We start from the raw sequence: 1,153,433 nt of genomic DNA, 5'->3' as shown, positions 1-1,153,433 counted from the left end.
CTGTGACCAAGATGTCGTCCTGGAAGAATACGGTGTGCGGGACCTTCAGTAAACTTTCCATGTTTCTCTGGAATATCACCACCGCTGATCGGATTCCAAACGGGCATCTGTTACATACAAAAAGACCTTTGTGTGTGTTGATGCAGGTGAGGGCTTTCGATGATTCCTCCAGTTCCTGCATCATGTAGGCTGAAGTCAGATCCAGCTTCGTGAACGTCTTTCCTCCCGCCAGCGTTGCAAACAGGTCATCGGTTTTTGGTAGTGTGTATTGGTCTTGCAGGGAGAAACGATTGATAGTTACTTTGTAATCGCCACAGATTCTGACTGTGCCATCTCCCTTGAGGACTGGGATGATAAGACTGGCCCACTCATTGAACTCGATCGGTGAAATGATGACCTCTCTTTGCAGCCAGTCTAGCTCGATCTCTACCCTTTCTCTCATCAAGTACGGTACTGCTCTCGCCTTGTGATGGATGGGTCAAGCCCCCGGAATTAGGTGAATGAGCACTTTTGCTCCTTGGAATTTTCCGATGCCTGGTTCAAAAAACGAAGGGAATTTATTTAAGACCTGGGCACACAAAGTGTCATCAGCGGGCGATAGCGCTTGGACGTCGTCCCAGTTCCAGAGTATCTTTCCCAGCCAGCTCCTGCCGAGCAACGTGGGACCATCGCTCGCTACCACCCAGAGTGGTAGCTTGTGCACTGCTCCATCATAGGAGACCTTTACGGTAGCCCTGCCGATTACAGGAATCAGTTCTTTTGTGTAAGTTCTTAGTTTCGTGTGAAATGGAGTTAAGACTGGCCTTGAGGCCTTGTTGAACCACAACCTTTCGAAAGTTTTTTTGCCAATGATGGACTGGCTCACGCCTGCGTCCAGCTCCATTGACACCGGGAGTCCATTTAGTTCAACATTCAGCATTATCGGGGGACAGTTCGTGGTGAATGTGTGCACCACATGTGCCACTGCCTCCTCGATCTGAGGCTCTGGTTCGTCATGATCCTCCATGGATCTATACTCCTCTGCAACGTGGAGGTTTGCAGGTTTAACAGGCTTTGCAGCTTGCCTGCACACTCATTGGAGGTGTCCCATTGTTCCACAGCCCTTGCAAACATACTCTTTGAATTGGCATGAATGGAAACGATGATCACTCCCACAGCGCCAACAAGATGTTAATGGCCTTGCATTCATCATCCTTGATGGTAGACTCTGAGACATCTGGGGACGTGCAGCTGCAGGTATGTATGACCTGCCCTGTACATTACGATTCGAAAACAACATCACTTTGTTCACAGTACTTGTAGCAGCACTTGTGTGCTGAGAGATTTGCTTCGTATTGTCACTGGTGGCAATGAACGCCTGGGCTATCGCTATAGCCTTACTCAAGGTTGAAATCTCTACAGTCAAAGATTTGTGAAATATGGTTCGTGGCCAATGCCAAGTACGAAAAAGTCTCTGAGCATGTGCTCCAAATGTCCTTCAAATTTGCAATGTTCTGCAAGGCGTTTTAGCTCGGCGACATAACTTGCCACTTCCTGGCCTTCAGACCTTTTGTAGCTGTAGAACCTGTACCTCGCCATCAGAACGCTTTTCTTCAGGTTCAAATGCTCTTGGAACAGTGTGCACAAATCATCGGACAATTTCTCTGTGGGTTTCGCTGGGGTGAGCAGATTCTTCATGAGGCCATACGTTTGGGCCCCACAGACGATGAGGAGGATCACCCTTCATTTGGCAGTGCTCTCTTCCCCATCTAGCTCGATGGACACGAAGTATTGGTCGAGTTGCTCCACAAAAGTTTCCCAATCATCTCCCTACGAGAATTTCTCCAGGATGCCCACTGTATCTTTGGGTTCGCTATCTGTATCTCGTCACCAGTTGTTGTGTATGGAGAAAGAATCAGACTGAACACTGTGAGCTCAAAGTAAAGTGTGACCTTAGTCTTTTATTGCAGATCTCCAGACTGCCTCTCCAATCTGTGAAGCCCCCTTAAATACCTGTGCTCCCAAGGGATTATGGGATCCCTGGGGATGAACCCTCTGGTGGCCGTACAGAGTAAATACAGGTTTACATATATAACACTGACAGTGCAGCACTCAAGTGTTAGCTTAGATTTTGTGCTAAAGACCCTGGAGTGGGATTTGAACCCACAACCTTCTGACTTAGAGGCAAGAGTGCTACCCACTGAGCCACAGCTGACACAGGTTAAAACATATTTTATTGTAATACTCAAAGAAGCCAGGACGTTGAAATTAAATCTGGATTAAAACAATAACATTTCAGGCACACACCACACATTTGTACATTAATATCCCAATAGAACATAAGAACATAAGAAATAGAAGCAGGAGTAGGCCATTTGGCCTCTCGAGCCTGCTCCGCCATTCAATAAAATCATGACTGATCTGATCCTGGCCTCAACTCCACTTCCCCACCTAACCCCCATAAATAATTTCCAAGCCCAGGTTTCTAAATGATTTTCACAAGTAGGACTAAGGTGACATCACTATAAAATGCTGACAGAAATAGTAAAGGAGACTTGATGTTTAGGAGAGTGTCTGTAAATCTGTGGCACAAAGATAATGTAAATATAATCCTTGTGACACAGGCCGCTTGCCAAATTATGAGCTGAACTCCCTATCTGGATCCAAAGCTGCCCATGTCGATAAAAACCTGGGGTGAAGGAGGAGGGGAGCAGGTAACAGTTCAGTAGTAGCTGTTTGTCCAGGTTATGATAAATTAACTGCTGCAGGCCATTTAAACTACAACAATGTGCAATTATAAAGCAGATCTGGAAATCCAGCCCTCACCTCTCTGCCTCTCCACCTCTCTTTCCTCCTTAAAACCTACCTCTTTGACCAAGCTTTTGGTCACCTGTCCTAATATCTCCTTTTGTGGCTCGGTGTCAAATTTTGTTTAGTAATCACTCCCATGAAGTGCCCTAGGGCATTTTATTGTGTTAAAGGTGCTATATAAATTCAATATTGAGATGGGCGACTGGGTGACCTCATCAAAACCCTGGTCGCCATTTTGGAGCATGGGCAGAAATCTCGGCACGGCCCAGGTACAGAGAAGTGACAAGATCGGGGCGGATGAGCGGCGAGTGTTTGTGGCGAGATGCGGTGAATGTTTATGGCGGAGGAGCGGCGCGAGATCGTGGCGGAGGTGCGATAGATGAGGGTATGGGGCCCAAAAGAGCCGAGGGCCCGGGGCAGCACGGGCCAGCCCACACTGTTAATGTGTGCGCACTAGGTCCATGCAGCAGTGCAGGTCTCCAGTCGTCTTGGTTAATCCTTGCCACTGGACCACGACCTAGCTCTGTTAAGCCCGTGTGGTGGCTGGTGTGCAACGGTCACCGCACGTTAAAAAAATTCACGCACAGGCATCTTCCACCCCCTCAATTGGAGTTCAGGACTGGAACATCGGGAACTTCCTCGAAACATCTGTGAACTCATGAAAGCAAGTCATCTTCATTCGAGGGACCGCCTATGAATGAATGAATAATAAATTCAAGGTGTTGTTGTTGTCACTTAGGCCAAAGAGCCGTGGAAATTACTTGCGGCCTCTAAATTTTAGATAGGCGGCAAGACCCTAGAAAAACGGTATACATGAAGTTAGCTGAGTGCAAAAACAAAGCAGAGTTCGTCATAATGAGACAACGAGAGCTGGTGATGGACGACACTGAAATAGGGTAGGAACCAGGAGGTTTGCGAGGAATACAGAAAGAGATATTCGACACACTTCAAATTAGGTGGGGGAGGAAAGGAATGGTGGGGTCAGGGCCACAAAGAAGATCAGACAGGATAATGGAAGTGATCAGGGCTGGGCCAAAAATACAGCACCACAAGGAGTATCATGTTACCTAGACATCAAGACTAGGCAATTAAATAGGAAGGTTAAGGGGACAAAGACTAAAATTAGATGTGTATATGTATGACTGTCAGAAGCATTCGAAATAAAGTGGTTGAACTTGAGGCATGGGTTGCAACTGGTAATTAAAATGTCGTAGGAATCACAGAGACAGGGCTAACCCAGGGTGATGAAAATGAATGTAACTTACAAAGATAAAGGGAGTCAGGAAGGATGGGAGGGGACAGGATATGTAGAGAGTTTTCTTTATTGTAAGGAACACTGGGAGGTTAAGAGCCAGCATCGCAGGGAAAGTGTCTGAACCCTTTGGCTAGATATGCGTAATAAGGAAAAGGACAGAATAACACTTGAAGGTAATTTTCCAACAGTGGGAAGCCTCATCCACTGATAATGCAGATCGACAATCCAGGCATGCTCTCTGCATGATTTTGTGGCCATTAATTTAAATAGAAAGTCGAGCACAACACAGTCTCAAATTTCAGTGGGCGCTACTGATGGGTGGAACTCCCTGGTAGAAGCACAACGTTGGCAAGTTACTATTTTGAGATTTGAAATAGACCATCAGGGCAAAATAAGGGGAATGAGCCCTCACATTATGATGAGATGAGAAGGGTAAGGAAGAAAAGCAAGGTCGAATTTCAAGAAAAGGGATTTCAATTCGACCATCATAAACTGGGCACTCCCAAGTTGGAAGGAATCTGGCTGAGTTAGTTAATGTATTCTGAAATAGTGAGGGAGAAATTCAACTTCCGCTCAAAAGCAGCGCAAAGTCAAAGGTGCGACCATTCCACTCGTCCATTCAGGTTTGGGCCTCAGTACCATGCCACCAGCAAGCTGTGGGCACCAAACGGGTGTCCAGTTGCAGCTCGCTGGCTCCAGGAAGCATAATGGTGGCCCGGAGGCCGAACCAGCAGCAGGGAGGTAGGTAGATGTGAGCGAGGGGACTGATTGAGGAGGAGGAAGCGTCCAGGATGGCAACTAGCCATATTATTCTTGTGGAGTCTCCATACCTTGTGAGTAACCGAGAGTAACCGGTTGACTTATGAAGATAGGTTGAATAGGTTGGGCCTATACACATTGGAGTTGTGAAGAATGAGCGATGATCTTATTGAAATATATAAGATAATGATGGGGCTCGACAAGCTGGATGCAGAGAGGATATTTCCACTGATAGGAGAAATAAAACTAGGAGTCATAGTCTCAGAATAAGGGACCGCCCATTTAAAACTGAGATGAGGAGGAATTTCTTCTCTCAGAGGGTTGTAAATCTGTGGAATTCTCTACCTCAGAGACCTATAGAGGCTGGGTCATTGAATATATTTAAGGCGGAGATAGACAGATTTTTGAGCGATAAGGGAGTAAACGGTTATAGGGAGCAGGCAGGGAAGTGGAGCTGAGTGCATGATCAGATCAACCATGATCTTATTAAATGGCGGAGCAGGCTCGAGGGGCTAAATGGCCTACTCCTGCTCCTATTGCTTATGTTCCTGTGTTCTTATATATACTGTGAAGGAATAGAAATTGACACCACTAGATGATGGCTGTTATGTCAGAATAACATTCCAATCGGTCTGATAACAGCTGGATGCTTTAGTTTCCAGAACCTACAGAACATTTCATCAAGGAATAACAAAGCAAAACATGAGAAGACCTTAGCATGCAGTTGCTACCATGTGCTTACTCCTATCAGGGGTCCATCTGGTATTTAGTTAGGCTGAAGCAGAAGGAGCGGCGTGGAGGCCTGGCCCAGCAGGTTGAGCGGCCCCCGGCCTGTGAGCACCATTGGAGCAGGCCGGGGAGCAGAAGGTGGCATACACTCCAGGGAGTAGCACGTGCGGGAGCAGGAGAGCAACGGCAGTGAAAAGGGACGTCATCAAGGTCCAGGTTGGTGATTGGAGCGCGGGCAGATACAGCAGGAGTGGCGCAGTCGGGGCGAAGGAGCAGCGAGAGGTTGTAGAGGGATGTAATCGGGGCCCAGGAAAGGCGAGGGCCCAGGGGCAGCACGGGCCAACCCACACTGCGATATGTGTGCGCACTAAGTCCATGCAGCAGAGCTAGTCTCCACTCATCTTGGTTAATTCTTGCTACTGGACCAAGACTTAGCTCTGTCAAGCCTGTGTGGTGGCTGGTGCACAATGGTCACCACACGTTAAAAAAAATCCATGCACAGGCATCTTCCACCCTTCAAGATTTAGTTCGGGACCTGGAATTTTAGGTCCTTCATTGAAACACCTGTGAACTTCTTAATGTGAAAGCAAATCATCCTCGATTCGAGGGACTTCCTATGATGATGACGAGTTAACAATAGTTGCTGGGAGGCCAGGTTTCCCGCAGGCCCTGCCGACTTTAAGAGCCATGTGAGGCCTCGGTTTCACGTCTGAAGCCAACCAGATGGAGAGGCTGCACAGAGGAGAGAGGGAGGGATTGGGTGAGGGTTGATATGCCGGGCCTTCGGAGGATGGTGGATGGGGAGGGAAGGGGGAGGGGTCGATGGAAGATTGCCGACGTCGTGGGACCGGGCTGGGGGGGGGCGGGGCAGGGGTGGGGGGGAGAAGATTGGGGACAACGAGGGACAGTGGGCAGGGAAAAGTCACATAGGGGCTGGCGACCAGAGATCGTGGCTGGCCTGAAGATCATCGGTGAAGTGGGGAGAAGGGATACAGGAGGGATTCTTGGCCAGAGTTAGACCAGATAGATTCTACCGGAGGACTTGGAACCAGGCCCTGTTCATGCTGAAGTTTAGCACAACAAATGTGTCTGTTATTTTATTTAATCTTCTAAGCAGAGATAGTTAAGCTTGTAACTGCTGTGAATTTATCGTGGGCCATTGCTACAGTTCACTTATCCAGATAGTGTTTAATAAATCTATTCGGCAGTTAGTAGCTTAAGCCTTGGTCGAGTGAAACACTGACTTTACCATCTTCCAAAGTCAGGAAAGCTTATGACAGGGCACTTGATAGAACCAGTCACTGAAATGATAAGGGTTTTCTATTTAATGCCTGTGCTTGCTACAAATTACCTGGCTATTCATTGCAGTGCAGTGATGAGGAAATGCTGCACTGTCGGAGGTGCCGTCTTTTGGATGAGACGTTGAACCGAGGTCCCGTCTGTCCTCTCAGGCGCAAGTAAAAGATCCCATGCAACTATTGCGAAAAAGAGCAGGGGCGCTCTCCCTGGTGCCCTGGCCAATATTTATCCCTCAACCAATATGACTAAATCTGGTCACTATCTCACGTGCAATTTGTGGGAGCTTGCTGTTGCTCAATTTGGCTGCCATGTTTCCTACACTTCAAAAGTACTTAATTGGCTGTAAAGTGCTTTGGGATGTTCTGAGGTTGTGAAAGGCTGGAAAATAAATGCAAGTCTTTCTCTTTATTATCGGGCAGGCACAGTCACGACGGGCCGAATGGCTTCCTTCTGTGCCGTACATTTTTATGATTCTATGATTGCATGAAAGGAACACCCAGGTCACAGACTCACCTACAGGAGTGGTCTGAGACACAGACATGAAGTTAAAAAAAAATCTAGAGTAAAACTCCCAAAAACATAACTATAACCTTTCCAAGGAAGTATTGGGGCAGGGTAGGCATGCAGATTCAGAGCAGGAACAAAACTTCTGAGATCTCAGAGCAGGGCCGTGCTAAAATTCAGAAACTGCAATCCAGATGCTGGACTATGAGCGAGCAATCCCATCGGAGATCAGCTAGGACAGAATATAAAGGAGAAGAAAAATTTAAAATTTGCACTCGTGGCTCAAGCTGTCTGCTGCCATCTTTGATGTTCGTCAACGAGATATTTTTTCTTCGAGGTAACATCATCACAGAGTGCCATTTTGCTAATACAGTTTTTGGCTTGCGTGCTAGAATTTCTGGACTGTACGGCATCCTTAGTATAAAAAAGAGACTCAGAAAATCACTTGTCAGTTCAAATAGATCACTTCAAAGTCCTCCTCCCCTTAAAGGGGCAAGTCACATCAGCTTGAATTCCTCTTCCTTAAAAATGACAATGTGTCACTTTAATCTCTCTGGATTTATCTGAGTTCAGCCTCTTGAAGTCACTCCAAAGATCTGAAAACAAACATCACACAGTTCATCCAAGTAATGGAGGATCATTTCCAGAGATTATTATTTTCTAATTGGTTACCTTTTCAGATTGAAGCCATCATGAAGTACAGTTTTGTTTAGTAGGTCACATTGTACAGCTTGAGAATTTCTTTATCAGCTGGCGAAGCAACATGGGTTGGAGCCTTATTCCTTCTATAGGGACAGATGGAATGGAAATCTATTCTTCTTCCGGCTCCTAATGAAAGTGTTTGGGCCAGCAGCATCTATTGGACTTGAATCCAGAGACAAAACTGTCCACACATAACTTGTGCTAATTTAATTATCTCACTACAGAGCAGCCAAAAGAACAGAACAGCATGGCATTGTGGTGGAAATGGCACAGTGTGTAGGTCTAGCAACACAGGAATGGCAGGAAAACGCTTCTGCATCCATGAGTTCTTATTCTCACTCAGACTATCTGAGCAGGTGCCAAGCAGACGACAAGTATTTATTCACAGGAAGGCAGGGAAAACGCCAATGCTCCTGCACCCTTCTCTGTTCCGGAGCACCCCAGGCTAGAGTGGGCTACAGGGTACAGAGAGAATTACTTTGAATGTTCTAAGTTGGGTCATGTGAAATGCTGAGCTGCACGACAAACTGTTGCTGAGCTTCTTGTCCCTGAAGTAAACCAATAAGGCGATTCTCTCTTGTATATCACCATGGTCTAGATTTTACACTTTTGTGCAGATCGCGCAAAAATGGGTGTTATTTCTGGCGTGTGCGGTAAAAATGGGTTTTCAGATCGCCGACTTCTCGCCCCTTCTCAAAATACCCAGGCTCCATTTTTGAAATTAGATGTTACCGCGAGCAATATGAAATGGGCGGTAGCATTAAATCTCTCTGACCTTCTACCGTAAAGTGTCACCGTCCTTAGCAACGGCATGGCAACGCTCGATTCCTGCGATTCAGGAGATCAAGGGTCATTATTACATGTGCAGAAGAGGAATCAGTGAGAGAGGGAGCTGAGAGGGAATGAAAGCATGTGTGGCTGTGGTGTGTGCTTGTTTGGTTGTTGTGGGAGGCATGAAGGAGATTCACCAGCAGCAAAAAGCCGACTAAGCACCAAGAATATAGTTGGCAACGAGTTTTTGTCCAACAAATAAGATATAACATGGAAGGGATGGAGGAGGCCCTGGAGCTGGTAGCCAGGAACACTGGTGGCAGAGGGCTCCCAGTGGTCCCGGAGCACGGCACTGCACCCCAAGGTGCCGCACCTCCATTGCCAATGACACATCAGAGCCAGGAGCAACATCTTGCTTCTGGCTTGGAGCACGTTCCTCGGGACCGTCCTCTCCCGTATCCGTTCAAGCAGCGGTTCGGCCATCATCACCGCCCCCCCCCCCAATGAAACATCGCCTGAGAAGCTCCTTGACCAGGCGGCTTGGAGTCAGGAGGGGAAGGGGAAGGGGTAGAGGTGGGGAGAAAAGCGGGGGGTGGGGGGAGGGTGGGCGACGATTGTTTTTTACAGAAATACTTATCATTTCATACAAAAGTTCGGTTTAAATGTTTTTTATTTAACAAAACCTTGTTGTGCATTGGCTCAGATAGCTGCACTGTTACACGCTGGTGATTCCTTAACATCAAAGGGTATAATTACACTTAACTTCAATCAAAGAGCAAGTTATTATTTAAATGGTGAAAGATTGCAAAGTGCAGCAGTACAGCAGGTCCTGGGGGAACTTGTGCATGAATCACAAAAGGATAGTATGCAGGTACAGCAAGTGATCAGGAAGGCCAATGGAGTCTTGGCCTTTATTGCAAAGGGGATGGAGTATAAAAGCAGGGAAGTCTTGCTACAGATATATAAGGTATTGGTGAGGCCACACTTGGAATACTGCGTGCAGTTTTTGTCATGTATGTAACCACAATGTAACACCACTGTATTATGTATACTCTCAACCTAGATGCACACCTTGACCACAAGGGGTGAACTTGTGGGAGACACTCCTTACCTGATCACACAGGTATAAAAAGGGAGGTCCCACGCAGGGTCATCGTCTTTGGAGTCCTGTGAATAAAGAGTTAAGGTCACAGAGTGACCTTGTCCCCAGAATGTGCCTCGTGTGGTTTCATGCTGTAGACTAAGGACTTTACATTGGCGACGAGAAACGGGAATTCACAGCCCATGAGAATGGCCACCGGTAGCACAGAGAAACAGTACTGTGTTGGGGAAGACTGGGAAGCCTTGTTACAAAAGAATGGCTGGGGGATGCAGTGGCCGACAAGCAAAGGGCTCATATTTTGACCAGCTGCAGGCCAAAGACTTATGCGCTCATGAAGGACTTACTAGCACCCGAAAAGCCGGTGGACAAAACCTTTGAAAAACTTAGCTCCTCAAACCGGCGAGTAGCATGCATATGGCCTGACACAGATTCTACACCTACCAACGTCGTGAAGGACAGAGCGGACCTCCGGCGTTTGGCCAGCCTCTGTAAGGTCACAGACGCCTGCAGGGGGGAGCTGCTAAGGGAATTCTTTCTCGAGGGCATCGGTCATGCGGGAATTTTCCGCAAATTAATTGAGACCAAGGATTTGACCTTGGAAGCGGCAGCGTTGATGGCTCAAACTTTCATGGCGGGGGAGGAAGAGACGAAAATAATATACGCGCGCAATTCTGCCTCTAACGCGGCGATGGATCAGGGAGTCAACATCATCAATGTGACTCAGAGCCCCGCAGGTGGGCAGGGGCAGTCCGACATTCCCCAAGCAGCAATAGACCCCAGAGTAGGACTTCAACAGAGGCAATGGCAGTGCTGAATGGACATTCACATCATCACAGTGGACAATGCGGCCTGGCATGGGGCCATTGACACCCACTAATAGGGTACTTAAGAGCAGTCAAAGGGACAGTAAGCACGGAATGCCTGGCCATAGTCCCTTTGTTCCCAACAATGGAATCTTTAACTCATGCTGGAGGTGTGGGGGAAAACACTCAGTTAGATCTTGCAGATTTTCAACAGTTTGTCTGCAGGAACTGCAATCGCAGTGGCCACTTAGCTCGAATGTGCAGGAAGTCTGCTACCAGACTAATAAATGAGATGGATGGACCAGAAGAGGGTTCTTTAAGGCAGGATGACTTTTGGGGCAAATCGATGGACGCCGAAGTTCAGCGGGCCCATGTGGTGAATATTCACAGTTCATACACCAGAACGCCACCAATGATGATGAGGGTTTTATTAAACGGTATCCCAGTACGCATGGAGCTGGACAGTGGGGCCAGCCAGTCACTCATGGGTGTTCAGCAATTTGAGAAGCTATGGCCACTTAAAGCCAGTAGACCCAAATTAGCACGTATTGAGACACAATTACGGACTTACACGAAAGAAATCATTCCGGTGCTAGGCAGTGCAATGTTGGCTGCCACACACAATGGGTTAGTGAATCGGCTGCCGCTCTGGACTGTCCCGGGCAATGGTCCCGCACTGTTGGGGAGGAGCTGGTTAGCCGAGATGAACTGGAAATGGGGGGATGTTCACGCAATGTCATCTGTGGAGCGAAGTTCGTGCTCACAAGTCCCACAACAATTCAGTTCACTATTCCAACCTGGCGTCGGGACTTTCAAAGGCACTAAAGTAGTGATACACATCACCCCGGACGCCAGGCCAAAGCCAGAGCGGTGCCGTATGTGATTCGGGAAAAGATCGAGAGCAAATTGGACCGGCTGTTGAGAGAGAGTATCAGCTCGCCTGGGCGAGACCCATCGTTCCCGACCTAAAAGCGGATGGCTCTGTCAGGAAGGATCTGTGGTGATTACAAGGCCACCGTCAATCGGGTGTCCCTACAAGATCAATACCCGCTCCTGAGAGCAGAGGACCTCTTCGTCACGCTGACAGGCAGCAAGCTGTTCACCAAGTTGGACCTCACTTCAGCCTATATGACCCAGGAACTGGCCGACGAATCTAAACTACTGATCATCATCACCACGCACAAGGGACTGTTCGTTTATAACAGGTGCCCGTTTGGCATTCGATCAGCGGCCGCGATTTTTCAACGAAACATGGAAAACCTGCTTAAATCTATTCCTGGAATGATCGTATTCCAGGACGACATCCTCATCACAGGTCGAGACACCGAGGAACACCTCCACAACCTGGAGGAGGTGCTACACTGACTGGACCGGGTAGGCCTGCGACTCAAGAAGTCTAAATGTGTGTTCTTAGCTCCTGAAGTTGAGTTCCTGGGCAGGAGGGTTGCTGCAGATGGGATTCGGCCCACCGAATCCAAAACAGAGGTGATTCGATGAGCACCCAGGCCCTGCAACACATCAGAGTTGCGTTCATTCCTGGGACTGTTGAACTATTTTGCAAACTTTCTGCCGAACTTGAGCACGTTGTTGGAGCCGCTACACGTGCTCCTGCGTAAGGGTTGCGATTGGTTTTGGGGGGACTGTCAGGAACGGGCTTTTGATCAGGCGCGAAACCTACTTTGTTCAAACAAATTGTTGACCCTGTATGACCCCTGTAAAAAAAAATTGGTTCAGACATGTGATGCATCGTCCTATGGGGTTGGGTGCGTGTTGCAGCAGGGCAATGCTGAGGGTCAACTCCAACCTGTGGCTATGCCTCCAGGTCGCGCTCTCAAGCAGAACGGGGATATGGGATGGTCGAGAAGGAAGCGCTTGCATGTGTCCATTGGTGTAAAAAAAATGCATCAGTACCTCTTTGGTAGGAAGTTTGAATTAGAGATGGACCACAAGCCATTAACATCCCTGTTGTCAGACAGTAAGGCTATCATTGCCAACGCATCAGCTCGCATACAGCGATGGGCTCTCACGCTGGCTGCTTATGACTACTCCATCCGCCACCAGCCTGGCACTGAAAATTGCACTGATGTGCTCAGCAGGCTTCCACTGGCCACCACTGAGGGGGCAGCGGAGCAAAGCGCCGAGATGGTCATGGCTGTCGATGCCTTTGAGAGCACAGGCTCCCCCATCACAACCCACCAGATCAAAATCTGGACAAACAGAGATCCCCTCCTATCCCTGATTAAAAAATGTGTCCTGACTGGGGATTGGGCGCCCACACACGGAGCATGCCCTGAGAAAGTTAGACCATTCCACAGACGGATGGATGAGCTCTCCATCCAAGGCGACTGCCGACAATGGGGCAGCCGGGTAGTTATGCCCCAGAAGGGCAGGGAGGCATTCATCAGGGAACTCCACAGCGCGCACCCAGGCATTGTGCTGATGAAGGCCATTGCCCGGTCACACGTTTGGTGGCCTGGAATTCATTCAGACCTGGAACACTGTGTTCACAGGTGCACGACGTGTGCCCAGCTGGGTAATGCCCCCAGGGAGGCCCCGCTCAGCCCATGGCCCTGGCCCACCAGGCCATGGTCACGTATTCATGTTGACTATGCGGGCCCGTTCATGGGTAAGATGTTCCTTATTTTGGTAGATGTGTACTCGAAATGGATCGAGTGCATCATTCTGAATTCATGCACGTCATCCACCACCGTGGAAAGCCTACGTGCAATCTTTGCAACCCATGGCTTGCCGGACATCCTAGTTAGTGATAATGGCCCATGTTTCACAAGCTACGAATTCCGAGAGTTTATGTCAGGCAATGGCATCAACCACGTCAGGACTGCACCGTTTAAGCCGGCCTCCAATGGCCAGGCAGAACCTGCAGTCCAAATCATTAAGCAAGGTATGCTCAGATTCAAGGAGCCTCCCTACAATGCCGCCTATTGCGTCTCCTGCTGGCCTATAGATCCCGACCGCACTCGCTCATGGGGATCCCGCCCGCAGAGCTACTAATGAAATGGACATTCAAAACTCGGTTGTCCCTCATCCACCCAGTCCTGATCGACATAGTTAAGGGCAAGCGCAAGTCACAAAACGAGTACCATGACCGTAATTCGAGGGGGAGATGTATAGAAATAAATGATCCTGTATTCGTCCTCAATCACGCCATGGGGCTCAAATGGCTTGAGGGCACTGTAATTGACAAAGAGGAGAATAGGGTCATTGTGGTAAAACTCAACAATGGTCAGATATGCCATAAGCATCTGGACCAAATAAAAAAAAGGTTCAGCATGGACACGGAGGAACCTGAAGATGACCATGAGATGGAGCTCACACCACCGCCAGTGAACGAGCAACAAGAGCAATCAGAAGAATGCACAGTCCCTGCGGTCAGCCCGGACAGGCCAGAATCACCACAGGTGACAGACACTCACGTCAGTGTCCAACAACCAAAGCCCCAACTGCGGCGCTCCACGAGGGAGTGTAGACCACCTGAAAGACTCAACCTATGATCCCAATAAGACTTTGGAGGCGGGGGGGCGGGGGGGGAGGTGACGTCATGTATGTAACCACAATGTAACACCACTGTATTACTGTATACTCTCAATCTAGATGTAAACCTTGACCACAAGGGCTGAACTTGTGGGAAACACTCCTTACCTGATCACACAGGTATAAAAAGGGAGGTCCCACGCAGGGTCATCGTCTTTGGAGTCCTGTGAATAAAGAGTTAAGGTCACAGAGTGACCTTGTCCCCAGAATGTGCCTGGTGTTGTTTCATGCTGTAGAGTAAGGACTTTACAGTTTTGATTTCCATATTTACGAAAGGATATATTTGCTTTGGAGGCAGTTCAGAGAAGGTTCACAAAGTTGATTCTAAGAGGGATGCTTGAACAGAGACAAATCGTTGAAGGTAGCAGGGCAGGTTGAGAAAGCAGTTAAAAAAGCACATGAATAGAGGCACAGAGTTCAAAAGCAAGGAATTTCTGATGAACCCGGTTCAGCCTCAACTGAAGTAATGTGTCCAACTCTGTGTACCATACTTTAGGAAGGATGTGAAGGCCTTCGAGAGGGTGCAAAAATGATTTACGAGAATGATTCCAGGGATGAGGGACTTCAGTTACATGGATAGACTGGAGAAGCTGGGGTTGTTCTCCTTAGAGCAGAGAAGGTTGAGAGGAGATTTGATAGAGGTGCTCAAATCCATGAGGGGTCTAGACAGAATAGATAGAGAACCAGAGGACACAGATTTAAGGTGATTGAACCAAAAGCGATATGAGAGAAAACTTTTTTACACAGCGAGTGGTTAGGATCTGGAATGCACTTCCTGAACGGATGGTGGAGGCAGACTCAATCATGGCTTTCAAAAGGGAATTGGATAAGTACCTGAAGGAAAATAAATTGCAGGGCTACGGGGAAAGAGCAGCGGAGTGGGACTGACTGAATTTCTCTTGTAGCGAGTCGGCACGGCCTTCTTCTGTGCTGTAACCACTCTATGATTCTATGATATTAACCTGCTCAGCTGAACAGACGACAAAGACATCCGCCCAAAGCCAAAAGGGCTAATGTTTTACATATGCTTGTCGGTTTTTAATCATTGGGACTTGACTGCCATTTTAACATGGCGCAGTGTGCTTCCCACCATATGAAGACAGCGGGGAAGAGATTTGGGGCCAGAAGTGACCCAAAATGGCCATTTTGCTTTTACTTTCCTTTGGTGTCAGGAAGGGCAATCGTGCTTCTCTGGTCCCCTGCCAGGCTTCCCCTGCCAAACAATAGTGCCCATTCCCATTTGAAAGATTCCTGCAGGACATCCCTGGTAGCCGATCCCACCGGCTATCCTGTCTTATTGGGCAGCCTCCAGACTGCATGATTTTACACTGCTCCTTCCTGTCTTCCTGGTGGGATTTAAATGAGGCCTAGGAGGAGCAGCGAGTGGGATTCTAACTCTCACCACGATTCGCCTGCCAAAAACTGGCCCGGAGTTAAAATCGGGTCTTAGTGTTAGAAACTCTAGGTTGGATTTTTGTGCTGTAAAACGCAAGCAGGTTATTTTCATGGCAAAATAGTATCAGTAATGTTATTTTAGCTTTGAAATAAGGTTATCAAAACTCACTTCGTCTGTCTGCGTCTGTTTCTAGATCGCCAAAGGAACATTGAGGGCTTAATTTCATCTGATAGCTCACTTGCCAATGTATTCACATAAAATTCCATCCTGCCATATTTTAGGGCTGGTTGCTAACCCTCTTGGATTAACTATTGCGTCTGAATAGAGCAGTAAAGAGCTTTACGCAAAGGCATAAATCAGTGCTATACCAAAGAAAATGAAACATCTAAAGAAAATTAGAGCTAGTACATATCACTATTTCTATTCTTCAGAGATGAGTGCACATAGTGGTGCGAATGGTGGGATTTACTAAATCTATCCCACACAACTTGGGCTTTGACATTTGTGGAATCAATATACATTACTCAGTGGGAGACAGACATGTGGAACTTAACACATGAACCTGCGACCCTCGTGAAGGAAATCAAACAAGAAATTAACTGGGAAATGTACCAGTATAGACAACCACATTCAAAAGCAGGTTTGATATGAATAGGTGTTCTTTAGCTGCAAGATTATTCCATGTACATAAAAAGGAAAAGAGTGGCTAAAGTAAATGTTGGTCCCTTAGAGGACGAGATCGGGGAATTAGTAATGGGGAACATGGAAATGGCAGAAACTCTGAACAAATATTTTGTATCTGTCTTTACGATAGAGGGCACTAACAATATCCCAACAGTGGATAGTCAAGGGGCTATGGGGGGGGGGGGGAGGAACTTATCACAATCACTAAGCAGGTGGTACTCAGTAAGATAATGGAACTAAAGGCAGATAAATCCCCTGCACCTGATGGCTTACATCCTAGGGTCTTAAGAGAAATAGCGGCAGGAATTGTGGATGCATTGGTTGTAATTTACCAAAATTCCCTGGATTCTGGGGTGGTGCTAACAGATTGGAAAACTGCAAATGTAATGCCCCTATTTAAAAAAGGAGGCAGACAAAAAGCAGGAAACTATAGACCAGTTAGCCTAACATTTGTGGTTGGGAAAATGTTGGAGTCCCTTATTAAAGAAGCAGTAGCAGGACATTTGGAAAAGCAAAATTCGGTCAGGCAGAGTCAGCATGAATTTATGAAGGGGAAGTCATGTTTGACAAATTTGCTGGAATTCTTTGAGGATGTAATGAACAGGGTAGATAAAGGGAAACCAGTTGATGTGGTGTATTTGGACTTCTAGAAGGCATTTGAAAAGGTGCCACATAAAAGGTTACTGCACAAGATAAAAATTCATAGGGTTGGGGGTAATATACTAGCATGGATAGAGGATTGACTAATTAACAGAAAACAGAGAGTCGGGATAAATGGTTCATTCTCTGGTTGGCAACCAGTAACTAGTGGGGTGCCGCAAGGATCAGTATTGAGACCCCAACTTTTTACAATTTATATTAATGACTTGGAAGAAGGGACCGAGTGTAATGTAGCCAAGTTTGCTGTCGATACAAAGATGGGAGGAAAAGGAATGTGTGAGGAGGGCACAAAAAATCTGCAAAAGGACATAGACAGATTAAGTGAGTGGCAAAAATTTGGCAGATGAAGTATAATGTTGGAAAGTGTGAGGTCATGCACTTTGGCAGAAAAAAAATCAATGAGCAAGTTATTATTTAAATGGAGAAAGATTGCAAAGTGCTGCAGTAAAGTGGAACCTGGGGATATTTGTGCATGAAACATAAAAGGATAGTATGCAGGTACAGCAAGTGATCAGGAAGGCCAATGGAATCTTGGCCTTTATTGCAAAGGGGATGGAGTATAAAAGCAGAGAAGTCTTGCGACAGCTATACGGGTATTAGTGAGGCCACACCTGGATTACTGCGTGCAGTTTTGGTTTCCATATTTACGAAAGGATATACTTGCTTTGGAGGCAATTCAGAGAAGGTTCACGAGGTTGATGCCGGAGATGAGGGGGTTGACTTATGAGGAAAGGTTGAGTAGGTTGGGCCTCTACTCATTGGAATTCTGAAGATTGAGAGGTGATCTTATCAAAACGTATAAGATTATGAGGGGGCTTGACAAGGTGGATGCAGAGAGGATGTTTCCATTGATGGAGGAGACTAGAACTAGAGGGCATGATCTTAGAATGAGGGTCGATCATTTAAAACTGAGATGAGGAGAAATTTCTTCTCTCAGCGGATTGTAAATCTGTGGAATTCATTTCCTCAGAGAACTGTGGAAGCTGGGACATTGAATAAATTTAAGACAGAAATGGACAGTTTCTTAAACGATAAGGGAATAAGGGGTTATGGGAAGTGGAGCTGAGTCCATGATCCGATCAGCCCTGATCTTACTGAATGGCGGAGCAGGCTCGAGGGGCCATATGGCCTACTCCTGTTCCTATTTCTTATGTTCTTATGTTCTTATGTACACATCCTTGCAATTCACACCAAAGCACTTCAATTCTTGAGAAGAAGCCATCCCTCTCAGAAGTGAGGATTTTTTTATTTTTAAAAGAGGAATGCTAGATCTGCAGTCAGCATCTGATAGGGAAAGATAGGTTAGTATTTCAGATGGAAGGCTTCATGATAGATGGCATGGTCAGGCAGGAGAAGTCCCTTTATAGGATAGACCAAAACTGTTATATATGCAGACTATAGATATACTCTCTGTGTAGTCACTGTATAGTTGCATAAGATGGAGACTTGTTTACCTGATGTACTATCAATAAGGTTTACACTGTGTATATATTATGCTGGCACCACTAGAGGATGCAACTAGTGGAGACCGGGGTTTCCTGCCCTGGTGGCAGAGGCTGCATAAAAGGGTAGCCACCATGCGGCTGCCTCACTCTGGAGTTACGAAGAAAGGACCAAGGTCACTACAGTTTAAGTACAGCACATTGCCTCATGGAGTCATTCATAGGTACATTACAGACATAACGAAAACAACCGAGGAAAGGGAGACCAGGTAGACATCAAGATTTACATAGAGACGATTAGCTTGTAAATGAATATTACATTTTTATCTCTTTACAAAAAAAATTATTTTGTCCTACTTTACAGATTGCGATGGCAGGAGAGGTCAGGCTTATTTGATTGACACGTCTAACCACAAAGTATCGCATGCATTTTACTGACAACTTTTTGAAAGTTCCTTCAATGTGTTTTGTAGGTGTAGGATCCGTTCCTCCAACCCAACGGTAAAAATTGGACTATTAAATATAAAAACTCAGAACTGCATCACAGCTTGCAAAAAGAGTTGGGCAGGAAGGGGTTAATTCTTACATTGCAGCCAAACCATCAACATCATGAGAGACAACAATACAGAATATCTGCCATCGACCTAAATTAGTGGACAATGGCAGCAGGAGAGAGACATTCACACCTTCAATGTTTTCCTGCCTGAAAAGATACAAGAGCATTCATATGTTCATTTACCTTAAGGGTTAATTCTTACATTGCAGCCAAACCATCAGGCATCATGATGGACAACGTACCCTGGACTGTGGCTCCAGAAAGGCTGGTATCAGGATAGGCCTAGACAATGGACTGGACCCTGAACCATTTGGCTATGAATGCTACTAGAAACCAACAATTAAGTCACCTTGGGAAGGTTACTTTATAAAGGACCTCATCCTACAGACAGGCGGTGGCCAAAGTAATCATGGATAATGACTCTAAATGAGGGACAATTAGCCATCAAGAATTCACATTTATGCGACCATCATGTTAAATCTGTTCCAAGATTGCAAATTGTTTTTTGGTATAAAGAAGACCCATTTACGAGGGGAAAACAGCAGTACAGAAGCAGTACAGGAACAGCAACAGAAGCCAGCCAGTCTTCGGGACACAAGCTGCAACCATGGAAAGGGCCTACAGTCAACCTCAGAGGCCAGCCGAGGAATTGATGATTGTATGTTTTGTTCCAGCCAAATCGTAGAAGGATTGGGTCTGGGTAACTTTATGTGTAACAGTCAAATCGCGGACGGGTTTAACTGTGTCAAGTTGTGCCGATGCAAATGACCTTTTCGAAGGGATTTGTTTGTCCCACATAGATCGTAGTGCTTTATACTGGGGAGGTAGTTGTGTGTATGTTCAATAAAACAAACAAATCTTGGTTGAGCCAAAAATCCTGTGCTGTGTGTAATTTTGTTCTTACAAATTCTGATGTCAAAGAACCGTGTAACGGGAGACTAGGCATTTAGAAACCCTTACATAGGCTTCTATTCAGAAAATAAGAAACAGTTTTATCCTTTTGTATCAGCTCTGCACTCAATTAGTGGAAAGAGAATGCTGAATAGGAACAATTTTGGATATAAGTAAGATTTCTTTTGGCAAAATTATACTATTCTTAGAAGGTGGCGTTGCCTTGGTGAAGCATCTTTACAATATTTACACTTAGAAGAGCAGGTAGTTTTGCAGCAGGGGTCCTAATGACTTTTGTGCCTCACAAATCACTTTGAGCATGACAAATTTATTAGAGTTCTCCTAGTCTTAATCAAAACTAAATATTTAAAAAATAATGAAATCTGTATAGAAAAGTGCACACTGCATCCTAAAATAAATTCCGCCGCAGTATAATTTTGACACTTAACCTTGCCAATGGAGTTTTAAAAATAGGTTGTTTCAGGAATTAGGCCTATTACCCCCCCCCACCATCACCTAAACCAAAAATTCAGTAAAAAAAAACATACATGGTGACACCAACTCTTCAGTAACAATTCACTGTATTTGAGACAAGCAGATAAAACAGATTCACACAATGAAAAGGATAGTGTTGGACAGTAACGATAAGGACCAATATATTCTACAGCCCGAGCACTTTCTGTAATTACTTACTGAAGAATCATCCTCGTTCAAAAACAATAGGGCACCCCAATAATTCAGACACAACATCTCTTCAAGCATAAAAGCGTGTCCAGTGTGGCACTTCTGAAGGCAGAGGGAAAGTGCTGTCTCCAAACCACTGGATGATTTTCTAAGTCCCAAGCCTGATAGTGTCAAGCCAAAAAAATTGCTAAAGTTTGAATATAAATAACAGCTCTGACAAAATTATTTTGGCAGAAAATCTTGGTTGAATTAATTAAAATGTACTTCTGCCCCCAGCTGGCAAATTAACAAGTATGACAGAATGTGACTTTCTGTAGTAAGTAGGCATAATTAGACTTATTTTTTTAGTAGCTTTTTAAAACACAAAGGGATTTTTTTGTTTGTTCTTTGTTTCTCCAGGCACTTTGCTGAAGTGCAGGTAATAAACTCCTGGCAAGCAAACAACATTTTGTAGCAATTGTAGTAACTAGCGTTACTGTTAAATGTTGGGTGGGAGGGGAGGGGACATAATATATTAATATCAATTGTGTACATTGGCATTGGAGCATGTTTACAAAGAATGAAAATAAGACTTGCATTTTTTTGTGCCTTCCACAACCTCAGGATGTTCCAAACCTGTTTTACAGCCAAGGAAGTACTTCCGGTGTTGTAATGTAAGAAACTTGGCAGCCAACTTGCGCACAGCAAGATCCCACAGACAGCAATGTGATAGTAACCAGATAAGGGGGCGGATTTTCGGGTCATCTGCATCCGTTTTTCGCCCTGGAGTGTCGGCAATGGTGGCAGTGAGGTCTTCTGGACAGGCGGTTAGCCTCCAGTGCCCCGCAGGGATCCTCAGGTCCGGTTTTACTGCGATGGTGTGCAACGCCCCGGTTGCGATACCAGCGCGAGTATTGACTTTAGCCCGACCCATACGTCCCGCAGCGCGCCCCGCAGCGCGCCCCGCAGTGAACACCTGGGAAATCAGGCGGTCCAACGATACCGACTGCAGAGAGGTAAGTAATGGACTCCTAAAGTAAGTGTGATTGTTTTTTCTTTTAATTTATTTTGCAATTTATGTTGTGGTGGGGTGGACAATGTTTTGGGAATGTTTTTGTGGGGGGTTTTAGGGTTTTTTTTCTCCCCAGGCATCTCTCGAAGTGCTCCCAGCCCAGCTCTTTAGCTCGGGATTTTCCCACGCTGGTGTCCAGGAGAGGTGTACAACGCCTCCCTTAGTACTGCACCCCCTGACTCAGGGCCCAGCTGCCCAATTTTACTTACTGAGGCGCAAGCTGTTCCCGGGCGCAAACTTTACTATCCCGTCGCCATTTCCGGCCCAAAATCGTGAAAGCTGAAAATCCAAGGTGTTTTAATGATGTTGGTTGAGGGATAAATATTGGCCAGGACACTTGGAAGAACGCTCCTGCTCTTCTTCAAATAGTGCGGTGGGAACTTTTACATCCACCTGAGAGGGGAAGTGGGATCACTGACGTCTCATCCAAAAGGTGGCACCTCTGACAGTGCAGCACTGCACCGAAGCGTCAGCCTAGATTATGAGCTCAAGTCTATGGAGTGCGGATTGACCTCATAACCTTTAGATTCAGAGGCAAGACTGCTGCCACTAAGCCACGGTTAATAACTATATATAGATGGGTGCAAGAATAAACCCTAGAAATCAAAATCAGACGCAATAGGTCCAAATGTCCTATACAAATGTGGGGGATGGGCATTGAAAGTCCTATTAGACAGGCATATGTAGCAAATGTGCCCGGTTATAACACTGAGAATTTACTGAAAATGTCTTTAATTCCTTTTCCTCTCCTCTCCCTGAGATTTTATTAAAAAATGAGTTAGCACACACCGGATAAGTCCCATCACTGACTTTCCCAGTAGACGATTAGTACACAGCTGTAATAATTGAAGTCAAAAAGGTCAACCAGATTGTACAACTGGCTTGGGATCGAGGGATGTTCACCATTAAGGCCGTCAACCTCCAGATCGGAGAAGACACCCGAGGATATTGCATAATTAAGGTGTCTGTTTTTCTAAAGTCAGGCACATGTGTTTGTATTGGAATGAAGGCTGAAGCAAATTCCGAAATCAAAGAGCTCTAAATCTCGGACTAATTTAAGCTAATTCACTAACTGCTTGAATGTGAACTGCTTCATGTTCAGTTCTTTCCTTTTTTAAAGTATGTCCATGCACAGCAGCAGAGAGAAAAGATGTCCTTCTACACTTCTCCCATACATAAATGGCAAAAAAAAGTTGAATCCTCAGTGAGGATGTAACCTCGTTATGCAGAAAATTATGCAGATGTGGAATAATCTGCTCAGTGCTAGATATTTGACAAATCTTGGAACGGTATGAGTGATAAAGTGCGATAGCATGCCCGTGAATTGGGAGACTGTTATTAGGGACGGAACGAGGAACAATTTTGGATATTAACATCTGCCTCAAGAGAGCCTGAAAGACGTCTGACCCGATATTGGGTCGGGCCATTTTTCTGCTGTTCCTGGCGACCGCTTAAAACAAACGTTAGTGTAATGTATTCAACTATCATTGTAACCCATGCATAAGCTGACCGAGGTTGTACATGAGAACATTGACCACAAGGGGTGAACTTGTGGGAGACACTCCTAACCTGGTCTTTCAGGTATAAAAGGGGAAGCTCCACCCACCTTCATCACTTGAGGTCTTGGGAATAAAGGTAACTGGTCAGAGTGACCTTCTCTCAAGTATGGGCCTCATGTGCATTTATACTGTATAGTAAGGACATATCATAGGCGACAAGAAACTGGAATTTAAACCACGCGAGCATGGCCACTAGCAGCACAGAAGAGAGGAACTGTGTTGCGTGATGATTGGGATGACTTTATTGAGAGACTACAGCAAATTTTTGTCACTAAGGAATGGTTGGGACAGGATTCGGCCGACAAATGCAGGGCTCATCTCCTGACGGTTTGTGGATCCAGAACGTACTCCCTGATGAAGGACCTTCCAGCACCAGAGAGGCTGGCGGACAAGACGTTTGAAGAGCTCAGTAAGTTGATCGGGGAACACCTTAAACCGGCGAGCAGCATGCACATGGCGAGCCACCGGTTTTACATGCACAGGTGGCGAGAAGGGCAAAGCGTTCCAGACTTCGTGGCAGATTTCCGGCGACTGGTGAGCCTATGTAAGTTCCCAAATGCATGCAGAGCGGAGATGCTGCGAGACTTTTTTATTGAGGACATCGAGCACGCTGGGGTTTTCAGGAAACTGATTGAGACCAAAGACTTGATCTTGGAAGCAGTGGCTCTGATAGCCCAGACATTTATCTCAGGGGAGGAAGAGACCAGAATGATGTATGACAAAAATCTTGGTTTAAATGCAGCAAACAGACAGGGAGTCAACATTGTTAACGCGGCACACAGTTCTCTAGGCAGACAAGGGCAATTGGACATGCCCCAGCATGTAGTCGAACCCAAAGGGAGAATTCAACAGAGACAATGGCTAGCTGAACGATGATTCATGCCATCGCAATGGAAAATGCGGCCAGTAATGGGGCCATCAACTCCTGTTAATGGTGCACCTAAGGACAGTCACAGAGACAGTCAGAAACGATTGACTGGTAATGGACCTTTTGTTTCCAACAATGGGGCCTCCAGCTCATGCTGGAGGTGTGGAGGCAAACACCCAGCCAGAGCTTGCAGGTATCAGCAATATACCTGCAGAAACTGCAACGTCAGCGGTCACTTGGTGCGTATGTGCAAGAAACCTGTAGCCAGGTTGATGTACGAGGAGGACGGGCCTGATGTAAGCCCTACGAGGCCAAATGAATACTGGGGGAAATCGCTGGAAGCTGAAGTTCAGCGAGTTCACGTGGAGCACATATACAGTTCATATACCAGGACGCCACTGATAATGATGAAAGTGCTCCTCAATGGCATCCCAGTATTAATGGAGCCAGACACGGGGGCCAGCCAGTCCCTGATGAGTATCAAACAGTTCGAAAGGTTGTGGGTGTCCAAGGCCAGCAGGCCAAAATTATTGCCGATTGACGCACAGCTACGGACATATACAAAGGAGATCATTCCGGTGCTAGGCAGCACCACGGTAGTCGTGACCCACAAAGATTCGGAGAACAGGTTGCCACTCTGAGTTGTCCCGGGGGACGGTCCTGCACTACTGGGGAGGAGTTGGCTTGCTGTCATGAACTGGAAATGGGGCGATGTCAATGTAAATTCTTCTATGGAGCGAGTATCATGCTCACAGGTCCTGGTCAAATTGGACTCATTATTTCAACCCGGCATTGGAACTTTCATGGGGGCCAAGGTAGTGATCCACATAAACCCGGACGCCAGGCCAGTACACCACAAGGCCAGAGTGGTGCCGTACGTGATGCGGGAAAAGATAGAATGCGAATTGGACCACCTGCTGAGGGAAGGCATCATCTCACCAGTCGAATTCAGTGACTGGGCGAGCCCGATCTTGCCGGTGCTCAAGGCAGATGGTTCAGTCAGGATATGTGGCGATTACAAGGCCACCATCAATCGGGTGTCACTCCAAGACCAGTACCCGATACCGAGAGCGGAGGACCTCTTTGCGACACTGTCTGGTGGCAAACTTTTTTCAAAATTTCAAGCAGGAGCTGGCGAGTGAGTCGAAGAAGCTGACCACCATCACGACACACATGGGGGTGTTTGAGTATAACAGATGTCCGTTCGGGATTTGTTCAGCCGCCGTGATCTTACAGAGAAATATGGAAAGCCTCCTCAAGTCGATTCCAGGGATGGTGGTTTTTCAAGACGACATCCTCATCACGGGTCGCGATACTGAAGAACACCTCCACAACCTGGAGGAGGTGCTACGCAGACTGGATCGAGTAGGGCTGCGACTGAAAAAGGCGAAGTGCGTCTTCTTAGCTCCAGAGGTAGAATTCCTGGGGAGGAGGGTAGCAGCAGACGGCATCAGACCTACTGCTTCCAAAACGGAAGCGATCTAGAGAGCACCCAGACCCCGCAACACGATGGAGCTGCGTTCGTTCCTGGGGCTCCTGAACTATTTTGGTAACTTTCTTCCCAAATTGAGCACGCTGTTAGAGTTACTGCACGTGCTCCTACACAAAGGTCACGATTGGGTCTGGGGGGACAGCCAGGAAAGGGCTTTTGATAGAGCACGCAATTTGTTATGCTCCAACAAACTTTTAACGTTATATGACCCGTGTAAGAAACTTGTGTTAATGTGCAATGCGTCGTCCTATGGGGTCGGGTGTGTGTTGCAGCATGTGACTGCCAATGGTCAGTTACAGCCGGTAGCTTATGCCCAGAAGTCTGTCCCAGGCAGAAAGGGGCTACGGGATGGTAGAAAAGGAAGCACTAGAATGTGTATATGCAGTAAAAAAAAAGCACCAGTACCTGCTGGCAGGAAATTTGAGCTGGAGACAGATCACAAACCTCTAAACAAGGCCATAAATGCGAATGCACGGCCCACAGACAGAGGTGGGCACTTACATTAGCCGCCTATGACTATACAATTCGGCACAGACTGGGCACTGAAAGCTGCGCTGATGCAGTCAGCAGGCTCCCACTAGCCACCACTGAGGGGTCAACGAGCATGCTGCTGAGATGGTCATGGCTGTTGTAGCTTTCGATAGCGAAGGCTCGCCTGTGACAGCCCATCAGATTAAAGTCTGGACAAATAAAGACCCGCTACTGTCTTTAGTTAAGAAATGTATCCTGAATGGGGACTGGGCAGCCACGTACGGGGCATGCCCTGAGGAATTTAAACCGTTTCATAGGCCCAAGGATGAACTCTCGATTCAGGCCGATTGCCTATTGTGGGGAAGCTGAGTAGTCATGCCCCAGAAGGGGAGAGAGATGTTTATCAGAGAACTTCACAATGAACACCCGGGCATTGTCATGATGGTGGCAATTGCCAGATCACACGTTTGGTGGTCAGGGATAGATGCAGACCTGGAACTTTGTGTTCACAGGTGCAACACGGGTGCTCAGCTGGGCAATGCACTGAGGGAAGCCCTCCTTAGCCCCTGGTCCTGGCCCGCCAAGCCATGGTCACGCATCCATGTGGACTACGCAGGTCCTTTCATGGGAAAAATGTTTTTGGTTGCAGTAGACGCCTACTCCAAATGGATTGAGTGTGCCATTTTAAATTCAAGCACATCCTCTGCCACGGTAGAAAGTCTACGGGCAATGTTCGCCGTCCATGGTCTACCGGATGTCTTGGTCAGCGACAATGGCCCGAGCTTGACAAGCACTGAATTCCAGGATCTCATGGCAGGCAATGGAATCAACCATGTCAAAACGGCACTGTTCAAGCCAACCTCAAACGGCCAGGCAGAATGATAATCAAACAGGGGATGCTCAGAATCCAAGAGGGTTCCCTACAAAGCCGCTTATCACGCCTCCTGTTGGCCAATAGATCCCGACCACACTCGCTCACAGGGGTTCCACCCGCAGAGCTGCTAATGAAAAGGACGCTCAAAACCAGGTTATCCCTTATACACCCTACTATGAAAGAAATTGTTGAGATCAGGCGTCAGTCACAATGTGACTACCATGACAGGAATGCAAGGGCGTGATGTATTGATGTCAATTACCCTGTTTTTGTCCTTAATTACGCTGCAGGGCCCAAATGGCTTGCAGGTACTGTGATTGCCAAAGAGGGGAATAGGGTTTTGGTAGTTAAACTTACCAATGGACAAATCTGCCGCAAACACGTGGATCAAACTAAAAGGAGGTTCAGCAACCCCATAGAAGAAGCAGAGGAAGAACACGACGTAGAGTTTACTCCACCACAGGTAACCGAACACCGGAACCAAGTGGAGGAGAGCGCAGTCTCTGTGGGCAGTCCGGACAGGCCTGAGGCACCGCAAACAGCAGACACTCAGGCCAGCGCCCAACAACCGGAGCCCCAACTCAGGCGCTCTACAAGGGAGTGTAAACCACCAGAGAGACTTAACCTGTGATCCCAATAAGACTTTGGGGCGGGGGGAGGTGATGTCATGTATTCAACTATCATTGTAACCCATGTATAAGCTGACCTAAGTTGTACACCTTGAGAACATTGACCACAAGGGGTGAACTTGTGGGAGACACTCCTTACCTGATCTTTCAGGTATAAAAGGGGAAGCTCCTCCCACCTTCATCACTTGAGGTCTTGGGAATAAAGGTAACTGGTCACAGAGTGACCTTCTCTCAAGTATGGGCATTTATACTGTGTAGTAAGGACATATCAGTTAGGCCCCTCCCAAAATATATTTCCTCACATTTTGCCACAACAAATAGCATCTCTCACCTCTCTCTCCTTTCCTCTAAATTAAGTCCTGCTGAAGTCCTCATTGCTGTTTTCCAAGCCCCATACTTTTGTGTCGTCACCAAATTTTGTCATCGTGCTTCCTATGCACAGCACAAAATGGTTATATATATATGTATCAAGAACAAAAGTGGGCTTAGTAATGAATTCTGGTGTCCACCATTTTTCACCCTTTCCCAATTCAAGTTGTCCCCATTCAACTTAACCCTTTCTTTTCTGTCCGTCTACCAACTCTCTATCCATGCTGCTGCATTTCAATTTTGTAACAACCCTTTTGTGAGACAGCATATGGAGTGCTTAGAAAGTTGTGAACACATCCTTTATTTTAGCTATACAGTTAGGTTGGAGAAGCTGGGGTTGTTCTCCTTGGAGTAAAGGAGGCTGAGGGGAGATTTGATGGAGATGTACAAGATTATGATGGGTTTCAGTAAAGTAGACAGAGAAAAGCTGTTTCTATTAACTGATGGTGCAAGGACCAGGAGACACAGATTTAGAGCTCAATTTTCCCCAATGCCGTTTTTTGGCATATTTCCAGCATTACGCCTTTTTTTTTGACCCCGACTACTCCAAAAATATAAGTAGCAAGTTTTCCCGTTCTAATTTTTGAAATTGTCGCCCGCGGCCTGTCCTTTAGCTTCGGGGGATGGAGCCTAACGTCTGCGCCAAAAAAACGGTGCCCCTCCCCTCCTTCTGCGCATGTGCAAAAAAAACGGAAGTTTTTGACGTGACTGCTGTGGGCGCGCATGCCCAGTACAGCTCCTGGTCTGCATTCGGCCATTTTTAAAGAGCCAGTTGTGAGTGAGAACTTTAAATCTCATTGGAAAAATCGGAGCTGCAATACAAGATGCAACGTGGCTCAAGGCCCAAGAATTTCTTACAGGATGAAGTGGAGGCACTGGTTACTGTAATTCAGGCCAGATGACATGAGCTGGACACCAGCAGAGGTCACATAAAAGTTTCACCAAAATAAATGAAGAAATGCTGGAACCAAATTGCCGAAGATTACTGTGCAATGGTGACCACCCTGAGGTGTGGAGGCCAGTGCCAAAAGAAATGGCAGGACCTTGGTCAAATAGTTAATGTAAGTAATATTTTCATTTATTCACTGGAATTTCAATTGTAAACATGACCAGCTGTATATGTCCCACCCAGCAGTAAGACACCCTCTCTAAAGAGTTATATTTTCATCTTTGCAATGGAAGGTGGCACACAACAAAAGGGAAAGAACTTGAACAGGAGGAGGCCCGGCAAAGCTGCACCCACTGACACCCTTGGAAGACAGGGTCGCTGCTTTGATGGGTCCTGCCTGGAGAAAAGCAACCACCATTGCACAAGCTGGGCCCACACTCGAGGGAGAGGGTAAGTCCTGCAAATTCCACAGTCTGGTTTTCCTAAATGTTAAGTACTGCACAGGTTAGCCATGCTTCGGTTCATGGGGATGTCTCCGTCAGCTACGCCTCGGTTGATGCAATGTGCTATCATTCATCGTGGTCCTTCAAATCAGCCTGCTGCCTGCGCTGTGTGAGCCTACTCATGCCACCACCCTGCTGCCTCCTCTGCTGATAACCATTTGCAGAATTTGAGGCCAACCCTGAGGAGGCTCAAGACGATGCAAAAGAAGATTCAGACGCGGACGAGCCTGAAGAGGAGAACATTTTCCAATCCCACCTTGCAGACCAAGAGCATGGGGGTGAGGGGGAGGGGGAGGTGGAGGTGGTAGATGAAGCCCCCACTGTTATACTCACTTTGGAGGAGGTGCAGGTGCCGCCCATTGAGGTGCCAGCCCATTTCCTGAGTGGTATGAGTGTTGCTGGGACATTCCATGGTTTCCCACAGTCTGAGGCTGGAGATTCCAGTGGGGTGCAGCAAGGCACACCCAGGGCCCCACCGTCCGAGGCTGCAGGTCCCAGTGGGATGCAGTGAGCCACACCCAGGGTGAGGAGGGGAAGGAGAGCTCGACAGCACTCTCCTGAGGTGCAGGATCTAACTGATGTGGTTCAGATGATGGCAATGAGTGCGGAGAACATTGACATTACGCGATCACTCCTGGACACCATCAGTGGGGTGGGTGATGAGGTATCGGGATTGTTGAGAGAAGTAACAACACTCTCATGAGAAATGGGAAAACTGCCGGGAAGATGAGGGAGGGAATATCTCAGGCAGTGGATACAATGTCGGTGCACATGAGGGAGGGAATGTCAGAGTTAGCTGCTGCAATAAGGGAACACCCCAGACCCCGCGCCCATTGACAGAATCAACTGCCACTCCCACTCCAATCCCCAGACCAGCCTCTGAAGAGGCCCAAGCCGGGTCTTCCACAAGAGGCTCGTCAGTCCAGGGAGCAGCATCGTCGAGTCGTGCGGCGGAGCGGGAGATCGCTGAGAACTACAAGAGACCCGTCAGTCTGGGGAGCAGCAGCGTCGAGTCGGGAGGCGGAGTGGGAGATCGGAGAGGCCAGCTGGTGTAGCTGCAGCAGTGAGAGAAGGCAAAAAAGAAGTAGAAAGAAATCGAAAGGTGGCGTCACAGCCAAGGGGGTAAGTGACTTGAGGAGTGGTGCAGAAGGGAGAGATTCAAATTCCTGGGTCATTGGAACTGGTTCTGAGGGAGGTGGGACCAGTACAAATTGGACCTGTTTGCACCTGGGCAGGACTGGAACCAATGTCCTACAGGAAGTGTTTGCTAGTGCTGATGGGGAGGGGTTAAACTAATATGGGAGGGGATGGGAACCTATGCAGGGAGACAGAGGAACGTAGAATGAGGGCAGAAGCAAAAGATAGAAAGAGGAAAAGTAAAAGTGGAGGGCAGAGAAACCCAAGGCAAAAAGCAAAAAGGGCCACATTACAGCAAAATTCTAAAGGGGCAAAGGGTGTTAAAAAGACAAGCCTGAGGCCCTGTGCATCAATGCGAGGAGTATTCGCAATAAGGTGGACGAATTAACTGCGCAGATACCAGTTAACAGATATGATGTAATTGGCATCACGGAGACATGGCTCTAGGGTGACCAAGGCTGGGAACTCAACATCCAGGGGAAGGACATTAGTAAGGAAGGACATTAGCTTGGATGATGTGGAATCGGTATGGGTGGAGCTACGGAATACCAAAAAGCAGAAAACGCTAGTGGGAGTTGTGTACAGACCACTAAACAGTAGCAGTGAGGTTGGGGACAGCATCAAACAAGAAATTAGAGATGTGTGTAATAAAGGTACAGCAGTTATCATGGGCGACTTGAATCTACACAAATCATTGGGCTAACCAAACAGTTAGCAATGTGGTGGAGTAGGATTTCCTGGAGTGTATTAGGGATGGTTTTCGAGACCAATATGCCGAGGAGCCAACTAGAGGGCTGGCCATCCTAGACTAGGTGATGTGTAATAAGAAAGGACTAATTAGCAATCTTGTTGTGCGATGCCCCTTGGGGAAGAGTGACCATAATATAGTAGAATTCTTTATTAAGATGGAGAGTGACACAGTTAATTCAGAGACTAGGGTCCTGAACTTAAGGAAAGGTAACTTTGATGATATGAGACGTGAATTGGCTAGACTAGACTGACGAGTGATACTTAAAGGGTTGACAGTGGATAGGCAATGACAAACATTTAAAGATCACATGGATGAACTTCAACAATTGTACATCCCTGTCTAGAGTAAAAATAAAATGGGGAAAGTGGCTCAACCGTGGCTAACAAGGGAAATTAAGGATAGTGTTAACATAGAAACATAGAAAATAGATGCAGGAGTAGGCCATTCGGCCCTTCGAGCCTGCACCATCATTCAATAAGATCATGACTGATCATTTCCTCAGTACCCCTTTCCTGCTTTCTCTCAATCAATTATTAAGAATGAAATAGCAGTGCATTTGGAAAGCAGTGACAGGATCGGTCCAAGTCAGCATGGATTTATGAAAGGGAAATCATGCTTGACAAATCTTCCAGAATTTTTTGAGCATGTAACTAGTAGAGTGGACAAGGGAGAACCGGTGGATGTGGTGTATTTGGACTTTTAATAGGCTTTTGACAAGGTCCCACACAAGAGATTGGTGTGCAAAATTAAAGCACATGGTATTGGGAGTAATGTACTGACATGGATAGAGAACTGGTTGGCAGACAGGAAGCAGAGAGTTGGAATAAACGGGTCCTTTTAAGAATGGCAGGCAGTGACTAGTGGGGTGCCACAGGGCTCAGTACTGGGACCCCAGCTATTCACAATATATATTAATGATTTGGATGAGGGAATTGAGTGCAATATCTCCAAGTTTGCAGATGACACTAAACTGGGTGGTGGCGTGAGCTGTGAGGAGGATGCTAAAAGGCTGCAGGGTGACTTGGACAGGTGAGGTGAGTGGGCAAATGCATGGCAGATGCAGTATAATGTGGATAAATGTGAGGTTATCCACTTTGGGGGCAAAAACACAAAGGCAGAATATTATCTGAATAGCGGCAGATTAGGAAAAGGGGAGGTGCAACGAGACCTGGGTGTCATGGTACATCAGCCATTGAAATTGGCATGCAGGTACATCAAGCGGTGAAGAAGGCAAATGGTATGTTGGCCTTCATAGCTACGGGATTTGAGTATAGGAGCAGGGAGGTCTTACTGCAGTTGTACACGGCCTTGGTGAGGCCTCACCTGGAATATTGTGTTCAGTTTTGGTCTCCTAATCTGAGGAAGGACATTCTTGCTATTGAGGGAGTGCAGCGAAGGTTCACCAGACTGATTCCCAGGATGGCAGGACTGACATATGAGGAGAGACTGGATCGACTGGGCTGTATTCACTGGAGTTTAGAAGAATGAGAGGGGATCTCATAGAAACATATAAAATTCTGACGGGACTGGACAGGTTACATGCCGGAAGAATGTTCCCGATGTTGGGGAAGTCCAGAACCAGGGGACATAGTCTAAGGAAAAGGGGTAAGCCATTTAGGACTGAGATGAGGAGGAACTTCTTCACTCAGAGAGTTGTTAACCTGTGGAATTCCCTACCGCAGAGAGTTGTTGATGCCAGTTCATTGGCTATATTCAAGAGGGAGTTAGATATGGCCCTTACGGCTAAAGGGATCAAGGGTTATGGAGAGAAAGCAGGAAAAGGGTACTGAGGTGAATGATCAGCCATGATCTTATTGAATGGTGGTGCAGGCTCGAAGGGCCGAATGGCCTATTTCTGCACCTATTTTCTATGTTTCTATGTTACTGCATGCATCCCCCCACACCCCCCTCCCTGCCATCAAGAAGTGCGTATCACCCGAGATGTTTGAAAGAATAAACTTCATACCAACCCAAGAAAAGCTGCACCACGGCCTGCGGGCAGGGGAGGAGTCAACAAGACCAAGCATAGCAGCAGTCTTCGAATAAGGAGGCGGAGAGATGGGTAGAGCCTTTCTTTGCTGCTGTTATTGTTGTTATTATTATTGTTGTTACTCTTGTAATTGTTCTCAATTTAAAAGTATTTTGCAAGTTATATAAATTTACAAGTTTAAAAGTTTGTAAGTGATCTTAAAATTTTTAAGTGATCTTAGAGTTTGTAAGTGATCTTAAAGATTGTAAGTCATCTTAACTGAAAACTTTCACGTTTGATACAAGAACATTTTTTATTAAAGTTAAGTTATGTACAACAAGTGTTTGTTAAACTTTTGAATAAAATATATTTTAAATTATAACTGAATCATTTCCATTATTTGTTCCATTAACACAACACAACATTACGGAACAGGTCCAAACAGTAAACATGGTCCATTTGGAATAGTTGCCATTGAGACTTCAGGCAGCAAAGCATTCACGGATGAGCTGCTGGCGCAAGGCTCGAACAATCGTTCAAGGGGCATGACGGCCCTCCCTCCTCCGCTGTCATGCTCCGCTAGTTACATGGTTTCCTCATCCTCGTCCTCGTCCTCCTCCTCTTCCTCCTCCTCCCCTTTATCTGCATCTTCCTCCTCATCATCAGCCACTCTCACCTCAGTAAGGTCTTCTACTACCAGCTTCTGCTGCCTCTTGATGGCTAAGTTATACAGCATGCAGCACACAACAGTAAACTGACCAACAGTCTCAGCAGAGTAGCCTCTGGAATAGTCCATGCATCGGAAACATTGTTTCAAGATGCCAATGCTCCTTTCTATTATGCTGCGTGTTGCAATGTGCGACATGTTGTATTCCCGGTCAGCTTCCATCCGGGTTACGCGTAGGGGCGTCATGAGCCAGGTGCCGAGGCTGTACCCTTTGGCTCCCTTTGCCCTTCTGGCTGCTGCTGAAACATGGCAGATATAGCGCTCACGCATAGGATGAATGCATCATGGGTGTATCTTGCATCAACTGACATGATGCGATGCACATCAACGGAGTGGAAGCCTTTTCTGTTCCTCTACATCTCAAAATCCTCCAAATGTGCTCGCAAGGCGATGTGGATACAATCAATGCAGCCCTGTCCCTTTGGGAAGCCAGCAATCCTGGAGAAGCCCACAGCACTGTCACACATTGCCTGGGTAGTTATGGGGAACTTTATGTGGTCATTCCTCTGGGCATATAGTGCAGCAGTCACCTGCCGAATGCAGATATGTGTTGTATGTTGAGAAATGGTGCACACAGCCAAAGTTCTGGCCTGGAACGATCCAGATGCAAAGAATGAAAGTGCAGCTGTAACCTTCACTTCAACTGACAAAGCAGTCCTCCTGATGCTTCTAGGTTGCAGGTCTGCATTTACTAACTCACAGATCCTGGTTACACCTTCTTTGTGGAAACTCAGCTTTCTTGCACAGTCTGCATCACTCAGGTGCAGGTACGAAAGCCTGTCTCGATATTCCCGATGCCCATCATCCAACGTGCTCTGAGATTCCTCATGCAATGATGTCGAATCACTTGTCTCCTCCGCAGCACCATCATGCAGAAGGCTTGCACGAGGTGTGGCATTGTCAATATTGCCCCCATGATTAAAATGTAACTTTGCAAGAAGCTCAAAACAGCAGGCAGGACAAGCTTCTTTGTTGTCTCTCTCCCCAAGGTCGACGCCTTAGTATGGACCACACCCAGGTCTGAGCATGCACAATAGGCTTGCTTAGATCGGAAAATACCGCCACCCCGCTTCCCCCCCCCTGCCCTCCCCGCCCCCCACCCCCGGGCTTCATTTGATGCCGCTTGCTGCATAGTGTAAGGCTTCTCATGCCTTCAGTTCGCCTTCCACACCCTCCCGCCCACCCTTTCCCCCGGGTTTCTTTTGAAGCCGAGACCCGAGCCGCTGTGTTCGGGCGAGGGACCGATTCTGCTGGCCAACGCTCCGACCCTCGAGCCCGGTTTTGAGACGTTTGGTGGTGGCGTGGCTCTTTTTTAAGAATCCAAAATTAAAGAATTGCATGAAACTTACATTTTCTGCATTTCCAGTTGGAGAAAGTTAAGCTTCATGATGCATATTTAAGTGTTCTTGCCTTCCTCCAAAACTTCGACTAAAAACAATGGCATCTCTCTAGACCTATTTTTTAATGTGCGCTGGTTTTTCTTAAATGCCCAGAAGTTTTTTGAGAGTGGTCACATATGCCATCCGAGGAGAAATGTGACTGGCCAAACCTGCATAAATGTGAAAAACTGGCGCAGACATCAGGTTACGCCCCCATGACACTAAAAAAAGTAACTAAAAAAATCGTAACGAACAGAGTTACGCTGGCGCACAATCTTTGGGGAAGCTTAGATTTTTAAATTTAGGCCAAAAAAAGCGGCGCGCGCCAAAAAAATGACGCAAATCACAAGGGAAAATTGAGGCCTGAAGATTTTGGGCAAGAGATACAGGGGGATGTGAGAAGGAACATTTTTACACAGCGAGTGGTAATGACCTGGATCTCGCTGCCAATGAGGGTGGTGGAAGCGGAGATGATCTCTGATTTCAAAAGGAAATTAGATAGGTACTTGAGGGAAATAAACTTGTAGGGATACGGGGATAGAGCAGGGGAATGGGACTGACAGGATTTCTCTACAGAGAGCCAGCATGGAATCGATGGGCCGAATGGCCTCCTTCTGTGCCGTTATGATTCTATGGGCTCGAAATTCAGTACTGCTGGAAAGCTGGTGCTCCCTCTTTTTGTGGTCATTAGCGCCAAAATGTTTTCATGGCTGGGCCACCCCATATTCAGCTCCAAAAGTGAACAAATGGATTCCAGTGCTAATGAACCCTTCCAAAGTGGATTTTTCAGCGGTGTGGCTCTCTTAATTTGACTGTTATCACCACTGAGAAATTTAGCATGCAGGTAAGGGCTTCTAATGAGCCAGCTGCCCCCTAGCCTTCTTAAAGGCCAGGGTTTGCAGGAAGGCCCTGAGGGGGAGAAGGAGTTTTGAAGGATGGCTGGTGTTAAAAAGATAAGCCTGAAGGCTCTGTGCCTCAATGCGAGGAGTATTCGCAATAAGGTGGACGAATTAACTGCGCAGATAGCTATTAACGTAATATGATGTAATTGGCATCATGGCTCCAGGGTGACCAAGGCTGGGAACTCTACATCCAGCGGTATTCAACATTTAGGAAGGATAGACAGAAAGGAAAAGGAAGTCGGGTGGTGTTGCTGGTTAAAGAGGAAATTAATGCAATAGTAAGGAAGGACATTAGCTTGGATGATGTGGAATCGGTATGGGTGGAGCTACAAAATACCAAAGGGCAGAAAACGCGAGTGGGAGTTGTGTACAGACCACAAAACAGTAGTAATGAGGATGGGGACAGCATCAAACAAGAAATTAGGGATGTATGCAATAAAGGTACAGCAGTTATCATGGGCGACTTTAATCTACATATTGACTGGGCTAACCAACCTGGTAGCAATGCAGTGGAGAAGGATTTCCTGGAGACTATTAGGGATAGTTTTCTAGACCAATATGTCGAGGAACCAACTAGAGGGCTGGCCACCCTAGACTGGGTGATGTGTAATGAGAAAGGACTAATTAGCAATCTTGTTGTGCAAGGCCCCTTGGGGAAGAGTGACCATAATATGGTAGAATTCTTTATAAGATGGAGAGTGACACAGTTAATTCAGAGACGAGGGTCCTGAATTTGGAGAAAGGTAACTTTGATGGTATGAGACATGAATTGGCTAGAATAGACTGGCGAGTGATACTTAAAGGGTTGATGATGGATAGGCAATGGCAAACATTTAAAGATCACATGGATAAACTTCAACAATTATACATCCCTGTCTGGAGTAAAAATAAAACGGGGAAGGTGGCTCAACCATGGCTAACAAGGGAAATTAAGGATAGTGTTAAATCCAAGGAAGAGGCATATAAATTGGCCAGAAAAAGCAGCAAACCTGAGGACTGGGAAAATTTTGTCACACAGCAGAGGAGGATAAAGGGTTTAATTAGGAGGGGGAAAGTAGAGTATGAGAAGAAGCTTGCTGGGAACATAAAAACTGACTGCAAAAGCTTGTATAGATATGTGAAGAGAAAATGATTAGTGAATTTATAATGGGGAACAAAGAAATGGCGGACTGGTTAAACAAATACTTTGGTTCTGTTTTCACGAAGGAAGACACAAATAACCTTCCGGAAATACTAGGGGACCGAGGATCTAGTGAGAAGGAGGAACTGAAGGATATCCTTATAAAGCAGGAAATTGTGTTAGGGAAATTGATGGGATTGAAGGCTGATAAATCCCCGGGGCCTGATAGTCTGCATCCCAGAGTAATTAAGGAAGTGGCCATAGAAATAGTGGATGCATTGGTGATCATTTTCCAACAGTCTGTCGAGTGTGGATCAGTTCATACGGACTGGAAGGTAGCTAATGTAACACCACTGTTTAAAAAAGAAGGGAGAGAGAAAACGGGTAATTATAGACCGGTTAGCCTGACATCAGTAGTGGGGAAAATGTTGGAATCAATTATTAGAGATGAAATAGCAGCGCATTTGGAAAGCAGTGACAGTATCGGTCCATGGATTTATGAAAGGGAAATAATGCTTGACAAATCTTCCAGAATTTTTTGAGGATGTAACTAGTAAAGTGGACAAGGGAGAACCAGTGGATGTGGTGTATTTGGACTTTCAAAAGGCTTTTGACAAGGTCCCACACAAGAGATTGGTGTGCAAAATCAAAGCCCATGGTATTGGGGGTAATGTACTGACATGGATAGAGAACTGGTTGGCAAACAGGAAGCAGAGAGTCTGGATAAACGGGTCCTTTTCAGAATGGCAGGCAGTGACTAGTGGAGAGCTGCAGGGCTCAGTGCTGGAAACCCAGCTCTTTACAATATATATTAATGATTTAGATGAAGGAATTGAGTGTAATATCTCCAAGTTTGCATTCGACACTAAGCTGGGTGGTGGTGTGAGCTGTGAGGAGGATGCTAAGAGGCTTCAGGGTGACTGGGACAGGTTAAGTGAGTGGGCAAATGCATGGCAGATGCAGTATAATGTAGATAAATGTGAGGTTATCCACTTTGAGGGCAAAAACACGAAGGCAGAATATTATCTGAATGGCGGCAGATTAGTTAAGGGGGAGGTGCAATGAGACCTGGGTGTCATGGTTCATCGGTCATTGAAAGTTGGCATGCAGGCACAGCAGCGGTGAAGAAGGCAAATGGTATGTTGGCCTTCATAGCTAGGGGATTTGAGTATAGGTGCAGGGAGGTCTTACTGCAGTTGTACAGGGCCTTGGTGAGGCCTCACTTGGAATATTGTGTTCAGTTTTGGTCTCCTAATCTGAGGAAGGACGTTCTTGCTATTGAGGGAGTGCAGCGAAGGTTCACCAGACTGATTCCCGGGATGGCAGGACTGACATGTGAGGAGAGACTGGATTGACTGGGCCTGTGTTCACTGGAATTTAGCAGGATGAGAGGGGATCTCATAGAAACTTACAAGATTCTGATGGGACTGGACAGGTTAGATGCGGGAAGAATGTTCCCGATGTTGGGGAAGTCCAGAACCAGGGGACATAGTCTTAGGATAAGGGGTAGGCCATTTAGGACTGAGATGAGGAGAAACTTCTTCACTCAGAGAGTTGTTAACCTATGGAATTCTCTACCACAGAGAGTTGTTGATGCCAGTTCATTGGATACATTCAAGAGGGAGTTAGATATGGCCCTTGTGGCTAAAGGGGTCAAGGGTTCGGGAGAGAAAGCAGGAAAGGGATACTGAGGGAATGATCAGTCATGATCTTATTGATTGGTGGTGCAGGCTCGAAGGGCCGAATGGCCTACTTCTGCACCTATTTTCTATGTTTCGATGTAAGAGGCGCAAGCAGAGCCAACAGTTTCATTGATATGGAGCTGGAGACACTGATGGATGGTGTGGAGGACAGAAGAAGAATACTGTTTCCTGACGTGGGTGACCTGGCACACCGCCAGTACATAATGTATGGAGGGAGATTGCAGGGGAGATCACAGGCACCAACATATGTGTGAGGACTCACCCTCCCAGGAGGGTGCTGGCCAGTCTGCACCCGGCCCTTCCAGGGTGGCGATGGGTCGACGTCTCCTCGGTCTGGGGCGATGGGGATCCTCCTCCTCCTGCGCCTCCTCGTCAGGTGGTACTGCTGGCTCGACCTCCAGCGGTTGTCCTCTCGTGATGGCCAGGTTGTGCAGCATGCAGCAGACCATGATGAATATGGAGACTCATTGAGGAGAGTACTGCAGTGTGCTACCAGAGTGGTCCAGGCACCGGAATCTCGGTTGAAGGATGCCTATGCACTGCTCAGTAATGCACCTGGTGGCACAATGAGCGGCATTATAAGCGTGCTCTGGCGCTGTCCTGGGGTTCCGCAGAAGAGTGAGCAGCCAAGTGGTCAGGGCATGCCCGTTGTCCCCAAGCAGCCAACTGCAATCCTGATTCGGGCCGACAGCGGGCACACTGGTCTGCTGCCTCCTTTGCCCGCTGCCTGTCTGCACGGTGCTGACTGCGACGCCTTCTCCTGCGTGCCGCTCTGCTTCTGAGCAGGTCTCGCCCTCCCAACACTCCTCCCATCCTCAGGGTGAACCCTGCCAAGCATGTGCAAACTTCTGAGCAGCACTCAGCGGGTTGAATGGAACCAAAACAATTAATAAAACTATATGAAAAGATAAATATAGTGGATGCTGTAATCTTCAATAAAAACATTAATACTCAACAAAACAATGAAAATATAAAGACAGTGGATGCTATAATCTTAAATAAAAACACTAATAATTAATAAAACTATGAAAAGGTAAATACAGTGGATGCTGGAATCTGAAATAAAAACACTAACATTAAAAAACTATTTTCCTACCAAAGGGCCCCGATTGCGGCAACACTCCAGTGGTGTCCCATTTGAGCACCGCATTGAATACCTCACGGGGCACTGCTGGAAAAGTCTTACCTTTTTGCAGCTGAAAATCCCTGTCCTTGCCGCTTTTCAGCGGCCCGCATGCTGCAGAGCTCACTGCTAGAAAGTCACCTTTACAGCAGCTTCACCCCGCCGTTTTCAGCGGAATTGAGCATCGCTCAAATCCCCCCCCACCCCCCGAGCTGAATATGGCTCAGGGAGGGAAAAGTACCCGACCGCGGTGGCCAATTGATTTTTTTCTATCGACCGCCCAAACTCCACAGTAGCCGTCCCTTCAGGGACAGTTAATTTCGGCCCCTCTGACGTCATGAAAAATTTTTCAATGCTGTTTTCTTTCATTGTCAGTGATGCCGTATATAATTATATATATTTTAAACTAGTGGATCTCCTGTAACTTTGTCCTTGAATAAAGCAAAGTTCCCTCATGGTGCATTAGTGATGCTGTAGGAATAGGTTTGGGGATCTGCAGCTTCTGGAGCTATGAAGCTCCATCCAGGAATAGAAGTGTACAGCTGCAGGTGTGACCTTGTGTCACAGAATGTTAATGCCCAAATAAGGGGTGTGCGGCATGCATAGCAAATTTAATATATTCCAGATAAATACCGTTTGTTAGGTTTGTGGCTTTATTCAAACACCTTTTTCACATAAGAAACTATAGCATTCTAATAATATGCATATAATGTCAAATATTTTCTTGCTCATAGTGTTAGCTCAATTTACTGTTGCCCTACAATCTGTAGTAGCATATTGATAAAGGTCATTGCATAGTGACCTCTGACACTCGGGAGTAACCATGCTTCCACAAAAGACTGAAAAAAAACTTGGAGAATATTAGGGTCGAAGGAAATTTCCTCCTGCTACACATTATTAAATTTCAACGGTGATAACAAAGCAGACAAGAATCATTTCCATTTATCTGAATCCTTTTAATCTATTCAACGAGACAATGGGTCAGATAGTCAACTTCAGTAAATTACTATTTGTAACAGCATTAATGGTGACAGAGTGCTGCCCTGTGGATGCTCCCATTGCTTGCCATTAATTTGAAAATTATTATTATACCTAGTAATGGCTACATTATAATGCTGTCTAATTCCTGATAGCATTCATTGTACAATTCTGTTGGTATGTGTTGTACTGCAGTGAGCATTGTGTATCCCTCTCCATTTCTCTCGCATAAATATCCTAGGGATAAATTCCACACAAGCTCACTTCAGGCTGAGCTATTTGAATGATTCAGAGGCTAGGAGTACATACCAGATGTTGTCTGTGCACTTTTACAACATTTTTGCAAGCATAATTCCCACTGAATGCAATAATGCTTTAAACTAGGAGGGAGAAACTAAACTTTTTAATTATCTGGTATGGCACAATTCACCGACCGAAGGTACTCATTGGCGACACGGAAATTCTTGGTGAGTTATAGGGAGAACAGCCATTGTTCTTGAAGTTACACAGCATTGAATGAGTAAGCAGAGAGGGACACAGGAGGGAAGTCCCAAAAGCTATATTAAGGCCAGCATTAGCAGAGGCTAGTATGTAAGATCTTTGTCGTTGAGAAATCTCGCTGAATTGCTGACGCCCATATGACTGGACATCAGCACGATTAAAAAAAAACATGCCAGCAAATGAAGTAAATCAAGAAAGAAGAAATGCAAGAAAGAACTTGCATTTATCCAGCGCCTTTCACAACCTCAGGATGTCCCAGCTTCACAGCCAACAAAGTATTTTTGAAGTGCAGTCACTGTTGCAATGTAAGGAAGGAGTCCTGATGAGCTGAGACCAAGCTGGTGTTTCGTAACACTTACAGACTGTAAGAGAAAGGAAAGAGTGAGGGAGGTGAGGATTCCACTTTGGAGGTGCAGGAAAGAGTGAGAGTAAAGAGATAATTCTTCATTCCACCACAGTGAGGATGCAAAAGAACGACATGTAGGGTGATGTATTTGAAGCTTGGGAGGAGAAAGAGAATGGAGTTCACTGAATAAAGTGACCATTGTCAGTATCGATAAAATAGAGAGAGACATGAAAAATTGCAGCAGAGAGGGAAGTTGGAAGTTAATAGTTTGTGTAAAACCAATGAATGAGACATGTGTGCTATAATAATCATAGAAAGTTCATGAAATAAACTTAATTACAGATATTCTATTGAAAAGGTAAAGATGTCATTTTACACTAAAATGCACAGGAGAATAGTAAATAATGCAGAGCACTTACGGGTAAATAAATGTTGTTAGTGGAATAATTCAGTTAGTTTTACCACAGCAGTATGGATCAAGGAAACTTTTATAGCACTGGAGAGGGAGGATCTAGCTGAGGGGTCATATTTGGTTAAAATTAAGGAACAATCAAGGAGCTATTACACTTCTGGGTGTGTACTCTTAGATCAGCAAATAGTAGAAAGATGCAAGAACTAGACTAGTGATGATATCATAAATTCAATTATCATAATACAGATTGGGATAGTAATAGTGTAATGGGCAAAGAAGGGGAGGAATTTCTGAAATGTATATAAGAGAACTTTCTTGATTAATGTGTTTCGAGCCCAACGGGGAATGAAGTGGAGCAAGCGAACCATGTTTCAGTGGGGGTGTATTTGGGCACCAATAACCAAAATTAGGTTTTATCACATGGAAAAGGATAAGAAACAATCAAGTATAAAAATACATAATTGAGGAGGACTAACTTCAGTGAGTTGAAAAGTGATCTGGCCCAGGTGGATTGGAATCAAAAATTGGTAGGCAAACCAGTAATTCAACAATGGGAGGTTTTCAAAGAGGAGATGGTTTGGATACAGAGTAGACACATTCCCATGAGGGGATAAGGAAGGGCATGCAAAGCTAGAGCTTTCTGGATGACTCAAGATATAGAAATTAAAATGAGACAGAAAAAGGAGGCTTATGACAAATGTGAGGTTCATGGGGCTAGAACTTTCACTTTTTTTGCATGCTTAACACCCACTTAACGCCCATTTTACCTCTGAAATGATGTATAACGCCCATATATCTCCCATTTTGGCACAAAATGGAGACAGATGGGCTTTTTTAGGAGACTTATGGCCGAGCGTTACTTTCCCCGTGTGCTTAACGGCACGAAAAAATATTACCGCCTGCCCACTTTTTTTGGGTGGAATCAGCAGAATGGGCAAAATCAACGGCCATAATATCGCCCAGCATTACTTTCCACACGAAATTAACGCTGAGATTCAATATGAACGCCCGCCCACTGTTTTTTGTCGTAAAGAGCATATTTACCCAAACTAGCGGCCATGGAGATCGTCCATCGTCAATTTCACCACCTTGCACACATATCGCCACAATATCACTCGCTCAAAAAACTGCCCACAGAAAGTGGAACTTACCGGAACGAACACCAGCAGTGTGGCTGGCATTTGTTAAATCCCACTCTTACGTGAGGAGCTGATATCTGAAAGATTTGCCTGAAAGAGCGCTGATGTGAGTGACAGCGCTGACACACTGCTGTGTGTGTGCAGCTCAGACATCAATGGTGCCCATCATCTTGGTGCCAGTTAAAGTTTACGTTGATTAATGTTAAGTTGTATTTAACCCTTTCATGGTAAGGAATCACCAGTGGGTAACGGTCCAGCTATCTGAGACAATGCGCAACAAGGTTATGTTCAATAACAATAGTTTAATATCAACATTGGTCTGAAATCATAAGTATCACAGTCAATAACACCCAACCCCCGCCCACACCCCACTTTTTCCACCATTGACATAAATCACATGTCCAACATGTCCAGCAACACAGAATACAAAGGCAAAGCAGGAGCGTGGTCCTCAGCCCCCATACATTGCAACAAATTGCATACACCCAGATGGAGATATAACACAGCCATCACCTGCACACAAATGAGGTTATTAGAGGAGAAGGGGGTGCTTGGGTGACAAGGTGAGTCCAGCGCTCACACAGCATATGCACAACAAAAGCACCAACGCTGTCAAAATCATCACAGATATCACATTTCATGACCATCAACACATTGTGCATTGCAATGATTTTCATTAGGCCAGCATTATTTCTATGACACTTTTAGAAATCATCTATCATATATGATTGTTCGGATATGAGTGGGTGTGGCATCTATAGACTTTATATGATGCAATGCTGCAAGTTTTACTCATGTGGCATCACTTCAGGGTCTGCAGATGCATCCGTGGCTGTCCAGGGGTGCTTCCCCACGAGTGCGAGCACTTGCTCCTCCATCTCTGTGATGTTGCTGGGGACTGGTGGCCTCCCACCCATTCGCCTCTGCATGGATCTCATCGTCAATAGCTTCTTCTGTAAAAGGTGACAGGACGACATGGTATTTGATTATTATCATTCTTTACCTAAAGATGTACATCATGACCGCAGGCTTTGAGTAAAACATTCCAGGTAAAAGTGCAAGACCTCACATCTGATGATAGTCACTCATGACTGTTACAAATCAAATTATATAAATACACAAGTACATGTAAATCAATGTAATATTTACTCTTGCGGATCCCACAAGGTCGTTCCATCGTTTACGGCATTGGTTGCCCTCACGCACCTCGTTGGTCGCCGACGAGACCACCTCTGCTATCTCGGTCCATGTTCTCTGGTAGGCCTTTGGGGTGGGCTTCCCACACCCTCCCTGTGTCAAATCACCCCAGCGTAAATTGACCTCCTGCAGGAGGGAGGCATTTGCCTCGTCCGAGAACCTCCTGGCTCTTTTGCGGCCTCCAATGTACTCCTCTCCCACCTCACTGCTCTCTCATGCATCAGTCTCCACAGCATGCTGTGATGCCTCCTCCTCTCTCTCCATTATAGGCCAAATTCGGTCAAATATCTGGCTGGTAACAGCTAATTTTTGTTTGCCTACTTGCTGTGAAGCTCTAAAGTCTCCCTCCTTCCTCCCAAAGTAGCCACACCACACCCAACCATGCCTTCAGTACCTCTGAGCTCCCTCTCTCTCTGTCTCCTCTTCTGTGCATGTCATGGTGACCCTTGACCTCCAGAATGGTGGGAATCAAGCGTTGCCATGCCGTTGCTAAGGACGGCCATACTTTACGACAGAAGGTCGAAAAAATTTAACGCTGCCGCCCATTTGATATCGCTCGCGGTAACGCCCATTTTCAAAAATGTAAACTAGGTGTTTTGAGAATGGGCGAGAAGCCGGCGATCTGAAAACCCTTTTTTACCGCCCAAGCCGGAAATAACACACTTTTTCGGGTGTTAAGCACAAAAGTGGAGGTTCTAGCCCATAATACTTTACATTAGAGAACCAACCTAAATACAGAAAGTATGAGATCTAAAAAAAGAAATAAGAGGGGCAAAGACATTAGATTAGTGGTAACATAAAAGTGAATTCAAAAGTCTTTTTATAAACATATAAATAATAGAAGTAGTCAAAGGAAGGGTGGGGCTGATTACAGAGGTACTAAATGACTACTTTCATCTGTGTTCACTAGAAAAGAGAATGCTGCCAATGTAACAGTAAAAGAGGAAGTAGAAGTGACATTGGATAGGATAAAAATAGATAAAGAGGAACTACTTAAAAGGTTAGCAGTCCTCAAAGTAGAAAAATTATGTGGTCCAGATGGGATGCATTTTAGATTACTGAGAGAAGTAAGGGTAGAAATTGCAGATGTTTTGGCCCCAATTTTACAATCCTCAACAGAGGAATGGTGGATTGAAAATGATATACCTTTGTTTAAAAAAGGGGCGAGGGATAAACTTGGCAACTACAGGTCAAAGTTTTAGAGACAAAAATCCAGGACAAAAATGGTATTTGGAAAAGTATAGGCTAATAAATTAAAGTCAGCATGGATTAGTTAAAGGCAAACCATGTTTGACTAACCTGATTGAATTATTTGATGAAGTAATGGAGAGGGTGAATGAGGGTAGTGCACTTGATGTTATGTATGTGGACTTTCAAAAAGCATTTGACAAAGTACCACGCAATCGACTTGCTAGCAAAATTAAAGCCCTGGCAGCAGTGATACAACATTGGCTAAGGGACAGAAAGCAGAGAGCAGTGGTGAACGGTTGTTTTTCAGACTGGAGGGAAATATGCAGTGGTGTTCCCCAGGGATCGGTATCACTGCTCTTTTTAATATATATTAATGACCTGCACTTGGGTATACAGGGTGTAATTTCAAAGTTTGCAGATGACACAAAACCCAGAAATGTAATAAACTATGAGGAGAATAGTAACAGAATTCAGGAGGACATGGACAGATTGGTGAAATGGCAGATGAAATTTAACACAGAGCAGAAATGATACATTTTGGCAGGAATGAGGCAAGGCAATATAAATTAAATAGTATAATTTTAAAGGGAGTGCTGGAACAGAGAGACCCAGGAGTGTATGTACACAAATCTTTGAAGGTGAGAGGACAAGTTGAGAAGGCTTTAAAATGCATATGGGATCCTTGGCTTTACTAATAGAGGCATAGAGTACAAAAGCAAGGAAGTTATGCTGAACTTTTATCAAATACTGGTTAGACCCCAGCCGCAGTATTGTGGCCAATTCTGGGCACCATACTTTAGGAAGGATGTCAATGCCTTAGAGAGGTTGCAGAAGAGATTTATTAGAAAGGTGCTTATGTTCTTAAGAGAGACTGGAGAAGATGGGGCTGTTCTACTTAGCGCAAAGCAGATTAAGATGAGATTTGATAGAGGTGTTCAAGAGTATGAACAGTGTTGATAAAATAAAGTGGCAGAAGAGTCAATAACCAGAGCACACAGATTTAAGGTGATTGGTAATAGAACCAGAGGCGACTTGAGGGAACATTTTTTTACACAGCCAGTTGCTGTGGATCAGGAATGCCCTGCCTGAAAGTGTGGTGGAAACAGATTCAATTGTAACTTTCAAAAGGGAATTGGATAAATACTTGAAGGGAAAAAAATACAAGGCTATGGGGAAAGACCAGGGGAGTGGGACTAATTGGATAACTCTTCCAAAAAGCTGGCACAGGAACAATGGGCCGAATAGCCTCCTAATGTGCTGTATCATTCTGTGATTCTATGAGCAGGAGATCCTTGGCATGATCAAAATCAATAGTTTGATTGTATGCTTATTTTTTTTTTGTGGTACAGCTATTCAAGAGAATGTAAAATTATTTTGAAGTCTACTATTTAAGTCATTTTGAAAGACTAACATGGGACTACTTTTTAAATTTAAGTTTTCAAACTTTTATATAATCCACAAATAATATTGATCTATCGTCATGGACGATAAACTCTATACGGGAGATATTAGAAATTCTCGCTTCAGCTGAGGAGCTTTGCCCTCCAGAAATACATATTATTGGTTTAACTATGAAGGTCAGCAAGCTCCACGTGAATGAAACATTCCGTAGGGCCTGCTAACTTCTGTGCCCTATGTGCCCCTGGAGAACAAAGTTCTGAGACAGGTGTAAAGGTTCATAAAATCTACCTTTATATCGAAAAATATTTCCTTCAAATGTTGAACCTGTAGTCCACACCTTCTTCAACGTTTGACTTGGCTAATGCCATCCTAGCTGGCCTTCCCACCTCAACACCCTCCACAAGCTTTAACATATCTAAAACATTGCAGCATGTAACTTCATCTGCACAAAGTCCCAGGCTTCTATTGCCTTGTCCTCTCTAGCCACCACAGGTGTGTGATTCCTCAGTTTGAAGCTTCTTCACAGCCACACTCTACTGTCATGATCTCCTCCTGCCTTACATCCCCACATGCCCATTCTAACACTGGACTCTTTCTCATGCCTCACTCCCTTTACACACCATTGGAGGGTGCTCACTCAGCTATTATGCTCTTACCCTCTTGACACTCTCTACCCAATTCTCCTTGTACCTTCTCTTCCAGCTTTCAAAACCCTTTATTTCATCCTAGTCTCTCCTTTCTTACCCTTTTTCTAAGCTCGATACCCTCTATATATTTTTTTCTGTGTAACGCTCTGACAGATCTTCCTGCATATGAGTAGTGCAATATAAATACAAGTTATAGGAGCATCATTATGTTGCATATTCCAATTACACTGGAGTCTTGGGTAAATTAGAGTAATGGGAGGTTTAACATTGATCAGGATTCTATCATCTCACTTTTTGTGATTAATACCATGAGTCGGTAAATGTGACCGAATTTTAGGGTCTCACCAAAGGGTGGTTTCTTTATCAGTGTGTTCCTCCCTTTATGTGCAAATTTTCAAATTGTTAAAGTGTGAAAAAAAAAAGAAAGACTTGCACTTATATAGTGCCTTTCATGACCACCGGACGTCTCAAAGCACTTTACAGCCAATGAAGTACTTTTGGAGTGTAGTCACTGTTGTAATGTGGGAAACGTGGCAGCCAATTTGTACACAGCAAGCTCCCATAAACAGCAATGTGATAATGACCAGATAATCTGTTTTTATTATGTTGATTGAGATAAATATTGGCCAGGATAACGGGGATAACTCCCCTGCTCTTCTTCGAAATAGTGCCATGGGATCTTTTACGTTCACTCGGTATAGCTTCTCAGCCAAAAGATGCCACCTCCGACAGTGCAGCACTCCCTCAGTACTACGCTGGACTGTCAGCCTAGATTTATATGCTCAAGTCCCTGGAGTGGGACTTCAACCCATAACCATCTGACTCAAAAGTCTGTTTTGGATGTGTAACCTCTGGCTAAAACTTGTCGGCTGGCTATGTTGTTGGTATTTTCTATGTCTATTAAAGTTGAACAGTGCCATGAGGGAATTATAGTCAACCTCACCAGTGCTAATAGCAACCACAGAACACAACCCGCCATTCAATATTCTGTTCATTCATGTCTTTCTTGCTGTTTTTCCTCCCCTTCCTCTCCTGAAGGCCGAACTCAAGCTGGTGTACAGTTTCCTTGGTATTGCCCTTCACCTACCTGGCAAAATGATGCATCTTCATAATAAGAACATAAGATATAGGAACAGGAGTAGGCCATATGGCCCCTCAAGCCTGCTCCACCATTCAATAAGATCATGGCTGATCTAATCATGGAATCAGCTCCACTTCCCTGCCCACTCCCCATAACCCCTGATCCCCTTATCGCTGAAGAAACTGTCTATTTTGGTCTTAAATTTATTCAATGGCCCAGCTTCCACAGCTCTCTGAGGCAGCGAATTCCACGGATTTACAATCCTCTGAGAGAAAAAATTTCTCCTCATTTCTGTTTTAAATGGGCGGCCCATTATTCTCAGATCGTGGCCTCTAGTTCTAGTCTCCCCCATCAGTGGAAACAGCCTCTCTGCATCCACCATTTCAAGCCCCCTCATAATCTTACACGTTTCGATAAGATCATCTCTCATTCTTCTGAATTTCAATGAATAGAGGTACAACCTACTCAACTTGTCCTCATAAGTCAACACACTGAAGGGTGCAAAATTCACGGAGAACCCCCCCCCAGTGCTTGAGCTCATTCGAAAGGAAATTTAATTTGGGACTATCTACCGGAAAGTTTGGAATCCTAAAGTGCTTATGGAAGAAACCACGAACTTTAATCAAATTTTGGACTTTCAAAAGACAAATTCAAGTCGGTGGGCGGGCCTAAAGAACCAAAGAAGCCCACTTGATTATTGAAACTCTCTGGGTGTTGAGACTAAGTTAACTTGTCTGGAGGAATGGACATTCGAGAACCCTTCTCCACAAGAGACATTTACATTACAACAATAACTCAGAGATGGCCAACCATCAAACCAAACTGAGAAAAGCCATCTTCAACATGAATAAGAACAAAGGGCCCACTACAGCCAGTATGCGAAAAACCAAGCACAAAAGAACATTGCGATTAGCAAGCTAATATTTCCATCAGGAAATAGATTTAGAAATGCAACCTACCCAAGACAGATTAACTTTTAACGAGCCCGCCAAAATATTACAAAGAAAAGTCAAGCCCGCCAAATTTAAACAAAGAATTCTGAACTGATTTGGCGCGAAGATTAGAACAGCTCAAACCATATAACTGGCCCCTGTCTTTAACAGAGGTTAGGTTGATAGGTAGCTACAAGGTTGCTACTACCTCAGGTGACACACTTTGCCATACAACCGAGACCACGCTGATGTCATCAAGACAGGGAGAGAAACCAACGCGACAGTTGAAAACTAACTTCTCCAGCCTCGAAGTCCTGAAGTCCTGAAGGAAGGAAGAACATCACCATCACGGCAGCAACCGACCACAGCCAATGTGGTCCCAACGAAAAACCACCGCGATCGATCAAACTCGAAACAAAACTCCAACAGGAAGAAACCGAAGAATCGAAAAGTTTCCACTCTACAATCTAAGGCCTGACTACCAACAGGTGAAAACATTACCTAAAGAGACTTTGAAACTATTTCTAATGAAGAAAACTGGGTACTTACCCCTTAGATCCAAAACGCGCCTTACCGCATCAGCGGACTCAACCCAACTGAAGATTGCGCACCAAGAAGTCTTCTCTGATGTTCGGGATACGGCAAGCAGAACCTACAGAATTCAACGAACCCCGAAATCACGAACTACTGCTAACTGACCAGAAAAGACTGGTAAGCATAGTACCTGCCTGCCCTGGAGTCTAACCTAGCTAGAATTAGGTATTGGGAGGTGTGAGGTGTAATTTTTACTGTAACCCCCTTTAACTGTGTAATGTATTCTTTATTAGAGTGATTATAAGTTTGACATTGTATTTTCTGGTTTGTAATAAAATCAAAGTTCTTTTGCATCAAACCAGTTGTCCTTTGCACTTTATCACATCCCCCAAATAAATCCAGAGTTTAGAACCCAAGGGAGTGGGAGCGATTCGAACCGCTCAAGTAGGTCAGAGATGAACCTGACCCCCGGGACCACCCACTTACAACCCTCATCCCTGAAATCAACCTAGTGAACCTTCTCTGAACTGCCTCCAAAGCAAGTATATCCTTTCGTAAATATGGAAACCAAAACTGCATGCAGTATTCCAGGTGTGGCCTCACCAATACCTTATATAGCTGCAGTAAGACTTCTCTGCTTTTATACTCCATCCCCTTTGCAATAAAGGCCAAGATACTATTGGCCTTCCTGATCACTTGCTATACCTGCAAACTATCCTTTTGTGTTTCATGCACAAGTATCCCCAGGTCCTGCTGCACTGTGGCACTTTGCAATCTTTATCCATTTAAATAATAACTTGCTCTTTGATTTTTTCTGCCAAAGTGCATGACCTCACACTTTCCAACATTATACTCCATCTGCCAACTTTTTGCCCACTCACTGAGCCTGTCTATGTCCTTTTGCAGATTTTTTGTGTCCTCACACGTTGCTTTTCCTCCCATCTTTGTATCGTCAGCAAACTTGGCTACGTTACACTTAGTCCTTTCTTCCAAGTTGTTAATAGTTGGGGTCCCAGCACTGATCCCTGCGGCACCCCACTAGTTACTGGTTGCCAACCAGAGAATGAACCATTTATCCCGACTCTCTCTTCTCTGTTAGTTAGCCAATCCTCTATCCGTGCTAATACATTACCCTGTACAGTGCTAGCAGACTCTTTTAGTTTGTGAGGCATCGTTGTGGAGCCTATCTTCACTGGATGTCCACACATATGCACTTTCTAGCAACAGTCAGTAGATAGCTGTCCGGAGTAGGAACACTGGCTGATTTATTTTTTTCCCCTCACACTACTCCAGGGATTTCAGATGAGCAGTTGGTTATGATTTTCTCATACAATATTTTAATAAAAGGCTAGAGCTATTTTGGAAATGAGGTGACATAACTTTCAATAAGAAGTCAGTGTTGGGTCCATCTCAAATGTTCTCTCAGCTACATGGTTGGTTCAATAGAGTTGATACTAGATTGGAAGTCCTGCTGGTGTCTTCATAGAAGTAGGAGGCTATAAAATATTTTCTCCTGTTAAGCACGCTGGCTAACACTTCCCACTATACACTTACAGTTTAACTAATGAAGTGGATGTCACAGAGGAGTGTGCTTTGTTCAGGAACTATGAGTCCCTAATTACATAATTTACCCATTATTAGCAGGACAATTATGTCACGACAGCCCAGGTGGCCTCAGTAAGTGAGCAGAGAATATTTAGTGCAGAGGAATGAGAAGCAACTGAGAACCATTCAAAGTAATAAAATGTAAAAATACAGTGCATAAAACACAGAAAGGAATTATTTTACCACCAAAGTTTAATGATAGTCACGGTAATATCTCTAAAATATCTGTCTATTGGCCAGCTATAGATTTAGTTTGTTTCATTCTGCAGCTCTGTTGTCATTATAGATTAATATAACTCAAAATTACACTGAGCTAATTGAGCCCTCTATAGAGCGGACTCGCTGACTGGGTGATCCTGGTGAGGAGCAATGCTCATAGGGAGCCCTGGTCAGGAAATCACAGGTACACAATCCCCGATTTTTTGCCTATTAATTTAAATGGATTTTGTGGCCAGTGCTGCGAGATAGAAATGACTTTCTTGTTTCTCAATGCAAAGTTGAATATGTTTCAATGCAAACAGTGCAAATTGATCCAGATATTAATTCAGATCTCAATTTCCTTAAAAGTAATTTCAAAACGGATATCATATTGCAGAACAAAACCATGTTCTAATGAAGTATATTTAGAAATGGAGATGAGTCAAACAACGTTACTCTTTTTTAAAATTGTGGAATATTTGTGATATGTATTCAGTGCTGATGATAGTTTATATTTTAGATTGCTTTATGAACTAAATATCCTTGTTTACTTGCTTGTAATGTGGACTTTAGACAATATGCCACTAGCAATGCAGAGTGCTATTCTGCTCATAATTAATAACTTAATAAAATATTTATGAGGGAACTTAAACCTTTATACAATTGCTTTCCTCTTTATTTACATTTATCACAGGTTTCTGTGTCTCCTATAATTCCCAGTTTAACCAGGACAGTGTCTTGACCTTGGCCATTAATTTTTCCACAGTTGCTGTTGATGGGCCAACACTAAGTGGGACTAAATGCTGCCAGTTTCTCCTTCTTAGATGGAGTAGTTCAATACTGTGCGGTTATGAGCCTCATGAATAGGGTGGTGGAGGCAGATTCAATCGTGGCTTTCAAAAGGGAATTGGATAAGTACCTGAAGGCAAAGAAATTGCAGGGCTACGGGGAAAGGGCGGAGTAGTGGGACTAGTTGAAGTGCTCTCGCAGAGAGCCGGCACAGGCTCGACGGTCCAAATGGCCTCCTTCTGTGCTGTAACCATTCTATCGTGCTATCATTCTATGAAATTCTCCAAAGGAGATATTGGGGGTGGTGGTAACTGTGGCGGGCAGAAGAGTCCTAATATCAGTCAAAGCTAGAATACAAGCTTATGGTCCTTGCATTGAGCGTAGAATGAGCATTCAGATAGACTCAGGCTTTACAAAGGATTACATAGGATATACAACACAGAAACAGGCCATTCACCCCAACCAGTCATTGCTGCGTTTCTGATCCACTTGAGCCTCCTCCAGTCTTTCCTCATCTAAATCTATCCGCATAACCCTCTAATCCCTGCTCCCTCATATGCTTGTTTAGCTTCCCCTTAAATGCATCTATACTATTCACTTCAACCACTCCCTGTGGCAGCGAGTTCTGCATTCTCACCACTTTCTGGATAAAGAAGTTTCTTCTGAATTTACTGTTGGATTTCTTGGTAACTATCTTATATTGATGGCCTCAAGTTTTGCTCTTCCCCACAAGTGGAAATATTCTCTGTTATGTATTTAACCCCTTGTAACCTGCATGATACCTGACCACCAGAGGGCCCACCTGTTGGAGTCCCAAGGGATTCCAGCATCCCTTGGGAGCACAGTATATAAGCAGGCCACTCACGAGGTACTTGCACTCTGGAGTCATTAAAGGAGCTAAGGTCACACTTGCTCATTGTACACAGTACTCAGTTTCATCCTGTATTGTGAGTGTATCAATTGGTGATGACGTAACGAACAACCGAGCGAAAATGCAAAGAACAGTCGGCATCCTGGAGAAGTTCTCAGAAGGGAACGATTGGGAGACCTTCATGGAGAGACTCGACTAATACTTCGTGGCCAACGAGCTGGAAATGGACGAGAACGCTACCAAACGAAGGGCGATCCTCCTAACTGTCTGTGGGGCAACAACCTATGGCCTCATGAAGAATCTCCTAGCCCCGGAAAAACCAACAGAGAAATGCTACAAAGAATTGTGTATGCTGGTCCGGGAGCACCTAAATCCTAAGGAAAGCGTTATGATTGCGAGATATCGGTTCTACACGTGTCAACGATCGGAGGGCCAGGAAATGGCGAGCTATGTTGCCGAACTAAGGCGCCTCACAGGACATTGTGAGTTTGAGGGATTCCGAGAACAAATGCTCAGAGACTTTTTTATACTGGGTATTGGACATGAGACAATCCTTCGCAAACTGTTGACTGTAGAAACTCCGAATCTAAGCAAAGCCATAATGATAGCCCAGGCATTTATGTCCACGAGCGACAACACCAAGCAGATTTCACAAAATAAAGAAGATTCGGCTAGTACCATGCATAAAGTAACGACGATTTCGAGCAGAAATGTACATGGCAGAACATACACGCTGGCAGCTGCGGCCCAACCTCAGTTGACCCAGAGTCCGCCATCAATTGTTAACGCGAGGCAGTTAACACCTTGTTGGCACTGTGGAGGTGATCATCGGTCCCATCAATGCTACTTCAAGCACTATGTGTGCAACGGCTGCAGAACAATGGGACACCTCCAGCGAATGTGCAGGCGAGCTGCAAACCCTGCAAACCACCACGTTGCAGAGGAAGATCGATCCACTGTGGATTAGGCTGAATTGGAGACTCGTACCGAGGACGCAGAAGTGCACGGGGTACATACATTCACTACGAAATGTCCACCAATAATGTTGAAAGTTGAACTGAATGGTATTCCAGTATCTATGGATCGGGACTCAGGGGCAAGTCAATCCATAATGAGTAAAAAGGCCTTTGACAGGCTGTGGGGGAAAAAGTCACACAGGCCCAAGCTCAGCCCCATTCACACCAAACTAAGGACTTACACCAAGGAACTTATCCTTGTAACTGGCAGTGCAGAAGTCAAAGTGTCCAAGACAGAGCAGGACACGAACTCCCGCTGTGGATTGTGCCGGGGATGGCCCCACGTTGTTTGTCAGAAGCTGGCTGGGAAAAATCTGCTGGAACTGGGATGACATCCGAGCGCTTTCGTCCGTCGACAACACGTCATGTACCCAGGTTCTGAGCAAGTTCCCGTCGTTGTTCGAGCCAGGCATTGGAAGCTTCTCGAGGGCGAAAGTGCAGATCCATTTGGTTCCCGGTACGCGGTCCATCCACCACAAGGCACGGGCGGTACCGTACATGACGCGTGAAAAAGTGGAGATCGAGCTGGACACGCTGCAATGAGAAGGCATCATCACGCCAGTGAAATTCAATGACTGAGCTAGTCTGATTGTCCCGATACTTAAGGAGGATGGCACAGTTAGAATTTGTGGGGACTATAAAGTAACAATTAACCGTTTCTCGCTGCAGGACCAGTACCCGTTACCCAAGGCAGACGACCTGTTTGCGACCCTGACTGGAGGGAAGACGTTCACCAAGCTAGACCTGACCTCGGCCTACATGATGCAGGAGCTGGAGGAGTCTTCTAAATGCCTCACTTGCATCAACACACACAAAGGTCTGTTCATCTACAACCAGTGCCCATTCGGGATTCAGTCGGCCGCGGCTATCTTCCAGCGGAACATGGAGAGCCTGCTAAAGTCGGTTCCTTGCACCGTGGTTTTCCAGGATGACATATTGGTTACAGGTCGGGACACCATTGAACACTTGAAGAATCTGGAAGAGGTTCTTAGTCGGTTGGATCGCATGGGGCTCAGGTTGAAATGCTTGAAGCGTGTTTTCCTGGCACAGGACATCGAGTTCTTGGGACGAAGATTCACAGCAGATGACATCAGACCCACCGACCCCAAGACGGAGGCCATCAAGAATGCGCCGCAACCACAGAACGTGGTGGAGCTGCGGTCGTTCCTGGGACTCATGAACTATTTCGGTAATTTCCTACCTGGGTTAAGCACCCTGTTAGAAACCCTACATGCGCTACTGCACAAGGGAGATGACTGGGTCTGGGGGAATTCACAAGAAGCTGCCTTTAAGAAAGCCAGAAATCTGTTGTGTACAAACAAACTGCTTGTCCTGTATAATCCTTGTAAGCGATTAGTGCTAGCTTGCAATGCGTCGTCATACGGGGTCGGGTGTGTGTTACAACAGGCCAATGAATCGGGGATTCTGCAACCGGTCACTTATGCATCCATGAGTTTGTCCAAGGCTGAAAGGGTCTACAGCATGATTGAAAAACAGGCTCTGGCGTGCGTCTACGGGGTGAAAAAAATGCACCAGTGCTTATTTGGCCTCAAGTTCGAGCTTGAAACTGACCACAAACCGCTCATATCGCTGTTCTCTGAGAGCAATGGGATTAATACCAATGCCTCTGCTGCATCCAAAGATGGGCGCTCATGCTGTTGGCATACAACTATGTAATCCGCCACAGACTGGGCACAGAGAACTGCACAGATGCTCTCAGTTGGCTGCAATTGCCCACCACCGGGGTGGAAATGGCACAGCCAGCGGACTTGGTCATGGTCATGGAGGCATTCGAGAACGAGAAGGCCCCCATTACGGTCCGCCAAATCAGGACCTGGACCAGCCAGGATCCTTTACTGTCCTTGGTAAAAAACTGTGTCCTCCATGGGAGCTGGTCCTGTGTCCCAGCGGAGATGCAGGAGGCGATTAATCCATTCCACAGATACAAAGACGAGTTGTCCCTGCAAGCGGACTGTCTATTGTGGGGCAATCGTGTGGTTTTTCCCAAGAAAGGCAGAGATACATTCATATGTGAACTGCACAGCACCCACTTAGGCATTGTAATGATGAAAGCCATAGCCAAATCCCATGTGTGGTGGCCCGGCATTTAGAGTCATGCGTGCACCAGTGCAACACTTGCTCTCAGTTGAGCAATGTACCCAGAGAGGCACCGCTAAGTTTGTGGTCGTGGCCCTCCAAACCGTGGTTGAAGATCTACGTAGACTATGCGGGCCCATTTCTAGGCAAAATGTTTTTGGTAGTTGTAGATGCTTATTCAAAATGGATTTAATGTGCAATAATGTCTGTAAGCATGTCCACGGCCACTATTGAAAGCCTACGAGCCATGTTTGCCACGCACGACTTGCCTGATGTCCTAGTCAGCAAGAGCTGCAAAACAACATTACAGACGGCTCAAGGCGCAGGTCCAACAAAAAACTTGGGACCTATAGAACAGGTGGTGGATGGAGAAAGCACAAGAGATAAAACAACTGGCCAACAGCCACGATATGCGACGATTCTTCACTGCACCTACAGTCCAAACTCCCAAGGCCCCACCCCACTCCTGGCTAAGAATGGGGAAACACTCATCAAGGACACCGAGGCTGTCAGGGCCCGATGGAAGGAGCACTTTGAAGATCTCCTCAATCAAGACTCTGCCTTTGACTCGAGTGTTCTCGATTCTATCCCGCAGCATGCCACCTGCCACCAACTCAGTGAAACTCCAACATTGCATGAGTATGGCAAAGCCATAAAACAGCTTAAGAATAACAAGGCTACGGGTGCGGATGGAATCCCTGCTGAGGCGCTAAAATATAGGGGAGAGGCGCTGTTGGCACGGATACATGACCTCATCTCTCTCATCTGGAGGGAGGAGAGCATGCCGGGAAATCTCAGAGATGCAGTGATTGTGACCATTTTTAAAAAGGGGGACAAGTCCGACTGCGGCAACTACAGGGGAATCTCCCTGCTTTTGCCACTGGGAAAGTTGTCGCTTGAGTTCTCCTCAATCGTCTTCTCCCTGTGGCCGGGGAGCTTCTCCCGGAATCATAATGCGGATTTCGTCCCCTACGGGGCACAACAGACATGATCTTTGCAGCACGCCAGGCCTTTTGTAAGGCCTTTTTCGATCTTACAAAGGCCTTTGACACTGTCAACCGTGAGGGTCTATGGAGCGTCTTCCTCTGTTTCGGATGCCCCCAAAAGTTCGTCAACATCCTTCGGCTGCTTCACAATGACATGCAGGCCGTGATCCTTACCAACGGATCTATTACAGACCCAATCCACGTCTGCACCGGGGTCAAACAGGGCTGCGTTATCGCTCCAACCCTCTTCTCAACCTTCCTGGCCGCCATGCTCCACCTCGCAGTCAACAAGCTCCCCGCTGGAGAGGAATTAAACTACAGAACCAGTGGGAAGCTGTTTAACCTACGTCGCCTCCAGGTCAGGTCCAAGATCACCCCAACCTCTGTCATTGAGCTGCAGTATGCGGACGATGCCTGCGTCTGCGCACATTCAGAGGCTGAACTCCAGGATATAGTCAATGTATTCACTGAGACATATGAAAGCATTGGCCTCACGCTTAACATCCGTAAGACAAAGGTCCTTCACCAGCCTGTCATCGCCGCACAGCACTGCCCTCCAATTATCAAGATCCACGGCGCGGCCTGGTCAACGTGGACCATTTCCCATATTTCGGGAGCCTCTTATCAACAAAGGTAGATATTGATGCAGCGATTCAGCATCGCCTCCAGTGCGCCAGTGCAGTCTTCGGCCACCTGCGGAAAAGAATGTTTGAAGACCAGTGCCTCAAATCTATCACTAAACTCATGGTCTACAGGGCTGTAGTAATACCCGCCCTCCTGTATGGATCAGAGGCATGGACGATGTATAGAAGTCACCTCAAGTCGCTGGAGATATATCACCAACGATGTCTCCGCAAGATCCTGTAAATCCCCTGGGAGGACAGGTGCACCAACATCAGTGTCTTCGACCAGGCCAACATCCCCAGTATTGAAGCACTGACCACACTCGATCAGCTTCACTGGGCAGGCCACATAGTACGCATGCCAGATACGAGACTCCCTAAGCAAATGCTTTATGCGGAGCTCCTTCATGGTAAACGAGCCAAAGGAGGACAGCAGAAACATTATAAGGACACCCTCAAAGCCTCCCTGGTAAAATGCAACATCACCACTGACACCTGGGAGACCCTGGCCGCAGACCGTCCGAGGTGGAGAAAGTCCATCCGGGAGGGCGTTGAGCTCTTTGAGTCTCGACGCAAGGAGCATGAAGAGGCCAGGTGCAGGCAGCGGAAGGAGCGCACGGCAAACCAGCTCTACCGACCTCTTCCCCCGACGAATGTCTGTCCCACCTGTAACAGGGTCTGTGGCTCTTGTATCGGACTGTTCAGCCATCAAAGAACTCACTTTGGGAGTGGAAGCAAGTCCTCCTCGATTCCGAGGGACAGCCTATGACTATGACAGTCAACGACAATGGACCGTGCTTCACCAGTACTGAATTCAGGGAATTTATGACCCGCAACGGGATCAAACACGTCACTCCTGCCCCTTTCAAGCCCGCATCCAATGGCCAGGCAGAACGGGCAGTTCAGACCATCAAGCAAAGCTTGAAACGTATGTCGGAAGGCTCCCTGCAGACTCGGTTGTCCCGAGTGCTGCTCAGCTACCGCACCAGACCCCACTCACTCACCGGGATTTCCCCAGCTGAACTGCTCATGAAAAGGGCGCTCAAAACAAGGCTCTCCCTTGTCCACCCCATTCTCCATGATCACATGGAGGGCAAGCGGCATCAACAAAGTGTGTACCATGACCGCGCAAATTTGTCACGCGGTATTGAGATCAATGATCCCGTGTTTGTGCTCAGTTATGGACATGATCCCAAATGGCTCGCTGGCACAGTCACAGGCAAAGAGGGGAGTAGGGTGTTTCAGGTCAAATTGGCCAATGGACAGAAAACAGAAAACATTTGGACCAAATCAAATTGCAGTTCACTAACAGCTACGAAGAACCCGAAGAAGACACCACCAACTTTGACCCTCCAACACACACACACAAGTTGCAACTGACATCTTGGTTGACCATGAAGCCGAACTCACTATCCCCAGCAGCTCAGCAAGGCCGGCTGCCCAACAGCCCAGTGAAGAACTGACCAACCCAACCATACCCGCATTTGGACCGAGACGATCGACAAGGGAGCGTAAAGCCCCAGATCGTCTCAACTTGTAAATAAGTGTATCATTGACTTCATGGGGGAGTGATGTTATAGAAACATAGAAATATAGAAACATCGAAATTAAGTGCAGGAGCAGGCCATTCGGCCCCTCGAGCCTGCGCCGCCATTCAATAAGATCATGGCTGATCATTCAACCTCAGTACCCCTTTCCTGCTTTCTCTCCATACCCCTTGATCCCTTTGGACGTAAGGGCCATATCTAACTCCTTTTTGAATATATCTAACGAACTGGCCGCAACAACTTTCTGCGGTAGAGAATTCCACAGGTTAACCACTCTCTGAAGTTTCTCCTCATCTCGGTCCTAAATGGCTTACCCCTTATTCTTAGACTGTGACCTCTAGTTCTGGAACTACCCAGCAATGGGAACATTCTTCCTGTCTCTAACCTGTCCAATCCCATCAGAATTTTATGTATTTAACCCCTTGTAACCTGCATGATACCTGACCACATGAGGGCCCACCTGTTGGAGTCCCAAGGGATCCCAGCATCCCTTGGGTGCACAGTATATAAGCAGGCCACCCACAGGGTACTTTCACTCCGGAGTCATTAAAGGAGCTAAGGTCACACTTGCTCATTGTACACAGTACTCAGTTTCGTCCTTTATTGTGAGTGTATCACTCTCTGTATCCACTTTATCAAAACCTTTCATAATTTTAAAGGCCTCTATTAGGTCATCCTTCAGCCTTCTTTCTTCAAGAGAAAAGAGACCCAGCTTGTTCATCCTTTCCTGATATCTACGCCCTCGCATTTCTGATATCATCCTTGTTAATCTTCTCTACACCCTCTCCAGTGCCTCCATATCCTTTTTATAATATGGCGACCAGAACTGTACGCAGTACTCTAAGTGTGGTCTAACCAAGGTTCGATACAGGTTTAGCATAACTTTCCTACTTTTCAATTCTATACCTCTAGAAATAAACCCTAGTGCGTGGTTTGCTTTTTTATGGCCTTGCTAATCTGTGTCACAACTTTTAGCGATTTGTGTATTTGTACTCCGAGATTCCTTTGTTCTTCTACCCCACCTAGACTCACGCCCTCCAAGTAGTAAGTGACTTTTCTCTTCCTCCTACCAAAATGTAATACCTCACATTTATCTGTGTTGAACTTCATTTGCCAATAATATGCCCATTCTGCAAGTTTATAAATGTCCTCCTCAGTATTGACTATCGCCCCTTGTAAGTGGTTTTGCCCTTGGTGGTTTCGAATCACCCCCCTTACAACAGTTCTAGACACCGGAATTATACACAGTTATAGCCAGATCTTTTGGTCTCAACCATCATAATGCTTTTATTGAAGTAAAAGCACACCTGCACCCAATAAAACACACCCTGATAGTGTAGAACAAACAAACACAGTACAACACACAACCCTGGCCCATCTGAACAAGCCCCTAACGCAAAGTACCCATGACTAAAACACCCCTGTTCAGATTCAAAAGTGCACCATCGAATCTGTCCAACAGAATTGTGCGTACGCTTACAATCCGTCCAAAAAACCTCCCCACTAAACCCCTAAGGCTTGGTTGGGACACATGACACCCCTTCACACTATGCGGTGGTCTTAAAGATGTGTGGGCTGGGATAAATGCTCACCAATTACCCCTGTGGCCTACTCGCTGTTTCTCCCGATGAGGCGCATCTTCTGGGTCTGTACCAATCTGTGGTATTCAAGTCCAGTCTCAAGGTCAGCTTCCCAGTCGAAGTAGCAAGGCACTCTTTGCTCATAGATGGTGTTTATTCTCTTCGTCCCAGATGGAATGCTCAGTCCGTGTGCGGTGAACGAAGCGAGTAAGCCTAGAAGAGGAGAGCGAGAGAGAGAGATGGCAACCAAAACTCCCGCTCTTATATCTGCAAAAATGCTTCTTCTCGTGCCAAAAGTTCAATTGCCCTTCGCCTGAGGCAGTACAACTAAAACAGCAAAATCATGTCTTCGGCTTGTTCCTTTGTTACTGGGCTGTTTCCTCAATAAGGCTCCAACAAGTCTGGGTAGTCGAACAGCTTCCTTTGTGTCTTGAGCACCGACCAATCTTCTTGATCTCTCACTGATTACAAGACAAAGGGCTGCCCCCATCAAACATCTTCCTGCCATTTCAGCCATTGATTCCTGCCCACCTGATGTGTATTCCTGTGGGACATGTTTGGACGTGTCCCACATCGAGCTGTCTGCCCTTGTGCAGTAACAGCCAAATTAAAGCTATGTCCAAAACTTTAAGTCCAAAAGTTTATGCTTTTGCTGTCGATGTTTTTGTGGAATTCTTACACCCCCAATTTGGTGTCATTCACAAATTTAGAAATTGTGTTTTTGATTCCAAAGTCTAAATCATTAATATAAATTGTGAACAACAGTGGTCCCAGCACTGATCCTTGTGGAACACCACTACCCACCTTCTGCCACTATGAATAGCTTCCTTTGACCCCTATTCTCTGCTTTCTGTCTTGAAGCCAGCAGCTATCCATTCTGTTACTTGTCTCCTGACTCCACATTCTCTGACCTTGTTCATCAGTCTATTATGGGATATCTTATCGAAGGCCTTTTGAAAATCTAGATAAATTATATCTACTGCATTACCATTGTCTACTCTCTCTGTTACCTCTTCAAAAACTTCAATGTGGTTGGTCAAGCAAGACGTTCCCTTTCGAAATCCATGCTGACTATTCATTATTATATTTTTGATTTCTATTATATTTTTGAGTTCTTCTATTTTCTCCTTTTGTAGGAATTCCATTATTTTTCCTACCACTGATGTTAAGCTGACTGGCCTTTAATTCCCTGAACATGTTCTATCTCCTTTTTAAATATAGGTATTATGTTAGTTATCCACCAGTCCTCTGGCACTACACCTTTTTCTAACAAATTATTAAATATGTGTAGTAAGACCTCTGCTATCTCTTTCCTAGATTCTTTTAAAATGCTTGGATGCAATCCGTCTGGACCGGGGGTTTTATCCTCTTGGAGTTTGATTAGTTTATTTAATATATCCCCTCTTTTTATTTTAAATGTACTTATCGCATTAGTAATCTCATCATCCAATGTCATGTCCACCTGTTCTATCTCCCTGGTAAAAACTGAAGCAAAATAATTATTTAATACATTTCTGCCAACTCTCTATCGCTACCTGTCGTATTATCCTGTCTATCCCTTAATGGCCCTATTCTCATCCCAACCCTCCTTTTTTTATTGATATGCCTGTAAAATATTTTACTATTTTGTTTTACGTTCCTTGATAATTTAATTTCATAGTTCCTCTTTGCCTTCCTAATTGTTTTTTTGACTTCTCTCCTAATCTTTTTGTATTCTCCCTTATCGTGCACTAAGGGATTAAGGAAGTTCAAAATTCCAATCCTCTCTATCTAAATTTGAATTTCAATTTTTACAATATCAGTTACAAAGTAGAGAAGAGTCTGATTGTCAGCAGCTTCGACATACATCATCACCAGACCTCCAGAAACTGAGGTACACATTACCACTGTGCCACAAATACAGGGACATACATTGCTGCTAGATTGGCAGAGACGCTGACATGCATCGCCATTACACTGCCAGAAACTCTTGGGATTTGGCTGAATATCACCATTATATGGGTAAGGACTTGGATGCATATCACTGCTACACTGCCAGGGACATATATTCCCAGAGTAGAACCCAGCAAGCTAAAGTAAAAGTGTGATTAGAATGTCAGAAATCAGATTCCTTTTCCCCTCTCCACACACAATACCTAGGTAGATTACCGAGTAAACTGATATCCTTTTTCTACCTTGAATAAAGAAGTGCTTGGACACTTATCTTTAGATGGGCAGAGAAAGAGATTGAAACTGGAAAACCACCAATAAAATGTTTTTAAACTGCAGTCATTCCCATTCACCAATGCCCCTTTTGAAACTCTTTAACACTTCAGAAAACATGACTTTTTTTTTAATGATCCGTGTTTGTTGGAGAGTGCGTCTGTACACTGCAAAAAAAAAATTGCCTTCTGGAATTGAGAGGGTTAAGATCTGATCTGTGTGCAGATTTTTTTCCTCCATCTATTCTTATGACATTAAGAGCAGGCTTATTCATTTCATTATTTTTGCAGCTCCAGTGACCCCAGTGATCTAACCTTTCATCCTGTAGTCTGTCCCATTATAAAATGAGAACAAGCGGATGTGGCTGTTTACTTCACTAAGGAGCAATTCACACCAATCCACCAGCTTTAAACCAATTATTAACAGTGGGAAGATGAATTCGTAATAAGACCAATCTCAGTTAACAAGAAGATTATGCTTTTATTTATTTTTGCAAAAAGTTCGCAGAATTTATTTATCATCTACAGAAATATATTCACACCAGAGCTTTAATTTCAGGAGTTCGTATCGAGACCTAAAGAACCTTCAAGGAAAATACAAACTTAATTATCAATCAAAACATTTGAGCATTTATTTCACACTGCAGCAGTCACAGGTTCGAGCCCCATCTGTGGCTGACACTCCAATCTGCCAGCCACACGTGTCAGGAGTTTCAGCAGTTCTCAGCTGCTAACTGGGGCGCCTCACAGAAGTGGAGGAAGTGAAGTATCACACGTCAGGGCAGAGCGCAGTGCATTTCAGCCCAATTACACTGCTGCTAGGGATACACAGTTTGGTTCACTTTGAACTGGCACTAGCCCGCTGAATTTGAATCTTGATACGATCAACTGGTATTGCCATTAATATCAATAGTACAGATAGGCAATCTGGCTCATCTCCCAAGATTTTCACTTTTTTTAGTGCTCAGCTTGAATCCAAACCCTGTCCGATCAATACACCCATTTTTGGCTGCGCCATATTTTTTCAACACAGTGAGTACCCCACCCCATTCAGTCCAACCAATTACATGAAGAGATTCAAGTCCAGCCTCACTCTCCGCGATGATTACCCACAGTCCTCAAAACTTTGCAATTGAGCTCAGTGCAGAGGCGTCATTTTATCACACTGCTTCAGGGCTTAAAGGACAGATTGCATGAACTTGGTTTGTATTCCCTTGAGTTTAGAAGATTGAAGGGTGATCTAATTTAATAAGAACCTAGATCAGCACATGAGGGGGAAAGGAATAGAACAATATGCTGAAAGGGATAGATGAAGAAGGGTGGGTGGAGGCTTGTGTGGAGCATAAATGTCGGCATACACCAGTTGGGCCTGTTTCTGTGCTGTATAATTATTCTATGTAATCAAGTTCTTTAAAATGAAAAGGAGGTTCGATAGGACAGGTCAACCCTGTTGAATTCCTTTATCATGTTAAAATCTGGAACCCATTCCCCCAAAAGGCCGTGGATTCTGGGCCAATTGAAAGTTTCATGAGTGAGAGCAATAGATTTTTGTTAGGTAACAGTATCAAGGGATGTGGAGTAAATGTGGGTAAATGGAGTTGAGAAACAGGTCAGCCATGATCTAATTGAATGGCGGTACAGACTTGTGGGCATAAGTGGTCTACTCAAGCTCCTGTGTTCCTCTGTTCTTCCATTTTCTCGAAAGTCAAGAAGCATGTAACAATAGCCGGATTCCAGTATGATTCCAGATCTGTGTCTGTATTTCATTGACACATGGATGAGGGACAAGGATCAAGTTACATTTTGAATTACAATCTGAAATTAAGCCCTGTTAATATATATATTTTGATATATTGTGCCAGCCTTAGGGTTGTAGTAGGGATGCAGGAAAATATTCTTCTTTTGACCAGCAGAGACTCAGACACACTCTCCGTGAAGCTCTAAATATTGATAGGCCGAACCTTTGCTATGGATGAAAGACTATTTTCATGATTGGTGGAGACCAATGGCTGTAATGTCATATTGGAAACTTCAAAATATTTTGGATAATTTACCATTACTTGATGTATTTATTAAGTGAGAAAGGATTGAATGATATGCTGAGAAGGCAAGCAAACAGGATGAGATCAGCAAAAGGCCTTTTGATAAAAGAAGCCAATCCTTTTCAGATTGACCTCATCAGACCTGATTGAAACATAGAAACATAGAAAATAGGTGCAGGAGTAGGCCATTCGGCCCTTCGAGCCTGCACCATCAATCAATAAAATCATGATTGATCATTCACCTCAGTACCCCTTTCCCGCTTTCTCTCCATACCCCATGATCTCTTTAGTCATAAGGGCCATATCTAACTCCCTCTTGAATATATCCAATGAACTGGCATCAAGAACTTTCTGCGGTAGAGAATTCCACAGGTTAACAACACTCTGAGTGAAGAGGTTTCTCCTCATCTCAGTCCTAAATGGCTTATCCCTTATCCTTAGACTGTGTCCCCTGGTTCTCGACTTCCCCAACATCGGGAACATTCTTCCTGCATCGAACCTGTCCAGGACCATCAGAATTTGATATGTTTCTATGGGATCCCCTCTCATCCTTCTAAACTCCAGTGAATACAGGCCCAGTCGATCCAGTCTCTCCTCATATGTCAGTCCTACCATCCTGGGAATCAGTCTGGTGAACCTTCGCTGCACTCCCTCAATAGCAAGAACGTCCTTCCTCAGATTAGGAGACCAAAACTGAACACAATATTTCAGGTGAGGCTTCACCAAGGCCTTGTACAACTGCAGTAAGACCTCCCTGTTCCGATACTCAAATCCCCTAGCTATAAAGGCCAACATACCATTTGCCTTCTTCACCGCCTGCTGTACCTGCATGCCAAATTTCAATGACTGATGTACCATGACACCCAGATCTCGTTGCAACTCCCCTTTTCCTAATCTGCCACCATTCAGATAATATTCTGCCTTCATGTCTTTGCCACCAAAGTGGATAACCTCACATTTATCCACATTATACAGCATCTGCCATGCATTTGTCCACTCACCTAACCTGTCCAAGTCACCCTGCAGCCTCTGAGTATCCTCCTCACAGCTCACACCGCCACCCAGTTTAATGTCATCTGCAAACTTGGAGATATTACATTCAATTCCTTCATCTAAATCATTAATGTATATTGTAAATAGCTGGTGTCTCAGCACTGAGCCCTGCGGCACCCCACTAGTCACTGCCTGTCATTTTGAAAAGGATCCCAACTCTTTGCTTCCTGTCTGCCAACCAGCTCTCTATCCACATCAGTATATTACCCCCAATACCATGTGCTTTAATTTTGCACACCAATCTCTTATGTGGGACCTTGTCAAAAGCCTTTTGAAAATCCAAATACACCACATGCACTGGTTCTCCTTTGTCCACTCTACTAGATACATTCTCAAAAAATTCCAGAAGATTTGTCAAGCATGATTTCCCTTTCATAAATCCATACTGACTTGGACCGATCCTGTCACTGCTTTCCAAATGCACTGCTATTTCATTTTTAATAATTGATTCCAACATTTTCCCCACTGCTGATGTCAGGCTAACCGATCTATAATTACCTGTTTTCTCTCTCCCTCTTTTTTTAAAAAGTGGTGTTACATTAGCAACCCTCCAGTCCATAGGAACCGATCCAGAGTCAATAGACTGTTGGAAAATGATCACCAATGCATCCACTATTTCTATGGCCACTTCCTTAAGTACTCTGGGATGCAGACTATATGGCCCTGGGGATTTATTGGCCTTCAATCCCATCAATTTCCCTAACACAATTTCCCGCCTAATAAGGATTTCTTTCAGTTCCTCCTTCTCACTAGACCCTCGGTCCCCTAGTATTTCCGGAAGGTTATTTGTGTCTTGCTTCGAGAAGACAGAACAAAAGTATTTGTTCAACTGGTCTGCCATTTCTTTGTTCCCCATTAGAAATTCACCTGAGTCTGACTGCAAGGGACCTATGTTTGTCTTCACTAATCTTTTTCTCTTCACATATCTATAGAAGCTTTTGCAGTCAGTTTTTATGTTCCCAGAAAGCTTCCTCTCATACTCTATCGTCCCCCTCCTAATTAAACCCTTCGTCCTCCTCTGCTGAATTCTAAATTTCTCTCAGTCCTCAGGTTTGCTGCTTTTTTTGGCCAACTTATATGCCTCTTCCTTGGATTTAACACTATCCTTAATTTCCCTTGTTAGCCACGGTTGAGGCCAACTTCCCTGTTTTATTTTTACTCCATAGAGGGATGTACAATTGTTGAAGTTCATCCATGTGATCTTTCAATGTTTGCCATTGCCTATCCACCGTCAACCCTTTAAGTATCATTCGCCAGTCTATTCTAGCCAATTCACGTCTCATACCATCGAAGTTACCTTTCCTTAAGTTCAGGACCCTAGTCTCTGAATTAACTGTGCCACTCTCCATCTTAATAAAGAATTCTACCATATTATGGTCACTCTTCCCCAAGGGACCTCGCACAACAAGATTGCTAATTAGTCATTTCTCATTACACAGCACCCAGTCTAGGATGGCCAGCCCTCTAGTTGGTTCCTTGACATATTGATCTCGAAAACCATCCCGAATACACTCCAGGAAATCCTCCTTCACCGTATTGCTACCAGTTTGGTTAGCCCAATTTATTTGTAGATTAAAGTCGCCCATGATAACTGCTGTACTTTTATTGCACGCATCCCTAATTTCTTGCTTGATGCTGTCCCCAACCTCACTACTACTGTTTGGTGACCTGTACACAACTCCTACTAACGTTTTCTGCCCTTTGTTATTCCGCAGCTCTACCCATACAGATTCCACATCATCCAAGCTAATGTCCTTTTCATTGCATCCCTCCATCCTTTCTCTCTCTCTCTCGAAACACATCTAATTGTCTTAATTTATACCATCCACTTCAAGGGCCTTCCCCGACTTAAAGTAAATGAGACACAACAACAACTTACATTTATATAGCAATTTTAATGTAGAAAAGTATCCCAAGAGCGTTAATAGACAAAAACACTAAAGAAGGAAATATTAGGAGGGTGACTAAAAGCTTGGTTAAAGAGATATTTTTAAGGAGGGTCTTAAAGGTGCCAAAGGAGGTGGGGAAGCAGAGAGGTGTAGGGAGGGATGTCCAGAAATTAGTGCCTAGACAATGAAGCCACGGGCGCCAATGGTGGGACAAAGGGACCTTGGGATGCACAAGTGTCCAAATTTGGAGGATCGGAGAGTTCTTGGCGAATATTACAGAGAAATGGATGAGCAAGGTTATGGAGGCATTTGACCACAAGGATAAGAATTTTAAATTGGAGGCATTAAAGGAGCGGGAGTCAGTGTGGATCAGCAGGGACAGATGTGATGGGTCAATGAATTTGGTGCAGGATAAGACACATGCAGAATGAGCTAAAGCTGACGCAAGGTGAAAGATGGAAGACTGGCTAGAAGGCTATTGGAATAGTCGTTTGGAAGTAACAAAGGCATGGAAGAGGATTTCAGCAGCAGATCAGCTGAAGCAGGGGCAGAGATGGGTAATATCATGGAAGTGGCAGAAGATGCTATTTGTAATGGAGAGGATATGTGGTTGGAAACTCAGCTCAGGGTCAAATGGGGTTCTGAGGTTGCAAATGGTGCGATTCAACAACAACAACCTGGACTTATGTAGCGCCTTTAACATAGTAAAGCATCTCAAGACGCTTAAAAGAAGAGTCATTAAACCAAATTTGACAGCGAGCCACATAAGGAGAAATTAGGGCAGATGACCAAAAGCTTGGTCAAAGAGGTAGGTTTTAAGGAGAGTCTTAAAGGAGGGAAGAGGTAGGGAGGTTTGGGGAGGGAATTCCAGAGCTCAGGACCCAGGCAGCTGAATGGCTGTCAATGGTTGAGTGATTAAAATCAGGGATGCTCAAGGGGCCAGAATTTGAGGAGCGCAGATATCTTGGGGGGCTGGAGGAGATTACAGAGATAGGGAGGGGCAAGGTCATGGGGGGACTTGAAAACAAGTATGAGCATTTTAAAATCAAGGCGTTGCTTAACCAGTTCAACCTGAAAGAAGTGGTCAGGGATGGGGATGGAATCAATGGCGTGGGGACGGACTTTGTGGCAAGAGGCCTATAACAATGGCGTTGGTCTTCCCAATGTTTAACTGGAAGAAATTGTGATTCATCCAGGACTGGATGTGGGACCAGAAACATCTGAGTCTAACAAAGTAGAGGCAGTAGAGAGGTCAAGAGAGTTGGTGGAGAAGTAGAGCTGGGTGTCATCAATGTACATGTGGTATCTGACCCCATAGACAAAGAAGAGGAGAGGGTCAAGAATAGATCCATAAGACATGTGTTGTTACATTAGTATTTTACCACACATGTAATCTGGGAACTGTAAAAATAGCTTTATAGCTAAGCTTGCTGTATGGAATATCATATGAAGACTGACTGCTTTCATACCAAATTCCTTTACCTGCTATTTTAATAGAGCTATTTTAAAAAGGAGATGCCTCAGTTATCGGTATATATCGGGAATGGTAGCATAGCAGTTATGTTACTGGACTAGTAATCCAAAGGCCTGGAGTACTGATCCAGAGACATGAGTTCAAATCTTCACCATGGCAGCTGGGGAATTTAAATTCAGTTAGTTAAATAAATCTGGAATAAAAGGGAGAGAAATTCGGCTGCTTAGTGTTGCCTGTTAGCACCTGGAGGGGGCACTAACAGGTTACTAAGGGGTTGGCGACCTGGGCGCGGTGAATCCAGCGACACCCGTGAACTTCAGTGCTACTTTAAAGCCGGCACTAACACTTACTGCCTGGACCTCTAGTGCCTCGCAGATCGTGACATCATAAAGTGCGCAGTGCCCCGTTATCGCCCCTGATGTGAAATTGCCTTCCGTCCCCTGCTGTATTGTTAAGCCTCAACAACGGCAGGAAGAAGAGGTGTTGTCAACTCAGCTGGCTGCTTGGGGAGCGCTAAATTAAAGGGAATGGTTTCCAGGTAGGTCAACCTTCATTATTTGCACCAGTCTGGTGCCTGCTCAAAGTTTTTGCTGTTTCATGGCTGCAAGATGTCCAAGCCCTTCACTTTCTGAGAGTGTTTGGGGCTGTAATGGCAGTTGCGCAGGTCGCCTTGCAGAACTGCCGAGAAGTAGGTTGTGCACCATCATTGGCCCTTCCCTTTAAGCGAGGGAAGCAGCCTCTGATGATGTTAGCAATTGTAAGGGGTATAGGGCTAGAACCTCCACTTTATTTGCATGCTTAACGCCCACCTAACGCCCATTTTACCGCTGAAATGACATATAGCGCCCATATAGCGCCCATTTTGGCACAAAATGGAAACTGGCGGGCATTTTTCGGAAAATTATCACCAAGCATTACTTTTCCCATGTGCTTAATGCGAAGAAAAAAATATTACTGCCCACCTACTTTTTGGGGGCGGAATCAGCAGAATGGGTGATTTCAACGCCCATTATATTGCCCAGCATTATTTTCCGCACGGATTTAACACCGAGATTCAATAATACCGCCCGTCCACGTTTTTTTTGTTGTAAAAAGCATATTTACCAAAACTAGCGGCCATGAGATCGGCCAGCGCCAATTTGACCACCTCACACACATATCGCCCACAATATCGTTCGCCCAAAAAATCGTCCAGAAAAAGTGGAACTAACCGAAACGAATCACAGTGATATGGACGCCATATTCAAATCACATGTTGCGTCTTTTAAAAGGCCGCTGTGCTTCAACCTCGGCAGAGTTCGTATGTACTCTGCAGATCGTTGGAGTTGATGTGAACTTCTGTACAAACATCTTGACCATACTGTGACCGATTGGAATTGAAGAGGTGTCTTCATCGGGACATTCCTTGTTTGTGACCAATCGGTGGAAAACAGAGAGCTACTGCAATGGGGTCTGTCATTTCTCACCCTCTCTTGGTGACTAAATACATGCAGCAGACTCAACATCGCTGAAGGAATGCTCCACTGCATTATGCGCACAATGAACGAAGTGACAGACAGATGAAGAGGACCAGACGTTACACCCCCCGCAAGTACAAGGAGAAGCATTCTTACCTCGACTTGCCCGGCACCACTTGTCTTCAGAGACTGCGCTTCCACAAAGAGGTTATCACTGAGGTATGCCAGCTGATAAGGGCAAATCTGCAGCCTGCCAGCACCATCAGTACTGCACTGTCTGTCGAGGTCAAAGGTACCACGGCACTGTTGTTCTACGCCTCGGGTTCTTTTCAGGCCACAGCTGGAGACGTTTGCAGATTTTCTCAGCATGCCACACATCGCTGCATTGGACAGGTCACTGAAGCCCTGTACACACGTAGGAGGGACTTGATCAGCTTCCCTATGACCAGTGAGGCACAGAGTGGCAGGGCTCTAGGATTCTCCAGAATTGCAAACTTCCCCGAGATGCAGGGAGCAATAGACTGTACGCACATCGCGACGCGGGCAACTTTTCAGGTTGTCGACCACCAGCAAATTATACTGGCAGTGAATACTCAATTTATAGACAGCATCCATGATGCTCACATCCTGTGTGACAGCACTATATATGACTTGTTTAACAATGAGCCACAAGGTCAATGCTGGATGCTTGGGGACAAAGGATATGGCCTCGCCACCTGGCTGATGACCCCCCTGCGTAACACCCACACCGAGGCCGAGAGGCGATACAACGAGAGCCACAGAACAACTCGCAATATCGTGGAGAAAATCATTGGAGTGTTGAAGCAACGCTTTAGATGCCTGGACCACTCAGGAGGCGAGCTCCAATACCACCCTGAGCAGGTAGTTCAATTTGTGGTGGTATGCTCCATGCTGCACAACCTGGCTATCAGGAGGGGACAAGAATTGCCTGATGAGTCTGACAGTCCACCTCACCGGAGAGAGGAACAGGAGCACGAGGAGGCGGATGCTGACATCGACCCAGACAATCAGGCTGATGCTGAAGCCATGCCCCTGCCCCCCCCCCTATAGATCGCACGAAAGAGCCCATGGTGGCATGATAGCTGCAAGAGCCTTACATCAGGAGCTCATCAATGAGCACTTTGCCTGAAAGAATGTTGGTGTTATTTACAAGGCTGACACACTGCTGGGTGTGCAGGTCATACATCAATGGTAGGCATCACCTTGGTGACTGTTAAAGTTTAAGTTGATTGAAGTCAAGTGTGATTATACCCTTTGATGTAAAGGAATCACCAGTGTGAATGGTGCAGTTATCTGAGCCAATACGCAACAAGGTTTTGTTAAATAAAAAACATTTAAACTGAACATTAGTCTGAAATCATCTGTATTTCTGTACAAACCAATCCTTCCGCCCATACCCCCCCCCCCCCCACCCCCACCTCGCTTCTCCTCCCCACCTCTACCCTTCCCCTTCCCCTCCTGACTCCAAGCCGCCTGGCCGAGGAGGTCCTCAGAGGATGCTTTATTGGGCGGGGGGCGGGGGGTGCGGTGGGGGCAGGGTTGATGGCTGAAGCGCTGCTTGGACAGATATGGGAGAGGATGGTCCCGAGGTGGGAACGTGCTCCGAGCCAGTAGCCAGATGTTGCTCCTGGCTCTCATGTGTGGTTGGCAATGGGGGTGCGGCATCTTGGGGTGCAGTGCCGTGCTCTGGGACTACTGGGAGCCCTCTGCCACCGGTGTTCCTGTCTACCAGCTCCAGGGCTTCCTCCATCCCTTCCATGTTATATATTATTTGTTGGACAAAAATTCGGTGCCAACTATATTCTTGGTGTTTAGTGGGCTTTTTGCTACTGGTGAATCTCCGTTGTGTCTCCCACAACAGCCAGACAAGCACACACCACAGCCACACACACTTTCAGTGCCTCTGAGCTCACTCTCTCTCTGTCTCCTCTTCTGCGCATGTTACGATGACCCTTGACCTCCTGAATTGCGGGAATCGAGTGTTGCCATGCCGTTGCTGAGGACGGCCACACTTTACGGCAGAAGGTCAAAAAAAATTTATGTTACCGTCCATTTGATATCACTCGCAGTAACGCCCATTTTCAAAAATGTAAACTAGGTGTTTTGAGAATGGGCGAGAAGCCCGCGATCTGAAAATTCTTTAACGTCCACGCCGGCAATATTGCGCCAAAAGTGGAGGTTCTAGCCCATAGAGTTGTAGCAGGCAAAGAGCAGACAGATTAAGAGGGCTTATCAGTATTAGGAGGGTCTGAGGAATCGGTGAAGTTCCTCTACCTTACAGTATGGATTATTGTCTATGTAGGTAAAGCACATTTATGACGAATTAAGCCTGATCCTTAACCTTAGTATCACATAACAAGGCAGTAGAGGTCAGCAGTTACAATACATAACATTTTGGCTCGAAGTCTCTGGGGAAGAGATAAGAAAGCTAATATTTTGGGAACAGAGCTATTAAGAGACTAAGGCAAAGATCACATTGCGTCAACATGATAGACATTGCATGTACCACTCAGAGCCAGTCTGATAAGAGACGACAAATCAATGTAACTTCACTGATAGCAATAGACCTATCGATGATTTTGTAGGAGGGTAGCCCCCCCTCCAAAAACTGTTAAATTATACTTGAAACCTCTTGTACTTTGAAGGTTCCACGATTGAACTTTCCCTTGCATTTGCTCAAAATAAAGCCGGTTGAACCGAAGGTTTTCATTTGTTTGATTCCGTGGTCGTTATACGGAGGGCGAGGGCGAGTTGTTGATGACCTATATTAGGTAGTCTGCCTCGAGGGAGAGAAGTCTTCCTTTTACCCCAACAGCAATGCACTCCACATTGTTCAGCATTTTGCCGCAACGGCCCTGCTCTCAGACTTTAGCGGCCTAAGAGAAGCGGTTAACGCTTGATTTAGCCCTCCATTTCCCTCTTGGAGGGCTAAAGCTGAATTTCCCGGCAAGAGAGGATCATTAGCTCCTGCCGCTACTTTTTCCACTTTTCAAAAGCAAACGCCCCAATTGGGGCGCTACAGAATTTCCAGCCCGGAGTATCAGCAATGTCATAAAAACCCATCTGGTTCACTAATGTGCTTTAGGGAAGGAAATCTGCCATCCTTACCTGGCTTGGTTTATATGTGACTCCAGACCAACAGCAATATGGTTGACTCTTAACTGCCCTCTGAAATGGCCTAGCAAGCCACTCAGTTGTACCAAACCACTACAAAAAGAACAGCAGTTCTTCTCAAGGGCAATGAGGGATGGGCAATAAATGCTGGCCTTGCCCGTGATGCCCACATCCTATGAACGAATAAATAAAAAAGACATTGGCTGTAAGTTTCCACTTTGGGTGCAATCAGAAAATTGGAAGTAAATTGTGCCTGAAATTGTGCTGGTTAGGTTCAAGTCTCTGCTAAATTTCATTTGCATAATCACAAGCATAAAATCTGCCATGAGCCAATGCAATTGGTCAGTGTAATATAATATAATAATTCTTTTCTTTTCTTTTGCATTAAAAAATATTCACTGATGAATTTAAGAGTGGTAACCTAGTGACGTTTTATTAATATAGCTGAAGCTTGGTTTATCACAAAAAAATAAGCATTTTTAATAAGAGTGTCTCATTCTGTACTGGTGAGAAACCTGATTTTAAGTTATTAACAAGACTTAAAAAAAAACATATTGACTAGTGGTCATTGAGCTGAAACGTTAACTCTGTTTCTCGCTCTACAGATGCTGCTTGATCCGTGAGTATTTCCAGCATTTTCTGTTTTTATTTCAGATTGACAACATGTGCAGTATTTTGCTTTTATAACACTGAACCATTTACTCATTTCATTGGTATACACCAGTCAGTTTCTTAGAAGATCAATATTTTAAATTGTTCCTACTAGTCCCTGTGTGTCTAGGAAAACAAGTACAATTTGAAGAGCCTCCTCAAACGGGCACAATCTGCACAAACTCACCACGCTCATTATTTCCATTTCCGGGTGTGGCCAGTTCTGTGAGCCGAAATGATTTTTAAATCAACGCTAAAGATTGCAGAAACTTGATTTATGCTCACCGTAATTTACATTTAAATTTCCCTGATCTTTTGCACAGGCTTGGGCGATTTCACCCGGATTGCGCTGATAAAACGAGCACAGACTAACAGAAACTCTACCTCTTAAACTGAACAGTTTATGGTCTTAAAAAAATATGCTTTACATACACTTTACTAGAAACTGTCACGTCCAACCTCACTCAGGACAATAATTGAAAAACTGACTGCTGGCCATTGCCATGATAGGTCCACTTCCAAATACTTCACAATTTCCCTTTGCATATTGTCTATATTGTAGTCTTGTGATGCCATGCTGGATTCAACTATGGACATGGAGGAAGGGAAGCTGTTTAAACATCATGGTTATACTCTTATATTCAGCGAAGACTTTAATTAAAAAATAAGTTGAATACCTGGAACAGAAACACGAACATTTTTGAAGTGTGATTGAATTGTAATGGAAGCATGTGTGCTATGTCTTGTTGAATTAACCTCAGTCATTCAGGCTATCCTCAGTTTGGCAGCACAGTACATACATGTCTATCACTGCTTAATTAAAAACATACACATACATTTAGTAGACTAGCTTCCCATACACAATTAAATGTGTGTTTTTCCACCTACAAACCGTCAAAGATATTTTATATTTTTCTTTTCATTTTTCAAGCTTCATTCCCATAAAGGATTCCCTGGCTGGGAGGAGAGGCAGGAAGCAGGTGTCCAGGTCAGTGCCAATGTAAGCTTGCAACCAGCCAATGCGAGCTGTGCAATCCTGGCCTGCGTCAAATCACTATATCCCCCTGACAGCCCGGCTGAGATTAGGAACTCGTTATTTTGGAAATTGTTGGCATTTGCTGCATTCCACTGCTCTATTTCATACTGAATTGGCACACCTTGGCACACCGTGGCATGTCCCACTGCAATCCCCAAAGCCTGTGGCACAGCACATGGGTACTTGAGAGTTCAAAAGTAGAACAATACACCCAAGTGGACCAGGTTATAATTTGACAATCCCATCACCATACACAGACATAGACCGAGGAGCTTCCCTTTTCTACTATAGTCACGTTAATTTAATCAGGACAACCGAAAAAGAAAGATTATTTTTCTTTCCTCACTGTCATGCTATCCCCTACGAGTACACAAAGAAGAAAGGATCTTCAGAATGCATTTTTATGAAATAAGACTGAAAGCAGACAGAGCTGCTTACAGTGACAATCCAATTACAATGCCTATCAAACTTAACTTTACAGCTTATAGCCTCTAATTGCCTGACAAAAATTGACAGTTCAGTTGCAACAGTGTAATATAATTGGAGGTCAAATTAAATTTGATCAGTGCAAGGGAGATGCTATCATTTACCAGTTCCAGCACTGTAGTACGACTCACCTGCCACCCTATCACAGATCTGTAAATGAGAATTAATCATTAATCTAGTTGATTCCCTCATAATAGAAACGACACATTTAGATATCTTTTAATAAACAGTAATAATGAAATAGGTGATGTGTTTAACACGATATACAGACTATCTCGCATATATTAAAAAAGGCAATATATGGTTGATCTGATTTCTTTCTCGCTCTCTCGCTCTCTCTTTGCGTACGTATCAAAGTAAGGGAAGTCAGTCTTGGACAAACGAAACAATTTCCCTGTGTTTGTGCATCTAGCAACAACACGAAGCACACTGCCGGGTCAGGATGTCTCAGGCCATTCGCATGTCTTGATAATGCATTCCAGTCTTCACCCACAGGAGTGGTGCCACACCAATCAATTACTCAAAAACCTGAATCATTAATTGATCATTTTTTCATTGAGGAAGTAGGTGTGGCTGACCCAATATTGCCTTGGTAAAAAATGTTTTCGTTTCTGTATCGCATCATTGAAACACAAATAAACATTGCGATTTAAATCTGGTTTTCAGTTTATTAAATGGACGCTTAACATATTTAATTGGGATGAACTGGGGCTTTGTCAGTGCATTGCCAGCGTACATCCACGCACGATATTGAATGCGCAAAGCATTACTGCTTTATGTAGTCTTCACTTTATCCCGCACTTTCTTCACTGTACAGCTCCGCGGGGCACCCATCTCTAAATAAGAATGCGGGTCGATCACTATGGGCATCTTCACAGTTTCTGCCAGTGCCACCGAGTAGCCAGAGTGCAACACCAGTTGGAGCCCCCTGGTCATTTTCTCTTCCTTCCATTGCCCAGTCCTCATTTCTGCTCAGTGCTTTATCTAATGAGTTGTTAGAGATCAATGGTTCACTGCCTGTGTGAAGCCCAAAAATGAATGTCAGCTGAGGCTGGAATTCTACCTCAGGCACAGCACACTAATGTATTTGGACAATGGCAGCCCAACAAGCATCATTTGTAGGAACAATTAATGTACAGTGGGTTCTCTAATGGCGCAGATTATGAGAGGGTTTCTTTGCTTGTACAGGTATAGTGGAATTGCGACTGGAACTCACAGCTCAATGGTCTGCGTGTTTGCAATGATTGGGGACACAGACAAGGGTCAACTTGGCCTGAGGATAATCCAGGACTCCAAAGTTGGATGGTAGTGGGATTTGGGTGTGATTGACTGTTTGATGAAGAGGCCAATCTTTCAAAGGGCGTATGCACTAAACCCATCAGATGTGCCCAGTGAGGGAGTATTTTGCACCGTATGAGAAGATTTACAGCTTAAACTATGGGGGCGGTAGCATAGTGGATATGTTACTGGACTAGTAATCCAGAGGTCTGGACTAATGATTGAGAGACGTGAGTTCAAATCCCACCACTGCAGCTGGGGAATTAAATTCAGCTAATTAAATAAAATCTGGATTAAAAAGCTAGTAGCAGTAATGGTGACCATGAAACTACCAGATTGTCGTTAAAAACCCATCTGCTTCACTAATGTCCTTTAGGGAATGAAATCTGCCACCCTTACCTGGTCTGGCCTATACATGACTCCAGACCCCATAGAATTGTGGTTGACTCTTAATGGCTTAGCAAGCCCTCAGTTGTAACAAACTGCTACAAAAAACATTAATAAGAATAAAACCGGATGGACCACCCGTCATTAACCTCAGTACCAGCTTCGGACACGACAACAGCACACCCAACCAGCCCAGTCGATCCTGCAAAGTCCTCCTCGCTAACATCTGAGGACTTGAGCCAAAATTGGGAAAGCTGTCCCACAGACTAGTCAAGCAACAACCTGACATAATCATACCTTTCAGCCAACGTCTGAGACTCCTCCATCACCATCTCTGGGTATGTCCTGTCCCACCCGCAGGACAGACCCACCCGTGGTGGCGACACAGTGGTATACAGTCAGGAGGGAGTGGCCCTGGGAGTTCTCAACATTGACTCCGGACCCCACGAAGTCTCATGACTTCAGGACAAGCATGGGCAAGGAAACCTCCTGCTGATTATCAGCTACCACCCTCCCTCAGCTGATGAATCATTACTCCTCTGTGTTGAACACAATTTGGAAGAAGAACTGGGAGTAGCAAAGGCAGAGATGTACTCTGGGTGGGGCACTTCAATATCCATCATCAAAAATGACTCGGTAGCACCACTACTGATCAAGCCTGAAGGACATAGCTGCCAGACGGGTCCTATAACAGGTGGTGAAAATGTATTTGACCTCGTCCTCACAAATCAACCTGTCACAGATGCATCTGTCGATAACAGTGGTGACCACTGCACGTGACAAAGTCCTGTCTTCACACTGAGGACACCTTCCATTGTACTGTGTGGCACTACCACCGTGCTAAATGGGATAGATTCAGAAAAAAATCTAGCAGTTCAAAACTAGGCATCCGTGAGATGCTGTGGGCCATCAGCAGCAGCAGAATTGTATTCCACCACAATCTGTAATCTCATGGCCCAGCATATCCCTCACTCTACCATTACCATCAAGCCAGGGGATGAACCCTTGTTCAACTAAGAGTCTAGAAGAGCATGCCAGGACCACCACCAGATGTACCTAAAAATGAGGTGCCAACCTGGGGATGCTGCAGAAAAGGATGACATGCATGCTAAACAGCGGGAGCAGCATGCTATAGAAAGAGATAAGTGATTCCACAACCAACGGATCAGATCAAAGCTCTGCAGTCCTGCCACATTCAGTCATGAATGGCGGTGGACAATTAAATAACTAACGGGAGGAGGAGGATCCAGGAATATCCCCATCCTCAATGATGGAGGAGCGCAGCTCGTGAGTGCTTAAAAAAAGGCTGAAGAGTTTGCAACCATCTTCAGCCAGAAGTGCCAAGTTTATGTTCCACCTTGGCCTCCTCCTGAGGTCCTCACCATCACAGAAGCCATTCTTCAGCCAATTCGATTCACTCCACATGATATCAAGAAACACCCCGGCTATCGAGCTGATGACTTGTGCTCCAGAACTAGCCGCACCTCTAGCCAAGCTGTTCCAGTACAGCTACAACACTGGCATCTGACCAACAATGCGGAAACTGCCCAGGTATGTCCTGTCCACAAAAAGTAGGACAAATACAATACGGGGGTTACCATAAACCAACTACATAAATACTTTGGCTACAAGAGCAGGTCAGAGGCTGGGTATTCTGCGACGGGTGTCTCACCTCCTGCCTCTCCAAAGCTTTTCCACCATCTACAAGTCAGGAGTGTGATGGAATACTCTTCACTTGCCTGGATGAGTGCAGCTCTAACAACACTCAAGAATCTCAACACCATCCAGGACAAAGCAGCCCGCTTGATTGGCAGTCCATTCACCACCGGCACATCATGGCTGCAGTGTGTACCATCTACAAGATGCACTGCAGAAACTCACCAAGGCTTCTTCAACAGCACCTCCAAAACCCGCGACCACTACCACCTAGAAGGACAAGGACAGCAGGCACATGGGAATACCATCACCTCCAAGTTCCCTTCCAAGTTACACACCATCCTTACTTGGAAATATATCACCATTCCTTCATAGTTAGTGGGTCAAATCCTGGAACTCCCTCCCTATCATCACTATCGTCATCATAGGCAATCCCTCAGAATCGAGGAAGACTTGCATCCACTCCTGAAGTGAGTTTTTGGTGGCTGAACAGTCCAATACGAAAGCCACAAACCATGTCACAGGTGGGACAGATATTGTTGAGGGGAAGGGGTGGGTGGGACTGGTTTACCACATGCTCTTTCCGCTACCTGCGCTTGATTTCTGCATGCTCTCGGCGTTGAGACTCGAAGTGCTCAGCACCCTCCCAGATGCATTTTCTATACTTAGGGCGATCTTTCGCCAGGGACTCGCAGGTGTCAGTCGGGATGTCGCACTCGATCAGGGAGGTTTTGAGGGTGCCCTTGTAACGTTTCCGCTACACACCTTTGGCTCGTTTGCCGTGAAGGAGCTCCGAGTAGAGCACTTGCTTTGGGAGTCTCGTGTCTGGCATACGAACTATGTGACCTGCCCAGCGGAGCTAATCAAGTGTGGTCAGTGCTTCAATGCTGGGGATGTTAGCCTGGATGGGGACGCTGATGTTGGTGCGTCTGTCCTCCCAGGGGATTTGTAAGACATCGTTGGTGATATATCTCCAGCGACTTGAGGTGTCTATTGTACATGGTCCATGCCTCTGAGCAATAGAGGAGGGCGGGTATTACTACAGCCCTGTAGACCATGAGTTTGGTGATAGATTTGAGGGCCTGGTCTTCGAACACTCTTTTCCTCAGGTGACCAAAGGCTGCACTGGTGCACTGGAGGCGGTGTTGAATCTCCTCATCAATGTCTGCTTTTGTTGATAAGAGGCTCCCGAGGTATGGGAAGTGATGCACGTTGTCAAGGGCCGCGCGTGGATCTTGATGACTGGGGGGCAGTGCTGTGCGGCGAGGACAGGCTGGTGGAGGACATTTGTCTTAGGGATGTTAAGCGTAAGGCCCATGCTTTTATATGCCTCAGTAAATAAGTCGACTATATCCTGGAGTTCAGCCACCTTCACCACGTGGACTGAAGCGGTTCAAGAAGACGGCTCACCACCATCTTCTCAAGTGCAATTAGGGATGGGCAATAAATGCTGGCCTTGCCAGTGATGCCCCCATCCTGGAACAAATAAAAAAACATTTTTATCAGTTATTAAAGAGCTTTGTAAGCAGTTCTTCTACTGTATTGCTATGCTCTCACTCTCCGATCTGTTCATAATTGTGCTGTGCCCAACTCTCCATTATGAACATCAAATCAAATCAATTCATTCCATCGCATTTTGCACCTATGAATTCAATAATTAGATGGCATTCCATTCTATGGCCATTATATCTGTAATGCCCACATTAGTTTTAAGGTTTAAATTAAAGGCAATGCTAAGATTAGCCTTTACCTCGTCTTAAGTCGGTGCCTGCAGCATGGTATGTTTAGGAGGAAGTGAAACCCATTGACATTAGGAAAACTGTTTCTTCAAAACATTAGGAGAAACTTTAGAGAAAGGAATTTTATTTGTTGCAGGTTGAATTATCTGTTTTAGTTTTCTTGGCATTTCAAATCAATAGATAATGGAGGTTAGGTAAGTCTGCAATTGCTGACATTTTCCAGAACCTGAACGAGAGATTAGGGAGTATTTCTGATTAGCAGAGCCTTGTAAACAGTAAAGATTATAGCACCAGATTTTCGAGAAGTTTGCGACTGGGTTTTCGGTGGGATTTGACCCTCCGCAGCGAAAACCCGGTTGCTAAGCCCGGCCGGGATCCTCGGGTACCTGTTTGCGGCGACGCTTTCAAGTACCGCCAGGGAGAGGTGTGCCGATGTGCAACGACGCGGATCGCGTTTGCATCGGAATTTCGTCTCTCTCCCGACCCGTACGCTGCGCTCAGACTAGCGACAGTTCAAACCTGTCGGTGCATCTCTGCCAGCAGCGGTAAGTACGAAAACCTGCAAAAAAGGTAAGTTAAAGTTTTTATTTTTTACTTTTTTTCAACGATTCGATAGTTAAGGGTCTTGTGAATATTTTCTGAATGTTTTTTTGCAATTTTATTTATTTATTCCGCCCACCTCCACCCAAGGCCTCTTCGCAGTGCTCCCTGGCCCCAGACTAAATTTGGCGAAACTCGCGTTTTTGCGCCGCGAATCCTCGTGCAAAGCCCCCCTTACCAGTCATAAAGGCCGAAAGTTCGGCCTAAAAATGGTAGCGCAACGTAAACATTAATTTTCACACATGGCGACCGTTTTTGCCGAAAAACCCCAAAAGCTGAAAATCCGGCCCTTTGTTTCTCTTGCATGCTGCCATCTCGTTGCTCACTTTTGAAGGTAACAGTTATCCTGCCATGCATAGCTTTATTAACTAGATTACGGCTGGACTGGCCAAGACAGTAGATTATTATATCTGTTTGCCTTGGACAAGAATAGATACAATGAAGAGAGGCTTCCTCTGCTCACTGTTTGTAGATAAATCCTAATGCGGCTCCCAAGAATTTTTCCATAATTTTGCTACGATGTGAGTTTGTGACAGTTCAGAATCCCCAAGCATCCTGGCTGTTGCTCACCATGACATGGATGTGAATCTTTCAGGTTGTATCAAGAAACATTCGGTTTCAATTTCTGTCTTTACGGAAGATCGAAGAATGACAAATCTCTTGGAAAGTATTTTCATTCTGAGCGTCTAAAAAAACTATAGAACCCATCAAACATTTCTGTCATTTTCGGTTTTTATTCCAAGCAACAGTGATTAGTTGCAGTCCGAAACTCTAGCTGATGCTAAACCCGAGTACTCCTGGTAACAAACAATAACATTGCATGCACTAATCCACTTAGTTTGTGATTGAGCAGACCTTTCACATGCCAAATAAGTATGTCAAGAGCCTAGACTGGTTATTCACCTACATATAACAACACTTCTGCACTTTCAGATGTTTCTTAGAAACATGATAAGGTGCTACATAATAACGAAATATCAGAATATTGTGGTATGATATATGTTTCAACACATTTGCCACTCACTATGGAATGTTCGTACATTAAATATAGACAGGCAGCTGTAATAGGTTTCACAAGATTATAAGATAATTATGGATGTAAGATATAGCCTAGAACGCCTATACATTCTTCAGGACAATAGCGCAGCTGAGCGACAAATCCAACAAGTCGGAAAACACTCATGGTGGGGGACAACGTGTAATGCAGGCCAGCATCCGTGGTGCGGCTTGTTATCTGAATCTTTAATTGCTGCTCAGATTGTGGTACTGGGGAGCTTGCTCGTTTTAGACTGTTGGCTTAGAGGTTTTATAAAACACTTAAATAAGAAAGTAGATAGACATGAAATAATGATAATAGTTGTAATAATGATGTATCAGAAGAAGTTCTTCTCTCTCAAACAAAAGCAAAATACTGTGGATGCTGGAAATCTGAAATAAAAACAAAGTGCTGGAAATACTCAGCAGGTCAGGCAGCATCTGAAGAGAGAGAGAGAGAGATAATGAGACGAATATTCCGGCCTCACCGGGTGCGTACGAAGTGCACACAGACCTGGCGAGGCCTCGCAAAAACCGGTTCTCGGGACGTGATGCGCATGCACCAACAACTGGCTTTTCCGATCTGTCAAGATTTCTTCTGACAGAATCTACGCATCCCCGCAGGAAGGATATCCACATGACAGAGATTGAAAGGGATTTACGAAAAGAGTTTGTTATGTATTTAACCCCTTGTAACCTGCATCACACCTGAACACCAGAGGGCATACCTGTTGGAGTTCCAAGGGATCCCAGCATCCCTTGGGAGCACAGTATTTAATCAGGCCACCCACAAGGTACCTGCACTCTGGAACCATAATAAAGGAGCTAAGGTCACACTTGCTCATTACACACAGTACTCAGTCTGACCATTTATTATAAGTGTAACAATTGGCGATGAGGTAGCGAACAACCGCGCGAAAATTGCCAAGAACTGTCGACATCCTGGAGAAGTTCTCAGAGGGAGACGATTGGGAGGCCTTTGTGAAGAGACGCAACCAATACTTCATGGCTAACGAGCTGGAAGGGGACGAGAACGTGACCAAACAAAGGGCCTAACTGTCTGTGGGCAACAACCCATAGAGAATCATGAAGAACACATGAAGAATCTCCTGGCCCTGGCAAAACCCAAGAAGAACTGTGTACGCTGGCCCAGGAGCACCCAAATCCTAAGGGAAGCATTTTGATTGCGAGATATCGGTTCTACACGTGTCAACAATTGGATGGCCAGGAAGTGGCGAGCTACGTCGCCAAACTAAGGCGCCTCGCAGGACATTGTGAGTTTGAGGGATTCCTAGAACAAATGCTCAGAGACTTTTTTGTACTGGGCATCGGACATGAGACAATCCTTCGCAAACTGTTGACTGTAGAAACTCCAAATCTGAGTAAAGCCATAATGATAGCCCAGGCATTTATGTCCACCAGTGACAACACCAAGCAGATTTTGCAGAACAAAGAAGTTTCGGCCAGTACTGTGCATAAAGTAACGTCGGTTTTGAGCAGAAAGGTACAGGGCAGAACGTACACGCCACTGCTGTGGCCCGACCTGAATTGACCCAGAGACCGCCATCATCTGGTAACGCGAGGCAGTTAACACCCTGTTGGCACTGTGGAGGTGATCATCAGCCCCATAAATGCCGCTTTAAGCACTATGCGTGCAATGCCTGCAGAACAATGGGACACCTCCAATGAATGTGCAGGCGAGCTACAAACCCTGCAAACCCTGCAAACCACCACATTTCAGAGGAAGATCGATCCACAGTGGATCAGACGGAATTGGAAATGCGTACGAAGGAGGCAGAGGTGTATGAGGTACACACGTTCACAACGAAATGCCCACCAATAATGTTGAAAGTTGAACTAAACGGTATTCCAGTATCTATGGAGCTGAACACAGGGGAAAGTCAGTCCAAAATAAGTAAAAAGGCCTTCGACAGGCTGTGGGGAAAGAAGGCACATAGGCCCAAGCTCAGCCTCATTCACACCAAACTAAGGACTTACACAAAGGAACTAATCCCTGTAATTGGCAGTGCTGAATCAAAGTCTCCTATGGTGGAGCAGTACATGAACTCCCACTGTGGATTGTGCCTGGGGAAGTCCCCACGTTGTTTGGCAGAAGCTGATTGGGGAAAATCCTCTGAACTGGGAAGACATCCAAGCGCTTTTGTCCATCGATGACAGCGCAAGTACCCAGGTTCTGAGCTTGTTCCCATCGTTATTCGACCCAGGCATTGGAAGCTTCTCGAGGGCGAAAGTGTAGATCCATTTGGTTCTCGGTACGCGACACATCCACCACAAGGCTCGGGCGGTACCGTGCATGATACGTGAAAAAGTGGAAATCAAGCTGGACAGGCTGCAACGTGAAGGCATCATCGCGTCGGTGGAATTCAACGACTGGGCCAGTCCGATTGTTCCGGTACTCAAGGAGGAGGGTACGGTTAGAATTTGTGGGGACTATAAAGTAACGATTAACCGTTTTTCGCTGCAGGACCAGTACCCGCTACCCAAGGCAGACGACCTATTTGCAACCCTGGCTGGAGGGAAAATGTTCACCAAGCTGGACCTGACCTCGGCCTTCATGACACAGGAGCTGGCGGAGTCTTCGAAAGGCCTCACCTGCATCAACACGCACAAAGGTCTGTTTATCTACAACTGGTGCCCGTTCGGGATTCGGTCCGCCGCAGCGACCTTCCAACAGAACATGGAGAGCCTGCTAAAGTCGGTTCCTTGCACAGTGGTGTTCCAGGACGACATATTGGTTCTAGGTCGGGACACCATGGAGCACTTGAAGAATCTGGAGGAGGTTCTTAGTCGATTGGATCGCGTGGGGCTCAGGTTGAAACGCTCAAAGTGTGTTTTCCTGGCACAGGACGTCGAATTCTTAGGAAGGAGAATCACAGCAGACGGCATCAGACCCACCGACGCCAAGACTGAGACCATCAAGAACACGCCGCGACCACAGAATGTGACGGAGCTGCGGTCGTTCCTGGGACTCCTTAACTACTTCGGTAATTTTCTACCTGGGTTAAGCACCCTGCTAGAACCCCTACATGCGCTACTGCGCAAGGGATACAACTGGGTCTGGGGGAATTCACAAGAGGCTGCCTTTAAGAAAGCCAGAAACTTATTGTGTTCCAACAAACTGCTTGTCCTGTATAACCCAGGGTAAACGATTGGTGTTAGCTTGCGATGCGTCGTCATACGGGGTCGGGTCTGTGCTACAACAGGCTAATGAATCGGGAATTTTGCAACCAGCTGCGTATGCATCCAGGAGTTTGTCCAAGGCCAAAAGGGCCTACAGCATGGTTAAAAAAGAGGCTCTGGCGTGCGTTTATGGGGTAAAAAAAGTGCACCAGTACATATTTGGCCTCAAGTTCGAGCTTGAAACTGACCACAAGCCGCTCATATCGCTATTCTGAAAAGAGGAAAGGGATTAATACCAATGCCTCTGCCCGCATCCAAAGATGGGCGCTCACGCTGTCAGCATACAACTATGTAATCCGCCACAGACCGGGCACAGAGAACTGTGCTGATGCTCTCAGTTGGCTACCATAGCTCACCACCGGGGTGGAAATGGCACAGTCTGCGGACTTGCTCCTGGTAATGGATGCATTCGAAAATGAGAAATCCCCCGTTACGGCCCGCCAGATCAGGATCTGGACTAGCCAGGATCCTTTACTGTCTCTGGTAAAAAACTGTGTCCTCCATGGGAGCTGGTCCAGTGTCCCAGTGGAGATGCAGGAAGTGATTAAGCCGTTCCACAGACGCAAAAATGAGCTGTCCCTGCAGGCGGACTGACTTTTGTGAGGCAATAACGTAGTCTTGCCCAAGAAATGCAGAGACACCTACATTTGTGAACTGCACAACACCCACCCAGGCATCGTAATGATGAAAGCCATAGCCAGATCCCACATATGGTGGCCTGGCATTGACTCAGATTTAGAGTCATGTGTGCGCCAGTGCAACACTTGCTCTCAGTTGAGCAATGCACCCAGAGAGGCACCGCTAAGTTTGTGGTCCTGGCCATCCAAACTGTGGTCGAGAATCCATGTAGACTATGCGGGCCAATTCCTAGGCAAAATGTTTTTGGTTGTCGTGGACACTTACTCAAAGTGGATTGAATGTGCTGAGCTGCTCATGAAAAGGGCGCGTAAAACAAGGCTCTCTCTCGTCCACCCCGATCTACATGACCACATGGAGAACAAGCGGCATCAACAAAGTGTGTACCATGACCGCGCAAATTTGTCACGCGATATTGAGATCAATGATCCAGTGTTTGTGCTCAATTATGGACATGATCCCAAATGGCTGGCTGGCACGGTCACAGCCAAAGAGGGGAGTAGGGTATTTCAGGTCAAACTGACCAATGGACAAATGCACAGGAAACATTTGGACCAAATCAAATTGTGGTTCACCAACAGCTACGAACAACCTGAAGAAGACACCACCAAATTTGACCTTCCAACACACACACAAGTGGCAACTGACATCACGGTTGACCTCGAAACTGAACTCATCATCCCCAGCAGCCCGACAAGGCCGGCTGCGCAACAGCCCAGTGAAGAACTGACCAACCCACCCACACCAGCATTTGTACCGAGACGATCAACAAGGGAGCACAAAGCCCCAGATCATCTCACCCTGTAAATAAGTGTACTGTTGACTTCACGGGGGAGTGATGTTATGTATTTAACCCCTTGTAACCTGTATCACACCTGACCACCAGAGGACCTACCTGTTAGAGTCCCAAGGGATCCCAACATCCCTTGGGAGCCACCCACTAGGTACCTGCACTCTGGAACCTTAATAAAGGAGCTAAGGTCACACTTGCTCATTACACACAGTACTCAGTCCGACCATTTATTATGAGTGTAACAGGGTTTTATGAAAGGGAAATCATGTTTGACAAATTTGCTGGAGTTCTTTGAGGATGTAACGAGCAGGGTGGATAAGGGGGAAACCACTAGATGTGGTGTATTTGGATTTCCAGAAGGCATTCGATAAGATGCCACATAAGTGGTCAACTGCGAGGGTCTATGGAGCGTCCTCCTCCGTTTCGGATGCCCCCAAAAGTTCATCACCATCCTCCACCTGCTCCACGACGACATGCAGGCCGTGATCCTTACCAACGGATCATCACAGGCCCAATCCACGTCTGGACCGAGGTCAAGCAGGGCTGCGTCATCGCCCCAACACTCTTCTCAATCTTCCTCGCTGCAATGCTTCACCTCACAGTCGACAAGCTCCCTGCTGGAGTGGAACTAAACTACAGAATCAGTGTGGACCTGTTCAACCTTCACCGTCTCCAGGCCAGGTCCAAGACCACCCCAACCTCTGTCGTCGAGCTACAGTACGCGAATGACGCCTGCGTCTGCGCAGATACAGAGGCTAAACTCCAGGACAAATTTGATGGATTTACTGAGGCATATGAAAGCATGGGCCTTACGCTAAAGACAAAGGTCCTCCACCAGCCTGTCCTCGCCACACAGCACTGTCCCCCAGTCATTAACTGGGACAACGTAGACCACCTCCCTTATCTCGAGAGCCTCCGATCAACAAGAGCAGGCATTGACGATGAGATCTAACACCACCTCCAGTACACCAGTGTAGCCTTCGACCGCCTGAGGAAAAGAGTGTTTGATGACTAGGCCCTTAAAACTGTCACCAAGCTCATGGTCTACAGGGCTGTAGTAATACCCGCCCTCCTATATGGCTCAGAGACATGGACCATGTACAGTAGACACCTCAAGTCGCTGGAGAAATACCACCAATGATGTCTCCGCAAGATCCTACAAATCCCCTGGGAGGGCAGGAGCATCAACATTAGCGTCCTCGACCAAGCCAACATACCCAGCACTGACTACACTTGATCAGCTCCGCTGGGCAGGCCACATAGTTCGCATAGCAGACACGAGACTCCCAAATCAAGCGCTCTACTCGGAACTTCTTCATGGCAAATGAACCAAAGGTGGGCAGCAGAAACATTACAAGAACTCCCTCAAAACCTTCCTAATCCCCACTGACACTTGGGAGTCCCTGGCCAAAGACCGGCCTAAGTGGAGGAAGCGCAAGGGAGGGCGCTGAGCACCTCGAGTCTCATCGCCGTGAGCATTCAGAAATCAAGTGCAGGCAGTGGAAAGAGTTTGCGGCAAACCAGTACCACCCACACCTTCCCTCAATGACTAACTGTCCAACCTGTGACAGAGATTGTGGTTCTCGTATTGGATTGTCATCTTAGGCGGTCCCTCGAACGAGGATGACTTGCTTCCACAAGAGTTCAGAGATGTTTCAATGAAGGACCCGATGTTCAGTCCTGAACTCCAATTGAGGGGGTGGAAGATGCCTGTGCATAGATTTTTTTAATGTGTGGTGACCGTTGCACATCAGCCACCACACGGGCTCAACAGAGCTAGGTCTTTATCCAGTGGTTCAACCAGGACAACTGGAGACCTGCTCTGCTGCACGGAGCTAGTGCACACACATATTTAAAAAAGGAGGCAGACAAAAAGCAGTAAACTATAGACCAGTTAGCCTAACATCTGTGGTTCGAAAGATGTTGGAGTCCATTATTAAAGAAGCAGTAGCAGGACATTTGGAAAAGCAAAATTTGGTCAGGCAGAGTCAGCACAGATTTATGAAGTGGAAGTTATGTTTGACAAATTTACCTGAATTTTTTGAGGATGTAATGAACAGGGTGGATAAAGTGGATGTGGTGTATTTGGACTTCCAGAAGGCATTTGACAAGTTGCCACATAAAAGGTTACTGCACAGGTTAAAAGTGCACAGGTTAAAAGTTCACAGGGTTGGGGATAATATATTAGCATGGATAAAGGATTGGCTTACTAACAGAAACCAAAGAGTAGGGATAAATGGTTCATTCTCGGGTTGGCAATCAGTAACCAGTGGGGTGCTGCAGGGATCAGTGCTGGGACCCCAACTATTTACAATCTATATTAACGATTTGGAGGAAGGGACTGAGTGTAATATTGCTAAGTTTGTCGACGATACAAAGATGGAAGGAAAAACAATGTGTGAGGGGGACACAAAATATCTGCAAAACAACGTAGACAAGCTAAGTGCGTGGGCAAAAATTTGGCAGATGGAGTATAATGTTGGCAAGTGTGAGGTCATGCACTTTGGCAGGAAAAATCAAAGAGCAAGTTATTATTTCAATGGAGAAAGATTGCAAAGTGTTTCAGTACAGCGGGACCTAGGGGTACTTGTGCATGAAACACAAAAGGTTAGTATGCAGGTACAGCAAGTGATCAGGAAGGCCAATGGAATATTGGCCTTTATTGCAAAGGGGACGGAGTATAAAAGCAGGGAAGTCTTGCTACAGTGTACTTGGTATTGGTGAGGCCACACCTGGAATACTGCGTGCAGTTTTGGTTTCCATATTTACGAAAGGATATACTTGCTTTGGAGGCAGTTCAGAGAAGGTTCACAAGGTTGATTCCAGAGATGAGGGGGTTGACTTATGAGGAAAGGTTGAGTAGGTTGGGCCTCTACTCATTGGAGTTTGGAGTTCAGAAGAATGAGAGGTGATCTTGTCGAAACGTATAAGATTATGAGGGGGCTTGACAAGGTGGATGCAGAGAGGATATTTCCACTCATAGCAAAACTAAAACTAGGGGACATAACATTAGAATAAGGAGTCGCTCATTTAAAACTGAGATGAGGAGAAATTTCTTCTCTCAGAAGGTTGTAAATCTATGGAATTCTCTGGCCCAGAGAGCTGTGGGGGCTGGGTCATTGAATATATTTAAGGCGAAGATAGACAGAGTTTTGAGTGATAAGGGAGTAAAGAGTTCTGTGGAACGGGCAGGGAAGTGGAGCTGAATCCATGATCAGATCAGCCATGATTTATTGAATGGCGAAGCAGGCTTGAGGGGCCAAATGGCCTACTCCTGCTCCTATTTCTTATGTTCTCATGTTCTTATTGGGCTATTTTACCAACTCATGCCCAGCAAGTGTCCTTCAAACTTTTACGCCTGGTAAAAGCAGGCACATAGTCTACTTTTACCAGCGTAACACTTTTAAAACACAGAAAAATTAAATTCAATCATTCATTTTTATATTAAAAACACTGTCCATTAAGGTAAGTTTATTTTAACACTATTAAAACACGTAACATTTTTTTCCAAAAAATATATATTTTCCTAAAACATTTAATTACGTTTAATTTCAATTGATTTTAAAGATGTGAGGAGTTTTTTTTATTTATTATGCTATATTTCTTGTTTTAGGAGAGTTTTCCCATTGATAGTAATGGGAACTCATAAAAACGGAGTTCCCATTTTTATCAATGAGAATGCTGCAGAGTGATTGGTTGTCAAGGCCCACGTGACTCCAGCATTTCCGTACGTTCAGGAAGTCATCTCGCCATAAGCTGCACAGTGAATGGAGGCCACCGACTGGAATCCTACATTTCTCCGGGACCACAAGGTATTTTCATATAATTCTTTTGGGTCGGAGGTGTGCGTCCGAAGGAAGCCTACAATCACAATTTTCTCCCCAACGTTTCAGGTCATCAACATTAACTCTGTTTCTCTCTCCATGGATGCTGCCTGACCTGCTGAGTATTCCCAACGTTTTTCTGATTTTGTTTCTCCTCCCTCAAGTTGGGAACGGTTGAAATATAATGAAGTGACCATTTTTATACAATTGAAATATAATGAATTAACTTTTAAATTACTGTTAGATGGCCTTAAGTGGCTGTAACCTTGTTAACTCTTAGATGGCCTTAGATGAACCTAACCATGCTAACTGTTAACCATTTATATAATTGCGTGCTTTGCCAGTTGATTAGAGTGAGGTCAACAAGCTCCTCGCTGGAGTGGAACTAAACTACAGAACCAGTGGGAACCTGTTCAACCTTCGCCGTCTCCAGGCTAGGTCCACGACCACCCCAACCTCTGTCGTTGAGCTACAGTACGCGGACGACGCCTACGTCTGTGCACACACAGAGGCTGAACTCCAGGACATAGTCGACGCAAGGATTGTGGATGCATTGGTTGTAATTTACCAAAACTCCCTGGATTCTGGGGAGGTCCCAGCAGATTGGAAAACTGCAAATGTAATGCCCCTATTTTAAAATGGAGGCAGAGAAAAAGCCGGAAACTATAGATCAGTTAGCCTAACATCTGTGATTGGGAAGATGTTGGAGTCCATTATTAAAGAAGCAGTAACAGGACATTTGCAAAAGCAAAATTCGGTCAGACAGAGTCAGCATGGATTTATGAAGGGGAAGTCATGTTTGACAAATTTGCTAGAATTCTTTGAGGATATAACGAACAGGGTGGATAAAGGGGAACCAATGGGTGTGGTGTATTTGGACTTCCAGAAGGCATTTGACAAGGTGCCATATAAAAGGTTACTGCACAAGATAAAAGTTCACGGAGTTGGGGGTAATATATTAGGATGGATAGAGGATTGGCTAACGAACAGAAAACAGAGAGTAGGGGAAAATGGTTAATTCTCAGGTTGGCAATCAGTGGGGTGCTGCAGGGATCAGTGCTGGGACCCCAACTATTTACAATCTATGTTACCGACTTGCAGAAAGGGACCGAGTGTAACGTAGCCAAGTTTGCTGACGATACAAAGATGGGAGGAAAAGCAATGTGTGAGAACACAAAAAATCTGCAAAAGGACATAGACAAGCTAATTGAGTGGGCAAAAATTTGGCAGATGTAATATAATGTTGGAAAGCGTGAGGTCATGCACTTTGGCAGAAAAAAATCAAAGAGCAAGTTATTATTTAAATGGAGAAAGATTGCAAAGTGCTGCAGTACAGCGGGACCTGGGGATACTTGTGCATGAAACGTAAAAGTTTAGTATGCAGGTACAGCAAGTGATCAGGAAGGCCAATGGAATATTGGCCTTTATTGTAAATGGGATGGAGTATAAAAGCAGGGAAATCTTGCTACAGTTGTACAGGGTATTGGGTGAGGCCACACCTGGAATACTGCGTGCAGTTTTGGTTTCCATATTTACGAAAGGATATACTTGCTTTGGAGGCAGATCAAAGAAAGTTCAAAAGGTTGATTCCAGAGATGAGGGGGTTGATTTATGAGGAAAAGTTGAGTAGGCCTCTACTCATTGGAATTCAGAAGAATGAGAGGTAATCTTATCGAAACGTATAAGATTATGAGGAAGCTTGACAAGGTGAATGCAGAGAGGATGTTTCCACTGATAGGGGAGACTAGAACTAGAGGGCATAATCTTAGAATAAGGGGCCACCCATTTAAACCTGAGATGAGGAGAAATTTCTTCTCTCAGAGGGTTGTGGATCTTTGGAGTTCGCTGCCTCAGAGAGTTGTGGAAGCTGGAACATTGAATAAATTTAAGACAGAAATAAACAGTTTCTTAAACGATAAGGGAATAAGGGGTTATGGGGAGCGGGCAGGGAAGTGGACCTGAGTCCATGATCGGATCAGCATGTTCGTATTCAATGGAGGAGCAGGCTCGAGGGGCTGTATGGTCTACTCCTGCTCCTATTTCTTATGTTCTTTTGTTATTTACTGAGGCGTACGAAAGCATGGGTCTTACGCTAAACATCAGTAAGACAAAGGTCTTCCACCAACCTGTCCCCGTTGCACAGCACTGCCCCCCAGTCATCAAGATCCACGGCGCGGCCTTGGACAACATGGACCACTTCCCTTATCTCAGGAGCCTCCTATCAACAAGAGCAGGTATTGACTCCGCCTCCAGTTCTCCAGTGCAGCCTTCGGTCATCTGAGGAAAAGAGTGTTTGAAGACCAGGCCCTCAAAACTGTCACCAAGCTCATAGTCTACAGGGCTGTAGTAATATCCGCCCTCCAGTATGGCTCAGAAACGTGGATCATGAACAGTAGACGCCTCAAGTCACTGGAGAAATACCACCAATGATGTCTCTGCAAGATCTTACCAATCCCCTGGGAGGACAGACGCACCAATGTTAGTGCTCTCGTCCAGGCCAATATCCCCAGCAGTGAAGCACTGACCACACAGTTCGCATGCCAGGTACGAGACTCCCAAAGCAAGCGCTCTACTCGGAACTCGTCCACGGCAAAGGAGCCAAAGGTGGGCAGCGGAAACATTACAAGGACACCCTCAAAGCCTCCCTGATAAAGTGCGACATCCCCACTGACACCTGGGAGTCCCTGACCAAAGACCGCCCTAAGTGGAGGAAATGCATCCGGGAGGGTGCTGAGCTCCTCGAGTCTCGTCGCCGAAAGCATGCAGAAATCAAGGAACATGCGGCAAACCAGACTCCCTGCCCACACTTTCCTTCAACCATTCTCTGTCCCACCTGTGACAGAGACTGTGGTTCTCGTGTTGGACTGTTCAGCCACCTAAGAACTCATGCTAAGAGTGGAAGCAAGTCTTCCTAGATTCCGAGGGACTGCTTATGATATAGAAACATAGAAAATAGGTGCAGGAGCAGGCCATTCAGCCCTTCTAGCCTGCACCGCCATTCAATGAGTTCATGGCTGAACATGAAACTTCAGTACCCCCTTCCTGCTTTCTCGCCATAACCCCTTGATCCCCTGAGGGCAACGGAGGCCATATAATTGCATGCTTTGCCAGTTGATTAGAGGGAGGTCACACCTAATTCTAGGCAAACAAGGGCATAGTAGTCTGTGTAAGATAATGCTGAAGCTAGGCAGATTGATGTCAATCAGGCTGTGTGTGATGAGTTTCGGCTAATGCAAGAGTAAGCATGCACAACAGAGCCACTAGGAAAAGGAGTGTACAGAACGAAGCATAGCAGATTTGAACAAGACCTAGTACGCTGCACTGGTGTCCAGAGAATCAGACGGGATAATACCGATCTTGATTCTGTTCATTGTTGCCTGAATATTTTGTGTATGACGTATTCTATGTTGCAATAAAGCCATGTTATCCCTAATCTGGATTGCCACGCCAAATCACTGACAGGGTAACTTAAGGCCAAGCACCGCTGACACACGTACCCTGTAACAAGGATGGGGAAGGGCATTTGGCCTACCTTGATTCATTTGTCCAGAATCAACCTAGAGCCCCCCCAGACTTCAACATCCAATTTTTTCTAAAACTATTCTACGAGTTAGAAGATCTGAAAATCCTTTCCATTTGTTGATCACTCTTTGTATGGAGACGAACTTCCTGATACCAATCTTACATTTTGTGATCAGTTCATTTGAGAGAAGGTTTTTTTTAACCAAGCAGAGTTTCTCGCAAAATCTATGAATTAGTAAAAATGAAACATAATTGCTGCAAAATACAATCGAGTTTAATGTATATTTGATTGGAAATATATTTATTTGGCACTTTCCTTTGTCTTGTGTGCCATTAAAGTCAATCTTAGTTTGACATCTCAGCTTCAGATGCTACTTCCTAAAATCATAGAATAGTACATCATAGAAGGAGGCCATTCAGCCCATCGAGTCTGCGCCGGTCTCTCTGCACCGGAGCTATTGGTTACATATATATGAGATTTTGCATTTTCTTTGCCTTAATCGGCTCCCTTAGCATGGACAGGGGTTCAGAGGAGGCAGACGCAGAAACTGCTCCTCCCAGATATATCTGTCATCAGCGCATTTGCTGTTCTACAGATTTCCCCCACTCTCCGCTGTGGATGAAAGAAAACAAGCAACAACAAAAAAAGAGATACTGATATCAATTGATTGGAAAATGTGCCTACTTGGTAAATGTGCCTGCAACTAATTCATTGAGAAGGAATATCAAAATTAATCATATAGCAGCCATGTTTCCTCAGCATCCTATTCTGTAGTACTTGCGTCTATGGGGTGAAACTCAGAATTTGTTCTGGCAACAGAACGAGGCCCTGAAACTCTCCGATGAATGGGTTACCATCTTCATCCATTGGATATGAAGGTTAAAAGTTTCCAATGCACGTTTCCAATATTGGAAACTATAAAAGATAGCAACTAAGCTCATTAAGTGGGGGCTGTAATGCAGTTTCTGCATGCTTGGGCGGTCCTGCATACCCATTGTTTTGAAGCCCCAGCTCAGAGTTGGCACTATAGATACAACATCTCTGTTATACCCGGCAGCAGCACTGCATCATCGACGTTTGCTCTCGGATGACTGCCATCATCCTTTTAATTGAGGAGCTGGATGAATGGAAGGCTTGGGAAAATCTACTTGCCACACATTACTGTTGAAGCAATCTCACATGCCAAAGCAAATCAAGTTACATACTGATCTGGCTCGTACTGGATAACTCACCCATGAAAACAATTTAACATTGTATGTGAAGTGCTTTGGGCATTTCTGAAAGATATCATAAGGCACTATATAAATGCAAGTCTTTCAAGTTTTCCTTTCTAGTACACATCAGAAATATTGCATGTATATCAGTACATTACAATTACAGGACGCAACAAATCATCATTAAGTGTTTTCCCTTTATGTAACACCGGGAACGCTTCCCATCCTATAAAATTATGGTTATCGTATACCTAATCAGAAATAAATATAAAATAGAGGGAACACAAATAATAGTGATTAGAAATAAATGGATTATGTTCTCTGCATGTGTAAAATATGCGCATATAAACACACAAAGCAACATAGCAATTGTTTAGACATGAGAAGACCATCTACCCTATCCTTTAAGCCATTCATCAGTTTACTCACTATGATTATGGAGCAAATAGACTTGTATCCTATTTCCTAATAGAAATTTATCCAGCTCCTTTTTGAAATCTGCCCTGGCTTTGTGTTATGAGAAGAGGTTACACAAACTAGAGTTGTATTCCCTGGAATTTAGAAGGTGAAGGATTGGTTTGATCGAAGTTTTCAAGATATTAAGGATAACAGATAGGGTAAATAGAGAGAAACGATTTCCACTGGTTGGGATTCGAGGACGAGGGGAGATAGCCTAAATATTAAAGCCAGGCCTTTCAAGTGTGGTTAGGAAACACTTCTACTGCAAAGTTTGGTATAAATTTGGAACACTCTTCCACAAGCGGCAATTCCATTGATAATTTTAAATCTGATAGGTTTTTTTTAATGGAAAAGGGAAAAGGTGCGTATGTGGAGTTAGGTCACAGATAAGTCATGATCTTATTGAATGGCAGAACAGGCATGAGGGGCTAATTGGCCTATTCATGTTCCTATGCTCCATCACCCTTGCTGGCAATCTGTTCCACAGTAAAAGAAAAATGTTGCCTAAGTTTCCCTTTTTCTTTTGACATGTTAAACTGGAAACTGTCCCTGATTCCTTGAATCCTGTGCCTGATGGAAGAGATTTGCTGCATTTTATTTAACCATGCTGCTGAAAGTTTTATCAAGTCCCCCTTGATCCTCAGTATATTTCAGTTGAAATCTGCTGTTTATTTATTTTGTAAAGTCTCAGCTGTGGATTAGTGGGTAGCACTCTTGCCTCGGAGTCAGAAGGTTGTAGGTTCAAGTCCCACTCCAGGGACCTGAGCATAAAAAAAAATCTAGCACTGATGGAGCACTGCGCTGTTGGAGGTGCTGTCTTTTGGATGAGACATTAAACCGAGGCCCCGTCTGTTCTCTCAAGTGGATGCAAAAGATCCCATGGCATTATTTTGAAGAAGAGCAGGGGAGCTATCCCCGGTGTCCTGGCCAATATTTATCCTTCAATCAACATAACAAAAAAAGAGATTATCTGGTCATTAACACATTGCTGTTTGTGGGAGCTTGCTTGTGTGAAAATTGGCTGCCGCGTTTCCCACATGACAACAGTGACTACACTCCAAAAGTACTTCATTGGCTATAAAGCACTTTGAGACGTCCGGTGGTCGTGAAAGGCGCTATATAAATCCAAGTCTTTCTTTTTTTCTTTCATGTAGTAGGTAGACACCCTCCAATAATTCCATACAATTGTTTGTTTAGTTGCAACATCAAATTTATCAATTAGTCCTCACACGAACAAATCATTCCCATACATATATTAAAGAGTCATAGATATGTGTCATTGGCTATCTTGGATTGGAAAATAGATAACAAGAAATATATTTCACATTCTTTACATTCTTTTTAATTAGGTTTAGGCATCTCATTTCCTTCTAGGATTTGACCCTCAGCAGGCTTTGGTAAATTGAGAATTCTCTTTCTGAGAGCTTCCACAATAGGTCCAGGAATTTCCTGTAGTCGCACAAAAACAAGTGTTATCGCACTGGCCACCAGCAGTAGGCCCTGCCCGATATTGAACTGCATTCATGTCAATTGAACTGAATATCAGGTGGGACGTGTAATGGGCGGCCAATGTGATACTGCCCATCTTGCACAACTGCCCATGAGATATTTCTGCCATTTTCCTAGACAGGACAAGGATGCCTGTCACATTTTGTTTGTGCACTACACACCACTACCATTTTATTTGTACTCACGTATTGGATTCATCTCAGGGTCACCCATATGGAGTGAAAAATAACCTCTATGCATTATTATACAATACAAAATGGGTGAAATTGTGCTCAACATTGTTCTTGAAAATGCATCAGCAACAGCAATCATAAATAATTAAGCTCAGCCAATTAAGAGCAAATTTATTTAAAAGCCATTTTAATCCCTGCACAAATGTTTGACTGTTTATTTGTATAGTGCTAAATTTAATTAAATGTGTGTTTCAGAACTAGACAGAACTGGAGCTCCATGCACCAAAGTTCATGCCCTATTAATTATAGATAAAAATAATATTCCAAATTTAATTTACAATTTAAGATATGTCCTATAATGTGATTTTACGCTTGTGTTTCTGATCCCAATGGGAGGTAGCAATGTTTCAATATTTTTGCCTCATCCTTTGATCTTTCCATGGAGAGCATGTGAGATGACAATATTGAAAACTAATTCCCTTGACCCCTTTTAAGAAATTTTGAACTTTGCGCTCATAAGCATGAAGCTCAAGAATTCTGGAAATTCTTTACATCCAGCGGCAGCTATAACATGGGCCAGTAGCCCAAGGTACTCCATTAAAGCTTTGAAAGGCTAATTTGTGACTCAGAAACAATTGTGAATTTGGGTTATATTTTTTTTGTATTCCAACTGATTGAGAAGTGAGAGAAAAACAAGTGAATCAAAATGCAAGATGAAACTCCATTAAAGAAAAAAGGAAAAGATTTGCATTAATACTGCGCTTTTCATGACTTCAGGACGTCCCAAAATATTTTACAGACAATGAACTACTTTTGAATTGTAGTCACTGTTGTAATGCAGGAAATGCGGCAGCCAATTTGGGCACAGCAAGGTCACACAAACAGTATGTGATAAATGACCGGATATTTTGTTTTTGAGCGATGTTGATTGAGGGATAATTATTGGACAGGCCACCAGAGAAAACTCCCCTGCTGTTCTTCAAATTGTGCCATGGGATCTTTTATGTCCACCTGAGAGAGCAGGATTAATGACTCATCCGAAAGATGGCACCTCCAACAGTGCAGCACTCCCTCAGTAGTGCCCTTGAGTGTCAGCCTAGATTTATGTGCTCAAGTCTCTGGAGTGGGACTTGAACTCACAAACTGCTGACTCAGAAGCAAAAATGCCACCATGGAGCCAAGGCTAACCTCAAAATGATTTGGTCCATAATTTGCGGCCCCTATGGGCGTGTAGGTGTTGTGTACCAATGCAGGGGGATGGGAACCAATGCAGGGAGACAGAGGGAAACAAAATGGAGACAGAAGCGAAAGACTGAAAGGAGATGAGTAAAAGTGAAAGGCAGAGAAACCCAAGGCAAAAAACAAAAAGGGCCACTTTGCAGCAAAATTCTAAAGGGTCAAAGTGTGTTAAAAAGGCAAGCCTGAAGGCTCCGTGCCTCAATGCGAGGAATATTCGGAATAAGGTGGATGAATTAACTGTGCAGACAGCAGTTAACGGATACGATGTGGTTGGCATCACGGAGACATGGCTCCAGGGTGACCAAGGCTGGGAACTCAACATCCAAGGGTATTCAACATTTAGGAAGGATAGACAGAAAGGAAAAGGAGGCGGGGTGGCGTTGCTGGTTAAAGAGGAAATTAATGCAATTGTAAGGAAAGACATTAGCTTGGATGATGTGGAATCGGTATGGCTGGAGCTACGGAATACCAAAGGGCAGAAAACGTGAGTGGGAGTTGTGTACAGACCTCCAAACAGTAGTAGTGATGTTGGGGAGGGCATCAAACAGGTAATTAGGGGTGCAACAATTAAGGTGCAGCAGTTATCATGGGTGACTTTAATATGCATATAGATTGGGCTAATCAAACTGGAAACAATACGGTGGAGGAGGATTTCGTGGAGTGCATAAGGGATGGTTTTCTAGACCAATATGTCGAGGAACCAACTAGGGGGGAGGCCATCTTAGGCTGGGTGTTGTATAATGAGAGAGGATTAATTAGCAATCTCGTTGTGCGAGGCCCCTTGGGGAAGAGTGACCATAATCTGGTGGAATTCTACATTAGGATGGAGAATGAAACAGTTAATTCAGAGACCATGGTCCAGAACTTTAAGAAGGGTGACTTTGAAGTTATGAGGCGTCAATTGGCTAGGATAGATTGGCGAATGATACTAAAGGGGTTGACAGTGGATGGGCAATGGCAGAAATTTAGAGACCGCATGGATGAACTACAACAATTGTACATCCCTGTCTGGCGTAAAAATAAAAAAGGGAAGGTGGCTCAACCGTGGCTATCAAGGGAAATCAGGGATAGTATTAAAGCCAAGGAAGTGGCATACAAATTGGCCAGAAGTAGCAGCGAACCTGGGGACTGGGAGAAATTTAGAACTCAGCAGAGGAGGACAAAGGGTTTGATTAGGGCAGGGAAAATAGAGTACGAGAGGAAGCTTGCAGGGAACATTAAGACGGAGTGCAAAAGTTTCTATCGATATGTAAAGAGAAAAAGGTTAGTAAAGACAAACATAGGTCCCCTGCAGTCAGAATCAGGGGAAGTCATAACGGGGAATAAAGAAATGGCAGACCAATTGAACAAGTACTTTGGTTCGTTATTCACTAAGGAGGACACAAACAACCTTCCGGATATAAAAGGGGTCAGAGGGTCAAGTAAGAAGGAGGAACTAAGGGAAATCCTTATTAGTCGGGAAATTGTGTTGGGGAAATTGATGGGATTGAAGGCCGATAAATCCCCAGGGCCTGATGGACTGCATCCCAGAGTACTTAAGGAGGTGGCCTTGGAAATAGTGGATGCATTGACAGTCATTTTCCAACATTCCATAGACTCTGGATCAGTTCCTATAGAGTGGAGGGTAGCCAATGTAACCCCACTTTTTAAAAAAGGAGGGAGAGAGAAAACAGGGAATTATAGACCGGTCAGCCTGACATCGGTAGTGGGCAAAATGATGGAATCAATTATTAAGGATGTCATAGCAGCGCATTAGGAAAGAGGTGACATGATAGGTCCAAGTCAGCATGGATTTGTGAAAGGGAAATCATGCTTGACAAATCTTCTGGAATTTTTTGAGGATGTATCCAGTAGAGTGGACAAGGGAGAACCAGTTGATGTGGTATATTTGGACTTTCAGAAGGCTTTCGACAAGGTCCCACACAAGAGATTAATGTGCAAAGTTAAAGCACATGGGATTGGGGGTAGTGTGCTGACGTGGATTGAGAACTGGTTGGCAGACAGGAAGCAAAGAGTAGGAGTAAATGGGTACTTTTCAGAATGGCAGGCAGTGACTAGTGGGGTACCGCAAGGTTCTGTGCTGGGGCCCCAGCTGTTTACATTGTACATTAATGATTTAGACGAGGGGATTAAATATAGTATCTCCAAATTTGCAGATGACACTAAGTTGGGTGGCAGTGTGAGCTGCGAGGAGGATGCTATGAGGCTGCAGAGTGACTTGGATAGGTAAAGTGAGTGGGCAAATGCATGGCAGATGAAGTATAATGTGGATAAATGTGAGGTTATCCACTTTGGTGGTAAAAACAGAGAGACAGACTATTATCTGAATGGTGACAGATTAGGAAAAGGGGAGGTGCAACGAGACCTGGGTGTCATGGTACATCAGTCATTGAAGGTTGGCATGCAGGTACAGCAGGCGGTTAAGAAAGCAAATGGCATGTTGGCCTTCATAGCGAGGGGATTTGAGTACAGGGGCAGGGAGGTGTTACTACAGTTGTACAGGGCCTTGGTGAGGCCACACCTGGAGTATTCTGTACAGTTTTGGTCTCCTAACTTGAGGAAGGACATTCTTGTTATTGAGGGAGTGCAGCGAAGGTTCACCAGACCGATTCCCGGGATGGCGGAACTGACATATCAAGAAAGACTGGATCAACTGGGCTTGTATTCACTAGAGTTCAGAAGAATGAGAGGGGATCTCATAGAAACGTTTAAAATTCTGACGGGTTTAGACAGGTTAGATGCAGGAAGAATCTTCCCAATGTTGGGGAAGTCCAGAACCAGAGGTCACAGTGTAAGGATAAGGGGTAAGACATTTAGGACTGAGATGAGGAAAAACTTCTTCACCCAGAGAGTGGTGAACCTGTGGAATTCTCTACCACAGAAAGTTGTTGTGGTCAATTCACTAAATATATTCAAAAAGGAGTTAGATGTAGTCCTTACTACTAGGGGGATCAAGGGGTATGGTGAGAAAGCAGGAATGGGGTACTGAAGTTGCATGTTCAGCCATGAACTCATTGAATGGCGGTGCAGGCTCGAATGGCCGAATGGCCTACTCCTGCACCTATTTTCTATGTTTCTATGTTTTTATTGTTATAATAGGCAAGGACACACATAAGACAGTCACTAAGGGCATGAATTAGGGTGATTAGCTGATTTCTTGATGTCTTATTGGATGGATAGATGTATAAAGTTGGATTGAAAAATTTGCTTTGTGGCTTTTGTTTCAGCATTATAGCCAAGAGGACGCTCTGATGATCAGTAACATAGAGAAGGTGAGGTGTGGGACAAAAGTTGAAAGGGGAATTGAGGTTGTGGTCACTGGTATAGCAGGACGATGATTCCATTCCAGATATCCCAGCCTGAAAGGGGTTGTATGGGTTACATCCTTTCTTCTGTTTCACCCGCTTCTGCGTTTTCCTCTTCCTTCTTCAAGTGAATGCTAAAAAGCTGAAATAAAAGCAGAAAATACTGGAAATATTCAGCAGGTCAGGTAGCTTCTCGACCTGAGACGTGAACTCTGTTTCCCTCTCCACGGTTGCTGCCTGACCTGCTGAGTATTCCCAGCATTTTTGGTCTTCTCAGAGGCCTTCCTTTACCATCCGAAGACTTGCAAGCATCCAGCAGCACTCCAACATTCCCTGCACACTTTAAAACTTTTAACATCTATAGTACCAAGCCACTACTCCAATAATATACAAAAAAAAGGTCCAAAAGGCTACATCCAAACTCACCTGACAGATTAGTGTGTACCTTTAAGAAGCTCTGCAGGGCTGCTGCACACACACTTTTCTGAGCGTGCTTTGAACCTGGCGGTAAACTCAGCGAAAAGGTCGAAGTTTGCAGGCATGACCTCAAGTTGCCGTGCAGACGTCACACTCTGTTGATCTATATTTTTACGGCCAACGCTGCCAGCAGCTATGGTCCTGACCAAAATGGCGGCCACCGAGTCCTAGGCCGGAAGCAGGCGGAAGTGAGGGGAAAAAAATCACTCACTAACTGAAAATACTGTGGACTGAAATAGTATGAAATTGACACAAAGTTGCATTCAATTGTATTAAGACTACGAGATTGAAAAGGCTCTTCTGCAAGGTTAACAACACCTCAGTGTTTGTGAATGACATTTCCTTATAATGGTGCAAATTATTTTTCAATGTACCTGATCTATGTTTGTTGTTCGTCTAGAATGTGCATGAAGGACCTTCGGCCCGGGATTGCAGCGGGCCAGCGCTGATTTCCTTAACTTAAGGTAGGCTTTTTTACCACGGTGTCTAAGGTCTCTCTGTGCCATTCTTTTTAAAATCGTTGCTGGGGAAATGGCATAAATGGCCAGAAATGGCGCGGAATCCCTTTTCAATGCAGGCCAGCGCCAAAATATCTGCCGCCAAAAAATCTACCGCTGACAGTCGGCGCCACGCCAAAACTTTGGGGAAAATTTCAAATGACCGATTACGGCAAAAAATCAATGGGTGCCAAAAAAACAACACCCAATGATGGCGAAAATTGCCCCCATAGTTCCTGAGACTTGTTATCTCTCCCTTTTTATATAAAGAAATCACAATAGCTGTCTGCTGGTCCTTTGGCAATATTTTCTTTTCCAATGATTTTTTATATATATGTATTCTGCTATCTCTTCCCAACTTATTTTAATATGCGTGGCTGCAATCTATCCGGACCATGGACATTGTTTTAGTGTTGAATTCTCTGGTTTAAACTATGTACAATCAAAATTCAATTAGTAATCTGGCTGACTAATTCCAGACTTCTTTTATCCCAGGACTCCTTTCACAACAACAACAATGATCTGCCAATCTGTAAAAAGTATCAGATGCACATCTAGCAGGAGATAAGGAGCAATAAGTGGGGTGGTGGGGTGAAGAAAGGCCAAAGTCACCATCAAAACAAAACATCTTTTGGAAACTACTGAAGGCAATAGGGAGGTGGTAAGACAAAGTGGTTTTGGGAGATGAATCTAAATGTGGGAGGTAGTGACTGAAAGGCTGGGATTTGATGGTGGAGCAGGGGGAACCAGCAACAATCTGGGTCAGAGGAGAGGAGTGTACACGTAGGGACTGAGGGTGGGAGAATCAGAGAATGTGTTCCATTTCCAAAAGACATGATTGCGCTGTAATCTCGAATTTCCTCGAGACTGTCCCAACAGCAATGTACCTTGATCCTGAAATCAGAGAATTCAACACTGAACCAATGTAGGATTAAATATCCAATTCAAATCATCTTTCTGGTTTATCTTTCAATGCCAAACTGTATTGAGCTTGGAGAGGGTTTGAACTGTGATCCTATGTCTGAACTTAGGAATCAAATGAATTTGGGGCATTTGGAGAGACATCTCCAGAAAGAGAACATCATCCCATCCTTTTTATCGGTAACTTCTGGTTTACAGAATTGAAGCAATGGTCTAATTTACTTTGCCAGCCAATCGCTTCACTTTCCAGGATATTTCTTTTAACTTTGCGTTTTAAAATATATATTTCTGTTCCCATTGTGCCAAGCAGTAATAAAGGGAGATTCATGTGTTCATGACTTGTTACACAAGAGGATTGTGGAGTCTATTATAGATAGAAAGTGGACACTAAAATTGGTAACCTATCACTGAAGACTTCCTTTTGCTGATTGAGAAAAGTGACTTCAATTATTTCAACTTTGCCCTTGCTTCGACCCCCATTTCAACATTCTCCATATCACTTGCTGATTCTGCAAGCTTTTAAATGGAATTCTATCTTCCCTGGTGTCAAACTGACCACCCTGGACTACTGTAGCCTGCAAGAGATCACAGGAAGCAAGTGTAGCTGCAGTATCCATTTCATTCAAGTTCAATAACAGTCACAAAGCATCTCTATAACCTGTCCTAAAGCACCAAGTTTTAAAAATTCATCCTTTCAGTCACTAATTAAACCTTAATCTTTCCTCCTGTCAATACGTCTAACCAAAATCAATAGAAAGACAGATTATTACTGACACTTAGAGCTGTTCTCAAGGCTGTCAGGAAATATATTCAAGGCACCGGGTCAGCTCGGATGAAGGCGAGTGGACTTTGTGTTTGCTGAATGGTACCGTCTGCAGAATTTGAGCATCCCTGTGATGATTCTGGTTCGTAATTGGCCAAGAAAAAGCACTCTGAATCTCAGAGAATAGTACAAACGTTATACATCCTGAACCGTCATCAATACTGGGTCAAACAGACACTACCATCACAATTCCTATCTTGGCCTTAGCACTTTATAAGGACTACATTATTGTTTCTGCACAAGAAGCAAAACACAAATATATTTATATATTTAAAGTTATTCAGGAAATATATTTTAGAGGCAGTGAGCTCAATATTCAGCAACAGTTGGCAATTAGTGAGACGCCAGCAACTTGACCAGCTGATCAGTAGATAGTAATTCCTGCTGGAGTTCCTCATTTTGAGAGAGAGAGATTTTAACAGTATCAGCCAGAGTGTTCTGGACCATGTCCAAAATTCAAAACAGCACCACATGTTTTCCAATGTAACTGCAATAGAACTTGTCTATTATGGTCACCAATGAGACTGCCCAAACCGGCTATAATTCAAAGGTACCTGTCCTATTCAGAGTGTCAGTCAGCAGCAGAGAACATGCAGCAGCAAGTCCATAAATGTTATGAGTTTGGATAGTCATCAGCAAAATATTTTCATCTTATTTATTCTTACTGAGCTTTTTAGAAAAACGTCTGTCTGATTTGATTTATGCTTTGATGTGATTCTCTAAAATCGTTCAGTTTCAGTACTATAACTGTACTTGTGCAGATCGACGGGAATAGAGCTGGGGAGCGGGACAAATCGGGGAGAGCTCTTTCAAAGAGCCAGCACAGGCACTATGGGCCAAATGGCCTCCTTCAATGCTGTATGATTCTATGATTAGAACACTATATAAAACATTGTTATTGCCACAGCCTCATGAACATCCTAAACAGTATTCCGTACTAGTCAATAAAAATGAAAATGATCTCCTCGGATCGCCTGGCTCAGCACACTGAACTCAGCTGCTATTAACCCCCAACCCATACAACAACCTCAAACTCCAAATGCATTCCAATCCAGAACCTCTAACTTTGACTACCATTCAACTCAGCAGTCTTCAACGCTAACTTTTACCCAACTCAATAGCTTCTGACTCCCACCCTGATCGTAATTCCCAACTGTTCTGGACAGGTGCAATTCAGTGGATGTAACACAGAATGCCTGGATTCAATGGTCTCAATATGGAGTGCGCAGGTGACCTTTATTGTGGTTCTTCAAACGCCTCCACCAAAAAGGGAGTAACTGGTCATTTATCTCATCGGTACTTGTGCAATATTACTGTGCGCAAATGGCTGCCATGTTTGTCGGCTTAAAAATTCGTGGCTCCACCTGAAAGTAATTGGTTGTTCGTGAGCTTCATTGAAATGTTTCTGAATGAGTTGATAAGGTGCCATATTGATGCAATTAAACCTTGCTCTTGACTATATCTGTATCCCTTCCAGTCATTTGTGGAGGGGAACAAACAAAAACACGTAAAATAGAGAAAACTGTGAAAAAGACATTCAGTAGTGAGAGGCCTAGAAATTCAGGTGCATCCCAGTTGGGGGCAGTAACACTCGCGAGGTGCCAGACTTTGCGGCAGGCGCAGAAGTCTCGCCTCTCGCGAGAAATTGGCATTACCGCCCCCCGAAAGGAAGAGGAGCGCTAAATCAAGAGCTCCACTTCCTTTCTGGGGCAGTAGGGGTGCGGAAGCCTCGGGAGTGGGGCGCAGGGCTCAGCAGGGCTACGCACTGGGCTGCGTAGTGATGCCGCATGGGAGGGGCTTTTCTCTGAATTAAAGGGAAGGGCCCAAGTTGCACATTCTGCATTATAAAAAGGGGCCTAGCTGGACCACTGGGGAACAGGGGTGCCGCACGATCAGTCCGGCACCCAAGCAGAGCGCTGGGCTGAGCGATCGCGGCATGGACCCCGCGTCCAAATCGGCCGTGGAGAGTGAAACAAAACCGGAGACTTTTCTGATGAGCAGCCGGCCACCTCCCCTTTAACATTTGCCCCTCGAGCGGCTGGCCGCCCCCGACGCATTCCCTGAAGCTATCGCTGTCATTGCCCGGCGCAGGTTCGGGGGCGACACCCAATTCAGGGTCCGGGGCGCTAACAGGGCACTGCGCAGGACGCAGGTGATTGGGGCATAACGCCATAGCGCCGCCGCTAAACTCCCGCCGAATTTAGCGAGAGTCGTTAGCGGCGCCGCTCCCAGTCACAAAGTCGTTTGCGCCTCATTAGCGATCCCGCTAACGGGAGGCGCAAATGACCCGAATTTCTCCCCAAAGAGTTTATAACTATTTTAAAAGCTGATCACTATATTTTACTGTTTTGTGTCTGACATTACCTTTTTATTCTCTTAGCATTTTGTCAAGTGATTGCTCCCCAAGTGAAAGTAAAACATGAAAAGAAATTGGAAAAAGATTTACCTTAGTTCTCCTATTTGGTATAATTATATAGTTTAGATTTGAATAAAGGATCGCTAATGATATTCGTCCGCTAACCATCTGACCACCTGAATTTATTTAGTATATAACAATGTCTATGTAATCACACACAACTGATTAAATTAGGTTGTTTCACAAGCTTCCTCCATTTATGAACAAGTAGGTTGATTTCCAAAACACTCGTGATACTACAAGGACATTTATAACTTGCAAATGTTTTGCAAATCAACCTTCTTTTTTCCCAATGCAGGCATTATTTTAAAAGGATTTAACACAGTAGTGAGACATTTTGGGATCAGGCTAAAGGTAAGTAAAGTTTCCTCATTACAAACACCTCCTGTGACCTTACAGGTATGTATTTAACCCTTGGCAACCTGTATCACACAACCACCAGAGGGCCTACCTGTTAGAGTCCCAAGGGATCCCAGCATCTCTTGGGAACATGGTATATAAACAGGCCACCCACGTGGTATCTGCACTCTGGAGTCTTATTAAAGGAGCTATGGTCACACTTACTCATTGTTCACAGTACTCAGTTATATCCTTTATTATGAGCTTACCACTTACTGTGGCCAAATCTGACACCAATCCCTCATGGTAGCTTCACCGTGTCGCTACATCGGAGGATTACACGTGGAAATGGATGGTGTTTGTAATTTTTGTCCAGCTAAGCCACCAGAAGAGTTACCCAGAAGGTCTATGGGTATGGTCCAGTAGATGGGAGTACAGAAGGCAATTTTATAAAAAAGTATATTTTTTACAAACAATTTACAACAATTTGCTGATATGGTCTCAGTTCCCTTGTATCTTTTGTTGATAATATGGGTCCAGGGGCTAGATTTTAGAATTTTGTGCAGATCGCCCAAAAATGGGCGGTATTTCCAGCGTGGGCAGTAAAACTGGGTTTACAGATCGCTGGCTTGTCGCCCATTCTCAAAGCACCTCATCTCCATTTTTGAAATTGGGCGTTAGCGTTAAATTTCTCTGACCTTCTGCCGTAAAGTGTCGCCGTCTTTAGCAACCGCATGGCAACGCTCGATTCCCACGATTCAGTAGGTCAAGGGTCATCAAGACATGCGCAGAAGAGGAGACAGAGAGAGAGGGAGCTGAGAGGGACTGAAAGCGTGTGTGGCTGTGGTGTGTGCTTGATTGGCTGTTGTGGGAGGCACGAGGGAGATTCACCAGCAGCAAAAAGCACACTAAGCAGCAAGAACATAGTTGGCACTGAGTTTTTTTCCAACAAATAAGATATAACATGGAAGGGATGGAGGAGGCCCTGGAGCTGGTAGCCAGGAACACTGGTGGCAGAGGGCTCCCAGTGGTCCCGGAGCACGGCACTGCACCCCAAGGTGCCGCACCCCCATTGCCAACGACACATGAGGGCCAGGAGCAACATCTTGCTTCTGGCTCGGAGCACATTCCCACTTGGACCTTAATTTCCCGTATCCGTCCAAACAGCGGTTCGGCCATTATCCCCCACCCCCAGTGCGGCATCGCCTGAGGAGCTCCTCGGCTTGGAGTCAGGAGGCGAAGAGGTAGAGGTGGGGAGGAGAAGCGGGATAAGGGGGGGTGGTGGGATGGGTTGGTTTTTACAGAAATACTGATGATTTCAGACAAATGTTCAGCTTAAATGTTTTTTTTTAACAAAACCTTGTTGCGCATTGGCTCAGATAGCTGCACCGTTACACGCTGGTGATTCCTTAACATCAAAGGGTATAATCACACTTAACTTCAATCAATTTAAACTTTAACTATCACCAAAGTGATGCCCACCATTGATGTATGACCTGCACACCCAGCAGTGTGTCAAACTTGTAAATACCACCAATGTTCTTTCAGGCAAAGCGATCATTGATGAGCTCGTGATGTAAGAGTCTTGCAGCTATCATGCCACCACAGGCCCTTTCGTGTGGTCTACAGGGGGGCGGGGGCATGGATTCAGCTTCAGCCTGATTGGCTGGGCCGATGTCAGCGTGCACCTCCTCACCCTCCTCTTCCTCTCTCTGCTGAGGTGGACTGTCAGACTCTTCTGGCAATTCTTGTCCCCTCCTGATAGCCAAGTTGTGCAGCATGGAGCACACCACCACGAATTGAGCTACCTGCTCAGGGTGGTATTGGAGGTCGCCTCCTGAGTGATCCAGGCATCTAAAGCGCTGCTTAAGCACTCCAATGGTTTTCTTCATGATATTGTGAGTGGCTCTGTGTCGCTCATTGTATCGCTTCTCAGCTTCGGTGTGGGTGTCACACAGGGGGGTCATCAGCCAGGTGACGAGGCCATATCCTTTGTTACCAAGCATCCAGCATCGACCTTGTTGCGGATTGTTAAACAAGTCAGCTACAGTGCTCTCACGAAGGATGTGATCATCATGGATGCTGCCCGGAAATTTAGCATTCACTGCCATAATAATTGCTGGTGGTTGACAATGAGTTGCACATTCAGGGAGTGGAATCCCTTGCAATTCCTGAAAACCTCTGTATCCTGAAAAGGTGCTCACATCACAATGTGCGTACAGTCTATTGCTCCCTGCACCTTGGGGAAGTTAGCAATTCGATAGAATCCTAAAGCCCTCTCAATCTGAGCCTCCCTGGTCATAGGGAAGCTGATAAAGTCCATCTTGCGTGCGTACTGGCCTTCAGTGACCTGTCTATGAAGCAATGTGTGACGCGCTGATACAGACCGCAAATATCGCCAGCTGAGGCCTGAAAAGAACCTGAGGTGTAGAACAACAATGCCACGGTGACTTTGACCTTGACGGACAGTGCAGTACTGATGGTGCTGGCAGGCTGCAGATCTCCTCTTATAAGCTGGCATACCTCAGTGATAACCTCTTTGTGGAAGCGCAGTCTCCGAAGGCAGGTAGTGTCAGGCAAGTCGAGGTAAGATTGCTTCTCCCTGTACTTGTGGGGGGGTGTAACGTCTGGTCCTCCTCATCAGTCTGGCACGTCTTACATTGGGCACATAATGTTGTGGAGCGTATCTTCCGCCATCTCAAGTCTGCAGCATGTAATTGGTCATCAAGAGAGGGTGAGAAAGGACAGGCCCCTTTCCAATAGCTCTCTGATTTCCACCGATTGGTCACAAAGAATGGATGTCCCGATGAAGACACCTGTTAAATTCCAATCATTCACAGTATGATAAAGATATTTGTTCAGGTGTTCACATCATCTCCAAAGACCTCCAGAGTACATCCGAACTCCCCCGAGGTTGAAGCAGAGCAGCCTTTTAAATGATGTGACATGTGATTTAGAACATGGCATCCATAAAGCTGTGAGTAGTTCTGGTTAGTTTCACTTTTCCCCGGCGTTTTTTTGGGCGAGCGATATTGTGCCCGAGATGTGTGCGTGGTGGTGAAAGTGATGCTGGGCAATCTCCTGGGCGTTAGTTTCGGCAAATGTGATCTTTACAACAAAATAAAGTGGGCGGTCGGTATTATTGAATCTCGGCATTAATTACATGTGGAAAGTAACTCTGGGCGATATTATGGGCGTGGGTTTCACCCATTCTGATGATTCCACCCAAAAAAAGTGGGCGTGCGGTATTATTTTTTCCCGTAGTTAAACACATGGGGAAAGTAATGCTCAGCGATAAGTGTGCGATAAATGGGCATCATTTCCATTTTGTGGCTAAATGGGCGATATCTGGGCGTTATACATCATTTCAGCATTAAAATGGACGTTAAGTGGGCATTATGCATGTAAAAAAAGTGGAAAATCTAGCCCCAGGTCATTAACAGTGAAAATATGTAATTGTGAATAACAGAGCTACATTTGCTGCAATATAGTCACAAGTCCAGTGAAAATCGTAAAATTGTAAAAAAAAATCGTCATGGGAAAAATAAATATCGATTCCATGAGAAATTATGAACCAACTTTTGAAAAATCAAATCTAAGCTGGATCAAAATACAGGAATTCCTTGCCTTAGACCATTGTAGGAGCATCATTACCACAAATATAACACCCACCATCACCGTCTCAGGGCAAGTGTGGATAAGCAATAATGCAGCCTTGCCAGGGTCATCATATCCTGAGAACAAATGATGAAGAAAAAGAAAAAAATTATCTTAGGTTAAGTGATAAAATAGATATAGTGAAAATGCGAAACTCTCACAATAGCAATTTCTCTTTAAGAGTAGTTTTGTTGTTAGAAAAACCCAACGAGATAGATCTTGACTTTGTGTGATAATGTAAAACAGGTCGGCGATCCGCTTTGCAACTCTCCCCATTTTTAAATATGCTGAAGTCAATCAGAGAGATGTAAAACTATTGCTCCCACTTCTTGTGTTCTAAAACTGGCTACCAACTCACTATCATCCATTTTGCACTGTCACACAAAGTTAAGATCCACCCAAATTAGAGACAACTGCTAGGCCTCATGGATTCCCAAATATAATTGTTGGCTCCAGCCATTCAAGCCAGGCTTGCCTCAGTGCTGAGATTAGCTAATGTAATGTCTGTAAGCTTGTAATGTTTGTAGCTCCACACTGTGGATGTGGACGTATTGTGTACTGCAATTGCACAGGCAGATTTCTGGAGGCTTCCGAGAGAGCTGCCTGCCATGTTAGGAGCTGTGTGTGCTGTGCTCTGTGAATATATCACATTTGGCGATTGAGATGGGATTTTTTCGGATGATTTAAAGCTTAAATTTTGTTGGTGAAAGATTCAGCCAGCAAACAGAGAGACTTTGGAAGTCTCTGTCTTTGGAAAAAAGCTACAAAATCCGAGGTAAAATACAGCACACAGTGTGAACAGCTAGAGATTGAAATGGCAGGTGAAATCGGACATTTGGGGGAATATAGACATGACCGGGAACATTTTAAAGTGTATGTGGATCGGCTAGAAATGTATTTCACTACAAATAACATAATCGAAGTTCCAGACAATGCAGTCCAGAACCGGGCTGTGTTGGAACGTAAGAGAGCGATCTTCTTATCGGAGGCAGGTCCGGCATTGTACGAAACCCTTGTAAATCTGCTAGTGCCTGACGAGCCAAAGAACACAATGCTTAAAGAGATTTTAATGAAGCTGGAACAGCACTATAACCCAAAACTGTTAGAAATTCTGAAAGCTATCGTTTCAGGATTCGGAATCAAAGAGCTGATGAAAGTATCAGTGATTACATCATAACATTAAAAAAGCTATCGATGCACTGTAATTTTAGAAACTTTCAAAACCAAGCATTACAGTATCGTTTTGTTTGTGGGGTGAAAAATGATGCGATCAGAAGGAAGTTATTGATGACGGATGACTTGACTTTTGTGATTGCTTATCAGACAGCGAGGTCGATGGGCATGGCCGAACAATATTCCCGAGAATTAAATAATAATTACGGTCGTCAGTCAACCGAGGTAAATCACCTGCAGGTTCAAGGTTGTAGGAGGAAAATTTGGCATTAGGGGTACCAGTGGGACAAGGGTTAAAGTGCTGGTTACTGCACCGACCCATAAGGAGGTAAAAGGCCTCTCTTTGGCCTTGTACCAAGGCTCCAGAAGTTAGCAATTCAATAATATTCAAACAGGATACGATGTGAGAACCTAAACAGACATTGATAAGACCTTGCGAAGAGACCCGAGATAGACTTCATGGCACCAAAGGAAATGTATAACAAATTCCAACCTAGAGATACCATTCTGGGAACGGTCTAAGATGGTCACGAGATCATGGCCTGTCAGTCAGAGTTCATGACCTGTCAATCCGGAGTAGTACTGATAAGGTCGTCCAATTAGAGAAGTAGCACTGATAAGGTAGTCCAATTAGAAATCTAGGGAGGTCTTGTCCGGGAACAGAGGGGTTTGTGAAATGTACAAAAATTGTATGATTGTGCTGTTCGGGGAGCATCTCCACTCGTAGGCGGCTGTGATGAGGGCTGTTCCCGGACGTTCGTAATAAAGATCGTTATACTTTGCCGTCCGTCTCTGTCTGCTAACTTCGAGAATTGCTACGTGGGCTGGGGCGAGTATCGACCCTCTATACCAGTGGGCCCACTCGTGGGAAAAGAAGCCTTCCCTCTCTCCCCCAACATTTGGCGCTGCGAGCAGGGTACGGACTTCCCGAACGGAACAATGACCCAGCGGTTGGGGTGAGTATGTTTTAATTTACCACCTTCAAGTTAGAGCTGTGGCATTGTAAACCGCAAGGGAAGGACATCCGTACAAAAGTACCATCTGTAGTGAATCCCGGAGGGACAGAGATGGAGGACAAGGACGATTTAGGGGTAAAAGGGGATCAAAAGGTGCATCCTAAAACGCGTGCGTGGAGGTAGCACGGCAGTGCGAGGGTATGACGCAAGGGAAGATATAGAGGGAGAGGGAAGTCTATTGACCTGAAGCGGTACGAGCGCACGGTGCTGGGACAAGAGCACGGCAGTGCGATCAGGGTACGACGCAAGGGAAGATATAGAGGGAGAGAGAGGTCTATTGACCTGAAGCAGTACGAGCGCACGGTACAGGGATGAGAGAGTGAGGACATAGAGACAACGTCCCGGCAGTGACGGGATATATTGACCCAAAGCGTGGCAGTACGGCACCAAGGGAAGACATATAGATAGCGTCCTGCATACCTAACACGAATTTAAGGGAGTACCCAAGACCCTCATAACCCCGAAGAAGATGGGTAACACGGCTATTAAAAAGGCGCATAAAACCAATCATTAATTGTAACTTGCGTAACTACGTAATGCCATGAAAAAGCTGGTGGTGAACTATCTGTGAAGGTGTAAAAGGGACTTTTGAAAAATGTTAAAACAGCAAGCTTTAGCAGTTTAGAAAAAAACATTGTAACGGCCTTGAAACTGGAACCTTTTGAGATAACAAAAAGCAGCCCTCAAAGCCTCCGTGCTAGACTCCGTTCTAGTTATGGAGAAAAGAAAAGGATAAAGACGCCACTTTGAAAGTAAACAAAAAAACATTTTACAGAGCCATGAGCCCTCCGCGTAAAATACAAAACCTAATTTGAAGAAAGGTGATCTGAAAAAAAGACATAACGCACTAATTAGGTGCTGGGAAAAAAAGGGGGTGTTTGCGATGGAAAAAGACATAACTTACTAAATACTAGTTGATATCGGCTGTGAAAAAGATATTGGTTTAATTGGAAAAAAAAAGAATTTGAAGAGGTAAAAGACACTCTCCATTGATAATGATTTTAAATTACGAGAAAGTTTCACTGCAATTTGAAAGATTTCCAAAATGGACGTTGTTTATCAAGAAAAGTCCCGAACAGTCTAAACAAGCAGGAGGGTTTTGAAAATAATGAGGAGAAAAGATCTAAGCTATGCGAACTCAGCACAGAAAGAAAAACCTGGAAATTAGAGAATCTTACTGAATTTTTAAATTCTTATAGAAAATGGAACTGGCACGGATGTTTAGATTTTGTGGTGAGAGAGAGAATAATAAAACACAAGATTTGCCCAGTGAACGGGACTGTAAAATAAAACGAAATGTTGGAATGTATACAGTGTGTGTGAAAATTGGATTTCAGTAAACAAAATAGCTATTAAAAATGTGTGGTCTCGTTTTAAATCAATTAAAAAAAAAAATCTTTAGCAAGTACTTGAATTAGAAGTTAAGAAAAAAATTGGAGTTTAATCTAAAATGTCGTCTTTCCTGATGAGAAAACTTTTATTATGATGGCTTTACTAATGATTTCTGCTGTTTTAACGGATTCCTAATTTCTAAGCAAGTTTTGAAGCCACAAAGACTTAAAAAAGAATTTTTCGGATGATTACGCGAAGTCACGTAATGACATCAGGCTTTCTCACAAACCTGTAAAAGAGTTAACCCTTTCCATTGACAGCTGTTTTATACTGAACATTATTAATTTGGATTTCTTAATAGAATAAAAAAGACTCACCTGACATATAAAGGAAATGGTGGGATAGTCAGAATAAAAATAAAACAGAACTAGCCTATGTAATAATACTCGCTTGATACAAATAAAAGAAAGATACTCAAACAAAACAAATTCAAGAGTTAAAAGCTAAGATAAATAAGCTGGAAGAGATTTTTTTTAAAACGGGACCAGGCGGATAGTGCAGTGCGCAGCCATAGCACCATCACCTACGGTAATAGAGCCAATGTACCCCACAGTGGGTAAGTGTAGTCTACAAACCCAACCTTTACCTCCGATTTCACAGAGTGACCTCGACATGCATGGATAAAAGATGAGTAGACCAGAACCTAACACCTGGTGATTACCAGGCTATCTGTTTAAAATTTGCAGATAAAACACTCACCGAGATGGGACCGCAGCGGCTACTTCGACCCTGGAGACTCAGGATACTGGGAATCTTAAGGCCCACGCAAGCACTGGATAATACAGATGGACTACGAGAGATATAGCACACGCAGGAAAGACACAACTACATGAACTAGCTTTGTTTAATTTAACTGCCGAAATATGCATCCCAGCCGCCAAGGACTGGAGCAAGGACAGAACTTATTTTAATGCATGGCTATGTATAGTGTATTAAGTAAGGTTGTAATGCAGCAGGCTGCCGATGCCATGGGTGCAAGTAGATTCCGAGGACAGGAGCTAGTTCATAGGACCAAAAGGGGAAGGGCGCAGAAATCCACCTGGATGGAATTTCAGTTCTAGAAGCTCATGCCTGGGCGGATGAAGCTGCAAAACAAGCAGCCAAATCCACCCGCAAGAGAAACAGAAGGGTGGGATCCCAGGATGTTTAGGAAAACTGGCCAATGGAATAAAATGAAGACCAAGGGAGGTCTATGGAATATAAGGTGTATGTCCTGAAGCGTGACACGGTTATAACATGGAGAAGCCGGTATTGATCATGCGCAGCGCAAACAAGAAGGAATACAACCTAAAAAGGGGGGCGGATGGAGTGTGGAGGAAAGATGACAATAAAGGTCCAGCTGGGACACCAAACATGCCCAAAGGGACCCTGGGAAGCCCTATCACTGCCCCAACAACCACCCTGGGGACAACAACTCTTCCCAGTACAACCACGCAAGTCCCCCCTAAGCCCGTCCATAAAGACTGGAGCCAAAGGGGGGCTAGTAATAGAAGAATCTAAAGAACGGATATAATTGGGGTGCATCAGCGACTACTTAACCTAAATCTAATGGATATCATTCTTCCTAGCTTCTGTGGGAATGAAACTATAAGTCTATACCAGAACCTGGCACAACGGATCCTTGAAGGCCCGGAACCCACTACCCTGAGATTTAATGTCAGAAAGGAAACAGGACAAGGTCGAACAAAAAGGGGAATAATAGAAACACTATTATTTCTAATAATAGAAACACGGGTTATGTGGCAGGGGTTACGACGATGAATTCCATAGGCCTATATGCACTATATGACCGGGTTAACAACTTAATGGCGTAGTCTTGAGTGGTTTAGTGGGGAAGGACTTGGATAACCAAGCCCTACAAGTGCGGTTGGGAGATGGCGCGGAAGGGGAACTGTTACAAGTGGCCCATACATTGCAGAAATATGCCAAGACAATAAGTTTGATCCACGCAATGGGGAACGACATAAGTAAACGATTACAAGCTGAGATAATTTGCTCCGGGTATGGGGCCTGGATATTAAGTGAGGTACAACATAATTTGGAGCAACTCCAAAATGGAGACATACCAGATTGGATTCCGAACAGCATACTTAACAATTGGACTCTAGATAAAAAAAATGAATAACACATGCGAGGTACGAAGGAATAGTCACGCATGGGTGCCAAAATTCAGATGTATTACTGGGCAGGTGAATATGATCAGATTTATGTTGTCCATACCACAGTATGATGTAACAAAGGGAGACCCCTTATACCAGATTGATAATATTGGTGAAGTGAGAAACCAGACTCGGTTACGTTACCATCAGCCTGCCAGATGGACGATTAAAGTTAACAATAGTACTAGAGGCATTGCCATAACCGACTGCTATAAAAATAACCAAGTGGTTTTGTGTCGAGGTACGCCACGAATGACGAATGATGATTGTGGATTCCACCAGATAAAAGGATGTATGCTGAGTATTACTCCTCTTGAACATGATCTTGAGACCATCGCTGCCTCGCAAGGGAACGGAGAGTGGTGCGTGAGCACGGGGGCAGCCAACTTAACCATTAAGACCAGAGGGGGAGTCACCCCCTGTGTCCTCATTATTCCTAACTTCTGCTTCAGACCCAAGGGAGAAATAGACATAGACGGATATCACATACATCCCGAGACAACGAAAATCATCCATGGAACGGTTTCGGATACCCTCCGAGAGGGGTACAAGGAGGCAGTATGGGAACCGCAAGGCACCGGAATTAAATGAGGAACAATTACGTTTGATGCAAGGAATCCAGAATCAAAGACGACAGTATATCCAGCTGATGGAAGAAGTAGACAACCTACAGAGAGACACTAACGCGATGCTGGCTGATCAGCTCTGGTACTCAAAGCTGTGGAACATTAGACTTAATATTCAGATCCACACATGGATAAGAATTATATCACATGTACTTGTAGTAATACAAGACCTGGTTCTGATGGTCATGATGGGATTAACATGTGCACGAATTAAACAGGTCAAATGATTAAGGCCAAAAGGGATGAAAATTTCAGCAGATCTACAGGAAGGACTTACCTTATATAACTCTGTGGGAAGGTTTCAGGAGGTCCCGAAGCTTGGGAGATGGCCACCCAGGTGAACGAACCTATCTGGAACTTGCCTACAGGGAGATAGTTATCGGGAAATATGGCCAGCTTGGCGAAGAGCCAAGGGCCAAAAGGGGGGATATATAAGAGGAAAATTTGGCATTAGGGGTACCAGCAGGACAAGGGTTAAAGTGCTGGTTACTGCACCGACCCATAAGGAGGTAAAAGGCCTCTCTTCGGCCTTGTACCAAGGCTCCAGAAGTTAGCAATTCAATAATATTCCGACAGGATACGATGTGAGAACCTAAACAGACATTGATAAGACCTTGCGAAGAGACCCGAGATAGACTTCATGGCACCAAAGGAAATGTATAAAAAATTCCAACCTAGAGATACCATTCTGGGAACGGTCTAAGATGGTCACGAGATCATGGCCTGTCAGTCAGAGCTCATGACCTGTCAATCCGGAGTAGTACTGATAAGGTAGTCCAATTAGAGAAGTAGCACTGATAAGGTAGTCCAATTAGAAATCTAGGGAGGTCTTGTCCGGGAACAGAGGGGTTTTGAAATGTATAAAAATTGTATGATTGTGCTGTTCGGGGAGCATCTCCACTCACAGGCGGCTGTGATGAGGGATGTTCCCGGACGTTCGTAATAAAGATCGTTATACTTTGCCATCCGTCTCTGTCTGCTAACCTCGAGAATTGCTATGTGGGCTGGGGCGAGCGTCGACCCTCTATATCAGTGGGCCCACTCGTGGGAAAAGAAGCCTTCCCTCTCCCCCATCAACAAAGGTAAAAGATGGTGGGGGCCCAAAGTCTCAGAAACTGGAAATTCTAACAGAGCGTCAAAGTCGTGCTATAGGTGCCTGGGACAACACATTGCTCAAAGTTGTCCATACGTGAAGGCAGAGTGTTTCTTCTGCAGACAGACTGGGCATCTTGTGAAGGCATGCCGAATGAAGGGTAAACCAGCGTTCAAAGCTATGAGTAGAAATCCCAAGAGCCTACATAGCATGGAAGAACAACAACAGAATGAGGAGATGTTAGAGTTACATGTGATCAGGAGCACGAGGTTAACGGACAGCGATTCGGAAAGCATCAAAATCCACATAGATGTTGCGGGATTCAAGATACCAATGGGAATTGACACGGGTGTATCCGTGAGTGTAGTACCGGAGTCACTATACCACGACAAATTGCGTGATTTTCAACTGGAGAAATCCAAGATAGAGCTACGAGGCTACTCGGGAGAGAAAATTCCTGTGGTAGATCGGATCACCGTACCGGTGAAATATAAAGATCAATTTCAGAACTTGCCTCTAATAGTTGTGAAAGGAGACAAGTCTGCCTTATTTTAGGAAGAAATTGGTTGAGCTCACTGAAACTGGATTGGAGTAAGATTTTCTGTGTGGAAGCGAGATTTTCATCAACGGATGAGGTTATCAAGAAGTATCCGAAGATGTTCTGCGAAATGGGCAGTCCGATCCAAGGCTTCAAGGCGAGTGTCAGGGTACAGAAGGACGCTAGATCGGTTTACTACAAGCCACGTTCCGTACCATATGCACTCAAGGAGAAAGTTGAGCAAGAACTCAAAAGACTAGAGACTGAGAACATTATTTGTAAGATAGATTGATGTAATTGGGCTACACCCATTGATGTTGTACCTAAGTCCGATGGTAAGGTAAGATTGTGTGGTGATTATAAAGTAACCATAAACCAGGTTCTAGAGGGCAATGTCCCCAATACATTGCCGAATATAGAAGATTTGCTCACAATACTGACAGGTGGTCAGATCTTCTCAAAACTGGATCTTACGAATGCCTACTTACAGCTTGAACTAGATGAGGAGTCCAAGTCATGTGTGACTATAAATATTCATCTAGGCCTATATCAATTTAATAGGCTACTGTTTGAAGTGTCTTCCGCCCCAGCCATATTCCAAGGGGTGATGAACCAGATTTTGCAAGGTATTGAACGGGTAGTATATTATTTGGATGACATACTAATTTCAGCACCAAATAGGCAAATTCATAACATATTGAATGAAGTCCTCAAACGGCTAGAGAAGCACAGAGTACAAGTGTCTGCTCGTAAGTGTTAGTTATTTAAAAACTCAGTGGAGTACTTAGGGTACAGAGTAGACAAAGATGGTTTACATCCAACCAAGGAAAAACTGGATGCAATTAGAAACACACCCACTCCCAGAAATGTCACTGAACTTCGTTCATTCTTGGGTCTTTTGAACTATTATGGGAAGTTCCTACCAAATTTGGCTACAGTATTACATCCACTGAATGAACTTTTGAAAAAACAGGTCCATTGGAAGTGGTCAAAAGAATGCGATACAGCATTCAAGGAGTGTAAAAGCAAATTGGTAGAGAGCACCATGTTGGTTCACTATGACATATCTAAGAAGATTAAGCTAGCATGTGATGCCTCTCCGTATGGAGTTGGGGCAGTGATCTCTCATGTATCACGTAGTGGGGAGGAGAGACCAATTGCTTTTGCTTCACGCACTCTCAGTGCCAGTGAGAGTAATTATGCGCAAATTGAAAGGGAAGCTTTGGCATTAATTTTTGTGGTCAAAAAGTTTCACAAATACTTGTATGGTCATATGTTTACCATCGTTACGGACCATAAGCCCCTAACAGCAATCCACCAACAAAAGTCCCCAGTTCCAACATTAGCTGCAGCCCAAATGCAGAGATGGACTTTGATTTTGTCAGCATATACATATGATATTGAATACAGACGATCAGCTGATTACAGTAATGCTGATGCAATGTTTAGATTGCCTTCGCCATCACAAGTTACACCCGATAGGGAAGAAGTGTTTTATTTTTCATACATTGATGAACTGCCAGTCACAGCTGAAGAGATTGGTAGAGCAACCAATTGTGACTCAGTGATGTCAAACGTGTATGAATATATTGCAAATGGATGGCCAAACCAGGTAACAGACAAAGATACACATCTATTCTTCATTCATAGGAATGAATTATCAGTAGATAAAGATTGTATCATGTGGGGTGCAAGAGTGGTTATACCAAATAAATTCAGGTCCAAATTATTCGGAGACCTCCATGACCAGCACCTGGGAATGTGCTTGACCAAGAGTTTTGCACGCAGTTATTTATGGTGGCCAGGTCTTGATAAAGATATAGAGTACATCGTGAGTCAGTGTAGGACATGTCAATCGGTAAGCAAGCAACCATCACCAGTACCATTACAGCCATGGAAATGGCCTCCCAGGGTGTGGAAAAAGCTACATATTGATTTTGCTGAGTTAGAAGGACAACAATTGTTAATTTGATTGATAGCCATTCGAAGTGGGTTGAGGTGTTTCCAATGTGGAAAATAACAACAAGTAAAACATTGGACATTTTGCGAAAATTATTTTGTTCATTTGGCCTCCCTGAAGAAATTGTTTCAGAAAATGGACCACAATTTTGTTCAGAAGAATTTGCACAATTCACGAGCAAAAATGGTGTGAAACATACCAAGGTTCCACCATACCATCCTGCTTCGAATGGTGCAGCAGAGCGCACTGTACAAATTGTAAAACGTGCCCTCATAAAATAAATGTTAGATCCAAATCCAAGGAAACGACAGTTGTCATTGGATCACAAATTGGCTAATTTTTTGATTACATATCAAAATACTCCTCATACAACTACTGGTAGAACACCAGCAGAGTTGTTTCTCAAATGACAACCATGAACCAGATTCTCATTGTTAAAGCCAAATTTGGCATAGTCCGTAGAAGAGACACAATTAAGACAGAAAAAGAATCATGATAAAGTAGAGTAAAAGAGTGAAGTGTGAAATTAAACCAGAAGGTGAGAGTGAAGAACCATCACCATAAATGGGTAAAGTGGTTACCAGGAAGAGTGGTGAAGATATGTGGTCCTCTCACATATTTGGTAAAGATGTTTGATAATGGACAGGTTAGGTTTGTTCATATTGATCATATTTTACCTACAGACATGGAAGGAGTTGAAGGTGGGAATGATTCAATTATTTCTGACTCATCAGATAGTTTTGATATACAGCAGCAAATCCTAAATCTATGTACTGGAAACAAATCCAGGAGAGAATCAGAATGATCTGAGTCAGGAAAACAAAGAGCCTGAAGTTAGAGTGAGTTCAAATGAAAATCAAGGAAATTCCGTGGAGGAAAACGTTCCTCAGGATGAGCCTCGAATGAGTGTGAAATCGACACCATGTTTGGAAGGTTCTGTTTGAGAGCAAAGGTATCCTCTTCGAAACAGAAAACAAGTGGCAAAGTTAAATTTGTAAATATGGAAAAAAATAAGTTTATATCCTGTGTTATGTATAAACATGAAAATTATGTATGATATTTGTTATAATAACTTCTTCATTAAGGAGGGAGAAGTGTAATGTCTGTAAGCTTGTAATGTTTGTCGCTCCACACTGTGGATGTAGACGTATTGTGTATTGCAATTGCACAGTTAATAATAAACAGAACCAGGCAGGTTTCCGGAGGTTTCTGAGAGAGCTGCCTGCCATGTTAGGAGCTGTGTGTGCTGTGCTCTGTGAATATATCACAGCTAACTCTTGGCTCAACTATTCAGCAGAGAACTCAGGCACAACAAAAGTAAACTTCTTGTTGACAAATTAACAAAATGCTGTTTGTTTCTGTTTATTCGTTCTACTCTGCTTTTTAAAGTCCTTAGTTGCCACACACCATACTCTCTCCTTCAGATAGGAAAGGGAGATGATGTCCACATGAATTAATTTCAGAGATGCTGCTAATGTATTGCATGGAGCTATTTAAATTAGCCTAGTTCCAGCTTAAGGATGAAGGGGCAAGTTTTCAAGCTGTTTGAAATCTTGAAGGTAATTTTCTAATTTGCAAATCTGGTTGAAATTACATCTGTGAACAAGGTTACATCGGATTACAAAAGATATGCAGAAACAGGCTATCCAGCCCAGATAGTCCATGCCGGTGTTTATGTTCCACTCGAATCCCATCTTTCCTCATCTAAATCTATCAGTATAAGCCTCTATTCCTTTCTCCCTCATACACTTGCCCAGCCTCCCCTTAAATGCATCTGTACTATTCACTTCAACCACTTCCTGTTGCCTGTGGTTACAAAGACAATGCAGGATAGATTGCATTAATTCATTCGAATGTGCAAATTAAGGATGAAGAAAAACCTTGCGGGGACCTTTGACCTCTGCATCCGAATTCCCAATGTACACACCCTGTACCTGAAGCCCGATCCAGAAGGATGAATTCATAAGACCTACATCCGTGTATTCAGTCCACTCAGATTGGCCATCTTTGCTATCAAGGGAAAGATCCATTGCTCAGATTATCTTCGACACACATCCCACGAAGGAAGCACTGTGGGTGGCAGCAACATGATTTTGATTTAATCTGATAAAGTTCCCAAGTTAATTTGGAGTTATGGGTTCTAGTGCCCTTTAAAAAAGAGGGTACTTGATTTAAACATTCAACTCAAAATAGTTGTGGGTATTTAATGGTATTTAAAATAGGAGAGAGAATAGTTAAGCTAAAACTTAGAGGCTCATAAGGGAAACTTGCGAGAGGAGCTGACTGCAGTGAAAGACAGAGGTGAGACTGGACTTTGCTGCGGAATTATTCATCAAAATGAACAAATCTGAACGTTGCTGCAATCACACAGGACTAGAACCAACTCCGAGCTTTCAAAATAAGTTCTGAGCCTTCTTAAGAGTAAAAGCACTTTCACTGGTAAGCTCTCCCCCTACATATGGAAAAATAAAAATTATCAACACAAGACAGGGTATAATTGTGCAATACCATTGTGCTCCAAGTCTGGAAGCATTTACTGGGGAGGTCTGTTGAGAGATATCATTCATTAGAACTTGGAGAACTGATCCCAGGTCCATGGATTAAGTAAGCAACGTACAATCTAAAGTATGAACACTGGATGGTAAGCATTTGTGTCTGGGGCTATATAGATAAGCTTTGATTTCTCAAGTATAGTTGTGGTTGAGGTTAGGAGCACAGTGAGAACACGGCCCTTTGTCTGATTGGTGCTTGAATCCAGCCAGGTAAAATGGCCGATAATCTCTTTTACTGAATGGCAGCTAAAGGGGCCAAAGTGAATAAAGTTGGAACTTTCACAGTCCAAATCCTGATGGCCAAAAGTCAACACGCACAAAAATGTCTTCAATTCAAAATGTTTCTGTTACCTCATTCTGAAAGGACATAAAGACCACAAAATATGTAGAAGTGTGCTTTTCTGAGTGAAAGGTTTAGAAATGGATGAAGTAAAGAAAAATTATCTCTGTGCTCTTCCAATTCTGGCATCCCCAATTTAATCGATTCACCATTGTCGGCCATACTTTCAGTTGCCTTGGTCCCAAGCTCTGGAATTCCCTCTCCGCTTTTGGTCAATTGTACTCCTATCTCCTTCTGTGGCTCGGTGTCAAAAATGTTTTTATTGATATCGCCTAGGGCCATTTTACTATGTTAAAGACGCTATGTAAATGTAAGTTGTTGTAAAGGAAGCTGTGCCTTGCACTTGGCTTATACAACACCTGCTTTGTTGGGGATTATTCGGGACAAAATAAGAATTACTTTATTCCTCTGCACATACAGCATACACAGAAGAAAATTCATTAAAAATAGAAGCGGGTACATCACCATATGTAAGAGAGTTCAATTCAGACTGAACTAAACCATCAGTCCTCTTATTTTCATGTCCAAACAAAACTCAGGTTTATTACTCCTGCAGATTCCTTGTTGATCAGCAGCTAAGCGTGTAAAAGTGAAATAATTTTTAAAAGATATTATTTGCAAAATGAAGGGCTGTAAAACAGCAAGAATAAAAGTCCCTCAGAGAAGTGAATGTTTGCATGAATTTATTGTTAAATTCAGCTATAACATTTGCATTCACAAATTCCCATCGAATGTAATGCAGCTTCCTCTGCTCCACTCTGCCTTCTGCTGACCTTACAAGTGAACTACAGAAACAGATTTGTTAATTTACTCAGCTGAACAGACAGACAGACTCCTGTTCAAAAGTCTTTTTACACTGTAAATTATTTTTGGTCTGCAAACATCGTAGTCATTTTTTTTTACATTTCCCTCTTCTGCGATAATCTCAATCAATTTATTTGAAGAAATTATAGACTCGTAGCAAATGTTAAAGAAAATTGCTGAACACAAATTAGCGTTCTTTGCTTACTACTCAGAAAGTGGAAGATTCCCCGAAATATACTAACAGATAGAGATTTTTTCATCAAGCTGCAATGTTGTCATCTTATGGCAACACCTCCCGAACCCGTGACCTCCACCACCTAGAAGGTCAAGGGCAGAAATAAATGAGAAAAGCATCACTTTCAAGTTCCCTTTCAAGTCACCAACCATCCTAATTTGGACATACATCCACCGTTCCTTCATTGTTGCTGAGTCAAAATCCTGGATCTCCCTCCCTAACAGTATTGTGGGCACATCGTCACCACACGGACTGCAGCAGTTCAAGAAGAAAGCCCACCACCACCTTCTCAGGCAACGAGGGATGGGCAATAAATGCCGGCTTTGCCAGCGATGCTAACATCCAGAACATGAAAACAATTAACTCTTCCTTGCGATGCACCCCTTCTCTGCTGTGAGTTCTCATTCCTCACCAAAGCATGCATGGGCCTTCACCTCACTCTAATGAACATTTATGCGAACTTCCTTACACATTTGTATACTGTGTTGTATAAAATGCCAGCCACGAGACTCCCAAAGCAAGCGCTCTACTCGGAACTCCTACACGGCAAATGAGCCAAAGGTGGGCAGAGGAAATGCTACAGGGACACCCTCAAAGCCGGCCTGAAAAAGTGCAACATCCCCACTGACATCTGGGAATCCCTGGCGAAAGACCACCCTAAGCGGAGGAAGTGTATCCGGGAGAGCGCTGAGCACCTCGAGTCTCATCGCCAAGAGCATGCAGAAAACAAACGCAGGCCACGGAAAGAGCGTGCGGCAAACCTGTCCCACCCACCCTTTCCCTCAACGACTATCTGTCCCACCTGTCACAGGGTCTATGGCTCTCGTATTGGACTGTTCAGCCCCCTAAGGACTCATTTTAAGAGTGGAAACAAGTCTTCCTCGATTCCAAGGGACTGCCTATGATGATGATGATGTATAAAATAGTATTGTGAAAGTCTGACCAGTCAGTTACCTGCCACAGTTGGGGTTCTAATACTTCAGAAGCATCTTTCGTCCATTTACCGACAACTCCCGATGGCAATGTTTCCATAATTGCCTCCATGCTTCACTTGTTACTTCACTTGCAGGTAGGCCTTTAACAGATTGAGCTGGTGGTGAGCAATTTCAGAGATTTGATGGCAGGAGATCAAGAAGGTGACTAATTCAAAAATATTTGTGGTGAACAGTAGCAAGTGCAATACAAACTCAAAATGCTTGAAATCTCGGCAGGTCAGGCAGTATCTGTGGAGAGAAAGCAGAGTTAATGTTTCGGGTCAGTTTTATTCCAGATTCCAGCATCTGCAGTATTTTGCTTTTGGAGTAGTAAGTGCAAATTACATTTATATGCAGCAGTAATGTTAAGTATCTAAGTGAAGTATCCAAAATGTTTTGGGTTATTAAATAATGATGTCAACTGGCTCTTTTCCTGTAATTTTCTCCCTCTCTCTTATTGAAAGTTTGGGGTTATTTAAAAAAAAAAATGTTCACAAGCTATGGCGTCACTGGCAAGGCTGGCATTTATTGCCTATCTCAGGCTGCCCTAAGGAGGGTGGTGGTGGGTCTTCTTCTTGAACCGCTGGTAGCGGTTTGGTACAACTGAGAGGCTCGCTAAGCCACTACAGAAGACAGTTAAGAGTCAACTACATATAGACCAGCCCGGGGGACATTAGTGAACCAGTTAGGGTTTTTTATTATGACAATCAAACAACTTCAGGGTCATTTTTACTGGTACCAGCTTTTTATTCCCAGATTTTTAAAACTGAATTCAAATTCTCAAACTGCTGTGGTGGGAATTGAACTCAGCTTCTCTCCATTATTAGTCCACTGCGCTACTGTGCCCACACTTCTTGTAGGCATTATTGTAGCCAAATCGGCATAAAATCCATATGTTGAGACAGATCAGCCATGACCTTGTTGAATGGCGGAGCAGGCTCGAGGGGCTAGATGGCCTACTCCTGTTCCTAATTCTTATGTTCACAAGGCTGCCAAAATCCTGATGGTATATCTATGTATTGGAGCTCTGTTACCCAAAACTTGCCTCTGTTCACACTTCATTTTCAGTGCAGTTTATTTCGAGCACAAGAAGGCAAGTGATTTACTTGGTTTTATAGCACCAACCACATACTGTGCTGCCAATGATTCACAGATACTTCTTCATACACATAGCCTTAACTTTACACTTCCTAGGCTCCAAAAAAGCTCATAACTGTAACATCTTATTCATATCCATTGCTAATAGGTGCATATGGTTCAACCTAATATTTTTACCTGACCTAAACTTGTCTTCAAAGTGAGTGGGGAGGACTACAGTTCTTCATTATGTGGTGTATTGCAAGCAGCATGGCTGGCCGAATAATATATAAAACACATAGCTTGAACATGCATTGTATATAATTTGCACATAAGGGACGGTTCCACATTCCCAGCAAGGAGTGGCACTTGTGGGGAAGGTATGGCAGCAAAGCGCAGGCCCAAAGCCTCTCAGAAAGTTGCAAGCTTCATGCCCATAATTTGCTGCCTCACTCACCATTGGGAACACGGAAGTTCTAGTGTTGCAATATTGTGAGACCCAAACCATTGGATTCATCTTAGAGTAATCTGATGAGTTTTATCTTTCTTCGACAGGACCTCCCAAACACATAACCTCTCCCACCTAGAAGGACAAGGGCAGTAGATGCGTAGAAACACTATCACCTCCAAGTTCCCCTTCAAGTCACACACCATCATGACTTGGAAATGCATCGCCGTTCTTTCATCGTTGCTGGGCAAAAATCCTGGCACTCCCTCTCTAACAGCACTGGGAGTACATTCACCACAGGGACTGCAGCGGTTCAAGGAGGTGGCTCACTACCACCTTCTCAAGGGCAATTAGGGATTGTCAATAGATGCTAGCCTTGCCAGTAGCACCCACATCTCATGAACAAATAATAAAGAAATCTTGCTAGTAATTTAGGAGACCATTTCAAGAAAAGAATGACAACTGACTTCCAAGAGTTTTGGGGCAGCATCTCTCAGGGTCTGCAGGATCTAATAGATACAGTTAGCATCAGGTCTGCCCTCAATGAAGTCTAGTGGTACAAGGTATGGCTCACTGGACTTCATTCTTCATTTTTTGTGTTTGAGAGATGTTTAGAGGTAGCACAAACTAGTCAAGCTACAGCCTGACATAGTCATGCTCATAGATTCATAATTATCTGCCAATGTCCCAGATTCCTCCTTCACCATCCCCAGGTATGCCCTGTGCCACCGACAGGATAGACCTACCGAAGTGGCAGGGCACAGTGATGTACATTTGAGTGGGAGCAGCCCTTGGAGTCATAATAACATAAGAAATAGGAGCAGGAGTAGGCCACTCTGCCCTTTGAACCTGCTCTGCTATTCAGTAAGATCATGGCTGATCTTCTACCTTAACTCCACTTTCCCGCCCTATCCCCATATCCCTTAATTCCCTTATTATCCAATGATTTCTTCAGTATTCAAGAGTACTCAACATTGACTCCGGACCCCATGAAGCCTCATAGTTTCAGGTCAACACGAGCAAAGAAACTTCCTGCTGACTACCACCTATTGCCTTCCCTCAGTTGCCGAATCAGTGCTCCTCCTTGCTGAACGCCACCTGGAGGAAGCACTAAGGGTAGCAAGGGCACAGAATATACTCTGGATGGTGGACTTCAATGTCCATCATCAAGAGTAGCTTGGAAGTACCACCACTGACTGAGCTAGCCTAGTTCTGAAGGATATAGCTGCCAGACTGGATTTGCAGCAGGTGGAGAGCAAACCCAACATGAGGGAATAACCTACTTAGCCTCATCCTCACCGATCTACCTGTCGTGTTTCTCCATGACAGCATTGGTAAGAGTGACCTTATGGAGACGATGTCCTGTCTTCACACTGAGGATACCTTCCATTGTGTTGTGTGACACTACCACTGTGTAAATTGGGATAGATTAAGAACAGATCTAACAGCTCACAATTGGGCATCCATGAGATGCCGTGGACCATCAGCAGCAGCAGAATTCCAATCACACAGAGACAGAATAGAGCCAAACGTACCATAGCCAAGCCCCTCTGACTTAGTCTGAGCAATGCCACAGGAAATCCTCTTGTGTCTGTACACACGGACAAAGTTACAGCAGTCTTGTCCTAGAGGGGTTTATATGAAAATGGAGGCATCACCCCTCTGTGTAATTTGACAACCAAAAATGCCATAGAGAGAATGCATTTTCAAATGTTCCATCCCTACAGTTATTTCTGGGAGCAGTTAAATAAATTGGCCTGATATGTTAGAGCCTACTGACTTACCTCATTAACCACTGGCAGCTGGGAAGATTTTGCCCTTGAGATAACAAGGGGAAGCTAGTTTATTACCACCTGTAGTGGCTCCTATTGTTTCACAATGGTGCACCTCCTTACTCAGTCTCTGAGATGTCTTGACCCATAAATTTAACCCTTAGTCTGCTGGCAATCTGAAAAATCCAGCTCAATGCACCATAAGGACACACAAATAGCAGGATAACACAAATGTAAATGTTGTTTTAAAACAAATTAGATAAAACCATAAAAAAACATTGTTATAAACTATTAGCTGCTGGAGGTGGATGGAAACTTACATTTTCACACTTCCATAATTTCAATCATTAGGATACCTTTTATTGGTGCCACCTGTTCCCCAGGACCATTCATAAGTTAGCTCTTGAAGGGGCACTGGAAAAAGAAACTTATTTTGGAGTGTGACCCCCCTTGCAGGGGGCATTTGTTTAAAGTGCACAAAATAAAAAGTTAGCTCATTGAGCGGCCTAATGGCTGGTCTTGTGCTCAAAGTGACCCGAAAAAAATAAGCTAGGTGGCCATCTCTATTTCTCTAGTCCTCAGAAATTACCGTTGTAGCTGGCATTCAACCAATTACAAGGCAGCTCAGAAAAATAGTTAAATATTTCTACTTTTACATTAAAAAAAAGTTATGGAAAGTTAAAATACTTAGAAACAAATGGAAATTGTAAGTAACAGAGCAAAGTGAGAATGGAGACAAGAAATGGAAGCCAGGGCAAGCAGAAGCAATATATATATATTTTTAATAGTTTTAAGTATTTATTTTAGTAATTTGCTTTGAATATTACAGTAATAAAGCTATTTCAGAGACCACAGCCCCAATTTTAACCCAGCGTATTTGGTGAAAATGGGGTGTGTTCAGGTCGGATGTCCGATTTACAGCTCATCCGATTTTACGCTATTGACTTCAATGGAGCCAAAGATCGAGCGAGGTGTAAATCAGTCACTCGCCCATACGCATCCCATTCTCACCGGGCGGGTTAGGTTAAAATCGGGGCTTTTATTACGGTAATATTAGGGTTTGTTTCAGTGCCATGGTGCTTGACCTCTATTCATTACAAAATGGTCAACCTTGCAGTCCAGCCCTACTGGCAATCTAGTGGTTAAAACATTGGGATGCACAGTGTGTTGTTCAGGGAGGGAGCCTCGCCATTAAGGTTAATTTGATTAAAAATAAAGAAAAGAAACTAACAGATGAAATTAATCCAGTTGATAATGTTAGTGAAAAATGTCAGAGGAAATAGGAATCCATTTTATACTTGGCAGCTTTTGTGCCAAAATTATCTACAGGAGGATTTGACTCCACTAATAATTGCAAAGGATTATGATTATTATTAGCATCATTTTGTTTTAATCTGTCAGTTTTCCTATTTTTTTTTTGTTTGGCTTAAATGAATTACAGAGTCTGCCTGCGAGGGAGTTGGATTGTTATCAGTAAAGATACAATCATAAAACTGGGAACGATTCAGCAGCAACTGTGCGTTAATTCAACTCCCTCGCATTAGTAATCCTTTTCAAACCACTATCCTCCCAAAGATGCCATCATGCTGCACCATAAAAAGTTTTTTTTAAAAGACAGAAAATGACAGCAAAAAACAGAAAGAATCTAATATTGATTGTAATTCTTTGTCATTTGAATTTTAAAAGGGCCCTTCATACAGAGATTGTAATTAGTTAATCTGTTAATTCACTTTTCTCAGATACATCTGATAACATCAAGAAAAGCTTATGAAAAGTTTTGCTTGTGTAATAATCTTGTCGTGTCTAGCTTTCTTGCAGATTGGTCCATATTAACCATGTGGTATTGCCAATCATGTGATCACCAGTGACCAATCAGATTGGAAAACCAACAAACTGACGGCAGCTATGATGATACCCAGACAATTTTGCTGGTGTCCTTCTGGGCTCAGTGGTAGCACTCTCGCCTCTGAATCAGGAATCAAAGCCGGGCGTGTTCTATAACTGGCAGGCATTCCGCTTTACTGGTTTAGCGATGACAGTGAAAATCACCCCCATTATCTGGTCATTTATCTCATTGCTGTCTGAGGGACCTTGCTCTGTGCAAATTGGCTACCGCATTTCCCAACATTACAACAGTGACTACACTTTAAAGGCACTTGATGTGGCTGTAAAGCACTCCGTGACATTGCGAAAGCTGCTTTATGAATGCAAGTTCTTTCTTTAGGCTCTTCAGCCTTTGAGTTTCCTTTAACTTTACAGAGAAGCAAATGCTGATACAGTGTGAACACACCTTATATACGTAAGGCAGACTGTGTAAAAACATCATCGAGCACTGCCCTCAGAGGAAATTCGTAGGCAGCCTACAAGATATCTGCGCTGTTGCACCGGAAGCTTTGGCCTGAATATCCAACTTAGATATTGACATTTGATTTGCTTTGCTAGTAACATACGAAAGAAGAAGACTGTGTAAAAGTCTTCGCAGAGCAAAAGGGGCACATTCTTGATGATTATTTTTTTTATATAGTTTGGAGAATGGCGATTCAATGCATGGAAAGTAGACCGAACGCTCTGAAAGAACTGTAACCTCATATTTTAAAATTGGAGAAACCTGCGTTGTTTTTCCATCATTATATATGTTGAGTGCTTTGTTGCTGCATCTTGTACCACATCTTCCGACCTCCTTTGTTTTACTTTCAGCTGAAGCCTTTATTGAAGAGTAAAAGATTAATCTTGCAAGGGCTTTGTGTAACAGCAACACCACCTTTAGGCCAAAGACTGGCTCAACTTCGCATTCCAGAAAAGGGAATTAATTTCATATTTGAAGGTGACAACATAAGCCTTTGCTAATACCCACTCGACCCACAACAGAAACTCACTAGTATTCATAGCTCCTAATTTAAAAACCATTAGACTGTTCTGCTTGGTGAACCGGATCTAAATATTCTTTAAGGGGTGTTTTAATTTAATCAGAGCCTTAACAAGCCCCCTTTTAAAATGATGATCCGCAGAATTCAGGGGATTTGTTTTTTTTGGAATCTGATCCAATAACAGGCTTTGCACCAAGACACCACGGTCGCATCTGATTTAGCATCGAACGGGCGATAATCAGGAAAATTGCTTTGCATATTTAATCACTGTGAAAACACAAGCAAAACCACTTTCTAGAGATTACTTTTTAATGTGCTATGCCGCTGGCATGCCAATGACCCTGACTTCAGCTGAAACACTGGGCAGGGAGCAGAGCTCCGAAGGGGCTCAGTCAATGTTATTCCGGCCGCCTCAGTCTCCAGTAGCCTGCTGTATCTCTATTCAGTAGTAACGGAAGATTAAAATTGTTCCCTTTTCCCAAAGCTAGGCTGCTAAAAGTCATTTTTAAATAAAAAAGCCAGCAAAATAAATTCTTTCCCGTCAACACTTTCTACTCCAAGATTCTGCAGGAGTCGATTTTCAACTTCCCAACCAGACATGGAACTAACGGGAATCAGCGGAAGTGACGGGCAGTCGATCCACAATGCCAGTTTTACATCCACGGGGCAAGTTGAAAATCTACACATGAAATTCTAAGTAACACTTTGCATTTTATTGTCAAACTTACATTACATCAAGCCATCCTACTCTTAGTATTTGACAGTACCCAGCGAAGTAAGTAACTGGATGTGAAGAATGTGACTCATAATTTTGGCAGTAACATTCGGAAGATCTACATGATTGGGGCCCAGAAGCGGCGAGGGCCCAGGGGCAGCACGGGCCAGCCCACACTGCAATATGTGTGCGCACTAGGTCCGTGCAGCAGAGCTGGTCTCCAGTCATCTTGGTTAATCCTTGCCACTGGACCAAGACCTAGCTCCGTCAAGCCTGTGTGGTGACTGGTCTGAAACGGCCACCACAAGTTAAAAAAACCACGCACAGGCATCTTTCACTCTTCAACATGTAGTTCAGGACCTGGAATATTAGGTCCTTCATTGGCGTGGAAGCAAGTCATCTTCGATACGAGGGACCGCATATGATGATGATGAGTAACATTAGATGTATACATTCAGGAGTATGAACATTTTGAACATTGAGTACAATGAACAGACTCGTTAGTTGTCAGAATTTCAAAAAAAAATTCTTCTACTCAATTCAGAGTTCACTCTAAAATAGCTCAGCTCCGACAAAACCACAATTCATCTCCCACATGCTATCCTGATGGGCTTGTGAAATAAGATGTGCCAATTGGTGCTAGAACATTAGAATTTATCTTACGCTGGAGCCATAGCCACTGAGAACAAAATTGTGCCATCTCCAACTCATTTTGCTTCGGACACTGAGACCATCATGCAAGGGAAGGAAGAAATATTTCATTCCCTCTGTCCAGACTGTAATTGAACCCAGATCGCCATTCTGTAAGAATAGAGTACGAATTCACTGTAGTTCACAGCTATTGTGACTAGAGCAACTAAAACAGGGATAAGAGTATAAATTTAAATTTAACAAGCCTTTTGTAAGAGGTAGAATATGATGGCTGGTTGCTATCTTTATGTGGATGCTATTACTTGCTAGTTTGCCTGGACTAAATAGTCTAATAGATGGCCTGTTTCTGTATATGTGTTAGGAAAGCATGGAACAATGTACTGTGGAGAGATTGCCAGTTTAATATCACCATGTGGTACAAGAAGTCACAGAAAGCTACAGTGTTTTCCTAGTTCACCTGCACCCCTCACATCACCATCAGGTTTAGAGGAGATTTGAGAGGAAATCCCAGATGGTGGTGGTGGTCTGGAACTCACTGCCTGAAAGGGTGGTAGAGTGAGAAACCCTCACCACATTTAAAAAGTACTTGGATGTGCATTTGAAGTGTCGTAACCTATAAGGCTATGGACCAAGAGCTGTAAAGTCATCATCATCATAGGTCGTCCCTCGAAATCGAGGAAGACTTGCTTCCATTCCAAAAGTGAGTTCTCAGGTGACTGAACAGTCCAATTCGGGAATTACAGTCTCTGTCGCAGGTGGGACAGACAGCCGTTAAAGGAAAGGGTAGGTAGGGAGTCTGTTTTGTCGCACGCTCCTTCCGCTGCGTGTGCTTGTTTTCTGTATGCTCTCAGCGACGAGACTCGAGGTGCTCGCCGCCCTCCCAGATGCTCTTCTTTCACTTTGGGCGGTCTTTGGTCAGCGACTCCCAGGTGTCGGTGGGGATGTTGCACTTTATCAAGGAGGCTTTGAGAGTGTCCTTGAAACGTTTCCTCTGCCCACCTGGGGCTCACTTGCAGTGTAGGAGTTCCGAGTAGAGTGGTTGCTTTGGGAATCTCGTGTCGGGCATGCGAACAATGTGGCCAGCCCAACGGAGCTGGTCGAGTATGATCAGTGCTTCGATGCTTGGGATGTTGGCCTGATCGAGAACACTGATATTGGTGCATCTGTCCTCCCACGGGATTTGCAGGATTTTGCAGAGGCATTGCTGGTGGTAGTTCTCCAGCGATTTGAGGTGTCTACTGTATATGGTCCACGTCTCTGAGTCACACAGGAGGGTGTGTATCACTACAGCCCTGTAGACCATAAACTTGATGCCAGATTTGAGGGCCTGATCTTCGAACACTCTCTTCCTCAGGTGACCGAAGGTTGCGCTGGCGCACTGGAGGTGGTGTTAAACCTCGTCATCAATGTCTGCCCTTGCTGATAATAGGCTCCTATGATCTCCTTAATCGAGACTCTGCCTTTGACACGAGTGTCCTCGACTCCATTCTGCAGCATGCTACCCACCAGCATCTCAGCAAAACCCCAGCCCGGCATGAGGTAGAAAAGGCTGGAAAGTGGAATTAAGCAGGATAGCTCTTTGTCGGCCGACGCAGGCACGATAGACCGAAATGGCCTCCTTCCGTGCTGTAAATTTCTATGATTTTCTATGATTCACACCATTTCATATTAAAGGAGCCATGTGGTAACAACAGGGGATGGGTCTGCTATGTGGCAGCTCTATGCACAGACACAACATTCTGATGTAGACAGAGTTTCTGTTGATAGGGAGTCAAAGCATCAGCGAGCGATGGTAAGAGCCACTTTTGTACTGGTGAAAAGAGGAATGCACAGATTTGGAGTTGGCAGGGGTCAGATTAATTGACTGCACTGTCTTTGTCTTCATCGGCCCTATTGTTTATGCTGAGTGAAGATGAAGTATAAAATGTGGTCCCTTTAAGGACCCATCAAAAGTGTGAATTTCATTCAAGTTGGATTTTTGATTTGTGATGCTTATAATGGCAAATGCAAGTTGAATCAACCATTCATTACACTCCCATTTGGTGCTATAAATGGGGTATTAGATTAGCCCGAGGTGCTAACATAGCAACTGCTACCATAGCGACTGTATCTCAGTACAATCAGTGAAGGAGCTGAAAATACAAGACTGCTGAAAATTTTATAACAAAGATATTTCTGGAGAGTTTTGAAAAAGTGTGTTTTTCATATAAAAGCTCAAGGAAAGATCAGCAACAAGAACTTCTTACTTGTGAGCCATATATTCCTGACCCTGTGCAGTCCATATGTCCTTTGTGTGAAGAAACAAAATATTGTACTGAAGCCTTCAACATGGACCTTTTTTTTGCAAAAACAATTATCGCAAGTCATCAATTCCAGCTAAATGCTCAGTTGATATCCTGGAGTTTTTTTATTCAGCTACCTCAAGGGCTTGGAGATTTCCTGCAAGGTTTACTTGTAGTTGATTGAAGGACATTAATTAAGTTATGGAGGGTCCATGAGAATAGAAATTATACACATTCAGTTGGAAAGAGTGAGTTTGAGGATCTCAGTGGGCTTTTTCTCATTTTTCATTTAGTTTTTGTATAAATTCATAACTCTGAAACTATGAATTCCAGACTATGTCCCATAGACACTCCCATTGTATTGAATTATCGATGCTAATGTTGTATGTCTTCCAATTATCTGGGTTTTTTTTGACATCCAACACGTTAAATATAATTGATACACTACCAGGTCTCACATGGAGGCCAGTATTGTGTTGGATACATTGTTAAATGTCGTTCTGATTTTATTATGATTGAATCAGTTATTTAATTATTAAGTGAACCATGTGTTTGAGTCCCACATTGTGGTCTGAAATGTAAGTGAAGTATAGATTCAATCCCAACAGTAGGGTTCAACACTTTCTCTAAACAGACACTCCAGTGCAGTCCTGTGGCGGGTGCTCCTTTGCTCGAGGTCCGAACCTTCAGCTGAGACATTGAGCTGAGGTCCTATCTGCCTGTCCCAATGATTGAGGTGGGTGACAAAGATACCCTGCTGAAATTCAGAGATCAGGTAGTCGTCCCAGTGTCCTTGATGTTTCTTCTTAACCAAAACCACCAAAAGCAGATCAAAGGGTCATTCATCTCATTGCTATCTGTGGGACATTGTTGGCACAGAATAGCTGTCATTGCAATTCAAAGTGTGCAAATTCATTGTGTGCAAAGTGCTTTGAGACATTTCAAACTCATAAGGCGCTATACGAATGCAAGTGTCATTTATTTATTATACACATTGACTGAGGTATATTCCTAAACCAGTTCTAACATTTTTTGATAAAATAGTTATTCATTTATCAGGATTCAACCTTGTATCCCAGAAGTACCACTAAAAGAGCCCCCTATCTAATCCAAACTTTCATACTGATCCCCACAAATAAATGTAATTGGTGCAAGCAAATATGAAAGAAAAAGCAGACACTAAAAGACAAGAAGAATCAAATAAAGATAAATAGGGAGTTCATGCTGCCGAGCAATTCAGACATCATGAATTACAAGTTAACTGCACTTAACTCTTAACGCTGTACACGTATGTTTCACAGTACAATATGTACAATCGTATTTAACTCTTCCCCAGATCCTTCTACTGTGAAAACAGGTGATGGAACTGAAGGATGTAAGTTTTGCAATATAAGCAAGTGCAATTCCATCCATTACGAGTTCTAGGATATCAACAAGGTTCATTTTTGCAATGCGATACTGTCTTATTCATTACTCTATGTACACAGTGCTATAGCAATAGTATAGTCCCCTTCGGAACAAATCAAAGCAAGCAGATTGCATTTAACAAATCCACATTAGGCAAATCGCCTCTTTCATGTGATCTGAGATCATTTAAAGCATTTTTTTCTCCTTTGGTTTTGTGTTTTAATCATCTCAAGGAACACAACTGCAGGATGACCTACGAACTCGGAGAAATGGAATTTGAAAGGAGAAAGCGCCCACCTCTTCGAACAAGCACACTAGTTATTAACTAAAGAGCACTCGGGCTAACACACAAATTGTAGGTTCCTTTCTAAGGGCTGCATGCATAATTTATCTGGATAGAGATCTTAACAACTCCGAAAGAAGTCTCTTAGGCATTCCAGTACTTAACCAGAAAAGGCTGTGTTTTTTTTTTAAATGCTGATATTCTTTTTTCAACGAACAGATTATGCAATGACTGAGGGCTATTTCATATCAAACGTTTCTTGCAGAGGAGTGGATTGCTTGCAGATTTCCATGCTTGTTTAAGTCAGTGGCCAACACCGATGTTAATTGTGAACCTTATTTCAGATATAAACCTACAAGCGTGCCTATGTAAACAAAATGCCAACCGTGTAGCCAAGTCATAGCTTGCATTTATTTTATGAGCAAATGCTCCATTTTACTTAACTCGGCTCCTTTATTTTAAACACCAGTCGTAAATTGCAATTAAAGGACTTAAAAGGCAAGCAGCCTTGTAGTTGCATTCCACAGTAGAAAACAACAATTGTGAAACAGGAAGCAGAACAGCAACGCACAGAAGCAAAACAGAAATGCAAACAGACGTTGAAATTCGCACATTATTGTCGGGATGTTCATAAAGGTGTTAACGTGACTTTAAATGAGGATAAAAATTTAAAAGAAAGTTAAACCTAGGTTTTGTGCTCACGGTTTCTAAATTGGGAGCAATTTGGGAAAAATGTAGTTTTATGCCCAGTACCGGACTGGCTTCTATTTAGATATGCACTGTTATTTCCAATTAGCCAAAGAGATCCTGCAGGATAAATATGACAGAGCACAAAGCATGAGGGAAATTACTAAAAGGTATATGGTGTAAACCAAGTACGAAGGGAAAGGGATGACAAAATGGATGAATTATTGACAAAGAACGAGACTCTTTACCTGACATGACCAGATACTGATGCATTTGAAAGTGAGATATTGTACTTTCTCCAACCATTACATAAATATACAGCACAGAAACAGGCCATTCGGCTCAACCAGTCCATGCCAGTGTGTATGCTCCACTCAAGCCTCCACCCGTCTTTCCTCATCTAACTCTTCAGTATAACCCTCTATTCCCTTCTCCCTCATGTGTTTATCCAGCTTCCCCTTAAATGCATCTATAGTATTCGCTTCAACCACTCCCTGTGGTAACGAGTTCCACATTGTCATCTTGGGAAGAAGTTTCTTCTGAATTCCCTATTTGATTTGTTGATGACTAGCTTATATTGAATGTACTTAAATACTTTCACATATGTTGACATATTCCAATAAGACCTTGACAGACACTCTGATACAATGCAAGTCGGCTGTTTCCCTTACTGTATTCTAAAGAATCCTAAAAGGGCTGCTATTTTAGATTACGCAATGCCAGCAGTTTTCCCGTGCTGCGAGACGCCCCCTATAGTGTAACAATGCCGCCACCATGAGAGTGCCCACTCTTGCAGAGAAAAATGTTGATGACCGTTGTATGTTGCAACACAAATTTTAATGGTTAGACCACATTTGGTGTAATGTGTGCAATTCTGGTCGCCATATTATAAAAAGGATATAGAGGCACTGGAGACGGTGCAAAAAAGACTTACAAGTATGATACCAGAAATGTGAGGTTAGACCTATCGGGAAATTATGAATAGGCTGGGTCTCTTTTCTTTCGAAAAAAGAAGGCTGAGGGGTGACCTAATTGAATTCTTTAAAATTATGAAAGGTTATACTAGAATAAGCACAGAAAGAGTATTTCCACTTGTGGGGAAGAGCAAAACTGGACGCCGAATTGGCCTGGAAATCCCGGCCCCCCTGGGTCCATACTGAGTGGGTACGGACCAGGGAAGGCATCGCAAAAGCCAATTTTCAGTGCACAATGCGCATGCGCTGAAAACCAGCTTTTCCGATCTGTCAAGCTCCAGTTTGACAGATCCTCCATATCTTGGATGCGAGGACATTTGCATGGGCAAGATTGCGGTATTTACCTGTATCTTGTCCAGCAAATGGCCTGAAAACTCTTGCGCCTGATAAAAGCAGGCACATAGCCTACTTTTACAGGTGTAAGAGTTTTAAAACATGCAAAAGCATAATAAAATTAAATTTTAAAAAACACATTTTATTGTTAAAAACCCTGCCCACTATGATAAGTTTATTTTTAACCATAATTAAAAAAAACTTTTTTAAAAATCGACATTATTTTTCCTAAGACCTTTATTAATTTTAATTTCAATTAATTTTAATTATGTCAGGGGTGTTTTTTTAATTATTTATTATGGTGTTTAGTGTGTTTGTTTGTTTTTTCTCATTAATAGCAATGAGAACTCGTAGATACGGAGTTTTCATTGCTATTTATGAAAATGCTGTGGAATACTGTACCTGATTGGCTGAGCAGTCACACATGACTGCACCTTCTGCGTCGGCACCTCGAGGACGGGAGCGCACTTCGCAGCGCGGGAAGAGAAGGCCTCCTCACTGCAATCACAGGCACCTCCGGGACCACCAGGTAAATTCATAAAAATTCTCCGGTCGGAGGCGTTCCTCCGAAAGAAGCCTCCGACCAGAATTTCAGGGTCATTCTTTCTCCCCTGCCTCAGGATTTCATAGCGCCAATGTTTATTCAACAGATTGAGCTAATACTTTGTTAGAGAATACATCAATGCATAATGATAATGAGGTTGTGTAAATAGCTTGAAAGAGGAGAGCTGGTGGAGCAAAGCTTAATGCTCCAATACAGTCACAAGTGGCAGCCTGTAACATAAAAGTTGGCCCTTCAACTGATGTGATGATGTTGATGATTGCGATTCTCTGTTGTTAATGTGCTGTCACTAAAAGTTCACAGTTGTGCTGTATTCAGTGAATGAAAGACGTACAGATCAGATACTGCTCAATAACAGCTTCAGAAGAATGGTTTGAAATATCAAGTCCAATGGTTAAAAAAAAAGCTTATTCCAAACATTAATTTACAAGAACTTGGAACCGTAATACTGCAACAAAACATAATTAGATGCTACAGCTATTGAGTACCAAATGTTCTTTGAAGCTTTTAAAAAAATTATTAGACTTTTTAAAATTCATTTTTGGGATGTGGGCGTCACTGACAAGGCCAGCATTTATTGCCCATCCCTAATTGCCCTTGAGAAAATGGTGGCGAGCCGCCTACTTGAACCAGTCCATATGGTGAAGGTACTTCAACAGTGCTGTTCAGGAGGGAGGGAGGAATAAAAAGGACTTTTTCGGGTTGGCATGCTGTAACTAGCGGGGTATCGCAAGGATCAGTGCTTGGACATCAGCTTTAATGACTTAGATGAAGGGACTGAGTGTAACGTATCCAAGTTTGCTGATGATACAAATTTAGGTGGGGAAGTAAGCTGTGAGGAGGATGCAAAGAGGCTGCAGAGAGATATAAAGATAGGTTGACTGAGTGGGCAAAAACATGGCAAATGGAATACAATGTGGGGAAGTGTGAAGTTATCCACTTTGGTAGGAAAAGCAAAAAAGCTGAATATTGTTTGAATGGCAAGAGACTGGGAAATGTTTGCATTCAGAGGGACCTGGGTGTTCTTGTACATGAATCACAAAGTTAACATTCAGGTACAGCAAGCAATTAGAAAAGCAAATGGCATGTTAACTTTTGTTACAAAGGGAATAGAGTATAAGAATAAAGAAGTCTTACTACAATTATACAGGGCATTGGTGAGGCCACACCTGGAGTATTGTGTACAGTTCTAGTCTCCTTACCTAAGGAAAGACATTCTTGCCAATGAAGGTTCACTAGACTGGTTCCTGGGATGAGGAGATTGCCCTATGAGGAGAGATTGAGTAGGCTAGTCCTATATTCCGTAGAGTTTGGAAGAATGAGAGGTGATCTAATTGAAACATATAAAATTCTTAAAGGCCTTGACAGGGTTAAAGCTGAGAAGATGTTTCCTCTGGATGGGGAATCTAGAATGTGGGGTCACAATCACAGTCTCAAAATAAAGGGTCGGCCAATTAGGACTGAGAGAAGGAGAAATTTCTTCACTCAAACGGTTGTGAATCTTTGGAATTCTCTACACCAGAGAGCCGGGGAAGCTCAGTTTTTCAGTATATTTAAGACAAAGGTTGATCATTTTTTGGGAACAATTTGGGGATAGTGCAGGAAGGTGGAGTTGAAGTAGAACATCAGCCATGATCTTATTGCATGGCGGAGCAGGCTCTAAGGGCCAAATGGCTTATCCCAGCTCTTATTTCTTATGTTCATATGTTCGTATGTTTCAGGATATTGACAGAGCGACAATGAAGGAACGACGATATATTTCCAAGTCAGGATGGTGTGTAACTTGGAAAGGAAGTTGCAGGTGGAGGCGCTCCCCTGCACCTGCTTCCTTTGGGCTAGAATCTCCATTTTTTTTGCATGCTTAACGTCCACTTAACACCCATTTTACTGCTGAAATGATATATAATGCCAAGATAGCGCCCATTTAGCCACAAAATGGAAACTGACGGGCATTTTCAGAAACTTATCGGCGAGCATTACTTTCCCCATGTACTTAAAGCTGGGAAAAAATATTATCGCTCGCCCACTTTTTTCAGGCGGAATCATCAGAATGGGCGAAGTCAACGGCCATAATAAGTTCCACACGGATTTAACACCGAGATTCAATAATACCGCCTGCCCACTTTTTTTTTGTTGTAAAGAGCATATTTACCAAAACTAGCGGCCATGAGATTGCCCAGCGTCAATTTCACCACCTCGCACACATATCGTCCACAATATCGCTCGCCCAAAAAACCACGAGAAAAAGTGGAACTAACCGGAACTAATCACAGCGTTATGGACGTCGTGTTCTACATCACATGTCGCATCCTTTAAAAGGCTGCTGTGCTTCAACCTCGGGGTAGTTCGGATGTATTCTGGAGGTCGTTGGAGTTGATGTGAACATCTCTACAAACATCTTGACCATACTGTGACCGATTGAAATTTAATAGGTGTCTTCATCGGGACATTCAATGTTTGTGACCAATCGGAGGAAAACAGAGAGCTACTGCAATGGGGCCTGTCCTTTCTCACCCTCTTTTGGTGATCAATTACATGCAGCAGACTCGAGATCGCTGAGGGTACGCTCCACTACATTATGTGCCCAATGTAAGATGTGCAAGACTGATGAGGAGGACCAGACGTTACACATCCCACAAGTACAGGGAGAAGCAGTCTTACCTCAACTTGTCCAACACCACCTGCCTTCGGAGACTGCGCTTCCACAAAGAGGTTATCACTGAAGTATGCCAGCTGACAAGGGGAGATCTGCAGCCTGCTAGCACCATCAGTACTGCACTGTCTGTCGGGGTCAAAGTCACCGCGGCACTGTCGTTCTATGCCTCGGGTTCTTTTCAAGCCACAGCTGGCGACATTTGCGGACTTTCTCAGCATGCCACACATTGCTGCATTAGACAGGTCACTGAAGCCCTGTACGCACGCAGGAGGGACTTGATCAGCTTCCCTATGACCAGGGAGGCACAGAGTGACAGTGCTCTTGGATTCTCCAGAATTGCAAACATCCCCAAAGTGCTGGGACCAATAGATGGTACGCACATCGCGATGCGGGCACTTTTTCAAGATGCTGAGGTTTTCAGGAACCACAAAGGATTCCACTCCCTGAATGTCCAACTGGTTGTCGACCACCAGCAAATTATACTGGCACTGAATGCTCAATTTCCAGGCGGTATCCATGATGCTCACATCCTGCGTGAGAGCACTGTATCTGACTTGTTTAACATTCAGCCACAAGGTCAATGCTGGATGCCTGGTGTCAAAGGATGTGGCCTCGCCACCTGGCTGATGACCCCCCTGCATGACACCCACACTGAAGCCGAGAGGCGAAACAACGAGAGCCACAGAGCAACTCGCAATATCATGAAGAAAACTATTGGAGTGCTGAAGCAGCGCTTACGATGCCTAGACCACTCAGGAGGTAAGCTCCAATACCACCCTGAGCAGGTAGCTCAATTTGTGGTGGTATGCTCCATGCTGCATAACTTGGCTATCAGGAGGGGACAAGAATTGCCTGATGAGTCTGACAGTCCACCTCACCAGAGAGAGGAAGAGGAGCACAAGGAGGCGGACGCTGATATCGGCCCAGACAATCAGGCTGATGCTGAAGCCATGCCCCTGCCCCCCCTATAGACCGCATGAAAGGGCCCATAGTAGCATGATAGCTGCAAGAGCCTTTCGTCAGGAGCTCATCAATGAGCGCTTTGCCTGAAAGAATGTTGGTGTTATTTACAAGGCTGACGCACTGCTGGGTGTGCAGGTGATACATCAATGGTGGGCATCACCTTGGTGACATTTAAAGTTTAAGTTAATTGAAGTTAAGTGTCATTATACCCTTTGATGTTAAGGAATCACCAGCGTGTAACGGTGCAGCTATCTGAGCCAATGCGCAACAAGGTTTTGTTAAATAAAAACATTTAAAACGAACATTAGTCTGAAATCATCAGTATTTCTGTAAAATACAACCCTTTCCCCTCCTCCCTCCCACCCCCCCCTGCTTCTCCTTGCCACCTCTACCCCTTCCCCTCCTGACTCCAAGCCACCTAGCCGAGGAGCTCCTCAGGCGATGCTTCATTGGGGGGGTCGGGGGATGAAGACCGAACCGCTGCTGGGACGGATACGGGAGAGAACGGTCCCGAGGTGGGAACGTGCTCCGAGCCAGAAGCAAGATGTTTCTCCAGGCTCTCATGTGTTGTTGTCAATGGGGTTGCGGCACGTTGGGCTGCAGTGCCTCGCTCTGGGACCACTGGGAGCCCTCTGCCACCAGTGTTCCTGGCTACCAGCTCCAGGGCCTCCACCATCCCTTCCATGTTATATCTTATTTGTTGGACAAAAACTCGGTACCAACTATGTTCTTGGTGCTTAATAGGCTTTTTGCTGCTGGTGAATCTCCCTCGTGCCTCCCACAACAGCCAAACAAGCACACACCACAGCCACACACACCTTCACTCGCTCGCTCTCTGTCTCCTCTTCTGCGCATGTCATGATGACCCTTGACCTTCTGAATCATGGGAATCAAGCGTCGCCATGCCGTTGCTAAGGACAGCGACACTTTACGGCAGAAGGTCAAAAAAATGTAACGCAACCACCCATTTCATATCACTCACGGTAACACCCATTTTAAAAAATGGAGACTAGGTGCTTTCAAAATGGACGAGAAGCCGGTGATCTGAAAACCCTTTTTCACCACTCACACCGGAAATAACGCCCATTTTTGGGTGATAAGTACAAAAGTGGAAAACTAGCCCCTTGTCCTTCCAGGTGGTAGATGTCATGGATTTTGGAGGAACTATCATCGAATCCTTGGCGAATTGCTGCAGTGCATCTTGTAGACGGTGATACGTCCTTACTATACGTCCTTACTATACATGGGGCCCATGCTTGAGAGAAGGTCAGTCTGTGACCTGTCCTTTATTCCTTAGCACTCAAGTGATGAAGGTGGTTGGAGCTTCCCCTTTTATACCTGAAGGTCCAGGTTAGGAGTGTCTCCCACCTAGTGGTCATTGTTCTCACAGTGTACAACTTAGGTCAGATTATACATGGGTTACAATGCTGGTTGAATACATGACATCACCTCCCCCCCAAAGTCTTATTGGGATCACAGGTTGAGTCTCTCTGGTGGTTTACGCTCTCTTGTAGAGCGCCTGAGTTGGGCGCTGGCCTGAGTGTTTGCTCTTTGCCGTGCCTCAGGCCTATCCAGACTGCCCACAGTGATTGGGCTCTCCTCCCTTTGGTTCCGATGTTCGGTCACCTGTGGTGAAGTGAACTCTACATCGTGTTCTTCCTCTGCTTCTTCTATGGGGTTGCTGAACCTCCTTTTTGTTTGATCCACATGTTTGCAGCAGATTTGTCCATTGGTAAGTTTAACTACCAGAATCCTATTTCCCTCTTTGGCAATCACAGTGCCCGCGAGCCATTTGGGCCCTGCAACGTAGTTGAGGACAAAAACAGGATCATTTACATCAATACATCGCGCCCTCACATTCCTGTCATGGTAGTCATATTGTGGCTGGCACCTGCTCTTGACAATTTCTTTCATGGTGGGGTGTAGAAGGGATAGCCGGGTTTGGAGCATCCTTTTCATTAGCAGCTCTGCGGGTGGAACCCCTGTGAGCGAGTGTGGTCGGGATCTGTAGGCCAACAGGAGGCATGATAAGTGGGTTTGTAGGGAACCTCCTTGGATTCTGAGCATCCTCTGTTTGATTATTTGCACTGCTCGTTCTGCCTGGCCGTTTGAGGCCGGCTTGAACGTGCCGTTCTGACATGGTTAATTCCATTGCCTGCCATGAAGTCCTGGAATTCAGTGCTTGTGAAGCACGGGCCATTGTCGCTGACCAAGATGTCCGGTAGACCGTGGGCGGCGAACATTGCCCATAGACTTTCTACTGTGGCAGAGGCTGCGCTTGAATTTTAAATGACACACTCGATCCATTTGGAGTAGGCGTCTACTACAACCAAAAACATTTTTCCCATGAAAGGACCTGCGTAGTCCAAATGGATGCGTGATCAAGGCTTGGCGGGCCATGGCCAGGGGCTAAGGGGGGCTTCCCTGGGCGCATGGCCCAGCTGGGCACACGTGTTGCACCTGCGAACACAAAGTTCCAGATCTGCGTCTATCCCTGGCCCCCAAACGTGTGACCTGGCAATTGCCTTCATCATGACAATGCCCGGGTGCTCATTGTGGAGTTCTCTGATGAACACCTCTCTACCCATCTGGGGCATGACTATGCGGTTTCCCAACAGTAGGCAATCGGCCTGAATCGAGAGTTCATCCCTGCACCTGTGAAATGGTTTAAATTCCTCAGGGCATGCCCTGTACGTGACTGCCCAGTCCCCATTCAGGACACATTTCTTGACTAGAGACAATAGCGGGTCTCTATTTGTCAAGACTTTAATCTGACGGGCTGTCACGGGTGAGCCTTCGCTTCCCGAAAGCTTCAACAGCCATGACCATCTCAGCACCATGCTCGGTAGCCCCCTCAGTGGTGGCTAGTGGGAGCCTGCTGAGTGCATCGGCGCAGTTTTCGGTGCCCGGTCTGTGCCGAATTGTGTAGTCATAGGCGGCTAACATGAGTGCCCACCTCTGTATGCGGGTCTTTGCATTTATGGCCTTGTTGTCGGCCAAAAGGGAAGTTAGGGGTTTGTGATCTGTCTCCAGCTCAAATTTCCTGCCAAACAGGTACTGGTTCATTTTTTTTACAGCATATGCGAGCTCCTCCTTTTCTACCATCCCGTAGCCCCTTTCTGCCTGGGACAGACTCCTGGAGGCATAAGCTACCGGCTGTAACTGACCCTTGACATTGACATGCTGTAACATACACCCGACACCATAGGACGACGCATCGCACGTTAACACAAGTTTCTTACATGGGTCGTATAGTGTTAACAGAGTGTTGGAACATAACAAATTGCGTGCTCTATTAAAAGCCCTTTCCTGGCTGTCCCCCCAGACCCATTCATGACCTTTGCGTAGGAGCACGTGTAGCGGCTCTAGCAGCGTGCTCAATTTGAGAAGAAAGTTACCAAAATAGTTCAGGAGCCCCACGAACGAACACAGCTCTGTCGTGTTACGGGGTCTGGGTGCTCTCTGGATCGCTTCTTGGACTCAGTAGGGCTAATCCCGTCTGCTGCTACCCTCATCCCCAGGAATTCTACCTCTGGAGCTAGGAAGACGCACTTCGCCTTTTTCAGTCGCAGCCCTACCCGGTCCAGTCTGCGTAGCACCTCCTCCAGGTTAGGAGTGTCTCCCACCTAGTAGTCATTGTTCTCACAGTGTACAACTTAGGTCAGATTATACATGGGTTACAATGCTGGTTGAATACATGACAGACGGTACACACTGCAGTCACGGTACGCCGGTGGTGTGGGGACTGCAGTGTTGTTGGAGTTGATTTATCCAGGCAATTGGAGAGTACTCCATCACCCTCCTGACTTGTGCCTTGTAGATGGTAGAACGGCTTTGGGAAGTCAAGAGGTGAGTCACTCACCACAGAATACCCAGCCTCTGACCTGCTCTTGTAGCCACAGTATTTATGTGGCTAGTCCAGTTATGCTTCTGCTCAGTGGTGACCCCCCAGGATGTTGATGGTGGGGGGTTTGGTGATGGCAATGCAACTCATTTTCCACCACCATTCACGACTGGGTGTGGTGGGACTGCAGAGCTTTGATCTGAACCATTGATTGTGGGATCGCTCTGCCTATAGCATGCTGTTTCCACTGATTAGCATGCATGTAGTCCTTTGTTTTAGCTTCACCAGGTTGGCACCTCATTTTTAGGTACGCCAGGTGCTGCTCCTGGTGTGCTCTTCTCCATTCCTCATTGAACCAGGGTTGGTCCCCTGGCTTGATGGTAATGGTTGAGTGAGGGATATACCGGGCTATGAGGTTACAGATTGTGATGGAATACAATTCTGCTGCTGCTGATGGCCCACAGCCCTCATGGATGCCCAGTTTTGAGCTGCTAGATCTGTTCTGAATGTATCCCATTTAGCACAATGGTAATGCCATACAACACGATAAAGGGTGTCCTTAGTGTGAAGACAGTACTTTGTCTCCACAAGGCTGGTGCGGTGGTCACTCCTACAAATACTGTCATGGACAGATGTATCTGCAACAGACAGAGGACGATGTCAAATAGATATCATGCACATTTTTTATTAAATAAAATTTTACAAAACTGAGTTTCAGGATCTTTTGATCTTGAACGTAATCCACATGTGGTAACATTAAGGTTATTAAATTTTTAAATGAAGGCAAAGTTACATTTATTTGAAATTTGACGATACTTTAACAAGATTATTTAAAATGCAATTACTAAAAGGAACATGTTCAGTAATAAATTGAGGCTGTGACCAGCTGCCTTTGCAAAAGCAAAATACCGCGGAAGCTGGAATCCGGAATAAAAACAGAAGGGTCATCGACCCGAAACGTTAACTCTGTTTCCTCTCCACAGATGCTGCCTGACCTGCTGAGATTACCAGCTATCCTTGTGTTGTTTCTGTAGCATGATACTATTAAATAAATGAATGTTATATATAAAAATATGTAATTATTCATTAACAAAATTAGTTAGATCAAATTACTAAAAATATACTCTTCAATTTTCTTTCAGTTTGTTTCTTCCTTATATAGCAACTATATATTTTAGGTAAAGCTGCTAGAAAACCTAAGAGCTTCTATTTATCATATTGCATATTTAGATTCTGATTTGAGAACACCCTCTGCAAAATGCTGTGGTAATGATGAACAGATTTTAACATGATCAGGATGAGAAGATAAACAGCGTACCATTGCCAGCCATCTTGGGTTTCTCCTGATCATGTCCAGTTAATAGAAATATAGCTTTGCTTACATACAGTAAGGGCTTGCACGTATAAAGCACGGGTTTGGTAGAATGAAGCCACTGGCAGAATCAGTACTCAGTTTTAAGCAGAACAAGCATTAATAGATCGATAGATTTTTTGGCACCAAGGCAATCAAGGGATATGGGGCTAGGGCGGGAAAGTGGAGTTGAGGTAGAAGTTCGGCCATGATATTATTGAATGGCGGAGGAGGCTCGATGGGCCATATCACCTACACCTGCTCCTATTACGTTCTTAACTTGTATGAACTCACATAAATAGGGAATTTTTAAATCATCACCTTTAAGATTCACAAGAAAGGTTTGAATGAAGAAGGCTGGGCTCATATGTTAATCACCTTCTGTGTAAAACACAAATACTTCCTGATGTCTACCTCTAACTTGTCTCTCACAACCCTGAACCTAGGCCCACTTGTCCCGCTCCCTTGGCCTATCAGAAATATTGTTTCAGGATCACTCTCTCCTATCCTGGGTACTAAATAGTAGGTAGGCCTTTATTGCAAGGGGGATGGAGTATAAAAGCAGGGAAGTCCTGCTACAACTGTACAGGGTATTTATGAGGCCACACCGAGAGTACTGCATACAATTTTGGTCCTTATTTAAGAAAGGATATACTTGCATTGGAGGCAGTTCAGAGAAGGTTCACTCGGTTGATTCCTGAGAAGAAGGGGTTGACTTATGAAGAAAGATTGAGCTGGTTGGGCCAATAATCATTGGAGTTTAGAAGAATGAAAGGTGATCTTATTGAAACATATAAGATATTGAGGGGGCTCGACAAGGTAGATGCAGAGAAGATGTTTCCCCTCATGGGGTAATCTAAAACTAGAGGGCACAATTGCAGAATAAGGGGCCGCCCATTTAGAACTGAGATGAGGAGGAATTTTTTCTCTCAGAGGGTCGTAAATCTGTGGAATTCTCTGCTCCAGAGAGCTGTGGAGGCTGGGTCCTTGAATATATTTAAGGTGGCAATAGACAGATTTTTGAGCGATAACGGAGTGAAGGGTTATGGGGAGCGGGCAGGGAAGTGGAACTGAGCCAAAGATCAGATCAGCCATGATCTTATTAAATGGCGGAGCAGGCTCGAAGTGCCAAATGGCCTACTCCTGCTCCTATTTCTTATGTTCTTACATAGTTTTAAAAGGTCCCCTCCGAGATATCTCTTTTCAAAGCTGAAGAGCACTAGCGTATCAAATCATTCCTCATAGCTCATCCCTATAATCTAATTTCTCTCCTCAGTATCAGCTTTAGGGTCTGGCTAGTCTCCTTGTATCTCAACGACCAGAACTGCCTAAGTATGGCCTGATCAAATCAATATACAAGTTTGGTATGATTTCTGAGGATTCGAATTCAACTGATTTGCCAGTATCCTGATTATTTTGTTTGCTGTCTCCTCACATTATTTAGACCTGGCGAGTGATGAGTAGACTAACACCATTGGTCTCTATTAACTGTTACCATGGCAAGTTCCACCCCACCCCTGGATTATTGGTACATTCAATTTTTACCTCCAAATTATAGTACAGATACCACATTTATCCATATTGATCATCTCAGGGGATATATCCCTAAGGAGTTGAGAGGCTTTTGTTCTGAGGTGAGATTAGAGAAACTGAAGTTTTTTTCATTAGAAAATGTGAAGTAGGAAGAGATCTGATAGTGGTAAACAAAATTATGAGGGGAAAAATGATTTCCACTAGTCAGATTTGTTAACTAGAGAGCATAAATTTAAGATCACCAAAAGGACAAAGAGGTTAGGAGGAGCTTTTCATACAAAAGGACATGGAATGCTCTACCAGAAGCAGTGGTGGCAGCAGAATCCATAAGAGCTTTTAGGAGGGAAGTAAATAAATAGTTAAAAAAAATAAATGTTTAAAAGAGAATGGGGAAAGAGACTCAGGCTAGAAATTCATTAGTATTGTGTCCATTTACCACCCATTTTACCACCCATTTAACGCTGAGAAGCACTTTACCACCCAAATGAGTGTAAAAATGGAAATTACCGCCCAATTTACCACTCATATACTGCCGGCACTAAATTAGGCAGTCAATAACTGCCGGTGGTAAGTGAAACCACCCACGCATTTTTTTTCTTAAAATATTATGTCATTTCTCGTGCATTGCCCAAAATAATGCTAAAAGTGGTAATTACCGCCCAAATTACTGTCCGATGCTAAATTCGGCAATTCGCCCAAATACCGTCAAATTACTACCGGCCTAAAAAAACGCACAGAAAAAGCTGACCTTAACGTAGCAGAATGGGCGCCATGTTTTAAATCAGATGAACTTAAAGAAAAGGCTGCTTCAAGTTGCTGGGAGTAATAAAGTAATTTGTGAGTGGATTTTAAGGGTGTTTGAAAATCTTACACATTATCTGAGCACATTGTGGTCAATTTAGAATATATTTGTGGTTGTTTAAGGACAATTGAAGAATTTTGAAGTCAGTTTAGGACATTTAAAGGAATGGGGTCTGTAATTTCTCAGCCAATATTGCTGACTATTCACATGCTGCAGAATAGAGATGGAAGAAGGTTCATTGAAGAACATTATGCGCCCAATTAAAGAGGTGGCAGACTGCTGAGGAGGAGGAGGATGCCTTACCCCCAACGCATTTACAGGGAGCAGCAATCATACCTGCACCTGTCCGATACAACGTGCGTCAAAGGGCTTCCGAAAAGAGGTCATCAGTGAGATATACCAGCTGCTTAAGAGAGACGTGCAGCCTACCAGCACCATCAGGACTGCACTGCCCGTTGAGATTAAGGTGACTGCGGCACTTTCCTTCTATGCATTGGGCTCCTTTCAGGCATCAGCTGGCGACATTTGCTACATCTCTCAGCACGCCATACATTGCTGCATTTGGCAGGTGACAGAAGTGCTTTGTGCATGAAGGTTTGACTTTATAAACTTCCCAATGACCAGGGAGGCACAGAGTGAGAGAGTTTTGGGTTTTTTGAGAATAGCAAACTTCCCCAAGGTCCAAGGCGTAATAGACTGTATCCACATCGCAATGCGAGCACCTTTAGAGGAGGCAGAGGTATACCAGAACTGAAAGAGATTCCACTCGTTGAACGTGCAGCTCATTGTTGACCAAATAATCATGGCAATAAATGCCAATTTTCCAGGGAGCATTCATGATGCACACATCTTGGATGAGAGCACTGTCTCCGACCTCTTTAAGAGTCAGCCACAAGTTCAATGCTGGACGCTGGGTGACAAAGGATAAGACCTCGCCATCTGGCTCTTGACTCCCCTCCGTAAGCCCCAGACAGATGCTGAGCATCACTACAATCAAAGCCATATAGCCACACGCAATATAGTCGGAACGACAATGGGAGTGCTGAAGCAGCGCTTTAGATGTCTGCACCACTCTGGAGGCAGCTTTAAATACCACCCTGAGCAGGTCAGAGTTCATTGTGGTGTGCTGCATGTTGCACAACTTAACTATCAAGAGGGGACAGGAATTGCCAGATGGGACTACTGGTCCACCTCAGGAGAGAGAGGAGGCAGAAGAGGAACGGAGGAGGAGGAAGAGGAGGATGAGGGCCGCGGGGAGGATAAGCAGCCTGGCAATGAAACCATGCCACCTCCACACACCACAGGAGCAGCCCCAGGGGGTAGTTATGCAACTGTAAAACTGGAGTATTGTGTACAGTTTTGGTCTCCTAACCTGAGGAAGGACATTCTTGCTATTGAGGGAGTGCAGCGAAGGTTCACCAGACTGATTCCCGGGATGGCGGGACTGACCTATCAAGAAAGACTGGATCAACTGGGCTTGTATTCACTGGAGTTCAGAAGAATGAGAGGGGACCTCATAGAAACATATAAAATTCTGACGGGGTTAGACAGGTTAGATGCAGGAAGAATGTTCCCAATGTTGGGGAAGTCCAGAACCAGGGGTCACAGTCTAAGGATAAGGGGTAAGCCATTTAGGACCGAGATGCGGAGGAACTTCTTCACCCAGAGAGTGGTGAACCTGTGGAATTCTCTACCACAGAAAGTTGTTGAGGCCAATTCACTAAATATATTCAAAAAGGAGTTAGATGAGGTCCTTACTGCTAGGGGGATCAAGGGGTATGGCGAGAAAGCAGGAATGGGGTACTGAAGTTGAATGTTCAGCCATGAACTCATTGAATGGCGGTGCAGGCTAGAAGGGCCGAATGGCCTACTCCTGCACCTATTTTCTATGTTTCTATGTTTCTATGTTACATCAGCAGCTCATAAATGAACGCTTTGCTTGATTGGTGTTAGTTACGTTTCATCCTTGCCTGGCCATTGTTTGCAACTATTGTATGGATTGTTAGCCTTCAGTTTGTAAAAGTGAGTGAGACAACGCACAAGAATTGTCAAGTGTAATAACATTCTTTATAATTTAAGAAAATTACAAAACCTTATTTTGAAATAAATAATTAAATAATTCTTGTTAAAGGAAAAATGTAACATAATTTTTTAAAAAAACAACCAATTAGCAGCAACAAACATTGAAAACATTAAACATTAAAAACTAGAAACACCCCCAACCCCCCCCCCCACCTCCCCCCCAACAGTCAACAATTTTAGAATAACAATCCAAATAACAATAACACCCACAACCCCACCCGGCAAAAATTCTACCTGCGGCCACCGTACGCTCTGCCTTTACCCCCCTGACCTTTACACATCCTTTCCCACTCCCACTATCCCTGGCCCTATCCGTGTTGACACCAAGACATCGTGCAGCAAGGCACCTCAAGCGCTGCTGCTGTGGCGGGCGGGGTGACAGTGGCAGCATCATTTGTGGAGATTCTGGACAAGAATCGGTTTCCGAAGACCCGTCTTCAGAGTCAGAAGCAATTATTTCCTCCTGACTCTCAGGTGCTGCCGGCATAGGTGGCATGGCACCTTGGGGTGCAGTGCCATATACCGATTCCATCGTTCACCGCATGGCATCGACGGAATCGGCGCTACGCCGCATCACCGCAATCAGCTGCGCCATGTCCTCCGAATTACATGCTGATAGCGTGGCGATGTTACCGGTTAACCCACCAATAGCCTGGAGGAGCTGTCGCCCAACGTCGATGCTCGCCCTAGACAGTCCCACCATGTCCAGGTCGACATCTGCCTGTCATCGAGCATGCCGGCCCCGCTGAATCAACCTCCGCGGATTCGGTGTAGGTGCTGGAACACTCGGTGTGCCCTGCTGCACGCTGCTTGGTCCCGCTACTTCCTCGGAACCGAATCCAGGAAAGTTGGATTCGGCTGAGGAAGAGGTGGCCGCAGGTAGAATGGACCCTTGAGGCTCCGACTCCCCCTCTTCCACATGTTGTGCGCTTGAACTGGCTTGAGGGTCGTCAACACGATCCTCCTCCTCCGTGGTCTCCCCTCCAGTGATGAGTTCCACTTGCAGCAGCAAGGGTGAAGCTCCAGGAAGCTCATCAGGTCTCCGATGCGCCTGGGTAACTAGAAACATAATATGAGAGGTTAGTAGAAAGGAAGGAGAGGATCAAGGTGACATGAGAATGCTTACGTTGCACAGGCATATGTAAAGGAGCAACATTACCGCATTAGACATCACCGAGAGACGTTACATTTAATGAACATGAACAGAATGTATAGAAACTGCATGGCATTATAGTAAGATTTCATAATCCCAGCATTACATTGCATTACATTTCATCATTCATACATTATACTCACATAATATTAAATTGCACAACCGCTGCACGGCCCGGGGATTATACATGACTTACCTGCCACTACAACTGGATCTGCACCACCACGGGTGGCCAAGCGATTATGTGCCCCTACGAGGGCTGCAGTTCACTCCTCAAGGTCCATCAGTTCTGCCAACTCTGTGGGCCCTCCTCCCGTGCGCCGACGCCCGTCGCAATTGGAAGATATCTTCTTCTGCAAAGATGCCAAGAGCATGGTACAAGCTAATTGCCCAGGTACTAGTATGGAACACACAGATAGACGTCCACAATTAGTCATCCCCACTGCTTTTCATCAATGTCCCATTAATGTTACATGTTATATGTTATATGTTAATACCGTTCGGATGCAATTGATGCATGATGAACACATCTAAGTACAGAAAAGCAATGGATAGGAAAGAATGTGTGACACCAAGTTTACCCAGCTTACCAAGCTTATTACAATGTGGCAGATTTACATTTTAAATAATGAGTCAGTGCATGATTAAAGTTATTAAAGTTATTACTTACCCTCGCATATGCAACGAGGTTGTTCCAGCATTTGCGGCACTGGCTTGGCTCCCAAAAGTCATGGACGGCTGACAACACCACCTCCGCAATCACTGTCCATAGACGTTGCGAGACTCTGGGGGGCGGTTTCCCACACCCACCCCGGGTCAATTGGGTCCAACGCATCTCCACCTCATAGACCAAGGCAGTTTGCACCTCGTCTGAAAAGCATTTGGCCCTCTTCCTCCCTCCTACCTCACCTACCTCAGCTACCTCAGCCATGTCCTGCATTTCCTCAACTTCAATATCCATTGAGACTATAATTCAAATTCGAAATACACTTGCAAACATCAAAAATCCTACTCAGGCTAGCTCCTCTTGCTCTCTCTGTCTCTCTCTCTCCCTCCCTTCCTCTTCTGCGCATGCGCAGGTGGCCCCTGACCCCTGAATCACGGGAAAAAGTTAAGTAAAGAAAAAAGAAAATCGCGCATGCGCAGAACAGCCATTGTTATGGACGCCAGCCTTACACGAGGAAAAAGACCGCTACCGCCCACTCGCTAACACTACCGCCACTGCGCCCAAAAAAGGCTGAAACTAGCGGTTTTGTATATGGGCAGTATTCCGGCGGTTCTTAAAAGTTGAACATTGACTACCGACAGAAATACCGCCCAGATATGGGCGGTCGGGATAAAAGTGGAACTTCTAACCATGTTCAGCCATTAACTCATTGAATGGCGGTGCAGGCTCGAAGGGCCGAATGGCCTACTCCTGCACCTATTTTCTATTTTTCTATGTTTCTAACCCTGTGAACATCTCTTCCGGAGAGCCAGCACAGGTACAATGGGTCGAATGGCCTCCTTCTGTGCTGTAAAATCTGATGATTCTAGCTGTGTATTATATCAAGCTCTCTTTGACAAATCTTGGTGCCTCCCCAGAGTTAACAATCCCGCCACCCCCCCCCAACCACCGCCCCTACTTTGGCGCTATCTATGAATTGATATACAGAAGCAGCATCCAAAATCCAGAGTTCTGGAATCCGGAATGTTTGAGAACCCGGGACAATTCGTGGCAGGGTCGTCCGGAATCCGTAAAATGTTCCGGAATCCGGACCGGGCGACCCTGCCCGACCTCGGGGCCTCGCCGTCACTTGCCTCGCGCCCTTACCTCGGGGCCTCCTTGCCGGCCTGCACGAACACCTCCTCGGCGGGGCCGGCCCGCGCAAACTCCTCCTCGACGGTGCCCCGCCCAACGATGACATCCTTGGCGGGGCCCGCTGGCCCGACAACCTCCTTGGCAAGGCCCCGCCCAAACACCACCTCTGCGGGGCCCAGACCGCCCAACAGCCTCCTCGGGCCCAGCCCGACAGCCTCCTCAGCGGGGCCCCGCCCGACAGCCTCCTCAGTGGGATCCCACCTGACGCAAACACCTCCTCGACGGGCCCCGGACAGCCCGGACGGCCCAAACATCAGAAAGATGTTCCAAAATCCGGAATAACACGAAAACCGGATCGGCCTTCGTACTGAGGTTGCCGGATTCAGGACACTCAACCTGTACTGCATTGAGATTCAGGTCATTATGTACATCAGCCTCTGCGGCATCCCATTTGAGTCAACTTTCCCTTATAGCTACCTTCTGCTTTCTTTCCTTGAGCTATGTCCATGTTTTATTTTAGGATGCACTGAATTTTCAAGGAATTGTGACTATAAGATCATCAGAGCACTGTCTCATTATCAAAAAAAGTAAGTATAATGGTAGAAAATCAGATACAAAATTTGTCACCAAATGACTGTGGTTTAAATTTATGATGATGGGAAGACAATTAAAGTGTCCTGGTTGCCATTTTATCAGGTTACAGCCAGTTCTGAAAAGAAGCAAGATTTTCTGGTCGGAAATCGTTATGACGATTTGGTTGCTCAATAACTGTCGACCACTGCAATGGAAGTAAATTACTTAAATAGACAATTTTCTGATATTGAGCTAAAAATATGATGATCTCTTTATATTTTCAGGTCTTACTCATATTGTTTCTTGACTGACTGTACAGAAGTGAACAGATAGATGTGAAAGCATGAACACTGCAAACAAATCTTTCCATTCAGTTTCTTTTTATTACAAAGATATGTAAAACCAGTCATCAGTGATACCAGGACGTCTATGAAAATGACTGGTCAAGGTGTCAGGAGAATTTCCACCAAGATTTTCAGTAGAAGTGTTTTTTAGTTGATTTCTAAACAGTTCAAATTATCCAACCTATTCCACACAGTATCAAAAATCTGTAGCTCCGTCAATTATTAGCACCACGGATTTGATCAGCTTTTGAGTTACCACAATTCTCTGTCATGCTTTTAACCTTCTTCCAAAGCACAGTTTAAGCATCTTGGAATTGTCTACCCCAGATGGCTGTGGATGCTCAGTCGTTGAGTATATTCAAGACTGAGATCGATAGATATTTGGATACTAAGGGAATCAAGGGATATGGGGATAGTGTGGGAAGGTGGAGTTATATTCAAAGATCAGCCATGATATTGAATGGTGGAGCAGGCTCAACGAGACAATTACCTACTCCTGCTGCTAGTTCTTATGTTCTGATGTGCTGAAAATCTCAGGGGGGCTGCATCCCAGCATAAGTGCTGATGTGCCTGTTTGTGTCCTCTGGTGCTGACTCCACCAATGCTAGCCAGGTCAGGAGCGGGTCCTTTATTTACACAACTCCTGGCAGGTGGCCATTTCACTAAGAGTGACAAATCCTGTACCTGCCTGCCCCAGCAGCCCAGGAATCCTGGCCGATGTCTGACTGCATCAGTGGGCAGTGCCAGGCTCTACCTCACCCCCTCAGCAAAGAGAGAATTCTAATTGCCCATAAATCCCCTCTGGAAGGTACAGCAGTACTGCAGCAGAAGGGCTGTAGATGTTTGGGCCCACTTAGACAAGGTTTAAAAATGCCATATTTTGACGCCAATTAGGGACGAAACTCCTTAAGCGAGGGAGGAAAGTTTGGTCTCTTTATGATCAGGTTGACTCCAAGATGATAGAAGATTGGAACCAAGTCAACCTTCTGTGGCAGACTCGATGATCCAATATCAAGATAGGTCTGCTGTTCGCCAGAGCACTGTTGTTGATTGACCAGCTAGCTCATTAATGGGACTATCACTGGAGGGTGCAGTCCTTTCCATTGGGTCCAGATAACCCTGCAAGTCAGTGCTCTAACGAATAAGGTGGTCTTAGCTGAACAAGCAATGGGAAGCTCATTGGTGCTGCATGCTGGTAAGTTGCATTGCTTTAGGTAGGGAGACAGCATTACCCCAGAACACATTTGGCATCTCTGTACTTCACCTTCCTCCAAACTGTGCACATATCCCTATGGGGAGAGAGTGTGCACTCCAGATCAAACAAGCAGAACCTCTACCTGTGCAGATTTCATAACATCTTAATTTGGAGACTCTTCAGTATGGTGATGGACTATATCATGTGCCAGACACCTAGATAACCCAACAAATGAAATGTGAACAAAAACTTGTCTTATCCAAGAAAAGCAGGCATAATACACAGAAGTGATCAATACAACCTTTCTATTCCAAATGTAGAGAAGTGTGATAAGTAAAGCAATATCTGAAATGAAAACTGAATTAGTATTAAATTATGTTGCATTCATTATAATTTTTAACTGTAAAAAATTAATATCTGGAATCTAATTTTGCACAACAGTTGCTAAAGTGCTAAGGTACTAAAATATAAATCATTGAAATGTTATGTTCGAAATTGTCACCAACATATGTAACTGTAAAGTATTCATTTTAATGATGATATTAAAGTCAGATTTTAGTAGAACAAATTATACTGTGTTCACTTGCAGACTTTGGACATCAATATCTGAGGAACTTCAAAAATACATCCTTAATGGCGACCCTTAAGATGGAATCACACATCAGCTACAAGATTAGCAGACAATGCCATGCATTCAGGGAAGCCTCAAGGTGACTCTATTGAGGGTTGAATGGTTATAGGAGGGAGAAAGACTTTTCGAATCTCATGCTACCACGCTCTTTATTTTGATTACATTGCTTGCTGAGTTATTTCCCTTTCAGTACTTTTTTCTAATATCTGTTTAAACTTTATTTTTTAGTTATTTAAATTGACCTGATCCTTCCAGTCTGATGTATTTTGAAATGATATTCTGAACAGGCATTATCCTATTCTTTCTCTTTTCGAAGCTTTTCGAGCGACTGTACTTTGCCAGCAATTTCTGCTTTATTTTCAGGCTTGATCTTCAGACTCTCTCCTTTTCTTGAATTATCCCTGAGACTCTCACTTTTGTTTCTTTTATATCTTTAATTTCTTTGCTGCTTCTTTCTACTACCTGGCTAGGATAAACTTTTACATCTAACAATTATTTCAGCAATTCTACTTCTCTGTCTGTCTGTTTTGTTCTCCCCTTCCCTTTTTCTATGCTTGTTCATCTGTTATTTTTTAGTTCGGAAGAAGGGACCTGCCTGAAATGTCAACTTATCTGTTCTCGCCACAGAAGCTGACTGACCTGTTGCGTATTTCCAGCTTTTTCTGTTTTTATTTCTGAATTTATCTTATATATACCATTTAATATTTTATATACCTCGATGAAATCCCCTCTTAATCTCCTTTCAGAACAGTACAGCATGACCCTCTTTAATGACCGAGCTGGCCGAGTCCTGAAGGATATAGCTGCCAGGCTGGGCCTGCAGCAGGTGGTGAGAGAACCAACACGAGGGAAAAACCTACTTGACCTCGTCCTCACCAATCTACCTGTCACAGATGCATTTGTCCATGACCACATTGGTTGCAGAGATCACTGCACAGTCTTGTAGACGAAGTCTCGTATTCACACTGACGATACCTTCCATCATGTTGGGTGGCACTACCAACATGCTAAATGGGATAGATTCAAAACAGATCTAGCAGCTTAAAAATTGGCATCCATAAGGCACTGTGGGCCACCAGCAGCAACAGAATTGTATTCCACCACAATCTGTAACTTCATGGCCCGGCATATCCCTCACTCTACCATTGCCATCAAGCCAGGGAACCAACCTTGGTTCAATGAGGAGTGCAGAAGAGCATGTTAGGAGCAGCGCCAGGTGTACCTAAAAATGAGGTACCAACCTGGGGAAGCTGCAACATGCTAAACAGTGGAAGCAGCATGCTATCAACAGAGCAGTGTGATCCCACAATCAACGGATCAGATCTAAGCTCTGCAACCTGCCACACCCAGTCGTGAATGGTGGTGGACAATTCTACAACTAATGGCAGGAGGAGGCTCCATGTATAGCCACATCCTCAATAATGGCGGAGTCCAGCACCAAAGTGCAAAAGACAAGGCTGAAGCATTTGTAACCATCTTCAGCCAGAAGTGTCGAGTGGATGGTCCGTATGGGCCTTCTCCTGAGATCCCCACCATCACAGAAGCCAGTCTTCAGCCAATTCAATTCATTCGACGTGATATCAAGAAATGGCTGAGCGCACTGGATACAGTAAAGTATATGGGCCCTGACAACATCCCGGCTGTCGTGCTGAAGATTTGTGCTCCAGAACTAGCTGCGCCTCTAGCCAAGCTGTTGCAGTACAGCGACAATACTGGCATCTACCCGATAATGTGGAAAACTGCCCAGGTATGTCCTGTCCACAAAAATCAGGACAAATCCAATCCGACCAATTACCGCCCCCATCAGTCTACTCTCAATCATCAGCAAAGTGATGGAAGATGTCGTCGACAATGTTATCAAGCAGTATTTACTCACCACTTACCTGCTCACCGATGTTCAGATTGGGTTCAGCCAGGATCACTTGGCTCCAGGCCTCAGTTCAGCCTTGGTCCAAACATGGACAAAAGAACTGAATTCCAGAGGTGAGGTGAGAGTGACTGCTCATGATATCACGGCAGCATTTGATCAAGTGTGGCATCAAGGAGCGCTAGTAAAACTGAAGTCAATGGGAATCAGGGAGAAAATGCTCCACTGGCTGGAGTCATACCAAGCACAAAGGAAGATGCTTGTGGGTGTTGGAGGTCACTCATCCCAGCCCCAGGACATTGCTGCAGGAGTTTCTCAGAGCAGTGTCCAACTCCCAACTATCTTCAGCTGCTTCATCAATGACCTTCCCTCCATCATAAGGTCACAAGTGGGGATGTTCGTTGATGACTGTACAGTGTTCAGTTCCATTCGCAACTCCTCAGATAATGAAGCAGTCCATGCCTGCATGCAGCATGACCCGGACAACATTTAGGCTTGGGCTGATAAGTGGCAAGTAACATTCGCACCACACAAGTGCTAGGTAATGACTATCTCCAACAAGCTAGAGTCTAATCACCTCTCCTTGATATTCAACAGCATTACCATCACCAAATACCCCACCATTAACATCTTGGGAGTCACCATTGACCAGAAGCTTAACTGGACCAGCCACGTAATTACTGTGGCAACAAGAGCAGGTCAGAGGCTGGGTATTCTGCAGCGAGTGTCTCACCTCCTGACTCCCCAAAGCCTTTCCACCATCTACAATGTACAAGTCAAGAATGTGATGGAATATTCTCAATTACCTGGATGATGTAGCTCCAACAACACTCAAGAAGCTCGACACCATCCAGGACAAAGCAGCCTACTTGATTGGCACCCCATCCATCACCTTCAACAATCACGCCCTCCATCACCGGCGTACCGTGGCTGCAGTGTGTGCCATCTATAAGATGCACTGCAGCAACTCGCCACGACTTCTTCGGTAGACCTCCCAAACCCGCAACCTCAACCTCTACCACTAGAAGGACACGGGCAGCAGATGCATGGGAGCACCATCACCTGCAGATTCCCCTCCAAGTTACACACCATCCTGACTTGGAAATATATCGCTGTTCTTTCATCATTGCTGGATTAAAGTACTGGAACTCCCTCCCTAACAGCACTGTGGGAGTACCTTCACCACAGGGACTGCAGCAGTTCAAGATGGCGGCTTACCACCATTTTCTCAAGGGCAGTTAGGGAGGGGCAATAAATGCTGGCCTTCCCAGTGACGCCCATATCCCGGAATGAATTTTAAAAAAAATTTGTAGCTCATTATTATATTATTATGAGACAAACTTGTTGCTCTTCTCTATACCCTCCCAATATATAATATAATTTCTGTAGCATGGTTACCAAACGTAAACGCAAATATAAACATCACATTGACTGCTGAGATGGAGGAAACAATTGGTCTCCATATTATTGAAGACACTTTGCAATCCCTATCCATTTCGTTGAACCAATATTGAAGCATGTCTATATGTGGATCCAACCTCTGATATATGAAACTAAGCTTTTTCTCTTGCACACTTTGGGAATGAGCTCGGGAAGTGGAGAGACATCTGCTATGAACGTCACTTGATACGTTCCTCTTATCGGTCATGGTCCTGCCCGGCAATCTTCCATTGAGATTACCTTCCACTTCCCAATCACATTTATTAGAGACTATAGAGGGTAATTTTAACTTATTGTCAATAGTGTAAATGGAAATCAGGAGAAGTGCATAATTGGCAGCCGATCTGATAAGGACCTGTTTACACTATAGACAAAAGTTAAAATGACTCATATCTCTCTACATGAACTTTGTTACACATTTTTAGTTTACTTGCCTTTATAAACAACACCAGGGAACCGAAATTCCCCAGTACCCCGAAATTGCGGTTAACGCCCCTCACACGAAGTGTAACGCAAAGACGCGTGCTCCACTTCCTCTTGCGACGGGTTCGGGGAAGCAACTCGGGCACATTCGCCAGCGCTACATGGCTTTACTACGTAGCGCTGACGCATTTCAATGCTCCTCCCCTTCTATTAAAGGGGAGGGCCGTTGCGCTCTCTGCATGGCCTCTGATGGCCTTCACTGGGCCACCAGGGCGGCATGGTACCGAGACCACAGCCCGGCACACAAACAAATCACGATGGCAGCTCGGACCACGCAACGGAGGAGCAATACAAGTCGACCAGTGAGTCGGCTCCCCATCTGCCCTTTAACATCCGCCCCGTGAGCAGATGTCGGCCCGGTTCGTGACCTGCGAGGCTAGTGCTGACACGGCTCATGGCAGCTTCCCGGGGCGTTGGCCAATTTCCGCCGCAGGGTGGCGAGGGGTCACCGCGCGGTGCCAAGGGGTCGCAACATAGGGCGATAGTGTCATTGCCGGTTGCACGGTGGTCCAGGGCACTACTAATGGGGCGTGGAGCTACCGTATCAGCTAGTAGGAACCAGTAGTGCCCCCACCCCACCCCCACCCAACAGGACAAAAACAGTTTTGTGCCCCATTAACACCCACCGGAGGCGCTAACAGGAGTCGCAAAACAGGGCAATTTCAGCCCCCAATGTTTTCATGCTGGGTGGAGAGCTCCCAATAAGAAACCACAGTGGATTGCTGTAAATGTGAAAGAATTAGCTGAGAAGATAAGAAGAAGGGATTTGCTTGATTGTTACTGGACTATCAGCTCCGCTGGGCAGGCCACATTGTCCACATGCCAGACACGAGACTCCCAAAGCAAGCGTTCTACTCGGAACTCCTTTATGGCAAAGAGCCAAAGGTGGGCAGAGGAACCGTTGCAAGGACTTGCCCTCAAAGCCTCCCTGATAAAGTGCAGCATCCCCACTGCCACCTGGGAGTCCCTGGCCAAAGACCGCCCTAAGTGGAGGAAGTGCATCCGGGAGGGCACTGAACACCTCGAGTCTCATCGCTGAGAGCATGCAGAAATCAAGAGCAGGCACCCTCCCTTTCCCTCAACGAATGTCTGTCCTACCTGTGACAGGGACTGTGATTCTTGTATTGGACTGTTCAGCCACCTAAGGACTCATTTTAAGAGTGGAAGCAAGTCTTCCTCGATTCCGAGGGGCTGCCTATGATGATGATGATGATGACTTGTAAACTGAAGGAATGCAGCACAAAACTCTGTATGAGTTTTCAACCCGAAAATAATGACTGCAATAAATGTATGCAAAAGCAAGTGATTCAGCATATATACTTTGAAGTACCTGCATAAATATTATTACAACACATATCATTTAGCCTGAAATGAGAATAGGTGAGAGACTGTGATATAGAATTATTGGAATATCGGCTTCATAACATAATGGCTCTGAAATTCCGGCCTTGCTGGGTCTGGACAGAATACGTACGGATCCAGCGAGGCCTCGCAAAAGCCAGTTTTTGACGCGCAATGCGCATGCACTGAAACCCGGCTTTTCCAGTCTGTCTTGCTAGATCTTCCGCATCCCTGGGAGAAGGACACCCGTGCAGGCGCGATTGCGCTATTTGTCCAACTTATGCCCAGCGAATGTCCTTCAAACTCTTACACCTGGTGAAAGCAGGCGCATAGCTTACTTTCACTAGCATAAGAGTTTTAAAACATATAAAAATAAAATTTTAATACACATTTTTATAGTAAAAACTCTGTCCACTAAGGTAAGTTTATTTTAAACCCTATTAAAACACATTTAAAAAAAATCCCACAAATGTTTTTTTCTAAAAAATGTAATTAACTTTAATTTCAATTAATTTTAAATATGTGTGGTGTTTTTTTATTTATTATGTTGTGTTTGAATGTTTTAGGGGGATATTCTCATTGATAGTAATGGGAACTAAATCGGAGTTCCCATTACTATCAATGAGAATACTGCACAGTGATTGGTGGTTCAGGCCCACGTGACTCCAGCTTCGCTGTCCGTATCTGGAAGACATGGACTCGCTGCGAATGTGGAAAGAAGGCCCCCGACCGGAATCCAAAACGCCTCCGGGACCACCGGGTACATTCGTAGAGAAATTTCTGTTCGGAAGTGTTTGTCCGAAGGAAGCCTTCGACCGGAATTTTAGGGCCAACGCAACAGTCACCAGAACAAATATATTGGGTGATGTTAGCCCTAGGATCTACAAGTTGGAATATTGTGGCCAACCTTTGTTCTGCTCACATGAAGTTGTTTTCCTTCTGTCCATCAGTAGGTTGCACAGGGAACAAACCTCAATGATGACTTTTAATCACAACCTTTTGGATCTTTCCACATAAGAGCACATTTTGTAATTTTGTAAATCATTTTATGAACATCATTAAAAATTATGTTGAGAATTAGGTTTCAACAATAGGGTGGATTTTTGTGCTCGCTGCCTGGGCATTAATTTGGTGGAGTGGATCACCCTCCTTTTGTAGAACCCACCCGCTTTTAATTCCATTGATTTCAACTGGTTAAAGAATACTCTTCAAGCTCCAGTCTGCCTGCAACCTAGAAGATGCCCTGTTCCTTCGTGTCTACTTTCCCAGTGAGATTCAAGATGTGATGTATGTAATATTGTTCCCCCTAGTGGACTACTGCTGCACCTAGTGGACTGCTGATGTACTGCAACTACTAATGTAAATACAATAAAAGGGTCATGTGGCAAAGTCACATGATGACAGTTTTCTGTTAAGAGCCATCTTGCGAGTGCGTTTGTTAGTGATGTCATAAGAATGTATGACAGTGTAAAGTGTCTATAATGATATCACAACACACTGTGCGTGCACCTTTAGCACAACGGACATTCCACGTTTGCTGCCTAGAACTACCTATCTGAGGAAGCCCAGAAAACCTGTACCTGGTATTCATGCCCTTTTCCTCTTTGTACACAAGAACACACAAGAATACAAGAAATAGGAGCAGGAGGAGGCCATTTGACCCCACTAGCCTGCTCTGCCATTTAATAAGGTCATGGCTGATCTGATCATGGACACAGTTCCACTTCCCTGCTCGCTCCCCATAACCCTCTATTCCCTTATCGCTCAAAAATCTGTCTATCTCCACCTTAAATATATTCAATGACCCAGCCTCCACAGCTCTCTGGGGCAGAGAATTCCATAGATTTACAACTCTCTGAGAGAAGAAATTCCTCCTCATCTCAGTTTTAAATGGGCAGTCCCTTATTCTGAGACCATGCCCCCTAGTTTTTGCTTCCCCTATGAGTGGAAATATACTCTCTGCAGCCAGCTCTCTCATTATCTTAAATGTTTTGATAAGATCACCTCTCATTCTTCTGAACTCCAATGAATATAGACCCAACCTACTTAAACTATCTTCATAGGTCAACCCCCTCATCTCCGGAATCAACCTAGTGAATCTTCTCTGAACAGCCTCCAATGCAAGTATATCCTTCCTTAAATACGGAGACCAAAACTGCATGCAGTATTCTAGGTGTGGCCGCACCAATACCCTGTACAGTTGTAGCAGGACTTCTCTGCTTTTATACTCTATATCCCGCTTGCAGTAAAGGCTAACATTCCATTTGCCTTCCTGATCACTTGCTGTACCTGCATACTAACCTTTTGTGTTTCATGCACAAGGACACCCAGGTCCCTCTGTACTGAAGCACTTTGCAATTTTTCTCCATTTAAATTATAATTTGCTTTTCTATTTTTTCTGTCAAAGTGGATAACCTCACATTTTTCTACATTATACTCCATCTGCCAATTTTTTGCCCACTCACTTAGCCTTTCTATATCCCTTTGCAGATTTTTTGTGTCCTCCTCACAATTTGCTTTCCCACCCATCTTTGTATCATCAGCAAACTTGGCTACATTACACTCAGTCCCTTCATCCAAGTCATTAATATAGATTGTGAATAGTTGAGGACCCAGCACTGATCCCTGCGGTACCCCACTAGTTATTGTTTGCCAACCGGAAAATGGCCCATTTATCCCGACTCTCTGTTTTTTGTTCGTTAGCCAATCCTCTATCCATGCTAATATATTACCCCGAACCACATGAACTTTTATCTTGTGCAGTAACCTTTTATGTGACACCTTATCGAATGCCTTCTGGAAATCCAAATGCACCACATCCACTGGTTCCCCCTTATCCACCCTGCTCGTTCCATCCTCAAAGAACTCCAGCAAATTTGTCAAACATGATTTCCCTTTCATAAAACCATGCAGACTCTGCTTGATTGAATTATGCTTCCTTAATAATGGACTCCAGCATTTTCGCAATGACAGTGCCTGAAAAATAAGTGTCAGGGAGAACAATATTAAGGCAACAAGTTTAAAGTGCAGTCATTTTTCATGCTTGCAAGGGCATTGTACAACACCAAGTCAGCTTTTATCCTATCCTGATAGGTTGGGTTCAGCTGTCCTCCAAACCTAATCATCAGTATCCAGTTATAGCTATGTAATCGTTTTTTGGGATAGTTCAGAAAAAAATATTGTAAAAAAAAATAACTGCAGTTTAATAAGGCAGCATTCAGAAATTCTTGTAAAGATTTCAATGTCCGCAATGATCCCACCAACAAATGTACGTTGGGTCAATCATTGTTGCGAGGCATTCCAAGCTCAACAAAAGAAAACACACATGCATGTTCATGCTATTTGGAAGCACACAGCCGTGGGAAATCAATGAGTGCATATGGTGATTTACCTGGTGCTTTAAGCTGGTTGCAAACAGCATTGATATCATTGATTTTTTTTTCAGGGTCCTTGCTTTGTTTTGTCAAAAACACACAATGATAGGCTTAACCCTTTGAATTCCTGTCCATTGTAGGCAGTTCCAACAGTGTGGCTATCACATAATATCACACCAGAAACTCTGTTTATTCTTATTTAATTCTACTTGGCTGAATTTGGTGATATCCTACCTCGTCAACCTCTTCTCTGGTTCTTATCCTTTGTCTTGCTTCTTAAGCATCTTTTTCTTTTACTTTTCCTGCAACTTCCCAAACCTCATTCTCTATCTCGTCAGCCACTTCCCTGATTAGCTGAACCCTTCCTAGCTTTTTCAAGCTTCCGCTCTCCCCTACCTCTGCCAACCCCAACCCCCATTTTGACATTTGCAATATCTACCATCATCATCATAGGCAGTCCCTCGAAATCGAGGAAGACTTGCTTCCACTCTAAAAGTGAGTTCTTAGGTGACTGTACAGTCCAATGTGGGAATTACAGTCTCTGTCACAGGTGGGACAGACAGTCGTTGAAGGAAAGGGTGGGTGGGGAGTCTGGTTTGCCACACGCTCCTTCCGCTGTCTGCGCTTAGTTTCTGCATGCTCTCGGCAACGAGACTCGAGGTGCTCAGCGCCCTCCCGGATGCTCTTCCTCCACTTTGGGCAGTCTTGGGCCAGGGACTTCCAGATGCCGGTGGGGATGTTACACTTTATCCATCAACTGCTCAGTTTAGGACGATATGATCCCGTGTCAATTAAAAACCGTGCCTGTTTGAAATTTAAAATGTTTTTACTTCCCACGTGACCCAACCTCCACCTGTTTTGGGGGGTTAAAATCACCTTCTGTGATTCTATATGACCAACAAAATGGCAGTCTGGCCATCTGAGAACTATTGAGAAATAGCAACATCAGATCGTGTCAGTCAATAATGGGCCAGCACACATGAATCACGACTGTGAGCTGCAGAGTGTCCAGAATCAATAGGCTGCTAAAATGGAACATTTTGCATATTCACTCACCTGAAGCTGTGGAAAAAAAATCTATTTGCCAATTACTTTGGTTGAATATGAGTTCAGTACATATTCAACTGTATGCGACCATCTAGAAAATTGAGTTGTTAGATCATTTTCATGCCAATTTTGTTCCCCCTTAAACTCAACTTTTCCCAAGTGTGGCGCCCATGGTTCTGCAAAGGACAAAAAGGCAAATGATCAGCAATGCTAAGTAGCCATTTCACATTAAAAAAATAGTTTTTGTTCCATTTTTATCATCTCCATCTTAGCCTTAGACATCATTATTAATATTTGCACCATACATGCATCAGTAAACATTTTTTAACTGCTTGATTATTTAATTTCTGGGCACAGCACCTGCATGGAAATTTTCTAATACCTTTTAACAATTGTCTTTGGATAATCTGTTACAAGTTCTGGTCTCAAAGTAGGCTTTTTATTTAAGAGAGTAAATTTTTAGTCCTTTAGAATTGTTGTAATTGTGTGTATGATTGATCGGATGGGCAGAGATACAGTGATGGAAAGTTACAATCATACAAAATGGCTGGAATTTTGACATTTAGACCCACCTGGGGCAGAGGGGGGGGCGTGAGCCTGGAAGTTTGGGTTTCCCCGTACCGCCACAGTGTGCAATGTCACAGACAGGTTCCCCGCCCAGAAGTCAGCTTGATAGGCTGGCTTCCAGTCAGGTGGGGAGTGCTGGCAAAGAGGCTGCAGCCCCAGGTAGGTACGAGCCCAGACCCCCGAGGGTCCGATCCAGAGATCCTCCGATCCCTGACCCCAGCAGATGTTCAATCCCCAACCCCGAGGGGGGTCCGATCTCTGACTCTGGAGACCGGTCCATCCCTGACCCGGAGGGGGGGAGGTGTCCGATCCCCGACCAGGGAAGAGGGGATTTGTTTGGGGGGTGCTGATAGTGGGGGGAGCTTGGGGGGCCAAGAGAAAGCTCTCCTGCTCCACCTGGCCAACAAGGATTGCTCCCCAAGGTTATCTATTGTGTATGTATAATATAAGTATACTCCCTGTACACTTAATGTACAGTTACATAAGATTACTGAATGTACCTTCACATTGTATATACTATGCTTGTACCACCAGAGGGTGCAACTGGTGGAGACCTAGGGGCCACTTGTACACGACAGGTAACTAGGGATAAAAGTGAGCTCACCATACTGTACCCTCACTCAGTAGCTGTAATAAATGGACTGAGGTCACCACAGTTCAAGTACAATACCTTACCTCGTGGAATCACTACTAGATTGCTTACAGACACAACAACTGGCGACGAGGTTATGAATTTCCATGTGAAAAATGGCTAACCTTGGCATGTTTCAACAATTCGCTGATAGGGAAGATTGGGAGGCCTTTGTGGAAAGGCTCGAACACTTTTTCATTGCAAGTAACCTGGCGGGAGACACACCGGCCTCACTGGCTGATAAGCGCAGAGCTATCTTGCTCAGCAGTTGTGGGTCCATCGTCTATGGCCTCGTCAGGGACTTGCTAGCCCCAGAGAAGGCAGCAACGAAAACATATGCGGAGCTTGTAACGATGATACAGGAACAGCTCAAACCTAAAGAGAGCATCCTCACAGCCAGACACCGGTTCTACGCCCACCGGCAGCCTGAAGGCCAAGAAATCGCAAAATATGCTGCAGACCTCACACGATTGGCTACCATGTGATTTTGGCGACCACCTCACCGAAGCGCTGCGGGATATTTCCGTTATTGGAATCGGCCACGAGTGCCTTCTCTACAGGCTGCTCTCTGCGGACACCATGGTCACGCTGCAGAACGCAATTAATGTGAGCCAGGCATTCATGGTCTCGGCCTGCGATTCCAAGCGGATGACTCACCCTCAGGACTCTAACCCGGCAAGTTACATTAACCGACTTGCGCCTTTCAGAGGCAAGGCTCTGCTAGCAGTCTCTCTCAGGGTAGAGAGAACAGAACCCCGAGACCCGCATCCCTGAGTCCGCCAATGGGGCCAACTGGACAACCCCATGCTGGCGCTGTGGAGGAAATCACAGGGCCCACCAGTGCCGCTACAAAGACTATACTTGCAAAGGCTGTAACACGAAGGGCCACCTCCAGCGAATGTGCAAGTTGTACTCATCGAGTTGATGAAGAGTTGGCCAATCATCTGGACTCCAGCGACGATGAAGAGAGAGTCCATGAGGCAGCTCAGCCCCACGATGAGGTGTACAGAGTGTTTACCTGCTCCACCGAGAGCTCTCCGCTGAAAATGGAAGTCAAAATCAACGATGTTCCAGTCACGATGGAGATGGACACAAGGGCGAGCCAATCACCGATGAATCAGGTGGCCTTTGAGAAACTCTGGGACAATCCAATCGAGCAACCTAAAATGATCCCGATCCAAGTGAAGCTGCTCACCTACACAAACAACACCATCCCAGTCGTTGGCAGCGTGGATGTCCAGGTATCCCATGATGCCATGTGGATCATTGCTGGTGATGGTCCAACGCTGCGAGGAAGAAGATGGATGAAACAAATCCGTTGGAGCTGGGAGAACCTCCAGCCTCCAGCAATCGACGTCCTACGCGGCCCCAAATTTGGATCCAGCACAGCACCTGAGAAACCAACCGCTCAACTCGACTGCATGGAGACGACACAGACCGCTCAACCCAACGGCGAGATGATCCTGCCGAAATGACCAGAACTCACCTCCCAGGCTCCAGTGGCAAGACTCCAGAGGAAGAGAATCAGCGCAAAAGGCAACTTCCCTGCTTCCGTGGCAGAATCTGGGGAAAAAAGGATCACTGCAGCCTACCTCGTGGAGAGAAAGAAGATGGCGCCCGCACCACGACGTGAAGCGCTTGAAGTAAAGATGGCAGTGGCCAGACCACGAGGGGCAGCGTTGAGGGAGCAACACGTGATGCCGAGCAGTGAACCAGATTGGGGTAAAGATTGCAAGGCCCTCTTAAAGGAGACCGGCAACCCATCACAATTAAAGGGACAGTTCCACTCTTTATACAGCGATGCCGTTGATACACATGTAACTGATGTAATTGACAAATGCAAGTATGTAAATGTAACTAACCATGTTAAGTCGGGCGATTGCGGTCGGAACCAATATAATATGACTGTAAATTAAGTAATGATGTGCGATGCCGGGTTCTACATGTACGCCAACAAAAACAAGGGCAACCTCCTGTCGGAAGCACCCAGGCCCAGCGGGCTACCCGATCATGTAGCCTGCGCCTCCGGGACCAATGTGATGCCCCAGGGAGCATGGCCACACACAGAGGGAGCATACCAGCTGCAGGGCCAGCAATCAGCGGACGGCAAAGGCACCACTATTGATACCCTGCCCCCGATCGGCCCTACCTCTCTGGACACCAGGGCCAGTACTGGGAGCAAGAGGCGAGCACTTTCCAGCTTTCCCAATGGGACCTGGGATGACCATCACTGAAGGGCAGCAGGGGGGCACCACAGCCCTCAAAGGAGGACAGGGAGGCCACAAATTCCTGTGGATCTGCCCACCACTAGGCAACGGCAAAGGCCTTGAGACTCAGCCAAGTGAGCAATCCGAGCCCGCCCAGGTTCTCCCAGCTCCAACGGATTTGTTTCATCCATCTTCTTCCTCGCAGCGTTGGACCATCACCAGCAATGATCCACGCGGTGTCATGGGATACCTGGACATCCACGCAGCGCCACCATCAGACAACCTGGACACTGTCCTGGCACTCTGGAACTAGCGTCCTCACCCACCTGCACCTACACAACCCAGGGGCAAGACTCTGATGTCACATATGTACCTTACCTGTAAAATGTACTTGTTCCACGACTGCAGAACCCAAACAGTGATGTAATTAATCCTATGGGTTTTTTTCTGTTCTTTCCTTCTGTACATGTATGCACATGCAGGTGTTGAGCCACACACATGGTCTATGAATGGGGTGGGGGTGGGGAGAAATGGACGTATGTAGCCATGGACACACATGGATCACACCCAGAACCCACTCAACCCCCACTGCAGCCTCTAACCGTCCACTGCTGACCATTTCCCAATGTTGTGGCAATAAGGACTTGGGGGTCAACAGGGAGAGAGCCAAGCCAAAGCATAGACAAGGTGCAAGGGCTTTGGGCACTCAAGTCTAGGGCCAGAGCACACAATGCAAAGGCCAGTGGCACAAGACTTAGGGGAGAGTGATGTTGTATATGTATAATATAAATATACTCCCTGTACACTCAATGAACGTTACATAAGACTACTGAATGTACCTTCACACTTTATACACTACGCTTGTACCAACTGGTGGGACCTAGGGGTCACCTGTACACTACAGGTAACTAGGTATAAAAGGGAGATCACCGTGCTGTACCCTCATTCAGGAGCTGCAATAAATGGACTAAGGTCACCACAGTTCAAGTACAATACCTTACATTGTGGAGTCATTGCTAGAGTGCTTAAAGACACAACACTATCCTTGCCTTGCTGTAACTGCCGGGAGTCTCGAGGCCTGAGAACACGGTTAAAGCTGCATAGCAGGTTAAATCCGTGGCTTCCAGCCTCACTATAGACTCATTATGGCACAGGAGGAGGCCATTCAGCCCATTGATTCCATGCCAGCTCTGTGTAGAGCAATCCAGTCAGTCCCATTCCCCCGCTCTATCCCCGTTGCCCTGCAAGTTTATTTCCCTCAAGTGCCTATCCAATTTCCTTTTGAAATCAGTGATCATCTCTGCTTCCACCCCCTCATTGGCAGCGAGTTCCAGGTCATTACCATTCGCTGTGTAAAAAAGTTCTTCCTCACAATCCCCCCTGTATTTTTTGCCCAATACCTTAAATCTGTGCCCTCTAGTTCTTGTACCATCAGCTAGTGAGAAAAGCCTTTCTATATTTACCTCATCCAAAGCCGTCATAATCTTGTATACCTCAATCAAATCTTCCTTCAACGTCCTTTATTCCAAGGAGAACAACCCCAGCTTCTCCAACCTAACCATGTCGCTAGAATACTTCAACCCTTGAACCATTCTGGAAATTCTCCTCTGCACCCTCTCAAGAATCTTCATATCCTCCTAAAGTATGGTGACCAATACTCTAGTTGTGGCCTAACCAGAGCTTTATAACGGTTCAGCATAACTTCCCTGCTTTTGTATTCAATACCTCTGCTTATCAAACCCAGGATCCCATATGCTTTGCTAACTACTCTCTCAATATGTCCTGACACCTTCAATGATCTATGCACATGAACACCTAGGCCCCCCTTTCCCTGCACACTCTTCAGAACTATGCCATAAGTCTATATTGCCTCTCCCTATCCTTTCTGCCAAAATGCATCACCTCACACTTCTCGGTATTAAATTCCATCTGCCACTTGTCTGCCCCATTCTGCCAGCCTATCTAGGTCCTGTTGCAGTTAATTGGCATCATCTTCACTGTTTGCCACACCTCCAAGTTTGGTATCATCGGTAAATTTTGAAATCTTGCTCTGTATTCCAATATAAGAACATAAGAAATAGGAGCAGGAGTAGGCCACCTGGCCCCTTGAGCCTGCTCCGCCATTTAATATGGTCATGGCTGATCTGATGATGGACTCAGCTCCAGTTCCTTGCCCGCTCCCCATAACCCTTTATTCCCTTATCGCTCAAAAATCTGTCTCTCTCTGCCTTTAATGTATTCAATGACCCAGCCTTCACAGCTCTCTGGGGCAGAGAATTCCATAGATTTACAGCCCTTTGAAAGAAGAAATTCCTCCTCATCTCAGTTTTAAATGGGCGTACCTTTATTCTGAGACTATGTCCCCTAGTTTTAGTTTCCCCTATGAGTGGCAATATCCTCTCTGCATCCAACTTGTCGAGCCCCCTCATTATCTTATAAGTTTCAATAAGGTCAGCTCTCATTCTTCTCCAATGAGTATAGGCCCAACCTACTCAACCTATCTTCATAAGTCAATCCCCTCATCTCCAGAATCAACCTAGTGAATCTTCTCTGAACAGCCTCCAATGCAAGTATACTCAACAACCTCCAATGCAAGTATACTCTTCCTTAAATACGGAGACCAAAACTGTAAGCAGTATTCTAGGGCCCCAAGTTTCCACACGCGGCAAAACAGGCGCCCCTCCGAGCTGGGCGCCCCTCCGAGCTGAAAACGGCGCCTGAAAAAAAACGCGGTATTCTCGAGCGCCTTGCAGCTCGATGTCTGCTTGGCGCGGCGCACAGGGGGCGGAGCCTACCACTCGCGCCGATTTTGTAAGTAGGAGGGGGCGGGTACAATTTAAATGAGTTTTTTTGGTGCCGGCAACCCTGCGTGTGTGCGTTGGAGCGTTCGCGCACGCGCAGTCTGAAGTAAACATTGGCACTCGGCCATTTTAAAAAGTGCTGCAGAAAAAGTGAAAATTTGTTTATTGAACCCTTGCAAAGGCTTGTATTTTAATTTTCTTGATATTTCTGTGTGTGAGGGAGTGCATTCTGTAATTAAAGATAGACTGTGATAAACGGGACACATGCACTTGTTTGAGACTATTCAAATTCTTTGTAGCTGTTCAATTTTTAACATTTTTTAATAAAACCACATTGCCCTTCCATGATCAGCACTGAGGCTTCTTGCAGCTTTCTCCCCCTGCCGTCGGTCGGGCCCGACAGCAAACCGCTGCCTGAAAGGCCTGCCTGAAGCACTTTCACACAGGTAGGAACATGGTTTATTTAATCTTTTCTTTGCTTATAAATTTTTATTCAGGTTGGATTTATTTGTATAATATTTGTATAAGTATAACTAAGGATTTATTGTAGAATTTAATGTCTTCCCTTCTGCCCCCCCTCCCCCCCCCCACCTCGTTCCGGACGCCTAATTTGTAACCTGCGCCTGATTTTTTAATGTGTAGACAAGGTTTTTTCAAGCGTACAAAAATCTTCACTTGCTCCATTCTAAGTTAGTTTGGAGTACGTTTTCACTGTGGAAACTTTCAAATCAGGCGTCAGTGGCCGGACACGCCCCCTTTTGAAAAAAAAATTCTGTTCAAAAGTGAAACTGTTCTACCTGACTAGAACTGCAGAAAACTTAAATGTGGAGAATTCCGATTTCTAAGATACTCCGTTCTCTACCAGTTGCTCCTAAAAATCAGGAGCAAATCATGTGAAAACTTGGGGCCTAGGTGTGGCCTCACCAATACCCTGTACAGTTGTAGCAGGACTTCTCTGCTTTTATATTCTATCCCTCTTGCAATACAGGCCAACATTCGATTTGCCTTCCTAATTAATTGCTGTACCTGCATCCTAACTTTTTGTGTTTCATGCACAAGAGCCCCCAGATCCCTCTGTACAGCAGCAATTTGCAATTTTTCTCCATTTAAATTATAATCTAGCTTTTCTATTTTTTCCTGCCAAAGAGGATAACCTCACATTTTGCCACATTATACTCCATCTGCCAAATTTTTGCCCACTCACTTAGCCTGTCTATATCCCTTTGCAGATTTTTGGTATCCTCACAATTTGCTTTCCCACCCATCTTTGTATCATCAGCAAACTTGGCTACATTACACTCGGTCCCTTCATCCAAATCATTAATATAGATTGTAAATAGTTGAGGACCCACCACCGATCCCTGCGACACCCCACTAGTCACTGTTTACCAACCGGAAAATGACCCATTTATCCCGACTCTTTGTTTTCTGTTAGTTAGCCAATCCTCTATCCATGCTAATATATTATCCCGAACCCCATGAACATTTATCTTATGCAGTAACCTTTTATGTGGCACCTTATCACATGTCTTCTGCAAATCCAAGTACACCACATCCACTGGTTCCCCATTATCCACCCTGCTCGTTACATCCTCAAAGAACTCCAGCAAATTTGTCAAACATGATTTCCCTTTCATAAAACCATGCTGACTCTGCTTGATTGAATTATGCTTTTCCAAATGCTCCGCTATTGCTTCCTTAATAATGGACTCCAGCATTTTCCCAATGACAGATGTTAGGCTCACTGATCTATAGTTTCCTGCTTTTTGTCTGCCTCCTTTTTTAAATAGTGGTGTTACATTTGCGATTTTCCAATCCGCTGGGGCTGCCCCAGATCCCAGGGAATTCTGATAAATTACAACCAATGCATCCACTATCTCCGCAGCCACCTCTCAAAAGACCCTAGTAGGTAAGCCATCAGGTCCAAGGGACTTGTCTGCCTTTAATCCCATTATTTTACTGAGTACTACTTCATTAGTGATATTGATTGTATTAAGTTCCTCCCTCCCTATAGCCCCTTGATTATCCACTATTGGGATGTTTTTAATGTCTTCTACCGTGAAGACCGATACAAAATATTTGTTCAAAGTCTCTGCCATTTCCCTGTTCTCCATTATTAATTCCCCAGTCTCATCCTCTAGGGGGCCAACATTTACTTTAGACACTCTTTTCCTTTTTATGTACCTGTAGAAACTCTTACTATCTGTTTTTATATTTCGTGCTAGTTTACTTTCATAATCTATCTTCCCTCTCTATCATTTTTTTAATCATTCTTTGCTGGCTTTTAAAAGTTTCCCAATCCTCTGGCCTCCCACTGGTCTTGGCCACATTGTATGCCCTTGTTTCCAATTTGATACCATCCCTTATTTGCTTAGTTTGCCACGAATAGTTATCCCTTCTCTTGCAGTCTTTCCTTCTCATTGGGATATATTTTTGTTGTGAGTTATGAAATATCCCCTTAAATGTCTGCCACTGCTCATCAACCGTCCCATACTTTAATCTATTTTCCCAGTCCACTTTAGCCAACTCTGCCCTCATACCTTTGCAATCTCCTTTATTTAGCTTGAGAATCAAACATTGGTTTGAGAATCAACTTTCTCACCCTCCAACTGAATTTGAAATTCAACCATGTTATGGTCACTCATTCCTAGAGGATCCTTTACTAGGAGATCATTTATTAGTCCTGTCTCATTACATAATACCAGATCTAAGATAGCCTGCTCCCTGGTTGGGTCCACAATGTACTGTTCAAGGAAACTATCCCGGATACACTCAATGATTTCTTCTTCAAAGTTACCCTGGCCAATTTGCTTTGTCCAATGAATATGAAGGTTAAAATCGCCCATGATTATTGCCATTCGTTTATTACAAGCCTCCATTATTTCTTGATTTATATTCAATCCAACAGTGTAGCTACTGTTAGGGGATCTATAGAATATGCTCACCAGCAACTTTTTCCCCTTATTATTCCTTATTTCCACCCAAACTGTGTCAATATTTTGATCTTCTGAGCCAATATCATTTCTTACTAATGCACTGATCTCATCCTTCATTAACAGTGCTCGCCCACCTCCTTTTCCTTTCTGTCTGTCCTTCCGAATTGTTCCTGAATATTTAGTTCCCAGTCCTGGTCACCTTGCAACCACGTCTCTGGAATAGCTATCAGATCATACCCATTTGTATCTATTTGTGCCGTCAACTGTTACATGCATTCAGATAAAGAGCTTTTAAATGTGCTTTTTTACCATTTTGTCCTGCTTTGACCCCACTTTCTGATTCACCTTTACGTTTATACATTCTGTCCCTTCCTGGCACGCTCTGGTTTTCATTTACCCAAGTGCTACCCTGATCGATTGCCTTCTCCTTATTCCAAGTCATTTACATATAGATTAAACAAACAGTGGTCCTAGCACTGACCCTTGGGGAACACCACTGACTCCCATCCTCTAGTCTGAAAAACAACCATTTTTTACCACAACTCACTGTTTTCTATCCTTACGCCTATTTCTTATCCTAGCTAACACTGGCCCTCCTATTCCATGAGCCACAATTTTGTTAACCAGCCTTTTATGTGATACTTTGTAAATATTTTCTTAAAATCAATATAGGCACCATCCACTGCATTCCCTTCATTAACCTTCTCTGTTACTTCATCAAAGAATTCAATTAGATTAGTCAAACACGATCTGCCTTTTACAAATCCGTGCTGCCTCTCCTTAATTAACTTAAACCTCTCCAAGGACCTGTTAATTTTTTCCCCTGATTAATGTTTCTAAAACCTTACCCACCACTGATGTTACACTGTTTCTAGGATTATCCTTATACCCATTCTTGAACAAGGGTGCCACATTTGCCACTTTCCATTCCTCTGGCATCTTGCCCGCATCTAGGGAAGATTGGAAGATTATGGCAAGCCCTTCCGCTATCTCCACCCCCACTTCACTTAGCAACCTGGGATGCAAGCTATCTGGACCAGGTGACTTATCTACTCGAAGCATATCCGACCTTTCCAGTACATCCGGCCTATCAATTGTCACCCCATCCATTACCTCTACCATTTCCGCTTCTACCGATATTTTGTCATCATCCTTTTATTTAGTAAACACCGATATAAAGTACTCATTAAGTATTCTAGCCTTGCCCTGCGCCTCTAAGCATATATCACCTTCTTTGTCCCTAATAGACCCCATCCCGCCTCTTAATACTCTCTTACTATTTATAATATCATATTTAAATTGCTAACCCGCCTCCTGGGAGCAAGTTGGTTGCCCGCCCACCCCTGTCCCACCTCCGTTAAAACCGGAAGTGAACAGGGTGGAAGCGGTGTTGGGGTCGGGATTCAGATTTTTAAAACTTTAATCTCCCACCCAACTCCAACCAACCCATTCTTTGGGGTTAAGATTCCCGTCAATGTCTTGTACACAAACTCATTCATGTTTAAGTAAGTATAGCTACTTTATTTAATCTTTCCAGTGAAATAATTTTGTGTTACATTACTGGAATACTAGATACGCGACCGATTCATCGCATAATGTAATCCTTTTTGTCATTGTATAATTCATAAGAACAGAACAACCCACACAGAAATGCTATATCTTTCCACCAAAATAAGATTATTTCATAACTCTCGATGATATCAGGATTGTCCAGCTCCTTATCGTGGGGGAGAAAATTCAACATAGTTGCATTCATTTTATAGGCATAACAATGAAAAATTAGCATTGGAACGGCCACTGAAAGGAGGGTTGGTAACCAGCAGACACAGATTTAAAGTAATTGGCAAAAAAGCGAGGGGGCAGATACGGAGAACTTACCACGTGTGTTCAGGCCACTGCTAAATCAGTCGGGCCCATTTTTCAGGCGCCTCTGGTAGCTGCCTAACACAGGTGTTAGGCCCCTTACATATGTAAGTGAGGGGTCTATCACCTGTTTTCGGTCCCCTTGCTGAAATTTGGTTGGCGATGAACGATGCAGGAGCGGGGCCTGTTCCACTTGGGATTCTTCAGTGGCGAAAGGTAAGACTATTTTCTTTAAAATAATTCAGAAATCGATGCTGTAGAGTCAGGAGGAGCAGAAGTGTTCCCCTGACTCCAGAGTACTCCTAACCATCAGCTCCCCCCCAATTCCACTCCACCTCCCCCCTCCCCCAGGACACCTTTGGGCCGCTGCCAGCAAGGCAAGCAGCCCACTTCTGTCTCTAACTCTGTTGGTCACTCATCCTCAACTACCTGTCCAACTCACTTTTAAATGTATTGATGGAACCAGCTTCTATCACCTTTTTAGGCAGAACGTTCCAGATCCCAATAACTCCCTGACTGATTTTTTTTCTCCCTCCTCTCCCTTCTCGATCTTTTTCCAATGATTGTGAAACCATAACCTCTGGATATTGAACCACTCACCAGACGGAATATTTTTTCTCTATTTACTCTATCAAAACCTCTCATCATCTTGAAAGCCTCTATTAGGTCACTCTTAACCTTCTCTATTCCCAGGGGAACAGTCCTAACTTTTCCAACCTCTCCTCCTAACTGAACTCCCTCAGCTCTGCTAACATCCTGCTAAACATCCTCTGCGCCCTTTCTCAATGCCTTTACGTCTTTCCTGAAGTGTGGTGTCAATTTTTGTAATGTCGTAATACTCCTGTGAAGCGTCTGGATATGGTTCACTACGTTAAAGGCGCGATATAAATGCAAGTTTTTGTTGTTGTTTAGAAAAGTGGTGATCTGCCTGTGGAGGCAGCTGGCCCAAATTATGACAATGAAGCCTGAGGTCCAATTTTGGGCCGGCTCCCAGTTAGGGCCCTCGTGTTGACGGGCTGCTGGTTAGGGAAAGGAGCCTTGACCAATTTTTAGCCCTTTATGTCTAGGTATGAGGAACTATCTCTCAACCAGGAGAATTACTAGATGTGTGCTGAAACCTGGTAGCTCCAAGTTTGACATCCTGGGGTAGAATTACCACAGGTGTTTCCCCATCTCTTGCTGTAACTTTAGTAGAGGAGCAGCAGAAACCCTGGAGAAATGGCACAAATGGCTTCAAAGAAAATGAAACAAGCACACAGTATTTTAAATGCCTCTATTATTTAACTCTTGGGCTGCACGCATTTGATCTTTAATCTCTGGAAGGGGGAGGGGGGGAGAAGGGGGGAAGGGGGGGAGAAGGGGGAGAAAGGAGATGGGGGAAAGGAGATGGGGGAAAGGAGATGGGGGAAAGGAGATGGGGGAAGGAGATGGGGGAAAGGAGATGGGGGGGCGGAAGGAGATGGGGGGGGGGAAGGAGATGGGGGGGAAGGAGATGGGGGGGAGAAGGAGATGGGGGGGAGAAGGAGATGGGGGGGAAGGAGATGGGGGGGAAGGAGATGGGGGGAAGGAGATGGGGGGAAGGAGATTGGGGGGGGGGGAAGGAGAAGGGGAAGGGAGGCTGAATGGGCCGGGCCAGAGACTTCGGGCAGGGCCCGTCCCCAGCACCAGATTTACAGGTAGGTGCCGTTGGGTCGGGTCGGGGGGGTGGTGGGAGGGAGGGAGGTCGGTTCGGTTCGGGTCGGGGGGAGGGAGGGAGGGAGAGGGAGGCCAGGTCGGGGAGAGGGAGGTCAGGTCGGATCCAGTCTGGGGGCGGGGGCGGGGGGGAGCGGGAGCGGGAGTCGGGTCGGGTCCAGTCGGGGGGGGGGGGTGGGGTGGAGCAGGAGCGGGAGTCGGGTCGGGTCGGGTCCGGTCGGAGGCGGGAAGCGGGAGTCGAGTCGGGTCGGGAGGAAGAAGGAGCTGGCCGTGGGAGGAGCCTTATTCACGCAGCCCCAGTGAGGCCATTCGGCTAGGGCTAGGGGCTGCGTGCTTCAGCCCCTCCCACACAGTTTCGGGTGCCTGGAGCGACTGCACTTGCGCGCCCACTGTAGTGCGCATGTGCAGAGGTCTCAGCACTGTTTTCAGCACAGGGACCTGGCTCCGCCCCCTACAGCTCCTGCTGCGCTGCGCCGAGGGCCAGAGGACCTGCAGGGAGGTGGAGAATATGGAGGTTTTTTTTAGGCGCACTTTGTGGCGCGAAAAACGGGCGTCCAGGTCGGGACTGCGCCGTTCTAGGCGTGGCTCGAAATTTGGGCCCTATATGTGTGAGTTTTTTCCCTTGGTGCTACCCCTTAGGGTTGGGGTATTGTGAATGCCGGTTAACCTCTAACAAATGTCTTCTATGTACTTTTCCTGTGGAAGGTGGCTGCAGGGATTCAGTAACAATAGGTAGTGCCAGGTACCTTCCTGGAACAGTTCAGGAGATGGCCATGCAGATGATTCAGCCAAGCCCACTGCAATTTTGCTATTGTACAATTTACCCCAACAGCACCCATCATTGTACTGAACTTGGGCAAGCCTTCTGTTTCACCATCCCCAATCCCTTGATACTTTCGCACTCAATGATGTCCAGGGTGAACTCCTCAAATGGAAATTTCCTGGAGTCACCAGACAATCAAGGTTAATGGGACATATCATGAAATCACACACACACAATCAGTGACTTTCTATCCATAATGGATGGAAAATTAAAAGGTGCATTTGCGCAGTTTCCCAATACTCCCTTCCAAAAGGACAAGCTTCTGCTTTAAAGTTTTCCTGTATTATTTTAACAACTCTGTAGGACTCATTAGTATGTTATCTTCTCAAGTCGCTGGAGAACTACCACCAACGATGTCTCCGCAAGATCGTAAAATCCCCTGGGAGGATAGATGCACCAACGTTAGCGTCCTCGACCAGGCCAACATCCCCAGCATTGAAGCACTGATGAAGCATGGATCAGCTCCGCTGGGCAGGCCACATTGTTCGCATGCCAGACACGAGACTCCCAAAGCAAGGGCTCCACTCGGAACTGCTTCCTGGCAAACAAGCCGAAGGTGGGCAGCGGAAACGTTACAAGGACACCCTCAAAGCCTCCCTGATAAAGTGCAACATCCCCACTGACACCTGGGAGTCCCTGGCCAAAGACCGCCCTAAGTGGAGGAAGTGCATCCGGGAGGACGCTGAGCACCTTGAGTCTCGTCGCCGAGAGCATGCAGAAAACAAGCGCAGGCAGCGGAAAGAGCATGCAGCAATCCAGTTCCACCCCCCCCCCCCCCGCCCCCCCCTTCCCTCAACGACTATCTGTCCCACCTGGGGCAGGGACTGTGGTTCTCATATTGGACTGTACAGCCACTTAAGAACTTATGTTAAGATGGAAGCAAGTCTTCCTCGATTCCGAGGGACTGCCTATGATGATGATCTTCTGATATTTGAATGCGTGGATAAGATGCCTACATGAATGGATGCGTATCATGATGGATTAAAGACATAGCCCCCAACAGAAATAAAGGACATGGTGGGGCTGAAATTCAGGCCCGCCAGAAACCTGCCACATTTACCGGTTTTTAAGTGTTTTCACCGCTGGGTAGGATGAGGTCGACTTTTGATCGATATTCAGCTCTTCGTCTTTTTTTTTAAGCTCCAGGAAGTCGGTCATAATGGGGGCGGAAGTGCAGCGGTAAGTGCTGGTGAGGTGCGGAAGTGGAGGCGGGACGGGTTCTCCACCGCTTTCACTCAGCGGCAGAGCGGGTGGTGACGTATCTCCCCTTCTTTAAAGGAGAGAGAATCGGCCATGAGTCGCGATCGGACACTGGACCACCAGGGAGGGTTTCGGCCGGGCCAGCTGCTTGGCACCCGACGGAACAATAGACCGGTTGACATGGATGTCGGCCGACAAAAAGAAAAAAAAAACTGCCGGCTGTGGCAGTGGACCATGGCCTTTAATGGCCGCCACACCGCCAGGGCTCACAGACAGAATACAAGGTGCACCGACAGAGAAAGCTGTCAGGGGCACCGCTTGGCGGGCATTAGATTTTTCGGCCTGAAGTCCGATGGGGGTGGGTGGTCCCGGCGGTGTGCGCACTGATGACGCACTTATGGCCGCTTGGGGCAGAAGTGTGGACCACCAGAAAAAAACCCCTGCTGAATTTGGCTGGCGACGGTCATTCAACCAGAAATCGGCGGCCTTTCGATTCCATCATCTGGCTGCTGCATTCTGTCAGTAACGGGCCTTATCGGGACCCTGAATTTTGATCCGTTGTGTCTTATCAATAAAAATGAAACAGCAAGCTTGAATATTAAATACATTTAATGACCTCAAATGTTTTCGCAGATTTTCAAAGTTAAAGATGAAGAAACAATTACATTTACATTACCCTCTGTGCCACGAGTCTGCATTGTCAGTTTAGTAACATGCAACGGCTTATTATCTCAGGGGTTTATCTATCATAATACACTCAGATTAGCTTGTTTCGACATCTACAAACAAAGGACTCTATAGCTGTTGTTTGCAATCCTTAATATATACATCTTTGCAATAAAATTGCAAACGACAAGAAAAGAAAACTCCTGAGTTAATTCCCTCCCACTTTTATTTCATCTAAGAGTCCAAAACAAAGATCATTATGAAAAATGTCAATAAAGAAAGAAAGAATTTGTATTTATATAGCTCCTTGGGATGTCCCAAAGCACTTCACATCCAACCAATTGCTTGTTTTGAGATGTAGTCACCGTTGTTTTGTAGGGAAACCCAGATGCCAATTTGCACACAGCAAGGTCCTATGAACAGCAATGAGATAAATGCATAATTGGTATAGTTCTTGTTTACATTATCCAGAATTAGAGCATTTCTGATAATTTTAATATCAGGCTATAATTTTTAACCAAAACCAAACTACTAAAACACTGAAGTTATGTCAACTGCTGCAACCACACTTAAACCTCGTACCAGGGCATCGGTAGCACTGCCTGTGGCTGTCATGGTCACCAGGGCCCTTAACTGTTATGCAACAGGCTCCTTCCAGGCCGCAGCAGGTGACATCAGTGACATTTTGCAGTTTATAGTTTCCCGCTGTATTAGGGAGATCACCAAGGCTCTCTACGCCAGGAGGAATAGTTACATCTCTTCCCCACGGACAGCGTGAAACAGGACGAGAGAGTGCCAAGCTTCGCCTACATTGCAGGCTTCCCCCCGGGTGCAAGGTGCCATAGACTGCACCTACATTGCCTCGCGTGCTCCCCAACGCCATCCTGGCATCTTTCTGAAAAGCAGGGATTTCCTCCCACAACGTTCAGCTTCTTTGCGACCACAGGCAATGCATCATGCGGGTCTGTGACCGGTGTCCTGACAGCAGTCATGATGCATTCATCCTGCGCCAGTCCTCTGTCCCAGCTTTATTCCAACCAGGCTGTTAGGTTACAGGTTGGCTACTGAGGGACAAGGGCTATTCTCTCTAAATTTGGCTCATGATTCCTGTTAGGAACTTGGGCACAGCTGCAAAGGTGGCCTATAAGTAGAGCCATGCTTCCAACCATAAACATCATCATGCAGACAGTCGGCATGTTCAAGCAACACTTCCGCTCTGGACCATTCTGAAGGAGCTTTGCAGGATGCCCCTCAGTGGGAATCCCGATCTGTGGTCACCTGCTGCATGCTCCATAACTTTGCCATCATGAGGGTGCAGGCTACCACCTGGGCAACAAGATGTGCAACAGATGGAGGAGCAGGAGCATAATGAGGTACAGGAGGAAGAGGAGCATGACGAGGATGAAGACGTTGACCACCACTGCCCCTAGCTGCCTGAGAGTGGCTCAGCTAGGAACACTTAATATGAACCATCCTTCCCATTCCTAATGCACCAATAGTCACGCAATCTTTATCACTACCATCCTTTCTATGATCGCCTGCCTTCAGTCCAGTGTTAAGGGTCTCACCCTCACTTCACTACAAATATAAACACCAACATCAAATCCACAACTGCAAACAAATTTATCCAAACACTTAATTCCATCTGTACCCGGAAAGTTAACATACCTGTTTTCTTCGCAGATGTTGCCTGACCTGTTGAGTGTTTCTCACATTTTCTACTTTTGTGTTACATTTCTAGTATTTGTCGTCTTTGGGGGTGGGCGGTGGGCTGGGGCAGGGTGGGGGGATGGTGTAAAGTCCTGACCCTGCAGTACAGACTCACACGAAGCATATGCTGAAGTCAAGGTCACTCCGGACCTGCACCTTTATCACACAGCTCTCGAATGCCACACTTGCCTGAGACCTGTCTTTATATACCTGTGTAGAACAGGTATCCAGTGTCTCCTGCAAGTGCACCCCTGGCGGTAAGGTAAGCTTGTGGTTACAGGTCATATCCAGTTACAGTCATGTATAGCATGGTAAGATACAGTTATGTACAGTAGTGTGAGATACATGACAGAGGGGGGGGGGGGGGGGAAGGTGCTATCAGAATCTTTCTGAGATGTTCTAAGAAAGACTGAAGGTGTGTTGGTGCAGTTAATGATATTTGGGTTTCTATAACGGCAAAGGTAGATTCATCACTTGACTGAGGAGTAATTTATGTGAGGACGTGCAGCATGGACAGTGAGGGCATTGGACAGTGGGAGCCCCATTGATGGGTTTTAAAGATGGTTGACTTCTCCAGTGAGAACAATTGTATTTGTTTGCATACATTAGGCACTGACATTTGTCGTGATAACAGTGGCTGATTGCCACAGTCAGCCTAGTCTGTTCTTTCAGAAATATCATCTTCTGCATAACCAGTGCCTTCTGAGCTCATCTTCCTCCTCTAATATTACCACAGGACGATACGTAACATGATGAAAAATACAATAAGCTATAATTTTGCTGGCTTGAGGCAGAGAATATATGAATGATAAGAGCACCTGAAACAAGATTTTATCGTTCCAGTTTTCCATTCAATGATGACTGGTTTGCCGACTGATGCTGGCATGAGTTACATTCTAGTGTCACTCAGCACTTGAATACTGGGAAATGAATAAAGAAAACTATACTTTAAGCTACAGCGCTGGTCACCTAAACTTAAAAATTACCATTGGCGATGTCAGTGGATGAATGTTGAATGTGTTCGTATGACATTCCCATGTCCGTTATCTTAACAGAGGCCTCAATCCACTTGTTTTAAATGGGCTATCATCCCCGGTAAAATAGCAGACAGAGGAATAACATGCTGGCGTGTTAAGTGTTCATCCTCTGATGTCACAAACAGTAATCCACCAGTAATTACTTTATATTCACATCAAATGGACTCATCAGCGGGGAGCTTGAGAAAATGAGCTGTTGGGAGAAGACAATGTGATAGCAGTACAATTAACTCCCACAATGTCCCATCCCTGTGTCTGACTTATAATTCTGGTGCTCTGTCACTGGACAATGAGTACTTTGTTCATGAAATTGCACAAAAAAAAGGAATATTATTTATGATATGAAAAAATAAACCCATGATGTTGTTTCATTGTATCCTGGAAGCATTTTGTTTATGGAATCAAACATGATTCCATGTTTATGGATTATGGCAATGTTTCTGCTCATCCTGTCAAGATGGCATTTAACCCAGAACAGACAACCTTCACCATCACCAACACCCGCTAAATCAAACAGCTTAACACATCCCACTCCACCACCTGTAATCAATTTTAACCCGACATATCTGTAATTGTTAGAACACTCACATGAAGAGCCGAATGCGATCAGTGCTTTTCAGATGTAAATCCAGCACATGCAAAACAGATCAAAATAGTGGATTACTTTTTGCACTGGTCTGTGGTGAGGAAATTCTTGCGGTCAGACCTCAATGCGATGAAAGCCAACAAGCAGAACTCATTTTACCAGGCGTTACAGTGTGAAATTGCAACCTTAAACTGCCAAGAACGTGTTGGTGCTGTTATTCATTGAAAAGTCAATTTGGCAATTCAAATTATTGCACAAGACAGGACAATGTACTAATGAGTGGGTAGCATGCTCCATCAGATTTCCACTGGCCCGGTGGATTATCGCTTCATTTTGGGCCAAAGGAAAGAAACAATATTGTCTTCTCATCCTGCTATAAGCATTCTTGCTATGTATTAACTGTGGCTCGGTGGGTAGCACTCTTATCTCTGGGTCAGAAGGTTGTGGGTTCAGAGTCCCACTCCAGGGATTTGAGCACAAAATCAGTACAGTACTGAAGGAGTGCTGCACTTTCGGAGATATTGTCTTTCAGATGAGACATTAAACCAGGGTACCATCAGCCCTCTCAGTGGACGGAGAAGATTCCATTGTATTACTTTGATGTCCTGGCCAATATTTATCCTTCAACCAATTATACTAAAAACTGATTATCTGGTCATTATCGCATTGCTGTTTGTGGAACCTTGCTGTCTCAAATTGGCGAGATCTAATTTCTCACATTACAACAGTGACGACACTTCTAAAGTACTTCATTGACTGTAAAGCCCTTTGAGACGTCCTTAAGGTCATGAAAGGCGCTTCATACATGTAAGTCTTTTTTTTAGTGATATAGGCCAGCTAAACAGCAGCGTTGACTTTAGTCACGGAGGTGTCCATGACCCAGACCATCTTGCCTCCTGGCTAAAGGGAACTGCATGGTGACAGAACCTCCTTTACATCAACAAAAGCAAAAATAAAATCAAACATAAAAACAATACAAAAAAAGTTTCGATCAGCTACTGTCAGTGCATGCTAGATTTCCTTTTTACCCAACACTGCTTTTCGAGAGAGTTTTAATAGCTAATAGTTGAGCAACATGAAAGCAATAATCCAATTGTTGTCAAGAGGGGTTCCAGTGTAACTATGAGTTGTCACACTGTAATCGTGCTGCGTATAAGAAGCGGCAATGAGATGGCAGCAAGGATTTATAAAGTCCAGATCTAATTCTGATACAGAGAAATAGAATTTCAAATCCAGATGGCTTATCATTGGCCTGTCCCTTCACAGAACTGATTTCCCCAGCAAGAAGCTGTCACCACAATCGCATTGTACAAGGAAGCTATTTACTCCTATAGCTAAGCAGGGTCACCGGTGCTGTTGTTCCTGTAATGTTGCGTGTTATCAGGGAGAAAAATAGCATTGCAACTGTCAGAGCAAGAGAGAAATTTAATTGAAAAGTATCAATCAAAAATATAGAACTGCGTTAGTGGGAACGCTGGACTGATCTTTTTTTTCTTGTTCGGGTGAAAACTAGGGGCAAACCAACAACCAACACTAGTGGCTGCTCCCTTTTCCACTCTACCATGCTGTGGAGAATTCATGAAAATATAAATTAGAGACAGACAGGGTCAAGATGGAAATCTTCACGGCAAACTAATCCAGAGGGTTAATGCAAACATTTCGTCAAATAAATATTTGAACCATTTTCGGTGAAGTGCAGAAGGCCAACTGGAGTTGGGTTACAGTTCTGTCTGAGCATCTGCACTTTTCCAACTGAGATTGATAGCAGGTAGAATATTTCATCTCCATGGGCAAAGTCTTGCAAAGTGTCAAAACTTTTGCTGCGGCTTGGGAATCAGAGGTTGCTGGGAGAAAGCTGTAAGAAATATTCTTTGGGTTGTTTCATTTGAATATATTACCTATTGCAAGGCAGGTTGTCTCTGCAGCATCCAGGCTTGATGGACGGCCAATGTGCTTGGTGCCTTGGAGTTTGAAGTGAGGGTCACATGATCAGCATTCCTTTTTAAATCAAGCACATTGATTCACGACAAAAACAAACTGATTAGCTCTGACAGCCTTCTTGTTTCTGTTCACTTTTATGGATAATTCTGTGTAACCATGTGTGTTGGTGACTACAGCAGGGGACCATCCGTGAAGGAATTACTGTGTCAGAAAATATGATGGAACAAAATTAACCTAGGGCACTTTAGTGAACTGCGCCCTTCATCTAGGCATAAGAACATAAGAACATAAGAAATAGGAGCAGGAGTAGGCCATTTGGTCCCTCGAGCCTGCACCACCATTCAATAAGATCATGGCTGATCTGATCTTGGCCTCAGCTCCCTTATCGTTCAAAAATCTGTCTATCTCCACTTTAAATATATTCAATGACCCAGCCTCCACAGCTCTCTGGGGCAGAGAATTCCAAAGATTCACGACCCGCTGAAAGAAGAAATTCTTAATTTCCGTTTTAAATGGGCGACCCCTTATTCTGAATCCTAGTTCTAGATACCCCCACGAGGAGAAACATCCTCTCTGCATCTACCCTGTCAAGACCCCTCAGAATCTTATACTTTTCAATAAGATCACCTCTCATTCTTCTAAACTCCAATGAGTGTAGGTCCAACCTGCTCAACCTTTCTTCAAAAGACAACCCCTTCATCTTAAGAATCAACCTAGTGAACCTTCTCTGAACTGCCTCCAATGCAAGTTCATATATTGGACACACCAAGATACTATGGGACTCCATAATCCATTATAGGCAGTTCATGCAAATGAGGTCTGCTGTTTAAACTAATAATATATAATCAACAGAAAGATGCAGGAGGAAGTGCATCTTAAAGTTAATCATCTATACAATATTGCTTTGTATGTAGCACACTCCTTATTTGGGCATCATCGTTCTGTGACACACAATCACGGCAACAGCTGCACAATGTAAAAAAATTCATTCCGGGGATATAGGTATGCCTCACAATGCCGACATTTATTGCCCATCCCTAATTGCTCATGAGAAGGTGGTGGTGAGCAGCCTTCTTCACCGGAGCAGCACATGTGGTGAAAGTACTCCCACAGTGCTCGTAGGCAGGGTTTCCAGAATTTTGACCCAGCGACGATGATGCAACGGCGATATATGTCCAAGTCAGGATGGTGTGTGACTTGGAGGTGGTTGTGTTCCCACGCACCTGCTGCCCTTTTAGGTGGTGGAGGCTGTGGGTTTAGGGAGGTGCCATCGAAGAAGCCTTGGCGAGTTGCTGCGGTGCTTCCTGTAGACAGTACACACTGCAGCCATGGTGCGCGGGTGGAGGAGGGAGTGAATGGTTAAGGTGGTGGATGGGTTGCCGATCAAGCGGACTGCTCTGTCTTGGATAGCGTTGAGCATCTTGAGTGTTGTTGGAGCTGCACCCATCCAGACAAGCAGAAAGCATTCCATCACACTCCTGACGTGCCTTCTGCCAGTAGATAGAGCTTCAGAAACTCCAGAAATTGCAGATCCCCGAATCTATAACTACAGCATCACTAATGCACCGAGAGAAATTCTCTTCATCTTAACTATCTGTGGACAGATCTGCTGATATCGTGTTATAACATGCGTACATGGTAAAAGCAAATCTATGATCCCACATTCTCAGCTGGAAGCCACGTGCGTGCACACACCATGATTCCACTCCCGCACCCCCATTAAAATGAATGGTGGAAAATCATGGGCTGCATTCTTGCAACTTCCAGTATCTCAAACTCAAACTCCCCCCCCCCACCCCGCACCCCGGCCCCCTCTGTGGGGGAATGATAGAATTAGCCCTGTTGAGACACTGTCTAAGAGAAAATTCTAATAATTTTATCCCAATATTTTATTTGACTGATTGTCACTCATTAAACAATGTCACATCTCTTATTACATTTGTCCTTAAATGAAAGACAAGCCACAGGAAAAACTACTGAGATGAGGAAAGGAAGCATGTTTGTTGTTTGTTTCTTTATTTCCTGACACACTCTGATGATGTGACTGAGTTGATTTCCTATTCTGAATATGTTAGTAGTGAACAGTAAGAGGGAACAAAGTAATGGCTTTGTATGTGGTCAGGGCTAAAAATGGCGACAGGCTGAATTCTTGTTTGATCCGGCTCTATGATCTCAATGTAATCGGTAAAAATGCTTCACTTCCGTCTGTAATGTATTGCATTAATTGACTTCTCTCTGTCTTTACACATAACAAGGTAAAAAAAAACAGGTTCACTCACAGAAATGGCCCAGCTTGTTTGATACACAGTGGCCCCAGAATATAGATTGACGTCTGCGCCAGGACATGACGGAGAGGCTAAGCCATTCAAGTCAAATGCTAGCATCTCATGTAAAAATAGAAAATGCTGGAACTACAGTGCATTATCAGTCAGCCTCTGTAAAGAGAAATGACAGGTTGCGGCATTTCAGTGTGTGTAACCCTTCATCAGAAGGCAGGGCTTCAGTTCTGATGAAGGGTTACACACCTGAAATGTTATAACCATACCGTTCTCTTTACAGATATTGACTGACCTGCTGTGTACTTCCAGCCTTACTGTTGATATTTCAGATGATCTAAATTTGTAATTTTAAAAAAAACAATTGTGTTTAGTTTGAATGTAATGTTTGATTAGCTGCTCTTTTTGAGTTTAAGAGCTACATATTTAAATTCCCTTTGTCCCAATCAATTTTGAATTGTACGTCTCAGCTTTTCTTGGTCCAATTTAGCAGTCAGTCTGAAGCCGTCGGAGACTTCCGGTGGGCCAGCGATGATCAGCAGTGAACCTCCACATAAGGATAATAGTGGGGTGAATCTTCTCGGGTGTTTTCTGCTCATCGGCCATGACTTCAATGGAGGAGCCACAAAATCCATGGGGAAATTGCATTAACAGCATCTACATTGCTTCTCTGGGGTGTTATTCCAGATGGTGAGATAAACCCCACAGAAATCCACCTCCACTAAGTTGAGAACACAAGAAAATAAGAACATGGGAAATAGAAGCAGGAGTAGGCCATTTGGCCCATTCAATAAGTTAAGGCTACCTTAACTCCACTTTCCTTCCCTATCCCCATATCACTTGATTTCCTTAGTATCCAAAAATCTATCAATCTTTGTCTTGAATATACTCAGTAACTGAGCACCCACAGCCCTCTGAGGTAGAGAATTCCAAAGTTGAGTGAAGAAATTTCTCCTCATCTCAGTACTAAATGGCTGAACCCAGGAGACTGTGAGCCCGAGTTCTAGACTCTCCAGCCAGGGGAAACATCCTCCCACCTTCCACCCTGTTGCACCAGTTGAATGGGATAGTATAGTACAAACACCTGTTTATTATGGGAATTTAGAATTGCCTTCAGCTGCCTAGGCCCTAAGCTCTAGAATTCCTTCCCTAAACCTCTCTGTCTTTTTCCTCCTTTAAGATGCTCTTTAAAACCTACCTATTTGACCAAACATTTGGCCACGTGTCCTAATATCTCCTTATGTGGCTCGGTGTCAAATTCTGTTTGATAATGCTCCTGTGAAGCGCATTGGGACGCTAAAGGTACCATATAAATGCATATTTGTGTTGTTGTTTTGGAACATCCGAAACAATTCCCATTCTCTAGTTGCTGCAAGCAAAACAATAGCTGGTTTAAAACTGTTGAAAGAAACAGAATTGAAATGAAAATCTTAAAATGCAAAAGAAAAATCAGGTTCAAACAACAACAAAAATTAATTCACCAATAAAAATAAAGCAATATCATAAAGCAGATAGGTAGAACTATTATTGTCAGTTGGGAATTTAGAATTATTTTTCCTTATATTGCTTTATCCGTTTTATTGATATATTGATTGTTGTTGCTGTCTATGCACATAGCTACTTACAACAAGGCATGAAATACAACACAAATTGTAGAATTAAAGACATTTACAGCACAAAAGGAGGCCATTTCGGCCCATCGTGTCCATGCTGGCCGACAAAGAGCTATCCAGCCTAATCCCACTTTCCAGCTCTTGGTCCATAGCCCTGTAGGTTACGGCACTTCAAGTGCACATCCAAGTATTTTTTAAATGCTATGAGGGTTTCTGCCTCTACCACCCTTTCAGGCAGTGAGTTCCAGACCCCTACCACCCTCTGAGTGAAAAGATTTCCGCTCAAGTCCCCTCCAAACCTCCTACCAATTACTTTAAATCTATGCCCCTGGTTGTTGACCCCTCTGCTAAGGGAAATAGGTTCTTCCTATCCTGTGTTGGTTAAAGGTAAATGAGAGGGAGAAAGATTTGGGAGAGACCATTGATTTCTCGCTCAAGGTTCAACCTCAGTGCCAGGCAACTGCAGCCAAAGCAAACAGTCCTCAGCTGCATTGCCAGAACTATACATTGCAAAATTAGGACGACAAGCCTTTGCTACGTCCTCATTTGGAGTACAGTGGCCAGTTTTGGCTCCCCCACCACAGGAAGGATATTTCAACCCTGGAGAACGTGCGAAAAGAACAACATGGAGGATCTCAGGTCTCAGATCATTGCGTTATAACAACAGACTTTGATGCCTTGGGTTTGTACTTTCTGCAGAGAATGAGACTTAAGTTGGATGTCTGGAAATTTTACTTTGCACAGAGAGTGATCAACTCCCTGTGGAACAGGATTACAGTGGAAGTGAGGGAGACCGATTCCTTACATCCCTTTGAGGGCACCTTCATAAAGGTTGATTTCTGGAAAACATGCTGATCATTCCATGTGGAAGATAAGAGTAAATTATTCTGTAAAGTAATGCATGGATCTGGGACCTTCTTACAATTGCCTAACTATCCATGTGGGGTTGGAGAAAACTTTTAACGGAGGACTCCTGAACTGCGTACAGATGTCTGGGTTTTTGCCTCTTGCACGGGGTCTGGAGGAAGAGATGGCTTGTGCAAGGTCATGAAGTCAGGTGATAGACAGGGGTGAGCCATTAGTCTGATGGCCTTTCTCATTCTGGATACAAAAAACATAAACTATTTGGACAGCTTCTCCTTGACAACATTGCAAAACCATTGTGTCACACTAGAGTTCACTATCATCAGTTACTAACATGAGGATAGTAACTGATCAAAGGAATTCTCTATGCCTTTACAACTTCTCCAGTATGACTATATAAACAGAACGAACAAGATAGATTATCCATGGAGGTCTATTAGGAGATGGCTACTTGGTGCACTACTGATTCTCATTCTCATTCTTAAAGCCAAGAGATATTGTCACGTCTGAAAGGCTGAGTGAATCCTGCCAGGTTTCAAAGCTAAGATTGTAAAAGTCTGGCACTCAAATGATTGAGCTACCACAACTCAGTACATATATTTATTTAAACTTATAGGAGAAATTTGCTCTGATGAAGAACACTCATGTGCTCATCCCATGCGTATTGCAATCTTCATAACTCTTTCTCACATCACGCAGAAATGTCATATTTACTAAGTCTCACAGACCATTTGTGTTGGTAACTTGATGATGCAGCTGGTATTAAAGCTCCCATTGGAGAACACAATTAGCATTTAGGACCAAGAAAGACACTGATTACTTAAGCTGAGTCCACGGCCAGATCAGCCATGATCTTGTTGAATGGCGGAGCAGGCTCGAGGGGCTAGATGGCCTACTCCTGTTCCTAATTCTAATGTTCTTATGTTATATTCTTATGTAATATGATGACAGCTGGTTGTTGTTGGACCATCAATATGGAGGCGATCAAAAGAAAAATATTGGAAATCAGAAATAAAACAGAAGATGCTGGAAATACATAGCAGGTCCATCAAAAAAAGGGTTAACATTTTGACTTGATGCTGATCATCACAATTGGATCCTTCATTAGAATATCCATTAATAGGGAGCATACTCAACCTGCTTGTCCATTGCCAGCTTGAGCTTGACAACCTTAAAAGATATTGCCACTGCAGCCAAAAAATCTCCTCCCAATCTTCCACTGCACCACTGTAACTTCGGTGGGAGACTGGCAGAAATTCCAGAGAAATAGCTGAAAACAGCTGTCTGCACCATTTATCTTGGGGTTCTGCTGATTTCGCAACAAACTTACAGCAAAAGATCACAATTAAACCCCGCCGAATTTGAAGACCACTGTATAAGTTGTTGTTATCGCCAACAAGTTGTTGTGAGTTGGTAAATGTAGAATTTCTCCTGGGGGGAGAAATTGGGTGCCTCCCATGGGCACGAGTGCCTTTGCGAGCGGGCACGCCGCTGATATCGACTCCTGCCATAATGGACGGAGAGTTAGCGGCTGGTGATCATGACGTGAGTTCGCCATGCGCATCGTCCCTTAGCTCCCTGGCTCCAAAATTAACTTTCGCCCCCTGCAGCAGCACAGGGTGAAAAAAATGGCAGCTGCAGGAGGCGTGGCTCGGGTGGCCAGCCGTTGCCGGGGCGATGATTAAAGGTGAGGTGGCCGAGGTAAGTTAAAAAAAAGCATACTTTTGTTGTTTCCGATTTTTTCGCGGGTTCGTGCCCGCGATCATTCAACCCGGCACTCTGCTTGAGTGCCAAACTGATCGCATGGGATCACAGTGGCCTTGGTAGTCCAGGTAGGTGACTTTTAAATTGCAGAGCCTTCAGCGATGGCCCTTCCCTTTAAGGGAGGGAAGGGCCCTTTGTGCCCGGCAGCGCTGCACGGCCCATTGTGCAGCATTGCTGAGGTCTTCATCCCGCTTGCATCATTAACGCTCCAAGAAGGAAGTGGAGCGCTTGCTTTAGTGTCCCACTTCCTTCCTGGAGTGCTAAAGCCAACTTTTTGAAAGATGGGAAGCAGTAGTGCCCAGTGCTAAGTTTCCCAGCTTTCAAAAGTTACCACTCCCAAACGGGCCGATAATGAATTTCACACCATTTATGTTTTTAGTTATCAGAGAAAGTACTTTCGATTGGAGGCATTTCTTGTCCAAACAACTATAAGTATATTTATGTGCATTTGATGGGGTATTTACAAAGCTTTAGCTTGATGGATTCCAGTGGACTGTGGCAGCAGGGTGAAGTAGTCAGCTGCTGCCTGATTTAACCATTCAATAGCATTTCTTGTTGCCTGACTGACTGAGTGTTGTCAGCATTTTTTGTCTGTAATTCAATAATGTTTATTGTTTCTTTAATTTGTGTAGTCCTGAAAGTCTGTTTGATAAAAAAATACATGTGGAATTCAGTCTCAATAGAAAATTGCAGCCACTTTCAAACAAATCATACAAAATGTTTGCCTTTCCTTTGCCGAATTTCCCGACTTTCACTGTAATGATTGAAGCTAAGAGTTGGATCAATGTCTCATGTGATTGGCCATTCGCACTATCAATCACCCTGCACCCAACTTTTCCCTCCTTTCACTTGGACATGGCTGTTTGCATTTGGTGCCTGTCCTTCAGCTGAAAAAGCAAAGACGCACACACCTCAAAATCATCAGCCTCTGACCCTCTGGTGGAGCAGAAGATTGGGAAGAGGCCAAAAGACTTTAAACATCCTCTTGTTATTTTATATTTTAAGGTGAAAGTCATAGGGAGGATTAGCGTTATTTTTACAAATGGAGGTTTAAGGCTTGCCATGTTTGGGAGTTGGAGGACATGTAAACTTCTGTGATAAGAGAATATCAGCTTTAGGTGAATGAATATATATTAGTTGCACATGTACAGCGCAGTACATTGAAAATTAATATCCATAAAACACTTCATAGCTACAATGAGAATTATAGGTTTCTGTTAGCAATGTAGGCAACACAATGCAGCCGAAATGATACAATATAAAAAACTATATTTCAAATTGCGTTATATATAAAGCAGTGTAAATTCTCTATACTGTATTTTTAATTAGGTTTTTAAAAAATCCATTGATAGTGAAAAGTCATTGAAGAGCCAAATCACACTCGAAGCAGAAGGATAAATCTTGGGAAGTGAAATGGGAATAAGGAGACAAAGATCAGGGTGACAAAGTTAGCAAAAAAAAATGTGAAATAGGTTATTTAATATAAGCTGCAATGTAAAACAATCATCAGTGCACATGACAGAACAATAGATATCCTTCACTGCCGGAGAACATTCTAAAATATGGTCTATAGATTGCAGGGGATTTGCTGGCTGTGTAATTGAACCTCTCCAGGCCAGTCATTGTATTTTTTATTCCAATTTCAATCCTGTGCTCTGCTCTGTGTGCTCATCAAGCACCAGAGTCAGTATTCGACCCTGGGGACCAGACTGTGCTTCTATATGCAAATGTAGCTGCACCTGGGCAGCAAAGCAAGCCTGCACATAGTTTAGCTATGCTAATCTGATTGATCGAAAGCATATTGCAGAACACACGCAGGCCAGAGATAAGAAGAGCCATTTTTCAAAAAACGGGAGCTGGCTGAAAGGGAAACCATTGCAGGGAAAAAGGAACTGTAGCCTTTGGATTTCATGGGGGAAAGATTCTTTATTGCAAGGATTATACTGATTGTAAATCCTCATAATTAAATTATTGCTATAATCTAATAAGAATGAGTTGGCAGAGAACATATATTGTGAAAAAAGATAAATGCAATTTAATATAGGTTATTGTTTAAAAGTATTTAATGGAAAATAATTCAAAAAATAAAGAAAGAAAAATCTAGAGATATGCATAATTTTAAAACTAGGATGTAAGATAGAACCTCCTATTTTATTTAGTTTTGGGCTTATGCCATATGTCACAAACTGAATTTGCACTGGTTCCATAGAATTTAGATATTTGTTTTTATATTTTAATGTCATCCTTGATTCCTTTACTAATTTTTTTTTTACTTTTTAGGCTCCTTTCCCTCCTTGCCTTCGTGCACAGGCAGCCTTCTCAAAGCACTCCGCTAATGTTAGAAGCTAAGAACACAAGAATATAGGAAATAGGAGCAGGAGTAGGCCGTTTGGCCCCTCAAGCCTGCTCCGCCATTCAATAAGATCTGATCCTGAACTCAGCTCCACTTCCCTGCCTGCTCCCCATAATCCTGTATTCCCTTATCATTCAAAAATCTGTCTATCTCTGCCTTAAATATATTCAATGACCCAGCCTCCACAGCTCTCTAGGGCAGAGAATTCCACAGATTTACAACCCTCTGAGGGAAGAAATTCCTCCTCATCTCAGTTTTAAATGGGCGGCCCCTTATTCTGAAACTCTGCCCCCTAGTTCTAGATTCCCCTATGAGTGGAAACATCTTCTCTGCATCTGCCTTGTCGAGTCCCCTCATTATCTTATATGTTTCAATAAGATCACCTCTCATTCTTCTAAACTCCAATGAGAATAGGCCCAACATACTCAACCTTTCTTCATAAGTCAACCCCTTCATCTCAGGAATCAATGAATGCAAGTATATTCCACCTTAAATAAGGAGGCCAAAACTGTACGCAGTACTCTAGAGATGGCTTCACCAATACCTGGTACAGTTGTAGCAAGACTTCTCTGCTTTTATACTCCATCCCCCTTGCAATAAAGGCCAACATTCCATTTGCCTTACTGATCACTTCCTGTACCTGCATACTAACTTTTTGTGTTTCATGCACAAGGACCACCTAATGTTACTCTCAAATCATCTGGAAGGTGATGCGTGAGACACTCACCTTCCCGTTGTCCCTTCTATTGCATAATCTCAGGATTGCTACCAGTGCCACGTGCTAGTCAGAGTAGAAATAGCAGGATAGTTAAGATGAATACGTGGCTTGAGGAGTGGTGCAGAAGAGAGGGATTCAAATTCTTGAGACATTGGAACCGGTTCTGGGGGAGGCGGGACCAGTACAAACCGGACGGTCTGCACCTGGGCAGGACCAGAACCAATGTCCTAGGGGGAGTATTTGCAAGTGCAGTTGGGGAGGGTTTAAACTAACATGGCAGGGGGATGGGAATCTATGCAGGGAGACAGAGGGAAGTAAAATGGGGGCAGAAGCAAAAGGTAGAAAGGAGATAAGTAAAAGTGGAGGGCAGAGAAATCAAAGGCAAAAATCAAAAAGGCCACATTACAACATAATTCTAAAAGGACAAAGAGTGTTAAAAAAAAACAAGCCTGAAGGCTCTGTGTCTCAATGTGAGGAGCATTCGTAATAAGGGGGAATGAATTAACTGCTCAGACAGCTGTTAATGGATATGATGCAATTGGGATTACGGAGACATGGCTCCAGGGTGACCAAGGCTGGGAACTTGATATCCAGAGGTATTCAATATTCAGGAAGGATAGACAGAAAGGAAAAGGAGGTTGTTGTATATCTGTAAAGCATGCACTCCCATGTTCCGCCACCAGGGAGCGCATCCCCTGAAGTCCCAAGGGATCCCAGCATTCCTTGGGAGCACTGTATATAAGCCTATTCCTATAAGGCCTCTTCCTCACTCTGGAGTGCCTTAATAAAGACTGAGGTCACTGTTACTTTAACATCCCTGTGTGCAGTCTCACCTGTGTTAGGAACACAATAGAGATGGGGTAGCATTGTTGGTTAAAGAGGAGAGTAACGCAATAGTAAGGAAGGACATTAGCTTGGATGATGTGGAATCTGTATGGGTAGAGCTGCAGAACACCAAAGGGCAGACAACGCTGGGAGTTGTGTACAGACACCAAACAATAGTAGTGAGGTTGGAGATGGCATCAAACAGGAAATTGGGATGCGTGCAATAAAGATACAGCAGTTATCATGGGCAACTTTAATCTGCATATAGATTGGGCTAACCAAACTAATAGCAATATGGTGGAGGAGGATTTTCTGGAGCGTATATGGGATGGTTTTCTAGACCAATATGTCGAGGGACCAACTAGAGAGCTGGCCAACTGGTTGTTGTGTAATGAGAGAAGATTAATTAGCAATCTTGTTGTGTGAGGTCCTTTGGGGAAGAGTGACCTTAATATGGTAGAATTCTTCATTAAGATGGAGAGTGGCACAGTTAATTCAGGGACTAGGGTCCTGAACTTAAAGAAAGGTAACTTTGATGGTATGAGACGTGAATTGGCTACGTGAATGATACTTAAAAGGTTGATGGTGTTAGGCAAAGGCAGATATTTAAAGATCACATGGATGAACTTCAACAATTGTACATCCCCATCTGGTGTAAAAATAAAACGGAGAAGGTGGCTCAACTGTGGCTAACAAGGAAAATTAGGGATAGTGTTAAATCCAAGGAAGAGGCATATAAATTGGCCAGAAAAAGCAGCAAACCTGAGGACTGGGAGAAATTTAGAATTCAGCAGAGGAGGACAAAGGGTTTAATTAGGAGGGGGAAAATAGAGTATGAGAGTAAACTTACAGGGAACATAAAAACTGACTGCAAAAGCTTCTATAGATATATGAAGAGAAAAAGATTAGTGAAGACAAATGTAGGTCCCTTGCAGTCAGATTCAGGTGAATTTATAATGGGGAACAAAGAAATGGCGGAGCAATTGAACAAATACTTTGGTTCTGTCTTCACTAAGGAAGACACAAATAACCTTCCAGAAATACTAGGGGACTGAGGGTCTAACGAGAAGGGGGAACTGAAGGAAATACTTATTAGTCAGGAAATTGTGTTAGGGAAATTGATGGGATTGAAGGCCGATAAATCCCCAGGACCCGATAGTCTGCATCCCAGAGTACTTAAGGAAGTGGCCCTAGAAATAGTGGATGCATTGGTGATCATTTTCCAACAGTCTATTGACTCTGGATCAGTTCCTGTGGATTGGAGGGTAGCTAATGTAACCCCATTTTTTAAAAAAGGAGGAAGAGAGAAAACAGGGAATTATAGACCGGTTAGCCTGACATCAGTAGTGGAGAAAATGTTGGAATCAATTATTAAAGATATAATAGCTGTGCAATTGGAAAGCCGTGACAGGATCAGTCCAATTCAGCATGGATTTATGAAAGAGAAATTATGCTTGACAAATCTTCCAGAATTTTTTGAGGATGTAACTAGTAGAGTGAACAAGGGAGAACTAGCAGATGTGGTGTATTTGGACTTTCAAAAGGCTTTTGACAGGTCCCACACAAGAGATTAGTGTGAAAAATTAAAGCACGTGGTATTGGGGGTAATGTATTGACGTGGATAGAGAACTGGTTGGCAGACAGGAAGCAAAGATTAGGAATAAACGGGTCCTTTTCAGAATGGCAGGCAGTGACTACTGGTGTACCGCAAGGTTCAGTGCTGGGACCCCAGCTATTTACAATATCCATTAATGATTTAGACAAAGGAATTGAATGTAATATCTCCAAGGGTTATGGCGAGAAAGCAGGAAGGGGGTACTGAAGTTTCATGTTCAGCCATGAACTCATTGAATGGCGGTGCAGGCTAGAAGGGCTGAATGGCCTGCTCCTGCACCTATTTTCTATGTTTCTATGTTTCTAAGTTTGCAGATAACACTAAGCTGGGTGGCAGTGTGAGCTGTGAGGAGGATGCTAAGAGGCTGCAGGGTGACTTGGACAGGTTAGGTGAGTGGGCTAATGCTTGACAGATACAATATAATTTAGATAAATCTGAGGTTATCCACTTTGGTGGCAAAAACAGAAAGGCAGAATATTATCTGAATGGTGACAGATTAGGAAAAGGGGAGGTGCAATGAGACCTGAGTGTTATGGTAAATCAGTCATTGAAAGTTGGAGCCAGGTACAGTAGGCGGTGAAGAAGGCAAATGGCATGTTGGCCTTCATAGCGAGAGGAATTGTGTATAGGAGCTGGGAGATCTTACTGCAGTTGTACAGGGCCTTGGTGAGGCCACATCTTGAATATTGTGTACAATTTTGGTCTCCTAATCTGAGGAAGAACATTCTTGCTATTGAGGGAGTGCAGCGAAGGTTCACCAGACTGATCCCTGGGACGGCAGGACTGACATATGAAGAAAGACTGGATAGACTAGGCTTATATTCACTGGAATTTAGAAGAATGAGAGGGGATCTCATAGAAACATATAACATTCTGACGGGATTGGACAGGTTAGATGCAGGAAGGATGTTTCCGATGTTAGGGAAGTCCAGAACCAGGGGACACAGTCTAAGGATAAGGGGTAAGCCATTCGGGACCGAGATGAGGAGAAACTTCTTCACTCAGAGAATTGTGAACCTGTGAAATTCTCTATTACAGAAAGTTACTGAGGCCAGTTCATTAAATATATTCAAAAGGGAGTTAGATGTGGCCCTTACGGCTAAGGGGATCAAGGGATATGGAGAGAAAGCAAGAATGGGATACTGAAGTTGCATGATCAGCCATGATCATATTGAATGGTGGTGCAGGCTCGAAGGGCCGAATGGCCTATTTTCTCTGTTGCTCTGTTTCTATATTTCTATACAGAGAAATCTAACCTCCATTTGGTTCCTCTCCCTGATGACGCAGGCCAAGATTGGGAGCACGCCGTGCGGAGAATCATAGACACAAGCCCTCATTGTGCCAATCTGCGCAGTGGCACGTTAATTCCTCTCACTCTGCAGTATAGCAAGTTACTGCATTAATGCATGGTGTCACTGAAATTAGATTGTACAGGAGTGAGCAGGAGAGTGGGATTAAATTCGATGACTCGTAGGGCAAACTACTGGCACAGACTCGATGGGCTGTGTGGCCAGTTCCGATGCTGTAACATGCTCTGATTCTGTGAAATACAGACTCATCGTAGCATCTTCCACTTCCAATCAATCTTTCCCCGGACAACAAATCTGTTGATGTCTTTACTTCCTTTGATCTCCCCGCCCACCTACAACCTTTTAAAACCGAGGCGTGGTATCACTTAATTTTTCCTATTTGATTTATCTCTTCTTTTCTCCCATTTTTGTCAATGCTGGCAGTTACCTGCACTGTGGGCCTGGCCTTGGCCTTCGCTTCGATTCTCAATTAAAAGATCACAGCATCGCACTTTCATGCTCAAGGTGCCAAAAAAAACAATATTCCAATCAGGACTCAGGGAATTGCAATAATCTATTGCCAGAAAACCTATTCTAGAAAGTTTCTAAACATCTGTAGAGGAAAATAACTCCAGGAAAAAAAAAAATATTCCAACACTTTCTTTAGTCAATGCAGACATCGCTTCCTGATGCAGGTAATGACATGGCAGCTTCAGGCACATATAGCAAGAGCCACGTTATCATATTATTTGAATGCAGTTTGCTGTCCATAATACCTAAGAACGGCACTGCAATAAATACCACTTCCTTGAGCACAGGCACAGTCGTCATGGAGATTGTGTTTGCATCACACATGATATGGAATCAGACCCTTTCATGGTTGATGCAGATTTAAGGTGCTTGTCAGAAGTGCACTTGTACTGCTGGGCTGGTAGTAGCTCTTACTGTAATTAAGCAGTATTCTATTCCAATAGAGATCTAAATTTTGTGATTTGATTCCTATATCAGCACTCTTCTTAAACAAAAATATTGAAAGAAAATAAATTTCAAACTGGGTTCTTTTAAGTTGGTAGATAGATATGGACACATAAAGAAGGAAAAAGATGCATTTATATAGCATCTAAGGACATCACAAAGCACTTCGCGGCCAATGAATTGTTTTTTGAATTGCAGTCACTGTTACATAGGTAAGCATAAGAACATAAGAACATAGAAAATAGGAGCAGGAGTAGCGCATTTGACCACTCGAGCCTGCTCCGCTATTTAATAAGACCATGGCTGATCTGATCATGGACTCAGCTCCACTTCCCTGCCGGCTCCTCATAACTTTATCACTCAAAAATCAATCTGTCTCCACCTTAAATATATTCAATGACCCAGCCTTCACAGCTCTCTGGGGCAGAGAATTCGATAGATTTACAACCCTCTGAGAGAAGAATTTTCTTCTCATTTCAGTTTTAAATGGGCGGCCCCTTATTCTGAGATTATGTCTCCTAGTTTTAGTTTCCCCTATGAGTGGAAATATCCTCTCTGCATCCACCTTGTCGAGCCCTCTCATTATATTATATGTTTCGATGAGATCACCTCTCATTCTTCTGAACTCCAATATGTATAGGCCTAACCTACTCAACCTATCTTCATAAGTCAACACCCTCCTCTCCGGAATGAACCTAGTGAACCTTCTCTGAACAGCCTCCAATGCAAGTATATCCTTCCTTATATACGGAGACCAAAACTGTACACAGTACTCTAAATGTGGCCTAACCAATACCCTGTACAGTTGTGGCAGGACTTCTCTGCTTTTATGCTCCAACCCCCTTGCAATGAAGACCAACATTCCATTTGCTGTCCTGATTACTTGCTGTACCTGCATACTAACTCTTTGTGTTTCATGCACAAAAACATCCAGGTCCCACTGTACTACAGCACTTTGCAATTTTTCTCCATTTAAATTATAATTTGCTTTTCTATTTTTTTCTGCCAAAGAGGATAACCTCACATTTTCCCACATTATACTCCATCTGTCAAATTTTTGCCCACTCACTTAGCCTGTCTATACCTCTTTGCAGATTTGTTGTGACCTCCTCATAATTTGCTTTCCCACCCATCTTTGTATCATCAGCAAACTTGGCTACATTAAACTCGGTCCCTTCATCCAAGTCATTAATATAGATTGTAAATAGTTGAGGCCCCAGCATCGATCCCTGCGGCACCCCACTAGTCATTGTTTGCTAACCGGAAAATGACCCATTTATCCCAACTCTGTTTTCTGCTGGTTAGTTAGTTAAACATTACAACAAATTCCCCAAAACAACAAATGAGAAGAATCTGTTTTTTGTTTTGATTCTGATGTTGGTTGACGAAGGAATGTTGGCCCAAACATTGGGAGAACTGCTTGTATCGTGAATAGTTCCATCAGATCGTTTAAAGCCACCTGAACAGGCAGATGGGGTCTCAGGTTTAATATGTCCTCTGACAATGCAGCACTTCCTCAATACTTCACTGAAACATCAGCTTAGATTATGTGCTCCAGAAACTCACTCCTCTAACACAGAGGTAACTTATTATGTGGGCATGAAGGGTTTCCTGATCTCCCATGTTTTTACACAATAATCAGTGATGTGTTCTTAACAGGGATCCATATAAAGTAATCTGTAATAATGATGAAAAATAATTTAAAATATTTACAATAACATGGTCCTTTGAACAGTATAAAATAACAGTATGATTTTTGCAGCACCTAACCCCCAGTATTAGGTTGACAAACAGTTAGAAAAATTTGCAGTGGTGTGAATGGTTTATAGGCTACAGTGTTACTTCACAAAGGAAAATTACCCTTATTATCGAGCAAAATAATTGTTTATAAACGCAAACTGGGGCAATTGGAGGATTTTGAAGAACTGTCGCTTAGTGTCGATACGTCAAAGTTAAGATGGCCAATTGTAGGCCTTTAAAGGTCTGCCACTTAGCGTTGGTGTACCAAAGCACCGAACACTGTTTTGATTTGATACAGCGGTGCAGGCTTTTTTCAAGATGTACCGCCATTCACACCAGCCTCAGCGTCATGTGGATCTCAGTTTGGCTCACTTACAAGGAACAATTTAATCTATTTGTCAGAAAATCAGATGGAGCTACTGGTTCTGAGATATGCCAGGAAGAAATTGGTACCTCAGCTAGTTTGCAAAATTTGAATATGAATGGGTTAAAATAGCATTAAAGCAAAAAATCTCATTATTGCTAACTCAGGGTGACCGACAAAGTAACATTTCTTATCTGGAGTTCATCTTGTGAGCCTGGAACTGACTATTTGTGATATTAGACAATGAACAGTAAATGCATTCGTATGACAGATCTCTGTGCGCTATCTTAATACAAGTATTGGTCTATTTATTTTAAATGGGTTAACACCACCTCTAAGATAGCAGGCAGAGGGATGTCAAAAGCCATTTCTAAACTATAGAGATCTGAATCACCTTCTGACTATAATGGAGCTTCCATCAAAACCAAAAGTAAGGCTTGTAATAATATATTGTTGTACTATCCTCCTTTTGTGATTTAGCAAATAGATGTGAGTGTAAAAGAGGGCTCCCTGTTTTATACTTGCCTGTACATTTTCCACTAAAATCTGCGATTTGGAGGTGGAATTGAACTTATGCCCATTCCAAACAAGGCCATTGGTGTAAAAGAGACTAGGGGCAGGGACGGGGGTGGAGGCTGTGACTCGTAGCCTGGGAGTTGCTGCACCCTCAGTATGAGAAATACCAGAGAAGGAATTGATAGCTGGCATACCCATAAGTACAAAGCATACCATCGTCACCAATGGTGATCGTGGGATCAACCTTAGGGATCCATTCCGGAGATGTGGCAAGGATCTCTGAAGATTCAGATAAAATCCTATAAAGGGGACAAGTGGAGCCACTATTACGATGTTGCTAAGGGGGTCTCGCCACATCCCCACCCCCAGAGATGCACTCCCGAGTAGCATAGGTACCTACCATTGGAATTTAAATATAGTGATCTCCCCTAACCCTCATATGCTTATGGGGTGTGCAGTCGAGGTCCTAAGCAGTTGCATCTTAGCATTTATGACCGTAGGTTTTTAAGACCCTTTCCAGGAAATGGCCAATCAATTTACCCATATCCTTGATAAGACAGCTAATCTCCCAGGTACTTTACAAACACCAAATCCTAACTTTTAAAATGTATTAAAAGGCCATAGACAAGATAAACATCAATGGGTTTAACGCACTCACAGATTCTACAATGGGAGAGCATGGTCTCAAACTTAGAAGAGGGAAGCTAAAAAGACAGTTCAGTTTTAACTACTTTACACAGCCAGTGGTGAATGTCTGAACTGAACATTCGACAGAGTCAGTAGGGGCTGATTGTACCAGAAAATTTAAGAGAATTTGATAGAGGGTTATCGTGGGACCTGACATTTCTAGATACTGGGATCAGATCGATAGATTGCAATGGCCTTTTCTGCTCCTGTACATTTCTATGTGCCTGAACTTGGTCAGAGTTCCACCCACAGCCGCCGAGGTTCCGCCCGGATTTTTTTTTTTTTTAAGAGATTCTTCAGGTACCGCCCATCTGCCACCCAAGTCCCGCCCAACAGGAGATTCCTCGGTGAAGTACCGCCGGCACAACTTCCTGCCGCCCGCCCATGCCAGAGGCTCAAAAACAGGGATTTTCCTCGTGCACGATCCTCTAAGATTGTGCTCCTTCCCACCCGCCAGAAGGACCGTTGGGAAAAAAGGTGGTCTGAGCTGGCTGGGACAGCAGGGCGACGGCTGAAGAGGGCGATTGGATTGGATGTCACCAGAAGCTAGGTTGGTGATTGGAGCATGGGCAGGTACAGCAGGAGCGGCGAGGTCGGGCGAAGGAGCGGCGAGTGATCTTGGAGCGACGTGATCGGGGCCCAGGAGAGGCGTGAGTTCAGGGCCGAGAAGAGGCGAGGGCCCTGGGGCAGCATGGGCCACCCACACTGCAATATATGTAAATTGGCCTGGGTTTTTAATCTGTTTTTTGTCTCTCCCACGAGATCATATGGCTCTGGTTGGGGTGGAGTGTAGATTGTTTCAGTATAAGGGGTGTCGCAGTTGTTGCGGACTGGTTGGGCTGGGTGCCCTTTGCCTTTCCATCATTGTTCATAGGTTTATATGTGACCTATAGGGTTGCTGACCAAGGACCGTGCGGCTCTTTGTCGTCCGGTGCGGACACGATAGGCCGAAATGTCCTTCTCCTGCGCTGTAAATTTCTATGTTTCTATGTGTGTGCACTAGATTCATGCAGCAGATCTGGTCTCCAGTCATCTTGGTTAATCCTTGCCACTGGACCAAGACCTAGCTCTGTCAAGCCCGTGTGGTGGCTGGTGTGCAACAGCCACCACACGTTAAACAAATCCATGCACAGGCATCTTCCACCCTTCAACGTGTAGTTCGGGACCTGGAATATTGGGTCTTTTATTGAAACATCTGTGAACTCATCCCTTTTTGATGTGGAAGGAAGTCATCCTCGATACGAGGGACTGCCTATGATGATGATAATGAATCGGGCGGTCAGGAGATTCGCTCAGAGTGCTGCAGCGCTGTACATCCCAGGTAGCGCCCATATGCTGCACCATTATCAGAGGCTCAGAATTAGTGATCTGATCGACCTTAACCTGCACAGAATGAGTTCAGACACGTCAATGAGACGTACTCTGTTGAAGGGAAGATGTGGTGGAAGAAGCGACAATGAGTTCCGTGAAATGGTAAAGGCTCAATGGAGATGCCCTACGAGAGTTTGTAGACCATTGCAGGCAGAACAGAATTATTGACAGAGTGTGAGTGCACAGATGAAATGAGCTTCTGTCAGAGTAAATAGGCGAAAATGAGAACATGTGATGCTCTGGCAGGTTGCAGCATCTGATAATGAAAACACCATCACCTCAAGCATAGAAGACGGAAAAAGATATATAATGGACTGTAAAGTCACTGAGGAACATGTGATATCCGCGGTGGGTCTCCGCGATGGTGGACCTAAGAAAAAATGGACTGAAGTGCAAGCCTTAATGTGTGCCCTGCAAGTAGTGCAACTGTCCCTCATTGAATGGCAGCCTTCCTGCATTGATGACCCTTACTTGTCATATCGCAATCGCCTGATGACAGGACCCATTAAACAGTCGCATCATATGTGGAGGGCAAGAGAGTCCTCATATAGCAGTACACCTGAAGGGGATTTGTAATTTTCTAAGAACGCACCACAGATAATGTAAAAATGAGACACTGACCAAGAGTGGGTGAATAATTTGACTGTATTGAATAGTGCAGATGCCAAAGTGACAGAACGTGCAAAGAATTGAACCCAACATCTGTACAGTTGTTCCGAGACCAGTCAAGTCACATTGACAACGACCCATATGAAACAACAGCCACAATTTAATAAGGAGTAAAGAACATATCCACCACCAACATCCAACCCTCGACCCACTACCACCATCTCTCTTCTACCCCCACCCCCCCTTCGATGTGAGGCCCATCGTCCGCTTCATGGGTCTGCCTTCACCACGGCGAGCTGGTCCTGCCCATCACCGCCTCTGCTCCTTATGTTGTGCAGGAGGGCAGCCGGAGCGCTGCTGATGTGTTCGTCTTGGAGAGGAGGTAGGGGGCATGATTGAAGGTGCCGGCATCTCCGGCTCCTCGGGATCGGGTGTGGGCTCAGGGGGTTGCATGACATGGCCAGAAGCCATCGCTTGCCTCTTCACCTCAACAGAGTCGGTGTTGCGCTCCACCGCACTAATGAGCTGCTCCACACTGGCAGTATGCTGCTGAGCAAAGGTGGCGATGCTGGCAGCTATCCCAGCCATGGTCTGCAGCACATCTCGACCTAGTTCCACACTTGTCCTCGACAGCTGGACCATTTCTTGAATTACTGCGAGCTGCCCTCCATCCTCATCGGATTGTTGCATCATCCTGGGAGCTTGCGGCTTGGTGGATTTTCCGGCACGGCCTCTGCGCCTCCCAGCACTTGTTCCTGCCTCGTCCGACTCGAATCCTAAGAGGTCGGACCCCGACACCGATGTTGGCCGGAGAGGTGGCACACATGTCAGGAGGCTGGAGTCCTCCTCTTCCACCTCCTCGACCTCTAGTGGTTCGAGACTGGCACTTCTCCCTCCTCTCCCTCCTGGTCTTCGTGACTCTGGGTGGCAGAGGTGGGTGTGGTGGATATGGGTGATCTGGGAGGGGGATGGAGGAAGGAGTTGGTGTGTTGGGCTGGTGACAACGTTGGGGTGGGAGTCTTTGGTGTCACACTCGGCCTTTGTGTGCCAGAGGTGGGTGGTGTGCATTGCTCGGTGCTGTCCGAATCAACATCTGCAAGTAGAGGACAACATTTCAGTGTATAGCTGGGGGGTGCGGATAGTCAATGTCAAGTCCTCACACAATACCACAAATCCACACGAGGCACATTCTATGGACAAGGTCACTCCATGACCTGAACCTTTATTCACAGGACCAAGAAGTGGGACCTCCCTTTATATACCTGGGTGACCAGGTGAGGAGTGTCTCCCACAAGTTCACCCCCTGTGGTCAAGGTGTGCATTTCTTACGTATATACAGTATTGCAGTGTTGTTACGTAAAGGTTACTTACATGACATCACCTCCCCCTCAACATCTTATTGGGATCGTAGGTTAAGTCTCTCGGATGGTCTGCGCTCTCTCGTGGAGCGCCACAGTTGGGGCTCTGGTTGTTGAGCCTTGGTATGCATGTCTGTCACCTGTGGTGATTCCGGCCTGTCCGGGCTGACCGCAGGGACTGTGCATGCTGCTGAATGTTCTTGTTGCTCGTTCACTGGCGGTGGTGTGAATACCATCTCATGATCTTCCTCAGGTTCCTCAGTGTCCAAGCTGAACTTTTTTTTTTACTTGGTCCAGATGCTTGCAGCATATCTGCCAACTGTTAAGTTTAACCACTAAGACCCTATTCCCCTTTTTGTCTATTACAATACCCCTCAAGCCAGTTGGGCCCCAAAGCGTGATTAAGAACAAATACAGGGTCATCAATTTCTATACATCTCCCCCTTGAATTTCGGTACTCGTTTTGGGACTGGTGCTTGCCCGCAACAATGTCGGACAGGACTGGATGAATGAGGGACAGCCGAGTTTTGAGTGTTCGTTTCATGAGTAGCTCCACGGGCGGGACCCCCGTGAGCAAGTGCGGTCGGGACCTATAAGCCAGCAGGAGATGCGATAGGCGGCATTGAAGGGAGGGTCCTTGAATCCAGAGCATGCCTTGTTTTATGATTTGGACAGCACGTTCCGCCTGGCCAATGGAGGCCGGCTTGAAAGGTGCTGTCCTGAAATAGTTAATGCCATTACCCAACATGAACTCCCGGAATTGGTAGCTTGTGAAACATGGGCCATTATCGCCAACAAAGATGTCCGGCAAGCCTTGGGTCGCAAAGACCGCGCGCAGACTCTCCACGATGGTGGATGTCGTGCACGAATTCAAAATGATGCACTCGATCCATTTCGAGTACGCATCAACCACAATGAGAAACATTTTTCCCATGAACGCGCCCGCGTAGTTTACATGAATACATGACCATGGCCTGGTGGGCCAGGGCCACGGGCTGAGTGGGGCCTTCCTGGGGGCATTACCTAGCTGGGCACACGTTGTGCACCTGCGAACACAGTGTTCCAGGTCTAATTCAATTCCCGGCCACCACATATGTGACCAGGCAATGGCCTTCATCAGCACGATGCCTGGGTGCTCGCTGTGGAGTTCCCTGATGAATGCTTCCCTGCCCCTCTGGGGCTTGACTATCCGGCTGCCCCATAGTAGGCAGTCGGCTTGGATGGAGAGCTCATCCATCGGTCTGTGAAACGGTCTGACCTCCTCAGGGCATGCTCCGTGTGCGGGCGCCCAGTCCCCAGTCAGGACACATTTCTTAATCAAGGATAGGAGGGGATCTCTGTTGGTCCAGATTTTGATCTGGCGGGCTATGATGGGGGAGCCTGTGCTGTCAAAGGCATCGACAGCCATGACCATCTCAGTGCTTTGCTCTGCTGCCCCCTCAGTGATGGCCAGTGGAAGCCTGCTGAGCGCGTCAGCACAGTTTTCAGTGGTGGGCCGGTGCCGTATGGTGTAGTCATGCGCGGTGAGCGTGAAAGCCCATCGCTGTATGCAAGCTGATGCATTGGCATTGACAGCCTTGCTGTCTGACAGCAGGGAGGTTAACGGCTTGTGGTCCGTTTCTAATTCGAACCTTTTGCCAAAAAGGTACTGATGCATCTTTTTCACCCCATAGACACATGCGAGTGCTTCCTTCTCAACCATCCCATATCCCCATTCAGCTTGAGTGCGACCTGGAGGCATAAGCCACAGGTTGTAGTTGGCCCTCAGCATTACCCTGCTGCAACACGCACCCAACCCCATAGGACGATGCATCACATGTCAGAACCAATTTCTTATGGGGGTCGCACAGGATCAACAACTTATTTGAACACAGTAGGTTCCGCACCCGATTGAAAGCCCGTTCCTGACAGTCCCCCCAAAACCAATCGCAACCCTTACACAGGAGCACGTGTAGCGGCTCCAACAATGTGCTTAACTTTGGCAGAAAGTTCCCAAAATAGTTCAAGAGTCCCAGAAATGAACGCAACTCTGATGTGTTGCAGGGCCTGGGCGCTCGTCGAATCGCCTGTGTTTTGGATTCGGTAGGTCGAATCCCATCTGCAGCAACCTTTCTGCCCAGAAACTCGACCTCGGGAGCCAAAAACACACACTTAGACTTCTTGAGTCGCAGGTCTACCCGGTCCAGTCGGCGTAGCACCGCTTCCAGGTTGTGGAGGTGTTCCTCTGTGTCACGACTGGTGATGAGGATGTCGTCCTGAAATACGATTGTTCCGGGAATGGATTTAAGCAGGCTTTCCATGTTTCTTTGAAAAATCGCTGCCGCTGACTGAATGCCAAATGGACACCAGTTGTAAACAAACAGTCCCTTGTGCGTGGTGATGGTGGTCAGTAGTTTGGATTCGTCGGCCAGTTCTTGGGTCATGTAGGCTGAAGTGAGGTCCAACTTGGTGAACAGCTTGCCGCCTGCCAGCGTGGCAAAAAGGTCCTCCGCTCTCGGGAGCGGGTATTGATCTTGTAGGGGCACCCGGTTGATAGTGGCCTTGTAGTCGCCACAGATCCTGACCGAGCCATCCACTTTTAGGACAGGAATGATTGGGCTCGCCCAGTCGCTAAATTCAACGGGCGAGATGATGCCCTCTCTCAACAACCTGTTCAACTCGCTCTCAATTTTCTCCCGCATCACATACGGCACAGCTCTGGCTTTGTGGTGCACTGGTCTGTCGTCCGGGGTGATGCGTATCACTACTTTGGTATCTTTGAACGTCCCGACACCAGGTTGAAATAGTGACTCAAATTGCTGTAGGACCTGTGAGCATGAACTTCGCTCCACAGATGACATGGCATGCACATCCCCCCATTTCCAGTTCATCTCAGCTAACCAGCTCCTCCCCAACAGTGCGGGACCATTGCCCGGGACAATCCAGAGCGGCAGCCGGTTCACCGATCCATTGTGTGTGACTGCCAACATTGCACTGCCTAGCACTGGAATGATTTCTTTGGTGTATGTCCGTAATTGCGTCTCAATGCGTTCTAGTTTGGGTCTGCTGGCTTTGAGTGGCCACAGCTTTTCGAAATGTTGAACACTCATGAGTGACTGGCTGGCCCCCGTGTCCAGCTCCATGCATACAGGGATGCCATTTAATAGGACTTTCATCATCATGGGTGGCGTTTTGGTATATGAGCTGTGAATGTTTGCCACATGAACCCGCTGAACTTCAGCGTCCATTGATTTGCCCAAGCGTCATCCTGCCTCGCAGACCCCTCATCTGGTTCATCCTCCTCGTATATTAGCCTAGTTACTGGCTTTATGAACATTCTGGCTAAATGGCCACTGAGGTAACAATTTCTGCAGACGAACTGTTGAAACCTGCAAGTCCTGGCAGCATGTCTGCCCCCACACCTCCAGCATGAACTGAGATTCACATTGTTGTGAACAAAAGAGCTGTTACAAGGCATTCCTCGCTGATTGTCCCTTTCACTGCTCTTGAGCACCCTGTTAGTGCATGTCAATGGCCCCATCCCAGGGCGTAAATGTCCGTTCAGCCTGCAATTGTCTCTGTTGGAGACTTACTCTTGGGTCTATTGCTGCCTGCAGTGTGTCGAACTTCCCTTGCCTGCCTGCGGGGCTCTGTGTCACGTTTATGATATTGACTCTCTGATCCTGATTCTGGAGGCAGAATTGCGCACGTATATTATATTGGTTTCCTCCTCACCCGCTTTAAAAGTCTGGGCCATCAACGCCGCCGCTTCCAAGGTCAAGTCCTTGGTCTCAATTAGCTTTCTGAAAATCCCAGCATGACCAATGCCCTCAGTAAAGAAATCCCTTAGCATCACCCCCCTGCAGGCGTCTGTGAACTTACAGAGGCTGGCCAAGCGCCGGAGGTCCGCAACGAAAATCCGGTATGCTCTGTTTTTCCCGACGTCAGTGGGTATAGAATCTGTGTCGGGCCATGTGTACACTGCTCGCCGTTTGAGGTGCTCACCGATTAGTTTGCTAAGCCCTTCAAAGGTTTTGTCCGTCGGCTTCTCGGGTGCTAGCAGGTCTTTCATGAGCACGTAAGTCTTTGGTCCATAGCTGGTCAGCAGATGAGCCCTTCGCTTGTCGGCCGCTGCATCTCCCAGCCAGTCCTTCGTGACAAAACTCTGCTGGAGCCTCTCAATGAAATCGTCCCAGTCTTCACCAACATAGTACCATTCATCTATGCTGCCGGTGGCCATTCTCGTGGGTCGTTGATTCCCGTTTCTCGTCGCCAATGTAAAGTCCTTACACAATACCACAAATCCACATGACGCACATTGTATGGACAAGGTCACTCCATGACCTGAACCTTTATTCACCAAGAAGTGATGACCCTGCGTGGGACCTCCCTTTATGTACCTGGATGACCAGGTAAGGAATGTCTCCCACAAGTTCAGCCCCTGTGGTCAAGGTGTGCATTTCTTACGTATATACAGTATTGCAGTGTTGTTAAAGGTTACATACATGACAGTCAAGCTGACATATGAGCCATTTAACTTGACATTCTTACTTCAAGAAGTTCCATTGCTACATGAGCACACCATTAATGGATGACACACTGTGCATTAAAAGGCATTTCACTTAACATTGCATGACCTTTCATGACATGAGCGTGACGCAGACCGGAGTTTAATATAAGCTTACCATGCTTTAGCACGGGATCTGCATCCGTCTTTGTGGTCACCCACCAATGCAAATGCATGCCCCTCTCGGCTGCTCAACCGAATGACATCTGCTGAGCCCCCTCCTGTGGCACTCAGGCTTGATACCTTGGATGTTCTTTTCTTCTGCAGAAAGAAATGTTGCAGCCTTTGCCTCTTTTGCTCATGCAGCACACACTCACGCACACACACTCACGCACACACACACACACACATGCACACACACACCCACTCACACACACTCTTAGACACACACACACTCACACACACACACACACTCACACACATACACACACACTCACACACACACACTCACGCACACACACACTCACACATGCACACACACACCCACTCACACACACTCTTAGACACACACACACTCACACACACACACACTCACACACATACACACACACTCACACACACACACTCACATCACACACACACTCACACACATACACACACACACTCACATCACACACTCACATGCAGACACACACGCGCAGACTCAAACACACACACTCACACACACACACTCACACACACACACTCACACGCACTCACACTCACACACACAGACTCACACAAACACACTCACATCACACACACAGACACACTCACACTCACATCACACACTCACACACACAGACACAGACACACACACACTCACATACATACACACTCACACACACAGACTCACACAAACACACTCACATCACACACACAGACACACTCACACTCACATCACACACTCACACACACAGACACAGACACACACACACTCACACACATACACACACACACACACACATTCACAGACACACACTCACACACACAGACAGACACAACTGACACACACAGACACAATTGGTACAGAACATAAGAACATAAGAAATAGGAGCAGGAGTAGGCCATACGGCCTCTCGAGCCTACTCCGCCATTCAATAAGATCATGGCTGATCTGATCATGGACTCAGCTCCACTTCCCCGCCCGCTCCCCATAACCCCTTAGCCCCTTATCATTTAAGAAACTGTCTATTTCTGTCTATTCAATGTCCCAGCTTCCACAGCTCTCTGAGGCAGTGAATTCCACAGATTTACAACCCTCAGAGAAGAAATTTCTCCTCATCTCAGTTTTAAATGGGCAGCCCCTTATTCTAAGATTATGCCCTCTAGTTCTAGTCTCCCCCATCAGTGGAAACATCCTCTCTGCATCCACCTTGTCAAACCCCTCATAATCTTATACATTTCGATAAGATCACCTCTCATTCTTCTGAATTCCAATGAGTAGAGGCCCAACCTACTCAACCCTTCCTCATAAGTCAACCCCCTCATCCCTGGAATCAATCTAATGAACCTTCTCTGAACTGCCTCCAAAGCAAGTATATCCTTTCGTAAATATGGAAGCCAAAACTGCACGCAGTATTCCAGGTGTGGCCTTACCAATACCTTGTATAGCTGTAGCAAGACTTTCCTGCTTTTATACTCCATCCCCTTTGCAATAAAGGCCAAGATACCATTGGCCTTTCTGATCACTTGCTGTACCTGCATACTATCCGTTTGTGGTTCATGCACAAGTACCCCAGGTCCCGCTGTACTGCGGCACTTTGCAATCTTTCTCCATTTAAACAATAACTTGCTCTTTGATTTTTTTCTGCCAAATTGCATGACCTCACACTTTCCAACATTGTACTCCATCTGCCAAATTTTTGCCCACTCACTTAGCCTGTCTACGTCCTTTTGCAGATTGTTTGTGTCCTCCTCACACAGTGCTTTTCCTCCCATCTTTGTATCATCAGCAAACTTGGCTACGTTACACTCAGTCCCTTCTTGCTAGTGCTGTTGGGGAGGAGTTAAACTAATATGGCAGGGGGATGGGAACCAATGCAGGGAGACAGAGGGAAACAAAAAGGAGACAAAAGCAAAAGACAGAAAGGAGATGAGGAAAAGTGAAGGGCAGAGAAACCCAAGGCAAAGAACAAAAGGGGCCACTGTACAGCAAAATTCTAAAAGGACAAAGGGTGTTAAAAAAACAAGCCTGAAGGCTTTGTGTCTTAATGCAAGGAGTATCCGTAATAAAGTGGATGAATTAACTGTGCAAATAGATGTTAACAAATATGATGAGATTGGGATTACGGAGATGTGGCTCCAGGATGATCATGGCTGGGAACTCACCATCCAGGGGTATTCAACATTCAGGAAGGATAGAATAAAAGGAAAAGGAGGTGGGGTAGCATTGCTGGTTAAAGAGGAGATTAATGCAATAGTTAGGAAGGACATTAGCTTGCATGATGTGGAATCTATATGGGTAGAGCTGCAGAATACCAAAGGGCAAAAAAAGTTAGTGGGAGTTGTGCACAGACCTCCAAACAGTAGTAGTGATGTTGGGGAGGGCATCAAACAGGAACTTAGGGGTGCATGCAATAAGGGTGCAGCAGTTATAATGGGTGACTTTAATATGCACATAGATTGGGCTAACCAAACTGGAAGCAATACGATGGAGGAGGATTTCCTGGAGTGCATAAGGGATGGTTTTCTAGACCAATATGTCGAGGAACCAACTAGGGGGGGAGGCCATCTTAGACTGGGTGTTGTGTAATGAGAGAGGATTAATTAGCAATCTCGTTGTGCGAGGCCCCTTGGGGAAGAGTGACCATAATATGGTGGAATTCTGCATTAGGATGGAGAATGAAACAGTTAATTCAGAGACCATGGTCCAGAACTTGAAGAAGGCTAACTTTGAAGGTATGAGGCGTGAATTGGCTAGGATAGATTGGCGAATGATACTTAAGGGGTTGACTGTGGATGGGCAATGGCAGACATTTAGAGACCGCATGGATGAACTACAACAATTGTACATTCCTGTCTGGCGTAAAAATAAAATAGGGAAGGTGGCTCAACCGTGGCTATCAAGGGAAATCAGGGATAGTATTAAAGCCAAGGAAGTGGCATACAAATTGGCCAGAAATAGCAGCGAACCCGGAGACTGGGAAAAATTTAGAACTCAGCAGAGGAGGACAAAGGGTTTGATTAGGGCAGGGAAAATGGAGTACGAGAAGAAGCTTGCAGGGAACATTAAGACAGATTGCAAAAGTTTCTATAGATATGTAAAGAGAAAAAGGTTAGTAAAGACAAACGTAGGTCCCCTGCAGTCAGAATCAGGGGAAGTCATAACGGGGAACAAAGAAATGGCGGACCAATTGAACAAGTACTTTGGTTCGGTATTCACTAAGGAGGACACTAACAACCTTCCGGATATAAAAGGAGTCAGAGGGTCTAGTAAGGGGGAGGAACTGAGGGAAATCCTTATTAGTCGGGAAATTGTGTTGGGGAAATTGATGGGATTGAAGGCCGATAAATCCCCAGGGCCTGATGGACTGCATCCCAGAGTACTTAAGGAGGTGGCCTTGGAAATAGCGGATGCATTGACAATCATTTTCCAACATTCCATTGACTCTGAATCAGTTGCTATCGAGTGGAGGATAGCCAATGTAACCCCACTTTTTAAAAAAGGATGGAGAGAGAAAACAGGGAATTATAGACCGGTCAGCCTGACATCGATAGTGGGTAAAATGATGGAATCAATTATTAAGGATGTCATAGCAGCGCATTTGGAAAGAGGTGACATGATAGGTCCAATTCAGCATGGATTTGTGAAAGGGAAATCATGCTTGAATAATCTTCTGGAATTTTTTGAGGATGTTTCCAGTAGAGTGGACAAGGGAGAACCAGTTGATGTGGTATATTTGGACTTTCAGAAGGCTTTCGACAAGGTCCCACACAAGAGATTAATGTGCAAAGTTAAAGCACACAGGATTGGGAGTAGTGTGCTGACATGGATTGAGAACTGGTTGTCAGCCAGGAAGCAAAGAGTAGGAGTAAATAGGTACTTTTCAGAATGGCAGGCAGTGACTAGTGGGGTACCGCAAGGTTCTGTGCTGGGGCCCCAACTGTTTACATTGTACATTAATGATTTGGACGAGGGGATTAAATGTAGTATCTCCAAATTTGCGGATGGCAATAAGTTGGGTGGCAGTGTGAGCTGTGAGGAGGATGCTATGAGGCTGCAGAGTGATTGGATAGGTTAGGTGAGTGGGCAAATGCATGGCAGATGAAGTATAATGTGGATAAATGTGAGTTTATTCACTTTTGTGGTAAAAACAGAGAGACAGACTATTATCTGAATGGTGACAGATTAGGAAAAGGGGAGGTGCAATGAGACCCTGCTGTCATGGTACATCAGTCATTGAAGGTTGGCATGCAGGTACAGCAGGCGGTTAAGAAAGCAAATGGCATGTTGGCCTTTATAGCGAGGGGATTTGAGTACAGGGGCAGGGAGGTGTTGCTACAGTTGTACAGGGCCTTGGTGAGGCCACACCTGGAGTATTGTGTACAGTTTTGGTCTCCTAACCTGAGGAAGGACATTCTCGCTATTAAGGGAGTGCAGCGAAGGTTCACCAGACTGATTCCCGGGATGGCGGGACTGACCAATCAAGAAAGACTGGATCAACTGGGCTTGTATTCACTGGAGTTCAGAAGAATGAGAGGGGACCTCATAGAAACGTTTAAAATTCTGATGGGTTTAGACAGGTTAGATGCAGGAAGAATGTTCCCAATGTTGGGGAAGTTCAGAACCAGGGGTCACGGTCTAAGGATAAGGGGTAAGCCATTTAGGACCGAGATGAGGAGAAACTTCTTCACCCAGAGAGTGGTGAACCTGTGGAATTCTCTCCCACAGAAAGTTGTTGAGGCCAATTCACTAAATATATTCAAAAAGGAGTTAGATGTAGTCCTTACTACTAGGGGGATCAAGGGGTATGGCGAGAAAGCAGGAATGGGGTACTGAAGTTACATGTTCAGCCATGAACTCATTGAATGGCGGTGCAGACTCGAAGGGCCGAATGGCCTACTCCTGCATCTATTTTCTATGTTTCTATGTTTCTTCCAAGTATTTAATAGTTGGGGTCCCAGCACTGATCCCTGTGGCACCCCACTATAAACATAGAAACATAGAAAATAGGTGCAGGAGTAGGCCATTCGGCCCTTCGAGCCTGCACCGCCATTCAATAAGATCAATAAGATCATGGCTGATTATTCACCTCGCTAGTTACTGGTTGCCAACCAGATAATGAACCATTTATCCCGACTCTCTGTTCTCTGTTGGTTAGCCAATCCTCTATCCATGCTAATATATTACCCCTAACCCCGTGAACTTTTATCTTGTGCAGTAACCTTTTGGAGTGGCACAGGAGTGGTCCAATAAATGTTTACTCACTCTTGCTGACGCCGCCACATTGTTCCATCATTTCCGAAACCATCCCGCACAATGTTTCCCACTGAGGACACGGCCTCACCAATCTCCCTCCAAATGCGTCTATATTGGGGCGGTGGAGGCTTGCCATGACCATCCCGGGTGAGGTGTTTATACCAGCGCTCCACCTCACATACAAGCTCCTCCAGCTCCTCATCATTAAACCAGGGAGCTCTGGGCTTGGCTTATTTTGCACTCATTATTGCTTTCCTGGACGGATGGCTGACGATCAATTTGTATCTCTCTCTCCAAAACGGACCCCTCTCCAACTGTCAGGTGCAAGTGAGTGCTCAGCTTTTATGAGCATGCGCGGGCAGCAGCAGCAGTGGGTGTTAGGTGCAGGCCTCCGATCTTTGCCGAGTCGAGAGGCCTGCACCTAATGCCCACTGCTGCCGCTGCCCGCTCATGCCCACTCCCACCCGCTCCTGCTCACCAACTTCCGCTGCCTGCAGTTACCACTGCGTCGACACAACCGCGGCGAAAGTCGCTCCTGACTGGCCCTAGCTTGCAGCGGGCGGCAGCAAGGTACGTTCCACCCGGGGACCGCCGAGAAATGGTTCACCAAGTTCGGGCCCTATATTCCTACTTTCTGTGCTGTTTCCTTACTGCTGTGCTCTGCTGACCATAGTTTCATATCTACCTGTTGAGAATACCCTGCAACAAATCAGATTGTATGAAACAGCCCTGTCCTATTTGGCACTCGTAGCTACATTTTACTCCCAGTGTAGAACCTCATTCCGGCGGAGTGTGGATTGAAAAATGAGGCATGGATGTTCCACTGGTAATCTTGTTCCAAAGTGTCCAGATTTCTGGAACTCTGCTTGTGAATACTTTGATGATTCATTCATTAGTGCCTTGGACATTCCAAAACTTTTGCCATTCTAAGTTATAAACACATCTAAACAAGTGATCATCATATGATTTTATCATGATCTCCCATCACAGTTCAGATAACTATGGCTGCATTGCCCCACTGGAGAATCAGGGATGGAATAGAGACAGGAATAGCGCGTGGGGAGCACCTAATAATAACAATCGGAAGGATAGACATCAGTGTCCTCCTCATGATGTTCGTAACCCTTATCGTGATCTCCTTGATTGAGTTGTCAACCCGTTCCGATCTATATTTATGGTTAACTCTTTCCCTCATAAATCCCTCTATCTGTGCTATGGTTCATCATTTTCTGCTAACTCAATGAATTTCTGCTGGTCTGGTCACTCTCCCACTCAGTTCCTTCTTCATATCAGTTCTCATAGCCTCCAGTCCACTTGCAGTCCAAATGGCTGACTCACTATGTCATGATCTCCTCCATGCCCTTTAATGTAACAATGAAAATCTTATCCCTGAAATTCCTGGCAGACCACTCTATTGCCAAAATATCAGTAGGGCAGGACTTCCACCTGCCAGTCAGTTGAACTAGCCGTTGTCCTAGGCCCACATCCCAAGGAAAGGGTCATCTGCACAAAGTGGACAAGTGGTTGCACCATTCATGGCACTTTTTTAGCATTTGGCCCATGGATAGGCCAGGAATTTTGGAGCTGTACCTTGCTGCTCCATCAGGGCGGGGGGAAGGGGGCGTTGTGGCTGACAATAGAGGAAATACTTTTGAACATCTATGTCATCAATAATCCTATGTTGCCCCTTTCCTAACGCCAATCTGTTGCTTTGAGGTCAATTGCAGTTTGGAAATGATTTTGTGGGTTCCAGTTATGTTTCTGCGCTTTAGGTTGATCTCCAGACAGATGAAACTGAAAGGATTTCACGTCAGTGATGTCATTGCTTCAGACCCGTCTCTTTCAATTATGTTACAATGGAAGGGGAGATGGGCACATAAACGCCCATTTCCACCCCTACCCCCACCCCCTACCCCTCCATGAAGTTTCAGATTGCAGGCAGAAAGGGTTGGCGATCTGACCTTATTCTGCCCCATAGTCCCGCAATGCCTACAACTCAAATTGTGAGATTTTTACACTCAAAATAATGGGGCTTTTGTCACTTCAATCTTTTATGTCTCATAAGCATAACCAACAGCTGCCACCTCTTATGAATCTACACTTAGCTCTACATCTATCAATATTTTTGGCCTTACAATCTCCTCTAAAATCAGGGGACACTTCTATTACTAAAGCTGCTTCCAGGAAGCTCTGTTTCATTTTTTGTGCCAAACATTTCATAGAAACATAGAAAATAGGTGCAGGAGTAGGCCATTCAGCCCTTCAAGCCTGCACCACCATTCAATATGATCATGGCTGATCATGCAACTTCAGTACCCCATTCCTGCTTTCTCTCCATACCCCTTGATCCCTTTAGCCATAAGGGCCATGTCTAACTCCCTCTTGAATTTATTTAACGAACTGGCCTCAACAACTTTCTGTGGTAGAGAATTCCACCGGTTCACAATTCTCTGAGTGAAGAAGTTTCTCCTCATCTCAGTACTAAATGGTTTACCCGTTATCCTTAGACTCTGACTCCTGGTTCTGGAATTCCCCAACATTGGGAACATTCTTCCTGCATCTAAGCTGTCCAATCCCGTCAGAATTTTATATGTTTCTATGAGATCCCCTCTCATTCTTCTAAATTCCAGTGAATATAAGCCTAGTCTATCCAGTCTTTCTTCATATGTCAGTCCTGTCATCCTGGGAATCAGTCTGGTGAACCTTCGCTGCACTCCCTCAATAGCAAAAATGTCCTTCCTCAGATTAGGAGACCAAAACTGTACACAATACTCCAGGTGTGGCCTCACCAAGGCCCTGTACAACTGCAGTAAGACCTCCCTGCTCCTACACTCAAATCCTCTCGCTATGAAGGCCAATATACCATTTGCCTCCTTCACCGTCTAATGTATCTGCATGCCAACTTTCAATGATTGATGTACCATGACATCTAGGTCTGATTGCACCTCCCCTTTTCCTAATCTGTCACCATTCAGATAATATTCTGCCTTCCTGTTTTTGCCACCAAAGTGGATAACCTCACATTTATATTATACTGCATCTGCCTTGCATTTACCCACTCACCTAACCTGTCCAAGTCACCCTGCAGCCTCTTAGCATCCTCCTCACAGCTCACACTGCCACCCAGCTTAGTGTCATCTGCAAACTTGGAGATATTACACTCAGTTCCTTTGCCTAAATCATTAATGTATATTGTAAATAGCTGAGGTCCCAGCACTGAACCTTGCGGTACCCCAGTAATCACTGCCTGCCATTCTGAAAAGGATCCGTTTACTCCAACTCTTTGCTTCCTGTCTGCCAACCAGTTCTCTATCCACATCAATACATTACCCCCAATACCATGTGCTTTAATTTTGCACACTAATCTCTTGTGTGGGACCTTGTCAAAAGCCTTTTGAAAGTCCAAATATACCACAACCACTGGTTCTCCCTTGTCCACTCTACTAGTTACATCCTCAAAAAATTCTAGAAGTTTTGTCAAGCAGGATTTCCCTTTCATAAATCCATGCTGACTTGGACCGATCCTGTCACAGCTTTCCAAATGCGCTGCTATTACACCTTTAATAATTGATTCCAACATTTTCCCCACTACCGAAGTCAGGCTAATTGGTCTATAATTCCTGTTTTCTCTCTCCCTCCTTTTTTAAAAAGTGGCATTACATTAGCTACCCTCCAATCCATAGGAACTGATCCAGCTCTATAGAATGTTGGAAAATGACCACCAATGCATCCAGTATTTCTAGGGCCACTTCCTTAAGTACTCTGGGATGCAGACTATCAGGCCCTGGGGATTTATGGGCCTTCAAGCTCATCAATTTCCCTAACACAATTTCCTGACTAATAAGGATTTCCTTCAGTTCCTCCTGCTTGCTAGACCCTCGGTCCCCTAATATTTCCAGAAGATTATTTGGGTCTTCCTTAGTGAAGACAGAACCAAACTATTTGTTCAATTGGTCTGCCATTTCTTTATTCCCCATTATAAATTCACCTGATTCTGACTGCAAGGGAGCTCCATTTGTCTTCACTAATCTTTTTCTCTTCACATTGCTATAGAAGCTTTTGCAGTCAGTTTTTATGTTCCCTACAAGCTTACTCTCATACTCTATTTTCTCCCTCCTAATTAAACCCTTTGTCCTCCTCTGCTGAATTCTAAATTTCTCTCAGTCCTCAGGTTTGCTGCTTTTTCTGACCAATTTATATGCCTCTTCCTTGGATTTAACACTATCCCTAATTTCCCTTGTTAGCCACGGTTGAGCCACCTTCCCCGTTTTAATTTTATGCCAGACAGGGATGTACAATTGTTAAAATTCATCCATGTAATCTTTAAATGTCTGCCATTGCCTATCCACCATCAACCCTTTAAGTATCATTTGCCAGTCTATCCTAGCCAATTCACATCTCATACCATCGAAGTTACCTTTCTTTAAGTTCAGGACCCTAGTCTCTGAATTAACTGTGTCACTCTCCATCTTAATGAAGAATTCCATCATATTATGGTCACTCTTCCCCAAGGGGCCTCGCACAACAAGATTGCTAATTAATCCTAATCCTCTCTCATTACACAACACCCAGTCTAGGATGGCCAGCTCTCTAGTTGGTTCCTCGACATATTGGTCTCGAAATCCATCCCTTATACACTCCAGGAAATCCTCCTCCACCGTATTGCTCCCAGTTTGGTTAGCCCAATCTATATGTAGATTGAAGTCACCCATGATAACTGCTGTACCTTTATTGCACACATCACTAATTTCCTGTTCCATCAACTCTTAGGTCATTATAAAGCCAAAAACCATCCATGACTAAATATTGCTCCCATACTGGGGGCGGACCATTTTTTTTTAGCACTGTGGATAGTGTATAAAATGTGATCTGATGGGCAATTCTTCTCTTACGACTAGTCACTGGCTGTCTTCTCACTGTCACAACCTTTCATTTTGTTCTCTCTTATAGTCACTATTCCTCTCTTGTTCCTTCCAAGCTGCAGAGATCTCATCGAGACAGTAGGGACCACCTCTGAGCCCACAGCTATAGAGAACCCAAACACAGATGCAGGTCCATCAGGGATGGTCACGATTAAAGGTAGCGGATTTTCTGTATCCCTGCTCTAATGAATGGAGGAAAAGATACCCATATGACTGCTGGCAAACCAGCAATTGCTTATGCTTATGGCTCATAAAGTCACCTTCCAAACATGAATGGCATTCAGGCCAACCTACAGCCTCCCCTGGCATTTCAATATCAGCCGTCTGTGAACCATTCTTAATGGACCAGATTGTAAATGCCATCGTGTCATTTTCTGGCTTTTATATGTTTTAGTCATGGTATAGATGCTTACAGAGGTTCCTTATATTTTAAGTATGAACTTGGAAACTCTTGCAGGCAAAATTTGAAATCAACATCCTTCAGACATAAACATCTCATGAGGAGAGGGTCCCTTGGCTACATTTATTTAATGCAGCATCTGCTGCTGATTTCATTTTTGCCTATCTGTTGAATACCATCAACAAAATTGGACCGACTACTCATAGATGCACCATTCTTTTGATCCGTCATTTTAATTGCCAACATGGGGATTGGCTAGAAAGCAAAATTTAAACCACCAAGCCATGCTGCATTCTCTTTCACAGTTGCTAATGGTCTCTCCCAGCTGGCTCACTCTCCAACGAGAGGTAATGGCTACTTAGATCGAACATTCACTGACTTCCCTGATCACTCAGAAGCGCTTAACAACCCCCCTGTTGGCCTATCTGACGACCACTTGGTCTGCATTCAATTAGCCATTATTATATTGAAAGCAATATCAAGCACAGGATTTGGCTGCATAATTGCGCCAATTGGAAAGATCTCAAGCAGGAAATTGTTACTCAGACTGGCATCCTATCTACCAGACAAAAGATCCGGACTTTGGGGCTCAGACCAAGCAGAGCACAATTTGGGCTGCACAGTCACATATCCCATCCAAGCAGCTAAATATTGTCATCAGCTCTCAACCGTGGTGTCATGAAAGATGTGCTGCGGTATGAGCCAAAAGCAGAAATGCTTCACTGCAGGAAACAATGAAAGCATCCAAAAGGACATAGAATCCTACAGCAATGAGAAGGTCATTTGTCCTATCATACCTACTTGCACATCGTGGGAGTACATTCAGCACTCCAGCCGGCCCGGCCCAACGTCGCAATCCAGGTCCCTTCGGCCAGCCGGCCTGGCCCAATGACACACTCCGGGTCCCTTCGGCCAGCCGGTCAGGCCCAACGACACACTCCGGGTCCCTTCGGCCAGCCGGCCTGGCCCAATGACACACTCCGGGTCCCTTCGGCCAGCCGGTCAGGCCCAACGACACACTCCGGGTCCCTTCGGCCAGCCGGTCAGGCCCAACGACGCGCTCTGGGTCCCTTCAGCCAACCGGCCTGACCCAGCCTTGCACTCCAGGTCCCTTCGGCCAGAGGGTCCGGCCCAACCTCGCACTCTGGGTCACCTCAACCAGTCGGCTTGGCCTAAAACGGGCTGTACCTGCCCTAGGTTGCTAGTGGTGAACACTAACTTTTAAACAATTTGATTTACATTTTAGACTTCTTTTTAATCAACTTTTAACCAACTCTTAATCTATTTATTAAACCTCCAACCTGTGTAACTTTTAAAAAAATAATTTGGAAATACTTTTAAACTCTTAAACTTTTAAAACAACTTGGGAAAACTTTGGGAACATATTTTACCTTGGTGGAAACTTTCCAAAGCATCCCTCGGGACCCCAGCGGACAGCTGACCTTCCTAATGCCTGCCCCCCAACCAAGCCTCGGGCCACCTACCATCAATGGTGCTACTCAGTGCCGAGCTTGCGGTCAACACCTCGCCGCAGGCAATTAGGCTTATACAGCAGTGCCTGGTCTCCAGTCGTCTTGGACCCCCTTGCCACTGGACCAAGATCCTGCTCAGCTAAGCCCATGTGGTTGCCGGTGTGCAGCGGCCACTCCACGTTAAAAGAACTCACGCACAGGCATCTTCCACTTCGCTAATATGAAGTTCGGGACCTGGAGCATCACGACCTTCATGGACAATTCCAACAGCAACAGGCCGGAATGCTGCAATGCCATAGTTGCCCAGGAACTTAGACTCTTTGACATTGACATCGCCTCTCGAAGCGAGACCCGGCGGGCAGGGGAAGGCCAGCTCAAGGAACATGGTGGAGGTTAAACCTTTTTCTGGAAAGAAAAACCAGAGGAAGAACGGCGTCTTCATGGAGTCGGCTTCGCCGTCAAAAATGAGCTGGTCGACCACCTCAAAGATGGTCGACCACCTGCAGGATTAACGAACGCCTCATGACTCTTCGCCTTACCCTATCCCGGAACCAACGCGCCACAGTCATCAGTGCGTCCCCCCTACACTCGATGCAACGGATGAGGCTAAAGAGGGATTTTATTCCAACCTCGAGACATCCCTGTCTTGCGTCCCCATGGGCGACAAATTGATCCTCCTAGGTGACTTCAACGCCAGGGTCAGCAAAGACACACCCCTCTGGGGAGGCGTGATTGGCAGAGAGGGGGCAGGGAAAGCCAACTTCAATGGTACCCTATTCCTGACAAAATGCCGAGAACACGACCTCCTCATCACCAATACCCTGTTCCACCAGAGGGACAAATACAAGGCATCATGGCAACACCCTCGCTCCAAACACTGGCACCTGTTCGACTATGTCATCGTCCGAGCTAGGGATTGCAAGGATGTGCGCAACACCCGCGCCATGACAGGAGCTGACGACTGCTGGACGGACCATCGCCTAATCTGATCCATCATCAATATAAACATAGCCCCAAAGCACAGGGGACAGCAGAAGCAGTGCTGCAAAATAGTTAATGTCGGGGCACTTAAAGACCCAGCTAAGAGAGCCCGATACAGCCAGTGCCTCACAGCTAATCTGGCGTGCCTTGAGATGCTGAATGCCCACAGCGCTTGGTCTGCCCTCTACGTCTCTATAACCAGTGCCTGTGAAGAGACACTTGCTTACTCAACCAGAAGATACCAGGACTGGTTTGATGAAAATGATCAGGAAATCTAAGAACTAATAGATTGTAAGCGCAGAACATTTCTAAGCGTCAAGCAACAATCCAACTCGGGAGCTGCAAAGCAGCGTTACACACGGCTCAAGGCTAAGGTCCAACAAAAAACCCGGGACCTAAAGAACAAGTGGTGGATGGAGAAAGCACAGGAGATACAACAACTGGCTGACAGCAATGATATGTGAGGATTCTTCGTTGCACTCAAGGCCACCTGTGGTCCAAACTCATCAAGGACACAGAGGCTGTCAGGGCCCGCTGGAAGGAGCACTTCGGAGATCTCCTCAATTGAGACTCTGCTTTTGACTCGAGTGTTCTCAACTCCATCCCGCAGCATGTGACCCGCCACCACCTCGGTGAAACCCCAATGTTGCACGAGGTAGGCAAAGCCATAAAACAGCTCAAGAATAACAAGGCTACGGGTGCGGATGGAATTCCTGCTGAGGTGCTAAAGTATGGTGGAGAGGTGCTGTTGGCGCGGATATATGACCTCATCTCGCTCACTTGGAGGGAGGAGAGCATGACGGGAGATCTCAGAGAGGCAGTGATCGTGACCATCTTTAAAAAGGGGGACAAGTCCGACTGCGGCAACTACAGAGGAATCTCCCTGTTATCAGCCACTGGGAATGTTGTCGCTAGAATTCTCCTGAGCCGCCTTCTCCCTGTGGCCGAGGAGTTCCTCCTGGAATCACAGTGCGGATTTCGTCCCCTAAGGGGCACAACGGACATGATCTTTGCAGCGCGACAGCTGCAGGAAAAATGCAGGGAGCAGCACCAGCCCTTAGATATGGCCTTCTTCGATCTTACAAAGGCCTTTGACACTGTCAACCGTGAGGGCTTATGGAGCGCCCTCTCTCGTATTGGATGCCCTCAAAAGTTTGTCAACATCCTTCGCCTGCTCCACAACGACATGCAGGCCGTGATCCTTACCAGTGGTTCCATTACAGACCCAATCCGCTTCTGGACCGGGGTCAAACAGGGCTGCGTCATCGTTCCAACCCTCTTCTCAATCTTCCTGGCCGCCATCTTCCACCTCACAGTCAACAAGCTCCCTGCTAGAGTGGAACTAAATTACAGAATGAGTGGGAAGCTGTTTAACCTACGTCGCCTCCAGGCCAGGTCTAAGATTACCCCAACCTCTGTCGTTGAGCTGCAGTATGCGGACGTCACCTGCGTCTGTGCACATTCTGAGGCGGAACTCCAGGATGTAGTCAATCTATTCACCGAGGCATATGAAAGCATAGGCCTTATGCTAAACATCCATAAGATAAAGATCCTCCACCAGCCTGTCCTCGCCGCACAGCACTGCCCCCCAGTCATCAAGATTCACGGCACGACCCTCGACAGCCTTTTATCAACAAAGGCAGACATTGATGCGGAGATACAACATCGCCTCGAGTGCACCAGTGCAGCCTTTGGCCGCCTGAGGGAAAGAGTGTTTGAAGACCAGGCCCTCAAATCTACCACCAAGCTCATGGTCTACAGGGCTGTAGTAATATCCACCCTCCTGTATGGCTCAGAGGCATGGACGATGTACAGAAGACACCTCAAGTCGCTGGAGATATATCACCAACGGTGTCTCTGCAAGATCCTGCAAATCCCCTGGGAGGACAGGCGCACCATCATCAGTGTCCTCGCCCAGGCTCACATCCCCAGCATTGAAGCACTGACCACACTCGATCAGCTTCGCTGGGCAGGCCACATAGTTCACATGCCAGACACGAGGCTCCCTAAGCAATTGCTCTATGCGGAACTCCTTCATGGCAAATGAGCCAAAGGTGGGCAGCGAAAACTTTACAATGACACCATCAAAGCCTCCCTGGTAAAGTGCGACATTACCACTGACACCTGGGAGTCCCTGGCCGAAGACTGCCCTAGGTGGAGAAAGTACATCCAGGAAGGCATTGAGCTCTTCGAATCTCACCGCCACAAGTGTGAAGAGGTCAGGCGCAGGCAGCGGAAGGAGCGTGCGGCAAATCAGTCTCACCCCGCCCCTTCCCCCGACGAATGTCTGTCCCACCTATGACAGGGTCTGTGGCTCTCGTATTGGACTGTTCAGCTACCAAAGGACTCACTTTAGGAGTGGAAGCAAGTCTTCCTCGATTCCGAGGGACTGCCTAAGATGATGATGATGATAATGCATATGTTGACTCTATGAAGGAGCTATCCAATCCTACTCTCCTACTCTTTCCCTATAGCCCTGCAAATGTTTCCTTTTCAAGTATCCCACCGATGCCCAATTTGGGTACCACCATGACCATTTAACTCCAGACCTCATGCGAGCCTTGGTGCAAATATGAACAAAAGAGTTAAATTCCAGAGGTGAGGTGAGAGTGACTGCCCTTGACATCAAGGAAGCATTTGACTGAGTGTGACATCAAGGAGCCCTAGTAAAAGTCAATGAGAATCAGGGGGAAAACTCTCCATTGGCTGGAGTCGTACCTAACACAAAGGAAGATGGTTGTAGTTGTCGGAGGCCACTCATCTCAGCCCCAGGACATCGCTGCAGGAGGTCCTCAGGGCAGTGTCCTAGGCCCAACCATCTTCAGCTGTTTCATCAATGACGTTCCCTCCATCATAGGGTCAGAAGTGATGACTGCACAGTGTTCCGTGCCATTCGCAATTCCTCAGATAATGGAGCAGTTCATGCTCGCATGCAGCAAGACCTGGATGACATTCAGGCTTGGGCTGATAAGTGGCAAGTAACATTCACGGCACACAAGTGCCAGGCAATGACTATCTCCAACAAGCAAGAGTCTAACCACCGCCCCTTGACATTCAATTGCATTACCATCGCCGACTCCCCCACCATCAATAACCTGGGGGTCACCATTGACCAGAAACTTAACTGGACCAGCCACATAAAGTCTGTGGCAACAAGAGCAGGTCAGCGGCGTGTGTCTCACTTCCTGATACCCCAAAGCCTTTCCACCATCTACAAAGCACAAGTCAAGAGTGTGATTGAATACTCTCCACTTACCTGGATGAGTGCAGCTCCAACAAAAGAAGAAACTCAAAACCATTCAGGACAAAGCAGCCTGCTTGACTGGTACCCTATCCACCACATTAAACATTCATTCCCTCAATTACCGACATACCGTGACTGCAGTGTGTACCATCTACAAGTTGCATTGTAGCAACTCGTCAAGGCTTCTTCAGCAGAACCTACCAAACCCAGGACCTCTACCACCTAAAAGGACAAGAGCAGCAGGCGCATGGGAACACCACCACCACCGTGTTCTCCTGCAAGTCACACATCATTCTGATTTGGAAGTATATCGCCGTTCCTTCATCATCGCTGGGTCAAAATCCTGGAACTCCCTCCCTAACAGCACTGTGGCAGTACCTTCACCACAAGGACTGCAGCAGTTCAAGAAGGCGGCTCACCACCACCTTCTCAAGGGCAATTAGGGATGGACAATAAATGCTGGCCTTGCCAGCGATGCCCACATCGCATGAACGAATAAAAAAAAATCTATCCAATCCAATCTATCCAGTTACTATTAAATCTTATTCCATCACCCTTTCTGCCAGTGCATTCCAGATCACAGCAATTTGCTGCATAATAAATTTAACCTCATCTCCTCTCTTTCTTTTTGCCAATTACCTTAAATCTGTGTCCTCTGGCTACCGACCCCCCCTTTCAGTTGAAACAATTCCTCCTTATTTACTCTACCTGTTGTGTATCTGTAAAGCATGCACTCCCATGTTCCGCCACCAGGGAGCGCATCCCCTGAAGTCCCAAAGGATCCCAGCATCCCTTGGGAGCACTGTATATAAGCCAGCCCCTAAGGCATGTTCCTCACTCTGGAATGTTTTAATAAAGACTGAGGTCACTGTTACTTTAACCTCCCTGTGTGGCAGTCTCATCTGCGTTAGGAACACAATAACTGGCGACGAGAATACGAATCCAACACAAACATGCAGCAAACTGTGGGCATCCTGGAGAAGTTCTCTGAAGGTGAAGACTGGGAAGTCTATATCAAACGGCTAGACCAGTACTTTGTAGCCAATGAGCTGGACGGAGAAGGAAGCGCTGCAAAAAGGAGACTGGTCCTCCTCGCGGTCTGCGGGGCACCGACCTACAGCCTCATGAAGAATCTTTTGGCTCTGGTGAAACCCACAGATAAGTTGTATGAGGAGCTGTGTACACTGGTTCGGGAGCATCTTAACCCGAGGGAAAGCGTGCTGATGGTGAGGTATCGGTTCTACACGTGCCAGCGATCTGAAGGTCAGGAAGTGGCGAGCTTAGTCGCCGAGCTAAGGCGACTTGCAGGACAATGTGAGTTTGATGGCTACCTGGAGCAGCTGCTCAGAGACTTTTTTGTACTGGGCATTGGCCACGAGACCATCCTACAAAAACTTTTGACTGTAGAGACACCGACCCTCAGTAAGGCCATTGCGATAGCACAGGCGTTTATGCCCACCAGTGATCACACCAGACAAATCTCTCAGCACACAAGTGCTAGCAATGTTCATAAATTAACTGGAACTGTGTTTGCGAACAGAAATGTACAGGGCAGAAACCACGAGTCTGCAACTGCCAGCAGGCCTCAGGTAACCCAGATGACTCAGAGTCCGCAACAAAGGATGAATGCAAGGCAATTCACACCTTGTTGGCGTTGTGGAGTCTTCCATTCAGCCTATTCATGCCGCTTCAAAGGGCATGTTTGCAACAGCTGTGGAACAATGGGGCGCCTCCAACGAACTTGCAGACGAGCTGCAAGCTCTGCAAAACCTGTTAACCACCACGTGGCAGAGGAAGATCGGTCCATGGTGGATCAAAGCAATTTCGAGCCTCAGCGAGAGGAGGCAGATGCTAAAGTACACGGGGTGCACACATTTTCGACGAAATGGCCACCCAAAATGCTGAATATAAAATTGAATGGCTTACCCATAGCCATGAAACTAGCTAGCTAATCAACCATGAGTAAAAAGATGTTTGAGAGACTGTGGTGCAAAAAGGCACTCAGACCAGCCCTGAGCCCCATCCACAGGAAACTGAGAACGTACACCAAAGAGCTCATCACTGTCCTGGACAGCGCCATGGTCAAGGTCACCTACGAGGGCACGGTGCACGAACTGCCACACTGGAGTGTCCCGAGCGATGGCCCCACACTGCTTGGAAGGTGCTGGCTGGGCAAAATCCATTGAAACTGGGATGACATCCGAGCGCTATCACATATTGATGAGGCCACATGTACCCAGGTTCTTAACAAATTTCTTTCCCTTTTTGAGCCAGGCATTGGAAACTTTTCCGGGGCGAAGGTGCAGATCCACTTGGTCCCAGAGGCACGACCCATTCGCCAGAAGGCGTGAGCGGTACCTCACATGATGAGGGAGAGAGTGAAAATTGAGCTGGACAGGCTGCAACGTGAGGGTATTATCTCCCCAGTGAAATTCAGCGAGTGGGCTAGCCCGATTGTTTCAGTACTCGAAAGTGATGGCACGGTCAGGATTTGCGGTGATTATAAAGTAACTATTAATCGTTTCTCGCTACAGGACCAATACCCGCTACCTAAGGCAGACAACCTATTTGAGACACTGGCAGGAGGCAAGACGTTCACCAAGCTCGACCTGACTTCGGCCTACATGACGCAGGAGCTGGAGGAGTCTTCAAAGGACCCCACCAGTATCAACACGCACAAGGGACTGTTCATCGACAACAGATGCCCGTTTGGAATTCGGTCGGCTACAGCGATCTTCCAGAGAAACATGGAGAGCCTACTCAAGTCGGTATCACGCACGGTGGTTTTTCAGGACGACATATTGGTCACGGGTCGGAACACCGTCGAGCACCTACAAAACCTGGAAGAGTTCCTCCAGCGACTGGATCGCGTAGGGCTGCAGCTGAAGAGGTCGAAATGCATCTTCATGGCAACAGAAGTGGAGTTTTTGGGGAGAAAGACTGCGGTGGACGGCATTCGGCCCACAGACGCCAAGACAGAGGCTATCAGGAACGCGCCCAGGCCACAGAACGTCACGGAGCTGCGGTCATTCCTGGGACTCCTCAACTATTTTGGTAACTTCCTACCGTGGTTAAGTACCCTCTTAGGGCCCTACATGTGTTATTGCATAAAGGTGAGAACTGGGTATGGGGAAAAAAACAAGTAATTGCTTTTGAGAAAGCCAGAAACAGTTTATGCTCCAACAAGCTGCTTGTATTGTATGACCCGTGTAAAAGACTTGTGCTAGCATGTGATGCGTCGTCGTACGGGGTCAGGTGTGTATTACAACAAGCTAATGTTGTGGGGAAGTTGCAACCTGTCGCCTATGCTTCCAGGAGCTTGTCGAAGGCCGAGAGGATCTACAGCATGATTGAGAAAGAGGTATTAGCGTGAGTGTTCGGGTTAAAGAAAATGCATCAGTACCTGTTTGGCCTCAAATTTGAGCTGGAAACCAATCACAAGCCCCTCATATCCTTATTCACTGAAAACAAGGAGATGAATACTAAGGTGGACACTCACGCTAACAGCTTATAACTATACCATCCGCCACAGGCCAGGCACCGAGAACTGTGCGGATGCTCTCAGTCGGCTACCACGGGGGTGGAAATGGCGCAGCCTGCAAATTTGTTGATGGTGGCGCAGCCCGCAGACTTGTTGATGGTCATGGAAGCGTTTGAAAATGATAAATCACCTGTCACGGCCCGCCAGACTAGGACTTGAACCAGCCAAGATCCTCTGCTGTCCCTAGTAAAAAACTGTGTACTGCATGGGAGCTGAGCCAGCATCCCCATTGAAATGCAAGAGCTAATCAAGCCGTTCCAGCGGCGTAATGACGAGCTGTCCATTCAGGCAGACTGCCTGTTCTGGTGTAACCGCGTAGTGCTACCCAAAAAGGGCAGGGAGACGTTCATCTCGGATCTCCACAGCACACACTCGGGTATAGCAATGATGAAAGTGATAGCCAGATCCCACGTGTGGTGGCCCTGTATCGACTCTGACTTAGAGTCCTGTGTACAGCAATGCAACGTATGTGCTCAGTTGAGCAACGCGCCCAGAAAGGCAGCACTACGTTTGTGGTCCTTGCCCTCTAGACCATGGTCGAGGATCCATGTCGACTATGCGGGCCCGTTTCTCGGTAAAATGTTCCTGGTGGTGGTGGATGCTTTTTCAAAATGGATTGAATATGAAATAATGTCAGGAAGCACCGCCACCGTCACCATTGAAAGCCTGAGGGACATGTTTGCCACCCACGGCCTGCCTGACATACTGGTCAGTGACAACAGGCCATATTTCACCAGTGCCAAATTTAAAGAATTTATGACCCACAATGGGATCAAACATGTCACCTCGGCCCCGTTTAAACCAGCCTCCAATGGGCAAGCAGAGCGAGCAATACAAACAATCAAACAGAGCCTGAAACAAGTCACAGAAAGCTCACTCCAAACCCGCCTGTCCCGAGTACTGCTCAGCTACCGCACGAGATCCTACTCACTCACAGGAGTGCCCCCGGCTGAGCTACTCATGAAAAGGACACATGAAAAGTAACAGTGACCTCAGTCTTTATTAAGACACTCCAGAGAGAGGAACAGGCCTTCGGGGCCGGTTTATATACAGTGCTCCCAAGGGATGTTGGGATCCCTTGGGACTTCAGGGGATGCGCTCCCTGGTGGCGGAACATGGGAGTTCATGCTTTACAGATACACAACATCACTCCCCACCAAAGTCAAAGTGAAAACTATTTACAAGATGAGGTGGTCGGGAGCCTTTCTTTCCCTGGTGGACCACCTCGGTACAAATGTCTGTTCTGGTGTGTTAGCTGTGCCCTCGCTGGGCTGGCGTGTTGTTGGCCCTGCAAGGCTGCTGGGTGGGCCTGGTCTTGCTGGGCTGTTGGGCGTGATGGGTTAAATTTCCTGGTCCGGGGTGGTGTCGTTGATTCTTTGGGTGTGTGTTGTGGGCTCGAAAAAGATGGTGTCTGCTGTGAGTTGTTCAGGGCAGTCTGTGAACTGCAGCCTCGTTTGGTCCAAGTGCTTTCTGAAAATTTGTCCATTGTCTAGTTTGACTATAAACACCCTACTCCCTTCTTTAGCTATCACCGTGCCTGCGATCCACCAGGGAAAGAAAGGCTCCCGACCGCCTCATCGTGTAAATAGTTTTCACTTTGACTTTGGCGGGGAGTGATGTTGTGCATCTGTAAAGCATGCACTTCCATGTTCCGTCACCAGGGAGCGGATCCCCTGAAGTCCCACGGAATCCCAGCCTCCCTTGGGAGCACTGTATATAAGCCGGCCTCTAAGGCCTGTTCCTCACGCTGGAGTGTCTTAATAAAGACTGAGGTCACTGTTACTATAACCTCCATGTGTGCAGCCTCATCGGTGTTAGGAACACAATACTACCAAAATCCTTCATCTTTTTGAGCATCTCTATTAACCTTCTCTGCTCTAAGAACAACAATCCCAGCTTCTCTTGTTTCTCCACAAAACTAAAGTTCGTCATTACTAATATCATTCTAGTGTATCCCCTCTGCACGCTCTCCAAGGCATTGACATCCTTTCTAGAATTGGACATAATGCTTCAGCTGAGGCCGAACCAGTGATTTATAAAGATTTAACATAACTTTTGTAATCTGTGCCTCTCTTTATAAAGTCCAGGGCCCATATGCTTTTTTTTAACAGCTTTATGTACTTGTTCTGCCACCTTCAAAGACATGGGTGACTGTTTCATACAAAAGAACTCATATGAAGAAACCCTGCTTTCAGCTTGTCTGAAGCACAATTCTAAGATGAGATCTGTGGTGTATGTAGCACACAAATCACTGGCTCCACACAGTATGGTGTTGATATAACTGCTGTGACCTTAGTCCTTTATTCTGTAACTCCAGAGTGCCTCTCAGGTGTGGTGGGCAGCCCTTTATACTCTGTCTTGCAGGTACTTTCAGGTCTCCCACCACAGCGCCCTCTGTGGCGCACCATTGTACTTATACATTTAATAACCTGGACAATACGTAACATCTCACTCCCCCCCCCTCTCAGTTCCAAAAGCCATCGCCGGTGACTTCGGCCTTGTTCGCCCTGGTTGATTTGTGAGTGTGAGTCCATGACCATCCACTTCCTTCTTCTCCCCCATGTGGAGAAGCATGTGATATTTGCAGTCCTTACATGGGTGATAAGGTACACGAGCATAACCTCCAACAGAAAGCAGGTATACAGAGACGGTACATTTGTATGGTACATATAATATGTGGTACAGATGTTATGTCAAAAGGTTGCAGGTCCACTAAACAGTTATTTAATCCCAGCTCCTCTGGGTGAGGTACGATGGCAGTACACAGCCCCTTTTTGCCCGAGGTTATGGACTGCGCTGAGACAGGGTATCGCAACTGTTCTCATGAAGTAGTCGCCTTAGCAGCTGCTAAACCATTGCATGAATCCCCTAAATCGAAAATCGCATTAGCCCGTTGGTAATGTTAGACACGGATCCATATCCCTTTTACTAGAACCTCATGGTATTAATTCTTATCGTAATTTGTAATTCATATCCATTATTTTAAACACAGTAACCATTCAGTATTAAAATATTAATTCTTATCATAAATCCATCATCCTACATTCACATAGCTCATTTAGACTCACTCTTGCCTTACAAAAATCTTTATGTGGGGACCACCAACGGTGTAAGACCCTTTTAAGACTCCCGGGTGCATTTCCCTTTTAAGACACCATCTTGTGGCTCCCATGAGGCTTCCCTTGGGCGCCGCAATCTTAGGCGTTCTGCTGGCCTTTGTCTGCAGAGCTCCCACGAGGCTCACCACCATCTTGAGCTCGCTGGCGAAGAAAGAACAGAAGGGACAAGGAAGAAAGGAAGAGAAAAAAAACGACCCAGAGCAGCCCATCTTTGCAGACGTGGCTCCCTGGAATCGATCAGTCACAGTCCCTGTGAGTCCCTCCGTACTTGCTGCCGCATCCACCGCTCTAGCTCGCGTTCTCCCGAGTCACGCCAGCCGCCGCCGCAGCCTCCGCTCCCACCGTTGTCTCCGCAATTGCCGCCCCTCCTGCGGCCGCTGTAGCTGCCCTTCCTGCGGCTGCCGTGGCCGCCACCATCGCAGCCGCTACCGCCACTCGGCTTTTCCTCTGCGTGGGCCCCCCGGATCCGCCAGCCCTCGATGGGCCTCCCGCTCATCGCCCGCAGCGCCCCGCCGACCCGCACCCCAGCCATCAGCCCCCACCTGCAAACTTGTTCTTCCAGGGTCTGCTCGTCTGTGGAGGCTGAGGCTGCAGAATTGCTTGAGGTCAGGAGTTCTGGGCTGTTGTCGCCTGTGTGTGGATTTAGGCTGCAGCTCCAGCTCGGTCGGCGCTGCTCTTTGGGAACCCGCGGAGCAGCAGTCTGTGGAGGAATGAAGTCTTCCCAGCTCCCATGGACCTTTCCCATCCATCTTCTGCCGAGGAGCGTTGGCCCATCGCCTGCAATGACCCACAAAGGTAAACCGTGCGTCTCGCTGCCGTGAGATACCTGCACATCCGCTCTGCCGAGAACAGGTATCAGTTCCTTGGTGTAGGTACGCAGCTTTGCCGTGACCGGGACCAGCTTGGGTCGTGCAGCCGGGTTACCCCACAGTTTCTCAAAAGTTCTCTGACTCATCAACGACGGACCCGATCCCGTATCCACTGCCATACTCACTGGGACTCCATTAATTTTTACTTCCATTATCACTGGGGGCGAATGGTCGGTACACGTACACAGTCCCAACACCTCATTTTCTTCTGCCTGCTCCTCGCTGAACAGTGGATCATCCACCATCTCCTCAGCCACATGGTGAGTCTGATTTCTTTTACACATATGCTGAAGGTGGCCTTTCAGGTGGCAGGTATTACACGTGTACTCCACAAACCTGCACCAGTGAGCCTCATGGCTTCCTCCGCAGTGCCAGCATGGTGCTGCTTGATTGGCCCCCCTCAGCGGACTCTGAGTTCTAGGACCCCGAGGTCCGTGCTCTCTGCCCCGGGCAGAGCCACATATTGCAGTTTTGTACGTGGTGGGCGCTATCCTGTGGACAGTGCCTGTCGAGTTCGAGACTGTGTGGATCATTTGTTTGGTGCTGCAAGTCGAGGTCATATATGCCCGGCTGATGGTGATGGCTTTTGTCAGGGTGACTGTGGGTTCCGTGGCTAGCAGCTTGTGAAGGAAGCCCTCATGGCCAATCCCCATAACAAAAACGTCCCGCAACGCCTCGTCAAGGTGTTCGCCAAAATCACACGGCGCCGCGAATCTCCTGAGGTCCGCAGCATATTTGGTGACATCCTGGCCCTCAGGTCTGCAGTGATGGTAGAATTTGTATCTGGCTATGAGGATGCTCTCCTTTGGTTCAACTGGTCATGAATGAGTGCGACCAGCTCCTCACATGACTTATCCCTGGCGCTCGCGGGTGCCAGCGAGACAGTAAACCTCATCGCCACAACTGGAAAGCAATATCGCCTTACGCTTCTCTCTCAGTGCGTCCGTGTGCCCAGTCAGGTCGTTTGCTGTGAAGTAGTACTCGAGCCTTTCCATAAAGGCCTCCCAATCATTGCCCATGGTAAAATCCTTTAGCGAGCCCAGAGTAGCCATGCTTGCGTGGAGTTCTTCCACTTCCTCATTGCCAATATGGTGTATGTAGCACACAAATCACTGACTCCACACGGTCTGGTGTTGATATAACTACTGTGACCTTAGTCCTTTATTCTGTAACTCCAGAGTGCCTCTCAGGTGTGATGGGCAGCCTTTTATACTCTGTCTTGCAGGTACTTTCAGGTCTCCCACCACAGCACCCTCTGTGGCGCACCATTGTACTTATACATTTAATGTACCTGGACAATACATAACAATATCCAAACCTCACAATTCTCAGATACCTTCCAAGGACTGGTAAAAAGTAGGTAGATCTGTCACCAATAGCAGATTCAACCCCGCATCCCACTTTTTGTAAAATATAGAGTGATGTGCCACACTTTTTGAAGAAGGCAAAGTTGTTTGATTGAATATCAGAGGGGAAGAATTGCTCTGGTCACTGTACTTAGCAACAGGGTCAATTCAAAAGGACAGAATTCATTCTTTCCCTCCCCAGCCCACACTTACTGAAAGGCCATCTAAAATTGAAGTTCAACTATAAAATGGCCTTTTTGAGCATAGCACTGCACTCCGGCAAATCAAAGACCAGAACAAGATGCTGCAAAAGCTACTGTCCCCTACTGTGCAGAGAGCACAAGAATACAGCAGCTTTCCTACTTCAGGACATCAAAAGTGTGGTTATTCTGTTAACTGACGAGTGGCATTACCAATTTATGAATAGTATTGCAGCCACCAAAGGAGCCTTTCACCCTGTCAGCATAGCCTTGGATTTGAACCTTGCTCACATTATGGAAAACAGTGCATTAGCCCACATTGCCTCTACCCAGCATATAAAATTTAAACACAATATTAACCATCACTTTCTACGCTCTGGTCGCAAGACCATACATAAGACTGCAGGAAATTTGTGGCATTCCTGTTGATCCCCTGGATAATTGATCTAAATCCTCTTGTGCTGTTCGCAACCACCAAGGTCAATTTCATGAGAATTCCTTTTGCAATTTACTCCATTTCTATGCTATCTAAATATACTAACTGAAAAGTAAAAATGAGTGAAACATTCTTTTATTTTTCATTGAACGCAGGTGTCATACTGGAAAGGTGATGCTTGATGAGGTAAGTGAATCGAAGGAAATTGATTTTTGTTGCTGATCTTAAGAGTGGCAGCATAAAGGACTTAGTGGGACAGGACACACACAAGTCCATGATGAACTGGTGATCTGTTCTTTTCACATCATGATATCATAAACCATAGTTGTGTAGTAGGAAATGTGATAGAAAAATTGTACGAAGGCCTGGACATATATACTAACCTTGAACAAACAAAAGCATCATTTCCCATTCTTCACAGTCTGAGAGTTGCCTGGAAGTACACTGCCTGTTTCACTGCAGCTTTCCAATGCAGGTCATCAACATTTTAAACACTGCAGCACAGAATTGAAAATCTTCTCAAGTACATTATTTACCACTAGAACGACCAGATTATTCTAATACTCCGGGACAACTTTCATTCCATTTGTTTTATGCTGCTCACTCATTTTCAATATTAAAAACCTTGTTGCAGGTTCTTCATCATTATATGTGTTCATCTTTCTCAAATTCATATTACCAATGATGAATAATAAAATGATCATAATGTTATAAAAGATAGAGGAAGATACTTGCCTCCATATTAAGAGTGCACTTCTCTTGATTCCTCCTCCTGCAAAGTAGAATTGCTCACTTATGCATTGAGATGGTGGCATTAATATAGGGGAAAATACCTCTAACTACAATTATAGGTTCGAAGTTAGAATGTTTTTAGAAGGTCATAGGATTCAAGGGATTCAACAGTATATGGATTGTTGATCTTTTAGTGAGTAGCATGCTGGTAAACACAATTTTGCACCTATCCCTTAATTCATTTATGCATATATAAACACTAAGGGGGTGAAATTGCGCTGCGTCCCGATTGGGGGCAGTAACCTGCTCGGGGCAGTACTTCCTGTGCCCAGTGCGGAAATCCCACCTCGGCTGCTGAATTGGACTTACCGCCCCACAAAGAAAGTAGAGCGCAATCTCGCACGCTCCACTTCCTGTAGGGGCGTGACCAGCAGCACTAACGGGGCTTATTCGGGAGCGCTACATGGATGCGCCACATAGCACTGATTCGCTTCAACATCCCTCCCCTTCGCTTAAAGGGGAGGGCCGCTGCGCACTCTGCAAGGCCTCTGATGGCCTCCACTGGACAACCAGGGCAGCATAGGACTGGGCCCGCAGCCCTGCGTCCAAAACAGAGTGTCGTGCTGCACGATGGTGGCCTGGCCCACGCTAGGGGGGGAGCCAATAGAACCGACCCGAGAGTCAGCAAAACGAGCAATATGGTGGCATGGGGGCATGGGCGACCTCTCCTTTAACTTTTTCCCCGCAAGCGGATGTCAACCAGCTTCGCAACCAACGAAGCTGACGCTGACAGCTGCTCACGCTAGCCTTGCAGGAATGCTGCGACAGAGGCTCCGCAAACACCCGGGAAAATTCCCAGGAGCTGGTAGCACCCCCTCTCTCTGCCCCCACCCACACCCCCCCCCCCCTCCAAAAGGCCAGGCAAACAGTGTTTTGCACTGTTAGCGCCTCCCGGAGGTGCAAAGGGTGTCGCGAAAAGGGCAATTTCACCCCAGAGGTTCAGTAACAGGCCTTGGCGAAACCTCTATTGTTCTTTCTTGGTCTTTCCTGCGAGTTGCCTCATGCCAAGGGACAAACATGTTGTTATTACAAGGCAATTATACCAGAACAAAATAACTAAATATTTTATAATTGCCTGTAAATGTGCAGACAGTAGCCAAACATAGTTAATGTTTGCTTCAAACAGAATGGTTTGTTCACCCAAATTGTCTGAGATCTCCCCAGTTTAAAAGTTCTCCCAATTTAAGAGAACAGCTATTAACAATGGCCAAACATATTTCACTTTTCAGTAACTATACATATCTTCCCTGCAAACTGTCAAAATGTTTGCTTCCTTCCCATATATTCGGTTGGATTTTGATGAAACGAGTCATCACGCAACATATGCCATTAGTTAGACGGTTTCCTGCACCCTTCAACTAAAATATTTTTGCACCGTAACTTGCTGGAAGTGCAAGCTGATAATGGCCTGGCAAGGGAAACAGGGCATCTAGGACCTCAGCAATGGCAGGACCAACAGTGTATCTCCCAAAACAATGAGATTTAAGGATTGAGAAATAAACAGAGGAAGGACCAAGAAGGAGCATGAATTAGAGTCAAATCAGGTATAGAGAGGGAAAAAAAGATTGAATTGAGAGAGAGAGAGAGAGAGAGAAAGAGACAGAAAGGAAAAGTAAATAAAATAAAAATATTTAAATTCTTAATTTAAAAAATCTCTAACAACAATTTACCACCTGAAGGAATGAGACGCCACAGTTTAAATTGTTCTGTTTCTGAGCCAGAGAGGGTAATTGGCACTGCAGTAACAATTATCATGTTATTAAAAGGTACTTACGCTGTTAATTACTAGACTTAACGTGGTGAGTTTAGTGGCCAATAAATGTGCAAGTTCAGCAAGTTCTTAAAAATAACAGGGAGGCTAAGAACGAGATGCTGTATGTGCGAAGCAAACAGCAGAGTGGCAGAAATCGACGAGCGAGTTCTGGAGATTCACAACTTATGGTGTATCTCTTAATTCCCCAAACTTGCTGGCTGATTTGCACATTACTAATGCCACGCACATTCACAGCCGTTATTTTTACAGCAAGATCCGGCCCAATATTAGCAATGATGGTTTCCTATACATCTTTAAATGTAACATTTTAAACTAAAATGAGGAAAAATTAGCAAATCACACAATAGTCCAGTTATATTTACCTCAGGCTTCACTCATATCTCCAGCCCTCTGAGCAACTCCATGCTAAAAGTATTTAACAGTCACATAAACTTCAAACTTCTATGGCTAGAAATTCGCTATCGCCCGCTTTGAGGCGGTGACGCTGGTGCGCTACCTTTAGCACCGGGCGAAGTCTACCGCCTCAAAGTGGCATATTTAATTGTATCGCCCCAAGAGGGGAGTGGAGCACTAAGGGAAGCTTTGCGCAATCCTCTTGGGGTGCTAAAGGCCCATCGCGGAGCGGTAACGCGGGAGCGCTGCTCACACTTGAGGCACGAGGATACCGGCAACCTGGCGCCTAAATAGGTGGTGAGGTCGACCATCTGAAGCCTGAAAAAAATGGAACGGAGGCTACCAACAGCCTTCCACAGGTAAGAGAGGTAAATTATTGTTAAAAATTTGACTTTCACCACTTACCTCTTCATTCCCTGTGATATGGCCCCAGGATCCTCTGTGCACCGTCTGCTGCCCCATCGGGAGTAGAGCTAGGTGCTACGGCAGCCGAAAGCAATCAATTTCAGAAACGAGTCGCAAAGGGGGCGTTGCACACTCTTGACTTCAGAGTTAGAGCGCGCAGCGCTAAATGATAGCGCCGCCGCTAAACCTCCAGTGAGGTTCGCAGCAGGCCGTCATAGTGCGGCGCTCGGGCAGGAGGTGTTTAGCGGCCCCTTAGCGCCCCTCTCTGGCACTAATGGTGGCGCTAAACAAGCGAATTTCTCCCCCTAGAACTTATGAATTTCTTTGTTTTCAGAATGTAAGAAATCCTTTTTACTGCCTTTATCCCCTCTGTATCATCATCTTCACCTATCCCCCACTTGCCCTGCTCCTATCCTTCCTTCCAACTCAGCCCCCTGTCCTCTCTGCAGCATCAACCCATCTTTTCCCTCAAATTTGATCAAACTCCACTTCTCCATAAAACTACCACCTGCTCCCTTAAGTCCCATGTAACCCAACTGCTCCCGACTCAGTTGTTCCCTTCCCACAGTGGTGTCAACCTGCCGTTTCCTTCCACCAGAATCCTAGACCACTGGACCTTCCTGCTTTAACTATTCACACATTCTCTGTGTCTCGTAAACATTTTTTTATTTAAATAATTTTTCTTATTAGTCCCCTTTTGTCTTATTTTATCACTTCCGCCATTTCACCATCTCCTGTTCTCCACCTAATCATTTTACAGACCATTCTTTATCTTTTCTTGTGTATGTGACCGTCCCCCACCCCTCCACCTCACCCCCCACCCGACCCCTCCACATCACCGCCCTCCCCCCCCAGCCCTCGCCACACCACACCTTCCCTTGCTCTGATCCTTCTAATAATACCTTCCAGTTCTGAACAGTTATATACCTGAAACATTAACTGTTTTCCTTTTTCCACGGATGCTGACTGACCTGCTAAGTGTTTCAAGCATTTATCTGTTTTTGTTTCAGATTTCCAGCATCGGGAGTATTTTGTTTTTTTTGTTCCCTTCATCATCATAGGCAGTCCCTTGGAATTGAGGAAGACTTGCTTCCACTCTTAGCATGAGTTCTTAGGTGGCTCTACAGTCCAATACGAGAGTCACAGTCCCTGTCATAGGTGGGACAGATAGTCGTTGAGGGAAAGGGTGGGCAGGGAGCCTGGTTTGCCGCACGCTCTTTCCGCTGCCTGCGCTTGGTTTCTGCATGCTCTCGGCGATGATACTCGAGGAGCTCAGCGCCCTCCCAATGCACTTTCTCCACTTAGGGCGGTCTTTGGCCAGGGACTTCCAGGTGCCAGTGGGGATGTTGCACTTTATCAGGGAGGCTTTGAGGGTGTCCTTGTAATGTTGCCTCTGCCCCACCTTTGGCTCATTTGCCGTGGACGAGTTCCGAGTAGAGCGCTTGCTTTGGGAGTCTCGTGTCTGGCATGCGAACTGTGTGGCCTGCCCAGCGGAGCTGATCAAGTGTGATCAGTGCTTCAATGCTGGGGATGTTGGCCTGGTCATCTGTTGCTGCATCTGTCCTCCCAGGGGATTTGTCGGATCTTGCGGAGACATCGCTGGTGGTATTTCTCCAGCGACTTGAGGTGCCTACTCTATATGGTCCACGTCTCTGAGCTATACAGGAGGGCAGGTATTACTACGGCCCTGTAGACCATGAGCTTGGTGACAGTTTTGAAGGCCTGGTCTTCAAACACTCTTTTCCTCAGGCGGCCAAAGGCTGTACTGGCGCACTGGAAATGGTGTTGGATCTGGTCATCAATGCCTGCTCTTGTTGATAGGAGGCTCCCGAGATAAGGGAAGTGGTCCACGGTGTCCAGGGTTGCGCCGTGGATCTTGATGTCTGCGGGGCAGTGCTGTGCGGCGAGGATAGACTGGTGGAGGACCTTTGTCTTACTGATGTTTAGTGTAAAGCCCATGCTTTCATATACTTTGGTAAATATATCTACTATGTCCTGGAGTTCAGCCTCTGTGTGTGCACAGACGCAGGCATCGTCTGCGTACTGTAGCTTGACGACAGAGGTTGGAGTGGTCTTGGACCTGGCCTGGAGATGGCGAAGGTTGAATAGCTTCCCACTGGTTCTGTAATTTAGTTCCACTCCAGCGGTGAGCTTGTCGACTGTGAGGTGGACCATGGCAGCGAGGAAGATTGAGAAGAGGGTTGGGGCGATGACGCAGCCCTGCTTGACCCTGGTCCGAACGTGAATTGTGTCTGTGATGGATTCGTTGGTAAGGTCACGGCCTGCATGTCATCGTGGAGCAGGCGAAGGATTACCAAGCTTGCCAATGCCATGAATTGTTCACTTTTCACTGGCATTGTCCTCCATCCCCCATTATAAAACCATCATCATCAGCACTTTACGTTCTTTTTAACAAAGTTCATTCTTGATATCTCTATTTTTTTCAAACTAGCACCTCATACATAACTTGTTCTTTGACTTCAAGGCCTTTGCCATGCCATATACGTGCATTCTTCGCTCTCCATTGCCTGCCCAAGTTTCTCCAATCTGATTGCCTGACCCACATACAACACCAAGACCATGCTGGCCAATGTTACCTATGACACATTGTGAATGTGTCCCTGGCTCGATATTGATAATCTTCCTTCTTGAGCCTTGTCTATCTTTAGCTCGGTTTATCATTCCATTCCGCTTAACCACCTCTCTTCCATAGTCTATCTCTGCAGCCTTATGTCTCAAAGTTTCACTCCTATTACTCCCAATACTGTAATTGCATCTTTTCAATCAGATTTCCCCCAATCCCATACTGTCATCTTCAACCTTGGTGCCCTTCTGTCCATCACTTAGAATGCTAACTCTCCATCACATCCTTCAAAAGTAAGAGGTCAGCTGCCACAGGTATCCCAACAACACCCAACTCCATTTATTCTATACCACCATTGACTCTAAAGCTGTTCCTAATACTATCCAACTGCTTGACTAACATCATAAGAATAAGGGTGGTAGAGGCATAAACCCTTAACACATTAAAAAAGTGCTTGGATGTGCACTTGAAGTGCGGTAACCTACAGGGCTACAGACCAATAGCTGGAAAGTGGAATTAGGCTAGATAGCTCTTTGTCAGCTGGCACGTACACGATGGGCTGAAATGGTCTCCTTCTGTGCTGTAAATTTCTGTGAGTCTATGATTCTATAAGAACATAAGAAATAGGAGCAGGAGTAGACCATCGAGCTTGCTCTGCCATTCAATAAATCATGGCTGATCTTCTACCTCAACTCCACTTTACCACTTAATCCCCGTATCCCTTGATTCCCATAGTGTTCAAAATCTAAGGATTTCAGTCTTGAATATACTCAACGACTGTGCATCCACAATACTCTGGGATAGAGAATTTCAAAGCTTCACAACCCTCTGAGTGAAAAAATTTCTCCTCATCTCAGAACTAAATGGTGGTCCCCTTTTCCTGAGATTATGAACCCAAGTTCTAGACTCTCCAACCAGAGGAAACTTGATAATTTAATTGCCTCCTGTTCCCCAACTAATCATTTACAGGCCATTATTTTTATTTTCTTGTGCATGTGATCTTCACCATCCCCTTCGCTTGCTCTGTGAGCAAACATATAAGGAATGAAACACAAAGGTTGATGCTAGGTATGAGCTTTGAGAAATCATCTGACCTCATCCTCCCTCACTTCTTTTATTGCCTGCACACTCAAGAGCATTCTCTTTGGAAGAAGTCAGCAATTGAAGAGTAGAGGACTCCTCTTCGATCTGCATATACCAGCACGAGTTATGTGTGGCTTTATATTACAAACAGATAGAAAAGAAGCATATGTTTGAATAAGGAAAATGAAAGGAGTGTATCACCCAAGTGTCCAGACCAACAGCCAGCTTATGTGAGTGTGCGAACATGCTACATGCAAGTACTTGTGCAGCAGTGTGGCAGAGTGCTTAGTGTTTGTTGCTCGTCACATGTAACAATGTCAGGGGGAATATACTGTCATGGTAGAAAAGCAGAGTAGCCTGGTATATCATCGGCATGCCTATGTATTTGGAAAATACAAGCACGGCTATGTTAGCAAGAGCATTACCACTGAGCCAACCTGATACTTGCTTCGGTGATAACAATCTACTCCAAGACTTAAGACAATATTCTACACTGACACTTTAATGCAGGAAGGAGTGTTGTATTGTCTGAAGTGCTGCCTTTCGGCTAAACCATTAGACAAGGCCCTGACTGCCTGTTCAAGTGAACGCATTGTTGCCTTGTTCCAAGTATTTTACCCTCTTTTCTGTAGCAGGACAATTTTAAGGACAAGCAGCAGCCCTTTAAGAGCTTCTGCTCTCAATATCCTGTGCTCTGATGCTGCTGCACTCTGTGCTCATCGTGCATAATATATTGAAAGCACTGTGATATTAAGCACAAGCTAAATTTTCAGAAAAAATACATTTGGAGTTCACAAAACAAAAAAGAGTCACATGAATGACTAAAGGACTAAAAATAACTGGAAAATAATTGGAAACAGGCAATAGTTTAATTAAATAATTGGATGAAATGAGAGGGAAAAAATGGGCAGCAAAGTCCAGCTAAGCAATTAATGGTCAGGGAAGCATTAAAACTCAAGACACAGGCATCTGACACAAGGATGGATGTTTAGAAGAAAATATAATTGCAGGGATTAACAATACAGTACTATGAAGACAACATATTGGATAGCTTTTAGTGTGAAACTATTTCAGCTTTTATATGTTTCTTACATCATAAACTAACATTTTTAGTTGTCTGAAATATACTTGCTGAAAGAATTTAGTAAAATTATTTGAGCAATTTGCTTTTGGTTTTGTGGTATTTACTGGTTGATGAATGGTAGCTTTGACAAAATACTGAAGGATTTATTTGTTACGTTTTCTGCTGGATACTCACTCCTCATTGTTTCTTTTTGCTAACTTTGATTCATTAACATGCAGTAACAGGATATTTGATTGGTTGCCTGGGCCCTAAGCTCTGGAATTTCTTCCCTAAATTCTCTGCCCCTCTCTCCTCCTTTGAGACGCTCCTTAAAACCTACCTTACCTGTCCTACTATCTCCTTATGTGGCTCGGTGTCACATTTTGTTCGATAACGCTTGTTTGAAGCACCGTGGACGTTTTACTATCTTAAAAGTGCTATATAAATGCAAATTTTTGTTGTTGTAGGTTATTTAACAGGTAAGTGGTGATTTGAGCCAATCATGATTTATTTTTTGTCCTGCAGATCTCTGACTTGTGAGACATTACACTCTGAGATATGACACCACCAAGCTTACTCTTCTAAATGGTATAATCTACTGATGTGTGCTGTAGCTTCATAATATTCTTTATTAAACTGTTTCTACTTACATTTTGTTATTGCCCCTTTTTAAAATGTATTTTCATTTTTTACCTTCTTTCATCCTCCCAATACCGCTCACCATTTCTGGCAAGCTCAGGTTTAGTACCAGCTACTCAAAGCCACTCTGCATTGATCTGTCCAGTGAATTTCCCTTCCATTGAAGCATTCTCTGTTTCCTGCTTGTGGTACTATTGCTAGAGACTGCTGATTTGTGGGATTGGGCTTTGCAGAACATCTATAAGCACTCACTGGCAGAAAAAACACATCTGTTCAAACTGGAATTCCAAAATCAATATCAAATCATTGAAACAATCGCCAAATGTGAAGGATGGCCCTGGGAGACAACTTCTGCAGCCCTGGGAAATTACACTCTTGTGGGAAACACAGTCATAAACTGCACATAGATTCTACTGATGCCCATGCATCTACCAGAGTCATCACAGGGAGACTAGCGGCATCTTGAAACAGCACTTTAGATACCTGGACAGATCAGGGAGGCCTTGTAGTGCAACTCTGTCAGGATTTTCAAGAATTATGTCTTCCAAAGAAGCTTCCTTATGAAGAAGGATGAAGAGGAGGCCTATCTATAGCCTGCACCAGCTTACAGCACTGACAATAACCTTGAGGATATCGCTGCTGAAACAGCTTTACGTGAACACTAAACATCCGTAAGACAAACGTCCTCCACCAGCCTGACCCCGCCACACAGCACTGCCCCCCAGTCATCAAGATCCGCAGCACAGCCCTGGACAACGTGGACCACTTTCCATACCTCGGGAGCCTATTATCAACAAGGGCAGACATAGACGACGAGATTCAACACCACCTCCAGTGCGCCAGCACAGCCTTCGGCCGCCTGAGGAAAAGAGTGTTTGAAGATCAGGCCCTCAAATCTGCCACCAAGTTCATGGTCTACAGGGCCGTAGTGATACCTGCCCTTCTGTATGGCTCAGAGACGTGGACCATATATAGTTGACACCTCAAATTGCTGGAGAAATACCACCAACGATGTCTTCGCAAGATCCTGCAAATCCCCTTGGAGGACAGACGCATCAACGTTAGCGTCCTCGACCAGGCCAACATCCCCAGCATCGAAGCACTGACCACACTCGACCAGTTCTGCTGGGCGGGCCACATTGTTCGCATGCCTGACACAAGATTCCCAAAGCAAGCGCTCTATTCGAAACTCCTTCACAGCAAGCGAGCCCAAGGTGGGCAGAGGAAACGGTTCAAGGACACCCTCAAAGCCTCCTTGATAAAATGCAACATCCCCACCAACATCTGGGAGTCCCTGGCCAAAGACCGCCCTAAGTGGAGGAAGTGCATCCGGGAGGGCACTGAGCACCTCGAGTCTCGTAGCCGAGAGCATGCAGAAACCAAGCACAGGCAGCGGAAAGAGCATGTGGCAAACCTGTCCCACCCACCCCTTCCTTCAACAACTGTCTGTCTCACCTGTGACAGAGACTGTAATTCCTGTATTGGACTGTTTAGTCACTTTTAGCGTAGAAGCAAGTCTTCCTCGATTCCAAGGGATTGCCTATGATGATGACGCGGAATATGCCAGGAGATATTTACCTGACTGCCTAATTCACCGACAGACCTGCCCACCTGTGCCTTATTTTGATTGAGCAGAAACAAACTGTGTGGCCAAGATAGAAATAAAGTTGCTTTTCTTCAAAATGATTGGTAGCGATGTGTTCAGTTTTCCTTGCTCTGGTGCTGCCCCTTCGATGATACTGTATTGTGTAAGTCTGCTAGAACCCCTTCTCGGTGTTCCCCTAGAGGGATCAGTATGTTTGGTGGCTGAGCATTGAGGAGGAACATGTGGAGGTGGCAGTGGAAGACCAGGAACCTGCTGTCTGGAGCTTCTTATGATTGAGGTGGCCCTTTAACTCCTTGTGCTAGGCAATGAAATGGCTCTGGTACAGGTTCTGTCACATCCATTGCTCTGGGGGCTGCTTGACCCTGCTCATTTTCTGGCAGATCTATTGTCATTAGAAATGGATGGCCTAGATAGTCCTGAGAGATAGCAACCTGATCCATGCCTACTCCATTCATGCTCCAGCTGCTGAGCACCCCCACAGCCTGTCCCGTGATCTGGATGGAAGCAGGCCTCTAGGCAGCAATGAGGGCAGTGAAACCCTGTATCTTCAAGTTGACTTTCTTATTTCTAATTCTTCAGCACTGTCAAATTGGACAGGACAGCCTTTTGTAAGTTGGATCCCAAAGCCTAGATCTAAGCAACAGTCTGAACATTCATGGGAAATTAAAGGTGATGGTGTTTCCACAACATTACTGCTCTTGTTCTTCTTGGTGGTAGAGTTTGTAGAGTAGGTAGGTGCTGTCTAATTAGCTTTGGTGAGTTGCTGCAGTGCATCCTGTAGATTGTACATACTGCAGCAATAGTGCACCAGTGGTGAAGGGTGTGGATACTGAGTCCAATGGCAGAGGCACCAATCAAGCAAATTGTTTTGCCTTGAATGGTGTTGAGCTTACTGAGTGTTGTTGTACCCATCCAAGCAAGTGGTGTGCATTCCTTCACACTCCTGACATGAGCTTTGTAAATGATGGTGAGGCTTCAAGAGGTCAGAGGGCACGCGTCACAGAGTGCCCAACCTCTTAGAAAATAATAATAGGATTGGGCAGAGTCAACATGGATTTCTGAAAGAGAAATCATGTTTGACAAATCTGTTAGCATTTCTTGAGGTTTTAACTAGCAGAATAAATAAGGGGGAACCAGTGGATGTGGTGTATTTGGATTTTCAGAAGGCATTCAATAAGGTGCCACCTAAGAGGTTATTGAACAAAATTAGGGCTCATGGGATTGGGGGTAATATACTAGCATGGATTGAGGATTGATTACCGGATGGAAAACAGAGAGTAGGAATAAACGGGTCATTTTCTGGTTGGCAGGCTGTAACTAGTGGGGTACCGCAAGGATTGGTCTTGGGCCTCAGCTATTCACAATCTATATCAATGATTTGGATGAGGGGACCAAATGTCATATATCCAAGTTTGCTGCTGATACAAAACTAAGTGGGAATGTATGTTGTGAGGAGGATGCAAAGAGACTTCAAGGGGACTTCAGGCTAAATAAGTGACCAAGAACATGGCAAATGGAATATATATGTGGAGAAATGTGAAGTTATCCACTTTGGTAGGAACAATAGAAAAACAGATTATTTTTTAAATGGTGAGCGATTGGGAAATGTTGGTGTTCAGACGGACCTGGGTGTCCTTGTACACAAATCACTGAAAGTTAACATGCAGGTACAGCAAGCAATTAAGAAAGCAAATATTATGTTGGCCTTTATTACAAGAGGATTTGAGTATAAGAGTAAATATGTCTTTCTGCAATTATATAGGGCCCTGGTGAGACCGCACCTGGCGTATTGTGTACAGTTTTGGTCTCCTTACCTAAGGAAGGATATACTTGCCGTAGAGGGAGTGCAATAAAGGTTCACCAGACTGATTGCTGGAGTGGGAGGATTGTCCTTTGAGGAGAGATTGAGTAGACTAGATCTATATTCGCTAGCGTTTAGAAGAATGAGATCTCATTGAAACATACAATATTCTTACCGGGCTTGACAAGATAGATGCAGGGAGGATGTTCCCACATTGCATTGTTGCCTTATTAAAGTTGTCTCAAATACAACTGAGGCATTTGCAAATTGCACCTCCTTCAGTGAAAAACAGGCAGCATTACACCATGAATAGGTTAATATTAGACTTAGCTCATTCTGATTGGATTTAACTGTGTTCTTGAATGGATGCAATGGCTCAAACCATTAAAGTAATCATTTACTGTGTCACTTTCTTTTCACTGTAATCATTTTAATTTTGCAGTGATAAATAGTCTTTTTTTTCAATTTCTCTGCAGTTAATAATTTTGTTTTTACTGCAGCGATTAAAGTGTTAGTTTCACTAATGTAAGTACTTTCACTGCAGTGAATATCATTTACATTTCACGACAGTAATTATTTTTACTTTGCCTATAGTGAACTCTCATTATAATTCATCGCAGTGATCATCATTTTAATTTCACTGCACTGAATTAGAACGTTGCTTGGCAGTGAGATTACCATTCACTCCTGAAGATTAACATGAGTGCGTGAACAATAAACTGTTGGATTGCTTTTAACTTCCCCTCAAAAATATTTACTTAACAGGTATTGGTGCAATGGGAATTGAATGACGGGCATTTGATTTTTAGTCAAAAAGTCTTTGAGATGAATTATGATTAATGATAATCTGATCCAAAGTTCAATGAGTTTTTCTTTTGATTGGGAAAAGGATGCTTGAAAACTCAATGGAAAAAGTCTGTGTACACAGTCTGGTTGGGACTTGAAGATTAAACCCCAACTGTGAGACATAATGCAGCTGCTACTTTTTTGGGGGGTCTTCAGCTTGACTGCACCGTTGTCCCACTCTCATCACTGCCAAAAAATGGCCATCTGACAGGCAGCGGCAGACCCTGGGTCAGGGAACAGGTGCTGAGAAAGGTCACATTTTAATCGCTAGCCACGATACCTCACTCCGTCATTCCAAACAGCTGACAAACAAAAGGGCCGGTAATAGTGACTGACAGGATTCTTAATTGTATGCAGTCAGTCATGACAATTTGATTAAAATATTACGAAAAAGTCTCGCCCCCTGTTTGTTTCGATCCTCGAAATCTAATTTTAAATTTTCAAAAGGAGATTAACTTCACAAGCATGACTTGGATGCCATTAACTTCTACTTAATCTTTATTACTGATGAGAATTTAACATATGTATGGGTTTGTCTCGGTGCTCCTGGCTCTCTGAAGTAATGTCTAGAAAATACAAATGGTGGACCCTAATTTGCAATTAAAGAGATAGTATCCTTTTTTATAGCTGGACTAAACTGTGTGCATTTATAAATGATTTAAAATAGAAAATGAAATCAAACCTTTGATAAGCAAAACAGAAACCTTTGTTATTTACCAGTGATCAATCAGTACATTTTTTTCTGAAATTCGCTCTTACTGGAATAGTGGCCCTATGCGTACAGTCTCTGTATGTAACAGGCGTAGGGCCTGAAATTGGTTGGCATACCGCTCCCTACCGCCCCCGTACCGCCCGCGTACCGCCCAAAAATGCGGTTTTGGACAATACCAGCGACATACCGCTCGGGGGAATATTCATCATTGACATACCACCGAACGGTATGCACACCGTCCGCCATGCAGGACCACCGTATACCGCCCAAAAAATCAAATTTTCATCGCAGACCATCGACATACCACCAGAACTGCACACGGTCCTGAAAAAGGTGGTTTTACGCAATGTTGAGTGGGCGGAGAGCACGGAGCCGCCATTTTGTAAATCGGGAACTGTCAGCTAAAGCAGCACCTCTGTATTTCTGAGGTGAGCAGTGATATTACAGTGCGAGTTAGAGTGGAAAAGGTATTTTTATTGTTACTGAGTAACTTATTAAGATAGAAGGCATTTTAGTTATATGTTTTTCATTGAAAAATATTGTGGATATTTAAAAAGAATGGGGCCTGTACTATCTCAGCCTGTATTGCTGACAATCTGTCTAATGGAGGAACCAAATGTGAGAAGGTTTATTGAGCAGTTATAAGGGTAATGGAGGAGGTCACAGACTGATGAGGAAGAGGATGCCTTACCCTGATGACTGTTACCCCAAAAGTTTGACACTGTACAAGAGTGCTTAAATTAAATTCAAATGTTTATGTAAAAATCTCAAAAATATACAATTTTTAAACTTTGTAAAACTTATAACTATAAAACAACTCTAACAACTTTAACAACTTTAGTAACAACTTTAACAAAACTTTTACAACTTTAATAACAACTTTACCAAAACTTTTACAACTTTAATAAACTTTTACAACAAAAAGACCCTTTATTGGCCTCGGCCACGACCTCACCCCGTTCCTTGATTGTGTGCTACACCACCCTTGGGATATTCCCCCCCTTTCTTACTCCCAACCTTCCCATTCCTAGTGCCGCTGAGCCTGGAACTCCCCATGCTGGTACCAAACCAGCGTGCAGCACTGCACCCCGAGTTGGGGGTCAGACATTGCAGGCGCAATAAATGGGGCCTCAGGAGAAACTCACGATGTGGAAGGCGCGGCTTCAGGGCTGGAAGATGATGTCAGCTCCCCAACCTCAGGTGCTGTCGACCTGACTACGATGGCACCGGGGGTTCCGTGCCATGTCCCGATCCCGTCGATTGCCACATGGCTTCGACGGCGTCGGTGGTCCGCTCCATCTCGGTGATCAGACACGACACATCCTCCGACTGCCACTCTGATAGAGCCGCAATGTTTGCGGCTATCGTCGTCATGGCCTTGAGCAGCTCTCGATCTATGTCGACGCTGGCCTGTGACAGACGCACATGCTTACAGCAATTGAACTTTGCTGCAATAACCTCCGTCGCTTCGGCAAAGGCGCTGCAACACTGGGGGTGCCTTGCTGCTCATAGCTTGGTCCCGCAGAATCAGAGGAGCCACGGGGGAATTCCTTGAATACAGACTCCGTGATGGAGGATGTTCCATCTGTCCCACGTGGAGCTGGTGTATCTTCCTCTATCTCCACCTCCACTGGCTGTAGGATCTGCGGCTCTTCTTCTTCCTCTTCATTTTCGTCTTCCTCATCTCTGCAAGTAGTGAAGTCGGGAGAGGGTTGGGTGATGCCAGAGGTGGAGGCAGTGGATCTTATCGTCTGTGTCAGTGTGGTCTGAATTGTCCGAGTCTGGAATTACAAAGCAACATTTAAAAATGTTTGGCACCAGGGGAGGGGTCAGGGTTACATGAGTACTTAGTACAGTGACTTATTGCAGTCTTAGATAAATGTCCACCACTGCTGCAGTACCGCATTACATATCGCAGACTGACAGACAATACACACATGCATTGCATTACATGCCCCCAACATTGCAGTACATTACATGAGCCCAACATTACAGTGCAATAAACTTACATTACATTACATCAGGCCAACATTATAGTACAATAAACTTACATTACATTACATCAGGCCAACATTACAGTTACAGTTACATTATATGACATGAGAGGACCGCAACATAGACTGCATTGTATTCAACTTACCATCCTGTGTGAGTGGGTCAGCTCCAATGCCGGTGGTGGCACGGTTGCTATCCCCAACCAAGAACAGGGCACGGATCTCAATGTCAGTCAGGAGCTCCTGGGTTGTGGGTCCTCCCCCTGTATGCCGCTGATTGGCTGCTAGTGCAGATGTCTTCTTCTGCAGAAAGTAAAAGAAATCAAAACAAAAATCTTCAATCCATTGCAGATATATAGGGTCACACACACACACACAGACACACACACACACACACACATACACAGATAAAAAAATACTGCGTAGATCCTCTTGTCATTGCCAGAAAACACGAATACATCGCCGTAACGTTAAGATAAACAACATCATCCATGTGACACTGAACCTATATTTACATGGTACATGGCACATGGGGGGTGCATAAATAAAATCATTACTTACTCTTGCTACCCTCAACAGGTCGTTCCACCTCTTACAGCACCTTTCCCCGGTGCGTACCATGGTACTTTTGGAGGACACAGCCTCCCCGACCTCGTCCCGTATCCTGTTGTATTCCTTTGGGGGCGGCGTTCCACGACCACCCTTCGTTAGCTTGGAGTACCTCTCTGTTATATGCTCGAGAAGGGCAGGTAACTCCGTCTGGTCAAAGGGGGGCATCCTCAACCTCCCGTCCTTTTCAATGTTCCTGCGCTTTGATTTTTTTTTTAACATTTCCATAATATGTCTGTTGTTATGATTTTTGCTTTGTAAAATATATCTTCTTATTCTTCAAACTATAGAATTATTAGTGGTTAGGAATATTTTTTAACTCTGCAATGTGTTTTTAAAGTAACTGCCCATCGACTAGCCTGCTGCTCCTTCTCACTCTCTCTTCATCCTCTTCAAGTCACTGCACATGCGCGGGTGACCCCTGACCCCCAAAATCGTGGGTGAAACGCTTCTGTAAAACAAATGGGGAAAAAAAAAAATGCGCATCCACAGTTCAGTGCCACACCGTGCATCGAAGAGAAAGTCGATCTGGATCGACTACAAGGTTACATACCGCTCACTGCAGACCGCTGGCATACCGCTGACGTAACGGCGAAAACATTTTGACCAATTTTGTTCTCTTCAATCTTGCCGGTATGCCAGCGGTTTGAAACGATGCACTGCCTGCGTACCAACGAGAAATCGGCGGACCATATGCATCGACCAATTTCGGGCCCTTACAATTACCATGCTAAGACAAATTCACAAACTTCAAACATCAGACAATTGCATTTACATAATGTCTTATTACAGAAACATGTCCAACTGCTTTGTGTAATTGCTAACTTTTGAAGCACAGCAACTGTGGTTGTGTCAGCAAACACGGTAGCCATTCTGCATCGGCAACATCCTGTTAACAAAAACGAGGCGAACGGTCAGTTAATCTGTTTGATTGGGGGTCCTGGTTAAGGGAGGAATGTTGGGCAAAGCAACAGGATAACGCCCTGAACTAGCTCAGTGGGATTCTTAACATCCACAGGAACATGAGGAACATCTCATCCATTTTTAAAAATCAAACCATTAAATTCCTTTGTGCTCTGTCTATTTATCACAGGTGTCATAGTTATATCAGTTTCAAAGAGCGAGGGTCTTTATAACATTGATTATCCAAATAATAGGAAACAGACTTTGTGCGAAAGCGTAAAACAGGTGATAGCGAATCAGTAGCCTCTCCTGATGAGCATCTCTCCTGATGAATGGAAGAGAAGGGAAGCCATTTATGGACATGCTCTGCCTAAGGATGGAGAGGTAAGTGTGGATCAAATGAGGACAGTCCCACTGAGTTGGATAATGGAGGAGAGGCATTAGAGGAAGATGATCTGGTCAATCATGTCAAAGACTGTAGAGAGGTTGAGGAGGATGAGGAGGGAAAATGAACCACAGACACACTCTTAGAGAATTTTATTTGGGACTTTGATTGGGGCCACTTCAGTGCTGTGGCAGGTGCAGAAATCAGATTAGAGAGATTCGAACTTAGATTTGCGGAAAAGATGCGCACAGATTTGGGAGGCAACAACACATTCATGGACTTTGATGAGGAAAGGGAATTTGGAGATGGAGTGGTAGTTTGTAAGAACAGAGCAGTCGAGGATAAGTTTTTTGAGAAGGGATGATCACGTCAGTACCTGAGAAGAGGGAACCATTTATAATGTCAGCTAGTATTGGGGCCAGAAGGGAAGTTTGGAGGTCAGTGGTTTAGTGGGAGTAGAGTCATGAAGCAGAAGGTGGGTCTCATGTACAAGATGACAAATAAGATGGGGCATGGGGGGAGATAGGACAGGAACTGGAGAAAGACAATGGTTCAGGGCTTGACGGAGGCAACCCTGCGGATAGGTTTAGCAAGGGAGGGAAGCAGCACAGGCAGCTGAACAGCAGGTCTCAATTTGGTGACACGGAAGTATGTGAACTCCTCACATTTGTGTAACGTAGCCAAGTTTGCTGATGATACAAAGATGGGAGGAAAAGCAATGTGTGAGGAGGACACAAAAAATCTGCAAAAGGACATAGACAGGCTAAGTGAGTGGGCAAAAATTTGGCAGATGAAGTATAATGTTGGAAAGTGTGAGGTCATGCACTTTGGCAGAAAAAATTCAAAGAGCAAGTTATTATTTAAATGAAGAAAGATTGCAAAGTGCTGCAGCACAGTGGGACCTGGCGGTCTTGGTGCATGAAACACAAAAGGATAGTATGCAGGTACAGAAAGTGATCAGGAAGGCCAATGGAATCTTGGCCTTAATTGCAAAGGGGATGGAGTATAAAAGCAGGGAAGTCTTGCTACAGCTATATAAGTTATTGGTGAGGCCACACCTGGAATACTGTGTGCAGTTTTGGTTTCCATATTTACGAAAGGATATACTTGCTTTGGAGGCAGTTCAGAGAAGGTTCACTAGGTTGATTCAGGGGATGAGGGGGTTGATTTATGAGGAAAGGTTGAGTATGTTGGGCCTTTAATCATTGGAATTCAGAAGAATGAGAGGTGAACTTATCGAAACGTATAAGATTATGAAAGGGCTTGACAAGGTGGATGCAAGGAGGATATTTCCACTGATGGGGGAGACTAGAACTAGAGGGCATGATCTTAAATGCCCATTTAAAACTGAGATGAGGAGACAATTTTTCTCTCAGAGGGTTGTAAATCTGTGGAATTCGCTGCCTCAGAGACTTATAGATGCTGGGACATTGAATAAATTTAAGACAGAAATAGACAGTTTCTTAAACGATACGGGGATAAGGGGTTATGGGGAGCGGGCAGGGAAGTGGAGCTGAGTCCATGATCAGATCAGCCATGATCTTATTGAATGGCGGAGCAGGCTCGAGGGGCTGTATGGCATACTCCTGTTCCTATTTCTTATGTTCTTATGTTCACATTTGTCATTGAAGATGTGGGTGGGGGGGCAGGACAAAGGGGTTTAAGGAAATGGTTGTCAGTGGAGAAAGAAGCCCACCAGGATGTTCTCCAGGATGTCCCTGGGGTAGTGGGTGATTTTGGCAGAGGAGAGTGAGGACTGATAGAAAATATAGAAAACATAGAAAATAGGTGCAGGAGTAGGCCATTCGGCCCTTCGAGCCTGCACCACCATTCAATAAGATTATGGCTGATCATTCCCTCAGTACCCCTTTCCTGCTTTCTCTCCATACCCCTTGATCCCTTTAGCTGTAAGGGCCATATCTAACTCCCTCTTGAATATATCCAATGAACTGGCATCAACAACTCTCTGCGGCAGGGAATTCCACAGGTTAACAACTCTCTGAGTGGAGCAGTTTCTCCTCATCTCAGTCCTAAATGGCCTACCCCTTATCCTAAGACTGTGTCCCCTGGTTCTGGACTTCCCCAACATCGGGAACAATCTACCCGCATCTAATCTGTCCCATCCCGTCAGAATCTTGTATGTTTCTATGAGATCCCCTCTCATCCTTCTAAACTCCAATGTATAAAGGCCCAGTTGATCCAGTCTCTCCTCATATGTCAGTCTGGCCATCCCGGGAATCAGTCTGGTGAACCTTCGCTGCACTCCCTCAATAGCAAAAACGTCCTTCCTCAGATTAGGAGACTAAAACTGAACACAATATTCCAGGTGAGGCCTCACCAAGGCCCTGTACAACTGCAGTAAGACCTCCCTGCTCCTAGTGCTTGATGATGTCCTGTCAGATCTGGGGATAGATCGTTCAGCCATTTTTGCACCAGATATGCTTACGTTTGCACCTCTTGGGCTTAAGGCATGAAGATGGGGGCCATACAGGACGGATGACCAGGAAGGGAGAGATTAAGGATTTTATTGATGTCCCTATTTACTGACTCAGTAGAAAGAACCTGAGGCAAAGAATTCAAGGTGGTATCACCTTCACCTCTAATGTCATTGCCATGCCCAATGTGGAGATGGGCTAGAAGTCCACTTGCAGCATGTTGCACAGCTCTGGCTCTGCCTCTGGTGAATTAAAGGCTCCTATGCCATTGCTGCTCTTTGAAGTCCAGAATTATTTGTGTGTCCAATATATTTGGTTGGCAGTGTAACAGTGGGAAAGGGCACCTACTACTGCAATGGTGACACACATCGCTGGCATCCAAAAATTTCTAACCAGCTCTCCTTTTCATCCAAGTAGCACACGAGGAGCAGTATTCTCAATGGTACATCATTATGCTAAGGGGGTGGTGGGAGCCAAAAACTATGTGTAACTCCCCTGTTCTTAAATCTGCCTGGACACTGTTTAGCCCCATTACACTGATAAAAGTTTACATTTTGGTCTCCGAACCACCAAAATAGTCAATTGACCAGGCACAGTCGAGGTTGGTGCACGTGTCTTTAGGTGTCTGTAGATTTTAGATACTGCCCAGCAGCTGAGAATGTCCAGTTTACATGGATGCTATCAACATGTGAGCTCTCTCCAGGGGAGAAATAGATGCAAGATCAGAACGGCATAATTTCCAGCTTCCTTAAATTTAATTTGCATCACCGCACTTGTTTCATGATCCGTGACTGGAAATGCACAACAAGCTCAAGTGGGTTGGAGACCAAGCAGGAGGGGGTTTACCAGCTATGTAATGCCCCAGCGATAGGGGCAAACTGGGTGCTAAACGGAAGAAAATCAGCCCAATATCTTCAAAGCTGCACCAAATTTATTTCAATTTTATTTTCAGGACAGATTTTGTCTTAATGGCTATGAAAGAGAAAAAAAGATCGAAATGGCATGCCCTGCAGCTTTAAGTGTCTTCCTACTGTTCTCTACTAAAAGTTTATTCATAGATAATGGACACAGAACAGTACAATCAGTCACATACTGTGTAATGTGTATCATGCCAAGTTGTAGATGACCATTACTCTGCACACTTAACTAAAATGAGCCTTTCTTTGCTGTGCATTTACATAGCATTGTTAAAGCCTGCAAAGGATTGGATTTGAAAAATCTTCCACTTCTTTCTCACTATTAGGGAGTTTGGAGTCTTGGCTTGACCACTGAGGTATGGCACTGAAGGTGAGATTCTTACCTTTGGGAGGAGAGCATACTGGAAAATAAATCAGCACATACTCTTATAAACCACCTCCTATTGTGCAGAGGTCTTTGGGAAGGAGCGAAAACTCAACTCAGCACATTGCCCGGGAGAGGCTCAAAAGGGGAGAAAATAAATCTTTAAAAAGTTGATACTGTATTTTTTAACAAAAAAGAGTGCAGTTATGTCCCAGGTGATTCTGCAGTTTAACTAGTTTGTGCGCTGGAGTGTTATAGTACAGATGGTGTTGCGTTAAATGCGCGTGGAGTCAAATAAAATTGAAGAGATACTATTCTTTTTAGAAGATTACTGCCTCTGTGTTTTTATTCCTTCACCGGCACATGTTCTATTAGTTTATCCTCTCTATCTCAGTCAGGAGTTTCCCAAATAAATAACAACATAACTTGCAGGACAAGGATAATATAGGCTTGGAATTTCCTCAGAGCTTGGCCCACTCCATTGTCACCATGAAAACAGGGTTTCTACCAGACTTCCAGCAAAGAAAGGCGGAGTGGCAACTGCTCCAAGGAATTTCCCACCTATAGTGTTTAACGCTGCAGAGTGGGAGAATTCAGGCTATTTCTTGCGGTGAATCTGTTGGGAATAACTCTGTGCTCTCACTGAAAATTAATTTGACTACAATTTCAATCATTTGTTTTAAATGAAGCATTTGATCAGTAATGGCAATCTTCTGTTTCATCCTATACCACATCCCAGGACCGAATAAAAAAAAATTCCTTTACCACCATAACAATGAGTGAAAAAAGGTTGTGTCGCGGGTATTTTGGTTTCTTTAGAAGATTCCAGGTTCCCGAACAGTCGCAGTTTTATTAGCAACTTATTGATTTTGCTCAATTTTTTTTTTAAACAGACACAATTTGCAGAAGTGAGGGAGAGGAAATGATCGTAATTCTTTCCTTGCGAATTACGCGATCAAACAGTAATGCAAAATCAGTGTCAACAAAATCACAAGCATTGGCAATCCTGTCGGCATTATTTTTCACCCATAAGTCGTCAAAGTAATGTCGAATGACCCTATGTCACTTAAAGTAATAAGTATCATGACAGTCACAATTACAAAAATAGCACAATAACATAACAAAGGTACAGATGATGGAACCTATGGGGAAAAATAAGGTAGAAAAAACGCTTAAACTGAGTGGCAAGAATTCAGAACGAACTTGAAACGTGACAGGAAAGGGTCCTGATGAAGAGGTAGCTGTAATGGAACAAGCAAAAAGACAAGAAGAAACTCTATATTTGTAAAGGGTCAAGGGAGAAAGATCACTTGATTAGAACCAGTGAAGCAGAAGGACAGTAAAAAAGGAGATCTGGAGGAAGACATTTTGCATGCCTGGAAGAGGTGATTTGAGAAACCCTTGAACAGGGTTGATTACTTTGACTCATGTCAGGGCATGAAGTGTAGTAGACAGCTGGACAAATTCTAGAAACACGACTTTAGAAACACATCTCTTCAGAACGTAGAGATGGAGGTCTAATGATTTCTATCCCTGATATGATTTGCTCGAACAAGTACCTCAGATCACATGTTGGTGCAAGTGGCTCCCTAAAACCTGCCTCTGGATTTCATAGACATGTCAATAAAGGATGCTTGCCAATTAAGGGGTAATTAGAATAGACTGCCACTTGGTGTAGTAAATATGGATAATCAATAAAAGACCAGAAATCATTTTGATTTAATAAGGAATAGAGAGATATGGGGCTAGAACCTCCACTTTTTTGCATGCTTAACGCTAACTTAACGCCCATTTTACCGCTGAAATGACGTATAAAGCCCAGACATCGCCCACTTAGCCACAAAATGGAAACTGATGCCCATTTTTTGGAAACTTATTGCCGAGCGTTACTTTCCCCATGTGCTTAATGCCAGGAAAAAATAATACCGCCCGCCCACTTTTTTTGGGCGGAATCATCAGAATGGGAAAAATCAACACCCATAATATCGCCCAGCGTTAATTTCCTCACTGATTTAACGCCGAGATTCAATAATACCACCCGTCCACTTTTTTTTGTCGTAAAGAGCATAATTACCAAAACTAGCGGCCATAAGATCGCCCAGCGTCAATTTCACCATCTCGCACACATATCGCCCACAATATCGCTCGCCCAAAAAACCACCCAGACAAAACTAATCACAGCGTTATGGACGCCATATTCTACATCACATGTCGCATCCTTTAAAAGGCTGCTGTGCTTCAACCTCGGGGTAGTTCTGATGTACTCTGGAGGTCGTTGGAGTTGATGTGAACATCTCTACAAACATCTTGACCATACAGCGACCGATTGGAATTTAATAGGTGTCCTCGTCAGGACATTTTATGGTTTTTGACCAAACAGTGCAAAACAGAGAGCTATTGCAATGGGGCCTGTCCTTTCTCACCCTCTCTTGATGAACAATTACATGCAGCAGACTCGAGATCGCCGAAGGTATGCTCCACAGCATTATGTGCCCAATGTAAGACGTGCCAGACTGCTGAGGAGGACCAGACATTACACCCCCTGCAAGTAAGAACATAAGAACATAAGAAATATGAACAGGAGTAGGCCATATGGCCCTCAAGCCTGCTCCGCCATTCAATAAGATCATACCTGATCTGATCGTGGACTCAGCTCCACTTCCCTGCCCGCTCCCCATAACCCCTTATCCCCTTATCGATTAAGAAACTGTATATTTCTGTCTTAAATTTGTTCAATGTCCCAGCTTCCACAGCTCTCTGAGGCAGCGAAATCACAACCCTCTGAGAGAAGAGATTTCTCCTCATCTCAGTTTTAAATGGGTGGCCCCTTATTCTAAGATCGTGCCCTCTAGTTCAAGTCTCCCCCATCAGTGGAAACATTCTCTCTGCATCCAACCTGTCAAGCCCCCTCATAATCTTATACGTCTCGATAAGTTCACCTCTCATTCTTCTGAATTCCAATGAGTAGAGGCCCAATCTACTCATCCTTTCCTCATAAGTCAACCCCCACATCCCCGGAATCAACCGAGTGAACCTTCTTTGAACTGCCTTCAAAGCAAGTATATCCTTTCTTAAATATGGAAACCAAAACTACACGCAGTATTCCAGGTGTGGCCTCACCAATACCCTGTATAGCTGTAGTAAAACTTCCCTGCTTTTATACTCCATCCCCTTTGCAATAAAGGCCAAGATTCCATTAGCCTTCCTGATCACTTGCATACTATCCTTTTGTGTTTCATGCACAAGTACCCCCAGATCCCACTGTACTGCCTCACTTTGCAATCTTTCTCCATTTAAGTAATAACTTGCTCTTTGATTTTTTTCTGCCAAAGTGCATGACCTCACACTTTCCAACATTATACTCCATCTGCCAAATTTTTGCCCACTCACTTAGCCTGTCTATGTCCTTTTGCAGATTTTTTGTGTCCTTCTCACTCATTGCTTTTCCTCCCATCTTTGTATCGTCAGCAAACTTGGCTATGTTACACTCAGTCCCCTCTTCCAAGTCATTAATATAGATTGTAAATAGTTGCTGTCCCAGCACTGATCCCTGTGGTACGTGGAGAACCAGTCTTACCTTGACTTTCCCAACACCACCTGCATTCGGAGACTGCGATTCCACAAAAAGGTTATCAGTGAGGTATGCCAGCTGATAAGGGGTGATCTGCAGCCTGCGAGCACCCTCAGTGCTGCACTGTCTGTCGAGGTCAAAGTCACAGCGGCACTGTCGTTCTATGCCTCTGGTTCTTTTCAGGCCACAGATGGTGATATTTGCAGACTTTCTCAGCATGCCACACATTGCTGCATTAGACAGGTCACTGAAGCCCTGTACGCACGCAAGAGGGACTTAATCAGCTTCCCGATGACCAGGGAGGCACAGAATGAGAGGGCTCTAGGCTTCTCCAGAATAGCAAACTTCCCCAAGGTTGCAGGGAGCAATAGACTGTACGCACATCGTGATGCGGGCACCTTTTCAGGATGCAGAGGTTTTCAGGAACTGCAAGGGATTCCACTCCCTGAATGTTCAACTGGTTGTCGACCATCAGCAAATTATACTGTCAGTGAATGCTCAATTTTCGGGCAGCATCCATGATGCTCACATCCTGCGTGAGAGCACTGTATCTGACTTGTTTAACAATCAGCCACAAGGTCAATGCTGGATGCTTGGTGACAAAGGATATGGTCTCGCCATCTGGCTGATGTCCCCCCTGCGTGATACCCACACCGAAGCCAAGAGGCGATACAATGAGAGCCACAGAGCCACTTGCAATATCATGGAGAAAACCATCGGAGTGCTGAAGCTGCGCTTAGATGCCTGGACCACTCAGGAGGCGACCTCCAATACCACCCTGAGCAGGTAGCTCAATTAATGGTGGTGTGCTCCATGCTGCACAACTTGGCTATCAGGAGGGGACGAGAATTGCCTGATGAGTCTGACAGTCCACCTATCAGAGAGAGGAAGAGGAGGATGAGGAGGTGGACGCTGACACCGGCCCAGACAATCAGGCTGACGCTGAAGCCAGGCCCCTGCCCCCCTATAGACCGCATGAAAGAGCCCGTGGTGGCATGATAACTGCAAGAACCTTATGTCAGGAGCTCATCACTGTTCGCTTTGCCTGAAAGAACGTTGGTGTTATTTACAATGCTGACACACTGCTGGGTGTGCAGTTGATACATCAATGGTGGGCATCACCTTGGTGACATTTAAAGTTTAAGTTGATTGAAGTTTAGTGTCATTATACCCTTTGATGTTAAGGAATCACCAATGTGTAATGGTGCAGCTATCTGAGCTAATGCGCAACAAGGTTTTGTTAAATAAAAAACATTTAAACCGAACATTTGTCTGAAATCATCAGTATATCTGTAAAAACCAACCCTTCCCCACCCCTTCCCCCTCTTCTCCTCCCCACCTCTACCCGTTCCCCTTCCCCTCCTGACTCAAAGCCGCCTGGCCGAGGAGCTCCTCAGGTAATGTTTCATTGGGTAGGGCGGGGAGGGGATGACGGCTGGAATGCTGCTTGGATGGATACAGGCAAGGACAGTCCCAAGATGTTGCTGCTGGCCCTCATGTGTGGTTGGCAATGTGGGTGCGGCACCTTGGGGTGCAGTGCCGTGCTCCAGGACCACTGGGAGCCCTCTGCCACCAGTGTTCCTGGCTAACAGCTCCAGGGCCTCCACCATCCCTTCCATGTTCTATCTTATTTGTTGGACATCTGAGTTGGTGTCTGTGGGTGAGTAAGCATGTGCCACAGGGGGCTGAGAAACATAGGATAGGATTATGCTCCAGGGATTGCTCTGCTGGCCTGGTCATCATCATCCTCTTCTTCACCATTATCATCATTATTATAGTCTATGAGGAAGAAATGTCTTCCCTGCTGCTTCTCCTTCTCATCATTATCATCTCCTGCACTGTCTCTCATTGCTGTGGTGGATCTCAAACACCCCTGAAATCTTTCCTTCTTCCCATTCCATGTTTCCAAAATTATCTGCCCTGTCTGGCCTCTCCATGAGGTCAAGTTTCGGGCTGCGCCTAGAACGGCGCAACCCCGCGAGCCACGCCTGATTTCTACGCTCAAAAGCGCGTCAAAAACTTACGGAGCAATTCTCCGGTTCCCTGCTGCTCCTGTCCAGCTCTGTGCAGCGTGGCGCGATCTGCAAGGGGCGGGGCCAAAGCGGGGCACCAATTCTGAGACTGCAGGGGGCGGGGCTACACCCGAGAAGACGACGTCGTGCCGGCATCCCTGTGCGCGCGCGCTGGAGCGTGCCCGCGTGCACAGTGAGACACAAACATTGGCATTCGGCCATTTTTAAAGATAAATGAGGAAAAGTGCTGATTTGTTTTGTGGAGCTGTGGAAACGCTTGGGATTGAATCTTGGTGATTTTATGTGCCCGAAGGAGTGCTTTTAGCAGCACTGTTGAAGAAATCACCTGCCGAAATCAGTGAGTGCTGCTTTTTGCTGCTAAACTTCCAGAACAAGTGCTGCATCGGGCTGCAAATCTGCTCTCAGCATATCACAGATCTCAACGACAACTTCTCTGCGGAAACACAGCCTTTTGACACAATCAGCCTCGTTCATGTCCAGGTACGAGCGCCTAGCGTGGGTAAGGTCTCCTGCCCATCAGCCTACGGGCTATGACGTTCCTGGTGCGGTGAGCTCCAATCAATTTTCTCCAATGCAGTGAATTGATGGCGAACCATTGCATCATCCGTGGTGTTGATAATACAGCACCCATACTTGAATTACAAATTTAACTTTTAAACTTGCTGGCTGGCTGGCTGGCTGGCTCTCCCTCCTTTATATGCCTCCCCTGTCTCCTGGCCGAATTGCCTTATGCTCCGAAGTTCGAAGGCTGATGTTGCTGCTGATTCACACAGGTAGGAAAATTAATGTATTTTTTATTTGCTTTATTTATAGTTTTTTATTCAGGATGGCTCTTTATTTGTATAAGTGAGACTGTTGAATGCTTGTAAAATGAAATTACGTCGCTTCCCCCCACCCCGCCCATCTCTCGTTCCGTATGCCTGATTTGTAACCTACGCCTGATTTGTAAGTGCAGGCAAGATTTTTCTGAGCGTTCAAAAATCTACACTGACTCCATTCTAAGTTAGTTTGGAGTAAGTTTTCACTGCCTAAACTTGCAAAACAGGCATAAGTGGCCAGACACGCCCCTTTTGGAAAAAAAAATCTGTTCTAAAATGAAACTGTTCTAACTCACCAGAACTGGAGCAAACTAAATGCCGAGAATTGCAATTTATAAGCTAGTTGCTCCAAAAAAATAGGAGCAACTCAGGCCGAAACTTAAACCCCATGTCTCCAGATTCCACTGCCATCTCCTTTTTTCCCGGAACCCTTTCCATTTGATGCCTGCTAATTACCCCTTCCCCTCATAGCTCTACCTCAGAATCTCATATTCCCACCTGTCCAATGCCAGATTTGACTCACTACCTTTCCTGTTCCCTAATCACTTCAAATACCCTTCTCACCTATTTTATTGATATCCCTGTCTTTCAGCATGCTCTCATCCTCTCTCTAGCAGTGATATAGGGAGTGCTGTGCTGGAAGGACTATCTTGGTTTTCTTATTGGATGTGGAATCAGTCTATTCCCTTCCCTGTAGCTTAGGATGTCAAGAAAGCCATATTTTTTTTTATTCATTGCTGGGATGCGGGCATCACTGGCAAGGCCACCATTTATTTCCCATCCCTAATTTCCCTTGGGAAGGTGGTGGTGAGCTGCCTTCTTGAACCGCTGCAGTCCATGTGGTGAAGGTACTCCCACAGTGCTGTTCGGGAGGGAGTTCCAGAATTTTGTCCCAGCGACGATAAAGGAACGGCGATATATTTCCAAGATACTCATATATATTCTATATATTCCCAGAGGATCCCTATTAGATCAAAGCTGAAGGGAAGCAGCATAAAAGTGACCATGGAGAGAAAAATAAAAACAACATACACCAAGGCAGTCGGTTATTTAAGGCTGATTGAGAGAGTAACCAAAAAGGGGAGAGACTTTAAATACGCATCGGACAGAAGGGAGAGGGAGTTGGAAAGCATTAGATCTCAGAGAAGAAATAGGCAGGTGTAGCGGAGTTGGACATTGACCCATTCAATGATAAAATGTCAACATTTGTGATCTACAAGGTAGTACAGTGAATTAGCAAACAGGGACCTGAGGGTACTGATGAGATTCAAATCCCTTCCGTTTGTTGTCTGTCAGATCTCTATATAATATCAATTCGGTTCCTTAGAAAAAGATTAGCATTTTTATAGTGCCTTTCACGACCACCGGACGTCCCAATGCACTTTACAGCTAAATTTGAAGTGTAGTCACTGTTGTACGGTAGGAAACGCAGCAGCGAATTTGCGCATCGCAAGATCCCACAAGCAGCAATGTGATAATGAACAGATTGTTTATTTTTTAGCGTTGTCGATTGAGGAATAAATATTTGATAGGACACCAGGGATACTTCGAAATAGTGCCATGGGATCTTTTGCATCCACCTGAGAGAGCAGGCAGGGTCTCGGTTTAACATCTCATCTGAAAGACGGCACTTCCGGCAGTGCAGTGCTCCCTCAGCACTACAATGGAGTCTCGGCCTAGATTTATGTGCTCAAGTCTCTGGAGTGGGACTTGAAGCCATGACCTTCTGATTCAGAGGTGAGGGTGCTACCCACTGAGCCACGGTTGACAAGAGAGACAGCTGAGAGAAGACACCCACGGAATCTAACTGCTGATAATTTGATAGTAAATCAGCAGTCTCACTCAGAGAGCTTCAATTCCCTCTGTCACTATTTTTAGAAAGAGAACTTAGTAGCTGGTCAATCATATCCAGATAGGGAATACTCGAAGCTGACACTTGGGTACCTAAAGTGGAAATGTCTTCCTTTGCCCCAGCTCTCAAATTCCTCACTGAAAAAAATTAGCCCCTCACTCCAAAAAAAAACCTGCTGATATTTGGCACTTTATTCCAATATACTGTCCAAAATATTATGTTAAAGAGGGCAATGGACTGTGACAGAGATTACTTAATATCAGTAATTGCATTTCAGACATTTCCACTCCCTCCCATCTGCAGTCTAATCTTCCTATGCATGCACAAGTGTCAGAAGGTAGTAATTGCAGTGTAGCTATACCACAGCCATAGAACCTAATAGTGCAGTGCCATAGTACTTAACTCCATGATTAGTGGTTCTCTATGGTTACACAGGAACCGACCCCTCCTTTACTGTACTGTCCAATATAGTGGTAATATTGCTCTAATAATGATCTGGGATCAGTATACATTGTTATAACAGTAGTCTACATGCTTTTCTTTAATATGTACATCATAGGCAGTCCCTCAAAATGAGGAAGACTTGCTTCCACGCCAAAAAGGGATGAGTTCACAGGTGTTTCAATAAAGGACTTAATATTCCAGGTCCCGAACTACATCTTGAAGGGTGGAAGATGCCTGTGTAGGATTTTTTTAACGTGTGGTGACCGTTGCACACCAGCCATCACACGGGCTTGACAACCTGGCCCCGAACTCACGCCTCTCCCAGGTTCCGATCACATCCCTCGACATTCTCTCGCCAGCTCATGATGTACCTGCCCACGCTCCAATCACCGACCTGGACCTTGATGACATCCCTCTTCACAGCCGTCGCCCTCCTGCACCAGCTCGCGCTGTACCTAGCAGTGGTACGCCACCACGCTGCCCATAGCCACCGCTCGCCACTCCTTTTATGGTCTTAACCTGCCGCTGATGGTCTCTCGCAGGCCACGTTATCCAGGGGCCGCCACTCGCTGCGGATCCAACCAATAGCTGAAATATGAGCATCGGAAAAAGAGAGAGCAAACAAAAATCCAAGCTCTATAACTTACAGGCTGTGTGTAGTTTCTTTATTAATACATTTCTGTAAAATACACACATGCACAGCCATTACACATCGCCGTAATGACATTACACATCTCCAATTTGGGGAAGATGTGAATTATGACTCCTCCTCCAAGCATTAAAAAAGACCATGCAATAATGTCTAAAGTGTTTACAGTTGAACAAAATATACTCAAAGCATAAGCATCCATTTTAAGAGGTGTGGAATAGTAATATCAATGGAATTCACCAAACTGTCCAGAACAAGAGAGCATAACCTTAAACTTAGAGATGGGCCATCCAGGTGTGAAGTCAGAAAGCACTTCTTTACACAAAGGGTAGTGGAAATCTGAAACACTCTACCCCAAAAAGTGGCTCAGAATAGGTCAATTGAAAAATTTTAAACTGAGATTGGTAGAATTTTGTTCGGCAAGGGAATTAAGGATTACGGACCCAAATCAGGTCGATGGAGTTAAGATACAGATCAGCTATGATCTCATTGAATGGCGGAACAGGCTCGAGGGACTAAATGGCCTACTCCCGCTCCTATGCATGCATGGACACACAATTCTGTTTCCCCTTTTAATATACCTGCACTACGAAATCATAACCTCTTTTCAGTGTCAGCTGTGGCTCAGTGGGTAGCACACTCGCCTCTGAGTCAGAAGGTGTGGACTTGAGCACATAAATCTAAGTTAGCACTCCCAGTGCAACGCTGAGGGAGTGCTGCACTGTCGGAGGTGTCGTCTTTCGGATGAGACGTTAAACCGAGGCCCCGTCTGCTCTCTCAAGTGGATGTAAAAGCTCCCATGGCACTATTTCAAAGAAGAGCACGGGAGCTATCCCCAGTGTCCTGGCCAACATTTATCATGCAATCAACATAATAAAAAAACATATGTTCTAGTCATTATCACATTGGTGTTTGTGGGAGCTTGCTTGTGTACAAATTGGCTGCTGCGTTTCCTACATTCCAACAGTGACTACACTCCAAAAAGTGCTTCATTGGCTGTAAAGCATTTTGAGACGTCCGGTGGTCGTGAAAGGCGCGATATAAATCCAAGTCTTTCTTTCCTTGGTACCTGTTAGGTACATTGTTAGAGCAGGACATTGTGCACTCTGTTCTACCATGCTAGCTGAAGTGAAATGTTCCAGGCTTCATTTCATTTCAGGACTCCAAAAATCTGAGAGATTGAGATTGTCATCCCATCTATTGGACCTGAATGCCAGTGGGAGAATTATGGTATTCTAATACATTCTGTCACCTCTTATTTCTCAGTATTCAGTATTTTTGTTTCTGCAGAATATGGTACTGTATTTTAACAGCAAAACTAAAATAACATGCATTCTTCAGTAGCTGCAATAGCACAACTATAATTACACCACCAACACTTCAATGCTTGAAATGTGCAACATAGCATTCATTTATTTGGACACCAAGGCACATTAAATTTGATTAAAATATTTGTCCATTGAAATACCACAGGCCTTTTTATGCGAACGTTGCGGCCCTAAGCACCTACTGCTGCCATATATAGCAGGATCAGCTTATTTAAATGGCCATTGGCTGTTCAGTAGCGAAGCTCCCATGTAACATGGGAGTAGTGTATTCGTAGGTCCTGAAATTCAGGATTGTGGCCTTTAAATTGCAGTAGCAGTCTGGGAGAGCAGCAGGGGAGTGTTTGGCTCAGCGAGCTGATTGGTGGGTACCTGTAACAGATGACTCATGTATGTCTTTGGGTGATTGTTAAAGCACATTGTCAAGTGGCGAATCTGTTAGAAGCACCCAAAGAAGACAGCAGAGCCATTGCAAGAGGGCGAAATAGAAGGGCACACAATTTGAACGAGACCAACTGTCAGTCGCTCCTGGATAAGATGCAGCAAAGGATAGAAAGGCTACTGGGTGCCCATGTCAAGGAAAATTGTGATGGCAGTGGCATTGAGTGCCACCTCCCTCACACCCAAAACTGAAAACCAGTGCTGGAAAAAGTTCAATGACCTGGCGATAGCCAAGATAAGGAGACGAGAAGAGACTGGATCGACTGGGCCTGTATTCGATGGAGTTTAGAAGAATGAGAGGAGATCTCATAGAAACATATAAAATTCTGACGGGATTGGACAGGTCAGAGGCAGGAAGAATGTTCCTGATACTGGGGAAGTCCAGAACCAGGGGTCACAGTCTAAGGATAAGGGGTAAGCCATTTAGGTCCGGGATGAGGAGAAACTTCTTCACTCAGAGAGTTGTTAACCTGTGGAATTCTCTACAACAGAGAGTTGTTGAGGCCAGTTCATTAGATATAATCAAGAGGGAGTTAGATATGGCCCTTATGGCTAAAGGGATCAAGGGGAATGGATAAAAAGCAGGAAAGGGGTACTGAGGTGAATGATCAGCCATGATCTTATTGAATGGTGGTGCAGACTCGAAGGGTCGAATGGCCTACTCCTGCACCGGTGTTCTCTGTTTCTATATTTCTATGTTGTTCCTTGGCTACAGTGACTCTTCACAGTGATCTGCAGTTAAGGAGGTCACTAATTCAGGATCTTCCAGTATGTGTGGAATCTATATGGGTAGAGCTGCAGAACACCAAAGGGCAAAAAACGTTAGTGGGATTTGTGTACAAACCTCCAACCAGTAGTAGTGATGTTGGGGAGGGCATCAAACAGGAAATTAGGGGTGCATGCAATAAAGATGCAGCAGTTATCATGGGTGACTTTAATATGCATATAGATTGGGCTAACCAAACTGGAAGCAATACAGTGGAGGAGTATTTCCTGGAGTGCATAAGGGATGGTTTTCTAGACCAATATGTCGAGGAACCAACTAGGGAGGAGGCCATCTTAGACTGGGTGTTGTGTAATGAGAGAGGATTAATTAACAATCTCATTGTGCGAGGCCCCTTGGGGAAGAGTGACCATAATATGGTGGAATTCTACATTAGAATGGAGAATGAAACAGTTAATTCAGAGACCATGGTCCAGAACTTAAAGAAGGGTATCTTTGAAGGTATGAGGCATGAATTGGCTAGGATAGATTGGCGAATGATACTTAAGGGGTTGACAGTGGATGGGCAATGGCAGACATTTAGAGACCGCATAGATGATCTACAACAATTGTACATTCCTGTCTGGCATAAAAATAAAAAAGGGAAGGTGGCTCAACCGTGGCTATCAAGGGAAATCAGGGATAGTATTAAAGTCAAGGAAGTGGCATACAAATTGGCCAGAAATAGCAACGAACCCGGGGACTGGGCGAAATTTAGAACTCAGCAGAGGAGGACAAAGGGTTTGATTAGGGCAGGGAAAATAGAGTACGAGAGGAAGCTTGCAGGGAACATTAAAATGGACTGCAAAAGCTTCTATAGATATGTAAAGAGAAAAAGGTTAGTAAAGACAAACGTACGTCCCCTGCAGTCAGAATCAGGGGGAGTCATAACGGGGAACAAAGAAATGGCAGACCAATTGAACAAGTACTTTGGTGCGGTATTCACTAAGGAGGACACAAACAACCTTCCAGATATAAAAGGGGTCAGAGGGTCTAGAAAGAAGGAGGAACTGAGGGAAATCCTTATTAGTCGGGAAATTGTGTTGGGGAAATTGATGGGATTGAAGGCCGATAAATCCCAGAGTACTTAAGGAGGTGGCCTTGGAAATAGCGGATGCATTGACAATCATTTTCCAACATTCCATAGACTCTGGATCAGTTCCTGTGGAGTGGAGGGTAGCCAATGTAACCCCATCTTTTAAAAAAGGAGGGAGAGAGAAAACAGGGAATTATAGACGAGTCAGCCTGACATCGGTAGTGGGTAAAATGATGGAATCAATTTTTAAGGATGTCATAGCAACGCATTTGGAAAGAGGTGACATGATAGGTCCAAGTCAGCATGGATTTGTGAAAGGGAAATCATGCTTAACAAATCTTCTGGAATTTTTGAGGATGTTTCTGGTAGAGTGGACAAGGGAGACCAGTTGATGTGGTGTATTTGGACTTTCAGAAGGTTTTCGACAAGGTCCCACACAAGAGATTAATGTGCAAAGTTAAAGCACACGGGATTGGGGGTAGTGTGCTGACGTGGATTGAGAACTGGTTGGCAGACAGGAAGCAAACAGTAGGAGTAAATGGGTACTTTTCAGAATGGCAGGCAGTGACTAGTGGGGTACAGCAAGGTTCTGTGCTGGGGCCCCAGCTGTTTACATTGTACATTAATGATTTAGACAAGGGGATTAAATGTAGTATCTCCAAATTTGCGGATGACACTAAGTTGGGTGGCAGTGCGAGCTGCGAGGAGGATGCTATGAGGCTGGAGAGTGACTTGTATAGGTTAGGTGAGTGGGCAAATGCATGGCAGATGAAGTATAATGTGGATAAATGTGAGGTTATCCACTTTGGTGATAAAAACAGAGACACAGACTATTATCTGAATGGTGACAGATTAGGAAAAGGGGAGGTGCAACGAGACCTGGGTGTCATGGTACATCAGTCATTGAAGGTTGGCATGCAGGTACAGCAGACGGTTAAGAAAGAAAATGGCATGTTGGCCTTCATAGCGAAGGGATTTGAGTACAGGGGCAGGGAGGTGTTACTACAGTTGTACAAGGCCTTGGTGAGGCCACACCTGGAGTATTGTGTTCAGTTTTGGTCTCCTAACTTGAGGAAGGGCATTCTTGCTATTGAGGGAGTGCAGCAAAGATTCACCAGACTGATTCCCGGGATGGCGCGACTGACATATCAAGAAAGACTGGATCAACTGGGCTTTTATTCACTGGAGTTCAGAAGAATGAGAGGGGATCTCATGGAATTGTTTAAAATTCAGACGGGTTTAGACAGGTTAGATGCAGGAAGAATGTTCCCAATGTTGGGGAAATCCAGAACCAGGGGTCACAGTCTAAGGATAAGGGGTAAGCCATTTAGGACCGAGATGAGGAGAAACTTCTTCACCCAGAGAGTGGTGAACCTGTGGAATTCTCTACCACAGAAAGTTGTTGAGGCCAATTCACTAAAAATATTCAAAAAGGAGTTAGATGTAGTCCTTACTACTAGGGGGATGAAGGGGTATGGCGAGAAAGCAGGAATGGGATATTGAAGTTGCATGTTCAGCCATGAACTCATTGAATGACGGTGCAGGCTTGAAGGGACGAATGGCCTACTCCTACACCTATTTTCTATGTTTCTATGTTTCTATGTCACCATCTCCCCCTAACAGCAATTACTTGAATGCAGAACTTTACACCCCTATCCTATACTTTAAATGGGTGATACCAGCAGGTGTATTCAACCAAATGTCCGATGCTACCTGGGAAAAATCCCTCAAATGCTAGCCCTCACCTATTTCCATCAATCTTGTTGTAGAACAACAATTGAGCTCAATGGCTGTGAAGGACAAGAACTGGAGAGTGCATTGCAGACAAGAGAGCATCATTCCCTCTGAACAGCAAATCAGGTGGGGCAGGTTTTAATGGAACAGCTGATCTTTTCCTGGCTGTCATTTTCATATGGAGCTTCTATAGAGGCATTCTGCTGAAGCCATGGAAGATTGGTGGGACGGTGCAGGCAGCCGGTTAGTAGTTGTACACCTATACAATTGTTTCCTTCTGAAGCAGCATACAGCGAGACTTTCCACAAAATGTCTCTATCGTCTTAACCCAAGGGGGTTATGCTAAGCCATTTCGAGTTTGTACAATCCTCCACTAAACAACAGCTTCATCTTCCTCTGCAGCATTGGGGCACATGGAGTACAAGCGGTCCATTACATCATGTAATATCTAAGCAGTGAGACTACGCCTGGAGTGGGTCATCTCAATGAAGAAAATACTGCAGGTCACCTTACTGCACATTGATGGAGTGCTTCTAGGCACCCAGTTGTGCAAAGCATTCTCTGGTCATGCTGCTCTGGCCCTAATGAGTGTTGGGCAGGCTTGATGGACAAGCTGGTCTTTCCCTGAAGGTCATTTTCATATGTTTGTATTGAGAGAGCGGGTTTAAGGAAGATTAAGAGAGTTATTGGTGGGTTAAAATTTCCCACATTCCAGAGAGTCACCTCATCAATCACTGCAGCAGTCCAAAGTACAGGAAAGAAAGAAAGACTTGCATTTTTTAGCAGCCTCAGGACATCCCAAAGCACTTTACAGCCAATGAATTGTAGTCACTGTCTTAATTAGGAAACAGGAAAGCCAATTAGCGTACAGCAAGCTCCCACAAACTGCAATGTAATATTGACCAGGTAATCTGCTTTTGTTATGTTGATTGAGGGATAAATATTGAGGGAGAAATTTGAATGTTTGCGCCTCCCGCTCGGGGCGATAATGGGGCAGAAATGATTTTTTGCCCAGGCGCGGCACCACTAACAACTCCCACAAAAATCCGCAGCAGTTTAGAGGCAGCGATAACCCGTAGCACCCCGCTCCGCTGTGCCAACGATGACAATGTCATCACCGTGCGCAGCGACCCGTTTTTGCCCTGGAGCAAAAATTCAGTCGCGCCCCCGAGGCTGCGTCGGGCGATGCCAGCGATAACTTCAGGGGTGCGCACCGGGCTGTAGGCCACTCGCGGGGTGAAATTTAAAGGGGAGGTGGCGCTTTGAAAAAATTTAAATGGCCAACTTACCTGTCACGGCCTGTTGAATGTTGGATCACAGGGTCCGTGCTACGCTCTAACATCCAGCAGGCCACTTCCTGGTGATCCAGGTAAGGACTCACTCTTCCATCACAGGGTTGGCAGCTTGGCCCTCCCCCTTAATGAAGGCGCGGGCCCTGTCTACACAGCACACTATGAGTCCCACTGCACTGCATTGGTTGAGGGATAAATGCTGACCAGGACACTGGGGATAACTCCCTGCTCTTCTTCAAAGTACTGCCATCTTTTACATCGCCCTGAGAGAACAGGTGGGGCCTCGGTATAACGTCTCATCTGAAAGACGGCATCTGTGACAATGCGGCACTCCCTTTTGTACTGCATTTCAGTGTCAGCCTAGATTTTGTCCTCAAGTCTCTAGAGTGGGACTCAGAACCTTCTGACTCGGAGGCAAGTTGCTACCAACTAAGCCATAGCTGCATCAATCAAAAGCCAGAATTTCCAGGAGAGGGGCAGAGATCTTGGTCAACGTAGCATTCTTGTGCAATCACTAAGTCAATTGAAGTACAGTTGAAGGTCTGGGTTACAGTTGGTTGCCTGACCTATCAGTTACAGTTCCTGTGTGGTTCTTGAGGCTGCAAAGGGGGAGGGGAAGAAAAAAAAATCTTCAAAATTTCAGCTGTACTTAATCTCACCAATAAAATAAACAAGAAATAAACTGGGGTGGAATAGATTGTGATATTACCTGTTCTGCATTCTGCTATATTATGTAATTCTAATATTACTGCAGGCAATGCAAAAACTGTATTATTCAAAAAGGCATTGCTTACTGGTACAGTCTAAAAGAAGACAGCAATAGCAGGGTATTTCCTGAGTAGCACTATAAGGAGCATTTAGATCATCTAAAAACAAAAGCACTTTATATACCATTTCAGAATTTGTTCTGCAAGTGTGTAAAAAATCCCAAATAATGAAACTGTCGTGTGATTTTTCTTTTTGTTGTTTCCAGTTGATTTCTAGATTTTGACTGCCTTATGTAGCACGCCGGGTATCATTGCAATCCTTCTGGTGTATCAATTCTGAGCTGAAAAAGCTTATTCAGCTGAGGCCGGCAGATTTAGGTGAAATTCAGCTGTGAAAATCAAACCTATATCTTTCCGGCTGGAGGCAAACACGCTGTACCAACAGATCGCCTTACATGAAAACAACCTACAATAATATGTGAGTGGGAATGAGTTACAAGTACCACTGGAAGAATTCCATGATGTTATAAGTCAGAGGGCAAAGTTCAGGCATGTTATAAATGCTATCCAAACTATGAAAGTGTCCAAGTGCATTGCAGCTAGAATTCTATCTAAACATCGAGGGCAGGTACCTCTCTCGCTGGCAGTTCAGTGGCAGAGCTGGACTTCTGCCCACCCTATGTGATAGCGCTGAGAACCCACAGCGATTTCCTGGAGTGGGGGCTTCATTTCATTCGCCAAGTGGGTTTACAGCGGTATTGATGTAATTGGCATCACGGAGACATGGCTCCAGGGTGACCAAGGCTCAGAACTCAACATCCAGGGTATTCAACATTCAGGAAGGATAGACAGAAAGGAAAAGGAGGTGGGGTGGCGTTGCTGGTTAAAGAGGAAATTAACGCAACAGTAAGGAAGGACATTAGCTTGGATGATGTGGAATCGGTATGGGTGGAGCTACGGAATACCAAAGGGCAGAAAAAGCTAGTGGGAGTTGTGTACAGACCACCAAACAGTAGTAGTGAGGTTGATGACAGCATCAAACAAGAAATTAGGGATGCGTGCAATAAAGGTACAGCAGTTATCATGGGCGACTTTAATCTACATATTGACTGGGCTAACCAAACTGATAGCAAAGCAGTAGAGAAGGATTTCCTGGAGTGTATTAGGGATGGTTTTCTAGACCAATATGCCGAGGAACCAACCAGGGAGCTGGCCATCCTAGTCTGAGTGATGTGTAATGAGAAACGACTAATTAGCAATCTTGTTGTGTGAGGCCCTTTGGGAAAGAGTGACCATAACATGGTAGAATTCTTTATTAAGATGGAGAGTGACACAGTTAATTCAGAGACTAGCGTCCTGAAATTAAGGAAAGGTAACTTCAATGGTATGAGGTGTGAATTGGCTAGAATAGACTGGCGAATGATACTGAAAGGGTTGATGATGGATAGGCAATGGCAAACATTTAAAGATCACATGGATAAACTTCAACAATTGTACATCCCTGTCTGGAGTAAAAATAAAACTGGGAAGGTGGCTCAACTGTGGCTAACAAGGGAAATTAAGGATAGTGTTAAATCCAAGGAAGAGGCATATAAATTGGCCAGAAAAAGCAGCAAACCTGAGGACTGGGAGAATTTTAATAATTCAGCAGAGGAGGACAAAGGGTTTAATTAGGAGGGGGAAAATAGAGTATGAGAGGAAGCTTGCTGGAAACATAAAAACTGACTGCAAAAGCTTCTATAGATATGTGAAGAGAAAAAGATTAGTGAAGACAAGCGTAGGTCCCTTGCAGTCAGATTCAGGTGAAATTATAATTGGAAACAAAGAAATAGTGGACCAGTTGAACAAATACTTTGGTTCTGTCTTCACGAAGGAAGACTCAAATAACGTTCCAGAAATACTAGGGGACCGAGGGTCTAGTGAGAAGGAGGAACTGAAGGAAATCCTTATTAGGTGGGAAATTGTGTTAGGGAAATTGATGGGATTGAAGGCCGATAAATCCCCAGGGCCTGATAGGCTGCATCCCAGAGTACTTAAGGAAGTGGCCCTAGAAATAGTGGATGCATTGGTGATCATTTTCAAACAATCTATCGACTCTGGATCAGTTCCTATGGACTGGATGAAAGCTAATGTAACACCACTTTTTAAGAAAGGAGGGAGAGAGAAAATTGGTAATTATAGACGGGTTAGCCTGACATCAGTAGTGGGGAAAATGTTGGAATCAATTATTAAAGATGAAATAGCAGCGCATTTGGAAAGCAGTGACAGGATCAGTCCAAGTCAGCATGGATTTATGAAAGGGAAATCATGCTTGACAAATCTTCTAGAATTTTTTGAGGATGGAACTGGTAGAGTGGACAAGTGAGAACCAGTGGAAGTGTTGTATTTGGACTTTCAAAAGGCTTTTGACAAGTTCCCACATGAGAAATTGGTGTGCAAAATTAAAGCACATGGTATTGGGGTAATGTACTGACGTGGATAGAGAACTGGTTGGCAGACAGGAAGCAGAGAGTCGGGATAAACGGGTCCTTTTCAGAATGGCAGGCAATGACTAGTGGGGTGCCGAGGGACTCAGTGCTGGGACCCCAGCTATTTACAATATACATTAATGATTTAGATGAAGGAATTGAGTGTAATATCTCCAAGTTTGCAGATGACACTAAACTGGGTGGCAGTGTGAGCTGTGAGGAGTATGCTAAGAGGCTGCAGGGTGACTTGGACAGGTAAGTTGAGTGGGCAAATGCATGGCAGAGCAGTATAATGTAGATAAATGTGAGGTTATCCACTTTGGTGGCAAAAACAGGAAGGCAGAATATTATCTGATTATTTCCTAATCTGGCAGATTAGGAAAAGGGGAGGTGCAACAAGACCTGGGTGTCATAGTACATCAGTCATTGAAAGCTGGCATGCAGGTACAGCAGGCGTTGAAGAAGGCAAATAATATGTTGGCCTTCATAGCTAGGGGATTAGAGTATAGGAGCAGGGAGATCGTATTGCAGTTGTACAGGGCCTTAGTGAGGCCTCACCTGGAATATTATGTTCAGTTTTGGTCTCCTAATCTGAGGAAGGGTATTTTTGCTATTGAGGGAGTGCAGCGAAGGTTCATCAGACTGATTTCCGGGATGGCAGGACTGACATATGAGGAGAGACTGGATCGACTGTGTTTGTATTCACTGGAGTTTAGAAGGATGAGATGGGATCTCATAGAAACATATAAAATTCTGACGGGACTGGACAGGTTAGATGCAGGAAGAATGTTCCCGATGTTGGGAAAGTCCAGAACCAGGGGACATAGTCTAAGGATAAGGAGTAAGCCATTTAGGATTGAGAGGAGGAGAAACTTCTTCACTCAGAGAGTTGTTATCCTGTGGAATTCCCTACCGCAGAGAGTTATTGATGCCAGTTCGTTGGATACATTCAAGAGGGAGTTGGATATGGCCCTTATGGCTAAAGGGATCAAGGGGTATGGAGAGAAAGCAGGAAAGGGGTACTGAGGTGAATGATCAGCCATGATCTTATTGAATGATGGTGCAAGCTCGAAGGGCCGAATGGCATACTCCTGCACCTATTTTCTATGTTTCAATGTTTCTGTTCTCGCTCCTTTCTGCTTTGCCACTGCGGGGAGGGAGGGAAATGAGATTTAGTCTTAACTAACTAAAGGACGCAAAATACTGGAATTGTTGGAAGAGAGAGAAAGAGTGTAATGGTTGGGTAGCATTCATGGCACCAGCAGTGGAAAGAACCTCCAGGTTTTCACACAAATCTGTGAAGGTGTAATTGGTAGAGATAATTGGCTCTTTGAGACCCGTGTAGGAAATAGAGAGGGAAGAGTCAGTGCCACCTCAACAATCCAACCAGCATCATGGTGCCGCCAACCATTTAAAGACATCCCAAGGTTGGCCGAGGTATATCCTGAGAAATTGCTAGAAGCACCCAACACCTACGCACTCATCATACCCTCACTATGTAACTTAATAAATAGATGAGTAACCACAATGGATCCCACATATCAAACAGGCATGTGCGCACACACACTCACACGCAGGAGATTTATAGTAGGGCCCAACAACCCTTACAAATACAACAGTGGTACAGCCGGAAGCTGATCCTTCAAGGACAGCAACTTCATTAAGAAGACTGTCAGTCTTTAAAGCCTCAAATGGAAAAGTTCCAACTATGATCTTTCTGTCACTGGGCGGGTACTACATAGAAATAAAAGTTTCGGAGCACATTTTAATAAGAAAGTGGACACCAAGGGCTAGAACCCCCACTTTGTTTGCATGCTTAACACCACTTAACGCCCATTTTACCGCTGAAATGACATATAACGCCAATATAGCGCCCATTTTGGCACAAAATGGAAACTAACGGATTTTTTTCGGAGATTTATCGCCGAGTGTTCTTTTCCCAATGGGTTTAATGCTGAGAAAAAATATTACCACCAGCCCACTTTTTTGGGGTGGAATCAGCAGAATGGGCGATTTCAACGCCCATATTATTGCCCAGCGTTACTTTCCTCATGGAATTCATTTCGAGATTCAATAATAACGCACGGCGACTGTTTTTTTCGTAAAGAACATATTTACCCAAACAAGCAGCCATGGAGATCGCCCACCGTCAATTTCACCACCTTTCACACATATCGCCCAGAATATCGCCCGCTCAAAGAACCACCCACAAAAAGTGGAACTAACCAGGATGGACGCCAGCGGTGTGGCTGGCATTTTTAAAATCCCACGTTTACGTGAGGAGCTGATATTGGAAAGATTTGCTTGAAAGAACGCTGATGAGAGTGACAACGCTGACACACTGCTGTGTATGTGCAGCTCAGACATTAATGGTGCCCATCACCTTGGTGCCAGTTAAAGTTTACATTGATTGATGTTAAGTTGTACTCAATCCTTCCACGGTAAGGAATCACCAGTGTGTAGCGGTCCAGCTATCTGAGACAATGCGCAACAAGATTATGTTCAATAACAAAAGTTTAATAGCATCATTGGTCCGAAATCATAAGTATCACAGCCAATAACACCCAACCCCCGCCCACACCCAACTTTTCCCACCATTGACATAAATCACCTGTTCAACATGTCCACCAACACAGAATACAAAGGCAAAGCAGGAACGTGGTCCCCAGCCCCCATACATCGCAACAAATTGCATACACCCAGATGGAGATATAACACAGCAATCACCTGCACACAAGGACTTCACTTTCATTCCACCCTCTCCTTCTTCTCCCCACCTCTATCCCTTCCCCTCCTCGCTCCACGGCGCCTGGCCGAGGAGCTCCTCAGGTGCTGCCTCATTGGGGGTGCCGAGGGGGCAACATTCTCTGATGCAGAAGCAGGATCGTGGTCCTTGCTGTCACCTGTCGTTCGCAGTGGTGGGTTGGAACCTAGAGGTGGAGTGCTGTGCTCAGGGATCACTGGGAGCCTGTGGCAGCAGTGTTCCTAGCTATCACATCCAGGGACTCCGCCATGCACGGAAAGTACTCGGTCATGATGGCCACGTGTCGGGATATGCCCCTCCAATGCCTCGATGAACTGGTCACCAATGTCTACAGTCCCCCTGAACAACTGTACCATCTCTCCGCTGTCATGTCGCGCTCGTGGAACAGACCTGCCGCGTCCACGAGGCCTCCATGGGGTCGGTGCCATCCTGGGGACAAATGGGGTGCCCTGTGGAGAGGTGCTTGGGGCCATCACCTCCAAAGTGGAAGCAGGCATGACCAGAGGACCACTAGATGGCCTTGGGGTGGAATGGCTTCTGGAGAGTGGTGATGCAGGATCTTTGAAGTCCGCGCTTTCATCCGTCGAGAACAGTCCCAGCGGATTGATGAGCAACAATCGGAGCTCCTTAGCACCAGATGTAGTAGGATCATCCGCCGACTCCTGCCCTACGCCCCCACCTTCTAGCCTCGCCTTGGGCCGTGCTGCTGGCTGAGCTGCAAAACACAAATGAGGTTATTAGAGGAGAAACGGGTGCTAGGGTGACAAGGCGAGTCCAGCGCTACACACAGCATATGCACGACAAAAGCACCACCGCTCTCAAAGTTATCGCAGACATCACATTTCATGACCATCAACACATTGTGCATTGCAATGATTTTCACGAGGCAAGCATTATTTATATGACACTTTTAGAAATCATCTATCATATATGTTTTGGCATCTATTGACTTTACATCATGCAATGGTGTAAGTTTTACTCACGTGGTATTACTTCAGGGTACTTCCCCATGAGTGCGAGCACTTGTTCCTTCATCTCTGTGATGTCGCTGGGGACTGGTGGCCCACCACCCATTCACCTCTGCATGGATCTCATCGCCGATAGCTTCTTCTGTAAAAGGTACCAGGACAACATGGCATGAGATCATTGCATGATATCATCACTAGTTACTGTCACAGACACTGATATAACACATAACCGACAGATGTAATCATGATTATTATGATTATTATCATTCTTTACCTAAAGATGTACACCGTGAACGCAGGCTTTGAGTAAAACATTCCCGCTAAAAGTGCAAGACCTTACATCTGCTCATAGTCACTCATGACTGTTACAAATCAAATTATATAAATACATAAGTACATGTAAATCAATGTAATACTTACTCTTGAGGATCCCACAAGGTCATTCCATCGTTTGCGGCATCGGTTTCCCTCACGCATCTCGTTGGTCGCCGACGAGACCATGTCTGCTATCTCGGTCCATATCTTCTGGTAGGCCTTTGGGATGGGCTTCCCACGCCCTCCCTGTCTCAAATCACCCCAGCGTGACTCCACCTCCTGCAGGAGGGAAGCATTGACTCGTCCGAGAAACACCTGGCTCTTTTGCGGCCTCCAATGTGCTCCTTTCCCACCTCACTGTTCTCTCCAGCGTCAGTCTCCACAGCGTGCTGTGATGCCTCCTCCTCTCTCTCCATTATAGAGCAAATTCGGTCAAATATGTGGCTGGTAACAGCTAATTTTTGTTTGCCTACTGGCTGTGAAGCTCTAAAGTCTCCCTCCTTCCTCCCACAGCAGCCATACCACACCCAGACATGCCTTCAGTCCCTCTGAGCTCCCTCTTTCTCTGTCTCCTCTTCTGTGCATGTCATGGTGACCCTTGACCTCCAGAATCGTGGGAATCGAGCGTTGCCATGCCGTTGCTACTTTACGGCAGAAGGTCAAAAAAATTTAACGGTACCGCCCATTTGACATCGCTCGCGGTAACGCCCATTTTCAAAAATGTAAACTTGATGTTTTGAGAATGGGCAAGAAGCCGGTGATCGAAAAACCCTTTCTTTTGGCCCACCACGCAAATAACGTTCGAGCCCCAAGGCCCTGAAATTGAGCGGTAACAGCCGCAAGGCGGGAGCTCCTGTGCCAGGCGCAGAAGTCCCACCCATGACCTATATTCAGGTTACCGCCCGCAGTGGGGCGGGAGCAGGGTGGAAAGATTCCGCAAAGGTTGTAGCGCTCGCATTTAGATGCATAGCACTGCTGTGTAGCCAGGGTCCCCGCCCCCTTCATTAAAAGGGAGCGTGGAGGCCTACAAAAGGCCGCGAGACAAGGAGTTGGGCAGCGTGGGCGAGAGGCGACAGTCCGGGGTGTGTGGAGGCCTACAAAAGGTCGCGAGACAAGGAGTCGGACAGCGTCGGCGAGAGGCGACAGTCCGGGGTGTGTGGAGGCCTACAAAAGGTCGCGAGACAAGGAGTCGGGCAGCGTCGGCGAGAGGCGACAGTCCGGGGTGTGTGGAGGCCTACAAAAGGTCGTGAGACAAGGAGTCGGGCAGCGTCGGCGAGAGGCGGGGCTTGTGCAGCTACAGGAGGAAGGCAAAAAAGAAGTAGAAAGAAATAGAAAGGTGACGTCACAGCCAAGGGGGTAAGTGATTGGCTGGTGACTGGTAAGTAGTTTTTCTTTTTTCTCTTCGAGACCAGTCAGTAACTTTTAGCATTGTTGTTGCCAATTTAAGTTAATCTAAGGGTTAAGTCATGGCAGGAGAGCTCGGACACGTGATATGCTCCTCCTGTACCATGTGGGAACTCAGGGACACTTCCGGTGTCCCTGACGACTACGTATGCGGGAAGTGTTTCCGCCTCCAGCTCCTGACGGACCGCGTTGCAGAATTGGAGCTGAAGGTGGATTCACGCTGGAGCATCCACGATGCTCAGAATGATGTGAATAGCACATTTAGTGAATTGGTCTTACTGCAGGTAAAGGGTCCACAGCCAGATAGGGAATGGAAGACCAGCAGGAAGAGCAGTGCAAGGAAGATAGTGCAGGGATCCCCTGCAGTCATCCCCTTGCAAAACAGATGCACCGCTTTGAGTATTGTTGAGGGGGATGACTCATCAGGGGGAAGCAGCAGCAGCCAAGTTCATGGCACCGTGGCTGGCTCTGCTGTACAGGAGGGCAGGAAAAAGATTGGGAGAGCAATAGTAATAGGGGATTCAATTGTAAGGGGAATAGAAAGGCGTTTCTGCAGCCGCAACCGAGACTCCAGGATGGTATGTTGCCTCCCTGGTGCAAGAGTCAAGGATGTCTCGGAGCGGATGCAGGGCATTCTGAAAAGGGAGGGCGAACAACCAGTTGTCATGGTGCACATTGGTACTAACGTTATAGGTAAAAAATGGGATGAGGTCCTACGAGACGAATTTAAGAGCTAGGAGTGAAATTAAAAAGTAGGACCTCAAAAGTAGTAAACTCAGGATTGCTACCAGTGCCGCGTGCTAGTCAGAGTAGGAATCGCAGGATAGATCAGATGAATACGTGGCTTGAGCAGTGGTGCCTCAGCAGGGAGGGATTCAAATTCCTGGGACATTGGAACCGGTTCTGGGGGAGGTGGGACCAGTACAAACCGAACGGTCTGCACCTCGGCAGGACTGAAACCAATGTCCTCGTGGGAGTGTTTGCTAGTGCTGTTGGGGAGGAGTTAAACTAATATGGCAGGGGGATGGGAACGAATGCAGGGAGACAGAGGGAAACAAAATGGAGACAGAAGCAAAAGACAGAAAGGAGATGAGTAAAAGTGGAGGGCAGAGAAACCAAAGGCAAAAAACAAAAAGGGCAACTTTGCAGCAAGATTCTAAAGGGTCTAAGTGGGTTAAAAAGGCAAGCCTGAAGGCTCTGTGCCTTAATGCGAGGAGTATTCGGAATAAGGTGGACGAATTAACTGTGCAGATAGCAGTAAACGGATACGATGTGGTTGGCATCACGGAGACATGGCTCCAGGGTGACCAAGGCTGGGAACTCAACATCCAAGGGTAGTAAACATTTAGGAAGGATAGACAGAAAGGAAAAGGAGGCGGGGTGGCGTTGCTGGTTAAAGAGGAAATTAATGCAATTGTAAGGAAAGACATTAGCTTGGATGGTGTGGAATCGGTATGGCTGGAGCTACAGAATACCAAGGGGCAGAAAACGCTAGTCAGAGTTTTGTACAGACCTCCAAACAGTAGTAGTGATGTTGGGAGGGCATCAAACAGGAAATTAGGGGTGCATGCAATAAAGGTGCAGCAGTTATCATGGGTGACTTTAATGTGCATATATATTGGGCTAACCAAACTGGAAACAATACAGTGGAGGAGGATTTCCTGGAGTGCATAAGGGATGGTTTTCTAGACCAATATATCAAGGAACCAACTAGGGGGGAGGCCATCTTAGACTGGGTGATGTGTAATGAGAGAGGATTAATTAGCAATCTCGTTGTGCGAGGCCCCTTGGGGAAGAGTGACCATAATCTGGTGGAATTCTACATTAGGATGGAGAATGAAACAGTTAATTCAGAGACCATGGTCCAGAACTTAAAGAAGGGTAACTTTGAAGGTATGAGCCATGAATTGACTAGGATAGATTGGCGAATGATAATTAAGGGGTTGACAGTGAATGGGCAATGGCAGACATTTAGAGACCGCATGGATGAACTACAACAATTGTACATCCCTGTCTGGCGTAAAAATAAAAAAGGGAAGGTGGCTCAACCGTGGCTATCAAGGGAAATCAGGGATAGTATTAAAGCCAAGGAAGTGGCATACAAATTGGCCAGAAATAGCAGTGAACCCGGGGACTGGGAGAAATTTAGAACTCAGCAGAGGAGGACAAAGGGTTTGATTAGGGCAGGGAAAATAGAGTACGAGAGGAAGCTTGCAGGGAACATTAAAACGGACTGCAAAAGCTTCTATAGATATGTAAAGAGAAAAAGGTTAGTAAAGACAAACGTAGGTCCCCTGCAGTCAGAATCAGGGGAAGTCATAACTGGGAACAAAGAAATGGCAGACCAATTGAACAAGTACTTTGGTTCGATATTCACTAAGGAGGACACAAACAACCTTCCGGATATAAAAGGGGTCAGAGGGTCCACTAAGAAGGAGGAACTGAGGGAAATCCTTAATAGTCAGGAAATTGTGTTGGGGAAACTGATGGGATTGAAGGCCGATAAATCCCCAGGGCCTGATGGTCTGCATCCCAGAGTACTTAAGGAGGTGGCCTTGGAAATAGTGGATGCATTGACAGTCATTTTCCAACATTCTACAGATTCTGGATCAGTTCCTATGGAGTGGAGGGTAGCCAATGTAACCCCACTTTTTAAAAAAGGAGGGAGAGAGAAAACAGGGAATTATTGACCGGTCAGCCTGACATCAGTCGTGGGGAAATTGATGGAATCAATTATTAAGGATGTCATAGCAGTGCATTTGGAAAGAGGTGACATGATAGGTCCAAGTCAGCATGGATTTGTGAAAGGGAAATCATGCTTGACAAATCTTCTGGAATTTTTTGAGGATGTTTCCAGTAGAGTGGACAAGGGAGAACCAGTTGATGTGGTGTACTTGGACTTTCAGAAGGCTTTCGACAAAGTCCCACACAAGAGATTAGTGTGCAAAGTTAAAGCACATGGGATTGGGGGTAGTGTGCTGACATGGATTGAAAACTGGTTGGCAGACAGGAAGCAAAGAGTAGGAGTAAATGGGTACTTTTCAGAATGGCAGGCAGTGACTAGTGGGGTACCGCAAGGTTCTGTGCTGGGGCCCCAGCTGTTTACATTGTATATTAATGATTTAGATGAGGGGATTAAATGTAGTTTCTCCAAATTTGCGGATGACACTAAGTTGGGTGGCAGTGTGAGCTGCGAGGAGGATGCTATGAGGCTGCAGAGTGACTTGGATAGGTAAGGTGAGTGGGCAAATGCATGGCAGATGAAGTATAATGTGGATAAATGTGAGGTTATCCACTTTGGTGGTAAAAACAGAGAGACAGACTATTATCTGAATGGTGACAGATTAGGAAAAGGGGAGGTGCAACAAGACCTGGGTGTCATGGTACATCAGTCATTGAAGGTTGGCATGCAGGTACAGCAGGCGGTTAAGAAAGCAAATGGCATGTTGGCCTTCATAGCGAAGGGATTTGAGTATAGGGGCAGAGAGGTGTTACTACAGTTGTACAGGGCCTTGGTGAGGCCACACCTGGAGTATTGTGTACAGTTTTGGTCTCCTAACTTGAGGAAGTACGTTCTTGCTATTGAGGGAGTGCAGCGAAGGTTCACCAGACTGATTCCCGGGATGGCGCGACTGACATAGCAAGAAAGATTGGATCAACTGGGCTTGTATTCACTGGAGTTCAGAAGAATGAGAGGGGATCTCATAGAAACGTTTAAAATTCTGACGGGTTTAGACAGGTTAGATGCAGGAAGAATGTTCCCAATGTTGGGGAAGTTCAGAACCAGGGTTCACAGTCTAAGGATAAGGGGTAAGCCATTTAGGACCGAGTTGAGGAGAAACTTCTTCACCCAGAGAGTGGTGAACCTGTGGAATTCTCTACCACAGGAAGTTGTTGAGGCCAATTCACTAAATATATTCAAAAAGGAGTTAGACGTAGTCCTTACTACTAGGGGGATCAAGGGGTATGGCGAGAAAGCAGGAATGAGGTACTAAAGTTGCATGTTCAGCCATGAACTCATTGAATGGCGGTGCAGGCTCGAAGGGCCGAATGGCCTACTCCTGCACCTATTTTCTATGTTTCTATGTTTCTATGGAGGGCTGTAATGACTGTAAGCTTGTAATGTTTGTAGCTCCACACTGTGGATGTGGACGTATTGTGTACTGCAATTGCACAGTTAATGATTCAACAGAACCAGGCAGATTCCGGAGACTTCCGAGAGAGCAGCCTGCCATGTTAGGAAGCTGTGTGTGTTGGGCTCTGTGACTATATCACAAGGGCCAAGCTGCTGACTCTGCATGAGGGAAATGGGGCCAACCCTGGACCACCAGGGAGCGGGGTACCGTGACAGCAGCCTGGCACACAAGCAGAGTGCCGGGCTGCAAGATCGCAGCATGGACCCCACAATCGAGGAGCAAGATGGCCATTTTTTTTTTACATTCCCCACCTACCCTTTAATTATTGCCCCATGATCGGCCTGCCACCCTACAAAGCTACTGCGGGCATCAGTAGTGGCGCCACGCCCGGGCAAAAATTCATTTGCGCCCTGTTAGGGTCCCTGGGGGCTCTAACCGCAGCCGCAAACACCCCGAATTTCTTCCCCCAGGTGTAGGCAACATCCCATAGTAAGTGACTCCTTGTTCTTTATGTGATATAACAAGCGAGTGACACATTCCTGAAAGATTTCTTGCATTGGACAATAGTGATTATCGTCGCGTGGCTACTGGGGGCTTCCTCAATGGTTCATGGTGAAGTATGAAAGCTATGATGAATCTTTACTGGCCAACCTCCGCATGATCAGCCATCTCTTCATTCTCCTCACCATCACCTGACAGGACTAACCCTTTCTGAGTTGAATAGCTTGTGCAAAGGCAGCAGGCATTGGGAATTCTTGAAATCTGCTGGGATCTTCCTGACCTAGCAAGGCATCTGAATTGGGACTTCAATTGCTTACTTAATAATAATAATTCAGATGGAGCTTAACACCTCAATATACCTATTCTCTGCTGCAGAGCCTGGATGCTGGAGAGATACCATCATCCGCAGGTGGTATCCTCAGCGTCCAATCAAAGGTGATTCTGTCTCTTCAACACTGATATAGTTGATTGTTAAAGTGCCAAATATTGCTGGGTAACAAGCATCCAAGTTCAAGGTCATATTATTGGCATCATACACTAGCTGCACATTGGTAGAATGATGCCCCTTTCTGTTGAGAACATTTAAAGGGTTCTCATATGGGGCTTTCAATACAACACAAGTTCCATTGATTTCACTCTGGGGTAATCCTGCTATTCAATGAATGACCATTTTCATTGTTTGACCACAGAGCAAGTTATAAATTGAGACTTGTCTTAAAAGAGCATCCATCGCCTTCTTGATACTATTGTGTATGCAGGCACCTTTGGTAATGACTCCACGAGGCAGGGTATGGTACTTAAACTGTGTAGACTGTAGTCCTTTATTTGCAACTCCTCGAGTCAGGACACCAAGCTGTGAGGTCCCTTTTATACTGGGTTACCTGCAGTTGCTGGTAACCCTTAGGTCTCCAGCAGCAGCACCCTCTGGTGTACAGGTAAGGTGTGTACAATGTAAGATACATTCAGTGTTACAGACATCATATAACAATACAAGAATGCATACATAACAGATACAATGGTGCACTGCAGATTGGCTTATGTGACCGAGGTCACCTGTGGCTGCCTGGCATAAACATTCATGGCTGTGGTTACTTTAAGAGCTACTGACAAGGCTGTGTTCCATGATGAGGTGGGCCACAATTCTTCAGCCAGCAGATGACACCATTCTCCAATAGCCTCCAGGAGGAAGCACAGCTTTCTACCACATTGCCTCAAGGCAAGACCTCTGCGGCCAATAAACCCTCTGGAGTGGGTATTGGCATGTTGGAAACAAGCAACTTCTTTGATGCCTCACTCTACATTCATCCAAACACGCCTCTTTCATATCTTCATCCTCCTCTTTGTGAAACAGAGGGGTTCTCATGGGCAAAAGCCACCTCTCTACTGTTAAATTTTAACTTCACCCACTATACACTGTAAAAAGCTGAAGACATCTTAGTGAGGCTCCTGAACAACCAAAAATCACTGTGGAGATACATCTCCAGAAACATCCAATAAAGTTTTTCCACAATGGCCTCCTCAAAGCAGTATCTGCCTCACGGGTACCAGAGTGTTGCTCCTATTGCTACATTTATAGTGTTGTTGTTTCCTGGCGTCAGGTTAGGGGCACTAACTGTGGGGACAGCTTGGACGTGCACACCCATTTGCGTGCTCAAGATGGATGGTAAGTTTTAAGTGAACGGCAGTTTTCTGAGAGAAAACGTCTGATGACCATTTGCTGGGGTGGGATTCCGGCAGTAAGACAGCCCGCTCTTTTTAACACTGCAAAATTACCCCAAAATGGATAGTTTGGGCAAGGAAAATCCAGACTCTCGTAGTTTGTTTTTATTATTAATTCCCTCCTCTTTATTTGCTCCAATTCAAAAAATACTATTCCCATCCAGTTAATATGCTGCCCATCCTCTGTCAAGTAGCTCTCCTCCATTCAGTGCCTCTCCATGATGTGCCTACTACATGGGGGCAAGTGTGGATATAAGCCTGTGGCCTACTACTTTTTATGCCAAACTGTTCTAACTCTTACAGTGCACTTCATACAGTATTCAACCATAACTATGTGACACTTAAACAACCATATACCCATTGACTTACTGCAGTGGATTGATCTCTCAATGGCAAAAATATCGAAGGAAAGGATTTATTTTGCTACATCAGTGATTGCAAGCTGCACACAATCATAGATCATTGAATTATTGAAGTTTAAGGCACAGAAGGAGGCCATTCGGCCCATCGTGTCTGTGCCGCCTGACAAAGAGCTATCCAGCCTAATCCCACTTTCCAGCTTTTGGTCCTTATCCCTGTAGGTTACGACACTTCAAGTGCACATCCAAGTATTTTTTAAATGTGATGAGAGTTTCTGTCTCTACCACCCTTTCAGGCAGTGACATATTCCTGAGGGCAAGAGTATTGATCAGATGACTGGAAGAAGCAGTGTTGCAAGGCTATTTTAAAACAAGTAGATTATAGATTATTCTGAGTGCATAATATAAATGAACATTCCAGATACTGGGTAGAAATTGGTATGCGTTGAGCCGGTTTTTCATGTGTAAAACGGGCACAAAGTGTACTAATTTAGCAGTGGGGTGGCTTGAGATCAATCTGCTGCTAATTATGTTCGGCCCTTTTTTAATGTTCCCGGCAGACACCTAAAACAGTCGTCAGGTCCCTTTAATATGTAAATTAGAGGCCTTTCGCCCGTGGAAGGCCTCCATTAAGAAATTTGTTGCCGATGAACGGGGCAGGCTTCGGGCCTACTCCGTCCAGGGTACTTCAGCGGCACCCTACAGCCGTTAACTCCAGGTAAGTGATTAAAATTTGTTTCTGTTTAATTTTAAAAAAAACATTCTGTGGAGGAGCCAGGAGCACAGTCCTCCCAATCCCAGGCCGCTGTGCCTTGCGAGAAAGCAATAACTCAGCATCGAAACAGTTAATTTTCTTTTTTTTTGTTGAATTTCTTTATCTATGACTATGTGTACTGCAAAATGTTCACGAAAGGCAATATCTACAGTCCAAATGGTTTAACACAAATAACAACTACAGGCTTCTGTTCGCCGGCATGAGATACAAGAAAAATCAATCAAACCTCTGGAAGGGGGATTTGGAAAAAACATGTACTGTGCACCTGATTTGAATTGCGCCTCCCTGTGAACCTCAGCCAAATAATTTTGTACATTAAAAATTGGTCAGGGATGATGAGATTCCATTTCCATGGTTGACAATGCAGAACCACTGAAAGAATACAATTACCAGTGCCAGCGTAAACCCTCGGAATGTCAAGTTGATGTAAATGATCAACTACTGACAAAAAGAACCACACAGAAAAATCTTCAACTTTTTTTTTTCCTCCTCCTCTTGGCTTTCTTTAACCCTTTCAGCGGTCTGAATCGAAAAACTCAAGATCTCTGCATGTCAGATTTCCCAGCTGAGGGCATTGCTGTTAATTGGAGGTTAACCAGGCAGAAGGGTAAGAGCCTCCTATTTAATGATCTCCATTTATGCATCATTGTTCTTATTTGTGTTTTTTGTACCACATATTGTGGACCGAGCGGGAGTGAGTCATTTTATGTAAAGAAAATAGCTTCCCATATGTGTGATGTAGCTCAGGAAATAAAAAAAAGATTCAGGCATTTGTTCAAATGGTGGCGTTGAAATTGTGCAAACGTGTTAAAGGGTATGTATGAATTCCCTCCCTGCATTACTTTAAGAAAGGCCATTTAAAAAAAAGCATAGATACATTCAAGGGGAAGCTGGATAAGTATATGAGGGAAAAAGGCACAGGGAGATATGCAGCTAAGGTTAGACGCAATAGGGTGGGAGGAGGCTCGTGTGGAGCATAAATTCTGGCTCCAGTTGGGACGAATGGACTGTTTCTGTGCTGTAAATTCTATGAAATTCTATGTAAGCTGGTTAAAATCTTTGTTAAAAGCAGAAATGGGAATTTCACACAGTTTGTGACTAACATCACGCAGTGCAATTTCAAACCATCATCACCTTCATCGGCAGTCCCTCGGAATCGAGGAAGACTTGCTTCTACTCCTGAAGTGAGTTCTTTGGTGGCTGAACAGTCCAATACTATCATGTATGTACATTTTGTTTGTAGCCATCAGATGGCGTCATTGTTGGAGGCCACTGAGCAGCACGCACATGGTGCTGCTCAGGTATAAAAGGCCAGCCATTTTGAGAGTCAGGCACTTTGGGCCTAAATAAAGCAGAGTCAAGGTTGTACCTTGCTAAGTTAAACAGTACTCAGTTTGAACCTTTATTGCATACATAACATTTGGCAACAAGAATACAAGAACATTTGTTTGCAAAATGAGCACAATTGGATTTGCAGACTTTGTGCCAAGAAGATTGGGCAGACTTTGTGAGCCATTTGAACCAGTACTTCGTGGCAAATGAAATGAAGGGGGTCGACGATGCAGATCGGCGCTGGGCCGTGTTCCTCACTCTATGCATTTCAAAGATCTACAGTATGGTAAAGAATCTACTTATGCCTAGTGATCCAACAGAGAAAACATACAAAGAGTTGTGTACATTGGTACGGGAGCACCTCAAGCCAGACGACGGCATCATCATCTCGAGATACAGGTTGTATACACACTTTCGATCAGAGGGCCAGAGCACAGCGAAATTCGTTGCCAACCTGAGACGTCTAGCGGGACCGTGCAAGTTTGGGACAGTGTTGGCAGACATGCTGCGGGACCACGAGGTGATCCTGCGCAAACTCCTGGCGGTGGAGGAGTTGGATTTAAAAAGGGCCATCCAGATCGCTCAATCATGTATGACATTGGACAGGAGTCTAAAGCAAATAGCGGTGAAGAACCGAACCTTGGCAAGTACTGTAAATGCTATTGATTCGGCGTTCGGCAGAATGGCACAAGGCAGGGCCTATCCGGCTGTATTCGCGAAACCTGTGGCTGCCCAAAGTCCACCAGCAGGAATGTATCCGACTTCTTCGTGTTGGCGTTGTGGGGGAAATCATTGGCACCAGCAGTATAGCAATATAGTTGCAAAGGCTGTCTGAGAGTGGGGCATCTCCAGCGCAAGTGTCCGCAGATGAGCAAGCGTGCTGCGACACACCACGTGGAGGATGAGAATCAGACTAGCGCGGATCTGTATACGCAATCTGAGATGCCAGAGGAGGAAGTGTATGGACTGTACTCCTTCATAACCAAGAGTAAACAAATTTTGACTCATGTGAAGATTAACGGGATACCGGTATCGATGGAACTGGACACGGAGGCGTCAATCGATAATGAACGAGAGGACATTTAATAAGCTGTGGGATACTAAGACTGTGAAGCCCAGGCTGAGTCCTGTTAATGCCAAGCTATGCACGTACACCAAAGAACTGATAAAGGTAATTGGCAGTGCACAAATTAATGTGTCATATCAAGGTGTGGTTCCAGGCAATGGCCCAACGCTGCTCGGCAGGAGCTGATTGGAGAAAATCAGATGCAACAGGAACGACATAAAGTCATTGTCATTGGAGGAAGATACATGTGCCCAAGTATTGAGCAAGTTCCCCTTGCTGTTTGAACTGGGTATTGGCAACTTCACGGGAGCCAAGGTGCAGATCCACGTGGACTCAGATGCAAGACCCATCCATCATAAAGCTCGGGCAGTGTCGTATATGATGAGGGAGAAGGTAGAAATCGAACTGGACAGACTCCAGCGTGAAGGGATCATATCACCGGTCGAATTTAATGAATGGGCCAGCCCCATTGTTCCTGTGCTGAAAAGTGATGGCACAGTCAGAATCTGTGGAGACCACAAGGCTACGATCAACAGGGTTTCGAAACAAGATCAGTACTTGTTACCGAAGACTGATGACTTGATTGCGATGCTAGCCGGAGGGAAGTCATTCACAAAACTGGATTTGACGTCGGCCTATATGACACAGGAGTTGGTCGAGACGTCGAAGAGACTTAGGTGCATTAACACGCACAAAGGACTGTTCATTTACCACAGGTGCCCTTTTGGAATTCACTCGGCTGCAGCAATATTACAGAGATATATGGAAAGTCTATTGAAGTCTGTTCCCAGAACCGTCATGTTCCAAAATGACATCCTGATCACTGGTCGTGACTCCAAGGAACATCTGAACAACCTGGAAGAGGTTCTACTGCGTTTGGATTGAGTGGGACTCAGACTGAAACGCTCGAAGTGCGTCTTCATGGCACCGGAGGTCGAATTCCTCGGGAGGAAAATCGCCGCTGATGGCATCAGACCTACTCACGTGAAAACCAAAGCCATCAAGAATGCACCCAAGCCGCAGAATGTGACAGAGCTGTGTTCGTTCCTGGGTCTACTCAACTACTTTGGTAACTTCCTACCTAACTTGAGCACCTTACTAGAACCACTGCACATGCTATTGAGAAAAGGCGACAACTGGGTGTGGGGCGCATCACAAGACAGAGCTTTCGAGAAAGCCACCAATCTGCTTTGCTCGAACAAGCTGCTGGTACATTATGACCCATGTAAACGTTTAGTTTTGGCCTGTGACGCATCGTCATATGGAATTGGTTGCGTCCTCCAACAAGCCAATGAGTCGGGGAAACTTCAGCCTATCGCTTATGCATCCAAAAGCGAAAAGAGCCTACAGCATAGTAGGAAAAGAAGCTTTGGCATATCTGTACGGTGTTAAAAAGATGCATCAATACCTGTTCGGTCTGAGGTTCGAATTAGAGACCGATCACAAGCCGCTCATTTAATTGTTTTCCAAGAGCAAAGGTATCAATTCCAATGCTTCATCCCGCATCCAAAGCTAGGTGCTGACATTATCTGCCTATGATTATGTCATTCGCCACAGACCTGGCACAGAGAATTGTGCCAATGCTTTGAGCCAGTTCCTGTTGCCCACACCAGAGGTGGAAACGCCACAACCAGCGGATCTAATGTTAATCATGGATGCTTTTGAGAGTGAAGGAACCTCTGTCACGACTCAACAAGTTAAGACCTGGACCAGCCAGGACCCGATTTTATCGGTGGTAAAGGGTTGCATCCTCAAAGGGGATTGGTCTGCCTTACTTAAGCAAATGTGCGAGGAGGCCAAACTGTACATTTGTCGCAAGGACGAACTGTCTATTCAAGCAGATTGCATATTGTGGGGCAATCGCATTGTAATGCTCACGAAAGGGAGAGAGAAGTTCGTGCATGAGTTACACAGCACACATCCTGGTATAGTGATGATGAAGGCCATCGCCAGGTCCCATGTATGGTGGCCAGGAATTGATTCTGAGCTGGAAGCATACATGCATCAGTGCAACATTTGCATGCAGCTCAGCAAAGCACCAGCGGAATCGCCGCTGAGTCTTTGGTCGTGGCCATCCAAACCTTGGTCCAGGATCCATGTAGATTTTGCAGGTCCCTTCCTGGGCAAGATGTTTTTAGTGGTGGTGGATGCTTCTTCGAAGTGGATCGATCATGTCATCCAGCACATCCAAGGCAATCATAGAGAATCTCAATGTCATGCCTGACACAGTGGTGAGTGACAATGGGTCTTGCTTCACCAGTCAGGAGTTTCAGGAGTTCGTGAAACTTAATGGCATAAAACATGTAAGGTCACCACTGTTCAAGCCTGCGTCCAATGGGCAAGCTGAATGTGCAGTACAAATTATCAAGCAAAGCACGAGGAGAGTAACCTAAGGGTCACTGCAGACCCGCTTGTCCTGCATACTGCTGAGTTGCAGGACAAGCCCCCACATAGTTACAGGGGTCTCGCCTGCTGAACTCATGATGAAAGGAGGTTTTAAGACCAAGCTATCTCTGGTACAGCCGAATTTAAATAATCATGTTGAATACAGAAGACAAAGTCAACAAGGGTACCACGATCGCGCAACTTTGTCAGGCGAGATTTCTGTTAATGATCCTGTATATGTGTTGAACTATGGTCAGGCTCCCAAATAGATCGCTGGTACGGTCATGGCCAAGGAGGACAACAGAGTATTTGTTATTAAGCTCAAGAATGGGCAAACTTGCAGGAATCACATGGATCAGACAAAGCTGAGGCACACAGATGAGCCAGAACTGTATGATGAAGAAACCATTGATGACCAACCAACCTACCAGCAGTCTTCAGAGGGCTCAAGGGTCATCAGTGAACCCGGAATTTCCATCACAGACCTGTTCAATAAAAATGGACTTGCAATTCCTGACATGGCCACTGCCACCCCCAACAAGTCAGTCATCCAGCCACCAGCCACAATAGACACCGCACACTCACCCAAGGCTGGAATCGAACTGAGACGGTCAACCCAAGAGCGCAAAACACCGGACCGTCTAAACCTGTGATAAGATCTCAGAGGGGGGTATTGTCATGCGTGTACATTCTATTTGTAGCAACCAGATGGCATCATTGTTGGAGGCCATTGAGCAGCACGCACATGGTGCTGCTCAGGTATAAAAGGCCAGCCATTTTGAGAGTCAGGCACTTTGGGCCTAAATAAAGCAAAGCCAAGGTTGTACCTTGCTTAGTTAAACAGTACTCAGTTTGGACCTTTATTGCATACATAACAAATACGAGAGCCACAGACTCTGTCACAGGTGGGACAGATAGTCGTTGAGGGAAGGGGTGGGTGGGACTGGGTTTCCGCAAGCTCTTTCCGATGCCTGTGCTTGATTTCTGCACGCTCTCGGCGTTGAGACTTGAGGAGCGCAGTGGCCTCCCGGATGCACTTCCTCCACTTAGGTCTTTGGCCAGAGACTCTCAGGGTCAGTGGGGATGTCGCACTCTATCACGGAGGCTTAAAGGGTGTCCTTGTAACGTTTCCACTGCCCACCTTTGGCTCGTTTGCCAAATGGATGCTGAAAGTGCAAGTTTTAGTTTTGTTACACATGCCTGACAGTGCTCACCTTGATGAGCACAGCAACTTGTGAAAATGTCAAAAAGAAAGACAGCTGATGTCTTGAGATTGCCCTTACGCTTCTTAAATGAGTCCCGTTGCAAAAGTGCCCCATTTTTGTTAATTTAACCCCTTGTACTTTATGTCAGAGGTCTCCAATGTGCAGGCCTAGCTTTAAATGCGGCTCGCAATCATTGGCAGTCTGACCCTCAAAGCCCAGGCTAGTCAGTCCTATTTGTTCTTGTATTTCTCATTTCGCGGTTTATTGTTGGAACTTTGTGGGTCTATAAAGGACTGTTCTTAGTGGCCTGGGGGTTTCCGCTCGATTCTTTCGGTGCAATTCACCCGATAACACCGCACAAAAAATCGCAGAATTAAACGCAAATTGCATTCAGCGCTAGTTTTAAAAACATTGAGCTCAAAGCAGGTCCATCCCCCCACCCTTTCCCCAGCCTCAACAAAGCTGGCCAGAATAGAGCGAATTAATCGCCATTGGGAGTTTCCGCTAATTGCGCTCGTTTGCAGACCTTCGAGGAGAAACCAAAAACATAACTGGAACCTTTGGGTGGAAGGACACTAATAGGTATATTGTGAAAGGCTTTGAATGATTTTTAAAAGATATTTACAAAGGAACTCACAACTGCCAATCTAACTCAAAAATAGTTTTGTATACTTTTTAAAAATCATTTCAGTAATTTAAAATTGGGATACTGACAGATTGTGGATAGACACTGTGATTTAAAATGCATATTTTTTGTGATATACCCATTTTCAACTGTATTAATCAAACTTTACCATTTACCACTCTTCAAATGTAACGCCCCAATTTTAAAAAGGAGGCAGACAAAAAGCAGGAAACTATGGACCAGTTAGCCCAACATCTGTGGTGGAGTCCATTATTAAAGAAACAATAGCAGGACATTTGGCAAAGCAAAATTCGTTCAGGCAGAGTCAGCATGGATTTATGAAGGGGAAGTCATGTTTGACAAATTTGCTGGAGTAGTTTGAAGATGTAACGGACAGGGTGGAAAAAGGGGAACCAGTGGATGTGGTGTATTTGGATTTCCAGAAGGCTTTTGACAAGGTGCCATATAAAAGGTTACTGCACAAGATAAAAGTTCATAGAGCTGGGGGTAATATATTAGCATGAATAGAGGATTGGTTAAGTAACAGAGAACAGAGAGTCAGGATAAATGGTTCATTCTCTGGTTGACAACCAGTAACTAGTGGGGTGCCGCAAGGATCTTCAAATCAATATCTCGGAAATTGAGTCCTCCCTGATTTTGCTGTCCAATGATAGTATTATAAGTAACCAAGGCTGGTTTCCCTTCCCATAAAAACTTTACACAAGCCTCTCGGATAGACTTTTCCGCCCACTCAGGAATATCCTCTACCATCAATAAGTACCATAGTTTAGATAGCAGGAGAGCTGACAACACTGTCGCTCTTCCTTGCACTTTCAACCACCTTCTTTCCCATCTTCCCAAAATCTTTTTAATGTTCATAACCTTCGATTCCCAATTTAGTTGATCCACTTCATCCCTATCCTTTTTGCACCCCATATGCCCCCACCCCCCCAGTACTTCTAAAACCTCCACCACCTTAAAAGGGCTTTCCTCCAACCATTCCCCCAACTCCTTCCCACAACCAGGCATTGGGACTTGCTATAATTTACTCTGGCTCCTGAAGCTCTACAATACTCCTCCACTACTCCCATAGCTTTCCTCACTGACTTCCCATCTCCCAACGTTAAGGTCGTGTCATCTGCATATTGGTGTATCACCGACACCTGCCCGGAACTAAACCTTGTTCCTTTCACATTATGTAACCTAATGGTTCTGCTACCAATGTGTACAACAATGGGGACTGGAGACAACCCTGTCTCACTGATCTCTGTATTGGAAAATACTTGGATAAAAAAACCATTACATTTAACACAGCTAAATGTGTTTGAATAAAAAATTCTTATCCACTCAATGACATTTTTCCCAAAACCAAATGCTTCCAAAACCATCAATAAAAACTCATGAGAGACTCTATCAAAAGCTTTCTCTTGATCCATCTTTAGCACATAGGCTTTCCTCCCACTCTCTTCCATGAGTTCTATCGCACCTCGGATTGAGACTACAGAGTCAGTGATGTTCCGGCCTATGACTCCATACGACTGAGAGGACAAAACTATCTGTGGCATCACCTCGTTCTACGATTTGCTATAACCCTCTCCAAGATCTTATAATCCACATTTAATAATGTGATGGGCCTCCAATTCTTCTAATCCCTTCTATCCCCTTTATTTTTATAAGCTAAGCTTATGATACCTCTCCTCATAGATAGGGCCAGGCTTCCCTCAGTTTTAATCTCCTTAAAAACCTCTAAGACCAATGGACTTAAAATCTCTAAAAATTCTTCATAAAATTCTGCACTTAGTCCATTGGACCCTGGGTTTTTCCCCCCTTCATTCCACATATTGCTACTTTTATTTCCGCTAATCCTACTTCTTTGTCACATATGCTTTTCTCACCCTCCTTTAAACCCTCTTCAATATAAGCACTAACCTTCTCCATCGCCAATTTTGAAATGTCTTCTTTTGTATATAACTCTTGATAAAAGCTACTAGCCGCCTCCATAATCTCCCCACTTTCATTATAATGATCTTTTCCCCAATCTTCAACTCTCCAATTAATGAAAACCTTTATTGCAACTTCTCTTGCTGTAGAAAATATCTAGTGCATCTTTCTCCCTCCAATACATCTTTAGCCTTTGCAGAGAGAATGGCCCCCTTGTATTTTTCAGCTTGCAATAATTCCCACTCTTCCTTTAAAACCTTCCACTTAGTCTCTGCTCCCTTATCCCCTCCGTCAACTGCTTTACAGATATCTGTAAACCTTCTGTTTATATTCTCTTCTTGACGCCTGTTAGCTGTTGCTTTTTCTTTCCCATAACCTACTGAAAAAACTTTAAACTCATATTTGAAATTGTCCCTCCAAACTCTTTTTTTCTTTCAAGAATAAAGGTTCCTTCCGAGCATTCTTTATTATATTTAAAATCACTTCTTTAAAAACAATTTCTTTCAGGTACTGATTGTTTAAAATTCATACCCCTGGACCAATTTTAACTCTGCTGTTCTTAATTTTAAGAAACAAAGCCGAGTGGTCACTAAAAAGTACTTTTTTATAATAAATCTCCATCACCTCAGACCTTAACCCTTCCCATATTAACACAAAATCTATTTGGCTCTGTTTTAAAACATCACTCACACAACCTCTTTCTGGAGAACTCCCTTTTTAAGGGGTTCCGATCCCTCCATAAGTCTCTCAAATTTAAATTTGTCATCATTTTTACAATCATCTCTCTGGAGTTATTATCCTTAAAGGTCATCTGGGCTGAAATGTCCATTCGAGATAAAAATACATTAAAATCCCCCACTATACAAGGGTTTTCCGCCTCTGCCACTTCTGTGAATAACCACCTCATGATGCTTGCAATGGTCATTCGGCGCATAGATGTTAAAGAGATCACAATTCAATTCATCCTTTTGTACCTTTAGCTGTAAAAATCTCCCCTCAGTGTCCTTGTCCACCAATGCAACGTTCTCTTTTATGGATGAACTCACTAAAACAGCCACCCCTCTACAGTTATTATTTGCGCAACTTGCAAACACTTCTCCCTTCCAAACCTTCTGAACTCTTTCTAGGATATCCTCATCCCAAAAGGTTTCTTGCAGACAAAACAGGTCAGTGCCTTTAAAACACTGCAACAACTGCTGCAATTTCTTCTGCCCCCTCAATCTGTTCACATTAATTGAGACGAATGAAATCATTACTCCTAATAAAAAAAGTGTGTCTGATAATCCCCCCCATCATCCTTTAATCTCTGGCCCTTCACTCCTCTCATGCTCCTTCCTAACCTTTTGGGCAGCTGTTGCTTTCTCCTGCAGTCTCCGGCTCTTTGTCACCTCCTGTTTGAACTCTTCCTGTAGTTTCAGCCTCTTCCTTACATTAAATTTAGACCACGGAACTGCCCCTTCTCCCTCCTTCTGCCCCTCACTAACCTTTCCCTTTCCACATGATGCCCCCCCACCCCCAACTCCATGTCTCCATCCCCCTCTGACTCCTCACTCTCGAGCTCTTCTGTCCCTTTTCCCCATCAGATAGAGAATCTCCCTTAGAGAGTCTTCCTGCTAACATGGTTTCTCCTTCGGCCTCACCTCCACCGCTGACCCTTGCTCCCCGTTTCTTCTCTCTCTGGGACAATGGCACGTCTCCACCTATCTTGCTCGCTTTTGGCATCTTTGTCTCCCTGCTCCAGTCCTGCTGCCCCTTTAAGGCTCCTCTTGCACCCTCTCCTGCTCCTGCCCCTCATGCTCCCCAAGATATACAACTCCCCGACTCTCTTTGAAGTACTTACACATAATCTCCACCCCATATTATGGCTCGACTCTGTCCCTGACCAGTGATATCCTATGCTGACTCTGTCCTTTTCCACCATACTTGGTGTGTTTTCCACCATTCCCATTCTGTTTTCTGCTCCGCAATTTTCAGCCTCTTCTTGCGCTCTTTCCTCATTCCGTTCGTTGGCTGTGTCCTCGGCCTGCTCCGTTCTTCTGGCCACTCCACTCACACCTCCTGCTCCTTCTCTCATCTCCTCATCGCTCAAGGAGCTTCCTTCTGCCTCACACTCACAGCGGGAAGGCCTTTGCGAAAAAGCCCACAGCTCTCTGCCTTGCAGTTCTGAGCGATGAGTCCAGACTTGCCACAGTTATAACAGTACAGGTCTGGACAGCTTCTTATTAAATGGTCGTGTCCAAGACAGTAATAGCAAACCTTCACCTGGTTAGCATGCAGAACCTATTGTCTCGAATTTCATGCTGTAGGGTAATGACTTCACGCCCTCTGGGAATTGCACTTTTACATAACGGGTTCCATTGGCTACCCGCGTACCAGGATAGTATCTCCTCTGTATTATTGAGCAAAGTTTAATGTCCCACAACTCCAACTTTTTTATCAGCACATCGTCCTCAACATAGCAGGTTTAAGAATGAAACTGCCACCTCTTCGGAATACAAGTACTTCTCACCAACCTTCAGGCTCAGTAAAAGTCTTTCCAACTCCTCTCGACCACTGACCGCCACTTTGTATCCAACATTCGGCTTTGGTCGGCAAGCAAAGAAACTTCTCTCACCGCAGTCCTCATGTACTGCCTGGATGATGTCCCAAGCTCACATCTCCTTATCCAGACAGTGAACCACCACCGTGTTTTCTTTTACAAACCTCCTGGAGTCCCGGCCCAAATCTTTGAGCCTTTTATTCTCCCTTCTCAAGACATTCTCTCACCTGATTAAATTCATACTGGGAGCATTGTCTTCTGAGTGGCCCAGCACTCCAGGCCCCTAAGCAGCCATCTGGCTGATGTTTATAGGTCAAAAAAGGCCCGAAAATGTGAAGAAATAAAATCTCACCACCAACCTTTTACAAACTCACTCCAACTCCAGCAGTAATCAGCAGCACCTGCTCACTCCTAGCCCTCCCAGTAGAGAATGCTACCCACAAAGCCACAGATGACACTGTATGTGACATACATTCATGTGACATACAAAGAAAAAAAATTGGTTTGCATCATACTATTCAAAAATTGGTTGGATGAAATTCCTCTTTTAATAGAACAAACTTTTCTTCATAATTAAAAACAGCTTTGAAATGTGTAATGTCTTAGGACACGATTGTATTAACAAGACAGTAATTAAGAAGAAAAACACTCAATATGCTGTTTAACGTTAAATAAAGAATCTCACCGAATATTTGAAAGATGTTAAAGGCAGACTTCACAGAATCATAGAAGTTTACAGCACAAAAGGAGTCCATTTCGGCCCTTCATGCCCGTGCCAACCAACAAGAGGCTATCCAGCCTAATCCCACTTTCCAGCTCTAGGTTTGTAACCCTGCAGGTTACACCACTACGGCCCCAAGTTTCGCCATGATTTGCTCCTGATTTTTAGGAGCAACTGGTGTAGAACGGAGTATCTTAGAAATCGGAATTCTCGCCATTTAGTTTGCTCCAGTTCTAGTCAGTTAGAACAGTTTCACTTTGGAACAGAATTTTTTTTTCAAAAGGGGGCGTGTCCGGCCACTTACGCCTGTTTTCAAAGTTTCATCAGTGAAAACTTACTCCAAACTAACTTAGAATGGAGTAAGTGAAGATTTTTGTACGCTCGAAAAAACCTTGTCTACACTTTAGAAAATCAGGCGTAGGTTACAAATCAGGCATAGGGAATGGGGGTGGGGGTGTTTAAAGGGAAGTTTACAAACATTAAACACTTCAGTTTTACAAATAAAGAGCCATCATCAATAATAAATGATAAAAACATCAATAAATCAACCAATAAATCAATCAAAATAAATTAATAAGAAATAATTTTTTTTTTTTAAATCAATAATAAAACATTTTCTACTTACCGACTGCAGCACCGGGAGCCCTCCAACAGCGTGCTGGGATGCCCCCCTCCCCCCCCAGTGTGTCTCTGTCAGTGTCTCTATCTCTCTGTCTGGCTGTCTGTGTGTGTCTCTCATTCTCTGTCTGTCAGTGTCTGTGTTTCTGACAGCGAGGGGAGGGGGAGGAGGGGGGTAGAGGGAGAGAGGGGGGGAGCAGAGGGAGGGAATGGGGAGGGATGGGGGAGAAGGGGGAGAAGGGGGAGGGGGGGAGAAGGGGGAGGGGGGAGGAGGAGAAGGGGGAAGGAGGAGGAAAAAGGGGGGGAAAGGAGATGGGGAGGGAAGGAGATGGGGGGGGAAAGGAGATGGGGGGGAGAAAGGAGATGGGGGGGAAAGGAGATGGGGGGGGAAAGGAGAAGGGGGAGGGAGGCTGAACGGGCCGGCCCGGCTGGGCCCGAGACTTCGGGCAGGGCCCAAGACTTTGGGCAGGGCCCGTCCCCAGCACCAGATTTACAGGTAGGTGGCGTTGGGTCGGGTCGGGATCATGGGTCGGGGTCGGGGGGGTGGTGGGAGGGAGGTCGGTTCGGTTCGGGTCGGGGGGAGGAAGGGAGAGGGAGGTCAGGTCGGGTCAGTGTCGGTGTCGGGTCCGGTCCGGAGGCGGGGGGGGGGCTGGGGGGGAAGCGGGAGTCGGGTCGGTGTCGGGGTCGGGTCCGGTCCAGGGGCGGGGGGCGGAAGCGGGAGTCGGGTTGTTGTCGGGTCCGGTCTGGAGGCGGGGGGCGGGAAGCGGGAGTCGAGTCGGGTCGGGAGGAAGCAGGAGCTGGCCGTGGGAGGAGCCTTATTCACGCAGCCCCAGTGAGGCCATTCGGCCAGGGCTAGGGGCTGCATGCTTCGGCCTCTCCCACACAGTTTTGGGCGCCTGGAGCTACTGCACATGCGCACCCACTGTAGCGCACATGTGCAGAGGTCCCGGCACTGTTTTCAGCGCAGGAACCTGGCTCCGCCCCCTACAGCTCGTGCTGCGCTGCGCCGAGCAGCAAATGACCTGCAGGGAGCTGGAGAATCTGGAGGTTTTTTTTAGGCGCACTTTGTGGCGCGGAAAACGGGCGTACAGGTCGGGACTGAGCCGTTCTAGGCGCGGCTCGAAACTTGGGCCCTACAAGTGCACATCCAAGTACCTTTTAAATGTGGTGAAGGTTTCTGCCTTGATTAACCTTTCAGGCAGTGAGTTCCAGACCCCCACAACCGTCTGAGGGGAAGAAATTTCCCCTCAAATCCCCCCTAAACCGTCTACCAATTACTTTAAATTTATGCCCCCTGGTTGTTGACCCCTCTGCAAAGGGAAATAGGCCCTTGTTATCCACTATATCTAGGCCCTTCATAATTTTATACACCTCAATGAGATCTCCCCTCCGCCTCCTCTGTGCCAAGGAAAACAAACCCAGCCTATCCAATTTGTCCTCATTACTAAGATTCTCCACTCCCAGCAACATCCTCGTAAATCTCCTCTGTACCATCTTCATTGCAATCACATCCTTCCTGTAATGCGGTGACCAGAACTGCACACAGTATTCCAGCTGTGGCCTAACCAGAGTTTTATACAGTTCAAGTATAATCTCCCTACTCTTGTCTTTTATGCATCGGCTAATAAAGGCAAGCATTCCGTATGTCTTTTTAACCAACTGATCTACATGGCCAGCTACCTTCCACACAAGAGATTGGTGTGCAAAATTAAAGTACATGGTATTGGGGTAATGTACTGACGTGGAGAGAGAACTGGTTGGCAGACAGGAAGCAGAGAGTCGGGAAAAATGGGTCCTTTTCAGAATGGCAGGCAGTGACTAGTGGGGTGCCGCAGGGCTCAGTGCTGGGACCCCAGCTATTTACAATATACATCAATGATTTAGATGAAGGAATTGAGTGTAATATCTCCAAGTTTGCAGATGCCACTAAGCTGGGTGGCGGTGTGAGCTGTGAGGAAGATGCTAAGATGCTGCAGGGTGACGTGGACAGGCTAGGTGAGTGGGCAAATCATGGCAGATGCAGTATAGTGTGGATAAATGTGAGGTTATCCACTTTGGTGGCAAAAACACGAAGGCAGAATATTATCTGAATGGCGGCAGATTAGGAAAAGGGGAGGTGCAACGAGACCTGGGTGTCATGGTACATCAGTCATTGAAAGTTGGCATGCAGGTACAGCAGGCGGTGAAGAAGGCAAATGGTATGTTGGCATTCATAACTAGGGGATTTGAGTAAATGAGCAGAGAGGTCTTACTGTAGTTGTACAGGGCCTTGGTGAGGCCTCACCTGGAATATTGTGTTCAGTTTTGGTCTCCTAATCTGAGGAAGGACGTTCTTGCTATTGAGGGAGTGCAGCTCACCAGACTGATTCCCGGGATGGCAGGACTGACATATGAGGAGAGACTGGATTGACTGGGCCTGTATTCACTGGAGTTTAGAAGGATGAGAGGGAATCTCATAGAAACATATAAAATTCTGACTGGACTGGACAGGTTAGGTGCAAGAAGAATGTTCCCGATGTTGGGGAAGTCCAGAACCAGGGGACACAGTCTAAGGATAAGGGGTAACTCATTTAGGGCTGAGATGAGGAGAAACTTCTTCACTCAGAGAGTTATTAACCTGTGGAATTCTCTACCGCAGAGAGTTGTTGATGCCAGTTCGTTGGATATATTCAAGAGGGAGTTAGATATGCCCCTTAGAGCTAAAGGGATCAAGGGGTATGGAGAGAAAGCAGGAATGGGGTACTGAGGGAATGATCAGCCATGATCTTATTGAATGATGGTGCAGGCTCGAAGGGCCGAATGGCCTACTCCTGCTCCTATTCTCCATGTTTCTATGTTTCAGGGATCTGTGGACATGCACTCCAAGGTCCCTTTGTTCCTCTACACTTCTCAGTGTCCTACCGTTTAATGTGTAGTCCCTTTCCTTGTTAGCCCTCCCCAAATGCATTAACTCACACTTCTCCAGATTAAATTCCATTTACCACTATTCTGTCTACCTGACCAGTCCATTGATATCTTCCTGCAGTCCGCAGCTTTCTTCTTCATTATCAACCACACAGCCGATTTTAGTATCATCAGCAAACTTTTTAATCATACCCCCTATATTCAAGTCTAGATCATTGACATATCCCATAAAAAGCAAGGGACCTAGTACTGAGCCCTGCAGAACCCCACTGGAAACATCCTTCCAGTCACAAAAACACCCATCAACCATTACCTTTTGCTCCCTGCCTCTGAGCCAATTTTGGATCCAACTTGCCACTTTGCGCTGGATCCCATGGGCTTTTACTTTCGTGACCAGTCTGCCATGTGGGACCTTATCAATAGCTTTGCTAAAATCCATATACACTACATCGTATGCACTACCCTCATCCACCCTCCTTGTTACCTCCTCAGAAAATTCAATCAAGTTGGGATTAAACTGGATGACCTTTTGTTGACCGGTGCAAATATAATGGTAAGTACTGCAAGGAATCAAATACGGCCAGGGTGATCTCCTGGACTAGTTTCGATCGCCTGGATGGGTCGGAGAGGAATTTTCCCAGACTTTTTCTCCCTAAATTGGCCTGGGTTTTTATCTGGTTTTTGCCTCTCCCAGGAGATCACATGGCTCCAGTTGGGGTGGAGTGTAGAATGTTTCAGTATAAGGGATGTCACAGTTGTGTGAGGCGGACTGGTTGGGCTGGGTGCTCTTTGCCTTTCCGTCATTGTTCATAGGTTTATGTGTAACCTTCAGGGCTGCTGACCAAGGGCCGTGCGGCTCTTTGTTGAACGGCGTGAACACGATGGGCCAGAATGGCCTCCTTCTGCACTGTAAATTTCATGTTTCTATGCTCTATGTTTCTAAGTTAGTCAGACACGACCTTCCTTTAACAATCCATGCTGACTGTCCTTGATTAATGCGTGTCTTTCTAAATGAAGGTTTATCCTGTCCTGCAGAATTTTTTCCAATAATTCTCCCACCACTGAGGTTAGGCTGTCTGGCCTGTAATTACTCGGTCTGTCCCTTTCTCCCTTCTTAAACAAAGATAACACATTAGCAGTCCTCCAGTCCTCTGGCACCATAACTGAAGCCAGAGAGCACTGGAAAATGGTGGTCAAAGCCTCTGCTATTTCCTCTTTTGCTTCTCTTAACAGCCTGGGATATATTTCATCTGGGCTGGGGACTTATCCACTTTCAAAGCTGCTAAACCCCTTAATACCTCCTCTCTCACTATGTTTATTTCATCTAATATTTCACACTCCTCCTCCCTCATTGCAAAGTCTGCATCGCCCCTCTCTTTTGTGAAAACGGATGCAAAGTGTTCATAAAGAATCCTACCCACATCTTACGCCTCTATTCACAGATTTCCTTTATTTTCTCTAATAGGCCACACTTTTCCTCTAGTTATCCTCTTGCTCTTCATGTATTTATAAAACATCTTTGTGCTTTCTCTGATTTTACTTGCCATCATTCTTTCATGCTCTCTCTTTTTTAATTGCATCCCTGCACTTCTTATACTCCTTTAGACTTTCTGCAGTGTTGAGTTCCCGGTATCTGTCATAAGCGACCCTTTTTTCTGTATCTTACCCTGTATGTCCCTTGACATCCAGGGGGCTCTAGATTTGTTAGCTCCACCTTTTTTTAAGGCAACATACTTGCTCTGTACCTTCAGGATCTCCTCCTTGAATGCCTTCCACTGCTCTGACACTGATTTACCATCAAGTAGCTGTTTCCAGTCCACTTTGGCCAAATCCCATCTCAGCTCAGCAAAATTGGCTTGAGAACTTTTATTCCTTGTCCCCCTTTGTCCTTTTCCATAACTGTCCTAAATCTTACTGAATTATGATCACTAGCATCAAAATGCCCTCCCGCTTCCACCCCTTCCACCTGCCCCTCTTCATTCCCCAAAACTAAGTCCAGAACCGCCCCCTCATGTGATGTACAAAGACAAGAACCTGGTTTGCATCATACTATTCAAAGATTGATTGGGGGTGAAATTCCTCTTTTAATAGAAAAAAACTTTGCTTCATAATTAAAAATCCACAAACAGCTTTGAAATGTGTTCTGTCTTAGGATGCAATTGTATTAAAGAGACAGTAATTAGAGAAGAAAAACACTCAATATGCTGTTTATCATTAAATGAAGAATCTCATCTGATATTTGAAGGATGTTAAAAGCAGACTTGAAATTATAAGGCACCTTAATAACAACTCACAGGAACTTTGCAGAGTGTTTCACATGAGTTACTTTGAAGTGCAGTGACTATTGTTTTATAGGCAAACATAGCAGTCATTTAGCACACAGCGAGACCTTACAAATAGCAATGAACTGAATAGCTGGTTAATTAGTTTGTTTTGAATGGTGGTGGTTGAGAGAAGATGGCCAGAACATCTCCCTGCTCTTTTTTGCAATAATATGAGAGGACCTTTAATGCTCACCTGACTAGGTAGACATCTCACCTGATGGATGACGATGCCACACTCCCAGGACTGCACTGAAGTATCAGCATAGATTATGCGTTAAAGTTATGGAGGGGGTTTGAAGCCACAACTTTCTAATGCTAAGGTCACAGTGCTACAAAATACGTTAAGCTGATTCTTTGAGAAAATAAGTGATGTGAGCACTACTTAGAAAATACATTTGTAACAATGCTTACTGACATTGCTCACTCTGGTGCTACATCTGTGAAGAATTCAGTATGCTTCACATCCCCCAAATATCATATTTTAAACTTTTATTCAAAGTGATTCCAGTGGAACAGCAGTTTAACTTGCTAGCGTTGAGCCATGGAGTATAACAGCATTGATTCTCCTTGCAGTTCCTCACACAGTGGATTCCTGCTTTTAGTCTGGACTTTTGCTGATTGTTGGTAAAGCCCTTCCGGAAAAACAATGGTGGAAAAAAAAAACCCCGAGGGTTGGCCACTAATACACATCATTCAGCAGAGGATTGCCAACTCTGGCTGGATGCATTCTTGAAGGTTTCATCGCAAGACTTCCTCCCTCCAACTCCCCATCTCCCACACTCCCAACATTGATCGTGCAACATGTCCATTCTCACAGCGCCCCACCTTCCCACGCTAATTGGAAAACAAACGGACTCTTTGTTAGTATAGTGGGCAGTATCCTCGCCTGTTCAATTCCCCAACAAGGAGGAAATATTTTACGTTGTCAGCTGTGGCTCAGTGGGTAGCACACTTGCCCTGACATCAGAAAAGTGGGTTCAAGTCCCACTCCAGGGACTTAACCACATAAATCTAAGATGTCACTGCAGTGCTGAGGGAGTATTGTACTGTTGGAGGATGCCGTTTTTTGGATGAGACATTAAACCAAGGCCCCGTCCACTCTCTCAGGTGGATGTAAAAGATCCTGTGGCACTATTTCAAAGGAGAGCAGGGGAGTTATCCCCAGTGTCAGGGCTAACATTTATCCCTCAATCAACATAACAAAAACAGATTATCTGGTCATTATCATATTGCTGTTTGTGGGAGCTCGCCTTTGGGCAAATTGGCTGCTGCGTTTCCTACATTACAACAGTGACTACACTCCAAAAGTACTTCATTGGCTGTAAAGCGCTTTGAGACTTCCGATGGCTGTGAAAGACGCTATATAAATCCAAGCATTTGTTTTTGTTACTCGATTGGATGATTATTCACTGTCAGTCAAACAGCCTTTTCTTTCGCAGCTCCCACATTATTATAACTAATAAACAAAAGTATTGAAATAATTTTTTTTTTAACGCCAGTGATTTTTCACTTGGTTTGTCCTCGAGATTAATCTTCAATTCCTGGAGACTCCAGGACGATCCTGGCGGGTTGGCAACACTAATTCAGCAGCAAGTTGAAAAAATCACACTGGAGACACACCAGAATCCTGTTGGTTTGGGAATGGGACATGGCAAGAGCGTATCCAAACAACTTGGAGAAAATCTAAATCATAAAATATTGGAGCCAAAAGGTACTGCTTTGTCCAAGGTACTCACTAGGCTTTGACATAAATCCACATCTGATCTAAATACTAGTTTTTACAATTATACCGGAGCATTTCCCATTCACTTCCAGGCTAAAAATTCCACACCTAAGGAAAAGCTGTTTCCACTTCTCCATTTCTAATGCTCACCACATTTAATTAATACAGTCAATCCACTGCCAAGTTCTACCCGGAGACAGCAGCATATGCTGGAAGTCTAATCACTTCTGTGTAAAATCCAGGGTTTTGTTAGGTGTTTTTTTTTAATGTTTTTGTGGTGAGATTGAATTGCTGAGTAAATGATTAAATGGGCTATGCTGCAAAGGTTTACAAATTAGTTATCGTTAATCACTGTTTATAGGAATCCTAATCTAAGCTGATCCAAATGACTTATGTGTTTACCAAGATTTTGACCTACAGTAATCTGAATAGACTAATTTTAAATTTGTCATTGCTTATGAAGCATTTCCACTTTGTACTGACACTAAAACTGTAGTGTAAAGGAAACAATATGCTTTATATAGTGTCCTTCATGACCTCAGGACGTCCCAATGTGCTATACAGCCAATTAAGTACTTTTAAAGTGTAGTCATTGCTGTCTATTTTTTATATTCTTCCTCGGACGTGGGCATCACTGGCAAGGCCAGCAATTTTTGCCCATCCCTAATTTCCCTTGAGAAGGTGGTGGTGAGCTGCCTTCTTGAACCACTGCAGTCCTTGAGGTGAAGGTACTCCCACAGTGCTGTTAGGGTAGAAGTTCCAGGATTTTGACCCAGCGATGGTGAAGGAATAGCAATAAATTTCCAAGTCAGGATGATGTGTAACTTGGAGTGAACTTGCAGGTGTTGATGCTCCCATGTGCCTGCTGCCCTTGTCCTACCAACGATGTCTCTGCAAGATCCTGCAAATCCCCTGGGAGGACAGATGCACCAACGTTAGCGTCCTCGATCAGGCCAACATCCCCAGCAGCGAAACACTGACCACTCTCCATGAGCTCTGTTGGGTGGGCCACATTGTTCGTATGCCTGACACAAGAATCCCAAAGCAAGCGCTCTACTCGGAACTCCTACACAGCACGCAAGCCCAAGGTGGGCAGAGGAAACGTTTCAAGGACACCCTCAAAGCCTCCTTGATAAAATGCAACATCCCCACTGACACCTGGGAATCCCTGGCCAAAGACGGCCCGAAGTGGAGGAAGTGCATCCGAGAGGGCGCTGAGCACCTCGAGTCTCATCACCGAGAGCCTGCAGAAAATAAGCGCAAGCAGCGGAAGGAGCGTGCAGCAAACCAGTCCCACCCACCCTTTCCTTCAGCGATTGTCTGTCCCACCTGTGACAGAGACTGTAATTCCTGTAATGGACTGTTCAGCCACCTAAGAACTCACTTTTAGAGTGGAAACAAGTTTTCCTCGATTTCGAGGGACTGCCTATGATGATGATCTAGGTGGCAGAGGTTGCAGGTTTGGGAGGTCCTGCTGAAGAAGACTTGGTGAGTTGATGCAGTGCATCTTGTAGATGGTACACACTGCAGCCACGATGCGTCAGTGATGGAGGAGTGAATGTTTAAGGTCATGGATGGAGTGCCAATCAAGTGGGCTGCTTTGTTCTGGATGGTGTCAAGTTTCTTGAGTGTTTAGAGCCGCACTCATCCAGGCAAGTGGAGAGTATTCCATCACACACCTGACTTGTGCCTTATAGATGGTGGAAAGGCTTTGGGAGTCAGGAGGTGAGATACTTGCCACAGAATACCCAGCCTCTGATCTGCTCTTGTACTTATGTGGCTAGTCCAGTTAAGTTTCTGGTCAATGGTGACCCCCTAGGATGTTGATGGTTGGGGATTCGGTGATGGTAATGTCATTGAATGTTAAGGAGCAGTAGTTAGACTCTCGTTTGTTGGAGATAGTCATTGCCTGGCACTTGTGTGGCGCGAATGTTACTTGCCACTTATCAGCCCAAGCCTGAATGTCGTCCAGGTCTTGCTGCATGAGGGCATGACTGCTTTGTTATCTGAGGAGTTACAAATGGGACTGAACACGGCAATCAACAGTGACCATCCCCACTTCTGACCTTATGATGGAGGGAAGGTCATTGAAGAAGCAGCTGATAATGGTTAGACCGAAAACACTGCCTGCAGTGATGTCCTGGAACTGAGATGATTGGAAGAACCACAACCATCTTCCTTTGTGCTAGGTATGACTCCAGCCAGTGGGGTGGTTCCCCTCTGATTCCCATTGACTTCAATTTTACACGGGCTCTTTGATTCCACACTCGGTCAAATTCTGCCTCGATGTCAAGGACAGTTACTCTCACCTCACCTCTGGAATTCAGCTCTTTTGTTCATTTTTGGACCAAGGCTGTAATGAGGCCTGGAGCTGTGTGGTCCTAGCGAAACCCAAACTGGACAGCAGTGAGGAGGTTATTGGTGAGCAAGTGCCGCTTGATAACACTGTTGACGATACCTTTCATCACTTTGCTGATGATTGACAGTAGACTAATGGGGCGGTAATTGGCCGGATTGGATTTGTCCTGCTATTTGTTGACAGGACATACCTGGGCAGTTTTCCACATTGTCGGGTAGATGCCAGTGCTGTAGCTGTAGTGGAACAGCTTGGCTAGAGATGTGGCTAGTTCTGGAGCACAAGTCTTCAGCACGACAGACGGGATGTTGTCAGGCCCATAGCCTTTGTTGTATGTAGTGCGCTCTGCCGTTTCTTGATATCACGTGGAGTGAATCGAATTGGCTGAAGACTGCTTCTGTGATGTTGGGGACCTCAGGAGGAGGCCAAGATGGCACTTCTGGCTGAAGATGGTCGCTTCAACCTTGCCTTTTGTATTTGCGTGCTGGGCTCCACCATCATTGAGGATGAGAATATTTATGGAGTCTCCTCCTCCCGTTAAATGTTTAATGGTCCACTACCATTAACGACTGATGTGGCAGGACTGCAGAGCTTTAATCTGATCCGTTGATTGTGGGATCGCTTAGCCCTGTCTATAACATGCTGCTTCCTCTGTTTAGTATGCATGTAGTCCTGTGTCGTAGCTTCCCCAGGTTGAAAGCCCAGTTTCAGGTATGCCTGCTGTTGCTCCTGGCATGATATTCAGCACTTCTCAATGAACCAGGGTTGGTCCCCTGACTTGATGGTAATGGTAGAGTGAGGGATATGCCGGGCCATGGGGTTACAGAATGTGGTGCAATATAATTCTGTTGCTGCTGATGGCCCACAGCATCTCATGGATGCCCAGTTTTGAGCTGCTAGATCTGTTCTGAATAACATGATGGAGGATGCCCTCAGTGTGAAGACGGGACTTCGTCTCCACAAGGCTGTGAAGATGGAACATCGTCTCCACAAGGACTGTATGGTGGTCACTGCTACCCTCATGGACAAATGCATCTGTGACATGTTGATTTGTGAGGACGAGGTCAAGTAGGTTTTTCCCTCATGTTGGTTCTTTCAACACCTGCAACCCGGCCAGTCTGACAGCCATGTCCTTCAGGACTTGGCCAGCTCAGTCAGTAGTGGTCTTACCCAGAGTATGTTCAGTGCCCTTGCTACTTTTAGTTCTTTGTTGGATGGGCACTTAAAGTGCCGTAACCTGCAGGGTTACAGACCTAGAGCTGGTAATTGGGATTAGACTGGATGATCTTTTGTTGGTCGGCGCAGATATAATGGTAAGTACTGCAGGGAATAGAACACGGCCAGGGTGATCTCCTGAACTAGTTTCGATTGCCTAGATGGGTCGGAGAGGAATTTTCCCAGATTTTTTTCTCCCTAAATTGTCCTGGGTTTTTATTTGTTTTTTGCCTCTCCCAGGAGATCACATGGCTCCAGTTGGGGTGGAGTGTAGATGTTTTAATATCAGGGATGTTGCAGTGGTGTGGGGCGGACTGGTTGGTGCTCTTTGACTTTCTGTTATTGTTAATAGGTTTATATGTAACCTTTAGGGCTGCTGACAAAGGGCCATGCAGCTCTTTGTCGGCCGGCGCAGACACGATGGGCTGAAATGGCCTCCTTCTGCGCTGTAAATTTCTCTGTTTCTATGTTTCTTCCAAGTGGTGTCCAACATGGCGGAGTACTGATTCATCAACTGATGGAGGACAGTATGTGATAATCAGCAGGAGGTTTCCTTGGCCATGCTTGACCTGAAGCCATGAGACTTTGTGCGATCCAGAGTCAATGTTGAGGTCTGCCAGGGCCACTCTTGCCCGGTTGTATACCACTGTGCCACCACCCCTGGTGGGTCCGTCATGCCAGTGGGACAGGACATACCCAGGGATGGTAATGGAGGAGTCGGGGAAATTGGCTGAAAAGTATGATCCTGTCAGTATGACTGTGTCAGGCTGTTGCTTGTGGGACAGCGCTCCCAATATGGGCACAAGTCGCCAGACGTTAACGAGGAGGACTTTGCAGGGTTGGCTGAGCTGGGTGTGCCGTTGTTGTGTCCGAAGCCGATGCCTAGATCGATGCCAGCTGGTTCTTCCAGTTTTATTCTTACCTTTGTTTTTCATAGCACTTTGCTACAACTGAGTTGGCTGTTGATGGACTTCGGAGGGCAGTTCAGAGTCAAGAACATTGCTGTGGGTCTGGGGTCACATATAGGCAAGACCAAATAAGGGTGGCAGTATTCCTTCCCTAAAGGACATTAGCGAATCAGATGGGTTTTTACAACAATTCAATAGTTTCATGGTCACCATTACTGTTACTAGCTTTTTTATTCCAAATGTATTTAATTAACTGAATTTCAATTCTCTTGCTGCTGTGGTGGGTTTGAATGCAGGTCTCCGGATCATTATTCCAGGCCTCTGGAATACTAGCCTAGGAATATAATCACTATGCTACCGTCCCCATAATTGGGAAACGTGGCAGTCAATTTGCACGCAGCAAGGACCCACAAACAGCAATGTGATAATGACCAGATAATCTCTTATAGTGATGTTGATTGAGGGATATGTATTCACCAGGAGAGTAGGGACAAATCCATTGCTCTTCTTTGAAATAGTGAGTTTTTACGTCCATTTGAGAGGGCAGACAGGACCTCGGTTTAACATCTCATTCAAAAGACAGCACCTCCGACAGTGTATGACTCTCTCAGTGCTGTACTGGAGTGTAGCCTAGATTATGTGCTCGAGTCTCTGGAGTGGGACTTGAATCCACAACCTTATGACCAACTGAGTCACAGCTGACACTTGGATTTAGGGCCTAACCTGAATCCATAGAGATGCCAGGTGAGATTCCCTGGAGGAGGTGTCCTACACCACTTAGATTTGACACCGCAAAGAGTGTAACACCAATGTGATGTCAAACCAGGTTTAATGAGGTCCCTTGCGGGATCCCATGACCTTCCAGAATTTTCTTAAGCCAAGCTCGAATAACTAAATGTTTAGGAGTTGAAATTACTCCCATCGCATTCTCATGTTCTTGTCAAATGTAACTGTTGGGCGATTGGCTCTGCACATGCGTATGACCAAGTGTGCATGGATCACTCACTTGGCCAGCAGAGTTGGAGTTACAGGGTTGGATTTTCGGTTCTGGTTATTTCAGGGCGGTAATGGCGGCGGGACGGTATCGTTTTCGCCCGGGAACAGTTTGCACCTCAGTTAGCAAAATTTATCAGCTGGGCCCCGAGTGTGGGGTGGAACGCTAAGGGAGGCGTTGCACACTTCTTTTTAGGCGCAATGCCGGCTGAGCAGCTGAAAATCCGTTGCTAAAGGGCCTCGGAGTGCCCTAAGAGAAGCATCTGTGGGGGAAAATCGCACATAAAAACACAACAAACATTCCCAATACCTTAAGCACCCCACAATAAGCTACTTCGCAAAAATACAACAAAACAAAACAATCAAACTTACCTCATTCATCAATTCCATCACTCACAGCTGCCGGGACAGCTCTGACCGCCTGGTTTTCCAGGGAGTCCCACCACAGTGCACTACGGGGCACTATAGGGTGAGTGTATAACAAATTTCATTGCTCAGTCGAAACCGGCGTTGTTGCAGGCCGGCTCGATGCTCCCGGGCAGTGCTGTTCAGCGCCCTCGCAAAACCGGCAACTAATTCCCCGGTGGGGCTCAGGGAGCTGGCCGCTCGCCCGGAAACCATCCCCGCCGCCATTACCGCTCCTCCGGGACATGAATAGAGGCAGCAACATAGGGAAAATCCAATCCCCCAGTATAAATGCAGAAATAGTGAAAACCAGCTGTTACAGATGGTTAGTGATGTTCCCTAGCGATCTGTACTGGGGCTTCAGCTTTTCACCATATTTATCAATGACTTGGATGAAGGAATAGAGAGTTGTATTACCATGTTTGCATATGACACTAAGTTGAAAGGTGCAGAAAACAATGCAGATGCGAGCAGGAAATTATAACCATTTATGGACATAGACAGGTTAAGTGAGTGGGCAAAACTGTGGAGTTTGAGGTGGGGAAGTGTGTGGTCATCCACTGCTGATCATAGAAAGACAAATCAGAGTATGTCCTAAATAGTGAGAAACTAGGAACTGCAGAGGAGCAAAGAGATTTGCATGCTCATGTACACAAATCACTAAAGGCCAGTGGGCAGTAACAAAATGCAATAAAAAAGGCTAATGGAACATTGGCCTTTATCGCAAGAAGCCTTGAATACAAAGGGGAAGATGTTATGTTTCAGTTGTACAGAGCCTTGCTCAGATTCCATCTGCAGGACTGCATTTAGTTTAGCCCATCAAACCTCAGAACATATATAATTGACCTTGGAGGGGTGCTGTGCAGATTCATGAGAACTATACTGGGTTCGAGGGTTAAATTATGAGGACAGTACTTAAACTCAGCTTTTATTTTCTTGAGTTTAGAAGACTGAGCTGTAGTCTAATTGAGCTGTTTTGAATAATGAAAGGATTTGAGAAGAGAATCTATTACCTCTGGTGGGGGAATCTGGAACAAAATTGGGTACAATCTTAAAATCAGAGTCAGCCCCTCAGGAGTGCAATCACACACAAAAAGGTGGGGGAAATCTGGAACTCTCTCCCCCAAAAGACTGTGGATACTAGGTCAATTGAAACGTTCTTTTGTTAGGTAAGGGTATCAAGTGATATGAATCAAAGGCAGGCAAATGGGGATGAGATACAGATCAGCCAGGATCCAATTGAATGGTGGAACAGGTTCGAGGGGCCGAATGGCCTACTGTTGCTTTCTTCCTATTAATGACAGGCAATTCCCTTTTACATGTAGGAAATAGTTTGTAAACAATCTACTGCAATATAATTATCAATGATCGGCCTCAATTAAATCATGTAAGATTCCTTCTCAATCTCTTAATGACATGAGTAGGGTTGACAGTCAAAGTCACCCTGGCTTAACCAATATGTAATCATTACCTATACTCACCAAGGTCTACCAGCTCCCTCCCTGTACCCCAGAAAATTCATTTTAAGATTGTATACAAATCCCTCTATCAACTTATTCCATCCTCTCTGGCACTTATTTCTCCAACCCTGTGTCCCAACCCACACACACTGTTTCTCTAACTCTGGATTAATGTTTATTCCCTGCTCCCCTGTCAAAAGTTAGTCTTTCAGCTGCTATAACACTAACCTCTGGAAGTCACATCCGAACTGCTTCACCTCATTTCCGCGCTCCCTTTTCAACCGTTTATTCAGTTTCCCATAAGTTCTTTCAATTGTCTCTTAACACCCACTGTTCCCCCCGCCCTTCCCCACCACCACCCATCGTAAAACACTCTGAGACTACCTTTACGTAATGGGCAATGTATATATGAAACCTGTTTGAGAAGCTTCTGGTGTCATCTGCAACTCAATACAGACTTCAAATGCTGAATCAATTTTCTTTTCCTGTTTGACATTTATTTGCAAGCTTGGGATTAGTGGAATTCCATGGGAGTAAAGAAAACAATAATTTGCAAAGAGATCCAAAGGAAACCACGCCTTCATTTTACCATCGACCCAATCCACCAAATCTGTTCCGTATCGAATAACTCCACGGGGCTAAGTATGGTGAGTTAGTTCAGGCATGACCTTACTCCAGTTTATTTATTCTCAAAGTGAGGAGTCAACATGGCTGCCAACATTATATACACACCTTGCACGTGTCTGCCAGTGACTAGTAGGACTCCGACAGTCGCGCCCTCCGATGGCAGGTACATTACATCATTCCTCCCAAAGTCCTTGGTACAGGTTGTATTTACAAGTTGAGACGGTCTGGGGTTTTCCGCTCCCTGGTTGATTTTCTCAGTTTGAACCCAAGCTTGGGTGAGTTAGTAGGACCATTGCTGCATTGCAGAGCAGTCGGTCTGACAGGACTGTCGGGGATGGTAGGTTCGTCTTCGTGAATGACACAAGGGTCAACTGATGGTTGGATGTGTGTTGGTTGGTCGATGATGATGTCATCTTCAATTTGTTCTGGGTTGTCTGTGAATCGCAGTTTGGTTTGGTCGATGTGCCTCTTGCTCGTTTGGCCATTTAACAGTTTGACTACAAACACCCTGTTCCCCTCCTTGGCCAAAACCGTGCCAGCAACCCACTTTGGACCATGACCATAATTCAGGACAAACACAGGGTCATGAACAGCAATGTCACGCGATACGGCCGCGTGATCATGGGACCATTGCTGCCGTTGCCTTCTGGTTTCGACGTGATCACTGAGATCCGGGTGTACAAGAAAGAACTGGTTTTGAGGCCTCTCTTCAGCTCGGCAGGAGGAATCCCGGTGAGCGAGTGGGGTCTCGTCCGGTAACTCAGCAGAATGCGGGACAAGCGGGTCTGTAGGGAGCCGTGAGTCATGCATTTTAGGTTTGGACAGCCAGCTCCGCTTGACCATTAGACACGGGTTTGAAAGGGGCAGACCTGACATGCTTGATGCCATTACAGGTCATAAACTCGTGGAACTCTGAACTGGTGAAACGGTCCGTTGTCGCTGACAAGGATGTCGGGCAGGCCATGGGTGGCGAACATGGCCCGGAGGCTTTCAATAGCGGCTGTGAACGTTCTGGATGACATGATTACGCATTCAATCCATTTGGAATAGGCACCCACTACCACTAAAAACATTTTGCCGAGAAAGGGGCTGGCAAAATCTATGTGGATCCTTGACCGCGGTTTGGATGGCCATGACCACAGACTCAGCGGAGCCTCCACAGGTGCGTTACTCAGTTGCATGCAAGTGTTGCACTGATGCACGCATGACTCCAAGTCCGAGTCAATGACGGGCCACCAAACGTGAGACCTGGCAATGGCCTTCATCATGACAATGCCTGGGTGGGTACTGTGTAAATCTCACACAAAAGTTTCCCTGCCTTTTTTTGGCATAACAACACAATTACCCCATAACAGACAATCGGACTGAATAGACAATTCATCTTTGCAGAGGCTATAAGGTTTAATTTCATCCCGTATTTCCCTGGGAATGGCAGACCAATTTCCATTTAGGACACACCTTTACGCTTGACAGTACAGAACCCTGGCTGGTCCGGGTCCTAATTTGGCGAGTCATGACGGGTGACCCCTCGCTATCGAAGGCATCCATGACCAGCAGCAAGTCTGCGGGCTGCAGCATTTCCACCCCGGTTGTGGGCAATGGTAGCCGGCTAAGCGCATCAGCACAGTTTTCAGTGACTGGTCTGTGACGGGTGACATAATCATAAGCGAATAATGTCACTGACCATCTTTGGATGCGGGATGAGGCATTGTTGTTTATACCCTTTGCTCTCAGAAAACAATGAAATGAGCGGCTTGTGGTCTTTTTCAAGCTCAAACTGAAGCCCAAACAAGTATTGGTGCATTTTCCTAACCCCATATACGCATGCTAAAGCCTTTTTCTCGACCATACTATTGGCTCTTTCAGCCTTAGACAGACTCCTGGATGAGTATACAACTAGTTGGAGTTTGCCTCATACATTGGCTTGCTTGAGCACACAATCAACCCCATATGATGAAGAGTCATAGGCCAGCACTAACCGCTTACATGGGTCATAGTGTACCAGTAATTTATTGAAACATAGCAGGTTCCTGGCCTTCTCAAAGGCTCTGTCTTGAGATTTGCCCCAAACCCAGTCGTTATCCTTTCTCAGCAACATGTGCAAGGCCTCTAGTTCGGTAGAAAGTTATCGAAACAGTTGAGAAGACCCAGGAACGAACGCAGCTCCGTCACACTCTGGGGTCTTGTTGCATTCTTGACAGCCTCTGTCTTCGAGTCTGTAGGCCTGATGCCATCTGCTGCAATCTTTCTCCCAAGGAATTCGACTTCTGGTGCCATGAAAACGCTCTTGGATCGTTTTAACCTGAGTCCCACTCTGTCCAGACGACGCAAAACCTCTTCCAGTTTGTATAGGTGTTCGGTGAAGTCACGACCGGTGATCAGGATATCATCTTGGAACATGACGGTTCTTGGGACGGACTTCAGCAAACTCTCCATGTTTCTGTGAAATATGGCTGCCACCGAGCGAATTCCGAAAGGGCATCTGTGGTATATAAACGGTCCTTTGTGCGTGTTGATGCAGGTCAGTTTGTTCGAAGAATCGACCAGCTCCTGTGTTATGTAAGCGGAGGTCAGGTCCAATTTGGTGAACGAGTTGCCCCCCCCCCCAGTGTTGCAAACAGGTCGTCAACTTTGGGTAAAGGGTACTGATCCTGGTCGAGACTCGGTTGATCGTTACCTTGCCATCACTTTTCAACACCGGGACAATTGGACTGGCCCATTCGCTGAACTCGACTGGTGATATGATTCCTTCCCATTGAAGTCTCTCCAGTTCGATCTCAACCTTCTCCCTCATCATGTACGGAACCGCCCGAGCCTTGTGATGGATGGGTCTTGCATCCGGACCTAGGTGGATCTGCACCTTGGCTCCCGTGAAGTTGCCGATGCCTGGTTTGATCAATGAGGGAAACTTGCTAAGCACTTGAGCACATGAAGCGTCATCCACTGATGATAAGGCTTTAATATCGTTCCAGTTCCATTTAAAATTTTCTCAAGCCAACTCCTGTCGAATAGCGTTGAGCCACAACGATAAATCATGCACAGCTCCATCGTACGATACCTTTACTGCTGCACTGCCAATGACTGGTATAAGCTCTTTGGTGTAGGTACGAGCTTCGCATTGATTGGGCTCAGTTTAGGTCTTTTTGCCTTAGTGTCCCACAGCTTTTCGGAAGCCCTCTGGCTCATTATTGACTGACTCACACCCGTGTCCAATTCCATGGATACTGGAACCCCATTTAATTTAACTTCCAGCATTATCGGAGGATTTTTGGTAAAAGAATGTACCTCATACACTTCTTCAGCCTGTAGCTCCGGTTGAGTTGCCTGTGCCGCTTGATCCACGCTGGATCGATCATCCTCAGTCACGTGGAGTCTCGCAGCTTGCTCAGTTGCGGACACATTCGCTGAAGCCCCATTGTTGCACAGCCTTTGCACACGTATTGCTTGAATCAGCATTGATGGGCCCAATGATTGCCCCCATAATGCCAACAAGGCGAGATTAGATTCACCCCCGATGGCGGACTTTGAGCAGTTACAGGTCGTACGAAGACGGGAGTAGGCCCTGCCATGTGCAGCTCTGCCTGCCGACGATATTATTTTATGCACAGTATTGCTGGTGAGTTTCGATGCTGGGAAGATATCTGTTTCGAGTTTTCGTCCGTGGACATGCATGCCTAGGCGATCGTAATGGCCCTGCTGAGGCCTAGAAACATAGAAACATAGAAAATAGGTGCAGAAGTAGCCCATTTGGCCCTTCGAGCCTGCATCACCATTCAATAAGACCATGGCTGATCTTTCCCTCAGTACCCCTTTCCTGTTTCTCGCCATACCCCATGAGTCCTTTAGCCGTAAGGGTCATATCTAATTCCCTTTTGAATATATCCAATGAACTGGCATCAACAACTCTCTGCGGCAGGGAATTCCACAGGTTAACAACTCTCTAAGTGAAGAAGTTTCTCCTCATCTCGGTCCTAAATGGCCGACCCCTTATCGTAAGACTGTGTCCCCTGGTTCTGGACTTACCCAACATCGGGAACATTCTTCCCGCATCTAACCTGTCCAGTCCCGTCAGAATCTTATACGTTTCTATGAGATCCCCTCTCATCCTTTTAAACTCCAGCGTATAAAGGCCCATTGATCCAGTCTCTCCTCATATGTCAGTCCAGCCATCTCTGGAATCAGTCTGATGAACCTTCGTTGTACTCCCTCAATAGCAAGTACGTCCTTCCTCAGATTAGGAGACCAAAACTCAACACAATATTCCAGGTGAAGTCTCATCAAGGCCCTGTACAACTGCAGTAAGACCTCCCTGCTCCTATACTCAAATCCCCTAGCTATGAAGGCCAACATACCATTTGCCTTCTTCACCACCTGCTGTACCTGCATGCCAACTTTCAGTGACTGATGAACCATGACACCCAGGTCTCGTTGCACCTCCCCTTTTCCTAATCTGCCGCCATTCAGATAATATTCTGTCTTCGTGTTTTTGCCCCCACAGTGGATAACCTCACATTTATCCACATTATACTGCATCTGCCATGCATTTACCCACTCACCTAACCTGCCCAAGTCACCCTGCAGTCTCTTAGCATCCTCCTCACAGCTCACACCGCCACCCAACTTAGTGTCATCTGCAAACTTGGAGATATTAGACTCAATTCCTTCATCTAAATCATTAATGTATATTGTAAAGAGTTTGACTCCCAGCACTGAGCCCTGCTGCACCCCACTAGTCACTGCCTGCCATTCTGAAAAGATTCTGTAACGATTCAGCAACCAGTAGCTTTCGAAGGATGACCTCGTGGCCAATGCCAAGCACCAAAAAGTCCCGCAGCATTTCCTCCAACGCAGCTCCGAAGTTGCACGGCCCAGCGAGACGTCTCAGGTCACAACAAATTCTGCCACGTCCTGGCCCTCGAAGCGATTGTGCATATAGAAACGACACCTCGCCATGATGATGCTTTCCTTCGGTTTAAAGTTGTTCCAAACTAGCGTACACAATTCATTGTAAGTCTTATCCATTGGTCGAGTCGGTGAGAATAGTTTCTTGATAAGGCCATAAATTTTTGACCCACAAACGGTGAGGAGAACTGCCCTGCGCTTAATTGTGTTATCGGTTCCTTCCAATCCGTTGGCTATGAAGTACTGGTCGAGGCTGTTGTGTATGCATGCCTGTTTACTGTGTGATGTCTGTAACACTGTTATGCCACACTGAATGTACCCTTATACTGTACACAACTTACATGTACACCAGAGGGTGCTGCTGCTGGAGACCTAAGGCTTACCTGCCCAGTATAAAAAGGAACTCACAGCTTGTTGTCCTTACTCAGGAGCTGCAAATAAAGGACTACAGGTCTACACAGTTTAAGTATCATACCCTGCCTCATGGAGTCATTACTAAAGGTGCCTACATACACTACAACTGGCGACGGGAATACAAGGTTACGAACCACACACTCAGCATGTCGAATCTCAGCACCTTTCAGCAATTTACCGATGGGGAAGATTGGGATGCTTTTGTAGAAAGATTGGAACACTTGACTTTGGCGACCACCTAAATGAAGCACTAAGGGACTCTAAACTGATGAGAGCAGTGCACCGCATTGATACTTCTAAGGGCAGAAACGCTCCACCGAGTCCCGCAACCCGGAGTCCGCCACATGGGACAAACCTGCTAGCCCTGTGCTGGCGCTGTGGAGGAAACCACAGGGCCCACCAGTGCCGCTACAAAGACTATGCATGCAAAGAGAAAAGGCACTGTCATGTATTCAACCAGCATTGTAACCCATGTATAAACTGACCTAAGTTGTACACCGTGAGAACACTGACCACTAGGTAGGAGACACTCCTAACCTGGACCTTCAGGTATAAAAGGGGAAGCTCCACCCACCTTCATCACTTGAGTGCTAAGGAATAAAGGACAGGTCACAGACTGACCTTCTCTCAAGCATGGGCCTCGTGTGCATTTATACTGTGTAGTAAGGACATATCAATGGCGACAAGAAACTGGGATTTAAACCACGAGAGCATGGCCACTAGCAGAACAGACGAGAGGTATTGTGTTTAGGAATGGTTGGGACAGAGATTCAACATTGTTAAAGCAGCACACAGTTCTCCAGGCAGACAAGGGCAGTCAGGCATGCCCCAACATGTAGTCGAACCCAGAGGGGGAGTTCGACAGAGACAATGGCAAGCTGAACAGCAATTCACACCATTGCAAGGGACAATGCGGCCAGTAATGGGGCCATCAACACCTGTTAATGATGCACTCAAGGACAATAACAGGGGCAGTCAGGGACGATCGACTGGCAAGGGACCTTTTGTTTCAAACCGCAACTCATGCTGGAGGCTTGGAGGCATACATTCAGCCGAAGTTTGCAGAGATGAGCAAAATACCTGCAGAAATTGCAGAAATGGACACTGGGGAAAATCGCTGGAAGCTGAAGTTCAGCGAGTTCATGTGGAGCACGTATACAGTTCATACACCAGGACGCCACCGATAATGATGAAAGTGCTCCTCAATGGCATCCCAGTAGCAATGGAGTTAGACACGGGTGCCAGCCAGTCCCTGATGGGTATCAAACAGTTCGAAAAGTTGTGGGCATCCAAGGCCAGGAGGCCAAAATTATCGCCGATTGACGCACAGCTACGGACTTACACAAAGCAGATCATTCCGGTGCTAGGCAGCGCCATGGTAGTCGTGACCCACAAAGATTTGGAGAACAGGTTGCCACTCTGGATTGTCCCAGGGGACGGTCCCGCACTACTGGGGAGGAGTTGGCTTGCTGTCATGAACTGGAAATGGGGCGATGTCAATACAATTTCCTCTGTGGAGCGAGTATCATGCTCACAGGTCCTGGACAAATTTGACTCATTATTTCAACCCGGCAGTGGCACTTTCATGGGGGCCAAGGTAGTGATTCGCATAAACCCAGACGCTAGACCAGTACACCACAAGGCCAGAGCGGTGCCGTACGTGATGCGGGAAAAGATAGAAGGCGAATTGGACCGCCTATTGAGGGAAGGCATCATCTCGCCAGTCGAATTAAGTGACTGGGCGAGCCCGATTGTGCCAGTGCTCAAGGCGGATGGGTCGGTCAGGATTTGTGGCGATTACAAGGCCACCATCAATCGGGTGTCACTCCAAGACCAGTACCCGCTACCGAGAGCGGAGGACCTCTTTGCTACGCTATCCGGTGGCAAACTTTTTTCAAAATTGGACCTGACCTCAGCTTACATGACCCAGGAGCTGGCGAGTGAGTCGCAAAAGCTGACCACCATCACGACACACAAGGGGTTGTTTGAGTACAACAGATGTCCGTTCGGGATTCGCTCGACCGCCGCTATCTTCCAACGAAATATGGAAAGCCTCCTCAAGTCGATTCCAGGGACGGTGGTTTTTCAGGACGACATCCTCATTACGGGTTACGATACTGAAGAACACTTCCACAACCTGGAGGAGGTGCTACGCAGACTGGACCGGGTAGGTCTGCGACTGAAAAAGGCGAAGTGCGTCTTCCTAGCTCCAGAGGTAGAATTCCTGGGGATGAGGGTAGCAGCAGACGGGATCAGCCCTACTGCATCCAAGATGGAAGCGATCCAGAGAACACCCAGACCCTGTAACACGACGGAACTGCATTCGTTCCTGGGGCTCCTGAACTATTTTGGTGACTTTCTTCCCAAATTGAGCACGCTGCTAGAGCCGCTACACATGCTCCTACGCAAAGGTCGCGAATGGGTCTGGGGGGACAGCCAGGAAAGGGCTTTTAATAGAGCACGCAATTTGTTATGTTCCAACAATCTGTTAATGCTATATGACCCATGTAAGAAACTTGTGTTAACGTGCGATGCGTCGTCCTATGGTGTCGGGTGTGTGTTGCAGCATGTCAATGCCAAGGGTCAGTTACAGCCGGTAGCTTATGCCTCCAGGAGTCTGTCCCAGGCAGAAAGGGGCTACGGGATGATAGAAAAGGAGGCGCTCGCATATGTATATGCGGTAAAGAAAATGCACCAGTACCTGTTTGGCAGGAAATTTGAGCTGGAGACAGATCACAAACCCCTAACGTCCCTTTTGGCCGACAACAAGGCCATAAATGCAAACGCATCGGCCCGCATACAGAGGTGGGCACTCACGTTAGCTGCCTATGACTACACAATTTGGCACAGACCGGGCACTGAAAACTGCGCCGATGCACTCAGCAGGCTCCCACTAGCCACCACTGAGGGGGCTACCGAGCATGGTGCTGAGATGGTCATGGCTGTTGAAGCTTTCGGAAGCGAAGGCTCACCCGTGACAGCCCGTCAGATTAAAGTCTGGACAAATAGAGACCCGCTATTGTCTCTAGTCAAGAAATATGTCCTGAATGGGGACTGGGCAGCCACGTACAGGGCATGCCCTGAGAAATTTAAACCATTTCACAGGCGCAAGGATGAACTCTCGATTCAGGCCGATTGCCTACTGTGGGGAAACCGCGTAGTCATGCCCCAAATGGGCAGAGTGGTGTTCATCAGAGAACTCCACAATGGGCACCTGGGCTTTGTCACGATGAAGGCAATTGCCAGGTCACTCGTTTGGTGGCCAGGGATAGACGCAGATCTGGAACTTTGTGTTCGCAGGTGCAACACGTGTGCCCAGCTGGACCATGCGCCCAGGGAAGCCCCCCTTAGCCCCTGGCCATGGCCCGCCAAGCCTTGGTCACGCATCCATGTGGACTACGCAGGTCCTTTCATGGGGAAAATGTTTTTGGTTGTAGTAGACGCCTACTCCAAATGGATCGAGTGTGACATTTTAAATTCAAGCACATCCTCTGCCACGGTAGAAAGTCTACGGGCAATGTTCGCCGCCCACGGTCCACCGGACATCTTGGTCAGTGACAATGGCCCGTGCTTCACAAGCACTGAATTCCAGGACTTCATGGCAGGCAATGGAATTAACCATGTTAGAACGGCACCGTTCAAGCCGGCATCAAACGGCCAGGCAGAACGAGCAGTGCAGATAATCAAACAGGGGATGCTCAGATTCCAAGGGGGTTCCCTACAAACCCGCTTATCACGCCTCCTGTTGGCCTATAGATCCCGACCACACTCGCTCACAGGGGTTCCACCCGCAGAGCTACTAATGAAAAGGACGCTCAAAACCCGATTTTCCCTTATACACCCCACCATGAAAGAAATTGTCGAGAGCAGGCGCCAGTCACAATATGACTACCATGACAGGAATGCGAGGGCGCGATGTATTGATGTAAATGATCCTGTTTTTGTCCTCAACTACGCTGCAGGGTCCAAATGGCTCGCAGGCACTGTGGTTGCCAAAGAGGGAAATAGGATTCTGGTAGTTAAACTTACCAATGGACAAATCTGCCGCAAACATGTGGATCAAACAAAAAGGAGGTTCAGCAACCCCATAGAAGAAGCAGAGGAAGAACACAATATAGAGTTCACTCCACCACAGGTGACCGAACACCGGAACCAAAGGGAGGAGAGCCCAGTCACTGGGCAGTCCGGACAGGCCTGAGGCACCGCAAACAGCAGACACTCAGGCCAGTGCCCAACAACCGGAGCCCCAACTCAGGCGCTCTACAAGGGAGCATAAACCACCAGAGAGACTCAACCTGTGATCCCAATAAGACTTTGGGGGGGGGAGGTGATGTCATGTATTCAACCAGCATTGTAACCCATGTATAAACTGACCTAAGTTGTACACCGTGAGAACACTGACCACTAGGTGGGAGACACTGCTAACCTGGACCTTCAGGTATAAAAGGGGAAGCTCCACCCACCTTCATCACTTGAGTGCTAAGGAATAAAGGACAGGTCACAGACTGACCTTCTCTCAAGCATGGGCCTCGTGTGCATTTATACTGTGTAATAAGGACATATCAGGCACCTTCAAATGATGTGCAGAAAAAACTTTACTCACGCATCTCTGATGAGTTGGCTGATCACCGGGGCTCCGACACAGAGGAAAGTGAAGTTGCTCAACCTCTGGAAGAAGAGTATGGAACTCATACCTGCTCCACCGAAAGTTCTCCGTGGGCGATGAAAGTAGACGTCGACGGTGTCCCAGTTTCTATGGAGAGTGACACAGGGGCGAGCCATCTGTGATGAGTCAAGCGACCTTTGAAGAACTTTGGATGAATCCCGCCAATTGACCACAACAGCAGCATGACCAAGCGAAGCTGCTCCCAGGCCTCTGGGCTCCGGCAATCGACCTCGAACATGGATCCATTACAGCATCCAGAGGTTCCACTGTCCAGCTCAACTGCCCACAGCATCCCGGCCAAATCTCCAAGACCGAGGATCCAAACTCCACTTTCCAGGCCGAGGCAGCACTCCAAGAGGTGAACATCGATGAAAGAAATGGATTCCCGACGTCCAGGGTCGAACCTGTGGAAGGAAAGAGCAACACAGCCGACCTGCAGCAAGACCAGAAAATGGCTGCAGCACCACAAGCAGCAGAACCTGTAATCAAAATGGCCTCCGCCATGCCACGAGTGAGGATGGAGGAGCATCACGTGACACCGAGCGGCTAATCGGATTTGAAGGCTCTCTTAAAGGAGACCAGTAACCAAATAAATTTAAAGGGGAAGTTTCAACTATTTGAGTACACGGACTTTAAAGCTAAAGATGCGATTAAAGGGTGCAAGTATGAAAATGTATGCAATGCAACAATGAATTGTGATGCTGGTTTAACTAATGTGACTAATGAGATGAATGCAGGTGTCAGTAAGGTTAAGAACAAGTTTGTTACACTTAACAAATGTGAAATGCTTAATGTAACCATGTCTGTTGAAACCAGGACACCCAAAAGTGATGCAAATGCTAGAATGTATAATGCAGGCTCGACTATGTGTGATCAGAGCCAAGGTGTCATGTATACCGGTAGGACACTGCCAAAAGACATTGGGTCCTACAGGGACCATGCTGATGCCAATGGAATCCCCCTGTGGGAGACCCCAGGTCCAGCAGGCTACCTGACCATGTTGCCTGGACCTTTAGAACGAATGTGATGCCCCTTACAGGACACACACAGCCAGTGTGAGCAGACCCACTACAGGGACAGTGGTCAATGGGCAGCCGAGCCACCACCAATGGCAACCTGCACCAGATCAGCTCTACAACCCCTCGCCAACAGGACCAACACCAGGAGCATGAGGCCAATACCCTCCAACTTCCCTGGCAAACCATGGGATGACCTGACCCTCATCCCATTGATGGACAAGGAGCCCACCCAGTCTTGTGGCCCTGCCCACCACCCCACAACTACCCACATCACAGTGTATACACACCACGCACTGCTGCCGTGGCTACCCCCCTGGAGGATCTCAGAACAGTAACACCCACATGGTCTGTGTGTGAGGGAGGGGAAACGTACGAGGCCAGCCTCAAGCACAGGGGTCACACCTGGCAACCACACAACCCTCACCACAACCTCCCATAGCCCACCACTGATCACCTCCCCTGGTCATGACAATAAGGATATGAAAAATGCTCAGGGGGGAGTATTGTTGTGCATGCATGCCTGTTTACTGAGTGATGTCTGTCATACTGTTATGCCACACTGAATGTACCCTTATACTGTACACACCTTACATGTACACGAGAGGGTGCTGCTGCACGCAGCAGGTAACCCAGTATAAAAAGGAACTCACAGCTTGTTGTCCTTACTGAGGAGCTGCAAATAAAGGACTACAGGTCTACACAGTTTATGTATCATACCCAGCCTCATGGAGTCATTACTAAAGGTGCCTACATACGCTACAGAAGCGATCAGTGAAATCATCCCAGTCTTCCCCTTCCACGAACCTCTCCAAAATTCCAACAGACATGGTTGCATGAAAGTTCGTATTTTTAACTCATTGCCAATTGTTAAGTATCGAATACCTCCACGAGGCTAAGTATGGTGAGCTAGTTCAGACATGACCGTACTCCAGTTTATTTATTCTCAAAGTGATAATTCAACGTGGCTGCCAACATTATATACACGGCTTGCACGTGTCTGCCAGTGACCATTAGAACTCCGACAGTCGCGCCCTCTGGTGGCAGGTAAAACCCAGTTAACATACATAACAAAATCGATAAGTTGTATAAGCAACAGATGATTCACAGTGAGCTCGGAGACATTTGCACACTTTTACAGTTCAGATTTGCCAGATGGAATACAATGTCGGAAAGTGTGAGGTCATCCACCTTGGAAAAAAAAACAGTAAAAGGGAATATTATTTGAATGGGGAGAAATTACAACATGCGGAGGTGCAGAGGGACCTGGGGGTCCTTGTGCATGAATCCCAAAAAGTTAGTTTGCAGGTGCAGCAGGTAATCAGGAAGGCGAATGGATTGTTGGCCTTCATTGCGAGAGGGATGGAGTACAAAAGCAGGGAGGTCCTGCTGTAACTGTACAGGGTATTGGTGAGGCTGCACCTGGAGTACTGCGTGCAGTTTTGGTCACCTTACTTCAGGAAGGATATACTAGCTTTGGAGGGGGTACAGAGATGATTCACTAGGCTGATTCCGGAAATGAGGGGGTTACCTTATGATGATCGATTGAGTAGACTGGGTCTTTACTCGTTGGAGTTCAGAAGGATGAGGGAGATCTTATCGAAACATTTAAAATAATGAAAGGGATAGACAAGATAGAGGCAGAGAGGTTGTTTCCACTGGTCGGGGAGACTAGAACTAGGGGGCACAGCCTCAAAATACGGGGGAGCCAATTTAAAACCGAGTTGAGAAGGAATCTCTTCTCCCAGAGGGTTGTGAATCTGTGGAATTCTCTGCCCAGGGAAGCAGTTGAGGCTAGCTCATTGAATGTATTCAAATTACAGATAGATAGATTTTTAACCAATAAGGGAATTAAGGGTTATGGGAGCGGGCGGGTAAGTGGAGCTGAGTCCATGGCCAGATCAGCCATGATCTTGTTGAGTGGTGGAGCAGGCTCGAGGGGCTAGATAGCTTACTCCTGTTCCTAATTCTTATGTTCTTATCATTTATAATCCATTGGAATTGCTTCACGATGTAATCGCCTCTGACTTAATCCTGCCCCTGACTTGTTCCATATGCAGCATATACATTCAGAGGTTTGGAATCAACTTTTCCAGCAATAAAATAGACTTGTTTGTCTCTTATTAGAATAACTGATTTGTCAGTTATTAAATAGGATGGGAAAGTAACTGAAAGAGAGTATAAACTGGAGTATATTCATAATAAGAAGGAGATTAAGAAAGTAAAATATAGAGCTATCCATTGGTACAATATGAGGAGGTATAGTGTAGTTCACGCCCATGATTCCTCCCACATTGTGTCACTGAGTCTGTCTAGAGGAAGCACTGGTTTAGGTCATTGAATAACAGAAGGTGCCCCTGTTATTTTCACACATTTTCCAACAGTGGTTCAAGAGCAATTTGAGTCAGTAACAGTTAGGACTGACTTTAGAAGAGCGAAATGATCAACATAGTTTAATACATCTAAAAATGTAAGGGAAAAATCCTTGTGTCAGCACACACTATATCTAAAAATTGTGAAGCCCCCCAGCCCATGATATTCCATCCATTAATTTTAATAGATGGAATATCACTGGCTGGGGGTGCATAGTTTCCTGATATACAATCTCCATGTGCATTAGGAGCACTGATTGGAAAACCTTCCCTATAATTACTGAAAGTTGGCAAGTCACCCATCCAGATGTAATTGCTGGTAGAAATAGCAAATGCATTGGTCACAATCTTTCAATCCTCATTAGCTAATGTTATACCATTATTCAAGAAAGAGGAGATGGATAAACCATGAAACTGCAGGCCAGTCAGCCCAACATCAGTGGTGGGGAAATTATTGGAAACTATCAAGGACAAAATAAACTTTCATTTGGAAAGGCATGAGTAATCAAAGAGAGCCAGCATGGATTTGTTGAAGGCAAGATGTGTCTGACTAATTTGATTGAATTCTTTGTTGAGGTAACTGAAAAGGTTGACCAAGGTAGTGCATTAGATGTTTTATATATGGACTTTAGGAAGGCATCCAGCAAAGTACCACACAGATAGCTTATAAAGAAGATGAAAGCCTCTGGAATAAAGGGGAAAGTATGGATACGAAATTGGCTCAGTGGCAGGCAGCAGAGGAAGGTGGTGGATGGATATTTTTCTGCCTGGGTGGTGATTTGCAGTGCTGTTCCCCAAGCAACAGTTTTGTGTCAATTACATTTTTCAATTTTTATAAACAACCTCGCCTCGGGTGTAAGGAGCAGCATTATAAAGTTTGCAGGTGAAATTAAACTTGGTAAAATAGTAGATAGTGATGAGGATACTTATAAGCTTCAGGATGACATAGACTGGATGGTGAAATGGACCGAAGCATGGCAGATATTCACTATGGAGAAGTGTGAAGTGATGCACTTTGGGAGGACTAATATTGAAAGACAGAAATCTATAAATGGCATGATTTTGAAAAGTGTAGATGAGCAGAGGGACTTTGGTGTCCATATACACAAATCCTTAAAGGCAAGTTGTTAAGGTGGTTACGAAAGCATATGGGTTACTCGGGTTTATAAATAGAGGAATAGATTATAAAAGCCAAGAGATCGTGTTAGAAATTTATAAACCACTGGTTAGGCCTCAGCTGGAGTATTATGGACAAATCTGCTCACCACACTTCAGGAAAGATGTAAAGGCAGGAATCTAGAACCAGGCGTCACCGTCTCAGAATAAGAGGTCGGCCATTTAGGACTGAGTTGAGAGGAAATTTCTTCACTCAGAGGGTGGTGAATCTTTGGAATTCTCTACCTCAGAGGGCTGTGGAGGCTCAGTCATTTGATAGAGTTTGATAGATTTTTGGCTATTAAGGGAATCAAGAGATTTGGGGAAGTGCAGGAAAGTGAAGGTAGGAGATCAGCCATGATCTCGTTGAATAGCGGAGCAAGCTCGAGAGGCCTACTCCTGCTCCTATTTGTTATGTTCTTATGTTCTTAAAAGGCACAGATGTTACCAAGGATGAGGAACTTCAGTTATGAGGAGAGGTTGGAAAAGATAAGACTGTTCTCCTTTGAGCAGAGAAGGCTAAGAAGTGACCTTATTAAGGTTAACAAAATGATGAGAGACTTTGATAGATAGAGAAAAACTATTCCCTTTGGCGAGTGGGTCAATGACCAGAAGTCACGGATTTAAAATCATTGGCAAAAGATCCAGAGGGGAGATGAGAAAAAATGTTTTCACTCAGAGAGTTTTCTGGATCTGGAACGCTCGACCTGAAAAGGTGGTGGAAGCCTACTTTATAAATAATTTTAAAAGTGAGTTGGACAGGTCCTTGAGGATAAGGAACTTACAGGGTTACGGACAAAAATCAGGGTGGGGGGAACTAAGCACAACTGCTTTTTCAAAGGGCCTAATGGCCTCTTTCTGTGCTGTAATTTTCAATGAATTTTTGATTCTATAAATTCCCTTTGGCCACAATTTTTGCTGCATGGTTAACATGTTTGCATTAACTTCCTGGCTGCGCTGTTATAAAGCCTTCACTGACTCATTTATTTTAAATGGACTAAGGACTGTGTTAAAATAGCTCAGACAGGAAGTAAAAGATAGCTCACAGGAGGAATTATATCCTCGAATATCTTTGGCCTAGAAATGTGTTGATGCTGTACCCGTTTTAAAGGCATAAAATGGCTGCCTAAGCGTCCAATACGCCAGGCGCGTGCGAGTGCACATTCCACCCCGGAAGTACAGTGCCCGCCATATTGATGAAGTATAAGTATCCAGGGCCAGCGCACTAAACAGGCCTTCAAAACCCTTTCCCAAAATTGGGCTGCCCTGAACACAGCAGCACCAATTAACTAAGTTTACATGCAGCATAACCAATGGTCCTTAAAGAGAATGCTGGAGACTGCCACCAACAATATCATCTGAATGGTGACAGATTAGGAAAAGGGGAGGTGCAACGAGACCTGGGTGTCATGGTACATCAGTCATTGAAATTTAGCATGCAGGTACAGCAGGCAAGAAGAAGTCAAATGAGATGTTGGCCTTCATAGCAAGAGGATTTGAATATAGGAGCAAGGAGGTCTTACCGCAATTGTACAGGGCCTTGGTGAGGCCACACCTTGAATATTGTGTACAGTTTAATCTGAGGAAGCACATTCTTGCTATTGAGGGAGTGCAGCGACGGTTCACCAGACTGATTCCCGGGTTAGCAGGACTGACATATGAAGAAAGACTGGATCGACAAGGCTTATATTCACTGGAATTTGGAAGAATGAGAGAGGTTCTGATAGAAACATATAAAATTCTGATGGGATTGGACAGGTTAGATGCAGGAAGAATGTTTCCGATGTTGGGGAAGTCCAGAACCAGGGGTCACAGTTTAAGAATAAGGGGTAAGCCATTTAGGACCGAGATGAGGAGAAACTTCTTCACTCAGAGAATTGTGAACCTGTGGAATTCTCTACCACAGAAAGTTGTTGAGGCCAGTTCGTTAGATATATTCAAAAGGAAGTTAGATGTGATCCTTATGGCTAAAGAGATCAAGGGGTATGGAAAGAAAGCAGGAATGGGGTACTGAAGTTGCATGATCAGCCATGATCATATTGAATGGTGGGCAGGCTCGAATGACCTACTCCTGCACCTATTTTCTATGTTTCTATGATTCTATCCCCAACATTGAAGCACTGATCAGCTCTGCTGGGCAAGCCATGTCGCTCGCATGCCAGACACGAGTTTCCAAAGCAACGCTCTACTCGGAACTCCTTCACGGTAAACGAACCAAAGGTGGGCAGCGGAAACATTACAAGGACACCCTCAAAGCCTCCCTGATGAAGTGCGACATCCCCATTGATACCTGGGGGTCCCAGTCAAAGACCGCCCTAAGTGGAGGAAGTACATCTGGGAGGGCACTGAGCTCCTCGAGTCTCGTCGCCAAGAGCATGCAGAAATCAAGCGCAGGCAATGGAAAGAGCGTGCGGCAAACCAGTCCCACCCACCCCTTTCCTCAACGACTATTTGTCCCACCTGTGACAGAGACTGTGGTTCTCATATTGGACTGTTCAGTCACCTAAGGACTCATGGGAGCCACGTGGACTCGGATGCATGACCCGTCCATCACAAGGCTCGGGCAGTTCCGTATATGATGAGGGAGAAGGTCGAAATCGAACTGGACAGACTCCAGCATGACGGGATCATATCACTGGTTGAATTTAATGAATGGGCCAGCCCCATTGTTCCTGTGCTGAAAAGTGATGGCACAGTCAGAATCTGTGGAGACTACAAGGCTACGATCAAAAGGGTTTCGAAACAGGATCAGTACCCATTACCGAAGGCTGATGACTTGTTTGCAATGCTAGCCGGAGGAAGTCGTTCACAAAACTGGACTTGACATCGACCTATATGACACAGGAGCTGGTCGACACGTCGAAGAGACTTACGTGCATTAACACGCATAAAGAACTGTTTATTTATCAGAGGTGCCCTTTTGGAATTCACTCGGCTGCAGCAATATATCAGAGGAACATGGAGAGTCTACTGAAGTCCGTTCCCAGAACCATCGTGTTCCAAGATTACATCCTGATCACAGGTCGTGACTCCGAGGAACATCTGAACAACCTGGAAGAGGCTCTACATCGTCGGGACAAAGTGGGACTCAGACTGAAACGCTCGAAGTACGTCTTCATAGCACCAGAGGTCGAATTCCAGGGAAGGAAAATTGCTGCTGACGGCAGCAGGCCCACGGACGCGAAAACCAAGGCCGTCAAGAATGCACCCAAGTAGCAGAATGAGATGGAGCTGCATTCATTCCTGGGTCTACTCAACTACTTCGGTCACTTCCTACCTAAATTGAGCACCTTATTAGAACCACTGCACATGCTGCTAAGAAAAGGCGACAACTGGGTGTGGGGTGTGTCTCAAGACAGAGCTTTTGTGAAAGCCACTAATCTGCTTTGCTCTAACAAGCTGCTGGTACATTATGACCCATGTAAACGTTTAGTATTGGCCTGTGATGCTTCATCATATGGAATTGGTTGCGTACTCCAACAAGCTAATGAGCTTGTAAACTTCAACCAGTCACGTATGCTTCAAAAAGTTTATCTAAAGCGGAAAGAGCCTACAGCATGTTAGTGAAAGAAGCACTCGCCCATGTGTATGGGGTTAAAAAGATGCATCAGTACCTATTTGGTCTTCGGTTTGAACTGGAGACAGATCACAAGCCGCTCATTTCACTGTTCTCTGAAAACAAAGGTATCAATACTAATGCTTCATCTTGCATCCAGAGGTGAGTACTGACATTATCCGCTTATGATTATGTCATTCGCCATAGACCTGGCACCGAAAATTGTGCCGATGCTTTGATCCATCTGCCGTTGCCCACACCGGAGGTGGAAACGCCACAACAGGCGGACCAATTGTTAGTTATGGATGCTTTTGAGAGTGAAGGAACCCCTGTCACGGCTCAAGAAGTTAAGACCTGTACCAGCCAGGACCCGATTTTATTGGTGGTGAAGAGTTGCATCCTCAAAAGTGATTGGTCGGCCATACCCAAGCAAATGTGCGAGGAGACCAAACTTTACATTCGTCGCAAGGACGAACTGTCTATTCAGTCAGATTGTATACTGTGGGGCAATCGGGTTGTTATGCCCAAGAAAGGGAGAGAGAAATTTGTACGTGAGCTATGTAGCACACATCCCGGCATTGTAATGATGAAAGCCATCACCAGGTCTCATGTATGGTGTCCGGGAATTGACTCTGAGCTTGAATTATGTGTGCATCAGTGCAACACTTGCATGCAGCTCAGCAAAGCACCAGCCGAATCACCACTGAGTCTGTGGCCAAGGCCGTCCAAACCATGGTCCAGGATCCACATAGACTTTACAGGTCCCTTCCTGGGGAAGATGTTTTTAGTTGTGGTGGATGCATATTCAAAGTGGATAGAGTGTATGATCATGTCATCCAGCACATCCACAGCTACCATTGAGAATCTCAGTGTCATGTTCGCGACACATGGTCTGCCTGACATCGTTGTTAGCGACAACAGATCGTTCTTCACCAGTCAGGAGTTTCAAGAGTTCATGAAACTCAATGGTATCAAACATGTCAGGTCAGCACCGTTCAAACCTGCATCCAATGGCCAACAGAACGTGCTGTCCAAATCATAAAGCAGAGTTGAAACGAGTAACCCAAGCGTCATAGCAGACCCGCCTGTCATGCATATTGCTTAGTTACAGGACAAGACCACACATGCTTACCGGGGTCTCGCCTGCTGAACTAATGATGAAAAGAGGTCTTAAGACCAAGCTATCTCTTGTATACTCTGACTTGAATAATCATGTTGAATATAGAAGACAAAGTCAGCAAAGGTATCATGATAGCGCAGCTGTGTCACGCGATATTTCTGCAAATGATCCTGTATATGTTCTGGATTATGGTCAGGGTCCCAAATGGATCGCAGCTACTGTCATGGCCAAGGAGGGCAACAGAGTATTTATTGTCAAGCTCAAAAATGGGCAAACATGCAGGAAACATATGGATCAGACAAAGCTGCGGCACACAGACGAACCGGAACAGTTGGAGGAAGAGACAATCGACGACCAACCAACCTACCCCCAGTCATCAGAGGACTCAGTGGCCATCAGTTAATCAGGACTTTCAATCACTGACATATTCAATGAAAATGGACTTTCAATCCCTGACATGGCCTTTGCTACTCCCACCAGGTCAGCCACCCAGCCACCAGTCACAACAGACTCTGAACACTCACCCAAGGCTGGAGTTGAACTGAGACAGTCAACACGGGAGCGTAAAACACCGGACCATCTCAATTTGTAAAAGACTGTGTTAATATCTCAGAGCCGGGTATTGTCATGTATGTACTTTTGGGATCACTAGCCACGAGATGGCGTCATTGTTGGAGGCCATAGGGCTGCAGGAACGTGTGCGCAGCCCAAGTATAAAAGGCCAGCCATTTTGTATATTAGTCACTTTGGGGCTTAATAAAGCAAGCCAAGGTCATACCTCTTGGAGTTAAATATTGCATACACAACACTTTGGAAAAATCACATCCCAGCTTAGTAAAATTGGCTTTTTCCCCAATTGAGAACTTTTATTCCTGATCTATCTTTGTCCGAGAAACATAGAAACATAGAAACATAGAAAATAGGTGCAGGAATAAGCCATTCGGCCCTTCAAGCCTGCACCACCATTCAATAAAATCATGGCTGATCATTCACCTCAGTACCCCTTTCCTGCTTTCTCTCCACACCCCTTCATCCCTATATCTAACTCCCTCTTGAATATATCTGACGAACTGGCATCAACAACTCTCTGGGGTAGAGAATTCCAAAGGTTCACAAATCTCTGAGTGAAGAAGTTTCTCCTCATCTCGGTCCAAAATGGCTTACCCCTTATCCTTAGACTGTGACCCCTGGTTCTGGACTTCCCCAATATCGAGAACATTCTTCCTGCATCTAATCTGTCCCGTCCCGTCAGAATTTTATATGTTTCTATGAGATCCCCTCTCATTCCTCTAAACAACAGTGAATACAGGGCCAGTCGATCCAGTCTCTGCTCATATGTCAGTCCTACAATCCCGGGAATCAGTCTGGTGAACCTTCGCTGCACTCACTCAATAGGAGACCAAAACTGAACATAATATTCCAGGTGAGGTCTCACCAAGTCCCTGTACAACTGCAGTAAGATCTCCCTGCTCCGATACTCAAATCCTCTAGCTATAAAGGCCAACATGCCATTTGCCTTCTTTACCGCCTGCTGTACCTGCATGCCAACTTTCAATGAGTGATGTACCATGACACCCAGGTCTCGTTGCACCTCCCCTTTTCCTAATCTGCCGCCATTCAGATAATATTCTGCCTTCACGTTTTTGCCACCAAAGTGGATAATTTCACATTTATCCACATTATACTGCATCTACCATGCATTTGCCCAACTCACCTAACCTGTCCAAGTCTCTTTGCGTCCTCCTCACAGCTCACACCGCCACCCAACTTATTGTCATCTGCAAACTTGGAGATATTGCACTCAATTCCCTCATCCAAATTATTAATGTATATTGTAAATAGCTGGGGTCCCAACACTGAGCCCTGCGGAACCCCACTAGTCACTGCCTGCCAGTCTGAAAAGGACCCGTTTATCCCGACTCTCTGCTTCCTGTCTGCCAACCAGTTCTCTACCAACATCAGTACATTACCCCCAATACCACGTGCTTTGATTTTGCACACCAATCTCTTGTGTGGGACCTTGTCAAAAGCCATTTGAAAGTCCAAATATACCACATCCACTGGTTCTCCCTTGTCCACTCTACTAGTTACATCCTCAAAAAATTCCAGAAAATTTGTCAAGCATGATTTCCCTTTCATAAAACCATGCTGACTTGGACCGATCCTGTCACTGCTTTCCAAATGCGCTGTGATTTCATCTTTAATAATTAATTCCAACATTTTCCCCACTACTGATGTCAGGCTAACTGGTCTATAATTACCCATTTTCTCTCTCACTCCTTTTTTAAAAAGTGCTGGTATATTAGCTACCCTCCAGTCCATAGGAACTGATCCCGAGTCGATAGACTGTTGGAAAATGATCACCAATGCATCCACTATTTCTAGGGGCACTTTTTTAAGTACTCTGGGATGCAGTCTATCAGGCCCTGGGGATTTATCGGCCTTCAGTAAAATTAAAACAGGGAAGGTGGCTCAACCGTGGCTAACAAGGAAAATTAAGGATAGTGTTAAATCCAAGGAAGAGGCATATAAAGTGACCAGAAAAAGTAACAAACCTGAGGACTGGGAGAAATTTAGAATTCAGCAGAGGAGGACAAAGGGTTTAATTAGGAGGGGGAAAATAGATTATGAGAGGAAGCTTGCCGGGAACATAAAAACTGACTGCAAAAGTTTCTATCGATATGTGAAGAGAAAAAGATTAGTGAAGACAAATATAGGGCCCTTGAAGTCAGATTCAGGTGAATTTATAATGGGGAACAAAGAAATGGCAGACCAGTTGAACAAATAATTTGGTTCTGTCTTCACAAAGGAAAAAACAAATAACCTTCTGGAAGTACTAGGAGACCGAGGGTCTAGTGAGAAGGAGGAACTGAAGGGCACCCTTATTATGCAGGAAATTGTGTTAGGGAAATTGATGGGATTGAAGACCGATAAATCCCTGGGGCCTGATAGTCTGCATCTCAGAGTACTTAAGGAAGTGGCCATAGAAATAGTGGATGCATTGGTGATCATTTTCCAACAGTCTATCGACTCGGGATCAGTTCCTATGGACTGGAGGGTAGCTAATATACCAGCACTTTTTAAAAAAGGAGTGAGGGAGAAAACGGGTAATTATAGACCAGTTAGCCTGACATCAGTAGTGGGGGAAATGTTGGAATTAATTATTAAAGATGAAATCGCAGCGCATTTGGAAAGCAGTGACAGGATCGGTCCAAGTCAGCATGGTTTTATGAAAGGGAAATCATGCTTGAAAAATCTTCTGGAATTTTTTGAGGATGTAACTAGTAGAGTGGACAAGGGAGAACCAGTGGATGTGGTGTATTTTGACTTTCAAAAGGCTTTTGACAAGGTCCCACACAAGAGATTGGTGTGCAAAATCAAAGCACATGGTATTGAGGGTAATCTACTGATGTGGATAGAGAACTGGTTGGCAGACAGGAAGCAGAGAGTCAGGATAAACGGGTCCTTTTCAGACTGGCAGGCAGTGACTAGTGGAGTCCCGCAGGGCTCAGTGTTGGGACCCCAGCTATTTACAATATACATTAATGATTGAGATGGAGGAATTGAGTGCAATATCTCCAAGTTTGCAGATGACAATAAGCTGGGTGGCGGTTTGAGCTGTGACGAGGACGCTAAGAGGCTGCAGGGTGACTTGGACAGGTTAGGTGAGTGGGCAAATGCATGGCAGATGAAGTATAATGTGGATAAATGTGAGATTATCCACTTTGGTGGCAAAAACGTGAAGGCAGAATATTATCTGAATGGCGGCAGATTAGGAAACGGGGAGGTGCAACGAGACCTGGGTGTCATGGTACATCACTCATTGAAAGTTGGCATGCAGGTACAGCAGGCGGTGAAAAAGGCAATTTGGCACGTTGGCCTTTATAGCTAGAGGATTTGAGTATAGGAGCAGGGAGGTCTTAATGCAGTTGTACAGGGCCTTGGTGAGACCTCACCTGGAATATTGTGTTCCGTTTTGGTCTCCTAATCTGAGGAAGGATGTTCTTGCTATTGAGGGAGTGCAGTGAGGGTTCACCAGACTGATTGCCGGGATGGCTGGGCTGATATATGAGGAGTGACTGGATCAACTGAGTCTTTATACAATGGATCAACTGGGCCTTTATACACTGGGCCTTTATACAGAAGGATGAGAGGGGATCTCATAGAAACATAAATGATTCTGACAGGACTGGACAGGTTAGTTGCGGGAAGAATGTTCCCGATGTTGTCCAGAACCAGGGGACACAGTCTTCGGATAAGGGGTAGGCCATTTAGGACTGAGATGAGGAGGAACTTCTTCACTCAGAGAGTTGTTAACCTGTGGAATTCCCTACCGCAGAGAGTTGTTGATGTCAGTTCATTGGATATATTCAAGAGGGGGGTTAGATATATCCCTTACGGCTAAAGAGATCAAGGGGTATGGAGGGAAAGCAGGAAAGGGGTACTGAGGGATTGATCAGCCATGATCTTATTGAATGGTGGTGCAGGCTGCAAGGGTCGAATGGCCTACTCCTGCATCTATTTTCTATGTTTCTATGTTTCTATGTTTCAATCCCATCAATTTCCCTAACACAATTTCCTGACTAGAAGGATTTCCTTCAGTTCCTCCTTCTCGCTAGATCCTTTGTCCCCTCGTATTTCCGGAAGGTTATTCGTGTCTTCCTTCGTGAAGACAGAACCAAAGTATTTGTTCAATTGGTCTGCCATTTCTTTGTTCCCCATTATAAATTCACCTGATTCTGACTGCAAGGGACCTACGTTTGTCTTCACTAATCTTTTTCTCTTCACATATCTATAGAAGCTTTTGCAGTCAGTTTTTATGTTCCCAGCAAGCTTCCTCTCATACTCTATTTTCCCCCTCCTAATTAAACACTTTGTCCTCCTCTGCTGGATTCTAAATTTCTCCCAGTCCTCAGGTTTGCTGCTTTTTCTTGCCAATTTAAATGCCTCGTCCTTGGATTTAACACTATCCCTATTTTCCCTTGTTAGCCACAGTTGAGCCACCTTCCCTGTTTTATTTTTACTCCAGACAGGGATGTACAATTGTCGAAGTTCATCCATGAGATATTTAAATGCCTGCCATTGCCTCTCCACCGTCAATCCTTTAACTATCATTTAACTAGCCATAACTTTAACTAGCCATAACTACCCTAAATTTAACTGAATTATGATCACTAGCACCAAAATGCTCTCCCACTGATATATCTTCCACCTGCCCCTCTTCATTCCCCAAAACCAAGCCCAGAACACCCCGCTCCCTTGTTGTGCATGTTACATACTGGCTAAAAAAGTTCTTCTGAATGCATTTTAAGAATTCTTCTTCGTCAGTACTCTTCACATTAAATCTATCCCAGTTAATTTTAGGGTAGGTGAAATCCCCTACTATCACTGCCCTATTGTTTTTACATTTCTCAGAAATGTGCCTCAATATTTGCTCTTCTATCTCCCTCTGACTGTTTGGGGGTCTATAGTACACCCCCAGCAGTGTGATTGTCCCTTTTTTGTTCTTCAGTTCAACCCATATGGCCTCATTTGATGATCCTTCTAACATATCATCCCTCTTCACAGCTGTAATTATTTCTTTAATCAATAATACAAACCCCCTCCTTTTTTATCCTCCTCTTGATCCCGTCTGAAAACCCTGTGGCACAAGAAGTAATTTGGAGATTATTACCTTTGAGGTCCTGCTTTTTATTCTCTTTCCTTGTTCCCTAAAATCTGCCTTCAGGAATTCATCCCTCTTTCTATCTATATCGTTGGTACTGATATGGACCACAATCTCTGGCAGTTCACCCGCCTCCATCAGAATGTACTGCAGCCGTTCAATGACATCCTTGACCCTGGCACCAGGGAGGCATCATACCATCCTGGAGTCATGTCTGCGGCCGCAGAAACATCTGTCTGTTCTCCTAACTATCGAATCCCCGACCACTATTGCTCTTCCATTCTTCTTCCACCCCTTCTATGCAACTAAGCCACCCATGGGGTCGTGGACTTGACTCAGGCTGCAAACCCAGAGAGACCATCTCCCTCACCAGTATCCAGAACTGAAAAATGGTTACTGAGTGAGATGCACTCTGGGGACTCCTGCCCTACCTGCGTGGTCCTCCTTGTCTGTTCGGCGGTCACCATTACCTCTCTGCCGACACACTGTTAAGCTGAATAATATGTCCTTACTATACAGTATAAATGCACACGAGGCCCATATTTGAGAGAAGGTCAGTCTGTGACGAGTAACTTTTATTAGCCAGCACTGAAGTGATGAAGGTGGATGGAGCGTCCTCTTTTATACCTGAAAGTCCAGGTTAGGAGTGTCTCCCACAAGTTCACCACCTAGTGGTTGATGTTCTCACAGTGTACCACTTAGGTCAGTTTATACATGGATTACAATGACAGTTGAATACATGACATCACCTCTCCCCCAAAGTCTTATTGGGATCACAGGTTAAGTCTCTCTGGTGGTTTACGCTCCCTTGTAGAGCGTCTGAGTTGGGGCTGCGGTTGTTGGGCGCTGGCTTGAGTGTCTGCTGTTTGTGGTGCCTCAGGCCTGTCCGGACTGCCCACAGTGACTGGGCTCTCCTCCACTTGGTTCTGGTGTTCGGTCACCTGTGGTGGAGTGAACTCTACATCGTGTTCTTCCTCTGCTTCTTCTATGGGCTTGCTGAACCTCCTTTTTGTTTGATCCACGTGTTTGCGGCAAATTTGCCCATTGGTAAGTTTAACTACCAGAATCCTATTCCCCTCTTTGGAAATCACAGTGCCTGCGAGCCATTTGGGCGCTGCAGCGTAGTTGAGGACAAAGACAGGGTCATTGATCATCAATACATCACGCCCTCGTATTCCTGTCATGGTAGGCACATTGTGACTGGCGCCTGCTTTCAACAATTTCTTTCATGGTGGGGTGTATAAGGGATAACCTGGTTTTGAGTGTCCTTTTCATTAGCAGCTCTGCGGGTGGAACCCCTGTGAGCGAGTGTGGTCGGGATCTATTGGCCAACAGGAGGCGTGATAAGTGGTTTTGTAGGGAACCCCCTTGGATTCTGAGCATCCCCTGTTTGATTATTTGCACTGCTCGTTCCGCCTGGCCGTTTGAGGCCGGCTTGAACGGTGCCGTTCTGACATGGTTGATACCATTTCCTGCCATGAAGTCCTGGAATTCAATGCTTGTAAAGCACGGGCCATTGTCGCTGACCAAGACATCCGGTAGACCATGGGCGGCGAACATTGCCCGTAGACTTTCTACTGTGGCAGAGGATGTGCTTGAATTGAGAATGTCACACTCGATCCATTTGGAGTAGGCATCTACTACAACCAAAAACATTTTCCCCATGAAAGGACTTGCGTAGTCCACATGGATGCGTGACCATGGCTTGGCGGGCCAGGACCAGGGGCTAAGGGGGCTTCCCTGGGCACATTGCCCAGCTGGGCACATGTGTTGCACCTGCGAACACAAAGTTCCAGGTCTGCATCTATCCCTGGCCACCAAACGTGTAACCTGGCAATTGCCTTCATCATGACAATGCCCGGGTGCTCATTGTGGAGTTCTCTGATGAACACCTCTCTGTCCATCTGGGGCATGACTACTCGGTTTCCCCATAGTAGGCAATCGGCCTGAATCGAGAGTTCATCCTTGCGCCTGTGAAATGGTTTAAATTCCTCAGGGCATGCCCCATACGTGGCTGCCCAGTCCCCATTCAGGACACATTTCTTGACTAAAGACAGTAGCGGGTCTCTATTAGTCCAGACTTTGATCTGATGGGCTGTCACGGGTGAGCCTTCGCTTCCGAAAGCTTCAACAGCCATGACCATCTCAGCAGCATGCTCGGCTGCCCCCTCGGTGGTGGCTAGTGGGAGCCTGCTGAGTGCATCGGCGCAGTTTTCAGTGCCCGGTCTGTGCCGAATAGTATAGTCATAGGCGGCTAACGTGAGTGCCCACCTCTGTATGCGGGCCGATGTATTTGCATTTATGGCCTTGTTGTCGGCCAAAAGGAACGTTAGAGGTTTGTGATCTGTCTCCAGCTCAAATTTCCTGCCAAACAGGTACTGGTGCATTTTTTTTACAGCATATACACATGCAAGCGCTTCCTTTTCTATCATGCCGTAGCCCCTTTCTGCCTGGGACAGACTTCTGGAGGCATAAGCTACCAGCTGTAACTGACTCTTGGCATTAACATGCTGCAACACACACCCAACACCACAGGACGACGCATCGCACGTTAAAACAAGTTTCTTACATGGGTCCTATAGCGTCAACAGATTGTTGGAACATAACAAATTGCGTGCTCTATCAAAAGCTCTTTCCTGGCTGTCCCCCCAGACCCAATTGCGACCTTTGCGTAGGAGCACGTGTAGCGGCTCTAACAGCATGCTCAATTTGGGAAGAAAGTTACCAAAATTGTTCAGGAGCCCCAGGAACGAACACAGATCTGCTATGTTACGGGGTCTGGGTGCTCTCTGGATCGCTTCCGTTTTGGACGCAGTAGGTCTGATCCAGTCTGCTGCTACCCTCAGCCCAGGAATTCTACCTCTGGAGCTCGGAAGACGCACTTCGCCTTTTTCAGTCGCAGCCCTACCCAGTCCAGTCTGCGTAGCACCTCCTCTAGGTTGTGGAGGTGTTCTTCAGTATCACAACCCATGATGAGGATGTCGTCTTGAAAAACACCGTCCTTGGAATCGACTTGCGGAGGCTTTCCATATTTCGTTGGAAGATCGTGGCGACCGAGCGAATCCCGAACGGACATCTGTTGTACTCAAACAATCCCTTGTGTGTCGTGATGGTGGTCAGCTTCTTCGACTCACTCGCCAGCTCCTGGGTCATGTAAGCTGAGGTCAGGTCCAATTTTGAAAAAAGTTTGCCACCGGATAGCGTCGCAAAGAGGTCCTCCACTCTCGGTAGCGGGTACTGGTCTTGGAATGACACACAATTGATGGTGGCCTTGTAATCACCACATATCCTGACCGACCCATCCGCCTTGAGCACCGGCACAACCGGGCTCGCCCAGTCACTGAATTCGACTGGCGAGGTGATGCCTTCCCTCAGCAGGCGATCCAATTCGCCTTCTATCTTTTCCCGCATCACGTACGGCACCGTTCTGGCCTTGTGGTGTACTGGTCTGGCGTCCGAGTTTATGTGAATCATTACCTTGGTCCCCATGAAAGTGCCAATGCCAGGTTCAAATAATGAGTCAAACTTGTCCAGGACCTGTGCTCATGATACTCGCACCACAGTAGAAATTGCATTGTCATCGACCCATTTCCACTTCAAGACAGCAAGCCAACTCCTCCCCACTAGTGCGGGACCGTCCCCCGGGACAATCCAGAGTGGCAATCTGTTCTCCGAATCTTTGTGGGTCACGGCTACCGTGGCGCTGCCTAGCACCGGAATGATCTCCTTTGTATATGTCCGTAGCTGTGCGTCAATCGGCAATAATTTTGGCCTCCTGGCCTTGGATGCCCACAACCTGTTGAACTGTTTGATACTCATCAGAGACTGGCTGGCCCCCGTGTCTAGCTCCATTGATACTGGGATACCATTGAGGAGCACTTTCATCATTATCGGTGGCATCCTGGTGTATGAACTATATATGTGCTCCACATGAACTCGCTGAACTTCAGTTTCCAGCGATTTCCCCCAGTGTTCGTTTGGCCTCGTAGGGCTTACATCGGGCCCATCCTCCTTGTACATCAACCTGGCTGCAGGCTTCCTGCACATACGTGCCAAGTGACTGCTGACATTGTAGAACACTTCCAACATGAGCCGTTGTTGGAAACAAACGGTCCATTACCAGTCGATCGTCTCTGACTGTCTCTGTAATTGTCCTTAAGCACACCATTAACAGGTGTTGATAACCCCATTACTGGCCACATTGTCCCCTGCGATGGCATGAATCGCCGTTCAGCTAGCCATTGTCTTTGTTGGATTCCCCCTTTGAGTTCGACTACATGATCGGGCATGTCCGATTGCCCCTGCCTGCCTGGAGAACTGTGTCCCATGTTAACAATGTTGACTCCCTGTCCATTTGCTGCATTTAAGCCAAGACTTTTGTCAAACATCATTCTGGTCTCTTCCTCCCCTGAGATAAATGTCTCGGCCTTCAAAGCTGCCATTTCCAGGGTCAAGTCTTTGGTCTCAATCAGTTTCTTGAAAACCCCAGTGTGTCCGATGCCCTCAATAAAAAAGTCTCGCAGCATCTCCGCTCTGCATGCATCTGGGAACTTACATAGGCTCACCAGTCGCCGGAGGTCTGCCACGAAGTCTGGAACGCTTTGCCCTTCTCGCCGCCGGTGCGTGTAAAACCAGTGTCTCGCCATGTGCATGCTGCTCGCCGGTTTAAAGTGTTCCCCGATCAACTTACTGAGCTCATAAAAAATCTTGTCCGCCGGCTTCTCTGGCACTAGAAGGTCCTTCATCAGGGAGTACGTCCTGGATCGACAAACAGTCAGGAGATGAGCCCTGCGTCTGTCGACCGAATCCTGTCCCAACCATCCCTTGGTGACGAAACTTTGCTGTAGTCTCTCAATAAAATCATCCCAATCATCATCAACGCAGTACCTCCTGTCTGTGCTGCTAGTGGCCATGCTCGCGTGGTTTAAATCCGAGTTTCTTGTCGCCAATAATATGCCCTTACTATACAGTATAAATGCACACGAGGCCCATATTTGAGAGAAGGTCACTCTGTGACCAGTAATCTTTATTGGCCAGCACTGAAGTGATGAAGGTGGGTGGAGCTTCCCCTTTTATACCTGATAGTCCAGGTTAGGAGTGTCTCCCACAAGTTCACCACCTAGTGGTCAATGTTCTCACAGTGTACAACTTAGATCAGTTTATACATGGGTTACAGTGACAGTAGAATACATGACACCGACCACCCCGTGAAACGTGCTATCCACGAAGTCCTCCACCTCGTGGATGCACTGCAATGACCCCAGTCGCCACTCAAGCTCCAGAACCTAGAGCTTGAGCTGCTCTAGCTGGCAACACTTACTGCACACGTGGTCGTCCAGGCCATGAAAAGCATCCAGGACATCCCACATGGCACAGGATGTGCATTCCATGGGACTGAGCTGCCCTGCGATGCCTCTATTGATTAGATTATTAACTAAGGTAGGTTTTAGTATACCTCTCTGCCTAACTTAGAGAAAAGAAAATACAGCAGTGATACTCACCAACCAATCACCTACCTGCTGTCCTGAGATGTCACTTCTTGTTTTTTGTTGTTTTTGTATCCACTCTCCTGACGTGCTCTGCTGCAAAGCCACTGCTGTCGGATTCCCGCTGAGCTTAAATGCTCTGCTCTCCAGATGTGCTCTGCTGTCCTGCCTCAACTAATCAGTAACCAGATATCCTGAATTTTGTTTTGGTCTCGGGTTCCTGTCATTATTCCAGCTCCGCTCTCACTGTGCTCTACTATTACTCCTCAGTCCCTCAACGCTCTTCACACCAAAAAAAGATGGGCTCACAGGTGTTACAAAGAGTTACATCTTAAAGGGTGGAAGATGCCTGTGTGTGGATTTTTTTTAATGTGTGGTGATCGTTGCACATCAGCCACCACACAGGCTTGACAGAGCTAGGTCTTGGTCCAGTGGCAAGGATTAACCAAGACGACCAAGCTCTGTTGCGCCTCCCCTGAGCCCTGACCTCACTGCTGTTAAATGCAGCACCGCTCCTGGGCTGTTCAATGCTGCACCGCTCCTAGGCCACGGTCCCTCCGTTGTTAAATGCTGCACCGCTCCTAGGCCACGGTCCCTCCGTTGTTAAATGCTGCACCGCTCCTAGGCCACGGTCCCTCCGTTGTTCAATGCTGCACTGCTCCTGAGCCACAACCTCTCTGTTGTTAAATGCTGCCCCACTCCTGAGCCACAACCTCTCTGTTGTTAAATGCTGCCCCACTCCTGAGCCACAACCTCTCTGTTGTTAAATGCCGTGCTGCTCCCGGGCCACAACCTCTCTGTTGTTAAATGCTGCCCCACTCCTTGCTGGGCTCGACTTCCGCCCCCTGCTGGGTTCGAACGCCGCCCCTAGCTGTGCTCACACTCAGGTTCGCTCCTTTGGTTGGTTTACATGTTTTTATTCACTTATATTAATAACCACATGACAGACCTAAAGCAGGTTATTCAAGATCAGATGACACAAAATAGTAAAACACTCTTGTCGCTGAGAACTGAAGTTTTAATTTAGCTTGCACAACTGAGAACTAATATTAGGAAGATGATTTCCCACACTTTCTCTCTCTCACACTCACACACACAGCCTCTGTATTGGTCCTATTGGACATCACTTTGCAATATGAAAACTGCCCTCAGAGTTCAGGCACTGTAGGGAATCTTTAAATCTCAAAAGTAGGGAAATGTAAGAAAACTTTAAACGCAAAGGAAACTCTGCAGTTGAGAACTGGCTGGAGGAATTCCAGCCACATCAGTTAAGCACAGAGGCCTCAGGTCATCACAAGGACAAGCCTCCCGGCAGACATACCTAAACTGATAAGAGAGACAACACGGAGCCAGTATGATAAACAAAGTGTTCTTAGAAAAACTTAAACTGATAAAGGAAGACAGCACAGAGTCGTTAAGATAAGCAAAGTGCCCTTAGAAATGTAACAAGACCTCTTAGCACAGAGATAAGAAAGCAACTGACCTCAGCAAGATGGGAGGGAACTGTCAGTGGTACCCTCTCCCTTGTAATTGGACCATGGGATGGGTAAAAATGATTGACAACAGGTATCCACCAGCCCATCGAAATAAGGTATAAGAACGGTTAGGGGTGAAGGCTTCCCTGAGGTGCACACATGCTGGCTAATAGCCTAACACCTTGGTCAAGTTTAAGCCTCGTAGCTGAATCGATGCTGGCCAACGACCTAACACTCCCAACAGCTCGAGGGACGACCGAACAGAAGTGCCGCCTGCCGCAGGCTGCAGGGATCCACCAATCCGAGACCACCGTTCTGCCTCACCGTCCATCCATCTGGTCATTGCGATCTGTTCTGGGGCCGTAGATCTCTCTCATCTGTCCTGGGTTGTATGTCTACTATATTTATCTCAATCGCATGTAGTATCTGATTGTGCTTAAAACTGCAGTTCTTTAATAAAATGCCCTACAACTCCTAAGACCCTTTGGGTAATCTGTGTGTGACCTGTGATCAAAATCTTACAGGGCGTTCATGGTTTTTTAAATGGTCTTCTGAAGCATGGGCTTTGGAACATGGTTAGGGTCATGAAAAAGACTTCTGTCCAATTTCTGCGTTCTACTTTAATACTGTTACTCAGTATGAAAAGGATTGTATTCCATTTCTCCACAGCTGTAACTCACTATTGCGCTAGATTTTCGGTCTTCTGCCATCCCTCTTAGCGTTCCGGTGGGGCGGCATTTGGCAGTGGAAAGCACTTGCGCCTGGGCGAGCAGCTTCCAGCACCCCGCCGGGACATTTGGTGCCAGTATCAATGGGGGGGGGGGGGTGGAGCAGTATCGCCCGGGAGGGGCGAACCGGTGTGCAACGCCCTTCGTTGTGACACCGGCTCGATTTTTAATTGCTGCCCGCCATGTTGGGACCGCCTGTGAAAGCTGGCATTCCAAACTGTAGTGGCCACAGTGAGGTAAATAATATCGACCTCAGGTAAGCCTGATTGTTTTTTTTAATTTTCTTTTGCGATTTATGTGGTGGTGATGTGAGTAATGGATTGGGAATATTTTTGGTGGGAATTATTCAGATTTTTTTTCCTCCCCAAGCCTCTGTTATGGCGCTCTGAGGCCGGCTGTTGAGCTCGGGATTTTCCCTTGCTCGGCCAGCCTAACGCCCTAAAAGAGGTGTGCAATGCCTCCCTTAGCGCCCTGCTCCAAACTCTGGGCCCAGCTGAGGAATTTTGCAGTGGCAGACGTAAACCATTTTCCGCCGCAAAATTTACTGCTCCGCCCAGGTCACCGCCCCAACTGAGACACGACCGAATTTCTCCCCCAATACCTTTACTTCAGCAACAATAACAACAATGTCCAATTATATAGCGCCTTTAACGTAATAAAATGTCCCAAGGTGCTTCACAGAGGCGTTATCAAACAAAATTGGAAACCGAGACAAATAATGAGGTATTAGGACAGGCTTGGTCAAAGAGGTAGATTTTAAGGAGCATCTTAAAGGAAGAAAGAGAGGTAGAGAGGCGGAGAGGTTTAGGGAGGGAATTCCAGAGCTTCGGGCCTAGGAAAACTTCAAAGAGATTTAAGTAATTTTGTGCTCAATAAAGGAGATAAAGCCTGTGCTGAGGAATGGACCTATGCTCTTTGCACTTACCCTGACCTGCAGTTTAAAGCTTCTTAGCACTACTTCAAAAATGTTTTCTTAACCTCAAACTCGGCAGAATACATCCCTATCTGGCTTCATAGAGTCATTTTATTTACTAAACCAGCTATTTTTATGGAGTGAGTGAGTGAACGAGGGTGTGATTGGCCAATCAATGTCGAGTTTGGTATTTTACATCAATAAGCACAACAACAATCTGCAATCTAATCCTTGAATTAAGGAAAAAAAATTGTAAAAGCTATCAGGTGACAAAGCTGGTGAAATTAAACCCGATATCCATGCACTGCCATGGATCTATATTTGGGTCTGTGCTAAATACCTTGCTCAAGCTGCATAGTTATCCATGTAACTCCACTTGAGAGCAAGTTTTAAGAGCAATTTAGAATAAAGGCTATAGCAATAACGTGAATGTAAAGAGTAAAGTTATTTGGAGGGTGGTGGTACAGAGGACCTCTGCTGATTCCTAAGAGGAACTGACTGTATTTTCTGTATTTTTATTGTATTTCTGTCTACTCGGTTAAATCAGATCAATTAAATACTTCATCTTGTTGCTCTACTCGCACAATATCTAAAGGAGTTTTATACACAGACACACACACATATGTGCATAAATAATGCTGTGTCTAACTTAAGAGAATTTTTTAGCATTATAATAATCCATCATGAAGGGTTATATATGATGGTAATACATTAACAATGAAGGCATGAAAGGTTCTAAAATTGTATTATACTAGTACATCGCTCATAGTTATTGTTTCTAAGCCAAGTATGAGGAGAAGCAAATCTCCGTGTGTTTACACAGATGCAGAGGCCAGAGTGGAAAACGAGCAGCAGGCATGGATCGAGTCAGAGAGTCGGAGGCCCAAGGAGAGAATGGCAGGCAAGGCTGAAGCTTGTAGTGGGAGCAGGGGGCAAGTGATAGGCAAGATAAGGGCCAGTTGGAGACTGGGAGGCCACAGAGGGGACGTGGAGTTTGAAGAAAGGCCCAGGAATGAGAGGGAGTCACAGGAGTGAGGAGGAGGCGTATGGCACAGCGGCTGGAACCCAGAATGGGAAAACTCTCAAGTTAGCTGATAAAGAGCTGAAAATGCCTTTCTTAGTATTTGTTGATTGTTTTTATGAAATATAATTGGAACAAGTCAGAAAGAAAGCATTGCTTTGTATCAATAAGAAACAACTGATACCAATCAGAAATACTAGAATTGACACAACAAACACTAATCTGATCCATGAGAAAGCTGGTTTTAATAAGTTAAACCGAAGCAAAAATAAAGTTCAAACATGGTCGCAACAAGACCACATCAGTACCGTAATACAATGCAAGAGATTTTACATGAATACAATGGTGCAGTATGGGAGATCAAACGCATGCACAGGCATTGGCGAACCTTTTGCTGAATACAGTGCTTCTAACTTATATAATGAAACAATGCCACTTTAAATGTAAAAGTTATCATTTTGAAATGTTTGTAATTGGGCCAGGAACTGAGCCCAAACCATTTATTCATCTAAACACTGGTAAGTACCGAACGCAACTTAGCCGAGGCGATGATTAGCTTCAGCCAAACTTTTTGAAGACATCATGGCAATATGAGCATGATGTCACAATGGGTTCCTCCCCAGGTAGAATAGAGAGGTCGAGGGAGGCGATAGTGCACAGCACACTATTTGTTTCTTTACAAAATTGGCAGCTCTCATTCATATAAATTCCTGAGGTGGAATATATGAAACAGTCAGAATCCTTATGGGAGAGAAAGGAGCAATATTTTGTCTCCACAATGTCTCCCTGAAGAAGCAGGCACATAGCAAAAAAAAAAGGGCAGAGATCAGTACCTCTGGATCCCCGCCCATTTTGCATCTGACACGTTTCCAACAGCAATTTAGATTGCCCAGAAGCAGGCTGGGGCTTCATTGTAATATGTAAAAGGGTCATTTCGATGTTCGCATGCTTTTTCACCATTTACAATAGTTCCAAATGGGTTAATAATAATACCCATGTATGACTGGTGTCCGACAGGATTGCAAAAAGCAGATTTGGAAGTAATTACTTTTGCATAGTTTCATGTGTTCCTTTTGTTGCAGGTAGGGGGCTTTGTGCCATGGATTCTGCCACTGCCATATTTTGTCTCAGTTCTGGAAATTCTGGAAACGGATTTCTCGAGAGGAATCCCATCATTTTGATGTTTTCATGAGGAAGAAGAGGAGCAACTGATGCAAGCCAGATAACTGATGTTTTGGCGCATGAGGCCGGTGGACTGCCATTTCCTACCGACCACCCACTAACCCACTGGGAGAAGACCATTCATCCAAACTTGTCTGATGAGTTCTGCCTGGATGGGCTTCAATTCACCTGCAAGGCAGTGGCACAGTGGTGCCATCTACTGCAATCTATATCCAAATGGCACTAAAGACATGGCACTTTAAGTAGATCTGAAGGTCACCTCAATCTTTCCTTTTTATGCCGCAGTGAGGGCAAACATTCTTGTGCCCACCTTAAGCAGCATAGTGTTCATGTCATGCTGGGTTTCTCTGATGCTTGCCCACTGGCTACACATGGTGCCTCCACATTGGGTTCCTCTTTGGCCCGTTATACTATTAGTGCACTGCACCTCTGGATAGTTTTGCGCCAGTTCTCAACCATCGCCAAGATATCAATAGCAATATAGATTTGTGAAGAAAAAAAGGTTAGTGAAGAACAACGTAGGTCCTTTGCAGACAGAATCAGGTGAATTTATAATGGGGAACAAAGAAATGGCAGACCAACATAGAAACATAGAAAATAGGTGCAGGAGTAGGCCATGCGGCCCTTCGAGCCTGCACCACCATTCAATAAGATCATGGCTGATCATTCACCTCAGTACCCCTTTCCTGCTTTCTCTCCATACCCCTTGATCCCCTTAGCCATAAGGGCCATATCTAACTCCCTCTTGAATGTATCCAATGAAGTGGCATCAACAACTCTGCGGTAGGGAATTCCACAGGTTAACAAATCTCTGAGTGAAGAAGTTTCTCCTCATCTCAGTCCTAAATGGTTTACCACTTATCCTTAGATCATGTGCCCTGGTCCTGGACTTCCCCAACATCGGGAACATTCTTCCCGCATCTAACCTGTCCAGTCCCATCAGAATTTTATATGTTTCTATGAGATCCCCTCTCATCCTTCGAAACTCCAGTGAATACAGGCACCGTCGATCCAGTCTCTACTCATATGTCAGTCCTGCCATCCCGGGAATCAGTCTGGTGAACCTTCGCTGCACTCCCTCAATAGCAAGAACATCTTTCCTCAGATTAGGAGAACAAAACTAACACAATATCCCAGGTGAGGCTTCACTAAGGTCTTGTACAACTGCAGTAAGACCTCCCTGCTCCCATACTCAAATCCCCTAACTATGAAGGCCAACATACATTTGCCTTCTTCATCGCCTGCTGTACCTGCATGCCAACTTTCAATGACTGATGCACCATGACACCCAGGTCTCGTTGCACCTCCCCTTTTCCTAATCTGCTGCCATTCAGATAATATTCGGCCTTCATGTTTTTGCCACCAAAGTGTATAACCTCACATTTATCCACATTATACTGCATCTGCTATGCGTTGTCCCACTCACCTAACCTGTCTAAGTCAATCTGCAGCCTTTTAGCGTCCTCATCACAGCTCACACCGCCACCCAACTTATTGTCATCTGCAAACTTGGAGATATTACACTCAATTCCCTCATCCAAATTATTAATGTATAGTGTAAATAGCTGGGGTCCCAGCACTGAGCCCTACGGCAGCCCACTGGTCACTGCCTGCCATTCTGAAAAGGACCTGTTTATCCCGACTCTCTGCTTCCTGTCTGCCAACGAGTTCTCTATCCACGCCAGTACATTACCCTCAGTACCATGTGTTTTAATTTTGCACAGCAATCCCTTGTGTGGGACCTTGTCAAAAGCCTTTTGAAAGTCCAAATACACCACATCCACTGGTTCTCCCTTGTCCACTCTATGAGTTAGATCCTCAAAAAATTCTAGAAGATTTGTCAAGCATGATTTCCCTTTCATAACTTCATGCTGACTTGGACCGATCCCATCACTGCTTTCCAAATGTGCTGCTATTTCATCTTTAATAATTGATTCCAATATTTTTCCCACCACTGATGTCAGGCTAACCGGTCTATAAGAACATAAGAATTAGGAACAGGCGTAGGCCATCCAGCCCCTCGAGCCTGCTCCGCCACTCAACAAGATCATGGCTGATCTGGCCGTGGACTCAGCTCCACTTACCCGCCCGCTCCCCATAACCCTTAATTTCCTTATTGGTTAAAAATCTATCTATCTGTGATTTGAATACATTCAATGAGCTAGCATCAACTGCTTCCCTGGGCAGAGAATTTCACAGATTCACAACCCTCTGGGAGAAGAAATTCCTTCTCAACTCGGTTTTAAATTAGATCCCCCGTATTTTGAGGCTGTGCCCCCTAGTTCTAGTCTCCCCGACCAGTGGAAAGAACCTCTCTGCCTCTATCTTGTCTATCCCTTTCATTATTTTAAATGTTTCTATAAGATCTCCCCTCATCCTTCTAATTCCAACGAGTAAAGACCCAGTCTACTCAATCGATCATCATAAGGTAATCCTTTCATCTCCGGAATCAGCCTAGTGAACCGTCTCGGTACCCCCTCCAAAGCTAGTATATCCTTCCTTTAGTAAGGTGACCAAAACTGCACGCAGTACTCCAGGTGCAGCCTCACCAATACCCTGTACAGTTGCAGCAGGACCTCCCTGTTTTTGTACTCCATCCCTCTCGCAATGAAGGCCAACATTCCATTCGCCTTCCTGATTACCTGCTGCACCTGCAAACTAACTTTTTGGGATTCATGCACAAGGACCCCCAGGTCCCTCTGCACCGCAGCATGTTGTAATTTCTCCCCATTCAAATAATATTCCCTTTTACTGTTTTTTTTCCCAAGGTGGATGACCTCACATTTTCCGACATTGTATTCCATCTGCCAAACCTTAGCCCATTCGCTTAACCTATCTAAATCTCTTTGCAGTCTCTCTGTGTCCTCTACACAACCCGCTTTCCCACTAATCTTTGTGCCATCTGCAAATTTTGTCACACTACACTCTGTCCCCTCTTCCAGGTCATCTATGTATATTGTAAACAGTTGTGGTCCCAGCACCGATCCCTGTGGCACACCACTAACCACCGATTTCCAACCCAAAAAGGACCCGTTTATCCCGACTCTCTGCTTTCTGTTAGCCAGCCAATTCTCGATCCATGCTAATACATTTCCTCTGACTCCGCGTACCTTTATCTTCTGCAGTATCCTTTTGTGTGGCACCTTATCGAATGCCTTTTGGAAATCTAAATACACCACATCCATCGGTACACATCTATCCACCATGCTCGTTATATCCTCAAAGAATTCCAGTAAATTAGTTAAACATGATTTCCCCTTCATGAATCCATGTTGCGTTTGCTTGATTGCACTATTCCTATCTAGATGTCCCGCTATTTCTTCCTTAATGATAGCTTCAAGCATTTTCTCCACTACAGATGTTAAACTAAACGGCCTATAGTTACCTGCCTTTTGACTGCCCCCTTTTTCAAACAGAAGCGTTACATTAGCTGCTTTCCAATCCGATGATACCTCCCCAGAGTCCAGAGAATTTTGATAGATTATAACGAATGCATCTGCTATAACTTCTGCCATCTCTTTTAATACCCTGGGATGCATTTCATCAGGACCCATTTTCTCTCTCCATCCTTTCTTAAAAAGTGGTGTTACATTCGCTACCCTCCAGTCCATAGGAACCGATCCGGAGTCGATAGACTGTTGGAAAATGATCACCAATGCATCCACTATTTCTAGGGCCACTTCCTTAAGTACTCTGGGATGCAGACTATCAGGCCCCGGGGATTTATCAGCCTTCAATTCCATTAATTTCCCTAACACAATTTCCCGCCTAATAAGGATTTCCTTCAGGTCCTCTTTCCCACTAGACCCTCGGTCCCCTAGTAGTTCCGGAAGGTTAGTCGTGTCTTCCTTCGTGAAGACAGAACCAAAGTATTTGTTTAACTGGTCCACTATTTCTGTTCCCCATTATAAATTCACCTGAATCTGACTGCAATGGACCTATGTTTGTTTTCACTAATCTTTTTCTCTTCACATATCTATAGAAGATTTTGTTGTCAGTTTTTATGCTGCCAGCAAGCTTCCTCTCATACTCTATTTTCCCCCTCCTAATTAAACCCTTTGTCCTCCTCTGCTGCATTACAAAATTCTCCCAGTCCTCAGGTTTGCTGCTTTTTCTGGCCAATTTATATGCCTCTTCCTTGGCTTTAACACTATTCTTAATTTCCCTTGTTAGCCACGGTTGAGCCACCTTCCCCATTTTATTTTTACTCCAGACAGGGATGTACAATTGTTGAATTTCATCCATGTAATCTTTAAATGTTTGCCATTGTCCATCCACCATCAAGCCTTTAAGTATCACTCGCCAGTCTATTCTAGCCAATTCACATCTCATACCATCAAAGTTACCTTTCCTTAAGTTCAAGATCCTAGTCTCTGAATTAACTGTGTCACTCTCCATCTTAAGAAAGAATTCTACCATATTATGGTCACTCTTCCCCAAGGGGCCTCGCACAACAAGATTGCTAGTTAGTCCTTCCTTATTGCACATCACCCAGTTTAGGATGGCCAGCCCTCCAGTTGGTTCCTCGACATATTGGTCTAGGAAACCATCCCTAATACACTCCAGGAAATCCTCCTCCACCGCATTGCTACCAGTTTGGTTAGCCCAATCAATATTTAGATTAAAGTCGCCCATGATAACTGCTGAACCTTTATTGCACCCATTCCTAATTTCTTGTTTGATGCTGTCCCCAACCTCACTACTAATGTTTGGTGGTCTGTACACAACTCCCACTAGCGTTTTTTGCCCTTTGGTATTCCGTAGCTCCACCCATACCGATTCCACATCATCCAAGCTAATGTCCTTCCTTCTTATTACGTTAATTTCCTCTTTAACCAGCAACAACACCCCACCTCCTTTTCCTTTCGGTCTGTCCTTCCTAAATGTTGAATACCACTGTATGTTGAGTTCCCAGCCTTGGTCACCCTGGAGTCATGTCTCCGTGATGCTAATTACATCATACCCGTTAATTGCGATCTGTGCAGTTAATTCGTCCACCTTATTCCGAATACTCCTCGCATTGAGGCACAGAGCCTTCAGGCTTGTCTTATTAACACCCTTTGCCCCCTTAGAATTTTGCTGTAATGTGACCCTTTTTGCTTTTTGACTTGGGTTTCTCTGCCCTCCACTTTTTCTTCTTTCTATCTTTTGTTTCTGCCCCCATTCTACTTCCCTCTGTCTCCCTGCATATGTTCCTATTCCCCTGCTATATTAATTCAACCACTCCCCAACAGCATTAGCAAACATTCCCCCTGGGACATTGGTTCCGGAACTGCCCAGGTGCAGACCGTCCGGTTTGTACTGGTCCCACCTCCCCCAGAACCGGTTCCAATGTCCCAGGAATTTGAATCCTTCCCTTCTGCACCACTCCTCAAGCCACATATTCATCTGAGCTATCCTGCGATTCCTGCTCTGACTAGCACATGGCACCGGTACCAATCCTGAGATTACTACTTTTGAGGTCCTACCTTTTAATTTAGCTCCTAGCTCCCTAAATTCGTCTTGTAGGACCTCATTCCATTTTTTACCTATATCGTCGGTACCCCTATGCACCACGACAACTGGCTGTTCACCCTCCCTCTTCAAAATGTCCTGCACCCGCTCCGAGACATTCTTGACCCTTGCACCAGGGAGGCAACATACCATCCTGGAGTCTCGGTTGCGAACATCTATCTATTCCTCTTACAATAGAATCCTCTATCACTATAGCCTTCCACTCATTTTCCTGCCCTCCTGTGCAGCAGAGCCACCCATGGTGCCATAAACTTGGCTGCTGCTGCTCTCCTCTGATGAGTCATCCCCCTCAACAGTACCCAAAGCGGTGTATCTGTTTTGCAGGGGGATGACCGCACGGGACCCCTGCACTACCTTCCTTCCACTGCTCTTCCTGTTGGTCACGCATAACCTATCTGGCTGTGTACCCTTTACCTGCGGTGTGGCCAACTCACTAAACATGCTATTCACGTCATTCTCGGCATTGTGGATGCTCCAGAGTAAATCCACCCGTAGCTCCAGTGCCGCAACGCAGTCTGTCATGCACTTCCCGCACATGTAATCGTCAGGGACACTGGAAGCATCCCTGACTACCAACATATTACAGGAGTAGTTTAACACGTATCCGAGATCTCCTGCCATGACTTAACCCTTAGATTAACTTAATTTGGCAACAACAATGCTAAAAGGTTACTTACTGATTAAGAAAAGAAAAAGAAAAACTACTCACCAATCACCAGCCAATCACTTATCCCTTTGGCTGTGACGTCACCTTTCGATTTCTTTCTACTTTTTTGCCTTCTCACCCTGCTGCAGCTGCACCAGCTGACCTCTTTGACACTGCTCAAACTCCCCGCTGGCCTCAGGAACGATGCTGGGCTTTTTATAGGACTCCCCACGCTGCCTCTTCGACGCTGCTTGAACTCCCCGCTGGCCTGAGGAACGACGCTGGGCCTTTTATAGGCCTCCCCACCAATTGAACAAATACTTTGGCTCTGTCTTCACTAAGGAAGACACAAATAACCTTCCAGAAATACTAGGGGTTTGAGGGTCTAGCGAAAAGAAGAAACTGAAGGAAATCCTTATTCATCAGGAAATTGTGTTAGGGAAATTGATGGGATTGAAGGCCAATAAATCCCCAGGGCCTGATAGGCTGCATCCCAGAGTACTTAATGAAGTGTCCCTAGAAATAGTGAATGCATTGGTGATCATTTTCCAACAGTCTATTGACTCTGGATCAGTTCCTATGGACTGGAGGGTAACTAATGTAACACCACTTTTTAAAAAAGGAGGGAAAGAGAAAATGGGTAATTATAGACCGGTTGGACTGATATCAGTGGTGTGGAAAATATTGGAATCAATTATGAAAGATGAAATAGCAGCGCATTTGGAAAGCGGTGACAGAATCGGTCCAAGTTAGCATGGATTTATGAAAGGGAAATCCTGCTAGACAAATCATCTAGAATTTTTTGAGGATGTAACTAGTAGAGTGGATAAGGGAGAACCCGTGGATGTGGTGTATTTGGACTTTCAAAAGGCTTTTGACAAGGTCCCACACAAGAGATTAGTGTGCAAAATTAAAGCACATGGTATTGGGGGTAATGTATTGACGTGGATAGAGAACTGGTTGGCAGACAGGAAGCAGAGAGTCGGAATAAACGGGTCCTTTTCAGAATGGCAGGCAGTAAACAGTGGGGTGTCGCAGGGTTCATTGCTGGGACCCCAGCTGTTTACAATATGCGTCAATGATTTAGATGAAGGAATTGAGTGTAATATCTCCAAGTTTGCAGATGACACTAAGCTGGGTGGCAGTGTGAGCTGCAAGGAGGATGCTAAGAGACTGCAGGTTGACTTGGATAGGTTAGGTGAGTGGGCAAATGCATGGCAGATGCAGTATAATGTGGAAAAATGTGAGGGTATCCACTTTAGTGGCAAAAACAGGAAGACAGAATATTATCTGAATTGTGACAGATTCGGAAAAGGGGAGGTGCACCGAGACCTGGGTGTCATGGTCCATCAATCATTGAAGTTTGGCATGCAGGTACAGCAGGTGGTGAAGAAGGCAAATGGCATGTTGGCCTTCATAGCCAGAAGATTTGAGTATAGGAGCAGGGAGGTCTTACTGCAGTTGTACAGAGCCTTGGTGAGGCCACACCTAGCATATTGTGTTCAGTTTTGCTCCCCTAATCTGAGGAAGGACGTTCTTGCTATTGAGGGAGTACAGCCAAGGGTCACCAGATTGATTCCTGGGAAGGCAGGACTGACATATGAGGAGAGACTGGATCAACTGGGCTTGTATCCACTGGAGTTTAGAAGAATGAGAGAGGATCTCATAGAAACATATAAAATTCTGATTGGACAGGTTAGATGCAGGAAGAATGTTCCCGTTGCTGGGGAGTTCCAGAACCAGGGGTCACAGTCTAAGAATAAGGGGTAAGCCATTTAGGACCGAGATGAGGAGAAACCTCTTCACTCAGAGAGTGGTTAACCTGTGGAATTCTCTACCGCAGAAAGTTGTTGAGGCCAGTTCGTTAGATATATTCAAGAGGGAGTTAGATATGGCCCTTACGGCCAAAGGGATCAAGGGGTATGGAGAGAAAGCAGGAAAGGGATACTGAGGTTGAATGATCAGCCATGATCTTATTGAATGGCGGTGCAGGCTCGAAGGGCCGAATGGCCTACTCCTGCACCTAATTTCAATGTTTCTATGTTTCTATCAACCCTAGCATGCTAGAACTGAGAGACTTGTCATCATCATCATAGGCAGTTCCTCGGAATCGAGGAAGACTTCCTTCCACTCTTAACATAAGTTCTTAGGTGGCTGATGTTATGTGTGCAACACCTTATAATCAGCATTCTACCACCAGGAGCATTCTATCGCCATCCCTTGGGAGCACTGCATATAAGCAGGCCTCCCATGCTGTGCCAGCACTCTGGAGTCAGAATAAAGAGACTAATGTCACACTTACTCAAGTCCACAGTACTCAGTCACATTGCTTTATTTGAGACATAACAACTGGCGACGAATAATAGATAACGAACTATCACGCGAAAATGCAGAGATCTGTTGGTATCCTGGAGAAATTCACAGAAGGTGATGATTGGGAAGCCTTCATGGAGCGACTCGACCAATACTTCGTGGCCAATGAGCTGGAAGGGAATGAGAACGCTGCCAAATGAAGGGCGATCCTCCTCACCATCTGCGGGGCAACAACCTATGGCCTCAGTAAGAATCTTCTTGCTCCGGTGAAACCAACAACCGAATCGTATGAAGAACTGTGTACACTGGTCCGGGAGCACCTAAATCTGAAGGAGAGCATTCTGATGGCAAGGTATCAATTTTATATGTGTCAGTGGTCTGAAGGCCAGCAAGTGCCGAGCTACGTTGCCGAACTAAAACGCCTTGCAGGACATTGCAAATTCGATTGATTCCTGGAACAAATACTAAGAGAATTTTTTGTGCTTGGCATTGGCCATGAGGTAATCCTTTGCAAACTATTGACTGTTGAAACACCGAACCTGAGCAAAGCCATAACGATAGCCCAGGCATTTATGTCCACCAGCGATAACACCAAACAAATTTCGCAGCATAAAGATGCATCAGGACACAAAGTTACTGTACACAAAGTAACGTCGTTTTCAGGCAAGAATGCATATGGTAGAACGTACACGCCTGCAGCTGCACGACCTCAGATGACTCAGATTCCGCCATCAAGTGTGAATGCGAGGTAATTAACACCTTGTTGGCGCTGCGGAGGTGATCATCGAGCCCATCAATGCCGCTTCAAACACTATGTGTGAAAAGGATGTGGAACAATGGGACACCTCCAGCGAATGTACAGACGAGCTGCAAACCCTGAAAACCACCACCACCACGTTGCAGAGGAAAACCAATCCATGGCGGATCAAACTGAACTAGAGACTCGAACCGAGGAAGCAGAAGTATATGGGGTACACACCTTCACCACGAAATGTCCACTGATCATGTTAAAAGTTCAACTGAACGAAATTCCAGTATCCATGGAATTGGACACGGGTGCGAGTCAGTCTATCATGAGCAAAAAGGCCTTCGAGAGGCAGTGGTGCAACAAGGCACAAAGGCCCAAGCTGAGCCATATTCATACCAAGCTGAGAACTTACACTAAAGAGCTGATCCCTGTAATTGGCAGTGCAGCAGTAAAAATCTCCTATGATGGAGCGGTGTACAAACTACCACGATTGATTGTACCAGGATATGGCCCGACACTGTTTGGCAGAAGCTGGCTGGGAAAAATCCGCTGGAACTGGGACGACATCCGAGCGCTTTCGTCCTTCAACGACATCTCATGTGCCCAGGTTTTGAGCAAGTTCCTGTCGTTGTTTGAGCCAGGCATCGGAAATTTCTCTGGGGCGAAGGTGCAGATCCACTTGGCTCCCGGTACACGACCCATCCACCACAAAGCACATGCGGTGCCATACATGATGCGAGAGAAAATGGAGATCAAGCTGGAAAGGCTGCAACGAGAGGGCATCATCGTGCCGGTTGAGTTCAATGAGTGGGCCAGTCCGATTATTTCGGTTCTCAAGGGCGATGGCACGGTCAGAATTTGTGGGGACTATAAAGTAACGATTCACCGTTTTTCATTGCAGGACCAGTACCCGCTACCCAAGGCAGACGACCTATTTGCGACGCTGGCAGGAGGAAAAACGTTCACCAAGTTGGACCTGACCTCGGCATACCTGATGCAGGAGCTGGTGGAATCTTCAAAAGGCCTCACCTGCATCAACACGCACAAAGGTCTGTTCATCTACAATAGATGCCCGTTTGTGATTCGATCGGCCGAGGCTATTTTTCAAAGGAACATGGAGAGTCTGCTAAAGCCAGTTCCACGCATCATGGTTTTCCAGGATGACATATTGATCACAGGTCGAGACACCGCCGAACACTTGCAGAACCTGGAAGAGGGCCTAATTCAGCTAGATCATGTGGGACTCAGGTGGAAACGCTCGAAGTGTGTTTTCCTGGCGCCAGAGATCTAGTTCTTAGGGAGAAGAATTGCGGCAGACGGCATCAGACCCACCGACGTCAAGACGGAGGCCATCAAGAACGCACCGAGACCACAGAACGAGACGGAGCTGTGGTCGTTCCTCGGACTCCTCAATTATTTTGGTAATTTCCTACCTGGGTTAAGCACCTTGCTAGAACCCCTACACGTGTTGCTACACAAGGGAGATAACTGGGTATGGGGGAAATCACAAGAGACTGCTTTTGAGAAAGCCAGAAATCTGTTATGTTCTAACAAACTGCTAGCTTGCGATGCGTCTTCGTACAGGGTCGGGTGTGTGTTACAACAAGCCAACGAATCGGGAACATTGCAAACGGTTGCTTATGCGTCCAGGAGTTTGTCCAAGGCCGATAGGGCCTACAACATAATTGAAAAAGAAGCTCTGGCATGCATTTACGGGGTGAAAAAAATGCACCAGTATCTGTTTGGGCTAAAGTTCAAGTTAGAAACTGACCATAAGCTGCTCATATCGCTATTCTCTGAGAGCAAAGGTATTAATACCAATGCCTCTGTTCACATCCAAAGATGGGCGCTCACGCTGTCTGCATATAACTATGTCATTTGTCACAGGCCAGCACAGAGAACTGCGCTGATGCTCTCAGTCGACTACCATTGTCCACCACCGGGGTGGAAATGGCACAGCCTGCAGACTTGCTCTTCATGATGGATGCAGTTGAAAATGAAAAGTCACCCGTTATGACCCGCCCGATCAGGACCTGGACCAGCCAGGATCCTTTACTGTCCCTTGTAAAAAATTGTGTCCTCCATGGGAACTGGTCCAGTGTCCCAGTGGAGATGCATGAAGAGATTAAGCCGTTCCAGCAGCGCAAAGATGAAAGGTCCATACAGGCGGACTGTCCTTTATGGGGTAATTGCATGGTTTTGCCTAAGAAAGGCAGGGAAACGTTCATAGGCGTCCTACATAGTACCCACCCAGGCATAGTAAGGATGAAAGCTACAGCCAGATACCATGTGTGGTGGCCCGGCATCAACACAGATTTGGAGTCTTGCGTGCGCCAATGTAACACTTACTCTCAACTGAGCATTGTACCCAGGGAGGCACCGCTAAGTTTGTGGTCATGGACCTCCAAACCGTGGTCTCGGATCCACATTGACTTCGCTGGCCTGTTTCTAGCAAAATGACTTTGGTTGTTGTGGATGCTTATTTAAAATGGATTGAATGTGTAATAATGTCTGAAAGCACATCCACTGCCACCAACAAAAGCCTACGAGGCATGTTTGCCATGCACGACCTGCCTGATGTCCTTGTCAGCGACAATGGGCTGTGCTTCACCAGCGCGAATTCAAAGAATTCATGACCCGCAATGGGATCAAGCAAGTCAAAAACGGGATGAGGTTCTACGAATTGAGGGAGCTAGGAGCTAAATTAAAAAGTAGGACCTCAAAAGTAGTAATCTCAGGATTGCGACCAGAGCCAAGTGCTCATCAGAGTAGGAATTGCAGGATAGCTAAGGTGAATAAGGTGAGGAGTGGTGCAGAAGGGAGGGATTCAAATTTCTGGGACATTGGAACCGATTCTGGGGGAGGTGGGATCAGTACAAAGCGGACGGTCTGCACCTGGGCAGGACCAGAACCAATGTCTGTGAGGAGGGGTTAAGCTAATATGGCAGGGGGATGGGAACCTATGCAGGGAGACAGAGGGAAGTACAATGGAGGCAGAAGCAAAATATAGAAAGAAGAAAAGTAAAAGTGGAAGGCCGAGATACTCAAAGCAAAAAGCAAAAAGGGCCAAATTACAGCAAAATCCTAAAGATGCAAAGGGTGTTAAAAAGACAACCATGAAGGCTCTGTGCCTCAATGCGAGGAGTATTCGGAATAAGGTGGACGAATTAACTGCGCAGATAGCTATTAACAGATATGATGTAATTGGCATCATGACGACATGGCTCCAGGGTGACCAAGGCTGGGAACTCGACATCCAGCGGTATTCAACATTTAGGAAGGATAGACAGAAAGGAAAAGGAGGTCGGGTGGTGTTGCTGGCTAAAGAGGAAGTTAATGCAATAGTAAGGAAGGACATTAGCTTGGATGATGTGGAATCGGTATGGGTGGAGCTACAGAATACCAAAGGGCAGAAAACACTAGTGGGAGTTGTGTACAGACCACCAAACAGTAGTAATGAGGATGGGGACAGCATCAAACAAGAAATTAGGGATATATGCAATAAAGGTACAGCAGTTATCATGGGCGACTTTAATCTACATATTGACTGGGCTAACCAAACTGGTAGCAATGCGGTGGAGAAGGATTTCCTGGAGTCTATTAGGGATAGTTTTCCAGAAATATGTCGAGGAACCAACTAGAGGGCTGGCCACCCTAGACTGGGTGATGTGTAATGAGAAAGGACTAATTAGCAATCTTCTCTCAGAGAGTTGTGAATCTGTGGAATTTTCTGCCCAAGGAAGCAGTTGAGGCTAGCTCATTGAATGTATTCAAGTCACAGATAGATAGATTTTTAACCAATAAGGGAATTAAGGGTTACGGGGAGAGGGCGGGTAAGTGGAGCTGAGTCCACGGCCAGATCAGCCATGATCTTATTGAATGGCGGAGCAGGCTCGAGGGGCTAGGTGGCCTACTCCTGTTCCTAATTCTTATGTTCTTATTATGTTCTTATGTTGTGCAAGGCCCCTTGGGGAAGAGTGACCATAATATGGTAGAATTCTTTACAAGATGGAGAGTGACACAGTTAATTAAGAGACGAGGGTCCTGAACTTGGGGAAAGGTAACTTCAATGGTATGAGACATGAATTGGTTAGAATAGACTGGTGAGTGATACTTAAAGGGTTGATGGTGGATAGGCAATGGCAAACATTTAAAGATCACATGGATGAACTTGAACAATTGTACATCCTTGTCTGGAGTAAAAATAAAATGGGGAAGGTGGCTCAACCGTGGCTAACAAGGGAAATTAAGGATAATGTTAAATTCAAGGAAGAGGCATATAAATTGGCCATAAAAGCAGCAAACCTGAGGACTAAGAGAATTTTGTAATACAGCAGAGGAGAACAAAGGGTTTAATTAGCAGGGGGAAAATAGAGTATGAGAGGAAGCTGGCTGGGAACATAAAAACTGACTGCAAAAGCTTCTATAGATATGTGAAGAGAAAAAGATGAGTGAAAACAAACGTAGGTCCCTTGCAGTCGGATTCAGGTGAATTTATAATGGGGAACAAAGAAATGGTGGACCAGTTAAACAAATACTTTGGTTCCGTTTTCATGAAGGAAGACACAAGTAACCTTCCGAAAATACTAGAGAGAAGGAGGAACTGAAGGATATCCTTATAAAGCGGGAAATTGTGTTTGGAAAATTGATGGGATTGAAGGCCGATAAATCCCCGGGCCTGATAGTCTGCATTTCAGAGTACTTAAGGAAGTGGCTATAGAAATAGTGGATGCATTGGTGATCATTTTCCAACAGTCTATTGACTCTAGATCAGTTCCTATGGACTGGATGGTAGCTAATGTAACACCATTGTTTAAAAAAGGAGGGAGAGAGAAAACAGGTAATTATTGATCGGTTAGCCTGACATCAGTAGTGGGGAAAATGTTGGAATCAATTATTAAAGATGAACTAGCAGCGCATTTGGAAAGCAGTGACAGGATCGCTCCAAGTCAGCATGGATTTATGAAAGGGAAATCATGCTTGACAAATCTTCTGGAATTTTTTAAGGATGTAACTAGTAGAGTGGGCAGGGGAGAACCAGTGGGTGTGGTGTATTTGGACTTTCAAAAAGTTTTTAACAAGGTCCCACACAAGAGATTGGTGTGCAAAATCAATGCACATGGTATTGGGGGTAATGTATTGATGTGGATAGAGAACTGGTTGGCAGACAGGAAGCAGAGAGTCGGGATAAACGGATCCTTTTCAGAATGGCAGGCAGTGACTCTGGATTGCCGCAGGGCTCAGTGCTGGGACCCCAGTTCTTTACAATATACATTAATGATTTAGATGAAGGAATTGAGTGTAATATCTCCAACTTTGCAGATGACACTAAGCTGGGTGGTGGTGTGAGCTGTGAGGAGGATGCTAAAAGGCTGCAGGGTGACTTGGACAGGTTAGGTGAGTGGGCAAATGCATGGCAGATGCAGTATAATGTGGATAAATGTGAGGTTATCCACTTTGGGGGCAAAAACACGAAGGCAGAATATTATCTGAATGGCGGCAGATTAGGAAAAGGGGGAGGTGCAACGAGACCTGGGTGTCATGGTTGATCAGTCATTGAAAGTTGGCATGCAGGTACAGCAGGCAGTGACAAAGGCAAATGGTATGCTGGCCTTCATAGCTTGGGGCTTTGAGTACAGGAGCAGGGAAGTCTTACTGCAGTTGTACAGGGCCTTGGTGAGGAATATTGTGTTAGTTTTGTTCTCCTAATCTGAGGAAGGACGTTCTTGCTATTGAGGGAGTGCAGCGAAGGTTCACCAGACTGATTCACGGGATGACGGGACTGGCATATGAGGAGAGACTGGATCAACTGGGCCTTTATTCACTGGAGTTTAGAAGGATGAGAGGGGATCTCATAGAAACTTACAAGATTCTGACGGGACTGGATAGGTTAGATGCGGGAAGAATGTTCCCGATGATGGGGAAGTCCAGAACCAGGGGACACAGTCTTAGGATAAGGGGTAGGCCATTTAGGACTGAGATGAGGAGAAACTTCTTCATTAACCTGTGGAATTCCCTATCGCAGAGAGTTGTTGATGCTAGTTCATTGGATATATTCAAGAGGGATTTAGATATGGCCCTTACGACTAAAGGGATCAAGGGCTATAGAGAAAAAGCAGGAAAGGGGTACTGAGGGAAGGATCAGCCATGATCTTATTGAATGGTGGTGCAGGCTCGAAGGGCCGAATGGCTTACACCTATTTTCTATGTTTCTATGTTTCTACATCTGCCCCGTGCAAGCCCGCTTCTAACAACCAGGCAGAATGGCTAGTCCAAACCATCAAGCAAAGATTGAAACACGTGTCGGAAGGCTCCCTGCAGATCCGCCTGTCCCAAGTCCTGCTCAGCTACCGCACAAGACTCCACTCGCTCACCAGGGTTCCCACTGCCGAACCGCTCATGAAAAGGGCACTCAAAACAAGACTCTCTTTAGTCCACCCTGATCTCCATGATCATGTCACGGGCAGGCTGCCTCAACAAAGCATGTATCATGGTCGTGCAAATTTGTCATGCGATATTGAAGTCAATGACCCTGTATTTGGACTTAACTACGGATCTTGTCCCGAAAGGCTTGCTGGCACTGTCGTAGCCAAAGAAGAGAGTATGGTGTTTGAGGTCAAGCTTGCAAATGGACTAACTTACAGAAAGCATTTGGACCAAACCAAACTGCGATTCACAGACAGCCACGAGCAACCTGAAGAAGACACCACCAACTTTGACCCTCCGATACACACACTAGTGGCAACCGACATCACGGTTGACCACGAAGCTGAACCCATCATCCCCAGCAGCCCAGCAAGGCCAGCTGCGCAGCAGCCCAACGAAGGCCCAACCAACTCACCTGCACCTGTGTTTGTACTGAGACTAGGGGGCGGAAAGCCCCAGATCGTCTCACCCTGTAAATAAATGTACTATTGACTTTGCGGGGAGTGATGTTATATATGCAACACCTTGTAACCAGCATTCTACCGCCACCAGAGGGTGCACCTGTTGGAGTCCCAAGGGAACTCAGCATTCCTTGGGAGCACTGTATATAAGCAGGCCTCCTATGCTGTGTGAGCACTCTGGAGTCAGAATAAAGAGACGAAGTTCACACTTACTCAAGTCCACAGTACTCAATCACATTGCTTTATTTGAGACATAAAAACTGTACAGTCAATACAAGAACCAGAGTCTCTGTCACAGGCAGATAGTCATTGAGGGAAGGGGTGGCTGGGACTGGTTTGCTGATTTCTGCATGCTCTCTGTGACGCGACTCGAAGTGCTCAGCACCCTCCCGGATGCACTTCCTCCACTTAGAGCGGTCTTTTGCCAGGATCTCCCAGGTGTCAGTGGGGATGTTGCACCTTATCAGGGAGGCTTTCAGGGTGTCCTTGTAATGTTTCCACTGCCCACCTTTGGCTCGCTTGCCGTGAAGGAGTTAGAAACATAGAAATATAGAAAATAGTTGCAGGAGTAGGCCATTCGGCCCTTCGAGCCTGCACCACCATTCAATAAGATCATGGCTGATCATTCCCTCAGTACCCCTTTCCTGCATTCTCTCCATACCCCTTGATCCCCCAATCCATAAGGGCCATATCTAACTCACTCTTGTTCCGAGTAGAGCGCTTGCTTAGGGAGTCTTGTGTCTGGCATGTGAACTATGTGGCCTGCCCAGTGGAGTCTTGTAATGAGCGTGGAGAATGGGCACAGATGTATAAAGAGTAAGGCACAGGCAGAAAGAAGAGACAGAATATTATATGCTTCAAAATGCTATTTTCATTTTTGTTTCAACTTCAGAATTGATTTTTTTTCTCAAATCAAATGAAGGAAATGAGCACTTAAGAATGTTGCAGGCATTTATAGTTGCAATGATTATGTCTTTTTAACACGATGTTTGCTTAATGAACTAATCCTACTCAATGTGGGTGAATACCTGAATATACACAAAGTCAGTGAATAAGGCATTGCAAAAAATCTATAATGAGTGTCAAATGACACAGTATCAAGTTCTTTGGTGGTAGCACGGCATCATGTTGTTTGATCACACCATGCCTACAGTTGACAGACAATCCCTGCTCAGTCCTTTCTATTAATACTACCACTAAGAACAATTTAATTGCTGTGAACCACACCCCCCCCTCACCCCGCACTCCCAAAAGAATGATTTAGTATGTAAAATAGACCATATGAATCCCTCATTGCAGCCTCATAATGTGCATTCTTTATGGCCCCTTGATTAATAGAGGAACCCATAAAAAGCAACCTTTTTATAAAATGTTCTTTGTATGGCTCCTAAGGAAGTCATCATTATAAGGGGTTTGCAATATTTTAGAAAGTACTGAAATAGAAGACTGAAAGGGAGTTAAAGACTGCAACACAATCTCTAGGTTCAGATGATGTTAAAGCACTTGAGTTTTGTTCTTGCGTCGGGATGATATGCCTGAACCTTTTGATTGTGCAGTGGCCACTGAACTGCTGCTGTGTTATCTACTATTGCGTCTATACTGGTGAATAGCCGTGCATTGTAATTCTTTTTTTTTATAATGTAAAACAAAAAAGTGCTCCCATGCCATCTTCCCAATTAGGGACAGAAGGAGTTAAATGATTATGCAGCAAATTAGAAAATTCATAATTTATCATTACACCCAGTCAAAATGCCACCCAGCTGAGTCGCACTCCTGCAAAAACGAGGAGGAAAAAAAAGCACAGAGAAGCTGTCAAAAAACTGCCACAGCCGACGGACAAAATTAATATGCAAATGTATGCAAGAAATTAAAAAGCAGCATTACACAGGCAAATGAGGTAGCTACACTTGAATTGTTAGGATTATGAATAATTACTGCGAATTTTCTGCTCCTAATATAACTTGTTTTTTGATAAACAAAGACTTAATTATCAAGATGCGCCGGAGAATTTCCATGGCGCTCATTAATCTTGCAAAAAACAAGTCCCTGGTGTCTCTCGGTAATGAAGCACGCGTGCCCGGAATTCTCAGAAAGATCAGAGGCACCAGGGTGCCAGGGTAAAAAAATTGACAGTGCCACTGCCTCCCCTCACCCCCCCCCTCCCCCCCTTTCCATGCCCCCTGGAGTACCATCATTTCTCCCCATAACTATCAGACGGACCTATTTCTGTCAGGCATTGAGCTACAAGTCTAATTTACGATGCTGTCCACAGTTGAGTAACAATCTGATGATCTGCTGTGAGATGGCATCTTCTAGTGGCTGCACTCAGCCCTGTTTTGGTATCAGTAATTACGAGCCGCATCGTGCTCCCAGAGCTCGGAGTTTGTGGAAATGCTGTGTGGCCTGATGGACTGCACTACAAGAAAGATCCTGGGCTGCTTTCTCAGCGGTCCTCCGCTAAACAGTTTGCTGTGGTGCCCATTGAAGGAATGAAGGCACAAATTGTAAACTTGATGTCTATGCCCGACATCGTGAACGAGCCTGTATCTGTGAACTATGAGGACTTAGTCTGTTGGCTTGCAATTTATTAATCCAAATTAAATCAAAATGTAAATCTTGACATAGAATGATGTGAAATTTACAGCACAGAACCGGGTCATTCGGCCCAACAGCCCCAGATGTTTATGCTCCACCTTACTTTATCTCACCCTATCACCATATCCTTCTATTCCTTTCTCCCTCATGTATTTATCCAGCTTCCCCTGAAATGCATCTATGCTGTTCACCTCAACCATTCCATGTGGTAGCGAGTTCCACATTCTTACCACTCTCTACGAAATTTCTCCTGACTTCCTTATTGGATTTATATCGTGTTACTTAAGGAATTTAAAACTGTATATATTATTTTTTGACAAAACTTAAGCACCATCCAATAATGTATTGTGTGCACATTATAATCATGAAAGATGGAGGTACTGTCTTTTGGATGAGACGTTAAATCGAGGCCCCATCTGCCTTCTCAGGTGGATGTAAGAGATCCCATGGTACTATTTTGAAGAAGAGCAGGAGAGTTCTCCCCGGTGTCCTGAGCAATATTTGTCCCTCAACCAACATCACTAAAAGAGATGATTTAGTCATTATCTCATTCCTATTTGTGGGAGCTTGCTGTGTGCAAATTGGCTGCCGCGTTTCCTGCATCACAACAGTGACTACCCTTCAAATGTATTTCATTGGCTGTAAAGTGCTTTGGGATGTCCTGAGGTGATGACAGGCACTATATAAATGCAAGTTCTTTTTGTTAACTTCAGTTCAATGTAATGCTCTAGTCACACCACAGCAAGTGGTGTAATATTGGAAGCCCCTTCTGAGAGCAGCAACAGCAGGCAACCATAATCCAATTGCATGGCTTACAAGTTGGCTAAACAGAGACTGCTATGTATTTCTCCTCGTGGTCAGAGATCTGCTCATCAGCCTGCACTTGGTGGTGACATTTCTAATACAGTAGCAAATGAGCTGACAGGATACTCAGCTCTTTGCTTTCATTGGAAATGTAATGGTTGTAATCTTATGTTCTTTTCAAACTTTGTGGAGAAATTCAAATCATGGCTGTCAGGCAACCTGGTGGGGAAAGTCGGTGGGGCAGTGGAGCAGGGCAGTGAGAGGGGCACTTCTGCCAACCCATTGACGCCCAAGGTCTACCTGGTGCCATTTACAGATGATCCTGTAACCAGGCGAGCACCCTGCCCACATGAAACAGCTTCTTTATTATGTAAGTCAAGTTGTAGGATCCCAGTGAAAAATTCAGGTACAAATGGATATGGGCCAAAGGCAGGTATATGGAGTTAGGTCACAGATCAGCCATGATCTCATTGAATGGTGGAACAGGCCCGAGGGGTTGAAGGACCTACTCCTGTTCCTATTATCCTAAATGGGTGGAGCTTGCACCGTGCAGGCTCCGCCTAGTTTTACCAGGCCTTGAGTGGCCTAACCAACAGTTAGCCACCAGCCAAGTTAGATTAAAATTGTTCCCATACTACTAATTACGTGTGAAAGCAGGCCCAAAGTGACCTATACAAGTGGCTGAAATGTCAAAGAACTCTTTTTATTCTTAACTTGCCTCGTGTGATAGTGCTAACTATTTCTCAACTAAGCCCTGGATAGCAGCCTGGTGTTTCGTATCTCAGACAGTGAAGAAAACTGACATCCCCTCTTCAATCAATGGGAATTGGTTGTGGAATGGGCTGGGCACTGGTCTGTCACCTGCAGAACTTGGGTCCAGTTCCAGCCCAGATTGATGGAATAAAAGTCTCCTTTATCTGCTGTATGTGTTGTATTTGAAATTGATCGGAATCCAGTTCATCGTGGACATGGGTCCCAAACACCAGCAGTCTCACTCAGATAAACTACAGGATGGTTGTTGTGGGAAATGGACAAATGCTGTATTAGGGATGCTTTTCTGAGGTTGAAACAGGCACACTGGGGAGAGAGTTTTACTCTGCGTTTAAACATGCCGTAACTACTATGATTGGAGCATGGGCAGGTGGCAGATACAGCAGGAGCAGCAAGTATGGGGCGCAGGAGTGGCGAGTGATTGTGGAGCGACGCGATCGGGGCCCAGGAGTGGCGTGAGTTCGGTGTCCAGAAGAGGCGAGGGCCCAGGGGCAGCATGAGCCAGCCCACACTGCAATATATGTGCGCACTAGGTCCATACAGCAGAGCTGGTCTCCAGTCGTCTTGGTTAATCCTTGCCACTGGACCAAGACCTAGCTCTGTCAAGCCCGTGTGGTGGCTGGGGTGCAACGGCCATCCCACGTTAAAAAAATCCACGCACAGGCATCTTCCATCCTTCAACATGCAGTTCAGGATCTGGAATATTAGGTCCTTCATTGAAACAACTGTGAACTCATCCCTTTTTGGCGTGGAAGCAAGTTATCCTCAATATGAGGGACCACCTATGATGATGAACTACTGTAAAATTGCTCAATGCCGACTCTGCGTTAACATCCCTAGCTTCAAGAGCACAAAATCCACACTCTTGCAGAGCAGAAAATTCATAGTAAATATAATCACAACCCTCGCTGGCCAGTCATGCCGTGGCTGCCATATAGACTCAAGCGTCATCCAGTTTTGAGGTCAAAAAATATCTAAAACAACTGTGGCCAGGACGAGAGCCGTACCTCTGAATTAGCATCTACTGGCACACTGAATCCTGCCTCTACACTCCACACCTTGCGCTGAGATCAAAGGATTATAGAATCATACAGCACAGAAGGATGCCATTTGGCCCATTGAATATGTGCTGGCTCTTTGAAAGAGCTTTCCAATTAGTCCCACTCCCCTGTTCATTCCCCGTAGCCCTGCAATTTTCTCTCACTATTCCTAAAGGTCAGGTTGAACATATGAGCCCTTCTTACCTGTGTAACATTGATTGTCTGTTGCGAACAATTTTTCATATCTCGACACCCGACAGCTCGCATTTTTTTTGTATTCTTGCCAAACCTTTTGATACTGAAAATCTGTGCTGGAAAATTCTCTTTCCTTTCCTGCATATTTCCTCACTTGCACGTGCGCCAGATGGCGTCACGCTTTGTGTCGAAAGATTTAACAAGAGCGGCTTTAGTGAAGGCCTGGTATCCGAACTATTAGAGAACTCAAGTGAGTAGAACTGCAATCTGACATCAGTGAAAGGCTATTATAATGCCTCATGACATAAGTGAATGGAGGATTGCACCATCATATGCTGCCAGAAGGTCATTATTACAAGTTTTGTTTTTCAAAGAACAGGAGTTAACAAGTAATAATGCACATTCTGAAATGAGCATATGGATTTATGCAGCGTTTGCCTTTGGCAGGCCCAAATTGTAGGTCTATGTAAAACCCACATCAAGGCTGCACTGCTTGCTAGGCCCCTGGGGATGAGACACACACTTCCAGCTTTATATCACAAAGTTCTGAAAAGCCTTATTTTATTCCGCTCCACCCTGGTGCAATTGGGAGGATAAGACCGATAAGATCACATATTGACTTAGATCATAATTCCATCCTGTTACAAGAAGGTGTTAATGTGAGAAAGCGCAGGCTTCTAACATGCTGCACTAAGGGTGAAATTAGGCAATGTGCTAATGATATTCAGTGTGCTCAGCATTGAAAATATGAATAATTGAGGAAAATTGTATGTTTGAATCAGGATTATATATTCAAGTGTTGTGCCTGGATCAGAAGCTCTATGCAATGGCAGTGAATAGGAAATGATTTGGTATATTAAAAATCTGCACTTGGACCAGGTTAAGTGTTTCTGGAGCCAGCTGCACTACTTGCTTCCCACTGTTCACAAGTTTCTTAGTAGAACTGGGCCTGCATTGCTGGGTACTTAATTAAAAAATGGACTCCACAACAATCCAAGACAGCTATTTTTATACTGGTGTTCTGCCAGCATCCCCCCTCCCCTCCCCTTCTCTTCTTCCCTTCATGCTTCAATTTATTGTGTCAGCTGTGGCTCAGTGGCCTCTGGGTCAGAAAGCTATGGGTCAATTCCCATGCCAGAGAATTGAGTACAAAATCTAGGTTGATACTCCTGTGTGGTGTTGAGGGAGTGCTGCACTGTCGGAGGTGCGGACATTTGGATGATACATCAGTCCTCTCAGCTGGATATAAATGGGGCTATTTTTCCGAAGAAGAGCAGGGGAGTTCTCGCCAGTGTCCTGGTCAATATTTATCCCTCAACCAACATCACAAAAACAGATGATCTGCTCATTGCTGCTTGTCGAACCTAGCTATGCACAAATTGGCTGCTTCAAACGTAGTAATCTCAGGATTGCTACCAGTGCCACGTGCTAGTCAGAGGAGAAATAGCAGAATAGTTAAGATGAATACGTGGCTTGAGGAATGGTGGAAGAGGGAAGGATTCAAATTCCTGGGACATTGGAACCGGTTCTCGGGGAGGTGGGGACCAGTACAAACCGGACGGTCTGCACCTGGCAGGACTGGAACCAATGACCGAGGGGAAGTGTTTTCTAGTGCTGTTGGGGAGGGTTTAAACTAATATGGCAGGGGGATGGGAATCTATGCAGGGAGACAGAGGGAAGTAAAATGGGGGCAGAAGCAAAAGGCAGAAAGCAGATAAGGAAAAGTGGAGGGCAGAGAAATCAAAGGCAAAAATCAAAAAGGGCCTCATTACAACATAATTCTAAAAGGACAAAGAGTGTAAAAACAACAAGCCTGAAGGCTCTGTGTCTCAATGCGAGGAGAATTCATAATAAGGTAGATGAATTAACTGCGCAGATAGCTGTTAACGGATATGATGTAATTGGGATTACGGAGATATAGCTCCAGGGTAACCAAGGCTGGGAACTCAACATAGAAACATAGAAAATAGGTGCAGGAGTAGGCCATTCGGCCCTTAGAGCCTGCACCACCATTCAATAAGATCATGACTGATCATTCACCTCAGTACCCCTTTCCTGCTTTCTCGCCATACCCCTTGATCCCTTTAGCCGTAAGGGCCATACCTAACTCCCTCTTGAACATATCCAATGAACTGGCATCAACAACTCTCTGTGGTAGAGAATTCCACAGGTTAAGAATTCTCTGGCAAAAGAGTACAAGGAGTATTCGGAACCCAGGAGATGGCTCTGAGCTAGTTAGAGTGGGTGAGAGCGCAGATGAACAGGACCCCAAGAAAGAATGCAGTAGGCAGGAGGCAACAGAGCAGAGTAACACTGGGGTAAGTGTAAACCACAAGGTGATAGAAAGGGACAATATGTATGAATATAAAGGGGCTGCAGGAGGGGTCAAAACTAAAAATCATGGTTTAAAAACTATTTTAAAACACTCTACCTAAACGCACGCAGCATTCGAAATAACGTAAATGAGTTGACGGCACAAATCATTACAAATGGGTATGATTTGGTGGCCATTACAGAAACGTGGTTGCAGGGGGGGCCAAGACTGGGAATTAAACATACAGTGGTATCTGACAATTCGGAAAGATAGACAAGAAGGGAAAGGAGGTGGGGTAGCTCTGTTAATAAAGGATGATATCAGGGCAGTTGTGAGAGACGATATTGAACAAAATGTTGAATCATTGTGGGTGGAGATTAGAGATAGAAACATAGAAACATAGAAAATAGGTGCAAGAGCAGGCCATTCAGCCCTTCTAGCCTGCACCGCCATTCAATGAGTTCATGGCTGAACATGAAACTTCAGTACCCGCTTCCTGCTTTCTCGCCATACCCCTTGATCCCCCGAGTAGTAAGGACTTCATCTAACTCCCTTTTGAATATATTTAGTGAATTGGCCTCAACTACTTTCTGTGGTCGAGAATTCCACAGGTTCACCACTCTCTGGGTGAAGAAGTTTCTCCTCATCTCGGTCCTAAATGGCTTACCCCTTATCCTCAGACTGTGACCCCTGGTTCTGGACTTCCCCAACATTGGGAACATTCTTTCTGCATCTAACCTGTCTAAACCCGTCAGAATTTTAAACATTTCTATGAGGTCCCCTCTCATTCTTCTGAACTCCAGTGAATACAAGCCCAGTTGATCCAGTCTTTCTTGATAGGTCAGTCCCACCATCCCGGGAATCAGTCTGGTGAATCTTCGCTGCACGCCCTCAATAGCAAGAATGTCCTTCCTCAAGTTAGGAGACCAAAACTGTACACAATACTCCAGGTGTGGCCTCACCAAGGCCCTGTACAACTGTAGCAACACCTCCCTGCCCCTGTACTCAAATCCCCTCGCTATGAAGGCCAACATGCCATTTGCTTTCTTAACCGCCTGCTGTACCTGCATGCCAACCTTCAATGACTGATGTACCATGACACCCAGGTCTCGTTGCACCTTCCCTTTTCCTAATCTGTCACCATTCAGATAATACTCTGTCTCTCTGTTTTTACCACCAAAGCGGATAACCTCACATTTATCCACATTATACTTCATCTGCCATGCATTTGCCCACTCACCTAACCTATCCAAGTCACTCTGCAGCCTCATAGCATCCTCCTCGCAGCTCACACTGCCACGCAACTTAGTGTCATCTGCAAATTTGGAGATACTACATTTAATCCCCTCATCTAAATCATTAATGTACAATGTAAACAGTTGGGGCCCCAGCACAGAACCTGCGGTACCCCACTAGTCACTGCCTGCCATTCTGAAAAGTACCCATTTACTCCTACTCTTTGCTTCCTGTCTGACAACCAGTTCTCAATCCACATCAGCACACTACCCCCAATCCCATGTGCTTTAACTTTGCACATTAATCTCTTGTGTGGGACCTTGTCGAAAGCCTTCTGAAAGTCCAAATATACAACATCAACTGGTTCTCCTTTGTCTACTTTACTGGAAACATCCTCAAAAACTTCCAGAAGATTTGTCAAGCATGATTTCCCTTTCACAAATCCATGCTGACTTGGACCTATCATGTCACCATTTTCCAAATGCGCTGCTATGACATCCTCAATAATCGATTCCATCATTTTACCCACTACTGAGGTCAGGCTGACCGGTCTATAATTCCCTGTTTTCTCTCTCCCTCCTTTTTTAAAAAGTGGGGTTACATTGGCTACCCTCCACTCGATAGGAACTGATCCAGAGTCAATGGAATGTTGGAAAATGACTGTCAATGCATCCGCTATTTCCAAGGCCACCTCCTTAAGTACTCTGGGATGCAGTCCATCAGGCCCTGGGGATTTATCGGCCTTCAATCCCATCAATTTCCCCAACACAATTTCCCGACTAATAAAGATTTCCCTCAGTTCCCCCTCCTTACTAGACCCTCTGACCCCTTTTATATCCGGAAGGTTGTTTGTATCCTCCTTAGTGAATACCGAACCAAAGTACTTGTTCAATTGGTCTGCCATTTCTTTGTTCCCCGTTATGACTTCCCCTGATTCTGACTGCAGGGGACCAACGTTTGTCTTTACTAACCTTTTTCTCTTTACATACCTATAGAAACTTTTGCAATCCGCCTTAATGTTCCCTGCAAGCTTCTTCTCGTACTCCATTTTCCCTGCCGGAATCAAACCCTTTGTCCTCCTCTGCTGAGTTCTAAATTTCTCCCAGTCCCCGGGTTCGCTGCTATTTCTGGCCAATTTGTATGCCACTTTCTTGGCTTTAATACTATCCCTGATTTCCCTTGATAGCCACGGTTGAGCCACCTTCCCTTTTTTATTTTTACGCCAGACAGGAATGTACAATTGTTGTAGTTCATCCATGTGGTCTCTAAATGTCTGCCATTGCCCATCCACAGTCAACCCCTTCAGTATCATTCGCCAATCTATCCTAGCCAATTCACGCCTCATACCTTCAAAGTTACCCTTCTTTAAGTTCTGGACCATGGTCTCTGAATTAACTGTTTCATTCTCCATCCTAATGCAGAATTCCACCATATTATGGTCACTCTTCCCCAAGGGGCCTCGCACAACGAGATTGCTAATTAATCCTCTCTCATTACACAACACCCAGTCTAAGATGGCCTCCCCCCTAGTTGGTTCCTTGACATATTGGTCTAAAAAACCATCCCTTATGCACTCCAGGAAATCCTCCTCCACCGTATTGCTTCCAGTTTGGTTAACCCAATCTATGTGCATATTAAAGTCACCCATTATAACTGCTGCACCTTTATTGCATGCACCCCTAATTTCATGTTTGATGCCCTCCCCAACATCACTACTACTGTTTGGAGGTCTGTACACAACTCCCACTAACGTTTTTTGCCCTTTGGTATTCTGCAGCTCTAGCCATATAGATTCCACATCATCCAAGCTAATGTCCTTCCGAACTATTGCCTTAATTTGCTCCTTAACCAGCAATGCTACCCCACCTACTTTTCCTTTTATTCTATCTTTCCTGAATGTTGAATACCCCTGGATGTTGAGTTCCCAGCCCTGATCATCCTGGAGCCACGTCTCCGTAATCCCAATCACATCATATTTGTTAACATCTATTTGCACAGTTAATTCATCCACCTTATTGCAGATACTCCTTGCATTAAGACACAAAGCCTTCAGGCTTGTTTTTTAACACCCTTTGTCCTTTTAGAATTTTGCTGTACAGTGGCCCACTTTGTGCTTTGCCTTGGGTTTCTCTGCCCTCCACTTTTCCTCATCTCCTTTCTGTCTTTTGCTTTTGCCTCCTTTTTGTTTCCCTCTGTCTCCTTGCATTGGTTCCCATCCCCCTGCCATATTAGTTTAAATCCTCCCCAACAGCACTAGCAAACACTCCCCCTAAGACATTGGTTCCAGTCCTTCCCAGGTGCAGACCGTCCGGTTTGTACTGGTTCCACCTCCCCCAGAACCGGTTCCAATGGAGTGGAGGGTAGCCAATGTAACCCCACTTTTTAAAAAAGGAGGGAGAGAGAAAACAGGGAATTATAGACCGGTCAGCCTGACATCGGTAGTGGGTAAAATGATGGAATCAATTATTAAGGATGTCATAGCAGTGCATTTGGAAAGAGGTGATATGATAGGTCCAAGTCAGCATGGATTTGTGAAAGGGAAATCATGTTTGACAAATCTTCTGGAATTTTTTGAGGATGTTTCCAGTAGAGTGGACAAGGGAGAACCAGTTGATGTGGTATATTTGGACTTTCCGAAGGCTTTCGACAAGGTCCCACACAAGAGATTAATGTGCAAAGTTAAAGCACATGTGATTGGGGGTAGTGTGCTGACAGGGATTGAGAACTGGTTGTCAGACAGGAAGCAAAGAGTAGGAGTAAATGGGGACTTTTCAGAATGGCAGGCAGTGACTAGTGGGGTACCGCAAGGTTCTGTGCTGGGGCCCCAGCTGTTTACACTGTACATTAATGATTTAGACGAGGGGATTAAATGTAGTATCTCCAAATTTGCGGATGACACTAAGTTGGGTGGCAGTGTGAGCTGCGAGGAGGATGCTATGAGGCTGCAGAGTGACTTGGATAGGTTAGGTGAGTGGGCAAATGCATGGCAGATGAAGTATAATGTGGATAAATGTGAGGTTATCCACTTTGGTGCAAAGAGACCTGGGTGTCATGGTACATCAGTCATTGAAGGTTAGCATGCAGGTACAGCAGGCGGTTAAGAAAGCAAATGGCATGTTGGCCTTCATAGCGAGGGGATTTGAGTACAAGGGCAGGGAGGTGTTGCTACAGTTGTACAGGGCCTTGGTGAGGCCACACCTGGAGTACTGTGTACAGTTTTGGTCTCCTAACCTGAGGAAGGACATTCTTGCTATTGAGGGCGTGCAGCGAAGGTTCACCAGACTGATTCCCGGGATGGCGGGACTGACCTATCAAGAAAGACTGGATCAACTTGGCTTGTATTCACTGGAGTTCAGAAGAATGGGAGGGGACCTCATAGAAACGTTTAAAATTCTGATGGGGTTAGACAGGTTAGATGCAGGAAGAATGTTCCCAATGTTGGGGAAGTCCAGAACCAGGGGACACAGTCTAAGGATAAGGGGGAAGCCATTTAGGGCCGAGATGAGGAGGAATTTCTTCACCCAGAGAGTGGTGAACCTGTGGAATTCTCTACCACAGAAAGTTGTTGAGGCCAATTCACTAAATATATTCAAAAAGGAGTTAGATGAAGTCCTTACTACTAGGGGAATCAAGGGGTATGGTGAGAAAGCAGGAATGGGGTACTGAAGTTGCATGTTCAGCCATGAACTCATTGAATGGCGGTGCAGGCTAGAAGGACCGAATGGCCTACTCCTGCACCTATTTTCTATGTTTCAATGTTTCTAAAAGATCCTCTCGGAATGAGTGATCTCAGTATGGTTGAATTTGTAATACAGATTGAGGGTGAGGAAGTAGTGTCTCAAACGAGCGTACTATGCTTAAACAAAGGGGACTACAGCGGGCTGAGGGCAGAGTTGGCTAAAGTAGACTGGAAACACAGACTAAACGGTGGCACAATTGAGGAACAGTGGAGGACTTTTAAGGAGCTCTTTCATAGTGCTCAACAAAAATATATTCCAGTGAAAAAGAAGGGCGGTAAAAGAAGGGATAACCAGCCGTGGATAACCAAGGAAATAAAGGAGAGTATCAAATTAAAAACCAATGTGGTGGCCAAGGTTAGTGGGAAACTAGAATATTGGGAAAATTTTAAACGACAGCAAAGAATGACTAAGAAAGCAATAAAGAAAGGAAAGATAGATTACGAAAGTAAACTTGTGCAAAACATAAAAACAGATTGTAAAAGCTTTTACCGATATATAAAATGGAAAAGAGTGACTAAAGTAAATGTTGGTCCCTTAGAAGATGAGAAGGGGGATTTAATAATGGGAAATGTGAAAACGGCTGAGACCTTAAACAATTATTTTGCTTCGGTCTTCACAATGGAAGACACAAAAACCATGCCAAAAATTGCTGGTCACGGGAATGTGGGAAGGGAGGACCTTGAGATAATCACTAACACTAGGGGGGGTAGTGCTGGACAGGCTAATGGGACTCAAGTTAGACAAGTCCCCTGGTCCTGATGAAATGCATCTCAGGGTATTAAAAGAGATGGCGGAAGTTATAGCAGATGCATTTGTTATAATCTACCAAAATTCTCTGGATTCTGGGGAGGTACCAGCGGATTGGAAAGCAGCTAATGTAACGCCTCTGTTTAAAAAAGGGGGCAGACAAAAGGTAGGTAACTATAGGCCGGTTAGTTTAACATCTGTAGTGGGGAAAATGCTTGAAGCTATCATTAAGGAAGAAATAGCAGGACATCTAGATAGGAATAGTGCAATCAAACAGACGCAACATGGATTCATGAAGGGGAAATCATGTTTAACTAATTTACTGGAATTCTTTGAGGATATCACGAGCATGGTGGATAGAGGTGTACCGATGGATGTGGTGTATTTAGATTTCCAAAAGGCATTCGATAAGGTGCCGCACAAAAGGTTACTGCAGAAGATAAAGGTATGCGGAGTCAGAGGAAATGTATTAGCATGGATCGAGAATTGGCTGGCTAACAGAAAGCAGAGAGTCGGGATAAATGGGTCCTTTTTGGGTTGGAAATCGGTGGTTAGTGGTGTGCCACAGGGATCGGTGCTGAGACCACAACTGTTTACAATATGCACAGATGACCTGGAAGAGGGGACAGAGTGTAGTGTGACAAAATTTGCAGATGACACAAAGATTAGTGGGAAAGCGGGCTGTGTAGAGGACACAGAGAGGTTGCAAAGCGATTTAGATAGATTAAGCGAATGGGCTAAGGTTTGGCAGATGGTATACAATGTAGGAAAATGTGAGGTCATCCACCTTGGAAAAAAAACAGTGAAAGGGAATATTATTTGAATGGGGAGAAATTACAACATGCTGCGGTGCAGAGGGACCTGGGGGTCCTTGTGCATGAATCCCAAAAAGTTAGTTTGCAGGTGCAGCAGGTAATCAGGAAGGCGAATGGAATGTTGGCCTTCATTGCGAGAGGGATGGAGTACAAAAGCATGGAGGTCCTGCTGCAACTGTACAGGGTATTGGTGAGGCCACACCTGGAGTACTGCGTGCAGTTTTGGTCACCTTACTTAAGGAAGGACGTACTAGCTTTGGAGAGGATACAGAGATGATTCACTAAGCTAATTCCGGAGATGAGGGGGTTTCCTTATGATGATAGATTGAGTAGACTGGGTCTTTACTCGTTGAAGTTCAGAAGGATGAGGGGTGATCTTATAGAAACATTTAAAATAATGAAAGGGATAGACAAGATCGAGGCAGAGAGGTTGTTTCCACTGGTCGGGGAGACTAGAACTAGGGGGCACAGCCTCAAAATACGGGGGAGCCAATTTAAAACCGAGTTGAGAAGGAATTTCTTCTCCCAGATGGTTGTGAATCTGTGGAATTCTCTGCCCAAGGAAGCAGTTGAGGCTAGTTCATTGAATGTATTCAAATCACAGATAGATAGATTTTAAACCAATAAGGGAATTGAGGGTCACGGGGAGCGGGCGGGTAAGTGGAGCTGAGTCCACGGCCAGATCAGCCATGATTTTGTAGAATGGCGGAGCAGGCTCGAGGGGCTAGATGGCCTACTCCAGTTCCTAATTATTATATTCTTATGTTCTTATGTTCTGAGTGAAGAAGTTTCTCCTCATCTCAGTCCTAAATGGCATATCCCTTATCCTTAGTCTGTGTCTCCTGGTTCTGGACTTCCCCAACATCGGGAACGTTCTTCCTGCATCTAACCTGTCCCATCCCGTCAGAATTTTATATGTTTCTGTGAGATCCTCTCTCATCCTTCTAAACTCCAGTGAATACAGGCCCAGTCGATCCAGTTTCTCCTCATATATCAGTCAGTCCTGCCATCCCGGGAATCAGTCTGGTGAACCTTCGCTGCACTCCCTCAATAGCAAGAACGTCCTTCCTTAGATTGGAGACCAAAACTGAACACAATATTCCAGGTGAGACCTCACCAAGTCCCTGTACAACTGTAGTAAGACTCCCTGCTTCTACACTCAAATCGCATAGTTATGAAGGCCAACATACCACTTGCCTTCTTCACCGCCTGCTGTACCTGCATGTCAACTTTCAATGACTGATGTCCCATGACACCGAGGTCTCGTAGCACCCCGCCATTTCCTAATCTGCCTAATTAGTGTGCAAAATTAAAGCTCATGGTATTGGGGGTAATGACGTGGATAGAGAACTGGTTGGCAGACAGGAAGCAAAGAGTGGGAATAAGGGGTACTGAGGGAATGATCAGCCATGATCTTATTGAATGGTGGTGCAGGCTCAAAGGGCCGAATGGCCTACTCCTGCACCTATTTTCTATGTTTCTATGTTTCTATGTAATAAATGGGTCCTTTTCAGAATGGCAGGCAGTAACTAGTGGGGTACCGCAAGGTTCAGTGCTGGGACCCCAGCTATTTACAATATACATTAATGATTTAGAATAAAGAATTGAATGTAATATCTCCACGTTTGCAGATGACACGAAGCTGGGTGGCAGTGTGAGCTGTGAGGAGGATGCTAAGAGGCTGCAGAGTGACTTGGACAGGTTCGGTGAGGAGCAAATGCATGGCGGATGCAGTATAATGTAGATAAATGTGACGTTATCCACTTTGGTGGCAAAAACAGGAAGGCAGAATATTATCTGAATGGTGACAGATTAGGAACAATGAGACCTGGGTGTCATGGTACATCAGTCATTGAAAGTTGGCATGCAGGTACAGCAGGCGGTGAAGAAGGCAAATGGCATGTTGGCTTTCCTAGCGAGAGGATTTGCGTATAGGAGCAGGGATGTCTTACTGCATGTGAACAGGGCCTTGGTGAGGCCACACCTGGAATATTGTGTAAAGTTTTGGTCTCCTAATCTGAGGAAGGACATTCTTGATATTGAGGAAGTTTAGTGAAGGTTCACCAGACTGATTCCCAGTCTGGCAGAACTGACATATGAAGAAAGACTGGATCGACTAAGCTTATATTCACTGGAATTTAGAAGAATGAGAGGGGATCTCATAGAAACACATACAATTTTGACAGGATTGGACAGGTTAGATGCAGGAAGAATGTTCCCGATGTTGGGGAAGTCCAGAACCAGGGGTCACAGTCTAAGGGTAAGGGGTAAGCCATTTAGGACCAAGATGAGGAGAAACTTCTTCACTCAGAGAATTGTGAACCTGTGGAATTCTCTACCACAGAAAGTTGTTGAGGCCAGTTCATTAGATATACTTAAAAGGGAGTTAGATGTAGCCCTTACGGCTAAAGGGATCAAGGGGTATGGAGAGAAAATGATCAGCCATGATCATATTGAATGGTGGTGCAGGCTCGAGGGGTCAAATGGCCTATTTTCTGCTTCTCTTTTTCGTTTCCTACATTACAGTAATGACTACACTTCAAAATTACTTCATTGCTGTAAACTGCATTAGGATGTCTTGAAGTCATGAAACATGCTGTGTAAATGCTAGTTCTTCCTTTTCCTTGATCTTTTATCTTTCTTTATATTTTTCAGCCTTCACTTCACATACCATTCCACCTTCAGTGGGTATGGAGAGAGAAATAAGGTGAGAAACTTGTGCCCAGTCCTCGGCCCATGTCTCTGCTTCAGCAGCTAAGGCTTGCGATGAACAATCCTGAGTGACTCACCCGCCTATTTTCCCAAGCTTTGGCTGGGAGAGAATGTTACCCACACATTGTGCCACTGCCGAACGGCACGATAAGATCAAAAATCACCATGCCGTGGAACCGTGAGCAACAAACCGGCAACTTACATGTGTGTTGCAGAGTGCATTGGCATGCCAGTGTACTGAACCATCTAAACCATACAGGTTTTTCATATTGGCAAGTCAGTATCATGGTTTGCTAATAGAAAGGGTTATCTGAGAAGCCGCTGCTTAATCTAGGGTTATCGACCTGAACCATTGGCCCCGATATCCCGGCCTCCCCGGGTCCCTACGGAATGTGAACAGACCCGGGAAGGCATTGCAAAAGCCGGTTTTCGGCTCTGAATGCGCATACGCTGAAAACCAGCTTTTCCGATCTGTCAAGTTTCTGGCTTGCCAGATCACACGCTTCTCGGGGAGAAGGACATACCCACGGCGGAGATCGGGCTATTTGACCGTCTCTTGCCCCGCGAATATCCTTAAAACTCTTGCGACTGGTAAAAGCAGGTGCATAGCCTACTTTTACCAGCATAAGAGTTTTAAAACACCAAAAACATATCAAAATAAAATGTAAAAATACATATTTATGTTAAAAACCCTAATCAAAAAATACACCTCACATAAATACATTATAGGAATTAAAGTTGATAGAAACATTTTTGAAAAAAAAATTTGCCGATTTCTAAAAAAAAATGTAATTGTGGTTTAAAGTAACATTACCTGAGTGGGCAGGGTTTTTAACATAAATATGTAATTTTACATTTTATTTTCTCATTCATAGCAATAGGAGTTTAGAACTTATGGACGTCCCAATGTGAACACAGTCCGGGATCTCTGGTTCGACTATTTTTAACGAACTTAGCAAGAATTTAGAAAGTGAATCTGTAAGACAGAGGAAACAAGGGTTAGTAAGTAGTAATCAAGGAGGTCTTCCTGTGCTAAATGGTATATTCTTTAATGCAAGGAGTATAGCGAATAACATAGAAACATCGAAAATAGGAATAGTAGTCGGCCATTCAGCCCTTTTAGCCTGCACCGCCATTCAATATGATCATGGCTGATCCTCTATCTCAACACCATATTTCCGCTTTCTCCCCATACCCCTTGATGCCTTTTGTGTCTAGAAATCTATCTCCTTCTTAAGTATATTCAGTGACTTGGTCTCCACAGCCTTCTGTGGTAGAGAATTCCACAGGTTCACCACCCTCTGAGTGAAGAAATTTCTCCTCATCTCATTCCTAAATCTCCTACCCCGTATCCTGAGACTGTGACCTCTTGTTCTAGAATACGGTGGATGAGCTAAGAGCACAGGTAGACACTTGGGAGTATGACATTATAGCCATTACAGAGACATGGCTGAAAGAGGGGCACGTTTGACAGCTCAATATGCCTAGTTACAGGATTTTTAGATAAGACAGAGAGGTGGGGTAAAAAAGAGGGGTTGTCGCGGTATTGATTAAAGAAACTATTACAGCGGTGAGGAAGGATGATATGTTAAAGGGATCATCAAAAGAGGCCATATGGGTCGAATTGAAAAATAAAAAGGGGCAATCACACTGCTGGGCATGTATTATAGACCTCCAAATAGTGGGAGGGAGATAGAGGAGCAAATATGTAGGCAAATTGCTGTGAAGTCCAAAAACCATAGGGTAGTAATAGGGGATTTTAACTATCCGAATATTGATTGGGACAAATATAGTGTGAAGGGTATAAAGGGTGCGGAATTCTTAAAATGCATTCAAGAGAACTTTTTTAGTCAGTATGTAACCAGTCCAACATGAAAGGGGGTGGTTTTGGATTTAATTTTGGGGAATGAAGCTGGGCAGTGTAAGCTTTTAAACATTTCACGGTTGAGGCACAGCAAGAGGCCATGGATTAAAAAGGTTTAAAAGAAAACCTTTGGGACTGTTGGGCGGGAGAAAAGAGTACCAGCCTGGGGCAGGTGATGTCTCATAACTGATTAATGCATTTTCTGTGCTCAGGAGCGAGACCCGATTAAACATCGAGACAAAGGGTTTTGATACAATCAAGCAGAAGAGTCCCTGGATTAATTGGCCGCAGGGAAAAACCAGTTCCCTATGGAGACTACAAGTCTGCAAAAACCGAGGTCAACGAAGGATCCCACAAGGCGTACATTTTTGGATAACGGGGCACAAAAGATAAGGAGTTATATTTTATCCTGTCAATTCCGTGTGCAAATTGTGGCCCTCCAAACAGATCTAGACCCATCATCACAGCCATCAAGACTCATGCAGATGCATTAACTGAAAAGCAGCCCAGCAGGAGATGTGTGTAATCAAACGGTTATATATATGTAAGAGCTGAGAACAACAGTTCAGAACGAGAAGGGAGACATCAGAGAGGAACAACAGGTTGAAGAAACACCGCAGTAGAGTAGGTCAAAGGAACAACGACCATGAAGCAGGCAGCTGGGACCCAACATCTTCACCAGCTCCACAAGCCTACAATCAACAACAGCAGCAATTGGCTGGATGGGTGATTGTATGTCTCTAAGAGATTTTGTTCTGTAATTTTTAGTTGTTTTTTGTGTAATAAACTAACAGTTGGGTTTAAGCTTAAATTTTGCGTTATGTGGAGTTCTTCCTGTAATTTCCGAGGTCCATGAATTAAAGTAGAGTGGAAAACGAACACCTTACAGCAGGTGGAAGGGGTATTGGTGGGAGAGCACTTGGGTGCCAGTGACCCTAATTCAGTCAGATTCAAGTTAGTTATGGATAAGGACAAGGATAGACCAGGAATAAAAGTCCCAAATTGGGGAAAAGCTAACTTTGCTAAGTTGAGGGGGATTTGGCCACAGTGGACTGGAAACAGTTACTTGTAGGTTAATCAGTGTCGGAACAGTTCGAAGTATTCAAGGAGGAAATCCGGAAGACTCAGGCCAAACATGTGCCCTTAAAGAAAAAGGGTAGGAAAACAATTCTAGAGCCCCTGGATGCCTAGGGACTTACAGGGGAGTATAAAGAAAAAAAGGGAAGCTTATGTCATATACCGACGGCTAAATGCTGTAGAATCTTTGGAGGAATATAGCAAGTTAAGAGGTAAAATTAAAAAGGATATTAGGAATGCTAAGATGGAGTATGAAAAATTCTTGGCTAGTAAAATTAAGAAAACCCAAATATAAATATATTAAGAGCAAGAGGATAACTAAGGAAAGTGTAGGGCTTATTAGAGACCATGAGAGTAATATTTTTGTGGAGGGAGAAGATGTTGGTATGGTTCTTAAGGAATAATTTGCATCTGTTTTCACAAAGGAAAGGGGCAATGCTGATACTGCTATCGAGGAGGAGTGTGAAATTCTGGATAAAATAAACATAGTGAGAGAGGAGATAGTAAGAGGTTTAGCAACTTTGAAAGTAGATAAGTCCCCAGGCCCAGATGAAATGCATCCCAGGCTGTTGAGCGAAGTAAAAGAGGAAATAGCAGAGGCCTTGACCATCATTTTCCAGTCCTCTTTCGATTTGGGCATGGTGCCGGAGAACTGGAGGACTACTAATGTGGTACCCTTGTTTAAGAAGGGAGAAAGGGATAAGCCGAGTAATTACAGGCCTGTCAGCCTAACCTCAGTGGTGGGAAAATTATTGGAAAAAATCCTGAAAGACAGGACGAATCTACATTTAGAAAGGCAAGGATTAATTAGGGGCAGTCTGTACGGCTTTATTAAGGGAAGATCGTGTTTGACTAATCTGATTGAATTTTTTGAGGAGGTAACCAGGAGGGTCGATGAGGGTAGTGCTTACGATGTAGTGAATATGGAGTTTAGCAAAACTTTTGATAAGGTCACACATGGTAGACTGGTCATAAAGGTTAAAGCCCATGGGATCCAGGGCAAAGTGGCAAATTGGATCCAAAATTGGCTTAGAGGTAGGAAGCAAAGGGTAATGATTGATGGATGTTTTTGTGACTGGAAGGATGTTTCCAGTGGGGTTCTGCAGGGCTCAGTACTGGGACCCTTGCTTTTTATAGTATACATCAATGATCTAGATTTGAATACAGGGAATATGATTAAGAAATTTGCCGATCACACTAAAATTGGCTGTGTGGTTGATAATGAAGAGGAAAGTCATGGACTGCAGGAGGATATCAATCTACTGGCCAAGTAGGCAGAGCAGTGGCAAATGGAATTTAATTTGGATAAGTGTGAGGTAATGCACTTTTGGAGGGCTAATAAGGAAAGGATATACACATTAAGCGGTAGGCCACTTAAAAGTGTGGATGAATAAAGGGACCTTGGAGTGCTTGTCCACAGATCCCTGAAAGTAGCAGGCCAGGTGGATAAGGTGGTTAAAAAGGCATACGGAATGCTTGCCTTTGGTGGCCGAGGTATAGAATACAAGAGCAGGGAGGTTATGCTTAAATTGTATAATACTCTGGTTAGGCCACAGCTGGAGTACTGCGTGCAGTTCTGGTCGCCGTATTATAGGAAGGATGTGATTGCACTAGAGAGGGTGCAGAGGAGATTTACTAGGATGCTGCCTGGATTGGAGAGCCTTAGCTATGAGGACAGATTGGATAGGCTGGATCTGTTCTCATTGGAACAGAGGAGGTTGAGAGGAGACCTCATTGAGATGTACAAAATTTTATGGGGCCTGGATATATTGGATAGCAGGGGCCAACTTCCCTTGGTGGAGGAGTCAATTATGAGGGGGCATAGTTTTAAGGCGGTTGGTGGAAGGTTCAGAGGGGATTTGAGGGGATGCTTCTTCATGCGGCGGGTTGTCGGGGTCTGGAACTCACTGTCTGGAAGGGTGGATACAGAAACCCTCACCACATTTAAAAGGTGCTTGGATAGGCACTTAAAGTGCCGAAACCTGCAGGGTTACGAACCTAGAGCTGGTAAGTAGGATTAGACTGGATAACTTCTTGTTGGCTGGCGCAGACACGATGGGCTGAAAAGGCCTCCTTCTGCGCTGTAGATTTCTATGTTTCTATGTTATACAAAGAGTAGATTGAAGAACGGGAGAGGGGTTGCCTTTTGAAGGAAATACTTTCAAGATTTTACAGTCAGAAAAGGGGAGTGTAGTGTATGGAGAAAGAGTCAGACTGAACACTGTGAGCACAATGTGAAGTGTGACCGTAGTCTTTTATTGCAGGTCTCCAGAGTGCCTCTCCAACCTGTGAAGCCTCCTTAAATACCTGTGCTCCCAAGGGATTATAGGATCCCTTGGGACTCCAGGGGATGAGCCCTCTGGTGGCTGTACAGAGTAAAGTGTAAATATATAACAACACTCCCCCTGCCCCCAACCAAAGTCAATAGTGTAACTATTTACAATGTGAGTCGATCTGGGGCCCTTCTTGCCCTGGTTGATCATCTTGGTGTGAAAGCTGGTGTTGTTGAATCATTTGTTGGGCCCTCGCTGGGCTGCTGTGCAGCTGGCCTTGCTAAGCTGCCTGGTGTGCTGGGCCCTGCTGGCCTGCTGTGGATGATGGGTTCTGCTTCGTGGTCAACCGTGGTGCCAGTTGCCACTGATGTGTATGTTGGGGGATCAAAAAAAGTAGGGTCCAAGGTGGGTTGCTCAGGATAGACCATGAATCTGAGTTTGATTTGATCCAAGTGTTTCCGGTGAATTAATCCATTTGAAAGTTTGACCCGAAACACCCTGCTCCCCTCTATGGCCACGACAGTGCCGGGAAGCCACTTGGGACCTTGTCCATAATTTAATACAAATACAGGGTCATTGATTTCAATCTCGCGTGACACATTTGCGCTATCATGGGATGCACTTTGTTGTAGATCAGGGTGAACTAACGAGAGCCTTGTCTTAAGTGCTCTTTTCATGAGCAATTCAGCAGGTGGGATCCCAATGAGCGAGTGGGGTCTTGTGCGGTAGCTAAGCAGGACTCGGGATAGGCGAGTCTGCAGTTAGCCTTCAGTTAACCTCTTCAAGCTTTGCTTGATGGTTTGCACTGCTCTCTCTGCCTACCATTGGACGCTGGTTTAAACAGGGCAGATGTGACATATTTGATCACGTTACGGGTCATGAATTCTTTGAACTGAGCACTGGTAAAACATGGCCCGTTGTCGCTCACCAGGACATCGGGTAGGCCGTGTGTGGCAAACATGGCCCGCAGGCTTTCAGTGGTGGCAACGGACGTGCTAGCCGACATTATCTCACATTCAATCTACTTGGAGTACGCATCTACAACCACAAGGAACATTTTACCCAAGAACGAACCTGCATAGTCGACGTGTACCCTAGACTACGGTTTGAAGGGCCAAGACCATAAACTTAGCGGCGCCTCCCTGGGTGCATTGCTTAACTGCGAGCATGTATTACATCTGTGAGCGGAGGACTCTAATCCACATCGATACCGGGCCACCACAGGTGGGATCTGGCTATCGCTTTCATCATTACGATGCCTGAGTGGGTACTGTGGAGATCACTGATGAAAGTGTCTCTGCCCTTCTTGGGGAGCACTACTCGATTACCCCACAGAAGGCAGTCTGCCTGTACAGACATTTCATCTTTGCATCGCTAGAACGGCTTTATCTCTTTCTGCATTTCTACAAGGACACTGGACCCGCTCCCATGAAGCACACAGCTTTTGACTAGAGATAATAAGGGGTCCTGGCTTGTCCAGGTTTTGATCTGCCGGGCAGTGAAGGGTGATTGCTCACTCTCAAATGGTTCTATAACCATGGCTAGATCTGTGGGCTGCGCCATTTCCACCCCTGTGGTGGGCAACGGCAGCCTACTGAGAGCATCGGCGCAGTTTTCTATGCCTGGCCTGTGGCGGATAGCGTAGCTGTATGCGGACGACGTGAGCGCCCATCTCTGGATGTGAGCCGATGCATTGGTATTTATCCCTTTACTCTCGGAGAAGAAGGATATAAGTGGCTTCTGGTCAGTTTCCAATTCGAATTTTAGCCCAAACAGGTATTGATGCATTTTCTTTACCCCATAGACATACGCTAACGCTTCTTTCTCAATCATGCTGTAGGCTCTCTCAGCCTTAGACAGACTCTTGGATGCATAAGCAACCGTTTGCAGTTTCCCAAAATCATTAGCTTATTGCAATACACACCCCAGGCCATATTACGACGCATCACATGCTAGTACCAAATGCTTACATGGATCATACAATACAAGCAATTTGTTTGAGCAGAACCATTTTCTCACTTTTACAAAGGCATTTTCTTGGCTTTTGCTCCAACCCCATTCGTCTCCTTTTCGTAGTAAGGTGTGAAGTGGTTCTAACAGTGTGCTGAGATCGGTAAGAAGTTACCAAAGTAGTTCAGGAGTCCCAGAAACGACCGCAGCTCCATCACATTCTGTGGCGTCAGTGCGTTCTAAATTGCCTCTGTCTTCGCGTTGGTGGGCCTGATACCGTCCACCGCAATCCTCTTTCCCAGGAACTCCACTTCAGACACCAGAAAAACACACTTCGAGTGATTTAACCTGAGCCCCACGCGGTTGAGTCAACAATAACCTCCTCCAGATTCTACAGTTGCTCAACTATGTTCCGACCTATGACCAAGATGTCATCCTGGAAGACCACGGTGTGCAGGACCGACTTCAGTAAGCTTTTCATGTTTCTCTGGAATATCGCTGCCGCCAATTGGATTCCAAACGGGCATCCGTTATAAACAAAAAGACCTTTGTGCATGTTGATGCAGGTGAGGAACTTCGATGATTCCTCCAGTTCCTGCGTCATGTAGGCTGAAGTCAGATCCAGTTTTGCGAACGTCTTTCCTCCCGCCAGCGTTGCAAAGAGGTCGTCGGCCTTTGATAGTGGGTATTGGTCCTGCATGGAGAAACGATTGATAGTTACTTTGTAATCGCCACAGATTCTGACGGTGCCATCTCCCTTGAGGACTGGAATGATAGGACTGGCCCACTCGTTGAACTCGATCAGGGAAATGATGCCCTCTCTTTGCAGCCAGTCTACCTCGATCTCTACCCTTTCTCTCATCATGTACGGTACTGCTCTCGCCTTGTGATGGATGGGTCGCTCCCCTGGAATTACGTGGGTCTGCACTTTTGCTCCTTGTAATTTCCCGATGCCTGGTTTGAACAGCGAAGGACATTTGTTTAAGACCTGGGCACACCAAGTGTCGTCAGCGGGCGATAGCGCTCGGACGTCATCCCAGTTCCAGCGTATCTTTCCCAGCTATCTCCTGCCGAGCAGTGTAGGACCATCGCCCGGTACCACCCAGAGTAGTACTCCACCGTAGGAGACCTTTATGGTAGCACTGCCGATTACAGGAATCAGTTCTTTTGTGTCAGTTCTTAGTTTCGTGCGAACTGGAGTTAAGACTGGCCTTGCGGCCTTGCTGCACCACAATTTTTTGAAAGTCCTTTTGCCCATGATGAACTGGCTCGTGCCCATGTCCAGCTCCACTGACACCGGCAGTCCATTTAGCTCAACATTCAGCATTAGCGGGGGACAATTAATGGTGAATGTGTGCACCCCATGTACCTCTGCCTCCTCAATCTGAGGCTCTGGTTCATCGTGATCCTCTGTGGATCTGTCCTTCTCTGCAACATGGTGGTTTGCAGGTTTAACAGGCTTTGCAGCTCGCCTGCAAACTCGTTGGAGGTGTCCCACTGTTCCATAGCTCTTGTAAACGTACTCTTTGAATCGGCATGAATGGAAACGATGATCACCCCAGCAGCTTCAATAAGGTGTTAATGGCCTTGCACTCATCACCTTTGACGGTGGACTCTGAGACATCTGTGGACGTGTAACTGCAGGTAAGTGTGACCTGCCCTGTACGTTACGATTCGAAAACAGCATCACTTTGTTCACAGTACTTGTAGCAGCACTTGTGTGCTGAGAGATTTGCTTCGTATTGTCACTGGTGGCAATGAACGCCTGGGCTATCGCTGCGGCCTTACTCAAGGCTGGGGTCTCTACAGTCAAAAGTTTGCGAAGTATGGTTTCGTGGCCAATGCCAAGTACGAAAAAGTCTCTGAGCATGTGCTCCATATGTCCTTCAAATTCACAATGTCCTGCAAGGCATCTTAGCTCGGCGACATAACTCGCCACTTCCTGGCCTTCAGACCTTTTGTAGGTGTAGAACCGGTACCTCGCCATCAGAACGCTTTCCTACGGGTTCAAATGCTCTCGGACCAGTGTGCACAAATCGTCGTATGATTTCTCGGTGGGTTTCGCTGGAGTGAGCAGATTCTTCATGAGGCCATACGTTGGTGCTCCACAGACGGTGAGGAGGATCGCCCTTCGTTTGGCAGCGCTCTCTTCCCCATCTAGCTCGTTTGCCACGAAGTATTGGTCGAGTCGCTCCACAAAAATTTCCCAATCATCTCCCTCCAAGAATTTCCCCCAGATGCCCACTGTGCTCTGCATATTTGGGTTCGCTATATGTACCTCGTCACCAGTTGTAGTGTATAGACAAAGATTCAGACTGAACATTGTGAGCTCAAAGTAAAGTGTGACCGTAGACTTTTATTACAGGTTTCGAGAGTGCCTCTCCAACCTGTGAAGCCTCCTTAAATACCTGTGCCCCCAAGGTATTATGGGATCCCTTGGGACTCTCGGGGATGAGCCCTCTGGTGGCTGTACAGAGTAAATGCAAGTTTACATATATAATAGGGAGCCTGAACAATGTTTGTTATAGCGGCAAACCAGACTCCCCACCTACCCTTTCCTTCAACGACTGCCTGTCCCACCTGTGACAGAGGCTGTAATTCCCATATTGGACAGTACAGTCACCTGAGAACTCACTTTTAGAGTGGAAACAAGTCTTCCTCGATTTGGAGGGGCTGCCTATGATGATGATGATGATGTTATAGCAGAGATTGCGGATTATCAGAAAGCATTATAAAAGGAATCCATGGTCAAGGAACATAAATATGGTCAGAAAAATAAAAGTCCTTGGGATTGGTCAGAAAAGTAAAAGCCCATGGATTCAAGGGAAAGTGGCAAGTTGTATCCAAAATTGGCCCAGTGGCAGGAAGCAAAGGTTAATGGTTGCCGGGTGTTTTTGTGACTGGAAGGCATGTTTCCAGGAGAGTTCCGCATGGCTCAGTATTAGGTCCCTTGCTTTTTATGGTATACATCAATGATTTAGACTTCAATGTAGGTGGGCATGATTAAGAAGTTTCCAGATGACATTAATTGGCCATGCGGTTGATAGTGAGGAAGAAAGCTGTAGACTGCAGGAAGATATTAATGGACTGGTTAGGTGGGCAGAACAGTGGCAAATGGAATTCAATCTGGAAAAGTGTGAGCTAATGTATTTAGAGATGGCTATCAAGGCAAGAGAATACACAATAAATGGTAGGGCACTGAGAAGTATCGAGGAACAAAGGGACCTGGGAGTGCATGTCCACAGATCCCTGAAAGTAGCAGGCTAGATAGATAAGGTGGTTAAGAAATCATACGGAATACTTGCCTTTATGAGCCGAGGCATAGAACACAAGAGCAGGGAGGTTATGCTTGAACTGTGTAAACCACTAGTTAGGCCACAGCTGGAGTATTGCATGCAGTTCTGGTCACCACATTACAGGAAAGATGTGGGCCCAGAAATTGCGGTCGGAGGCTTCCCTCGGACAAATGCCTCCAACCACAAAAATTTCTATGAAAGTACCTGGTGGTCCCAGAGGTTCGTAGACTTTTGGTCCTGGCCCACTACGCCAAGGCCTTCGTAGATGCACACATATCCCAGGGGCATAAGGATTTCCTACGCAACAATGGGATCACATGGGCCAGCCCAACCTATCAGAGTTGGGGATCCCCATTCATACTTATGGCAATTCCGTATGTACGGAACCACTATAAGTATGAATGGGAATACCCCCAAAAACATAGGGTCCAAGTTTCGGCATCTGGTGAAAACGGCGCACCTCCGAGACTTACGTGACCAGCCTGGGCTCGAAGGTGCGTGGAATATTCTGCAGCAATTCTCCGGTCCTCCTGGACCATGGCGTGGAGTGGTGTGGCGCAGCATAGTCTCCCTGGGGAGGAGCCTGCCTGCAGGGGGCAGGGCTAGGGATCATGCCTTCTTCTCAGAGCCGGCAGCGTTGCGCAGGCGCGCTGGAGCATGCGCGCATGCGCAATGGCTCGGGAGAGCGTGGATACCGGGAGAGGGGGCGTGGATACCGGGAGGGGGGGGGTGGTGTGGATACCGAGATGGGGAGGGGGGAGCGTGGCAACAGGGATGGAGGCGGGAGCGTGGCAAGGGATGGAGGAGCATGGGTTGGGGGGCACTCAATGATCGAAGGGACGGAGGAGAGAGCAGGTGTGCCTCCTTCCAGCCTCTCCCCCCCCCACACCCCCCACACACACCCCCACATGCCCCCCCCACACACACACACTCCCCCCACCCCCCCACCCCCACACACCCCCCCACCCCCACACACCCGCCCACACACACACACACACACACACCCCTTCCCACTCCCCCCACACACACACACACCCACACACAAACACCCTCCCACACCCCCCCCACACACACACACCCCCCTCTCACCCCCCCAACACACACATATCCCCTCCCATCCACCCCCACACACACCCACACACACACACACCCCCTCCCACCACCCCCCCCCCCACACACACACACACCCCTCCCACCCCCCCCACACACACATAACCCCTCCCACCCTCCCCACACACACACACACCCTCCCAACCCCCCCCCCACACACACACACACCCCACCCCTCCCACATCCCCCCCCCACTCCCACACATACACACACATAGACACACACCACACACACACCGCACCCGCCACCCCCCCCCCACCCCTCACTGTCAGATACAGAGAGAGAGAGAGACACTACAGAGAGAGACACTGACCGAGACACCTTATCTTCACATAAAGGTAGGACTTCTATTTTTTATTGATTGATTACTTATTACTTTGATCTTGGTGCTTTAGGTGCAGGGTTCCTTCTATTTTTTATTAATTAATTGCTTATTACTTTTTGTGCTTCGTTTAGTGCTTGGTGCTTTAAATGTATTGCTTTGTTTAGTACCCAGTGCTTTAAATGTATTTTGCTTCTTTAATGTTGTTGTGAAGGTGTTTATGGAAAATCCTCTAACTTCCCTTTCCCCCGCTGTTGTGATATTGATGTGTCCTTTGTGTTTAATGCTTCCCACCTGCCGTCTCTGGCTGTGCCTGCACTAAACTTAACTCTAGGTAAAGTTTTTCAGAACTTACAAAAGTGGACACTTACTCCATCCTAAGTTAGTTTGTAGTAAGTTTTCACTGCCGAAACTTGCAAAACAAGCCTGAGTGGCTGGACACACCCCCTTTTGAAAAAAAAGTACCTTACCTAAAGCAAACCTAAACTAACTCACTAGAACTGGAGCTAACTAATATCCGAGAATTGCAATTTCTAACATACTCCAAACTAAACTAGTTGCTCCAAAAAACTAGGAGCAACTCCACCCGAAACTTGGGCCCATAGAAACACTGAAAATAACTTTTGAAAAACAGCACATATTTCAAGTTAATAAAAATGGAATTTAATTAATTATTTAGAATAAAAATGTAATTTTTTGAAAAATAAATTCACATATTTTAAAGGGTCTAAAAATAAACTTATCTTATTTAACAGGATTTTAAATGTTTAAATTATATTTTTAAATGTATTTTACTGCACTTTAAAAGTCTTACGCTGTTAAAGACTTGATTGAGATGCATAAAATTATGAGGGTCGAGATAGATTGAATAGGAAGGACCTATTTCCCCAAGCAGAGGGGTCAATAACCAGGGAGCAACAACAGCAACTACTTGTATTTATATAGCACCTTTAACATCGTAAAACATCCCAAGATGCTTTACAGGAGTATTATGACAACAAACTTGACACTGAGCCGCATCAGGAGAAATTAGGGCAGGTGACCAAAAGCTTGGTCAAAGAGATAGGTTTTAAGGCGCGTCTTCAAAGAGGAAAGAGAGATAGAGAGGCGGAGAGATTTAGGGAGGGAGTTCCAGAGCTTAGGACCTAGGCAACAGAAGGAACGGCTACCAATGGTTGAGCGATTGTAATCAGGGATGCTCAAGAGGGCAGAATTCGAGGATCGCAGTAATCTCAGGGCATTGCGGGGCTGGAGGAGATTATAGAGATAGGGAGGGGTGAGGCCATGGAGGGATTTGAAAACAAGGATGAGATTTTTGAAATTGAGGCGTTGTTTAACCGGGTGCCTGTTATGTATGTAAACCTGTAAATACCATGTCCAACCACCAGAGGGCTCGCCCCCTGGAGTCCCAAGGGATCTCACAATCCCTTGGAAGCACCTGTATATAAGGAGGCTTCACAGGCTGGAGAGGCACTCTGAGATCTGTAATAAGGGAGTACGGTCACACCTTACTTTGAGCTTGCAGGATCTAGTCTGACTCTTTATTCAAGACATAACAGAGCCAATGCAGGTCAGCAACCACCAAGAGCTGGAAAGTGGGATTGGGCTGGATAACTATTTTTCGACCAGCACAGATGTGCTGGGTCAAATGGCTTCCTTCTGTGCTGTAAATTTCTATGATTCTATGGCTCTATGTGGAAATATATATGGGGTGCAGCAAGTAAGTCAGTCTATGTAACTCATGGCACAGATAGAGAGAGTTATGAAATCTGACTCAATAATGTATTTTGTGGGTAATGCAGTCTACACAAATCCTCAATCTGTTTGATAACAGTATACATAGTAAAAAAACATGAAAAGTTTGCTGGTATTGATCTTTAACTGGGACTTACTGTGATAGGGGGATGAATCATTGGCAGAGCAGGAGGTTAGAACATTCTGTAACACGGTGATCTATTGATTGAGCATGGAAGTTTATCAGCTCAGTGCTGGGGTATAAGGGAAGCGACATAACAGAAGCTGTGTGTGTACAATGTAAACTTCTCGTCACTTGGTGGCCAGGTATCGTATGTGCAGGATGTAGGAAGTTTCATCTGATCAGTTTGGGGCCCATGCAGTCCTACAATCATTCTTTGTTTGCTATTGCTTTTAAATGAATGTGAATCCCGTGAAGCCACCTTTAGTCAAGTCCGAGAGTAGGACTGGGTTGGGGCACAGACTGGGATCATGACTCGAACACTGATGACGAAAATTAATTGAAATCTTTTAACAGCCTCAATCGGTTCTTAAAAAATCTCACGACTGCCCACACAAAAACTCAGACAGAGGAAAGCTCTATTGTAATGATATATTAAAGTTGCGTCGCGTGTGCTAATGATCAGGGATGTGATTGATATCTGCGCTCACAGAAAGAGGCAGACATTTTGGGTAAAGCCTGAGACATGCTGTAGACAGTCTCCTGAGAGTAGTTGTTCAATTAGGTGACAGGCCTATGCACCTATGTGAAATATACAGGACTCCAATTAGATGGCGAGCTTGCCAGACATCGGAATATAGTTGCAATCGTGAAATTTCCTTCCATAATAAGCCATACCTTATATGCCCTTACCTATAAATGTGAACCGCTTTTTATTCATTCTGTAGGAATGAGCAATGTTTTCACTGCCCAGTGGAGTCATAAGTTGGAAATAAGAAAAATGAAAATAATATACATGCATATTATTCTCACTTGTCAGCTGGCTGCCACGTGCAGCAATGCTGTGTTAATTTATAGGTATGCTGGGATTCTTAACCATCCATAAAATAAGGGCCCAAAGCTTGCGGTCCTGATGACGACAAACTGGCAGCGTTCACCGTCATTTCACCTTTGAAACTGACCGCAACTTCAGGATTTAGCGCATGCGCAGGCTAATGCTGAAATCGTGAAGTCTGTCATTCACTGCTCCGACACAGGTTGTGCTGTGGACACCCACTCCTTTCACACACGCAGCCTTTCAGCACCTTGCTCAAGTGTCTATTCTTCATGTCTAAGTTTAGACTATTGAGTGTTTTTAGGCGGTTTTCCCATGGAGGTCACCCCAGTTGAGCTCAATCGTGTCCACGCCTGCTGTCCACTCACACAATTTCCAGCGGGAATTCAGGACAGGAGTCAGGAGTGGGAACCGTGGTCGACTTTTCCCCTTCCTTGCCCAAAGGGTGCTGAGGACAACTGTCATGGTTGAGATCAGCTGAATCTGCACAGAGAAGGAATTGAACCTGGATCTCCCTGGTTTATATGGCTTGACACTGCACCAGGCCTCAGGCCATCAACATCTGGGGAGAAGGTGGGAGGTTCAGGTGGGGTCAGTGTTTTGCACATAGGAGGATAAAACAGTAATTCCCAAATCCTGAATCACAGAAATCTATTGATGCCAGTGAATCACTGGAATTTAATGCCTTTGTTACCTTAATGTTTACCTCCAATGTTCTCCTCACCATGTGGATCAATTACAAATCATACAAATTGCCAAGGCTCATGTCCTCAAACACACCAAAGCTTGTACACTCCCCAGCCTTCTCCTCACCAAGCTCCGCTGGCTCCCCAGAGAATTGGTTTTAGGATCCTTGTCCTCCCCCTCAAATACTCCCACGGCCTCACCTCGCCCTACCTCAGCGATCTCCTGCAGGTATATGTTACTGCATGAACCCTCAGCTTCTCTGACGTCTCCTCGTTCTCGCCTCCCCTCAGCTGCACCATCAGCGGCTGCTCCTTCCATAACCCTTTGGAAGTTTCTCCTTCAACACCTCTGGCCTCACCTTCTTCCTTTGCCTTTAGACTTAAGGACCATTTTTCCACTTTCCCCACACCCACGCCCTCACCCCACAAATCCTACTTCTCCCCCCCTCCCCTCCCTCTTGTTTGGTATTTAATCTTTGTCCACTGCCTTGTACAGTGCTCTGAGACTTCTCTCTGCTCATGAGAACCACGATAGACTCGTAACTTTCCGTCGTATTATGGGGGAGAAAATCAGCTCACGACCGCCTGTTTTATGCCTGAAAAATGGGCGGCCATGAATTGAAAATCGGTTGCGGGGGGCAGGAGAAGCAGATATCTTGACTGCCCCACTGAAGCCCAAGCTCCGACCTGGTGCCATATTCAGAAAGACTTGTAAATGAGCGACCAGCTGGCTTACTAAGCAAAGCGAGATCCTGCGCCTTGGTGTAAAGTTCAAATACAAATGGGCAAAGCCTAGTTGTATCTGGTCTTCAGCCTAACTAGTGACCCTTAGCTATCAGTGGCTGCCGTGGCTCAGTGGGTAGCACTCTTACCTCTGAATCAGAAGGTTGTGGATTCAAATTCCACTCTAAAGACTTGAGTGTAAAAAAACTAGGCTGACATGCCAATGGAATACTGAGGGAATGCTGCACTGTCAGAGGTGCTGTCTTTCAGATGAAACATTAAACCAAGCCCATGTCTGCTCTCTCAGGTGGATGTAAAAGATCCCATGGCACTATTTTGAAGAATAGCAGGGGATTATCCCCAGTGTCTTGGCCAATATTTATCCCTCAATCAACAAAGCAAAAACAAATTATCTGGTCATCATCACTTTGCTGTGTGGGAGCTTGCTGTGCACAAATTGGCTGCCGTAATTCCTGTATTACAAGAGTAACTGTACTTCATTGCTGTAAAGTGCTTTCAGACCTCCTGAGGTTGTGAAATAAAGGTAAGTATTTATTTTCATTTTTAAAGAGTCCGTTGGAGGCTGCTCAATAAAAAGCTACGACACTTTTTCAAAGTGATATTCTTTTGTGGAGCCAGAATGAGTGAGAGTGTTCCTCCTGGCTCCGCAAAAATATTGCGGAGCGCTGCGGGTCCAGGCTTGCCCCCGTCAGATTCACCTCCGCCTCCACTCCAGGCTCTACCTGCAGGCAAGCTCAGCTTCGGAGTTGACCAAAACCTGTCAAGCCCCGACAGCTGTATTGCGATGCCTGTTTAGTTCCTGCAGCTCGTCACTTCCATTCGGCCTAATGCCAAATTTGCCTCAGGTCTCAGGTGCCCCAAATCATTGCTCCACGAATTTGCCACCTATTTTGGGGGCAAGTAGAATTGCTCCCCCCATCACCACAGCCCCCCCTTTTTTTTTATTGATAGTACTGGAACTGTATTAAAAATCTACTGATGGATTAAATGCAGCACTCCATGTGGAACTGAGCCATACAGGACAAGAGAATCCCAGGCTCAGTCCCCCGCTTATACAGAGTGAGCTAATCTGAGCCAGAGCGGCAGTGTGGACTGCAAAATCATCACATTACTCTGGGAAAAGGAGAGGGGAAATAAGCACTCCTTTCCAGTGACCCCTGGCGGAAACTGCACATCATAAACATAACAACATACGAAATAGGAGCAGGAGTAGGCCATACGGCCCCTCGAGCCTGCTCCGCCATTTAATACGATCATGGCTGATCCAATCATGGACTCAGGTCCATTTCCCTGCCCGCTCCCCATAACCCCTTATTCCCTTATCGGTTAAGAAACTGTCTAGCTCTGTCTTAAATTTATTCAATGACCCAACTTCCACAGCTCTCTGAGGCAGCAAATTCCACAGATCCACAACCCTCTGAGAGAAGAAATACCTCATCTCTATTTTAAATTGGCGGCCCTTTATTCTAAGATTATGCCTTCGAGCTCTAGTCTCCCCCATCAGTGGAAACATCCTCTCTGCATCCACCTTGTCGAGCCCTCTCATAATCTTCTATGTTTCGATAAGATCATCTCTTATTCTTTTGAATTCCATTGACTAGAGGCCCAACATACTCAATCTTTCCTCATAAGTCAACCCTCATCCCCGGAATCAAGCTAGTGAACCTTCTCTGAACTGCCTCGAAAGGAAGTATATCCTTTCTTAAATATGGAAACCAAAACTGTACGCAGTACTCTAGGTGTGGTTTCACCAATACCCTGTGCAGTTGCAGTGGGACTTCTCTGCTTTTATACTCTACCCCCCTTGCAATAAAGGCCAACATTCTATTTGCCTTCCTGATTACTTGCTGTACCTGCAGACTAACTTTTTGTGTTTCATGCACCAGGACGCTCAGGTCCCGTTGTACTGCAGCACTATGCAATTTTTCTCCATTTAAATCATAACTCGCTCTTCGATTTTTTTCTGCTAAAATGCATAACCTCAAACTTTCCAACATTATACTCATCTGCCAAATTTTTGCACACTCACTTAGCCTGTCTATGTCCTTTTGCAGGTTTTGTATTGTCAGCAAACTTGGTTATGTTACACTTGGTCCCTTCATCCAAGTCGTTAATATAGATAGTAAATAGTTGGGGTCCCAGCATTGATCCCCACTAGTTAGTTAGCCAATCCTCTATCCATGCTAATATATTATCCCCAACCCCGTGAACTTTTATCTTCTGCAGTAACCTTTTATGTGGCACCTTGTCAAATGCCTTCTGGAAGTCCAAGTACACCACATCCACCGATTCCCCTTTATCCACCCTGTTCATTACATCCTCAAAGAATTCCAGCAAACTTGTCAAACATGACTTCCCCTTCATAAATCCATGCTGACTCTGCCTGACTAAATTATGCTTTTCCAAATGTCCTGCTACTGCTTCTTTAATAATGGACTCCAACATTTTCCCAACCACAGATGTTGGGCTAACTGCTCTATAGTTTCCTGCTTTTTGTCTGCATCCTTTTTTTCAATAGCCATGTTACATTTGCAGTTTTCCAATCTGCTGGGACCTCCCCAGAATCCAGGGAATGTTGGTAAATTGCAACCAATGCACCCACTATCCCTGCCGCTATTTCTCTGAAGACCCTTGTGTTTTACATGGTTACTGCTTGTACTATTACAAGGTGTGCCACCAGAGGACACTGCAGTGGGAGACTTTTGATTACCTGCACCGGTGTGCCAGGCCGAGTATAAAAGGCAGGCCACCATGTGTGATCCTCACTCTGGAGTTACATTAAATGGACTAAAGTCACTGCAGTTCAAGTACAACACATTGTCTCGTGGAGTCATTATCAGAGCATCTGAAGACATAACAATTGGCGACGAGATTACGGACCTTCATGCGAAAATGGCTAACTTTGGTTAGTTGCAGCAGTTCGCCGATGGTGATGATTGGGACGCCTTTGTGGAGAGACTCGACCGTTTCTTCACAGCAAATGACCTGGCAGGCGACAATCCGGCCACACTGGCTGATAAGCGCAGAGCCATCCTGCTAACCAGTTGTGGGCCCACTGTCAATGACCTCGTCAGGGACTTGTTGGCAGCAGCGAAGACAATCACCAAGATATACGAGGAGCTTGTAGCGCTGATCCAAGAACAACTCAATCCCAAAGAGAGCATCCTCACAGACAGACACTGGTTTTATACTCAATGACGGCCTGAATGCCAGGAAATCGCGAAATATGCTGCAGACCTCAGGAGGCTGGCGGCACCGTGTGATTTCGACGACCACCTCACTGAAGCGCTGCGGGATATCTTTGTCATTGGAATCGGCCATGAGGGCCTTCTTCATAAGCTACTATCTGCAGATACGATAGTCACACTGCAGTAGGCCAAATCCGTGAGCCAAGCATTCATGACCTCAACCTGCAGCTCTAGGCGGATGACTCATCCTCAGGACTCAAACCCGGCAAGTACTGTGCACAGAATGGTGCCTTTTAGAGGCTGCACTGTAGAACGCGAACCCTCTCAGGGGAGAGAGAACAGGCCCCCGACTCCCTTAACTCAGAGTCCACCGAGGGGGGCTAAGTGAGTAGCACCATGCTGGTCTTGCGGAGAGAATCACAGGGCTCACCAGTGCCATTTTAAAGACAGTGTGTAAAGGTTGCAGCACAAAAGGCCACCTCCAGCAAATGTGTAAAAGAAATATGACTCACTGTGTTGATGAAGAGTCTGCAGATGGCCATGAATCCAGCGCGGATTATGAAGCAATAGTCAGAGAGGCAGCTCAACCCCACGATGAGGTATGTTTACCGACACCACTGAATGTTCTCCGTTGAGGATGGAAGTCAAGATAAATGGCGTTCTAGTCTTCATGGAAGTGGACATGGGGGCGAGCCAGTCAGTAATGAATCAAAAAGCTTTGAGAGGCTATGGGACAATCAGGCTGAACGACCCAAGTTGGTCCCGGTTCAGGCAAAGCTGCGCACCTACACCAATTAACTTATCCCAGTCGTTGGTAGTGCGGATGTAAAGGTACTCCATGACGGCGCAGTGCACAAGTCACCTCTGTGGATTGTTGCAGGTGATACTCGGAAGAAGGTGGATGGAGAAGATCCATTGGAGCTCGGAAGATTTCACCTCTCCAGCAATCGATGTCCCCTGCACCCGGAGGCAAAGCAAGCCCCCATCTGAGGGTGAACCCGGCACCAGAGAGAAAACCAGCACAGCACCCAAGGCACAGACCGCCCAGCACGACTGCGTGGAGATGATCCAGCTGAGATGACCCGAATGCACCTTCCGAGCTCCAGTGGCAGGACTCCAGAGGAAGAAACTCGGATCCAGAGGCGACTTCCCAGCCTCGGTGGCAGAACCCGGGGAGAAGAGGATCACAGCAGTTGACATCGTGGATGGAATAAAGATGGCGCCCAAATCACGAGGTGAGGCGCTGAAGAAAACGATGGTGGCGACCAGACCACGAGGTGCAGCGCTGATGGAGCAACACGTGGCACTAAGCGAAGAAGAGGATTGGGGTAAAGAGAGCAAGGCTCTCTTAAATGAGGCCTGCAAATCACCACACTTAAAGGGACAGTTCCACACTCTCAATCAATTTAATAGCAACTGTGAGTTAGATGTAAAATATGTAATTGATGATCAGAGTTGTGTACATGCAATAAGCAAAGAAAAGTCACGCGATTGCGATCAGAGCTACAGATTATTTACAATAAGTAATGAAACGTTGTGCGATGTAGGATTTCAACTGCATACAGTCAATGCAGCGGACAAACACCCATCAGGAGCACACAGGTCCAGTGAGCTACCCAACGCTGCAGCCTGCATCCCTGGGACCAGAGTGATGCACCACGGAGTGTGACCACAAGCAGCTAAAATATACAAGCTGCAGAGCAAGCGATCTCAGGAGGGCAACGGCACCGGTATCAATACCCTGTCCCCGATTGGCTCCACCTCCCAGGCACCCGATGGCACCAACTGCCACGAGTCTGAAAGAGCAAACCACGCTAAGGCGCAGCCCCCAGACCCTATCGCCACCAAAGCCATATCCGGGAACGAAGGGTCATCCGCAACGGTTCCCCCAAATGGGACCAGCCAGGATCCCAAACCAAATAACGACCAGGCAAGCGAGTCAGCAGTTTCCTACGCACTGCTAGACGATTGCTCCTCAGGGAGTAGCAGCGACCCGGGGTGCAAGGAGAAGACAGGGAGGTCACAGGCATCTGTGAACCTGCCCAAAGCTAGGAGCAACGGCAAAAGCCCCAAGAGCAGGCAACTTGAGCCAACCGGGTTCCCACTGTCAGCACTGGGCACCGCTCCACCACCAGACTACCTGGACACCATCCAGCAGTTCTGGCACTAGTTTGTCCTCACGCACCGGGGCTGACCTCAGCACTGACTCCAAGTATATTCCAAGTATGTACATCACCATTCAAATGTACTTGGCTCTCTACAGTACCACGAATGTAATACTGTAAATGCAAATCATTTTTTTTGAATGTATATGAATGTAATGAGCCAACTGCACAATCTGTACGTGGGGTGGGGGGGGGGAGGGGGGGGGAAGAGAATGGAGTGGTCATGAATGCACAAACAGAAACCACCAGCACCTCTACTGCCAATGAAACACCACCTACTCATCCAAGATGGAAACGACCCTCCAAGGGTCAACGAGATAGAGCTAAGCCCAGAGCACAGTCAATGCAGAGGTGATTTGCACTAAGGACTTGGGGGAGAGTGATGTCATGTATTCTACATTGTTACTGCTTGTACTATTACAAGGTGTGCCACCAGAGGGCACTGCAGTGGGAGACATGTACAGGTGTGCCAGGCTGGATATAAAAAGCAGGCCACCATGTGTGATCCTCACTCTGGAGTTGCATTAAATGGATTATGGTCACTACAGTTCAAGTACAACACATTGTCTTGTGGAGTCATTATCAGAGCATCTGAAGACATAACACCTAGGATGCAAGCCATCAGGTCCAAGGGATTTATCCACCTTTAGTCCCATTATCTTACTGAGTACCACCTCCTTAGTGATTGTGATTGTGTTGAGTTCCTCCCCCGCTATAGCCCCTTGACTATCCACTGTTGGGATATTTTTGGTGTCCTCTACTGTAAAGACTGATGCAAAATATTTGTTCAGAGTTTCTGCTATCTCCATGTTCCCCATCACTAATTCCCCAGTCTCGTCCTCTAAGGAACCAACATTTACTTTAGCACTTTTTTCCTTTTTATATACCTGCAAAAACTCTTGCTATCTGTTTTTATATTTTGTGCTAGTTTACTTTCATACTCTATCTTCCCTTTCTTAATCATTTTTTCAGTCATTCTTTGCTGGCTTTTAAAAACTTCCCAACCTTCTGTCCCCCCACTAGTTTTGGCCACTTTGTATGCCCTTGTTTTTCATTGGATACCATCCTTTATTTCTTTAGTTAGCCATGGATGGCTAACTTTTCTTTTATACCTTTTCGTCCTCACTGGAATATATTTTTCTTGACAATTATGAAATATCTCCTTAAATGTACGCCACTATTCATCAACTGTCCTACACTTTAATCTATTTTCCTAGTCAACTTTAGCCAACTCTGCCCTCATAGCTTTGTAGTCTCCTTTATTTAAGCTTAGAACGCTGGTTTGAGATCCAACTTTCTCGCCCTCCATCTGAATTTGAAATTCAACCATGCTATGGTCACTCATTCCAAGGGGATCCTTTACTAGGAGATTGTTTATTAATACTGTCTCATTACACAGGATCAGATCTAAGATAGCCTACCCCCTGGTTGGTTCCGTTAGAGTGGATAAGGGAGAACCAGTTGATGTGGTGTATTTGGACTTTCAGAAGGCTTTCGACAAGGTCTCACACAAGAGACTAATGTGCAAAGTTAAAGCACATGGGATTGGGGGTAGTGTGCTGACGTGGATTGAGAACTGGTTGTCAGACAGGAAGCAAAGAGTAGGAGTAAATGGGTACTTTTCAGAATGGCAGGCAGTGACTAGTGGGGTACCGCAAGGTTCTATGCTGGGACCCCAGCTGTTTACATTGTACATTAATGATTTAGACGAGGGGATTAAATGTAGTATCTCCAAATTTGCGGATGACACTAAGTTGGGTGGCAGTGTGAGCTGCGAGGAGGATGCTATGATGCTGCAGAGTGACTTGGATAGGTTAGGTGAGTGGGCAAATGCATGGCAGATGAAGTATAATGTGAATAAATGTGAGGGTAACCACTTTGGTGGTAAAAACAGAGAGACAGACTATTATCTGAATGGTGACAGATTAGGACAAGGGGAGGTGCAACGAGACCTGGGTGTCATGGTACATCAGTCATTGAAGGTTGGCATACAGGTACAGCAGGCGGTTAAGAAAGCAAATGGCATGTTGGCCTTCATAGCGAGGGGATTTGAGTACAGGGGCAGGGAGGTGTTGCTACAGTTATACAGGGCTTTGGTGAGGCCACACCTGGAGTATTGTGTACAGTTTTGGTCTCCTAACTTGAGGAAGGACATTCTTGCTATTGAGGGAGTGCAGCGAAGGTTCACTAGACTGATTCCCGGGATATCAGGACTGACATATCAAGAAAGACTGGATCAACTGGGCTTGTATACACTGGTGTTCAGAAGAATGAGAGGGGATCTCATAGAAACGTTTAAAATTCTGATGGGTTTAGACAGGTTAGATGCAGGAAGAATGTTCCCAATGTTGGAGAAGTCCAGAACCAGGGGTCACAGTCTAAGGATAAGGGGTAAGCCATTTAGGACCGAGATGAGGAGAAACTTCTTCACCCAGAGAGTGGTGAACCTGTGGAATTCTCTACCACAGAAAGTTGTTGAGGCCAATTCACTAAATATATTCAAAAAATAGTTAGATGTAGTCCTTACTACTAGGGGGATCAAGGGGTATGGCGAGAAAGCAGGAATGGGGTACTGAAGTTCAGCCATGAACTCATTGAATGGCGGTGCAGGCTCGAAGGGCCGAATGGCCTACTCCTGCACCTATTTTCTATGTTTCTATGTTTCTATGTTATATGCTGCTCAAGGAACCCGTCCCTTATGCACTCTATGAACTCTTCCTCAAGGCTACCATGACCAATTGGATTTCTCCAATCAATATGGAAGTTAAAATCACCCATGATTATTGCTATTTTTTACATGCCCCCACTATTTCTTGGCTTATACTCCGACCAACAGGATTGCTACTGTTAAGGAGCCTATAGACTATGCCCACCAGTGACTTTTTCGCCTTATTATTCCTTATCTCCACCCAAACTGTTTCAACATCCTGATCATTTGAGCCAATATCCGTTCTCACTATTGCAGTGATTCCATCCTTTATCAACAGAGCTACCTCACCTCCTTTTCCTTTCTGTCTTTCCTGCCAAATTGTCAAGTGCCCCTGAATGTTTAGTTCCCAGTCTTGGTCAACTTGCAACCATGTCTCTGTTATGGCTACCAGATCATACCCATTTGTAACTATTTGTGCCGACAGCTCATCTAATTTGTTACGAATGCTGCGGCATTCAGATAAAGAACTTTTAAATATGTTTTCTTACCATTTTCTCCTGCTATGGCCCCAGTTTCTGATATACTCTTTATGTTTATAGATTCTGTCCCTTCCTGGCGCTCTGGTTTTCGTTTCCCCAAATGCTACTCTGCTCTATTGCCTTCACCTTGTTCTTTGAGCTTTTAGGTTTCTGCTCATCTGAATACTCCCCCGTCCTCCTCCCCCCCACCCCACTAATTAGTTTAAAACTCTCTCTGCAGCCCTAGTTATTTGGTTCACCAGGACCCAAGTCCCAGCCCGTTGCAAGTGGAGTCCGTCCCGACAGAACAGCTCCCTCTTAGCCCAGTACTGGTGCCAGTGCCCCAGGAACCACAACCCATTTCTTGCACACCAGTCTTTGAGCCATGAGTTTAGCTCTCTGTTCTTATTTAACCTATGTAAATTTGCTCGTGGCTCGAGTAGTAATCCAGAGATTATTACCTTTGTGGTTCTGCTTTTTAGTTTGGCCTCCAGCTGCTCATAATCCCTTAGCAGAACCTTCTTGTCTGTCCTATCTATGTCGTTGCTACCCATGTAGACCATGATGTCTACCTGGGTAGCAACGTCTACCTGGGCCTACTCCCTCCCACTATACATTCCTCTCTAGCCCTGAGGAGATGTCCTTAACCCTGGCACCGGGCAGGCAACACAGTTTTCGGGACTCACGCTCACGGCTGCAGAGAACTATATCTATCCCCCTAATGATACTGTCCCCATCTACTACAATGTTTCTTTTTACTCCCCCCGCTTGAATGACTCCCTCTACCACGGTGCTGTGGTCAGTTTGCTCATCCTCCCTGCAGTCCCGCTCTCTTCCACACAGGGAACAAGAGCCTTGAATGTGTTGGACAAGAGCAAAGGCGGAGGCTCCTCCATTACTACCTCCTGAATCCCCATACCTTCCTCACTCGTAGTCATACCCTCCTGTCCTTGACCACTAGCCAAATCTGAGTTAGTTAACCTAAGGGGTGTGACTACCCCCTGGAACACAGTGTTCAGGTAACTCTCCCCCTCCCTGATGTTCGCAGTGTCTGCAGCTTGGACTCCAGCTCATCAATAAAAGGACATGATTGAGTTCAGTTGCGATGCGCTTCATGCTGGAATAGTCTGCTGATGCTCCCCGTCTAAGTTCACTTATGAAAAATGGTTACTCGGGCAAGGTTCCTGAAGGCTGTCCGTGCCTCTAGAATCCAAGGCCATTCAGGAACCAATTCCCTCAAAGGAAGAAAGGAGAAACATGAAAGAGTTTTCAAAAAATTCTTGTATAAATAAAGGCAGAATTTGATCTCTAGAATCGGTTGATAAGTAGAAATCATTTTTCAGAATGTTTGTTCCATGATCATCTTACAACACCTCTCTTAACAATATATGTGTCTCCATATACTTTCCGTATGTACCTATTTGAGAATGCATACGTGGCTTGAAATGAAGGGTTTCAGATGAATCGGCAATGAGGCTATGGCCTTTTACTGATTTAAGATTTCACCAAGGAACTGACTGTGAAAGACACTTGCAGATGCGACTTACTGATTCGTCAACCAAACAAGATGGCAAGTCAACATCTAATGGTAAACCTCAAATATATTAACCATTGCAGGATTTTATAGATAAGCATGGCCTATAAGAACGAGGTCAGTGGTAGCTGTTGGTGGATTTTCCTCGTTGATTTTTCATGGATACGTACACTTGTGTGGATGTTGAGGCCAATACATAAGAAAAACCCGGATGCACCCCTAATGAAGCAGTTACAACACTGTGTAAACGGTACACTGCCAGACAGCAAAGGCAGCCAGTCAGCATGTACCTGACTACTACAGTGTAGCAATTCCTTTTTCTGTATCAATTTTATTAACAGTTCCCAACAAAATGGAATGTTCTACTGAAGCTAAGATCAAATAGCTTTCTTCAACAGCTATAATATTATGATTGAGGAATGATAATAACCAGCTTGTTTTTAATCAGCATCAGGAGCATTCCATCCTCTGTGGAGCAAGGCTTTGCCAAGTAATACAATCGATCTTGCGCTCTTCATATGACTTAACAAGTTGGACCAGCGCCAGTTGTGGTGGAGCTTCTCTCCAACATACTCAGTTTTCGCGGAATTCAAATCAATTTTAGGTCGCACATTTCTTTATTTCCTTATCTCTCCTTCCTTCAGTGGAGTGAAGGAGATGGGAGGTAAGCAGGATCTCGTTAGGGTTGAATTGACTTTAAAGATGACATGCTTGGTGATAAGAGACTGGAGGCTTTGTGGCAGCCTTGGTTATCTGATAGCTGAGTTAAGCACATCAACAACAATAACAACTTGTGCTATTTATATAGCACCTTTAACATCGTGAAACGTCCCGAGATGCTTCACAGGAGTATTATGAGATTAAAAATTAGACACCGAGCTGCATAAGGAGAAATTAGGGCAGGTGACCAAAATTGGTCAAGGAGGTAAGTTTTAAGGAGCGTCTTCAAGGAGGAAAGAGAGGCGGAAAGGTTTAGGCAGGGAATTCCAGAGCTTAGGGCCGAGGCAACAGACAGCACGGCCACCAATGGTTGAGTGATTATAATCAGGGATGTTCAAGAGGGCAGAATTAGATGAGCACAGACATCTCAGGGGTTGTGGGACTGGAGGAGATTACAGTGATAGGGAGGGGCAAGGCCATTTAGGGATTTGAAAACAAGGATGAGAATTTTGTTGTATTGTATTCCGTATTGCTCTTAATAATTGATCAGGCAGATTGGCTCATTGATGGTACCTGGAGTAGACCTATTGCTGGAGCTGGGTTTCTTTCCACTCAGTTCCAGATAACCCTGCGATCCAATACTCTGGCAGGTAAGGTGGCCCTAGCTCAACAAGCAACGGAAAGCTGCACACGCAGTGGAAAGCTTACGAGTAGTGTGTACTGGTTACGTTCAAGTGTTAAGTATGCAATAAAGGTTCAAACTGAGTACTGTTTAACGAAACAATGTACAACCTTGCTTCTGCTTTATTTAGGCCCAAAATGCCTGACTCACAAAATGGCTGGCCTTTTATACCTGAGCAGCACCATGTGCGTGCTGCTCAGTGGCCTCCAACAATGACACCATCTGGTGGCTACAAACAGCATGTACATACATGACAACACCCTCCTCTGAGATCTTATCACAGTCTTTCACAGGTTGAGACGGTCCGGTGCTTTATGCTCCCGGGTTGACCGTCTCAGTTCGATTCCGGCCTTGGGTGAATGTGCAGAGACTGTTGTGGCTGGTGGTTGGATGGCTGACTTGTTGGGGGTGGCAGTGGCCATGTCAGGAATTGCAAGTCCATTTTTATTGAACAAATCCGTGATGGAAATTCCGGGTTCACTGATGACCCTTGAGTCCACTTAAGGCTGCTGGTAGGTTGGCTGGTCGTCGACGGTTTCTTTGTCCGACTGCTCTGGCTCGTCTGTGTGCCTCAGCTTTGTTTGATCCATGTGTTTCCTGCAAGTTTGCCCATTCTTGAGCTTAATAACAAATACTCTATTTCCTTCCTTGGCCATGCCCATACCAGCGATTCATTTGGGACCCTGACCATAATTCAACACACAAACAGGATAATTAACAGAAATCTCGCGCGACACAGTTGCGCGATCATGGTACCCTTGTTGACCCTGTCTTCTGTATTCAACATGATTACATAAATCTGGGTGTACAAGAGATAACTTGGCCTTAAGACCTCCTTTCACCATGAGTTCAGCAGGCGAGACCCCTGTGAGTGTGTGGGGTCTTGTCCTGTAACTCAGCAAGAGTTACAGGACAAGACAAGCGGGTCTGCAGTGACCCTTGGGTTACTCTCCTCATGCTTTGCTTGATAATTTGTACTGCACATTCTGCTTGCCCGTTGGACGCAGGCTCGAACGGGGCTGACCTTACATGTTTTATGCCGTTAAGTTTTACAAACTCCTGAAACTCCTGACTGGTGAAGCATGACCCATTGTCGCTCACCACTATATCAGGCAGACCATGTGTCACGAACATGACATTGAGATTCTCTATGGTTGCCGTGGACGTACTGGATGACATGATAATGCATTCTATCCACTTCGAATAAGCATCCCACAACTAAAAACATCTTGCCCAGGAAGGGACCTGCAAAATCTACATGAACCCTGGACCAAGGTTTGGATGGCCATGACCACAGATTCAGCGGCGATTCCGCTGGTGCTTTGCTGAGCTGCATGCAGGTGTTGCACTGATGCACGCATGCTTCCAGCTCAGAATCAATTCCTGGCCACCAAACGTGGGACATGGCGATGGCATTCATCATCACTATACCAGGATGTGTGCTGTGTAACTCACGCACAAACTTCTCTTTCACTTTCTTAGGCATTACAACTCAATTGCCCCACAATATGCAATTTGCTTGAATAGACAGTTTGTCCTTGCGACAAATGTATGGTTTGGCCTCCTCATACATTTGCTTAGGTATGGCAGACCAATCCCCTTAGAGGATGCAACCCTTTACCATCGATAATATTCGTCCTGGCTGATCCAGGTCTTAACTTGTTGAGCTGTAACAGGGGTACTTTCACTCTCAAAAGCATCCATGATTAACATTAAATCTGCTGGTTGTGGCGTTTCCACCTCCGATGTGGGCAATGGCAACCAGCTCAAAGAATCGGTACAATTCTTTGTGCCAGGTCTCATAGGCAGATAGTGTCAATGCCCACCTTTGGGTGCGGGATGAAGCATTGGTATTGATACCTTTGCTCTCAGAAAACAATGAAATGAGCGGCTTGTGATCAGTCTCTAATTCAAACCTCAGACCGAACAGGTATTGATGCATCTTTTTAACACCGTACACACACACTAATGCTTCTTTTTCTGCCATACTGTAGGCTCTTTCTGCTTTAGACAAACGTTTGGATGCATACGCTGTCATGTATTCAACCAGCATTGTAACCCATGTATAAACTGACCTAAGTTGTACACCGTGAGAACACTGACCACTAGGTGGGAGACACTCCTAACCTGGACCTTCAGGTATAAAAGGGGAAGCTCCACCCACCTTCATCACTTGAGTGCTAAGGAATAAAGGACAGGTCACAGACTGACCTTCTCTCAAGCATGGGCCTCGTGTGCATTTATACTGTGTAGTAAGGACGTATCAATGGCGACAAGAAACTGGGATTTAAACCACGCGAGCATGGCCACTAGCAGAACGGACGAGAGGTACTGTGTTAAGGAATGGTTGAGACAGAGATTCAACATTGCTAAAGCAGCACACAGTTCTTCAGGCAGACAAGGGCAGTCAGGCATGCCCCAACATGTAGTCGAACCCAGAGGGGGAGTTCGACAGAGACAATGGCAAGCTGAACAGCGATTCACGCCATTGCAAGGGACAATGCGGCCAGTAATGGGGCCATCAACACCTGTTAATGGTGCACTCAAGGACAATACCAGGGGCAGTCAGGGACAAACGACTGACAAGGGACCTTTTGTTTCAAATCGCAACTCATGCTGGCGGCGTGGAGGCATACATTCAGCCGGAGTTTGCAGAGATGAGCAAAATACCTGCAGAAATTGCAGAAATGGACACTGGGGGAAATCGCTGGAAGTTCATGTGGAGCATGTATACAGTTCATACAACCCGGACGCCAGACCAGTACACCACAAGGCCAGAGCGGTGCCGTATGTGATGCGGGAAAAGATAGAAGGCGAATTGGATCGCCTGCTGAGGGAAGGCATCATCTCGCCAGTCGAATTCAGTGACTGGGCGAGCCCGGTTGTGCCGGTGCTCAAGGCGGATGGGTCGGTCAGGATATGTGGCGATTACAAGGCCACCATCAATCGGGTGTCACTCCAAGACCAGTACCCGCCACCGAGAGCAGAGGACCACTTTGCGACGCTATCCGGTGGCAAACTTTTTTCAAAATTGGACCTAACCTCAGCTTACATGACCCAGGAGCGAGCGAGTGAGTTGAAGAAGCTGGCCACCATGACGACACACAAGGGGTTGTTTGAGTACAACAGATGTCCATTCGGGATTCGCTCGGCCGCCGCGATCTTCCAACGATATATGGAAAGCCTCCTCAAGTCGTTTCCAGGGACGGTGGTTTTTCAGGATGACATCCATATTACGGGTTACGATACTGAAGAACACCTCCACAACCTGGAGGAGGTGCTACGCAGACTGGACCAGGTAGGTCTGCGACTGAAAAAGGCGAAGTGCGTCTTCCTAGCTCCAGGGGTAGAATTCCTGGGGATGAGGGTAGCAGCAGACGGGATCAGCCCTACTGCATCCAAGACGGAAGCGATCCAGAGAGCACCCAGACCCCGTAACACGACGGAGCTGCGTTCGTTCCTGGGGCTCCTGAACTATTTTGGTAACTTTCTTCCCAAATTGAGCACACTGCTAGAGCCGCTACACGTGCTCCTACGCAAAGGTCGCGAATGGGTCTGGGGGGACAGCCAGGAAAGGGCTTTTAATAGAGCACGCAATTTGTTATGTTCCAACAATCTGTTAACGCTATATGACCCATGTAAGAAAGTTGTGTTAACGTGCGATGCGTCGTCCTATGGTGTCGGGTGTGTGTTGCAGCATGTCAATGCCAAGGGTCAGTTACAGCCGGTAGCTTATGCCTCCAGGAGTCTGTCCCAGGCAGAAAGGGGCTACGGGATGGTAGAAAAGGAGGAGCTCGCATATGTATATGCGGTAAAGAAAATGCACCAGTACCTGTTTGGCAGGAAATTTGAGCTGGAGACAGATCACAAACCCCTAACGTCCCTTTTGGCCGACAACAAGGCCATAAATGCAAACGCATCAGCCCACATACAGAGGTGGGCACTCACGTTAGCTGCCTATGACTACACAATTCGGCACAGACCGGGCACCGAAAACTGCGCCGATGCACTCAACAGGCTCCCACTCGCCACCACTGAGGGGGCTTCCGAGCATGGTGCTGAGATGGTCATGGCTGTTGAAGCTTTCGAAAGCGAAGGCTCACCCGTGACAGCCCGTCAGATTAAAGTCTGGACAAATAGAGACCCGCTATTGTCTCTAGTCAAGAAATGTGTCCTGAATGGGGACTGGGCAGCCACGTACAGGGCATGCCCTGAGAAATTTAAACCATTTCACAGACGCAAGGATGAACTCTCGATTCAGGCCGATTGCCTACTGTGGGGAAACCATGTAGTCATGCCCCAGATGGGCAGAGAGGTGTTCATCAGAGAACTCCACAATGGGCACCCGGGCATTGTCACGATGAAGGCAATTGCCAGGTCATACGTTTGGTGGCCAGGGATAGACGCAGATCTGGAACTTTGTGTTCGCAGGTGCAACACATGTGCCCAGCTGGGCCATGCGCCCAGGGAAGCCCCCCTTAGCCCCTGGCCATGGCCCGCCAAGCCTTGGTCACGCATCCATGTGGACTACGCAAGTCCTTTCATGGGGAAAATGTTTTTGGTTGTAGTAGACGCCTACTCCAAATGAATCGAGTGTGACATTTTAAATTCAAGCACATCCTCTCCCACGGTAGAAAGTCTACGGGCAATGTTCGCCGCCCACGGTCTACCGGACATCTTGGTCAGCGACAATGGCCCGTGCTTCACAAGCACTGAATTCCAGGACTTCATGGCAGGCAATGGAATTAACCATGTTAGAACAGCACCGTTCAAGCCGGCCTCAAACAGCCAGGCAGAACGAGCAGTGCAGATAATCAAACAGGGGATGCTCAGAATCCAAGGGGGTTCCCTACAAACCCGCTTATCACGCCTCCTGTTGGCCTATAGATCCCGACCACACTCGCCCACAGGGGTTCCACCCGCAGAGTTACTAATGAAAAGGATGCTCAAAACCCGATTATCCCTTATACACCCAACCATGAAAGAAATTGTCGAGACGCCAGTCACAATATCACTACCATGACAGGAATGCGAGGGCGCGATGTATTGATGTAAATGATCCTGTTTTTGTCCTCAACTACGCTGCAGGGCCCAAATAGCTCGCAGGCACTGTGGTTGCCAAAGAGGGAAATAGGATTCTGGTAGTTAAACTTACCAATGGACAAATCTGCCGCAAACATGTGGATCAAACAAAAAAGAGGTTCAGCAACCCCATAGAAGAAGCAGAGGAAGAACACGATATAGAGTTCACTCCACCACAGGTGACCGAACACCGGGACCAAAGGGAGGAGAGCCCAGTCACTGTGGGCAGTCCGGACAGGCCTGAGGCACTGCAAACAGCAGACACTCAGGCCAGCGCCCAACAACCGGAGCCCCAACTCAGGCGCTCTACAAGGGAGCGTAAACCACCAGAGAGACTCAACCTGTGATCCCAATAAGACTTTGGGGGGGGAGGTGATGTCATGTATTCAACCAGCATTGTAACCCATGTATAAACTGACCTAAGTTGTACACCGTGAGAACACTGACCACTAGGTGGGAGACACTCCTAACCTGGACCTTCAGGTATAAAAGGGGAAGCTCCACCCACCTTCATCACTTGAGTGCTAAGGAATAAAGCACAGGTCACAGACTGATCTTCTCTCAAGCATGGGCCTCGTATGCATTTATACTGTGTAGTAAGGACGTATCATACGCGACAGATTGAAGTTTCTCCGACTCATTGGCTTGTTGTAACACGCAACCAATTCCATATGACGATGCATCACAGGCCAAAACTAAACGTTTACATGGGTCATAATGTACCAGCAGTTTGTTCGAGCAAAGCAGATTGGTGGCTTTCTCGAAAACTCTGTCTTGCGATGCGTCCCACACCCAGTTGCTGCTTTTCTCAATAGCATGTGAAGTGGTTCAAGTACTCAATTTAGGTAGGAAGTTACCAAAGTAGTTGAGTAGACCCAGGAACGAGCGCAGCTCCATCACGTTCTGTGGCTGGGTGCATTCTTGATGGCTTTGGTTTTCACGTGAGTAGGTCTGATGCCATCAGTGGCGATTTTCCTCCCGAGGAATTCGACCTCCGATGCCATGAAGATGCGCTTCGAGTGTTTAAGTCTGAGTCCCACTTTGTCCAAATGCAGTAGAACCTCTTCCAGGTTGTTCAGATATTCCTTGGAGTCACGACCGGTGATCAGAATGGCATCTTGGATCACTACGGTTCTGGGAATGGGCTTCAGTAGACTTTCCATATTCCTCTGGAATATTGCTGCAGCCGAGCGAATTCCAAACGGACACCTGTGGTAAATAAACAGTCCTTTGTGCATTTTAATGCACGTAGGTCTCTTCGACGTCTCGATCAACTCCTGCATCATTTCGGCCGACGTCAAATCCAGTTTGGTGAACGACTTCCCTCCGGCTAGCGTCGCAAACAAGTCATCAGCCTTCGGTAACGAGTACTGATCTTGTTTCGAAATCCTGTTGATCGTAGCCTTGTAGTCTCCACAGATTCTGACTGTGCCATCACTTTTCAGCACAGGAACAATGGGGCTGGCCCATTCATTAAATTTGATCGGTGATATGATCCCTTCACGCTGGAGTCTGTCCAGTTCAATTTCGACCTTCTCCCTCATCATATACGGCATTGACCAAGCTTTATGATGGACGGGTCTTGCATCTGAGTCCACGTGGATCTGCACCTTGGCTCCCGTGAAGTTGCTGATACCCGGTTCGAACAGCGAGAGGAACTTGCTCAATACTTGGCACATATATCGTCCTCCGACGATAATGCCTTCATGTCGTTCCAGTCGCATCTGATTTTCTCCAACCAGCTCCTGCCGAGTAGCATTGGGCCATTGCCTGGAACAATCCACAGCGGTAACTCGTGAACCGCACCGTTATACGACACATTAATTTGTGCTCTGCCATTCACCTTTATCAGTTACATAGACATAGAAACATAGAAAATAGGTGCAGGAGTAGGCCATTCGGCCCCTCTAGCCTGCACCGCCATTCAATGAGTTCATGGCTGAACATGTAACTTCAGTACCCCATTCCTGCTTTCTCGCCATACCCCTTGATCCCCCTAGTAGTAAGGACTTCATCTAACTCCTTTTTGAATATATTTAGTGAATTGGCCTCAACAACTTTCTGTGGTAGAGAATTCTACAGGTTCACCACTCTCTGGGTGAAGAAATTCCTCCTCATCTCGGTCCTAAATGGCTTACCCCTTATCCTTAGACTGTGACCCCTGGTTCTGGACTTCCCCAACATTGGGAACATTCTTCCCGCATCTAACCTGTCTGAACCCATCATAATTTTAAACGTTTCTATGAGGTACCCTCTCATTCTTCTGAACTCCAGTGAATATAAGCCCAGTTGATCCAATCTTTCTTGATATGTCAGTCCTGCCATCCCGGGAATCAGTCTGGTGAACCTTCGCTGCACTCCCTCAATAGCAAGAACGTCCTTCCTCAAGTTAGGAGACCAAAACTGTACACAATACTCCAGGTGTGGCCTCACCAAGGCCCTGTACAACTGTAGCAACATCTCCCTACCCCTGTACTCAAATCCCCTCGCTATGAACTCAAATTCCCTCGCTATGAAACTCAAATCCCCTCGCTTTGGGATACATGCACAGCTTGACGTTAACAGGGCTCAGCCTGGGCCTCACAGTCTTAGTTTCCCACAGCTTATTAAATGCCCTTTCGTTCATGATCGATTGACTCGCCCCTGTGTCCAGTTCCATCGATACCGGTATCCCGTTAAACCTCACATTAATCAAAATTGGTTTACTCTTGGTTATGAAAGAGTACAGTCCATACACTTCCTCCTCTGGCATCTCAGATTGCGTATCCGGATCCGCGCTCATCTGACTCTCATCCTGGTGTGTCGCAGCTCACTTGCTCATCTGCGGATACTTGCACTGGAGTTGCCCCACTCTCGGACAGCCTTTGCAACTATATTGCTTAAATCGGCACTGCTGGTGCTGCTGATATCCCCCACAACGCCAACACGGAGAAGTCGGATACATTCCTACTGGCAGACTTTGGGCGGCCACAGGTTTCGCGAACGCAGCCGGATAGGCCCTGCCATGAGCCGCTCTGCCAAACGGCGAATCATTCGCGAACGCAGACAGATAGGCCCTGCCGTCTGCCGTTCTGCCGAACGCCGAATTAATCGCATTTACAGTATTTGCCGAGGTTCGGTTCTTCACCGCTATTTGCTTTAGACTCCTGTCCGTCGTCATACATGATTGAGTGATCTGGATGGCCCTTTTTAAATCCAACTCCTCCACCGCCAGAAGTTTGCGCAGGATCACCTCGTGGTTGATACCGATAACAAAGAAGTCCCGCAGCATGTCTGCCATCACCGTCCCGAACATGCACGGTCCCGCTAGACGTCTCAGGTCGGCAACGAATTCCTCCGCACTCTGGCCCTCTGATCGAACGTGTGTATAAAATCTGTATCTCAAGATGATGATGCCTTCGCCTGGCTTGAGGTGCTCCCGTACCAATGTACACAACTCCTCGTATATTTTCTCTGTTGGATCACTAGGCATGAGTAGATTCTTTATCAGACCTTGGATCTTTGAACCGCACACAGTGAGGAACACGGCCCGGCACCGATCTGCATCGTCGACCCCTTTCATTTTGTTGGCCACGAAGTACTGGTTCAAACGGCTCATAAAGTCTGCCCAATCTTCTCGCTCTAAAAATCCAATCTTGCTCATTTTGCAAACAAAGGTTCTTGTAATCTTGTCGCCAAATGTTAAGTATGCAACTGAGTACTGTTTAACTAAGCAAGGAACAACTTTACTTCTGCTTTATTTAGGCCCAAAGTGCCTGACTCACAAAATGGCTGGCCTTTTATACCAGAGCAGCACCATGTGCATGCTGCTCAGTGGCCTCCAACAATGACACCATCTGGTGGCTACAAGCAGCATATACATACATGACAGTTTTAGCTTGTTAAACTCAACAATGCCTCTGAGCACACTTGGGAGTTTCTAAGCCAGTGCTTTGGACAATATGAGCTTGGACTTAGCTAAATGGGCTATGTTTCTATGCACAAGATGTATACGTTCCTTACCGAGTAAACAAAACCTCTGGCTGTGCATCTTGCTCAGTAGCTTGGTTTGGAAAGTATACAACATGGTTTTGGGTTTCGGTAGGGAGTTTAATTTGATTCATCCTCATCGCCAAATTATGTTGTGTACGTAAATAAATAGACTAACTGAAACAGGAGTAGTGTAACTAACTGTGTCCTTTAGAGTAACTCTCAAAATGATGTCCAAAACCATCATGTTTACAGCAGGCGTGAATAGCCGCCGCAGGGTTCTAATGCCTGTCTAGTGAGAGTTCATGTAACCAAGAAATAGAGTATGAACACAACAGGAGTCAGCCACCCAACTGATCAATAGAATGCTTTCATTTCCTGCATATTTACTAGCTTATCTGACTCCCATCCTCTTTATTTACCTATGTCTTTTTATCTTTATTTTCTTCCATCTGTATCTTTATCTTTCTTGAGTTTTTTGTCTGCTTTAATGGCTTGGATTTTGCGGTGGGTAATAACGGTGAACTGTCAGCGATTACTCCTCTGAAACTGACCGCAACTTCAGGATTTAGCTCATGCACAGCTCAGCGCGGAAGTCCTGAAGTTGCAGTCAGTCGTTCCCTGGTCCGACGTTGGCTGCACTGTGGACAGCCCCCACCCCGCAATAGCTGGCAATCAGTGAAATCAGTGAAACTGATGAAAATGTGGACTTTTCTGTGGTAATATCACTGTTAAATACCCCATTAAATGTTAAGCGTGTTTGAAAACTGGGGTGTTAACCACATTCTGAGCCTGAATAACTAATTTTTATATTTGTGGAGTGTGAAATTTCTTCGTTATGATAAAAAAAAATTACATTTAAACTTAAAGAAATTATTTTTCAAGTCCATGAAATTTCAATTTCTACCTTAAACCCATGTGAAAATCCAAGAGGGGTAGGGGGGAATTGCCCTGCGCCCCGATTGAGGGCGGTAACTTTCCGGGTCCGGAACTTTGAGCACCCAGCGCGGAAGTCCCGTCCCTGAAGCGGAATTGCCCATACCGCCCTTGAAAAGAAGTAGAGTGCAATCTCCCGCGCTCCACTTCCTTTGGGGGCGGTAACCGGGGTGCGACTGGAGCGAAATGTTCAGGGCTATACAGATGCTCCACGTAACGCTGACGTGCTTCAACACCCTCCCCTTTGATTAAAGGGGAGTGCCTCTGCGCATTCTCCACCAATGGGCCACCAGGGCAGCGTGCGACCAGGCCTGCCAGCCTGGCACACAAGACAGAGTGCTGGGCTGCACGATGGCGGCCCAGACCACGCTCGGGCCACCATCGTCGAGCCGACCCAAGAGCCGGCCGACAAAACAAAGACGGCGGCCTGGCACACTGGCGCCCTCCCCTTTAATCACCGCCCCGAGAGCGGACGTCCGCAAGCTTCGCGACTCGCGAAGGTGGTGTTGACATCCACCCATGCCAGCAGGGCAATTTCCCCCAAAGGGCAGTAAGGGGTTGGTGTGGGGCGGTGAGAGGTCGCCGCGCATGCTGATGACATCATCGCGTTTTGCGCGGCAGCCTAGGATACTAACCACGGTCTGTCTCTGGGTCAGCAAGAAACATTTATTCATGCTGCTGTGGCAAAATAATATTTTAGATTACTCTTTAACCATGAAAGCACTGACTGAGAACCATGGGGATCGATGCCAATGTTGTATTTTAAATGATCCAGCACTAAGGTGTTGCGATTTTGAGGCCATTCTTCCTTGAAACACAGATTTAATGCAATCAATACCAACATGGACAGGCAGAGCAGCTTAGCAATGAGTGCTCCCTATCTCTGTAATCTCCATCAGCCTCAGAAGCCCCCGAGATGTCTGCGCTCCTCAAATTCTGGCCTCTTGAGCATCCCTGATTATAACAGCTCAACCATTGATGGCCGTGCCTTCAGCTGCCTGGGCCCTAAGCTCTGGAACTCCCTCCCTAAACCTCTCCATCTCTCTACCTCTCTTTCCTTCTTTAAGATGCTCTTTAAACCAACCTCTTTGATCAAGCTTTTGTTCATTTGCCGTAATTGCGTCTTATGTGGCTCGGTGTTAAATTTATTTGTTTTGTCTTAAAGCACTCCCATGAAGTGCCTTTGGAAGTTTTACTATGTTAAAGGCACTATATAAATACAAGGCCTTGATTAAAAAAAAACCTTGAAGAATGAAACCTCACTTATGGGATGCAAGAGCACCTTACTAAGAATGATGCCTACGTTGTTTACTCATGAAAAGTAGAGGAACACATCAATCAAGAGAATTCACACCACACCACACCACACCACACCACACCACACCACACCACACCACACCACACCACACCACACCACACCACACCACACCACACCACACCACACCACACCACACCACACCACACCACACCACACCATCTCTACTCCAAACACAGATGGAGCACCTCAGAAAACTAAAAATTTGTTTGATGCTGTTCAGTCTGACATTACACCTTTAGGTCGCACTATGCAAGTTGGTTGGGAAGAATTAGCTGAGCAGGTTACATAAGAATATAAGTATTAGGAGCAGAAGTAAACCTCGAATCAGATCCGCTATTCAATGAGATCATGGCTGATCTTCTATCTCAACTCCACTTTCCCACCCGATCCCCATATCCCTTGATTCCCATAATATGCAAAAATTATCTCCCTTCTTAATCCATTTACTATACCCGTCAACAGATTTTGATAGCCTGTTGCCAAAAGTACTTAGGCAGCTTTTAGTAAAAGATAGCCATGTAGGTTTCTGAAGATAAAGAGGCATCTCTTCCAAAAGCTTGACCAATGTGATGGATCACGACAGCAAGGGAAAACCCGCCCATATTAAATCCATCCCCTCTTTCCCTGCTCCTACACTTGCTTAATAATCTGTTACATCTCTAACTTTGTTCAGTTCTGACGAAGGGTCATCGACCTAAAACATTAACTCTGTTTCTCTCTCCACAGATGTTGCCTGACCTGCTGAGTATTTCCAGCAATTTCTGTTTTTATTCCAGATTTCCAGCATCCGCAGTATTTTGCTTTTGTATTGGTTTAATTCATCGATGCCTTGCTAACAATCCTTTTGTTTGTAAATACCACTCTGTTATGTTCCTTTGCAATGTTTAAGCATGTCACTAGTTAGGCCTCTGTGAAAGAAAAAAAAAGAACTTATGCGTGTGCATATATAATATATATATATATAGTATTTTTCTTGACCTCAGGATGTCCCAAAGCACTTTACAACCAATGAAGTACTTTTGAAGTATAGTCACTGTTGTAAAGTAGGGAAACACGGCACTCAAACTTTTGTCGTATCTCGAAAGGTCCTGCGACCAGCTATGAGATAATCTGTGTTTTTAATGATGTAGGTTGAGGGATGAATATTGGCCAGGACACTGCGAGAACTCCCCTACTCTTCTTTAATTAGTACCATGGGATATTTTACATCTACCCGAGAGGGCACAAAAAACCTTGGTTTAAAGTCTCATATGAAAGACAGCACCTCCGACATTGCAACACTCCCTCAGCGCTGCACTGAAGTGTCAACCTTAATTATGTGCTCAAGTCTCTGGAGTGGGACTTTAACCCCAATTTTTTTTTACGCAAGTACCTGGTGGTCCTGGAGGAACGAACACTTCGGGTCCAAGGCCTAGATGTGCAGATCAGCACAGAGGCCCACGCATCCCAGGAACATGGGCATAACTTGAGATCACGTGGGCCTGGACCACCAATCACAATGTAATATTCTCTTTGATAATAATGGTGAGTTCCGTTTGTATGAGTTCCCATTAATATCAATGAGAATACCCCAAAAACACAGAAACACAACACAATAAATAAAAAAATACATCACAAATTTAAAATGAATTAAAATTGAATGTTTTTGGAAAAAATGTATTTTTTTGAAAATGTTTTCAAAATGTTTATAAATAAACTTACCTTAATGGACAGGATTTTTAATATAAAAGTTAGTGTTAACATTTAATTTTCTATCTTTTAACTCTTACGCTGGTAAAAGCAGGCCTTACGCTGCTTTTACCAGGCATAAGAGTTTTAAGGACATTCGATGGGCAAGAGTTGGGGAAATAGTCCAAATCTCTGCCCGTGAAGACCCTTTTCCCGTGGAGACGCACGATCTGTCAAAAGAAATTTTGGCAGTTCGCATTGTGTCGGATTTCGGTGCATACGCTTTGTGCGCCTAAACCCGAAATCTGTGGGGCCTCTTCGGGTGCGTGTGCGCATCGTACACACCCAGAGAGGCCGCAATTTCTGGGCCCATACTTTTGTTTGAAAACTGTAGAACGACTTGACTTCCAATTATCGGCTTAATTGTTGATTTTCTACCGAGGCAGTAACAGGATGGTCACTGGATTCACTGAGATCAGGGCACAGGAATCATTTAAGAAGCAGCAAGTTGCTGAAGCAGGAAGCTTGGTGAGGTTTAGCATTCTGGAAGGTCGAGACCAAATTGGCCAAAAGGGCCTTTTTCGTAGGAACTGATCCTATGATTTACCAGCTGCAATTATCTTATCACGTGTGAAGGAACCCATGGGTAATAGTGGCTGTCGTCAAGTGGCATCACTTCATCCAAAAGCTGATAAATTTATAAGTTGCTCCCTTATTGATAAAAGATGCAAAAATCAACGTGAATTTGCTACATGAGCATCAGATTTTTTTTTAATACTGTATAGAATTTTTTCTTTAGATTTTGCACTTGCGTCTGCTCATTTTGCCTGTTCTTTCACTGATAGTGAGACAAATCTTCATAGGTTGAGATCCATAAGTTGTTTTATGTTTTGAAGCTGTTATTCTGCCACCCAGAGACAAACTAAAATTGACGGAATTGTTTGGGGTTTTTATGTGGCGGCAGATTGGAATGAGAACAAAGCATCTCTCAGAACTCCACCAGGGGTCTATGGCATGTCACTCAATGCTTTCTGCTCCTGTCTTCAAAGCATTCTCATCCCAACTGATCAACATTCAGTGTTGTTTAAAACCAGTTGTTTCTTTACATATATTTAGCATCCAAGTCGGGTACATATTTTTCATGGTGTTCAGTTCTTTCACAATTGGCTTTGCGCAGGGACACCAACAGTCAGTGTGCCTCCCACATCCCTTTCATCCACTGGTTGGAGCGCGCCTGGTCATCTGAAGTTCAACGGAGATACCAGGCAAAACCCGTTGTCAACCAATGCTTTGGCAAGGTAAATGCAATGTTATTGGAGATACTGTAACAGATCTATACCAGCATTAGAGATTCTCGTACCAGATCTGAAGTGGCCTAGACAACCATGTGTGCAGGAGGTGGCTCTAGCTTCAACTACTCGAGCTCCGCGTTTCAGAGGTGGAGCAGCGGCTGGAATCAATACGGTGCATCCGCGAGGCTGAGAGCTACCTGGATAGCACGTTTCAGGGGGTGGTCACCCCGCAGCTTAAAGGCGTACACGCAGAGGGGAAGTGGGTGACCACGAGACGAAGTAAGAATGCTAGGCAGGTAATGCAGGAGTTCCCCGGTGAGTTCATCTCGCTCTCCAACCGATATTCTCTTTTGAGTATCGGTGAAGTTGATGGTGCCTCTGGGGAGTGCAGCCAGAGCCAATTCCTAGGTGCAACGAGTGACTCAGTTGCACAGGACGGAGGGACGAAGAATAAAAGAGGTCTAGTGATAGGGGATTCTATAGTTAGGGGAACAGACAGGCGTTTCTGCGGCCGTTGACGTGACTCCCGAATGGTTTGGTGCCTCCCTGGTGCCAGGGTCAAGGATGTCACAGAGCGGATGCAGGGCATTCTGGGGGGGAGAGTAAACTACTAGAGGTCCTGGTCCATATCGGGACCAATGACATACATAAAAAGAGGGATGAGGTCCTACAGGCAGAATTCAGGGAGCTCAGAAGAAAATTAAAGGGTAAGACCTCAAGGTAGTAATCTCCAGGTTACTACCGGTGCCACGTGCTAATGAGTAAAAGAATGGAAGGATAGAGGGGATGAATACGTGACTGGAAAGTTGGTGTAGGAGGGAGGGCTTTAAATTCTTGAGATATTGGGACTGCTTCTGGGGGAGATGGGACCTGTACAAACTGAACAGGTTGCACCTCAACAGCGCCGGGACCAATATCCTCGCGGGGAGTTTTGCTCGTGCTGTTGGGGAGAGTTTAAACTAGCTTGGATGGGAACCTGAGAACAAGTTCAATAGGGAAGGAAGTAAAGCAGAAATTGGATAGTAAGAATCTAGAAAGTGAATCTGTAAGACAGAGGAAACAAGGCTTAGTAAGTAGTAAGCAAGGAGGTCTTCCTGTGCTAAATGGGATATACTTTAATGCGAATTTAGCGAATAAGGCGGATGAGCTAAGAGCACAGGTAGATACTTGCGAGTATGACAATATTGCCATTACAGAAACATGGCTGAAAGAGGGGCAGGTTTGGCAGATCAATATTCCTGGTTATAAGATTTTTAGATAAGATAGAGAGGGGAGTAAAAAGGTGGGGTGTGGCTGTTGCGGTACTGATTAAAGAAACTATTACAGCAGTGAGGAGGGGTGATATGTTAAAGGGATCATCAAATGAGGCCATATGGGTTGAATTGAAAAATAAAAAGGGGCGATCACACTGCTGGGCATATGTTATTGACCTCCAAACATTGGGAGGGAGATCGAGGAACAAATATGTGGGCAAATTGCTGTGAAGTCCAAATACAATTGGGTAGTAATTGTAGGGGATTTTAGCTATCCAAATATTGATTGGGACAAATTTAGTGTGAAGGGTATAGAGGGTGCAGAATTCTTGAAATGCATTCAAGAGAACTTTTTTAGTCAGTATGTAGCAAGCCCAACACGAGAGGGGGCGGTCTTGGATTTGGTTTTGGGGAATGAAGCTGGGCAGGTTGAAGGGGTATTAGTGGGAGAGCACTTGGGTGCCAGTGACCATAATTCAGTCAGATTCAAGTTGGTTATGGATAAGGACAAGGCTAGGCCTGGAATAAAAGTTCCGAATTGGGGAAAAGCTAATTTTGCTAAGTTAAGGAGTGATTTGGCCATGGTGGACTGGAAACACCTACTTGTGGGTAAATCAGTGTTGGAATAGTGGGAGGCATTCAAGGAGGAGATCCGGAATGCTCAGACCAAACATGCGCCCTTAAAGAAAAATATTGGGAATAATAATTCGAGAGCCCCCTGAACATCTAGGGACTTACAGGGGAGAATAAAGAAAAAAGGGACGCTTATGTCATATGCCACCGGCTAAATAGTATAGAATCTTTTGAAGAATATAGAAAGTTAAGAGGCAAAATTAAAAAGGATATTAGGAATGCTAAGAGAGAGCATGAGAAATTCTTGGTCAGTAAAATTAAGGAAAACCCTAAGATGTTTTATAAATATATTAAGAGTAAGAGGGAAACTAAAGAAAGAGTAGGGCCTATTAGAGACCATGAGGGTAATCTTTGTGAGGAGGCAGAAGATGTTGGTAAGGTTCTTAACGAATACTTTGCATCTGTTTTCACAAAGGAAAGGGGCAATGCAGATACTGATATCGAGGAGGAGGGTGATAGTTTGGATGAAATAAATATAGTGAGAGAGGAAGTATTAAGCGGTTTAGCAGCTTTGAAAGTAGATAAGTCTCCAGGCCCGGATGAAATGTATCCCAGGCTGTTGAGCGAAGTAAAAGAGGAAATAGCAGAGGCCTTGACCATTATTTTCCAGTCCTCTTTGGATTTGGGCTTGGTGCCGGAGGATTGGAAAACTACTAATGTAGTACCCATGTTTAAGAAGGGAGAACGGGATAGGCCGAGTAATTCTCATTGGAACAGAGGAGGTTGAGAGGAGACCTCATTGAGATGTACAAAATATTGAGGGGCCTGGGCATAGTGGATAGTAAGGGCCTATTTCCATTGGTGGAGGGGTCTATTACGAAGGGACCTTGTTTTAAGGTGGTTGGTGGAAGGTTTAGAGGAGATTTGAGAAGGGGCTTCTTTACGTAGAGGGTTATGGGGATCTGGAACTCGCTGCCTGGAAGAGTGATGGATGCAGAAACGCTCACCACTTTTAAGAGATGGTTGGATGGGCACTTAAAGTGCCATAACCTGCATAGTTACGGATCTAGAGCTGGTAATTGTGGTTAGACTGGATGATCTTCTGTTGGCCGGCGCAGATATAATGGTAAGTACTGCAGGGACTCGAATATGGCCAGGGTGATCTTCTGGACTAGTTTCGATCGCCTGGATGGGTCGGAGAGGAACTTTCCCAGATTTTTTTCTCCCTAAATTGGCCTGGGTTTTTATCTGGTTTTCTGCCTCTCCCAGGAGATCACATGGCTCCAGTTGGGGTGGAGTGTAGAATGATTCAGTATAAGGGGTGTCGCAGTTGTGTGAGGCGGACTGGTTGGGCTGGGTACTCTTTTCCTTTCTGTCATTGTTCATAGGTTTATGTGTAACCTTCAGGGCTGCTGACCAAGGGCCGTGTGGCTCTTTGTCGGCCGGCGTGGACATGTGGGCTGAAATGGCCTTCTTCTGCGCTGTAAATTTCTATGTTTCTTTGTTTCTAATAATAGTACTGGAGATAATTTTACCAGATGTATGCTAGTACTAGATCTGTATGCTTACCAAGCATCAGAAATACTCTTACTTGATCTGTACCTACACTAGCTTTGAGAATACTCTTACCAGATCTGTATTGGTATTTGACATTTTAATCAGATCTGCAATGATGTAAGTGATACTTTTACCAAGTCTGTACTGCTATTGGAAATGTTGCCCAGATTTGTACTATGTACACTGATATTGGAGGTACTCTTCTGATATCTATAGTAGTATTACAGGTACTCTTACTGGATCTGTACTGGTTTTCAAGATTTTAACCAGATCAAAACTGGGATAGGATACTCTTATCAGGTGTGTGCCAGTACTGTTGCTTACTGCATCAACACATTTAGGCAACCCCAAGTTAGGATTCTTAATGCTCTTAATAAGAGACACCTTTATACTTTCTCTTTAGGCTAAGCCTACATCTTAGAGGTAAAAGGACAATTTGAACACAGCACACTATCATGTTCTGCATCAGGAAAAAAACTTCCTTCCTTTATCTAGGCTGGATCTGTAGTCAGTTTCTAAAAGTGAAAGGAAAGGGTAGTTTGCTCACACATCACCCCAACACCCAGTCACCTCCTTGCTGCATTCTGTAAATAAATAAAATAAAAACTCATTTAAAGGTAGCCCAATGGGAAACTTATGATTAATTGAGCGGGTCCACCATAAATTTTGCTCATCTTTAGAGTTTTCATTTGCTCTGTGACATAGCTCTCTGGTCAAAAGCTCGGGCATTATGAAATAGCAGCAGTTTTGAACAAAGGCATGTTGAATGTTAAAGGCTGTGCCATGCTGATTTGAGTTGCATTTCCTTTGCTTCCTGTACTGTGTTTACTAGGCTGCCCCTAGGCAGGAATCCATTGCAAAAAAAAAGGATTTCAAGCTTAAATAGGATATAACGTATAAATGTTTGTAATAAATAAATACACCTGTCATTGTTTAGTCAGCCCCGTCAGTTCTCAGTACGCCCACTGGATGGAGCACCTCACAGTAACAGACGACTCCATTGTTGGTTGGGGGAAGGGAGGGTAATGTTGATGGAAAAGCTAATCAGATTGACTCATGCGCTTTAAAGGTACACTGTGATCAGGAATCTCTGTGGGAAGGAACACAAATTCATGCCCAAATAAGTCAATTTGGAGCTAACTAAAATGATGGAAGCAACAGAGCCCCTCATCACTTACACCATTGCAGTGTTTCAAACTGTTCCATAGGTAACAAACAGTGTCGAGACAATCTATAGCTTGTTGCTATGAAAATTCTGACAAGACTCTGTTTCCGCCTATATTTTGAATTCCTCTAAAATTGGCCTTGTGTCATTTCTTCTCGGATGTGTAATTGCTGCTATCCTGACAATCAGAGGCAACAAAAATCATATTTTAATAAAGTGCAAATATCTAACAGTAAAGAACTCAGAAAGTAGGGAGTTTATCTATGTAAAACCTGCTAGAATTTATCACACGATGAATCTCATTTTCTTGTGCTAAATTCCAGATAAGTACACACCTTATAATTATCTAATTATTGACTTTAGAAATTAAAGAACGAAGAGTACAATTTGTTAAGAAGCATTTTCACATTTTTTTTACTTCATTGTTAATATACAAAAAACAACAAATTATCTAACACCAATTCAATATAAATACCAACCAAACAAATTTAATAGATAGTCTATTAATACTTTGTTTTAATATATCATTCATGATATCGATGATTGTAGAGTTTTGTCCTTTCCAGTTTTATAAGCCAGATTTTAATGGATGGTTCAATCTCTCATTTTGGAACTAAGCTGAGTGATTTAGAATTGTAGTACAAGGTACACCATTTCTTTTCAAATAATCGCATGAAATAATACATTTTTAAAATTAGATTAATTGATAATCTAAGTTCAAGAACAAAAAAGCATAAATGGGGAAAAGAGACAATCCTGGTCTTTCATTCAATTCTCATTACTCAGCCGCCCCGCTTCTGAATGTCAAACTCTTGTCATGAAGGCGGAACATTCCACAGCAGTAGAACACGTCGAGAGTGACAGTGACAAATAGTCACCAAATTACAATGACTTCTGGCAAAAATTAAGTTCAAAAAGGACACAAGCAATGATCAGTGAAGGAAAAAAAAGCTGCTGTTAATTTTCTCTCCTGGTGAAATAACGTTTTCACAGGTGAATGAACCCAGTGCAGGAGCACTTGACAGAATGTCATCAGTACTGAGAGGGAGCTGACACACTGAAGGTGCGGATGGACACAGAAACAAATGAGACAGCAAGAGAGCCTTGGGTTGCTGATGTCTGCCAGGAGGCTGCAATACTACTTCTCTCCAACAGAAGATGCTATTGCCTCTCTTTATTTACTACATTGATTGTAGATGCTGTCGCTTGCACACTTGATTCCTAATGTAGACTGCACCATACATGGTGATATACTTTGATCATGATTATAGCAGACAGTATTTAAAACCAGCTGACTTGGTCAACTTAAGTTTAATTGCATGCAACCTAAAGCAGACGTATTCAAAACCTTTATTAGGATGTTGACTCCCTTTACTCCTTCATAGTCACAGGCTATATTTTTGCACATTTACCCCCAAAACCTGTTTCTTTTTAAAACTTAATGATTACAAATTTGATCCCTCAATTTCATGTTGGGATAGCTATTGCCATCTGCGATCTCACCAGTGCAAATAGACAAGTGCTCTTTACATCCAAACTCCACTCCAGACTCTGCCGAGGACTGTGGTACACCGCTGGCATGTAGCTTATTTGTTTTAAATCTTTCATACTTTTTCTCTGGTTTCCCAGTGGTAAGTCTCCAGCCACACATCATCCCTGCTCTAAATGGCAAGCAACCTTTCGTAGGTGTCTGACAATGACAATCTATAGTTGAACTGCTGGAAGATGCATAAAAGTGGGCTGAATTTCCTCTCCCTCTAACACTTTCTTTCCTTCTGCCACTAGGAGGCAGCACCTAGCTGTCTACTCTTCACGGGGATGAAGTTTCTCTTTGGCGGTCACACAAAATGAGCAACAGAGCACCAGTAGCCCAGGTTACGCTCCGCCTGATTTCCTAACATGGAAAAGAAAACGTGACGGACTGTAGAACAGATTGCCAATGTGCTAGCGCCTATTTTGCGCTATCCCCGCCACCCAAGACTAACGGAACAGCTGATGTCACAAGTTCATTGCATTCTAGTTCAGTTGAAAGATGCTTAATAATAATCATGATGGAATTACTGCTAGTTTGTGAAGTATGAATTTGTAGTTGGTTATTGGGATATACGAAGTGCCGTTTGTAAAAACGTGCATTTATATCGCGCCTTATCACATCTCAGAAACGTCCCAAAGTATTTCACATACAATGCATTATTTTGAAGTACAGTCCACAGTTATTTTAGGCAAATGCAGAAGTGATTTTGCACATAGCAAAATCCCACAAGCAGCAATCAGATGAATCATTTATTTGGTAGTTAGTTTGGTCCTTTATGGAAGGAATATTGACCAAGACACTATAAGATCTCCATCCCGAGAATCATTAAATAGAATCATAGAATGGTTACAGCACAGAAGGAGGCCATTCGGCCCATTGAGCCCATGCTGGCTCTCTACCAGAGCACTTCAGGTTGTCCCATTTCCCACCCTTTCCCTGTAGACCTGCAAAAGTTTTTCCTTCAGGTACTTATCCAATTCCTTTTTGAAAACTACAATTGAATGTGCCTCCACCACCCTTTCAGGCAGTGCATTCCAGATCCTACTCACTCGCTGCATAAAAATGTTTTTCCTCGTGTCACCTTTGGTTCTTCTGCCAATCATCTTAAATCTGCGTCATCTGGTTCTCGACCCTTCTACCAATGGGAACATTTTTTCTTATCTACTCTGACTAGACCTCTCATGATTTTGAACACCTCTATCAAATCTCCTCTCAACCTTCTCTGCTGTAAGGAGAACAACCCCAGCTTCTCCAGTCTATCCACGTAACTGAAGTCCCTCATCCATGGAACCATTCTTGTAAATCTTTTCTGCACCCTCTCTAAGGCCTTCACGTCCTTCCTAAAGTGCGGTGCCCAGAATTGGACACAATACTCCAGTTGAAGCCGAACCAGGTTCATCGTAACTTCCTTGCTTTTGTACTTCATGCCTCTATTTATGAAGCTTTTTTAACCGCTTTCTCAACCTGCCCCGCCACCTTCAACGATTTGTGCACATATACCCCCAGGTCTCTCTGTTCCTGCACCCCCTTTAGAATTGTACCCTTTAGTTTATATTGCCTCTCCTCATTCTTCCTATCAAAATGTATTACTTTGCACTTTTCCGCATTAAATTTCATGGGCCACATGTCCGCCCATTCCACCAGCTTGTCTATGCCCTCTTGAAGTCTATCACTATCCTCCTCACTGTTCACTATACTTCCAAGTTTTGTGTCATCAGCAAATTTTGAAATTGAGCCCTGTACACCCAAGGCTAAGTCATAATATATATCAAGAAAAGCAGTGGTCCTAGTACCGACCTCTGGGGAACACCACTGTATACCGTTCTTCAGTCCGAAAAGCAACCGTTCCTACTACTGTCTGTCATTGAGTCAATTTTGTATCCATGCTGCCACTGTCCCTTTTATTCCATGGGCTTCAACTTTGCTGGCAAGTCTGTTGTGGCACTTTATCAAACGCCTTTTGGAAATCCAAGTACATCACATCAACCACATTGCCCTCATCAACCCTCTCTGTTTTTTTTAAATCGTAGCCAATCTTTCCAATTCTTTGTCAGATCACAAACGCCAGAGGTCACCTTGCACACATCAAGGATCACCCTGCGCTAATCAACCCTCTCTGTTACCTCATCAAAAAACTCAATCAAGTTAGTTAAACATGATTTGCCTTTAACAAATCTGTGCTGGATTTCCTTAATTAATCCACACTTGTCTGTCAAGTGACTGTTAATTTTGTTCCGGATTATCGTTTCTAAAAGAGGGTATCACATAGAAACGTTTAAAATTCTGACGGGATTGGACAGGTTAGATGCAGGAAGAATGTTCCCGATGTTGGGGAAGTCCAGAACCAGGGTTCACAGTCTAAGGATAAGGGGTAAGCCATTTAGGACCGAGATGAGGAGAAACTTCTTCACCCAGAGAGTGGTGAACCTGTGGAATTCTCTACCACAGAAAGTTGTTGAGGCCAATTCACTAAATATATTCAAAAAGGAGTTAGATGTAGTCCTTACTACTAGGGGAATCAAGGGGTATGGCGAGAAAGCAGGAAAGGGGTACTGAAGTTGCATGTTCAGCCATGAACTCATTGAATGGCAGTGTAAGCTCGAAGGGCCGAATGGCCTACTCCTGCACCTATTTTCTATGTTTCTATGTTTCTATAACATTTGCTTTAATATAGAAAACCTTCATTCTCCTTTTGCAACTTTCCTAACAGCATTCCATTGGTCTGCGACCAATTGCTGCTGGGTACAGCATTGTGGGCTGTACTTCTGCCTTTATACAGTCAGTACACCTACATCATGCAAGGGACATTTAGGATGGCTGCAAGTGAGGTGGCTGCAAGTGATTAACCTTTTTACTTGTACCTCCATTAACCCTTTTACTTGTACCTCATGGTATTAACTCTTTTCGGAAATCACCCATTTTAAACACAGTAATCATTTCAGCATCAAAATATTAACTCCTGTCTTAAATCACATCATCACACAAATCACATTACTCATTTAGACTCACTCTTACCTTACAAAAGTCTCTTTGTGGGGACCGCCAACGGTGTAAGGCCCTTTTAAGACTCCCGAGTACATTTCCCTTTTAAGACGCCATCTTGTTGTTCCAATGAGGCTTCCACTGGGCGCTGCCATTTTAGTTGCTCTGCTTGCCTTTCTCTGCGGACTTCTGCTGCCACGAGGCTCGCCACCATCTTGAGCTCGCTGTGCCCCTTTACCTAGAAACAACTCTGCCAACAGTTGCAGCCGATTACAGAAAAGGAGGTTCCAAGCCAAAAGAGACGTAGAGGAGGAGGAGCTTCCTGCAATTACTGAACCAATTGAGGATGTGAGTGGCTTGACTGCACTGCTGAGCGAGTTTGAGAAGAAAAATGTGAATCCCGTTTCTGCTCTACATCTGTTTTGCAAGCGCTGAGGATGCCGTCTGCACTTCCAAGAGATGGAGAATTCAGAGGCTTCTGGCAATGACATGTTACTCTCTTCGTGCAGTTGTGGATGGGGTTGAGTTTAAAGAAGGATTAGGTGTCAGCAAAAAAAAACGGCCATGAACATTTGTGCTGAAGCTGAAACCGCGGGACGCTTGGGTGTCCGTGATCACTCGCACCTTGGAGATCTGCCCGTACCTGGAGAGCACTTCTTCCAGGGCCTGCTCGTCTGTCTCGAGATTTAGACTGCTGATGAACAGCTTTCCTTCTCCGGACCCTTTTGTGAGGTTGGTTTCCCTGCTGAACTCTAGCCTGCTGCTGCCTACCAGTTCGCTCTCGACTCTCTCTCGGGACCCACCACACTTCAACCGCACCCGGGAGCCACAACGCACCAGTCCCCACACTGCCGCATCCTTCGGAGCCGGCCTCTGCCTGCGGGCCGACGGTGCCTGCTAGAGCAGCCCGTCGAAGCCCTTCTTTCTCCTCCAGCTCGGTCGGCGCCGCTCTTTGGGAACCCGAGGGCAGCAGTCTTTGGAGGAATGAAGTCTTCCCAGCTCCCATGGACCTTCCCCATCCACCTCCTGCTGAGTAATGTCGGCCCATCGCCTGCAATGATCCACAAAGGTAAACCGTGTGTCTCGCCCCCGTGAGATACCTGCACATCCACTCTGCCAAGAACAGGTATCAGTTCCTTGGTGTAGGTGCACAGCTTCGCTGTGACCAGGACCAGCTTGGGTTGTGCAGCAGGGTTGATCCACAGTTTATCAAAAGTTTCCTGACTCATCAGCGACTGACCCGATCCAGTGTCCACTTCCATACTCACTGGGACTCCGTTAATCTTGACTTCCAAAACCACTGGGGCCGAATCGTCGGTACAAGTATACAGTCCAAACGCCTCATCTTCTTCTGCCTGCTCCTCGCTGGATGGTGGACCCTCTACCATCTCCTCAGCTACACAGTGAGTCAGGTTTCTTTTGCACATACGCTGAAGGTGTCCTTTCGTGTGGCAGGTATTGCACGTATACTCCGCAAACCTGCACCGGTGAGCCCCATGGCTTCCTCCGCAGCGCCAGCATGGTGCCACTCGATTAGCCTTCCTCGGCGGACTCTGAGTTCTAGGACCCCGAGGTCCGTGCACTCTGCCCCGGGCAGAGCCACGTTCTACAGTTTTGTCCGTGATGGGCGCTATCCTGTGGACAGTGCCTGCCGGGTTCGAGACTGTGTGGGGGATCATCTGCTTGGTGCTGCAAGTCGAGGTCATAAATGCCCTGCTGATGGTGATGGCTTGCTTCAGGGTGACTGTAGGTTCAGTGGATAGTGGCTTGTGAAGGAGACCCTCATGGCCAATTCCCATAACAAAAACGTCTCGCAACGCCTCGTCAAGGTGTGCGCCAAAATCACACGGCGCCGCGAGTCTCCTGATGTCCGCAGCATATTTGGTGACATCCTGGCCCTCAGGTCTGCAGTGGTGGTAGAATTTGTGCCTGGCCGTGAGGATGCTCTCCTTCGGTTTCAGTTGGTCACGAATGAGTTCAATCAGCTCCTCATATGACTTGTCTTTGGCGCTCGCGGGTGCCAGCAAATCCCTGACGAGACAGTAAGCCTCATCGCCACAACTGGACAGCAATATCGCCTTACGCTTCTCTCTCTGTGCGTTCGTGTCCTCCTTCAGCTATAAAGTAGTACTCGAGCCTTTCCGTAAAGGCCTCCCAATCATTACCCACTGTAAAATCCTTTAGCGAGCCCAGAGTAGCCATGGTTGCTTGAAGCTCGTCCGTGTCCTCGTCGCCAATGTGATGTATGTAGCACTCAAATCACTGACTCCACACGGTCTGGTGTTGTAGTAACTGCTGTGACCTTAGTCTTTATTGTGTAACTCCAGAGTGCCTCTCAGGTGTGGTGGGCAGCTTTTTATACTCTGTCTTGCAGGTACTTCCAGACCTCCCACCACAGCGCCCGCCCTCTGTGGCGCACCATTATACTTATACATTTAATGTACCTGGACAATACATAACACTCTTGATAACAACAGTCACTTACGCTAAGTACAGGAGAAGAAAGTGTCTCTGAAATTCCACAATGGTTGCACTGGTATCGCACTGTAACTCCAGCCATTTTCAGTTGCTCACATAATTTCCTTGGGGATACCATTGGTCTCCCACTTGAGTTATGCCAGAAAACAGGTGGAACCTCTCCCCCCCCCTCCCCACTACCCAACCGCCTTCCTGGAATTTCTTCCCTATCCACTTCTAGAAATGGGAATATGGGGCCCAAATTTCCCCATGAGTTGCACTGTTTTTTTTGGTGTAACTTGATTTTTCTGGTGTATCTTTTTAGTAGCAAATATGACCATTTAATTTGCGCCAGTATAAGTGAGTTAGTTAGGTTTTTTGTTAGGTCAGTTTTTTTTTCAAAAGGGGGCATTCCCAGACAATTTATGCCAATTTGGCCAGAAAAAAGTTGTACTAAACTAACTTCTGGCCACTTTTGTCCACACAGAAAGACCTTACTTACAGTTAAGGAATCGGCTTAAGTACCACCAAGCACCAAACAAAGCACAAGCAGTAATAACAATTCGATAAAAAATAAAGAAGTAAATAATTAAAGTAACAAATAAAAGTACTGCATCAAATCCGATCTTAAACTGAAGGCTGGCCGTGCTGGAGTCCGTTCGGCCAGGGCAAGGTGCAGGACACTGGCAAGCCCTTCGGCCAGGGCAAGAATCGGGAGAACGCTGCAGGCTGTGGGGGGGGCGGGGGGTTGGTGGGGAGAGAAACGGAGAAAGAACTCTGCAGGCTGTGGGGGGGGAGGGAGAAGGCTGAACTGGGAGGCTGCTGATGAGGAAGGATAGAGAAGTCACATGACTGAAGGGGGGAGGGGGAGAGAACAAAAGACCTTTGGGTTTCTTACCTTGTTTGGGAGTGAGAAGTGCTGGGCTGTGTGTTGTGTTAATGAAACATGATTCAGTTTCAGTAAAAAATATTTTATTGAAAATTTTAGAATGTACTTCACTTTAGTGTAATAAAATACATTTTTTATCAAACTGTACTTTAATATGACTCTTTAGGATCACTTAAAAACTTTAATATCACTTATAAACTTGTAAAGTTACAAAAGTTACAAAACAATTTCAATGTGAAAAATCTTACACTCTAAAATCACTTAAACTTCAAGATCACTTTTTAGGTGTGAAATTAAATAACTTACAAAATGTGAGAACATTTACACTCTACGATCACTTAAAAACCCTAAGATCACTTATAAGTTGTAAAGTTACAAAACTTACAAAACAATTTCCATTAGAAAAACACTTACACTCTAAGATCACTTAAAAACTTTAAGGTCACTTATCGTCTTGTAAAGTTACATCACTTACAAAATAATTTACATTTGAAAACAGTTACAAGAGTAAAATCAACAACAACAAAAACAACATAGCAAAGAAAGGCTGCACCCATCTCAGATCCACATCTCGGTGAATGTGCACTGCTTCATGGTGGGGTGGTGGTAGAGCCAGGGGTTACGGCTTGGGTCTCTACAGAGACTAGTGTGGAGATTGCCATGGGAGTGGCAGTGGATTGGCCTGGCTGTGTTCCCTTATTGCAGCAGCTACCTCCCTGATGGCCTATGCCGTCGTTTCGGTTGCCTGTGACATTCCCTCCCTGATTGCCTGTGCCATAGTTTCCGCTGCCTCTGAAATTTCCTCCCTGGTAGCCTGTGCCGTCCTTCCCGCTGCCTTTGAAATGTCCTCCCTCATGTCCCGTGACAGCATTGCTATTTCTGCCGTCAGTGTCGTTACTTCATCACCCACCCCACTGGCTGTGTTCACGAGTGATTGGGTAAGCTCATTGGTCTTCATACGCAATGCCATCACCTGAACCACATCTGTTGCACCCTCCAGCTCAGGACAGCGTGGTACATTTCTCCTTGGCCTCACCCTGAGTCTGTCGAGCAGAATCCCTCCAGTGTGAGGCGCAGGCTGGGAAGGTGTGGCCATGGGTGTTACGGGCTGCATTCCACCAGCACTGGGAGTCACAGGCTGGGATGGTGGAGCCCTGGTTGTTCCATGCTGCATTCCATGCAGCACTGGGACCCAGAACCTCGGACAATGGGCCCCTGGGTGTTCCATACTGCATTCCAGCAGCACTGGGAGGCGCAGGCTGGGATAATGGAGCACTGAATGATCCATACTGCATTCCAGCAGCACTGAGACTCGGAACCTCGGATGGTGGGGCAATGATTGTTCCATACTGCATTCCAGCAACACTGGGGTGCACAGGCTGGGATAATGGGGCACTGAATGATCCATACTGCATTCCAGCAGCACTGAACCCCGCAACCTCTGGACTTTCGAAAGCATCCAATGTCGGACCAAACCTTAAACCACTATGCAGGGACTGGGATGAGCTGAAACCACAGAATGTTGAACCGGACTCTCAACCACTATGCAGGGACTGGGATGAGCTGAAACCACAGAATGTCGAACCGGACTCTCAACCACTATACAGTGACTGGAACGAGCTGAAACCATGGAATGTCGAACCGGACCCTAAACCACTATGCAGGGACTGGGCCACGCTCAAACCAGGAAATGACGAATCAGAAATCATGGAAGTGCTTGGCAACGCAAGTTCAAGATTCACCCCTTCATACCTCTCCATGGCCACCCCCTCCCCCCTACAAAGTTGGTCTGGCTCGCCCGCGCCTGAATCTTCTTCTGTATCTTCAGGATTGACATCAGGTTCTGCAAATTATAACAGAACAGTCAAATGGTTAGCAAGATGGGTGACATGAGTAAGCTCACACATAGCAGGCCAGGCAGCAGGTTGATTTGAAGGGCCGCGAGTAATTTTCAGTACTTACCCTCTCCCTTGCGTGTGGGCCCAGCTTGTGCAGTACTGATTGCTTTTTTCCAGGCAGGACCTATCAAAGCAGCGACCCTCTGTTCCAAGGGTGGCAGTGGGTGCAGATTTGGCGGGCCTCCTCCTGTTCGAGTTCTTTCCCTTTTGTTGTGGACCAATTTCTTCTGCATAGATGAAAACATAACTTGTTAGAGAGGGTGTCTTTCTGCTGGGTGGGACATATACAGATGGTCACATTTACAGATGCAATTCCATTGACAAATGAAAATAGTACTTACACTAACTGCTTGACCAAGGCCCTGTCATTTCTCGTGGTATTCACCACTGTGCAGAAATCTTCTGCAAGTTTGTTCCAGTGTTTATTAATTTCTTTGGGTGGCACTTTTGCGCGACCTCTGTTGCTTGTATCCAGTTCCTACCATCTTTCCTCGATTACATTCACTAGTACCTCCACTTCTTGATGCATGAAATTCTTCGTTCTTGGAGCACAGTGTTGCATTGCTCTATTGAATTCACACTCAGTGATTTTTAAAAACACAAAGTCCTTGTTTTGCTTGCAGCAATGAATGATTCTAACCTATGCAGCACTCCTTGTGGAGTTTTAGCAGCTGATTTCTTGCAGAGTACTCCAAACAGCACTCCTATAGCTTTCAAAACATCAAGCAGGTATCCAAAACTCAATGAGAGGTTCTCCCTTTAAAAATGGCCAATTGCCAATGTTAATGCCCCACAGAGCATGCTCAAACGTTGCAACACGCATACGTGTGCTGTCGGCACTCACACAGTTACTCAGATCAGGCCCCGCCCCCCCTGCCGGCTCTGCGCGACCAGCACGGACCTAGCTCCGCCCCCCTCTCTTTATTGTACGCCATGCCAGCTCCACAGATGGCCTGAGAATCAGCCATGATCGCACGGATTTTTTTCGGCGCTGCTTCTGAGGTAAAATGTCGGCGGGGGCCTCGGAGGTGCGCGGAAAAAACCAGAGGGCCAAATTTGGCCCCATGGTGTCTTGCACATCAGGAATACCTTGCTAAACAGGCCATTCTTAACGTATGAGCGTAAACAGTAAATGTTGGGTTTCATCAGGCAATGTGACCATGGGAGAAGTGAGGCGGGCGGTGGGGGGAGCGGAGTGGAGATCACAGCTGAACCTAGGTTTATAGGTAGTCGAACTTCATACCTTTTCCAGTGGGAGTCACTACTATCAGGAATTGCTATCAGGAATTACTTTCCTAGCTCATTTCCCCCACCACACTCCAGGGATGCTAAGCCCAATTGCAGTGTCATCGCCAACTCCCCATCTAAAGTCAGAATAGACCAGGGATCAAACCTACCTATGTGGCTCAATATTATACTATGTGGTGCATTAACCTACCTAGCCACAGCAGCTGTCCTGTACATGTTATATCCTTAATAAAATATTTTCTTTCCCCTCAAAAATCACAATTATACGTGTGGATATCTGTACAATTCATGGAGCTGAGATTTGGGGACGTTGAGAACTTGAATTTGTATCGCATTGTGCAGGGATCAACTTGTGTGTGGAACTGAGATTGTACTTTTTTTTTTAAAAGGCCAAGCCTAAACTAAGAGGCCAAGCTTGTTTCAATTATACTGGGGAAATGTATTTCAGGAGTCGCCAGTTCAGTCAAAGGGACAACATCTTCATGAAAAAGTGTTTACAAAACCATTTATTGTTTGTGGAGGGAGAAAAGCTATATATCATATCACATGCTGGTCACACAACAATGCATATCTGATTTATAACTTTGCATTATGTGTTTGCAAACAAACCAGCAAAAGATTTGCCAAATGATTTTGTTTTCATGAAGACTTACTCCATTAAAAGGGTTGCATGGACTTGAAAATTGTTTTGCAAGGGAAAAAAATTCACAGGGAGGAATTTTAACCACAAAGTTCGACTGCTAGGTTCGGCTGTGATCTCCACTCCGCTCCCCCTCGCCCGCCCCACTTCTCCCATGGTCACATTGCCTGATGAAACCTAACAATTATCGTTTAGGCTCATAAATTAAGAATGGCCAGTTTAACAAGGTATTCCTGATGTGTAATAGACCATATTCCCATCTTTCGGAGTGGATAGGGATGAAATTCCAGAGTTAAAAAAACTGAATCCTGACCCCAAACCCGTCCACTTCCATTTTTAACGGAGGTGGGATGGGGGGCAGCCAGCCAACCTGCTGCCAGGAGGCACGGCGCCAATTTTAAAATATTATATTGAGATTGGTGTGCCTCATGGTGATCCATCATTACAAACTTAACTGTGGATAGTCGGGTTTCCCAGGCCCAGGGAAACGTGGCAGCTAAAGGGAGGGCAGGACTGCTGGATTCAGGAGGTAAGTGGCTTTACACTTACCTACTGGATCCAACATCTCTACCTCAACCCCTCCCCCCCCCCCACCCCCCAACTGCCCCCGAGGCCTCCGATAGCCTGCTCCAGCACTGACCTCCCCACTCCGGCCCCCAATTGCCTTCCTGGCCTCTTCCCTCTGGCCCCGATGCACCTCCGGCCCCAATTCAACCCCCCCCCCCCGCAACCCGATCATCCTCTGGCCCTGATCCCCCCACTCCCCCCCCTCCCTTTGCCTTCCTCCCTCCTCTGTGCAGCCTAGTGCCACAGGCCCACCTGCCTGCAGCCAGCCAGCCTCTCCATCTGGCTGACTGCGGGTGGGAAACAGAGCTTCGAAAGGTTAATCAGGCCCTGTTCTCTGGGGTTTCCTGACAGCTTTCTAGCAACCCCGCTCATTACCCATCTCCTGATTAAAATTACGGTCACAGAGTCAGAATAGGGATGACAGGTGATATCGTGGTACTGGTGATGAGTTTGCTCCACACACTACCTGCCTGTCACATTTCCTGTGTCACGCATTGGGTGGCATACTTTTTCATTGGTTGAAATGTTATATTCAAAAACAAATAAAGTAGCAGGTTTGAACCAAGTACATAGGAAATGCATGAATCAAAGTTGGGCAAACTCCAGCTAGAAATCTACCAATATGGAGGCACGAAGCACGAAGGGTCAGGAATCTCTGTGGTTTCAGAGCACAAAGACCCTAAGGGGAGATTTTCCTGGATTGGCTGTGTGCAGCAAATATCAGAAAATTGGACGGTTCAGAGCACACGCCTCAATCCACCCGGTGTTCCTTCCCTTCAGTTAAATAGAACAAAATCGGGAGATTTCCTGGACAGGTGTACAGACCCATCCAATTTTCTGCTGTTTGCTGTGCTCTGGCGATACAGACCCAGGTCAATAAGGACTTCAAGACATTTTATTGTCCTGTCACATATTTAAGTGAGAAACTCTGATCTGTTTTTACATTTGTTTCTGCGAATTTCTTAATAAGCTGGATTCATAGCCTGTGATATACAACACGCCAAAGTGTTACTTGTTCATCAGTCAGAAAGGTTCAGAGTTCGTGGGAGGGGTGGGCGGGGGGATTTTTGACGTAAAACTGGCTCAGCGATTGGTCGCCTGTTATAGTTACCACTGCATTTACATGAACATCATTGGAAATGAATATCGGGGTTGTTTCTATAATAAGCATCCAACCCACAACACTAATTTTACACCCAGGCGACAAGTTGAAATGTGTCCTTGTGTTTGCAATGTAGACTATTGATTGCAAGCAGGGTTTTTGTTCACCTCCCACTCTATCTATCAGATTCATTTGCACATAAGGTGATTTTTCAATTTACAGGAAGCATGGGCTTGCATGAAGTTGCTTGTAGAAATGGTCCCTTACACTGAGCGCAAGAAGAAATACCTGAAGAGCGGCTGAACCATTGTACTGAACACGCATGAAAACAAAAATTCTCTTATATGCAGTCAGCAAAATGAACCGGTAAGAGAAAGAAAAAGGGGATCTAATCAAATTACTGATAAGATTCTGAACATTCTTTGGATTTTTCAATATCTGGTATTGAAAATTAGGTTTTTAACCTAATAAAGACATAAAAAAAAAACATATTACACAATATCATGATTAAATTTAAAATTGTCCACTCATTTGAGTTCCCCCATCAACATTCGTATTCAGAGCCTCTCTGTAAAGTGTTGATATTCTTCCCATAATTATCACGTTGTCAGTTGAAAAGACTTCAGGACTACAATTTCTGACATGTCACAGTCTGAGCTTGTGAAGCATTATCCCAGCATGCATCTGCATTATTTTATCAAGCCAGTGTGCACAACAACTCCAAGAGAGTCTTCCCTCAGGCTAGAGCAGTAAATATGAATTTGCTTTTCCAAACAACTTCCCAACAAGCTAGACACTGAACATTAGAACATTTTTGTGTTAATTTTTGACAGAAAAACAATAGTCAAGAGCTTATTTTTAGATGAGAGAGAAAGACTGAGAGCGAGAGAGAGAGAGAGAGAGAGAGAGAGAGAGAGAAGGAGACAGGGGAGGGCTGGCAAAAAGATGGTGGCTGAGGGGAGAAGAAAGTCCAGGTGGGAGAAGGGGAGAGACCAGCTGAGAGACGCTGGCTAAGACAGGCTGAGAGAAAGAGGGTGAGAGGGACAGACATACACAAGGAGAGAGACATCAAACAGTATGAGAGTGAAACAAAGAGAAACCCACACACAGACAGAAAAAGAAACAGAAGGAAAGGGAGAATGAGATAAATGAAGAGGAATTGAGATAGGGAGGAAAAGGGACAGACAGGGAGCAGAGGAGAGAGGGAGTAGAATCTCCAGTCATCGTCATAGGCAGTCCCTCGAAACGAGGATGACTTGCTTCCACACCAAAAAAAAGGATGAGTTCACAGATGTTTCGAAAGAAGAACCCAAACTACATCCTCAAGGGTGGAAGATGCCTGTGCGTGGATTTTTTTTAATGGCCTTTGCACACCAGTCACCAAATAGGCTTGACAGAGCTAGGTCTTGGTCCAGCGGCAAGGATTACTCAAGACAACTGGAGACCAGCTCTGCTGCACAGATCCAGTGTGCACACATATCACAGTGTGGGCTGGCCCTTGCTGCCCCTGGGCCCCTGGCCCCGAACTCACACCTCCCCTGGGCCCCAATCATATCCCTCCACAGTCGCTCACAGCTCCTTCGCCCCGATCTCGTCGTTCCTGCTGCACGTGTGGTGTGGGGCAGGCTTGATGGACCAGCTGATCTTTTCCTGACTGTTATTTTCAGATGGCCATATATTAATAACGCCAGGGCTGCAGATTTAGCCAGGGTCATGGAGGAGCATTTTCGTGGTGGTTCCTGCACTTCTGGAGATGCATCCCAACAAGAAAATCTGAGGTTTCCCACGACATCCCCAGGTCAATTGCGCCCATCGACTCTCCACCTCGGAGACCAGGGCAGCATTGGCATCCTCATGCACCCATCTCCTCTCATACCTCACCCACTTTGGCCACATCCTCCTCTTCACATATTAACATCTTCAACTAATTGAATATTCCCCATTTTCTTCAAATCAACTAATAATAACAATAATACACCAACCACATACACAAGCTTCCTCAATCACCTCCTCTCTCTCTCTCTCTCGCTCCTTTCTCACTCTCATCTGCGCATGTGCAGATGACCACTGACCTCCCGAAATGCGGGAAAAGACCATTGCTATGGAAGCCAGCCTTGCACGATGGAATAAATCGCTAACGCCTATTATATATGTAAACTTGTATTAACTCTGCACAGCCACCAGGCGGCTCATCTGCTGAAGTCTCAAGGGATCCCATAATCCCTTGGGAGCACAGGTATTTAAGGAGGCTTCACAGGTTGGAGAGGCACTCTGGAGACCTGCAATAAAATACTACGGTCATACTTTACTTTGAGTTCACAGTGTTCAGTCTGATTCTTTCTCCATACACAACAACGCCCATTTCACATCACTACGGCTAACGCCCAAATTAAAAAGTGGAAACTAGCGGGTTTTAAAATGGCGATATTCCGGCAATCACGAAAAAATATATAATCGCTAACGGCGGAAATAGCCCCCATTTCTGGGTAATCTGGACACCAATGCAAAGTCTATCCCATGTTATTTTATAAGTAAGTCGACTGTTATGGCATTGATTTAGAAACATAGAAAACATAGAAACATGGAAAATAGGTGCAGGAGTAGGCCATTCAGCCCTTCTAGCCTGCACCGCCATTCAATGAGTTCATGGCTGAACATGCAACTTTAGTACCCCATTCCTGCTTTCCCCCTTGATCCCCCTAGTAGTAAGGACTTCATCTAACTCCTTTTTGAATATATTTAGTGAGTTGGCCTCAACTACTTTCTGTGGCAGAGAATTCCACAGGTTCACCACTCTCTGGGTGAAGAAGTTTCTCCTCATCTCGGTCCTAAATGGCTTACCCCTTATCCTTAGATTGTGACCTCTGGTTCTGGACTTCCCCAACATTGGGAACATTCTTCCTGCATCTAGCCTGTCTGAACCCATCATAATTTTAAACGTTTCTATGAGGTCCCCTCTCATTCTTCTGAACTCCAGTGAATACAAGCCCAGTTGCTCCTGTCTTTCTTGATAGGTCAGTCCTGCCATCCCGGGAATCAGTCTGGTGAATCTTCGCTGCACTCCCTCAATAGCAAGAATGTCCTTCCTCACATTAGGAGACCAAAACTGTACACAATACTCCAGGTGTGGCCTCACCAAGGCCCTGTACAACTGTCGCAACACCTCCCTGCCCCTGTACTCAAATCCCCTCGCTATGAAGGTCAACATGCCATTTGCTTTCTTAACCGCCTGCTGTACCTACATGCCAATATTCAATGACTGATGTACCATGACACCCAGGTCTCGTTGCACCTCCCCTTTTCCTAATCTGTCACCATTCAGATAATAGTCTGTCTCTCTGTTTTTACCACCAAAGTGGATAACCTCACATTTATCCACATTATACTTCATCTGCCATGCATTTGCCCACTCACCTAACCTATCCAAGTCGCTCTGCAGCCTCATAGCATCCTCCTCGCAGCTCACACTGCCACCCAACTTAGTGTCATCCGCAAATTTGGAGATACTACATTTAATCCCCTCGTCTAAATCATTAATGTACAGTGTAAACAGCTGGGGCCCCAGCACAGAACCTTGTGGTACCCCACTAGTCACTGCCTGCCATTCTGAAAAGTATCCATTTACTCCTACTCTTTGTTTCCTGTCTGACAACCAGGATAGGGTAGGTGAGACAATATTGTTCGACCTGGATATTTGGTTCCTGAGGATATAAGAGGAATTTCAGTAGGATTAGGTGGGTGTGTCGATGGGGCCGTGAACATTGGTTAGAAAAGTGTTGAGGATTTTTTTAGGGGTTTGAATTGGAACTGGGGTTATAGTAGTAAAAGAGGTTGATGAAGTGAGTAGTGCAGGGGTGGAGAAGGTAATGGGGTAGTGAATATTATGAGGTACTTTTGTCGTGCGTGGTTGGGATGTACAGAGTGGAAAACGTAGGGGCCGAAATTGCCCTTTTCTTTAAGCCCTCTGGCCGCCTGAAAGCGACCATCACAGGTCGGTGCAGAAGGGCCGTCAAGCCTCCACAGAGTGATTTTGAAAATTGCCCTTCCTCAGGTTTTGAGCGGTGTCCGGGACTGCTCCGCCTATTTTCCCGCCGTGGAGTGCATGCACCAACCCCTTACCGACCGGCAGAGACGTCTTCCCAAAATTTCTCCCCGGGAAATTGCCATGTTTCTCGCAATTGCCCTGCGGGAGCGACCCCCCGCCGATCGGTGTCCCCGACAACTTTTGCTGTCGGTATACTCTCTGTGGCATGGCGGTGTGGCTGCCCTTAAAGGGGAGGTGTCGCTGCTGGCAATGCCATCTTTTTTTTTTGTCAGCCGACTGCCAGATTGGGCCGATAATTATGGCCACGGGTTTGGTCGGATTGCCAACAAGCAGCCTGGCACCCCCTCTTGGGTACCGGGCCACTGGCCTGGCCGAAACCCTCCCTGGTGGCCCAGTGTTTGCCACTAAAGTGGCTGCAGAGTTCGCAGCGGCCTTCCCCTTTAACTGAAGGGGAGAGATGCTGTGACGCGCCAGCGCGATGACGTCATCAGCAGGGTGCTGACGACTGACAGCCTCGTGTACTCCGCCCTGCCCCCATTTCCGCCCCCATGATGAGGCCACTTTCGCCCCACTCTAAAAAAAATCCCCGAAGTGCTGAATTTCGACGGTTAGGCCGTCACAAGCAACCACAGACAAGCACACGCATTGTGGCGGTCAGAACACATCGAGAAAGGTGGGTGCGCTTTGTTTCCGGCGGTGGGCAATTTCTGCCCTGTAAACTTTGGTTTGGGGGGTGGAGATAATAAACAGTAGTGGTGTTGAATAAAGACAGACAGTGGGGAATGAAACCCCCAAAAAAGACCAAGGGCTGGATTTTCGGCTGATTTGTGCCCCATTTAGCGTCTCGATGGGGAACAAAAATGATTTTTTTTGGGCCGTGAAATGAGGCGCACAAGATTTTGCGCCCGGGCGGAACTTTCGGCAATGGGTTTGCGGCGGCACTAAAACTTACCGCCCCACCACTGTTTTGACCGGTTGGATGAAGTAAATCATCATGCATAGTGTCCTGGGCGGAACTTTAGAGCATTTCGGCCAATTTAGCGTCCACCCGGGAACCCACCCAGAAAAAACAGACAGACCCAGGGCGCACCAGGTGCTAACGGCGCCATGTTGAAATCAGAGGAGAAAGTCACAGCTATGAGTGATTAAAAGCATTAGGAGACGAACGTTGCATTACTGCATATTTTTGATTGTGAAGTTTATGTGGAGTTTCTTGTTTGTTTTATAAAGGACATTTAAGGACATTTTAAAAGATGGAGGCCATGTTATTCGGGGGCCAATAATCCTGGCTGCTATATTCATACTGCTTCAAGGTGGAAGAAGGCTTATTGTTGATCATTTGCAATTTAATCGAAGAAGTCGCAGACGTATGGGGAAGAGGCCTTACATCGTTCATACCTCCAGCTCTCTGAGGGACAGTGTGTTAGAAGGCTGTGCTTCCGAAAAGAGATGGTCACAGAGATATGACAGCTCACAGAAGCAGACCCACAGCCTATCAGCAGCAACAGGACTGCACTGTCCGTTGAGGTGAAGGTGGCTATGGCACCTGCCTTTTATGTCTCCGGCTCCTTTCAGGCATCAATGGGGGACATATGCTCCATCTCGCAGCACACTACACATTGCCGCATTCGCCAGGTGACTACTGCACTGTACGCATGCAGGATGGACTTCATAAACTTCCCAAAGACCAAGGAGACCAAAAGTGAGAGGGCCGTAGATTTTGGACGATTTTTTGGCTTCCCCAAGGTTCAGGGTGTCCTTGACTGTACACACATTGCCCTGCGAGCACCTTTACAGAATGCAGAGGTTTTCTGAAACCAAAAGTGATTCCACGCCATGAATGTACAGATCGTCTGCGACCATACTCAGCGCACCATGGCAGTTAATGCCAATATCCAGGGAGCATCCATGATGCTTTCATCTTGTGTGAGAGCAGTGTCTCACACATGTTCCAGTGTCAACCACAAGGCCAGAGCTGGATGCTCGGAGACAAAGGTTACGGCCTTGCCACCTGGCTCATGGCCCCCCTCCGGAACGCTCAGGCAGAAGTCGAGCATCGCTATAATGAGAGCCATGCAACATCGTCGAACAGACAATTGGAGTGCTCAAGCAGCACTTCCGATGCCTGGACACTCTGCTGCAATATTCCTCTCAGCAGGTCTCTGAGTTCATTGTGGTGTGCTGCATGTTACACAACTTAGCCATCATGAGGGGACAGGAATTGCCAATGGAGACTGCAGAACCACCTCAGGAGAAAGTGGGGGAAGAGGAGGAGGGGGAAGATGAGGAAGCGGAGCCTGGCGAGGAACACATGCCACCACCACTACAACAACCACAGGGGAGGCATCTTGGGGATTTTGCCACAGCAAAAGCCTTATATCGGCAGTTCATAATTGAATGCTTTGCTTGAAGAGTGAAGAGTGAAGTTTGACCGTTGCCTGCCCACTCTATCCCACCATGTTGACTATTATTCCTCTTATTCTGCAAATGAGACACTACACAGGAATGATTAAGATGAACAAAAAATGTTATTAAATATTGTAACATTCTACACTTTGTAACCTTTATTGTGAGACTTAAATACAATAAAATAAAATTAGTGGCATCCAGCAGTGTGATTATTCAACAACATTATCAACAAAACATAATCCAGTGTAATATAATACTGTAACATAAAACATACGATGCATCCAGCATCAACAACATCAAATCCTGCCCCACTATTTTTTCCCACTGTCTTTTGCCCCCGTTCCCAGAATCACCCTCCCTTGCCTGCTGCTCCTACCCAAAGTGTCACCAAGATGGCGTGCAGCAAGGCTGCCAGAGGGCTGCTGTGTTGGGGGGAGAGACAATGCAGACGCTATCTAGGGGCACACTGGAACAGCTCGTGGCATGGAAGTCCCAGCTTCTGACTGGCTAGCCTCTTCATCAGCGTCACCAGTCGCAGGTGGTTTGGGTGTGGAACGCAGAGAGTATGGCGGCAGGCATGGACTGCATCACCGGCCCAAGCTGAAGCAGAGCTTGTGGCTGTGATGCGCCATATTCCACAAGGGTTCGCGCTACACTCTCTGGGACTCCGGTGTCACTGCTGGAGGCCACCAGCCTCATGTGGGCAAGTATGACCTCACTGGTATCACAGCTCGCACTGACAATCTGTGACCCTACTGTCAATGCTAGCCGGCATCCTACCCAAGACATCAAGGAGCTGATGGCTGACCTGGATGCTCTCCCTGGACATTCCCACCATGTTCAGTTCCATGTCTGCCTGTTTGTCAGCAGACCAAATTTGCCGACTCGCCCTCCGGAGAGATGGCCTGCAGGATTCAACCTCAGCACTGCATTGCCGCATGCCACTGGTCCGAGGAACCCCAGATTCGTCGAAACCCAAGAATGGCACCGTCCCCAGAGGACTGAATGCCCAGGTGGTACAGGGGTGGATTGATGCTGCTGCACCAGAGTCGGCTCATCTGTATCCTCCTCTTCCTCCTCCTCCAGACAATGGCCTGACGTGGAGTGGTCCCTTGAGGATTGCTGCGCCTGTGGCTGGTCATCTGGAAGTAGAAAGCAGCAGACGAGTGGTTAGCAGCAGGGGAGGTAGCAGGGTGACACGAGGAGAGTCGTATAGCACAGACTCATTTCAAGGACTGCCGCTACTCCATTATATCCAGTCCAGAGGCATGCTGGACATTGTCCTAACCCTAGTCCAGAAGCACTGAAGGATATTGCCCCAACCCTAGTCCACAGACACTGCAGGACATTGCCCCAACCTATCCCAGGGAGTGTGCAGGACTTACCTTCAGTATCCTAATGGGGTCAGCACCCCCAGTGGCAGCTACCTGACCTGTGACGTCGATGCTGCCTGTCACTCTGTCCTCAATGTCAGTGAGTGGCAGGGTCTAAGTTGGACCGCCACCTGTCCGCACCTGCTCAAGCCAATTATGTGACTTCTTTGCCTGCAAAGATGAAAGTGGGAATGGTTACAAGAGAGTCCATCTGCTCTTGTGTCACAGATAGCCACCAAAGCACTTATACCATACTGTCTGAATGTAATACAGTCCTCTGTTTAATGGCCTTGGAAGTTGCACGTGGTTCATCATGAGGACATCAAAGTGTGGAGACATCTTATGAGACCTCAGAAAGCAATCTTAATAATGTGTAAAGATCATTCATGGCAAATAGGGTGCCACACTATGACTACCTATGTGTCATGCATCTTAGGAGGCAACTCGCAGAGTGCTGAGAGGCACCAACAACATGAGAACAAATAGTGTACCAGATTTATATAATTGAAGTAATGAAGGTGTGCATGAATTAAAATTGTACTCACTCTGACAACCCTTATCAGATCATTAAACTTCTTTCGGCACTGTGTGCCAGTCCTGACCACAGTGTCTGAGACAGAGACCTCCTCAGCGATTTCCCTCCAAATCCTTTGAAATATAGATGGCAGTGATCTAGATCTACCCCTAAGATGCAACTCCTGCCATTTTCTTTCCACAGCCCCCATTAGAGCTTCGTTAGCTTCGTGGCTGAATCGCTTGGCACGCTGTCTGGAAACGTCGTCCTCCATCATCAAAATCCAAATGTAAAATGGCTGATTCAGCCCTGGTTGTAATGAGCATGCATGCTGCATTAACGTTTGCGACAGGAGACCAGACCAGAACCGCGGGAAGAATAAAAAAAAATTGCGCATGCGCAGAACGGCCGTTTTTTTTTAGTGCCAGATTTTTCGGCTCTGGTACACAAAGTGTCTGGTGCAATGCTGGAGCTAACGCTAATGCTCCTCATGAACTTTTATTTGATGAAAGTTGCTCACTCTGGCGCTAACGTTAACCCGGCACTAAATTTTTGGCTCTGCCACGAATTGCACCTGGAAATGGGCGAAATCACGAAATGCCGAAAATCCTGCCCCAAACCTTTCACAAAAGCAGAGAAAGAAAAAAACAAAACATTTGTTTGAAATAATAGGGGCAACAAATAAGACCGTGTAACAGATCTTTTAAAAACACAAATTTAAAAAAGGCAATAAAAGGGAACAGTTAAAGCAACAGAATGAGGACTCTTTAAAAAGGGAGAACAATCGAAGGGTGTGCTGATCGGATCAGATAAAGCAGGGGTGGGGGGGGTGGGGAGCACATGTGGAGCATAAACGCCAGCATAGACCAGTTGGGCCGAATGGCCTGCTTCTGTGCTGTAGACTTCATGTCACTCGATGTAATCAGGTAAATGAAAAAAAAGGCAGCACAACCAGAAGTTTTGGAGTGAGGAGTGAGCAGTAGGAAGAAGAGTGTGCTGGCTCAGATCCAAAGCTGGTGGCAGAAGTACAAAGGCACCAGAGCTTGGAAGTGTAAGGCTGGAGAGAGTTTCATGGTGGTGAGTAGGGGAGAGGTAGGTGCTGAGCGACTGGTAAAATGAGAGTTGGGTTTTGAGTGACAGGTTGAAAATAAAGGAATAGGATAATTAGGGTTTCAGAGATTTTGGTAGCAATGAGTGCAAAGCAGACTTGTGATGAGGCACGAACAAGAAGGAAAATGTTAGTGCAGTTATTAAGAGAGAATAGTGAGGGGAAAGGAATGGAATAATTTTTGGAACTATCGGTATAACATATGGGAATGGGAAAGAGAGCATCGGAATTTGGGATTATCGTGGGGTCCTGTGTCTGTCAGAATTTGCAAGGGAGAGATGGGGAAGGTGTTTCTGGGTGGAAGATTGGGTTATATGTGTGGGTATCCCGGGTCTGGGAATGGTGTATGGGATGTGGTAAAGGTGGGTGAAGGGTTACAGGGTCTGGCAGAGGTGCTGGGATGTAGGTGTAAGGGTCAGAGATTTAAATATAGAGAAGGGACATAGATTTGAAGTAATTGGTAGAAGGATTAGAGGGGAGTTGAGGAGAATTTTTTCACCTGGAGGGTGGTCTGGAACTCTGCCTGAAAGGGTGGGAGAGGCAGAAACCCTCACCACATTTAACAAGTACTTGGATGTGCACTTTGAAGTGCCGTAACCTACAAGGCTACAGACCAAGAACTGGAAAGTGGGATTGGGCTGGATAGCTCTTTCTCGATCAGCACAGACACGATGGACTGAATAGCCTTCTGTGCTGTAAATTTCTATGATTCTATAAGGTGGCTTCAGGAGTGGAAATACTGGGAATGGGGCTGCGAGATGTGGGAATACTGGGGGAGTTTAGAATATGATTATGCTAAAGTACGTTCTTTTTATAAATTGCAAAGCCTGGATAAAGAGCTGTGAGTAGTGCAGGACATGACCATGGTTGAAAAGAGTAAGCGCAATAAAGTGGAATGAAAGTTATTCCTGACAAGTTAGAGTGGAACTTTTTTAACCATTCATCAGAGTATCATTATTAAGGTATCCTCAATCAAACTCAGCTGTCTTCAATCAAAAATTGAGGACATCTTGCAGTCAATTATCTCTTAGCTGTTCGTTCAGGTAATTGAAGTTACACTTATGAATTGGACCTGATAGTGAACAAAGGATGGTTGGAAAAGGAATTATTTTCTTGAGGCTTCATCTAATCAGAAAAGTAGATAAGCATAATTATTTTCCAAATTGAATTAAATATAGATAGTATTTCTTATTTATGAAGAAAATACAATTTTCGTAGTCATATTTAGGAAAGATGGAAGTGTACATTTTTAGACTTAGGCAAGATCTAAACTATTAACAATTTCATACATTTTGCATAACTTAACTAGACCCATAAACGACTGGTCTAATTTTTAGATTTTAAAGAGGTTTATGCCGTCTAATAGCGCAGACCACAGGGTACATGTGACATTTGCTCCGGTGATATTTGATCTGGTGACGCTTGCCCGCAGTTTGAAGATATTATTGTGGGGTTTTGTTTTTAAGGTTGGGACCCCTGTAGTTGAGTATCTGTGCTAGCGGTTTCACACCAGTAGGCGTTGTGCAAGTTGTTCCAATAACTAGGAGGCCACCCGTGAGCAGGTGTAAACTGTGGTGTAAAGTGTGAGTTCTACTTTTCTCCTGGATTGCCAGCAGCAGTATCCAGGTGATTAACCTTCCATTCCTTGAGAGTCCCAGACAACACAGGAGAGTTAGCAATGTGATCTTAACCCTAATCCCTACCTACCCATCTTTTATCCATTCTTAATTAGTTATTGGCATAATCATGAGTACTGCTATTATTGTTTTTCTTTTATTATTTTCAAGTTTGTTTCTACTCAGTTAATTTGTTAATTCCAATTTATTGCATGAAACAGGATTCATAGGATTACATAGGATTACATAGGAGAAACGGCACAGAAACAGGCCATTCGGCCCAGCCAGTCCATGTCGGCGTATATGCTCCACTCGAGCCTTCTCCCGTCTTTCCTCATCTAATTCTATCAGTATAACCCTCTATTCCCTTCTCCCTCATATGCTTGTCTAGCCTCCCCTTAAATGCATCTATACTATTCGCTTCAACCACTGTGCGGTAGCGAGTTCCACATTCTCACCACTCTCTGGGTAAAGAAGTTTCTTCTGAATTCCCTACTTGATTTCTTGTTGAGTATCTTATATTGATGGCTTCTAGTTATGCTCTTCCCCACAAGTGGAAACGCTCTCCCTGTATCTACTCTATCAAAACCTTTCATAATTTTAAAGACCTCTATTAGTTCACCCCTCAGCCTTCGTTTTTCAAGCAAAAAGACCAGCCTGATCACCCTTTCCTGATAGGTATAGCTCGCATTTCTGGTATCATCCTTGGTAAATCTTCTCTGCCTCGACATCCTTTTTATAATATGACAACCAGAACAGTATGCAGTACCTCAAGTGTGGTCTAACCAAGGTTCGATACAACTTCACTACTTTTCAACTCTATCCCTCGAGAAATAAACCCTAGCACCTGATTTGCTTTTTTATGGCCTTGTTAATCTGTGTCGCTACATTTAATGATTTGTGTACTTGTAGTCCGCGATCCCTTTGCCCCACTCCAACTAATAAGTGAACTCCTTATTCTTTCTACCAAAATGTAATATTTCACATTTATCTGTGTTGAATTGCATTTGCCAATTATATGCCCATTCTCCAAATTTATTAATATCTTCCTTTAATTTGTTGCAGCCCTCCTCAGTTAGAAACATCCCCACCAATTTGCTGTCACTGCAAATTTAGAAATTGTGTTATTGATTCCAAGTCTAAATTGTTAATATAAATTATGAACAACAGTGGTCCCAGCACTGATCCTTGTGGAACATCACTACCCACCTTCTGCCACTGTGAATAGGCAGCTAACCAACCATTCTGCTACTTGTCCCCTGACTCTGCATTCTCTGACCTTATTCGTTAGTCTATTATGTAGTACCTTATTGAAAGCCTTTTGAAAATCTAGATAAATTACATCTACTACATTACCCTGGTCTATTCTCTCTGTTACCTCTTCAAAAAATTCTATGAGGTTGGTCAAGGAAGACTTTCCCTTTTGAAATCCATGCTGACTATTCATTATTATATTTTTGGTTTCTACATGTTCTTTTATTTTCTCCTTTAGTAGGGATTCCATTATTTTTCCTACCACCGATGTAAAGCTGACTGGTCTATAGTTCCCCGGACATGTTCTATCTCCCTTCTTAAATATTGGTATTATGTTAGCTATCTGCCAGTCCTCTGGCACTACAACTTTTTCTAATGAATTATTAAATATGTGTAGTAATGTCTCTGCTATCTCATCCCTTTTAAAAAGCGCTGTATTTAGTTCAATTTGTGAATCATAGAAAATTACGACACAGAAGGAGGCCATTTGGCCCATCGTGTCCGTGCCGAACTAAATAATAAAAATCTGCCAAGGAATCTCTTATACAGTATTTGTTGGCAAGGAGTGTTTTAGACTCCTCCTGATTTAACTCATACTAATCGTCATACTCCAGCATGTGAGAGAATTACTCCACTAACCAATGTAGGGAATTGAGAGCACTTCTCAGATTACCTACAAAGTGCAACATTGACATGAAAACATCATTATCGAATGTTGAGTATAATCAATTTAGATTGCACTTAACAAATGGATCCAATACCAAAACACGTAAAACCAGAGATAATAGACACCTTTATCTCATTTCTCTCTCAATGTCAAAGAGAACTGAGAAAGCAATTCATCAGTGCTGCAGGATTAGACTTATTAGCGAGTCTTAAAATCAGGTACTAAAATTTGGGCCAAGTCCATATCTTCTTCAACTAAAATTCAAAAAGCTGCCATTTAACTTACCGTCTAATCACTATGATCTACAATGGCTCCCAGTCCACCAATACCTCAATTTAAAAATTCTCATCCTTGTGTTCAAATCCTTCCATGGCCTTTCCCCTCCCTACCTCTGTAACTTCCTCCAGCCCTACAACTCTCCATGAACTCTGCTTTCCTCCAACTCTCGACTGGTGCATCCCCCGTTCCCTACGCCCCACAATAGCTGGCCATGACTTCAGCCATCAGGCCTTAAGCTCTGGAATTCCCTCCCTAAACTTTTCATTCTCTCCACCTCTCCTCCTTTAAGATCCTCCTTAAAACTTACCTCATTGACCAAGCTTTTAGTCATTTGTCCTAATATCTCCTTATTTGGTCGTCTGAAGTGGCTTGAGACGTTTTCCTACATTAATGCAACTTATTGTTGTTGATAAGAACAACTGGTTCAGAGTTCACTGACTGGACATTACTTAGCATGTCAGAAAACGCTTTGCTTGTTATCCAAAGAATGCCTTACTTTGATGAATCCCATCAGTGCTGCATTAATTAAGAAGGTCAAGATTTTCGAATCTACTGGATACAACTTGAGGCAATATATTATGAATCTGCCTTAAACAGAGTGTTGCTTTCATACTTTCTTACTTTTCCTTTGGAGAATAAAGTGATGTAGTTTACAGGCTTTACAGGCTGATTAACAGTCTGACAGGCCATGACCTGAAAGCTCCTTCCAGGGCTATACATATCTTTATATCAGCTGATAGGGTGGTTATTCCTCTTTAGCAGGAGGGTTTTCTCGGCTCTCACAACCCATATGATGAAGGGGGGGGTGGGGTCCACCCATTTGTACCGGACACAGATAGCCCGCTGGATGTCAATCCAGAATTCAAAGCCAGAGTTCCGGTCTCCAATTGTCTTGATTGTCTGGTGTGGGGTTTAAACCCTTCTCTTTCCACCTCTGAGGTAGGAATGTCAGCACAAAGTGAAAGGCTCGGTCCCATTAAGTCAAATAACCTGATATAGATTAAAGGTAGTAGCTATGAAATTGGGAGATTTAGCACCAGCCTTGCAGAAAAAATGGTGGCTGTCTCGCTTGCGCCCGCCTCCAGCATGGAAGGTGGTGGCTGATCATTTGGGCAGGTCTGTAGCGCTGCGGTAAGCTGCGCTCACTACCCACAATTAGATGTTACAGATTGTGATGTCAGTCAGTGTGCAACGCCTGAATTGACACACGATCTGTGACTTTTGACGACACACTCTTGATACCGCGCTCTCCAAACCAAGCACAGAAGAACGTGCATACAGCGCTTCTTAAAGGGACATACCCAACTTTCTGGTAAGTTTAGATTTTTGCATTTGGACTGGTTTCTTTACATTTTATTGGAGTAGTAGCTTGGTGCAAAACATTTTTAAAAGTTGTTAAAGTATGCAGGGAGTGTAGGGAGTACTGCTGGACATTTGCAAAGCTTTGGCTGTTAAAGGAAGGCCTCTGAGAACACCACTTGCTCACAGTCCTGGAGGCTCTAGTAGCAGTCTCCCTTGGGCTGCACATCACATGGAGATGGAACAGAAGCAGCAAATGGGACAAGCTGCTCGCAGAGGGAGGAGGAAGCAGAAGGAAGGAGGCAACCCAGACAGCCTCTTTCTGGCCAGGATATCCGGGATCGAATCATCTTCCTGTGGTACCAATGAACAGAACCCCAATTCCCCCTTCAACATTTGTCCCACACCTTACCTTCCCTGTTACCTTCTGTTACTGACCATCATAACATCCTCTTGGCCACAATGCTAAAATAAAAGCACCACAAAGCAAACTCTCTAATCCAACTTTATACATATATGCATCAAATATTACATTAATAAAATCAACTAATCACCCTTCTGCATTCCCTTCGCGAGTGTCTTGTGTGTGCCTTTGCCTATCCTACTGATGTCATGCAGTGCTACCCCAGTAGCTGCAGCATGATTACTGGAAGGCTGCTGACTTTCAGGGGAACAGTGCAGATGGCCTTGAAGGACGACCTCGAGGAGCTGGTGGCTGCGAGTTTGAAATCGAGTGATGGTTCTCCTCCTCCTCCTTCTGCTCCTCGTCCTCCTCCCCTCCCCACCCACTGGCTGGGCAGGCTGGATTTCTTGGGTGCATGAAATGAGGAAGGTATAAGGGTAGAGTTGTGGTGAGGGGAGGGGGGGTAAAGCAAAAGGTGCATGCTTATACCATATGCAGTTTGTACATCAGAAGAGATTTTGGGATGAGGTCAAGTAGGATGTGAGAAGGAGGATAACGTATGAGGATACCGGCATCTTGTATTCTTTCAGCCCTGATGCTGGCCAAGGGCTCAGCCATGCCCCTGACAAGAATGGCCAGCACCATCTCCTTCAAGGGGGTTAGGTTAAGCTCGGAATGGGAGGTGTGCCTCATATTTGGTACAGATTGTTGGTAAGAGAGTGATTGGGGAGGTATGGGTCACGCATTGAGCAGTGTCTTTGGTTAGTGTTACAGTGGCTTTTGAAGATACATTCAGTGTCTCAGGTCATGAAACTTCTTAGGACACTCGAGCCAGGTCCTGTGGGGTGACGCTGATGACAGTGACCATCTTAGCAATCTGGTCCCACATCCTTCTTTCTGGAGGGCCTCCTGGCCCGCTGTGGGTAGAGGACCTGTCTTCCAATGTTGACCCTCTGCATAAAGCTAGACTGCTGTGTCCGAGGCCCTAGGTACCCTTTCCTTGGCCTGTTGAGCCATTTGTGTTAGCGCTGAAGCACTTTTATCATTTTTATGTGCAGCAGGAAGTTCAGCTTTAAGAGCTTTAGACTGGCTAGTTGTGAAAGATTTTTTAATGTTTTTTTTGCAGAAAGCAGCTCAGCTTTCAGAACTGCAGACTGTCTCGTGTTAAAGGAATTGTTTTGCAGAGGGAAGTTCAGCTTTAAGAGCTAGAGAATGCCTTGAAAAGGAGCAGGCTAGCTTTAAGTAAAGAATATACAGAAATTAATTCTTAATTTTGGTATATATTAAAAATGCTCTGCTAAGCAAAAGGTTTTTTGAAATAAATAAAGGCTAGCAGGCATTTGTTGGAACAGGTGTGTAAACTTGTAAACAAAGTTGTTGGAAGCTTGTAAACTGCTTTGTAAGTTCAAAGGCTGTGTTCCAATTGGCCGAGACGGAACAATAGTCGTAACTGCAGGGGGTGGTCAAGATAACGAGAGATAAACAAAACCTCTTTTATTTCAAGAAAATCTCTAGATGTCTGGGGGCCAAAATTCAGGGTCTCAGAAAGATCCGTGACTGTCCGTTAGCGGCAGCATGCGTCGGAATCCTGTGGCCGCCGCTTTGCGGTCAACTGGCTGAACTGACCGACCCAAATTCAGTTAGGGGATTTTTCGGGCTGGACCCGATACCGCCCGAGTCTGATGACCACCACGAGTGCGTCATCAGAATGCACACCGCCGCTTTCCTTACCTTAAAAATGCACCGACCGAAATTCCGGTCAAAAAATCGATCCCCCGCCGTGCGGTGCCCCCGACAGCTTTTTGTGTCAGTGCACCATATCCCCAGTGAGTACGGCCCCCTTCAAGGGGAGGGCCCACTGCCGCGGCCGCCTTGTATTACTTTTTGCAGGCCGACTTCTCGATCAGCCGGCAAAATAGTGCTCCTGGGTTCGACCGGGCCGCCAATGGGCAGCCTGGCACCCCCTCTTTGGTGCATTTCTGGTCCGGCCGAAGCCCTCCCTGGTGGCCCAGTGGCCGAAGATCTAAATTGACAGATTCTCTCCCCTTTAATGGAGGGGAGAGAGCGTGGTGGCGCACACACGCTATGATGTCACCACGACTCCACCACTGAGTGACAGGGGCGGAGTTCCGGTCTGACCCATATTCAGCCCCTCAGCCTGCCTTCCAGTCTATGTCCCATCCCCCACTATGACAGATTTACTGTGGGACTTTGAAAACATTTCAAAGTCCTGAAAATCCCTCTTCCAACCACATCATGGATCGGTGCGGTAAGTACAGAGAAGGTTAAGGGAGATTTACAGGCATTCGAAATCATGAAAGGTTTTGATACCGCAAATAAGGAGAAACCATTTCCACTGGTAGAAAAATCAGTAAACAGAGGACACCGATTTAAGATAATTGGCAAAAAAGCCAAAGATGAGATGAAAACTTTTTTTTTTTTTTTTTTTTTTAACACAGAGTTGTTGTGATCTGGAATACCCCACCTGAAAGGTTGGTGAAAGCAGATTCAATAATAACTTTGAAAAGGGGATTGGATATTTACTTGAAAAGGAAAAATTTGCAGGGCTATGGAGAAAGAGCCAACACAGGCATGATGGGACAAATGGCCTCCTTTGATGCTGTTCTTCACACAGTAAATGGTCAACACTTGTAATGGCCTTCTAGACAAATGGGTGGAAGTGAAAGCCTGTAACCAATTAGATTTAGCATTTGGGGAGGAGTGGGGGGGGAGAGGGAAAGAGAGTATTTGGTTACTCTGGATGTATGAATCTAGAAGAGGCGAGGGCCCAGGGGCAGCACGGGCCAGCCCACACTGAGATATGTGTGCGCACTAGGTCCGTGCATCAGAGCAGGTCTCCAGTCGTCTTGGTTAATCCTTGGTACTGGACCAAGACCTAGCTCTGTCAAGCCCGTGTGGTGACTGGTGTGCAACAGTCACCACACGTTAAAAAAATCCAAGCACAGGCATCTTCCACCCTTCAAAATTTAGTTCGGACCTGGAATTTTAGGTCCATCATTGAAACACCTGTGAACTTTCGTGGAAGCAAGTCATCCTCGGTTCGAGGGACTGCCTATGATGATGACAGAAAAAAATCATCGGTGCGCCAGCTTTCTTGCGCTACTGAATTTCGGCCCCCGTTTCTACAATGAAGAGGCCAAGGGTGTAAAAACACAACGCTTGTGTTTACAGGGAAGAAGTCAATCCTGAGAAATTCTGAAGAACAGGACTCAAGGTAACATGTGAAGTTTGGCCAGATGGATTATTGCCCATTTCTGCAAACTTTTTATGAGTGATTGGACAACACGAGCTTTGATAAAGGCAACAAACGCAGGGTGTGTTGTGTGAGAAAATTTCACAACTCACACAATTCGAATCTGACATTAAAAGAAAGCTTTCCATGATCCTGGATTATTGCTTTACTAAGAAAGGCAAGGAAACCTGTATAAAAGAAGCTGGTCAAAATATATTATTGCTGCAGCTGGAGGGTGTGATCTGAGAATTATCATCTCACCTATTAAGAACTGCTGCAGTTGGAATGAGGTATTTGGCCTGTCATCTCAACTTTGAGAGGACCTGCTGCAGTCAGGGAAGGAGGTGACCTGGCCAGTCATTTCGGGAAGGAAGATCTACAATTAATGCCGGACTGATCATCTGCGGGTGGTTGTATGTATGATTTCTGGTAACATTTGTAAGGGTTTCTAAATGCCTAGTCCCTCATTACACAGTTCTTTGACTTCAGGATTTATAAGTACAAAATTACACACGGCACAGGCTTTTGGCTCAAACAAGGTTTGTTTGTTTTATTGAACATATACACAGCTACCTCCCCAATATAAATCACTACGATCTATGTGGGACTAACAAACCCAGAATACAAACCCCTACAAAAAGGACATTTGCATTGGCACAACTTGACACAGTTAAATCCGTCCACGATTTGACTGTTACACATAAAGTTACCCACGCCCACACACAAAATCCTTCTATGATTTGGCTGGAACAAAACATAAAATCACCAATTCCTCGCCTGTCTTCTGAGATTGACTGTAGGCCCTTTTCTTGGTTGCAGCTTGTGTCCCGAAGACTGGCTGGCTTCTGTTGCTGTTTCAATTCTGTTCTTGTGCTGCTCTTTGCCTTCGAAAAATGGGTCTTCTTTATACCAAAACCCAACCTGCAATCTTGAAACAGATTTAACACGATGGCAACATCAAATGTGAACTCTTGATGGCTAATTGTCTCTCATTTAGGGTCATTGTCCATGATTACTTTGGCCACTGTCTGTCTGTAGGGTGAGGTCCTTTACAAAGTAACCTTCCCAAGGTGACTTAATTGTTGGTTTCTAGTAAATGGCTCAGGGTCCCGTCCATTGTCTAGGCCTACCCTGATATCAGCCTTTCTGGAGCCACGGTCCATGGTACACTTTTTTTTTAGCAATGTAACCCCTTAAGGTAAATTAATATGTGAATGTTCCTGTATCTTTTCAGACAGGAAACCTTGAAAGTGTGAACATCTCTCTTCTGGTGCTGATGATGAATGCCTCTCTTCTGCTGCCATTGTCTGGTGATTTAGATCGATGGCAGATATCCTGTATCATTGTCTCTCATGCTATCTGATGGTTGGGCTGCAATGTATGAATTAACCCTTTCCTGCCCAGCTCTTTTTGCGGGCTGTAATGCAGTTCTGTTTTTTTTTAAATTGTCCAATTTTTACCGTTGAGGGGGAGGAACCATACCTACACATTATTGGTGTACTGCTCGAATAGTGGTTAGGGGTTTTGAATCTGTCTTCATGAATAAAAGGTTAAAGGCTGATCTCATGTGAATTGTGTAATTTCTTATAAGTCTCAAGTCTGAACTTTATAACCTGTTGGATGAAGCGCGGGGTAATTTCCGCATGTCATACAGTAAATCTGTGCAGAGAACGCGAGCATCACCAACGTAATACCCATTTTCAAAAAGGGAGACTAAGCTAACCCAGGTAATTGCAAGCGAGTTAGTTTAACATCTGTGGTAGGGAAAATGTTAGCGCCTTTAATTAAGAGTGAAATTACAAAATATATAGATGAGCGAAAATAATTAGAAGAAGAAAACATGGGTTTCAGAAAGAAAGATTATGCTAGAGTTCTTTGAGAAGATGTCAAATATGTTGTAGGGGGGAAAGGCAGTGGATGTAGTGTACATGGACTTTCAGAAATGTTTTGACAAGGTGCGACACAGGAGACTATTGAAGAAGATTGAAGGGCATGGAATTAGGAAAGGAGTAGCAAACTGGTTTAAAGACTGTCTAGAAGAAAGAAAAAGTTAAGGGCAGTTTCTCAGACTGATTGGAAGTGGGTAGTGGTGTCCCACAAGGTTCCTTTCTGGGACTGCTGCTGTTCATTGTGGACAACAATGCTTTGGAAATAATGTTAGAGAGAGTGGTGTCCAAATTTGCAGATGATACTAAAATAGGAAGCATAGTAAATAATTCTGAGGACCTAAGGAAGCTGCAAGGGGATATTGATAAGACAGTGGAATGTGCAACAATGTGGCAGATGGAACTCAATGTCAGTAAATATGAGGGGGAAAAAAGTTATAATTCTACTTTGACTGGGGGAGCGTTGGGTGATGTGGAAGAGCAGAGGGATTTAGGGCTTCAGATTTACAAAATATTAAAGGCAGCATCCCCAGAGGTTAAGGCTATGTAAACATTAATGAAATATGGTATTTTATGGCACGAATATAAAAGGGGAGATGGTGAATGTATATAAAGCATAACTAAGACCACAGTTGGGGTATTATGTGCAGCTTTGGGCTCCACACTATGGCCTGGATTTTGCGTGATCGGAGGCAGGACCACTGTCAAATCACTGTCAGATGGCCCTCCTCCTCCCTCTGGTCACATAGAAACATAGAAATTTGCAGTATAGAAGGAAGCCATTTCGGCCCATCGCGTCTGCACCGGCAGACAAAGAGCCGCATGGCCCTTCATCAGCAGCCCTAAAGGTTACATACAAACCCATGAACAATGAGGGGAAGGCAAAGAGCATCCAGCCCAACCAGTCTGCCCTACATAACTGCAACACTCCTTATACTAAAAACATCTACATTCCACCCCAAAAGGAGCCATGTGATCTCCTGGGAGAGGCAAAAACCAGACAAAAACCCAGGCCAATTTAGGGAAAAAAATCTGGTAAAACTCCTCTCTGACCCATCCAGGCGATTGAAACTAGTCCAGCCTCACCTGGAATATTGCGTTCAGTTTTGGTCTCCTAATCTGAGGAAGGGCATTCTTGCTATTGAGGGAGTGCAGCGAAGGTTCACCAGACTGATTCCCGGGATGGCAGGACTGACATATGAGTAGAGACTGGATCGACTGGGCCTTTATTCACTGGAGTTTAGAAGGATGAGAGGGAATCTCATAGAAACATATAAAATTCAGACAGGACTGGACAGGTTAGATGCAGGAAGAATATTCCCAATGTTGGGGGAAGTCCAGAACCAGGGGACACAATCTAAGGATAAGGGGTAAGCCATTTAGACTGAGATGAGGAGAAACTTCTTCACTCAGAGAGTTGTTAACCTGTGGAATTCCCTACTGCAGAGAGTTGTTGATGCCGGTTCATTGGATATATTCAAGAGGGAGTTAAATATGGCCCTTACAGCTAAAGGGATCAAGGGGTATGGAGAAAAAGCAGGAAAGGGGTACTGAGGTGAATGATCAGCCATGATCTTATTGAATGGTGGTGCAGGCTTGAAGGGTTGAATGGCCTACTCCTGCACCTATTTTCTATGTTTCTATGTTTCTAGGAGATCACCCTGGCCATATTCTATTCCTTGCAGTACTTACCATTATATCTGCGCCGACCAACAAAAGGTCATCTAGTCTAATTCCAATTACCAGCTCTAGGTCCGTAACCCTGCAGGTTATGGCACTTTAAGTGCCCATCCAACCATCTCTTAAAAAAGTGGTGAGGGTTTCTGCATTCACCACTCTTTCAGGCAGCGAGTTCCAGATCCCCACAACCCTCTGCTTAAAGAAGCCCCCTTCCTACCCCCAAATCTCCTCTAAACCTTCCACCAACCACCTTAAAACTACGGCCCCTTGTAATAGACCCCTCCACCAATGGAAATAGATCCTTACTATCCACTATGTCCAGGCCCCTCAATATTTTGTACACCTCGATGAGGTCTCCTCTCAACCTCCTCTATTCCAATGAGAACAAACTCAGCTTATTCAATCTATCCTCATAACTAAGATTCCAGGCAGCATCCTAGTAAATCTCCTCTGCACCCTCTCTGGTGCAATTATGTCCTTCCTATAATATGGCGACCAGAACTGCACGCAGTACTCCAGCTGTGGCCTAACCAAAGTATTATACAATTTAAGCATAACCTCCCTGCTCTTATAATCTATGCCTTGGCCAATAAAGGCAAACATTCCATATGCCTTTTTAACCACCTTATCCACCTGGCCTGCTACTTTCAGTCTTTCTCGTTGCCTCTGCTCCCTCCACCATAGATCCTGAATGGGCGAGGTCGACTGCCAGTACAGCCCCCAGTAATGTAACGAAGTGTAGCAGTTTGATTTTTTTAAAGTATAAATGTACCTACTTTTTGGTGGCCACAGCACTCCTCATTCTAAATAACCTTGAAATCATGGAAGGAGAGTGTTGCACTATGTGAAACTGACAAGAAAGCACTGAAACTCCACTAACCTACAGCCGCGACTCATCACCGATGATCCCTTTAACTAACGTCGCTGGAGCTGGCTTCCTGATCCTTCACGCCAGTTCCCCGTCGCTGCTTCTTCCAGGCAGGTGGTGGCAATCAATTTTGCAGATCTGGATGTCACGATCCGCCTGGTGTTGAGGCTTCCGGTGATAACTGTTAGCGGCGACACTGCGGGTGTGGGTGGGTGGGAGCAAGATTTGGCACTCACCTCGCCCCGTGATAATGCTCCAGCACCTCATTAGCACCATCCCCTGATGAGTTTTTCAAAAATATTTATCTCTACTATTTTAAAGTTGTGATTTGCTTAGACTTCATATTTGCTTCCAATACTGGGAGATATATTGAGAAGCACAGTCAATAAAGGCTCCAGATATTCAATTTTGTTCCTGGAGGCTTTGTCTTTTCAAACCCTGTCTCTGGCTTGCTTGATTTCATGGGTTTTCAAATATTGATTTAGCTTATCCTGTATTTTTATATTTGTTCCCTTCTATGAATTTCAAAAATTTACATTATTTTGAATTGGAAATGTCCAATTTTCTGACAGAAATACATATTCAGCATTACAGCTGTTACATGGTATAGCAGAACCTAGTTGAACCATTCATTTAGCTTCATTAATTTCCAATTTTTTTTTTGATGTGTGAAACTCCTACAAAATTTGTGTGATCAGTTCTTGACCTCCTCACTTTCTTCACCCCAGATCTACACAAGCATAAAGTTTAGACCATTTTCTTTTCCTGTTTTCTCGACTCCTCTAAATGAAGGTGTTGACTGCTTCACTGGAGTGTAGTTCTATAGGAGGTTGCTTTTGCTATCTTCCCAGTGTTCATGTGTGACCCTTGACAGTGAATACTGGGAAGATTTTGTCACAGTTGCATTTTGTCCTGACCTCACCCAGCATCCACACAAAAGCAGTTCCAGAAGTGATTTGTTACCTAGAACTTAGGAACAGGAACCAGGCACGGTTTCCCTTCTCGTAACCAAAAGGCCTCTCCAATACCTTGGCTTTGATCAGCAAACTCAGCACAGATTAGTGCTCAAACTTGGGACCTTTCTGATTTATATGCTGATTAATCTTTCATGTTGGCACAAGGATGATGATTGAGAGTCACATCAATTGAGTATGCAACAATCAAAGTAGGTGATTATCAAATGTAAAACACCTTTTGATGTCTGTGTCATTATTATTTGTAAAATATTATAATGCACGTAGGGGTGAAATAGGACTGAAAATGCGTGGGGCTTCTGATGTAGTCTTGTCATAACTCTGACGGGAGTGCACCAGGAGTACCTGTGGGAGAGAGGGATGTGTAGAAGTTACACCATATTGGAACAGGAGAAGCTTGATGGAGCAGTTAGTCTTTTTCCTGTGCATTTCCATATGTTTTTCATCTACTGGACAATAGAATCAAAGTTGAAGTTACCAGTGAAAGAAAGAAAGACTTGCATTTATATAGTGCCTTTCACGACCACCGGACATCTCAAAGTGCTGTACAACCAATGCAGTACCTTTGGAGTGTAGTCACTATTGTAATGTGTGGCAGCCAATTTGCACAGAGCAAGCTCCCACAAACACCAACATGATAATGACCAGATAATCTGTTTTGTTATGCTAATTGAGGGATAAATATTGGCCAGGACACCGGGGATTACTCGCCTGCACTTCTTTGAAATAGTGCCATGGGATCTTTTATGTCCACCTGCGAGAGCTGACGGGGCCTCGGTCTAATGTATCATCCGAAAGACGGCACCTCCGACAATGCAGCACTCCCACAGCACTACACTAGAGTGTCAGCCTAGATTTATGTGCTCAAATCCCTGGAGCGGGGCTTGAACCACCAACCTTCTGATTCAGGCGAATGTGTTACCCACTGAGCCACAGCTGATGCTGAAGGCTATTGCAGCAAACAGCAGAGGCAGGATGCAATTAATTATGTTCTCGGGGAGAGAAGGGATTGACATGGTGAGAAAGTTGTGGAAATAGGGTTGATCCCTGAAAGGGCATGAACCTCTTTGGCTGAATGCATTTTCCTGTTCCTACAAAGTTCACTGCAGGTGATGGAAAGGTTAAAGTTTCATTACCTCACCATGCAGCATTTGGAAACCAGTGGCTCATCAGAATTCTAAAAAAAAAAGTATATTTTTTAAATAATTTTTCTTTCCTGTTTTGCTTTCTCCATGACTTTAGTTTGAAATGGTTGCTATAGATTGCTAGGCTTAAGCTCCCTGTGGTGCAATATTAAGAATGCCATTCTTCGCTTGCACCCCTGACTTTCAGATGGTTTCACTTAGTAAGCTTGATTATTATTGGTAAAAGAAAATCGTAGGTAGTACCAGCAGACTTGGCTCATCCGTTGAGTTGGTTCAAGCCTGTGACCATCATCATCATCATCATCATAGGCAGTCCCTCAGAGTCGAGGAAGATTTGCTTCCAATCTTAACGAGTTCTTAGGTTGTACAGTCCAATATGCGAAACACAGTCTCTGTCACAGGTGGGACAGATAGTCGTTGAGGGAAGGGGTGGGTGGGACTGGTTTGCCGCACGCTCCTTCGCTGCCTGCGCTTGATTTCTGCATGCTCTCGACAACGAGAGTCGAGGTGCTCAGCACCCTCCCGGATGCACTTCCTCCACTTAGGGCAGTCTTGGGCCAGGGACTCCCAGGTGTCAGTGGGGATGTTGCACTTTATCAGGGAGGTTTTGAGGGTGTCCTTGTAACGTTTCCGCTGCCCACCTTTGGCTTGTTTGACGTGAAGGAGTTCCGAGTAGTGCGCTTGCTTTGGGGGTCACGTGTCTGGCATGTGAACTATGTGGGCTGCCCAGCGGAGCTGATCAAGTGTGGTCAGTGCTTCAATGCTGGGGATGTTGGCCTGGATGAGGACGCTAACGTTGGTGCATCTGTCCTCCCAGGGGATTTGTCGGATCTTGCACAGACATCGTTGGTGGTATTTCTCCAGCGATTTGAGGTGTTTACTGTACATGGTCCATGTTTCTGAGCCATACAGGAGGGTGGGTATTACTACAGCCTTGTAGACCATGAGCTTGGTGGCAGTTTTGAGGGCCGGGTCTTCTTTTCCTCAGGCAGCCCAAGGCTGCAGTGGCGCATTGGAGGCGATGTTGGATCTCGTTGTCAATGCCTGCTCTTGTTGATAGGAAGCTCCCGAGACAAGGGAAGTGGTACACATTATCCAGGGCCGCGCCATGGGTCCTGATGACTGGGGGGCAGTGCTGTGCGGTGAGGACAGGCTGGTGGAGGCCCTTTGTCTGACTGATGTTTAGCGTAAGGCCTATGCTTTCGTACGCTTCAGTAAATACGTCAACTATGTCCTGGAGTTCAGCCTCTGAATGTGCGCAGACGCAGGCATAGTCCGTGTACTGTGGCTCTACGACAGAGGTTGGGGTGGTGTTGGACCTGGCTTGGAGACGGCGAAGGTTGAACAAGTTCCCACTGGTTCTGTAGTTTAGTTCCACTCCAGCGGGGAGCTTGTTGACTGTGAAGTGGAACATGGCAGCGAGGAAGATTGAGAAGAGGGTTGGGACAATGACACAGCCCTGTTTGACCCCGGTCTGGACATGGATTGGGTCTGTGATGGATCCCTTAGTAAGGATCATGGCCTGCATGTCGTCATGGAGCCTGTGACCACAACGTTGTTAAATAAGAACCTTATTCACATATTACAAGAACATTTTATTGTTAAATTATTAGATGAAATATTTTCATTTTTGTCATAGATTAGTGTCAATCATTTTGCAGAATCAAATTGGTGGGCATAGTCTATAGGCCCCCTAACAGTAGCAACTCTGTTGGTCGGAGCATAAACCAGGAAATAGTGGGGGCTTGTAAAAAGGGAACAGCAATAATCATGGGTGATTTTAACCTCCATACTGATTGGACAAATCAAATTGGTCAGGGTAGCCTTGAGGAGGAGTTCATAGAGCATGTAAGGGACGGGTTCCTTGAACAGTATGTAACAGAACCAACCAGGGGGCAGGCTATCTTAGATCTGGTCATGTGTAATGAGACAGGATTAATAAACAATCTCCTAGTAAAGGATCCCCTCTGAATGAGTGATCATAGCCTGATTGAATTTCAAATTCAGATGGAGGGTGAGAAAGTTAGATCTCTAACCAGCGTACTAAGCTTAAATAAAGGAGTCTATGAAGGTATGAGGGCAGAGTTGGGTAAAGTGGACTGGGAAAATAGATTAAAGTGTAGGACGGTTGATGAACACTTGTGTACATTTAAGGAGATATTTCCTAACTCTCAAGAAAAATAAATTCCAGTGACGAGGAAAAGGTGCAAGAGAAAATATAGCCATCCGTGGCTAACTAAAGAAATAAAGGACGGTATCCAATTAAAAACAAGGGCATACAAAGTGGCCAAAGCTACTGGGAGGACAGAAGACTGGGAAGCTTTTAAAAGCCAGCAAAGAACGACTAAAAAAATGATTAAGAAAGGGAAGATAGACTATGAAAGTAAACTAGCGCAAAATATAAAAACAGATAGCAAGAGTTTCTATAGGTATATAAAAAGGAAAAGGGTGGCTAAAGTAAATGTTGGTCTCTTAGAGGATGAGACCGGGGAATTAGTAATGGGGAACATGGATGTTGTGTATGGCGAAAGAGTCAGACTGAACACTGTGAGCTCAAAGTAAAGTGTGACCGTAGTCTTTTTTTTGCAGGTCTCCAGAGTGCCTCACCAACTTGTGAAGCTTCCATAAATACATATGCTCCCACGGGATTATGGGATTCCTTGGGACTCCAGTGGATGAGCTCTCTGGTGGCTGTACAGAGTAAATACGTCCACATATATAACAATGGAGGTGGCAGAAACTCTGAACAAATATTTTGTATCAGTCTTTACGGTAGAGGACACTAACAATATTCGATAGTGGATAGTCTAGGGGCTATGGGGGGGTAGGAACTTAACACAATCACATTCACTAAGGAGGTGGTACTCAGTAAGATAATGGGATCAAAGGCAGATAAATCCCCTGGACCTGATGGCTTGCATCCTAGGGTTTTAAGAGAAGTAGCACAGGGATTGTGGATGCATTGATTTAATTTACCAAAATTCCCTGGATTCTGGGGAGGTCCCAGCAGATTGGAAAACTGCAAATGTAATGTCCCTATTTAAAAAAGGAGGCAGGCAAAAAGCAGGAAACTACGTTAGCCTAACATCTGTGTTTGGGAAGATGTTGGAGTCCATTATTAAAGAAGCAGTAGCAGGACATTTGAAAAAGCAAAATTCGGTCAGACAGAGCCAGCATGGATTTATGAAGGGGAAGTCATGTTTGACAAATTTGCTGGAGTTCTTTGAGGATGTAACAAACAGGTTGGATAAAGGGGCACCAGCGGATGTGGTGTATTTGGACTTCCAGAAGGCATTTGATAAGGTGCCACATAAAAGTTTACTGCACAAGATAAAAGTTCACAGGGTTGGGGGTAATATATTAGCATGGATAGAGGATTGGCTAACTAGCAGAGAACAGATAGTCGGGATAAATGGTTCATTCTCTGGTTGGCAACCAGTAACTAGTGGGGTGCCGCAGGGATCAGTGCTGGGACCCCAACTATTTATAATTTATATAAACGACTTGGAAGAAGGGACTGAGTGTAACGTAGCCAAGTTTGCTGACAATACAAAGATGGGAGGAAAAGCAATGTGTGAGGAGGACACAAAAAATCTGCAAGCGGACATAGACAGGCTAAGTGAGTGAGCAAGAATTTGGCAGATGGAGTATAATGTTGGAAAGTGTGAGGTCATGCACTTTGGCAGAAAAAAATCAAAGAGCAAGTTATTATTTAAATGGAGAAAGATTGCAAAGTGCCACAGTACAGCAGGATCTTGGGATATTTGTGCATGAAACACAAAAGGATAGTATGCAGGTACAGCAAGTGATCAGGAAGGCCAATGGTATTTTGGCCTTTATTGCAAAGGGGATGAAGTATAAAAGCAGGGAAGTCTTGCTACAGTTATACAGAGTATTGGTGAGGCCACACCTGGAATACTGTGTGCAGTTTTGGTTTCCATATTTATGAAAGTATATACTTACTTTGGAGGCAGATCAGAGGTTCACTACATTGATTCTGGGTATGAGGGGGTTGACTTATGAAGAAAGGTTGAGTAAGTTGGGCCTCTACTCATTAGAATTTAGAAGAATGAGAGGTGATCTTATCAAAACGTATAAGATTATGACGGGCCTTGACAAGGTGGATGCAGAGAGGATGTTTCCACTGATGGGGGAGACTAGAACTAGAGGGCATGATCTTAGAATAAGGGGCCGCCCAATTAAAACAGAGATGAGGAGAAATTTCTTCTCTGAGGGTTGTAAATCTATGGAATTTCTCGGAGAGCTGTGGAAGCTGGGACATTGAATAAATTTAAAACAGAAATAGAGTGTTTCTTAAACGATAAGGGAATAAGGGGTTATGGGGAGCAGGCAGGGAAGTGGAGCTGAGTCCATGATCAGATCGGCCATGATTTTATTGAATGGCAGAGCAGGCTCAAGGGGCCGTATGACCTATTCCTGTTCCTATTTCTTATGTTCTTATGTTCTTATATTGTAAGTGGAATTCACTATCAAAAACTGCATCAGTTTAGATGATTTTTTAAAATTTTGCCTATTTCTTGCTGATCAAGTGAGGAATGCAAAATGTTAACACATTCTACATGTTAATGCATGTGGAAACTGTTTCTTACTGGGATAAGTGTCATTACAAGCACTGGGGGGTGAAAAGAATGGTGAGACACCAGCCGACCACAGCATTAAGCCCGACGCAATGCAGATCTCCTCCATTATCCTGACTAATGTGTCTACACCAGCATATCAGAACAATGCCAACTACTGAACAACTTTTTAAAATTTACCTTGTTCCCTTTTTACATTTTGCCTGGGACCGCAAAGTTTAAGGATGTATTATTTGCCTAGTAGCTGTGGACGCTGAGTTGAATTTAAGTTTTTATATATATTTATTCCCGGGCTACGGGCAATGGTGCCAAGGCAGCATTTATTGCCCATTCCTGGTTATGCCGAGAAGATGTTGTGGGCCTGGTCTTTGAACCGCTGCAGTCCTTGTGGTGAGGGTGTTCCCACAATGGTGTTCAATAGAGAATTCCAGGATGCTGACAATGAAGGAACAGGATACATGTCACAATGTTGTGTGACTTGGAGGAGAACTTGGAAGTGATGGTGTTCCCACAACATTAGTGATTTTGTTCTGCCTGGTAGTAGAGGTTGTCAGGATGGCGGGGCAGTCAAATTAATGTTGATAAGTTGCTGCAGTGCATCCTGCAGATCATGCATGATGGAACCGCAGCACACCGGGTGTCTTTGTTTCATTTAATTCCATGGGGAGAAGACTGCTCCATTTTAAAAATTTGTTCTGAAGATATGGGCAAGTTTGCATTTATTGCCCACCCCTACCCTGAACATGGCAGTGGATCTTCTCTCATTGCAATTGTTTTACAACTGGACGGTTTACTGGGTCACTTTAAAGGGCAGTAAAGGGCTAGAAATTCCTAATAGCCAAGAAATGGGCAGTGTTTAGATTAAAAATGGTTAAGTAGCGCCAGTTGAAAAATCGTCTAGTCTGCACGCAAAATTCATCCTCACTCCTCATTAAAATGATTGCAGTCATGATTCTTGCCTAAAAACACAAGCTCATTGGCATTAAACAGACAATATGGAGCAATATCGGGGACAGTCTAAATGCAAATAGTGATTGCCAAAGGCTTTTTTTCACTGTTTAAGGGGAAGGTTCATTGATGCTGCAGCACTGTTGGGTGTGCAGCTGCCTCAACAAGCATAAGAAGGACAAGGAGAAGGAGCACTTATTTACAAATCCTGATGGCAGATCGCCATCCCAGGGAGAGAGCTCGGAGGTTTTCTGATGAAGTTTTGGAGGCAATGGTTTTAGCGGTGGGGAGAAGGTTGGGGCAGTCTTGTACCCACCAACTGGCAGGAGGTCTTTGCCACAAGTCTGCCGGACTATGTGGAGGGAGGTGGCACACCACATCACCAGCAGCACTGTGATCCCCAGGTCCCACACCCAGTGCAGGAAGAAGTTTAACGAGCTCACACGAGTGGTCAGGGTGAGTGAAGGTTTCAACAAATGCTACATACCACCATCTATACCACAAGCTTCACACACTGCTGAATGCAACACACCCCCAGCACTCACCTACCAACAATCTCTGCCTACAAACACTCACATCTCACACTTTGCATACAGTGATAGTTATTCAACTATGGCAGGCACAACAGTCATTAGTTATTAGAATTCATGTGATGCGTGTGATATGTTTGTAGATAAAATTATTAATTGGGTTAGGAATATTTTGTTGTCTCTCATATTTCACCTTTATGCCCAGGAGGATATGGTATGAGACAGAGATTGTATGACGGGGATCTGGGGTTTCATTCATGCGAATCAGAATCTGATAAGCCAATCACTGACAGCCCATCTGAGAGGCCAATTGTTTGGCTGCCTCCGCTTCCTCTGCTGTAAATCTTGGAGGGCAAGGTTCACTGCCAGTACAGCCCCCATGACTTTTAGCAAGTGTTATAGTTTGGAGCTTTTCAGAAATAATTATGGAGATTTGTACTTGCCACAACACCCTGATACCAAAGAACTTTGAAATGAATAAAGAAAACACTTCCAATAGCAGGAAGTAGCACACAGCCACTCAAACTTCAAAAACCTGTCACGTACGAGTGATTGGTGATGATCCCTTTAAATAGTGTCACTGGAGCCGGCTTCCTGCTGCTGCGCGCCACCTGAAGCTGTTGTCATTTTCTCCAGCGGGTAGGTTCATTGGCTATAACGAAGCTGGGAGAGTGGGCATCAAGTGAGCATTGCACACTCACTGACTTCACGATCTCCATGTTGGCAAAGTCCCCGGTGATCACGTTCAGTGGTAACTCTATGGGCAACACCGACAGTGTGCGGAACTGGAACTGGCATAAGGTGGCGTTAAAGCTCTCAACACTATTTTAACGCCATCTCCTGATGCTAACAGGTGGCACAAACCAAAAGAATTTCTCCCCCTAAGAGTAAAACCACGCAGTGTGGGATTAGAGTAGCCAGGAGACCAGAGCAAATTTATTTCCCTGAAGGACATTATTGAATCAGTTGGGAATTTATGGGAAATCAGCAGTTCTTGCAGTCATTTCTTTTCTATTCTTCAAGGGAATTTGCTCCTCCAACCTGATCTAGTCCCACACTACATGGTTGATTGCTAATGCCCTCAGTGATTGCCAATAAATACTGCCTTGCAAATGCCACCCACATCCCAAGAATGAATGAAAAAACAACCAGGTTTTTTTAAACTTGTCATGATGAGATTTGAACTCATAACATTACTTGCTCAGTACCATAACCACGACACATTACCAGGAACGGTATAGCATAGCGGTTAAGTTACTTGCCTAGTAATCCAGAGGCCTAGACTAAAGATCCAGAGACATGAGTTTAAATCCAACCACGGCAGCTGGGGAATTTAAATTCAGCTAATTAAATAACCCTGGAATAAAAAACTAGCGTTAATAATGATGATCATAAAACTATCGGATTGTCGTTAAAAACCCATATCGTTCACTAATATCCTTTAAGGAAGGAAATCGGCCGTCCTTACCTGGTATGGCCTGTATGTGACTCCAGACCCACAGCAATGGGGTTGACTCTTAATTGCCCTCTGTAATGGCCCAGCAAGCCAGCCAGTTGTATCAAACTACGACAAAGAACAGCAGTACAAGAAGATGGCTCACCATCTCAAGGGCAATAAATGCTGGCCTTGCCAGCGACATTCACATCCCATGAATGAATAAATAAATAAAAAAAACTATCACACTCACAGAACAATTACCTAGGCTGGATTCAAATTCAGGTTTAGTGCATAAACATACACAACTACTACCAGTCACAGTGTTTCTTCTACCCTAAAAGTGAATTATTCTCCACTGCTCATATGTTATGTTGAATGATAAAAATATTTTCAATTATCTCAACAAACTTAATCCTGATTTTATCTATGAAACGAATCTTCTTGTGGGAGCATAATCATTCCACTTACCGTAAAAGGAGGCCGACATTGTGCACACGCAAATACTAAATGAGGATAGGATTGTGGCTGTGACTGCGACTGCCTCCACAGTTGAATAACCTCTCAACAATCATTGTCCTGGCTTACAAATGAAGCATGGCTAGTTGAGCATGATACTGGAGGGGACCTGTGTAAATAAACTCCAGCATGAGTCAGCACTTCCAGCTGACACAAGAGCAGAAAATTGGGAAAAAGGAAAACCTTCTCCCCCTCACAACACCTGATGTTCCTCAGCTCATGGGGACCCACCATTTTGAGGTTCTTCTCTCACCAGAAAGCTACTTTGCTGACAGCAACTGCTGGTGCATCAGTGAGAGGCTCCATCAGGAATCCGTGGAAACTCGAATCTGGCTCCGATCTAGATGTTAAGCGAGACGTGGCCAAGCTAGAAAAAGTCAGTATGAGCTAGGTGTTACTGTGCGTTGGTCACTCCAGCAATAAATAAATATACTGTATGGAGTCAGTCACAACGTGTAATGGAAGATTTTACATGAATACATAAAAAAATCTAGCAGGCGCAAGAGAGTAATGAGTCCTTTGCCTGACTGAAGTCAGTAATGCACAGTAATGGGTGATATTCTGTATGTTAATACTAGGATAAGAGTGTCATTACAGGCACTGGTGGGTGAAAAGTATGATGAGGTGGCAAGCAAGTCATTCTGTTCAGGAGTGCCAGTGCGATAGATGACACTCTTATCCTGGTTAGAAGTACAGTTTGCAAAAATCATTAATATAGTTTTCAGTCATTTGTGTTAGAAATTTAATCAACTCTCCCCCTCTACTGAGGAACATTATTTCAGTTGAAATAAATAGAACAGATACGTGAGAGAACAGCTGAAGAATCAACTCGTTAACGACAATAGTACTGCTGTTACCTTCACTGCATAATTTATGGTATTTATTTCATGGTTGAATCCCGTCATATTTTAAAATACAGCAGTCTAAATCTGGGAATTTCGTCGTAGCTGCTCCTGCTACACTGTTGTAACTCCAGCAGATGTACAGCAGAGATGTTTAAGTGCAGTAAATGGGGCTTCCACTGCACTTCTGGCAAAGTTAGGGTGTTGGAGCGAGAGCAGCTCCAAGGAGATTCCCAGCCTTTAGCCCTAATGCCTGAGGCAGTAAATGCCCCATATAGCATCATATTGGACTATACTGACCACAAAGGTCCCAGGTCTGACTTGCCATTTGTTTTGGCTTAGCTCATGGTGATCTAGAGATAAGGGGACACAAAAATCAGTCAAGATTTGTCCTCATGGTCTGTTCATTGATTCATTGATAATTGCACACCTGTGAATGTCGGATGAGGGCAGGTTCAAGCTCAGCGATGATATTGTCCATGGTCCTGGCCAGTCTCTTACCTTGAGCCCACTGTGAACTTGAGCTCATCCAAAATTCTGCTGCACATATCCCAATTCGCACCAAGTCCTGATCACCCATCACCCTGGGCTCACTGACCGACCTTAGCTCCTGATCCAGCAACACAATTTAAAAATTCTCATTCTTGTTTTCAATACCCTCCATGGCTTCACTCTTCCCTATCACAGTAACCTTCTCCAGCCTTACAACCCTCCAAGATCTTCTGCACACCTCCAATTCCGTCTTCGTGTGCATCCCTGATTTTCATCGCTCCACCATTGGCGGCCGTGCCTTCCGTATCCTCGGCCCTAAAGCTCTGGAATTCCCTCCCTAAATTTCTCCGCATCTCTATCTCTCTCTTTCCTTCTTTAAGATGCTCCTTAAAACCTAATACTTTGACCAAGCCTTTGGTCACCTGTCCTACTAGCTCCTTAGGTAGCTCAGTGTCTAATTTTGTTTGATAGCGCTCCTGTGAAGCGTTTGGGACATCTTATTACATTAAGTGTGCTATATAAATGCAGGTTGTTGTTGTGGTTGAATAACCAACTTGCACATAAACCAAGACCAGTTGGGGGAAGTAGCAGAGCATGCTTTCATTTAATTTCGCTGCATTTTTTTTTAAAACAAACATCATCCCTGTGGGCTAGTTAGTATCCAAAAATTTTGCCCATCCTTAGCATCTGCTAATGGCATTCTGAAGTGGCCACTGGAGATACATAGAGCAGCACATGTTAACTTATCGCCTGCTTTTGGCCTCACCATTCTTCCACCCCTAATCCTAAATACTTGCCTCAGTTCAGTGCCACCTCCCAGACGGTTAAGCTAACAAATCAGTGCCTTGTCAGTGGGGAAATAAAAGGAAGACCCCCATAATCCCACCACTCAACAGCGCAGAAATCAGTGCTATACCGAAGGGCAGACCGTCCCTTTATGCTTTTTGAATATACTCTGGGCCAGACCTAGTGGATCAAAGAATTAAGTGGTGAAGCACCGCAGTGAATTATAGCGTCGCTGGGCTGTGAAATTATTCAATCCCACAGAATAAATATGCAACTAGAAAACAGCTGATCCTAATCAGAACCGACTGTGACCTCATCTGACACATTCCACTGTTGTCCCCAGGACACCACTGCCCTCACCAAGGGTCATTGCCTCTCCCCCAACTGCAGAACAGCATTTTTTAAATTTTTTTTTTTTTAAACTCAATATCTGCATTAACCTTCCCAAGGTAACTGTTACCCAACCATACAAAGACAATCGGCATCAAAAAGCAAAACAAAAAATCAACAAACCCCTATGGGGCATGTGATAATTAACGAAACACTGACATATCCAACAATTGGCACACGCATTACTGTGTGGCTGATGAAATATTTTTAACCTAAAAATGTGTTCTTTTAGGTTAAAAACTGTTACAAGCTTGTTAATGGTTGTGAAGACCCGATTAAATGCCCATGCTAAGAAACATGTGTAACTGGGTAGGGAGGCAATATAAACAAAAAAGTATGTTCTCACCAGAACAGGAGTTAGTAAAATGAAGGAACAACAAATAGATATAAATCTGTCTTTAGCTCAGCTGACTGTCAGTATTTGCAGTGCCTACGATTTTTCAGGCTGTGCCTGTATTTGTAGGGCACATCAAGAGGAACAGGAGGAAATGTGAATTCTGTTCTGATGGAATCGGGATGGAAAAGATTGCTGTTGCAAGCCATGTGGCAGTATATAACATGGCCTGATAATTGGCATGTGCAAATCTGTTCATGTTAAGGTTTGGATTTAGAGTGAGTTTTGCTGAATACTTGGGCTGAGAAGGGTCAAACCTAAATGTACATGGGTAAGCAAGAGAGAAATCCATTTCACTCCCATTGGGAGATATTTAAACTAAAAACCAGGCCTGGGTGGGGGGGGGGGGAAAGAGAAGCATGATGTGGGGAATCAAAAAAATAAAATCAGAAGATACAGAGCTGTGATGAGAGAGGTGATGTGTTAAAAATAAAATTAACAGGAACCTGTATTACTATAAACTTAAATATTTACATTAACATGAGGATCACAGATATATTACTGAAGCATAAATGTTATGTGTGGAAAAGATAGATAACAGAATAGTGATTAAAGACTTGAGTTTTATGTGGTTTGCTTGAAATGTTTTGAAAAGATTAAGGATCGGAGGCACTGTTACTGAAGATCTGGGAGTAACCTGAGAAATGATTTAACCGAAGATGGAGTGAGAAATAAATCGACTTCAACAACAATTTACATTTATAGCACACCTTGAATACAGAGAAACATCCCAAGCCATTTTACAGAGGCATAATTGGACAAAATAAAATGGACCCAAGAGGGACAACTAAAAGCTTGGTCAGAGAGGTGAGTTTTAAAGGAGTGTAAAGGAGGAAGGGAGTATAGATGGAGAGGCATCGGGCTGAGGCAGGGAATTTCAGAGAATGGGCCTCGGCTGCTGAAAGCACAGCCACCAATGGTGGGGCGAAGGTGGGGACTGCACAAGAAGCCAGAGTCGTCGAGAGTTCACGTTGCGCAGTACATAAGAACATAAGAAATAGGAGCAGGAGTAGGCCATTTGGCCCCTCGAGCCTGCTCCGCTATTTAATAAGATCATGGCTGATCTGATCCTGGGCTCAGCTCCACTTCCCTGCCCACTCCCCATAACCCTCGACCCCTTTATCATTCAAAGATCTGTCTATCTTCACTTTAATTATGGGACTGACTAATTGTACTGTGTTTTTTCTGTCCTTCTATGCATGCGTCTGCCGAGACTCCGTCCCTGATGCCTCCTGCCCAAACCAGAAGTGCCGGACCAGAAGTGTGACCCCGAACCTGAATCATTCTGACCACATTGCCCGCTGAGCTCCCGACCGAGCAGCCCCGACCCGAAAAATGAGGGGCCCCAACTCGAACAATGAGTGGCCCCGACCCAGCGGGCGGCTGAGGGGGGGGGGGGGGGGGGCGAGAGAGAGACTGGGGGTGGGTGAAGGGAAAGAGAGAACGCGTGGGTGGGGAGAGAGAGACTTGGGGGGGGGGGGTGGGGATGTGGCAGAGAGAGAGCCTGGAGGGGGTAGAGAGAAAGAGACTGGGGGTGTGAGAGAGAGAGAGAGAGAGAGACTGGGGGTGGGGGGGGGGGAGAGAGAGAGAGAGAGAGAGAGAGACTGGAGGGGAGGAGAGAGAGAGAGAGAAAGAGAGAGAGAGAGAGAGTAAGAGAGAGAGAGAGAGAGAGAGAGTAGAGTGGAGTGGAGTGGAGTGGAGTGGAGAGAGAGAGAGAGAGTGGAGGGGGTAGAGAGAGACACGGGTGGAGGAGATCGGAGGGGAGAGGGGAAACTCAGGGAAGACGGATCACATTCTTACAATCCCCGACAAGGGACATCGTTGGAGTGGATGAAATCCAGTCATTACACTGTCACTATTCACTTCATACTCAATAAACCTGTTAACAATCCGTACACATTGCCCCACCTATGGTGGGATGGGGGGGACAGGGGTTAAGGTCATGCACTTGCACTGGCAAAAGTATGGACTTCGGCTGGGGGGAGGCAGCACTTGCGCTGGGGTGAGGGACTTTGGCTGGCACTTGGTGGCTTCTGGGAAGATCTACCCTCTGGCTTCTGGAAGTCAAAGTGGATCGAGTTACAATTTGCGAAGTCAGTGAAAACTTGGGATAGGTGGTTCCAGTTACACATTCCAGAGAAACTTCAGGGTGTGGCTTATCCTCCAAGGGGACCAGAGTCAAAGGGCGGCCATTTTTATAGTACAAATAAACGCGTCCTTTAAATATATTCATTGACCTAGCCTCCACAGCTCTCTGGGGTAGAGAATTCTACAGAAATTCCTCAGTTTTAAATGGGCGACCCCTTATTCTGAAACTATGTTTCCAGTTCTAGATTCTTCCACAAGGGGAGACATCCTCTCTGCATCTACCCTGTCAAGCCCCCTCATAATCTTATACATTTCAATAAGATCACTTCTCATTCTTCTAAACCACAATGAGTATAGGCCCAACCAACTCAACCTTTCGTCATAAGACAACCCCTCAGGGGTTTAATACATCATCCTCCCTAGTAGGGCCAGAGGAGGTTACAGAGAAAGGGCGGGGCGTGGCTGTGTAAGGATTTAAACACAAAGATGAAGATTTAATCTGGAGGTGTTAGGGGACTGGGTGTCAATGTATGTCAGTAGGATACCAGTGATGGCTGTGCAGGACAGGAAATGGAGAGCAGAGTTTTGGATGAGCTGAACTGTATGGAGGGTGGAGAATGGAAAGCTGGTCAGGAAAGCACTGGAATAGTTCAGTCTGGAGGTGACAAAGGCATAAATTAGGGTTCCAGCAGGAAATGGACTGAGGTGAGTGATATTACGGTGGAGGAAATAGGCACAGCTCAGCAGTGAATAGGATGCTGAGTATTCCAATGGAAACCTGAGACAGAGATAAAGAAACCATTATTATGGATAGAGAAAAATAGAAATGGTATAAGTAAAGGAAACGTTTCTTGGGGGTAAAAAACCAACACAGCAAACAGCAGATCATATTGAAGGAGAATGCGATTGTTTTACGGACATGATGGTACAATTATAATTAAGGGTTAATAAAGGAATCATGGATAAGTTTGGTGCTGATAATTCAATTTAAACTGCTTGTAAATATACTTGTTTATTTTAAAAGGGAAGTTGCTGCAGAAACTAATATGATGCATTTTTCCAGCTACATTTTAATACATTGTATAAGTCACTGTCCAAACATTACAACATTCATTGGTTTAATAAGACCTCACAGTGGCAAAGCAAAAAATTATGGCAAGCAGAGACTGATTTGTTATGACAGCTAATGGCATTGACAAGAAAAGAGGCCTCTACCTCGCTGCCTTTTTATCAACCACCCCACCCCCCCAAAAAAAAATGCTATGAACATGGAGAAAATTTGATACAATATAAATCATGCTCTGCATAGATTTATTACACACACTTGCAGTGTTCACACCTGAGGTAGCAACTCTGCTCCTTAAGGTGATTTAACAATTAGCTCCTTGATTTATTATGTGTTCAGAGTTCACCAATGGATAGAAAACATAGAACAGTACACGCACGAGGATACTTTGTTCTAATGATTGTGTCAATGAACAGAATTAATAAGTACATTATATCAACAGCAGTTAAGTGTATTGCTCAAAAGGAGAAACTCATTTTCTGCTCTTTGGAAGTTTTAAGGTTTGGTACAGATACGATTATTCTAGTGTACAAACGGAGTAAATGTCAATACCCAGGTTGCAGCTAGTTTAATGATACAAGAAAAGAAAGACTTGCATTTATATAGCGCCTTTTACAACCCAAAGTGCTTTACAGCTAATGGAAGTACTTTTGAAGTATAGTCACTGTTGTAATGTAAGAATCGCAGCAGCCAAATTACACACAGCAAGGTCTTGCAAACAGCAATGTGATAATGACCAGATAATCTGATTTTTATGTAATGATGTTGGTTGAAGGATAAATACTGGCCAGGACAGGGTAGAACTTCCCTGCTCTTCTTTGAAATAGTGCCATAAGATTTGTTACCCCCACCTGAGAAGGCAAAATACAGCACCTCCAACAATGCAGCACTAGAGTGTCAGCCTAGAGTTTGTGCTCAAAATCTCTGGAGTGCAATTTGAACCCACAAACTTCTAACTCAGAGAGGAAGAGAGCTACCACTGAGCCAGTTCAGAAGAGTATTGTTACGTGCAGGAAATAATGGAATTGGAATGTTCTCCATTTTCGAAAAACCTTTATCACACCAGCTTTGCTCATACACAACTAGTTTCACAAACGTTTCATCTGTTATAATAATTAACAGACAACTTAGGTCATTGTAAACTGTGAAGCCAGCATTATTTCAGACGATTCATGGTTGGATGGTTTTCTGCTGTTACCACTATCAAACTCATCTTTTATGAATACGATGATGGTAAAAACTGCTACCAGCCACCATTGTGATCAGTAGCTGTTAAAATACATATTCTAACTTTTACTAAATGGAAGAAAGTTTGTGCAGAACCCTTCTATTACAATATATTTTGGTTCAGAATGCTTAATGAGGATGTTAGACTATTTTCAAAGATTGCAGACATGTAGGGGGCTTAATTTGCTCTATGCTTATTTTTAGTACAGTAGTTAATGAGTTCATGCTAAATTCCTGTCAGTGCTATTTTAACTCAGTCATTAAAGCATTTATTTTAAATTAAATTCCATAAAGAGAACAGTACGACTTTTTTGATAGGAGTGCTTGATAGCGGGATTTGATAATCCAATATTTTTAGAGCTCTACTTACCAAAGCATTTAGACATGTTTCTTTTTAATTATCATTTTGATAAGGTGAATGTTAGCCAAAGCATTTTATTTTTTTTAAATTACAAAAATGACTGATCCAGAAATTCCCTACATTAAGGCCACGAGTTAGCATCGCAATCCTGACAAAAAATGGCAACTGCCACTCTAATGCCCTTCTCTGGCACGGGGCACAGCGGCCACCATTTTGGTGAGGGCCTTAGCGCAACGCCGACTTAACGCCACTCTCTGCAAACTTGGACCTTAGTTTAGCACTGGGTCCTAAGCTTGCTCTGAAAAGCGAGAGTGCAGCAGACTGTTAGAGACGTTATCAACACTTCTTAAAGGGACACACACAACTTTCAGGTAAGTTTGCATTTAAGCTTTTGGACTAGATTTTATTTTATTGGCTTGGTGCAATACGTGTTAAATGTTTTTTTTAAAAAAAGTGTGCAGGAGTTCAGTTGGATGCTTGCAAAGCCTCAGATGGAAAAGGAAGGCCTCTGGGAAGACAGAAAATGCTGGAAATACTCAGGTCAGGCAGTGTTCATAGAGAAACAAAGTTCACATCTCAGATCAAGATGTTACCTGACCTGCTGAGTATTTCCAGCATTTATGCTTTTATTTCAGATTTGCAGCATCGGTTCGCAGAGGGAAGAGGAAGGCGCAAAAGGGGAAGAAGCAGAAGAGGAGGAAGCTGAAGTAAGGATGCATCGCAGACAGCCATTTTCTGGCTCAGAGATCCGGGCTGGAATCAACTACCTTTGGTATCAGGGACCACAACCTCAATTCCTCTTTCAACATTAGTCCCACACCTTACCTTCTCTCTATTATTGACCATCTTGGCCACAATGCTGAAATAAAAGCCACAAAGCAAACTTTCCAATCCAACTTTATACATCTATCCATCCAATATGACATCAGGAAATCAGCTAATCACCATTATGCATTCTCTTGATGACTGTCTTGTGTGTGCCTTTGCCTATTCTACTGATGCCATGGAGTGCTACCCCAGTGGCTGGTGGAAGGCTGCTGACTTTCAGTGGGGGACACTGCAAATGGTCTTTGCTGGTCGACTTTGAGGAGCTGGTGGCTGGGAGTGACAAATGAAGTGACGCTGCTGCTTCTTCTACTTCACTCTCCTCTCCTGTCTTTTTGGTCAACTACTGGCCAGAAAGGCTGCATTTCTTGGGTGTTTGAAATGAGGAAGGCACAAAGATGGAGTTGCGGTGAGGGGAGGATGGGAAAGTAAGAGCATGCGAGAAGGATAGCATATCCTTCCAGCCCCATCATTGGCCAAAAGCTCAGTCATGCCTATGCCAAGAACGGCCAGCACCATCTTCTCCAAGAGGGTGAGGTGAAACTAAGAATGGGATGTGTGCCTCGTGTTTGTTTAGCTAGGTGAGTGATTGGGCAGGGGTGGGGGGGAGGGAGGGAGGTTGGAGTCATGGATTGAGCAGTGTGTGAGGCTAGTGGTGCATTGGCAGGAGATGGCTTTTCTAGATGCATTCACTGACCTTAACCAGTGATCTGAAGTCATGAAGCATTTTTGGGCACAGGAGCCAGGTAGTGGGGGGGGGGGGGGGGGGGGGGTGACACTGCTGACAATGACAGCATCGGTGATGTGGTCCCGTGTCCTTCGTTCTGAAAGGCGTCCTAGTCCCTATGGGTAGAGGATCTCTCTTGCAGTGTTGACCCTCTGCACAAAGCTAGAGTGCTGCATACGAGACCCTGGGTTCCCCTTCCCTGGCTTTTTGAGTCATTTGTGCTAGTTCTGAAGCACTTCTCCCATTTTTTGAGGTGCGGAAGGGAATTCAGCTTTAAGAGCTTAAGATTCCCATTTGGGAATTCTCTTGAATGTTAATTTTTTTCCAGGAAGCTGAGCTGCAAGGCCTAAAAATTGAATTTTTTCCCCCATTTCAGAACTGCTTTCTGAAATGACAGCCTTGCTTTAAGGGAAGACTGCTCTTGGTGCTTTGATTCTACGGCTATGCTACATTGGGGCCTGCTGTTGGGACTAACGCCATAAGAACGGCATTGCACGGTAAGTTTAGCACAGCACCACAGTCCTGCCACTGCCATCAATTTTGGCGGCCATTAACACCAGGCTACAGTGGTACTGGCAGGCTTTTAGCGATGTGGAATTTCTAGCCAATTTTCTTGAAGATCCTTTGTTGATTTTTAAAAGATGTATTTAGTTGCACTGATCCATTCAGCATCTTCACGCAGTAGATCCAATCATTCTTGTAAATCAGTTCTCACAATGTCATAATTTATTCTTTAAATCAAAATATTAAGAAAAATCAATAGGAGTTTGGTTGTGCAGTAGATTAGAACACTACTCTTTCACTTTAGGTACTGGATTTCAATGCAGAATCCAGCCCAGGATTTTGTTTTAAATTTGTTCTGGGGATGTGGGTGATCCCCCACATTTTCCCCCACGAGATCACATTTATTTCCCACCCCTAGTTCCCTCAAGGTGATGACAGGCCGCTTAAACTGCTTGTCCAATCCTTGTGGTGATTGAGCTTAGAAACTGAGTGGGCTACTTCACAGGGCATTAAGGGTCAATCACATGTGCTCCCTCACTCTCACACTTCCATTAATTGTGAGTTGTCTGCACAGAATGATTAATAATTTTGCACTAATTGTCAAATAGATCCCAAAGATAGCTGGAGTGGGAAATGGAAGTATTACCCTGGTGTAGTATGCAATGTCTTTCGGAGACTGAGATTAAGGTATATGCCGAAAAGGGGAAAGGGAGCTTTACGCTGCATTATGCCCCTGTTCTTCCTAACCTGGGAGCAATGCTAAAATTATCCCATAGGTGGGCAAAGTGTGTCCTTCCCCAGTACTGGTATCCCTCACCTTGCTGAGGGTAATATCATAAAGCAATGGATGCACCAACCTAATGTGAAAGAAAGCCAACGCTACACTGCAGAGACAAAGACCAGCGGGCTCCATGGCATGCTGTATTGTGTTGTCACCTGTGGGAGTTCAATTAAAAAATAGCTCAGGCAGAAAGGATGGAGGTCCTGTATTTGACAGCTACACATTGAGCTCTGGCAGTCTCAGACCAGTACTGAGTACTGCAGACTTACTGCCAAAGTATATGGCACAAATATGCTAATTTTCTTCAAGATGCTACAAGGATAGGGAGTTTTGCGAATGGACAGATCACATCACTCTGCGCTCATGTGTCTCTATGTGAGGGGGAAGGGCACGGCTCTTTTGAGCTTAGAATTGTTGGACAATTCTAAAGGGAGACTCGATATTGCAGTTAACCGAAGTCGTGCTTGATCTGTATGTGTGCACCTTGCATCACTGGATGCAAACTGCAAAAAAAATGTTCCATCTCAACAGTATCAACGTCCCTTACTTCAATGAACACGCGCACACAAAAAAAATCCATCTTTCGGAATAAACACCTGGTATTACTTAATGTAAACTAATGTCTTAAATACCCTTTGCATACTGACCTTCAGGGATCACTTTCTGCATATCATATAAAGCCCCCAGTCTGTTCATCTTGAGTCCATTAATCCCCTCTATACTTAATTTCCTTTGCAGCTTTCAAAGTATACATGTTTTCTATCATATAGCAGCTGCTGAATGGATTTTCTGTGCATTGCTACTGATGAATTTTGTAAAGATTAGTGAATGCATGAGGCTGTAGTATCTTTCTTAATTCACAATTTCTGTTCTGACTAAACCAAATATTGCAAACCATTTATTTTTTTTGCTTAAGAAATTATCCTGCAGTTTTCAAAAGGTTAAACCCTCTCCTCACACTGCTTTGCGGATGACACACGCTTGTCTTTCTTATCTGCTGTTTCAGACGAGTATCAGTAGGTTCCCCTGGGGTCTGAATGCATCAATCCATAGCTCATCCATCCTTTTGCTTGCATCTCAGTCTGTATTTAGTTCTCTCAAAATGCACATTTTCTTAACAACAAAAGGATCAATCCAACAGCTCAAGATCTTCAGCCCTGTGATAAAATTGCTGCTGCAGTGACAAAATACGAGTCAACATTATTGTCTTTTTTTTTGTTATTCAAAATTTACTGTGATTTGAGAAATATTTGGCTATTACTTACCATTATTACAATTCTAATTTAAAACATTCAGCATTCAAATCGATGCAAAACAGTTATGGTACGGTAATTATAAATACTATTAGACACATTTTTCCACTACTGTGCAGAAATGCATTTAGGCAAATTTACCTGTGCAGTGTTCCTTTAGAAATTCACTTATGTCCACAACACGTTGTGCTCATATGTGCAAATACTGTCTTCATTTTATTTGCAGCCTTCTAGCACACTGTACATGTTAACTGTGAATATACATTTGAAACTATCCAAAGTGGCCCGTTTTGCCTCTTTTGCATGACTTCCCCATCAATTATGGCCACTGTACTTGTGTAGTTTAGCCCGAGGGTCTGGCTATCTTTCAAATACCAATTGTTGGACAAAATATCTATTGTAGAACTGACTTGGTTAGAAAGCATATGCAAAAAAAAAATACCATGTAAAAAAAGAAATATTGGAGAGTGAATTTGGTTCTTCCCTGCTGGGTAGGGCTTTTACCTTACGCATGTGTCATAATGGCCACAACTGCACTCAACCTGTACAGGAAATTAATTTCAATATTTGAATTACCTCATTACTAGTATGACAAATAATACTAGTTTAAAATACAGGTAAATCTCTGTTACCTGAGCACAGGTATAGTCCTTCAGATATATAAAAGGTATTGGTTAGAAAGAGGGACCACTGACTGCTGCAATTAGATTACATTCTGAGACCACATTAGACAAAGGTTTGGGATGCAAGCAAGGGTCATATCCTAATGTATTGGTGAAGGTGATTTCATGACTAGTTGATGCAGCTCACGAGCTCTTCTGGCCAAGACCAGAGCGAAGGGAAAAGTAGTCATTTCCAAGACAGCTGCATTAGATCAATTATTTATAGGCCTGAAGTAGGGTGTACATCCACTTATGAAACATGCTGGGACCAAGAGCCTAACTGGAGTCTTTATTTGCCAAGTTCTTTATTAAGTGACATAAATCCCAAATATTCCCATTCACAGACAAATGAACTGCAGCTATGACTGATTCATATGATCCAACGTTGCTGGGTTAAGTCCTTTGTCTAACAACTCCTGCAGATAATATAGCAATTTAGATTACATCACAAGAAAGGACATCAAGGTTCTAAATCTGCCATCAAAGGTGACAGCGTTTCCACTTCTGAAAGTAAAGTCTCTGAAGAGTAAACTTATACAAAGATATAATGGGTTGAAATACCATCAGATTGAACCCTTCAAGATGGAAGAAGTTAGGTTCCCTATCTCTAAAACGAGAGGAGGGGAGAGCTGGTCAGTCAGGTAAGATGGGGCATATCTTCAAGGAGATTAATAGAACCATGGTTTCTTTAGCCACTGTAGTGCTATTAAGAATGAATTATTAATAGATTTAGTTAGCTAAAATAATAAAACTTTTACTGGGCTTCAAGAAATGTTATGAACATCTCGCACATGGGAGTAGAGTGCATTTTACCAACTAATACCCCTGACACAAAATGCTCAAGGAAAGAAAGAAATGCTATAACACTTTAGGGAGACAGAACAGTGATCAGTTATGGCTTTGGGTGTAATACAATGGGCATCATTTTCTTAACACAAGAGAGAAAATGCTGTCTGTGCCAACAGTAATGGATTTTGGCTCCTGACACTGATACAAACTGATGGCTTGTTGTGGCATTTACCTCTCTCCTGCCTACTTTAAGAGAGCTCAAGAATAAGGGTCAACTTTCTTACATTAGATGTTCCCCTCGAGTCAAAAAATTGCACCATATATGGTGACAGGGCTGGCCTTGCTGCATTACATTAGGAAAACACATCACAAGTGAGCCTGAAGTCCAAAAAAAAGATTAAATCAAATGTGGAACTGGAAAACATTTACTTTGCATTTACATCATATTTCATTGATGGAATTATCAGGGGGAAAACCTTTGATTCTGTTCTATCAATGCATTTACATACGAGGAAAGAAGGGTTATAAAAAACAGAAAATGCTGGAAATACTCCGCAGATCAGGCAGCATCTGTGGAGAGAGAAAGAGTTAACATTTCAGATTGATGACCTTTCGTTAGAAGGATTTTTGGTTTTGCAGTACAAATACAATCTAGTTACTCCAATGATTTACCAAGTTTATCCAGTGAGTAGATGACATCTTGGGGTCAATAGCTGATCTCAACTAAGATGGAAGTAAGTGTTTTGCAGTTGCCCTTGGCAGCTGGGTTACTGAACGATAAATCAGCCATGGTCCACACTCCTGATCACTGTTCTGTTTCCCCTGCTGTGTGTAGATATAGGGCGAGGATAGTATCAGCCTCAGCTGTGTCACCTGACCACCATGGCCATAATTTGGCATTAATTGGTTCAGATTTTTACATGAATAATGGTCATTTGGGTGTGGTTTCCATTATCCACCCTCCATAAACTTGAGCTCATCCAAAACTCTGCTGGCTGCATCCTAACTCGCACCAAGTCCCATTCACTCATCACCTCTGTGCTCACTAACCTACATTGGCTCCTGGACCTGTAATGACACGATTTAAAAATTCTCACCCCAGTTTCCAATCCCTCCATGGCCTCGCGCCTCCTGGTAATCTCTTTCAGCCCTACAACCATGAGATATCTCTGTGCCCCTCCAATTCTGGCCTCTTGCGCATCCTTGATTTTAATCACTCCACCAATAGCTGCCTTGTCTCCAAGCTCTGGAATTCCCTCCCTGAACCTCTGCCCCTTCTCCTTTAAGAAGCTCCTTAAAACCCACCACTTTGACCAAGTTTTTGATCACCTGTCCTAATATCTCCTGATGTGGCTTGGAGTCAAATTTTGTTTAATAAAGATCCTGTGAAGCACCTTGGAAAGTTTTACTTTGTTAAAGGTGCTATATAAATGCAGGTTGTTGTTGAGGTAGTGGACAGCAACCGGCAGACTTGGGGCCCGATTTCAGCAAGGGCACAACACAGAAGAAAATGGGAGGGAATTGCCAAAATAAAATGGCAAGAAAATAAGCATGTTGCATTTCTGTTACATTTTCATTGGAAATATTAGTGTCATTTTAGGGGGGGGGGGGGGTGGTGGTGGTGAAGAAATTGAGCTCCTTGTCAAATATGTAATCTGCCTCAGTGACAAAAGACTGGATGTTTCCCCACATTTATACACAGTGGGAGGAATCTAACCCAAATAATCAGTTTCCATAATGGAATCAGAAGATTTTAATTGCAAACTTAAAATGTGAACTGAACATTTAAAAAATATGATTTTGAACATGATACAATTGAGATATAACTGAAAGTGTGCTCATAGGAATTGCACTGTACGACCTTAAAAAAAAAGCCTGTGTAGGCCAACGTAAAAGGGATACTACACACTTAATAGCTGTTTCTTGAATAAACTGGAAAAAAATTGAGCCTGTCATTTTTGGACATGGTCTAGAAATGTTCACACAGTCCCTGGAGGATTTAATTATTGCATCTTCTCAGTCAGTCCAATTCGATTGAACCGAAAAGGTCACTCAGCACAGTCCATTTCTGTTAAAAGAGTAAAGAGTGACTGAACCTTGGCACTCCATTTATCCTCCACTCTCTGCCATCAAGAGATAAAACAATATAAAGTGATGTATCTGACAAGAGAGAGCCTGGATTCCAGCATATGAGAATGTAGTCAATGCTATCAGACTCAAGGTCACATAATTTTTCACCCTGCTTTCGAACTGCACTATCAAGATGTAATTTCATCAATATTCTTCCTAGTAAATTATCTCTGTCGACAGAACACTACATAACTGCTTTTTCAAGTCTTCAATCCAGCCAAATGGTTCGTGCACAACACATGGCTAGATTTGTGACAGAAAAAAAGAGGATTCAGTCAACATGTCATTCAGGCAATAATAAATGAGAATGCATGGTTGATAAGCATGCATTCAATCAATAAAAAAAATTCTATTAAACTATCCTCAAATGATCAGAGCTAGACAGGGCTAGAGGGTCCAGGAAGCTTTTAAAAAAAAAACCTATGGCAACTTCAACGTCAATCGACCAGTTAAAAACAAAAACAGGAGGTGAACTATTGTGCTGCAGTAACCGATTTCTGCCAGAAATGAAAACATAAGCTACACTCGAGGCTACTGCCTAATGGGGACTGAATAGGTGTTCCAGGTTTATTATATGGGATTCTGGCTGGCATTTTGGTTATTGCAATGCATGATTCCGGCCATTTTTAAGTTCAGAAATATACCTCATCACTGGTTTCTTCTGCACCTTTTGCAGACCAAAATAATCCCCCCCCCACCCCCCACAAATCTTCATGTAAACAAAATTAAATTTGCTGATCTCTGAACAAGAATTTACCTTTCTATCATGAATAATGGACCAAGATATTTATACGAAAGGTACATTTGTTTTAGTCAGATTGGTTGTAACTGTAGTGATCTATTTAACACATTGGACCATAATTTGCTGTGCCAGGGCATCTTAACTGCATCTGCCATTAGTTAGACTTGCCCTTGAATATTTAATTTTTCAAATGTTTGTGTGGCAAGATGCTGAAAGTGCGAGCTGGTAACGTCACAGCGAGGAAAACAGGATATCTGGGGCCCGAGCAAGCACTGTGCATCTCCTTAAGCAATCAAATGGAAGGATTGTGAAATTAACAGCATAAGGACTGAGAAGGAAGTGCAAGTTAGAGTGGGTGAATTCAAAGTCAAATCAGGTACAGAAAGAGAGGGAAAGAAAAATTGGGAGAAGAAAAAGTCAGAAAAGAAAAGGAAAAAGAGAGGGCATTTTTTAAATCTCTAATAATTCAAAACTGAAGAATTAATTTTCAGTGCCAGAAAGGTTGACTGGCAGTAATTAAAACTTAGCAAGTTGTTAAAAAAGGTACTTAGACTGAAATGGACAAGACTGAATTTTCTGTGGTGAGTTTAGTTCGTATCTACCGCACAAATACAGAAACTTCGTGCAGTTCAATGGTGAGGCTAGACAGAGAGAAGTCGCTTTCATGAAGTTAATGGCGGAGCAACGCAACTCGCAGAGCAACTTTTGAATTTTCACATTTAACTTCACAACAGCCCCTTGCCTGAGGTTGCTGTAGTATTTGCGAATAAATAACGGCAAGCACCATTAGCCTCGCTTAGTTTGACAGCAAATTATGGCGCATTTTACCTATTATTTTACCACATAGCTGAAAATACACCTGACTAAAAATTTATGGTTTAAAATTGTGTAAGCCAACATTTCCGTTAACATTTTCCCGTTATACCTACATCCTTTAAGCCACACCTCTATTATGCGTTCCTAATATAGGCATAAAACAGACACCTAGGGGCCCAATATGGTGGGCGACGCATGCAAGCTAATTCTGTGCTGAATGTATGCTGGCCTTTATTTTGGTTAAGGCTCCTCTGTAGGCCTTAAACAGGCATTAGGCCCTTTGCACACGCAAATGCGGTGGCTGGGGGGGTGGTGGGAATCTGATGTCTCTTTGAGGCCCCTTTTGCAAGATTCAATTGAGTGTGATAGCAGTGTGCATGCTGTGGTTAGCAGCCAAAGCAGTGCTCCTTAAAAGGGATCACTGGGGGTTGCCATCTTTTAATGTTTTTTTGCCTCTCCCAGATCACATGGTTTTGGGTCAGGTGGAGGGTATATGTGGTGATACACAAGGTATCACAATTGTGGGGGTCAGGCTCGATGGACCAAATGGTCTTTACCTGTCCGTCATTGTTCGTATAAAGTTAAGTTGCAACTCTTTTTTTAAAACTTACCTTATTGTGAAGCGGAAGGAGCCGGGATGCTCCTTAGTTCTTTGTTTCCTGTCTGTAAATACACATCGGGATACAACATAAACCAATGTGGTCTATTGATTTTTTTAAAAATTCCGTTAAAAGAAACTTTGGTAAAGGACAAGCTCTTGTTGCGAAAACCTAAAAGATCTTGAGAAGGTAATTATTTTTTTTTAAACATCTTGGGGGTGAAATTCATTTTTTTCCAGTAACGCAAACAGGCGCTGGCTAATCGGCAGCCTGTTTTACTTTTTTTTTAAAAAATCTATGGAAAATGGCTGTTGATTTGCTATCGCCCATTTTGACAAATTTCACCTCCCTTCTCTATTTCCTTTTAAGTATGTCATATGAAAATAAGCTGAAGGTTTTTTTTTTAAACTCTCATCTTTTGCTGCTCTCTTGCAGTCATCTCTTGGGGATTTGCTTTTGTCATCTGCAGTTATATTTGACTTTTTATACCTGACATTGGACTTTCACTTGACTTTCTCCCAAGGCATAACAGCAGCAGCCCACCATCTGTCATTGGCTGGTCCAATGGAGGTTTTCTCAGGCCAAATTTAATACTGTGTGGTCAGAGTTGGCAGGGAGACTGCAATTTTGTTTAATTAGGGACTCAGAAACCTATTATTTGATCCCTATCTAGCAGATGGCAGGCTGCTATTCCATTCCCTGCTCTCTGCACAATCTGGTCAGTCAAGATGGAAAATGGGATACTTATATCAGACAACCTTTAACTCTGGCCAAATTACACTTGCATTTCTGGTGTTCATTAGGTTGAGAGTCGATAGTACTGCAGAATAGAATTATTTTAGCTTTACATCTGTTGAGACATCCAATTATGCCAGCAGCAGAGACTCACCAGAAACTTCAGGTAACTGCTCTCAATGGAATATTATGATTCAATTTTTCTTTTATATCTTCATTAAACCAGCATTCTTTCTTTGCTATACTGACTCACTGCCCTTAAAGCATCAGGGTTTAAGTTACATTTCCTATCTATTGTCATTTCACAAATTCCAATTCTTTTTGATTGAGCTCCAGTTTCTTTTCAAGAGAAAAATTGTCCTGTGTGAGCCATCTAATTTGTTTTAAAAATAGAACACGACCTGGTAACTTATTGACACAAAGTGGAAGGGTCCAGAAGTAAAATAAAATGTTGATTTTCATCAGTATAGCTTCAAATCAGAAACTAATTTGTAAGTCTGAGCAACCTTACCCAGCAGGTTCAGTGACACTGGCAGGGAACTTGGAGGTGATCATTTAAAAAAAACACTCAACTATAGTTGGTTCATGGCCATGGGGGGTGCGGCTGAGGAAGGAGGAAACGGGAGTAAAAAAGGTCCGTCTGTGTTAAAAAGCGTTCTTAATGATGATAAGAACAATAATACTTTTAAATGATACCAGTTAATATAGGAAACATTAGAATAGGGGTAAGCCATTCGGGGGAAGGCAAGTGGCATGTTGTCCTTTATTGCAAGGGGGTTATAGTATAAGAGTAAGGAAGTGTTGCTACAATTGTACAGGGCCTTGGTGAGCTCACACGGAGTACTGGACAGTTTTGGTGGTCTTATTTAAGGAAGGATATACTTGCCTTGGCGGCGGTACAATGGAGGCTCACTAGATTGATTCCTGGGATGAGAGGACTGTCTTATGATGAAAGATTGTGTAGAATGGGCCTATACTCTCTGGAGTTTAGAAGAATTGAAACATACAAGATTCTGAAGGGGATTGACAAGGTAGATGCTGAGAGGTTGTTTCCCCTGCCTGGAGTGTCTAAAACTAGGGGGCACAGTTTCAGGTTAAGAGGTAGGATATTTAAGACAGAGATGGAGAAATTTCTTCACGCAGAAGCTTTGGAATTCTCTGCCCCAGAGGGCTGTGGATGCGGAGACTCTGAATATATTCAAGGCGGAGATGGATAGATTTTTGACTCTAGGGGAATCAAGAGATATGGAGATCGGGCGGGAAAGTGGAGTTGAGGTCAACGATCAGCCATAATCTTATTGAATGGCGGAGTAGGCTCGAAGGGCCTACTCCTATTTCTTATCTTCTTATTCAACTCCTCACGCCTGTCCTGCACCTATTGTGCAAGAAGAGCTTACCTCAGTTATGATAAGAAGCTAGGTGTTTATAGATTGGAAGTCTGGAATTCTGAAGATTTGAAGTGCTTGGGCTGGAGACCATCTGCCTTGCCAGAGGAATTGAATGTTGCTGAAATAGGAAGTATTTTCTCTTTTCTCCACCCAGTCCCCAAAATTGATGAGCTGTTGGTTGAGCATGTCTTGCCACACTCTTATTAACGTTTAAACAAACGTGGAGTGTAACAGCCAGTGGTATAAAGGACAAAGTATTAAGTTAATACTCCAGTGATTTCAACTCAAGTTCTAGTAGTCTATTCAGTAATCATCTAAATTTTTCCATAGCTGAAGGTGAGGGCATTCATTCTTTATATATTGACACAGTACACGTTGAGTTTGTTGCACTGCTTTAGGTTTAAGATTTGTGCCCTCACAAAGATGTCACCAGCAGTATTCAAATTGTGAACATACATATGCAAATTAATTACATAAAACTTTCTACCAAACTCCAGCCTCAAGTTGTTAATAGCTTCTCCACATACTGAATCCCATCACAATCTCACTATATGTGCACTACTGCATCTGGCCAAAAACAGCTGGATAACCAGGTTATAAATCTTGAATATGCATATAAAATATTTTATTCAATGTATTCTAGAGTACACAATGGACAGGAGGCTTAAGCAAAATAAACTGAGAATGCTAGGACAATCATAATTAATTCACATTTGAAGCACTAATGAGTTTATCAGCACATCTTGCTAAATTTTGTGCAAGTTACAAGCATCCCTTCCCTCATCCACATGTGGAGCAGGAAAGGTAAGCAACAGAATAATCCTAGCAAAAATTTCTCAAACTCGTGTTACTTCATTTGTGACTCACTTGCTTCAGCCTCAATCCACTTTTGCATCAATGCAGCACCACCAGCTGGTGAGGGTTGAGGGTGGGTGGGGACGAGATTTCCTGTGTGCTACTTAAAGCAAAATTGTAAACAGATTCTTTGGGGGCAGGTCATTGAAAACACAAAGCAAATCTTCCTCCATTGAGTCTTTCCATGAACAGAGACTGCAGCAGATAAGACACTAAAAGGTAGCTTTAGTGTGGAGCTCTGGTTATTTTCATTTGAGCCAACAAGCAAATATCAAACAGGCAAGACAACCGCAAACAACTTTTAACGAGTCGCCGTTTAAACTAAACTTATCAAAATTAGAATGTTATAGTGAACCACTAAGTACGATTGTTTGTTTTAAAATGCAGGTATGAAGAGATCAGCTCTCTCGACAAGAGTACTCCTCCTGTGACAATAAATGTCACTACAGATTTTCACGCCTGTGCACAGAGATTAGAAACTGTAAAAAATCTGTGTGCGTGAATAAAACATCAATAAGATCAACATTCGATCTCCAAGTCTTGAGCAATTCACAGAATTTCCTATAGGAGCAGAGCCAAGATTAACCCCACGTCCACATCTCCATTTTCGGGAGTACCGCACCATTCTTACTTTCTCCTCTACTGGGTGTTCAATCCCTTTTAAAGTAATATGGTCCCTGTCAGGGTAGAGAAGCAAGAGGCAATAAAGAGCATCTCAAGGTTAGTAATGGCTGTAATACTGAACATTCAGAGCAAATTGGATGCCATCGCTATCAATGAATCTTCAGCCCTGAAACAGTGCTGCTTTGAAGATTTTAGTGATTTCAAAAACAATTTGTCTGTAGTTGCTAGCACTGAAACAATACTTCTTTAGAAGTACACTTTCAATCCCTGGGCTTACCTCTCAACTTGCAAAAAAAAATGAAAATTACATTCTAATTTCCTGCCACTATAAAAGTCTAGCTTGTTTTATAAATACTTTACAGATTGACACCAAGTTGCAATGCCACTCGCCTTGTGCTCAGGCTTCTACAGCTTTTAAAGGTTCGCAGAATACACATATCTCAACAAATTACTACAATGCAATCGGTGTCCATGCTGCCACAGTAACTCAGAGCTTGGGAGCCTGTTCCAGGTAATGTGCAATGTAAAGTGTCAAGTTCTTTTTTTAAAACACCATTTTCACTTAAACATAATAAGCAAGGCAATCAGTAAATAAGATATACAATGTAGTCTGGCCTGGAGAAAATTTTCAGTGGAAGGTTCTTTATTTTGTTGAGAACATTTAACTTGCTGCTTTTTGGAAATAGCTTAAAAATTAAGTCATACTCTCAAGTGATCAGAAAGTAAGAGAAAAATAAATGCTTAAATATTCACACTGCTCAAGTAACAACAATTCAAATTTGTCAGGTTTACAATATTACATTTTGTTTTTAAAAACAAGTTCAAAGTAAACTCCAGACTACAAACTATAATAAAAGGATGATTAATTCTTCTAGATTTCACTACCTAAAACAACCTGGCATCCCATGACATCCTATATTATAGCCCGATAGCCTGGAAAATCATGAGCATGAGCACCTACTATTCTAATGCAAAGCACGAGGGCCCATACCATTTACCATCGAACAAGACTTCCTTTCTTTCTCTTTACCCTCAAAAAAAGTAGGGAATTTAACATCTCCTAACTTCCTGCCATTTTACATGTTGGAACTTCATGATATTGTACATTAGTTCATTTATTCAGAAAACTGAAAAATGGCAGAAAAATACCAACTAATGTTTGCACTGTGTAAAAAGAGAATTAAACTTTTAATGTTCAACGTTTTATTTCAGCAACACAAAAAAGCACAACACATAAAATCCAATATAAAAATGATAGAAATCCTTTTTTTTTAAACAATGAGACCAATATTCAGAACAACTTCATTCTAAGGAATCGTACTTTAATAAAAAAAAAGTAAAGCCGCAAAGGACAATCGTAATAAGGTTGTTTCTTTTTCTGAAAGTTAACATTTACTTTGGGGTTTCCTTCTCGCAAAACCTGTCGAGACCGTTGGAGAAGTCTGAGTGCCCATTTCAACCGTGTCTGCTTTCTTCAATTTCTTTTTTTCTATCGGCTTCTTGGCTATACAAACAAAAGACATTACACTTTACGAAGGAGAAAAAGGACATTACTCCTTACTAAGGAGAAAAAGACATTACGCCGTACTCAGGAGATAAAGAACATTTTTTTGCATTTTTGGCAAAAAACCTGGCTATTTTGTTGTTGCTTTTTCTCACCTTGCAGAACAGAGTCTTGCCTTCAACAAAAAAAAACTGGAGATTGAGTTTTAAAGGCGACAGTAACAGTTGATACAAACTAAAATTGAGCCATTATGCAAGACAAAAGTGAAAGATAGATTGCTGAATGAAAGGAAGAAAACATTCAAAGGCCATATCAAAGCGTACAGAATATAATACAGCTGGTTTCTTCATTAGCCAAGACTTTAAAAACTTCAATATCAGCACAGCATATTAGAAATTGCCAGGGACATTATTCTTCTATTCTTTCAGCAATCTTTGTAAAAACTGGAGTTGAAAGAAAAAAAAACGTAAGAAATCCTCTTCAGTGAGAAGGAGCTACAGATTCTGAAACGTGCACTTCCTAAAACCTCACTTCGCTTCTGATGGCAGTTTGTCATTCTGCAGGAACGTAACTTAGAACTATGCAATGCAATCTTTTGTGGATGCTACACAGTTCTGCACATTAAATCACTGACTGCGTATGTCATACTGAATTTCTATAGATGTCTACTCTTACTTCTTATATTCCTCATGTACAATTGTCTATGACTGCCTATATGGCATTGCTACACACAATGGAGTGCAGAAAACCCACAGAACCTTTTGTTAAAATATTGATCTCTTGGGCTAATGTAGGCTTTTTAAACTTGCAAGGTCCTCTTTGCATGTACTTGTAAGTACCTATACCATATACCCAAATGCATCTGTAAGTACAATTTGACCTCTAGTGAACTATAATGCATGTAAACCTCGTTAAATTCAACATGAACCTCAAATAAATTGCATGTCATGAATTTACATCAGTTTAATGTGTGTGTGTGGATGGAGAGTCTCAGAATAGCTTTGTACTTCATATTCAGTATTTAATTTTGTAAATATGATTAATGCTTTTGAGTTTCCACAGCTGGAAAAAGTGCATAAACGTTCAAAATTTGCCATAAAACTACACAAAGACAGAACACAAAATATTTGCATCAAGTTTCACAACTCAATTTGGACATGGAAGAATTTACTGAAGAGTAAATAACCAAATTACATACATCTTCATGCATGGAAAGTTACATTCTACGCATATAAATATATATATCTATATACACATATAACCCCATCCACATTTAAAGATCACTGTTTTCTCCATCCAGATATACAATGTTACAAAGTACTTGCAAAGCATGTCTACTAGGACATCAAGCACTGAAAACCATGCCAAGGAATATCAACATAGTCAATACTTTTACTCAGTAACATTACTCACAATTCCTAGCAGAAAATGAGTCATAACAATGAGACCCAAACAGACAATAGCGCGCGCTCTGGCTTTAACAGAACACACATTACATGACGTGCCCCTTCCTGTACACTATTCTTCCTTTCAGTTATACAATTGTTTTTTCTTCAAAAAAAAAGGAATCTAACTGCGCATTTATGTAAGAACGTAAGAAATAGGATCAGGAGTAGGCCATACGGACCCTCGAGCCTGCTCCACCATTCAATAAGATCATGGCCGATCTGATCATGGACTCAGCTCCACTTCCCTGCCCGCTCCCCATAACCCCTTATCGTTTAAGAAACTGTCTATTTCTGATTTAAATTTATTCAATTTCCCAGCTTCCACAGCTCTGAGGCAGCAAATTCCACACATTTACAACCCTCAGAAGAAATTTCTCCTCATCTCTTTTAAATGGGCGGCCCCTTATTCTAAGATCATGCCCTCTAGTTCCAGTCTCTCCCATCAGTGGAAACATCCTCTCTGCATCCACCCTGTCAAGCCCCCTCATAATCTTATACATTTCGATAAGATCACCTCTCATTCTTCTAAATTCCAATGAGTAGAGGCCCAACCTACTCAATCTTTCTTCATAAGTCAATCCCCTCATCTCCAGAATCAACCTAGTGAACCTTCTCTGAATTGCCTCCAAAGCAAGTATATCCTTTCGTAAATATGGAAACCAAAACTGCACGCAGTATTCCAGGTGTGGCCTCACCAATACCTTGTATAGCTGTAGCAAGATTTTCCTGCTTTTATACTTCATCCCCTTTGCAATAAAGGCCAAGATTCCATTGGCCTTCCTGATCACTTGCTGTACCTACTATCCTTTTGTGTTTCAAAAGTACCCCCAAGTCCCACTGCACTGCAGCATATGCTGCCTCTGCTTGATTGAATCATGCTTTTCCAAATGTCCTGCTACTGCTTCTTTAATAATGGACTCCAACATTTTCCCAACCACAGGCTAACTGGTCTATAGTTTCCTGCTTTTTGTCTGCCTCCTTTTTTTAAATAGGGGTGTCACATTTGCAGTTTTCCAACCTGCTGGGACCTCCCCAGAATCCAAGGAATTTTGGTAAATTACAACCAATGCATCCATAATCCCTACCGCTACTTCTCTTAAGACCCTAGGATGTAAACCATCAGGTCCAGGGGATTTACTTGCCTGTGAAATGTTTAGAAATAGGTTGTCTTTACTACAAGTAGATTTTGCAAAATATCCCAATTACCTCTGTACTTCTAGTATTTAACAAAATCATTTGGCCAGCAACTCCGGCTTTGAAAGGGATGCTAAGTGCTTAACCATAACATGCATAAATCTGTTGGTCTAATTGTTTGTTGCTTCATCACTTCAAGTTATTACTGCTAGGTCTGGAGAATAAACCAGGGTAATGCAGTAGATGTAATTTATCTAGATTTTCAAAAGGCCTTTGATAGGGTACCACATAATAGACGAATGAGTAAGGTCAGAGAATGCGGAGTCAAGGGACAAGTAGAAGAATGGATAGCTAGCTGGCTTCAAAACAGAAAGCAGAGTGTAGGAGTAAAGGGTAGCTATTCATAATGGCAGAATGTGAGTAATGGTGTTCCACAAGGATCAGTACTGGGACCACTGTTGTTCACAATTTATATTAATGATTTAGACTTTGGAAACTAGCACAATTTGTAAATTTGTAGACGACACCAAATTTGGGGGAATAGTTAATACAGAAGAGGACTGCAATGAAGACATTAATAAATTTTCAGAATGGGCATATAATTGGCAAATAAAATTCAACACAGATAAATGAGAGGTATTACATTTTGATACAAAGAATAGGGAGGTCACATTACTTGGAGGGTGAGAATCTGGGTGGGGTAGAGGAGCAAAGGGATCTTGGGAGTACAAATATATAACTCACAAAGTAGCAACACAGGTTAACAAGGCCATAAAAAAGCAAATCGGGCACTTGGGTTTATTTCTAGAGGGATAAAATTGAAAAATAGTGAAGTTATGCTAAACTTATATCAAACCTTGGTCAGACCACACTTGGAGTACTGCGTACAATTCTGGTCGCCATATTAAAAAAAAAAGGAGCACTGGTGAGGGTGCAGAGAAGATTTACAAGGATGAAACCAAAAATGCGAGGGTGCACCTATCAGGAAAGGATTAACAGGCTGGGTCTATTTTCGCGTGAAAAAAGGCTGAGTTGTGGGGAAAAAAGGGAAAATTGGTGTGGGAGGAATGGGTTTTAATTCATGGGGCACTGGCACCAATACTGGGATAGGAGGGAGCTGTTCAGTCAGGACAGACTTCACTTGAACCAGGCTGGGGCCAGTGTCCTGGCGAATCAAATAACTAGGGCATTAAGCAAAATAGTGGGGTGGGGGGGAGGAAGGAAAGATCTGGTAAGCGGAAATTTAAAAAGTCAGAGAGAAAGGAGAAGGCAACAGTGCAGGGTAGCGATAGGGGTTATGATAGCCATAGTGTGACAGGAAGGGACAGAGCGTATACTCAAAACAAAATTAAAAGCTCGAGATTTGAACGCTCAAGGCATTCGTAACAAGATAGATGAGTTGATGGCACAAATAGATATTATCTGATTGCCATTACAGAAATGTGGTTGTAAGGTGACCAAGGCTGGGAACAAAATATTATGGGGTATTTGCCATTTCATAAGGATTGGCAGAAAGAAAAAGGAGGTGGGGCGCTTTTAATAAGGGATGAGATCAGTGCAGTAGTGAGAAATGATATTGGCTCAGAAGATCAAGATGTAGAATCAGTTTCAGTGGAGATAAGAAATAATAAGGGAAAGAAGTCACTGGTGGGAGTGGTCTACAGGCCCCCAAACAGTAGCCACAATGTAGCACAGAGTATAAATCAAGAAATAATGGAGGTTAGTAAGAAAGGTACAGCAATAAACATGGCCGATTTTAATCTCAATATTGATTGGACAAATCAAATTGGCAAAGATAGTCTTGAGGAAGAGTCCATAGAGTGTATGCGGGATGGTTTCTTGGAACAATATGTTGTGGAACCAAGCAGGGAACACACTATTCTAGATCTGGTAATGTGTAACAAGTCTGGATTAGTGAAGGATCCTCTTGGGAAGAGGGATCATAGTATGGTAGAATTTCATATTCAGTTTGAGGGTGAGAAAGCTAGGTCTCAAACTAGTGTCCTGAACTTAAATAAAGGTAATTACAAAGGTATGAAGGCAGAGTTGGTTAAAGTGGACTGGGAAAATATATTAAAAGCCAAGACTAGAAAAGCATTGGCAAACATTTAAGGAGGTATTTCATAATACTCAGCAAAGATTTATTCCAGTGAGAAAAAAAGACTAAGAGAAGGATGAACCATCCCTGGCTAACTAAAGTAAAGGATGGTATAAAATTGAAAACAGAGGCATACAATGTTGCGAAGAACAGTGGAAGGCGAGAGGATTGGGAAATTTTTTGAAAGCAGCAAAGGACGACTAAAAAAATAATAAAAACAGAGAAGATAGCATATGAGTAAACTAGCAAGAAATATAGAAACAGACAGTAAGAGCTTCTACAGATATATAAAAAGGAAGTGAGTAGCTAAAGTAAACGTTGGTCCCTCAGAGCATGAGACTGGAGAAGTAATAATGAGAAACAGGGAAATGGCAAAGACTTTGAACACGGCAGAAGGCACTAAAAACATCCTGATAATTGATAATCAAGGAGCTATTGGGGGGAATTTAAAACAATTACTATCACTAGAGATAAAGTACTAGGCAAACTAATGGGACTAAAGGTGGCCAAGTCCCCTGGACCTGATGGCCTGCATCCTAGGGTCTTAAAAGAAGTGGCTGCAGACATAGTGGATGCATTGGTTGTAATCTACCAAAATTCCCTGAATTCTGGAGCGGTCCCAGCGGACTGGAAAACCGCAAATGTAACACCCCTATCTAAGAAAGGAGGGAGACAGAAAGCATGAAACTATAGACCAGTTAGCCTAACATCCGTCATTGAGAAAATGCTGGAGTCCATCATTTAGTAGCTGCACATTTAGAAAATCATAATGCAGTCAAACAGAGTCAGCATGCTTTTATGAAAGGGAAATCATGTTTGAGTCAGCATGCTTTTATGAAAGGGAAATCATGTTTGACAAATTTGCTGGAGCTCTTTGAAAATGTAACAAGCAGAGTGGATAAAGGGGAACCAGTAGATGTCATGTATTTGGATTTCCAAAAAGCATTCGATAAGGTGCCACATAAAAGGTTACTGCAGAAGATAAGAGCTCACAGGTTGGGGACAATATATTAGCATGAATAGAGGATTGGCAAGGTAACAGAAAACAGAGTCGGGATAAATGGGTTATTTTCAGGTTAGCAAATTGTAACTAGTGGGGTGCCACAGGGAATCAGTGCTGGGGCCTCAACTATTTACAATTTATATTAATGACTTGGATGAAGGGACCGAGTGTAACGTAGCCAAATTTGCTGATGATACAAAGATAGATGGGAAAGCAATGTGTGAGAAGGATGCAAAGAATCTACAAAGGGATATAGATAGGCTCAGTGAGTGGGCAAAAATTTGGCAGATGGACTATAATGTAAGAAAGTGTGAGGTTATCGACTGTGATAGGAAAAATAAAAAAGCAAACTATATTTAAATGTGGAGCAATTACAAAATGCTGTATTACGGAGGGATCTGGGGGTACATGAAACGCAAAAAGTTAGCATGCAGGTACGGCAAGTAATCAGGAAGGCAAATGGAATGTTGGCCTTTATTGTAAAGGAGGATGGAGTATAAAAGTAGGGAAGACCTGCTCCAACTGTACAGGACGTTGGTAAGAACACACCTGGAGTACTGCGTAGTTTTGGTCTCCTTATTTAAGAAAGGATATACTTGCAATGGAGGCAGTTCAGAAAAGGTACACGAAGTTGATTCCTAAGATGAAGGGGTTATGATGTGAAGATAGGTTGAGCAGGTTGGAGTTAGGGTTAGGGTAGAAGAATAAGAGGTGATCTTATTGAAACATATAATACTCTCAGGATGCGTGACAGGTTAAATGCAGATGTTTCCCCTCATAGGGTACTCAAACTAGGGGGCATAGTTTCAGAATAAGGGGTCGCACATTTAAAACAGAAATGAGGAGGAATTTCTTCTCTCAGAGGGCCATGAATCTTTGGAATTCTCTACCCCAGAGGGCTGTGGAGGCTGGGTCATTGAATATATTTAAGGTGTAGATAGATTTTTGAATGATAAGGGAGTTAAGGGTTATGAGGAGCGGGCGAGAAGTGGAGTTGAGGCCAGGATCAGATCAGCCATGATCTCATTGAATGGCAGAGCAGGCTCGAGGGGCCAAACGGCCTACACCGGCTCCTATTTCTTATGTTCTTATGTGATCTAATTGAGGTCTTTAAAATTATGAAGGATTTTGACAGAGTAGGTAGAGAGAGAGAGAGAGAGAGAGAGTGTTTCCACTTGTGGGGAAGAGCATTACTGAAGGCCAATATAAGATAGTCACCAAGAAATCAAATACGGAAGTCAGAAGAAACATCCTCGCTCAGAGTGGTGAGAATGTGGAACTCGCTATCACAAAGAGTTGAGGCAAATAGTATAGATGCATTTAAGGGAAGGCTAGATCAGCATATGAGGGAGAAGAGGGTTATGCTCACAGAATTAGATGAGGGAAGATGGGAGGAGCCTCAATTGGAGCATAAACATCGGCGTGGACTGGTTAGGCCTAATAGCCTGTTTCTGTGCCGTATATCCTATATAATCCTATGTTTCCGGCTACAGGATTATGTTGCTAGTAATCAGTTAGAAGATGAAGGCTATCTTGTAAACTTCAAATTAAAGCTAATAGAACATGTATAGGTTTTTACTTCAAAGAAATTAGCATTATAACAAGGATGTGTTTATTTGCAACAGTAAAATGCTCTGATTGGGTCCTCTTGATCACATGACCCAATTACTGATTTGCCCTCCAACGGGACCAGACACCCAGCAGTTGCTCTGGAGTATGTCATTATAACTGTCCTGCCTACGTAATAGGCGATTTTGCAATTGTAATTCGAGCCATTCTGACTCCCAACTCCAGCTCACTCTCACAGGTTAAGATTTCGCCCACCCCCCCGCCAAGTTGCTGCCCCATCCCCAACCCAAGTTCCTGATGCCCCGCCCCCCCACTCCAGCCAGAGTTCCTGACCCTGCCCCCCCCACATCACAATCCAAAGTTCCGGCCCCATCCCAGCCCAAGTTCCTGCCCTTACTCGCCCCCACATGCCATAAATGGGGCAGTGGGTGTGGGTCACGGATTGTTAAGAGGTTAATTGGGGATTAAGTGAATAGTGACATTGTCGTGACTTCCGGATTTCATCTACTCCAATGATGTCACTTGTCACACACGCAGTAAGCTTTGTGAAAAATCAATCAGGTATAGGGGGCGGAGAGGGAGAACGTGGTGAGTGTAAAGGGGGTGGGGTTGGAAGAACATGATCAGTCTTCTCGGAGTTCACTCTCTCTCCCCCCCTCTCGCACCCTCTCCCCCACCCCGTTCCCCCCTCTCTCCCATTCCCGTCTCTCCCCCCACCCCTCTCCCCCCGCCGTCCCCCTCTCTCCTCCCCCACCCCCCCCGTCCCCCTCTCTCCTCCCCCGTCCCCCCCGTCCCCCTCTCTCCTCCCCCGTCCCCCTCTCCTCCCCCACCCCCCCGTCCCCCTCTCTCCTCCCCCGTCCCCCTCTCCCTACAACCCCCATCCCTCTCTCTCTCCCACCACCCCGTCTCTTGCGCTCTCTTCACTACACCTCCCCCCAACCCAGCCTCTCTCTTTCTCCCCACCCCATCCAGTTTCTCTTCACCACCCTCATCTGTCTCTCCTCTCCCCCGCCGCCATCCCAGTCTCTCTCTCTCTCCCCCCACCCCCAGTCCCTCTCTCTCTCCCCCCGTCCCCGCCCCAGTTCTCTCCCCCCTGCCCCCACCCCAGTCTCTCTGCCCCCGCCCCCACCCCAGTCTGTCTCTCTCCGCCCGCTCCCGCCTCTCTCTCCCCGCCCCCGCCTCTCTCTCCCCCCGCCTCCGCCTCTCTCTCCCCCCGCCCCCACCCCAGTCTCTCTTCCACTCCCAATTCAGTCCCTCGCTCTCTGCCCCGCCCCCTGCAAATCTCTTCGCTCTCTCCCCCCGCACACTCTCTCTATCCCCACCCCGCAAGCCCTCCGCCCCCACCCCGCAAGTCTCGCTCTCCCCACGCCCCCGTCTCCCCCTCTTCCCCCACCCGTTCCCAGCCTCTCACTCTTCCTTCTCCCCCACCAGTATCCCTCTTACCCTATCCCCACACTACCCCAGTCTCTCTCTCTGCCCCCCTTCCCCCCCAGCCCAGTCTGTCTTCCCCCCCCTCCCACCCACTTCCCTCACCTCCTCCCACCCACCCTCTTCCCCCCTCACCTCCTCCCACCCACCCTCTTCCCCCCTCACTCGCTCCCTCCCCTTCCACCTCCTTCCCACCCACCCTCTTCGCTCCCTCCCCTTCCACCTCCCTCTCTCCCTCTCTCCCCTCCCTCTCTCCCTCTCTCCCCTTCCACCTCCCTCCCTCCCTCTCCTTCCACCTACCTCCCTCCCTCCCTCCCCTTCCACCTACCTCCCTCCCTCCCTCTCTCTCCTTCCACCTACCTCCCTCCCTCCCTCTCTCTCCTTCCACCTACCTCCCTCCCTCCCTCTCTCTCCTTCCACCTCCCTCCCTCCCTCTCTCTCTCCTTCACCTCCCTCCCTCCCTCTCTCTCTCTCCTTCCACCTCCCTCCCTCCCTCTCTCTCTCTCCTTCCACCTCCCGCCCTCCCTCTCTCTCTCTCTCCTTCCACCTCCCTCCCTCCCTCTCCTCTCCTCCACCTCCCTCCCTCCCTCTCTCTCCTTCCCCCCTCCCTCCCCCTCCCTCCCTCTCCTTCCACCTCCTCCCTCCCTCCCTCTCCTTCCACCCTCCCTCCCTCCTCTCTCCTTCCACCTCCCTCCCTCCCTCTCTCTCCTTCCACCTCCCTCCCTCCCTCCCTCTCTCTCCTTCCACCTCCCTCCCATCCCTCCCTCTCTCTCCTTCCACCTCCCTCCCTCCCTCCTCTCTCTCCTTCCACCTCCTCCCTCCCTCCCTCTCTCTCCTTCCACCTCCTCCCTCCCTCCCTCTCTCTCCTTCCACCTCCTCCCTCTCTCTCCTTCCACCTCCCTCCCTCCCTCTCTCTCCTTCCACCTCCCTCCCTCCCTCTCTCTCCTTCCACCTCCCTCCCTCCCTCTCTCTCCTTCCACCTCCCTCCCTCCCTCTCTCTCCTTCCACCTCCCTCCCTCCCTCTCTCTCCTTCCACCTCCCTCCCTCCCCTCTCTCCTTCCACCTCCCTCCCTCCCTCTCTCTCCTTCCACCTCCCTCCCTCCCTCTCTCTCCTTCCACCTCCCTCCCTCCCTCTCTCTCCTTCCACTCCCTCCCTCCCTCTCTCTCCTTCCACCTCCCTCCCTCCCTCTCTCTACTCCCCTCCCTCCCTCTCTCTCCTTCCACCTCCCTCCCTCCCTCTCTCCCTCCCTCTCTCTCCTTCCACCTCCCTCCCTCCCTCTCTCTCCCTCTCTCCTCCCTCCCTCCCTCTCTCTCCTTCCACCTCCCTCCCTCCCTCTCTCTCCTTCCACCTCCCTCCCTCCCTCTCTTCTTCCACCTCCCTCCCTCCCTCTCTCTCCTTCCACCTCCCTCCCTCCCTCTCTCTCCTTCCACCTCCCTCCCTCCCTCTCTCCTCCTCCACCTCCCTCCTCCCTCTCTCTCCTTCCACCTCCCTCCCTCCCTCTCTCCTTCCACCTCCCTCCTCTCTCTCCTTCCACCTCCTCCTCCCTCTCTCTCCTTCCACCTCCCTCCCTCCCTCTCTCTCCTTCCACCTCCCTCCCTCCCTCTCTCTCCTTCCACCTCCTCCCTCCCTCTCTCCTTCCACCTCCCTCCCTCTCCTCCTTCCACCTCCCTCCTCTCTCTCCTTCCACCTCCCTCCTCTCTCCTTCCACCTCCCTCCCTCTCTCTCCTTCCACCTCCCTCCCTCTCTCTCCTTCCACCTCCCTCCCTCTCTCTCCTTCCACCTCCCTCCTCTCTCTCCTTCCACCTCCCTCCCTCTCTCTCCTTCCACCTCCCTCCCTCTCTCTCCTTCCACCTCCCTCCCTCTCTCTCCTTCCACCTCCCTCCCTCTCTCTCCTTCCACCTCCCTCCCTCTCTCTCCTTCCACCTCCCTCCCTCTCCCTTCCACCTCCCTCCCTCTCTCTCCTTCCACCTCCCTCCCTCTCTCTCCTTCCACCTCCCTCCCTCTCTCTCCTTCCACCTCCCTCCCTCTCTCTCCTTCCACCTCCCTCCCTCTCTCTCCTTCCACCTCCCTCCCTCTCTCTCCTTCCACCTCCCTCCCTCTCTCTCCTTCCACCTCCCTCCCTCTCTCTCCTTCCCTCCCTCCCTCCTCTCTCTCCTTCCACCTCCCTCCCTCTCTCTCCTTCCACCTCCCTCCCTCTCTCTCCTTCCACCTCCCTCCCTCTCTCTCCTTCCACCTCCCTCCCTCTCTCTCCTCACCTCCCTCCCTCTCTCCTTCCACCTCCCTCCCTCTCTCTCCTTCCACCTCCCTCCCTCTCTCTCTCTCCTTCCACCTCCCTCCCTCTCTCTCTCTCCTTCCACCTCCCTCCCTCTCTCTCTCTCCTTCCACCTCCCTCCCTCTCTCTCTCTCCTTCCACCTCCCTCCCTCTCTCTCTCTCCTTCCACCTCCCTCCCTCTCTCTCTCTCCTTCCACCTCCCTCCCTCTCTCTCTCTTCCACCTCCCTCCCTCTCTCTCCTTCCACCTCCCTCCCTCTCTCTCCTTCCACCTCCCTCCCTCTCTCTCCTTCCACCTCCCTCCCTCTCTCTCCTTCCACCTCCCTCCCTCTCTCTCCTTCCACCTCCCTCCCTCTCTCTCCTTCCACCTCCCTCCCTCTCTCTCCTTCCACCTCCCTCCCTCTCTCTCCTTCCACCTCCCTCCCTCTCTCTCCTTCCACCTCCCTCCCTCTCTCTCCTTCCACCTCCCTCCCTCTCTCTCCTTCCACCTCCCTCCCTCTCTCTCCTTCCACCTCCCTCCCTCTCTCTCCTTCCACCTCCCTCCCTCTCTCTCCTTCCACCTCCCTCCCTCTCTCTCCTTCCACCTCCCTCCCTCTCTCTCCTTCCACCTCTCAATTATCAATACCAACCACCAGATAGACCTTCATGTTTAATTTATAGGGACCATCTCCTACCCAATAGCAGTAGGAAACTGAGCACTGGAGGCCAGTTCAGATGTCTAGCTGGCAGTTCAGCTCAAAAGGGGGCACATTCCTGACTGGCTCAGCACGCAAATCTGGATATATTTGCTCTTACCTGTTTGTAATTTTCGTGGTTTCTTTCCACCTTTTAATTCAGGATCTGAGGTGTTGGCCTCAGGATCATCATTCAGCTTTGAAGCACGCCGTTTCTTTAAAATAAAAGTGAAAGGCAGTGGTGGAATCAATTATCAGAAAAGTTAAGTAAGCACATATATTAGTAAAAGCTCCGCAGCACAAAACTGTCCATAACACATTGATTTGCCAATCCAATTCAATAGACCACAAGGTTGCCTACTATAGTAAAAATGGCATACCAAATAATAACAGACGCATTGATGGGGAGATTAGGAGGCTTTACCATTATACCTGATTAAGTTATGGGGGAGGTCAACACTGGATCTCAATTTGAAGATTGTTCCATCAAACTAAACAATTAAATAAAAAGTAGTGGTTGTGCAGCAACACTTTACTTCAAATCAAAAGTACAAAACAAAAAAAAACTGTAAATGATCTGGGTGGATCCTGAAAGGTTGTAGCAGATCGTCTCTCTGGCCTTCTCGTTCCTACCTAATTGGACATCAAGCGCTCGATTTTAACTGCTGGATGAGAATGTGGCCATAAGCCACGTGCCTGCTTGGGAGCAGCAGCAGGCAAGCTCGGCCAATCTTAAGATTGGGCCTAGTTAACATTTCGCTTGCCAATTTCCCGACTGGTGTTTAAATCGGGCAGTAGGAGGCCATCACTGGGGGCCCATGGAAATAATCCCAGACACGTGTTTCAGGAGCGAACTTCCAGTCGGGGGTGGGGGATGGTTCCGTTGAGGGTTCTTTTGGGACCCATTTGGGCTTGTCTGCTCTACCTGGCCCAAGAGGAAACTAAACACAATATATAAAATTAAAAAAAATATATACGAAAGACATGTGTTGCTGGGCCTCTTCTAGCCCTGACTCTGGTTCCCAGCCAGTTTGGCCTGGTGAGGAAGCCATCACTGCTACGCAATCGGGTCTCAAATTAGAACAGATCAGGGCCCCAAAGCATCATCCGAGCCTGCTCTGCATATTTAAAGAGGCACCCACCGGCTTCAGGCGGGTGTGCTTGCCACCGGTAATCTAACATTGCAGTCGGCCAAATCAGGGCAGTCACCCACTTCATTTTAACTGGTCTTCTCGACTGGTTTCTGCGTTGGGTGGTGGGGGGAGGCAGCAGAAAAGCCTAAACTCAACCCCCAAGTGTGGGAAAAACAATTTAATTCCAACTTGTGTAGACCAAGATAAAATTTGAAATTTTACAACATGCCATGGAAGCTGTGATGGAAGTTTGAAATAGGTATTAGGGCATCAGTCTCAAAATCACCATACATTAGCCATTTGAGTGTGGTAACAACATGCAATTATATAGCCCATTTAACGTACTAAAACTTCCTAAGGCACTTCACGGAAGGGTTATCAAACAAAATACAACAAGCCACGTAAGGAGATATTAGGACAGCTTGGTCAAAGAGGTAGGTTTTATAGAGCATCTTAAAGGAGAGAGGTAGAGGCGGAGGGGTTTAGGGAGGGAATTCCAGAACTTAGGGCCTAGGCAGTTGAAGGCACAGCCACCAACAGTGAAGCGATTAAAATTGGGAACATGGCTGATGGTGAACAGGACTTGGTGCGAATTATGAAACATGCGCAAGAGTTTTGGATGAACTCAAGTCTATGTAGAGTAGAAGATGGGAGGCCAGCATTGAAATAGTCAAGTCGAAGTAACAAAGGCATGGATGAGGGTTCCAGCAGCTCAATAGACCCACTGCACAGAATGTCTTGCTCTGGTATCAGTGTTTTGGGTAAGGCAACAGCAGAGATGGAGTTGAGTCAGTGAGGCAAAGTTCCAAATGCTCTGGCACAGATTGCAGGAGGGAGCTTTGTTCATGGAGGATAATCTACATTCAAAGAATGAAGACAACCATACCTACAGTAAACACTAAAAATTCTTCCTCAAATGAATTGAATCAAATTCAGATGTCCTCAAACATGCATAAAGGACTGATCACAGACTTTTGGCTCATACTGATTGGCAGATTATGAAAAACCAAGACAAGGAAGTCCTTTTAATTGTTAAGATCCGATTGCATTGCTATAGTTTTGATTTTAAAAACCACCAGCATGTCAAGTGAAATGTCTGAGCTGACCTCACGTGTTGATATTGGCCTGCAACAGCAGTTTTACTGTACTATTTTGGTACCAGCACCACCAAAATGTGCATTTTAATAGCAGTATAAAATAATGCATAGAAATGATTCATTCTTTTAAAAGTCCAAAGAAACCTGCTGTATTGTAGCATAACAACAGCATGAATTAACTGAACTTTTATTTGGTGGAGTAATATTAAGAACGACTTTACTGCTTGGTCATGAGTTTAGCTAGTATTGCTTTCAAATAAAATAAATAACTGACAGGCTTGCTTTTCACCTGCACAGAAAGCGAAGGCTTGAAGTTCTACTTAAAAAAAATGTGTAGGTGGCAAGAGCTAAAATAAGCATAACAATTTCTCAAATTAAGAGAAACTTGGGCACAATTTCTGGCCAAAGTGTGGATGTGGTCTTGCAACTGCTCCTTATCATAAAATAAGATAGATGCAAACATCCTAGCTTGAAACTTATTGTGTAATCATGAACACAAAAAGCACACAAGAGAACAAGTTTAACCATAGGTTGAAATTCAACAAATGCGTGCGGCTTTAGAGATGCCGTCTTTTAGATTGGACCCTGGGGGGCTCAATTTTCCCCAATTCCATTTTTTGGCATATTACCAGAGTTCTGCCTGTTTTTCTTGGCCCCAACTATTCTTATATTTAAAAAAAAGTAGCAAATTTCCCCGTTCTATTTTTTGAAATTGGCGCCGTGCCGCCTGTCCTGTAGCCTCGGGGGGTGAAGCCAAATGTCTGCGCCGAAAAAACAATGCTGCCTCTTCTAAGCATGCGCAAAAAAATATAATGTTTTTGACGTGATTCCTATGGGCATGCATGCCCAGTGCAGCTCCCGGTCTGCATTTGCCCATTTTTAAAGAGTCAGTTGTGTGAGAGCACTTAAATTCTCCTTGGAAAATCGGAGCGGCAATACAAGATGCAACGCGGAACAAGAACCAAGAATTTCTTACAGGATGAAGTGGAGGTACTAGTTACTGCGAGGGCAGATGGCACGTGCTGGACACCAGCAGAAGTCACATAAAAGTTCCATCAAAAGAAAAGAAACAACACTGGAACCAACTTGTAGACGTGACTGTGCTATGGTGACCACCCCGAGGTCTGGAGGCCAGTGCAAGAAGTGGCAGGACCTTGGTCAAGTCAAAAAGGAGGGAGAGAGAAAACAGGGAATTATAGACCGGTTAGCCTGACATCGGTAGTGGGGAAAATGTTGATATCAATTATTAAAGATGTAATAGCAACGCATTTGGAAAGCAGTGACAGGACCGGTCCCAGTCAGCATGGATTTATGAAAGGGAAATCATGCTTGACAAATCTTCTAGAATTTTTTGAGCATGTAACTAGTAGAGTGGACAAGGGAGAACCAGTGGATGTGGTGTATTTGAACTTTCAAAAGGTTTTTGACAAGGTCCCACACAAGAGATTGGTGTGCAAAATTAAAGCACATGGTATTGGGGGCAATGTATTAACATGGATAGAAAACTGGTTGGCAGACCAGGAAGCAAAGAGTAGGAATAAACAGGTCCTTTTCAGAATGGCAGGCAGTGACTAGTGGGGTACCGCAAGGTTCAGTGCTGGGACCCCAGCTATTTACAATATACATTAATGATTTAGACCAAGGAATTGAATGTAATATCTCCAAGTTTTCAGATGACACAGCTGGGTGGCAGCGTGAGCTGTGAGGAGGATGCTAAGAGGCTGCAGGGTGACTTGGACAGGTTTAGGTGATTATACTGCATCTGCCATGCATTTGCCCAATGTAGATAAATGTGAGGTTATCCACTTTGGTGGTAAAAACAGGAAGGCAGAATATCTGAATGGTGACAGATTAGGAAAAGGGGAGGCCAACGAGACCTGGGTGTGATGGTACATCAGTCATTGAAAGTTGGCATGCAGGTACAACAGGCGGTGAAGGCGGCAAATGGCATGTTGGCCTTCATAGCAAGAGGATTTGAGTACAGGAGCAGGGAAGTTTTACTGCAGTTGTACAGGGCCTTGGTGAGGCCTCACCTTCAATATTGTGTCAAGTTTTGGTCTCCTAATCTGAGGAAAGACATTCTTGCTATTGAGGGAGTGCAGCGAAGGTTCACCAAGCTGATTCGCGGGATGGCAGGACTGACATATGAAGAAAGACTGGATCGACTCGGCTTACATTCACTCGAGTTTAGAAGAATGAGAGGGGATCTCATAGAAATATATAAAATTCTGACAGGATTGGACTGGTTAGATGCAGGAAGAATGTTCTCGATGTTGGGGAAGTCCAGAACCAGGGGTCACAGTCTAAGGATAAGGGGTAAACCATTTAGGACCGAGATGAGGAGAAACAACTTCTCTCAGAGAATTGTGAACCTGTGGAATTCTATACCACAAAAAGTTATTGAGGCCAGTTCGTTAGATATATTCAAAAGGGAGTTAGATGTGGCCCTTACGGCTAAAGGGATCAAGGGGTATGGAGAGAAAGCAGGAATGGGGTACTAAAGTTGCATGATCAGCCATCATCATATTGAATGGTGGTGCAGGCTCAAAGGGCCGAATGGCTTACTCCTGCACCTATTTTCTAGGTTTCTAAGCAAGTAATATTTTCATTTATTCAATGGAATTACAATTGTAAATGTGACCAGCTGTATTTGTCCCATCCAGCAGAAAGACACCCTCTCTAAAAAGTTGTGTTTTCATCTTTGCAGAGGAAGGTGGCAAACAACAAACGAAAGAAGTCGAACAGGAGTCGGCCTGGCAAATTTGCATCCACTGACACCCTTGGAAGAGAGGGTCGCTGCTTTGATGGGTCCTGCCTGGAGAAAAGCAACCACCACTGCACAAGCTAGCCCACACTCGAGGAAGAGGGTAAGTCCTGCAAATTCCAGTCTGGCTTTCCGAAATGTTAAGTACTGCGCAGGCTAGCCATGCTTCAGTTCGTCAGCTACGCTTCGGTTGATGCAATGTGTCATCATTCATCGTGGTCCTTCAAATGAGCCTGCTGCCTGCGCTGTGTGAGGCTTCTCATGCCACCCACCCTGCCCCCTCCTCTGCTGCTAACCATTTGCCTGTTCTGTTATATTTTGCAGAACTGAAGGACAACTCTGACGATGCAGAAGATTATTCAGACGCAGACGAGGCTGAAGAAGAGAACATCTTCCCATCCCACCTTCCAGACCAAGAGCATGGGGGTGAGGGTGAGGAGATAGATAAATCCCCCACTGTTGTACTCATTCTGGAGGAGGTGCAGGTGCCATCTATTGAGGTGCCAGCCCCTTCCCCAAGTAGTTTGAGTGTTGGTGGGACATGCTATCGTTTCCCACCATCCGAGGCTGGGAATTCCAGTGGGGTGCAGCAAGCCACACCCAGGATGAGATGGGGAAGGAGAGCTCGACAGCGGTTTCCTGAGGTGCAGGATCGAACAGATGTGGTTCAGATGATGGCAATGAGGACAGAGAGCATTGACCTTACCCGATCACTCCTGGACACCCATCAATGGGGTGGGTGATGAGGTATCGGGACCGTCAGGAGAAGTAACAACACACTCATGAGAAATGGGAATACTGTCCGGGAACATGAGGGAGGGATTGTCGCAGTCATCCAAAACAATGTTGGTGCACGAGGGACAGAATGTCGCAGGTAGCTGATGTGCCGTCAATGAACATGAGAGAGGGGATGTTGCAGGTAGTTGACACAGTCAGGGCACAAGGGAGGGAATGTCGGAGTTAGCTGCTGCAATAAGGGAATACGCCTAGAACCTGCGCCCATTGACAGAATCAACTCCCACACCAATCCCCAAAAGAGGCCCAAGCTATGCCCTCCACTTTATGGCCTACCCACCACCCCCCCCCCCCCCCTCAAGAAGTGCGCATTACCAGAGATGTTCGAAAGAATAAGCTTGGTAGCAACCCGAGAAATGCTGCAACGCCTACGGGCAAGGGTGGAGTCAACAAGACCAAGCGCAACGGGCGGTCTTAAAAGAAAGTGGAGGAGAGATGGGTGCAGTCTTTCTTTGCTGCTGTTATTATTGTTGTTACAAAAAACTTTTAATTTGAGAATAGTAAGTTATGTAAATTTACAAGTTTGTAAGTGATCTTAACAGAAAACTTTAAAGTCTGATATAAGAATATTTTTATTAATGTTAAGAACAAACAAATGTTTGTTAAACTTTCGAATAAAATATATTCGAAATATATTTTGAATAAAATAAAAAATAAAGAGGAAACTAACGCAATAATAAGGAAGGAAGGATGATTTGGAATCTGTATGGGTTCAGCTGCGGAATACCAAAGGGCAGAAAACGCGAGTGGGAGTTGTGTACAGACCACCAAATAGCATCAAACAAGAAATTAGGGATGCGTGCAATAAAGGGACAGCAGTTATCATGGGCGACTTTAATCTACATATAGATTGGGCTAACCAAACTGGTAGCAATACGGTGGAGGAGGATTTCCTGGAGTGTATTCGGGATGGTTTTCTAGACCAATATGTCGAGGAACCAACTAGAGGGCTGGCCATCCTAGACTGGGTGATGTGTAATGAGAAAGGACTAATTAGCAATCTTGTTGTGCGAGGCCCCTTGGTGAAGAGTGACCATAATATGGTATAATTCTTTATTAAGATGGAGAGTGACACAGTTAATTCAGAGACTAGGGTCCTGAACTTAAGGAAAGGTAACTTCGATGGTATGAGTCGTGAATTGGCGAGAATAGACTGGCGAGTGATACTTAAATGGTTGACTGTGGATAGGCAATGGCAAACATTTAAAGATCACATGGATGAACTTCAACAATTGTACATCCCTGTCTGGAGTAAAAATAAAATGGGGAAGGTGGCTCAACCATGGCTAACAAGGGAAATTAAGGATAATGTTAAATCCAAGAAAGAGGAATATAAATTGGCCAGAAAAAGCAGCAAACCTGAGTACTGGGAGAAATTTAGAATTCAGCAGAGGAGGACAAAGTGTTTAATTAGGAGAGGGAAAATAGAGTATGAGAGGAAGCTTGCTGGGAACATAAAAACTGACTGCAAAAGCTTCTATAGATATGTGAAGAGAAAAAGATTAGTGAAGACAAACTCATGTCCCTTGCAGTCAGATTCAGGTGCATTTATAATTGGGAACAAAGAAATGGCAGACCAGTTGAACAAATATTTTGGTCGTGAAGACACAAATAACCTTCTGGAAATACCATGGGACCAAGGGTCGAGTGAGAAGAGGAACTGAAGGAAATCCTTATTGGCAGGAAATTGTGTTAGAGAAATTGATGGGATTGAAGGTCGATAAATGCCCGGGGCCTGAGAGTCTGCATCCCAGAGTACTTAAGGAAATGGGCCTACAAATAGTGGATGCATTGGTGATCATTTTCCAACAGCTTATTGATTCTGGATCAGTTCCTATGGACTGGAGGGTAGCTAATGTAACCCCACTTTTTAAAAAAGGAGGGAGAGAAAACAGGGAATTACAGACCTGTTAGCCTGACATCAGTAGTGGGGAAAATGTTGGAATCAATTATTAAAGATGAAGTAGCAACACATTTGGAAAGCAGTGACAGGATCGGTCCAAGTCAGCATGGATTTATGAAAGGGAAATCATGCTTGACAAATTTTCTGGAATTTTTTTTTGAGGATATAACTAGTAGAGTTGTCAAGGGAGAACCAGTGGATATGGTTTATTTGGACTTACAAAAGGCTTTTGACAAGGTTCCACACAAGAGATTGGTTTGCAAAATTAAAGCACATGGTATTGGGGGTAATGTACTGACGTGGATAGAGAACTGGTTGGCAGACAGGAAGTAGAGAGTTGGGATAAACGGGTCCTTTTCAGAATGGCAGGCAGTGACTAGTAGAGTACCGCAGGACTCAGTGTTGGGACCCCAACTATTTACAATATACATTAATGATTTGGATGAGGGAATTGAGTGCAATATCTCCAAGTTTGCAGATGACACGAAGCTGGGTGGCGGTGTGAGCTGTGAGGAGGATGCTAAAAGGCTGCAGGGTGAATTGGACACGTTAGCTGAGTGGGCAAACAAGTGGCAGATGCAGTATAATGTGGATAAATGTGAGGTTATCCATTGTGGTGGTAAAATCACAAAGGCAGAATATTATCTGAATGGCGGCAGGTTAGGAAAAAGGGAGGTGCAACGAGACCTGGGTATCATGGTACATCAGTCATTGAAAGTTGGCATGCAGGTACAGCAGGCGGTGAAGGCGGCAAATGGTATGTTGGCCTTCATAGCTAGGGGATTTGAGTATAGGAGCAGGGAGGTCTTACTGTAGTTGTACAGGGTCTTGGTGAGGCCTCACCTGGAGTATTGTGTTCAGTTTTGGTCTCCTAATCGGAGGAAGGACATTCTTGCTATTGAGGCAGTGCGGTGAAGGTTCACCAGATTGATTCCCGGGATGGCAGGACTGACATATGAGGATCGACTGGGCCTGTATTCACTGAAGTTTAGAAGGACGAGGGGGATCTCATAGAAACATAAAATTCTGTCGGGACTGGACAGGTTAGATGCAGAATGTTCCCAATGTTGGGGAAGTCCAGAACCAGGGGATACAGTCTAAGGATAAGGGGTAAGCCATTTAGGACCGAGATGAGGAGAAACCTCTTCACTCAGAGTTGTTAACCTGTGGAATTCCCTACCGCAGAAAGTTGTTGATGCCAGTTCATTGGATATATTCAAGAGGGAGTTAGATATGGCCCTTACGGCTAAAGGGATCAAGGGGTATGGAGAGAAAGCAGGAAAGTGGTACTCAGGTGAATGATTAGCCATGATCTTATTGAATGGTGGTGCGGGCTCAAAGGGTCGAATAGCCGACTCCTGCACCTATTTTCTATGTTTCTAACCATTTATATTATTTGTTCCATTATTAACAACTTTTTGAACTAAAGAATCATTTCCATTATTTACGTAACTGTTTGAAGTAAACAAGAATCATTTCTGTTGTACATGCAGACTATGAATGTACTCTGTGCAATCACTGTGATTGCATAAGATGGAGATTTGTTTACCTGATGTACTATCAAGAAAGTTTACACTGTGTACATACATGCTGGCACCACGAGAGGGCGCAACTGGTGGAGACCGGGGAGGGGGGAGGGGGGGGTTTCCTCCCCTGGTGGCAGGGCCCTGTATAAAAGGCTGCACACACCATGCTGATACAGCACTGGAGTTTGGAATAAAGGACCAAGGTCACTACAGTTTGAGTACAACACATTGCCTCGTGGAGTCATTCATAAGCACATCATAGACATAACAATTTCCATTTGTTCCATTAACGCAACACAACATTACAGAACAGGTCCAAACAGTAAAGATGGTCCACGTGGCATAGTTGCCGCTGAGCCTTCAGGCAGCAAAGCATTCACGGATGAGTTGCTGACGCAAGGCTCGAACAATTGTTAAAGGGGCACGATGGCCCTCCATCCTCCGCCGTCGTGCTCCGGGTTCAGTTAGTTGCATGGCTTCCTCCTCCTCCTCCTCATCAGCCACTCTTACCTCAGGTGGGTCTTCTACTACCAGTTGCTGCTGCCTCATGATGGCTAAGTTATGCAGCATGCAGCACACAACAGTGAACTGACCGACAATCTCAGGAGAGTATTGCAAGTAGCCTCCAGAATGGTCCAGGCACTGGAAACGCAGTTTCAAGATGTCAATGGTCCTCTCTATTATGCTGCGCGTTGCAATGTGCGAAATGTTGTGTTCCCGGTTAGTTTCTGTCCGGGTTATGCATAGGAGCATCATGAGCCAGGTGGCGAGGCCGTACCCTTGGTCTCCCAGTAGCCAGCTCTGCCCTTCTGGCTGTTGCTGAAACATGACAGATATAATGCTCTCGCATAGGATGAACGCATCATAAGGTGCTCCCAGGGTATCTTGTATCAACTGACATGGTGCGATGCATGTCATCACACATGAGCTGCACATTAATGGAGTGGAAGCCTTTTCTGTTCCTGAACATCTCGGAATCCTCCAAAGGTGCTCGCAAAGCAATGTGGGTACAATCAATGCAGTCCTGTACCTTTGGGAAGCCAGCAATCCTGGAGACCCACAACCCTTTCACACATTGCCTGGGTGGTCATGGGGAACTTTGTGTAGTCATTCCTCCTGGTATATAGTGCATCAGTCACCTGCCGAATGCAGATAAGTATTGCAAGTTGAGAAATGGCGCATACATCCACAGTTGTAACCTGGAACGATCCACATGTATAGAATCAAAGTGCAGATGTAACCTTCACTTCAACTGACAAAGCAGTCCTCTTAACACTTCTAGATGCAGGTCTGCATTTACTAACTCACAGATCTCAAGTTACAACTTATTTGCTGAAATGCAGCCTTCTGACAGTCTGTATCACTCAGGTGCAGGTACGAATGCCTGTATCGATATACCCAACGTGGGTAAGGCCTCCTGCCCATTGCCCTACGTGCTCTGAGGTTCCTCATGTGATGACGTCAAATCAACTGTCTCCTCCGCAACATCGTCATGCATAAGACTTGCACAAGGTATGGCATTGTCAGTATTGCCGCCCCCCATGATTAAATTTTACCGTTGCAAGAAACTCAAAATGGTAGACAGGACAAGGTTCTTTGTTCTCTCTCTCGAAAGTCGACACCCTAGTATGGACCATACTCAGGTCTGAGCAGGCGCAATGATCAGCAACACCCCCCCTTCCCCCCAGGTTTCATTTGATGCGTGTTGTAGGCTTCTCATACCTTACGCTCGCCGAACACAGATCCCCCCCCCCACCGACCTTTTTTTGAAGCCGAGCTCCGAGCCTGTATCCGGGCGAGGGCCCGATTCTGCCAGTCGACGCTCCGACCCTCGAGCTCGGTTTGAAGCTGTTCAGTGGTGGCATGTCAGTTTTAAAAAATATGAAAAATTAAAGAATTCCATTCAACTTCCATTTCCTGCATTGTGTTAAAAATTTAAGGTTGATTATGCATATGTGCGTTCTTGACTCCCTCCAAAACTTCGCATAAAAACAATGGCGTCTTTCTGCGCCGATTTTTTAATGTGCACTGGTTTCTCTTAAGTGCCCAGAAGGTTTTTTTGGGAGTGGTCACATACGCCGTCCTAGGAGAAATTTAAATTGGCCAAACTTGCAGAACTGTGGAAAAACTGGCTCAGATATCAGGTTACTCCCCCATGAAGCAAAAAAAAACTACTAAAAAAAAATCGTACCCGAGTTACGCTGGCGCACAAAGATCGAGGAAACCTGGATTTTTAAATTTAGGCCCAAAAAAACGTCGCAAATCACGGGAGAATTGAGTCCCCTAAACCGAGGCGCCGTCTGCTGTCTCAGGTGCACATAAAAGATCTCATGGCACTATTTTGAAGAGATGGGGAGTTCTCCCCCATGTCCTGGGCAATATCTATCCCTCAATCAACATCACAAACAGTTTATCTGGTTATTACATTGCTGTTTGTGGGACCCTGATGTGCAGAAATTGGTTGCTGCATTTCCTACATTACAGCAGTGACTGCACTTCAAAAAGTATTTCATTGGTTATAAAGTGCTTTGGGATGTTCTGAGGTCATAAAAAGCACCATATAAATTGAAGTCTTTTTTATTTTTTATGATTCATGTTATTGGCAGGTGTAACTGGATGAATGTTTACGTTCCAAGCACATTACATGAAGATCTTATTGAAACTTAAGATAATGAGGGGGCTCGGCAAGGTGGATGCAGAGAGGATATTTCCACTCAGAGGAAACTAAAACTAGGGGACACAGTCTTAGAATAAGGAGCCGCCCATTTAAAACTGAGATGAGGAGAAATTTCTTCTCTGAGGGTTGTAAATCTATGGAATTCTCTGCCCCAGAGAGATGTGGAGGCTGGGTCATTGAATATATTTAAGGCGGAGATAGACAGATTTTTGAGCGATAAGGGAGTAAAGGGTTTATGGGGAGCAGGCAGGGAAGTGGAGCTGAGTCCATGATCAGATCAGCCATGATCTTATAGAATGGCGGAGTAGGCTCGAGGGGCCAAATGGCCTACTCCTGCTCCTATTTCTTATGCTTTTAGAGATACCATTTGGAGGTTCAAATGAATTTTCTGCTAAGGGCACATGAACTCTTTAGGAACCAGACTGACAGAATCAGAGATAGCAATAATTTCAAATAGAGAATAGCCAGGGTTATCATGCCTAAAGTCTAAAATGTTGAACTCATTATCTCAAAATATAATGACTCCTGTGGCTAAATCTCAACCTCTGATCTGGAAGTTCATTATGAGATTCACCTGTAATCACACATGTCGTAGACCATTTAAAAGGTCTCAAGATTTACTTGGTCATTGGACTTTATCCTTCTTTCACAACATTCATCATCTAACGCATATTCTTGTTCTGTCGGTAACAATGTCCAAAGAGCACAGTATAAATAGTGGGAATAATTCCCCCTCTGTACACTGATGCACTGTGGTAGTATTCGACTAGACACAAATACCAACAATTCATTCCATTAGTCCAAGAACTAAACTTTCCCTCAGTGTGGAGTTACCCAAATACAGAATAGGGCCAGTGACATTTGCTTTGATTTTAAACCTATTTATGTGACAAACGATATGTTTGAATCGATACATTGCAACTCTCATATCTTCACACATGGTTGCCCCATTCTATGAATAGTGTGCCCATCAGGAAGGTAAGAGAAAGGTCAACAGACTTAGCACATTTGGTCTCAAGACCATTTTAAGGCAACATGTGGTTCCGTAGATATCAAATTCATGAAACAGTTACCTAACTGAATTTAAAATGGTTCCATCTTGGGGCAATGACAGTTGTCATGTTGCAAGGATCTTTATCCTTGGTCAACTGCTGTTCGTACAGATACGCACGAATATATTTGCAATGTAAAATTTGTGGGTGATTCAACTTTCCTTCCTGGTCCCCTATGTCAACTGACATTGTAACTGGTTCCCTCCTCTCTCCTCAGTACTGCCCCTCTCCCTTTCAAAACAACCTCCCTCTTCAATAACTCCACCTTCAACTTCTCTGCAGACTACCACCCCATCTCCAACCTCTCTTTCTTTTCAAAAAAGTCATTGAACGTGTTATCACCTCTCTCTACCTCCAATATCTGTTCAGCAAGGATAGTCCCTTGGTCCCTCTCTTACCTATCCAATTGTAGTTAGAGTATATCCACAACTAATTGCTTCACAATTTCAGAAGCCCTCTTTTCCTTCCCTTTCTCTTACTTTATGTGCCGTACACCATGCGAGAGGCAACCTGATTCTAGACTTCGGCTGAGGCTACTCTAATCGACCAACCAGCTAACATCAAAGAATATTTTTGCTCTGCAGGCAGTTCCATTCTGCATTCATCAGCTCACATGACAGCATCTCGAACTAATAATTCAAGGGGTGGAGGGGGGGGGAGGAAGAGAGCTGACTGACTTGCAAAAAACTGAACAGAAATATTGAATAAATTGCTCTTTTTCAATGAATTCTTCAGGTTTTTTTTTAAAAGTCAGTTGACATGTCATTTAATTGTACTGTTGACAAATTCTAAAACAGTATCCAGTGTAAAGAAATGCTTAATCCAATGCCTAAGTGGCAACAGTATGATCAGGCTGCAAACACCTGATGGCACTTATCCAGATTTCTTCTGAAATTTTTGTGAACAGACTAATTATTCAATATCACAGCTGTTAATCCCCAGAGTTAAGAGCTTAAAAAACAACCTGGGACTAAGAACTTTTCATTGGCTGAAAACAGCCAACAGCTGGAATACGTCAGAGGACTGCACTGCCATCATTTAACAGTTCCAAATATGTAGGAATATACAGTGATACAAAACTACGTGTTTAAAATTCTCCTTTTATTTAAATCCTTTCAGGGTCCTGCCCCTTCCTACATTGGCAACTTCCTCCAACCCTACAACGTCCCCTTACCTCAAACTCTCCAGTCCTCGGGACTCTCTAGTCATTTCTGCAGCAGCTCCCTTTACCCCATCCTTTAGCTGCCCAGGCCTCATGCTTTGGAATTCCCTCAGCCTTACCACTTCCCTACCCTCCTTTAAAGGTGTTCCTTAGAACCCACGAATTCAACAAAGTTTTTGGTCGTCACTCGAATCTTTCCTTTTTCTGGCTCAGCGTTTATTTCAATTAAAAAAAAAAGATTACGTTCTGCGAAGCATGGTCATATTTTTCTACGTTGAAGATGCCACATAAATACAACATGTTTAAAAACATACATGTTGCCTAATTTTCAGACAACACCATGAGCCAAAAGAATTATCCTACCTCAAGTGCTTCACAAAATTGTGATTTAATCACTACTATTGGAAAACTAACATATACCCTGTAGTGGATTAGACACGGAGATGTAGAATACAGTTTATATCAAATATAAATTTGCACCACTTTCATAGTTTAGTTCAAAGTCAGAATATTCAGTTCAAGTAATCAGTCATTACTTAGTAATTGTCCACAAGATAGCAAGTATTGTTGCTTAAATGATATAAACACCTTCAGAGTATTATACAAAATAACTAATGTCTATCATAGTAAACAAAGATCAAATTGCATAGTTTAATTTGCTGATTTAAGAAACCTTTACTACGAAATACGAAAAAGCCTAAGAGTATCAGGCCCAAATGTCGGCTCTACAAGGAAAAAGTCTCTGGCATCAAAACAATTGTACTGTAGCAACAGGTACAAGTAATATTCCAAGATATGTTTTTTTTTAATATATACACAGTTTTGGACAGCAGCGTAGATAAGCAGATAATAAAGAAGATAAAGACAAGATTTAAGCTGCAATTAGTCAAATACTATGGCAGATCTTTGTTTAGCTAATTGTTTTCCTATAGCCAAATAGCAAGCTCAGCCAAGGAATCAATACCGAGATCACTGCTGGTTATGTCTGGCCCAAGAAATTGAGTACAGTTAATTCTGTGTGTTTCAACAAATTGTTCAGATTCTTCAATTCCCATTTTAAACCTTGGATTCTGTCCAGGGCATACTACACAGTATTTATCATTTCATAATAACGCCGAACAAGTTTTAAAATGTTTAGCAACAACTGGCTTAGACTCTAATCACAGCAATTATTTTAAGATGCTGACTATTGCTTAATATTGCATTTCATTTTTGAAGATGTTACACATTTATGGAAAAAAGGGTTTTGTGTAGTTAATGAAATGTGACCTTTTTTTCTTGTTTGAGAGTTTATGTCACTGCTTTGTACACTACCATCTTGGCCAATAGCTGCTAGATGTAATCAACAGGCCACAATGGCTAATCTCTGCAATGGCTGATTTTACATTGAAAATGTAACAGCAGGTTGCTAAGAGCTTTCCTTTGGATGCGCAGTAATGAATCAACAGCTAGGATTCACAGCTACCAAAGAATAGTGTGCATCTTTTCCCTTCATCTCTGCCTCATCATTACCATCTAAACCCTGCTGCGCTGAACAGATTGGTTTGATAATTACACACAATAACTGCAGTGGGCACATAACCCTCAGCTGGCACAGGGCAGATCCCGAGCGGCAAGTTCCATATGTAAACTACACTGATTAAGTGTATGAGGTACATCCTCCCCTGCCTGTCTGTAGCTCTGATTAGTAGCATTCAGACACTGATATTACCATATGTCATCAAAATCATGAGGTAGCAGGTCAACGAAGAGTTCTAAAAATTTCAAAGTGCTATTCAATCCATCAATGTTCTACTACAGAACAAGTCATAATACACCGCCAGAATTAAAAACTACAATCTCAAAAGTAACGTTTAATCAAGATTTCACACCACTTTAGAAATTCTCATTTTTCACTTAGTAGTTTTTCTCAGTGATCATTCTCCAACTTCCTGAAGGCAGTGACACTGTTGCAAAGTAGCAGCAACACTTTGGCACCTCGCCCAAATGGTCATCCATCATGTTTGAGCCTAGACAGCAAATGCTGGCAGATTAGTTGTAAGCAGGGGGGGGGGGGCAGGGAAGAGTGGGAGAAGAGGACGAGGCCGAGAGGAGGTGAGGTGATGTGGGAGAAGAGAGCGGGGGTGGGAGAAGAGGGCGAGGCCGAGGGGGGGCCAGGCGGGAGAAGAGGGTGAGGCCGAAGGGGGCGAGAGAAGACGAGGGCAAGGCCTAGAAAGGGTAGTGTGGGGGTGGGCGGCATAAGAGGGCGAAGCCAAGAGAGGGAAGGCTAGGCCGAGAGGGCGGGGGGGGGGGAAGGGAACACACAACTGAAGAGGGCGTGGCCAAGGGGGGGATGGAGTGATGCGGGCGAGGCAGAGTGTGGAGCATTAGGAAAGGGCAGTGTGCGAGTCTAACAGCAGCATGAAAGAGAAAAAAAAATCGCAAACGTCACAGCACAAGGATGGGCATCGAGGCAAGTTACAGGTAAATGTCTATAGCAAATTAAATCAAGAAATGATTAACAAAAAAACATAAGCTGAATTGATTAACTACATAAAACATGGTTAGATAGTGATGGCAGTTCAGAAGGTGTGCCCAAACAGCAGCATGCGAGAGACTGTGGAGAGCATTGCAACCCCAGACAGCCACATCTGCAGTAAATGTTTGCATCTCGAAGAACATCAGCTTGGAGTTGTTGAGCTGCAGACATTGCAGGGCATTAGGGAGGGCGAGAATTACTGGGACCTTTAGGTTACGTAGTGGTGCAGGTCTGGTTAGTGGTCAGGGATAGGAGGGTGTGACTGCGATTCAGACAGGTAAGGGAGCCCCAGGTGCAGTGCTGGAGTTGTTTCGTCCTTTGCCCTTATTCAACAGGTACAGGAGTGGGAGAATCCAGCTGTCACGGCCCATGTAGGTACCAACAACATAGGCAAAACTGAGGCTGGGAGAAGAGGGTGAGGCCGAGGAACTAGGAATTAGAGTGTTTGAGGAGCTGGGGTCCAAATTAAAACGCAGTACCTCACTGGTAATAATCTGTGGATTGTTACCTGAACCACACGCAAATTCGAATAGAATCATAGAATGGTTACAGCACGGAAGAAAGCCATTTGGCCCGTTGAGCCTGTGCCAGCTCTCTGGAAAAGCACCTCAGCTAATCTCCCCACCCCCCCTGAATTTTTTTTCTTTTAGGTACTTATCCAACTCCCTTTTAAAAGGTAGTGATTGAGTCAGCCTCCACCACCCTTTCAGGCAGTGCATTCCAGATCCTAACCACTTGCTGCAAAAAAATGTTTTTTCTTGTGTCGCCTTTGGATCTTTTGCCAATCATCTTAAATCGGTGTCCTCTGGTTCTTGACCCTTCTGCCAATGGAAACAGTTTCTCTAGCTACTCTGTTCAGACCCCAGATTTCTTCCTTCATTTCCCTCAACACCCTTGGATGGATTTTATCAGGTCCTGGTGACTTATCTACTTTAAGTATAGCCAGCTTTTCTAGTACCTCCTCTTTATCAATTCTTATCCCATCCAGTATCTCCTCTACCTCTTCCTTTACTATATCTACGGCAGCATCTTCATCCTTGAAGACAGATGCAAAGTACTCATTTAGTACCTCAGCCATACCCTCTACTGCCATTCGTAGGTCTCTTTTTTGGTCCCTAATCAGCCCCACCTCTCCTCTTACTATCCATTTACTATTTATCTGCCTACAGAAGACTTTTGGATTACCTTTTATGGCTGCCATTCTATTCTTATACCCTCGCTTTGCCCCTCATATTTTCTTTTTCACTTCTCCTGTGAACTTTCTATCTTGCACCTGCTTCTCAGATGTATGCTTGACCTGACATCTGTTATATGCATATTGGAAGGGTGAACGCATGGCTGAAAGAGTGGTATGGGAGCCAGGGGTTTCAATTCATGGGGCAGTGGCACCAGTTCCGGGGAAAGAAGGAGCGGTTCCGTTTGGACAGCTCCACTTAAACTGGGCTGGGACCAGTGTCCTACCGAATCGAATAACTAGGGCGGTAGGTAGGGCTTTAACTAATGAGAGTGGAGTGGGAGGATTCAAGAAAGGGTATATTCAAAAGCAGCAAGAGAAATGTCAAAGCTGCTGAGCAGAGTAGCAATTTGGGTAAAAAGCAGAGTGGGGCAGGAAGAACAGAGAGCTTAACAAAAGTAATAGGGCAATAGAGACTAAGGTGACATCAGGGAAAAATAGAAAAGTTAAAGCTAAAGGCACTATATCTAAATGCGCGAAGCATCCGCAACAAAAAAGATAGAAATAAGTGGGTTTGTTTCAGAGTGACCAAGGTTGGGAACTAAATATTCCAGGATACATGGCTTTTAGAAGAGATAGGCAAAATACAAAAAGGATGGGGAAGCAGTAGAGGTAGCCCTGATAATAAAGGATGGGATAAAGACAGTAGGGAAAAAGGATCATAGCTCAGAAAATGAAGATGTAGAAGCAATTTGTATGGAGCTAAGAAATAACAAGGGGAAAACACTGGTAGGCCCCCAAACAATAGTTGTAGTGTCGGGCAGAGTATAAATGAGAAGATTATAGGTGCATGTAACAAGGGTAATACAGTAACCATCAGGGGTTTTAATCTTCATAGAGACTCGGCAAACCAAAGATGCAGCACAGGTTGAACCTCCCTCATCCAACACCACCCCTTGTCTGGCACCATTCCCGGCCGCTCCGACATGAACAAATTGAAGTCATTCCTCGCTGCCGACTCCCGCAATCGCTGGCCTGACTCTGCGATCCACTGCCCCCTCCCCCCACCCCCACGATTTCTCTGCCACACTCCCAGCCCCAAGCCAGCCAGCCCCGATATTCCCTTGCTCAGTACCTGTACCAACCAATTTAACGTGACCTCCCCACGATGGCAAAATCCCTTATCCGGCACAGGCCAGGTCCCGAAGGTGCCGGATAAGGTTCAACCTGTAATACGGTGGAGGACAAGTTCATAGAATACATTTTGATTGTTTTCGAGATCAGTATGTCGAGAAAACAACTAGGGAACAGGTTATTTTAGATCTAATGTTGTGCAATGAACAGAGTTAATTAATAACCTTGTAATAAAGGAGCCTCTGGGGAAGAGTGATCATAATACAAATTTTATATCGAGTTTGAGAGTTAGAGTTGAGTCCAAATTTAGGTTTTTACTCTGAACAAAGCAAACTACGTAGGTATGAGGGGCATGTTGGTTAAGGTAGATTGGGAAACGAGATTAAAAGAGATGATAGTAGATAAGCAATGGCAAACATTTAAAGATATCGTTCATAATTCACATGGAATATAAATTTCCTGAAGGATTAAAAAAAACCCCGGGAAAAGTGGTATAAGGTGGCTAACAAGAGAAGCTAAAGATTGTCTTAGATTATAGGAAGAGGCTTAAATTGAGGCGAATTTAGAATTCAGCAAAAGATGACCAAGAAATTGATAAAATGAGAGAAAATAGGAGAGAATAAACTAGCAAGAATCATAAAGATTGTAATGGGTTCGTAAATTTCTGTAAATGCGCTGTAAATTTCTGTGTAAGGGGCCCACATTAACTTTTGATCTCTTCCTTTTTACAAACTTATATGAACAATGACGGAAAGGCAAAGAGCACCCAGCCCAACCAATCCGCCTCATCACTACTGCGACACCCCTTATACTGAAACATTTTACACTCCACCCCAACTGGAGCCATGTGAAAACCAGATAAAAACCCAGGCCAATTTAGGGAGGAAAAAAACTGGGAAAATTCCTCTACGACTCATCCAGGCGATCGACACTCGTCCAGATCATCACCCTGGCCGTATTTTATTCCCTGCAGTACTTACATTTTATCTGCTCCATCCAATAAAAGGTCATCCAGTCGAATCCCAATTACCAGCTCTAGGTCTATAACCCTGCAGGTTACTGCATTTTAAGTGCCCATCTAACCATCTTTTAAAAAAGTAGTGAGGGTTTCTGCATCCACCACTCTTCCAAGCAGCGAATTCCAGATCCCCACAACCCTCTGCGCAAAGAAAGCCCCACCCTCAAATCCCTTCTAAACCTTCCACCAACCATGCCCCCTCGTAATAGACCCCCTCCACCAATGGAAATAGACCCTTACTATCCACTATGTCCAGGTTCCTCAATATTGTGTACACCACAATGAAGTCTCCTCTCAACCTCCTCTGTTCCAATGAGAACAAACCCAGCCTATCCAATCTGTCCTCATAACTATGATTCTCCATTCCAGACAGCAACCTAGTAAATCTCCTCTGCACACTCTCTAGTGCAATCATGTCCTTCCTATAATACGGCGACCAGAACTGCACGCAATACTCCAGCTGTGGCCGAGCCAAAAGTATTTTACAATTTAAGCATAACCTCCCTGCTCTTATATTCTATGCCTCGGCCAATAAAGGCAAGCATTCCGTATGCCTTCTTAACGACCTGGCCTGCTACTTTCAGGGATCTGTGGACAAGCACTCCAAGGTCCCTTTGTTCATCTACACTATTAAGTGGCCCACCGCTTAATGTGTATACCCTTTCCTTATTAGCTCTCCCAAAGTCCATCACCTCACACTTCTCTGAATTAAATTCCAATTGCCACTGCTCTGCCCACCTGACCAGTAGATTGATATCCTCCTGCAGTCCATGACTTTCATAGAAACATAGAAAATAGGTGCAGGAATAGGACATTCGGCCCTTCGAGCCTGCACCACCATTCAATAAGATCATGGCTGATCATTCTCAGTCCCCCTTTCCTGCATTCTCTCCATAACCCTTGACCCCCTTAGCCGTAAGGGCCATATCTAACTCCCTCTTGAATATATCCAATGAACTGGTATCAACAACTCTCTGCCGCAGGGAATTCGACAGGTTAACAACTCTCTGAGTGAAGAAGTTTCTCCTCATCTCAGTCCTAAATGGCCTACCCCTTATCCTAAGACTATGTCCCCTGGTTCTGGACTTCCCCAACATCGAGAACATTCTTCCTGCATTGAACCTGTCCAGTCCCGTCAGAATTTTATACGTTTCTATGAGATCCCCTCTCATCCTTCTAAACTCCAGTGAATAAAGGCCCAGTTGATCCAGTCTCTCCTCATATGACAGCCCAGCCATCCCTGGAATCAGTCTGGTGAATCTTCACTGCACTCCTTCAATAGCAAGAACGCCCTTCCTCAGATTAGACGACCAAAACTGAACACAATATTCCAAAACTGATCACTAAGGCCCTGTACAACTGCAGTAAGACCTCCCTGCTCTGATACTCAAATCCCCTAGCTATGAAGGCCAACATACCATTTGCCTTCTTCATCGCCTGCTGTACCTGCATGCCCACTTTCAGTGACTGATGAACCATGACACCCAGGTCTCGTTGCACCTTCCCTTTTCCTAATCTGCCGCCATCCAGATAATATTCTGCCTTCGCGTTTTTGCCCCCAAAATGGATAACCTCACATTTATCCACATTGTACTGCATCTGCCATGCATTTGCCCACTCACCTCTGTCCAAGTCACCCTGCAACCTCTTAGCGTCCTCCTCACAGCTCACACTGCTACCTAGTTTAGTGTCATCCGCAAACTTGGAGATATTACACTCAATTCCTTCATCTAAATCGTTAATGTATATTCCTCTTCATTATCAACCACACAGCCAATTCTAGTGTCGTCTGCAAACTTCTTAATCATACTCCCTATACTCAAATCTCAATCGTTGATATATACCACAAAAAGCAAGGGTCCCAAGTACTGAGCCCTGCGGAACCCCACTGGAAACATCCTTCCAGTCACAAAAGCATCCATCAATCATTACCCTTTGCTTCCAATCTCCAAGCAAATTTTGGATCCAACTTGACACTTTGCCCTGGATCCCATGGGCTTTAATCTTCATGACCAGTCTACCATGTGGGACCTTATCAAAAGCTTTGCTAAAATTCATGTATACTACATCGTACGCACTACCGTCATCGACCCTCTTGGTTACCTCCTCAAAAAATTCAATAGGGTTAGTCAGACACGATCTTCCCTTAACAAATCCGTGCTGACTGTCCCTAATTAATCCTTGCCTTTCCAAATGCAGATTTATCCTGTCTTTCAGGAATTTTTCCAATAATTTTCCCACCACGGAGGTTAGGCTGGCAGGTCTGTAATTACTCGGCCTATCCGCTTCTCCCTTCTTAAACATGGGTACTACATTAGCAGTCCTCCAATCCTCCGGCACCATGCCCAGATCCAAAGAGGACTAGAAAATGCTGGTCAAGGCCTGCGCTATTTCGTCTTTTATTTCGCTCAACAGCCTGGGATGCATTTCATCCGGGCCTGGGGACTTATCTACTTTCCAAGCTGCTAAACCCTTTAATACTTCCTCTCACTATATTTGTTTCATCCAAAATATCACACTCCTCCTCGATAGCAGTATCTGCATTGCCCCTTTCCTTTGTGAAAATAGATGCAAAGTATTCGTTATGAACCCTCCCAATATCTTCTGCCTCTACACAAAGATTACCCTTGTGGTCTCTAATAGGCCCTACTCTTTCTTTACTTACCCTCTTACTCTTAATATATTTATAGAACATCTTAGGGTTTTCCTTTAATTTTACTGGCCAATAATTTCTCGTACTCTCTCTTAGCATTCCTAATATCCTTTTTAATTTTGCCTCTTAACTTTCTATATTCCTCTAAAGATTCTAAGGTATTTAGCCATTGATATATGGCATAAGCGTCCCTTTTTTCTTAATTCTCCCCTGCAAGTCCCTAGACTCTAGAATTATTTTTCCCAGCCTTTTTGTTTGGCCTGAGCCTTCCAGATCTCCTCCTTAAATGCCTCCCACTGTTTCGACACTGATTTACCCACAAGTAGCTGCTTCCAGTCCACCATGGCGAAATCACTCCTTAACTTAGCAAAATGAGCTTTTCCCCAATTTGGAACTTTTATTCCAGGCCTATTCTTGTCCTTATCCATAAATCACCTTGAATCTGACTGAATTATGGTCACTGGCACCCAAATGCTCCCCCACTAATACCCCTTCAACCTGCCCAGCTTCATTCCCCAAAACTGAATCCAAGACCGCACCCTCTCGTGTTGGGCTTGCTACATACTGACTAAAAAAGTTCTCTTGAATGCATTTCAAGAATTCTGCACCCTCTATACCCTTCACACTAAATTTGTCCCAATCAATATTTGGATAGTTAAAATCCCCTACTATTACTCCCCGATGGTTTTTGGACTTCACAGCAATTTGCTTACATACTTGCTCCTCCATCTCCCTCCAACTGTTTGGGGGTCTATAATACACGCCAGGCAGTGTGATCACCCCTTTTTTATTTTTCAATTTGATCCACATGGCCTCATTTGATCTCTCTAACATATCATCCCTCCTCACCGCTGTAATATTTTCTTTAATCAGTACCGCAACCTCCCCCCCTCCCCACCCTCTTATCTAAAAATCCTGTAGCCAGGAATATTGATCTACCAAACCTGTCCCTCTTTCAGCCATGTTTCTGTAATAGCTATGTCATACTCCCAAGTGTCTACCTGTGCTCGGAGCTCATCCGCTTTATTCGCTATACTTCTTGCATTAAAGTATATACCATTCAGCACAGGAAGACCTCCTTACTTACTACATATTAAGCCCTATTTCCTCTGTCTTACAGATTCGCTTTCTAGATTTTTGCTATCCAATTTCTGCTTTACTTCCTTTCCTTTTGAATTCAGGTAGAGACACGAGAAATTATAATGGGGACTAAGGAAATGACATATTAAATGAATACTTTGTATCTGTCTTCATGGTAGAAGACAAAAAAAAATTCCGGAAATACTGGGGAACCAAGGGTCTACAGGTACAACGTCTCAAATCTGGCAGCCTCAGGACCAAGACCAGGCCGATTTTTGGATTTTTCCGGATTTCGGACAAGAAAATAAACAGTGTATGTATGCTACTGAGACAGACAAAATACTAATGGTGATATGGGTCAGGCGTCATTCGGCAAGGCTCGGACCGATTGCATGCCATTTAAAACAAAGTGGCGAAGCCGATAACGAATTTGGCCCGCTGGTTTTTGGACAATAATTCCGGATTTTATTTTACTGATTATAAAATGGGATTTTCTTAAAAATGTCTGGTTTTTGGGGCAGCCGGATGAGAGACTTTGTACGTGTAGTGAGATTGAGGAACTTAAATCTCAAAAAAACTAAGAGATTTGTCAGATATGATTTCATTTTCATGAAGAAATTAGTGTTGGTAAAGAAATAGTACTGGAGAAATTAATGGGACTAAAAGCTGATGAGTCCCCTGCACTTGGTGGCTTACATTCTAGGCTTTTAAAAGAGCTGGCTACAGGGATAGTGGATTGCATTGGTTTTGATCTTTCAGAATGCCCTAAGATTTTAGAATGGTCCCTGCAACAAATGTAACCCTGCTATTCAAGAAAGGAAGGACAGAACAGGGAACTATAGGCCAGTTAGCCTGATATCAGTAGCAGGAAAAATGTCAGAATCGATTGTTAAGGACGTGGTATCAGGGCACTTAGAAAATCTTAAGATTGGGCAGAGTCAACACGGATTCATGAAAATGAAATCATATCTGACAAATCTATTAGTTTTTTTGAGATTGTAACTAGCAGGCTAGATAAGTGGGAACCAGTGGATTTAGTGTACCGTATATACTCGCGTATCCTACGATCTCACGTATCATGCGACCCCTAAATTTTCGTCCCCAAAATATGATTTTATCATATATCTCATGTATCATGCGAGTCACTTTTTTGAGATACCAGATGCCACTAGGCTAGGCTTTCAAACAAGTTTAACAAGTACCCAACACGTAACAAGTACCCTAACACATAACAATGATCGAATACAGACCTTAACAACCGAATCATGAAACATCGAGTGGATTCTGTTGTGAAAGCTGTTCGCGAATCGAACACCGATATAGCAATCATTCCAGCTGGCTTGACTAGCGTCGTTCAGCCACTTGACGTATCCATTAATAAGCCATTTAAAGACAATATAAGAAAGAAATGGAATGACTGGATGATGGAAGGAGAGAAATCATTTACGAAGGGAGGGAATATGAAGGCTCCGGATTTGCCTCTACTGTGTTTGCGGGTAAAAGAAGCATGGGCTGAGATAGATGGAGATTTGATTGTTAAAGCCTCTAATAATGCAGCAAACTTCAGAGGGAGTTGTGGGTGGCGATCTCTTGACCACAGCAAAGATACAGTACAAGTGACAATAGAGGCTGCAATTCAGCCCAGGAGATACCTGCCGAGATTCAGCGTGGATACGGTCTGCTTAACAGCCTAATCTTGGCCAGCACTTCACACCCGCAAATTTTGTATCTCGCGTATCATGCGACCCCCCAAATTTAGGTTACAATTTAGGTCTTCAAAAGTCGCATGATACGCGAGTATATACGGTATTTGAATTTTCAGAAAGCATTCAATAGGAGTCACTGGAAAGCTTTTCAGAATGGAAACTTTGGATGATTCTTTTCCCAAACACCAAAAAAGGCAATTATACAGCATTTTGTGTCTAAAATATTCCAAAAGCACTTCACATACTATAAATTACTTTGAAGGGCAGTCTGTTCGATAGGTATACATGCAGCCATTTTGGGCATATCAAGTAAATGTATTTCCTAACCTTCACTTTTATATGCTGGCCAAGAAATGTTGGACCCCATAATGCCCCATGTAGAAAATATTTTAAATACCATTGTATCTTGCCTTATCCCACCATCTGTGCAAAGTTAGTGCTTCTATCCCACTAGTCCACAGCTTAATATGTATTCAAGTAAAGTGTCAGCTTGGTTCAAATTGCCCAAGTCAGAAGGTTGCAATTTGAAACTCCGCTGCACGCTTCTCACATAATCTAGGCTGACACTTCAGTGTAGCACTCCTTCAATATTGTATTGTTGGAGCACGAGAAGATAAACCGAGGACCTGTCTACTCAGGTGGACTTAAAAATATCACTTCAAAAGGGGGTATTCTTGTCAACATTTCCTCCCTCAAGCACTACCAAAAACAGATTATCAGGTCAGTCATTCATTGTGGGACCTTGCTGTGTACAAATCGGCTGCTGTGTTTGCTTAGTGAACAGTCATATACAGCAAGAAAAATGGATGGGTTAAATGAATCATTTTAAAATTTTTATTAATTTTGTAACATTGCCGGTCGCTCCCTTGCCTCAGTCCACCTATGATGAAACACTCATCCATGGCTTTGTCAAACCGCCTATTCCAATGCTCCAGTTGGCCTATCATTCTTCAGCTTATCTGTAACACTGCTGTCCATATTCTATCCTGCATCCAGTCCTGCTCACCCATCACCTGTACCCTCAATGATCTACACTGCCTCCCGGTCCTCCACTGCTTTGAATTTATAATTCTTATTCTTCTGTTTAAATGCCTTCATGGCCTCACCTCGCCTCACCCCCTCATCTCTGACTCTCTCCTACCTTATAAATCCCCCCACCCTCAATCCGAGAACTTCACATTCCTCTGACTGTGGCCTCTTGCATATTCTCCATTCCTTTGTCCCACCATGCAGCTCTAGAATTCCCTTTCAAAACCGCTCCACCTCCCACTCCTACTTGAAAACTATCCTTAAAACCCACTTCTTTCACCAAGCATTTTAGTCAGCCCTTCTAATATCACCTTCTTTGGTTCAGCTTCCATTTGTCTGATTCGGCTTCTGTGAAGTGCCTTGGGTCATTTTTCCCATACTATGGCTGTGATTTCCCCTACCTCGGCAGGATTGGGTCGGTGGTGGCTTCCGACCTCGCTGCTGGCTACAGCCTGCTCTGAAATTATTTTAGTGATTGGGCTTGTTAAGCCCACCCAGTGAGGTTCACGGCCAATTGAAGGAAGCGGGTCTGATGACATCACTTGATGACGGATCAGCTGGTTTCCTTAGAGACCATGCGCAAATTAATTGTGATAGTTGTGCTGTCAGTGTTCTACAGCATTGAGGTGCTGCAAACACTGACTAGCACTGCACAGAGGTGCACAGCTACACCCTGGCTCTCCCATGACTCCCTCCATATGCTATGGAGGGAGTCACAGCACAGAGGGAGGGTCTCTTCCCTTCCAATGGGCAGAAGAGACCTCCCTAGGACACAGCCTGGTTGCACATTGCACAGGAAGGCACAAGCAGGGATGTTATCAGGAGGACCTAGCTGCAGTGGTGCAAACATTTCAATGATCTCAGTAGATTACGAAAAATTACTGCACAGCCACACTCAACCTCATCCTGCTGTGCCACTCATCACTTCCCCATCATTCTGCCTTCCTAAACTTGTGCTTGACAAATCTAGAATTTTTTGAGGATGTAACTCGTAGAGTGGACAAGGGGGAGCCAGTGGATGTGGTGTATTTAGACTTTCAAAAGGCTTTTGACAAGGTCCCACACAAGAGATTAGTGTGCAAAATTAAAGCACACGGTATCGGGGGGGTAATGTACTGACGTGGTAGAGAACTGGTTGGCAGACAGGAAGCAAAGAGTAGAAATAAACAGGTCCTTTTCAGAATGGCAGACAGTGACTAGTGGGGTACCGCAAGATTCAATGCTGGGACCCCAGCTATTTACAATATACATTAATGATTTAGACAAAGGAATTAAATGTAATACCCCTAAGTTTGCAGATGACACTAAGCTGGGTGGCAGTGTGAGCTGTGAGGAGGATGCTAAGAGGCTGCAGGGTGACTTGGACAGGTTAGGTGAGTGGGCAAATACATGGCAGATGCGGTATAATGTAGATAAATGTGAGGTTATCCACTTTGGTGGTAAAAACAGGAAGGCAGATTATCTGAATGGTGACAGATTAGTAAAAGGGGAGGTGCAACAAGACCTGGGTGTCATGGTACATCAGTCATTGAAAGTTGGCATGCAGATACAGTAGGCGGTGAAGGCGGCAAATGGCATGTTGGCCTTCCTAACAAGAGGATTGGAGTACAGGTGTAGGGAGGTCTTACTACAGTTGTACAGGGCCTTGGTGAGGCCACACCTTCACCCAATTTATTCAGGACTAATCGTCTGAGCATTTGCAGCATCCTCTTTTATGGCTTTTGAATCCAGCCAGTAAAAATAACTCTACACATCAGCTATACTTCAATCTGCTCCTCACCTATGTTCCAGCAAACGAAACTTGCTCCTTTACATTAAACATCAATATATTGGCCTAGCCAAAATTAAAATGAGAAACACATTGCTAAGTCTCCACATCAGGAGAGTTCCAACTATTGCAAGGAAAGTATCATTTTTTAGCAACTACTCTACTGTAATCACCAGTTGATCAATAAATAAACAGTGGTCATGGAAATGTCAAAGATATAGGGAAAATTGCAAAAGCAAGCACATGGTTTTTGGAGATGTGCAACATTTGGTATGATTCATTGCCCCTGACTACTCTCTCTTTTTCGAGTCTTCTAGTCTATAAAGCTGTATCTTTCTCCAAGAACGCAACACTTCCACAGCAGGACAGATGTAGTGGACTCTATTTGGAAGTGACCAAAACTGGTCTTCTGAGTTAGAGATAGAAGGAATAGGCAGGAGGTTTAGACTCAAGGAACAGATAGGACAGAAAAAACTTCAGAATATCTTCAAAAATCGCATCTGTTGTTATTGTCCACCATGCACTAAACTGTGATGGGAGACAGCCTTGCTACAGTGAGGGTTTTTTTTGCTTGAGATTGCTCTTCTGTCTTCCCCCTTTAAAAAAAAAATCCACCTGCTAAAACATTTTTGCTACTGCAAGATGTCACCATTCATTGGAGTGAAAAGTTAAAAAAAAGAATGCACATCAAATTCTTGCACTTGGGCGTGAATTAAAAAAGGACTCACATTTATTTAGCGCTTTTCATGACCCCAGGACATCCCAAGGTGCTTTACAGACAATAAAGTACTTTTTGAAGTGTGGTCACTGTTGTAATGGAGGAAACACAGCAGCCAATTCACACGCAGCTAGCTCCCACCAACAGCAAAAATACTGATTGAGGGATAAATATTGACCTGGACACTCCCCTGCTCTTCTTTGAAATAATACCAATGGAATCTTTTACATCCACCTGAGGGAGAAGACAAATTTGGCTAACCACCCTCAATATCGGTTAGAAAGTTTACTGAAGTATAACAGTATTTTCCACCAATGTTGAAATTTTCCAATTTACCAAGGCAGAATTCAGAAAAGTCTTTCACTTTTAAGTATGCACTAAAAAATACATAAATTCAATAAAATCATCAGCAATGTACCATATAGTACTCATACACCATACACACATTTGTAGTTTCACCAAAAGTGACCAGCTAAAAACTGCTGTTATTTCAAAATTTTTCATAGTTACATACCTGTTGATAACAGATACACTGCTTACCATTGTGTAGAGTTTTTACTTCTCCAACTTTATTTGCTTAAACATTATGATAACTTTTTTTTTTTTATAGTGGCCAATGGAAGCAAAGTGCTTCCACTCCTCACAAAAAACAATGAACAATTTGGCTCTCATTTCCTCTATATTGTTAATTTAGAGCTTCAGAAATAAAACTAGTCCTTTGATGGGTTTTTATTTATTCTACAATTTACCACCAGTACTGCGAGCATCAATGTAATTAATAGCAAATTAACTAGGTGCCACCAGCCTACCTTTCCCTAGTTTTAACAGGGTTGGTTTCAAATCAGGCACCTAATCAGTGAAGCAAAATGTACTTATGTTCTTATGTACCTCAAATTAGAACAAAAAAAAAAACTTGATAATGAAGTTTCACCCATTAAAAAAAAATCTGAGCGTGTTCCATAGAAACATAGAAAATAGGTGCAGGAGTAGGCCATTAGGCCCTTCGAGCCTGCACCACCATTCAATATAATCATGGCTGATCAAGCAATTCAGTACCCCATTCCTGCTTTCTCTCCATACCCCTTGATCCCTTTTGCCGTAAGGGCCACATCACATCTAACTCCCTTTTGAATATATCTAACGAACTGGCCTCAACAACTCTGTGGTAGAGAATTTCATATGCTCACAACTCTGAGTGAAGAAGTTTCTTCTCATCTCGGTCCTAAATGGCTTGTGCCAAAGAGAATAGATTGAAGAAACTCCAGTTACAAATGTTCAAAAGGAGGTAGCGAGGACACTAGCAGTGCCCATTTGTGCATCCATGCTGTTCCCACATCGCTTCATCCCATTTTCCTTCATCAACCTTTACAAATTGATCTTGAATGTTGATAGTGGTTGAGGGAGAAACTAACTACTGTGAAGTAGTTTCTCCTGCCCTCTATAAATCTCTTGCCATTTAATCTTGTACCTGTGACCCTTCATTCTTGACATCCCAACACAAGAACATAGGAACTAGGAGCAGGAGCAAGCCATTTGGCCCTTCGAGCCTGCTCCACCATTCAACAAGATCATGGCTGATCTAACTCAACTCCACCTTCCTGCACTATCCCCATATCCCTTAATTCCTTTAGTTCCCAAAAATGTATCGACCTCTGACTTGAATATACACAACGACTGAACATTCACAGCTCTCTGGGGTAGAGAATTCTAAAGATTCACAACCCTTTGAGTGAAGAAATTTCTCCTCATCTCAGTCCTAAATGGCCAACCCTTTTTTTGGATATTATGACCCAGTGTTCTAGATTCCGCAGCCAGCGGAAACATCTTCTCAGCATTAACCCTGTCAAGCCCCTTAAGAATTTTATATGTTTCAATTAAATCACCTCTCAATCTTCTAAACTCTAGGGAATGTAGGCCTACTCAACTACTGGAAACGGTCAGCTTCTATCTACCCAGTCTTATTCCTTCATAATTTTAAACACTTCTATTATACCACCCCATAATCTGCATTGACCAAAAAAGATCCAATTCTTCATATTTGTATTTCCTCATTCCAGGCAGAAGCACAGTTTAGAGTACGAAACAGAGCATGTAATGGCACTTTGCACCCTGATGTTTTTAAGATACACAATAGTTACTGTGAAGATCTAGAGCAGGAACATTACAAAGAGAAGTTGTACCTGTTGCTTGGATGTTGTTGGGGCATCACCATTGGAAGATGCTCCTAATACCAAAACACCATCATCTGTGCAGCCTATGGATTTAAGTCCTTGCTTGAGGATGTCTCTCAGTCTCTGGTAGTGGGGTCTGTCTTTGTAAGCCAGAGATATCACATCTTCGAAATATTTTGACAACTCAGCTGCATTAAAGAAATACATTTTTAAGTCTCCTTGGAACAATGGTTAAATGTTTAACGAACTTCATCAGAGCAATTCATTTCTTTAATTCAGTTTTTGTTGATGGAGGCCAACTAAAGAGTTATCCGTCTCAATCCCGCCCATCCACCAGTCACCCGAATCCACATCCAAACAGCAATAGTATTGTATAACCAACTGTCAGTAATAGCATATATTGATGCATACACTAATTTTCCACTTCTGTAGACTGCTGCAACTTAACTGCTATTTCATATAATGCAAATGCGAAAATACCAACTATGGAGTGCCCTAAAGTTTATGATGGCAAATTGAGGGCAGTCATTTAAGAAAAATGGAAAAGGAAGGGTCAGCAATATTCAGAGCTTAGTACGTAAATACAACACCTGGTGCAGTACTGAGGCATATAGATTAGGAAGGCCCCATGTTCAACCTAGGCCAAGTGATCAGCTCTCATCCAGAATTGCTTCAATTAGTTTCAGTGCCCTGAAACAAAATTCCTCTAAGACAAAGCCCTGATGCCCAATTTTTACACAACTGCCTAGATACCATATTGTCATATGGCAACATCATTGGTGTCTTTCCCTCTGTCAAGAGCAGGGGAATTGTCAACACGGCTGAAAACAAATTCAGTAGCATGGTTACAAGATCAAGATCAAAAAGTTGCCTTCAAGCAGACCAGTTGACAAGAATTATATTCAATGTACAAAGTCATGATCGGAGTACACGGCACCAGAGTTCTTATAAGCATTGCTAGTTCAAACCATCAAATCTTTATCTACATTTAATGAAGTTCAATCGAATAGTAAGTAGGATTTGGAACACACTTTACTGAGAATTACATATCTGCTTACTAAAAATTAAACTGAGCCAGTCACCAACTCTCTACCCACGCACCGCATCATACCCCCCACCTTGCCTGAACCAACCAGAAAATATAGAATTTGGAATTTCCTACCTGGTTTATTTTTGGAAGGAAAGCATTTTGCCATCAAACTTGGAAGATCTGCTCTGTATCTAGAGTAGAAAACAGATTCAGCAAGATTAAAGCTTGTTTTCATACTACAATCTTTTCTACATGGTAAAAATATTGGGTCCAATGTACCAATTCAGGAATTGAAATGCTTTGTAGATTGTCATTCGTACCCCAATAAACAAATATGCCAGACTTGACTTTGGGAGAAATGGGGAATACTTCAGTGTTCAAGAAGAGCAAGATGACCGAGCAAAAGCACCTGCACAGTCATTCATCAATAACCGCTACAGATTGAAAAGCTATGCAACATTATGGTACTCTACACATTCAAGGCACTAGAGTTGGGAAACCTTTACTTTTAAAGTCACCCGTTGCAACAAAAAAAAGTTTGAATTCCATCTGTATTTGAACTCCTCTCCCCATCACTTTATTTATCCCAACCAGTTCATGAAATAAATTATTGCAACTCAGATTTATATAGCTTCATTAATGTAGCAAACTATCCCAATGAGCTTCACAGTTGGGAGGCAACCTAGGGAAAGAAATACAAATCAGATTAGGGGCCAGTGGCTAAACATAGTATCAAGAGGATTTTGAAGGTGGGGAAGAGACATAGAAAGAGAAACTATAGAAGTGGTTTGGCCTGTTGTGTCTGCGCTGGTTCTTTGCTACAGCAATCCAAAGCCAAGAACACTTCCCAACTCATTCACTACAGCTTTGGATCTTTCTCAATTTCAAATAATTAGCCAATGTTCCCATAAATGTTTCTTTTCTAATTAGGCAACCAAAATTATGCATACACTATCTGTGGCCTAATGTTTTGTATTAAATCATTACTTCTTTACTCTTATACGCTTATCAGCCTTGGCTCAGTGGCAGTACTCTTGCCTCAAAATCAGTAAGTTGTGGGTTCAAGCATCACTCCAGAGACTTGAATACATAATCTCGGCTAACACTTCAGAACATGTAGTGTCCTTGTTTAAGAAGGGAGAAAGGGATAGGTCGAGTAATTACAGGGCTGTCAGCCTAACCTCAGTGGTGGGAAAATTATTGGAAAAAATCCTGAAAGACAGGATAAATCTACATTTGGATTAATTAGGTACAGTCAGCTCGGATTTGTTAAGGGAAGATCGTGTTTGACTTTTTGAATTTTTTGAGGAGGTAACCAAGAAGGTCAATGAGGCTAGTGCATATGTGTATATGGACTTTAGCAAGGCTTTTGATAAGGTCCTACATAGTAGACTGATCATGAAGGTTAAAGCCCATGGGATCCAGGGCAAAGTGTCAAGTTGGATCCAAAATTTGCTTGGAGATCGGACGCAAAAGGGTAATGATTGATGGATGCTTTTGTAACTGGAAGGATGTTTCCAGTGGGGTTCCGCAGGGCTCAGTACTGGGTCCCTTGCTTTTTGTGGTATATATCAACGATTTAGATTTGAATATAGGGAGTATGATTAAAAAGTTTGCAGACAACACTAAAATTGGCTGTATGGTTGATAATGAAGAGGAAAGTCATGGGCTGCAGGAGGATATCAATCTACTGGTCAGGTGGGCAGAGCAGTGGCAAATGGAATTTAATTCAGAGAAGTGTGAGGTGAGGCACTTTGGGAGGGCCAATAAGGAAAGAGTATACACATTAAGCAGTAGGCCACTTAATAATGTAGATGAACAAAGGGACCTTGGAGTGCTTGTCCACAGATCCCTGAAAGTAGCAGGCCAGGTGAATAAGGTGGTTAAGAAGGCATATCGAATGCTTGCCTTTATTAGCCGAGGCATAGAATATAAGAGCAGGGAGGTTATGCTTAAATTGTATAATACGTTGGTTAGCCACAGCTGGAGTACTGCGTGCAGTTCGGGTCACCGTATTATAGGAAGGACGTGATTGCATGAGAGAGGGTGCAGAAGACATTTACTAGGATGCTGCCTGGAATGGAGAATCTTAGTTATGAGGACAGATTGGATAGGCTGGGTTTGTTCTCATTGGAACAGAGGAGGTTGAGAGGAGACCTCATTGAGGTGTACAAAATATTGAGGGGCCTGGACATAGTGGATAGTAAGGGTTTATTTCCAGTGGTGGAAGGGTCTATTACGAGGGGGCATAGTTTTAAGGTGGTTGGTGGAAGGTTTAGAGGGGATTTGAGGAGGAGGAGGAGGAGGGCTTCTTTACACAGAGGGTTGTGGGGATCTGGAACTCGCTGCCTGGAAGAGTGGTGGATGCAGAAACCCTCACCACTTTTAAGAGATTGTTGGATGGGCACTTAAAGTGCCGTAACCTGCAAGGTTATGGACCCAGAGCTGGTAATTGGGATTAGACTGGATGACCTTTTGTTGGACGCCGCAGATGTAATGGTATGTACTGCAGGGAATTGGACACTGCCAGGGTGATCTCCTGGACTAGTTTTGATCGCCTGGATGGGTCGGAGAGAAATTTTCCCAGATTTTTTTCTCCCTAAATTGGCCTTGGTTTTTGCCTCTCCTAGGAGATCGCATGGCTCCAGTTGAGGTAGAGTGTAGAATGTTTCAGTTGTGCGAGGCAGACTGGTTGGGCTGGGTGCTCTTTGCCTTTCCGTCATTGTTCATAGGTTTATATGTAATCTTTAGGGCTGCTGACCAAGGGCTTTGCGGCTCTTTGTCAGCCGGTGTGGCCTCTTTCTGCGCTGTAAATTTCTATGCTTCTAACAGTACTGAGGGTGCCATCATTCGGATAGGTTAAAACATCCCGATTGCTCTCTTAGGTGGATGTAAAATATCCTATTGCACTATTCGAAAAGGAATATGGGAGTTCTCCAGGTGTCTAAACCAATAGTAACAATGGATCAGGTAGCTTAATTTATGTAAGCCAATTTACTTAAAGTAAGGAATGGAGAAAGAAGAGAACAGGTCTATCAGCATCTGAAAGAAAAAGACAGGGAACTGCATAATTAAGTCCAAGGTGGCATCTATCCAGATTCTTACTTGAGCTTTTCATCTCTGACATAGTTGGCATTGTTTAGATTGTCCTCCCAGGGCAGTCGCCCACTGAGCCACTGTAACATGCAATATCCCAAGATTTCCAGGTCACCACGTCTGGAAGCAGCTGAAGGATGGTAAAAAATGTTCAAAATTTTTATTAAAAAAAACATGTTATAATTGAAGTATTAGGATTTTCAATTCATATATAAAAAAAAATCAACATCTCTTCAGTGAATAACAAAGATGCAAATCTTATTTAATTTAGTAGGAAATCACCCGAAATGGTATTAGCATTGTTTACATGTAAGGAAGCTTAAATTACGAGCAGCAGCACTTTTAAACTGCTTTTCTGGAACCCAGAGTACAATATAATAGCACCTTAAATTGGTTCTATACACAGAGATTCTGAAATAAATGTCTTCCAAGTACTGAAGTACTGGATTACTACAAAAATGATTTCAAACAAAAAAAATTACATTTTATAAAAGTGTGTGTTTTAAATTATTGGTTATCCGTCTTTTGGATGAGACGTTAAACCGAGGCCCCGTTTGCTCGCTCAGGTGGACAAGTGAGATCCCATGACACTATTTCGAAGAGCAGGGGCGATACAAGAACATAAGAAATAGGAGCAGGAATAGGCCATTTGGCCCAGAAAGCCTGCTCTGCCTTTCAATGAGATCATGGCTGGTCTTCTACCTCAACTCCACTTGCCTGCACTCTCCCAATAGCCCTAGATTGCCTTAATATCGTAAAATTTATCGATCTCGATCTTGAATATACTCAACAATTAAGTTGACAGCCCTCTGGGGTAGAGAATTCCAAAGATTCACAACCCTGTGGGTGAAGAAATTTCTCCTCATCTCAGTCCTAAATAGGCGACCCCTTATTCTGAGACTGTGACCCCTGGTTCTAGGCTCCCAGCCTGGGGAAACATCCTATCTGCATCTACCCTGTCAAGACCTGTAAGAATTTTGTATGTTTCGATGAGATCACCTCTCATTCTTCTAAACTCTCGAGAATTTAGGCCTAATCTAATCATAGGACAATCCCTCCATCCTATGAATCAGTCTGGTGAACCTTCATTGCACTCCCTCTATGGCAAGTATATCCTTCTTTGGAACAGGAGACGGCTGAGAGGAGACCTCATTAAGGTTTTTAAAATTTTGTGGGGCCTGGATATAGTGGATAGAAAGGGCCTATTTCCCTTAGTGGAAGGGTCAATTACAAAGGGGCATAGTTTTAAGGCGGTTGGTGGAAAGTTCAGTGGGGATTTGAGGGGAAGCTTCTTCATGCAGAGGGTTGTGGAGGTCTGGAACTCGCTGCCTGAAGGGTGGGAGGCAGAAACCCTCACCACATTTAAAAGGCGCTTGGATGGGCACTTGAAGTGCCGTAACCTGCAGGGTTATAGACCTAGAGCTGGTAAGTGGGATTAGACTGGATAGCCTCTTGTTGGCTGGCGCAGATACGATGGTGATCTCCTGGACTAGTTTCGATTGCCTGGATGGGTCAGAGAGTAATTTTTCCAGATTTCCCCCCCCCCAATTGGCCTGGGTTTTTAATCTGGTTTTTGCCTTTCCCGGGAGATCGCATGGCTCCGGTTGGGGTAGAGTGTAAAATGTTGTGATGCATGGGGTGTCGCAGTTGTGTGGCGCGGACTGGCTGACCAGGATGCTCTTTACTTTTCCGCCATTGTTCATTGGTTTATATGTAACCTTCAGGGCTGCTGACCGAGGGCTGAGTGGCTCTTTTTCGGCCGGACACGATAGGCCGAAATGGCCTCTTTCTACACTGTAGATTTCTATGTTTCTATGGAGACCAAAATTGTACACAATACTCCAGGTATGGTCTCACCAAGACCCTATACAATTGCAATAAGACATCTTTTATACTCAAATCCTCTTGTAATAAAGGCCAACATTCCATTTGTTTTCTTAATTGCTTGCTGTACCTGTATGTTAACTTTCAGTGATTCGTGTACAAGGACACCCAGGTCCCTCTGAACACCAACATTTCCCAATTTCTCACTATTTAAAAAATACACTGCTTTTCTATTTTCCCTACCAAAAAGTGGCAACTTCACATTTCTCCACATTATATTCCATTTGCCTTGTTCTTGCCCACTCACTTATCCTGTCTATATCCTTATGAAGCCTCTTTGCATCCTCCTCACAACTTACATTCCCACCTAGCTTTGTATCATCAGCAAACTTGGATATATTACATTTGGTCCCCCCATCCAAATCATGGATATATACAGGTACAACGTCCGGAATCCGGAACGCCGAAAACCGGAATTGTCCGAACCCGGACATTTTGCGCATCGTGGATGGAGTCATTCGGAATTATTCTCCGAAAACCAGACATTGAGGCAGCCAAAATGGGAGTCGTCTGGAATCCAGAATTATTCTCCGAAAACTGGACATTTTGAGGCGGCCAAGATGGCAACATCGGGCAGCGAGAGACGAGGTAACAGGTAAAAAGTGCAGCACCGGGAGGGCCACGGGAGACGAGTATCGGTGAGCGGAGGACCAGTGAGATCCGAATTCCGGCAAAACCCGAAATCCGGTACGGATTTGGTCGAGGTTTCCGGATTTCTGACTGTTGAATTTCTTGTCTGAAATCTGGAAAAACCCAAAATCCGGCACTCAGTCTGGAGGATTCCGGACATTGTACCTGCATTGTGAAAAGTTCTGATCCTTGCGGTACCCCACTAGTTACAGCCTACCAGCCCAAAAATTACCCGTTTGTTTTCTGTCCGTTAACCAATACTCAATCCATGCTAGTATATTACCCCCAATCCCATGACCCTAATTTTGTTCAATAACCTCTTGTGTGGCACCTTATCAAATGCCTTCTGAAAATCCAAATACACCGCATCCACTGGTTACCCCTCATCTATTCTGCTAGTTATAACCTCAAAAAACTAACAGATTTGTCAAACATTATTTCCCTTTCATAAATCCGTGATGACTCTGGCCAATCTTATTATTCTTTTCTAAATGCCCTGTTACCACGTCCTTAAATATATTCCAGCATTTTCCCTACTACTGATATCAGGCTAACTGGTCTGCAGTTCCCCGTTTTCTCTCTCCCTCCTTTCTTAAATAATGGGGTTACATTTGCTACCTTCCAATCTGCAGGAATCGTTCTAGAATTTGTGAAACTTTGGAAGATGACAATCAATCCATCCACTATTCTATCGCCATTTCTTTCAAAACCCTAAAATGTAGGCCATCAGATCCAGGGGATTTAGCAGGTTATCCCCTGTATCCTGGTCAATATTTAACCCTCAATCAGCATCACAAAAACAGATTATCTGGTCATTATCACATTGCTGTTTGTGGAACCTTGCTGTGCGCAAACTGGTTGCCGCATTTCCTACATTACAACAGCGACTACACTTCAAAAGTATTCGATTGGCTGTAAAGAACTTTGGGACGTCCTGATGTCGTGAAAGGTGCTATATAAATACAAATCTTTCTTTCTTCTACAGCCAGAATAACCTAAAGATGAAGCATACAGTAACTACTCACAAACACAACTAATTATTAACTACTTGCTATTTTCAAGAACCAACTTGACCGTCTTTAAAACAGACATGTCCTGGCAAATTGACTGAAAATGTAGCATTCACAAAGTACAGGTTTTCCTCTGGAGCCCACAGACCTGTTTAGTAAGGGTGCTCAGATGTACTACTATGGAAGGCATTGCAGAAATGAACAATTATTAGTGGCAGCCATTTTGCAGTTTATTGAATGACTATTTGATCCTGTACTAAATTTAATATCCAGTAACACCTTGGGTAAAAATCCTCAGTCCAAGATAATTAGCTGGTAGGAGTTCAACCACTTCTAGAGCTGTCTCTTGGTTGCTATGAAACCAATCTAATGGAAAGCTCAAAAGAAAGGTACGTGGTTCTTTAAAGTTGTGTCACTGCTCAGTTCTTTATTGAAGCCTATTTTAGAAATAATCTGAATGACTGAAATCAATTTCATCCCCATCATTTTTCTCCTAAAAGTGATTTAAATTTCTATTATAGTCTTCTATGGTGCTTTTTAATCAGCCTCAATACTTAAAAGGCCATTGGTCAATTTGAAAATATGAAATTGTCCTTTAAATTAATCAGTAGATCACTGAATGCAGATATAGCAGCTTTAACTCTTTGGAAGAATGCAGTGGCACTTCTAAACGAACAGAAGAACTGAATACGGTTAGAATAGTTGAATTTATAAAAGAAAAATAGCACTGTCCAACACTAAGTTTATAATATAGTTAAGGATTTGGAATATATTTTGAAATATATATTTTGGAATATAAAGTAATATATTTTACAAAACACACAAGTTGCATGAAAATAATGCTACATTATCCACAGGACACAATGCCACAGGGTTAAAGTGGCCGAAAGAGTAATTTTCCAGTCCATATAAAGACATGGGTAATTTGTGTCTGTTCAGTATAAAATAAAGGTTATAGTTTAATGTGATAAAGTGTTTAGTTAACTTGCTCACTAATGACTAGAATCAAACCTTGCATGATAATGTTAAAGACTGCTACCAAGCTGTAGCGATAGGCCAATTATTAATAAGCAGAATGTCATGTGAATGAGATTATCCAGAGATAAATGACAAGTTAGTTAAGGGTCACTCAGCCTCTGGTGCAAGGTCATTCCAACAGCTGACTATATTCATTAAAGTGTCATTTACTCTCACTGTGCAATTCACACTGCACATTACAAATTATTCTACTAGTCGGCTCTAGATAAATGCACACCTGATCCAAGCAATCAATTTTAATATTTCCTATTCAGTCGTAGTATATACGCAATTCTATAACAAAACATTATCAATTTGTTACATTTAGCATTCCCAACATGATATTGGCAATTTACCCAATTCCACAAATTAACTGCAGCTTAGTTTAATTTTTCCTATGCAAATAGTTGCTTTTTTTTTTTAAGTACCAAAAGCAAAATTACAACAGTATTCTGCTTTACTTTAAATTGATAGGAATATATTTGTCATATTAGTAATTTTTAGAAATCAGGATTGAAGTAGTGAATTTGAATGGAACAGATAATTAAATATAAAACAAACCCAGCCAAAACAATAGCCCCCACCATCTTTAATGGATCTAAAGCTTGTGTATAATGAGCAATGTGGACATTAAAAATCCTGTCTTGTCCAGGAGAAGCAGCCAAAAATCCAGTCCTGTCCAGACCAGAACAAGCCAAAACCAGAGAACAGATTGCAGCCAATTTTAGGATTAACAGGATGTTACAGTTGGGACTTTTTCCTAACACTTTTTCTCATGTTCACAGCTAGACACGGTTCCAAAAGCAGCCAGAGTCCCTTATGAACCCAAAGAAATTTGCCAATATAATGAAAAATAATTCAGCAAGATGAGATGCTCAAGACAAAGAAAATAGACAATCTTTTCCCTAGTTTGTCCAACTAAATAAAGAGATGCCCTACTTTCTGGTCTGGCTTTGCAATAGGACCAAATAATTCATCAAAATGTCAGATAAATTAGATACAGACCTCAACAGCTTGACAAACGCTTTCAAGGTTGTCATGGAATGCATCATTTAGTGTATTCAAATTTGATCCCTTAATTTCTGATTTAAAACCTTAAAGACCAGATCATCAAATTGGCTTATGGCTACTTTTTCCGACCCAACCTTTAAGAATGGAACTGGGATTCACAACTGTGGAGGGCAGTGCCTTACATGCAAATATTTAAATTATGTATTGTACTGAAGAAAAAGGAGAGATATGAATAAATGATAACCCAATTCACGTGCTTTAAAAAATGTGAATGTACCAGCACTTCACCTACAAATTTCATAAATGTATTCCATTTACTTTCCCCCCCCCCCATCAAATCTTGCCCCTTCTCTTCTCCTGAAGACATCAACTTCATACAGTTTCACAAGGACCAGCCTACTCCTGGTACATTGCCCAATTGGCTATTCTTCCTATACACACCAATGAATGTCTGCATGCTGGTTGACCGCAGAGGGGCATCACAGTTGATGCCATTCTGTTCTCACATCAACACAATTCTAGCAAAGACTTTGCTGAATAACGATCAGAAATAGGAAACTTGGCCCATTTTTTTTATTCGTCTCATCACCATTAGGGCAAATATCAACCAACAAGAAAATATGGGAATCAAGTCAGGAGACTAATCAGAAATCTTTTGATCATAGTCCCCAGTGATGAAGAACAAATTACAAAATTGAACCCATCACAAAACTCACCCTTCTGTTGGGTACTGCACCTGCGTGTCCTCGAGAACACAGAGGAAAGACATGTGCTCTCATTTAAACTAATCAATGGAGAAGGTGTAATCCATAACATAGATGCAGATGAGAAATGTTCATATTGATCTCAATTGAAGAAAATGCTGTCTTTTGCATACTTTTCTTTAGTTCAGGTTATTCATCCCTCTTTCTTGGCCACACCTCTACTGCATTAAGAAAGGTGGAACTACTATTAAGCATTCATTAATGCTGATGCAGCAAAGAGTCCTGCCAAATGTCCTCCCCTCGACAAGTCCATTATGTTCTGAACAGTGCAATGGAGATCAAAGTCCATGTCCTTGGACAGGGGGGGAGAAGAGACATGAGAGAAAGAAGGAAGAGAAGGGATGATTGTACACACGCAAACACATTCCTCAACACTGAAGTGACTTCTTGCCTATTTTACCACTATGAGGTGCTCCCCCAGTGGTTTCAGCATGGGTGGTGGGAGGCTGCTGATACTCATGAGGGCCCTTGATTCTCTCATGGTCAGTGACCTCTAGTAGCTCAAGCTTGAGATGGCCTGGTTGCAGACTCCAGCTGTTGGGACAGTCTGGTGCAACTGGCTTTCTGGCACCATGGTGGACATTGGTTGATGGGGTGGTGAGGGAACAGGTGTGTGTGTCATCTTGAGAAGGAGCAACATGCGTCAATCCCATAGCACCACTTCCAGTCCACTGGGGCTGGAGCTCAACACTCCCACTAATCTGTGTGACAGCAGACTGCAGGAGATCAGCGACGCATGCATCCCCCAGCCTTTCGACGGCTTTGAAACCCCAAAGCCTGAATGCACCAGCTTGAGCTTTGATCAAATGCAAGAGCTTGCAACAGACTCCTGGCGTGATAACATGCCTGCAGCATCTATAACAGTGATTGCACACTCCATGGTAGTCTGTAAACTGCTAATACCCATGGAATAAAAGGGAGAGTGACAGCATGGATACAAAATTGGCTAATTGACAGGATAGTGTGTTTAGTGGTGAACAGTTGTTTTGTCAAACTGGAGGAAGGTATAGTGGTATTCCCCAGGGGTTGGTACTAGGACCACTGCTTTTCTTGATCTATATTAATGACTTGGATGTTGGTGTACAGGGCACAATTTCAAAATTTGCAGATGACACAAAACTTGGAAGTATAGCGAACAATGAGGAGGATAGTGATAGACTTCAAGAGGACATACAACAGGCTAGTGGAAAGGGTAGACACGGGGCAGATGAAATTTAATACAGAAAAGTGCGAATTGATAGATTTTAGTAGAAAGAATGGAGAGAGGAAATATAAACTAAAAGGTACAATCCTAAAGGGGTGCATGAACAGAGAGACCTGGGGGTATATGTGCACAAATCGTTGAAGGTGGCAGGACAGGTTGAAAAAGCAGTTAAAAAGCTTACGGGATCCTTGGCTTCGTAAATAGAGGTATTGCGTACAAAAGCATAGAAATTATGAGGAACCTCTATAAAACACTAGTTCGGCCTCAACAGGAGTATTGTGTCCAATTCTTTAGGAAGGATGTGAAGGCCTTAGAGAGGGTCCAGAAAATATTTACGAGAATTATTCCAGGGATGAGGGACTTCAGACATATGGATAGACTGGACAAGCTGGGATTGTTCCCCTGAGAGCAGAGAAGATGGAGAGATTTGATACAGGTGTTCAAAATCATGAAGGGTCTGGATAGAGTAGATAGAGAGAAATCGTTACCATTAGCAGAAGGGTCGATAACCAGAGGACATAGATTTAAGGTGTCTGGCAAAAGAACCAAATGCGATATAAGAAAAAACATTTTTTTTACACAGCGAGTGGTTAGGATCTGGAATTCACTGCCTAAAAAGGGTGGTGGAGACACACTCAATCACTGCTTTCAAAAGGGAGTTGCAAAGGTACCTGAAAGAAAAAATTGCAGGGCTACAGGGAAAGAACATAAGAAATAGGATCAGGAGTAGGCCATTCGGCCCCTCTAGCCTGCTCCGCCATTTAATAAGATCATGGCTGATCTGATTTTGGGCTCAGCTCCACGCCCCATAACCCTTCAGTCCCTTATCGTTCAAAAATCTGTCTATCTCCCCCTTAAATATATTCAATGACCCAACCTCCACAGCTCTCTGGGGCAGAGAATTCCACAGATTTACGACCCTCTGAAAGAAGAAATTCCTCTTCATCTCAGTTCCAAATGGGTGACCCCTTATTCTGAAACGATACCCCCTAGTTCTAGATTCCCCCACGAGTGGAAACATCCTCTCTGCATCTACCTTGTCAAGTCCCCTCAGTATCTTGTATGTTTCAATAAGATCACCTCTTATTCTTCTGAACTCCAATGAGTATAGGTCCAACCTGCTCAACCTTTCTTCATGAGTCAACCCCTTCATCTCTGGAATCAACCTAGTGAACCTTCTTTGAACTGCCTCCAATGCAAGTATATCCCTCCTTAAATAAAGAGGCCAAAACTGTATGCAGTACTCTAGGTGTGGCCTCACCAATACCCTGTACAGTTGTAGCAGGACTTCTCTGCTTTTATACTATATCCCCTTGCAATAAAGGTCAACATTACATTTGCCTTCCTGATTACTTGCTGTATCTGCATACTAACTTTTTGTGTTTTATGCACAAGAATCCCCAGGTCCCCCTGTACTTTAGCATTTTGCAATCTCTCTCCATTTCAAATACAGGTGCATCGCATCTAATCTGGAACTCCAAAAACCGAACATTTTGCGCAACCCAGATGGAGTCATCCGGAATTATTGTCCGGAAACCGGACATTTTTGAGGTGGCCAACAGTGGGGTGGCTCAGTTTGGTAGGAGGAATAAGGAGGCTACTTACCGGTAAAAAGTGCAGCGCCAGGGGGCTGTGGGAATCGGCGGGCGGCGAGCTGCAATGTCCAAAATCCGGCAAAACCCGAAATTTTGGCATGGATTCAGTCAAGGATTCCGGATTTCAGACAAGAAAATCAATAGACCGAAATCCGGAATCCTCAACCGAATTCGTGCCTGATTTCGGACCTCACTGCTCAAAACCTGGCACCGATTCCGGATTTCAGACTACTGACTTTCTTGTCCGAAATCCGGAAAAACCCAAAACCCGGCACGGTCTCAGCCCCAAGGATTCCGGATGTTGCACCTATAATAATTTGCTTTTTTATTTCACCTGCCAAAGTGGATAACCTCACACTTTCCCACATTATACTCCATCTGCCAAATATTTGTCCATTCACTTAACCTGCCTATATCCCATTGCAGATTATTTGTGTCCTCCTCACAACTTGCTTTCCCACCCATCTTTGTATCAGCAGCAAACTTGGCTACATTACACTCGGTCCCTTCATCCAAGTCATTAATATAAATTGTAAATAGTTGAGGCCCCAGCACCGATCCCTATGGCACCCCACTAGTCACCGTTTGCGAACTGGAAAATTACCCATTTATCCCGACTGTTGTCTGTTAGCCAATCCTCTATCCATACTAATATATCACCCCCAACTCATGAGCTCTTATCTTGTGCAGAAAGGGAGGGAGAGTGGGACAAACTGAGGTGCTCTTGCGAGAGCCTGCACAGCTCAACGAGCCGAATGGCCTTCTTCCGTGCTGTAACCATTCTATGATTCTATGAAAATGATTAAATATACATAAAGCTTGTTCACACATACCTGCTCCCATATGTGCATCAGTACTTGTAAACTCAAGGGTCCCATCATGACAACGTTTTGGATCTTCCTTGTATTCTTTGTGTACTCCTTCTGGACAGTATCTATATGCAAGGCCATAATCAACTAAATACACCTGCGAAATGTAAAAGTACAAACAAAATCAGTATAGGTGCTGCACCAGAAAATCTAGCTGTATTACAAATCCATACAACTTCAATTGGCAAAATTGTAAATGACCATGTACATAAAATTCAAGAGATACATCTTGGCTTCATATATACCACAACTCCACATTAAGTTCTGATCAAAAAAGATTGCTAACTCCATATGACTTGCGATTGACCATTTTGTTAGTTAACTCAGTTTCAGCACGGAAGGAGGACATTTGGCCCGTCGAGCCCATGCTGGCTCTCTGCAAGAGCACCCTTTCCCCATAGTCCTGCAAATGTTTTCTTTCAGGTACTTATCCAACTCCCTTTTGAAAGCAGTGATCGAGTCTGCCTCCACCACCTTTGCATTCCAGATCTTAACCACTCGTTGTGTAAAAAAGTTCAGAGTTAACTAACTCAAACTATGATCGGAGCTTTACCGAGTCAAACTAGATCAGTGGATAACTGAACATTAATAACAAATTTCCCAAAGGTAGTTAGGAGTTTGCTGAACCAATAAATTTAATTTCTGAGGAACTTAAACCAGATTAGCATCTATTAAGATAGATCAAAAGGCAGGTAACTATAGGCCGGTTAGTTTAACATCTGTAGTGGGGAAAATGCTTGAAACTATCATTAAGGAAGAAATAGCGGGACATCTGGATAGGAATAGTGCAATCAAGCAGACGCAGCATGGATTCATGAAAGGGAAATCATGTGTAACTAATTTACTGGAATTCTTTGAGGATATAACGAGCATGGTGGATAGAGGTGTACCGCTGGATGTGGTGTATTTAGATTTCCAAAAGGCATTCGATAAGGTGCCACACAAAAGGTTACTGCAGAAGATAAAGGTACGCGGAGTCAGAGGAAACGTATTAGCATGGATAGAGAATTGGCTGGCGAACAGAAAGCAGAGAGTCGGGATAAATGGGTCCTTTTCCGGTTGGAAATCAGTAGTTAGTGGTGTGCCACAGGGATCAGTGCTGGGACCACAACTGTTTACAATATACATAGATGACCTAGAGGAGGGGACAGAGTGCAGTGCAACAAAATTTGCAGATGACACTAAGATTAGTGGGAAAGCAGGTTGTGTAGAGGACTCAGAGAGGCTACAAGGAGATTTGGATAGGTTAAGCGAATGGGCTAAGGTTTGGCAGATGGAATACAATGTCAGAAAGTGTGAGGTCATCCACCTTGGGGGAAAAAAAAAAGTAAAAGGGAATATTATTTGAATAGGGAGAAATTACAACATGCTGTGGTGCAGAGGGACCTGGGGGTCAAGGTTAGTTTGCAGGTGCAGCAGGTAATCAGGAAGGCAAATGGAATGTTGGCCTTCATTGCGAAAGGGATGGAGTACAAAAGCAGGGAGGTGTTGCTGTAACTGTATAAGGTATTGGTAAGGCCGCACCTGGAGTACTGCGTGCAGTTTTGGTCACCTTACTTAAGGAAGGATATACTAGCTTTGGAACGGGTACAGAGACGATTCACTAGGCTGATTCGAGAAATGAGGGGGTTAACTTATGATGATAGATTGAGTAGACTGGGTCTTTACTCCTTGGAGTTCAGAAGGATGAGGGGTGATCTTATAGAAACATTTAATATCATGAAAGGGATAGACAAGATAGAGGCAGAGAGGTTGTTTCCATTGGTGGGGGAGACTAGAACTAGGGGGCACAGCCTCAAAATACGGAGGAGCCAATTTAAAACCGAGTTGAGAAAGAATTTCTTCTCCCAGAGGGTTGTGAATCTGTGGAATTCTCTCCCCAAGGAAGCAGTTGAGGCTAGCTCATTGAATGTTTTCAAGTCAAAGATAGATAGATTTTTAAGCAATAAGGGAATTAAGGGTTACGGGGAGAGGGCGGGTGAGTGGAGCTGAGTCCACGACCAGATCAGCCATGATCTTATTGAATGGCGGAGCAGGCTCGAGGGGCTAGATGGCCTACTCCTGTTCTTAATTCTTATGTTCTTATCAATTCAATGGTGTAGAAGGAAGCGATTGACTATCATCATTCGGACAAAATATTCACTTTTTACTAACCCCCAGTTGCTTTTATTCCCTCAGCACTTTAACACACAGGAAGCATGTGTGCTCTAACTTCAGTTTGCCTCTGGGGCAGAACGTGAACATATCAGAATCGGACCATGTGGGAGAAAAGAGAGAGGGCGAAAGAAAACACTAGTGTTTTTCTGATTTTCTCAACACTTCTGAAGCTCTGGCATTTCCTCAACCTGTTATGAAAGAAAATTACTCTTGCAAAAGTGAAGCCTAAATCCATTAAAAAAAAACTTGAAATGCATAGTGAATTACAATGCCCGAGTGGTGCTTGAGAAATCCAAGTCTATGCTACCATTATGATACACTGCATCAACTCATTCTTCGGGAGGATGAATTTTACCCAGTGAGCTCGGATGTAGCCACCCATGCCCTGGGATGCATTCTCCTGTCCACATATTTAATTTTTTAAAACTTTTTTGTAGTGATCTAGTACTTCTGGAGAGGACTTCTCATACTCTGCTTGTACTTAGATCAAAGAATCAGCCAAAAATATTAAGTGCCAAGTACATGAAGGCAGTTCCTCCTCCACCCTAATATAAAGGACTCCCAAAGATGATCACAATTTCCTAAGGATCAACCAAATCCAAATGAAGACTCCCTAAAGGCCCCAGTCAATAACTCTTTCAGAAGCAAAATTTAACCAGCACTCTACTGAATCACAGGAGAACCAATTATTGGGCCCAAGTTTCCACATGATTTGCACCTGATTTTTAGGAGCAACTGGTGGAGAATGGACTATCTTAGAAATCGCAATTCTCCACATTTTTTTTTCTGCAGTTCTAGTGAGGTAGAACGACCACTGACGCCTGATTTCAAAGTTTCCACAGTGAAAACGTACTCCAAACTAAAGTAGAATGGAGCAAGTGAAGATTTTTGTAGAACTGAAAAAACCTGTTCTACACATTAAAAAATCAGGCGCAAGTTACAAATTAGGCGTCCAAAACAAGGTGGGGGGGGGAGCGGGGTGGGGGAAGGGAAGTCATTAAATTCTACAATCAATCCTTATTTATACTTCTACAAATATTATACAAATAAATCCAACCTGAATAAACATTTATAAGCAAAGATTAAATAAACCATCTTCCTACCTGTGTGAAAGTGCTTCAGCCATCGTTCGTTCCCGCGGGAGGAAACCGCCGTTTGTTGCCGCGGAGGGGAGGGAGGGGAAGGAGACAGCGGCTTGTTGCCGCCGCGGAGGGGAGGGAGAGGGAGGAAACCGCCATTTGTTGCCGTGGAGGGGAGGGAGGGGAAGGAGACAGCGGTTTGTTGCTGCCGCGGAGGGGAGGGAGGGGGAGGAAACCGCCGTTTGTTGCCGTGGAGGGGAGGGAGGGGAAGGAGACAGCGGTTTGTTGCCGCCGCGGAGGGGAGGGAGGGGGAGGAAACCGCCGTTTGTTGCCGTGGAGGGGAGGGAGGGGGAGGAAACCGCCGTTTGTTGCCGTGGAGGGGAGGGAGGGGGAGGAAACCGCCGTTTGTTGTGGAGGGGAGGGAGGGGGAGGAAACCGCCGTTTGTTGCCGTGGAGGGGAGGGAGGGGGAGGAAACCGCCGTTTGTTGCCGTGGAGGGGAGGGAGGGGGAGGAAACCGCCGTTTGTTGCCGTGGAGGGGAGGGAGGGGGAGGAAACCGCCGTTTGTTGCCGTGGAGGGGAGGGAGGGGGAGGAAACCGCCGTTTGTTGCCGTGGAGGGGAGGGAGGGGGAGGAAACCGCCGTTTGTTGCCGTGGAGGGGAGGGAGGGGGAGGAAACCGCCGTTTGTTGCCGTGGAGGGTGGGGAGGGGAAAGAGACAGTGAGAAGGGTAGCCTCTGTGCTGATGGCAATGTGCTTTTATTTAAAAATGTTCAAAAATTAAACAGCTACAAAGAACTACAAAAATGGCCACCGTTTCCTTCACACTGCGCGTGCGCGAACGCTCCAACACGCACGCGCAGCGTTGCCGGCAGGAAAAAAACTAATTTAAATAGTACCCGCCCCCTCCCACTTACAAAATCGGCGCGAGTGTAGGCTCCGCCCCCCTGGGCACCGCGCCAAACAGACAAGGAGCTGCAAAGCGCTCGAGAATAGCGCGTTTTTTTTCTGGCGCCGTTTTAGGCGCGAAAAACGGGCGCCCAGCTCGGAGGGGTGCCCGTTTTTTATTCTGTGGAAACTTGGGCCCATTAAATTGTCATTTGATGAGGTAATAAAGAAAGAGCTTGCATTTATTTAACCCCTTTGTACTTCAGAAGGCCATTGGCTGTGAAGCACTTTTGGACGTCCCGAGGACGTGAGTGACTGTAAAGTAGGCGATGGAAGAGCAACTTCCCTTGACATCAAGGGAGCTCCACTGCATGTGGCACTAAGGACATTTAGGGAAACTGAAGTCAATTGGGATCAGTGGGAAAAGTCTGGCTGGAGTCATATATCAACAGACTAGCCTTCACTTTTAAACATGAAATAATTTGATCATCAGTTAGAAAACAGTTACTTTTAACGTTGGAACCTGTGTGGGTAGAACGAGAGAGAGAAAATGCTGCATATCATTTTTCTTTTCTCCTCTTTACTACAAGTAATTCACGATTGTACTAAATATGTTAAAATAAACAGAACCTCATTAGGATTGTTGTAGCTGAGGAGAAGATTGGAAGCTTTGATGTCCCCATGCACATACTCATGGTCATGGATGTATTCTAGAATGTCAATCTATCAAAAGAAAACAATTATAAATTAAACAAATTTGGATAGGAGTCATTAGGATCCCGAGAGCATTTTGTAACAAGTGTGGTCATGTAACAAAGTTTCCTTCGTGCAACAGAATATCCATCTACATACAACATGCAGAAAGTATATACACATTATTTAAGTGGTATATCGAACACTGGAAATTCCAATTTAACCCTTAGACTATCGACATTTTATTCACTGGACCAGACTTTTTAAAAACACTTGACCACATCTGAAATAGACCATCTGTTATAAGCAGCTCTGTGATGAACTCCTGAAGTTACATGTCTGAAATATAGATCACTTACTAATTCTATGAAAAGGATTTGTTTTGGGAAGCTTGTGATTTTTATACACAACTATAACAAAAAATGTACATCAAGTTCACAAAGGCTACAAATAAAGTCCCGCCATGGTCCAAATTGAACACAATTTGGTTAGAGCTCCCACTGGTGAAGGGTTCAATTTATCCATCTGTGGTTCCATACAAATCAGGATGCATGAACCTTACCCACCACCTCAACCTTGCCATTTGCTTGAAAATAAACTTAAAAAGGGTGCACACTAGAATTGTTAAATCTTCATCCTCATCATGCACTTCACAATCCAATGTAACTATTTTTGTGATATGTGGAAGATAGCTCGAAAAATGGCTTTTTCAAAGCCGATTTTCTCTTCAGATTATATTCTTTGTGGCAGATGTTGTAGAAACAGAACATGTTTGTTTCAAAGCACATGTCCCTCCCAACAGCATGAGTACTGTTAGCTTGGTCAGGAAAAACAATGACCCGGAATTTGCAGCTCTGATATCATCGAACTAGCAGAGTTCGCCTTCATAATCTCAGGATTTAGCGCATGCGCAGCATAATGCGGGAATCCTGAAGTTGCGGTCTGTCATTCACTGCTCCTCCACAGGCTATACTATGCGCACACACCCCCACTGCACCACCCCCCACAGCACGCTCTCTCTTCCCCACCCGCGCGCGCTCTTTCTTTCTCTCTTCGTCCCGTTTTCTTTCTCTCCTCCACTTAGCCACCCCTCCCCCGTGCTATCTTTCTCTCTCTTCCCTCCCCCCTCTCCACACCCCCCCCTCTTTTTTTTCCCTTCCCCTCACCATCCTCTTGTGGAAACTGACAAAAACCTTGCCGCTTCAACAGTAATTACGCTGTTAAATACCTTTTGGATTAGATGTAACTGGGGTTTTAACAGCGTATTGACTGCTAATCAAAGGTTATGGCCCTGAAAAACGAATTTTAATTTTGTGCAGTGTCAAATTTATCCATTTTAATAAAAATTAAAATTAAGAAACTTTAAAAAGAAATTCTTTAAAGTTTGTTCATATTTATTTCAGGTTTGTATTTTCCTCATGCAAGGCCCAATCTTTGTTTTGCTTTCGAACATTTTTAAAAAGTTAGAATTTTAGGAGCTTACCCACTTTCCTGGTTTGCTGTCTGAGAATTCTGCGTTTTGATTGGTTGCTTAGATAGCTTGCTGACATCACAGCAGCTCTTCGCTGGGAATCCACATTAACTTCCGTTGACTGTAATTGCGCGACAGAAAAACCCAAAATTCTCGACAGATTGCGAGATCTATGTGCGAAGCTGACTTCGTGGACAATGGCGAACATCTTTGCTTTGCCGCCGACTGCAAATTCTGCGCCAATGTACACAAGATCAAGCATTAAATAAACAACTTTTTCTAAACTGATAATGATTTCCAAACTGGTTTCTTCCACCAAAAAAGACTTGTACAGTTTTGTGTGACACTTTACTCATAAGCAACCACCTCATTGGTATACATTGTTTTCAACAGTGAGATATCACACTTGTCATGCCATTGGGCACAGTTTGATGGCTGGCTGCAGCACTTCAATAGTCTCCTCCACCTTTTTATCTACCAAGCTATGAAGCAATTTTTTCTTCCCTGGCATACTGTTCCATAAGGATGAGTTTTTTTTTTCTAGCAAATAAGGTATGGCAGCTATAATCCTGATCCACATAACAAATCCATATTACCATCAAGGTGCGCATGTTTTGCTTCATTATTCTTCAACAAACACACTTCCTATTCCAACAGTTTTAATCTCAAACCACGTACATTTTGTGACAGAATTTTTCTTGGGATTGTGTATTCCTGACCAAACATTTCCCTTCCATAACATCTAACATGGAAATAACGTGAGAAATATAAATTTGGTGCAACAGGCAAGGTGGAAAACTTAAGAAATGTTCAGAATGTTGAACATGCAACAGCTGCTTATATTAAAAAAAATAATTTCTTGTGTCCTCAAATCCACCTCTTTATGCAGTCTGTCTATACAGGCAACCTATCTTAGGATACTGCACCTGTAAATAGAATACTCAATGTTTCTAAGTACTTCACCAGATACGGAGCAATAATCAGAGAAATATTTGATGATGGCAGATAGATATATGCACTGCCATGAATTCAAAGTTTTTTTTAAACATTTTTCTTATCTGGAGCTTTCTTTCCATCTGTTCAAACAGGGACTCAGTTATGCTGGGCATTTTCTTTTGCTTTCTAAATCAACTACTCCCAAGTTTGAGGAGTTGTTCAGGGTTCAGAATCAAAGACTTCTCTCACCTCCATTTTGTGGAGATAACATTGTATTGGATTTTGGAGCATGATCTGATCACAGAACATTGGATGCATTGGTTGTAATTTACCAAAATTCCCTGGATTCTGGGGACATCCCAGCAGGTTGGAAAACTGCAAATGTAAAGCCCCTATTTAAGAAAGGAGGCAGACAAAAAGCAGGAAACTATAGACCAGTTAGCCTAACATCTGTGGTTGGTAAAATGTTGGAGTCCATTACTAAGGAAGCAGTAGCAGGACATTTGGAAAAGCAAAATTCAGTCAGGCAGAGTCAGCATGGATTTATGAAGGGGAAGTCATGTTTGACAAATCTGCTGGAGTTCTTTGAGGATATAACAAACAGGGTGGATAAAGGGGAACCAGTGGCTTTGGTATATTTGGACTTCCAGAAGGCATTTGACAAGGTGTCACATAAAAGGTTACTGCACTAGATAAAAGTTCACGGGGCTGGGGGTAATATATTAGCATGGATAGAGGACTGACTAACTAACAGAGAACAGAGAGTCAGGATAAATGGTTCATTCTCTGGTTGGCAACCAGTAACTAGTGGGGTGCTGCAGGGATCAGTGCTGGGACCCCAACTATTTACAATCTATATTAACGACTTGGAAGAAGGGACTGAGTGTAACGTAGCCAAGTTTGCTGATGATACAAAGATGGGAGGAAAAGCAATGTGTGAGGAGGACAGAAAAAAATCTGCAAAAGGACAGGCTAAGTGAGTGGGCAAAAATTTGGCAGATGGGAGTACAATATTGGAAAGTATGAGGTCATGCACTTTGGCAGAAAAAAAATCAAAGTGCTGCAGTACAGCGGGACCTGGGGATACTTGTGCATGAAACACAAGAGGATAGTATGCAGGTACAGCAAGTGATCAGGAAGGCCAATGGAATCTTGGCCTTTATTGCAAAGGGGATGGAGTATAAAAGCAGAGAAGTCTTGTTCCAGCTATACAAGGTACTGGTGAGGCCACACCTGGAATACTGCGTGCAGTTTTGGTTTCTATATTTACAAAAGAATATACTTGCTTTGGAGGCAGTTCAGAAGGTTCACTAGGTTGATTCCAGGGATGAGGGGGGTTGACTTATGAGGAAAGGTTGAGTAGGTTGGGCCTCTGCTCATTGGAATTCAGAAGAATGAGAGGTGATCTTATTGAAACGTATAAGATTGAGGGAGCTTGACAAGGTGGATGCAGAGGCGATGTTTCCATGATGGGGGAGACTCGAACTAGAGGGCATGACCTTAGAATAAGGGGCTGCCCATTTAAAACAGAGATGAGGAGAAATTTCTTCTCTCAGAAGGCTGTAAATCTGTGGAATTCGCTGCCTCAAAGAGTTGTGGAAGCTGGGACATTAAATAAATTTAGGACAGAAATAGACAGTTTCTTAAATGATAACGGGATAAGGGGTTATGGGGAGCGGGCGGGGAAGTGGAGCAGAGTCCATGATCAGATCAGCCATGATCTTATTGAATGGCAGAGCAGCGTTGAGGGGCCATATGGCCTACTCTGTTCCTATTTCTTATGTGCTTATGTAACATGTTAAAATCCAACTCGGAAAAAAAATATACCACTACTTTGTGAGGTCAGAGTCCAAAGTTGCAAAAATGAGTTTTCCCTGAAAATGTTCTCATTCCTAAAGAAGGATTGTCATCATCGGCATTCTTTCCAAAATAGTTACAAACACTTAACCATTATATTTTTGTGCTACTTTCCCTCGGTTTTCTACTATTCCTTTCCTTGAGTGACTGCTGCTCGAATATGGCTCCACTGGCACCAGTTGCTGCCAAGCGCCTTGGCCAAATGGCCATTCTTCACATGCTTAGACAATAGGTGTTGCCATGTTATTCAGGCATTACAATTCAACCCAATCATTCCCATCCAAGGACCACGCGGACATTTTCTAACTGGACTGCCACCTTTTTGACTTCCTGCTTCCTAGCCCAGAGGCAAATTGTAGAGCCCCATGTTGCCATCCTGGCTATGACCAGTTAATTCAGCACTGGACAACAATAAAAGCAGGGACATTGTGGCCTAGATCTGTTGCATGATGTGTTTAACAACCGAGCCACTGGGGCTTCCTGATGTTTATTTCTGATACTGATAGAGGAACTGACTGAAATAGCCTGCTGAGGACAACAGTACAGATTAGTTGAATAATCAGTAGAGATGGCTCTTTAAGCCATAGCATATGCGTGAAAATCATTTCAGCCAAGTGTCAGTAATTTTGAGGTTAAAAAAAAATCAAATTATCCTTTCATTTGAATTAAATATAAATAATAACCAAATGGAGAGTTTGCAGCAAACATTTTTGAATTATCAAATAATTTGAAGTTTCAGTTGCGTATATTAAATTTAGGTGAGCAATACTCCAAATCAACCCAAGATCCTTATTGTTATATATGTAAACATTGTAATGGTGTAAAACTTGCCACCAGAGGGCGCAACTGTTGGAGGCCCAAGGGTCACCTGCACACCTCGTGCAAGGGAGTATAAAAGGTTGTCTGGTATGCTGCTTAGGCACTCTGGAGTTGTAGTAGAGAGAGTAAGGTCACATCAGTTTTAGGTCACAGTACTCAGTCTGTGGAGTTCTTCCATACTTGACAATTGGCGACGAGTAACAGATTACGAACTTTCACGCGGTCATGGCTGCCGTTGGTATTTTAGAGAGATTTGTAGAGGGTGATGATTGGGACGCCTTCGCTGAGTGTCTCGACCAGTATTTCGTGGTCAATGAGCTGGATGGGGCCGATAAAGCGATCAAGTGCTGGGCGATTCTCCTCACCATGTGTGGGTCCACAACATATTGCCTCATTAAGAATCTGCTAGCACTGGAGAAACCAGTAGAGAAGACATATACAGAGTTGTGTACATAGGTTCGGAACCACCTCAAGCCGAAGGAGAGCGTCTTAATGGTCAGGTATAATTTCTACACGCACCACTGCTCCGAGGGCCAGGACGTGGCAAATGCAGTCATTGGCAGTGCGGCAGTTAAGGTATCGTACGATGGAGCTATGCATGATTTATCACTGTGGATTGTACCAGGCGATGGCCCAACGCTATTCGGCAGAAGCTGGCTGGGAAAGATTCGATGGAACTGGGACGACGTCAAAGCACTATCTTCAGTGGATGATGCCTAGTGCGCCCAAGTGCTGAGCAAGTTTCCATCGCTATTTGGTTTCTGGTTCATAATTGACTGACTCGCCCCCGTGTCCAACTTCATTGATATCGGAATACCGTTCAATTTGACTTTCAGCATGATAGGTGTGCTCTCGATGGTGAAGGTGTGTACCCCATACATTTCTTCCTTGGGTTGAGTTGCCTCTCATATTTGTTCTGCGTGATCCGCGCCGGATCGATCATCCTCTGCCGACTCTGCCACGTGGCGAGTTGCAGCACTCTTGCACATTCGCTGGAGATACCCCATTGTTTCGCAGCCTTTGCACACAGTGCTTGAATCGACATTGATGGGCTCGATGATTAGCGTCAACATGGTGCTAATGGATTTGCATTCACGCCCGATGGCAGACTGAGTCATCCTCGGTCTTGCAGCTGCAGACGTGTAGACCATGCCATATACAGTTCTGCCTGCTACCAGGGATCGGCAACTTCACAGGCGCCAAGGTGCAGATCCATCTAGTCCCCGATGCAAGGCCGTTCATCACAAGGCTTGAGCGGTTCCATATATGATGAGGGAGAAAGTAGAAACAGGACAGACTTCAACAAGAGGGAATTATATTGCCAGTCGAGCTGAATGAGTGGGCCAATCCGAATGTTCCGGTGTTGAAAAGCGATGACACGGTCAGAATCTGCGGAGACTACAAGGTAACGATCAACCGAGTCTCGTTACAAGACCAATACCCGCTACCCAAGGTGGATGACCTGTTCACAAAGTTAGCAGGGTGGGGGGCAGTCATTCACCAAATTGGACCTAAGCTCCGCCTGCATGACACAGGAGCCGGCTGAATCTTTGAAAAGATTGACATGCATCAACACACACAAAGAACTGTTTATATACCACAGGTGCCCTTTTGGGATTCGCTCGGCTGCTGCCATCTTCCAGAGGAACATGGAGAGTCTGCTGAAATCAGTTCCGCGCACCGTTGTGTTTCAAGACGACATCCTGATCACCGGTTGTGACACCACCGAACACCTGCACAACCTGGAAGAGGTTCTAAATCGACTAGACAGAGTGGGACTCAGGCTGAAACGCTCCAAGTGTGTTTTCCTGGCGCCAGAGATCGAATTTTTGGGGAGAAAGATTGCGGCAGACAGCATCAGACCCACGGACTCAAAGACAGAGGCCATCAAGAATGCACCCAGACCACAGAATGAGACGGAGCTGCGTTCATTCCTGGAACTCCTCAACTATTTTGGTAACTTTCTACCCGGGTTAAGCACTTTGCTGGAACCATTGCACATGTTGCATAAGGGTGATGACTGGGTTTGGGGTAAATCTCGAGACAGCCTTTGAGAAGACCAGAAACCTACTTTGTTCTAATAAGTTACTTGCACTGTATGAGCCGTAAACAATTAGTGCTAGCTTGTGATGCATCTTCGTTCGGGGTCGGCTGTGTGTTACAGCAAACCAATGTATTGGGCAAACTTCAACCGGGTGCATGCGCGTGTAGAAGTCCGTCTAAGCCTGAAAGAGCCTACAGTATGGTCGGGAAAGAGGCATTAGCATGTGTACATGGGGTTAAGAAAATGCACCAATACCTATTTGGACTTCGGTTGAGCTTGAAACCAACCACAAACCGTTCATTTCGCTGTTTTCAGAAAGCAAAGGTATAAACACCAATGCTTCGTCCCGCATCCAAAGATGGGCACTAACATTGTCCGCCTATGCCTATGTTATCCGCCACAGAGAACTGTGCTGATGCCCTCAGTCAGCTACCATTGCCCACTACCGGAGTGGAAACAGCGCAGCCGGCAGACTTGCTTCTGGTCATGGATGCTTTTGAGAGTGAGGGGTCACCCGTCACTGCTCGCCAGATCAGGACCTGGACCAGCCAGGATCCTGTGCTATCACTAGTAAAAAGTTGCGTCCTCAATGGGTGCTGGTCGGCCGTTCCCGGGGAAATGCAAGATGAAATTAAGCTGTTTCACCGACGCAAAAATGAAATCTCCATCCAGTCGGATTGTCTCTTATGGGGTAATCGCGTGGTTTTGCCAAAAAAAGGCAGGGAAACGTTTATAGGCGACCTACACAATACCCACCCAGGCATAGTGACGACGAAGGCTATAGCCAAGTCGCATGCTTGGTGGCCCGGCATTGACTCGGACTTAAGAATCATGCGTACACCAGTGCAACACGTGCTCACAACTGAGCAATGCACCAAGGGAAGCTCCATTGAGTCTGTGGCCATGGCCCTCCAAACCGTGGTCCACGATCCACGTAGATTTTGGTGGCCCCTTTCTCGGAAAGATGTTTTTAGTTGTAGTGGATGCTTATTCTAAATGGATTGAATGCGTAATCATGTCATCCAGCACATCCACTGCCACCATTGAAAGCCTCCGGGATATTTTCGCCACCCATGGCTTGCCCAATGTCCTTGTCAGTGACAATGGACCGTGTTTCACCAGCTCGGAATTAAACAAGTTTATGACTCGCAATGGCATCAAGCATGTCCGGTCTGCCCCCATTTAAGCCAACATCCAACAGTCAAGCGAAATGGGCAGACCAAACTATCAAGCAGAGCTTGAAATGCGTGACGGAAGGCTCCTTGTCTGCTCAGCTATCGGACGCAACCCCACTCGCTCACTGGGATTCCCCCTGAAGAATTGTTAATAATGGAGAGCACTCAAAACCAGGCTCTCCCTAGTCCACCCAGATCTAAATGATCATGTGGAAACCTGGCGTCACCGGCAAAACATGTACCACGATCGCGCGGCTGTATCACATGACATTGAGGTTAATGACCCCGTGTTTGTCCTTAATTACGGTCATGGTCCTAAATAAGTCGCTGGCAGTGTCTTGGCCAAGAAGGGGAAATAGAGTGTTTATAGTCAAACTATTGAATGGATAAATGTGCAGAAGCATTTGGATCAGACCAAACTGCGGTTCACCGACAACCATAAACACACACCCAACCAGCAATCGACCTCGCTGTCAATCAAGAGGATGAACCCACCATTCCCAGCAGTCCTGTCAGACCAGCCACGCCGCAGTGCAGCAATGGTCTGACCAACTCACCCATGCCAGAGTTTGAACTTATACGATCAACCAGGGAGCTTGGGGCCCCGGATCGTCTCAACTTGTAAATAATTTGTATCAAAGACTTTGGTGGGGTGGGGGTGGGGTTGATGTTATGTATGTAAACAATGTAACTGTGTAAAACTTGCCACCAGAGGGCGCAACTGTTGGAGGTCCAAGGTCACCTGCACACCTCGTGCAAGGGAGTATAAAAGGTTGTCTGCCATGCTGCTTAGGCACTCTGGAGTTATATTAAAGAGACTAGGGTCACATCAGTTTTAGGTCACAGTACTCAGTCTTGTGGAGTTCTTCCATACTTAACACTTATTCTTTTAACAAAAAAAGTAAACTGTAATTCTTAGCACTTTTTTGAAAAATAGCACAAATGGCAAGAATTCAGAAATTGAGACGGCGAAAAGCTGCCATGCAGGTCAAGACCAGGTTGAAAACAAAATACAAGTTAAACTGTGATTCCATGACCCCAAACTGAAGTCTTAAAAACTTTAGATTGTAATAATTTTCTGGAAATACTGAAAAGCAATTACAGCACCCATCGTTGTCCTCATCCTCATTCTATCTGGTAAACCCTAGAGGGGTAGTTAGTGAGAATTAGAAACAATACCAGATTGAAAAGACAACGATAGGAAAGATTAATTGCACTATTCAGGTTTATAATAATTTAAATTGTTATAAAACCATTAATAGCATTGTCATCCAAATCAATTCTCCGAGGCCTAGGGTATCCAAACTAAAGTCCACAAGCCATATGTGGTGCTTGAACCTTGGCCATCCAGCCCATGAAGCTCGAGTGAAGAATTTATTTTTGCCATAACACATTAATATGCATGATGTTTTTTAATTAGACAAAATTAATCTTAAACTATAGTCTGCAACTTAGCTCACAGGGAATGCTTTTATGTAAATTTAATTACAGAAAATTAGATTTTCATTTAGAGTGGTGGTTGATATTCTGTATTGCAATTATTCATATGTGGCCAAGAAGCTCCATAGCACACAATTAAGTGGCCCACGAAGACAGGATGATTTGGACACGTAAGTCATGTAACTTTGCATTTCTTTTCTTCCCCACAAACTGTACTTCCTTGTTGAGATACTTTCTCAAAGGCAGTGTGCAATGCGTTGTACCCTTCCCAAGCGATCATTATTCATGCTTGAACTATCTGATCATGGAAATTCAGCCCATTGCAGCATCCATACTACTGCTAAGGCTGGGATCAGCGAGCTCAGCACAGACCAAAAATCAAACTTGGTACTTCACTAGTCTGTATTGGGTGAGAGACTGTCTCCATTTCAAAGTCATCAGAGGAACATTTACTCGGCTTCATTAAATTCCACAAGGTCCCAATCTGAATTGTCAAAAGTTCTAAGTAAAGGCCAGATTATTTCCAAAAGAGAGACCTTAAGGGCAAGACCACCATAGGCCAATTGTGCACATTCTGACAATCCGTTCAAAATGAACATAGGTGGCAGACCTGCGATAGGCAGCAATAATGGGTTCAACTATTTGGAACAACTTCAACATGTTACAAAAATGCCAAATTTTCATTGATGCTCTATAAAGATTAAAATAAAATTGTCAACACAATGGTACCTTCCAGATAACAAACACTAAAACTTACCAATCGAATACCTATCTGTAGCACAAATTTCTGAGGGAATTTCTTATGGTTTTGCTCAAATATTTTCTGCAGGTCAGATCCAAATCGATCCATCACCATAAATCTGTAACTGAAGAATGCAGAAAGTGAGTTGAAGCTTAAAATGCAGTGCTTCTATAATTGGCATGTTTTGGGAGGAATTTAATCTGATCAAGTAATTTTTCCTCCGATTAGATGATGATCAAATTAAGTTTTGTCATTTTTACTTGAACTATATCATAATGTACATAATGTGCACATTTGTGTAAAGAGTGGTAAACAGACGAGAATGGGGGAAAAAAAGTCAGAATGTAACTTACACTTTTGAGTTTTTCCACTCGGGCCTAGAATTTAATGACGCCACACTGGTTTGTCAAGTGCAAAATGGTAAGCATCCAATATGGTGAGCGGTGCACGCACTCATTACTGCCCGTCAAGTATGAAACAGTAGAAAAAGAGGAATCCAGGGCCCATACCTGAACAGGCGTGAGGCCCTCTATTTGCATAAGCAAAGAGAACAACACCCGTTTGTGGTCCCAATAAAAAAATAGGGCATGCTCTGAATATTGCTGGGACAGCGGCGCTTAGGAAATAGAATTATAGAAACAAAGAATACTGCTGCACAGGAGGTTATTCAGCCGATCATGCCTGTGCAGACATGCAGCCTAACCAGCGGTCCTTAACCAGCTGGAGGCTGCACCAAGTTTAAAAAAAATACTTGCCTGAATGTGGAGCTGGGCTCCTCCCCGGTTGACTGCAGTGCTGAATACCCTCGGCCCCCTCCCAAGCCCTTCCTCCCCCAAGATCTACCCAAGGGCAAGCTGCGTGGGGATGCCCAGCAAGTATCTGCAGCTTGTTGGAACTCTTATAAGCAAGCCTTATCTTCCCATGAACCGGAGTGTCATTACTTGGTCCAATATCTAGATAAATGCAGTAAGCCCTGTTAACCTGTCACTGTATTTATTGAACAGTAAACAGATAAAAGTAGCAAGAATAGATTCACAGTAATTTATAACCAATCTCCTCAGGATATATAAAGAGAGTAACTTTTCCAGTGCTAATGCTCTATGTAAAACTGATCCTTAAAACACAGCCCCCAACTTGGGGCTTCGCTGCTGACCTACTAGAGTTACTGGCCTGCCCCGATCCCCAATAACCTCAGAATGACAGCCAACTTTTAAGCAGACATCCCCAGGTACATCTCTAAAATCTTTTGAAGTTTTATACTGAAACAAAGGGAAAAAATGTTTTAATGATCTCAAATTCAATTAGAGCTGCCAATTAAATTTTGAACATATCCACAGGATATTGTAGAGTCTCTTAATTCAAAGTCGCTTAATCCTAAATTTTTGGTACAACTTTGAATCATCAGAGGTGCCCTGCACTTAAATTGAATCATTTGTTTCGTTCTGGAGAAACACTTCGGTCAGGCATACAAGACTTAAGCTCTTCAGAAACAATGGCTGCCATAAAGATTCACATAACAAGAACTTCCTGAACTATATTCATTGCCAATATATCAGCCAGATTGGGCCATTCAAGAAAATGAAGCTATTTTTAGTCTCATGTGTACCTTATGGCTGGCAAGGAGACGACAATAATATATCACAGACAAAAATGCTCCACTTTCCTCACAGCTGCATATGCATTTCCAACTCTTATGGCCCAGAAACTGCAAAGACCACAAGACTGAAGAAAGTCACTTCATTGCACAACCACTGGGTGTTGATGCATTTTCTGGGGTCAAATATTCCTTCTTGAATTTTCACCTTTTAATGATCTGAGACTGCACACAGGCTTACTGAATTGTATTAAAATAATGGCCATACATACCTTTTGCCTCCTTTATCATATAGTCCTGATCCCCAATACTTGGGTACACCAAGGTAATTCATCTTTCGGGACGACATCCAGCTGTGAACTGTGGCCACACAGATAAATATTTCAGATAAACCATTTACACCACGTTATGAGTCATTAAAATCCCAGAATCCATGAGAAGCATAATCATATTTTATATACCTTTCAACACTGCTCGAGGAGCAATGGTTTGGAAACACCAAGGTTTGGTGCAGTCTGTTTGCAGATGCAAATATATTTGGACAATTGCAAGACAAATACAATTTTACTCCATTTTGAAATCATAATCCTTACATACTTAAAAAAAAAAATTCAACTACAACGATGACAGTAGCATAATTGCTTAATTTCCACTCCCATAGATTTGAAACATCTCATGGCTTTTCATTATGCAATTATTTGGGTGAGCAGGAAAAATTCTATTTAATTAGTGACAGCCAAAGCTTCAAATAGAATTTTTTTTGAAAATACTACATTTTGAAAGCACTGAATTTTACAATTGGTGATTTAATTTTTTACAAATTAGTTGATTGAATTATTTGATACTCATTTTGCTTGCCAGGTTCGTGAGTTAAGCCCTTCTAAACTTGTCAAAAAATATACACTTGAGAACCAAGGTGAAGACTGCTCGGTTTTCCCCTCACGTTTACTTTTTCTCAATCGTAGTCTGAAGATGCACTTTACCCAGTTTTCTCTTTCCTTTTGTTCGAAACCCACCACTTCCTTGTTTGTAGCTTCCTATCATTTTCAACCTGATTCGCTTGAAACTGCAGCTAACTGGAATGAATGTGAGTAACAGCAGCAATTCACACCAAGTCCCACTCTTGTCCTGGTAAGCAGGAACTCAAAATTAAAAGACAAGCATTGAGCACTGACAGACTTGGGAAGTGATCACTTGAGAGTATGTTAAAACCCAGGGAAGTCCATACATCTCATATCCAAAAATCTTAGCTGCTGCAGAATTAAGTATCTGACAAAAATAAATTGTTGCATATTCTGTGCTGCCTCCTAAAGGACTACTACTGTAAGTTTCAAATACTTATTTATGGATATCAGCAGTTATTTAAATTGAACTTTTACAAACACAGGATGAATCAATGGGCACAGGAATGATGCAGCAGCACAATCACAAGCACTATATATTTGATGGGTATACTGGTGTAATAAAAAAAACTGGGGATATTTAGAGGTTGCTAACAAATATCAGCACTTCAATATTATTAAATCAGATGTGCTCTGTTTGGTTTTAGGAAGAACATTCACTTCACCACACTGCATTTCTGATTTTTCAAATAATTAACTCACTTAGCTCCGGTTTTGCTGCTCTCATATAAAACTTGAGCTCTGAAAACAGTGGGCCATTGTCACTGGGTTCCTAGAAATAAAAAAGAAAAGAAAAGGAGATGGGTTCTTTTAACTATGTACAATTGAAGTCATCGTATTGTGCCTGACACACCAAACCATACAGCAAACAGTTAAAGAAAGACTTGCATTTATATAGTGCCTTTCACAACCACCGGACATCTCAAAGTGCTTTACGGCCAATGAAGTACTTTTGGAGGCGTAGTCACTGTTGTAATATAGGAAACATGGCAGCTAATTTGCGCACAAACAAGCTCCCACAAACAGCAATGTGGTAATGAACAGAAAATCTGTTTTAATGATGTTGATTGAGGGATAAACATTCAGAGTAACTATTTGTACCATCTATTTTCTGTCCTTCAGCGCCGGCATCCTCTGGATTCCGCCCCCGAGGCCTCCCATCCGAAACCAGGAGTGGGGGAGAGGGAGGCGGCGGGGGAGAGGGAGGCGGCGAGGGAGAGGGAGGCGGCGAGGGAGAGTGAGCCGGCGGTGGCGGGGAGTGAGCCGGGAGTTGGGGGAGAGAGTCAGAGAGCCGGGAGTTGGGGGAGAGTCAGAGAGCCGGGGGCGGGGAGAGAGTCAGAGAGCCAGGGGCGGGGAGAGAGTCAGAGAGCCGGGGGCGGGGAGAGAGACAGAGAGCCGGGGGCGGGGAGAGAGACAGAGAGCCGGGGGCGGGGAGAGAGACAGAGAGCCGGGGGCGGGGAGAGAGACAGAGAGCCGGGGGCGGGGAGAGAGACAGAGAGCCGGGGGCGGGGAGAGAGACAGAGAGCCGGGGGCGGGGAGAGAGACAGAGAGCCGGGGGCGGGGAGAGAGACAGAGAGCCGGGGGCGGGGAGAGAGACAGAGAGCCGGGGGCGGGGAGAGAGACAGAGAGCCGGGGGCGGGGAGAGAGACAGAGAGCCGGGGGCGGGGAGAGAGACAGAGAGCCGGGGGCGGGGAGAGAGACAGAGAGCCGGGGGCGGGGAGAGAGACAGAGAGCCGGGGGCGGGGAGAGAGACAGAGAGCCGGGGGCGGGGAGAGAGACAGAGAGCCGGGGGCGGGGAGAGAGACAGAGAGCCGGGGGCGGGGAGAGAGACAGAGAGCCGGGGGCGGGGAGAGAGACAGAGAGCCGGGGGCGGGGAGAGAGACAGAGAGCCGGGGGCGGGGAGAGAGACAGAGAGCCGGGGGCGGGGAGAGAGACAGAGAGCCGGGGGCGGGGAGAGAGACAGAGAGCCGGGGGCGGGGAGAGAGACAGAGAGCCGGGGGCGGGGAGAGAGACAGAGAACCGGGGGCGGGGAGAGAGACAGAGAGCCGGGGGCGGGGAGAGAGACAGAGAGCCGGGGGCGGGGAGAGAGACAGAGAGCCGGGGGCGGGGAGAGAGACAGAGAGCCGGGGGCGGGGAGAGAGACAGAGAGCCGGGGGCGGGGAGAGAGACAGAGAGCCGGGGGCGGGGAGAGAGACAGAGAGCCGGGGGCGGGGAGAGAGACAGAGAGCCGGGGGCGGGGAGAGAGACAGAGAGCCGGGGGCGGGGAGAGAGACAGAGAGCCGGGGGCGGGGAGAGAGACAGAGAGCCGGGGGCGGGGAGAGAGACAGAGAGCCGGGGGCGGGGAGAGAGACAGAGAGCCGGGGGCGGGGAGAGAGACAGAGAGCCGGGGGCGGGGAGAGAGACAGAGAGCCGGGGGCGGGGAGAGAGACAGAGAGCCGGGGGCGGGGAGAGAGACAGAGAGCCGGGGGCGGGGAGAGAGACAGAGAGCCGGGGGCGGGGAGAGAGACAGAGAGCCGGGGGCGGGGAGTGGGGAGAGAGTTGGGGGAAGGTGGCGGTGTAAGATCATGCACTTTCGCTGGGTAAGGGACTTCAGCTGGGGGATGCAGCACTTGCGCTGGTGTAAGGGATTTCTGTTGGGGGAGTGATCCACTTGCGCTGGGCTAAAGATCTATCATCTTTTGCTTCTCAAGTCAAAAAGAATCGAATTGCAATTTGCAAAGTCTGTCAGAACTTGGGTTGGGCGGTTCCAGTTGCACATTCCAGAGGGTGTGGCTTATTCTCCAAGGGGAGCAATCAGTAATAGGTCATGTGGTAATGGAGAGTCAATCAGAGACAAGGTGGCCATTTTGGCAGTACAAATAAACGCGTCCATAAATATTGGCCAGGACATCGGGGATAACACCCCTGCTCTTCTTTGAAATAGTGCCATGGAATCTTTTACGTCCACCTGAGAGAGCATATGAGGCCTCGGTTTAATGTCTCATCCGAAAGACGACACCTCTGACAGTGCAGCACTCCCTCAGCACTGTACTGGAATGTCATCTTAGATTTGTGCTCAAGTCCCTGGAGTGGGATTTGAATCCACAATCTTCTGACTCAGAGACGAGTGTGCAACCCATTGAGCCACAACTGGCACTGTGGCTCACTGTTAGGCCGTAATAAGCAGTAAGTGAGCTTCAGTTGTTCATGGATGCTGCATGAATCAAGATATTAATTAGTTATATACACAGCAGTACAATTTATTGCTCAATATAGTTTCAGTAAAAATTCTAAGGGCCGAACTGGTGCTTAAGTTGTACTTGATTAACGGTGGAGTGGCTGTGATGCCATTACAGCAGAATGCTGCCAAAATTAAAAAAAAGTAAACAATTTTCCAGCCCTAAAGCATTGTTGAAGAATTGGGGTGAGGGGGCAGTGGTGAAAGAAGAAAAGAGAGAGTAAAACAGTCTCTACTTTTCTATCAAAATAACATCCTCCACTGACATTTCCGCTTTCCAACTGCCCAAACTAATTTTACTTAGGAAGGGGACAGAAATTACCCCTTCATCCCATCAGACTGAATTCTAGTTCAGGTTCCAAAAGGTGGAAGGAAAGTGGACTGTTAGCAATCCCTCATTTAAGCTTTTTTCTCGCTTGACCAACAATAATGATCTTGCTGGAATTGCAATTCTACCTGTAGAAACATGGCTGCACTGCAGAAAGAATTATTTAACTGATTCATGCCCATCTGTGCTGTGCTGGTGAAAGGAATGTGGTTGGTGGGGGGGTTAATCCCCCAGCTGTTCATCATAGGCAGTCCCTCGGAATCGAGGAAGACTTGCTTCCACTCTTAAAATGAGTGCTTAGGTGGCTGAACAGTCCAATACGAGAGCCACAGTTCCCGTCACAGGTGGGACAGACAGTCATTGAGGGTAAGGGAGGGTGGGACAGGTTTGCCGCACAATCCTTCCGCTGCCTGCGCTTGATTTCTGCATGCTCTCGGCGACGAATCTCGAGGTGCTCAGTGCCCTTCCGGATGCACTTCCTCCACTTAGGGCGGTCTTTGGCCAGAGACTCCCAGGTGTCAGTGGGGATGTTGCACTTTATCAGGGAGGCTTTGAGGGTGTCCTTGTAACGTTTCCGCTGCCCACCTTTGGCTCGTTTGTCGTGAAGGAGTTTCGAGTAGAGCGCTTGCTTTGGGAGTCTCGTGTCTGGCATGCGAACTATGTGGCCTGCCCAGCGGAGTTGATCAAGTGTGATCAGTGCTTCAATGCTGGGGATGTTGACCTGGTCGAGGACGCTAATGTTGGTGCGTCTGTCCTTCCAGGGGATTTGTAGGATCTTGCGGAGACATCGTTGGTGGTATTTCTCCAGCGACTTGGTGTCTACTGTACATGGTCCATGTTTCTGAGCCATACAGGAGGGCAGGTATTTCTACAGCCCTGTAGGCCATGAGCTTGGTGACAGTTTTGAGGACCTGGTCTTCAAACACTCTTTTCCTCAGGCGGCCGAAGGTTGCACTAGCACACTAGAGGCGGTGTTGGATCTTGTTGATAGGAGGCTCCCGAGATAAAGGAAGTGGTCCACATTGTCTAGGACCGCGTTGTGTATCTTGATGACTGGGAGGGCAGTGCTGTGTGGCGAGGACAGGCTGGTGGAGGATCCCAGCTGTTACAGTACTGTACAGTACAACGCACCAGATTTCCAGTAACACGAATATACAATCCATTCTCCTAGTTAATGCATCAGTTACATTTCACCACAGCTTTCCAAAAAGATGATACCCAATTGAAACTAGTGTTATTTTAACCATTGTACTTCAATTACCATTTTTCCAATCTGTAAATGTCTCCTGTGTTTAAATCTACAAGCTAATTTCACAGAACATATTACATTTAATTTGACACATCAGTTGCAAAATGTCCTATTAGCACTTTTTTCAGCCACTACTAATCAAACAGGCAAAAGCTACAGCACAGCATTGTTTAGTCAAAGGCGTTGTCTAAATGCTACTTCAACGGATTAGAAATCAATCCAGATTAGTGTCAGTGATGCCCAAGAGAAACTTCATTAAACCAAATTGGCAACTATCTTTTTTATGCAATGAAAAAAAGCTACAGCATACAAGGTTGTCAACGGTAATATTATCGTATAGAACACAAGAACGTTCAACTACAATTATTTAGATCAGGGGTTCTCAACGGCGAGTCCGTCGCCCCCTCGAGGTCCGTGAGAGGGTTTCAGGGGGTCCGCCATAAATAACCTCCGGAGTTTAAAAAAATGAAAAATACACCATTGTCTGAAGGTGGGAGCGAGCTGAGCAAACTGGCAGTTCCGACCCTGACACAGACCTGTTTCCTCCCTCCCAAATGTCTGTGTGATGACGGCAGCAGCTGCCGCGGAGCCCAGACTTCCACTTGCTGAGAAGGGAGGTCATTCATCGCTGAATGCAGATCCCCCCCCAGCTCGAGCTCTCTGCCCTCTGCTCTGGCCAGGTCCCGCTGTATATACGGGCAGACTGGCCTGCTGGCCAAACAGTTGCAATACAACCGGCAGAGCAAGGCAGGATGCATCTATGTGTCCAACTGATTCGACATCTAGACTTGCAACCAAAAGCATCCGACTGCACCCGTAACTTATTCTGCGCAACATCGAAACTTCCGGTTAGCCGATAGATTTTTAGCAAGAGTGTTGACTCACACTGTAGTGTAGCTTCAAGGGTGCTGGCTGCGCTTTGGTGCCTAACCTCATTCATTTGTCAACTACAAGCGTATACCTTGCGTGTTAGCAGTCTTGCTCTACCAAGAAGGGCATCACAGGCAGATTTGATCTTCACACCCATTGTTGGCCTCCAGCTAGGATTTTAAGCTTCCAGGATTGACCTGGAGTCACCAGGAATAAAACATTAATCTGGACAACGCTGCAAGCAATTTGGGAGAAAACTCATTTTGGCCTTAAAATTTTTTTTTTCATTTGCATTGTACACTTTAGTTTATTAGTTATGGAAATATTGGGAGATGGGAGAGGGTGGGAGGGGGGGGGGGGGGTGGGGAAAGCTGTATGACTGACAATCAAGCAGAGAACCTGGACTGGCTGATATGCCAGAAACAGTCGGTGAGGGAGTTGGGAGTTGTGGGCGAAAGAGGGAGATTGGGGATCAGTGATTGGGCCTCATGCGGAGGGAAAGCGGGAGTGGGGACCAGTATTTTCTGTGGTGCTGGGAAAGCAGCAGCAGTAACATGGTGAGTAGGAACGGCGCTGAGAATTTTTATACACAAAAAATACGTGTATTACAGGGAGCCCCATGGAATTTTTATACAGGTACCACAGGAGGGGGGCCTCAGAAGCAAAGGTTGAGAACCCCTGGTTTAAATGACAACTTCAGTTTCCGCCTCTCGTATAAAATCAATTGCCTAAGATATCGCAATTGCATTTAAACAAACAGGTTCTGTATTAATTTGAGATCAGGGTAACGAAGGCTGCTGGCAAGATTGATGCAGGTGAACATATATTGGACTTGATACTCACTTTTGTAGCTGGAGGGCCCATGGCAATCTATTCAATCTACAGTAAAACCTGTACAAGTAAACTTGAATGTAGGGGGTATGATTAAGAAGTTTGCAGATGATACTAAAATCGGCTGTGTAGTTGATAATGAAGAAGAGAGCTGTAGACTGTAGGAAGATAGCAATGAACTGGTCAGATGGGCAGAACAGTGGCAAATGGAATTCAATCCGGAGAAGTGTGAGGTGATGCATTTGGGGAGGGCTAACAAGGCAAGGGAACACACATCAAATAGTACGACAGAAGTGTAGAGGAACAAAGAGACCTGGGAGTGCATGTCCACAGATACCTGAAGGCAACAGGCCAGGTAGATAAGGTGGTTAAGGCGGCATACGGAATACTTGCCTTTACTAGCTGGGGCATAGAATACAAGAGCAGGGAGATTATGCTTGAACTGCATAAAACACTAGTTAAGCCGCAGCTAGAGTACCACATTACAGGAAAGATGTGATTGCATTAGAGAGGGTACAGAGAATATTTACGAGGATGATACCTGGACTGGAGAATTTTAGCTATGAGGAAAGATTAGATAGACTGGGTTTTTTTTATTGGGAACAGAGGCAGCTGAGGAGCATAAAATTATTGAGCTGTATAAAATTATGAGGGCCTAGATAGAGTGGATAGGAAGATCTATTTCCCTTAGCAGTGATGTCAACAACCAGGAGGTATAGATTTAAAGTAGTTGTTTAAGGTTTAGAGGGGATTTGGGGGGAAATCTATTCATCCAGAAGGTGGTGGGAGTCTGGAACTCACTGCCTGAAAGTACTTGGATGCGCACTTAAAGTGCCGTAACCTACAGGGCTACGGACCAAGTGTTAGAAAGTGGGATTAGGCTGAATATCTTTTTGTTGGCCAGCGCGGACACGATGGACAGAAATGGCTTCCTTCCGTGCAGTAAATTTTTATGATTCTATGAAAAAATGGGCACTATTACATTGTAATAGATACAAACTGCACCATAAACCATGGACACTCGCAAATTATGAACTACGGACAGCCTTCACTGCACCAAGTCTGTTTACAACTTAAAACACCAGAGATGTAGGTAAGTGCGAGGCAGCAGCAGGTAGAACGGCTTTTATGTAATGGACATCTCTTTATCCAGCATGCACAGCAACAGGGAAACTGCTCTATCTCCAAGATTAACCGCATGCACGGATCTATGCCAGGAAGAGAGGGGTTTGGTATGCCTCAATGATTACCCAAAAATCAGGAACTCACTGTCAGTCGGGCAATCAGGAACCCTGACATTGAGTAGAGTTGCCGGGCAGCCTGGGGGGGGGGGGGGCGGGAGAAAGGTGATCGAGTTAGGGTGGTGGGAATTGGGGTGGGGGGGGAATGGGAGCAGAGGTGAAGAAAATGGTTTCCCCTTTTTCCCCCGCCCTCAGTTTCCCCTTTTCTCACGACCTTCTCTCAGGTGACCTTCTGGAATTAAGATTCTCGATTACAGTGGACCCAACGTTTATAAGGTAAATCCAATATCAGTTACAGAAGTCATGTGATCTGATGTCATGTGTCAACCATGGCTCAGTGGTAGTACACTCTCGCCTTTGAGTCCAAAGGTTGTAGGTTCAACTCCCACTCCAGAGACTTGGAACACAAAAATCTAGGCTGACTCTCTAGGGTAGCACTGATGGGGGGTGTCACACTGTCAGAGGAGCCGTCTTTCAGATGAGACGTTAAACCGATGTCCTGTCTGCTCTCTCAGGTGGACGCAAAAGATCCCATTGCACTATTTCGAGGAGGAGGAGTTCTCCCTGGAGTCCTGGCCAATATTTATCCTTCAATCATCATCACTATAACAGATTAACTTGTTATCACATTGCTGTTTGTGGAAGCTTGCTATGCGCAAATTGGCTGCCGCGTTTCCCACACTACAATGGTGATTACACTCTAAAAATCCTTCATTGGCTGCAAAAGTCCTGAAAGGCACTATAGAAATGCAAGCCTTTACTTTTCTGAAGTCACATGATCAAACATCACTGTCAGATGTCATGTGGTCAGAACATCAGATGATCAAATCTCCAGGAATGCCTCTAGCCAGAATTGACAATCCGAATGCACCAGTACTTCAGGTACTGATGACCTGCTAACAACCGCCTGCACACACCGCAGCATTTCAAACATTTGCAGCTGCAGCACACATGGGGAGGGGGAACCCCCCCCCACCCCCTCTAATTTGGCTGGGGATCAGCTCGGTCCCAAAGCCCTACAACAGCCAACTCACCCTTGTAAGCTGCCAATGAGAAAGATCCCAGGATGAGGTCATCCCGCCCTCAATGGAAAAGGACCCTGGGATGGCAATGAACGAGGAAACCCAACGAACACAAAACAAAATGAAATCACATCCCCTTGGCAGGGCTCCAGAATTAGGCACGATCCCAGGTGAGGGTGAAAAAAGAAATGCTGCAGGAGATACAGCCAATACCGGAATATTTTGCTCATCCAGTTTACTGTACAGACAATGATCATTTTGAAAATAAGAACACCTGCAAATAAAGCGGCACCTGATTCAAGTCTCTTAGGTCACTGGTTCTCAAACTGGGGTCTGTGGACCTCGGAGCCTATAGAGACTTTCTAGGAGGTTCGCGGAGAGTCAGGTGCTGCTGAATGGGACGGTGGCAGCAGAGGCCGTGTGCTGCAGGAAGGGGGAAGGGGAGAAGGCGGGAGCGGAAAAAGACTGCGGGGCAACAGATTCTTTTGACAGGCCTGGCAGCAGAGGGAATCAATCACAAAGCAAAATGATGGGGTGCAGCCAATGGAAAAGCAGGAAGGCAGTGCCGCGGCTGCCATTGTGAATCGGGACGGTTGGAGTCGGGCTGTGGCTCTACGTTTCTCCCTTCCCCGGGCCAAGCGGTGTTGTGACGATACGAATCACCCGCCCGCAAGGCGAGGTTTGTGAAGCACTTCATGGAGAAGCTGCTCTCGGAGATGCAGCGGGACGAGGTCCAGCCGTTGTTTGTGCAGTCCGGCAGCATCACGAGTGCGATTTGGTGAAGGTGAGATGGTAGAGAGTGAAGGAAATGGGGTAGAGAGAGGAATGGGAGAAAGATGGAGATAGTAAGAGAGAGAGGGAGAGTGTTTGGGGAAGAGTGACAGGGATGGTGTACAAATTGAAATGGGTAGAGGGATGAAGGTACAGAGAGTGTAGTGGGAGAGATAGTGAGAGATATGAAGGTGATTCTATGAATCAAGCTACAGGGAGGGGGCAGCAGAGGGGCAGGAGGGGGGGGGGGCAGAGGGTGCGGGAGGGGGCAGAGGGCAGGAGGGGGCAGAGGGGCAGGAGGGCGCATTAGGTATCCCTAATTTATAGGTTTCACTGAGAAGTGAAAAGAAAATACTTAGAAGAGAGAATAATTTTCTTAAAATGTTAGATAGCTGTAGCTGTGTCACGGGGTGCTACGACGTAAACTAGATCAGCTTATCTAGTCAGCAGAGTAATGGAGTGGAATGCTGATAAAGTTGGAGGCAGGGGAGTGGAAAACGGCAGAGCTACCAACAGCATAGAGTACTGTGGTATTCCCGATGATCCACTAATAGGAGTCGTACATTATGGATTATTGAAGTATCACTACCATTCTTCTTTTTAGTGTGTTTTACATCTCGCAACTGAAATTTTATCCGGTGAAGTGTACAAATCCGGACAGACAGAGAGACAGATAGACATGCCCAAAGAATCTGGCCTTGCACAGAATATATTTAATTTACTGCCTGCTAAAGCTAGAAAATGAATTTGTGCATTCAGAATTAAAAGTATCTAAATGCAATTTAAAAATCACATTTGTTCATTTTCAGGCTACCAGAAACTAACCAGGTTTTAAAGCAACATAAATATTAAATTAATGGCTATTTTCACCACTGCCTGCAATCCTGGTACCTCAAAGCAGTCTGGATTCTGACGGTTAACTGGCAAGCAACTGTTCTACTCCAAGAGAAATGCCAGAAATTACCGTAGCAGTACATTTCAACACAATTCACAGAAATCACAAATCAACATAAAAAGGCCCAACTTTGCTTGTACTTACCACTTTAATGACATATGAAGCACAATTCCCAACTGCTTTGGTCGAATTTTCATCAGCTAAAGCACAAAATAAAGTCAAAATGTAACTATAATTTCATTCAACTGAAATATCAGCTCCATTCAACAGTAAATAACCATACCAAATCTACAACATTTCACACACCATGTTAGAGCACGTTTCTATTTTTTGGGGAAGGAGAGAGGTTAACAGAATTCCTTTGGGGTTGAGTCAGCTTGAAGGTCACATGATGATGAGAGATTGGAACCAAGTCAATTCTCTGACAGACTCAGTAATCTAATACTTGAGCCAATGTCTCAACAAGTAGGGTGGTCCAAGCTAGAAAACTGTAGGAAACTGATAACTTGTAGTTTTAGTTGGTTAAACTCCAGTAGTCCCCTCGTATGGAGAAACTACACATTTTTAGCCCTTGCCCACTATGCCCAAGTTCACTGGGTTTGGATTACTGGGATATGTCCCCAAGAGAGTGTATAAACTTCATATTATACAAACAGAAATTCTATATATGTGGTGGTGAGTTTCCGTGACTCAGACACATGCCTGACCAAAAAGAATTAGGAATGCACAGAATTTCACAAATCTAGGTATGCCGTACCAAAATGCTCCAGAAGTAGTTGTAGAAACAATTCAAAAAACAGTTAGTGTTTCCTTCTTCTCTTGACAACATGAAATAAGTGCAATTTAAGAGGGAGTATTTTCAGGTAATCTGTATTATCCATGTGTTTGATGCAATATATACAGTTATACGTTGATGTTTCAACTTTCAACTTGAGGCAGGGTTTCCACTCGTGAAAGTTACCAAGAGACTCCTGCTGGTAAGTGTGCATCTGGACACGTTGGGTTGAGGAGGATTTCGGTCAGCTGTGATGTCCTTCATGTTTGAGAAGGCTCCTGATCATCACTAGCCATCTGCACAATTTGCTGGAGTGCTACAGGCACCCGTGGGATTATACTCTTGCAATACTTATCTCTCAGAAAAGGAACATTCAGAAACAAAGTTTAGCTCCTGCAACTTAAACTTCTTATGTAATTTCACCTCAAATTGTACATTTATATTCTACTGTGTCTAGTCTAAAAATGCACATGTAAAACCTTGATGTCTAAACAAAATGGGGACATATTTCCCCAAACCATGAAACAAGGATAATTTGAAGCTGAAACCTGTTCTCCCTACCCCTACATGCTATCTTGCTTAGTTGACACCCCTTCCATCATTAACTTAAACGCACGGGGAATGAAATGGGCATAAATATGCAAATTATACAACAATGTACAGACAACTCTCGATTATCCGCACACGGATGCAACTGGAATGCGTTGCAACGGCATTTAAAATTCCGTGTGCGCGCGCGTTGCTGCAGCCGCTGTCTCTCGCGGCCGCTGCTGACGTCGGAGTCCTTTCAGCCTGGGAAGGCATCGGGCCGCTGATGTTGGAGTCCCCTCAGCCCAGGAAGGCATCGGGCTGGTGCGTTCGGAGTCCTTTCGGCCTGGGAAGGCAGCACACTCCAGAACCCCAGAGCTAGACAATCTCCTCCTCGAGGCCACCTGCATGCATGCTGGTAATATCCATACTTAACTGGCTCGTTACTGTTTGTTGCTGATTTCACAGTATTTATTCATTGAAGTTTTAACTTTATAATGTCAACTCGCTCGAACAGATAAATCTTTTACCCGGCATAGCCCAATCCCCGAGGGACCCGGATAATTGAGAGTTGCCTGTATGCTGCAAAATAACAAAAGTGTAAATCAAAAGCATATAGCATTCATAGAATCTAAGGGGCCAAGTTTCGGCCTGAGTTGCTCCTGTTTTTTTGAGCAACTGGTTTAGAATGGAGTATCTTAGAAATTGCAATTTGCGGCATTTAGTGTGCTCCAATTCTAGTCAGTTAGAACAGTTTCAGTTTGGAACAGAATTTTTTTTCCAAAAGGGGGCGTGTCCAGCCACTTACGCCCGTTTTGAAAGTTTAGGCAGTGAAAACTTAATCCAAACTAACTTAGAATGAAGTGTAGATTTTTGTACGCTCAGAAAACACCTTGTCTACACTTAGAAAATCAGGCGTAGGTTACAAATCAGGCGTAGAGAATTGGGGGGGGTTGGGAGAGTTTAAAGGGAAGTTTACAAACATTAAACAGTTCAGTTTTACAAATAAAGAGCCATCATCAATAATAAATGATAAATACATCAATAAATCAACCAATAAATCAATCAAAAAAATTAAAAAATCAATAAATAAAACATTTTCTACTTACCGACTGCAGCACCGGGAGCCCTCCAAAAGCATGCTGGGACGGGCCCCGCACCCCGGAGTGTGTCTCTATCTCCCCGGGGGGAGGGAGGAGAAGGAAGGGGGGGAGGGAGGAGAAGGAAGGGGGGGAGGGAGGAGAAGGAAGGGGGGGAGGGAGGAGAAGGAAGGGGGGGAGGGAGGAGAAGGAAGGGGGGGAGGGAGGAGAAGGAAGGGGGGGAGGGAGGAGAAGGAAGGGGGGGAGGGAGGAGAAGGAAGGGGGGGAGGGAGGAGAAGGAAGGGGGGGAGGGAGGAGAAGGAAGGGGGGGAGGGAGGAGAAGGAAGGGGGGGGAGGGAGGAGAAGGAAGGGGGGGGAGGGAGGAGAAGGAAGGGGGGGGAGGGAGGAGAAGGAAGGGGGGGAGGGAGGAGAAGGAAGGGGGGGAGGGAGGAGAAGGAAGGGGGGGAGGGAGGAGAAGGAAGGGGGGAGGGAGGAGAAGGAAGGGGGGAGGGAGGAGAAGGAAGGGGGGAGGGAGGAGAAGGAAGGGGGGGAGGGAGGAGAAGGAAGGGGGGGAGGGAGGAGAAGGAAGGGGGGGAGGGAGGAGAAGGAAGGGGGGGAGGGAGGAGAAGGAAGGGGGGGAGGGAGGAGAAGGAAGGGGGGGAGGGAGGAGAAGGAAGGGGGGGAGGGAGGAGAAGGAAGGGGGGGAGGGAGGAGAAGGAAGGGGGGGAGGGAGGAGAAGGAAGGGGGGGAGGGAGGAGAAGGAAGGGGGGGAGGGAGGAGAAGGAAGGGGAGGAGGGAGGCTGAACGGGCCGGGCCCAAGACTTCGGGCGGGGCCCGCCCCAGCACCGGATTTACAGATCGGTGGCCAGGGGTTGGGTCGGCTCCGGGTTTGCGGGGGGGGAACGCAAATTGGATCGGGTCCGGGGGGGGGGGGGGGGGGGGGGGGGGGGAAAAGAGGGTTGGGAGGAAGCAGGAGCTGGGCGTGGGAGGTGCAGCCTGAACCACGCAGCCCCAGTGAGGCCATTCAGCCAGGGCTCGGGGCTGCGTGCTTCGGGCCCCTCCCACAGAGTTTTGGGCGCCTGGAGCTACTGCACATGTGCAGAGGTCCCGGCACAGTTTTCAGCACAGGGACCTGGCTCCGCTCCCCACAGCTCGTGCTGCGCCACGCCCAGCTCCAGAGGACCTGCAGGGAGCCGGAGAATCGGTAAGTATTTTTTAGGCGCACTTTGTGGCGCGAAACTTGGGCGATTCGGCTGGAGTTGCTCCTATTTTTTTTCTCGCCATTTAGTTTGCTCCAGTTCTAGTGAGGTAGTTTAGTTTCGTTTTAGTTCCGTTTTTTTTTCAAAAGGGGGCGTTACCAGCCACTTACAGCTGTTTTGCAAGTTTAGGCAGCGATAAGTTACTCCAAACTAACTTAGAACAGAGTAAGTGTAGACTTGTTTAACTAATTTACTGGAATTCTTTGAGGATATAATGAGTATGTACCGATGATGTGGTATATTTAGATTTCCAAAAGGCATTCGATAAGGTGCCACACAAAAGGTTACTGCAGAAGATAAAGGTACACGGAGTCAGAGGAAATGTATTAGCATGGATAGAGAATTGGCTGGCTCAAAGAAAGCACAGAGTCGGGATAAATGGGTCCTTTTCGGGTTGGAAATCAGTGTTTAGTGGTGTGCCACAGGGATCGGTGCTGGGACCACAACTGTTTACAATATACATAGATGACCTGGAAGAGGGGACAGAGTGTAGTGTAACAAAATTTGCAGATGACCCAAAGAGTAGTGAGAAAGCGGGTTGTGTAGAGGACACAGAGAGGCTGCAAAGAGATTTAGATAGGTTAAGCGAATGGGCTAAGGTTTGGCAGATGGAATACAATGCTGGAAAATGTGAAGTCATCCACCTTGGGAAAAAAACAGTAAAAGGGAATATTATTTGAATGGGGAGAAATTACAACATGCTGCGGTGCAGAGGGACCTGGGGGTCCTTGTGCATGAAAAAAAAATGTTTTTATTCGTTGCCAATCTTTCCAATTCTTTGTCAGATCATCTTGTCAGATTCCAAACGCCAGAGGTCACCTTGCACACATCAAGGATCACTCTGCGCCAATGCTCTTAGCCAAAAGGCCTAGAGCCACTGCACCGTTCCTGGAAGTACTGCAATACCAGGTTCGTGCCATGGAGGTGGGTGTGTGCCCCCCACCCACCTCCATGGAGGTGGATGGGTCAAGCCACCCCATGAAACTCTTTTGAGTTCAAGCCACCCCATGAATCCCAAAAAAAGTTAGTTTGCAGGTGCAGTAGGTAATCAGGAAGGCGAATGGAATGTTGACCTTCATTGCGAGAGGGATGGAGTACAAAAGCAGGGAGGTCCTGCTGCAACTGTACAGGGTATTGGTGAGGCCGCACCTGGAGTACTGCGTGCTGTTTTGGTCACCTTACTTAAGGAAGGATATACGAGCTTTGGAGGGGGTACAGAGACGATTCACTAGGCTGATTCCGGAAATGAGGGGGATTACCTTATGATGATAGATTGAGTAGACTGGGTCTTTACTCGTTGGAGTTCAGAAGGATGAGGGGTGATCTTATAGAAACATTTAAAATAATGAAAGGGATAGACAAGATCGAGGCAGAGAGGTTGTTTCCACTGGTCGGGGAGACTTGAACTAGGGGGCACAGCCTCAAAATACGGGGGAGCCAATTTAAAACAGTGTTGAGAAGTAATTTCTTCTCCCAGAGGGTTGTGAATCTGTGGAATTCTCTGCCCAGGGAAGCAGTTGAGGCTAGCTCATTGAATGTATTCAAATCACAGATAGATAAGATTTTGAACCAATAAGGGAATTAAGGGTTATGGGGAGCAGGCGGGTAAGTGGAGCTGAGTCCACGGCCAGATCAGCCATGATCTTGTTGAATGGCGGAGCAGGCTCAAGGGGCTAGATGGCCTACTCCTGTTCCAAATTCTTATGTTCTTATGTACGCTCAGAAAAACCTTGCGTACACTTTAGAAAGTAGGCGCAGGTAGCCAGAGATTTGGGGGGTGGGTGGGGGGGGGGGGGGGGGGGGGAAGGGAAGTTAGGGGAATTTCCAAAGCATTTAACACTTCACTTTTAGCAATAAAGAGCCAGCATCAATAATAAATGATAAATAAATCAATAAATCAACAAATCAAAAATAAAATTTTAAAAAGCAATAAATCAGTAAATAAAAAATTATTACTGCAGCACCTATCTGTTCAGGAGCACCGGGAGCCCTCCAACAGCACACGCAGCCCTGCCTGCTGAGGAGGAGGTCGGGTGGGGCCCGCCGAAGAGCTGATCGGGCGGGTCCCGCAGCCGAGGTGGTGTTCGGGCGGGGCGCGCCACCAGGGAGGAGTTCGGGCGGGCCCCGCTGCTGAGGAGGTGGTTGCGTGGGGCCCGCCGAAGAGCTGGTCGGGCTGCCCCATCGCGGAGGTGATGTTCGGGCGGGTCGGTGAGGAGGCCTCGAGGTAAGGGCAGTGGCGACAAGGCGAGGCCCGAGGTCAGGCAGCGGCGAGGCGAGGGACGGTGAGGCAGGCAGGCCACTCGGCCTGGGATAGGGGCAACGAACATCATGACGTCCCTTCGACCAGTGATAGGGTCACCCGGAGACAGGACGCGCTGGGAGGGCCAGGAGCTACTGCGCACACGCGCAGCTGCCAGCACTCCTTTCGACGCAGGGCTGTAGCTCTGCCCCCAGCTGCTTGTGCTGCGCTGCTCTGACTGCTAAACTCGGAGAATTGTGAGGCAAGTTTTAGGCGCGCTTTTAATTCTACAAAATAGGCTGGCTTCTCGAAGGTGCGCCGTTCTGCAGGACAGCCGAAACTTGGGCCCATAGAATGGTTACAGCATGGAAGGCCATTCAGCCTGTTGAGCCCCTCTGCAAGGGTACCTCAGCTAATCCCACTCCCCCACCTTATTCCTGTAGCCCCGCAAATTTTTTAAATCTCAGGTACTCCCTTTTGAAACCAATGATTGAGTCTGCCTCCACCAGCCTTTCAGGCAGTGCATCTTAGATCCTAATCACTCGTTGTGTAAATAATTTTTTTCTTGTGTCGCCTTTGGTTCTTTTGCCAATCACCTTAAATCTGTCCCCTCTGGTTCTCGACCCTTCTGCCAATGAGAATAATTTCTCTACATCTCCTCTGTCCTGACCTCTCATGATTTTGAGCACCTTTATCAAAGCACCTCTCAATCTTCTCTGCTCTGGGGAAAACAACCCCAGCTTCTCCAGTCTATCCACGTAACTGACGTCCCTCATCCCTGGAATCATTCTTGTAAATTTTTTCTGCACCCTCTCTAAGGCCTTCACATCTTTCCTAAAGTGCAGTCAGTGCCCAGAACTGAACACAATATTCCAGTTGAGGCCAAACCAGTATTTTATACAGGTTCATCATAATTTCCATGCTTTTGTACTCTATACTTCTATTCATGAAGCCTAGGACCCCATAAGCTTTTTAAACTGCTTCCTCAACCAGCCCTGCCACCTTCAACGATTTGTGCATATATACTCCCAGGTCTCTGTTCATGCAACCCCTTTAGAATTATACCCTTTAGATTATATTTCCTCTCATTCTTCCTACCAAAATGTATCACTTTGCACTTTGTGTGTTAAATTTCATCTGCCACGTGTCCTCCCATTCCACCAGCTTGTCTATATCCTCTTGAAGTCTATCTCGAGCCTCCCCCTCACTGTTCACTATACTTCCAAGTTTTGTCTCATCAATAAGTTTTGAAATTGTGCCCTGTACACCCATATCCAAGTCATTAATATACATCAAAAAAAGCAGTGGTCCTAGCACCGACCCCTGGGGAATACCACTGTATACCTTCCTCCAGTCTGAAAAACCACCATTCACCACTACTCTGTTTCCTGTCGTTTAGCCAATTTCATATCTATGATGCCATTGTCCCTTTTATTCCATGGGCTTCAGTTTTGCTGGCAAGCCTATTGTGTCACCTTGTCGAACACCTTTTGGAAATCCATGTACACCACGTCAACCGCATTGCCCTCATCAACAAACTCAATCAAGTTGGTTAAACATGATTTGCCTTTAACTAATCTGTGCTGGCTTTCCCTAATGATTCCACACTTGTCCAAGTGACTGTTAATTTTGTCCCTGATTATTGCTTCTAAAAGCTTCCCCACTAGAGGTTAAACTAACCGGCCTATAGTTGCTGAGTTTATCTTTGTACCCTTTTTTGAACTAGGGTGTTAACTTTGCAATTTTTCAATTCTCTGGCACCACCCCCGTTTCAAGAGAGGATTGGAAGATTATGACCAGTACCTCTACGATTTCTTCCTTCACTTCGCTCAGCGTCCTAGGATGCATTTCATCAGGTTATGGTGACTTATCTACATTAAGTACACCCAGCCTTTCCAGTATCTCCTTTGTCAATTCTTATCCGATCCAATATCTCCACTACCTCCTCCTTTACTACGTCTATGGCAGCAGCATCTTCCTTGGTGAAGACAGATGCAAAGTACTCATTTAGTACCTCACCCATATCCTCTGCCTCCATACATAGCTCTCCTTTTTGATCCCTAATCAGTCCCACCTCACCTCTTACTATCCGTTTACTATTTATATGCCTACAGAAGACTTTTGGATTACCTTTTATGTTAGCTACCATTCTATTCTTATACCCTGTTTGCCCTTCATTTTCTTTTTCACTTCTCCTCTGAACTTTCTATATTTAGCCCGATTCTCAGATGTATTCTCGATCTGACATCTGTCAAACGTGCTCTTTTTCTGCTTCATCTTAATCTCTATCTCCTTCGTCATCCAGGGAGCTCGGACTTTAGTTGCCCTACCTTTCCCCTAGTGGGAATCCACTTCGACTGTACCCAAACTATTTTCTCTTTAAAGGCAGTCCATTGTCCCACTACAGTTTTGCCTGCCAATCTTAGATTCCAATTTACCCAGGCCAGATCCGTTGTCATCCCACTGAAATTTGCCTTTCTCCAATTAAGTATTTTTACTCTAGATTGCTCCCTGTCCTTTTCCATAGCTAATCAATGAATTTATTCAGACTTCGGCTCCCCACATTCCACTGTAAAATACTGATGGCAAACGTAGTATTTTCTGGATGAGAGACACTGTGGGGAGCAGGACTGTGGCAAAACGACTGCAAAGAACACAAACAGATGTGGCACAGAAGACAACTAAATGGATGTTCTATAGGTATTTTTAACCATCATGGTAAATCTTTCTGCTTTGCAAGACTCTTAGTTTGTTATTCACACACATACAATCTGTGGAGCTGGAGTATGCAGAACAGGATATACAACTGGCTATGCTCTGAATTTTGTCCTGCGCCTCAGTTTCTATACCCACAATTTAGTGATGTTTTCTATTGCTTAAGGATTCTGTCATTTCTCAATTTGGACGCAAGAAAGTTACTTGTTTCCAGACCCGTTTTTTTTTTAAATATGTATTTTTAGATCTTGCACACCAAGCCAAAATCAGAAATTCAACTGTGGAATCTGAACCCATATTATGGCACCAAACATTGTATTATAGGTATTTTTTTTCCTTTCATGGAGGTGCAAGCTTGAGCTGTAGTACCAACAGTTCTTTAGTGCCTCAGCTAAGTGGCCATGAGATGAGTGAGCACCAACAGGAAGTGTTAACAGGCTCTTTAATCCTGGGAGTCATCAATGGATGGCCACTACCTATCGTGTCCAATCATAAATGGAATACAAAACATTTTCCAGCAACGGTGCCTCCCATTTAAATCACATATGCTTTAATAATGCCTTCATACAATCGTAGAAGGAAGCCATTCGGACCAGTGTGTCTATGCTGGCCGAAAAAGAGCTATCCAGCCTCAACCCACTTTCCAGCTTTGGATCCATGGCCTTTTTGGTTACGGCAATTCAAGTGCATATCCAAGTACTTTTTAAATGCATTGAAGGTTCCTGCCTCTACCACCTTTCAGAGAGTGAGTTCAAGAACCCCACCACACTCCTCCTACCAATTACTTTAAATCTATGGCCCCTGGTTATTGAACTCTCTGCTAAAGGAAATATAGAGTGGTGAAGAAGGACCTATCTAGGCCCCTCATAATTTTATACACCTCAATTAAATCTCCGCTTCGGATTCCTCTGTTCCAAAGCAAACAACCCCAGCCTATCCAATCTTTCCTCATAGCTAAAATTCTCCAGTCCTGTCAATATCTTTGTAAATCTCTTCTGTACCCGCTCTAGTGCAATCACATCTTTTCTGTAATGTGGTGACCAGAAATGTACATAGTACTCTAGCTGTGGCCGAACTAGTGTTTTATACAGTTCTAGCATAACCTCCCTGCTCTTATATTCTATACCTTGACTAATAAAGGCAAGAATTCCATATGCCTTCTTAACCACCTTATCTACCTGGCCTGCTGCCTTCAGGGATCTGTGGACTTGCACTTCTCAGTATCTTACCATTTATTATGCAATCCATTGCCTTGTTAGCCTTCCTCAAGTGCATTACCTCACTTATTTTATACGCACATTTACAAGCCTCCAAACTGATTAACTAACACCTGTTTATTTCCAATTTTACATGAATTAGGCTTATTTATTTATTTATTTAACAGTTTAACCAATCTAACCAGGAATCACATTCAAACCAAACAGATAAGACAATTGAATGCACAAATTATAGTTTCAAAATACAATTAATTTTAAATATATTCGTTCGGCATTTAAGCATCTAATTTAATTACTTTATTTTAAAACAGAAGGAATACAAAAACATGAACTAAGGGACTGGTGCATCAAATTAATCCTTGATTAATTTCAAGAGATTGCATAATTGTCTATCTAACCTACTTAACTGCATCATGCATTTCAGGTTCCTGGGATGCACAATTAACGAACAGCACTGTTTTTAAATACTCAACTGGCTAGTTAGTGAAATTAGAAATTAATGTTTAAAGTACAAAATGTTTATAGATGCATAATACAAAGTAGTGAAGTTCTCAACATTATTAATTTCAAAAAGACCACAAAGATAGTGACTCATCAAGTTTGTGATGGTATATGTGGTCACTTCACACGAACATAAGAAATAGGAACAGGAGTAGGCCATTTGGCCCCTCAAGCCTGCCTCCGCCATTCAATAAGATCATGGCTGATCTGATCATGGCCTCAACTCCACTTCCCCGCCCGCTCCCCATAGCCCACAACTCCCTTATCGTTCAAAAATCCATCTATCTCCACCACAAGGCAGGCAGACCTCCTCACCCTCCCAACCCTTAACCAAAAAACCCAGAACCGAATCCTGACATTTACATTATATCTCATCAAGACGCCAGGTGCCCCAGTCCAAGGATCTCTCAAAGATAGTCAAATGGTCATCATTTCACTAATTGGATAGTTTTTCTAGCCCTTCTTTGAAACCAGTTTAATATCAAGCACAAGATCACTTTTTACATGTGAATGAACACTTGCATCACTTTAACGTGCTTATTTTTTTTTATATAGTGCACAGGTATATAAAAAGGAACAAAATGGCTAAAGTAAATGTTGGTCCCTTAGAGGATGAGACTGGGGAATTAATAATGGGGAACAGGGAATTGGCAGAGACATTGAACCAATATTTTGTATCGGTCTTCGCGGTGGAAAACACTAAAAACATCCCAATAATAGATAATCAAGGGGCTATCGGGAGGGAGGAACGTAAAACAATCAATGTTACTAAAGAAGTACTCGGTGAAATAATGGGACATAAGATGGACAAGTCCCCTGGACCTGATGGCTTGCATCCTAGGATCTTAAAAGAAGTGGCTGCAGAGATAATGGATGCATTGGTTGTAATCAACCAAAATTCCCTGGATTCTGGAGAGGTCCCAGCGGATTGGAAAATGCAAATATTTAAAAAAGGAGGCAGACAGAAAGCAGGAAACTATAGACCAGTTAGCCTAACATCTGTCGTTGGGAAAATGCTGGAGACCATTATTAATGATGCAGCAGCAGGACATTTAAAAAAGTATAATTTAGTCAAGCAGTCAGCATGGTTTTATGAAAGGGAAATCATGTTTTGACAAATTTGCTGGAGTTCTGATAGAGAATTCAAACAGGCTGCATTTAGACAGGCTGTGAAAATTCACAGACAACAAGTCAGAGATGCTACGTGAGTGGTAGCATGTTGCATTAAGCCATCAATCAACTTGACATTTTCGGACCTTGGGTAGTGAGCCAATAAGGTCAAAGAAGGCGAGTTCTTTTCTGTAAATTGATCCAGGTATAAATACAGCCATTTTGACCATGCGGTCTCAGTAAGACAAAGAAACTGGCAATCAGCCAGCAGCTTGTTACTCTCTGCCAAGATTAAAAAGTTAAAACTACTATCGGAGTTCATATTTCATTGGAAATTAAGAGATCTAACAATTTTGGCGCTGCGAGCAGGGTCGCTGAGGAAAGAAACTGAATTTTGGACATCGGACCTACATATTGAGGTAAGGACTCCTTTTTTTTTTAAAAAGTTCTCAGTCAAAAGTCTAAATTCGCCTCTCCTTTTACGCGATTCCGAAAGCCTCCGGTTTGCAAACCCTCCGGTTGGTAGTCGGCTCGAGGTCCCATAGACGTCTAAACTTCGGCGGTGTGTTAGTTAATTAATCACCGACCTATTGATCGGCTAGCAAGCCTACGACTCAAGACCCCAGTAAAGAAATGGCAGCAGGAGACAAGAACAAAGAATTGCCTACAACTGTTAAAGGTGGGCAGGCACCACCTGAAGTTTTGCTAGATTTAATTCTCGAACAGTTGAAAGAATACATAGAGCAACAATTCAACTTATCTAAAACCTGTATTAAGATCGAACAAAAGTACGGAACCTCCAAAGGACAATGGTCCTTGGACGAGATTAAAAGGGTCTGGGGAAAAACAACAAATAAAGAGTGAACTAGATGGTCCCTAGCGGGTATGGGCCAGATCCAAAACCGGAATGAAATTATAATGCGTTCCCAACATAATCGAGAACTGACCAGTACAAAGGATCAATTGCAAGCAGTTTGTGCACAGCTGCGACAGAAAAAGCTTGAACTTGAAAAGCTGGAAGCGGAAGTTAAAGATCTTAAAGGTGAAATTAAAGAATGGAAAAAATCATTCGGTCAAGAGACAGTAATAGGAAAAGGAAAATGTTTTGATCAATTCCCAGGGTACCCATGTTTGGATAAATTAAAAGCGCAAACCCGAAGACACGACCGAGGAATAGATACGGTTTCTGAATCCTCCGACAATACAGTGTCGGAGGATGATGAAGAATTAGGGGTGCGCTTTGCCCCGTTTAAAAAAAAGACGAGTTGTAGTCAAATCAGAAGAGACTGCGGATGAGGACGGAACCAAAAAAACAAAGAGAAGGGTGTACGAAGAATACTTAGTTCATGCTCCGGCAGACCCAGAGAAAATTGATAAATGGTCCAAGGAATTGCCCAATCCAAAGAAAGGGGGAGTAAAAACGTGGGACCAATTGGACCGCTTAAGAAATATATATCAACTTCATCCCTGGGATGGAGTGCAAATTTTGACCATAATGGTGCCAAAAACACAGGGAAGAAAATTGCACGACAAGGTAGATGAAGCTTTGGGGCAGAATGAGCAAGAATTAGACGCAGGATTGGAGGCGATTAAACAGCTAAGACAGACTGGGGAAAAATTGCAGCCTGCCATCAGAAAGGAACAGAGGAGGTCCTGGAGTATGACGAGCGGTTTAGATGCACGTGGCTAGAACATTCGGGTATGAATAATACGGATGAGGAAATGGATGAACAAGTGTTTGGACCCCTGAAAGCAGCTTTCGTGGCAGGTCTAAAGCCAGAACTGTCCAAAATGCTTAAGGTAGTGTTACCGGACTGGGAAGGTAGAGGAACTACCTTTGCAGCATTGGTGGATCGATGTAACCAATTAGATCAGGATATGGGAGCTAAAGTCCGAGCTGTACAGGCTATGGGATGGAAATCCCAGGATTCCGATACAGTTATTCGGAAAATTACCTGGAAAATGTCATTATTGTGGGAAAGAAGGTCACTGGGCCAAGATGTGCAGGGCCAAACAGAAAGGTCGTGGCTGGGGAAGAGGACGCAGCCAGGGATACAATTCAGCCAACAAGCCAGGCTTGTCACAAGATAACGACCTCATAGAAGCATTTAAGCGACTGACAATACAACAACAGAAGGAGTTACTTAGGACAGCAAAAAAAGATTAGAGCCCACCCTGGCCCACCTCCTCGCACTAATACAACAAAGGGGAGATGGGCTATATATAACTGTGAGGGTGGGCGATAAGGATGTGGACTGTCTTTTAGACACAGGGGCGGAATTAACATGCTTACCCCTACAATATGGAGACTTTTTGCCGTTGGATGGTAGGGCACGTACAGCCTATGGAGTTGGGGGCCATAAAATGGAAATTAAAAGGATAACACCGGTACTTATAGGGCTGGGTCCACATGAACTAACCACGCCGGTCTGGATAGATCCAGTGGATCAACCCCTTTTGGGAATGGACGTTCTAATCCAAGTAGATTCATCGTTGCATTTCGAGGATGGTCGGGTGACATGGTCAATTAGAACTTTGAAGAAAGAAGAATTGAAGGAACACCCGATATGGGCTAAAGATAAGAACGATTGTGGCCTACTCCAGATGGAGCCTGCGTCATTTACATTACGTGGGATTTACACTGTCCTAATCATCCACAATCATCAGGACAAGTAGAACGAATGAATCGAACTCTGAAACAACGGCTTGCCAAATATCACCAAAAAGGAACACCATGGCACCAGGCACTACCAATAGTGCTATGTAGCATTAGGGCAACCCCGAACAGAACTACAGGTCTAAGCCCATTTGAAATTATAACAGGAAGACCCATGTCGCTGCCAGGAACTATCGATTTACGGAAAGCTGATGTTCAATTAATGGGTGACACTTTGTTATCATACTGTCAGAACTTAACTAATGCTATTAGTTCTGTTTCCCGACAGGTATCGGCAGCTTAGGGTAATCCACCCGAAGGAGGACATGACATCATCCCGGGAGACTGGGTGTATGTGAAAAAGTTGCATAAAGAACCTTTGGGTGCCAAGTGGGAGGGACCTTATCAAGTGTTATTGACCACCCAGGCAGCTGTTAATAAAGTCCAAGGAAAGAAAGCCTGGATCCACGCTTCACACGTTAAACGAGCACCCGTAACTGAAGCTGAAATCTAATAAGGACAATTACTTTTTGCGAAAATGTATAAATTTACTGTATTATTGATTGTAGGTATCCTAGGCATAGGCCTACTTCTTACTAGCCGACCTTCTGCACCAAAGGGAAATAGTAGGGTAGCAAGGGAATTACATGTAAATACCTTTTTATATATGTCATACATTTATGCCAAACAAGGTAACATTTCTAGTTGTTGGGTGTGTGCGCATATTCCTATTCACTCAAAGGGAGGGATTCCCTTGAGGCCAGTTCCCTTGAATATCTCGGAAATGGCTGAGTGGATAATTAATCAAAACAAAACAGGCAATGCGTTTCAGGATACGGAAAACTGGGCACGTAAATGGAAGTCAGCAGGTTACAATCTGACTACCTTTGAAGGGGGATACCAACCGTGCTACAATAATTCCAAACGGCCCCCATTTTTTGTTATCACTAATACAACGGGAATAGGAAGACCGGGGGAATCGGTCTGTCTGATTAGAAACATCAAAGGAGGCCAAAATATGGGGTATAGTAACTGCTCCCGGAATTATAATATAATCAAGCCACGGAACCATCCAAACTGGGCCGATGTGGGAATTTTTAACGTAACGGGGATTCTGAATAAAACAGATGGAAAAGCCTGGACAGGCCCCGGAGTGTTGCTGACAAAGAAACAGCTTACGTTCATTGCATATAATGGCACCTATTGGGTGTGTAGCCACAAGGCCTACACTTGGCTGCCCCAGAATTGGATGGGATCCTGCTATTTAGCCTACATTGTGCCTTATATGTATCATATAAAGTCACTGTCGGAACATTTACACCGTCCTCAGAGAGCTATCACAGAAACAGAGAAGTTCTTTGCCATTCTGATCCCTGGGTATGGGACCGCCAAACTGGCAAGGGAATCCATTAACATGGCATCCGTTGTGGAACGAGTAGCCAATGATACCTCAGAGGCCCTAGTTAAAATCAATGCAGAAATGGTAGCAATCCGCACAGTAGCCCTACAGAATAGACTGGCCCTTGATTACATCCTGGCTGAAAAGGGAGGTACTTGCACCCTACTCGGAACTGAGTGTTGCACATATATCCCCGATAGCTCCGAAGAAATTACCCACTTAGCGGAGCATATCCAAAAGGAGGTAGAAAAACTTAAGCAACCCCCATCATTCACTTTGTGGAGTGGAGCCACTGAATGGCTAGGTTCAATAGAAACTTCATTGGTGGAAGGTTTAATTCTATTCGTTGTAATTGTTTTACTTTTATATTGTTTGTTTATGTTGATTAAATGTTGTTGCGACCAGGCGGCTGTAGCTGCTGTCCCGCATGCGAGACACCTTGCAGGTCCCAGCAGACCGTCTGTACATGGCACAGGGGTATGTTATGCTTAAGGGAAGGTTGTTTACTGGTTGAACTAAGATACTGATTTGGATTAAATTGGAATAAGGTTAATTAACCTACTAAAACCAGACTTCCATTGTGACCACGATGGAACTCTGGTTGGTGTAAATTTGTGTGGAAGCTACTAGTCCAGACATGTGGCGAAACACCAACAAATTTTAGAAGGAAACTCTATTAACATGTATGAAATTATTTTGTAGAATGTTTAACCAGTGATACCTGATGTTTTATGATTCAGTTTGTGAAAGAATCAAAGGGGGGATTGATAGAGAATTCAAACAGGCTGCATTCAGACAGGCTGTGAAAATTCACAGACAACAAGTCAGAGATGCTACGTGAGTGGTAGCATGTTGCATTAAGCCATCAATCAACTTGACATTTTCGGACCTTGGGTAGTGAGCCAATAAGGTCAAAGATGACGAGTTCTTTTCTGTAAATTGATCCAGGTATAAATACAGCCATTTTGACCATGCGGTCTCAGTAAGACAAAGAAACTGGCAATCAGCCAGCAGCTTGTTACTCTCTGCCAAGATTAAAAAGTTAAAACTACCATCGGAGTTCGTATTTCATTGGAAATTAAGAGATCTAACAATTCTTTGAGGATGTAACAAGCAGAGTGGATAAAGAAGAACCAATCGATGTGGTGTAAGGTGATAATGACCAGATGACTGTTTTAGTGCTGTTGGTTGAGGGATAAATGTTGGCCAGGACACTGGGAATAACTCCCTTGCTCTTAAACTAAATAGTGACATGGGATCGTTTATGTCCACCTGAGGGGGAAGATGGGGCTTCGTCCTATTTGAAAGATGACACCGCCAACAGTGGTTCAAGAAGGCAGCTCACTATCATCTTCTCAAGGGCAATTAGCGATGGGCAATAAATGCTAGCCATGATTAAATAAAAAATAAAAATATAAAAATGATTTAATCCCATTCCTGAGCTACGTACTCCTCACCAATATCAGAACCTATCTTCCACAATTATCTAACTGTGAGCGGTTAAACCTTATCCTTTCGGTGCTAGACAGACCAACATGACAGTCATTGGATGCTATCTAGCATTTGAATCATCACTAAAGATTCACTGTTTATGGTTTGTATTTACCCAAGTACAGGAGGCCAAATCCACCCTTGCCGATTGGCTTCCCGATTTTCCATTGCTTTTTTCCAGTGTCTGTCATCACTTCCCCTGGTTTCAGCTCCTCTGCCATCTTTCTCTTGGGCGGAGCCCTTGTCCTGGCAGCTGCAACACGTTTGGGAGGCATCTGAAATTTTAAAAACATACCTTCTGAAATAACGACAAACACACCTTCAGACAACTTGAAGGCAGAAAAATTATCAATATAATGCCATTTCTTTACAGCAGAAGTGGAGATGCTGAGAGTGACCACATGAATTCTTCAAATGGTAAGGCCATCAGCAATACCTTTTAAGAAATTTGAAAACAAGTTGTTTAACCACTTATCTTTGTTAGTTACAGTTCATTTCCAGGCCAAGAGGTAACTGACTCCCAAGCACTTCCCTAAATCAGGCAAGTTGGTCGTCAGCAGACACCGCATAAGCATCTCAGAATACGGTGGTGTCTGGTTTCCCCCGCCCAGTGAGCTATTGCTCTCCATCTTTTCCTAATGGAGGATTCAAACAAGATCAAATGCACTTTTTACAGTGTTGTTAGAAAGAGAGCCTATACTCAATGGAATGCTGCACAAGTAAAAAAACTTGAATTTATATACAGTAGCACCTTTCACAGCCTCAGGACAAATTAAAGTGCTTCATAACCAATAACTTACTTTAGAAGTGTGGTCACTGTTGTAATCGAGGGCAACACAGCAACCAGTTTACGCACAGCAAGATCCTGCAAACAGCAAGGAGAAATGGAGTTGTGGTGTATTGTTGTGGGATAAACATTTGCCCAGAACTCCCCTGTACTTTTCTGAATAGTACTGTACAGTGTATCAGCCTAGATTATATGCTCAAACCTCTGGCTTGAACCTCTGACTAAAACAAGAATGGTACCAGAGCCAAGACTACTATGTATCTCAAGATGCTGTACAACAGTTAAAAATTACAACTAAAAGAAAAACCTTTAGTTTTAAATTGCATCTGCCATTTCTCTGCCCACTGATCGAACTGGTCATGAATAAGATCCTTTTGAGTTTGTACGCATAGATATACATCATTTTGCTACTGCTCCCAATTTGGTATCGTTTGCAAATTTGGATACTTTGGACACAATTCTCTCTTCTAAATCATTTATAGAAATTATAAACAGCAGCAGCCCCAACACTGAATGAACCCTGTGGCACTCCACTGGTAACTGGCTGCCAGCCACATACCTGCCCATCAACGTTCCTGCTAAGCTGCACAGCTGTGCGTCGGTCTGGCGGTCCCGTGCAGACGCTCATCAGCTTCACATGCACGAGAAATTGAATGGGCCGCTCAGCCACTTAAAGGGCCTACGCACTAAAACAAATTACAGGGAACATTGCTGTCGATGTATTACTACTTATGTTGTCCACCGACCAACCATTTGCCAAATCATTTTCATACATTCACATTTAACCTTGTGCAGCAGCCTATTCTGTGGGACAGTGTCAAACGCCTTTCTGAAATCCAGGAAGACAACATCCAGTGTCTCTCCCCTATCTATGAGGTTCGTCATGTCCTCAAAGAAATCCAATAAATTAGTCAAGTATGACCTCCCTAAAGCTGACATTTGCTGATCAGCTCGTGCCCCTTTCAAACACTTTCCCAACAGTGGAAGTATTGCTTACAAGGTCTATAAATGTTATGGTTCCCTCGCTCATTTTGTGAAGATGGGGGTCACATTTACTATGTTCTGATCCTCTGGATCTTGGTCCGAGTCCAGTGAACTCAGAAGAATATCTGCAAAATGACTCTCAATCATTTGAACCAATTCATTCATAGCTTTAGGATTAAAGTTGGCAGAGCCAGTCGCATTATTTACCTTAAGCTTCAACAATCTCTCCAATATGTCCTCACGTGATTTTAAATCATTTCAGTCTCCATTCACCTTTAAATTATACTCCTGATTCTGGCATTTGTGAACATTATTGAAAACAACAGCCAAGTACTTCAGCACTTCTATCTTCAGACACGATTTCCATCATCTTTTAGTGGGCCAACACCTCTGTGCACCCTTTATTTATTCCTTAAAGCAGAACAATAAAGCATTGTTTTGAGCTATGTTTTCCTCGAACTCTCCTTCCTGCCCCAATCAGTTCCTTAGTATGCCTCAGCCTACCGTTTTATATATATCTCCCTGTACTGTTCCTTTCCTGAACATTTAAAACAGTTTGTTTACTTTGTCTCCAAACTGCCTTTCACAACTTTGTTCGCAAGCTAGACTAGTCTTAGTCTTTTATTCTGTCTTGGACCTATTTCAGGCATAAATTCCTTTAAGATTTTATAAACTATCCCTTTAAAACTATTCAACTTTCCTTCTAGTGTCTCTTCCCATTTGATTATGCCGATGCATTATCTCATACCTTTTCAGATCAACTTGATTAAAATTTAGCTTTTTAAATTGGCTTCCTTTTGCTTTCTGCCCTCTAAGCACACTTGCCTCCAAGTCAGAAAGTTGTGGGTTCAAGCCCCACTCCAGAGACTTGAGCATTAAATAGAAACCCTATCTTCCCTCAGGTGGTTGTAAATGATCCCAAAGCACTATTTGAAGAAGAACAGGGGAGTTAATTTGGTGTCCTAGCCAACATTAATCTCTCAATCGAAATATAAAACATTATCTAGTCATTTATTTCATTGCTGTTTTTTGGACCTTGCTGTACGCAAATTGACTATCGTATTTCCTACACTGCCACAATGACTACACTTCAAAGGTACTTCATTTTGCTGGAAATCGCTTTGGGACACAGAGGTCATAAAAAGCGCGATATAAATGCAAGTTCATTCTGACTTTTTATGTCTACCTTTCATGACCACCGGACGTCCCAAAGCGCTTCACAGCCAATTAAGTACTTTTTGAAATGTAGTCATCGTTATAATGTAGGAAATGCAGCAGCCAATTTGTGCACAGCAAGCTCCCACAAACAGCATTATGATAATGACCAGATAATCCGTTTGTGTTATGTTAATTGAGGGATAAATGTTGGCCAGGACAGCAGGGATAACTCCCCTGCTCTTCTTCGAAATTGTGCTATGGGATCTTTTACATACATCTGAGGGGGAAGACGAGGCCTCGGTTTTAATGTCTCATCTGAAATGGTAAATACCAAATATTCCCTTACAGCTACCTTCCTGAAGTGTTAGCGTGGTTCTGACAGCACTCAATTCAGAGTCAGAAGGTTGTGGCTTCAAGTCTCCGACACTCAAGTGCAGCACTGAGGGAGTGCTGCAGTACCATCTTTTGGAGGGGTCATTTAACCGAGGCCCCGTCCGCCCTCTCGGGTGGACAGAAAAGATCCCATGACATTTTAAAGAGGAGCAGGGGAGTTATCCCCAGTGGCCTGGCCAATTTTAATTCCACAATCTTTCGATTTTCCCTCTTCCTTCATAGTGTTATTTTGGAAATGTCATTCCTCAGAAGTTTTTGTATATTAAAAATGTGCTTTTACATGGCAGTGAATTCAACCTCAAAGACATGTTCTGATGACCTTGATCCCTGACTAAATAAATGAGTGTAGTAGTTATGGAGCTGGACTAGAGGCCTGGAGAAATAATGCAGAGAAAAAAAACCAACATTGGAGTTGGAGAATCTAAATTCAGTTGCAAAGAAAATTTGAAAATAAAGAGCTAGTATCAGTAAAGAAGTGACCATGAAGCCACTGGATTGTCGTAAAAACACAACTGGTTCACTAATGTCCTTTAGGGATGAAAACCTGCCATCCTTATCGAGTCTGGCCTGTGACTCCAGTCTCACACCAGCATGACTGATTCTTAACTGTAGTAAGCATAGTAAGCCACTTAGTTGTATCAAACTGCTACAAAGAATACCATAGACTATAGCGGTTCAAGCAGGCGACCCACTACCACCTTCTCAGGGCAACTAGGGAAGGGCAATGAATGGCAGCCTAGCCAGCGATGCACATATCCCGCGAATGAGTAAAAAATTGAAGCCTATCTAAAACATTTTCTTTGCTGGTGATAAATGACAGCAGGTGCATTCCAAGCAATAGAACAGTTCGCTTCGACTGTATTACAAGGGGATAATGCTGACAGAAGAATTACACTTCAGCAGAATTTTATTTCTCTCTATATATTTTTATTTCCTATCAGCTCACCTCGTAATCCTGGTCTACAACGCCTTTTATTGGGAAGCATAACAATGGCATTTACAGGGAGATGTGAGCAACAGAAAAGCTACATAAAGAAATTTAAGACAAGATCTGAGTAATTATAAGGTCACTTAACTTCACTGTCATAGTTCATGAAGTTACACAAACACAATTGCTTTTTCAGCCTCGTAATATATTATATAACACAATCAAGGAAGACGCATCATAAACCAAAACAGTCAAGCTCCAACGATTTGTAAAGTCATCACAAGTCCTAAAAATGCATTAGTGTCTTGCAACACACAGTTCAACATAATACATTTGGTTTGGATTTCAGAGAACAACTTACTCACTGCAAGCCTTTAAATTCAATGGCACTTGAGGTGACATCACAACAGTAATGACATGGCTAGTCTTTAATGTGATGCTCTTTTGTCCCCCAATCACAAATTGCTCACCAAATTAGGATGCAAAAACAGAGTTATAGCATTTTAACAAAATCAGCTACCGGCAAGCAGAGAAAGTAGATTAAGTAGAGAAGACCATCTAAGATTTGAGGGTAGAATTTTTTTAAACCAAACATTGAAGAAAATTGAACAAGTAGGAACTACTATGACAATAACAGAAGCCCAACTGTTTCCCATAATGAAGAACCCCCCACTCCCCGACTCATAATAGAAATGAACTGATGAGTCCAAACTATTAATTGGCACTGTTGTCTTTCACCTCTAAAGCTTCAGTCTTTTCCAGCAGCACTCACCTTCTTTATTGCTGCCAGCAAGATCAACTGGTATCCTGCCGGGGCCAGCTCTTTGAAAGAGGTCTCCAATTAGTCCTACTCACTTGCCCTTTCCCTATAGCCCTGCAATTTCTTTCTTTTCAAGAAGATATCCAATTCCCTTTTAAAAGTTACTATTGAATCTGCTTCCACCACCCTTTCTGGTAGTGCATTCCAGATTATAACATGCTGTGTAAAGAAATTTCAACCCTCCTGCCAGTGGAAATAGTCTTTCCCTATCGACTATCAAAACCCTTCATAACTCTTGAGCATCTCTCCCCTTAAACTTCTCTGCTCCAAGAACAATACCAACCTCTCTGGTCTCTCCACAAGTTCCTCATCCCTGATACTATTCTATGAAATCTCCTCTGCACCCTCACCTCAGCCTTAACATCCTTCCTAAAGTGTGGTGCTCAGGATTGGACACAATAGTCCAGCTGGGGTCTAAAGATCTGTTAAAGAGTGGAGGGCAAAAGTGATCAAATTGCAAATATGGTGATGATGCAAGGCAAAAGGAGGTGATCATGAGACAAGTATAAGAACAAAAATGAGTCCAGAAGGGGTATAAATCAGTGTCAGAGAAGGCAAACATGGAAAATCTGCCAAAGATTTTCGCCGGGTGGTAGAAAGGCAGGTATTCCCCAGGGGTGTGGATTAAAGGCAGGTAGACCCAGAGATGTGGATCAACCCAACAGGGCGGGGGGGAACCCCAGAGGTGTGGATCAACCCGCGTCGGAGCGGGGGGTGGGGGACCCAGGGGTGTGGATCAACCCTCCAGGGCAGTGGGGGGGGGGGAACAAATGCGGGATGACCCCAGGGGGTGTGGATGAACCCTCCGGGGCAGGGGGGGGTGGGAACAAAGGCAGGTAGACCCCAGGGGTGTGGATCAACCATCTGGGGGGGGGAGGACACAAAGGCAGGTAAACCCCAGGAATGTTGGAGTGTTGTTCAACCCACTTGGGGGGGGGGGGGCAAAGGCAGGTAGATCACAGGGGTGAGGGCCTACCTGCCTTTCACCCACCACATGCATGGGCCACAAGAGCTTGCGTGCTGGGAAGTTCGATGTCAGGTCTGTGGGCCCGGTGAACTCGCACAGCGAGATACCGGTAGGCGATTGCCAGGCGAGCACTGGGGCCGAGGCAACTCTGGAGACAGACAGTTAACCAGATTAGCGGGGCCTTGGACTGACTGAGAATCTAGAGACGAGAGGTTACGGTGAGACCACGGGAATGGATTTGCAGGACTAGAGCTGGGGGAGGGTAGGAAGGAACCGCCACATCAGCCTTGTCCAAGGGCCTGACGACTATCAAGCCAAGCTTCGTTCGCTGAGTTTGGCAGCTGGGCCTGGAACCGGACTCAAGCCGTGGTCCCGATGGCATAAATGCCACACACCAGGTAACTTGTCAGCAATATTCCAGTGCAGGCAGAGGGGGCAGGAAGAACCCTGAAACACTCAGCAGCTGTGCAGTGAGCAAACAGGCAGTGGAGGATTACACCTGAAGCGGGGTCAGTGTTCCCACTGAGCCTAATTCCACTCCAGGAAGAGCAGGGAGGTTTCATGCAGTGACGTATTCAGCAGGCATGTTGCTGCATTTGTAGGATTACCTTTCAGCTGAAGGAAAGACAAAAGTTTTCACATCACCAATCACTATATCAGACAGCCCTGTCAAAATTACATGCAAATCCCTTTAACAGAATACTGATGAACTTTGTATTCAGAAATGCAAGTGTTTAAGGAGTTTAAAATGTTATCATTTAGATGGCGGCGGGGGAGGGAGGGGCGGAATTACTAATCCATTTGAAATGAGGTCCTTCAACCAAAATAGTTTGAGAACCACTGTGCTAGACTACTTCAGAAGGCAATTAAGAGTCACACAGAAACATAAAGAATAGGTGCAGGAGTAGGCCATTTGGCCCTTCGAGCCTGCACCACCATTCAATATGATCATGGCTGATCATGCAACTTCAGTACCCTATTCCTGCTTTCTCTCTATACCCCTTGATCCCTTTAGCCGTAAGGGCCACATCCAACTCCCTTTTGAATATATCTAACGAACTGGCCTCAACAACTTTCTGTGGTAGAGAATTCCACAGGTTCACAATTCTCTGAGTGAAGAAGTTTCTCCTCAACTCGGTCCTAAATGGCTTACCCCTTATCCTTAGACTGTGACCCCTGGACTTCCCCAACATCGGGAACATTCTTTCTGCATCTAATCTGTCCAAGCCCGTCAGAATTTTATATGTTTCTATGAGAACCTCTCTCATTCTTCTAAATTCCAGTGAATAAAAGCCTAGCCGATCCATTCTTTCTTCATGTCAGTCCTGCCATCCTGGGAATCAGTCTGGTGAACCTTCACTGCACTCTCAATAGCAAGAACGTCCTTCCTCAGATTAGGAGACCAAAACTGTACACAATATTCAAGATGTGGCCTCACCAAGGCCCTGTACAACTGTGGTAAGACCTCCCTGCTCCGATACTCAAATCCTCTCGCTATGAAGGTCAACATGCCATTTGCCTTCCTCACCGCCTGCTGTACCTGCATGCCAACTTTCAATGACTGATGTACCATGACACACACCCAGGTCTCGGTGCATCACCCTTTTCATAATCTGTCACCAGATAATAATCTGCCTTCCTGTTTTTGCCACAAAAGTGGATAACCTCACATTTATCTACATTACACTGCATCTGCCATGCATTTGCCCACTCACCTAACCTGTCCAATTCACCCTGCAGCCTCTTAGCATCCTCCTCACAGCTCACACGGTCACCCAGTTTAGTGCCAGCTGCAAGCTTGAATATATTACATTCAATTCCTTCATCTAAATCATTAATGTATATTGTAAATAGCTGGGGTCCCAGCACTGAACCGTGCGGTACCCCACTAGTCACTGCCTGGCATTCTGAAAATGAACCATTTATTCCTACTCTTTGCTTCCTGTCTGCCAACCAGTTCTCTATCCACGTCAATACATTACCCTTAACATATAGAATAGTTACAGCCTAGGAGGCGGCCATTTGGCCTGTCGAGCCAGTGCTGGTTCTCTGCACGAGCAGTTCAGCTAGTCCCACTCCCCCGCAGCTCTGCAACTTTTTTTCCCCCTCGGGTACTTATCCAATTCCCTTTAGAAAGCTACAAGTGAATCTTCCTCCACCACTAGTGCATTCCAGTCATAACCATTCACTGCATAAAAAAGTTTTTCCTCATGCCTTCTCTGGTTCTTCTGCCAATCACCTTAAATCTGTGCCCTCTGGTTTTCAACCCTCTGCCAATGGGAACAGTCTCTCTCCATCTACTCTGTCGCGACCCCTCATGATTTTGAACACCTCAATCAAATCTCCTCTTAACCTTCACTGCTCCAAGGAGAACAACCCCAGCTTCTCTAGTCTATCCCCATAACTGAAGTCCCTCATCCCTGGAACCATTGTTGCAAATCTTTTCTGCCAGACCAGGTAAGGACAGCAGTTTTCCTTTCCTGAAGGACATTAACACCCTGTTCCGCCAGAGGGACAAATACAAGGCATCGTGGCAACACCCTCGCTCCAAACACTGGCACCTGCTCGACTACGTCATCGTCAGAGCCAGGGATCGCAAGGATGTGCGCATCACCCACGCCATGATAGGAGCCGACGACTGCTGGACGGACCATTGCCTAATCTGATCCATCATCAACATTAACATAGCCCCAAAGCAGAGGGGACAGCAGAAGCAGTTCCGCAAAAAAGTTAATACCGGGGCACTTAGAGATCCAGCTAAGAGAGCCCTCTACAGCCAGTGCCTCACAGCCAATCTGGCGTGCCTTGATGACCCGGAGATGCTGAATGCTCACAGCGCTTGATCTGCCCTCCAGGCCTCTATAACCAGTGCCTGTGACGAGACACTCAACCAGAAAACATCAGGACTGGCTTGATGAAAATGATCAGGAGATCGAAGAACTAATAGATCGCAAGCGCAAAGAATTTCTGAGCCTCAAGCAACAACCAACTCGGGAGCTGCAAAACAACATTACAGACGGCTCAAGGCTCAGGTCCAACAAAAAAAACGGGACCTAAAGAACAGGTGGTGGATGGAGAAAGAACAGGAGATACAACTGGCCGACAGCCACAATATGAGAAGATTCTTCACTGTAGTCAAGGCCACCTACGGTCCAAACTCCCAAGGCCCCACCCCACTCCTGACCAAGACGGGGAAATACTCATCAAGGACACCGAGGCTGTCAGGGCCCGATGAAAGGGCACTTTGACGATCTCCTCCATCGAGACTCTGCCTTTGACGCGAGTGTTCTTGACTCCATCTCTCAGCAGGCGACCCACCACCAACACAGTGAAACTCCAACATTGCAAGAGGTAGGCAAAGCCATAAAACAGCTGAAGAATAACAAGGCTACGGGTGCGGATGGAATCCCTGCTGAAGCGCTAATGTATGGCGGAGAGGCGCTGTTGGCGCAGATACATGACCTCATCTCTCATCTGGAGGAAGGAAAGCATGTCGGGAGATCTCAGAGATGCAGTGATTGTGACCATTTTTTAAAAAGGGGACAAGTCCAACTGCAGCAACTACAGGGGAATCTCCCTGCTATCAGCCACTGGGAAAGTTGTTGCTCGAGTTTTCCTCAATCGTCTTCTCCCTGTGGCTGAGGAGCTCCTCCTGGAATCACAGTGCGGATTTCGTCCCCTACGGGGCACAACGGACATGATCTTTGCAGCGCGATAGCTGCAGGAAAAATGCAGGGAGCAGCGCCAGCCCTTATTCGATCTTACAAAGGCCTTTGACCCTGTCAACCATGAGGGTCTATGGAGCGAACTCCTCCATTTCGGATGCCCCCAAAAGGTTGTCAACATCCTTCATTTGCATCACGACAAAATGCAGGCCGTGATCCTTACCAACGGATCCATTACAGACCCAATTCACATCCGGACCGGGGTCAAACAGGGCTGCATTATCGTTCCAACCCTCTTCTCAATCTTCCTCGCCGCCATGCTCCACCTCACAATCAACAAGCTCCCCAGTGGAGTGGAACTAAACTACAGAACCAGTGGAAGCTGTTTAACCTACGTCGCCTCCAGGTCAGGTCCAAGATCACCCCAACCTCTGTCATTGAGCTGCAGTATGCGGACGATGCCTGCGTCTGCGCACATTCTGAAGCTGAACTCCAGGATATAGTCAATGTATTCACTGAGGCATATGAAAGCATGGGCCTTGTGCTTAACATCCGTAAGACAAAGGTCCTCCACCAGCCTGTCCCCGCAGCACAGCACTGCCCTCCAATCATCAAGATTCACAGCGTGGCCCTCGACAACATGGACCATTTCCCATATAAAAACATAGAAAATAGGTGCAGGAGTAGGCCATTCAGCCCTTCGAGCTTGCACCGCCATTCAATAAGATCATGGCTGATCATTCCCTCAGTACCCAACTGTTTACATTGTACAGTAATGATTTAGGCGAGGGGATTAAGTGTAGTATCTCCAAATTTGCGGATGACACTAAGTTGGGTGGCAGTGTGAGCTGCGAGGAGGATGCTATGAGGCTGCAGAGTGACTTGGATAGGTTAGGTGGGTAGGCAAATGCATGGCAGATGAAGTATAATGTGGATAAATGTGAGGTTATCCACTTTGGTGATAAAAACAGAGACAGACTATTATCTGAATGGTGACAGATTAGGAAAAGGGGAGGTGCAACGAGACCTGGGTGTCATGGTACATCAGTCATTGAAGGTTGGCATGCAGGTACAGCAGGCGGTTAAGAAAGCAAATGGCATGTTGGCCTTCATAGCGAGGGGATTTGAGTACAGAGGCAGGGAGGTGTTACTACAGTTGTACAGGGCCTTGGTGAGGCCACACCTGGAGTATTGTGTACAGTTTTGGTCTCCGAACTTGAGGAAGGACATTCTTGCTATTGAGGGAGTGCAGCAAAGGTTCACCAGACTGATTCCCGGGATGGCAGGACTGACATATCAAAAAAGACTGGATCAACCGGGCTTGTATTCACTGGAGTTCAGAAGAATGAGAGGGGATCTCATAGAAATGTTTAAAATTCTGACGGGTTTAGACAGGTTAGATGCAGGAAGAATGTTCCCAATGTTGGGGAAATCCAGAACCAGGGGTCACAGTCTAAGGATAAGGGGTAAGCCATTTAGGACTGAGATGAGGAGAAACTTCTTCACCCAGAGAGTGGTGAAACTGTGGAATTCTCTACCACAGAAAGTTGTTGAGGTCAATTCACTAAATATATTCAAAAAGGAGTTGGATGTAGTCCTTACTACTAGGGGGATCAAGGGGTATGGCGAGAAAGCAGGAATGGGGTACCGAAGTTGCGTATTCAGCCATGAACTCATTGAATGGCGGTGCAGGCTCGAAGGGCCGAATGGCCTACTCCTGCACCTATTTTCTATGTTTCTATGTCTTTACCCCTTTCCTGAACGTATCTTCCATTGCTTGGCCTGGAGCAAGAGGAGGGAGTTCGGCTACAGTGAGTACACTTGTCCTCACAGCCAACCAAGTCCAGATGAATGGTAACACCCTTGCTGCGCATTAACTAGGAGCCTGAACAAATTCAGGAAAACCCATTGCATCTTTACAGATCGCTTGTAACTGACCAGATCTTGATTAACCTGATGGCGACAATGCATACAAGACCGTAAGCACTGCCAAGCATCAGCCAGTAACGGGGGACCGCCTGACTTGGGGGACCCGCTGAAACCGTGCGCAGGGAGGCTGGAGAAATTAAAACCCCTGAAGAGGCTGCCACACAGAGACCCAGGGGTGGGGGAGGTATCACTTTTACCAAACTCGCCGGGCAGGAATCACCACGGGATGGGATGGGACGCCACGCCAGTATTACCCCACTCCCAATACTGACTCAGGGCTGTAAAGTCAGGGATGTTAAGTCAGCGCTGGCCCCCCATCCATCCATCCATCCTGGCAGTTCCCCGCAGGGTAGGGCAGCTCAGGATAAAATTGCGCGCCCCCCCCACCCCCACCATTCAAAGACTTGTCTCGAGAGCCTCTTCTCAACAAAGGCAGAATTGATGCAGAGATTCAACATCGCCTCCAGTGTGCCAGTGCAGCCTTTGGTCGTCTGAGGAAAAGAGTGTTTGAAGACCAGGCCTTCAAATCTACCACCAAGCTCATGGTCTACAGGGCTGTAGTAATACCCACCCTCCTGTATGGATCTGAGGCATGGACGATGTATAGAAGGTGTGTATGAATAAAAAGTCTGACCAGATACTGTGAACTCAAAGTAAAGTGTGACCGTAGTCTTTTATTGCAGGTCTCCAGAGTGCCTCTCTAGCCTGTGAGGTCTCCTTAAGTACAGGTGCTCCCAAGGGATTATGGGATCCCTTGGGACCAGGGGATGAGCCCTCTGGTGGTTAAACAAGGTATTTACAAGTTTACATACATAACAGAAGGCACCTCAAGTCGCTGGAGATTTATCACCAACGATGTCTCTGCAAGATCCTGCAAATCCCCTGGGAGGACAAGCGCACCAACATCAGTGCCCTCGTCCAGACTAACATCCCCAGTATTGAAGCACTGACCACACTATCAGCTTCACTGAGCAGGTCACATAGTTCGCATGCCAGATAGAAACATGGAAAATAGTGCAAGAGTAGGCCATTTGGCCCTTCAAGCCTGCACCACCATTCAATATCATGGCTGATCATTCACCTCAGTACCCCTTTCCTGCTTTCTCTCCATACCCCTTGATTCCTTTAGCCATAAGGGCCATATCTAACTCCCTCTTGAATATATCCAATGAACTGGCATCAACAACTCTGTGGTAGGGAATTCCACAGGTTAACAACACTGAATGAAGAAGTTTCTCCTCATCTCAGTCCTAAATGGCTTACCCCTTATTCTTAGACTGTGTCCCCTGGTTCTGGACTTCCCCAACATCTGGAACATTCTTTCCGCATCTAACTTGTCCAGTCCCGTCAGAATTTTATATGTTTCTATGAGATCCCCTCTCATCCTTCTAAACTCCAGTAAATAAAGGCCGTCGATCCAGTCTCTCATACGTCAGTCCTGCCATCCCGGGAATCAGTCTGGTGATCCTTTGCTGCACTCCCTCAATAGCAAGAACGTCCTTCCTCAGATTAGGAGACCAAAACTGAACACAATATTCCAGGTGAGGCCTCACTAAGGCCCTGTACAACTGCAGCAAGACCTCCCTGCTCCTATACTCAAAACCCCTAGCTATGAAGGACAACATACCATTTGCCTTCCTCACCGCCTGCTGTACCTGCATGCCAACTTTCAATGACTGATGTACCATGACACCCAGGTCTCGTTGCACCTCCCCTTTTCCTAATCTGCCACCATTCAGATAATATTCTGTCTTTGTATTTTTGCCACCAAAGTTGATAACCTCACATTTATCCACATTATACTGCATCTGCTATGCATTTTCCCACTCACCTAACCTGTCCAAGTCACCCTGCAGCCTCACAGCTCACACCACCACCCAGTTTAATGTCATCTGCAAACTTGGAGATATTACACTCAATTCCTTCATCCAAATCATTAACGTATATTGTAAATAGCTGGGGTCCCAGCACTGAGCCCTGCGGCACTCCACTAGTCACTGCCTGCCATTTTGAAAAGGACCCGTTTATCCCGACTCTCTGCTTCCTATCTGCCAACGAGTTCTCTATCCACTTCAGTGCATTACCCCCAACATCACGTGCTTTAATTTTGCACACTAATCTCTTGTGTGGGACCTTGTCAAAAGCCTTTTCAAAGTCCAAATACACATCCACTGGTTCTCCCTTGTCCACTCTACTAGTTACATCCTCAAAAAATTCCATAAGATTCATCAAGCATAATTTCCCTTTCATAAATCCTTGCTGACTTGGACCGATCCTGTCACTGCTTTCCAAATGCGCTGTTATTTCATCCTTAATAATTGATTTCAACATTTTTCACACTACTGACATCAGGCTAACTGGTCTATAATTACCCGTTTTCTCTCTCCCTCCTTTTTTAAAAAGTGGTGTTACATCAGCTACCCTCCAGTCCATAGGAACTGATCCAGAGTCGATAGATTGTTGGAAAATGACCAATGCATCCACTATTTCTAAGTAATGTGGGATGCAGACTATCAGGCCCCGGGGATTTATCGGCCTTCAATTCCATCAATTTCCCTAACACAATTTCCCGCCCAATAAGGATATCCTTCAGTTCCTGCTTCTCACTAAACCCTCGGTCTCCTCGTACTTCCGGAAGGTTATTTGCGTCTTCCTTAGTGAAGACAGAACCAAAGTATTTGTGCAACTGGTCTGCCATTTCTTTGTTCCCCATTATTATAAATTCACCCGAATCTGACTGTAAGGTACCACTGATACCTGGGAGATCCTGGCCAAAGACCGCCTGAGGTGGAGAAAGTACATCCGGGAGGGCATTGAGCTCTTCGAGTCTCAACGCAAAGAGCGTGAAGAGATGAAGCGCAGGCAGCGGAAGGAGCACGTGGCAAACCAGCCCCACCCACCCATTCCCTCGACGAATGTCTGTCCCACCAGTAACATGGCCTGTAGCTCTCGTAATGGATTGTTCAGCCATTAAAGAACTCACTTTGGGACTGGAAAGAAGTCTTCCTCGATTCCGAGGGACTGCTTTGATGATGAATACATTTTACAACAGCTTCAACATCACTTTTTCTGATGACAGCTTTTTATTTCCAGATCTTTGTTTAAACTAAATTTTACAACATGCCAACAACTTCAATATCACGTTTTTTGATGAACAGTTTTTTAAATTTCCAGATTTAAAAAAAAACTGAACTTCAATTCTCCAACTGCCTGGTGGGATTTGAAATCGCTTGGTCTGGATTTAGTGTAGACTTTGGGATTACTAGGCCAATAACATAACCTCCACACTACCGTAACTTAATAGTTGATGTTAAAGTATTTAAGTGGATTGAGGACCATGTCTGCATCACTTCACCAGACCCACCAACCGGCTCAAGTCATCCTGATTATCTGAGCAGCCCATTTTGAAGGGAACGGCGATTGAATCGACTGATTTTTTTACACCAGCCGGCGGGGGCCTGCTGCAAGGGAACTGCGGTAGCGGCAGCGACAGCCACGGTGCCGGGCCTCACACAGCCCGTGCGGCCCGGAGCACAATATTGGACGCGGCGGGGCTCGGGCTCAGGCTCTCGCGGTTGTGGCCGTGCGGCTCCCGCCCTGCCCTGCCCTGCCCTGCCGCTGACACTGACACTGACACTGACACTCGCACTGAGGCGGCTCTCCGCGGGCTCCCAGTCCCAGCTCCTCTCTCCACCGCTTCTCACTCACCTCAAAGCCGCTCCCTCTCTTTCCAAAATTGGCGCACAAACTGTCAGCCTCGCCTCACCCCCCAGCACCGCCACTTCTCATTGGTCAGCACCGTTTTCGGTCGAGCTGCCTTCCATTGGTCAAATGTAACTCCGCCCCCCCCCCCCATTGCTCCCTCGGCCGCGAGGGCGGGGCCTCTGCCTCCACCGGCTGTCAATCAAATACAACAAGAACAATTATAATAACTTATTCTTATACTAACTTTTATTTATATAGCACCTTTAACACAGTGAAACGTCCCAAGGCGCTTCACAACAGTGTTACAGACAAACAGATATATTTGACCCCAAGCCACAGAAGAAATTAAGGCAAATGATCAAAAGCTTGGTCAAAGAGGTCGGTTTTAAGGAGCATCTTGAAGGAGAAAAGAGAGGTAGAGAGACAGCGAGGTGTACGGAGGGAGTTCCAGAGCTTAGGGCCCAGGCAGCTGAAGGCACAGCCACCGATGGTTGAGCAGTTATAATGAGGGATGTTCAAGAGGGCAGAAATTGAGGAACGCAGACATCTTGTGGGATTGTGAGGCTGAAAAAGATTACAGAGATAGGGAGGGACAAGTCCATGGAGTGATTGTTAACAAGGATGATAAACAATACAACAACAACAATACAAAAGCAAAATACTGCAGATTCTGGAAATCTCAAATTAAAAAACAAAAAAATGCTAGAAATGCTCAGCAGGTTAGGCATCATCTGTGGAGAGAGAAACAGAATTAACGTTTCAGGTCAATGACCTTTCAACAAGGTCATGAACAACAACTTGTATTTGAATACAAGAACGATAAATTCACTGCGGATGCTGAAATTAAAAAATACTGTATAATAAAGTGCTGGAAATGCTCAGCAGGTCGGGCGGTGTCTGGAGAGAGAGAAACAGAGTCGACATTTCCCACTGTCTTGAGTTGAGTTTTGATCTTTGTAGATTGTGTAGAAAAATAGTTCTTTTGAGTTGATTTTTTTAAAATTCTAAATTGATTTGCAGCTGTAAAGTGATAATTGCCACACTAACCTAATCGGGCACGTGATTTATTGCTGATTTAATTTTACACAAGGAACTGTTTTTTATTAACAATTCCAGTTCTGACGAAAGATCATCAACCTGAAATGTTAACTCTGTTTTGCTCTCTCTCTCTACAGATGCTGCCTGAGCTGCTGAGTGTTTTCCAGCATTTTCTGTTTTTAATGCATATGAATAGCTCTTTTAATGCAGTGACATATCCCAAGATGCTTCACAGGAGCAGTATTGTACAAAGGTTTGACATTGAGCCACCTAAGGAGATATCTTGACTTGTCTCGGTTGAGCCGGCATATACAGTCATACTGTACTCCACCAACTTTGTAAAGGATGAGGTCACTGGCGATTGCAACAGTGAAATTACGAATTCAAATTCTTCAGTCTATGCTTAAATATGTCCAGTGAGCTGGCTGTTACTATTTCGTTAAATAACTGGTTCCAGTCGATAATTGTTCGTGGGGAAAAGCTGATATTAGAGTTTTGGTCAAAGAGGTAGGTTTTAAGGAGCATCTAAAGGGAAGAGAGAGAGGGAGAGAGACAAAGAGGTTTAGGTGGGAAATTTCAGAGCTTCTGGCCTAGGCAGCTGAAGGCATGGCCGCCAATCGTGAGGTGATTAAAAATTGAAGATGCACAAGGCCAGAATTGGAGGAGCACAGAGATCACAGAGAATTGTAGCGCTGGAGGACATTACGGAGATAAGCAGCGGGGAGGCCATGGAGAATTTAGTGAACAACTTGGAGAGAACCAGATTCTAGTAACCCAGGTAATGAAGACAAGTTTAATAAGAAAGTATATTCGGTACATTAGGAAGGTTGGAAAGAGAAAATGCATTTTGAAAGAAAGACTTGCATTTATATAATGACTTTCATAGCCGCCGGATTAATTACAGCCAATTAAGTACTTTTCTGAAGTGCAGTTACTGTTGTAATGGAGGAAACGTGACAGCCAGTTTGTGCACAGCAAGCTCCCACATACAGCAATGTAATAATGAACTGATAATCTGTTTTTTGTGATGTTGATTGAAGGATAAATATTGGCGAAGACACCAAGCATAACTCCGTTGCTCTTCCTCAAAATAGTGCCATGGGATCTTATACGTCCACCAAAGAGAGCAGCTGGGGGCTCAGATTAACGTCTCATCTGAAAGACGGCACCTCCGACAGTGCAGCACTCCCTCAGTACTGCACTGACGTGTCAGCCTAGATTGTCGTGTTCAAGTCTGTGGAGTGGACATAGAAACATAGAAACATGGAAAATAGGTGCAGGAGTAGGCCATTTGGCCTTTCGAGCCTGCACCACCTTTCAATAAGTTCATGGCTGAACATGCAACTTCAGTACCCCATTCCTGCTTTCTCGCCATACCCCTTGATCCCCCTAGTAGTAAGGACTACATCTAACTCCTTTTTGAATATATTTAGTGAATTGGCCTCAACAACTTTCTGTGGTAGAGAATTCCACAGGTTCACCACTCTCTGGGTGAAGAAGTTTCTCCTCATCTCGATCCTAAATGGCTTAACCCTTATCCTTAGACTGTGACGCATGGGTCTGGACTTCCCCAACATTGGGAACATTCTTCCTGCATCTAACCTCTCTAAACTCGTCAGAATTTTAAACGTTTCTGTGAGATCCCCTCTCATTCTTCTGAATTCCAGTGAATACAAGCCCAGTTGATCCAATCTTTCTTGATATGTCAGTCCCGCCATCCCGGGAATCAGTCTGGTGAACCTTCGCTGCACTCCCTCAATAGCAAGGATGTCCTTCCTCAAGTTAAGAAACCAAAACTGTACACAATACTCCAGGTGTGGCCTCACCAAGGCCCTGTACAACTGTAGTAACACCTCCCTGCCCCTGTACCAAATCCCCTCGCTATGAAGGCCAACATGCCATTTGCTTTCTTAACCGTCTGCTGTACCTGCATGCCAACCTTCAATGACTGATGTACCATGACACCCAGGTCTCGTTGCACCTCCCCTTTTCCTAATCTGTCACCATTCAGATAATAGTCTGTCTCTCTGTTTTTACCACCAAAGTGGATAACCTCACATTTATCCACATTATACTTCATCTGCCATGCATTTGCCCACTCAACTAACCTATCCAAGTCATTCTGCAGCCTCATAGCATCCTCCTCGCAGTTCACATTGCCACCCAACTTAGTGTCATCCGCAAATTTGGAGATACTACATTTAATCCCCTCGTCTAAATCATTACTGTACAATGTAAACAGCTGGGGCTCCAGCACAGAACCTTGTGGTACCCCACTAGTCACTGCCTGCCATTCTGAAAAGTACCCATTTACTCCTACTCTTTGCTTCCTGTCTGCCAACCAGTTCTCAATCCACGTCAGCACACTACCCCCAATCCTATGTGCTTTAACTTTGCACATTAATCTCTTGTGTGGGACCTTGTCGAAAGCCTTCTGAAAGTCCAAATACACCACATCAACTGGTTCTCCCTTGTCCACTCTACTGGAAACATCCTCAAAAAATTCCAGATTTGTCAAGCATGATTTCCCTTTCACAAATCCATGCTGACTTGGACCTATCATGTCACCTCTTTCCAAATGCGCTGCTATGACATCCTTAATAATTGATTCCATCATTTTACCCACTACCGATGTCAGGCTGACCAGTCTATAATTCCCTGTTTTCTCTCTCCCTCCTTTTTTAAAAAGTGGGGTTACATTGGCTACCCTCCACTTCATAGGAACTGATCCAGAGTCTATGGAATGTTGGAAAATGACTGTCAATGCATCCGCTATTTCCAAGGCCACCTCCTTAAGTACTCTGGGATGCAGTCCATCAGGCCCTGGGGATTTATCGGCCTTCAATCCCAACAATTTCCCCAACACAATTTCCCGACTAATAAGGATTTCCCTCAGCTCCTCCTTCTTACTAGACCCTCTGACCCCGGAAGGTTGTTTGTGTCCTACTTAGTGAATACCGAACCAAAGTACTTGTTCAATTGGTCTGCCATTTCTTTGTTCCCCGTTATGACTTCCCCTGATTCTGCAAGGGACCTACGTTTGTCTTTACTAACCTTTTTCTCTTTACATATCTATAGAAGCTTTTGCAGTCCGTCTTAATGTTCCCTGCAAGCTTCCTCTCGTACTCTATTTTCCCTGCCCTAATCAAACCCTTTGTCCTCCTCTGCTGAGTTCTAAATTTCTCCCAGTCCCCGGGTTTGCTGCTATTTCTGGCCAATTTGTATGCCACTTCCTTGGCTTTAATACTATCCCTGATTTCCCTTCATAGCCACAGTTGAGCCATCTTCCCTCTTTTATTTTTACGCCAGACAGGGATGTACAATTGTTGTAGTTCATCCATGCGGTCTCTAAATGACTGCCATTGCCCATCCACTGTCAACCCCTTAAGTATCATTCGCCAATCTATCCTAGCCAATTCACACCTCATACCTTCAAAGTTACCCTTCTTTAAGTTCTGGACCATGGTCTCTGAATTAACTGTTTCATTCTCCATCCTAATGTAGAATTCCACCATATTATGGTCACTCTTCCCCAAGGGGCCTCGCACAACGAGATTGCTAATTAATCCTCTCTCATTACACAACACCCAGTCTAAGACTGCCTCCCCCTAGTTGGTTCCTCGACATATTGGTCTAGAAAACCATCTCTTATGCACTCCAGGAAATCCTCCTCCACCGTATTGCTTCCAGTTTGGTTAGCCCAATCTATATGCATATTAAAGTCACCCATGATAACTGCTGCACCTTTATTGCATGCACCCCTAATTTCCTATTTGATGCCCTCCCCAACATCACTACTACTGTTTGGAGGTCTGTACACAACTCCCACTAACGTTTTTTGCCCTTTGGTGTTCTGCAGCTCTACCCATATAGATTCCACATCATCCAAGCTAATGTCCTTCCTAACTATTGCATTAATCTCCTCTTTAACCAGCAATGCTACCTCACCTCCTTTTCCTTTTATTCTATCCTTCCTGAATGTTGAATACCGTTGGATTTTGAGTTCCTAGCCCTGATCATCCTGGAGCCACGTCTCTGTAATCCCAATCACATCATATCTGTTAACATCTATTTGCACAGTTAATTCATCCATCTTATTACGGATACTCCTTGCATTAAGACACAAAGCCTTCAGGCTTGTTTTTTTAACACCCTTTGTCCTTTTATAATTATGATGTAGTGTGGCCCTTTTTCAAACCACTTTTTCTGGTGACTATGCAATCTTTACCCTGTCATGGGCCCCGTGCCATTCACTTAAACTCCAGATGGAGTATTTTGTACCACTACTCCTTGATGCCCAAAGATTACTGAGCAATAATGAAAAATATTCATCCTCACTACTGGCCTACTGGCTACTACAGACAACCTTCCTTTCCCGACCCTGGCAGCAGAGGACCATTGAGCCGAATGATCTTCTCAGATTGAAGGTGTTCGTCAGATTCGCAATGACTTTTGTTGAGAGTTGTTCCCAAATCTGCTACCCTGAGGGACAAAAAACTAGACTAGATTTTTGGATTGGTTTTACTTTAATGCCAGAGCTAAAATAACGTCAATCAGAAAATCTAAGCTAATATCTCCTAATTTCTTTTGGTTTTTAACACCCGTGTTCCCTTGTTCTGTGCTCATTGTTTAAGCCAAAAAGCTTGCTTATATCTCAATCAGGGGTGCCCCAACCTGGCAAATTGGGGCACCTTAAAGCCCAGTTAACTCGGTCTAATTTGTCCTTGTATTTCATATTCACTAGTTTATCATGCTTAATTTTTGTAGCCTGGTGGTTTGGAAAAGGCTATTCTCACATTGTTGTTGCACAAAAATCTGTTAATATTTGCAACTTGAGATATATGTAAATTAATGGGAATATGGATTTAAACTTTACGTCTGACCCAAGGCATAATGGTATGCCCTTGTGCAGCCCGTGAAGACAAAAAGATCAAATGCCTCATTCTAAATCGTCTCTGCCCTTTCACATTTTAAATAGAAAGATCAAGTTTCCTCTCTACCTTCTTTTTTCCATGGGTTTGAAGTACAAGCTGAAGAAGATACAAATTTAACAGCTGATTTTTTTTTTACAGAAATGAGTAATAGAATACGCCATAGGTGTTATCAGTTCGTTAACTGCAAGTTCTGGGACCAGCCTCTTTTTACTGTAACAAGTCACCTGTTTTTTTGCTCTATCTGTTCTGTCACGTGACCTACTACTGCTGCCAAGAGACAGGACTTGGAGGTGGATCCATTAATGCCAACAGTCATTGGCAGGGGAGGAAAATTGGGAAGGAATATTCATAAAATATCAATTAATCATGGATCTTGTAGGCTGGCAAGTGGCATAAATCCATTTTGGATCAAATTTTATACCTTTAAAATATTTTTTCCACATATTTATCAGCAACTAATGGAATGACAGTTGTCAGTATTTGGTATAATTTCATGTACCCTATGCACACTTGGATGACTCCAGATACGTCAGTGCCATTTTCGTAGCTTCAAACATTCAAGTATGACAAACCTGGTTACAAGGTATGGAACACTTAAAAGTGTAATTCAATATTTTATTTATAAAGAAAATAATTTGCACTGGCAGAAGGTGAGGAAAACAAACTAAGTGTGGAGTTTCACAGACAGATTCATTTGAACTTCAGGTTGGTATTAAATTATTAAACTGCAGTAAAGGTATCACGTGGACAGTTCTGTGAAACTAAAGAATGCTGTGTCTATGTTTTCACATCAGGCTTTGAACAATGAGATGAGTGCAACAGAAAAAGTCTACACTGGAGCGCTGCAAATGCCTGCATCTTCTGACGATGTGGATGCCAAAGATGACTGCACTGTTCAGCAGGCTACAAGTCTAAATAGCAGATGGAAAATTAAACCAACAAAACATGTCTCTTTCCCATTGGGGGAAGAGATTGTCTCTGGATCAGCAGAACCCCGGAATCCATGGGAAGCTTGTAAGTGTGGCACACTGTCCTGTTAACATGTTCATCTAAAGTTGAACCTTTTTACTATAAACTTTCGGATACTGGTAAAGGATTTCTAATGAGAAGTTTGTGCTACAACAACTTGCATTTATATAGTGCCTTTAACTAAAATAATGTGCCAAGGTGTTTCAAAGAGATGTCATTAAAATAAAATGAAAGTTTAAATCCTCCACTTGGATGGAGCTTGAGTGGTAGCACTCTTGCCTCTAAGTAAGAGGTTAGGGGCTCAAGCCCCACTTGAGCACATAACGTAGGCTGACATTCCAGTGTAGTACTGAGGGAGTGCTGCGCTGTTGGAGGTGATGTCTTATAGATGAGATGCTAAACTGTGACCCTGCCTGCTCTCTTAGGTTGTTGTAAAAGATCCCATGGCACTTTTCAAAGAAGAGCAGGAAAATTCTCCTGATGTTCCGGCTAACGTTTATCCCTCAATCAACGTCATTAAAACAGATTCTCTGGTCACAGCTGGTTGTGGGAGCTTGCTGTGTGCAAATTGCCTGCTGCATTTCCCTACATTATAACAGTGACAAAGGCTCAAAAGTACGTCATTATCTGTGAAGCGCTTTCAGATGTCCTGAGGTCATGAAAGGCATTATGTGACTGCAATTTCTTTCTTAGAAGTTTGTTATAACATCCAAGATTATAATAGCAGGATAAGGATTGTCTTTTTCATTGAAGCTGAAATCAACCACCAAAATTATGAAAATGTTGAAAATTGATCAAGTGCAAATCTACAGCATGTTGAGTCTGAAGTGACAAAACCGTTGAAAATAAAACTGAATAAATAATACACGTTAACGTTTGCTGTTGTTTTATATTACTGTACTGATTAGTTTGGTCACTTTGGACCTTTGAGACAGTATGGCCATTGTGAATAATTATTAGTTTTTGATATCTATGCATGTTCACAGTACATACACAAGCTAACAAGATTAATGCTTAGAGAATTAAGGTTGGAGATGTCTATGGCATAATTATATTCATGTTAAGTAACTTCTGTTTACCCTCTAACTTTACTTTGGCATTTTTTTAATGAATCCAACATTGTCAGATACTTGAGAAGCAACTACAGTAACAACTTTTGGTAATAAATGATTCTTCCATGTCTATAGCATATCTGTCCACAGTCAGTTTGAAGTGCAGCCGCTTTGGCGCCAGCCTCAATTAATATGCCGTTTATTAAATTAAATATATGCATTGGGAACCAGGGCTATTTGCAATTGTACCATGGGGAGCATATCCAATACTGACCTAAAATGTTATTATTACAATTCTCAATTTCACTGTAGTCAGTTTGCCTGTCTCAGCCAGCATCAGACTTTGCTCAAATTAGTTGTTCAGTCAATATTAGAGTTCACTCATATATGCCAGTACCTGGATTACGGCAGAGTCAATATCAGAATTCGAACTATGACTATGTGGCAGCCTCAACTGTGTTATGCTCTGATGCCTGCCAGCTCTGAAAACTCTTTGATTGACAATAGTGTGCTTCCCGTAAGTTTACCTTACAAGACTAGGCTGCGGCCTGTGTGATTTACATGTCATAACCAGCGGGGAAGGTCTCAAAATTATAGGCCATGTTATGTACGTTAACTGGGTTTTACCTGCCACCGGAGGGCACAACTGTCAGAGTTCTAATGGTCACTGGCAGACACGTGCAAGCTGTGTATATAATGTTGGCAGCCATGTTGAATCCTCACTTTGAGAATAAATAATCTGGAGTGAGGTCATGCCTGAACTAGCTCACCGTACTTAGCCTCGTGGAGTTATTCGATATTTAACAATTTGCGATGAGTTAAAAATACGAACTTTCACGCAACCATGTCTGTTGGAATTTTGGAGAGATTTGTGGAAGGGGAAGACTGGGAGGATTTCACTGATCGCCTCAACCAGTACTTTGTAGCCAACGGATTGGAAGGAATCGATAATGCAATTAAGCACAGAGCGGTTCTCCTCACCATTTGTGGATCAAAAATTTTTGGCCTTATCAAGAATCTACTCTCACTGACTCGACCAATGGATAAGACTTACGATGAATTGTGTACGCTGGTTCTGAACCAAAGGAAAGCATCATCATGGCGAGGTATCATTCCTATATACACAATCGCTCTGAGGGCCAGGACGTGGCTCTCCCTTGTACACCTGGATCTCAATGATCACGTCGAAACCAGAAGGCAATGGCAGCAATTGTACCATGATCGCGCGGCCGTATCACGTGACATTGCTGTTCACGACCCTGTGTTTGTCCTGAATTATGGTCATTGTCCAAAGTGGGTTGCTGGCACAGTTTTGGCCAAGGAGGGTAACAGGGTGTTTGTAGTCAAACTGTTAAATGGCCAAATGTGCAAGAGGCACATCGACCAAACCAAACTGCAATTCACAGACAACCTAGAACAAATTGAAGATGACATCATCATCGACTAACCATCATCATTATCATCATCATGAAGACAAACCTACCATCCTCGACAGTCATGTCAGACCAACTGTTCCGCAATGCAGCAATGGTCTTACTAACTCACCCAAGCTTGGGTTCAAACTTAGAAGATCAACCAGGGAGTGGAAGGCCCCAGACTGTCTCAACTTGTAAATTCAACCTGTACCAAGGACTTTGGGGGGAATGATGTTATGTATGTTAACTGGGTTTTACCTGCCACCAATGGTCACTGGCAGACACGTGCAAGCCGTGTATATAATGTTGGCAGCCATGTTGATTCCTCACTTTGAGAATAAATAAACTGGAGTGAGGTCATGCCTGAACTAGCTCACGTACTTAGCCTCGTGGAGTTATTTGATACTTAACAGGCCCATGTGCCTGATTTTCCTACTTATCTGTCGAGTGGATGAGTGTGTGATGAAGTTACCCTATCCTTTGCCTGCCACGGTCTAGCATGTTGGCAGCAAGCACAATGAACCCCAACTTTGGCGACACATTGCCTTAATAGTAAGTATATTACCATAGTAAGAGAGAAAGTATTAAGGAACTTAGAATCTTTGAAAGTGGATAAATTGCCAGGACCAGATGAAATATATCCTAGGCTATTAAAAGAAGCAAGGGAGGGAATTGCAGAGGCTCTGACCATCATTTTCCAATCCTCCCTGGCTGCAGGAGTGGTGCCAGAGGATTTAGAACTGCTAATGTTGTACCATTGTTTAAAAAGGGAGGAAGGGATAAACCGAGTAATTACAGGCCAGTTAATTTAAACTCTGTGTTGGGAAAATTACTGGAATAAATTCTGAGGGACAGTATAAACCTTCATTTAGAAAGACACAAATTAATCAGGGACAGTCAGCATGGATGTATTAAGGGAAGGTTATGTCTGACCAACTTGATGGAATTTTTTGAGGAGGTAATAAGGAGGGCCGCTGAGGGCAGTGCATTTGATGTAGTCTACATGGATTTCAGGACAAAAGCTTTAGACTGCAGAAAGATATTGATGGACTGGTCAGTTGGGCAGAAAAGTGAAAAATGGAATTAAATCCGTAGAAGTGTGAGGTAATGCGTTTGGGGAGGTGCAACAAGGCAAGAGAAAACACAATAAATGGCAGGATACCGAAACGTGTGGAGTAACAGAGGGACCTTGGAGCGTATGTCCACAGATCCTTAAAAGTAGCAGAACAGGTCGATAAGGTAGTTAAAAAGGCATACAGAATGCTTATTAGCCGAGGCATAGAATATAAGAGCAGGGAAGTTATGCTAGAACTGTATGCAACACTAGTTAGGCCACAGCTGGAGTACTGCATGCAGTTCTGGTCACCACATTACAGGAAAGATGTGACTGCACTAGAGAGGGTACAGAGGAGATTTATGAGGATGTTGCCAGGATTGGAACATTTTAGCTGTGAGGAAAGATTGGATAGGCTGGGGTTGTTTTCCTTGGAACAGAAGAGGCTGAGGGGAAATTTAATTGAGGTGAATAAAATTATGAGGGATTTAGATAGAATGGATAGGAAGGACCTATTTCCCTTAGCAGATGGGTCAAAAGTCAGGGGGCATAGATTTAAAGTAGTTGGTAGAAGGATTAGAGGGGAGATGAGGGGGAAAAAAAATCACCCAGAGAGTGGTGGGGGTCTGGAACTCACTGCCTGAAAGGGTGGTAGAGGCAGAAACCCTCATCACATTTAAAAAGTACTTGGATGTGCATTTAAAAAGCCGTAACCTACAGGGTCATGGACCTAGTGCTGGGAGGTGGGATGAGGCGGGATAACTCTTTTTTGACCGGCACAGACACAATGGGCCGAATGGCCTCCTTTTGTGTCGTAATTTTTCTATGATTTTTTGATTCTATGATTCTAAGCCACCATCCCACACTTCAGTCGTTTTGAGCTGTTATATATCGATTCTGCCAATTTATCTGTGCCGCCAAAAACTTTTTGTTCTAATACAGTGAGATAGGCAAGCAGCAACCATCTGTAATTGGAGTCGTAAGCAGCACTGATAATACTTCGCAGTTCTTTTATATTATTATCTCTTGTTGCTTGTGCAAATATTGATTGAATAATTCTTATAAAAATACTAACTTGATTGAGTTTTTTGATGAGTCAACAGAGAGGGCGGATGAGGGCAGTGTAGTTGATGTGGTGTACATGGACTTCCAAAAGACATTTGATGAAGTACCACATATTAGGCTTGCTACCAAAATTGATGCCCAATGGGATAAAAGGGGCATTTACAGCACAGATACAAAATTGGCTGAAGGGTGAAAAACAGAGAGTTGTAGTGAATGGCTGTTTTTCAGACTGGAGGGAGGAAGGTGGCATTCCCCAAGCTTCAGTACTGGGATCACTGTTATTTTTGATATACATTAATGACATTTGACTTGGGGATACAGGGCACAATTTTGAAATTTGCAGATGGCACGAAACTTGGAAGTGTTGTAAACAGTGAGGAAGATAGTAATAGACTTCAAGCGGACAAAGACAGGCTGGTGGAATGGGCGACACATGGCAGAAGAAATTCAACGCAGGAAAGTATGAGGTGATACATTTTGGTCGGAAGAATGAGGAGAGACCATACATACTAAATGGTACAATTTTAAAGGTGGTGCAAGAACAGAGAGACCTGGAGATGTTTGTGCACAAATCTTTGAAGGTGGCAGGACAAGTTAACAAAGCAATTAATAAAGCATATTGGATCCTGGGCTTTGCAAATAAAGGCATAGAGTACAAAAGCCAGGAAGTTCTGCTAAACCTAAAAAAAACACTAGTTCGGCCCCAGCTGGAGTATTAGGCATGAAATTCAGAAGTGCAGCACTGGCCAACGACGGTGATTTTTGATGCCGGCACTCTGGATACCGCCCTTTCTAAAGTGCGCACAGAAGGACATGAGTGCAGCAGTACTATGGAGACACTGCCAGCACTTCTTAAAGGGACACACACATCTTTCAGGTAAGTTTAGATTTTAGCTTTTGGACTTTTTTAAAAAACTTTTGTTGAAGTAGAGGCTTGGTGCAATACATGTAAAAAGTTGCTAAAATGTGCAGGGAGTGCTGTTGGATACTTGCAAGGCTTTGGATGTTAAAGGAAGGCCTGTGAGAACACCACTTGCTCAGAGTCCTGAGGGCTCTAATTGCAGTCACCTTTGGGCTGCACCTCACATTGAGATGAAGCAGAGGCAGCAAAGAGGATAAGCTGCTTACAGAGGAAAGAGGAGGAAGCAGAAGAGGAAAAAGCAGAAGAGGAGGAAGTGGAAGGAGGCAACCCAGACAGCCCCTTTCTGGCCGTGATATCCAGGATCGAATCATCCACCTGTGGTACCAGTGAACACAACCCCAATTCCTCTTTCCACATTTTTCCCACACCTTGCCCTCTGTTACTGACCATCACAGCATTCTCTTGGCTGCAATGCTGAAATAAAAGCCACCACAAAGCAAACTTTCCAATCCAACTTTATCCATAAATGCATCCAATATTACAAAAATCAACTAATCACCCTTATTCATTCCCTTAGTGAGTGTCTTGTGTGTGTCTTTGCCTATTGTAGTGATGCTAAGCAGTACTACCCCAGTGGGTTACAGCATGGCTGTGGAAGGCTGTTGACTTTCAGTGGGGGACACTACAGATGGCCTTGCAGGACGACCTCAAGTTGCTGGTGGCTGGGAGTGTCAAATCGAGTGATGGTGTTTCTTCTTCTTCTTTCTCTTCCTCTTCTTCCTCCTCCTCCTCCTCTGGCTGGGCAGGCTGGATTTCTTGAGTGTCTGAAATGAGGAAGGCACAAGGGAAGAGATGTGATGAAGGGAGGACAGGAAGGCAAGAGGTGTATGCTTATATCATTTGTGACTTTGAAAACTGCATTTTCAGTACTGTGGAAGGGCAGGAACATGAGTGCAGAGGTGCAAACATGGAGCTTCGACAAATATGTGCAGCTTGTACATCAGAAGAGATTTTGGGATGAGGGGGAAGTACGATGTGAGAAGGAGGATAATTTATGAGGATACCTGCATCTTGTATTCTTTAAGCTCCGCTGCTGGCCATGGGCACAGCCATGCCCCTCCAAGGGGGTGAGGTAAAGTTAGGAGCGTGAGCTGTGCTTCAATTTTGATAGAGATTGTTGGAAGGTGAGTGATGGGTAGGTGAGGTATCGTGCATTGAGCAGTCTGTGAGGCTAGTGGTGCAGTTGGTAGAAGACGACTTGAAGATACAATCACTGACCTTGACCATTCGTCTGAGGTCATGAAACTTCTTTGGGCAGCGGCGTCAGGTTCTGGAGGTGACACTGCTGGCAATGACGGCCTTGGCGATCTGGTCCCACATCTTTCTTTCTGGAAGGCCTCCTGGCCCCCTGTGGGTAGAAGACATCTCTTCCAGTGTTAACCCCCTGCACAAAGCTCGAGTGCTGCGTTTGAGACCCTGGTTGTCCTTTCCCGTCTGTTGAGCCATTTGTGTTAGTGGTGAAGCACTTTTCCATTTTTTTATGTGCAGAAGGCGGTTCATCTTTAAGAGCTGCAGACTGCCTAGTTTTGAATGATTTTTAACTTTTTTTCAAAAGGCAGTTCACATTTAAGGGATAGAGCCTGCCCTGAAAACTAACAGCCAAGCTTTAAAGAAAGGCAGTGTTGCTCTAGCAACGCGACTTTGGGCCTCCTGCTAAGCACACAGCCTGTCAGCAGTACAATAGTCTCTGGGCTGTGTGTTAAAATCAGTTAAATTAGCCGGCAGCACCAAATTGACATGCTGCTTGCAGTTTTTGAACGGGCATGAGCATATCTCGCATCACAGTGTCCATGTCTGTTTTCTTCCGTTATCAAATTTCCCGTCCATTGTGTTCAATTCTGGGCACCACACTTTAGGAAGGATGTGAAGTCTTTGGAGAGAGTACAGAAGCGATTTATTAGAATGGTTCCAGGGATGAGCGATTACAGTTATGTGGATAGACTGGAGAAGCTGGGGTTGTTCTCCTTAGAGCAGCGAAAGCTAAGAGGTGATTTTATAGAGGTATTTAAAGTCATGAAGGCTTCATATAGAGTAAATAAAGTGTTACTGTTTCCAATGGCTAAAGAATCCATAATGAGAGGGCACAGATTTAAGGTGGTTGACAAAAGAACCAGAGGCAACATGAGGAAAATCTTTTTTATACAACGAGTGGTTAGGATTTGGAATGCACTGCCTGATTGGGTGGTGGATACAAATTCAATAGTAGCCTTCTAAAATGAATTGGATAAATACTTGAAGGAGAAAAAATAGCAGGGATTATGGGAATAGAGCAGGGGAATGGAACTAATTGGATTGTTCTTCGAAAAAGCTGGTGATGACTCGATGGGTAGAATATCCTCCCTCGGTGCTGTACTATTCTATGATTCTATGAAATATCTTGAAGATCTAGGGTTTCAAATGCCCATCACACAATATTCTGTCTTGTTTGCTCTCTATAATCTTGTATTATACAAACATAGAAACATAGAAAATAGGTGCAGGAGCAGGCCATTTGGCCCTTCGAGCCTGCACCACCATTCAATATGATCATGGCTGATCATGCAACTTCAGTACCCCACCCCTGCCTTCTCTCCATACCCGCTGATCCCTTTAGCCGTAAGGGCCATATCTAACTCCCTTTTGAATATGTCCAACGAACTGGACTCAACAAATTTCTGTGGCAGAGAATTCCACAGGTTCACAACTCTCTGGGTGAAAAAGTTTCTCCTCATCTCGGTTCTATATGGCTTACCTCTTATCTTTAGACTGTCACCTCTGGTTCTTGACTTCCTCAACATCGGGAACATTCTACCTGCATCTAACCTGTCCAGTCCCGTCAGAATTTTATAAGTTTCTATGAGATCCTCTCTCATTCTTCTAAATTCCAGTGAGTATCATCCTAGTTGATCCAGTCTTTCCTCATATGTCAGTCCTGCCATCCCGGGAATCAGTCTGGTGAACCTTCGCTGCACTCCCTCAATAGCAAGCACGTCCTTCCTCAGATTAGGAGACCAAAACTGTACACAATACTCAAGGTGTGGTCTCACCAAGGCCTTGTACAACTGCAGTAAGGCCTCTCTGTTCCTATACTTAAATCCCCTCGCTATGAAGGCCAGCATGCCATTTGCTTTCTTTACTGCCTACTGTACCTGCATGCAATGACTGATGTACCATGGCACCCAGGTCTCTTTGCACCTCCCCTTTTATTAATCTCACCATTCAGTAATAATCTGCCTTCCTGTTTTTGCCACCAAAGTGGATAACTTCAAATTTATCCACATTATACTGCATCTGCCATACATTTGCCCATTCACCTAATCTGTCCAAGTCACCCTGCAGCCGCTTAGCATCCTCCTCGCAGCTCGCACTGCCAACCAGCTTAGTGTCATCTGCAAACTTGAAGATATTACCGTTAATTCCTTCGTCTAAATCATTAATGTATATTGTAAATAGCTGGGGTCCCAGCACTGAACCCTGTGGCACCCCACTAGTCACTGCCTGCTATTCTGAAAAGGACCCGTTTATTCCTACTCTATGCTTCCTGTCTGCCAACCAGTTCTCTATCCACATCAATACATTACCTCCAATACCATGTGCCTTAATTTTGCACACCAATCTCTTGTGTGGGACCTTCTAAAAGCCTTCTGAAAGTCCAAATACACCACATCCACTGGTTCTCCCTTATCCACTCTACTTGTTACATCCTCAAAAAACACTAGAAGATTTGTCAAGCATGATTTCCCTTTCATAAATCCATGCTGACTTGAGGACTATGTGGTGTATTTGTACCCACAGTCCTCAAGAGAAGCTGACAGTTTTTTGCAATACCAATAGATCATAGTCACAAAAGAGGTCACTGATAAATTTGGTGGTTTCTTTGTTGTAGGTAGGGCAGAAACTGGGCTAAAGGTATTCAAACAGGGAGACATGAATTTCTTGAGGACCTTGGAGAGGAGAAGGAGGTTGGAGATGAGGTGATTAAGAAGGGAGGGCAGAGGGATTGTAGGAGGGCTTTTTCACAAAGGGGCATGAGCACAGCTTTGAAGGATGGGTGAACAGTGACATGAAAGGGAGCAATTGATCATGTCAGTGGCCTTGTACTAAGGGAAGCTAGTTGTGTGGTTTGGATTTGGAACTGTATGGGTTGAGTGTTCAGGAGGTACATTTCATATTAGAGATGAGCTTGATGAAGATCTGGAAGAAACTACAGGCTCAGGCTAGGGTAAGGAGAGAACTTGAGGAGGGGGCATTGGGGCGAGCAAGCTGTCTAAGATAGCTGAGTGGATAGTTTCAGTCATCGAGACTAAAATGTTCAGGGGGAGCGGAGATCCGGACAGGGAGAAGGTTAGAAAGATTTGCTCCTGGAGCGAGAACAGTTTGTGGGATCTGTACCAGTGGACGGGAATGCGACAATGTGGGTTTCTACTTTTGGATATCCAATGGCAGGAGCAACAGTGAACACAGTGGAGGATGCCTAGTGTGGAGTTGAGGGAAGTCATGGGCCCTTAAAGGAGGAACTCAATCCTGGGATGGCAGGTGAGTAATTTGTAGGTGAAGAAATTGCCCCAATAAAGGAAATGAAAGCCAATATTTGATGTATTGGTACCTCAGATTGCCTCAACTACAAATAGGTCTGTAACCACCAGTATTTCACCCCTGTATTTCAGAGACAGTTGAAGCTTAGCAGGTCAAAGTCCTGAATAGCGCTGCAGGTTCACAGTTCAAGGGGACATAGTACAAATAAAATCATACCATCAACAGTATCCTTTATGTAAATCATAGTTCCAAAATTGAAAGCTCATAGATGCTCTGGTAATTTGAGTTTTTTTCACAGCATCTGTTTACAGGTAAGGATTTTATTAAGTGTATATCCCATTAAAATGATTTATGTTTTTCTTGTCAAATAACAACATATATTGGTAGAATAAGAGCCTTATCTTCAGCACTCACTTGCACTGAGAAATATAATTACTAAGCATTTAGACATATGTTAAAACAGTAACATGAGCTGTTGCAAAGCTAAACTGCAATGCAGAATAACACTGAAAAATTATGATACATGCAATGATCTGAAAATTAAAATCCATCTTGTGCATCAAGTTCTTCTGTGTATCACCCACATACACTAAACTCCCACTTGGGACATGATAAATAAATATTATAACGATGCTTGAATATGCAAAGCAATATTCTTTGCTTTAGCAGTTAGCACTAATTTAAGTTTTAGATCAAATATCATTATTGCATTATAACAACATTGTGAAACTGCAGAAATTATATGAAATCCTTGCAAAGGACATTAGTTAGATTGAGTGGAACAGTGAGTTTGCACAGTATTCTTTTAACCTTTCAGTCCTTGGTTTCAGCTCAGTCAGAATTTTGGAATGTAACTCTCCTGTCTCTGCTGCTTGAAAGGTGAAATGAGCTTGGGTAATCCCTTTTCATGTTTATTGCTAATTTTCTGCATCAATTCTTCTCTTCTTCCTTCTCCTGTGAGAGCTCCCTATATTTCTATAGGTAGCCCTCATATGACTTGGCCTAATGGTCGTTATTCATAATTGAGGGCAAACAGGCTATTTGGCTGTGGAAGGCATCAAAACTGAGCATGATCATATCTTCATCAGATGGCCACATGTGCACTTCCAGAAGGCATCACTGGATAGCAATCAAGACTGGGAATCCTAGCCAATTTTCTCATCCCTAATTCACGGGTGCTGAGGCCAGTTACTTTGCTCTTACTGCCACGCTCCCCGCTCCTCCCCCCCAGCCCGGCCCCGCACCTCCTGGGTGAGATAAGCAAATTCAGTATAAACCAGAGATAAAATCTGGAACTTTTTCCTTGCTTGAATAATTCAGTAACTGACTATGTAACTCATTGAGCCATGAGAAGAGCTTGAGTTTGGGCAATCTCAACCTCGCATGGGAGCATTGCACAAAAATACCTCAAAAGCAAGCACTAAATTGGCAATGTCACACAGAGCATCCATAAGGATGGCTAATTTGAAATAAGTTCACACTGGTGGAGTAAGAGATGCTCTTCTGAGGAGTTACAGCAGACTTATAGGATGAGATACAGCAAGTTTTACACTGAATCAAGCCCATGCTGTACCTGACCAGGGAAAGTTTGACGCTAACACTGTGGACCCAAGTTTCGGGCCGCACCTAGAATGGCGCAGCCCCGACCTGGACGCCCGTTTTTCGCGTCACAAAGTGCGCCTAAAAAAAACTTACCTATTCTCCGGCTCCCTGCAGGCCCTCTGGAGCTGGGCGCGGCACAGCAAAAGCTATGGGTGGCGGAGCCAGGTCCCTGAGTTGAAAACCGTGCCGGTACCTCTGCACAGGCGCGCTACAGTGGGGACGCTTGTGCAGTAGCTCCAGGCGCCCAAAACTGTGGGAGGGGCCCGAAGCACGCAGCCCCTAGCCCTGGCCGAATGGCCTCACTGGGGCTGCGTGGATAAGACTGCCTCCCACGCCCAGCTCCTACTTCCTCCCGACCAGACCCGACCCAACTTGACTCCTGCTCTCCCCCCGCGACCCGACCTCGCCCCCGACCTCCGCTCCCGACGGCCCCCCCCTCCCGAACTCCGTTCCCGACCGACCTCCGTTCCCGACCTTCCCCCCCCCTCCCCGACCGACCTCCCCCCACCACCGACCGACCTCCGCTCCCGACCTCCCCCCAACCCCGACCGGCCTCCGCTCCCGACCATCCCCCCCCCCCCCGCCCGACCGACCTCCGCTCTGAACCTCTACCCCCCCCTCCGCTCCCGACCTCTTCCCCCCCCCACTCCTCGACCGACCCCCCTGCCCCAGACCCCGGACCCGACGCCACCTACCTGTCAATCCGGTAAGTCTAAGCTCGAAGTCTTGTGCCCGGCCCGTTCAGCCTCCCTCTCCTTTCTTTCTTTCTTTTTCTCTCTCTCTCTCTCTCTCCCTTCTCTCTCTCTCTCCCCCCTTTCTCTCTCCCTCCCTTCCCTCCTTTCCTTCCCTCCCTTCCCTCCCTTCTCACCCTCCTCCTCCTCCCCCCTCCCCCCACCCCCTCTCCTCCATCCCCCTCCACCTTCTCACCCTCCCCTCCACCCCCTCACCCCCCCTCCACCCCTCACCCCCCCCACCCCCTCACACACCCCCCTCCTCTCCCCTCCCCCTCCCCACTCCCCTCCCCCTCCCCTTCCCCTCCACCCCTCGCTGTCAGAAACACAGACACTGACAGACAAAGAGTGAGAGACACACACACTGACAGACAGACAGAGAGATAGAGACACTGACAGAGACACATGGTGGGGGGGGGGGGGGGGGGGGGGAGTTCCCAGCACGCTGTTGGAGGTCTCCCGGTGCTGCAGTCAGTAAGTAGAAAATGTTTTATTTATTGATTTAAAAAAATATATATTTTTTATTAATTTTTTTTGATTGATTTATTGGTTGATTTATTGATGTATTTATCATTTATTATTGATGATGGCTCTTTTTGTAAAACTGAAATATTTAATGTTTGTAAACTTCCCTTTAAACACCGCCCCCCCCCATTCCCTACGCCTGATTTGTAACCTACGCCTGATTTTCTAAGTGTAGACAAGGTTTTTTCGAGCGTACAAAAATCTACACTTACTCCATTCTAAGTTAGTTTGGAGTAAGTTTTCACTTCCTAAACTTTCAAAACGGGCATAAGTGGCCGGACACGCCCCCTTTAAAAAAAATCTGTTCCAAACTGAAATTGTTCTAACTGACTAGAACTGGAGCAAACTAAATGCCGAGAATTGCAATTTCTAAGATACTCCATTCTAAACCAGTTGCTCTAAAAAAAACAGGAGCAACTCAGGCCGAAACTTGGCCCCCGTGTGCCAAAAGTGGAAAACATTTCCATTCTCCAACACTGACTTTCCTCTTTGTCCTTGATGCGCAGTAAGAATATTCCATTCTGCGCAGTGTGTAGAGATATGCACTCAGGGATTTGAGATGCAGAAACCCATGACATAAGGTTGAACAGCTTTGGCGCTTAAAAGAATTTTGGTTCTATGGTGTATGAAGCAATTTCAGAGCCAGCATTAAATAGTTTAGAAATTAAATAATTTAGAAAATTAATCAAAAACCAATTTCCCTAATTTATTCATCTATAAATCTGGGTATTTATTAATTTAGTAATTCACTCAAATTAAATCAGAAATCAATGTATTAATTGATAAATATGCATATTTGTAAATTAATTTCTAAATTAAAGCAATTCCCAATTACATCCCATTCCCATCCTCATTATAATCTTTCAGTTATAAGTCTGCCTTTGTTATAAGACTACTGGAGCTTAGCTCTTAATTTCTTTTTCATGTCAGATTTTATGCTCTGTTATGGAACATTTACTATGGAATTATAACGTGAAACATGTTTGACTCCCAAACCGCAAAGCATTCTGCCGGTGGTTACAAAATATGCTGCCTAAAACATTGCGCAAAGTTCTGTTTCTCTGTCTTTGAAAACTGACTCAGAAGTTCCTTAAGAAAGATGGAAACGCAACGCTCCTGTTTACAGCTGGTCCCTGACAGCAACAGTCATGAATTATTAAAGAAAAGAAACAGTATCATATTTATGGACTGAAAGGAACCTCCAACCAAATCATTCCATTTACATGGTGTATCTCAGTTTTCTCATAAAATGTATTTCTAAATTAAATGTATAATTAAGGTTGTGGTCCCCTTGTGAGCGTGTAATGTACTGTAATGAAAGGAATTACTCCAATGCTGGGGTTTACTATAGCTCCCCTTGATAGGATTGTTAATGTAACAATATAATCAGGGTATGTTATAAAAGTAATGGACTAATTAGTCTGTAGTGGTAATCTGCTGCAGCAGAGATTTGCAATACTGTTGAAATCAATAAGAATAGTAAATATGTACAATGTAATGCAACACACAGCTTTGCTGCCCTCTCATTGCTTGTTTTGAACAGGATAAATATTTTACACTAAATATGTATTCGATAGCCTTTAAGTTAGAAAACCTTGGAGTTACCTTTTTTTTAATCATGATTTTTAACAATATGCTTGGTATTTAAACTCAGCTTTTTGGTATATTTTCATTGAAAGAGCGGGCAAAATATATAAATGATTTGCTGTTGTTGCTGTTGTCACGGCTAAAAAGGCTTCAGTGGAGGATAAATGCCGGCATCGACTGGTTGGGACGAACAGACTGTTTCTGTGGTGTATATCCTATGTTGGAAAGTGTGAGGTCATGCACTTTGGTAGAAAAAAATCAAAGAGCAAGTTATTATTTAAATGAAGAAAGATTGCAAAGTGCTGCAATACAGCGGGACCTGGGGGTACTTGTGCTTGAAAAACAAAAGGTTAGTATGTGTTATGTATGTAACCCTTGGCAACCTGTATCACACCACCACCAGAGGGCCTACCTGTTGGAGTCCCAAGGGATCCCAGCATCCCTTGGGAGCACTGTATATAAGCAGGCCTCCCACGCTGTACCAGCACTCTGGAGTTCAATTAAAGGAGCTAAGGTCACACTTACTCATTGCATACAGTACTCAGTTTCATCTTTTATTATGAGCATAACAATTGGCAACGAGGCAACAAACAAAAGCGCGAAAATGCAAAGAACTGTTGGTATCCTGGAGAAATTCTCAGAAGGAGATGTTTGGGAGGGCTTCATGGAGAGACTCGACCAATACTTCGTGGCCAACGAGCTGGAAGGGGACAAGAATGCTGCCAAACGAAGGGCGATCCTCCTCACCATCTGTGGGGCAACAACCTATGGCCTCATGAAGAATCTTCTAGCTCCGGTGAAACCAACAACCAAATCCTATGAAGAATTGTGTACGCTGGTCCGGGAGCACCTAAATCCGAAGGAAAGCATTTTGATGGCGAGGTATCGGTTCTACACGTGTCAACGGTCGGAGAGCCAGGAAATGGCAAGCTACGTCGCCGAACTAAGGTGCCTTGCAGGACATTGTGAATTCGATGGATTCCTTAAACAAATGCTGAGAGACTTTTTTGTGCTTGGCATTGGCCATGAGGTTATCCTTCGCAAACTATTGATTGTTGAAACACCGAACCTGAGCAAAGCCATAACGATAGCCCAGGCATTTATGTCCACCAGCGATAACACCAAACAAATTTCGCAGCATAAAGAGGTTTCGGCTAGTACTGTGTGCAAAGTAACATCGTTTTCAAGCAGGAATATACATGGCAGAATGTACACTTCAGCTACTGCACAACCTCAGATGACCCAGAGTCTACCATCAATCGTTAATGCGAGGCAATTAATACCTTGTTGGCATTGTGGAGGTGATCATCGGGCCCATCAGTGCCTCTTCAAACACTATGCGTGCAACAGCTGCAAAACATGGGACACATCCAGCGAATGTGCAGGCGAGCTGCAAACCCTGCAAACCACCACGATGCAGAGGAAGATCGATCCATGGTGGATCAGGCTGAAATAGAGACTCGAACCGAGAAGTGTACGGGGTACACACCTTCACCACGAAATGTCCACTGATTTTATATTAACAGTTGAACTGAACTGAATTCTAGTATCCATGGAACTGGACACGGGTGCGAGTCAGTCTATAATGAGCAAAAAGGCCTTTGACAGGCTGTGGTGCAACAAGGCACACAGGCCCAAGCTCAGCACCATTCACACCAAGCTAAGAACTTACACCAAAAAGCTGATCCCGGTAATTGGCAGCGCAGAAGTAAAAGTCTCCTATGATGGAGCAGTGCACGAACTCCCAATATGGATCGTGCCAGGGGATGGCCCCACACTGTTCGGCAGAAGCTGGCTGGGAAAAATCCGCTGGAACTGGGACAACATCCAAGCGTTTTCGTCCGTCGACGATGCCTCATGTGCCCAGGTTCTGAGCAGATTCCCATTGTTGTTCGAGCCAGGCATTGGAAGTTTCTCGGGGCGAAGGTGCAGATTCACTTGGTTCCAGGTACACGACCCATCCACCACAAGGCACGGGCGGTGCCGTATATGATGCGAGAGAAAGTGGAAATTGAGCTGAACAGGCTGCAGCAAGAAGGCATCATCGTGCCGGTAGAATTCAATGAGTGGGCCAGTCCGATTGTCCCGGTACTCAAAGGTGACGGCACGGTCAGAATTTGTGGGGACTATAAAGTAACGATGAACCATTTTTCGCTACAGGACCAGTACCCGCTCCCCAAGGCAGATGACCTATTTGCAACCCTGGCCAGAGGAAAGCCGTTCACCAAGTTGGACCTGACCTCAGGCTACATGACGCAGGAGCTGGAGGAATCTTCGAAAGGCCTCACCTGCATCAACATGCACAAAGGTCTGTTCATCTAAAACAGATGCCCGTTTGGGATTCGTTCAGCCGCGCAATTTTCCAACGGAACATGGAGAGCCTGCTAAATTCGGTTCCATGCACCATGGTTTTCCAGGACAACATACTGGTCACAGGTCGGGACACCATTGAACACTTGAAGAATCTGGAAGAGGTTCGAAGTCAGCTAGATCACGTGGGACTCGGGTTGAAACACTCGAAGTGTGTTTTCCTGGTATCAGAGGTCGAGTTCTTAGGAAGAAGAATCGCAGCAGACGACATCAGACCCACCGACGCCAAGACCGAGGCCATCAAGACCACGCCGAGACCACAGAACGTGACGGAGCTGCGGTCGTTCCTGGGACTCCTCAACTATTTCGGTAATTTCCTACCTGGGTTAAGCACCTTGCTAGAACCCCCAACATGTGCTGGGAGATGACTGGGTATGGGGGAATTCACAAGAGGCTGCATTTGAGAAAGCCAGAAATCTGTTATGTTCAAACAAACTGCTTGTACTGCATAACCCATGTAAATGATTAGTGCTAGCTTGCGATGCGTCGTCATATGGGGTCGGGTGTGTGTTACAACAGGCTAACAAATCTGGGATTTTACAACCGGTCGCCGATGCGTCCAGAAGTCTGTCCAAGGCCAAAAGGGCCGACAGCATGATTGAAAAAGAAGCTCTGGCGTGCGTTTACGGGGTGAAAAAAACACAGCAGTATTTGTTTGGTCTCAAGTTTGAGCTAGAAACTGACTATAAGCCGCTCATATCGCTATTCTCAGAGAGCAAAAGCATTAACACCAATGTCTCTGCCCGCATCCAAAGATGGGCGCTCACACTGTCGGCATACAGCTATGTAATCTGCCACAGACCGGGCACAGAGAACTGCGCTGATGCCCTCAGTCGGCTACCATTGCCCACCACCGGGGTGGAAATGGCACAGACTGCAGACTTGCTCATGGTAATGGATGCATTTGAAAATGAAAAGTCAACCATTATGGCCCGTCAGATCAGGACCTGGACCAGCCAGGATCCTTTACTGTCCCTGGTAAAAAGCTGTGTCCTCCATGGTCCAGCATCCCAGCAGAGATGCATGAAGAGATTAAGCCGTTTCACAGGCGCAAAGAAGAAATGTCCTTACAGGCGGACTGTCTTTTGTGGGATAATCGCGTGGTCTTGCCCAAGAAAGGCAGAGAAATGTTCATACGCGACCTACACAGTACCCACCCAGGCATAGTAATGATGAAAGCCATAGCCAGATCCCATGTGTGGTGGTCCGGCATCGACTAAGATTTAGATTCATGCGTGCGCCAGTTCAACGCTTGCTCTCAACTGAGCAATGCACCCAGAGAGGCACCACTAAGTTTGTGGTCGTGGCCCTCCAAACCGTGGCTCAGATCCACGTTGACTTTGCGGGCCCATTTCGAAGCAAAATATTCTTGGTTGTTGTGGATGCTTATTCAAAATGGATTGAATGTGTAATAATGTCTGTAAGCACGTCCACCACCATCATCGAAAGCCGATGAGCCATGTTTGCCACACACGGTCTGCCTGATGTCCTTGTCAGCGACAATGGACCGTGTTTCACCAGTGCTGAATTCAAGGAATTCATGACCCGCAATGGGATCAAGCAGTCACATCTGTCTCATTTAAGCCCACATCCAACGGCTAGGCAGAACGGACAGTTCAAACCATCAAGCAAAGCTTGAAACGCGTGTCGGAAGGCACCCTGCAGACCCTACTGTCCCGAGTCCTGCTCAGCTACCACACTAGACCCTACTTGCTCACCGGGGTTCCCCAGCCGAGCTGCTCATGAAAAGGGCACTCAAAACAAGGCTAGCTCTTGTCCACCCTGATCTCCATGATCACATCGAGGACAGGCGGCATCAACAAAGCATGTACCATGATCGCGCAAACTTGTCACGCGATATTGAGGTCAGTGACCCTGTGTTTGTACTCAATTATGGACATGGTCCCAATTGGCTTGCTGACACGGTCATAACCAAAGAAGGGAAAAGGGTGTTTCAGTTCAAATTGGCCAATGGACTAACGTGCAAAAAACATTTGGACCAAACCAAATTGTGGTTCACTAACAGCTACGAGCAACCCGAAGTGGACACCACCAACTTCGACCCTCCAACACACACACAAGTGGCAACCGACATCACGGTTGACCACAAAGCCAAACTCACCATCCCCAGCAGCCCGGCAAGGCCAGCTGCCCAGCAGCCCAGTGAAGAACTAACCAACTCACCCACACCTGCATTTTACCAAGACGATCGACAAGGGAGTGAAAAGCCCCAGATCGTCTCACCCTGTAAATAAGTGTACTATTGACTTTACGAGGGAATAATGTTATGTAGGTAACCCTTGGCAACCTGTATCACACCACCACCAGAGGGTCTACCTGTTGAAGTCCCAAGGGATCCCAACATCCCTTGGGAGCACTGTATATAAGCAAGCCTCCCACGCTGTACTAGCATTCTGGAGTTCAATTAAAGGAGCGAAGGTCACACTTACTCATTGCATACAGTACTCATCCTTTATGATGAGTATAATCGTATGCTGGTACAGCAAGTGATCAGGAAGACCAATGGAATTTTCGCCTTTATTGCAAATGAAATCAAGTATAAAAGTAGGGAAGTCTTGCTACAGTTATACAAGGTATTGGTGAGGCCACACCTGGAATACAGCGTGTAGTTTTGGTTTCCATATTTACAAAAGGATATACTTGCTTTGGAGGCAGTTCAGAGAAGAAACATAGAAACATAGAAAATAGGTGCAGGAGTAGGCCATTCGGCCCTTCGAGCCTGCACCACCATTAAATAAGATCATGGCTGATCATTCCCTCAGTACCCCTTTCCTGCTTTCTCTCCATACCCCTTGATCCCCTTAGCCGTAAGAGCCATATCTAACTCCCTCTTGAATATATCCAATGAACTGGCATCAACAACTTTCTACGGCAGGGAATTCCATAGGTTAACAACTCTCCGAGTGAAGAAGTTTCTCCTTATCTCAGTCCTAAATGGCCTATCCCTTATCCTAAGACTGTGTCCCCTATTTCTGGACTTCCCCAACATCGGGAACATTCTACCCACATCTAGCCTGTCCCGTCCCGTCAGAATCTTATATGTTTCTATGAGATCCCCTCTCATCCTTCTAAACTCCAATGTATAAAGGCCCAGTTGATCCAGTCTTTCCTCATATGTCAGTCCTGCCATCCCGGGAATCAGTCTGGTGAACCTTCACTGCACTCCCTCAATAGCAAGAATGTCCTTCCTCAGATTAGGAGACCAAAACTGAACACAATATTCCAGGTGAGGCCTCACCAAGGCCCTATACAACTGCAGTAAGACCTCCCTGCTCCTATACTCAAATGCTCTAGCTATGAAGGCCCAACATACCATTTGCCTTCTTCACCGCCTGCTGCACCTGTATGCCAACTTTCAATGACTGATGCACCATGACACCCAGGTCTCGTTGCATCTCCCCTTTTCCTAATCTGCCGCCATTCAGATAATATTCTGTCCGCGTTTTTGTCCCCAAAGTGGATAACCTCACATTTATCCACATTATACTGCATCTGCCATGCATTTGCCCACTCACCTAACCTGTCCAAGTCACCCTGCAGCCTCCTAGCGTCCCCCTCACAGCTCACACCGCCACCCAGTTTAATGTCGTCTGCAAACTTGGAGATACTACACTCAATTCCTTCATCCAAATCTTTGATGTATATTGTAAAGAGCTAGGGTCCCAGCACTGAGCCCTGCGGCACTCCACTAGTCACTGCCTGCCATTTTGAAAAGGATCTGTTTATCCCGACTCTCTGCTTCCTGTCAGCCAACCAGTTCTCTATCCACGTCAGTATATTACCCCCAATACCATGTGCTTTGATCTTGCACACCAATCTCTTGTGTGGGACCTTGTTAAAAGCCTTTTGAAAGTCCAAATACACCACATCCACTGGTTCTCCCTTGTCCACTCTACTAGTTACATCCTCAAAAAATTCCAGAAGATTTGTCAAGCATGATTTCCCCTTCATAAATCCATGCTGACTTGGACCGATCCTGTCACTGCTTTCCAAATGCGCTGCTATTTCATCCTTAATAATTGATTCCAACATTTTCCCCACTACTGATGTCAGGCTAATCGGTCTATCATTACCCGCTTTCTCTCTCCCTTCCTTTTTAAAAAGTGGTGTTACATTAGCTACCCTCCAGTCCATAGGAACTGATCCAGAGTCGATAGACTGTTGGAAAATGATCACCAATGCATCCACTATTTCTAGGGCCACTTCCTTAAGTACTCTGGGCTGCAGACTATCAGGCCCCGGGGATTTATCGGCCTTCAATCCCATCAATTTCCTGAACACAATTTCCTGCCTAATAAGGATATCCTTCAGTTCCTCCTTCTCACTAGACAACTCTGTCCCCTAGTACTTCCAGAAGGTTATTTGTGTCTTTCTTTGTGAAGACAGAACCAAAGTATTTGTTCAATTGGTTTGCCATTTCTTTGTTCCCCATTATAAATTCACCTGAATCCGACTGCAAGGGACCTATGTTTGTCTTCACTAATCTTTTTCTCTTTACATATCTCACATATCTATAGAAGCTTTTGCAGTCAGTTTTTATGTTCCCGGCAAGCTTCTTCTCATATTCTATTTTCCCCCTCTTACTTAAACCCTTTGTCCTCCTCTGCTGAATTCTAAATTTCTCCCCGTCCTCAGGTTTGTTGCTTTTTCTGGCCAATTTATATGCCTCTTCCTTGGATTTAACACTATCTTTAATTTTGCTTGTTAGCTGCTGTTAAGCCACCTTCTCCGTTTTATTTTTACTCCAGTCAGGGATGTCCAATTGCTGAAGTTCATCCATGTGATTTTTAAATGTTTGCCATTGCCTATTCACCGTCAACCCTTTAAGTATCATTTGCCAGTCTATTCTAACCAATTCACGCTTCAATCCATCGAAGTTACCTTTCCTTAAGTTAGGACCCGAGTTTCTGAATTAACTGTGTCACTCTCCATCTTAATAAAGAATTCTACCATGTTATGGTCACTCTTCCCCAAGTGGCCTCAAGATTGCTAATTAGTCCTTTCTCATTACACATCACCCAGTCTAGGATGGCCAGCTCCCTAGTTGGTTCCTCGACATATTGGTCTAGAAAACCATCCCGAACACACTCCGGGAAATCCTCCTCCACCGCATTGCTACCAGTTTGGTTAGCCCAATCAATATGTGGATTAAAATCAACCATGATAACTGCTGTACCTTTATTGCATGCATCCCTAATTTCTTGTTTGATGCTGTCCCCAACCTTACTACTACTGTTTGGTGGTCTGTACACAACTCCCACTAGGGTTTTCTGCCCCTTGGTATTCTGTAGCTCCACCCATACCGATTCCACATCATCCAAGCTAATGTCCTTTCTTACTATTGCATTAATTTCCTCTTTAACCAGCAATGCCACCCCACCTCCTTTTCCTTTCTGTCTATCCTTCCTAAATGTTGAATACCCCTGGATGTTGAGTTCCCAGCCTTGGTCACCCTGGAGCCATGTCTCCGTGATGCCAATTACATCATACCCGTTAACTGCTATCTGCGTAGTTAATTTGTCCACCTTATTCCGAATACTCCTCGCATTGAGGCACAGAGCTCCAGGCTTGTCTTTCTAACACACTTTGCCCTTTTAGAATTTTGGTGTAATGTGGCCCTTTTTGCTTTTTGCCTTGGGTTTCTCTGCCCTCCACTTTTACTTTTCTTCTTTCTATCTTTTGCTTCTGCCCCCATTCTACTTCCCTCTGTCTCCCTGCATAGGTTACCATCCTCCTGCCATATAAGTTTAACTCCTCCGCAACAGCACTAGCAAACACTCCCCCTAGGACATTGGTTCTGGTCCTACCCAGGTGCAGACCGTCCGGTTTGTACTGGTCCCACCTCCCCCAGAACTGGTTCCAAAGTCCCAGGAATTTGAATCCCTCCCTTCTGCACCATTCCTCAAGCCACATATTCATCTGAGCTATTCTGCGATTCCTACTCTGACTAGCACGTGGCACTGGTAGCAATCCTGAGATTACTACTTTTGAGGTCCTACTTTTTAATTTAGCTCCTTGCTCCCTAAATTCATCTTGTAGGACCTCATCCCGTTTTTTACCTATATCGTTGGTACCTATATGCACCATGACAACTGGCTGTTCAACCTCCCTTTTCAGAATGCCCTGCACCCGCTCTGAGACATCCTTGACCCTTGCACCAGGGAGGCAACATATCATTCTGTAGTCTCGGTTGCGGCCGTAGAAACGTCTATCTATTCCCCTTACAATTGAATCCCCCATCACTGTAGCTCTCCCACTCTTTTTCCTGCCCTCCTGTGCAGCAGAGCCACCCACGGTACCATGAACTTGGCTGCTGCTGCCCTCCCCTGATGAGTCATCCCCCTCAACAGTACCCAAAGCTGTGTATCTCTTTTGCAGGGGGATGACCGCAGAGGACCCCTGTACTACCTTCCTTGCACTACTCTTTCTGTTGGTCATCCATTTCCTATCTGGCTGTGTACCCTTTTCCTGCGGGAAGACCTGTCATGTTTGTAACCTTCACATAACTGTAACCTTTATGTAACAACACTGTACACTGTATACACCTGACAAATGCACACCTTGACCACAGGGGGTGAACTTGTGGGAGACACTCCTCGCCTGGTCATCCAGATATTTAAAGGGAGGTCCCACACAGGGTCATGACTTCTTGGTCCTGTGAATAAAGGTGCAGGTTACAGAGTGACCTTGTCTCCAGTATGTGCCTCGTGTTAATTTGCTATAGTGTGTAAGGACGCAATATTTGGCGACGAGAAACGGGACTCAACGACTCAAGAGAATGGCCACCGGTAGCATGGAGGAACGGTACTGTGTTGGTGAGTACTGGGACGATTTCGTTGAGAGGCTCCAGCAGAGCTTTGTCACGAAGGACTGGCTGGGAGCAGCAGCGGCTGACAAGCGAAGGGAGCATCTACTGACCAGCTGTGGACCTAAGACGTACGCGCTGATGAAAGACCCGTTTGTACCCGAGAAGCCGGTAGACAAGACCTTCGAGGAGCTCAGCAAACTGATCGGTGAGCACCTCAAACTGGCGAGTAGTATACACATGACCCGACACCGAATCTATGCGCACCGACGTCAGGAAGGGCAGAGCATACCGGACTTCGTTGCGGATCTTTGGCACTTGGCCAGCCTCTGTAAGTTCACAGACACCTGCAGGGAAGAGATTTCTTCAGTGAGGGCATTGGTCATGCCGGGATTTTTAGGAAGCTAATTGAGACCAAGGACTTGACCTTGGAAGCAGCAGCGTTGATGGCTCAAACCTTCATGGCGGGGGAGGAGGAAACCAAGATCATCTACGCTCGCAACTCTGCTCCCAACATGGCGATGGAGCAGGGGGTTAACATGGTAAATGTGACTCAGAACCCTGCAGGCAGGCAAGGGCAATTCGACACCAACCAGGCAGTAACAGACTCCAGGGTGGGTCCTCAACAGAGACAATGGCAGGTTGAACGGACATTTACACCATCATAAGGGACAATACGTCCTGGGATGGGACCATTGACACCCACAAACAGAGTGCTCAAGAGTAATCAAAGAGACAATCAGAGAGGAATGCCTGGTAACAGCTCTTTTGTTCACAACAATCTCAGCTCATGCTGGAGGTGCGGGGGCAAACATGCTGCGAAGATCTGCCGGTTTCAGCAATTCATCTGCAGAAATTGTAATTTGAGTGGACATTTAGCCAGGATGTGCAGGACGCCCACAGCAAGGCTGGTTTATGAAGTGGATGAACCACAAGAGGGGTCTACAAGGCAGAGGTATGCCTGGGACACAGCAATGGATGCTGAAGTTCAGCGGGTCCAGTTGGCAAACATCCACAGCTCATACACAAAAATGCCACCTATGATGATGAGAGTACTGTAAAACGGTATCCCAGTATGCATGGAGCTGGACACAGGAGCCAGCCAGTCACTTATGAGTGTCCAACAATTCGAGAAACTGTGGCCTCCCAGAGCTAGCAGACTGAAACTAGAACGCATTGACACGCAATTACGGACATACATCAAAGAAATTATCCCAGTGCTCGGCAGTGCAATGTTGGTAGTCACACATAATGGATCTCAGAACCGGCTGCCACTCTGGATTGTCCCGGGAAATGGTCCCACGCTTTTGGGGAGGAGCTGGCTAGCCGAGATGAACTGGAAATGGGGGGATGTGCACGCCATTTCATCTGTGGAGCGAAGTTCATGCACACAGGTCCAACAAAAGTTTGAGTCATTATTTCAACCTGGCGTCGGGACTTTCAAAGGCACCAAAGTAAGGATACGCATCACCCCGAACGCCACACCAGTGCACCACAAAGCCAGAGCTGTGCCATATGTGATGCGGGAGAAAATCAAGAGTGAGTTGGACAGGTTGCCTCCTGCTGACCGCACTCGCTCACGGGAGTCCCGCCAGTGGAACTACTCATGAAACGTACACTAAAAACTCGGCTGTCCCTCATTCATCCAGTCTTGTCAGACATTGTTGAGGGCAAGCGCCAGTCCCAAAATGAATGCCATGACCATAACTCAAAGGGGAGATGGATGGAAATCGATGACCCTGTATTTGTTCTCAATCACGCTGTGGAGCCCAAATGGCTTGAGGGTACTGTAATTGGTAAAGAGGGGAATAGGGTCATAGTGGTCAGACTCAACAATGGGCAGATATGCCGCAAGCATCTGGACCAAGTTTAAAAAAAAAGGTTCAGCATGGACACTGAGGAACCTGAGGAAAATCATGAGATGCTGCCCACACCACTGCCAGTGAACGAGCAACAAGAACCATCAGCAGCATGCACAGTCCCTGCGGCCAGCCCGGACAAGCCGGAATCACCACAGCTGACAAAGACGCATGCCAAGGCTCAACAACCAGAGCCCCAACTGCGGCGCTCCACGAGAGAGCGTCGACCGCCTGAAAGACTCAATCTTTGACCCAAAGACGTTGGGGGAAGGTGATGTCATGTTTGTAACCTTCACACAACTGTAACCTTTATGTAACAACACTGAACACTGTATACACCTGAGAAATGCATACCTTAACCACAGGGGGTGAACTTGTGGTAGACACTCCTCACCTGGTCATCCAGATATATAAAAGGAGGTCCCACGCAGGGTCATCACTTCTTGGTCCTGTGAATAAAGGTACAGGTCACAGAGTGACCTTGTCTCCAGTATGTGCCTTGTGTTGATTTGCTGAAGTGTGTAAGGACACAACTCACTAAATGCGCTATTCACGTCATTCTCAGCATCGTGGATGCTTCAGAGTTCATCCACCTACAGCTCCAGTGCGCAATGCAGTCCGTCAGGAGCTGCAGGCGGATGCACTTCCCGCACACGTAGTTGTCAGGGACACTGGAAGGTTCACTAGGTTGATTCCAGAGATGAGGTGGTTGACCTTTGAGGAAAGGTTGAGTAGGTTGGGCCTCTACTCAGTGGAATTCAGAAGATTGAGAAGTGATCTTATCGGAACGTATAAGATTATGAGGGGGCTTGACAAGGTGGATGCAGAGAAGATGTTTCCACTGATGGGGGAGACTAGAACTAGGGAGCATAATCTTAGAATAAGGGGCCGCCCATTTAAAACTGAGATGAGGAGACATTTCTTTTCTCAGAGGGTTGTAAATGTGTGGAATTCGCTGCCTCAGAGAGCTGTGGAAGCTGGGACATTAAATAAATTTAAGACAGAGTTGGAAAGTTTCTTAACCGATAAGGGAATAAAGGGTTATGGGGAGCGGGCAGGCAAGTGGACCTGAGTCCATAATCGGATCAGCCAAGATCGTATAAAATTGTGGAGCAGGCTCGAGAGGCCGTATAGCCTACTCCTGCTCCTATTTCTTATGTTCTTATGTAATCCTCTGTATGTAAAATGGTCAGAATCGCAGAATGCGATGTTCAATACACTGTTAGAATTTCCAGAATCATGATAAAAATGGAATTTACCGAATTCAGATATTCTAAAATGGTGCCTCTGTATACGATGCTTTAGAGATACTGAGATATTGTTCATAAAATAAAGGTACTCGGCTACTGCTGTTTGTGCTGATTTTGTATCCTCTTTATCACCTGCTTTGAGGACACAACCCATTCTGGTGGTAGGTATTACCATGTCTGCAAATAGTTCACCCTATTGCCAAATAAATGTCAACTACATGTTATTCCTGCTCATTTCTTGGAGGTGAACAGATCTGAGAACCAATAAATTTGAATCAGTCCAGTCAGTCACATGAACAAGTAAGGGTGGATTTATACTGTAACTTTAGTGTTGCTGTAAAGAGGATTTCACTTCACTATGATGCTAAAATTGTAGTGCAAATCCAGAGAAACAATATGAAATTTCCAGGAGGTGACAATCTCTCACTGCTGGTTTGACACCTGTAATGTATGTATGCCTGGGTTTACCTGCCACCAGGGGGAGTGACCGTCGGAGGTCATTGGGCCACAGACACATACGTGCAGCCCTTGTATATAAAGAAAGCCTCTATGTTTAATCCTCACTTTGAAATCTAATAAAGTAGAGTCAGTTCGCACCTGATTGAGTTCACGGTTCTAAGCCTATTGAGTTATTGCATACGCAACATTTGGCAATGAGGCACAATACGAACTTTCACACACAAAAATAAATATGAGCACCATTGGGATCCTGGAGCGATTCATGGAGGGAGACGACTGGGAGGATTTTACAGATGGCCTCGACCAGTACTTCGTGGCCAACAAGATGGATGAAGACGCTGACACAGTTAGGCGCAGGGCAGTTTTCCTCACAGTTTGTGGTCCAAAAATCTATGGCCTCATAAAGAATCTGTTCTCACCTGCATGTACAATGGAAAAGACCTATGAGGAATTGTGTGCTCTGATTCAGGACCATCTCAAACCTAAAGAAGACATCATTATCTCAAAACATCGCTTTTACAAGCATGTTCATGCTGAGGGCCAGGATGTGGTGGAATTCGTTGCTGACCTGAGATGTCTCGCTGGGCCGTGTAAGTTTGGAACCGCGTTGGAAGACATGCTGCACGACGTCTTTGTAATAGGCATAAACCAGGAGGTGATCCTGCGGAAGCTGCTGGCTGCGGAGACTCTGGATCTGAGCAGGGCCATCACGATCGCCCAGGCTTGCCTGATCATGGTCGATAGTACAAAGCAGATATCCTCACAGAGTCAGAACTCCACGGCAAGTACTGTGCACCAGATTGTGTCGTCGGTTGACAGAGCTGCACCTGGAAGGGCCTACCCGACTCTGTTTGCTAAAACCTGTAGCTACTTGAAGTCCGCCATTGGGCACGAATCTGATTTCACCCTGTTGGCATTGTGGGGGCAATCAGTGCCATTTCAGACAGAATATTTGTAGAGGCTGTGCAAAAATGGGACACCTTTAGCGGATGTGTCCTCAGCTCAGCAAGCGTGCTGCGACACAGCACGTGGATGAGGATAACCGATCCGATGTGGATCCGGCAATGCAACCTGAGATACCCGAGGAGCAAGTTCCTGACAAAGAGCCAACCGATAATGATTGAAGTTAAATTGAACGGCGTGCCAGTATCTATGCAATTAGACACGGGTGCGAGTCAGTCAATTATAAGCCAAAGGACTTTCGAAAAGCTGTGGGACACCAAGGCCGTGAAACCCAAGCTAAGTCCAGTAAATGCAAAATTGCGTACCTACACCAAAGAGCTCATACCAGTGATTAGCAGTGCAGCAGTCAAGGTGTCGTACGATGGGGCGGTTCATGATCTATCACTGTGGATCATTCCAGGCAATGGTCCAACGCTGTTCGTCAGGAGTTGGCTTGAAATAAATAAAGTGGAACTGGAACGATATTAAAGCTTTGTCATCGGTGGATGGCGCTTTGTGTGCTCAAGTGCTGAGCAAATTTCCCTCGCTGTTTGAACCGGGCATTGGCAACATCACGGGAGCCAAGGTGCAGATCCACCTGGACTCGGATGCAAGATCCATCCATCACAAAGCTCAGGCGGTCCTGTATATGATGAGAGAGAAGGTCGAAATCGAACTGGACAGACTCCAACGTGAAGGGGTCATTTCACCGGTCGAATTTAATGAATGGGCTAGTCCCATTGTTCATGTGCTGAAGAGTGATGGCACTGTGAGGATTTGTGGAGAAAACAAGGTTACGATCAACCGAGTTTCAAAACAGAATCAGTACCCGTTACCAAAAGCTGATGCTAGCCGGGGGAAAGTCGTTCACCAAATTGGATCTGACATCGGCTTATATGACACAGGAGCTTGTCGAATCGTTGAAGGAACTTACATACATCAATACGCAAAAAGGGCTGTTCATTTACAACAGGTGTCCTTTCGGAATCCGCTCGGCTGCAGCCATATTTCAGAGAAACATGGAGTCTGTCCCTAGAACCGTGGTGTTCCAAGACGCCATTCTGGTCACAGGTCGTGACACTGCCGAACACCTGCACAACTTGGAAGAGGTTCTATGTCTTGACAAAATGGGGCTCAGGCTGAAATGTTCAAAGTGCGTTTTTATGGCACTGGAAGTCGAATTCCTGGAAAGGAAGATTGCTGTAGACGGTATCAGGTCTACAGACTCAAACAGAGGCCATCAAAAATGCACCCAGACCCCAGAATATGATGGAGCTGCGTTCGTTCCTTGGTCTTCTCAACTACTTCGGTAATTTCTTACCTAAATTGAGCACATTATTAGAGCCACTGCACATGCTGCTCAGAAAAGGCGACAACTGGGTTTGGGGTGTATCTCAAGACAGGGCCTTCGAGAAGGCTAGAAATCTGCTTTGTTCCAACTAATTGATGGTACATTATAATCCGTGCAAGCGTTTAGTATTGGCCTGTGACGTTTCATCACATGGGGTTGGTTGTGTGCTCCAACAATCCAATGAGTCGGGCAAATTACAACTCGTTGCGTATGCGTCGAGAAGCATGTTTAAAGCGGAATGAGCCTACGGCACGGTAGAGAAAGAAGCTTTAGCCTGCGTATATGGGGTTAAAAAGAAGCACCAGTTTGGGCTTTGTTTCGAGCTTGAAACCGATCACAAGCCGCTCATATCTTTGTTTTCAGAGCATAGAGGTATCAATACCAACGCGTCATCCCGCATCCAGAGGTGGGCGCTGACATTATCTGCCTATGATTATGTCATTCGCCATAGACCTGGCACTGAGAATTGTGTCGATGCATTGAGCCGTTTACCGTTGCCCACGCCGGAGGTGGAATCGCCACAGCCCGCAGACCTACTGTTGGTCATGGATGCCTTTGAGAGTGAAGGGTCGCCTGTCACTGCTCAACAAGTTAGGATCTGGACCAGCCAGTATCCGATCTTATCGGTTGTAAAACGTTGTGTCCTTAGTGGTGATTGGTCGACCATTCCCAGCGAAGTGTGTGATCAGACCAACCTTATAACCGTCGCAAAGACGAACTATCCATTCAATCTGATTGTTTGTTATGGGGTAATCGTGTTGTTATGCCCAAAAAAGGCAGGGAGAGATCTGTACGGGATTTACATAGCACCCATCCCGGTATTGTGATGATGAAGGCCATTGCCAGGTCTCACGTTTGGTGGCCTGGCATTGATTCTGATTTGGAGTCATGTGTGCAGCAGTGCAATACTTGCATGCAGTTAAGCAATGCACCAGTGGAATCCCCGCTAAGTCTGTGGTCGTGGCCATCCAAACCATGGTCAAGGATCCACATCGACTATGCGGGTCCTTTCCTGGGCAAAATGTTTTTGGTGGTGGCGGAGGCATATTCCAAATGGATAGAATGTGTAATCATGTCATCCAGCACATCCACAGCCACCATTGAGAGCCTTCGTGTCATGTTCGCCACTCATGGTCTGCCCGACATCGTTGTGAGCGACAACGGATCGTGCTTCATGAGTTTGGAGTTTCAAAAGCTTATGAGACTCAATGGTATCAAGCACGTAAGTTCAGCACTATTCAAACCTGCGTTTAATGGTCAAGCGGAGCGGGCCGTCCAAACCATCAAGCAGAGCCTGAAATACGCAACTCACGGTTCTTTACAGACTCGTTTGTCATGCACTTACTTAGTTACAGGACGAGACCCCACACACTTACCGAGGTCCCCCCTGCTGAACTGTTTTTGAAGAGAGGTCTCAAGACCAGGCTCTCGCTTGTCCACCCTGATCTTAACAATTACGTCGAAAACAGACGTCAACATCAGCAGTGGTATCATGATCGCAGTGCCGTGTCATGCAACATCTCTATTAATGATCCTGTGTATGTGCTAAATTATGGTCAAGGCCACAAGCGGGTCACTGGCACTGTTACGGCCAAGGAGGGTAACAGGGTGCTTATTGTCAGGCTCACTAATGGGCAAATATACAGGAGACACATTGATCAGATGAAATTGCAGCACACAGACAAACCGGAACAGCTTGAAGAAGGCACCATCAATGACCAACCGATTCCTATTCAGCCATCAGAAGACCCTACTGTTGTCAATGAATCTGGACCTTCAATCCCCGACATGGACAATGCCACTCCCATTAGATCGGCTACCCAGCCTCAAGTCATGAATGACTCTGAGAGCTCACCCAGATCTGGAATTGAACTGAGACGATCAACTAGGGAGCGGAAAGCCCTGGACCGACTCAATTTGTAAATAGGACTGACATCAAGATCTTGGGAGGGGAATGGTGTAATGTATGTATGCCTGAGTTTACCTGCCACTAGGGGGAGCAACCGTCGGAGGTCATTGGGCCACAGGCACACACGGGCAGCGCTTGTATATGAAGAAAGCCTCCATGTTTAATCCTCACTTTGAGAGCTAATAAAGTAGAGTCAGGTCGCACCTAATTGAGTTCACGGTACTAAGCCTATTGAGTTATTGCATATGCAACAACAGCCAATGCAGTATAACTCCTGTGCAGAATCAAACCAAGATTTGAAAAGTGCTTGGGTTTGGGGGGCGGGGGGTGGGGGGGAGAGGGTGGTGGGTGCGGTGCGGGGGCGGCAGAGAGATGTCTTGGATCGCCTGACCACTTTTAAAACCTATCTGGAGTTCATTTAAATGCTAATGTCCATGCTCTGTAATATTGACGTTTCAGGAGAGGAGCTCTGTGCATGGCTGTAATTACACAAGCACAGAGTTTGGTCCCGGGCAGAAGAAGGGCAGTTCAAGTCAGCTAGTGTAAACAGGTATTTCTGGACTGGAAGCAATCTTAATTAAGACTGGTTGTTCGATTGTACTGAGACTGGTTCCTGCAGTATAAATCCAGGAGAAGTTTGTAATGTGAACACTTTCAGTTGCTGGCATAAGTCCAAAGTGTTTGCAATACAGGTGTAGACCACATTCAATTTCATAGTATGTACTATGATCAAAGATCCAACAAGCTGTTAATCTAATGTATTCTGTGTTTCAGCTGCCAGTGTTACAGTTGAGGAGATCATCACATCCTACAAATTAACCTGCAAGAAGCTTGGTGTGCAGCCCATTCACAAAATGCTGACACAACTTGAGGTAAGCTCTGTCTAGACACACTAACCCATTTGACCTCTGCAAATGATCTTTTCCCACTCAAAACAACAGAATATGATCGGCCTTAATGTGACTTTACAAAGTGGATCTATGTCATGATCCACACAGCTTTGATTTTATTTCCTGAAATTTGTATAACCAGTTACATAATGCTCCACCATTTAATAAGACATTGGCTGATCTGATCATGGACTCAGCTCCACTTCCCTGACCACACCCTTTATTCCGTTATCGCTAAAAAATCTGTCTATTTCCATCTTAAATATATTCAATGACCCAGCCTCCACAGCTCTCTGGGGCAGAGAGTTCCACAGATTTACAACCCTCTGAGAGAAAAAATTTCTCTTCATCTCAGTTTTAAATGGGCAGCCCCTTATTCTGAGACGATGCCCCCCTAGTTTTAGTTTCCTCTGAGTGGAAAAAGCCTCTCTACATCTATCTTGTCGAGCCTCCTCATTATCTTATACGTTTCAATAATTTCATTTCTCATTCTTCTGAGTATAGGCCCAACCTACTCAACCTATCTTCATAAGTCAACCCCCTCACCTCCGGAATCAACTTAGTGAACCTTCTCTGAACAGCCTACAATTCAAGTATATCCTTCCTTAAATACGGAGACCAAAACTGTATGCAGTACTATGGATATGGCCTCACCAATAGCCTGTACAGTTGTAACAGGACTTCTCTGTTTTTATACTCCATCCCCCTTGCAATAAAGGCCAACATTCCATTTGCCTTCCTGATTACTTGCTGTACCGACATACTAACTTTTTGTGTATCATGCACAATGACCCCAGGTCCCTTTATGCTGCAGCACTTTGCAATTTTTCTCCGTTTAAATTATAATTTGATTTTCTATTTTTTTCTGCCAAAGTGGATAACATCACATTATACTCCAGCTGCCAAATTTTTGCCCACTCACTTAGCCTGTTGATATCCATTTGCAGATTTCTTGTGTCTTCCTCAAAATTTGCTCTCCCACCAATCTTTGTATCATCAGCAAACTTGCCTACATTACACTCGGTCCCTTCATCCAAGTAATTAATATAGATTGTAAATGGTTGAGGACCCAGCACCGATCCCTACGGCACCCCACTAATTACTGTTTGCCAACTGGAAAATGACCCATTTATCCCAACTCTCTATTTTCTGTTTGTTAGCTAATCCTCTATCCACCATATATGCTAATATATTACCCCTAACTCCATGAACTTTTATCGTATGCATTAACCTTTTATGTGGCACCTTATCGAATGTCTGCTGGAAATCCAGATACACCACATCCACTGGTTCCCCTTTATCCACCCTGCTCGTTACATCCTCAAAGAACTCCAGCAAACTTGTCAAACATGATTTCCCTTTCATAAAACCATGCAGCCTCTGCTTGATTGAATCATGCTTTTCCAAATGTCCTGCTACTGCTTCCTTAATAATGGACTCCAGCATTTTCCCAATGGCAGATGTTAGGCTAACTGGTCTATAGTTTCCTGCTTTTTGTCTGCCTTCTTTTTTAAATAGCGAATTACATTTGCAGTTTTCCAATCCGCTGGGACCTCCCCAGAATCCAGGGAATTTTGGTAGATTACAACCATTATCTCTGCAGCCACTTCTTTTAAGACCCTAGGATGCAAGCTATCAGGTCCGCCTTTAGTCCCATTATTTTACCGAGTACTACTTCTTTAGTGATAGTGATTGTATTAAGTTCCTCCCTCCCTATAGCCCCTTGATTATCCACTATTGGGATGTTTTTGGTGTCTTCTACCATGAAGACCAATACAAAATATTTGTTCAACGTCTCTGCCATTTCGCTGTTCCCCATTATTAATACCCCAGTCTCATCCTCTAAGGGACCAACATTAACTTTAACCACTCTTTTCCTTTTTATGTACCTCTAGAAACTCTTACTATCTGTTTTTATATTTCATGTTAGTTTGCTTTCACAATCTATCTTCCCCCTCTCAATCATTTTTTTAGTTGTTCTTAAAAGTTTCCCAATAATCTGGCCTCCCACTAATCTTGAGCACATTGTATGTGTTGTGTACCTGTAAAGGATGCACTCCCATGTTCCGCCACCAGGGAGCACATCCCCTGAAGTCCCAAGGGATCCCAGCATCCCTTGGGAGCACTGTATAGAAGCCGGCCCCGAAGGCCTGTTCCTCACTCTGGAGTGTCTTAATAAAGACTGAGGTCACTGTTACTTTATCCTCTCTGTGTGCAGTCTTATCTGTGTTAGGAACACAATAACAGGCGATGAGAATACGAATCCAATGCAAAGATGCAGCAAACTCTGGGCATCCTGGAGAAGTTCTCGGAGGGTGAGGACTGGGAAGCCTATGTCGAACGGCTAGACCAGTACATTGTAGCTAATGAACTGGACGGAGAAGGAAGCGCTGCAAAAAGGAGAGTGGTCCTCCTCACAGTCTGCGGGGCACCGACCTACAACTCATGAAGAATCTTCTGGCTCTGGTGAAACCCACAGATAAGTCGTATGAGGCGCTGTGCACACTGGTTCAGGAGCATCTTAACCCGAGGGAGAGCGTGCTGATGGCGAGGTATCGGTTCTACACGTGCCAGCGAACTGAAGGTCAGGAAGTGGCGAGCTGCGTCGCCGAGCTAAGGCGACTTGCAGGACAATGTGAGTTTGATGGCTACCCTAGAGCAAATGCTCAGAGATTTTTGTAGTGGGCATTGGCCACGAGCCCATCCGACGAAAACTTTTGACTGTAGAGACACCGAGCCTCAGTAAGGCCATTGCGATAGTACAGGCGTTTATGTCCACCAGTGATAACACCAAACAAATCTCTCAGCACACAAGTGCTCGCAATGTTCACAAATTAACTGGAACTGTGTATGCGAGCAGAAATGTACAGGGCAGAAACCACGAGTCTGCAACTTCCAGCAGGCCTCAGGTGACCCAGATGACTCAGAGTCCCCAACAAAGGATGAATGCAAGGCAATTCACACCTTGTTGGCATTGTGGATGCTTCCATTCAGCCTATTATGATGCTTCAAAGGATATGTTTGCAAGAGCTGTGGAACCATGGGGCACCTCCACCGAGCTGCAAGCTCTGCAAAACCTGCTAACCACCATGTGGCAGAGGAAGATTGGTCCATGGTGGATCAAAGCAATTTCGAGCCTCAGAGAGAGTAGGCAGATGCTGAAGTACACGGGGTGCACACATTTTCGATGAAATGTCCACCTATAATGCTAAACGTAAAATTGAATGGCTTACCCGTAGCCATGGAACTGGATACTGGCGTTAGCCAATCCATCATGAGTAAAAAGATGTTTGAGAGACTGTGGTACAACAAGGCATTCAGACCAGCCCTGAGCCCCATCTACACGAAACTGAGAATGTACACCAAAGAGCTCATCACTGTCCTGGGCAGCGCCATGGTCAAGGTCACCTACGAGGGCACGGTGCACGAACTGCCACTCTGGATTGTCCCGGGCGATGGCCCCACACTGCTTGGAAGGACAAAAGGTTGGGCAAAATCTGTTGGAACTGGGATGACATCCGAGCGCTATCACATGTCGATGAGGCCTCATGTACTCAGGTTCTTAACAAATTTCCTTACCTTTTTGAGCCAGGCATTGGAAACTTTTCCGGGGCGAAGGTGCGTATCCACTTGGTCCCAGAGGCACGACCCATTCGCCACAAGGCGCGAGCGGTACCTCACATGATGAGGGAGAGAGTGGAAATCGAGCTGGACAGGCTGCAACGCGAGGGCATCATCTCCCCAGTGGAATTCAACGAGTGGGCCAGCCCGATTGTTCCAGTACTCAAAAGTGATGGCACGGTCAGGATTTGCGGCGATTATAAAGTAACTATTAATCGTTTCTCGCTACAGGACCAATACCCGCTACCTAAGGCAAAAGACCTATTTCCGACGCGGGCAGGAGGCAAGACATTCCCCAAGCTCGACCTGACCTCAGCCTACATGACGCAGCAGCAGCAAGAGTCTTTGAAGGGCCTCACCTGCATCAACACGCACAAGAGACTGTTCATCTACAACAGATGCCCATTTGGAATTCGATTGGCTGCAGTGATCTTCCAGAGAAACATGGAGAGCCTACTCAAGTCGGTACCACACACGATGGTCTTACAGGGCGACATATTGGTCACGTATCGGGACACCACCGAGCACCTACAAAACCTGGAGGAGGTCCTCCAGCGACTGGATCACGTCGGGCTGCGGCTGAAGAGGTCAAAATGCGTCTTCATGGCAACAGAAGTGGAGTTTTTGGGGAGAAAGATCGCATCGGACGGCATTCGGCCCACAGACGCCAAGACAGAGGCTATCAGGAACGTGCCCAGGCCACAAAACGTCACAGAGCTGCGGTCGTTCCTGGGACTCCTCAACTATTTTGGTAACTTCCTACCGGGGTTAAGCACCCTTTTAGAGCCCCTACATGTGTTATTGCGCAAAGGTCAGAACTGGGTATGGGAAAAAAACAAAGTAATTGCTTTTGAGAAAGTCAGAAACATTTTATGCTCCAATAAGCTGCTTGTATTGTATAACCCGTGTAAAAGACGTGTGCTAGCATGTGATGCGTCGTCGTACGGCGTCGGGTGTGTATTACAACAAGCTAATGTTGCGGGGAAGTTGCAACCTGTCGCCTATGCTTCCAGGAGCTTGTATAAGGCCGAGAGGGCCTCAGCATGATTGAGAAAGAGGCATTAGCGTGTGTGTCCGGGGTAAAAAAAAATGCATCAGTACCTGTTTGGCCTCAAATTTGATCTGGAAATCGATCACAAGTCCCTCACATCCCTGTTCGCTGAAAACAAGGGGATAAATACTAATGCCTCAGCCCACATACAAAGGTGGGCACTTGCGCTATCAGCGTATAACTATACCTCCGCCGCAGGCCAGGCACCGAGAACTATGAGGATGCTCTCAGTCGGCTACCATTGCCCACCACGAGGGTGGAAATGGCACAGCCTGCAAATTTGTTGATGGTGGCGCAGCCCACAGACTTGTTGATGGTCATGGAAGCATTTGAAAATGATAAATCACCTGTCACGGCCCGCCAGATTAGGACTTGGACCAGCCAAGATCCTCTGCTGTCCCTAGTTAAAAAACTGTGTACTGCATGGGAGCTGGGCCAGCATCCCCGTTGAAATGCAAGAGCCAATCAAGCTGTTCCAGCGGCAAGAGGATGAGCTGTCCATTCAGGCAGACTACCTGTTGTGGGGTAACCGCGTAGTACTACCAAAAAAGGGCAGGGAGATGTTCATCTCTGATCTCCACACCACACACCCGGGTATAGTAATGACGAAAGCAATAGCCAGATCCCACGTGTGGTGGCCCAGTATCGACTCTGATTTAGAGTCCTGTGTACGGCAATGCAGTGTGTGTGCTCAGTTGAGCAACGCGCCCAGAGAGGCACCACTGTTTGTGATCCTGGCCCTCCAGACCATGGTCGAGGATCCATGTCAACGATGCGGGCCCGTTTCTCGGTAAAATGTTCCTGGTGGTGGTGGATGCTTTTTCAAAATGGATTGAATGTGAAATAATGTCAGGAAGCACCATTACCGCCACTATTGAAAGCCACCCACGGCCTGCCTGACATACTGGTCAGTGACAACGGGTCATGTTTCACCAGTGCCGAATTTAAAGAATTCATGACCCGCAATGGGATCAAACATGTCACCTCGGCCCCATTTAAACCAGCCTCCAATGGGCAGGCAGAGCGGGCAGTACAAACAATCAAACAGAGCCTTAAACGAGTCACAGAAGGCTCACTTCAAACCCGCCTGTCCCGAGTACTGCTCAGCTACCGCACGAGACCCCACTCATTCTCACAGGGGTGCCCCGCCTGAGCTATACGTGAAAAGGACACTTAAAACCAGACTCTCGCTGATTCACCCCAACCTGCATGATCGGGTAGAGAGCAGGCGGCAGCAACAAAATGTAAACGATGGTCGCGCCACTGTGTCACGGGAAATTGATCTGAATGACCCTGTTTATATGCTAAGCTATGGACATGGTCCCAAGTGGATCGCGGGCACAGTGATAGCTAAAGAAGGGAGTAGGGTGTTTGTAGTCAAACTAGACTATGGACAAATTTGCAGAAAGCACCTGGACCAAACGAGGCTGCGGTTCACAGACTGCCCTGAACAACACACAGCAGACACCACCTTTTTCAAGCCCACAACACACACCCAAAGGATCAACGACACCACCCCGGACCAGGAAATCGAACCCATCACGCCCAACAGCCCAGCAATGCCAGGCTCACCCAGCAGCCCTGCAGGGCCAACAACACCCCAGCCCAGTGAGGGCACAGCCAATGCACCAGAACAGACATTTGTACAGAGGCGGTCCTCCATGGAAAGAAAAGCTCCCTCACCTTGTAAATAGTTTTCACTTTGACTTTGGTGGGGAGTGATGTTGTGTATCTGTAAAGCATGCACTCCCATGTTCCGCCACCAGGGAGCGCATCCCCTGAAGTCCCAACATGCCTTGGGAGCACTGTATATAAGCCGGCCTCTATGGCCTGTCCCTCACTCTGGAGTGTCTTAATAAAGACTGAGGTCAATTTTACTTTAACCTCCCTGTGTGCAGCCTTATCTGTGTTAGGAACACAATAGTATGCCTTTGTTTTCAGTTTGATACTGTCCCTTATTTCCTTAGTTAGCCACGGATGATTATCCCTTCTCTTACAGTCTTTCCTTCTCATTGGAATATATTTTTGTTGAGAGTTATAAAATATCTCCTTAAATGTCTGCCAGTGCTCATCAACCGTCCCACACTTTATTTTCCCAGTCCACTTTAGCCAACCCTGCCTTCATACCTTTGTAGTCTCCTTTGTTTAAGCTTAGAACACTGGTTTGAGCCCCAACTTTCTCACCCTGCAACTGAATTTGAAATTCAACCATGCTATGGTCACTCATTCCAAGAGGATCCTTTACTAGGAGATTGTTTATTAATCCTGTCTCATTACACAGCACTAGATCTAAGATTGCCTGCTCCCTGGTTGGTTCCGCAACGTACTGTTCAAGGAAACTATCCCAGATACACTCGATGAATTCTTCCTCAAGGCTACCATGGCCATTTGCTTTGTCCAATCAATATGAAGGTTAAAATCGCCCATGATTATTGCTGTTCTTTTTTACAAGCCACCATTATTTCTTGATTTATACTCTGTCCAACATTGTAGCTACCGTTCATCATCATAGGCAGTCCCTCGGAATCGAGGAAGACTTGCTTCCACTCCTGAAGTGAGTTCTTTGGTTGAACAATCCAATATGAGAGCCACTGACACTGTCGCAGGTGGGACAGATATTCGCCAAGGGAAGGGGTGAGTGGGACTGGTTTGCCGCACACTCCTTCCGCAGCCTGTGCTTGACCTCTTCATGCTCTCGGCGTTGAGACTCAAAGAGCTCAACGCCCTCCCGGATGCACTTTCTCCACCTCGGGCGGATCTCGGCCAAGGACTCCCAGGTGTCAGTGGTGATGTCGCACTGTATCAGGGAGGCTTTGAGGATGTCCTTGTAACGTTTCCGCTACCCGCCTTTGGCTCGTTTGCCGTGAAGGAGCTCCGCATAGAGCATTTGTTTAGGGAGTCTCGTGTCTGGCATGTGAACTATGTGGCCTGCCCAGCGAAGCTGATCGAGTGTGATCAGTGCTTCAATGCTGGGGATGTTAGCCTGGACTAGGACACTGATGTTGGTGCGCCTGTCCTCCCAGGAGATTTGGAAGATCAAGCTCATGGTCTACAGGGCTGTAATAATACCCGCCCTCCTGTATGGATCAGAGGCATGGACGATGTACAGAAGACACCTCAAGCCGCTGGAGATATATCACCAATGAGCTACTGTTAGGGGGCCTATAGACTATGCACACCAGTGACTTTTTCCCCTTATTATTCCTTATCTCCACCCAAACTAATTCAACATCTTGATCTTCTGAGCCAATAAAGTTTCTCACTTAAGCACTGATCTCATCTTTTATTAACAGAGTTTCTCCTTCCGAATTGTCAAATACCCCTGAATATTTAGTTCCCAGCCTTGGTCATCTTGCAACCATGCCTCTGTAATGACAATCAGATCATACCCATTTGTATCTATTTGTGCCATCAACTCATCTATTTGTTACGAATGCTGCGTGCATTCAGAAAGAGCTTTAAAATTTGTTTTTTTTTTTTAAATTTCTGCTTTGACCCCACTTTCTTGATACACTTTTATGTTTATACATTCTGTCCCTTCCTGTCACGCTCTGGTTTTCATTTCCCCTCGTGCTACCCTGTTCTATTGCCTTCTCCTTATTCGTTGACATTTGTCATTTCAGTTATGAAGTAATATCCCTTTGAAGTCACTGTAAAGCAAAGTTTTTTATTTTGTTGGGTATTATGAAATAAATTGGAGAAGGTTTTGTTTAATCAAACTGTAACTGGTAACGAAACTCCAATTTTCTACCTGCTGGTATCTTTAAGAATTGCATTTACAGCATGAGGGCAGGGAAGTGGCCTGCTCCTAGAATCATTAGCATCATGCAGCACAGAAGGAGGCCATTCAGACCATCATGCCTGTGCTGGCTCTTTGAAAGAGCTATCCATTAATCCCACTCCCCCACCCTTTCCCCCAAAGCCCTCCAAATTTCTCCTGGATGTTGCTCAGGAATACATAAAAGTGGTGCAGAACTAACTTCCTTTGATTTCCCTATTTCTTGTCAGAAGAGATATTGCGTTCTTCTTTATGCTCTTTATTATACTTAAAGTTCATAATGAAAATTAAAATAATGAAAGATATAAATAAGGTGGAAGTGAGCAGATAATTTACCTTGTAGAATGAGCAATAGATTGGAAGACAATAGTATAAAATTCTGTAGAAAAGCAAAGTTAGAGATGCAAAAATGCTATTTTCTCCCACAGGACAGTGGATATGTGGAATGGACTCCAAGAGAAGGTAGTTAATATGAGGGTAATTTTTCACCTTTAAAAATAAGTTGGATCACTACCTGTTGAGAAAAGGCATTCAAGAGTATAGTGATTTTAAGTATACTGCTTCAATTTTTTTTCCGGAGAGGAAGGGGAAGGAACTTAATGTTGTTGAAAGCAGCAGGTCAGTAGGTCATGGTGGTGGATTGAAGTTCCTGACATGATAATCATACGTGGACTTTGGATAGGGTTGCTTTGATAGAAAAACTGATTCACTCCAGTTTCCTTAAGTTCATTCCACAATTGCTGCCTGACCAGCTGAGTGTTCCCAGTATTTTCTGTTTTTAGTTTAGATTTTCAACATCCACAATATTTTACTTTTGTTTTTTTAAGTTCTTCTTACGTTGCTAATAATCAAGTATTAAATAAAAAGGGAATAATAACTAGCTTTATTATGGTTTTAAACAACTCCAAATTCATCATCTTCTTGCAAACCCATCTCACAGCGTAACGACTTCTCCAGTTTGCATTTACCAGGTTGCTTAAATTTAGCATTGATACAGTACATGCTGATGTTAGAGGAAACACCTCTCAATTGTCACACTTGGGCTAATGTATCATTACAGACCTGCAAGGGCCGGATTTTCAAGAGGTTTGTGACCGGGTTTTCGCCACGATTTGACTCTCCGCGGCGAAAACCCAGTCACAAAGCCCGGGCGGGATCCTGTTTGCGGCGATACTTCCAAATACCGCCAGGGAGAGGTGCACCAACGTGCAAGGACTCTGATTGCGTTTGCGATCGAGTTTCGGCACTCTCCCGACCCGTACGTCACGCCCAGAACAGCAACAGGTCAAACCTGTCGGTTCAGCCCTGCCAGCAGCAGTAAGTACGAAAACCTGCAAAAAAGTAAGTTAAAGTTTTTATTTTTAATTTTTTTTTGCAGCGATTAGCTAGCTAAGGGTCTTGTAAATGTTTTTGGAATGTTTTAGGGAATTTTATTTTCCCCCTCCCAAGGCATCTCTTGCAGCACAAAAGACACCGGACTAAAGCTGCAGAAACTCGCATTTTGCGCCGCGAATAATCGTGGAACGTCTCCCTTACCAGACCCCAAAGACCTCAAAATGATAGCGGAAAGCCCCGAAAGCTGAAAATCTGACCCTTAGGGTCCACTCTATACCTCACTGCAGCGATGCATCAGGGATTATTACTTGAGTTGAGTGGGAGATCGAAGAAAGCAATTTTTCTCACTTTTGTTTTGTGCTCTTTACGACTGGATTGGAACTGATGCTTTTGTACTTGGTGCAGAGTGTAAGGTCTCTTTCCACCATACTGCCAAGATATAATTCTGATACAATTTAGCTTCCATCAGCAAGTCCACACCTACCCCCACAATTATACCCTCTCCCTGGCTACTCACTCAGGCTAATCCAACCATGCACAATCTCAGTGTGCTGTTTGACTCTGATCTGAGCTTCAAACCCGCATCCCACCCCTCACTAAGACTGCCTGCCTCTGCATTCTGTAACATTTCATAGCTCTATCTATACCTCACCATCAGGAGAACTTCCTGCTCCTCTTTGATTGATACCCTGGCCTCTTTAACATCTATCTGGACAAGCAGGGAGGGGCTGCGGTTGAACATTTCATGTCATAAGAACATTGGGATTAATACCCTGACAAGAACATTCATCAAAGACACCAGATGAATCCTTAACGGCTACCCTCTCCCCCGCCCCCACTTGAACTCCTCATCAAGTATCCGTTTGGATTTACCATCCAGTGTATGCCTAGGAGTTAATGATGCCCAAATTTGGCGCGCCAAACTGTTTTACATCAACCAATTGAGATAATTTTAGAATTTATTCTGCCAACCTTCCATAAGATCTGCACACGAATGAATTAACCCTTTCTTGACAATTATCAAAGAAGTCAGACAGCAATGTCATGAACTTGTTACTTAATTGATTATTAACCTTAAAATCATAGTTAACAGCACTTATAATTAAACATTGAGCACACAAATAATTAAATACATTTACTTGACAAAATAAATAATGAAGATTACAAAGGCTGTCTATTTATGTCACAATAATTCAGCGTTAACTGCTTGCTGATTATAAATTTACAGTTGAGATCAGTATCTGAGATTGATATAAATTGGTGAAATTGATTTAGGATTAGATTCCTTAGACAGTTGACAAGTTAACAGCATTAGATAGCCAGTCTATTTAATAGATTAAAGTCTGTATCCTTGTAGTTAGCAATATTTCTGGAACTTATGCAGCCTTGTCCTTACGAGCTGGAGTAGACAAATTGATTGCATTGCCTTCCTCTGTGAGGATGGTTTTAGCCTTCTGAGAAATCAAAGTGACGCATTTCTGTCGAGGTGCTATCCATTCTTCATGGATCCTCTGCTCCTAGGTAAATTCACGTCAATACTGGTCGCTGTACCTTGACTAGCTGGTTTAAATCTTACCTCGCATGATCTCCAGGAAACCTCTACATCTAAGCAACATACTTATATCTGCCTGTACAGCCATACAATTGTACCTGCTGTAACTTTTCTCTCTATATGCCAGAAATGAATTTTCCAATTTAAAAAGACACCCTCCTGCTAGATAAAGAACTTCTAATACAAAGACTACTGCAAGAATTTTTCAAGAAACTAGAACTAAACTAAAAACTAAGGACTGAAAATTAAAGAGTGAGAACTGAGAATTTAATTTTAGTGTTGAAACACTCTCTTATATATCCTTCATTTCCAAAGAAATCTCCTCAGTTCTATTGACCAATCTGAGTGACATGCGTTGGAAGAGTTCAACCCTTCTGGTGCTAACCACCTCACACAGCCATGTTGGTACCCTTGATGGCCTCCAAACCAGTGAAGCACCGGCACCAAACATGTCAGGTGACTCATTTATGCTTTAGCTTCTCAGGTCTTTATCAACAAAGGGGTCATACACAGATCCAGAAAAGCAGGATATCTTTATGTCCTCCTTAATGAGCCATATGTGGGCCCTTGGTCTTGATGACTTATCTTCTATCCCTAGGAGGAAAAAGAAAAAAAAGAAAGACTTGCATTTATATAGCACCTTTCACAACCACCAGACAGCTCAAAGTACTTTACAGCCAATATGGGAAACACAGCAGCCAATTTGTACACAGCAAACTCCCACAAACAGATAATCTGTTTTTGTTATGTTGATTGAGAGATAAATGTTGGCCAGGACACTGGGGATAACTCCCCTGCTCTTCTCCAAAGGCTAGCACCTCCTACAGTGCAGCACTCCCTCAGTACTGCACTGGAGTGTTAGACCTAGATTTATGTGCTCAAGTCCCTGGAGTGTGAATTGAACCCACAACCTTCTGACTTAGAGGCCAGTGTGCTACCCACTGAGCCACAGCTGACACTGTTTTATTTGTATAAGTTTTCAAGATTTAGTTAGTATTCGCTCTTTCCTTTTCTAATCTTCAGTCTGACTACTGACACAATTTTGAGGACAAATTTAAGGCAATTATTAAGGCATTTCTCCTACAATGTAAAGTACCGTACCTCCACTAATGCAGCGATCCCTAAGTATTTAGATTGACTTTCAACTCCCAGTGCAATGCTCCAGCCCATAACCTTCTGACCCGGAGGCAAGAGCGCTACTTCTGAGCCAAGCTGATACACACTACAAGCAGATTTAAATTAAAGAATTAATATTAATTTGGCAGTGTGAAAATGAACAGTACTCTAACCAATTAGAATATATATGTCATGCTATGATGCACAGAATTGTGTTTTGCATACCAATTTATGCCAGCAGAAAAATAACATTTAGCTCAGAGACTTTAATTCCTAGACATAGCTTTTGAAACTCCTGGCGGGAAACAAGAATTCAGTTCTGAAACTATCTGATCGGATGATCAGGTTTTCACACATCTATTACCAAGAAAAAGTGTTGCAGGCAGTTTTATTTGTCCTCTTTATGAGACCTGTATACGTGTGTGCAGATTTAGTGAAAGATTCAAGCCAATAGCAGTTTTCTTGCCCTACGTCTAATCAGTGCATTGCTCAATGTAACAAGAAATGTTCACACTGTATTAATATTAACTTGGAAGTGCTAATGAGAGAACCAGGCAATAACAGGCTAAGCACAAGTAGCTAAAGACTGGGATCTTTGGGGAGATAAAAAATAGTGGATAATGTAATAAGTGAAATGAGAAACAGTAAAGCTGCTGGGAGAGACAGTATTTCAAATGAAATTATACAGATTGCAGATTGAAGAGAAGTATTAACACCTTGTTTAATGAGATAATCAGGGTTGAAGTAGTCACTGTGGAATTGAATATAAGTTGCCTCCTTTTTTCCTTTATTCCAACTTGGTTTTCTCCATTTTGCAGCCTGTCTGCTGAGCTGCCCTTTCTTTGATGCTGTTTATTGATGTGACACAGATCATAACAATGCTGTGTAAATGTGGTTTTCAATATGTCCATCATAAGTTGCATGGAATAACTAAATAATATTAAAACTATATACATAAGACTTTGTTATCCAAATTGCTTGCATGAAAGAAGAATAAATCCACATCATTATGTTCAGAACAATTCTGATATACATGGTATGCAGCTTGAGGTCATAAAGATCTCACATGGCTGAAGCAAACAGGACCGTACACAGACTTTAATGAAAAAGGCTCTACTTTGTGAGTGCTGAAGTTATCCAGGGAGCTCTTGCTAATTTAGTGGCATACTTCCCTGGAAAATCTTCGTTTCACCAGAATGGTGAATTCTGTGCATTCTGATGAAAGAAAAGACTCCTCAATTGATAACTAGTAAAACTATAGCTTTTTCAATACTATATTATTTGCTTGCCTTCTCAACCTGGCTTCCATCCTCCCTCACTCCAGCATCCATGCATAATACAAGCAACATCAACAGTAAGCCATTCAAATCTAGGCTGAACTGAAGGAGCTAGTTAAGGGCAATCATGCCCCCACATTTGCACTATGACTCCAGATCGGCAGAATTGATTTGACTTTGCAAGGGTCCACTTAGTTCAACACAAAACCATTGGCCCAAATCAGAGAAACTATTACCATGGCTACAGGGAACTATGCAAGTATGATTCAGTGCTCTCTTCTCTTCCTGTTCCCCGCACTGTCACCTCTGGAGTTCTCTAAGAATCTATCCTTTGCCCTCTCCTCTTCCTTGTCTACATGTTGCCCCTTTGTGACATCATCAGACTCCACATATATGTTGATGACACCGAGCTCTACTTCTCCAGCTCCTTCTCAATGCCTTGACTATCTCTGTGCTGCCAGTCGGCTTGCCTGAAATCATAACATCCTCCAGTAGAACATTGGAAAGACTGAAGCCATCTACTTTAGTCCCACACACTCCTCTCCCTTGCCATTGGTTCCATCCTTCTGGCTGGTCAATGTTTCAGGTTGAATGAGACTGTTTGCAACCTTGGCTTTCTGTTTAATGCTGAGCTTAATTTCACACCTTATCTTCATTAAAACTGTCTACTCTCACCTCTGCAACATCGCCTGTGTCTCCTGTAATGTTCTCCTTGCTGGCTTCCCATCCTCCACCTTCCATAAACTCCAACTTATCCAAAGCTCTGCTGCATGTATCCTGCCACGCACCAGGTCTTGCGTCTGTCACCATGTCCTCACTGACCTACACAGGTCCCCCACTCTCCGAATGCTGTAAATCTTAAATCCTTATACTCTTCTTTAAACATATCTGTGGCCTCTCCTCATCCTATTTCTGCAAACTTTCTCCAGTCTTATATCCCTCCGAACACTCTGTTAATCTGAATCCGGCCTTGTGCTTCTCCTCTTACTTTATCTCACCATCGGTGACAGGGCTTTCAAATCCCTGTGTCCTATCCTGTCTAACTCCCTGCCTAAACCTCACCGACTCGCCACTTCCTCATTTACAAATTTCCTCAAATCCTATTTCTTCGACTAAGCTTTTGGGCGCTCGTTTTAATCTCGCTTTTTATGGCCCAGTGTCAGTTTCCACACCCTTATTGTGTGAAGTGCCTGGGTCCTTTTTTTATAGTGTTAAAAGCACTATATAATTAAAGTTGTTGCTGTTCTTCTCTGCACAAACCTGCAGCTGCCAATAACTGTACAAGTATGAACGATCACAAACATGTTACTACGAAAAAACCAAATACCGTGGATGCTGGATGTCTGAAATAAAAACAAAATTGCTGGAAACACTCAGCCGGTCAGGCAGCCTCTGTGGAGAGAGAAACAGAGTTATCGTATCAGGTCGCTGACCTTACCTGAAATGTTAACTCTGTTTTTCTCTCCACACATATTGCCTGACCTACTGTGTATTTCCAGCATTGTCTGAGTTAATTATATGTTACTGCTGTTGTGATAAATATTCTTGCCCTGGCTGCAGGTCTTCAAACAGAATTAAAGGCGGTTCAATGAAGTCATAACAACCCCGCCCTCCCCCATCCTTTTATGAGAATACAAGGAAGTTAAGTGCAAATGTTTAGTTGCATATTGATCAAATTTTTGCAAAACTCTGCTGCCCATATCTTATCCCGCACAAAGACTCACTCACCCAACCCCTCCCCGCCCCACTCTCCCCACTTCATCTTCCATCTCAAATTTAGATCTTATGTTTAATTCCCTTCACCAGCCTTAATCCTCCGTGTTTCTATAACTTCCTTCAGATTTACAACTCCCACATCCCCAAACTCTCTGTTCCTCTGACTCCAGCCTCTTGTGCACCCCCACTCCCTTTGTCTCACCATTGACGAACGTGCCTTCAACCACTTAGGGGCCATTCTCTGGAATTCCCTCTCTAAACCCCTTCTGCTTCTCCACCTTCCCCTCTTCTTTTCAGACCCTCAAGAAAACCCACCTGTTTGACCAAGCTTTTGGTCTCCCCTTCTAATATCTCCGATTTTTCCTTATGCCTCTGTTCAAGTACTGTGAAATAAGAACATAAGAACATAAGAACGAGGAGCAGGAGTAGGCTACCTGGCCCCTCGAGCCTGCTCCGCCATTTAATAAGATCATGGCTGATCTGATCATGGACTCAGCTCCACTTCCCTGCCCGCTCCCCATAACCCTTTACTCCCTTATCACTCAAAAATCTGTCTATCTCCGCCTTGAATATGTTGAATGACCCAGCCTCCACAGATCTCTGGGGCAGAGAATTCCATAGATTTACAACCCACTGAGAGAAGAAATTCATCCTCATCTGTTTTAATTTGGCGACCCCTTATTCTGAGACTATGTCCCCTAGTTTTAGTTTCCTCTGAGTGGAAATATCATCTCTGCATCCACCTTATCAAGCTCCCTCATTATCTTATATGTTTCGATAAGATCACCTCTCATTCTTCTGAACTCCAATGTGTATAGGCCCAGCCTACTCAACCTATCTTCATAAGTCAACCCCCTCATAGAAACATAGAAACATAGAAATTTACAGCGCGGAAGGAGGTCATTTCGGCCCATCGTGTACTTATCTCCGGAATCAACCGAGTGAACCTTCTCTGAACAGCCTCTAAAGCAAGTATATCCTTCCTTAGATATGGAGACCAAAACTACACGCAGTACTCGAGGTGTGGCCTCACCAATACCCTGTACAGTTGTAGCAGGACTTTTCTGCTTTTATACTCTATTACCCTTGCAATAAAGGCCAACATTCCATTTGTTTTCCTGATTACTTGCTGTATCTGCTTACTAACTTTTTGTGTTTCATGCACAAGGACCCCCAGGTCCCTCTGTGCTGCAGCATTTTGCAATTTTTCTCTATTTAAATTATAATTTGCTTTTCTATTTTTTCTGCCAAAGTGGATAACCTCACATTTTCCCACATTATACTCCATCTGCCAAATTTTTGCCCTTTCACTTAGCTTGTCCATATCTCTTTGCAGATTTTTTGTGTCCTCCTCACAACTTGCTTTCCCACCCATCTTTGTATCATCAGCAAACTTGGCTACATTACACTCGGTCCCTTCATCCAAGTAATTAATATAGATTGGAAATGGTTGAGGACCCAGCACCGATTCCTGCGGCACCCCACTCGTCACTGTTTGCCAACCGGAAAATGACCTATTTATCCCGACTCTCTGTTTTCTGTTAGCTGGCCAATCCTCTATCCATGCTAATATATTATCCCTAACCCCGTGAACTTTTATCTTGTGCAGTAACCTTTTATGTGGCACCTTATCGAATGCCTTCTGGAAATCCAAATACACCACATCCACTGGTTCCCCCTTATCCACCCTGCTTGTTACATCCTCAAAGAACTCCAGCAAATTTGTCAAACATGATTTCCCTTTCCTAAAACCATGCAGACTCTGCTTGATTGAATCATGCTTTTCCAAATTACCCGCTAATGCTTCCTTAATAATGGACTCCAGCATTTGCCCGACGACAGATGTTAGGCTTTTTGTCTGCCTTCTTTTTTAAATAAGGGGGTTACATTTGTGGTTTGGCAATCTGCTGGGACTGCCCCAGAATCCAAGGAATTTTGTTAGATTACAAACAATGCATCCACTATCTCTTCAGCCACTTTTTTTTAAGCCCCTCGGATGTAAGCCATCAGGCCCAGGGGACTTGTCCGCCTTTCGTCCTATTATTTTACCTAGTACTACTTCATTAGTGATAGTGATTGTATTAAGTTCCTCCCTCCCTATAGCGCCTTGATTATCCGCTATTGGGATGCTTTTAGTGTCTTCTACCGTGTTCAATGTCTCTGCCATTTTCTTGTTCTACATTATTAATTCCCCAGTCTCATCCTCTCAGGGACCAACATTTACTTTAGCCACACTTTTCCTTTTTATGTACCTGTAGAAATTCTTACTATGTTTTGTTCTATGTTAAAGGCACTAATAAATGCAAGTTTATGTCAAGCTATGCAGTATTGTCATGTCATTCTATAGAGTTCAGCAAGTTCACATGAGCCTAGTTTAACCCTTGTGCTGGTAATACCAGTTGAGGAAAGAGATACACCTATATGTGGATGATCACTTTATGGGGTGTGCATAATAAATGCTACTGTTCATCTCTATATCATCATCTTTGTGATTGAGATTAATAGCAGCAGTAATCTCTCATCTCTATATAATTTAGCCAACATTGGGAACATGTTAAATTGGAAAAAAGCATTGCCATTGAAAAGCATTAATTACTGTGCTGTGGATAAAGGTTAAGCACACAGACAGAACATATAAACGCTAAACAGATACATTTTAAGCACCTCTCAAAACCCGAGTAACTATTGGCAGGGTTACACAAAGCACACTAAAGGTCTGAACTTGTTATGTAAATAAGTGGTATCTGCAATTATAAGACTAGTTAAAGTAGAAGTATATTTTATTATATTGATATGTACTCCTGAATGTTGTAAAGGGAGACATCTGCATACTTATCTTTGTCTCTCAGTTTTCATTTGCTACCATATTTTATACTTCAGAATTACCAGTTAGAGATAGCCTGGGAGCAGATATTTTATTTAAACTGCCTCTGATGGAAAATCATGAAGTTCCACACGTGCAGCCGCACTTAACTTGCATGTTTAAAGCATAATGCACAGCAACAAGGAGACTGAAAAATGCTGAGTGCATAGCTATATCTCTTTGCAATGTTTAGGATTATGTGACAGTGTAGTAGAATACTGTGCTCCTTTAAAGGGGCAATGTCCTTGTGGTGTATGAAATGATACAATGAACTCCGTACTGTGAGGCAGTGACTAGGTATAAACTGGCCAGTCTTTAATGGCTTCTAGAAGTGAAGATACAAAGGTGAAATTCAGGTTATATACCGGGCCCAGCACGAGTGTGCCCCATGTTGATGGGCCGACCTTATGTACATACATTACATCATTTCCCATCCCCCGCCCCCCCAGTTCTTGGCACAAGTCCATCTTACAAGTTCAGACGGTCCGGAGCCCTTCGCTCCCTGGTTGACCGTCTCAGTACAATCCCAGTGCTATCCAAGTCTCTCACGACTTGGGGCTGGAAGTTGACCACAGTGGGTTCTTCTGATGGCTGGATGTGAGTTGGTTGGTCGTCTAAGCTCGTGGTGTCTTCTTCCAACTGTTTGGGTTTGTCAATGTGTCTTAGCTTGATTTGATCAATGTATTTCCTGTACATCTGCCCATTCTTGAGCTTAGCCATATACACCCGGTTACCCTCCTTATCTGTAACATTGCCAAGGAGCCATTTGGGCCCTTGACCATGGTTAAGTACATACACTGGGCCATTTACGGATATGTCGCGTGACACTGCGGCACGGTCGTGATACCATTGCTGGCGTTGACGTCGGGTTTTGACATGATCGTTAAGGTCAGGATGGACTAGAAAGAGCCTGGTTTTGAGGCCTCTCTTCATCAATAGTTCCGCAGGCGAGACCTCGGTGAGCGTGTGTGGCCTTGTCCTGTAACTGAGCAGTATGTGTTTCAGGCTCTGCTTGATGGTTTGAACTGCCCGCTCTGCTTGACCATTGGATGCGGGTTTGAACGAGGCTGACCTCACATGTTTTATGCCGTTGCGTTTCATGAACTCTTGAAACTCCAGGCTCGTGAAACACGGTCCGTTGTCATTGACAACGATGTCTGGCAGACCATGTGTGGCAAACATGGCTCTCAGGTTCTCAATGGTGGCAGTGGAAGTGCTGGATGACATGATCACACATTCTATCCATTTGGAGTATGCATCCACTACCACAAAAAACATTTTACCGAGGAAGGGGCCCGCAAGCAAAGTCGACGTGGATTCTAGACCATGGTTTGGAGGGCCATGACCACAGACTGAGTGGAGCTTTCTTTGGGGCATTGCTTAACTGTATGCAAGTGCTGCACTGATGCACGCACGACTCTAAGTCCGAGTCAATACCAGGCCACCAAATATGGGACCTGGCAGTGGTCTTCATCATGACAATGCCGGGATGCGTACTATGTAACTCTCGTACAAATGTCGCCCTGCCTTTCTTGGGCATTACAACATGATTACCCCACAGTAAACAGTCGGACTGGATGGAAAGCTCATCTTTGCGATGGCTGTACGGTTTGCTTTCATCACCCATTTCCTTGGGGATGGTCGACCAGTCCCCGTTAAGAACAGAATGCTTTACAACTGATAGGGTCGGATCCTGGCTGGTCCAGGTCTTAACTTGTTGAGCAGTGACAGGCAACCCTTCACTCTCAAAGACGTCCATAACCATGAGTAGCTCTGCGGGCATTGGCGTTTCCACCTCCGGTGTGGGTAACCGGCTCAATGCATCAGCGCAGTTGTCGGCGCCTGATCTATGACGAATGACATAATCATAGGCAGATAATGTCAGCGGCCACCTCTGGATGTGGCATGACGCGTTGGTATTGATACCTTTATGTTCCGAGAACAACGATATAAGCGGCTTGTGATCGGTTTCCAGCTTGAAGCGAAGCCCAAGCAGGTACTGGTGCACCATTTTTACCCCATAAACACATGCTAAAGCCTCTTTCTCTACCATGCCGTAGGCTCTTTCCACCTTGGACAGGCTTCGAGACGCATATGAAACTGGTTGTAGTTTGCCTGACTCATTGGCTTGCTGGAGTACGCAGCGAACCCCATAAGACGACGCATCACAGGTCAAAACTAGATGCTTGCATGGGTCATACAGTGGGAACACATCAGATTTCTAGCCTTCTCAAAGACTCTGTCTTGAAGTTCATCCCACACCCCGTTGTCTCCTTTCCTAAGCAGCTTGTGCAAAGGCTCTGTGCTCAATTTGGGGAAGAAGTTACCGAAGTAGTTGAGAAGACCCAGGAACGAACGCAGCTCTGTCACAATCTGGGGCCTGGGCGTATTTTTGATGGCCTCTGTTTTCGCGTCTGTAGTCCTGATTCCGTCTGCAGCAATCTTTCGACAAAAGAATTCGACCTCTGGTGCCATGAAAATGCACTTCGAACGTTACAGCCTGAGTCCCACTTTGTCCAGACGGCGCAGAACCTCTTCCAGATTGTGCAGGTGCTCGGCGGTGTCACGACTTGTGACTAGGATGTTGTCTTGGAATACCACAGTCCTGAGGATGGATTTCAATAGGCTCTCCATGTTTCTCTGAAATATGGCTGCTGCCGAACGAATGCCAAAAGGGCACCTGTTGCAAATAAATAGTTCTTTGTGCGTGTTGATGCACGTAAGTTTCTTTGATGATTCAACCAGTTCCTGTGTCATGTAGGCCGATGTTAGATCCAATTTGGTGAACGATTTTCCCCCGGCTAGCATTGCAAACAGGTCATCAGCTTCCGGTAGCGGGTACTGATCTCGTTTCGAAACTCGGTTGATCGTGACCTTGTAGTCTCCACAAATCTTGACCGTGCCGTCGCTCTTTAACACCGGAACAAAGGGGCTGGCCCATGCATGAAATTTGACCAGTAAGATGACGCCCTCGCGTTGTAGCCTGTCCAATTCAAGCACAACCTTTTCTCTCATCATGTACGGGACTGCCCTGGCTTTGTGATGGATGGGCCTTGCGTCTGGGCCTCGGTGAATCTGCAGCTTGGCTCCCTTGAAGCTGCCAATTCCCGGTTCAAACAGTGAAGGAAATTTGCTCAGCACTTGAGCACACAAATCACTATCCGCTGATGACAAAGCTTTGATATTGTACCGTTTCCATTTTATTTTCTCGAGCCAACTCCTGCCGAATAACGATAGGCCATTGCCCAGGATAATCCATAACGGTCGATTATGAACCGCTCCCTCATACGATACTCTTACTGCTGCACTACCGATCACTGGTATGAGTTCTTTGGTGTTGGAACGCAACCTCGCATTTATCAGATTCAGCTTGGGTCTCTCTACCTTGGCCTCCCACAGCTTTTCAAAAGTCCTCTGGCTCATTATCGATTGACTCGCATCCGTGTCTAATTCCATGGATACCGGCACGCTGTTTAATTTTACCTCCATCATTATCGGTTGGCTCTTTGTTAGGAACACACGTATGCTATACACTTCCTCCTCGGAGCTTCCAAATGCCTCGGGCTGCATCGCCAGATCCACGTTGAATTGATCATCATTCACATGGTGTGTCGCAGCTCGCTTGCTCTGCTGTGGACACGTCCGCTGAAGATGCCCCGTCTTTGCACACTCTCTGCATACATACTGCCTGAAGCAGCACTGATGGGGTCGGTGATTGCCCCCGCAATACCAACACATTGAACCCGGATTTGCGCCCGATGGCAGGTTTTGAGCGGCTCCCGTTCTCGCATACGCAGTCGAGTAGGCCCTTGATGGCGAACTTTGAGCGGCTCCCGGTCTTGCAGACGCAGTCAAGTAGGCCCTGCCATGTGCAGCTCTGCCGGCCGTCGATATAATTTTGTATACAGTACTTGCCGTGGAGTTCTTGTTTTTGTCGCGATATCTGCTTCGTACTTTTCTGCGTGGACATGCAAGGCTGGGCGATGGTGATGACCTTGCTGAGGTCCAGCGTCTCCGCAGCCAGCAGCTTACTTAAGATCGCCTCGTGGTTGACCCCAATCACGAAAAAGTCATGCAGCATGTCTTCCAACGCAGGCCCAAATTTGCAAGGCCCTGTAAGATGTCTCAGGTCGGCAACAAATGCTGCTACGTCCTGGCCTTCTGGACGAACATGCGTATAGAAGCGATATCCGTATATGAGGATTCCTTCCGTGGGTTTAAGGTGTTCCTGAACTAGAGTACACAGATCTTTGTAATACTTTTGTGTAGGAAGAGTGGGTGAGAGCAGATTCTTGATGAGTGCATAGATCGTGGGGCCACAGATGGTGAGAAGAACTGCCCTGCGCTTCTCTGCATCCTCGTCTTTGTTTAGGTCGTTTGCCACGAAATACTGGTCAAGACGATCCGTGAAATCTCCCCAATCTTCTCGCTCACTGAATCTCTCAAAAATGCCAACAGTACTCGATCATGCTATGCTCGCCATACTTTTGTGTGGGTTCGTATTTGCCTCGTCGCTAATTGTGGTGTATAAAATGATACAATGAACTCCGTACTGTGAGCCAGTGATTAGGTGTAACCTGGTCAGTCTTTAATGAAGTGAAGATACAAAGATGAAGTTCAGGTTATATACTGGGCCCAGCATGCGTGTACCTATGACCCTAGGACCTCCGACGGTAGTGCCCCCTGTTGGTGGGCAGATCTTATGTACATACATTGCAGTCCTTATAAAAACTGCCGAGCAGGTTTTATTTTCTCTATTCTCTCCTCTCTTGAGGATGTTTACCCCTTTCTGGGACTTAGTTCCAAGGACATCTGGTGCTCCCTGATCCCTCACCAATGTGGCCATTATTTATCTGTGAGTCTTTGACAATGTGTTAGCAAGCTACTTGAGCACAGGGGCATCATAAATGAGCTTGATCCTCATCCGGCATCCGGACGATCAATTCTAGTAGGGATCACTGGATTGCGATCAGTAGCAGGAACCACAGCCAATATTCTCCTCCTTAACTCCGATGATCAAGGTAATTTGCAGTGCTCCTACTGTGCTTTGAAACATAGAAACATAGAAAATAGATGCAGGATTAGGCCATTCGGCCCTTCGAGTCTGCACCGCCATTCGATAAGATCATGGCTGATCATTCCTTCAGTACCCCTTTCCTGCTTTCTCTCCATATCCCTTGATCCCCTTAACCGTAAGGGCCATATCTATCTCCCTCTTGAATATATCCAATGAACCGGCATCAACAACACTCTGCGGCAGGGAATTCCACAGGTTAACAACTCTCTGAGTGAAGAAGTTTCTCCTCATCTCAGTCTTAAACGGCCTGCCCCTTATCCTAAGACTGTGTCCCCTGGTTCTGGACTTCCCCAACATCGGGAACATTCTTCCCGCATATAGCCTGTCTAGTCCAGTCAGAATCTTATATGTTTCTATGAGATCCCCTCTCATCCTTCTAAACTCCAGTGAATAAAGGCCCAGTTGATCCAGTCTCTTCTCATATGTCATTCCAGCCATCCCTGGAATCAGTCTGGTGAACCTTTGCTGCACTCCCTCAATAGCCAGAACGTCCTTCCTCAGATTAGGAGACCAAAACTGAACACAATCACCAAGGCCCTGTACAACTTCAGCAAGACTTCCCTGCTCCTATACTCAAATCCCCTTGTTATGAAGGCCAACATACCATTTGCCTTCTTCACCGCCTGCTGTTCCTGCATGCCAACTCTCAATGACAGATGAACCATGACACCCAGGTCTCGCTGCACCTCCCCTTTTCCTAATCTTCCGGCATTCAGGTAATATTCTGCCTTCGTGTTTTTGCCCCCAAAGTGGATAACCTCACATTTATCCACATTATACTGCATCTGCCATATATTTGCCCACTCGACTAACTTGTCCAAGTCACCCTGCAGCCTCTTAGTGTCCTCCTCACAGATTACACCGCCACCCAGCTTAGTGTCATCTGCAAACTTGGAGATATTGCACTCAATTCCATCACCTAAATCATTAATATATATTGTAAAGAGCTGGGGTCCCAGCACTGAGCCCTGTGGCACTCCACTAGTCACTGCCTGCCATTCTGAAAAGGACCCGTTAATCCCGACTCTCTGCTTCCTGTCTGCCAACCAGTTCTCTATCCACGTCAGTATATTACCCCCAATACCATGTGCTTTGATTTTGCACACCAATCTCTTGTGTGAGACCTTGTCAAAAGCGTTTTGAAAGTCCAAATACACCACATCCACTGATTCTCCCTTGTCCACCTTACTAGTTATATCCTCAAAAAATTCCAGAAGATTTGTCAAGCATGATTTCCCTTTCATAAATCCATGCTGACTTGGGCCAATCCTATCACTGCTCTCCAAATGCGCTGCTATTTCATCCTTAATGATCGATTACAACATTTTCCCCACCACCGATGTCAGGCTAACCGGTCTATAATTACCCGTTTTCTCCCTCCCTCCTTTTTTATAAAGTGGTGTTACATTAGCAATCCTCCAGTCCATAGGAACTGATCCAGATTCGATAGACTGTTGGAAAATGATCACCAATGCATCCACTATTTCTAGGGCCACTTCCTTAAGTACTCTGGGATGTAGGCTATCAGGCCCTGGGGATTTATCGGCCTTCAACCCCGTCAATTTCCCTAACACAATTTCCCGCCTAATAAGGATATCCTTCAGTTCCTCCTTCTCACTAGTCCTTCGGACCCCTAGTACATCGGGAAGGCTATTTGTGTCTACCTTTGTGAAGGCAGAACCAAAGTATTTGTTCAATTGGTCTGCCATTTCTTTGTTCCCCATTATAAATTCACCCGAATCCGACTGCAAGGGACCAACGCTTGTCTTCACTAATCTTTTTCTCTTCACACACTTATAGAAACTTTGGCAGTAATTTTTTATGTTTCCGGCAAGCTTCCTCTCGTACTCTATTTTCTCCCTCTTAATTAAATCCTTTGTCCTCATCTGCTGTTTTCTAAATTTCTCCCAGTCCTCCGGTTTGCTACTTTTTCTGGCAAATTTGTATGCCTCTTCCTTGGATTTAACACTATCCTTAATTTCCCTTGTTAGCGATGGTTGAGCCACCTTCCCAGTTTTATTTTTACTCCAGACAGGGATGTACAATTGTTGAAGATCGTCCATATGATCTTTAAAGGTTTGCCATTGCCTATCCACCGTCAACCCTTTAAGTATCATTTGCCAGTCTAATCTAGCCAATTCGCGCCTCATACCATCAAAGTTACCTTTCCTTAAGTTCAGGACCCTAGTTTCTGAATTAACTTTGTCACTCTCCACCTTAATAAAGAATTCTACCATATTATGGTCACTTTTCCCCAAGGGGCTCAGATAACAAGATTGCTGATTAGTCCCTTCTCATTACACATCACCCAGTCTAGGATGGCCAGCTCTTTGGTTGGTTCCTCGACATATTGGTCTAGAAATCCATCCTTAATACACTCCAGGAAATCCTCCTCCACCGTATTGCTACCAGTTAGGTTAGCCCAATCAATATTTAGATTAAAGTCACCCATGATTACTGCTGTACCTTTATTGCACACATCCCTTATTTGTTGTTTGATGCTGTCCCCAACCTCACTACTACTATGTGGTGGCCTGTACACAACTCTCACTAGTGTTTTCTGCCCCTTGGTATTCTGTAGCTCCACCCATACCGATTCCACATCATCCAAACTAATGTCCTTCCTTACAATTGCATTAATTTACTCTTTAACCAGCAACGCCACCCCGCCTCCTTTTCCTTTCTGTCTATCCTTCCTAAATGCTGAATACCCCTGGATGTTGAGTTCCCAGCCTTGGCCACCCTGGAGCCATGTCTCCATGATGCCAATCACATCATACCCGTTAACTGCTATCTGCGCAGTTAATTTGTCCATCTTATTCCGAATACTCCTCGCATTGAGGCACAGAGCTCAGCTAACTCAGCACAGACTATTGCACAATCCCAACGTCATCCCTGGGTTGAACATGGGACTTTTGAGGTCTTCTGGTTCAGCAATGCCTCAATTTTAAAATTCTCATCCTTATTTTCAAATCCCTCCATGGCCTCGCCCCTCCCTATCACTGTAATCTCTTCCAGCAACACAACCCTCCGAGATATCTGCGCTCCCCTTATTATGGCCTCTTGAGCATCCATCATCATCAACATCATCATAAGCAGTCCCTCATATCGAGGATGACTTGCTTCCATGCTAAAAAGGGATGAGTTCACAAGGGATGAAGGACCTAATATTCCAGGTCCCGAACTCCATGTTGAAGGGTGGAAGATGCCGGTACGTGGATTTTTTAACGTGTGTTGGCCATTGCACACCAGCCACCACACGGGTCTTGAGCATCCCTGATTTTAATTGCTCAGCCATTGGCGGCTGTACCTTCAGCTGCCAAGGCCCTAAGCTCTGGAATTCCCTCCCTAAACCTCTCTGCCTTCCTATCTCTCTTTCCTCCTTTAAGATGCTCCTTAAAACCTATCTGTCCTAATATCTCCTTATGTCGGTCGATGTCAAATTTTGTTTTATAATGCTCCTGTGAAGCGCCTTGGTTGTTTTATTATGTTAAAGGTGCTATATAAATACAGGTGGTTCTTGTTGTATAGTTCAGTTGCTCACTGGATTAACTTACTGAGCCATTGGGAGAACAGCAAACTTTTCTGTTTTGTTAATAAACACATATAATTGCATCACTTTTGCATGGATTCATGAACAGGAAAATGACCTACAGCTCTTCTGGCTCCCCTCCCCATCACGCCCAAAGTTTGAATGTTTATGAAACATTCAACTATTGCCCTTCATAAGAGAACCGATTGATTGTGTTATTGCCTTTAAAGAAGGTTGGAGGCAGCCGTTACTCATCTAATTCAGTAGGATGCATCCTTTGGAAATCAAGGGGTTGTAATGGGGTTTGGAGCTTTACGTTCTGTACCAGTTGATGAAGTATTTAGTTAACCAGGTGAAGGAGTTGCATCCTCCTGTGATAGTAAAGATAACTATAATTTCAGTATGTGTGAATAGGTAATTGAGTTATAGCAGATGGTTTGAAAAGATTCATTTATGTGTAAATAGGGAGACATAGAGCAGCACGCATCAATTAATGGCTACATTTCTGAGAGCAGCAGACTTGCGGAGTCTCCCATGACAAAAAAAGTGAATTTCAAAGTGGTAATATTAGTGAAACTTTGGTAGTTAGTTTTAGGTTCTTTAGTGCCTTACGCCAATACAGGTTGAACCTCCCTTATCTGGAGCCCTTGTGACCTGGCCTGTTCTGAATAAGGGATTTTTCCGGACGAAGGGTGATCACGTTAAATTGGATGGTACAGCTACTGAGCAATGGGATATTGGGGTTGGCTGGCTTGAGGCTGGGAGTGCGGCAGAGAGATCATGGCGGGGTGGCGGAGGGGGGGGTGCTGCGGGGTGGGGGGGTGGTGGTGGTGGATCGCGGGGTCAGGCCAGCAATTGCGGGAGTCGGCAGCGAGGAAGGACTTCAGTTTGTTCATGTTGGAGTTCTACGCTTGTGCCACCCGATGGCAGGGAATGGTTCTGGACGAGGGGTAGTTCTGGATCAGGGAGTTCTGGAAGGGAGGTTCAACCTGCATAATTATTTGGATATTTTTATTTTGCATGGTCCAGTGATATGTTTCAAAGTATTTGAAAACTTGGTAAAAATAGAATGACAAATGTCAATCATGACAATGATGAGCGTCTTCCTTTTGCAGCTTCGCCAGTTGACACCTTTGTGTTCATGCTTCCTGTGCCACTGTGGCTTACTTCACAGTTACGTTTCAATTATTAGCCCATACATATCATTTGTCCAAATCCCTTCGAGTGCTATTAATATCAACTGGCCACAGCAAATTTTACATCACCACTGAAAGAAAAACACATTAGCTGGTCATTCATCTTACTGGTGTTTGCAGATCTTGACTGCATGCAAAATGGCTGCTGCGTTTGCCTGGCGCATTACATAATGGTAGTGCATTGTAGGTGAAATGTTTTGTGAGAGATGTAGTGAAGTGTCATATAAAACACAAGTTTTCTCTTTTGCCATTGTAAAGCCCATTTTCAACACAACAACAACAACTTGTATTTATATAGCGCCTTTAATGTAATAAAACATCCCAAGGCGCTTCACTCTTAGTTAACATGACATTTGTTCTGTGAACCTTGTTCTTCCTCGGAAGTTTCACTCAACTATTTTCTGACTAATTATATCCACTAGATAACCCTTATCCTCTAACTTAATCTCCTCCTCTAAGAATTCCATAGAAATGCGATAGATGACTTATTGCTATTCCCTGTGGCTTCTATACTCAATAGATTAACATTTATAACATCCGCAAAATGGACCAGAACATTTTGCTCACTCCGATTCCGTTTTTGTGCACCAACTTTCAGCACTGAGATACAAATATCTCATGTTCTTATCGACAGATTTTTGAACGATAAGGGAGTCAAGGATTATGGGGTGCGGGCAGGGAAGTGGAGTTGAGATCAAGATCAGGTCAGTCATGATCTTATTGAATGGCAGAGCTGACTTGATGGGCCAAATGGTCTACTCCTGCTCCTATTTTTTATGTTCTTATGTAAACCTTATATTTATAGAACTTTCAAAAATCTTGGAGTTTGTATTCATTCAAAACATGTTAATATGGGAAATACTCCTTTGGAAGTTAAAATTTATTGAATGGAGATTTTGAAATAACTAACTATTTTGAGGGGATGTAACTTTAAATGCAGTTGCACTTCTTTTACTTGTCGTTTCAGTATTGCAATAAGACCAGCTGGCTGTAGGTGTCACTATTGGGAACTGCTTTGGCACAGCTCGAAATAAACTTTTGAACATAGGCAAAATAAATCATATTTTAGAGCAGTTGAGGTTTATCCATGAAATGTATCAATTGTGAATTTAATTTAAATTTCAATTTAAAGTGCAACATTAATAATTGTGTGAAAAGAAGTCTGTGATATTTGATAATGCTGTTTTAAAATCATCACTATGGAGGCCATTTTTCATTTGGGATTGGGTACAAATTTGTAGATGGAAATTTTATTAAATTTTCCATTCTCATAAAGTATCATATAGTCATTTAAGAAGTAGTCACTCGCAAGTGACTATACTACTAAAAGTTAATTTGAGTATAAATGACTTGACTCATCATCATCATCATCATCATCATCACAGGCAGTCCCTTGAAATCGAGGAAGACTGGCTTCCACTCTAAAAGTGAGTTCTCAGGTGACAGTACAGTCCAATATGGGAATTACAGTCTCTGTCACAGGTGGGACAGATAGTCGTTAAAGGAAAGGGTGGGTGGGGAGTCTGGTTGGCCACATGTTCCTTCCGCTGTCTGCGCTTGGTTTCTGCATGCTCTCGGCGATGAGACTCGAGGTGCTCAGCGCCTTCCCAGATGCTCTTCTTCCACTTAGGGCAGTCTTGGGCCAGGGATTCCCAGGTGCCGGTGGGGATGTTGCATTTTAATGAGGGTGTCTTTGAAACGTTTCCTCTGCCCACCTGGGGCTTGCTTGCCTTGTAGGAGTTCCGAGTGGAACGCTTGCTTTGGGAGTCTTGTGTCGGGCATGCGGACAATGTGGCCTGTCCAACGGAGCTGGTCGAGTGTGGTCAGTGCTTCGATACTGGGGATGTTGGCCTGATCGAGAACACTAACATTGGTGCATCTATCTACCAGTGGATTTGGAGGATCTTGCGGAGGCGGCTAGAGGTGGTACTCCTCCAGCGCTTTGAGATGTCTACTGTATATGATCCATGTCTCTGAGCCATATATCACTACTGCCCTGTAGACCATAAGCTTCACTATACTTCACTATACTAGAAATGACTGAGATGTTTAGCGACAGATTGTTGGACTCTAAATGCAGAGGGTTTGCACTTGATTGACATCCTTGACTGATGCTCAACCGTAGCTCAGTTTACTGAGTTTCGTGTGAATTTTGTCACTTGGCGGTCAAATTAGCAGGTGAAATACTGTGTATGTGTGAAGGCGGGGAAAGTGAAAGAATGTTAAAAACTGTTAAACTCAATCTTGCCCAACAAAAGAATGCTTATGGGCGGACAGCTGTGGAGGGGTACTGATGACAAGATAGTAGTGAAGAATGTAAATTGAAGAAGGAATGGGTAAAAATGTTGTATAAAGTGAAGGCCCTTGGAAATTTTGTTTGGAACACATTCATATTTTAAGTTGTCGACATATTAACTACCTCTATTGACAAGTGACTACAGATTCATCTTAAACAAGACTTTACAGAAATTTACTGTACTAAGGTGGTTCCGGTTTAGTATGAGGTTTTGCATACAACACAAAAAAGTAGTAGAAATATTATGATGGCCATTTAAAAATTTTGTGTACGTTTTAATTTTGTAATGATAAATTAAGTTGCTAATTTTGGCTCTGCTCTTTGTAGACACTGCAGGTTTAATTGCTAATTGTTAACAATGAATATATTTGCATAATAATAAGCTTCAAATTTACATCTTCAATGTGTTTCTTTCAAAGGATACATGATAAAAAGGTCATGTTGTTTAAATAATTCATGCATTATTGCAATAAAGGAGCTATTACTGTATGTGCCTGCATATATATTGACTTTTGAAGCAGAAATATTCAGCCCTGTGGAGAAATTAATTTTTACAGCTTATAGCATGCTGGCATGCATTTTACTGACTAAATCATCATTTTCTATATGAGATTTCTTTGAAGCTCACTCTTATAAGCAAGTTTAGGGATTCATTGTCATTCTGATCTAGAAATGGAGTCAACGGTGACCACATTAAGGAAGCTGTAATATCAAGCCAATCTAAACCGAGTCTCAATCCAGTTCCCGATGGACACGAGTCCACAGCATAAAACTGTCCTGGTTTTGGCACTTAATTCATCAATCTCAGTCTGGGCTGCCAGAGAATAGAGACTGAAAAGAATAGAAGTGTCACAATGCTGCTGAACAGGGACATTTACGAGGTCATAATTAATATCACTCAACCCTATTATATACCTAACCAGAGAATATATTATATGAATGGAAGCTATCCATTACTTGGATGTATAATTTCCTTAAGTGAGCAAAATCTTGGAAGCCCAATCAATTTCTCTACGCGCGACTCCTAAGAATTTAGGAAACCAATGATTCAGCTCTGGTTCATCCAATCGTTCCACAATTTGAACGTGGTTGCCCACAAACTTCCAACCCAGGAAAAATAAACTTTGTTTGTGACATCGGGTTTTCGGAAAAACACCCGTGGAAAGTATGGATCTTTGAAAAACATGCCAGAAGTGAAATGTGTGAGACTTGGAAGTATTGCTAAGCAGGTTGTTGTCTACGTATTGTGGGAGACACATATACGTCAGTCACATAGACAGCAAGGATTATTGCTTTAATAACTCAGATAATGAGATTATTTATATGACAGTTTTATACATTGAAGCTTCTCCTGTCAAAATATATATTGCTTTGTGTGTTGAACAAACAGTGGCGCAAGATCATTCTGGAGGGGGAAGCGACTAAGTCACTAATACTTAAGCATACTTCGGCAATGCTTTATCATTCCCAACTAATACTTCAATATGTACTTCGGCAGAAGGAGAATGTCAGTTGGGTTTACACGGTGTCAACTTATGTAGGAATTATCCTAAAGGGAGCGTTGCTTCACTTTAATTGATAGCACCAGTGGGTTCTTCGATATACTTTGACACCATTAGCATTATTGTAATGTTGTTAACATTGACATAGTTGCCATCCTTCATGTAAATGCCTTATGCCAGAAAATATGCAGAGTCCCAGAATGTTGACCTTTGTCAATATATTTTGATTAAAATCTTCAATGCTTATAACCAGGAGGATGGCATGGATGACCAGGAAATGTTGAGATGTCGAATACATTGGCATGTAGTGATGGCTTGCTGAAAGTCTGACATATTAAAATATCCTCATTATTGGGGAGTATCTGCTCTCCTAATAGGCACGCACCCTTTCTTCCCATTGCTGGCCCCTACCAGGCCCTACATCTCCAGCAACTTCAGGGCCAGATCAGGGTGTTTTCCCTGATATTTCTCTTGACTAACTCCAAGAAGGTGAACAAGAACATCCAGTGGAAATCCTCTTCCTCCTCCCATCCCCCACTTCTACAAGGAGTTGCCAGGCTTTGTTCATCATCTCATCACCACACCATGGCCAAGGTTGGCAACTCAGAAGTAGATGCATCCAAACCTTTATTACTCATTCACCCTGTGGAGGGGCAGTCTACCCATGTGCAGTCCAACAGCAATATTTCTGAATTATAGGATGACTTTTCAGATGATGTCGGGTATGTACAGCTTTAGTTTACTCATATAGAAATAACAAAGTTGAAATGTCCTGAGACCAGGAAAGATAAATAAATGGTTAATTAAAAAATGGAGAACCTAGATTGTTAAAGATTGCATGGAAGATCTCACATACACACTGCAAATCTTATATTGAATGGAACTTTGAAGCCCTGGCAATGTATCTTGTTTGTGCACTGATGTGCAGGTCGACAAGGTAAATTCACGATTTTTGCTGGAGGCACTAAGTGCAGTAAGGTTACTTTACCAGAGGGTGGAAGAAAAGGCAAATCAGAGACAATCAATACATGATGGTCTCATTCATTTTCGAGTGCCTGATTCAACAGGCACATTGATAGTCTAAGAGCAGGTTGTCTGCTAATCCTTTTGGACAGGGAATGTTGTAACACAAGATTGAGTCTCAAGTGGATCTGCAAACAGTTGTGTTTTGAAAGGAGTATTGTTAAGTCAAATGATTTAATTTTGTATTGGCGAGGTGGATATTTTTTTTAACCTGCTGTTCGATCACTTCATCAGTAGATTGACTGGAGACATTTCTTAGACTTATTAAATTAAAATTTATTTCCTAAAGGTGACACACTGTTGGTGCTAGTGCATCATGTTTCAACATGTCTTGAGTCACTGTTTATCCATTTTATTTGGTGGTATGAAGTAACGCTTCTTGCCAATGAACAAATATTGAACATGTTTTTGTGCTGGAATGCCACAGAGTTCCAAAGGGGCAGAGGAAGATATGGGGCCGAAAATTGTAGCACACGCACCTGAAGAGGCCTCACAAATGCCGGTTTTCGGCATGTGATGTGCATTTGCCGAGAGCCGGCTTTTGCGATCTGCCAAAATGTCTTTAAACAGATAGCATGCATCCCCAGGAGAAGGACATTCACGGGGCAGAGATTGGACCATTTGCCCAACTCTTGTCCAGCGAATGTCTTTCAAACTCTTACGCCTGGTAAAAGCAGGCATATAGCCTACATTTACCAGTGTAAGAGTTTTAAAACATAGAAAAATTAATTTTAATCAGTAATTTTTAGATTAAAAACCCTGTCCATTAAGCTAAGTTTATGTTTAACCCTATTAAAACACATTAAAAAAAATTCCCCCCAAAATATTTTTTTCTACATTTAATTACATTCAATTTCAATTAATTTTAAATATGGGAGGTGTTTTTTTAAATTTATTTTGTTGTGTTTCTTGTTTTTGGGGGTATTCTCATTGATAGTAATGGGAGCTTGTACAAACAGAGTTCCCATTATTATCAATGAGAATACTAGATGTTCATTGGTGGTCCAGGCCCACGTGATCTCAGGATATGAATACGTACCTGGAAGACACATTCCCGTATACTGGACTGCGAAACTAGGCCTCCGACCGCAATCCTACATTCCTCCGGGACCACTAGTTATTTTCATAAAAAATTTTTCGGTCAGAGGCGTTTGCCCGAAGGAAGCCTCCGACTGCAATTTTCCCCCCATGATTTTGCAGGTTGCAACACTAATGCTATGGCTAACTCAGTGTTACATAGAAACATAGAAAATAGGTGCAGGAGCAGGCCATTCGGCCCATAGAGCCTGCACCGCCATTCAATATGATCATGGCTGATCATTCAACCTCAGTACCCCACTCCAGCCTTCTCTCCATACCCCCTGATCCCTTTAGCCATAACTCCCTTTTGAATATGTCCAATGAACTGGACTCAACAACTTTCTGTGGCAGAGAATTCCACAGGTTCACAACGCTCTGGGTGAAAAAGTTTCTCCTCATCTCATAAGAATTAGGAACAGGAGTAGGCCATCTAGCGTCTCGAGCCTGCTCCGCCTGTATCTCAGTCCTGTATGGCTTACCCCTTATCCTTAGACTGTGTCCCCTGGTTCTGCACTTCCCCAACATCGGGAACATTCTTCCTGCATCTAACCTGTCCAGTCCCGTCAGAATTTTATATGCTTCTATGAGATCCCCTCTCATTCTTCTAAATTCCAGTGAGTATAAGTCTAGCTGATCCAGTCTTTCTTCATATGTCAGTCCTGCCATCCTGGGAATCGGTCTGGTGAACCTTCGCTGCACTCCCTCAGTAGCAAGCACGTCCTTCCTCAGATTAGGAGCCCAAAACTGCACACAATACTCAAGGTGTGGTTTCACCAAGGTCCTGTACAACTACAGTAAGACCTCCCTGCTCCTATACACAAATCCCCTCGCTATGAAGGCCAGCATGCCATTTGCTTTCATTACTGCCTGCTGTACCTGCATGCCTATCTTCAATGACTGATGTACCATGACACCCAGGTCTCATTGCACCTCCCCTTTTACTAATCTGTCACCATTCAGATAATATTCTGCCTTCCTGTTTTTGCCACCAAAGTGGATAACCTCACAAAACGTTAACTTCAAAAATGTTGCCATTGACAAGTTAGGGCAGATTTTCCTGGGAAAATTAGGCAGGGGGAATTGCTCACAAATAAGAGAACCCACCTGAGTTTGTGTAAATGAATGGATGGAGAATTGATGGACTCTTTATTGGCTTACGTTCTTCCCACCCAATTTTTCTCCATTGTGCTACACTCAACTGATTCAATATACCCAGGCACAGTAATGGGAGAATCAGTCTTGTTTCATCAATTAGTGCATAGGCCAGTGGTGCCCAATGTTTCAGAGAAGTGGTCCAGATCTGATTTAAACCATGCAACATCATAACTAAATGCTCTGTCCAAGTCTCAATCTATTTAAAAAACAGAAAATGCTGGAAATGCACAGCAGGTCAGTAAATATCTGACAGGGTGTGATGTTTCAAATGTGTACCTTTCATCTGAACGGAAAACTAAAAGATAAGCAGGCATTTTAGTACAGTTGGAGAAAATAAACGGAAGAGAGAGGAGAAAGAATCAACAAATAGTACCAATCACAGAGAGGGAGTTAAAGAGTAGAATAATCCACAAACCATTTAGCGGAATACCATTTCGTGATATTAAAGATCGCGGAGGTCATTTCTGTCTTCAGGTGTAAAATCAGTTCTAATTTGGTTAGTACTGCTTTACGACCTGCCTGAATTCTGAGTGCGAATAGCACTCAATTTTCTAGTCTTAACTTAATCTGCATAATTACTCACAACTCCAGTTACAAATTCAGATAGGTCTGGGAATGATACCAGTCAAATTTAAAGTTATAGGGACAATTAAAGGGGAGGGGGACAAAAATTTAGCAAGCTTTTGAAAAGCCTTTAAATGTACCTCAAACCATCTTTGCAGAGGCTGAAGGAAAATGAGTTTAAGAAGTGACAGGCCAGGATGAAAGGAAAGGTGCAGGCATGAGCTCGCAGACAGTGACAAAGGTTTCTTTCTCTGCCATGGGTCAGTACTGCAGCATGCCTGCAAGAAAGGTGGTGGAGATACTTCTTTGATTTTATCCTTTCCTACCGTCTAGTAGTTTCTTAAATGAGTTCAGTGTTCAGGCCTCAGTTGTTCTTCCTGTGGATCATTTTCTATTAAGCAATATTTCCCTGCATCTGTCTAAATTTGCTCCTCACAAGACCAAGCCTGTATCCTCTTGCCCTGCTGGCTTACCATTTCTGAAGATATGGCTCTAAATTTCCACTGACTTCTCCCAATCTTCCATTTTAACTTTGTTGTTTTTCACCATTTAATCCAATCTCTCGTTGGAGAACCCCGTGGAAATTACATGCAATTTTAATTTACATTTTCTATCTGATTAAGGATTCCAAGAGTTACAAATGATTTCATGAAATGTTAATGCATATTTAACAAATGATTCTAATAAATATACCAGGCATATCTTGTGGTGGAATTTTTTCCATTAACTATGCATGGCTAGGACAATTGCTCTACACAAAGATTACGTTGGATAGCGTTTGCATCAACAACATTTGGGAATTGTAGTAGAAAGGGCCTATTGCTGGTCTATTTTTTTTAGTGAACCATTCTCCTATGTATACACAGTGCTTCTAATATCTATATAATATATGTATTGAAAATCTTACATCTTTGCACATTTCTCCTATAAATTTCACATTCATAATGGAGAGTGCCTATGTAAACTTATCATGCTGTAATTCAACTCTCTTGCCAGTGACACTATTGTTTCTAATTTTTCACCACCCAGTTCCTCAGCATCCACTGCAGAGAAACACCTAGGAGCCAAAATTGCCCCTTTCGACAAGGCCCAGGGCCGCCTGAAAGCAGCGCCCCTTTTCCCACCACTTCGTGCATGCACCGACCCTTTACCGACTGATAGCAACTCCTTTCCGAAATTGCCCAACAGGAAATTGCCCCTATTGTGTTCCTAACACAGATGAGGCTGCACACTGGGAGGTTAAAGTAACAGTGACCTCAGTCTTTATTAAGACACTCCAGAGTGAGGAACAGGCCTTATGGGTCGGCTTATATACAGTGCTCCCAAGGGATCCCAGCATTCCTTAGGACTTCAGGGGATGCACTCCCTGGTGGCGGAACATGGGAGTACATGCTTTACAGATACACAACATCACTCCCACCCAAAGTCAAAGTGAAAGCTATTTACAAGGTGAGGCGGTCGGGAGCCTTTCTTTCCCTGGCGGACCGCCTCGGTACAAATCTCTGTTCTGGTGCGTTGGCTGTGCTTTCGCTGGGCTGACGTATTGTTGGCCCTGCAGGGCTGCTGGGTGAGCCTGGCATTGCTGGGCTGTTGGGCGTGATGGGTTCGATTTCCTGGTCCGGGGTGGTGTTGTTGATCCTTTGGGTGTGTGTTGTGGGCTCGAAAAAGGTGGTGTCTGCTGTGGGTTGTTCAGGGCAGTCTGTGAACTGCAGCCTCGTTTGGTAGGTGTTTTCTGCAAATTTGACCATTGTCTAGTTTGACGACAAACACCCTACTCCCTTCTTTAGCAATCACCGTGCCCGCGATCCACTTGGGACCATGTCCATAGTTTAGCACATACACAGGGTCATTCAGATCAATTTCCCGTGACACAGTGGCGCGACCATCGTTTACATTTTGTTGCTGCCGCCTGCTCTCTACCTGATCATGCAGGTTGGGGTGAACCAGCGAGAGTCTGGTTTTAAGTGTCCTTTTCATGAGTAGCTCAGCCGGGGGCACGCCTGTGAGAGTGAGTGGGGTCTCGAGCGGTAGCTGAGCAGTACTCGGGACAGGCGGGTTTGGAGTGAGCCTTCTGTGACTCGTTTAAGGCTCTGTTTGATGGTTTGTACTGCCCGCTCTGCCTGCCCATTGGAGGCTGGTTTAAATGGGGCCGAGGTGACATGTTTGATCCTGTTGTGGGTCATGAATTCTTTAAATTCGGCACTGGTGAAATATAGCCCGTTGTCACTGATCAATATGTCAGGCAGGCCATGGGTGGCAAACATGTCCCTCAGGCTTTCAATGGTTTGCAGTGGCGGTGCTTCCCAACATTATTTCACATTCAATCCATTTTGAAAAAACATCCACCACCACCAGGAACATTTTACCGAGAAACGGGCCCGTGTAGTCGACATGGATCCTCGACCATGGTCTGGAGGACCAGGAACTCAAACTTCGTGGTGCCTCTCTGGGCGCGTTGCTCAACTGAGCACACACGCTACATTGACGTACATAGGACTCTAGATCAGAGTCGATACCGGGCCACCACACGTGGGATCTGGCTATCGCTTTCATCATTACTATACCTGGGTGTGTGCTGTGGAGTAGCACTACGCGGTTACCCCACACAGGCAGTCTGCCTGAATGGACAGCTCGTCCTTTCGCCATTGGAACGGCTTGATTGGCTCTTGCATTTCAATGGGGATGCTGGCTCAGCTCCCATGCAGTACACAGTTTTTTTACGAGGGACAGCAGACGATCTTGGCTGGTCCAAGTCCCAATCTAGCGGGCCATGACAGTGATTTATCATTTTCAAACGCTTCCATGACCATCAACAAATCTGCGAGCTGCGCCACCATTAACAAGTTTGCAGACTGCGCCATTTTCACCCTTGTGGTTGGCAATGGTAGCCGACTGAGAGCATCCGCACAGTTCTCAGTACCTGGCCTGTGGCCGATGGTATAATTATACGCTGATAGCGTGAGTGCCCACCTTTGTATGCGGGCTGAGGCATTAGTATTTATCCCCTTGTTTTCAGCGAACAGGGATATGAGGGGCTTGTGATTGGTTTCCAGCTCAAATTTGAGGCCAAACAGGTACTGGTGCATTTTCTTTACCCCGAACACACACGCTAATGCCTCTTTCTCAATCATGCTGTAGGCCCTCTTGGCCTTAGACAAGCTCCTGGAGGCATAGGCGACAGGTTGCAACTTTCCCGCAATGTTAGCTTGTTGTAGTACACACCCGACTCCGTACGACAATGCATCACATGCTAGCACACGTCTTTTACAGGGTTATACAATACAAGCAGCTTGTTGGAGCATAAAATGTTTCTGTCTTTCTCAAAAGCAATTACTTGGTTTTTTTCCCCGATGCCCAGTTCTCACCATTTCACAATAACACATGTAGGGGCTCTAAGAGGGTGTTTAACCCAGGAAGGAAGTTACCAAAATAGTTGAGGAGTCCCAGGAACGACCGCAGCTCCGTGACATTCTGTGGCCTGGGCGCATTCCTGATAGCCTCTGTCTTGGCGTCTGTGGGCCGGATGCCGTCCGCCGCGATCTTTCTCCCCAAAAACTCCACTTCTGTTGCCATGGGGATGCATTTCCACCTCTTCAGCTGCAGCCCTACGCGATCCAGTTGCTGGAGGACCTCCTCCAGGTTTTGTAAGTGCTCGACGGTGTCCTGACCCGTGACCGATATGTCGTCCTGAAAAACCACCGTGCATGGTATCGACTTGAGTAGGCTCTCCATGTTTCTCTGGAAGATCGCTGCAGCCAACCGAATTCCAAACGGGCATCTGTTGTCGATGAACAGTCCCTTGTGCGTGTTGATGCAGGTGAGGCCCTTTGAAGACTCCTACAGCTCCTGCGTCATGTAGGCCGAAGTCAGGTCGAGCTTGGTGAATGTCTTGCCTCCTGCCAGCATCTCAAATAGGTTGTCTGCCTTAGGTAGCAGGTATTGGTCCTGTAGCGAGAAACGATTAATAGTTACTTTATAATCGCCGCAAATCCTGACCGTGCCATCACTTTTGAGTACTGGAACAATCGGGCTGGCCCACTCGTTGAATTCAACTGGGGAGATGATGCCCTCGTGTTGCAGCCTGTCCAGCTTGATTTGCACTCTCTCCCTCATCATGTGAGGTACCGCTCGCGCCTTTTGGTGAATGGGTCGTGCCTCTCGGACCAAGTGGATCCGCACCTTCTCCCCGGAAAAGTTTCCAATGCCTGGCTCAAAAAGGGAAGGAAATTTGTTAAGAACCTGGGTACATGAGGCCTCATCGAAATGTGATAGCGCTCGGATGTCATCCCAGTTCCAGCGGATTTTGCCCAGCCAGCACCTTCCAAGCAGTGTGGGGCCATCGCCCGGGACAATCCAGAGTGGCAGTTCATGCACCGTGCCCTCGAAGGTGACCTTGACCATGGGGCTGCCCAGGACAGTGATGAGCTTTTTGGTGTACGTTTTCAGTTTCGTGTGGATGGGGCTCAGGGCTGGTCTGAGTGCCTTGTTGTACCACAGTCTCTCAAACATCTTTTTACTCATGATGGATTGGTTAGCGCCAGTTTCCAGTTCCTGGCTACGGGTAAGCCATTCAATTTTATATTTAGCATTATCGGTGGATATTTCATCGAAAATGTGTGCCCCCCGTGTACTTCAGTATCTGCCTCCTCTCACTGAGGCTCGAAATTGCTTTCATCCACCATGGACCGATCTTCCTCTGCCACATGGTGGTTAGCAGGTTTTGCAGAGCTTGCAGCTCGTCTGCAAGCTCGTTGGAGGTACCCCATTGTTCCACAGCTCTTGGAAACATACCCTTTGAAGCGGCATGAATAGGTTGAATGGAAGCCTCCACAACGCCAACAAGGTGCGAATTGCCTTGAATTCATCTTTTGTTGCGGACTCTGAGTCATCTGGGTCCCCTGAGGCCTGCTGGCAGTTGCAGACTCGTGGTTTCTGCCCTGTACATTTCTGCTCGCAAATACAGTTCCAGTTAATTTATGAACCTTGCTAGCACTTGTGTGCTGAGAGATTTGTTTTGTGTTATCACTGGTGGACATAAATGCCTGTGCTATTGCAATGGCCTTATTGAGGGTCGGTGTCTCTACAGTCAAAAGTTTTCATAGGATGGCCTCGTGGCCAATGCCCAGTACAAAAAAGTCTCTGAGCAATTGCTGCAGGTAGCCATCAAACTCACATTGTCCTGCAACTCGCCTTAGCTCGGCGACGTAGCTCACCACTTCCTGACCTTCAGATCGCTGGCACATGTAGAAAACATAGAAAACATAGAAAACTTAGAAAATAGGTGCAGGAGTAGGCCATTTGGCCCATCTAGCCTGCACCGCCATTCAATGAGTTCATGGCTGAACATGCAACTTCAGTATCCCATTCCTGCTTTCTTGCCATACCCCTTGATCCCCCGAGTAGTAAGGACTTCATCCAACTCCTTTTTGAATATATTTAGTGAATTGGCCTCAACAACTTTCTGTGGTAGAGAATTCCACAGGTTCACCACTCTCTGGGTGAAGAAGTTTCTCCTCATCTCGGTCCTAAATGGCTTCCCCCTTATCCTTAGACTGTGACCCCTGGTTCTGGACTTCCCCAACATTGGGAACATTCTTCCTGCATCTAACCTGTCTGAACTCATCAGAATTTAAAACGTTTCTATGAGGTCCCCTCTCATTCTTCTGAACTCCAGTGAATACAAGCCCAGTTGATCCAGTCTTTCTTGATATGTCAGTCCCGCCATCCTGGGAATCAGTCTGGTGAACCTTCGCTGCACTCCCTCAATAGCAAGAATGTCCTTCCTCAAGTTAGGAGACCAAAACTGTACACAATACTCCAGGTGTGGCCTCACCAAGGCCCTGTACAACTGTAGCAACACCTCCCTCCCCCTGTACTCAAATCCCCTCGCTATGAAGGCCAACATGCCATTTGCTTTCTTAACCGCCTGCTGTACCTGCATGCCAACCTTCAATGACTGATGTACCATGACACCCAGGTCTCGTTGTACCTTCCCTTTTCCTAATCTGTCACCATTCAGATAATAGTCTGTTTCTCTGTTTTTACCACCAAAGTGGATAACCTCACATTTATCCACATTATACTTCATCTGCCATGCATTTGCCCACTCGCCTAACCTATCCAAGTCACTCTGCAGCCTAATAGCATCCTCCTCGCAGCTCACACTGCCACCCAACTTAGTGTCATCCGCAAATTTGGCGATACTACATTTAATCCCCTCGTCTAAATCATTAATGCACAGTGTGAACTGCTGGGGCCCCAGCACAGAACCTTGCGGTACCCCACTAGTCACTGCCTGCCATTCTGAAAAGTATCCATTTACTCCTACTCTTTGCTTCCTGTCTGACAACCAGTTCTCAATCCACGTCAGCACACTACCCCCAATCCCATGTGCTTTAACTTTGCACATTAATCTCTTGTGTGGGACCTTTTCGAAAGCCTTCTGAAAGTCCAAATATACCACATCAACTGGTTCTCCCTTGTCCACTCTACTGGAAACATCCTCCAAAAATTCCAGAAGATTTGTCAAGCATGATTTCCCTTTCACAAATCCATGCTGACTTGGACCTATCATGTCACCTCTTTCCAAATGCGCTGCTATGACATCCTTAATAATTGATTCCATCATTTTACCCACTACTGATGTCAGGCTGACCGATCTATAATTCCCTGTTTTCTCTCTCCCTTCTTTTTTAAAAAGTGTGGTTGCATTGGCTACCCTCCACTCGATAGGAACTGATCCAGAGTCAATGGAATGTTGGAAAATGACTGTCAATGCATCCGCTATTTCCAAGGCCACCTCCTTAAGTACTCTGGGATGCCTTCAAACCGATACCTCGCCATCAGCACGCTCTCCCTCGGGTTAAGATGCTCCAGAACCAGTGTACACAGCTCCTCATATGACTTATCTGTGGGTTTCACCGGAGCCAGAAGATTCTTCATGTGGCTGTAGGTCGGTGTCCCACAGATCGTGAGGAGCCTTTTGCAGCGCTTCCTTCTCCGTCCAGCTCATTGGCTACAAAGTACTGGTATAGCCGTTCGACATCGGCTTCCCAGTCCTCACCCTCCAAGAACTTCTCCAGGATGCCCACAGTTTGCTGCATGTTTGTGTTGGATTCGTATACTCGTCGCCAGTTATTGTGTTCCCAACACAGATGAGGCTGCACACAGGGAGGTTAAAGTAACAGTGACCTCAGTCTTTATTAAGACACTCCAGAGTGAGGAACAGGCCTTCGGGGCCGGCTTCTACAGGGGATGCGCTCCCTGGTGGCGGAAGATGGGATTGCATGCTTTACAGATACACAACAGCCCCATTCGTAAATTGCCCCGCGGGTGGGGCGCCTTTGCCGGTTGGTGCCCCCGACAGCTTTTTCTGTCGGTACCCTTTCTGTGGCTTGGCGCCGCGGCCAACAATTATGCCTGTGGGTTTGGAAGGGCCGCCAACAGGCAGCCTGGCACCCACTCTCGGGTGCCGGCCCACTGGCCCAGCCAAAACCTTACCTAAGGTTTCCTTCCCTATGTTTGCCACTGAAGTGGCTGCAGTGTTCGCAGCGGCCCTCCCCTTTAACTGAAGGGAGGGACGTTGTGACGCACCAGTGCGATGATGTCATCAGCGAGGTCACTCCGAGCCGCCCCCACTTCTGCCCTGCTCGTGGCGGCTACTCCGTTCCGACCGCACTTCCTCCCCTCTCCCCACACCCTCACCGCTCCGACCAGAAACTAAAAAGCTGAATTTCTCCGGATTATGTTTGGGGCGGATGGAACACTTCAAGAGCTGTAGGCGCGACTCGTTTCGGGCGGTGGTCAATTTTGGCCTGCTATTCTCCAACAAACTCTACTTCTCTGCCTGCCAAATTTCCCTAACTGTAAATAATCTTCTCTTCTTAGGCAGTCCTTCGGAGTTGAGGATGACTTGCTTCCACACTAAAAATGAGTTCTCAGGTGACTGCTGAGTCCGATGCGGGACCTACATTCGCTGTCACAGGTGGTTGAAGAAATGGGTGTGTGGGATGCTTGGCTTGCCGTGTGCTCCTTCCGCTGTTTACGCTTGGCTTCAGCTTGCTCCCGGCGAAGAGACTCGAGATGTTTGGCGCCTTCCCAGAAGAATGAGAGGGGATCTCATAGAAACATATAAAATTCTGACGGGTTTAGACAGGTTAGATGCAGGAAGAATGTGCCCGATGTTGGGGAAGTCCAGAACCAGGGGTCACAGTCTAAGGATAAGGGGTAAGCCATTTAGGACCACGATGAGGAGAAACTTCTTCACTCAGAGAATTGTGAGACTGTGGAATTCTCTACCACAGAAAGTTGTTGAGGCCAGTTCGTTAGATATATTCAAAAGGGAGTTAGATGTGGCCCTTACAGCCAAGGGGTCAAGGGGTATGGAGAGAAAGCAGGAATGGGGTACTAAAGTTGCACAATCAGCCATGATCATATTGAATGGTGATGCATGGTCGAAAGGCTGAATGGTCTACTCCTGCACCTATTTTCTATGTTTCTATGTTTCTAGGTTTGAGTGATCTTGGGCTAGGAATTCCCAGGTGTCGGTGGGTATGTTGCACTTTTTCAAAGAAGCTTGAAGTGTTTCTTCTGCCCACCTGGGGCTCGCTTGCCCTATTGGAGCTCTGAGTAGTGCACTTGTTTTGGGAGTCTCGTATTGGGCATGCAGATGATGTGGGCCGTCCAACAGAGCTGATCGAGTGTGGTCAATGCTTCGATCCTGAGGATGTTGGCCTGAGCGAGAACACTGACATTGGTGTGCATATCCTGCCAATGGATTTGCAGGATCTTGCAGAGGCAATGTTGGTGGTACTTCTCCAGTGCTTTGAGGTGCCTGCTGTACATAGTCCAAATCCCTGAACCATATAGGAGGGCGGGTATCACTTCTGCTCTGCAGACCAGGAGCTTGATGCCGGGTTTGAGAGGCAGTGCTGTCTGGCGGGGGCAGGTTAGTAGAGGACCTTTGTCTTACGGATGTTTAGTGTAAGGATCATGCTCTCGTATGCTTCAGAGAAGGTGTTGACGATGGCTTACAGTTCGGCCTCCGAGTGTGCGCAGACGCAAGGGTCGCCTGCGTACTGTAATTCAATGACAGAGGATGGGCCGACCTTGGATCTGGCCTGGAGGCAACGGAGGTTGAACAGTTTCCCGTTTGTTCTGTAGATTAGCTCCACTCCAGCAGGGAGCTTACTGAGGGTGAGATGGAGCATTGAAGCAAGGAAGATCGAGAAGAGCATTGGTGCAATGATGCAGCCCTGCTTGACCCCGGTCCGGATGTGAATTGGGTCTGTGGTGGATCCGTTGGTCAGGATCACGGTTTGCATGTCATCGTGAAGTAGGCGAAGAATGCTGACAAACTTTTGAGGTTGACCGTGTCGAAGGCCTTTGTGAGATCAAAGAAGGCCATGTACAGAGATTGATGATGTTCCCTGCATTTCTCTTGGATTTGCCACACGATGAAGATCATGCTCATTGGGCCCCTTAGTGGGTGGAATCCACATTGCGACTCTGGGAGGAGATCTTGAGCCACAGGGAGAAGGCGATTGAGGAGGATTCTTGTGATGACTTTCCCTGTGACAGGCAAACTCTGTGATTACCACAATCGAACTTGTCATCTTTCGTGAAGATGGTCACGATTATGGCAGCTCTGAGAACCCCTGGCATGCTCTCCTCCTTCCGGTTAAGAGAAATGAGATCATGTATTTGCACTTATAGTGCTTCTTCGTCATACTTTAGTGCCTCGGCAGGAATTCCATCTGTTCCTGAAGCCTTGTTGTTCTTCAGTTGTCGGATGGCCTTTTCTACCTCATGCCGGGCTGGGGTTGTGCTGAGATGGTGACTGGTAGCATGCTGCGGGATGGAGTCGAGGACACTCGTGTCAAAGATGGAGTCTTGGTTAAGGATATCTTCAAAGTGCACTGACTGCCTCTCTGTCCTTGATGAGTACCCCTCCATTCTTGGCTAGCAGTGGGGTAGGGCCTTGGGTGCTTGGGCCATAGGTGGTCTTGACTGCATTAAAGAATCCTCGCACGTCTTTGGTTGTTGGCTAGTTGCTAGATCTCCTGCGCTTTCTCCACCCACCATCTGTTCTTTAGGCCGTGAGTTTTTTATTGGAACTTGGCCTTCAGATGTCTGCAGAGCTGCTTTCTTGCTCACAAGGTGTAAATATTATAAAATCAAAGTAGTTTATAAAAATAAGGACAGAATATAGCCTTAAAATGGGAACTGAATTATGTCTGCACATCCTGATGAATTTTATTCCAACTCTAACCCTGTTTCACCTGAAGATTACATTTGCTCTTCATGCCCCATCTGTGAAACCACAAAAGATCAAATATATAATTTTCTGCGAGTCAATGGTACTATGCATGTAAAAAGGGAACTTGCAATTATATTGTACAAATTAAGAATAGAGGGAACCTCACTGGGAAATTAATGTACCCAATGTAAAGCAATAGTTTGAGCAGTGCTGAGTGAAACTAATAGTAATATTTGTGACTAAAGCTCCAAAGTACTTCACAACCAATAAATTATTTCGCAGCCATTATTGTTATGGAAGCAAATGTGAAAGCCAATTTTTTTACATAGCAAGATCAAATGAGATCAGTGAATAACGAGTGAATTTGCTTTTGGTGGTGTTGGTTGCGGGAGAAATGTTCGCCAGGTCACATGCCTGCTCTTCTTTGAATAGTGCCATGGGATCTTTTATATCCATTGAAACAGTCTGTTTAATATCTCATCTGAAAGATGGCACCTCTGACAATGCAATACAAAAGTATCAGTCTAGATCATATTGCGCAAGTCATGAAGTTGAGCTTGAACTGAAAACCTCTGACTTAGAGGTAACTGAGCCAAGATGGCACTGATTGGAATTTGCCTTTATATTGCTCAGATGGAATATATTATATCTCTCTCCTTTTTGTGTTCCAGGAGATCACAGAGGCACATCATAGGATCAAATGTTTAGATCTTAAGGGTAAGTTAATATTCTTCATGCTACCTTCTTTAACTCCACAGGTACAAGTCAGCGCACCTGAATTTTCCTCTGAATTGCTGCCTGTTTTCGAGCAGATTTGAGACGGTAAATAGAGTAAAATATGCTATTCACAGTTACCCACCTCAAATCCATTGCAAAAAAGCTTCACCAGAATTATCCTTAAAAAAAAGCCATCAATCCACTTTCAGATCTACCAGGAATCCTCATGTAAATGGTGACACGAAGTGGTGGCTAACCTCTGTGATCCATTTCCCCAACTTCTGCCCCAAACCTGCCCCAAATAATAACTGCCACTCCAAAAGTGGAGGGAGGAGCTACAGAAATGTGTCTCCCTGAGACAGATACCAAATTGCGCTGCTCCTGAAGGTTGGTGTTACTATGGCTGCATATCAATCTTTTTAGTACTTTGGAGGTTAAATCATGATTTATTCTGCTAGTTCATTCAACAAACCTTGGAACACCTGGATATTTCAAATGACAACCCTCTATTCTTATACTACGAAGAGGCAGAGGATGAGGATAGGGAAGAGGCTAGATTGGACGTACTTAAGAGTCAGGTTTCTCAGAAGATTTATTTTCCCTAGATGCTCATACCACTCACTAAGAAGGCCTTACTTAGATCTTTCGGACAGTTAGTACCTCAGAAAGCTGCGCTTGTCCATCAGAGGTCGATGAGGAAATACGTCTACTGCTGGCTGACGACCTGTAGCCCAATACCGCAAGGAGAACATTTTTGTCTGTGCCAGTCCAGGCCCACGCCCACTTCCACAGGTTCTCGTGTCTGGCCATCCACAGTTTACAGCGCCTGTTCTTTATATATGATCAGTGTTTACAGCGCTGCTGCTCCTCCTCCCTGGTTTTATTTATTTGCCGCTGGTTGTGGCTCGTTTCTTCCTTTAGATGGAGAGAAGACAATGTTAAGGAAATGTGAGTACCACAAACACTTTGCATCCCAAGATGATGAGATGTAGCGAAGCAGTGGCTTGTTAAGGCAAGCATCCTTGAAGACTTGCGGTGGCACTTGTGGCAGAAAGTGGGAGTTGACAGAGTGGTTTTGAGAAAGAGGGTGCCTGAGTGTTTGCAGAAGTTGCCCTCTGCAGAAGTGAGTTCCCTTGACACCCAAATGCTGAGAGGAAAAGAGTACAAGAGATAATGGGGTGAGTGATGCCTGTTGGATTGGTAGAGGACATATATTGGCAAGTGTGTCTCGACGTGCCTTAGCTTGTAAGGTTAGTGAAACTCTTCCCACATCATGTGGCAGTTCTTGGGGTGTTAGAGCTAGCACGAACTGTCTCGGCCACTTCCCTTCAGACAGCCTGCACTATTCTCTTATGGGACTTCCTGCCCTCAGTGCCCTATAATCTTGCTCTTCTGTCCCTGACTTTGGCCAAAAGGATCTCCAGGGATGCATCCAACAATCTGGGAGTCCGTCTAGCTGTTGATATCCTGAGGCTGCTTCTACTTCACTCTTTATTGCACAAAAGTGATGCTCCACTTAACTGACTGCAGCATCAGAACTGTATATCCTTCCCTCCTGGGGTGGTAAACTTATCAGAAGCAGTATTACTGTTCCAATCTCATGCTGCAGAGCAAATGAGGGCCCTCTGAGGAACTTGCACTGGGCTAGCAGCAGAATCATGTGGGTGGGCATTGGGCAGTATTTCTGCTCCACTCCTAACCCGCCAATGGGAGGGAAATCCAGGCATGTGAACATAAGAACATAAGAAATAGGAGCAGGAGTAGGCCATACGGCCACTCAAGCCTGCTCCGCCATTTAATAAGATCATGCTGATCATCGACCTCAACTCCACTTTCCCGCCCAATCTCCATATCCCTTGATTCCCCTAGACTCCAAAATTCTATCTTATCTCAGCCTTGAATATATTCAGAGACTCAGCATCCACATCCCTCTGGGGCAGAGAATTCCAAAGATTCACAACCCTCTGAGTGAAGCAGTTTCTCCTCATCTCTGTCTTAAGTGGCCTACCCCTTATCCTGTGACTCCGCCCCCCTAGTTCTAGACACTCCAACTGGGGAAATCAAAAATTTACCACGGGGTTTGCATTAGCGCCAGAGCGTGCAACTTTCGCCAAATGAAAGTTCACGGGGAGCGTTAGCGCTAAGTCCGGTGTTGCGCCATAGAATTTGTGCGCCAGAAACACACACCCTTTCTGCGCATGCGCAAATTTTGTTTTCTTCCCACGCTTCTGGTCTGCTGTCCAATCGCAAGCGCAAATGCAAGGCGTGGTCGCGCTCTTGCACAGTACAAATCAGCCATTTTAAAATTTGATTTTGATCATGGAGGACGAGGATTGCAGACAGCGTGCCAGGCGATTTAGCCAAGAGGTTAACGAAGCTCTCGTGGGGGCTGTGGAGAGAAGATGGCAGGAATTATATCGGAGGGGTGGATTCAGACCCCTGCCAGCCATTTTTAATCGAATATGGAAGGAAATCGCTGAGGAGGTCTCTGCCTCAGACACAGTGGCCAGGAGTGGGAAACAGTGGCGAGAAACGTTCAATGATCTTTGGGGGGTCGTTCGAGTGAGTACAATTTTTATTGATACACTCCTTCATTACTACAATTATAAATCTGACACACTGTTTGTTCTCATACTTTTAGTGCCTGTCAGCAGTGTATGGGTGTTCTCATGCTGTTTCTGTCTTTCAGCACTCTGTGGGTTGCCTCCTAAAATGCACGACGCATTGGTAGGCTTAGTTTGACAGACTATTTGCCATGAATGAGAATTACACATTAAGATTGCTTTCTGAGATCTCATAAGATCCGTACTTCGATGTCCTCCAAATGAACCACGTGCAACTTCCAAGGCCATTAAACAGAGGACTGTATTGCATTCAGACAGTATGGTATAAGTGCTTTTGGTGGCTATCTGTGTGTGCCACAAGAACAAATGGACCCTCTTGTAACCATTCCCGTTTTCACCTTTGCAGGCCAAGAGGTCACATAACCGCTGCGAGCAGGTGTGGACAGGCGGCGGTCCGCCTCAGACTCTGCCACTCACCGACCTCATCGGAGTCTCAGGTCGAGTATTACCACTGGGGGCGCTGACCTCTGCTTGGACACTGAGGGTAAGTCCTGCACACTCCCCGGGCTGGGTAAGGGCAATGTGATGCAGTGTCTGTGGACTAAGGTTGGGACAATGTGATGCAGTGTCTCTGGACTAGGGTTGGGGCAATGTCATCATCATCATAGGCAGTCCCTCGGAATCGAGGAGGACTTGCTTCCACTCTTAAAATGAGTCCTTAGGTGGCTGAACAGTTCTACACGAGAACCACAGTCCCTCTCATAGGTGGGACAGATAGTTGTTGAGGGAAAGGGTGGGTGGGACTGGTTTGTCGCATGCTCCTTCCGCTGCCTGCGCTTGATTTCTGCATGCCCTCGGTGATGAGACTCGAGGTGCTCAGTGCCCTCCCGGATGCACTTCCTCCACTTAGGGTGGTCTTTGGCCAAGGACTCCCAGGTGTCAGTGGGGATGTTGCACTTTATCAGGGAGGCTTTGCGTGTGTCTTTGTAACGTTTCCTCTGCCCATCTTTGACTCATAGAAAATAGGTGCAGGAGTAGACATTCGGCCCTTCGAGCCTGCACCACCATTCAATAAGATCATGGCTGATCATTCCCTCAGTACCCCTTTCCTGCTTTCTCTCCATACCCCTTGATCCTTTTAGCCGGAAGGGCCATATCTAACTCTCTCTTGAATATACCCAATGAACTGGCATCAACAACTCTCTGCGATAGGGAATTCCACAGGTTAACAACTCTCTGTGTGAAGAAGTTTCTCCTCATCTCGGTCCTAAATGGCTTACCCTTATCCTGAGATTATGTCCCCTCTTTCTGGACTTCCCTAACATCAAGAACATTCTTCCTGCATCTAACCTGTCCAGTCCTGTCAGAATTTTATATTGTTTCTATGAGATCCCCTCTCATCCTTCTAAATTCCTGTGAATATAGGCCCAGTCGATCCAGTCTCTCCTCATATGTCAGTCCAGCCATCCCGGGAATCAGTCTGGTGAACCTTCGCTGCACTCCCTCAATAGCAAGGATGTCCTTTCTCAGATTAGGAGACCAAAACTGAATACAATATTCCAGGTGAGGCCTCACCAAGGCCCTGTACAACTGCAGTAAGACCTCCCTGCTGCTATATTCAAATCCCCTAGCTATGAAGGCCAACATACCATTTGCCTTCTTCACCTGCATGCCAACTTTCAATGACTGATATACCATGACACCCAGGTCTCGTTGCACCGCCCCCTTTCCGAATCTGCCGCCATTCAGATAATATTCTGTCTTCGTGTTTTTGCCACCAAAGTGGATAACCTCACATTTATCCACATTCTACTGCATCTGCCATGTGTTTGCCCACTCATCTAACCTGTCCAAGTCACCCTGCAGCCTCTTAGCGTCCCCCTCACAGCTCACACCGCCACCCAGCTTAATGTCATCTGCAAACTTGGAGATATTACACTCAATTCCTTCATCGAAATCATTAATGTATATTGTAAATAGCTGGAGTCCCAGCACTGAGCCCTGCGGCACCCCACTAGTCACTGCCTGCCATTCTGAAAAGGACGCGTTTATCCCGACTCTCTGCTTCCTGCCTGCCAACCAGTTCTCTATCCACGTCAGTACATTACCCCCAATACCATGTACTTTAATTTTGCACACCAATCTCTTGTGTGGGACCTTGCCAAAAGCCTTTTGAAAGTCCAAATACACCACATCCACTGGTTCTCCCTTGTCCACTCTACCAGTTACATCTTCAAAAAATTCTAGAAGATTTGTCAAGCAAGATTTCCCGTTCATAAATCCATGCTGACTTGGACCGATCCTGTCACTGCTTTTCAAATGCGCTGCTATTTCATCTTTAAGAATTGATTCCAACATTTTCCCCACTACTGATGTCAGGCTAACCAGTCGAAAATTACCAGTTTTCTCTCTCCCTCCTTTCTTAAAAAGTGGTGTTATATTAGCTACCCTCCGGTCCACAGGAACTGATCCTGAGTCGATAGACTTTTGGAAAATGATCACCAATGCATCCTCTATTTCTAGGGCCACTTCCTTAAGTACACTGGGATGCAGACTATCAGGCCCCGGGGATTTATCGGTCTTCAATCCCATCAATTTCCCGAACACAATTTCCCACCAAATATGGATTTCCTTCAGTTCCTCCTTCTCACTAGACCCTCAGTCCCCGAGTATTTCTGGAAGGTTATTTGTGTCTTCCTTCGTGAAGACAGAACCAATGTATTTGTTCAATTGGTCTGCCATTTCTTTGTTCCCCATTAGAAATTCACCTGAATCTGACTGCAACGGACCTATGTTTGTCTTCACTAATCTTTTTCTCTTCACATATCCATAGAAGCTTTTGCAATCAGTTTTTATTTTCCAGCAAGCTTCCTCTCATACTCTATTTTCCCCTCCTAATTAAACCCTTTGCCCCCCTCTGCTGAATTATAAAATTCTCCAAGTCCTCGGGTTTGCTGTTTTTTCTGGCCAATTTATATGTCTCTTCTTTGGATTTAACACTATCCCTAATTTCTCTTGTTAGCCACGGTTGAGCCAACTTCCCCGTTTTATTTTTACTCCAGACAGGGATGTACAATTGTTGAAGTTCATCGATGTGATCTTTAAATGTTTGCCATTGCCTACCCACTGTCAACCCTTTACTGTGAAGCAGTTCCGAGTAGTGCACTTGCTTTGGGAGCCCTGTGTCTCACATGCGAACAATGTGGCCTGCCCAGTGGAGCCGATCATGTGTGGTCAGTGCTTCAATGCTGGGGATGTTGGCCTGGTCGAGGACGCTAGTGTTGGTGTGTCTGCCCTCCCAGGGGATTTGTAGGATCTTGCGGAGGCATCGGTGGTGTTATTTCTTCAGCGACTCGAGGTGTCTACTGTACATGGTCCATACAGGAGGGCGGGTATTACTACAGCCCTGTAGGCTATGAACTTGGTGGCAGTTTTGAGGGCCTGGTCTTTAAACACTATTTTCCTCAGGCAGCCGAAGGCGATGTTGAACCTCATCATCAATGTCTGCTCTTGTTGATAAGAGACTTTCGAGATATGGGAAATGGTCCACGTTGTCCAGGGCCGCACCGTGGATCTTGATGACTGGGGGGCAGTGCTGTGCGGCGAGGACAGGCTGGTGGAGGACCTTTGTCTTACGGATGTTTAGCGTAAGGCCAATGCTTTCGTACGCCTCAGTAAATATGTCGACTATGTCCTGGAGTTCAGCCTCTGTATCTGCGCAGACGCAGGCGTCGTCCCCTTACTGTAGCTCGACGACAGAGGTTGAAGTTGTCTTGGACCTGGCCTGGAGACGGCGAAGGTTGGACAGGTTCCCACTGGTTCTGTAGTTTAGTTCCATTCCAGTGGGGAGCTTGTTGACTGTGAGGTGGAGCATGGCAGAAAGGCTGATTGAGAAGAGGGTTGGGGCGATGATGCATCCCTGTTTGACCCTGATCCGGACATGGATTTGGTCTGTAATGGATCTGATGGTAAGGATCACGGCCTGCATGTCGTCGTGGAGCAGGTGAAGGATGGTGACAAATTTTTGGGGACATCCGAAACGGAGGAGGACGCTCCATAGACCCTCGCAGTTGACAGTGTCAAAGGCCTTTGTAAAGTCGAAGAAGGCCATGTATAAGGGCTGCTGCTGTTCCCTGCATTTTTCCTGCAGCTGTCGCGCTGCAAAAATCATGTCCATTGTGCCCCATAGGGGATGAAATCCGCACTGCGACTCCGGGAGGAGCTCCTCGGCCACAGGAAGAAGACGGTTGAGGAGGACTCTAGCGACGACTTTCCCAGTGGTTGGTAACAGGCAGATTCCTCTATAGTTGCCACAGTCGGACTTGTCCCCTTTTTAAAAGATGGTCACGATCACTGTATCTCTGAGATCTCCCGGCATGCCCTCCTTCCTCCAGATGAGAGAGATGAGGTCATGTATTCGCGCCAACAGTGCCTCTCTGCTATACTTAAGTGCCTCAGCAGGGATTCCATCCGCCCCCATAGCCTTATTGTTCTTAAGCTGTCTTATGGCTTTTTCTACCTCGTGCAGTGTTGGGGTGGTGCAATGTGATGCAGTGTCTCTGGACTAGATATAATGGAATAGTAGCGGTCCTTCAAATGAGTCTGTGCTATGTGACCTTCCTCATGTCACCCTGCCCCGTCCCCTGCTGCTAACCACTCGTCTGTTGCTTTCTACTTTCAGATGACCAACCACAGCCGCAGCATCCCTCAAATCAACCCTCCACGTTGGACCATCATGTGGAGGAGGAGGAGGAAGAGGAAGAAGATGAGTTCAGAGATCAGCCGACGAAGGAGCAGATGCAATCTATCCTTCATTTACCATCGGCCATCACCTCGTCTGAGGACGATGATGTAACTTTGTCGGAGTTTGAGACTTCCGAGGCTCCTGGGACAAGTGGCGTGCAGCAACGCAGTTCTGGGGTCGAATCTCGTATGCCATCTCTCCGGAGGATGATTCGGCAAAGTTGGTCTGCTGACAGACAGGCAGACGTGGAACTGGACATGGTGGGACTGTCCAGGGAGAGCATCCACCTCACCCATCAGCTCCTTGATGTCTTGGGTAGGATTCCTGTGACCATCGAGAATCTCACTGCGACCATTACGGAGGTAGTGTCCCAGATTGTCTGTGCGAGCCGTGAAACCTGCGAGGTCATCGGTGCCCACACAAGGCTGGTGGCCTCCAGCAGTGACACTGGAGTCCCGGACAGTGTGGCGCGAAGCCTTGCGGAATATGGTGCATCAGAGGCACAAGCTCTGCTTCAGCTTGGGAAGGTGATGCAGTCCATAAACCCTTCCGCCATATTTTGCCACACCCAGACCCACACCACCTGTGACTGTCGATGTCGATGAAGAGGCTCGTCAGTCCGAAGCCGGGCCTTCCACGCCAGGAGCTGGTTCAGTGCGTCCCCAGACGACGTCCCCAACGCAGCAGTGCTCTGGCAACTTTGCTGCACGCCAACTTGGTGCCACTTTGGGTAGGAGCAGCAGGCGAGTGAGGGGATAAGGTTAAGGGGGAGAACAGCTGGTGGTAAAAGATAGTGGGTCAGGGGTTGCTGCATTATGTTCTGCATTCTGTTGTTTATAACGTTTTTGTTGAATAATCACACTGCTGGATGCAGATAAGGTATACAAAAGCAAAATACTGCGGATGCTGGAATCTGGAATAAAAACAGAAAATGCTGGAAATCTCAGCACGCCAGGCAGCATTTGTGGAGAGAAAGCAGAGTTAGAACTGGAAAAAGTTCAGAAAGAACAGATTCTTAACAAGCACTGAAAGGGGGAGGAGAAGAAAGAACAAAAGGGAAGGTCTGTGATAGCTTGGAAGACAGGAGAGATTCGAGGAAAAAAAAAAGGATGATGGCCCAAATTCAAATGGTAATGCCAGGAGTTAGAAAAACATAAGTCAAGATAGGGTGTGAATGGTGGCATAATAACCAACTGCCATTAGAGACAAGGAGAAAAAGAAAGAAAGAAACAAGCTCTGAGGAGGGGGTGGGGGGAAGGGGGAAGGGAGCCAAAGATTTGCAGCGGTTATGCTCTGAAGTTTTTGAACTTGATGTTGAGTCCAGAAGGCTGTAACGTGCCTAAATGAAAGGTGAGGTGCTGTTCCTTGAGGTTGCTTTGAGCTTTGTTGGAACAGTGTAGGAGACCGAGGACAGAGGGGTCAGAGTGGGAATGGAGTAGAGAATTAAAGTGACAAGCGACCGAGCGGTCACCCAATGTATGCTTGGTCTCCCCAATGTAGAGGAGACCACATCGTGAGCAGCGAATACAGTATACTAAATTGAAAGAGGTACAAGTAAATCGCTGTTTCACCTGGAAGGAGTATTTGGGGCCCTGGATAGTGGGAAGGGAGGTGGTAAAAGGGCATGTGTTGTATCTCCTGCGCTTGCACGGAGAGGTGCCGTGGGAAGGGGAGGGGGTGTTGGGGGTGACTGTGGAATGGACCAGGATGTCACGGAGGGAGCGGTCCCTTCGGAATGCTGAGAGGGGAGGGGAGGGGAAGATATCATTGGTGGTGGGATCACGCTGGAGGTGGCGGAAATGGCGGAGAATGATCCATTGAACATGGAGGCAGGTGGGGTGAAAGGTGAGGACCAGGGGAACCCTGTCATGGTTCTGAGAGGGAGAGGAAGGGGTGAGAGCAGAGGTGTGGGAAATAGAACGGACACGGTCGAGAGCCACGCCAAACTCTGCAGAGGGGAATCCCTTTTGAGGAAAAACGAAGACATGTCAGAGGCACTAGTACGAAGGATGGTGTTGTCAGAGCAGATGCAATGGAGATGGAGAAACTGGGGGAATGAAATGGAGTCCTTACAGGATGTGGGGTGGGAGGAAGTGTAGTCCAGGTAGCTGTGGGAGTCAGTGGGCTTATAGTGGATGCTGGTCAAAAGCCTATCCCCAGAGATGGAGATGGAGAAGTTGAGGAAGGGCAGGGAAGAGTCGGAGATGGACCATATGAAGGTGAGGGAAGGGTGGAAATTGGATGCTAAGTGAATTAAATTTTCAAGTTCAGGACGAGAGCAGGAAACGGCACCAAAATAGTCATCAAGGTACTGGAAAAAGAGGTGAGGGAGGGGACCCGAGTTGGACTGGACCAAAGAATGTTCCACATATCCCACAAAAAGGCAGGCATAGCTAGGACCCATGCAGGTTCCCATAACAACACCTGGAGGAAGTGAGTGGAGTTAAAGGAAAAGTTATTCAAGATGAGAACAAGTTCAGCCAGGCGGAGAAGGGTGGTGGTGGATGGGGACTGGTTGGGCCACTGCTCGAGGAAGAAGTGGAACGCCCTCAGGCCATCCTGGTGGGAGTGGAAGTGTAGCGGGATTGGACGTCCATGGTGAAAAGGAGACAGTTGGGGCCGGGAACCTGGAAATTGTTAAAGTGAGGGAGGGCGTCGGAGGAGTCGCGGATAAGAACATAAGAAATAGGAGCAGGAGTAGGCCACCTGGCCCCTTGAGCCTGCTCCGCCATTTAATAAGATCATGGCTGATCTGATCATGGACTCAGCTCCACTTTGCTGCCTGTTCCCCATAACCCTTTATTCCCTTATTGCTCAAAAATCTGTCTATCTCCACCTTCAGGGCGAGAGCAGGAAACAGCACCAAAATAGTCATCAAGGTACCGGAAAAAGAGGTGAGGGAGGGGACCCGAGTTGGACTGGACCAAAGAATGTTCCACATATCCCACGAAAAGACAGGCATAGCTAGGACCCATGCGGTATATTCAGTGACCCAGCCTCCACAGCTCTCTGGGGCAGAGAATTCCACAGATTTATAATCCTCTGAGGGAAGAAATTCTTCCTCATCTCAGTTTTAAATGGGTGACCCCTTTGACTGAGACTATGGGCTAGATTTTACACTTTGGTGCAGATCGCCCAAAAATGGGCATTATTTCTGATGTGAGCGGTAAAAATGGGTTTTCAGATTGCTGGCTTCTCGCCCATTCTCAAAGCACCTAGTCTCCATTTTTTAAATTGGGTGTTACTGCGAGCGATATGAATTGGGCGGCAGCGTTAAATCTCTTTGATCTTCTGCCGTAAAGTGTCACCGTCCTTAGCAACGGCATGGCAATGCTCGATTCCCGCAATTCAGGAGACCAAGGGTCATCATTACATGTGCAGAAGAGGACAGAGAGAGAGAGGGAGCTGAGATGGACTCAAAGCGTGTGTGGCTGTGGTGTGTGCTTGTTTGGCTGTTGTGGGAGACACGAGGGAGATTCAACAGCAGCAAAAAGCCGATGAAGCACCAAGAACATAGTTGGCACCGAGATTTTTTTCCAAAAAATAAGATATAACATCAAAGGGATGATGGAGGCCCTGGAGCTGGTAGCCAGGAACACTGGTGGCAGAGGGCTCCTAGTGGTCCCCGAGCGTGGCATGGCACCCCAAGGTGCCACCCCCCCCATTGCTAACAACACATGAGAGCCAGGAGCAACATCTTGCTTCTGGCTCGGAGCACGTTCCCACTCGGGACAGTCCTCTCCCGTATCTGTCCAAGCAGTGGTTCGGCCATCATTCCCCCCCCGCCCCCCAACGAAGCATCGCCTGAGGAGCTCCTCAGCCAGGCGGCTTGGAGTCAGGAGGGGAAGGGGTAGAGGTGGGGAGGAGAAGCAGGGCGGGGTGTGGGGGTGGGGGGAAGGGTTGGCTTTTGCAGAAATATTGATGATTTCAGAAAATGTTCGGTTTAAATGTTTTTTATTTAACAAAACCTTGTTGCGCATTGGCTCAGATAGCTGCACCGTTACACGCTGGTGATTCCTTAACATCAAAAGATATAATTACACTTAACTTCAATCAACTTAAATTTTAACTGTTACCAAGGTGTCAGCTTTGTAAATACCACCAATGTTCTTTCAGGCAAAATGCTCATTGATGAGCTCCTGACATAAGACTTTTGCAGCTATCATGCCACCAAAGGCCCTTTCATGCGGTCTACAGGGGGGCGGGGACATGGCTTCAGCATCAGCCTGATTGTATGGGCCGATGTCAGCGTCCGCCTCCTCATCCTCCTCTTCCTCTCTCTGGTGAGGTGGACTGTCAGACTCACCAGGCAATTCTTGTTCCCTCCTGATAGCCAAGTTATGCAGCATGGAGCACACCACCACGAATTGAGCTACCTGCTCAGGGTGGTATTGGAGGTCACCTCCTGAGTGGTCCAGGCATCTAAAGCGCTGCTTAAGCACTCCAGTGGTTTTCTCCACGATATTGCGAGTGGCTCTGTGGCTCTCATTGTATCGCCTCTCGGCTTCAGTGTGGGTGTCACGCAGTGGGGTCATCAGCCAAGTGGCGAGGCCATATCCTTTGTCACCAAGCATCCAGCATTGACCTTGTAGCTGATTGTTAAACAAGTCAGATACAGTGCTCTCATGCAGGATGTGAGCATCATGGATGCTGCCCAGAAATTTAGCATTCACTGCCATTATAATTTGCTGGTGGTCGACAACGAGTTGGACATTCAGGGAGTGGAATCCCTTGCCATTCCTGAAAACCTCTGCATCCTGAAAAGGTGCCCGCATCACGAAGTGCGTACAGTTTATTGCTCCCTGCACCTCAGGGAAGTTTGCAATTCTGGAGAATCATAGAGCCCTCTCACTCTGTGCCTCCCTAGTCAGAGGGAAGCTGATCAAGTCCCTCCTGCATGCGTACAGGGCTTCAGTGACCTGTCTAATGCAGCAATGTGTGGCATTCTGAGACAGACCGTAAATGTCGCCAGCTGAGGCCTGAAAAGAACCCGATGTGTAGAACGTGGTGGCTTTAATTTCGACGGGCAGCGCAATACTGATGGTGCTGGCAGGCTGCAGATCTGCCCTTATGAGCTGGCATACCTCAGTGATAACTGTTTTGTGGAAGCGCAGTCTCCAAAGGCAGGTAGTGTCGGGCAAGTCGAGGTAAGATTGCTTCTCCCTGTACTTGCGGGGGGTGTAACGTCTGGTCCTCCTCATCAGTCTGGCACGTCTTACATTGGGCACATAACGCTGTGGAGCGTACCTTCGGCCATCTCGAGTCTGCAGCATGTAGTTGGTCATCAAGAGAGGGTGAGAAAGGACAGGCCCCATTGCAATAGCTCTCTGTTTTGCACCGATTGGTCACAAAGAATGAATGTCGCGACGAAGACACCTATTAAATTCCAATCGTTCACAGTATGGTAAAGATGTTTGTACAGATGTTCACATCAGCTTCAAAGACCGCCAGAATACATCCAAACGCCCCCAAGGTTGAAGCAGAGCAGCCTTTTAAATGATGCGACATGTGATGTAGAATATGGCGTCCATAACGCTGTGATTAGTTCCGGTTAGTCCCACTTTTTCCGGGCGTTTTTTTAGGCGAGCGATATTGTGGCCGATATATGTGCGAGTTGGTGAAAGTGACACTGGGCGATCTCCTGGCTGTTAGTATCGGAAAATATGATCGTTATGACAAAAAAAAGTGGGCGGACAGAATCAGCATGGATTTATGAAGTCATGTTTGACAAAATTTGCTGGAGTTCTTTGAGAATGTGACGCACAGGGTGGATAAAGGGGAATCAGTGGATGTGGTGTATTTGGACTTCCAGAAGGCATTTGATAAGGTGCCACATAAAAGGTTACTGCACAGGATAAAAGTTCACGCGGTTGGGGGTAATATATTAGCATGGATAGAGGATTGGCTAACTAACAGAGCACAGAGAGTCGGGATAAATGGTTCATTCTCGGGTTGGCAACCAGTAACTAGTGGGGTGCAGCAGGGATCAGTGCTGGGACCCCATCTATTTACAATCTATATTAACGACTTGGAAGAAGGGCCTGAGTGTAATGTAGTCAAGTTTTCTGATGATACAAAGATGGGAGGAAAAGCACTGTGTGAGTAGGACACAAAAAAATCTGCAAAAGGACATAGACAGGCTAAGTGAGTGAGCAAAAATTTGGCAGATGGAGTATAATGTTGGAAAGTGTGAGGTCATGCACTTTGGCAGGAAAAAAAATCAAAGAGCAAGTTATTATTTAAATGGAGAAAGATTGCAAAGTGCTCCAGTACAGCAGGACCTGGGGTACTTGTGCATGAAACACAAAAGGATAGTATGCAGGTACAGCAAGTGATCAGGAAGGCCAATGGTATCTTGGCCTTTATTGCAAAGGAGATGGAGTATAAAAGCAGGGAAGTCTTGCTACAGCTATATAAGGTATTGGTGAGGCCACATCTGGAATACTGCGTGCAGCTTTGGTTTCCATATTTACGAAAGGATATACTTGCCTTGGAGGCAGTTCAGAGAAGGGTCACTAGGTTGATTCCGGGGATGAGGGGGTTGACTTATGAGGAAAGGTTGAGTAGGTTGGGCCTCTACTCATTGGAGTTCAGAAGAATAAGAGGTGATCTTATTGAAATGTATATGATTATGAGGTGGCTTGACAAGGTGGATACAGAAAGGATGTTTTCACTGATGGGGGAAACTGGAACTGGAGGGCACGATCTTAGAATAAGGGGCTGCCCATTTAAAACACAGACGAGGAGAAATTTCTTCTCTCAGAGGGCTGTAAATCAGTGGAATCCACTGCCTCAGAGAGCTGTGGAAGCTGGGACATTGAATAAATTTAAGACAGAAATAGACAGTTCCTTAAATGATAAGGTGATAAGGGGTTATGGGAAGCGGGCGGAGAAGTAGAGCTGAGTCCATGATCAGATCAGCCATGATCTTATTGAATGATGGAGCAGGCTCGAGGGGCCGTATGGCCTACTCCTGTTCCTATTTCTTATATTTTCTTATTATTGAATCTCGGCGTTAATTCCATGTGGAAACTAACGCTGGGCAATATTATGGGCTTTGATTTCGCCTATTCTGATGATTCCGCCCAAAAAAAATGGGCAGGCAGTTTTATTTTTTCCCGGCGTTACGCACATGGGGAAAGTAACGCTCGGTGATAAGTTTCGAAAAATGCCCATCAGTTTCCATTTTGTGGCTAAATGGGCAATATATGAGGGTTATACGTCATTTCAGCAGCAAAATGGACGTTAAATGGGTGTTAAGCATGCAAAAAAAGTGGAAAATCTAGCCCTATGTCCCCTAGTTTTAGTTTCCCCTATGAGTGCAAATATCCTCTCTGCATCCACCTTGTCGAGCTCCCTCATTATCTTATATGTTTCGATAAGATTACCTCTCACTCTTCTGAACTTCAATGTGTATAGGCCCAACCTACTCAATCTATCTTCATAAGTCAACCCCCTCATCTCCGGAATAAACCTAGTGAACCTTTTCTAAACAGCCTCCAGTGTAAGTATATCCTTTCTTAAATACGGAGACCAAAATTACACGCAGTAATCCAGGTGTAGCCTCACCAATACCCTGTACCTTGCAGCAGGACTTTTCTGCTTTTATACTCTATCCCCCTTGCAATAAAGGACAACATTCCATTTGCCTTCCTGATTACTTGCTGTACCTGCATACTAACCTTTTGTGTTTCATGTACAAGGACTCCCAGGTCCCTCTGTAATGCAGCACTTTGCAATTTTTCTCCATTTAAATTATGTAGGTGGGAAGAAAGTGGACAAGGGGAGAAAAAATAGAGTCTAGATAGGAAGAATTAAGTTCTGTGGGGCAAGAACAGGCTGAAACAATTGGTCTCCCGGGGTAGTCCTGTTTGTGGATCTTGGGAAGTAGGTAGAAGCGGCCTGTGTGGGGGTTGGGGAACTATGAGGTTGCAGGCTGTGGAGGGAAGTTCTCCAGAGATGAAGTCAGTGACGGTCTGGGAAATTATGGTTTGATGTTCGGTAATGGGGTCATGGTCCAGGGGGAGGTAGGAGGAGGTGTCAGAGAGTTGGCGATCAGCCTCTGCAAGGTAGAGGTCGGTTCGCCAAACACCAGCAATGTTACCCTTATCAGCAGGTTGACTGACAAAGTTGGGGTTGGATCTGATGCGCGGAGTGCTGCAAGTTCAGAGCAAGGTAGGTTGTAGTGAGTGAGGGCAGCAGAGAAATTGAGACGGCCGATGTCCCATCGGCAGTTTGCAATGAAGCGTTGTGGAGAGGGTAAGAGGCCAGAGGGAGGAGTCCAGGTAGAACGAGAATTCTGAAGGTGTGAGAAAGCGTCAGCTGTGCAGGACGAAGACTCCTGGCCGAGGAAGTGGCACGGAAGCGAAAGCGGCGGAAAAAGAGCTCAGCATCATACCGAGCTCGAAATTCATTGAGGTGGGGGCATAAGGGGATGAAGCTCAGACCTTTTCTGAGGATTGATCGTTCAGGATCAGAGAGAGGAAGGTCAGAGGGGATAGTGACAACATGGCAAGGGGTGTGATTGGAAGAAGGAATGGGATTCTTACAAGTTCTGAAAGGGGGAGGGGAAGAAAGAACAAAAGGGAAGGTCTGTGATAGGTTGAAAGAAGGAGAGTTTAGAGAATCAAAAGGGATGATAGCCCAAATTCAAATGGTAATGTCAGGAGTTAGAAAAACATTAGTCAAGATAGGGTGTGAATGGCAAGATAATGACCAAGTGCCATGAGAGAAAAGGAGCAAACAAGAAAGAAAGATGTAGGCTTGTTAAGTATCTGTTCTTTCCAAACACTCTCCAGTTCTGATGAAGGGTCATTGACCTGAAAAGTTAACTTTACTTTCTCTCCACAGATACTGCCTGACCTGCTGAGATGTCCAGCATTTTCTGCAGATAATTATGTTATTTTATTAAAGTTTGAAAGTTTCAAAATTAACTTAACAAAGTTATGAAAGTTTACAATGTTTCATAAATTCTTTTGTTTACCTTAACCATTCCTGTGTAGTGTCTCATTTGCAGAATAAGAGGGGGAATAGTCAACATGGTGGGATAGAGAGGTCGGGCAACAGTCAAATGTGCCATTCACTCTTCAAGCAAAGCGTTCAATTATGAACTGCTGACGTAAGGCTTTTACAGTGGCAAAATTTCCCCTGTGGCTGTGGTGGGAGTGGTGGTGGCATAGGTTCCTCGCCAGGCTCCTCTTCCTCATTCCTCCTCATGGAGTGGAATCCCTTTTGGTTTCGGAAAATCTCTGGATTCTGTAAAGCTGCTCGCAGGGCGATGTGCGTTCAGTCAAGGGCACTCTGAATCTTGGGGAAGCAAGCAAATCGTCCAAAACCTACAGCCCTCTCATTTTGGGTCTCCTTGGTCATAGGGAAGTTCATGAAGTCCATCCTGTGTGCGTGCAGTACAGTCGTCACATGGCGAATGCAGCAATGTGTAGTGCGCTGCGAGATTGAGCATATATCTCCTGTTGATGCCTGAAAGGAGATGGCAAGTGCCGCAGTCACCTTTACCTCGACGGGCAGTGAAGTCCTGTTGCCACGGTAGGCTGTAGGCCTGTCTGTATGAGCTGGCATATCTGTGTGACTTCCTCTTTTCAGAAGTGCAGCCTTCTAATGCACAGTGCCTCAGAGAGCTGCAAGTATGAGTGATGTTCCCTGTAAACTCATGGGGGGGGCGGGGGGAGTAAGGCCTCCTCCCCAGCAGCAGCCAAGTTCATGGCACCGTGGGTGGCTCTGCTGCACAGGAGGGCAGGAAAAAGTGGGAGAGCCATAGTGATAGGGGATTCAATTGTAAGGGGAATAGATAGATGTTTCTGCGGCCGCAACCGAGACTCCAGGATGGTATGTTGTCTCCCTGGTGCAAGGGTCAAGCATGTCTTGGAGCAGGTGCAGGGCATTCTGAAAAGGGAGGGTGAACAGCCAGTTATCGTGGTGCATATAGGTACCAAGGATGTAGGTAAAAAATGGGATGAGGTCCTACAAGACGAATTTAAGGAGCTAGGAGCTAAATTAAAAAGTAGGGCCTCAAAAGTAGTAATCTCAGGATTGCTACCAGTGCCACGTGCTAGTCAGAGTAGGAATCGCAGAATAGCTCAGATGAATACGTGGCTTGAGGAGTGTTGCAGAAGGGAGGGATTCAAATTCCTGGAACATTGGAACCGGTTCTGGGGGAGGTGGGACCAGTACAAACTGGACGGTCTGCACCTGGACAGGACCGGTACCAATGTCCTAGGGGGAGTGTTTGCTAGTGTGGTTGGGGAAGAGTTAAACTATTATGGCAGGGGGATGGGAACCTATGTAGGGAGACAGAGGGAAGTAGAATGGGGGCAAAAGCAAAAGATAGAAAGAAGAAAATTAAAAGTGTAGGGCAGAGAAACCTAAGGCAAAAATAAAAAAGGGCCACATTACAGCAAACTTCTAAAGAGGCAAAGTGTGTTAGAAAGACAAGCCTGAAGGCTCTGTGCATCAATGCGAGCAGTATTCGTAATAAGGTGGACAAATTAACTGCGCAGATAGCAATTAACGGCTATGATGTAGTTGGCATCATGGAGACATGGCTCCAGGGTGACTAAGGCTGGGAACTCAACATTCAGGTGTATTCAACATTCAGGAAGGATAGACAGAAAAGAAAAGGAGGCGGGGTGGCATTGCTGGTTAAAGAGGAAATTAATGCAATAGTAAGAAAGGACATTAACTTGGATGATGTGGAATCGGTCTGGGTGGAGCTACGGAATACCAAGGGGCAGAAAACCCTAGTGGGAGTTGTGTACAGACCACCAAACAGTAGTAGTAAGGTTGGGGACAGCATCAAACAAGAAATAAGGGATGCATGCAATAAAGGTACAGCAGTTATCATGGGTGACTTTAATCTATATATTGATTGGGCTAACCAAACTGGTAGCAATGCAGTGGAGGAGGATTTCCTGGAGTGTATTAGGAATAGCTTTCTAGACCATGGCTTTCGAGAATATGTCGAGGAACCAACCAGGGAGCTGGCCATCCTAGACTGGGTGATGTGTAATGAGAAAGGATTAATTAGGAATCTTGTTGTGCGAGACCCCTTGGGGAAAAGTGTCCATAATATGGTAGAATTCTTTATTAGGATGGAGAGTGACACAGTTAATTCAGAAACTAGGGTCCTGAACTTAAGGAAAGGTAACTTCAATGGTTTGAGGCGTGAATTGGCTAGAATAGACTGGCAAATGATACTTAAAGGGTTGACAGTGGATAGGCAATGGCAAACATTTAAAGATCACATGGATGAACTTGAGCAATTGTACATCCCTGTCTCGAGTAAAAATAAAACAGGGAAGGTGGCTCAACCGTGGCTAACAAGGGAAATTAAGGATAGGGTTAAATGCAAGGAAGAGGCATATAAATTGGCCAGAAAAAGCAGCAAACCTGAGGACTGGGAGAAATTTAGAATTCAGCAGAGGAGGACAAAGGGTTTAATTAGGAGGGGGAAAATAGAGTACGAGAAGAAGCTTACCGTGAACATAAAAAATGACTGCAAAAGCTTCTATAGATAGGTGAAGAGAAAAAGATTAGTGAAGACAAATGTAGGCCCCTTGCAGTCGGATTCAGGTGAATTTATAGTGGGGAACAAAGAAACGGCAGACCTATTGAACAAATACTTTGGTTCAGTCTTCACGAAGGAAGACACAAATAACCTTCCGGAAGTACTCGGGGACCACGGATCTCGGGAGAAGGAGGAACTGAAGGATATCCTTATTAGGAGGGAAATTGTGTTAGGGAAATTGATGGGATTGAAGGCCGAAAAATCCCCGGGGCCTGATAGTCTGCATCCCAGAGTACTTAAGGAAGTGGCCCTAGAAATATTGGATGCATTGGTGATCATTTTCCAACGGTCTAGCGACTCTGGATCAGTTCCTATGGACTGGAGGGTAGCTAATGTAACACCACTTTTTAAAAAGGGAGGGAGAGAGAAAGTGGGTAATTATAGACCGGTTAGCTTGACATCAGTGGTGGGGAAAATGTTGGAATCAATTATTAACGATGAAATAGCAGCGCATTTAGAAACCAGTGACAGGATCAGTCCAAGTCAGCATGGATTTATGAAGGGGAAATCATGCTTGACAAATCTTTTGGAATTTTTTGAGGATGTAACTGGTAGAGTGGACAAGGGAGAACCAGTGGATGTGGTGTATTTGGACTTTCAAATAGCTTTTGACAAGGTCCCACACAAGAGATTGATTTGCAAAATCAAAGCACATGGTATTGGGGGTAATATACTGACGTGGATAGAGAACTGGTTGGCAGACAGGAAGCAGAGAGTCGGGATAAACGGGTCCTTTTCAGAATGGCAGGCAGTGACTAGTGGAGTGCCGCAGGGCTCAGTGCTGGGACCCCAGCTCTTTACAATATACATCAATGATTTGGATGAAGGAATTGAGTGTAATATCTCCAAGTTTGCAGATGACACTAAACTGGGTGGCGGTGTGAGCTGTGAGGGGGACACTAAGAGGCTGCAGGATGACTTGGACAGGTTAGGTGAGTGGGCAAATGCATGACAGATGCAGAATAATGTGGATAAATGTGAGGTTAACCACATTAGGGGCAAAAACACAAAGACAGAATATTATCTGAATGGTGGCAGATTAGCACAAGGGGAGGTGCAACGAGACCTGGGTGTCATGGTTTAACAGTCATTAAAAGTTTGCATACAGATACAGCAGGCGGTGAAGAAGGCAAATGGTATGTTGGCCTTCATAGCTAGGGGATTTTAATATAGGAGCAGGGAGGTCTTACTGCAGTTGAGGCCTCACCTGGAATATTGTATTCAGTTTTGGTCTCCTAATCTGAGGAAGGACATTCTTGCTATTGAGGGAGTGCAGCGAAGGTTCACCAGACTGATTCCCGGGATGGCTGGACTGACATACGAGGAGAGACTGGATCAACTGGGCCTTTATACATTGGAGTTTAGAAGGATGAGAGTGGATCTCATAGAAACATACAAGATTCTGACGGGACGGGACAGGTTAGATGCGGGTAGATTGTTCCCGATGTTGGGGAAGTCCAGAACCAGGGGACACAGTCTTAGGATACGGGGTAGGCCATTTAGGACTGAGATGAGGAGAAAGTTCTTCACTCAGAGAGTTGTTAACCTATGGAATTCCCTGCAGCAGAGAGTTGTTGATGCCAGTTCATTGGATATTTTCAAGAGGGAGTTAGATATGGCCCTTACGGCGAAGGGGATCAAGGGGTATGGAGAGAAAGTAGGAAAGGGGTACTGAGGGAATGATCAGCCATGATCTTATTGAATGGTGGTGCAGGCTCGAAGGGCCGAATGGCCTACTCCTGCACCTATTTTCTATGTTTCTATGTTTATATGTCTGCGACATATTCAATTACGTTGAAAATGATCATCAATAAGCCTTCTTCCAGCTCGATGCCATATCAATGTCGCAGCCATGATTAATGGCTTACATAATATGGCCCCCATTTTTAAAATATCCTAAATGTCCTTTAAAACAGACTATAAACTCACATAAACTTCACAATCAAAAATATGCATTAAAGCAGCATTCTCCCAATGCTTTTAATCACTCAGAACTCCGACATTGTCCTCCGCTTCCAAGATGGCGCCATGAACACCTGGTGCACCCTGGGTCCGACTGCTTTTTGCTCGGGCTGACGCTAAATCAAGCGATATGTTCGAAAGTTCCGCCCAGGGCACTAGTGCAGCGATATACGACGATTTACGTCATCCAAGCGGTAAAAACAGCGGGCGGGTGCTATGTTTTAGCGCCGCCGCAAAACCATTGCCAAAAATTCCGCCTGGGCGCAAAATCTTGTGTGCCTCGTTTCACACCAAAAAAAAGGTATTTGCGCTCTGCCCGCTCCCCCTAATTATGTGCCAGAAATTGTGGGCAAAGCCTTGCACGCATTGTCACTTCCTTGTGCTGTCTTCCCAGTAATGTCTCTTTTCGAATTTGAATTTTATCTCTATTTTTTGGTGAATAAGACAACACAATGTTTGTATTGTTATTTGTTTCGTTGTTACTTTAATTTCATTGTACAATGAAAGAGCGAGAGAGATTAAAAGCTTTTTGTTAACCAAAGGGATTAAGGGATATGGGCCAAAGGTGGGTATATGGAGCTAGGTTGCAGATCAGCCATGATCTCATTGAATGGCGGAACAGGCTTGAGGGGCTGAATGGCCTACCCCTGTTCCCATATTCCTACAAGGCATTGACAGTTAGAGTACTAAGTGCAGTTTTACCCCATTATCAAAAGGCACATGAAAAACATTGAGAGTATACAGTGTAAATTCCTCAGGTTGATAGCATAGATGGAAAACTATCGTTGTGAGAAGAGACTTCAGACACTGGGGTTATTTCCAGTGGAGCAGAGATGGATAAGATGAGCTTTAATAGATTAAAATAATGAAGGTTTTGATAAGGTGAATAGGAAAGTAATATTTACTTTTATTGGGATTGATCAGGGATCATCAATTTAAAATCAACACGAAGAGAGTGAAGAAAGGATGGAAGAATCTTCTCATATGCAATGAGTTGTTTGAGCATGGAATCCTTTGTCACAGGGAGTAGTTGAGGCACAAGGAGTGGTTACATAATTTAAAGGACGAATAGAAACATTTAAAATAGAGGAAGATAGAGATTAGGACAGCTAACTCATTTTTGAATGTTTTAACAAAGAGCTGATACAGACATATTTTGTCAAATGGTCTCCATCTGTACTGTAAACTTCTATGGGTCTCTGCCTCGCAGCCTTGGGGTCTTTCAATTACCCTCGACTTTCCATTATCAATTATAGAGAGGCGATGCCCATCCACTTTAGGAAGTAAAGGCGATTCTACTCGACTGAATGTCCTACAACAATTCTATCGGCACTAGCAAATGTACATTTGGTTGAGGTGAAGCAGCTTCATCTCCTTAAGCTAGGTTCATAGAATCATAGAATGGTTACAGCACAGAAGGAGGTGGTTCGGCCCATCGAGCTCATGCCGGCTCTATGCAAGAACACTTCAGCTAGTCCTACTCCCCCGCCCTTTCCTCATAGCGCTGCAAATGTTTTTCCTTTTGAAAGCCATACTTGAATCTGTCTCCACCAGCCGTTCAGACAGTTCATTCCAGATCCTAATCACTTGCTGCGTAAAAACATTTTTCCTCATGTCGTCTTTAGTTCTTCTGCCAATCACAAATCTGTGTTCTCTGGTTCTCGACCTTTCTGCCAATAGGAAGAGTTTCTCTCTATCTACTATGTCCAGACCCCTCATGATGTTGAACACCTCTATCAAATCTCCTCTCAACCTTCTCTGCTCTAAAGAGAACAACCCCAGCTTCTCCAGTCTATCCACTTAACTGAAGGTTTTTACAAAAGAATAAAGAAAACAAAATAGCAACTATTTGATGCAGAACATTACAATAACAATACTAAAAACAGAAAAAGCTGGAAATCTCTGCGTGTCAGGCAGCATCTGTGGAGAGAAAAACTGACTGATGTTTCATCATCTCTCCACAAATGCTGCCTGACCCGCTGAGATTTCTAGCATTTTCTGTTTTCGTTCAGATTCCAGCATCCACAGTCATCATCATCATCATAGGCAGTCCCTCGGCATTGAGGAAGACTTGCTTACACTCTTGGGGCTAGAACCTCCACTTTTGTGCTTATTGCCCAAAAATGGGTGTTATTTCCAGCGTGGGTGGCAAAAAAGGGTTTTCAGATCGTCGGCTTCTCGCCCATTCTCAAAACATCTAGTTTACATTTTTTGAAAATGGGCGTTACCGTGAGCGATATCAAATGGGCGGTACCGTTACATTTTTTTGACCTTCTGCCGTAAAGTGTGGCCGTCCTTAGCAATGGCATGGCAACGCTCGATTCCCGTGATTCTGGAGGTCAAGGGTCACCATGACATGTGCAGAAGAGGAGACAGAGAGAGAGGGAGCTCAGAGGGACTGAAGGTGTGGTTGGGCGTGGTGTGGCTGCTTTGGGAGGAAGGAGGGAGACTTTAGAGCTTCACAGCGAGTAGGCAAACAAAAAGTAGCCATTAGCAGCCACATATTTGACCGAATTTGCCCTGTAATGGAGGGAGAGGAGGAGGCATCACAGCACGCTGTGGAGACTGATGCTGGAGAGAGCAGTGAGGTGGGAGAGGAGCACATTGGAGGCCACAAAAGAGCCAGGAGGTTCTTGGACGAGGCAAATGCCTCCCTCCTGCAGGAGGTCGAGTCACGCTGGGGTCATTTGACACAGGGAGGGCATGGGAAGCCCACCCCAAAGGCCTACCAGAAGATATAACCATGATAGCAGAGGTGGTCTCGTCGGCGACCAATGAGATTCGTGAGGGCAACCAATGCCGCAAACGATGGAACAACCTTATGGGATCCGCAAGAGTAAGTATTACATTGATTTACATGTATTTATGTATTTATATAATTTAATTTGTAGCAGTCATGAGTGACTATCATCAGATGTGAGGTCTTTCACTTTTACAGGGAATGTTTTACTCAAAGCCTGCGGTCACGGTGCACGTCTTTAGGTAAAGAATGATAATTTTCAAAATAATCATAATTACATCTGTCGGTTATGTGTTGTATCAATCTCTGTGACAGTACCTAGCAATAATATCACGCAATGATCTCATGCCATGTCATCCTGTCATCTTTTCTCGGGTTGGCAATCAGTAACCGGTGGGGTGCCGCAAGGATCAGTGCTGGGACCCCAACTATTTACAATCTATATTAACGACTTGGAGGAAGGGACTGAGTGTAACGTAGCCAAGTTTGCCGATGATACAAAGATGGGAGGAAAAGCAATGTGTGAGGAGAACACAAAACATAGGCAAAAGGACGTGGACAGGCTACATGAGTGGGCAAAAATTTGGCAGATGGAATATAATGTTGGAAAATGTGAGGTCATGCACTTTGGCAGGAAAAATCAAAGAGCAAGTTATTATTTAAATGGAGAAAGATTGCAAAGTGCTGCAGTACATTGGGACCTGGGAGTACTTGTGCATGAAACACAAAAGGTTAGTATGCAGGTATAGCAAGTGATCAGGAAGGCCAATGGAATCTTGGGCTTTATTGCAAAGGGGATGGAGTATAAAAACAGGGAAGTCTTTGCTACAGTTGTACAAGGTATTGGTGAGGCCACACCTGGAATGCTGCGTCCAGTTTTGGTTTCCATACTTATGAAAGGATATACTTGCTTTGGAGGCAGTTCAGAGTAGGTTCACAAGGTTGATTCCAGAGATGAAGGGGTTGACTTATGAGGAAAGGTTGAGTAGGTTGGGCCTCCTCATTGGAATTCAGAAGAGTGAGAGGTGATCTTATCGAAACGTATAAGATTATGAGGGGGCTTGCAGAGAGGATGTTTCCACTAAAATTAGGGGCCGCCCATTTAAAACACAGATGAGGAGAAATTTCTTCTCTCAGAGGGGGGATCTGTGGAATTCGCTGTCTCAGAGGGCTGGAACATTGAATAAATTTAAGACAGAAATAGACAGTTTCTTAAACGATATTGGAATAAGGGGATATGGAGAGTGGGCAAGGAAGTGGAGCTGAGTCCATGATTGAATCAGCCATGATCGTATTAAATGGCGGAGCAGGCTTGAGGGGCCATATGGCCTACTCCTGCTCCTATTTCTTATGTTCTTATGTTTACAGAAGAAGCTATCGACGACGAGGTCTGTGCAGAGACGAACGGGTGGGTGGCCATCAGACCCCAGCGACATCACAGATATGGAGGAGAGGGTGCTCACACTCGTGGGGAAGCACCCCCAGATAGCCACGGACACATCTGCAGACCCTGAAGTGATGCCACGCGAGTAAAGCTTACACCATTGCGTGATGTGAAATCAATAGATGCCACACCCACTCATATCCAAACAATCATATATGATAGATGATTTGTAAAATTGTACTAGAAATAATGATGGCCTAATGAAAATCATTGGAATGCAAATTTGTTGATGGTCAGGAAATGTGATGTCTGCGATGTTTTGAGAGCAGTGGTGCTTTTGTCGTGCATATGCTGTATGTAGCGCTGGACTCACCTTGTGACCCTAGCATCCCCTTCTCCTCTAATAACCTCATTTGTCTTTTGCAGTTCAGCCAACTGCGCGTTCCAAGGCAAGACCACAGAGGCCAGAAGGCAGGAGTTGATGGATGATCCTTTATCTGGTGCTGAGGAGCTCCGATTCCCGCCCGTCCATCAGCTGGGTCTGTTCTCCATGGATGAGAGTGCGGACTTCGAAGAACCTGCATCGCACGCTCCAGAAGCCATTCCACCCCAAGGCCATCTAGTGGTCCTCCGGTCATTCCTGCCTCCACTCTGGAGGTACCGGCCCCAAGCACCTCGCCACAGGGCACCCCATTTGTTCCCAGGACGGCGCCGACCCCGCAGAGGTCTCGTGGACGTGGCAGGTCTGTTCCACGAGCGCCACATGAGAGCGAGAGATGGTACAGTTGTCCAGGAGGACTGTAGACATTGGTGACCAGCTCATTGAAGCATTGGGGGACATATCCCGACAGCTGGTCATCATGACCGAGTACATTCTGCAGATGACGGAGGCCCTGGATGCGATAGCCAGGAACACTGCTGGCACAGGCCTCCCAGTGGTCCTCGAGTGCGGTACTCCACCCTGCACCACCACTGTGAACGACAGATGAGAGCAAGGACCAAGATCCTGCTTCTGCATCAGAGAATGTTGCCCCCTTGGCTCCCCCCCGCTCCCGTACCCGTGCAACGACCTCACCTGCCTTCATACCCCCCAATGAGGAGCTCCTCGGTCAGGAGCCATGGAGCGAGGAGGGGAAGGGGTAGAGGTGGGGAGAAGAAGGGGAGGGGGAAAGGAAAGTGAGGTGCATGTCCGCAGATGATGGCTGCGTTATATCTCCATCTGGGTGTATGCAATTTGTTGTAATGTATGGGGACCACCCTCCTGCTTTGCCTTTCTATTTTGTGTTGCTGGACATGTTGAACATTTGATTGATGTCAATGGTGGAAAAAGTATGGTGTGGGTGGGGGTTGTGTGTTACTGCCTGTGATACTTATGATTTCAGACCAAAGTTGGTATAAAATTTTTGTTATTAAACATAATCTCATAACCTTGTTGCGCATTGTCTCAGATAGCTGCACCGTTACCCACTGGTGATTCCTTACCATGAAAGGGTTGAATATAACTTAACATCAATCAACGTAAACTTTAACTGGCATTAAAGTGATGGGTACCATTGATGTCTGAGCTGCACACACACAGCAGTGTATCAGCATTGTCACTCACATCAACGCTCTTTCAGGCAAATCGTTCAGATATCAGCTCCTCACGTAAGAGTCTTGCAGCTATGTAGCCATCACGGGCCCTTTCCTGTGGTCTGGAGGGGTTTGTGGGTATGGTTGCATAGCCAGCCTTATTTTCTGGCCCTTGGTCAGCGTCCAGCTCCTCGTCGTCCTCTTTCTCTCTCTCATGAGGAGAAGCATCAGTGCCTTCGGGCAATTCTTGGCCCGTCCTGATAGCCAGGTTGTGCAGCATCGAGCACAGGACCATGAAATTAGCTACTTGCTCAGGGTTGTATTGTAGCTCCCCTCCTGAATAGTCAAGACATCTGAAGCGCTCCTTAAGCACAGTTATTGTTTGCTGGTCCCATTGCATTGAAAGTATAATAGCAATTGATCATAAGCAATGATTTCCTCACTAAAATACACCTGGATTAAACCCCCAAGAGTCCAGAATCTGAAAATATGTCTGTTGAGATGTTCACTTCACCTGAGAAGAACTCCCCTGAAGTTGAGGCAGGCTTTTGAATGAAGCGACATGTGATTTTAAAAATGCTAGCCACACCGCTAGCGTTCGTTCAGAACAGTTCCACTTTTTCTGGGCGTTTTTTTTGGCAAGTGATATTGTGGGCGATATGTGTGCGAGGTGGTGAAAGTGACGCTGGGCGATCTCCTGGGCGTTAGTTTCGCCAAATGTGCTCTTTACGCCGGAAAAAAGTGGGCAGGCGGTATTATTGCATCGCAGTGTTAATTCCGTGCGGAAAGTAATGCTGGGCGATATTATCCGCGTTGAATTCGTCCATTATGATGATTCTGCCCCCAAAAGGTGAGCGGGCAGTAATGTTTTTCCCAGCGTTAAGCACATAGGGAAAGTAACACTCGGCGATAAGTTTCCAATAAAGGCCTGTCAGTTTCCATTTTGTGCCAAAATGGGCGATATATGGACATTACGGGCCCAAGTTTTGAGTCGCGCCTAGAACGGCGCAGTCCCAACCTGGACGCCCGTTTTTCACGCCACAAAGTGCGCCTAAAAAAAACTTCCAGATTCTCCAGCTCCCTGCAGGTTGTTTGCAGCTCGGCGCAGCGCAGCAGGAGCTGTAGGGGGCGGAGCCAGGTCCCTGCGCTGAAAACAATGCCGGGACCTCTGCACATGCGCGCTACAGTGGGCGCGCATGTGCAGTAGCTCCAGGCGCCCAAAACTGTGTGGGAGGGGCCGAAGCATGCAGCCCCTAGCCCTGGCTGAATGGCCTCACTGGGGCTGCGTGAATAAGGCTCCTCCCACGGTCAGCTCCTGCTTCCTCCCGACCCGATTCGACTCCCGCTTCCCGCCCCCCGCCTCCGGACCGGACCGACACCGACCCGACTCCCGCTTCCTCCCCCCCCCCGCCCCGCCCCCGGACTGGACCCAACCCGACCCCCCGGACTGGACCCGACCCGACTCCCGCTTCCCCCCCACCCCCCACCCCGCCCCAGGACCGAACCCGACCCGACCCCGACCCCGATACCGACCCGACTCCCGCTTCCCCCCCGCCCCCCCTGCCCCTGGACCCAACCCGACCCGACCCCGACACCGACCCGACTCCCGCTTCCCCCGCCCCTGGACTGGACCCGACCCGACCTGACCCCCCGGACTGGACCCGACTCGACTCCCGCTTCCCGCCCCCCGCCCCTGGACCAGACCGGACCCGACCCGACCCCCCGGACTGGACCCGACCTGACACCCGCTTCCCCTCCCCCCCGACTGGACGCGACCTGACCTCCCTCTCCCTCCCTCCCCCCGACCCGAACCGAACCGACCTCCCTCCCACCAGCCCCCGACCTGCGCTCACCCCGACCCGACCCAACACCACCTACCTGTAAATCTGGTGCTGGGGACGGGCCCTGCCCGAAGTCCCGGTCCGTTCAGCCTCCCTCCCCCTTCTCCTTTCAGCCTCCCTCCCCTTCTCCTTTAACCCCCTTCTCCTTTCCCCCCCCTTCTCCTCCTCCTCCCTTCTCCCCCTCGCCCCTTCTCCTCCTCCCCCCCGCTCCCCCCTTTTTCCCCCCCTTCTCCCTCCCCCCCTTCTCCCCCCTCCCCCTTCCCTCCCTCTGCTCCCCCCTCTCTCCCTCTACCCCTCTCCTCCCCCTCCCCTCGCTGTCAGAAACACAGACACTGACAGACAGAGAATGAGAGACACACACAGACAGACAGACAGAGAGATAGAGACACTGACAGAGACACACTGGGTGGGGGGGGGCATCCCGGTGCTGCAGTCGGTAAGTAGAAAATGTTTTATTTATTGATTTAAAAAAATATATATATTTCTGATTAATTTTTTTTGATTGATTTATTGGTTGATTTATTGATGTTTTTATCATTTATTATTGATGATGGCTCTTTATTTGTAAAACTGAAGTGTTTAATGTTTGTAAACTTCCCTTTAAACCCCCCCATTCCCTACGCCTGATTTGTAACCTACGCCTGATTTTCTAAAGTGTAGACAAGGTTTTTTTGAGCACACAAAAATCTTCACTTACTCCATTCTAAGTTGGTTTGGAGTAAGTTTTCACTGACAAAACTTTGAAAACAGGCGTAAGTGGCCGGACACGCCCCCTTTTGAAAAAAAAATTATGTTCCAAAGTGAAACTGTTCTAACTGACTAGAACTGGAGCAAACTAAATGGTGAGAATTCCGATTTCTAAGATAGTCCGTTCTACACCAGTTGCTCCTAAAAATCAGGAGCAAATCATGTCGAAACTTGGGGCTTATATGTCATTTTAGCGGTAAACTGGGCATTAAGTGGGCATTAAGCATGCAAAAAAAGTGGAGGTTCTAGCCCATAGACAGGCTAAGTGAGTAGGCAAAAATTTGGCAGATGGAGTAGAATGTGGTAAAATGTGAAGTTATTCACTTCGGCAGAAATAATAGAAAAGCAAATTATAATTTAAATGAAGAAAAATTGCGAAGTGCTGCAGTACGGAGGGACCTGAGGGCCCTTGTGCATGAAATGCAAAAAGTTAGTATGTAGGTACAGCAAGTAATCAGGAAGGCAAATGGAATGTTGGCCTTTATTGCAAAGGGAATAGAGTATAAAAGCAGAGAAGTCCTGCTATAACTGTACAGAGTATTGGTAAGGCCACAGCTGGAGTACTGCATCCAGTTTTGGTCTCCGTATTTAAGGAAGGATATATTTGAATTGGAGGCTGTTCAGAGAAGGTTCACTAGGTTGATTCCAGAGATGAGGAGGTTGACTTACGAAGATAGGTTTAGTAGGTTGGGCCTATACACATTCGCGTTCAGAAGAATGAGAGGTGATCTTATTGAAACATATAAGATAACGACAAGGTGGATGCAGAGAGGATATTTCCACTCATAGGGGAAACTAAAACTGGGGGACATAGTCTCAGAATAAGGGACCGGCGATTTAAAACTGAGATGAGGAGAAATTTCTTCTCTCAGAGGGTTATAAGTCTATGAAATTCTCTGCCCCAGAGAGCTGTGGAGGCTGAGTCATTGAATATATTTAAGGCGGAGAGAGACAGATTTTTGAGCGACAAGGGAGTAAAGGGTTATGGTGAACGGGCAGGGAAGTGGAGCTGAGTCCATGATCAGATCAGCCATGATCTTATTGAATGGCGGAGCAGGCTTGAGGGGCCAAATGGGATTACTCCTGTTCCTATTTCTTATGTTCTTATGTTCACTCTCACCCTCCCACCCCCCCATGCCAGTTCCGTCCGCCGATCGCTTTCGCCGCCCCCTCCCCTATAACTCTGGCCACCCTCCAGCCCCCACATGTTCCCTCCCTCCCTCCTTTCTACCCGCCTGGAGCAAGCCAGCCTCTTAGTCTGGCTGGCTGCGGGTGGAAAACAGAGGCTTCCCATGCAAATCAGGCCCTGCCGTTACATTCCACAGGGCCTGCTAGAAACCCGTTCTTCCGGGTTTCCTACCCACCATGGAGCTACCCCTGCCTTCCCCATTAAAACTCAGTCATATTTCCTTTCATCCCTGGAGTCTGAGTTTGAATCCATCCTAGATAAAGGGATACAGATCTGTCTGACAACAAGTGAGATGTACAAAGTGCAATGGCTTAGATCAGTTATCATTCATTTTGTTGTGTGTGTAAACCTGCCTTGGATATTGCACTAACTGACATTAGTTTATTGCTCTTGTTTAGCAATGGGAGCTTGGGCTTCAAGATTTCTCATGGGAGTTTGTTTTCAATTGAACAGTATTTTATAGAAGTCTATTATTTGTATCTCTAATAAAACTGAAGATATTTATTTTCCAGGTATAAAGTTGGACTATGAGAGCTGCGAGGCCCTCGAAGAAATCTTCAAACGGATACAGTTTGAACTAATTAATTTGGAGTGGACAAAGCTGGATGAAGATGTAAGGGTATCAGTAGAATTTCTATTGCAGTGTTTGTTCTGCTGTTCGTGACCACCATTGGCAAATCTGCCAGCGGGGAATGAAATGAACAGGCAGTGCTGCTAACTCCTTCAGTGAGAGCACACCAGGTGAATACCCAGCTCCCTCTGTTGGCAGCAATGCTGTGGCCTTCAGGTCGGGATCTGCCTCAGTAATCCACATTACTTTAGATCCCCTCCAAGTCTCACACCTTCCAGACTTGGACGTGTATCCCAGTTCCTGCGTCACTGCTGGGTCAAAATTCCCTACATAACATCACCGTGGGAGTACCTTCACAACATGGACTGCAACACTTCAAGAAGAAATCTCACCACCATCTTATCAAGGGAAACTAGGAATGGGCAATAAATGTTTGCTTTGACAGTGATGCCCACGTCCTGAAAATTATTTTTTTAAAATCCTGACTGGAGGTGTGGAGCAGCGATGCTGGAAGCGAGAGCTGCTGAGAGTACTGCCAATGCGTTCTCTTTTATTCCTACGATCAGATCACTTGTTTCTGCTGATGAGATGTTCTGAAGTGAGTGATGTTGATTAATAACACTTACCTCACATATGTGTGGCTCTGTGCTTGGTGTGATGAGCAGGAACCAGTGGTGAGCATGGTTGGGGAATGGGCATTGGGCCCAGGTAGCTGCCCTTGCAGCACGGCTTTTAGAGGTAAGGGATACACTTTACGGGTAGGAAATGCACCCACGATTAGGGCAAGGGGACTTAAACAGTTGCGGGGGTGGGGAGAGATTGGGGGAGAGATGAGTGTCCTTGGCTCCATCTTGCAGCATGCTACCCGCCACCATCTCAGCAAAACCCAGCCCTGCACAAGGCAGAAAAGGCCATCCGTCATCTCAAGAACAACAAGGCATCAGGAGCAGATGGAATCCCCGCTGACGCACTAAAGTATGGCGGAGAAGTGCTATTGGCACAAATGCATGACCTCATCCCTCTTATCTGGAAGGAAGAGAGCATGCCGGGAGATCTCAGAGATGCCATAATCGTGACCATCTTCAAAAAAGGGGACAAGTCCGTCTGCGGTGACTACAGAGGAATCTCCCTGTTATCAACCACTGGGAAAGTCATAGCTAGAATCCTCCTCAACCGTCTTCTCCCTGCAGCTGAACAGCTCCTCCCAGAGTCACAATGCGGATTCCGTACACTAAGGGACATGATCTTCACTGCGCAACAACTACAAGAGAAATGCAGAGAACGGCACCAACCCTTGTACATGGCCTTCTTTAACCTCACAAAGGCCTTTGACACTGTTAACCGTGACGGATTATGGAGCGTCCTCCTCCGTTTCGGCTGCCCCCAAAAGTTTGTCACCATCCTCCGCCTGCTCCACGACGACATGCAGACCAATGGATCCACCACAGACCCAATCCATATCCGTACTGGGGTCAAGCAGGGCAGCGTCATCGTCTCAACGCCCTTCTCGATCTTCTTTGCTGCAATGCTCCATCTCACTTTCAACAAGCTCCCCGCTGGAGTGGAGCTAAACTAGAGAACCAATGGGAACCTGTTCAACCTTTGTTGCCGCCAGGCTAGATCCAAGGTCGTCCCATCCTCTGTCATCGAACTACAGTACACGGATGCCGCTTGCGTCTGCGCACACTCAGAGGCCGAACTCCAAGCCATTGTCAACACCTTCACCAAGGCGTACGAAAGCATGGGCCTTACACTAAACATCCGGAAGACAAAGATCCTCCATCAACCTGACCCCACCACACAGCACTGGGCCCCCGGTCATCAAAATCAATGGCTTGGCCTTGGACAAAGTGGACCATTTTCCATACCTCGGGAGCCTACTATCAGCAAGGGCAGACATTGACGACGAGGTTCAACACTACGTCCAATGTGCCAGCACAGCCTTCGGTCCCTTGAGAAAGAGCGTGTTTGAAGACCAAGACCTCAAATCTGCCACCAAGCTTATAGTCTACAGGGCAATAGTCTTACCCGCCCTCCTATATGGCTCAGAGACGTGGATCATATACAGTAGACATCTCAAAGCACTGGAGAAGTACCACCAGCACTGCCTCCGCAAGATCCTGCAAATCCATTGGGAGGATAGATGCATCGACGTCAGTGTTCTCGCTCAGGCCACATCGTCCGCATGCCCAACACGAGACTCCCAAAGCAAGCGAACTACTCGGAACTCCTACACGGCAAGCGAGCCCCAGGTGGGCAGAAGAAACATTTCAAGAACACCCGCAAGGCCTCCTTAATAAAGTGAAACATCCCCAAAGACACCTGGGAAACCCTGACCCAAGACCGCCCTAAGTGGAGGAAGAGCATCCAGAAGGGCATTGAGCACCTCGAGTCTCATCGCCAAGAGCATGCAGAAAACAAGCGCAGACAGTGGAAGGAACGTGCAGCAAACCAGACTCCCCACCCACTCTTTCCTTCAACCACTGTCTGTCCCACATGTGACAGAGTCTGTAATTCCCGTATTGGACTGTTCAGTCACCTGAGAACTCATTTTTAGAGTGGAAGCAAAGGTTAAGTCATGGCAGGACAGCTCGGACATGTGTTATGCTCCTCCTGTACTATGTGGGAAGTCAGGGACACTTCCGGTGTCCCTGACGACTACATGTGCGGGAAGTGTATCCGCCTGCAGCTCCTGACGGACTGCATTGCGGCACTGCAGCTGTGGGTGGATTCACTCTGGAGCATGCACGATGCTGAGAATGACGTGAATAGCATGTTTAGCAAGTTGATCTCACCGCAGGTAAAGGGTGCACAGCCAGATAGTAAATGGGTGACCAGCAGGAAGAGCAGTGCAAGGAAGGTAGTGCAAGGGTCTCCTGCGGTCATCCCCCTACAAAACAGATACACCGCTTTGGGTACTGTTGAGGGGGATGACTCATCAGGGGGGAGCAGCAGCAACCAAGTTCATGGCACCATGGGTGGCTCTGCTGCACAGGAGGCAGGAAAAAGAGTGGGATAGCTATGGTGAGAGGGCATTCGATTGTAAGAGGAATAGATAGACATTTCTGCGGCCACAACCGAGACTCCAGGATAGTATATTGCCTCCCTGGTGCAAGGGTCAAGGATGTCTCGGAGCCAGTGCAGGACATTCTGAAAAGGGAGAGGGAACAGCCAGTTGTCGTGGTGCATATAGGTACCAACGATATAGGTAAAAAAGAGAATGAGATCCTACGAGACGAATTTAGGGAGCTAGGAGCTAAATTAAAAAGTAAGACCTCAAAGGTAGTAATCTCAGGATTGCTACCAGTGCCATGTGCTAGTCAGAGTAGGAATCACAGGATAGCTCAGATGAATACGTGGCTTGAGGAGTGGTGCAAGAGGGAGGGATTCAAATTCCTGGGACATTGGAACCAGTTCTGCGGTAGGTGGGACCAGTACAAACCGGACGGTCTGCACCTAGGCAGGACCGGTACCAATGTCCTAGGGGGAGTGTTTGCTAGTGTTGTTGGGGAGGAGTTAAATTAACATGGCAGGGGGATGGGAACCTATGCAGGGAAACAGAGGGAAATAAAATGGAGGCAGAAGCAAAAGATAGAAAGGAGAATAGTAAAAGTGGAGGGCAGAGAAACCCAAGGCAAAAAACAAAATGGGCCACATTACAGAAAAATTCTGAAGGCTCTGTGCCTCAATGCGAGTAGTATTCGGAATAAGGTGGACGAATTAACTGCGCAGACAGCAATTAACGGATATGATGTAATTGACATCATGGAAGCATGGCTCCAGGGTGACCAAGGCTGGGAACTCAACATCCAGGGGTATTCAATATTTAGGGAGGATAGGCAGAGAAGAAAAGGAGGTGGGGTAAAAGAGGAAATTGATGCAATGGTAAGGAGGGACATTAGCCTGGATGATGTGGAGTCGGTATGGGTGAAGTTGCGGAATCCAAAGGGCAGAGAACAATAGTGGGAGTTGTGTACAGCCCACCAAACAGTAGTAGTGAAGTTGGGGACAGCATCAAACAAGAAATAAGGGATGTGTGCAATAAAGGTACAGCAGTTATCATGGGCGACTTTAATCTACACACTGATTGGGCTAACCAAACTGGTAGCAATGCGGTGGAGGAGGATTTCCTGGAGTATATTGGGGATGGTTTTCTGGACCAATATGTCGAGGAACCAACTCGAGGGCTGGCCATCCAAGACTGGGTGATGTGCAATGAGAAAGGACTAATTAGCAATCTTGTTGTGCGAGGCCCTGTGGGAATGAGTGACAATAATATGGTAGAATTCTTTATTAAGATGGAGAGTGACAGAGTTAATTCAGAGACTAGGATCCTGAACTTAAGGAAAGGTAACTTTGATGGTATGAGACGTAAATTGGCTAGAATAGACTGGCAAATGATAATTAAAGGGTTGACGGTGGAAAGGCAATGGCAAACATTTAAAGATCACATGGGTGAACTTCAACAATTGTACATCCCTGTCTGGAGTAAAAATAAAACGTTGAAGGTGGCTCAACCGTGGCTAACAAGGGAAATTAAGGATAGTGTTCAATCCAAGGAAGAGGCATATAAATTGGCCAGAAAAAGCAGCAAACCTGAGGACTGGGAGGAATTTAGAATTCAGCAGAGGAGGACTAAGGGTTTAATTAAGAGGGGGAAATTAGAATACGAGAGTAAACTTGCAGGGAACATAAAAACTGACTGCAAAAGCTTCTATAAATATGTGAAGAGAAAAAGATTAGTGAAGACAAACGTAGGTCCCTTGCAGTCAGATTCAGGTGAATTTATAGTGGGGAACAAAGAAATGGCAGACCAATTGAACAAATACTTTGGTTCTGTCTTCACAAAAGAAGACACAAATAACCTTCCGGAAATACTAGGGGACTGAGGGTCGAGTGAGAAGGAGGAACTGAAGGAAATCCTTATGAGGCGGGAAATTGTGTTTGGGAAATTGATGGGATTGAAGGCCGATAAATCCCCGGGGCCTGATAGTCTGCATCCCAGAGTACTTAAGGAAGTGGCCCTAGAAATAGTGGATGTATTGGTGATCATTTTCCAACAGTCTATCGACTCTGGATCAGTTCCGATGGACTGGAGGGTAGCTAATGTAACACCACTTTTTAAAAAAGGAGGGAGAGAGAAAATGAGTAATTATAGACCAGTTAGCCAACATCAGTAGTGGGGAAAATGTTGGAATCACTTATTAAAGATGAAATAGCAGTGCATTTGGAAAGCAGTGACAGGATCGGTCCAAGTCAGCATGGATTTATGAAAGGGAAATCAAGCTTGACAAATCTGTTAGAATTTTTTGAGGCTGTAACTGGTAGAGTGGACAAAGGAGAACCAGTGGATGTGGTGTATTTGGTCTTTCAAAAGGCTTTTGACAAGGTCCCACACAAGAGATTGGTGTGCAAAATCAAAGCACATGGTATTGGGGGTAATGTACTGACGTGGATAGAGAACTGGTTGGCAGACAGAAAGCAGAGAGTCGGGATAAATGGGGCCTCTTCAGAAAGGCAGGCTGTGACTAGTGGGGTGCCACAGGGCTCAGTGCTGGGACCCCAGCTATTTACAATATACATTAATGATTTAGATGAAGGAATTGAGTGTAATATCTCCAAGTTTGCAGATGACACTAAGCTGGGTGGCAGTGTGGGCTGTGAGGAGGACGCTAAGAGGCAACAGGGTGACTTGGACAGGTTAGGTGAATGGGCAAATGCATGGCAGATGCAGTACAATGTGGATAAATGTGAGGTTATCCACTTTGGGGCAAAAACATGAAGGCAGAATATTATCTGAATGACGGCAGATTAGGAAAAGGGGAAGTGCAACGAGACCTGGGCAAAAAACGTTAGTGGGAGTTGTGTACAGACCTCCAGACAGTAGTAGTGATGTTGGGGAGGGCATCAAACAGGAAATTAGGGATGTGTGCAATAAAGGTGCAGCAGTTATGGGTGACTTTAATATGCACATAGATTGGGCTAACCAAACTGGAAGCAATACGGTGGAGGAGGATTTCCTGGTGTGCATAAGGGATGGTTTTCTCGACCAATATGTCGAGGAATCAACTAGGGGGGAGGCCATCTTAGACTGTGTGTTGTGTAATGAGAGAAGATTAATTAGCAATCTTGTTGTGCGAGGCCCCTTGGGGAAGAGTGATCATAATATGGTGGAATTCTGCATTAGGATGGAGAATGAAACAGTTAATTCAGAGACCATGGTACAGAACTTAAAGAAGAGTAACTTTGAAGGTATGAAGCATGAATTGGCTAGGGTAGATTGGCGAATGATACTTAAGGGGTTGACAGTGGATGGGCAATGGCAGACATTTAGAGACCGCATGGATGAACTACAACAATTATACATCCCTGTCTGCCGTAAAAATAAAAAAGGGAAGGTGGCTCAACCGTGGCTATCAAGGGAAATCGGGGACAGTATTAAAGCCAAGGAAGTGGCATACAAATTGGCCAGAAATAGCAGCGAACCCGGGGACTGGGAGAAATTTAGAACTCAGCAGAGGAGGATAAAGGGTTTGATTAGGGCAGGGAAAATAGAATACGAGAGGAAGCTTGCAGGGACCATTAGGATGGACTGCAAGAGCTTCTATAGATATGTAAAGAGAAAAAGGTTAGTAAAGACAAACGTAGGTCCCTTGCAGTCAGAATCAGGGGAAGTCATAACGGGGAACAAAGAAATGGCGGACCAATTGAACAAGTACTTTGGTTCGGTATTCACTAAGGAGGAGACAAACAACCTTCCGGATATAAAAGGGGTCAGAGGGTCTAGTAAGAAGGAGGAACTGAGGGAAATCCTTATTGGTCGGGAAATTGTGTTGGGGAAATTGATGGGATTGAAGGCAGATAAATCCCCAGGGCCTGATGGACTGCATCCCAGAGTACGTAATGAGGTAGCCTTGGAAATAGCGGATGCATTGACAGTCATTTTCCAACATTCCATTGACTCTAGATCAGTTCCTATGGAGTGGAGGGTAGCCAATGTAACTCCATTTTTTAAAAACGGAGGGCGAGAGAAAATGGAATTATAGACCGGTCAGCCTGACATCGATAGTGGGTAAAATGATGGAATCAATTATGTCATAGCAGCGCATTTGGAAAGAGGTGACATGATAGGTCCAAGTCAGCATGGATTTGTGAAAGGGAAATCATGCTTGACAAATCTTCTGGAATTTTTTAAGTATGTTTCTGGTAGAGTGGACAAGGGAGAACCAGTTGATGTGGTGTATTTGGACTTTCAGAAGGCTTTCAACAAGGTCCCACACAAGAGATTAATGTGCAAAGTTAAAGCACATAGGATTGGGGGTAGTATGCTGACGTAGATTGAGAACTGGTTGGCAGACAGGAAGCAAAGAGTAGGAGTAAATGGGTACTTTTCAGAATGGCAGGTAGTGACTAGTGGGGTACCGCAAGGTTCTGTGCTGGGGCCCCAGCTGTTTACATTGTACATTAGTGATTTAGACGAGGGGATTAAATGTAGTATCTCTAAATTTGCGGATGACACTAAGTTGGGTGGCAGTGTGAGCTGCGAGGAGGATGCCATGAGGCTGCAGAGTGACTTGGATAGGTTAGTTGAGTGGGCAAATGCATGGCAGATGAAGTATAATGTGGATAAATGTGAGGTTATCCACTTTGGAGGTAAAAACAGAGAGACAGACTATTAACTGAATGGTGACAGATTAGGAAAAGTGGAGGTGCAACGAGACCTGGGTGTCATGGTACATCAGTCATTGAAGGTTGGCATGCAGGTACAGCAGGCGGTTAAGAAAGCCAATGGCATGTTGGCCTTCATAGCTAGGGGATTTGAGTACAGGGGCAGGGAGGTGTTACTACAGTTGTACAGGGCCTTGGTGAGGCCACACCTGGAGTATTGTGTACAGTTTTGATCTCCCAACTTGAGGAAGGACATTCTTGCTATTGAGGAAGTGCAGCGAAGGTTCACCAGACTGATTCCCGGGATGGCGGGACTGACATATCAAGAAAGACTGGATCAACTGGGTTTGTATTAACAGGAGGTCAAAAGAATGAGAGGGGATCTCATAGAAACGTTTAAAATTCTGGTGGGTTTAGACAGGTTAGATGCAGGAAGAATGTTCCCAATGTTGGGGAAATCCAGAGCCAGGGGTCACAGTCTAAGGATAAGGGGTAAGCCATTTAGGACCGAGATGAGGAGAAACTTCTTCACCCAGACAGTGGTGAACCTGTGGAATTCTCTACCACAGAAAGTTGTTGAGGCCAATTCACTAAATATATTCAAAAAGGAGTTAGATGTAGTCCTTACTACTAGGGGGATCAAGGGATATGGTGAGAAAGCAGGAATGGGGTACTGAAGTTGCATGTTCAGCCATGAACTCATTGAATGGTGGTGCAGGCCCGAAGGGCTGAATGGCCTACTCCTGCACCTATTTTCTATGTTTCTCTGTTTCTATGTCATGCTACATCAATCATTGAATGTTGGCATGCAGGTACGGCAGGCGGTGAAGAAGACAAATGGTATGTTGGCCTTCGTAGCGAGAGGATTTGAGCATAGGAGCAGGGAGGTCTTACTGCAGTTGTACAGGGCCTTGGTGAGGCCTTTCCTGGAATTATCAGTTTGGTCTCCTAATCTGAGGAAGGACATTCTTGCTATTGAGGGAGTGCAGCGAAGGTTCACGTGATTGATTGATTTCCGGATGGCAGGACTGACATATGAGGAGAGACTGGATCGACTGGGCCTGTATTCACTGGAGCTTAGAAGGATGAGAGCGGATCTCATAGAAAGATATAAAATTCTGACGGGACTGGACAGGTTAGATGCAGGAAGAGTGTTCCTGATGTTGGGGAAGTCCAGAACCAGGGGACACAGTCTAAGGATAAGGGGTAAGCCAATTAGGACTGAGATGAGGAGAAACTTCTTGACTCAGAGGGTTGTTAACCTGTGGAATTCCCTACCGTAGAGAGTTGTTGATGCCAGTTCATTGGATAAATTCAAGAGGAAGTTAGATATGGCCCTTACGGCTAAAGGGATCAAGGAGTATGGAGAGAAAGTAGGAAAGGGGTACTGAGGTGAATGATCAGCCATGATCTTATTGAATGGCGGTGCAGGCTCGAAGGGCCGAATGGCCTACTCCTGCACCTATTTTCTATGTTTCTATGTTTCGATAACAACACTCCCCCCCAAAGTTTATCATGTGACTATTTACAATGTGAGTCGATCTGGGGCCCTTCTTGCCCTGGTTGATCGTCTCGCTGTGAAAGTTGGTGTTGTTGAATCAATTGTTGGGCCCTTGCTGGGCTGCTGTGCAGCTGGCTTTGCTGGGCTGCCTGGTGTGTTGGGCCCTGCTGGGCTGCTGTGGATGATGGGTTCTGCTTCGTGGTCAATCGTGATGCCGGTTGCGTTGGGGGATCAAAAAAGCTAGTGTCCAAGGTGGGTTGCTCAGGATAGTCCGTGAATCTGAGTTTGATTTGGTCCAAGTGTTTCCGGTGAATGAGTCCATTTGAAAGTTTGACCCGAAACACCCTGCTCCCCTCTTTGGCCACGACAGTGCCGGGAACCCACCTGGGCCCTTGTCCATAATTCAATACAAATACAGGATCATTGATTTCAATCTCGCGTGACACATTTGTGCTATCATGGTGTGCCCTTTGTTGAAGCTGCCTCCTCTCTACCTGTTCATGTAGATCAGAGTGAGCTAACGAGAGCCTTGTCTTAAGTGCTCTTTTCATGAGCAGTTCAGCAGGTGGGATCCCAGTGAGCGAGTGGGGTCTTGTGCGGTCGCAAAGTAGATTCGGGATAGGCAAGTCTGCAGCGAGCCTTCAGTTAACCTCTTCAAGCCTTGCTTGATGGTTTGCACTGCTCTCTCTGCCTGACCATTGGTCACTGGTTTAAACGGGGCAGATGTGACATGTTTGATCCCGTTACGGGTCATGAATTCTTTGAACTCATCACTGGTAAAACATGGCCCGTTGTCGCTCACCAGGACATGGGAAAACCGTGAGTGGCAAACATGGCCCGCAGGCTTTCAGTAGTGGCAGCGGACGAGCTAGCCGACATTATCTCACATTCAATCCACTTGGAGTACGCGTCTACAACCACAAGGAACATTTTACCCAAGAACGGGCCTGCATAGTTGACGTGTACCCTCGACCATGGTTTGTAGGGCCAAGACCATAAACTTAGCAGCACCTTCCTGAGTACATTGCTTAACTGCGAGCATGTATTACATCTGTGAACGCATGACTCTAAGTCCGCATCGACACTGGGCCACCACACGTGGAATCTGGCTATCGTTTTCATCATTACGATGCCTGGGTGGGTACTGTGGAGGTCATTAATGAAGGTGTCTCTGCCCTTGAGGACCACTACTCGATTGTCCCACAGAAGGCAGTCTGCCTGTATAGACATTTCATCTTTGCGCTGCTGGAACGGCTTTATCTCTTCCTCCATTTCCACTGGGACACTGGACCAACTCCCGTGAAGCACACAGCTTCTGACTAGAGATAATAAGGGGCCCTGGCTTGTCCAGGTTTTGATCTGCCGGGCCATGACGGGTGATTGCTCACTCTTAAATGCTTCCATAACCATGGCTAAATTTGTGGGCTGTGCCATTTCCCCCCCATGGTGGGCAATGGCACCCTACTGAGAGCATCGGCGCAGTTTTGTGTGCCTGGCCTGTGGCGGATGGCATAGTTGTATGCGGACAACGTGAGCGCCCATCTCTGGATGCGGGCCGATGCATTGTTATTTATCCCTTTACTCTCGGAAAACAGGGATCTGTTGCTTATGTCAGTTTCCAATTCGAATTTTAGCCCAAACAGATATTGATACATTTTCTTTACCTCACAGACACACGCTAACGCTTCTTTTTCAATCATGCTGTGGCTCTCTCAGCCTTAGACAGACTCCTGGATGCATAAGCAACCGGTTGCAGTTTCCAGAAATCATTAGCTTGTTGCAATACACACCTGGCGCCATATGACAATGCATCACATGCTAGTACCAAACGCTTACATGTATCATACAACACAAGCAATTTGTTTGAGCATAACAATTTTCTCACTTTTACAAAGGCATTTTCTTGGCTTTTGCTCCCAACCCATTCTCTCCCTTTTTGTCGTAAGACATGTAGTGGTTCTAACAGTGTGCTGAGACCCGGTAAGAAGTTATCCAAGTAGTTCAAGAGTTCCAAAAACGACCGCCATTCCGTCACATTCTGTGGCTTCGGTGCTGTTAGCGTGAATGTTTTCTTCAAAGAATCACTCAACACTCAGAGTTGGTTCCAACGCCAATGCAGCCTTTATTTTCGCATGCGGGGAGGAAGCCTCAGGACTGGATCCAGGCACTTCTCTCCGACGAACAAAGAAACGCATCGATATTTATATGTTTTACAATAGTTCTTTACAGTTACTCAGCCCACTTCAGCTGGACACAATCCAATCATAACGATTATAGATTACATATAGGTTTCTTTAACCCAATAGAATTTTGTCAGCTCGGGCTGATTAATGACCTCGTTATGTGAGGCAGGTTCTCCTCTTATCTCTGTTCCTCGGGGTTTGAAGTCACTGATTATACCAGTGTACTATAATGGTTCGTTATAATTATCTTGTATCCAAGGCATTCCTGGTAGTTGGCCTCACAGGGTCATTGCTCGGTCATTGCTCGGTCAGCCCCAGTTCATCACTTGACTAACTGAGCTCCCATCATGCTTGGGCAGCCATTTTATATGTGGCCACTTTAAACTTATATGAGGTTAGATATATTCAGCAGGTGCCTAATGCCTACAACAATTCCCTCCTTTCGGTAAAGGGACTAGTCCTACTTTTATTAAGATTTTGTGCACGGCCCGATACTCCCTGCCTCAACGTGCTGGCCAGTCACGCGGTTTCAGGAGTCCCGGTTGCTTAAATCAAATTAACAAAGGCCAAATCCTCCTGCCCCTTTATTAGACAGGCTTGTTTAGTATTTGGGGACCGGTCATGGGTCCCTCATCGTCGTGCGTGGTGCCTGCAAGCCTGGCAGGCCTTTATGTCCCATGTTACTGCTAAGATCAATTGTATCCCGACCAGTATGTGTGAAATTATTCGAATCCAAGGATGGATGTTCACATTTATTCCCCAGTCCCAGATCTTTCTCCACCAACTCTGACTTTGTAAGTCTACATCGATATCTTCTTCCAGTACTTTGATTTTAGTTTGCAGTTGGTGGTAGAGCTTTACGATTGACCCACCCTGAGCCTCAATTCTCGTAATACTTCGGTTGGATGTGGGATAGGGACCTGATCTGGCTCGTCATAATCCTGCAAATGATCGTGGAGCTGATCGGTAACATCAATAACTTCGGTCTTCCGGCGCCTAATCTGGGTGATATGCGCTTGCCCGATCATGACAGGTCGTAGTGGCGCAAAGCAAAAGTTTGGCTGTGGTATCGGGCACTGCAGGTCATTATACCGGTATGAACGCTCTGTGGTAGAGACGCAGTGTCTTCCCTTCCCTCCGTAGCCTGCCCTCGCGAAGTGCCTGTGTGCGGGCACTATTTCTAGTACACACCCGTCGGTTCGGTTAAACCCGCACTCGTCTAGCTCATCTCGGCCTACCGGGTGAGGGCATACTGTGATCTCCCCCCTTTGCTTGCATTCTGTTTGGGAAATTCCGATAAGTATGTTGTTTCGACGAACGGCGGAGGTGGTGGTCAGATAGTAACGTATGGAGACATTTTCCCGTATTACTCCGATATTCTCTAGTTGGTACAGGGGGAACGGCCCTGAGTCCGGCGTGGCTATAGGGATCATCAGGACTATCCCTATCCCAATATTCCTACCCATCTGGCAATCTGGAATTGCTGGGTATACTCGGGTCAGTCCCTTCAGAGTACAATTATCCAGTGTCCCCCTCTGGTTAGCCAACTGAGCCAAATGTGAACTGTCTATCCAATCGGGTACTTCCCCGCGTTGGATCTGGTTGAGATTGTGGCGGATCTGTCCCACCATCCACAGACCATAAGCGTGACAGAGTTGCCCCTGTCTTTGCTTTCCTGTATCTTCTTTTTCTCTATCAATGAGATGATTGATGGTTTTGGCGTGAGCTTCCAGGACTGAGATGCCATCCAACTGGATTTCGGCACCCTCCTTTCCTAGGTTGGCTTGGTCTTCCTGGTTTTACTCCACCCTCTCTAATAACCCCTTCATCACCCCTCTAAGCTGTTCCACCCTCTCATTTAACCCTTGTATATCTATCGAGTTTACTACGGAGGTCCCTGTATTGAAACCGGTCGCAATATCATTAACTATTCCCCTCTTTATCCTGGGGGCTGACCCCTGTCCTCGGAATCTACTGGTACCCATTGCATCGGCAGCCTGCTGTATTACAACTTTACTTAATACATTGTACATTTTCCTTGACTGTTCTGTACAGTATTCCGGCATCTGGATGCCTGAAATATTGATCAGGACAGGCACAATTTCATGTTTAACATTATCATACAATAATTCCCCTTCGTTGTACATTACAATCCCATTTTCTGGTCCCTTAGTAGTTATGGGACAAGGCAGTTCCTCGGGCAATGTAGTGGTTCTTATGGGGCGCAGTGTCAGAGGGGGTGAGAAGCATACATACAATGATATTGCAGCCGCCCCCACCTCCTCGTAGTACCCACACAGCCCCACTCCCTTTTTGCGGATGACTGATTGCTGGGACTGTCCCGGAGGCGCGCAAATTATGCCGAAAGTACATTCATCGGGCCCTTTGACATCCCTCCGTTTAATGCAGCTGCTCCTTATACCCATAGAGCACTGTACACATACCCGGTTCTTATTAGGATTCACTTGTAACCATGCATTAAAATAAGTCCTGTCATTGCTCCAGTCCTTGGCTGCTGGGATGCACATTCCATCCGTTAAATTAAACAAGACTCCATAGTTCATGTAGTTGTTTATTTCCTGAGTGCGCTGCAATCCGTTAGTATCATCCAGTGTTTGCGTGGGTCTTGAGGTTCCCATATCATGAGTCCCCAGAGTCGAAGTCACCACTGCGGTCCCATCTTGGTGAGTGTTTTATCTGAAAATTTTAAACAGACAGCCTGGTCGTCACCAGGTGTTAGGTTCTGGTCTACTTGTGCCACTGTCACTCTGTGGAATCGGAGGTAAGGATTAGGTTAACCATATTCTTTATAGTCGTACCATCTCTATCACTTCATGTCCCTGTCTGGGCTGCCGTCGGTTTTGCGTTTGAGCCTGCTGTGCTCGAGCCTGCACGATGACCCATCTAAATATTATCCAAACTCCAATCAACACCAATGCCACCATTATTCTTTCAAACATCACCGTCTGCTTTATCGTTAGGTTGGGTTTGTGGACTACACCTACCCACCGTGGGGTACATTGGCTCTATTGCCATAGGTGATGGTGCTATGGCTGCGCAGTGCACTATCCGTCTAGTCCCGTTTTTTAAAACATCTCTTCCAGCCTGTTTATCTTAGCTTTTAACTCTTGACCAGCTAGTTCCGTTTTATTTTTATTCTGAATATCCCACCATTTCCTCTGTCTGTCAGGTGAGTCTTCTTTATTTTATTAAGAAATCCAAATTAATAATGTCCAGTATAAAACAGCTGTCAATGGAAAGGGTTAACTCCTTTACAGGTTTGTAAGAAAGCCTGATGTCATTACGTGACTTCACATAATCATCCGAAAAATTCTTTTTTTTAAAGTCTTTGTGCCTTCAAAACTTGCTTAGAAATTAGGAATCCGATAAACAGCATAAATCATTAGTAAAGTGGTCATAATAAAAATCTTCTCATCGGGAAAGACAGCATTTTAAATTAAACTCCAATTTTTTCTTAACTTTTAATTCAAGTACTTGCCAAAGAATTTTTTTTTTAATTGATTTAAAACGAGACCACACATTTTTAATAGCTATTTTGTTTACTGAAATTCAATTTTTTTTTAAATTTCTCTCTCAGCACAAAATCTAAACTTCTGTGCCAGTTCCATTTTTTCTTTCTGTGCTGAGTTAACATAGTTTAGATCTTTTCTTCTCGTTATTTTCATACATTCCAACATTTTGGTTTTTTTTACGGTCCCGTTCACTGGGCAAATCTTGTGTTTTATTTCTCTCTCAGCACAAAATCTAAACATCCGTGCCAGTTCCATTTTCTATAAGAATTTAAAATTTCAGTAAGATTCTCTAATTCCCAGTTTTTTCTTTCTGTGCTGAGTTCGCATAGCTTAGATCTTTTCTCCTCGTTATCTTCAAAACCCTCCTGCTTGTTTAGACTGTTTGGGACTTTTCTTGATAAACACTGTCCATTTTGGAAATCTTTTCAAACTGCATTGAAACTTTCTCATAATTTAAAATCATTATCAATGTAGAGTGTCTTTTACCTCTTCCAATTTTTTTTCTTTTTCTAATTAAACCAATATCTTTTTCACAGCAAACATCAACTAGTATTTAGTAAGTTATGTCTTTTTCCATCACAAACACATTTTTTTTTTCAGCACTTATTTAGTACGTTACATCTTTTTTTTTCAGATCTCCTTTCTTCAAATTAGGTTTTGTATTCTACACGGAGGGCTCGTGACTCCATAAATTTGTTAATTTAAAATCATTTGTTTACTTTCAAAGTGTCGTCTTTATCTTTTTCTTTTCTCCATGACTAGAATGGAGTCCAGCAATTAGGTTTTGAGGGCTGCTTTTCGTTCCAGTTTCAAAGTCGTTAAAATGTCTCTTCTAAATTGCTAAAGCTTGCTGTTTTTAACATTTTTCAAAAGTCCCTTTTACACCTTCGCAGATAGCTCGCCACTCGCCCAGGAGTTTGACTTGATTCCTGAAGGTATTTCTAGATTGTTTCCAAACCTTTTAGTTTTATATCTCCTTTTTTTCTTTAAGAGATCAGATTTAATTTAATAATTTTTTTTTTGAATCCACCTCAGTATTTTGCTGTGCCTTCTCTGAATATCTCAAAATCCCAATTCAAACTTTGTAATTTCAATCTTTATTTAAAACTTTTTTTTTGAGCTAGAAGTTTTTTTTTAAAAGGCATTCTTTATCTCATTCCTAGACTAAATTATGTCTTTCAACCCAATGTAATCAATCATTGCATGTTTTCTTTCGAGAAGTAAGTGAGCGTGTCAAATAAATTCTTTTTTTTTTCAACCACCGGGACCATGTATTTTTTATCTTTTACTCAACAAACCTATCCTTTGTGCATTTCCTAGCTCCGTAACTTATCATCCGAATAAATCCACACCTGCGTTTCTAACTTAAAATGTCTTAAAACTTCCCACATACAGGACAACACTACAAAGGGTTAAAAAAAATTTCACTCTGTTTAGAAAAGTGGGTGGAGCCAAAATAAACAGACACTTGCATTCCTCTTCCAACCAGGCTTTCGAAAACATGAAAACATAAAAAAATTCATTCCGCAGTCAAAAAATCACACAAGGACTCTCAACGACAGACATTCACAAAAGTCTCTCTTCATTCAACAAGCTTATTAATTTTTTTTTTGGCTGGCTCTATTCTTGGATCCATACTTCACTTAAGATAATCACTCTCAGATTTTTTTTTTATTTCTTACATATTGATTTACTTCCTCTGTTAGTTTTACGTGGGCTCGCAGTATCAAAACTACAGCCTTTTCATTTTTATCTTTCTTTTCCTTCTCCCACCATTCCGCTGGTCTGCTGGCAGGTCCTGAGGATCCCACCCTGCTCTAATCATTTTCTCGATTAGTTTCTTTTGTTTTTCTGCCAGGTGGCGGGTAAGGGATCCTTCTGGCCCCCACTCGAGGTTATTTGTTTTATTGGCCATACCTGGGTAGGACTAGAACCATTAGGAATCTACTCTCAGAGGTCCGCTTTCTACCTAGCATAACTTGTAGTAGACTGTCTCCTGGCTACTGTCAGGTCACAAGTTCTGCTGTTGCACAAACTTATACAATCCTTAAAACGCGTTTAAGAAATTCCCGCAATGCTCTACATATCCTTAACGACTACCTACCACCGCTCTGCCCATTGGTCCGACCCTGTTCACAGGTTTGGATTCCGTTAGCCGCTGTACACCACTTGGTTCTACCCTGGGGTATATTTCAAATTACACTACTGGGTCCGGAAGATGTCTTTCAGTATCACGATCCCACGGTCCAAGTGTGCTCCCAGCACCTACTTAGTTCCTGGCCGTCACGTGGGACTAAAGTCCTATTAATTCAGGCTCAGGCTAGGTGTTTGAGATATTGGACCGTCTCCTCGTGTCGATCAACCAGCATCCACCTTCCGCACCCGTTATAAAATTTTGTTTAAGGTATACTCACCCGGTTTCTCCAAGAGCGTCAGCGACCCCGAAATCCTGTTCGTGACGCCACTGTTAGCGTGAATGTTTTCTCAGAAGAATCACTCAACACTCAGAGTCGGTTCCAACGCCAATGCGGCCTTTATTTTTGCATGTGGGGAGGAAGCCTCAGGACTGGATCCAGGCACTTCTCTCCGATGAACAAAGAAACTCATCGATATTTATATGTTTTACAATAGTTCTTTACAGTTACTCAGCCCACTTCGGCTGGACACAATCCAATCATAATGATTATAGATTACATATAGGTTTCTTTAACCCAATAGAATTTTGTCAGCTCAGGCTGATTAATGACCTCGTTATGTGAGGCAGATTCTCCTCTTATCTCTGTTCCTCGGGGTTTGGCTGTGTGAAGTCACTGATTATACCAGTGTACTATAATGGTTCGTTATAATTATCTTGTATCCAAGGCATTCCTGGTAGTGGGCCTCACAGGGTCATTGCTCGGTCATTGCTCGGTCAGCCCCAGTTCATTACTTGACTAACGGGGTTCCCATCATGCTTGGGCAGCCATTTTATATGTGGCCACTTTAAACTTATATGAGTTTAGATATATTCAGCAGGTGCCTAATGCCTAGTGTTTTGATATATTCAGCAGGCGCCTAATGCGTACAACAGGTGCATTCTTGATTGCCTCCGTCTTCGTGTTGGTGGGCCTGGTGCCGTCTGCCGCAATTCTCCTTCCCAAGAACTCCACTTCAGGCGCCAGGAAAACGCACTTCGAGCGTTTTAACCTGAGGCCACGCGGTTGAGTTGACTAAGAACCTCCTCCAGGTTCTGCAGGTGCTCGACTGTGTTCCGACCTGTGACCAAGATGTCGTCCTGGAAGACCACGGTGTGCAGGACCGACTTCAGTAAACTTTCCACGTTTCTCTGGAATATCGCTGCCGCTGATCGGATTCCAAACGGGCATCTGTTATAAACAAAAGGACCTTTGTGCCTGTTGATGCAGGTGAGGGCCTTCGATGATTCCTCCAGTTCCTGCGTCATGTAGGCTGAAGTGAGATCCAGCTTCGTGAACGTCTTTCTTCCCGCCAGGGTTGCTAAGAGGTCGTTTGGTAGTGGGTATTGGTCCTAAGGGAAAAACGATTGATAGTTACTTTGTAATCGCCACAGATTCTGACGGTGCCATCTCCCTTGAGGACTGGAACAATAGGACTGGCCCACTCGCTGAACTCGATCGGTGAAATGATGCCCTCTCTTTGCAGCCGGTCTGCCTCGATCTCTACCCTTTTTGTCATCATGTACAGTACTGCTCTCGCCTGTGATGGATGGGTCGCGCCCCCGGAATTAGGTGGATCTGCACTTTTGCTCCTTAGAATTTCCCAATGCCTGTTTTGAACGACGAAGGAAATTTGTTGAAAACCTGGGCACACGAAGTATCGTCACCGGGCGATAGCGCTCGGACGTCGTCCCAGTTCCAGAGTATCTTTCTCAGCCAGCTCCTGCCGAGCAGAGTGGGACCATCGCCCGGTGCCACCCAGAGTGGTAGCTTGCGCACCGCTCCATCATGGGAGACCTTTACGGTAGCACTGCCGATTACAGGAATCAGTTCTTTTGTGTAAGTTCATAGTTTCGTGCAAACTGGAGTTAAGACTGGCCTTGAGGCCTTGTTGCACCACAACCTTTCGAAAGTCTTTTTGCCTATGATGGCCTGGTTTGCTCCCGTGTCCAGCTCCATTGACACTGGGAATCCATTTAGTTTAACATTCAGCATTATCGGGGGACAATTTGTGGTGAATGTGTGTACTCCATGCACCTCTGCCTACTCGATCCGAGGCTCTGGTGCATCATGATCCTCCGTGGATCTGTCCTCCTCTGCAACATGGTGGTTTGCAGGTTTAACAGGCTTTTCAGCTCGCCTGCCCACTCATTGGAGGTGTCCCATTGTTCCACAGTCCTTGCAAACGTACTCTTTGAGTCGGCATGAATAGAAATGATGATCACCCCGCAGTGCCAACAAGGTGTGAATGGCCTTGCATTCATCACCCTTGATGGTGGACTCTGAGTCATCTGCGGACGTGCAGCTGCAGGTATGTGTGACCTGCCCTGTGCGTTACAATTCGAAAACAACATCACTTTGTTCACAGTATTTGTAGCAGCACTTGTGTGCTGAGAGATCTGCTTCATATTGTCACTGGTGGCAATGAACGCCTGGGCTATCGCTATGGCCTTACTCAAGGTTAGGGTCTTTACAGTCAAAAGTTTGCATAGTATGGTTTCGTGGCCAGTGCCAAGTACGAAAAAGTCTCTGAGCATGTGCTCCAAATATCCTTCAAATTGGCAATGTCCTGCAAGGCGTCTTAGCTCGGCAATATAACTCGTCACGTCCTGGCCTTCAGACCTTTTGTAGGTGTGGAACCGGTATCTCGCCATGAGAACACTTTCCTTCAGATTCAAATGCTCTCAGATCAGTGTGCACAAATCGTCGTACGATTTCTCCTTGGGTTTTTGCTGGAGTGAGCAGATCCTTCATGAGGCCGTACGTTGGTGCCCCACAGACGGTGAGGAGGATCACCCTTCATTTGGCAGCGCTCTCTTCCCCATCTAGTTCGTTGGCCACAAGGTATTGGTCGAGTCGCTCCACAAAAGTTTCCCAATGATCTCCCTACGAAAATTTTTCCAGGATGCCCACTGTTCTCTGCATCTTTGGGTTTGCTATCTTTATCTCGTTGCCAGTTGCTTTGTATGGCGAAAGAGTCAGACTGAACACTGTGAACTCAAAGTAAAGTGTGACCTTAGTCTTTTATTGCAGGTCTCCAGAGTGCTTCTCTAAGCTGTGAAGCCTCCTTAAATACCTGTGCTCCCCAGGGATTATGGGATCCCTTGGGACTCCAAGACAAGAGCCCTCTGGTGGCTGTACAGAGGAAATACAAGTCCACAATGGATTCCCAGTGTCAATGGAGTTAATAACAGTTAGTATGCAGGTACAGCAAGTGATCAGGAAGGACTATGGAAGATTGGTCTTTATTGCAAAGGAGATGGAGTATAAAAGCTGGGTAGTCTTGCTACAGTTGTACAGGGTATTGGTGAGGCCGCACCTGGAATACTGCGTACAGTTTTGGTTTCCATATTTATGAAAGGATATACTTGCTTTGGAGGCAGTTCAGAGAAGGTTCACAAGGTTGATTCCAGAGATGAGGGAGTTGACTTATGAGGAAAGGTTGAGTAGGTTTGGCCTCTACTCATTGGAATTCTGAAGAATGAGAGGTGATCTTATCGAAACGTATAAGATTATGAAGGGGCTTGACAAGATGAATGCAGAGGGAATGTTTCCGCTCATAGGGGAGACTAGAACTCGAGGGCATAATCTTAGAATAAGGGGCCGCTCATTTAAACCTGAGATGAGGAGAAATTTCTTCTCTCAGAGGGTTGTGGATCTGTGGAATTCGCTGCCTCAGAGAGCTGTGAAAGCTGGGACATTGAATAAATTTAAGACAGAAATAAACAGTTTCTTAACCTATAAGGGAATAAGGGGTTATGGAGAGCGGGCAGGGAAGTGGACCTGAGTCCATGATCGGGTCAGCCATGATTGTAATAAATGGTGGAGCAGGCTCGAGATGCCTTATGGCCTTCTGCTGCTCCTATTTCTTATGTTCTTATGGTCTTATAGCTGCACAGCTCCCCAAATATGCAACTGCCTTGCACAAACTCAAAAATCCCTGCCTCTACTTCAATACCCTCATTCGTCCACATCTCTTGCTTCATCTCTCCCATGCTACTTGTTCCACACTTTTTATTGGCTAGCCTTACCCTCATTGCATGAGAAATTGTTGGACATAAGAAATAGGAGCAGGAGTCGGGCCATTCAGTCATTGTCGCACAATGCCCGCCAAAGGCGGCCCACCTGAGAGGGCTTTCGCACTTTTAAACATCTCATCCCCTTTGAGGACAAGTCCATGGAGCTCGTGGAAAGTCATTCAGCTCTTTCCATGAGAGAGCTCCTGCACTTTCACCCTGGCAACTCTGTGATGAACCACACAAAAACAAATCTTCCACCCCTTCTCCTTAATCCCAAGGGGCTGATGCACGCACGCCCATTCTTGCCTTTGATCCCCCCTTCCTGCAGATCTACTGCAGCAATGGGTGACACAGGAAGAGGAATTTGATGGTGAAGATAATGATGAGGACCAAGCCACTTAGGAGTTGCAGCTGCATGTTACTGCCCATCCTCAGGATAGGCTTACAGCCATCTCCATCAGAGCACCATGCCTGTGGAACATGGGAGGTGAGACTAGGCTGCCCATGGCACCCGCTATAGATGCAGTCATACCTTCTCCCCAATAATCAGCTGACAAACATGGAATGTGAGCCATGGGCCACAAACATTCAATCGGTCTTGGCACAGTTACAGCAATGTGGTTCTTCACAGAGATGCCAGGATGACAGTGCAGGATGCCGCCAACCTTAGCATCTCTCATGGAAAGAGCTGAGTGCTTTTCCAAGAGCTCCATGGGCTTGTCCTCAAAGGATGGGTGAGATGTTTAATGGTGGAAAAGCCTCCTCCGGTGGCCTGCCTTTGACAGGCATTGTGGCAGTGCACCACCACGCTCAATTTTTCTTTATTTCCCTTCTGATTTTCACCCAGTCATTCCTCACGCTGAAGATGCTGGGTTAGATTTTCAACTTGCTGTTTAGATCGCCCACCCATTATAGAAACCTCCTGATTTGCCTTTCCATTGACTGAAATAAGCCAACTCAGAGCAGACTGATGTTTGATCCTTTCATCTTCCTGGTCAATATGACACAGCACTACCAGGTGGTGCCTTTACCCACCATACCAGTAGGAAAAACGAAACTCAAAGTTACAGTCCAATTAAATAAAAGTACAATCCAGCGGAAAAAGATGTTTGGCAATTTCAAATCTCTGATTAATGTGATTTTAACTTGATTTCAGGGGGCTTCTGCATTGTTTGATATCATGAAGTACTATGACTCGGCAGTGCACCTTAGCATCTCCTTCAACAAGCGTATTGGAAGCAGGGGCTGGATGGCAGCAGCTCAGTTGATTAGGAAGGTAATGGCACTGTATATTTCTCTTATGTTTTCTGAAACTTATCAGTAGAAATTCATGAGTTATTTCGTAGAATGTTTTTGGTAGCACTTGCCATGTGAATGCAATTTTATTTTTATTTAATACCACTCAACTACATGCTCATCTATTTCACCAACCCCTATTCAAATTAATTTCTGATCCATTTCTGACCCGCCCACAGCATTGAGATTGATCTGGTCGAAGCCACCAATAACACCCTGTGTGACTGTAACTGTGGTTCGCTGTTCCCCACTCCCACAATCCTCGGTAATCTCTCTTTGACACTGTTCACTAGTCCATTCTCTTCCACTTTCTTTCCTTCATGTCCACTAAGTTGGTGCTTTTATTTGTGGTTCCACTCTTATCGATATCAACACAGTCACTACGTTTTCTCAGATGGTTTCTTTTGCCGTGCTCAAATGATCATCCCTGGTCTGCCCTCGTGCTGCATCCTCAGATTCCTCCACTTTGTTATTTATATTCTACCCATTAGTAACATCATTCATAAGTACAGGGTCAGCTTCCATGCACACTATGTTTACCAAACTCCATCTCTCTACCATTGACTCCAGGGCTCTTGCTGTACTATCAGGCTGCTTGTTGAAATTTCCTCCAGGTCAGCTTCAACAAGACCAAAGCCACCTTGCTAGGCTCTAACACGCACTTACGTGCTTTGGCTCTGATTCCATTATGCTCTCTCGTTTCATGCTCAGACTGAACCCAGTGCAAGACTGCCTAATTCCACTTCTGGAATATTGCCCGGTTAAGCCCTTACCTCCTCCTCCTTGCTGTTGAAATCTTTATTCCCTTTCATCACCTCAAGCATCAATGTCTTTAATACTCTCCTCACCAGCTTCTCCACCTTCACAACCTTCAGCAATCTGATTGTCTCCTGCACAAAGTCCCACAATGAATTTCCAAACAATTACATTTCAAGATCATTCTCATCCTAGTCCATCCACAACCTTGTCCCATCCTACCTGGAAATCTCCAAATCTATATTGCAGCCCACAACCGCTGTTCCTCTGAGTCTGGGTTATTTCTTGTTCCCAGCTCCCTCTCTCTACCGTCTTGGCGTGGGCAACATTTCAACTATGACACTGCTGACCTTTGGAATCATCTTCCAAATCATAGCTTTCCTGCCTTCGAAAGCTTCCTGGTCCATCAATCTCCCTTGCTGCCATCTCGGCCTGAGTCAGCAAGTGAGGAAACGTGACTTGCCACTTGACCCCGAGCTTAGCTTTGTCCTCCGCTCTCACTCAATTACTAAAGATGCTTTCTTCCATCTATCTCAGATATCTCACACAGTATTCACACATATTGTGAAATCGTGAGTAGTTTTTTTTAATATTCATTCATGGGATGTGGATGTCGATGGTAAGGCCAGCATTTATTGCCCATCCCTAATTGCCTTCGAGAAGGTGGTGGTGATCCGCCTTCTTGAATTCAACTGAATGGCTTTCAGAGGGCAGTTAAGTGTCTATGGGCTAGAACCTCCACTTTTGTGCTTGTCGCCCAAAAATGAGCGTTATTTCCGGCGTGGGTGGCAAAAAAGGGTTTTCAGATCGTCGGCTTCTCGCCCATTCTCAAAACACTTAAATTACATTTTTGAAAATGGACGTTACCGCGAGCGATATCAAATGGGCGGTAGCGTTAATTTTTTTTGACTTTCTGCCGCAAAATGTGGCCGTCCTTAGCAACGGCACAGCAACGCTTGATTCCCGTGATTCTGTAGGTCAAGGCTTACGATGACATGTGCAGAAGAGGAGACAGAGAGAGAGGGAGCTCAGAGGGACTGAAGGCGTGGCTGGGTGTGGTATGGCTGCTTTGGGAGGAAGGAGAGAGACTTTAGATGTTCACAGAAAGTAGTCAAACAAAAAGTAGCTGTTACCAGCCACATATTTGACGGAATTTGCCCTATAATGGAGGGAGAGGAGGAGGCATCACAGCACGCTGTGGAGACTGATGCTGGAGAGAGCAGTGAGGTGGGAGAGGAGCACATTGGAGGCTGCAAAAGAGCCAGGAGGTTCTCGGACGAGGCAAATGCCTCCCTCCTGCAGGAGGTCGAGTCACACTGGGGTGATTTGACACAGTGAGGGCGTGGGAAGCCCAACGCAAAGGCCTACCAGAGGACATGGACCGAGATAGCAGAGGTGGTCTCGTCGGCGATCAACGAGGTGCGTGAGAGCAACCAATGCCGCAAACGATAGAACGACCTTGTGGGATCCGCAAGAGTAAGTATTACATTAATTTATATGTACTTATGTATTTATATAATTTGATTTGTAACAGTTATGAGTGACTATCAGCAGATGTGAGGTCTTGCACTTTTACCAGGAATGTTTTACTCAAAGCCTGTACGTCCTTCGGTAAAGAATAATAATAATCATATTAATCATGGTTACATCTGTCTGTTATGTGTTGTATCAGTCTCTATGACAGTACCTAGCAATGATATCACGCAATGATCTAATGCCATGTCGTCCTGTCACCTTTTACAGAAGAAGCTATCGACGATGAGGTCTGTGCAGAGGCGAACAGGTGGGGGGGCCACCAGTCCCCAGCGACATCACAGAGATGGAGGAGCAAGTGCTAGCACTTGTGGGGAAGCACCCCTGGACAGCTACGGATGCATCTGCAGACCTGAAGTGATGCCACGTGAGTAAATCTTACACCATTGCGTGATGTAAAGTCAATAGATGCACACCAACTCATATCCGAACAATCATATATGATAGATGATTTCTAAAAGTGTCATAGAAATAATGCTGGCCTAATGAAAATCATTGCAACGTACAATGTGTTGATGGTCATGAAATAGGATGTCTGCGATGATTTTGAGAGCGGCGATGCTTTTGTCGTGCATATGCTGTGTGTAGCGCTGGACTCACCTTGTCACCTTGGCACTCCATTCTCCTCTAATAACCTCATTTGTGTCTTGCAGCTCAGCCAGCAGCGCGGCCCCAGGCAAGGCCACAGAAATCAAAAGGTGGGGGCGTGGGGCAGGAGTCGGCAGACGATTCTACTACATCTGGTGCTGAGGAGCTCCGATTGTCGCCCATCAATCCACTGGGTCTGTTCTTGATGGATGAGAGCGCGGACTTCGAAGAACCTGCATTGCCACACTCCAGAATCCATTCCACCCCAAGGCCATCTAGTAGTCCTCTGGTCATTCCCGCCTCCACTCTGGAGGTGCCGGCCCCACGCACCTCTCCACAGGGCATCCCATTTGTCCCCAGGATGGCGCCGACCCCACGGAGGCCTTGTAGATACGGCAGGTCTGTTCCATGAGCGCGACATGACAGCAGATAGATGGTACAGTTGTCCAGGAGGACTATAGACATTGGTGACCACCTCATCGAAGCATTAGGGGACATATCCCGACACCTGGCCACCATGACCGAGTACATTCCGTGCATGGCGGAGTCCCTGGATGCGATAGCCAGGAACACTGCTGTCACAGGCCTCCCAGTGGTCCCCGAGCACGGTACTCCATCCCTAGGTTACGCACCACCACTGCGAACGACAGATGAGAGCAAGGACCAAGATCCTGCTTTTGCCATAAGACAATGTTGCCCCTTCAGCGCCTCCTGTTCTCGTACCTGTCTAACCAACGCATCTGCCTTCGTTCCCCCCCCACTGAGGCACTGCCTAAAGAACTCCTCGGCCAGGCGCCATGGAGCAAGGAGGGGAAGGGGTACAGGTGGGGAGAAGAAGGGGAGGGGGGAAGGAAAGTGAGGTGCATGTGTGCAGGTGATGGCTGTGTTATATCTCCATCTGTGTGTATGCAATTTGTTGCAATGTATGGGGGCTGGGGACCACGCTCCTGCTTTGCCTTTGTATTCTGTCTTGTTGGACATGTTGAACATGTGATTTATGTCAATGGTGGAAAAAGTGGGTTGTGGGCGGGGGTTGGGTGTTATTGACTGTGATACTTATGATTTCAGACCAATGTTGGTATTAAACTTTTGTTATTGAACATAACCTTGTTGTGCATTGTCTCAGATAGCTGGACCGTTACCCACTGGTGATTCCTTACCATGAAAGGATTAAATACAACTTAACATCAATCATCGTAAACTTTAACTGGCACCAAGGTGATGGGCACCATTGATGTCTGAGCTGCACACACACAGCAGTGTGACAGCATTGTCACTCACATCAGCGCTCTTTCAGTCAAATCTTTCCAATATCAGCTCCTCATGTAGGAATGGGATTTAACAAATGCCAGCCACACCGCTGGCATTCATTCTGGTTAGTTCCACTTTTTGTGGGCGGTGTTTTGAGCGAGCGATATTGTGGGTGATATGTGTGTGAGGTGGAGATGGACCATCTCCATGCCGCTAGTTTGGGTAAATATGCTCTTTGCAACAAAAAACAGTGGGCGGGTATTAATTTTGAATCTCGGCGTTAATTCCGTGTGGAAAATAATGCTGGGTGATATTATCGATGTTGAATTCGCCCACTCTGCTGATTCAAAAAATGAGCGGGGGGTGATATTTTTTCTTGGCGTTAAGCCCATTGGGAAAATAACGCTCGGCGATAAGTCTTCTAAAAATGCCCGTCTGTTTCCATTTTGTGCCAGAATGGGTGATATATGGGCGATATACGTCACTTCAGCGGTAAAATGGGCGTTAAGTGGGCGTTAAGCATGCAAAAAAAGTGGAAGTTCTAGCCCAAGCACATTGCTGTGGGTCTGGAGTCACATACAGGCCAAACCAAGTAAGGACAGCAGATTTCCTTCCCTAAAGGACATTGGCGAACCTGCTGGGTGTTCGCGACAATCCAGTAGTTTCATGGATACCATTACTGGTGATAGCTTTTTATTCCAAATTTATTTCATTGCATTTAAATTCCCCAGTTGCCATGGTGGGATTTGAATTTGCGTCCCGAGATCATTAGTCCAAGGTTACTAATCTGCAACATAACCACTAAGCTACCGTACTCGGTATGCCTGTGATTTCCTGATTATGCCTGGTTGGCAGGTGAGGCCCCCTGCCAATTGCGGGCACATATAAAATCGTACAACACAAAACTTGTGAGTTCCATTTTGCCACCTTAAATAAACAGGCTGTTTTCCTTTCCCCAGAGTAGCAGCTTGCAGGAGTTTGAGGCATCTGGAATCCCCTTGACGGAGCACACCGCGTGCTTTGTGGCACAAGGCCTGAGGTTTAACAGTCATCTGAGGGTATTACGTTTGGATAATGCCAGTTTGAGCGGCCGTCCGCTGATGCTGCTAGGTGAGTTTTTCCTCCCTTCTTGTTCTGAATGCCGAGCAGGATGAAACAGTGGGCTCCTGTGAGAAGAGGGCATTTAGATCTGGCACAGAAGAATGGTGCCCAGGTTGGGACTCTGGTTGAACACAAGGTAATTCCTGTACTTAGTCTTTGATGCGGGACGGAGTGCTTGATATTGATACTGAGTGCAAAGAAAATAACATTCTTGTTTTGGGGCTTGGGGGAAAGGATGCTCAGGTAGGGGAGATGTATCACAGATATAGATATAAATCAAACAAAATGCTGAGGATTAGACTTCAAATCAAATCAAATCATAAAAACAAATTACTTCTAGAGTTAGCAAAGTATTTTAATTACTGTTTTTTTAATATGACTGGAATCTCAGTAAAGACAAAGTAGAACATTAAGGAGTATAATTAACCTCAGTAATTCACTACTTAGTGTGTTCACGTAAAATTCTTTGTTGCTATTTTAATGCAATTGTTAACCCATGGGTTAATGACTCCATTAGAAATATGCACAAAGGAATTTTATGTGATTATATTACGCAATGCACTATCCAAGGAGATTAAACCCCCTGAGAGTTGAAGTTGGTGCCCAGACATTTTGAGCATTCATTTTCATATTTTACTATTTTTGTCCAGTTGAATCCGTTGTTTCCTCTCTGACTTTCTACAGTTTCTGCCCTGAATATGAATCAAATGCTACAGGAACTTTACTTGGCAGACAATAACCTGAACAGTGTTCAAGACTCCATGTACCTGCGAGAGATGCTGGAATCTAACTGTACCATAAGGCTGTTGGACCTTAAGAACAATTGTATCTTCAATACAGGTAACTAGCAGTGGTACACTATAAGATAAATCTTAACAACTGATAGATGATTCATCTCTTATCTCATCTCCAAATTTTCCTTCTGTAGCAACTTATTGGGGTGAATTTTATTGCTTGGGAAAGGATGAAACTTCTGTCCACCACTCTGTAAAGCTGATCCGTTTTCCTGGATTGGGCTCATTGGTTGTGCAGGGCAGCCTTCCGGCAGGATTACCACTGTCAATAAACAGCTGTGGAATTGAGTAATTGTGTCAGCCATGGCTCAGTGTGTAGCACCCTCACGTCCGAGTCAGAAGGTTTTGGGTCCAACTCCCACTCCAGAGACTTGAGCAGAAAAATCTGGACTGACACTCCAGTGCAATACTGAAGTCGCCGAGAGCATGCAGAAAGCGAGCGCAGGCAGCGGAAGGAGCGTGCGGCAAACCAGACTCCCCACCCACACTTTCCTTCAATGACTGTCTGTCCCATCTGTGACAGAGACTGTAATTCCCGTATTGGACTGTACAGTCATCTGAGAACTCACTTTTAGAGTGGAAGCAAGTCTTCCTCGATTTCGAGGGACTGTCTATGATGATGATGTAGTACTGAGAGAGCACTGCGCTTTCAGAGGTGCTATCTTTCAAATGAGACAATAAACTGAGGCTCCGTTTGCTCTTTCATGTGGATGTAAAAGATCCCATGGCAGTATTTCGAAGAGCAGCAGGAGAGTTATCCCCAATGTTCCCCCTAAATTTCATGGGCGGGTGCAGATCCTTTAACCGGCTGCGTGGCCTATTCAAACTTTCGTGCATGCACAAAATTTTACACTGGAAAAACCAGTCGCGAGCTGCGTGGCTGCACAGCTTAGGGGGAACATTAGTTCTTCCCGGTGTCCTGGCCAATATTTATCCCTCAACCAACACCACTAAAACAAAATAGATTATAGAAACATAGAAACATAGAAAATAGGTGCAGGCTTAGGCCATTCGGCCCTTCGAGCCTGCACCACCATTCAATATGATCATGGCTGATCATGCAACTTCAGTACCCCATTCCTGCTTTCTCTCCATACCCCTTGATCCCTTTAGCTGTAAGGGCCACATCTAACTCCCTTTTGAATATATCTAACAAACTGGCCTCAACAACTTTCTCTGGTAGAGAATTCCACAGGTTAACAATTCTCTGAGTGAAGAAGTTTCTCCTCATCTCGGTCCTGAATGGCTTACCCCTTATCCTTCGACTGTGACCCCTGGTTCTGGACTTCCCCAACATCGGGAACATTCTTCCTGCATCTAACCTGTCCAATCCCGTCAGATTTTATATGTTTCTATGAGATGCCCTCTCATTCTTCTAAATTCCAGTGAATATAAGCCTAGTCGATCCAGTCTTTCTTCATATGTCCGTCCTGTCATCCCGGGCATCAGTCTGGTGAACCTTCACTGCACTCCCTCAATTTCAAGAATGTCCTTCCTCAGATTAGGAGACCAAAACTGTACACAATATTGAAGGTGTATATTATAATGGTGATCGTTATCTTGGTCATCATCACTTGCCGTTTGTGGAAGCTTGCTGTGCGCAAATTAGCTGCTGCGTTCCCTACATTACAACAGTGTCTACACTTCAAAAGTAGTTAATTGGCTGTAAAGCGCTTTGGTATGCCCTGAGCTCATGAAAAGTGCTCTAGAAATACAAGTCTGTCTTTTATTTCCATGTTGCTGCAGCGAGGCCACGACTGTAGAACCCTCGGCCTACTTCCTCAAATGGAACACAGATAGTATAGTAATTGATCAGGACTTGCATCAAATTCCATCTGAAGTGCTGCCTAGATTATGTGCTTAAGTCTCTGGAGTGGGACTTGAATATACAGCCTTCTAAGTCTGTGATAAGAGTGCTACCACTGAGGCAAGGCTGACAGTTGATGCATTCCTTCCTTTGGTGCTTTAGCATTGATTCTTCATCTCTTTTCCTTGGTGGCCTTGTGCTGTGCCTGTGTCTGTATTTTCCAGTGGGTTGAAATTCTACATGCACTATTTGTGGCACACGCGTTAATGTGCTTGAGTGAAACACCTGGGAGGAATATATAGCTGTGATGATTGATCCCTCATGGACTAGTGAGACCTGTGTAGCAGCCTGCACTTTGTGACACCTTTGTGAATATATCAATTTTAAGATCTCTAATTTGAAGCTGGGAATAATAAAACAGATGAAGGGTCATCGATCTGAAACGTTAACCCTGTTTTTCTCTCCACAGATGCTGCCTGACCCGCTGAGATTTCCAGCATTTTTTGTTTTTATTTCAGATTCCAGCATCCACAGTAATTTTCTTTTGTATTAATAAAAATGAATGCTGTTAAGCAATGCCTCGATTTTTAAATTCTCATCCTTGTTTTCAAATCCCTCCATGGATTCACCCCTCCTCTGTAACCTCCTCTAGCCCTACAATCCTTCTAGTTATCTGCAGTCCTCCAATTCTGGCCTCTTGAGCATCCTCGATTTTAATTGCTCCATCATTGACAACTGTGCCTTCAGCTACCAAGGCCCTAGGCTCTGGAAATCCCTCCTGAAACTCTCCACCTCTTAGCTCTATTTCCTCTTTTAAGTAGCTCCTAAAAACCTACGTCTTTGACCAAACTTTTGGGCATCTGCCCCAATATTCTCCTTATGTGGCTTGGTGTCAAATTCTGTTTGATAATTCTCCTGTGAAGCACCTTGGAATGTTTTAAAGGCGCTATTTAAATACAAGCTGTTGCTTTTGCTGTCACTAACACGCAGCCCGAATGGAAATGAGCTGGAGTTTCAAAATCACGGGGACAATTTCCCACTGGAATGGGCGCCTGACCATCATTCTCTCGGTTGATCACCCAAAAGCCAAAACAGACCCCCCCTTTGCACTTCCAATCTCTCTGTTTTGTGCATCCACACGCTAATATTTCACAGTCACTCAGCACTGGGTCAGGACATCTTGTGCAAGATCTGAAAACAACATAAAGGTTACATGAGGGTTGACTAGTTGAATCTGTTTCTAGGACTGGAAGACATCTGTAAAGGTCTTAGAAGACAGAAGCAAGGACTGAAAACACTTATACTTTGGAACAACAAACTGACACACAAAGGGATGAGTCACCTAGCTGCCATTCTAGTAAGTTAATTGGTGTAACAATAGCAGTAGTATTGTGCAGTATATAATAGATTTGCTTATTGGTTGAGATGCTTGCTGTAGCTTCAGTTTTAAAGTTTGAATTTTGATTCTCAGGATTAGCTGAAATCAAACCCATTATGATGATGAAGAGATTTATATCAATTTCTAATGTGTTTCACTCTGTAGGGTAGATGCAGAGAGGAGTTTCCCCTCATGGGGGAATCTAGAACTCGGAGGCATAATTTCAAAATAAGGGGTTGTCCATTTAAAACGGAGATGAGGAGGAATTTCTTCTCTCAGAGGGTCGTGAATGTTTGGAATTCTCCGCCCCAGAGACCTATAGAGGCTGAGTCATTGAATATATTTAAGGTGGAGATAGACAGATTTTTGAGTGATAAGAGAGTCAAGGGTTATGGGAGAGGGCAGGGAAGTGGAGTTGAGGACAAGATCAGATCAGCCATGATCTTATTGTATGGCGGAGCAGGCTCGAGGGGTCAAATGGCCTACTCCTGTTCCTATTTCTTATGTTCTTATGTTATTATTCTCATGGATAAAGGAGGTATGACAGACCTTCTGAGGGGCGAGCAGTGAGTGGCAGTATATAGCGAAACTAAGCCGATGGTTGATATTCCCTTTTGTTAATAAAATATGCCATGAAGGACAGACCATTCCTTCTTTGCTGAGCTAATAATGTCACGAGGCTCTCTCTTTGAATTTCCCACAACATACCTTTAACGTAGCAATGCAACAAATGCACTTATACAGGGGAGATGGGGAGGAATTCAGATGGAGCAGTGATTGGGAGAAGAGTTAAGGCAAGTGACCAAAGGTGAGGAAGTAGTTTTTGTGGAGCCTTTTGAAAGTGGGGAGAGATGAAGCAAAGGGGAAGGGCATTTCAGAGAGTTGTCTGCTGGAGGCTTGGGCAACAATGGTGAAGCAGGGGAATGGGTGCATAGTAGTCCAGACTGAGAAGAGCAGAAGGCATGAGCTGGGATAGAAAGAACTGGGGCAGTGTAGAAGCTGGGCGGAGCAAGGCCATGAAGAGATTTATAGACGAAGACAAGGATTTTAAAGTAAATGTTCAGAGAAATCAGTGGAGGACAGTGAGGAGAGGTGATAGATGAGTGGAATTTAGGGTGGAACAGGACGTTTATAGTGGAACTCCACAAACCAGCAACGACAGTACATTATAATGAGATTCTAGAATCCTGAAGTCTACTATGTTGTAGGTAATATAGTCGGAGAAGCAATCTTGCAGGAATTGAAAAGACAATTGGATGTTATGAGGAACCAGAGTTATTGTCAAAATGGAAATACTATGATGGTCCAAATGGCCTTCCTCGTCCATATTTATCGAGTGATCTTGTAAATTTAAAATTCTCTTTCTAAATTTTGTTTTAAACAGCATATTGGATTTTTCCTCAATAGAGTAACAACTGGAAGTGAACATCTGGCTGTCTTCCAGATTCAAGCTTGGGTTTGGAAATCCTAAATTTCAGGTTTTTGTGAAACCAAAGATCTGATACATATCCAGTCTTCTTCAATGAATCTTTAAGTTCTGCCATTGAAAACTTACTTAAAGAAAATAATTAATTTGATGTTTTTTACATTACCTTCTAGTTGGTTACCTTTGTGAAAAGGTTACCTTTCTTCGACAGTATTCACATCCGTATGACTTGCATTGATTGTAGTAGATACTGCAGCACAAAGTCGTCACAAGTACTTTGAAAATTTGAAACTTACAATGGCTCAAAATTTCCTGTAACCAGTCAATGAAAGGTGCCCACCTTAGTTAGACTTGCTCTTGCCAGTTTAATTTCCATGACATTTTGTGTGGCAAGTTGCTGGAAGTGCGAGATGGAAATGGCGTGGCGCCCTCTACAGGGCATCTGGAATCTGAGTGAACAGGGCAAGAAACTGTGTATCTCTTTAATTAATTAGATTGAAGGATTGTGAAATGAAGAGTGCATGGTCTGAACAAGGAAGTGTAAATTAGAGTGGGTGAATTCAATGTCAAAAGTTGCAAAAAGAGAAATAAATAGAGGGGAAGAAAGAATGGATTAAGGGAGATAGAAAAAAAGAGACAAAAAGAAAAAGTAAAAAGAAACAAAAATTAAAATCTGAAGAAATGAGACTCCACACTTGTAATAGTTAATTTTCAGTGCCAGAGAAATTAAGTGGCAGTAATTAACACTTATCATGTTGTTAAAAGGGTACTTTGACTTGATTTAACTTTCTGTGGCAAGTTTACTTTGTACCGACAGTGCAAGTGCAGGAACTTCTTGCTGTTCAATCTATTTGAATGGGGAGAACAGACAGCGAGATGCCACTTTTGCAAAGCTAACAGCAGAGTGCTGTATCATCAGCAACTTCTCGATTTCTGGGTTTACCTGCACATTTGTCCTCACCTGAAGTTGCTGTGGCATTTGCACTTAAATAACGGCACGCGCTATAAGCTGCAATAAGAGTCCCAACAATTTGTTTTCATTATATCTTTTTAATACCCTCTGAAATCTCTGAACGGAATAAAAGTGTTTTCATTCTATTTCCGCTTAATTACAGAAAATGGTTAGCTATATTTTTCCTTCATGAATTTCTCCAGTTTTTATTGAATGCCCCTCTATTCATAAATGTTTATTTCTTTCTACTTACTTGTGTGCTTCAGCATTGATCCACTCCCAATCTAACTAGTTTCAAAATCTGCAGAAATTTAAGCGCAATAAAGCACAATCAAATGGCAATGTATTCATTCTTTGAACATCTTGTAGTAACTTCCTTGCATTTCCTTTATGAATAATTGGACAAATGCCGATATTCTAATGCTAGTTCTGTAGATTGTAGATACTTGTTTGATCTCCCCATTCGCTCCAGCTGATTGATTAATCACACAACCTGCTTCTTTTCAAAAAAAAGCCTCTGGTTCTGACCTCATGCAATTAAACAGTAAGTACTGTAATTTTGGTGATATCGCCACTGCCAGAAAGTAACTCATCAACGATATATTGGAAGAACCCCCCGCTGCTACTCGACATTCATGTAGAAGCTCTGACAGTATCCGCTCCCCAGCTAAAAATATTCATTGATAAGGTAAAAACGACCATGTAATCTGACAATACATAAGGTGGAAGGGAGACAGATTAAAGACCCAGTGCTGATTTTTTTTAACATGAAATTGCAAGGCTTGCACATAGAAACACAAAATAAGAGCAGCCCTCTTCCGTGCGGGTGCCATTTCCCTGTGAAGATTTTGATTAAATAATACATGCTTCATATAAAAGCGTCAAAGGCCAACCTTGTACTATGTGATTAGGAGAGATAAGCAGACATTCTTAAAGCTGTGATTATTGTAATTAGCTCGCAGTGTCAATTGAGTTCAAACGATGACACTTGTAAAGTGTTACTAAGGCATTTATTATCCTTATAAACAGTTATGCCTTCTGCTTCTCGTGCAAAAGCCAGACAAGACTCTTCGTATTATTAAAGAATCCTTTTTAAGCATATCAATTTTTTAAGCATATCAATTTTTTTCTAATAACATTTCTTCTGTTCTAATGGGGGCTGGAAGTTCGCGCCCCCGTGTGTAGCTCGGACTGATAATAACCTTAATATCTCGCCTACATGTGTGAACTTTAGAAAGATATTAACCATAATAAAAATATAACAAAGGCAAAAGTCTGATAAAGTTGAAAGGAAAAGAAAAATATCAGTTCTTTACACCTGAGTGCATGTGAAAAAAGAAGCAATACTTGCATTTATATAGCACTTTAACCACATTGTCAAAAGGTCTCAAAGTGCTTCATACAATGATTTTATTTTAAGGTTATTCTTGAAATGTAGACTAACTGATTGCGTTTTTGTAGACAAATCATTGTTATTTTGTGGAGTTGAAAAAAGCCAGGAACAACTTGCTCTGAAAGTCCAGTTGAACGTCTTGCATACCGACAGTAGGTAAATTGATGCTGCAGCACACGTGGTATCTACTGTAGTGTTGTGATCTATTCTCAAGGTCACTCTGGGTTTTGCGTGCTGATTCCCAGGTGCAATATGCATAAGAAAGTATTGAACAAGAATGGGTCATTCACCATTTGAAATCTACTCCTTTTAATGTAACAGGTATCATTTAAATTAACTTGGATTCTCCCTCACTTCAGATGGTTTTAGTTTTGCACTTATTCTGTTTCAGGAAAGGAGAACGTTTCTTTCCTCTGGTTGGGGTGTCACTGACAAGGCATCATCAATTTAAGTTGTCTCTAAGAGAATGAGGAAAGAGGTTAGGAGAAATTTCTTTGTGCAGAGTTGCGGGAGCAAAGAATGCTTTGACATAGAGAGCAGTTGAGTGAAACATAGAAACATAGAAAAAAGTTGCAGGAGTAGGCCATTTGGCCCTTTGAGCCTGCACCGCCATTCAATAAGATCATGGCTGATCATTCACCTCAGTACCCCTTTCCTGCTTTCTCTCCATACCCCTTGATCCCTTTAGCCGTAAGGGCCATATCTAACTCCCTCTTGAATATATCCAATGAACTGGCATCAACACTCTCTGCAGTAGGGAATTCCACAGGTTAACAACTCTCTGAGTGAAGAAATTTCTCCTATCTCAGTCCTAAATGGCTTACCCCTTATCCTTAGACTATGTCCCCTGGTTCTGGACTTCCCCAACATTGGAAACATTCTTCCTGCATCTAACCTGGCCAGTCCCATCAGAATTTTATATGTTTCTATGAGATCCCCTCTCAGCCTTCTAAACTCCAGTGAATACAGGCCCAGTCAATCCAGTCTCTCCTCATATGTCAGTCCTGCCATCCCGGGAATCAGTCTGGTGAACCTTCGCTGCACTCCCTCAATAGCAAGAACATCCTTCCTCAGATTAGGAGACCAAAACTGAACATAATATTCCAGGTGAGGCCTCACTAAGGCCCTGTACAACTTCAGTAAGACCTCCTTGCTCCTATACTCAAATCCCCTAGCTATGAAGGCCAACATACCATTTGCCTTCTTCACCGCCTGCTGTACCTGCATGCCAACTTTCAATGACTGCATGCCAACTTTCAATGACTGATTTATCATGACAGCCAGTTCTCAGAGCACTGCCTTTTCCTAATCTGCCACCATTCAGATAATATTCTGTCTTTGTGTTTTTGCCCCCAAAGTGGATAACCTCACATTTATCCACATTATACTGCATCTGCCATGTGTTTGCCCACTCACCCTGCAGCCTTTTAGCGTCCTCCTCACAGCTCACACCGCCACTCAGCTTAGTGTCATCTGAAAACTTGGATATATTACACTCAATTCCCTCATCCAAATCATTAATGTATATTTTAAATAGCTGGGGACCCAGCACTGAGCCCTGTGGCACCCCACTAGTCACTGCCTGCCATTCTGAAAAGGACCCTTTTATCCCGACTCTCTGCTTCCTGTCTGCCAACCAGTTCTCTCTCCACGTCAGTACATTACCCCCAATACCATATGCTTTAATTTTGTACACCAATCTCTTGTGTGGGACCTTGTCAAAAGCCTTTTGAAAGTCCAAATACACCACATCCACTGGTTCTCCCTTGTCCACTCTACCAGTTACATCCTCAAAAAATTCTAGAAGATTTGTCAAGCAGGATTTCCCTTTCATAAATCCATGCTGACTTGGACTGATCCCGTCACTGCTTTCCAAATGTGCTGCTATTTCATCTTTAATAATTGATTCCAACATTTTCCCTACTACTGATGTCAGGCTAACCGGTCTATAATTACCCATTTTCTCTCTCCCTCCTTTCTTAAAAAGTGGTGTTACATTAGCTACCCTCCAGTCCATATGAAACGATCCAGATTCGATAGACTGTTGGAAAATGATCACCAATGCATCCACTATTTCTTGGGCTACTTCCTTAAGTACTCTGTGATGCAGACTATCAGGCCCCGGGGATTTATCGGCCTTCAATCCCATCAATTTCCCTAACACAATTTCCCGCCAAATAAGGATTTCCTTCAGTTCCTCCTTCTCACTAGACCCTTGGTCCCCGAGTATTTCTGAAGGTTATTTGTGTCTTCGTTAGTGAAGACAGAACCAAAGTATTTGTTTAACTGGTCCGCCATTTCTTTGTTCCCCACTATAAATTTACCTGAATCTGACTGTTTGTTTTCACTAATCTTTTTCTCTTCACATATCTATAGAAGTTTTTGCAGTCAGTTTTTATGTTCCCAGCAAGCTTCCTCTCATATTTTATTTTGAGAGACCATTGCATCCTTCAGTGGAAAATGGATATATGTTTGAAGCAGATGACCATATCGGGCTAACAAGAAAGAGAATGTGGCAATAGGATTCATTTTGGATTTCTCTAGCAAAGAGTCAGCACAGACATGAAGGGCTGAGTGGCTTCCTTCTTTGGTTCTGTGTGTGAATGACCCCATGGATTGCTCTCCAGTTTTTAGTTGGCAACTTGGAAGCCGGTCTCTGTGGAGCTCCCCTATATAATGAGAAAGATCCAGAATGCAAATGTGGGACCAACTCCCTGCATTTACTTTGTACAAACTATACTCTCTTAATTCCAATCTATATTTTTGTGTGTCTATGATCTAGTTGGTTTCCAGAACCTCATCTACTTTACACTACGAAGTGCAGTCAACAGAGGCAGAGATTATGGATCTGAATTTCAATCGCTGCTTCGTACACACTCCTAGAAGTGCAACGGAAGATTCTGCCCACCATTTCGATGTTCCTGGTGAGTCCTGTTTAGAGTTGAATCCGTCTGCCCCAAACATGGCCCATGATGTGGACAGGAGTTTGGCTGGGGGAGAAAATTCCAGGCTGGAACTTTCCTCAACCCTGTCGTCAGTCACGCTGTGTGGCAGGTACGGTGGGATGAATAAAACATGCTGGCTTGCTCAGCAGCCTAAGTGGAGCCCACTGGGGGATACCGGCCTGGATCCTGGAAGAAAAGAGCTAGCATCTGGAAGAGATTGGATCCTGAAAAGAAACTTGGGCCGGGGTGCTGGATGAAGAACGTTGGACTTCCCACCACCACCTCTCCTGCTCCCCCTGCTCCGGTGGACATCCAAGATGTGGCCATAGTGCTGCAGGTGGCCGCCAGTTTCATGTTAATTAGGAACCCTCCCCATGACCTCTAGACTCCAGAGCATTGGCGGTTCCTGACATTTATAATGAAGGCCCATGGATTTTTGGTCCCTGAGAATCTACCTATCACTGCACATCTATAGTGTAAAATCTCCTTTATTTAATGGAGGTGTACAACCACAGATAAAAATTCCAAGAAGGTAAACATCTCTGAAGTTTCCCATTGGCACCTGAAGGATCAATCCAATCCAACCAATTACCGCCCCATCAGTCTACTCTCATTCATGAGCAAAGTGATGGAAGGTGTCATCGACAGTGCTATCAAGCACATACTTACTCACTAATAACCTGCTCACTGATGCCCAGATTGGGTTCCGCCAGGACCACTTGGTTCCAGACCTCATTACAGCCTTGGTCCAAACATGGACAAAAGAGCTGAATTCCAGAGGTGAGGTGACAGTGACTGCCCTTGAAATCAAGGCAGCATTTGACCAAGTGTGGCATCAAGGAGCCCGAGTAAAACTGAAGTCAATGGGAATCAGGAGGAAAACTCTCCATTGGCTGGAGTCATATCTAGCACAAAAGAAGATGGGTGTGGTGGTTGGAGGCCAATCATCACAGCCCCAGTACATTGCTGCAGGAATTCCTCCAAGCAGTATCCTAGGCCCATCCATCTTCAGCTGCTTCATCAATGACCTTCCTTCCATCATGAGATCAGAAGGGGATGATCGCTAATGATTGCACGGTATTCAGTTCCATTCGTATCTCCTCTGATAATGAAGCAGTCCATGCCCGCATGTAGCAAGACCTGGATGACATTGAGGCTAGTGATGATCAATGGCAAGTAACATTTGTGCCACACAAGAGCCAGGCAATGACTATCTCCAACAAGAGCGAGTCTACCCACCACCCCTTGATATTCAACAGAATTACCTTCACCGGATTTCCCCACCATCAACATCCTGGGGATCACCATTGACCAGAAACTCATTGTCTCACCTCCTGATTTCCCAAAGCCTTTCCTCCATCGACAAGGCACAAGTCAGGAGTGTGATGCAATACTCTCCACTTGCCTGGATGAGTGCAGCTCCAACAACACTCAAGAAGCTGGACACCATCCAGGACAAAGCAGCTCGCTTGATTGGCACCCCATCCACCACCGTAAACATTCACTCCCTCCACCACTGACACACCATGGCTGCAGTGTGTACCATCTATAAGATGCACTACAACAACTCGCCAAAATTTCTTCAACAGCACCTTCCAAACCTGTGAACTCTACCACCTAGAAGGACAAGAGCAGCAGGCGCATGGGAACACCATCACCTCCAAGTTCCCCTCCAAGTCACACACCATCCTGACTTGGAAATATATCGCTGTTCCTTCATTGTTGCTGGCACAAAATTATAGAACTCCCTCCCTAACAGCATTGTAGGAATATCTTCACCATGGAGACTGCACCGGTTCAAGAAGGCGGCTCACCATCACCTTCTCAAGGGCAATTAGGGATGGGCAATAAATGCATGGCCTTACCAGCGATGCTCATATCCTAGGAACGAATAAAAAAAAAGGTTATGAAGCTGGAGCTACAAGATATCAGACTAACACTACAATCTACCCTAATGGAAGAATTGGATACAGTGGAAGCACTGGAAGGGAAGCTGGATTGCTCAGATAAAAATTTACACTTTTGACCTTGAGTTTTGCTCTCCTCCTTTCACTATTCGCATGAATATAAAGTGAAGAAAGTTGTGAAATGTATAAAGACACTGGGACTAGTGAGAGGCTTGCCATGGAAATGGGTGACTCGAACTTCCAATCAGTGACATTCAAATATGATACTTAATGTGCCTGTGCTCTATTCCCGTTGCACTATTTTTACACAGAAGCTGACACATTTATTTTAAAAATAGCAGTCCATTTTCCCGCTTCTCTGTTTTATGATGTGACTGCACTTGGTTCTAAGGTATCATTAGAGCAAAGAAACAGAATTACAACCATGATTCCATCCTTACTCCACCCCTGATCTGATTCTGTCCATTCTGCACGCCCCTCTTCCCGACCATTTTGCTTAGTACAAGGCCGAAAGACTGCAATGCTAACTTTAAAACAACTGTCTTGGTACCTGTTTTACAACTGCTGAGCACCCTATTTACGTGTACGTCTGAGTAAACTATGTCCTCACTTCAGTCTCTTCACAGGTGTAACTCTACATACAAGTTCAAGCAAACCGTCTGCAGGGCGACATTTACCTATATTTAAGTTTGCACTGCTGTGTTTTCCTGTTTGTATAATTAGCACGCGTACAGCATCCCACCAATATAGATCACATGCAGCAGATGTGCTCAATTAAGACTTTATGAGAATTTGTTTAACAAATAAGTCAAATAACGAGCAAAAGGGAATGAAACATTGTTTTCCATCAGCTGGAATATGGCACATTATTAGTTTAATGGAGGCCTTCTGAGAGTTTTTCATTTTTATTTGCCAAAAGTTGTGAGAAGCTTTTGCCTGAATTTACAATAAGCTCCTCGGGCTCAGTGCCGAAGAAGAAAATCTGCCCCAGAATATCTGCAGCTTCTTACTTGATCTCAGCAATCACACTTAATGAAAAGACAAATCAGGCCATCATTCTGACCTGCAGACTGACGATGAATTGATGCTCTTATTCAGTTTGTGCTTACCAGCAATTATAATCTGTTACTTTAAAAGGACAAAATAACCAAGCAGCAGAATAATACATTGCGTGTTACACATGGTAAGGTTTCTGTTTTTATTAGACTGCATATCATCCCAGTTATGCAGAATATTATCCTTATATCCTTACCACTAATATCCTTATAAAAGTTGTAAGCTACATAGGTCACAGTTTAGGTTTCATACCATCACACATTGAAATTTCTGTCCCATTCAAATAAAATATATAAAAAGAAAGCCAGCCATTTCCAATCTACAGAGTAACTATTAAAACAATAGGAAAGGATGAACAGGCTGGGGAGACGAAATTCTCCAATTCTGCGCCTCCTGTTAGCACTTCCAGGAGGCGCTAACTGGGTGCAAAACTTTTCGCAAAATTGCATGGTAGTTAGCGGAAGCATGAACACTTTGGTGCCTCCGGCAATGACTTCATCTCAATGCGCGGCAACCCCTTTTCGTCCCGCAGCGGCCACTATCCGCCCCCTGGCGGAAATTGTCTACCTTGGGCAATGCCCCCGCCAGCCTCGCAGGTCGTGAACCAGGCCAGTGACCCATTGTGGGGCGAACCTTAAAGGGGAGGTGCGCTGTGCCGCGCAGTGCCATCTTTGTTTCCCCCCCCTTACCGGTTGGGCCGTTTGCCGCTCCTTTCTCGGTCATGATCGTGCAGCTTGGCACTCCGTCTCAGTGCCAGGCTGCGGCCACGGAACCCCTTAGCCCTGGTGGCCCAAGTGGAGGTCTTCAAATGGCCTGCAGAGTTCGCAGCCTCCCCCCCTATTGAAACGCGTCAGTGCTATGTGGAGAGGCTGCATAGCGCCCTCAAACCCACCCCAAAGGAAAGTGGAGTGCGCGACATTGCGCTCCACTTCCTCTAAGAGGCGGTAACCGGAATTTCACGGCCGGGACGGAACCTTCGTGCTGGGAGTAGGAAGTCCCACCTCACCTCACACGGGGTGTAACAAAATTTTGCCCTCTGGGTCTCTTTTTCTCTTGAAAGAGAAGGCTGAGGGGTCTATAAAATTATGAAAAGTTTTGATAGAATAGATACAGAGAGACTGTTTCCACTTGTGGGGATGAGCAAAACTAAAGGCGATCAAAATAAGATAGTCACCAAGAAATCCAATAGGGAATTCAGAAGAAACCTCTTTACCCAGAAAATGGTGAGAATGTGCAACTCGCTACCACAGGGAATAGTTATTGTGAACATGATAATGGAAGATCTTAGTATTTTGTTATTCTGCATTGTATTCTGTCACATATTAGGCTTCTTGTTGGCAAGAATTTTAGTGACTGAATGGGTAAAGGTCGTTCAGTCCATCTTCTACACTCGATGTATAGATGTCTTAGTTTGGACTGTCCCTTCCACCCAGAATCTCTGTATAATTTTCCTAAACCTAAATAAGGTGATAGCCAGACTTAAACTAGACAAACCCTTGAATTGCAGTTAAATGCTCTACCAATGTACTTATACATCCAACTGTTATAATGAACTCAGAATTAAAGTAAGAATTAGAACACAAAGTTCTTCATACCTTCACTATATTACTCCAGTAATAGTAAATGTGGAAGCAGTTATAGCATACAGTAAAGCAAACTACACAAAATATAGCACAGACAGCACTGAGACGAATTACCAGTTAATAATCTTTTGGCGGTTATGGTTGAGTCAGAACAGCACCCTGTTGTTTGATCTTTAATATCCACCTGAATTAGACAATCAGCACCTTTGTCTCAGCTGAAGGATGGCACCTCTGACAATGGAGCACTCTCTCACGGTTGAACTTACTTTATGCGTTCAAACTCCTGGTGTGGGGCATCAACTCGTAACGTTCTGGCCCAGAGCCAAGAGTGCTAATATCTGCAGAAAACTGATACACTTATCACCATATGTTTGGTTTTGCCATTCAGCAGCTATGATCAGTCTTATCCAGTGCCTGTTGTTCGAGTGAACAGCTCCGTGCTTCTCTGTTCCATCAGGATTTGACATTTTCTAGGTTATTCGTGTAAAAGTCGGATAGTCAGATTGTGAAGGATATTGGAGCCAAGTCTTCAGTCGCTTACACACCTTTATTTAGAAAGACACTCTTTACATACTCTGCACCCCCCCTCCCCCCGCAAGATAAGCTTGCCCCACTTCCCGCGCCTACTCCCATATATATTAACAAGAGAGTCCCCAATTAATACCCACCACCTGAATTCAACACCCAATGATATACACCACCTGAATACAGTTAATAGATTCTCTTCTCTCTCTCTGAAAATTTATACATGTAATAATACAACCAAAGTTTCAAAAAATTTAGGACTTTCATACTCTGTACAAAGCATTACATTGTGAGATGATCCTTCTCCAGGACCCCTAATAATTTCTTCATACATGCACTTCTTTTAGTAAAACAAGCTGACAGTTGATGGCTTGAATCCACCCATTTAATTTTAGAGATTTCCTTTCTCTCCAGCATTTGTTTCAAGCCAGCAAGGTCAATCCGTAATCTTGACTCACTCACATTTCTCGTAGAGTGTATATTATCGCACAATGAACGATTGTCTACATAACAATCAATTGGTATACTATCTACAATACTCCCATTGTACAGGATGTCACTCAAGATATTTGCTAAATAGAATCCCATATCCACCGCCTCCACAAGAGCCAGTGTTTCAACAACCCTTTTATTTTTTTAGCTTCCCAAGCTAAAGGACAACATTTCCCGTTCTCACCCATAAGAAACACCATGAAATCAGCTGCACTCTAATACCCATCAGGAAGATTGGCATGTGAAGCATTGCTAAAGATAACTAGCTTCATGTTCTTTGGGTCATCTAAGGATGGGAATTTAAATACGCATTTATCCAGATTTACTTTGCAATGTTTTATTTGCCCTTAAAACATTCTCTACTATGGGGTGTTTCACTGAAGTGCTTAACTCCAACAGATCAAAACTAGCATCTGGTCTAGTCTGAGTGCACAACCCATTCAAATGACCAATCAAGCTTCGCAATAGCTCTGTCTCTTCTTTCGATATAACATCACCTTTCTGTGATAATCTTGTACGATTAATCGATGTGGGAGTAACACGCTCTAAATTGGACTGCTGATTTAAAGTTATACCATACTCACTTTGCTTAATATCGAAATCAATATCGTTAAAACGCCCCACAGGCCTGATTCCCAATTTTAAATTCTACTCTAATCTTATTAATGATGAATTTCTCAAATTCCGCAGTATCACCCTATAAGAAACCATCAACATGCACCATGAAGATGCCTGAAGTTTTCCTTTATGATACCAAAAACATTTTGCCAGATCTGATTTTAGGTGAACACAATCTATTTTCAGCAAAACAGATCTCACAGACAAATACCATACCCTGGAAGCATCATTCAGGCCACAGACACATTTGTTCAGTTTCCATAGTTTTCCTTCTGTATCTGCTGCCTCTTTAGGCAATTTCAAAAACACTTCTCTCTGAAAAGTATTGCCCTGCAGAGATGAGGCTTTTATATCAATTGATCTCCACTCTCATGAATATGTGGCCAAAAGAGCCAAAAATATTTTATAGATTATTTTTCCAGCAGTGAGAGAGTCCACTCTGACATCTGTATCACCCAGTTTCTTTTCAAAACCCCTAACTACCAACCTCACTCTGCAAGGACATTTATCAGTACAAAATTTTCAGTACAAATGTGACAAAGCTGATTGACCCTTATCTGCTACCTCAGAATAAAATCCAAATTCGTTCCAACTATCTAACTCCCTTTGTTTTGCCTCTCTTATTCGTTTATCCTCAAGTTTGTTGGCAGCCACGAAAACTTCACGATCTCGAGGACTTCTACTCTAGTTCTGTTATGTGACTGGTCTGTGGTCTTTGTTTCATTGCGCAATCTATTCAAGCGACAGTCTCTACTTCCATAGAAACATAGAAAATAGGTGCAGGAGTAGGCCATTCGGCCCTTCGAGCCTGCACCGCCATTCACTGAGTTCATGGCTGAACATGCAACTTCAGTACCCCATTCCTGCTTTCTTGTCACACCCCTTGATCCCCTCCAGTAGCAAGGACTACACCTAACTCCTTCCTGAATACATTCAGCGAACTGGCCTCAACAACTCTCAATGGCAGAGAACTCCACATGCCCGCCACTCTCCGGGTGAAGAAGTCTCTTCCACTTCTATGTCTGTAGGAACTACTACTGCGAGATCTCCGTCCTGCACTATCGGTGGCTCTTTCTCTTGTTCGTGAACGTTTTCTGACGCGGGAGTCACTCCTGGACTCCCCATCACTACTTATACTGTGCTTTCTTACTTTCCACTCTTTCACCCCATTCTGCCAGTTCATGCACTTCGCTTCTTGGCCATCATACTGAATATTCAACCCAAGTATAAACCTGCCAGTAGCTTTACCTGCACTTCCCAATTTACCTGCGTCTCTCCATTTAGGAGTCCCTTCTGGAACATATGTCACCTGTGTATCCAATTTGGGTAATTATTTGTGGATGTGATAGCTCTGTCTTGTGTGTCATGATCACTCACATTGCCACAGTCCAACCCTTGATCTACTTCATTCTGTTCCTTAAGATCCTCCTCAAAAAAACATGGCCATTCAAGGTACAAGGTGTCTTGTTTACTTCTATCAACTGCTCAGAGTATGAGATTTTATAATTAATTCCAATTAATCATGAGGAATGAACCTTAACAGTTTGATTGCCATGTTTGACAAGTACTGTCTTACCATCATGACCTATTACCTTACCAGGGCTTTTCCATTACCTATGACCTTCTCTTTTATAATATACTCAATCTCCTGAACTGAACTCTTGTCTCAGATGCTGTCTAATACGCTGCTTCAGTGCTCTACAAATTTTCTCTGATAGCTCAGCCTTGATAAAGGCATGTCTCCCTACATGCAAAGCATTTAAATGCTCAGAAAAATGGCATTAATTGTAGTACGTTCTAGAGCAGGAGGATTATCACAAAGAACAGAAGGTAATTTGGGATTGTGCCCATAGACTAGTTGATAAGGACAATATCCTCCAACCATCTGAAGTGAATTCTTTGCGTGAACTGCCCATGATAGACTTGGTCGATCAGCCAAAATTTCACACACCATGTCATCAATCACAGGATGATTCCTTTCACAAAGACCATCGCTAAAAGGGCTCTCAGCTGCTGTATTTATGACAATGATATTCATATTCTCACACATTTCCCTGAAATCCTCGTTAGCGAATTCACCTCCATTATCGGTCAAAAACTTTGTCTGTGTCCCAAATCCAGTCCCTATCCATTTTCCCATAATTTTATCTACAATAACCTTTTCCTTACTATATATTAGTGTAAAAGTACTAAATCTCATAGCCAGGCCAATGAAATATAAGATGGAAACATTTCTGTCTTTGTCCCAGACCTTTAGATCCATGGCAACTACCTCGTTAAAGTCACGTGCCAATGAAAGACTCACAATGGGACGTGGGGGCGTCCTTCTATCTGTCTTACAGATTTCACAGTTCTCCCTAATCACTTCTATTATCCTCACTAATCTCTTCTATACTCCTCATCAACTAAAGCTCCATCTTTTAGCAGGGTTTTTAAACGTTGACAAGTAGGCTGGGCAAATTGTCCATGTATCTTTGAGATAATTTTTTTTTCTCTATTAATGTACTGCCTGATGCCAGTAATACTTGCCTAACACTCTGATGAGAAACATCAAGGGGGCAAAATTTGGTACTGCCTATTTGGGGATGTACAAGCTGCAAGGCTGTAAGAATCGGCGTAAATATCGACTGAATTGGCTTAAACATCGATACAAACATTTTTGGACTTTAAGTTTTGGACATTGCTTTTTCATATTTCAAAAAAGCTGACAGCATGACTTGGGACAAGCCCAACTGTGTTCCACAGGAATACACATCAGGTGGGTGGGGATAGTCTGGGATGGCTGAAGTGAGATGGAGGACCCTTTGTCATGTAATGGGAACCTATCAGGGAGAGATCGGGTAAACTGGTCAGTGCTTAAGCCATCGAAATGACTGAGAGCCCCGGAGCGCGGGACCTCAGGACAAAGGAAGCTATTTGGTCACCCAGACTCATTGGAGCCTTTATCCCCAGGAACAGCCCAGTAACAAAGGCACAAGCCGAAGATGTGATTCATTGCTTTTAGCTGAACTGTCTCAGGCAAAGGACTGGTTTTTGGTGCGAGAATTTGTAAGAATTTTTCAGGTATAAGAGACGGAAGTTTGCAGCCATCTCTCTCTCTCTCCTCTTCTACGCTTGCTTGCTTTGTTAAACACACTCAAGGACTGAGCACTCCATCTGGGATGGAGAGAAGAAACCATCTACAAGCAAAGAGAGCCTTGCTAATTTGACTGGGAAGTTGACCTTGAGACTGGACTTGGAAACCACAGATTGGTACGAAACCAGAAGATATATGCCTCATCGGGAGAAGCAGCGAGTAAGCCAGAGGAGTAACTGGTGAGCGAGCATTATCCCAGCCCACACATCCTTTAGACCACCGCATAGTGTGAAGGGTGTCGTGTGTCCCAACCAAGCCGTAGAGCTTTAGTGGGGAGGTTTCTGCGCGGATCATAGGCGTAAGCACAGTCTGTTGGACAAATTCGGTGGTGCCCTATTGAGCCAAGCACGAGTGTTTTAGTCGTGGGTACTTTGCAATAGGGGCCTGTTCAGACGGGCCAGTGTTGGGTGTTGTACTGTGTTTGTTTGTTTTACACCACCAGAGTGTGTTTTACTGGAAACAGGTGTGTGCTTTAACTTGCATACAAGCATTGTGATGGTTGAGATCAAAAGATCTGTCTATAACTGAGTATTCGGTTCACCACTATAATTCCCAGGGTCCAGAACTGTTGTAAGGGGGGTGATTCGAAACCACCAAGGGCAAAACCACTTACAGGTGCGTAAGTCCTGTCCCGGCAGCTTACCGCTCCCGCGGGGAAATAGAACGCAACGTTGCGTGCTCCACTTCCTCTTGATGGTGGGACTGGGGCGCTAACTGCAGAAATTTTCCAGCGTTACATCACAGGGGAGTGGGGTGCCGTGGCAGCAGCCTGGCACAGAAGCAGAGTGCTGGGCTGCAACACACGTGAATTGGAAAAGGCAAGGTGATTCGGCCATTTTTTAAAAAGTGTGCACCGCAACTCCGCTTTAATATTCGGCCCGCGAGTGGACTGAAGCCCGGTTCAAGACTTGCGACCCTGGCGCGGACATTGCCTGAGGCAGCCTCATGGGGCAATACCGAATTTTCGCTCCAGGGCAAAAACGGGTTGCTGCGCATGGCGAAGACGTTTTCATCGCCGGCGTGACAGCCTGGGGTGCTACCTGCAGGGGCGGGAAGCTACCGATTAGGGCCTCCGCTCACTCCCACACAATTCTCCGGGCAAAAAATCGTTTTAACGCCCCCCCGCCCCCCCAGGGGATCTAAGCGGAGGTGCAAATGACATGAATTTCTCCCCCCTGGTTTTGCTAAAGGGATACAATAATGTCCTGACTGGGTAAACGGCAGATCAACCAATTTCCTCAACATAATTGCCTTATCATGTTCCATGTCATGTTTCAGTTGTGCCTTTTTCATGGAATGTTTACTTGAAAGCATATGTATCTTACGAGAGACTGCATCTGTACTTATAAAATGGTTCACTCCGGCTATCTTACATGGAATTATAACTCTCTTGAGTGACCTCAAGGTGTTGTCATTGCCAAACCTAAAGCATGTAGAACTTTTATATTCCTTAACCTTGTGTCGATTATCACTACTTAGTGAATCTAACATTTTAATCAATCTACCCTGCATACAGTTGAAGTGCGTGCACTATCTAATAGCATACAAATAAAGGAATCTGCGATGAATACATTCATCACAGGATTAAAACTCCTTGTGACCAGTATATGCAAGATTACCTTCAGCCCCTTCCTCAAAACTATATGTGTCATTTCAAATCCCATGGGGTGGAAATTCGGTTGCGCCTCTATTGCGGCGTTAATCTGGGCGGAGCGGTAAATTTTGCGCCCGGGAAATGGTTTGCGACTCCAGCCGCAAAGTTCACCAGCTGGGCCCTGAGTGTGGAGTGGAGCGCTAAGGCAGGCGTTCCAACCCTCTTTTTAGGGCACTGGGCTGACTGAGCAACTGAATATCCCAAATTTAACAGTCGGCCTCAGAGTGCCCTAAGAGAGGCTTCCGTGAAAAAATTCCACCAAAAACATTCCCAGTGTCTTACTGACGCCACATCAACATAAATCGTAAAAATACGAAATAGAAAACAATCACACTTACCCCAGGTAGACCTTTCTTCCCTCACTGCAGCCGGGACAGCTCGGAGCGACAGCTTTCCCAGGCAGTTCCACTAGGGCACGCTGTGGGGTGCTACGGATCGGACGCGAATCAAATTTCGAGACGGTCTCGCAACCAGGGGTGTTGCACACTGGCTCGCCTCTCCCGGGTGGTATTGCTCCGCGCCCCCACAAACCAGGCACTGAATGTTCCGGTGTGATGATAGACGCTGGCCGCCCGCCCGGAATTGCTCTCCACCGCCATTACCGCCCCGGAAACAGAGGCAGCAACAAACCGAAAATCCAACCTAAGTGTCTTTGCTCTGGGCAATTCGCCACATAATGATAGTGGGCTAGAAATTCGGTGTCGCCCTGGTTGGGGCGTTAACTTTTGAGAAGTTGGGTGATTAGCACCAGGTGCTAATCGGTCTCGCTGCCCGCTAAATTCAGTGTCAGTGCTCCAAGAATGCAGGGGAGCGCTAAATCAGGCGCTAATGGCATAGGTAAGTGGCGTTAGGCTCCAAGCGATAACGAATATGAGGTGTTGTGTAATCGGGAGTGAGTATTGGCGAAGGCACCTTAGAGCCATTAAAGGGGAAGGTCACTGGAGTCTGCACACCAGCTCCCAATGATTTGGAGAGGGCAGAACGGCGATATGCTGTGGGATAAAATGCAAAGTCCTTTGACGGTCCGCACAGAAGTTCCTTGACAGCTGGGGCGCATCTCGTTAAGTCGCGCCCCGCCAGCCGACTGGTTCACGCCTCATTCCCTGGCGCTGTCGGCACGACATAGTAAGGCAGGGGACACTACTGAAGTTTGCAGATTGGGCACCCAGCGAGCGTTGCACACTTGCTGACATCACGATTTAGAAACATAGAAAATACATAGAAAATAGGTGCAGGAGCTGGCCATTCGGCCCTTCAAGCCTGCACCACTATTCAATATGATCATGGCTGATCATGCAACTTCAGTACCCCATTCCTGCTTTCTCTCCATACCCCTTGATCCTTTTAGCCGTAAGGCCCACATCTAACTCCCTCTTGAATATATCTAATGAACTGGCCTCAACAACTTTCTGTGGTAGAGAATTCCACAGGTTCACAACTCTCTGAGTGAAGAAGTTTCTCCTCATCTCAGTCCTAAATGGCTTACCCTTCATCCTTAGACTGTGATCCCTGGTTCTGGACTTCCCCAAGATCGGGAACATTCTTCCTGCATCTAACCTGTCCAATTCTGTCAGAATTTTATATGTTTCTATGAGATCCCCTCTCATTCTTCTAAATTCCAGTAAATATAAGGCAAGTCGATGCAGTCTTTCCTCATATGTCAGTCCTGTCATCCCGGGAATCAGTCTGGTGAACCTTCGCTGCACTCCCTCAATAGCAAGAATGTCCTTCCTCAGATTAGGAGACTAAAACTGCACACAAGGTGTGGCCTCACCAAGGCCCTGTACAACTGCAGTAAGACCGTCCTGCTCCTATATTCAAATCCCCTCGCTATGAAGGCCAACATGGCATTTGCCTTCTTCACCGCCTGCTGTACCGGCATGCCAACTTTCAATGACTGATGTACCATGGCACCCAGGTCTCATTGCACCTCCCCTTTTCCTAATCTGTCACCATTCAGATAATATTATTTCTTCCTGATTTTGCCACTAAAGTGGATAGCCTCACATTTATCCACATTATACTGCATCTGCCATGCAGTTGCCCACTCACCTAACCTGTCCAAGTCACCCTGCAGCTTCTTAGCATCCTCCTCACAGGTCACACTACCACCCAGCTTAGTGTCATCTGCAAACTTGGAGATATTACATTCAATTCCTTCGTCTAAATCATTAATGTATATTGTAAATACCTGGGGCCCCAGCACTGAGCCCTGCGGCACCCCACTAGTCATTGCTTGCCATTCTGAAAAGGACCCGTTTATTCCTACTCTTTTCTTCCTGTCTGCCAACCAGTTCTCTATCCACGTTAGTACATTATCCCCAATACCATATGCTTTAATTTTGCACATTAATCACTTGTGTGGGACCTTGTCAAAAGCCTTTTGAAAGTCCAAATACATCATATCCACTGGTGAAAGGTGCTGAGGAGTTAACTGTTACCACCGGCGCTATGGGGCTGGCGAATTTGCTCTGTGGTGCGGGATTCGCCCTGTCATGGCGCCATTGTTTGAGCACCCCGTTAACAGTTGCCCATTATTACGGTCCCAATTTTGTCTTCTGTTGATATAACTGGATTTGCTGTATGTCACCATTCTGTCTTTAATCCTTCTGTTCCAATGAAGCCTGCGTCTGGTATCTGGAAAATTTTGAAACATGGTAACCATGGAATCTTCTATTCTTTGTGTCATAACGGAATGCCTCATTTGCTCCATGAAGGCTGAAGGGAATGAGCATTTCCTCATGACACTTTTTAAAGCAGCAGACATCTAATCCAATGGCGTCTCCTTTTCAGAGAACTGGATGCCAGTTGGGACCAGTTATCTGTCCATATGAGACACCTTAGCACAATCTAGTAATTTAAACGCTAGTACCGATCCAGGGATTCCCAAACTGAACTTTGTCAACCTTTTGTACAATTTGTTAAAGTCCATGATATACTCTTCCATTGAATAACCGTCCATTTTCCAAAAGCTATCAAATTCTGACCAGGACTCATAGGCATTTAACAGGTCATCTTGTAGATTTTATCCAGAAATTCTATTAGAGAATCAAAACCTTCATCATTATCCCGCTCAGAAAATAGCTTACTTCTGATTTTATTTTGTTCAGGATGCGACAATGTTTTCTCTTTAGTAGATTGGTAATCCATATCCATATATCTACCTCATTGTTCCACTGATCATACAGTTCAAACTCCGAGAACATTGGAGTGTAATAATTTCTTGACGTTTTAAATTTGTTTTCTGCCATTTTCCACAATGGCCACTAGACTTTCAAGTGTTATGTCCCCCCCGCCCCCGACCCAAAGAAATCATAGTTTCCAACCTCCACCTTTGGGCAACCATTCTCTGTTACCACGTATAGTCGGGTAGTGAAGGATAGAATACGTGAGCCTAATATTCAGTCACTTACAAGCCTTTATTTACAGAGACACACATTACTTACTGTGCACCTCCAAAGTAAGCTTCCCCCATTTCCCGAGCCTGCTCCCATATATACATGAACAAGAAAGTCCACAATTAATACCTAACACCAATGTTCCCTCTAATTTTTATCTTTGGTGCGTGGTCCCGTTAAATTTGCTGCGAGGCCACACATGCACAGTATCTTTTCCAACAGAACAGCTGGTGAGTGGCCTGTGCAGGACCTACCAATCGATGTCGGGGCACCCCTGCAGCCTAAGGCAAATATTGCCCACTACCTGAACACAATTAACACACAGTTGATATACACCATCTGAACACAGTTATCAATTCAATCGTGGGCAACATTTTCCTTTACCTTAGTTATGGACTAGGTAAAATGCTTTCAGCTATCTTTCAATGTCTCCTTAACCTAGGAGGTATTGTTTATCTTTCAAACTATCTCTCTCAGGCCATTTTCCTTTTCTGGGAGAGTGGGAGTTGGAATCGCTGCAGATTTCCAAAATTTGGCTCCCAATTTTCAGGGCTTGCTTTATGAGGATTTTGTTTGGAGTTATCCTTCCATTATTCTTGTGACGTGCTTCTGCCACTTTTTACGTTTGTCTTAGTTAGGCAGTGGAGTGCACTGTTTTTAATGTGGATGTGATTAATAGTGAATTTGCAAAGTAGGATTGGTACAATTTGTTCCTGCAGCAGTTTGAGATTGTGTACGTTTGACCCCATTTCAGTGCCTATAAAGAGAAAAATGGTAATCTTGGAGTGTTGAAAATTTGATTTGCAGCCACACAGTGATATGATTGACACATTATTATGGTGTAGGATGCAGAGCTGGGAATTTTACCCTGAGCTGGAGCTATGAGATTGTTGCATTGCAAACTAGGAACAGTTGACCCTACCAAAGCTTACATAAGAACATAAGAATTAGGAACAGGAGTAGGCCATCTAGCCCCTCGAGCCTGCTCGAGCCTTCTGGGATTGGCCTCTGTAATGTATTTGCTTCATGGGTTTTTTGCTTAAGAATTCATAGCAACACATTGCTATTAAGAACTAATTGGTTTATTAACAAAGGTTAAACAATCACACTACACAATCACAGTAGACACTACACTGCATACTACACAGAGCAGATCTCCAGTCATAGAAACATAGAAAATAGATGCAGGAGTAGGTCATTCCGCCCTTCGAGCCTGCACCACCATTCAATAAAATCATGGCTGATCATTCACCTCAGTACCCCTTTCCTGCTTTCTCTCCATAGCCCTTGATCCCTTTAGCCGTAAGGGCCATATCTAACTCCCTCTTGAATATATCCAATGAACTGGCATCAACAACTCTCTGCGGCAGGGAATTCCACAGGTTAACAACTCTCTGAGTGAAGACGTTTCTCCTCATCTCAGTCCTAAATGGCTTGCCCCTTATCCTTAGACTGTGTCCTCTGGTTCTGGACTTCCCCAACATCGGGAACATTCTTCCTGCATCTAACCTGTCCAGTCCCATCAGAATTTGATATGTTTCTATGAGATCCCCTCTCATTCTTCTAAACTCCAGTGAATACAGGCCCAGTCGATCCAGTCTCTTCACATATGTCAGTCCTGCCATCCCGGGAATCAGTCTGGTGAACCTTCGCTGCACTCCCTCAATAGCAAGAACGTCCTTCCTCAGATTAGGAGACCAAAACTGAACACAACATTCCAAGTGAGGCCTCACCAAGGCCCTGTACATCTGCAGTAAGACCTCCCTGCTCCTGTACTCAAATCCCCTAGCTATGAAGGCCAACATACCATTTGCCTTCTTCACCGCCTGCTGTACCTGCATGCCAGCTTTCAATGACTGATGTACCATGACACCCAGGTCTTGTTGCACCTCCCCTTTTCCTAATCTGCTGCTATTCAGATAATATTCTGCCTTCGTGATTTTGCTCCCAAAGTGGATAACCTCACATTTATCCATATTATACTGCACCTGCCATGCATTTGTCCACTCACCTAACCTGTCCAAGTCACCCTGCAGCCGCTTAACCTCCTCCTCACAACTCACACCGCCACCCAGCTTAGTGTCATCTGTAAACTTGGAGATATTACACTCAATTCCTTCATCTAAATCATTAATGTATATTGTAAATAGCTGGGGTCCCAGCACTGAGCCCTGCGGCACCCCACTAGTCACTGCCTGCCATTCTGAAAAGGACCCATTTATCCTGACTCTCTGCTTCCTGTCTGCCAACCATGTCTACCCATGTCAATACATTACCCCAATACCATGTGCTTTAATTTTGCACATCAATCTCTTGTGTGGGACCTTGTCAAAAGCCTTTTGAAAGTCCAAATACACCACACCCACTGGTTCTCCCTTGTCCACTCTACTTGTTACATCCCCCAAAAATTCCAGAAGATTTGTCAAGCATGATTTCCCTTTCATAAATCCATGCTGACTTGGACCGATCCTGTCACTGCTTTCCAAATGTGCTGCTATTTCATCTTTAATAATTGATTCCAACATTTTCCCCACTATTGATGTCAGGCTAACCAGTCTATAATTACCCGTTTTCTCTCTCCCTCCTTTGATAAAAAGTGGTGTTACATTAGCTACCCTCCAGTCCAGTCATCCTGGTTACCCCTTGGCACTGGATAAAGGCCTAGATTTGTCAAGCCCATGTGGTGGCTGGTGTGCAACGGTCACCACACGTTAAAATAATCCACGCACAGGCATCTTCCATCCCCTCAATTGGAGTTCAGGAGTGGAACATCGGGTCCTTCATTGAAACATCTGTGAACTCGTGGAAGCAAGTCATCCTCATTCGAGGGACCTTCTATGATGATGACACATTACCAGTTCATCCACTAGGCTCACAACTGCATACCTCATCGTGGATGACCTAGACCTAACTGACTGGGGTTTTATTGAATCTTGTAAACATCACATGACTGGCTAAGCCATTCACATTGCAGCAAGTCCAGGCAGCGGGCGGTCGAAGGGGTCATTCAGCCTGATTGCCTGCCTATCTTCCGTGGCTACGTTCGCACCAGGGTGTCGCTGGAGATGGAGCACACAGTATCCACCTGTACGCTCGCGGCCTTCCACGAGAGGTGGGCATCAGAGGGACTGGAATGCATCATCATCCCCGGCAACAAATTTTTAATTTGATCTGCTAAGTTTAAAGTTTAATCTACAACTATTTTAAATGAAACAATGAAGCCGAGTGCCACCATATTAAAGGGACTCAAGAACCCACAAATTAACAATAAAACTTTAAACTTAGCAGATCAAATTAAAAATTTGTTGCCGGGGATGATGATGCATTCCAGTCCCTCTGGTGCCCACCTCTCGTGGAAGGCCGCGAGCGTACAGGTGGATACTGTGTGCTCCATCTCCAGCGACACCCTGGTGCGAACGTAGCCACGGAAGATAGGCAGGCAATCAGGCTGAATTACCCCTTCGACCGCCCGCTGCCTGGACTTGTTAATGGATACCCTGGCCAGGCCCAGGAGCAGTCCTATGAGGAGGCCTTCCGACCTGCCCGCTCCCCTCTGCACAGGGTGCCCAAAGATCGGAAGCATGGGACTGAAGTGCAGCCAATTCAAATAATGAAAAAGGGGCTGCCCCGTGCAACACCCTCCAAGCCAAGTCCCCAATAGCAACAGCTCGACAAACCTGTGAGCATATTCACAGGTACATACACCTGGATTGTGCATTCCACAGGGTCCTCACTTAATGTATGGTGGAGGTGAGGGTGGGGGTGGAATGCAATGCACCTGTAGCTGTAAAAGCAGCTGCCGATAAATTTTGCTGCAGGGGGAGGGTGGGGGGTGGGGAGAAGGTAGTTTTTTCAGCAGCTGTAGCCTCACTGGCAGAAAGCGTTTCACAAGTAAGAAAGAAACTTGCATTTGTTAAGTAGCGAATAACTCCACGAGGCTAAGTACGGTGAGCTAGTTCAGGCATGACCTTACTCCAGTTTATTTATTCTCAAAGTGAGCATTCAACATGGCTGCCAACATTATATACACGCCTTGCATTTGTCTGCCAGGACTCCGACAGTCGCGCCCTCCGGTGGCAGGTAAAACCCAGTTAACATACGTAACATCATTCACCCCAAAGTCCTTGGTACAGGTTGTATTTACAAGTTGAGGCAGTCCGGGGCGTTCCGCTCCCTGGTTGATCTTCTCAGTTCGAACCCAAGCTTGGGTGAGTTAGTAGGACCATTGCTGCATTGCGGAGCAGTCGGTCTGACAGGACTGTCGGGGATGGTAGGTTCGTCTTCGTGAATGACACAAAGGTCAACTGTTGGTTGGATGTGTGTTGGTTGGTCGATGATGATGTCATCTTCAATTTGTTCAGGGTTGTCTGTGAATCGCAGTTTGGTTTGGTCGATGTGCCTCTTGCACGTTTGGCCATTTAAAAGTTTGACTACAAACACCCTGTTCCCCTCCTTGGCTAAAACCGTGCCAGCAACCCACTTTGGACCATGACCATAATTCAGGACAAACACAGGGTCATATTTCAGGACAAACGGACAGTCTGCACCTGGGCAGGATCAGAACCAATGTCCTCAGGGGAGTGTTTGCTAGTGCTGTTGGGGAGGGTTTAAACTAAAATGGCAGGGGGATGAGAATCTATGCAGGGAGACAGATGGAAGTAAAATGGGGACAGAAGCAAAAGGTAGAAAGGAGATAAGGAAAGGTGAAGGACAGAGACATCAAAGGCAAAATTCAAAAAGGGCCACACTACAACATAATTCTAAAAGGACAAAGAGTGTTAAAAAAAACAAGCCTGAAGGCTCTGTGCCTCAATGCGAGGAGTATTCGGAATAAGGTGGACGAATTAACTGCGCAGATAGCAGTTAACGGATATGATGTAATTGGCATCATGGAGACATGGCTCCAGGGTGACCAAGGCTGGGAACTCAACATCCAGGAGTATTCAACATTCAGGAAGGATAGACAGAAAGGAAAAGGGGATGGGGTAGCGTTGCTGGTTAAAGAGGAGATTAACGCAATAGTAAGGAAGGACATTTGCTTGGATAATGTGGAATCTGTATGGGTAGAGCTATGGAACACCAAAGGGCAGAAAACGCTAGTGGGAGTGGTGTACAGACCACCAACCAGTGGTAGTGAGGTTGGGGATGGCATCAAACAGGAAATTAGGGATGCGTGCAATAAAGGTACAGCAGTTATCACGGGTGGCTTTAATCTACATATAGATTGGGCTAACCAAACTGGTAGCAATACAGTGGAGAAGGATTTCCTGGAGTGTATAAGGGATGATTTTCGAGACCAATATGTCGAGGAACCAACTAGAAAACATGTCATCCTAGACTGGGTCTTGTGTAATGAGAGAGGATTAATTGGCAATCTTGTTGTGCGAGGCCCCGTGGGGAAGAGTGACCATAATATGGTAGAATTCTTCATTAAGGTGGAAAGTGACACAGTTAGTTCAGAGACTAGGGTCCTGAACTTGAGGAAAGGTAACTTCGATGTTGTGAGACGTGAATTGGCTAGAATAGACTGGCGAGTGATACTTAAAGGGTTGACGGTGGGTAGGCAATGGCAAACATTTAAAGATCACCCAGATGAACTTCAACAATTGTACATCCCTGTCTGGCGTAAAAATAAAACAAGGAAGGTGGCTCAACTGTGGCTAACAAGGGAAATTAGGGATAGTGATAAATCCAAGGAAGAGGCATATAAATTGGCCAGAAAAAGCAGCAAACCTGAGGACTGGGAGAAATTTAGAATTCAGCAGAGGAGGACAAAGGGTTTAATTAGGAGGGGGAAAATAGAGTGTGAGAGTAAGCTTAGAGGGAACATAAAAACTGACTGCAAAAGCTTCTATAGATATGTGAAGAGAAAACGATTAGTGAAGACAAATGTAGGTCCCTTGCAGTCAGAATCAGGTGAATTTATAATGGGGAACAAAGAAATGGCAGACCAACTGAACAAATACTTTGGTTCTGTCTTCACTAAGGAAGTCACAAATAACCTTCCGGAAATACTAGGGGACCGAGGGTCTCGCAAGAAAGAGGAACTGAAGGAAATCCTTATTAGTCAGGAAATTGCGTTTGGGAAATTGATGGGATTGAAGGCCGATAAATCCCCAGGGCCTGATAGTCTGCATCCCAGAGTACTTAAGGAAATGGCCCTAGAAATAGTAGATGCATTGGTGGTCATTTTCCAACATTCTATAGACTCTGGATCAGTTCCTATGGATTGGAGGGTAGCTAATGTAACACCACTTTTTAAAAAAGGAGGGAGAGAGAAAACAGGGAATTATAGACTGGTTAGCCTGACAACGATAGTGGGGAAAATATTGGAATCAATTATTAAAGCCATAATAGCAGTGCATTTGGAAAGCAGTGACAGGATCAGTCCAAGTCAGCATGTATTTATGAAAGGGAAATCATGCTTGACAAATCTTCTAGAATTTTTTGAGGATGTAACTAGTAGAGTGGACAAGGGAGAACCAGTAGATGTGGTGTATTTGGACTTTCAAAAGGCTTTTGACAAGGTCCCACACAAGAGATTGGTGTGCAAAATTCAAGCACATGGTGTTGGGGGTAATGTATTGACGTGGATAGAGAACTGGTTGGCAGACAGGAAGCAAAGAGTAAGAATAAACGGGTTCTTTTCAGAATGGCAGGCAGTGACTAGTGGGGTACCGCAAGGTTCAGTTCTCGGCCCCCAGCTATTTACAATATACATTAATGATTTGGATGAAAGAATTGAGTCTAATATCTCCAAGTTTGCAGATGACACTAAGCTGGGTGGCAGTGTGAGCTGTGAGGAGGATGCTAAGAAGCTGCAGGATGACTTGGACAGGTTAGGTGAGTGGGCAAATGCATGGCAGATGCAGTATAATGTGGATAAATGTGAGGTTATCCACTGTGGTGGCAAAAACAGGGAGGCAGAATATTATCTAAATAGTGACAGATTAGGAAAAGGGGAGGTGCAATGAGACCTAGGTGTCATTGTACATCAGCCATTGAAAGTTGGCATGCAGGTACAGCAGGCGGTGAAGAAGGCAAATGGCATGTTGGCCTTCATAGCGAGAGTATTTGAGTATAGAAGCAGAGAGGTCATACTGCAGTTGTACAGGGCCTCTGTGAGGCCACATCTTGAATATTGTGTACAGTTTTAGTCTCCTAATCTGAGGAAGGACATTCTTGCTATTGAGGGAGTGCAGCGAAGGTTCACCAGACTGATTCCAGGGATGGCAGGACTGACTTATGAAGAAAGACTGTAACGGCCTGGCTTATATTCACTGGAATTTAAAAGAATGAGAGGGAATCTCATAGAAACATATAAAATTCTGATGGGATTGAATAGGTTAGTTGCAGGAAGAATGTTCCCGATGTTGCGGAAGTCCAGAACCAGGGGTCACAGTCTAAGGATAAGGGGTAATCCATATAGGACCGAGATGAGGAGAAACTTCTTCACTCAGAGAATTGTGAACCTGTGGAATTCTCTACCACAGAAAGTTGTTGCGGCCAGTTCGTTAGATATATTCAAAAGGGAGTTTGATGTGACCCTTACGGATAAAAGGGATCAAGGTTTATGGAGAGAAAGCAGGAATGGGGTACTGAAGTTGCATGATCAGCCAAGATCATATTGAATGGTGTTGCAGGCTCGAAGGGCCGAATGGCCTACTCCTGCACCTATTTTCTATGGTTCTATGTTTCTATGGACAGCAATGTCATGCGATACGGCCGCGCGATCGTGGTACCATTGCTGCCGTTGCCTTCTGGTTTAGACGTGATCATTGAGATCTGGGTGTACAAGGGGGAGCCTGGTTTTGAGGCCTCTCTTCATTAACAACTCGGCAGGAGCGAGTGGGGTCTTGTCCGATAACTGAGCAGAATGCAGGACAAGCGGGTCTGTAGGGAGCTGTGAGTCACGCGTTTTAGGCTCTGCTTAATGGTCTGAACAGCCCGCTCTGCTTGACCATTACACGTGGGTTTGAAAGGTGCAGACCAGACATGCTTGATGCCATTACGGGTCATAAACTTTTGGAACTCCGAACTGTGAAACACGGTCCGTTGTCGCTGACAAGGACGTCGGGCAGGCCATGGGTGGCAAACATGGCCCGGAGGCTTTCAATAGTGGCTGTGGACATGTTGGATGACATGATTATGCATTCAATCCATTTGGAGTAAGCGTCCACTACCACTAAAAACATTTTGCCGAGAAAGGGGCTGGCAAAGTCAATGTGGATCCTTGACCACGGTTTGGATGGCCATGACCACAGACTCAGCGGGGCTTCCCCAGGTGCGTTACTCAGTTGCATGCAAATGTTGCACTGATGCACGCATGACTTCAAGTTTGAGTCAATGCCGGGCCACCAAACGTGAGACCTGGCAATGGCCTTCATCATGACAATGCCTGGGTGGGTACTGTGTAAATCTTGCACAAAAGTTTCCCTGCCTTTTTTTGGCATAACAACACGATTACCCCATAACAGACAATCGGACTGAATAGACAATTCATCTTTGCGGCAGCTATGAGGCTTAATTTCATCCTGCATTTCCCTGGGAATGGCCGACCAATTTCCATTTAGGACACACCTTTTTACATTTATCCTGGCTGGTCCAGGTCCTAATTTGGCGAGCCGTGATGGGTGACCCCTCGCTCTCGAAGGCATCCATGACCAGCAGCAAGTCTGTGGGCTGCGGCATTTCCACCCCGGTTGTGGGCAATGGTAGCCGGCTAAGCGCAACAGCACAGTTTTCAGTGCCTGGTCTGTGGCGGATGACATAATCATAAGCGGATAATGTCAGTGCCCATCTTAGAATGCGGGACAACGCATTGTTGTTTATAACCTTTGCTCTCAGAAAACAATGAAATGAGCGGCTTGTGGTCTGTTTCAAGCTCAAACCGAAGCCCAAACAGGTATCGGTGCATTTTCCTAACTCCATAAACGCAAGCTAAAGCCTCTTTCTCTACCATACTATCGGCTCTTTCAGCCTTAGACAGACTTCTGGATGCGTATGCAAATGGTTGGAGTTTGCCTGATACATTGGCTTGCTGGAGCACACAACTCATATGATGAGGCGTTGCAGGCCAGCACTAACCGCTTACATGGGTCATAGTGTACCAGTAATTTATTGGAACATCTCAAGACAGGTTCCTGGCCTTCTCAAAGGCTCTGTCTTGAGATTTGCCACAAACCCAGTCATTACCCTTTCTCAGCAACATGTGCAAGGGCTCTAGCAATGTGCTCAAACTAGGTAGAAAGTTACCGAAATAGTTGAGAAGACCCAGGAATGAACGCAGCTCCGTCACACTCTGGGGTCTGGGTGCATTCTTGATGGCCTCTGTCTTCGAGACCGTAGGCCTGATGCTGTCTGCTGCAAACTTTCTCCCCAGGAATTCGACTTCTGGTGCCATGAAAACGCATTTGGAGCATTTCAGTCTGAGTCCCACTCTGTCCAGTTCGATCTCGACCTTCTCCCTCATCATGTACGGAACTGCCTGAGCCTTGTGGTGGACGGGTCTTGCATCCGGGCCTAGGTGGATCTGCACCTTGGCTCCCGTGAAGCTGCCGATGCCTGTTTCGAACAACGAAGGAAATTTGCTCAGCACTTCAGCGCACGAAGCCTTATCCACTGATGATAAGGCTTTAATATCATTCCAGTTCCATTTAATTTTCTCAAGCCATCTCCTGCCGAACAGCGTTGGGCCATTGCCTGGAACGATCTTCAACGATAAATCATGCACAGCTCCATCATACGATACCTTTACTGCTGCGCTGCAAATGACTGGTATGAGCTCTTTGGTGTAGGTACGCAGCTTCGCATTGATTGAACTCAATTTGGGTCTTTTTGCCTTAGTGTCCCACAGCTTTTCGAAAGCCCTCTGGCTCATTATTGACTGACTCGCACCCATGTCCAATTCCATGGATACTGGAACCCCATTTAATTTAACTTCCAGCAGTATTGGAGGACTTTTGGTAAAAGAATGTACCCCATACACTTCTTCGTTCTGTACCTCGGGTTGAGTTGCCTGTGCCACTTAATCCACGCTGGATCGATCATCCTCAGCCACGTGAGGTGCCCCATTGTTGCACACAGCCTTTGCACACGCATTGCTTGAATTGACATTGATGGGCCCGATGATTTGGCGCAACAAGACGAGATTTGATTCACCCCCGATAGCGGACTTTGAGCAGTTACAGGTTGTACGAACGCGGATGAGCAGGCCCTGCCACGTGCAGCTCTGCCTGCCCATGAAATTATTTTATGCACAGTACTTGCCGGTGAATTTCTGGGAATGCTGGGAAGATATCTGTTTCGAGTTTTCGTCCATGGACATGTGTGCCTGGGCGATCGTGACGGCCCTGCTCAGGTCTGGAGATTCAGCAGCCAGCAGCTTTCAAAGGATGACCTCATGGCCAATGCCAAGCAAGAAAACGTCCCGCAGCATTTCCTCCAACGCAGCAGCTCCAAAGTTGCACGGCCCAGTGAGACGTCTCAGGTCGGCGACAAATTCCGCAGCATTCTGGCCCTCAGAGCGATTGTTCGTATAGAAACGATACCTCGCCATGATGATGCTTTCCTTCAGTTTAAAGTGGTTCCAAACCAGCGTACACAATTCTTATACATTGGTCGAGTCGGTGAGAGTAGATTCTTCATAAGGCCATAAATCTTTGACCCACAAACGGTGAGGAAAACCGCCCTGCACTTAATTGTGTTATCAGTTCCTTCTAATCCATTGGCTACGAAGTACTGGTCAAGGCGATCAGTGAAATCCTCCCAGTCTTCCCCTTCCACGAATCTCTCCAAAATTCCAACAGACATGGTTGTGTGAAAGTTCGTAATTTTAGCTCGTTGCCAATTGTTAAGTATCAAATAACTCCACGAGGCTAAATACGGTGAGCTAATTCAGGCATGACCATACTCCAGTTTGTTTATTCTCAAAGTGAGGATTCAACATTATATACACGGCTTGCACGTGTCTGCCAGTGATCATTAGGACTCCGACAGTCGCGCCCTCCAGTGGCAGGTAAAACCCAGTTGACATACATAACAGCATATATATGGCAAATTTCACATCCTCAGGACATCCCAAAGCTCTTCACAGCCAACAAAATACTTTTGAATTCACTTGTCATGTGGGGAAATGCTCAGCAAGGTCCCACAGATAGCAATGAGATAACCATATGGTCAATTTTAGCGCTGTTGATTGAGGGAGATATGTTGGGCAAGACAGCTCCTCGCTCTTCTTCAAATAAGTGCCATAGTATCTTTTATGCCCACTGAACAGGCAGATGAAGCCTCTGTTTAGCTTGCGTCTTGAAAGGTGACACCCCCAACAGTGCAGCATTCCCACAGTACAGGTTGGACCTCCCTTGACCAGAACAACACAAAAGGATAGTATGCAGGTACAGCAAGTGATCAGGAAGGCCAATGGAATTTTGGCCTTTATTGCAAAGGGGATGGAGTATAAAAGCAGGGAAGTCTTGCTACAGCTATACAGGGTATTGGTGAGCCACGCCTGGAATACTGGCAGTTTTGGTTTCCATATTTACAAAAGTATATACTTGCTTTGGAGGCAGTTCAGAGAAGGTTCACTAGGTTGATTCCGGAGATGAAGGGGTTGACTTATGAAGAAAGGTTGAGTAGGTTGGGCCTCTACTCATTGGAATTCAGAAGAGGTCTTATTGAAATGTATAAGATTGTGAGAGGGTCTTGACAAGGTGGATGCAGAGAGAATGTTTCCACTGATGGGGGAGAGTAGAAGTAGGGGCCATAATCTTAGAATAAGGGACTGCCCATTTAAAACTGAGATGAGGAGAAATTTATTTTCTCAAAGGCTTGTGGATCTGTGGAATTCGCTGCCTCAGAGAATTGTGGAAGCTGGGACATTGAATACAATTAAGACCAAGATAGACAGTTTCTTAACCGATAAGGGAATAAGGGGTTATGGGGAGAGGGCAGGAAAGTGGATCTGAGTCCATGATCAGATCAGCCAAGATAGTATTAAATGGCGGAGCAGGCTCGAGGGGCCGTATGGCCTACTCCTGCTCCTATTTCTTATATTCTTATTGTTCTTAACCCCTCGTCCAGAACCATTACTGGGCACCAGGTGGCGCATGCGCGGAACTCCGACATGAACAAATTGAAGTCCTTCCTCGCTGTCGACTCTCGCAAACGCTGGCCTGACCCTGTGATTCACCGCGTCTCCCCCACCATGGTCTCTCTGCTGCACTCCCAGCCTCAAGCCAGCCAGCCCTGCTATCCCCTTGCTCAGAACCTGTACCATCCAATTTAACGTGACCACCCCTCATCCGGAAAAATCCCTTATCCAGAACAGGCCAGGTCCTAAGGGTTCCGGATAAGGGAGGTTCAAACTGTACTGATTAGGTGCTGAAGCCTCTGAAACAGGGTTTGCGCCCACAACCTTCTGACTCAGCGATAAGAGTGTTACCATTGAGCCAGGGTTGACAATGTGCATTGCTGGAAAGCAATGTCACATGAACCGACTAAGAATCCCAGCAGGTATTGATTCAGCTGCGGAACTGGTCCTTCAAGAACTGGGTCAAAGAAGGGTTGCCTGTCGGGCACTCTTGTGCATCCTGCTCAATGGGCAGACATCCACTCTGTGTGAGAGGAGGTGGCCCGAATGGTCAACACCATTTGACACATTCAGAAGATTTGGGAGCACATGAGAAAGCTCCTGTTGAGTGACTTTAATAGCACTCACGTTATTAATGTGCAAATCGTCCAGCAACTTGTAGCGAGGAAGAGCTATCTCGTGAATTGCAAAACGCCACAGGTTGCTGGATGATTTGCACTTCTTCGCTGTTAGCCCCACAAAAACGGGAGCTCAAACTCCCTGCGCGTTTGGTGAAATTTGCGCGTTAATTGCCCATTAAACACGCCGCAGAAATTTAAGGCTAATATTTAACAGCACAAGGACCTTTTTAATGAGGCGATTTATGTTCCTGCAATGCCACTCAACCTCTCCAGCTCTGAGACGGAATAATTTAAACCATGGAATCTCATTCTTACAGATAATAAATTGTTGTTAGAGGTTTAAAATGTTTAAATTTTTTTCTTACCTTTCCTTTATGTCTCTTTATTTCGCTCTCTCTCTTAATCCAATCTTTCACTCCTTCTCTTTATTTCTCTTTCGGTACCTGATATGACTCGTTAAATCTCATTGGTTAAGGAGACAGACTGTTGGTCCTGTCGTGCCCAAGGCCCCCGATGCAGAGTTGCCCTCGCCGCGCCTTTATCGCTTGCACTTCTAACAATTCACAGGGCAACAGAATTTTCAAGCTGCAGGGTGAGGGAGAAAGTTCAACGAACAGGACACCAGCAAATTCTGGGCCGGTATTGTGTAGATAATTAACACAAGCAGATAAACGTCCTGGGTAGGCTCTACATCTGAAACACCAACCCAATGCTGATGGTTCTGCTTTGTATTTCCAGCATTTTCTGTTTTTATTTTTATTTCCAGCATTTGCAGTTTCTTTTTTTTATATAGTCAATGAAGTGGCTCTGTTTATAGTGGCGGGGATAGTTTATATGTCTCCACTACAGGCGGGCGAGGGCACCTGCTGGCATCAAGGACTACTAAAGTTACCCCGAGGGTATAACAGGAGGATATGAGGTTTTATGCCTTTAAGGGGGTTATGTGACTAAAATGAAATACCGTGTCATTCAGCAGGAGATACTATCAATTCCAAATACGTGTATTGGCATGTAGGTGACATAAATGTGCAGAATTGTAATATTTCAAATTGTTAACTATCTATCTATTTCTAATCTCCTGATTCCGGCTAAATCTTTTTGCCACACCAGCCATACTTTCAGAAGTTAGGCACTGAAAATACGTTGTAAATCTGAGTGGATCGTTTCTCATGAAAGCAAAATATTCCAACGTACCAGTTTAATGCAAATTAGATGTCTGTAATTAGTTCTAGAGTGGTAATTTAGTGCACAAAAATAATTATTCAAAACCTGTTTTTTCCAATTAATGCCCAGGACAGAAAAGTCTGGTTTACCATTCCCCCACCCTAAAGAAAACAAAAACACAGTGCTAATGTATCATTATATCAGCTAAACAAACTTTTAAATAGCCAGGCTGCAAAGAAAATGTTGTAAAATGTGTTTCATGTCAAGTATTTTTCTATAAGATTCCCTGCGCAAAAAGGACATTGCAGTACATCAGGAGTCTGTGGGTTAATTGCGTTCAGCCAGTGTGCAGTATGACTTGTGGAATCAGGAGAAATTTTCCAAATTTTTTCTTGAATTTGGGCCACGGGATTTTTCGCTTCCCGGGGAATTGGCGGGATTACTTTTATGATTCATTGTTCCCAATACAGAGCTTCACGTGATAGGACCATCTTTGTGAATTCTAGAGCAACAGTCATTGCCTCCACAATGGATAAGGAATCATGTGGTCCATAAATCAAGCACAGGAATCATGTGCCCAAATCTCGACCTGCACTGCCAGCACCCAAAGCTCTGTGCCAGCAGTGCTAAATCAGAAAATATTACCAGCAGTTGGCTAAGACAGTGTGTTAAGTGTCGTCAGCCATGGCTTAGTTGGTAGCATTCTCACCTCTGAGTTAGAAGGTTCAAATTCCACTCCAGAGACCTGAGCGCAACATCTCCAGTGCAGTACTGAGGAAGCACTGTTCTGTCGGTGGTGCCGTCTTTCAGATGAGACGTTAAAGTGTTTGTCCTAGCGGGTGGATATTAAAGATTCCATTGCACTATTTCGAAGAAGTTATCCCCGGTCTCCTGTACAATATTTATCCTTCATCCAACATCACTCAAACAGATTATTTGGTCATGATCACATTTCTGTTTGTGGGAGCTTGCTGTGCACAGAATGGCTGCTGCGGTTTCATAGAAACATAGAAACATAGAAAATAGCTGCAGGAGTAGGCCATTCGGCCCTTTGAGCCTGCACCGCCATTCAATGAGTTCATGGCTGAACATGTAACTTCAGTACCCCATTCCTACTTTCTCACCATACCCCTTGATCCCCCTAGTAGTAAGGACTACATCTAACTCCTTTTTGAATATATTTAGTGAATTGGCCTCAACAACTTTCTGTGGTAGAGAATTCCACAGGTTCACCACTCTCTGGGTGAAGAAGTTTCTCCTCATCTCGGTCCTAAATGGCTTACCCCTTATCCTTAGACTTATCCTGGTTCTGGACTTCCCCAACATTGGGAACATTCTTCCTGCATCTAACCTGTCTAAACCCATCAGAATTTTAAACATTTCTATGTGATCCCCTCTCATTCTTCTGAACTCCAGTGAATACAAGCCCAGTTGATCCAGTCTTTCTTGATATGTCAGTCCCACCATCCCGGGAATCAGTCTGGTGAACCTTCGCTGCTCTCCCTCAATAATGTTCGACATTACAACAGTGATAACACTTCAAGAACATTGGGACATTCTGAGGTCATGAAAGGCGCTATATAAATGCAAGGTGTTCTCTTTTCTTTTAGTGGGCAATTCATGCATTAATGGGCCTGGCTAGTTCTTGTTATATAAAGACCGTCCTTTCATCAGTACCTCTTTTGCAAACCAAACATTAATAAGATTTATTGTTTTGAGATGCCTCATGGCTTAGTGAATAAGTATACTCCATGGTATGACACTGAGCCTCATGGACAATGACATCTAGGGCTGGATCCCTTATCTGTCCTGTCCTGTTAAGTTGGCTGATATCAGTTGAAGCAGAGGTAGTGCTATAGGCAGGTAACTATAGGCAAGTAACTATAGGCCGGTTAGTTTAACATCTGTAGTGGGGAAAATGCTTGAAGCTATCATTAAGGAAGAAATAGTGGGACATCTTGATAGGAATAGTGCAATCAAGCAGACGGAACATGGATTCATGAAGGGGAAATCATGTTTAACTAATTTACTGGAATACTTTGAGGATATAATGAGCATGGTGGATAGAGGTGTACCGATGGATGTGGTGTATTTAGATTTCCAAAAGGCATTCGATAAGGTGCCACACAAAAGGTTACTGCAGAAGACACAGGTACGCGGAGTCAGAGGACATGTATTAGCATGGATCGAGAATTGACTGGCTAACAGAAAGCAGAGAGTCGGGATAAATGGGTCCTTTTCGGGTTGGAAATCGGTGGTTAGTGGTGTGCCACAGGGATCGGTGCTGGGACCACAATTGTTTACAATATACATAGATGACCTGGAAGAGGGGACAGAGTGTAGTGTAATAAAATTTGCAGATGACACAAAGATTAGTGGGAAAGCGGGTTGTGTAGAGGACACAGAGAGGCTGCAAAGAGATTTAGATAGGTTAAGCGAATGGGCTAAGGTTTGGCAGATGGAATACAATGTCGGAAAATGTGAGGTCATCCACCTTGGAAAAAAAAACAGTAAAATGGAATATTATTTGAATGGGGAGAAATTACAACATGCTGCGGTGCAGAGGGACCTGGGGATCCTTGTGCATGAATCCCAAAAAGTTAGTTTGCAGGTGCAGCAGGTAATCAGGAAGGCGAATGGAATGTTGGCCTTCATTGCGAGAGGGATGGAATACAAAAGCAGGGAGGTCCTGCTGCAACTGTATAGGGTATTAGTGAGGCCACACCTGGAGTACTGCGTGCAGTTTTGGTCACCTTACTAAAGGAAGGATATACTGGCTTTGGAGGGGGTACAGAGACGATTCACTAGGCTGATTCCGGAGATGAGAGGGTTACCTTATGATGATAGATTGAGCAGACTGGGTCTTTACTCGTTGGAGTTCAGAAGGATGAGGGGTGATCTTATAGAAACATTTAAAATAATGAAAGGGATAGACAATATCGAGGCAGAGAGGTTGTTTCCACTGGTCGGGGAGACTAGAACTAGGGGGCACAGCCTCAAAATATGGGGGAGCCAATTTAAAACCGAGTTGAGAAGGAATTTCTTCTCCCAGAGGGTTGTGAATCTGTGTAATTCTCTGCCCAAGGAAGCAGTTGAGGCTAGCTCATTGAATGTATTCAAGTCACAGATAGATAGATTTTTAACCAATAAGGGAATTAAGGGTTACGGGGAGCGGGCGGGTAAGTGGAGCTGAGTCCACGGCCAGATCAGCCATGATCTTGTTGAATGGTGGAGCAGGCTCGAGGGGCTAGATGGCCTACTCGTGTTCCTAATTCTTCTGTTCTTATGTTATGTTCTTAGTGGCGCACATCTGGTCTCAGCACCCCTGGGTTAGGAAGTTGAACATTCGGCCTAGGCTTCCATTCTTAATTGCTATCCAGTGACCCCTGCAAGAAAGCCTGCATGTGTGGCCATGGGGTGATGAGAAGATTAGATTCTGCTGTGGTGTCCCCCCACAGCCAATCACCCTACCAACGCTCAGTGGGCCTGAATTTGTGGTCGGTGCCACAGCTAAGGAGTATGCCGTTGACATCGCAAGTAAATCCGCGCCTACCTCGGGCGATCCTCCCTGCGGGAACTTCCTTTAAAACGCTGCAGAGTTCCGCGCAGTGTACTATCCCGCGGAGCTCAGGAGCGCACCGTTGTGCCTTTGCAAACCTGGGATCACCAGGGGTTGAACTCCTTTTACTTCCTGATTCTTAGCCTATGAGCCACAGCTGAGCCCGGAAGTGCAAAGTGACAAGAGGAAGGATTCACTCATATTCGGTAAGAATGGAAATGGAACCGCGAGATAACTGGAAGATTATTAATATCGAAGGCAGGCTCCTTTTCTTTCTCTACTTTCATTTGCCTCACTTCATAAAATAACAGTCACAAAGGACAAAACTTAAAATTTCCATCCTAATTTCAAGAGTTTTAAATTTTCAGATATGATTTGCATTTAATTCCACTCGTTATTTAAGACAGTTTTGAACTAATTTGAGCCCAGATCATTAAAAGCTGACCCATTACAAAGGGGTCCGTAAATGCATTGAATGGTAATCTGTATATTTGTATGATTGAGCCGAGGGAAACAGCTGAGCCATTTCAGATCACAGTTGATAAAAATAAACCTGAGAAAGAGGTTCAGAAATTCAGTGACAACCCAAAAACATACACTTGCCATTTTTGGCATTTTACAAATTCAAATTAAATGGAATATCCTGCTGCGCATTTCCAATATTTCCTGTTCCTTTTTAATGCAAGAATGCCAGCACTCTATTTTAAAATAGTCTGTTCCGGTCCACTCACATTGTGCGACAGGCTTCCTTGGTTTTAAGGATAGTGTTAAAATCAAGAAAGAGGCATATAAATTGGCTAGAAAAAGAAACAAACCTGAGGACTGGGAGAAATTTAGAATTCAACAGAGGAGGACTAAGGGTTTAATTAAGAGGGGGAAAATAGAGTACGAGAGGAAGCTTGCAGGGAACATAAAAACTGACTGCAAAAGCTTCTATAAATATGTGAAGAGAAAAAGATTAGTGAAGACAAATGTAGGTCATAAGAACATAAGAACACAAGAATTAGGTGCAGGAGTAGGCCATCTAGCCCCTCGAGCCTGCTTCGCCATTCAACAAGATCATGGCTGATCTGACCGTGGACTCAGCTCCACTTACCCGCCCGCTGCCCGTAACCCTTAATTCCCTTATTGGTTAAAAATCTATCTATCTGTGATTTGAATACATTCAATGAGCTAACCTCAACTGCTTCCTTGGGCAGAGAATTCCACAGATTCACAACCCTCTGGGAGAAGAAATTCCTTCTCAACTCGGTTTTAAATTGGCTCCCCCGTATTTTGAGGCTGTGCCCCCTAGTTCTAGTCTCCCCGACCAGTGGAAACAACCTCTCTGCCTCGATCTTGTCTATCCCTTTCATTATTTTAAATGTTTCTATAAGATCACCCCTCATCCTTCTGAACTCCAACGAGTAAAGACCCAGTCTACTCAATCTATCATCATAAGGTAATCCTCTCATCTCCAGAATCAGCCAAGTGAATCGTCTCTGTACCCCCTCCAAAGCTAGTACATCTTTCCTTTAGTAAGGTGACCAAAACTGCACGCAATACTCCAGGTGCGGCCTCACCAATACCCTGTACAGTTGCAGCAGGACCTCCTTGCTTTTGTACTCCATCCCTCTCGCAATGAAGGCCAACATTCCATTCGCCTTCCTGATTACATGCTGCACCTGCAAACTAACTTTTTGGGATTCATGCACAAGGACCCCCTGGTCCCTCTGCACCGCAGCATGTTGTAATTTCTCCCCATTCAAATAATATTCCCTTTTACTGTTTTTTTTTCCAAGGTGGATGACCTCACATTTTCTGACATTGTATTCCATCTGTCAAACCTTAGCCCATTCGCTTAACCTATCTAAATCACTTTGCAGCCTCTCTGTGTCCTCTACACAACCTGCTTTCCCACTAATCTTTGTGTCATCTGCAAATTTTGTTACACTACACTCTGTCCCCTCTTCCAGGTCATCTATGTATATTGTAAACAGTTGTGGTCCCAGCACCGATCCCTGTGGCACACCACTAACCACCGATTTCCAACCCGAAAAGGACCCATTTATCCCGACTCTCTGCTTTCTGTTAGCCAGCCAATTCTCTATTCATGCTAATACATTCCCTCTGACTCTGCGTACCTTTGTCTTCTGCAGTAACCTTTTGTGTGGCACCTTATCGAATGCCTTTTGGAAATCTAAATACATCACATCCATTGGTACACCTCTATCTACCATGCTCGTGATATCCTCAAAGAATTCCAGTAAATTAGTTAAACATGATTTCTCCTTCATGAATCCATGTTGCGTCTGCTTGATTGCACTATTCCTATCTAGATGTCCCGCTATTTCTTCCTTAATGATAGCTTCAAGCATTTTCCCCACTGCAGATGTTAAACTAACCGGCCTATAGTTACCTGCCTTTTGTCTGCCCCCTTTTTTAAACAGAGGCGTTACATTAGCTGCTTTCCAATCTGCTGGTACCTCCCCAGAGTCCAGAGAATTTTGGTAGATTATAATGAATGCATCTGCTATAACTTCCGCCATCTCTTTTAATATCCTGGGACGCATTACATCAGGACCAGGGGACTTGTCTACCTTGAGTCCCATTAGCCTGTCCAGCACTATCCCCCTCGTGAAAGGTCCCTTGCAGTCGGATTCAGGTGAATTTATAATGGGGAACAAAGAAATGGCAGACCATTTGAACAAATACTTTGGTTCTGTCTTCATGAAGGAAGACACAGATAACCTTCCGAATGTACTAAGGGACAGTGGGTCTAGTGAGAAGGAGGAACTGAAGGATATCCTTATTAGGTGGGAAATTGTTTTCAGGAAATTGATGGGATTGAAGGCCGATAAATCCCCGGGTCCTGATAGTCTGCATCCCACAGTACTTAGAAATAGTGGCTGCATTGGTGATCATTTTCCAACAGTCTATCGACTCTGGATCAGTTCCTATGGACTGGACGGTAGCTAATGTAACACCACTTTTAAAAAAAGAAGGGAGAGGGAAAACAGGTAATTATAGACCGGTTAGCCTGACATCGGTAGTGGGGAAAATGTTGGAATCAATCATTAAGGATGTAATAGCAGCGCATTTGGAAAGCAGGGATAGGATCGGTCCAAGTCAGCATGGATTTATGAAAGGGAAATCATGCTTGACGAATCTTCTGGAATTTTTTGAGGATGTAACTGGTAGAGTGGACAAGGGAGAACCAGTGGATGTGGTGTATTTGGACTTTCAAAAGGCTTTTGACAAGGTCCCGCACAAGAGATTGGTGTGCAAAATCAAAGCCCATGGTATTGGGGATAATGTACAGACATGGATAGAGAACTGGTTGGCAGACAGGAAGCAGAGAGTTGGGATAAATGGGTCCTTTTCAGAATGGCAGGCAGTGACTAGTGGAGTGCCGCTGGGCTCAGTGCTAGGACCCCAGCTCTTTACAATATACATTAACGATTTGGATGAAGGAATTGAGTGTAATATCTCCAAGTTTGCAAATAACACTAAACTGGGTGGCGGTGTGAGCTGTGAGGGGTACGCTAAGAGGCTGCAGGGTGACTTGGACAGGTTAGATGAGTGGGCAAATGCATGGCAGATGCAGTATAATGTGGATAAATGTGAGGTTATCCATTTTGGGGGCAAAAACACGAAGGCAGAATATTATCTGAATGGCGGCTGTTAGGAAAAGCTTGGTGCAACGAGACCTGGGTGTCATGGTTTATCAGTCATTGAAGGTTGGCATGCAGGTACAGCAGGCGGTGAAGAAGGCAAGTGGTATGTTGGCCTTCATTGCTATGGGATTTGAGTATAGGAGCAGGGAGGTCTTACTGCAGTTGTACAGGGCCTTAGTGAGACCTCACCTGGAATATTGCGTTCAGTTTTGGTCTCCTAATCTGAGGAAGGACGTTCTTGCTATTGAGGGAGTGCAGCGCAGGTTCACCAGACTAATTCCAGGGATGGCTGGACTGTCATATGAGGAGAGACTGGATCAACTGGGCCTTTATTCACTGGAGTTTAGAAAGATGAGAGGTGATCTCATAGAAACATAAGATTATGACGGGACTGGACAGGTTAAATGCGGGAAGAATGTTCCCGATGTTGGGGAAGTTCAGAATCAGGGGACACAGTCTTAGGATAAGGGGTAGGCCATTTAGGACTGAGATAAGGAGAAAGTTCTTCGCTCAAAGAGTTGTTAACCTGTGGAATTCCCTGCCGCAGAGTTGTTGATGCCAGTTCATTGGATATATTCAAGAGGGAGTTAGATATGGCCCTTACGGCTAAAGGGATCAAGGGGTATGGAGAGAAAGCAGGAAAGAGGTAGTGAGGGAATGATCAGCCATGATCTTATTGAATGGCGGTGCAGGCTCGAAGGGGCGAATGGCCTACTCCTGCACCTATTTTCTATGTTTCTATGTTTCCTGCGCCCGTTCGCACTCGTCTTAAAATGTTTCAGCGTAATTAATTTGGAGCAGCATGTCGATTCCGATCAGGAGGTAAAAGACGCAGATAGCAAGTTCAGGATTTAACGCATGCCCCGAACATCCAGTCAGTGTCAAAGGCATGCTCTCACAGTTCGCCTTTATACTGACTGCAAATTCAGGGCCATTGTCTATGTTCATACTTAAAGAGTACTACCTGGGTGGTGTAATGGAGGGTGAAAGGCATCTGGGGAACGATACCCCTGCATGAGTCAGTGCCTTCAGGAGAGGAAGAAATTAGAATTTGCGGGGAGAGGGGGCAAGTAAAATAATAATTATTGCATTTAGTATCTTTAGTGTTGAAATTACACCATAAGAGAATGGGCCCATATGCTTATTTTAAAGGCTTCCACTAAAATGACAAGAGTATATGTCAGGCGAACACACCTATTTATCTCACAATGTAATTTGTTTTCAACTGAGTCTTTCGATTGATATTTAGATGTTTTTGTTAAAATAGTGCTGATAACATGAGAGAGAAGGTCTGGAGGAGTTGACAGTAAGAGGGGGCGAATTGGCATCAGTAGAGCGGCAGTGTACTCAGGGGGAGGCTTGATTTTGTTATTTGTTATATTTTGTAAGCAGAGCTGTTTTGTTAGTGCTGAGCCAATAATAACTGAAGTGTTGTCTCCTGCAGTGTGCTCTTTACCTGATGTTACATGTTTCATAAGCTTGTTTGTGCAGCGGTGGTTCCCAGCCCGAGGCACTGGATAAATACTGTTCCCAGCGCTCTCCTCTGTAGCCTGCAAAATGGATTTACAAAGCTCGTAAACTGGCAACAACGAGCAGATAGGATTTTCTCACAGCATTTCTAGACTTCAAGGTTTTGCTGAATGTTGTTAACCCTGCTGTTGTACTGGCAGAAGTGGGATATTTCCCTCCCGGGTTAAAAAGATGACAGTTTTGAAATCTTTACTTTTCTGGTACCTCAGTAGTGTGCTGATGCAGTACCTGATTTCCACCATTAAGTGCTGTTGTTGAGCTATGCAAATGCTTCGGCGGCTCCCGGTGGCCGAAACTGCCAGAATCTCTGCAGAGTTACAACGTAAAACATCTTTCTCTCTGCCCTGATGTAGCTCAAAGACGCAGCAGTACTTTTTGATGCTGCCTGACCTGCCGAGTATTTCAACAACAGCGACGATAACTTGTATTTCTATAGCGCCTTTAGCATAACAAAATGTCCCAAAGCACTTCACAGGAGTGTTATAAAACAAAATTTGACAACAAGCCATATAAGGAGAAAATAGGGCAGATGACGACAGGCTTGATCAAAGAGACTCAATACCCCCAAAGCAAGCGCCCTACTCGGAACTCCTACACAGCAAGCGAGCCCCAGGTGGGCAGAGGAAACGTTTCAAGGACACCCTCAAAGCCTCCTTGATAAAGTGCATCATCCCCACTGGCACCTGGAAATCCCTGGCCCAAGACCGCCCAAAGTGGAGGAAAAGCATCCGGGAGGGCGCTGAGCACTTCGAGTCTCATCACCAAGAGCATGCAGAAACCAAGCGCCGGCAGCAGAAGGAGCATGCGGCAAACCACACTTTCCTTCAACGACTGTCTGTCCCACCTGTGACAGAGACTGTAATTCCCGTATTGGACAGTACAGACACATAAGAACTCACTTTTGGAGTGGAAGCAAGTCTTCTTCGATTTCGAGGGACTGCCGATGATGATGATGATGATCAAAGAGGTAGGTGTTAAGGAGCATCTTAAAGGAAGAAAGAGAGGTAGTGAGGCAGAGAGGTTTAAGGAGGGAATTCCAGAGTTTAGGACCTTGGAAGCTGAAGGCACGGTCACTAATAGTTAAGTGATTACAATCGGGTTTGCTCAATAGGCCAGAATTAGAGGAGTGCAGATATCTCGGAGGGTTGTGGGGCTGGACGAGATTACAGAGTTTTACAGCATTTTCTGTTCCGATTTCAGATTTCCAGCATCTGGAGTATATTGCCTTTTGGTAATAGTTTAACCTCGACTTTGCACTGGGGAAGTCCCAACCCCTGACTTTACTATAAGCATTTATGTTAGACAGAAGGTATAACACAGTTTTTATTTTCTGTATGTTTCCCTTTTAGCCTAATTTAACTTGTCTGGAGACGCTGAACCTAGGCCATAATCCGCTCAGCAACGAAGGAATCCACAGACTGAAAGAAGCATTGATAGGTAATCGATCAGTTCTTCGATTAGGACTGGCATCAACAGCAATAACTTGTGAAGGTAATATCTAGAAATGCTGTGTGAAATTCTCTTTCTTATTGCAATTTTAAACTGAATCACATGTCGGGCTAGAAGGAGCATTATATCAGCTCACATTATAGGTTAACGCCAGACATAAGAAATAGGAGCATGAGAACATGAGAACATAAGAATTAGGAGCAGGAGTGGGCCATTCCACTCTTCGAGCTTACCCCACCATTTAGTAAGATCATGGTTCATCTTCTCCCTCAACTCCACTTTTCTGCACTGTCTCCATATCCCTTGATGCCCTTAATATTCAAAAATCTATTGATCTCTGTCTTGAATATACTCAACCACTGAGCTTCCACAGCCCTCTGGGGCAGGGAATTCCAAAGATTCACCACCCTCTCAGTGAAGAAATTTCTCCTCATCTCAGTCCTAAATGGCCAACCCCTTATTCTGAGACAGTGACCCCTGATTCTAGACTCCCCAGCCAGGGGAAACATACTCCCTGCAATTACCCTGTCAAGCCCTGTAAGAATGTTGTATGTTTCAATGATATCACCTCTCATTCTTCTAAACTCTAGAGAATATAGGCCTAGTTTACTAAATCTCTCCTCATAGGACAATCCCCCCTATCCCAGGAATTAGTCTGGTGAACCTTTGTTACACTCTCTCTATGGCAAGTATATCCTTCCTCAGGTAAGGAGACCAAAACTGTACACAATACTCCAGGTGCGATCTCACCAGGGGCCCTATATAATTGCAATAAGATGTGTTTACTCTTATACTCAAATCCTCTTGTAATAACGTCCAACATACCATTTGCTTTCTTAATTGCTTGCTGTACCTGCATGTTTCAGAGTGCAACTTTCAGTAATTTGTGTACAAGGACACCCAGGTCCCTCTGAACACCAACATTTCCCAATCGCTCACCATTTAAAAAATACTCTGCTTTTCTATTTTTCCGACCAAAGTGGATAACGTCACATTTCTCCACAATATATTCCATTTGCCATGTTCTTACCCTTTTCACTAACCCTGTGTATATCCCCTTGAAGCCTCTTTGCACCCTCCTCACAACTTACATTCCCACCTAGCCTTGTATCATCAGCAAATTTGGTCCCCTCATTTCATAGCGAGGGGATTTGAGTACAAGGGCAGGGAGGTGTTGCTACAGTTGTACAGGGCTTTGGTGAGGTCACACCTGGAGTATTGTGTACAGTTTTGGTCTCCTAACCTGAGGAAGGACATTCTTGCTATTGAGGGAGTGCAGTGAAGGTTTACCAGACTGATTCCCGGGATGGCGGGACTGACCTATCAAGAAAGACTGGATCAACTGGGCTTGTATTCACTGGAGTTCAGAAGAATGAGAGGGGACCTCATAGAAATGTTTAAAATTCTGATGGGTTTAGACAGGTTAGATGCAGGATGAATGTTCCCAATGTTGGGGAAGTCCAGAACCAGGGGTCACGGTCTAAGGATAAGGGGTAAGCCATTTAGGACCGAGATGAGGAGAAACTTCTTCACCCAGAGAGTGGTGAACCTGTGGAATTCTCTACCACAGAAAGTTGTTGAGGCCAATTCACTAAATATATTCAAAAAGGAGTTAGATGTAGTCCTTACTACTCAGGGGATCAAGGGGTATGGCGAGAAAGCAGGAATGGGGTACTGAAGTTGCATGTTCAGCCATGAACTCATTGAATGGTGGTGCAGGCTAGGAGGGCCGAATAGCCTACTCCTGCACCTATTTTCTATGTTTCTATGTTTCTAAATCATTGATATAGATTGTGAATAGCTGGGGCCCAAGCACCGATCCTTGCGGTATCCCACTAGTTACAGCCTGCCAACCATAGAAACATAGAAACACAGAAAATAGATGCAGGAGTAGGCCATTCGGCCCTTCGAGCCTGCACCGCCATTCAATAAGATCATGGCTGATCATTCCTTCAGTACCCCTTTCCTGCTTTCTCTCCATATCCCTTGATCCCCTTAACCGTAAGGGCCATATCTAACTCCCTCTTGAATATATCCAATGAACCGATATCAACAACTCGCTGCGGCAGGGAATTCCACAGGTTAACAACTCTCTGAGTGAAGAAGTTTCTCCTCATCTCAGTCCTAAATGGCTTACCCCTTATCCTAAGACCCTATGTCCCCTGGTTCTGGACTTCCCCAACATCGAGAACATTCTTCCCGCATCTAACCTGTCCAGTTCCGTCAGAATCTTATGTTTCTACCTCCAGGAAAAACTCTTTACCCCCATCTATGGCCCTTAGAGCTGGCGCGGTCTGCAGGTCTTTCTTGATTTGGATAAATGCTGCCTCGCAACCTTTGTCCCATTCCCACTCTACTCCCTTGTGTAGGAGTCGGAGCAGAGGGGCTGCTGTGGCTGCATAATCCTCAATGAAGTCTCTGCAGTACCCGGTTAGCCCTAGAAAAGATCTTACTCCTGTCACTGTGTTGGGGGCAGGTAACTTCTGCACTGCTTCCCTTCTAGTTTTGTCAATGGCTCTCTCCCCAGCGCGCACAGCCAGTCCCAGGAATTTTACTTCCTTCAGGCCGATCTGTGCCTTCTTGGGGTTTACTTTAAATCCTTCTTCTTTCAGAAGCTCCAGCAGCTCAGCCAGCAGTGGGCCATGCTCCTCCCCCTCATCGGTGAACAGGAGCAGGTCATCCACATACTGTACTAGTTGCTGGGATCTGCTGAAACTCTTTAAACAGTTGGCCATACACTGGTGAAAAATGCTAGGGCTGTTGTGGAAGCCCTGAGGGAGACAGTTATAAGAACATAATAAGAATTAGGAACAGGAGTAGGCCATCTAGCCCCTTGAGCCTGCTCCGCCATTCAACAAGATCATGGCTGATCTGGCCATGGACCCATTTATTCCTACTCTCTGTTTTCTGTCTGTTAACCAATCCTCAATCCATAATAGTATATTACTTCCAATCCCATGGGCCCTAATTTTATTTAATAACCACTTGTGTGATACCTTATCGAATGCCTTCTGACAATCCAAATGCACCACATCCACTGATCCCCCCTTATCTATTCTGCTAGTTGCAACCTCAAAAAACTGTAACAGCTTTGTTAAACATGATTTCCTTTTCATAAATCCGTGTTGACTCTGCCCAATCTTATTATCATTTTCTAAGTACCCTGTTACCACATCCTTAATAATAGATTCCAGCATTTTCCCTGTGACTGATGTCAGGCTAACTGGTCTGTAGTTCCTCGTTTTCTCTCTCTCTCCTTACCTAAATCATAGGCAGTCCCTCGAATCGAGGATAACTTGTTTCCACGCCAAAAAGTAATGAGTTCACCGTTGTTTCAATGAAGGACCTAATATTACAGGTCCTGAATTACATCTTGAAATGTGGAAGATGCCTGTGCGTGGATTTTTTTAACGTGTGGTGGCCGTTGCACACCAGCCACCACACGGGCTTGACAGAGCTAGGTCTTGGTCGAGTGGCAAGGGATTAACCAAGATGACTGGAGACCAGCTCTGCTGCACGGACCTACTGCACACACATAAGGCAGTGTGGGCTGGCCCGAGCTGCCCCTGGGCTCTCGCCTCTCTGGATCTGAACTCACGCCTCTCCTGGGCCCCGATCACGTCGCTCTACAAACTCTCGCCACTCCTTCGCCCCGACCTCGCTACTCCTTCGCCCCAACCTCGACGCTTCTTCGCCCCGACCTTCCTGCTCCTCTGCCCCGACCTTGCCGCACCTGCTGTACATGCCCACGCTCCATTCAGCGACCTGGATTTTTAAATAGCGGGGTTACATTAGCTACCTTCCAATCTGCAGGAACTGTTCTAGAATCTATGGAATTTTGGAAGATGACAACCAATGCATCCACTATCTCTACAGCCACCTCTTTCAAAACCATAGGATGTAGGCCATCAGATCCAAGGGATTGATCGGCTTTCAGTCCCATTAATTTCTCCAATATTATTTTTTTATGAATACTAATTTCTTTCAGTTCCTCATTCTTGCTCGACCCTTGATTCTCCACTATTTCCATGAAGACAGACACAAAGTATTTGTTTAATTTCTCTGCCGTTTCCTTATTCCCCATTATAATTTCTCTTGTCTCAGCCATTAGGGACCCACATTTACTTTCTCTAATCTTTTCCTTTTTACATACCTATAGAAGCTTTTACAGTCTGTTTTTATGTCTCTCTCTAGTTTACTCTCATTCTATTTTCCCTTTCTTTATCAATTTCTTTGTCCTCCTTTGCTGAATTCTAAAATCCTCCCAATCCTCAGGCTTACTGCTCTTTTCGGCAACATTATAAGCCTCCTCCTTTGATCTTCTCCTATCTTTAACTTCTCTTGTTCGTCACGGTTGGACCACTTTTCCTGTGGGGTTTTTGTGCCTTAAAGGAATGTATATTTGTTGTAAATTATGTATTAATTCTTTAATTGCTAGCCATTGCTGGTCTACCGTCCTATCTTTTAATGTAGTTTCCCAATCTACCTTAGCCAACTCGCCCCTCATACCTAAGTAGTTTGCTTTGTTTAGATTTAAGACCCTAGTTTTGAATTTAACTAAATCACTTTCAACCTCAATATAAAATTCTATCATACTATGGTCACTCTTCTCTAAAGGCCCCTTTACTAAAAGGTTATTAATTAATCCTTTCTCATTGCACAATACTAAAATAGCCTGTTCCCTAGTTGGTTCCTCAACATACTGATCTAGAAAACCATCTTGTATACATTCCATGAATTCGTCCTCCAAATCTGTTCAACCTCCGCCGCCTCCAGGCCAGATCCAAGTTCGTCCCATCCTCTGTCATTGAACTACAGTACGCAGATGACGCTTGCGCCTGCGCATACTCGGAGGCCGAACTCCAAGCCATCGTCAACATCTTCACCGAGGCGTACGAGAACATGGGCCTTACACAAAACATCCATAAGATAAAAGTCCTCCAACCACCTGACTCCGCCACACAACACTGCCCCCCGATGATCAAAATCCATGATGAGGCCTTGGACAACGTGGACCATTTTCCATACCTCGGGCGCCTACTATCAACAAGAGCAAACATTGACAACGAGATCCAACACTGCCTTCAGTGTGCCAGTGCAGCCTTCGGTCGCCTTCGGAAGAGAGTGTTTGAAGACCAGAATCTCAAATCTGGCACTAAGCTTATGGTCTACAGAGCAGTAGGGATACCCGCCCTCCTATATGGCTCAGAGACATCGACTATTTGCAGCAGACACCTCAAAACGCTTGAAAATATCACCAGCGCTGCCTCCGCAAGATCCTGCAAATCCATTGGCAGGATAGACGCACCAACATCAGTGTTCTCGCTCAGGCCAACATTCCCAACATTGAAACATTGACCACACTCGATCAACTCCATTGAGAGTGATACGTCCTTACTATACAGTATAAATGCACATGAGGCCCATGCTTGAGAAAAGGTCAGTCTGTGACCTGTCCTTTATTCCTTAGCACTCAAGTGATGAAAGTGGGGGAGCTTCCCCTTTTATACCTGAAGGTCCAGGTTAGGAGTGTCTCCCACAAGTTCACCACCTAGTGGTCATTGTTCTCACAGTGTATAACTTAGGTCAGATTATACATGGGTTACAATGCTGGTTGAATACATGACATCACCTCCCCCCCAAAGTCTTATTGGGATCACAGGTTGAGTCTCTCTGGTGGTTTACGCTCTCTTGTAGAGCGCCGGAGTTGGGGCTCCGGTTGTTGGGCGCTGGCCTGAGTGTCTGCTGTTTGCGGTGCCTCAGGCCTATCCTATTCGGACTGCCCACAGTGACTGGGCTCTCCTCCCTTTGGTTCCGGTGTTCGGTTACCTGTGGTGGAGTGAACTCTATATCGTGTTCTTCCTCTGCCTCTTCTATGGGATTGCTGAACCTCTTTTTTGTTTGATCCACGTGTTAGCGGCAGATTTGACCATTGGTAAATTTAACTACCAGAATCCTATTTCCCTCTTTGGCAATCACAGTGCCTGCGAGCCATTTGGGCCCTGCAGCGTAGTTGAGGACAAAAACAGGGTCATTTACATCAATACATCACGCCCTCGCATTCCTGTCATGGTAGTCATTTTGTGACTGGTGCCTGCTCTCAACAATTTCTTTCATTGTGGGGTGTATAAGGGATAACCGGGTTTTGAGCGTCATTTTCATTAGCAGCTCTGCGAGCGAGTGTGGTCGGGATCTGCAGGCCTACAGGAAGCGTGATAAGTGGCTTTGTAGGGAACTCCCTTGGATTCTGAGCATCCCTTGTTTGATTATCTGCACTGCTCGTTCTGCCTGGCCATTTGAGGCCAGCTTGAACAGTGCCGTTCTGACATGGTTAATTCAGTTGCCTGCCATGAAGTCCTGGAATTCAGTGCTTGTGAAGCATGGGCCATTGTCAACCAAGGTGTCCGGTAGACCGTGGGCGGCGAACATTGCCCATAGACTTTCTACCATGGCAGAGGATGTGCTTGAATTTAAAATGTCACACTCGATCCATTTGGAGTAGGCCGTCTACTACAACCAAAAATATTTTTCCCATGAAAGGACCTGCAAAGTCCACATGGATGCGTGACTAAGGCTTGGCAGGCCATGGCCAGGGGCTAAGGGGGGCTTCCCTGGGTGCATTGCCCAGCTGGGCACACGTGTTGCACCTGCGAACACAAAGTTCTAGATCTGCGTCTATCCCTGGCTACCAAACTTGTGACCTGGCAATTGCCTTCATCATGACAATGCCTGGTGCTCATTGTGGAGTTCTCTGATGAACACCTCTCTGCCCATCTGGGACATGACTACGCGGTTTCCCCACAGTAGGCAATCGGCCTGGATTGAGAGTTCATCCCTGCGCCTGTGAAATGGTTTAAATTCCTCAGGGCATGCCCTGTACATGGCTGCCCAGTCCTCATTCAGGACACATTTCTTGACTAGAGACAATAGCAGGTCTCTATTTGTCCAGACTTTAATCTGACGGGCTGTCACGGGTGAGCCTTTGCTTCTGAAAGCTTCAACAGCCATGACCATCTCAGCAGCATGCTCGGTAGCCCCCTCAGTGGTGGCTAGTGGTAGCCTGCTGAATGCATCAGCGCAGTTTTCGGTGCCCAGTCTGTGCCGAATTGTATAGTCATAGGCGGCTAACGTGAGTGCCCAGCTCTGTATGCGGGCCGATGCTTTTGCATTTATGGCCTTGTTGTCGGCCAAAAGGGACGTTAGGGATTTGTGATCTGTCTCCAGCTCAAATTTCCTGCCAAACAGGTACTGGTGCATTTCTTTTACCGCATATACACATGCGAGCGCCTCCTTTTCTACCATCCCGTAGCCCCTTTCTGCCTGGGACAGACTTCTGGAGGCATAAGCTACCAGCTATAACTGACCCTTGGCATTGACATGCTGCAACACATACCCGACACCATAGGACGACACACGTTAACACAAGTTTCTTACATGGGTCATGCAGCGTTAACAGATTGTTGGAACATAAAATGCGTGCTCTATTAAAAGCCCGTTCCTGTCTGTCCCCCTAGACCCATTCATGACCTTTGCATAGGAGCACGTGTAGCGGCTCTAGCAGTGTGTTCAATTTGGGAAGAAAGTTACCAAAATAGTTCAGGAGCCCCAGGAACGAACGCAGCTCCGTCGTGTTACGGGGTCTGGGTGCTCTCTGGATCGCTTCCATTTTGGGCGCAGTAGGGCTGATCCCGTCTGCTGCTACCCTCATCCCCAGGAATTCTACCTCTGGAGCGAGGAAGACGCACTTTGCCTTTTTCAGTCGCAGCCCTCCCCGGTCGAGTCTGCATAGCATCTCCTCCAGGTTGTGGAGGTGTTCTTCAGTATCGTAACCCGTGATGAGGATGTCATCCTGAAAAACCACCATCTCCATAATCGACTTGAGGAGACTTTCCATATTTCATTGGAAGATCATGGCAGCCGAGCAAATCCCGAACGGAAATCTGTTGTGCTCAAGCAACCCCTTGTGTGTCGTGATGGTGGTCAGCTTCTTCGACTCACTCGCCAGCTCCTGGGTCATGTAAGCTGAGGTCAGGATCAATTTTGAAAAAGGTTTGCCACTGGATAGCGTTGCAAAGAGGTCCTCCGCTCTCGGTAGCGGGTACTGGTCTTGGAGTGACACCCGATTGCTGGTGGCCTTATAATCACCACATATCCTGACCGACCCATCCGCCTTGAGCACCGGCACAAATGGGCTCGCCCTGTCACTGAATTCGACTGGCGAGATGATGCCTTTCCTCAGCAGACGGTCCAATTCGCCTCTATCTTTTCCCGCATCACGTACGGCACCGCTTTGGCCTTGTGGTGTACTGGCCTGGCGTCCGGGTTTATGTGAATCACAACCTTGGCCCCCGTGAAAGTGCCAATGCCAGGTTGAAATAATGAGTCAAATTTGTCCAGGATCTGTGAGCATGATACTCGCTCCACAGAGGAAATTGCATTGACATCGCCCCATTTCCAGTTCATAACAGCAAGCCAACTCCTCCCCAGCAGTGCGGGACCATCCCCCGGGACAATCCAGAGTGGCAACCTAGCACCGGAATGATCTCCTTTGTGTATGTCCGTAGCTGTGTGTCAATCGGCGATAATTTTGGCCTCCTGGCCTTGGACGCCCACAACTTTCCGAACTGTTTGATACCCATTAGGGACTGGCTGGCCCCCGTGTCTAGCTCCATTGATACTGGGATGCCATTGAGGAGCACTTTCATCATTATCAGTGGCATCCTGGTGTATGAACTGTATAGGTGCTCCACATGAACTCGCTGAACTTCAGCTTCCAGTGATTACCCTCAGCATTCATTTCTGCAATTTCTACATGTATTTTGCTCATCTCTGCAAACTCCGGCTGAGTGTGTGCCTCCACGCCTCCAGCATGAGCTGTTGTTGGAAACAAAAGGTCCCTTGCCAGTCGATCTTCCCTGACTGCCCCTGTGACTGTCCTTGAATGCGCCATTAACAGGTGTTGATGGCTCCATTACTGGCCACATTGTCCCTTGCAATGGTGTGAATCGCCGTTCAGCTTGCCATTGTCTCTGTTGAACTCCCCCTCTGGGTTCGACTACATGTTGGGGCATGTACGATTGCCCTTGTCTGCCTGGAGAACTGTGTGCTGATTTAACAATATTGAATCTCTGTCCCAACCATTCCTTAACACAGTACCTCTCATCTGTTCTGCTAGTGGCCATGCTCACGTGGTTTAAATCCCAGTTTCTCGTCGCCATTGATACGTCCTTACCATACAGTATAAATGCACATGAGGCCCATGCTTGAGAGAAGGTCAGTTTGTGACCTGTCCTTTATTCCTTAGCACTCAAGTGATGAAAGTGGGTGGAGCTTCCCCTTTTATACCTGAAGGTCCAGGTTAGGAGTGTCTCCCACAAGTTCACCACCTAGTGGTCATCGTTCTCACAGTGTACAACTTAGGTCAGATTATACATGGGTTACAATGCTGGTTGAATACATGACAGAGAGGGCCACATCATCCGCATGCCCGACAAGAGACTCCCAAAGCAAGTGCTCTATGTGGAGCTTCGACACGGCAAGCGAGCCCCAGGTGGGCAGAGGAAATGCTTCAAGGACACCCTCAAAGCCTCCTTGATAAAATGTAACATCCCCACTGACACCTGGGAACCCCTAAGTGGAGGAAGAGCATCCGGGAGGGCGCTGAGCACCTCGAGTCCCATCGCTGAGAGCATACAGAAAACAAGCTGGGACAGCGAAGGAGTGTGCGGCAAACCAGACTCCCCACCCTCCCTTTCCTTCAACCACTGTCTGCCCCACCTGTGACAGAGACTGTAGCTCCTGCATTGGACTCTTCATTCACCTGAGAACTCAAGTTTAGAGTGGAAACAAGCCATCCTCAACTCCGAGGGACTGCCTATGATGATAATAATGCACATTGCTGCATTATTACTGCATATATGTGATTAAAGTATTATTGTATTACTGTATTACCATGATTACTGTATTACCCCTGTTACATGCACCTCTAATTTCCTGATTTTTACTGTGCCCTACATTACCACTACTGTTTGGGGGCCTATAAACAACTCCCAACAATGTTTTCTGCCCCTTGCTGTATCTTAGCTCCACCCAAACTGATTCTACTTCTTGATTTTCCGAGTCAGGATCCTTTATTATCAGGGCTACCCCTCCTCCTTTTCCATTTTGCCTAGCTCTTCTAAAAGTTAAGTATCCTGGAATATTTAGTTCCCAACCTTGGCCACTTTGCAATTATATCTCCATAATGGCTATTAGATCAAACCTATTAATTTCTGTCTGCCCTATTAATACATCTATTTTGTTGCGAAGGAGCAGGAGTGGACCATTTGGCCTTTCGAGCCTGCTCCACCATTTAATAAGATTATGGCTGATCTTCTACCTTAACTTCACCTTCCCCCATTCTCCCAATTTCACTTGATTCCCTTAATATCCAAAAATCTATCAATCCTAAATATACTGAATGACTGAGCATCCACAGCTCTCTGGGGCAGAGAATGCCAAAGACTCACAACCCTTTGAGTGAATAAATTTCTCCTTATCTTAGTCTTAAATGGCTGACCCCTTATTCTGAGACTGTGACCCCTGGTTCTAGACTCCCCAGCCAGGGGAAACATCCTCCTGGCATTTACCCTGTCAAGCCCTGTAAGAATTTTATGTTTCAATGAGATCACCTTTCACTCTTCTAAGATAGAGGGAATATATGCTATAGTCTATACAATTTCTCCTCATAGTACAATCCCCCCTCCTCGGAATCAGTCTGGTAAACCTGCTTTGCACTCCCTCTATGGCAAGTATATCCTTCCTTAGGTAAGAAGACCAAGGCTTAGAAATTAGGGGACGATGGAAACCTACCAGTAATTTTGGTACTGCCTGCTTATTAACATCAGTGTGGTGTTGATTTTGTGGTGTAACGCGTTCCTTGCAGCGCTAATCTCAAAAGGAGGCCAAAGGTTGTCTCTGTCCCCTGCTTGCAGTGTAGGAGAATGGGGAAGAAATGAGCGACACGAGCAGTTGCTGTACTTGCTTCAAAATATCAGCTGCCATCCGATGTTTGTGGATTCTTTAGTAGTTTTTGATGTGAGTGCATCTGAATTCTCTGTAACACTAAGCTTTCCCCAATAGTTACTCTTGGAAGTGTTTACATGTGTAGTCATCGTGGCAGTCTTTAGTGGGTCTTGTATACTCAACACAAAATAATTATTTGATTAATAATTGGTTATGGAATTGTGAATAAATTATTTATAATTCCATAAAATCTTAAGCAGTTGAGCCCAAATTTGCTCGCAGGTGATGTTCTGGTGAAGCTATCAGAGACCTTCAGAGATCATCTTCAATCATTGCAATGGAGTTCAGCCATTGATTTACTGACCCACAAACATTGTAAGCCTCCCGGAAAACTGCCAGAAACTGCAACACCCCGCCCCCCTAACTGTTACTAATGGGGGAAAAAAATGAAAGTTTAAAAGAACAACCTGAGCAAAGGAGGCGTTTGACACTCCAGCATCCATCTGATGTGTTTTCCACTTGTCAGCGTCCATCTTCGTAGGTCCTGTCTTCACGGCCGTTAACGCTGCTGAAACACCTTGTGGTGGCAGCACTCACTGGCATGATTTAGTGTAGGTGGCAGAGGGAGCAGAGAACTCCAAAATGGATGAGTTGGCATCAAATCGGCGCTGCAAGCCTATTGACGTCACGCGCCAACTCGTTAAAATACTTCTGCCACTGGCAGGCAGCGGAAGCACTGCTGACCTGCTGAGAATTGCAGCCAGTGCAGAACCCTCCGCCAGCTGGCAGAAGAGCAGCAACGGGTGGCATAAACCACCCAAACTAAAGGCACAAGACTGTAAACTTGTCTCTGGCTAAAACCTATTAAAAGAGCAATACTATCATTAAATGCTTAATATTAACATTCATATTTGGTTAAATTAGTTAACTTCTTTTCATTTTTAAAATTAACAAAACTTGGATTCAGGGTTTGGTTGTGAAAACTGCTGACTATTGATGACTTAGTTGGACAACCAGTGAACAAGTTATTTTTGACCAGTAGGAGGTGGGATTGGATCCCAGTGCTACCTGCTACTTGAACCTGTTTTTTGAGCATTGTCACTAGGTGATGTGCTGCTTAGAATCGAGGCTCTTCACCTTGGATTGTGAAAGAAAAACTGAGATCGTCCGGTCCAGCCAGCTGGAATCTTTCCTCCTAGCTAACTAAGAATCAAATATTTGCAGTCTGTTATCAGTCTATAGCCCATACTCTCTTAACTTTTCAAATGGGGAACAGGCAGCCTGGTAACACGTTCATTTGAAATTGCTCTGCCCACTATTTTAACCGTGGCGTTACCCTGTTTAAAATGTATAGCTTAAGTCCTTTGTTAAAATAGTGGGCAGAGCAATTTCATGCAAACGTATAGAGACTTTGGTTACTTAAATTGCATTGTGTGCCTTATAAGGAGTAACAAGAATAGAAAGCACTGGAGATACTCAGCAGATCAGATGCATGCGTCGAGAAAACGCAAGACGGTTGACGTTTCAGGTGTAAAATCTTCCCGCAGAACAAAAGATTTTACACCTGAAATGTCAACTGTTTAGTGTTTTCTCGACAGATGATGTCTGACCTGTTGAGTATCTCCAGCGTCTTCTGTTTTTGTTTCAGATTTCCACCATCTACAGTATTTTGCTTTCTTTTCGTGATTTTAGAGGGCTCTGATTTTCTGACTACGTTCTTGGTGCAGGCGTTGGGCCTGAGCTCTGTTAATTTGTCTTTTCATTTTATCTTTAGGTGCCATAGCCACAGCTGAGTTTATAGTAGAGAGCGCTGGGATCCTGAGGCTGGACCTTCGAAGGAACAGAATTAGAACTGGAGGTCTGATGGCCCTATCTCTAGCACTGAGACTAAATCGTTCATTGGTCAGACTGGATTTGGACAAGGAACCAATGGGTGCGACAGTAAGTAGGCACGAATTGGACAGCAAGTAATTCTTAGATGTGAGTTATTGCCATTGCAGATTCATTTGGTACACTTGTAACTATACTGCATCGTTTCAGGAATGACAGCATCTGGTCCAAGTAGGAATAACACCAATTTAGTGAATAACACACCATAAATGTTGAACTGGCTCATAACATATTGGTAAAATTCCGAGTGAACAGCAAAGAAAAGGGCTCGTTTGAAATGTGACGCAATCTTTGAAAGAATTTCTCTTTTTTTCATTTCCTTTCTCTGCCAATTGTATCCCTTCTCCTCACAACATTGGCATCTTGCTGGGTACAGTTTAACGGGTGCCAATTATCATGGGTTTACCTTGCTTAAAACATATTTTATCATGTGTGAATGTGAACACTGAGTGCCAAGCCACCCCTTTCCTCGCCCAACATCCACAGACACACGCTCCAGTTGAGGGCTATCAGCTATGGTGCCCCATTATAGAAAGGGTATACCTTTCTATACCAAGTTCATGGTCTACAGGGCTGCAGTAATACCTGCCCTCCTGTATGGCTCAGAGACATGGACCATGAACAGCAGACACCTCAAGTCACTGGAGAAATACCACCAATGATGTCTCTGTAAGATCCTACAAATCTTCTGAGAGGATAGACACACCAACATCCCCAGCATTGAAGCACTGACCACACTTAATCAGCTCCGCTGGGCAGGTCACATAGTTCGCATGCCAGACACGAGACTCCCAAAGCAAGTGCTCTACTTGGAACTCCTTCATGGTAAACGAGCCAAAGGTAGGCAGAGGAAACATTACAAGGACACCCTCAAAGCCTCCCTGATAAAGTACAACATCCCCACTGACACCTGTGAGTCCCTGGCCAAAGACTGCCCTAAGTGGAGGAAGTGCATTCGGGAGGGCGCTGAGCACCTCGAGTCTCATCGCCAAGAGCATGCAAAAATCAAGCACAGGGAGCGGAAAGAGCGTGCGGCAAACCAGTCCCACCCACCCTTTCCCTCAACGACTATCTGTCCCACATGTGACAGGGACTGTGGTTCTCGTATTGGTCTGTTCAGCCACCTAAGGACTCATTTTAAGAGTGGAAGCAAGTCGTTCTCGATTGCCTATGATGATGATGATAGATTCACCAGGATGACACCAGGGTTGGGAAACTACAGTTATGAGGTGAGACTTGAAATACTGGGACGATTTCCACTGGAGCAGAGAAGGCTTAAGGAAGGTTTCAGCACTTTAAAAACAATAAATGAAAGGTTTTGATAGGTTAATAGAGAAAAACTATTCTCTATTAACCTTTGGGAGCCAATGACAAAGGGTTATCAATTTAAAATTGTTACTAAGAGAATAGGGATAGAGGTTAGAAGAAATTCCTTTACTCAAAGAGTTGTTGGAGCATGGAATGCTTTGTCACAGGCAATAGTTGGGGCAGTAACCTTTGCATCTTTTAAGGGGAAAGTTGATAAATATTTGAAGAAGATGAAGATACAGGGCTGTGGTGAGAGTGCAGGTTGGTGGGATTAATTCTGGGTTACTCCAGCAATGAACAAGCACAAACACAATGGGCTGTGGAATTCTCTACCACAGAAAGTTGTTGAAACCAGTTCATTAGATATATTCAAAAGGGAGTTAGATGTGGCCCTTACGGCTAAAGGGATCAACGGGTATGGAGAGAAAGCAGGAATGGGGTACTAAAGTTGCATGATCAGCCATGATCATATTGAATGGTGATGCAGGCTCGAAGGGCTGAATGGGCTACTCCTGCACCTATTTTCTATGTTTCTATGTTTCTATACAGTTAACTTATGCGGTTCTACTTCTATTCATTTAAAAGCATATATTCTTGGTTAAATAATGAAATTATTGTGGTATTCTTCAGTCTGAACTAAGATAGAAGAGCAATAGGCTTTATTTAATTTATAGATGCAAATGTAATCTATGTGTTCCCCTACAAATACATATAGTACCGGATAAACTTTTTTAAACATTCATTCATGGGTTGTGGGCATCGCTGCCAGCATTTACTGCACATCCCTAATTTCTCTTATATTCCTTGATAAGGTGGTGATGAGCCGCCTTCTTGACAACTGAGTGGCTTGCTAGGCCATTTCAGAGGGGCAGTTAAGAGTCAACCTCATTGCTGATGGGCCTGGAGTGACATATAGGCCAGACCGGGTAAGGATGGCAGCTTTCCTACCCTGAAGGACATTAGTGAAACAGATGAGTTTTTACACAATCCAGTAGATTCATGGTCACCATTACTGACACTAGCTTCTTATTCCACATTCATTTACTGAACTGAATTTAAATTCCCCAGCTGCCGTGGTGGGATTTGAACTCATTTCTCCGGATCATTTGTCCATTAACATAACCACTGTGCCATCGTTCCCACCTGTGACAGGGACTGTGGTTCTCGTATTGAACTGTTCAGCCACCTAAGTTTGAGAGTGGAAGCAAGTCTTCCTCAATTCCAAGGGACTGCCTATGATGATATAGGAAAGAAAAACAAAGTTGAAAGAGTGGGCGTGGCCTAAATTATTCTTGCCTGTTTAGGTCGGCATTAAAACTCTCACGGTACTATTTGAAGAAGTGCAGAACGTTTCCACCGATCATGGCTAACCTTTCTCCCATGACCAATGCGACTAGGGCCAGATTTTGCTCTGAGTGGAGAACAGACATGGCCAGACATTCGTTAGACTTCCACTTGCCCATAGACTTTCTATGGGCTTTTGCACGGCAAGTTCCAGTCAGCCAACCTGCCAAAGAGTGCAGCGCCCTCTACTTCTCTTAGGCAGTCCCTTGGAGTCGAGGATGACTTCCACACTAAAAATGAATTCTCAGGTGACTGATGAGTCTGATACGGGACCTACAGTCTCTGTCACGGTTGAAGAGACGTTGGTTGAAGGGACGGGTAGGTGGGGTGCTTGAGTTGTTGTGCGCACCTTCTGCTGTTTGCGTTTAGCCTCTGCTTGCTCCCGGTGAAGGGACTCGAGGTGTTCGGTGTTTTCCCAGAAGCTTCTCCTCCATTTTGAGCGATCTTGGGTCAGGGATTCCCAGGTGTCGGTGGGGACTTTTTCAAGGAGGCTTTCAGGGTGGCCTTGAAGTGTTTCTTCTGCCCACCTGGATCAGCATCGCGGCTTGCATGTCATCGTGAAGCAGGCGGAGGATGGTGACAAACCTTTGAGGGCAGCCGAACTTGAGGAGGATGCTCCATAATTCCTCACAGTTGATAGTGTCGAAGGCCTTGGTGAAGTCAAAGAAGTCCATGTATAGAGGTTGGTGTTGTTCCCTGCATTTCTCTACAGGGCGCCCTCTACAGGGCATCTGGGACCTGTGTGAATGAGGGAACCAACTGTGTATCTGCTTAACCAATCAGATTTAAGAATCGTTAATTGGCAGTATAGTCTGAGCCAGAAAGTGTCAGTTAGAATAGTGAATTCAATGTCAAATCAGGTACAGAAAGTGAAAAACAGAGAGGGAAAGAAAGATTGGATTGAGAAAGAAAGATAAAAGAGACAGAAATATATATTTTTAAAGTATTAACTTAAAAAAAAATCTCCAACAATAATTAACTTAGCTGCCTATCTATCTATTAACAGTCATTTCTCTAAAGTGTTGAGAGATGTTTCTCAGCGAAGTGATACAATGCTATATAAATGCAAGTCTTTCTTAATATAGAAGTTAAATGTTTTGTTAAGTAGGAAAAATTAAAGTTACAATACTTTGTAACACCCTCTATGTTACTTTAAAGTTAGAAATTAAATTTACAATAAAATCATATTCTGAACAGAATTGTTTTTAAAGGACTACTCAAATAATGAGTTTCTGTTTTCTCAAGTGTAAACAAAAAACCCGGCTCGATATTTAGTTCAAAAACTTATTTCCTTCTTCCTGCAAAGTACTTCAAGAGGTTTTTCTGTACACGAGGAGTGCTGTAGAAGTGTAGATCTTATTTTTAACTAAAAACAAAACTTACTACCCAATAGCTGGCTTCCTAATTGCAATTGATATTTTGTTATATTTCTGCATTTGTGTTGTGTATGCAATAATTGTTAGACTGAGTACTGTTTCACTCCAAGAGGTATACCTTGGCTCTGCTTTATTAAGGCCTAAAGTGACTCATATACAAAATGGCTGGCCTTTTATACTTGGGCGTGCAGCCCAATGGCCTCCAACAGTGATGCCATCTAGTGGCTAGTGATCTCAAAAGTACATACATGACAGATTGGATGCTGAAAAATGATACCCTGTTGCTCAGCCTGGACCCCTGACACCCCCTCACTGATGCACTGAAATCAATGAGTAGTGGAAAGTGTGGAGGGCTACATGTTTTAACATCTCTGCATAGGCCTTATCCTGGAGTATTTCTTTAAAATATTGTAATGGACTAAATTACAGCAGTGTATCAGGCGTACAGCAATGCTAGATTTCCTTTACCTTTAAGAATTGAAATGACTAGTAGCGCATAACAAATTTTGAGGCAAAAATATACTTACTATGAATCAATTATAAACACTTGTAGCAATAATAAATGTGATTCAAATGGATTTCCATGCCTTGGGGTCTCAATGGTGTGCATATCAAATTGATACACAAAACTGTGTAATTGCTGTACATTTCCACAACTATACAACACTCCTCAATAATCAAGTTTCTGGGGTAAGTTCTGCCCTGATGTTGGATCGCTGGTTTGTTGCACTATTCCGTATTTCTTCCTAATTAGGAAAGAGTTAAAACCTGAGTCTGACCCATTGCTACATTTTATTTAAGGAGCGTTGTTTCTTTGCTTAGTTGCTTCAGTAAAACTTTCATTCATATTACCACTCTTGTGATTTTAATATGGAGTTGGACACACTTTCAGAAGCAGAGCTTCCAATCGACCCTTACTTCAAAAGATAGTAACTGATGAGGTTGGCTATTCGGGCATCTCAGTTCATCCACCCACAAAGATTCTAAAGACCCCCATTTTAGCGTTTGGTTGTTTTTTTAAAAAAGATTCCAGAGTTTTTGCCTCCATTGGCCCCAAGTTTCCACATGATTTGCTCCTGATTTTTAGGAGCAACTGGTGGAGAACGGAGTATCTTAGAAATCGGAATTCTCCACATTTAAGTTTTCTGCAGTTCTAGTCAGGTAGAACAGTTTCACTTTTGAACAGAATTTTTTTTTCAAAAGGGGGCGTGTCCGGCCACTGACGCCTGATTTGAAAGTTTCCACAGTGAAAACGTACTCCAAACTAACTTAGAATGGAGCAAGTGAAGATTTTTGTAGGCTTGAAAAAACCTTGTCTACACATTAAAAAATCAGGCGCAGGTTACAAATTAGGCGTCGGGAACGAGGTGGGGGGGACGGGGGGGGTGAAGGGAAGTCATTACATTCTACAATCAATCCTTAGTTATACTTATACAAATATTATACAAATAAATCCAACCTGAATAAAAATTTATAAGCAAAGAAAAGATGAAATAAACCATGTTCCTACCTGTGTGAAAGTGGTTCAGGCAGGCCTTTCAGGCAGCGGTGTGGCGTCGGTCCCGACAGCAGGGGCAAGAAGCAGCAAGCAGCCTCAGTGCTGATCATGGAAGGACAATGTGGTTTTATTAAAAAAATATTAAAAATTGAACAGCTACAAAGAATTTGAATAGTCTCAAACAAGTGCATGTGTCCCGTTTATCACAGTCTATCTTTAATTACAGAATGAGTGGTAGAGATTGAAACGGTAACGAGTTGTAAAGGCTGAATTAAAATGCACAGTTGCTGCAGTAACACTGGTTAAAGAGCCAACATTAATTCAGCAGGTGATTTATTCAGCAGTGCTGCTAAAAGCACTCCCTCACACACAGAAATATCAAGAAAATTAAAATGCAAGCCTTTGCAAGGGTTCAATAAACAAATTTTCACTTTTTCTGCAGCACTTTTAAAAATGGCCGAGTGCCAATGTTTACTTCAGACTGCGCATACGCGAACGCTCCAACGCGCACGCGCAGGGTTGCCGGCACCAAAAAAACTCATTTAAATTGTACCCGCCGCCTCCTACTTACAAAATTGGTGCGAGTGGTAGGCTCCGCCCCCTGTGCGCCGCGCCAAGCAGACATCGAGCTGCAAGGAGCTCGAGAATACCGTGTTTCTTTTCAGGCGCCGTTTTCGGCGCGAAAAACAGGCGCCCAGCGCTGAGGGGCGCCTTTCTTGCCACGTGTGGAAACTTGGCGCCATTATTTCTGAAAGTTTGTTCCACACATTGACCACTCTTATTGTGAAGACGAATTTCCTGATAGCAGCCCTAATTTTTACATTTTACGGGCTCCTAATCTGAGGAAGGACATTCTTGCTATTGAGGGAGTGCAGCGAAGGTTCACCAGACTGATTCCCGGGATGGCCGGACTGACATATGAAGAAAGACTGGATCGACTAGGCTTATATTCACTGGAATTTAGAAGGATGAGAGGAGATCTCATAGAAACATATAAAATTCTGAAGGGATTGGACAGGTTAGATGCAGGAAGAATGTTCCTGATGTTGGGGAAGTCCAGAACCAGGAGTCACAGTCTAAGGATAAGGGGTAAGCCATTTAGGACCGAGATGAGGAGAAACTTCTTCACTCAGAGAATTGTGAACCTGTGGAATTCTCTACCACAGAAAGTTGTTGAGGCCAGTTCATTAGATATATTCAAAAGGGAGTTAGATATGGCCCTTATGGCTAAAGGGATCAAGGGGTATGGCGAGAAAGCAGGAATGGGGTACTGAAGTTGCATGATCAGCCATGATCATATTGAATGGTAGTGCAGGCTCGAAGGGTCGAATGGCCTACTCCTGCACCTACTTTCTATGGTTCTATATTTCGACAGGCTGAATGGCCTTCTTCTGTGCTGTAACCATTCTATGATTTGAACCTGTCACCACGTTGTACCCCCACAATTTTACTTAAAAGTAATATTCTGGACTTACCTTTTGCATTTCCTTGGTTATCTTTACTTCTTCATCTCTCAGCTGCCTCTTTTCCAGGCTGAAAAGCCCAAGTTTCTCCAGTCTCTCCTGATAATTCAGATCTTTGACACTCAGGATCAGTCTTGTGGCTCTGCTCTGTACTGTCACCAGCATTGGATTATCACCCTTGTGTCTCAGTGATGAGATCTAGATACCAGTACAATCTGACCAGAGCAGATCGCTCACAACTTGCATTCTACTGTCTTGGCTATGTGGTTCAATATTCTATTGGCTTTGCTGATTATTGCTCTGCATTGGTTGGACATGTTGCCCTTTGAGTTGGTAAGGCTCTTTCAGCTTCATCTTTAGCTATTTCAACACCATTCGTGGAGTACATGTGACACTTTTTTTTCCTTCTGTGCAATACTTAAGTTGATCCTGAAGGAGGGTATGTTATAATCACGCAGTAACCCCTCTTTCTCTCTGAAAGATAGTCAGAATTATTGGTTAATGTTTAATATTGAAACTTTATTTACTATTGTCCTTGCAATGCCGCAGGGCGAGGTGGCGAGTGAGAGAGGAATTAATCAGAACGCACATCACCTCAACCTGTCCTTGCATGAATCTTAGTGGCCCATTAAACTATGTGACTGGGGACAGGTGGCTTGCCCACACCATTTTGGCCTGAAAATGCTACATGCCTTTTGGGAAAGGGTCTAAAAAATAAATGTGATTTGATGTTCAGCGGAAAAATGCAGATTCCAAACTATATCACATGCTAGCAGCAATTTCAGTTCTTTTCTGTTAGAAAATATTGCAATCTCCTTTATTGTGTTACATATATTACAAGCACATCTATACATCTCAGTATGTCAACTGAGGTGGCTAAATATTTGTCTGCAATATATGGCCTCTACTATATTTTCTTCTTCTTCAGACTTGTACAGCTGTGTGCAGCACTCAGGAGAGGCCATGTCCCACAGCTATCATTACACATGTTTTCATTTGCAATGGTTTCCTCACAGCTGTACCCTATGTCTTAATGAACACACCAGTCGACCACCACTGTCCTCTCTGTTAAACAAAAAAAAGGACTTATTGAATTTAAGTAATTACAGTTCTCCACTTGCAGTTGCCAAGCAACCTAAACTCTGAACAATTAGATTTGTAGCCCTCCCCAAAGACTGCTGGGATATTACCAGCAGTTAAGCATCAAGCTGACCCAATAAAGGAAGCCCCAGGTGAATTCTTCAGATCAAAAAAAAGGAAAAGCCAGCTTTGCTCTACTATAATTATACAATGGTTTAATTAGTCCGACACAGAATTCTTCCTTTACAGATCTAGAAGGAGACTGTTAACTAGTACTCAACTGGTAGTGTTTGATCAGTGGAGCATATCTTTTGCTGTTTCTGCATCAGTCCAACATTGTGCAAGGGCACTGGCCAGGTCAGCAAATGCACTCTCATTTCAAATGGTTGTAAGCGTGTGCCAATTTTGAACCACGTCATCACTGAATCTGAGCAGTTCATTGTCACTTCATCTCAGTGGCAACTGAGACTCCAGGTTTCCACCTTCTGTCATTTAAAAAAATAGCAAATCAGATAAGCTCGGACTTCCAGACCTACGTTCGTGCCCATTCCTACCGTTGTCTTTCATTCTCAGGCTCCTTAGCTGTTTGCAATGAGCACTTTCACACTCTCTGTACTAATGTACGGAAGGTGTTTGATTATCCAGGACTGCAGCAGTCAATTTACTACGTTTAACTTTAATGTTCAGATCAGACTTAACAACTTCAACATTGTACAATATATATAAAATAACGCCTCCAAAAGAATGATGAGGCGGCAAATCCAGGAGGTTCAGACGAGCTCATAAACCAATACAGTGCTGAATTTAAACCACTGAAAATTCATTGTCTTGTTTTCTGAGGCCACCTGAGCCTCGCTCAAATGGGGATTGTCTTCAAGAAAAAGTGTTTGGCAGACATTTAAGTAGGAGATCCACAATAGCCATGCATCTTTTTAATTACATGCAAAGAATGAAATGAACTTTGAGGCAATTCACATGATTGTATCACATATTAGTAAATCAAAAAAAACCCCAAAATTTCCAAGCACTTTTTTCATGAAGATAGTGGTCCTTTAAGAATAGGGTCACTAACTTTAAGGAAAAATGTTTGGTAATTTAGTTTTTAATAACATGCCAGTGGTACAACAAGATGCCAGCCTTGGCTCAGTGCACCACTGCCTCTGAGTCGGAAGATGGTGAATTCGAGTCCCACTCCAGGAGGTGAGCACATAACCTAGCCTGACACTTCAGTGCAGTACTGGGGAAGTGTTGTGGACAGGGTAAGTAACGCTGGGCTAAGAGGGCACCACCATGCTTTTTCCCCCGTCTAAGAGTCCGGAAGACTCTGGACTGCTCTGTAACTGCTGCCTGTGCCGCTGCATAAACTGCCGAGATGCAGGTCGGGGCAACAATTCCCTCTCCCAAGCTAGAAGCTGCGACTAACAAGGTGCGCATCCCACGGAGCCAGCTGGGAACTCATTCCAAACAGGGACAGGCGCAGTAACAGCACGACAAATCCAGCAGCAAGAAAGAGGAGAAATGGGGGTGGGAAATCTGGAGACAAAAGTATCACGCAAACCCCTCACCCATCACTAATGCGCTCTTTCAGAATCCTCATTAACTATCGCAGCTATTCAACAATAAAAGAAAAACTCTTCGAAGGTGGACATTTATTTTTTTTATACCTCTTTGCCAGCTGTTTTTTTGTCATCCAGATTTAATATGCAATTGCATGTATTTGCATATTAAAGGACTAATTAGCTCCTGAGAGCATGTGTGTGAGAGTGGTAATAATTAGTGCGATAGCCACCTGGGACCAATCTCTGGTGCATTCTTGTAGAATCCTGTGCCTTGTGCTGGTCTCTTGGAGTTAGTACTGACCATGTGCAGTTTGTAGTCATCTTTGTTCCCAGACGCTGAGGGGCTGTACTGCATATGACTCCATTCTTGTACTTTTTGGCTCTTTGAAGTGTCTTGTCTGATCTCACTGAATGCCTGTCATTAAGCCAGATGCTAAAACTCTGGCACTTTTATCATGGCAAGTAAAAAAAAATATATTCACTTTTACTCCTTACATCATGCATAACCAATCCCCAGCCACTCTGGGAGCTAAGGTCTCAATTAACCCATTCCTTGGCTTGTACACTTATAACAAGCTAGGGGCTGGAATACCGATCAGAGTTAATATTAGACATGAGTCAGAAGTGTTATTTTTTACTCACGTCTACAATATTTTGCTAAATTTACAGAAGACATAGAAGTTTGGTTCCTATGTTGTCAGGAACTTCCTATTGTAAATAGATTTTCACTGATTCCACATGAAATCCCATTAAAGCTTGGAAGAACAAATGAGAAGGCCATTCAGCCCCTCGAGCTTGCTCTGCCATTCAATTAGTTGTCTTTCAGCCCTGAACAAGACATGTTTCATTTTCCCGTGTGGCTCAGTTGGTGATTGAGCTACCCAAAGCAAACATAGAGACCAGGAAGGTTATAGGTTTGATGCCCGGTGTGCGTTGAGTTAGCTTATCTCAGCCAGGGCAACAGTTGGGATTATGCGAGTGTTTCTGAGGTAGCGATGAGGATGGCGGGTGGCGGGGTGGGGGGATGGGGGTGAAATGGAAGTGGACGGGCAAATAAATCAGTCAGAGATCCAGCTCCTGACTGCTTTCCAGAGATTCCTGCCAGAAAAGTCTGATCAGCCATGATCTTGTTGAATAGCAGAACAGTCTCAAGCGGCTAAATGGCCTACTCCAATTCCTATGTTCCTACGTAAAAGTGACGACATCAGGTGCAGACAGGAAAGGGTAGAAAAGCCTGACAACATTGACTATCTTGACTCAAGTGGCTGCTTGGATGAGATGTTGAAGGATTACCAACATCAATGGAGCCATACCCCAGCCAGAGTAAGGAAAGGCAGGGAGAAAAATGGAGGAAGGAATTCATTTAAAAAAAGACATGTCTCTTTGTGATGAACATCCATTGGATTGAGACCATATCTCACAACATGATATGTACTGAATTTAAGCATTCATATAACAATTGAACAGTTAGAATTATTTGGGCACTTGTAGGAAGTGATAGGTAATTTTTCCAGTTTATGCTGTTGGTGGGGAGTCTCTCTCATTGGCTGTGCATGTGTGGCTATGAGCACAGGCCCATGATTTTCTGTTTATTGCGGGCAAAGAACTGAAGGGAACAGGATCATGATGCACAGCCCAAAAGAGAGGCTTCCTGCCGACAGCACAAACTCAGACACTCGACCCTCTAACTATCTCGGTTTGAGTTACAGAGTATGTACAATAGTTCCTAGAAGGAACCAAAATGGGATGTTTTTGTCCATGGTAAAGATTCATGTTGGGACAGTTTCTCAAACCTTGATTAGGTGAATAGTTGAAAAGAAATGTTTTGCCACTCTGTGTGAGTGTCTGATAAGGATTGACTCAAGTAATTACGGAAGTCCCGGAAAAAAACTGAATTGTAATTGAGAGGATGCTGGTCAAGTTCTTCCATCAAACTCCTTGTCTCTGGTCAAGCCTATATTCAAAATTGTAATTTAATTTATAATAAAGAAATACAAATATTAAAGAGTGTTATAATGTATTTGCTTCATCGGTTCTTTGCTTAAGAATTCATAGCAACACATTGCTATTAAGAACTAGTTGGTTTATTCGCAAAAGGTTTAACAATCAGACTACACATTACCAGTTCATCCACCAGGCTCACAACCACCTGCCTCATCCTGAACCCAACTGGCTGGGGTTTTATTGTGTCTTGTGAACATCACATGACTGGCCAAGCCACTCCCAACTCAACAGCTCTACAACTCTTTTGTGCTGAAACAAAATAAACAGTAAATCAAAGTGCCCCTTATTAAAGGGTACGGGAACACTCCAATCACTTTTCAAGTGCCCTTTTTTTGTTTTGGGGGGGGGGGGGTTGTGTTTTTTAATGGTTTTTTTAGGGCACCGAGAGGCAAATTATACAAGTGCCTTCTGATTGGGGGGACACTAAAACCGGCATTTAAACAAATTAAACTTTAAAACATATAAAATCAAATTAAAAATTGGTTGCCAGGGGTGATGATGCACTTCAGTCCCTCCGGTACCCACATCTCGCGGAAGGCCGCGAGCGTACCGGTGGACACTGCGTGCTCCATCTCCAGGTAGTGTGCTGACGTGGATTGAGAACTGGTTGGCAGACAGGAAGCAAAGAGTAGGAGTAAATGGGTACTTTTCAGAATGGCAGGCAGTGACTAGTGGGGTACCGCAAGGTTCTGTGCTGGGGCCCCAGCTGTTTACATTGTACATTAATGATTTAGACGAGGGGATTAAATGTAGTATCTCCAAATTTGCGGATGACATTAAGTTGGGTGACAGTGTGAGCTGCGAGGAGGATGCAATGAGGCTGCAGAGTGACTTGAATAGGTTAGGTGAGTGGGCAAATGCATGGCAGATGAAGTGGATAAATGTGAGGTTATCCACTTTGGTGGTAAAAGCAGAGAGACAGACTATGATCTGAATGGTGACAGATTAGGAAAAGGGCAGGTGCAACGAGACTTGGGTGTCATGGTACATCAGTCATTGAAGGTTGGCATGTAGATACAGCAGGCGATTAAGGCGGCAAATGGCATGTTGGCCTTCATAGCGAGGGGATTTGAGTACAGGGGCAGGGATGTGTTACTACAGTTGTACAGGGCCTTGGTGAGGTCACACATGGAGTATTGTGTACAGTTTTGGTCTCCTAACTTGAGGAAGGACATTCTTGCTATTGAGGGAGTGCAGCGAAGGTTCACCAGACTGATTCCCGGGATGGCGGGACTGACATATCAAGAAAGACTGGATCAACTGGGCATGTATTCACTGGAGTTCAGAAGAATGAGAGGGGATCTCAAAGAAACGTTTAAAATTCTGATGGGTTTAGACAGGTTAGATGCAGGAAGAAAGTTCCCAATGTTGGGGAAGTCCAGAACCAGGGGTCACAGTCTAAAGATAAGGGTAAGCCATTTAGGACCGAGATGAGGAGAAACTTCTTCACCCAGAGAGTGGTAAACCTGTGGAATTCTCCACCACAGAAAGTTGTTGAGGCCAATTCACTAAATATATTCAAAAAGGAGTTAGATGTAGTCCTTACTACTAGGGGGATCAAGGGGTATGGCGAGAAAGCAGGAATGGGGTACTGAAGTTGCATGTTCAACCATGAACTCATTGAATGGTGGTGCAGGCTCGAAGGGCTGAATGGCCTACTCCTGCACCTATTTTCTATGTTTCTATGTACACCCTGGCTCGGATGTAAGCACGGAAGAGAGGCAGGCAGTCGGGCTGAACAATCCCCTCGACCGCCCGCTGCCTGGACCTGCTGATGGCACCCTTGGCCGTGTCCAGGAGCAGTCCTACGAGGAGGCCTTCGGACCTACCCGCTCCCTTCTGCACAAGGTGCCCAAAGATCATGAGTGTGGGACTGAAGTGCAATCAGAATTTAAATAATGGAACAACAACAACTCTACAAACCTGTGAGCATACTCACAGGTGCATACATTACAAGTGTAGTCTATGTTTAAACTTGTTGATGTCAGTAAGGGTAGAGGTGATGAGTGAGTGGAAGTTATTGTGGGATAGGATATGGGCTGCTGAATTTTGGACGAGCTGAAGTTTATGGAAGGAGTAGAATGGGAGGCCAGCCAGGGCAGCATTGGAAAGATATTACTCATGTTATCAACCATGAAAGCCTCCAAAGGCAGTCCATTGAACCATTCACCATCTTCCAAATTAATTCTATCTGATCTGTCCACTCACCTCCACTCTTCCGAGCTTCATCCCATGCTCCCTCTTTGTCATTCCCAGAGTTATGGTGAATAAACTCTTTGGATTCACTTAAGGATCTTGAATGCCTCATTAAGATCCATTCTCAGTCACTTTTTAACATAGTGCAAATAAACTCTGTGGTCTTTTCAGGTGTCTGATGTCAGCTATCAGGTGGGTAGCCCTTTCCAGTACCATGATGTTCTTCCTGTAATATGATGACCAGAACTTAGACACAGAGCTCCAGATGGGCATGACCCATCTGTATTGTCTTCAGGTCTCCATTCCTTTGGATGGGTGGATTAATTGTCCTTTCTCCTTATCTATTGGCAGAGGATGTATAGTGGCAAGCATCTAGCAAGAAAATGGGACAAAACAATCTCTATACATTCAAAAAGTACAGTCAATTTATTACATTTCTGTAGGAAAAATGTTAAAGATCTACCGAAAAGAGAATATTTATAGCCATTTCATATTATTTCAAAGATTAATAAATCTACAGTGACAAAATTACTTTAACTAGTGCATACCCGCTGTGTTGCTCACAAGATGAAGTGTACAGGCTCAGAAGCAAGCAGAGTGGTGAGTCCAAAATAGGGCAGAGAGCAATTGGCAGTCAATGATCACTGCCCACAAAACAGTGGGCGAGTGGAGACCTGGACAACATTCAGGTTTGGGCGGATAAGTGGCAAGTAACATTCACACCACATAAGTGCCAGACAATGACTATCTTCAACAAGAAAGAGTCTATCCACCACCCTTGACATTCAATGGCATGATCATCGCCGGATTCCCCACCATCAACATCCTGGGGGTCACTATTGACCTGAAACTTAACTGGATCAGCCATATAAATACTCTGGCTACAAGAGCAGGTCAGAGGCTGGGAATTCTGTGGCGAATCACTCACCACCTGATTCCCCAAAGTCTTTCCATCATCTACAAGGCACATGACAGGAATATGATGGAATACTCTCCACTGGCCTGGATGAGTGCAGCTCCAACAACACTCAAGAAGCTTGACACCATCCAGGACAAAACAGCCCGCTTGATTGGTACCCCATCCATCACCTTAAACATTCACTCCCTCCACCACCGACGTACCGTGGCTGCAGTGTGTACCATTTACAAGGTGCACTGCAGCAACTCGCCAAGGCTTCTTCAACAGCACCTCCCAAATCTGTGACTTCTACCACCTAGAAGGACAACGGCAGCAGGTGCCTGGCAACACCACAACTTCCAAGTTCCCTTTGAAGTCACATACCATCCTGACTTGGAAATTATTTGCCATTTCTTCATCGTTGCTGGATCAAAACCCCTACCCAACAGAACTGTGGGAGTACCTTCACCACAGGGACTACAGCAGTTCAAGAAGGCAGCTCACCACCACCTTCAACAGAAATTAGTGATGGGCTTTGCCAGTGACACCCACATCTAAAGAATGAAGAAAAAAATCAGCATTGCATCATTTTTTAGCTAAGGAGATGCTGTGTGACATTAAGGCTGCAAAGTCCAATTGATGTTAAGTAAACACTGTGTGAGTTCAGTCGAAGGTTAATTGCTCTTCAGGGTACAGATCAGAACCATCGCTTTGTTTGTAGAAAGATTAAGTAAGGGCTTGTAAATATTGTGGTTCCGGTGCTCTATGTCCCTGTAGAATTCGTCTGGATTTTTGAAATGACTGTTAAGAGCTTTGCCTAGAATAAGTTAACTACAATACAAATAGCAAAGAAGTGTGACCCCAGAGTGTGGCACTGAAAGTTTGGTGCTCACATGACAGGAAGCATTTGCAGGACTACCATTTTTATTCTACATCCAACCCCACCTTCCACCTGTCCATCAACAGGGGACTCGCCTGAAACTGTCTTTTCCTCTCCCTCTCTCTTCTCATTTTGGCTCAGCAGGGTTCCCAATAAATAGGATACCTTTCTGTTTCTGTGCTGCTTTCTTTGCTCATCTCGAGACATGGCGGGATATGCCATGATTTTTGTGAAATGTGGAAGAAAGTTGTAAGTCTATAGGTAAGGTTGTTATTTATTTTGTGATCTTTTTTAATGTGTTAATTATGTAATGAATGTTACTTTTGGGGGCATATGGTAGACTGGGGGAGGAACTCTCATGGCAGCTGTATTTATCATAGAATCATAGTATCCTACAGCACAGAAGGAGGCCATTGGGTCAATTGTGTCTGTACTGGCTCTTTGAAAGAACAGTTATGCTTAGTCCCACAGTCCGGCAGGCTGGCTCTCTCTCTGTTACCTCGTATCACAGGATCTCTTTCTTGTTCTCTTCCTCCATTCATTTAGTGCATAGCGCTGCTGAAAATAATCAATGAAATCAGGCGTTTGTTCCTCAGGAGCAGCCTGCTGTGCGGGTGCATATCAGGACCACACCATCTATTATGTGACAAAAGCAGCATGTTCGTTTGCATATATCTTAGAGCATGGGTCGCACAACAGCTCCTGGCAGTTGTCGTTTTTCACAGTGGAGACAGGCTCTTGTGTGTGCACATTTTGTATAGGCCCCTCGAGCCTGTTCCACCATCCAGTGAGATCAAGGCTGGTCAATGACCTAACTCCCATTGTGTGTTTACATGAGGGTCCTTATATCGAGCTGCTGAATGTGGAGAGTCAAATGGTCACTGTGGACACTGTGGAGTATGGAAGGGGATGGTATAACCAGGGTCTTCTGACACCTGGTGGGGTACATCGTGATATTTGTGGAAGGGGCAAAGGAAGCTGTTGGGGACAAGTGTATGGGATTTTTTTAATGAGCTTTTTAGATGTTTTTTATGTATTATGTTTGTTATAGGGGTACATAATGGGGTGAGTGAGGAACTGTCATGGCAGCTCTATCACAGAAAACTTTGTTGTTCAAATATTATTGGGTGGATTTTTGGGCATAATTTGAGAGGGTGAAAGTTGAAAATTGGGAGAAAGATTTGGTGATTAAGTAAGAAAAGAAAGGCTTTCATATATATAGCACATTTCAAGTTCTCAGGACCTCCCAAAGTACTTTACAGCCAATGAAGTAGTTTGTGAAGTGTTGTAATGTGGGAAACGCGGCAGTGAATTTCCGCACAGCAAGCTTCTACAAACAGCAACGTGATAATGACCAGATAATCTGTTTTAATGATGTTAGTTGAGGGATAAATATTGGGCAGGACACTGGGAGAACTCCCCTGCTTTTCTTCGAAACAGTGCTGTGGGATCTTTTTCATCCACTTGAGAGGGCAGGTTTGTTTCATCCGATGAGAGGATAACCAATGAGAAACACAGAAATGTAACCAATGAGGAAGCAAAAAGGAAGAGGGAAGAAGAAAATTGACGGACAGTCACAATACAGAGGATGGCCCTGACAGAAACGAGAAGTGTACTTGTCGGTCAATGTTGTTTTAAAATGGTTGCAGTATCACTAAGTACCTGCTAGTGGTGCTGTTGAACCTTGCCAGCCACTGGTCAGAGCATCGCCACCAAATGGTATTTAGTGTTACTGCAGCTGAAATCTACTTGTATTGGAGTCATTTTTATTCATACCCAGATTTTTCACACTTGTCTTAGAATGCTAAACATTGCAAAATGTACGGTACTTAAAAGGATTGGGTCTACAATAATCAAAGTACAGTGATATCACTGCTTAATTTTTAATTAAGTGCATGTTGAGTTAATAGTAAAAGGGGGAACTGCAGATTTAAGTGAATTTATTGCGAAACAATTGCAAAACACTGCTTTTAGTCATTTATGTTAATTTGGTTCAGTACGATGCAAGCAACATTGTGCATCTTCGTATGATTTGAACTGTTGGGTTGTGCAAACAAAAGTATAAAATATTTCTCAAAAGTCTTTTCATGAAGATGGTACCTGTTTAATGTGTGTATATTCTTATTTATATATATATATATATATATATTATATATTTTATATTAAATATCTCAAGCTCATGCATCTCCATATATGGATAATTAAATATATAGATATATAAGATTGCATGACTATCTGAACTGCACTGGGAAACTGAGGATAGTTAGAAGAAAGAAAGACGTTCATTTATATAGCGCCTTTCACAATCTCAGAGTGTCCCTAAGAGCTTCACACACAATGAAGGATTTTTTTGAAGTGTAGTCACTGTTGTCATATAGGAAATGCGGCAGCCAATTTGCGTACAGCAACAAACAACAATGTGATAATGAGCTGATAATTTAGTGATGTTGGTTGAGGGATAAATATTGGAAAGGACCCTGGGGATAACACCCCTGCTCTTCTTCAAAAAATAGCACACATGAGATCTTTCACATCCACCTGAGAGGGCTGACAGGGCATCGGTTTGTTTCTCCCCAATTTATGTGGCAGTTATCTCTTGATGGCCCACCATGTTTCTTTTAATGGTGTGTGTTGTTCTCAAGATTTGCCGCTCTCTGTCTTCAACTGAATTTCAAAAGCAGGGTTCAGCCTATCAGAATGCTATATTTGCAACTCCCATGATTGAACAAAAGTTCAAACTACCTGATCAGTCATAACAAACCTAATATTAGGCACTTTAATTAGATTTTTAGTTCCTTTTTTGGAAGATTAATATTTGTGTACTGCTTTTCCCCTTTTACATTTAGCATTTTTGAGACTGTCTCTGTGCTGGGCTCTATTGTACATTACAAAGACCCAGACAGAAAACACGCAGCTCCAGCTCCTCACATTTTACAGGGACAAGTGGCCTTAACCTAATGGCACATTCAGAGGCTCGAATTTCCAGTCATCGGTAATGCTGTCAGTTCCTCCAATGTTGGACTGTGGCGTGTTGGCGCAAGAGACAGAAGCAGGTTTGCCATCGAGTACAGTCCTTTTGTGCAAAAGCAGCTGTTAACATGCAGGCCATTTAAACCACTCAGTGCAGAGCTTTGGTGGGCCTATTGTTAACTTTGTTTAAGGATTCATGCATTAATGTGCAAATGCACATGACCTGTCTCACTCCGTACCTGTTCTACATTCGGCACGGCCCTGACCTGTGAGGAATACCAGAGGCAGGTCGGGGCCTTAAAAAGAGCATGGGAGCTACAAGATACAGCCCATGTTGCTGTGGGAAGGCGACGGCTGTGAAGAGGGGGACTGGATTAGACGTCATCAAAATCCAGGTCGCTGATTCGAGCGTGGGCAGGTACAGCAGGAGTGCTAGGTCAGGGCAAAGGAGCGGCGAGGTCGGGGCGAAGGAGTGGCGAGAGTTCATAGAGCGACGTGATCAGGGCCCAAGAGAGGCGAGAGTTCGGGGCCTAGAAGTGGCGATGGAGCAGAACGGGCCAACTCACACTGTGATATGTGCGCGCACTAGGTCCATCAGCAGAGCTTGGTTAACCCCTGCCACTGGATCAAGATCAAGCTGTCAAGCCCATGTGGTGGCTGGTGTGCATCAGCCACCAAACGTTAAAAAAATCCACGCACCGGCATCTTCCACCCTTCAGTATGCAGTTCGGGACCTGGAATATTAGGTCCTTCATTGTGAACTCATCCCTTTTTGGCATGGAAGCATCATCCTCGATTCGAGGGACTGCCTATGATGATGATCTGTTCTACAACATGCCCTCTTTCATTGTATTATCTACACAGCACTCTTTTGATTGCTGTTTATCAGGTGCCATAGTGACAGGATACAGCCCGACTGTTTTAAATAGTGAGTACCAGTAAGATCACTGGGGGCAATTGAGCCCAATAGTGTGAGGAATCCAAATTAACATGGATCAACACTTGTCATCTGCATACAGTATCAGCTGTGGCTCAGTGGTAGTGATTCAGAAGGTCGTGAGTTCAGTGCCTTAAGAGCACATAATCCAGACTGACATTCCAGTGCAATACTGGGGGAGTGCTGCACTGTTGGAGGTGTCGTCTTTCAGATAAGACATCAAACCGATGCCTTACCTTCTCTTTTAGGCTGATGTATAAAATTCCATGGCACAATTCGAAGAAGAGCTGGGACATTTTCCCGGCCAATATCACTTCCTCAACCAACACCTAAAGAACAGATCATTTGGTCATTTATCTTATTACTGTTCATAAATTGGCTGCCGCAGTTCTTATATTATAACAGTGACTACTCTTCAAAAGAAATTGATTGGGACATTCTGAGGTTATGAAAGGCACTGCATCAATGGAAGTCTGTCTTTCTGTACATTATATTTTTCCATCTGTCACATTTTAGGCACCCAAATTTCAGAGAAGTGTTAAAACTATTTAAAAGAGAATGAAAATCACTTGTTTTATAGTGGTTTCTTCTAAATCAGGAGTTTGCAAGCTTCTTCCAATCTGTAAACTCCTTCACCAACAACAGTTAGCTTGTAATTGACCTCGGGATCCATCTACATTTTACAGTAATTAAAATTAATCCTTAAAAGTGCAGGACAGCTGCAATCTACCATCATAACTATATATTGGATATTCGTGATATAGTTTTTTCTCTGCTGATAAAATGGGATATTCTCCGACTTACAACCCACCGAGAACTCTGCGCTCCTTCACTTCTGGCCTCTTGGGGGTATCCCCAATTTCCTTTGCTCCACCATTTGGCGGTGGTGCCTTCAGCTGCCTAGGTCATAAGCTCTGGAATTCCCCCGCTAAACTTCTCTACCTCGCTCTCCTCTTTTAAGACGTTCCTTGCAACCTACCTCTTTAACCAAGCCTTTGGTCCTAATATCTCTTGGGACATTTCAATATGTTAAAGGTGATATATAAATACAAGTTGTTGTTGTTTACTAGATTAAAAGTGTTCTATAAATGCAAGTTGTTGGTGTCATTGTTACCATGAGCAACACCATGGGAGATTTGCCAGTTTAAACAAAGTTATTTGTAGGACAACAAGAAATAAGAGTGTGGTCTTCTTGTGGCAATCCCTTTAATTCGGAACGTCTGTGAAAACAGGCACTTCAAAATATAAGGATAATGGAGGCGAAAAAGTACTTTATAACAAATGGACCAAGCCTCCAGGTCTGATGTTACCTTAGTAGCATAAATGTGGTTGGTTATTGGGCCATGATAATTTGAGCTGACACAATTTTTTTAGTTGCTTTGTTGGAAAACTTGTATATTAGGCATTTGGACTGAAATATTCGTATGGCAGTGCTACCTTATCAAATATTTATGTTATTCAATGCCTAGCACTCACATTTCCCTGTACTCGACCGATAGATTAATCTCCCAGCTGGGCTAATAAGCCAACTGAGGTTTCTGTAACATTTGAAATATAGTAGACCAAGGAACGAGACCACCAGGCTTCTATGAATATCAACCCCAAAATGCATCAGAAAAAGAGGCTTTTTTTAATGTCGCTTATATTTATTACAAGTTATATGTGAAACCATGAGAGGTTCTTCCTCTTGTAGTGAAGCTAATTGACTTTTGGTTAGTTTTTTTCCTCCAAATAATAAAAACATCCTTCATCGCCTTTTGGATGAGGCGTGAAACCAAGGCCCCATCTGCCCTCTCAGGTGGACGTAAAAGATCCCATGGCACTATTTTGAAGAAGAGCAGGGAAGTTATCCCCGGTGTCCTGGCCAATCTTTATCCCTCAATCAACATAACAAAAACAGATTATCTGGTCATTACCACATTGCTGTTTATGGGAGCTTGCTGTGCGCACATTGGCTATTGCGTTTCTTGCATTACAATAGTGACTACACTTCAAAAAGTACTTCACTGGCTGTAAAGTGCTTTGGGATGTCCGGTGGTCATGAGAGGCGCTATGTAAATGTAAGTCTTTTTTTATTATCTATGCTTTTGCGTTGGCATCCTTTGTATAGTCAAAATAAATAACAACTGCTGGGTTCCAGTAAATGCCATCAGTAATCCAAATGCTCAGTTAATATGTGTTCCCGACAGCTTTGCTTTATAATACATACAAGGCTGGCAATAACTTCCCAGCAAAACTGCAAAACAAACAAGAGGACAAGAGGCGGCTAGCTGTGAATTACAGCGCAGTAATTCAGCCGAGCACCGCTGATGGTGCCATAAACTACGCATAACTGACGCATGAATTATTGTGCTGGACTCTTTGCCAACTATTCTTTCTCAACAAGTTTTTCTGTTTCGCCTTCCCCAATAGTTCTTTATTTTAGACTTGTGGCTGATGTGCTGATCGTGGAATAAACCTGTCTGAACAAAGGCACTGGCTGCTGTACGCACCTAAAGGTCCAAGAAAACATACACTGTCACAAATCTTTAGCTCTTGCGCCACAATATTTTTCTCCTTGGCAAAAAGAGGTGAGATGAGGGGAGTGTTTTTTTTTAACGCAGTGAGTTGTTACCTGAAAGGGTGGTGGAAGCAGTTTCAATAATAACTTTCAACAGGGAATTGAATTGGATATATACTTGAAGGGGAAAAATTCTTTAGCTCTTGTGCCAACCCTTCTCCCCCCCCCCCTCCAGGACTCACCGAGAACTCGCTAGGCCCCAACTTGCTCCCTCGCCGATAGCGACGGGCCTGGGCCTGAGAGCAGCCGGCATGGGCCCGATAGTGAGAAAGAGGCTGGGGGTGGGGGGAGAAAGGCTGGGGAGAGAGAGAGGCTGGGGGGAGAGAGAGAGACTGGGGAGGGGTGGGGAGAGAGAGGCTGGGGGGGAGAGAGAGAGGCTGGGGTGGGGGGCCTGGGGAGAGAGAGGCTGGGGGGAGAGAGAGAGGCTGTGGGGAGAGAGAGAGAGGCTGTGGGGAGAGAGAGGCTGGGGGGAGAGAGAGAGGCTGGGGCAGCGAGAGAGAGAGAGGCTGGGGGCAGAGAGAGAGGCTGGGGGTGGAGGTGTGGGGAGAGGGAGGCTGGGGGGAGAGAGAGAGGCTGGGGGAGGCGGGGTGGGGAGAGAGAGGCGTGGGGAGAGAAAGGCTGGGGCCAGAGAGAGAGAGGCTGGGGGGGAGAGAGAGGCTGGGGGGAGAGAGAGAGGCTGGGGGCAGAGAGAGAGAGGCTGGGTGGAGAGAGAGAGGCTGGGTCGGGGGGGGAGAGGCTGGGGGGAGAGAGAGAGAGGCTGGGGGGACAGAGAGAGGCTGGGGGGGGGCGGGGTGGGGAGAGAGAGAGAGGCTGGGGGCAGAGAGAGAGAGGCTGGGGGAGAGAGAGAGGCTGGGGGGGGGGGCGGGGTGGGGAGAGAGAGAGAGAGGCTGGGGGCAGAGAGAGAGAGGCTGTGGGGAGAGAGAGGCTGGGGCAGCGAGAGAGAGAGAGGCTGGGGGTGGAGGTGTGGGGAGAGGGAGGCTGGGGGGAGAGAGAGAGGCTGGGGGAGGTGGGGTGGGGAGAGAGAGGCATGGGGAGAGAGAGGCTGGGGGCAGAGAGAGAGAGGCTGGGGGGGAGAGAGAGGCTGGGGGGAGAGAGAGAGGCTGGGGGAGGCGGGGTGGGGAGAGAGAGGCGTGGGGAGAGAGAGGCTGGGGCCAGAGAGAGAGAGGCTGGGGGGGAGAGAGAGGCTGGGGGGAGAGAGAGAGGCTGGGGGCAGAGAGAGAGAGGCTGGGTGGAGAGAGAGAGGCTGGGTCGGGGGGGGAGAGGCTGGGGGGAGAGAGAGAGAGGCTGGGGGGACAGAGAGAGGCTGGGGGGGGGCGGGGTGGGGAGAGAGAGAGAGGCTGGGGGCAGAGAGAGAGAGGCTGGGGGAGAGAGAGAGGCTGAGGGGAGAGAGAGAGGCTAGGGGAGAGAGAGGCTGAGGGGAGAGAGAGAGGCTGGAGGGAGAGAGAGAGGCGGGTGTGGTGTGGAGAGGCTGGGGAGAGAGAGAGAGAGAGGCTGGGGGGGAGAAAGAAGCTGGGGAGAGAGAGAGAGAGAGAGGCTGGGGGGGGGGTGGTGGGAGAGAGGCGCTGGGGAGAGTGAGAGGTGGCTGAGGGGAGAGAGAGAGGTTGGGGGGAAAGAGAGAGGCTGGGGAGAGAGAGAGGCTGGGTGGAGAAAGAGAAGCTGGGAAGAGAGAGAGAGAGGCGGGGGGTAGAGAGGCACTGGGGAGAGTGAGAGGTGGCCGGGGGGAGAGAGAGAGGTTGGGGGGAGAGAGAGAGGCTGGGGAGAGAGAGAGGCTGGGCGGGAGAGGAGTGGGGAGAGAGGCTAGGGAGAGAGAGCGAGGCTGGGAGCGGGGGAGACACTGGGGAGAGAGAGAGAGGCTGGGGGGAAGGAGAGGGGCTGGGGAGAGAGAGAGGCTGGGGAGCGAGAGAGAGAGACTCGGGGAGAGAGAGAGGCTGGGGGCTGGGGGGGGTGTGGGAGGAGAGAGTGGCTGGGGAGAGAAAGAGGCTGGGGAGAGAGAGAGCGAGGCTGGGGGCAGAGAGAGAGAAGCTGAGGGAGAGAGAGGCTGAGGGGAGAGAGAGGGGCTGGGGGGAGAGAGGGAGAGAGAGGCGGGGAGAGAGAGAGAGAGAGGCTGGGGGAGAGAGAGAGGCTGGAGGGGGGAGAGAGAGGCTGGGGGGAAAGAGAGGGGCTGGGGGAGAGAGAGAGGCTGGGGGGGAGAGAGAGGCTGGGGAGCGAGAGAGGGGCTGGGGAGAGAGAGGGGGGCTGGGGGAGAGAGAGGCTGGGGGGTGGAGCGAGAGTGGCTGGGGAGTGAGAGAGGCTGGCGGGGGGAGAGAGAGGGGCTGGGGGGGGCGGTTGTGGGGAGAGAGGCTGGGGAGAGAGAGAGAGAGGCTGGGGAGAGAGAGAGCCTTGGGGGGCGAGAGAGGGGCTGGGGGGGGGGGAGAGAGAGAGGCTGTGGAGAGAGGTGGCTGGGTGGTGAGAGAGAAAGGCTGGGGGAGAGAGAGAGGCTGGGGAGAGAGAGAGTCTGGGGGGGCGAGAGAGGGGCTGGTGGGGAGAGAGAGGCTGGGGAGGGAGAGACCGAGGTTGGGGGAGAGAGAGGCTGAGGAGAGAGAAAGAGAAAACTGGGGGGAGAGAGAGAGGCTGGGGGGGGTGGGGGGGAGAGAGAGGGGGGAGGGGAGAGAGAGACTGGGGGGGGAAAGTGAGAGGCTGTGGGCAGGGAAAGAGACTGGGGGTAGAGAGAGAGACAGGGGGGCGATTGAGATGCATGTTGCGGGGAGGGGGAAGACGGATCACGTTCTTCCAACCCCCTGCAAGGGACATCGTTGGAGTGGATGATATCCAGAAGTCATGACACTGTCACTATTAACTCCATACCCAATAAATCTGTTAACAATCCGTACTCAATGCTGCATGTATGGTTGGGGATGGGAGGGGGCGCGGGAGGGGCGGTAAGAATGCACTTGCGCTGGGGTAAGGCACTTTGGCTGGTGGAGGGATGCACTTAGACTGGGGTAAGGCACTTTGGCTGGCCCTTGTTGTCTTCTGGAGAGCTCTGTCCACTTTCGGTTCAGGAAGTCAAAGTGGATCGAGTTACAATTTTCAAAGTCAGTGAGATCTTGGGATGGGCGGTTTCAGTTACACATTTCTGTGAAACTTTGGGGTGTGGCTTATCCTCCAAGGGGACCAATCATAGACAAAGGGTGGAGCATGGTGGCCATTTTGGCAGTATAAATAAGCGTGTCCTGAGGAAAGGGCAGGAGAGTGGGACTAATTGAATAGCTCCTTCAACGCGGCAGCACAGACACAAAGGACCGAACGGCCTCCTTCTGTGCCGTATCATTCTATGATTCTTTCTGGGAAGCATTATTTGAAGACTGGGAGTAATTCACAGGCAGAGCTTTAACTGAGGAGTTGAGATAATATCAGAAACTTTGAGAGTGAAGCTTATGTTTACAAAGCTTCATCTCAACACCAATTTTAGATTACTATCCGAAAGTCAGCTCAGGTGTGTGTAATTTTTTTACAACAGACATACTATACAGCAGCCCTCATTATCAACACTGTCAGTATATTGTGGATGCTTAATCACACTCACGCTGAAGGAATGACTATGTCATCACTTCAGCATGACAACAGGAAAGAATTTACTGTCAATTACCACACATTCTAAGTACTATAAACTTTAATGTATGAAATTAAAAAAAGGGGATAACACACATAAGAGGGGAATTAAGTTTGCAGCAGAGCGCTGCACATGAAGGATATGTGGGTCAGGGAATTGGCACTGCAGTGTTGTAACCCAGTCTCCAAGCCGTGCTCTCTTCAAAGTGCAGCTCTGAACTGGAAGTGGAGGATTGCTGAATTTAACCTTTACTGTAGTCTGTCTCGTTGAAGTTAATAGACAGAAGAACTGAGATAACGGTCCAAACATTGTGTGAAGAAAACTCGAGCAATTTATCAACATCACAAATAAACATACTTCAACCTGCGCTGCTCTTTATAATATATATGGTACTTTTTAAAAATTGGATTCGGGTGTCACAGTGGACAGAAGTCGCACAAGGAATTTGTGTTATTTGAACAGTAGTAACATTGGCTATTATTTATAAGTACGTGTTTGATGCCACTTTACAGTGACACATTTAATACATTCGGCATCCTTTTCCCTCCCAATACCTCACACTAGCTCATTCAGGGCACTGCTGATGTTCCCTCCTCCCCACTACTTCAGTAAAGTCATGCTAACTCTCCTTCCCTCCCTCACTCCCTCAGTACAGACCCTGCTGACTCTCCCTCCCTCACTCCCTCAGTAACTCCCTGCTCACTCTCCCTCCCTCAGTAACTCCCTGCTGACTCTCCCTCCCTCATTCCCTCAGTAACTCCCTGCTGACTCTCCCTCCCTCACTCCCTCAGTAACTTCCTGCTGACTCTCCCTCACTCACTCAGTAACTCCCTGCTGACTCTCCCTCCCTCACTCACTCAGCAACTCTCTGCTGACTCTCCCTCCCTCACTCACTCAGTAACTCCCAGCTGACTCTCCCTCCCTCCCTCACTCACTCACTCAGTAACTCCCTGCTGACTCTCCCTCCCTCCCTCACTCACTCACTCAGTAACTCCCTGCTGACTCTCTCTTCCTCCCTCCCTCAGTAACACCCTGCTGACTCTCCCTCCCTCTCTCACTCAGTAGCTCCCTGCTGACTCTCCCTTCCTCCCTCCCTCAGTAATTCCCTGCTGACTCTCCCTCCCTCACTCCCTCAGTAACTCCCTGCTGACTCTCCCTCCCTCACTCCCTCAGTAACTCCCTGCTGCCTCTCCCTCCCTCACTCACTCCCTCAGTAATTCCCTGCTGACTCTCCCTTCCTCCCTCCCTCAGTAATTCCCTGCTGACTCTCACTCCCTCAGTAACTTCCTGCTGCCTCTCCCTCCCTCACTCCCTGAGTAACTCCCTGCTGACCCTCCCTCCCTCACTCACTCACTCAGTAACTCCCTGCTGACTCTCCCTCCCTCCCTCACTCCCTCAGTAAGAACTCTGCTGAATCTTGGGCCCCAAATTTGATGACGGCCCCCGCCCGCCATTGGCAGCAGAGGTACCTGACGGCACTTTGGGCGGGATTTTCATCAACAAGATCCCTTGCAGGGTGGCAGGCGGCAAATGAGGGACTTACTCCGCCAATCTGGACAGCAGCAGGCGGGAGCTCTCATTCTCAACGCTAAAGGCGCTTGCTGCCCAGGTGCCGCCAAGGATGGAGTCAGGCCCACGGAGGGTTGAAGATCTGCAAAGAAAAATCATCAAAAATGTTTTTAAAACCATCGGAACACTTTCAGGGGACCCCATACAGGTAAGTCCCTGTAAAGAAAAAAAATTAAAAAATGTTTACTCACCTTTTTTCCAGCTCTTCAGACCTACTGTCGGCGACAGACCAACCTCCTCGCAGCGGTCCAGTCCCGTTCTGGTGCCGACTCCCGCCCGCATCAATCTGGCATCGCGGCAGGCGGGAGTCCACTTACGCCACTCGGCCGTCCGCTGACGTCAGCGGGCGGTTCCCAGCGGTTCTCCCCTCCCGCCCGCTCCAACCCAAATCGAAAGTGGCACTGGGCGCAACGCAACGAGGAATGTCGGTGGCAGTGGGCAGCAGTGGGCGTCACTGGGTAGTGAGTCCATCAAGTTCAGGCCCCAGCTCTCTTTTACTGCCTCATTCAGAGTATAGCTGACACATTGCTTCCTCCTGGCAGTTCATGTGCACCATTAAAGTTATCAGCAGGGTTCTTTTCACTGTGACCTCAATTATAAATATATTGAAACATGTCTTTGTATTATATGGAATATAAAATGTTTAGGGGTATGTCTAAAATCTGTAGCACATGTGAAAGTTCAACTGATATTCTTAAATGACTCATGCTTTACTAAAGTAGTTTATCAGGGGCTCTCGCTGGACGACTGCTGTATTTCATTCTGTTATCCTAAGTGTGATGCGAAATGTGTATCCATTATGTTCAATTTTAATTCCTTCAGGACAACCCTCATTAAAAAGATTTTTTTACAATCTATTTAGAAATATTTTAGCTAAATGAATGGAAATTGTACTTTTACCCTATGAGGACTCCACTACAAATTGCTTGACACGGAAAAATCCATGACTCCTTATACACTTGTAATTTCTGTTTTAGGACTTTATCATGAGACTGGCAGAGACAATTTCCATTTTCGAAATGCTACGCGGTAGAAAATGTGTGCATATTTTCAAAGATAGGCTGCAGTCAGAGGATTAAAGATTATTAGAATTTCTAAGCAGGAATGCGGCATCCAAACACTTCCCTGCATTAGCATCTAATTGAGTGCTTTAGACAGCCATGCCCTGTCATTATTGCTATCTGGGCATGTGCTACACGCACAGATTGTGCTGTGCTGTCCTGTGGGGCTTTCAGCTAATGGGCATTGGCCATTACATATGGCCTTGGACAGACTTAGGGGAGGGGATGGTGGTATGGCGGGGGCACAGAGTTGCCGACAGCACTTGGGGCCGCAGTAATTACTGTCACAATGCTTGCCACACACCTGATCTCTACCTGTGGGCACAGCTCCCAGCACAGGGGATTGTGGGATCGTTGTTTGTCCTTGAATCAGCAGCTCACAGCTGTGCACTTTATTTTTGCTCGTGTTTATCTGGAGGCGAAAAGGCTAGTCACCAAACCCACAACGACAGCAGGCTTTAAATATTATTCTCATCAATGTTCAAATTTGTTTGAGAAATTACCTACTAGCGTCCGGGCAAATGCCAGACTGGTATGCTCACACGGGTCTCAAATCCAGGAATGGTTTTAAAGGGGCATTGTCATTTATTGCAATGTCTGTTGATATATTTTACTGAGAGTTTGTGCACATAATGACACATGATCAGTAAAGTAATGACCTTGTCATCTCATCAGATGAATCTTTTATAGCTAGCAAATGTTTTTAGCGTAATTTGAAATATAAGAACATTGCAAAAGTTCACGGTACAACAGAATTAACAGTGTGCAATATTCGGGTGTTTACGTTTGTATCATTGATTTGTCGACGATATTAACAAGGGCATTGAGCCGTTTATTTTCATTTTTTTAATTGAGTTAATGTGCAGTTGAAACAATATCATACCAAGTTCTCGTATGCTGGTATCATATGTTGGCTATGAGGTAATTTTATGAATTCATGGGGTTTCACCAGCTGGGAATACATATCAGGATTTCCGCTGTCTGTCCGAATTCCCAATATGCACCCTCTGGGGGAGGAGCTCTATGCCAGGAATGCCAATTCATAAAAATACCCCGAGTATGGCTGCTGCTAACCAGGCTTACTCCTAACAGCTAACTCAGCAAACAATCAGGGCAGTGGCTCTGTCACTCTGTTTAGTCTCACCCTCTCTCTGCTCTCCCTGTCTCATGCTTATCTCATTACTGCTTCTTGATTAACCTCATCATCAACCTCCATGGTATCCTTAAGGTCATGAATAATCATTTTTTAAAGAACAGTACAGACACACTGCTCCTTTAACAGTAACTGGATAGTGAGGTCCTAACTTCACACCTGTGAAGGACTTAAAATGTAGCACTTGCAGCTTATGAATGGGCCACAGATTTGACTGTGAGGCATTATTAGTTGCAGCACAGAAGATGCAAAGTCGTAAGAGTTTTGGAGTCATTTGGGTTCTTGGGATGGAGACGTACAAATTTACTCCTCTCCTCTCCCATTGAAACTGGATGCAAGCCTGCAGCTTTTTGTTTTGTGATCAATCTCTTACGATGGCTTATTTAAGTAAAATTCTCCGTGGCAATCAACCAAAGCTGGTGGTTCAATGCCATGGCTGGAGGGACCATGGTAATTTTTGTGAAAGTGCGTGCTTTATTATTTGGCAACTTGCTGATGATGATGATGCGACTCTTGTATCGAGGATATGGATCCTGCAGTCCTGCGGCAATCTCGTCACTAATAATCCTTTATCCATATTTACAGGGACACAATTAAGAGTTTGCAAATTTATCACGACGCAATGGGCGTTACTGCAAAGTCAGAAGAAACATAGGCGATATTCTGAAAATGAGGCCCCAGGTACAATGCCTTGGCAGGATTCTCAGATCCGTGGCTTGGCACCTTGTATTATTCCACCTTCAGTTTTAATTGACCTGAAAAAAAGCACAATGTCTTGCTCATGCTTCATGAATACACAGCATTGCTATTTGCTGCGCACATCTCAACAACAGCAACTTGCATTTATATAGCATTTTGAACGTAGTGAATCTCACTTTAAATGGTATTGCGAATAGGAAGGAACCTTTCCTAGTTCTCGCAATATATATATATATATATATATGTGCCTATGATAGTTATAGGGCAGAATTTTCCAAGGGATCAGCGAGCGGGATTGGTGATGGGTCGGGCGGGAAATTTGACATTTTTGACAGCAGGTCGAGACCCCGCTGTCAACCTGCCGCCACGCACCTTTCCCGATGTCGGGTCTGTCAGCGCTGAGCAGACCTGACAGGCAGCAGCGGGTGACCCAATTCAGGTGATTAGTAACTTGTTTAGAGCCAATTAAGAATGATTTTCAGCTTACCTTTTGCATTTGACAGCTCACCCACAGGGTCCACGCTGGTCGTGGACCATGTCTGTCAAGCTGAGGGGGGAGTTCAGTGGCCATTGAATCAGCTGATGAGTTGACAGCTTCAAATATACAATAAAAGCTCCCACCTGACTGATATTCACTTTCCTCAGGCAGAAGCTCCTTCTTACTCTATTTCCAGCACACGTTCTGCAGGCTTTCCACTTTCCACTCTCCAACAACTCATCTCATTGGAATAATTCTCTCACCATTGACAGAATGTTTCTGTCATCTTTACTTCACCTGCCATCTATTCCATCAACATGGGTGCCCTTTATACTCTCTCACCTTGGTCCTCAGAATCAACACCAGCAGCATCAGGCACACCAACAGCACCAACAGCAACACCAACCTTCTCCAAAATCAACTAATGCTACACAGGACAGAGGGCATCAGCACCTGGCCACGTGGCTGCCTGGGAGGCTGGGAATGGCCTCACCATGGCCAGATTTAATTCACTTGATGCCGTACACCTTGGCTGCTATATGATGCGCCAGGTTGGCACCACCCCAGCCCAATGCCATAAACCATCCCTACAACATCCAAGCCATTCCTTTCACACTCATCGCCATTGTGGGGGTACCATTATGCCTCACCATTCACTGCAACTCACTAAGCCACTTCCAAAGGTGCACACCTGTCCAAGAATGCAAAGTGTTGAAAATAAAGGTTTCAATGTTTGACAGCACATTAACAGAAACTTTACATGGACATTGGCTATCCTTGTGTGTTGTTAGTTGGTATGATTGGACTAGGATGAGGATGAATGGTGGCTAGTGATGGGTAGAGGTGCAAGGTAAGTTAGTGTGAGTAAGGATGTTCAGGAGTATAGTAGGGAAGGCAGGGTGATGGGGAAATGATGAGAGGCACAGCAAGATGAGGTTGAGTATAGCTTTGTACTAGCATTTTGTGATCTACGGAGATCATTGAAACATTTGTGGCACTGCACCCAGTTCCTCCTTGTGCCCTCCTATGCAATGTGCAACCAGGCTGTGTTTATCTCCTGGGGAGGTCTCTTCCACCCATAGGAAGGGATGGGGATCTCCCTGTGTGCTTTGACTCCCTCCATAAGCTTATAGAGGGAGTCATGGGAGAGCTTGGGTGCAGCCCTGCATCTCCATGCAGTGTTTGTCAATGTTTGCAGCAGCTCAGTGCTGTAGAACACTGACAGCACAAAAGTCAAACTAAATCTGGAAATGGTGCCTTTAAGGATACCGGCTAATGACGCAACATGAAATGACATCACCAGACCTGCTTCCACCAATTGGCCGGGAAATGCGCTGGGCAGGCGCATGAAGCCCCATCAAGGGATATTCGTTTCTCAGAGCGGGATGGAGCCAGCCGTGGGGCCGCGACCTGCCACTAATGTCATCTGCCACCGACCCGCCGAGGTCAGCAAAATCCCAGCCATAGTTATCGGCACAGGCACGGTGGGCCGAATGGCCGGCTTCTGTGCTGTATGATTCTATCAAATATTGAAACAAATGTATTGCCAATGGGGGAAAAGAGAACTAATGTAATAACCTCTTCTAACTTTCAGGGAGATAAATTGTTTTTGGACAAATAAGATTCTGTCTATGATACAAATCAGAGATCTATGTGAACACTTACATGACTGAATCTATGTTTGTAAATATATAGGGAAAAGTAATACTCTTTGGATGAAAGGAGCATTTCAGCACCAAGGTTTTAAAAAGGAGTTTATTCTGAGAATAGTCAGGGCAGATTGTGTGGTCCCATTGTAGTACAGATGAGACTGCGTCGCAGTGCATGTGCACCATGCAATTAACATGGATCTTGCCTGTATTTGCAAGGTCAGCTTATTTAAATAAGTTGAACTTGCTCTCTTTCCTTATTGGCTGAGATGCAAGGAGCGTGATTGATGCATGATTGAAGTACCTGGTGTGATGGAGCAACCCTTTTAAGGCTATTGGGAAAATTTAAAGGAATGCAGCCACTTAAAGGTAAATAGGGGGCCAAAAATTCTTAGAGGCAATAGAAAGGACAAAAACAACTTTTAATTATTTGTCAGCCTTTTTAACTATATGGCGGGAAGACATGGCAAGCCAAAAGCAAGGGAAGACAAACCCAATGTAGCGCGGTACATCACCTGGCTGTAATGGACGCAAAATCAGTCAGGATTTGACTCCCAAATTATACATCAAAGCATTGGTACCTATTCAAAATCACTTTCTATCAAAGTGGAAATGGCAGTATAACTGCGGCCGATGATTCTAAGGGAACTGAACTTGGACAGTCCCAAAAAGTTCAGCACTCATTGCTGTTATTGTGCAAATGTTACATTTTAGCGACCCTGGTGCCGAACATTGCTAGCTGGGAGTGTCGATTGGGTACCGTGAATAGTTCGCCCATGATGCAGTCTGCCCAGTTTTTTCATCCATTTAAAATCGATGGATAGAAAATCAGATTGGATGTGTAATGGGCATGCTGTCCTCTGCGCTCAATATTCCCACAGGCACCCCAGCAGGGGATGGTCTGTGCCGGAAATGAAGAAGCAGAAGATTACCCCTTATGTTCACAGCCCCACTGTAGGACACCATAAAGTTGGCTGGTGTGTTGATTGGAAATACCACACAAGGTGTCCTTCTAAGGTGGGGGTAAAAGTGAATTGCTGGAGTTGAGGAGTGGGAGCTATCGGTACACCTACCTTGTGTGTTTATCTGGAGTTCTAAAAGGGAACAAAAACCTTTCCGCCCCCTTAATTTCTTACCCAGTCAGTCTTTCTTTTTTAATTTTAAGTGCCAGTCCATTAATTTGATGTAATATATAACCAGTTACAGTGTCAGCTGTAGCTCAGTGGGTAGCACACTAGCCTCTGAGTCAGAAGGCTGTGGATTCAAGTCCCAGTCCAGGAACTTGAGCACATAAAATCTAGGCTGACACTCCCAGTGCAGTGCTGAGGGAGTGCCGTCTTTCGGATGAGACATTAAACCCTGCCCTCTCAGGTGGACGTAAAAAAATCCCATGGCACTATTTCGAAGAAGAGCAGGGGGGTCATCCCTGGTGTCCTGGCCAATATTTATCCCTCAATCAACATAACAAAAACACATTATCAGGTCATTATCATATTGCTGTTTGTAGGAGTTTGCTGTGTGCAAATTGGCTGCCACGTTTCCCACATTACAACAGTGATTACACTTCATTGGCTGTAAAGCACTTTGAGATGTTCGGAAGTCGTGACAGGCGCTATATAAATGCAAGTCTTTCTTTCTTTCTTTCGTACATGAGAGAGAAACCCTTGCAGCACCAATTAGAAGCTTGAGACCATAACAGGTTATGCATCTGGATCTCAAAACCCATACCACAAAGGCATTGAATTTGGGCAGTGCTGCCGTCAAATCAGTTTCTCAATAATAGAGGTTTTTTTTACTCTCCTTAATAAAATGAGAATTTAAGTTTATGTAGCACATTTTCAGATGTCCCAGAATGCTTCACAGAAAATGAATTGCTTTTGAAGTGCAGTCACTGTTGTTAAGTAGGCAAAATGCAGTCCCACAAACAGCAATGAGATAAATGACTAGTTAATCAATTTTAAGCAATGTTCGTTGAGGATACCGAGAGCTCATCGAATATTGCCATAAGATCCTTTATAGCCAGCTGAACAGGTAGATAGAGATTCCGTTTAACATTTCGTCTGGAAGATGGCACCCCAACAATGTAGCATCCTCACAGTAAGGTACTGAAATGTCAACCTAAATTATGTGCCTCGATCCTTCAGTGGGGCTTAAACCCACAACCCTCTGACTAATGTAATATAATAATCCAGTGTGGCAGATTCCCAACAATATAGAGTTAACAATTCATATAATCAACACTATTGTCTCAAACTAAACATTCATTATATGCTAGTGTTTATTCCATATTCCGCAATAAGGTGGATGAATTAATTGTGCAAATAGATGTTAATAAATATGATGTGATTGGGATTACGGAGACGTGGCTCCAGGATGATCAGGGCTGGGAACTCAACATTCAGGGGTATTCAACATTCAGGAAGGATAGAATAAAAGGAAAAGGAGGTGGGGTAGCATTGTTGGTTAAAGAGGAGATTAATGCAATAGTTAGGAAAGACATTAGCTTGGATGATGTGGAATCTATATGGGTAGAGCTGCAGAACACCAAAGGGCAAAAAACGTTAGTAGGAGTTGTGTACAGACCTCCAAACAGTAATAGGGATGTTGGGGAGGGCATCAAACAGGAAATTAGGGGTGCATGCAATAAAGGTGTAGCAGTTATAATGGGTGACTTTAATATGCACATAGATTGGGCTAGCCAAACTGGAAGCAATACGGTGGAGGAGGATTTCCTGGAATGCATAAGGGATGGTTTTCTAGACCAATATGTTGAGGAACCAACTAGGGGGGAGGCCATCTTAGACTGGGTGTTGTGTAATGAGAGAGGATTAATTAGCAATCTCATTGTGCGAGGCCCCTTGGGGAAGAGTGACCATAATATGGTGGAATTCTGCATTAGGATGGAGAATGAAACAGTAAATTCAGAGACCATGGTCCAGAACTTAAAGAAGGGTAACTTTGAAGGTATGAGGCGTGAATTGGCTTGGATAGATTGGCGAATGATACTTAGGGGGTTGACTGTGGATGGGCAATGGCAGACATTTAGAGACCGCATGGATGAATTACAACAATTGTACATTCCTGTCTGGCGTAAAAATAAAAAAGGGAAGGTGGCTCAACCGTGGCTATCTAGGGAAATCAGGGATAGTATTAAAGCCAAGGAAGTGGCATACAAATTGGCCAGAAATAGCAGCGAACCTGGGGACTGGGAGAAATTTAGAACTCAGCAGAGGAGGACAAAGGGTTTGATTAGGGCAGGGAAAATGGAGTACGAGAAGAAGCTTGCAGTGAACATTAAGGTGGATTGCAAAAGTTTCTATAGGTATGTAAAGAGAAAAAGGTTAGTAAAGACAAACGTAGGTCCCCTGCAGTCAGAATCAGGGGAAGTCATAACGGGGAACAAAGAAATGGCAGACCAATTGAACAAGTACTTTGGTTCGGTATTCACTAAGGAGGATATAAACAACCTTCCGGATATAAAAGGGGTCAGAGGGTCTAGTAAGGAGGGGGAACTGAGGGAAATCTTTATTAGTCGGGAAATTGTGTTGGGGAAATTGATGGGATTGAAGGCCGATAAATCCCCAGGGCCTGTTGGACTGCATCCCAGAGTACTTAAGGAGGTGGCCTTGGAAATAGCGGATGCATTGACAGTCATTTTCCAACATTCCATTGACTCTGGATCAGTTCCTATGGAGTGGAGGGTAGCCAATGTAACCCCACTTTTTAAAAAAGGAGGGAGAGAGAAAACAGGGAATTATAGACCGGTCAGCCTGACCTCAGTAGTGGGTAAAATGATGGAATCAATTATTAAGGATGTCATAGCAGTGCATCTGAAAAATGGTGACATGATAGGTCCAAGTTAGCATGGATTTGTGAAAGGGAAATCATGCTTGACAAATCTTCTGGAATTTTTTGAGGATGTTTCCAGTAAAGTGGACAAAGGAGAACCAGTTGATTTGGTATATTTGGACTTTCAGAAGGCTTTCGACAAGGTCCCACACAAGAGATTAATGTGCAAAGTTAAAGCACATGGGATTGGGGGTAGTGTGCTGACGTGGATTGAGAACTGGTTGTCAGACAGGAAGCAAAGAGTAGGAATAAATGGATACTTTTCAGAATGGCAGGCAGTGACTAGTGGGGTGCCGCAAGGTTCTGTGCTGGGGCCCCAGCTGTTTACATTGTACATTAATGATTTAGACGAGGGGATTAAATGCAGTATCTCCAAATTTGCGGATGACACTAAGTTGGGTGGCAGTGTGAGCTACGAGGAGGATGCTATTAGGTTGCAGAGTGACTTGGATAGGTTAGGTGAGTGGGCAAATGCATGGCAGATGAAGTATAATGTGGATAAATGTGAGGTTATCCACTTTGGTGGTAAAAACAGAGAGACAGACTATTATCTGAATGGTGACAGATTAGGAAAAGGGAAGGTGCAACGAGACCTGGGTGTCATGGTACATCAGTCATTGAAGGTTAGCATGCAGGTACAGCAGGCGGTTAAGAAAGCAAATGGCATGTTGGCCTTCATAGCGAGGGGATTTGAATACAGGGGCAGGGAGGTGTTGCTACAGTTGTACAGGGCCTTGGTGAGGCCACACCTGGAGTATTGTGTACAGTTTTGGTCTCCTAACTTGAGGAAGGACATTCTTGCTATTGAGGGAGTGCAGCGAAGATTCACCAGACTGATTCCCGGGATGGCTGGACTGACCTATCAAGAAAGACTGGATCAACTGGGCTTGTATTCACTGGAGTTCAGAAGAATGAGAGGGGACCTCATAGAAACATTTAAAATTCTGACGGGTTTAGACAGGTTAGATGCAGGAAGAATGTTCCCAATGTTGGGGAAGTCCAGAACCAGGGGTCACAGTCTGAGGATAAGGGGTAAGCCATTTAGGACCGAGATGAGGAGAAACTTCTTCACCCAGAGAGTGGTGAACCTGTGGAATTCTCTACCACAGAAAGTAGTTGAGGCCAATTCACTAAATATATTCAAAAGGGAGTTAGATGAAGTCCTTACTACTCGGGGTATCAAGGGTTATGGCGAGAAAGCAGGAAGGGGGTACTGAAGTTTCATGTTCAGCCATGAACTCATTGAATGGCGGTGCAGGCTAGAAGGGCTGAATGGCCTGCTCCTGCACCTATTTTCTATATTTCTATGTTTCTATGTTTCTATATGCCTGCATTAACTAGAGATAGACATTTCAACCAGATTCTCTTTTTAATACTACTGTTTATAAAAAAGCCTAAATACTTTATATCGCTTATGATGCCATGATGGTGCCCCTTATGAAGTAAAATAATTCTTCGAAACCTACTGCATAACTTCTCCTATGTCAAGGACATCAGCAGGAATCCAGGTGCCGAGAGTCATTAGGAACAATTCAATTATTCGGTGACAACAGGAACAAATCAGGTACGAGAGGAAATAAGCAACAATTCAGGTACTCTGGGACATTAGCAGCAATTCAAGTACTTGAAGACATGAGTAACAATTCAGGTACTCGGAGGCAGGAATAACAATTCAGGTACTTGGAGACATGAGTAACAATTCATGTACTCGGAGACATTAGGAACAATTCAGGTACTCGGAGATATGAGTAACAATTCAGGTACTCGGAGACATTAGGAACAATTCAGGTACTCGGAGACATGAATAACAATTCAGGTACTCGGATTCATGAGTAACAATTCAGGTACTCCGAGACATGAATAACAATTCAGGTACTCGGAGACATGAGTAACAATTCAGGTACTCGGAGACATTAGGAACAATTCAGGTACTCAGTTGAAACATGCCGTTCTGTGTGGAGATGAACTGGGAGAAATTTAGAACTCAGCAGAGGAGGACAAAGGGTTTGATTAGGGCAGGGAAAATGGAGTACGAGAAGAAACTTGCAGGGAACATTAAGACGGATTGCAAAAGTTTCTATAGATATGTAAAGAGAAAAAGGTTAGTAAAGACAAACGTAGGTCCCCTGCAGTCAGAATCAGGGGAAGTCATAACGGGGAACAAAGAAATGGCGGACTAATTGAACAAGTACTTTGGTTCGGTATTCACTGAGGAGGACACAAACAACCTTCCGGATATAAAAGGGGTCAGAGGGTCTAGTAAGGAGGAGGAACTGAGGGAAATCCTTATTAGTCGGGAAATTGTGTTGGGGAAATTGATGGGATTGAAGGCCGATAAATCCCCAGGGCCTGATGGACTGCATCCCAGAGTACTTAAGGAGGTGGCCTTGGAAATAGTGGATGCATTGACAGTCATTTTCCAACATTCCATTGACTCTGGATCAGTTCCTATGGAGTGGAGGGTAGCCAATGTAACCCCACTTTTTAAAAAAGGAGGGAGAGAGAAAATAGGGAATTACAGACCGGTCAGCCTGACATCGGTAGTGGGTAAAATGATGGAATCAATTATTAAGGATGTCATAGCAGTGCATTTGGAAAGAGGTAATATGATAGGTCCAAGTCAGCATGGATTTGTGAAAGGGAAATCATGCTTGACAAATCTTCTGGAATTTTTTGAGGATGTTTCCAGTAGAGTGGACAAGGGAGAACCAGTTGATGTGGTATATTTGGACTTTCAGAAGGCTTTCGACAAGGTCCCACACAAGAGATTAATGTGCAAAGTTAAAGCACATGGGATTGGGGGTAGTGTGCTTACATGGATTGAGAATTGGTTGTCAGACAGGAAGCAAAGAGTAGGAGTAAATGGGTACTTTTCAGAATGGCAGGCAGTGACTAGTGGGGTACCGCAAGGTTCTGTGCTGGGGCCCCAGCTGTTTACACTGTACATTAATGATTTAGACGAGGGGATTAAATGTAGTATCTCCAAATTTGCGGATGACACTAAGTTGGGTGGCAGTGTGAGCTGCAAGGAGGATTCTATGAGGCTGCAGAGCGACTTGGATAGGTTAGGTGAGTGGGCAAATGCATGGCAGATGAAGTATAATGTGCATAAATGTGAGGTTATCCACTTTGGTGGTAAAAACAGAGAGACAGACTATTATCTGAATGGTGACAGATTAGGAAAAGGGGAGGTGCAAAGAGACCTGGGTGTCATGGTACATCAGTCATTGAAGGTTGGCATGCAGGTACAGCAGGCGGTTAAGAAAGCAAATAGCATGTTGGCCTTCATAGCGAGGGGATTTGAGTACAGGGGCAGGGAGGTGTTGCTACAATTGTACAGGGTCTTGGTGAGGCCACACCTGGAGTATTGTGTACAGTTTTGGTCTCCTAACCTGAGGAAGGACATTCTTGCTATTGAGGGAGTGCAGCGAAGGTTCACCAGACTGATTCCCGGGATGGCGGGACTGACCTATCAAGAAAGACTGGATCAACTGGGCTTGTATTCACTGGAGTTCAGAAGAATGAGAGGGGACCTCATAGAAACGTTTAAAATTCTGACGGGGTTAGACAGGTTAGATGCAGGAAGAATGTTCCCAATGTTGGGGAAGTCCAGAACCAGGGGACACAGTCTAAGGATAAGGGGGAAGCCATTTAGGACCGAGATGAGGAGGAATTTCTTCACCCAGAGAGTGGTGAACCTGTGGAATTCTCTACCACAGAAAGTTGTTGAGGCCAATTCACTAAATATATTCAAAAAGGAGTTAGATGAAGTCCTTACTACTAGGGGAATCAAGGGGTACGGTGAGAAAGCAGTAATGGGGTACTGAGGTTGCATGTTCAGCCATGAACTCATTGAATGGCGGTGCAGGCTAGAAGGGCCGAATGGCCTACTCCTGCACCTATTTTCTATGTTTCTATGAAGGAAACCGATTTAATGGGACTGATACCCAATTGCTGCTGCCCAGGTCTCAAACCTTCCCGCTTGAAGAAAACCTGCAGCCCTTGCGCTTCTGTAACTGGTGCAGCTCACCCTGTACCAGGTGCCATTCTGTTTGTGTGACTGGCTTTCTCTTTCTCCCCATTTCCCTTCACCCCGCACCCCCCACCCCCCACATTTCCACACACCCATTTAAGCCAAGCATAGAAGATTCACTTTCGCCCAGTTGAAATGGGCATTCATCTATTTTAATATCTTTTTTTACTGTTTTCAGGTTTCTGTTGCTCCTCTATCTAAGTTCTCACATTGGCCCCATAGCATCAGTCCCATTCCAGAGTCTTGAGGATATAATCTAAGCTGACACTTTGGCGTAGTACGGAGGGAGCGTTCCACTGTCATAGCTGCCGCCTTTCTGATGAGACATTAGTTCTGTCGGTTGGGTGTAAAAGAATCGGGGCATTATTAAAGAAGAGTAACGAGTTCTCCCGTTGTCCTGGCCAACATTTATCCAGCGCCATGAAAGCAGATTATCTAGTTGTTATCTCGTTACTGTTTGCGGGACCTTGCTGTGCGCAAATTGGTTGCCACGTTTCCCTACATTGAACAGTGATTATGTTTCAAAAGGACTTCGCTGGCTGTGAGGTCGTGAGAAGCACCACTTAAGTGCAAGTTGTTTCTTTATAAATACATTCCTGTTGCGCAGTGGAGAGCTCAGCATCTTAATGAAACTAACATTGGGATTGTTTGATTATTGTAAATGTAATCCATTCATTATGTGCTTGCAGTATTTACATAGAATTACATTGCACTTAATCCAGGACATTCAGATATGTGCACTATAGGCAGTGATTCAGTGTAAGTGGGTCTATTGTAAGTGGTGTCATTTGTAACAAGAATCAAATGCCGGAGATTGCAAATAAAAGCAAAGAATATTGCTAACGTACACCAGTATCTGAATTTATTAAAGTAAAAATTAACTTTTTAATGATTTCGTAGCAGCAAATGTTTGACAAACTTTACAAATTGCATTTGCAGTAACTATTTAGAATTTAGTGTTGGTGCATTTTTTGGTTGATTAAACAGTGTGAATGTCGTTCACTTTTCACTGACAGAATTTGCGCTACCTACAGGCTATTCTACTTGAGTGCCTTCATAATAAGTATAATCTGGAAAATGAATAGAAACTGTAATGTAAAACATAGCTCCTATTTATTGCATTTCATTCCTTGTTGTTACTGAAACATTGCAGCTGCAAATTCAAATAACATAAACCCTTCTCCAGCCTCCCTTCAAGGATTTATTTTGCTTATCTTTTTGATTTGCATCAAAACACAGCAAGTTAGACTTAAAAGAGGAATATGAAATACAGCACTCCATATTGTACATGCAGAATACTAGAGGGTGCAGTGAATTACAAGGCAGTTATTCAATCAAGTCGTGCCGATGTTGCTTGAGAGGTTTATGAACATCAGCAGAATCCCCAATTTTGAATTACCGCTTTTGACTCACTACCTACTACTTTATGTAAAAATAACATTTGTTTTTGATTCTTCTCACTATTATGTGTCAGGCACCTGAGCATGGTAGAGATAAGTCAAAGAGTAATAACAATATTGGCATCAATAGAACCTGGATATAGAGACTATATTGCACTGCATAATGAGCATTTCAGGATTGCAATATGTACTCTTAATTGCAGTATGACTGATACTGTATATATTCATCTAAAATTTGCCTCCTATTATATCAGTGGCAACTTCAGTTAAGTAAATGAATACAGTTCTAAAGCACACAGGTAATTCACTTGTCTCCCAGATTTCCGTGATGTCAGTGCTGTGCTGCCGTTTCTCTTCAAACAATTAGGGTCTTTTCCATGAGCTTGCGTTGTTTGCTGAAATCAATCCATGAGGTGGCGAAGGTAGTTTTGCAGAGACTGTACCCTGCTGTGCAGCGCAGTGCAGTAACCGGGATTGTCACGCCGATCCTGGCTGCATTTGCAGCATGGAGGGAAGCTAATTGGATTTGTTGTCACCTCTGAAGCTGCCAGGAGCACATGTCTAGTTGGGTTACAGATGAAGACATCACCGATACAGGCTTGGGGACGTTTCAGCTGCTCCCAGTGCTGCTAATGGAGTGGTGTTGATTTACTGTTTGAACGAAAGCAGCACAAGCAAGCTGTTCACAGGTTCTATTCCAAATAAAAGAAAAAGGATTAATGCGATACAGTGACTTACTGCAGTGCTGATGCTGTGTGGTGTCAGAAACCCCCACTTGCAGTAACTCTGCAAATTCAAAGTTGATATCAATTCATACACGATGTGACCAGGGATAAAGGGGACATCTGATTCTGCACCGCAGTGATCTGTACTGGGCTAGTTTGGATATATCTGTAAAATACCCAAGTTTCAGTTCAATTCAGTTTTAATCTCAGTTTGAATTCTTACACTTTAAACTAAAATGGTTGTACTCACACACGTTGCTTGATCACACATACTGCTGTAAGTTATAATGCTGCCTTAGGTTTAACTTGCTTTGTTTTGATCCAATTTTTTTTTTAAAGTCAACATTGTGCCTTGAAGAGCTAACGAAGAAAGGGATGATGTTATTTTGAATTTACAGCTGTTATCCTCATGATTTAATGTAGTTTTATCAGTTAATAGGATTCAGACAGTTTTAACGGTGGTATACACACCAGCTTTTGAGCTGGTTTAGTTTGGATATGTCTCTTTCACATAGTATTGTATAGACCTCACCAATGTTTTAAAATCCATTTACAGGCTATCATTAGCTGCTTGTTCATAAAGGTAATTAGCATAGGGTTGGAATTCTGTTGGATCCATTTTAGGGGTAGCTTTTGTGTGGGACTGAATGTTTGCTGACCTTTTGCCTGTGCCCCTGACCCCAACTTATTTCGCAGGGTTAGTGGTATTTATGTATCTTGGGTGGATGCCAGTGCCATTTGCAGTGCATTGGGAAGCCCACTTTGGCTGGGGAGTGGGGGCAAGGGAATGGATTGCATGACATCTCAGTGGAGCAGAAGGGAACCAGCGATCTTCGTCCAGCATTGAAGAATTTTTCTCTTTTTTTAAAATTCTCAAATTTTCCTACAGCGATTGTGAGGAATCTGATCTTTCAGAATTTAAATCCCCTAAAGGCCCTTAGCAATGTTGTCATTAGGGATGCATAAGCATTAAGAATTACAACCCCATATCCTCTCCATTATCAAGACTTCCATCTTCATAACATCGCCCATCTCTGACCCTACCTCAGCTCATCTGCTGCTGAAACTCTTTGTCGCCTCTAGACTCGACGATTCCAATGCTCTCCTTGCTGGCCTCCCACCTTGCACCCTCTGTAAACTTGAGCTCATCCAAAACTCTGCTGCCCGTATCCTAACTCGCACCAAGTCCTGCCCACTCACCATGCTCGCTGACCAACACTGGCTCCCAATCCAGCAATACCTCGATTTTAAAATTCTTATCCTGGTTTTTAAATCCCTCCATGTCCTCGCTCTTCCCTATCTCTGTAACCTCATCCAACCCGACAACCTTTCGAGCTATTGGTGTTCCTCTTGCACATCCTGGATTTTCTTCGCTTCACAATTGGAGTCGTGCCTTCAGCTGCCTAGGACCCTAAGCTCTGGAATTTCCTCCCTAAACCTTTCTGCCTCTCTACCTCTCTCTCCTTCTTTAAGATGCCCCTTAAAACCTAACTCTTTGACAAAGCTTTTGGTCACCTGTCCTAATATCTCCCTTTTGGAGGCTCGGTGTCAAATTTTGTCCGATAATGCTCCTGTGAAGTGCCTTAGGACGTTTTACTACGTTAAAGGTGTTATATAAATGCAAGTTGTTGTTGTAGGGGTGCAAAATACTCAGATTAGGTGGTGGCTATGGTTCAGTGGGTCGCACTCTCACCTCTGAGTCAGAAGGTTGTGGGTTCAGGTCCCACTCCAGAGACTTGAGCACAAAAATCTCGGCTCACATTCAGTGCAGTACTGAAAGAGTGCCACACTGTTGGAGATGCCAACTTTTGAATGAGATGTTAAACGAGGCTCTGCCTGCTTTCTCAGGTGGATGTAAAAAATTCCATGGCACTATTTTGAAGAAGGACAGGGGAGTTCTCCTCGGTGTCCTGGCCAGCATTTACCCTTCAACCAACATCACTAAAACAGATTATCTGGTCATGATCACAGGAATGTGGGAAGGGAGGACCTTGAGACAATCACTATCACTAGGGGGGTAGTGCTGGACAGGCTAATGGGACTGAAGGTAGACAAGTCCCCTAGTCCTGATGAAATGCATCCCAGGGTATTAAAAGAGATGGCGGAAGTTATAGCAGATGCATTCGTTATAATCTACCAAAATTCTCTGGACTCTGGGGAGGTACCAGCGGATTGGAAAGCCTCTGTTTAAAAAGGGGGGCAGGCAAAAGGCAGGTAACTATAGGCCGGTTAGTTTAACATCGGTAGTGGGGAAAATGCTTGAAACTATCATTAAGGAAGAAATAGCGGGACATCTAGATAGGAATAGTGCAATCAAGCAGACGCAGCATGGATTCATGAAAGGGAAATGATGTTTAACTAACTTACTGGAATTCTTTGAGGATATAACGAGCATGGTGGATAGAGGTGTACCGATGGATGTGGTGTATTTAGATTTCCAAAAGGCATTCGATAAGGTGCCACACAAAAGGTTACTGCAGAAGATAAAGGTACGCGGAGCCAGAGGAAATGTATTAGCATGGATAGAGAATTGGCTGGTGAACAGAAAGCAGAGAGTCGGGATAAATGGGTCCTTTTCCGGTTGGAAATCAGTGGTTAGTGGTGTGCCACAGGGATCGGTGCTGGAACCACAATTGTTTACAATATACATAGATGACCTAGAAGAGGGGACAGAGTGTAGTGCAACAAAATTTGCAGATGACACTAAGATTAGTGGGAAAGCGGGTTGTGTAAAGGACTCAGAGAGGCTGCAAGGAGATTTGGGTAGGTTAAGCGAATGGCTAAGGTTTGTCAGATGGAATACAATGTCGGAAAGTGTGAGGTCATCCAGCTTGGGGACAAAAACAGTAAAAGGGAATATTATTTGAATGGGGAGAAATTACAACATGCTGTGGTGCAGAGAGACCTGGGGGTCCTTGTGCATGAATCCCAAAAGGTTAGTTTGCAGGTGCAGCAGGTAATCAGGAAGGCAAATGGAATGTTGGCCTTCATTGCGAGAGGGATGGAGTACAAAAGCAAGGAGGTCTTGCTGCAACTGTATAAAGTATTGGTAAGGCCGCACCTGAGTACTGCATGCAGTTTTGGTCACCTTACATAAGGAAGGATACACTAGCTTTGGAAGGGGTACAGAGACGATTCATTAGGCTGATTCCAGAAATGAGGGGATTACCTTATGATGATAGATTGAGTAGACTGGGTCTTTACTCCTTGGAGTTCAGAAGGATGAGGGGTGATCTTATAGAAACATTTAAAATCATGAAAGGGATAGACAAGATAGAGGCAGAGAGGTTGTTTCCATTGGTAGGGGAGACTAGAACTCGGGGGCACAGCCTCAAAATATGGAGGAGCCAATTTAAAACCGAGTTGAGAAAGAATTTCTTCTCCCAGAGGGTTGTGAATCTGTGGAATTCTCTGCCCAAGGAAGCAGTTGAGGCTGGCTCATTGAATGTTTTCAAGTCAAAGATAGATAGATTTTTAACCAATGAGAATTAAGGGTTACGGGGAGAGGGCGGGTAAGTGGAGCTGAGTCCACGACCAGATCAGCCATGATCTTATTGAATGGCGGAGCAGGCTCGAGGGGCTAGATGGCCTACTCCTGTTCCTAATTCTTATGTTCTTATGTTATATGTGGGATCCTGCTGCGTGCTTACATTACAGCAGGTGAACACACTTCAAGCTTACTTCATTGGCTGTAAAGCGCTTAGGGACGTTCTGAGGTTGTGAAAGGTGCTATATAAATGCACCTCTTCTAGATAATGCTGGTTTTCTGATGCAAATACAGAAGAAAGTTCAGGGCTGAAATTGCCCCTTTCTTTAAGAACCGTGACCGCCTCAAAGAGGAGGCCATGGGTTGGTAAGGACTCTCCGCCAGTCGGCGGGGAGTCATCGACATTTGTGAAATTGCCCTTAATTTTTTTCGCAGCGGTGCTCGTCACCGCGCCGAGTGTGTTGCCACCCCGTTGGGCACGTTGGGCCTCACCGAACGGCAGCGACTCCTTTCCGCCCCGCATGGGAAATTGCCCCATGGGAAATTGCCCCGCGGGAGTGGATCAGCCGCCACTCGGTGACCTCGATGGCTTTCACCGAGCTTTCTGCCACGGTCGGTATTTTATTTAAATTGTCGGCCGACTGCCAGGTCGGCTCGACAGTGGTGGCCACAGGTTCGGCCGGGCCGCCAGCAGACAGCCCGGCACCCCCTCTTGCGTATCGGGCCGTTGGCCCCGGCCGAAACCCTCCCTAGTGGCCTCAGTGGGCCAAACTAAACTAAATGCAGAGTTTGCAGCGGCCCTCCCCTTGAACTGAGGGCAGTTAAAGCGCACCATTTGTGACAGCTCCCGAGGTCCACCCTGCTGCAACACCACTTTCGTCCCTCAACACTGCCCGGAAGGGCAAAATAAAAAGTGCTGGAAACCGCTCTATTCTCGGCCCCATGGATTGGGGTGGTGAAACATCTTCTTAAATGGTAGGTGCACCTAATTTTAGTCGGGACAATTTTGACCCAGTTTTTAGACCAGTTCTGTAAGAGAACTCTCCTGCCTGATCATGTCGGTTCAAAAGTCCCACCTGAACTGTTAACCTATATTTATTCTGTCACATGCTGATCGCATATACTGTATTATTTTGGATTTCCAACATTCGCATTTTATTTAATTTTCATATTGCTTTTATGACACCTGTTTTCATGACATTGCTGCAACACGAGACTGTTTACATGGTGGATTGGTAGATTCAAATGCACATGACAATGCTTAAAGTACACAGTTATCAGTAGCTAGTCTCTCCTGTTTTTCAGAAATATGGATCTCCAGTTATTGGGGAAGGGGTATCTGTTGGTTGTGAAACCGTTATCACATACAGTCCAATACATTCTCCCAGCACTTCTATTGACCACTAATGTTAGGAACACAGGAAAGTACACAACACTTGGCCTTGTTTTAATCTTCAACTGACAAACTATTTATTGAGCAATACATAAACAAGCGGATAAATAAGTGATATTTATTTTCTGAAGATATTAGACAATGCAAGTTCTTTGCATTAGGAAGATAGTAACTGCTTTGGAATTTCTATACTAAACTATGGGGCCGATTTTCAGCAAGGCCTCTGCCCGCCCAAGTTCCGCCCAAAGTGTCGCTGATGGCCGCCGAGGTACCGGATGGTACTTTGGGCGGGATATTCAGGAAGAAGGTCCCTCAAAGGTCAGCAAACGGAAGACGTAAGACGCGAATCTGGGCGGCAGCGGGCAGGAGGTCGCATTCTTGGCGGTAGAGGCGCTTGCCGCCCAAGTGCCGCCGAGGATGGAGTCGGGCCCACGGAGGGTCGAAGACCTGAAAATAAAACAACAGCAAAAAATAAAAAAAGTATCCGAAGACCTTCAGGGGACCCCATACAGGTAAGTCGCTGTTGAAAAAAATTATTAAAATGTTCACTTACCTTTTATTTCAGGTTCTTCGCACTCACCGACGGAGACAGACCAGTCTGTAGCCAGCGGTCCAGCCCCTGTTCTGCCGGCGAGTCCCGCCGACTTCCGCCCACAGGAATCTGGGAGCTCGGCAGGCGGGAGGTCAGTTGCGCTACTTGGTCGTCCGCTGACGTCAGCGGGCGGTTCCCGGTGGCTCTCCCCTCCCACCCGCTCCAGGCCACCCCGAAAGTGGCACTGGGCGGATCTTCAGGAGGAATGTCAGCGGGAGTGGGCAGCAGTCAGCGGTAACGGGCGGTGAGGTGCTGAAAATCGGCCCCTATATATTATAATAGTATGCCAGTGTCCATAGAGCCGTGCTACAGGAGGAGTCAGTGCTTGCAAGAAGAAGGGAGAAAAACTGGGTTTGACATTTAAAAAAAATAGTAATTGTAATTAAAATAAACAAAACAAATTCTATAATCAAAATATTTTTGCACTGTTGCTAGATTGAAATCTCCATTATTGCAATAGAACTGGTAAAGCTGGGTTTGTCAGACCTGACAGTATAGACTACGGGCTCAAAATTGGCCCACCCCTTTTTTCGGCACGCTCAATGGAGATGCGCCGCTTTTCTGCATTGAAAAGTGCTCCGAAAAAAATCGCTCCCCGCTTTGGCCGCTGTCTGGCCTCTCCTGGGTCTTCGCGCAGCATGGCCAGTCAGGTCGGGGGTGGAGCCAGCGTCCTGCGCTGAAAACAATGCCGGGACGTCCGCACATGCACGTTGGGGTGTGTGCGCATGCGCAGCAGCTCCTCGCCCCCAGTCTCTCAGTGTGTTGCTGCAGCATGGGACCCCATCATCATCATCATCATAGCGGCTACTGGTGCGTCCCGCCCCTATCCCAGGCCGAGTGGCCTACCCCACAGGCAGGCCCACTGCCTTCCCGGGCTGAAGATGAAGGTAGGGTAGGACTTACTTATTTTTTATTTGGATATTTTGAAAAAATTATGTAAATATGTTTTGTCTCTTGTGAATAATAGTGACCATTTGTCAAGCCTATTCACCTGGTGCTATTGTGAAAGAAGAACATAAGTGATGGAGGAACACTGAGAGAATATCTTATTTATTGAAGTAGACTTTATTTAGAAAATATGGGCTCAATTTTGGCCCAGTATAATCATTGCAAACAAATAGTTGTTTAAATTAGTTGTGAGATTCGAGCAATTTAATTCAATTATCTTTTACTTTTTTCATTTTTGTAGTTTAAGCTTCCATGAATGCTTCTGTTTGCAAACTTTGCGAAGTTTATCATATGATGTCCTGTATAGCTGTTTGATCCTATTCACATTCTTTAGTCAAGTCATTAAGTTCTGCTGGCCTCCGATGTACCTACCTGCGCTGATTTCTTAACTCTCCGCAAAGGTTTTCTGGAGTGGTCACATACGCTGGCCTAAGTAGATTTGGAGTAACTATTAGCTGGCCAAAGTGGCCTAAATGGCCAAAACTGGCATAGGTGGCTGGTAACACCCCCTTTTGAAAAAAACTAAATTAAACTAAACAAATCGTAACCAACTCACTTACACTGGCACAAATTGAATGTGCAAAATGGGGATTTTTAAGATACTCCAGAAAAATCAAGTTGCTCCAAAAAAAACGGAGCAACTCCTGGCCAATTTTGAGCAATTATTACCCCAGTTTGATTCAACACACTTGTATGGAAACTCCCCATTGGTCGTTAGCTTTTAACATTGGCTCATTACAACAAATGAATGTTTTTTATAATTGATATGTTAGTAAAATTATTCTATTACTTGGAATACTTGAGAAGACAAGCTGGAACAACATCAACAGAGAAAGTAATTGCAGAAAAAAAGAATAGGTCACAGTCCTAGCAGTAGGTTATTAATACTAACCCACGTTTGCTCTTGTACTAGGAATTGAGAATCTGCAGTCTCCTAACAGCGGGTTTACTATAGTATCGCTTACTGTGCCCTTAAGAGCAAGCATCTGTTTCGAATTTTAATTCACAGGAATAACCCGTTCCTTCTGCATTTTTTCTCCACAAGCAAATAGCTTTTGATCACCTTTGTTGAAATGAGTTGATTCTTAAGTCAAAGAAGGTGAATAGCTCAGAAAGGATTTTTCATTTCTACATCACAGGAGGAGACGGTGGGGTAGAAACTGGAACTCATTGTACTCGTTTCACAGGCATAACACAGGCGCAATAAGGCCCAATTTCAGGGTCCAACGTCCTGCGCCCCAAGGACGCCTTCAAAAAAATGTCGGATCTGAAAATCGGTTGTGCCATATTTTAAGCATCCGGGGTGAGCACTTAAAACTGGAGCTAGGCCCCTTGCAAATGCTAATGAAAGGCCAAATTGGGCTGCCCTGAGCAGAGCAAACATCGGGCTACTCCGGTCAGGTTTTCTGAACGTGATTGCAGCCTTGCCAGCGGTTGCCATCGAAAAGGTATGTCTAATTAATTTATTTTATAAATTTATGTGGAGCCAGGAAGAACAGGAGTGCTCCCATCAAAGAAAGACTTGCATTTATACAGCGCCTTTCATGACCATTGGACCTCTTAAAGTGCTTTACAGTCAATTAAGTACCTTTTGGAGTGTAGTCATTGTTGTAATGTGGGAAACGCGGCAGCCAACTTGCGCACAGCAAGCTCCCACAAACAGCAATGTGATAATTGTTATATATGTAAACTTGTATTTACTCTGTACAACCACCAGAGGGCTCATCCCCTGGAGTCCCAAGGGATCCCATAATTCCTTGGGGGCACAGGTATTTACAGAGGCCTCACAGGTTGGCGAGGTACTCTGGAGACCTGCAATAAAAGACTACGGTCACACTTTACTTTGAGCTCACAGTGTTCAGTCTGACTCTTTCTCCATACATAACAACAAGCGACAAGATACAGATATGGAACCCAAAGATGCAGAGAACAGTGGGCATCCTGAAAAAATTCTCAGAGGGAGATGATTGGGAAACTTTGTGGAGCAGCTCGACCAATATTTCGTGGCCAATGAGCTAGATGGGGAAGAGAATGCTGCCAAACGAAGGGCGATCCTACTCACCATCTGTGGGGCACTAACATATGGCCTCATGAAGAATCTGCTCACTCCAGAGAAATCCACAGAGAGATTGTACGATGATTTGTGCACATTGGTCCGAAAGCATTTGAACCCGAAGGAAAGCGTTCTGATGGCGAGGTACCGGTTCTACACCTACAAAAGGACTGAAGGTCAGGAAGTGGCAAGTTATGTCGCCGAGCTAAAACGCCTTGCAGGACATTGCGAATTTGAAGGACATTTGGAGCACATGCTCAGAGACTTTTTCATACTTGGCATTGGCCACGAAACCATACTTCGCAAACTTTTGACTGTAGAGACCCCAACCTTGAGTAAGGCCATAGCGATAGCCCAGGTGTTCATTGCCACCAGTGACAATATTAAGCAAATCTCTCAGCACACTAGTGCTACTACAAGTACTGTGAACAAAGTGATGTTGTTTTCGAATCGCAACGTACAGGGCAGGTCACACATACCTGCAGCTGCACGTCCGCAGATGTCTCAGAGACTACCATCAAGAGTGATGATTGCAAGGCCATTAACACCTTGTTGGCACTGTGGGAGTGATCATCGTTTCCATTCATGCCGATTCAAAGGGTATGTTTGCAAGGGCTGTGGAACAATGGGACACCTCCAACGTATGTGCAGGCGAGCTGCTAATCCTGTTAAACTTGCAGACCACCATGTTGCAGAGGAGGACAGATCCACAGAGGATCACGACGAACCAGAGCCTCAGACCGAGGAGGCAGAGGTACATGGGGTGCACACATTCACCACGAATTGTTCCCCGATAATGCTGAATGTTGAACAAAATGGACTCCCAGTGTCAATGGAACTGTACACGGGCGCGAGCCAGTCCATCATGGGCAAAAGGACTTTTGAAAGATTGTGGTGCAACAAGGCCTCAAGGCCAGTCTTAACTCCAATTCGTACGAAACTAAGAAATTACACAAAAGAACTGATTCCCGTAATCGGCAGTGCTACCACAAAGGTCTCCTACGATGGAGCGGTGCACAAGCTACCACTCTGGGTGGTACCGGGCAATGGTCCCACGCTGCTCGGCAGGAGCTGTCTGGGAAAGATACGCTGGAATTAGGATGACGTCCGAGCGCTATCGCCTGCTGACGACACTTCGTGTGCCCAGGTCTTAAACAAGTTCCTTCGCCGTTCGAATCAGGCATCGGGAAATTCCAAGGAGCAAAAGTGAAGATCCACCTAATTACGGGGGCGTGACCCATCCATCACAAGGCGAGAGCAGTACTGTACATGATGAGAGAAAGGGTAGAGATCGAACTAGACTGGCTGCAACGAGAGGGCATCATTTCACCGATCGAGTTCAACGAGTGGGCCAGCCCGATCGTTCCTGTCCTCAAGGGAGATGGCACCATCAGAATCTGTGGTGATTACAAAGTAACTATCAATTGTTTCTCCCTGCAGGACTAGTACCCACTACCAAAGGCAGGCAACCTCTTTGCAATGCTGGCGAGAGGAAAGACGTTCACGAAGCTGGATCTGACTTCAGCCTACATGACGCAAAAATTGGAGGAATCATTGATGGGCCTCACCTGCATCAACACGCACAAAGGTCTTTTTATTTATAACAGGTACCCCGTTTTGAATTCGATCAGCTGCGGCGATATTCCAGAGAAACATGGAAAGCTTACTGAAGGACGACATCTTGGTCACAGGTCGGAACACAGTCGAGCATCTGCAGAACCTGGAGGAGGTCCTTAGTCGACTCAACTGCGTGGGGCTCAGGTTAAAGCGCTCAAAGTGCGTTTTCCTGACGCCTGAAGTGGAGTTCTTGGGAAGGGGGATTGCGGCGGACGGTATCAGGCCCACCAACGTGAAGACGGAGGCAATCGAGAATGCATCAAAGCCACAGAATGTGACGGAGCTGCGGTCATTTCTGGGACTCCTGAACTACTTTGGTAACTTCTTACCGCACACTTCAGCACACTGCTAGAACCACTGCATGTCTTACTATAAAAAGGGGACGAATGGGTTTGGGGCAAAAGCCAAGAAAATGCCTTTGTAAATGCGAGAAAATTGTTATGCTCAAACAAATTGCTTGTGTTGTATGATCCATGTAAACGTTTGATGCGTCGTCATATGGCGTCGGGTGTGTATTGCAACAAGCTAATGATTTCGGGAAACTGCAACTGGTTGCTTATGCATCCAGGAATCTGTCTAAGGCTGAGAGAACCCACAGCATGATTGAGAAAGATGCGTTAGAGTATGTCTATGGGGTAAAGAAAATGTATCGATACCTGTTTGGGCTAAAATTCGAATGGGAAACTGATCATAAGCCACTATTATCCGTGTTTTCCGAGAGTAAAGGGATAAATACCAATGCATCGGCCCACATCCAGAGATGGGCACTCACATTGTCCGCATACAACTACGCCATCCGCCACAGGCCAGGCACAGAAAACTGCACCAATGCTCTCAATAGGCTGCCATTGCCCACCACGGGGATGGAAATGGCGCAGCCCACAAACTTAGCTATGGTTTTGGAAGCATTTGAGAGTGAGAAATCACCTGTCACTGCCTGGCAAAACCTGTACAAGCCAGGACCCCTTATTATCCCTAGTCAAAAGCTTTGTGCTTCACGGGAGCTGGTCCAGTGTCCCAGTGGAAATGCAGGAAGAGATAAAGCCGTTGCAGTGACGCAAAGATGAAATGTCTATACAGACAGACTGCCTTCTGTGAGGCAATCGAGTAGTGGTCCTCAAGAAGGGCAGAGACACCTTCATCAATGACCTCCACAGTACCCACCCAGGCATCGTTATGATGAAAGTGATAGCTAGATCCCACGTGTGGTGGCCCGGTATCGATGCGGACTTAGAGTCCTGCTTTCACAGATGTAATACATGCTCGCAGTTAAGCAATGTACCCAGGGAGGCGCTGCTAAGTTTATGGTCTTGGCTCTCCAAACCATGGTCTAGGGTACACGTCGACTATGCAGGCCCGTTCTTGGGTAACACGTGGTTATAAATGCGTACTCCAAGTGGATTGAATATGAGATAATGTCAGCTAGCACATCCGCTGCCACTACTGAAAGCCTGCGGGCCATGTTTGCCACACACGGCCTACCCGATGTCCTGGTGAGCGACAACGGGCCATGTTTTACCAGTGCTGAGTTCAAAGAATTCATGACCCGTAACAGGATCAAACATGTCACATCTGCCAGTGTCCAATGGTCAGCCAGAGAGAGCAGTGCAAACCATCAAGAAAGACTTGAAGAGGGTAACTGAAGGTTCGCTGTAGACTTGCCTATCCCGAATCCTACTTAGCTACCGCACGAGACTCCACTCGCTCACTGGGATCCCACCTGCTGAACTGCTCGTGAAAAGAGCACTTAAGACAAGGCTCTCGTTAGTTCACCCTGACCTACATGAACAGCTAGAGAGCAGGCAGCTTCAACAAAGTACATTCCATGATAACGCAAATGTGTCTCGCGAGATTGAAATCAATGATCCTATATTTGTATTGAATCATGGACAAGGTCCCAAGTGGCTTCCCGGCACTGTCATGGCCAAAGAGGAGAACAGGGTGTTTCGGGTCAAACTTTCAAATGGATTCATTCACCGGAAACACTTGGACCAAATCAAACTCAGATTCATGGACCATCCTGAGCAACCCACCTTGGACCCTACCTTTTTTGATCCCCCAACATACACACCAGTGGCAACCGGCACCACGGTTGACCACGAAGCAGAACCCAGCAGCCCAGCAGGACCCAACACACCAGGCAGCCCAGCAAGACCAGCTGCACAACAGCCCAGCGAGGACCCAACAAATGATTTAACAATAGCAGCTTTCACACTGAGATGATCAACCAGGGCAAGAAGGGCCCCAGATCGACTCACATTGTAAATAGTTACAATATTGACCTTGGGGGGGGGTGGGGGGGGACTGTTGTTATATATGTAAATTTGTATTTACTCTGTACAGCCACCAGAGGGATCATCCCCTGGAGTCCCCAGGGATCCCATAATCCCTTGGGAACACAGGTATTTAAGGAGGCCTCACAGGTTGGAGAGGCACTCTGGAGACCTGCAATAAAAGACTATGGTCACACTTTACTTTGAGCTCACAGTGTTCAGTCTGACTCTTTCTCCATACATAACAATAATGAACAGATAATCTGTTTTTGTTATGTTGATTGAGGGATAAATTTGGGCCAGGATACCTGGGATAACTCAACTCCTCTGCTCTGCTTCATAGTGCCATGGGATCTTTTCCATCCACCTGAGAGAGCAGATAGGGCCTCAATTTAACATCTCATCTGAAAAACAGCACCTTCAACAGTGCAGCAGTCCCTCAGCACTGCACTGGAGTCTCAGCTTAGATTTTATGTGCTCAAGTTCCTGGAGTGGGACTTGAACCCACAACCTGCTGATTTAGAGCCAGGTGTGCTACCCACTGAGCCACATGTGACACTGTAAATCCAATATCAAAAGGTACTGGATGCGCTGCAAGGCTGAATAAGGTTTCATGGTGGAGCAATGCCAAATACAGATATGTGGAGCATGCCGATTTTTTGATTTTGATGTGTTGTGAATGAAGGGCCAATGGAGACTCAAGCTGATAGGCGAGCACAACTTAGTGCATAAACAGAATGGAGTTTGTGGACGGTGAAACTTGGGATGCTGTGTTGTTGAGCATTAGAGGAATTGAGTCAGAAGCAGCCACGAGAGTGATATGTGACAAAGGTTGGCAGTAGTGTGGAGGTGGAAGTAAGCAGCCTTGCTGATGGACATGATATGGGGTTTCAAAGTCGGCTCAAGGTCAAAAAAGACAGTGAGTTCATTCACCGTCTGATTGAACTGGTAAGGAATGAGTGGTAGGGTTAGGGAAGCTTGGAGAAGAGCCGAATAAAATCACTTTAGTCCTCTCAGTTTTCAAGAGAGCAATTTCTCAGTAATCCACGACTCGATGGCACGCAGGCAGCCGGACAATCTAATTAGATTCATCTTGTCACCTTGCACGGTGCCCTGAGATGGTTCCTTGCATGTGGAGTGCTATGCAATGTAAATTGTTATCTGCAGATACCTCCTCGTTCTACCACTCATCGGGGAAACTAAAACTAGGGGACCTATAGTCTTAGAATAAGGGACCGCCCATTTAAGACTGAGATGAGGAGAAATATAGGGTTATAAATCTATGAAATTCTCTGGCCCAGTGAGCTGTGGAGGCTGGATCATTGAATATATTTAAGGCGGAGATCGACAGATTTCTGAGCGATAAGGGAGTAAAGGGTTATGGGGAGCGGGGAGGGAAGTGGAGCTGAGTCCATGATCAGAACAGCCATGATCTTATTGAATGGTGGAGCAGGCTCGAGGGGCCAAATGGCCTACTCCTGCTTCTATTTCTTATGTTCTTTACTGAGTAGTTCTTGTTGTGCAGCCATTGAGACCAACACTTTCAAATAGCCCATGCCTACAATTGTTTTATAATGAGCATTTATTTAAAAGGAGAGAATGTTTTCCATTCCCTGCCTCCTTAAGAGTTAAAATTTAAAAACAACTCATCCCGTTTGGTCACCTTGAGTCGCACAATGTCAAACAAAATGAAAAATAGAAGCAATAAGAAATATTCAGGTAACATCTGCTGGGTCGCTAAGAATTAGAAGATGTGAGGTCAGTAGTGTTGACATTGTCTATCTCTTTGAGGTGAGTTAGGAGTTAAAGGCAGCTGTCAAGCTTTTGACACATGCGTCTGCAATCAGCAAATCTCTTTTGATTGGTCTGAATGACATTGTGACTTCGGCCACAGTGTGAATTTGCCACAATTCAGTCAATGATTAATTTCTGTACTGCAGAGCACATTCTACATTAATCAGCCTACAGGTGCAACTTGTGTCCTACAAGAAAGAAAGAAAGACTTTCATGTTATCATGCCTTGGAAGTAAACTTACTTTTTGAAGTACATTTATTGTTGTGTAGGCATTGTGGTAGCCATTTTGCATGCAGCAAGATCTGATAAACAATAAAGAGGTAAATGTTCACTTAGAGGTCGAAATTCGGTACCGCCATTTTTGAGGCGGTGTCACTGCCTGAGTGCTGATTTTACCGCCAAGCGTTACGTGCAGGCTCCAAATTCAGTTTTTACAGCCAAAGATGAGAGAGCAGTGCTACAAAGTGGCGTTGCACAATCATCCTCGGGCGGGAGCTCAAGAGGCCGACTGAATTTCGTGTCGGGAGGCTGCCGCCATGCTAGCTGGAAAATGGGAAGAAAAGGGAAGAATAAAACTCTCAAACTTCTCTGACCCACTCACAAACTTCCCTACTGTTAGAACTAATGATAACATGAAGAAATAAATAAAGAAAAAAACTTACCTTGCTCTCTGGCCGATTCCGCCCGAGTTCCGCTGTGTAATCACCACTTTTTTCAGGCGGTACGGCCATCACCGGCAGCCGTACAAACGGAATATCGCGATAGAGGTGCCAAGGAGGCGTTTCACGCATACTGACGCCATGATTTCCATGACGTTAGCCGGTGGGACGTAACGATTTTATGCCCTTAAAAAAATGACCACCGAATTTCACGTCAGGCGTGAACAGCACCCAGCGCCACTCCCAACCATCTAACTCCCAGTTAACACCAAACACCGGTGTTATCAGCAGGCGTTGGCAACCGAATTTCGATCGCTTAATTTTTGGTTTGAGGGAGGATATGTCTTCAGATATAAAGTACTGCACATAGAAAGGGAAAATGGGCAACAGACATACTCCATGACGATGCTGAAATAGCTAAGGATGAAGTTGAAAAAGAGCTAGGAGTCTGAATAGAATTGATGCTCAACATGTCCAACCAATGTCAATCAGCAATCACCAAAGCCAATAGGATGTTGAGCAACATCGCCAAAACAGTAAGTCAAAGGAAGTCATGCCCAAACTGTACAATACTTTGTCAGATTATAGTTTGGGACTGATTTCCACTTGGAAAAATTGGCATTAACAGTGCTGTAATGGCCTAAAAATGGGTTTGGTAGCCTTTCTGTCTGTTAACCATGACGATTGGCCGGCTGTCATTTTGAAAGGGGCCTACCGCTGGGCGGCTGAAGCAACTGCCTGTATCATGAGTAGGACCCTTTTAATATGCAAATCAGACTCCTATGACATACATAGGAACCCACTATTTTAGGAGAGAACTGATGGTGTGCGTCATGCACTCTCACGTCAGTTCCACAGTCGAAAGAGGGGAAGATGCCCAATTTGAAATTATTATTATGGGGCCAGGAGGAGCGAAAATAATCTGGGCCGCTGTTCAGGGATACTCCACCTCTCAGCGATTGCCACCCCACCCTCCTTCCCTGCACCCATCGCCAGCCGGAGCGGACCGATATTGGCCAACCTTTACCCAGCGGGCTACTTCGGGACGCCCTTGAGTGCTGTGTCTCGTTCTTGCCACTGAGACACATTCAAGTATTGGAGGCAGTGCAAAGAAGTGCCGGATGATTCTTTAGTCTTGGAGGTCTGAGTAATGAGGAAAGAGTGGAGAAACTTGGGCTTTTCAACCTGAAGAGGAGGTGATCTTACAGAGGCACATGAGATTGTAATTAAGGTGGGCTAAATAGCCTTCCTCAACCATAACTAACCTGTGATCTTGTGATGTAAATCTACTGACTGCCATTCCATAAAAATAATCCCTTTTAAAAATAAGTTTTATGGTATGAATAACTATTGAATATGCATAAGGTGCTTAAGGTGTTGAACAATTGTCAGTTCAATCTACTCACCCTATTAAAGCACTAATTTTTGTGACAGTGGCTGACCCAACAGGTCTTCTGGTGGGAGTCACTTTCCTGAATCCTCAGCCAGACTAGTTGCCTTTTTTAATTGATCCATATAAATGACACTGGGTTGCCACAACAGAGAAACAAATTTGCATATGCCCCTTTGTGGCACACCTAATAAAAGAATTTGGGGGCAATTTTAACCTAACCTGCGGGAAACAGCAGAGTAGGTTGAAAGAAGGATTTACACACTGTGCGATTTTATTTCCCGTTCAAGCCAATGGAGAGCAAATTTGGATGTGGTATAAAACTTGAACTGTAAAAAAACACTAGTTTGGCCACAACTTGAGTACTGCGTGCAGTTCTGATCACCACATTACAGGAAAGATAGGATAGCATTAGAGAGGGTACAGAGGAGATTTATGAGGATGTTGCCTGAACTGGAGAATTTTAGCTATGAGGAAAGATTGGATAGGCCGGGGTTGTTTTCTTGGCAACAAAGGAGGCTGAGGGGAGACCTTATTGGGGTGTATAAAATTATGAGGGGCCTAGATAGAGTGGATAGGAAGGACCTGTTTCCCTTAGCAGAGGGGTCAACAACCAGGGGGCATAGATTTGAAGTAATTGGTAGGAGGTTTAGAGGGGATTTCAGGGGAAAGGTTTTCACCCAGAGGGTGGTGGGAGGGGGGGGTCTGGAACTCACTGCCTGAAAGGGTGGTAGAGGCAGAAACCACATTTTAAAAGTACTTTGATGTGCACTTGAAGTTACAAATCAAGAACTGGAAAGCGGGATTAGGCTGAATAGCTCTTGGTAGGCCAGCGTGGAAATGATGGGCCAAAATGGCCTCCTTCCATGCTGTAAATTTCTATTGTGGTGTATGTAGGCACCTTTAGTAATGACTCCATGAGACAGTGTGTGGTACTTAAACTGTGCAGACCTGCAATCCTTTCTTAGCAGCTCCTGAGTGCAGACAACAAGCTATGTGTTCCTTTTTATACTGGATTACCTGTCGTGTGCAGGCAACCCCTGGGTCTCCAGCAACAGCACCCTCTAGTGTACCGGTAAGGTGTGTACAGCACAAGGGTACATTCAATGTTGCATGACAGTGTTACAGACATCACACAGTGAACAGGCATGCCTACACAACAATACTCCCCCCTGAGCATTTTTCATATCCTAGTTGTCATGACCAGGGGAGGTGATCAGTGGTGGGCTATGGGAGGTTGTGGTGAGGGTTGTGTGGTTGCCAGGTGTGACCCCTGTGCTTGAGGCTGGCCTCGTATGTTTCCCCTCCCTCACACAAACCAAGTGGGTGTCACTGTTGTGGGATCCTCCAGGGGGGTAGCCACGGCAGCAGTGGGTGTTGTGTATGCATTGTGATGTGGGTAGTTGTGGGGTGGTGGGCAGGGCCACAAGATTGGGTGGGCTTCTTATCCACCAATGGGGATGAGGGTCAGGTCATCCCAGGGTTTGCCAGGGAAGCTGGAGGGTGTTGGCCTCATGCTTTTGGTGTTGGCCCTGGTGGCCAGGGGCTGTAGGGCTGGTCTGGTGCAGGTTGCCATTGGTGGTGGCTGGGCTGCCCATTGAGCACTGTCCCTGTAGAAGGTCTGCTCGCACTGCCTGTGTGTGTGTCCTGCAAGGGGCATCACATTCGTTCCAAAGGTCCAGGCTACATGGTCAGGTAGCCTGCTGGACTTGGGGGTCTCCCGCAGGGGGATTCCATTGGCATCAGCATGGTCCCTGTAGGACCCAATGTCCTTTGGCAGTGTCCTACCATTATACATGACACCTTGGCTCTGATCACACATAGTCGAGCCTGCATTATACATTCTAGCACTTGCATCACTTTTGGGTGTCCTGGTTTCAACAGACATAGTTACATTAGGCATTTCACAATCTCTATCATTATTGTTAAGCATAATAAACTTGTTCTTAACCTTACTGACACCTGCATTCATCTCATTAGTCATATTAGTTAAACCAGCATCACAATTCATGGTTACATTGCATACATTTTCATACTTGCACCCTTTAATTGCATCTTTAGCTTTAAAGTCCGTGTACTCAAATAGTTGGAACTTCCCCTTTAAATTTTTTTGGTTACCGGTCTCCTTTAAGGGAGCCTTCAAATCCGATTGGCCACTCGATGTCACATGATGCTCCTCCATGTTGACTCGTGGCATGGAGGAGGCCATTTTGAATGCAGGTCTGCTGCTTGAGGTGCTGCAGTCATTCTGTGGTCTTGTTGCAGGCAGGCTGTGGTGCTCTTTTCTTCCACATACTTGTGGTGCTGCAGCCATTTTGTGGTCTTGCTGCAGGCAGGCTGTGGTGCTCTTTTCTTCCACAGCACCACTTCGCCTGATGTGGACCCGGTTCATCCAATTCCTGCCCAGCAGCGTGGGACCGTCGCCGGCTACAATCCACAGGGGGAGTTTGTTTAACATGCCGCCCTGGGAGACCTGGACATCTACACTGCCAACGATTTGGAGTTTACCTTTGGTATCGGTGAGCAGCTTTGCCTGGACAGGAGACAATTTTGGTCAAGTGGCAGGATTCCTCCAAATTTTTTCAAAGGTCTTTTGACTCATCACAGACTGGCTCGCCCCTGTGTCGATCTCCATGGAGACTGGGACCCCGTCGATGTCCACTTCCATCATCCACAGAGAACTTCCGGTGGAGCAGGTAAAGATTCCATACTCTTCTCCCAGGGTTAGAGCAGCTTCATCTTCATCTGTGTCGGAGCCCCGGTGATTAGCCAACTCATCAGAGACACAGTGAGTACAGCCTTTTCTGCACATTATCTGAAGGTGCCCTTTTTCTTTGCAGCCTTTGCATGCATAGTCTTTGTAGCGGCACTGGTGGGCCCTGTGGTTTCCTCCACAGCGCCAGCACGGGGCCATCCGGTTTGCCCCATATGGGGCACTCAGGATTGCGGGACTCGGGGCAGCATTTCTGCCTTTAGAAGTGTCCATGCGGTGCACTGTGCTCGCCGGTTTAGAGTCCTGGGTCAGTATTCGCCTGGAGTCGCTGGCCGAAACCATGTAGGCCTGGCTCACTTGAATTGCTTTCTGCAGGGTGACCGTGATGTCAGCCGAGAGCAATTTGTGCAGGAGGCCTTCGTGGCCGATTCCGATGACAAATATGTCCCTTAGTGCTTCATTAAAGTGGTCACCAAACTCGCACGGTGCAGCTAGTCTTCTTAAGTGTGCAACATACTTAGCAATTTCTTGGCCCTCAGGTAAGTGTAGAACCGGTGCCTGGCTGTGAGGATGCTTTCTTTCGGTTTTAGTTGTTCCTGTATGATTGTTACAAGTTCCTTATAGCTCTTAGTGGTTGTCTTCTCCGGGGCTAGTAAGTCCCTGACGAGACCGTAGATGGTGGGCCCACAACTGCTAAGCAGGATGGCCCTGCGTTTGTTCAATAGTGTGGCCGGTGTGTCCCGGTCCAGGTCGTTGGCTATAAAGAAGTGTTCCAATCTTTCCACAAAAGCCTCCCAATCTCCCCTCTCTGTAAAATGCTGAAAGTTGCTGAGGTTAGACATGTTGAGCGTGTAGTTCGTGATCCCATATTCCCGTCGCCAGTTGTGGTGTATGTAGGCACCTTTAGTAATGACTCCATGAGGCAGTGTGTGGTACTTAAACTGTGCAGACCTGCAGTCCTTTCTTAGCAGCTCCTGAGTGCAGACAACAAGCTGTGTGTTGCTTTTTATACTGGGTTACCTGTCGTGTGCAGGCAACCCCTGGGTCTCCAGCAACAGCACCCTCTAGTGTACCGGTAAAGTGTGTACAGTACAAGGCTACATTCAATGTTGCATGACAGTGTTACAGACATCACACAGTGAACAGGCATGTCTACACAACATCTATGATTCTAAAAAACGTGCTTCTGATACCTTCTGGTCAGTTTCCCACCTGTGGGTTGCCACAGTGTCATCAACAGAGAAACAAATTTGCATATGCCCCTTTGTTTTAAGGAGGCACATCTAAGAAAAGAATTTGGGGGCAATTTTAACCTAACATGCCTGACGGGAAACAGAGCGGACCGAGTTGAAAGACTGGTTTACACACTGTGCGATTTTACTCTCCATTCAAGTCAAAGGACAGCCAATTTGAACCTGGTGTAAAACAGCTTCTGACACAATCTGGTCAGTTTTCCATCTGTGGATAAAGATAAAAATTGCCCCATAATGTCCGATTTCAACAGAACCAAAAGCAACTCATAAAACTAAGTCATAATGTTATAATGTGTGTCTATTAGACACTCTATTCCCTGTGGGAAGGCCTCAAGTGCTCCCTCTCCAGAGCCATCCAGGCACGTTCTAGTTGCAGTGTTAGTCATTTGATCATTTTAACACATTTCCTCCAGTATAATGCTTAATTCAAATCTCATTCAGTAATCTGTCTCAGATAATCTCTGTCATTTAGTGCTGCAGCTAAAGCCGTGCTGAAGCCTCAATTGTGGAACATTTTATTATTTAATACCTATTTCAATAAGTTGACTTCTGTGTGCCAGTTGAATTTATCCAGGGAAATCTGCCCTTGAAATATTTGAATATTTCACATTACGATTATGAAAGCGAACTCACTTCTCTTTATAGCCTCATACAAATAAAAACTTCTCAAAATCTCTTTCCTATTCCCGCCCCACCTCTCCTGAAGGTACTGATTCATGCTGGATACTGTCCATGGCCACCGTCTAGCATTTATCCATGTGGCTATGCTGGTTAGTGCTGGAGAGCGGAACTGCTACCATCTCAGGCATTCCCAGTGTCAGCATCAAGCATTTACAGGGCATATATTATACAGCCAGGTACAGAGTAATGCTCTCTCCTAACAATGTGCCTCTGCCCCAACAGCAGACTGCACCAGTGTGGTACTTTTTCCATTCCTACACCAGCTGAGATTGCATGTTGTGCCAAAGTAGGGATAGCTTTAGACTGTAAACCCGAGCCGAGTAGGAACTAGAAAGAGACTGGCCAAACACATTTCACATAGGACTCTTACAGGCAGTTAGAGGAGACATTCAGGGCTAGAAATGTGGTTAGTTAGCGGCAACCGTTAGCACACCAGAGGGGCGCAAAACTGGATGCTAAGCAGCTCCTGCCCGAGTGGCGTGCTGTCAGCACCTGCCGTCAACTTCAGTGAAGGTTTAGCGGCGGTGCTGACAATTTGCGCTGCGCTCTCTAGCCCTGGCCACTCGGTGACATCACCGAGTGTGCAACGCCCCCATAGTGCCGAGTTTGCAAAGTTCAGTCTTTTGCCTGCGGTAGCGCCTGGCGCTGTGACCGGCAGGGGAAAGCAGTCGGTCCAGCGACGATCCCAGGTCGATATCATCCAGAGTGCTTGAAATCTCACTTTTTCAACTTTTATTTATTTGTTACAGTAGTGGGGAAGTGTGGGTGAGGTTTATTTAATTTTTCAACAGGATTTTTTTTTCATCTTTAGGCGCTAGGATGCCGGCAAAAATTGACTAGGCCTCCTGCGCTGTTGCTCTGTTAGCGCCCAAAGAGGAGTGTGGAACGCTTCTCTTCGCGCTCCACTCTCTCGGGCGATACAACTGAATATCCCACTTTGGGGCGGTAGACTTCGCCCGGCGCTAAAGATAGTGCCCCAGTGGCGTCACTGCCTCAAAGCGGGCAATACCGAATTTCCAGCGCTCAGTGTTTTCACTCTGAACTGGATTTGAATGCAGATCCAGAGGTGAAAGGCCAGTATCTAACACACTGCGGTTCTCAGTTCCTCCCCAAATAGCGATGCTAAATGTGTGAACCTAGATAGTGCAGCCTAGATTTTACAATCTGGCTCGCTTGATTTGCGAGTGTAAATTGAGCAATCCTCATCAGAGAATTGGGCAACAATCCCTTACATTGGATATCAACCCTCTTTGTGTCAGACACAATTGCTCGTGGGTGGGGCCTGCTGGCTTAAGATACGTTTGCCTCAAACAGTTATGAGTATCTTCAAATATTAAACTAGTAAGAGGCCAACATCCTGAGGTCCAATATTCTAGTGTGCAAGTTATCCATCCGCAATCACACTCGTGTGAAATGGGCATCCAGGTTGCTAGTTATGGTAAGTACATGGAAGACCATGAACTTAACACAGCAGTGTTACGGTAAGAGTTATTCAAGTCATTTCTTAACTATTCTTCTTATTTAATATTTCTTTTCTGCTGTTCTTATGAACCCTGTGCCCATTGTCTTGATGTTTTTTTATTGTCCCAGCACCATTACCGGCGCCAATGGCTTTTCCAAATGGGAATCACCCTATGGAGATATTTGGAAGTAGAGAGGAAGCTCAATGAAGGAAAGTTAGACAGGTCAGATTGAATGAGAGGTGGTCCATACCCACCAACCAGTATCACATCTGGAGATGAAGGTGAACTTTGGCAGATAATCAGTTCCTGCGGAGACTTTTATTCCCAAAGGACAGCTTAGAAATGGCATCACTAAGACATGCAAATGTCTGACTAATCATAATGTTGGATGCTTCATTGAAAACTCCCCAGTCACTGTATGTCATGATTTAAGTGGCACTGTATGAAAAAAAGCTATGCCAGTGATTGGCCACACCTGCCAAGATGCCACCGGCCATATCTACAAGTCCTGGAAAACATATCTGGCAACCACAATTCGGACTTGTATTCACAAATGGCTATTACATGATTTAAAAGGGAATAGGATAAATATTTGGAAATGAGGAATATATAAGGATCTGGGGAGAATTGGGTTATAGGAGAGAACACCATCACCGGCTGTAATGTCTATCATTCTATGAAAACTCTCCTTTATTGATTCCAAAGGCCATGGAGTGATTAAGAAATGTTGATGTTGCTGTGAGTTTCGGACAATGTGCACTGTGAGAACTGCCCCAAACGCCCTCTGCCCTTGTTGCGATCTTTCAGTTTGGTTCGGGTCAGTCTGTGCCAGCTGGTTTTAACGTGTGAAGTCCAAGTACAGATTGACTCTGATTGAGACTCACAGTTCAGAGTAGTCACCTTCACACAGAACCAAGGAGATAGGGAGAGAGATGGGGCCTGTTAAAAGTGGCATTAACTGGGACCACACCCCAATGAGTTATAGGATTACTACTAGTTACAGGTAAGATATTGGGGCGTTACACCTATTATTACCAGTCACATATCGACTATCAGGGAGCTATTGTATTACTGTTAGTTAGGAGGGAAATCTTAGTGTTGCTGGTATTAGTATTAGTTATTGGTTCAATTTCAGTTATTATTAGTTACTGATGGAATCAAAGTTCTTTCAACCTCTGGTTTTCTCCTCACAAATTCCTCCCCCACCTTTGGTGTCCCCTCTTTCTCACCCTTGGTTTATCTTCTTCCCTTGCTCAATGTGGCCTCCTGGTTCTCGCACACCAGCTGCTGGAATGAATCTATGAGCAAAGATACTCAACTACAAAGGACCCAACCTATATATTCCAGAAGTCACGTGGTCAGACATCACATGGCCAGATGTCATGTGATCAACACCTCCAGCAAGAGTTAGCCATCTTAGTCCCATACATGTCCTTTGACTTATCTGCAATGAAACAGCAGTAGATGTCTTATTTAAAAAAATCTTTTTGTTCCATATTTTCTATTTTCTATAGGACACACAATTTTAGAGACATGTTTTAAATTGATAATTGTCTGAGATTGACTGATTAGCCCAACAAAGGTGAGCAGGAGAGAAGATGCTCGGGTTAACATTTCAAGTTGACTGATGAGCCTTTGTCAGGACTCGTTAATCCCAACTTCCTGCTGAGTGTTTCCTGCATTTTCTGATTTTATTTCAGATTTTCTCCATCTGCACTAGTTTGCTTTTTGTTTTAAAGATAATCTTCCATTGGCCTTATTTACATCATAGTGCAACTTCTCTGAACATAATTATCAGTATTTAGACTTTTATCACTAACTGTTTGTGTCAGCTGTGGCTCAGTGGGTAGCACTATCATCTCTGAGTCAGAAGGTTGCAGGTTTAAGTCCCACTCCTGAGACTTGAGCACAGAAATCTAGGCTGACACTCCAGTGCAGTGCTGAGGTGCTGTCGATCAGATGAGATAATAAAGCAAGGCTCTGTCTGCTCCAAAGCAAGGCTTTGTCTGCTCCCTCAGGTGAACTTAAAAGATCCCATGGCACTATTTTGAAGAAGAACAGGGGAGTTATCCCTGGTGTCCTGGCCAATATTTTTCCCAGAATTAATCTAACAAAAGCAGATTATCTGGTCATTATCACATTGCTGTTTGTGGGAGCTTGCTGTGCGCAATTGGCTGTTGCGTTTCCCATATTACAACAGTGACTACACTCCAAAAGTACTTAATTGGCTGTAAAGTGCTTTGGGACATGCCAAGATCGTGAAAGGTGCTATATAAATGCAAATCTGTCTGTCTTTCTTTTCAACGAGCAGACATCAAACTGAAACAGTAAAATCATTCCTCGGACAGTCTCAGCATATCAGAGTTTGGATGTCAACGGGAACGGCATTCTATCGAATTCAACACATCAATACTTAATAATGGAGTCCTCTCCTCATCTCTGTGGAACTTTCTGCCTCCCTCAGCCTTCTGTTCCTCCTACAACCTACAAGCTTTTAAAATCCAAGCATCACGTAGCAACTGCTTCATGCTTAACCTCCCGTTCTCTTCATTGGCTTTCAATGTTGGTGTTCTGCTTTATGGCTCCAGGCCTTTCCCTAAGATTTCTCAGTAATGATAATCATCATAGGCAGTCCCTCAGAATCGAGGAAGACTTGCTTCCACTCTTAAAATGAGTCCTTAGGTGGCTGAACAATCCAATACAAGAACCACAGTCCCTGTCACAGGTGGGACAGATAGTCATTGAGGGAAAGGGAGGGTGGGACAGGTTTGCCGCATGCTCTCTCCGCTGCCTGCGCTTCATTTCTGCATGCTCTTGGCGATAAGGCTCGAGGTGCTCAATGGCCTCCCGGATGCACTTCCTCCACTGGTCTTTGGCCAGGGCCTCTACTTTGTAATGATAATAACTAAATAATAATTCATAAAACAAATCTTAATCAATTTATAAAAAGAAAAAAGAAAGAAAGACTTGCATTTATATAGCGCCTTTCACGACCATCGGACATCTCAAAGCGCTTTACAGCCAATGAAGAATGTTTGGAGTGTAGTCACTGTTGTAAGGTAGTAAATGCGGCAACCAATTTGCGCACAGCAAGCTCCCACAAACAACAATGTGATAATGATCAGATAATCTGTTTTTATTATGTTGATTGAGGGATAAATATTGGCCAGGACACCAGGGATAACTCCCCTGTTCTTGTTCAAAACAGTGCCATGGGATCGTTTACGTCCACCTGAGAGAGCAGTTGGGGACTCGGTTTAACATCTCATCCAAAAGACGGCACCTCCGACAGTGCAGCACTCGCTCAGTACTGAACTGGAGTGTCAGCTTAGATTTTGGAACCCACAGTCTTCTGACTCAGAGGTGGGTGCTACCCGCTGAGCCACAACTAACACAGAAAAAGTTAAGAGGAATCTTCTTCTTCTTAGGCAATCCCCTAGAGTTGAGGATGACTTGCTTCCACACTGAAATGAGTTCTAGGATGACTGATGAGACCAATGCGGGATCTACAGTCTCTGTCACAGGTGGGGCAGATGGTGGTAGGAGGGACGGGTCGATGGGGTGCTTGATTTGTCGAATGCTCCTTCTGCTTTTTGTGCTTGGCTTCCGCGTGCTCCCGGCGAAGAGACTCGAAGTGTTCGGTGCCTTCTCGGATGCTCTTCCTCCACTTTGAGCGGTCTTGGGCCAGGGATTCCCAAGAGCCGGTGGGGATGTTGCATTTTTCAAGGAGGCTTTGAAGGTGTCCTTGAAGTTTTTTCTCTTCCCTCCTGGGGCTCGCCTGCTGTGACGTAGCTTGGCGTAGAGTGCTTGTTTCGGTAGTCTAGAATCGGGCATGCGGACAATGTGGCCCGCCCACTGGAGCTGGTTGAGTGTGGTCAATGCCTCAATGCTGCGGATGTTGGCCTGAGAGAGAATGCTGATGTTGGTGCGCCTATTCTGCCAATGAATTTGCAAGATTTTGCAGAGGCAGCGTTGGTGGTATTTCTCCAGTGCTTTGAAGTGCATACTGTACATGGTCCATGTCTCTGAAGAATATAGCAGGACAGATATCACTACTGCTCTGTAGACCATGAGTTTGGTGCCGAGTTTGAAATTCTGGTCTTCGAACACTCTTTTGCTCAGGGCGAAGGCTGCACTGGTACATTGAAGGCAGAGGTGGACTTCATCATCGATTACAGCACGGAAGGAGGCCATTTCGGCCCATTGTGTCCGTGCCAGCCAACAAAAAGCTATCCAGCGTAATCCCACTTTCCAGCTCTTGGTCCGTAGCCCTGTAGGTTACGACACTTTAAGTGCACATCCAAGTATTTTTTAAATGTAGTGAGGGTTTCTGCCTCTCCCACCCTTTCAGGCAGTGAGCTCCAGTCCTCCAGCACCCTCTGAGTGAAGACATTTCTCCTCATATCTCCTCCAAATCTCCTACCAATTACTTTCAATCTATGCCCCCTGGTTGTTGACCCCTCTGCTAACGGAAATAGGTCCTTCCTATCCACTTTAGGGCCCTCATAATTTTGTACAACTCAAGAAGGTCTCCCCTCAGCTTCCTCTGTTCCAAAGAAAACAAACCCAGCCTGTCCAATCTTTCCTCAGAGCTAAAAGTCTCCAGTCCTGGTCACATCTTTGCTGTTTCACCTATTTGGGGCTCTGGATAGTGGGAAGGGAGGATGTAAAAGGGCAGGTGTTGCATCTCGTGGGTTCCTGCTCATGCTAGGAGAGAACGTCACTGTCATGTTTGTAACTACAATGTAACACCACTGTATTACTGTATACACTCAACTTAGATGCACACCTTGACCACAGGGGGTGAACTTGTGGGAGACACTCCTTACCTGATCACACAGGTATACAAAGGGAGGTCCCATGCAGGGTCATCACTTCTGGAGTCCTGTAATAAAGAGTTATGGTCACAGAGTGGCCTTGTCCCTGGAATGTGCCTCGTGTGGTTTCATGCTGTAGAGTAAAGACTTTACATTGGCGACGAGAAACGGGAATTCACGACCCACGAGAATGGCCACTGGTAGCACAGAGGAACGGTATTGTGTTGGGGAAGACTGGGACGATTTTGTCCAGAGGCTTCAGCAAAGCTTCGTAACTAAAGACTGGCTGGGGGATGCAGCGGCCGACAAGCGACGGGCTCATCTCCTGACCAGCTGCGGGCCAAAGACTTATGCGCTCATGAAGGACTTACTGGCACCCGAAAAGCTGTCGGACTAAACCTTTGACGAGCTTAGCAAATTAATCGGGGAGCACCTCAAACCAGCGAGCAGCATACACGTGGTTCGACACAGATTCTACACCCACCGACGTCGTGAAGGACAGAGCATACCGGACTTTGTAGCGGACCTCCAGCGTTTGGCCAGCCTCTGTAAGCTCACAGATGCCTGCAGGGCGGAGATGCTAAGGGACTTCTTAATCGGGGGTATTGGTCATGCGGGAATTTTTTGCAAGTTAATTGAGACCAAGGACTTGACCTTGGAAGCGGCAGCGTTGTTAGCTCAAACTTTCATGGCGGGGGAGGAAGAGATGAAAATGATTTACGCGCGCAATTCTGCCTCTAACGCGCGATGAAGCAGAGAGTCAACATCATCAACGCTACTCAGAGCCCCGCAGGCAGGCAGGGTCAGTCCGACATTTGCCAGGCAGCAATAGACCCCAGAGCAGGACCTCAACAGAGACAATGGCAGGCTGAACGGACATTCACGCCATCACAGTGGACAATGCGGCCCGGGATGGGTCCATTGACACCCACAAATAGGGTACTTAAGAGCAGTCAAAGGGACAGTCAGCGCAGAATTCCTGGCCATAGTCCCTTTGTCCCCAACAATGGAAACTTTAACTCATGCTGGAGGTGTGGGGGAAAACACTCAGTCAGATCTTGCAGATTCCAACAGTTTGTCTGCAGGAACTGCAATCTCAGTGGCCATTTAGCTCGAATGTGCAGAAAACCTGCAACCAGACTAATATATGAGGCTGATGGACCAGAAGAGGGTTCTGTGAGGCAGGATGGCTTTTGGGGCAAATCGATGGACGCCGAGGTTCAGTGGGTCCATGTGGCGAACATTCACAGCTCATACACCAAAACGCCACCAATGATGATGAGGGTTTTGTTGAATGGTATCCCAGTACGCATGGAGCTGGACACTGGAGCCAGCCAGTCACTCATGGGCGTTCAGCAATTTGAGAAGCTATGGCCACTCAAAGCCAGTAGACCCAAATTAGAATGTATTGAGACACAATTACGGACTTACACCAAAGAAATCATTCCAGTGCTAGGCAGTGCAATGATGGCTGTCACACACAATGGGTTAGTGAACCGGTTGCCACTCTGGATTGTCCTGGGCAATGGTCCCGCACTGGTGAGGAGCTGGTTAGCCGAGATGAACTGGAAATGGGGGGATGTTCACGCAATGTCCTCGGTGGAGCGAAGTTCGTGCTCACAAGCCCTACAACAATTCGAGTCACTATTCCAACCGGGCATCGGGACTTTCAAAGGCACTAAAGTAGTGATATACATCACCCTGGACACCAGGCCAGTGCACCACAAAGCCAGAGTGGTGCCGTATGTGATGCGGGAAAAAATCGAGAGTGAATTGGACCGGCTGTTGCGAGATGGCATCATCTCGCCTGTTGAATTCAGCGATTGGGCGTGCTCCATCGTTCCCGTACTAAAAGCGGATGGTTCTGTCAGGATCTGTGGCGACTACAAGGCCACCATCAATCAGGTGTCCCGACAAGGCCAATACCCGCTCCCAAGAGCGGAGGACCTCTTCGTCACGCTGGCAGGCGGCAAGCTGTTCAGTAAGTTGGACCTCACTTTAGCCTATATGACCCAGGAACTGGCCGACGAATCCAAAGTACTGACCACCATCACCACGCACAAGGGGCTGTTTGCGTACAACAGGAGTCCGTTTGGCATTCGATCAGCGGCCGCGATTTTTCAACGTAACAAGGAAAGCCTGCTTAAATCCATTCCGGGAACGATTGTATTCCAGGACGACATCCTCATTACGGGTCGAGACACCGAGGAACACCTTCACAACCTGGAGGAGGTGCTACGCCGACTGGACCGGGTAGGCCTGCGACTCAAGAAGTCTAAAGGCATGTTCTTAGCTCCTGAGGTTGAATTTCTGGGCAGGAGGGTTGCTGCAGATGGGATTCGGCCCACCGAATCCAAAACAGAGGCGATTCGACGAGCACCCAGGCCCTGCAACACATCGGAGTTGCGTTCATTCCTGGGACTGTTGAACTATTTCAGCAACTTTCTGCCGAACTTGAGCACGTTGCTGGAGCCGCGACACGTGCTCCTGCGTAAGGGTTGCGATTGGTTTTGGGGGCACTGTCAGGAACGGGCTTTTAATTGGGCGCGAAACCTACTTTGTTCAAACAAGTTGTTGACCCTGTACGACCCCTGTAAACGTTTAGTTCTGACATGTGATGCATCGTCCTATGGGGTTGGGTGCGTGTTGCAGCAGGGTAATGCTGAGGGTCAACTACAACCTGTGGCTTATGCCTCCAGCTCGCTCTCTCAAGCAGAATGGGGCTATGGGATGGTCGAGAAGGAAGCGCTCGCATGTGTCTATGGTGTAAAAAAAATGCATTAGAACCTCTTTGGTAGGAAGTTTGAATTAGAGACGGACCACAAGCCATTAACATCCCTGTTGCCCTGTTGTCAGACAGCAAGGCTGTCAATGCCAACGCATCAGCTCGCATACAGCGGTGGGTTTTTATGCTGGCTGCTTATGACTACTCCATCCGGCAGCGGCCCGGCACTGAAAACTGCATTGACGTGCTCAGCAGGCTTCCACTGGCCACCTGAGCAAAGCGCTGAGATGGTCATGGCTGTCGATGCCTTTGACAGTGCAGGCTCCCCCATCACAGCCTGCCAGATCAAAATCTGGACAAACTGAGATCCCCTCCTATCCTTGATTAAGAAATGTATCCTGACTGGGGATTGGGCGCCCGCACACGGAGCATGCCCTGAGATGATCAGACTGTTCCATCCAAGCCGACTGCCTACTATGGGGCAGCCAGGTAGTTATGCCTCAGAAGGGCAGGGAGGCATTCATCAGGGAACTCCACAGCGAGCACCCAGGCATTGTGCTGATGAAGGCCATTGCCCGTTCACATGTGTGGTGGCCTGGAATTGATTCAGACCTGGAACACTGTTGGCAGGTGCACGACCTGTGCCCAGCTGGGTAATGCCCCCAGGGAGGCCCCGCTCAGCCTGTGGCCCTGGCCCACCAAGCCATGGTCACACATTCACGTTGACCACGTGGGCCCGTTCATGGGGAAGATGTTCCATATTGTAGTAGACGCATACACGTAATGGATCGAGTGCCTCATCCTGAATTCATGCACGTCATCCACCACCGTGGAAAGCCTACGTGCGATCTTTGCAACTCATGGCTTGCCGGACATCCTGGCTAGTGATAATGGCCCATGCTTCACGAGCTATGAATTCCGGGAGTTTATGTTAGGCAATGGCATTAAACTCGTCAGGACTGCACCGTTCAAGCTGGCCTCCAATGGCCAGGCGGAATGTGCAGTCCAAATCATTAAGCAAGGTATGCTCAGGATACAAGGACCCTCCCTACAATGCCGGCTATCGCGCCTCCTGCTGGCCTATAGATCCCGACCGCACTCGTTCATGCGGGTCCCGCCCGCAGAGCTACTCATGAAACGGACACTCAAAACTCGGTTGTCCCTCATCCACCCAGTACTGACCGACATAGTTGAGGGCAAGCGCAAGTCACAAAACGAGTACCATGACCGTAATTCAAGGGGGAGATGTATAGAAATAAATGATCCTGTATTCGTCCTCAATCATGCCATGGTGCCCAAATGGCTTGAGGGTACTGTAAATGACAAAGAGGGGAATAGGAGCATCGAGGTAAAACTCAACAATGGCCAGATATGCTGTAAGCATCTGGACCAAGTAAAAAAAAGGTTCAGCAAGGACACGGAGGAACCTGAAGAAGACCATGAGATGGAGCTCACACTACCGCCAGCGAACGTGCAACAAGAGCAATCAGAAGAATGCACAGTCCCTGAGGTCAGCCCAGACAGGCCGGAATCACCATAGGTGACAGACACACACGTCAGTGTCCAACATCCAGAGCCCCAACTGCGGCACTCCACAAGGGAGCATAGACCACCTGAAAGACTAAACCTATGATCCCAGTAAGACTTTTGGGGGGGGGGGGGGGGGAAGGTGATGTCACATTTGTAACTACAATGCAACACCACTGTATTACTGTATACACTCACCTTGACCACAGGGGATGAACTTGTGGGAGACACTCCTAACCTGATCACACAGGTATATAAAGGGAGGTCCCATGCAGGGTCATCACTTCTGGAGTCCTTTAATAAAGAGTTAAGGTCACAGAGTGGCCTTGTCGCTGGAATGTGCCTCGTGTGGTTTCATGCTGTAGAGTAAAGACTTTACAGTCACCACTGTTTTTTCTCTCTCCCTGTACCTCCACTGAGTATTGAGCAACAAGAAAGAAAGAAAGACTTGCATTTATATAGTACCTTTCATGAGCACCGGACATCTCAAAGTGCTTAAAGCCAATGAAGTACTTTTGGAGTGTAGTCACTGTTGTAATGTGCGAAACGTGGCAGCCAATTTGTGCACAGCAAGCTCCCACAAACAGCAATGTGATAATGACCAGATAATCTGTTTTTGTTATGTTGATTGAGGTGTAAATATTGGCCCCAGGACACTGGGGAGATCTCCCTTGCTCTTCTTCAAAATAGTGCCATGGGATCTTTTACGTCCACTTGAGAGAGCAGACAGGGCCTCGGTTTAACATCTCATCTGAAAGACGGCACCTCTGACAATGCAGCACTCCCTCAGCACTGCCCTGGGGGGTCAGCCTAGACGTTTGTGCTGAAGTCCCTGGAGTGCGGTGACACAGCATTGCTTGACCCCGGTCTGTATTTGTATTGGGTCTGTGGTGGATCCGTTGGTAAGAATCACAGCTTGCATGTCATTGTGAAGTAGGTGGGGGATGGTGACAAATTTTAGGGGGCAGCTGAATTTGGGAAGGACACTCCATAATCCCTCACGTTTGACAGAGTCGACGGCCTTAGTGAGGTCAAAGAAAGCCATGTGCAGAGGTTGATTCTGCTCCCTACATTTTTCTTGGATTTGTCACACGGTGAAGATCATATCCGTTGTGTCCCTTCGTGGACGGAATCCGCTCTGTGACTCTGGGAGGGGCTTTTAAGCCACTGGGAGGAGACAATTGAGAAAGATTCTTGCAATGATTTCCCCTGCGACAGACAGCAGGGAAACTCCTCTGTAGTTACTTGGGAACTGTCATAGGTTTTCAATTCCACCAAATATTCTTTTCTAGTTTAATACAATAAAGCAATGTAATTATAGCATGAGAGCAGACCTTTATACGTGAGGAAAATGTGAGGTTATCCACTTTGGCAGAAAAAATTGAAAATGAGATTATAAATTAAATGGAGAAAAATTGCAAAGTGCTTCAGTACAGAGGGACCTGGGGGTGCTTGTGCATGAAACACAAAAAGTTAGTATGCAGGTACAGCAAGTAATCAGGAAGGCAAATGGAATGTTGGTCTTTATTGCAAGGGGGTAGAGTATAAAAGCAGAGAAGTCTTGCTACAACTGTACAGGGTATTGGTGAGGACACACCTGGAGTACTACATACAGTTTTGGTTTCCGTATTTAAGGAAGGATATACTTGCATTGGAGGCTCACTAGGTTGATTCCGGAGATGAGGGTTTGACTTATGAAGGTAGGTTGAGTAGGTTGGGTCTATACTCATTGGGGTTCAGAAGAATGAGTGGTGATCTTATCGAAACATATAAGATAATGAGAGGGCTGGACAAGATGGATGTAGAGAGTATATTTCCACTCATGGGGGAAACTAAAACTAGGGGGCATAGTCTCAGAATAAGGGACCGCCCATTTAAAACTGAGATGAGAAGGCATTTCTTCTGTCAGAGGGTTGTAAATCTGTGGAATTCATTGCCCCAGGAGGCTGGGTCTTTGAATATATTTAATGTGGAGATAGACAGATTTTTGAGTGATAAGGGAATAAAGGGTTATGGGGAGCGGGCAGGGAAGTGGAACTGAGTCCATGATCAGATCAGCCATGATCTTATTAAATGGCAGAGCAGGCTTGAGTGGTCAAATGGCTTACTCCTGCTCCTACTTCTTGTGTTTTTGTGTTCTATATACTACACACTGTGAGATCATTCTTCATTACTGTCTCGGTTTCATATTTCAACCTGCTACTTTACTGCTTTGCAGTCCGCATTCAGTACAATACCACAGTTGAGTGCATGTTCATTATTGATAAATTTGACCACAACTGTAATTATGTATTCATTTTCATGAGTCTCATATGATGGCATGTTAGGAGAATATTGCTGTTATTGGTGGAGCCTGTCATGTATGCAACCTTCATGTAACTGTAACCTTCATGCAACCACACTGTACACTGTATATATGTCCTGGAAATGAACACCTTGACCACAGGGGGTGAACTTGTGGGAGACACTCCTCACCTGGGCTCTCAGGTATTTAAAGGGAGGTCCCATGCAGGGTCATCACTTCTTGGTCCTGGGAATAAAGAAAGGTCACGCAGTGACCGTGTCTGCGGTACATGCCTTGTGTGATTCAGTAGCAAGGTGCAGGAACACCACAGGGCCTACCTTGAGTGGGGATTCAAACACGACAAGTGACAAAATGGAGAGTTAACCATTTATTCTGATCCCAAGTATACCAAATATACAGCACTCATTTTGATTACCTCTTCGGTATGTATACACAACAACAACATATTGTATTTATATAGCATAGTAAAACGTCCCAAGGCGCTTCACAAGAGAATTATAAGACAAAAAATGTGACACCGAGCCACATAATGAAAAATTAGGACAAATGAACAAAAGCTTGGTCAAAGAGGTAGGTTTTAAGGAGCGTCAAAAAGGAGGAAAGAGAGGTAGAGAGCCGGAGAGGTTTAAGGAGGGAATTCCTAACCTTACGGCCTTGATAGCAGAAGGCACAGCCATTAATGGTTGAACGATTAAAATCAGGGATGAATCATAGAATGGTTACAGCACAGAACGAGGCCATTTGGCCTGTTGAACCTGTGCCGGCTCTCTGCAAGAGGACTTCAACTAATCCCACTCACCTGCCCTTTCCCCACAACCCTGCATTTTTTTCTTTCTTTCAGGTACTTATCCAATTCCCTTTTGAAAGCCATGATCGAGCCTATCTCCACCACTCCTAACCACTCACTGCGTAAAAAAGTTTTTCCTCATGTCGCCTTTGGTTCTTTTGCCAATCACCTTAAATCTGTGTCATCTGGTTCTCGGCCTTTTCACCAGTGGCAACAATTTCTATCTACTCTGTCTGGATCCCTCATGATTTTGAATATACCTGTCAAATCTCCTCATAACCTTCTCTGCTCACGGGAGAACAACCCCAGCCTCTCCAGTCTATCCACGTACCTGAATTCCCTCATTCCTGGAATCATTCTCGTAAATCTTTTCTGCACCCTCTCTAAGGCCTTAATCCTTCCTAAAGTGCGGTGCCCAGAATTGGATACAATACTCCAGTTGAGGCCGAACTATTGCTCAAAGGCCAGAATTAGAGGAGCACTGAGAATTCGAGGGGTAATGGGGCTGGAGGAGTTACAGAGATAGGCAGTGGTGAGGCCATGAAGGGATTTGAAAACAAGGATGAGAAATTTAAAATTGAGGTGTTTCTTAACCGGAAGCCAATGTAGGTCAGTGAGCACAGGGCTGATGGGTGAACAGGACTTGGTGCAAGCTAGGATACAGACATACGTGTTTTGGATGACCTCAAATTTATGTAGAGTAGAAGGTGGGAGGCCAGCCAGGAGTGCATTGGAATAATCAAGTCTAGAGGTAACAAAGGTATGGCTGAGGTTTTCAGCAGCAGATAAGCTGAGGCTGTGGCAGACACGGGCGATGTTACGAAGGTGGAACTAGGGGGTCTTAGTTATAGCGTGGATATGTGGTCGAAAGCTCATTTCAGGGTCAAATATGACACCAAGATTGCGAACAGCCTCAGACATGCTAGGGAGAGGGTTGGAGTCGGTGGCTAGGAAACGGAGTTTGTGGTGAGGACTGAAAACAAGGGCTTCAGTTCTCCCAATATTTAATTAAATATTTAACATTTCTGGTCATTCAGTACTGGATGTTGGACAAGCAGTCTGACAATTTAGAGACAGTGGAGGGGTCGAGAGAAGTGGTGAGTGGAGTCAGAAACTGACACTGTGTTTTCGGATGATGTCGCCGAGGGGCAGCATGTAGATGAGAACTAGGAGGGGGGGCCAAAGATAGATCCTTGGGGGACACCAGAGGTAACGATGCAGGAGCGAGAAGAGAAGCCATTGCAGGTGATTCTCTGGCTCCACTTAGATAAGTAAGAATGAATGCAGGCGAATGCAGTCCCACCCAGCTGATGATGGTCGAGAGTCATTGGAGGAGGATAGAGTGGTCAACCGTGTCAAAGGCTGCAGACAGGTCGAGAAGGACGAGGAGGGATAGTTTACTTTTGTCACAGTCACAAAGGATGTCATTTGTGACATGGATTAGAGCTGTTTCGGTACTGTGAAGGGATTCAAACATGGAGTTCCGGGAAAGATGGTACGCTGTTAAAGATGGTGCATTTTGTTGTGACATGAACTTTTTGCACAGGAGCCTGTAGTTCAGTGAAGTCGGGAGAAACCAGTGATTTTCACAGAAATTGCGCTGAGATTTTAGCGACTTTTTTGATGAGTTATCTCAGTCTACTTTCCTAATCCTCCTAGCCATATGTTAAAGAGTGGTAAAGGCTGAGAAATTGGGAAAGGCTGCCAGCTCATCCTCTACATAGTTGGGAAAGGTGCTTATGGAGAGAACAAAATAGAGCTGAGAAACGGACTTGAAGTAAAAGAAACAAATATTTTGCCTACTTAAAATACTTAAATACCACTGACCTTGAGATATGGGTCAGGGTCGCGAAACCATGGGGCAGAAGGAAATCCACCGCTATTGCGGGTCACGGAAATTTCTGGGCCCAGATATTTTGTGCCTCGTTTTAGAAATTTACAGGCAGACGATTTTGGAAAAAAAAGCTGACTGTCCCAGTCCAAAACCAGAGAAACTTCTGAGCTGCTCTGTACAGTCCGTAGAGCAGTGGTGTAATGTCTGTGGGTGTCGTTTGTGGAAACATGTTAAAAAATAAACTACGCAGAGTTTGAACGTTGTGGAGGTTGTATATTTGACCTCTGCAGTCTGTCCAGAATGATTTAATTCTGTTCTCTGTGGTTCTATATGCAAATAAAGACGGGACAAAAGAAAAGAACAACTTGCATTTATATAGCACCTTTCATATCCTCAGAATGTCCCAAAGTGCATTACAACCAATGAATAACTATTGAAGTGTAGTCATCATTGTTTTGTAGGCAAACATGGCAACAGATTTGAACACAGCAGGGTCCCACAAAAAACACTGAGCTAAATAGTGGTGTTGGTTACATGTCGGCCAGGACACCTCATCTGCTCTTCAAATTGTGGCTTTTACGCCCACCTGAGAGGGCAGACGGGGGGAGATCCGGAAAAATTTGTGTAAAGTGCGGGAAAGTAGGACTAATTGGATAGCTCTTTCAAAGAGCCAGCACAGGCACAATGGGCTGAATGGCCTCCTTCAATGCTGTATCATTCTATGATTCTCTCGCTAAGAATTCCAGTTGAGGTATATTGAACTGGAAATTATACTGTGTGATGTTATTATACAAATGCTATGCATGCTTCCATCAGATTCCTCTTTCTGCAATTCTAATGTAATGTTACATTCTAAAATTAATTTACTATGAATTCTTAATTACTCTTGTGATAAGATTGCACAGTGTAATGTTCAGGTTAGTGTTCCTTTAAAGTGCTATAAATAAGGTGCTTAGAGGCTTAACTGTGGCAATTATCTTAGGTGGGTGAAAACAATTCTGCTTTGTCTCAAATACTCTGGCCGAAAAATACATGTGATCAGTTTCTATTGGGTTTAAGTTTTCTATTTTCAAACCCTTCTCATTCGCAAAAGATTTAGAATTTGTGTTAATGAGGTTTGACTGTATGTAATCGGCAATCCGGCCCGAATCCAGTGTCACATGCAATAACGTCCCCCGATTGCTGACTCCTGCTCTTATTTAAACCCCTATTGGTATCTGTCCGGAACAAGCTGTCACATCGCAGCATTGTCTGGACCTCCCTCCCATCATTACTGCAGCTGTAGCTGAATTTATCTTTTCCACAACGTGGCAGGCCAGATTGACCCCCCGATAGCGTTTCATTTGGAAGGCTTTCTCCCAGGGGGTGCGCAGCCCCGGTGATAGGCAATAATTACCTGGCCCAGGTTCAGTCCCTCACCAGCTGGCCTGGGAGATGCACTGCTAACACCAGGCCTCCCTCCGCTGTCTGCCATTTCCAGTTAACTGGACAGCTCAATCAACGGCAAATACAACTGGTGGAGGGATTGAGCTGCTAACAGTTTGAAGAAATTAGCTTTCATCTGAATATAACCAGCGTGGGATTTTCTTTTTTTTGCATAACTCATTTGCTTCGCAATGTCGAAGGCCCTATCCAGCATCTGTAACCTGAATGAGCAGCTGCTTGCTAACTTGGTTAAAACAAATAATTTCTTAAAAATTCAGGTTGACAAAACTGCATATACGGTCACTTTAAGCAGCTGTACCTAAACGGAGACACACGATCAGTAGCTCGGAAACTACTCGAACGCTTGAGTGAAGGGTGCGTAGTTTTAAAAGTAAGCACCGGATAATGCTGGCAACAGGCAACAGGTCCGCCAGCATCTCTGTGTAGTCATACGCAGCCAGCATGAGAGCCCATCGCTGTATGCGAGCTGATGCATTGGCATTGACAGCCTTGCTGTTGGACAATAGGGATGTTAACGGCTTGTGGTCCATCTCTAGCTCGAACCGTCCACCGAAAAGGTACTGGTGCATCTTTTTCACACCGTAAACACAAGCGAGTGCTTCCTTTTCGACCATGCCGTATCCATGCTCTGCCTGGGAGAGTGACCTGGAGGCGTAAGGCACCGGTTGGAGTCGGCCGTCGTCATTACCCTGCTGCAACACACACCCAACCCCGTAGGACGATGCATCGCAAGTTAAAACCAGTTTTTTACAAGGGTCATACAAAGTCAACAGTTTGTTAGAACACAGCAGGTTCCTCACCTTATTGAAAGCCCGTTCTTGACAGTCCCCCCAAAGCCATTCACAACCTTTACGCAGGACCATGTGTAACGGCTCCAACAATGTGCTTAAGTTCAGCAGAAAGTTCCCGAAATAGTTCAAAAGTCCCAGGAATGATCGCAACTCTGACGTGTTGCCGGGCCTGGCCGCCTGGCGGATCGCCTCCGTTTTTGATTCAGTGGGCCGGATACCGTCTGCGGCAACCTTCCTGCTCAAAAACTCGACCTCTGGGACCAAAAACACACACTTGGCCTTTTTCAGCCGCAAGCCTACCCGGTCCAGTCGGCGTAGCACCTCCTCCAGGTTGTGGAGGTGTTCCTCGGTGTCTCGACCTGTTATAAGGATGTCATCTTGGAATGCGATTGTTGCAGGAATGGATTTGAGCAGGCTTTCCATGTTCCGCTGAAAGATAGCTGCCGCCGAACGAATGCCAAACGGACACCTGTTGTAGACAAATAATCCCTTGTGCGTCGTGATGGTGGTCAGAAGCTTGGATTCTTCAGCCAGTTCTTGAGTCATGTCGGCCGAAGTGAGGTTCAGCTTCGTGAACAGCTTGCCACCTGCCAGCGTGGCAAAAAGGTCCTCCGCTCTCGGGAGCGGGTATTGGCCTTGCAGCGACAGTTGATGGTGGCTTTGTAGTCGCCACAAATCCTGACCGAGCTATCTGCTTTAGGGACAGGAACGATGGGACTTGCCCAGTCGCTGAATTCAACGGACGAAATTATGCTCTCTCTGAGCAGCCTGTCCAATTCACTTTCAATTTTCTCACGCATCACATATGGCACCGCTCTGGCTTTGTGGTGCACTGGTCTGGCGTCCGGAGTGATACGTATCACTACTTTAGTGCCCTTGAACGTTCCGACACCGGGTTGAAACAGTGACCCGAATTTTTGTAGGACCTGTGAGCATGAACTTCGCTCAACAGATGAAATAGCATGCACATCCCCCAATTTCCAATTCATCTTGGCTAGCCAACTCCTCCCCAAGAGCGCGGGGCCATTTCCCGGGATGATCCAGAGTGGCAGGCCGGATCTGTGATCCATTATGTGTTACCACCAAGTTTGCATTGCCTAGCACTGGGATGATCTTTTTGGTGTACGTCCGTAGCTGCGTGTCAATGCGTTCCAGTTTGCGCCTGCTAGCTCTGTGTGGCCATAGTCTCTCAAATTGTTGGGCGCTCATAAGTGACTGGCTAGCTCGCGTATCCAGCTCCATGCGCACCGGGATGCCATTCAATAAAACTTTCATCATCATGGATGGCGTTTTAGTGTATGAGCTGTGGACGTCAGCCACATGAACCCACTGAACTTCAGCATCCATGGCTTTCCCCCAGGCATCATCCTGCATTGCAGACCCCTCGTCTGGTTCCTCTGTCTCACAGATTGGCCTCGCCACAGCCTTTTTGCACATCCTGGCCAAGTGTCCACTGACGTTACAAATCCTACAAGTATATTGCTGGAACCTGCAGCTTTTCGCAGTATGTCTACCCCCGCATCTCCAGCATGAGCTGAGATTGTTGTTAACAAAGGGACTGTTACTGTTATCAGAGAGGCATTCCTCTCTGATTGCCCATTTGGTTGTTTCTAAGCACTCTGATGGTGGGTGTTAATGGCCCCATCACAGGAAGCATTGTTCCTCGTGATGGCCTGAATTGACGATCCCCTTTCCATTGTCCCTTTTGCGGGCCCACCCTAGGGTCTGTTGCTGCCTGGGCGGTTTCGAAATGCCCTTGCCTGCCTGCGGGGTCCCTAGCCGCATTCACAATGTTAACTCCCTGGTCCATCGCCACGTTGGGACCAGGGCTGCGCGTGTAAATTAGCTTGGTCTCCTCTTCCCCTGACATAAAGGTCTGAGCTATCAATGCCGCCCCTTCTAAAGTCAAGTCCTTGGCCTCTATGAGCTTCCTGAAAATCCCGGCATGATTGATGCCCTCAATGAAAAAATCCCTTCACATCTCCCCCCTGCAGGCATCTGTGAACTTACAGAGACTGGCCAAGCGCCGCAGGTCCGCAACGAAGTCCGAGATGTATTGCCCCTCCCGACGCCGGTGTGTGTAGAACCGGTGCCGGGCTATTTGTGCGCTACTCGCCGGCTTGAGATGCTCACTGATCAGCTGGCTGAGCTCTTGTCCAATGGCTTTTCGGGTGTGAGCAGGTCTTTCATCAGCGCATATGTCTGTGTTTCGCAGCTGGTCAGTAGATGCGCCCTCCGCTTGTCAGCCGCTGTCGCTCCCAGCCAGTCCTTCATGACGAAGCTCTGCTGGAGTCTTTCCATGAAGTCGTCCCAATCCTCACCCACACAGTAACGTTCCTCTGTGCTACCATTGGCCATCCTCGTGGTTCGGTGATTCCCGTTTCTCGTCGCCAAATACGGTGTCCCTGCACCGTACTACAAACTCACATGAGGCATGTACTGCAGACACAGTCACTTCGTGACCTTATCCTTTATTCCAAGACCAAGGAGTGCTGACCCTGGTTGGGACCTCCCCTTTTATACCTGGAAACCCAGGTGAGGAGTGTCTCCCACAAGTTCATCCCCTGTGGTCAGGGTGTGCATTTCTAGGGTATAAGTACAGTGTACAGGAGTTGCATGAAGGTTACAGTTACATGAAGATTACCGTTGCATGATGGTGACACGCATGACGCTTTCTGTTTCTTTTTGGCATTTCCCGCACTTTCATGTTCTCTTTGTATTTCTGCCACTTCCCTGCCTGTCCCCTGGCTTTAACAGGCACTCGCTTTATGCAAGCATTTTGTTTTGATTGCATGAATTGTGCTGATTAAAAGTAGTAAAACATAACGCAGGTGATAAACCTTGAGTGAGGCATTTAGTTTGACCCCCAAAGTTCTTGAAAGAAGCTAGTTGTACACAGATAAGTTTCCATTTTAACCCCTGGTGCCAGACTAGAAGGGGGCATGGGAAGGGGGTTTAAAATGGGTGCTTGCCTCCCTGTTTGGCAATGCACTTTGGCTGGCCGCAATCTTTACTTCCAGGTTTTGGGTGGGAGGCAGGTGATGGCCTGATAAATGTCCTAAAGTCGGGGTCTGATGATGTCACTTGGGCCTCCATGTGATTTTAACCCTGGGCCATGTGTGTTCACACAGTGCCGTATGTGCCTGGGGAAATGTGTATCGAATAAATCAGGGCCCCATCAGAGCACCATACCTCCAGGCTCCCCCCTCCCCACCCCCCCAGAGTATGGTATCTCCGGGCCCTCCCCCTCACCCAGTGCTGCACCTCGGAGCAGCCCCCCAGAGTATGGTACCTCCGAGCTCCCCGCTCACCCAGCGACCATATCTCTGGGCTCCCCCCTCAGCCAGCGCCGTATCTCTGGGCTCCCCCCTCACCCAGCGACATATCTCTGGGCTACCCCCTCACCCAGCGCTGTATTTCCGGGCCCCCCCCCCCCCTCACCCAGTGCCATACCTCTGTGCTCACCCCTCGCTCATGTCCTGCGTTAAAATCATGGCTGCTGACATGTTAGCAAAGCTTTTGCTGCAGCTAGCGAACCTTTTTGAAACACCACACACAAGCACATGTTGGAGTTATGTGTGACCACAGAACTATCACTCATCGAGGTTGACAGGACCTGTAACTGGACTGGTCTGCAATGCAACTTTGGTAATTGTAATGTCTGTAAGCTGTAATGTAGTAGTTCCACACTGTGGATGTGGACGTATTGTGTACTGCAACTGCAGAGTTAATAATAAACAGAACCAGGCAGATTCCGGAGGCTTCCGAGAGAGCTGCGTGCCATGTTAGAAGCTGTGTGTGTTTGTGCTCTGTGAATATATCACAGTTGGTGATGAGATGGGATTTTTCGGATGATTTAAAGCTTAAATTTTGCTCGTAAAGGATTCAGCCAGCCGACAGAGAGACTTCGGAAGTTTCTGTTTTTGGAAAAAAGCTACAAAATCTGAGGTAAAATACAGCAAACGGTGTGAGCAGCCGGAGATTAAAATGGCAGATGTAATCGGACATTTGGGGGAATATAGACACGACCGGGAATGTTTTAAAGCGTATGTGGATTGGCTAGAAATATATTTCACTGCAAATAACATAATCGAAGTTCCAGATAATGCAGTCCAGAACCGGGCTGTGTTGGATCGGAAGAAAGTGATCTTCTTATCGGAGGCGGGTCCGACATTGTACGAAACCCTTGTAAATCTACGTGTGCCTGACGAGCCAAAAGACACAACGCTTAAAGAGATTTTAACAAAGCTGGAGCAGCACTATAACCCCAAACCGTTAGAAATTGCTGAAAGCTATCATTTTGGGATTCGGAATCAAAAGGCTGATGAAAGTATCAGTGATTACATCATAGCATTTAAAAAAGCTATCGATGCACTGTAATTTTGGAAACTTTCAAAACCGAGCATTATGGGATCGTTTTGTTTGTGGGGTGAAAAATGATGCGATCAGAAGGAAGTTATTGACGACGGATGACTTGACTTTTGAGACTGCTTATCAGACAGCGAGGTCGATGGGCATGGCCGAACAATATTCTCGAGAATTAAATAATAATTACGGTCGTCAGTCAACCGAGGTAAATCACCTGCAGGTTCAAAGTAAAAGACGGTGGGGACCCAAAGTCTCAGAAACTGGAAATTCTAACAGAGCGTCGAAGTCATGCTATAGGTGCTTGGGACAACACATTGCTCAAAGTTGTCCATACGTGAAGGCAGAGTGTTTCTTCTGCAGAAAGACTGGGCATCTTGCGAAGGCATGCCGACTGAAGGGTAAACCAGCTTCCAAAGCTGTGAGTCCAGCGTTTAAAGCGATGAGTAGAAATCCCAAGAGACTGCATAGCATGGAAGAACAACAATAGGACGAGGAGATGTTAGAGTTACACGTCATCAGGAGCACGAGTTTAACGGATAGTGATTCGGAAAGCATCAAGATCCACATAGATGTTGCGGGATTCAAGGTACCAATGGAAATTGACACGGGTGCATCCATGAGTGTAGTACCAGAGTCACTGTAACTCGACAAATTGTATGATTTCCAACTGGAGAAATCGAAGATAGAGCTGCGAAGCTACTAGGGAGAGAAAATTCCTGTGGTAGGTCGTATCACCTAACCGGTGAAATATAAAGATCAATTTCAGAACTTGCCTCTAATAGTAGTGAAAGGAGACAAGTCTGCCTTACTCAGAAGAAATTGGTTGAGCTCACTGAAGCTGGATTGGAGTAAGATTTTCTGTGCGGAAGTGAGATTTTCATCAATGGATGAGGTTATCAAGAAGTATCCAAAGGTGTTCTGTGAAACGGGCAGTCCGATCTAAGGCTTCAAGGCGAGTGTCAGAGTACAGAAGGACCTAGATCGGTTTACTACAAGCCACGTTCCGTACCATATGCACTCAAGGAGAAAGTTGAGCAAGAACTCAAAAGACTAGAGACTGAGAACATTATTTGTAAGATAGTTCGATGTAATTGGGCTACACCCATTGTTGTTGTACCTAAGTCCGATGGTAAGGTAAGATTGTGTGGTGATTATAAAGTAACCATAAACCAGGTTCTAGAGGGCAATGTCCCCAATACATTGCCGAATATAGAAGATTTTTTCACAACACTGACAGATGGTCAGATCTTCTCAAAACTGGATCTTATGAATGCCTACTTACAGCTTGAACTAGATGAGGAGTCTAAGTCATGTTTGACTATAAATACTCATCTAGGCCTATATCAATTTAATAGGCCACCGTTTGGAGTGTCTTCCTCCCCTGCCATATTCCAAGGGGTGATGAACCAGATTTTGCAAGGTATTGAAGGGGTAGTATGTTAATTGGATGAAATACTAATTTCAGCACCAAATAGGCAAATTCATCATAACATATTGAATGAAGTCCTCAAACGGCTAGAGAAGCACAGAGTACGAGTGTCTGCTCGTAAGTGTGAGTTATTTAAAAACTCAGTGGTGTACTTAGGGTACAGAGTAGACAAAGATGGTTTACATCCAACCAAGGAAAAATTGGATGCAATTAGCAATGCAACCACTCCCAGGACTGTCACTGAACTTCGTTCATTCTTGGGTCTTTTGAACTATTATGGGAAGTTCCTACCAAATTTGGCTACAGTATTACATCCACTGAATGAACTTTTGAAAAAACAGGTCCATTGGAAGTGGTCAAAAGAATGCGATACAGCATTCAAGGAGTGTAAAAGCAAATTGGTCAAGAGCACTATGTTAGTTCAGTATGACATGTCTAAGGAGATTAAGCTAGCATGTGATGCCTCTCCGTATGGAGTTGGGGCAGTGATCTCTCATGTATCACGTAGTGGGGAGGAGAGACCAATTGCTTTTGCTTCACGCACTTTCAGTGCCAGTGAGAGTAATTATGCGCCAATTGAAAGGGAAGCTTTGGCATTAATTTTTGGGGTCAAGAAGTTTCACAAATACTTGTATGGTCGTAAGTTTACCATCGTTACGGACCATAAGCCCCTAACAGCAATCCTCCATCCAAAGTCCCCAGTTCCAACATTAGCTGCAGCCCGAATGCAGAGATGGGCTTTGATTTTGTCAGCATATACATATGATATTGAATACAGATGATCAGCTGATCACAGTAATGCTGATGCAGTGTCTAGATTGTCTTCCCCATCACAAGTTACACCCGATAGGGAAGAAGTGTTTTATTTTTCATACATTGATGAACTGCCAGTCACAGCTGAAGAGATTGGTAGAGCAACCAAACGTGACCCAGTGATGTCAAAGGTGTATGAGTATATTGCAAATGGATGGCCAAACCAGGTAACAGACAAAGATACACATCCATTCTTCATTCATAGGAATGAATTATCAGTAGATAAAGATTGTATCATGTGGGGTGCAAGAGTGATTATACCAAATAAATTCAGGTCCAAATTATTAGGAGACCTCCATGACCAGCACCTGGGAATGTGCTTGACCAAGAGTTTTGAACGCAGTTATTTATGGTATTGATAAAGATATAGAGTACATCGTGAGTCAGTGTACGACATGTCAATCGGTAAGCAAGCAACCACCATCAGTACATTACAGCCATGGAAATGGCCTCCCAGGGTGTGGCAAAGGCTACATATTGATTTTGCTGAGTTAGAAGGACAACAATTGTTCATTGCGATTGATAGTCATTCGAAGTGGGTTGAGGTGTTTCCAATGTGGAAAATAACAACAAATAAAACATTGGACATTTTGCGAAGATTATTTTCTTCATTTGGCCTCCCTGCATGCAGCCTAATTTGATGACTCAGAATCGCCATTTTGTTGAACAAGTGCATCATCAACATAGGCGGTCCCTCGAACGAGGATGACTTGCTTCTACAAGAGTTCACAGATATTTCAATGAAGGACCCAACTCCAGTCCTGAACTCTAATTGAGGGGGTGGAAGATGCCTGTGCGTGGATTTTTTTCATGTGTGGTGACCGTTGCACATCAGCCACCACACGGGCTCGACAGAGCTAGGCCTTTATCCAGTGGCAAGGGTTGAACCAGGACGACTGGAGACCTGCTATGCTGCACAGATCTAGTGCGCACATGTATCGCAGTGTGGGCTGGCCCGTGCTGCTCCTGGGCCTTTCGACTCTTCTGGGCCCCATACCCTCATTCGCTGCACCTTCGTCCACAATGCCTGCGTCTGCGCACATACAGAGGCTGAACTCCAAGTCATAGTCAACGTATTAACTGAGGCGTACGAAAGCATGGGCCTTACGCTAAACATCCGTAAGACAAAGGTCCTCCACCAGCCTGTCCCCGCTGCATAGCACTGCCCCCCTCTCCCATTGCAGGAGGCAGTGAAAGCGCTAGCTTCTGAGTACACTTGACTTGTAATGGATCACTTGCCTCCATCATCATTTTCTCAGTGCAGGCTCCCGATGGTGCAGCATGCCGACAGCAAGCCGTGCCATACTTTGCCATTGTAACATGCATGTTTGCCTTCTGATTCCCTGCACGGTAAATTCCCAGCTGCAGCTGGATGCAGAGAGATGGCATTTATCTTGGGATGGTCGGGTGGCGGGGGGTGGTGAAGAAAATCAGAGAGCAGCCTGATCCATGCTGTGTACATTAGTGTTACGGTACTGTGCAAGGAAAGCAGAGGTGATGAGTTCAAATCACACTGTGGCAATAATTGTAGTAGTTAGCGGGCAGATACCAGATAAAATGACCACAAAAACTGCCAGATCATTGTAAAAAAACCCAACTGGTTCAGCAATGTCCTTCAGCAAAGGGAACCTGCCACCCTTATCCACTTCAGCCTACATGACTCCAGTCCAACTACTTAATGCTGGGAAAGCCTCTCAGCATCAAAACCATTGCTGTAGAAGGCCCTCCACCACCTTTTCAGGGTGGCGAGGGCTGGGCAATCATTGCCCGCATCCTGAGAACAAACAGCGATCTCACATCCCCTGGCGGTTAGCGTGAGTGCAGCGATAGCATTTGCGTGAATATAGTCATCCAGCAGCATACACTCTTGGTCAGGGACTGGGTATCTGTCACGGGTAAAATGAAGGAGGGAGAGAAACCTTATTGAATACATGGACGTGTTTATGTGTGTGAATAAAATAATCCGTAAACTGTTTCTGTTAGCTCACCCAAGGGTTCTGTAAATGCCTTGAACTGACTGCTTTCATTTGTTACTTCACAGTGAGGCAGCATAATCCTCACCAGTCAACACGCACACAACACACTGCTTCAGATAAAGCAGAGCGTAGGGAACGGAGGGCTGAGAATCTGCAGCTAAATGAGAGACGCTCAGTTTGTGGGCGAGAAAAGTGAAAGTCAGGTATTTGAAAGCACACTCTATAATATTTAATCAACACGCGAATTTTTTTTTTGTTGCTCTGGGAAACTTCTAACTCCTTGATACTTGATAACGACAGCTCATATGCTATTACGTGGGTGAGAGGCCAGTAAATCATTTTTATATAAAAGGCACTGGATAGTGTTTTTTTTTAATATTTGTTCCTGGGATGTGGGCGTCACTGGCAAGGCCAGCATTTATTGCTCATCCCTAATTGCCCTTGCAAAGATGGTGGTGATCTGCCTTCTTGAACCGCTGCAGTCCGTGTGGTGAAGGTACTTCCACAGTGCTGTTAGGGAGGGAGTTCCACGATTTTGACCCAGGGACATTGAAGGAACACCGATATACTTCCAAGTCAGGGTGATGTGTGACTTGGAGGTGAATGTGGAGGTGGTGGTGTTCCCATGTGCCTGCTGCCCTTGTTGTTCCAGATGGTAGAGGTCGTGGGTTTGGGAGGTGCTGCCGAAGAAGCCTTGGCGAGTTGCTGCAGTGCATCTTGTAGATGGTACACACTGCAGCTACGGTGGTGGAGGGAGTGAATGTTTAAGTTGGTGGATGGGGTGCCAGGCAAGCGGGCTGCTTTGTTCTGGATGGTGTCGAGTATCTTGAGTGTTGTTGGAGCTGCACTCATCCAGGCAAATGGAGAGTATTCCATCACACTCCTGACGTGCCTTGTAGCTGGTGGAAAGGCTTTGGGGAATCAGGTGGTGAGACCTCACTGCAGAATACCCAGCCTCTGACCTGCTCTTGTTGCCACAGTATTTTTGTGGCTGGTCCAGTTAAGTTTCTGGTCAATGGTGACCCCCAGAATGGTGATGGTGGGGGATTTGTTGACGGTAATGCCATTGAATGTGAAGGGGCGGTGGTTAGACTCTTGCTTGTTGGAGATAGTCATTGCCTGGCACTTGTGTAGCATGAATGTTACTTGCCACTTATCAGCCCAAACCTGAATGTTGTCCAGGTCTTGCTGTATGTGGGCATGGACTGCTCCATTATCTGAGGAGTTGTGAATGGCACTGAATACTGTGTAGTCATCAGTCACCATCCCCACTTCTGAGTTTATGATGGACGGATGGTTATTGATGAAGCAGCTGAAGATGGTTGGGCCTAGGACACTGCCCTGAGGAACTCCTGCAGTGATGTCCTGGGTCTGTGTTGATTGACCTCCAACCACCACAACCGTCTTCCTTTGTGTTAGGTATGACTCCAGGCAGTGGAGAGTTTCTCCCTGATTCCCATTGACTTCAGTTTTACTCGGGCTCCTTGATGCCACACTTGGTCAAATGTTGCCTTCATGTCAAGGGCAGTCACTCTCACCTCATCTCTGGAATTCAGCTCTTTTGTCCATGTTTGGACCAAGGCTGTAATGAGGTCTGGAGCAGAGTGGTCCTGGCAGAACACAACCTGAGCATCGGTAAGCAGGTTATTCGTGAGTAAGTGCCGCTTGATAGCACTGTTGATGACACCTTCCATCACTTTGCTGATGATTGAGAGTAGACTGATGGGGCGGTAATTGGTCGGATTGGATTTGTCCTGCTTTTTGTGGACAGGACATACCTGGGCAGTTTTCCACATTGTCGGGTAAATACCAGTGTTGTAGCTGTACTGGAACAGCTTGGCTAGAGCTGCGGCTAGTTCTGGAGCACAAGTCTTCAGCACGACAGCCGGGAGGTTGTCGGGGCCCATAGCACTTGCTGTATCCTGTGCACTCAGCCATTTCCTGATGTCATGTGGAGTGAATCAAATTGGCTGAAGACTGGCTTCTGTGATGGTGGGGACCTCAGGAGGAGGCCAATATGAATCATCCACTCGGCATTTCTAGCTGAAGATGGTTGCAAACGCTTCAGCCTTGTCTTTTGCACTCATGTGCTGAGCTCCGCCATCATTGAGGATGGGGATATTCATGGAGCCTCCTCCTCCTGTTAGTTGTTTAATTGTCCACCACCATTCGCGACTGGATGTGGCAGGATTGCAGAGCTTTGATCTGATCTGTTGATTGTGGGATCGCTTAGCTCTGTCTATAGCATGCTGCCTCCACCTTTTAGCATGCATGTAGTCCTATGTTGCAGCTTCCCCAGGTTGGCACCGCATTTTTAGGTACACCTGGTGCTGCTCCTGGCATACTCTTCTACATGACTCATTGAACCAGGGTTGGTCCCCTGGCTTGATGGTTATGGTAGAGTGATGGATATGCCGGGCGTTGAGGTTACAGATTGTGGTGGAATACAATTCTGCTGCTGCTAATGGCCCACAGCACCTCATGGATGCCCAGATTTGAGCTGCGCTGAATCTATCCCATTAAGCACAGTGGTAGTGCCACACAATGGGCCCAAATTTCCACATGATTTGCGCCTGATTTTTAGGAGCAACTGGTGGAGAACGGACTATCTTAGAAATCGCAATTCTCTACAGTTTTTTTTCTGCAGTTCTAGTCAGGTAGAACAGTTCTACTTTGGAACAGAATTTTTTCTTCAAAAGGGGGCGTGTCCGGCCACTGACGCCTGATTTCAAAGTTTCCACAGTGAAAACATACTCCAAACTAAAGTAGAATGGAGCAAGTGAAGATTTTTGTAGAACTGAAAAAACCTGTTCTACACATTAAAAAATCAGGCGCAGGTTACAAATTAGGCGTCCAGAATGAGGTGGAGGGGGGGAAGGGAAGTCATTAAATTCTACAATCAATCCTTATTTATACTTCTACAAATATTATACAAATAAATCCAACCTGAATAAACATTTATAAGCAAAGAAAAGATTAAATAAACCATCTTCCTACCTGTGTGAAAGTGCTTCAGCCATCGTTCGTTGCCGCGGGGGGTGGGGAAGGAAACAGCCGTTTGTTGCCGCGGAGGGGAGGGAGGGGAAGGAGACAGCGGTTTGTTGCCGCGGAGGGGAGGGAGGGGAAGGAGACAGCGGTTTGTCGCCGCGGAGGGGAGGGAGGGGAAGGAGACAGCGGTTTGTTGCTGTGGAGGGTGGGGAGGGGAAGGAGACAGCGGTTTGTTGCTGTGGAGGGTGGGGAGGGGAAGGAGACAGTGAGAAGGCTGCAAGAAGCCTCAGTGCTGATGTGCTGATGGCAATGTGCTTTTATTAAAAAATGTTCAAAAATTAAACAGCTACAAAGAACTACAAAAATGGCCGAGTGCCAATGTTTTTTTCACACTGAGCATGCGCGAACGCTCCAACGCGCACGCGTAGCGTTGCCGGCAGGAAAAAAAAAAATTTAAATAGTACCCGCCCCCTCCCACTTACAAAATCGGCGCGAGTGTAGGCTCCGCCCCCCTGGGCGCCGCGCCAAACAGACAAGGAGCTGCAAAGCGCTCGAGAATAGCGCGTTTTTTTTCTGGCGCCGTTTTAGGCGCGAAAAACGGGCGCCCAGCTCGGAGGGGCGCCCGTTTTTTATCCTGTGGAAACTTGGGCCCAAAATGATGGAGGGTGCCCTCAGTGCAAAGATGGGACTTCGTCTCCACAATGACTGTGCGGTGGTCACTGCTACCAATGTTGTCATGGACAGATCCATCTGCGACAGGTAGATTGGTGAGGACAAGGTCAAGTAGGTTTTTCCCTCATGTTGGTTCTCTCACCACCGCAGGCCCAGTCTGGCAACCATGTCGTTCAGGATTCGGCAGCTTGGTCAGTAGTGGTGCTACCGAGCCACTCTTGGTAAAAGACGTTGATGTCCCCCACCCAGAGTATATTCTGTGCTCTTGCTACTCTCAGTGCTTTTTCCAAGTTGTCATGTATGTACTTTGGGGATCACTAGCCACTAGATGGCATCACTGTTGGAGGCCATTGGGCTGCACGCGCGTGTGTGCAGCCCAAGTATAAAAGACCAGCCATTTTGTATATTAGTCACTTTGGACCTTAATAAAGCAGAGCCAAGGTTATAGCTCTTGGAGTTAAACAGTACTCAGTCTAACAGTTATTACATACACAACACAAGTGGTGTTCAACATGGAGGAGTACTGACTCATCAGCTGAGGGAGGGTGGTAGGTGGTTTCCTTGCCCATGCTTGACCTGAAGCCATGAGACTTCATGGGGTCTGAAGTCAACGTTGAGGGCCACCCACTCCCGACTGTATACCATTGTGCCTCCACCTCGGCTGGGTTTGTCCTTCCGGTGGGACAGGGCATACCCAGGGATGGTGATGGAGGAGTCTGGGACGTTTGGTATGATTCTGTGAGTATGACTGTGTCAGGCTGTAGCTAGACTAGTCTGGGGGACAGCTCTCCCAATTTTGGCACAAGTCCCCAGATGTTGAGGAGGATTTTGCAGGGTCGACTAGGCTGGATAGCCGTTGTCATGTTCGTAGCCGGTGCCAAGGTCGATGCCGGGTGGACCGTCTGGTTTTATTCTTCTTATTGTTTCTCTTAGCAGTTTTGTTACAACTGTTTGGCTTGTTAGGCCATTTCAGAGGGCAGTTAAGAGTTAACCACATTGCTGTGGGTCTGGAGTCTAGACCAGGTAAGGATGGCAGATTCCCTTCCCTAAAGGAAATTAGTGAACCAGATGGGTATTTAAAACAATCCGATAGTTTCATGGTCACCAATACTAATACCAGCTTTTTATTCCAGATTTTTTTAATGAACTGAATTTAAATTCCCCAGCTGCCATGGTGGAATTTAAACATTTAAACTTACGTCTCTGGATCATTAGTCCAGGCCCCTGGCTTACCAGTCCCATTAACATTACCACTATGCTATCTGTATTGCGATTACTCGGGAGGGTGGGGGGGCCGGGGGCGGGATATGAACCATCATGATTACCCCAAGCGTGGTCAGCTGATTCCGCCCCTTCCCCCAATCAACGAGGAGCAGAATTCCCACGTCACCCTGGTCCGGATCACAGTCACTAATTCTCACTCACCGATTTAAAGGAATGGAATGCCAGAAGAATGCGGGTCCACGATTTCCCTCCCTGGCCTCCCTGTGAGAACTGCCCCTCGATTAGGCAATCACTTCGACTCTAACTCTGTCAAGTCATGCGCTCGACATGCAGCACGCGGGCTTTTCCCTGACCGTGTCATTTCCTGGCGTCGGTAACTAACCTTGGGGGTGCTTCCAAGTTGCCATTCTGCACTGTGCGAGCCTGAACAGCTAGCGGCCGCTCAACCGTGGGGAGCAGCGCAGCAGAGTCTTGCCTTCCTCTGACCTCCGCGTACACACACACACACTTTCCAGTAGCAATCATTTGCTAGCAATCGGCAATAGCTGTTTTCCCTTTACCAAGCACAGCAGCGATTGAGGTAAACTGCTGTCCCCTCAGCGCTGTCCTGGCTGAGATCAGCAACTCCACACAGACCAATAATCATAGTGGGACCTTCTTTCACTCTGCTCGTGAACTGGTAAAATGATGATTGAATTTATTCAGAGATCATCATCAGCGTAAATATCTTGTAGGCTGCCTGTAAATTTCCTCTGAGGGCAGTGCTCGATAATGTGCTCCAGGGTCTGATTAGGAGCTCCACAATTGCATGATGGGGCTGCTTTAATCTTCCACCTCTGGAGAAGGTGGCAGCCTCTACCATGACCAGTTGATGGTTATCCACTGTTTGTGAGGAAGGTTTGATCCTACAGGTTGTACTGTGGGGTCCTCTATAAGGAATCCATTCTGTATGTCGCAGTTCTTCCACGCATTTGTCCATCGATCGCCAAGGATGAGGGGAGATCGCTGAAGGGCTTTGGCGACGGTCCAAAAATAGCCTTCTAGATTTGAGACGGGTTGGTGGTAGATTGTTGAAGTCGGCCTGGATCGGCATGATAAAAATTGTCATTCCCTGTTCTACTTTTGCAGTTTATGTTTCTTTTCCTGGGTTGTACGTTTAAAGGAACACCACCTTCGTGAGTGTTTGTCAAGCCCTTTTCAAATGCCTTGGGATGTTTGACTACGTTAAAGGTGCTATATCATTGCAAGTTGTTGTTGTTTGGAGAGGCAAAGGAGCCAGAGGAGCAAAGTGTCACATTGTTCATGAGGATGCTGCACCCTTTCCACTTGAGTGGGAGAACACGAGAGAGACAAGTTTTGCCGAGCACATTATCATGGAGTTGCCTCCTCTATCAGCAGAGAGCTCCTTTTTGCTGCTGGTTCTGTGACTGGACTAAACTAATGTTCTCAAGCTTTATTGCCTATGTTGGAACACAAGGCTTGTGATTCACCGCATCAACTATAACACCTGTCATTTTTGCCACTTCAATTCAATACCGAGCTGTCTTACGTGATCTTGGGGCAGTGGGGGTGGTGGTGTTGGGGGTAGGGGTGTTAGGGATAGGGGTGTTGGGGGTGTTGGGGGTAGGGGTGTTGGGGGTAGGGGCAGTGGGGCAGTGGGGATAGGAGTGTTGGAGGTAGGGGTGTTGGGGGTAGGGGTGTTGGGGGTAGGGGCAGTGGGGGTAGGGGTGTTGGGGGTAGGGGCAGTGGGATAGGGGTGTTAGGGGTAGGGGTGCTGGGGATAGGGGTGCTGGGGGTAGGGGTGTTGGGGGTAGGGGCAGTGGGGGTAGGAGTGTTGGGGGTAGGGGTGTTCGGGTAGGGGCAGTGGGGGTAGGGGTGTTGGGGGTACGGGTGTTGGGGGTAGGGGAAGTGGGGATAGGGGTGTTGGGGTAAGGGCAATGGGGAAAGGGGTGTTGGGGGTAGGGGTAGTGGGGATAGGGGCTTTGGGGCTAGGGGTGTTGGGGGTCGGGGTAGTGGGGGTAGGGGTGTAGGGAGTAGGAGCAGTGGGTGTAGGGGCAGTGGGGGTAGGGGTTTTGGGGGTAGGAGCAGTGGGTGTAGGGGCAGTGGGGGTAGGGGTGTTGGGGTCGGGGTGTTGGGGGTAGTGGTGTTGGGGGTAGTGGTGTTGGGGGTTGAGGTGTTGGGAATAGGGGTGTTGGGGGTAGGGGCAGTGGGGTAGGGGTGTTGGGGTTAGAGGAGTTGGGGGCATGGATGTTGGGGGTAGGGGTGTTGGGGTAGGGGTGTTGAGGGTAGGGGTGTTGGGGTTAGGGGTGTTAGGGTTAGGGGAGTTGGGGTTAGAGGTGTTGGGGGTCGGGGTGTTACGGTAGGGGTGTTGGGGGTAGGGGTGTTAGGGTTAGGGGTGTTGGGGTAGCATTGTTGGGAGTTGGGGTGTTGGGGGTAGGGGTGTAAGGGTAGAGGTGTTAAGGTTAGGGGTGTTGGGGGTAGGGGTGTTGGGGGTAGGGGTGTTGGTGTTAGAGGTGTTGGGGGTAGGGGTGTTGGGGTAGGGGTGTTGGGGGTAGGGGTGTTGGGGGTAGGGGTGTTAGGGTAGAGGTGTTAGGGTTAGGGGTGTTTGAGGTTGGGGTGTAGGGGGTAGTGGTCTTGGGGGTAGTGGTGTTGGGGGTTGAGGTGTTGGGGATAGGGGTGTTGGGGGTAGGGGTGTTGGGTGTAGGGATGTTGGGGGTAGGGGTGTTGGGGGTATGGGGGTTGGGGGTAGGGGTGTTGGGGTTAGAGGTGTTGTGGGGTGTTGGGGTTAAGGGTGTTGGGGTTAGGGGTGTTGGGGGTAGGGGTGTGGCGTAGTGGTGTTGGGTGTAGGTGTGTTGGGGGTAGGGGTGTTGGGGGTAGGGGTGTTGGGGATGGGGTGTTGGGGTTAGAGATGTTGTGGGGTGTTGGGGTTAGGGGTGTTAGGTTCGGGGTGTTGGTGGTAGGGGTGTTTTGTTCGGGGTGTTGGGGGTATGGGTGTTGGGGGTAGGGGTGTTGGGGTTAGAGGTGTTGGGATTAGAGGTGTTGTGGGTTTTTGGGGGTAGGGGTGTTGGGGTCGGGGTGTTGGGGGTAGTGGTGGTGGGGGTAATGGTGTTGGGGGTTGAGGTGTTGGGGATAGGGGTGTTGGGGGTAAGGGTGTTGGGGGTAGGGGTGTTGGGGGTAGGGGCCGTGGGGGTACGGGTGTTGGGGGTAGTGGTGTTGGGGGTAGTGGTGTTGGGGGTTGAGGTGATTGTGGTTGAGGTGTTGGGGATAGGGGTGTTGGGGGTAGGGATGTTGGGGGTAGGGGTGTTGGGGTTAGAGGTGTTGGGGGTAGGGGTGTTACGGTAGTGGTTTTGGGGGTAGGGGTGTTAGGGTTAGTGCTGTTGGGGTAGGGGTGTTGGGGGTTGGGGTGTTGGGGGTCGGGGTGTTAGGGTAGAGGTGTTAGGGTTAGGGGTGTTTGGGGTTGGGGTGTTGGGGGTAGTGGTGTTGGGGGTAGTGGTGTTGGGGGTTGAGGTGTTGGGGATAGGGGTGTTGGGGGTAGGTGCAGTGGGGGTAGGGGTGTTGGGGGTAGGGGTGTTGGGGGTATGGGTGTTGGGGGTAGGGGTGTTGGGGTTAGAGGTGTAGTGGGGCATTGGGGTTCGGGGTGTTAGGGTCGGGGTGTTGGGGGTAGGGGTGTTGGGGGTAGGGGTGTTGGGGGTAGGGGTGTTGTGGGGTGTTGGGGTTAAGAGTGTTCGGGTCGGGGTGTTGGATGTTGTGGTGTTGGGGGTAGTGGTGTTTGGGGTTGAGGTGTTGGGGATAGGGGTGTTGGGGGTAGGTGCAGTGGGGGTAGGGGTGTTGGGGGTAGGGGCAGTGGGGGTAGGGGTGTTGGGGGTAGGGGCAGTGGGGTAGGGGTGTTAGGGGTAGGGGTGCTGGGGATAGGGGTGCTGGGGGTAGGGGTGTTGGGGGTAGGGGCAGTGGGGCAGTGGGGATAGGCGTGTTGGAGGTAGGGGTGTTGGGGTTAGGGGTGTTGGGGGTTAGGGCAGTGGGGGTAGGGGTGTTGGGGGTAGGGGCAGTGGGGTAGGGGTGTTAGGAGTCGGGATGCTGGGGATAGGGGTGCTGGGGGTAGGGGTGTTGGGGGTAGGGGCAGTGGGGTTAGGAATGTTGGGGGTAGGGGTTTTCGGGTAGGGGCAGTGGGGGTAAGGGTGTTGGGAGTACGGGTGTTGGGGGTAGGGGCAGTGGGGGTAGGGGTGTTGGGGTTAGGGGCAGTGGGGTAGGGGTGTTAGGGGTAGGGTGCTGGGGATAGGGGTGCTGGGGTTAGGGGTGTTGGGGGTAGGGGCAGTGGGGCAGTGGGGATAGGAGTGTTGGAGGTAGGGGTGTTGGGGTTAGGGGTGTTGGGGGTTGGGGTGTTAGGCTAGGGGTGTTGGGGTTCGAGGTGTTGGAGTAGGGTTGTTAGGGTAGGGATGTTGGGGGAAGGTGTGTTGGGTGTAGGGGTGTTGGAGGTAGGGGTGTTGGGGTAGGGGTGTTGGGGGTAGGGGTGTTGGGGTAGAGGTGTTAGGGTAGGGGTGTTGGGGGTAGGGGTGTTGGGGTAGGGGTGTTGGGGGTAGGGGTGTTGGGGGTAGGGGTGTTGGGGGTAGGGGTGTTGGGGTAGGGGTGTTGGGGGTAGGGGTGTTGGGGGTAGGGGTGTTAGGGTAGGGGTGTTGGGGGTAGGGGTGTTGGGGTAGGGGTGTTGGGGGTAGGGGTGTTGGGGGTAGGGGTGTTAGGGTAGGGGTGTTGGGGGTAGGGGTGTTGGGTGTTGGAGGTCGGGGTGTTGGGGTCGGGGTGTTGGGTTGGGGTGTTAGCTTATGGGTGGTAGGGTATGGGTGTTAGGGTAGGGGTATTGGGGGTAGGGGTGTTAGGGTTAGGGGTGTTAGGGTAGGGGTGTTGGGGATCGTGGTGTTGGGGTTAGGGTTGTTGGGGGTAGGGGTATTGGTGGTAGGGGTGTTGGGGTAGGGGTGTTGGGAGTATGGGTGTTGGGGGTAGGCGTGTTGGGGGTAGGGGCGTTGGGGGTATGGGTGTTGGGGTAGGGGTGTTGAGGGTAGGGTTGTTAGGGTTGGGGTGTTGGGGGTAGGGGCGTTGGGGGTATGGGTGTTGGGGTAGGGGTGTTGAGGGTAGGGGTGTTAGGGTAGGGGTGTTGGGGGTAGCGGTGTTGGGGGTGTTGGGGGTAGGGGTGTTGCGGGTAGGGGCAGTGGGGCAGTGGGGATAGGAGTGTTGGAGGTATGGGTGTTAGAGGTAGGGATGTTGGGGGTCGGGGCAGTGGGGGTAGGGGTGTTGGGGGTAGGGGCAGTGGGGTAGGGGTGTTAGGGGTAGGGGTGCTGGGGATAGGGGTGCTGGGGGTAGGGGTGTTGTGTGGTAGGGGCAGTGGGGCAGTGGGGATAGGAGTGTTGGAGGTAGGGGTGTTGGGGGTAGGGGTGTTGGGGGTAGGGGCAGTGGGGTCGGGGTGTTAGGGGTCGGGGTGCTGGGGATAGGGGTGCTTGGGGTAGGGGTGTTGGGGGTAGGGGCAGTGGGGGTAGGAGTGTTGGGGGTAGGGGTTTTCGGGTAGGGGCAGTGGGGGTAGGGGTGTTGGGGGTACGGGTGTTGGGGTAGGGGAAGTGGGGACAGGGGTGTTGGGGTAAGGGCAATGGGGAAAGGGGTGTTGGGGGTAGGGGTAGTGGGGATAGTGGCTTTGGGGCTAGGGGTGTTGGGGGTCGGGGTAGTGGGGGTAGGGGTGTAGGGAGTAGGAGCAGTGGGTGTAGGGGCAGTGGGGGTAGGGGTTTTGGGGGTAGGAGCAGTGGGTGTAGGGGCAGTGGGGGTAGGAGTGTTGGGGTCGGGGTGTTGGGGGTAGTGGTGTTGGGGATAGTGGTGTTGGGGGTTGAGGTGTTGGGGATATGGGTGTTGGGGGTAGGGGCAGTGGGGTAGGGGTGTTGGGGGCATGGATGTTGGGGGTAGGGGTGTTGGGGTAGGGGTGTTGAGGGTAGGGGTGTTGGGGTTCGGGGTGTTAGGGTTAGGGGAGTTGGGGTTAGAGGTGTTGGGGGTCGGGGTGTTACAGTAGGGGTGTTGGGGGTAGGGGTGTTAGGGTTAGGGGTGTTGGGGTAGCATTGTTGGGAGTTGGGGTGTTGGGGGTAGGGGTGTAAGGGTAGAGGTGTTAGGGTTAGGGGTGTTGGGGGTAGGGGTGTTGGGGTAGGGGTGTTGGGGGTAGGGGTGTTGGGGGTAGGGGTGTAAGGGTAGAGGTGTTAGGGTTAGGGGTCTTGGGGGTAGTGGTGTTGGGGTTTGAGGTGTTGGGGATAGGGGTGTTGGGGGTAGGGGTGTTGGGTGTAGGGATGTTGGGGGTAGGGGTGTTGGGGGTATGGGGGTTGGGGGTAGGGGTGTTGGGGTTAGAGGTGTTGTGGGGTGTTGGGGTTAAGGGTGTTGGGGTTAGGGGTGTTGGGGGTAGGTGTGTTGGGGTAGTGGTGTTGGGTGTAGGGGTGTTGGGGGTAGGGGTGTTGGGGGTAGGGGTGTTGGGGATGGGGTGTTGGGGTTAGAGATGTTGTGGGGTGTTGGGGTTAGGGGTGTTAGGTTCGGGGTGTTGGTGGTAGGGGTGTTGGGGTCGGAGTGTTGGGGGTAGTGGTGGTGGGGGTAATGGTGTTGGGGGTTGAGGTGTTGGGGATAGGGGTGTTGGGGGTAGGGGTGTTGGGGGTAGGGGTGTTGGGGGTAGGGGCAGTGGGGGTACGGGTGTTGGGGGTAGTGGTGTTGGGGGTAGTGGTGTTGGGGGTTGAGGTGTTTGTGGTTGAGGTGTTGGGGATAGGGGTGTTGGGGATAGGGGCAGTATGGGTAGGGGTGTTAGGGGTAGGGGTGTTGGGGGTAGGGGTGATGGGGGTCAGGTGTTGGGGTCGGGGTGTTGGGGTTCGAGGTGTTGGGGGTAGGGATGTTGGGGGTAGGGGTGTTGGGGTTCGAGGTGTTGGGGTAGAGGTGTTACGGTAGTGGTTTTGGGGGTAGGGGTGTTAGGGTTATGGGTGTTGGGGTAGCATTGTTGGGAGTTGAGGTGCTGGGGGTAGGGGTGTAAGGGTAGAGGTGTTAGGGTTAAGGGTGTTGGGGGTAGGGGTGTTGGGGGTAAGGGTGTTTGTGTTAGAGGTGTTGGGGGTAGGGGAGTTGGGGTAGGGGTGTTGGGGGTAGAGGTGTTGGGGGTAGGGGTGTAAGGATAGAGGTGTTCGGGTTTGGGGTCTTGGGGGTAGTGGTGTTGGGGGTTGAGGTGTTCGGGATAGGGGTGTTGGGGGTAGGGGTGTTGGGTGTAGGGATGTTGGGGGTAGGGGTGTTGGGGGTATGGGGGTTGGGGGTAGGGGTGTTGGGGTTAGAGGTGTTGTGGGGTGTTGGGGTTAAGGGTGTTGGGGTTAGGGGTGTTGGGGGTAGGGGTGTTTGGGTAGTGGTGTTGGGTGTAGGGGTGTTGGGGGTAGGGGTGTTGGGGGTCGGGGTGTTGGGGATGGGGTGTTGGGGTTAGAGATGTTGTGGGGTGTTGGGGTTAGGGGTGTTAGGTTCCAGATGTTGGTGGTAGGGGTGTTTGGTTCGGGGTGTTGGGGGTATGGGTGTTGGGGGTAGGGGTGTTGGGGTTAGAGGTGTTGGGGTTAGAGGTGTTGTGGGTTGTTGGGGGTAGGGGTGTTGGGGTCGGGGTGTTGGGGGCAGTGGTGTTGGGGGTTGAGGTGTTGGGGGTTGAGGTGTTGGGGATAGGGGTGTTGGGGGTCGGGGTGTTGGGGGTAGGGGTGTTGGGGGTAGGGGCAGTGGGGGTACGGGTGTTGGGGGTAGTGATGTTGGGGGTAGTGGTGTTGGGTGTTGAGGTGTTTGTAGTTGAGGTGTTGGGGATAGGGGTGTTGGGGATAGGGGCAGTGGGGGTAGGGGTGTTAGGGGTAGGGGTGTTGGGGGTAGGGGTGATGGGGGTCGGGTGTTGGGGTAGGGGTGTTGGGGTTAGAGGTGTTGGGGGTAGGGATGTTGGGGGTAGGGGTTAGAGGTGTTGGGGGTAGGGGTGTTACGGTAGTGGTTTTGGGGGTAGGGGTGTTAGGGTTAGTGCTGTTGGGGTAGGGGTGTTGGGGGTTGGGGTGTTGGGGGTCGGGATGTTAGGGTAGAGGTGTTAGGGTTAGGGGTGTTTGGGGTTGGGGTGTTGGGGGTAGTGGTGTTGGGGGTAGTGGTGTTGGGGGTTGAGGTGTTGGGGATAGGGGTGTTGGGGGTAGGGGCAGTGGGGGTAGGGGTGTTGGGGGTAGGGGTGTTGGGGGTATGGGTGTTGGGGGTAGGGATGTTGGGGTTAGAGGTGTAGTGGGGCGTTGGGGTTCGGGGTGTTAGGGTCGGGGTGTTGGGGGTAGGGGTGTTGGGGGTAGGGGTGTTGGGGGTAGGGGTGTTGTGGGGTGTTGGGGTTAAGAGTGTTCGGGTCGGGGTGTTGGATGTTGTGGTGTTGGGGGTAGTGGTGTTTGGGGTTGGGGTGTTGGGGGTAGGGGTGTTGGGGGTATGGGTGTTGGGGGTAGGGGTGTTGGGGTTAGGGGTGTTCTGGGGTGTTGGGGTTAGGAGTGTTTGGGTTGGGGTGTTGGGGGCCGTGGTGTTGGGGGTAATGGTGTTGGGGGTAGGGGTGTTGGGGTTAGAGGTGTTGGGGATAGGGGTGTTGGGGGTTAGGGTGTTGTGGGTAAGTGTGTTGGGGTTAGGGGTGTTGGGGTTAGGGGTGTTGGGGTTAGGGGTGTTGGGGGTTGGGGTGTTGGGGGCCGTGGTGTTGGGGGTAGGGGTGTTGGGGTTAGGGGTGTTAGGGTCGGGGTGTTGGGTGTAGGGGTGTTGGGGTAGGGGTGCTGGGGTTAAGGGTGTTGGGGTTCGAGGTGTTGGAGTAGGGTTGTTAAGGTAGGGATGTTGGGGGAAGGGGTGTTGGGTGTAGGGGTGTTGGAGGTAGGGGTGTTGGGGCAGGGGTGTTGGGGTAGGGGTGTTGGGGTAGGGGTGTTAGGGTAGGGGTGTTAGGGTAGGGGTTTTGTGGGTAGGGTTGTTGGGTGTAGGGTTGTTGGAGGTAGGGGTGTTGGGGGTAGGGGTGTTGGGGTAGGGGTGTTGGGGTAGGGGTGTTGGGGGTAGGGGTGTTAGGGTAGGGGTGTTGGAGGTAGGGGTGTTGGGGGTAGGGGTGTTGGGGTAGGGGTGTTGGGGGTAGGGGTGTTAGGGTAGGGGTGTTGGGGGTAGGGGTGTTGGGTGTTGGAGGTCGGGGTGTTGGGGTAGGGGTGTTGGGTTGGGGTGTTAGGTTATGGGAGTTTGGGTATGGGTGTTAGGCTAGGGGTATTGGGGGTAGGGGTGTTGGGTGTAGGGATGTTGGGGGTAGGGGTGTTGGGGGTAGGGTTGTTGGGGGTAGGGGTGTTGGTGGTAGGGGTGTTGGGGTAGGGGTGTTGAGAGTATGGGTGTTGGGGGTAGGCGTGTTGGGGGTAGGGGCGTTGGGGGTATGGGTGTTGGGGGTAGGGGTGCTGGGGGTATGGGTGTTGGGGTAGGGGTGTTGGGGGTAGGGGTGTTGGGGGTAGGGGTGTTGGGGGTAGGGGTGTTGGGGGTAGGGGTGTTGAGGGTATGGGTGTTGGGTGTAGGGGTGTTGGTGGTAGGGGTTTTGGGGGTAGGGGTGTTGAGGGTATGGGTGTTGGGGGTAGGGGTGTTGGGGGTAGGGGCGTTGGGGGTATGGGTGTTGGGGTAGGGGTGTTGAGGGTAGGGGTGTTAGGGTAGGGGTGTTGGGGGTAGGGGTGTTGGGGGTAGGGGTTTTGAAGGTATGGGTGTTGGGGGTAGGGGTGTTGGGGGTAGCGGTGTTGGCGGTAGGGGTGTTGGGGGTATTGGTGTTGGGGGTAGGGGTGTTGAGGGTATGGGTGTTGGGGATAGGGGTGTTGGGGGTAGGGGTGTTGGGTGTAGGGGCGTTGGGGGTATGGGTGTTGGGGGTAGGGGTGCTGGGGGTATTGGTGTTGGGGTTAGGGGTGTTGAGGGTATGGGTGTTGGCGGTAGGGGTGTTGGGGTTAGGGGTGTTGGGGGTAGGGGTGTTGGGGGTAGGGGTATTGGGGGTAGGGGTGTTGGGGGTAGGGGGGTTAGGGTAGGGGTGTTGGGGGTAGGGGTGTTGGGGTTAGGGGTGTTGGTGGTAGGGGTGTTGGGGGTAGGGGTGTTGAGGGTATGGGTGTTGGTGGTAGGGGTGTTGGGGGTAGGGGCGTTGGGGGTATGGGTGTTGGGGGTATTGGTGTTGGGGGTAGGGGTGTTGAGAGTATGGATGTTGGGGATAGGGGTGTTGGGGGTAGCGGTGTTGGGGGTAGGGGTGTTGGGGTCAGGGTGTTGGCGGTGGGGTGTTGGGGACATTGGTGTTGGGGGCAGGGGTGTTGAGGGTATGGGTGTTGGGGTAGGGTTGTTAGGGTAGGGGTGTTGGGGGAAGGGGTGTTGGGGGTAGGGGTGTTGGGGTAGGGGTGTTAGGGTAGGGGCATTGGGGGTATGGGTGTTGGGGTAGGGCTGTTGAGGGTAGGGGTGTTGGGGGTAGGGGCGTTGGGGGAATGGGTGTTGGGGTAGGGGTGTTGAGGGTAGGGGTGTTAGGGTAGGGGTGTTGGGGTAGCGGTGTTGGGGGTAGGGGTGTTGGGGGTAGGGGTGTTGGCGGTAGGGGTGTTGGGGGTATTGGTGTTGGGGGTAGGGGTGTTGACGGTATGGGTGTTGTGGGTAGGGGTGTTGGGGGTAGGGGTGTTGGAGGTAGGGGTGTTGGGGTCGGGGTGTTGGCGGTAGGGGTGTTGGGGGTATTGGTGTTGGGGGTAGGGGTGTTGGGGTAGGGTTGTTAGGGTAGGGGTGTTGGGGGAAGGGATGTTGGGGGCAGGGGTGTTGAGGGTATGGGTGTTGGGGGAAGGGGTGTTGGGGGTAGTGCTGTTGGGGGTAGGGGTGTTGGGGATATGGGTGTTGGGGGTCGGGGTGTTGGGGTTAGAGGTTTTGGGGTTGGAGGTGTTGTGGGGTGTTGGGGGTAGGGGTGTTGGGGTCGGGGTGTTGGCGGTAGTGGTGTTTGGGGTAGTGGTGTTGGGGGTGGTGGTGTTGGGGGTTGAGGTGTTGGGGATAGGGGTGTTGGGGGTAGGGGTGTTGAGGGTAGGGGCAGTGGGGGTAGGGGTGTTGGGGGTAGTGGTGTTGGGGGTTGAGGTGCTGGTGGTTGAGGTGTTGGGGATAGGGGTGTTGGGGATAGGGGCAGTGGGAGTAGGGGTGTTGGGGGTCGGGGTGCTAGGGGTAGGGGTGTTGCGGGTAGGGGTGATGGGGGTCGGGTGTTGGGGTAGGGGTGTTGGGGTTAGAGGTGTTGGGGGTAGGGATGTTGGGGGTAGGGGTGTTGGGGTTAGAGTTGTTGGGGGTAGGGGTGTTACGGTAGTGGTTTTGGTGGTAGGGGTGTTTGGGTTAGGGCTGTTGGGGTAGGGGTGTTGGGGGTTGGGGTGTTGGGGGTCGGGGTGTTAGGGTAGAGGTGTTTGGGGTCGGGGTGTTGGGGGTAGGGGTGTTGGGGGTAGGGGTTTTTGTGGGGTGTTGGGGTTAAGAGTGTTCGGGTCGGGGTGTTGGATGTTGTGGTGTTGGGGGTAGTGGTGTTTGGGGTTGAGGTGTTGGGGATAGGGGTGTTGAGGGTAGGGATGTTGGGGGTAGGGTTGTTGGGGGTGTGGGTGTTGGGGGTAGGGGTAATGGGGATTAGAGGTGTTCTGGGGTGTTGGGGTTTGGAGTGTTTGGGTTGGGGTGTTGGGGGCCGTGGTGTTTGGGGTAATGGTGTTGGGGGTAGGGGTGTTGGGGTTAGAGGTGTTGGGGATAGGGGTGTTGGGGGTAGGGGCAGTGGGGGTAGTGGTGTTGGGGGTCGGGATGTTGGGGGTCGGGGTGTTGGGGGTTGGGGTGTTGGAGGTTGGGGTGTTAGGGTTGGGGTGTTGTGGGTAAGTGTTGGGGTTAGGGGTGTTGCGGGTAGGGGTGTTGTGGTTAGGGGTGTTGGGGGTTGGGGTGTTAGGGTAGGGGTGTTGGGTGTAGGGGTGTTGGGGTTAGGGGTGTTAGGGTCAGGGTGTTGGGGGTAGGGGTGTTGGGGGTAGGGGTGTTGGGGGTAGGGGTGTTGGGGTAGGGGTGTTGGGGTTAAGGGTGTTGGGTTTCGAGGTGTTGGAGTAGGGTTGTTAGGGTAGGGATGTTGGGGGAAGGGGTGTTGGGTGTAGGGGTGTTGGAGGTAGGGGTGTTGGGGTAGGGGTGTTAGGGGTAGGGGTGTTGGGGTAGAGGTGTTAGGGTAGGGGTGTTAGGGTAGGGGTGTTGGGGGTAGGGTTGTTGGGTGTAGGGGTGTTGGGGGTAGGGGTGTTGGGTAGGGGTGTTAGGGTTAGGGGTGTTCGGGTAGGGGTGTTGGGTGTAGGGGTGTTGGGGGTAGGGGTGTTGGGTAGGGGTGTTAGGGTTAGGGGTGTTAGGGTAGGGGTGTTGGGGGTAGGGGTGTTGGGGTAGGGGTGTTGGGGGTAGGGGTGTTGGGGGTACGGGTGTTAGGGTAGGGGTGTTGGGGATAGGGGTGTCGGGTGTAGGGGTGTTGGGGGTAGGGGTGTTGGGTAGGGGTGTTAGGGTTAGGGGTGTTGGGGGTAGGAGTGTTGGGGTAGGGGTGTTGGGGGTAGGGGTGTTGGGGGTAGGGGTGTTGGGGGTAGGGGTGTTAGGGTAGGGGTGTTGGGGGTATGGGTGTTGGGGGTAGGGTTGTTGGGGGTAGGGGTATTGGAGTTAGGGGTGTTGGGGGTAGGAGTGTTGGGGGTAGGGTGTTGGGGGTAGGGGTGTTGGGTGTAGGGGTGTTGGGGGTCGGGGTGTTAGGGTAGGGGTGTTGGCGGTAGGGGTGTTGGGGGTATTGGTGTTGGGGGTAGGGGTGTTGGGGTAGGGTTGTTAGGGTAGGGGTGTTGGGGGAAGGGGTGTTGGGGGCAGGGGTGTTGAGGGTATGGGTGTTGGGGGAAGGGGTGTTGGGGGTAGGCGTGTTGGGGGTATTGGTGTTGGGGGTAGGGGTGTTGGGGGTATTGGTTTTGGGGGTAGGGGTGTTGAGGGTTTGGGTGTTGGGGGTAGAGGTGTTGGGGGTAGGGGTGTTGGGGGTAGGGGTGTTGGGGGTAGTGGTGTTGGGGGTATGGGTGTTGGGGGTATTGGTGTTGGGGGTAGTGGTGTTTGGGGTTGAGGTGTTGGGGGTAGGGGTGTTGGGGGTAGGGGTGTTGGGGGTAGGTGTATTGGGGGTAGGGGTGTTGGGGATGGGGTGTTGGGGTTAGAGATGTTGTGGGGTGTTGGGGTTAGGGGTGTTTGGGTCGCGGTGTTGGGGGTAGTGGTGTTGCGGGTAGGTGTGTTGGGGGTATGGGTGTTGGGGGTAGTGGTGTTGAGGTTAGAGGTGTTGTGGGTTGTTGGGGGTAGGGGTGTTGGGTTCGGGGTGTTGGGGGTAGTGGTGTTGGGGGTAGTGGTGTTGGGGGTGGTGGTGTTGGGGGTTGAGGTGTTGGGGATAGGGGTGTTGGGGGTAGGGGTGTTGGGGGTAGGGGCAGTGGGGGTAGGGGTGTTGGGGTTAGTGGTGTTCGGGGTAGTGGTGTTGGGGGTTGAGGTGCTGGTGGTTGAGGTGTTGGGGATAGAGGTGTTGGGGATAGGGGCAGTGGGGGTAGGGGTGTTGGAGGTCGGAGTGTTCGGGGTAGGGGTGTTGGGGGTAGGGGTGATGGTGGTCGGGTGTTGGGGTAGGGGTGTTGGGGTTAGAGGTGTTGGGGGTAGGGATGTTGGGGGTAGGGGTGTTGGGGTTAGAGGTGTTGGGGTAGGGGTGTTACGGTAGTGGTTTTGGGGGTAGGGGTGTTAGGGTTAGGGCTGTTGGGGTAGGGGTGTTGGGGGTTGGGTGTTGGGGGTCAGGGTGTTAGGGTAGAGGTGTTTGGGGTCGGGGTGTTGGGGGTAGGGGTGTTGGGTGTTGGGGGTAGGGGTGTTGTGGGGTGTTGGGGTTAAGAGTGTTCGGGTCGGGGTGTTGGATGTTGTGGTGTTGGGGTAGTGGTGTTTGGGGTTGAGGTGTTGGGGATAGGGGTGTTGGGGGTAGGTGCAGTGGGGGTAGAGGTGTTGGGGGTAGGGTTGTTGGGGGTATGGGTGTTGGGGGTCGGGGTGTTGGGGTTAGAGGTGTTCTGGGGTGTTGGAATTAGGAGTGTTTGGGTTGGGGTGTTGGGGGCCGTGGTGTTTGGGGTAATGCTGTTGGGGGTAGGGGTGTTGGGGTTAGAGGTGTTGGGAATATGGGTGTTGGGGGTAGGGGCAGTGGGGGTAGGGGTGTTGGGGGTCGGGGTGTTGGAGGTTGGGGTGTTAGGGTTGGGGTGTTGTGGGTAAGTGTGTTGGGGTTAGGGGTGTTGGGTGTTGGGGTGTTGGGGTTAGGGGTGTTGGGGGTTGGGGTGTTAGGGTAGGGGTGTTAGGGGTAGGGGTGTTGGGGTTAGGGGTGTTAGGGTCGGGGTGTTGGGGGTAGGGGTGTTGGGGGTAGGGGTGTTGGGGTAGGGGTGTTGGGGTTAGGGGTGTTGGGGTTCGAGTTGTTGGAGTAGGGTTGTTAGGGTAGGGATGTTGGGGGAAGGGGTGTTGGGTGTAGGGGTGTTGGAGGTAGGGGTGTTGGGATAGGGGTGTTGGGGGTAGGAGTGTTGGGGTAGAGGTGTTAGGGTAGGGGTGTAAGGGTAGGGGTGTTGGGGGTAGGGTTGTTGGGGGTAGGGTTGTTGGGTGTAGGGGTGTTGGGGTAGGGGTGTTAAGGTAGGGGTGTTGGGGGTAGGGTTGTTTGGGGTCAGGGTGTTGGTGGTAGGGGTGTTGGGGTAGGGGTGTTGAGGGTATGGGTGTTGGGGGTAGGCGTGTTGGGTGTAGGGGCGTTGGGGGTATGGGTGTTGGGGGTAGGGGTGCTGGGGGTATTGGTGTTGGGGTTAGGGGTGTTGAGGGTATGGGTGTTGGCGGTAGGGGTGTTGGGGTTAGGGGTGTTGGGGGTAGGGGTGTTGGGGGTAGGGGTATTGGGGGTAGAGGTGTTGGGGGTAGGGGGGTTAGGGTAGGGGTGTTGGGGGTAGGGGTGTTGGGGTTAGGGGTGTTGGTGGTAGGGGTGTTGGGGGTAGGGGTGTTGAGGGTATGGGTGTTGGTGGTAGGGATGTTGGGGGTAGGGGCGTTGGGGGTATGGGTGTTGGGGTAGGGGTGTTGAGGGTAGGGGTGTTAGGGTCGGGGTGTTGGGGGTAGGGGTGTTGGGGGTAGGGGTTTTGCGGGTATGGGTGTTGGGGGTAGGGGTGTTGGGGATAGCGGTGTTGGCGGTAGGGGTGTTGGGGGTATTGGTGTTGGGGGTAGGGGTGTTGAGAGTATGGATGTTGGGGATAGGGGTGTTGGGGGTAGCGGTGTTGGGGGTAGGGGTGTTGGGGTCAGGGTGTTGGCGGTGGGGTGTTGGGGACATTGGTGTTGGGGGCAGGGGTGTTGGGGTAGGGGTGTTGGGGTAGGGGTGTTGGGTGTAGTGGTGTTTGGGGTTGAGGTGTTGGAGATAGGGGTGTTGGGGGTATGGGTGTTGGGGGTAGGGGTGTTGGGGTTAGAGATGTTGTGGGGTGTTGGGGTTAGGGGTGTTGGGGATAGGGGTGTTGGGGTAGGGGTGTTGGGGTAGGGGTGTTGGGGGTAGGGGTGTTGGGGGTAGGGTTGTTGGGGATGGGGTGTTGGGGTTAGAGATGTTGTGGGGTGTTGGGGTTAGGGGTGTTAGGGTCGGGATGTTGGGGGTAGGGGTGTTTGGGTCTGGGTGTTGGGGGTAGTGGTGTTGTGGGTATGGGTGTTGGGGGTATGGGTGTTGGGGGTAGGGGCAGTGGGGGTAGGGGTGTTGGGGGTAGTGGTGTTGGGGGTAGTGGTGTTGGGGGTTGAGGTGCTGGTGGTTGAGGTGTTGGGGATAGGGGTGTTGGGGATAGGGGCAGTGGGGGTAGGGGTGTTGGGGGTCGGGGTGCTAGGGGTAGGGGTGTTGGGGGTAGGGGTGATGGGGGTAGGGGTGTTGGGGGTAGGGTTGTTGGGGGTATGGGTGTTGGGGGTAGGGGTAATGGGGATTAGAGCTGTTCTGGGGTGTTGGGGTGAGGAGTGTTTGGGTTGGGGTGTTGGGGGCCATGGTGTTTGGGGTAATGGTGTTGGGGGTAGGGGTGTTGGGGGTAGAGGTGTTGGGGATAGGGGTGTTGGGGGTTGGGGTGTTGGAGGTTGGGGTGTTCGGGTTGGGGTGTTGTGGGTAAGTGTTGGAGTTAGGGGTGTTGTGGCTAGGGGTGTTGGGGTTAGGGGTGTTGGGGGCTGGGGTGTTAGGATAGGGGTGTTGGGGTTAGGGGTGTTAGGGTCGGGGTGTTGGGGGTAGGGGTGTTGGGGGTAGGAGTGTTGGGGGTAGGGGTGTTGGGGTAGGGGTGTTGGGGTTAGGGGTGTTGGGGTTCGAGGTGTTGGAGTAGGGTTGTTAGGGTAGGGATGTTGGGGGAAGGGGTGTTGGGTGTAGAGGTGTTGGAGGTAGGGGTGTTGGGATAGGGGTGTTGGGGGTAGGGAGTTGGGGTAGAGGTGTTAGGGTAGGGGTGTTAGGGTAGGGGTGTTGGGGGTAGGGTTGTTGGGTGTAGGGGTGTTGGGGGTAGGGGTGTTGGGGTAGGGGTGTTGGGGGTAGGGTTGTTGGGGGTAGGGGTGTTGGGGGTAGGGGTGTTGGGGGTAGGGGTGTTAGGGTAGGGGTGTTGGGGGTAGGGGTGTCGGGTGTTGGGGGTCGGGGTGTTGGGGTAGGGCTGTTGGGTTGGGGTGTTAGGGTATGGGTGTTAGGGTATGTGTGTTAGGGTAGGGGTATTGGGGGTAGGGGTGTTGGGGGTAGGGATGTTAGGGTTAGGGGTGTTGGGGTAGGGGTGTTGGGGGTAGGGTTGTTGGGGGTACGGGTGTTAGGGTAGGGGTGTTGGGGGTAGGGGTGTTGGGGGTAGAGGTGTTGGGGGTAGGGGTGTTGGTGGTAGGGGTGTTGGGGGTAGGGGTGTTGGGGTAGGGGTGTTAGGGTAGTTGTGTTGGGGGTAGGGGTGTTGGGGTTGGGGGGGTTGGGGGTAGGGGTGTTAGGGTAGGGGTGTTGGGGGTAGGGTTGATGGGGGTAGGGGTGTTGGTGGTAGGGGTGTTGGGGGTAGGGGCGTTTAGGATATGGGTGTTGGGGGTAGCGGTGTTGGGGGTATGGGTGTTGGGGTAGGGGTGGGGGTAGGGGTGCTGGGGGTATGGGTGTTGGGGTAGGGGTGTTGGGGGTAGGGGTGTTAGGGTCGGGGTGTTGGGGGTCGGGGTGTTAGGGTAGGGGTGTTGGGGGTAGGGGTGTTGGGGGTAGTGTTGTTGAGGGTATGGGTGTTGGGGGTAGCGGTGTTGGGGATCGGGGTGATGGCGGTAGGGGTGTTAGGGTAGGGGTGTTGGGGGTAGGGGTGTTGGTGGTAGGGGTGTTGGGGGTAGGGGTGTTGAGGGTAGGGGTATTCGGGTAGGGGCATTGGGGGTTGGGGTAGGGCTGTTGAGGGTAGGGGTGTTGGGGGTAGGGGCGTTGGGGGAATGGGTGTTGGGGTAGGGGTGTTGAGGGTAGGGGTGTTAGGGTAGGGGTGTTGGGGTAGCGGTGTTGGGGGTAGGGGTGTTGGGGGTAGGGGTGTTGGCGGTAGGGTTGTTGGGGGTATTGGTGTTGGGGGTAGGGGTGTTGAGGGTATGGGTGTTGTGGGTAGGGGTGTTGGAGGTAGGGGTGTTGGAGGTAGGGGTGTTGGGGTCGGGGTGTTGGCGGTAGGGGTGTTGGGGGTATTGGTGTTGGGGGTAGGGGTGTTGGGGTAGGGTTGTTAGGGTAGGGGTGTTGGGGGAAGGGGTGTTGGGGGCAGGGGTGTTGAGGGTATGGGTGTTGGGGGAAGGGGTGTTGGGGGTAGTGCTGTTGGGGGTAGGGGTGTTGGGGATATGGGTGTTGGGGGTAGGGGTGTCGGGGTTAGAGGTTTTGGGGTTGGAGGTGTTGTGGGGTGTTGGGGGTAGGGGTGTTGGGGTCGGGGTGTTGGCGGTAGTGGTGTTCGGGGTAGTGGTGTTGGGGGTGGTGGTGTTGGGGGTTGAGGTGTTGGGGATAGGGGTGTTGGGGGTAGGGGTGTTGAGGGTAAGGGCAGTGGGGGTAGGGGTGTTGGGGGTAGTGGTGTTGGGGGTAGTGGTGTTGGGGGTTGAGGTGCTGGTGGTTGAGGTGTTGGGGATAGGGGTGTTGGGGATAGGGGCAGTGGGAGTAGGGGTGTTGGGGGTCGGGGTGCTAGGGGTAGTGGTGTTGCGGGTAGGGGTGATGGGGGTCGGGTGTTGGGGTAGGGGTGTTGGGGTTAGAGGTGTTGGGGGTAGGGATGTTGGGGGTAGGGGTGTTGGGGTTAGAGGTGTTGGGGGTAGGGGTGTTACGGTAGTGGTTTTGGTGGTAGGGGTGTTTGGGTTAGGGCTGTTGGGGTAGGGGTGTTGGGGGTTGGGGTGTTGGGGGTCGGGGTGTTAGGGTAGAGGTGTTTGGGGTCGGGGTGTTGGGGGTAGGGGTGTTGGGGGTAGGGGTTTTGTGGGGTGTTGGGGTTAAGAGTGTTCGGGTCGGGGTGTTGGATGTTGTGGTGTTGGGGGTAGTGGTGTTTGGGGTTGAGGTGTTGGGGATAGGGGTGTTGATGGTAGGTGCAGTGGGGGTAGGGGTGTTGGGGGTAGGGTTGTTGGGGGTATGGGTGTTGGGGGTAGGGGTAATGGGGATTAGAGGTGTTTTGGGGTTTGGAGTGTTTGGGTTGGGGTGTTGGGGGCCGTGGTGTTTGGGGTAATGGTGTTGGGGGTAGGGGTGTTGGGGTTAGAGGTGTTGGGGATAGGGGTGTTGGGGGTAGGGGCAGTGGGGGTAGGGGTGTTGGGTGTCGGGATGGTGGGGGTCGGGGTGTTGGGGGTTGGGGTGTTGGAGGTTGGGGTGTTGTGGGTAAGTGTTGGGGTTAGGGGTGTTGCGGGTAGGGGTGTTGTGGTTAGGGGTGTTGGGGGTTGGGGTGTTAGGGTAGGGGTGTTGGGGGTAGGTGTGTTGGGGTTAGGGGTGTTAGGGTCAGGGTGTTGGGGGTAGGGGTGTTGGGGGTAGGGGTGTTGGGGGTAGGGGTGTTGGGGTAGGGGTGTTGGGGTTCAGGGTGTTGGGGTTCGAGGTGTTGGAGTAGGGTTGTTAGGGTAGGGATGTTGGGGGAAGGGGTGTTGGGTGTAGGGGTGTTGGAGGTAGGGGTGTTGGGGTAGGGGTGTTAGGGGTAGGGGTGTTGGGGTAGAGGTGTTAGGGTAGGGGTGTTAGGGTAGGGGTGTTGGGGGTAGGTTTGTTGGGTGTAGGGGTGTTGGGGGTAGGGGTGTTGGGTATGGGTGTTAGGGTTAGGGGTGTTAGGGTAGGGGTGTTGGGGGTAGGGGTGTAGGGGTAGGGATGTTGGGGGTAGGGGTGTTGGGGGTAGGGGTGTTGGGGGTAGGGGTGTTAGGGTAGGGGTGTTGGGGATAGGGGTGTCGGGTGTTGGGGGTCGGGGTGTTGGGGTAGGGGTGTTGGGTTGGGGTGTTAGGGTATGGGTGTTAGGGTATCGGTGTTATGGTAGGGGTATTGGGGGTAGGGGTGTTGGGGGTAGTGATGTTAGGGTTAGGGGTGTTAGGGTAGGGGTGTTGGGGGTAGGGTTGTTGGGGTAGGGGTGTTAGGGTAGGGGTGTTGGGGGTAGGGGTGTTGGGGGTAGGGGTGTTGAGGGTAGGGGTGTTAGGGTAGGGGTGTTGGGGGTAGGGTTGTTGGGGGTAGGGGTGTTCGTGTTAGGGGTGTTGGGGGTAGGGGCGTTGGGGGTATGGGTGTTGGGGGTAGGGTTGTTGGGGGTAGGGGTATTGGGGTTAGGGGTGTTGGGGGTAGGAGTGTTGGGGGTAGGGTGTTGGGGGTAGGGGTGTTGGGTGTAGGGGTGTTGGGGGTCGGGATGTTAGGGTAGGGGTGTTGGGGGTAGGGTTGTTGCGGGTAGGGGTGTTGGTGGTAGGGGTGTTGGGGGTAGGGGCGTTGGGGGTATGGGTGTTGGGGGTATGGGTGTTGGGGTTGGGGTGTTGGGGGTAGGGGTGCTGGGGGTATGGGTGTTGGGGTAGGGGTGTTTGGGGTAGGCGTGTTAGGGTAGGGGTGTTGGGGGTAGGGGTGTTGAGGGTAGGGGTGTTAGGGTAGGGGCATTGGGGGTAGGGTTGTTGGGGGTAGAGGTATTGGGGTTAGGGGTGTTGGGGGTAGGGGTGTTGGGGGTAGGGGTGTTGAGGGTATGGGTGTTGGGGGTAGGGGTGTTGGGGATAGGGGTGATGGCGGTAGCGGTGTTGGGGACAGGTGTGTTGGGGTTCGGGGTGTTGGGGGTGGGGGTGTTGGGGGTAGGGGTGTTGGGGGTAGGGGTGTTGGGGGTCGGGGTGTTAGGGTAGGGGTGTTGGGGGTACGGGTGTTGGTGGTAGGGGTGTTGGGAGTAGGGGTGTTGAGGGTATGGGTGTTGGGGTAGGGGTGTTGAGGGTAGGGGTGTTAGGGTATGGGCATTGGGGGTATTGGTGTTGGGGGTAGGGGTGTTGAGGGTATGGGTGTTGGGGGTAGGGGTGTTGGGGGTAGGGAAATTGGGGTCGGGGTGTTGGCGGTAGGGCTGTTGGGGGAAGGGGTGTTGGGGGTAGGCGTGTTGGGGGTATTGGTGTTGGGTGTAGGGGTGTTGGGGGTATTGGTTTTGGGGGTAGGGGTGTTGAGGGTTTGGGTGTTGGGGGTAGGGGTGTTGGGGGTAGGGGTGTTGGCGGTAGGGGTGTTGGGGGTATTGGTGTTGGGTGCAGGGGTATTGGGGTAGGGGTGTTGGGTGTAGGGGTGTTGGGGGTAGGGGTGTTGGGGGTATTGGTGTTGGGGGTAGGGGTGTTGGGGTTATTGGTGTTGCGGGTAGAGGTGTTGGGGATAGGGGTGTTGGGGTAGGGGTGTTGGGGGTAGGGGTGTTGGGGGTAGGGGTGTTGGGGGTATTGGTGTTGGGGGCAGGGGTGTTGGGGGTAGGGGTATTGGGGGTATTGGTGTTGGGGGTAGGGGTGTTGGCGGTAGGGGTGTTGGGGTATTGGTGTTGGGGGTAGGGGTGTTGGGGGTAGGGGTGTTGGGGGTAGGGGTGTTGACGGTAGGGGTGTTGGGGGTATTGGTGTTGGGGGTAGGGGTTTTGGGGATAGGGATGTTGGGGGTATTGGTGTTGGGGGAAGGGGAGGTGGGGGTAGGGGTGTTGGGGGTAGGGGTGTTGGGGTCGGGGCGTTGGCGGTAGGGGTGTTGGGGGTATTGGTGTTAGGGGCAGGGGTGTTGAGGGTATGGGTGTTGGGGTAGGGGTGTTGGGGGTAGTGGTGTTTGGGGTTCAGGTGTTGGGGATAGGGGTGTTGGGGATATGGGTGTTGGGGGTAGGGTTGTTGAGGTTAGAGGTGTTTGGGGTTGAGGTGTTGTGGGTAGGGGTGTTGGGGGTAGGGGTGTTGGGGGTAGGGGTGTTGGGGATGGGTGTTGGGGTTAGAGATGTTGTGGGGTGTTGGGGTTAGGGGTGTTTGGGTCGCGGTGTTGGGGGTAGGGGTGTTTGGGTCGGGGTGTTGGGGGTAGTGGTGTTGCGGGTAGGGGTGTTGGGGGTATGGGTGTTGAGGGTAGGGGTGTTGAGGTTAGAGGTGTTGTGGGTTGTTGGGGGTAGGGGTGTTGGGGTCGGGGTGTTGGGGGTAGTGGTGTTGGGGGTAGTGGTGTTGGGGGTGGTGATGTTGGGGGTTGAGGTGTTGGGGATAGGGGTGTTGGGGGTAGGGGTGTTGGGGGTAGGGGCAGTGGGGGTAGGGGTGTTGGGGTTAGTGGTGTTCGGGGTAGTGGTGTTGGGGGTTGAGGTGCTGGTGGTTGAGGTGTTGGGGATAGAGGTGTTGGGGATAGGGGCAGTGGGGGTAGGGGTGTTGGAGGTCGGAGTGTTCGGGGTAGGGGTGTTGGGGGTAGGGGTGATGGGGGTCGGGTGTTGGGGTAGGGGTGTTGGGGTTAGAGGTGTTGGGGGTAGGGATGTTGGGGGTAGGGGTGTTGGGGTTAGAGGTGTTGGGGTAGGGGTGTTACGGTAGTGGTTTTGGGGGTAGGCGTGTTAGGGTTAGGGCTGTTGGGGTAGGGGTGTTGGGGGTTGGGGTGTTGGGGGTCAGGGTGTTAGGGTAGAGGTGTTTGGGGTCGGGGTGTTGGGGGTAGGGGTGTTGGGTGTTAGGGGTAGGGGTGTTGTGGGGTGTTGGGGTTAAGAGTGTTCGGGTCGGGGTGTTGGATGTTGTGGTGTTGGGGTAGTGGTGTTGGGGTTAGAGGTGTTGGGAATATGGGTGTTGGGGGTAGGGGCAGTGGGGGTAGGGGTGTTGGGGGTCGGGGTGTTGGAGGTTGGGGTGTTAGGGTTGGGGTGTTGTGGGTAAGTGTGTTGGGGTTAGGGGTGTTGGGTGTAGGGGTGTTGGGGTTAGGGGTGTTGGGGGTTGGGGTGTTAGGGTAGGGGTGTTAGGGGTAGCGGTGTTGGGGTTAGGGGTTTTAGGGTCGGGGTGTTGGGGGTAGGGGTGTTGGGGGTAGGGGTGTTGGGGTAGGGGTGTTGGGGTTAGGGGTGTTGGGGTTCGAGTTATTGGAGTAGGGTTGTTAGGGTAGGGATGTTGGGGGAAGGGGTGTTGGGTGTAGGGGTGTTGGAGGTAGGGGTGTTGGGATAGGGGTGTTGGGGGTAGGGGTGTTGGGGTAGAGGTGTTAGGGTAGGGGTGTACGGGTAGGGGTGTTGGGGGTAGGGTTGTTGGGGGTAGGTTTGTTGGGTGTAGGGGTGTTGGGGGTAGGTGTGTTGTGTAGGGGTGTTAGGGTTAGGGGTGTTAGGGTAGGGGTGTTGGGGGTAGGGGTGTTGGGGGTAGGGGTGTTGGGGTAGGGGTGTTGGGGGTAGGGGCGTTGGGGGTAGGGGTGTTAGGGTAGTTGTGTTGGGGGTAGGGGTGTTGGGGGTAGGGGTGTTGGGGGTAGGGGTGTTAGGGTAGGGGTGTTGGGAGTAGGGTTGATGGGGTTAGGGGTGTTGGTGGTAGGGGTGTTGGGGGTAGGGGCGTTTAGGGTATGGGTGTTGGGGGTAGCAGTGTTGGGGGTATGGGTGTTGGGGTAGGGGTGGGGGTAGGGGTGCTGGGGGTATGGGTGTTGGGGTAGGGGTGTTGGGGGTAGGGGTGTTAGGGTCGGGGTGTTGGGGGTAGGGGTGTTAGGGTAGGGGTGTTGGGGGTAGGGGTGTTGGGGGTAGGGTTGTTGAGGGTATGGGTGTTGGGGGTAGGGGTGTTGGGGATAGGGGTGATGGCGGTAGGGGTGTTGGGGGTAGAGGTGTTGGGGGTAGGGGTGTTGGGGTAGGGGTGTTAGGGTAGGGGTGTTGGGGGTAGGGTTGTTGGGGGTAGGTATGTTAGTGGTAGGGGTGTTGGGGGTAGGGGCGTTGGGGGTATGGGTGTTGGGGGTAGGGTTGTTGGGGGTAGGGGTATTGGGGTTAGGGGTGTTGGGGGTAGGGGTGTTGGGGGTAGGGTGTTGGGGGTAGGGGTGTTGGGTGTAGGGGTGTTGGGGGTAGGGGTGTTAGGGTAGGGGTGTTGGGAGTAGGGTTGTTGGGGGTAGGGGTGTTGGTGGTAGGGGTGTTGGGGGTAGGGGCGTTGGGGGTATGGGTGTTGGGGGTAGGGGTATTGGGGTTAGGGGTGTTGGGGTAGGGGTGTTGGCGGTAGGGGTGTTGGGGGTATGGGTGTTGGGGGTAGGGGTGTTGGGGATAAGGGTGATGGCGGTAGGGGTGTTGGGGACAGGGGTGTTGGGGTTAGGGGTGTTGGGGGTGGGGGTGTTGGGGGTAGGGGTGTTGGGGGTAGGGGTGTTGGGGGTCGGGGTGTTATGGTAGGGGTGTTGGTGGTAGGGGTGTTGGGGGTAGGGGTGTTGGGGGTAGGGGTGTTGAGGTTATGGGTGTTGGGGGTAGGGCTGTTGGGGGTAGGGGTTTTGGCGGTAGGGGTGTAGGGGGTATTGGTGTTGGGGGTAGGGGTGTTGAGGGTATGGGTGTTGGGGTAGGGGTGTTGGGGGTAGGGGTGTTGGGGTCGGGGTGTTGGCGGTAGGGGTGTTGGGGGTATTGGTGTTGGGGGTAAGGGTGTTGGGGGAAGGGGTGTTGGGGGTAGGCATGTTGGGGGTATTGGTGTTGGGGGTAGGGGTGTTGGGGGTATTGGTTTTGGGGGTAGGGGTGTTGAGGGTATGGGTGTTGGGGATATTGGTGTTGGGGGTAGGGGTGTTGGGGGTTGGGGTGTTGGCGGTAGGGGTGTTGGGGGTATTGGTGTTGGGGGTAGGGGTGTTGGGGTTATTGGTGTTGGGGGTAGGGGTGTTGGGGGTATTGGTGTTGGGGGTAGGGGTGTTGGGGGTAGGGGTGTTGGGGGTATTGGTGTTGGGGGCAGGGGTGTTGGGGGTAGGTGTGTTGGGGGTATTGGTGTTGGGGGTAGGGGTGTTGGCGGTAGGGGTGTTGGGGGTATTGGTGTTGGGGGTAGGGGTGTTGGGGGTAGGGGTGTTGGGGTAGGGGTGTTGGGGGTATTGGTGTTGGGGGTAGGGGTTTTGTGGGTAGGGATGTTGGGGGTATTGGTGTTGGGGGCAGGGGTGTTGGGGGTAGGCGTGTTGGGGGTAGGGGTGTTGGGGTCGGGGTGTTGGCGGTCGGGGTGTTGGGGGTATTGGTGTTGGGGGCATTGGTGTTGAGGGTATGGGTGTTGGGGTAGGGGTGTTGGGGTAGGGGTGTTGGGGGTAGTGGTGTTTGGGGTTGAGGTGTTGGGGATAGGGGTGTTGGGGATATGGGTGTTGGGGGTAGGTTTGTTGAGGTTAGAGGTGTTTGGGGTTGAGGTGTTGGGGGTAGGGGTGTTGGGGGTAGTGGTGTTGGGCGTATGGGTGTTGGGGGTAGGGTTGTTGGGGGTAGTGGTGTTTGGGGTTGAGGTGTTGGGGGTAGGGGTGTTGGGGGTAGGTGTATTGGGGGTAGGGGTGTTGGGGATGGGGTGTTGGGGTTAGAGATGTTGTGGGGTGTTGGGGTTAGGGGTGTTAGGGTCGGGGTGTTTGGGTCGGGGTGTTGAGGGTAGTGGTGTTGCGGGTAGGGGTGTTGGGGGTATGGGTGGTGGGGGTAGGGGTGTTGGGGTTAGAGGTGTTGGGGTTAGAGGTGTTGTGGGTTGTTGGGGGTAGGGGTGTTGGGGTCGGGGTGTTGGGGGTAGTGGTGTTGGGGGTTGAGGTGTTGGGGATAGGGGTGTTGGGGGTAGGGGTGTTGGAGGTAGGGGCAGTGGGGGTATGGGTGTTGACGGTAGGGGTGTTGGGGGTATTGGTGTTGGGGGTAGGGGTTTTGGGGGTAGGGATGTTGGGGGTATTTATGTTGGGGGCAGGGGTGTTGGGGGTAGGCGTGTTGGGGGTAGGGGTGTTGGGGTCGGGGTGTTGGCGGTCGGGGTGTTGGGGGTATTGGTGTTGGGGGCATTGGTGTTGAGGGTATGGGTGTTGGGGTAGGGGTGTTGGGGTAGGGGTGTTGGGGGTAGTGGTGTTTGGGGTTGAGGTGTTGGGGATAGGGGTGTTGGGGATATGGGTGTTGGGGGTAGGGTTGTTGAGGTTAGAGGTGTTTGGGGTTGAGGTGTTGGGGGTAGGGGTGTTGGGGGTAGGGGTGTTGGGGGTAGTGGTGTTGGGGGTATGGGTGTTGGGGGTAGGGTTGTTGGGGGTAGTGGTGTTTGGGGTTGAGGTGTTGGGGGTAGGGGTGTTGGGGGTAGGTGTATTGGGGGTAGGGGTGTTGGGGATGGGGTGTTGGGGTTAGAGATGTTGTGGGGTGTTGGGGTTAGGGGTGTTAGGGTCGGTGTGTTGGGGGTAGGGGTGTTTGGGTCGAGGTGTTGAGGGTAGTGGTGTTGCGGGTAGGGGTGTTGGGGGTATGGGTGTTGGGGGTAGGGGTGTTGGGGTTAGAGATGTTGGGGTTAGAGGTGTTGTGGGTTGTTGGGGGTAGGGGTGTTGGGGTCGGGGTGTTGGGGGTAGTGGTGTTGGGGGTTGAGGTGTTGGGGATAGGGGTGTTGGGGGTAGGGGTGTTGGAGGTAGGGGCAGTGGGGGTAGGGGTGTTGGGGTTAGTGGTGTTGGGGGTAGTGGTGTTGGGGGTTGAGGTGCTGGTGGTTGAGGTGTTGGGGATAGAGGTGTTGGGGATAGGGGCAGTGGGGGTAGGGGTGTTGGAGGTCGGAGTGTTCGGGGTAGGGGTGTTGTGGGTAGGGGTGATGGGGGTCGGGTGTTGGGGTAGGGGTGTTGGGGTTAGAGGTGTTGGGGGTCGGGATGTTGGGGGTAGGGGTGTTGGGGTTCGAGGTGTTGGGGTAGGGGTGTTACAGTAGTGGTTTTGGGGGTAGGGGTGTTAGGGTTAGGGCTGTTGGGGTAGGGGTGTTGGGGGTTGGGGTGTTGGGGGTCGGGGTGTTAGGGTAGAGGTGTTTGGGGTCGGGGTGTTGGGGGTAGGGGTGTTGGCGGTAGGGGTGTTGGGGGTATTGGTGTTGGGTGTAGGGGTGTTGAGGGTATGGGTGTTGGGGTAGGGTTGTTAGGGTGGGGGTGTTGGGGGAAGGGGTGTTGGGGGCAGGGGTGTTGAGGGTATGGGTGTTGGGGGTATGGGTGTTGGGGGTAGGGGTGTTGGGGGTAGGGGTGTTGGGGTAGGGGTGTTGGGGGTATTGGTGTTGGGGGTAGGGGTGTTGGGGGTAGGGGTGTTGGGGGTATTGGTGTTGGGGCAGGGGTGTTGGGGGTAGGGGTGTTGGGGGTATTGGTGTTGGGGGTAGGGGTGTTGGCAGTAGGGGTGTTGGGGGTATGGGTGTTGGGGGTATTGGTTTTGGGGGTAGGGGTGTTGGCGGTAGGGGTGTTATTGGTGTTGGGTGCAGGGGTGTTGGGGTAGGGGTGTTGGGTGTAGGGGTGTTGGGGGTAGGGGTGTTGGGGGTAGTGGTGTTGGGGGTTGAGGTGTTGGGGATAGGGGTGTTGGGGGTAGTGGTGTTGGGGGTTGAGGTGTTGGGGATAGGGGTGTTGGGGGTAGGGGTGTTGGAGGTAGGGGCAGTGGGGGTAGGGGTGTTGGGGTTAGTGGTGTTGGGGGTAGTGGTGTTGGGGGTTGAGGTGCTGGTGGTTGAGGTGTTGGGGATAGAGGTGTTGGGGATAGGGGCAGTGGGGGTAGGGGTGTTGGAGGTCGGAGTGTTCGGGGTAGGGGTGTTGTGGGTAGGGGTGATGGGGGTCGGGTGTTGGGGTAGGGGTGTTGGGGTTAGAGGTGTTGGGGGTCGGGATGTTGGGGGTAGGGGTGTTGGGGTTCGAGGTGTTGGGGTAGGGGTGTTACAGTAGTGGTTTTGGGGGTAGGGGTGTTAGGGTTAGGGCTGTTGGGGTAGGGGTGTTGGGGGTTGGGGTGTTGGGGGTCGGGGTGTTAGGGTAGAGGTGTTTGGGGTCGGGGTGTTGGGGGTAGGGGTGTTGGCGGTAGGGGTGTTGGGGGTATTGGTGTTGGGTGTAGGGGTGTTGAGGGTATGGGTGTTGGGGTAGGGTTGTTAGGGTGGGGGTGTTGGGGGAAGGGGTGTTGGGGGCAGGGGTGTTGAGGGTATGGGTGTTGGGGGTATGGGTGTTGGGGGTATTGGTGTTGGGGGTAGGGGTGTTGGGGGTAGGGGTGTTGGGGGTATTGGTGTTGGGGCAGGGGTGTTGGGGGTAGGGGTGTTGGGGGTATTGGTGTTGGGGGTAGGGGTGTTGGCAGTAGGGGTGTTGGGGGTATGGGTGTTGGGGGTATTGGTTTTGGGGGTAGGGGTGTTGGCGGTAGGGGTGTTATTGGTGTTGGGTGCAGGGGTGTTGGGGTAAGGGTGTTGGGTGTAGGGGTGTTGGGGGTAGGGGTGTTGGGGGTATTGGTGTTGGGGGTAGGGGTGTTGGGGTTATTGGTGTTGGGGGTAGGGGTGTTGGGGGTAGGGGTGTTGGGGTAGGGGTGTTGGGGGTATTGGTGTTGGGGGTAGTGGTGTTGGGGGTATTGGTGTTGGGGCAGGGGTGTTGGGGATAGGGGTGTTGGGGGTATTGGTGTTGGGGGTAGGGCTGTTGGCAGTAGGGGTGTTGGGGTATTGGTGTTGGGGGTAGGGGTGTTGGGGGTAGGGGTGTTGGGGGTAGGGGTGTTGACGGTAGGGGTGTTGGGGGTATTGGTGTTGGGGGTAGGGGTTTTGGGGATAGGGATGTTGGGGGTATTGGTGTTGGGGCATGGGTGTTGGGGGTAGGCGTGTTGGGGGTAGGAGTGTTGGGGTCGGGGTGTTGGCGGTAGGGGTGTTGGGGGTATTGGTGTTTGGGGTTGAGGTTTTGGGGATAGGGGTGTTGGGGGTATGGGTGTTGGGGGTAGGGGTGTTGGGGGTAGGGGTGTTGTGGGGTGTTGGGGTTAAGAGTGTTCGGGTCGGGGTGTTGGATGTTGTGGTGTTGGGGGTAGTGGTGTTTGGGGTTGAGGTGTTGGGGATAGGGGTGTTGGCGGTAGGTGCAGTGGGGGTAGGGGTGTTGGGGGTAGGGTTGTTGGGGGTATGGGTGTTGGGGGCCGTGGTGTTTGGGGTAATGGTGTTGGGGGTAGGGGTGTTGGGGTTAGAGGTGTTGGGGATAGGGGTGTTGGGGGTAGGGGCAGTGGGGGTAGGGGTGTTGGGGGTCGGGATGTTGGGGGTCGGGGTGTTGTGGGTTGGGGTGTTGGAGGTTGGGGTGTTAGGGTTGGGGAGTTGTGGGTAAGTGTTGGGGTTAGGGGTGTTGTGGGTAGGGGTGTTGTGGTTAGGGGTGTTGGGGGTTGGGGTGTTAGGGTAGGGGTGTTGGGGTTAAGGGTGTTGGGGTTCGAGGTGTTGGAGTAGGGTTGTTAGGGTAGGGATGTTGGTGGAAGGGGTGTTGGGTGTAGGGGTGTTGGGGGTAGTGGTGTTGGGGGTATGGGTGTTGGGGGTAGGGTTGTTGGGGGTAGTGGTGTTTGGGGTTGAGGTGTTGGGGGTAGGGGTGTTGGGGGTAGGTGTATTGGGGGTAGGGGTGTTGGGGATGGGGTGTTGGGGTTAGAGATGTTGTGGGGTGTTGGGGTTAGGGGTGTTAGGGTCGGTGTGTTGGGGGTAGGGGTGTTTGGGTCGGGGTGTTGAGGGTAGTGGTGTTGCGGGTAGGGGTGTTGGGGGTATGGGTGTTGGGGGTAGGGGTGTTGGGGTTAGAGGTGTTGGGGTTAGAGGTGTTGTGGGTTGTTGGGGGTAGGGGTGTTGGGGTCGGGGTGTTGGGGGTAGTGGTGTTGGGGTTGAGGTGTTGGGGATAGGGGTGTTGGGGGTAGGGGTGTTGGAGGTAGGGGCAGTGGGGGTAGGGGTGTTGGGGTTAGTGGTGTTGGGGGTAGTGGTGTTGGGGGTTGAGGTGCTGGTGGTTGAGGTGTTGGGGATAGAGGTGTTGGGGATAGGGGCAGTGGGGGTAGGGGTGTTGGAGGTCGGAGTGTTCGGGGTAGGGGTGTTGGGGGTAGGGGTGATGGGGGTCGGGTGTTGGGGTAGGGGTTTTGGGGTTAGAGGTGTTGGGGGTAGGGATGTTGGGGGTAGGGGTGTTGGGGGTAGGGGTGTTGGGGTAGGGGTGTTACAGTAGTGGTTTTGGGGGTAGGGGTGTTAGGGTTAGGGCTGTTGGGGTAGGGGTGTTGGGGGTTGGGGTGTTGGGGGTCGGGGTGTTAGGGTAGAGGTGTTTGGGGTCGGGGTGTTGGGGGTAGGGGTGTTGGCGGTAGGGGTGTTGGGGGTATTGGTGTTGGGTGTAGGGGTGTTGAGGGTATGGGTGTTGGGGTAGGGTTGTTAGGGTGGGGGTGTTGGGGGAAGGGGTGTTGGGGGCAGGGGTGTTGAGGGTATGGGTGTTGGGGGAAGGGGTGTTGGGGGTAGGTGTGTTGGGGGTATTGGTGTTGGGTGCAGGGGTGTTGGGGTAGGGGTGTTGGGTGTAGGGGTGTTGGGGGTAGGGGTGTTGGGGGTATTGGTGTTGGGGGTAGGGGTGTTGGGGTTATTGGTGTTGGGGGTAGGGGTGTTGGGGGTAGGGGTGTTGGGGTAGGGGTGTTGGGGGTATTGGTGTTGGGGGTAGGGGTGTTGGGGGTAGGGGTGTTGGGGGTATTGGTGTTGGGGCAGGGGTGTTGGGGGTAGGGGTGTTGGGGGTATTGGTGTTGGGGGTAGGGGTGTTGGCAGTAGGGGTGTTGGGGGTATGGGTGTTGGGGGTATTGGTTTTGGGGGTAGGGGTGTTGGCGGTAGGGGTGTTGGGGGCATTGGTGTTGGGTGCAGGGGTGTTGGGGTAGGGGTGTTGGGTGTAGGGGTGTTGGGGGTAGGGGTGTTGGGTGTATTGGTGTTGGGGGTAGGGGTGTTGGGGTTATTGGTGTTGGGGGTAGGGGTGTTGGGGGTAGGGGTGTTGGGGTAGGGGTGTTGGGGGTATTGGTGTTGGGGGTAGGGGTGTTGGGGGTATTGGTGTTGGGGGTAGGGGTGTTGGCAGTAGGGGTGTTGGGGGTATGGGTGTTGGGGGTATTGGTTTTGGGGGTAGGGGTGTTGGCGGTAGGGGTGTTGGGGGCATTGGTGTTGGGTGCAGGGGTGTTGGGGTAGGGGTGTTGGGTGTAGGGGTGTTGGGGGTAGGGGTGTTGGGTGTATTGGTGTTGGGGGTAGGGGTGTTGGGGTTATTGGTGTTGGGGGTAGGGGTGTTGGGGGTAGGGGTGTTGGGGTAGGGGTGTTGGGGGTATTGGTGTTGGGGGTAGGGGTGTTGGGGGTAGGGGTGTTGGGGGTATTGGTGTTGGGGCAGGGGTGTTGGGGATAGGGGTGTTGGGGGTATTGGTGTTGGGGGTAGGGGTGTTGGCAGTAGGGGTGTTGGGGTATTGGTGTTGGGGGTAGGGGTGTTGGGGGTAGGGGTGTTGACGGTAGGGGTGTTGGGGGTATTGGTGTTGGGGGTAGGGGTTTTGGGGGTAGGGATGTTGGGGGTATTGGTGTTGGGGCATGGGTGTTGGGGGTAGGCGTGTTGGGGGTAGGAGTGTTGGGGTCGGGGTGTTGGCGGTAGGGGTGTTGAGGGTATTGGTGTTTGGGGTTGAGGTTTTGGGGATAGGGGTGTTGGGGTATGGGTGTTGGGGGTCGGGGTGTTGGGGGTAGGGGTGTTGTGGGGTGTTGGGGTTAAGAGTGTTCGGGTCGGGGTGTTGGATGTTGTGGTGTTGGGGGTAGTGGTGTTTGGGGTTGAGGTGTTGGGGATAGGGGTGTTGGGGGTAGGTGCAGTGGGGGTAGGGGTGTTGGGGGTAGGGTTGTTGGGGGTATGGGTGTTGGGGGCTGTGGTGTTTGGGGTAATGGTGTTGGGGGTAGGGGTGTTGGGGTTAGAGGTGTTGGGGATAGGGGTGTTGGGGGTAGGGGCAGTGGGGGTAGGGGTGTTGGGGGTCGGGATGTTGGGGGTCGGGGTGTTGGGGGTTGGGGTGTTGGAGGTTGGGGTGTTAGGGTTGGGGAGTTGTGGGTAAGTGTTGGGGTTAGGGGTGTTGTGGGTAGGGGTGTTGTGGTTAGGGGTGTTGGGGGTTGGGGTGTTAGGGGTAGGGGTGTTGGGGGTAGCGGTGTTGGGGGTAGGGGTGTTGGGGGTAGGGGTGTTGGGGTAGGGGTGTTGGGGTTAAGGGTGTTGGGGTTCGAGGTGTTGGAGTAGGGTTGTTAGGGTAGGGATGTTGGTGGAAGGGGTGTTGGGTGTCGGGGTGTTGGAGGTAGGGGTGTTGGGGTAGGGGTGTTAGGGGTAGGGGTGTTGGGGTAGAGGTGTTAGGGTAGGGGTGTTAGGGTAGGGGTGTTGGGGGTAGGGTTGTTGGGTGTAGGGGTGTTGGGGGTAGGGGTGTTAGGGTTAGGGGTGTTAGGGTAGGGGTGTTGGGGATAGGGGTGTCGGGTGTTGGAGTTCGGGGTGTTGGGGTAGGGGTGTTGGGTTGGGGTATTAGGGTATGGGTGTTAGGGTATCGGTGTTAGGGTAGGGGTATTGGGGGTAGGTGTGTTGGTGGTAGGGATGTTAGGGTTAGGGGTTTTAGGGTAGGGGTGTTGGGGGTAGGGTTGTTGGGGGTAGGGGTGTTGGGGATAGGGGTGTTGGGGGTAGGGGTGTTAGGGTCGGGGTGTTGGGGGTAGGGTTGTTGGGGGTAGGGGTGTTAGTGGTAGGGGTGTTGGGGGTAGGGGTGTTGGGGGTATGGGTGTTGGGGGTAGGGTTGTTGGGTGTAGGGGTATTGGGGTTAGGGGTGTTGGGGGTAGGGGTTTTGGGGTTAGGGTGTTGGGGGTAGGGGTGTTGGGTGTAGGGGTGTTGGGGGTAGGGGTGTTAGGGTAGGGGTGTTGGGGGTAGGGGTGTTGGTGGTAGGGGTGTTGGGGGTAGGGGCATTGGGGGTATGGGTGTTGGGGGTAGGGGTGTTGGGGGTATGGGTGTTGGGGTAGGGGTGTTGGCGGTAGGGGTGCTGGGGGTATGGGTGTTGGGGTAGGGGTGTTGGGGGTAGGCGTGTTAGGGTAGGGGTGTTGGGGGTAGGGGTGTTGAGGGTAGGGGTGTTAGGGTAGGGGAATTGGGGGTAGGGTTGTTGGGGGTAGGGGTATTGGGGTTAGGGGTGTTGGGGGTAGGGGTGTTGGGGGTAGGGTGTTGGGGGTAGGGGTGTTGGGGATAAGGGTGATGGCGGTAGGGGTGTTGGGGACAGGGGTGTTGGGGTTAGGGGTGTTGGGGGTGGGGGTGTTGGGGGTAGGGGTGTTGGGGTAGGGGTGTTGGGGGTCGGGGTGTTTGGGTAGGGGTGTTGGGGGTAGGGGTGTTGGTGGTAGGGGTGTTGGGGGTAGGGGTGTTGGGGGTAGGGGTGTTGGGGGTAGGGGTGTTGAGGTTATGGGTGTTGGGGGTAGGGGTGTTGGGGGTAGGGGTGTTGGCGGTAGGGGTGTTGGGGGTATTGGTGTTGGGGGTAGGGGTGTTGAGGGTATGGGTGTTGGGGTAGGGGTGTTGGGGGTAGGGGTGTTGGGGTCGGGGTGTTGGCGGTAGGGGTGTTGGGGGTATTGGTGTTGGGGGTAAGGGTGTTGGGGTAGGGTTGTTAGGGTAGGGGTGTTGGGGGAAGGGGTGTTGGGGGCAGGGGTGTTGAGGGTATGGGTGTTGGGGGAAGGGGTGTTGGGGGTAGGCGTGTTGGGGGTATTGGTGTTGGGGGTAGGGGTGTTGGGGGTATTGGTTTTGGGGGTAGGGGTGTTGAGGGTATGGGTGTTGGGGATATTGGTGTTGGGGGTAGGGGTGTTGGGGATAGGGGTGTTGGCGGTAGGGGTGTTGGGGGTATTGGTGTTGGGTGCAGGGGTGTTGTGGTAGGGGTGTTGGGTGTAGGGGTGTTGGGGGTATTGGTGTTGGGGGTAGGGGTGTTGGGGTTATTGGTGTTGGGGGTATTGGTGTTGGGGGTAGGGGTTTTGGGGGTAGGGATGTTGGGGGTATTGGTGTTGGGGGCAGGGGTGTTGGGGTAGGCGTGTTGGGGGTAGGGGTGTTGGGGTCGGGGTGTTGGCGGTCGGGGTGTTGGGGGTATTGGTGTTGGGGGTAGGGGTGTTGGGGGTCGGGGTGTTGGGGGTAGGGGTGTTGGGTAGGGGTGTTAGGGTTAGGGGTGTTAGGGTAGGGGTGTTGGGGGTAGGGGTGTTGGGGTAGGGGTGTTGGGGGTAGGGATGTTGGGGGTAGGGGTGTTGGGGGTAGGGGTGTTGGGGGTAGGGGTGTTAGGGTAGGGGTGTTGAGGGTAGGGGTGTTGGGATCGTGGTGTTGGGGGTAGGGGTGTTGGCGGTAGGGGTGTTGGGGGTATTGGTGTTGGGGGTAGGGGTGTTGGGGTAGGGTTGTTAGGGTAGGGGTGTTGGGGGAAGGGATGTTGGGGGCAGGGGTGTTGAGGGTATGGGTGTTGGGGGAAGCGGTGTTGGGGGTAGGGGTGTTGGGGGTATTGGTGTTGGGGGTAGGGGTGTTGGGGGTATTGGTTTAGGGGGTAGGGGTGTTGAGGGTATGGGTGTTGGGTGTAGGGGTGTTGGGGGTAGGGGTGTTGGGGGTCCGGGTGTTGGCGGTAGGGGTGTTGGGGGTATTGGTGTTGGGTGCATGGGTGTTGGGGTAGGGGTGTTGGGGGTAGGGGTGTTGGGGGTAGGGGTGTTGGGGGTATTGGTGTTGGGGGTAGGGGTGTTGGGGGTAGGGCTGTTGGGGGTATTGGTGTTGGGGGCAGGGGTGTTGGGGGTAGGGGTGTTGGGGGTATTGGTGTTGGGGGTAGGGGTGTTGGGGGTAGGGGTGTTGGGGGTAGGTGTGTTGGCGGTAGGGGTGTTGGGGGAAGGGGTGTTGGGGGTAGGGGTGTTGGGGGTAGGGGTGTTGGGGGTATTGGTGTTGGGGGCTGGGTTGTTGGGTGAAGGGGTGTTGGGGGTAGGGGTGTTGGGGGTAGGGGTGTTGGGGGTAGGGGTGTTGGGGGTAGGGGTGTTGGCGGTAGGGGTGTTGGGGGTATTGGTGTTGGGGGTAGGGGTGTTGGGGTTAGGGGTGTTGGCGGTAGGGGTGTTGGGGGTATTGGTGTTGGGGGCAGGGGTGTTGGGGGTAGGGGTGTTGGGGGAAGTGGTGTTGGGGGTCGGGGTGTTGGGGGAAGGGGTGTTGAGGGTAGGGGTGTTGGGTGTAGGGGTGTTGGGGGTATTGGTGTTGGGGGCAGTGGTATTGGGGGAAGGGGTGTTGGGGGTAGGGGTGTTGGGGGTATTGGTATTGGGGCAGGTGTGTTGGGGGTCGGGGTGTTGGGGGTAGTGGTGTTGGGGGAAGTGTTGTTGGGGGTAGGGGTGTTGGGGTAGGTGTGTTGGGGGTAGGGGTGTTGGGGGTAGGGGTGTTGGGGGTATTGGTGTTGGGGGCAGGGGTGTTGAGGGTATGGGTGTTGGGGGTAGAGGTGTTGGGGTAGGGTTGTTAGGGTAGGGGTGTTGGGGTAGGGGTGTTGGGGTAGGGGTGTTGGGGGTAGGGGTGTTGGGGGTAGGGGTGTTGTGGTATGGGTGTTGGGGGTAGGGGTGTTGGGGGTAGGGGTGTTGGGGGTAGTGGTGTTGGGGTATGGGTGTTGGGGGTAGGGGTGTTGGGGGTATTGGTGTTGGGGGCAGGGGTGTTGAGGGTATGGGTGTTGGGGGTAGGGGTGTTGGGGTAGGGTTGTTAGGGTAGGGGGGTTGGGGTAGGGGTGTTGGGGTAGTTGTGTTGGGGGTAGGGGTGTTGGGGGTAGGGGTGTTGGGGGTATTGGTGTTGGGGGCAGGGGTGTTGAGGGTATGGGTGTTGGGGGTAGGGGTGTTGGGGGTAGGGGTGTTGGGGGTAGTGGTGTTGGGGTATGGGTGTTGGGGGTAGGGGTGTTGGGGGTATTGGTGTTGGGGGTAGGGGTGTTGGGGTATGGGTGTTGGGGGTAGGGGTGTTGGTGGTAGGGGTGTTGTGGGTATTGGTGTTGGGGGTAGGGATGTTGGGGGTAGGGGTGTTGGGGGTAGGGGTGTTGGGGTATGGGTGTTGGGGGTAGGGGTGTTGGGGGTAGGGGTGTTGGGGTAGGGGTGTTGGGGTATGGGTGTTGGGGGTAGGGGTGTTGGGGGTATTGGTGTTGGGGGTAGGGGTGTTGTGGTATGGGTGTTGGGGTAGGGGTGTTGGGGGTAGTGGTGTTGGGGTATGGGTGTTGGGGGTAGGGGTGTTGGGGGTATTGGTGTTGGGGGTAGGGGTGTTGGGGTATGGGTGTTGGGGGTAGGGGTGTTGGTGATAGGGGTGTTGGGGGTATTGGTGTTGGGGGTAGGGGTGTTGGGGGTAGGGGTGTTGGGGTATGGGTGTTGGGGGTAGGGGTGTTGGGGGTAGGGGTGTTGGGGTAGGGGTGTTGGGGTATGGGTGTTGGGGGTAGGGGTGTTGGGGGTATTGGTGTTGGGGGTAGGGGTGTTGAGGGTATGGGTGTTGGGGTATGGGTGTTGGGGTATGGGTGTTGGGGGTAGGGGTGTTGGGGTAGGGGTGTTGGGGTATGGGTGTTGGGGGTATGGGTGTTGGGGGTATTGGTTTTGGGGGTAGGGGTGTTGGGGGTAGGGGTGTTGGGGTATGGGTGTTGGGGTATGGGTGTTGGGGGTAGGGGTGTTGGGGTATGGGTGTTGAGGGTATTGGTGTTGGGGGTAGGGGTGTTGGGGGTCGGGGTGTTCGGGTATGGGTGTTGGGGGTAGGGGTGTTGGGGGTCGGGGTGTTCGGGTATGGGTGTTGGGGGTAGGGGTGTTGTGGGTCGGGGTGTTAGGGGTCGAGGTGTTGGGGTAGAGGTGTTGGGGGTATGGGTGTTGGGGGTATTGGTGTTGGGGGTAGCGGTGTTGGGAGATGGGTATCGGGTATGGGTGTTGGGGGTAGGGGTGTTGGGGGTATGGGTGTTGGGGGTAGGGGTGTTGGGGGTATTGGTGTTGGGGGTAGGGGTGTTGGGGGTAGGGATGTTGGGGGTAGGGGTGTTGGGGTAGGGTTGTTAGGGGTCGAGGTGTTGGGGTAGGGGTGTTGGGGGTCGGGGTGTTGGGGTAGGAGTGTTGGGGGTATGGGTGTTGGGGGTAGGGGTGTTGGGGGTATTGGTGTTGGGGGTAGGGGTGTTGCGGGTATTGGTGTTGGGGGTCGGGGTGTTGGGGGTATTGGTGTTAGGGGTCGAGGTGTTGGAGTAGGGGTGTTGGGGGTCGGGGTGTTGGGGTAGGGGTGTTGGGGGTCGGGGTGTTGGGGTAGGGGTGTTGGGGATATGCAGTGTGGTGCCAGTGACCATTTTGATAATTGAAAACTGGACAGCAGAACTCTGAGCTTTTTAATTGCTGTATTTGAAACTGCTCTGTGTGCATGAGTGAGCGGACTCATTTTACAGAGACGTGAATGAATCTCTTTCGTCCAAGTATACAGGGGACTGTTTTCTTTTATTCGTTCATGGGATGTGGGCCTCACCAGCTCATTCTCATTCATTGCTCATTCCTGCCCAGCGCAGGTGGTGATCAGTCTTCCTATTGAACGGCTGGTCCCGGTTTGGTGGATTGAGTGGATTTGAGATCAAATTCACCGGATTATTTGTTTGCCTTGCAAGGGGGTCCCATGCAAAGGTTCGATTTGGGCCTCCTACATAATGATAGAATCATACAGCACAGAAGGAGGCCATTCGGCCCAGCGTGTCTTGGCTGGCTCTTTGAAAGAGCGATTAAATTAACCCTGTTCCCCTGCTCTTTCCCCATAGCCCTGCAAATTTTTCCTTTTTAAGTATATATCCAATTCCCTTTTGAACGGTATGATTGAATCTGCTTCGCCACCACCCTTTCAGGCAAAGCATTCCAGGTCACAGCTATAGGTTGCTTTAAAAGAAAAATGCTCCTCATCTCCCCACCCAAGCTTTTTTGACAATTACCTTAAATCTGTAACCTTTGGCTACCGACCCTCCTGCTAGTGGAAACAGTTTCACCCTATCCACTCTATCAAAACCCCCCCTTTTGAACACCTCTATTAAATCGGAGCCCCGTGACGTTGCGTGGGTGGCAGGCTCCTGTTTTAAATTTCCGTCTGCCCACAGCCCCTCCTTTCAGCGTGATCGTGGCGATAAATAGACAAAATATGATTTTGTTACTGGACTAATAATCCACAGGCCTAGACTAATGATCCAGAGACAGAAGTTCAAATCACACTATGGCAGCTGAGGAACTTAAGTTCAGTTACTGAAATAAATCTGGAATTATAAAGGTAATATCGATAATGGTGACCATGAAACTGCCGGATTGTCGTAAAAACCCACCTGGTTCACTAATGTCCTTTAGGGAAGGAAATCTGCTGTCCCTACTCGGTCTGGCCTATATGTCTATATGTGACTCCAGACCCACAGCAATGTGGCTGACACTCAGCTTCCCCCTAGCAAGCCACTCAGTTGTACCAAATCGCTACAAGGTGGACTGCAGCGGTTCAAGAAGGCGGCTCACCACCTTCTCAAGGGCAATTAGGGATGGGCAATAAATGCTGGCCTTGCCAGCGATGCCCACATCCCATGAACAGATATATTTTTTAAACTCCTGTGGAGTATTTGGTTAACAGGCTGATCAAGGGACTTGGAAGTGTCTCTCCTCAGAGCCAGTTTAGTACAGACAGATGTCCATGATTACTTACTGCAGTAGGTGTGATAGATATGTGTATTCTGGTCTGGGTTTGAACACTCCTGGTGTAGCGTGGCTTCCTAAATTTAGGATTAAACACCTTTTATTGCCTTTTTCAAGTTAAACTCAATAAAATTTGTAATGAATCGGATTGCAAATTGGAAAATAACTGATTTACTCTCAGGCAAATGTAATAAAAAGGTTGGAACTTAGGCTATTCTCTGCCTTCCTATTGCTGTCAGTCACTGCACAAGAAACAGCCCAATGGTAATTTAAATGTAATTTTTAAGACCTTGTAAAATGCTGATATTTTTGTGTCATTGTTAAGTTAAATCTTTTTCATCCAATTTTACTATCCTTAAAAATAAGTAACTCAATTTATAGCCACACAATAAAGAAAATACAAGTCATGCTTGACGGAGTTGCTGATGAAAACACTGCTGCCTGATTGCTGAGCTGTGAAGGAGGCCAGGGCCTTCATTTTAAAGCCAGCACTGACATCTAGAGGCAGAATAAGGAAGTGCAAGGTGTACTTAACACTTTCACAACCAAAGTAATGACATGACTGCATCCACTCAGAAAATTGACTTCATGGGCAACAGCTTAAAAGAAAGTTGAATAAATTACTAAAAAAAAAAGGCGAAAGAGGAAAAGGGAATCGACCTTGAATCTGTTGTCGCCCGAGTAGAGATGGGATGGAAGGTCCAGAGTCATTCCTTGTGAATGGTACACTGTCATTTCTCAGCCTGTCGTGCACCACCCTGTTGACTGCGGCTGGGCATTTTTGAGGCATGGTGGCAGCAAGACTGTTGCGCAATCATTGGAGCCTTCATTTCATGGGATACCATGTACCTGAGGACATTCAAGAGAATGCTACTGCTACCCCTCACCTTGTCAAATGACCTAACAGATGACCGCTGCCCTCAGAGAACCACCATTATTGGAGATTTGTAGGTAATCGTGGAATCCACAGCAGCAGGTGCACTCGGCAGCCTTTTAAAAGCACAATAGCAAGCTAGCCCAGGCAGAGCTTATTTTGTTTACCTCCCACTTATTAAGGAAGGGTTCATTTTTCACTGACCAAAAGCTGCTCCTTGGTGAGAATCTAGCTGCTCACCCAGGACCTAATCCTTTACTTAGCTCAGGGTCACATCAGGACTCTGCATCTACCATTGAGCCATCAGGGCGCTTTGTCTATATTAATGCATCTGTCCTATATTTATAATGAGCTGAGATGATAAAATGAGACCTTATTTGTTTGATAAATGTTATAGTGGCTGTTCACTCCAGGTGAAAACCCTATTGCAATTCATTTTGATCAGCAGCATATGGCTCCAACACATAACCTAACCTACTTACATGGGTGCCCTGATGCAAGTTAGCAGGACTGAGACTTCAAACAGTGCTGTGTCAGGATTGTAGTCCTTTTTATATGGCGATTTGACAGTCTGAAGCACTCCACCGAGAGTGCCGGCGATATTTAACGATGCTTTTCCTTCACAGCTGATATCAGGAGCTCAGTAACGTCGAGGTGAATGTTGAAACTAAGACCTTTCCCTTTGTGAGGTGTTCCCGTTCAATTTTCCCTTCTTCCTCGAGGTCTTTCTTAAAAACTTAAAAGTTATGGGGCTAAACTTTCCTTTCGTTTTCGGCGGGTTCTCGGCAGTACTTTTTTCCTCCTGGCGAAAGTTTCCCCTTTTGTTTTTCAATGGTATCGCCCAAATCTGAAATCGCCCGCCGGGACCAAATCGCCGGGACGTAAGTTTGGCCTCAACGGAAGCCCGTCCAGATCGCCGAGGGAACCGCCCTGTGAAAACTGCTTAAACATGGCGGTAGGTGAATACTCTGCAAAGAAAGGTAAGTTAAAGGTTCTTTATTTATTTTTTTTAATTTTAAAACGGCGATTAGGTGTGAAAGTGTCTTGGGAATGTTTTTTTTAACTTTTTCTAAGTGAAAAATATTTTTTAAGTTCTCCCCCCTCCCTAGGCCCAACCGCAACCTCCGACTAAATTTTTAAAAAACCCGCCCGTTTTACTTAGTTTCCCTTTAACCACCAAGAAAACTGCCGAGAATAAAAGTGCAAGACCCATTTTCTCGCTGGGTGATTAGTTTTAATTAGTTTTAACTTAAAAGTGGAAATTCTCGCCAGCATTACTTACCAAACGTTTGCGGTTTTTCTGGGCAGGCGATCGGGCGTTGAGGAGCTCTCAAGAAAATCTAGCCCAATGATTCTGAGTAATTGTTTGCGGAATTTGTATCTTCAACAATTTTGCCTGAGAATACAAGGGAGCCTGATCCGAATTGAGTAAAAATTTGAATATTCAGAAAAATCCGAACCTTTGGACTAATTTGGAGGCGATGCAGCCTGCCTGTTAGTCCCTGGGCTCTGCTTGAAGCAAGTCACACTCTTATAAATAATGAGGGGAAAAAATGCAACTGCTGGAAATCTGAAAGAAAACCCCCCCAGAAAATGCTAGAAGTAGATTGCAGTTCTGTCAGCATCTGTAAAGAGAAAAAGCATTTGAACATTTCAGGTGTAAGTCCATAATCAGAACCTTATAATTAAGGTTCATAGATTGTGGATGTCCATTCAACAAGAACAAGACTTGTATGAGTAATAGTACGTCTCAAAGCACTTAGCAAGAAAGGTTTGGGGCACTGAGGACTCAGTCATTCAGAAAAGTCTCAAAGAGGCTCTTGAAGGCAGACATTGGGAAAAGAAGGCAAAGTACGAAAATTAAAAGGGCCTGGGGCTGGTGACTGGAAGAACTACCAACAAAATGAGTGCGCTAGGGGTGGGGAGCGGGCGCAGAGAGGAACAAGTAGCAAACCAGAGTCAGTGTGAAGGATGCAAACTGGGATTAGGCTGAAGAACATTACACAGACAGGGTGGAACAAGGCCCTGAAGAGAATGGAAGTGGTGGAATTCTTGCCTTAGAGGCGGTGCAGTGAAGGTTCACTGGATTGATTCCTGGAGTGAGAGGGTTGTCCTATGAGGAGAGATTGAGTAATTGGGCCTGTACTCTCTGGAGTTTAGAAGAATGAGAGGTGATCTCATTGAAACATAAAAGATTCTGAGGGGAATTGACAGGGTAGATGCTGAGAGGTTGTTTCCCCTGGCTGGAGGGTCTCGAACTAGGGGGCACAGTCTCAGGATAAGGGGCCGGCCATTTAAGACTGAGATGAGAAGGAATTTCTTCACTCAGAGGGATGTGAATCTTTGGAATTCTCTACCCCAGAGGACTGTGATGATCAGGCGGGAAAGTGGAGTTGAGGTCGAAGATCAGCCATGATCTTATTGAATGGTGGAGCAGGCTCAAGACGCTGTCTGGTCTACTCTTGCTCCTAATTCTTATGTTCTTATGACTAGGATTGTTACAAGGGGTGCAGGAAGCCAGTGGAGCTTGAGGAGTATGGGATGGTTGATGTGCATTGTTTTGTGCAAGGCAGGGCTTTGGTTGCAGAATTCTGGGTCAACAGAAAAGTGGTTATTTGCATCCAACTCCGAGTCCATTTCTGCATTTACAATAGTGGGATAAGGTCATTAATTCCAAGAACTCTGTGAACTGAACAATTTTCATATAGTTCTCTGGGTGTCTACAGACCCGCTCCATAATATTCAGCATTCCAAAATGCGGAAACTCATTTCCGCACATGTCATATGAAAGAAAAGATGTGTGAAATGTGAAAACTGAAAGGACCTTTCAGTTCTCGAAAGGTTAAAGCATGTGATGGTTCTCAATTTAACACCCAGCAGTGCTGGCAGGGTGAAGGTTTTGCAGATGGGACCAAATAATGCATTCCGTCATTGACTGAAAGATAGGCTGTTTGATCTCCCCCTTTGGTTAATTGGCACAAATGTGTTTTTGCTCGCTTACTCTGCCTTTTCCAGTTCCAGTACCAGGCCTGGATACTGGGTTCTTGGAGTGGCAAGCAAAGATGTTTGCCGAAATCGACAACGATTGGTCTCATTACATATTCACGCTGAGCTTGCAGTCTAGATTGGACTTGCCAACAGGAGGTCACTGTGACAGGGGAATGGGAAATAACACTCAGTTGTAGCTCTTAAAGGCTGCCACTGGTACTTAAAGGGGCAAGACAATTCTTGGTGGGCTGCAAAGAAATGACTGCAGGAAGGATGCTTCCTCCTGGAGGAATTGCAGCTAAGAAGGACGTGTAGGGCACCCTCCGGAGAAGAAATGTGCCAGCTATTTGGCAATAGGTGGCAGTCAATGTAAACACAGTCTCCCAACAGCCTTCTGAAGCAAAAGAGGAAAAGCACGTTAATAGCCTCAGGAAGCTAGCCAGCTTTACAGTATATCTAGTAGCTGGGCAAAGTGTGCAGGCCAACAAGGGTGAGTTTCTTTTCGCCCTGCTGCTGCTTGACTGAGGCGGAAGGCTGAGTTGAGCACTCACAAAACAAGCAGCGACCAAGCCAGCTTTCTTACTCTCTCCTGTCTCCCGGGTGGTGGGGTGGGTGGGGGAGGGGGGAGTGGGGGGCGGGTGGTGGGGAGATCCTTAGACAAGCACTAGGGTAGGTTCCAGAGCATACACAACATACAATGTCAGCAGGGGGAAGCATTGGGTCAGAAAACACTGACCGGATTAGATATTTGGTGCCCAGGGAACTTTCTTTGGTGAGGCATAATAGCAGAGGGAAGGAATGCGACCCGTGGCTATCGGGTGGGGCAGAGGCTAATTTTGGTGAAGATGTGTCTGGCCACTGCCCATATGGAAAGGCCCATTCGTGCAGTGGGCAGATGCGGTGCTTAGCTGAAGGTTTCTTGGTGAGGCCCTGCCATTTTACTGCCTACAAAGGTGCTTCTGTAGGGATCTCCTCTGGCTCCTTGTCTTGCTGTGCTTGTGCCTGTAGGAATGTGACCTCCTCAGCCATCATGTCCATCATGCTTATACCTCTTTGGAGGGCAAAAGTTGTGGAACATGTGACAGACTATGAAGATCCCGCTCATCCTAGCGGCATGCTATGTGGCATATCTTGATCTGCCCGGGGATCTGAAGATCAAGATACCTACACCCTGTAGTGTGTTTACGACAATAACCTTGTTGGCTACGTGGACCTCATTATACCTCTTCATGGCTGTTTCAAAGGTACCAGGAGGCAAGGCTGAAGAGGTTAGCCAAGATCATCAGTGAGCCACCTTGCTCTGTAACATAAGCCTGGCTTAGTAGATTGCCTTAAAATGAAGACTTGGGGGCCAAAATTCATCAACTCACCACCCACTGCCGCCAACATTTCTTGTGAAGATCTGCCCAGTACCACTTTGGAGGTGGCCTCCAGCGGGCGGCCGAGTGGTGCAACTGACCTCCCGCCCGCCGAGCTCCCAGATTCCTGCGGGCGGGAATTGGCGGGACTTGGCGGCAGAATGGGGGTTGACCGCTGCGAGGAGTCTGGTCTGTCCCCGACGGTAAGTCTGAACCTGAAAAAAAGGTAAGTAAACATTTTTTTTTTAAATTTTCATCAGCGACTTACCTGGATGGGGTCCCCTAAAGGTCTTTGGATAGTTTTAAAATATTTCACTGCTGATTCTTTTTTCAGGTCTTCGACCCTCCGTGGGCCCGACTCAATCCCCGGCGGCACTTGGGCGGCAAGCGCCTCTGCCACCGAGAATGAGAGCTCCCGCCCGCTGCCGCCCAGATTGGTGGTGTACGTCGTCCATTTGCCGCCCGCCGACTTTCGAGGGACCTTGGCCATGAATATCCCGCCCAAAGTACCATCCGGTACCTCGGCGGCCATCGGCGGCATTTTGGGCGGCACTTGGGTGGGCAGAGGCCTTGATGAAAATCGGCCCATTATAACTGCTGCCTGGCAAATAAACCACCTCTTGTATGATCTTGTTTCCATGGCCTAAGATGATCTTTGATGAAGCTGAAGCTGTTGTAGTTTGTGAAGGCAGCAAGGGTCAGTTGGGACACATGGGCGTCAACAATGATACCTGTAAATTAGGGATTCCAACCATGTAAAACTAAATTGCGCAGTCGCATAATGTTCCTGGTGTGCCTATGGGAAGGTGATGAAATTGTTTGCCCTGATCAATAATGTCTCAGTGATCTGCTCTATGCATTTATGAACTGCAGATGGACTAATGCTCATGATATCCCCTGTGGCAGCTTGGAATGAGCCAGCCACATTAAAAACATAGAGCTAGGGTGACCCTGATAGCTACTGGCAGTGCGTCCCGGTGGAGGAGGTTAGGCAGAGGTCAGATTCTAAGCGATGACACAACTCGATCACTACCTCCGTTGTAAAGTGGAGCATGCCAAGTTTTCCTCTGATATTCCAAGGTATACTATAAGGCATAGTTCAGGTAGTCTTTCTCTGATTGAATCGGACCTGCTTCTCAGCGTTCTTCCATCCTCTCCAAATACCACAAAACAGAGGGGTCCCCATTGCAGTGCCCATTTTCAAAATTAGAATCGTAGTGACTGGAAACATGGCAGCCAAAACCCTAGGGTAATGACACCTAAAAATAACCTGACAAGGAATATCACTAAAATAAATTCCACATTCGGATACTCCTATTCAAAAGCACTCAATTGTCCTTTAAACATGGTCAGACCAGAAAAATGCCTGCCTTGAAGGCAAATTCAACACAGGCAACGGCGGAATTCTATGCTGTAAACCAGTCCATAAATTCTTTTAGAAGGGAAAAGAACATGAAAGTGTACGGGGAGCGAGCAGGAGAAGTGGGATTAGAATGAGGGCTCATTTGCAGAAAACACTGGCGTAGACATGACTGGCCAGCATGGCTGTTTCGGGGCTGTAACTTTCTAACCCCCTGTTCACACTTTTAAACTTAAAATACTACAAATTGTTCTGTCACTCACTTGGGCTTGGATCTTCCCTAACAGCGAATTCATGATCTCAACCAGTGAGGGGGGGCAGGGGGGGGGGGTGCAGTTGGCGGGTGGAGTGGTAAGTGAGGAGGGGGGAAGGAGATTGCACCTTACAGGAAGGGCAAGTCAGGTCAGCTACTGATGTGCACGGTTACAAAGCTATACTGACAGAGGCCTGGAGAAAGGGAATGGTGTATCCTGTGTGTGATGGACGTGATAAAAATACCCACAACATTGGAGGGGAAGAAAGATGAGGAAGCGAACTATGAATTTTACTTCACAAGCAATTTCAATGTTCCCAAAATCCAAGGTACATTCAGCCTTTCTCATCCTTTATCACTGTTTATCACATGTGTTACGTGCAATAAAAATAGTATTTGCTTTTAAAACAATAATAATTCTAATGAAAGGTTAACAGAAAGTTGGCCCATAATACAGGACTTGTAGTTCTGCTTTGTGGGCACAGAGTGCAGACCAACCTTTTCACACAAATAAAAATATTAACAATGCCCCCTCTCCAGTGAAAATATTTACGCCATTTTGGGCTCAGATGGGCGTAAACTGGCACACCTTTGTGCCCATATGCAAACTGCGATATCCAAATCCCTTAGCACCGTCGTCAAAGGAAGCTGCCACGTTTGGGAGAAGCCCCTGGTTTGATCTCTATTAGGCTCAGTCGCCTGGCAAACAAAGAGAGCCCGTGCCCCTGGCACGGTGCCAGCAGTGGCCGTTGCCTGGAGCAGAGGCAGCTGTCTGTGTGGGTTAGATAGTCTGAAATGAAATCAAAGTGGCCTTCGGTCATGGGACAACCTCTGTGACCACAAGCTCGTCCGACTTTTGAACGATGTCAGAAAAGAAGAACAATCGTTGCGTTACCCGAAAAAGGTCTGGGTGAAAAATGCCCTTTTAAAATTCCTGCTCTCCCTCGTGCAGGGACAAGCAATTTTAGTCTGTAGGTGGAAATGTTATTTTAATTCTTCAATCGTATTAGTAGTCATGATATGTAGAATTATGCGTGCATAACGACAGCGAGAGCACTTCAAATGTAATCCATTAGTCGTAGAAAAACATTGGGGCATGCTGAGGACATGATAAGGCACTATATAAACGCAAATTCCTCTGCCTTTGATTATACAAGATTGTAACTTTAGCCAGGGATTCAGATATAACCATAAAACAGAAAGACAAAGCTCGAGTGGTTAATGGTTGGCATCTAAATCTTAAAAATTAAACACAGTAATAGCTTTTCACCCTGCGCCATCAATAATTTTTTTATAATGTCTATTTTGGTCTTAGCTCCATGAAAACAATACTAATGATGGGCAGAAATGAAATGGTATTGATTAAAAATTGTGAGCGGCTCATTGCTTTGTCATTGTTGAGGGATAATGCTGCCCCTCAATTTATAGGAAGATATGATGACAAAAAGGTGTCTGTTCTTCCAGGTAGGGGCTTATAGCACCCGCTATTGTCACCGCCACAAGAAGAGGCTAAAAGGACCGTTGCCACGGCAAAGCCTAATAGCCTCGCACTTAGAATTTATTATTGCTTTCAGATCCCGACCCACTCACTGAACTGTTCCAAAAAATTAACCACTGTTTTAAAATTCTAACCTGAAAAAAACATGCCAAATGCTGAACCAAACTGTTTATAAAGAGAGGTTAAACTGTGAATGACAGCTAGTCATACCTGCAGCCGGGAAATCTTTAAATGGAAGTTTATAGAGAACTCTATTCAATATAATATTCTAAGTAAGTCTTACCAGCAGGTTTATAGCACTCTGATAACCGATCATACCAATGATATTGATTCTAATGTAATTTAAACCATAGAATGCTGTCAGCTAATGTCTCCCTGGCTAGCTTGTAGCCGCCTGGGTCAGTTCATGGTTCCCTGAGTCGACTCGTGACTCCCTGGGCCAGCACGGGCACGTGACTCCCTGGGTCAGCTCGAGGTGCCCTGGGGAAGCTTGTGGTTCCCTGGACTGACTTGTGACTCCCTGGACCAGCTCGTGACTCCCTGGGCCAGCTTGTGGCTCCCTTGGGCAGCTTGTGCTTCCCTGGGCCAGCTCGAGGTGCCTTGGGGAAGCTTGTGGTTCCCTGGGGAAGCTTGTGGCGGCCTGGGTCAGCTGTTTCCACTTGCTCTTTGGGCTATCTAACGGCTCCTTGGACCGACCATTTCCCTTTGGCTTCCTGAAACAGTTCATGGGTCCCTGGGCAAGCCGCTTTCCCCCTTTATCGCCTCCCCCCCTCTTCTTCTGAGAGTACTGATTCATACTGAGGGATAGCTCCACAGACAGCAGAAGCTCTCTGGCACCTTGCCCAAGTGGTAATGCTTTAGTTGTAGACTAGAGAGAATCAGCAGACTATTCCACCATGAGGGCATTGTCGCTAAACCCAATCAATCTCGGTGTAAACCTTGTGGGGGTGACATTGGGTATCGCCCTGTTTGGGGCGTTAACTTTCAAAAGTTTGAAAAATTAGCACCAGGCGCTAATCATTTCAAACTTTAAAAAAGTTTGCGCTACAAGAAGGAAGTGTCACGCTAATTCAAGGTTTTACTTATCTCGGCCACCTCGTCTATAAGCAACGTCCCTGAAGCAGCCAGTCACCTGATGCATGCCTCCTGCAGCTGTCGGTGTTTTCGCCTGACACTACTGCAGGGGGCGGAACTGAATTTCGGGTCCGGGGCACTACCAGGGTGATGCGCACGGCGATGACGTCATGATCTCCAGGCGCAGGAGATCAGTGTGCAATGCCGTAGCACCGCCGCAAAACTCTCGTCGAATATGGCAGAAGTCGATATTATTGCCGAGCCCCCAGGGGGTGCTAACTGGAGGTACAAAGGCACCAAATTTTGCCCCCTTTCAGTTTTTAATCGTGTGCTAGAAAAGAAAGACAGAATGAACTTGATTTAAACAACACCTCGGGGGACGTCCCAAAGCACTTTACAGTCAATGAAGTACTTTTGATATGTCTTCACTGTTGTAATGTAGGAAATGTTACATGGAAGAGGAATGGTGCTCTCCTGATGCTGCTGGTGCCACAGTCTGTCAGATGTAAGTGGAGTTGGGGCCTCAGTGTGTGATTACAGGTCCCACTGTTTCAGCCGAGAAGCTGAGTCAAAGAGAAAGCAGAATGAGGAACAGCGGGGAGGGAAGAGAGGCAGGAAAGGCAAGCAGAGCAGCAAAAAAAAACATGAACTAGGCATGTACCTGAAGAAACACAAATGCATTGCAGGAAAGGAACAAGCTGACAGAGACAGAAAGCGGTTTGTAAGAAAATAATTGTCAGCTGGCAAAAGTGCAGCAATGGGCTAGGGCATGTACCGTAACAATTAAAATCATTTTAAACAGCAATACTAAAACATAAACTGTAAAACACTGGTAAACACAGATTTAATGTAATTTCAGGGACTTGTTGTAATTCATTTTTTTGTGAATTTTAGGCTTCGTTCCACTATTCTGCATTCCCCCCCCCCACCTCGACTGCCCAGCCGCCAAGTCGTGCTGAATAGGGGCGTGGGTCAAAGATAGGACTACAATACATTGCCTGCTATTTTGATCCACGGTCCCTGTGAGAATGGCTCCCCAGTGGGAGCAAAGGGTCACATGATTGGCTCTTTAGCATTCATTAAGGTGAGCGATGTTAGGGCTGGGAAACAGATACATTTTCTATGTCTACACATTCAGCGGTAGCATCAAACACTCCCAAACCACATATATCGTGAATAGATATTGGGTAATGGCCTCCTCTACTCTGCCCAACAATATTCCCTTACTCATAATCTCAAAGAAAGTAGCCCTGGCTGCACTAGTACGGTGTTTTGCACTTCCCAGACCAATTCGATGAAACACCATTGCAGTAACCCAGTGCACCATCCAGACCTTAGATGTCTGTTCCAATGTCAAAGTACTAATGGATGTACCAAACAAATGACTTGTAATGCAATATGGTTATGGTCATTTGATATGGATTAGAGTGGAGTTGAGGAGAACTTGTTTCACCCAGAGGTGGCGGGGGTCTAGAACTCACTGCCTGAAAGGGTGGTAGAGGCGGAAACCCTCATCATATTTAAAAAGTACTTGGATATGCACTTGAAGTGTCGTAACCTACAATGCTATGGACCTGGAAAGTGGGAATAGGCTGGGTAGCTCTTTTTCGGCCAGCACAGACATGATGGGTCAGATGACCTCCTTCCATGCCATAAATTTCTATGATTCTATATAATTATGGCCAAGTGACATGGCTATGGCCAAGTGACATGGTTGGTTTGACTGGATGAACAGATCCTGCCTCAGTTGGGATCTGGGTTTGTGGAAGGATCAGTGTTGTGTGGATCCTGGCTCCCTTTCTGTGCAGATGACAAGCGGTTCATTAGGCTAAGCAGCAAGGTGGTGCTGAATCGTCACCGGAGATTATTCTCATCCAAGGTAGAAGAAAACTCATCATGTGCCAGAAGGCATTGTGTGAGTGAAATAAACTGAGAAATAGGTTAAGTGTGGTGGTGTAAGTTTGAGAGCTTAGCAAGAACTATTAAAATTTGTCAGCTATTTCCAATAGAAGTTATGCCAACAATTTAATATTTGGATTACAAATACAGGTTGAACCTCCCTTATCCAGAACTCCCTTATCCAGAACCACCCCTCGTCCAGAACCATTCCCGGCCACAGGGTGGCGTATGCACAGAACTCTGACATAAACAAATTGAACAAATTGAAGTCCTTCCTCGCTGCCGACTCCCATAATCACTGGCCTGACCCTCACCCTCCATGATCTTTCTGCCACACTCCCAGCCCCAAGCCAGCCAGCCCCGATTTTCCCTTGCTCAGTACCTGTACCATCCAATTTAACGTGATTACCCCTCGTCCGAAAAAAATCCCTTATCCAGAACAGGCCAGGTCCCGAGGGTTCTGAATAAGGGAGGTTCAACCTGTACTGTCCTGAAGAAAAAATGGTATCCAGAGAGTAGAATTTCTGCAGGAGGTATGACAGGGTCATGTTGCAAAATGTTTCAATCATTTGTTTCCCGTGCCATCGCATTTTCAGTTCAAATCTCAGCTTCAGTGCCTTTCAAATTTATTTGTCTTTATTTGAGGACCTCCAAGAGTTCTTAACTATGTTACCCAATAAAATCATAGCATGCTCTCCCACTCTATAAAAATTCATCTGTTGGCATTCTGGACTCTAGAATTTCTGCTTGCCATTTGGTGGACGAGGATCCCAACGTATTTAATTCTGCCTCTTCCTCGGACCTTGGTTCCAAAGTGAAGTTTAACTTCAGGCTGCTCAAGTTCCACCTCCGTCCACTCTGTTATGTTCTTTGTTCTAGCACTAGGGAGGCAACATGACGATTCAGTTCATAACAGCAGAAAAGATTACTATCTTTTTTCCTAATTCTCAGAGAAAAAAACACCCATACCTCCATTTCGTGGAGTTACTGTACAGTTTTGTTACATGATAGTTACAGGAGAATACATTGATGTTGTTGGTATAGTTAATGCACACTGGGAACTTATGCTTTACTGGCTTTGCTGAAGTTCATCTGAGTCAGGGATAATTCAAGGGTCGTGCCAGCACAAGGGGCTCGTACAGAGCTGGGTCATTATCCAATGTGGAGCTTTAATGGCCCAGTCAGACAGGAAAAAATCCTGGATAGCATTTGTTAATTTTCCAAGTTGTCCTGTGGGACATTCTTGGTGAATGGGGTTGAATATTTAGGTGAAGTAGGACTCAAGACTGCCTGGTGCTTCTAGAGCTCCAGGCAAAGTCCATACATCACCTGTCTGACTACCATCCCTCAATGGATATACTCACAAGCGTTTGTTGCGGGGAGGGTTGTGTTTTGCTACAGGGCTAATTCACCTTCTTGCAGTCAATAGTGTCAGATCTGGCAACTTACGAGTTGTCAGAAGAGCCCATTCTGTAGTGAGTATGGCACTTTGATCTTGCTTTTGATTTCAGTACCCTATGTTGTCACCTTTATCTGCGTCATAGCTACCTAGCGCTATATACTTGTCAGGACCCAGAAGTTTCCTGCACTGATTCTACCTGAGCCTTCTTTTCCACTCCTCCCCCAACCAGTGAAACAACTATAAGCATTTTAACAGTCAATTGTGAATGAATATAATGTATTTCTCATTAACTCCCATTCACGCCACTCAATTTTTTTTTTTTTAATTCGTAGCCAATCGTTCCAATTCTTTGTCAAATCACAAACGCCAGAGGTCACCTTGCATATGCCAAGGATCACTCTGCGCCAATGCTCTTAGCCAAAAGGCCTAGAGCCACTGCACCGTTCCTGGAAGTACTGCAATACCAGGTTCGTGCCATGGAGGTGGATGGGTCAAGCCACCCCACACACCTCCGTGGAGGTGGATGGGTCAAGCCACCCCACCCACCTCCTGTTTCCAAAAAAGCAAGCATATACCTTCCTGACCAGGGAGAAACCACCCGGAGGTCATAGTGGCTGGTCAGGTCAGTTACGCATGATCTTAGCCAAAAGGCCGAGAAGCACCACGCCACTCAATACTCATGCAGTTGTCTCACTCCACTGGTCTGAAACCTCCTTCTTTCTCTTCAATGTCACTGAACCATATCCCTTTCTTTCTCTTTAATTCTATTGGACTAAATCTCTTTCTTTCTCTTTCATCCTCAAAAATGTCAAGATGGGTAGAATGCAAATTACCCGTATTCTCCCCTGATGCCCTCATTGGCTTTCCAGCTCAGAAAGAGGAAGGGATAATTTGACCCACCTAGCCTCGAGGTGTGGCTATCGAATAGCACAGAACAAGAGACCCAGAGCTCACAAACTGAAATAACGTTATCCTGTTGTAACATGTTCTCTTAGCTCCTTTGAATGACCTTATCTCAGATGGCTGTCAACAGGTCCAAGCCCCATGTGTCCTGATGAGGTGTGAATGGAAATTCACGCAAACTCAAAGATTTGTCTTCTGCATTTTTGTTTTGAGTTTCATCGGTAATCAATACTTTAGCGACAGCAACACTAACACCTTATATTTATATTAACACTTTTCACCTCAGAAAGATGTCCTGGAGCACTTTACAGGCTGGAGAATGAAATGGATACCAAGTAGGAGGGAAAAGAATAAGTAGAATGGTGTTAAAGGGTGGATCAAAAGAGTGGTTAAAGAGAAATGCTCTTTGAACATAGGCTTTTGAAATCAAGGAGGGAGGAGATAGACAGAGTAACTTTGGGAGGGAGTTCCAGCAGGCAGATACATTGTCCTCCACCAGTCTGTCCTCGCCGCACAGCACTGCCCCCAAGTCATCAAGATCCACGGTGAGGCCCTGGGCAATGTGGACCATTTCCCATACCTCGGGAGCCTCTTATCAACAAGAGCAGGCATTGACAACAAGATTTAACATGGCCTCCAGTGCGCCAGTCCAGCCTTCGGCCGCCTGAGGAAAAGAGTGTTTGAAGATCAGGCCCTCAAAACTGCCACCAAGCTCATGGTCTACAGGGCTGTAGTAATAACCGCCCTTCGGTATGGCTCAGAGACATGGACCATGTACAATAGACACCTCAAGTCGCTGGAGAAATACCACCAACGATGTCTCCGCAAGATCCTACAAATCCCTGCGAGGACAGACACACCAACATTAGCGTCCTCGACCAGGCCAACATCCCCAGCATTGAAGCACTGACCACACTTGATCAGCTCCACTGGGCAGGCCACATAGTTCACATGCCTGACACAAGACTCCCAAAGCAAGCGCTCGACTCAGAACTCCTTCACGGCAAACGAGCCAAAGGTGGGCAGAGGAAACTTTAGCCTCAAAGCCTCCCTGATAAAGTGCAACATCCCCACTGACCCTTGGGAGTCCCTGGCCAAAGACTGCCCTAAGTGGAGGAAGTACATCCGGGAGGGCGCTGAGCACCTCGAGTCTCATCGCCAAGAGCATGCAGAAATCAAGCGCAGGCAGCGGAAAGAGCGTGCGGCAAACCAGTCTCACCCACCCCTTCCCTAATGACTATCTATCCCACCTGTGACAGAGTCTGTGGTTCTCATATTGGACTGTTCAGCCACCTAAGAGCTCATTTTAAGAGTGGAAACACGTCTTCCTCAATTCCAAGGGACTGCCTATGATGATGATAACAGCCACTCATGGAGCAAAGACAATTTGGAGTGAGGAATAGGCGCGTGTCGGAGGATTAAAAGGCATGAGCAGGGACATATGGCAGAAATAGGTCACTGAAACTGGAATGAGGCCATGGAGGCACTTGAAGGTGAGAATAAAGATTTTGAAATTTATGTCTAGGGCCTCGGGGACCCAATGGAGCTTGATGAGGGCATGTTTACTGGAAATGCAGGGCTTTGACTAGCAACATTCTGAATGGGTTGCAATTTGTGGAGGATGGAAAGTGGGCTGGGTCAGAGAGCTTTAGAGAAGTTGAAATGCAAAGTAGCAAGGGCAGAGATTAAAGTCCGACTGGTAAAAGGGAGAAGTGGGGGTGGAGATAGGCAAGGTGGAAGGACCAAAGGTTGCAGTGCATAGAGCTCCCATTTTATCAACAAGAATAAATTCGGAAATATTAGCAGTTAATGCACTTTAGAAACTTCACATTCATTAAGAATGGATGGGTTCTGCACAATATTCATACTCTAAATGCTACTTAACAGACAGAACTTCACCAAGGAGATAGCAATTGGCACTTTGCCAGTGAAATGGCTAGCTTAAAGGCTTGTTTTAAAACAGTCCCAAGTGAGACTTCACATCACCAGTGTTGTAAATAGTTAGCTCCCTAGGTCCGAGGTTGTAATCATGGTGGAGTGTATATTTCTCAGAACATAGGAGAGTTGATTTTGTAAAGCAGCGGTCATAAAACTTCTACTTTTAGTAAATACATAGCATAATACCAGAAGGGAATTTTTAAACGTTTCTATGCTGGTTTTATACTTTTGTCAATTTTCAGCTATATTTTTCTGATAATTTCCACAGGCTGCATTTCAAACTCCCCATTCCAGTAAAAAAAACAGCTTCCTTGGACAGTTTCTAAGATATTTCTCTCAGTGACCCACAGGCCACACACTGCCAGGGTCTCAAAGACCACTGGGTATGAGAAATTCCACCTGTACTCATGAAGGATGTAGACTGGACCAGCCTCCTTGATAAAGTGCAACATCCCCACCGGCATCTGGGAATCCCTGGTCCAATGATGTAGACTGGACCAGCCTCCTTGATAAAATGCAACATCCCCACCGGCACCTGGGAATCCCTGGTCTAAGTGGAGGAAGAGCATCTGGGAGGGCTCTGAGCACCTCGAGTCTCGTCGCCAAGAGCATGCAGAAATCAAGCATAGGCAGCAGAAGGAACGTGCGGCAAACCAGACTCCCCAACCACCCTTTCCTTCAACCACTGTCTGTCCCATCTGTGACAGAGACTGCAATTCCCGTATTGGACTGTACAGCCACCGGAGAACTCACTTTTAGAGTGGAAGCAAGTCCTCCTTGGGTTCGAGGGACTGCCTATGATGATGACGATACAAACAGATTGTATATCACACACCTACTGCAGTGGTGTCACATAACAGAAGGTAGCATTGGCCTGGAACTGGCTTTGTTCGCCGTCATTCCGCTTTGAAACTGACCGTAACTGTGGGATTTAGTGTATGCACAACCTAATGCTGAAATCCTGAAGTTGCGGTCTGTCATTCACTGCTCCGACACAGGCTGCGCTGTGCCCCCCCCCACCCCCGCACCTCCACCCCTATAGAGCCGGCATTCAGTGAAATCTCTCAAATCATGGAAACTGACAAAAACTTTAGCTCTTATGCATAATTACCCTGTTAAATACCCCATTAAAAGTTCGACCCAAAGGGAGTAGGTATAACTGAGGTTTTAACAATGTATTGACTGCTAAGCAAAGGTTATCGCCCTGAAAAACTTATTTTAATTTTGTGCAGTGTCAAATTTATCGCATTATTTAAAAATTAAAATTTTTAAGAAACTTAAAAAAAAAAGTTTTATCTTTCTCAAAAGTTTGTCCATAGAAACATAGAAGAAACATAGAAACATCTTTATTGAGAGCGCCAATCTTTGTTTTTCTCTCTCTAACATTTTTATAAAGTCAGATTTTTAGGAACTAATTCACTTCCTGGTTCGCTGTCAGTGAGAATTCTGTATTTTGATTGGCTGCTTAGATATCACAGCAGTTCGCCTTAGGGATTCCCCATTAACTTCCGTTGTTTGCAATTACGCGTTGGAAAAGCCGAACTTCTCGCCACAGAGATCGCAAGAGCTTTGTTCAAAGCTTATTTCGGGGCCAGCGATGAACACCTTTGCTTCGTTGCTGACAGCAAATTCCGGGCCATTCCCATCTATCCCATATTTTATGTAAACGTGTATTTGTTTTACTAAATCACCTTACAAAATTGTGTTGTTATTATTGAATTTGTTTCACACCCCAATTTTCTTTTCCCTTCAGAGTCCTCACCAGACATTTGTCGGATGGCACATAGGGGTTTGTGGGCGGGGGGGATACGGTGTGCTATAACTGGCATCGCTGCTACTTCTCCATTAACTAAATGATGGAGCTGCAGCTTGGACCTGTTTACAGCACTGGGGAACGGTGGTATAGCAGTTATGTTACTGCCTCACTAATCCAGAGAATGTGAGTCCAAATCTATCCATGGCAGTTTGAGACTTTGAAATAGTTTTTTAAAAAGTGGAAATAAAAAGCTGATGTCAGTAAAAGTGACCATGAAGCTGTTTATTGGTCTCTTGTCGACTGTTTCACGAATGTACTTGAGGGAAGGAAATCTGCCATCCTTACCCGGTCTGGCCTACATGTGACTCCAGTCCCACACCAACACGGTTGACTCATAGCTGTCTACCACTCAGTTGTAGAAAACTCTTCACACTGATTGAGACAGAAGGCTCACCAGCACCTTCTCGGGCCAAGTCGGGATGGGCAATAAATGCTGGAGGGGCCCACATTCCGCGAATGAATAGAGAAACAGCAGTTTTTCTATCCAGTGTCCCTGACACGAGCTCAGGCGACACAAGTAGGGGTGACAGGTAACACTTAAGTTCAAGCTCAGCACCATTGATTCAGGTACTAACCTGTGCCAGTGTTAGCAGGCTGAAAGAATGGGTGGATGGCCAGTCCACTCCCAGGCCTTGTATTATGATTATATTGGCTGCTTGGAGCTGTGCAGGAGCAGGATGACCATGTGGGGGTTTATAGGTTGACTTTGTGCTGTACCATTCTGTTTCCCAGTGTTCATATTTCACAGGCCTACTGGTGTAACTGAAAAGAAAATTGAGTGATGACAGCATCACAATGGCTTTCACATTTGCTGAGCTGGGGCAGAGGCACTTGTTGGCATCAATAATTGAAAAGACAAAAAATAGGAGTGAGCTGTCAACTTTTATTAAACCCGAAGCAGATGGCTTAATTTTTGTTTTTAAAATTCAGAGCATGCTTCCCGCTCGCCAGTGCCAGTGAACTCAATTTTTTGGCTGTGCAACCATGCTGCAGGTGATGTCATTAAGACATGGTCGCAGTTTGAAACAGCCTGAGCTGTCCCAGGAAACATGCAGTTGCCCCAAATGGCCAGCAGGACAACACAGAGCCCTTAAAATGATTAGTGCAGAGCAAGCTGGGACTGTCTGCAGCGTACTTATTAGGCAAGGAACTTTACAGATCCTGGGCGGGGCTAAACTGATGACTTGGCAGCAGGCCGAGCATGCTGGGCCTCAACTTATGTGACAGCCACTAAATTAACTGGAGCGGAGTAAATGGTAATCAGAAATCTACAGTTTATCGGGCGTTTAGTAACACTGTATTTATTATAGTTTGGCGCAGTTTAACATACACGTTGATATCTATGAATGAGTTAATTTGTCTGGAGAAGCGGTTCGAGTTTGCATGTGAGGTCTAAAGGACCTTTTGCTTCTTTCGTGCATCGCAACGTGTGCAATAGTTTCAAATAACTTGCACGCAAACTTTTGGTTTGAAATCTGACCTCCATTTTACAACTGATTTCAGCTTAGTTATGTTGAACATAATGAAAGGTTTACAACCTGTGTAAAATATTTGGGTTCTGATGGTAGGAGCAAAAAAAGGATAAATTGACATTTATATATCGCATCTTATCACCTCCCCTTCAAAGCACTTCACATAAAATCAATCCCTCTGAAGGGCATTTACTATATAGGCGAACATGGTAGCCATTTTGCATACAGCAAAGTCCCACAGACAGCAGTGAGGTTGACAATCACACTTCTTTTGCTTGCTGGTGGAGGAAAGAATGAATGTTGGCCAAAAGGCCTCTGCTCTTCTATTGGCTAGAACTAATGTCCACTTGAACACACAGATGCAGTCTCAGTTTAATGTCTTCATTTGAAGGACATCAATAACTCAGTACTTGTCAGTACAACAGGTGTTAGCCTATTTTATGTGCTCAAGTCCTGCAGGGGAGGCTTGAACCCACAACCTTCTAGCTTAGAGGTAAGAGTGCTACCAACTGAGCCAAGCTGACACTTAACATAAAAGAAGCTGTTGATGCAATGTCACAATAACAACAGCAATCAGTGTCAGTCTGTGGTAGTAAACAGAGCCAAGGCCAACAAATCATGGTGAGAGATTGAGAAGACAGAGTTGGACACAGAAAAGAAGAACAAGAGTAAAAAATAGAATTAAGTATACATGAAATATAATCGAGAAAAAATAAAGCAATTAGGAAATGCATTTCAAATGCTCCCCTTATTATATTGGATGTAGTTTACTCAAACCGTGTACCTCGTTATCGTTTCACATAAATAAAACCACATACAGCACCACTTGTAGGAATGAGCGTCTGGCATTGAAAGAAAAAGAAAGACATGGATTTATACAGCACCTTTCACAACCACCGGACGTCTCAAAGCACTTTACAACCACTGAAGTACTTTTGGAGTGTAGCTGTTATGTATTATTGCTTTGGGGTCACCAGACACCAGAGGGAGCCGCAGTGGGAGGTCATCGGGCTGTATGCATGTGGCATTTGTGCTTGGTCGCCTGTATATAAGCTGGGTGTCTTTGTCATGCAGGCACTCTCGTGCTGGAATAAAGATGGATCAGGTTGCACCTGAGTGAGTTTAGAGTAACTAGACTCTTGAGTCATTACAATTGATGATGAGGTAATTTCAAAACCTTTGCATGCACAATGGGCACGGTTGGAATCCTGGAGAGATTCGTGGAGGGCGAGGATCGGGCGGATTTTGTCGACCGCCTGGATCAGTATTTTGTGGCCAACAGCATGGAGGCAGAGGCCGATGCAGTTAAGCGCAGAGTAGTTCTCCTCATCGTTTGTGGTCCGAAAATTTACGGCCTCATGAAAAATCTTCTCTAGCCTGTACGTCCGACGGGAAAAGGGTACAAGGAATTGTGTACGTTGGTGGGTAACCATCTGAAGCCACAAGAGGGGATCATCATATCATGCTACCGTTTCTACACGCATGTTCATGCTGAGGGCCAGGTCGTGTCGGGATTTGTTGCCGACCTGCGACTGACATGTAAGTTTGGGAACATGCTGGAAGACATGCTGCGTGATGTCTTCGTGATAGGCATCAGCCATGATGCAATCCTCAGGAAGCTGTTGGCTGCAGAGACGCTGGATTTGAAAAAAGCCATCGCAACTGCCCAGGCATGCATGCATGATGATGGATGATAATTTGAGGCAGATATCATCGACGAGTTGGAGTTCCACGACAAGTACTGTAAACAAGATGGCGTCGTCTTCGGGCAGAGCTGCTTACGCAAAACCTGCCGCTGCTCGGAGCCCGCCAACTGGTTTCACCCTGTTGACGTTGTGGGGGCAATCATCCGCCTCATCAGTGTCAGTTTAGACAATACTCATGCAATGGATGTTCGAAAATGGGGCATCTTCACAGGATGTGTCCACAATGGAGCAAGCGTGGTGCGGCGCACCACGTGGTTGATGAGGACCAGTTCAGTGATGACCCGGATACGCAACCTGAGGAGGAAGTGAATGGACTGTATTCGTTTCTGAGCAAGAGCCAGCTGATAGTCATTAATGTGAAGCTGAATGGCATGCCTGTATCAATGGAGCTGGACACGGGTGCGAGCCAGTCGATAATGAGCCAAAGGACATTCGCCAAGCTGTGGGACACTAAGGCTGTGAAACCGAAGCTAAGTCCAGTCAATGCCAGGTTGCGTACCTGCACTAAGGAACACATACTGGTGCTCGGCAGTGCAGCAATTGAGGTGTCATATGACGGTGTGGCTCACGAGCTACCATTGTGGATCATCCCAGGTAATGGTCCAATGCTGTTCGGCAGGAATTGGCTCAAGAAAATCAAGCTGAACTGGAATGATGTCAAGGTGTTGTCCTCGGTGGATGGTACTTCGTGTGCTCAAGTATTGAAAAAAGTTTCCTTCTTTGTTTGAACCGGGCATTGGTAATTTTACGGGAGCCAAGGTGCAGATTCACCTGGACTCCAATGCAAGGCCTGTCTATCACAAAGCTCGGTCTGTTCCGTACATGATGAGGGAGAAGGTTGAAATTGAGTTTAACAGACTCCAGCGTGAAGGGACCATATCGCCGGTCGAGTTTAACAAGTGGACTAGTCCCATTGTTGCTGAGTTGAAGAGTGATAGCACTGTCAGGATTTGTGGAGACTACAAGGTTACGATTAACCGATTTTCAAAACAGGATCGGTATCCGTTACCGAGGGCTAGCTGATGGAAAGTCGTTCACGAAACTGGATCTGACGTCGGCCTATATGACCCAGGAGCTTGTCGACACTTCAAAGAAACTGACCTGCATCAACACCCATAAAGGACTGTTCGTCTACAACAGGTGTCCTTTTGGGATTCGTTCAGCTGCAGCCATATTTCAGAGGAATATGCAGAGTTTACTGTAGTCCGTTCCTATAACTGTCGTGCTTCAAGATGACATTCTGGTCACAGGTCGTGACAGTGCTGAACATCTGAACAATCTTGAAGAAGTCCTATAGTGTCTGGACAAAGTGGGACTCAGGCTGAAACACTTGAAGTGAGTATTCTTGGCACCTGAAGTCGAATTCCTCATGAGGAAGATTGCTGCTGATGGCATCAGGCCCACTGATTCGAAAACCGAGGCTATCAAAAATGCACCCAAGCCTCAGAATGTGACAGAGTTGCGTTCGTTCCTAGGGCTACTCAACTACTTTGGTAATTTCTTACCCAAATTGAGCACTTTACTAGAGCCACTGCATGTGTTACTAAGAAAAGGCGACAACTGGGTCTGGGGAGCGTCTCAAGAGAGAGCCTTTGAGAAAGTCAAGAATCTGCTATGTTCAAACAAGTTGCTTGTTCATTATGATCCATATAAGCGTCTTGTATTGGTCTGTGATGCTTCATCATATGGGGTTGGCTGCGTACTCCAACAAGCAAATGAATCAGGCAAGCTACAACCTGTTGCATATGCTTCGAGATGTCTGTTTAAAGCGGAAAGAGCTTACAGTATGGTAGAAAAAGAAGCTTTGGCCTGTGTGTATGGAGTAAAAAAAATGCACCAGTACCTGTTTGGTCTTCGTTTTGAACTCGAAATGGATCACAAGCCACTCATTTCATTGTTTGCGGAAAACAAAGGTATCAATACCAATACATCGTCCCGCTTTCAAAGGTGGGCGCTGACATTGTCTGCGTATCCGTCATAGACCTGGTACTGAGAATTGTGCCGATGCACTGAGTCGTCTGCCCTTACCCACAACTGAGATGGAGACGTCTCAACCTGCAGATCTACTGTTAGTAATGGATGCTTTTGAGAGTGAAGGAAACCCTGTCACTGCTCAACAAGTTAGGATCTGGACCAGTCATGACCCTATTTTATCAGTTGTGAAACGGTGTGCACTCAGTGGTGATTGGTGTGCCATACCTAAGGAGATGTGTGAGGAGACCAAACCTTACAACCATCGCAAGGATGAGCTGTCCATTCAGTCAGCCTGTTTACTGTGGGGTAATCATGTAATCATGCCTAAGCAAGGTCGAGAAAAATTTGTACTTGAACTTCATAGCACACATCCTGGTATTGTCATGATGAAGTCCATTGCTAGGTCTCATGTATGGTGGCCTGGAATTGTTTCTGATCTGGAACCATGCGTGCATCATGCAATATTTGCATGCAGCTAAGTGAAGTACCAGCGGAATCTCCGCTGAGTCTTTGGTCATGGCCATCCAAACCACGGTCGAGGATCCAAATTGATTTTGCGGGCCCGTTCCTAGGAAAGATGTTTTTTGTCATAGTAGATGCATATTCTAAGTGGATAGAGTGTGTTATTATGTTATCCAGCACATCTACAGTTATCATTGAGGGTCTTCGTATCATGTTTGCTACTCATGGTTTACTTGATATTGTTGTGAGCGACAATGGATCTTGCTTCACAGGTCTTGAGTTTCAGGAGTTCATGAAACTCAATGGCATGTGAGATCAGCTCCATTCAAGCCTGCTTCTAATGGTCAAGCAGAGAGTGCCATTTAAACTATCAAGCAAAGTATGAAACGTGTAACTCGGGGCTCACTGCAAAGACGGTTGTCATGTATATTGCTCAGTTACATATGCTTACTCATATGCTTACTGGGGTTTCTCCTGCTGAACTAGTGATGAAGAGAAATCTCAAGACCAGGCTTTCTCTTGTTCATCCTGATTTGAATGATCATGTTGAAAACAGATGTTAAAGTCAGGAATGGTGTCATGATCGTGTTGCTGTGTCATGTGACATCTCGATCAACGATTCGGTTTATGTACTGAACTATGGTCAAGCTCTAAAGTAGATCGCCAGCACTATTACAGTCAAGGAGGGTACCAGAGTATTTATTGTCATGCTCAAGAATGGGAAAACGTGCAGGCAACACCTTGACCAGGTTAAACTGCGGCACACAGATGAACTGGAACCGAGTGAGGAAGATGGAGTCAGTAACGAACCAACCATTGTTCACTCATCAGAGGACTCTGCTGACATTAGAGATTCTGAACCTTCAGTCTCTGATGAGGTCATGACCACTCCCATCAGATTGGCTACTCAGCCCTCAGTCTCAACGGACTCAGAACGCTCGCCCAGAGCCAAAGATGAACTGAGATGATCAACTTGTGAGGGGAAAGCCCTAGACCATCGAAATTTGTAAAAAGACTGTTGTTAAGATTTTAAAAAGGGGATGTCGTTATGTATTAATGCGTGGGGGTCACCAGATACCAGAGGGGGCCGCGGTCGGAGGTCATCGGGCTGTACGCATGCGGCATGTGTTCTTGGTCACCTGTATATAAGCTGGATGTCTTTGTCACGAAGGCACTTTCGGGCTGGAATAAAGATGGATCAGATTGCACCTGAGTGAGTTTACAGTAACCAGACTCTTGAGTCATTAAAGTGGTCACTGTTGTAATGTAGGAAATGCGGCAGCCAATTTGCGCACAAGCAAGCTCCCACAAACAGCAATGTGATAATGACCAGATAATCTGTTTTTTTGTTATGTTGATTGAGGGATAAATATTGGCCAGGACACCGGGGATAACTTCCCTGCTCTTCTTTAAAATAGTGCCATGGTATCTTTTATGTCCACATGAAAAAGCAGACAGCACCTCAGTTTAACATCTCATCTGAAAGACAGCACTTCCAACAGTGCAGTGCTTCCTCAGTACTGCATTGAAGTGTCAGTTCGATTTTTCTGTGCTCAAAGTCCTTGGACTAAGACTTGAACCCACAACCTACTGACCCAAAGGCAAGAATACTACCCACTGAGCCACAGCTGACACTATTGAGCAAGTTAGAAATCGTACTTGTGACATCAGTAACAAAATCTCCAGCATTCTGATTGGGGCCAAGGTCAAAATCCAGCTAGAAAATGGAACAGCACTTAGTTCCACTAGACTTGGAAGAAGGGACTGGGTGTAACGTAGCCAAGGAAAAGCACTGTGTGAGGAGGACACAAAAAATCTGCAAAAGGACATAGACAGGCTAAGTGAGTGGGCAAACATTTGGCAGATGGAGTATAATGTCGGAAAGTGTGAGGTCATGCACTTCGGCAGAAAAAAAATCAAAGAGCAAGTTATTATTTAAATGGAGAAAGATTGCAAAGTGCCACAGTACAACGGGGTTCTTGTACATGAAACACAAAAGGATAGTATGCAGGTACAGCAAGTGATCAGGAAGGCCAATGGTATCTTGGCCTTTATTGCAAAGGGGATGGAGTATAAAAGCAGGGAAGTCTTGCTACAGCTATATAAGGTATTGGTGAGGCCACACCTGGAATACTGCGTGCAGTTTTGGCTTCCATATTTACGAAAGGATATATTTGCTTTGGAGGCAGTTCAGAGAAGGTTCACTAGGTTGTTTCCGGAGGTGAGGGGATTGACTTATGAGGAAAGGTTGAGTAGGTTGGGCCTCTACTCATTGGAATTCAGAAGAATGAGAGGTGATCTTATCGAAACGTATAAGATTATGAGGGAGCTTGACAAGATGGATGCAGAGAGAATGTTTCCACTGATGGGGGAGACCAGAACTAGAGGGCATGATCTTAGAATAAGGGGCCGCCCATTTAAAACAGAGATGAAGAGAAATTTCTTCTCTCAGAAGTTGTAAATCTGTGGAATTCGCTGCCTCAGAAAGCTGTGGAAGCTGGGACATTGAATAAATTTAAGTTTAGAAATAGACAGTTTCTTAAACAATAAGGGGATAAGGGGTTATGGGGAGAGGGCGGGGAAGTGGAGCTGAGTCCATGATCAGATCAGCCATGATATTGAATGGCGGAGCAAGCTCGAGGGGCCGTATGGCCTACTCCTGTTCATATTTCTTATGTTCTTATGTTATGTAACTCCACCCCTTATTTAAGAGAGTTCCCAGTATGCCCCAGGAATTCCATCCATTCCGCCCACAGGTGTACTTACGCCAGCTCTCCGCTCTGCTGAGGCCTCGGGAAAAGCTCCAGTACTTATGCAAGCAAAAGTAATCGATCCCAGGGGGCTTCCAATGTCTTATTTCTTACCAAGTGTGCCTCATTGGAGCACCGTTTTAAAGACTTCAGTTCTACGAGAGATGGCCAATGTTTCCATGCAAAAAAAAGGTGATGCATTGGGCCTAACAACAACAGTACAAGCAAGAGTGGGGGAGGCCTATTCGGACCTGAATGTTTTCAAATAACTGACTAGATTTTGTTCTCAAAATATACCCTGCGCGCAATGAAAACAGATACTAGCTGGAAACTATGGCCATTTGTTGATTAATTAGGTTTTCCTTTCAGGCAACATATTTACACCATGACGCAGGTTTGAAAATTATACTGTGCAAAACCAATCAGCATAAACACTGTGAAGCAGCAGTCGCTTAGCGTACCTTAACTCAGCATGGTTCAGTGTTTGAATGTAAATAGTCAATTTTTTTCACAGCTTGTAATGTATTAATTGCTTTGGTTTCTCAAAAAATGTTGTTACATGTTCGCTAAATGCTGCATTCTAAATTTTTTTTAAAAAATGAAGCAAAATTACGGGGCGAACTAAAAAATGCAAATATATTAAAACACTATGGTTTTCCACTCAGGAAAATTGAGCCAGGCATGAGACCAAGGGTACAAGCTGCTTTCTATGATAGCTGTAAAGTGTCCTAAGTGAAATGGCTTTGGACTCTTTAAATAGTGTTCCCAGTGTGCACTTGTGTTTATAGCACTAAACTGTACTAAACAGCACTAATTTGGCTCTCTCACTTGGAAAGGGCAAAATAGAATGAAACAGTCATGCTGGTACAGTAAAATGATTGTTATAATAGTAATTTTTCCATATGTTTGTCAGAGTGAGGATCACAGTGCTAATAATGGACTATTTCCTTATCTTGCATATAGTGACTGGAGTACAGTAGCATAGTGGCTATGGTAGTGCACTAGTAATTCAGAGGGATGGACTGGATACCTGAATTCAAATCCCACAGCAGCTGAATTTAAATTCAGTTAATTAAATAACTCTGGATTAAAAAGCGTATTAGTAATGGTGACCATAAAACTACCAGATTGTCATTAAAAATCCATCTGGTTCACTAATGTCCTTTAAAAAATAGGAGTAGGCCATTTGGCCCCTTGAGCCTGCTCTGCCAATCGATAAGATCATATCTGATCATGGACTCAGCTCCACTTTCCTGCCCACTCCCCATAACCCTTTACTCCCTTATCGCTCAAAAATCTGTCAATCTCCGTCTTAAATATATTCAATGACCCAGACTCCACAGCTCTCTGGGGCAGAGAATTCCATCGAGGACATCTTAGCCCACAGAGTTTCCCTATTACCGTGATGATGAATCTGCAAAACAAGTGCAAAAATATCCCCATTCCTGAATGGGTGGAAGATCCTTCACAGGTCTTCTCTTCCAGTAGTTTATAGCAAGCACTTGAATCCATAATAAACTTGGCCATTCTGGAGACTTGGACTATTGAGAATTAAACATGACTTTAACTCCCAATATCGTTAGTTTGTAAAACAAGTGAATTGTGTTACCATAGGTAACAAAATAATCTTGTCACCACCTCATAGCTTAGTGTACTTCATGGCCAGTGTCACAGAGGGGTTAGTACTTTGACGCTGCATACAAATCTGACCAGTTCTAATGAATACTCTGTGTAGGTACTGTGCTTTCCTTATATTTCAATGAGAATATGTTATGATACCTTTCTGTGAAAGAGAATAATCTAGACATCTACAGTCATTGAATAAGCAAGCTGTTCCATCAGGCTAAAGGATGTTTTTTATTCTTAAAATGAATAACCTAAAACTGAAGAATATATTAAATTAACTAAATTTCCTTCTTCACCAAAAACTTCTCTGGAATAGGACTTATTGTTACTAAAGAGCTGGTATTGATATACTCTGTCTAAAAGAAGTACTTTTTATACAGACCTCTCCTCCTTACTGAAAAGCTTTCTCGGCTCTTTCTCCATTGGTTTAACCCTTTCTCTGCTGTCCTTGTTTTCGTATTCTCTCTCAGATATGCACAGGTCAAAGAACGTTCAACCACCCAGGACATATTACAAAATAAACAAGCAACTCAAAAACATTTCAGATGCAAGTTTTCATTGTCACACCAGTTGACAGAGTAGCAAAACCATCAGAAGCTGTAAAACATGTTGGGGCTTCATATCCTCAACTGGTGCACTGCTTGATGCATTTGCTTAAAATTCTTCGTACACTACTTTAGCAGATTGAGACCAGCCTCGAATAACACATTTCTTGTCCTATTAACATTCCTTGTTAACCCATTTCAAATAAACAACTGCCTTAAAATAACGCACAAGGGAACTTTATGCAACCGCATTAACCAATGCGCCACCAGAGGAAATGAAATCCCTTTGTGGTATAACAGCTTGATTCAGATGAAGGGAAATAGTGATTTGGAAAGCAATTTCTTTTAATAAATACAGAACTCCTGAGACCTGTGTGCTGACACACCAATCAGGACACCAAGACCAGAAATGACTCAAGCAATCTAATGTAAAACTTAAATTTAAAATTCACACAACTTTATGAGATAGGGAGCACATATGGGATCACTTTGGGCAGTTGCATGGTGGCTGCTTTCTATTTTTCTGAGTGTGAGTGTGTTAACTAGTTGGTGTACTTGACAGATTAGACATAAAATCATTGCAAATGGCCTCAGTGGAGTGATATAAGCAGCACCGTGGCAAATCTAAGTGCATTGATTACTGATTAAAACTTATAGGCATGGTGCCTACAAGCTTGAAGAAACATTATTCCCTTTCCCAAAATTTCATCGTGTTGGGCAACATACTGTATAATTGTTCTTTCAATTGGTCATTTTCTGAGAGTTTCTTTAAAAGCACTTTTTCCACTCGTCCAAGTGAGCAATATTATTACTGGGAAGTAAAAACATGTTCCCATTTTAAGCAGCTAGTATCAGCAAGAAACACTCCCAGCTCGGGTGAATTATTGTTAGATGTAAACTAACGTGCCCTCTACTCTTCCCAAAATTCAGAAGAACCAGTGTGACATTTTGTTATTTCCCACACCAATTGCCCTGTGGCCCCTCAGAATAAGATTGCCAAATTATATCTGTACATTGGGCCCTTGCTCAGTAAGAACAGGTCTGAATTTGGATGTAGGTGAATGAACGCCACGTATTTTCCTTTCAATTTGTAATTATAATAACTCTTTGTTATAGGGCTGTCCTCATGATAACTATGACAGCAATGGGCAGGCAGGAATGATATGGGACAAGAGGACCCACACAGAATGATTGCATTGTAACTGGTATCACTAGAGTGTAGAGCAGAAGGCTGTGGATACAAGCCGCACTCCAGAAACTTGAGTACATTGTTTAGGTTAACACTTCAGTACAATACTGCCGGAGTTGCTGTCTTTCAGATGAAGTGTTAAAATGAGGCCCTCCCCTTCCACTTAGGCTGATGTAAAAGCTGCCACGGCATTGTTTGAGGAAGAATGGGAGAGTTGTCCTGACCAATGTTTTTCTCTCAACCAACACCAGTAAATACAGGTTATTTGGCTATTTATCTCATTGCTGTTTGTGTGCAAATTATCTGCTACAGTTCCCTACATGGCAGCAGTAACTCCACTTCAAAAATACTTCATTGACTGTGCAGCCTGAGGATGTGTATCTTAACACAAGCCTTTTCCTATCATCCCTTCTTAAATTACATCCAACAAAAATGTCCCTGTTGTCTCCACAGTTTGTGGCAATTAAAATGAATTTTTGGACAGGTATCAGAGTTAACAAAAGCTTTAGGTGTATGTTTCTGGTGCTAAAGGAAACCTTCAAGGTCACAAAGTCTAACTGAGATCAATTAGCGATTGTTTCTCTTGAGATTGGCAAATTGGGTGTAAATTCTTGGCTCCTCTCGAAAATCAAAGGGACTCAAAGATTGATTTGCACCTATAATAATTTGTGATATCTCGAGTGTGACAGGCACATGCTAGACACAAGACTTCTATACACAGAGAAGGCCAGGTCACTTATTCTAGCAAGCGATTTGTTATCTCTCACATCTGCTCAGAAGCTCCCAACTTCACTCTTTCCAAGACTTTTCATTCAAAATTGCGGTACCTGGGAAGCAACTCTTGCTCTAAGTATGAGGTACCATAATCATTATTATTTTTTAAAATTTGCATTGATAGATTGACAATCTGGTAATGTAGAACTTGTTTACGCTCAAACTGTATTCAGAATTTAGAAAATTCATGGAAAGTGCATCTCCACCTTTGCAGAAAAACATTGCATAGATTTGGTGTTACTGCATTCCCCCATACATCTTTTACAGCTAGTTGAAACTAATGAGGTTGCATTTGCTTATAACTAAAAGGAATAAATACATAACTGAGACCTGTTCTATTTATCATCCATGAGTAGTATTAATTATAAGAAGCATCATCATGCTGAGAAAGTGACACATTTTTCCATAGGTCTGTGGGACAGAGAAGTTAATGCCATGATTTTCTTATATATATTAGTTCTCGTGATGTGGGTAATGCTGGCAAGGCCAGATTGTATTGTCTATCTCCTTTTGCTCTGAGAAGGTATTGCTGGACCTTATTCTTCAAATAACTGTGATACGACTGAGTGGTCGAGGTCGGTGATTGGAGTGTGGGCAGGTACAGCAGGAGCGGTGAGGTTGGGGCACAGGAGCGGCGAGTGATCGTGGAGCAACGTGATTGGGTCCAGGAGAGGCGAGGGCCCAGAGGCAGCACAGGCCAGCCCACACTGCAATATGTGTGCGCACTAGGTCCGTGCAGCAGAGCTGGTCTCCAGTCGTCCTTGTCACTGGACCAAGACCTAGCTCTGTCAAGCCCATGTGGTGGCTGGTGTGCAACCGCCACCATACATTTTAAAAAAATCTATGCACGGGCATCTTCTACCCTTCAACATGTAGTTTGGGATCTGGAATATTAGGTCCTTCATTGAAACACCTGTGAACTCATCCCTTTTTGGCGTGGAAGCAAGTCATCCTCGATATGAGGGACCGCCTATGATGATGATGATATTTCAAAGGGCACTAAAGAGTCAATCATGTAGAGTAGGGCTGCAGCTACACATAGGTCAGTCAAGGCAGGGGTGGCAGGCTTCTTTCCCTGAAGGACATTAGTGAACTAGTTAGGTTTTTACAGCAATTTAGTAACCCTCATTAATTTTTTCTGGTGCTAATGCATATATTACCAGAATAAATAAATGTAATTTCACATGTCGCCATGGTGGGATTTGAAGTTATGACCTCGAAATTGCTGGTCCAGGATCATAATGACTAGACCACCGTACCCAACAAATTGATTAGCAATCCCATCATCACATCACGAATCAAGTCTGCCAATAACTCGTTTCATTAAAAGAAAAAAAGAAGACAGACTTGCATTTATATAGCACCTTTCACGACCATATAATGTACCCTGTACATTTTTGAAGTGTAGTCACTGTTGTAATGTAGGAAACGCGGCAGCCAATTTGCGCATTGCAAGCTCCCACAAACAGCAATATGATAATGACCAGATAATCTGTTTTTGTGATGTTGATCGAGGGATAAATCTTCGCCAGGACACCAGGGAAAACTCCCCTGCTCTTCTTTGAAATAGTGCCATGGGATCTTTTACGTCCACCTGAGGGGGCAGATGGCCTCAGTTTAACGTCTCATCCAAAAGATAGCACCTCTGACAGTACTGCACTGGAGTGTCAGCCTAAATTTTGGTGTTCAAGTCTCTGCAGTGGGACTTGAATCCACAACCTTCTGACTCAGAGGCAAGGGTGCGACCCACTGAGCCACTGTGATTAAAAGTTTATTAGAAAGCAAATGAAATTCCTCCTTTAATCTAACAAAATTGGAGGAATTTTTCTCCGGCATCTTAAAACTTAGTTAATAACAAAACCACACTCCTAGAAATCACACATTACAAAGCTGCAGATTCCTGTGATTCTATGAATGGGAGTTCATTGTGGACAGAAACTCCAATTTTCCATTGAAGGAGGGATGCAAACTCTTGCAAAAACACAATGCAGCAGTTTGTGGAGTGGTATCTTCATCAGGTTGAAATTTCCCCATAGCGAAAAGTTCAGCTCTGATACTGAGTTTGTAGAAGGTGCTGGTCCAGGAGTTAAACCCTGTCCGAGCCCTCTACCCACTCCCTAACAAACAAAACATAAAGCAATACAATGCTGGTACCCCTTTAAATCATAAAAAGTACAGTATTTCCCACTTCTTAATACTTATCGAGACACAAATAAGAGAGTAAGAGCAGGCAGAAAGCAGAATAACATGATCCTCTTCCCAACTAATGTTGCCGGCTAAGTTAATTGCAAACTAAATAGAATCATCCATCCTTTGTAAAAAAATATATATATATAAAAAAAAATTATGGATTAAAGAGAGAAAAAAAAGCGCTTGTTCGAGGCATGGCAGATTGACTGAGGCATTGGAAGGTCTGCTTTTCCTCTATGAACACTGTAGCTGTCTTGGCATGCTGTCGAGGAGCTGGCTGCGCTCAGCTGGTGGCGATATTCTTGGCTGTAAAAGCAGTGCTTGCCCTCTGCCACTCACGGGGAGCAATTCTGTTGAACTGTCTCATCCTGACATTTTCATCATCAATCTCTTCATTAGCAGCCTGGCTGCAGACAGAGAGCACAAGCAGGCGGCAGCCCTTTGTCACATCTCAAGGAAGCACCAGGCTGAGGAACCTTGTTCTTTTTCTGCGTATTGAGGGGATGGTGGGCGGCGGAGGAGAGATGGAGCGATGTTGTGGCAAAAAGCTATGGCACTGTGAAAATTAGAGTAACTAGCAAAATAAACAATCACTGTCCCTTTCGGAAGCCTTTGTAGGTTAAACATTCAAAAATCTCTTCCATTTACTTTTCTTCATTTACTGCCACACTGATACGCAGTCAGCACATTCTTTTTAACACACATCAGTCTTGAACTTAAGTGGCAATATTTCACTTGTGTCAAATGGACTGTCCCAGAAATAAATGTGTCACAAGAATATTATTTTGGTCAGCGTTTCTCCTAATTTACTTTAAGTTAAGTAAAGTAAACTTGGAGAAAGCCTGACTAATATAGTATTCTTGTGATACACTTGTTTCTGGCAAAGTCCATTTGACACAGGTGAAATGTTGCCACTTAAGTTTGAGTCTGGGAAAGGGAGCACCAAGATCTGCATTGTTAAGGGTATTGACAATGCACAGTGGTCCTTGTTTCCTGCAAGTTGCATTCAAATCACCTTAGGAGATATGAATGGACTCCAGGAGGGTGTTTGGGACAGGTGGGAGGCCACCTCCCATGGGGATCTCAGGGTGAGGCCTGAGCCATTATAACTCCTGGGTCTCATTTAAATATTCCAGCACTTTCGGCGATGATAAGCTGTCAGGAAGGAAGGGAGCGACCTCAGGCAAGTATGTGGACTCGACATCACCTGCCCAGAGTGCACTCACTTAGAGATCTTGCATTTATTTTTGTTTAAGCAACGTTAAATTCAGAACTGCACATTCATCTAATTGTTCAACACTGGAAATTTCTAGAAAATCAGTTCTTCAAGATGCAACATGAATTAACACGGGTTGCAAATTGGCTTTTCTTATGTCATAACATTCACAATATGTCATAGCTAGATGCCCAGTGAATGCATGAGGTCACAAGCCTTATTGTTCATTGCCAATGGTCTCTGTGCATGGATCCTCTATCATCATCATAGGCAGTCCCTTGAAATCGAGGAAGACTTGCTTCCACTCTAAAAGTGAGTTCCCAGGTGACTGTACAGTCCAATACGGGAACTACAGTCTCTGTCACAAGTGGGACAGACAGTTGTTGAAGGAAAGGGTAGGCGAGACTGGTTTGCCGCATGCTCCTTCCGCTGCCTGCGTTGTTTTCTGCATGCTCTCGGCGACGAGACTCGAGGTGCTCAGTGCCCTTCTGGATGATGTTCCTCCATTTAGGCCAGGGATTCCCAGGTGCCAATGGGGATGTTGCACTTTATCAAGGAGGCTTTGAGGGTGTCCTTGAAATGTTTCCTCTGCCCACCTGGGGATCGCTTGCCGTGTAGGAAGTTCTGAGTAGAGTGCTTGCTTTGGGAGTCTTGTGTTGGGCATTGGACGATGTGGCCTGCCCAATGGAGCTGGTCGAGTGTATGGTCAAGTTATGAAAAGTAAGGGAAGGTCATTACAGCGACATAGTGTAAGGCATGTGCATGTAAATGCTTTGACATTCATACATATAATGGCCATGAAACAACGTGAGACTATGCTCAAGCTTGGAAGTCTACCTAATCATCTAAGAAGCAGCCCACCATCATCTGATTAAGAGTGGAGTTCAGGCAGGGTAAAGTGGAGTTCAGAGAGCAGAGTGGAGTTTTGCCAACAGGGTGGATTTCCTGTTATGGATTTTCAAATTTAGGACGTTTACATCGGTATGAAAGTTGATGCATAGATCTGCATTTCTCATGTACAGAATGACATTTCAGAACGCTTTGCGAGGCAAAGGGAAAATGTGGACACTGAGCAGGAGGGAGATGGAAAGGCGGTGGTTAGATGTGAAAGCAAAATGTTTTAAGAGATGGTAAGTCCAAGAGATTTAAGGAGGGAGTTTCAGAGGGAGGGGCATGGAGGTTACAGAGAGATTTGAAGGAGAATAAAGACCATTGAAATCAGGATGCTGAGACATGTGGAGCCTGGGATGCTTGGCAAAGATGGGAACAATGGGTCAGTAGGACTTAGCGTGGGTAAAACATTGGTTGTACTCTCAATACACTGCTGATTTTCTAAAGTCTGTTTAAAATCCAAATTGCGTTTGCAGGGGATCAGTCAGAGGCTTTGGAAAATATAGCATCTATGCAAGGATGAAAACACCAGAGTAGGAAAAGGATGTGGAAAAAAGGAAATGTGTAGATGTCTGATCTAGCTCTGTCACTGCAGCTACAGCCAAGGTGTCTGTGTGTTGTCTACTACATGAGCAACATCCACAGTCTCAGACTTACACTGCACAGAAAAACTAAAGAACATTTGACCCCCAGTAGGACTGTGAGGCATTCCATGCAGTGCCAGATAGATCCGAAAGAAATTTGAAAAAGCCACAATTTTTCAGGAATTAAGGATCTAGGAAATCACAGAATGAGAAAAAGTCATTGATGACCCATTACAGACAACAGACCATTCTATTATAGGCTCCATGTTCAATCTACCCCATTGTACACTCTATCCAAAGCATCTTCAATCTACCCCATCACCAACTCTACCCAACCCATGTTCAATCTACCCCATCATAGACTCTACCCAAACCACAAATTACACCATCATAGCCTCTACCCAAAGGGAACTTTCTGTATAAATGTTACTTGATACCTAATGGTAGTCAAGCAAAACTCCAGAATATCCATCCTTCCTCAGGTCTCCTTTATTTAACATGGGCCTCTTGCCTTCCTAAAGCAGCCCCCTCGCCCCCCAGCATCAGTAGCAGAGGACTATTGTGTGTGCAGTTAATTTGATCATCTCAGGTTATACTATTCATAAGCTCCAATACTAACCAGCGTGCAAATTCCATCTGATTGCAGAACCTAGTAACAGTACATTTATGTGAAGCTAATTGGATCATATTCATGCTGGAAGAAAGCATCATGGATAGAACGATATGTTACAGAGAAGGGCTGTCAGCTTCAATCTTTCTCACTTGTACGCACACAATCTGTTCTCCCTCTGTGCACTGGAAGATAAAAGGCAATAAAAAGTAAAACAGGTAAATACTATGGAGTGGGCCCATCACTCAGTGTAGTGCTGAACTAATAGGCTGTGTCCACATCAAGGTGAGATGATGAGTGAAACTGCAGCACTGCCTAGAACGAGCTAATGAAAACTGGCAGCTGAGTCAGCATTAAATGCTTTTGGGTATCTCTCAGTGGTCAGTCAGAGGTCAACAATGGCTACCTGCTCGCACTCATAACTGGAGAAATGCACACGACACACGGGGCACAAACTAGTTCCAGAATAACATAGAATGTTGAATCGCCAGAGCCATTTTAACGAGGCATTTTCCTCCTTTATAGGAAGAATGGTTGATTGAGACTCAGAAATTGCTCCTGGTTGGGATTTTAAAATGCTGCAAGAGGAACTTGATCATGAAACAAGCAAAGCTGGAAGAGGAGAAGGATGAGGTATGAAGATGGGACCATCTTTGTAACAAACATTTAAGTATCTGGAATAAAATTTCAAATGGAAGTTAGCTAGGTTTAACCACCTGGAATCACCGTGATGGAGTACACCTCATACAGGCACAGAATATATAGGCACACTACATGCAAACTCAGCACATACAGACTCAGCTCATACAGACACAGCACATACAGGCTCAAATTTTGGGCTAAATTTTCAGTTTTCGGGGTGAAAACGGTAGTTTTACGCCAGCTGCACGACCGTTTTTAGGCCTAACTTTCGACCTTTACGTTGGTAAAGTTGGCGTTGCACGAAGATTCGCGGCGTAAACCGCGAGTTTCGGTAACTTTAGTCCAGGGCGGGTAGCACTGTGAGAGAGGCCTTGGAAGGAGGGGAAAAACAAAACAAAAAAATTACAGTTCTAAAAACATTCACAAAACATTCAGAAAACCCTTGCCTACTAAATAATGCTGAAAAATAATTTAAAAATAAAAACTTAAGTTAACTTTTTGCCGGTCTTCATACTTACCGCTGCTGGCAGGGCTGCACCGCAGGTTTGACCCCGTAGGTATTCTGGGTGTGACGGAGAGTGCCGAACGTAAGACCGTAACGCAATCCGTGGCGTTTCACGTCAGCGCTCCTCTCCCCGGTGGTACGTGGAAGCGCCGCCGCAAAGAGATGCCCGAGGATCCCGCCGACTGGGTTTTTGCCGCAGAGGGTCAAATCGCGGCGAAAACCCGGTTGCAAAGTCGGCAAAAATCCAGCCCGAGATATGCAAACACATCACATCCAGATACATTATACATGTCATTTGAACAAATTTCAGCAGAACCCAGTAAGATTACTTTATGTTTTTATCTAATTGGATCATTCTCATACTGAAAACAACAGCAGATACAAATACAATATATACAGACCTATTTACATGATGTCACTGAACATTGATGTATGCACCAGCATTTTTGAAACAATGGTATTTTAGAGTGCTTTCGCTTTTAATCATGATTCTGTAACTTGTGAGTTATACAATGGGGCTCATTGGTAAAATAAAACTGGTATCCAATCAATGAGTGCAGAGAATCTGCGATTTATTGCTTGAATGAGATAGCTCTCCTGATCCATCAGTAGTGAGGTCATAATTAAATCAATACAGCCTCACTCACAGTCATATTAACCATTATACCAGTACGCTCATTTGCGAAACAATATCGTCAGAACTGGATCTGCTCTTCCATAAAACAATATTGAAGAAATAAGGATCTGTGAGTCACATACGAGTTTGTAGCAGATGTCTCCTAATTGTTGATGTTGACCTGGTGTTTAATTGCCACTCTTTCCATGAACGATAAATACTGCCAAAATTAGGACAAAGGAAATAACTAAAATATTAACCGCAGAAAAGCACCACTGAAAAGGAATTTCCACAGGTCAGCATATTCAAAGATGTTCTAATTCCAGGAGAGGCGCGAGTTTGGGGCCCAGAAGAGCCGAGGGCCCAGGGGCAGCACGGGCCAGCCCACACTGCGATATGTGTGTGCACTCAGTCCGTGCAGCAGAGCAGGTCTCCAGTCGTCTTGGTTAATCCTTGCTACTGGACCAAGAACTAGCTCTGTCAAGCCCGTGTGGTGGCTGGTGTGCAACGGTCATCACATGTTAAAAAAAAATCCAAGCACAGGCATCTTCCACCCTTCAAGATTTAGTTCGGACCTGGAATTTTAGGTCCATCATTGAAACACCTGTGAACTTTTTGACATGGAAGCAAGTCATCCTAGATTCAAGGGACTACCTATGATGAATTCCTCTTGTAATGCTGGTCAATGCTTCACATATTTTTCTGTCCAGCTCCTTCTATAATCCTGCTCCAACCTCCTTCCATCTCCAGCCATTGACCAGGTCTTCTAACTAACTGATTCCCTGCAGTTGCCCCAATGATCCAGGTCTCCACTGGTCACAGCTTTGCCCTCCATCTTCTCCTATGGTCCAGGTATCTCTTACTGGCACTGGCCCTTCATATTCTCCTATTTCCAGGTATTTCTCACTGGCAGATTCCCTCCATCTCCTCCAATGACCCAGGTAAGTCTTACTGGCTGTTTCCCTCTATCTGATCCAATTGTCAGATATCTCTTCCTGGCTGTTTCCCCTTCAGTTTATCTTACAGTTCAGATATCTTGCACTGGCAGTTTCCAGTCAGATCTTCCCATAGTCCAGGTCTCTTCTTGGTAGTTTCCCTCGAGCTTCTCTTATGGTCCAGATATTTGATTCAGTGATCGAGTTTATTTCAGTTGTGACTTTCATTCATGTTTTTCTACCATTTCTGTTTCGCTCACTGTCAGCATCCCTTTTACTTTAGTCGTTCTTTAGACCAGGCCCTTGTTTAACCGCATTGTAGCAATAGATAGCTCCTTGAGATGGTTCTCAGAGAATACAACCACACACTAAATAGATGTAATTGCATTAGCTCAGCTGCATATCCCAATGTCACTGGACATTGCTCTGTCATTTGTAAAACTAAATACTACCAAGGAAAAAAATGTTCTCAGCAGAACTCACAGCTGGATACAGTTTTCATGTTACTTATGACTCCAATCAGTTTAGTTAACTGATGATTTTATTACTATTATACAATTGAGTTCACTCATGGGAAATGTTTAAAAAAAACTTGCCTAATTCCATGTCCAGTCACGTATTCCAAATAATCCACATTGTAACTTCTGTATTTGAAGATCATGATGCTTTAGTTTTGATTTGCAAGATGTGCTACGATGCATTTGCACAACGTGATTTGTTGCATTTGCACAGTACATTACACTGGATTTGGACAGTGTATTGAAATGTATTTGCACAGTACGTTATAAACATAAGAAATAGGAACAGGAGTAGGCCATACGGCCCCTCGAGCCTGCTCCGCCAATCAATAAGATCATGGCTGATCTGATCATGGGCTCAGCTCCACTTCCCTGCCTGCTCCCCATAACACCTTATCCCCTTAGGGGAATGTCTATAGCTGTCTTAAATTTATTCAGTATCCCAGCTTCCACAGCTCTCTGAGGCAGCGAATTTCACAGATTTACAACCCTCTGAGAGAAGAAATTTCTCCTCATTTCAGTTTTAAATGGGTGGCCCCTTATTCTAAGATCATGCCCTCTAGTTCTAGTCTCCCCCATCATTGGAAACATCCCCTCTGCATCCACCTTATCAAGACCCCTCATAATCTTATACATTTCGATAAGATCACCTCTCATTCTTCTGAATTCCAATGAGTAGAGCCCCAACCTACTCAACCTTTCCTCATAAGTCAATCCTCTCACCTCCGGAAACAACCTAGTGAACCTTCTCTGAACTGCCTCCAAAGCAAATATATCCTTTTGTAAATATGGAAACCAAAACTACACGCAGTATTCCAGATGTGGCATCACCAATACCTTATGTAACTGTAGCAAGACTTCCCTGAGTTTATACTCCATCCCCCTTGCAATAAAGGCCAAGATACCATTGACCTTCCTGATTACTTGCTATACCTGCATACTATCCTTTTGTGTTTCATGCACAAGTACCCCCAGGTCCTGCTGTACTGCAGCACTTTGCAATCTTTCTCCATTTAAATAATAACTTGCTCTTTGATTTTTTTCTGCCAAAGTGCATGATCTCATGCTTTCCGACATTATACTCCATCTGCCAAATTTTTGCCCACTCACTTAGCCTGTCTATGTCCTTTTGCAGATTTTTTGTGCCCTCCTCACACATTGCTTTCCCTCCCATCTTTGTATCATTAGCAAACTTGGCTACTTTACACTTAGTCCCTTCTTCCAAGTCGTTAATATAGATTGTAAATAGTTGGTGTCCCAGCACTGATCCCTGCGGCACCTCACTAGTTACTGGTTGCCAACCAGAGAATGAACCATTTATCCTGACTCTGTTTTCTGTTAGTTAGCCATTCCTCTATTCATGCTAATATATTACCCCCAACTCCGTGATCTTTTATCTTGTGCAGTCACCTTTTATGTGATGGATTTGTACAGTGTGTTGCAATGTATTTGCACAGTACATTACACTGGATTTGTACAGTGTATTGCGATGGATTTGCACAGTACTTTATAGTGGATTTGTACAGTGCATTGCAATGAGGATTTGCACAGTACATTACAGTGGATTTGCATATTACGTTGCAATGGTTTTATATGGAATGATTTGGATAGGCCTTTTTTTTGCATTTACATTACAGTGGATTTGGACAGTGCATTGCAATGGATTTGCACTGTACTTTATAGTGGAGTTGTACAGTCCATTACAATGGATTTACACAGTACATTGCAGTGGATTTGCACAGGCCATTGCAATAGATTTGTATGGTATGAATTGGATAGGACCTTTTTTTGCATTTACATAGTGTGCTTCATTGGATTTGTCCAAGAACAACAGCAACTTGTATTTATAAAGCGCCTTTAACATAGTAAAATATACCAAAGCGCAAGTCTTTGGATTTTACTACACGATTCATTTCATTGGATTTCCATGGTGCATCTCCGTGAATTTGTACCATGCATTTCACTGTAATGGGACAGTGCGTTTCAGTGAATTTGTATGGTGTGTTTTATTGCATTATATGTTGTATTTTATATGGATTGTGACAGTGCTTTTGACTTGATTGGATTAGTTGGATTTGTTTGTTGTGTTTTATTCGATTGGTACAGTGTATTCCATTTGCAAAACAGATTATCTAGTCAGGTATCTCATTGCTGTTTGTGGAACTTGTTCTGTGTAAATTTGCTACTGCATTTCCCTATAATGACTACAATTCAAAAGTTCTTCATCGGCTGTAAAGCACTTTGGGACATTCTGAGGTTGTGAAAGATGCTATATAAATGCAAGATTTTTTCTTTGTTATTGGATTTGTATGGTCTGTTTCATGGCATTTGTACAGTGTGTTTATCTGTGTGTACAATGTTTCATTGTATGTTTTGTTGGATTTGCTGGCATTTTCCATTGGATTTGTATAGTGTGTTTCATTGAGTTTGCATGTGGACTTCATTTGATTTGTACGATTGTTTCACTGGATTTATACAGTATGTTTCACTGGATTTCTGTGGTGTTTACTGGATTTGCATGGTACCTTTCATGGGATCTGTATCATCTGTTTCATTGCATTTGAAGGGTGCATTCCTTGGGTTGATAATGCATATTTTACTGGGTTACTTCATGGATTTCATTTGCTATATATTGAAGGAAAATCTATTTCAAACATCCCTGACAACAAGAAGAGTTTTAATACAAAAGAGAACGTTTAGGGCTACAAATTGCGTAGCACCCCATTTGGGGTGAAAACCTTTGAAGGAACGCAAAAGTATCAGCAGGCGAAAGCAATTTGCTGCTCCCAGGAACTTCCACTTTAGCGCTCCAAGAGGGAAGTGGAATGCTAAATCAAGCACTACCACTTCCCATTATTAAGGAAGCAGTAGCACGACATTTGGAAAAACATGATTCAACCAAGCAGAGTCAGCATGGTTTTATGAAAGGGAAATCATGTTTGATAAATTTGCTGGAGTTCTTTGAGGAGGGTGGATAAGAGGGAACCGGTGGATGTGGTGTATTTGGATTTCCAGAAGGCATTCGATAAGGTACCACATAAGAGGTTACTGCACAAGATAAAAGCTCACGGGGTTGGCGGTAATATATTAGCATGGATAGAGGATTGGCTAACGAACAGAAAACAAAGTCGGAATAAATGGGTAATTTTCTGGTTGGCAAACAGTGACTAGTGGGTGCCGCAGGGATCGGTGCTGGGGCCTCAACTATTTAAAATCTATTTTAATGACTTGGATGAAGGGACCAAGTGTAATGTAGCCAAGTTTGCTGATGATACAAAGATGGGTGGGAAAGCAAATTGTGAGGAGGACACAAAAAATCTGCAAAGGGATATGGACAAGCTAAGTGAGTGGGCAAAAACTTGGCAGATGGAGTATAATGTGGGAAAATGTGAAGTTATCCACTTTGGCAGAAAAAATAGAAAAGCAAATTATAATTTAAATGGAGAAAAATTGCAAAGTGCTGCAGCACGGAGAGACCTGGGGCTCCTTGTACATGAAACACAAAAAGTTAGTATGCAGGTACAGCAAATAATCAGGAAAGCAAATGGAATGTTAGCCTTTATTGCAAGGGGATAGAGTATAAAAGCAGAGAAGTCCTGCTACAACCCTACAGAGTATTGGTGATGCCGCACCTGGAGTACTGCGTACAGTTTTGGTCACCATATTTAAGGAAGAATATACTTGCATTGGAGGCTGTTCAGAGAAGGTTCCGATGATGAGGGGATTGACTTATGAGGATAGATTGAGTAGGCCGTGCCTATACACATTAGAGTTCAGAAGAATGAGAAGTGATCTTATTAAACTTATAAGATAATGAGGGGGCTTGACAAGGTGGATGCAGAGGATATTTCCACTCATAGGGGGAACTAAAACTAGGAGACATAGTCTTAGAATAAGGGGCTGCCCATTTAAAACTGAGATGAGGAGAAATTTATTTTCTCAGAGGGTTGTAAATCTATGGAATTCTCTGCCCCAGAGAGATGTGGGGGCTGGGTCATTGAATATATTTAAGGCAGAGATAGACAGATTTTTGAGAGATAAGGGAGTAAAGGGTTATGGGGAGCGGGCAGGGAATTAGAGCTGAGTCCATGATCAGATCAGCCATGATCTTTGTGATGTATGTATGTAAACTGCACCAATATGTAAGACATGTCACCAAGGGGCACACCTTGGGAGACCTAACGGTCATCTGTGCACCCTGGACAAGCAAATATAAAAGATAATCTACCATGCTGTTTCCTCACAGACTATTATCTGAATGGTGACAGATTAGGAAAAGGGGAGGTGCAAAGAGACCTGGGTGTCATGGTACATCAGTCATTGAAGGTTGGCATGCAGGTACAGCAGGCGGTTAAGAAAGCAAATGGCATGTTGGCCTTCATAGCGAGGGGATTTGAGTACAAGGGCAGAGAGGTGTTGCTACAATTGTACAGGGCCTTGGTGAGGCCACACCTGGAGTATTGTGTACAGTTTTGGTCTCCTAACCTGAGGAAGGACATTCTTGCTATTGAGGGAGTGCAGCGAAGGTTCACCAGACTGATTCCCGGGATGGCGGGACTGACCTATCAAGAAAGACTGGATCAACTGGGCTTGTATTCACTGGAGTTCAGAAGAATGAGAGGGGACCTCATAGAAACGTTTAAAACTCTGACGGGGTTAGACAGGTTAGATGCAGGAAGAATGTTCCCAATGTTGGGGAAGTCCAGAACCAGGGGACACAGTCTAAGGATAAGGGGGAAGCCATTTAGGACCGAGATGAGGAGGAATTTCTTCACCCAGAGAGTGGTGAACCTGTGGAATTCTCTACCACAGAAAGTTGTTGAGGCCAATTCACTAAATATATTCAAAAAGGAGTTAGATGAAGTCCTTACTACTAGGGGAATCAAGGGGTATGGTGAGAAAGCAGGAATGGGGTACTGAAGTTGCATGTTCAGCCATGAACTCATTGAATGGCGGTGCAGGCTAGAAGGGCCGAATGGCCTACTCCTGCACCTATTTTCTATGTTTCTATGTTTCTATGTCACATTAAAGAGACCTAGGTCACAACAGTTTGAACTTACAATACAGTCTTGTAGAGTTATTCTGAATATAACAATTGGCGACAAGTAATGGATCACAAGCTTTCACGTGGTAATGGCTGCTTGAGAGATTTGTTGAGGGTGATGATTGGTGATTGGGAAGCCTTTGTTGAGTGTCTCAACCAGTACTTCGCGGCCAATGAACTGGACAAGGCTGAGAGGGTGGTCAAGCGCAGGGTGATTCTCCTCACCGTATGTGGGTCTTCGATATATGGCCTCCTCAAAAATCTGCTGGCACTGGACAAACCAACGGACAAGACTTACACAAAGATGTGCACGCTGGTTCGGGAACACCTCAAGCCGAAGGAGAGCATCTTAACGGCCAGGTATCGCTTTTACACGTACCATCGCTCCGAGGGCCAGAACGTGGCGAGCTTTGTTGCCGACATAAGACACCTTGCGGGACAGTATGAATTTGCCAGATCTTTGGGGGAAATGTTGTGTAACATTTTCGTGCTTGGAATCGGCCACGAGGTCATTCTTTGCAAACTGCTGTCTGCCGAATCCCTAGATCTGAGCAATGCCATCATGATGGCCTGCATCCTAGAGTACTTAAGGAGGTGGCCTTGGAAATAGCGGATGCATTGACAGTCATTTTCCAACATTCCATTGACTCTGGATCAGTTCCTATGGAGTGGAGGGTAGCCAATGTAACCCCACTTTTTAAAAAAGGAGGGAGAGAGAAAACAGGGAATTATAGACCGGTCAGCCTGACCTCAGTAGTGGGTAAAATGATGGAATCAATTATTAAGGATGTCATAGCAGTGCATCTGGAAAATGGTGACATGATAGGTCCAAGTCAGCATGGATTTGTGAAAGGTAAATCATGCTTGACAAATCTTCTGGAATTTTTTGAGGATGTTTCCAGTAAAGTGGACAAAGGAGAACCAGTTGATGTGGTATATTTGGACTTTCAGAAGGCTTTCGACAAGGTCCCACACAAGAGATTAATGTGCAAAGTTAAAGCACATGGGATTGGGGGTAGTGTGCTGACGTGGATTGAGAACTGGTTGTCAGACAGGAAGCAAAGAGTAGGAGTAAACGGGTACTTTTCAGAATGGCAGGCAGTGACTAGTGGAGTGCCGCAAGGTTCTGTGCTGGGGCCCCAGCTGTTTACATTGTACATTAATGATTTAGACGAGGGGATTAAATGCAGTATCTCCAAATTTGCGGATGATACTAAGTTGGGTGGCAGTGTGAGCTGCGAGGAGGATGCTATTAGGCTGCAGAGTGACTTGGATAGGTTAGGTGAGTGGGCAAATGCATGGCAGATGAAGTATAATGTGGATAAATGTGAGGTTATCCACTTTGGTGGTAAAAACAGAGAGACAGACTATTATCTGAATGGTGACAGATTAGGAAAAGGGAAGGTGCAACGAGACCTGGGTGTCATGGTACATCAGTCATTGAAGGTTGGCATGCAGGTACAGCAGGCGGTTAAGAAAGCAAATGGCATGTTGGCCTTCATAGCGAGGGGATTTGAATACAGGGGCAGGGAGGTGTTGCTACAGTTGTACAGGGCCTTGGTGAGGCCACACCTGGAGTATTGTGTACAGTTTTGGTCTCCTAACTTGAGGAAGGACATTCTTGCTATTGAGGGAGTGCAGCGAAGGTTCACCAGACTGATTCCCGGGATGGCGGGACTGACCTATCAAGAAAGATTGGATCAATTGGGCTTGTATTCACTGGAGTTCAGAAGAATGAGAGGGGACCTCATAGAAACGTTTAAAATTCTGACGGGTTTAGACAGGTTAGATGCAGAAAGAATGTTCCCAATGTTGGGGAAGTCCAGAACCAGGGGTCACAGTCTGAGGATAAGGGGTAAGCCATTTAGGACCGAGATGAGGAGAAACTTCTTCACCCAGAGAGTGGTGAACCTGTGGAATTCTCTACCACAGAATGTAGTTGAGGCCAATTCACTAAATATATTCAAAAGGGAGTTAGATGAAGTCCTTACTACTCGGGGGATCAAGGGTTATGGCGAGAAAGCAGGAAGGGGGTACTGAAGTTTCATGTTCAGCCATGAACTCATTGAATGGCGGTGCAGGCTAGAAGGGCTGAATGGCCTGCTCCTGCACCTATTTTCTATGTTTCTATGTTTCTATGATAACCCAGGCTTTCATATCCACGAGCGACAACATGAAACAGATATCTTCACAGAATCGAAGTTCACCAGCAAGAACTGTGCATAAAATAATGCTTTCAGCAAGCAGAACTATACATGGCAGAGCCTACATGACTGCGGAGGCCAGACCTAGGCCTAGGGTGACTCAGATTCCTCCATGGGGTGTGAATGCGAATCCATTAACACCATGCTGGCGCTGCGGGGGCAGTCATAGAGCCCATCAATGTCGATTCAAGCCCTATGTGTGCAAGGGCTGTGGAACAATGGGGCACCTCCGGCGAATGTGCAAACAACCTGTGACTTACCATGTGGCAGAGTCAGGAGAGGACGATCGATCCAGCGAGGATCACGTTGAACGAGCAGGAGAGGCAACTCAACCTGAGGATGAAGAGGAAGTATATGGGATACATATCTTCACCCCCAAAAGCCTTCCGATAATGTTAAAAGTTAAGCTCAACGGCACTCCAGTCTCCATGGAATGGGACACGGGGTGAGTCAATCAATAATGAGCCAGAAGGCATTCAAGAGGCTGTGGGGCGACAGAGCACAACAACCCAAGCTGATCCCGAGTCAGGCAAAGCTGCACTACCTACAGCAAAGAACTACTACCAGTTATTGGTAGTGCGGATATAAGAATATCTCATGAGGGAGCGGTGCACGATTTACCACTGTGGATTGTTTCAGGTGATGGGCCAACGCTGCTTGGTAGAAGGTGGATGGGGAAGATTCGATGGAACTGGGAAGACCTCTGTGTACCTTCTCCCACGAACAACGCCTCCCTTGCTCAAAGGCTGAGCATGCCCCTGCCTTCAACTGAACCAGGCATCGAAGTGCAGATCCATTTGCAGATCCCCGAGGCACAGGCCACTGATCACGACCACGAGGAGGTAAAGATCAACCGAGCAGCGGTACATGTGCGGTACCCACAACCCAAAGCCAACGACCTCTTCGCGACGATGGAAGAGGCCCCAGGTCCAACAAGCAGAGTGGGACTCTGGCTGAAACAATCTGAATGTGTCTTCCCGACGCCAGAGGCAATATCCCTGGGGAGGAAGATTGAAGCAGTCAGCATCACGGACATGGAAGAGAGTGCGTCCAGACCACGGAACGAAAGAGCATCCAGACCACGGGACGAGAGTGCGTCCAGAACACGGAACGAAAGAGCATCCAGATCATGGGACGAGAGAGCTTCCAGACCATGAAACAGAGGCATGTGTTGCCCAGCAAGGAAGACGACTGGGCTTGGGGCAAAGGTAAAGGGGCGGCCGCTGAGAAGGCCAGGAACCCATTACGTTCCAATAAGTTTTTTGTGATATGTCCTTACTATACAGTATAAATGCACACGAGGCCCATACTTGAGAGGAGGTCACTCTGTGACCAGTTACCTTTATTACCAAGACCTCAAGTGATGAAGGTGTGTGGAACTTCCCCTTTCATACCTGAAATTCCAGGTTAGGATTATCTCCCACAAGTTCACCCCCTTATGGTCAATGTTCTCAAGGTGTACAACTTAGATCAGCTTATACATGGGTTACAATGATAGTTGAATACATGACATCACTTCCCTGCCAAAGTCTTATTGGGATCACAGGTTAAGTCTCTCTGGTGGTTTACGCTCCCTTGTAGAGTGCCTGAGTTGGGGCTCCGGTTGTTGGGCGCTGGCCTGAGTGTCTGCTGTTTGCGGTGCCTCAGGCCTGTCCGGACTGCCCACAGTGACTGGGCTCTCCTCCACTTGGTTCCGGTGTTCGGTAATTGTGGTGGAGTAAACTCTACGTCGTGTTCTTCCTCTGCTTCTTCTATGGGGTTGCTGAACCTCCTTTTAGTTTGATCCACATGTTTGCGGCAGACTTGTCCATTGGTAAGTTTAACTACCAAAACCCTATTCCCCTCTTTGGCAATCACAGTGCCTGCAATCCATTTGGGCCCTGCAGCATGATTAAGGTCAAAAATAGGGCCATTGACATCAATACATCGCGCCCTCGCATTCCTGTCATGGTAGTCACATTGTGACTGATGCCTGCTCTCAACAATTTCTTTCATAGTAGGGTGTATAAGGGATAATCTGGTTTTGAGCGTCCCTTTCATTAGCAGCTCTGCGGGTGGAACCCCTGTGAGCGAGTGTGGTCGGGATCTATTGGCCAACAGGAGGCATGATAAGTGGCATTGTAGGGAACCCCCTTGGATTCTGAGCATCCCCTGTTTGATTATCTGCACTGCTCGTTCCGCCTGGCCGTTTGAGGCTGGCTTGAACGGTGCCGTTCTGACACGGTTCATTCCATTGCCTGCCATGAAGTCCTGGAATTCAGTGCTTGTGAAGCACGGGCCATTGTCGCTGACCAAGACATCTGGCAAACCATGGGCGGCAAACATTGCCTGTAGACTTTCTACCGTGGCAGAGGATATGCTTGAATTTAAAATGGCACACTCAATCCATTTGGAGCAGGCGTCTACTACAACCAAAAACATTTTTCCCATGAAAGAACCTACATAGTCCACATGGATGCGTGACCATGGCTTGGCGGGCCAGGACCAGGGGCTAAGGGGGGCTTCCCTAGGTGCGTTGCCCAGCTGAGCACACGTGTTGCACCTGCGAACACAAAGTTCCAGGTCTGCATATATAGCTGGCCACCAAACGTGTGACCTGACAATTGCCTTCATCATGACAATGCCCGGGTGCTCATTGTGAAGTTGTCTGATAAACACCTCTCTGCTCACCTGGGGCATGACTACTCGGTTTCCCCACAGTAGGCAATTGGCCTGAATCGAGAGTCCATCCTTGCGCCTATGAAATGGTTTAAATTCCTCAGGGCATGCCCCATACACAAGCTCAGTCCCCATTCAGAACACATTTCTGAACTAAAGACAGTAGCGGGTCTTTATTTGTCTAGACTTTAATCTGACGGGCTGTCACAGGTGAGCCTTCGCTTCCAAAAGCTTCAACAGCCATGATCATCTCAGCATCATGCTCAGTTGCCCTCTCAGTGGGAGCCTGCTGATTGCATCGGCGCAGTTTTCAGTGCCCAGTCTGTGCCGAGTTGTGTAGTCATAGGCGGCTGACATAAGTGTCCACCTCTGTATGCGGGCCGATGCATTTACATTTATGGCCTTGTTGTCGGCCAAGAGGGACGTTAGGGGTTTGTGATCTGCCTCCAGCTCAAATTTTATGCCAAACAGGTACTGGTGCAATTTTTTGATTGCATATACACATGCTAGCACTTCCTTTTCTACCATCCCGTAGCCCCTTTCTGCCTGTGACAGACTTCTGGAGGCATAAGCTACCGGCTGTAACTGCCCATTGGCATTCACATGCTGCAACACACACCCGACCCATAGGACGACGCATCGCACGTTGGAACAAGTTTCTTACACGGGTCATAGAACGTTAACAGTTTGTTGGAGCATAACAAGATGCGTGCTCTATCAAAAGCCCTTTCCTGGCTGTCCCCCCAGACCCAATCATGACCTTTGCGTAGGAGAATGTGTAGCGGCTCTAACAGTGTGCTCAATTTGGGAAGAAAGTTCCCAAATTAGTTCAAGAGCCCCAGGGATGAACGCAGCTCCGTCGTGTTACAGGGTCTGGGTGATCTCTGGATCGCTTCCGTTTTGGACGCAGTGGGTCTGATCCCATCAGTAGCTACCCTCCTCCCCAGGAATTCTACCTCTGGAGCTAAGAAGACGCACTTCGCCTTTTTCAGTCGCAGCACTACCCAGTCCAGTCTGCGTAGCATCTACTGCAGGTTGTGGAGGTGTTCTTCAGTATCGCGACGAGGATGTCGTCTTGAAAAACCACCGTCCTTGCAATTGACTTGAGGAGGCTTTCCATATTTCGCTGAAAGATCGCGCCGGCTGAACGAATCCTGAACAGACATCTGTTATACTCAAACAACCTCATGTGTGCCATGATGGTGGTCAGCTTCTTTGACTCACTCGCCAGCTCCTGGGTCATGTAAGCTGAGGTCAGGTCCAATTTTGAAAAAAGTTTGCCACTGGATAGCATTGCAAAGAGGTCCTCCGCTCTCGGTCGCGGGTACTGGTCTTGGAGTGACACCCGATTGATGGTGGCCTTGTAATCGTCACATATCCTGACCGACCCATCCGCCTTGAGCACCGGCACGATCGGGCTCGACTGGCGAGATGATGTCTTCCCTCAGCAGGCGGTTCAATTTGCATTCTATCTTTTCCCGCATCACATATGGCACCGCTCTGGCCTCGTGGTGTACTGGCCTGGCGTCCGGGTTTATGTGAATCACTACCTTGGCCCCCATGAAAGTGCTGATGCCGGGTTGAAATAATGAGTCAAATTTGTCCAGGACCTGTGAGCATGATACTCGCTCCAAAGAAGAAATTGCATTTACATCACCCCATTTCCAGTTCATGACAGCAAGCCACTCCTCCCCAGTAGTGTGGGACCGTCCCCCGGGACAATCCAGAGTGGCAACCTGTTCTCCGAATCTTTGTGGGTCACGACTACCGTGGCGCTGCCTAGCACTGGAATGATCTCCTTTGTATATGTCTGTAGCTGTGTGTCAATCGGCAATAATTTTGGCCTCCTGGCCTTGGACACCCACAACCTTTCAAACTGTTTGATACTCATCAGGGACTGGCTGGCCGCCGTGTCTAGCTCCAGTAATACTGGGATGCCATTGAGGAGCACTTTCATCATTATCTGTGGCGTCCTGGTATATGAACTGTATATGTGCTCCACATGAACTCGCTGAACTTCAGCTTCCAGCAATTTCCCCCAGTATTCATTTGGCCTCGTAGGACTTACATCGGGCCCGTCCTCCCCGTACATCAACCTGGCTGCAGGCTTCTTGCACATACGCACCAAGTGACTGCTGATGTTGCAGTTTCTGCAGGTATATTGCTGATACCTGCAAGCTCTGGCTGGGTGTTTGCCTCCACACCTCCAACATGAGCCGTTGTTGGAAACAAAAGGTCCATTACCAGTCGATCGTCTCTGACTGTCTCTGTAACTGTTCTTAAGCGCATCATTAACAGGTGTTGATGGCCCCATTACTGGCCGCATTGTCCATTGCGATGGCATGAATTGCCATTCAGCTAGCCATTGTCTCTGTTGAATTCCCTCTTTGGGTTCAACAACATGCTTGGGCATGTCCAATTGCCCTTGTTTGCCTAGAGAACTGTGTGCTGCATTAACAATATTAACTCCCTGGTCGTTGGCGCATTTGAGCCAAGATTTTTGTCATACATCATTCTGGTCACTTCCTCCCCTGAGATAAATGTCTGGGCTATCAAAGCCGCCGCTTCTTTGGTCTCAATCAGTTTCCTGAAAACCCCAACATGCCCGATGCCCTCAATAAAAAAGTCTCGCAGCATCTTCGCTCTACATGCATCTGTGAACTTACATAGGCTCACCAGTCGCCGGAGATCTGCTACGACGTCAGGAACGCTTTGCCCTTCTCGCCGCCGGTGCGTGTAAAACCGGTTTCTCGCCATGTGCATGCTGCTCGTCGGTTTAAGGTGTTCCCCGATCAACTTACTGAGCTCTTCAAATGTCTTGCCCACTGGCTTCTGTGGCGTTAGAAGGTCCTTCATCAGGGAGTACGTTCTGGATCCACAAATCGTCAGGAGATGAACCCTGCGTTTGTTGGCCGAATCCTGTCCCAACCATTCCTTAGTGACAAACCTTTGCTGTAGTCTCTCAATTATGTCATCCCAATCATCACCTTCACAGTACCTCTCTTCTGTGCTGCTAGTGGCCATGCTCACGTGGTTTAAATCCCAGTTTCTCGTCGCCAATGATATGTCCTTACTTTTCAGTATAAATGCACACGAGGCCCATACTTGAGAGAAGGTCACTCTGTGACCAGTTACCTTTATTACCAAGACCTCAAGTGATGAAGGTGGGTGGAGCTTTCCCTCTTCTACCTGAAAGTCCAGGTTAGGAGTGTCTCCCACAAGTTCACCCCCTTGTGGTCAATGTTCTCAAGGTGTACAACTTAGGTCAGCTTATACATGGGTTACAATGATAGTTGAATACATGACAGTTTGCACTGTGTAACCCATGTGAGTGCTCTTTCACGGCTAATGATGCATTATCATATGGGGTCGGGGGTACCTTACAACAAGCCAAAGTAGCAGGCGAACACCAACCAGTCAAATATGTGACAAAGTACTTGTAGCATGTGATGTTTTATCACATGGGGTCGGGCGTGTTGTACAGCAAGCCAAAGTAGTGGGCGAACCCCAATCAGTTGTATATGTATCTAACAAAGTATTTGTAGCAAGTGATATGCTATCACACGGGGTCGGGTGTGTTGTACAGCAAGCCAAAATAGCGGGCGAGCCGCAACTGGTTGTACATGTATCCAATTACCTGCGTTCATGGGACAAAAGAGACATACCAAAGAGTGTCCCAATATTTGCTCGAGTCAGACAAGCTGCCAATCTCACAGTTTTTGGAGAGCAGAGGCACTGTTATCAATGCTTTGTTTCGAATATGTCTAACACTGTCTGTGCACTGTAACATGATCCGCCACGGGCCAAGCACTGAGAACGGTGCTGATGCCCTCAGTTGGCTACCGTTGCCCACCACTGGTGTGGACACAGCACAGCCCGCAGACCTGCTCGGTGTTATGGAAGTGCTAGAGAGCGAGGGGTCAACCGTAATGACTCCTCAGTTTAGAACCTGGACCAGCCAGGATCCCACGTTACCGCCTGCTAACGGCAAACCGCTAGACGGGATGTTGCAGCTTATCCGTCGCAAAGACGAAATGCTCATCCCATCAGATTGCCCCCTATGGGGCAACCCTGCAACATTTCAAAGAAAGGCAAGGAGGCTACACACAGTCGGTGGTCCGGCGCCTCCATACCATGGCCCAGGATCCACGGGGAGCATGCAGCCTCCCACCACTACTGAAAGTCTCAAGGCCATATCGGCCATCGTTAGCTTGCCAGACCTTAGGGTCAGTGACAATAGCCTGGAGCGAGCAGCCCAAATCATAAAGCCAAGCACCACACGTGTCACAATCGACTCCCTACAGACCCGGCTATCCCGGGTGCTAAGCAGTCACCGGACAGAAACACTCAGAACTGAGCCTTCTGTATGCTATCAGCAGAGAATGTACCATGATCGCATGGCTCCTCCACGTGACATCAGAATAAATGATGTAGACCATGTTCATGGCCCCAGATGGGCTGCTAGCACTGTATTAGCCAAAGAGGGGAATGGAGTGTTTGTGATGAAAATGGAGTGTTTGTTGTGAAACCATGTAATGGGCAAATGCAGAAAGCACTTGGACCAGACCAAACTGCTAACTGCAGATAATCAGGAACCACTATGAAAGAACCTGGTCCCCAGTGACCCACTAACACAATCGACCTCGTTGTCAACCATGAGGATGGACCCACCAACTCACCCATGCCAGGACTTCAACTCAGGCGATCGGCCCGGGAACGCAGAGCACCAGGTCGCCTCAACTTGTAAATAAAGTACATAAGACTTTGGGCAGGGGGGGGGGGGGAGTGATGTTATGTATGTATGTAAACCTCACCAATATATAAGACTTGCCACCAGGGGGGCACACCTGTGGGAGACCTAAGGGTCACCTGTGCACACTGGACAAACAGGTATAAAAGATAATCTACCATGCTGCTTCCTCATTCTGGAGTCACACTAAAGAGACCAAGGTCACAACAGTTTGAGCTTACAATACAGTCTTGTGGAGTTATTCTGAACATAACAATCTTATTGAATGGCAGAGTAGGCTCAAGGGGCCAAATGGCCTACTCCTGCTCCTATTTCTTATGTTCTTATGTCTTAAAGCGTGTGAGGGGGCGGTAGCAGCAGACCGCTGAGCAATGTTCAGTGCAGTGCTGCCATCTCTCCAGGCTCCTTCCCTGTGCCACGTGCATAGCAGCCCCAAGCATTCTAAGACAGTGCAGGGCTAAGGAATTGCACGGTCAAATGGAGAGAGAAATCAATTTTGCCCTACCTGACCATCAGTGCCTTTAAATATAATTTGACAAGCAGCCAGCCGAGGTGATAATGCTGCCGTTGTTAACGCTAACGATGCTGAAGGGAGCGGGGGCGAATATAACATCCAGGGTGCTGCGCACCAGATGATGTCACGATCTATGAGGCACAAGAGAGCGAGGCGGTAAGTGTTAGCGGCAGCGCAAAACTTCCAGGGAAGTTCGTGGGCATCGGTGAAATCACCATGCCCGGTCGATAAACCCTTAGCGACCCATTACCATCCCCCACAGGCACTAATTGGGAGGCGCAAACCAGCCGAATTTCTCCCCTCGGCCTTTTGGCTAAGGTCATGCGTAACTGACCTGACAGGGGAGTAACCATGACCCCAAAGTGGTTCTCCCTGGATCAGGAAGGTGATTCTCCTATGCTTTTTGGAAATAGGAGGTGGGTGGGGTGGATTGACCCATCCACCTCCATGGCACGATCCTGGTATTGCAGTACTTCCAGGAACAGTGCAGTGGCTCTCGGCCTTTTGGCTAAGAGCATTGGCGCAGAGTGATCCTTGATGTGTGTAAGGTGACCTCTGGCGTTTGTGATTTGACAAAGAATTGGAAAGATTGGCTAAGCCGCATTAAAATGCAAGTTGAGAACAGGAATATGTGGAACATTTTTAACAGACATTATTCACAGAGCAGTTGTCGCCAAGGACAAATCTGGAGTTGCTATGCAACCAGTGGAATCGACCAGCACTGTCTTGAGATATCACCCTCATTAAACTTCAACAAGTGACTCGCATGATGAAGTAACCCCACTAAACTTTGAACCAATCATGAACAACAAGGGGAAAAGCCATGCTTGAGTGAGACAATCATTGAGGTGTACATGTAAGAGCCAGGAGAAGAATCTGAGCACAAAAAAATATAAGAACTGACACAATACCTAGTTTTTTTTACTGCAGTCAACCAGGACAAACATGTCCTGGTCCAACGAAGAGAAGATGTCTAAAAATTTCAACAGACGTCAAGTGATCATCAGTTTGGCCAACTGGGGCACTTGAAGACTTCAGGACAGGTCTAGTTGTGTTCCTAATTTAAACAGTGTGTTAGTGGTTAAATAAAAGACCTCTGTGAGAAATAGTGTATCTGTGTAGTTTTCTGTTAAGGCAGATTCAGGTATAAGAATCCCTACTCTAACACCTATTGTGGGAGGTGTGAAAGTCATAAATAATCCTACAGTATGATGTGTTTCACTGGATTTATACAGCACATTTCATGGGATATGTATGGTGCATTTCATTGGAATTCTGCAGTGCGTTTCATTTGATTTGCACTGGGTGTGTTTCATTGGATTTGTATGGCGTGTTTAACTGTAGTTATACATTGTATTATTGGATTGGTATGCTGTGTTTCATTAGATTATTATATTGCATTTCATCAGATTTGGACATTGTATTTCACTCACTTGGTACATTGAATTTCATTGGATTTGCATGGTAAATTTGCTGAATTTGCATGGTTTATTGCTTCGGCTAAACATAGACATGTTCATTGGATTTTCACAGTGCATTGTGTTGCTTTTGCACAGTTTGTTGTGATGGATTTGCACTGTTCATTAGATTAATTCCATTGCTGCTTTACATTGGGACTTTGAGAATCCATGAGGTTACGTGTGTCAGCTGTGGCTCAGTTGGTAGCATCCTCTCCTCTGAGTCAGAAGGTTGTGGGTTCAAGCCCCACTCCAGAGGTTTGAGCACAGGAATCTGTAATGTATGTACATAAGGTCTGCCCACCACCAGGGGGCACTACCATCAGAGATCCTAGGGTCATAGGTACACTCGTGCTGGGCCCGGTATATAATCTGAACTTCACCTTTTTATCTTCCCTTCTGGAAGTCATTAAGGACTGACCAGGTTACACCTAGTCACTGGCTCACAGTACGGAGTTCATTGTATCATTTCATACACTACAACTGGCGACGAGGCAAATATGAATCCACGCAAAAGTATGGCGAGCACAACACGATCGAGTACTGATGGAATTCTCGAGAGATTCAATGAGGGAGAGGATTGGGGAGATTTCATGGATCGTCTTGACCAGTATTTCGTGGCAAACAACCTAAACAAACACGAGGATGCAGAGAAGCACAGGGCAGTTCTTCTCACCATCTGTGGCCCCAGGATCTATGCACTCATCAAGAATCTGCTCTCACCCACTCTTCCTACAGAAAAGGATTACAAAGAATTGTGTGCTCTAGTTCTGGAACACTTTAAACATACGGAAGGAATCCTCATAGCCAGACATTGCTTCTATATGCACGTTCGTCCAGAAGGCCAGGACGTAGCGGCATTTGTTGCAGGGCCTTGCAAACTTGGGCCCACGTTGGAAGACATGCTGCGTGACTTTTTCGTGATCGGGGTCAACCACGAGGCGATCTTAAGTAAGCTGCTGGCTGTGGAGACAGGAACCTCAGCAAGGTCATCACCATCATCCAGGCTTGCGTGTCCACGCAGACAAGCATGAAGCAGATATCGCGACAAAACAGGAACTCCACGGCAAATACTGTGTACAAAATTGTATCGACGACCAGCAGAGCTGTACATGGCAGGGCCTACTCGACTGCATCTGCAAGACTGGGAGCCACTCAAAGTTCGCCATCGAGGCTTACTCGACTGTGTATGCGAGAACGGGAGCCGCTCAAAGCCCGCCATTGGGCGCAAATCCGAGCTCAACGTGTTGGCTTCGCGGGGGCAATCACCGACCCCATCAGTGTCGCTTCAGGCAGTATGTATGCAGAGGGTGTGCGAAGACTGGCATCTTCGCAAGCGAGCTGCGACGTACCACGTGGATCAATTCAGCGTGGATCTGGCGATGCAGCCCGAGCCATTTGAGAGCTCCGAGGGGGAAGTGTATAGCATCCATGCATTCTTAACAAAGAGCCAACCGATAATGATGGAGGTAAAATTAAACGGCGTGCCGGTATCCATGGAATTAGACACGGGTGCAAGTCAATCGATAATAAGCCAGAGGACTTTTGAAAAGCTGAGGGAGACCAAGGCAGAGAGACCCAAGCTGAGTCCGATAAATGCAAAGTTGCGTACTTACACCAAAGAGCTCATACCAGTGATCGGTAATGTAACAGTAAGAGTGTCGTACGAGGGAGCGGTTCATGATCTACCGTTATGGATTATCCCGGGTAATGGCCCGTCGTTATTTGGCAGTTGTTGGCTCGAGAAAATAAAATGGAAATGGTACGATATCAAAGCTTTGTCATCAGCAGATGATGATTTGTGTGCTCAAGTGCTAAGCATATTTCCCTCACTGTTTGAACCGGGAATTGGCAGCTTCAAGGGAGCCAAGGTGCAGATTCACCTTGGCCCAGACGCAAGGCCCATCCATCACAAAGCCAGGGTGGTCCCGCACATGATGAGAGAAAAGGTTGAGCTCGAATTGGACAGGCTAAAACGCGAGGGGGTCATCTGACTGGTCGAATTTAATGAATGGGCCAATCCCATTGTTCCGATGTTAAAGAGCAACGGCACGGTCAGGATTTGTGGAGACTATCATGTTACGATCAACCGAGTTTCGAAACAAGATCACTATCCGCTACCGAAAGCTGATGACTTGTTTGCAATGCTAGCCGGGGGAAAATCGTTCACCAAATTGGATCTAACATTGGCCTACATGCCATAGGAACTGGTTGAATCATCAAAGAAACTTACGTGCATCAACACGCACAAAGGACTGATTATTTACAACAGGTACCCTTTTGGCATTCGTTTCGGCAGCAGCCATATTTCAGAGAAACATGGAGAGCCTATTGAAATCCATCCCCAGCAGTCTGTGGTCATGGCCATCCAAACCATGGTCTAGAATCCACATTGACTTTGCGGGCCCCTTCCTCGGTAAAATGTTTTTTGTGGTGGTGGATGCATACTCCAAATGGATAGAATGTGTGATCATGTCATCCAGCACTTCCACTGCCACCATTGAGAACCTGAGAGCCATGTTTGCCACACATGGTCTGCCAGATATCATTGACAGCGACAATGGACTGTGTTTCATGAACCTGGAGTTTCAAGAGTTCATGAAACGCAACGGCATAAAACACGTGAGGTCAGCCCTGTTCAAACCCGCGTCCGATAGTCAAGCGGAGTGGGCAGTTCAAACCATCAAGCAGAGCCTGAAACACGTAACTCACAGTTCCTTGCAGATACGCCTGTCACGCATACTGCTCGGTTATAGGACAAGGCCACACATGCTCACCGGGGTCCCAACTGCAGAACTATTGATGAAGAGAGGCCTCAAAACCAGTCTCTCTCTAGTCCAACCTGACCTTAACGATCATGTCGAAACCCGACGTCAACGCCAGTAGTGGTATCACGACCATGCCACAGTGTCACGCGACATATCTGTAAATGACTCAGTGTAAGTACTTAACCATGGTCAAGGGCCCAGTGGCTCCCGGGCAATGTTACGGATAAGGAGGGTAACTGGGTGTATATGGTTAAGCTGAAGAATGGGCAGATGTGCAGGAAACACATTGATCAAATCAAGCTAAGACACAATGACGAACCGGAACAGTTAGAAGAAGACACCGCGAGCTTAGATGACCAACCAACTCACGTCCAGCCATCAGAAGAACCCACTGTGGTCAACTTCCAGCCCCAAGCCGTGAGAGACTCGGAAAGCACTGGGATTGTTCTGATACAGTCAACCAGTGAGCGAAGGGCTCCGGATCGTCTGAATTTGTAATATGGACTTGTGCCAAGAACTGGGGGGGGAATTATGTAATGTATGTACATAAGGCCTGCCCACCACCAGGGGGCACTACCGTCAGAGGTCCTACGGTCATAAGCACACTCGTGCTGGGCCCGGTATATAATCTGAACTTCACCTTTGTTTCTTCCCTTCTGGAAGCTATTAAAGACTGACCAGGTTACACCTAGTCACTGGCTCACAGAATGGAGTTCATTATACCATTTCATACACTACAGAATCTAGGCTGACACTCCAGTGCTATCCTGAAGGAGTGCGCACTGTCGGAGAAGCTGTCTTTCAGATGGGATGCTAGACCCTAACAGGTTGATGTAAAAGATCCTATGGCACTATTTCAAAGAAGAGCAGGGGAGTTCTCCCTGGTGTCCTGGTCAATATTTATCCCTTAATTAACATTACTAAAAAAAATATAGATTATCTGGTCATTATCACATTGCTTTTTGTGGGAGCTTGCTGTGCGCAAATTGGCTGCTGCGTTTCCTACATTACAACAGTGACTACACTTCAAAAGTACTTCATTGGCTGTAAAGCGCTTTGAGACGTCCGGTGGTCATGAAAGGTGCTATATAAATGGAAGTCTCTCTTTCCACCGACCTCCCTCCATTAACCTGGTGGCAGGATAGACGAACTCCCAGAGAAACTCCATAAATGGCTGGAAATGCTGTTTCCCGGAAGTTAGAAACATGGAAGCATAGAAATTTACAGCGCAGAAGGAGGCCATTCCGGCCCATCATGTCCACGCCGGCCTTCAAAGAGCCACATGGCCCTTGGTCAGCAGCCCTAATGTTTACATACAAACATATGAACAATTACGGAAAGGCAAAGAGCATCCAGCCCAAACAATCCGCTTCACCACAACTGCAACACCCCTTATACTGAAACATTCTACACTCCACCCCAACCAGAGCCATGTGATCTCCTGGGAGAGGCAAAAGTCAGATAAAAACCCAGGCCAATTTAGGGAGAACAAAATCTGGGAAAATTCCTCTCTATCCATCCAGGCAATCGAAACTAGTCCAGGAGATCACCCTGGCCATATTTATATTCCCTGCAGTACTTACCATTATATCTGCTCTGTCCAACAAAAGGTCATCCAGTCTAATCCCAATTACCAGCTCCAAGTCCGTAACCATGCAGGATACTGCACTTTAAGTGCCCATCCAACCATCTCTTAAAAGTGGTGAGGGTTTCTGCATCCACCACTCTTCCAGGCAGCGAGTTCCAGATCCCCACAACCCTCTGCGTAAAGAAGTCCCCCCTCAAATCCCCTCTAAACCTTTCACCAATCACCTTAAAACTATGCCCCCTCATAATAGACATCTCCACCTGAAATAGACCCTTACTATCCACTATGTCCAGGCCCCTCAATATTTTGTACACCTCAATGAGGTCTCCTCTCAACCTCCTCTGTTCCAATGAGAACAAACCCAGCCTATCCAATCTGTCCTCATAACTAAGATTCTCCATTCCAGGCGGCATCCTAGTAAATCTCCTCTGCACCCTCTCCAGTGCAATCCCATCTTTCCTATAATATGGCGACCAGAACTGCACGCAATACTCCAGCTATGGCCCAACCAAAGTATGATACAATTTAAGCATAACCTCCCTGCTCTTAAATTCTATGTCTCAGCCAATAATGGCAAGCATTCCGTATGCCTTCTTAACCACCTTATCCACCTGGCCTGCTACTTTCAGAGATCTGTGGACAAGCACTCCAAGGTCCCTTTATTCATCTATACTATTAAGTGGCCTGCTGCTTAATGTGTATACCCTTTCCTTATTAGCCCTCCCAAAGTGCATCACCTCACACTTCTCTGAATTAAATTCCATTTGCCACAGCTCTGCCCACCTGACCAGCAGATTGATATCCTCCTGCAGCCCATGACTTTCCACTTCATTATCAACCACACAGCCAATTTTAGTGCCGTCTGCAAACTTGTTAATCATACTCCCTATATTCAAATCTAAATAATTGATATATACCAGAAAAAGCAAGGGACCCAGTACTGAGCTCTGCGAAACCCCACTGGAAACATCCTTCCAGTTACAAAAACATCCATCAATCATTACCCTTTGCTTCCTATTCCAAGAAAATTTTGGATCCAACTTGACACTTTTCATGGGTTTTAACCTTCATGACCAGTCTACCATGTGGGACCTTATCAAAAGCTTTGCTAAAGTCCATATATACTACATCGTATGCACTACCCTCATCAACCCTCTTCGTTACCTCCTCAAAAAATTCAATCAGGTTAGTCAGACACGATCTTCCCTGAACAAATTGGTGCTGACTGTCCCTAATTAATCCTTGCCTTTCCAAATGCAGATTTATCCTTTCTTTCAGGATTTTTCCCAATAATTTTCCCATCACTGAGGTTAGGCTGACAGGCCTCTAATTACTCGGCCTATCCCTTTCTCCCTTCTTAAACAAGGTCACTACATTAGCAGTCTTCCAATCCTCCGGCACCATGCCCAGATCCAAAGATGAGTAGAAAATGCTGGTCAAGGCCTCTTCTATTTCCTCTTTTACTTCGCTCAACAGCCTGGGATGCATTTCATCCGGGCCTAGGGACTTATCTACTTTCAAAGCTGCTAAACCACTTAATACTTCCTCTGTCACTATATTTATTTCATCCAGAATATCACACTCCTCCTCGATAGCAGTATCTGCATTGCCCCTTTCCTTTGTGAAAACAGATGCAAAGTATTCGTTAAGAGCCCTCCCAACATCTTCTGCCTCCTCACAAAGATTACCCTCATGGTCTCTAATAGGCCCCACCCTTTCTTTAGTCACCCTCTTACTCTTAATATATTTACAGAACATCTTAGGGTTTTCCTTAATTTTACTGGCCAAGAATTTCTCGTGCTCTCTCTTAGCATTCCTAATATCCTTTTTAGTTTTGCCTCTTAACTTTCTACAATCCTCTAAAGATTCTATAGTATTTAACCGTTGATATATGACATAAGCGTCCCTTTTTTTCTTAATCCTCCCCTGTAAGTCCCTAGACATCCGAGGGCTCTAGATTTATTTTTCCCAGCCTTTTTATTTAAGGGCACATGTTTGGCCTGAGCCTTCCAGACCTCCTCCTTGAATGCCTCCCACTGTTCCGACACTGATTTACCCACAAGTAGCTGTTTCCAGTCCACCATGGCCAAATCACTCCTTAACTTTGCAAAATTAGCTCTTCCCGAATTCGGAACTTTTATTCCAGGCCTATTCTTGTCCTTATCCATAACCAACTTGAATCTGACTGAATTATGGTCACTGGCACCCAAGTGCTCTCCCACTAATACCGCGTCAACCTGCCCAGCTTCATTCCCCAAAACTGAATCCAAGACCGCACCCTCTCGTGTTGGGCTTGCTGCATACTGACTAAAAAAGTTCTTTTGAATGCATTTCAAGAATTCCGCACCCTCTATACCCTTCACACTAAATTTGTCCCAATCAATATTTGGAGAGTTAAAAGTCCCTACTATTACTACCCTATGGTTTACTACACTATGGCTTTTGGACTGCCCAACAATTTGCCTATATATTTGTTCCTCTATCTCCCTCCCACTGTTTGGGGGTCTATAATGCACGCCCAGCAGTGTGATCAACCCTTTTTTATTTTTCAATTTGACCCATATGGCCTCATTTGATGATCCCTCTTGTAAAGTCCTTACTCTACAGTATGAAACCACACGAGGCACATTCTGGGGCAAGGTCACTCTGTGATCTTAACTCTTTATTCACAGGACTCCAAAGATGCGGACCCTGCGTGGGACCTCCCTTTTTATATCTGTGAGATCAGGTAAGGAGTGTCTCCCACAAGTTCACCCCTTGTGGTCAAGGTGTGCATCTAGGTTGAGTGGACACAGTAATACAGTGGTGTTACATTGTGGTTACATACATAGAAACATAGAAACATAGAAACATAGAAAATAGGTGCAGGAGTAGGCCATTCGGCCCTTCAAGCCTGCACCGCCATTCAACAAGATCATGGCTGATCACCCACCCCAGCACCTTCCCCCCACACCCCCCGACCCCCCCCAGCTGTAAGGACCACATCCAACTCCCTCCCGAACACATCCAACGAACTGGCATCAACAACTCTGCACGGCAGGGAACCCTACAGGCCAACAACTCCCCGAGTGAAGAAGTCTCTCCCAATCCCAGCCCCAAACAGCCCACCCCCCATCCCAAGAGCGTGCCCCCTGCCCCCGGCTCCGGACCCACCCAACACCGGGGACACTCCCCCCGCACCCAACCCTCCCCATCCCATCAGAATCTTTCCCAAATGCCGAACACCCGCTGATGTAGAGCCCCCAGCCCCGGCCACCCGGAGCCACGCTCCCGCGACGCCAACCACACCACATCCACCAACCGCCATCTGCGTAGTCAACCCGTCCACCCCACTCTGAACACTCCCCGCACCGAGGCACAGAGCCCCCAGGTCCGCCCCTCCAACACACTTCGCCCCCCCCAAACCTCCGCTGCAATGTGGCCCCTCCTGTCCCCCGGCCTGGGTTTCTCCACCCCCCACCTCCACCACTCTTCCCTCCATCCCCCGCCCCCATCTCCCCTCAACTTCCCTCTGCCTCCCCGCACAGGCTCCCATCTTGGGGGCGGTAACCTTCTGGGGCAGGGAATTTTAGCCCCCAGTGTGGAAGTCCTGCTCCCGCCGCAGAATTGGCCTTACCACCCCTCAATGGAAGCGGAGTGCAATTTCCCACACTCCACTTCCTTTGGGGGCAGTTACCGGGGCACGACTGGATGCTCCTGTGACATGACATCACCTCCCTCCTCAAAGTCTTATTGGGATCATAGGTTTAGTCTTTCAGGTGGTCTACGCTCCCTCGTGGAGCGCCGCAGTTGGAAATCTGGATGTTGGACACTGACGTGTGTGTCTGTCACCTGTGGTGCTTCCGGCCTGTCCGGGCTGACCTCAGGGACTGTGCATTCTTCTGATTGCTCTTGTTGCTCGTTCACTGGCGGTGGTGTGAGCTCCATCTCATGGTCTTCTTCAGGTTCCTCCGTGTCCATGCTGAACCTTTTTTTTACTTGGTCCAGATGCTTACGGCATATCTGACCATTGTTGAGTTTTACCACGATGACCCTATTCCCCTCTTTGTCAATTACAGTGCCCTCAATTTGTCAATTTGGGCCCCATGGCGTGATTGAGGACGAATACAGGATAATTTATTTCTATACATCTCCCCCTCGAATTATGGTCATGGTACTCGTTTTGTGACTTGCGCTTGCCTTCAACTATGTCGGTCAGGACTGGGTGAATGAGGGACAACCGACTTTTGAGTGTCCGTTTCATTAGTAGCTCTGTGGGCGGGACCCCCGTAAGCGAGTGCGGTCGGGATCTATAGGCCAGCAGGAGACACGATAGGCGGCATTGTAGGGAGGGTCCTTGAATCCTGAGCATACCTTGTTTAGTGATTTGGACCGCACATTCCACCTGGCCATTGGAGGCCGGCTTGAACGTCGCAGTCCTGACGTGGTTGATGCCATTGCCCGACATAAACTCTCAGAATTCGTAGCTTGTGAAACATGGGCCATTATCACTAACCAGGATGTCCGGCAAGCCATGGGTTGCAAAGATCGCACGTAGGCTTTCCACGGTGGTGGATGACGTGCATGAATGCAGAATGATGCATTCTATCCATTTCGAGTCCGCATCTACCACAATAAGGAACATCTTACCCATGAACAGGCCCACGTAGTCAATATGAATGCGTGACCATGGCCTGGTGGGCCAGGGCCATGGGCTGAGCGGGGCCTCCCTGGGGGCATTACCCAGCTGGGCACACATTGTGCACCTGCGAACACAGTGTTCCAGGTCTGAATCAATTCCAGGCCACCAAACGTGTGACCGGGCAATGGCCTTCATCATCACAATGCCTGGGTGCTCGCTGTGGAGTTCCCTGATGAATGCCTCCTTGCCCTTCTGGAGCATAACTACCCGGCTGCCCCATAGTAGGCAGTCGGCTTGGATGGAGAGCTCATCCATCTGGCTGTGGAACGGTCTGACCTCCTCAGGGCACGCTCCGTGTGCAGGCACCCAATCCTTAATCAGGGATAGGAGGGGATCTCTGTTTGTCCAAATTTTGATCTGGTGGGCTGTGATGGGGGAGCCTGCGTTGTCAAATGCATCGACAACCATGACCATCTCGGCGCTTTGCCCCCTCAGTGGTGGCCAGTGGAAGCCTTCTGAGCACGACAGCACAATTTTCAGTGCTGGGCAGGTGCCGGATGGAGTAGTCATAAGCAGCCAGCGTGAGAGTCCATCGCTGTTTGCGAGCTGATGCGTTGGCATTGATAGCCCTGCTGTCTGACAACAGGGATGTTAATGGCTTGTGGTCTGTCTCTAATTCAAACTTTCTACCAAAGAGGTACTGATACATTTTTTTTACACCATAGACACATGCAAGCACTTCCTTCTCGACCATCCCATCTCCCCGTTCTGCTTGAGAGAGTGACCTGGAGGCATAAGCCACAGGTTGTAGTTGACCCTCAGCATTGCTCTGCTGCAACACACACCCAACCCCATAGGACGATGCATCACATGTCAGAACAATTTTTTACAGGGGTCGTACAGGGCCAATAACTTCTTTGAACAAAGTCAGTTTCGCGCCCGATCAAAAGCCCGTTCCTGACAGTCCCCCCAAAACCAATCGCAACCCTTATGCAGGAGCATGTGTAGCAGCTCCAACAACGTGCTCAAGTTCGGCAGAAAGTTCCCGAAATAGTTCAACAGTCCCAGGAATGAATGCAACTCTGATGTGTTGCAGGGCCTGGGTGCTCGTGCTCGTCGAATCGCCTATGTTTTGGATTCGGTGGGCCGACTCCCATCTGCAGCAAGCCACCTGCCCAGAAACTCAACCTCAGGAGCTAAGAAACACACATTTAGACTTCTTGAGTCGCAGGCCTACCCGGTCCAGTCGGCGAAGCACCTCCTCCAGGTTTTGGAGCTGTTCCTCAGTGTCTCGACCCATGATGAGGATGTCGTCCTGGAATACGATCGTTCCAGGAATGGATTTAAGCAGGCTTTCCATGATTCGTTGAAAAATCGTGGCCGCTGATCGAATGCCAAACTGGCAACTGTTATAAACGAAAAGTCCCTTGTGCGTGGTGATGGTGGTCAGTAGTTTAGATTCGTCGGCCAGTTCCTGGGTCCTTAAGGCTGAAGTGAGGTCCAGCGTGGCAAAGAGGTCCTCCGCTCTCAGGAGCAGGTATTGATCTTGTAGGGACACCCGATTGATGATGGCCTTGTAGTCGCCACAGATCCTGACAGAGCCATCCACTTTTAGGACAGGAACGATGGGGCTCGCCCAGTCGCTGAACTCAACAGGCGAGATGATGTCCTCTCTCAACAGCCGGTCCAATTCGCTCTCGATCTTTTCCCGCATCACATACAGCACCGCTCTGGCTTTGTGGTGCACTGGCCTGGCGTCTGGGGTGATGTGTATCATTACTTTAGTGCCTTTGAAAGTCCCGACGCCAGATTGGAATAGTGAATCGAATTGTTGTAGGACTTGTGAGCACGAACTTTGCTCCACAGATGACATTGCGTGAACATCCCCCCATTTCCAGTTCATCTCGGCTAACCAGTTCCTCCCCAACAGTGTGGGACCATCGCCCGGGACAATCCAGAGTGGCAGCCGATTCACTACCCCATTGTGTGTGACAGCCAACATTGCACTGCTTAGCACCGGAATGATTTCTTTAGTGTACGTCTGTAATTGTGTCTCAATATGTGCTAATTTGGGTCTACTGGCTTTAAGTGGCCATAGCTTCTCAAATTGCTGAACGCCCATGTGTGACTAGCTGGCCCCAGTGTCCAGCTCCATGTGTACTGGGATACCATTTAATAAAACCCTCATCATCATTGGTAGCATTTTGGTGTATGAACTATGAATATTCACCACATGGACCCGCTGAACCTTGGCGTTCATCGATTTGCCCCAAAAGTCATCCTGCCTCAAAGAACCCTCTTCTGGTCCATCCGCCTCATATATTAGTCTGGTTGTAGACTTCCTGCACATTCGAGCTAAGTGGCCACTGAGATTGCAGTTCTTGCAGACAAACTGTTGGAGATCTGCAAGATCTAGCTGAGTGTTTTCCCCCAAACCTCCAGCATGAGTTAAAGTTTCCATTGTTGGGAACAAAGGGACTATGGCCAGGCATTCCGCGCTGACTGTCCCTTTGACTGCTCTTAAGTACCCTATTGGTGGGTGTCAATGGCCCCATCCCTGGCCGCATTGAATGTCCGTTCAGCCTGCCATTGTCTCTGTTGAAGTCCTACTCTGGGGTCTATTGCTGCCTGGGGAGTGTCGGACTGCCCCTGCCTGCCTGCGGAGCTCTGAGTCGCATTGATGATGTTGACTCCCTGATCCATCGCCGCATTAGAGGCAGAATTGCGTGCGTATATTATTTTCGTCTCTTCCTCCCTCGCCACGAAAGTTTGAGCCATCAACGCTGCCGCTTCCAAGGTCAAATCCTTGGTCTCAATTAATTTGCGTAAAATTCCCGCATGACCGATGCCCTCGATAAAGAAGTCCCTTAGCATCTCCCCCCTGCAGGCGTCTGTGAACTTACAGAGGCTGGCCAAACATTGGTGGTCCGCTATGAAGTTCGGTATGCTCTGTCCTTTACGACGTCGGTGGGTGTAGAATCTGTGTCGGGCCATATGTATGCTACTCACCGGTTTGAGGTGCTCCCCGATCAATTTGCTAAGTTCTTCAAAGGTTTTGTCGGCCGGCTTTTTGGGTGCTAGTAAGTCCTTCATGAGTGCATAAGTCTTTGGCCCACAGCTGGTCAAAAGATGAGCCCTTCGCTTGTCGGCCGCTGCATCCCCCAGCCATTCTTTCGTAACGAAGCTTTGCTGAAGCCTCTCGACAAAATCGTCCCAGTCTTCCCCAACACAGTACCGTTCCTCTGTGCTACCGGTGGCCATTCTCGTGGGTTGTGAATTCCCGTTTCTCGTCGCCAATGTAAAGTCCTTACTCTACAGTATGAAACCACACGAGGCACATTCTGGGGACAAGGTCACTCTGTGACCTTAACTCTTTGTTCACAGGACTCCAAAAACGCAGACCCTGCGTGGGACCTCCCTTTTTATACCTGTGTGATCAGGTAAGGAGTGTCTCCCATAAGTTCATCCCTTGTGGTCAAGGTGTGCATCTAGGTTGAGTGTATACAGTAATACAGTGGTGATGCATTGTGGTTACATACATGACACTTCTAACATATCATCCTTCCTCACCGCTGTAATATTTTCTTTAATCAGTACCGCAACCCTCCACCACCCCCCCCCCCGCCTCCCCCCCCCACCCCTTTTTTTCGGTCAGGCTTTCAACACTTTTACAGCAGAAGACCAGTAGAAGTATTGCAGAAATTCCAGGACCTACATGTGTACATTATGTTGCATTGAATTTGCATGGCCTGTTGCATTGTATTTACATGGTGTGTCTTGTTGCTTTTGCACAGTATGTTGCAATGTGTTTGCACAGTGTATTTATTATATGGAGCATTACATTGGATTTGCATCGTGTGTTTAATTGGATTGGCACGGTGTGTTATAATGTATTTGCATGGTGTGTTATGGTGGGATAACACAATGCGTTTTATTGTATTTGTATGGTATGTTTAGTTGGAGATGCTTGATATATTGTTGATGGATTTATATGCTACATTACAATGTGCTTCCATGATGCATTGTGAAATATTTGCATGCTATGTTGCTTCGAATGTGATGGATTAACACAGTGAATTTGATTGGAACCACATGTTGAATATTGTTAGAATTGCATGGTGTAGAGCAACATGTTTGTGTGATACATTGTTCAATTTACACAAAATATTTTGGTAATTTTGCAACAATGTGTTGCAATGTGCTTTCATGGTACGTTACAATTTCATTAGATCTGTACAGTGTTTTGTAACGAATTTGCACCATGCACTTTATTGGGGTTGTATGCTGCAGTTTGTTGGGATTGCATGGTGTGTTGCGATGGATTTGTCCTTTAGATTACATGATGTTTTGCAGAGTGCATTTTGTTGCAATTGATTGCACTGTGCATTTTGATTGATTTGCACAGAGAGTTGCAAGGATCTGTAAGTGTATTGCGATGGAGTTGTATAACACACAGTGCCTTTTGTTAGACTTTTTTAGTGTTTCGTTGGATTTATATGGTGCATTGGGATTAATTGGCCCAACTGTTTGTGATGGCTATGCACAGTGTGCTAGTATTGACTTCAGCTTTGCTAATAATGTACATCTGGAATGTTTATATTGCTTCGTCACGATGCAGAAAACCTCCACTTGTATCACCTCCTGAGACAGCAACGTTACCATGGTGGGTATCAGTGCAAGAAAATGTTGCCAACTGTGGCTTGGCATTTAGCTAGTCAGTCACCAATATGTTATTGTGTGGCATTTTTACCTCACTCCAAAGTGGCATAATTGACAGCATGAGGAGGACAGAGTCATGGTCAGTGTGCTCCGTAGTTAAGTACAATAATGATTTTGTGGAAGAAGGAGAGGTCAGAGAGATGAGAGTGACCACAGCCATTGTTGTAAGAAGAGAGACCAGGTCGTCGCCGGAGGAAGGGAGGTCCGGAGGGACGGCTTGCGCGTGAGGTAGGCCCAAACCTGTTTTTGAAGTTGGTCGAAGGCTCAACGTCGCCGGATCTTTCCCGATCTTCCTCGCTGCCGTGCTCCACCTCAGACTCAACAAGTTCCCTGCTGGAGTGGAACTAAACTACAGAACCAGTGGGAACCTGGTCAACTTTCGTCGTCTCCAGGTCAGATCCAAGACTGTCCCAACCTCTGTCGTCGAGCTAGAGTACGTGGACGAGGCTTGCGTCTGCGCACATTCAAAGACTGAACTCCAAGTCATAGTCAACATCTTCACTGAAGCATACGAAAGCATGAGCCTTACACCAAACATCCGTAAGACAAAGGTCCTCCACCAACCTGACCCCGTCACACAGCACTGTCCCCCCAGTCATCAAGATCCATGTCATGGCCCTGGATAACATGGACCACTTTCCATACCTCGGGAGCCTATTATGAGCAAGGGCAGACTTCGACGACGAGGTTCAACACCGCCTCCAGTGCGCCAGTGCAGTCTTCGGCCGCCTGAGGAAGAGAGTGTTCGAAGATCAGACCCTCAAATCTGGCACCAAGCTCATGGTCTACAGGGCTGTATTGATACCCACCCTCCTGTATGGCTCAGAGACTTGGACCATATACAGTAGACATCTCAAATCGCTGGAGAAATACCACCAACGATGTCTCCGCAAGATCCTGCAAATCCCCTGGGAGGACAGATGCACCAATGTTAGCGTCCTCGATCAGGCCAACATCCCCAGCATCGAAGCACCGACCACACTCGACCAGCTCTGTTGGGCGGCCACGTTGTTCGCATGCCTGACACAAGACTCCCAAAGCAAACGCTCTACTTGGAACTCCTACACGGCAAGTGAGCCCCAGGTAGGCAGAGGAAACGTTTCAAGGACGCTCTCAAAGCCTCCTTGATAAAATGAAACATCCCCACCAACACCTGGGAGTCCTTGGTCAAAGACCGCCCTAAGTGGAGGAAGAGCATCCGGTAGGGCGCTGAGCACCTCGAGTCTTGTCGCCGAGAACATGCAGAAAACAAGCGCAGGCAGTGGAAGGAGCGTGCGGCAAACCAGACTCCCCAACCACCCTTTCCTTCAATGACTGTCTGTCCCACCTGCGACAGAGACTGTAATTCCCATATTGGACAGTACAGTCACCTCAGAACTCACTTTTAGAGTCTTCCTCGATTCCAAGGGACTGCCTATTATGATGATGATGAATAATGATGCGGTGCCATTCCTACTTTCTCCCGGTGCTGCTAGATGGTCCTCACATGCAGCTGCTGATCGAGGGGAATGGGACGCGCAGTTTATTGGTGTCCTCCCCACTTGGGTTTGACCCATGTGTTGCAGTATACAGCAGCACAAGTCACTGAATAGCAGTCAGGAGAAAGAACCCCATCTGTTTATTTGGCTTCTCTCTTGCCCAGATGTTGAGACCACTTGTAGCACCCCATGCCAACTCATTGCAGACCAGGGAACAAACCTAGGACCTCTCTGGTCTCCCTGGCTCACCTAGTACAAAGGCTAGCTGATTTCAGTGCGGGGGCCATCAGGGAACCCATGAGGTTCTTGTGCAATGATTAGTGTTCAACCACTTCTCTTATTTTACTGACTAATTCTTTGGCGGGTGCCTATATACGTTCAGCTTCACACTGAATGTAAAGACGGTGTTAAGGCCTGAACTGACTGCAGATAGGAGCAGAAGGTGACTCTGTCCTCCAGCCTGCATTTACACTATGCAGAGGTGATTTCAATGGACGGAAAAATCATGGACAGCTCGCCTGCCATTTGCCAACACGCATTGGTTACGGACATCGGGAAGAGTATCCAGGGGAACGGTAGCGTCAGTGCAAAGTGTAAATGCACCTAGATTACATGATGCAGTGATGAGGAAGTGAATTCATGGCTTTTGGAACGCACAAAAAATCTGGTAGCACTTTCTAAAGGCTCATCAATAAAGCAGCCAATAAAGCAGCCAAAAATAGCAACTCTTTGCGTGCAAAAGAATAGAAACATAGAAATTTTAGAAGTAGATTGGAGCCATTCAGCCCTTTTGGCCTGCACTGAATTTAGGCCGCACTTGGGTGCTGAGTTTAAACAGCCCCATTTTCCTGATTTCTCCCTACGTTAATCCTCCGTGCCTCCCCCCCTCAGTCTCGTTTTCCTCTCCGTACCCATGTATATTCTTCTCTTTATGTAATTATTCAAAACTTTTCTAATTTCTATCATCAATTTACCATCAATCACCACTTATGGCAAAGTATTTCATAAAAACGTAGAAACATAGGAACAGGGGTAGGCCATTCAGCTCCTCGAGCCAGTCCCACCATTCAATGAGATCATGGCTGATCTGTGACCTAACTCCACATACCCATCTTTGGCCCATATCCCTTAATACCTTTGGTTAACAGAAAGCTATCAATCTCAGATTGAAAATCAACTGCCATTTGCAGAAGAGAGTTTCAAACTTCTACCATCCTTTGCATGTAGAATTGTTTCCTAATTTCACTCCTGAGAGGCCTGACTCTACATTCTTACACTATGCCCCTGTTGCGTGTGCAATAATTCAATGGGTTTAGTACCGTGAACTCAATCAGGTGCGACCTGACTCTACTTTATTAGCTCTCAAAGTGAGGATTAAACATGGAGGCTTTATTTATATACAAGAGCTGCACGTGTGTGTCTGTGGCCCAATGACCTCCGACAGTCGCTCCCCCTGGTGGCAGGCAAGCCCAGGCATACATACATTACAGCCCCCGAGGCCTCGAATCCCCAAACATGGAAATAGTTTCTCTCTATCTACCCTAGTTCCCCTTAATATCTTGAAAACTTCAATCATATCACCCCTTAACTGTCTAACTTCCAGGGAATACAACCCTAGTTTGTGTAATCTCTCCTAGCAATTTAACTCTTGGAGTCCAGGTATCATTCCCTCCGAGGCCAATATGGCCTAAGTTGGGGTGCCTAGAACTACTCACATTTTCCAGATGTGGTCTAACCAGGACTTTGTAAAGCTGCAGCATAATTGCTACCCCTTTGTATTCTAGTCCTCCAGATATCAAGGCCAGCATTCCATTAGAAAAATAAAGAAAGACTTGCATTTATATAGAGCCTTTCATGACCACTGGACATCCCAAAGTGCTTTGCAGCCAATTAAATATATTTTTTTGAAGTGTAGTCACTGTTGTAATGTAGGAAACACAGCAGCCAATTTGTGCACAGCAAGCTCCCACAAACAGCAATGTGATAATGACCAGATAATCTGTTTTTGTTATGTTGATTGAGGTGTAAATATTGGCCCCAGGACACCAGGGCGATCTCCCTTGCTCTTCTTCAAAATAGTGCCATGGGATCTTTTACGTCCACCTGAGAGAGCAGACAGGGCCTCGGTTTAACATCTCATCTGAAAGACGGCACCTCCGACAATGCAGCACACCCTCAGCACTGCCCTGGGGGGTCAGCCTAGACGTTTGTGCTGAAGTCCCTGGAGTGTGGTGACACAGCATTGCTTGACCCCGGTCTGTATTTGTATTGGGTCTGTGGTGGATCCGTTGGTAAGAATCACAGCTTGCATGTCATTGTGAAGTAGGCGGGGGATGGTGACAAATTTTAGGGGGCAGCTGAATTTGAGAAGGACACTCCATAATCCCTCACGTTTGACAGAGTCGACGGCCTTAATGAGGTCAAAGAAAGCCATGTGCAGAGGTTGATGCTGCTCCCTACATTTTTCTTGGATTTGTCACACGGTGAAGATCATATCCGTTGTGTCCCTTAGTGGCGGAATCCGCTCTGTGACTCTGGGAGGGGCTTTTAAGCCACTGGGAGGAATCGATTGAGGAGGATTCTTGCAATGATTTCCCCTGCGACAGACAGCAGGGAAACTCCTCGGTAGTTTTTTTTAATTGATGTTGGTTGAGGGATTTATATTGGCCAGGACAACGGTGATAATGCCCATGCTCTTCTTCAAAACAGTGCCATGGGATCTTTTAGATCTAGCTGAGAGAGCAGAGAGGGCCTCAGTTTAACGTCTCATATGAAAGACGGCACCTCTGACAGTGCCGCCCTCCCTCAGCACTGCACTGGAGTGTCAGCCTAGATCATTGTGCTCAAGTCTCTGGAGTGGGTCTTGAACCCACAACCTTCTGACTCAAGACTGAGCCACAGGTGTACTCTTAGCCTTTTTAATTATTTTCTGATTAATTCCAGTAACTCTTTGTATATACAAATTGCACTAATATCCCCCTTTAATATTGAGATCATTGTCTTTGATTTAACTATCAATGGAAATAACCTATCTGTGTTTACCTTATCCATTCTTTTATCATTTTGCACACCTCTATCAAATACTCCTCATTCATCTCAGTCAGAGAGATTACAGTCTTAGTTGCTCCAGCTGTAGTCTCTATATAAATCTATCTGGATGCTGCAGTCTTCTCATCACTGGGCCATGATTCGCCTACCGTGGCAGGCTCAGTGCGGCCGAGGTAGGAGGCAGGCTGCGAACCCACTGCTGTCTCCATGCCGGCATCCCCCACGATATTCCCCTGATGGGGCTTGTTAAGCCTGCCCTGCGAGATTCCCAGCCAATTAATAGGAACCAGGTCTAATAATGTCACTTGATGATGCGTCATAAGCCAGTTACCTTAAAGGGACCATGCACACATTGATTTTGACATTTGTGCTTATGGAGGGAGTCACAGCAGACAGGGGGGTTCTCTTCCCTTCCAATGAGCGGAAGAGACCTCCCCAGGACACCAACGCAATCTGGTTGCACATTACAAAGGAGAGCACAGGCAGAGATATTGTCAGGAGGACCTGGCTGCAATGGTGCAAACATTTCAATGATCTCAGTGGATCACAAAATGTTATTGCAAAACCACACTCAACCTCATAAGAACATAAGAAACAGGAACAAGAGTAGGCCAATATGGCCCCTCGAGCCTGCTCCACCATTCAATAAGATCATGGCTGATCTGGTCATGGACTCAGCTCCACTTCCTCGCCCGCTCCCCATAACCCCTTAATGCCTCATCATTTAAGAAACTGTCTATTTCTGTCTTAAATGTATTCAATGTCCTAGCTTCCACAGCTCTCTGAGGCAGCGAATTACAACCCTCGGAGGGAAGAAATTTCTCCTCATCTCAGTTTTAAATGGGCAGCCCCTTATTCTAAGATCAAGATCTCTAATTCTAGTCTCCCCTATCAGTGAAAACATCCTCTCTGCATCCACCTTGTCAAGCCCCCTCATAACCTTATACGTTTCAATAAGATCACCTCTCATTCTTCTGAATTCCAACTCAACCTTTCCTCATAAGTCAACCCCCTCATCCCTGGAATCACCCTAGTGAAACTTCTCTGAACTGCCTCCAAAGCAAGTATATCCTTTCGTAAATATGGACACCAAAACTGCACGCAATATTCCAGGTGTGGCCTCATCTTGCTGTGGCACTCATCACTTCATTATCACTCTGCCTTCCCCACCTTATCCCTGCATATCTTTACTCACACCAACTTACCTTGCACCTCCACCCATCCCTCTCTATCTACATTATCACTTCCCCCTCTCACTAGTCACCCCTCACACTCACCCTCATCCTTGTACAGCATACCAACTAACAACAAATAAGGATAGGCACTTGGGTTTTTTAGCCAATGTTTATGTAAAGTTTCTGTTAATGTATTGTGAAACATTGAAATCCTTATTTTCAACACTTTGCCTTCTTTGACAGATTTGTGTGCTCCTTTGGAAGTGGCTCAGTGAGTTGTGGTGAATGGTGAGGCATAACGGTACACCCCGCAATGGTGATGAGTGTGAAAGAAATGTCTTGGGCATTGTAGGAATGTTTATGGTGTTAGTGTGGGGTGGCGCCAACCTGGCACATCATGTGGCAGCCAGGGTGTACAGCGTCAAGTGAAGTGAATTTGGCCATGGTGAGGCCATCCCCGGCCTCCCGGGCAGCAATGTGGTCATGTGCTGATGTCCTGTGTCCTGTGCAGCATCAAATGATTGTGGAGAAGGTTGGTGTTGTTGGTGGTGATGCTGGTGTGTTTAGTGATGTTGGTGTTGGGGCTGATCGTGAGATTCTGAGGACCAAGGTGAGATTTTCTCAAGGGCACCGATGCTGATGGAATAGATGGTAGCTGAAGTTGAGATGACAGAAGCGATCTGTCAATGATGAGAGAGATTGCTCCAAGGAGGTGACATTGGATAGAGAGTTTACTCCAAACACTTCCTGTTATGTCTCAAATAAAGCAATGTGACTGAGTACTGTAGACTTGAGTAAGTGTGACCTTAGTCTCTTTATTCTGACTCCAGAGTTCTGGCACAGCATGGGAGGCCTGCTTTTATGCAGTGCTCCCAAGGGATGCTGGGATCCCTTGGGACTCCAACAGATGCGCCCTCTGGTGGTGATAGAATGCTGGTTATAAGGTGTTGCATACATAACACTTCCAACCTTCCTAAAGCTGAAAGGTGTATTGCAAATCCTGCAGTCTCCAGCTTCTAACGTTGGAAAGTGAAAAACTGTGAAATTGTAGTTTTTATACCACTTTTGCAGCAATCACCTGTTCAGAGGAATGGAGAGTCATTGAAAACCCGACCTACTTACCTGACGTGATCCCCGAGCGCCGTAAAACTCGTCAAAAACAGGATAAATGGTAAAATGCTGTTTAAGTAGCTTTTAACAACCTCAATTGGCTCACCCGTTGCTTAGTGTTGAGTCTGTAAAGCTCAGGCAGACCCGGCACTTGGGAAACTAACATGGAGGCGGGATCCCACCGTGCTGTCAATCATTTAGATTTTGACAGCAGACCCGCCTCCGAACCCGCCCTCTGAGCGAAATCCCAGCCCGAGTATCATCCTAGCAAATCTTTCTTGCATTTTTGCACTCCAATAATAAAAAACCGCACACACCATTCCAGATGTGGCCATCATGAATTAGCTGTATTTGAACACCATCCCTCTGAATGACCCTTCTTCCAGGTTTTGTTTTTAACCTGACCACCATGGCCACTTTTTATTAAAAAAATATATCGCAGTACCCTTTGCTGCTTCACTGCAAGCAAACTCTCGTTGCATCAGACACTAGTTACTGAATCTAAATTTGCAGATTTTCTTCACTTAATTGCACAACAGATATCGGGAAACCACAACATTAGTCGTTAATCTGAGACTCATTGACAGATACCATGCTGCTTATCAACCATACAGAACAGTCTGGGGCAGCAATTTTTCATAACCTTTGAATGAATTTGCCACAATTTCTAAAGGAATAATCATCACACATTACTGTAAACAGGAGCAACAGGACTAAAACTGTGACTTTTATATTTATTTAAAACATTACTTGGTAGAAATTACTGCTTCCAATGCTAACATGCTTGTATTATATTAATCTCTCTGCTTTAAAACAGAGATGTTAACTAATTTATTAAGCATTAAGGGGTTATACCATAATAAATCTGCAGTCATTTCTGCCCCAATACATTAACAGATATGCTGTGCGTTAGTTGAAATATTAATTTCTGCCATTGGAGAGCACAGTCACACGGCAATATAAAACAATAGTAACTGTTTGCCACCTAGGGGCAGATGCTGGTAGTGCAGGGACATTTCTCACATTAAAACGAGTTCCTGTGCTGACCCAGTGTTGCAATGCGCACGACTGCAATAATAGTTTAGTGAAGCGGGAAAAGGAGACTTTTTTGCCACCTTGTCTTCAAAGTTACCAGTGGGGAACTGCAGTGAGCATCTGCCTCGGACTTAGTTTGTTACTAGTTGTAAACTGCAGTCATTTATTCCAAGCAGTGCTGACAATAACTGACAAAAGTTTGAGAACCAAATACAATAAATAAATAACATGTTTCCAATTATTTAATTAGCACCATAATGTTTGTCCCCTTCCTTCTTACATAGTGCATCCAGGTACCATCCTCCTGGCTGTGGCCTTCCTATTTCTGATCTTGCGTCTCAGCCTATGCTGCTCGATAGCCAAGTGCTTAAGAAATAACGGAGGGCTGGCCAGATTTACCCAATGAAGTTCCCTTTCTCCCTTCAGTGAAGCATTTCACCTCTCACCCCCATGACCCATACTGAGAGTAGGACGTGAGTCTGTGCTGTGTCACACTATGCTGCAACGTGACTCATGACTTTACCGGCTATCTTGTGAACTTTCTATCAAGGAAGTTACTTGGCCCTTATGATTTGATATATTTACAAACAGTGATATTTGCCACCCTTGATAAATATTCCCATGAATTAATATTAGAACCATGGTTTTACGGAATGAGCTTTGATTTTACCTTTGGACAGTAGATCTGAACATCGCACAAATGGCAACAAATTAAGTGCGATGTGAAACAAGTTCAGAATTATTACCATGGGCTTACAATGACACCTGAGGTACAATAAGGTTAGAATTACCTCATCATCATCATAGGCAGTCCCTCGGAATCGAGGAAGACTTGTTTCCACTCTTAGAATGAGTCCTTAGGTGGCTGAACAGTCCAATACGAGAGCCACAGTCCCTGTCACAGATGGGACAAACAGTCATTGAGGGTAAGGAGGGTGGGACAGGTTTGCCGCACGTTACTTCCACTGCCTGCGCTTGTTTTCTGCAAGCTCTCAGCGATGAGACTCGAGGGGCTCAGCACCCTCCCGGATGCACTTCCTTCACTTAGGGCGGGGACTCCCAGGTGTCGATGGGGATGTTGCACTTTATCAGGGAGGCTTTGAGGGTGTCCTTGTAACGTCTGCTCTGTCCACCTTTAGCTCATTTGCCATGAAGGAGTTCCGAGTAAAGCTCTTGCTTTGGGATTCTCATGTCTGGCATGCGGACAATGTGGTCTGTCCAGCGGAGCTGATCAAGTGTGGTCAGTGCTTCAATGCTGGGGATGTTGGCCTGGATGAGGCCACTAATGTTGGTGCGTCTGTCCTCCCAGGGGATTTGTAGGATCTTGCGGAGGCATCGTTGGTGATAATTCTCCAGCGACTTGAGGTGTCTACTGTACATGGTCCATGTCTCTGAGCCATACAGGAGGGCGGGTATTACTACAGCCCTGTAGACCATGAGCTTGGTCATTCTTTTCCTCAGGTGCCCGAAGGCTGCGCTGGCGCACTGGAGGCGGTATTGAATCTTCTCATCAATGTCTGCTTTTGTTGATAAAAGGTTCCCGAGGTATGGGAAATGGTCGACGTTGTCCAGGGCCACGCCGTGGATCTTGATGACTGGGCAGCAGTGCTGTGCGGCAAGGACAGGCTGGTGGAGGACCTTTGTCTTACGGATGTTAGGTGTAAGGCCCATGCTTTCGTAAATACGTCAACGATGTCCTGGAGTTCAGCCTCTGAATGTGCGCAGACGCAGGCGGCGTCTGCGTATTGTAGCTCGACAATAGAGGTTGGGGTGGTTAGCTCAGGACATCTCTTTAAATATCCACCAACAATGGATACGCAAAGTGTTGAACAAGTACCCAGTGGAAATACTCTCCCTCAATCTCCTAAATAGGGTAAAACTCATTCTTCTATTACAGTGTATGGAGGTAAGGTGCTATACATTGCATTGCACTAAATTGACCCCCTCTGTTCTGGAACCCTGTGCAAGGCCTACCTTAAAACTTAAAGGAGTTTTTTGGCCTTTATGATTTGATATATATACACAAACAGCGATATTTGCCACCCTTGATAAATATTCCCATGAATTAATATGAGAACCATGGTTTTACAGAAAGAATTTAGATTTCACCTTGGAACTGAACATCACGTAAATGGGAACAAATTAAGTAGGATGTGAAACAAATTTGTAATTATTATCATGGTCTTGCAGTGACACCTGCTGGTCAATAAACAATATTACATTAAAAAAATTGAACTTTTCTCAGTTTTTATTCTCCTCACTTCAGATTTTCATAAGCCTGGACATAAGACTGACATATAGAAAGCGCCCAGTAAGTTGAAAGTTCATCTCCATACCTTCTTTGTGTACATAGAGAGGGTAATTTTGACTTAGGGCGAGAATGTCAGACAGGCGATATCGATCATCTACCCGAATCAGGAGAGATGTGTAATGGGCAGACGTCTGATGTTGCCCATTTTACACTATCACCCAAAGTCAAAATGACTCCATCATCTTTAAAGCATTTTAAGGATGCTTATTTCTGCACTGCCCACTGACCTCAAACTCACTCACTCGTGTATCCCAGGAGTAAACTCAGTTAATACAGAATTCACTCAGACATTATGGATTACTGCAGAGCAGATTAAAAATAATTACTAAATTAGGGCAGACATTTCCAAATAGGTTTTCAATCATCCCTCAATCCACAAGCCTCCTCTATAGATTATCAGAGGTTGAAGAAAAGAAAAAAAAGGAAGATTTGCATTTATATAGCGTCTTTCACGATGCCCCAAAGCGCTTTACAGCCAATTAAGTACTTTTGAAGTGTAGTCACTGTTGTAATGTAGGAAAATTCATCAACCAATTGTGTTAAGCAAGCTCCCACAAACAGCAATGCAATAATGATCAGATAATCTTGTTTTTTTTTTGTGATGATGACTGAGGGATAAATATTGGCCTGGACCTTGGGGATAACTCCCCTGCTCTTCTTTGAAATGGTGCCATGGGATATTTTATGTCCACTTGAGAGAGCAGACAGGGCCTCAGTTTAACATCTCATCTAAAAGACAGCACTTCTGACAGTGCAGCACTCCCTCAGTACTGCCAGCTGAGATTTTTGTGCTCCACAATCTCTGGAGTGGGACTTGAACCACAATCTTCTGACTCAGAGGCAAGTGTACTACCCACTGAGCCACAGCTGGCACCTTAGGTGATTACTGTAAATGTGCGATTAAAGGAGCATCAGCTCCCTTTTGAAAGAGGCAATTAGATGGAAGGAGAAAGAAAGCCCAGGGCTGGGACTCATTTGAAGATAAAAGTGAAGCTCCTGATCAGTCTGTTATTGGACTGTGCAGGACTGAGATGCTCCCAATGGAAACCTATTATTGGGATAGTGGAAAGGTAATAATCTCTGGATTGTTACCTGAGCCATGCCAAATTGGCATAGGGACAAACAGATTAGAAGTTTAAATGCATGACTCAAAGAGTGGTGTGGGAGGCAAGGGTTTTAATTCTGCCACAAAAGTTTAAAAAGTTAAAACTAAAGCTACTATATTTGAATGCATGAAACATTCGCAACAAAATAGATGAATTAATAGCGCAAATAGAAATAAATGGGTTTGATTTAATAGCTATTACAGAGACGTGGTTGCCGAGTGACCAAGGTTAGGAACTAAATATTCCAGGACATTTGACTTTTAGAAGAGATAGGCAGAATGGAAAAGGAAGAGTCCTGATAATAAAGGAGGGAATAAAGACCGTAGAGAGAACGGATCTTGGCTCGGAAAAACAAAATGTAGAATCAATTTGGGCAGAGCTAAGAAACAAGGGGCAGAAAACACTAGTTGGAGTAGTCTACAGGCCTCCTAACAGTGATTGTAATGTCGGGCAGAGTATAAATCATGAAATTAGAGATGCATGTAACGAGGGTAATACAGCAATTATAGAGGACTTTAACTTTCATACAGACTGGGCAAACCAAATTTGCAGAAATTATGCAGAGGAAGAGTTCATGGAATGCATTCAAGATAGTTTTCTAGATCAGTATATCAAGAACCTATGAGGGAATTGGTTATTTTAGATCCAGTACTGTGCAATGAGATAGGGTTAATTAATAACTTTCAAGTAAAAGAATCTCTGGAGAGCAGTGATCATAATTTGATAGAATTTTATGTTGTGTTTGAGAGTGATTTAGTAAAGTCCAAAACAAGAGTCCTAAACCTGAACAATGCAAACTACATAGGTATGGGAGGCAAGTTGGGTAAGGTAGGTTGGGAACCTAGATTAAAAGATATGACAGTAGAAAAACAATAGCAAACATTTAAAGAAATAATTCATAATTTGCAGCAAATATACATTCGTTTAAGGCAAAAAAACACCATGGGAGAAATGGTCCAACTGTGGCTAACGAGAGAAATAAAAGATAGTATTAGATTAAAGGAAGAGGCTTATAATGTTGCCAAAAAGAGTAGTACGCCTGAGGATTGGGAGGATTTTAGAATTCAGCAAAGGCGGAACAAGACATTGATAAACTGGAGAAATAGAATATGAGAGTAAACTAGCAAAAGACATAAAAACAAACTGTAAAAGCTTCTATAGGTATGTAAAAAGGAAAATATTAGCAAAAGCAAACATGGGTCCCTTATGGCTGAGACAGAAGAAATTTTAATGGGGAATAAGGAAATGGCAGAGAAATTAAACAAATACTTTGCGTCTGTCTTCACAGAAGAAAACGTAAAAAACCTCCCGGAAAGAGTGGAGAACCAAGGGTTATATATGCAGACTATAGATATACTCTCTGTGTAGTCACTGTATAGTTGCATAAGATGGAGACTTGTTTACTTGATGTACTGTCAATAAGGTTTACACTGTGTACTATCAATAAGGTTTACACTGTGTATATACATAGCAAGGCTATACTGCTGACCAGTTGTGGGTCCGAGATCTACCGCCTCATCAGGGATTTGCTGGCACCCACAAAGGCCAAGGAAAAGACATACAATGAGCTGACTGAAGTAATTCGCGACCAACTAAAACTAAAAGTGAGCACCCTCACGGCCAGGCACAGATTCTACACTCACCGCAGGCCTGAGGGCCAGGAGATTGCAAAATATGCTGCCGACCTCAGGATTTTGATTTTGGCACGCATCTCAACGAAGCATTGTGGGACATCTTCGTTATAGGAATTGGCCATGAGGGTCTCCTTCACAAGCTATTATCTGCCGACACCACAGTCAACCTGCAGAAGGCCATCAGCATCAGTCAGGCATTCATAACCTTGACCTGCAGCACCAAGCAAATTATTCATCCTGTGGACTCAAACCCGGCAAGTACTGTACACAGAATGGTGCCTTTCACAGGCAAGACTGTAGAACGTGGCTCTGCCCAGGGCAGAGAGCACAGACCTCAGGGTTCCAGAACTCCGAGTCTGCCGAGGGGTGTTAATCGAGTAGCACCATGCTGGCATTGCAGAGGAAACCATAGGGCTCACCAGTGTCGGTTTGCTGAGTACGTATACAAAGCCTGTAACACGAAGGGCCACCTTCAGCGTATGTATAAAAGAAATACGATTCACTGCCTAGCAGAGGAGTCGGTAGATGACTTTGAATCCAGCGGGGAGTATGATGATTTGGCCAGAGAGGCAGCTCAGCCCCAAGAAGAAGTCTATAGAATGTATACCTGCACCACCGATTGACCTCCAGGGAAGATGGAAGTTGAGATAAACGACATTCCAGTCTTCGTGGAAGTGGACACGGGAGCGAGCCAATCAGTGATGAGCCAGGATGCCTTTGAGAGGCTATGGAATGAAAAATGACCCGAGCTGGTTCCAGTACAGGAAAAGTTATGCACCTACACCAAGGAGCTGATCCCAGTCCTTGGTAATGTGGATGTAAGTGTAATCCATAATGGCGTGGTGCACAAGTTACCTCTGTGGATTGTTGCAGGTGATGGTCCAATGCTACTTGGAAGAAGGTGGATGGGGAAGATCCAGTGGAAATGGGAAGACCTCTTCACTCCAGCAATCGATGACCCCCCGTGTTCAGAGGCAGAGCAAAACCTTACCTTCGCTTGGGCCAGGCACCAGAGAAGAGACCAGTGCAGCACCTGAGGCACAGACCGTCCATCACGACTGCATGGCAATGATCTGACCTAAATTACCTAAAAGTACCTTCCTGGCTCCAGTGGCTGGACTCCTGGGAAGGAAGATCGAATTCACAGGCACCCTTCCAGCTTTTGTGGCAGAATCGCGGGAGAGAAGGATCAAGGCAGTTGACCTCGAGGACAGAGGCAAGATGGCGTCCCTGTTGCAGTGAGGTGCAGCGTGGCTGAGAAAAAAGATGGCCGCGGCAATACCATGAGGTGTAACGCTGAGGGATTAACACATGCTGTCTAACAAACGATTTGATTGGACTAAAGCCAGCAGGGTTCTCTTAAAGAGAGACCTGCAACCAACTGAACTTAAAGAGACATTGTATGTATGGCAAACAATGTAACAAACCGATTACGAATGTAAAGAACAAAATGTTGTTGCGAGATATCAGGAATAGAGTGTCCCCGAAAGTAGCAAGTGAGCAAATTCGGGAGGGTAAAGGCACTGATCCTGATGCCCTGCCCCAGCTGTCCCCTCAAGTTATAGGCCAGCGACCTCAGGAGGGTGAAGGCACTGGAGACGGCTCAGTCCCCAGACCCAGTCGTTACCTCGGCCATGTCCAGGAGCGAAAGGTCAGAACCAACGAGTTCCCCAAATGGAACCTGGAACAGCCAGGTTCCCAACACCGTTAGAGAGCAGGCAGAAGATCCTGCAGCCCTCAAAGGAGGACAGGGAGGCCACACACATCTGTGGCTCTGCCCACCACTAGGCAATGGCAAAGGCCCCGAGCCCTGGCAAGGTGAGTGAACCAAGCCCATCCCGCTAGCAGGGGGCGCAGTGCCGCCATCAAACGACTAGGACCCCGTCCGGTTGCTCTGGAACCAGCGTCCTCGCATACCTGTACTGCTACCTCAGTACTGACCATGACTGAACCATGAATGCAATCTACCCAATCCTGGGGCACGGCTGTAAAACATAACGAATGTAAGTCACTGAATCAAGGTGTTGCGATACAAAATGTAAAAAAAAAATTTTTTTTCTTCCTTTCTTTATACTTGCACTGTGTCTGATCCTGTATGTTTGTGTAACGGGCCAGCTGCAATATCTCACTGTGGGGGTGGGGGGTGAATGGATGTATGTAACCATGGACACACACATGGATCACACCCAGAACCCACTGGAACCTCCACTACATCATCGAACCATCCAAACTGGTAACCACTACCCAACCTTGTGGCAAAAGGACTTGGGGGTTAACAGGGAGAAAGCCTAGTGCAAAGGTAATTGGCACAAAGGACTTAGGGGAGAGTGATGTTATACATGCAGACTATAGATATATTCTCTGTGTAGTCACTGTATAGTTGCATAAGATGGAGACTTGTTTTCCTGATGTATTATCAATAAGGTTTACTCTGTGTATATACATGCTGGCACCACTAGAGGGTGCAACTGGTGGAGATTGGGGTTTCCTGCCCTGGTGGCAGGGGCTGCATAAAAGGGGAGCCACCATGCGGCTGCCTCCCTCTGGAGTTTGGAATAAAAGACCAAGGTCACTACAGTTTGAGTACAACACATTGCCTCGTGAAGTCATTCATAGGTACATTACGTATATAATACCAAGGGTCGAGTGAGAATGAGGAACTGAAAGAAATTAGTACCAGTAAAAAAATAGTACTGGAGAAATTGATGGGACTGAATGTTGATAAATTGCCTTGACCTGATGGCTTACATCCTAGGGTTTTAGAAAGAGGTGGCTATAGAGATAATGGTAGCTTTGGTTGCCATCTTTCACAATTCCATAGATTCTAGAACGATTCCCATGGATTGGAAGGTAGCAAATGTAACCCCGTTATTTAAGAAAGGAAGGAGAGAGAAAACGAGGAATGACAGCCAGTTAGCCTGACATCAGTAGTAGCGAAAATGCTCGAATCTATTATTAAGGGCGTGGTAACAGGGCACTTAGAAAATAATAATAAGATTGGGCAGAGTCAACACGGATTTATGAAAGGGAAATCATGTTTGACGAATCTGTTTTGAGTTTTTTGGTGTTGTAACTAACAGAATAGATAAGGGGGGAATCAGTGGATTTCAGAAGACATTCAATAAGGTGCCACACAAGTGGTTATTAAACAAAATTAGGGCTATGAGATTGGGGGTAATATACTAGCATGGTATTGGTTAATGGACAGAAAACAGAGAGTAGGAATAAACGGGTCATTTTTGGGTTGACAGGCTGTAACTAGTGGGGTACCGCAAGGATCAGGACTTGGGCCTCAGCTATATCAATGATTTCGATAAGGGAACCAAATGTAATATATTCAAGTTTGCTGATGATACAAAGCTAAGTTGGATTTTAAGTCGTGAGGAGGATACAAAGAGTCTTCAAGGGGATATAGACGGGCTAAGTGAGTGGGCAAGAACATGGCAAATGGAATATCATGTGGAGAAATGTGAAGCTATCCACTTTTGGTTGGATAAATAGAAAAGCAGAGTATTTTAAAATGGTGAGAGATTGGGAAGTGTTGGTATTCAGAGGGATCTGGATATCCTTGTACACGAATCACTGAAAGTTAACATGCAAGCACAGCAAGCAATTAGGAAAGCAAATGTTAGCCTTTATTACAGGAGGATTTTAGTACAAGAGTAAAGATGTCTTACTGCAATTATATAGGGCCCTGGTGAGACCACACCTGGAGTATTGTGTACAAATTAGGACTCCTTACCTTAAGGAAGGATATACTTACCATAGAGCGAGTGCAACAAAGGTTCACCAGACTGATTACTGGGATGGGGTATTGTCCTATGAGGAGAGATTGAGTAGACTAGGCCTATATTCTCGAGAGTTTAGAAGAATGAGAGGTGATCGCTTGAAAAATACAAAATTCTTGACGAGATAGATGCTTCCCCTAGCTGGGGAGTCTACAACCATGGGTCACAGTCCCAGAATAAGGGGTCGGCCATTTAGAATTGAGATGAGGCGAAATTTCTTCACTCAGATGGCAGTGAATCTTTGAAATTCTCTACCCCACAGGGCTGCGGAGGCTCAGTCATTGAGTATGTTCAAGACTGAGATAGATAGATTTTTGGATGTCAAGGGATTATGGAGATGGTGCAGGAAAGTGGAGTTGAGGTAGAAGATCAGCCATGATCTTATTGATTTGTGGAACAGGCCCAAGGGGTCGAATATCCTACTTCTGCTCCTATTTATTATGTTCTTATGTTCAGGTTGTGGGGGGTGGGGGTTGGAGGGGCATTTGTGACTAACACCAGTGGAGTACATCAGGTTTCTACAAAATTAAAACCCACCAAGCTGAATATATTGTCAGCAGATAAGAAGGATTTGAAACAGATCTGTTATTTCTTAATTCATTCATGGGATGTGGTAGTCACTGGCAAGGCCAGCATTTATTGCCCATCCCTAATTTCCATTGAGAAAGTGGTGGTGTGCCGCCTTCTTGAACAGGTGCAGTCCATGAGGTGAGGATACTCCCATCGTGTTGTAGGGACGGAGTTACAGGATTTTGACCCAGCAACGATGAAGGAACAGTGATATACTTCCAAATCAGGTTGGTGCTTATGCATAGGGGGATAAGCACTTCACATTGAATGTGAGCGTAGTATTTCGTCCTGTATCAATGCGGCTGGGGTAAGAGAGAATCAATCTTGCCAGTTAAGGGGAAGCTAGATAAGCATATGAGGGACAAGGGAATAGAGGATTATGCTGATAGAGTTCGATAAGGAAGGGTGGGAGGAGGCTCGAGTACAGCATAAATGCTTACATGGACTGGTTAGGCCGCATGGCCTGTTTCTGTGCTGATTCTATGTAATTCCATGTAGTTCTAGTTCGGTGATGGCTATGTCATTGTGAGTAATTTTATTACATCCCAGGGTATAGAGACTGGACTAACATTGGGCTGGTGCTGCCCACAGCTGCAGAGGAGCTCAGCTGAGAGAGTTGCCCACAATAGGCAGTTGCAATTACCACCTCCAGCAGTCCCACGGACGTTCCTATGCACCGACACGTCTAGTTAACCTGTTTACACTGAATGATTCCACCTCCGCCATTAACATTTCTGGAAACAGTAATGCTAAATCACAAAGAGCTTTGTGGTCTGAGGGTTATTCGGCAATCTGTTAGGTTATTAAATTTAGATTGGCCTAGGTTAGGTTTGCTTTTAACTTTTACATCCCACTTGATAATGGGAGGCAAATCACTTCATTCACTGAATTCCTTCGACGAGTTTGCTTGTGTGCTACTAGACTAACATTGTGGTTGGCAATAGCCCTTTTACGTTGCACAGTTGTTGGTGCTCTGAAATGCTTGGTTTAGATTGCTCGATTTTGAGTGCTGGAACCAATACTGAATGAGCTGTACGTATGCAAGACTTGTGTATACACAGTTGTTTGAATGTTACAATTGTGACTGTTTTTGTTTGTTGCCAATTTCCTTCCTTCCTGTCGTCCGTGGCTCAGTGGGTAGTACTCTCACCTAAGTCAGAAGTTTGTGACTTCAAGACCCACTCCGGAGACTTGAGTACAAAAATCTAGGCTGACCACTCCAGTGCAGTACTGACGGAGTGCTGCACTGTCAGAGGTGCCATCTTTCGCATGAGACTTTAAACTGAGACCCCATTTGCTCTTTCAGGTAAAAGATCCCATGGCACTATTTCGAAGAAGAGCAGGGGAGTTACCTCCAGTGTCCTGGCCAATATTTATCCGTCAATCAACATTGATTATCTGATCATGAGCACATTGCTGTTTGTGGGAGCTTGTTGTGTGCAAATTGGCTGCCGCATTTCCTACATTACAACAGTGACTACACCTGAAAAGTACTTAATTGGCTGTAAAGTGCTGTTGGACATCCTGAGGTTGTGAAAGTAGCTAAATACATGCAGGTCTTTCTTTTCCTTCTCTCCTGAAGGCAATGGGGTATAGATTTATCCAAGGCAGTAGGGCAAATCGGACGGTAGTGAACAGCTAGCCCATTTCCACTCTGCACATTTAATTTTTCCATTGACTTCAGTGGAACAGAAAATCGAGCAGAGTGCAAAATGGGTTTCTGGTTTGCTATTGGCTGATTTGTGCAACCGCATAAGGTGAGTGTCTGCCCCATTAACTCCTGCTAGGCTACAGTGCAATACAAAATCCGAGAACCATCCAATTCTCACCACGTGCTCGTTGCTCTTGTGTGAACCTACACTGCGGCTGTCAGCAGGATATTTGCTCAAAGGCCAATCACCTACAAACCTGACCCAGTCTTCAGCCGTTGCCCGGCAGACTTCCCTACATATTGATCAGAAGTAGGAACTCTGGTTGAGTTCCCCCTCCCTACATCAGCGGCACAGAGAAAAATTTTAGCACCTCTCCCTGAAATCGACTAGCTCAGCAACAACAACCCATATTTATATAGTGCCTTTAATGTAGTAAAATAGCCCAAGGCTCTTTACCCAGGGGAGTTAGCAGACAGGATTTGACACTGAGCCACAGAGGAGATATTAGGACAGGTCAAAGAACTAGGAATTAAGCAGCGTCTTAAAGGAGGAGAGCGAGGTAAAGAGGCGGAAAGATTTAGGGAAAGAATTCCAGAGATTAGGGATTAGGGAGCTGACAGCACGGCCGCCAATGGTGGGGCGAAGGAAATCAGGGATGTTCAAGAGGCCAGAATTGGAGGAATGCAGATTCTCGGGCTGAAGGAGATTACAGAGATAGGGAGGGGCAAGGCTATGGGGGGATTTGAAAGCAAGGATGAGAATTTTACATTCTCAGCAAAGGTTGGGTGAGAAAGCTGGGACCTTCTGGCCCAGTGGTTCAGATACACGTTGCCTATACCAGCTGAGCCGTTTCTGAGTATATGATCGCAAGTTTAAAATTACCGTACCTTTCTGGCTGTCAGCTATCCCTAAAATCAGGAGAACATAGAGATGTCTACTGGCTAGAGAATGGCTATCAGAAACAATGGAGCTTTGCTTCCTGAAGCAAGGAGTGAAAATCCCTTGGGAGGGAATGCTCTAAGCCTCTGGGGGCCTTTTTAAATGAGACCACTGCCTTTTCATGATGTAGGGCCAGTTATCTCTGAGCCATTTTGAACCGCTGACTTTTCCGTATGGATAAGTGAATCTCTGGTAATGACACCTTGCTTATTTCCACATACAACTGAATCACCCCCTCATAATTGTACTTATTTCACAAATCGATTGTAAACTAGCATGCATACAATGTCATGTTAACCTTGCTTTCCAGACCGAATGAGGTGTTTATCGATCAGAACCAAAGAACTCCTGGAAGATCAGCTGAAACCATGAGATGGGATTGTATTTCATACTACTGGAACTAGAGGCAAATCTACCCAGCCCAGCAGATTGGTAGTTTAGTATACTTCATTTGAAAATAATTTATGATATACTAAAAGAGTGAGGTGTTTATTATTAAAATTTGAATATACCTTTAAAAAATCATGTCATTTTTCTAAATAATTAACCAAGTTCATCGCAACGCAGTGAATCCCACTTACACATCTGTACATGAGGAGCAGGGGAGTTCCTCCCGGCGTCCTCAACCAGCACCACTTTAAAACAAGACAGATTATCTGGTCACTATCACATTGCTATTTGTGGGATCTTGCTGTGCACAAATTAGCTGCCGTGTTTTCTATATTACAAAAGCGACTGCACTAAAAAGTACTGCATTGGGTGTAAAGCACACTGGGATGTCCTGAGGATGTGTAAGGGGCTATATTAATGTCTTTTTTTCTTCTGAGGTAAGGGTTCCATGATTCAGGTACACGGCGGTAATTGGTTGATATTTATGCGTGAGCTCAAAAAGTGAGTGATAGCATGTTCTGTTACCATAAGGGGCACCGTAGCCAATCCCAATCCTGTCCTGAGTTGACTTCCGATCACGTGCACCTATCTCCACCTATTGTATCTGGCAATTCCCCCGTGTGCAGTCTGAAAACAAGCTTAGGCCGAAAGTTTTTTGCAGCGCACAATCGAATCTATCCCTTTGTCCACGTGCTAGGTTTTGGCCCTGGGAAGTTAGCAAAGGGCTGCTACTTAGAATAATGACAGGGGAATATATCTGTGGATGGTATTTATATGGACTTCCAGAAGGCATTCGATATAGTCCTTCATAAGAATCTGTTAACTAAAGTTGAAGCCCATGGAATTGAAACATATAAGATTATGACGGGGCTTAACAAGGTGGATGCAGAGAGGATGTTTCCACTGATAGGGGAGACTAGAGCTAGGGGGCATAATCTTAGAATAAGGGGCCGCCCATTTAAAACTGAGATGAGGAGGAACTTCTTCTCTCAGCGGGTTGTAAATCTGTGGTTGGGAAAATGTTGGAGTCCGTTATTAAAGAAGCAGTAGCAGGACATTTGGATAAAGAAAATTTAGTCAGGAAGAGTCAGCATGGATTTATGAAGGGGAACCAGTGGATGTGGTGTATTTGGACTTTCAGAAGGCGTTCGACAAGGTGCCACATAAAAGGTTACTGCACAAGATAAAAGGTCACGTGGTTGGGGAGAGTCGGGATAAATGGTTCATTCTCTGGTTGGCAACCAGTAACTAGTGGGGTGCCACAGGGATCAGTGCTGGGACCCCAATTATTTACAATCTACATTAACGACTTGGAAGAAGGGACTGAGTGTAACGTAGCCAAGTATGCTGATGATACAAAGATGGGACGAAAAGCAATGTGTGAGGAGGACACAAAAAATCTGCAAAAGGACATAGACAGGCTAAGTGAGTGGGCAAAAATTTGGCAGATGGAGCATAATGTTGGAAAGTGTGAGGTCATGCACTTTGGCAGAATAAAAATCAAAGAGCAAGTTATTATTTAAATGGAGAAAGATTGCAAAGTGCCACAGTACAGCGGGACCTGGGGGTATTTGTATATGAAACACAAAAGGTGGTATGCAGGTACAGCAAGTGATCAGAAAGGCCAATGGTATCTTGGCCTTTATTGCAAAGGGGATGGAGTATAAAAGCAGGGAAGTCTTGCAACAGCTATTCAAGGTATTGGTGAGGCCACTCCTGGAATACTGTGTGCAGTTTTGGTTTCCATTTACGACAGGCTGTTCTTGCTTTGGAGGCAGTTCAGAGAAGGTTCACTAGGTTGATTCCGGGGATGAGGGGGCTGACTTATGAGGAATGGTTGACTAGGTTGGGCCTCTACTCAGTGGAATTCAAAAGAATAAGAGGTGATCTTATCGAAACGTATAAGATTATGAGGGGGCTTGACAAGGTGGATGCAGAGAGGATGTTTCCACTGATGGGGGAGACTAGAACTAGAGAGCATGACCTTAGAATAAAGGGCCACCTATTTAAAACAGAGATGAAGAGGAATTTCTTCTCTCAGAGGGTTGTAAATCTGTGGAATTCGCTGCCTCATAGAGCTGTGGAAGCTGGGACATTGAATACATTTAAGACAGAAATAGACAGTTTCTTAAAAGATAGGGGGATAAGGGGTTATGGGGAGTGGGCGGGGAAGTGGAGCTGAGTCCATGATTAGATCAGCCATGATCTTATTGAATTGTGGAGCAGGCTCGAGGGTCGTATGGCCTATTTCTGTTCCTATTTCTTATGTTCATATGTTCTTATGAAAGCAAATTATTGGACCTGGTTAGGAAATTAGCTGAGCAGCAGGAGAATAGGGATAATGGGCAGGTACTCAAAGTGGGAGGATGTGACTAGTGGTGTGCTAGAGAGTTTGTGTTGGGGCCTCAACTATTCACTGTATTTATTAATGACTTAGATGATGGGATAGAGAGCCACCTATCCAAATTTGCCGATGACACAATGATAGGTGTTTTTATAATTCGTTCCTGGGATGCGGGCGTCACTGACAAGGCCAACATTGTAAACAGTGCAGTTCGAAGCATAACATTACATGGAGGTATTAATAGATTAAGTGAATGGGCAAAACTGTGGCAAATGGATTTCAATGTAGGCAAAAGTGAGGTCATCCACTTTGGACTGAAAACGGGTAAATCAGAGAACTTTCTAAATGGTAAAATGCTAGAAACAGTGGAGATCAAAAGAGTCTTGGGAGTCCAAGTACATAAATCGTTAAAATGTCATGGACAGGTACAGAAAATAATTAAAAAAGGTAATGCAATGCTGACCTTTATAGCTAGAGGACTAGAATACAAGTGGGTAGAAGTTATGCTGCAACTATACAAAGCCCTGGTTAGACCACACCTGGAGAACTGTGTTCAGTTCTGGGCACCATACCTTAGGAAAACTATGTTGGCCTTGGAGGGAGTGCTGTGTAAATTTATCAGAATGATACCTGGACTCCAACGGCTAGAACCTCCACTTTTTTCCGACTGCTTAACACCCACTTAACGCCCATTTAACCGCTAAAATTACATATAATGCCCAGATAGCGCCCATTTTGGCACAAAATGGAAACTGACGGGCTTTTTTAGGAGACTTATCGGCGAACATTATTTTCCCCATGTGCTTAACGTCGAGAAAAAATATTACTGCCCGTCCACTTTTTATGGCCGGAATCAGCAGAATGGGCGATTTCAACGCCCATATTATCGCCCAGCGTTACTTTCCTCACGGACTTAACGTTGAGATTCAATAATAATGCCCAGTGACTGTTTTTTGTAGTAAAGAGCATATTTACCCAAACTAGCAGCCATGGAGATCACCCACCATCAATTTCACCACTCGCACACATATCGCCCAGAATATCGCCCGCTCAAAAAATCAGCCACAAAATGTGGAACTAACCAGGACGGACGCCAGCGGTGTGGCTGGCATTTTAAAAATCCCACTCTTACGTGAGGAGCTGATATCGGAAAGATTTGCCTGAAAGTGCGCTGATGTGAGTGACAACGCTGATACACTGCTGTGTGTGTGCAGCTCAGACATCAATGGTGCCCATCACCTTGGTGCCAGTTAAAGTTTACGTTGATTGATGTAAAGTTGTATTTAACCCTTTCACGGTAAGGAATCACCAATGTGTAATGGTGCAGCTATCTGAGACAATGCGCAACAAGGTTATGTTCAATAACAAAAGTTTAATACCAACAAATCATAAGAATCACAGCCAATAACACCCAACCCCTGCCCACATCCCACTTTTTCCACCATTGACATAAATCACATGGTCAACATGTCCAGCAACACAGACTACAAAGGCAAAGCAGGAGCGTGGTCCCCAGCTCCCATACATTGCAACAAATTGCATACACCCAGATGGAGATATAACACAGCCATCACCTGCGCCCATGCACCTTACTTTCTGTTATGTATTCATGCTTGGGGCTCACTAGACAACAGAGGGCGCGCAGTCGGAGGTCATCGGGCTGTACGCATGTGGCATGTGTGCTTGGTCACCTGTATATAAGCTGGGTGTCTTTGTCATGCTGGCATTCTTGGGCTGGAATAAAGATGGATCAGGTTGTAGATGAGTGAGTTTACAGTAACAAGACGCTTGAGTCATACACTTGGCGATGAGGTAATTTAAGAACCTTCTCATGCACTGTTGGAATCCTGGAGAGATTCGTGGAGGGCGAGGATTGGGCGGATTTTGTCGACCGCCTGGATCAGTATTTTGTGGCCAATGGCATGGAGGCAGAGGCCTACGCAGTTAAACGCAGGGCAGTTCTCCTCGCCGTTTGTGGTCCGAAAATTCATGGCCCCATGAAGAATCTTCTCTCGCCTGTACGTCTGGCGGAAAAAGTGTACGAGGAATTGTGTACATTGATCGGTAACCATCTGAAGCCAAAAGAGGGGATCATCATATCACACTATCGTTTCCACATGCATGTTCGTGTGAGGGCTAGGACGTGTCGGGATTTGTTGTCGGCCTGCGACGTCTTGCTAAGCCGTGTAAGTTCGGGAACATGCTGGAAGACATGCTGCATGATGTCTTTGTGATAGGCATCAGCCATGATGTGATCCTCAGGAAGCTGTTGGCTGCAGGGACGCTGGATTTGAAAAAGGTCATCGTGACCTCCCAGGCATGCATAACGATTGATGATAATTTGAGGCAGATATCATCGACGAGTCGGAGTGTCACGGCAAGTACTCTAAACAAGATGGTGTCATCTTCGGGCAGAGCTACTTACGTGAAACCTGCCGTTGCTCAGAGCCCGCCAACACATTGTGGGGGCAATCATCAGCCTCATCAGTGTCGGTTTAGACAATTCTCATGCAATGGATGTTCGAAAGTGGGGCATCCTCACAGGACGTGTCTACAACGGAGCAAGCGTGGTGCGGCTCACCACGTGGTTGATGAGGACCAGTTCAGTGATGGCAACCTGAGGAGGAAGTGAATGGACTGTATTTGTTCCTGAGCAAGAGCCAGCTGATAGTCATTAATGTGAAGCTGAATGGCGGGCCTGTATCAATGGAGCTGGACACGGGTGCAAGCCAGTCGATAATGAGCCAAAGGACTTTCAACAAGCTATGGGACACTAAGGCTGTGAAACCGAAGCTGAGTCCAGTCAATGCCATGTTGCGTACTTACACTAAGGAACACATACTGGTGCTCAGCAGTGCAGCAATCGAGGTGTCATATGACGGTGCAGTTCATGAGCTACCATTATGGATCGTCCCAGGTAAGGGTCCAACGTTGTTCGGCAGGAATTGGCTCGAGAAAATCAAGCTGAACTGGAATAATGTCAAGATGTTGTCCTCGGTGGATGATACTTCGTGTGCTGAAGTATTGACAAAGTTTCCTTCTTTGTTTGAACCGAGCATTGGTAATTTTACAGGAGCCAAGGTGCAGATTCACCTGGACTCCAATGCAAGGCCTGTTATCACAAAGCTCGGACTGTTCCATACATGATGAGGGAGAAGGTTGAAATTGAGCTTGACAGACTCCAGCATGAAGGGATCATATCATCTGTCGAGTTTAATGAGTGGGATAGTCCCATTGTTCCTGTGTTGAAGAGTGATGGCACTGTCAGGATTTGTGGCGACTACAAGGTTACGATTTACCGATTTTCGAAACAGGATCAGCATCCGTTACTGAGGGCTGATGACCTGTTCGCCATGCTAGCTGGTGGAATGTCGTTCACAAAACTGGATCTGACACCGGCCTATATGACACAGGAGCTTGTCGACGCTTCGAAGATACTTACCTGCATCAACATCCATAAAGGACTGTTCGTCGACAACAGGTGTCCTTTTGGGATTCGTTTGGCTGTAGTCATATTTCAGAGGAATATGGAGAGTTTACTGAAGTCTGTTCCTAGAACTGTCATGTTTCAAGATGACATTCTGGTCATAGGTCAGGACACTGCTGAACATCTGAATATCTTGAAGAAGTCCTACAATGTCTGGACAAAGTGGGACTCAGGTTGAAACGCTTGAAGTGTGTATTCATGGCACGTGAAGTCGAATTCCTCGGAAGGAAGATTGCTGCTGATGGCATCAGGCCCACTGATTCGAAAACCGAGGCCATCAAAAATGCACCCAAGCCTCAGAATGTGACAGAGCTGCATTCGTTCCTAGGGCTACTCAGCTACTTTGGTAATTTCTTACCCGATTGAGCACTTTAGTAGAACCACTGCATGTGTTATAAGAAAAGGCGACAACTGGGTCTGGGGTGCATCTCAAGATAGAGTCTTTGAGAAAGCAAAGCATCTGCTATGTTCAAACATGTTGCTTGTTCATTATGATCCACGTAAGTGTCTTGTATTGTTTACAGAAAACAAAGGTATTAGTACCAATACATCGTCCCGCATTCAAAAGTGGGCGCTGACATTGTCTGCGTATGATTACATCATCCGTCATAGACCTGGTATTGAGAAGTGTGCCGATGCACTGAGACGTCTGCCCTTATCCACAACTGAGATGGAGATGCCTCAACCTGCAGATATACTGTTAGTAATGGATGTTTTTGAGAGTGAAGGAACCCCTGTCACAGCTCAACAAGTTAGGATCTGGACCAGCCATGACCCTATTTTATCAGCTGTGAAACTCAGTGGTGATTGGTCTGCCATACCTATGGAGATGCGTGAGGAGACCAAACCTTACAATCGTCACAAGGATGAGCTGTCTATCAGACTGACTGTTTACTGTGGGGTAATCGTGTAACCATACCTAAGAAAGATTGAGAAAGATTTGTACGTGAACTTCATAGCACTCATCCTGGTATTGTCATGATGAATTCCATTGCTAGGTCTCATTTATGGTGACGTGGAATTGACTCTGATCTGGAATCATGCGAGCACCAGTGCAATACTTGCATGCAGCGAAGTGAAGTACCAGCGGAATCTCCGCTGAGTCTTTGGTCATGGCCATCCAAGCCATGGCCGAAGATCCACATTGATTTTGCGGGTCCGTTCCTAGGAAAGATGTTTTTTGTCATAGTAGATGCATATTCTAAGTGGATAGAGTGTGTTATTATGTCATCCACCACATCTACAGCTACCATTGAGAGCCTTCATATCAAGTTTGCTACTCATGGTTTGCCTGACAATGTGAGCGAAAACAGAACTTGCTTCACAAGTCTTGAGTTCCAGCAGTTCGTGAAACTCAATGGCATCAGACATGTGAGATCAGCTCTGTCATGTATTCTACTGTCATTGTAATCCATGTATAAACTGACCGAAGTTGTACACCGTGAGAACACTGACCATTAGGTGGTGAACTTGTGGGAGGCACTCCTAACCTGGACTTTCCAGTATAAAAGGGGAAGCTCCACCCATCTTCTCCACTTCAGTGCTGGAATAAAGGTTACTGGTCACAGAGTATGGGCCTCGTGTGCATTTATACTGTATAGTAAGGACATATTATTGGTGACGAGAAACTGGGATTTAAACCTCATGAGCATGGCCATTAGCAGCACAGACGAGAGGTACTGTGTTGGTGATGATTGGGATGATTTTATTGAGAGACTACAGCAAAGTTTCGTCACGAAGGAATGGCTGGGACAGGATTCGGCCGACAAATGCAGGGCTCATCTCCTGACGGTTTGTGGATCCAGGACGTACTACCTGATGAAGGACCTTCTAGTGCCAGAGAAGCCAGTGGACAAGACTTTTGAAGAGCTCAGTAAGTTGATCGGGGAACACTTTAAACCGGCGAGCAGCATGCACATAGCGAAACACCGGTTTTACACGCACCGGCGGCGAGAAGGGCAAAGCGTTCCAGACTTTGTGGCAGACCTCCGGTGACTGGCGAGCCTATGTAAGTTCCCAGATGCATGCAGAGCGGAGATGCTGCGAGACTTTTTTATTGAGGGCATCGGGCACGCTGGGGTTTTCAGGAAACTGATTGAGAACAAAGACTTGACCCTGGAAACGGCAGATTTGATGGCCCAGACATTTATCTCAGGGGAGGAAGAGACCAGAATGATGTTTGACAAAAATCTTGGTTTAAATGCAGCAAATTTACAGGGAGTCAACATTGTTAATGCGGCACACAGTTCTCCAGGCAGGCAGGGGCAATTGGACATGCCCGAGCATGTAGTCAAACTGAAAGGGGGAATTCAACAGAGAAAATGGCTAGCTGAACGGCGATTCACGCCATCGCAAGGGACAATGTGGCCAGTAATGGGGCCATCAACACCTGTCAATGGTGCGTTTAAGGACAGTTACAGAGACAGCCAGAGACGATCGACTGGTAATGGACCTTTTGTTTCCAACAACGGCTCATGTTGGAGGTGTGGAGGCAAACACCCAGCTAGAGCTTGCAGGTATCAGCAATATACCTGCAGAAACTGCAACGTCAGCGGTCACTTGGCGTGTATGTGCAGGAAGCCTGCAGCATGGTTGATGTACGAGGAGGATGGGCCCGATGTAAGCCCTACAAGGCCAAATGGACACTGGGGGAAATCTCTGGAAGCTGAAGTTCAGCGAGTTCATGTGGAGCACATATACAGTTCATACACCAGAACACCACCGATAATGATGAAAGTGCTCCTCAATAGCATCCCAGTATCAATGGAGGTAGACACAGGGGCCAGCCAGTCCCTGATGAGTATCAAACAGTTCGACAAGTTATGGGCGTCCAAGGCCAGGAGGCCAAAATTATTGCCGATTGACGAACAGCTACAGACATATACAAAGGAGATCATTCCGGTGCTCGGCAGCGCCACGGTAGTCGTGACCCAGAAAGATTCGGAGAACAGGTTGCCACTCTGGATTGTCCCGGGGGACGGTCCCGCACTGTTGGGGAGGAGTTGGCTTGCTGTCATGAACTGGAAATGGGGCAATGTCAATGCAACTTCTTCTGTGGAGCGAATATCATGCTCACATGTCCTGGACAAATTTGACTCACTATTTCAACCTGGCATTGGATCTTTCATGGGGACCAAGGTAGTGATACACACAAACCCGGACGCCAGGCCAGTACACCACAAGGTCAGAGCGAATTTGACCGCCTGCTGAGGGAAGGCATCATCTCGCCAGTTGACTTCAGTGACTGGGCTTGCCCGATCATGCCGGTGCTCAAGGCAGATGGGTCGGTCAGGATATGTGGTGATTACACGGCCACCATCAATTGGGTGTCACTCCAAGCGGAGGACCTCTTTGCGACGCTATCCGGTGGCAAACTTTTTTCAAAATTGGACCTGACCTCAGCTTACATGACCCAAGACCTGGCGAGTGAGTCGAAGAAGCTGACCAACATCTCGACACACAAGGGGTTGTTTGAGTACAACAGATGTCCGTTCGGGATTCGCTCGGCCACCGCGATCTTTCAACGAAACATGGAAAGTCTCCTCAAATCGATTCCAAGGACCGTGGTTTTTCAAGATGATATCCTCATCACGGGTTGCGATACTGAAGAACACCTCCACAACCTGGTCGAGGTGCTACGCAGACTGGACCGGGTAGGTCTGCGACTGAAAAAGGTGAAGTGCGTCTTCCTAGCTCCAGAGGTAGAATTCCTGGGGATGAGGGTAGCAGCAGACGGATCAGACCTACTGCGTCCAAAACCGAAGCGATCCAGAGAGCACCCAGACCCCGTAACACGACGGAACTGCGATCGTTCCTGGGGCTCCTGAACTATTTTGGTAACTTTCTTCCCAAATTGAGCACACTGTTAGAGCCGTTACACGTGCTCCTATGCAAAGGTCGCGAATGGGTCTGGGGGGACAGCCAGGAAAGGGCTTTTGACAGAGCACCCAATTTGTTATGCTCCAACAATCTGTTAACGCTATACGACCCACGTAAGAAACTTGTTTTAACGTGCGATGCGTCGTCCTATGGGGTGGGTTGTGTGTTGCAGTATGTTAATGCCAAGGGTCAGTTACAGCCGGCAGCTTGTGCCTCCAGAAGTCTGTCCCAGGCAGAAAGGGGCTACGGGATGGTAGAAAAGGAAGCGCTTGCATGTGTAGATGCAGTAAAAAAAATGCACCAGTACCTGTTTGGCAGGAAATTTGAGCAGGAGACAGATCACAAACCCCTAACATCCCTTTTGGCCGACAACAAGGCCATAAATGCAAATACGTCGGCCCGCATGCAGAGGTGGGCACTCACGTTAGCCGCCTATGACTACACAATTCGGCACAGACCGGGCACTGAAAATTGCGCCAATGCACTCAGCAGGCTCCCACTAGCCACCACCGAGGGGGCAACTGAGCATGCTGCTGAGATGGTCATGGCTGTTGAAGCTTTTGAAAGCGAAGGCTCACCCCTGACAGCCCGTCAGATCACAGTCTGGACAAATAGAGAACCGCTACTGTCTTTAGTCAAGAAATGTGTCCTGAATGGGGACTGGGCAGCCACGTACGGGGTATGCCCTGAGGAATTTAAACCACTTCACAGGCACAAGGATGAACTCTCGATTCTGACCGATTGCCTACTATGGGGAAACCGAGTAGTCATGCCCCAGATGGGCAGAGAGGCGTTCATCCGAGAACTCCACAATGAGCACCCGGGCATTGTCATGATGAAGGCAATTGCCAGGTCACACATTTGGTGGCCAGGGATAGATGCAGACCTGGAACTTTGTGTTCGCAGGTGCAACACGTGTGCCCAGCTGGGCAATGTTGCCAAGCCATGGTCACGCATCTATGTGGATAACGCAGGTCCTTTCATGGGAAAAATGTTTTTGGTTGTCGTATACGCCTACTCCAAATGGATCGAGTGTGATATTCTCAATTCAAGCACATCCTCTGCCACGGTAGAAAGTCTACGGGCAATGTTCGCCGCCCATGGTCTACCGGACGTCTTGGTCAGTGACAATGGCCTGTGCTTTACAAGCATTGAATTCCAGGACTTCATGGCAGGAAATGGTATCAACCATGTCAGAACGGCACCATTCAAGCCGCCCTCAAACGGCCAGGCAGAACGAGCAGTGCAGATAATCAAACAGGAGATGCTCAGAATCCAAGGGGCTTCCCTACAAAGCGGCTTATCAGCCTCCTGTTGGCCAATAGATCCCGACCACACTCGCTCATAGGGGTTCCACCTGCAGAGCTGCTAATGAAAAGGATGCTCAAAACCAGGTTATCCCTTGTACACCCGACCATGAAAGAAATTGTTGAGAGCAGGCGCCGGTCACAATGTGACTACCATGACGGGAATGCGAGGGCGCGATGTATTGATGTTAATGACCCTGTCTTTGTCCTCAACTACGCTGCAGGGCCCAAGTGGCTCGCAGGCACTGTGATTGCCAAAGAGGGGAATAGGATTCTGGTAGTTAAACTTACCAATGGACAAATCTGCCGCAAACACGTGGATCAAACAAAAAGGAGGTTCAGCAACCCCATAGAAGAAGCAGAGGAAGAATACGATATTGAGTTCACTCCACCACAGGTGACCGAACACCGGAACCAAGTGGAGGAGAGCCCAGTTACTGTGGGCAGTCCGGACAGGCCTGAGGCACCGCAAACAGCAGACACTCAAGCCAGCGCCCAACAACCGGAGCCCCAACTCAGGCACTCTACAAGGAAGCATAAACCACCAGAGAGACTTAACCTCTGATCCCAATAAGACTTTGGGGGGGAGGTGATGTCATGTATTCTACTGTCATTGTAATCCATGTATAAACTGACCTAAGTTGTGCACCGTGAGAACACTGACCACTAGGTTGTGAACTTGTGGGTGACACTCCTAACCTGGACTTTCAGGTATTAAAGGGGAAGCTCCACCCATCTTCTCCACTTCAGTGCTGGGATTAAGGTTACAGGTCACAGAGTGACCTTCTCTCTAGTATGGGCCTCGTGTGCATTTATACTGTATAGTAAGGACATATTAAGCTCCATTCAAGCCTGCTTCTAATGGTCAAGCAGAGTGTGCCATTGAAACGATCAAGCAAAATATGAAACGTGTGACTCAGGGCTCACTGCAGATACGGTTGTCATTTATATTGCTCAGTTACAGGTCAAGACCGCATACACTTACTGGGGTTCCTCCTGCTGAACTACTGATGAAGAGAAATCTCAAGATCAGGCTTTCTTTTGTTCATCCTGATTTGAATGATTATGTTGAAGACAGACGTCAAAGTCAGCAAGGGTATCATGATCGTACTGCTGTGTCACGTGACATCTCGGTCAACAATCCAGTTTATGTACTGAACTATGGTCAAGGTCCAAAGTGGATCGCCGGCACTGTTACAGCCAAGGAGGGTAACAGAGTGTTTGTTGTCGTGCTCAAGAATGGGAAAACATGCAGGAAATTAGATAAAACTGCGTCACACGGATGAACTGGAACTGAATGAGGAAGATGGAGTCAGTGACCAACCAACCATTGTTCACTCATCAGAGGACTTTGCTGACATTACTGACTCTTAACCTTCAGTCTCTGATGTGGTCATGACCACTGCCATCAGATCGGCTACTCAGTCCTCAGTGTCAACGGACTCAGAACGCTCGCCCAGAGCCAAAGTTGAACTGAGACGATCAACTCGTGAGAGAAAAGCCCCAGACTGTTTCAATTTGTAAAATGACTGTTGTTAAGATTTTAAAATAGGGATCTTGTTCTGTATTAATGCTTGGGAGTCACCAGACAACAGAGGGTGCCACGGTCAGAGATCGTCTGGCTGTATGCATGTATGCATATAGCATGTGTGCTTGGTCACCTGTATATAAGCTGGGTGTCTTTGTCACGCTGGCATTTTTGGGCTGGAATAAAGATGGATCAGGTTGCACCTGAGTGAGTTTACAATAACCAGACTCTTGAGTCATTACACGTTCCTTCCCCCCTCTCTTTCTTCTCCCCACCTCTATCCCTTCCCCTCCTCGTTCCACGGTGCCTGGCCGAGGAGCTCCTCAGGCGGTGCCTCATTGGGGGGGGGATGAAGGCAGATGCAGTTGGTGCACGTGTACGGGAGCGGGGGGTGCCAAGGGGGCATCATTGTCTGATGCAGAAGCAGGATCTTGGTCATTGCTCTCATCTGTCATTCGCAGTGGTGGTGCGGAACCTAGGGGTGGAGTGCCGTGCTCGGGAACCACTGGGAGCCTCTGCCACCATTGTTCCTGGCTACCAGCTCCAGGGCCACCTCCATCCCTTCCATGTTATATCTTGTTTGTTGGACAAAAACTCGGTTCCATCTATGTTCTTGGTGCTTAGTAGGCTTTTTGCTGCTGGCGAATCTCCATCGTGCCTCCCACAACAGCCAGACAAGCACACACCACAGCAACATACGCTTTCAGTGCCTCTGAGCTCCCTCTCTCTCTGTCTCCTCTTCTGCGCATGTCATGATGACCCTTGACCTCCTGAATCGCGAGAATCAAGCGTTGTCATGCCGTTGCTAAGGACTGCCACACTTTGCGGCAGAAGGTCAGAAAAATTTTATGCTACCGCCCATTTGATATCACTCACAGTAATGCCCATTTTCTAAAACGTAAACTAAGTGTTTTGAGAATGGGCGAGAAGCCGGCGATCTGAAAACCCTTTTTTACCGCCCACGCCGGAAATAACACCCATTTTGGGACGCTAAGCCCAAAAGTGGAGGTTCTAAGCCCCATGGGTTAAATTATGAGGAGAGATTACACAAATTAAGGTCGTATTCCCTGGATTTTAGTAGATTAAGGGGTGATTTGATCGAAGTCTTCATGACAATAAGGGAATCATCATCATCATCATAGCCAGTCCCTCGGAATCAAGGAAGACTTGTTTCCACTCCCAAAGTGAGTTCTCTGGTGGCTGAACAATCCAATACGAGAGCCACAGAGGTGGGACAGACATTCGTTGAGGGAAGGGGTGGGTGGGGCTGGTTTGCCACGCGCTCCTTCCGCTGTCTGCGCTTGACCTCTTCATGCTCTTTGCGCTGAGACTTGAAGAGCTCAACGCCCTCCCGGATGCACTTTCTCCACCTTGGGTGGTCTTCGGCCAGGGTCTCCCAGGAGTCAGTGGTGATGTCGCATTTTACCAGGGAGGCTTTGAGGGTGTCCTTGTAATGCTTCCTCTGCCCACCTTTGGCTCATTTACCATGAAGGAGCTCTGCATAAAGCATTTGCTGCGGGAGTCTTGTATCTGGCATGTGAACTATGTGGCCTGCCCAGCGAAGCTGATCGAGTGTGGTCAATGCTTCAATACTGCGGATGTTAGCCTAGACGAGGACACTGATTTTGGTGCACCTGTCCTCCCAGGAGATTTGCAGGATCTTGCGGAGACATCGTTGGCGGGAGCCTCTTATCAACAAAGGCAGACATTGATGCAGAGATTCAACATCGCCTCCAGTGCACCAGTGCAGCCTTTGGCTGTTTGAGGAAAAGAGTGCTCGAAGACCGGGCCTTCAAATCTACCACCAAGTTCATGGTCTACGGGCTGTAGTAATACCTGCCCTCCTGTATGGATCTGAGGCACGGATGATATATAGAAGGTACCTCAAGTCTCTGGAGATATATCACCAATGATAATAAGGGAAAGGGATAGGATAGATAGAGAGAAACTATTCTCGCTGGTTGTGTAATCTAGGAATAGAGGCCAGAGTCTAAAAGCCAGAACCGGGCCTATCGGGGTGAAGTTAGGAAAACCTTCTACACACAAAGGGGCCAAAATTGGTGGACTGCCCAATTCTCGGCAGTCTCGCAGTGGTCGGTCAATCTTCATTGCCCGGTACCGCTGGGGTGGAGTGCTGGCAACGTTGGTCTGGGCAGTCCTGATCGGTATATCAGCGGAATGCGACGGACGGTCTGCTCCGGCGGTGCAGGGTAAATTGTCTGGGACTCGGGACTCTTTGGGTCCCAAGTTCTGCGCATGCGCACTCTTCCGTCGACCTCCGTCCCCACCTCTCCCCCACCCCCCGAGAAGAGCAATCCGGAGGCCAGAGGCTGCCGACGTCGGATCGCAGGTAAGTGTAGATTTTTAATTGTTTCGTGCAATGTTCTTGATTTATTTACAATACTTATATTGTTATTTATTTACATGTTTTTCTGGGGGAGGAGGGGGGTGGAATAGTTCTGGGGGGTGGGATTAGACCTCTTGGGGGATTAGATCTCTGGGGTGATTAGATCTATGGTGGGATTAGATCTCTGGGGATTATATCTCTGGAGGATTAGATCTTTGGGGTGATTAGATCTCTGGGAGATTAGATCTCTAGGAGGATTAGATCTCTGGGGGATTAGATCTATGGGGGATTAGATCTTTGGGGGATTAGATCACTGGGTGGATTAGATCTCTGGGGATTAGATCTATGGGGGATTAGATCTCTGGGGAGATTAGATCTCTGGGGGATTAGATCTATGGGGATTAGATCAATGGGGGATTAGATCGCTGGGGGATTAGATCTCTGGGGATTAGATCTCTGGGGGATTAGATCTATGGGGTGATTAGATCTATGGGAGGATTAGATCTCTAGGAGGATTAGATATCTGGGGGATTAGATCAATGGGGGGATTAGATCGCTGGGGGATTAGATCTCTGGGGATTAGATCTCCGGGGGATTAGATCTATGGGGATTAGATCACTGTGGATTAGATCTTTGGGGGGATTAGACCTCTGGGGATTAGATCTCTGGGCGATTAGATCTATAGGGATTAGATCTCTGGGGGGATTACATCTCTGGGGGATTAGATCTATGGGTGATTAGATCTCTGGGTGGATTAGATCTCTGGGGGATTAGATCTCTGGAGGATTAGATCTCTGAGGGGGGTTAGATCTCTGGGGGTTTAGATCTCCTGGGGGGATAGATCTATGGGACATTGGATCTATGGGGATTAGATCTCTGAGGGGATTAGATCTATGGGGATTAGATCTCTGGGAGGAATGGATCTCTGGGGGATTCGATCTCTGAGGTGGATTAGATCGCTGGGGGGGGGGGTTAGATCTATGGGCGATTAGATCTATGGGGGATTAGATCTCTGGGAATTATATCTATGGGGGGATTAGATCTCTGGGGGTTAGATCTATGGGGGATTAGATCTATTGGGATTAGATCTATGGGGGGTTAGATCGCTGGGGAATTAGATCTCTGGGGGATTAGATCTCTGGGCGGATTAGATCCATTGGGGGATTAGATCTCTGAGGTTAGATCTCTGGGGATTAGATCTATGGGGGATTAGCTCTCTGGGGGATTAGATCTATTGAGGATTAGTTCTCTGTGGGAATAAAACTCTGGGGAATAGATCTCTGATGGGATTAGATCTTTGGGGGATTAGATCTCTGGGGGGATTAGATCTCTGGGGGAATAGATCTCTGAGGGGGATTAGATTTATGGGGAATTAGATCTATGGGGGACTAGATCTCTGTGGATTAGATCTCTGAGGGGGATTAGATCTCTGGTGATTATTTCTCCGGGGGATTAGATCTCCGGGGGTTAGATCTCTGTGGGATTAGATCTCCGAGGGGGATTAGATCTCTGGGGTATTAGATCTATAGGGGATGCGATCTATGGGGGATTAGATCTCTGTGAGATTAGATCTCCGAGGGGGGTTAGATCTCTAGGGGATTAGATCTCTGGGGTATTAGATCTATAGGGGATTAGATCTATGGGGGATTAGATCTATGGGAGATTATATCTCTGGGGGTTAGATCTATGGGGGATTAGATCTCTGGGGGCATTAGATCTCTGTGGGATTAGATCTCTAGGAGGATTAGATCTCTGGGGAATAGATCTCTGGGGGATTATATCTCTTGTGGATTAGATCTATTGGAGGATTAGATCTCTTGGGGATTATATCTATGGGGGATTAGATCTCTGTGGGATTAGATCGCTGGGGGATTAGATCTCTGTGGGATTAGATCTCTGAGGGGGATTAGATCTCTGGGGGATTAGATGTATAGGGGATTAGATCTCTGGGAGCATTAGATCTATGGGGGAATTAGATCTCTTGGGGGTTAGATCTATGGGGATTAGATCTATGGGGGATTAGATCTCTGGGGGATTAGATCTATGGGGGATTAGATCACTGGGGGATTAGATCTCTGGGGTATTAGATTTATGAGGATTAGATCTCTGAGGGGCTTTGATCTCTGGGGGATTAGATCACTGGATGATTAGATCTATGGGGTATTAGATCTCTGGGGGATAAGATTTATGGGGGATTAGATCTATGGGGGAATAGATCTATGAGGGATTAGATCTATGGGGGATTAGATCTCTGGGGAAATTAGATCTACGGGGATTAGATCTATGGAGGATTGGATCTCTGGGGGATTAGATCTCTGGGGGATCAGATCTCTGGGGGATTAGATCTATTGGGGATAAGATCTTTGGGGGGTTAGATCTATGGGGGGGGTTAGATCTCTGGGGATTAGATCTATGGGGGATTAGATCTCTGGGGTGGCTTAGATCTCTGGGGATTGGATATATGCGTGATTAGATCTATGGGGGATTAGATCTCTGGGGGATTAGATCTCTGGGGGTTAGATCTATGGGGGGATTAGATCTCTGGGGAATTAGATCTCTGGGGGATTAGATCTCTGGGCGGATTAGATCCATTGGGGGATTAGATCTCTGAGGTTAGATCTCTGGGGATTAGATCTATGGGGGATTAGCTCTCTGGGGGATTAGATCTATTGAGGATTAGTTCTCTGTGGGAATAAACCTCTGGGGAATAGATCTCTGATGGGATTAGATCTTTGGGGGATTAGATCTCTGGGGGGGATTAGATCTCTGGGGGAATAGATCTCTGAGGGGGATTAGATTTATGGGGAATTAGATCTATGGGGGACTAGATCTCTGGGGATTAGATCTCTGAGGGGGATTAGATCTCTGGTGATTAGTTCTCCAGGGGATTAGATCTCCGGGGGTTAGATCTCTGTGGGATTAGATCTCCGAGGGGGATTAGATCTCTAGGGGATTAGATCTCTGGGGTATTAGATCTATGGGGGATGCGATCTATGGGGGATTAGATCTCTGTGAGATTAGATCTCCGAGGGGGGTTTGATCTCCAGGGGATTAGATCTCTGGGGTATTAGATCTATAGGGGATTAGATCTATGGGGGATTAGATCTATGGGAGATTATATATCTGGGGGCATTAGATCTCTGTGGGATTAGATCTCTAGGAGGATTAGATCTCTGGGGAATAGATCTCTGGGGGATTATATCTCTTGTGGATTAGATCTATTGGAGGATTAGATCTCTTGGGGATTATATCTATGGGGGATTAGATCTCTGGGTGGATTGGATCTCTGGGGGATTATATCTATGTGGGATTAGATCTCTGGGGATTAGATCACTGGGTATTAGATCTATTGGGGATAAGATCTCTGGGGGTTAGATCTATGGGGGGGGGGTTAGATCTATGGGGGATTAGATATCTGGGGATTAGATCTATTGGGGATAAGATTTCTGGGGGAGATTAGATCTATGTGGATTAGATCTATGGGGGATTAGATCTCTGGGGGGATTAGACCTCTGGGAATTAGATCTCTGGTGGGATTAGATCTATGGGGAATTAGATCTCTGGGGGGGTTAGATCTCTGTGGGATTAGATCGCTGGGGGATTAGATCTCTGTGGGATTAGATCTCTGAGGGGGATTAGATCTCTGGGGGATTAGATCTATGGGGATTAGATCTATGGGGGATTAGATCTCTGGGGGATTAGATCTATGGGGGATTAGATCACTGGGGGATTAGATCTCTGGGGTATTAGATTTATGAGGATTAGATCTCTGAGGGGCTTTGATCTCTGGGGGATTAGATCACTGGATGATTAGATCTATGGGGTATTAGATCTCTGGGGGATTAGATTTATGGAGGATTAGATCTATGGGGGAATAGATCTATGAGGGATTAGATCTATGGGGGATTAGATCTCTGGGGAAATTAGATCTACGGGGATTAGATCTATGGAGGATTGGATCTCTGGGGGATTAGATCTCTGGGGGATCAGATCTCTGGGGGATTAGATCTATTGGGGATAAGATCTTTGGGGGGTTAGATCTATGGGGGGGTTAGATCTCTGGGGATTAGATCTCTGTGGGATTAGATCTCTGGGGTGGCTTAGATCTCTGGGGATTGGATATATGCGTGATTAGATCTATGGGGGATTAGATCTCTGGGGGATTAGATCTCTGTGGGGGTTAGATCTATGGGGGATTAGATCTATTGGGGATAAGATCTCTGGGGGGTTAGATCTATGGGGGTTAGATCTATTGGGGATAAGATCTCAGGGCAGTTAGATCTATGGGGATTGGATCTATGGGGGATTAGATCTCTGGAGGATTAGATCTCTGGAGGATTAGATTTATGGGGGATTAGATCTATGGGGGAATCGATCTATGAGGGATTAGATCTATGGGGGATTAGATCTCTGGGGATTAGATCTCTGGGGAAATTAGATCTATGGGGATTAGATCTATGGAGGATTGGATCTCTGGGGGATTAGATCTCTGGGGGATCAGATCTCTGGGGGATTAGATCTATTGGGGATAAGATCTTTGGGGGGTTAGATCTATGGGGGGTTAGATCTCTGGGGATTAGATCTATGAGGGATTAGATCTCTGGGGTGGCTTAGATCTCTGGGGATTGGATATATGCGTGATTAGATCTATGGGGGATTAGATCTCTGGGGGATTAGATCTCTGTGAGGTTAGATCTATGGGGGATTAGATCTATTGGGGATAAGATCTCTGGGGGGTTAGATCTATGGGGGATTAGATCTATTGGGGATAAGATCTCGGGGGGCTTAGATCTATGGGGATTAGATCTATGGGGGGATTAGATCTCTGGGGGATTAGATCCATGGGGGATTAGATCTCTGAGGGGGATTAGATCTCTGGGGATTAGATCACTCGGGGATTAAATCTATGGGGAATGAGATCTCCGTGGGGTTAGACCTCGGGGGGGGGGAGCTTAGATCTCTAGGGGATTAGATCTATGGGGGATTAGATCTCTGGGGATTAGATCTCTGGGGAAATTAAATCTACGGGGATTAGATCTATGGAGGATTGGATCTCTGGGGGATTAGATCTCTGGGGGATCAGATCTCTGGGGGATTAGATCTATTGGGGATAAGATATTTGGGGGGTTAGATCTATGGGGGGTTAGATCTCTGGGGATTAGGTCTATGGGGGATTAGATCTCTGGGGTGGCTTAGATCTCTGGGGATTGGATATATGCATGATTAGATCTATGGGGGATTAGATCTCTGGGGGATTAGATTTATGGAGGATTAGATCTATGGGGGAATAGATCTATGAGGGATTAGATCTATGGGGGATTAGATCTCTGGGGAAATTAGATCTACGGGGATTAGATCTATGGAGGATTGGATCTCTGGGGATTAGATCTCTGGGGGATCAGATCTCTGGGGGATTAGATCTATTGGGGATAAAATCTTTGGGGGGTTAGATCTATGGGGGGGTTAGATCTCTGGGGATTAGATCTCTGTGGGATTAGATCTCTGGGGTGGCTTAGATCTCTGGGGATTGGATATATGCGTGATTAGATCTATGGGGGATTAGATCTCTGGGGGATTAGATCTCTGTGGGGTTAGATCTATGGGGGATTAGATCTATTGGGGATAAGATCTCTGGGGGGTTAGATCTATGGGGGTTAGATCTATTGGGGATACGATCTCAGGGCAGTTAGATCTATGGGGATTGGATCTATGGGGGATTAGATCTCTGGAGGATTAGATCTCTGGAGGATTAGATTTATGGGGGATTAGATCTATGGGGGAATAGATCTATGAGGGATTAGATCTATGGGGGATTAGATCTCTGGGGATTAGATCTCTGGGGAAATTAGATCTATGGGGATTAGATCTATGGAGGATTGGATCTCTGGGGGATTAGATCTCTGGGGGATCAGATCTCTGGGGGATTAGATCTATTGGGGATAAGATCTTTGGGGGGTTAGATCTATGGGGGGTTAGATCTCTGGGGATTAGATCTATGAGGGATTAGATCTCTGGGGTGGCTTAGATCTCTGGGGATTGGATATATGCGTGATTAGATCTATGGGGGATTAGATCTCTGGGGGATTAGATCTCTGTGAGGTTAGATCTATGGGGGATTAGATCTATTGGGGATAAGATCTCTGGGGGGTTAGATCTATGGGGGATTAGATCTATTGGGGATAAGATCTCGGGGGGCTTAGATCTATGGGGATTAGATCTATGGGGGGATTAGATCTCTGGGGGATTAGATCCATGGGGGATTAGATCTCTGAGGGGGATTAGATCTCTGGGGATTAGATCACTCGGGGATTAAATCTATGGGGAATGAGATCTCCGTGGGGTTAGACCTCGGGGGGGGGAGCTTAGATCTCTAGGGGATTAGATCTATGGGGGATTAGATCTCTGGGGATTAGATCTCTGGGGAAATTAAATCTACGGGGATTAGATCTATGGAGGATTGGATCTCTGGGGGATTAGATCTCTGGGGGATCAGATCTCTGGGGGATTAGATCTATTGGGGATAAGATATTTGGGGGGTTAGATCTATGGGGGGTTAGATCTCTGGGGATTAGGTCTATGGGGGATTAGATCTCTGGGGTGGCTTAGATCTCTGGGGATTGGATATATGCGTGATTAGATCTATGGGGGATTAGATCTCTGGGGGATTAGATCTCTGTGGGGTTAGATCTATGGGGGATTAGATCTATTGGGGATAAGATCTCTGGGGGGTTAGATCTATGGGGGATTAGATCTATTGGGGATAAGATCTCGGGGGGGTTAGATCTATGGGGATTAGATCTATGGGGGGATTAGATCTCTGGGGGATTAGATCTATGGGGATTAGATCTCTGAGGGGGGTTAGATCTCTGGGGATTAGATCACTCGGGGATTAAATCTATGGGGAATGAGATCTCCGTGTGGTTAGACCTCGGGGGGGGGAGCTTAGATCTCTAGGGGATTAGATCTATGGGGGATTAGATCTCTGGGGATTAGATCTCTGGGGAAATTAAATCTACGGGGATTAGATCTATGGAGGATTGGATCTCTGGGGGATTAGATCTCTGGGGGATCAGATCTCTGGGGGATTAGATCTATTGGGGATAAGATCTTTGGGGGGTTAGATCTATGGGGGGTTAGATCTCTGGGGATTAGGTCTATGGGGGATTAGATCTCTGGGGTGGCTTAGATCTCTGGGGATTGGATATATGCGTGATTAGATCTATGGGGGATTAGATCTCTGGGGGATTAGATCTCTGTGGGGTTAGATCTATGGGGGATTAGATCTATTGGGGATAAGATCTCTGGGGGGTTAGATCTATGGGGGATTAGATCTATTGGGGATAAGACCTCGGGGGGGTAGATCTATGGGGATTAGATCTATGGGAGGATTAGATCTCTGGGGGATTAGATCCATGGGGGATTAGATCTCTGAGGGGGATTAGATCTCTGGGGATTAGATCACTCGGGGATTAGATCTATGGGGGATGAGATCTCCGTGGGGTTAGATCTCGGGGGGGAGCTTAGATCTCTAGGGGATTAGATCTCGGGGGGATTAGATCTCTGAGGGGATTAGATCTCTTGGGATTAGATCTCTGGGGGATTAGATTTATGGGGGATTAGATCTATGGGGGATTAGATCTCCGGGGGGGTTAGATCTCGGGGGGGGGACTTAGATCTCTGGGGGATTAGATCTCTGGGGGATTAGATCTCTGGGGAGGTTAGATCTCGGAGGGGATTAGATCTATGGGGGATTAGATCTCTGGGGGGACTAGATCTCTGGAGGGATTAGATCTATGAGGGAATTAGATTTCTGGGGGGATTAGATCTATGGGGGATAAGATCTATGGGGGATTAGATCTCTGGGGGATTAGATCGCTCTGGGGACTAGATCTCTGGGGGAGATTAGATCTCTGGGAGGGGGACTAGATTGCTGGTGGATTCAGATCTCTCTGGATGGGATTAGATCTCTGGGAGAGATTAGATCTCCGGAGGGCAATACATCTCTCGGGGGGGGGGATTAGATCTCTGCGAGGAGTAAGGTCTGGATCGCTGGGTGGAGGACTATATCTCTGGCGGGGGGGGGTGGGGGCATGGAGAAATAGATCACTGGGAGGAGGAATAGATTGTAGTTTACATACCACCGACATACCATTGGCATAAAACCACCTTTTTCAGACTGTGTGCAGCTCCGGTGGTATGTCAGCGGTATGCTACCAATGTCAGATTTTTGAGCGATCTATAGGGTGCTCCATGTGGGTGGATGGTATGCATAGCGCCTGGCGGTCTGTCACTGATGAATTTCCCGCCGGGCGGTATGTGAGCGGTATGTCGGTATTTTTTGATCAATTTCGCGATTTTGGGCGGTATGTCCGCAATCTGCGGAGATATGTCCACCAATTTTGGGCCCACAGGGTGGTAGAAGTTTGGATCTCTCTACTGCAAATGGCATTTAATCCTAGATCAATTGTTAATTTTAAATCTGAGGTTCATAGATTATTGTTAACCAAAGGGATTAAGGGATTTGGGGCAAAGGTGTGTATATGGAGTTAGGTCACAGATCAGCTATGATACCAGGCTCGAGGGGCGAAAGGCCTACTCCTATTCCTATGTTCCAAATTACTTCAAAGCTTAACTAACCACTCTGAGAAGGAAAAGCTCTGGAGTTCCTCTCTGACTCTTCAAAGGAAGTTCATTGAAAACTCCAGAATAAGTTAACATAGTAGGGGCCTGTCTCCAACCCAAGCTCTCTTCAAGCGTGGTTTCCCCACTGACACCGCGCCATCCTTCTGATCCACCTGTAGCAGAATCTTCAGGGTCAATTTTAAGACAGGGCTGAATTGGCGCTGGAGTGGGAGAAGGAAAGGGGGGCCCGAAGTGAGCGAAGTACACGGACATCATGAAGGGAGCAAGGCCCAGCCAATTTTAGCTCCAGGTTATGTGCTCAAGTCCTGGAGTAGGGCTTGAACCCACAGCCTTCTGACTCAGAAATGAGAATGCGGCCAATTGAGTCATGCTGTTGAGTTACAGGTTAAGTTATGTGGAGAAATTTTTTCCTATAACTTTTAATCAACTCTTAATCTATTTATTAAACCTTCAATCAACCTGTGTAACTTTAAAAAAAAATAATCTGGAAATACTTTTGAACTCTTAAACTTTTAAAACAACTTGGAAACCTTTGGAGAAATTTTTAACCTTGGAAGAAACTTTCCAAAACAACCCTCGGAACCCCAGCGGACAGCTGACCTTCCCAATGCCTGCCCCCCCCAACCAAGCCTCGGGACATCTAACCATAAATGGCGCTGCTCGGCACCGAGCTTGCGGCCAACATCTTGCCGTAAGCAATTAGGATTATGCAGCAGTGCCTGGTCTCCAGTCGTCTTGGACCCCCTTGCCACTGGATCAAGACCTTGCTCCAGCGGCCACCTCACTTTAAAAGAACTCACGCACCGGCATCTTCCACTTCGCTAATATGAAGTTCGGGACCTGGAACATCAGGGCCTTCATGGACAACTCCAACAGCAACAGGCCGGAACGCCGCACTGCCATAGTTGCCCGGGAACTTAGACATTTTGACATTGACATCGCCGCCCTAAGCGAGACCTGGCAGGCAGGGGAAGGCCAGCTCAAGGGACATGGTGGAGGTTACACCTTTTTCTGGAAAGGAAAACCAGAGGAAGAACGCCACCTTCATGGAGTCAGCTTCGTCGTCAAGCGAAGCTTAACTAACTACTCTGAGAAGGGAACGCTCTGGAGTTCCTCTCTGAAGCTCCAAAGAAAGTTTATTGAGAACTCCAGAATAGGTCAACATAGTAGGGGGCGATTCCATGATCTGGTGCTCCCAGGGAACTGCACTCACGGAGAGCAAGTGCCAGAGAATCAGGGCTGCAGTGCTTCAGCCCGTCTCCAACCCAAGCTCTCCAAGCATGGTTCCCCACGGGATTTAAGGTAAACCCTAAGTAAGCTCAGATCGGATTGAAAGATGTACAGTACTTTGATCACCAACTGTTGCAGGGGACAAAAACAATGCCCCACGACAGAAAGGAAGCAATTCGCATTATGCCCCAACCGAAAACGGTCCTAGGAGTGCGTAAGATATTAGGACTCTTTAACTACTGTAGGAAGTTTATAGCCAACTTTGCGGCAATCTCAGAACCCATACAGAGACTAGTTAAGGGAGGAAAACCAGCTCTAGAAAGTGTGGAGTGGGGCCCGGAACAAGAAACAGCATACGGCCAGATAAAGGAAGCCCTGATGTCGGCACCAGGCCTAGGACTGCCAAATATGAATGCACCATTTCACATACATTGTGAAAGCGAGGGAGGGTTTTACGGAGCAGTAGTTACTCAAATGCATGGAGACCGAGCCCGCCCAGTAGCGTACTATTCCACCCAACAGTCGCCCATGGCAGCAGGTCTGTCAAGATGTGTAGCAGTCTTGGATTGCGCAACATGGGCGGTGAAAGTTAGTGAGCCAGTAGTAATGACAGGGGAGGTTATACTACATACCAAACATACCTTGGTGGAAATGCTCAACACCGAGAAATTGCGCTCCGTGTCCAACGTCCGCCGGGCCAAATGGGAAGCAGTATTACTTCCCTTAGATGGGTCCATAAAAATTGTACGAGACACGGGGGAGAACCCGGCAGAGGGCCTCTTATCCGTGGGTGAGCCTCATGAGTGCCAGTCACAGGAATGGGAGGACTTACCGGGACACATAAGAGAGAGTCCCCTTGAAAACCCCGAGCTGATCCTGTACGTGGATGGGTCCCAGAAATATATTCAGGGGACCCCACATATGGGATGGGCGGTGGTAGATGAAGCGCTAAACACTGTCCGAAAAGGAAGGTTAGATGGAGGACTGTCAGCCCAAGTAGCTGAACTCACTGCCCTGACTGAAGCTCTCCAACTGGCCGAAGGCCGGCGGGCAAATATATATACGGATAGCCGCTATGCCTTCAGGGTAGTCTATGACTACATGACTGCCTAGACAAGAAGAGGGTTCATCACTTCGGGCAAGGAGACTATCAAACATGAGGGCCGAATCAGACTACTATTAGACGCCGCCAGTAAACCCGCAGAAGCAGCAGTGATCAAGGTTAAGGCTCACCAGAAAGTAGTAAACAATGTCCAACGGGGCAATGAAGCAATGGATAAAGCGGCACAGAAAGCAAGTATATCCTTAGAAGTGTAGGAAGAAGTTTTATGTAGTATCATTACCAGGGAAGATATAGACATTGTGAGATTACATGCCGATATAAGTGATGAAGAAAAGAAAGATTAGGGCACAAAAGGAGGGAGCCAGGGTGACGACTTCATATGGAGGAAAGATGGGAAGGTGATAGCCCCGGCTTGTATTAGACAAATGCTCATGGAACTACACCATGGCATCAGTCATGTCGGACGGAATGTCATGATAACAAACATAACTGGGGATTGGTGGTGGCCAGGAATGGGACGGGATGTAGCGAAGTACTGTCAGCAATGTGTCACGTGTGCCCAGCACAACCCAGGAAAGGCCGTTAAGGTTAGAATGGCTCACCAACCACAACCAAGGGGGCCGTGGGAGTGTCTACAGATAGACTTCATGGGACCTTTACCATCCTCAGGGGGCAAGAAATACTGTCTAGTAATAATAGATCAGTTCACGCGGTGGGTAGAAGCGTTTGCCAAGCGAAACTGCACCACAATCACGGTGGCCCGAATATTGGCAGAGGAAGTAATCCCACGTTGGGGCGTCCCTATCCAAATCGATTCCGACCAGGGAACCCATTTTACCGGACAAATAATGAAAGAGGTGTGTGCTATGTTGGGTATTAGACAGAAGTTTCATATTCCCTACCACCCGCAAAGCTCTGGGATGGTAGAACGTATGAACAGAACACTTAGAACAGCCCTAGCGAAGGCCATCCAAGAGACAGGACAAGCTTGGGCGGATTTACTACCCACAATCTTGATGAGACAAAGGGCAATTCCTAGCCGAGTGACGGGATTAATTCCATATGAGTTGATGACAGGCCGGGCGATGCGCCTGCCGGAAGGAATCATAACCGGGGGATCCAACGTAGGACCACTGAGGGATCGGATTAGAAAGGACGTCTTGGAACTGAGCAAGCAACTTAAGGAATTGAGGAAGGAAGTGAGGGAACGGCAAGCAGGCAGGAACGAACAGAAGGAATTGGAGGACCAGGGAGAGGTCCTGCAGGTAGGCGCGAAGGTAATGGTAAAATGTCTACCAGGACGAACGGGGTTTGCTCCCCGTTGGTCTGGCCCATTTGAAGTCCTAATTAGCAGAGATAAGTGTGCCTGCATAGATTTGGGTGGGGTTTGGCCGATGGAAACATTGATCTCAGCTCAAAGAATATGAATCCAACGACCCCAGCACAAGCGAACAAAACAAATAACCCTGCCTTCATACACATTCTAGGAAACTGAAGGCGGACGCATCAGCAGAAAACGCTGGAAGAAATAAAGACGATCCAAGATGAATGTGTTACGCAATATTACGTGCAGTTTGTTTTTTTGTGTAAGTGTAATATGTAGCCTAGGGAGGACTCAGGCCAGAGTACCCCCACGGACCAAGAGAGAGTTGTATGTGAACACCTTTTTGTACATGTCATACACCTATGCCAAGAAAGCCAATGTTGCCAGCTGTTGGGTCTGTGCCCATGTCCCCACACACTCGGAAGAAGGAATACCCCTACAATCAATCCCATTTAGTGATAATGAGACGGCCAGCTGGATGTTTGGAGTTCGAACAGGATCCACATGCGTTGGCTCTTATGCCATAGAGGCAGACGGCAGCACCATAATAAAACTTAAAAGTCATGGGTATAATCCAGAACAGTATAGTGGGTGGAGACGATCAACCTATAACGATTCCTATCTACCACCGTTCCTGAGAACAAGGCGTAAGAAGGGACAGGGAGGGGGGCTATGTCTCACAGGCAGGGACGACCAGAAGATCCTATTGTGGGGTAAAGTAACTGCACATATAGCCTTACCTTACCTGCCGAAGGGGGTAGGGTGACACTCCCGTAATTAAATGGAAACGGTGATTTTTCGGTCCAATGGGACATCCCAGCGATAAATAAGTATACGCCCTACAACGGGACTCATTTTGCGTGCAGTCACAGGGCCTACCCCTGGTTGCCCCGGGAATGGACGGGTTCTTGTTATCTGGCTTATATCGTACCCTACATGTATCACCTGGGTTCTCTGAAGGACCTCTACCGGAGAACCAGACGAGCCATCACGGAGACTGAAAGATTCTGGGCCATTGCGTTTTCCTGGTATGGAGCGGGTAAATTGGCAAGGGAATCCATGAACATGGCTTCCGTCCTGGAACAGGTGGCCAACGATACAGCTGAAGCCCGAGTTAAGGTTAATGCAGAGATGGTAGCCCTCCGCACAGTAGCTCTGCAAAATCGGATGGCCCTTGACTATGTGTTGGCAGAAAAAGGGGGAACCTGTGCCCTCATCGGGGCCGAATGTTGTACATACATCCCAGATAGCTCAGAAGAAATTACCAATCTGGCAGAGCATATCCAAGAAGAGGTTAAAGAGCTTAAGCAACTACCAGCCTCCACATTGTGGGACTGGTTCTCAGGGTGGTTAGGATCTATGGGAACGTCACTAATCCAAGGTCTGGTTACCTTTGTGGTGGTGGTAATAATGCTGTATTGCCTATGTATGTTACTTAAATGTTGTATAAGCAAAGCACTGTCATCTTTACTATCAAGCAGACCTGTAACCCACCCGCCCTCAAGCTACGAGAACCTAGCGGTGTCTCAGAAGGTGGCGTGCACACCCGCAAAACACCTATATGATGAGGTTTTACAAGCAGCAGAATGAGGTGCGACAGGAGATGGGAACCTGGACCCCGGAGTGGAGACCCTGGGGCTCAGGAACCGGTACATCACATCACCAATTTCTGCACGAAGACCGGGTATACGTTGGCCTAGAATTATGTATCTGAAAAATTTCGGCCAAATGAGGGATTGAAGGGTTAATCGCGTTAGTGCAAAATTGCTGTGCTTTAGAAAATGTACTATGACAGAATGAGACAAGCAATTGCGAAAAGGTCACAAGACGATGAGCAAGAAAGAAACCAATCACACCAGACGCTGGCCGAAGATGAGGAAGTAAGCTTGACAAAGACGGAAAAAGAACTCCTGGCGTAGACTCTTTTGCAATGACAGATGTAGAAGCAGTGACATGTGACCTTTGCGGTTTACAACTTTAAATACTAATTTTTTGTAAACCCACGTTGAGTTGTAGCCTATACAGCTCCCCTGGTACCTTGTATTAATAAACTGTGTGTGTTTTCAAACTCTCTAACGTAGTCTCGGAGTAGATTTATTTCTACCTCGGGGTTTTCTCCCAACAGTGGCAACACCCTCACTCCAAACACTGACACCTGCTTCACTACGTCATCGTCTGAGCCAGGGATCGCAATGATGTGCGCATCACCCGCGCCATGACAGGAGCTGATGACTACTGGACGGACCATCGCCTAATCCGATCCATCATCAATGTAAACATAGCCCCAAAGCAGAGGGGACAGCAGAAACAGTGCCGCAAAAAAGTTAATGCCAGGGCACTTAAAGACCCAGCTAAGAGAGCCCTATACAGCCAGCTCCTGTGCCTTGATGACCCTGAGATGGTGAATGCCCACAGCACATGGTCTGCCCTCCAGGTCTCCATAACCAGTGCCTGTGAAGAGACACTTGGTTACTCAACCAGAAAATACCAGGACTGGTTTGATGATCAGGAGATCCAAGGACTAATAGATCGTAAGCGCAGAGCATTTCTGAGCCTCAAGCAACAACCCAACTTGGGAACTGCAAAGCAACATTTCAGACGACTCAAGGCTGACGTCCAACAAAAAACCCAGGACTTAAAGAACAGGTGGTGGATGGAGAAAGCACAGGAGATACAACAACTGACCGACAGCCATGATATGCGAGGATTCTTCATTGTAGTCAAGGCCACCTACGGTCCAAACTCACAAGGCCCCACCCCACTCCTAGCCAAGAACCGAGAAACACTCATCAAGGACACCGAGGCTGTCAGGGCCTGTGGAAGGAGCACTTTGAAGATCTCCTCAATTGGGACTCTGCCTTTGACTCGAGTGTTCTCAACTCCATCCTGCAGCATGTGACCCGCTACCACCTCGGTGAAACCCCAATGCTGCAAGAGGGAGGCGAAGCCATAAAACAGTTCAAGAATAACAAGGCTACGGAGCAGATGGAATTCCTGCTGAGGCGCTAAAGTATGGCAGAGAGGCGCTGTTGGCCCGGATACATGACCTCATCTCTCCCATTTGGAGGGAGGAGGGCATAACGAGAGATCTCAGAGATGCAGTGATCGTGACCATCTTTAAAAAGGGGGACAAATCCGACTGCGACAACTACAGGGGAATCTCCCTGCTATCAGCCACTGGGAAGGTTGTCGCTAGAATTCTCCTGAGCCGTCTTCTCCCTGTGGCCGAGGAGTTCCTCCCGGAATCACAGTGCGGATTTCGTCCTCTACGGGGCACAATGGACATGATCTTTGCAGCGCGACAGCTGCAGGAAAAATGCAGGGAGCAGCGTCAGCCCTTATACATGGCCTTTTTCGATCTTACAAAGACCTTTGACACAATCAACCGTAAGGGTCTGTGGAGCGCCCTCCTCCGTTTTGGATGCCCCCAAAAGTTTGTCAACAGCCTTCGCCAGCTCCATGACAACATGCAGGCCGTGATCCTTAACAGCGGTTTCATTACAGACCCAATTCGCTTCCAGACCGGTGTCAAACAGGGCTGCGTCATCGCTCTAACCCTCTTCTCAATCTTCCTCGCTGCCATGCTCCACCTCACAATCAACAATTCCCCGCTAGAGTGGAACTAAACGACAGAACCAGTGGGAAGCTGTTTAATCTACGCCGCCTCCAGGCCAGGTCCAAGATCATCCCAACCTCTGTCATTGAGCTGCAGTACATGGACGACACCTGCACCTGCGCACATTCTGATAGTTGATGTATTCACCGAGGCATATGAAAGCATGGACCTTACGCTTAACATCCGTAAGACAGAGGTCCTCCACCAGCCTGTCCTCGCCACACAGCACTGCCCCCCAGACATCAAGATTCACGGCGCAACCCTCGAACAGCGTGAACCACTTCCCATACCTCGGGAGCCTTTTATCAATAAAGGCAGACTGGAGATTCAACATCGCCTCCAGTGCGCCAGTGCAGCCTTTGGTGTTCGAAGACCAGGCCTTCAAATCTACCACCAAGCTCATGGTCTACAGGGCTGTAGTAATACCCGCCTTCCTGTATGGATCAGAGGCATGGACGATGTACAAAAGACACCTCAAGTCGCTGAAGATATATCACCAACGATGTCTCCGCAAGATCCTGCAAATCCCCTGGGAGGACAGATGCAACAACACCAGTGTCCTCGCCCAGGCTAACATCCCCAGCATTGAAGCACAGACCACACTCAATCAGCTTCGTTGGGCAGGCCACATAGTTCGCATGCCAGACACGAGGCTCCCTAAGCAATTGCTCTATGCAAAGCTCCTTCACAGCAAATGAGCCAAAGGTGGGCAGCAGAAATGTTACAAAGATACTCTCAAAGCTTCCCTGGTAAAGTGCGACATCACCACTGACACCTGGGAGTCCCTGGCCGAAGACCGCCCTAGGTGGAGAAAGTGCATCCGGGAGGGCGTTGAGCTCTTCGAACCTCAACACCATGAGGTGAAGAGGTCAGGCACAGGCAGCGGAAGAAGCGTGCGGCAAATCAGTCCCACCCCCCCTTCCCCCGATGAATGTCTGTCCCACCTGTGACTGGTCTGTGGTTTATGGCTCTTGCATTGGACTGTTCAGCCACCAAAGGACTCACTTTTGGAGTGGAAACAATTCTTCCTCGATTCCGAGGGACTGCCTATGATGATGATGATGCGGTGGAAGACAATTTTAATGCGGTTGACACATTTATGCACTAATTCGATGGGCCTTTATATCTTTTGTTAAAAGTACAAGATTCGAAAGTTTATCAGTGCCTTATGAAAATACAAGATTGTGATCTTCACTGGAAAATCGATTCATTTAGGTACCTTCTCAAAGAACTTTAGTAGTTTTATGAGGCATGGTTTATCAATCTAAACCGAGGTTGACTAACCCTTTTATTCTTTAGATAAAGTGTAATGATGTCCCATAAATTATTATTCAGCATTTTGCCCATTACTGATGTTGAGCGAATTGGTCTATAATTCACTTTTTCCTGTTTAACTATGTTTTCTAGATACACTAGAATCACTAGTATAGCCCCTAATTTGACCAAATTCCAAAAAATTTTAACTAGAGCCTTTCCTATTTCCTCATTCATAGGGCCAGACTTTCCCTAAAGGCCCCCAATGCCCGATTGCCCACTGAGAAGAACCACTAATGTTCGTCGAGAAAAGTTGGCGAGTGTTATGTATGCACACTATAGATATATTCTCTGTGTAGTCACTGTATAGATGGAGACTTGTTTACCTGATGTACGATCAATAAGATTTACACTATGTATATACATGCTGGCACCACTAGAGGGTGCAACTGGTGGAGAATGGGGTTTACTGCCCTGGTGGCAGGGACTGTATAAAAGGGGAACCACCATGCAGCTGTCTCACTCTGCAGTTTAGAATAAAGGAACAAGGTCACTCGAGTTTGAGTACAACACATTGCCTCATGGAGTCATTCATAAGTGCATTGTAGACATAATAACTGGCGATGAGAATACGGACTTTCACGCGATTATGGCTACCTTTAGCACAATAAAAGACTTCGCAGAGGGTGATGATTGGGATGCCTTCATAGAAAGGCTCGAGCAATATTTCGTGGCAAACAACCTGCCAGGGGAGATGGACACATTGGCAGAGAAGCGCAAGGCTATACTGCTGACCAGTTGTGGGCCCGAGGTCTACCGCCTCATCAGGGACTTGCTGGCACCCACGAAGGTTACGGATAAGGCATACAATGAGCTGACTGAACTAATTCGCAACCAACTAAAACCAAATTGTGTTAGGGAAATTGATGGGATTGAAGGCCGATAAATCCCTGGGGCTTGATAGTCTGCATCCCAGAGTACTTAAGGAAGTGGCCCTAGAAATAGTGGATGCATGGTGATCATTTTCCAACAGTCTATCGACTCTGGATCAATTCCTAGGGACTGGAGGGTAGCTAATGTAACACCACTTTTTAAAAAAGGAGGGAGAGACAAAACGGCTAATTATAGACCGGTTAGCCTGACATCAGTACTGGGGAAAATGTTGGAATCAATTATTAAAGATGAAATAACAACGCATTTGGAAAGCAGTGACAGGATCGGTCCAAGTCAACATAGATTTATGAAAGGGAAATCACGCTTGACAAATCTTCTGGAATTTTTTGAGAATGTAATGAGTATAGTGGACAAGGGAGAACCAGTGGATGTGGTGTATTTGGACTTTCAAAAGGCTTTTGACAAGATCCCACACAAGAGGTTGGTGTGCAAAATTAAAGCACATGGTATTGAGGGTACTGTACTGACGTGGATAGAGAACTGGTTGGCAGACAGGAAGCAGAGAGTCGGGATAAACGGGTCCTTTCCGAATGGCAGGCAGTGACCAGTGGCATGCCGCAGGGCTCAGTGCTGGGACCCCAGCTATTTACAATATACATCAATGATTTAGATGAAGGAATTGAGTGTAATATCTCCAAGTTTGCAGATGACACTAAACTGGGTGGTGGTATGAGCTGTGAGGAGGATGCTAAGAGGCTGCAGGGTGACTTGGACAAGTTAGATGAGTGGGCAAATGCATGGCAGATGCAGTATAATGTGGATAAATGTGAGGTTATTCACTTTGGGGGCAAAAACACGAAGGCAGAATATTATCTGAATGTTGGCAGATTAGGAAAAGGGGAGGTGCAACGAGACCTGGGTGTCATGGTACATCAGTCATTGAAAGTTGGCATGTAGGTACACCATTGTGAAAAGGACCCATTTATTCCCACTCTCTGCTTCCTGTCTGCCAACCAGTTCTCTATCCACGTCAATACATCACCCCCAATACCATGTGCTTTAATTTTGAACACCAATCTCTTGTGTGGGACCTTGTCTAAAGCCTTTTGAAAGTCCAAATACACCACATCCACTGGTTCTCCCTTGTCCACTCTATTAGTTACATAAGAACATAAGAATTAGGAACAGGATTAGGCCATCTAGCTCCTCGAGCCTGCTCCGCCACTCAACAAGATCATGGCTGATCTGGCCGTGGACTCACCTCCACTTACCCGCCCGCTCCCCATAACCCTTAATTCCCTTATTGGTTAAAAATCTATCTATCTGTGATTTGAATACATTCAATGAGCTAACCTCAACTGCTTCCCTGGGCAGAGAATTTCACAGATTCACAACCCTCTGGGAGAAGAGATTCCTTCTCAACTCGGTTTTAAATTGGCTCCCCCGTGCTTTGAGGCTGTGCCCCCTAGTTCTAGTCTCCCCGACCAGTGGAAACAACCTCTCTGCCTCTATCTTGTCTATCCCTTTCATTATTTTAAATGTTTCTATAAGATCACCCCTCATCCTTCTGAACTCCAACGAGTAAAGACCCAGTCTACTCAATCTATCATCATAAGGTAACCCCCTCATCTCCAGAATCAGCCTAGTGAATCGTCTCTGTACCCCCTCCAAAGCTAGTATAGCCTTCCTTAAGTAAGGTGACCAAAACTGCACGCAGTACTCCAGGTGCGGCCTCACCAATACCCTGTACAGTTGCAGCAGGACCTCCATGCTTTTGTACTCCATCCCTCTCGCAATGAAGGCCAACATTCCATTCGACTTCCTGATTACCTGCTGCACTTACAAACTAACTTTTTGGGATTCATGCACAAGGACCCCCAGGTCCCTCTGCACTGCAGCATGTTGTAATTTCTTCCCATTCAAATAATATTCCCTTTTACTGTTTTTTTTCCAATGTGGATGACCTCACATTTTCTGACATTGTATTCCATCTGCCAAACCTTAGCCCATTTGCTTAACTTATCTAAATCTCTTTGCAGCCTCTCTCTGTCCTCTACACAACCCGCTTTCCCACTAATCTTTGTTTCATCTGCAAATTTTGTTACACTACACTCCATCCCCTCTTCCAGGTCATCTATGTATATTGTAAACAGTTGTGGTCCCAGCACAGGTCCCTGTGGCACAACATTAACCATCAATTTCCAACCCGAAAAGGACGCACTTATCCCGACTCTCTACTTTCTGTTAGCCAGCCAATTCTCTATCCATGCTAGTACATTTTCTCTGACTCCACGTACCTTTATCTTCCGCAGTAACCTTTTGTGTGGCAACTTATCGAATACCTTTTGGAAATCTAAATACACCACATCCATCGGTACACCTCTATCCACCATGCTCGTTATATCCTCAAAGAATTCCAGTAAATTAGTTAAACATGATTTCCCCTTCATGAATCCATGTTACGTCTGCTTAATTGCACTATTCCTATTTAGATGTCCCGCTATTTCTTCCTTAATGATAGCTTCAAGCATTTTCCCCACGACAGATGTTAAACTAACCGGTCTATAGTTACCTGCCTTTTGTCTGCCCCCTTTTTTAAACAGAGGCGTTACATTAGCTGCTTTCCAATCCGATGGTACCTCCCCAGAGTCCAGAGAATTTTGGTAGATTATAACGAATGCATCTGCTATAACTTCTGCCATCTCTTTTAATACACTGGGATGCATTTCATCAGGACCAGGGGACTTGTCTACCTTGAGATCCATTAGCCTGTCCAGCACTACCCCCTTAGTGATAGTGATTGTCTCAAGGTCCTCCCTTCCCACATTCCCGTGACCAGCAATTTTTGGCATGGTTTTTGTGTCTTCCACTGTGAAGACCGAAGCAAAATAATTGTTTAAAGTCTTAGCCATTTCCACATTTCCCATTATTAAATCCCCCTTCTCATCTTCTAAGGGACCAACATTTACTTTAGTCACTCTTTTCCATTTTATATATCGGTAAAAGCTTTTACTATCTGTTTTTATGTTTTGCGCAAGTTTACTTTCGTAATCTATCTTTCCTTTCTTTATTGCTTTCTTAGTCATTCTTTGCGTTCGTTTAAAATGTTCCCAATCTTCTAGTTTCCCACTAACCTTGGCCACCTTATACGCATTGGTTTTTAATTTGATACTCTCCTTTATTTCCTTGGTTATCCACGGCTGGTTATCCCTTCTCTTATCGCCCTTCTTTTTCACTGGAATATATTTTTGTTGAGCACTATGAAAGAGCTCCTTAAAAGTCCTCCACTGTTCCTCAATTGTGCCACCGTTTAGTCTGTGTTCCCAGTCTACTTTAGCCAACTCTGCCCTCATCCCACTGTAGTCCCCTTTGTTTAAGCATAGTACGCTCGTTTGAGACACTACTTCCTCGCCCTCAATCTGTATTACAAATTCAACCATACTGTGATCACTCATTCCGAGAGGATCTTTTACTAGGAGATCGTTTATTTTTCCTGTCTCATTACACAGGATAAGATCTAAGATAGCTTGCTCCCTTGTAGGTTCTATAACATACTGTTCTAAGAAACAATCCCGTATGCATTCTATGAATTCCTCCTGCAGGCTACCCCGTGCGATTTGATTTGACCAATCGATATGTATTCTCAAAAAATCCGAGAAGATTTGTCAAGCATGATTTCCCTTTCATAAATCCATGCTGATTTGGACTGATCCTGTCACTGCTTTCCAAATGTTCTGCTATTTCATCTTTAATAATTGATTCCAACATTTTCCCCACTACTGATGTCAGACTAACGGTCTATAATTCCCTGTTTACTTACTTCCTCCTGTTTTAAAAAGTGGTGTTACATTAGCTACCCTCCAGTCCATAGGAACTGATCCAGAATCAATCGAATGTTGGGAAATGATCACCAATGCATCCACTATTTCTAGTGCCACTTCCATAAGTACTCTAGGATGCAACCTATCAGGCCCTGGGGATTTATTGGCCTTTAATCCCATCAATTTCCCTAACACAATTTCCTGACTAATAAGGATTCCCTTCAGTTCCTCCTTCTCACTCAACCCTCGGACCCCTAGTATTTCCGGAAGATTATTTGTGTCTTTCTTAATGAAGACAGAACTAAAGTATTTGTTCAATTGGTCTGCCATTTGATTGCTCCCCATTATAAATTCACCTGAATCTGACTGCAAGGGACCTATTTTTGTCTTCACTAATCTTTTTCTCTCCAGATATCTATAGAAGCTTTTGCAATCCATTTTTATGTTTGCTGCAAGCTTCCTCTCATACTGTATTTCCCCCCTCCTAATTAAACACTTTGTCCTCCTCTGCTGAATTCTAAATTTCTCCCAGTCCTCAGGTTTGCTGTTTTTTTTTGCCAATTTGCATGCCTCTTCCTTGGATTTCACACTATCCCCATTTTCCCTTGTTAGCCACGGTTGAGCCACCTTCCCCATTTTATTTTTACTCCAGACAGGGATGTACAATTGTTGAAGTTCATCCATGTGATCTTTAAATGTCTGCCATTGCCTATCCACCATTAACCCTTTAAGTATCATTTGCTAGTCTATCCTAGCCAATTCACGTTTCATACCATCAGGGTTACCTTTCCTGAAGTTCAGGACCCTTGTATCTGAATTCACTGTGTCACTCTCCATCTTAATAATGAATTCTACCATATTATGGTCACTCTTCCCCAAGGAGCCTCACACAACAAGATTGCTAATTAGTCCTCTCTCATTGCACAATACCCAGTCTGGAATGGACAGCTCTCTAGTTTGTTCCTCGAAATATTGGTTTAGAAAACCATCCCTAATACACTCCAGGAAATCCTCCTCCACCATATTGTTACCAATTTGGTTAGCCCATCTATATGTAGATTAAAGTTGCCCATGATAACTGCTGTACCTTTAATGCACGCATCCTTAATTTCTTGTTTGATGCCATCCCTAACCTCACTACTACTGTTTGGTGATCTGAATACAACTCCCACTAGTGTTTTCTGCCCTTTGATATTCTGCAGCTTTACCCATACAGATTCCACATCTTCCAAGCTAATGTCCTTCCTTACTATTGCGTTAATTTCCTCTTTAACCGGCAACACCACCCACTTCCTTTTCCTTTCTGTCTATCCTTCCTGAATGTTGAATACCCTTGGATGTTGAGTTCCCAGCCTTGGTCACCCTGGAACAATGTCTCCGCAATTCCAATTATATCATATTCGTAAATAGTTGCCTGCGCTGTTAATTCATCCACCTTATTACGAATACTCCTTGCATTGAGACACAGAGCCTTCAGGCTTGTCTTTTTAATACTCTTTTTAACACTCTTTGTACCTTTAGAATTATGCTGTAATGTGGCCCTTTTTGATTTACCTTGGATTTCTCTGCCCTCCACTTTTCTTTTCTCCTTTCTATCTTTTGCTTCTGCCCCCATTTTACTTCCCTCTGTCTCGTTGCATAGATTCCCATCCCCCTGCCATATTAGTTTAACCGCCCCCCAACAGCACTAGCAAACACTCCCCCTAGGACATTGGTTCCGGTCCTGCCCAGGTGCAGACCATCTGTTTTGTACTGGTTCCACCTCCCCCAGAACCGGTTCCAATGTCCCAGGAATTTGAATCTCTCCCTCTATGCACCATTCCTCAAGCCACATATTCATCTTAACTATCCTGCTATTTCTACTCTGACTAACTGGCACTGGTAGCAATCCTGAGATTACTACTTTGAGGTCCTACCTTTTAATTTAACTCCTACCTTCCTAAATGCAGCTTTAGGACCTCATCCCGTTTTTTTATTTATGTTGTTGTTACCTATAGGCACCACGACAACTGGCTGTACACCCTCCCCCCCCAGAATGCCCTGCAGCCGCTCTGAGACATCCTTGACCCTTGCATCTGTGAGGCAACATACCATCCTGGGGTCTTGGTTGCGACCACAGAAACGCCTATCTATTCCCCTTATAATAGAATCGCTTAACATTATAGCTCTCCCACTCTTTTTCCTGCCCTCCTGTGCAGCAGAGCCACCTACAGTCAGGCACAGATTCTACATTCACCGCAGACCTGAGCGCCAGGAGATTGCAAAATAAGCTGCTGACCTCAGGAGACTTGCGGCACCATGTGATTTTGGCACGCACCTCAACAAAGCATTGCAAGAGACCTTCGTTATGGGAATTGGCCATGAGGGCCTCCTTCTCAAGCTATGATCTGCCAACATCACAGTCAACCTGCAGAAAGCCATCAGCATCAGTCAGGCATTCATGACCTCGACCTGCAGCACCAAGCAAATAATTCATCCTGTGGACTCAAACCTGGCAAGTACTGTACACAGAATGGTGCCTTTCACAGGCAGGACTGTAGAACATGGCTCTGTTTAGGGCAGAGAGCACAGACCTCAGGGTTACAGAACTCAGAGTCCACCGAGGGATGCTAATTGAGCAGCACCATACTGGTGTTGCGGAGGAAACCATAGGGCTCACCAGTGTCAGTTTGCTGAGTACGTATGCAAAGCCTGTAACATGAAGGGCCACCTCCAGCGTATGTGCAAAAGAAACATGACTTACCATCTAGCAGAGGAGTTGGTAGATGACTTTGAATCCAGCAGGGAGTATGATGATTTGGCCAGAGAGGCAGCTCAGTCCCAAGAAGAAGTGTATGGAGTGTATACCTGCACCACCGATTGTCCTCCAGTGAAGATGGAAGTTGAGATAAACGGCGTTCCAGTCTTCATGGAAGTGGACACGGGAGCGAACCAGGCAGTGATGAGCCAGGATGCCTTTGAGAGGCTATGGAACGAAAAACGACCCGAGCTGGTTCCAGTACAGGAAAAGTTGTGCACCTACACCAAGGAGCTGATCCCAGTCCTTGGTAGTGCGGATGTAAGTGTAATCCATAATGGCATGGTGCACAAGTTACCTCTGTGGATTGTTGCAGGTGATGGTCCAACAGTACTTGGAAGAAGGTGGATGGGGAAGATCCAGTTGAAATGGGAAGGCCTCTTCACTCCAGCAATCAATGTCCCCTGTGCTCAGAGGCAGAGCAAAACGTCACCTTCATTTGGGCCAGACGCCAGAGAACAGACAAGCGCAGCACCTGAGGCACAGACCGTCCATTACGACTGAGTAGCAATGATCCGACCGGAACGACCTAAAAGTACCTTCCCGGCTCCAGTGGCAGAACTCCTGGGGAGGAAGATTGAATTCACAAGTACTCTTCCAGCTATTGTGGCAGAATCGCGGGAAAGAAGGATCAAGGCAGTCGACCTCGAGGACAGAGGCAAGATGGCGTCCCTGCTGCAGCAACATGCAGTATGGCTGGAAAAAATGATGGCCGTGACCAGACCACGAGGTGCAACGCTGAGGGACCAACATGTGGTGTCTAACAAAGGATTTAATTGGGGTAAAGCCAGCAGGGTTCTCTTAAAAGAGACCTGCAACCAACTGAACTTAAAGAAACATTGTATGCATGGCAATCAATATAATGAACCGACTAAGAATGTAAAGATCAAAATGTTGTTGCGAGATGGTGGGAATAGAGTGTCCCCAAAAGTAGCAAGCGAGCAAATTCGGGAGGGTAAAGGTGCTGATCCTGATGCCCTGCCCCAGCGGTCCCCTCAAGTTATAGGCCAGCGACCTCAGGAGACTGAAGGCACTGATCCTGATACCCTGCCCCAGGTCTATCCCACGCTGCAGGCACCCGATGGCACTATTCGTCATGGATCTGGAAACAAAAATGGCACCAATACGCGCAGTCGGCCGCCGTTGCCCACTACCCATTTGGAGATAGCGCAGCCCCCAGACCCAGTCGCTACCTCGGCCATGTCCAGAAACGAAAGGTCAGAACCAATGAGTTCCCCAAATGGGACCTGGAACAGCCAGGTTCCCAACACCGTTAGAGAGCAGGCAGAAAATTCTTCAGCCCTCAAAGGAGGACAGAGAGGCCACACACATCTGTGGCTCTGTCCACCACTAGGCAATGGCAAAGGCCCTGAGTCCTGGCAAGATGAGCGAACCAAGCCCACCCCACTAGTAGGGCGTGCAGCGCCACCATCAGACGACTAGAACCCCGTCCGGTTGCTCTGGAACCAGCGTCCTCGCATTCCTGTATTGCTACCTCAGTACTGACCATGACTGAACCATGAATGCAATCTACCCAATCCTGGCGCACGACAGTAAAATGTAATGAATGTAAGTCACTGAACCAAGGTGTCATGATAGAAATGTAAAAAAAAAATTTTTTTTCTTCCTTTCTTTGTACTTGCACTGCGTCTGATCCTGTATGTTAATGTAAAGGGCCAGCTGCATGATTTCACTGTGGGGAGGGAGGGAAAGGATGTATGTAGCCATGGACACACATTTGGATCATACCCAGAACCCATTGGAATCTCCACTGCATCATCGAACCATCCAAACTAGTAACCACTATCCAACGTTGTGGGAAAAGGACTTGGTGGTTAACAGGGAGAGAGCCAAGTCAAAGCACAGCCAAGATGCAAGGGCTATTGGCACTTAGGTCTGGGGAGAGCTAAGCCAGAGCACATAGTACAAAAGTAATTGGCACAAATGACTTGGGGGAGAGTGATGTTATATATGCAGACTATAGATATACTCTCTGTCTAGTCACTGTAGAGTTGCATAAGATGGAGACTTGTTTACCTGATGTACTATCAATAAGGTTTTCACTCTATATATACATGCTGGCACCACTAGAGGGTGCAACTGCTGGAGACCGGGGTTTCCTGCCCTGGTGGCAGGGGCTGCAATAAAAGTGCATTACAGACATAATAACAAGAATTTCCATTTTAATGTTTAAAGTAAGTAAAACTAATTGCCCGGCGAGAAAATTGGCGTTGCACACTCATTGTTGCCAGTTTTCTCGGCGGTTAAGTGGAAAGTTAGCAACATGGACGGTCGTTACCGGAATGGATGGTAAGTACTAAAATTTAGTCCGAGGGTGCGGTTGGGGCTAGGGAGGTGTGAAAACTTACCGCCCTGTTTATGCAGCTTCTACAGGGCGGTTCTCTCGGCGATCTGGACGTTGGCGGTTGAGGCCAAACTTACGCCCTGGCGGCTGTTCTCGGTGTTGCACGTGGCGGTTTGGTCCCGGCGGGTGACTTCAGATGTGGGTGATACCAAGGAAAAAACTTAAGTGGAAACTCTCGCCAGGCGGAAAAGCAGCTGCACCGCCGAAAAAATCACCAACAATGAAGCCGAAAGTCTAGCGCATAGAATCATAGAATCATAGGACCCAAGTTTGGTCAAGCTGACGCCCACTACCACCCACAGCCACCAAGGTACTGCCTAAAAAAGACGTTTTTGAGGAAAATCCTCAGGGACCGTCGACCTATCACCCAACTACTGCCCGGCGGGAGTTTCATCGGGGAAGTACCGTCGGCGGTATTGCATACTGCCCGCCCATGCAGAAGTCGCCAAAAACGGAAATTTGGTTGTTAGGATCCTGTAAGACCCTGTTACCGCCCGCCAGAAACACCGTTGGGAAAAAGGTGGTCTTACCTGGCTGTTAATCGGACAATAGGGGCAATAGCACAGAGCGCGCCAAAGCTGCACATCCCGGGTCAGATATAAACACTGCAGCAATATTCGACCCGCAGAAAGAGTTTACACATTGAAGAAAACTGCTCCGTTGAAGGGCAGGTGTGGGGTAGAAAGTGGAAATGAGCTCCGAAATACAGTAAAGGCTCCATGGACTTGTGCTGTAAGGGTCTTGACACCATTGCAGACAGATTTAGTGACACAATGTGAGTGTACGGATGTTATGAGCTCATGACAAAGTATATAGGCAATAATAAAATCCTGTAAGTTTCTCTTAGGTGCCAGGATGAGATCCTGAGGACAAATGAGCTCAACTACAGAAGATGCAAATATATATATATAAAATCGACTATTATAATGTCACTGAATAACATGTAATGTTAGGGGTGGGGTTTGGCGATCTGTCACCTAAAAAAATGTAGACTCAAATGTCAACCATAATGTCTGGCCTCCAAGTTCTGCAACTATCTGTCATTCAAAGCCACCCATCCTGGACTGGCGACCCTTACTTGTCATAGCTAAATGATGTGACGTCAGGACCCATTACAGAGTCGCATCATATCTGTGAGGCAAGATATTGATTTTAATGGACATTTGTATGTTTCTCAGCACGTACCTCTCATTATCTAAAAGTTAGACACTGACCAAGAGTTGTTCAAAAATGTTTCTGTATTGAAATGTACAACATTCAAAAGTGCCAGAACATTCAAACATGTAAAGCAAAATATTTTATATTATTTCAAAAAACAGTACATTTAGCATGAAAAGGAAACATCTGAAACACCAACAACAACATTACAACATTAACAATATATACCAACATCACCAAGACCAACAACCAACCCTCAACCCACTCCCACCACCTCTCTTCTCCCCCTCCAAGTGAGCCTCATTGTCCTCTTGATGGGTTGCCCATCCCCACGCCAACCCGCACCCCTGCCCCTCACCGCGTCGGTACCAAACGTTGTGCAGCAGTGCACCCGCAGCGCTGCCGTCGTGTTCATCAGGGAGGGAATGGTGGTACTGAGCTGGAAGACGCTGGCATCTCCCGACCCTCTGGTTCTGTCAGCCTGGCTGATATGGCATGGGGCGGGGGGAGGGTTGCATGACATATCCCGAGTCCATGGCATCGACAGACTCGACGGTTCGCTGCACCGCGGTGATCAGTAGTGATGTAGTGTAGGTATGCTGTTCTGTAAACGTGCCGATGTTGGCAGCTATCCCAGCCATGGCCTGGAGGAGCTCTCGACCTAGGTCGATGCTCGTCCTCGATAGCTGAACCATTTCCTGCATTGCTTCCGTCCGTCTTGCAGCATCATCTCCTTGCCTCATGAACCTGGGTGAAGGCGGCATGGTGGCTTGAACAGCACGGGTGTAGCGCTGCACAATGCTTGGTCCCGCTTCCTCCGAGTTAAACCCCAAAAATTCGGACCCCAAAAACCGATGTTTTACGCACAGGTGGCACACACGACAAGAGAATGGAGTCCTCTTCCACCTCCTCAAGCTCAAGTGGGACAAACACTGGCCCTTCTCTCTGCTCTTCCTCCTGGTCTTCATCTCTGTGGGTTGCGGGGATGGGGGCTATGGGGGATCTTGAGGGGCAGGGTGGAAGGAGCTGCTGGCGCAGGCTCCTGATGAGGTCGAGATGGATGGTGTTGGTGTTGCACATGGCCTTTGTGTGCCACAGGTGGACGGGGTGCCTAAGTCGGTGCTATCCAATTCATCATCTGCAAGTACAATACAACATTTCAGTGTTTCGCATTGGGTGGGGGTGGGAGGTTGTTGGTCATACCGACATGAGTACTGTTAAGTATCGAATAACTCCACGAGGCTAAGTACGGTGAGCTAGTTCAGGCATGACCTTACTCCAGTTTATTTACTCTCAAAGTGAGGATTCAACATGGCTGCCAACATTATATACACGGCTTGCACGTGTCTGCCAGTGACCATTAGGACTCTGACAGTCACGCCGGTAAAACTCAGTTAACATACATAACATCATTCCCCCAAAGTCCTTGGTACAGGTTGTATTTACAAGTTGAGACGGTCGGGGGCCTTCAACTCCCTGGTTGATATTCTCAGTTCGAACCCAAGCTTGGGTGAGTTAGTAGGACCATTGCTGCATTGCAGAGCACTCGGTCTGACAGGACTGTCGGGGATGGTAGGTTCGTCTTCATGAATGACGCAAGGGTCAACTGATGGTTGGATGTGTGTTGGTTGGTCGATGATGATCTCATCTTGTCCTGGGTTGTCTGTAAATCGCAGTCTGGTTTGGTCGATGTGCCTCTTGCACGTTTGGCCATTTAACAGTTTGACTACAAACACCCTGTTCCCCTCCTTGGCCAAAACCATGCCAGCAACCCACTTTGGACCATGACCATAATTCAGGACAAACACAGAGTCATGAAATCAATGTCACGTGATACGGCCGCACGATCGTGGTACCATTGCTGCCGTTGCCTTCTGGTTTCGACATGATCATTGAGATCTGGGTGATAAGGGAGAGCCTGGTTTTGAGGCTTTTCTTCCTTAACAGCTTGGCAGGAGGGACCCCGGTGAGCGAGTGGGGTCTCGTCCGGTAACTGAGAAGAATGCGGGACAAGCAGGTCTGTAGGGAGCCGTGAGTCACGCGTTTTAGGCTCTGCTTAATGGTTTGGACAGCCCGCTCTGCTTGACTGTGAGACACGGGTTTGAAAGGGACAGACCTGACAAGCTTGATGCCATTACGGGTCTTAAACTCGTGGAACTCCGAACTGGTGAAACACGGTCCGTTGTCGCTGACAAGGACGTCGGGCAGGCCATGGGTGGCGAACATGGCCCGGAGGCTTTCAATAGTGGCTGTGGATGTGCTGGATGACATGATTACGCATTCAATGCATTTGGAGTAAGTGTCCACTACCACTAAAAACATTTTGCCGAGAAAGGGGCCGGCAAAGTCTATGAGGATCGTTGACCACGGTTTAGATGGCCATGACCACAGACTCAGCGGAGCCTCCACAGGTGCGTTACTCAGTTGCATGCAAGTGTTGCACTGATGCACGCATGACTCCAAGTCTGAGTCAATGCCGGGCCACCAAACGTGAGACCTGGCAATGACCTTCATCATGACAATGCCTGAGTGGGTACTGTGTAAATCTCGCACAAAAGTTTCCCTGCCTTTTTTTGGCATAACAACACGATTAACCCACAACAGACAATCAGACTGAATAGACAATTCATCTTTGTGGCGGCTATAAGGCTTAATTTCATCCTGCATTTCCCTGGGAATGGCAGACCAATTTCGATTTAGGATACACTTTTTTACACTTGACAGTACAGAACCCTGGCTGGTCCCAGTCCTAATTTGGACCCCTCACTCTTGAAGGCATCCATGACCAGCAGCAAGTCTGCGGGCTGCAGCATTTTCATCCCGGTTGTGGGCAATGGTAGCTGGCTACGCGCATCAGCACAGTTTTCAGTGCCTGGTCTGTGGTGGATGACATAATCATAAGAGGCTAATATCAGTGCCCATCTTTGGATGTGGGACGAGGCATTGGTGTTTATACCTTTGCTCTCAGAAAACAATGAAATGAGCAGATTGTGGTCTGTTTCAAGCTCAAACCGAAACCCAAACATGTATTGGCGCATTTTCCTAATCCCATATACGCATGCTAAAGTCTCTTTCTCTACCATACTATAGGCTCTTTCAGCCTTAGACAAACTTCTGGATGCATACGCAACTGGTTGGAGTTTGCCTGATACATTTGCTTGCTGGGAGCACACAATCAACCCCATATGATGAGGTGCCGCAGGCCATCACTAACCACTTGCATGCATCATAATGTACCAGTAATTTATTGGAACATAGCAGGTTCCTGGCCCTCTCAAAGGCTCTGTCTTGAGATTTCCCCCAAACCCAGTCGTTACCCTTTTCTTAGCAACATGTGCAAGGGTTCTAGCAATGTGCTCAAACTAGTAGAAAGTTACCGAAATAGTTGAGAAGACCCAGGAACGAACGCAGCTCCGTCACACTCTGGGGTCTGGGTGCATTCTTGATGGCCTCTGTCTTCGAGTCCGTAGGCCTGATGCTGTCTGCTGCAATCTTTCTCCCCCGGAATTCGACTTCTGGTGCCATGAAAACGCATTGGAGCGTTTTAGCCTGAGTCCTACTCTGTCCAGACGACATAGAACCTCTTCCAGGTTGTGCAGGTGTTTGGTGGCGTCGCGACCGGTGGTCAGGATATCATCATGGAACACAATGGTTCTCAGTATGGACTTCAGCAAACTCTCCATGTTTCTCTGAAATATGGTTGCCGCCGAGCGAATTCCGATTGGGCATCTGTGGTATATAAACAGTCCTTTGTGCGTGTTGATGCACATCAGTTTTTTTTGACGATTCGACCAGCTCCTGTGTCATGTAAGTGGAGGTCAGGTCCAATTTGGTGAACGACTTCCCCCCTGCTAACATTGAAAACAGGTCGTCAGCCTTGGGTAACGGGTACTGATCCTGTATCGAGATCAATTGATCGTTACCTTGTAGTCGCCGCAGATCCTGACCGTGCCATCACTTTTCAACACCATGGACAATTGGACTGGCCCATTCGCTGAACTCGACTGGTGATATGATTCCTTCCTGTTGAAGTCTGTTCAGTTCGATCTCAACCTTCTCCCTCATCATGCACGGAACCGCCCGAGCCTTGTGATGGACAGGTCTTGCATCCAGGCCTAGGTGGATCTGCACCTTGGCTCCCGTGACGTTGCCGATGCCTGGTTCGAACAACGAGGGAAACTCGTTCAGCACTTGAGTACATGACGTGTCATCCACTGATGATAAGGCTTTAATATTGTTCCTGTTCCATTTAATTTTCTCAAGCCACCTCCTGCCGAACAGCGTTGGGCCATTGCCTGGAACGATCCTCAACGATAAATCATGCACAGCTCCATCATACGATACCTTTACTGCCGCACTGCCAATGACTGGTATGAGCGCTTTGGTGCAGGTACGCAGTTTCGCATTGATTGGGCTCAGTTTGGGTCTTTTTGCCTTAGTGTCCCACAACTTTTCGAAAGCCCTCTGGCTCATTATTGACTGACTCGCACCCATGTCCAATTCCATGGATACTGGAACCCCATTTAATTTAACTTCCAGCATTATCGGAGGACTTTTGGTAAAAGAATGTACCCCATACACTTCTTTGTCCTGTACCTCGGGTTGAGTTGCCTGTGCCGCTTGATCCACGCTGGATCGATCATCCTCAGCCACGTGGTGTGCTCGGTTGTGACACATTCGCTGAAGGCGCCCCATTGTTGCACAGCCTTTGCACGCATATTGCTTGAATCGGCATTGATGGGCCCGATGATAGCCCCCGCAACGCCAACAATGCGAGATTTGATTCACCCCCGATGGCGGACTTTGAGCAGTTAAAGGTCATAAGAATGCGGACGAGTAGGCCTTGCCATGTGCAGCTCTGCCTGCCAATGATATTATTTTATGCACAGTACTTGCCGTTGAGATTTGATGCTGGGAAGATACCTGTTTCGAGTTTTCGTCCCTGGGCAATCGTGATATCCCTGCTGAGGCCTAGAGATTTAGCAGCCAGCAGCTTTCGAAGGATGACCAAGCACGAAAAAGTCCTGCAGCATTTCCTCCAATGCAGCTCCAAAGTTGCACGGCCCAGCGAGACGTCTCAGGTTGGCGACAAATTCCGCCACGTCCTGGCCCTCGGAGCGATTGTGCGTATAGAAACGTTACCTCGCCATGATGATGTTTTCCTTCGGTTTAAAGTGGTTCCGAACCAGCGTACACAATTCATCGTAAGTCTTATCCATTGGTCGAGTCGGTGAGAGTAGATTCTTGATAAGGCCATAAATTTTTGACCCACAAATGGTGAGCAGAACCGCCCTGCGCTTAATTGCGTCATCGGTTCCTTCCAATCTGTTGAATGCAAAGTACTGGTCGAGGCGATCAGTGAAATTCTCCCAGTCTCCCCCTTCCAAGAATCTCTCCAAAATTCCAACAGACATGGTTGCGTGAAAGTTCATATTTTTCACTCGTCGCCAATTGTTAAGTATCGAATAACTCCACAAGGCTAAGTACGGTGAGCTAGTTCAGGCATGACCTCACTCCAGTTTATTTATTCTCAAAGTGAGGATTCAACATGGCTGCCAACATTATATACACGGCTTGCACGTGTCTGCCAGTGACCATTAAGACTCCGACAGTCGGGTCCAGTTAACATATATAACAAGTACCGTCACATATCACAGTCTTATTTCAAGGATTACCATCGCTACATCACCACTCCCTAAATGGCCGACACACAGTACATTAAAATGCATTTTAGATCACATTACATGACCTTGCATGACATGAACGTAACACACCCCGGAGGGTTGTATGGCACTGGGGTGGTGACCCACCAATGCCAAGGCATGCTCCTCGATGTCAGTCAGTTCGATGACCTGTGATGGGCCCCCTCCTGTGCCACACTGCTTTGAGGCATTGGCTGTTCCTTTCCTCTGCAGAAATAGAAGTTGCAATCTTTAACCGGTTTGCAGATGCAACATACACACACAAAATGGCTACATATATTTTTTCAGTAGTACGGGAAAGCATCAATAAGATCTTTACTTACTTTTGCTGCCGCTACTACATCGTTGGAGAGAAAGCAGGAAAGGGGTACTGAAGGAATGATCAGCCATGATCTTATTGAATGGCGGTGCAGGCTCAAAGAGCCAAATGGCCTACTCCTGCACCTATTTTCTATGTTTCTATGTTTCTATGTTCCATCTCTTCCTGCACTGGTCTCCACCACGAACCATGGTGCCGACTGTGGACACGGACTCCACAATCTCCCGCCAAATGCGTTTATATTGGGGCGGGGATGGCTTGCCACGACCATCCTAGGTGAGCTCTCTGTAACGGTGCTCCACCTCAGAGAAAAATGCCTCCAGCTCATCATCTGTAAAACAGGGAGCTCTGAGCCTCCCTGTATTGGACTTCCTGGCAGCGTTTCTACCACTGATGAGAGGTTTGCAAAGTAGATGGCCAATGAATCTGTTGACTCTCTCTATAAATCACTTCTCTCTGTAACTGTCAGGTGCAAGTCAGTAATGAGGTTTTATGTGCATGCGCAGCTGAGCCCTCAGCCCCAATTGTGGGTGTTAGGTATGTAAACATTACCAATGTGTAAGACTTGCCACCAGGGGGTGCACCTGGGGGAGACCCATGGGCCACCAACACACCCTGGGCAGGCAGGTATAAAAGGCAGTCTACCATACTGCTTCCTCACTCTGGAGTTACATTAAAGAGACCAAGGTCACAACAGTTTGAGCTTACAATATACAGTCTTGTGGAGTTATTCTGAACATAACAATTGGCGACGAGTAACAGATCACGAGCTTTCACGTGGTTATGGCTGCCGTTGGTATTCTTGATAGATTTGTTGAGAAGCCTTTGTTGAGCATCTTGACCAATACTTCGTGGCCAACGAGCTGGATAAGAAAGAAACCGCGGTCAAGCGCAGGGCGATTCTCCTCACCGTTTGCAGGTCCACGATATATGGCCTCATCAAAAATTTGCTAGCACCTATGAAACCAACAGAGAAGACATATGAAGAGCTGTGCACGCTGGTTCGGGATCGCCTCAAGCCGAAGGAGAGCATCTTGATGGCCAGGTATCGCTTTTATACACACCATTGCTCCGAGGGTCAGGACGTGGCGAGCTATGTCGCCGACCTAAGATGCCTTGCGGGACCGTGCATATTTGCTGGGTTTTTGGGGGCAGTGTTGTGAGACTTTTTCGTGCTTGGAACCGGCCACGAGATCATTCTTCGCAAACTGCTGTCTGCCGAATCCCTAAATCTGAGCAAGGCCATCACGATAGCCCAGGCTTTCATGTCCATGAATGATAACACTAAACAGATATCATTGCAGCTTTGAAGCACACCGGCAAGTACTGTGCGTAAAATAATTCCTTCAGCAGAGCAGACAGAACTGTACATGGCAGGGCCTACATGCCTGCAGAGGCCAGACCTAGGATGACTCAGAGTCCGCCGTGGGGCATGAATGCGAATCCATTAACACCATGTTGACAGTGCGGGGGTAATCATCAAGCCCATCAATGTCGATTCAAGCACTACATGTACAAGGGCTGTTGAACAATGGGGCACCTCCAGCGAATGTGCAGACGTGCTGCGACTCACCATGTGGCAGAGTTCCCAGAAGATGACTGATCCGGCGCGGATCATGCTGAACGAGTAAGAGAAGCAACTCAACTCGAGGCTGAAGAGTAAGTGTATGGGGTACGCACCTTCACCACCAAAAACCTTCCGATAATGTTAAAAATCAAATTAAACAGCATTCCAGTTACAAAAGAACATAAGAATTAGGAACAGGAGTAGGCCATCTAGCCCCTTGAGCCTGCTCCGCCATGCAACAAGATCACGGCTGATCTGGCCGTGGACTCAGCTCCACTTACCCGCCCGCTCCCCGTAACCCTTAATTCCCTTATTGGTTAAAAATCTATCTGTGACTTGAATACATTCAATGAGCTAGCCTCAACTGCTTCCTTGGGCAGAGAATTCCACAGATTCACAACCCTCTGGGAGAAGAAATTCCTTCTCAACTCGGTTTTAAATTGGCTCCCCCGTATTTTGAGGCTGTGCCCCCTAGTTCTAGTCTCCCCGACCAATGGAAACAACCTCTCTGCCTCTATCTTGTCTATCCCTTTCATTATTTTAAATGTTTCTATAAGATCACCCCTCATCCTTCTGAACTCCAACGAGTAAAGACCCAGTCTACTCAATCTATCATCATAACGTAACCCCCTCATCTCCGGAATCAGCCTAGTGAATCGTCTCTGTACCCCCTCCAAAGCTAGTATATCCTTCCTTAAGTAAGGTGACCAAAACTGCACACAGTACTCCAGGTGCGGCCTCACCAATACCCTATACAGTTGCAGAAGGACCTCCCTGCTTTTGTACTCCATCCCTCTCGCAATGAAGGCCAACATTCCATTCGCCTTCCTGATTACCTGCTGCACCTGCAAACTAACTTTTTGGGATTCATGCACAAGGACAGTTATACGCCGTTTGCGTGGAGCCTTTCCTGCGCCTCTTGCGGACGAGGTTGACGGGACTGGCTCTGCAAGGGCCGGGCGTGGAGGTCGTCCTCTCGGCTTACGCCGATGACGTGCTCCTCGCGGTAGAGGATCCCGCTGACCTGCGGAGGATGCGTGAGTGCCAGGAGATTTACTCGGCCGCGTCCTCCGCCAGGATCAACTGGGAGAAATGTTCCGGACTCCTGGTGGGTCAGTGGCGGGTGGACTCCCTGCCGGAGGAGCTCAGGCCTTTTGCCTGGAGCACGACCCATCTCCTCTATCTGGGAGTCTACCTTAGCCCCGACGAGGGAGCCTGGCCGGCGAACTGGCAGGAGCTGGAGGCCAAGGTCGCCACTCGCCTAGGGCGCTGGACAGGACTGCTCCGAGTGCTGTCCTACAGGGGTCGAGCGCTAGTCATAAACCAGCTGGTGGCCGCAATGCTATGGTACCGGGTGGTCACTTTGACCCCTCCCCCTGCGTTTGTCGCCAAGATACAGAAGAAGCTGGTGGACTTCTTCTGGAACAACAGGAAGCACTGGGTCTCTGCCGCGGTCTTGAGTCTCCCGCTTGAGGAGGGCGGTCAGTCGTTGGTGTGCGTCAGCGCCCAGCTCGCGACTTTCCGTCTTCAGACCCTGCAGAGATACCTTTACGTCGAGCCCCCTCCTAGGTGGTGTGCTCTGGCGAGGTATTTCTTCCGCCAGCAGCGCGACCTCAATTATGACACGCAGCTCCTGTTTGTGAACTTGGGGGGTGCCAGGACCGCCCTCCGGGAGCTGCCTGTCTTTTACAGGGAACTCATCAGGGTCTGGAACAAAGTCTCCACCAAGCGCAGCTCTCCGCCGGCTGGAGTGGCGGCCGTCCTGCAGGAACCGCTGCTCGGGAATCCGTACCTCCACGGCCGAGGTTTTATGTGGCGGTCGGAAGAGAGGGCTGTGGCTGGTGAGGTGACCAGGGTCAGGGACCTGCTCGATGGCGGAGGAGCGGGCTGGATGGCGCCAGACACGCTGGCGCGGCGCCTAAATTCTGCCAACGTCCGCCACGTGGCCGATGCCATCGAGTCGCTAAAAGCAGCTCTGGGCCCTGACTCCGTTAGGTGCATCGAGGAGGCTCAAGCACGTGGGGAGATCCTGTCCGAACTGACCCCCGTCCGGACGGAATTCCTCATCGGCGCCAAACCCCGGAACCTCCCTCGGGGGCCGGCGCCTCACAACTTGAGCTGCCTCGGGGAAATCCCCTCCGTGCCTTTCAGTTCCCCGCGGAGGGGTTTCCTGTACGGGCTGCTCCTGCACACCCTCAACTTTGCCATCCTCGCCGGCCGTCCGGACACGCCATGGCGTACCATCTTGCCGTCCGGAGGAGGCGGGGGTCCCCGATGGAGGGCACTCTACGCAGGGGTCCTCCCACTATTCATCGGGGACTTGGCCCGGAGGGTGGTGCACGGAGCAGTGCCGTGCAACAAATTTTTAAGCCGGTTCACGGACTCCCAGGCCGCCTGCAATTTCTGCGGTCTGGAAGAGTCCGTGTTCCATGTTTTTATGGAATGCACAAGGTTGCAGCCCCTGTTTTATTATTTGAAGGGGCTGCTCCTGAAATTCTGGCTGCACTTCAGTCCCACTCTCCTATTCTTTGGGCACCCTGTGCGGAGGGGAGCGGGTAGGTCCGAAGGCCTCCTCGTAGGACTGCTCCTGGGCACGGCCAAGGGTGCCATCAGCCGGTCCAGGCAGCGGGCGGTCGAGGGGGTCGTTCAACCTGACTGCCTGCCTCTCTTCCGCTCTTACATCCGGTCCAGGGTGTCCTTGGAGATGGAGCATGCGGTGTCCACCGGTACGCTCGCGGCCTTCCGCAAGAGGTGGGCACCGGAGGGACTGGAGTGCATCATCACGCCCGGCAACCAAATTTTAATTTGATTTTACGTTTTAAAGTTTAATTTGTTTTAATTGCCGGTGCTTTTAGTGTCCCCTTCCCTTTTATAGGGGGCACTGGAAAAATTGGATTTTAGCGCCCAAAAAAAACCCAAAAAAACATGAAAAACACACAAAAAAAAAAAAAAATGGAAAAAAGGACCTTGTAAATGTCTGGTGTGTCACCCAGGTCGGGTGGCACGGTTTAATGTTTTATGTTTTTGCAGGTGAACTCCAAAAAGAGTTTCATGCACAAGGACCCCAGGTCCCTCTGCACCGCAGCATGTTGTAATTTCTCCCCATTCAAATAATATTCCCTTTTACTGTTTTTTTTCCAAGGTGGATGACCTCACATTTTCCACTAACCACCGATTTCCAACCCGAAAAGGACCCATTTATCCCGACTCTCTGCTTTCTGTTAGGCAGCCAATTCTCTATCCATGCTAATACATTTCCTCTGACTCCGCGTACCTTTATCTTCTGCAGTAACCTTTTGTGTGGCACCTTATCGAATGCCTTTTGAAAATCTAAATACACCACATTCATTGGTACACCTCTATCCACCATGCTCGTTATATCCTCAAAGAATTCCAGTAAATTAGTTAAACATGATTTCCCCTTCATGAATCCATGCTGTGTCTGCTTGATTGCACTATTCCTATCTAGATGTCCCACTATTTCTTCCTTAATGATAGTTTCAAGCATTTTCCCCCACTACAGATGTTTAACTAACCGGCCTACAGTTACCTGCCTTTTGTTTGGCCCCCTTTTTTAATTCCAATTCCATGGAATTGGACACTCGGGCGAGTCAGTCAACTATGAGCCCAAAGGCTTTTGAGAAACTGTGGGGCAACAAAGCACAAAGGCCAAAACTAAGCCCGATCCACACCAACCTGTGCACTTACACCAAAAAGCTCATACCAGTCATTGGCAGTGCGGCAGTGAAGGTATCGTACGATGGAGCTGTGCATGATTTACCACTATGGATTGTACCAGGAAATGGCCCAACGCTGTTCAGTAGAGATCAAAGCACTGTCTTCGGTGGATGATGCCTCGTGCGCCCAAGTACTAGACAAATTCCCGTCGTTATTCGAGCCAGGCATCGATAACTTCACAGGCATCAAAGTGCAGATTAATCTAGTTCCTGATGCATGACCCGTTCATCACAAGGCCAGAACTGTTCCATACATGATGCGAGAGAAAGTCGAGATCGAGCTGAACAGACTTCAACGAGATGGGATCATATTGCGAGTCGAGTACAACAAGTGGGCCAGTCCAATTGTTCCAGTGTTGAAAAGGAATGGCACGATCAGAATCTGTGGGTACTACAAGGTAACGATCAACCGAGTCTTGTTACAGGACCAGTACCCACTACCCAAAGCGGATGACCTGTTTGCAACGCTTGCAGTGGGGAAGTCGTTCACCAAGCTGGATCTAACCTCTGCTTACATGACACAGGAGCTGGCTGAACCTTCGAAAAAACTGACGTGCATCAACACACACAGAGGACTGTTCATTTACCACAGATGCCCCTTTGCGCTTCGCTCGGCTGCGGCCATCTTCCAGAGGAACATGGAGAGTCTGCTGAAATCAGTTCTCTGTACCGTGGTGTTTCAAGACGACATCTTGATCACTGGCCGCAACACCACCCAACACTTGCACAACCTGGAAGAGGTTTTAAAGTGACTGGACCGAGTGGATCTCAGGCTAAAATGCTCCAAGTGTGTTTTCCTGGCGCCAGAGGTTGAATTTCTGGGGAGAAAGATTGCGGCGGACGGCATCAGACATGGACTCCAAGATGGAGGCCATCAAGAATGCACCCAGACCACAGAATGTGACGGAGCTGCATTTGTTCCTGGGACTCCTCAACTATTTTGGTAACTTTCTACCGGGGCTGAGCACTTTGCTGGAACCTTTGCATTTATTGCTACGCAAGGATGATGACTGGGTTTGGGGTAAATCTCAAGAGACAGCCTTTAATAAGGCCAGAAACCTGCAATGTTCTAACAAGTTACTTGCATTGTATGACCCATGTAAACGTTTGCAACTAGCTTGTGATGCATCTTCATGGTTGTGTGTTACAGGACTCTTTTGAGGTGGGGTATGGAGAGAAAGCAGGAAAGGGGTACTGAGGTGAATCATCAGCCATGATCTTATTGAAAGGTGGTGCAGGTTCGAAGGGCCAAATGGCCTACTCCTGCACCTATTTTCTATGTTTCTATGTTTACAGCAAGCTAATGTGTCAGGCAAACTGCAACAAGTTACATATGTATCCAGAAGCTTATCTGAGGCTGAAAGAGCTTACAGTATGGTTGAGAAAGAAGCATTAGCATGCGTATACGGGGTTAAGAAAATGCACCAATACCTATTTGGACTCCGGTTCGAGCTCGAAACCGACCACAAGCCGCTCATTTCGCTGTTCTCAGAAAGCAAAGGTATTAACACCAATACTTCATCCCGCATCCAAAGATGGGCACTAACGTTATCTGCATATGACTATGTAATCCGTCACAGACCAGGCACTGAGAACTGTGCTGATGCCCTCAGTCGGCTACCATTGCCCACCACCGGGGTGAAAATGGCGCAACCTGCAGACTTGTTTCTTGTAATGGATGCCTTTGAGAGCGAGGGGTCACCTGTCATGGCTCGCCAGATCAGGACCTGGACTAGCCAGGACCCTGTGCTATCACTAGTAAAAAGCTGCGTCCTCAATGGTGAACTGGTCGGCGGTTCCTGGGGAAATGCAAGAAGAAATGAAGCCGTTCCACCGATGCAAGGATGAAATGCCCATCCATTCGGACTGCCTCCTGTGGGCAAATCATGCAGTTTTGCCAAAAAAAGGCAGGGAAATGTTTATACGCAACCTTCACAGTACCCACCCAGGCATAGTCATAATGAAGGCTATCGCCAGGTCGCATGTTTGGTGGCCCGGCATTGACTCGAATTGGAGTAATGCGTACACCAATGTAGCACTTGCTCACAGTTGAGCAATGCACCAAGGGAGGCCCCACTGAGTCTGTGGTCATGGCCCTCCAAACCGCAGTCCAGGGTCCACGTAGATTTCGCTGGCCACTTTCTAGGAAAGATGTTCCTCGGAAAAGTGGACACTTACTCTAAATGGATTGAATGTATAATAATGTCTTAATGTATGTACACTGCCACCATTGAAAGCCTCCGGGCCATGCTCACCACCCATGATTTTCCCGACATCCTTGTCAGTCACAATGGACCATGTTTCACCAGCTCAGAATTCAACGAGTTCATGACCCGCAATGGCATCAAGCACGTCAAGTCTGCGCCGTTTAAGCCCGCATCCAATGGTCAAGCGGAAAGGGCAGTCCAAACCATCAAGCAGAGCTTAAAATGCATGACGGACGGTTCCCTGCAGACCCGGTTATCTCGGATTCTGCTCAGCTACCGGACGCGACCCCACTCACTTACCGGGGTTCCCCTGCAGAATTGCTAATGAAGAGAGCACTCAAAACGGGCTTCCCTTAGTCCACCCAGGTCTCAATGATGATGTAGAAACCCGGCGTCACCGGCATAACGTGTCCCACGATTGCGCGGCTGTATTGCGTGACATTGAGGTTAATGACCCTGTGTTTGTCCTTAATTACGGTCATGGTCCCAAATGTATTGCTGGCACTGTGTTCGCCAAGGAGGGAAATAGAGTGTTTGTTGTCAAATTTTTGAACGGACAAATGTGCAGAAAGCACTTGGATCGGACCAAACTGTGGTTCACTGACAACTAAGAACAGTTTGAAGAGGATATCACCATCAATAATCCACCCATACACACCTAACCAGCAATCGACCTCGCGGTCAACCACGAGGATGAATCCATCATGCCCGACAGTCTGATCAGACCAGCCACACCTCAGTGCAGCAATGATCCGACCGACTCACTCATGCCAGGACTTCAACTCAGGCGATCAACCCGGGAACGCAGCGCGCCAGATCGCCTCAACTTGTAAATAACTTGTATCTAAAACTTTGGGGGGGAATGATGTTATGTATGTAAACGTTACCAATGTGTAAGACTTGCCACCAGGGGGCCCAAGGTTCACCTGCACACCCTGGGCAAACAGGTATAAAAGGCATTCTACCACGCTGCTTCCTCACTCCGGAGTTACATTAAAGAGACTAACAACAGTTTGAGCTTACAATATACTGCCTTGTGGAGTTATTCTGAACATAACAATGGGAAAAGTGATGTCATCAGGCAAAAACTACAAAAAAAAATCCAAATCTCGCACATGCGCGGTGCACGGCCCCTGATGTTTCCTGAGTCAAGAGGCCTGCACCTATCACCGACTCCCACTGCTGCCCGCTCCTGCCGACAAAACTGGGATTGAAACTCGCGCCCAGTCGGCCCCAGCAGTAGTGGCCGGAAAAACATCACGCACCGCCCGGGAGCACCAAAAATCGGGCAGACCTTAGGTTTGACCAAACTCGGGCCCATAGAATGGTTACAGCACAGAAGAGAGCCATTCTGCCCATCGAGTCCGTGCCGGCTCTCTGCAAGAGCACTTCAGCTAGTCCCACTCCCTCGCCCTTTCCCTGTAGCCCTGCAAATATTTTCCTTCAGGTACTTATCCAATTCCCCTTTGAAAGCCACGATTGAATCTTCCACCACCATTCTTTCAGGCAGTGCATTCCAGATCCTAACCACTCGCTGTGTAAAAAATGTTTTTCCTCATGTTGCCAATCACCTTAAATCTGTGTCCTCTGGTTCTCGACCCTTCCAATAATGGGAACAGTCTCCCTCTATCTAGTCTGTCATGATTTTGAACACCTCTATCAAATCTTCTCTCAACCTTAATTTCTTCGAGCACTCGAGGTTACGTCCCATTTAAACTAGATTTCATCAGAAGATTTATTGAAATCTCCATGCGCTGGATCAGGAACATGCCTGCACTTTTCTTTAATGAACACAAAATTGAAGAATTAATGTATATTTTTAAAGCGGTCTCTCTCCAGCAGAAGGGCTTTCCAAAAGCTGTTACAGAGAGAAAAAAAATGGAGCGCACCCTTTTAAAAAACCCTTGGGGGCGGTGGGGGGCGGCAGAGGGCAGGGGGTGGAGGGCAGGGGGCGGAGGGCGGGGGGCCGGGGGCGGGGGGCGGAGGGCTGGGGAAACAGATTTGCAGCTCTGCTTTTGGAACCATAGGATACATCCACTGGAGTGCGGACTTTACTATTTTTTGGTCGTTCCACCTTGGGGGAAATGGTCGGCAAGAGATCCTGAGTGAGTTACGGCTGTCAATCACCGCTTAAGTGTGACATGGGACTTCAGAATACCAAGAAAGTGCCCTCCACCCTGAGGTCGAACTTGCTGTGCATCACTGAGCTGCAGCCCTTAATTAAACAGACCTGAAAACTAACTCCACAGTCCACAGAACAGCATGGTTTTCAGAACCTGGCCTTTTAATGGACCATTAAACCTCACCTTAGATAGCAAAACACTTAGCCTCCTTAAAATGAGGTGACCTGTTACCACAGATTAATTCTCTTCAGGTTAAATCCGGTAACTTTGGGGATTTTTAATAGGCGGCTTTCAAGGTCCTATTTGATATAATGCCACAGTAAATGCATATAAATGGTCCTTGATATAAAGAGAGAACTGTTTTCACGTAAATGCATAAAACCCACATTCATTAGATATAAGAACAGCATTTTCAAATAGATTTTATTTCAACGGATTTTGACAGATTGATTGCAGTATATTTGATTTAATTTAATGCACAAATGAATACATAAAAACTGAAGTAAATCAAGTGCTCATTTCACGTAAGTGGAGCGTTTGATTTAATTCATTTAAAAATGTGGCTGTTTCAAACTCTTGCCTTCGTGTTTTGATTCATGCTGAACAATGATCACATTTCACTCTAAGCAATACAAAAATTTGTCGTAGTATCTGTTTCTCACCAACTTATTCCTGCTTATCTTTTTTTAATTACATATGTAAACGCATGCAAAGAAAATCTAAATGTCAACCAGAGTGAGTTTATAGGAGAATACGCCAGTACTCCTGGATATAACAAAGACCAAGGCTGCAGATCCACTCAGCGCTCACTGAATTCAGAGGTTATTTTAAATGAAGCTTTCTTAACTCTTTAAAGCCATAGATGAAGGGCCAAAGCTCATAGTGCAGTATGTGAACAAGGGCAACGAGGAAGGAGCAGGGGAGTGGGACTAATTGGATAGCTCATTCTATCATGTATCTTACATTATTATGTATAACTGTATCCTAACATGCTATACATGACTGTAATAAGATATGACCTGTAACCACCAGCATACCTTACCACCAGGGGTGCACTTGCAAGAGACAGGTATATAAGGACAGGTCTCAGGCAAGTGCAACATTCCAGAGCTGTAAAATAAAGGTGCAGGTCCAGAGTGATCTTGACTTCACTACATGCCTCGTGTGAATCTGTACTGAGGTGACAGGACTTTACACATTCAATGAGCCGGCACAGACACGATGGGCCGAATAGCCTCCTCCTGTGCTGTAAGGTTCTATGATATGATGATTCTCTGATCGGGGACTCAGGTGAGACGTAGTGCTCACCGGAAGTGCTGGTAGGGAAAGTGCAAGGCTGTAGCCCTGATAATCTGTCCATTCGCAAGATCGCAAGATAACTTGCCACTTGCCCAAAGCCTCTACATTACACATTGAATTGATTCACCTTTGTTTGCTTTTGACCTGCCGTTCTTTTGCCCCCTCTGTTTCATCTTTTGGAAATGCTGACGAATACTTAAAAATAACTAATTTCAGCCTTACCCTACATTACAACAGTGGAACAGTGGAACACTTCAAAAAGTAATTCATTGGCTGTAAAGCACATTGGAACGTCCTGAGGTCGTGTAACGTGCTATATAAATGCAAGTTCTTTCTTTCTAAATGCTAGAATTTTTCCCGCCATGTGACTATTTAGAAAGAACAACTTGCATTTATAAAGCACCTTTCACATTCCTTCGATTGTCCCAAAGTGCTTTGCAGCCAATTAATTCATTCATTAGTTTTGACTGTTGTTTTGTAGGCAAACCTTTCAGTTGTACCTTTGAAGTTGCCAGATATCTGCAGCACCAGTGAAGTACCTATACCTGGACCAATGTTCACAGGGAATGCATTCTAATGATAAATGACTTGGTGTCAGGTGATGTGAGTTCCGTGTGCTAATGATACACATTTCACTTCAGAAGCAGCATCCTACTACTCTGTGACAGGACTGTGGAGTCAGCCTCACATGCCAGGCATGAGAAGAATGGAGCATTTTTTGTCCATGGGGCATCGGTTTGGTTTCATGGATTAAAACCAACTTCTTCAATAAAGATACTACCTTCAAAATGGCCGCTGCAACTGCATGCTGTGAACTTGGCTTGTATTCCTTTGGCTTGGCATGCAAGGATATCAGAGAAAAACCAGCCAAGTCAAGGCTGTTGATTATTGTCAGACATGCGCATCTTGGAAAACAATGACTGAGCGTGCCCAGGTGCTACCAACAATCACCGGATTATTGAGCAACATCGGGATAGCATTAATATAGACGGCATTTGTCTAACATCATGGGTGGCCATCAGTGCGCCTTTATATGTTACGGAGCTGGATATTCGGGTTAAATCCTGCAGTCTGACAGATTGTCGTCACAAAGGTGAGACTGCATTCCACGGCCTTTTGGGGTGTAAGGTTTGAACATTTTTTGACATGCTAGTTCGGTACTATTTTGACCTGACTGCCGCAGCTGCTGAGACAAACATTAAGCAGTGGGTAGGAATGCCGATGTAATATCAAAAATGGCAGTAAGAGAATGGATTGGCTATTCCATTTCTGAGAGATAGTTTTACCACTTGTCCACAAAATTCTGCAAGGAAAACCATTCAAAGGAACTCGACTGACTGGTGTCTTTTTTAACTCTTTCGTGATTGGTTTGAAAGCAACTATGTTCCATACATCTACAAATGACTGAATAAACCTGTTTGGTTGTTATGAAAGTGACTGGTGTGACGTAATGCCGATCGCCTCCTGAAGCGGATAACAACATTTTGTTTAGATGTAAGCCAGAAAATACACAGGTTGATTGTTCATCCACAGCATGCTATCCCAGGACACTTTGCGTAATTTAATAGGAAATGCAGGTTTGCCCATGGGAGCTGGCCTTTGTGTTGGGCATGAAAAGATGTATCCGGAGACACCCAAATCATATCAATCGAAGCTTTACTGAGAACACAGACTGTAGCTAATGAATCAATTGGATATGATTTAAGTCAGTCGAGCTGGGCTGATATACAGTACTATCTGAAATATTACAATCCCCATGAGTGTAATGTTTATAATATTTGGCATGCCAAGAGACTATTTGTGATTTGCAAAGAAGTCAGAAATCAACCTCATGACATGGTTTATTCATATATTTATTTTGAAAGGAGCAGGTGCAATGTCACAAGGGGCTTGTGATATTTCAGGCATAGGGACAGAGAAGCGGTAACATTCCCACGTACTAATGGCAAACCCCAGGCATGTGAGCCCTGACTGACTTTGTGATTGTAATGTATTTGCTTCATGGGTTCTTTGCTTAAGAATTCATAGCAACACATTGCTCTTAAGAACTGGTTGGTTTATTAACAAAGGTTTAACAATCACACTACACATTACCAGTTCATCCACTAGGCTCGCAACTGCATACATCATCGTGGATAACCTTGACCCAACTGACTGGGATTTTATTGAATCTTGTGAACATCACATGACTGGCTAAGTCACTCACAATGCAACAGCTCTACAACTATTTTAAGTAAGAGGGGCACTTGTATAAATCAAGTGCCCCTCTTAAAAGGGGCACTAGAGCCGACAAATTCACAAATTAACTTTGGACATTAAACGAATCAAATTAAAATTTGGTTGCCGGGGGCGATAATGCACTCCAGTCCCTCCGGTGCCCACCTCTCACGGAAGGCCTCGAGCATACCATGGACACCGTGTGCTCCATCTCCAGGGATACCCTGGCACGAACGTAACCATGGAAGAGAGGCATGAAGTCGGGCTGAACGACCCCCTCAACTGTCCACTGGACCGGTTAATGGCCACTTTGGACCTGCCCAGGAGCAGTCCTACGAGGAGGCCTTTTGACCTGCCCGCTCCCCTCCACACAGGGTGCCCAAAGATCAGGAGAGTGGGACTAAAGTGCAGCCAAAATTTGAGGAGCAGCCCCTTCAAATAATGGAACAGCGGCGGCAACCTCACACACTCAACATAAACATGGAACACGGACTCCTCCAGGCCGCAGAAATTACAGGTGGCCTGGGAGTCTGTGAACCGGCTTAAAAATCTATTGCATGGGACTGCCCCATGCAACACCCTCCAGGCCAAGTCCCTAATAAATAAAAGGAGGACTCCCACATAGAGAGCACTCCATTGAGGACCCCTGTCTCCTCTGAATGGCAAGATGGTGCGCCATGGTGTGTCCGGACGGCAGACAAGGATGGCAAAATGGAGAGTGTGCAAGAGCAGCCTGTACAGGAATCCCCTCCGCGCAGAACTGAAAGGCACGGAGGGGATTTCCTGGAAGAGGCTCAAATTGTGAGGCGCCGGCTCCCGAGGGAGGTTTCAGGGCTTGGCGCTGCTGAGGAGCAACGGCTCTACACTATTTTGGTAAATCAGTTCCCCTTTTAGGGGGCACTAGAACCGACATATTAACCAATAAAACTTTTTAAACAATAGTCGGTCAAATTAAAATTTGGTTGCTAGGGGTGATGATGCACTCCAGTCCCTTCGGTGCCCACATCTCGCAGAAGGTCACGAGCGTACCGGTGGACACAGCGTGCTCCATTTCCAGGGACACCCTAGCTTCAACGTAATTGTGGAATAGAAGCAAGCAGTTGGACTGAACGACCCCCTCGACTGCCCGCTGCCTGGACCGCCCACCTTGGCCATGCCCGGGAGCTGTCCTACGAGGAGGTCTTCCGACCTGTCCGCTCCCCTTCGCACAGGATGCCCAAAGATCAGGAATGTGAGACTGAATTGCAACAAGAATTTGAGGAGCAGCCCCTTCAAATATTGGAGCAGGGGTGCAACGTGACACTCTCCATATAAACATGGGACACGGATTCATGCAGACGGCAGAAATTACAGGCGGCCTGGTAGTCTGTGAACTGACTTAAAAACCTATTGCAAGGGACTGCCCCATGCAACACCCTCCAGGCCAAGTCCTCAATAAATAAAGGGAGGACTCCCGCATAGAGAGCACTCCATCGGGGACCCCCGCCTCCTCCAGACGGCAAGATGGTGCACCATGGCATGTCCGGACGGCAGACGAGGATGGCAAAATGGAGGGTATGCAAGAGCAGCCCGTACAGGAAACCCCTCCACGCAGAACTGAAAGGCACGGAGGGAATTTCCGGCAGGAGGCTCAAGTTGTGAGGCGCCGGCTCCCGAGGTAGGTTTCGGGTTTCGGGGCATGGCGCCAATGAGGAGCAATGGCTTTACACTATTTTGTAGGAAACAATTAAATCAAGTGCCCTCTGATTAAATGGGGGGAACACACCAAACACTTTCAAACAAGTGCTGCCTTGTTTTTTTTTGTGTTTTTTTTGAGGGCACTAAAACACAAATTATACAAGTGCCCCCTGGCTAAAAGGGGGGGGGGGCACTAAAACCAGCACAATAAACAAATTAAACTTTAGACAAAGCATCAAATTAAAATTTGGTTGCCGGGGGTGATGATTATCTCCAGTCCCTCCGGCGTCCACCTCTTGCGAGCGTACCGGTGGACACAGCGTGCTCCATCTCCAGGGACATCCTGGATGTAACCGCAGAAGAGAGGCAGGAGGTTGGGCTGAATAACCCCCTTGACTGCCCGCTGCCTGGACCGGATGATGGCCCCCTTGGCAATACCCAGGAGCAGTCCTTCGAGGAGGCCTTCCGACCTGCCCGCTCCGCTCCGCACAGAGTGCCCAAAGATCAGGAGTGTGGGGCTGGAAGTGCAGCCAGAATTTGAGGAGCAACCCCTTCAACTATTGAAAGGGGGGCTGCAACCTCGTACATTCAATAAAAATATGAAACACGGACTCTTCCAGACCGCAGAAATTGGAGGCGGCCTGGGAGTCCGTGATTCGACTTAAAAACTTATTGCACGGGATTGCTCCGTGCACCACCCTCCAGGCCAAGTCCCCAATAAATAAAGGGAGGACTCCCGCATAGAGAGCGCTCCATTGGGGACCCCCGCCTCCTCCGGACGGCAAGATGGTGCGCCATGGCGTGTCTGGACAGCAGACGAGGATAGCAAGGTGGAGAGTGTGCAAGAGCAGCCCGTACAGGAAGCCCCTCCACGCAGAACTGAAAGGCATAGAGTGGAATTCCCCTAGGAGGCTCATGTTGTGAGGCGCCGGCTCCCGAGAGAGGTTTCGGGACTTGGCGCCGATGAGGAGCAACAGCTCTACAACTATTTTGAGTTGTATCAGTAATCAAGTGACCGCTTGGGGGCACAAAAACCACAAATTATACAAGTGCTCCCTGTAACAGCTCTACAACTATTTTGTTGTAATTTGTAAAACATAATTCGTTAACTCAAATGCCCCCTGATGGGGGGAGGACACTAAAACAGAAACTTTCAAACAAGTGCCCCCTTGTTATTTTTGAGGGCACTGTTATGTATGTAAATCTGTAAATACCATGTCTAACCACCAGAGGGCTTATCCCCTGGAGTCCCAAGGGATCCCATAATCCCTTGGGAGCACCTGTATATAAGGAGGCCTCACAGGCTGGAGAGGCACTCTGAGATCTGTAATAAAGGACTACGGTCACACCTTACTTTGAGCTCGCAGTGTCTAGTCTGACTCTTTATTCAAGACGTAACAGACACCTCAACAGCTCTACAAATTTTGCAGTCGAGTATCCCGCATTTGGACACACCCAAAGTGCAATGGGCTAGCCTCGTTCTGGGCGAACCACCTTCTTGATCACTTCCCTGGGTTACTCCCCTGCCAGGTAAGCAAACCTGTGAGCATACTCACAGGTGCATACATTATAGTGATCAACCCCTTACTGAGCTTTGGGAAGAAATCACCTGCATAAGGGTCAGCCATCAGTATTTGAAACCAATAGTTAAGAGCTAGTTTTATGAACGCGTGCTTCCAGAGGGGCGTCTCACCTGCCGGAAACATACAATCATAAGATCTGCTCTTTAGTGTTTCACTGCATTATATTTTGGGGTTCTTTTACCCTTTTTGCTCTAGTTAATTTTGTCATCCATTTTTCAGACTACTCTTTGAGGTGAATCCTGAAGAGTATTTTACTTGCCCTAGGTAGGTTTCTTAGCATGCCCAGGATAATAAGCATAGAGGGTTTTCTTTAGATTACTTCAGTTCCTGGATTTATACTGTGCCCTTTTCACTTCTCACCAACGTTGGACGTATCTGGCTCGGCTAACATGCTTCAGAAGTTTCAGACAGAATCACTTTGACCATTATGAACAAGTTCTCTCCTCTTTGAAAGTCCCAGCCACACTCTTTGGTCCAACAGCAAACCAATCATAGGCAGTCCCTCAAAATCGAGCAAGATTTGCTTCCACTCTCAAAGTGTGTTCTCAGGTGACTGTACAGTTCAATACAGGAATTACAGTCTCTGTCACAGGTGGGACAGACAGTGGTTGAAGGAAAGGCTGGGTGGGGAGTCTGGTTTGCCGCACGCTCCTTCCACTGCCTGTGCTTGTCCTCAGCATGCTCCCTGTGACCGGAGCCAAATAATATGTAACTAACCAGCTGCTAATTTTTTTTATACCCATTTAGCAAATCACAAAGCATGTTTGGATATGAATTAAGTGCTTTGCCTCTTCACTCAAATAAACTGCACCATCATTGCAACAATGCCTTCAATCAAGCTGGGGCACAATTTCTTGTGATTGAAGCTGGCTTTTAACCCCATACGCTGTGACAGAATTAAAGAATCCAACAGAAAGTCCAATTTTAGACAAAGATGCTTCTTTTTTGTCACGGTATCAACCAATCAGATCATTGGAAGGTGGGACTGGAGGCTGTTACTTTCCTTCACTGTTGGTTGCACATCAGCTTGAGACAAGCTGGTTTTAAGATGAGCTGATGGAGGCCGAAATCCAATGAACCCGACAGTTACCATCCACGGGCAAATGTAAAGAGCAACATTAATAGTGAGTAGAATAGATTGCAAACAGTAAGACCATAGGACGTCAGATAGGTCAACCTGAGAGCACAACATTTAGCTCTCTCTGCCTGTTCCTGCAAACCACAGTGCTGTGTACTTAAGTGTATCGTATATATTTTTTTCCAAATGATTGCAATCTGCAACTAGTTTTGTTTACAGTACAGTTCTGATGAAGGGTACAAACCGAAAATGTCATAACCTGTCTTTTCTCTTTACAGATGCTGAGTTGCCTGCTGAGCATTCCAGATTATATGACGAGAAAAATAAAACTTTTTGACAGGATCAAAAGAATAATACGGGCTGGAGATTACTGTTGCTGATAATAGAAGATGGATGCTTTTACACGTTCATTTGACATTCCTCTGGCTGCTGTTTCAACAGAGTCATTAACCTCTTCATTTTAAATGGGTTAAGGTCTACTGTTAAAATAGCAGACACGGGAATGTCAGAGAAACACATTAAGCCTCGGTCTACTCGCTCCCCAGCAATAATTTCTAGCCTCGTCTTTTAAGGTTTAAAAAAATGCTTCAAATGCACAGCAGGTTAATAATCCTATAAAAGAGGAAATGACAGGTTAATGGTTCAGTGTAATCCTTCATCAGAGCTCAGCTCTAAGGGTTCTGTTTTGATGGTATTGACTTATCCTTATCTCTCCTTATCAATGAGAGGTGATTTCATTGAAACATATAAGATCCTGAGGGGGCTTAACAGGATAGATGCTGAGAGGATGTTTCCCCTCGTGGGGGAATCTAGAACTACGGGCATAGTTTCAGAATAAGGAGCCGCCCATTTAAAACAGAGATGAGGAGTTTCTTCTCTGAGGGTCGTGAATCTTTGGAATTCTCTACCTCAGAGAGCTGTGGAAGTGGAGTCATTGAATATATTCAAGGCGGAGATAGACAGATTTTTGAACGGTAAGGGAATCAAGGGCTATGGGGAACAGGCAGGAAAATGGAGGTGAGGCCAAGTTCAGATTAGCTATTGAATGGCGGAGCAGGCTCGAGGAGCCGTATGGCCTACTCCTCCTCCTTTCTTATGTTCTTATTCTCCAAAAGCTACCTAAAAATAAAATCTGTTTATGTTAAATAGTTAAATAGTCTACTCTCAAGCCTGGTCTTCCCCCTAACCCCCCTAAGCCCCCCACCACCTGCCTGTGCGATACCATAGCGTCATTGATTCAGTCAGATGTGCGCATGAGCCGGTTTTGTCATTCGAATTTAGAATGGGCTGCCAGTTGGGATTATTTAGGGGCATGTTAGAAAAGATTTTAGTTCACAAATTAACATGGCGTATCTGGAAATTGCTGGAAATGCTGAGCAGGTCAGTCAGCGACTGGAAAGATACAAGACAAGACAATGTTTCAAGTACAGTTCTTCAGGGTTTTACGCCCAAAATGTTAACCTGTCTTTTCTCTTTACAAATTATCGATACTTCTACCATTTTCCATTTTTATTTCTGATTTCCAGCACTTGCAGTAGTTTCCTTTTTGTTTATAATATGCCTGGGATTAGATTCCCAATAAAAGGAGTTGGATCTTGTCTAGTTGTGAGGAAAGGAGCAGTTTCTGGGTTTCAGCTCCCAAGCAGGAGCCTCACATATGGTGAAAATCACTGGTGAGACCATACAAACATTGTTATTCAAAAGTAGAGGAAAACAGACTTCTTGCAATATAAGAACAGAAGAAATTGGAGCAGGAGTAGGCCCCTCGAGCCTGCTCCGCCATTTAATAAGATCATGGCTGATCTGATCTTGGGCTCAGCTCCAATTCCTGCCCGCTCTCCATAACCATTCACTCCCTTATCGTTCAAAAATCTATCTCCACCTTAAATATATTCAATGGCCCAGCCTCCACAGCTCTCTGGGGCAGAGAATTCCATAGATTTACAACCCTCTGAGAGAAAAAATTCCTCCTCATCTCAGTTCTAAATGGGTGGTCCTTTATTCTTAAACTATGCCCCCTAGTTCTAGATTCCCCCATGAGTGGAAACAACAGCTTCTTGCTGTTATCATCACATCGGAATTATACGAGTCTTTTCAGCTACCTTTACGTAAAATATCTGTAACCTTCGAGGGGGAAATTACTGTTGGTTTGAAAAGAACGATCTCTCTCCCATTCTTCCTCTGTATGGCTTCCACACACACCCATTATCAACTAGGAGGAGAGATTGAGGAGACTAGGTCTATACTCGCTGGAGTTTAGAAGAACTCATTGAAACATAAAATTCTTAAAGGGTAGATGCAGGGAGGTTGTTTCCCCTAGCTAGGGAATATAGAACTAGCCGTCAGAATAAGGGGAGTCGCTATTTAGGACTGAGATGAAGAGAAATTTCTTCACTCAAAAGGTTGTGAATCTTTGGAATTCTCTGCCCCAGAGGGCTGTGGATGCTCAGTCGTTGAGTATATTCAAGACTGAGATTCGTAGATTTTTGGATCTTAAGATAATCAAGGGATATGGGGATAGTGTGGGATGGTGGAGTTGGAAGATCAGCCATGATTTTATTGAATGGCGGAGCAGGCTTGAAGGGCCGAATGGTCTCCTCCATGCCATGATCTTATGTAACTCTTATCTCAGCCTCTTTCCACATACCCATCCACACTTCTAGCTCAGAGAGCTGAATCTCTTTAACCTAGAAAAGCATAGATGGGGTAATTTGATGAAGTATTTAAAATGACTTGCTAGACAGTGTCCATTTGTCAGAGTAATTGAATTGGACAAGGTAGGGATTGAGTCAGGCCACCAAGTATTCCCATCATGCTTTCTAACGTGACCTCTATATCCCAGTCTCTGAAATGGACTTTACAAAATCCTCTTTGAGCTATTTAAACAAAGCTTTGTTCACTCACAACTGGATGAATTAAATATTTCTCATTCATGCTCATTAATTGCCAAGTCAGCTGTTGACAGGTGTAAAATAGGACTCTTCATAGCTGCATTGTGATTGGCCAATCTTGACATTACATAACAATGGACAAAATAATATGTGGAGTATTCACCACTTTGACTGGCACTGCTAAACTCAACCAAAAACAGAGTGATTAACTTTTCTTTTAGGAAAATGTGCCCCTGGTCTTAGTGTAATATTCATTGAATCATAGAATCATAGACGTTTACAGCATGGAAGGATGCCATTTTGGCCCATCGTGTCTGTGTCAGCCAACAAGAGGTTATCCAGCCTAATCCCACTTTCAGCTCTAGGTCCGTAACCCTTCAGGTTACACTCTTCAAGTGCACATACAAGTATTTTTTAAATGTGGTGAGGGTTTCTGCCTCTACCACCCTTTCAGGCAGTGAGTTCCAGACCCCCACAAACCTCTGTGTGAAGAAATTGCCCCTCAAATCCCCTCTAAACCTTCTACCAATTACTTTAATTTCATGCCCTCTGATTGTTGACCCCTCTGCAAATGGAAATAGGTCCTTTCTATCCACTATATCTACGCCTCTCTTAATTTTATATACCTCAATGAGATTCCCCTCAGCCTCCTCTGATCCAAGGAAAACAAATCCAGCCTATCCAATCTGTCCTCATAGCTAAGATTCTCCACTCTCGTAAATCTCCTCTGTACCCTCTCCATAGAAATATAGAAACATAGAAATTAGGTGCAGGAGCAGGACATTCGGCCCATCGAGCCTGCACCGCCATTCAATAAGATCATGGCTCATCATTCAACCTCAGTACCCCTTTCCTGTTTTCTCTCCATACCCCTTGATCCCTTTGGCTGTAAGGGCCATATCTGACTCCCTTTTGAATATATCTAACGACGACTGGCCTCAACAATTTTCTGCGGTAGAGAATTTCACAGGTTAACCACTCTGTGTGTGAAGAAGTTTCTCCTCATCTCGGTCCTAAATGGCTTACCCCTTATTCTTAGATTGTGACCCGTGGTTCTGGAACTCCCCAGCAATGGAAACATTCTTCCTGCCTCTAACCTGTCCAATCCCGTCAGAATTTTATATGTTTCTATGAGATCCCCTCAATCCTTCTAAACTCCAGTGGATATAGACCCAGTTGACCCAATCTCTCCTCATATGTCAGTCCTGCCATCCCGGGATCAATCTGGTCAATCTTCGCTGTACTCCCTCAATAACAAGAACATCCTTCCTCAGATTAGGAGACCAAAGCTGAACACAATATTCCAGATGTGGCCTCACCAAGGCTCTGTACAACTGCAGTAAGACCTCCCTGCTCCTATACTCAAATCCTCGAGCTATGAAAACCAACATGCCATTTGCCTTCTTCACCGCCTGCTGTACCTGCATGCCAAACTTCAATGACTGATGTACCTTGACACCCAGGTCTCATTGCACCTCCGCTTTTCCTAATCTGTCACCATTCAGATAATATTCTGTCTTCTTGTTTTTGCCACCAAAGTGGATAACCTCACATTTATCCACATTATACTGCAAATGCCATGAATTTGCCCAAGTCACCCTGCAGCCTCTTAGCATCCTCCTGAAAGCTGACACCGTCACCCAGCTTAGTGTCATCTGCAAATTGGAGATATTACATTCAATTCCTTCATCTAAATCATTGATGTGTATTGTAAATAACTGGGGTCCCAGCACTGAGCCCTGCGGCACCCCACTGGTCACTGCCTGCCATTCTGAAAAGGACCTGTTTATTCCAACTCTCTGCTTCCTGTCTGCCAACCAGTTCTCCATCCACGTCAATACATTACCCCCAATACCATGTGCTTTAATTTTGCACACTAATCTCTTGTGTGGGACCTTGTCAAAAACCTTTTGAAAGTCCAAATACACCACATCCACTGGTTCTTTCTTGTCCACTCTACTAGTTACATCCTCAAAAAATTCTAGAAGATTTGTCAAGCATGATTTCCCTTTCATAAATCCATGCTGACTTGGACAGACCCTGTCACTGCTTTCCAAATGCGCTGCTATTTCATCTTTAATAATTGATTCCAACATTTTTCCCACCACCGATGTCAGGCTAACCGGTCTATAATTTCCTGTTTTCTCTCTCTCTCCTTTTTTAAACAGTGGTGTTACATTAGCTATCCTCCAGTCCATAGGAACTGACCCAGAGTCAATATAATGTTGGAAAATGTTCACCAATGCATCCACTATTTCTATAGCCACTTCCTTAATTACTCTGGGATGCAGCCTATCAGGCCCCAGGGATTTATCGGCCTTCAATCCCATCAATTTCCCGAACATAATTTCCTGACTAATAAGGATTTCTTTCAGTTTCTCCTTTTCGCTAGACACTCGAACCCCTAGTATTTCCGGAAGGTTATTTGTGTCTTCCTTAGTGAAGACAGATCCAAAGTATTTGTTCAACTGGTCTGCCATTTCTTTGTTCCCCATTATAAATTCACCTGAATCTGTCTGCAAAGGACCTAAGTTGATCTTCACTAATCTTTTTCTCTTCACATATCTATAGAAGCTTTTGCAGTCAGTTTTTATGTTCCCTGCAAGCTTCCTCTCATACTTTATTTTCCCCTTCCTAATTAGACCCTTTGTCCTCTCTGCTGAATTCTAAATTCCTCTCAGTCCTCAGGTTTGCTGCTTTTTCTCGCCAATTTATATGCTTCTTCCTCGGATTTAACACTCTCCCTAATTTCCCTTGTTAGCCACGGTTGAGCTACCTTCCCCTGTATATTTTTACTCCAGACAGGGATGTACAATTGTTGAAGTTCATCCATGTAATCTATAAATGTCTGCCATTGCCTATCCACTGTCAACCCTTTAAGTATCATTTGCCAGTCTATCCTAGCCAACTCACATCTCATGCCATCAAAGTTACCCTTCCTTAAGTTCAGGACCCTAGTCTCTGAATTAACACTGTCACTCTCCATCTTAATAAAGAATTCTACCATATAATATGGTCACTCTTCCCCAGGGGGCCTCGCACAACAATATTGCTAATTAGTCCCTTCTCATTACACAACACTCAGTCTAGGATGGCCAGCTCTCTAGTTGGCTCCTCAACATATTGGTCTAGAAAGCCATCCCTAATACACTCCAGGAAATCCTTCTCCAACGCATTGCTACCAACTTGGCTAACTCAATCGATATGAAGATTAAAGTTGCCCATGATAACTGCTGTACCTTTATTGCACGCATCCCTAATTTCTTGTTTGATGCCATCCCCAACCTCAATATTACTGTTCGGTGGTCTGTACACAATGCCCACTAGCGTTTTCTGCCCTTTGGTATTCTGCAGCTCTACCCATACAGATTCCACATCATCCAAGCTAATGTCCTTTCTTACTATTGCGTTAATTTCCTCTTTAATCAGCAACTCTACCCCATCTCCTTTTCCTTTCTGTCTATCCTTCCTGAATGTTGAATACCACTGGATGTTGAGTTCCCAGCCTTGGTCACCCTGGAGCCATGTCTCCGTAATTCCAATTATATCATAATCGTTACTCGCTGCCTGCGCAGTTAATTCATCCACCTTATTCCGAATACTCCCCGCATTGAGGCACAGAGCCTTCAGGCTTGTCTTTTTAACACTCTTTAGCATTTTGCTGTAATATGGCCCTTTTTGATTTTTGCCTTGGGCTTTTCTGGCTTGGATTACTATTTTCCTTTCTATCTTTTGCTTCTGCACCCATTTTATATCCCTCTGTCTCCCTGCATAGGTTCCCATCCCCCTGCCATATTAGCTTAACTCTTCCCCAACAGCACTAGCAAACACTCCCCCTAGTTCATTGGTTCCGGTCCTGCCCAGGTGCAGAACATATGGTTTGTACTGGTCCCACCTCCCCCAGAACCTGTTCCAATGTCCCAGGGATTTGAATCCCTCCCTCTTGCACCACTCCACAAGCCACGTATTCACCTGAGCTATCCTGCGATTCCTACTCTGACTAACATGTGGCACTGGTAGCAATCCTGAGATTACTACCTTTGAGGTCCTACTTTTTACTTTAACTTCTAGCTCCCTAAATTCAGCTTGTAGGACCTCATCCCGCTTTTTACCTATATCGTTGGTACCTATATGCACCACACCAACTGGCTGTTCACTCTCCCGCTCCAGAATGCCCTGCAACCACTCCGAGACATCCTTGACCCTTGCACCAGGGAGGCAACATACCATCCTGAAGTCTTGGTTGCAACTGCAGAAACGCCTTTCTATCCCCCTTAAAATAGATTCCCCTATCAATATAGCTCTTCCACTATTTTTCCTGCCTTCCTGTGCAACAGAGCCACCCACGGTGCCATGAACTTGGCTGCTGCTGCCTTCCCCTGGTGAGCCATCACCCCAACAATATCGAAAGCGGTATATCTGTTTTGGAGGGAGATGACCTTCCTGTAATGCGGTGACCAGAACTGCATGCAGTACTCCAGCTGTGGCCTAACCAGTTTTTTATACAGATCAAGCGTAACTCCCTTGCTCTTGTATTCTATGCCTCGGCTAATAAAGGCAAGCATTCCGTATGCCTTCTTAACAACCTTATCTACCTGGCCTGCTATTTTCAAGGAGCTGTGGACATGCACTCCAAGGTCCCTTTGTTCCTCTACACTTCTCAGTATCCTACCATTTAATATGTGTTCCCTTTCCTTGTTAGCCCTCCCCAAATGCCTGACCTCACACTGTTCTGTCCACCTGACCAGTTGATTGATATCTTCCTGCTGTCTGCAGGTTTCTTCTTCATTATCAACCACACAGCCAATTTTAGTATCATCTGCAAACTTCTTAATTGTAATCCCAATATTCAAGTCAAGATCATTGATGTATATCACGAAAAGCAAGTGGACAATTTCCGCTTAATTTTCGCCGGTTTTCTCGGTGGTACAGCTCGTTTTTGATGGAAAACCACCCGGTGAAAATTTCCACTTCATTTTTTAAAGAGTGCCACTGGCATTTTCAAAATATTGCTGGGGAATGGACCACCCACGTGTACCGCCGAAAAAAACGCTACTGTCCACATTTTGGCTGAGCGGTGACTCGTAGGTAAGATTGAAAAAAATGCCCAGGAAAAGCATGCGGAGCTGGGCGGCCTGTAAGTAGCTCTGCAAAGAAAGGTAAGTTAAAGCGCTTTTTATAATTCTTTTAAAATATGTTACAGCGATTAAGCTAAAAAGGGTCTTGAGAATGTTTTCTGATTTTTTATTTTTGGTTTCTTGGAAAAAAATATTTTTTGTGCTTTCCCCCCTCCATAGGCCCAACCGCAGCCTCGGCCTAAATTTGAGTAAGTACCGTCCATTTTGGTTAAGAACGGACCAATTTGCCCAGGATCATGTTTAACCGCCGAGAATCTACGTGTAAGATCCATTTTCTTATCAGGTGGTAATTTTTCTCTTTTTTATGAAATTTTTCACCGACGTTATTTGAAGAATCTTCGCGATCTTTTTGGGCGGCAATCCGGCGATGGTGGGTTTTAGGGAAATTCAGCCCAAGGAAACGAGTATTGAGCCCTGTGGAACCCCACTGGAAACATCCTTCCAGTCACAAAAACACCCATCAACCATTACCCTCTGCTTCCTGCCTCTGAGCCAATTTTGGATCCACTTTGCCCTGGATCCCATGGGCTTTTACTTGTGTGACCTGTGTGCCATGTGGGACCTTAGCAAAAGCTTTGCTAAAATCGATATACACTACATCATACACTTTGCCCTCATCGACCCTCCTGGTTACCTCCTTGAAAAATTCAATCAAGTTAGTCAGACACGACCTTCCCTTAACAAATCCATGCTGACTGTCCTTGATTAATCCGTGTCTCTCTAAATGAAGATTTATCCTGTCCTTCAGGAATTTTTCCAATAATTTTCCCACCACTGAGGTTAGGCTGATTGGCATATAATTGCGTGGTCTATCCTTTTCTCCCTTCTTAAACAAAGGTACACCATTAGCAGTCCTCCAGTCCTCTGCCACCACACCTGAAGCCAGAGAGGATTGGAAAATGATGGTCAGAGCCTCTGCTATTTCCCCTTATGCTTTGCTTAACAGTCTAGGATACATTTGATTTGGGCCTGGGGACTTAGCCACTTTCAAAGCTGCCAAACCCCTTAATACCTCCTCTCTCACTATATTTATTTCATCTAATATTTCACACTCCTCCTCGATAGTATTGTCTGCATTGCCCCTCTCTTTTGTGAATACAAATGCAATGTATTCATTAAGAACCATACCCACATCTTCCGCCTCCACACGCAGATTACCCTCATGGGGCTAGAACCCCCACTTTTGTGGTTACCGTCTAAAAATGGGCGTTATTTCCGGCATGGGTGGTTAAAAAAAGGTTTTCAGATCACTGGCTTCTCACCCATTCTCAAAACACCTAGTTTACATTTTTTTTAAATGGGCATTACCGGAAGTGATGTCAAATGGGGTAGCGTTAAGTTTTTCTGACCATCTGCCGTAAAGTGTGGCCGTCCTTAGCAATGGCATGGCAATGCTCGATTCCCGTGATTCTGGAGATCAAGGGTCACAATGACATGCACAGAAGAGGAGACAGAGAGAAAGGGAGCTCAGAGGGACTAAAGACGTGTCCCTTTGGGAGGATGGAGGGAGACTTTAGAGCTTCACAGCAAGTAGGCAAACAAAAATTAGCTGTTACCAGCCACATATTTGCCCTATAATGGAGGGAGAGGAGGAGGCATCACCAAACGCTGTGGAGACTGACGCTGGAGAGAGCAGTGAGCTGGGAGAGGAGCACATTGGAGACCACAAAAAAGCCAGGAGGTTCTCGGACGAGACAAATGCCTCCCTCCTGCAGGAGGTCGAGTTACGCTGGAGTGAGTTGACACAGGGAGGGCATGGGAAGCCTACCCCAAAGGCCGACCAGAGGATATGGACTGAGACAGCAGAGGTGGTCTCGTCGGCGACCAACGAGGTGCGTGAGGGCAACCAATGCGCAAATGATGGAACGACCTTGTGGGATCCGCAAGAGTAAGTATTACATTGATTTACATGTACTTGTGTATTTATATAATTTGATTTGTAACAGTCATGAGTGACAATCAGCAGATGTGAGGTTTTGCACTTTTACCGGGAATGTTTTACTCAAAGCCTGCGGTCACAGTGTACGTCTTTAGATAAAGAATGATAATAATCATAATAATCATGATTACATCTGTCAGTTATGTGTTGTATCAGTCTCTGTGACAGTACCTCGCGATAATATCACGCAATGATCTCATGCCATGTAATCCTGTCACCTTTTACAGAAGAAGCTATCGACGATGAGATCCGAGCAGAGGCGAACGGGTGGGGGGCCACCAGTTGTCGGCGATATCACTGACATGGAGGAGTGTGTGCTCGCACTCGTGGGGAAGCACCCCCAGACAGCCATGGACGCATCTGCAGATGCTGAAGTGGTGCCACGTGAGTAAAGCTTGCACCATTGCGTGATCTAACTTCAATAGATGCACACCAACTCATATCCGAACAATCATATATGATAGATGATTTCTAAAAGTGTCATAGAAATAATGCTGGCCTAATGAAAATCATTGCAATGGACAATGTGTTGATGGTCATGAAATGTGATGTCTGCGATGATTTTGAGAACGGTGGTGCATTTGTCGTGCATATGCTGTGTGTAGCGCTGGACTCATCTTGTCACCCTAGCACCTCCTTCTCCTCTAATAACCTCACTTTTGTCTTGCAGCTCAGCCAGCAACGTGGCTGAAGGCAAAGCCTCAGAAGCTAGAAGGTGGGGGCGCGGGGCAGGAGTCGGCGGACGATCCTACTACATCTGGTGCTGAGGAGCTCCGATTGTCGCCCGTCAATCAGCTGGGTCTGTTCTCGACGGATGAGAGCGCGGATTTCGAAGAACCTGCATCACCACGCTCCAGAAGCCATTCCACCCCAAGGCCATCTAGTGGTCCTCCGGTCATTCCCGCCTCCACTCTGGAGGTGCCGGCCCCAAGCACCTCTCCTCAGGGCACCCAAATAGTCCCCAACACGGCGCCGACCCCGCGGAGGCCTCATGGACGTGGCAGGTCTGTTCCACGAGCGCGACATGACAACGGAAAGATGGTACAGTTGTCCAGGAGGACTGTAGACATTGGTGACCAGCTCATCGAGGCATTGGGGGGGCATATCCTGACACCTGGCCACCATGACCGAGTACATTCTGCGCATGGCGGAGTCCCTGGATGCGATAGCCAGGAATACTGCTGTCACAGTCCTCGCAGTGGTCCCCGAGCGCGGCACTCCACCCTAGGTTCTGCCCACCACTGCGAACGGCAGATGAGAGCAAGGACCAAGATCCTGCTTCTGCATCAGAGAATGTTGTCCCCTCGGCAACCCCCGCTCCCATACCCGTGCAACGACCGCATCTGCGTTCATCTCCCCCAATGAGGCACTGCCTGAGGAGCTCCTCGGCCAGGTGCCATGGAGCGAGGAGGGGAAGGGGTAGAGGTTGGGAGAAGAAGGAGAGGGGGGAAAGAAAGTGAGGCGCATGTGCGCAGGTGATGGCTGTGTTATATCTCCATCTGGGTGTATGCAATTTGTGGTAATGTAGGGGGGCTGGAGACCACGCTCCTGCTTTGCCTTTGTATTCTGTGTTGGTGGATATGTTGAACATGTGATTTATGTCAATGGTGGAAAAAGTTGGGTGTGGGCGGGGGTTGGGTGTTATTGGCTGTGATTCTTATGATTTCAGACCAATGTTGATATTAAACTTTTTTTATTGAACATAACCTTGTTGTGAATTGTCTCAGATAGCTGGACCATTACACACTGGTGATTCCTTACCATGAAAGGGTTAAATACAACTTAAGATCAATCAACGTAAACTTTAAATGGCACAAAGGTGATGGGCACCATTGATGTCTGAGCTGCACACACACAGCAGTGTGTCAGCGTTGTCACTCACATCAGCGCTCTTTCAGGCAAAGCTTTCTGATATCAGCTCCTCACCTAAGAGTGGGATTTAACAAATGCCAGCCACACTGCTTGCATTCATCCTGGTTAGTTCCACTTTTTGTGGGCGGTTTTTTGAGCGGGCGATATTCTGGGCGATATGTGTGCGAGGTGGTGAAATTGACTGTGAGTGATCTCCATGGCCGCTAGTTTGGGCAAATATGCTCTTTGCTACAAAAAACAGTCGCCGGGCGTTATTATTGAATCTCGGCGTTAATTCTGTGAGGAAAATAACGCTGGGCGATATTATGGGCATTGACTTTGCCCATTCTGCTGATTCCGCCCCAAAAAAGTGGGCGGGCGATAATATTTTTTCTCAGCGTTAAGCCCATTGGGAAAATAACACTCAGCGATAAGATTCCTAAAAAAGCCTGTCAGCTTCGATTTTGTGCCAAAATGGGCGATATATGGCCGTTATACGTCATTTCAGCAGTAAAATGGGCATTAAGTGGGCTTTAAGCATGCAAAAAAAGTGGAGATTCTAGCCCATAGTCTCTAATACCCTTTCTTTAGTTATCCTCTTGCTCTTAATATATTTATAAAACATCTTTGGTTTTTCCTTGAATTTACTTACCAAGAATGTTTTATGCTCTCTTTGCTTTTCTAATATCCTTTTTAATTTCACCTCTGGACTTTCTGTACTCCACTCGAGATTCTATCGTATTTAGCCCTCGTTTGTATCTGTCATAAGCCTCCATTTTTTTCTTTATCCTACCCTGTATGTCCCTTGTTAGCCCACCCTTTTTCTTTAAGGGCACATATTTGGCCTGAACCCTCCGGATCACCTCCTTGAATGCCTTCCACTAATTTGACACTGATTTACCTTCAAGTAACTGTTTCCAGTCCACCATGGCCAAATCACCTCTCAGCTTTGCAAAGTTGGCTTTTCCCCAATTTAGAACTTTTATTCCTGGTCTATCCTCGTCCTTTTTCAATAACTACCTTAAAGCTAACTGAATTATGGTCACTAGCTCCTAAATGCTCTCCCACTCCCACCCCTAAAACTAAATCCAGAACCGCCCCTTCCCGTGTTGGGCTTGCTACATTCTGGCGAAAAAAAGTTTTCTTGAATGCATTTTAGGAATTCCGCACCCTCTATACCCTTCACACTAATTTTGTCCCAGTTAATATTAGGATAGTTGAAATCCCCTACTATTATTGCCCTATGGTTTTTGCACTTCTCAGAAATGTGCCTAAATACTTGCTCTTCTCCCTCATATTTCCCTCTCATTGTTTGGGGGTCTATAGTACACTCCCAGCAGTGTGATCACCCCTTTTTTGTTTTTCAGTTCGACCCATATGGCCTCGGTTGATGATCCCTCTAACATATCATCCCTCCTCACAGCTGTGTACAACGTTTTCAAGAAAGTGATAATGTAACGTGTGTTTGCAGATAATCCAGTGCAGAGATTACTGAAATTGATAATCCAACGAGCATTTCAATAAAGACAATTCATTGAACAATTCATAGTTTCTGAATCATAGGGAACTCCATGGAGAGAGAGAAATTGGTGCTTTAAAAAACAGAAATTATGATATTTAAAAGAAAAACTTGATATGAAATATATCTGTAACTAAAGTTTCAATAATTCATTTTGTATTAGCACAAAATATTCTCTCGGCTAATGATAATCTTTGGCTCAGTCTTTCAAAAGATTACATTCAGTTGCAATGCCAAACTTAATGCTATCAATTAAGGCATCGCAATGAGATGGGGGCAACCGTATCAAGAGATAATCTATGGCCAGTTCGGATGTCCTACCTGTAATATATTCTTTACGACATTATAAAAAACACACATACGCAATATTTCTCGACAGGAACTTGTCATGTGACCTTGTCTCATGATCGTTTTATTATTTACATCAGCTGTTGCATTACCACAGTAGTCCACTAGGTGGAGCAGTAGTCCACAAGGGGGAGTTCTATATTACACTACCCATGCTTGTGGCTATAAGATGTGAGCTGAGGAGTTCTGATGTATGGTAAGAACTCAAGAGAATATATTTTCTAAACAGAAAAAAACTAACATGGAAAACATTATATATCCCTGGAGTTTGAGATTTAAAGAATACATTTTGTAAATTGCAAGTTTGCAAATTTCTTTCATCATTTTGTAAATAGATCCTTGGCCAATATGACAGGAGAATTGCCATAGAATTAAAATTATCTCTGGCTAGCAGGATACATTTCAAGAATCTCTGCGTCTTATATGATATTGGAAATGACCATCATCATCATCATAGGCAGTCCCTTGGAATCGAGGAAGATTTGCTTCCACTCCTGAAGTGAGTTCTTTGGTGGCTGAACAGTCCAATACAAAAAACTCTGTCACAGGTGGGACAGACAGTCATTGAGGGAAGGGGTGGGACTGGTTTGCCGCACGCTCCTTCTGCTGCCTGCGCTTGACCTCTGCATGCTCTCGGCGTTGAGACTCAAAGTGCTCAACGCCCTCCTGGGTGCACTTTCTCCACTTAGGGCGATCTTTGGCCAGGAACTCCCAGGTGTTAGTGGTGATGTCGCACTTTATCAGGGAGGCTTTGAGGGTGTCCTTGTAACATTTCCTCTGCCCATCTTTGACTCATTTGCCATGAAGAAGCTCCGCATAGAGCACTTGCTTTGGGAGTCTTGTGTCAGGCATGCAAATTATGTGGCCTGCCCAGCGAAGCTGATCGAGTGTGGTCAGCGCTTCAATGCTGGGGATGTTAGCCTGGACGAGGACACTGATGTTGGTGCGCCTGTCCTCCCAGGGGATTTGCAGGATCTTGTGGAGACATCGTTAGTGATATATCTCCTCTTGAGGTGTCTTCTGTACATCGTCCATGCCTCTGAGCCATACAGGAGGGCGGGTATTACTACAGCCCTGTGACCATGAGCTTGGTGGTAGATTTGAGGGTCTGGTTTTCGAACACTCTTTTCCTCAGGCACCCGAAGGCTGCACTGGTGCACTGGAGGCAATGTTGAATCTTCGCCTCAATGTCTGCTTTTGTTGACATGAGGCTCCCGAGGTATGGGCAATGACCAATCAATTACCAGTGGCACAATTTGCAATTCCTGCTGTAGAAAGTGTTTTTTTAATTTCAACAGGTATTACCCATTTCAGAAGGTGCTGTATTTATTGCAGTATATATTGAGTGCAGACCCATTCAAGCCCAGAGAGTTATTAAAACACGTCAGGCACTTGGTGACATTTCTTTGAGAATGCCGATGGAAGCCAATTCTTGTACAGTGGCAAACGGGCCTTGTCTTTTTGCAAATAAGGCAAGGAAAAAGAAAGGCTATAAATTTGCTTTTTTGTTGTAGTAGAAGCTTCTTAAGGCAGTTTATTAGTTTTGTAGTTGTAGGATTTTACCCACTTTGTAGGATTTTACTCTAATGTTTCTAGATTTTAGGCTCACACCCATAGGGAAGGTCAATCACAAATATAAGCCAATGCATTGATAAAATCAACAAAGCTTTATTACTGCTACCACTTATTCAATGAACAGTTAACAACAATACAACCTTAAAGGAGAGTCTGTATAATGCCCAAAATGAAGGGTTGATCATGCCCTTGTCCTGAGGTTGTCATTCCTCTTGGAGGTAGATTCCTTCCCTGCTGACTGCAGCCTTTGATTTTCTTTTTCAGGGTTAAATAGTCCTTATTTATACTCTGGCTGCTGGCAAACCAAACTGCTCAGTAACTTTCCATCCTCCCTCTCTCTCTGATGCAGTTCTCTAATGTTCCCACAGTCTCTCAAGTACTAGCTGGGCAGCTGTCTTTTTCAAACTCGGCCCTCGTCTCCGCAAAAGTACGGAGTCTCTGTTAGCCTCCTAAGCAGTTAGGTTATTCTTTGTTGTTCTATCATTGGTTGTTAATACTTTAAACCAACGTATGCTTTTTGAACAATCCAGGGTTTCTTTTCAGTTTCCACAAAACTGGTATTAAAAGGTCCATCATCCTTCATAGTTTTCTGTGCCCTTGAGTCTGCCGCTGGGCAGGCCTATTGCAGGCTGTTGCTACATTGATTTCGTAGATATCTATCAACATTAATCCTATTCTTGGATTTCTGATTTTCTTACTGTTCCATCTTGATGTGGTTGAATTGCTCCTCTGCCAACTATTAGGGAGCCTATTGTTGTGCTTCTCTTGCACGCCTGGACAAGGTGTACGAAAGAGCTGATTGCCCAATAAGGAATCCTTCTCTCACCTCTAATCTCTCATTACAACTTTCTTTTCTCTTTCATCAATACTGCTATGGCCATTGCCCCTCTGAAGTTTCCTTTCTTGTGGCTCCTTGAAGCTACAAGTATGTTAGCCCCCCCCCCCCAACCTTATGATGATAGATTGAGTAGACTGGGTCTTTACTCGTTGGCGTTCAGAAGGATGAGGGGTGATCTTATAGAAACATTTAAAATAATGAAAGGGATAGACAAGATAGAGGCAGAGAGGTTGTTTCCACTGGTTGGGGAGACTAGAACTAGGGGGCACAGCCTCAAAATACGGGGGAGCCAATTTAAAACCGAGTTGAGAAGGAATTTCTTCTCCCAGAGGGTTGTGAATCTGTGGAATTCTCTGCCCAAGGAAGCAGTTGAGGCTAGCTCATTGAATGTATTCAAATCACAGATAGATAGATTTTTAACCAATAAGGGAATTAAGGGTTATGGGGAGCGGGCGGGTAAGTGGAGCTGAGTCCACGGCCAGATCAGCCATGATCTTGTTGAATGGCGGAGCAGGCTCGAGGGGCTGGATGGCCTACTCCTGTTCCTAATTCTTATGTTCTTATGTTCTTATGAACCCCCCCCCCCACCCCGCTGCACCACCGCACATCCTCACTGTGTTAAAATGAAGACCCATCACACCATCTCCTATTCTAACTCATTCTTTCGCTGCAACTCAATCAATTTTCTCTTCCTCCTACACACTTCAGGCTTTTAAAATCCAAACTTCCTATCACTTAAACCTCTATCGCTTAGTTTTCCTCCTCTTCTGTTCCGCACTTTTCAACCTTGGTGGCATGGATCTTGCTTCTTCATCCAGGTTTTCCAATCAAAAAAAAAAGAGTGCACCATTTTCCAGTGTGTGCCCACAGGAGTGGGAATGCTTCATGCCCATCAAGCTTAGAAGTGTTCTCTGCTAGCCAGTCCCAATTTCCTGATGTTCTACAAACACAATTTCCTTTTCAACAATATTTCAGCCATTGTTTAAAAGAAACAAAATAAGTGGACTCCTTTTGTCATGTGGCAACACCCAAACCATTTGTGTTTCCCAAGGTTGATGACCATATCTAATTTTTTTTTCAATCCTCACTGGCGATGGCATTCCTTACTTGTTTATATAAATGGACGAGTGCCGCCTGCTGTTAGTTAAGTATTTAAATCTGGCACACATTGTCCAGCGCAGATAAAAGCCTCAGTGATTCTCCATGATGAGACACAGATAATGATTAGAAGAGGTTCAAAACATTGAATCATAGCGGCTCTGAGAAGGTTAACAACCTTAACTTTTAAATACAGAATAATCAAAAAACATGGACTAGTTACTTTTACGATATATTCCTAAAATTAGTTTTCAATTAATATATCAAAACACAATTTTCTTATCATACGGACTAATGTGCGCATAGTTTCTTTGAGTTTGTTAAAATTCAGCCACCTAACTGAAAATTTGTGCCTGAAGTATCTCTCATATTGTCCAGCAGAAAGTTACAATACAGTTTGGATATACACATCACAAATTATTTTTTGCTGTATTAATGACATTGGGTCTGACTTTGGTAGACCGCCCAATTCACAGCGGTCTCACAGTGGTCGGTCAATCTTCACCGCCCGGTACCGCTGGGGCGGAATGCTGGCAACATTGCTCCAGGCGGTCTTGAGCGATGCATCAGCGGAATGTGATGGATGGTCTGCTCCGGCGGTGCAGGGTAAGTTGTCTGGGACTTGGGACTCTTTGGGTCCTGAGTTCTGCGCATGCATGCTCTTCCATCGACCTCCGTCCCCACCCTCCCCCCCCCCCCCCCGCCCCCCTGCGAAGAGCTTTCCAGAGGCCAGAGAGTGCCGACGTCGGATCGCAGGTATGTGTCTCCAGGTACGTTTAGATTGTTAATTATTTTGTGCAGCGTTTTTGATTTATTTATAATACTTATATTGTTATTTATTTTTGTGTTTTTTTTTTGGGGGGGGATGATCTCTAGGGGTGGGATTAGATCTCTGGGGGATTAGATCTCTCTGGGGGATTAGATCTCTCTGGGGAGGGGATTAGATATCTCTGGGGGATTAGATCTCTCTGGGGGGATTAGATCTCTCTGGGGGCATTAGAAATCTGGGGGGAGGACTAGATCTCTGGGGATGGGATTAGATCTCTGAGGGGATTAGATCTCTGGGGGAGGACTAGATCTCTGGGGGGAATTTGATCTATCTGGGGGATTAGATCAATGGGGGGATTAGATCAATGGGGGGAGGACTAGATTGCTGGGGGGGGATTAGATCTCTGGGGAATTATATTTCTGGGGGGAGGACTAGATTGCTGGGGGATTAGATCTCTCTGGGAGGGTAAGATCTCTCTGGTGGATTAGATTTCTGGAGGGAGAACGAGATCGCTAGGAGGGTTAGATCTCTCTGGGGGGATTAGATCTCTGGGGAGGTTAGATCTCTGGGGGGGATTAGATCTCTGGGGGGGGGGAGGACTAGATCGCTGGGGGGGGTGGGGGAGGAACATTGTACCATCGGCATAAAACCACCTTTTTTCAGACGGTGTGCAGCTCTGGTAGTATGTCAGCAGTATGCTACCAATGTTGGACTTTTGGGCGGTCTGTAGGGTGCTCCGTGTGGGCGTACGGAATGCATACCGCCCGGCGGTATGTCACTGATGAATTTCTCGCTGTGCAGTATATGAGCGGTATGTCAGTATTTTGTGATCAATTTGGGCGGTATGCGGCGGTATGTCCACTAATTTCGGCCCCATGTTGTTTTGTCCCCTTTGCCCTTGAAATGTGGTGTGTCCATTGTTACATGGGCCCAGGACACCCTCTGAAATTACACCCCAAGTAATGATCTTTTATATGGTAGGCTATTCACCATGGTGGACGCCTAACCAAGTTTCATCCTATTCTTATCCAACAAACACTCTTATAGTTTCCAACTGTAATCACTGGGGAGTTTTGCCTAATTTCCTCTCCCCTCCACCCCACCTTAGCTGAGGACACTGAACCCACTTATAGCATCCCTACTGTTGCCATGCCTGGGATCAGTCAACATAGCACAGACCAGGGATCAAACGAGAGATGTTACAGGCTGGTATGGCTCTGTACCAAACCATATGGTGCATTCATTTCCCAAGCCATTTTTCTAAGGATACATTTTCTGATTGTGGCCTCCTGGTGCTAAGCCCATGACTTTCCATCCATTCATTTTAATGGATAGGAAATCATGGGCTACACCCATGATTAATGATTAGGTTTATTAATACATGCTGAATATGTATTCACATAAAAAATGTTTGAGTAGCTCAATGAATCCATGTTACTTCCTATGACATACCGGTAGTCACAAAGGAGTGAGTGACTTTAAAACATTTAACCTTCACAGTCATACATCTGGGCGTTTGCACTCTTTGTAGTTGGGAGCGCCTACTCTCTTGCACCAATTTCCAGTGGAAATGATGCTCATTCTTTATTTACACCTCAAAACACTTTGTAAGCCTGGTTGAAGCAGATCAGAAAAAGTTAACGAAAAGCACAAGAGGTAAGGTAAATGCAGAAGCATCTATCTGTGACCATGCGGCAGACACAGTGGTGGATGGTGGAGGCACAAAAGCGACACTGTTCCATCGGGTATAAATGTAAGGGTGTTCCTGTGAAGAGGGCAAGAAGCATTATTACTAACAAGCATTCAAAAATGATATATAAAGCCCTGGTTAGACAGCATCTTGAGTATAGTGTACAGTTCTGGGCACCTTGGAAAGGATATATTGGCCTTGAAAGGAGTGTAGTGCAGATTCACCAGAATGTTACCAGGGCTCCACTAAGGGTTAAATTACGAGGAGAGATTACATAAACTAGGCTTGTGTTCCCTGGAATATAGAAGGTTAAGGATTGAGGTTTTTAGGATATCTAAAGGAATTGATAGGGTAGATGGAGAGAAACTTTTTCCGCTAGTGGGGGAAGTCTAGGATAAGGGGATATAACCTTAACATCAGGGTCAAGCCATTCAGGAGAGAAATTAGGAAACACTTCTTGACACAGAGGGTGCTAGAAGTATGGAACTCTCTCACACAAAAAGTGGTAGATGGTAGCTCAATTCATCATTTGAAATCCGAGATTGATTGATTTTTGCTAGCCACGGGTATTAAGGGACATAAAGCCAAGGCGAGTAAATAGATTTAGGATGCAGATCAGCCATGATCTCATTGAATGGTGAAACTGGCTCGAGAGGCTGAATGGCCTATTTCTGTTCCTATATTAGTAACTACAAATATATTAAAGATGCAAGTTAGGGACTGCGTGGTTCAGGGTGTTTTAAAATAAAACTGCCATGTTCACACTTGATCTGCAGTTACATTTTTACTGGGTGCGAACCAAGAAGTTTGGATTTTTTTTGTCTTCTTCATGCATCTCTCTTGGAGATTTTCAACAATTTGATTTTAGTGCCATAGGGTTTGTTGAAGCAAGATAGAAGGAGCTTTGCCCAGAAGCTGATTGTGTTGTATTGTACCTGGCCTGGGAGTCCATGGGACTGTCAGAAATGGGACTCCCACTACCCAGCAGTAACATTCTCTTACTTTGATAAGCATAAGAATAAATAGCAGAATAAAAATCACAAAATATTTCTAAAGCTGTAAAAGATTATGTTAAAATGCACTGAATAACTCATGCATACCGAGCCACACTACATTGTTAAATTACTCATTCAAATCACATAACCTCTCTGTTGTACCTTTGTTGGACAAATGAGCTGCACTGGTTTGGAAACTGAGTAAATTTCCACCTTCTGGCCTTCGGGTTGAAACTATAACAATGGAGAAAAAAGGAACACAAGTCATTAGCAGCATAATGAAGGAAGCATATTTATTTTACATCAGTGGCATGCAGATAATCAGATGTAGCGGCAGTTTTCAATATTAGTTCTTCCTGATAGATTTACTTCTGAATTTTTCCTTTCAGTATTTACTGTGCAAGTGCCTAGACTCTTCTGTCTGACCCTGAGCCCAATAATGCACCCCCCCACACCTCACCCCACACGCCCATTAATATGCTACCACCATTTCATCATATTGGGAGAAGATTTGCATTGGTGTAGTGACATCATCAATACAATCAAAAAGAAGGTGTTTGTGATTTCATCACACGGAGCAACCAGAGCCACTCCGCCCTGACAGTGACAATTTTCTGACTTTGCCTCAATAAAGCCCTCTAAACTGTCACAGATGTAGCTTTAAATCATTTTTAAGATACTATTTCCTCAAAAAAATTGTCACTCATTTTGATTTTAGCTGAATAAGCATTTATTCTAGCCTGTTATGTAGCACAGCTCTCAAAGCTGGAAATCCACAGGTCCAGTGCAATATTTAAGTGTTCGTTCTTACCATATTATTCCAAAGTGCCTTTGCCATCTCCTTGTGCCCCTTTATTGTAAAATGGAAGCAGTCTGGACTAAAAAAGGAGTAGTCAATCTCTCCAGCCTGAATAAACAAATAAACGTGAAGAAATAATGCTATTGCACGTTATCACAAATTTCCAAGGAGTTTTGTGCAATTCATTATTTTTGGAGCGCAGTGACTGAATCAAGTAACATGGAGACTGGTGACTGGTTACTTTGCTAATAGAGGATTGATTACTGAAACAGTAATTCAAAATAAACAACTATTGAAACCTGAATTGGTTGGTTTCTTATGTTAAATGACTGATTTTTACCTTTGCAACCGAGTTTGGCACAGAAGCATCATGCAAACACTGAGTTTCCAATGTTGGTTTGAGGTGCACTTTCAGAACAATGCAAGAGGCAATTTTATATTGCATCTGATTCCCTAACGTTCTTGACCTAAGAGTTTAATTCTACCTTTGAGGGAAAATGTGGGAAAGATTTTATTCCTGGAAGTCTTCATTGTAACCTTGATAAAGTGACATTATGTACGTTATTTACATTGAGTAACTTGAATGCAAGTTGGTAAATACTTATCTGTCCACTTCCCTGTCCGTTCCCCATAACCCTTCACTCCGTTATCGCTCAAAAATCTATCTCCGTCTTAAATATATTCAATGACCCAGCCCCCACAGCTCTCTGGGGCAGAGAATTCCATAGAGTAAAACCCTCTGAGAGAAGAAATTCCTCCTCATCTCAATTTTAAATGGGCGGCCCCTTATTCTGAGACTATGGCTCCAAATTTCCCCCAGCCGCTTAGAGCCGTATCTCGATGTGGTGCGCCGACTTCCTGGAGGAGAAAAAGCACCAAAAACCTACCTGTGAATTTGGCCGCTACCTCGTCGTCTGCATCCATCGGCGTCACGCAGCAGAGTGTGGGGGGGGGGGGTGGGGCGGCGGAGCTTCAGCCACGCTTGCTCAGCACGGCCAGCAGGGGTGGCGGGGCTTGGGCCCAGCGTGACATGCAGTGCCGGCAGGGGCACACATGACTGTTTCAGTTTATGTGCATGCGCAGTGTAACAGGAAGTTTGGCAATCGGCCAATTAAAGGGAGAGCATCCTCAGAATAAGTGGCTATGGAGCATATATAAAGGTGAGGTCTGAGTATTGATTTTTGTGTGGCTGAGGGAGTGAAAAGGAGTGCTGGATAGGTGTAAGAGGTATAAGGGTGATCTTTGAACATTACCTGTGTTGAAGTCCAATAGACGAATGGTGCGCAAGAATAGCGTGCAAGAAGAACCAAGAATTTCCTCCATGAGGAAGTGGAGAAATTAGTAACGGTTATTGAGGAGAAATGGCTGGAGCTGGATATAAGCAAGAGTGGTCCGTCAAAGGTCTCCCCCAAGGAAATGAAGAAAAGGTGGAATCTCGTGCCGGAGAATTCTCCGCTGGGGTCAACACTGCAAGATCTGGAAGCCAGTGCAAGATGAAATGGCAGGTCATTGGTCAAGTAGTGAGTGTAAGTAATATCTTTATCTTTAAATTGAATTGCAATGGAAAATGTGAGCATCTGTATGTGTCCCACCCATCAGAAGCGCATCATGTCTGACAATTTATATCTTCATCTTTGCAGAAGAAATTGGCCCACAACAAGAGGGAGAGAACTAGAACAGGAGGAGGTCCACTAAATCTGCACCAACTGACACCCCTGGAACAAGGGTTGCTGCCTTGCTGACTCGCACCGGCAGAAAAAGAATCAGCTCTGCACAAGCTGGACCCACAAGCGAGGGTGAGGGTGAGTTAAAATGCATAGTGGCCCTTCAAATCAACCTTCTGACTGGCCTGCTACATGTGAGACTACTCATGCCACCCATCCTGCCCCCTCCTGTGCTGCTAACCATTTGATTGTTGTGTTGTCTTTTGCAGAAGGGGACGACACTCCTCAAGATCCTGAGCATCCAGAAGCATGCGCTCCAGACCAAGGCAGGTGGGGGGAGGAGGGGTCCATGGAAATGTGTGCTCAGGAGAATGCTGACAGCGATATCGATCAGGACATATCACTGGGCATCACACTGCCCGAACCCTCCATTAGCTCCTCGGCAACCTTCCATGGGTTCACACCTTCCGAGGTCGCGGGTCCGAGTGGCAGTTGGGAAATACACTTGGGACACCCAGTGCCCCACCATCCCAGCCTGCGCCTCGCACTGGAGGCGTGCCACTAGATAGACCCACGGCAAGGGGAAGGAGAAGCCGACCAGTCTCTCCTGAGAGGCAGCCCTCAGCAGAAGTAAATCAGGTTTTTTCATTGGTGAGGAGACCAATGCCCTCACAAGATCACTCGTGGCGGCCGTCACTGGGGTGCATGATGAGGTCGCCACACTATCGGGTGAAATCTCTGCACTAAGACGGAAACTGAGGGCGGGCATTGCAGAGGGTGTGCAGATGATGACAGATGCCATGAGGGAACTGGCTTCTGCAATAAGGGCACAAAGGTCGGAGACTCAAATTTCACTCCCACTTCACTCCACGCACCAGTCACCGGTCAGACCCAAGCCGGGCCCCCAATCCCCCCCACCACCATCACCGACCCTATAAGGAAGTGCACTTTCCCTGAAATGTGGGTGAGGGATGGAAGCAGACTTTCTTTCCTGTTGTGGCTGTTGTTGTTGTTGTTTGTATCGTTGAAGTGCACTTTAAAATTCACGATAAAAGATATTTTGCATCGAAACTGAATCATCCTCCTTAAGGACCACACAACATTTTGGGTCAACCGTAAAAAGTTAAAATCCCTCACCCCTACAGTCATGCGTGCCTGCCATCCCTAGCCCTGGCAGGAGGGTTAGCCGGTGCGTTCTGCAGTCGGCAAGGTAGGACTGTTCTATTTTCTGTAGCTGATTTATCTTTTATTTATTTGTGGTGATGTTGTGCAGCTGTTGTGCTGAAGATGTTGTAATGTTGTGCTGATGTTGTGAAGGTCTTTAGAGCTTTGGAATCCTCTAACTCAACTCCGCCCCCCGCCCCCCCGCCCCCATCTCTGGCTACCTGCGCTGATTTCTTAAATGTAGATAAGGTTTTTCTGTGCCTACAAAAGTGGCCACATACACTGGCCTAAGTTAGTTTGGAGTAACTTTCAGCTGGCCAAATTTGCTTCTATGGCCAAAACCAGTATAAGTGGCTGGTCACGGCCCCTTTTGGTGTAAAAAAAAACTAAACTAAAACGAATCCTAACTAACTGACATACACTGGAGCAAGTTAAATGGGGAAATTTGTGATTTTTAAGTTACGCCAAAAAAACCTACTTGCTCCAAAAAAAGTGGGGCAACTCTTGGGGAAATTTTGAGCCCTATGTCCCCTAGTTTTAGTTTCCCCTATGAATGGAAATATCCTCTCTGCATCACCTTGTCGAGCCCCCGCATTATCTTATATGTTTCGCTCTCATTCTTCTAAACTCCAATGAGAAGAGGCACAACCTACTCAACCTATCTTCATAAGTCAACCCCCTCATCTCCAGAATCACCAACGCTATGAAGGCTGTTTTACACAGCTTCAAATGTCACTGTGGCAGCTCTGTGCAAGTCATGCCATCATATGACCAGCAGGCAATATCTTGCAAAGTACTTTCCCATTCATTATAAGGTAAACAGTTGGATAACAGTTTACTTCCAGCTGCTCATAATTTTCAATAATTTCTGGATCCTGGAGCTTAAAACAAGCATATTGAAATGAATGTGGTGGAAAAAAAAACATACTGGGAGGATAAATGTTGTAATCCAAGTATGCTGTTGAAAATCACTGCTTGGGGAACGAGCAGCTAATAATCTTAATGTCCTTCAGGGGAGCAAACCTGCTGTCCTTACTCGGTCTGGCCCATACGTGACTCCAGTTCCAAACCAATGTGGTTGATGCTTAAGTGGCCTAGCAAGCCATTCAGTCAGGTCAACTAGGGATGGGCAATAAATGCCGGCCTTGCCAGCGATGCCCACATCCTAAGGATGAATAAAGTAAATCTGGGTGTTGATGGTTAGCCTATATAATGCTGATGGTACTGAAACCAAAGAGGAATTTGTTTTTATTTATCAGAACAGAGATCAACTGTGGTGATAGGAAGAAGCGAAGAATTCACAAGAGGATAAAAGCGGACACTTTTACCACTTAATTCTTGCTATTGCAGTGACTCGAGTTTTCCATTTTAATTGATGAATTAAAGAAAGAAGTAAAGGAGAAACACTGTATAAATCGGCCCTAATTTTGGCTTTTCTAATGAAATAAAATGAAACCTTGTACTAGACACCTTCTGCCTTTCAATTCTTCACACTTGCTCTGTGAAATGTATTCAATATGACAAAAATATTAATTGTGGTATTGCTCACGTGCTTAAGACAATACATTTGGGGAGATTGAGGCTTCCTGCCTGGGGAAAACAGGGCAAAATGGTGGTGTATGACTTACCACCCCGTTCCTGCCGATATGACCAACGTTACAGTCCCAAGGGTTGTGCGGTTAGAGCATCTACCGAATTCAGGCGGTAGACCTTTTAAATATGCAAATCAGGGTCCTAAGATGTACATAGCAGCCTGATTGTCACTTTAGGTCCCAACTGCACTGAGAACACTTTACACAGTTTCAGCTGGTGGCCCAAGACATCCAGAAGGTAACTTTTTAATTACTTTTGTGGGGCTGGGAGGAGCAGAAGTGCTGGCTGGGCACCACAAAAATATCTTGGGCCACAGGCACACTGGGTCCACCGCCATAGAATCATGGAATTATGCAGCACAGAAGGCCATTCGGCCCATCTTGCCTGTGTCGTGTCTTTTGAAAGAGCTATCCAACTAGTCCCACTCCCCTGCTCTTTCCCCACAGCCCAGCAAATTTTAACCTTTTTAAATATTTATCCAATTCCCTTTGGAAAGTTATCGAATCTGCTTCCACCCCCTTTCAGGCAGTGCAATTTGATTGTAACAACTTGCTGCGTAAACCATTTTTTCCCCTCATGTTGCCATCCCTGTATTTCGTTTTTTTACGGACCCAGTTACAGGCCCAGCTATTCAATATTGCAGCACACAATACAATACAATAATTAAACACAATACTGTTTTCAATAAAACATTGTGGGATTAAATAATTTACCATATTTAATGGAGGTGTTGCACTTTTCAGGAAGGGTTGAAGTATCACGGTGAAATCTTGTTTTTGGTCAAATCTCCCAGATGCAACCAACTCTTCCAGATTTGTCTGAGAGGAAAATTATTTACCAATTTTCAGTGAAATCATAATGACAAAAAATGCACATTTGCAACTTTCCGGTATCTGTACAAAACCATATTTAAGTTCTCAGCTTATTGAATCTTTATTCAAAATGCAACCTTGATGACGAATTGATTTTGCTACTGGTAAACATAAGCAAAACCACTTTAGAAAATACAGTGGCCCTGAAATCCATGGGAGCTGAAAATACAATGCTCAGCACCCACATTCATCGGGTGCCTGCACCCCTGTTCATGGGTGCTTCAGAGCAACCCTTGCAAACAAAAATGGTGGCAAGGCTTTCAACCACCTAGCCCCTGCTCTCAAATGGCCTCCCAAGATCCCTCTGCCTCTTTATTTTTTCACCTCTGCTAAAAACCTCAAGACCCATCCTTTTGATTAAGCCTTCAATCGTTTCCCCCAAACTCTCTCCCCTGCCACAGTGTTCTGTGCCTTTTACTATTTATTCTGTAAATAGACTCAGAACATTTGGTACATGAAAGGCACTCCAGGAACTTATGGCCCTTTATTCTATCTTATGTTCCTCGGCCTTGTTCCTTCGGCCTCCGAAAGGCCGAACATTCAAAAGGTTCATTCCACCCTGTCTTTTTGTTTTTCTGTAGAATGTATTCAGTAGAAATTAGAACATTGTATAGTGATCTAATCGAGGTGTTTAACGTGATAAAGGAATTCTATATGGTGGATACAAGGAAACTATTTCCTCTGGTGGGGAAATCATAAGAATATAAGAACATAAGAAATAGGAGCAGGAGTAGGCCATTTGGCCCTTCGAACCTACTCCACCATTCAGTAAGATCATGGCTGATCTGACCTTGGACTCAACTCCACTTCCCGAACAAAGAGGCGTGATCTTAAAATCAGAGCGAGGCCAGTTAGAAGTGAAATCAGGAAGCATTTTTTCACAAGAAGAGCAATGAAAATATGGAATGATCGCATTTCCCCCCCCCCCCCCCCTCAACCCCCAGCCCCTCTCCCTCCTCTGAAAAAAAAGCTTGTGGAAGCCATTTTAAATTTTCAAGTTTGAGATTGATAGATTTTTGTTATGTAAAAGTATCAGGAACGTGGATCAAAGGAGTTAAGGTACAGATCTGCCAAAGAATGGCAGAACAGATTTGAGGAATTGAATGGCCTATTCCTGTTCCTATAAAAGATAGCCAGCGGCCCTTTAATAGCTGCTGGAACCTGATATTCCAGTTGCCGACACCTGCGCAACTCTCAGCAGATCATGTTTTAGGTACCAGGTGCGTCACAAAATATTTACATGAGCTGAGCTCACAGTATGGTGCAAGGTCAGCTTACTGGGGCACAGGTGCACTCTGTGCCCGGCCTGTGTGCTGTTTAGTAATGCTGATAAGAAGACCTTGGTGGCGAAAAGAAGCACCCCGTTTCATCCCACATACATCTGAGTTTAACATATATCAGGACCTGTGTCAAAACAGCTCCTGCTGGGTGGTGTTCCTCATAACATTTTTCCTATTCCCATAATGTTGCTATAAGGTTTATAAAGTACCAAGGTAAGAGGCCTGCTAAATTACCAGCACAAGATATGGCCATTCATAATAGCATTCAAAACATTGGCATTTTGGCAACAAGGCTGTACTAGAAAGGTAAGACTTACATACGAATCATAAGAAATAGGAGCAGGAGTAGGCCATTCGGCCCCTCAAGCCTGCTCCGCCATTCAATATGATCATGGATAATCTGATCTTGGCCTCAACTCCACTTCCCTGCCCGCTCCCCTTAATCCTTGACTCCCTTATTGTCCAAAAATTTGTCTGTCTCCACCTTAAATATATTCAATGACTTGCATTTATATAGCACCTTTCAAGTCCTGAGGATGCTTTATGGCCAATGAAGGACTTTTGAAGTGTAGTCATTGTTGTAATGTAGGGAACAAATTTATAAATTATGGTTTTGACGTATGCAAACATTGGCGCACGGCATGGTGCTGCTGAATAAAATGCAATTGTTTTGTGCTGTAACGATTATGAGCAGTGCCCGACATTTCCTTAGACAGGGGCGTAATTATTACATTTAAACTGCAGAAGAATGCAGCTTTAAGAGGCTGTGCTATTTATCACTCGTCTGATAATGACAACTGAACTTATAATTGAAGACGACTGTGTTGAACTCTCTCGGGATGATGGATTCTCTTATCCATTGTCAATTAAAGCTGTTATGCATGCAGTTATCAGTCAGAAATAATTAATTTCATCATGCGTGTGAGTTAAAGAGACCACATTGTGCTGGAACTACAGCTGTTTTTCAATGCTGAAGGCAAAACAAGTTTTTCTAAACGATGACTTTAATGGGCTATTGAAAATCAATGGCACTGTTCTTTATCATGCACCCTTCAATTGGCACCACAGATTAATCAGTTTGTCACCACAATCACCTACCTGAAACTCTTTATTAATTCTGCGTAATTCCTTTAATTCAGCTGAATCAGGAGCGGGGTTTACTAAACATGGACAAAATTTCCTGCAACAACAATAATATCACTTTTAGTAGACACTGCAATCAAGCATGAATGATTTAGACATTATCGTACTTGGAAAGATTCCACCTTTCAGGTTGTTTTAATTGACAGCAGTTATAATAATGTTCCTCGTCGTTGCATCAATATTTATACCGTGGCATCATGACATGGACTTATTGGGCTGAATCTCCTGTTTCTGTGCTGTAAATAGTATGTAATGACAAATTTTGAATCTTTGATATGTGGAGATTTCTGCTCCTGACCTAGGCCTGCTTCCCTCTCTGCTCCAGCACTGATCCCACACTGTCATATTGCCCACCATTTCCTTCAGGCATTGCGCAGTACCTGCATGTCTCGAGTTCTCCAGCAGAGGGCCGCGAGTCAGACCAGTCAGTTCAATGACGGTGCTGGTGAATTCAAAGCCAGGCTTGTAAGATTGAATTTAACTGGTCCAGTCAGAGGGCGGTCGAGAGGGTCGTTCAGCCCAACTGCCTGACTCTTTTCCGCGGTTACATCTGAGCCAGGGTGTCCCTGGAGATGTAGCACGCGGTGTCCACCGGTACGCTCACGGCCTTCCGCAAGAGGTGGGCGCCAGAGGGACTGGAGTGCATCATCACCCCTGGCAACCAAGTTTTAATTTAATTTTAATGTCTAAAGTTTAATTTGTTTATTGAGCCGGTTTTAGTGCCTCCCCACCCCCCACCTTTTAGCCAGGGGGCACTTGTATAATTTGTGTTTTAGTGCCCTCAAAAAAAAACAACGGGGCACTTGAAAAGTTTTTGGACTGTGCCCCCCACGCCCCCCCCCCCTATAACCAGGGGGCACTTGATTACTGACAGCTAAAAATAGTTGTAAGATTGAATTTTGCTGACTTAATGGAATATTAAAGAGCTGTTCTCAGTACTGCTTGACCCCACCAATGTGAGGGCACTGCCAAGAGAGTGAGAGACAAGCACTGTCCAGTTCAATACAGCAATACTGTATTTAACTGAGACTGACTTACAGCCATGAAATTCCCCCTCTTAGCGTCGGCATTTAAGGCTGGCATTGGCTGAAAAATGGCGGCCGCCTCGCTTCTGGCCAATTCTGGTGTGGATCGTGGCAGTCACCATTTTAGGAAGGTCGGTAGCGCGACCGTTGCCTGCATTCGGCAGCAGAATGCAAATGAGGCAGATCGTGAAATCACTCCGCGTGCAATGCTGATTTGATGCACAACCTGCTATTTTGGACGTCGTCCTGGACTGCACGCCCTCTCCAAAGCACGCACAGCTGAATGTGTGCGCAGCTGCACGAAGGACTCCTACAAGCGATATCTAAAGGGATCATCGACAGCTTTCAGGTAACTTGCTTTTTAATTTCTATTGGCTGTGTCTAAGTTTGTGAAACTGTTGGGAGCGTTCTAAAGTTGGTAAGGTGACAGGGGAGTGTTGCTGCAAGTGGAGAACGCCTTCCTTTGGAATTCAAGGGTTCTGCTCACACAATTGCTCCCAGTCATGGGGGCTCCTCTTGAGGTCCCCCTCGTGCTGCAACGTGACAGGGAGATAGAGCAGAGGCAGCAAAGAAGAGGATAAGCTGCTCGTATAGGGAGAAGGTGGAGGGGCAGGAGGGTTCTCAGCAGAAGGCCTTACGCACCTAGGACCTTTTGAGAGCACATTCCCTCCTTCCACTTAAGTCAGGAGCAGTGTGTTCAGAGATTTGGCTTCACCAAGGAAGTGGTCACAGAACTCGGCCAACTCATGCAACCAGACCTGCAGCCTCAGAGCAGGACGACGATGGTACGACCAGTGGCCTTCAAGGTGGCCCCGACTCTGAATATTTTTGCCACTAGATCCTTCCAGTCTGGAGCAGGCAACATAGCTAACATCTCCCAGTTCACCATGTATTGCTGCGTCCAGGAGATTACAGAGACGCTGTCCTCCAGGAGAAGGTCATTCATTGTCTTCTCTCTGAACAGAGAGAAGCAGGAGGAGCGCACATGTGACTTTACTAGGATATCGGGCCTCCCCATGGTGCAGGCCACTTTCGACTGCACACACATGGTTGTGTGGGCACAACATACCAATCCTGAGATGTACCGTATCCGCAAAGGCTACCACTCACTTAATGTGCAGTCAGCGCATCATGATGGTGAATGCCCAGAATCTGGGAAGCAATCATGATGCCTTCATCCTATGCCGGTCTGATGTGCCAGCAATCTTCTAGCCACCACCAAATCGAACCCAAGGGTGGCTGCTCGGAGGCAAGGGCTATCCCTATGGGCAGCATTCATATAATGACTGCCATGCTACCACAAGGAACATCATCGAGCAGATCATCGGGGTGCTGAAGCAACGATTCCGCTGCTTTCACCGCTCAAGAGGAGCCCTCCAGTACACTCCGGAGTGGTGTCCCATTTCATGGTGGTCTACTGCTTCCTCCACAACTTGGCCATAATGAGGCCCCCGCCCTTATCACCATGGGTGTGGTGTCCCTGCACCGTACTACAAATTCACACGAGGCATTTACCGCAGACACAGTCACTACGTGACCTTAACCTTTATTCCCAGGACCAAGCAGTGCTGACCCTGGATGGGACCTCCCCTTTTATACCTGGAAACGCAGGTGAGGAGTGTCTCTTACAAGTTCACCCCCTGTGGTCAGGGTGTGCATTTCTAGGGTATAAGTACAGTGTACAGGAGTTGCATGAAGATTACAGTTACATGAAGGTTACCATTGCATGATGGTTACATACACGACATCACCTCCTCCCTTATGTCTTTTTGTGTCAAAGGTTAAGTCTTTCAGGTGGTCGATGCTCTCTCGTGGAGCTCTGCAGTTGTGGCTCTGGTGGCTGAGCCTTGGCATGCGTCTCTGTCACCTGAGGTGATTCCGTCCAGTCCGGGCTGGCCACAGGGACTGTGCATGCTGTGGACTGTCCTCGTTGCTTATCCACTGGCAGTGGTGTGGGTGACATCTCATGCTCTTCTTCAGGTTCCTCTGTGTCTATGCTGAACCTTTTCTTTACTTGGTCCAAGTGTTTGCGGCATATCTGCCCATTGTTTAGTCTGACCACTATGACTGTATTCCCTTCTTTGCCAATTACTGTGCCCTCAAGCCACTTGGGTCCCAAAGCATGGTTAAGAACAAATACCGGGTCATCTATTTCTATACACCTCCCCCTTGAGTTTCGATCATGGAACTCGGTTTGGGACTGGTGCTTGCCCTCAACAATGTCTGCCAGGGCTGGGTGAATGAAGGATAGCTGCGTTTTAAGCGTGCGTTTCATGAGGAGTTCCGCTGGCGGGACTCCCGTGAGCGAGTGCGGGCGGGACCTGTAGGCCAGCAGGAGGCGCGATAGGCGGTACTGAAGGGAGGGTCCTTGGATACGTAGCATGCCCTGTTTTATGACTTGGACCGCACATTCCACCTGGCCTTTGGAAGCCGGCTTGAACGGCGCTGTCCGGAAGTGTTTGATACCATTGCCTGACATAAACTCCTGGAATTCATAGCTGGTGAAACACGGGTCATTGTCGCTGACCAGGATGTCCGGCAAGCCGTGGGTCGCAGAAACCGTACGCAGACTCTCCACGGTGATGGATGTTGTGCACGAGTTTAATATGATGCACTCGATCCATTTCGAGTATGCATCGACAACGATCAGGAACATTTTCCCCATGAACGGGCCCGCATAGTCTACGTGAATACGTGACCATGGCCTGGTGGGCCACGGCCACGGGCTGAGTGAGGCCTCCCTGGGGGCATTGCCCAGCTGGGCACACATCGTGCACCTGCGAACCCAGTGTTCCAGGTCTGAATCAATCCCCGGCCATCATATATGTGATTGGGCAATGGCCTTCATTAACACGATGCCAGGGTGCTCGTTGTGGAGTTCCCTGATGAACGCTCCCCTCCCTTTCTGGGACATGACTACCTGGCTGCCCCATAACAGGCAGTCAGCTTGGATGGAGAGCTCATCCATCCGCCTCTGAAACGGTCTGACCTCCTCGGGGCACGCCCCGTGTGCGGGCGCCCACCTTGTTGCTCATCCACTGGCAGTGATGTGGGTGACATCTCATGCTCTTTTTCAGTTTCCTCCGTGTCTATGCTGAACCTATTCTTTACTTGGTCCAAGTGTTTGCAGCATCTCTGCCCATTGTTTAGTCTGATCACTATGATCCTATTCCCCAGTCAGGACACATTTCTTTATCATGGATAGGAGGGGGTCTCTGTTGGTCCAGAGTTTGATCTGGCGGGCTGTGATGGGGGAGCCTGCAGTGTCAAAAGCCTCAACAGCCATGACCATCTCAGCACTTTACTCCGACGCCCCCTCAGTGGTGGCCAGTGGGAGCCTGCTGAGCACGTCAGCACAATTTTCGGTGCCTGGCCGGTGCCATATGGTGTAATCATACGCAGCCAGCGTGACAGCCCATCGCTGTATGCGAGCTGACGCATTGTCATTGACTGCCTTGCTGTCAGACAACAGGGTTGTTAACGGCTTGTGGTCCGTTTCTAGCTCGAACCGTCTACCGAAAAGGTACTGGTGCATCTTTTTCACACCGTATACACAAGCGAGTGCTTCCTTTTCGATCATGTCGTATCCACGCTCTGTCTGGGAGAGTGACCTGGAGGCATAAGCCAGCGGTTGGAGTCGGCCGTCATCATTACCCTGTTGCAAAACACACCCAACCCCGTAGGATGATGCATCGCATGTTAAAACCAGTTTCTTACAGGGGTCATACAAAGTCAACAATTTGTTAGAACACAGCAGGTTCCTCGCCTTATTGAAAGCCCGTTCTTGACAGTCCCCCCAAAGCCATTCACAATCTTTACATAGGAGCATGTGCAACGGCTCCAACAATGAGTTTAAGTTTGGCAGAAAGTTCCCGAAATAGTTCAAAGTACCAGGAATGATCGCAACTCCTACGTGTTGCCGGGCCTGGGCGCCCGGCGGATTGCCTCTGTTTTTGATTCAGTGGGCCGGATCCCATCTGCGGCAACCCTCCTGCCCAAAAACTCGACCTCTGGGGCCAAAACCACACATTTGGCCTTTTTTAGCCGCAAGCCTACCAGGTCCAGTCAGCGTAGCACCTCCTCCAGGTTGTGGAGGTGTTCCTCGGTGTCTCAACCCGTTATAAGGATGTCGTCTTGGATTACGATTGTTCCAGGAATGGATTTGAGCAAGCCTTCCATGTTTCTCTGAAAGATAGCTGCCGCCGAACGAATGCCAAATGGATACCTGTTGTCGGTAAATAATCCCTTGTGCATCGTGATGGTGATCAGAAGCTTGGATTCTTCAGCCAGTTCCTGAGTCATGTAGGCCAAAGTGAGGTCCAGCTTCATGAACAGCTTGCCACCTGCCAGCGTGGCAAAAAGGTCCTCCGCTCTCGGGAGCGGGTATTGGTCTTGCAGCGACACTCGGTTTATGGTGGCTTTGTAGTCGCCACAAATCCTGACCGAGCCATCTGCTTTAAGGACAGGGACAATGGGACTTGCCCAGTCGCTGAATTCAACGGCAGAAATTATGCCCTCTCTGAGCAGCCTGTCCAATTCACTTTGAATTTTCTCACGCATCACATACGGCACCGCTCTGGCTTTGTGGTGCACTGGTCTGGCGTCCGGAGTGATGTGTATCATTACTTTGGTGCCCTTGAACGTTCTGACACCGGGTTGGAACAGTGACCCGAATTTCTGTAGGACCTGTGCGCATGTACTTCGCTCCACAAATGAGATGGCGTGCATTGTTCCTCATGA

At 45.9% G+C, this 1,153,433-nt stretch overlaps 2 protein-coding genes and 2 pseudogenes across 5 annotated transcripts; 2 read left to right on the top strand and 2 right to left on the bottom strand.

Annotated features, from left to right (window-relative positions):
* Positions 1-506,503: 506,503 nt before the first annotated feature.
* On the bottom strand, positions 506,504-624,233 carry vrk1 (VRK serine/threonine kinase 1). 4 transcript variants are annotated; one of them, XM_070877560.1, is made up of 14 exons: positions 624,160-624,233; positions 609,621-609,685; positions 608,936-609,095; positions 591,996-592,051; positions 582,130-582,199; positions 580,798-580,885; positions 578,947-579,055; positions 568,385-568,477; positions 563,599-563,731; positions 553,660-553,780; positions 550,687-550,745; positions 549,534-549,712; positions 518,568-518,661; positions 506,504-506,821 (listed from the first exon to the last, which is right to left on the bottom strand). In XM_070877560.1, the coding sequence occupies exons 3-14, from the start codon at positions 609,093-609,095 to the stop codon at positions 506,703-506,705; spliced, it is 1,281 nt and encodes a 426-aa protein (XP_070733661.1). In that variant the 5' UTR covers positions 609,621-609,685; positions 624,160-624,233; the 3' UTR covers positions 506,504-506,702. The 4 variants fall into 4 exon arrangements, with proteins under 4 accessions (XP_070733661.1, XP_070733663.1, XP_070733662.1 ...); XM_070877562.1 differs by lacking the exon at positions 624,160-624,233 and adding an exon at positions 623,209-623,228; XM_070877561.1 differs by lacking the exon at positions 624,160-624,233 and adding an exon at positions 610,799-610,936.
* A 122-nt stretch (positions 624,234-624,355) lies between these two features.
* Positions 624,356-998,972, top strand: LOC139262374 (protein phosphatase 1 regulatory subunit 37). Its single transcript, XM_070877559.1, has 14 exons — positions 624,356-625,095; positions 625,332-625,972; positions 630,923-631,142; positions 663,306-663,403; positions 710,085-710,130; positions 740,967-741,067; positions 763,260-763,379; positions 768,487-768,637; positions 769,313-769,468; positions 772,474-772,586; positions 817,662-817,803; positions 830,540-830,706; positions 998,198-998,379; positions 998,687-998,972. The coding sequence occupies exons 3-13, from the start codon at positions 630,938-630,940 to the stop codon at positions 998,372-998,374; spliced, it is 1,476 nt and encodes a 491-aa protein (XP_070733660.1). The 5' UTR covers positions 624,356-625,095; positions 625,332-625,972; positions 630,923-630,937; the 3' UTR covers positions 998,375-998,379; positions 998,687-998,972.
* On the bottom strand, positions 975,946-976,178 carry LOC139263590 (U2 spliceosomal RNA; annotated as a pseudogene).
* A 17,868-nt stretch (positions 998,973-1,016,840) lies between the features above and the next one.
* On the top strand, positions 1,016,841-1,017,042 carry LOC139263562 (U2 spliceosomal RNA; annotated as a pseudogene).
* The last annotated feature ends 136,391 nt before the right edge of the window (positions 1,017,043-1,153,433 follow it).

Source organism: Pristiophorus japonicus, chromosome 4 (assembly GCF_044704955.1).
Source record: "Pristiophorus japonicus isolate sPriJap1 chromosome 4, sPriJap1.hap1, whole genome shotgun sequence".
In the NCBI taxonomy this organism is placed as follows: domain Eukaryota; kingdom Metazoa; phylum Chordata; class Chondrichthyes; family Pristiophoridae; genus Pristiophorus; species Pristiophorus japonicus.
The sequence above is the reverse complement of the archived record's forward strand: the minus strand, read 5'-3'. Positions and strand labels throughout refer to the sequence as shown.

What these genes read in the sequence shown, in the direction of transcription:
- vrk1 (XM_070877560.1), bottom strand. Translation starts at nt 609,095, where the DNA reads ATGCCTCCCAAACGTGTTGCAGCTGCCAGGACAAGGGCTCCGCCCAAG. An exon ending in CTTCATATGTCATTAAAGTG is followed by an intron (nt 582,200 to 591,995) that starts GTAAGTACAAGC and finishes TTTTATTTCTAG; the next exon opens with GAACCCAGTGACAATGGCCC. An exon ending in ACCACGAAAATTACAAACAG is followed by an intron (nt 506,822 to 518,567) that starts GTAAGAGCAAAT and finishes TTGTTTGTATAG; the next exon opens with CCAAGAAGCCGATAGAAAAA.
- LOC139262374 (XM_070877559.1), top strand. Translation starts at nt 630,938, where the DNA reads ATGAGTGCAACAGAAAAAGTCTACACTGGAGCGCTGCAAATGCCTGCA. An exon ending in CCGGAATCCATGGGAAGCTT is followed by an intron (nt 631,143 to 663,305) that starts GTAAGTGTGGCA and finishes TCTGTGTTTCAG; the next exon opens with CTGCCAGTGTTACAGTTGAG. An exon ending in AGGAACCAATGGGTGCGACA is followed by an intron (nt 830,707 to 998,197) that starts GTAAGTAGGCAC and finishes ATCTGATTGCAG; the next exon opens with AACCTAGTAACAGTACATTT.